The sequence below is a fragment of the Pleurodeles waltl genome, chromosome 9 (genome assembly GCF_031143425.1).
Source record: "Pleurodeles waltl isolate 20211129_DDA chromosome 9, aPleWal1.hap1.20221129, whole genome shotgun sequence".
Taxonomy (NCBI): Eukaryota; Metazoa; Chordata; class Amphibia; order Caudata; family Salamandridae; genus Pleurodeles; species Pleurodeles waltl.
Window position 1 is genome coordinate 470,579,871 of NC_090448.1, and position 1,070,881 is coordinate 471,650,751.

General features: G+C 45.3%; 1 protein-coding gene and 1 pseudogene across 1 annotated transcript; one reads left to right on the forward strand and one right to left on the reverse strand.

Moving 5' to 3' along the window:
• Positions 1-61,677: 61,677 nt before the first annotated feature.
• On the forward strand, positions 61,678-965,429 carry CDC42BPB (CDC42 binding protein kinase beta). Its single transcript, XM_069207298.1, has 37 exons — positions 61,678-62,228; positions 118,980-119,071; positions 168,538-168,621; positions 216,921-217,016; positions 231,534-231,682; positions 237,704-237,797; positions 241,180-241,380; positions 293,617-293,865; positions 322,181-322,260; positions 337,274-337,440; positions 337,528-337,647; positions 418,064-418,197; positions 445,611-445,853; positions 458,652-458,762; positions 490,080-490,324; positions 490,454-490,559; positions 511,786-511,910; positions 513,693-513,798; positions 613,335-613,483; positions 620,816-620,910; positions 620,998-621,077; positions 717,802-717,894; positions 720,244-720,321; positions 720,597-720,702; positions 721,872-722,008; positions 724,147-724,286; positions 816,348-816,429; positions 833,620-833,836; positions 836,478-836,540; positions 837,797-838,387; positions 862,345-862,442; positions 862,538-862,622; positions 895,756-895,876; positions 913,641-913,758; positions 959,749-959,875; positions 959,972-960,039; positions 963,623-965,429. Exons 1-37 carry the CDS (start codon positions 62,051-62,053, stop codon positions 963,752-963,754), a joined length of 5,160 nt encoding a protein of 1,719 aa, XP_069063399.1. The 5' UTR covers positions 61,678-62,050; the 3' UTR covers positions 963,755-965,429.
• Positions 608,644-612,142, reverse strand: LOC138258665 (RNA polymerase II-associated protein 1-like; annotated as a pseudogene).
• Positions 965,430-1,070,881: the final 105,452 nt, after the last annotated feature.

Genomic DNA, 1,070,881 nt, shown 5'->3' on the forward strand with positions numbered 1-1,070,881 from the left:
ACAAAGACACCGCATAGTACGATCACTGCAATCTGCCAGATAAAGCAGACCAGCAGCAGCAGCCATTGCATGTTTGTGTTTCTTAACATGGCGGTTGAGGTGTCTTCGACCCTCTTCTGCCAACAAATAAAGAGACGCAGTTGTAATTGCCCAAAGGAAATCCAGTGCCGTCCTGGCAACAAAAGGGAGCACTAGAGTGAAAAAATTTCAACTTTTTTCATCCAAAAAGTGAAAAAAATCCAAATGTAATCTTTTTTAGTCCCAAAAGGGAGAAAATCGAATTTAAATTTTTTTCTTCAAAAAAGTGACAAAGTCCCATTCTGAGTGGGCACTCAGAAAAAATTTCTACTTTTTTCATCCAAAAAGTGAAAAATTCAAATTCAATACATTTCTTCAAAAAAGTCACAAAGTCCCATTCTGAATGGGGACTTGGAAAACATTTCAACCTTTTTCGTCCAAAAAGTGAAAACATCCAAATTTAATTTTCTTCTTCAAAGAAGTGACAAATTCCCTTTCTGACAAGGGACTGGGAAGCTCTTTTGACTTTTTTCAAAAGTTGAATTTTTTTCTAAGTCCCATCTCATTATGAGATGGGACTTAGAAAAATATTCAACTTTTGTCTAAGTTGACATGTGTGCCGCTTCCCATGTCAGAATGGGACATTTTGACTTATTGGATGGAAAGATAAACTTTTTTGATCCAAATAGTGAAAAAGAGCAAATTCATAGTTTTTGTCAAAAAAGTGACAAAGTCCCATTCTGAGTAGGGATTTGAAAACATTTCAAAAATTTTCATCCAAAAAGTGAAAAAATCAAAATTTCATCTTTTTTAGTCCTAAAAGTGAAAAAATCAAATATAATTTTTTTTTATTAAAAAAAGTGCCAAAGTCCTGTTCTGAGTGGGCACTTAGAAAAAATTTCAACTTTTTTCATCCAAAAAGTGAAAAAATCCAAATGTAATCTTTTTTAGTCTCAAAAATCGATTTTTTCCCTTTTGGGACTAAAAAAGATTAAATTTGGATTTTTTCACTTTTTGGATGAAAAAAACTTCAAAAAAGTGACAAAGTCCCATTCTAAGTGGGCACTTGGAAAAAATTTCAACATTTTTCAACCAAAAAGTGAAAAAATCCAAATGTAATCTTTTTTAGTCCCAAAAGGGAGAAAATCGAATTTCAATTTTTTTCTTCAAAAAAGTGAAAAAAGTCCCATTCTGAGAGGGCACTTGAAAAAATTCAACATTTTTTATCCATAAATCTGCCTCTGTATGAAGTTTATAAGTGCATTTTTGAAAGATCCTACAAGTGCATTTAGACACGACTTAGTTTCTGTTGACACAGACTGCGAGTTAAGGTGTCAAATGCAGAATTTTATGCAAATTAGTTTCCTATTTTTCGTCTGTGGCAGTGTTTTGCATGAAAAGGATGAAATGACCAGAGATTATTTGCACTTTCCCAAATTACTTTCCCGAAATACCTGATGTCTCCTTCACTCTGTCATTGTTGAAAAAGGTATGGCTTTTCCTAGGTCAACTATGCCAGTTTATACAGAGATTTGAACTTAAAGCGTCACTTTGAAAAGTTATTGGTGTCAAACAAATCTTGAACATGAAAGCAAAATCTAAATGCCACACTTTTGCACAGTTGTTTGTTTGTTTAAAACACAGGAAAACAAACCTATAAGGGCTCAAGTCGTCCTTTAGTGCCTTGTTGGATTTACAACTTGAACAACTTATTTTGACACATGAAATCCGTAATGCAGATATACTGGTATGAAGCATAACTATTTTGAGGATTTACCCTAGATGTCATCTTCAGGATGACCCCCGCACCCAAATTCTCAACTTCCCTGCCCACACCTAGGGCCGGATCAGGAAAGAATTTTAGCTGGTGCCACTTCTTGCCCTTGTTGGTAAGTTATGACAGTTCTTGGCGTAAACACCATTTACCACTGAATTATGTAAGCAGGTTTCTGGAGCCTGTAATGTGGGACAAGAATGTATTTGATGGATGGCATTTTGTTGGGATGGTGATGTGTCAGGTGTTTTTTTGCAATTTATGACCCACGTCATAAATATTAATGAGACAGGTCGCATGCAACCCAATCTGAATCCAGTTTTTGGCGACTGACCTATTCTCACATTAGTCTGTTAGCAAAAAAAAATTCTAGTCGCAAAAATACTGGTCTCCAATTGTGACTGTTATTTGCAAACAGAATGTACGTGCATCTGGCTCACGTGGTACGACTTCTAGTCAGAACACCATCAACATCCTTATTGGCTGCTCATGTGGTTGGGATTTTACTCTGACTCTGAGCCTCGCCTCACTGTGTACTTGGAACTGCCTGTCACATGCAGTCCTACAGACATCCTGCCAGGCCTTCCTATCCAAGGGGATGTTAAACTAACAGGACTCTGTGCTCCTAATAGCAGTAACTATGTCATCAAGGGGACTTAACATTTTGAATTCTTTGCGAACACTCCTGCTTCCCTGGGACTGATGCATCATTATTGTGCGTGCTTCCTCTTGCCTGATCCTTCATTAATTTTGTTTCCGCCAAATGACATAACCTTAGCTCTCTCATTTCCTCCATATGCCAGCTCCATTGTATTTCAGCGCTCTGTTCTTGCCTCTCTTAAGTCCGAATACATTGCTCAATACCAACGCTTTTGTTTTGTGTTGTGTGCATTTTGTCTGGTTTAATGACGTTCATAGACATTGTGAAAACAATGATTAACATTTTATCCTAATAACCCCAACAATATTTCAGATACATGCTTACCAAGTTGTTGGGCAGTTCTCAGATTGGAACGTAAAGTTCCTAGGCAGGAAACAGAAAGGGAGGGGAGGCAATCCATGTAGGGTAGATATCAAATTGCAGGACACAAACATGAACCCTTTCCAATTTAGTAAATCATAGCACGAGCAGTCTAAAGAGCGCTGCGTGTGTACCCACCCTTGGAACAGGGTATGAATCACCTGGATCGCCAGCAAGTAAAGTGACACGGCAAATGCAGAACCAATAAAAGGATTCCTGTTAATGCTTGCTGCTTTAGGAAGCATTCAGGAGAGTTATCACTCCACCCTGCACCAACTACCACTGACACCAGCTCCTTCTGTCATGTAACACTCCGAAATCCTTTTCTTCCCATGCTTTCTCATCTAATTTTTCCCCTACCGGACAAACATCAGCACCATAAACACACCAACACTCCACTTAAATTAGTACTGGGATTATCCACTAGCATACACTACACAAAAGCCACAGCCAATTACAAATCCAAGTTTTAATTGTTTTTCTGACGTATACCATAAATCAACGTTCAGTCCATCTGCTATTAATCACAACATAAGAAACCTGCTCATTTAATAATCCATATGCATTATTCAAAACACTTTCAGTAAAAATGACACACTTTGAAATAAATCCATTAGTGTATCCGGATTATAAAGGAGTAATGTGCAGTAAAGCTCATCCTTCAAGGTTTTACAATTAGCAACAGAAAATTTACAGTAGCATACTCTGGGCCTAGATAACTGATTATAACTAGACTATACAGTAGTTATACTTGTACTCCATTCAATTGTATCTCACACTGCAACCCCGGAAACATGTTGTCGTCTTCTATGGTGGGTCATGTGTTGTATCATGATATCAGAAGGACTAATTAAGCAACATTTTCTTTTTAGGTTACTTAAGCAATGCAGCATTAACTGGACGTTGTTGAAAGAGTTCTTTTGTGGGGCCTTGAGCTCTGGAGAAGCAGAGAGAAAGAGAGAGTGGACATGAAGTGGAGAGAGAGCAGGAATCAACAGGGAACAAAGAAAGATGGAGGGAGGGAAGGAGTGGGAAGCAAATGGTGGTGGTGGAGCGATAAGTGAGGGAGTAAAGAGCAATGACAGACAGGCTGCACAGTGATGTGGTGACAGAGCAGGAAGTTAGGGAGTGATGACAGGGACCAGGGAGTAACAGGAAGTGAAGAATGATACAAATAGGACAGGACAGGGAGATACACAGTGTACAGGATACAGACAGGGAGAAAATAGCCCTCATGCACTGCAATACAAGCAGTTGAAAAAAGGCAGAAGGGCACTGAAAAAATGGTAGCATGAGGTAAGAGAAATAATCACCTTTGGGCGGATCTAAGATGTAATTAACAACGTCACAAACCACTGGCTGAAAGAGCAGAATACAGTAAGCCAATAGTTGACATAAGTTGACCCAAGCACCACCTACGCAAACAATAGGACCGTTGACAACAGACGACTAGAGCTGCCTGGAGTAAAACCTAAAAGCATACTAAATAGGGAAAAGGGTGAAAGTCCCATATTCCTTAAGCCTTACATCATGTGCAATGAAGAATGCACTGCTCTTCACTGTGATAATACCTGCAGTACATACAACCACCAACCCATGTGTAGGAAAGTACCATCTTGCCTGGCATGTTACCCCCATATTTCACTGTATATATGTTGTTTTAGTTGTATGTGTCACTGGAACCCTGCCAGCCAGGGCCCCAGTGCTCATAAGTGTGTCCTGTATGTGTTACCTGTGTTATGACTAACTGTCTCACTGAGGCTCTGCTAACCAGAACCTCAGTGGTTATGCTCTCTCATATCGTTCCAAATTGTCACTAACAGGCTAGTGACCAATTTCACCAATTTACATTGGCATACTGGAACACCCTTATAATTCCCTAGTATATGGTACTGAGGTACCCAGGGTATTGGGGTTCCAGGAGATCCCTATGGGCTGCAGCATTTCTTTTGCCACCCATAGGGAGCTCTGACAATTCTTACACAGGCCTGCCACTGCAGCCTGAGTGAAATAACGTCCACGTTATTTCACAGCTATTTACCACTGCACTTAAGTAACTTATAAGTCACCTATATGTCTAACCTTTACCTGGTAAAGGTTGGGTGCTAAGTTACTTAGTGTGTGGGCACCCTGGCACTAGCCAAGGTGCTCCCACATTGTTCAGGGCAAATTCCCCGGACTTTGTGAGTGCGGGGACACCATTACACGCGTGCACTATACATATGTCACGACATATGTATAGCGTCATAATGGTAACTCCGAACATGGCCATGTAACATGTCTAAGATCATGAAATTGTCACCCCAATGCCATTCTGGCATTGGGGAGACAATTCCATGATCCCCCGAGTCTCTAGCACAGACCCGGGTACTGCCAAACTACCTTTCCCCGGGTTTCACTGCAGCTGCTGCCAACCCCTCAGACAGGTTTCTGCCCTCCTGGGGTCCAGCCAGGCTTGGCCCAGGAAGGCAGAACAAAGGACTTCCTCAGAGAGAGGGTGTTACACCCTCTCCCTTTGGAAAAAGGTGTCAGGGCTGGGGAGGAGTAGCCTCTCCCAGCCTCTGGAAATGCTTTGATGGGCACAGATGGTGCCCATCTCTGCATAAGCCAGTCTACACCGGTTCAGGGATCCCCCAGCCCTGCTCTGGCGCGAAACTGGACAAAGGAAAGGGGAGTGACCACACCCCTGACCTGCACCTCCCCTGGGAGGTGCCCAGAGCTCCTCCAGTGTGCTCCAGACCTCTGCCATCTTGGAAACAGAGGTGCTGCTGGCACACTGGACTGCTCTGAGTGGCCAGGACCAGCAGGTGACGTCAGAGACTCCTTCTGATAGGCTCCTCCAGGTGTTGCTAGCCTATCCTCTCTCCTAAGTAGCCAAACCTCCTTTTCTGGCTATTTAGGGTCTCTGCTTTGGGGAATTATTTAGATAACGAATGCAAGAGCTCATCAGAGTTCCTCTGCATCTCTCTCTTCACCTTCTGCCAAGGAATCGACCGCTGACTGCTCTGGAAGCCTGCAAAACTGCAACAAAGTAGCAAAGACGACTACTGCGACCTTGTAACGCTGATCCGTCCGCCTTCTCAAATGTTTTCCTGGTGGTGCATGCTGTGGAGGTAGTCTGCCTCCTCTCTGCACTAGAAGCTCCGAAGAAATCTCCCGTGGGTCGACGGAATCTTCCCCCTGCAACCGCAGGCACCAAAAGACTGCATCACCGGTCCTCTGGGTCTCCTCTCAGCACGACGAGCGAGGTCCCTTGAACTCAGCAACTGTGTCCAAGTGACTCCCACAGTCCAGTGACTCTTCAGTCCAAGTTTGGTGGAGGTAAGTCCTTGCCTCCCCACGCTAGACTGCATTGCTGGGTACCGCGTGATTTGCAGCTGCTGCGGCTCCTGTGCACTCTTCCAGGATTTCCTTTGTGCACAGCCAAGCCTGGGTCCTGACACTCTAACTTGCAGTGCACGACCTACTGAGTTGTCCTCCGGCGTCGAGGGACCTTCCTTTGTGACTTCGGGTGAGCTCCGGTTCACTCCACTTCGTAGTGCCTGTTCCTGCACTTCTGCGGGTTCTGCTTGCTTCTGAGTGGGCTCTTTGTCTTGCTAGACGCCCCCTCTGTCTCCTCACACAAATGGCGACATCCTGGTCCCTCCTGGGCCACAGCAGCATCCAAAAACCCTAACCGCGACCCTTGTAGCTAGCAAGGCTTGTTTGCGGTCTTTCTGCACGGAAACACCTCTGCAAGCTTCTTCACGACGTGGGACATCCATCCTCCAAAGGGGAAGTTCCTAGTCCTCTTTGTTCTTGCAGAATCCACAGCTTCTACCATCCGGTGGCAGCTTCTTTGCACCCACAGCTGGCATTTCCTGGGCATCTGCCCACTCCCGACTTGATCGTGACTTTTGGACTTGGTCCCCTTGTTCCACAGGTACTCTCGTCCGGAAATCCATCGTTGTTGCATTGATGGTGTTGGTCTTCCTTGCAGAATTCCCCTATCACGACTTCTGTGCTCTCTGGGGAACTTAGGTGCACTTTGCACCCACTTTTCAGGGTCTTGGGGTGGGCTATTTTTCTAACCCTCACTGTTTTCTTACAGTCCCAGCGACCCTCTACAAGGTCACATAGGTTTGGGGTCCATTCGTGGTTCGCATTCCACTTCTAGAGTATATGGTTTGTGTTGCCCCTATCACTATGTGCTCTTATTGCAATCTATTGTGACTGTACATTGCTTGCACTGCTTTCTATTGCTATTACTGCATAATTTTGGTATGGTGTACATATATCTTGTGTATATTTGCTATCCTCATACTGAGGGTACTCACTGAGATACTTTTGGCATATTGTCATAAAAATAAAGTACCTTTATTTTTAGTATATCTGTGTATTGTGCTTTCTTGTGATATTGTGCATATGACACTAGTGGTATAGTAGGAGCTTTACACGCCTCCTAGTTCAGCCTAAGCGTCTCTGCTAAGCTACCTTTTCTATCAGCCTAAGCTGGTACCCACTATAAGCCAGGCCAGCCTCCTACATGTAACTCCTTTCTCTGTTCTCAGTGGGAGCTAGGCAGTCTTCATGGTATTATCCAGTGGCCACTGCACATTTCCTGTACAATACATTTTTAAGTCTGCCTTCAGAAAACCTTAGCTGTCTTGTAAAGCTTATGTCATTAACGGCAAACCATACAAGGAAATACGCTCTAGGTCAGTCTCTTCAGTTTTTGGTTCGTTTGGATCATTTGTCTTCAACCTGGGCAGAGGAGTATACCAGTTTCATCATTAGCTACTGGTTATTAGGTGAAATAATCCTCTTCTTAAAGAGTGCTTCGCATTGAGTGAATGAAAAGTGCAGTGGTATCCATGCCTTGCAATGTGATCTGGCTCCTAAACGTGATACTGCACTACTGCTTATGTTGCAACAAATGTGATTTTGCATCCAAAAGTGATTTTAAACCTAAATGTGATTTGTACTCCTACAGATGTTTCCACACTCCTGTTGATGGTGCACTCACAGTGACTTTGTATCTAAATGTGAATGTGTACCTACATGTGATTTTGCTACTGAATGTGATACCCCAATCCTGCTTACTTTGCAACAAGGGTGATTTTGTACCCCAAAGTGTGATTTGTGCTACTTATTGTTTCAGCACTCAAGACGATGCAGCACCGAAGTGTTTTTGCACCACAGAGTACCTTCAAACAAACAGGATGTCATAATGATGCATACCGTTTGTACCTCACATATTGAGACATTTTACTTCAACACTTTCCTCTGTGTACAGGGTGAGTTTGCATCTAAATGGGACACCAAGTATCCCCATACTTTGCCCCAAGGGTATTTTCCATTAAATGTGTCTTCCACCTAATGTAATTTGTGTTATTAAAAGTTCCATACTACTGGTGAGAATACATCAATGCCGATTTTGCAACAAAATGCATTTTTGCTCCAAATGTGATACCATAATCCTTCTAAATTTGCACCACAGTAATTTTGCAATTAGGAGTGAGTTTTACTCCTCTGTGTGACTTTGTGTATATATGTGATTTGTTCTCGTAAACGTTTTCTGCATTTATTCTGGTGTTGCAGCAAGGGTAATTTTGCAACTCAATGTCCTGGCAAGCAACTGATTTTGATGAACACCCTAAGCCCCATGTGACACCTTACATCAACCTTTTTATCTGTCTGTACTGAGTGGTAAAAATGACTTCATATTGTAGCTGTTCTCTACTAAAATAATATCGCAGGCCTGCACACATGTTTTCAGACAGTCTTAACTGTCAAACCTAGAACAAAGAGAGTTCTTATCAGATCAGACTCCAGGTTTTATGTAACAACACTTTGGGAACCCTATTCCAACGGTGATACACTCACCTATATAACTGTGGTTTTTTTAAAGCATTAGTAGCGTAATAAGAAGTGCAGAATATTCCAGCACCGTCATTATTCCTGTCTTCTCCAGGGGATCCACTGATTCCTGGGCTCAAGTTGAAAAAAGTATTTAATCATTATGCTAGCATTTGTGGTACTTCGCTCAGTGCAGAGAGAAAGACCTCTCATTTGATGCACTGTTTGGGATCAGAAGGACAGGAAGTATTTGAACATCTTCCTGAATTTCCAGATCAGGACATTGCAAATTTGAATAAGTATGAAATATGTCTTAAGAAATTAGATTTGCATTATCTTCCAAAACTCAGCACTGTTCTTGAGAGATATCATTTTGGACGTAGAGTGCAGCGTCCAAGAGAAACAGTGGAACAATACATCACTCAATTGCGAAAACTTGCTTCTACATGCAATTTTGGTACGTGCCTTGAGGAAAGGATGAGAGCTCTGCTAATGTTGAGGTGTGCATCAGACAAAGCCTGGTAAAGTATGTGGCAAAAGGATAATCCCTCATTGCAAGATGTCCTGGTTACAGCAAAACAATTTGAACAGTCCAAAGCTTGTGCTGATGTTTTGAGGAAAGATGCAATGTCAAATGACAACGGGAGCGAGAGCAGAAAAGGAAACTTAGTACAAGTAGTACAAAGTAGTAAAATGTCTAATAAGGCGTCCGGGATGGTTAATTCCAGTATAAAACATGTGCAAGGAAAGTGTTTCAGGTGTGGTAATGATGGACATTTTGCTAATAATAAGGGATGTCCCAGGTAGAAGGCCATGTGTAGAGTTTGTGGATGGAAGGGTCACGTCACCAGATGCTGCAGATAGGTGAAGGATCTTAAGAAGGTGCAAGAAGTGGAAATTGATGACAAGATGAAGATGTTGTAGAAGAAAGTCACATATTTCAAGTTAAGGGCTTTTCTAGTAATGGCCCTTTAGAGGTGGTTAAAGTAAATGAATATCCAGTCAAGATGTTATTTGACTCTGTGGCTAACATAATTCTTATTCCAAAAGGTTTTTATGAACAGACCCTACGTGGCATAGTTAATTTATTCAAACCAGACATTAAACTGAGAGGTTATTGGGGCGAACCTATAGATTTATTAGGATATTTCTGGGGCATGATCAAGTTTAAAGACAGGATTATCAGGGAAAAACATGTTTCAATGAAAGGAGATTCTTTCATCAGCTGGCTTCACCAACGTGATCTGAACGTATATTTGGATCCCAATGAGGACCCCCCAGTATGTGTGAGAAACAAACCGGTTATCAATGATCCCAATGAAGACCCCCCCAGTGTGTGTGAGAAACAAACCTGTTTTCAATTCTGTATTGAGTATGAATGTTAACTGGACTAAATTAATTTCCAGACGTTTTCCCAAACAAGCTGGGTTGCTTTTGGAATTACCATCATTCCATAAAGTTTCAATCAGGCGCCCTACCTAAAGTACCTAAAGTCAAGAATGTACCGTTACTACTACGAGAACGTATGAGAATCGAGTTAGACGGACTGATTAATGAAGGGATTATACAAGAGGAGGAGGCTACAGATTGGTTATCTCCGGTTGTGATGGCTCATAAGGCCAACGGGGAGGTCAGACTGTGTGTAGACTTGAGAGAGCGCAACAAGATGGTGACTGTGGATCATTATACACTTCCAAATATTTGTGAGATATTATGCTCTCTAGATGAGGCAAAACATTTCTCTTCTCTAGATCTTGCTTCAGCATACCATCAAGTAACTTTGCATCCACATTCTCAGGCTCTAACCGCATTTGTAACACCATTTGGTAAATTTAAATTTGTGAGAATGCCTTTTGGATTAATTTCAGTGGCATTGGTATTTCAGAGAGTGATGTAGCATGTCCTTAGGGGAGTTCATGGTGTTAAGAATTAAAAGGATGATGTTTTTAATAGTTGGCTCAGATGACAAGGAGCGTGATGATCGGTAAAGTGATGTTTTAACAAGGTTACGTGATGTTGGCTTGACTTTGAAAACTGAGAAGTATATATTTGTTGTGCAGGAGACTAAGGGGGTCATTCCAACCCTGGCGGTCAATGACCGCCGGGTTGGAGGACCGCGGGAGCACCGCCGACAGGCCGGCGGTGCTCCCAAGGGCATTCCGACCGCGGCGGTAAAGCCGCAGTCGGACCGGCAACACTGGCGGTCTCCCGCCAGTGTACCGCCGCCCTTTGGAATCCTCCAAGGCGGCGCAGCTAGCTGCGCCGCCGAGGGGATTCCGACCCCCCCTACCGCCATCCAGTTCCCGGCGGTCCGCCCGCCGGGAACCGGATGGCGGTAGGGGGGGTCGCGGGGCCCCTGGGGGCCCCTGCAGTGCCCATGCCACTGGCATGGGCACTGCAGGGGCCCCCGTAAGAGGGCCCCTACAAGTATTTCACTGTCTGCTTGGCAGACAGTGAAATACGCGACGGGTGCAACAGCACCCGTCGCACCTTCCCACTCCGCCGGCTCGATTACGAGCCGGCATCCTCGTGGGAAGGGAGTTTTTCCCTGGGCTGGCGGGCGGTCTTTTGGCGACCGCCCGCCAGCCCAGGGAAAAACTTAGAATACCCTCCGCGGTCTTTCGACCGCGGAGCGGTATTTCGGAGGGGGGAAGTCTGGCGGGCGGCCTCCGCCACCCGCCAGACTTGGAATGACCCCCTAAGTACTTTAGGTATGACTGAATTTTATAATAAATGTATTCCCAAGTTAGCTGATAAAACATCATGTACGGGAGAAATATCGCAGAAACAGAAAGAATTTGAGTGGAGTGCAAAATGCAATGAAGAGTTTATTCTAGTAAAGCAGTGTTTGAAAACTGCTGCAGACCATGGAAGTTTTGATCCCATGGATGAGTCTTGAATATTGACAGATGCGAGCTCGAAAGTGTTAGGAGCAGTTCTTATGCAGAAGAAAGATGGTGTATAGTGAATCGTTTTGTTTATTTCTCGTGCATTGAGGGGAGCAGAATGTAATTACTCCATGGTAGAGAAAGAGGCACTTGCTGTATTTTGGGCCCTATGGAAACTGTGGAAGTTCCTGTGGGGAAAGAAGGTTGTAGTTAAAGCTGATCACAAACCTCTTAGGGAGGTTTTCTGCAAGAAGGGAATAGATTTAGTCTCCCACAGAATACGTAAATGGGTAGTGGAGCTGCAGGAATTTAACTTTGAGGTGTCATACATACCAGGTGTTGATAACATTTTATCAGATTGTTTATCAAGGATGGGTAATGTAAAAAGTGAAGAACCAGATGAAGGTGATAGTGTTGGAGATGAAGACTTGGAAGAAGAAGTCAAGGTGTCTTTGATTTCGGAAGGAATAGTCTCTGAGGACATTTGGAGAGATAATTTAAGGAGTGATGTGATCTTACAAAAGGTGATATCTATGATTAATACCAGATGGTGGTAGAAACGTAAATGTGACGGTAATCTGAAAGGGTTTTGGCAGATTAAAGATGAATTATCAGTGGTTGATGGATTGCTTATGAGAGGTACTAAATTACTCCCATTAATCAATGTGCTGGAAAAATTATTAAATCACGCTCATGCAAGTCATATGGGTATAGTCAAAACTAAAGAAAGAGTGAGGGAAGGTTACTGGTGGCCTGCAATGGACATGAGTATTGAGAGAATGGTGAGGAACAGTATGGAATGTGCATCCTGTGATAAAGGGTTGAAATGTAGGACACAACCAATGGTGTTAAGAGAACAAGCAAGCAATCCCTGGTCTGATATCGCAATCGATATCATGGGACCTGTGAGGATTCATTCCTATGATCGCTACGTGTTGGTTCGTTTGGATATGTTTTCACGCTGGCCTGAAGTTCAGATTGTTGGATTTGTGGAGTCAAATGTAATTATTGCATTTTTGGAAGATCTGTTTGAGAAGGAAGGGTTTCCAGCATCCCTGCTTTCAGATAATGGAGTGCAGTTCACATCAAGAGTGGTAGAGAAGTTTCTGCAAGAAAGAGGTGTGAAATATAATAAAGCAGCACTTTACCATCCTGAGAGCAATGACACTGTGGAGAGGTTTATTAAAGTCTTTAAAAAAAGTGTGCAACAAGCTCTAACATCAGGAGGTAATTGGGAAGCAGCCATAAAGAAAAAAGTAAGGGAATATCGTTTTACACCACATTCATCTACTGGGATATCGCTGTTTGAATTATTCAGAAGAAGGAGGGCCAACACAGAAGTAATGCCTTTGTGGGTATCTGAAAAGGGAATGATGGTGAACAACCAATATGAGGTGGCAGGGGATTGGAGAGTGAAAGAAAGAGAGAAGATGGTGCAAAGAAGTTGTATGACGTGAGGAAGGCGGTTAAAGATACAGTAGTGCGTGAAGGAGACTGGATGAAAAAAAAATCTCCCAGGAAGGGGGGCCTCTCTAAATACAGTCAACCTTTAAAGGTGATCAAAGCTTTTAAAAATGCGATAAAGCTGAGTGACCATAGGGTTTGGAATTTGAATAGGGTCGCGAAATTTACACCATTGTCTGATGAGGGGTGAATGAACGATGATACACAGAAAGATGGTCTCATGGGGCAGTGTAGGCCTCAACGGAAAAAAATAGACACATTTATTTGCAAGACTATGTAAATAGGTAAAATAGGTTTAAAAAAAACTTATGGATGTTCAAATTTGCAATGAATTCAAGTATTGTTAGCATATAAGGAATAAGAGATGTATCAGTATGTTTTGTTGTGTTATTTTCCTTGTACTGTAATGGGTACCTGGGTAGGAAATGTGAACTGTATATTATGATTGTGGGATGAGGGAGGTGGTGTGGTGTTTAGTATCTAGGTAATGTTATGGTATTCTGGAACGCTGAGTTAGTTCCAGGGTGGAATGTGTATGTTGAAATAGGCGACAGTTGCGGACCGCAAAGGTGGATGGGTTCTTCATCGAGAGTCTTTGAATAAACAAGAATATGCTCTTTAACTAACCTGAATGGCTGAATCGTTTGATTTTACACTGTTCTCTACTAAAACAATATTGCAGGCCTGCACACATGCTTGCAGACAGTTATAACTGCCAAACCTAGAACAAAGAGAGTTCTTATCAGATCAGACTCCAGGTTTTATGTAACAACACTTTGGTAGCCCTGTTTCTCCACCAGCCCTAGCTAAAACTACTCCCAAGAACCACAACTAGAAATCCCTGATGACTACCCAGAAACCTTAATCTGTGATAAATAATATAGATTTAGGTTGGGCTCCGTTAAAGCTGACCAACTCTTGTTTCACTACAGACATACCCTCCTAGACTGACATGTGGGGGAAACCCATATTATCTTGGGGTACCAAACACTGACATGAGAGATAGCCATCACTCTATTCAAATGAGGAATTCATGATCCAATCTTTAGATATATATCCATAGCAATTTCACGTTATATCATACCCAGAATCCCCTTAAGATTATAGCATGGCTAAGAATGTTAATAATGACAGCAATTCTATCATCTCTATTTACTACAGCATCACTACTCCATTCTCATCCACTCCACTATATCGCAATCATCATCCAGACATCCCCCAAAGAATAAAGCCAGGCAGCATAATCCGAGCATATATCAAGGTTGTCTGGACCATGAACAGGAGCAAGGCTACTTTTACACTGACATAATCTGAAATACTGTCAAAGATCAAATACAAAGCCCTTCTGGTAGCTACCAACATTCCTTTATAAAGCCTCCTTCTGTGGACCAATTTCCCTGTCCAGTCCAGTTACACCAAAACAATACCACACAAGCTATCGACAGAAGGACTCAGCCTGCCATGGGTATGTTTCACCTACTCCATCAGAGTGCTTATTATTAGCCAAAGTCACATATCTTATTCACTGGTTCAAATTAACTGTTTGACATCAAACTAAAGCTAGCTCTCCTGCATGATACAAAGTCTTCTCCACCTCTCTTATTAGACCAATCTCTGAACGATTCATTTGAACCCCTGCCCCGACACCCCTACTCCTGAAGAGCACAACACACACACCAACCCCAATGCTTCAAAGAATTCCTCCATGTACATTACCTCTAAGGAACTCCACACACTGAAATACTCTGTGATCACAGATCTCACAACGAATTCTAACCCACTAGCTCTGGAGCAAGAAGCTCTAAAATGAATGAAAGATCAGTCACTCCAAGGAAACACAGAAGAATTGCCTTCTCTCAACACAGTAACCCATCTCCTACACAATACATCAACGCTGCCTTTCTAAACTAGGTCCATGGTGTCACTGGTATCCACGTATATGTCCTCAACTGTGACTGTGATTGTCACTGTGTCCCTACTGTGCACATGGAAACACAGTTCTGTGTATTTCCTGGGAGATTACAACCTTCACTGGGAAAAAGACAAAGGCACCAACACATCTCTCCTCCAAAGGTTTCATAAGATAACAATCTACCACAGCATTTCACCTGCCCTGCCCACAATAAAAGCTCTATTGTAGACTCAGAGCCTGATTTAGGTCTTGGCGGATGGGTTTCTCTGTAACAAATGTGACGGTTATTCAGTCAGCTGTATTACGATTTCCATAGGATATAATGGAAATCATGATACGGCAGATGGGCTATCCGTCACGTTTGTGACAGAGTAGCCCCGCCTGCCAAAATATGAATCAGGCACTTAGTTTTCATAAAGAAAACAGGAGATAGAAATAATAACACTTAGACTTTAAAAAAACATTAGAAATAAGCACTGGCAAATTCAACAGGTCTGCCTTAATGTGCTAAAGCATGTAAAATCAGCAGTTATAAATAGATATAGACTAATTGTTCCAAGTTTTTGTGACCCTGCTATGTCTGTGCCCTATGTTTTATTCCCCAATTTTGCAGTACTGCTGTTTTTTATTCCCTAGGCTTGTGGAGCTGTTGCCATGCAGCACTGTAAGGATACCAAACAGAGTACAGACAAAGGAGATATAGAAAGAGGCATGCACAAAGACATTGCACAAATAGTTTTGTAGCTTTTGTGCATGGGTGTATTGGCATACATTCATACATTAAAGCCAGATGCTTGTTGCCTCTTCTGGGGGAGCACGAGCAGTCTTGACTGAAGTAAGCAATTATAGCAATATAGCTTATTTCCCCCTTACAGGTTGTGGGGTGATCAAGCACATATGGTGAAGTCTCTCCTTATGCCTTGGGAGCCTATGGAGAGGCTTATGGGTGTGGGGCTCCCACTCAGAAAGCTGGTTCTGGCATCGGCAGGCTCACACATCTCCAATGGGCATGATAATGGTCCAACCATAGGGCCCAACATAGCACAGTTTGTCACTCAACTATGAGGGCAAGCATGGATCTTTGTTTACCAGCTATCACAGGAGCATGGGGTGGCTGTCATACAGATGGAAAACCTGTTACAATTTTAAAAAATCAAACTTTTCACCTTAATTTAAGTAGTAATAAAGTCTGTTTTTTTTTTAATGGCACATTGTTTTCCCAACAAAGTTACTTTAAGCACTCCATCAGAGACACAAAGTCCATCACACTGCTCAATATTAAATTTTATTTATTTTTTATACTTATTCGATGCAGCCAAGGGAAGTGGAAATTTCTCAAAAGCAAGAATAAAATAGAAATATAGTGCTATAAATTTTATTGGCACAAAAGTAGAAAAATAATTGGCAATAAAATTAAAAACAAAACTGCCATCAAAACACAAAAAGAGTTGATTCTCCTGTCAAATCTCTGAATAGCATGCCCTGCCAGAGATCATCACAAGATATTATTACAATTGCATGATCCAGAATGAATCATGGTCACTCTCAAGCAATCTGCATTGCTCTGTCTAGAAGATGGACCTTTACTCAAAAGGCATGACCTAGAAATACTTCCTCAAGAGTACAGCAACCAACAAACTCCATCCTCAAGTCACCCCACAAACGATAACCCCGTAGGCCAACCCTGGCCTCATTCAAACAACTTTCAGCAATCACATTTAGGGAACTAATCTAGACCAGCAGTCCACTGCTGTCCCTATTGAATCCTTGTGTATCGCAGGTATTAAATGATAGTTAATGTCACCTTAGAACCTGTAATTTTTCAAAAGGACAAGAAGGCATGCTAAATCAACCCAATTACACAGACACAAAATCTTAAATGCACAAATCCAGCAATGTGGCTAACATTCCACAATGGCCTGTTTTTCTACAAAACTTGGAATTGCGGCATTCACTCACATTTTCAATTTTGTGGAAGCAAGTAACCTTATCTCATACCACCAAACAAGTTTCCAATATGACAAAGGAAAAAAATCTGATTCAACATTCGTCCTGTACAACGTAAAGATCACCATAAACAGAAAAAGAGTTTTCATCCTATTGCTACTAGATCTCTCACCTGCCATACATACTGAACTTGACCTCTCATTGGCCACTCCCCTACACAGGAAGAATGGCCTCAGTATTCATGGCACTATCCTGGACTGGATCTCCTCCTATCTGTCCTACAAATCCTACATTGTAGCTCTCAAATACTATTCTTCTACTGTCTTGCAATAAAGTATATTACTGTACCTCATCAAATCCTTCGGTCTAACCTGCAACTATAATGGTGACATGCAGACAACACATAGATTATTTTGAAGCTCTCATATACATCAGAACAGGACTCATGGTCTACAAACACACCTCACAACTAGGAGCCAAAGATTGCTACTTAACCACCTCAAACTGTTAAAAAAAATAGATTCTTCACCTACGGAAAGAGGGAGATGTTTCACCATACCATGATCTGCCCTCTGGACCTTGGACTATCTCTGACAATACTGATGGAAACAATAAATCTGAGTCTTCATGTATGCCATCCTATCACTAGTGCCTCAAATTAATCAAATAATTAGAAGTGCTGTTTTCCCCCAGGCAAACACTGTGCTGCATTTTCCCTCATTTAGGATTTCCTCGGAGGGTTCAGGCAACTATCTCCCTGATGCTGACGCAGCTGGACTATGCCTAGGGTGCACCTTGGAGGCACACTCTACCTATGAAGAAGAGTAAAGGGAATCCAGAACTGGCTGCTAGACTATTGCTTAAGCTATACAATTATATCACCCCAACCCTTCAGATTTTACTCTTGGTATCCATTGACAAAATGCACCTCTTGCATGGGGGCCATCCATAGCACCAGGCCCACTTTACCCAAATGAAACCTCAGTGATACATACAAACAAATGCGCTCCTGTTCAATCTACCTCCCCTCCTTACTATACACCCTTAAAGATGACATACAATGCTGGTATTTCATTATCTAATCAGATAACCAACCTTTGCAACAAACTGTTGGAATGCATAAGGATCGTTACAGGAGAGTTCCTGGGAAGCTGCAGCAGTTGCAGTTTCTCATGATTGGTTCTGGACTTCTTTTGTGAAGTTCACCATGCAGGTCCTGAATGTTCTTTCTTTTTTCCAGGTGGTGTGGTGAGGCACAGCTACTGCATAAGCCAATGGGTGATTGTGGTGTACCTGGTGTGATAAACCAGGATTTGGGCAGACTTCTGAAAATTACAATGTGAGCCAGGAGCTATTCCTACACTTCCCGGAGTAAGAGAACATCAACTTCTGGGAGGAGAACATCATAGAAAAAGAGGTATGAACAGCAGATATCTGGTGAGAAACATCTAAAAGGGGAGGCCATGCGAAGAAGAACTTTAGGACAGTAGGAGATGTCTTTGAAGGCAAAAGGAGGTGGAGCAGAGGCATGAGAAGAGACAAGGAGTGGAATGGAGGAAAAAAGAGCAGAGGTGAGAGGAGTGGAGTTAAGAGGTGAGGCAAGGATCCCTACTATTACCACATAGTCACAGAGAAAAGGTGAGATGGTAGACAAGGAGTAAAGTGGAGAATCGTGAAGCATAAATGAGATATGAGGACCAGTGCAGAGAGAAAAGCAGAAGCACAAGGAGTGACGGGAGAGGGGTGGAATAGAGGATATGTCAAGATGGAGAATGAAGCAAATATGAGTCAAACAAAAGGAATACAGAGGCAAGAATCTGAGAAGGGACCAAGGAAAAGCATGCCTACTTCCGATGCCAATGGATTGAGATGTCACCAGGAGCCAGGAACTGAGTCTTCATTAGCCACAACCCCAGGTGATGATTGAGGCCTGTAGCAACTACTTGGGATATAGTGAAGGGGATTATAAAGGACAAAACAGGAGCACATTAAACAAACGTAGACATAGTATTAAGAAAAATGGTTCCTAGGACATAGAGACACTTAGAGTACTTATAAGGGAAAAAAATAGGCTATTGGTAAGATAAATCAGAACCTTTCTTTGTCACAGATAAAATGACACCCATGAACATACACTTCAGTTTCGCCCTAGACCAGTGGTGGTGGAAAAAGTACTAAACCCAAATGCTATTTGGTCAGCTACTGATATGTCCCTATCTTATCCTACAAGACTCTGGCCCAATCACTACAAGATCCAACACTGCCACAAACAGAATCAAGACATACTATGCCCAGGAAACAGGGAGAAGACAGTACAACTCCAGTAGTTGCGCAACAGCCTCATACCTGGTGGTACAGAGGAAATACAGTGTGAAATAAACATATGTCCCTACATCCATTGCCCCTTCTATACCTACTGCAGTGGTAAAGATGTGGCTGCTTCCGTAGAGATGGCTCACTTATCCTTAGAGGAGAAGCCTCTTGCATCCAGTACTGCACAGACAATTCTGAGCTCTAACTGGGAGTGGTGTCAAGCTTGCTACCAAATGTTTGTAGCATTAATCCAGGCTCATGCACAACTCCCTTTTATTCCCAAAGAGGCTTCACTGTATGACTACACCTTCGCAATCCCCCAACAAACAGATAAGCCACATACAAACCAACGGTAAATGTATGTAAAATGTGACTGCATCTCTTGCTTCGCTTTGCTTCACTCTGTGCATACGCATAGCTGGAAGATGACAAACACACAACTGGAGTCCTCTCTGGCCCTCATGCATGACACCAAAACTGTTCCTACAGAGGACACATTATGATCCTACCCTATTACAACCAATAAATCCATGCAGCCTCTTACCAGTCCACCTGAAGCCACTTCAGGCCTTGTCAGAGGTTAAAAACAGCATACAATTGCAAATCAATTAGATTACAATATTCTGCTCATTGTATTCAAGGTTTGGTTCTATTCATATTTAACCATCTGTAATGGTGCAAGGTGATGGTAAACTTGGTGTGTAGTTTTTCTGTTTTTGCATTTACTTTTCCACCTCTTTCAACATATTCCTGAGTAGCTTAATCTTGTACCAAAATAAACTTTTTATTTAAAGGAATTACAGAGTAGCTCCTCCAAGAAGTATTATATGTGACTATTCTCTATGAAGTGCCTGGGCTCCAAGGCTATCTTTCTCATCAGCCTAATTGTTATGCACTTCTTTGAACATATGCCTACTCTTCAACTTTTCAATATCATCCACATTGACATCTCATACATGTTTAATACCTAGAAGTGAAACATTTAGAGATACATGGTGGTGAAACTAATAATTAATCTAGCAAGCAAAGCATGTAGTGAGGAGCAAAACAGGTGATTTTCCCAACTGGTAAACTACTGGTTCTTTCAGTGCTATGTGTTACACTAAATGTGCATTGCCGTGGTTGCTTTGGCCACCCTAAAAGCCTTGTCTATCCTCAAAAGAATTAAACTCTAGATAGAAATCCTCAGACAAGAGGAGCGTTATGCAATGCGTCTAGCAACTTCTCAACATTGATGCAGAAATTGAGATATCCAATGCCAAATAGGCATTCACAAACAATATGGAATCCTCAGAATTGAAACCTTCCATCTGCTACCTGCAATCAATATTAGCCCTCAATGCTGAACACTTTCTTGATGTGGTCCAACTTCAACCTGTTCATGTCATCTGGATTAATGTGTAACTTTTCTAACACAAATCTATTGCCTCCAAGGGACTTCAACCAAACCACATTTTTTCACTTTTGATTAAAGATTTTAATTCCTACCACGGAACATGTTTGAAGTTTGGTACATTGTTAGAGGATAATATCTAAATGAGCTATCTCATTCTCCTCATACTATTTCACATACAGTTTGGGAGCCCCAAAACACCACGCTTGGCCGATTGTTCACCAGACAAACAAACGTTTCAACCAATGAATGGGATAAAGTGTAATCAATTTAACAAAAATACTCGCTATCATTGAAGGTCTTGGAAGACACTGAGGGCCAGATGTAGCAAAACTCCAAATTGCGAGTTGCAATTTGCGAGTCCCAGCGACTCGCAAATTGCAACTTGCAATTTGAAATGCAGAAAGGTGTCTCAGACACCTTCTGCGAGTCGCTATGGGGTCGCAAAGACCCACCTCAATAATATTAATGAGGTGGGTCGCAATTTGCGACCCCATAGCGAGTCAGGGCACTCACGGGGATGGTGGCCTGCTGGAGACAGCAGACCACCATGTCCGTGACTGCTTATAAATAAAGCAGTCTTTTTTTTTTCAAAGTGTAGCCCGTTTTCCTTAAAGGAAAACGAGCTGCACTTTGAAAAAAAAAAACGAAACCTTTCGTTTCGGTATTTTTCAGGGCAGGTAGTGGTCCCTAGGACCACTGCCTGCTCTGAAAAATTATTTTTTTTTCCAGACACAAAGGGGAAGGGGTCCCAAGGGGACCCCTTCCCGTTTGCGCCTGGGTTACCATCCACTTCAAGTGGATGGTAACTGCGCTTTCATTTGCGACCGCAATCGCGGTTGCAAATGAAAATGCATAGCATTGCGAGTCGCAAATAGGGAGGGAACACCCCTTCCTATTTGCGAGTCGGAAATGCATTTTGCAAGTCGGATCCGACTCGCAAAATGCATTTCTACATAGCACAGAGGCTTTTGCGACTCGCAAACGGCGATTTTCGCCGTTTGCGACTCGCAAAACCCTTGCTACATCTGGCCCTGAATCACTTCTTAGCCTCCCAGAACAACCCCCGTTCTCCATCTAGAAAATGTTCGGACAAACCCATTACCTCCTCTCACACACTAAGAATTTGAACTGCTCCCTACTGAAGTGTAAACTGCAATCACCTCTTACTGTTTAAATCTAAAAACATGTCAGAAAATAACTTCCATAGATGTGTCCAAATGTTGCAGGGCCAAATTATGTATTTTTTTGGAATTCACAGAGGATAGTAGGGCCCTTTTTACGAGGGACATTAAAAAAGGGCCTCCCTGAGTTCAAGATACCGGTGGTACCAGTCTGTGAGGGTGGGGAATTTCAGGCCCATTTGCACCGAGCTCACTAAGAAATTAGGAATTAGCATGGAAATCGCTAGTCTAGGGTCCAATTCCTCTAGTAACCCCTCATTTGTCTGTATGAAAATAAAGAGATCTGCGGTGTTACTGGAGATCTCACAATTGAGGTGGAACTGTTAAATGTTTTAACTGGCTCTATCTTTATTAAAATGCTAAAATGGCCCAGTCCTTTGGTAGTTATTGCAGTTACAGTTTCTCAGAATGGGCTCTGTAATTCTTTTGTGAGGTTCATGTTACTGCAGCCACAAAGAGGGCCAGAAAGGATCATTTAGATACCCAACCAATGCTACACAGAACACACAACATGGACGTGGATGGTCTATCTAAAACAAAAGCACAAAAATGGTGCTTAGCAAGTGAAGGTCTCTTAGAAGAAAAAGGCAAGAGCAAAAGGGATTATATTTTAAAAATGAAAATCCCTACCTACTCTTAGAGGGCATGCTCCATCTCAGGGTTCCTCCTGGTATCACTAGCACATGTGTCCAAGATGTCAACGACAGTATACCTCTACTGACAAGCCATGTCTGTTTCTGTTCAATGTTGGCGAGTTGAGGCTATTACAACCAACGAGTGCGGCTGCTGACAATAATGGTTTTTGCCAGATTGACTGTGGACCAGTCTTTGTAATAATTTACTTTTGAAAATGTTCTCTTTTTTTTACACACTTTACCTGCAGAGTGAGGTCTGTGATCATAAGATAACAGGCATGGAATTCATGCATAATAACTTCACGGTGTTCCCAAAAAATATTTTCGAACTGCAAGAGTTTAGTGTACATAATGCTTTGCCTATGCAATATGGGAGGTATGGGAAAAAAATAACCGATCAAGAAAAGGATTCAACAAGTATAAGTCCAAAATTAGATGCAGAGTTACTTTAGTTCTCATAGTTCAACAACTCCAAGAAAAAGGTCATACTAAGAATAATTTTAGGTTGAGTATAGATCATTAAACCCAGTGAAAGCTGTTAATTGCAGAATGTTTTATTGAGAAGAGAAGACAGACGTCTCCATAAATTGAAATGGACTAAATTAAATCTCAGAATTATAGCACGAAATATAGGTACACATGCTTCACTAACCAATTCTAACCACCAGGTGAATTCTTTCTAAAATAACGTTCAGGCCACCAGGAAAGAATTTAGTTGTTCACATTAACTAGGACAGTACTCCCTTAGCTTATTTACATCAACAGCACATTTTGCTTTACATATTTTTTGTAAGCAAACATTGGCTGAATTTTTGCTAACGACACAGATTAGGTTCATAACACCCTGATGTTTAAAACATCCTGAGGTTTAAAAAAAACTACACATCTCTCTTGTGACGTGTTTTTTTACAATTAGCATGTAGAACAATATAAATGCTCTGCATTTAATCCACAATTACGATTACAACGCATTGGTTTCAGACATTTTAGGAGGTGTATAATGACTGGACTGTCGTCATTGATGTATTCAATTGATTATTATAGACTTGCTTCCCTAATTCAATATAACACTAACCAGAAGCTAATCATTTTGATAATACAGTCCCAGAATACCAAAATGTTTTCATGATTATGGATAATTTTTGCGCATTATGAGTAAGATGAGTTATATAGGTGTGGGTTGCAGTGCATGACCCTGGACCCCCTTCATTGTCAGAGATTGATTAACCAAGTCTTACACACGACTCTGTGAAACAAGCATCAGATTAAGTAAATCCAAGATCAAGACCAACGGCCGACACTGAAGGGCTGTGCATGAATCTGCTCAATAGTACCATGCGGCAACAGCATATTGCACCTAGGGCGACAATGTTTCAACAGATAGCTGCTGGGGACAACACAGTCCTTGTCAAATAACAAGGCTGGTGCCAAAGAGACGGCATTCTATCCAAAGAGTGAGAGGTACCACCGTTAGCGGGTGTTTCGCTGAACAAGATGATTTAAGATCAGAGATCCTATAACAAAAGGAATCCACACTTATTAGGATCTAAAGGTTATAAGAAACATACACTTACTGAAAAAGGAAAATGAGGGTTGGGTAAGATCACAAGCACATAGTGACTGGAGTACTTGCTCCCTTGCAGTCACCATTTCCTCTGAGTAATGATTATTGGTTTTTATTTTGCACAGAGATTGAGAAACCTCTTTCCTTCAAAGAAGTCTGACCTCCATCTGGTATGAATTCCTCATAACATGGGCAAAAAGTAGATTTAGAGTGATGGTGGGCAAACCAATTAAAGAGCTTTGTTTTGTAATGCACAGGAAATGATAAATAGGATTATTCCTCAGGAAGATTTTAGAAGTTAGGATGCACTAATTGTGTTGTCAAAATGCAAACATTGAAAAGGTTTTTGAAAGTGACCAAAGTACGACTTCATTTTTAAGAACCAATCAGCCATTTTAAACAGCTCACAAGCTCCCCAAAATGGACTAAGATACTTTGATAGAGTGATGGAAAACAGAGTCTGAAAAAGTGAATAATTCATCCCTTATTGATCCTCTCCCGATACAAAGACTGATAAATTGTAGTATGTTGGTATTATGGAACTATTGGTCACAATATTATTAAGATGACTCTAGGTGATGGGCAAAAAGTGTGTTACACTTGTTGAAACATTGACAAAGCATATTTACCAGTTAAGACATCTGAGAGTCCATATTCAGCTATGAAAGGTTTGGGTATGTGGTCGGAAAGATGGCTTTTCACACATATTTCATGTGCGCTCTAAAACTCTTGCTAATGCAGACTGTAACAATCTGTGCATCTGTCAATAGTAGACCTTTGGTAGAAATTGGATTTCTAGTTGGCAGAGGTATACACCCTTGTCCAAGTAGGTACCACAATCCTAGTCATGGTAAGTCATACACAATCGAAATTATCCTGTGCCCACCCTCTGATAGCTTGGCACTGAGCAGTCAGGCTTAACTTAGAGGGCAATGTGTAAAGTATTTGTGCAATAAATCATGCAATAACATAGTGAAAACACCAGAAAAATACACCACACAGGTTTAGAAAAATATCAGATATTTATCTGAGTAAATTAAGGTCAGAACGATCAAGATTTGATAAGCACAGTTGAAATATCACTTTTGCAATGATAAGAATAGTCTTAAGTCTTTAAAAATCAATAGTTGACTCTTGTGTGCACAAAGTACCTGGTAGGCATCTAAATTGCATGCATGCAGACCGCAGAGGAGGAGATGCGTAGAAAAAGGAAGGTGTGCTTCGGATTTCCGGACGCGCACAGACGATTTGTCGATTCTTTCCATGCTGCAAGGGCTTTGCGTCAATTTTGGACACGCAGTATTGGATCCTCACTGCAGTGCAGGGTCTTTTGAAGCCCAGGGATGATGCGTGGAAATCCTGGGCATGCAAGACGGAGTCACAGGTGTTGTGTCGATCCGGTGGGCGATGCGTCGGAGTTTCTATCGCACGGCAGGCGCTGCATCGATTCTTCACACAGGAAGTCGAACTGTGTCGTTCCGGCCTAGAGATGCGTTGATCCGGTGGGCTGTGTGTCAAAGTTCCGGTTGCAATGCTGGCGCTGTGTCGATCTCCACTCGGGGAGCGGGGCTGCGTCGTTCCGGGTCGACGATGCAGTGATTCTTTCACCGCTAGGCAGCTTGTGTGTCGATTCTGGCCGGCTGTGCATTGATTTTCGCCGCACAAGGAGTTCCTTTTGAAGAGAAGAAGTCTTTTTGGCCCTGAGACTTCAGGAACAGGAGGCAAGCTCAATCCAAGCCCTTGGAGAGCACTTCTCAGCAGAGCCAGAGGCCAGCAAGGCAGCAGGGCAACAGCAAGGCAGCAGTCCTTCAAAGCAAAGCAGTCCAGGTGAGCCTTTTGGGCAGCCAGGCAGCTCCTATTGGCAGGTTGCAGGATTTGGTTTATTGTCTGTCCCAGGTAGTGTCTAAGTTGGTAGGGTTAGGGGCACAGTTTATATACCCAAAAATGCCTTTGAAGTGGGGGAAACTTCCAAGAGTGGTTTTGAAGGGCACAAGGTCCCCTTTCAGTACAGGTCTGTCTGCCAGGATCCCAGTAGGGGGTGTGGGAGTCCTTTGTGTGAGGGCAGGCCACTAGCTTTTGAAATGTGTCAGGCCTCTCCACCCTTCCAGCCCAGTAAGACCCATTAAGTATGCAGATGTGTGCACGTGTGACTGAGCATCCTGTGTTTGTGGTTGTCTGGGTCAAATGCTCAAGGGAGCTGTCAACCAGCTCGGCCCAGACATGGATTGTAAGGCACAGATGGATTCTAAGTGCAGAGGAATGTTCACTTTCTAAAAGTGGCATTTCTAAAATAGTAATATAAATTCCAACCTCACCAGTCAGCAGGATTTTGTATTCCCATTCTGGCTATTCTAAATATGACCTATCTACCCCTTTCTGATCATAATCTACCACTCAAACAGTATATGAGGGTAGCCCTAATGTTAGCCTATAAAAGGAGCAGGCGTCACAGCAGTGGAAAACAAATGTAAGGGTTTTCCACTACCAGGACATATAAAACACACAGGTATATGTCCTGCCTTTTACCTACACACCACTCTGCCCTATGGGTTACCTAGGGCCCACCTTAGGGGTGACCTATATGTAGAAAAAGCGGAGTTTAAGGCTTGGCAAGTACTTTTAAATGCCAAGTCGAAGTGGCAGTGAAACTGCACACACAGGCCTTGCAATGGCAGGCCTGAGACATAGTTAAGGGGCTACTTATGTGAGTGGCACAACCAGTGCTGCAGGCCCACTAGTAGCATTCAATCTAAAGGCCCTGGACACATGTAGTGCACTTTACTAGGGACTTACAAGTAGATCAAATATGCCAATTGGGTATAAACCAATGTTACCACGTTTTAAGGGAGAGAGCATATGCACTTTAGCACTGATCAGCAGTGATAAAGTGTGCAGGCCTAAAAACAGCAAAAAACAGTGTCAAAAAAGTGGAGGGCGGCGGGCAAAAAGTTGTGGATGACCACACTAAGGCTGTCAGGTCTAACAACCTTAATGGAGGGTTATATCTTGTAGAGCAAGCAATATTCTACATGTTGGCTCCTAGCCCTCAGTGGAAACTGTGTCTTGGTATTATTTCTGGTCCTATGGCAAATAACTCTCATCCTGCTCCTTGGCCCTAAGCAAGGGAAGGTCTGATTGATGTGTTGTGGGTTTCACTGGAGAATGCAAGTGCCCAGAGCTAACCTGAGTGTGCAACTGCAACTAGAACGCCCCACCTGATTCTTCTAGCAGTTGGGCCTGAAATGTGGCGAGTGTCCTCAGCTGTTGAACTGCAGCGGCCAGAGTAGGGAATTTCTAACAGGTGGAGGAGCAGCTCAGTAGAAGCATGAGAAGGGGTAGACAAGCACCTGGTGCTGACCTGGGTATGTGAGTAAAGAATGAGGGACTAGACTGGCTATCCTGGTGGCGGGTTTTAGAAACTGGAGGGTGACTTGAACAGGCTCAGAACTGCTGATGGGAGATCTCATAACTGTGAGCAGCGGAAGAGCAGCACAGAAAGTCCTGACCTAAGAAACACAAAAACTGTGTCAGAGGACACAAGATTAAACTGCCTAGTGGATGACATTCTTTGCTAATGTATGTCCATAAATTCATGGTAGGCAGAGACATTTCTGCCACATCAGTGACTGACTGGTGAAAATCCTGATGAATGTGTTTTTTATGACTATTGATGGTACTGTGAATAGTATACTTAACTAGGTCTTTCTTCTGATTGGGATATTGGCACTGGACCTTTGACTTGATCAGGGATCATGCATAATTCTCGCTACTCATGACAAAACACAATCTCCCTATGGAGACGGTTGTATACCTGGAGTATTGTGGAGTAACTTTTTGCATGGTGGTGCATGTGATGTCAACATGATGTGATATACATTTGATCTAGAGAGTGCATTATTTTTCTTACCAAAGGATCAAAATGGTAAAATAAATGAATTACATAAGATATCGCAAGCCAAGGAGACATTGCAATATGCAAGGCACAATATAGGACCATTGGAAGAGAAAAATGCATCACTGCAAGGAATCAGACAGGAGCCGGTTTCAGGACCCCCACTCTCTATCTGCCTGTCATCAAAGGTGCATGCATGACAGAGGACAACAAAATAGATTCTATGTCTGTCTAGATTAAGTAGGTCAGACCTGAAAAGTTCTGCAGTATTTTAGAGTAACTGAGTTAGCAGTAGCAATGGTCTCTAAAAGCATCACTGAAATGTGCAACATCATACTGAAGTTGCAAGCCACCAAGTACATTCTAGAGAATGAGGTGAAGGATACGGAAGACAGGGCTTGTTGAAACAATCTGAGGTTTTGTGGTTCCAAGAGAAGGTTAAGCTTGTCTGTGAATCCTGAATCAACAATGTCCTGAAGAGTAAGGCCTCTCTCACTTGTTTTCTGTGGCAAAGGTGCACACAGGCCTGGGCACCTCACCCAGACCAGGGACCTCTCCTAGTGTCATAACTTCTAAAAAAAAGTGAATTTTGAGTGTTAGACCTGGCACCCCTGCTGTGGTTTCCCCTGTCTTTTTGCCTCTGCCTTCTGTATTTTTGACTGTGTGTTGGGCTTTGTTTTTGCTGGTTTTGGTAGTCTTGGCACTTGAACACTGCTGATCAGTGCAAAGTGCCAGTGCTCCCTGTATAAATTGTGATAATGGTTGGTTATCCATAACTGGCATATTTGATTTACTAGTCTTTCCCTAGTATAGTGCACAATGTGTGCCCAGGGCCTGTAAATCAAATGATACTAATGGACATGCAGCACATGAGTAGCCCTATAAACATGTCTCAAATCTGCTATTGCAGTGTCTGTGTGTGCAGTTTTATACTGCCATGTCGGCCTGGCAAGTGCACCCACCTGCCAGGCCTATAACCTTTCCTTTTAGTATATGTAAGGCACCTCCAATTTAGGTCCAAGGTAGCCCAATGGGCAGGGTGATGTACTGGTGGGTTTTAAAGGTCTTGATAGTGAAATACTGCTAAATTCAGTTTTTTCTATTGCAAGGCCTATCTCTCCCATTGGGCTAACATGGGGATTGCCTTGAAATATCTTTTCAGTGTAATTTTCCCTTGGGAGCAGACAGAGATCTGGAGTTTGGGGTCTTTGAACTCACAATTTAAAAAAACATATTTTGGTAAAGTTGTTTTTTAGATTGTAAGTTTGAAAATGCCACTTTTGGGAAGTGGGCATTTTCTTGCTTAACCATTCTGTGCCTCTGCTTAGATGCTGAATCCATGTCTGGGTCAGACTGACATTTGTGCTGCTTGTGAATGCACTCTAGACAGTCAAACAAAGGTAGCCGAGGTGTGTCCTGCATATCCTGATGGGTCTTCCTGGGCTAGAGTGGTGGGAGGAGCTGAAACCTGCACCTGAAGGACTGTGCCTGTCCTTACGCAATGCAGTCTCTAGCCCCCTAGATTGTGTTAGGGACCGAGGCAGGAAAGCCAGGGTCTTGTGCACTGCAAATACTTTCCTTTGATGTTTGCCTACTTCAAAGGCAGAAATGAGTATAAGTATAGGACTGCTGACCCCACAACTTTAGAACACTTCTGGATCAAGAGGATAGTCTGCCATGGAGAAGAGCTGTGAGGAGGAGTACTGTCCCACTGCTCTGTGTGCTTTGCTGGGTTGGCTTGCAGTTGCTGCTTCTGCTTTGGAGAGGACAAAGACTGGAGTTTGCTGTGTATCCTGTTGTGAAGTTTCTCCAAGGGCTCAGACTGAGCTTTCCTCCAGTTGTGAATCCCCAGGGACATCAAAGACTTCATCTACCAGTGCCTCAACTCTTCTGCCTGACTTGCTAAGGGGTGTCAAATCCAGTCCCTAGGCCCTTAAAAGTGGAATCTGGTAACCTGCGGGGGAATATCCCTGCACGTCTGTGTCTGTGTCAGAAAAATCAATGCTGTGCCCATCCCACAGCTGAAAATTCGATACAGCGCCTGCCTCACGGCTGGAGAATCAATGCAGGCCTGTTCTCAATGCAGACTCTTCGCACACCGTATCACATTTTTCCATGCATCGACCCTGGGCGTCAAATCTTCAACATCGCAACAAGGACCTATGGCTGCGTGTCTGGAAATCGATGCAGCGTTCTCCTGCGGGGGAAAGAATCGATGCATCCCTCACCTTGAGGGGTAAGAATCGATGCATGGCCTCACTTGCGAGCAAGGAATCGACGCATTCTTGCTTTTCTGACGCACCACCTCTCTTGCTGCTTTATTTTTGATGCTTACCAGGTACTTTGTACTAAAAGATTCCTATTGATTAAGACTCTTTACTTTTGAATTTAAAGATTGATATATTTTCTTGTGTATGTTGGATTTTTGTCATTTTGGTCCTGTTTGACCTAGATAAATACTGGCTATTTTTCTAAACTGGTGTGGAGTTCTTTTGTGGTGTTTTCACTGTGCTACTGTGTGTGTGTGTACAAATACTTAACACATTGCCTCTGCTTATCCCAAGCTACCAAGGGGGTGGGCAGGTGTTACCTTAGGTGTGTGACTCCTTTACCCTGACCTGAGTGCAGGTCCCTACTTGGACAGAGTGTAAACTGACTGCCAACTAGAGACCCCATTTCTAACATTGAGATTGGGGCTCTATTCTAAGAGAGATTGCCTGGCAAATATATATATATAGTTCTGAACTTACTCAACAAGCACAAAGACATAGGAAACTCTGAATTCATGAAACATAAGCTCCATTGTGGAGAGTTTCACTACATATTATTGTTCCCTGCTAGACTAAAGATTATCTAAGAAGAAAAGTTACATATTTTCACTGCTCCTGAAACTGCATTGAACTGACAGGAGAGTTGGGGGGTAAACCCAGAGGGTCTATGAATTGTACTGGAGCACAAAGTGGTTTTAGCAGTGACAACCGACCTGAGACTCAGAAATCTGAGACAAATACAGATCACTGGAATGCTAATGGCTGCTCTGTCAAAATTGTGGCAGAAGTGGAAACTATGAGCATGACAAATTCCTGGGAAATAATTTTGATTGTAAGAAAGCCATGACCTGAAGGCAAACTATCAACATTTGTTCACTTGAAAGAAGCACATCTGCATCTCCTAAGGGCAATGTCCATGATTTGCCAGGGACAACCTGACTGGCTATAGTGCAGTGCTGCATTGCTCAATTATGGGTGGGTGTGGTACACTCATAAACAGGAATTGACTTCTACTATTGTGTTCTGTTGATATTATGTTGATATTTGTTAGGTTAGCATGAGGGGGGAGATGGAAGGAAATCTGGTCTCTCTTGTGGGATCTTTCATCTTGTGTTTGGGGTGAAGAGTCTTTCCAGTAGTTTGTCATATGTGGCATGGGGTTGGGGGTGTTTCCCTTGCTGATCCCTATCCTCTACTTTGATGATCGTCACCTTTCTGACAGAGCTAGACTCTATTTTTTTGTTGGCTCAATCGTGTATTAATTGGGTAATATGTTGATTGGAATGTTATCCTGGAATGTTAGGAGCCTCAACTTCGATATAAATAGAATGGTATTCCCATTCTTATTCAACATGAGATGTGAACAAACACACCGGGGCCTGATTTACAAAGGTAAACTTGCACTTTTCGACAAGTTTACTCTTTTTCGACATGCACAAACTACGATTTTATAGTAATTTTACACCTGCAGAGGACAGGCCTATCTTTTTAAGTGCAGAGTTCTCTGTCTAGTAAGGCTACTATTGAATTGTAGTTTGTGAATACTGAAAAAGAGTAAACCTACACAGAAATGAAAGTTTACCTTCGGGAATAAGACCCACTTGTATGTGTCTGAAAACTAAATTAGGTAGCTGTTAGAGACATTAGGTTTTCTCATCGTATTAACTTTATTACTGTTGTTTGGTCATCTGGACACCTTATTGTGTCCCCTTATTGGTGCACAAGGTTTTGCCTGAACAAGAAAGTAGGTGAATATTTGTACATGGAATGCTGGATGACAGGGACTTAGGCTGTTGAATGCGTATGCTCTGAATGTAGAAAATATGTTTTTTCAAGAACTGCTGGAGTCTCTTAGTCTATATGTAGATGTCCCCATGATGGGGTTTTAAATGCATAATAGATTCCACTGTCGATCAAAATGTTCCCATTATACCGTATGTTAAAACTGCAATAGCTGCATGTTGTGAGCAATGACCTGGGGATGACTGATGTGCGGAGACAGCAAAACACTGGCTTGAGAGCCTATTCTTTCTCAGGTGTTCCTAATGGCTCCTCTAACAGGCTTAACTATGTCTTTCTAACCTACATGATGTGTTGCTGGAAGAGTAGCACATATTTGTCTCATACTGTCTGACCACTCCCTCTTTCATACTGATTATTCCTGGGGAAGCTAAGGACGAGGGCCCTCATTACAACATTGGCGGTAAAAGCTGCTTACTGCCGTGCAGAAGACCGCCAACACACCGCCGTGGAAATCCGCCACAGCTATTATGACCCACAGCACGGAATCCGCCAAAATACACCCACCCACACAAGCCCGCCACACCAAAGGTCAGTGATAAACTGGCGAAAACAAATCCTCCACCGTCACACCAACAGAAATACGCCCACACTATCACGACACACGAACCCACGCGGCGGTCTTTCAACCGCGGTATTCCATTGGCGGTACACACCGCTGCACTCAAAATACACACACATTTAGAAAACACAGCCACATTGGACAATTCAAAATACACACACCTGATACACATACACACGCCACTCCCACACACCCAGTACAATATAAAACACCCACCCACAAACCCCTACGACCACAATTGCGACAGAAGACCAGAGAGAGACACTACAAACTACTACCAAGCATCCACAGGCACACAATACCATCACCCACAGAACTTCCACGCACCTCACACAACACACCTCTACATATCAGCACACTTATCACCACACACACCACCCCACACATCACCCCATGGCACAGCAAAGACACCCCAGGTTCTCTGAGAAGGAGCTCAGGGTCATGGTGGAGTAAATCGTCCGGGTAGAGCCACAGCTATTCGGAGCACAGGTGTAGCACACCTCCATAGCTAGGAAGATGGAGCTATGGCGAAGAATAGTGGACAGGGTCAACGCAGTGGGACAGCACCCAAGAAATAGGGATGACATCAGGAAGAGGTGGAACGACCTACGGGGGAAGGTGCGTTCCGTGGTCTCCAGACTGGTGGCTGACCCCTACAACTAACAACATGGGAGGAGCAGGTCTTGGCGATTCTGCATCCTGAGGGCCTCGCAGGAGTAGATGGAGGAATGGACTCTGGTAAGTCAAATCTTTACTATTACATCCCCCACCCTACCTGCATGCCATCACATACCCCCACCCTCACCCCCATCACTCCAACTCCTCACAAATGTCCTAATATCACAAACCACACATCCCAATACCAAGCCCTGCATGCAACACCAAAGCATGGACACCCATCACCAAAGCAAGGCCGCTGCACATACCCATACACCCCCCTAAACCATCATCACACAAGGTCCCACACAGGAATGCAAGCACTGGGGTACACGGTCACCCACCCATTGCACACCATGTCACACACAGATGTAATAAACATCCTTTTATACCCCTGCAGGACCCCTACCCAACGTCACCGGACAGGAGGGTCCACACATGTCCACACCACCAACAGAAGAGGCCCACAGTGATGACAGCACCTCTGTCCAATTGGATCTAGATGACCAGCCCGGCCCATCGGGGACCTCTGGACAGTCGGTTCCCCTCACACAGTCACAGGCCACTACAGAGCTTCCTCCCTCTGGGAACACCAGCACAGCACCCACCCAGCGGGCCCATACCTCTGTCCCCAGGACACATCAAGCAGCAGTGTGTCCACCACTACAGGGAACCCAGGCTAACCCACCAACCCAACAACAACAGGGACCTGGGGGCAGTGGTAGTGGGCACACGGTCCAGGGGACAGAGGCCCAGGAACACAGGGGAACTGGGAGGGCTGCTGTGCGACAGGGGGAGGACAGGCCAAGGGAACCCACTCTCCACGAGGCCCTCTCCTCCATCATGGGAGCCTACCACCACTCCCAGGAGACGATGGCAGCGGTACTTGCCAAGTTTCAGGAGACCCAGCGCCTGCAGGAGGAACAGTATTTGGGCTTCAGGGAGGAACTCAGAACCATCAATTCCAACCTGTGCACCATCGTAGGGGTGCTGAAGGAAGTACTCAACACCAGGAGGGACACTGTGGCACAACAAGGGGCCCCTGACACTAGCATGGACGATGAACTGCCCACCACCTCCGCCGGCGCTAGTGGACAGGACGCCCGCCACAGGACCACCACACCAGCACCCACCCCGCAAACGGTCCCTGAGATCCAGGACAAAGACAGAGAACGATGCCAAGACCCCACCAAGAAATTAGACCACCCTGAATGTCATCTTTCTGTCCCACTTTGTCACCCTGTCCATCCTCAAACTGCCCCAGCTCCACTTCCTCTGCCATGGACATTCCTCCACCATCACCCCTCACCATTTTACAACATCCTCTTGAAGCACAAAACAATCTGGAGTCAGTCTGTGATTTCGAAATTGTGTATTAGCAATTACAGTCGCAAAATGCTCTTTCAATTGTAATGTCAACATACCTATGTCACACAGCTCTAGTCCATGAGGAAACAAAGCAGATGTCACACAGTGGGACCCACATCTGTGAAAATGGTAAGGGAAAGTGACAACTCAGTGACCACACACTGTGTGAAAATGACAGACAGTTGAGAGGTAGTAGTGTTAAAGTACATGTAGTAGGCAGGTCTGTACTCTTACATGTGTCTCACTGGAAATATTGCAGGATCACTGAGTTCCTGTTGTCCATGTCCTCTTCTTCTGCTTCCTCGTCTTCACTGTCCACAGGCTCCACAGCTGCAACAACACCGCCATCTGGACCATCCTCCTGCAGAAAAGGCACCTGTCGTCGCAAAGCTAAGTTGTGAAGCATACAGCGGGCCAAGATGATCTGGCACACCTTCTTTGGTGAGTAGAATAGGGATCCACCTGTCATATGGAGGCACCTGAACCTGGCCTTCAGGAGGCCGAAGGTCCGTTCTATAATCCGCCGAGTTCGCCCATGGGCCTCATTGTAGCATTCCTCTGCCCTTGTCCTGGGATTCCTCACTGGGATCAGTAGCCATGACAGGTTGGGGTAACCAGAGTCACCTGCAAATGGCGAGGGACAACTGTTAGACACACACTAACCTGGAGGGATATCCCCAGACCCAGACAACCATTCCCACTGTCTTGCTTCCAGGTGCTCACCTAATAGCTACACACAGTGCCTCTGGAGTTGACCCATCACATAAGGGATGCACTGAGTCAGGGAACTTGGCATTCACATGGGAGATGTACTGGTCTGCCCTACACACCATCTGTACATTAATGGAATGATAACTCTTCCGGTTTCTGTACACCTGTTCACTCCTGCGGGGGGGACCAAAGCCACATGTGTCCCATCAATGGCACCTATGATGTTGGGGATATGTCCCAGGGCATAGAAATCACCTTTCACTGTCGGCAAATCCTCCACCTGAGGGAAAATGATGCAGCTGCGCATGTGTTTCAGCAGGGCAGACAACACTCTGGACTACATGTTGGAAAACATAGGCTGGGACATCCCTGATGCTACGGCCACTGTTGTTTGAAATGACCCACTTGCAAGGAAATGGAGTACTGACAGCACCTGCACTTGAGGGGGATTCCAGTGAGATGGCGGATAGCTGACATCAGGTCTGGCTCCAGATGGGTACACAGTTTATGGATTGTGGCACGGTCAAGCCTGTAGGTGATGATCACATGTCTTTCCTCCATTGTCGACAGGTCCACCAGCGGTCTGTACACCGGAGGATGCTGCCATCTCCTCACATGTCCCAGCGGACGGTGCCTATGAAGGACACCAGCCAGCACAGAGTCAACCAACTCAGAGGTACGTACCCACAGCTTGCACAGAACACGAATCCTAATCCGAAAAGTGGCCTGTATGTGTGTTGAGTCTAGGCCTAGGTATGTGTGACGCAGTAAAAAAATTAAGCCATGTGGGCCCCTGAAATGGCGGCTGCCTGACCTCTAAAAAGGAACAATGGGATGTGAGGTAACTGCGCTGGCATTGCACACCGTCGCGGTAGGCGGTCGAAGACCGCGGCGCAATGGTGCAATGGTTAACATTGGACCCTATGGGTCCCAGGAGCCAATGACGATGTACGCCAGCGGTGATGGTACGCACCGCCGCGGCCGTGACCGCCATTTTCTATCTGTTCGATCACTCGTACCTGATCTTCGACAGGAGAGGACCTACACTGCAAGTGCTGCTGTGACCTCGGTCTGGAAGAGACAATGGCTCGAGTGTCTGGGGATAGGGCCCCTGCCTTCACATCAGAGGAGTTGGAAAAACTCGAGGATGGGGTCCTCCCCCAGTACACGCTACTCTACGGTCCTCCAGACAAACAGGTAAGTACACTGGGAGCATGCTGTATGGGCTATGCCTATGTGTAGGTGGGGTGGATGAAAGATGGGGGGGGAGATTGAGGCGTGCATGAAACGGGTGGGACGGAGGGCAAGGAGAGCTCCACCGTGGGGACAGGAGCTGACACCAGTGACACGGACTCGTCCTCTGATGGGAGCTCCCTTGTGGTGGCGGCAACATCTGTGCCCCCCGCATCCACAGGTACAGCCGCCACCCCCCCACCAGCACTGCCCTCCCAGCAGCCCCTCAGCCTTTGCCCCGTGCCCGCTCACCCAGGAGGGTGGGCATCACCTTCACCCCAGGCACCTCAGGCCCTGCCCCAGTCACCCCTGCTGCCCTCAGTGAGGAGGCCATTGACCTCCTCAGGTCCCTCACTGTTGGGCAGTCTACCATTTTGAATGCCATCCAGGGTGTAGAAAGGCAGTTGCAACAAACAAATGCATTCCTGGAGGGCATTCATTCTGGTCAGGCGGCCCTTCAGCGAGCTTTTTAGACTCTGGCCTCAGCACTGATGGCAGCCAATGTCCCCGTCTCTAGCCTCCCCCCTCCAACTTCCTCCACCCAGACCCAATCCCCTGTACCCCAGCCTATCCCAAGCACACCTTCAGACCAGCATGCACACACGTCAACACACAAGGGAAGCTCAGGCAAACATAAGCACCACACATCCCGCAGTCACTCACGCAAGCATCACACACATGCAGACACACCAACATCCACCGCCTCCACTGTGTCCCCCTCCTCCTCGTCTCCCTCCTCACTCCCAGTCTCGTCTACACTCGAACCTGCATGCACTACATCTACAGCCACTACTTCCATCACCAGCACACACACCACCACACCCCGCTCACGTCGTCACCACCCCCACTACCATTCACACGTCCCCTGTGTCAACTCCCAGTGTGTCTGTGATGCCACCTCCCAAGATACACAAACGCAGGCACACACCCACCTAACAGCCATCCACCTCACGACAGCCTCCAGCGCATGCACCTTCACCCAAAGTCACCAAACGAACAGCTCCTACAACCACAACCTCTTCCTCCACTCCCAAACCCCCTCCAGCTACCCGTCCCAGTGTCTCCCAAAAAACGTTTCCTGTCCAACCTTGACCTCTTTCCCACTCCTCCCCCACCCCGTCCGTCTCCTAGGGCCCGACTCTCCAGGTCCCAACCTAGAACCTCAGCCACAACATCTCCGGGACCAGTGGTGCCTGTAGTCACCGGAATCTGGAGTGCACCGACCACCAGGGCAGCCAGTGTGGCACGGAGTCACAGCACGGACAGTCCCCCACCTGTCAAGCATCAAAAGTTGACCAGTGCCCGGCGGGAGAGGGGGAAGACTCCAGCCACCAATGCCGCTCCCAGTGGTCCCAGTGGGAGTGTGGAGTCAGGAGGCCACCGCCATCATCCCGCTGCCCAGGAGGCCACCACCAACAACTGCCCTGCTGCCCAGGAGGCCACTCTCAGCACCTGCCCTGCTGCCCAAGAGGCCACCGCCATCATCCCCGCTGCCCAGGAGGCCACCGCCATCATCCCCGCTGCCCAGGAGGCCACCGCCAGCACCTGCCCTGCTGCCCAGGAGGTCACCACCACGACCTGCCCTGCTGCCCAAGAGGCCAACGCCATCATCCCCACTGCCCAGGAGGCCACCGCCAGCACAAGCCCCGCTGGGCTAGAGAGGACCGCCAGCACAAGCCCGGCTGGGCTAGAGAGGACCGCCAGCACAAGCCCCGCTGCGCTAGAGAGGACCGCCAGCACAAGCCCGCTGAGCTAGAGAGGACCGCCAGAAGCTGAGTCACTGCAAAGGAGCCCGCCGCCACAAGCACCGCTGAACAGGGCACCGCCGCCTCAAGCACTGCTGAATAGGGCACCGCCGCTACAAGCACTGCTGAACAGGGCACCACCGCTACAAGCACCGCTGAACAGGGCACCGCCGCCACAAGCACCGCTGGCCCATGAGCGCCAAGGGCACTGACGCTACTGAGTCCGTCTCGAGCAGGATGAAGCACTCTGTGCACAGAGCCCCCTCCAGAACCAGTGGAGACTGTCATCCACTACCTCAGTCCTTAGCAGGATGAAGCACTCTGGGCACCATGCCCCCTCCGGAACCAGTGGAGACTGTCATCCACTACCTCTGTCCTTAGCAGGATGAAGCACTGTGGGCACCATGCCCCCTCCAGAACCAGTGGAGACTGTCATCCAGTACCTCTGTCTTTAGCAAGATGAAGCACTCTGGGCACCATGCCCCCTCCAAAACCAGTGGAGACTGTCATCCACTACCTCTGTCCTTAGCAGGATGAAGCACTCTGGGCACAAGGCCCCCTCCGGAACCAGTGGAGACTGTTATCCACTTGAGAGACTGTGCCTTTGCACTCCCCAGGATGGAACAGTGGGCAATCCACCCAATGGAGAGACTTGAGAGACTGTGGCCTTGCACTCCCTAGGATGGAACAGTGGGCAACCCACCCACTGTATAGACTTGAGAGGCTGTGGCTTTGCACTCCCCAGGATGGAACAGTGGGCAACCCACCTACTGGAGAGACTTGAGAGACTGTGGCCTTGCACTCCCCAGGATGGGACAGTGAGCAACCCACCCACTGTATAGACTTGAGAGACTGTGACTTTGCACTCCCCAGGATGGAACAATGGGCAACCCACCCACTGTATAGACTTGAGAGACTGTGGCTTTGCACTCCCCAGGATGGAACAGTGGGCAACCCACCCACTGTATAGACTTGAGAGACTGTGGCTTTGCACTCCCCAGGATAGAACAGTGGGCATGTGGTCCTCTCGTGGATTTAGCGTTGTGCACTCAATCGGCTGAGGTGCCCCCCTTTCCCTCCCCCTGAGGTGCCTGTGTTATTGCTCTCTGATGCCCCTGCAGTGTTCTCTCCGTCATGGTCGGGGATTTTGTGTGAGCCTCGCCCATACCGTGTGGGCCCAGTGTTCCACAGACTTCATTGGAGCACTACCTGGACTACTAAGCTTGGTGTATATTTTGTTTATAGTGTATATATATATATTTTTTTTTGCGTACTGGATTTTAATATATTACAATGATTACACTCATTTCCTTTTGTCTTTGCATTCTTCCGGGGGGGTTTGAGGGTGTAGCTGTAATGTATCATGCTGTATTGGTGTGTGTGTTGTAGTGGGTGAGGGTGGGGGTGTTGCGTGTGTGTGTCCCTGTTTTTTCCCTCCCCTGTGTCGTAGGTGCAGTACTCACTGTTGTCTTCGCCGCCGGTGTTGGTGCTCCTGGTAGAGGAGCAAGAAGATAAGGGCTGGCAGGATCTGCAGCTCTGGTTCCATGGCGTCCAGATTCCTCGTGGGGTGTGTAGAGGTGAGCGTTTTCCCTTCGAAGTCCTGTTTCCGCCGTGTTTTTGTCCGCGGTGAAGTCACCCTGGAAAAGGTGGTGGATTGGTAGGTGGTGATACTGTGGGCGGTACTTTGTCTTCCGCCTGTCTGTTGGTGGTGACCACCGCGCTGTATGTTTGTACCGTTGTGGCGGTCGGAGTGTTAAAGTGGCGGTCTTTGTTGGCGGTTTCCGCCACGGTCGTAATCCAATTTTTTTACCGCCAGCCTGTTGGCGGTCTTACCGCCGCTTTAACACCGTCCACCAGGGTTGCAATGACCACTGAGATTCCTACATAGGCATTAAATGATAAGACCCTTTTAATATCATATCTGGCATGAAACTGGGAGTGAGTGTCCACCCATAGCTTATAGTAGGAAGCAAGGAAGGTAGCAGAGGGGCTCCTGGATGAGTAAAGTTTGTGGAATGTGAGACCAATTAGAAAGGGAGATAAGGACCCTGGCAAATGAATTAAATCAAAATAAACGTAATTTCAACAGGTCCCCTGGAGAGATGGCGAGGCTGATCAATTTGAAATAGGAAATGGATGCAACATATAAGAAGGTTGGAAAGTTTGCTCAAGCCACCAGGTAGGCACATTGGGAAAATGGCAAGGCAAGTAGGATATTACGCTGGCTTTCAAAGAGAGACTCACCCAGACATGCCATATTATACCTCCACAATAAGAATTGTGTAGATGTTGATATCCAAGAAGCATTGATATGGTATTTTGGAATTTCGGGTGTACTTACATCTATTCTATTCACAGATGTGACAGCCAGTTGAAGCTGAGGTTAAGACTTACTTTTTTAATCTTTTCATTATGTTTATATATTTGATATCCAAACTTTTGGTGTAAACTGGTAAACCAAACAAATGTCATGGCACACACTAGCTTTATTTCATCACAATCAGAAAAATTAACTCAGTCTCACATTTGGCAGCCAGATACCCCCATCTTAGACAACACAGTTGTCTCTTCTACAGTTTTCTGTATGCATCCCCATTGTCCTTCATTCCAGTGAGCTATCCTCTTACTTCTCACCACTCCCAATGCCTGTAAGTTCTGGATCCACCTTTCCACCCTTGGTGGAAACCCCCTGCTCCACAGTCTGACAACATCCTGTTTTGCTATCATCAAAGCAGCATTACAGAATAAGAGATCATATTTGGACAACGCCTGTTCTCTACATATCCCTAGGAGTGTCACTTGGGGTGTAACCTCAATTGCAGGCTGTAGCACCCGTGAAAAACACCTTGCCACCCCCTCCAATAAAAATGGCTGCACCTGTGGGCAATCCCTCAATGTGTGTATTACAGGACCCTTTTTGGCACAGTTCCTCAGACATCTGTCATTATCAATCTGTCTAATCTTATACAACCTAGTTCAAGTGAAGTAGGCTCAGTGCAGGATTTTGCGTTGTACAAGAGAGACACCTTCTCTGAAGGCAGCCTCCCTATTGCCTTTGCATGCCAGGGGCCAGCTGTCATCATTCAGGACCCTAAGATCCTTTTGCCATCTTTCCCTTTAGGACAGTCAGTGGGTTTTGCCTATTGGTTATGAGTTTCTTGTAGATTTGAGAAATGGTGTATTTGTGTGGAGAGCCACAAGAATTCTACATTCCAGCTGATACTCATCTTCCATGTGGTCAATAGATGCATCATATTTGGACATAGCATGTTTAAGTTGGGCGTATAAGAACTTTTGTGTGTTAGGGAATTCCTAATGTAGCTGGAAGTCTGCAAAGGATATCAAGCTCTGCGGAAATCATACAACCCCGATTTTGGATATACCCAGCAGATCCCACTTCTGAAATCCTTCAAGTCTTGGCAAATCCCCTGGTATGGCCGAGTACCAGAGGGGCATTTCGAGTGTGAGCCTATCTCACAAGCAAAGGGCCCAATGGCATTCCTCCATGTTTTAATGACTGTCACTGTAGGGATGGCCTATGGCATCCTGCCTGTTAGAAAAGGGGTCTTTGGTTGGCAGTCAGGTTACTCCCTGTCCAAATAAGGACCCTCACTCTAGTCAGGGTAACGGAGAATCACCCTCAGTTAACCCCCGCTCAACCCTTTGGTAGCTTGGCACAAGCAGGCAGGTTTAACTTCAGAGTCTAGGTGTAAATTATTTGTACCAACACACACAGTAACTCAGTGAAAACACTACAAAATGACACAACATGAAAAATAGGTAATATTTATCTAAACGAAACAAGACCAAAACGACAAAAATCCACCATATACAAGTCAAGTTATGAATTAAAAACCAAAAAAAGTCTTAAATCCTTAGAAAACAGTGCTAACACTGTTAGTGTGACAAAGTACCTGGGTTGCGTCAAAATAACACTGCACGGGCGAGTTTGCGCCGGAAAAGGCCAGTGATGGGTTGATTTCTCACTCGCAAGCAAGACTGTGCGTTGTTCCTCCTCTGGTCGGGTTGGCCTGCGTTGTTTTTTCTCTCCGCAAGCGAACGATGTGTCAATCCAGGCAGGCACCTCGGGTCCGGGCAGGCTTTGCGTCATTTTTCCGCGCCCAGCAAGGTTTGCGTCGAAAATCCGGTCACACGGCTTCAGTAAAGCGCACTATGCGGGTTGCAACGTTAACAGCCTCCATCAGCAGGTGTTGTGGGTCGTTTTTCCAGCCGTGTTGCGTCTATCTTCTAGCCACGATGCAGGTGGAGCGTAGATTTCAGCGGCAAAGCCAGCATCGTTTCTCAGCCGCAACTCGGAAGGTGCATCGAAAATTTCCCCACACGGTGGTCTGTGCGTGGATTTTGAGTCTTGGTCTGCCAGCTCCACCTTTCAAGGGCCCAGGAACTGGATAGGGCACCACTTGGCAGGGCAGGAGTCTCAGCAGAGAGTCCAGGTGCTGGCAGGGGAAGTCTTTGATAGTCCTGAGACTTCAACAACAGGAGGCAAGCTCAGGTCAAGCCCTTGGAGATTTCTTCACAAGCAGGAATACACAACAAAGTCCAGTCTTTGTCCCCTTTCACAGGCAGAAGCAGCAATTGCAGGATAGCTCCACAAAGCACAGTCACAGGCAGGGCAGCACTTCTCCTCAGCTCTTCAGCTCTTCTCCTGGGCAGAGGTTCCTCTTGATTTCCAGAAGTGATCTCATTTTCAGGGGTTTTGGTGCCCTTCTTATACCCATTTCTGCCTTTGAAGTAGGTGTACTTCAAAGGAAAGTCTCTCTTGTTTGGGAGATCCTGCCTTGCCCAGGCCTGGCCCCAGACACCCACCAGGGGGTTGGAGACTGCATTGTGTGAGGGCAGGCACATCCCTTTCAGGTGTAAGTGACCACTCCTCCCTTCCATCCTAGCACAGATGGCTCTTCGGGATATGCAGGCTACATCCCAGCTCCCTTTGTGTCACTGTCTAGAGAGAGGTGCAAACAGCCCAACTGTCAAACAAACTCAGACAGGGAATCCACAAACATGCAGTCACACAGAATGGTTTAAGCAGGAAAATGTCTACTTTCTAAAAGTGGCATTTTCAAACACACAATCTCAAAACCAACTTTACTAAAAGATGTATTTTTAAATTGTGAGTTCAGAGACCCCAAACTCCATATGTCTATTTGCTCCCAAAGGGAATCTACACTTTAGCCCCATGTTAACCTATGAGAGGGATAGGCCTTGCAACGGTGAAAAACTAATCTGTCAGTATTTCACTGTCAGGACATATAAAACACCTTAGTATATGTCCTACCTTAAACATACACTGCACCCTGACCATGGGGCTACCTAGGGCCTACCTTAGGGGTGTCTTACATGTAAGAAAAGGGAAGGTTGAGGCCTGGCAAGTGGGTACACCTGCAAAGTCAAATTGGCAGTTTGAAAGTGCACACACAGACACTGCAGTGGCAGGTCACAGCCATGTTTACAGGGCTACTAATATGGGTGGCACAACCAGTGTTGCTGGCCCACTGGTAGCATTTGCTTTACAGGCCCTGGGCACCTCTAGTGCACTGTACTAGGGACTTACCAGTAAATCAAATATGCCAATCATGGAAAGCCAATTACATACACATTTTATATAGGAGTACTTGCACTTTAGCACTGGAGAGCAGTGGTAAAGTGCCCATAGGAACAAAAACAGCAAAAACAGAGTCCAGCACACATCAACAACCTGGGAAACAGAGGCAAAAAGTTAGGGGAGACCACATCAAGGATGCCAAGTCTAACACTGCCCGTACAAGTCTCTTAGCTACCCTCTACTCATCATAGACCCTCTCTGCTCACAGGGATGGTTCCTGTTGGTCAGCAAATGTCCTTTCATTAATTTTATGTAATTAGGGTTCCCAAAAGTAAATGTTAAGATATGGTAAACCAAAACGTCCTTGTACAGCACCTGTGTTAGGGTGTGTAGATCTATTTTAGGGGACCCCTGTTTCAGAGCAGCAATTGTGTAACAATATGTACTTTCTGAAAAAAAACAGTCTGGGGCTTCATTCGGTGTGTTTACCAACACGCATAGGAACTTAGGCAATGTTATAAGTTCAAAGAGGGCATCCCTCCTCCAATGTTCTACGTCGGCTTTATAGTCATACAGTATCTTTCCCACATTAATACTTATAGAAACAGTCAGAGACAGTCAGATCTTTTGTGAACTACATTCCTAAATTGGGGAAACCCCATTCTGCCCCCTGAATCGTGCCTTCCCACCCTATCCAGAGTTCCCACGGTGTAAGGGGGAAAGCCAATGACTTTTGCCAGTATTCTGGTAAGGGACCATTCAGGGACTGACAAGTAAAGGAGCGCATCATCAGCTTCCAATGATATAATATCTTCCCAGTTGGGTTTCCACAAACCAGACCGTCACATTACCCAGCCAGTTAGGAGCTTCATCGCCAGCAAGAACAGTAATGGGGACAATGGGTGCTGCTATCTTGTTTATCCATTCAAAGGGAGTTCTCTACAGAGAACATCATTTACCCTTACCCCTACCCTTGCCGCTGCAGTAGGTAGGTGGTGGACTCACTTCCTAATTCTGGGCCAAATGCCAATTTATGGAGAACTGCCTTTATATGGGGCCATTCAAGGGAGTCAAACGCTTTTTCACTGCCAAGTGTTGTACGCAGCACCGGCTCCGTTAGGGTCCCTAACCATGCTATGACACCCTGAAGGTAACGAAGATTGTGACAGATGGATCTGTGTGGCATAAACTCTCACTGGCCAGATGGATCATTGATCAATCACCTGATTTAGGTGACTGACCAAAACTTTGGCCAGTATTTTCACTTCGATATTCAACAGGCATATTGGCCTCTATGGCGAACAGCCTTCTGGGGATATATCCTGCTTATGCATACGTATAATAATGGCAGTTCTCAAGTCCTGGAGAAATATTCCTTTCTTCTTCACCTCAAGAAACATACATGCAAGTGGGTCTCCCACATGTTGCACCAGGCATTTGAAAAAACTCTGTGGTGAGACCGTGTGCCTTCTCACTATGCATTTGTATAAAAGCCTCTGTTATTTCCTTCACCTCTACTTTCCTGTCCATATGCATGGCATCATATTGGGTCGGTAAAACCATGGAAATACAAAATAAGGTATACATTTGCTACTGTTTACCTGTTGTTGGCTAGGCAAAGGCTAACCATGAATTGGTTGAAAAAGATTACCCATTCCATCAATAAACAGAGGAGGGATATGGATGAATGGTCGGCTGCAGAAGAATTACATATGCTTCAGGTGAGAGTGGATGAAAAAGTAGGAGATTTGAATGTATCTACCTGATATCCTAACACCTTAAGGCATTTATCTGAATATAGAACCTTGGATATGGCCTGAATGTTTTTGACCTGTGAAAATGTTCATCATCCTGTATTCACACAGTATAAATCAATGTTTTATCTTGATTTGTAATTGTTTATGAATACTCTAGCTACTGTCCACGGGTGGTGCCACATCCTACACTGAGCATTATGACACATTGTAAGTATCTTCCTTTGTGCCATCCCTTACTTCTTTTGAAAACAATCAAAATTATTTCAAATAACTATGAAAATTTTGAGTGTAGGCTTTCATGCAGGTTTTTGGTACTTTCACAAGGATGTGTATGTTAGCAAAATCCTAGTTCAGTCTGGGAGCCTTAGCTTGTCCAAAACATACATGTGAATGGTGTTGTGTGTGTGTGTGTTTGCCATGAAAGACACCACGTGGCCCGATACACAGGTTTCACAGATACATAGCATACACAGATGCTTAGCTCTGGATCAGCTCGAGGTCCACTTGGATCTTGAGCCCAAAAAGAGCTGAGATTTCTGAGGAGGCTATCTGGCTTGGTGGCTGCAAGTGCCACCATGTAACATGGGAAACAAGGCTTGAATGCTGGCCTGGGCTCTGCATCCTGTAAATCTGGCAAATCTTCCTGTGTCATTAAGAAAAATGCAAAGTAGTCTGTGTCTGTTAAGAAGTGCCCATATTTCTGTGCAAAGTGTTTGTGCTATGTGCTAAAATTAAAAAGTGGATTCTGTCACCCACGTGCTAATCTCCTCTTCAAAGGAGAAAGGACAAAGCATTAACCATCATAGTCAAAAAGGGATAAACATCTAGTTGCTGAATTTCCCCACGTGAAATTAAATAATCTGGGATCAGTCCTAACTTTCCTGCTTGACAACCTGTGTTATCCGAGGCAAACACTTTGTCACTGAGCATCTTTTTTGTTCATTATCACAAATACAGCATGTAAGGAAATGGCTCCCTGTTGCAGTTAACCCCCACTTTTTGCCTGATACTGATGCTGACTTGACTGAGAAGTGTGCTGGGACCCTGCTAACCAGGCCCCAGCACCAGTGTTCTTTCACCTAAAATGTACCATTGTTTCCACAATTGGCACACCCCTGGCACCCAGATAAGTCCCTTGTAAAAGGTACCAGTGGTACCAAGGGCCCTGTGATCAGGGAAGGTCCCTAAGGGCTGCAGCATATGTTGTTCCACCCTAAGGGACCCCTCACCTAACACATGCACACTGCCATTGCAGATTGTGTGTGTTGGTGGGGAGAGAAAGGCAAAGTCGACATGGCATCCCCCTCAGGATGCCATGCACACAAAATAATGCCTGTGGCTTAGGTAAGTCACCCCTCTAGCAGGCCTTACAGCCCTAAGGCAGTGTGCACTATACCACAGCTGAGGGCATAGCTGCATGAGCAATATGTCCCTACAGTGGCTAAGTCTATTCTTAGACATTGTAAGTACAGTTGTGGCCATATTAAGTATATGGTCTGGGAGTTTGTCAAAAACGAACTCCACAGCTCCATAATGGCTGCACTGAATACTGGGAAGTTTGGTACCACACTTCTCAGAATAATAAACCCACACTGATGCCAGTGTTGGATTTATTAAAAAATGCACACAGAGGGCATCTTAGAGATGCCCCTTGTATTTTACCCAATTGTTCAGTGCAGGACTGACTGGTCTGTGCCAGCCTGCTGCTGAGAGACGAGTTTCTGAACCCATGTGGTGAGGGCATTAGTGCTCTCTGAGGACAGAAACAAAAGCCTGCTCTGGGTGGAGGTGCCTCACACCTCCCCCCTGCAGGAACTGTAACACCTAGCAGTGAGCCTCAAAGGCTCAGGCTTCGTGTTACAATGCCCCAGGGCACTCCAGCTAGTAGAGATGCCTGCCCCCTGGACACCCCCCCCCACACTTTTGGTAGCAAGTCCAGGGGAGATAATGAGAAAAACAAGGAGGAGTCACCCACCAGTCAGTACAGCCCCTAAGGTGTCCTGAGCTGAGGTGAACCCTGCCTTTAGAAATCCTCCATCTTAATTTTGGAGGATTCCCCCAATAGGAATAGGGATGTGCCCCCCCTTCCCTCAGGGAGGAGGCACAAAGAGGGTGTAACCACCCTCAAGGACAGTAGCCATTGGCTACTGCCCTCCCAGACCTAAACACACCCCTAAATTGAGTATTAAGATAGATAGATTCCTGCAACCTAAGACGAAGAAGGACTGCTGACCTGAAGCCCTGCAGAGAATACGGACACACCAACTACTTTGGCCCCAGCCCTACCGGCCTGTCTTCCCACTTCAAGAGAAACTGCAACAGCAACGCGCTCCCCAGGGTCCAGCGACCTCCGAAGCCACAGAGGACTACCCTGCATCTAAAAGGACCAAGAACTCCGGAGGACAGCGGCCCTGTTCCAAAGAAACCAAAAGTTGCAACAAATAAACAACTTTAAAAGGACTACACGTTTCCCGCTGGAAGCGTGAGACTTTCCACTCTGCACCTGACGCCCCCGGCTCGACCTGCGGAGAAACAACGCTACAGGGAGGACTCCTCGGCAACTGCGACCCTGTGAGTAGCCAGAGTTGACCCCCCTGAGTTCCCCCAGCGACGCATGCAGAGGGAATCCAGAGGCTCCCCCTGACCGCGACTGCCTGCTTCCAAGAACCCGACGCCTGGTAAAGACACTGCACCCGCAGCCCCCAGGACCTGAAGGATCTGACCTCCAGTGCAGGAGCGACCCCCAGGTGGCCCTCTCCCTTGCCCAGGTGGTTGCTACCCCGAGGAGCCCCCCCCTTGCCTGCCTGCTTCGCTGAAGAGACCCCTGGGTCTCCTATTGAAATCTATTGCATACCTGAAGCCTGTTTGCACTCTGCACCCGGCCGCCCCGTGCCACTGAGAGTGTACTTTTTGTGCTGACTTGTGCCCCCCCCGGTGCCCTACAAAACCCCCCTGGTCTGCCCTCCGAAGTCGCGTGTACTTACTTGCTGCCAGACTGGAACCAGGGCACCCCCTTCTCCATTGAAGCCTATGCGTTTTGGGCACCACTTTGACCTCTGCACCTGACCAGCCCTGAGCTGCTGGTGTGGTAACTTTGGGGTTGCCCTGAACCCCCAACCGTGGGCTACCTTGGACCCAAATTTGAACCCTGTAGGTGGTTTACTTACCTGCAAAACTAACAAATACTTACCTCCCCCAGGAACTGTTGAAATTTGCAGTGTCTAGTTTTAAAATAGCTTATTTCCATTTTTGCCAAAACTGTACATGCTATTTTGCTGATTCAAAGTTCCTATGATACCTAAGTGAAGTACCTTTCATTTGAAGTATTGATTGTAAATCTTGAACCTGTGGTTCTTAAAATAAACTAAGAAAATATATTTTTCTCTATAAAAACCTATTGGCCTGGAATTGTCTTTGAGTTGTGTTCCTCATTTATTGCCTGTGTGTGTACAACAAATGCTTAACACTACCCTCTGATAAGCCTACTGCTTGACCACACTACCACAAAATAGAGCATTAGAATTATCTCTTTTTGCCACTATCTTACCTCTAAGGGGAACCATTGGACTCTGTGCATGCTATTTCTTACTTTGAAATAGTACATACAGAGCCAACTTCCTACACAGCACCTGCAAATATGTGTGTTCAGAATGTACAATGCACAAAACCCTCTCTTGTGTTTGATTTTTTTTAAAAGATAAATTATTTAAATATACAATGGTATTCCTCGGTGTAAAATAGGAATCCATGGCCACATATAGGATACATGACATGTGACGTGCCTCTTAGTTCACTCATTTTCATCATGATGACAGCAGGAATGTTTCTCAGTTTCTATTAAAAAACTATCTCTTTTAATAAATGCTTCTTGCTGCGGAGACACAGGGGGTCATTCCAACCCTGGCGGTCGGTGTTAAAGCGGCGGCCAACCCGCAAACAGGCAGGCGGCCAAAAAAATGGAATTCCGACCCTGGCGGGAACCGCCAACACAGCCCGCCACTTTACCACTCCGAACGCCACAGCGGTACAGACAAGCAGCGCGGCGGTCACCGCCAACAGACAGGCGGCAGACAATGTACCGCCCACCCTATCACAACTCACCAATCCGCCACCTTTTCCGGGGCGGGAGCCCCGCCGATAAAAACACGGCGGAAACAGACTTCGAACGGGAAAACGCTCACCTCCATACACCCCACGAGGAATCTGGACAGCATGGAACCCGAACTACACATCCTACCAGCTATTGTCTACCTGCTCCTCTACCAGGAGCACGAACGCCGGCGCAGAAGACAACGGTGAGTACTGCACCTACGACACAGGGGAGGGCGGAGGCAAAATATTACGGGGACACACATACGCCACACACCCACCCCCACCCTCACCCACTACAACACACACATCAATGCAGAGCAACAAGTCAGAGTGACACCCCCCAACCCCCCCAGAAGAATGCAAAGACAAAATAAAATGATCATTAAAAATGAAGTATAATATAGCATAATTGAAGTTAAGTGAAATATGAAAATATAAATAAAATATATTACATCATGAACAATATATACATAGGTCAAAAGTCCGGCCCATATTGGCTATCATCCATTGTTCGTGGGCCAATGGGCCTAAACACATGGGCAAAGCCCACACACGAGACCCGATTCCATTGGAGAGAACACTACAGGGGCATCAGATAGTAAAACGACAGGCACCTCAGGGGGAAGGGCAGGGGGGCACCTCAGCCAGTTCAGTCCACAACGCCAGATCCACGAGGGGCCTCCATGCCCACTGTACCATCCTGGGGAGTGCAAAGCCACAGTCCATCAAGTGTATTACAGACTCCACTGGTTCTGGAGGAGGCATGGTGCCCAGAGTGCTTCGTGAAGCCCTGGCCGACACAGATCCGGCCCTGCCAATGGGCCAGCGGTGCTTGAGATGAAGGGCCCAGCGGAGCTGTGCTTGAGATGAAGGGCCCAGCGGAGCGGTGCTTGAGATGAAGGGCCCAGCGGAGCGGTGCTTGACAGGAAGGGCCCAGCAGAGCGGTGCTTGAGATGAAGGGCCCAGCGGAGCGGTGCTTGAGATGAAGGGCCCAGCGGAGCGGTGCTTGAGATGAAGGGCCCAGCGGAGCGGTGCTTGACAGGAAGGGCCCAGCGGAGCGGTGCTTGACAGGAAGGGCCCAGCGGAGCAGTGATGGACAGGAAGGGCCCAGCGGAGCGGTGCTTGAGATGAAGGGCCCAGCGGAGCGGTGCTTGAGATGAAGGGCCCAGCGGAGCGGTGCTTGAGATGAAGGGCCCAGCGGAGCGGTGCTTGACAGGAAGGGCCCAGCGGAGCGGTGCTTGAGATGAAGGGCCCAGCGGAGCGGTGCTTGAGATGAAGGGCCCAGCGGAGCGGTGCTTGAGATGAAGGGCCCAGCAGAGCGCTGCTTGACAGGAAGGGCCCAGCGGAGCGGTGCTTGTCACGGCGGGGCCCTGTTCAGCGTTGCTTGCCACAGCGGGCCCAGTTCGGCGGTGCTTGCCACGGCGGGCCCTGTTCAGCTGTGCTGGTCACGGCGGGGCCCTGTTCAGCGGTGCTTGTCACGGCGGGGCCCAGTTCGGCGGTGCTTGCCACGGCGGGGCCCTGTTCAGCGGTGCTTGTCACGGCGGGGCCCTGTTCAGCGGTGCTTGCCACGGCGGGGCCTAGTTCAGCGGTGCTTGACATGTGTTCCCAGGGAACCAGATCGGGCCAATATTTTCCACTCAGTCGCCATCCGACCTTTCGCTTGCGGGGCCCTCCTGTGCTGGAGTCCTGGGCCCGTGGGTGTCCTCCTTCACACCCGAAATGGGGCTGGTGGGGCCCTCCTGGGCAGCTCGCCTGCTGCCGGAAATGTCCGCCCTGCTGCCCTTGCCCTCCTTCGCCAATTCTCTGGGGCCCTTGCCTCCCTTTGTGGATGTGCCAGGTGACGGTGCCAGGGTATTGCCTTTGGGGGCTGCCGTCTCTGGCCTCTCGCGCCAGCCCTTCCCTTTTTTAGTTTTCTTCCCAGGGGGTGGGCTGGCTGTCCCCTTGCTGCTGGCCGATGTTGCTGCCCTAGAAGCTGGTGGACTCCAGTAGCCCTGGACTATGGTCCTTGTAGGTGCAGGGCTTGTGGTGGCTGAGGTGCTGGTTGGACTCTTACGAGACGGAGGGGGTGGGTCAGGTGATGCAAAGAGGTTCAGTTTGGAGAGGAAAAACTTTTTAGGAGCAGTGGGAAGGGTATGGGAGTGGAGGAAGAGGATGTGGTTGTAGGAGAGTCAAGTGTGCTGTCTTTGGGTGCAGGTGCTTGTGACGGAGGCTGTCGTGAGGTGGATGGCTGTTGGGTGGGTGGCTGCCTGCGTTTGTGTGGTTTGGAAGAGGGGGTGACAGACACACTGGGAGAGGACACAGGGGACGTGTAAATGGCAGTGGGGGTGGTGACTGCACGTGTGCGGAGTGTTCTGGTGGGTGTGCTGGTGATGGACGTACTGGCTGATGGTGGTGTGCATGCAGGTGTGAGTGGAGACGTCACAGGGAGGGAGGAGGGAGACGAGGAGGAGGGGGACACAGAGGAGGCAGTGGCTGTTGGCATGTCTGCATGTGGATGTTGCATGTGTGAATGCTTGTGTGATCTGTGGTGCTTATGTCTGGATGAGCTGCCCTTGGGTGTTGATGTGTGTGCAGGCTGGTCTGTAGGTGTGGCTGGGATAGGCAGAGGAACAGGGGAGTGGGACTGGGATGAGGAAATTGGAGGGGGGAGGCAGGAGACAGGGACAATGGCTGCCGTCAGTGCTGAGGCCAGAGCGTTGAACGATCGCTGATGGGCAGCCTGACCCGAATGAATGCCCTCCAGGTATGCATTGCTCCGGTGCACCTCCCTTTCTACACCCTGGATGGCATTCAAAAGGGTAGACTGCCCAACAATGAGCGTCTGGAGGAGGTCAATGATCTCCTCACTGAGGGCAGCAGGGGTAACTGGGGCAGGGCCTGAGGTGCCTGGGGCGAAGGAGATGCCCGCCTTCCTGGCCGAGCGGGCATGGGGCGAACGCTGAGGGGCTGCTTGGAGGGCAGAGCTGGTGCGCGGGGTGGCGGCTGTACCTGTTGTAGCGGTGGGCACGGATGTTGCCGCCACCACAAGGGAGCTCCCTTCCGAGGACGTGTCTGTGTCGCTGACGTCTCCACGGGTCCCCGTTGTGGAGCTCCCCTCGCCCTCCGTCTCACTGGTGTACTCGGAGTCGGTTGCATGGCCCTCCGGGGCCATGTGAGATGCAGCTCCCTCGTGCTCCGATGCCACTTCTCCTCCGCCTGATTATGCTAATGCACACATGAACAGGAAGACCACAAAAAAGGGGGGGGGGGGAGAAACAATGACATGTTCAGTGCATGCATTGGCGACACCGTTGGCGGAGAGGACAGACACAGAAGCCCCCTGCACTACGCCGCGCACTCGGTGTACACTACTCAATTATTGTGACTTGGCCTACAAGCCTATGGACGACAACTGCACACATAGGTGACCCAGGGCCATGGATAGCTGTACTTAGCACCCTACAGAGGTGGGGGGCGGGGGCACAGGGCTATGCCTTACGGAGGGGACCAGCCTACAGAAGTCGCCCTGACCTAGAGATACCCACAGCCCTCCTCCCCCACCCAGACACCTCCACTGTGCGCTAACATAGCAGAATGTGCTGGTACTCACCCCCTTGTGTCTGCTGTGATGTCCTCACGCGCCCATCCAAATCGGGGTAGGCCACCACCAGGATCCGGGACATCAGGGGGGTCAATTGACGGGAGCCACCCCTCCTACGTTGGGAGGCCATCCCCAGCAGAGACTCCGCGGTCTTCCTGCTCCCGCGGCGGATGTCCTCCCACCTCTTGCGGCAGTGGGTGCCCCATCTGTTGTGGACCCCCAGGGTCCGGACGTCCTTGGCGATAGCACGCCAAATGTCGATCTTCTGATGGGCGCTGACCTATGTGACATGGAAAGGGTGGGAAAAAAAAACCCATCATTTTCTGCATGGTCGATGTGAGTGGCCCCCCCTCCCCAACCTTGCCATATGGCACATGCTCTCATCTGTCGTGCGATGCATGCCTCATTCGCTCCCCTCCCCACCATCTTTCATCCACCCCACTCAACACAGGCATTGCCCACAAAGCATGGTCCCAGTGTACTTACCTGTTGGTCTGGAGGACCGTAGAGTAGCGCATACTGGGGGAGGACCCCATCCACAAGTTTCTCCAATTCCTCAGATGTGAAGGCAGGGGCCCTTTCCCCAGTCGCAGCAGCCATTGTATCTTCCAGACCGAGGTCACAGCAGCACTTGCAGTATAGGTCAAATCAAATCAAATCATTAACATTTATAAAGCGCGCTACTCACCCGTGCGGGTCTCAAGGCGCTAGGGGGGAAAGGGGGGGTTATCGCTGCTCGAACAGCCAAGTCTTTAGGAGTCTCCGGAAAGCGGAGTGGTCCTGGGTGGTCCTGAGGCTGGTGGGGAGGGAGTTCCAGGTCTTGGCCGCCAGGAAGGAGAAAGATCTCCCACCCGCCGTGGAGCGGCGGGTGCGAGGGACGGCAGCAAGTGCGAGGCCAGCGGAGCGGAGGGGGCGGGTGGGGACGTAGAAGCTGAGGCGTCTGTTGAGGTATTCCGGTCCCTTGTTGTGGAGGGCTTTGTGTGCGTGGGTGAGAAGACGGAAGGTGATCCTTTTGCTGACTGGGAGCCAATGCAGGTGTCTCAGGTGTGCGGAGATGTGGCTGTTGCGGGGTACGTCGAGGATGAGGCGGGCCGAGGCGTTTTGGATGCGTTGCAGGCGGTTTTGGAGTTTGGCGGTGGTCCCGGCGTAGAGGGTGTTGCCGTAGTCCAGGCGACTCGTGACAAGGGCGTGGGTCACGGTTTTTCTGGTGTCGGCGGGGATCCAGCGGAAGATCTTGCGGAGCATGCGGAGAGTGAGGAAGCAGGCGGAGGACACGGCGTTGACTTGCTTGGTCATGGTGAGAAGAGGGTCCAAGATGAAGCCGAGGTTGCGGGCGTGGTCTGCGGGGGTCGGTGCGGTGCCGAGGGCCGTGGGCCACCAGGAGTCGTCCCAGGCGGACGGGGTGTTGCCGAGGATGAGGACTTCCGTTTTTTCAGAGTTCAGCTTTAGGCGGCTGAGCCTCATCCAATCTGCGACGTCCTTCATACCCTCTTGTAGGTTGGTCTTGGCGCTGGCGGGGTCCTTGGTGAGGGAGAGTACAAGTTGGGTGTCGTCGGCGTAGGAGGTGATGATGATGTCGTGCTTGCGTACGATGTCGGCGAGGGGGCTCATGTAGACATTGAAGAGTGTCGGGCTGAGCGATGAGCCTTGAGGTACGCCGCAGATGATCTTGGTGGGTTCTGAGCGAAACGGAGGGAGGTAAACTCTTTGGGAGCGGTTAGCGAGGAAGGAGGCGATCCAGTCCAGGGCCTGGCCTTGGATCCCGGTGGAGCGTAGGCGGGTGATTAGGGTGCGGTGACAGACGGTGTCAAAGGCAGCCGAGAGGTCGAGGAGAATGAGGGCGACTGTTTCACCGTTGTCCATCAGGGTTCTGATGTCGTCTGTGACTGAGATGAGGGCGGTTTCCGTGCTGTGGTTGGTTCGGAATCCGGTTTGTGAAGGGTCGAGCAGGTTGTTGTCTTCCAGGAAGGTGGTCAGCTGTTTGTTGACGGTCTTTTCTATTACCTTGGCTGGGAAAGGTAGAAGAGAGATGGGGCGGAAGTTTTTCAGGTCGCTTGGGTCAGCCGTAGGTTTCTTTAGTAGGGCGTTGACTTCAGCGTGCTTCCAGCATTCGGGGAAGGTAGCAGAAGAAAAAGAAGAGTTGATGACGGTCTGGAGGTGCGGGGCGATGATGTCGTCGGCTTTGTTAAAGATGAAGTGCGGGCAGGGGTCCGAAGGGGCGCCGGAGTGGATAGAGTTCATGATGGATTTGGTTTCTTCCGTGTTGATGTGGGTCCAGTTGTTGAGGGTGATGTCCGGGGAAGCGGGTTCAGTGGTGTATGGTTGGGTCTGGTGTCCGAAGCTGTCGTGGAGGTCGCTGATCTTGCGATGGAAGAAAGTGGCGAGGGATTCGCACAAATCCTGTGAGGGCGTGACGGCGTTGGCGCTGGCGCTGGGGTTGGAGAACTCTTTGACGATGCTGAAGAGTTCTCTGCTGTTGTGGCTGTTTTTGTCTAGTCTGTCGGTGAAAAAGTTCCTTTTGGCAGTGCGGATCAGGTGGTGGTGTTCGCGTGTAGCGTTCTTGAGGGCGGTCATGTTGTCAGCGGTGTGGTCCTTGCGCCAGGCCTTCTCAAGGGCACGACAAGTTTTCTTTGATTCTTTGAGGGTGTCAGAGAACCAGAGAGGTTTTTTGGTGTTGGTCTGTCGGTGCGTGCGTTTGAGGGGAGCAAGGTTGTCAGCGCAGTTGGAGATCCAGTTTGTGAGGTTGAGAGCTGCGTCGTTGGGGTCGGTGGTGAGGGTGGGTTGGTTGGCGGCGAGAGCGGAGAAGAGTTGCTCTTCAGGGATCTTGTTCCACTGTCGACGAGGGATGGGTTGAGTGCGGAGGTGGGAGGTCTCGCGTCGGAATGTGAAGTGGACGCAGCTGTGGTCGGTCCAGTGTAGGGCAGAGGTGTGGCTGAAGAAGACGTGTTTGCTGGCGGAGAAGATAGGGTCGAGCGTGTGTCCGGCGATGTGGGTGGCGGTCCTCTACTGTGGATGATCAGGTCTCGAGTGATTAAGCAGATAGAAGATGGCGGTCACGCCCGTGGCGGTGCGTACCGTGGCGGTGCATACTGCGACCGCCGTCGCACATCATCATTGGCTCCTGAGACCCATAGGGTTCAATGTTAACCAATGCTGCTTTGCGCCGCGGTCTTCGACCGCCTACCGCCACGGTGTGCCACGCCAGCGCATTGACCTCACATCCCATTGTCACACTTCACAGGTCAGGCAGCCGCCATTTCAAGGGCCCACATGGCTTAATTTGTACTGCGTCACACAGGCCTAGGCCTTGCATTGCCACTCATACAAGCCCTTCAATGCATAGCGATTCGTGTTCTGTGCAAGCTGTGGTTACGTACCTGTGGGTTGCTTGACTCTGTGCTCCATGTTGTCCTTCCTAGGCACCGTCCGCTGGGACTTGCGAGGAGATGGAGGAATGTTCCCGTGTACAGACCGCTGGAGGACCTGTCGACAATGGAAGAAAGACATGTCATACTGACATACAGACTTGACCGAGCCACTATACACGAACTGTGTGCCCAGCTGGAGCCAGACCTGATGTCCCCCATTCGCCAACCCACAGGGATTCCCCCTCTGGTGCAGGTTCTGTCAGTACTCCATTTTTTGGCAAGTGGATCATTCCAAACAACAGTGGCCATATCATCAGGGATGTCTCAGCCTATGTTTTCTAAGGTTTTGTCCAGAGTGTTGTCTGCCCTGATGAAATACATGCGGAGATACATTGTTTTCCCTGAGGTGGGCGAATTGGCTACAGTGAAGGGTGATTTCTATGCCCTTGGCCATATCCCCAACATCATTGGTGCCATTGATGGGACCCATGTGGCTTTGGTTCCCCCCAGTGAAAGTGAGCAGGTGTACAGGAACAGAAAAAGTTATCATTCGATGAATGTCCAGGTGGTCTGTTTGGCTGACCAGTACATCTCCCATGTAAATGCAAAGTTCCCTGGGTCAGTGCATGACGCGTACATCATGCGAAATAGCAGCATCCCTTACGTGATGGAACAGCTACAGAGACACCGTGTGTGGCTAATTGGTGACTCTGGTTACCCCAACCTGTCGTGGCTACTGATCCCAGTGAGGAATCCCAGGACAAGGGCAGAGGAACGGTACAATGAGGCCCATGGGTGGACTAGGAGGGTGATCGAGCGGACCTTCGGCCTCCTGAAGGCCAGGTTTAGGTGCCTGCATATGACAGGTGGATCCCTAATGTACTCACCAAAGAAGGTGTGCCATATCATCGTGGCCTGCTGTATGCTTGACAACCTGGCTTTGCGACGCCAGGTGCCTTTCCTGCAGGAGGATGGTCCAGATGGTGGTGTTGTAGGAGCTGTGGAGCCTGTGGAGAATGAAGAGGAGGAAGACGACGGGGACGACACAGACAACAGGGACACAGTGATATAACAGTATTTTCAGTAGCACACAGGTACGAATCAACCCCGCCATTTTACATTTACTTAAAGTCTCCTGCCTCTCTACTGTCTGTGTTTCCCCCCAGTTCCTGTTAACTGAGTTGTGACTTTCCCTTCCGTTTTCAGAGCTGTGGGCCCCACTGCGTGACCTCTGCTTTGTTTGCCCATGGACTACAGCTGTGTGACAGTGGTATGTTGTCATCACAATGTAACTGAACATTTTGGCACCGTTATGTCTAATACATTTGTTCAAAATACAAGCAGACTCCAGATTTTTTAAGTGCAATAAGTGATTTTATTAAAGTGCTAAATTTAGGGACATGATTGTAAAACGGTGATGGGTGATGGTGGAGTAATGTCCATGGCAGAGTCCAGTTTTCAGTCTCACAGGTGCATTGTCCATATGCCTGTGGAAGGATGGAGCAGGGGTAGTTTAAGTTTGGACAGGGTGACAATGTGGGACAGTGGGATGACATCAGGGGGTATCATTTGCTGGCGGGGGTCTTGGCATCCTACTCTGTCTTCTTGTGAGATCTCAGGTACCGCTTGCGGGGTGGTTCTTCTTCTGCAGGAGGTGGGGTTCTGGTGGCCTATCGTTGTGTGGGGGCCTCCTGTCCACTAGCGCCGGCGGAGGTGGTAGGCTGTTCCTGGTCCAGGCTAGTGACAGGGGTCCTTTGTGGTGCCACATGGTCCCGCAATGTGGTGACTATCTGGTTAAGGGCCACGACGATGGTCCCCATTGCGGAACTAATGTTTCTCAGTTCCTCTCTGAACCCCATGTACTGTTCCTCCTGCAGTACCTGGATCTCCTGGAACCTGGCCAGTACCGTAGCCATTGTCTCCTGGGAGCGGTGATATGCTCCCATGATGGAGGAGAGGGCCTCTTGGAGAGTCGGTTCCCTGGGCCTGTCCCCCCCCCCCTGTCGCACAGCAGCCCTCCCAGTTCCCCTGTTTCCCTGGGCCTCTGTCCCCTGGACCGTGTGCCCACTACCACTGCCCCCAGGTCCCTGTTGTTGTTGGGGTGGTGGGTCAACCTGGGTGCCCTGTAGTGGTGGCGTGTCCTGGAGACAGAGGCATGGGCACGCTGGGTGGGAGCTGTGCTGGTGTTCCCCTCGGGGTTAGGTCTGCTGTAGCCTGTGGCTGTCTGTGGGGAACCGACTGTCCTGAGGTCCCCGATGGGCCGGGCTGGTCATCTGGGTCCAGGGAGACAGAGCTGCTGTCATCACTGGGGGCCTCTTCTGGGGGTGGGATGGACATCTCTGGACCCTCCTGGGCGGTGTGGTGGCGTTCGGGTCCTGCAGGGGTATAAGAGTATGGTTATTGCTTCTGTGTGTGCCATTTCGTGTAATGGGTGGGTGGCCGTGTACCCCAGTGCTGGCATTCCCTTGTGGGGGCTTTTGTGACGGTGGCTTGTGGGGGAGATGGGTATGTGCAGTGGGCATGCTTTGGTGATGGGTGTCCATGTTTTGGGGAGGCATGCAGGGCTAGGTTTTGGGATGGGTGGGTTGTGATGGTGAGCCATTTGCAAGGAGTTGGTGTGATGGGGGTGGGGGTGAGGGTGGGGGTATGATTTGGCATGCAGGTGGGGTGGGGGGAATGAAGTAGTGGAGATTTGACTTACCAGAGTCCATTCCTCCGCCTACTCCTGCGAGGCCCTCAGGATGCAGGATGTGCAAGACTTCCTCCTCCCATGCTGTGAATTCTGGGGGAGTAGGTGGGGGTCCGCCGCCAGTCCGCTGTACCGCGATGTTGTGCCTTGATACCATGGAACGCACCTTCCCCCGTAGGTCGTTCCACCGCTTCCTGCTGTCGTCCTGATTACGTGGATGCTGTCCCACAGCGTTGACCCTGTCCACTATTCTGCTCCATAGCTCCATCTTCCTGGCAATGGTGGTGTGCTGCACCTGTGCCCCGAAGAGCTGGGGCTCTACATGAACTATTTCCTCCACCATGACCCTGAGTTCGGCGTCAGAGAACCTGGGGTGTCTTTGGGGTGCCATGGGGTGGTGTGGATGAGGTGAGGGGTGGTGTATGTGTTGTAGAGTGTGGTGAGTGTGGTGGTGTATGGTGTTTTGTGCGTGGAAATTGTGTGGGTGATGTTGTGATTTGCCTCTGTGTGATGGTCTACTCTATGCTGTGATGTCTCTCTCTGTCCTTCAGTCGCAATTGTGGTCGTAAGGGTTTGTGGGTGATGTGGGTGTGTGTTTTATATTTAATTGGGTGTGTGGGAGTGGTGTGTGTATGTGTCTCAGGTGTGTGTATTTTGAATTGTCCAATGTGGTAGTGTTTTGTAAAGGTGTGTGTATTTTGACTGCGGCGGTGTGTACCGCCAATGGAATACCGCGGTTGAAAGACCGCTGCGGGGATTTGTGGGTCGGAATGGCATGGGCGTATTTCTGTTGGCGTGACGGTGGAGGTTTGGTCATCGCCAGTTTTGCGCTGGCCGTTGGTGTGGCGGACTTTTGTTGATGTCGGGTTTTTGGCGGTTTGCCAGTTGCGGGTCAGAATGACTGTGGCGGTTTACCGCGGCGGTGTTATGGCGGTCTTCTGACCGGCGGTAAGCGCCTTTTACCGCCGAGGTCAGAATGACCGCCACAATCTGATGTATTAGGATGCAACGCTTTTGTGTCTCATAGAAGTATGTTTTGAATTTTGAAGACACCTTGACATATATCATATTGTTTGCTGCATTATTTACTCTCCAAAAATATTTCAGAGCTCGGCTCGTGCACAGGTTCTAAGAGCCAAAGCCCATCCTTTGCTGGGTTCTGGCTCAACTCTCCCTGTTAATTTGTTGGCTCGCTCACCTATTCTTGGCAGCTATTAATTCCCAGACAGTTTTCCTTCAAGAGTGTCTGTAATGCTGTTTCTTTGGTAGCTTCTCCTAGGTTGCTTTGTCTATTCAGTGAACCCATTCCGGTTCCTAGACCCAAAAATCGTTTTTCTGAGCCCTTTGGCTCCTTCTCTTTCGCTTTGTGGTCGGATCACTGATAGTTATTTCGTACTGCATGCACAGGTACTCCCCTTTATGTGTCTGTTTAATTGTATTATCTTCAAGCTCTCATAATAGATCTACAAAATGTTAAAACTGTGTTATATGCCGTATAGACACAATAGATGTACAGATTCAATAGTTATTTCAAAAGTGTGACCATGGAGGAGTCCTGAAATAAGATAAAACACATTTTTCAATTATTATAGTATTCTTATTAAACATTTTGCAAGCCTTCAAATAGAAGTAGGGGCATGGGTTAGACGCTGTACCCAATAACTGCATAAATGGCACAAACAAGTGTTATAAATGGGCAGGTACTGTCCGGTACTGAGTCCCTGCACTTCTTTATTTTGAAAGAGAGAGTATGCGCACTTCTCAGCACTGCTGCAATGCATTTAATGGGAGAGTACCAACACTTCTCAGGAGCAAAGAGGTACTCTAAAGAGTGAGCACCTGTAGTTCTATAATTCCATTGAAAGTACTGCCACAAACAATATTCCATAGTAATTGTGACGTGCGGCCCGCACTCTAGCTGGCCACGCTAAATAAACAAACAGCACACAGTAATATGTGGTATCAAAACTAACAGGCCGGGGTCGCCAACTCCGTCCTTTATTATTTCGGCACCTCAGGCACAGCCCACATGAGCCCAAGCCACAACACAGTATGGTAGAGCCCAGGTGTCTCTCTTCGGTAATTTCTTTTCAATTTCCCGTAATTGATTGAAAAGGCAATTCTCCCAGCCTGAAAGAAAAAACCTGGAAGTATTACTATCAGTCAACCTCCTCAAATATTCGTGGTGGTTTTTAGGACGTGCTGCTAGACCCATCGTTATAACAGATATAAATCATTCAATGCATGGTTTCCGAAAAAGACATTTCTTATCTGTTTCATTAGAATCAATCCAATATGTACTACGCTCAGGCCAGCTAAATGGGCTGCAGCATCCCTTCTACCACATCTGAGACGCCGGCAATGACACTCGCACCTTCCTTGTGACTCTATGGTTGTTCATTTTCCATAGCTTTTGGCCCCTTTTTCCTGGTGCTGCTCTTTCCCATTTTCTCAACACTCTATGGTTCTGGACAGAGCTTTCCTTTCAGAGCTGCTGGTGGCCGGAGACAGCGCTCCCCACCCCTGTCAATCAACGCGTGACGTCAGTGCGACGCTCTGTCTGCTTCCGGTCTGGGGCCGGTGGCGGGCGGGGCTTTAGCTTCCCGGCCAGTGGTGCTGCTAGTGCAGGGCTTTGGAGTGGTTGTGGGACTGGGAACCTTGAATAGGGCATCCAGGACTAGACACGGGATTAGGAACAAGGTTCAGGAATCGCCGATGGATCCACCGGGGACCTTGACAAGGCATAACTGTGGGAACATCAGAAGAACCTAAGGAAGGCGGACCCCTCCCTACCTTCGCCTAGCCCGGCACCATGGCGGCCCCTGTGCGGCTGCGGAGGCTTGAGCAGCTGCTGCTGGATGGGCCGCGGGGGAGCGAAAACTGCCTGAGCGTGGAGACCCTGCTTGACATCCTGCTATGCTTGTATTGCGAGTGCAGCGGCAGCTCCGCCCTGCGTAGGGACAAGTATGTCAGCGAGTTCCTCGACTGGGGTAAGTAAATATGGGCGAGCGCCTCATACATCATCTGTAATAACCCAGTTCCTCAACCCTTCGTGTACGGAACCGGACAAGTACTCTGGTTGTCTCTACCGTAGTTCGTTTATGTACAACTTCCGGGGTCGTTCTCTCTTCGTTTAACTGTGGATTGCTTCCTAACTAAGTTAGATCTTTAATAAAAACCGAATGAATGCACACAGAGGCTTTGAGGGCCAATACATGTCATGAAGGCAAAAAACCTTATTGGGCTCACCCTTATTGTGGAACAATAGTCAGTCCTCTACTCTTTGAATAAAAGGGGTCGTGGTACCCTTCGTGGATCTAAGGCAGTGTCGGTCCCCTTGATTACTTCCCCCCACCCCCGGTCACCCTAGACTACATAGAACATGAATGATTGTACAGTTTATCACAACGTCCCCCCCACCGCTGAGTTATGGCCTAAGCATCCCACGCCTCTCCTCCCAGTAAATTATGCTTCTATCCAGTTATACGGCAATGGTAGAGACATACTAAACTACTCCAGCCGCCTGTACACTCTGCATAATTGACTTCTCTGCCTGCCCCTACGCTGTTCAAGTCGATTGGCTCCAGTGCAAGTCCATGAATCCATTGCCTCTGTTGCGTGTTCACTGCTTAACAATGCCTGATGTAATTGTCTCCATCTCCTTTCCTGTCCTTTTGTTGTGACCCCACTTACTTCCTACTCACGCCGAATATGGATTTGTTGGTTCTCAATATCAGACCATTGGCATCTCCTGTCTACACCATCTGCTGCAGAAACAAGTTCACTAGCTTATTTTTTCTCATGCAGCTTCTTCTCAAAGAGCACGGCCCACAGTTACTCTTAGTACCTTTATTACTCCCTGCCCCTTTCTAGGTAGTATATGAGACATCGACATTGTTTGCTGTACATCTAGGTGAATACAACGGCAGCACATTCCCCTCTCCTTACCACATCGGCACATCAGTGACCAGGCTGGGTCACCATATGGCCAACTCCACAGGCCATTGGCGTAGAAGTAACACTATTCCAACTTCAAACCGGCACATATGTGCCACTGCAAACTGAACATTCAGGGCTCTCACTCTACATCACACATGTCCCTGCAGCAATCTGTGGTACAGTATCAAATTCCATGCTGGTCAACTCCAATGCTGTTCTTACAGGAATACCAATTTGAAAGAGTTGGTAGGATATAACTCAGAAATATAGACCACGTTGTTTGAGTTATTCTATGGGTCTTCGTGCAAGAAGCGTCAAATGATGACGAATTATTGTATATTCAACAACATTTTGTACCCAACAATAACAGAACACGCCAAATGTTCCAATCTTCAACAACAAATGTAACCACTGCATGGAACAATGTCACCATCATGAGCCATATGGTATGGTTGGCAAATCTTGGCTAAATCAACAGCACTATGATTCTCCACAACAACACAAAGCATAAGAATACTCAGATAAAACTACTAGAAATATAACACAACGTTGTATTGCACTGAGAAAAACAATTGCCTATGGGTGGGATCCTTGAATTGATCTTAGTTTCTAATAATTAGTCTGGGCCACATTCTAGTCCGTTATTTTTTACCCTCTGCCACTCCACACAAGGCCACCAGCAAGCAAATCATACTTCGTTCTGCTCCACTAGGAACAGTCCTCTCGGAACTGTCAGGCAAAGCTTAACTGTGGATCCTAAATAAGTAGGACCAAGACTGAGTCCCATGAGAACAATTTTATCTGGAGGAGCAAGGTGAGAAAATACTACGTGGCTGAAATATGGCCCAGCCAGCGGCTGAGATTAAATCACATTCCACTCATAACCTTTTTATTTTCCTGACCCGCAGAAGACACTACGCTGTAGCTTAGTAAAAGGGCAACAACCTTTGCCCCAGAGAAGTGTACAAATTATTTTGGTAAACACACCTATAAACAAAAAAACAACAGACATCTTCGTAGATCGAACTCCTTTTACTTTCTCATTAATTCACACAAGTCAATGTATGTGTTTATTTTTGGTCTTTCTAAAGTGCAGATCTAACTGCCTGGCGTCATAGTGCTGTACGGTGTGCATGTTCCATTGGGGATAGTAGAGCTAGTAGAATTTGAAATGAAAATACACTCTGAACGCATTTTCTCCAAACCGCACAATAATTCTGAAGAAAGGTCCCCATATCACAAGGTACTTACTATGCCATAACAGTGGTAGTAACGTTTATTATACAAGTGCCGATAACGCACCATTGATAGTGGTAGCATTTTTACGAGATGAACAGTACAGTGTATAGACAATTAACACATAAAGCAGTCACACTGCACAGGCTTATATGTGTGTGTGTGTATATATATATATATAGAGAGAGAGAGAGAGAGAGAGACACGAGCAGTTGCAGAGTATGGAGGAGATGACTATATTCTTATTTGCTAAGCGTAGGCTTTTAGTTTACCTGCTTTTAATTTACCTGCCACGTTTTTTTTCTTCAAGAGACCGGTCATCTTACGTCTATGATAAAATCACAAGCGGCGCTTTTAACTTTGCCCTCTAATATCAGAACTTGCTCGTTATTCTCCCACTCAAACTGAATTGTTAGAGAACATTGGCCTACAAACATTGTAGGCCAAAGGCCTACAAACATTGGCCCACAAACGTGCCTACAAACTCATGAAGAGTCACGCTCCATGCCTGATAACGCGATCATCAAATCATTTCAGACAGTATTACCCGAGCCACCTCTTTCCTAAAGCTGTCGTCCTAGTTGTCCCCTCGACATTAAGTTCCCCCATTTAATGCAGGCCCTGGCCTCGCAGTTTCTTGTAAATCTGTGACGTTTACTGCACTCCGTCTTTGCTGAAAGTCACTGCCGTGCCAGTGTATAATAACAACACGTTTACCTCTGTCACTTTCTGACTGCCACGCCTTGGTTGGGTTCGCAACGTGCGTGCGCAGAATAAATGGTTATTAACGCCTTCACTGCCAGGGCTTCTAGGCGTTCCTGCATATATACATCACAAAGGCAGCGAGGGTTGTGTTTTATCCACCGTTGATGCATAGGTGAAGGGCCTTCATCGTCAACGACGAGGAGCTTCGACGGTGCGTAGGCTGCGCCTACTCCTGTAGTTACTTTAACTTCATGCTTGTAGCAGCACATTGCTTTTTCCACGTCTTCCAATAAAACCAATCTTCATTACTCCAAACACAGTTTAGACCCCTTCCAGGCCCCGCTTTCTGGTTTGTTATGCGCTTAACCCTGTAAACCTAAGAGGAACAGTGGAAAGAAATTACCATTTGACTGCAAGTAGTAGTTAGTTTGGTCTTAAAATACTGCGGCCTAATTTCATCGGTCAAAGTATATTGTGTCATCGAAGAGTCTGTACTCATACATAGTAAAATGTTATAAATTAACAAAGTACTTTTTTATATTTTTGGCTGCTCTTTTCCTTGCTGTATATTTGTCAGATTTTATACGTAAGACCACACCGATAGCCTTTGTAAACTTCCAGCTTGTTTCAGGATTCACTGTTTCCTGTTTTCATACCCCATGGAGTAAAGCAAAGACAGCGTGTTGTTTATTAGATTAGGAGGTACATGACTTTGGAGTGCTGCTCCCTTGTGGCCCTTAAGCATATAAGAGGTCCGTCAGTCGAAGCGAATCGGCCGAAATGTCATAACGGGAGCTAGGCGCATGTTTGAGTTCCCTGCGCTGTCACTTGGGATCAGGAGGGGACTTTGCACATGTTCATGTGTAAAGCGCTTTCCAACTGAGCCAGCTGCCACTAGAAATATATTGAGAGCAGACTGTCTTGCTGTTTTTGAGGAATTGACGCAGATACAAATTGCTTTTTTCAGAGGGTTACCTAACCAACATTCAGTATTTTAATGCATATAAATTGACATAAGCCTCAGTCAGTCCTTTAAGCCTGCAGTGTTTCTCTTTACTCACAGAGTCTGTAAGTTGCCTTGGTCAGCACTTCCGGGTTTAAAAGAATAAATAGTTCAGTTTTACCATGGTGCTTAATTCTGGCTTTCTTACTGTACCTGAGAGTTTTCAGTTATAATAAATTGTAGAACTCAGGCAATAAGGGGGTGGTGAATTGCCGAAGATCAATGTGTTACTCAAGTATGGGAGCTGTGATTAGAACAGGTCTGGCTACTAGATTAGAGGTCGCCAATTTAGCCTCTATCTCGCCTCTCATCCTTCAATGCCTCCCCAGCGCCCCAAGACCCGTATCCAAAGACCATTTCGTCTTGAAAATGTGGTTCATATGCTGTCTAACACCAAGATGCTTGAAAATTACAGAACTGCCAGGGATTGTGATAAGGAAAAACACGTCAACCACACCTCCCTGGATCACATCAGACATCTCGATTGGCTGCCAGAGTGCTTGATGGCACACACGCACAATGCTGTACGTGAACTACACTATATATTGGTTGGTTAGCAGCATTTTCCATTCATATTTAGACGTTATCATACCAGTCAGTGATGGACGGCTTATTTTAATATGTTACGTGTGATTTAAACGGAACATATCATATTGAAATATTTCTTAATTTTGCACCTGAGTCGCCACAATAATTAGATCAAAATCTTTTTTTTCACGCACGACATGCAGTTTGCTTCAATCGCAGGGTGTATTTTGGTTTCATAATCGACTGCTGCTGAACAACCACAGTATCTTGCTGTTGTCTGTGGTGTTTTTTGACGCAACTGTTTTCATGCTCTGTACGGGTTCCCGGCGGTATTTTGAGGTAAAGCTGGTTCCTGCAGCTGCCCGCAAGGTGACTATTCCCTTGTCAGACATTTTCCTCAGAATTTGCTGCTGGCTGTAGATATTTTCCAGGCTGTCTGACTTCGTGGCTGCCCCCGGAAGCGGTCGTTGTTTAGTTCGGGATACTCATTTTTAACCCGCCCCTTGATGTGAGGCAAATGGCAGCTGTGGGCTTCTCGACCTCCGAGACAGATGGGCCTGCTTCCTTTCTGCAGGGATCACCACTTACTGTTGCTCAGGATAATGCACTAAGAGGATTCACTTCCTGGAGCCTTCCGGCATCAATAATACCATTCCAGCGGAATAATTAACTGTTGGGTTATTGTCGCTGATAGGCTAGCACATTTCTCTGTAAACACGACCTTAGTGTCTTATCTTCAGAATTATCATGTCCCGTTAAGAATGTATTACTTGGAGGCCCCAAGTCAGATTTGTGTTTCGGATGCGTGCCACGCTTAATATACATCCCAATACCAAACAGCAGGCTAGGCTCTGAACAGGGTTCAGAACACTAGGGAAGCAGCATTGTGTATTTTTTGTTCCCTGGAGAAGCACGAACTCCTATCGGCACTTCTGTGCGTATACCCCGTACCCACTAAGTTATTGGTCATGCCGTTTGTTGCGATGTTAAGATCTTATGCAAGTGAAATGTAATTCCCTTCGTTTATTTGGTTGTCGATACACTACACACCGACATTGGGAACCGTTGTGGACAATGCTTTCAACGTAATCCCGAGAACAGACGAAAAACGCATCTTCGAAAATTCAGTTGGAAATAAAAGTAGAGTTTGCTGCCGAATAATCAACAAACTTAATGTTGTCTGGAGGTGAAATTGGGCACATGTGGTCTGGAACAGAGGTTCTTATTCATTTACTTATTTTATAGCGATTACTCGAATTGTATACCAAATTTTTGTACATCATCAATTTTAAGATTGATATTTAAGTGCCATATTAATGTCTAGCATGTGGCTTTGTAGTTTATTTATATGGTTTTATGGTCTTCGTCTGGAAATAAACTATCTTTGAATTGGTGGTCACGGCAGATACAGCACAGACAATTGATATATAATGTAGGTTAGTCTGTTAGATTTTCAGAAACTGTGTAACAAATAAATGTCTAAACGATATCCTTTTGCTCTTAATTAAAACCAATTGTTTGGGCAATCCAAAGATTTGACTAAGTGTCGGACTGCAGTTTAACTTGATATGTTTATTTCTGTAAAAGGCGTTACAGCAAAGTCCAACATTCCTGCAAAGCAACTGTAACTAGTACACTAAAGGCATCTTACGTGGCCTCGAAAAACGTGTATCCTTTTCCAGTAGCAAATGACAGGAAACCGAATCCGAAGAAAACGGTAATTTTTGTTACAGAATCCTCCCTTTGCCCTGCTAGTGTGGTCTTAGTCTTGCAGATTTATGACATGTTGGATTACGGTAATACAAATTGAAAAACACGTGACGGAAAACTACAATTTAGAAAGGGTGAACACCAGTGCTTCGAGCCATCTAGAAAAACACAGGCACATACTTGTTCGCACACATTCACTGCATGGAGATCTTTACTACTGATTATGCGAAAAAGGGAAAGAATACTCGTTCTAAAATATTGATTTTATTTCGGCGAATGCTGGATTTTACCAGCCACGAAGTGGTTATTGTGGGTTCTTGTATTGAGGAAATTGCACGTGGGTTCCTCCTTTTTTTTTATTCTGTGGTTAGTCTGTTTGGTTAACGCATTTCCTGAATTTTGCAAGAAGTTCTGAAAGTCATCAACATCTGTCATGCTTCATTCTTATATTTATCACGTCTTCGAAAGCATATGCCACAACACTATTTCTAACCATGCTAGTAGAATACAACTAAGCTACAATGACTGTTATGCTCCATACCACTTGTACATTACCCGAACAAAAGCATGTAATGCTATACTTACAACTATTTTTTTTAAGTCGGAGACGTTTTACCCTCGGTTTACTTTGATAAAACAAGTATTTGCTACTTTCCTTGGATGGCTGCCTCCCACGCAAAGAATTCAACACTTACCTTTACTTAGCAGGATGCGTAACTACTCAGACTGAATTAGCGGGAAAAGCCATGAAAAGTACAAGATGCACAATGCTTAAAATCTGCTTCTGTTGGTGAGAGAAAACTTGAGTTAAAGTGCAGAAAGGCCTATTTTACATCTGAAACATACTCTGAATCGTCACACTGTTTGTCACATTCAGTTTATCTCCGATGTACATTCTATACCGAAAGCAGTTTTGTTGTTAATTTTTTTCTCCCAGCATTTGCTAAGATGATAGGGTTGGCTTTAGTGTACTGAAAAGCTTTTGTGCATGCAGTGCCTGTAAATAGCATTTGTGAATGCCTGTGTTTACTTGGGTTGGCATATTAAAGCCAGACCTGTTGGTTTTGCCAGTGGTTATTTTAAGTCCCCTTTGTGTGATTGCATTATGTATTTAGCTTACAGTAATTCAACACCAATAGTACATTATCTTTGTATCCTTAAGAATCGGTTTTAGTTGTAATGTGCAATAAAAAAAACAGTTTTAGGTGCAGCTGCTTGCCAGGAAGCACACATACAGCTCTATTAAAATTGTAGGGCAGAGTTTTCTTTTTTTTTTTTTTTTTTCTCATTTGACATTTTTATTGCTAGCATATGGATGCTGCATTTTGGCAGAGTTTGTTTTGCTGAATAAGCTTGTAATAGAAAATAAAATTATGAGCATTGCACCAGTTTACCAAGGCCAGACCTCTTGGTTTTGTCCATGCAGTCAAGGCAGCAAGTGGCAAGTGAGATCAAACCAGGCTATTAACAAACACAGGACAAACCTATCTCAGTGGAAAGCAATGCTGCCTGCAACTTACTCAACGTACTACTGAGAGCATTGGCTTCTTGGTGTGTTTTGGTATGGCTGAGTCTAGGAAGGTGCAGTGCATTGTAGGGGGGTCTGTTTTTGACTCTGTTCATTCCCTGGGCCCATTTAGGCACTGGGGCTTGAAATTGATTTTCACATTACTGTGCAAAAAAAGACAACAGATTGTGAAGAATAGACCAAGAGGGGCTGTCTGCATTCACAGCTGGCTTTTAGCTTATGACTTGCCATTTTGGTGTGCGCCATTCTTTATCCAGGCATACAGCTTGCTTCCTACCACTTCCAGTATTTCTAGATAATACAGTTGAGATAAAGGATGGCAAAATGACCTGTCCAGATCTGCACAGTGTTTTCTAGGGGAGGAGGAGTTCAGATTATAATCCATTTTTTTTGTTCTTATTTAATACCGTCATGGGAGTTAGTTTTGGGATATTTTACAGTGTGTGTTGCAAACACATTAAGCAGTTTGTTTTTTTTAAACTCATTTGAGAGAACCTCGGAAATCCGACATTTGTGATCATTAGAGCAGTACGAATTAAAATTGGTCTTATATGAGCTCTGGCGCTTTTGCAAGAGACCTACTTGCACTTGAAGTTGAAGTCTGCTTCTTTGAACTATGAGTTTCATGACCAAAAAGGGCACCGGTTTAAGCAGTTACAAATGTAAATGATGTCAAATGTGTCATCAATGACGTCTTGGCTATATTTTTACTGGAGTTTTCACATCAAAATCAACAACTCATAATCCCATGGAAAGACAGTAGGGTTGCAGCATACATTGTCATGGGGGGAGTGCAACCTTTTTACATCTACTTGTTGTAATAATGGTTTTCCCAGATATGTTTGCCATTTTTGGTATTGAATGATTTGAAGTATAATGCTTTAAGTTTCTTTTTGGAGTTATGGGGCAGGTGAATTTTAGCTAGATCCCTGAAAACGTTATCTCTGCATGATGCTTGACCATATCACCCTAGTCCTTGTTTTTTAACAATGGTTTTCAGCCAATGCTAGATGTGTGTTTTGTTCAAAGAAATTGCACAAAACCCTTCAGAGTGAATCTCTTCACTATCACGGTGAGATGCTGGCGATTGCGTACTACTTAAACCCCAACACTCAAATTCTTAAGGAACTTTAATCTGTGGTTCTATCCTTCTCAGAGCGCACTTCCAGAATATATACCTCCACTCCCACTGGAGTTCCACCTGGGTGCTTTGACCCCTGCATTAAAAAAAAAAATACACCCAAACAACAAATGACCTGTCATCTTTTTGAAGGTGTTCTTCTTTACCTCCCACTCCTTCTGCTCTCTCATAACATTTTGTCCCCTAGCATACATTCCTTCCCAAGATAAGGGATATTGTTTTGAAATGAATTTTAAGAATTACTTTCCTGATGATTGTGCCTGCCTAGAGTCCCTCCTTATTCTTGATTGACATTGTGTGCATGTGTCCTTATTGTAAGCGCTACCGTTTCTGCTTTAGTGCATTTTTCACCCATCAGTGCATTGCTTCGCCCTACCCAGTTATGAATTTCTTCAATGTTAAGCACTCGAATTCTGTCCCTAGCATGGTCCACACTAAACAAGACCGCAATTAACCCCATGTCTGTTATTGAATAGTATATTTGTGTTAGTATCATCCTTTGTTCTTTGTTAGTATTACTCATTTAGAGACTAATTGTGCTGCGGACTGTACAAATTAAAAGCAAAAAAGAAACAAAATCGTACCGGGATGTGTTAATTTATAGTTCTGGCATTAGGTCCTTGCCATCATAAATGCACCTTTTCTGGAGATGATTGAGAGGAGAGATGCTTCATTATTTGCTGCTTCCGAACCCGGCGAGGCAGTAAGTACCCAGAAGGAAATACTCCTGTTACAAAATGAACAGAACACCTTGTAAAAATTAAATGGGAAGATTAGCTGTGGGCGAGGTTGAGTGACTACACACTTGGGGACATTCCGATGTATGTAACCCATGATGATACTGCATAGCCGAAGTTCAAAACGAATAATGTCACACTTGATGGTACGTTCTACATTGGGATTGTGGACATGCTACTGAAAGACGGGTTCCTTCCTCATTATGACATGGTCATCATGCTGCAGCATGCGAAGCAAAAGGATGTAAATGTTAAAATAATTTAATCCCCTCTATTGCCTTACTTGGTGCACAGGCCATACACGAGTTCCAGTGTGGTGGGCACAATGCTGGAAGAAACATAGAAAAGCTATGTTAATCAAGAAGGACAAGTACAAAGACTGGGCGCCAAATCTGATCAAGAGTAAAGGCCCATGTAAAGCAAAGCTTAAAACAGCTGCGGCTGCTTTCCTTGTGAAAACCCGATTTTGGGCAATAGATTATGCCTAGAACTGTACAAAAGGATCATAACATGAGTTGGCAGGCAACTTGCTTGGGGGGGGGAGAAACAGTGGTGTGTTATAAAAGCCTGAAATAATGCATAAGGTATTATTTTACAATGCGGCACACAAGGCCAGATCCTCATACTTGGAAACAAAAATGAAAAAAGTACCCAAATCATCCTGGGACCTTTTCTTGAGTTGCTCCGCTTCTAACACCACGGGAAAGTACAGCTAACTTTTGCCATCCCTCGAGCCTCTTGCAGGATGGCGACACAGGAATCAAGCGGAATTGAAACGAACTGAACTAACTCCAGACGTGATCCTTTGTGCCGCTGTGGAGCACAGCCCCTCACATTTCCCTTATATCCTGCTTGACACTTCTCGAGCGAAGGCAATTGCGTGTGTTTGTTTTTCTTCACCACACTGCTTTCCCAGTACTGAAATGAATGCTTCAGTGAAGGTTCTTTTATGAATCGTACTCCAATAAAGCCTTTTCCCCCTTTTAATCCGAGGGGGGGGGGGAGGTGCACAGAAGGCTTGTTTCGTTAATAATTTGAAGAAATATCACAGGCTTTGCCACCTCGGATTTGACTAGCGGCCTTAGTTCCTGGGACCATATTATTTACTATGGAAGTCCAGTCACTGGCTGCTGCTAAATGGTAATTGACAGTAGTCAACAGTTTGCTTCTATGGCTGTAGCCAGGGCTACTGGAATTATGCGGCAGAAGAGGCACAAATTAAGCAACAGGGTTGAGCAAATTGCGACAAGAAAAAGCAAATTATGCGGCTAAATGCAGCACATTTGGTAGTAGTTACCCAATTATTTCATCATTTTTAGGGTCGAGCCTGCGTTGCATTCGCTCGCGCATGCGTATCGCAGCGAGACGCTTTTGTATTTAGAAAAGGGCTCGGAGCCCTGTCAACTTCACGTCAGTGTTTTTTATTGGTTCGTGGGCTTGCCTAATGAAATCTGCTTGCTTTCATTAGCCAAAGGCAAGCATACGTCATGCCTTTTCCGGTGGTTAGCCCTCCTCGAGCGCAGCGACCATGTACAGAAAACATTGGAGGCTCGCTGTTTTCCATCGGGCTCATGGACTTCTTTTTCTCTAATTTACGAGCGCGATCTCGCTTGGCAGAAGTCAAGCGCTTTACATAGTTAATTTCACTTTTTCGGGGTTGTGTACACAAATGCACTTTTGCCCCATAGGTGAAAAGTCGGGTTAGGAGTTTACAACGCGATCAGCTCTAACATGAGCAAACGCAAGACCCGTTGCATTGTAAATGCTTGTTTAACTTGGTAACACCCAACTAGTGCCATTTAATGCCTAATAAGGACCAAAAAGGTGACAAGTCCAGCTTTTCAACGGCCTTTCGTTGCGCTGTAACAGACGTTGCTACATTTTCAGTAACATTTGAACTTTTTGAGGTAGAAACATTTTTTTGGGCTAAAATCTGCAAATTATGCTGCAGATGACGGATTATGTGGCAAATATGTATTTGTGGGGAAATCGGTGCGGCTGCACAATCGCATACTTCTAGCTCGCGAAGCTCAGACCAAACCCCTGCAGCAAAATGTTTGAGAATCAACAAACAGACTAAATATTATTTTCTGTGTTGATAGTGCCATGGCACACGCACATGTACATCATTCTGGATTATCGCTCCTAGTATGTTTTCCTACTACTCGAGGGAGGAAAGAAAAACGGCACTCTGTGCAGTGTTACCTAGAATTCTTCGTTTTAGCCAATGTTTTTTTAATATATAAGACTCCTGATACACTTATTCCGAACGATTTACACTGGTGTGATCTAGCTTTGAGTGCAGCCACATAAGAGAACACTACAGTTTTGTGAAGGGTTTTGGAAACGTATGAGAATTGGAGATTAGGAAAGTCAAAAAGACCCATGCAGTCCTCTCATGCACCCATTACCAGTTGGACTCATAAATCTAATACCTCTCCTTTACCTTAAAGCCTTTCCTTCTTTTTTCATGCCTCTCTGACCTCCCCCATCCCCGATCGGTAGAGAAACAAAACCGGTTGTCTTCCAGAGGGAGGTGACCTCTGATGAGGTTAGCACGTGTTCCGCGCTGACGTCATCAGACGTCACTGGGGGGTGGGGTGGAGTGGGGGGCGGGGGTTGAAAGGGAGGCGATTTCTCCCTCCATCTCTGCCCAGGGGAGGGGGGGCAGGAGGGAGCACTAGTGATTTTCCCCCAAGGGCCAGTACAAGGACTTAATGGTTACGTCCGTGGCGCCTCAGCGCTGCGCCACCGGACGTAACCATTACGTCCTTGGCACCCAAGTGGTTAAAAGATGGGTTGTTATTACTCTGTGCTAAACCTGTAGGTAGCTATTTTATTACATGGAATCTCACAGACTACTGTATTAGGGAAGGGTTTTAGTGTTGGTGACTTACCCAAACATTTGCAATAAAAGATAAGACCTATGATTATCTTCATTACGCTGTTTTAGGAGAAATAGTATTTTGCTTTGCCCTCTATAATTTTCTATAATCTGCAATTGTATTGCTGCATGCCTGGATTGTCTCCTTGTGAAAAAGCTTACACAGTACAGGTGGCCTGAGTTGGTTATGGGTACAAACCAATTATATAGGCTTAATATGTGTGCAGTAACAATATTTTATCAGACGCCATAGGTCTGGTCTGTTTAATATGAGAAGTTATGACAAAGGCAGTAGGCCTGGCTTATTTAGCGTGAAAACATCTGGTAAAGGCACCAGGCCTCTAACTGTGGATTGCTCTCACATTATGTTACAGGTTGTGGAAAGGTATTTGGTTACATGCAATCACACAGATTACCATAGTAGGCATAGGTTTGGTGTAGCACACCCACTTGCACAGAGCCTGGGAACAGAATGTCTATGTGATGATTACACTATGTGACTGCCTGTAAGCAGGTACTGCTATCCATGACGGTCAAATGAATAGGGTTATGGTTCAGTCCACATCAGTCAATGGGTCTGTTGACTTGTGAATGACAGCAGTTTCTGATCACATGAGAACATTCACCTGAAAATGAGTGTGCTTCAGTGTCATGACTGGGTGGTTAGCTATTTAGCTTTCAATGTTTCCTTTTACAATTACCAATTTAATTTCTTTGCTTTTCCACCTTCTATTTAAATTTTTCTTAAGGGGATATTCAAACCTTCTTGGCAGTACTAACTGGTTGCTTGCTTTTTCCTCATTTCATCTGAAATTAACAAAATTTCACGTGGCCTCTTCCTTTAAACCAGAATACCATTATGGAATGCTGTGGTCCATATTGTATCATTGTTTTACCAGTCCCATATGACCAACACATTTGTATTAAATGGCTAAACAGGTCTATGTACAATACCTTTGCAAGAATGATTCATTGTTGCAAGCATATGCCTACCAAGTGTTTAGACAGCAGCATGATTTATTTTTTATGCATGTATTCATTTACATTTTTATTGCATATGTGGTTGAGTTTGTGTGTGTTATATTGTGCCTGTGTCAAAGGGAGAACAAGTAGGAGTCAGTTGATGGATAAGTCAGTGTGAAAAGGAGGGAAAATGTGCATATATGATTACTTATTGAGTCCTTAAACCCATCAATGACCCAAAATAGACTTTCGTTCGTAGCCCAGGCCTATTGGCATTGCCAATGTCTTTTGACACTTTCGTCCACAACCCATTTCCATGGCAATCATTAGGCCTCATAGTTTGTAACAACATTGTTGGCCCAATATGCTAAAACTGACCCTTATTTCACCTCCCCACAACTGTTAATATTCCTCCTTTATGCGCCTGACTCTTATCCCTTCTATAGCCAGACACAAGTTCTTGCCTGACTCAGTCCTCATCTACCTGGTTCCTCTCATTGATTCCACTTTCTACAATACCTTAACTATTTCAGTCCAGTCAACTTTTATGCCCTCTAACCTCGCCACAAAGTCACTCCCATGATCCCAACCCCTGGGCCCTAAACCATTTCTACAATTGGAGCCATTAAGACAGACTTATACCCACTTGTTAACTGAGGAAGTTCTGGAACCCTAGAAGCAGGCTATGAACTCCCCAAGCCACATAGGTTGTCTGACAGATATGATCCTTGTAGTAAATGCTCTTTACAACTTGTGTCAATTTGCAATTAAACAGTTTGCACTGGAGGGTTCCAATGAACAGTCTGCATAAAAATCAATAACAAAGATCTATATAGTTGGGCAAAAGAAATACACTTTGTTCTGGAAGGTGCCAACTACATAATACAATTGAACTAGCATGATAGAAGAAAATTAAACCCTCCTGCAAAAACAGCTAGTTTTGTATTTGATAATTTTGATGTGTCCACATAGTGTTTTGGGGCATTTCTTTTCGCAGGCACTAGGCCTACCCACACAAGTGAGGTATCATTTTTAACGGGAGACTTGGAGGTATGCTGGGTAAAAGGAAATACGTGGCTTCTCTCAGATTCCAGAACTTTCTATCACCAAAATATTGAGAAAAGGTTTTTTTGTTGTTTTTTTTGTTTGTTTTGTTTTGGCTCCACATTTTGAGGTTTGCAAAAGATTCTGGGTAACAGGACCTGGTGAGAGCCCCACAAGGCACCCCATCTTGGATTCCCCTAGGTGTCTAGTTTAAAAAAAAAAAATGCACAGGTTGGGTAGGTTTCCCTAGGTACGGCTGAGCTAGAGGCCAAAATCTACAGCTAGGCACTTTGCAAAAAAACAGCTTGGTTTTCTTTGGGAAAATGTGATGTGTCCACATTGTGTTTCTGGGACATTTCCTGTCGCAGGCACCAGGCCTAACCACACAAGTGAGGTACCATTTTTACCGGGAGACTTGGGGGAATGCTGGGTAGAAGGAAATGTGTGGCTCCTCTCAGATTCCTGAATTTTCTGTCACAGAAATGTGAGGAAAAGGAGTTTTTTTTATTTTTTTTTGGGGCCACATTTTGAGGTTTGCAAAGGATTCTGGGTAACGGAACCTGATGAGAGCCCCACAAGTCATCCCCTAGGTGTTTAGTTTTTTAAAAAATGCAAAGGTTTGGTAGATTTCCCTAGGTTCCGGCTGAGTAAGAGGCCAAAATTCAAAGTTAGGCATCTTTGCAAAAAACACATCAGACTGCAATGTAAACATGTGATGTGTCCATGTTGCGTTTCCTGTCGCAGGCACTAGGCCTACCCACACAAGTGAGGTACCATTTTTATCGGGAGACTTTGGGGAACACAGAATAAAAGAACAAGTGTTATTGTCCCTTCTTGTTCGCTACATTTTTTCCTTCCAAATGTAAGACAATGTGTAAAAAAAGACGTCTATTTGAGAACTGCACTGTAATTCACATGCTAATATGGGGACCCCGGAATTCCGAAATATGCAAATAACCACTGCTTCTCAACACCTAATCTTGTATCTATTTTGGAAATACAAAGGTTTCCTTGATACCTATTTTTCACTCTTTATATTTCAGCAAATGAATTGCTGAAGGGCAAACAGTTGTATGAAAATACAGATTTTTGATAGTTCAGAATTCCTGGGAACTGTATTTTGATTAATTTGTCTACCATTTGTAGGGTTTTGATTCGTCTGGAAGAGGGGCACAAAAAAATAAAATGTCTGACCTTAACTAATCATTTAGGAAAGCAGTGTGACAATGCAGAACTGCAAATGGGCAAAACAATTCTGCACGACCACGACACAGAAATAACTTAAGAAATCAGAACTAAATGTTAAAAAGGAAGTAGAAAATGGAAATATTTCCTAGGAATTCTTTGTAGTTTTATGGACCTTTTTATAGATACCCTAGGCATTTCTAACTAGGCATTGATTAAGTATGCCAAGGTACTGAATATTTTTAAAATACTAATAGTGACGAAGCATCATTTAAAAACTACTTCCGTCATTTGGCAGACAAACCTGCATTCCTTCTCACCTTGGCCACCAGCAGTTACAGCTGATAAACATAGAAACATCAGAGTAAAAATAATCAGAACTATGTATTAAAACCTTTACAATGTCATGAATCTATATTTTTATTGCTTAATGTCGATGTGTAAGACTACAATTTTGCAATTCGTAGTGCGCTCAAGACGTAACCGTGTTAGAACGTAAAAAGTTAACCTATGGCCTGTTTTAAACTCTACTGATAGCCAGAACACTGTAAAAAAAAAATATATATATGCAGCGGCAACTCTGCTGAACGACCATGATCTCATAGGAGTCAGAATGAGCTCAGTTGAAAGTTCTGTAGAGACAGACCTCCATTTGCACTATTTGTTAAGGTCTGGTGTTAGCCAATACCTTTTGGTTTTAGTAAACGTACTTCTACAATAATAATCTTACTTATAGGGGCTATCAACCAGCATTCTTCAGCCGTTAATCTGTTCTTGTCTTTCAGGTTTTTCTAATGCCCACTCCAGCATTACAGCAAATAGCAGTGGGTCAACCCACTGCAGTCAGAGCTAACGTCTCTGCTCTTTGACAAGCCCCAAATCTGCGCCAACAGTAGTTCCCTTAAATGCTAGTGACTACCGGAGTGGTGTTTGCTTTTTGAGGCCAAAATATATTTTTGCGGTTTTCAGCTTATGTATTTTTTTTTTTTTTTATGTTGACGAGGATGTGGCACCATGGCAAAACGACAGAGCCCAAAGGCTGGCAGTAAATGCGAGGTTGATTGACTTTCCCAGTGCTATTTTCCCATGCTTGCAGAGAAAAATGGAAAAATCTGGCTGTTAAGGTTTAACTCAACAGCCTTCTCTTAAATCCGATTAATTGATTTTATTTAAATGGTATGGAAAATAATTGGATGGCGAAGCTGTTGGATTCAGTATCCTGATGGTAATGGGTGCTTTGCAGCAGCTCATTATTCAAAGTAATGGTTTAGGGAAAGTTATATCTGCTGTATAAAAAAAATACTTATCTGTGCAGGGGATTCCTTAGGTTCTTAGGGTTCACCATTTACCTTACCACCGGTAAGAACTAAATAAGGACTGCTAGTGAATAATTGTACAATGTTGGTTTATTTTAACATTTTCTCCAAGACTTTCCTCTCAGCGCCTGGTGTTGTCTAACCGCATAACATGACTTGTGAGGTGCGTTGTCTTTCTCTTCGATTTTCTTGTCAAGGCTTTAATTGTAGAACTGAACAAACTTTGCTATCACCAGCAAGAAAAAATAATGTAGGTTTAGTACACCACTTGCATCTGAAGACACACTTTCAGTTGGTGCACAGCATTGAACTAATTACATTATGTAGTTCGTGTAGCTTTCTACAAAAACGTTGTTTTCTGATGCTGTTAAACACACAAAGATATGATAGACGGAGTGCTGAAACTTTTCAAAAGCGTTCTATTTGCTGACAACAAGTATTCCTTATGTCACCCACAGGCTATACGTATCTCGATTTAAATGCATCCAGGTAGACAGTGTATACCTCTTACAAACAAGCATGTAAACTCACTGTTGCATGCAAACCTGATTTCAGTGACTGTCTGCATGAAGATAACATGGTGGTGCTAGTGAGCATTTTTTCTTAAAATACAATTGTTTATGATATTAAAGATAATGTAACACATTACCTGCTTCTTATGCCCTCAGAGTGCATGATCAATCATAAACCAGAAGTAACTTCAGCCTATGTAAATTGGGCTCTTACCATATTAGAAGTTCTTTTGTCTGACTGTCAACATAGAGTGCTGGGTAGATCTATTAAAACACACACATATCTAGATCTAATAGCCTTATCATTCAACTTAAAATATTCCACTTCCACTTCAAGGGGCTTCTTCTAAAAAGGGAATTTAACTCAAATCAAAGTCCTTGCGACGACCAGTAGCTTTAAATTGTATTATTTTGAAACAGTTTTTTACTGCACTAATGAACTTAGTTTGCGACTGATAGAAACGTTGCTGTTAATGACAGAGTTCTTGGGCATATTTAGTGGTCTACGTGTCAAGCTTATGCAAGCCACCTGATAGTGGTTCATATCGAACATTCTGCTACAGTGTATTGGCTGGATAAACAGGCACGATGTCATTTTATTCATTCTTTGCTCTTTCTCTTAAATAACGCTATATTTACCTAATTGTCTCATTCATTTTTTCATTAACCCTCACTTAAGACATTATTGTTCATCTGTATGTCTTTGTTCGCTTTTTCAAAAAAAAAATCTAAAAATTCCTTTTTTACTGGGAATGGACTTGTGCAACTGCACTCCTATTGCACGGGTATCTGTCCTTACTATTATTTTGTTCATTAACATAACTCTTAGAATATGGTAGCACTATTATGAGTTTTCTTTCTAAAACCTTCAGTCTTCACCCTTTGGTGTCTTCCGATCCTTAGTTTCGAATTATTTATTAGTTTCATCTCTATCCTCTATTTTTAATTCACTTTATTTCATCTTGTACAGCCTTGATAAAGCCCTGGTGGATCCACCTCATAAGGTGAAACACGTGTTGGCTGAGTACTTTTCATGATCTAGGTTTCACTTACTAGTTGACCGATATGAAGACAATCGCAACTACTTAATAAACTTCAATTTTGATTACACGTCTTGGAGAACCCTTCTATTTCTTAAGGAACATTATTGTACATTGGGCAATTGGATGCCTTACAAAGTATTGGATAACTAAGTGGAAACTCACCATTTACTATTAACAGTGCCCAAAGCTGTCTTCTGAAACATGCAGCTGCTGCAATTAAATGTTCAAGCACAGAATACTGAGGCAGAAGTAAGTGCTAGTGCCCCCCACCGGCAACCACCAGCTCAAATTAAGCACTGGCCTTTTGCGGCTGGGCCGGATTGCTGCCCTCAAAATGACTATTTTCCCTCAAATACTTTTCTTATTCCAGACTCTTCTGCTCGAACCCCCGGCCGGGACAATCAGTAGTTTACAACAAGCCCTGCACCACTACAATTGGGCAGACAAATGCCCACAAATGAATTGCAAGCAAAACTACCTGCCTTCTACAGAAAGGGGTCTGGATATCCCTAATCCTTTAGTTTAGTACCAGGTCGCTCAAGTCCGACACAAGGTGGAGTGGTGTAAGGCAGAGTCAGACACACACTGGCTCTTTAGAGCTGGAGCAGTGGCAGGCACACACTTGTGAACGGTCCCATTCCTGAAGAGATCGCAACGGGCGTGGGTTCTCTACTCCTCCCCTGTCACCAGGTCGGTGTTAAAAGCTTGGGACAGTATGGCAGTCTGTAAAGGCTTGATCTCGTTCTCCTCTCCTTTGATGCCCACAGTAGGTAATACGGACTTCACACCAGGTTTGAATCAAGCCACATTCCAATACTGGTAAACCACCGGATGCTGTTCGGCTGGCCATCTTTTTGGTTTAGACGGTACTCTCTCCTTTGATCAGCTAAAAGAGAACTTTGCGCTCCCAGAGACAGGGTGCCTCCACTACTTCCAGGTGTGACACTGGCTTTCTCACCCTAGCACAAGAGAGGGAGTCCACAGACCCCTTACAACATTTGAGAAATGACTCATCACAAAAATCGCAGACAAAGGCATGACTACAGAACTCTATTGAACCTTACTTTACATCTTTCTACTACCTAAAACCCCAGGGAACTTGAAATTGGTAGACATTTCACCCCCAAGAATGAGGAGAGATACATTATAGAGCTTGCCACACCGCACGCAACTCCCTGAGTATAGAGAAAGTCCTTAAAAGTACCACCTTCTGGTATCCCACGTCTCCCCGCATGCAGAAATGCTACTTGGTGCATATTGCAGAATGTTGGCGCCGATGTGGGTCACCTGGAGCATTACTGCACATACTGTGGTAATGCCCCAAACTCTTGCAATTTTGGGAACAGAACCTTAATGACATTGATACATATCTGGACACACAGTTGCCCAGCTTCCGAGCACACACTATTTCTTGGATTACCTAACGCACTCACCTTCCCATTCAAATCTCCGAGAAGCAGACATATTGGCTTGGCACTAGGGGCAGCCCACCAATCCATCCTCGCACATTGGGGCACCACCACAATCCCTACACATCTGTCCTGGCTTGACTGTGGCACATAGTGGGGATGGAAAAGCTAGCCCTTGTATTGACTTCCCAAGGAGACTCCTGCAGAGACTTATGGAAATCATTTATAACCCTACTGTCCCAGGAGTTCTGAGAACGGACATGCCCTAAATACTTGAGATTGCTATGCCTTACTGATACTGTCCCACCTACACTACCAGGTACGAACTCCGAGGTAGTACCCCCACTAGATAGTTCAAATTCAGTCACATAACAGGCGCTTGTGAGTACCCCTGGGGAGGAATCGGCGAGGGGGGTTCTTTCTTAATTTCTACGTTTTTGGCCCTTGACTAGTGCTGTATTAAGCTTCATGTCAACTGCCTGTTCGAAATGAAACTGATTTGAACCATAAAATTATAACAATCTAAATGAGATGCTAAAATCTAAATATCCTGACTTTGCCCATGTTTTCCTTACATAATCAATTTTGATTTAGGAGATCCGGTTAAATGCCCTTGTTTAAGGACACTGATCTATTTCATGATGCACCCAATATTGTGAACATGTCACAGATGCAAATAGCCACCATTTAACTCAATGCAGAAAAAGGCATTTAAAATGGCAAAAAGTCAAAGGATATTTCCTTGGGATCCAATTGTGAATGCCATTCCACCTTTTGGTTATTTAGCAAGGACTGATTTTTATGTCGTACCTAGCAGCCTATGTAGCCCACTCACTCAGCAGACAGTGTCCATGTTCTAATCCATTACCCCCGTCACCTCTCTCAATTAAGTTATTTACTCTTCCTAAGAATTATAAACAGAGGTCTGTGGTGTACATACACACATTAACACCACCTTAAACAAACACCATGATCATGTGACATCCTGCTGTATGCTACAGGGCTCCCTGTTTTGCACAAGTCCATTTTTGGCCTGGCTTCTCAAGTCCGGTTCCAGCAAAATGCACTGTTACCAATTCTTCAAGCTATAGGTAGAGCAAGCTTTGGCTGCACTGAAATAAGTATTACTCTCTCAATTCATGCTGTTGGCTATTTGTGTATCATTCTGCTTTCCAAAAGTGCTTCTGTTAGAATGCAGGAGGAACTATTTTATATCTGGAAAGCACAATTAACCATCATACTTTTTAATAAAATTTAAATCTGTATCTCCTGAATGTATTTATACAAGAAGGAATCCTTTTCTGCTGTCTCAGTCTCTGATCCTATGTCAGAGCTGTCCTTTATAACCCGAGTGAGGGTGTGAGCAGCAGTCATCCAACGAGATGCCATCTCTGCTACTGGCTAGAAATGTTGCTCTAAAACACTAGCCTTTGTAGACAGTCACAAAATTGCTGGTGTGTGTGTGATACGTGCAACAGTAGAGGTCTCCTTACCTTCGCTTCTTCCCTCAATCAGCACGTTCTTTCAAGACACTCAAAAACACCTTGTCACACACCAATCGTCAGTCTTTGGCACCTCTAGCACCCAGCCCAACAATCATTATTGGTGCTCCCACTCCCATGTCGCCCTCCTCGGATTCCCTACTACTTTCACTAGCAGTGGCAAAGCTGATAAGGCTGACTTTAATGTGATACATTGCATTTGTGAATGCTTAGGATTACTTAAGTTGGCAAATGAATGCAAGACCTATTGCCTTTGCCAGTAGTAGTTAAAAACTGTTTTTTTTAATCACTTGTGCATGGGGATGAAATAAAATGTTTTCTGACGCCCTTTAAACAAATCATATTAACTCTGCACAAGCCTTTGCATCTTCACCCTGCAGTGGATATTTTGTATTTATTAGGTACGCTATGAAAACAGCCACTCGACAATATACGTTAACAATGGTCTTGCCAGCATTTATCTTTAAGCAGAATACCTAATGGCCTTATCACCCAGCAAATCAGCTATTGAATAAGGCACTGACTGCACATATTCAAGAATATTCCTTTTCAAATAATCAACAGGCTATGAAGTCACTTTTTAAATACAAAAGCAGCAAAGAGAAAGTCTGAAACGTTCACAGGAGTCACATTATATGGAGTAGTACACTTCCAGGGGAACAAAACAATTATTTGCAATGCAATGGATCTCGTGTTTGCTCGAGTTAGAGCTGTTCACGTTGTAAACTGGACTTTTCTTGCCACATAAATTGAAAGTGAGAACTGTTGAAATAAGTGAGCCAATTCAAAGCGCTACGACCGCCATGAGTGTGAAGGAAAGACACAAAAAGAAAAAGAAGTTTGCTCACAGTCAAACGTATCAGCAGACATGCAATTATCCATGTAACAGGGTCGATGGCCAAGGCAGTAACAAAACTGCCCCGAGAGGGGACAAACGTAAAGCATTTACCTATTCTGCCAAAACATTTTTGAAAGGGAAGCCCACAAACTAATGATAGTGATGAACATACAGTGGGCATGGTTAAAAGCACACAGATTACAGCACGTCAGAGCGCTTGCGCACTCAACCTACAAATGAACTTCTTCGACACCAAGCATCAAAAGTAAAATCTTAGATTGTTCAGTCCACTGTCCTATTACGCTTGAAATATATGAATGTTACAGCAGGCATTACAATGATGGCATTGAATGAATAATTGGTAAGTGCCAGAAAAAAGGATTTACAGGTGGTAAGGCACACTGCAGGCATGCAACCCTGCCACAGAACAATCCCCTCTGATATTGTTAAAAAGTATTGCACTAGGATCCTGTGTCTGTGTTGAGTGCATGTGTAGTGTTCAAATAGCATGTGTGCAGTAGCAAGTCTGTGTGAGAGTGCTGAAGACAGTGAAATTCCTTATTGGTGCCCATGTTCTGACACAGAACAAAATAGAGGATGAGGACCTTGTCCCCAGACCCTGGAAGTATACTGCCTGCATTTCTGTGGCTGGAAGGTAGACATCCAGACACTGAAGTGAGGAGGATGGTGACCGTTACCTTTACAAATTCCATGTGGTCTTTTGTTTGCAAGGTGCTGCTGATTAATTCGTTGTGAGCACTGTCATCTGATTAGTGGTAAGGATGAGGGGTGGGACTGCCATTTCTTTTTTGCAAGGTAAGGACGTTTCTAGAGAAGGCCTGCAAGTATGTCTACCCTCAATTACAGCTTCAGAAAGTCAGTTGATAGCAATGTGAAAATAATCTCACATCATAGTGCTTGCGCGGTGGATGGTTCAGACTGGAGACAGCCCCGGTGCTACCTGCTGTGAGAAGCATCACTTTACACAGAGTCAGAGTCTGGAGAGCAGCTTGAGAAGGGCACTTGGAAGACCACATCACCACACATTGGTGTTGATGTTTGAGACAGTAAATTCACATCCCACCTAGAAACCATACAGTGAGATTCAAACTACTCCACTTTGCTCCCGTTTCATGTTCTTCAACAGTTTTTCTCCTGGAGGATCTAGAAGGGGTGCCTGCCTGCTGAGAGAGTTAGAAAGTATTTCTGGCCCTGAGAGAGGAGAGATTGTCCAGGACGAGAAGTATAGCATGCCCAAGGGACTAAGGGACATCAAACAAATTTGGCTGCATGAGAGCAAACTAGGAATGACCACCTTATGCAGAGGGTCCCCTCATCTCTCAAAACTAGCTCCCAGTGGAAACCTTTTCAAGCATTCATATGTACATCATCCCAAACAAGGCAGCAGCTGCCTACAACAGATTAGCCCAGTCCAGACTAACCAATCCTATGATCAGATGGAACCATAGCAGCTGAGCCTGTGCCTGGGCTCATGCGTCAGGGCATCAGCACTATGGGGCTCAGCCTGGTGGCAGCATGTGCAGAAGCATATACTGTACCTGACAGTACATAGGAGAGCTTGCCTGTGGAGGTTAGCGAGGCTGGTGGATTCTCTCCAGAAGAGCATGAAAAGACTGGCATTATCCACTAAACCACCCAGGGGTAAGGTTGTAAAGAAACGTGACCAGACTGTGTATTTCACATTTGCTGAAAATCGATACTGCAGCGGAGTCTGATACCTGCTTTTACCCTAGCTATATTATTTTAGTGAAAATTAACACGAGAGGGAATGGCTATAGCCACACAAGGTACAATTGTCACCAGGATCACCGCCCTGTCTGCTAAGCAGAACTGTGTAGCATTTAGTACTGCTGTGTGATTAAAAAGTACTTATCTTCTTAGTACTGGGTCGGACAGTGAAATTACTGTTTTTGTTGGCTGTTTATGTTTTAAGCTTGTACCCCCCACACTACTTCCCTGAGAAGCCTGTGACTGCTCGTCCTCTCTACCCTGACAGTCAATTATGGAAAGGCTTTACGGATACGCAGCCCAGTTTGCAGACCCATTGTAGGACAAGCTCAAGGAAACCTGTGGCAATCAACTTTAACCACCTCAGTTCATACTCTGAAGGCCCTATCAGATCTGTGCCAATCTCCCCCCCACCCCACCCCCCCACACCCCCGCCGCGTCCCCTTCCCCGCTGCCACCGACCCATTGCTGTCGGACACAGGTACAGAAGTCTTGCTTGAGCATGAGAGGCTGCAGGGTGTTAGTGTGCGTATGTAAAAGAAAAAGCATGAAGAGTCTTGTTCTACTGCTGCCTATGTTATGCATGTTCTGTGTTTAAGGGACACTTGCAGGGCTGTTGTATGAAAAATACTTGCCACATTTAGTACTGGCAATGCTTTATCGTAATAACTGATGCTTGCATAACACCCGGTAAAAGTGTTTCATTGATATTACAGATGTGGGGCATGGAGGAGGAAATTAAATCATACAGCTGTTCTTCTTCCCCAAGAGTGTGACTATTGTACATCATGCGGCACTGTATGTTGATTTAAATATAGTGAAAAGATGCTGCTATTGGCAGGTCTACACGTTTTCAAGCATACCTACTTTTTCTGAGAAAGGACGGACTGCATAGAGTAAACATTAGCTTCGGCCACACTAAAGTAAATAATAACATTGAAATGCCACAGGAAAGTTTTTGTGCCCTCCTAGGGTAAAAAGAAGGGCTTATGTCAGCGAGTTGTTAGTACCAACAAATATATATTTTTACTTCAAAGTGAAAAAACATTCATATACTCTATTGATCTATGTTTACTCTGCGATGCACTGCATTACTCTATGAATAAAAGCACATACTGTTTTGAGAAGCAGTTGCTTCAATAGTAAAGTTTATAGTGCCTTAGTACTTTATCGGGCGCTTTTCCCATTCATCCTCATCTGTTTGCTTCACATATTAAAAAACATATAAGAAGTCTAAACAGGTTTTGATGTGCACCATGTAATGCATTGTTTTACTCTACAAAAAAAACTGGATTTAAACCCCGACATACAGACACCTTTAATTATCTGTTGTTTTGTGAAGGAATAAAAAGTTAATTTGAAAATTCCTACACCTTTTAGGTTTCTGAAGCATTCTTCACAATCATTAGCACAGTCAGTGTAAAATTACACTAATGATTACAGATGAGTGAGGAAGAGCAGCTCAGGGGAAGGTGGAGGTATGTTCCCTCTGTTGAGCCGTGATAATGGCACTTGCTAAGATGCAAGTGTTTCATATAGGTCTGTCTGGTTTGCCTTCCTATCCGTCTCAGTGAATCTGTAACTGATGTTGCTGCTAGTCTCCAGACATTTTGTATGTTTAGATACAGATCTATGCACGGGCTTATACAGTTCAGAACTAGCTTGCGAGCATCGGAGATTTTTACAATAATGAGATAATCTGAAACAATTCCAGGTTGGGTAAATTGATGTAAATGGGGCTACCTGGGTTCAAGTGGACTTTGTGTGGCAGTGCGGCCTAGGAGTAGAGAGTGTTACCCAGGGTACTCTTCAACAAGATGGGTCTTCAACTTTTTAATGATGTATATAAGAGATGTGTTGTAGGCCAGGTGTTCTGTGGGATACTATTCATGACTCTAGATTCAGAAAGGTTTTCTTGTGTTTTCATGATGAATTTTTTATGAGCAGAGCAAGGTCATGAATCCTTGACTTGCATTCTCCTCTTCAGTTGATTAGCTCCTCAGCCAACTGAGATGTTGTACTAGTTGTGACTGCCTTGTATTGTACGTAAGTAAAGTTTATTAGTCAATTAAAACCATAAACACTGTAAAAAGACACAGATAAAAGACACAATAATAAGCAATAAATAATGTGAAGAATGATCAGTCCTCCAACCTATATAATGTGCAAAGCTGCACTAAAGTGCAGATGTTTTCACATTTAATATACAAGGGTGGCACCGACCGATGTAATGTACAAATATGAAATACATGCAACAAATGCTAGTACACCATCCTATTTGAGATTAAAAAACATCAGTCCCAATGTCCAAACTAGCAACCCCACCGAATATTAAATGGATTTCAAGAGCTTCTAATTGGGGGCCTTCTGCACCCTCCATCCTATGCTCTTCTGCCGTTGATAAATAGTATTTAAACCAACACAGAAAAGATGGTCAGTGATATACTAACAATAGTAGATGTTCGATGCTGTCAGCAGCATTGCCTGTCCTCTGGCTCTCAGCGGCTGCACGAGCGTGCCTAGGAGCAGTGTGGCAGGGCCGTCTGTGGCAGAGGTGCCCACGCCCAGAGCACACCAGCACAGCTGTCCGGAAGGTGCAGTGCAGGGCCACCCAGGGAGATTGCTGGCATATTTGCGGGCGAGCTTTCGGTGCCAGCCTCTGTGTCCATTCCAGCACTGTTTAGTGCGAGATGTCCGCCATCTTGGCTTCTGCCCTGCAGCATGGTGTCTGCAACTGGTCCTCCACCATCTGCGCTTTCACTCTCCGTCTGTTTTGTTGCCTCGTCTCTGAGTTTGATTAGTGTGTAACAAATCGAGCTCATCTCATGCCCCTGCAAGAGTATTAAGGAGGATCCAAGGACAGTGGGGACGGAGGGCAGAAACACGTGTCCTATCCGTATGTCATCTTGGCCACGCCCCCTTCATTATTATTATTTTAAAGATGGAGGTCTAGAGCTTCTGAGATAAGAATGGCCTCACCTAACCGTTGGGACAACTACTGTGGCTTCTAAAACTTCCCAGTTACTCCTGTTAATTTTACTTTTTAGGTATTGGCATGAAGATGTGGGCACAAGGAGACCCTTTTGTCATTAAATATTTTATACAATTTGTCAAGTAAACTATTGGAACTAACCATTTCCATTTCACTGTCTGTGAGTTTCATAAAGCTTAATGAAATCTGCGATCAGATTCATAGTTGTAAAAGGCACCGTTAAATCTAGTACGTGCTGTCCCCAGAGTTTGGGTGATAGTTAAAATTGTGAACCCTCATAGTCACAAAGCCCTTGATCTTCAAGTTGCTTACCTTTCCTTGACTAGGTTGTTATTTTGAAGCAGTTTGACTTTTAGTCATCCTGTCATGAGCTTTTCCACCTGTGTACCACTTGTCCGTGTTCACCAAGATGCCAGTAATACACTATATAAATCTTCGTCGTTCTATTTCAATACTTGGTGCTAGATCAGTACACGCACAACCATCCACAAATGCTCAAACTCATCAACAGTCATTAATGATTATTTCTCTCGAGATGACCAGAGAGCTGCACTCTGTAAAATGGTATGCCACCTTCTGTTTCTTCTCAGAAATATAAGGCGATATTCTAGGCATGTCAGTTTGTGGATGCCTGCCTACAGTTTTCATACACAGTCTCATAGAGGATAGAGCACGCTTAATGCCATACTGATTCCCAAGCTGTGCATATAGGTACTGAATCTTAAAATGAACACACCTGCTTGGTAATCAGCATGCTGTGTGGGTGTGAATGGGTTAGTTTTCTGAGTGGGACAGTTTAGTTGTAGGCTTTGAGTTGCCTGAAACCAAGGTACTTGAGGCTAGTTGCAACATTGCAAAGCAGCTTTCTTCTGTGACGAGCTGCCAGAGAAGTACTCATTTTGAGTCCAAGGACTCAGCAAGGCGTAATTCACTTGACAGGAGGCTGTTGCCACCTGCACACTACAGCCCCCTCCATCCCTGATTTCAGGAAAGTACCATTTGTAGTGGAGACACAATGACTGTGAAATTGCAGAGGCACATGACATATGCTTTCTGGTTTTTATCACTGTAGCCCTAAACATTCCCAGATAATTCCCTAGCTGTTTAGAGAGGTGGGTGGTTTACTGCAGCCTGACAGTAAGCCAACACACAAACTGGATGTTTTATTGAGGGAATCAGGCCTTGCCCATCCTAGGCAATAATAGTGTGAAGGGGGCGTTCCCTGGTTATGCCCTAGATACAAGCAGATAACCTCACAAGGAAGGTCTTTCACTCCTGCTGTAGTTTAGTTCCGGTAAGATGGTATAAGATAAGTTGAGTTAGATGGATTTCTGGACGTTTGGTAGTGCTGGCCATCTGGGATGAGCCCTTTTTTCTGTTCCCTCGAAGTCATTTGATAAAGCCCTCTTGATACCGGAGGTCACTGCATTTAATAAAGAGAGTTCATATGAGAACCAAGTTATGTGTGCTGATATTGAAGGATCTCAGAGAGGTTTTTGGAGGTTCCTGCCTGGTTCAAAACAAACTTAAATAGTAGTACAGAGAACATTGTATGTTGTATGTTGTATTCAATAGCACATGGAAACATGAATACAGGGAGCCCCCACATGTTTCCACAGATATTCATTTCACATTCTTCAAAACACACCAGGTACAAGGAATTAAGGGCTCCATGTGCAAGATCCAAACTTTCAAAACCACTTGCAAGTCCGCTGTAACTTCAAAACAATAGGCAGACCATATTAAGAAAGCAGCCATCTGTAATGATGCCTGACATCTGGGGACCGTAGAATGTACTTTTATTAATCTAGCTCCTTTTGAAGAGTCGACATTTTACCCTGTGGAAAAAACCTTCTTGGCCTGTCCACACCCAATCGCACCACGCTCATGCATTTTGTAAGAGAGCAAGTTCCTCTCTAGTCTGTCCATTGCGTGTAGAAGTTAGAGTGTAGCTAAAGTTACGTCAGAGTTAAACTTAAAAACACACATTTGGCTAAACAGTAAAATATTTAGTTTCCAGATATACTTTTTTGTACTTTGTAGATTCTGCAAAGGGGTTGCTCTTTCCCATACTTCATAAATGGGATGGAGAGTGACCATGGTGGCACTTGTGCTGCTTCCCCTCAAAAGCGTTTTGTGGTTGAAACAGAGCAGTTTGAAAATGGTGATACTCATTTTTTTTTTTTTTTTAAGCACAGGCGTTAGTTGGGGAAACACCCATGTTCCGTTGCTCTAAAATCCCACTATTGTTTCACTGCGGTATTTACAAATAGTGCTTTTGCTGTTTTGAGCATTGGAATCTGGCAATGTTAGCTCAGTATTTGTATTTTGCCTAGCTAACAACATAATTTATAAAGTAACAAAACGGTAGTTTTTTTAAATATGGAAATCAATATCCACTTTTCTGTTTAAAGTAGTGCTTTCCTTACCTTTTGCGTCAATTCAGGTAAAATTGATTGTAGCGCAAGGCATTCCAAACAATGCTTGCGTTATCATATGTGCGTTGTTTTGACAGTTGGATCCTTGATGAAGAAAGTAGAGTAATTATGGAAAACAAATCAGTCCTCTAAAAACCACTGGCAAAGCCAATGGGTCCTAAAGGTGAAACCTATTGGCTTTGCCAGTGCTTGTTTTCCAGTGTGGTCACTTTACTTATTAGAGCTGATAGTAAGGCACATAATGCTCATGACACCTGTATGCACCTGTGAATGTGTGTGTTTCCATTAGAAGGGGAAGCAACTTAGCAATTCAAGTTTGACTCCTCCTTCTGGGCAGTGTCAAGGCTGATTTGTCTATGGTTTGTCACCTGATGTCATGGCACAAACATGTTAAATATAATGAGTTGCAGTCCATTCCTGGTGATTAAGAAATGTTTGTAGAATTTAAACCCATCACAGTTTGATTGTCATATTACATTGCCTGCTCCAGACTTCAGTCCTCAATGTGCCTTATGTTGGTGTGTGGATCAAAAGGTAGGTTACAGACTTTACAACTCAACAGTGCCGCAAAGAGTGGTAGACAGTTGATGGTATGGGAGCAGCAGTAGGCATGATGCAATGTGAGGAACAAAGTCCCTCCCTTTGTACTAGGTCCAACCAGCCTTCCTCAACAGGCCAAGAAGCAAAACGCTTCTTCCGTTATGTTTGATGTTTGGCAGACCCTACCCCCCCACCAATTAATTAGTTCAAGATCACGTTATGTATTTTCAGCTGTCCCTCATAGTACCAAGACGGCGGAGAACCTGTTCTTAAAAACAAAGAAAAACCAAAAAAACATTCTATAGTTATTTTGTGGGAACCGAGGTACTAGAGAATTAACCAAGCCCTCAGTATGGGCATATTTGTCATAAAAAGCAAATGCAGGCATTTTTTAAGTAACATTTAGAAGCCATATGTGTTAATAAGCCTGTTTAGGCTTATCCGCTATTGTCAACGGACTGGAATACCTTGGATTCTCGTCCTTTCTGTCCTTATGATAGAGAAATGCATTTACTATTTTGTTTCCTATTTTCTTTTCCCGATCCGCAAATTACATTTGGTTCCTGGAATTTTAGTAGCAGTGGTTTGTATGCCTTGCTGTATCTTCTGTCACTCACCTCCATTAATAAGTCTTGGTGTGAAAGTAACGTTTTTGGTATCAGCTTTGAGCCATAGCTATACGAACACAATCTCAGATACAGTTGTAATCTGTGTTTAGACATAGCATTGACCCTTAAAGAATCCCAGCGAGGATTGTAAATCTAATTGAGTAGATCAATGCACTGCTTTGTTTAGTCGGATTTTCTATTACTTACTCAACAAGGTGTTCATTACCAACTTCAGCATTTTTAACAATTGTTGATCGATTTTTTTATTTAATTTAAATAATTTGCTTTAAACTGATTTTTGGATAAACGAGGTAACATGATTCTCTTTGCATTACTATTTCTTAGTCCACAAAATAAACTTTCCATGTTGTAGTTTTGGTTCTCTCTGCATCACAAGTATTATCTCTGCTCCTTCAGCACTTTTGTGCTGCAATCTTTCATATTCTGGCTCTGTGCAGAACTCATCTGTTTCACCTGCCCTCAAAAAGGTGCATTTTGAGCGTTTTCTTTTCTTCTTTTTTATTTTTTCCTTAGGAATAATCAGTCCACTTTTCTATTTTGACATTTTATAGTTTTCCGGAGTGTTGGATAATAGCCTTGACTCAGTCAATTAACATGGTTAGTATTGTTTTTTTTAAAACAAATTTAATGGTAGCTAATCATGCAGAGCACTGTTTTGAAAATGTGTACAGTAATAACTTACACTTAAAATAAAATGCAGTTGAGGGCATTTAAATTCATTTTCCAGAGAGCAAGAGAATTACGAATTTTGAGGTGAATTATACATTAAGCGTCTACTGAAGTGTTTAGCCGGGCACTGTTTGTAAATATGTTTTTAAAATGATAAACTATTATCTGATTTGTGTTTGGCCGTTAGTACCCCAGTGGGAGATATCGCTGCTCAAAGAGTGCTGTTCGCCTCGCTAAAGCAGCAGTCGGCTTTGTTATGATCACTCTTTCTCTTATTATCTCCCCACTGCTTTTAAGTGTAGCTCTTTCGAGTATTGTGCATTGGTGTGTGATGTAACGACGTGAGTCCTGATGTTCTAATGCTTGACATAGGCCCTGGTGTTCTAATGCTATCCATTAATGCAAAGGGTGAATTACTAATGCCAGCTACTTCTAGCAGGCCTGATCCTCGGGGCTGCACCACAGAGGGCTGTAAATCCGATCCTCTGTCAGCATCATCACTGAAATTTAAGTTGCTTAATTTGATGCAAGCTTTTATCAGAAGGCAGAATATTTTTGAATGCTTCTAAACTTAAGGTATTTTACACTCCAGGACAAAGCAGGTTTGTTGTTGGATCTAACGAGTCGCCCATAAAATGAGCTAATATTTCATGTAAATATTGGAGTTATTTATTCTTCTATTAGGTAATTGCTGCACAGGGGCTGTGTTTTTTTTTTTTTTACTCTAAAAGAAAACACACTGATGCTGTTAAATATTGCATGGAAGTGGATTGACCAAAATGCCAGGGATAGCAGAAGTGATATCACACACTTTGACCACAATGATATCACAGAAAGTGACATCATATGACTTTGAATACCAGGAAGTGATGCATAAGATCTTGATCTGGATAACATCATAATAAATGGCTCACTGAAACCTAGTGCATTCCTCAAAGAGAATATCTATTGCTCAGTCGCAGGGAGTTGCTCAAAAAAGGGATTACAAAAACAGTAGTGGTCAGACCCACTGATACTAATTCATATGGAACACATATTGCATACGAACTGTTATTAAATGGATTTATTCTATATCATTGTTAAGATGTTTTGATTTATAATGACTTGTAAGTAGCTATTGCACTTATGGAGTGCAGAGGTGATGGTTCTGTTCTAACACAATTTTCCATGTACTGGTAGTAATGGAACGTGGCAACAAGTAAAGAAAAAATGTATGTTTTTTTCATTTGTTTAATCTTACTGTGTATTCTAAAGAGTGTTCATTGCATTATCAAACTTGTTTTACTGAACTGAAAGTGTAATCTCCCAGTAGGAGCTGCAGAAAGTAAACAGTGCTCTTCGGATGACTATTTACCTTCTGTTCTTGGCACTTACTTTGCCATTTCTGAGACCAGGTGTGGCAAAGTCTGTGCCGTGGGTTGTAGGTTGAAAACCAGGGGTCGCAGCTGCGAGACCAAAATGATGTCCATGACTTGATACTTGATGAAAGCAGGGATGTACCCAGCATTTGAGTACTGTTTTGTCTTCCAGATTAAGGTTTAAAACCTATTTTTTTTTATAGCTGACTCAGAAAATGGTTAATATTAGACTTAAACTTGGGAGTCCTTTGAGACTGCCTGGCAGATCACACATACTAAAGTAAACTGAAACATTGGTTACTTTCTGTTTTCAGCCAGATATACCAACATTTTCCCCAGGTATTCGGCATAGATGATAGTGACGACCTCGTCGGGGGGGAGTATTATCATTTATTAAAGTGATAAAGATGTTCGTGGACCTAATATACCAGTCCTCGTTTCCTTTGTATGGTAAAAGGTCAGGCGCCATGTGGATCTTTATTATAATCCTTCCTTAGTACTTTAACATTGAAAGAGACAAAGAAGTATAATAAAGGCTCCCTTGGGGCCCAATCTTTATTTTTTATTTCAGAAAACTTTATTGATTTTTACAAGAAGGAATACAAAGCAATGCAGAAAAAAAACTAGAAAAATGTAAAAAGACGGGGGTTATCATGAATACATTTAAGGCATAGGAATTGTAACATTACTGACAAACAGTTAGTGAAGGTTGTCTAGGTAGTGAAGAACGTCTATCACCATCTGCAAGTGTTCTGATAAACACAGAGGGCATTGTTTTTTACACAGAATATTGTCTAAAAGGAGGATCAGACGTGCTCCGTGAGCTCGCAGGTATGAGGACCTCGGTGAAACACCAAGGGGCAGAGCACAGGTCTAACATGAGGGGGTTGATTTTGAATACCTGGCCCTTCCACTGAAACTGAAGGAACCTACAGTGGGGTGGAAAGATCGGAACTGAGAAATACGCATCTTTCGAGGTGCATCATCCAGTCTCCTGTGCGTAACGTCTCTCGGGAGGTGAACCCCCTCCATTTTGAAATGGTGATACACCAGACAGCTGTTGACCTCTCTTAGGTTGATAATGGGGAGTGACCCCTATTCTGCTTTTCTACCAGAAAGAGATTGCTCAGGAAACCCGAGGGTGCATGTGAGGGGGAATAATGGCCTGTTTAGCTAATATCTATGAGATCTCCTCGTCAATGAGAGCTGTGTCTGATTGAGAAAAAACTAGAACGAGGGCGATGAGGCTATGAAGAGAGGCCTTAGCACTCTATCTGAAAACCTTGTATGATTTGCTGTACCCATGCGTCTGAGGTTATCCCTTCTAGCGGCCGCTGGGCCTTGTGCACCGCATCAATCAGATTAATCAATTAGCAATTGTGATACTATCAATGGCAATTACCTAACAACAACCAAGTAAAATGGACAACAGTATAAAATGTGCTAAAGAAAAGGTCTCATCTCGAGTAAAGACTCAAGGCCTTCTCTGAAGGTTGCGAAGCAGTGAAGAAAGGGGGGGGGGGGGTGAATATGGACGGAGGACTTATTAGTGTGGATTAAACCGTGATTGGCTGTTATATCAATTTATTTTCAGTTCGGTCTTCCCCAGTGATTATGGGGAAAGTATTTCTAATGTTATGTGATGGTTCTTATGGCTGCTATTAATAAAAATAAAAAAAGTGAAGAAAAAACAGCATAATCCTTGCCTCTGGTCTTAGCATAGAATTCCTCCCTTATTTTAGTGCTGAATGCAACTGCCCTTTGCTGTCTTCAGCCCTGATAGCGTTATTGATATTGTGGGGTCTGTATCTCGTGAGGATTGCCTCTGTTCTCTCATCATATTCAAACTGTTTTACCCTGCTAGCTGCCCAGTTATTGCTAATAATGGCTTCCAACTGCCTGAAAGCCTGCTTTAACCCTGTTAAATTCTTTTATATAGCTTTTTTTTCTTTGCCATTGCTTTCCAAGATAGTAGCCTTTCTATAATGTGACCTGGAATTTGACCCCTCATCTAAGATTACATTAAAATCTCCTGCTAACATATACAGAGAGGGAAACTGTGCCCTCAACAACAAAAGTTCTTGATACCATGTTGTATCATTAGGTCAGTAGAATAAAATAGTGTTCCTTTAAAAAATGAGGGAGGCAGTCACGCCCCTCTCTGCAAGGTCTTCCTAGGACCAAAGAAGTAAAATGCCCTTACCCCCTTCAACCAAAATACCTGTCCACGTATAAGTGTGTTTCGAACAGAGCTTGTTTATTGGAGCTTACCCAGCCTTTTGTCAACCAGTTAATTGTTTTCTTTTCGTTCAGTTGTGTTTTATGAAGAGAAATCATATCTACACCCTTCTGAAACATATACTCCAGTAACCCATCCCTCTTTTCACACCTAATTTTTTTTCATGCGGTAGTAAGCTTCTATCTTCACCAATTCAAGCTTTCCTCTTTATACCTCTTGACTACTGCATTGCTATTATATGATGATTTTTTTTTTTACCCAGTTTCCTTCCCCTGTCTACCACTTCACTACCCGTGTCCCCCGCACCTTCCCTTGGAGAACCGACCATCCATCAAGGTTTTAATGATAGTGACTATGACCCTACTTTCCTTCGGATGACCAACTGATTATAAAATAAAGTGTTAGGTTCTTTGACAAACTAGAGAACAGAGATTCTTATTGCATCTCAATTTCTCAAACCTCTAATCATTGCTTCATTTTGTGCCTCCTTAAGACTCCTGCTCCTCCTCTACCCTTTACATCTCATCGCTTAAGTCAGTTGCTAAATGGTCCTAGGGATTGTGTGCAGGGGTTGCAAATATTTGTGGAGGTAGGAATGAGTTAACTTTTCCTTGAACAATTCCCTTATCTTTTTTCCTCCGTACCTTTACTCATTTTCTTTCTTCCCAATATAGTCTTGTGGCCAACGGCATGTTGGACTTATACCTACTGACTTTGTCAAAGTATCAGCTTCACCTTTGTTTTGTAAACTTACTAATGCCTGAGTTGCTGGACTGACTGAGAATGTCTTTGTTGTTATGCACTCTGAGGTGAGCTATCTGCTCATTTAGCGTCCCCACTCTTTTTTAGATTTCACATTCAGCTCACATGGAAGAGAAGAAGAATCAGTAGGTAGGCCCATCTTCTTTAATTTTAGTCCAAGGGATTTAAGAAACACAGACTTACTGTTTTTCTGATTTTCAACTGCACCTCCTTTTCTTTATACTCCCTTTATCAGTCTATTGTCTGTGTCAGTACTGTGGGGGAAGGAGTGGTCTCTGCTCCTGTTTTTGAGACTTTGAATATTTCAAGACTATCTTCCCAAAGAGTTTATCTTTTTTTTTTTTTTTTTAGCAGGTTACCTATGATTCCGCATATTCCATCCAAGGTTGTACTTTTTCAGGACATTCTAACCTTCAAAATCCGACCCCTGTTTCTTTCTGTGTTGCCAGACTAGTCACGTTTAAGGTCCTGTTGTATGCTCACCAATATCTTAGCTAACTCTTCTTCACTGGAGGACTGTCTCTTTCTTCTTTTCCCCTGACCTCTGGAGTCTGACAGGCACATGCAAAACAACCACCTAACCCACTCACCTGTACCTGTATCCAGGTCTAGCTCACCTCCCCCAGATCTGAAGATGCTGCCACTTCTTTGCCAGCTCTTAGTTCAGATTGCTCGGAGCGTCGACATCCAAAATGCTTAAGTAAATTCTCTGCCAGGTGAATAAAAGGAAACACCCCATCTGCAAGTGCGTTCCCCTGTTTGCCCTGTCATCTATTTTGTGCCTCTTGCGCAGTCCAGCTCTTGGTGGCACACCAAGCCAGATGCGACAGGCAAGCTGTGCAGAACATCAAGCCCCTCCTTGTGGTCAGAGCATTGGTGTGGTATCTCGAAAGCACATTTTCAGCATTTCTTCAAGTAGGGAGGGTGAAAATCAAAAAAGGTGAGGTCTATTTTAATCTCTAGAATATAGATGTAACCTGCCATGTAAATCTGTTTTGAACCACAGCTGTATGTGAATAGTGGATTGCTGGAAGAGAGCTGTTCCCAACCAGTCTACCTTGTAGTCATCATGTTCTTCTTTAAGGAATCACCTATGCATGCTCTTCCGTTTTTTAGGTCGAGCATTGCAGTGTGCAAGCGCTGCTTTTCCAACGTGTTGGTATGTATCTGGGCTTTTAACCATGCCCATCACATGCCCATTACTATCACTCGTTCGTGGACTTGCCTTTCAAAAATCCTTTCTTTTAGTTGGTAACTACTTTACGCTTGCCCCTCGTTAGGGTGGTTTTGTTACCGCCTTGGCCATCGACCCTGTTACATGGATAATTGCACTTTTGCCGATAACTTTGACTGTGAGTGGACTTTTTTCCTTTTGTGTGTCTCCTTCTCACTCAAGATGGTGCTTTGAATTGACTTGCTTAAGTCAACTGTATTACTTTTTATTTTCAGTTTGTGTGGCAAGAAAAGTCCAGTTAGTAATTTTCAACGCTAATACCTCTTAACTCGAGCAAACGAAAGTCCTGTTGCATTGCAAATGTTTGTCATTATATGTTGTGCTAATTTCCTGTCACTTTTCCTGCATCCGTAGCTTGGGAAAATGCAATTAACAGAAATTCTCTAAACTGCCAAGCCCTCCCGATACAAACGTTTTAAAATTTCAAGGATGTTCCTTACCAGTGCCAAAAAAGTTATTGCATGGTTGCTGATAGAAGGGTGCCTATTTCCTTTATTAGGAGTTTGCTCAGGAATATGCATGTGTTTGAGTATGCTTTGTGAAATAGCTTAAGTTAAATGGGAGTTAAGTTTGACAGTGGTATAATACTGGATTTAAGAACGTCAAAAGAAATAAATTGTGGAGTTATAGTAGGACTTCTTTAACCTTACCACATAATTCTGTCATCCCCGCTCTAGTTAACTCCCAACCCAGTCACTGGTTTTTGACATTGAACATGTTTTTACACATGGTGTATCACATAACTTAATGTGATGGCAGGATTGGAACTTACGATAAAACTTTAACCTTCGTGTTTTACCCCTCGTCCTTATTGAATGTCCCACCTCATCATAGCATTCTTATTTGGTACTATATATGTGAAAATGGGCTTGATGTTGCAGGCAGGTTACGCCAGGAGCCAACATTTATTTGGCATAGGATGGCAGGAGAATAACCCCAAACAGGGCTTAGGGGAACAGTGGCCACCTACTGTCCTAGATAGCATGCTGCTTGCCACATAGGCATGGGGTAGCTACCAGCTGAGTGGCCATTATTGTGGGCTAATACCACCCATCCTTACTGTTGGCCAGGTGAGGAGTAAAAATTCAATCCCTGGCATTTGCCATGGTGGGTAGTGTTTGAAATGAAATCTACACCACTGATGCCCCCTAGGACAGTACAGAGTAGATGGCTTTGGGGCAACTCTCCCCCCTGCCCTTTTGCAAGGCTGTGAGTTTAATGGTGGGGCATCTTGTCACGTAGGTTCTCATTATTCTAATGAGACTACTGATTTGGGCTGCAGAATCACTTGCACTATGGGGGACTGAGTCTGGAACCATTACCGGTGACACCTGTCGGCCTATTCCGGGTTTTGTTCTGTCTAACTAGCAGTGCCTCATCTCCACCCAAGAGCTGGGATGGACTGGGCAACCGAGCGCATGACACAGTTGACTCCTCAGGGAAATCGTGGTCACTCAGATCTCATCAGTTTCTCTCAGTTACATTAGTCTCACGTATGCAAGGACAATCGGAGGCAGAATATAGTTCAATAAGGTTTCATTGGAGTAACTGCATCTTAGATAATAAAGCATGTAATGCAATAACTAGGACGATGAAGCATGACAGGATTAAGATTGTGACAAGGAGAGTAAAGCATAAAAATAATGCTACCATATTGTCACTATGATCGTAAAGAATAGCCCTACCTAGGCTATGTTAGAGCACAGCATGTTAAGCTCTAATTCTGCCCTTCAGGTTCCCCTGGGAAGACATCAACCCTCATTCCTGAGCAACAGGCCTGTAGACGACATAAGCAGCTGCAGCTGGCTAGAATCTCCCTCTAATGTACATGGGTCAAATTAGTGTTTTTATAATAAAACTGTTGATGTTCCAAGAAAGGATCCACACGTAAGAGTGTGTATGTTTCTATGAAGATTAGAGACAAAGCGTACCACTTTTGCCGACAACCTATCTTAGTGCAGCCTTGAGAAAAGCACAGAGTGAAAGAAATGTCTTGTTTAAGAACGCAGTGCTGGACTAGGCAAAGAACAGCTAGATAGAGAAAATCAAACAAGACCGCTAATGTGGCTATTGTTAAAATAATAAAACGAAGCTGAATAAAATATGTCTAGGTTAAAGTGAACAGCGGCAGGCCAAGTTTGCTAAAATAACGTGTATGAAGCTGTAACTAAAATGGCTACACAACACCCTCCCCTGGCCGGTTCAAAGGTGGTTCAAAGCCTAATTACTAAAATCCAACCTTAAGGCATGTATATAAGAATGCCAATAATGACAAGTTAAAAGACACTTGAGCATGTGTAAAAAAGGACAATTTAAAATGTTGATTGTGGCGTTAAATAGGCCGAATTTCAAAAGTCAGAGTCATTTTGAAAGTTGCCAATTGAATCCAGGACAATTGAAGACAGGAAATCTTCCACTTTGGCAGGTGGTAAGGTAGGAAGTTAATCGCCTAGGAAAACCAAGGAGCATTTGTGTTCCAAAGCCTGAGCCCCAGACAAGGCAGCAGCATTCTGTGGTGTGCCCAATAATGAGTTTAGAGTTGCATAATCCACAAAGGGCAACTCCTAAGCAGCTTCCTGTAGCAAACGCACCCTCAACGCGCATGTTTGGTAATAAGCCCTCAGCAAGAAAATCAACAGATTAGCATCCATTGAAAGTAAACGCTGTGTAGAAAGACAAACTTTCAGTGCATGTTCAAATGAGCATCTGAGGCACCGAAACACCGGCTGCACACAATACAAAACCGGTCTGAATGACAGAGACCAGTCACACTCCAATTGCTCCAGGAGTGAAGCTCCAAAGTACTGCATCATGCGTTCACGACACAGCTGCGCTGGTGGAAGCGCTTTCAGTCCTCCTGTTGTGGCGAGACAGCCATTGCGCAGAAAAAGTAGCCATAGCAAAATGACACCTATTATAGCCAAAGTTATCGGAAATCCCCCCAAAATACTGGAGAATATTGAGTGGATGGCTAAAGGTATTAAGCCGAATATAGAGGAGAAGGTGTGAACGAAACCAGAACCAACAGCCTTAAAGAAATTTGCGATTCCACTAGTACTGGATACATTGAATATTCATCCCACAAGCTCTCCAAAGTATGTCGGAATTTAATACTTACAAGGGACTGTATCTCTGCTGACCTTGCAACCTGAAGCGAATAGGTCTCGCGTGCAGATGTGAGCGCCGCATGTTTTTGAAACAACAAAGCCTTGAGTCTGCTCAACTTGTGAAAATTCACATTTGAAGTAGCGGTATGGGGCCAAATTTCAGCTATTTGCCTCTGTCCTGTAGGAGGAAAAAGTACGTTACCGCAGCATGTAACAATCTTAGAGACCAAAACAACAAACTATTCAGGCTCGCATCCTACACCAGTTTTCACTTTTGAGGAGGACATAGGTGCCATTCGAGAGCATATGGAACGCAGGTCTAATCAAGGGGACTGGGACTCCCTTCAGATAACAAGCCAAGTTTGCTGTCGAAGCGTTGTATGCCCCGTGCAAGGACAGCTGTTTACAAACCATCGAATGGCTGACAGAAGTCACGCATTCACTACTGCTAAGAAAGACCTCTTTCATGCCACTGAGACATTTGTACGAGTAGGGTAGCTACCACACCTCATGGATGTAACTATCTCCTAACCTCTCATATCTGCCTACTGGAATATGTTTTAACTAGGACGTGACTTTCAGTGTTGAAATAGGCAGATTAATGACCCAGTGTATAAACCACTCAGCAGATGGTATTTCAGCCACAGTAAAAGGCAACTTCTCTATTTTTCCAATATTTAACATGACATAAGTTGCTTCCTTCTTAGCCATTAGATGTTGATGTTGCGTAAAATTAAATGTGGAAAATATGTCCCTTGCGCTAACGTTTTGCCAGGGAATGTGACCTGCCTTCAGTGTTTGTAGTGTCCAACCTAACTGCATTATGCTCATTAGTTGACTCTGTCCATGGGGTAAAGAAGACATATCACTTTGTATTATGTCTATTACAGAAGAAACTATGTATGTTTAAGGTATATATCTGGTCGGACAGGTTATTAATACCATTATCTACAACAGCTAATGCCTTCTGTAAGTCTTCCTGATCTATTTTCCTTAACCGGGCACCAGCTTCTTGATGAGAAAGCTTCCAAATTTCATTGTAAGGTGCATATAAGAAGCGCTTTCTGTGATGTTTTCTGGGGCCTAACATGATATCCTGTAAGTCAGTGTTATTAAACAGGAGACTGAGGTGTTCTCTAACAGCATCTAATGAGGAACTCTTCAACAATTGCTGGCATAGTTTCCCTACACTTCATGTTGTTACTATACCCGGATGTTCAGATGAGACATAGCGAGGGTCAGGCCTACTTGTTCTAAAACCCCTGTGGAGTTTACAAAACGTTTGACACCCATTGGTATCTATTGGCCCCAATAAACACCCACCAGGACGTGAAAGTGAAGCATTAAATGTGCCATTCTGGACCCATTCATCGAGCTGATCTTCAGTTGCATTTATATATTTTGGGCATTTATAAAATTTTGCAGGGGCAGGAATACTAGGCGCATTCAATTCCTTAATCTTTGCTAAGCCTGAACAGCTTGTCTGTTGTACAGTTTCATTTAAAAATATGATTTGAACAGGTATGCGGCATATTCTAAATAAAGCTTCCTTTCCCCTTATTTGCCAATTTTTTTTGTTCCCCACACACTTTTTAAGTCAATTGACATAGCTTTCTATAGCCAACTGGGAAACAAAGGAATCTGAATAAATGATTTTTTTTTCTGTCAATAATATATGTACATTTTCCATCAATGGCAATTTAAAATATTATGACTCAGCGTTTTTAACATTGTGCCCAAACAAATATGCAATTTTTTCAGAATAAGTTTTAGAACTCCCTTGTGGTGGAGTTGGACAATGTTCCCATTGTGTGTAATTAAAAATAGTCTTTGGGGTACTTGCTCTGTGATTGAAATGGTGTCCAGAATAATTATAGCAAAACATGTCTCCATAATTCTCTTTGGATTGATAAACATCCTCACTTTCAAATACAGTAAAATACTGCAGTTCAGTCATCCTAGAATCAACTGTTTTCACATCCCAGTCATCAGAAATAACTCTGGGTATTATAACATTGTTCATAGAAAGTTTAAACACAAATGGTATTTCAATGACCTTTGTCTGGCTGTATATATCAAATGTGACTTTATCCCAAGCAGTCCCATCAGGAAGTGGTATAGCAGAAGTGTTCACGAAAGACAAGTCTCTGCGGACCTTGTGTGAATAAAAATGGTGTTTAGGACCTCATCCACCAGTTCAACTGTTGAACTTTCAGGAAGGTAATGACCATGTATTAATAGAAAGAAAGTAATAAAGCCAATCCAAAAGAGGAAAGCTAATATACTCAAGGCAAACCACACATAGTTCCATGGTAAAATAAAGTAATTTGTTTTAAGCCAGTTTATCAGCTTACATGTTTTTGGCTGTTCCGGTGTAGAAGAGGCAAATGAGTCTGAAAAGGTGTCATTGATGTTGGCAAAGAATCCAGAAGCAGTTTGTGCAAAAACTGGAGCCGTATTTGAAGGAGGAGAACTGGTATGGGTCTCCCGCGGTGGTTCACTGTAAATGATGCCATCTGTCTGTGTAGAAGTTGAATCAAATTGATCAGTAATTTCTGTGCTGTTTGTTGTAACAGATGTTAGTGGAACTTATGCAAGATCATTTTCCACCCTCCCCAAGCTCAGAGAGGTGTCAGCGTTAATGCTCAAAACTTGAAGAGGGAGATCTTGATCAGTAGTGAGAGGGATTCTGGAACTACTGGTTGCTCCTCTTGGTCTGCTGTGCAGGATCGGCCACATGGTGTAACTTGACATTGTCGATAGATACAAATCGATTTTCTTTAGCACCAGGCAGCGGTGATACAATGACAGTTCTGGTACTGTGTATTCCCAGGACTGGGACTGGTGCACGATAAGAAAGACCGAACTCCTTTTTCACGTATTAGATCCCCAACCTTTGGAATCAAGCCAGTAGATGTTATTGGTACATACTTAATTCCAAAGGAGGTAGCACTTGCTGAAGCGTTATCATCACAGAACTGTTGTAATTCCTGCAAGACAGTGACACGTTCATTTATGTTAAAAGGTGTTTCTGCTGCCTCCACATCAGGACCATCAAGATCTGGAACATACATTTGAGTTCCAAACAGGCACTCGCATGAAGTACAACCCCAAAAGGACGTTTTAGGCAGATCAAGTGCTCTCTGGATTCCATACAGGTGATTAAGCCAACTACGACTCGTACCTAATACTCTGGCTGTTAAGGATTGCTTTAAATCACAGTTTTGTCGTTTCACAACACTATTTCCCTCGGGATGAAATGAAGACGAGCAATGGAGTTGGACCCCCTAGCGAAGCCCTGGCGTCCCGGAATGCCTTTGAGGAAAAAGCAGGGCCCTGGTCTGAGTGGAAAGTCGCAACTGCATATGTGCGGATAAAGACTTGCAAATCTTTAATAACAGTCAGAGCGTCAGCTAAGTGTTGTGGCTACACCCATAGAAATCTGGAGCAGGAGTCAACAGCGACTAAAATGTATTTGTATGCACTGTCCGGTGTTAGGGTACCACAATGGTCCAAGTACACACATTGTAAAGGTTTGTTGGAAATTAGGAGGGGTGTCTGCAGTGGGCGTTTGACGGTGGACCCCTTAATTTGTTGGCAGATGTCGCAAGAAAGGACATACTGCTTGGTCTGTTTTTATAGACCTGGCCACCAATAACGTGCTTGCAGTAATGATATTGTAACTGCCACACCAGCATGGGGCGGAGGCAGCCCTCTCATGCGCTGCTTTAATCAACTCTGGTCTTAGGACTTTATTGGGAACTATCTGAACCCCTACGTTGGTATTTTTACTTTGCGTCAAGGAAACCTCCTATTCGGTAGGAATATTTAGCAGGAAATGTTTTTGGTAAAGGCGTGCCTTCAGCCGTGGCTTTCACGGCAGCCCATATGTCATTGTCCGGTTTCGTTCTAGAACGAGTTACTGCAGCAACAGAAGCCGTAGCTACTGCTGATTTGGCGGCTTCATCAGCCAGTGTATTTCCAGCAGGATGTATTCCAATGCGCTGGTGTCCGTGTATGTACAACATGGACGTTTGGTAGCATTTCCTTCAGATCCGCTACTTTCCCCCACAGAAGTCTGTGTTTGATGGTATTACCTTTAGAATCTCTGAACCCATTCTGGCACCAGTAATGCAGATATTTATTGTAGGACTGGACACAATAGTACGAATCACAAACAATCAGTGTTAGCTGTGCAGGATCCGTATGTTCCAGTGCCATTACCAGAGCCTTTAGCCCTGCCAGTTGTGCAGTGCAATCCCCTAGGGTTTGCGTGAATGTATGTTGTGGATAAAACTTATTATCCCCCCCCCCCCCATATAGCTGCTTACGACTGCGGAAGCAGCTGAGTATTGATGCTTTGTGCCTGTTGCAGGTTGTGCTGAGTCATCGGTGTACATGACTCTTTCATATTGATCAGTAGGCAATGTATTTGCCGAAACTGGATATTCTAGTTCATATTGCAAAAATTCTTGAGATTGTATTTTTGTGTCAAAAATGTAGTCGACATCAGTGGCTGTCAAAGATGTTGTCCATTGAATCCAACGTGAATGTAATAATGCCTTAGTGTTTGGAACACTGGCTTTGGTAACGGCCTCAAGGGCTGGAATTGGAGATACGACAATAATGCGTTTCCCCTGGGCCAGTGGTCTTTCTTTAATGACTGCCATCTGAACAACAGTGAGAATGTTCTCAGTGGGAGCAAAGCGTTGTTTTGCTGTAGAGTTCAAATGTGTTGTATGCAATCGGGACTGTCTCACCTTCATTGGAAGTTACATAGGAGAAACAAATGGCACCAGCAATTGCTCTGATGACCAGATGTTTTTATTGTCCCTTGTGTGTAGGTGTTGGGCTGCAAGCATGCCTGTTTGCAAAGCTCTAAGAATGCGTGTGTGTTTGACTGTCCAAAATGTACTGGAAAAGTCAGGACGTATTAAGTCATATAGGGTTTTTATACGTGATGTGTAATCTGGAATGTATGTTCTGCCAAAATGTAGGAAACCCAATAGTGATTGGAGTTTTGTAATGGTATTTGGAGGTTGTAACTGTATGCATTGTTCCAAGAACTGGCGCTAGGCTCTTTCCTTCACTTGATAGCTCGTATCCCAAAAACAGGACGCTAAGGAAGGCTATTTTTGTTTTCTTGAAGTTTAATTTATAGCCGAATTCGGCAAATCCTATAACAATGCTGGCTACCCGTCTTAGATGTTGCAGTAATTGATCATCTGTGAGATAGATATCATCTACATAGGACAATGCTTCAGGGTCAGTGAAGTGCAATATTGAAGTGACATGAGCCACAAACAGTCCTGGACTGTTCTTGTACCCCTGTGGTAAACAACAGAATTTGTTCTAGGAGCCTAGTGCGCTGAAACTTGTTAGGTCTCTACTCTCAGGTGCTATATTTTCGCAGAAAAAAAACATTGGAAATGTCCAGTGTTGTTTTTGTATTTTTTGCGCACTATATTGTTTATAATTGCTGTGAGTTTTGTATAGCATATGTGCGTGTATGACTGTGTAAATGTCTATAGTTTAAGACTGTTCTGTATGAACAGTCCGGTTTAGCTACTGGGAATAAAGGATTATTTATTGGTGAGAGACGGGGTTCGATTACGCCCTGGTACTCCAGTTGTGTGAGGATTTCCCTCATAGGTGCTTTTGCATCATACTTTATTGGATACCGGGGTTGTGGTTGATTTTCAATTGGAATTACATGATAGGGGGAATCTTTATCCCACCCTACGTGGTTGCGATATAAAGTAGGGTGCCAGCACCAATGCCCAATCGATGGTGGAGGATTCCGAGAACTCATCGGGAGCAAGGGGCGAGAAAGAAGGTTTGATGTCATCTTCCCCATATGGGCAAGTACGGACGAATTCAAGTTGCCAATCCCTTTCGGCCAGTAGAATATCACAAATGTTAACAACGTGGTCCCAAAAGATTGCATCGATTGTGCGTTCAGTGTCTCCTTCTAACTGTAATGTTACTTTGTACACCCTCTCAGGCGTGGAGACACGCATGTCTGCAGTTTCTATCTGTAAGAAGTCATCAGTTGCTTTGACCTCCAGATGCTCTTGAAGATTCTGGTGACCTATTGTGACCTCTACTGCGCTGTCTAGCGGCGCTAGTGCCTACTTCTTGTTCTTCAATAGAGCCCTCTTCTTGAGTGGCATGATGAATGGCAACTGCTGCCACTTTCTTCTTATTAAATTGGGGGTTTTGCTGGGTAAGTTCCTCTTCTGTTTTAACAGAAACTTCTGTAGAGCGTTGTGATTCCTGTCTCAGTTTCAAGTACTCAGTTCTTTGCTCTGACTGCCCACCTCTCTCACTTCGTTTTTCCAGTGAGTCTTGAAAGGAACGAGACTGGCGTGTATCAGTATATTGATATCTGTGAGGTGTTTTTATATTATCTCTATTTCTGAGATTGTATCTATTCTGTAGGGTCTCTGTATGCCGAGATTCTCCCTTTTCTTTTTTAGGTGTTTTTTTTTTATTTTTTATCCCAGCGTTTTTTAGAACCCTCAGGAGCTTGCTTGGTAGAATATTTGTTAGATTTACCTTGAAACTGTGGTTTTGTGGGTCTGGCCCCCAGGCTATCTTGACCAGTACTAGAGTAGGTCTCCGCGATAATTTTTGGCAGCTCACGTTCTTCATTCTGTGGAGGGACCTCCTGGAGCCACATGCGCACTGCTAGTGCAACTGCTTCCCCTTTAAGATTACTCAGTATAATGGAAGATACAGTGGCAAAATTGCCCATAAGTTGCATCCCCAAGTCCAGGGCTGGGGCAGCCCTGTGTTCATCTTGAATTTGTTTCAACACTTCTGGTAAATTGGCAGGTGATGGTGTGTACCGTGTGTGGTAGTATAGAGCGTGGCAAATACTGTGCCCCATGTATTGCAGTTATCTACTGTGGGAGCCATCTCAAATGGCAAGCACATATTTAATATTCTATGCTTATTCTGAGGTCCCGTATGGGGAAATACTGCTTCCAGTGCATTTATTTTTTTGAGCTAACCAAAACGGAATCTCTTCTCGTTTGGCGGGTAATTTACCCATGATCGAATGTACAGTTGCAGGATTAATACCTGGCGTTACTGCATGTGGTTGTGCCTGGGTAGCATGTGCTGGGTTTGTATTTAAAGTTTGCATTACAAATTGTACTAACCGTCTGTATGTTGCCATTAGCTCAGTATGTAAGCTGTAAACGACGGACTTCAGCTACCGTCAAGGTTGCTGCAGCAGGGTGAGGTGTATATGGGGCCAATAAAGGCCAGGTACGACCATAATTACTTAGAGAACCTAACCTAACATGTAGAATTATATGGGGTAGGGCGCCATCAAGCCAATTATTATGTTCTTGATAAGATAGAGGTATTTCTAGATTTATGTATGCTCTGTGTTGTGCAGGTATGTTTGCAGGTGTATAGCGATGAAATGTATTTGTGTTCCCAACAGCTGCTGGAGATGTGACCCAAGAATAGAAAATGTCTGTTCTATAGGCTGGATGAGCCTCAACAACAAATGTAACTGGACCCCCCTGGGCCGTTAGGCCATGTGCCAATAAATGTGCAGTAAGGGGTGGTCGCATATTGACTGCAATTGCTACCTGTTGCGGGTTTGCCATGATGAACGGTTAATTTTGTTCAGAGATAAGCACACCAAATGGGGATTATCCTTTTAGGGTTCAAGCTTGAATCACCTACAGCGTTATTTAGGTACTCCCTACTTGGGTGAGGATGAAAATCCTTAATACGACAGACGTCTCCGTATAAAGTACTGAGGTGTCTTTGCATGTAGTGAGACAGAGATACTCAGGAGGACCCGAAAATTAGTGCCTGACCAAACGTTGGCGGCACCATGTCGCGTAGGTTCTCATTATTCTAATGAGACTACTGGATTTGGGTGGCAGAATCACTTGCACTGTGGGGGACTGTGTATGAACCCACTACTGGTGACACTTGTCGGCCTAATCCGGGTTTTGTTCCGATTAACTAGCAGTGCCTCATCTCCACCCAAGAGCAGTGATGATTGGGCAACCGAACGCATGACACAATTGACTCCTCAGGGAAATCATGGTCACTGAGATTGTATCCGTTTCTCTCAGTTACATTAGTCTCACGTATGCAAGGACAATCAGAGGCAGAATATAGTTTAATATGGTTTTATTGGAGTAACTGCACCTTGGATAATAAAGCATATAATGCAATACCTAGGACAATTAAGCATGACAGGATTAAGAGTGTAACAAGCATAAAAATAACCACTTATAATGGCAACCTATCTTACTGCAGCCTTGCCGCCTCACCACCTGGACCCAAGTAGACGACGCCGAAACCCTAACATCCATGAATTCCATCCACTCAGGATCTCCCACGGACCCGTGCCCACATCACGTCTTCAACAAAGCCGACGCCACCATCGCCCCCAAACTCCGCAAGATCATCAACCCTCCCTTTTCCAGCGAAGGTCATCGAGAAGATCGTCAACGCGCAGCTCGCCCACTTCCTAGAAGACAACTCCATCCTAGACCCCTCACAATCTGGATTCAGACGAAACCACAGCACTGAGACCGCACTCCTCGCCGCCACAGATGACATCAGACAACAAATGGACAACGGCGAAACCTCAGCCCTCATACTCCTCGACCTATCAGCCGCTTTCGACACAGTCTGCCACCGCACCCTGCTAACCCATCTCCACGAAGCCGGCATCCAAGACAAAGCCCTCAACTGGATCTCATCCTTCCTCTCCGACAGAACCCAGAGAGTCCGACTCTCACCCTTCCGCTCCAAAGCCACCAACCTCATCTGCGGCGTCCCCCAAGGCTCCTCTCTTAGCCCAACGTTGTTCAACGTCTACATGGCCCCCCTCGCACAACTGGCCCGTCATCACAACCTCAGCATCATCTCCTACGCCGACGACACCCAGCTCGTCCTCTCCCTGACCAAAGATCCGCTCACCGCCAAAACCAACCCCCACGAGGGACTAAAATCCATCGCCGAATGGATGAACAACAGCCGCCTGAAGCTCAACTCCGACAAAATGGAAGTCCTCATCCTCGGACGCACCCCCTCGGCCTGGAACGACTCCTGGTGGCCCACCGCCCTCGGACCCCCACCCACCCCAGCCAGCCACGCACGATACCTCGGCTTCGTCCTCGACTCTGCCCTCACCATGTCCAAACAGATCAACGCCGTCTCCTCTTCTTGTTTCAACACCCTCCGCATGCTCCGCAGGATCTTCAAGTGGATTCCAACAGGAACCAGGAAGACGGTAACTCAAGCCCTCGTCAGTAGCAGACTTGACTACGGCAACGCACTCTACACAGGCATCCCAACGAAAGACATCAAACGACTCCAACGCATACAGAACGCATCCGCCCGCCTGATCCTCGACATACCCCGCCGATGTCACATCTCCCCCCACCTGAAGGACCTCCACTGGCTCCCTGTGGATAAAAGGATCACCTTCAAACTCCTCACCCACGCACAGAAGGCACTACACAACACCGGACCCACCTACCTAAACATCAGACTCAACTTCTACGTCCCCACACGTCAACTCCGCTCCGCCAACCTCACCCTCGCCATCGTCCCCCGAATCCAGCGCAAGACCTCTGGCGGCAGATCCTTCTCCTTCCTCGCCGCCAAGACCTGGAACTCTCTCCCCACCTCACTACGCCAGACCCAGGACCTCTTCACCTTCAGGAGACTCCTCAAGACATGGCTCTTCGAACGCTAGCAGCACCCCCCCCCCCCCCCCCCACACCCAGCGCCTCGAAACCCTGTCGAGTACATAGCGCGCTTTATGAATTCACTGATTGATTGATTGATTGATTGATTGAGAAAAGCACAGAGTGAAAGAAATATCTTGCTTAAGAATGCAGTGCTGGCCTAGGCAGAAAACAGCTAAATAGAGAAAATACAACAAGACGGCAAATGTGGCTACTGTTAAAATAATAAAACGGAGCTGAATAAAATATGTCTAGGTTAGAGTGCACAGCAGCAGGCCTAGTTTGCTGAAATAATGTGTATGAAGCTATAACTAAAATGGCTACTTACTGTTGGCCAGTTGAGGAGTAAATATTCAATCCCTGGCATTTGGCATGGTGGGCAGTGTTTGGAATGAAAGCTACTCCACCGCTGCCCCCAATGACAGTACAGAGTAGATGGCTTTGGGGCAACTTTCCCCCCTGCCCTTTTGCAAGGCTGTGAGTTTAATGGTGGGGTATCTGAAATAGCAGTGAGACAGCTTTGAGCGTCCCCATGCTGTTTTTCCACGACCTCACCCTTGTACACTGCTGTTTTATTGGGTCTCTGATTAAAGGAGTTGTACCTTTTCTGTGCTTACATTTAAGGAACTAGTTAGGTCCTTGTCTTTCAGCACTCCATGTGAGTACGTGTCTTTTCCTTTTTCTACCTTGTATTGATTAATATTTTTGTCCCCTCTTTTGCTGTGCATACTACTGGCCTCATTCTTCCTCTTGCTCTCCCACCCTTACCCGCTCTTCTGTTGCTTTTTGTTTCCTCTACTAGTCCCTCCTTTGCTGTGCCACACATCCCTGCTGTTCTTTACTTTTTGTTTCCCCTCAGCTCCTATCTGTGCTCTCCCATGCTTGTCCCATGATTGTTGGTTCCCCCTACCTCTTCCATTGCGCTCCCACTCCCATTATTCTCCCAAGCCCCTGCTATTCAGTTGCTTTTCGTCTCTCCCACCAGTTACTCTTTTCTTTGGGCACCCCTCCCTTCTACTCCATTGCTTTCCACTCCTCTCCTTCTTTTTGTTGCTTTCACGCCCCTTCCTGCTTTTTATTTTTCTTAATTTTTACTATTTTGTAATGACTTTACTTTTCCATAAATATAGCAGTGGGCCATCTTTGAGCATTAAGTTGAACTGGCTGCTGGCGTTTTTCCATTTTGACTGTGATTAGCAGAGCTATCCTGATAGTCTTATTCACTACCTTTTGTTTTTGACACATCACTGAAGTTGCCAGTTAACCTCTGCGGTTCTCCCCTATGTTGTTTCCATAAGAGCCTTCCCCAGTGTCTTCTCCAGTGATATATAAGTGCTGGAGTTTGTTAGGTTTGCGTTTTCTACACCTCTGGGTACCTTTTAGCACTCCCTTGAGGTTGGGCACTTCTGATCGTGGCCTGCCATGGCACTTCAACTGTTTGTTTCACGGTATAAAACTTCTACCTGACTACCGATTTCAGAGTTTTGAGTGCTTATGTTCAAACTTTCAAAATGTAATTGATAGAAATCAAAAGGCATGAGTTGAGTGTTTAAAAACCGGCAGCGATTTACAAAAGCGTAAGTCATTTAAAGCCCACTCTCCGCTTTTTAAAAACATTAATATCTCAAACACTACTGAACAAATTTACATTAGACCAGAAAAAGGACACTTTCCAGGTAAAGTTTGATGTCTGATGGGGTTTCATATTGGGGGAGAGGGCTGTCTGGCCCTCCTCCCCTGGCCAATTTTGGCCCAGGGTACCCCATCCCCCAGGGGCCAGTCTGAATACATATTGAGGCCTGGCTCTAGGGCAGTGCAACAGTGCCACTGCACCGGGTGCTGACTTCGGGTGGAGGTGCTGTACTTGCAAGTTTATTATGGTTTCAAATGCACCTGCTGACACATTTCTTGCCTCCAGCAGTTTTCAGGCGACAATAAAAATTTAAAGACACCTCCTTGATTGATAATTGATCCATAAGGTAGCGCTAGCACAGAGGGTTAATATGCCCGCTGCAAAGAATGTCTACCATGCAGATCACAAGTTGCATATAATGTGAATAGGTCAGTTGGTTACTGCTTTTGTCAGAGTGATCCTTTTGTTGCCGTCCTTATTTTGAAGCAGTTTACCCAGGGGGGTGGCGTTCCACAGGGTCCGGGTAGTCTGCAGAACTACTATACCTAAAATATTTTGTCCCTGGGAGGTGGCAGTCCTTGATTCATGATTAAGCCCAGGAGGGGGGGCCCCCTGAGCCAGGCGCACCCGGGGGCTTTACTAAAATGAGCATTTCTGCCTTTAATTATTATTTTTTTTAAGTGATTTTGGCCCTGGTCGGGTCGCTATGCCCCCTTTTTTCTTATTTTTTATCTTTTTTTCCGGGGGCTGAGCTGAAGCCAAGTCCCAAGATGGCTGCCTTGTTGAAGTGTTGGCCAGCCAATCAGATCTCTGCGATCCTCCCGATCTTATGCTGAGCCTTTGTGTGTGTGTGTGTATATATATATATATATATATATATATATATATATATATATATATATATTTGAATTTGTTTTAATATCTATAAAACTACTGAATGGATTTACACCATATAACAAAAAAAGGGCGCTTTCTGGACCAAGAGCTCTCTTTCTCCCAAATATGGTGTAATTCCGCCCAACGGTTTGGGCTGCAGACCTAAAATCCTATGAGAATTGACATGGAGAAAGCACATTCGGTCCCCGCTTGACGAATCACCCTGAAACTTTCCCAACAGCAGCTGACGTTGATGTGAGCGTCTTTTTTTTTGAAAATGTTGTGAAGGTTCATCAACTGGTGCTAAAGATATGGGTAAGTTTATAAAAAAAAAAAAAAAAAAAAAAAAAAAAACCTTTTTGTATAGAAACTAGGTCCTAATTATTACTACCTAGTGGCAGCTGCCACTATGTGTGTGTATTTTTGTACTCTGTAATCGATGATAACATTTTTACAAAAATGTGTGTGTATGTATGTATAAATCTCCAATCATCCATCCATCCTTCCTCCTGTTGGTGCCCCAGACAGCTCAAACACTGTCTTGGGAGACGCATGGGGACACATCCCTGGCGACTCTCCCAATACTCAGTGCTCCACTACTTGGAAACCTGGGATCTTTTCCGAGGAGTCATTTCTGAAATGCATGCCCTACTGAACCGTCATCTATTCTCCCTTCCCCTCTTGGTCTCTTTCAAAGACAAGTGGCAGGCACAACTTCAGACAGAATATGAGCTGGAGGACTGGGCAGATCTGATCGAGGCAAGGGATCGTAGGGCTCGGGAGGCCTGCTTGAAATTCTGTCTCTTCAAGACACTACACGATTGGTACTGGACTCCACAGAAACTGCGGTCTGGTGGGTTACTATCTCATGCCTCCTGCTGGCGGTGCCCCCACACCCGTTGCGATTTACCCCACATCTTGCATGATTGCCCTGCCACCCAACCTTTCTGGCGATCTGTGGGGTGTACCATTAGGGAAACACTACCCTTACTGCCTTCTCTCACCCCTTCTCTCTTATTGCTGCATGATACCAGTGATTTGGACGACCTTCCCCGACCATAGCAACGTTTACTACACACAGCACTGGCCACAGCCAAATTGTGTATCCTCAGACACTGGCGCTCAGAAACTGCCCCTTCTCATGGCGAATGGATCACTGCAATGTACCAAGCTGCCTCTCATGAACAAACTATCTATAGCCTCCAGGATAAGGTGGATGTAATCCTTCAGACGAGTGCCCCTTTCCTCTCGGCACCGGATGACTGAGTGCTCCCTTACTAATGACTTGTTCCAGGGTGCGTTGCGGCACACACACACATGTACACACACACATACATGTACACACACACATGTACACACACACATGTACACACACACACACACACACACACACACATCGCCCGCTCCACCCGCTGTGTCCTAGCTACATATAGGCACATATCTGCGTTTGGGCCTAACTCTACCTCCTCACTGACAGGTTTCCCCTAGCCTTCCTCCCCTCCTCTTGCCCCCATTCTCTCATTTCCATGAAATACTCTCCCCCAGCCTTCCCCCTCCCCTCCCTCTTATCTCCCCTTTTATCCCCCCCTCAGTCACCTCCACCTCTCCACTTTTCCCCCCTTTTCTTAATATTCTACTGTGTCTAGACGTGTACTCCTGCTTCTTGCTATCCCCCTCGTTCTTCGCTTCTCCCCCCCTCCTCTCTTTCCATCCTCCCTTGTCATCACTGCATTCCGTGTCATCCTGTGGTACATACCCATGGCACATAATATGGCCACCGCGGCCTCTATCCTTTGCTTAGTATTCCCCCCCCCCCCCCCCCCCCCCCGACTCATCCCGGCTCACCGACATTCTGGTTCTCTCCATTGCATCGCTCCACTCCCCTGCGCGTACTCTGACGACTCTTATTCCTTCTTCTTCGTCTTTCCTCCCCTTTCCCCCTTCTTTCTTTCTCCTGCTCGTTCATCACCCCCCCCCCCCCCCCCCCCCACACTGTCCTGGTTCTTTCTACTAATCAGCTTGCTTGGCATCCTTTAGCAAAGTACTTTAATAGTTAATTTATGTTCATACGTCCATTATTTTTTCTAGATGTGCTCTGAAGAATGCAAACAGTTGTGTCCTGTTTTTGAGCACTCTGGCAGCGTCAGACAAGATTGCATGGCTATCTGGATCTAGTGGCTGGAAATTATGCAATTTATATGCAGGTTTTGCAGCATCCTTCTTTATTAAATAGACTTCGAAGGGTGCATTAAACTAGAAACCACAACAAATTGAGGTCTTAACGCAGTAGAAATGTGTGGCAGAGAAATATTTAACTTTATTAACTAATCAGAAATTAGATTGCTTTGCGTTGAAACTAAGGAATGCCAGGTCTTGCCTAACAAATGCTTGAATCTATTTTTTCTCACTACCAGATTTTATTTATAATAGTGTGACTATTTAGAAGTGACTTGCATTAATAATGATATTTCTTTAGAGACTAACAACATAAAAAACATTAGGATGCCACTTCTTGATTAATCACTTGATGCATGTTAATATTTAAAATTAAACAAAATATTACATTCGATGTCGTGTAAAACCATTATGAGCAACAGGAAAAGTCACAAACGTGTGCCTACAGGTGTGTGTTGTGCAGAGTTCTGACTTTCAGGAATTCACAAGAGTTACAGACACAGAAGCTCAAGCAAACTTTTGTGATATCCATTTTCTCATGAGCGAACTTGCATACATATTTTTGCTCGTGAAATTCTGAATATGGATTGCAAATCCACTTTCCACAAAACTCACTCCCCCCTCCCCTAAAAAAAAGTTTCACTTGCCGTGGTTGAGTAAATATCAATTTTTTTGTGAGTAAGAATTTTGTGAACAGTTGATGAATACCGATAGATATTTTAGTTTCCCCACCTACTTTCAGCCCCTGTATGTAGATTAGCAGAAAGGTGGCCAAGTCTGAGCATTGCTAAAATCCAAGCCCTAATATAATATGAGTCCTTACATAATTAAAAAGACTACTAATAGAGCTCTGATATGAGAAATTTACATATTTTATCCCCTAATGCCTCGCATCAAAACGAATACGTTTTTTAATTTTTTTCAACAGGACTAGTAGACTTCTGGTAAATCTTGGCCCTTCTGTGGGTACATATTTTATTAAAATTCCACACTCCTGGTCAGTTTTTGAGGTCATTGCAGCGATTACTTTGTGGAACCAGCTTCTCTGATTACCATAAAAAAAGAAACATGCAACTTTTAACTATATTGAAAGAGGGAAATCACTGATGTACAACTGAATCAGAAGATGACTGTTCTTTGCCATAGAGGAGTAGTTTGTTTTCGTTTGTTGTCACGAACAGCCGCTAATAAGGCCGCATGTTTTCAACATATTGTCAGTTTGACTTTCCCCGACCTGGTAGCATGAACTCCGGTGTCTGTACTCTCCCTTTGATTGGCTAACTTGTATATTTCCTCTGCTCACTTTTAGGGAACCTTTTTTGCTTTTTGGTTAAGCATGCCATGAGAGTTCTTGTGCGTTTTTGTCATATGCCCACAATTATGTAATTACATATATCTGCAGAAGCAGAATGAAGTGACCACGAGCAGCAATCACAACATACTTTTTGCTTTTCTGAGGCACTGGATAGCATTGCCAAAAGACAATGGCAAAGCCAGTATGTCCCAAAGGCGAGAATTATTCATCTTACCATTCTTTGTTGCTCTTCCTAATGTTCTCTGTCGTATTGTATGAGGAATGTACTCTTTAGGGACATACTGGGTAAAGAAAGTAGCAGATTAAAGGTTAGGGAGATGCATTTAATTTCAATTAAAATTGGACTGAAGAGTGTACTACTAGGCTTTAACCATCACAGGCTTCTCGATGAAAAGAAAGGTGGAGAGCAGTAGGTGGACTGGGCTTACCACCCTGGTGCAGTTTTATGGTAAGTAGGTGGTTCCTACGAGTCTGAAAGTCCACCAGCTGCCACTAAGCTTATTTAATATTCAGTTTAGCTTTCGGAAAGTGAGTTATAGTAGGTCTCAGTTTGTAATATATATAGTTTAGAAAAGGTCAATGTTACTATCTAAGCATGTACTTAGTTGCTTGTCTTAATTGTCTAATCGTAGCAGATGCTTAAATCTCCTCCACTTGTTATTCTGTTAACTTTCCTACATAATTATATCGTTTGCTATTTAATATATTTCCCTATATCATGATCTGAAGTTGGCTTCCAACCCATGAAATATATTTATTTGCTTTTGAAACGTAGAACTGTATATTTTATTATTCTTTTTTTTAAATTGCTAAATGTATCGTTTGCAGCTCAAAATACAGTGAGTTATGGCTTGAAGAAACTACATACATCTCTTTTATAGCAAACACCATGTTAATATCTAAATATAGAACAGCAATTTATATGGAATACTTATTTACTCATAGTAGGTAGTGCCTGAGGCTAAATACATTTGTAGAACTCTTTCTTGTAATCTTGCATAAGATTAGAGTTATTTATTTGCTTGGCACTGTAATTAAGCTAATGGAAGTGTTTTATTACTTTTGCAGCCAAACCATTTACAAAGATGGTGAAGGAAATGCAACTTCATCGAGACGATTTTGAAATAATTAAAGTTATTGGGCGTGGTGCGTTTGGAGAGGTAAGATCCCAGCCATTTTGTAAACGGGCATTGTTCTTTGTTACAAAATATTTTCTAAACTGTGTCTGAAATGCCATCTTGTTTTGCTATTTTGACATTTTTTTAGAGGGGCATCCGTCCTCTAATTTTTTTAAATCATTCAAGAGGGGACATTGCCTGACTTTCAGGCAGAACATTTTTAAGCACTCGAGCCATGTGTCAGATCTGTTGCACAACTGCGAAAGACTCCATGTTACAGAAAGAAACTGCAGCCGTTCACTTCCATAGTGATGAAGATGCATTGTCACAAAATCATGTGTATCAAATGTGCATGTTCTATAATCTAATACGTCTCACATCAGTTTGTATATTGTCACCTTTACTGCATAGATGCTCTATTCTGTCATTCTGCATGTACCAAACCTCAAATCAAAACAAAGCTAATCCGAGCACCGAAGCACACAGGAGAGGTATCGTTGGAAAGGAGAATAATCTCCCCTTTTCAATGGTACCTTTCTCTAGTGGATCCCGGTTTGGGGATGGCCACAGGAGGGCAATCGCCAAGCAGGGATCCACTCCACTAGGCACTAGGGACACTTTATGTTAGAGGGGGAGCAGCCCCTCACAATGGGCTAATGCTTTCTCCCTCCCTCAGGCCTAAAAGTCTTTCTGCCACCCCGGGGGAAGATTAGAGGTTCTAACCACCAATCAGCCCCTAGGTGCACAAAACCCACTAGACACCAGGGATTGTTTTTTAATAGGGCCATAAATGGGTAGGGGAGGCCTACCCAGGCATCGGGCCTAGCCCACATCCTTTTTAAAATGCCCCAGCAGTCTTTCTGCCCCCCAGTTGGAGGCAGATTGGAGATGTCTTCCTCCAGTCTGACACTGGCGGGGGCAGAAAACCCACTAGACCACCAGGGACTATATTTTGAGGGAGGGAGCTACCCTCCGAGCCAAGTGTCTTTCTGCTCCTCTGGGGTCATATTGGAGGCTTGTTACCTTTAATCTGCCCTGTGTGTCTGTGTGTGTGTGTGAGGGAACAGTAGGCCCACTAGATACCAGGGCTGATTATTTGTGGAGAAATGGGTGGCCTGTCTGCCTAGACATTGGAGCTAATCCCACCCCTCAAATGTCCCACAACAGCCTCCTCCCCACCAGCCCCCGCTCCCTCCCCTTTCCAGGGGGGCAAATAAGAGGTCTGTAACACCAGTCTGCATTTGTTTTATTTTAGACCAGCATTCTCTCAATACCTTACTCTGAAAGAAGAAATTCAAAATGCTCACACTTGGCCAGGTTTTGTGTGCCCTTGACCCTGGAGAATAGATGGTGGCATTCGACCTGCAGGATCCCTATTTCCATGTACCCATTCTGCAGGCCCCTCAGCTTTTTCGAAAGGTTCATAGTGAAACAGGACCATTTTCACTTCTCTAATGCCTTTTATATACTACAGAATTCATGAAAGTGATGGGAATGGTGGCAGTGCACTTTCTGAGGTCAAGGATGCAAGTTTAGCCCTACCTCGACAACATTGTCCTTGCCCATGGTGTGCTGTGGAGGATCGATGTGCGCCTGAACCTCTCTGGATACAAGCTCTTTCAGCCTGCAGGTCTCCGGGGGCACCGGGTCAAAGTCTCCCCTTCCACGTCAACAGCGGGGGCAACAGCGGGAAGAACAGTGCCGCCCAGGTGAAGATGCCCCCTCCGACGCAGTCTACACCCGCACCCTCTCCTGCGGCAGTCCTGCAAGTGCCCTCCTGTCGACCTGTCCGCTTCAGCTGGGGGAGCAGTTGCATACAGTGCAGGGCGGGTATATCTGACACCAGAGTGAGTGCATCAAATGCCTCTAGGGCCTATGGGGTAGGTTCCTGGCAATTATGTAGGGCATGGCAAGTTGAACGCAAGTGGTGTGAGCAGGTTCTCTTTAGCCTCGCCAGTAGGATCACTCAGACAGGCTCCAGATATTACCCGGTCTCAGTCTTCTGCTGGCCAAAGTGGAGGATAAATAAGCTCCTATGCCAAGGATGGCAGAGAACTTTGTCCAGCTGCAAGCAGCTGTAATGTTGAGGCCCTTGTAGGGAGTTTGCTCCAGGTTTAGAGAAGCATTGTCTCTAGATTTACACCATCCAGTGCTTGGAGAACCAACGGGGGTTTCAGGTGCCTCGCCCATAGCCATTTTGATGTTGCTGCAGGCTATCCACAGAGGGTTTTGGATGCCCTCCTTACACTCAGCTGGGTGTCACCACTGGTGCTCAATGCTTGCTGGCAGGCGCTGCCGGTCCTGATGGAGCACAGTCAGTCAGGGAGAGAGTGGCTGCCTTGGTGGTTGAGGCTAGCTTGGCTGCCATATTACACCGGCTGGAGTTTTCAATCCCCTGGGAGGTGCGTTACAATGTTTTCCTCCCGGGGTCCCAACTCACAGGGTACACCGCTGGGAGCGGTAATCGAGCAGCATGGTCCGTATCACCATCAGCAGCTCTCCTGGCCAGAGTTGTCTGGTTCCCTGCCTCTGCCAGGCACACTCCTCTCCTCCGCACACCATGTGGCTCCAGGAATGCCAGACCAGGTTAGGTAATCACCTGAGCTCCTCCCCACGCCGGCCAGAGTCTAGTCCGTGTACTTCACCTCCTACAGTGGGTCACGGCGGGCCGCCACTCAACACAGCACGTGGCTTGTTTTTTGGCCTCATGTCAGCCGTAGCCATTTTAGGTATTTGGGGATGGCCGACAGCGGTCTCTCTGCATTCCCACTGTTCCAGTAGCATGTTGTGCAGGGCAGTGTCAGATCGCTGATTTCTTTTTGATTTCAGGCTGGATTTTACAGGGTTTTGTAAGCTGGCTGGCCTGAACCTTAAGGAGTTATGTCCTTTCGGACATGTATCCAGGCTACGGCCCCTCAACTGACACATATTTTTAAAATTAAATATCACGTATTTGTGTCATTAGTGTTCTCATGCCAACACTGGTGTAAGAAAATGGAATATTAATTGAGAGGGTGAATAGCCACCTCAAGGAATAGTCACAATCCTTGTCAGGGTGAACCCTTAAAGTCATTAAATTAACCTGAACTCTCCCCTTGGTAGTTGTCACAGAGCAGACAGGCTTAACGTTGGGTAATGTGTAAAGTACTTATGCAGTACTAGACCTGTAATAAAGTGGAAATGCAAAACAATAAAAATTTCAAATTTAGAAAATAGAACAGAATTTGTTAAACAAAATGATGACACAAATCCAATATGAGGAACTGGAAATGTGGATTTTGAAAAATGTAATAGGAATACTGCCAAGAAGCACAATATCCCAATGATAGTCTGTGGCTCTAGTTGACCAGAACCTATGCGCAATTTGATGCGGTTTGCTATGAGGCATATGTCGAATACACCAGTCATATTCATCCTGGTCAAAGATTTTACCTTAGTCCCAATCTGCCAGAGTAGCACAGTACTAAAGCACCCCTGAACATCAGAGGAGGCTTTCAAAGACTCAAGCAGGGTGTCAGGCAGAGGCCAAACATCAGGGTCGAGTCCAGGTCCAGTTACTGTGGGTCATCTGGGTAGTTGTAGGAAAAGACCTCTTGTTGCTTGTTGTTTCCCTGTAGCTTTAACAGGAGGTCAGCCTTATGATCCTTAGAGTCCATTCACTTCTTTGTCCTGGGTACACAAGAGAGCAGGTCCAAGGTTCCTTTCAGGTCACAGATAGCAGGTCCAGTCCTTTTCTGTTCTTACTCACATACAGACGTATTATACAATGGGTGCCTGAATGTGCCATATTTATGGCTGGCACAGGCTAGTGGGTGAAAATTACTCCTGGGCATGCCCTAATCAATGGGATAAAAATTCATGGGGCCAACCATGCCGACTTTGGGCATTTTCAAGATGACTAAAGTCTTTGGCCACACTAAAGGTGGACTGTTGAGGGCTTCTGGAGTGCTGTGGTAATCCTATTGTCCTCCCACATTTAACGCGAAAATAGTTTGTATCAGCCATAGTACCTCCAATAAACCCCATAGACCGATGTCTGGTAGGACAAAGAAGGCTTTTCCAGCAACTAGACAGTGGATACTGAAGAATTGTTTTGGCATCCGTGTTTCATTCATTTCAAGAGCTCCCTTAGTGTTATGTGGTAGACCCAGCCGATTGTCAAGCTGTATTGAACATCCAAGCAGGATTGGCCACTGTAATGTCAAACAGGATGCTCACAGCCTCAACCTGCAAATCCAAGGCAGTTTCAGAGGAGTCATCTCTGTCCATTCAACTCACCCTATGGTGGCCTTCTGAGGGCCACTTCTAACATTTTTCACAATTCAGATACTAATTACTGAGTAGCAGGAGTGGAACAGCAAATACAAATTTAGTCTCCAGGAACTTCAGGTAGGTAAAATGTAATCTTCTGTAAGTTAGTTTTCTTCAATATTTATTAAAAATATGTTACCATTTAATATTTTTTAACGATTAAAATGTTTTGTTTAGTTATTTTTCTAGCTCATCCCATTCCAGAGATACAGTATTAGGACTTTTAATCTATACTCTGGTTTTGCAGCATGAATCTTTTCTGAATTAACATGCTGTGCATTATTCCACCTTCTAGTAGTTGGGACAGGAATACTCAAAGTATTAGAAGTCCCTTTTCTTTTTCTTCCTTTAGTTTTTTTTTGATTTGCATCAACAATCGTCACCTTTTGGTGCCTGGATCCTACTCTTGTGATGTCATATGCCCTTCCCGGACCCTTCCTATTGGTCACCATCTTCTGCTTCTTTTTTCTGCCATTGGGACAGGAAGCATCACCAAAGGCTGTCTGGCCTGCGAATTAAAGAAGTTGAAAAAGTTGATTTTCGTAGAAAAAGAAGGAAGATAACTGCTGATAAAAAGTACCAGAGAAAGAACGTCGATCATGTACGACCCAATTGTGTGGACAATGACCGGACAAGGGGCTCCCTGTTTGGGTTGGTATGGAGGAAACGCTATTTTAATTTTGCCTGAAGTGTCATTGTAAGTTTGGCCAAAAGGGTAAGCATTAAGAGTGCAGCTTGTGTTTTCTGCTCAATCACAACACCGTCGACTGTGAGACTTGATGAACTTTAATCCTAAAACCTTAAGAGCGAGAGACAAAGAAAGGCAGGTGCACTACACCATGCAGAGGCAAAAGACCTCACTGTCTCTAAAAGACTTAAAACTATCCAGTTACTTAGAAGACAATTTCCTGGAGGGAGCTTTAGGAGAAGGATTGGACGTCAAGCCATCTGTCATCTACGTCAAAAAGGAACACCAAAAACAAAAGGTAACCTTGAATAAAACACAGTGGGGTAAGTCGAAAATACCTTACTCTAAAAGTCAAAAAGGGGCCTAAAAAAAATCATCGACAGAGAGCAAGACCAAATTAAAAGTGCCCCTCAGGTCCCACGCAAGGGATACTGCAGGTGGTTGAACCCCAGAGAAGATGTCGAAAGGCGCTCAGTCGAGGAGAAAACTTGCCCAACAAATGTGGAAATAGGCAAATGCTCCCCGGAATTCTAGCTCAAGGTAAAGAGGCATTCAAAGAACCCGCTCATTGGAGAGCTGTAACCTCCAGAACCAAAAAGAAGTATAGACACTCCTCAAAAGATCCTCTATACATTAAAGGAACAGTTCAATCTGATTCTGTTATTGGAGACACTGTAAGAAAAAAGGCCAATATTCCAACAACTTCTGATCCCCTTCCAGATAAGGAAAGGAAGAAAATGGATTTGGTGGGGAAACAATTCATTCGAGAGAAGGGCATCATATCAATGGAGGATTGCAAACTCCAGTGCGTTATTAAATTGGTACACCTATCAGCAGTGGGACGAAATGGCAGAGCTCATGAGACCTCTACCAGAGCAATACAGAAAAAGAGCTGAGGCACTGGCTGAAGAAGGTAAGAACATTGCTAATGCTTGTCTCAAATCAGCTCTGGATGCAGTAGACACAGCTAGCCGTCAGATGATGACAGGAACAACTTTGCGACGACCTGCTTGGCTAAGGGCGTCTGGATTTAAACTTAAAAGTACAGGCAAAAATCATCAATGCCCCATTTGATGTTGAGCATCTTTTTGGAACTGCTGTAAGCAGCATCTTACAGCAAATAAAGAAATACAAAGAGACCGCAAAGTCCATGGCTGCTTTACAATTTTGAGGGAACCTAAGAAGAGGTACAACCCCTTTCAGAAAACCAATGGACAAAATTAGCTTTTCTAGTACATCCTCGCATCAGGGATTTCAAGGGACAAGCCAGTCACAGACAACACCTTAAACTTGTCAATATCATTCACAAGGGCAATAGTCCTTTCGGGGACGTGCATTGGGAAGAGCACAGCCTCAAAGAGGAGGAACAACTTTCTCCAGTAAGTCACTACCAGACAACGAAATCTCCCACATTCAACACCTGTGGGAGGAAGAATAAAAAACTTACTTCAGGAGTGGAGGTATGTAACTTCAAGCAATTGGATCATAAACATAAGAATATATGTATGTTGTATAGCACTAATAAAAACATCCACCAGCAACAAAAAAGTTCCCCTCAAAAGAAGAGACATCACGACTAATCAAGGAAGTAGACAAGTTGCTGGAGAAAAAAAGCAATAGAAATAGTGCCCAAAAAAGAAATAGATCAGGGGAACTACTCAACATATTTCCTAATACTAAAGCCAGATGGATCATTGTGCCCCGTTCTAGATTTAAGGTTCATAAACAAGTTTATAAAGTCACAAAAATTCAACATGACCACTCAGCAGGAAGTCATCCCACAGATACAAAAAGGAGAGCATATGGAAACTATAGACCTCAAAGATGCTTACCTGCACACCCCTATGAAACACAAACAAGCATTTGCAATGCAGTCGGTCTCACATTTGTGAAGTTAGAGCTCTTGGCGTTGTCTTTTTTGTATGCAGTGGAGTGATGATATTTGAATAGCGCTATTGCCGTTTGTATGACCTTGCGGCACTGGAAAATCATAAAATGGGAGAGTGGGAGGGGAGATGAGTAATATGCTGGCTGAAAAAAAAATCCATGAAAAAGCAAACACTCATCGAGAATGCTAGATTAACTAAAGCATGTGAAATGTAAGCATGAACAACACGGTTACATTAGTGTCGTTGTGTCGAGATGGGGCCACTCACCTGAAAAGCAGGATGTCTGCAGGGGTGATGGTATGCCCCCGATCTCCTGGAACACCTCTCTGCACTTCCTGGTGGACACAGAAACCCCGGCAGGTGTCCCAAAAGGAAAGGGGGAGTGAAAGAGAAAGAGACAAAACACTGCCAAGTCTTGCTGGTCCAGCCAGGCACCCTGTATCTTCGGAGGGCAGGTCGTTGTTGACAGAGTGATAGTAGAGTTAGTGCACTCAACTTCCTTGAAACTGAATCTCTCTTTCAGATATGGACACGGGAGCGGTAGAAGAACACCGGGATGCTCCAGCACTTTTCTTTGATAAAAATAACTGTTGGCCCAATTACTAATACTGCATTACCAAAAACCCAAACTGAGTACCATAGCAATAGGTACTGCAACACTAGGGCTGGTTTCACTGTTGCACACTACAATTAGAACTGTGGTTGCAATTATATGCCCAAGAAAGACAAACCAGGGCATTCATTATATCACATATAACTTTCCTGTATGCATGGGGTTAAACTAAAAGGAACAAAAACAATCCAAGAAATACAAATATCCACTCTGGGTTCAAACAGTTAGGATGGCAGAGTTTGGGGGGGGGGGGGTGTGTGGGGGTGTGTGTGTGTGTGTAAAACCCTTCAAAAAGCAAATTCTTCAAACCTGAAACACAGGCATGAATGACACAATTTAAATCCAAGAGTTATGCTATTATAGAAAGAAAAGTCAAGTAAATGCTCTTTTAAAATTGCACTGTCGCTTTTTTAAGTACTTGAGCTCAAGCAGATATCCTGAAGCACATTTAGGCAAGTAACTACCAAAATAATATAGAATGTTCAGAAATGCATTTATCTCTTCAAGATAAGCACTCTGCCAAAATAGGAGGTCTGAAATACACCAGCTGTTCTAGGAAGGCGCGGCGCTCAAAGAACAAACTCTCTGGAGAATACTAGTCACTTAGCTGCAGTGTTTTCCGGTGTGCTGGAGAAATGCCTGGTGTCAGCTGGTACAGGAACGAAGAAAAGAAGTGCCTCAAAAGTCCTGAATATGAGGATGACAGCAGGGGCTGGACTGCCAAGTCAGATGCTGAGATCAGGAAGCAAAACAAAGCCAAGCAGGAAGGCATGCTTCACTCTGCTATTTATGGCCAATCAGGAAAGCAGTTGAGATGAGTCACCACACCCAATTAGAAGCACATGTCTACACCTGCTCACATTAGCAAACAAGCATTGGTAAAACCAATTGTGTAACACAGCACATTATGTTTTCTTAGAAACATGAAGGTTTAACCAAGAACAGAGATATGATTTAACCCTAATCCCTGGGGATGCTGACAGATAACGCAGGAGGTACCTCGGGGATTCCTAACAGTTAGCTGAGAGCAGGACTGTTCTGCAAAGCAGGCAACGATAACATGTCTCTTCTCCGAAGGGTCACATTGTCCTAGCATCATGACAAGAAACGTGTTTGTCATATTTTAGAAATGTTTTAATTAAAAAGATTGGTAAATATCATTCTTTATCTTAATTTTTGGAGAGCTTGTCACTTGGGAGAGTGAGGTAGTCTTAACTTTTTTGTGCTTTACTGGGAGCTCAAAAGGAACACTATGAACATTCCCGTCTTGACGTGCACCCCAACTTTATCATCTGATAACATGTTCTCCCTCACAAGTTATTTTTTCTTTTTCCCTCCTGCAGCCTTTAACCACTCGGGTCCCTTCTTTCAGCCCCCCCCAAAAATCTCGCATATAAGCACTGCATACAATTTACAGGCCGACCAGTGCCAGAACAAACTGTCATAAATTCACCAACTCAAAGCATCAATACAGTAAGACTTGCCTACCGTCTCATGACGGAGGATCTTCCCAAAAACGATTTGATGTCTCTCCTTTGCTTTCTACTTGAAAGTACTTAACCATTTGACGGTAGCGAGAGCTAATCATAAAGCTCTCTCATATTGAATGATAAACAGTGGGAAGTAGTGAAAAGGGCAGGATCTCTGTACAGCCCTATAAAGCCTGCAATTGGTTCAAAGGGAAAGGTATGGACTTGGAGAAGACTGCCCCCTTTCTCAGTAAGAGGACTGCCCCTGCCGGACCGGAAGTGACCACTAAGTCGTTGCCACACAAGGGAACCGTTCCAGGCTGTGTGTGCTGCTGGTCGCACAGAAGGGGCACTCTGATAGACTGACATCAGGGAAGTCCAACATCTGCAGCAGGTTTTGGTGCAGGGAGTTCAGTCTATTAAATCTCCCCGTATCTTGATTCCCTATATACTCATGTGTGCGACGGTGTGCATGCACACTAAAAATGTTTTCTTAAAAATCTTTTTTGCACGATTCCCTGTTCGTAGGGCCAGAGGCGTGTGAATAACTCCAGCATTGAGGGTGGAATTAGTCTGCGACATTCACACTGTCTGAAAACAAGCACCACTACCCTTCAAAACATGCCTGAAACAAGACCAGCCCATGTAATGTTTTAGATGCGTTATTGAAAGTGTTAATAGCACATTTGCCACGAAACACCAAGAATATATCGTAGTTGCTACAACCCTGGATTTAGGTGAAAAGTTACATTTTTTTCAGCAAAAGAGATTCCCGACACCAAACAGCCGGAAACAATCAACTCCAATACCTCCAATTGAGTTTGTGCTGCATGAAACTTCAAAGCGCGTTGGCCACCATGGAGTGTGAAGCGAAGGGGAGAGACACAAGAAAAAAGTAGTGCACCCACACTAAAGAATATGGCCAATGTTGCAATAATCCATGTAACAGGGTCAATCTGCAAGGCAGTAACAAACAAGTCTCAAAGCGGGACAAACCTAAAGCATTTAAAAACAAAATCAAGGGTTTTTTGAAAGGCAGGTGCAGGAACGAATGAAGGTGATAGGCGTAGTAAAAGCCCACAGATTAGATCACAACATCTTGAACAAAAGCTGTGTTTCGTGCTGCTATGCTTGACCTAAACATATTTGCAATTTGTGGTCAACAAAAAACATTACCAATTCCAAGTGCTAGTTTTTGGAATAAAGTGAGCTCCTAGGGTATTTACAAAATGCTTAGCTGGAGCTGCTCATTTAAGATAAAAGAGATTCATGTATACTCTTACTTAGACGATTAGCTAATAAGAGAAAGTTCTTTAAGCAAATGCAAAAACGATATTCAAATAGTTATGTCAACACTATTCAATCTAGGATTTGGAATAAATACAGAAAAATCTTGAACAAAGCCAGAGCAGCAAAAAAACTTTCTAGGAGCAAGATTGAACACTATAGAGCAGAAAGTTTACCCCTGTGAAAAAAAGATAAACTCAATGCTTCAATAAACTGTCCTTTACCAGAAGGGTCAGTTTCTGACGGTGAGGGCTGTGGGGAAAATCTTGGGGAAGATGGCCTCCTGCATACCGCTCATCCCATATGCAAGGCTTCATTTGAGACCGATTCAAGAATGGCTACAAAACCAAGGGTCACAAGTGACAGAGAGTTGAAAGATCTAGTGGTTGTGAGGCAAAAAAATGCAGGAAGAGATGGTGTGGTGGAACACAACACAACTGTCAGTGGGAAGACCTTTTAAACATCTAACTCCTACAGTGACCAGTACAATAGATGCCTTACATATAGGTTTGGAGCTCATACGGGATCACTCAATGTAAGGAGTGTGTGGACGGAACAGGAAGCAGTTCAACACATCAATGTATTGGAATTAAAAACAGTGTTCCTAGCCTTAAAGGCCTTTCAGGAAGAGCTTTGGAGAAAATCTTATTAATACAGACAATACCACAATGTTTAATATCAACAAACTGGGAGGGGCACTGTCTTTTGTTTTACAAAAACTTGCCCAACAAATTTGGAAATGGCCAATTCAGAGACAAATTTACCTCTCAGCAATCCATCTTCTTGGGAAGAACAATGTCCATGTAGACAAACTAAGCACATTCTCATCAACTACACACGAGTGGGAACTCAATCACTATTTATACAGATATTCAAATGTTGGGGCACTGCAAAAATAGATCAGCTCGTAACAATTGAAAACGCCAAATGCCAAAACTTTGTATCCAGACATCCACATCACCAATCATTAGGGAATGCGTTGTTGATAAGCTGGTCAGGGATATTTGCTTACAGCTTTCCCACGATACCTCTGATACACAGGGTAATCAACAAATGCAAGCAGGATAAAATGACTCTAATTCGTATCGCGCCACAGAGGGCAAGACAGACTTGGTACTCAGAACTAATAGAAATAGCCAAAGGAAACATTCAGGAATTAACAAAAAAAAAAATTTTTACTGCCCATAAACAAGGGCCAAGTTCTTACTCCAGAAGCAGAGACATTAAGTTTAGCAGCATGGCTCCTGACGACTTAGAGAATTTGCCCACCTGCATGTGCCAGAAAAAAACAATGGCGGTGCTCAGAGAAGCCAGCAGGCCAACAACAAGGAAATGTTTTATGGCAAAATGGGAAAGATACACTCATTGATGTAAAAAATTGCATTTTCTTAACCAGAACACAAAAGAGACTGCAATACTAAAGTATCTCACTCATCTTCTGGACTGCAAGCTATCATATGCTTCATTAAAGGTACATCTAGCAGTCATCGTGACCTATACAAGGGGACACTTAGGGAAAAGTCTCTTTACCTCTCCTGTAATTAAATGATTCTTAGAAGGGGCAAAAAGAATAGCACCACCCAGAAGGGTGCCTGCACCAGCATTGAACTTAAATATGGTTTTAACTCAACTGATGGTGAGAGCCTTTGAACATCTTCACAAAGCATCTCTAAAATTACTAACACTACAAACAGCTTTTTGGTAGCAGTGACATCCTTGCTAAGAGTGAGTTACAAGCTCTCACAATTCAATCAATAAAGGATTAATAAAGTGTGGCAATTCACCCGTGAGGGACTCAGGTCGCTGGCACATAAAAAACGAGGGAAAAATAAATGCAAAAGCAGTGAAATGAGGAAAAAGCAAGGAGAAGGCACACAAAAATCATGAAAAAACGAGGAGAAAGCAGTGACAATGCGGGAAAAGCAAGACAAAGGCACTCACAAAAACAGGGGAAAATGCAGGGGGAAGACAGGAGCAAGAGTGATGTAGCAGCATGAGGGAGAGCTGGACCTGCTCGATGGGGTTGCTTCTGCGGCTGCCATTAATTAAGTCCAGGGAGGAGGAAGGTGATGGGCGGGGCTAGGCGGAAGCCGGGAAATGACGGGCGGCATGCGGCAGTGAGGGGGGGGAAGCAAGGAGAGAGAAGTGAAATCAAGGAAAAGACAGGAGAAGGCTCACAAAACAGGGCACAAAGCAAGGAGAAAGCAGTGAAAAGCAAGGATGAGACATACAAAGCGGGGGGAAGCAAGGAGAAAGCAGTGAAATTGAGGGGCAAAAAGCAAGGAGAAGGTGAAAATGAGGGAAAAGCAAGCAGAAGGAACACAAAAAATGGGGTAAAAACAAAGAGCACAGTGAAAACTAGGGAGATGCAAGGAGAGGGCACACAGAAAATAGAGGAAAAAGCAAGGCGAAAGCAGTGGCAATGAGGGAAAAGCAAGGAGAAGACTAGAGCTAGAGCAAGAGCAATATAGCAGCACTTGAAGAGCTGGGCCTGGAACAATTCAAGAACCTTATTTGCAAATTCACAAGGACAGAGTGGTCATGAGAACAGACCCACAATTTCTGCTTAAAATAATATCAAATTTTTACATTAATCAGTCAATTCAAATTGCAAAGTTTTTTCCAAGAACCAAAAAACAACGATGAGAGAGGGTTACACGTTAGATACTAGAAGGACAATTATGTATTCTATAGAAAGAGCAATCAGTAAAACAAAACAATTGTATGATTTTCAAAAAAATGTAAAGGAAATCTGGTCACCAAAGGAACTACTCCAAAATGGATTTCTCACACTATAAAACTGTGTCATGTAAGTGTAGAAGGACCATTAAGCTATTGCCCGAGAGTGCACACAATATGCAAGAAAGGAGCAGCAATAGCTTTTCTAGCAAACATTCCATTACTGGATATTTGTATGGCCACTACATGGTCATCCGTTCATACTTTCACCAAACATTATTACATAGACATTCAAATGAATAAAGAAGCTGAAGTTGAATAAAAAGTACTGAAACATGTATTTACCTTTTGAAGCTCACCTTCATCCCAACCTCGTCAACAGTAAAATACCTTGACAAAATCAATGCCCAGCATGTGAATCGAGAAAAGAGTAACCCTGCAAAACAAAATTGTTTTTTCTGGACTCGCATGTGACCCACCGCCTCCCAAGAAGATGTGCCCAAAAGGAAAAGAAAAAAAAAAGAATCTAAAGATGGCAATCAACTGGAATGCTCAGGAGGAGGATCCAGGCACCAAATGGTGGAGGTTGTTGACACACAAAAAAGGTAGAAAAGAAAAAGGACTATTACTACTTTGGAGAATTCTGGTCTCAATCACTAGATGGCAGAGTAACGCATAGCATGTGAATCCAGAAAATTCTTCAAGCTGAAAACTACATCTGTAGGTAAGAAAATATTTGCTTTTGTGCTTGGGACAGTTGGGCCTACCACAGAGAAAAATAGCTTTTTGGTGCTAGTCAATCTAAAAACATGGTAACTTTCTACACATTCAACTTTTAAATACTATGTACCATGCCTTGTTGTTCTGCTTCACTGCAGACTGGGAGGAGACAAAATAAAAGGAATGCCAAGAATGCAGCACTCTTAGTCTGAGTAATGAATTTATTAAGACGCTTTTCAAGTCTCATACTCAGACCAAGATAATGTGAGCTTTTATTTCAGATGCAGAAACATGTGCAACTCTCAGAAAATTATCACAGCAGTGAAATAATACTGGTCACAGAATTTAACAAGGATTATAATATACAAATATATATATTCAGATTACGTACTCACGCATGCACAACGCAAAGCTAAAAATAAGAATTAAAAATGCATCACCATGGGGCTTGACATCAGCATCATCCCTTTGTTTACCAGCATCAGGCCGTGGAACCCAGGCGACCGGAAATAGAGAACTAGCCGCAATGGGATTAGGTTCTGAGCAACGCGTCCCTCCTCAGATGAGCTCTGTCTCCCAGCCGTCAAGCTCCCAGTACCTTAAATACTTTAAACAAACTGGAGAGTTGTTCAAACACTGACCGTACCAGGTCAGTGTTGAAAAGAACACGCTAGAGACTGGACAAATCTCAGTGTTTTTCCAAGACCGAGCTTTTCCCTGCCTTACCATAAACATTCTCAGCCTGGCACATCTTATCATCCGTGCTCTTCGCTCCCTCATGTTATGTCCCCATCCTTCAGTGAGTAAGAGCAAAAACACATTACACAAGCAGTGCGCAGAAAAATACCTGTGCCACCAATGTGACGATGTGAGAAGCTAAGCTAACCACAAAATGGAGTCAGTGGTCAAGATGGAGCTGGCGGTTAAATAAAAATAGCATTGCACTTGTGGACTACAATGCCTACATAGAAGGCTACCTTATAATATTTATAAGGGAGATTTTGACATGTGAAAAGGTTTTTTGTGCCCCTTTTATTGCAGTTCTAAACTGATTCTGTCAGGCTTCGGGGGAAGGCTTGAAGCCAGGTTTGCACTGTCACTCTAGTGGATAGGACAAGAGGTGCTGCAGTCCACTAGTTACATTTACTTCCAGGCCCTGGGTGCCCTTTGAACTTTATCCTAGGTACATATAGGTAAGTTAAATATAAAACTTAGGAACATGGCAGTTCAATCATGTTTAAACAGGTATCACAGGCACTGCTACTGGTTAGCAGAGTAAAAAACACATAGTTCTAAAACTAGCAAACGTATATGGTCTAGCAACAGGCAAAAAATCAGGGGCGACCACTCAGAAAAAGCAGATCCGCTAAATCGGGTTATTGGCTTGGATGCAAAAGATAGGGAATGGTGGGGTGAGGGCGGTGGTAGAAAAGAGTGAACAATAATTTCACTCGAGCAGCTCTCAGCATTGACCCCTCAGCCCATAAATCTAACTTTGCAACATCTCGGTTCTGTCTGTAGGCTTTGACCCTCGTCCGCACTCTGGAGAGGGGCAGCCTTGAACAAAGTCTGGGGGCATATTAAGATCATCTGAAAAGATGGTAGGTGGTATGAAGTCTCTGCCACATAACTTTGTTCTCTAGCTGATGAAAGCTATTCCTGTGCGGACTCATGGTTTACTCAGAGTGAATTCCTTTTTACCTCACAAACCTTTAACTATGCCAGGTGACAAAGCAATCCCTCTAATTCCAATGAAAGTTACTTTTTTGATGTTCTGCAACTATTGCCAATGTCACAGGGTTGCTAGGGTTTGATAAAGACATATATGTATCCTGGAGATGTTCCTCCTACTTTTTCCTGTGGCTTGAGTGATCAGCTTCTTATATTTTATATCTGCCAGAACTATGCACCAAAGCATTCTTTTTTACAAAACCTTTTGTGGATAAACGGGAGTCTCGCAGAAACTGTGACAGAGTAGTTTTATCACTCTCTAGCACCTTGTTGAACAGAAAGTTCAAAACAACCTTTCATAAGCCTCTGCCATCATCTGCAGAAAACACTCCTAGAAAATTGATTCTTGCAGTCTTGATTCGATTCTCCATTTGTTTTTCTGCGTCTGTATTGCTCTTTCAACTGATGAAACCGGGCTTCAGCATCTTGATATCATCTGTTATCTCCTCTAGTTGGATGTTTTGTTCTCTATATGGTGTGTGACATCCTGTGGGTCCTTTAGAACTGACATTGTTAAGACTTTGATTTTGAGTTCAACCCCAGTGTCTTTGGGGAACCTAGGGTCACCCTCCTAGCTTTAAAGTCATTGTCTTCAGGTTGAAGAAACTATCCTCTTGTTGAACGCTGTCTGTTTTCTTTTGGTGACATGATGATATGGTGTTGGTACTGATGTTTGACCTGTGTGTTAGCAGACGTAGGACATCATCTTCAGCAGGAATGCTGGTTCTCAGTTGACCACTCGCTGCCAAATGCAACTCCCTGTTCCATCAGGAACATTCCCACTGCCCTTTGTGAGGCTGAACATGTCTGAAGGCTAGCAAGCTGCATGCATACTTATGCCACCTGTGTTCCCTGCCATTTTTGTGCCCCCAGGGACATGCCTACCGTGGCATACCTCTGGTTTCAATGGGCAGGACCTTCCAGTGACGTGTGAGATCTCTGCGGAGACTAAAGAAAAATACTGTTGAGCAAACAGGCAATCCCAGAATATATGTTTAAGATCTTAATGTTGAGTCTACATGCATGCCATGATGTACAGCGTAAGTTTTACTCAATCTGACAGGCGTCACTTAAGTTCCATATGTACCAAGGAATATATTTATTATTAAATTCTATCAGCGGCAAGCCTTACATAAATATAAAAAGTACTCCTCAAAAAGACTAAAAGTTCATAAGAGGTCCATCGTGATTTAAAACTTAGTAGCAGCAATCACTCTATTCATTTAAAAAAAAATCACAAGGAATATGTTAAACAGGATGTTGGGTTTGTGGGCGTCGATTTCTCAGTCAACCTTTTTACCACGTATTGCAGCTGAGCTGCCAGGCAATATAATTCCAAATGAATGCCACCCTCTTGGGTCAGAAAGTTAAACTTATTCAGTGCCATCCTATGGCTGCTATCATTCCAGATCAAACCTATAATGAAAGAATGCAGTTTCTTAAAGAAGGGAGGTGGGAGTACAATTAGGATGCTGGCGAAATAATGCAGAGGTTGTGGCACAAGCACCACATTCACTGAAGCTTTCCTGTACTCTCTTCCAAAAGGCCACAGAGTTACGAATTGATCTCCTGAGTTGCCTGTAGGTAAATAATCTATGTGTGTGATATACTGGGATACTTAGGTATTTAAAGGTGTTAGGTACCCCTTGTTAGTGACCTTACTACCCTTCTAAATTCCTCTCACCTACAGTCTACTAGGAAATTAACCTGCATAGTTCGCTCCAGCTGAACAACAGGCCTGAATAATTGCCAAAAGTGTCTACTTCTCTTTATCACTGTAGGAAAGTCTTTCTCTGGTTAACCAATCTTTAAAAGTACATTGTCTGCATACAGGGAGGTGTGAATGCATTTTATCCATGTGGCTGCATTAATCTGTTTTAACAAGCCAGCGGCTGTATGGCCAAGGCAAATAATGTTGGGGACAGAAGGCATCTCTGCCTTGTGCCTCATCATATTGTAAACTAAAGGTAAATAGGCTGTCCCATCCTAACTACCTAGCCAGTTTACTCACCCCATTGTCATTTGCAGGTGCCTCCTGTTAGGAGGGTAAATCTGCATTTCGCTGCTGCAATTATGACCTCAAATATGTTTCTGTGTGGGGTTTCCAATCCCTCTGACCAGTATCAAGAAATTCTATTTCATTTGTTGGGACAACTGTGAAAATCAGTGGGCAGTGTTGCAGGATAACTCGATGTATTTCTATTGCAACTTTCCCCTGTAGGGACTGCTCCTATTGGCAAGTTCCTGGCTACCATTTAAAAAGATAGTACCATAGCCTTTGACTGTTAAATGCTTTACCATTTCCACCTACCGGGTTCTCCTGGAACATTTCTGTGATTATTGCCAAATCTACATATCGGCGACTCCGCACCACTGCACAACAAGTCCTATCCATAAATGCCACTGTTCACCATCGTGTGCAGCAAGAGCTAAGCCAAATCCATGCCAGTAGAAGTTACTTGGGGCAAGAAAAGACCCTTTGTCCACAACCACAACTCAAGAAAAGCTTCACATCACACAAGACCTATAAAAGCAGCACTCACGTTGGATAAGCCCCTTTGCAGACTCCTTGGCTTTAGGGATCGTCATATAGCTTTGAGGGTATGTTAAACTAGTACGAGATATTCTGTTGTGTTCTCAACTGGGAGCTATTTGTCGACAATATGATACATCAGTTCAGTTAAACGCTCTCAAAAAGAAGTAAATGTGTCATTCCATATTGCTGTCACTGTTGAGTTTAAAGGTACTTTATTAGGCCGCAGGATTTGGTCCGCTTCGTGCTTGATTTTTTTATTTTATTCTTTTATTGCTTTTTTTAAATTGATTTATTTTACTTTTTTTTACCTTCATCGAATTTTAACAAGTTTCATATTGATGAACTGTAATTTTTAGATACATGCATCAAGTTTTGATTAATATAATTGTTTAGTTTTATAAGATTTGTTATGAATGTTATATTTTGTACCTTCTAACTTTTATGGTTCAGTGGAGCCGAAATAAAGGATATATGACATCGACCAAAGAGATGGGGGAGAAGGTGTAAAGGCAAATTCAGTTTTTCCAATAGGACCAACCCCCACCTCTAATTCTTCTGCTCCAAAGAGTCAACTGATCCAAAAAAGCTGCGAAGGCTACAAAATAGGTGCTACAGAAAGCCGAACAAATTCTCAGAAATTTGATGCCCCAATTAAGATTTCCCCTTCCTTGCACTTGTCACTTGCAGCACAAGTGAGAAGCACAGACCCCATAAAGGTGGAGCAATAACCAACACCACTACTTAGTCAGTGCCTGACTGCTTTATTGAAGGACGACCTGCTCCACTAGGAAAAGGTAGTCGTTTCCTAGCAGGCTCAATCTTTCAAGCTGGAGCAGTGAGGCTCAAGTGAAGAAGAGTGATTTACCATTAGAAATTATTTTTAGTTTAGTTGGCAACATGGATTTTAGCTGGACACAATGGAAACGCTCCTTATTTCCAGAAACTATTGCCTCTGTTGCAGCACAGTTAATGTGCCATCGTAGAATGTCAGTTATAAATGCAAAGTGGGAAATTTTGTTGCGCACGCTACCAAATTGTGTCTCAGACCCTGTAGTTGAGAAGTTGGGCTATTAACTGTTTATGAGGTCACCAAGATTGGTGGAGGAACTGGTCCATGGTGAGCCGTCCCTACAGAAAAGAACTAGAAATTTAGGACTACTGTATTCAGCAGTCATTGCTCCAAGTACAGTTAGGCACTGGGCCTATCAGCTTTCTCTGGTATTACCCCAATCCTGTTGTTATTTTTTTGTCCCTCTGCATCCTTATCAGAATATTCCACAAAGTAGGCCCTTTCCTGTAGGTCTACCACATGTTTACGACCTTCTCCAATTAACCTTCGCATAGTGTAAGAGAAAGCGAGCCCTCTCCTGTACGTTTACCACTTGTTTTTGAACATCTAAAATGTCAGAATCCATTGCGTTCAATATAGCTCCGACAGCAGCCACTCTTCACTAATTTGCACTAGTCCATTCTGAAGAGGCCAACATCCACTATGACAGAGTCTATCTTAGTATCTATTGTTTTTTGATCGAGATTTCTAACTACAGATTCCTCACCTTGTGAATTTCCCAAGGCGCCAGACTGGATCCATAGAATTTTTCCAACAGTTGCCTCATGCACCATTAGAGGTGGCATTTTGTGGCTCAGCATCTAGTTGGTCCCGCGCGGTTGTGACGTCAGGGCGATTATTTCTGTGCTGCTGATGCAAGCTCCTTTCTCTCAGCACCTTCCGATGCTGATCTGGAGCTGCTCCGAATCCTGTCATTCTGACAATTTCTTCCGGCAAAATCTATCTAGCTCGCAGGGGGCATTTCTCCTCCAAAAACCACAGGGTTTAAACCTTGCACGGACTGCAACTGTGAAATGTCTGTAATGGAGACCCACAATATCTGTCTCTGGTGCAACGGCTCCAGGCACAACTGGCCATTGTGTGAATACTTCCTGAAAGTGAAGAAGAAGCCCATCTCTGACTGCAAAGAAAAAGTAGCCATCACAGAACTTGATAGAAAGTTGAGGAAGGCCCAGACCCAATAGTGGTACAAGGTGCAGACGTGCAGTTGCTCTAGAGGCTGATCTTGCGGCTCTCATCTTCTAAGTCCATGAGTTAAGGTAAATCCAGTTAATCAAACAAGCATAATAATTTCAAGCACTGGTCTCCTTTGTCCTGCCACTGCTTCCGCTCTGAATCAGGTGATGCTTTGGGTACCGTCAAGCCACAGAGTAGTTATCCTCCCTTTCAAAATCTAGTCCTCATTTGGTTCAATGTGCCTCGATTTTCCCAGGCATCAGTGATGCCTCAACACGTACTTGAGTTTAGATAGGCCTTGGGCGAAATTTTTCATAGCCCACCAGATCCCTCGGGAGCTTCTTTAGGCCACAGGGATCTGAGGTGGCTCCTGTCAGGTTATCGCCAATGGATCTGACCTTGCTTTGACGCTGGCTCAGTCGTCAAGCTTGACTCCACTGGCTCCAACCCTAATGACCTCTCTGACCCCATGTTTTGACCCTGGCCTCGATGTCACTGACTGAACCGGAGCCAATAGTTTTATCTGACTCTAAAACTGTTTTTTTCCATCACTCCGAGGCCTCAACTGACATTCCAGTATTCTTAATCTGCCCCAGGAGCCTCCCAAACCCACTATGGCGACAATGGTGATCACCCTTATGACGACAAAAATCTGTTTTTGAATCTGCAGGATGTTAGTGGGGTGGACACTTATCCAGACATTGGTCTTCCCTCCCCAAACAGAAGAATGACCAAAGAGCTGACCACCTCCTCAGCAGCGATTAGGAGAATGGTCGAAGTTTTGAACCTCATCCTACCCACAACAAAGGTGAAAACCCTTTTTGACAGAGATGCTCAACCCAGGCTAAACAAGCCAAGGACCTCTGCTTCCTTTCAATGAGGCTCTTGCTGATTTGCTGGTGGGTACCTGGGCTGAGCAAGGATCTTGCCCTTCACTTAATAGGCAAGGCAGCATAGACCTGCTTTCGGGGATCCAGGTTTTCTCCCTCAGCACTCCACTCCAGGAGCTTAGTGGTACAGGAGATCAAAATGCATGGAGACATTCCCCAAGCATATCTTTTCTTCCACCAGCTTTGCTCACAGGCCCACAAATACTAATAGCCTCCTTGGGAGCTGTTTGCTTGCATTGTGGACAGAGTTGAGGATCTCTCCAGCTGTCCCAGATGACATACAAAAGACCAGGGGGTTTGTCTTGTGTGTCTCACCCAATGCATGTTTTTTAACGTGTTGTTTTTAATGTGTGTATTGTTTGTGCCTTAATTTGTTTGTTTTTAACTGATGTGCAATGTGGTCAGACTACATACTAACTGATAGCTAGATTACTTAAAAAGTTTGTAATTTTCCATCAAAAATCTTGTAATTGTCTACCTGGAAAATTTTATGTAATGTGGCTTTTCTTATATTAAAGTTCCATTCAATCTGACTTTCTTTGTGGTACCAAAATCTGAATCTTTTGGTGGAATGTAAGGTATTGGAATGTATGACAGAGGTGAGTCATTGCTGATAGTTTTTTGAGAACTAATAGTGGTATAATTTTTGTCTTAAGTACAGACTTTAGTTCGTGCAAAAATGTTTTTACCATATTTGCAGCTTCCTGATAAAGGCAGTGAAAACCATACAAAAGATGTTTGCATATTCTGTTACCAAAGCGTGGTCTACCGCCAACAAACTGTGCAGATGACTTGATAATTAGGCCCGCACTGTGACCCTCGCAAGTTCAAAGAATTATTTTTTTCTCGTTGCGTAAGCACTTTTTGTTATAGTCTTAATCATTTTTTTTTTATCTGGCTAGTTCATAACTAATTATCTGTTCAGCAAAATGAATATATTCCTCGGAAATGTAAAGCCTGGATTATCTGTACAGAGTTTGTATCTAGGGAAGTATTCTTAGTTGCGACCTGTGCCAAACCTGGTCCTAGTGTCAACAGTACTGCTCCTCCACCGTGATGGTAGTTCTTAACGCGAAAAGCATGCTTGCTGCCACTGTGCTTGGCCAGCTTTTTGCGTGAGGAGCGTGAACTATTTTGGTCAATGCTTTATCTATTCTGCTTTTGAAGTAAGCTAGCTAAACTAGAACCGGTGATCATTTCGTGGATGTTCGTGGGGGTGAACATCCGTGTGCATGTGCAAGTGAGTGGAATATGTGCATTTCGCTGTTTGTGGAAACTACTATGCGCTTATTTTGTCAAAGTTAAGTTGCCGTGCATTCTGAGGTAGTGCGGAAACTAGGTAATTCATGTAAACTAGGGGGCTGTAGAAAGTTTCCAGTTGTAACCTCATCCTAGTTATCTATGCTGCATTCGAACTTGTGGCTCACTGAATCATACACACTTAGCTCGTGTCTCTTTGTGGTTTCTAACAGTCATTTAAATTTTTAGCATATGCTAGGGTCTGATAGTACTCATGCATATGTTAAGATGCAATGCTAAGTTTGCATGTGTTAAGGTCTGATGCTTTGTCTTTTGCGACTGGTATTCATTGTCTTTGTGAAAACTTTAAATCATGAAATTTAAAGCGGAGTATCAATTTCTTTGTTCTTGTTCAGTTCATATTATAATTATATTCTTTGTGTTTTGGGCCATGAGGTGCCTCATCAGATTTCTATAATTGCATTTTTGTGATTCGGCCGTTGGAAAATAAAGTGAAAGAACAAACAACTTTGTAACAGTTGAGCCTCAGAGTGACACTTTATCGCAGGGCTTGTCAAAGAATCATCGTTTTATGTAGAGGAATCCATTTCAGCACCATCTATTTTTTCGATAATATAGGTCCAGGTGTACTATTTACTGATCGCAAAACACTGATCAAAATTTGAGACCAGTATTTTTGTGACCAGTAATTAATTTTCCAAACCATCCTACTTATATATAAATTTGTTAAGAAGATTCAGACTCTGAGACGGTCACAATCTGACTTTTTTAATTAGCTTTTTTACATGCTTTTTTATTTTGATTTGAGAGTTGGCAGTGGTTCCGGGAGTACTGCTTACTCCTTAACAAACCTTTTATTTTTACATTCATAAATGGGAAAGATTCCCAACCCTTCCCTTTTGTGAATTGGTTTACTCCTCAACTTTCAGGTCAATAAAAGTTCAGTGATTTGCGTCCACTGGAATGACTATTTGTAAGAGACACCTACAACGATCCCCTTTTAAATAGAGAATCATTTTCCATGTCTTAAACCCATTTTAGTACTAAAAAAAAAATGTATCGGTTCCCTAAATTAGTTTAGTACATTGAAAAAAGCTTTTTGGACATCACAAACTCCAGATCAGAGTGAAAGCGACCACAAAACTGCTTTTTAAATCTGTCCCATTTAAAAAAAAAAAAAAAAAAACTACTGATTTTGTGCCATATCACATACGTAGTTTCATATACATCGAGATGTTTTTAAAGTGACCTTTTGTAGGCTTCATTATACGCAACAGTCAATACAAGGAGGTAATGTGGAAAAAATAATGCATGTACCTTAATGTGTGTCATGGCAAAAACATCTACCCAAATAACTGGAGATAATTAACATGGGTGCTAGAGCAAGTACCTACTGTCTTTCAGACTGTCTAGCCCGGGCTATGAATAAGAATCCCATACATGTGTGAGTCAATAACCAAATCTGTCAAACTTCCTAAAATCGGTGGACATTGTCAGTTCATCCTTCACACTGACTCGAGATGCATACGTCTCTTACAATTTACTATTGTTTTGTGAAACCTTTAATGGATACTGATGTATTACCCGTCTCCGAAGAGGGGGCACCCTCCACCTCCTAGAGGTCGTATAGTATTGTCAACCAGGCATGTATGTCCTCGTCAAGCCGCTCGTCTCTCCTAATGTGGCGCCCATTCCACTACATTTTTTAGCCATGCTGTTTGCCTAGGCGGAGTCGGCCTGAGCCATGAAATAGCTATTAGTCTCTTGGCCTGTATCAAGCCTTAGAGGATACATTTCCTGGTTAATTGTTTATGTACCGGTGAAGGTTGTAGCCCCAATACCACCTGGTGTATTTCAAACGGGATGTCCCATCCTGGAGCCCTGTCAAGGCTCCGTATCACATTTTCCCAATACTCAGAGATGGGCAAGACCATACCATAGGCAAGAAGTCTGCAGCGCATGTACTGCACCAGGGACAGCTGTCTGGCCGTCTGTTATCTATTAAATGAAGCATCTGTGTGGTGAGGTATGTCTTATTGACTACGTTATATTGGAGGAGTTTAAAACGGGCATTAGAACTGGCCCTTCGTACACCTTCATGTATATTTTCCCAATCTTTGGGGGCGATAGTGGCTGTCCTAGTATCTCCTCCCATCTAGCTTGCATCGGGAGGACCCCACAGGAGAGATCCTCATGGAGAGCCCAATATAGGTGCGTGATCAGGCATCTGCCCCCTACCATGCCTATCAGGGTGGACAAGACTGCCAACCTTTTAAGTTCCTCTGGCTAGAACGGCCATATTTCCTGGGTTGTACTTTAAATCTTCATGTATTGTAAGTATTACCCCCCCTCCCAGGGAGAAGGTTTCTGTCGCTTCATATCTAGTGATAAAGCGTTGTTCAGGGTAAAGCTCACCTGCCCTTTCACCCCCTGACCCCTGCCAGCACCCCCCACCCCAAAGTATCCACCTTTGTACTGACATAGATTATGTATTCTGGGCAAAAGGTTGTATCACCAGTAGGGGCATGTCGGGGGCATATGGGGCATGGCTGATAACCAACCTGACCTTATCCTCTCAGATCCCTGCCACCATTCGAATGATATGGCGAAAAGTATGGGGAACTCTCCGACCCAGCATCATCAGGAGCAGCAATGACTTATCCCCATGTGTGCCCCGCAGGAGCTTACATTCCCAGTTATCTTTCCTGTCAAACCAGTGAACCGGGTGTTGCAAATATGCTGCCATTTAGTAGAGTTCCAGGTGTGGAAGCTCAAGCCCTCCTCTGTTCCATGGGTGCTGAGGGGTGATTAGTTTCACCCTTTTTTGCCCTTTTCCCCAGAGTATCTCCACCATCAATCTTTCTAGGGTTCGAAAGTGTTTGCAGGGGATCGCAAATAGTGTGTTCTGCAAGGCATACAGACACCTAGGCAGAATTATCATTTTTGTAATATCAATCCTGCCCATTAATGATAGTGGGAGCTCTTTCCAGAATCGCACTGAGTTGCTAACGCCCTCAATCACTCTGCCAATATTTCGCTTGAGGGACATTGTGGCTGTGCATGTTAAATGAATTCCCAGGTATCGGACCTCTTCTAGTTTCCATGGGATACCCTCCTTCGGGCGATTTGCAGCCAGGATTCCCACCAGTCTGCCCAGTGGAAATAATTGAGCCTTAGTCCGGTTAATGTAGAGCCCGGAGACTTTGCCAAAAACCTGCATTATGTTAAGTAGGATAGGAACCAAGTTCTTTGTTCGCCGTAGATACATTAAGGTATCATTGGTGTATAGGGAGGTCACATGGGTGGTAGCACCGAACTTAATGCCCCATAGGTTTAAAGCTTGTTGAATAGTTGTTGCCAGTGGGGTCCATGCCTATAGCGAACAGGAGTGACGGAAGTGGGCAGCCCTGTCACGTGCCTCTATGGAGTCTCAGTGGGTCAGACACTATGCCTTTTGTGCGGATGTGGGCATATGAGTTGGCGTACAGGAGGCTGACCTATTTAACTAATCCCTCTTGGAGTCCAGCCATTCGAAGTGCATTCTTGGGATATTCCCAGTGCAGGTAATCAAAGGCCTGCTTAGTATCTAGTAGGAGAAAAGGCAAAATCATCAGTGAGCAGCTTCGGTGCATGATACGCATGGGGCAGTCTCCTTAGGTTATGCATGGTGCTCCGTCGGGGAATAAAACCCGATTGATCATGTGGGGAAGCAGACGGGCTGCTAGAACACTACTGAGTATGTTCACATCCATTTTTAGTAAAGATATCTGCCTATATACCGAAACAGTCGCCTGGTCCTTTCCCAGTTTCAAAATCATGATGACTAGTGCTTCTCTCCTGGAGGCTGGTAAGCTTCCTTCCTTTATAGCCTCATTAGAGACCTCCAGCAAATGGTCCACTAGCGCATCTGCATACTTATGATAGAATTCTGCGGGCAGCTCATTGCCACCCAGGTTTTTTGCAGATTTTTGTAGTTTGATTGCCAGTACTATTTCTTCTTTACAAAGTGAGGCACTCGGATGTGCCGCAGAATCCTGGTCCAGATGAGGGAGCTAGGCTCCCGAGAAAAACTCAGAGAGAGAGAGAGAGAGACTCCTGGGGTGGAGGCTGTCTTGCAGCATAGACCGTACCTGGTGAGTATGAAAGGCTGTGTTAATTGCTCGTTGTGTGTAGACCAAAGATTCCGATTTTGTATGTAAAGCCAGTATGGTGCTATCTGGAGCTTCCTGATTAAGTAGTCTGGCCAGTTGAGCACCAGTTCTGTCACCCTCAGCATGCAAACGTCTGTATGCTTTATAATTATGTTTTTCTAGGCTGCGCCAGTTGTCTAATAGACTGGTGCGTGCTAGATGCCAGGCTGTCAACACCCAAGGGTCAACAGGCAGCTGGGTTTCAAGTTTAGCTTGTTTAATTTTTCCCGTTTGTATATCCCTCTCCAGTTTGTTGACGAACCTAATATGATGTTGTTATACATACCCCTTGCTCCAGGACCTTCATGGCCTCTCACTCCAGGGCTTTGGTACTCTCCAGGCCCCAGTTTTCTGAATAGTAGTGCATGAGTGGGTCCATATCTTTTGTGCAAACAGTGAATCCTCCAGGGCCTCTGCTCTAAGACGCCAGAGCAGGATCGAGGGTCAACCTGGTCGCCTCCCAAAGCTCAGCAAGACCGGAGAGTAATCAAAGATATGCCTGGGTAGGCATGAAATGCCTTCAGCCGTAGGTGGCGCTTTGGGTGAGACAGAAAAGTAATCTAAGCAGCTAGAAGTGTGCGTCACAGGAGTATAGCAGGAGAACTGATTTCCCATGGTGTTTTTGTTGTTATGCCTTTAACCCCAGGTAAGGTTCAGTGCATGGAAAATCCACTAAATATTTAAACATTAAGTTAAATGGCAAAGACAAATGTCAATTAAATGTAGATTGTCGCTTTCCATAATTCATCAACAAACTCTAAATCCATTTCTCACTTGGAGAACCTGAAAAGCCTTCATATTTATCCCAGCTTGTCTTCCTTTCCTGGATGTTGACAATTTCTGGGATAATTCTTCCTCATTTTTGTTGTCCTGCATGTATTGACTTACGCCGCTTCTGTGCATGCTTCAAGATCGTTTTTATTTGTATTTACCTATTTTGTCTGTGTAAACGTTGTGTGTCTTTAGTTAAAAACAAAAAAAAGACTGGCGTTTTATCAAAGTATGAGACTCTTGATCATAACTTGAAAGTCTTTGGGAATAGAATTTCTCCTTCATGATGTACAGCTGTGTTCCCTTGCCCGGAGTGCCTGACTAGGTGTATCTGGTATCCTGATTTTTAATGTTGGCCGTAGACTCACTCCAATCTAGTGTTTGTGCAGAGGACTAGAGCCGCCCTTCACTTGAGTGATGGCCTCTATCTGTCCTGTGAGCTGTAGGGGCGCACCAAATGGACAGTAGACCACTGCTGGTTCAACTACAGTGTGTCATGGGTTTAATACATGAAGTGGTAGTGGCAGCCTACTGTGTTTTGAATCCATTGTTGGCCCTCTCCGGTAAATTTCAGCTTATATGTACTAACTCTTTTCCTAAAGCTGTCGTCCAAAGTGAATGTTGTGCATGTTTGTCTATGTACCAGCATGGTACATGCATGGTGCGTATAAATTAACCGCATTAATTAGGTCATGTGGAATTCATCTTTGACGCCCTAAGTCTGACTTATTGAAAAAAGATGATGGAGGTAAGATTGTTTTACCAGACAGTGGGGAGTGCATTGATGACTTTCCTGAAGCTAGAGGGAGGAAGCAAGGCTCCTTTTGAAAACTGACTAGCCTTTTGTTGAGCAAGCAGCTGCTAAGTTTTCCTGATTTTCTATCAAAATGGGTGTGGACCCTTATAAAGTTGTACACTGAGGCTGAAGTCTGAAAGCTTGATTAGAGTTTGCCCCACAGCAGTCTTGTTAATTCATTTGTAGCCGACATAAAGCCGTAAAGATTTGTGGTAATCTCCATTTGAGCTCTGGATTCATGATGGATGTTACCATATGGAACACTTGGATGAATAAAAACGCTACAACATACCCGTATTGAATCGGAATTATTTACTGATACAACAAGAAGAAATGGACCTTTATGGTGTGCCTTGGTGCAACATATATTTAACACCTCGTAGACTGAAGAAGTTGAGCTTTTTTTTTTTTTTTAGTTTAGCCAAGTTTAGTCTATCATTTATCATCTCTTATATTTGAAATCTGTGTTGGTTCATGTTGTGTCTTGCCTCTTAAAGTGGAAAGCCACTGATGATTTTTTTCCTTTCAGATTGCATGTTTTTTATATTTGTTAAGAGTTGTTTTTATTAGGTTGTAGCTTACCAGAGAGCACAGCTGTCTGGTTTGCTAAAGACACCTTGGGGACATTCAGAAAGCTAACCTAGAAATACATTCTGCTCATTGCTTGCCATTGGTTTTGTGGTTTGTAACTCACATTTTCTTGCTTTCGAGGTGCTGGCTTTATTTGTTTTAGGCTGTCTAGCTTGAGTTTGTACCTTCCCTTGCCCAAATCTTATTTACAGTATCCCTCAGAGTGCTTCCTTTCTGTAAACAGACCTGTAAATCTTGTTCTTATCTTGTCACATTTGCTCTGCATTCAGAGACCGAGGTCAAATCACAGATGCTGTCTTCCCAGACACTTGCTTACTTTTCTTTCTCTGACTTCAAAGTGAAATGATGTATGTGACAATCCTGCTGGATACTGGAGGTAGGAAAGAGTTTTTTTTCGAGCACACAACAACTAAATGAACTGTGTACGTATTTCAGAATATATCAAAATTAGGAACACATATCACTTTTTGTTATTTCTTAAGTGTTTTGGAAACAAATATTTTAATATGATCAAAACAAATCATTACACTAGGTATGGAATTTCCACACCTTTTCGTCTATTCACTATATAGTTTTATTAGTAAAACTGTGCGTCTGTGCAAATGTAATGGTCCTTTCAATTGAAAATGTGTTGTCTATAATGGCAGTGTGCTACCACACCATAAATACTCCACTCTATGCCATTCCACTCTGCACAAATCCACACCACTGCATTCTAATTTGCACCACTTCACTTTACACCAATTCATGCCACTCCACTGTGCACCACTGCATGCTAAGCCTCTGTACCCTGTACCAGTCTACTCTATGCAAATGCACTCTTTGCCACTCTACTCTGCACCACTGCACTCTTCGATACTGTATTCTACACCACTCCAGTCTAGGCCACACCAATCTACTCTGCACATCTCCACTCTGAGCCAATACACTCTATGCCAATGCACTTCACTCTTTAACACTCAGCACTATGCCCTTGCACTCTATGTCCGTCCACTATACGTCACTCCAATCCGGTCTGCACCACTGAACTTTATGCCACTGCTCTCTACACCACTTTACTCTGTGCCATTACACTCTATGCCACTGTATGCAACTGCATTCTACCCTGCACCACTGCACTCTACACCACTTCTCTCTACTCTGAAACAATCTACTCTGCGCCAATCCACTGTATGCCACTGCACTCTATGCCACTCTAGTCTTAACCACTGCACTCTACGCCACTCTAGACTTACCCACTGCACTCCACACAACTGCACTCCTCTACCCCGCATCACTCTACCCCGCATCACTCTACCCCGCATCACTCTACCCCGCATCACTGCCCACTATGCTACTCTACCCCGCATCACTGCCCACTATGCTACTCTACCCCGCATCACTGCCCACTATGCTACTCTACCCCGCATCACTGCCCACTATGCTACTCTACCCCGCATCACTGCCCACTATGCTACTCTACCCCGCATCACTGCTCACTATGCTACTCTACCCCGCATCACTGCTCACTATGCTACTCTACTCCGCATCACTGCTCACTATGCTACTCTACTCCTCTATCCTCTGCACTCTCCTCCTTTGAACTCTACGCCACTCTTCTCTGCACTACTCCACTATACGTTACTCTGTGCACTATGCTACTCTACACCACTGCACTCTCTGCTACTCAACTCTATGCCACTGCCTTCTGCGTCACTCAGCTGTACGCCACTCCACTCTACTCTGCACTATTGGAACTCTATGCTATGTGCCATGCTGCTCTGCGTCACCCTGTCCTGCGCCACTCTAATCTATGCCACTTCATTCTACACCGCTACATTGTACGCCGCTGAATTCAGTGCCACTGGACTCTACGTCACTACACTCTGCAACAATGCACTCTACATCAGTCCACCCTTCTCTTTGCACTCCAGTTTATGCCACTCTACGTGACTCCACACTGGTGCCACTCCAATACACCACACTCTGCGACTCCACTCTACAGCACTCTACTCCACTGTTCGCCATTCCACTCTGCGACACTCCATTGCACTCTCATCTACACCACTAACTTTTATCCATACTGAACAGCAGCCACAGTGATGTACAACATGGCCTGGACAAGACCTATTGGGTTTGCCAGTGCTTGTCTTTCTTTTAGTTTTGACAACATTGATTACCTCACAAACACATTTTAAAAGAGAGGCACAATTTGCAGTGTTGAGAGTGGCTTGGTGAAATACCTTTTTTTTCTCTCAACACTAGTGAAGTACATTTTCTGTTTGGTTAACTTCATTGTAATTGCAACAGTTGTGGTGTGGCAGTGTGCCTCCTCTCCTTTATATTGTGCTTTGTTGTGGTAGTTCCTTGATATTTTTTACAGGTCTCAAAAAATCATAAACATGTTACTAGACCTGCAGGTCGAGTCACTTGAATAATCTACTCGATGTAAGTGAAATGTACTTGACCTATAATCTGGTCTCAAATTGTGTACTCCTATGGAAATATTTTATTTTGCAGAGTGCACTGTCTCATCTGTGAGTTCAGTATTTCTGCTGTTTTGTTTGATGTAATAGACTAAAGGTTTGCACCATGTATTGTAAGAATCTAGCCCACCTATAGGGTACACATGATCCCTGACTTACCTCTTAGTTCTTCTAATAGCATTGCGTCAGGGAAGGGCAGGAGTGTTTCCCAGTCCATGTTTAAACACTCACTTTTAATAAATACATTACTAAAGCATGATGTGGTAGCACACTGTTATTCACAGACAGTACATTTCTCATTGAAATGGGCAAATAATTTCTCCCAAACTTGCAGCTCTACTGATGTATCTATATGGTGTATAAAAATAATTGCTGAAAATTGGGTTTCAGGAAACATTTTTCATTTGCACCTCACCAAGTAAAGTGTTCTGAGTTGTTTGCATCCCATAAAAATATTTTTTCATCCTACAGAAGTACAACAAATGGGTGTTCACAACTACTGAAATATATTTTGAAATGTTTGTACTGTTGACCTATTAGCTGTTTAAATGTGTTAGGGAAAATCTTACACCCTGAAGCCTCTAATTTTTACAGCAGGTCAGACAGTTCACTTTACTAAATCCTGGAACTCTGCAGTCAGAGAAGTAAACTGCCTTTTGACCTCTTTGTCTGAAAACAGAGCAAATGTGACAAGATAAAAAGATGATTAATAGGCAATTTATTGCCCCTTTGCTTTCTGAGTTATTTCTGTGTCAACTTTTTGGAAGGGGCTAGTATGTTCTAAATTTAGCTTGACATGATAACAATCTGACTCAACATTTTTTTTGGAGCATTTAGAAGCAAAACATTTATTTGGGTTTGTTGGTTGATCACCTTTTTCTTGGTGTTTGACTCACTTTGTGGCATGCATGTTGTATCCTCGCTCCTCGAATTTTGAACATATTTGTTTCCCCTCTTGCAATTTTCTGATCCATATACTATTTGTTTTACTCTGAGTTATGAAAAGATAAGATCTTTACATGATGGCCAATAGAATCTTGCTTAATGCAGTAAATGGTTGTGATCTTTATCTTTGGTTTACAGGTTTGTTTTGAACTTTCTACTTTAAAAAGAGATTTTCACATTAAAAAGTTGATAGGTGAATTGATGAAATTGTGTTCAAACTTGATTGGGATTAGCTTTTTTCGAGGTTTCAACCTGAGTAAATCGCTCTGCGGGCACCTGCAAATTATGAATATTTTATATTTGTATCATACAGTTATTATGAAGGTATCTGTCCAGAGCTGAGCTAAAAAACAAAAGTTCCTCCCTTAAACCTAGCTATGTAGATGTTGGCGTAGCAAGGTACTGCGCAACGATCCATGAAGGCACTGTGGGTGAACCCATTGGAGTAATGTTTAACTGTAGAAAAAAACTTATCTTACCTCATGAAAAGGATGTGGTATAGAGAGAGGAACATGGTGTTTTGTTCAGTTCAATTTTTATTATTTGATTCTTAACCATAAACCGAGGTAGCCAAGCTGATTAAATATAAATCGATTATTCATAAAACCAATCCACAATATAACACACATTTAATAATACATTTAAAAAGATAAAAAAGACTACAGTAGTCCCTTGCATTTGTGGAAGCTTTATTGTATAACAGGGAATCTTTAGCAGCATAGATTTACTTAGAGATGAACGTAGACACTAAGAATTTGTGTTCTGCTGTTTTCACCATAGGACAGCAAAAATGACTTGGATCAAATCATGGGACCCCTTTGCTGCACAGTAGTGGACTTATGCATTGCTCTGACATAATCATGTCCATCTAGCAACAGTAATTTTGAAGGGCAACACCTTGTACTTGAAAGAAATAAGAACCTTTGAATCTTCTGTTTAGTCTGTGCTTTCACATATTTTTAGGGCTTTTCCAAATTGCTGATTCCAATGCAGTTGTCTATAGTGAGATATTCTATTCAATAGGCTTGATTTGCTTCAAACATTCTCTTTGCAATTCTGGACTTCAGTTTGTTTTGCATGTGGGAGACACTGTCAAGCTGAAACTTTATTCCATGTGATTAGTCTGATATCAAAGATCTAACAATCCATTTTATGTGAACTTCAAGCCAGTGGAGGCAGGCTAGCAGCAATTCATTAAGTAGGCCTCTGTGTTTTCCATGGCTTGACAGTATTCCCACAGGATTATTACACCTAGTCTTTTTTATGAACGAATTATTCCAAATTGATTGCCCCCTTGTAGAGCTGGTTTATTCAAATTGCATTTCTGTTTTTTAAATTTTGGCTTCATCTAGTTAACAAATGTGAGGTGAGAGACTATTTCCACTTCTTCGTTTTTGGTTGAAGATACAAAAAAATGCATTTTATCATATGAAGGACAAAGTAATTATATGCCTTTTCTTGTGCTTTTGCACACAATTGAACAATGTGCGGTACGTGAGCTAAATCTGAGAGATTATTATGGCAAGATAAGTATACTGTGTTATTTTCTCCGTCTCTTCATTCCCTACTTTCCAGCTGAAAGTACTTTGTTTTCCACACATTGGCAGAATCATTATTTTACCCATGTGGTAAGCATATCAAGGTTAAATCAAGGATGGTCACATTGTTTGCGTACATTAATGTGTTATGTGATATAACCCCAGTATTAAGTGAATTGTCTAATATCTTTGCAAGTTATAAGAAATCATACACATTTAAGCTAAAAAACAAGTGGAGCCGGAAGACATCACTGCTCTAGTCTCCTTTTAATGCCTATTTTTGTGAGACCTTTTGTAGCCCCCATGAGTACTCTACTCTAGGTATTGGAGTGGAATATAATGAAAAGCCTTATAACCCCCAGTAGACAACTTATCCTAAAGGGTCTGCCTATCCACCTGATCGAAGGTGGTGGTAAAGTCTATTGGAGCTGCACTGATGGGCTGATCCTTAGCTTATACTTATCTGCTAAAACTTGCATTTTCCCAGAACATTGTCAAGGGTGGAACAATTTTTCCTAAAATCAGATTATTCAAGTGGTAAGAGAGTGTGATCCGACACCCATTGATCCAGATAGTCAAGAACATATTTATCAAACCGATTTCCTGTGGAATTCAGCAGTGCAATTTCTTGATAGGTTTTAGCGGGACAACCTTATCACGTTTTAGGCCAGGCGTTAGCCAAGACCTTTTGACTTTAGTGAAATTACATATAGAGTTTTGTCGCATAGGCTCTCATTGTTCTAATAAGACTACTGGATTTTGAGCAGCACGATCAACCACGGTTTGGGAGACTGAGTCTGACCGACTATGGGTGACATCTGCCGCTCCAAATCCGGGTTTTGCTCTGGCTAACTAGCAGTGCCTCGTCTCTCCCAAGAGGTAGAGATGATTGGGCAGCCGAGTACATGACATATCATACTCCTCAGGGAAGTCGTGGTCACTCAGGTCGCATCCGGTTCTCTCATTCACATTTCAGTCTCATATGTAAATGACAATGAAAAGCAGTATGAGTTTTAAAAACTGGTTTAATAAAACAACTGCATTTTAGATAGCAAAGCATGAGCTGTAATAACCAGGACGACACAACTTGACAATATTAAAATGGTGACGATGAGAGTGAAGCATAAGAATAACGCTATCATATTGTCACTGGAATTTATGGACTACTTCCTATCTGAGTGATAATCTGAGCACAGCATGTTAAGCTCTAATTCTGCCTTTCAAGTTTCCCCGGGATGACATCGACCCTCATACCTGAGCAAAGACCTGTAGTCTGCGTTAGCATCTGCAGCAAAGCATTCAGCAATCAGCATACAGTTGTGGTTCCCTGGCTGGAATCTCCCTCTTAACGTGTAATGGGACTAGGAAGTGTTTTTATAATAACACAGCTGATGTTCTAAGAAAATGTCCCTACGTAAGGATGTGTATTTTCTACGAATGTTGGAGACTAAACTTTTACCACGTTCACCGGCAATATACCAAACTGTAGCCTTGACTGAAGCACAAAGTGATCAAGAATGTCTTGTTTGAGAACACAGTGCTGGGCTAAGCAAAACAGTTAGATAGATGAAAATAAAACAAGACCGTAAAACTGGTTATTGGAAAAATAACAATGCAAAGCCGAATAAAATATATCTAGGTCAAAGTGCACAGCGGCCTAGTGTGTTAAACTAACGTACAAGGAGATATAACTAAAATGGCTACACAACACCCTCCCCTTGTTGTTTAAAGTGGTTGAAAGCCAAAACTAAAATTCCATTGCTAAAAAAAAAAAAACTCAACCTAAGAGAGATATATATATATATATATATATATATATATGTATATGTATAAAAAACAAAACAATTTTGACAAGTTAAAAGGGCACACAAGCATACTAGGCAATTTAAAACATGAGCATGTGGCTTCTAACCGAATTCCCATATGATAATGATATTTGTTAGGAAATCCTTTAGGATGGGGCGTACCATCAGCCGTAGCTTTCACGGCAGCCCAAATGTCTGCGTCCGGTTTGGAACTCGAGCGAGTCACTGCAGCTTCAGTGGCTACTGCCACTGCTGACTTTGCGGCTTCATCAGCCAATGTGTTTCCAGCAACATGTATTCCAACGCGCTGGTGTCCAAGTGTATGTACAACATGGACATTCGGTAGCGTCTCTTTCAGGTCAGCTACTTTCCCCCCTTTCCCCCACAGTAGTCTGTGTTTAATGGTGTTGCCTTTGAAATCTTTGAACCCATTCTGGCGCCAATAATGCAGGTATTCATTAAAGGACTGGACACAGTAATATGAATCACAAAGAATCAGCGTAGGCTGTGCCGGATCCATGTGTTCCAGTGCCATCAGCAGAGCTTTTAGCTCAGCCAATTGTGCTGTATAATCCCCTAGGGTCTGTGTATAGGTATGTAGAGGACAAAATTTGCCCCCTTCCATATAGCCACTTACGACTGCGCAAGCTGCAGATTAGTGATGTTTAGTTCCAGTTGCAGGTTGTGCAGAGCCATCGGTGTACATGTCTATGATACTGATCAATAGGCAAGGTATTTGCTGGAACTCGATATTCTACTTCATATTGTCGAAATTCCTGAGTTTGTAGCTTTGGGTCAAAAATGTAGTCTACATCAGTGGCTGTCAGAGACGTAGCCCATTGTATCCAACGTGGATGTAATGCTTTTGCGTTTGGAACGCTAGCTTTTGTAACAGCCTCTAGGGCTGGGATTGGAGAAACGACAATGCGTTTTCCTTGGGAAAGAGGTCTTTCTTTAATGACTGCCATCTGTACAGCAGTGAGAATTTTCTCTTTGGGAGCAAAGCGTTATTCAGCTGCTAAATACAAATGCGATTTGTATGCAATCGGGACTGTCTCACCCTCATTAAATGTCACATAGGTGAAACCGAAGGCCCCAGCCATTACTCTGATGACCAAATGTGTTTTTTGTCCCTTGTATGTAAATGTTGTGCTGCAAACATGTCTGTCTGCAATTCTCTAAGAATATGACTATGTTCAATTGTCCCGAATTTACTTAAAAAATCAGGACATATTAGGTCATATAAAGGTTTCATGCATGTAGCAGAATCTGGAATGTAGGTTCTGCCAAAATTTAAGAAACCCAATAATGACTGGAATTTTTTAATCGTATTCGCTGGTTGTAACTGTGCGCACTTTTCTAAGAATTGTGGCACTAGGCTCTTCCCGTCACTTGACAGCTCATATCCTAGAAACAGGACGCTGAGGAAGGCTATTTTTGTTTTTTTTTAAAGTTAAATTTGTAGCCAAATTCGGCAAACCCTACAACAATGCGGGCTACCCGTCTTAAATGTTGTAGTAGTTCATCATCCGTGAGATATATATCATCTACATAGGACAATGCTTCCGGGTCGATCTCGTGCAAAATAGCAGTGAAACGAGCCTCAAACAGTCCTGGGCTGTTCCTATACCCCGGAGGTAAACGACAAAATTTTTCCTGAGAGCCTAGTGTGCTGAAATTTGTAAAGTCTCTAGACTATTCTGTATGAATGGTCTGGTTTAGCTACGGGGAATAAAGAGTTATTCATTGGTGAGACACAGGGTTCAATCACACCTTGGTATGGTACTCTAATTGCCTGTGTATTTCTCTCACTGGTTCTTTTGCTTCATATTTTATCGGATACTGCGGTTGTGGCTGAGGTTCACTTTTAATTGGAATTACATGGTAGGGGGATTCCTTATCCCATCCTACGTGATTTCTGTATAATGCAGGTGCTTGTGCTAGAGCCCATTCAATGGAATAGGATTCAGCTAGTTCCTCTGGAACAAGGGGCGAGAAGGAAGGCTTAATGACATCTCCTAATGGGCAGGTACGGGCAAAGTCAGGTGGCCAATCTTGTTCCGCCAACAAGACATCCATATACTTTTACAATGCGATCCCAAAAGATTGCGTCTATTGTGCGTTCAATGTCTCCTTCTAACTGTAGCGTTACTTTGTACACCCTATCAGGCTTGGAGACACGCATGTCCGCAGTTTCTACTTGTATAAAGTCATCAGTTGCTTTCACCTCCAGATGCTCTAGAAGATTCTGGCGAACTATTGTGACCTCTGCCGCGCTGTCTAGCAAGGCTAGAGCTCACTTCTTGTTCTTCAAGAGGACCCTCTTCCTGTGTGGCATGTCGGACTGCGACTGCTGGCACTTTTTTCTTTTTAAATTGTTGTTTTTGTTGGGCGGGTCTCTCTTCCTTTTTAACAGAAACCTCCGAAGAGCATTGTGATTCCTGTCTCGGTTTCACGTACTCTGTTCTTCGCTCTGATCGCCCACCTCTCTCATTTCTCTTTTTCGATGAGTCCTGAAAGGAACGAGATTGGCGTGTAACAGTATATTGATATCTATCGGGCGTTTTGATATTATCTCTATTTCTGAGATTATACCTATTCTGTGGGGTCTCCATACGCGGAGATTCTCCCCGTTCTTTCTTAGGCGTTTGTTGCTTTTCATCCCAGCGTTTATTACCCTTAGGTGCTTGTTGGGGGTATCATTATTTGATTTACCCTGAAATTGAGGTTTCTGTGGTCTGGCCCCTAGGCTATCTTGACTGATACTTGAATAGGTCTCTGCTATTATTTTAGGCAGCTCTCGTTCTTGATCTTGTTGTGGAACGTCACGAAACTGCATGCGCACTGCAAGTGCGACTGCTTCCCCTTTAAGGTTACTTAAAATGATTGAGGACACTGTGGCAAAATTGCCCATCAATTGCATCCCCAGATCTAGGGCCGGGGCAGCCCCATATTCATCTTGAATTTGTTTCAGCACTTCCGGTAAGTTGGCAAGTGTCGGTGTACCGTGTGCGGTTGTGTGGAGCGCGGCAAATACCGTGCCCCATGAATTACAGTTTTCTACTGTAGGGACCATCCCGAAGGGCAAGCACATCGTTAATATTCTATGTTTATCCTGAGGTCCCGTATGGGGAAGTACTGCCTCCAGCTTATTAATTTTCTGTGCTAACCAAAATGGAGTTTCCTCTCGTTTGGCGTGTACTTTACCCATAATGGAATGTACAGTCGCAGGATTTATACCTGGCGTTACTGCATGTGGATGAGCTGGAGCAGCACAAGCTGTATTAATGTTTGCATCACAAATTGTACTAATCGTCTATATATTGCTATTAATTCAATATATAAGCGACGAACCTCAGCTGCTGCTAAATTTTCAACCGCAGGATGTGGTGTATAGGTGGCCAATAAAGGCTAGGTAGGACCGTCATTACTTAGTGGACCTAACCTTACTGGTAATATTGTATGGGGTAGGGCGCCATCAAGCCAATTATTATGTTCTTCTTAAGATACCTCTATCTCTAAATATGCGCACGCTCTGTATTGTCCAGGCACATTCGCAGGTGTATATTGATGATATGTATTTGTGTTCCCATCAACTGCTGGAAATGTGACCCAAGAGTAAAAAAAGTTCTGTTCTATAAGCTGCATGGGCGTCCACCACGAATGTGACTGGACCTCCCTGGGCTGTTAGGCCATTTGCTAGTAAGTGTGCTGTGAGAGGTTGTCTCATGTTAACAGCTATTTGTACATGTTGGGGATTCGCCATGATAGTAACACTATGAGTTCAGAGAAGGCACACCAAAATGGGGTTTCCTTTTAAAGTTCAAGCTTGAACAACTTCCAGTTGTAGTAGGATTACCTACACAGCTGTGGTGGAAATCCTCAGCACCACGGACGTCTCCGCATACTCCATTGAGGTGCCATTATATATAATGAGACAGAGATACTCCGGAGGACCCGAAAATTTGAGCCTGACCAAACGTTGGAGGCGCCATGTCGCGTAGGCTCTCATTATTCTAACAAGACTACTGGAGTTTGAGCAGCAAGATCGTCCACTGTGGGTGACAACTGTCACTCCAAATCCGGGTTTTGCTCCGGCTAACTAGCAGTGCCTCGTCTCTCCCAAGAGGTAGAGATGATTGGGCAGCCGAGCGCATGACATATCATACTTCTCAGGGAAGTCGTGGTCACTCAGGTCGCATCCAGTTCTCTCATGCACAATTCAGTCTCATATATAAATGACAATGAAAAGCAGTATGAGTTTTAAAGACTGGTTTAATAAAACGACTGCATTTTAGATAGCAAAGCATGAGCTGTAATAACCAGGACGACACAACTTGACAGTATTAAAATGGTGACGATGAGAGTGAAGCATAAGAATAACGCTATCATATTGTCACTAGAATCTATGGACTATTTCCTATCTGAGTGATAATCTGAGCACAGCATGTTAAGCTCTAATTCTGCCTTTCAGGTTCCCCCGGGATGATATCGACCCTCATACCTGAGCAAAGGCCCTGTAGTCTGCGTTAGCATCTGCAATGAAGCATTCAGCAATCAGCATACAGTTGTGGTTCCCTGGCTGGAATCTCCCTCTTAACGTGTAATGGGACTAGGAAGTGTTTTTATAATAACACAGCTGATGTTCTAAGAAAATGTCGCTACGTAAGGATGTGTATTTTCTACAAATGTTGGAGACTAAACTTTTACCACGTTCACCGGCAATATACCAAACTGTAGCCTTAACTGAAGCACAAAATTATCAAGAATGTCTTGTTTGAGAACACAGTGCTGGGCTAAGCAAAACAGTTAGAGGAAAATAAAACAAGACCGTAAAACTGGTTATTGTAAAAATAACAATGCGAAGCCGAATAAAATATATCTAGGTCAAAGTGCACAGCGGCTTAGTGTGTTAAACTAAAGTGCATGGAGCTATAACTAAAATGGCTACACAGCAGTATACTTATAGGGGCTTTGTGTCAGATTTCTTCAACCCTTGGTTTCTTTTTGTGTCATTCATATTCTTCTTACCCTCACTATAGCATACAGCATGGGTCAGCCCTCTTCAGTCATTGGCTAGCTTCACTGTGAATGGTGACTTTCCTGCCTTTCGCAAGGAGCACTTCTGCACACAACGTAGTTCCCTTGAGTTGGAGGGATTATGGCAATGTGTGCTTTTTTTAAGATCAGAAAATACTTTTTTTCCTTTAGCCATGTTTAGGTCTTGTCTTGTCTAGGCCCCCGTGGGCTTAAAGCCGTCCCATCGCTTTAATTGGCTGCTTTACGTGTCCTTCACAAGGGCTTGCTTCTTTGCGGTCAATGTGAGTCATATGTCCCTCCTTTGTGTGTTGATCCCTCTCTTGGATCATGCCCCTGTTTCTTGTAGGCTTGCCCTTTTGTACATATAGCTTTCTTCAGGCGCACAATTTTTTTTGTTTGGTTTCTGTCCATTCACCAGACAGGCGTTTGTGTGGTACTGCTAACTACTTGTATGCCATATTTAATTTTGTTTCCATTTTGCCATTGTTTTATTTGTTGATAGATCAACATGTATTTAACATTTTTTTGGTAGCCATTGAAAGAGAACTGATGCCAAGACTCGAACCGGGTTCCTCAGTTGCAAAGTTGACAGCACTGAATTTTACACTACATCCTCTCTCCAAAAACTGCCCGTTTTCTTTCTAAATGTTTTCGAAGAAAATTGGCCTGATTGGTTATGTAGTTAAGGATCGACTTATTTAAACTATTTTGGGGAGAATCAATGCAGATACTAGTTTTTAATTTTGTTTCAGCCCATTCACCAGACGGGAGTTTGCTTGATACTGCTAATTATTTGTTTCATTGGTAAAGCCTCGAAATGTACTTAAATTGAGTTTTTTTGTTAGGCACAGGGAGAACCGATACCTTCGTAGCTGCTCACATTCACTAATCAACTGATGTCGTAATGTGGGCTTGAACATGTTTGGGGCGTTTTTCCAAAGGTATTGGTCTCGTCGTTTAGGTGGGTCAAAACAAAGAAACCCTGGCCATAGTTAAGTGTTTATTTCACTAGGAAATGACTTGTGGTTTGTCAGCCTTTGGGTAATCTTGCAAAGCATCGCAGATAGAAAGAAGAGAATGGAATCAAATGTCGTTACTGTCTTATTCCCATGTTGGTAATTGTATCTGGAGATGCTTTACTTGGGGTGACCGATTTATGCCACCTGCTAAAAGCCCAGTGTAAGCACTACTTATAACTCTGTCTTACACAATGATAATCATACCCACAGCAAAACCTCTCTCTGAACCGGCAAAACCTTTCAGTGTAAATACAAAGCCACACCTATTCTCCGAAGCATGCTTTCATACACAATGTTATAAGTGATGCAGTGTGGACGATGTATTTTTGATATATCGTTGTTTTTAACAGATCTCTTTCTGGTAAATTACAATTAAAATGTTTTTGTGCTAACTGGTAGAGAAAAAGAATGTACCACATGAAAGCAGAAGAATCTTAAGAATCAAATAGGAGAGAAGCAAACACTTCAAAATTAATGTTCTCTGTTTTTATTTCAAGATACAAATACCCTTGAATAATCTACATCAGAAAAAATAAATTCCTGTATTTTAAAACTTCAAGTGATGCATGCATGGCGTAAGATCGAGATGTGCAAACTGCAATTAATCTAAGCCTGTGATTAAATGAAATGGCCCCAGTTGCACTTTCATCCAATGCATGTGAAGATATCTTTAGACTGTCCAGTCTCCTGCGATCGACATAACTTTGCTTGTATACAGATGGGCTTGTTCAAACTAAGCCAGTTACCATAACAGAAGACACATAAAAACTGTAAGCACAGCTAAGTTATTTTTTTCAACCCTGTGTGGCACAAGATGTTTTTTTTCTAAATTATTGGGTTATAGGGCAATCATGACTTCCTACCACGAGGCCCAGTGTATAAATGGATGGCCGATAAAGCTGCCAGATCAATCCGGCCTTCCTGCTGCAGCACACAGTCACAACATAGAGGCCAGCCCTGATGATTCATAGTTACTGGACTGTGTACGCTGCTGCCATTTTGAATGATTCCACAGTTTGTCCCTCTCTGTTTCACTCATTCTCTGTCTATATCTTCCTTTACCTCTCTCTCAAGCACATACACAATTTCTTGCTCTTACTCTCTCTTTTGTTCCTCTTTCTTTGTCACCCTTTGTCCTTCCTTTGGGTATCATTCGTTCTAGTCTGTTGCTCTGCTCTCATACTAGCTAAATCTGTCTTTCTCACACACTCTTTCTGCTCCTCTGTGTGGAGTTCATTCAGCACTTTGTGCACAAACTACCTATCCGTCTACGTCTTCCTGTCTATTCTGTGCAGCTCTCAACCCTGTCTAAAGACCAGGCCACATATTTCGACTACTCAAACCCACTCCACACCACACAGTTCCACCCTACACAACCCTACCCCACACAATTCCACCATTAACAATTCCAATCCAACCACCTAATTCCACTCCACACCACATACATACGCTCCACTCCAGAACAAAAGCCATGAGTAAAAGACATTGTCATTTTCAACGCCAATAGCTCTAACTCGTGGAAATGCGAGACCTATTGGTGTTGGCAATGACTGTTTCTTATTGGTGAGGACATAAGAGATCATAGGTTTTACACAAAACATGACAAAATTAAACAAGCATTTACAAGTCTAAAAGGTTGCCATGATCACTAGACCTGTTGACTACTTAAGAACAGATAAAATTCCTGAAAAATTTGTGATTATACTATACTGTACTGAGAAGGCATTTGGCTTGGTGAGGTGGAAGTATTTGTTCAAAGTTCTGCACATTATGGGATTCCCAAACCAGGTCATCAACTCAATTACCCGCTTGCAAAAGGGATCAACTGTGGCACTGGTATTGAATAGAAGAGACCCAGCCCCTATAAATTTTACTAGAGTCACTGGATAGGGCTGCCCTTTTTCGCCTTCGCTATTCGCGATCTTCATTTAACCACTGACCTATGCCTTGGGAAAAAGTGAAGCAATCAATGCTGCAATCCCAGGTGCTCCTAAACTGAAACTTTATGTTGACATTATTGTGCTGTACCTTCAATCCGCCACTAATGTAATTAATTAACTTTTACTTATTTTAATCAGCTGCGGCTCCCCGCCCTCGCCAGCAACAGCAGCTGCAAAACTTTAAAAATAAAACAATAATAAATTAAATTTATTGTCGTTTTGTTTTTAAAGGGTCGGGGCCATGGGGATGACGAGCATGGAGGGGGAGAGTGGTGTGCACTTCCCTCAGTGCACATGTGTGTTTGGCCAGCCTTCTCAGGATGGCCAAACACACATGCACACTGAGCTCTCTCTAACCCGCATTGTGTTGCCTGGTTGGAGAAAGCAGGCACAGGCTCCTGGACTGCCTGGGAGCAGCAATCTAGGGCGCTCCGGCCAATCCTAACACTGCTCAAATGCTGGCAGCAGCATGAGAGCAGCGTTAAAATTGGGCGCAAGGCAGGCTGGGAGCCTGTGTCTGTAGTGTAGCCTGAAGTCCGGTGATGCGGTGGGGACTCGGCAGTCAGTTAAGTTACTTTTTTATTTTTATTTTTTCCTTCATTCAATTTTTTGGTGTATTTTGTTGTTCCCCACCTCCGCCACCACCCCGCCCCTTCACCACTCAGCGAGCTGTGACTGACTTTAACATCATTCACAATGCTTTCTGAGTATAGGGTAAACACTACTAAAACGGGAACCTTACTTTTCAATACCGCCATTAAACTACTAACACAATTCTTACAGGCAGCTGATCGCAAGAGACCAGTAAGATATTTATGGATCAGAGTTTCAGAACAAAATGAAGATTTATATAAAGTGAACCATACCCTTCTCATTTACAAGATTAAGTCCATGTCATATAGATGGGACAAACTCCCAATCTCCATTGTAAGCAGAGTAGCAATGGTTTAAATGCATGTTTTACCTCTTCTGATCTTTTTCTTCACAGCAATTCCATGTCACCTAGATAATGCATTGTTGTCTTAAAATCAACACAGAGATTAGTAGTTTCATCTGAAATAAAAATCCATTGTGGATAAGACAGCAAAATGAAATCTGATATGGGAAAGAGGAGAGTTAGTTCTTGTATACTGAAAAGCATTCTACTTTGTGGATTTTTTAAAATGACAAACTCCAGATTTTATATCATAGCTGGTCCCAAGGTATTAGATAACTACTTTCCATAAGGTATGTTATGCAGGAATATTCCTTATCCGATTCCTTCTATTCTTCATACGAAAATCTTGAATTTGTAAGATACTGCACTATAATTACTATCAAGAAAAAACAGACACACTGTTGGCGGTTTCTGAAAATTCCCACTGTACATGCAACAACCCCACTTACACTTATATCACTATGCCCTCAAAGCCTTCAGGCTAAAAGTTGGAGATGGGGGGAAAAAAATAGACGTTGAGAAATTAAGGGATTGGTCTATCAACGATTAATTCCCCTGAAACTGCCAAAATCAAATTATCACCATCACTGATAAGAAAATAAACTTCCCTTTTGCAGGCCCGTAGTGTACTAAGCAAATACCTAGAAGCTTTGACTGGGATTTTTGGGGATCTGTTCAGTACACCAGTGTTTCAAGAAACTAATCAGCAGATAGAACTGTAATAAACCTTACTCAGGAAAAATGGCTATAAATATCCTTTCTTAATCGCAAAGGGCTGAGGGATCCAACATTAAGCAAATACAGATTTACACCATTGGCTGGTATATAACCCCCTAATAAGACTACGCAGTTGGAACACAAATATTTCTGACCGCTGTCCTCTAGGTCACAAACTTGGAACACGAGCCATGTGATCTGGGGCTGTTTGAAGCTAAGGGAATTCTGAGAAAAGGTTGTCTTATTCATTCTGCACTTCCTTGGAGTGCCTGTATTCCAACATTTAAAATCTGTTTTTTTCAGCAACTCTAGGCATCTGGGGCTAAGAACAAGAGGTTCTAGAGCCTGGGACCAGATGTATGAAGCATTTTTAGGGTTGAGCCTGCGTTGCATGCGCTCGCGCATGCGTATCGCAGCGAGACGCTTTAGTGTTTAGAAAAGGGCTCGGAGCCCTGTCAACATCACGTCAGTGTTTTTTATTGGTTCGTGGGCTTGCCTAATAAAATCTGCTTGCTTTCATTAGTCGAAGGCACGCAGACGTCATGCCTTTTCCAGTGGCTAGCCCTCCTCGAGCGCAGCGACCAAGTACAGAAAACATGCGAGGCTTGCTGTTTTCTATCGGGCTCGTGGACTTTTTTCTCTTATGAGCGCGATCTCGCTTGGCAGAAGTCGAGCGCTTTACATAGTTAATTTCACTTTTTCGGGTTATGTACATAAATGCACTTTTGCCCGATAGGTGAAAAGTCGGATTAGGAGTTTACAAGGCGATCAGCTCTAAAATGAGCAAACGCGAGACCAGTTGCATTGCAAATGCTTGTTATATTTGCAAACGGCCTGATCCGCAGAATGGGTTTGTTTGCAAACCAAACAGGACATTTTTGTATGTACCAAGCCCAAATTGCAATTCGGTAACCTGTTACAGAATCACAAATTGGGTTTGCAGTTCGATATTAGGAAGGGGTGTGTTCAAGGTGTCCCTTCCTAATATCGAATCGCAGTGGTATGTATGAATGTTTTGCGACCGAAATGCGATCACAAAACATTTGCATTTTACCACCAACTTCAAGTTGGTGGGTAACCCATTTGCAAATGGGAAGGGGCCCCCAGGGGACCCCTTCCGTTTTGAGAATGGCTGTAAAAATATTTTTTTAAATGCAGGCAGTGGTCCCATGGGAACTTGTCATTTTGCTTTTTGAAATGCATCCCATTTTCCTTTTTTAGGAAATGGGCTGCATTTTAAAAAATAAAATAAAAAAAAAGACATTGCTTCATTGGGAAGCAATCATAGACATGGTGATCAATTGACCCCAGCAGGCCACCAACCCTGTGATTTTTGCAATTCCCAATGGGCCGCAAACTGAGACCTACACTATATCCATGACCTTGGTCTATTTGCAACCCACTTGGAATTGCAAATTGTGTAAAACCCACATTTGTGCATTAGTGTTTGCGATTACCAAATAGTGAATTGCAAAAAATCCTTATTTGGTAATTACAAACGCTTACCTTTGTATGCCTGGCACCTGGTGGTTTATATCGATATTATTAGCCCACCCTGTGATCATGAATCACTGGAAAGCCCTCAGATTTTCAAATGCGGCTTACCAAGCTTCATAAAGTATACATTAAATAAATTCTGTATGCAAAAGGGGGGAAAGTACAAAGAGGTTTCTTACAACTTGGAGATATTTTATGCACGTCTCATATATGACTAGTTGATTTCAATAAGTCACAATGGGCCAGATGTATCAAAAATGTTTGCGATTGGAAATGGCCCAACAGGCTGTTTGTGATTGCAAAAATGCATTTTGGTATGTATCAAGTCCAATTTGCGATTCGGTAATAGGAAGGGGCGTGTCAAGGGCGTCCCTTCCTAATACTGAATCGCACAGGTATGTATGATTTTGTGACCATGATTGCGGTCACAAAACAATCGCAGTTACCACCAATTTCAAATTTGTGGTAACCCATTTGCAAAAGAGGAAGGGGGTCCCAAAAGGACCCCTTCCCCTTTGTGAATGCATGCATGCAAAAACATTTTTTAAGAGCAGGCAGTGGTCCCACGGACCACTGCCTACTCTTACAAAATGAAAAGAAAACTTTACAATTTTCTTTTTTAAACACATCCTGTTTTCCTTTAAGGAAAACGGGCTGCATTTAAAAGGAAAATAAAACAAAGTTTGCTTTATTTAAAAGCAATCACGGACATGGTGGTCTGCTGAGCCCAGCAGGCCACCGTCCCTGTGATTGTAGCCATTCCCAATGGGTCGCAAATTGTAACCTACCTCATGAATATTAATGAGGTAGGTCCATTTGCGAGCCCTTGCGAATTGCTATATGAAACTTCTTGAGTTTCATACATTCCAATAGCGATTACTTAATTGAGATTTGCAAAAAAACGCAGTTTGGTAATCGCTACTGGAATTAATGATACATCTGGCCCAATATGAATTGAATGCATTTTGAAAGGTTAATCTGTCTAATTTTATATGTTATATTTTTAATTGGAAATCAGAATGTAATTTTCAGGAAACCAAGAAAATAATTTTTTTTAAAAAGAGATCCCTCAGCTCTTCAGTTCCCTTTTCCTATGGCATTATTTTAATCCTCTGGCTATTGTTACTGGTCTTGTGTGCTGTCAAATCAACATTTTGCGCTTTTTGTGATAATTGTGTATATAATAATTAATTTGATGGGCACATAGCATATATATCACTTGTAACAATGTCCACAAAATCAGTCAGCTTTTGATCAGTGTCACTGACACATTGTACTGTAAAAGTAGCATTATTTTCCCCAAGAACACTTATTCAAAGGGAGCCCCGTAATAAACCTGTCTGTGACAGTAAGTCGCTTAATTTCTTTTAAAAATAGCAGTTTGGTACTAAGCGTTTCAAAACCACATAGCACCGTAGGTCTGTACGCAATAACCTTTGAATCCAGATCGGTTTTTAGTATCGGTAAAATATGATTTAAAAATGCATATTTTACACCAGTTTTCCAAATAATCCATGACCAAGAATTGGGGACGATACCCCACTCTCACTTTTTGGTGCCCCATAGACCTATCCAGGAGATCTGCCTAAAAGTCCCACAGCTGGAAAATTCTTTTTACATTTGTATACAAAGCTCCTTTGTCAAGGAGCATTACACCTCTGCTTTTAAACAAAAAGGTTAACTTATTCTGTTATCAAACATAAGAAAGTGATCTTGAGCGTTTGATAAAAACGTTTTTCTGGAACTGATGGCAACCAGCTCGTAAGATATAGCCTGCCTCTGGAATGACATAAAGTGCGATAGAGTGGCGTGGAATGATGCAGAGTGGAATAGAGTGGTGCAGAGTGGAATAGAGTGTTGCAGAGTGCAGTGGCGTAGAGTGGAAAGGCACAGAGTGGAATTGAGTGGCGTACAGTGTCATAGAGTGCAGTGGTGCAAAGTAGATTAGAGTAGATTGATGTAGAGTAGAGGGTTGTGGTACAGAGTAGAGTGCAGTGGAGTAGAGTGGCATAGCATGGAGTGAAGCAGCTGGGAATGGTGCGGCGTAGAGTGCAGTGGTGCAGAGGTGCAGAGTAGAGTGGTGTAGAGAGGTGTTGGCCATAATGCAGAGTGCAGTGGTTTAGAGTAGATTGTTTCAGAGTAGAGGAAAGTGGTGCACAGTAGGGTACAGTGGCATAGAGTGCAGTGGTGCAGAGTAGCGTGGAGTGGTGTAAAGTGCATTGGCAAAGAGTTCAGTGGTGCATAGTAGCTTAGTGTGGGGAATAGTATATTGGCATAAAGTAGTGGCGTTGGACAGGTGGGTGTGTTTAAAAATAACTTTTTGGTTGAACTATGAGTAGCAAAAATTAAATGTTTGTCAGAGAAAGGCTATGGAGAGATGAGGTGCACTGTTGAAGAGTGGGAGTGAGGGAATTCATGGAGAAGGAGGTAATGGGGGGAGGCAAAAAAGATTGCGCCAAAGCATGCTCGGAATGTGACAAGATAGGAACAATATTACAGACATGTAGTGGTGGAAGAATACAGTAAATAAGGTTTGGGCAAGGGAAGGGACGAACTCAAGCTGGATACCCTAAAACAAATTAAGCCAGCAAATAGAAAGCAAGCAAATGTGAGTTACAAACCACAAAGCCAGTGGTAAGCAACAGGCGGAATACATTTCCAGGGAAGCTTTTCAAATGTCCCAAAGATGTTGTTATCAAACGAGACAGAAGCTTCAAACTAAAAAGCATTTCCTAGCCTGGAACAACTTTCAAGATGTGCATGATTCTTGGCGATGTACAATAGGCCGCTGCTGGCCAGCATGTTTCTTTCCATCTCATATCTTTTGGCTTGTCTTTGTGTTATGTTATTTCAAATATTTCTGCAGTGTCCGGGGGCGTTGTTGGTAAACTTGTACGCCCTTGGAAAGTAGTTCTTTGTATTGTTGTTATGCTGCACTTACCGAGTTCTCCCCTTCCTCTTATGTGACTTCTATTCCAGCATTGTAAAACAGACTTTGCATTTCATTTTATCTTGCGAGTCCAGTAGTACGGGAATTGTCAATTGAAAGTGAAAAAGACCCTCAGAATGGTACGTTTGTAACAAGCCACGTTCAAATAATTCTGTTTTTAGCATAACATTTAATTTTGTCCTTTTTAATAAAGACATTTGTTTTCTAGGTTGCTGTCGTTAAAATGAAAAAGACAGAGCGTATTTATGCTATGAAAATCCTCAACAAATGGGAAATGCTGAAAAGGGCAGAGGTGAGTAATTTCATTCCCTACTCTTCATCCTTCTAGTACTGACATCCTTTTTTCACGCATTTAGTATCGTTGTTGTAATTTCTTGTGAAGTTTATTACTGAAGCCACCTTTATTGGCCATTTCAGATTCCGTTCTCCAGTAAGCGCGAAGCACTGCAGCTCACCTTCTTACCAACACAGTTGCATCTCCTTTGAACTTCAATACCTTGACTTCTGAGGGTCAGAGAAATCCAATTTGATAGTGTGTAGCCCCCCCCCCCCCCCACGCCAGCCGTCCTCACTTCCTGAGCTCTAAGTTTACACATTGTCTTCCCAGTTGCTCTCTGTGATCTATTCATATCTATTAAAAAAAATGCACAATTTCATGACCGAGTGTATTGACTTGTATATGTTTAAAATCAGACAATGCCCACACTGCCTGGGAATCTAAAGTGTCAGAGGGGTATGGATTCTGGTTTCGGAATTTTGAGATAACAGATTTTTCTAAGCATTACACTGCTATTCTCTCTGTCATTCTCCAGAAAGTTAATGTGATTGTGGAGTAGATCATTGTAACTAGATGATTTCTTGCTATGCATTGTGAAGGTTCTCATTAAATAACGGGGACTTGTAGGAGTTTTATAGTTTTCTGCCAGCTTAAGGACAGAGATTGAAACTATTAAAGGCATATTTCTTTTTATGCCTTATATACAACAGTTAATTTGTGATTTTTTTAAACCACAAGACAGGAAAGCATGCACAGGCAGTTGGGAGTGAGATGACAGTAAGGCACTGGAGATGAGTGGGCAAAAAGCCAGAGGAGACGGACAGAAGAACAGATTGACGGAAGTTAGAGCAGAGTCCTAGAGGCAATACACACAAAACAAGGGGGGAAGCATATTAAAAAATCAAAGGACAGAGAAGAAGAGGGTGAGGACAGGAAAAGTGCTGTCATGGTGGGAGTGTAAGATGAGGAATGAGTAGGGGTGAGGAGAGAGAGAGAGCAAGGAGACTGAAGAGAAAAGAAAGAAGTACGCAGAAGGAGATCAAGATGGGAAAATAAGAATAGTAGATAGAATGGCTGGGGGAGTAATGGGCATGAATAGAGAAAGCAAAAGTGCACATTTCAACTGAAAGGAGCACAGAACAAGAAGTTGTAAGCTTCAGTAAGGGTTTGCTGCAAATACATTTAAGATTAAACACCTACCTTCAGCAAGCTGTTTTTGAGAGATGGACAAATAAAGAGCGAATGTTCCATGGAGAACTCTTTTTTTGTATAAAATGTCTAATAACTGTCCAAGTTCATTATGACAACTTTGGCCAATCTTTAAGAAACCAATAAATAAAGAAAAATTGTTTGGTTGAGGACCTTATGGAATAAATGAGTGCTGTAGACCATGCATGAGGCTAAGAATTGCTGTTAAATTGAGATTTGAAGGTCAAGTTCCACATTATCCTCATTTTGCTGCCATCTTGCTCAGTAAGCACGTTTTTATGGAGCATACTCTGCAGATGTTTAGGATTATTTGTGACTTTAGATTTGAGTCATTGCCAAAATTATGGTTGTTAGTAAATTTCATAATGGTGGTGGTTATGATTTTGTACTTTCAATATTATCTGCTATACTAGTAAAATGTCTGCAGAGTAAGGCGGAGAATGAAACAATGTAGAGGACAATAATTTAGTTTAATGGTAAGTCAGCCCCGCTGCAACAAACTGAGAAAGGACACATTTGTTAAATCTTTGTAACATTTTCCTATATTAGGTTTTCCTTAATAGATACGTAGGTTTATAGATGTTTTGCAGTGTTGCTGTTGAATGATTTTTATTTACAATGGTGTTCAGACAAAATAGTGTGTAGAATGCCTTGATTTGTACTGTTACTGGTGATATTTTAAAGGTACTTTTAGTTTTGTCATACTTCAAAATGTAATCCTATACAAGATCATATGAAGGAATTTCACCCCAGGCTTATGGTAGTGGGGAAAGAGGAGGAGGAATTAAATATAAGGCTATCATTTACGCAGGTTACATCAATTGCTAAAAGGATGTAGTTTTTGAATAGTCTAGTGTTTAAGAAAGCAAGTCATCCCATTTTCTTTTGGTTTAATTATTATGGAAAGTTAAGTTTGGTGATGAGACTTATTAACATATAACTAAACTCAACATTCAGTAAAGGAATAAGACCGAATATTTTGTGGAGCAAGCGGGTCTTTATCCACTTTAAAGAATATGAAACATAGCTTCTGATACGCTGCCTGTTTAGCTACTTATTCTGGGAAATGAATATGTACAAGCATAGGTAATAGTGTATTCTGAAACGAAATGTGAACTCTTTTTAGAGATGGAGTGGAAGAATCTGGATCTAGGAATTTTTTTATTAATTAGCAAAAATGTTGGCCTGAGACTTCGGGGCAAAAAGGACAGGAAAATATGTTTGTATTCTCTGGATTAAGTTTTTGAAGGAGTTTTCCAGTAAATCATCTCTGAAGGTTTGTGGAAATTAATCTTTAGATCAATGGTGATGGAGACAACAATTTGATCTGTGAGTGTAATTGATCAAATTTTAGTTATGTAGTTTAGCAGGTGTATAAACAATTAGTCAGGGATCAGGAAGTGGTAATTAGTGGGACTGATGGGCCTGTTAGAGCCTGTTTTACATCACTTTGGCCATTTTGGTGCGGCACTGGGAGTACTTGGTGGCGCTCCTCCTATGTGTGTCAGCACCACTTTTAATTTTGCTGATGCATGGACGTGATCTGGCTGACACAGGGGTATGGCTGGGAAATTGTACTGATCAGAACCTCTTTGCACTACACTTTCAACTGCACTGCGCCATATTTTAGTGAGGACTGTGTTGAGGGTCATTTATCTCAGTTTTTTTGCTGCAATCAGGAAGTGGTAGTTGGTGGAACTGGTGGTCCTGTTAGAGCCTGTTTTACATCAGTTTGGTGGCCATTTTGGGTGCAAATACGGGAGGATTAGATAGCACTCCTCCTGTGTGTGTTGGCACCACCTTTAAGCGGCTGATGCGTGGATGTGATCTGGCTGACACAGAGGTACAGCTGAGGAATTGTACGATCGGACGCTCTTTGCCGATTACCTGCTTTTTTAACTGCACTGCACCATATTTTAGTGGGGACTGTATTGGAGGGCATTTATCTTTGTTTTTGCTGTAACCTGGAAGTGGTAGTGGGCGGGACTGGTGGGCCTGTTGGAGCCCATTTTACATCAGTTTGGTGGCCATTTTAGGTGCGACTCTGGGAGGATTAGTGTAGGAAAGTACCATCTTGCCTGGCATGTTACCCCCATATTTCACTGTATATATGTTGTTTTAGTGTATGTGTCACTGGGACCCTGCCAGCCAGGGCCCCAGTGCTCATAAGTGTGCCCTGTATGTGTTCCCCGTGTGATGACTGTCTCACTGAGGCTCTGCTAACCAGAACCTCAGTGGTTATGCTCTCTCTGCTTTCCAAATTGTCACTAACAGGCTAGTGACCAATTTCACCAATTCACATTGGCATACTGGAACACCCTTATAATTCCCTAGTATATGGTACTGAGGTACCCAGGGTGTTGGGGTTCCAGGAGATCCCTATGGGCTGCAGCATTTCTTTTGCCACCCATAGGGAGATCTGACAATTCTTACACAGGCCTGCCAGTGCAGCCTGAGTGAAATAACATCCACGTTATTTCACAGCCATTTACCACTGCACTTAAGTAACTTTTAAGTCACCTATATGTCTGACCTTCACCTGGTGATGGTTGGGTGCAAAGTTACTTAGTGTGAGGGCACCCTGGCACTAGCCAAGGTGCCTCCACATCGTTCAGGGCAAATATCCCAGACTTTGTGAGTGCGGGGACACCATTACACACGTGCACTGTACATAGTTCTCTACCTATGTACAGCGTCACAATGGTAACTCCGAACATGGCCATGTAATATGTCTAGCATCATGGAATTGTCACCCCAATGCCATTGTGGCATTGGGGGGACAATTCCATGATCCCCCGGGTCTCTAGCACAGAACCCGGGTACTGCCAAACTGCCTTTCCCGGGGTTTCACTGCAGCTGCTGCTGCTGCTGCCAACCCCTCAGACCGGTTTCTGCCCTCCTGGGGTCCAGCCAGGCCTGGCCCAGGAAGGCAGAACAAAAGACTTCCTCAGAGAGAGGGTGTTACACCCTCTCCCTTTGGAAATAGGTGTCAGGGCTGGGGAGGAGTAGCCTCCCCAGCCTCTGGAAATGCTTTGATGGGCACAGATGGTGCCCATCTCTGCATAAGCCAGTCTACACCGGTTCAGGGATCCCACAGCCCTGCTCTGGCGCGAAACTGGACAAAGGAAAGGGGAGTGACCACTCCCCTGACCTGCACCTCCCAGGGGAGGTGCCCAGAGCTCCTCCAGCGTGCCCCAGACCTCTGCCATCTTGGATTCAGAGGTGTGCTGGCACACTGGACTGCTCTGAGTGGCCAGTGCCAGCAGGTGACGTCAGAGACTCCTTCTGATAGGCTCTTACCTTTCTTACTAGCCTATCCTCCTTCCTAGGTAGCCAAACCTCCTTTTCTGGCTGTTTAGGGTCTCCGCTTTGGGGAATTCTTCAGATACCGAATGCAAGAGCTCACCAGAGTTCCTCTGCATCTCCCTCTTCACCTTCTACCAAAGGATCGACCGCTGACTGCTCAGGACGCCTGCAAAACCGCAACAAAGTAGCAATGACGACTACTGCAACCTTGTATCGCTTCATCCTGCCGGCTTTCTCGCCTGTTTCCTGGTGGTGCATGCTCTGGGGGGTAGCCTGCCTCCTTCTTGCACCAGGAGCTCTGAAGAAATCTCCCGTGGGTTGACGGAATCTTCCCCCTGCAACCGCAGGCAACAAAAGACTGCATCACCAGTCCTCTGGGTCCCCTCTCAGCACGACGAGCGTGGTCCCTGGAACTCAGCAACTCTGTCCAAGTGACTCCCACAGTCCAGTGACTCTTCAGTCCAAATTTGGTGGAGGTAAGTCCTTGCCTCCCCACGCTAGACTGCATTGCTGGGTACCGCGTGATTTGCAGCTGCTCCGGCTCCTGTGCACTCTTCCAGGATTTCCTTCGTGCACAGCCAAGCCTGGGTCCCCGACACTCTAACCTGCAGTGCACAACCTTCTGAGTTGTCCTCTGGTGTCGTGGGACTCCCTTTTCTGACCTCAGGTGGACTCTGGTTCACTCCTCTTCTAAGTGCCTGTTCCGGTACTTCTGCGGGTGCTGCCTGCTTCTGTGAGGGCTCCCTGACTGTCTCCTCATCCAAGTGGCGACATCCTGGTCCTTCCTGGGCCACAGCAGCATCCAAAAACCCTAACCGCGACCCTTGCAGCTAGCAAGGCTTGTTTGTGGTCTTTCTGCGTGGGAACATCTCTGCAAGCTTCTTCACGACGTGGGACATCCATCCTCCAAAGGGGAAGTTCCTAGTCCTCTTCGTTCTTGCAGAACACAAAGCTTCTTCCATCCGGTGGCAGCTTCCTTGCACCCTCAGCTGGCATTTCCTGGGCTCATGCCCACTCTCGACACTGTCGCGACTCTTGGACTTGGTCCCCTTGTCTTACAGGTACTCAGGTCCGGAAATCCACTGTTGTTGCATTGCTGCTGTTGGTTTTCCTTGCAGAATCCCCCTATCACGACTTCTGTGCTCTCTGGGGGTTGTAGGTGCACTTTACACCTACCTTTCAGGGTCTTTGGGGGGGGGGCTATTTTTCTAACCCTCACTGTTTTCTTACAGTCCCAGCGACCCTCTACAAGCTCACATAGGTTTGGGGTCCATTAGTGGTTCGCATTCCACTTTTGTAGTATATGGTTTGTGTTGCCCCTATACCTATGTGCTCCTATTGCAATCTACTGTAACTTTACATTGCTTGCATTACTTCCTTTTGCTATTTACTGCATAATTTTGGTTTGTGTACATATATCTTGTGTATATTTGGCATCCTCATACTGAGGGTACTCACTGAGATACTTTTGGCATATTGTCATAAAAATAAAGTACCTTTATTTTTAGTATATCTGTGTATTGTGTTTTGTTATGATATTGTGCATATTACACCAATGGTATAGTAGGAGCTTTGCATGTCTCCTAGTTCAGCCTAAGCTGCTCTGCTACAGCTACCTTCTATCAGCCTAAGCTGCTAGAAACACCTCTTCTACACTAATAAGGGATAACTGGACCTGGTACAGAGTGTAAGTACCCCTTGGTACCCACTACAAGCCAGGCCAGCCTCCTACATTGGTTGTGCAGCGGTGGGATAAGTACTTGTAACTACTTACCACTTTGTCATTTTGTACTTTTCAGAAGAGAAAAATAAACAAAACAAGTTCAGTGTATGTACACCTAACCAAAAAGTTTTGCTTTTCTTCTCTTACACTATCTGCTAAGTGCTGAAAAGTACTTCTAAACTTTCAAAAAGTTTGAAAAAGTTTTTTCCCCCCTATTCTTTAAAAAGTCCTGAAACGTTTTCTCTCTTCTCACTGTCCCTAAACCTTCTTCTATCATGTCTGATGTAGGAACTTCTCTTAAAATGGTGAATACAACATATGACAATCTTAACTTTAAGAGCCTAAGGAGTCTCTACATTGATAGAGGTTTAGTGGTAGGAAAGAACCCTTCTACAGAATTTCTATCTAACATGCTCATTGAGAATGATAAGGCCCAGGGTGGGTCTTCATCAGAAAGGTTAGTAGATAGCTCACACTCTGACCCAGGGGAGACCCTTGTGGGAGGTGTACAGGGTTCTCTTCCAAACCTACCCCCTAGCAGACCTCATAGCAATGCTGGTAGTAATAGAAGCTCCCATCATAGTAGGGATGTTTTTGTTCCTGAAGGCCAGGTTGTTAGAGTGCCAGCTGTTAGGGACAGGTCTCCCTCTGTTCATTCCAATATTTCTTCTGTGTCAAAACATTCCCAACCCACCCACCCTGATGACAAAATGTTAGAAAGGGAACTCAACAAGTTGAGAGTGGAAGAGACCAGGCTGAAGCTTAAGCAGCAACAGCTGGCTCTAGACAGGGAATCCCTAGACTTAGAGAAGGAAAGACAGAGGTTGGGATTTGGACCCCATGGCGGCAGCAGCAGTATTCCTGATAGCAATCCTGTGAGAGAGCATGATTCCAGGAATCTGCATAAGATAGTTCCCCCTTACAAGGAGGGGGATGACATTAACAAGTGGTTTGCTGCACTTGAAAGGGCCTGTATGGTACAGGGGGTCCCTCAAAGGCAGTGGGCTGCTATTCTATGGCTATCTTTCAATGGAAAGGGTAGGGATAGGCTCCTTACTGTGAGAGAAAGTGATGCCAATAATTTTGCAGTTTTGAAGGATGCACTCTTGGATGGATTTGGCTTAACCACTGAACAATACAGGATTAAGTAAAGAGAAACCAGAAAAGAGTCCTCACAAGACTGGGTAGACTTTGTTGACTATTCAGTGAAGGCCTTGGAGGGGCGGTTACATGGCAGTAAAGTTTCTGACTATGAAAGCCTGTACAATCTAATTCTGAGAGAGCATATTCTGAATAACTGTGTGTCTGACTTGTTACACCAATATCTAGTGGACTCAGATCTGACCTCTCCCCAAGAATTGGGAAAGAAGGCAGACAAATGGGTCAGAACAAGAGTGAACAGAAACGTTCATACAGGGGGTGACAAGGATGGCAAGAAGAAGGATGGTAAGTTTTCTGACAAGGGTGGGGACAAAAGTAAACATACTGAGTCTTCATCAGGCCACAAAAACACTGGTGGGGGTGGTGGGTCCAAATCCTCTTCTAATCAAGTAAAAAAGCCTTGGTGCTATTTATGTAAAGTAAAAGGCCATTGGACAACTGATGCCAGTTGTCCAAAGAAAAGCACCAAACTTCCCACTACCACAACCCCTACTGCAATCTCTAGTGCCCCTAGTAATAGCAGTGGTGGTGGGAGCAAACCTACTAATAGCCAATCCAAGGGAGTAGCTGGGCTCACTTTTGATAATTTAGTTGGGCTTGGTCTTGTTAGGGAGACCACAGAGGCTGTGCTAGTCTTTGAAGGTGCCATTGATTTGGCCACCTTCGTTGCTTGTCCCCTTAATATGGATAAGTACAAGCAAATTCCCCTAATAAATGGTGTTGAGGTTCAGGCCCACAGGGACACAGGTGCCAGTGTTACCATGGTAATAGAGAAACTGGTACACCCTGAACAACACCTACTTGGTCACCAGTACCAAGTGACAGACGCTCATAACAACACTCTTAGCCACCCCATGGCTGTTGTGAATCTCAACTGGGGTGGGGGGGGTGTTACTGGTCCAAAGAAAGTTGTGGTTGCTTCAGATTTACCTGTAGACTGTCTACTAGGAAACGATTTAGAGACATCAGCTTGGGCAGAAGTGGAGTTGGAGGCTCATGCAGCAATGCTGGCCATTCCTGGGCATATTTTTGCTTTAACAAGGGCTCAGGCCAAAAAGCAAAAAGGACAGGGTGACTTGGATCCTGGAACAATGGACCAAGTGCTCCCTAAAGCTAGGGTTAGTAAGGGTAAATCCCTACCCACTATCCCTCCCTCTACAGATGATTCAACTTCTGAGGAAGAAGAATTTCCACCCTGTGCAGAACCTTCAGGGAGGAGCTGAGTGTGGCACAGCAATCCTGTCCCACATTAGAGGGTCTCAGACAGCAAGCTGTCAAACAGCAAAATGGGGATGTCAGTGACTCACACAGAGTTTACTGGGAGGACAATCTCTTGTACACAGAGGCAAAGGACCCAAAACCTGGAGCAGCCAGGAGATTGGTCATTCCCCTGCAGTTCCTCCTAACTCTAGCACATGACATTCCTTTGGCTGGACATTTGGATCAGATAAAAACATGGGAAAGGCTTGTCCCCCTGTTTCACTGGCCTAGGATGTCAGAGGACACAAAAGATTTTTGTAAGTCTTAGTGACCTGCCAAGCCAGTGGCAAGACTGGTGGCACTCCAAAGGCTCCCCTTATTCCACTGCCTGTGGTTGGGGTTCCCTTTGAAAGGGTAGGGGTTGACATAGTTGGCCCCCTTGACCCTCCTACTGCTTCAGGCAATAGGTTTATCTTGGTGGTAGTGGACCATGCCACAAGATATCCTGAAGCAATTCCTCTAAGGACCACTACAGCACCTGCAGTGGCAAAAGCCCTCCTGGGAATCTTTTCCAGGGTGGGTTTCCCAAAAGAGGTTGTATCAGACAGGGGTAGCAACTTTATGTCTGCATACTTGAAAGCCATGTGGAAGGAATGTGGTGTAACATACAAATTCACCACACCTTATGATCCACAAACAAATGGACTGGTAGAGAGGTTTAATAAAACTCTCAAAGGTATGATAATGGGACTCCCTGAAAAACTCAGGAGGAGATGGGATGTCCTGTTAACTTGCCTCCTTTTTGCTTACAGGGAGGTACCCCAGAAAGGAGTGGGCTTCAGCCCCTTTGAACTCCTATTTGGGCACCCTATAAGAGGTCCCCTAACACTTGTAAAGGAGGGTTGGGAACAACCTTTAAAAGCTCCTAAGCAAGACATAGTGGACTATGTACTTGGCCTAAGATCCAGAATGGCGGAGTACATGAAAAAGGCCAGTAATAACCTTCAGGCCAGCCAAGAGCTCCAAAAGCAATGGCATGACCAGAAGCCTGTTCTGATTCAGTACCAACCGGGACAGAAGGTGTGGGTATTGGAGCCTGTGGCCCCAAGAGCACTCCAAGACAAATGGAGTGTTCCCCATCTCATTGTTGAAAAGAAGGGCGAGGTCACCTACTTGGTTGACCTAGGCACTGCCAGGAGTCCCCTTAGGGTGCTCCATGTCAATCGCCTTAAACCCTACTATGACAGGGCTGATCTCACCCTGCTCATGGCAACAGATGAAGGACAGGAAGAAGAGTGACCCTCTCCCTGATCTCTTCTCTTCCACTGAAGATGATGCTTTAGTGGAAGGTGTAGTTTTAGCAGACTGTCTTACTGCAGAGCAGAAAGACAACTGCATAAATCTCCTAGGTCAGTTTTCTGAAATCTTTTCAACTGTGCCAGGCACCACATCTTGGTGTGAACACACAATTGATACTGGAGACAGCTTGCCTGTCAAAAGTTAAATCTATAGGCAGCCTGACCATGTCAGGGACTTCATAAAGCAAGAAATTCAGAAAATGCTTGACTTAGGAGTGGTTGAACATTCTGAAAGCCCATGGGCCTCTCCTGTGGTGCTTGTACCAAAGCCTCACTCAAAAGATGGAAAAAGGGAAGATGAGGTTTGGTGTAGACTACAGAGGTCTCAACCAGGTAACAAAAACTGATGCTCACCCTATACCCAGGGTAGATGAGCTCATAGATACACTGGCATCTGCCAAGTATCTAAGCACCTTTGATTTGACTGCCGGGTATTGGCAGATCAAATTATCAGAGGATGCTAAAGCAAAAACTGGATTTTTGACTATTGGAGGACACTACCAATTCACAGTAATGCCCTTTGGTTTGAAAAATGCACCTGCCACTTTTCAGAGGTTGGTGAATACAGTCCTGCAAGGGTTGGAGGCTTTTAGTGCAGCATATCTGGACGATATAGCTGTCTTTAGCTCCACATGAGATGATCACCTGGTCCACCTGTGAAAAGTTTTGGAGGCCCTGCAAAAGGCAGGCCTCACTATCAAGGCTTCAAAGTGCCAGATAGGGCAGGGGAAAGTGGTTTATCTGGGACACCTGGTAGGTGGACAACAGATTGCACCACTTCAGGGGGAAATCCAAACAATCATTGATTGGGTTCCCCCTACAACACAGACCCAGGTGAGAGCCTTCCTAGGCCTCACTGGGTATTACAGGAGATTCATTAAAAACTATGGCTCCATTGCAGCCCCACTTAATGATCTCACTTCCAAGAAGATGCCTAAAAAGGTATTGTGGACAGCTAGCTGTCAGAAAGCTTTTGAGGAGCTCAAACAGGCCATGTGCACTGCACCTGTCCTAAAAAGCCCATGTTACTCCAAGAAATTCATTGTTCAAACTGATGCATCTGAATTAGGGGTAGGGGCAGTCTTATCACAACTCAATTCTGAGGGCCAGGATCAACCCGTTGCTTTTATCAGCAGGAGGTTGACCCCTAGAGAAAAGCGTTGGTCTGCCATAGAGAGGGAGGCCTTTGCTGTGGTCTGGGCACTGAAGAAGTTGAGGCCATACCTGTTTGGCACTCACTTCATTGTTCAGACAGACCACAAACCTCTACTTTGGCTAAAACAAATGAAAGGTGAAAACCCTAAATTGTTGAGGTGGTCCATATCTCTACAGGGAATGGACTATACAGTGGAACATAGACCTGGGAGTACCCACTCCAATGCAGATGGACTCTCCAGATATTTCCTCTTAGACAATGAAGACTCATCAGTTCATGGCTAGTCTTATTGTCCTTCGTTTGGGGGGGGGGGGGGTAGGGGGGGTTGTGTAGGAAAGTACCATCTTGCCTGGCATGTTACCCCCATATTTCACTGTATATATGTTGTTTTAGTGTATGTGTCACTGGGACCCTGCCAGCCAGGGCCCCAGTGCTCATAAGTGTGCCCTGTATGTGTTCCCTGTGTGATGACTAACTGTCTCACTGAGGCTCTGCTAACCAGAACCTCGGTGGTTATGCTCTCTCTGCTTTCCAAATTGTCACTAACAGGCTAGTGACCAATTTCACCAATTCACATTGGCATACTGGAACACCCTTATAATTCCCTAGTATATGGTACTGAGGTACCCAGGGTATTGGGGTTCCAGGAGATCCCTATGGGCTGCAGCATTTCTTTTGCCACCCATAGGGAGATCTGACAATTCTTACACAGGCCTGCCAGTGCAGGTTGAGTGAAATAACGTCCACGTTATTTCAAAGCCATTTACCACTGCACTTAAGTAACTTATAAGTCACCTATATGTCTAACCTTCACCTGGTGAAGGTTGGGTGCAAAGTTACTTAGTGTGTGGGCACCCTGGCACTAGCCAAGGTGCCCCCACATCGTTCAGGGCAAATATCCCAGACTTTGTGAGTGCGGGGACACCATTACACGCGTGCACTGTACATAGGTCTCTACCTATGTACAGCGTCACAATGGTAACTCCGAACATGGCCATGTAATATGTCTAGGATCATGGAATTGTCACCCCAATGCCATTCTGGCATTGGGGGGACAATTCCATGATCCCCCGGGTCTCTAGCACAGAACCCGGGTACTGCCAAACTGCCTTTCCCGGGGTTTCACTGCAGCTGCTGCTGCTGCCAACCCCTCAGACAGGTTTCTGCCCTCCTGGGGTCCAGCCAGGCCTGGCCCAGGAAGGCAGAACAAAAGACTTCCTCAGAGAGAGGGTGTTACACCCTCTCCCTTTGGAAATAGGTGTCAGGGCTAGGGAGGAGTAGCCTCCCCCAGCCTCTGGAAATGCTTTGATGCGCACAGATGGTGCCCATCTCTGCATAAGCCAGTCTACACCGGTTCAGGGATCCCCCAGCCCTGCTCTGGCGCGAAACTAGACAAAGGAAAGGGGAGTGACCACTCCCCTGACCTGCACCTCCCAGGGGACGTGCCCAGAGCTCCTCCAGCGTGCCCCAGACCTCTGCCATCTTGGATTCAGAGGTGTGCTGGCACACTGGACTGCTCTGAGTGGCCAGTGCCAGCAGGTGACGTCAGAGACTCCTTCTGATAGGCTCTTACCTTTCTTACTAGCCTATCCTCCTTCCTAGGTAGCCAAACCTCCTTTTCTGGCTATTTAGGGTCTCTGCTTTGGGGAATTCTTCAGATACCGAATGCAAGAGCTCACCAGAGTTCCTCTGCATCTCCCTCTTCACCTTCTACCAAAGGATCGACGCTGACTGCTCAGGACGCCTACAAAACCGCAACAAAGTAGCAATGACGACTACTGCAACCTTGTATCGCTTCATCGTGCCGGCTTTCTCGCCTGTTTCCTGGTGGTGCATGCTCTGGGGGGTAGCCTGCCTCCTTCTTGCACCAGGAGCTCTGAAGAAATCTCCCGTGGGTTGACGGAATCTTCCCCCTGCAACCGCAGGCAACAAAAGACTGCATCACCGGTCCTCTGGGTCCCCTCTCAGCACGACGAGCGTGGTCCCTGGAACTCAGCAACTCTGTCCAAGTGACTCCCACAGTCCAGTGACTGTTCAGTCCAAGTTTGGTGGAGGTAAGTCCTTGCCTCCCCACGCTAGACTGCATTGCTGGGTACCGCGTGATTTGCAGCTGCTCCGGCTCCTGTGCACTCTTCCAGGATTTCCTTTGTGCACAGCCAAGCCTGGGTCCCGACACTCTAACCTGCAGTGCACAACCTTCTGAGTTGTCCTCCGGCGTCGTGGGACTCCCTTTTCTGACTTCGGGTGGACTCCGGTTCACTCCTCTTCTAAGTGCCTGTTCCGGTACTTCTGCGGGTGCTGCCTGCTTCTGTGAGGGCTCCCTGACCTGCTGGGCGCCCCCTCTGTCTCCTCATCCAAGTGGTGACATCCTGGTCCGTCTTGGGCCACAGCAGCATCCAAAAACCCTAACCGCGACCCTTGCAGCTAGCAAGGCTTGTTTGCGGTCTTTCTGCGTGGGAACACCTCTGCAAGCTTCTTCACGACGTGGGACATCCATCCTCCAAAGGGGAAGTTCCTAGTCCTCTTCGTTCTTGCAGAACACAAAGCTTCTTCCATCCGGTGGCAGCTTCCTTGCACCCTCAGCTGGCATGTCCTGGGCTCCTGCCCACTCTCGACACTGTCGCGACTCTTGGACTTGGTCCCCTTGTCTTACAGGTACTCAGGCCCGGAAATCCACTGTTGTTGCATTGCTGGTGTTGGTTTTCCTTGCAGAATCCCCCTATCACGACTTCTGTGCTCTCTGGGGGTTGTAGGTGCACTTTACACCTACCTTTCAGGGTCTTGGGGGGGGGGGGGGGGCATTTTTCTAACCCTCACTGTTTTCTTACAGTCCCAGCGACCCTCTACAAGCTCACATAGGTTTGGGGTCCATTCGTGGTTCACATTCCACTTTTGTAGTATATGGTTTGTGTTGCCCCTATACCTATGTGCTCCTATTGCAATCTACTGTAACTTTACATTGCTTGCATTACTTCCTTTTGCTATTTACTGAATAATTTTGGTTTGTGTACATATATCTTGTGTATATTTGGCATCCTCCTACTGAGGGTACTCACTGAGGTACTTTTGGCATATTGTCATAAAAATAAAGTACCTTTATTTTTAGTATATCTGTGTATTGTGTTTTCTTATGATATTGTGCATATGACACCAGTGGTATAGTAGGAGCTTTGCATGTCTCCTAGTTCAGCCTAAGCTGCTCTGCTACAGCTACCTTCTATCAGCCTAAGCTGCTAGAAACACCTCTTCTACACTAATAAGGGATAACTGGACTTGGTACAGAGTGTAAGTACCCCTTGGTACCCACTACAAGCCAGGCCAGCCTCCTACAATTAGGTAGTGCGCTAGCGTTCCTCTTATGTTTGTCGGCCCGACTTCTAAGCGCGCGTGCCATTGGCAAGCCTGTCTGCGCTCATCCATGCCTGGACGCTGTCAGGGTCCAGGGAGGCTGCTGGTCACGAGCCAGGTAAATCTAGGGTATTTTATTTGAGGCTGGCTCTGCTCAACTCGGACCACATTGATTCAGGGGTAACTTGCAAGTTGGTAGAACCTGATAACGGGAAGAAGGGGGCATGCCCTGGCTGCAGTTGGTCCATGAGGTGGGGGAGGACAGAGATAGGCAGAAGGGGAAGGCGAAATCAGAGAAGAACATTCTCAAATGCGCTGTGGCCAACGCTAGTTCTATGTCGAAGCACTGTTGATTGATGTAACCAAGGTTGACTGCTTGTTCATAACTGAAATCTGGGCTAAAGAGTATTCAAGGCCTGTCCTGGTAACTGCTATCCCTCTGGGTTATGCTATTGCTAGGATGGATAGAGGTTCTTGGAGAGGAGGGAGTTTGGCGATTATTTATAGGGACAGGTTGTCTTGTTCCCTTGGACCACCTCCATCCTTGCCTACTGAAGGATGTGAAATAGGGCACTTTAGGATACGATCCAACAGCTCACAGTTACTGGCAGGACTACTAGAATATCGCCCCCCCAAGGTCCTAGAACACAGTGCTTAATGAAGTGAAATCAGGTGCTTGAACCCCTCATTACAAGCAATAACTGTACAATTCTAGGGGATTTCAATTTTCATCTGGAGAAACAGGATGATACTGATAACGGTGTCCTTTTAGATTTTATGCAAAGTTGTACCCCTTCCCAACAAGTTGTTTTGGCCACACATAAAGCAGGCCATACACTTGATGGTATTTTTTCCTATCCGGAAGATCTGACGGTAGAGGAAAGTAGCCAGCTTAGCTGGTCAGATCATTATGCAGTATTATTTAAAGTATCCAAGAAGCAGGCTGTTAAAGGATCCGAGATAAAACTATTAGCGTGAGGAAATGGAGTAAACTTTATAGCGGGGAGTTAAGAGAGGTCCTGATTAAATCTCAGACTGACCCCTTAATGGAGTTTGAATCCCTAGCAGTGAATTTTAATAAATGGCTTTCTTCTGCTGTTAAAGAACTGGTCCTGGCTCAACCCTTAGTGGCAGGCAAGAGGGCCGTCTCAGCCCTATGGTTTTCAGAAGATCTGAAAAACATACAAAGGAAATGTCAGAGACTAGAACTCATACCCGCATCTCTATCGGGCTTCTTCTTTAGTGGAATCACAATCGCCTCCTTCCAATACTGGGGTAAAATTGCAGATGCCAGCACCTGAGAATAAACTTTCTTCAAAAACGCTCCGATAATACCCATGACCAATTGCAGCACTTTAGGCGGGCAAGGGTCATCAGGAGAGCCAGAGGGGGTCGTGCCAGAAGAGCTTTAATTCTATCTGCTGGAAGAGGAGAGAGCTTTACTAATTAAGCCTCGGCAGGCACTTCCTGGGAGGTAACTTTGAGAGCAGGAATAAGCTTGTTAACCTCCTGTACATATTCAACATGGATCTGCTTGATTTTTTTTCTCGGAAAAACTCTGCTACTTTTTACAAAAATCTTTGGACTTTTAAGTGATGGTGTTGACAATTAAGTCCCAATGCAGAGCAGCGGAAACCATCAGCTCAAATTTAGTACTGCTTTCACTGAGAAGAATATTTCCAATGACATAGGTCTAATCGGTTTATTATGAAAAGTTTACAGTTGCAGGGTAGAATTTTGATGTTAGTGCCGCCTACCAACCCAGGGAGAGAGAATTTGCACTATAATAATTCTTGCTAGAATCTCTTCTTAGCTGTCTGACAAGGTCTTATAGTAAAAGGAAATTGTTAAATACATACATCCATATATATCAATATAAGTACATAGGGAGCCTTTGGATGAGCTCCGTTCTGCCTTTGGTCTGTCAGAGTGTCACTTACTCTCTGCTTCCACCCATGATAATGAGTTACATGGGTAATGGCTCAGTTCATGTCAGTCACTGGCTTTGTTGCCCTGTGAATGACTGCAGCTTATGATCATGTGTGCTCAGCCCCCCTGAACATGAGCACGGTACAGTGTCTGGGATGGTTGGCTTTCCTTTTGTTTTCAATTTTGTCCTTTAGTTTCTCAGCTTTATTTTTTTTATTGTAATTTTTCTTAAGAGGGTAATGCGGCTCTCCAGGCAGTGGTAATGCATCCCTTGCTTGCCACTCATCGCATTTGCAGCGTGCTGCATCCCTCTGAACCAGGCACCCACTATGAAATGCTGTTGTTCAGCGTATCATTGTCTTACCATATCACGGTGTCCCAACATTTTGATTCTAAATGAACCGGATACGCTGGAACTTTAAAAAACATAAGACTATTTAGAGTGCCCTGGACGATGGAAACCTGTTGGTCTGTATAGCAACGTTATTTCGAGGATGTGCCCGCCGCATTTAGACAGCTGCATATTTTCTTTTTTCTACTTGTATTCTTTTAGTTTCTCGTGCATATGTTGTTGAGTTTGTGTTTTTTTTATTGTGGTTGTGTCAGAGGATAAATGCAGCAATGAGTCAGTGAATGGATGAATGTATGCATATGTTCAAGATGAGTGACAGTGTGTTTATGGTGGCTCATTTAGTAATGACTCAGAAGGCACTTTCATTCACAAGCCAGACCTATTGGTGTTGCTAATGCTTGTTATGTTTTAAGAGCAACACAAGAGACAGTAGAGATTGCCTTCATTTCTCATACTCCTGTGCCTGTGTGTGCCGTTTATCTGCACAAAGTTTGAAGTTGTCTAAGTGATGGTGTTTGTAGACCGGGTCATGTTTGAGGTGAGTATAACTGCTTAATGAGCATTGAAGTACATGGCAACTATTGTGGCTGCATGGGAGGAATATATGTTTAAATTCTTGAAGCTCTCTGGAAATGGTATAAGATTTTCTGCCAAGATATTAATTAATAGTAATAATTGTTCTAAAGGCTCATGCCTTGTTTTTCTAGGGGTACTGCATTCATTAATTCAGTCTGTTTCCATTAGCAGTTTACATTTCTTTTAAGGAGACACTCCACATATTTGTCTGGCAGTCATTTGCCTGAAACACAATGTTCTTGTCATTGGGAGTTATCTTGCACAATCCAATATGAATGATCCAAAATCTGACGTTGAGACTTTATAGATGTGGCTTGATTTCAATTCAAAAGTTTTCTTGGTGAGAACCTGTGATATTTGAAATTGATATCTATTCTTCCTGATCTTTTCCCTAAATACATGATGAAGCCCCCCACCTCCCCCTCCCACCCCTGGAAGCTTGGCATGAATGTTTTCCCTTAAAACCCAGACAGCCTAATTGCATGTTGTATCTTAAAAGTGATGTGAGTGGAAAAGCCAGGCTATCTTGGTAGAATGTTTGTAACTTTTTACATGAGTTTCTTCTTATGTCAATTAGTGGACATTTGTTGACCTTTTGCAGTTGGGCAAACTAACCCTTTCATAGTCAGCAGTGCATCCATATATATCATGATATATTTCATAGTAGAGATAAGACCGAGAGGGAATTTTTTCATGCCAAAGCTTAACGAATCGAGTTTAACATGTTTTGGATTCTCACTTTAAAAAAAATAATTATATTTTGCACATTCGCACCGCCTTGCGCTTCCCTGGTCCTTGTCAGTATGATTCTTGATGTACCTCAACACATTTCTTCCTTGTAGTCCTCCTTCCCCTCTCCAATTTATCTATCATGATCCTTTTCTGAAACTGATCCAGCATTTAATTTCAGATCATAATTAATACAGTGGACACGACACCTGTTAAGTAGTAGAGATGTTACTATTCTTTTAATTGCTGCCAATCTGCCTAACTCTGAATCTTATATTCTTTCAATTTGTAATGCTATTTAGATTGGGGTCTTAGTCTGATTACCCCTTGATAATCCACTATACCATCACTAGGCGAGATCATAAACGAAGGTCGAACCAGTGAATGAAGGTAGAATGCTCTCTTGTCTGAATCAGAACCAGTAGATGTGGTGCTAATAGAAGATGTCAGGAAAATGTTTTGCTATTCCTGAGATAAAAACATTGTCCAGTCAGGGAGGAGGCTCATGCGTTGGTCTCTCCTCTGTTGACACTTATCTAAGTGATCATCCTATTGTCTAATTGCTTGACTGAAGAAACTCAGAACAATTTGCCACAGCTTCTGCCTGAGCATCTTGGAAGTTTCACTTGATGTGAAGAAAACCTAAGGAGAAACCTTGACTTACTGCGACATTCTGAACATTGAGCTTGATTTCAACATCAAAGGATAGCTCAGCTTCGAGCCCAAGTACCCAAAGGACCTCCACATTGTCTTTGAGTGTCAATGGTGAATGCTAGAGAGTACAACAGTGATACCGGGAGTCAGCAGTTGATCCTTAGGGAAATTCATGCAAGACTGTGATCCTTTCGGAACAAGAGGAGGAATGAGACCTCCTTGTTTCCTGTGTCAAGAGACCTGTAGGAGATGGAACTCTTCACATTCCGATCTGCTCATGCTGCACTCTGTGGTGACATCTTCTGTGTACCTGATCAGACCAAGAAACGATTATTTGCCCAAAACGTCCTTGGTGGCCCTTTTTTCCATAGCTAGATATTCATCAAAAAGAGTAAGTTGAGCATTGACAATCAAATCAGTTTTAGTGAGAACTGCTCTGGTTACCCTAGAGTCTGGGGGAGATATACGAATAGAATGATGTGCTTCATGCAAGAATCATTTTTAAGCAGGCGGGAGTTGTAGTTTTGAGGTTATGACCTTAAATGTTTACTCAGTGTGTGTAATGCCATGACAAGAGGAGATGTTATACACATAAATCATTGGCATGTTCCCACACGTGATTTAGCTGATGGTTGATGTTTAAACAAACCGTTGGAGTTAATGCTGTGCCACTGCTGATTATTGAAAAGTGATTGTATCTGAATATGTGGCATTGGTTTCAGAGACTGTTAGCCCCATGTGCCTATTATGCACTCTGTTCACATTTCTGAACTTATTGTCCACTTCTATGGGGGTGCTTTGATTTACTCAAACTTTTGAAACCAAAGTGTTGTGTCATGTGGGAAGGGAATAGCATCTTCCCCTTAGAATACTTGTGTCATTTCCCCATCAATTCTTCAGTTCCAATTCTTTGTCAAACAGTTTTTTTGATGAATTTGTCTATGTCTTTTATGGATCAAATCTGTTTATTAGAAATTTTTAACACACAAAACAATACAGCTCTGTAGTAATCCTCCAATCATTTCATTAATGGCATGCCCCAAAGGTCCCATAACGTGCATTTTGAATTATTTAGCAGCATCCTCACTCACCCTGGGGAAGAACTTCCTCCCAGCCTACCGCAGCTCACATTGACCTCTGGGCAGGCAAGGATCTCACCGAGCAACCACATAGAGAATAACATAAAATAACCGTGCTTCCTCGCATGCATGCTTCACCCTTCAATAATCCCCCACCATCACAGCTCCATTCACCATAATGTCCTCGCCCCTCCCATGGCCCCATGGATCAAGTCACTCTTCTAGGCCTCTCGGGTCAGCCCCAAAACTCTGAAATGCTGGGCACGTCAGCTCAGTAAACTCTGTAGATAAAATCTGAACGAAAGGCCTCCACAGCGTAGAAATGTCACCCACTCTCTGTTAGGAAGCCAGAGTAAGCTTCTCCATCGCCAAAATGAACTACAACTTCTGTAGCCAAGATCCATACGTCGGTAGCCTGTCCAAGCCCCAAAGGGCAAGAATCGTCTGCAAGGCAGCATTGAGAGCCAAAGCCATCTGTCGCCCTCTCAACGAACGAAGGGGGAAGGTGAGAGGATTGGGCAAACCCAGCAATACATGCGATGGGAATCTAGGAATATCGTCTAAGACACTCGTCCAATATCTCTGTAGCTTGGGGTAGTGCCAAAGGAGATGTACCAATGTACCCGTGTTACCGCACCCCCTCCAACAAAGGACTGACTTAGCGGGGTCCCATGCATTTATCCTTGCTGGAGTATAGTACCAATAGGAACCTACCTTATATGCCGTCTCTGTCCCTGCAGCACATTAGGCCGTATGGTGCGTTATATAGTATATATTGTCCCACTCCTCCTCTGTGAACTCCCTCCCCAGTTCCTTCTCCCATCTTTGCTGTCCCTTAGATTTTGGCGGGCGCTCCCCACCCTGCAGAAATCGGTAAAGCTCCGATATCACCCACCTATCGTCCTTCTTTGTCATTATCCACCTCTCAGACGGGGAAAGCGGCCTATCTATCAAAGCCCTATTCTCCGGCATGAGGGCCCAATGCCACACTTGGTAGTACAATAGTCTATCCGCTTCGGTTAATCGATACGTTTCCTGCATCTGATCAAAAGGAATCACCCCATTCTCTTGGAAAAGGCTCCCCACCCTCTTGCAGCCCCCATCATACCAACTGCGAAAACTCTCTACCTGAAAGCCGGGCGCAAAGTCAGGGTTCTCACCAATCGGTGACATAAGGAATGGAAACGTTGTCAACTCCTGCCGTCGTGCCACTACGTCCCATACATGGAACATCGCTCCTGTGATCGGGGAGGAGTAGAGCCCGGGCGCCCTGTGCTGACGTCGGAGCCAGGGCTCTTTCTAGATATGAGACCCTGCCACCGCCTGATCCATAAAACACCATTGTTTCTCAGAGAGCGGCCTACTCCACTCCAAAAGAAAGCGCAGCTGAGCAGCCTGGAAATACAGCAGAAGACAGGGAACGGCCAAACCCCCCTCCTCTCTGGGGCGATAAAGTACATTCCTCGGGAGCCGTGCCGGTCATCCATCCCAAATAAATTTCAGAACCGCAGACTGGAGGGTCGCAATCGTTCGAGACGGAGGAGTCAGGGGAAGCGCCTGAAAGACATAGAGTATGCGCGGCAGCACAGTCATTTTCACCGCCGCCACCCTGCCCAACCAAGAGAGTTTGTTTCCCCCAGTTCCCAAGGTCCCACAAAACCTCCCTAGATAGCGTGGCATAATTTAAACTCGCTGTCTTAGCCGCAGAAGTCCCCAGTTCAATACCCAAATAGGGTACCTTCGACGTCGACCAAATGAAGGGATAACGGGCCTTCAAGCTTTCTACATGGTCGGGAGAAGTGGACAGACTAAGAGCCTGCGACTTCCGCATATTCACACGAAACCCAGAAACCCGACCAAACTCCTCAAGGGCCCCCATAAAGGCTGGCAGCAAGATCATGGGCTCCGCAAGGGTAAGGATCACATCATCTGCATATAGACTAATAAGGTGATGATCGCCCCCAAACTTAACGCCAGAGACTAGGAGGTTGTCACGAAGGCGCTGAGCAAAATGCTCCATATACATCTCAAATAGTAGAGGGGAAAGCGGGCACCCTTGACGTGTTCCACAACCAACCGGAAACGGCAAGGACAGAGTTCCATTAACCCGCACCGCAGCCTTGGGTGAGCGATAGATGCATTGAATCCAGGTCCTGAATTCAGGCCCCAACCAATAGCGCTCCAGCACCTGAAAAAGATAGGGCCAATGGACCCTATCAAACGCTTTCTCTGCATCAATAGAAAGAAGAAGCGCCTCCCTGCGCGATCTGCCAGTTTTATCTATTAAATGCAGAAGGCGCTTCGTATTGTCGCCGCATTGCCGGTGGGGTATACAACCCGCCTGATCCGGATCTATAAGGCCCGGCATGTAGGGATTGAGGCGATGAGCCAAAATACCAGTAAACAACTTGGCGTCTATATTCAGAAGCGAGATGGGCCTGTACGAAGAACACTCTTCTGGATCTTTCCTGGGCTTGTGGATGACCGTGATGGTAGCCTCCAGCATACTAGGCGCGAGTACCCCAGACACACGAAAGGAGTTAAAGAGCTGTGCCAAAACCGGTGCCAACTCCGGACAGAAAGTTTTATAAAAAAAAAAAAGTGCTGTGAAGCCATCTAGGCCAGGGGATTTCCCACCCTTTAGACGTGATATCGCAGAAATAACCTCTTCCACCCTTATAGGCTGGTCCAAGGAGGACGCCTCACGCTCCCCAAGCGGAGTAATTGTGCTGTCCGCGAGGAAAGCGGCAGGATCCACATCACACCGAGCGTCCGCATCGTACAGTTCCCTATAGTACTCGGCAAAGACCTCTGCCCTTTGGTCGTCCCTTCGCACTTCCCCTTTAGAGGGGGAGCGTACCATCTTTATCACCGTAGCGGAGCGCTGCACTCTCAGCCGGTGCGCAAGGAGCCTTCCACATCTATTGCTCCCAATATAGTATTTGTGTTTAAGCCGCACTATCGCATATTCTGCCCTATCCCAGTCTAGCCGTTTCAACTGCTGGCGCGCTCTCTCCAGCTCTCTCCATACTGTAGGTGCACCAGTGTATTTATGGGAGCACTCTAAGGCCGCCACTGCTCTTTCTTCCTTCTTTGCTTTCTTATGGTTAGCTGAGAGTGACATTACTTCCCCTCGGACTACTGCTTTGAGAGCCTCCCACAGTGCCTCCAAACTAGTACTCCCATCATCATTAAACCTAAGATAGTCCACTATCACGCGCCTCAAAGCCTCCTCAGCGGCTCTGCTCTGCAATATGGTATCTCTAAAGCGCCAACTCGGACTCCCCACGCGCCCCATATCAAGATTCGCCTCCAGAGTAATGGGTGCATGATCCGTTAGGGCCCGGGGCTCGATTGTGGTCTCAATAATTCGAGAGGTGAACTCCGCAGAGGCCAGAAAAAAAATCAATACATGTATACGACTTAGAGGCCGCAGAATAAAATGAATAGTCCCTAAGTGTAGGGTGTGCCCTCCTACAAACATCCTCCAGACCACATTCAGCCAACCACTGCCTCCTGGCCACAGACAGTGCCCCAGTCTGCCCAAAGCGATGCCCAGACCTATCCAATTAATTGTCCATAACCAGGTTAAAATATCCCCCCACCAAAATAGCCCTGTCAGGGGTAATAAGCATTGGGGAAATGGCCTGCCTCATAAAGGTTTCTTGTTGCACATTAGGAGCATATAATGTAGCAATAGTAAAGAAAAAGCCCCCCACCGCATCCTAAGAGCCAGGAACCTACCCTGTACCTCATGTATCCTAGCTACCACCTCACCAGGGAAGGCCCTTGACAGGAGTATCGCCACCCCAGCACGTTTTGTAGGGGCTGAGGACCAAAACTGCCTGGGTAACCACTTTGAACGCATTCTATATGTATCCTTGGACAGTAAGTGTGTCTCATGCAAAAGGCAGACATGGCTTCCCGATCTCTCAAGACCAGACAAGACCGCCAGTCTCTTAGTTGGCTGTTAAGTCCCCGGACATTCAAGCTTTAACACTTAAAGGACATATGGAGTTAAACCGACTACGCTCTGAGGGCGTGAGCCACTACAAAGGGGCAAGGGCCAAACCAACACTGGGGCGAATCTCACTCGGAGGGAACCAGCATGTTCAACATCCATATGAGTTCCAGAGGAAGCACACCAACACACAACCTTAGCGCACAACAGGTGCGTACAACAAAGAAGTCCTCCGACACACATCTCCAAAGAGGTAAAGTCTCGTTGAGGCAGTAGATCCACCAGAATTTGTCGCATGGGATCCAGCGACTCCACCACCCAAGCCCCTCTCCTATGGTCCCAAGACCTAAAGTAAAACCAACACTACCCCAGACCACTGCAGCAGCACCCAGTCACCCATTGCCTAGGTAATGGTTCCCGTAGCCAAGCTGCTCAATACTGATTGTCTTTCCAACGCCTGCTCCGTCGTGGTGGGCCGCTGTTGTTTTCTCAACGTGCCTCCGGATCTCGCTCGGCCTCCTCCAAGTGCAGGATCCTCCTCGCCTCCAGCACCGTTTTCACCTGATGCCACTGGTCCTCCCACCGAAACATAAGGCGGAAGGGGTGACCCCAGGAATAAGATGCAGAGTGAGCCTGCAAGTTCTCTGTGATTGGTTTAAAGTCTCTCCGCCTTTGCAAAGTCCGCAGCGAGAGGTCCTGAAACAGCTGCAGCGCGTGCCCACGAAACTGGACCTGGGAAAGGTTACGGGTTCTCTGCAAAATGTTTTCTTTAAGTCCATAATTATGGACACGCGCTAAGATATCAGCCGGACGACCCCCGGTCTCCCTGGGACGGCCCACACGGGGAACTCTGTCCAGCACAATCTCTCTTAGGTCGTCAGGGCCCAGAATCGAGCGGAACAACGCTGTAACAAACTATCCAATATCTTCCTTCTCCGCTCCAGTCGGGACTCCCCTAATACGTGTATTATGCCTCAGTGACCGATTCTCCAAGTCCTCCACCGTAATCTGGGGAAGATCCTGCTGCTCACGAAGACGTATTATCTCCTGCTGCATATGTTCAACCTCCTCACCCTGAGCGATCTCACCGTCCTCTACATTCGCCACTCGATCGCCTAGGGACGTGACCTCGGTACGCAGCTCCTTCATCTCTTGGGAAATGTCCTTCTGAAGCTCTTGCAGATCTCTCCTGAGTGAATCAAACAAGGAGGCGAGAAATCCTTTAGTTACCGGGGCCTCGCCATCATCTTCCACCTCTCCATGATCCTCGAAGCCCCTCATCGCCACCGACCCCTCAACTGATCCACTCTTTGCCGGATGGGATCTGGTCAGCATGTCCCTCACCGACTGATCCCTCTTGGATTTAGAGGACGCCATGGCACTTCTGCTCCTGCACCGACTGACTATTGGCCCCCGGTCTCAGGCCTCATCCACCTTGTTGCAGGCCTCGTCGAGCTGCAAGTACGTCGCACTCCCCACTGATCTCCTCTAACTATTCGCCTCAACCAGGACAGCAAAAGCAACATTTTCAGGCCTATACCTGCTGATCGGGTCCATGCGCCCTCGCTGCAGGCCACCTCGCTCAGGACACAGCCCAACCTGGCCACACGTACCATGCCCCGTCTCGGGCAACTCCACTGTGGGCCGATCGCACCGCCGACCGGGAGCCCTACTCCTCTGTGCCGGGCAAGTCCCCCTCACTTGGGAGCACAGAGGCAGGCCGGCGCAGCCTCCCTGCCTCCCCTACCTCAGATCGGGTCACCTCCACCAGTCCTGGGCCCAGGAATGGGCGCTCTGGGCTCCGGAGGCCGACCCCACCAGGTGCATCCCGGGGCCCGGCCCTCAGGCCCAACGGCACCACCGCTCTCCGTCTCCTTCACCTGGACTCCGCCAGGCACCTCCGTTGGCCGCGTCGGGCCACCCACGGCACCCGCATCCGCCGGGCCGCACCACGCGGCTGTCACCACCGCGTTCCTCGCCTGTCAGAGGCGAGCGCGGACCAGGGCTGAAAGGCCCGACGCTGCAGGCTCCCGGCGTCCGTGCTTGGCCTCCGGATCCCCTCCCTGGGATGCCCTCGGTCTCCCGCCTCCCCCGATGAGCAGGTGGGGTGCCCAGAGGACAGCGATCCGGGTCGTGATGCTTCTGATGAGACCTAGGCGGCGGAGCTCGCGAAAACGCATCTGCTCACGCCGCCATCTTGGCTACGCTCCTTCTATGTCTTTTATTTGATCCATTCATCAAAAATCTTACAATATGTTTCAATTCCTGTAATTTGCTAATCATTCTTCGTTGCAAGCATAATTTAATTTTAGGTGTATTTCTCATTATTTTCTTCTATTTCAGAATTTATTTCTGTATTATGTACTACTCAGTTGTAAAATATTACATAAGGGTTGCCTTTCTTTCAACTCCCCTGCCCAGGAAAGAACCAACACCTTTATAAAGCACGCTTTGTGTTTTGTTTCCTCAGTATTTCATCACTTCCTCCATTTCTTTCTTCCCTACTTTTAATATCTGGTCCAGAAAACATTGACCTACATCTTAATTTTAAAGGCACACGTTAATACTGTTCAAATGTTCACATTTATAGTTTACAAATGCAGCTTTTCACAAATAGACTTTTTTACTGTCACAAATCAGAAACAAATGAACAAGTCATTACAATTTTCGTGTGCAACATTTTTTGACTAAATTGTGGTGAAGGTGACTCGCCAGTCACTGCACAACTAATTTGTTTGCCAAAATCTGCATGATGATTTGCTTGAGAAGTATTAAGTTTTCCCAGTCCAACATAGTCTCCTCTGTCTTAGAGCCCAGAAATTGACATTAAGTTGTACAGCTGAAACAGGCAAAAACAGGTCTGCTGTCGGGGATGGGAACGTGCCTGGGAATTGGTCAGGCTGTGGAGCAGCTGCGGGAGCTGGGCTCAGACAGTTGCTCCTAGGGCACTTTCCCGATTCTGCTGCTAAACAAAAGGGTTTTCTACAATTTGTCTTTCCCTCACTTGAGTCCTGCACAGGTCAGAATCTGCATAGAGGTAGAGAGCAGCAGCAGTGTGAATCGTTGATTTATCTGTAAATTCAGAGTTCTGAAATGCACAATTCATGCATTGGTAGAAAAATAACCCCATGCAAATATTTTGATTCTACATTACTACTTCCTCAAAATGTTCATGACCAGATTGTGAAAAAACATTTGTGAATCTGTTTCATAATATTTTGAATTGTGGTGTTTTTATTACTATCCGAAAATGTAATTGTGCACATTTTAAACTGGCATATTGTTTTTTGTTGTCTCATTTCCTGAGTTTAAAAAAAAGTTTTTTTAACCCCCTCGGGTGCCTTGGACGCAACGGTTACGTCCTGGGCAGCACTGCTCCCCGCGGGGGCCTCTTACCCCCCTCCATCCTCCCCCGGGCAGGGATGGAAGGGGAATCGCTTCCCCTTCCACCCCTGACCCCCCCAGCCCCACTGTGGTGTCTGACGTCAGCGTGGAGGGGCCGACAGAGGGATCAAAGGAAAGGAAAGGCCTTTCCTTCTTTCCTTTGGAAAGATGCGATCGGGCAGCAGAAATGCCTACTAGACACCAGTAATTTTTTTTTTTTTTTAGGTTATTGAATAAGAGGAGCCCAATGGGCAAGTCCCATTCCCCGGGGGGGTGGGGGTGGTGTTGTAGAATTTATTTTTAGGCCATTTCTGCCCCACCTGGGGGCAGATAGCCCTATTATAATTAGGCCGGTCTGCCCCCATGGGGGGCAGAAACCGAAACCGAAACCGCTAGTCACCAGAGATAATGTTTTTTTTTTTTTTGGTATTTTTTTTTTTTTATTATATGTGGGGAGCGACCCCTCAGGCAAGGGACACTCCCTGGGGGGCAAATTTACTTTTAGGCCATTTCTGCCACCCTTGGGAGCAGATTCGGCCTGTTGTAATTAGGCCGCTCTGCCCCCAGTCTACTAGATGTCAGGGACTTCAAAAACAAATTGTGGGGTGGTGGCTACCAACCAGTATGGGTCTGGTTAGCCCCCATCCCAACGGAAGGGTTAACAGTCTTGCAGGTCTCCTTCCGCCCACTAAAATAGCTTATCCCACGGCATGCAAGAGGACATTTGATAATTTTGGGTTTTGGTTTTACATTTGGGCCATGAGAGCTTGGCTAACTTGCAAAATCGTCCCACTTGGAATGGTGAGGGTTGGACTTTGGGACGCTGCCATGTAGAAAAATCCACAAGATCTAGACACATCTGAAAACTAAACATCTGGGTGATTTCAGGGTGGTGTGCTTCGCATACACCCTTCACCATTTTCCTACCTTCAATGCCCTGCAAACCTCCAACTTTGCTTGAAATCACACATTTTTCCCACATTTTTGTGATGAAACCTTCTGGAATCTGCAGGAATCCACAAAATTCCTACCACCCAGCATTGTCTTATCTATACTGATAGAAATTCTGCCACACTTAGCCTAAAAATGTTTTTTTTTTTCAAACTGCCCTTTTGGACCTGCTTTGGTTCCCCCCTCAATTTCAACACGTTTTTTGTCTCTTCCCTGTCACATGCGCTTGGCCCACCTACACAAGTGAGGTATCATTTTTACTGGGAGGCTGAGGGAAACGTTGGGTGGTAGGAAATCTGTCCTGGTGCGGTGATCCCACACAGAAATGTGGTTTAAAAATAAATAAATAATTTAAAGCTAAATTTAAGGTTTGCTGAGGATTCTGGGTAAGAAAACATTGGGGGATCCACGCAAGTCCCACCTCCCTGGATTCCCTTGGGTGTCTAGTTTTCAGAAATGTTTGGGTTTGGTAGGTTTCCCTATATGGCTGCTGAGCCCAGGACCAAAAACGCAGTTCCCCACCCCCGCAAAAACAGGTATATTAGTATTTGATCATTTTGATGTGTCCACATAGTGTTTTGGGGCATTTCCTTTCACGGGCACTAGGCCTAACCACACAAGTGAGGTTCCATTTTTATTGGGAGACTTGGGGGACTGCTGGGTGGATGGAAATTTGTGGCTCCTCTCAGATTCAAGAACTTTCTGTCACCAAAATGTGAGGAACAAGTGTTTTATTGGCCACATTTTGTGGTTTGCAAAGGATTCTGGGTAACAGAACCTGGTGAGAGCCTCACAGATCACCCCATCCTTGATTCCTCTAGGTGTCTAGTTTTAAAAAATGCGCAGATTTGGTAGGTTTTCCCTATGTGCCGGCTGAGCTAGAGGCCAAGCTCCACAGCTAGGCACTTTGCAAAAAAACAGGTCTGTTTTCTTTGGGAGAATGTGATGTGTCCACGTTGTGTTTCCTGTCGTGGGCATTAGGCCTAACCACACAAGTGGAGTACCATTTTTATCAGAAGACTTGGGAGAACACAGAATAGATAGCAGAACAAGTGTTATTGCTCCTTGTGTTTCTCTAAATTTTTTCCTTCCAAATATAAGACACTGTGTAAAAAAGATGTTCTATTTGAGAAATGCCCTGAAATTCACAGGCTAGTATAGGGTCCTCAGAATTCTTCTCAACACCTTATCTTATGCCCATTTTGGAAATACAAACGTTTTCTTGATACCTATTTTTCACTCTTTATATTTCACCAAATGAATTGCTGCATACCCGGTGCAGAATGAAAACCCATTGCATGGTGCAGCTCATTTTTTGGCTCTGGGTACCTAGGGTTCTTGATGAACCTACAAGCCATATATATCCCCGCAACCAGAAGAGTCCAGCAGACATAACGGTATATTGCTTTAAAAAATCTGACACCGCAGTAAAAAGTTACAGAGTAAAATTTCAAGAAAAATTGCTGTTTTTTTTACCTCAGTTTCAATATTGTTTTATTTCAGCTGTTATTTTCTGTAGGAAAAGCTTGCGGGATCTACACAAATGCCCCCTAGAATTTTGTCTACTTTTCAGAAATGTTTAGCTCTCCGGGATCCAGCATTGGTTTCACGCCCATTTCTGTCACTAACTGGAAGGAGGCTAAAAGCCCAGATAATAGTAAAAATGGGGTATGTCCCAGGAAAATGCCAAAATTGTTGAAAAATTTGGTTTTCTGATTCAAGTCTGCCTGTTCCTGAAAGCGGTTAATTTTAGCACCGCAAACCCTTGGTTGATACCATTTTCAGGGAAAAAACCACAAGCCTTCTTCTGCAGCCCTTTTTTCCCATTTTTAGTTTGTTAAAAAAATGAAATTTTTGCTGTATTTTGGCTAATTTCTTGGTCTCCTTCAGGAGAACCCACAAACTCTGGGTACCTCGAGAATCCCTAGGATGTTGGGGAAAAAAAGGACGCAAATTTGGCATGGGTAGCCTATGTGGACAAAAAGGTTATGAGGGCCTAAATGCAAATTGCCCCAAATAGCCAAAAAAATGCCTGACGTCTGAGGGAGGAAAAGGCCTGGCAGCGTAGGGGTTAACTAAAAAATGAGCACATGAATCTTAACTTGTCCATGTTGTAGCTTTTCTTTGTTTTCAAAAGGAGGGAGCCATACTTGTTAGTCTGCACCCTTGGGTTCACCTGTATTACTATCATTTGTGCTGTTAGACACTATGCTGATCTAAATGTATTTGGTGTTCCCCTACATTTCCAGGTCAATCTCCTGGTTAATATGCCCCCGTGAGGGAAGTATATTGAAATGTCAACCTTGAAGAATTTCATACCAAATAAACACAGAATACTTTTTTAAGAGATGTTATACAAGGGGAATGAGGAGAGAGATATTTTTTTTTTATGTTTTTGGTTGCAATTATAGATATCTGGCTTGACAAGGACTTCTCTGAAGACCAACTTCATCTGCCACAACACTTCCTTTCCACTTGGTGAATTGGAGAGCGTTTACGAAACCTTAAATTTGGGGATTTTGTGTACTAGACAGCGCATGCACTCTGTTGTGTGACACATTTTCAGGCTTAGCACCAGCCCAGTGCTTACCGTTGGTTGTATAGTCACTCATTTACTTGTTTCTTATTTGTTACCTTCTGTGGGCTTTACTTCTTCTTGTGTTTACCCCTCCCTTGGAGTATGTCTGAAGTGTTTTGTCTTTCCACTCCTTGCATTTTGAGAGCTACTTTTTAGATTGAGCGCGCAAGCGCTCTGGCCTGTTGTAATCTATATGCGGTCTTTTAACCACGCACACCCATCACTATCACTCGTTCATGGGTCTGACTTTCCAAAATCCATTGTTATCATTGGTAAATGCTTTACGTTTGTCCCTCCTTGGGGCGGTTTTGTTGCAGCCTTGGCCATCAACCCTGTTACATGGATAATTGCACGTTTGTCGATACATTTAACTGTGAGCAAACTTCTCTTTCCTTTTGTGTCTCTCCTTCACTCTCATGCTCATGGCGTCTGTGGTGCTGTGAATCGGCTCGCTAATGTCAACTGTTTTATTTCTCATTTTCAATTTATATGGCAGGAAAAGTCCAGTTAGGAAGTTACAACGCTAATAGCTCTAACTCGACCAACCGTGAGACCCACTGCATTGCAAATACTTGTTTCATTTTGTTTGAGCACTCGTGTTTCTGTCCCCCCGTCATGTTGCTTTTATTCATCTGCTTGCTTCTGCCCCATACCCCATTTTGCTTTTGTTCCTCTGCATGCTTCTTTCCCACTTCACTGTGTTGCTCTTGTATGTCCATGGGCTTCTGTGCCTCTGACCTCGGCTCATTACCCACCCTCACCCCTCTTCATTTTGCTGCCCTTCGCCCTCCTGGCCCCCAACCATATTAACAAAACAAAAAAAGTGATACGACGTGACCTCTAAGCTTCACAGTTTTGTAGGTGTGCTTGTTTAACGCATGAAGGAGCCTGCAAAATGAAATGTCCCAGCACCTACATCATCATGCAAATTTTGACATCTTGCTTGCAGACAGCATGCATGCACTGTCGCTTGGGTGGCAATCTACTGTGTATATTTAAAAAAAAAAAAAAAAAGACCCTTTTTAAAAGGGCTTTTGGCCCGCCCACTACTTACCAATCGTTGGCATCAGACTCTTCTTTGCTTCCTTGCTGCCTTTGTAACTCAGCAGCGCATCCCAGGCATCATTTCCATGTCTTTATTTGTCACATAGACCAAGTACAGATTGATTTATCTTAGAACTTCTAGCTACCTATTCCAAACTCAGCACAGAGGCTCCTGTGAACAGAACAGTTGCCGGCCACCATCGGCCTGCCCCGACCGACCCAAAATTCCTGAGACAACACTCTATGCCCGAGAGCCTTGTCTTCCAGGCTTCGTCATCCTCTAGCGCATTCCCTACCGCTCCCCTGGACAAAGAATGAAAAAGTGTAGATAACTTGGGGAAGAAAATGTTTTCTTCTGCCAGTCCAGTGCTGCGGTCAGTGAACACTGCATGCCTTTTGGTCAATACTCCCATACTCTCTGTGATGCGGTTGCGTACGTGCTGCCTCGAGTTCCTGAGGAGGCCCGGACCGTTCTCTCCCAAGCCGTTACAGACGGGAGAGTTACAGCAAAGTTCATTATTCGTTGTAGACTCTATACGACTGACTCACTGGGCAGATCGGTTACATCAACAGTGGCCCTGAGGCGCCACGTCTGGTTAAGGACATCTGGCTTTTCTGGGGATGTCCAGCAATCCTTGATGGACATGTCCTTTGATGGCACCCATCTCTTCGAAGAAAAAGCAGACTCTGCGCTCAAGTTCTTTAATTATGCCCGGGCTACAGCTCGGTCCCTTGGTCTTGTAGCTGCTCCTTGCCCCCCACAGTCCGCTTTTCTCCAATACGGAAGGGGTACCCTACCGCATTCCTTTCCACTCGGCCACTGACCTGCACATGCTGTACAACCTCTACGTGGATGCAGGATCCCACGAGCTGATGGATCAGGGAGCCAGCAGTCCATCCCCGCCCCTCCTCTGTCTCCAAGCCGTCATAGTCCATCGGAACATCCGGGACCAGTTGGCGGCAGGATCTGCCATCACCTCCGCCACTGGTAATCCAGTACCAAGTACAGGTGGGTGTTACAAATTGTCTGAAGTGGCTACTCCCTCTCCTTTGAGACTTCTCCTCTGGCCATGCCACCATTATATGATCCCTTATCAGAGGAGCATTTGGCACTTCTCTGCGAGGAGGTCAAGGCTGTCTTGGCCAAGAGAGCTATAGAGAGGGTCCCTGCGTCAGAAGTAGGTCGGGGTTGTTCTTCCCGCTACATTCTGGTGTCTGAAAAGGACAAGGGCCTTCGCCCTATCCTAGATCTCCAGTCCCTCAATCTCTTCCTCAAGAAGAAGTTCAAAATGCTAACCCTAGCTCAGATCCTTTCTGCTCTGGACCCTCGAGACTGGATGGTAGCGTTGGATTTGCAGGATGCCTATTTCCACATTCCCGTCCTGCCCACATACGTTACTTGCGATTTGTGGTAGGTCACGAGCACTTTCAGTTCACTGTGCTCCCCTTTGGCCTTCCCAGTGCCCCTCGGGTGTTTACAAAAGTGATGGTAGTGGTTGCAGCTCATCTGCGCAGGTTAGGGATTTCAGTCTTCCCCTACCTAGACGACTGGCTGTTGAAGGCAGACATGCCCCAGAAAGATGTCTCCCACCTCCAGACTACGGCAAACCTCCTGGATTCGCCAGGGTTCACTATAAACATGCTGAAGTCGCACCCAACTCCCTCTCAGATGCTCTTTCATCTGAGCTGTTCTGGACACAGTGCAATTTTGGGCTTATCCTCCCGAAAAGCGAGTCCATGATATTCAGGCTATGATTCTGATGTTTCAGCCTCTATCCAGGATTTCGTTGATAATGACTGTGACGCTGCTGGGCCGCATGGCCTCCTGCATCCTGTTGGTCTAACATGCCAGATGGCATATGCAGACTCTGCAGTGGGACCTGAAGTTCCAGTGGGCACAGCATCAGGGGAATCTCTCCAACATGGTCCAGATCTCAAAGGGACCTGCTAAAGACCTGCAGTGGTGGTTGTCGTGTTAAGATTGGGTCAACAGCATGTCTTTCTCCCTTCCCCAACAAGATCTCATAGTAGTGCCAGATGTGTTGCTCCTGGGATGGGGCGGCCACATGGCAGAGGCGGAGATCAGAGTCCTCTAGTCTCCGGCGGAGTTCAGGCTCCACAGCAACCTTTTGGAGCTGTGGGTGATCTGACTTGCATTGAAAGCATTCCTTCCCTCTCTCAAAGGGAAAGTGGTGAGGTGTTCACCGACAACAACACTGCTATCTGGTACTGCAATAAGCAGGGCAGAGTGGGGTTGTGGACCCTTAGTCAAGAGGCTCTTCGCCTCCGGACATGGCTGGAATGCCAGGGCATTCACTAGTGGTTCAATATCTGGCGGGCTCTCTGAACATCAGAGCAGACAAACTCAGCCATCGATGCTCAGTCAATCACGAATGGCGTCTCCAGCTGGAGGTGGCACATGGTCTCTTCCAGCAACGATGAGAGCCTTGGTTAGATCTGCCCACTTCTGCAGAGAACGCTCAATGTCAGCTGATTGGCAGTCGCTCGGCAACGCTTTTCATTACGAGTGGTGCTCAGGCCTCCTGTATGCCTTCCCACCAATACCGCTTCTGCTCAGAGTTCTGAAGATCAGGCACGACCGGGCCCAAGCAATCCTGGTGGCTCCGCACTGGGCAGGAAGAGCGTTATCCCGAGCTATTGAACATTGCCATTGATCCTCGGATCAGACTACCCCGACGGGAAGATCTTCTGTCGCATCAGCTGGGTCTGTTTTCCACCCAAACCTGTCCAGTCTTCGCCTCTTTATGTGGAGATTGAGTGGCAGCAGCTGACAGCTTTCGACCTTCCGCCCAAAGTCTGTGATGTTATCTTGACAGCTAGGAGTCCCTCCACCAAAACGGTATTCGTCTGTCAGAAGAAATTTGTGACATGGTGTATCCACAAGGCTGTTGATCCCCCCTCACTGCACCTCTCTCAGAGGTTCTACTCTTTATTCTCTCTTGCCCAGCAGGGCTCTGCTCTGGGTACCCTCAAGGGCTATTTGTCTGCCATCTCTGCCTTTTTAAGGCTACCAGACCAACGTTCTCAGTTCAAATCTCCCATTGTTGGGTTGTTTCTCACAGGACTCACATATGTTTCCTCCTATCCCGTTCTTAATTCCTCCTGTCCCAGTGGGATTTAAACTTGGCCCTCACATACCTCATGTGTGCTCCTTTCGAGCTGCTCCACAGCTGTCCTCTGCGGCTATTGACCTTCACAGAGCGAGTGAGCACCAGGCTCTCTCTTCGAAGCCACCATTCCTAGCAGTACATCCTGATTTTGACCAGGGCTTCCTTCCGTCCCAAAGTGGTGACACCTTTTGACGTAGGCCAATCACTCACCTTACCTACTTTTTTACGCACCCCTACATCCCTCTCATGAGGAGGAGAGACTCCACTGCCTGGAACCATAAGGAGTGTTGGCGTTCTATCTCAGTCGTACCAAAGATTTCCGGGTGGCCGATCAACTCTTTGTGTGTTGTGTGCGTGTGAAGAAAGGAAGGGCGGTGCAGAAGAGGACCATCTCTCGATTGGTAGTCCTCTGAATCAAAATGTGCTAGGCTTTGGGGAAAAAGCAACCCCCTGAGGGTTTGGCGCTCATTCTACCAGAGCAGCTGCTGCTATCACAGCATTAGCACGCGGAGTTCCAGTCATGGACATCTGCCAGACTGCAACGTAGGCATCTTTGCATACGTTCACCAAGCATTACTCCCTGGACAGTCGGGTCCTCAGAGACGGCTACTTTGGACCTTTGGTCCTGCAAGACTTTTTGGTGTGATCTTAGTTCGCAGCCCACCACCGGCGGATGGTATTGCGCGGGTATCTATTTTGAGGTAAGGAATCTGCAACTAGAGGTGTCTATCAGATGTACAAGTTACTTACCTTCGGTAACGATATATGTAGTAGAGACTTATTCTAGTTGCAGATTCCTTACCAACCCCCCCCCAACCTCCCTGCACTGCAAACTGATTTTTAGGGACAGGAACCCCCTTTAAGGGCTCTGGTTTTGGCGCACCATTGTCAGTGTTCTTCAGGGCTCTGCATCATGGTATGAAAAAGTCGTGAAAAGAAACTGACGTCAGCGTGCTGGGGTGATGCCTATATACGACGGCGACATCATCACGGCTACCACGACGCCAACGACACCTGTGAAGACGACCAGCGCCACCTGCTGGCACACAGGGGTACTGCTCAGAGAAAAGTCTCCAGATTCAGTCTGCCGCGTGGGAGAAATTGTAAGGTAAGGAATCTGTATGAGTATGTCTCTACCAGATGTGTCATTACTGAAGGTAAGTAACTTGTACCTATAGTTCCAATTTATAAGAAAGAAGATAAAAAGCTTCCCTCTAATTACTGCCCTATATCCTTGCTTGAATCTTCTATGAAGCTCGTTTTGGCAAGGTTATTGTAGGAAGATTGGAGACTTTGGCAGAAGATTATTTGTTTTTTTACAAATGTGCAATATGGATTTTGCCCAGGCAGGGGAAAGACTGAACAAGCTCCAAACCTATCTGTGATCCCAAGGAAATATGTTAAAGCAAGGGGAGGTGCCATTCATGTGGCTTCCATGGACCTCTCCTGTGCCTTTTGACCTAGTGGACAGGGGAAAACTTTGGGACGTCATGACTTTGGCAGGTATTTAACTGGCTGTTCTGAAATATTTACACCAAGATAATTACATGAGAGTGCGGTACTCTCAACTGGGTGATTTGAAGCCTCCCATCCCAGTCACACGTGGGGTGAGACAGAGATCTGTTTTGGCTCCTTTTTGATTTCTGTTTTATTCTTTTCGAGGCACGTGCATTTTGGATGTCCCTAAAATTGTCTCACAACCAATTTTATTCCTGCTTAATGCAGATGACATAGTTCTCTTAGCGCTCACAGCTAACGGCATGCAGGCTCTCTTAGAAGGGTTTCACTGTTTATGTAAGGACTGAACCTTATGGTTATTAATGATAAATCCTATATATCCACTTGTGACCTGAAAAACCCCCCTCCAAAATTTCTTTCTGGCACGTATACCTGTAAAAAATGATCAAGCATTTCAGCTAATTGGGTATTTTATTTGACGCAAACCTATCTTGGGGCCGATTACTTTCTTAGCAATCACAAGCAATGGGGGAGGGGTGTGAAACGCTGTTTAGGTTTGCAAAAAAGGCCATAAATCCCCAAAAGAAATGGTCCAGCTATATAAAAGTAAATGCCTATCAGTGGGCACACATGGCACAGAGGTGTGGGGCACATGTCACCCAGATCTCTCCAAGTAATAGAAAATACATTTTTGAGTAGATTGTTGGGCTCCCCAGATCTGCCTCGAGTTGTATTTTTCATTGTGGAGTGGAACTGGGGTTCCTGGAGGGTTGAATGGGCCTATCACCCATTGTGTTAAGGCTGAAGATTTGGTCCTCACCAGAATTGAATTTTACCCGCAAAATATTAGAGGACTGCCTTAAACAAAGCAAATATTTGGCTATCCCTTGGATTTCCTGTGTGAAGAGAGTAGTGCAGGATATAGGTTTGAACCATCTTTTTGAAACCTCCAAAAATATAAGCCTGAATGTTTAGTTCTGTGTTAAGGAATTGTATTTGCCCCATATGGATAGATTGAGAATGATGAAACGGGCTGAGATGTCTTCAATGCAATCCTACATACCAATTTCTATGGCTGCTGGTATGGAGAACTATTGATCTGGGTAAAGGGGTTGGAACAAAGATTCTTACGCAGCTTGGAACTAACACACTTCATTTTTTGGGCACTTTTCCAGTTATCTGGTCATGGTTTCCATCACTACGTTGTTGCCCATGTGACAGGATTTCTGAGGAGTCCTCCATGAACTTTATGCTGTTTTGCACACTATATGCTGCTTTTAGGAAATGTTTTTTATGCCATATTTTAGAGAGAAATGCCCTGTAACTCATTGGAAGAGCTTTATGATTGTTCAGTGTCTGGAATCCCCAGAAATAGGCTTTGCAGTCCTGGATTTCATTACCCAGGCCCTGAGAACAAGGAAGAAATATGCCATATAACTAGGAGTTGGGGGGGATGTTTATTGTTGAATTTAATATAAAAAGTTATATGTTTTTGTTTGCGTTTAGACAATGTGATTTTTATGGTCACCCACGAGACCGAATAAAGTTTGATGATGATGAAGTAGATGAATAACGCAGAACCTCTGTTTATAAATTGCTTTTGCAAAACGCTCCCCAAAATTGACACAATTGCACTAGAATACCAAATACTGTTAGTTATAGGATGACAGGATGTCAGTGACAAGGTAAGATAAAGACCAAAGATTACTATAAACTTGACTGTCACTTTCAAATCCTGTGGGAAGAGAATATATATTCTGGGAAATTACAGACCTATAAGTCTTTTAGACAATTTGCAGACATTTTTTTCTTATCAAGTCTTATGTAGACTCCAAGATTGGCTGGAGGAAAACGATATCTTTTCCCACCTTCAGGCGGGCTTTAGGCAGAAGACTAGTACAGTTGACCAGGTTTTCCGCTTTGTCTCAATTTAATGGAAAACTGTCGACCTGGACACTGGAAGACTTTCCGTTGCCTTTGTGGAAGTCTGCTTTTGATTTGGTCCCACAAGATAAACTATGGGAGATCCTGGGTTGGGCTGGTATCCCGAGCCCTTTGATTAACTTGATCCAGGAATTATATTCTGATTTTTTTTTTTTTATTGCTAGAGTAAGGTGGGGTATGAATGGTGAATTGACGTGGGAAATTCCATTACAGAAGGGGGTGAGACAGGGATGTGTGGTGGCTCCTACACTTTTTCTACTTTTTATAAATGCTTCCATCCACTATCTCTATGACCGTGAAAACGATGCTCCAAAACTGAATGGTGTAAAGATCCCATGTCTCCTGTTTGCGGATGACACTTTCCTCCTTTCCCAAACTGCCTATGGCCTTAATAGACTCCTTGAGAGATTTTTGGGGGTTTGTAGAGATTTTGGCATACAAATTAATGCCACCAAAACTAAATACATGGTGTTTGGTGACCTTAAATGCAGAGTGAAGAAAGGGATATCACTGGATGATAATATTATAGAAAGAGTTCTAGACTTTGACTATCTGGGAATTAAGTTGGAGGACTTGCACAAGTGGGAAGCCAAATTGTTAAAAAGTATTATGTCTTTAAAACAAAAAGCAGGAGGCATCTTGAGATTTGCCTGTAGATCCCCTATCTTCTTTATCACACCAGCAATGGAGATGTATAAAAGCCAAGCTAGAGGAGGAGTACTTTGTTGCCGAGCTGTGGGGTCATGGTAATCTATTAGATTTAGAGAGAGCGGAGAACTTTTTTCTCAAGGCCTTGCTAAAAATCCCTTTGAGCACCCCCACACTTCCTATTCGAATGGATTTGAATTTATACTCCACTCCAGATATAGCCGTCTTGAGACCATTGCAGTACTGGATAAGACTATGGTCAACAGACATTTTAGAACCGTACAGATTATGGTTATGAGCGGTGTTAGCTGCCCCGCATAATAAAAACAATTCTCTGTTGCAGATATGTGAAAACAGCCTTTTATACCCTGGGGTAAGGATCCTTTTGGACTGATCCTTTACACCTTCCAAAGAGCGCTACTCAAACTTTGAAGGACACATATTGGATGAATCGGACAGTCGCACAGCTGGCTTTAGTTCCGCCCTTTAGTATAACTGATAGTTTTTATTAGCTAAATGCCAATCTCGATATGATTTTGGTACCTTATGCACTTCACATTAGGTTTAGAATTGGTTCCCTGCCGCTTTGGGATTTTACTCCGAGATGGAAGCATTCCGAGTGCTGCAGTGACGTCTGCCCGGCCTAGGCAGAGGGTGCGCTGGATTATGTCGCTTTGCAAATCCCTGGGTATTAGAGATCAGCACTTGGCCCTCAGGATTTGTACAATAAATCCTCATGAGACTGTGGCATGTGCTTTGGCAAAATTCTTAGAGGCGATATGGCATATCAGATCTAAACTTTTGACTTCCAAAGTATACATTTTATTAATTAGCCTATATTACTGTTTCCTTTCTTTGTATTTTTCTTTTTTAACCTATGTGTGTGTGTATGCGTGTGTATATATATATATATATATATATATATATATATATATATATATATAATATATATCAAAAAATATTTATATATTTTCATTATGTAGGAAACCTTAACTCTCAGGGAACACGTCTTATGTGTAGAGTGAAACTACAGGCTGTGAGCCTTTCCTACTGGCATATAACTGCAAGCTGTGTGGTGGTTAGCCCAAGCCACTCTTTTTATGAAGGCTTGTATTTGTAAATATCCTTGACTTTCCTCCAGTTTGTGTTATAATTTGTCATTTTTGTACTGAGTGTAAATATTGTAAGCTAATTTATATTCTGTACCTTGTGAAATGTTATTTATAAGCTGTCGATGAATTTCTTTCTCCAGTCTGTTTTCTTATATATATTGGCTTCCTGAGTTTGTGAAGTTGGAATCTGGCAGACTGATCCATAAATGAATTTGATGTAGTCTTTGAGGTTCAGATTGGTGTCAAATAGGAAACCCAAGAATTTGGCAGAAATGGACAGTTGTAAGTTATCTGCTGGAGAGGATTTGTTTCAGTTAGCTTGTTGATGAGGATAAGCAATTTGGTATTCAACACATTGCATTAAGATGCTTCTTTTCCTTCTTTTTGTGAATATTTTTAAGTAAGGATTTTATCTTCGGGATACATTCAAGGGTGTTGGTCTGGTGGTTCAATGGAGGTATGCAGCCACTCCAGAAACCTGTGTTTGACCTAATTTCCAGAATACCCATAGCTTTTCATCGCTCTGAGCTCAATAAAATGGGTAACATTGCGCCAGGAAACAATAAACGTCAGTAATTTCAGCTCCAAGAGATCCACGGCTGAACATGCACTTTAGAAATACAAGGTATGGTACGTTATATTTAGGAACTAGTGTATGAGATATACCTGGGCATTATCTGCATATTGGTGAAACAAGATGCTAAGATGTTTCATAGGTTTATCCATGCGTTCGTCATTGATAGTAAAAAGAATGGGTACTTGAATCAAGCGCTGAGGGTCATGAAATGAAGACCTGCCTTGTAATTATAGAATTGCTTTTTTAGCCTTAATATGCAGTTTGAGCATAGTGCATGATAGTCTGCTAGATGTTAAAATGCAAGCCCATATAAATAATTGCAGGTTTGGAGGGCACCCTAAAAGAAACAGCAGGCTTCGTTGGGTCTTTTTTTTTATTTTATTTTTTTAATATATCTTTTATTACTTTTATAAAGGTGATAACATGAATCAAAACACTTTGTGAAATTCCCCGGTAACTGGAACTCTCCTACCCCCCATTGTGCACTAAGTCCTTCAATATATTTCTTATGATGAAAAGTCTCAAAAGTCTCGAGGTAGGTTAACGCTCCGGCGTTGTTATTAAGTAGTTGTAGTGTCGAGTTCGGAGTCTGAATTCGATAAAGAATTGTCTTCATCTGAGGAGGTGGCATTGGTTGGTTTTAGGTTTTCAAGCAGTAAGTCCCATTGCGTAACACTCTCTCTGGGTCTTTGACCTCGGGATGCTTCTCTCATTAATACTGTGCTCTCTATTTCAGCCCATTTAACCAGTGCACCTAGCCATCTAATTATTAGCGGGCCACCTGGGTCCTTCCAATGTAATGTTATTTCTCTCCTCGCTAATATCAAAGCTAGGTCTATGAATTTGTTTGACATCTTATGTGTCGATGGGCGTGGGAAGTCCCCCAGGATTGCTGCTATCGGGGTAGGTGATAGCGTTCTATCAGTGCAGCCAGCTAGCTTCCCGAATACTTCCGACCAGTATGCGCTAATAAGGGGGCATTTCCAAAACATATGTATTATGTCTGCTGCTGGATCGGAGCAACGTGGGCAATCAGATTTATTTGTATTGTATATTTTGGCTATCCTTTTAGGAGTTAGGTAAGCTCTGTGGAAAATATACAAGTTTATCAATTTAAATCTTGCATTTCTAGAGATAGTGTAGACGTGGGATGTAATTCTGTCCCATTGGCTGTCTTCTAATATCATGTCAAGGTCATTTTGCCATTTTATCTTGAGTTTATTTAGCGGGGTGTAGGTGTCACTTTGCAAGAGTTTGTATAAACCAGAGATTAACCTCCCCTGCTCGCCCATTGAGCATAGGAGTTAGCATCCCTTATGTGCTGGGGGTTCACAGGTTCCCTTGCCCCATATTTTTTGAATGCTTCTTACAATGGCAGTGTGTGTGAGAAACAATCCAGGAGGGAGATCAAATTGTTCTTGCAGCTCCACATAGGGACGAAGTTTCACATTACCATACAGCTCACCTATTTTCGTGATGTTGAACGGGGTCAGTCTGTCAATATGTTTGATGATTTGTTTATTTGGGGAGCAACTCAGAGCCTCCAAAGGGATTTCAGGAGCATAAGGTGTTTTTAAACAGGAGCGTTTGAGGTACTGTTCCCAGCTGTGTCTGATGGATTCCAATTCTATAGGAAGCGGTTCTTTCTGTTTTCTGGGGATCAGTATTATTTGCAGGATTTTGCTTAATGGGCATGATAATGGTATTTGTAAGTCAGCAGCGATTTGGGGTTTACTAATCAGTCTTGCTAACCATTGCTATTGTCCCGCCCAATAATAGATTTCTAAGTTAGGTGCAGCTAGTCCCCCTTCCGAGGTAGGTCTTTGGAGGGTCCGAAGTGCTATTCTATGTCTACTGGGACCCCAAATGAAGCTTGCTATTAATGATTCAGTACTTTTAAATATCGAGTTGGGAATTATTAGGGTTAGCGTGGAGAAGTAGTACAGAAGCCTGGGCAGTACTATCATTTTAATCAGTGCAATTCTTCCAGCGACTGTAAGGGGTAAGGTGCTCCAGAATTGCATGCTAGCTTTAATTCCCCTGATTGCGCTTTGTATGTTCCCTTCTAGTAAATCTTCTACTGAATGATAGATAATGACTCCAAGATATTTGAAGGTGGATGAGGCCCCAGGGTAAGCCCTTAGTGTCGGGGGGTTTTGGGGTGTCTTTGGAGGTTGGGAAAATAGAGGATTTTCTTCAATTAATCCTTAGTCCAGAGGCCGAGCCGAAATTGTCTAGCATTTCTATCACCCCAGGGAGATCCGCCACCAAGTTTTTAAGAAATAGTAGCATGTCATCGGCATATAGCGCGATATGGTGTGTCCAATTGTTAATTGGGATGCCTTCAAAGTGACCTTTGGATCTTGCAGTTTGTGCAAGGGGTTCCACTGCGATTGCGAATAAAAGTGGGGAGAGTGGGCAGCCTTGTCTAGTCCCTCTTCCCACCATGAATGGCTCAGAGAAGGTATTGCCCGTACGTACTCTTGCTGTGGGTCAGTGTATAGCAATTTCGTCCAGCGGACGAAGCCATCTCCCAGTCCAAGTTTTAACATGACTTGCTCTAGATAATCCCATCTCAGGCTGTCGAAGGCTTTTTCGATGTCTATTGAGATTTTAGCAGCTTGTGTTAAGGTGTCAGGTAGGGAATGAAGAAGTGATAATAATCGCCTGATGTTTAGTGCTGTGCTGCGCAGTGGAATAAATCCCGATTGATCCTGGTGAATCAAAGAGGTCATGTGTGGTAGAAGTCTGTTAGCTAGTATTCTACTTAATATTTTATAGTCTAAATTCAGCATTGAGAGCGGACGGTATGAGCGGACATCGGTAGCAGGTTTGTCTGGTTTTAATAAGGGAATCATTATGGCCTCATTAGTGGATTGCAGTAATTTGTTATTTTGCCAGGCTTCTGTATATAGTGTGCAAAGTCTGGGCGCTAAAGTGTCCTGATATAGCTGATAAAACTCTGTTGGGAGGCCGTCTGCTCCTGGTACTTTACCCTTTGCCTTGCTTTGTATTGCAGTTTTGATTTCTACAATCGATATAGGGGCTGCCAGGGTTGTACTATCTGTAGCTTCCAATCTAGGGAGTCTGTGACTCCAGTTCCGCGATTTGGGTACCATTAATTGTTTCAGGAGGTGGGGCGTATAGAGAGGAGTAGTATTCAAAGAAGCAATTATTAATTTCTTTTTGGCTAAGTACTCTGATCCCTGGATCTATCTCTATTTCAAGTATAATAGTTTGGTGTTTGGGGGGTTTAGCTAACCAAGCCAGAAGAGCACTTGCTTTATCTCCTTCTGCATGCTGTCTATTTAGGTATTGTTTATAGTTGAAACGAGAGAGTCTAATGTTCTCCTCTATTATTTTCGTTTTAGTTTCCCTCAAAAGAGAGGACAGTTCAGGGTTAGTGGGGAGCTTGCACTCAATATCTCTTAGGGAGTCTTCTAATTTATTAAGCTCTGTTTCGATAGATCTGCGCACTCCGATACTTTCCCCAATACAATTACCCCTAGTTACTATTTTAAAGGTTTCCCATTCAATTGCTCTAGAGGATGCAGTTCCTGCATTTAGTTTAAAATAATCGTTGATACTATTGAGGAGGTGATGTTTAAAGGCCTTGTCCTCTAATATTTAAGTACTGAGTCTCCAAGAGGGTATTACTGGTTTTTCTTTATGCGAATTAATTGATATTAATAGGGGGTTGTGATCTGATATGGTACGGCTCAGGTATTCAGCTGAAGTTATAACGGGTTGCAGCTCCAGTGAGACTAGTATTGCATCTAATCTTACGTGTAGATCATGAACTGCAGAATAAAAGGAATATTCTCTATTATGTGGGTAAATGTGTCTCCAGCAGTCTCTGATTTGCCAGCCTTGTTGCCATTCTGAAAGGGCCTTGGCTGCTTTTATCGATTGAGTCTGTGAGAGGGGGGGTGTGATCTGTCCATCGTAATATCAGAAATGCAGTTAAAGTCACCTCCTATAATTTTCGGATTCGCCAGAATCGGACTTAGTTCCCCAGACATTTTGTCAAAGAATTTCTTCTGGTCTTGGTTCGGGGCATATAGGCCTCCAATGGTTATTTCTCTCCTGTCTAGCCTGCCCGAAATGACTACATATCTGCCTTCTTTATCTATGTATGTATGTAATGCTTGAAAAGGGATGCCAGGGCGTATCCAAACTAGTACTCCTCTCGCAAATGCGGAGTAGTTAGTGGCAAATATTTGACCTCTCCACCTTTTCCGTAGCGCTGCCACTTCCTGCTCTATCAAATGAGTTTCCTGTAAAATAGCAATATGTGCCCCTCTGCGTTTGATGTAGTTGTGTACCTTATATCGCTTAGCTATATTATTTAACCCCCTAACATTCCAGGTTATTAGCCTGTAATTTGAAGTCATGGATTTGGTTAATTAGTTGTTGGTGAATAATGTAGGTGTGTTTTAGGGGTGTTTTTTCCCTACAACCTACTCGTAAAAGTTTGGGACTAGATATGTCTTTCATTTTAGGTCTCAGTGCACGAAGTACCCTTATAACTAATTGAAAAAACAGAAATCCCAACTCCCACTCCCCAGGACCGGTTACAGAAACTTTTCCCGTCCAAACTGGTAGCATTCTGTTCTATAATCCTATAGGAGGGTGGCGTGGAAGGGGCCGAGAGTACGCACCCCGGGCCCTCCCCGGGGCCAAGCCTCAGATTGGCAGGATCAGAGTAATGCGCTCTTTTATCTAAAAAATCAACGATTATTGTCCCGGTCCGACTGCTGGGTAAGGATCCTAACCGGGTTTATAAGTTTTTCTCAAGTACTCACGGATCAGAGGACCCATTCTAGTTAGCATCAGATGATTTCTTCAGATGTTCCTGGAGTTATTCTAGGTAGGCTTGTGGCAGTGTCTCGAGAGGATACGGAGGAGCCCCCTCCGCTGGAGTCAGGATCTGATAAGTTGCTCGATGTTCGTTGTCTAGGGCTAGGACCCTTGCTGAGGGCCGCTGCCGCTTCTACGGCATCTCGCATTTCCTTTAAGGATTGGTGCTTAGGGGGAGCCGCCTCCGTGAACCGTTTAGATGATCGACTGCGCTTCTTCTTCGGGTTATTGGGTGGGCCGGAGTGCATCATCGATGGGGTCTGGCTCATTGACTCTAGCCATTCCCCCACCAGCAGTGGTGATGAGAAAAAATTTGTTTTGCCTTCGTGTTCTATTCTGAGCTTGGCAGGGAAGAGCATCGCATATTTAATCCCATTTTCTCTTCGAGTGCGTTTATGCCAGTGGAAGGAAGCCCTCTGCATCTGTGTCTCTCTCGTGAAGTACGGGAAGATCATGACCCGTTGGTTGTTGCATAGTATTTCGCCTAGTTGTCTTGACTGGGCGAGGATGTAGTCTCGGTCTTTGTAGTGCAACAGTTTGGCTATGATTGTGCGTGGTCTAGCTCCTGGGGGAGGTGCTTTGTTGGGGATCCTATGAGCTCTTTCTATTGCGAAGTATGCCGTCAAGCCCTCAGGTGCCATACTAGTTCTAATCCACTCCTCCAGAAAGGTCTCAGTGCTGGTTGCTGAGGATTCCATGTCTTCCGGTATTCCAATAAGTCTAAGGTTATTCCTACGTGCACGGTTTTCGGCATCTTCCGCTCTGGTTTCCAATGTCTTAATTCGGGAAGTCAAATGTACCATTTTTTTAGATGCAGTTTGTTGCTTGAGGTCGATATTAGTTAACGATTTTTCACTTGCGTCCACTTATTCTTTCAATTTGCGGTGATCGTCTCTGAGTAATGAAAGTTCAGATGTGAGGTGGTCGATTTTCCCCTTGAGTGCTTCCCGGGATTCTTTGATAGCCAGGAGTATCGTGTCCAACGTTGCTTCTTGAGTGGTAGGGCAGTGTGAGGAGTTCTGGCTGGAGGACTGGGTGGATTAATGTATATTTGTACATTCCGTTTGGGCCTGGTCGTCTCGCTTCTTGGGTTTCCCCATGGTTGGAATTGTACAATGGATAAGGTGGACGGATTGTGCAAGTTTTTCAGTGCAGGGGTTTGGCTTAGTGGTTCCAGCTCTGGTTGTCTGTCTTTTTCCCCATCCAATCACCACTGATCACAAGTTTCTATCCTCAATAGGAGGAGTGTTCGGGTCTTCTCCGCCTTTCACTCTGCGCCCCCCTGCGCGATCTGTTTGGGATGTTCATACGGGGTCTGATTTTGTGGCGCAGGTTGGGGTGTATCGGGCGTTTTATAGCTGTTTACTATTGTGAACTCTCAGTGTAGACCCTTTGCTGTAAATGATTACTCCCTTTGCTTTGACTCGTCGGTTATGTAGTGTGCCTCTGGGGGGTCGGCTCCGACTTTCAGGGAAGGATCTGAGGGCCGCGTCCGGGACACGCTGCTGTGCCTCACCTCTCGTTGATGCGTTTGTTTCTCGACGTAGCTAGCACGAGGTTCTGAATCAGAGCGGTGAGTCAGGTGAGAGGACCCACAAATCGTGGGTTCGCCCCAGTGAGTAGAGTCTCAGGTTCTTTATCGCTCAAGTTCCGCAGCGGGGGTATTTAATTCCAGTTCCTCTGATCCTTCTTCATCTACTGAGTCGGGAGTAGCGGTTCGTGGGTTTGATTGTTGAAATGGGGGGTCCCCGCTTTGCTAGCGGTTGTTAGTGGTCCTTCGCTGGGATAGTTCAGGTTTTCCCCCGCCTCTACTAGCCAGTGATGGGTGATCTCCGCTCAGTGCAGAATGGAGATGCGGCGGTGGTTCGTCGAGTCTTCCCCTGCGTCAGACCAGTCCCGGGGATCAGCTATTTCTTTCCTTTTCCATACCCCCATTCCGACTGAGGCCCTCCGCGCTCTCTCCATTCTCCGGCGGCGCTGCACTGCTCTCTTTCACGCACTCCCTTCTTCACTCACCGGGTCCTCTGTCGCACTTTTTTGGACCTGGCTTCAGGTTCCGGTTGCTGTGTTTGCTCAGGGGTTTCCTCTCGTTCTCTGGCCTTCCATGGGTGCCGCGTAGGACGCGGTCGCCATTTTGTTTTCGCGCAACCTTCTCCGGCCGACCAAGAGTTTCATATAACTGTCCTCTAATAGGATGCAATACTCAAGAAAAAGTAGCACAACTAGGATCAGCCGAACTCCGGAAGGGCCCACGGTGGTCTGCTGTTAAATTATTGGATTCAGCGCGGTAGATATGCTGGTCGGGTCCCGGTTCAGCCCCAGAGCTCCGCACTAAGCTTGCAGCCTCATCGGCTACCGGCCGGCTTCGTTGGATCTTTTATTGCTAATTCACACTGCAGTATGCACCCTGAATAGTAAATTCCTGACAGATTTCCAAACACAGCAGGCCCTTGTGGATGGGGTTGGAATAAGCTCACCAGAAGTTCAAAAGCACTTGCTAATGGTGAAAGGACATTTCAGGATTGCAATTGAATTCTTGGAAGGTACTAAACTTGAGCTCTGTTGAAGGCGGAGTTGGCATACAGAGGATTACTTGGGAGTGTTTTTGTAGGTTATAACCATCACTCCCCCACCTTGATGACTGGCTATATTGAAATCATGGAGTATTAGAAGGGAGCATGTAAGTCACGGGGACTTTAAGAAATTAGGTTTGGTTCCACTGACAAATTGTATAACCTATACTGTTTTTTCGAATGTGAGCCATGTAAATGTATTAATAGGTAAAACATTTAAATGTTTTGCTTGTTAAAATTCTTTATAATGGGAGAATTAAGGAAGATGTTATAATGGATGATTTAAGATTTTTTCTTTCTGATGTTTCAATAGACTGCTTGTTTTCGTGAAGAAAGAAACGTTTTGGTGAATGGAGACTGTCAATGGATTACTACGTTGCACTACGCCTTCCAAGATGAAAATTATTTGGTATGTTTGTTATTATGCTTTTTATATTGATTTGTAATATTTTACAGTGCAGGAGACTTTTCCTGCATCTTCCAAAATATCTATTAACAAAGAGTGTGTGTGAACATCCATGTAAAAATTGGATCCAGAATTATAAATTGGCTAACCTTGGCAGACAGAAAATATCTGCCGTCACTACAAGGTCCCCACTGTGAGCGGGATACCCTTTATTTATTAAAATTTTCAACAAACTATACCTTGTCCTTTTAACTACAAGAGTAGGATATGGAAAGAATAACGTAAAGACTCTCAGCTTGATTAGATGCAAGTCTAGCAACATTAAACATGACAGAAATGTTTTTCTCAAGAGGAAGAAGCAGTCGGGTGGTTTACAACTCCAAAACGTTGAGCACAAGTTTTTCAAAAATAGTTTCAAAGTCCATAGAAGTGAAGGTCCAACAAAAGTGTATGATAATCTGGTACTAAACTCACAAGTATAATCTGCAGATAGTGTGTTAGTATTATTTTGTGTAGCTGTAAGCACCTGACACTGAAATCCTTCGGAAAAGATCTAGCCCTCTTAAAAGACATCTAATTTTGCCAGACCAACACTCCGGTCCTGTGGACAAAATCACAGGCAAATATTGCCTCTTTTCCCCTAAAATCAAACAGTTTTTTGGAAAGACAAAAAGTGAAACTGACTGCAAACGTCTTCGTTGGTCCGTAAGGTCGGACGTTTGGAGAAAATAACAAGATATCGGTGGACTACATGACTGCTCAGCCTCTCTCACGTGAACCACTTTTATCCATAATTTTGGCCTTGAAAAAGTCCTTTGGACGAAACATGTGTTGGCTGTTCGCGCAATATACATGCTTACCAGGAATAAAGGTAATTAATTGGAAAAACAACCTCGATTGAACTTTGGACTCTCATTTCCATTTGGTTATACTGCTAGGACTGCCTTCTGGAGTGCCTTGGTATTTTCCCTCAATAAGTCCTGAACAGGCATATTCACAAAATATTGTGTCTGTTGAGTTGATAGTGGTTGTTTCCATTATTTTTTCACAGTTACCCGTGATTTTAGTAATAAATGATATAAGAAAATTGATTGATGTGACGCCGTGTCTTTGTTTGGACAGATGCAGAACATGGTCAGCTGTGTTTTTTTTATTGCAACCATTATACCTTGAACGGAGTCTCTGAATTCTATCAAATAAATAGCCAAGAAAGTATTTCAAAACATCTGTTTCCCTGCAGTTGTTTGAGAGTGATTGCCTAGATTCTGACTCTACCATGCTTCCCTAAAATGTAATTTACTTTGCAGGTGTGTAGCTTTTTAGTTTACTGGAGGTTGATGGCACAAAGTTTATGGCATCCAGTGCCTGCTGTCTCCTTGGTCCTTGCAGGCTTCCTCTGCGATACTCCAAGGAGTATCCTCTCCCTATGGAGCTTACTGTGAAGCCAAGTTCATTTATGTTACTTATGATACACATACAGTGAATAACGAGGCAAGGACCTGATGTTTCACTGCCCTTGGACGGAAACAATTTTTGCAAGTCAGTCTGTGACTTTGGTAGATTAACATATGAGCAAAGATGTGATGAAAACGCAACTCAAAGGCTCACACACCTACTTTGAAGATGGTCTGCTTATACCTCGTGCTTTGTGCTGCTAGAGAAGAAACTGTTAATAATGACAGGGACAGGAGTTTTACTTGAAACTGGTTGCTTGGAAGGCATAGCATGCTTAATGGAAGGACTGTACTCATTTGCAGCTCCAAAGGTTAGGGCTAATTTTAATTTCTGACGAATACTTCTAACCTCAGGTTCTTCACCTTAGAATACCCCCTAAACAGCAAGGCTGCACCTGGAGAGTTTTCATAGTAGTGCACCTGCATGCCTGTAGGTGATGTTATGCAGCTCTGCTCAGACACTATGCCTCCCCAGAAGTGACTGATTGACATTGCATATAAGCACTACCCCCGCACGCTGATCTTCGTCCTTTCTTTCTGTGCCTTCATGATGCAGCTACTTTCAGGAAAACAAGACATGTTGCTGCTAAGTGGAGCAGCGGTCGGCCTGGGAGGTTGCAGCTACCTAAGAGGCTTTGCTATGATGATTGGACCTGCCATGCTGCAATCTTCCATCAACGTTGGTCCAGATGAGAGGCTGCTGTTGCACCCATCACATCACCCAATCTATGAGACCATTGCGCAAGAACCACGTTGTCTCACCTGTGACCAGAGCAAAAAGGCTCGGACATACACACTGAATAAATAGGGAGCGAGGACTTGAGCCTTTGTGCTCGATCCTGGGGTAAAAAATATTGAACTGATTTGCACACCTAAAGCTTTGGTTGCTAATAGCAACATAATCTGCACCTGTGCCTAATTCATGCCCCTGCCTCAGAATATTGGGAACTCAAGCTATAAGGATCACCCAGATTGCGAGAGAATACTGCAAGGGGCAATTTAGTGCTTATTGAGAAAGCAACCAGAAATCAAAATCCAACAATGTATTTGCTAATGTAGTTGAACTGTGTAGTATATATTTTTACTGTGTGGTTAAAGAAGAGCACTGAGTTGAACATTGTTATTTTGTCTGTTGGTTGACCGTTGATTTCTGAACACATGGCCTCTATGAAAAGCCTGTACTTCTCACCCTCATTGCCCTGAGAGCCAAGTGCGGAAAGAGTTATACTGTGCTCAGTTCGTAGAGCAATAGTGGGGCAGTACCCCAAGACGCCAGAGGCAAACCACTTCAACCATAATTTTGGGGCTCAGTAGAGTTTTTCTGCCTTCTGTAAACCGGGTCTTATAACGCGCCTGATTGTGTTGTAATACCTTGAGATGATGACCCATACAAATTTTAACCCCTACAAACAAATCATGAAACTCCCATAAGAAAATGTGCCTTTTCTGTATGGTCTCCCCCTCTATCTACGTCAATATATAGTCTTCAATCGTGCTTTCTATTCTTTTATAGTCGATCCAGTTTTGATCACCTGGGTTGATTTAACAACCTTCGGGGTGTCCATGCTTTTCTTGGGCCTACTTCGACAAACTGTAGTTGAAGAATTATAGGCTGATGGAACGAACTTCGTTTCGGTTCTGTCCTCGGTGTCACTCCAAGGTTCCCTACACCGATCAACACTTGGTATGTAATTTGTGACTGTCTCCGGAACACAGAGAAGAAACCTGCGACACCTGTAGATCTTTTTGGTTAAAGAAGAGTCTCCGTACCCAAAGTGCGCGTCGACTGGAAATGGTGTCCAAGGCAACAGAAGACACACCCTACACTTTTGGGGACAAGCATGCGCAGGAAGAAGTAGGGCACCGCGCAGGCTTATCCATTAGAGACTCTGATTCGGACCGAGACTCGGATGTTGAGAGCCAATCCATCACACCGGTGCTGTACGTGAGTACTTCGGAACCATTCCACCAAACAAAGACTATTAAAAAGACTTCTGCATTTGTCACTGGTCCTCCAATGCCCTCGGGCCATGGTAGGAGCTAAAAAACACATTCGGAGGGCCTACCGTCTGATTCGGTGCTGAAAATGCATAAGACCAACATGCATTCAGCACTGACCAAAACAGACATCTCTGTCTGTTTTGGCCTCGAGCCCAAAATCGGGCATATCTACTTCGGAGCCTAAAACCTCTTTCGCAACCAAAATTTTCGGTTCAAGTTAAAAATTCTGTGTCAAAACCTTCGGAACTGAAAACTGACATCACTAAACATCCTGCTGTTACAGAGGAGTCATCTTCCATAGAACCAATACTTGAAGTAATGGATGCTAAACTGCGCAAGCTTCAAATACAAAAAGGAACAGGAAGGACTATAGCCTTTTCTCTTGCTCCAATTAAAAGGAGACTCACATTTCAAGGGACGCTTGGCCTCCTCCTAAGAGTCTCCAAGGAAAAGGACAAGGCTCCAGAACGACCTTCGCCTTCACCACCTCATTTTCCTTTATTTCCGTCTACTCCACCACCACCACAGTCATCTCCATATTTCACACAATTCTCTCCAGAAACATCATCAGCATCACTTCATAGGGATAATTTAAGTGATGATAGATAGGATGCAGAACCATGGGATCTGTATAATCCTGATCCACTGATCCCATTTTATCTAATGACATTGACTTATATCCAGCAATGCCATCTCCCTCTGAAGATAACACTGCTTACAATCAAATAATAGCTAGAGCAACTGGGTATCTTAACGTCCAGTTACACACCTGCCCAATTGAAGAGGACTTGTTATTTAATACTTTAACTACTACATACAAACAGCCCCAATGTCTCCCTATGCTTCCAGGCATGCTCAGACATGCTACTGACAAAGCAAGGATCATTACACCTAGGGTCGATTTAAAAATACAAAGCTGCACCCTCTGCTCCAGCTTTTATAAGAACAGTTACCACCTGACTCCATAGTGGTAAGCATGGTGTGGAAACGTGCCTACAGTCAGTCTACAGGGGATGCTCCTCCTCCAGACAAGGAGAGTAAAGAATTAGACACAGCGGGCAAAAGAGTGTCTGCTCAAGCTGCCAATCTCTGGAGAATTGCAAATTCTCAGGCACTCCTGGCGAGGTATGATAGAGCCCACTGGGATGAAAGGGAAGAATTATTGCAATATCTTCCACAGGAACATCAAAAAAGAGGACTGGAAATAGTAGCAGAGGGCCAGGCCATTTCAAACAATGCAATCAGATGTGCTACTGATGCAGCTGACACATCAGCGGGGGGGTCAACAATAGTATAATGATAAGAAGAAATGCATTGTTAAGGTGCTCAGGTTTTAAACCTGAAATACAACAAGCTGTATTAAACATGCCTTTTGATAAATAGCATTTATTTGGGCCAGAGGTAGATGCCACCATAGAAAATCTTTAAAAAAGACTCTGAAACAGCTAAAGCCATGGGCATGTTATATACCACACCTTCTGAGGGCACTTTTTGTAGGCCACAGTTTAGAGGTGGTTTCAAAACATCAACCATAGAGCCATCTCCACTTCACAACAAAAACAAGGAACACATTTTTATAACAGGGGTTCCTTTAGAGGATCATACATAGGCTCAATCAATAGAGGAAGAGGTAAAACATCTGCCTCTAGAGGTTCTTCTTCCACAACAAAACAGTGACTTTTTACAAATCACCACAGCACATACATCTCCTGTGGGAGGAAGACTGGTAAATTTCTATCCGCAGAGGTACAACATCACCACAGATCAGTGGGTTCAATCAATTACCCAACATGGCTATTGTCTAGAACTCATTTCTACTCAACCAAATATCCCACCACGTTTCCACAAACTCTCTCATGACCATCTTACTCTACTAAAGGAGGAGGTACAGTCCCTTCATCTCAAAAAACGCTATAGAACCAGTCTATACATCCCAACAAGGGTTAGGGGTATATTCACTTTCAGGCCTCTCAGTCCATATATACTTTCTGAGCATTTCCACATGGTCACTCTGCAAGATGCTTTTCCTCCATTACAGCAAGGGGATTACATGACAGCTTTGGATCTCAACGATGCTTATTTTCATATTCCCATACATCCAGCACACCGCAAATATCTAAGATTTGTCATTGCAGGAAAACATTACCTATTCAAGGTACTACCATTCGGGGTAAAAACAGCCCCAAGAGTATTCACAAAATTCTTGGCAGTGATAGCAGCATTTCTCAGAAGAAAACACATACACGTTTTCCCATATCTAGACAATTGGCTCATAAAAGCCAATACCATTCAAAACTGCCAGCAAAACACTCAGTACACAGTAAATCTTCTACACGATTTGGGGTTTACAACAAATTACCTCAGATCTCATCTTCAACCCTCACAAATACAGCCATATCTGGGAGAAATTCTGAAACCTCAGTCAGCATTAGCGTATCCAAACCCAATAAGGATTCAAGCTTTTCAAACTCATCTCTCAATTACAAGAGAGTCATACTTACACAGTGAGGCTAGTGATGCAACTGTTGGGAATGATGGCTTCCTACATAGCCACAGTTTCCCATGCAAGACTACACGTGTCAACAGCAACAGTGCCTTTCAACAGTGGTCCCAGTCACAGGGTCATCTTCTGGATCTGGTGTTGTTGGACCGCCAGACTCACCGCTCTCTGCAGTGGTGGAATCCCACTAACCTTTCAAAGAGGACCCTGTGCCTCAGATCACTCTCACGGCAGATGCATCACAGACAGGGTGGGGAGCTCACCTCAACAACCTCACCATACAGGGGAAATGGGATCCCATTTAACAGACTTATCACATCAACTATTTGGAATTGCTAGCATCTTTCTATCACTCAAGGCATTCCTTGCACAAATCTCACACAAGGTAGTGTTAGTCTGTACAGACAATATGACAACAATGTATTATCTGCAAAAACAGGGGGGCACACTCATCTCAATTGTCCCTTCTAGCTCAGACAATTTGGAAGTGGGTGATTCACAATCATATTTAATTACTGGCAGAATATCTCTGAGAAATGGATAATCAGTTAGAGGACCTTTTTAAGCAGGATGCAGCAACAAGTCCATGAATGGGAAATTCACCCACAAGTACTTCACCAATACTTTCAGTTATAGGGAATACCAGAGATAGATCTCTTCGCCACTGCAAAAAACTCAAACTGCCAAAATTTCACATCCAGATACCCTCACCCTCCCTCCAAGGGCAATGCTCTATGGATGAATTGGTCAGGGATATTTGCTTACGCTTTTCTGTCTCTCCCACTCATACCATTTCTAATATGCATATTGAAACAAACATCACTCACCATGATTCTTGTAGCCCCAACATTGGCACGTCAGCCTTGGTACACAACGCTGTTGGATCTGTCTGTGGTTCCACATCACAAACTTCCAAACAAACCAGATCTTTTGACTCAAAAGAAAGGTCAAATCAGACATCCAAACCCCAAAGCACTCAATCTTGCGATATGACTCCTGAAGTCACAGAGTTTGGCTACTTATAACTTCCTTCTGAATGTATAGACATTCTTAAAGAAGCACTCAGACCTACAACTAGACAGTGTTATGCTACTAAATGGAAACTTTTTAAATATTATTGTCAACCTAAAAATATTGATCCACATTGTCTGTTGTTTGCTACATTTGCAAAAGGCAAATCTAGCATACTCTTCTATTAAACTTAATTTAGCAGCCATAGCTGCTTACCTAAAAAAAGACAGCATGTTTCTTTATTTCGAATTCCTGTGATTAAGGCATTTATGGAAGGCATTAAGAGAATTATTCCACGCAGAGTTCTTCCAGCTTCTTTATGAAACCTTACAATTGTACTTACCAGACATGGGTCCACCATTTGAACCCATTCATTCTTGTGCTTTACAATTCCTTTCAGGGAAGGTTGATATATATATATATATTTTTTTATTAGCTATAACCTCTCTAAGAAGAGTTAGTGAAATACAAGCGTTCACTTTAGAGGAACCCTTCTTCCAAATACTCAAAGATAAAATAGTCCTTAGAACAGATCCTAAATTACTACCCAAGGTAGTATCACCATTTCTTATTAATCAATCAGTAGAGTTGCCAGTCGTCTTCCCACTGCCAGACTCAGTCGCTGAAAGAGCTCTCCATAGACTGGATGTTAAAACGACCTCTCATATCTTATATTGACAGGACAAAAATGTTTTAGGAAATCAAAACAACTATTTATTCCTTTTTCAATGCCTCACAAGGGTAATCCAGTTTCAAAGAATTGATTAGCTAGATGGATAGTCAAGTGTATCCAAACTTGTTATCTTAAAGCTAAAGGCAACTACCAGTAGCTCCTAAAGCACACTCTACCAGGACAAAATGTGCCTCTATGGCCTTTTTAGGAAATATTCCAATCACAGATATTTGTAAAGCTGCTACTTAGTCTACAGCACACCCATTTACTAAACACTAGCTTGTCAGCAAGCAAATGTTGGCCAAACACACCTTAGGACATCATTTCAAGCTACTCCAACTCCTACAGGCTAGCCACTGCTTATGTGGGAGGGGACTTCTTTACAGTCTAAGCAAAGCATGCGTATCTACAGCTACACATGCCATTGAACAGAAGATGTACCCAGTAGACATCTGTTTGTGGTATGTAGTGCTGTAGATTCACATGCACCCTCCCTCCTTCCCAGAAGCCTGTGGTCTTGGTAGTTCAATATATTGTAAATGTGTACATACACTGCATGAACATCTTTTATTAACTATCTACAAATACACACTCTTTACTTCAACCACCTGCGGGCAAATAATCTAACAAAGGACTCCATGCCCATGCACAATATCACCTATAGGAGGAGTCCCTTGATTTCGTGGCTCAAACATATTCTTCGAAGAAAATAAACTTGTAACACTCCGAGCCCAACACTAGATGGCAAACTTATGCAAAACATTTGAATCTACAGCACTACATGCCACGATCAAATGTCTACTGGGTACGTAACATTTTCCTTTTTGATAACTTGATCAGAAAATAAACTTTGTAATAATATGCTTTAGGTTGCCTGGCCTAGAACTGGCTTAAAACCAGTTCTGCCCATCAAACCCCCAGAACTGGATTACGCATCCTTGGCCTGGGAGACATATCAACAGTGGGTCAGTGGACAGTGGCTTGCCTCTAGGCTCAGGAAAAACCATTGGGTGATAACTGCTTACTACTTAGCAGGGATAACCTATATGGGAGTTGACGGAACAATTGGCTGAACAAAGGTCTACTTTAGCACTCTCTCTTTTGAATTGGAGATGCCAGGGAGGGCTTCTCCTATTAGGACTCTTCTAGACAGCTGTTTGGCGTGTCTCCCCTGTCTTTTTGCCTTCTGAACTTGTGGTTTTGAAGTCTGTTTTTGCTGGTTTATTGTCTCTGCACACTTTACCACTGCTAATCAGTGCTAAAGTGCAAGTGCTCCCCATATTAATTGTACTGTGGATTGATTTATCCATAATTAGCATATTTGATTTACTAATAGGTCCCTAGCAACGTGCCCTAGAAGTGCCCAGGGCCTGTGAATCAAATGCTACTAGTGGGCCTGCAGCACTGGTTGTGCCACCCACATTAGTAGCCCTGTAAACATGACTCAGACCTGCCATTGCAGTGTCTGTGTGTGCAGTTTTAAACTGTCAATTTGACTTGGCAAGTGTACCCACTTGCCAGGCCTCAACCTTCCCTTTTACTACATGTAAGGAACCCCTACGTTAGGCCCTAGGTAGCCCCCGGAGCAGGATGCAGTGTATGTTTAAGGTAGGACATATACTAGTGTGCTTTATATGTCCTAACAGTGAAATACTGCCAAATTCGGTTTTCACTGTGCAAGGCCTATCTCTCTCATAGGTTAACATGGGGGCTGCCTTTAAATATCCTTAAAGCGCAAATTCCCTTTGAGAGTAGATAAAAATGTGGAGTTTAGGGTCTCTGAACTCACAATTTAAAAATACATCTTTTAGTGAAGTTGGTTTTTAAATTGTCTGTTTGAAAATACCACTTTTAGAAAGTAGGCATTTTCTTGCTTATACCATTGTGTGACTCTGCCTGTTTGTGGATTCCCCGTCTGGGTCAGTTTGACAGTTGGCCTGTTCGCAAGTCTCCTCTAGAAAGTGACACAAAGGGGGCTGGGGTGTAGCCTGCATATCTTGATTAGCCATCTGTGCTGGAGGGGAAGGGAGGAGTGGTCATTCACACCTGAATGGACTGTGCCTGCCCTCACACAATGCAGTCTCCGACCCCCTGGTTTGTGTCTGGGGCCTGGCCTGGACAAGAAGGGATCTTGCAAACACTTGAAACTTTGCTTTGAAGTTTGCCAACTTCACAGGCAGAACAGGGTATTAGAAGAAGGCCCAAAACCCCAGATTTTTAGAGTCTTTCGAGAATCAAGAGGAACCTCTGCCCGTTAGAAGAGCTGAAAAGCTGAAGGAGGAGTACTGTCCCTTTGCTGTGTTGCTTTGCTGGACTTGCCTGCAGTTGCTGCTTCTGCCTGAAAAGAGTGCAAAGGGTGAACTTTGCTGTGTGTCCTACTTGAGAAAATTCTCCAAGGGCTTGGAGTAGAGCTTGCCTCCTGTTGGAAGTCTCAGGGACACCAAAGACTTCAGCTTCTTCGACCTGCAGCACTGGGAACTGGGCTTTTTGTGTTGTTCAAGAGAAGCAACCACCGCGCCGCTGGCCTGCACTGTGACCTGCCGACGCCGCACGGAGTCACTTTGCCCTGCTTCGCACTGTGATCCTGGTCTCACCGACGCAGTCATCGGACGACTTCACCGAGCCGCTGCTCGCACCGCGACCTGTGGGCCCCACACTCTGGCGTCACCTGCTCACACCGCAGCCTGGGCATTCCCGACGACCTCGCTCCTGCTGACCCCGGCGCCGCTGCCTTCACTGTGGCCTGTGGACACCGCTCGTGAGGAGCACGAAGCACCGTCCAGCGCCGCAGCCCCGGTCCACGGACGCCAGCACCATCGGCTCCAGTGTCGTCACCAGGCATCCTTGCCTGCACCGTGGCCTGAGGACACCGCTCGTGAGGGTCAAGAAGCGCCGTCCTGCACTGCTGGCTTGGGCCTACCGACGACAGCTATTCCGCAACGACACCGCCGCTGCCTGCTCCGTGACCTGTGGACACCGCACATTACACCGCACATTGCACCGCCCCACTTCACACTGCAGCCCTGGTCTCACCGACGCCGCTGGACGCAGTCACCGAGCCACTGCCTGCACCGTGACCTGTGGGACCGCACGTCGCATCGTCCTGCTTCGCACCGCAGCCCCGACGCCATCCACGCCAGCGCACCTGATTTCATCAGCCTTGAGTTTGATCCCCGAGGTGCGTGACTTCAAGGGCCCGACGACTCCTGCACCGACTCCGGACCAGACACCGCGACGCCAGTGACGCCGCCCTCCGGAGCTCACCCCGAGGATCACGATACCCTGCAAATCCAAGGTACTGTTTGTGGGTCTTCCCGACACCGTAGCTGGCCCGCAACGCCGCTGCTGGCCTGAACTGTTGGTTTTGTTGATCACGACGCCGTGATAGCCCCAGATGGAGCTATCGACTTCAAGGAACTGTAGTTTTGAGTACATCTTGCATAATTCATATTTTTCTTACTGTATGTTGGATTCTTATTGTATTTGGTCTTGTTTTATATAAATAAATATTGGCTATTTTTCTAAAGCTGGTGTGGTGTCCTTTTGTAGTGTTTTCACTTATTACTGTGTGTTATGTGCAAATGCTTTACACATTGCTTCTGAGATAAGCCTGACTGCTCGTGCCAAGCTACCAAGGGGGTGAACAGGGGTTATCTGAGCGGGTATCTCCCTTATCCTGACTAGAGTGAGGGTCCCTAATTGGACAGAGTGTAGACCAACTGCCACCTAGAGACCCCATTTCTAACAACAGCCCATCCCAATTCACTGTAGAAGGCAAAACCAGTTCTGCCACCTATCACATTTTCAGAGCTAGAATACACATCTTTGGCTGGGAGAGAGGTAAGAGCTTTGACTCAGAGCCTATGAAAGGCCAATGTATGCTGACTGCTGACCACTTAGCAGGGATTAGCTATTTGAGAGTGGGCAGAAACAGCTAAAAGACCAAACACATGTTTAGCACTACCTCTTTTGACTTACCAAGGAATGTGTAGGAAAGTTGCCCTTTCTGCAGCGTCAACCTGGACTTTTTGCCTTTTGCTGGGCCTTATATTTTGGCTGGCTGTAGAACTTTGTTCACTTTAACCAGTGATAAAGTGCCCGTGCTCCCCCTTTCAACATGTTGAAATTGGCGGACCCCTGTTTGGCATACTAATCTTACTTGTAAGTCCAGAGTATTTGGTACAGTAGGTACCCCGGGCCAGCAAGTTAAATGTCATAAAGACATGTCCTTGCTTGTGACTGGTAAATGGGGCACTGGACCCAGACTATTACCCAAGTGACTTGCTGTCAGGACTATACGTTATTTCACATTGAGGATGAGCCATATTACTAACAGGTGCTCTGAAAGTCTGATATTGAAAATTGTGAATCATAACAGTAATTTTTTCTGGGATTATGGACTTTCGAAAATGTAATAAAAAAGTTCCAAGCTCAAAGTATACGTTTTGATAATCAACAGTTTTGGGACAATAGATTTTATCTGACTATATCTCACACTCCATCCTTTCTGAGAATGTATCACAAGTATGCTTGCCTTATCATTATTGGCTTAAATAATTGTCTTTGCCCAACAACTATTGTTTTTGCTTCAATGAAAACAAGTTACTTTGTGCATAGAACTACAGCTCCCAGGATGCCCCAGAATTATCTTGAAGGGCTACTGTATAAAAGTGATATATAAAAGGACTAATACACTGTGAACAAGACATGTTAGTCAAAACTCGTCAATGTTTGGCAAGATGCGGTTAATTGGTCATTAAGTGTTTGGAAATATGAAGCATCCGGGAGTGCAGCAAGTTTATTTGGAAAGGAAGTTGTTTTGGAGAGTGGTCAATCTCCAATGCTTGCACAGGCAGTAAGAGCACACCGCCAACCCCTCCACCCACCATTAATACTCTGCTTCCACCCATGATAATGAGCTGCATGTGTAATGGTTCAGTCCACATTAGTCATTAGCTTGTTGCCCTATGAATAATGGCAGTTTTTGATTACCTGAATACATCTACCTGAAAATGAAAGTGCTCCAGTGTCTGGGATTGTGTTCTATTGTAGTTCTCCTTTCATTCTTTATCTCTCCTCTTCGTATTTTAATATTTCTTAAGAGGGTAGTACAGCTCTCCAGGCAGTGGTAATGTGTCTCTTGCTTTCCACTTATTTAATCTGCAGTGCCCCACATCCAATGTGACCACTTCCTCTAAACCAGGCACCCATTGTGGAATGCTGTTGTCCATAGAGTATCATTGTTTTACCAACCAAGATGGCCATAATTATTTATTATTATCACGTTGATTCTGAATGTGGTGGTCATGCTGGAACTTCAATACAATAATTGACTATGTATGATACTTCTGCAAGAATGATACCCACGTTTGGATAACAACATCTTTACTTTTTTCTACATGTAGTCTTTTTAATTTATCTTGCATATGTATGTTGAGTTTGTGTGTTTTTTTTACTGTGGGTATGTCAGAAGGAGAAAGCAGGAATGAGTCAGTGAATGGATATATGAATACAAAGATGAGTGAAAGAGGTGTGATGTCTTAATGAGTGCCTAAACCCATAAGTGACAAAGCAGCCACTTTAGTTTATGAGCTCCCCTTTTGGCATTGCCAGTGCTTGTCATCAAGAGGTATAACTGCAGTTCCAGTACTCTTTGGAAAATGTTCCACTTGTTGCTATAATTAGGGCTTCCCTATGGAATATTGTTCAGACACATTCTGTGTTGATTATTGCATGCTGATTTGCATGTTGATTTCCTACCATAATACGGTTCGCCTAGTGACTTATGGTTCTCCCCAAAACCCAGTCTTCCCTGTTACTAATGTACTGCTTGATAATCTGTTCCTTAGGTATGTTTCTGATTATGATAGCGATTTGTTGCCAGTGGGCAGTGTCAACAACTGCAGTGTATAGAGCCAGTCTTCTAAAACGAATTTAGTGTTGAACATATACTTTTTTTTAAATATATTAAAGTGGTAGTCGTTTTCGTATCCATGTAAAGGTCTTGTTGGTTATCTCATTTTTATATACCGCACTCCAAAAGGCCTTTTTGCTGTTTGATTTAGTATCGTGGTGATGGTTTAGGCTAGATGAGAGGGTATCCTTACAGCGGTTAATATTACTAGGACTGTCAGCCTCAAGCATGCCTGTGTGTGAATTAAGTTCTGCTGCCTAACTGACCAAATGTATCTGCTGACCCAATATGTTCTGTCCAGCTACTATCGGGCTTTCATTGGCAGTTTATTTGCTCTCATGTTCTATTTTCTACAGGTTCCTTGTAATTCTGATTGCTAAGTTTTGTTGTGGTTCCACAGTATACAGGATCTCTTGAGCTGGTGTTGTGATTTACCATCAGTATTTGTGAATATGCTCGGGTGAGGGCTGTGTTGTGCCCATAGCATTGTTGTTGGATAAGATGTCATTATCATGTTTGTGTGTGTGGTTTTTGTATGTGGCTTTTAGAGGCCTCTCAGCTCCACTTGGCTATTTTGTGCTCTGATTTTTATTCATAAGCATCAGTTCTATTGTAATTCTAGTCTACTTCTTGTGATCTCTTTTGCAGTCATTGGGATTCAGGTGATTGAGTCATACCATATTTTTTTCTGTTTTACTGAAAGGATTTATGTAATATAGTAAATGTTTGCGGCCCATGATTTGTAAAGAACTATTATTCTTTCCATCTTATTTTATCATTTATTTTGATATGCCTGTACGGCTTTTTTTTTCACTACAGCATTCATTTTGCAGTCTTCGTTTATGTGTAAAAGTTTCTCGTGGTTAGTAATTTATATTTTTCTTTCCCAGTGCTCTTGCTTTTGTTTTAAAAAAATAATCTAACTGTATGTGTGTGTTTCATTCCTTTTTGTTCCTTCTCCGAATAGTATTTAGTGATGGACTATTATGTAGGTGGTGATTTGTTGACACTACTGAGCAAGTTTGAAGACCGGCTTCCTGAAGATATGGCACGGTTTTACCTTGCTGAAATGGTGCTCGCTATTCATTCCATTCATCAGCTGCACTACGTCCACAGGTAAAAAAGAGTCTCTTAGTTATCTACTTGTTTAATGTGCATTTACAACAAAAGCTTTATCTATAACATCAGTTATATATGTCTGAACCTTGTGGTCATGTAAAATCTCAATGTGGACTGTTTATTTTAAATGCTAGTTACATAATGTTGCAAAATAGTGGAAACCTTCTTTGGCAGCTGCTGGCGACCTGATTCAGATAGTTTTCTGCTTACCAGAAGAAACTGTGCTCTTCATTTTTTCTCTTTCAGACTAAAGTGAACCACTGACCCCTTCCCCTACGATATTGTGTCCCTTTTTATTCCACTTACGTTGTTTCAGGCTACAAAAAATGCAAGGTACAAAAAAATACGGTACCTGTTTATTGTATCCACCTTCCTGACCACTCGGAGAAAACCATAGTTGAATCAGACAAACCTATTATGTAGCATAAGCAGACCCAATAGTTTCATGACCATGAGATGAGTCAGCCTCAAAAGACCTAGTTGTGAAAGAAGACCAAATATCTAAATGTTTCAAAAGTTGGCACAGTTAAAGTGGGAGAATATTCCAAAGGAGGGCCTGCACCAGTATGACGTGGCCTCTGCTCCATTATCTCCTGCATTGGGGGGGGGCCTCATGGCCGAGGCCTATGTAACGCAGAGAGCAATACAGAGAGTTTGGAAAACCATGGAAGCCAAAATGAGAAGTCTGAAGAATTTTCAGAATGGCTGTTACTGAGTTGTATGCGTTGGCCTCAATTAGTTATCAGGCCACCATTTACTGAAGTGTCAAAGGAAGATGGAGCAGAAACGTGGGGTAACAAATGTATGCTAAAGTGCAGTTTTAAAATCTAGCTCCTCCTAGGACATCTGCACAGTGTGTCCCCATGGGATAAGACATCCTAAAGCTTTAGTGTAAGAGCCTGAACTAATTCGAACACTGAGAGGCCACGAAGTACCTATTGACAGGTCTGCATTCGACATAACCCGATATTCATTCTCACCATCAGACGAGGGATTGTAGTTGCACCATTTCAGAAACGCATCCACACAGGACAATCTTTACTTGGCTGTTTTGAACACCATTTCGCAGTTTTCTTTTCCAGCAATATTGCCTGTACCTAGTTCCACAGAACAATGTAACCCTTGATTGAGGATCACATTTACGTGACCCTTTCAGTGTGTGTTTCTCCATTGGGAAGGGTTCAATTCATTATGATACTCTCATCAATTCAATTTCTGTGAAAGCTAACTGCAACAGTTCAGTTTTTTCTTTGAGTTTTTTGCTGCGTTTGACATTGCAGGGCACCAGGCTAACCTACTACAGTAGAGCCAGTAGTTCATAGTTAAAAAGAAAAATAATGTGAGGCACATTTCTAAATGTTTAGAAGCCACCAGTTTCAGATGAGTGAATTAAATATGGCAAGCGTAATAGCAAAATGGCGTATATATCACAAAACTGCAGCAACAAGTATTCTCTGCTATGTAGCTATACTTATGTTATATTGCAGTCTCCAAAGCTGACTCTCTGACCCACCCCCTTGCTCTCTTCTATCTACCTCCATTTAGCCCTTCCTCAGTCTGATCACCAGTCAGCTGTCACTTCAATCTACTTATTCGACTACATCTTAATTCATGCTAGCCCCCTCGTCAACCACGCTGCCCTCCCTTCGTGCACGCTGATCCCACTTTTGCACACTGCCCACACCTTTGCACACTACCCACACTTTTCCATGGACAACCCCCCCCCCCCCCCCCCCCCCCCCCCCCTCACGCCATTCAGCCCTCTTCACCCATGCATTCCCCCATTTGTGTTCCTTCTATGGGAGAACACGTGCAATCTCTTTTCATACTGCAAAACCAACGCCTGTGACTGTAATAATAGATGAAAAGCCTGACGCTGGAACAGTTAGTTAATTGCCTTTATCGCCATTTGCGTCGGGAACGAGATGTGCTTTTATACACTGCATGTTCCCTCAGTTGCTTCTGTTTCATAGTGCTTTAAACGGCAGCTGTAAGTATTACCTGATTTACCTTTCCTCAGGGTAACGAACCCGAGAGGAAGAAAGGCTCTCTTGGTACTTCTGGATGTCAAAGGTGTATTACGGAGGTCACAGCAGATATCAGGAGAGAGCACTTAACCCACTTCTTCGCCGCTTGCATGATTTTGTAAATCCCACTACCCTTCTTTTTTTTACTAGCGATAATCCGCATCTATTTAACGTTTCCATCACACTTATGTTGACTCTTTATGCCCGCTGCCTCTAATCCTCTCTAATGCCTTCGAATTAGGGTGTTCGACGAAAGCTAACGGATGGAACATTCATTCATAGGGTGTAACTCACTTCCATTTCTTTCAGTGACACTTGACTACTTTTTAACAGCAATTTAAGCTTCCACTTCTTTATTAGTTAGAGATTTGCAGAAAAACGGAAGCGTTCCCAAATTAAAGGGAAAACGGTGCTTTCTTGTCTGTTTTCTTCATGAGCACATTTTTGTGAGAATAACATAGTGTAGTCGAATTGTAATTAATATCCTAACATTTCCCTGGCATACAGTTTTATCAACAAAAACATTAAAGATGAATGTTTAATTACTTAGCGTACGCATTTTTTGCAACCTTTAACAAACGTTTGAACTGGAACGAAGTTGTTGTGCAATGTAAAGTGAAAATCTTTGATGGATTCATATTAAGCAAATACTGTTTTCAGGCTCGTTTAGAAAACAACCTTCCTTCCTTTCGTACAGTGGGAGGAAATTAGTCAGGAAGACGAGGAACACAGTGTGCAGTTTTTTTAAACAGCTTTTCAAAAGTATGTGCCAAAAAGACTTTGGTAAACAGAGCGCTGGTGACGCAGCAGTCCTGTATAACAAGCTCCTTCTTGAAGTCGTGCCTTTCAGCGGCATACCAGGCTTCTCATGCCAGAGGCAGACCTGTTCAACCGGTCATCCCTCAGCTAGGCGCAAGCTCGTTGTGCTTAGCTTGTGATTCCGAAGTTGTCCCACCTATAGCAACCTTTTGTACACAGGGCATATATTTTAGAGTAGCCAGAGTGAGATCTGTTTGAAATGAAATTATGTCCACCATAGACGTTTATCTGCAAGTTGCCAACTTCTGCCCAGGACTGCTTTTTTACGGTTGCATGCACAAGCACTCCGTCCCTGTTAAAATCTCGCTTTCGGCTTTTAACCACGCCCATGACACGCCTGTCCCTTTCATTGGCTTGCCTTTTAAAATCCGCTTGATTTCATTAGTGAAAGGCATGCATACGTCATGCATTTTCCGTTGTTCAGCCCTCCTGGAGTGCACCTAACAACTTCTGAAAACATACGAGGCTTCATGTTTTCAGCCTGGTTTCTACACTACTTTATCTTTTTATTTTCCACTCAGCGCGATCGCGCTGGGTTTTACACAGCTCGACCGTGCTTGTTTTTTTCCCTTTTTTCTTTATGTAGCAAGAAAAGTCCGTTTAGGAGTTTACAACTCTAATAGCTCTAATTCGAGCAAATGCGAGACCCGTTGCATTGCAAATGCTTGTTGTTTTTCTACTTTCAAGCTAGTTCAAATACAGAAACACATTACCACCACAGTTTTCTTTTCTCTTCATCATCTCAGTCCTCCTGTAGAGACGCTCATCTTTTGCCTGCCCTTTAAAGTTGGAACGAATTTCAGGTGGGGCTTTCTGTCTAGTCTCTCACATATTGTGGACAGAATAGGTGCTTTTCACTTAGCTAAGTGAGTTACTTGCTTTTCTATATTTGGTCAGGCTTATCTAGTTGTACTTGCAAATTTGTTTTATTCTTTTTACAGTTGTTAAATCCTCACTTGAGTGTATTATATTGTGATACCACACAGTTTGTTTTAGCGACAATCACCTCACACAGATTTCTAGATTTGGTTGTTGGTGTCAGGCCCCAGCACTTAATTTGAAAACCCCACACTTCTATCTACTTATCATTTGTAAAAGAGTGGAGAACTTGAGGCCTTTCTGAAAGTGGCTGATAAATGGTGACTTGTTTCAGACGAGTGTTTATTACACGCTTTTGTTGCCAAACAGAAAATTGTCTTTCCTGTTTTTCATGAATTTTGCTAGTGAGGTCAGAAATCTTGCTGTCTATGTAATTTGTAGGGCTGCTTAAAGTATAAGGGGAGGCAGAATGTAACCTAAAATTAAACTATAGGTATTTTACCCGGTCACCCATTTGAGCTAGTAGAAAATGCAGTGGGAAACACTAGTGTACTGTACTTTGGTGTCCATTGCTCAGTTTTCATCAGTTTGGTCTGAATTGGACTTCATCTCCATAAGCTGTAATGAATAGAAATTCTATGTTTGCACTCTTAAATGAAGAATCCATAGAACTCTGAGTTTGCCTCTGTGTGTGAGATAGAAGTGGCGTGTACCTGAGCTATGAAAATCTTGTTCATTAGTGGTTCAAATCACATTTTAAGCATAGGAAACTTGGCAGAGTGGAAACTCTTGTTTGAACTTACATGAAATTACAAGAATTTGTCCCTATATCGAATATTGGACTAGAAAGATAGTAATTGATCTCCAAGATTTGAGAAGATTCACAAGCACAACCTGGGCCGTGTTAAGTGTTTACTGAATACAATAATCTGGCTATTGTATGTGAGGTGTAAAGATGAATGTAACCTTCAATGCACTCACTGGATAGGGGGAATACAACTTGCCACATGTGGAACATTGACAGTATTTAAGATCTTTCTTTAACTGTATGTTTTTCTAGAGAATGCTAAAGTTTTACTTTTTCTGTTGAACATTTGTGTGCGGAAGGTTAGATTTCTGAATGGATTAATACATTTCAACCAAGGTCATAAAAATTAGGAGGAAATAATTGTATTATGATAAAATGTCTGGTCCCTGTTCTGCTAACCAAAGCAATTAGTGGAAATATGCCGGCTTGGGTGCCTTACTCTGACAATCTAATTTTAAAAACGTTTACAGTTTATCTATTGCTCCATTTCCTGGTCAAAAAGCAGACCAGCGACCGGATGCCAAAACCTTGTACAATCAGCATGTGGACATAAGGAGAGAATGAATCAGATGGGATTTGGTCCCCCCGAAGAGATTTGAATATGCTCTAAAGAAGCGGTTCTCAGCCCTTTGACTTCTGTGGACACCCATTAAGTCACTACTGAAATCCGAGGACCGCCACTGAGTCATTATTGGAAGCTAGTGACTCCTAGCCAAATCAATTTCTGTGATTTAAACCTCAAAAGAATGCACAAACATACAAATATATGGCAAGCAAATGTTCACATACTGAAATATTTTTTTAACACAGGATCAAAAATATAGAAAAAGATTTCACATTTTCAGTCTGACTTATTTATTTGTATATACTTTATTAATTTCTATGTATTCATTTTAATATTTAATTTTGTAACACAGTAAGGGATGTCTTGAGTAGGTCTTGCAGACTTGCTGTGGTCCTTGGACCACAGGTTAAGAACCTACTGCTCTAAAGTTCAATATATTCGATGACAAACTAGAAAAGAGCACAACTGTTAAGAACAACTTTAATGATGATTTAACATGCATCCCTCCCCAACCATATCAGAAATTTATATAGTGTAATTTACTTGGAGCTCTACTATTTACAAACAAAACTACTTGATGTGAGCTTGCGCCCAGTGTCTCAATCTCTTCTCACAGAGCTTTGAACTAGAATGTTTTACCCATTTATAACCTAACCTTCAGTGGGGCTCACTAGAAACTGCTGTGAGGGGCCTTCACAATGTCACCAACTGCCCACCCGCCTTGACTTGCCTGCTAATTCACTTACTGATTATCGATTGGAAACCTCTTAGCGTTGCTCAGTGTGTGAATGTCTTGAAAGAGAGCATCAGCTCATAAAAGGGAGATGTAAAATAAAAATAATAGTTTTCCTTTGCTGAACGTATATTGTTTTTGATAATGCATGTGTGTTATTCTCTACTCATTACTTATCAATTGCTATGTACTCTTGTCAGTTTTAATATACACAGATTATAAATACATATCATGTTTTTAACTACAGGGACATAAAACCGGATAATGTTCTCCTGGACATGAATGGTCACATTCGCCTGGCTGATTTTGGATCGTGCTTGAAGATGAACGATGATGGCACGGTATGTATCCTCAGTTGTTTCTTAAGTCTTGTAAATGTTTTTCTTCCTAAGTGAGCTACTAAAAACAGTATTGTGGCACCTTGTAGCCAAAACGCACACAGTATTCTGATGTGTACAATCTCTACTTTCCCATGTAAAAAGAGAGGGTGCAGAGTAACACTTAATTTTAATTAACTCTGAATGATCACCATTGCACTGAAGTCTACCTATATAATTTAAAACATGGACAACTAACTTATTAGGTAAAGAAGACCGAGATTTAGAGAAGAATTCTATGTTGATGTTTGTTTTAATGCACAATTTATTCAAATACGTGTAAAAACAGAATACAAGGGCATGCAACCTTCTTGCCACGTCAGCCCTAGTAGTGGACATTCCACTGCCTTTACTGTACTAACTACAAACACACTGCAGTAATAGCAGCTAGTAGAATGGCTGGGGTAGCGTGGTGAAGAAACAGATATAGTGAGGGTTTAGCCTCAGAAGCATGGGCATGGGGCCACTCAGTGTTAAGGGGGAAAAGCAGGGGCACTGGAGTAGCCTCAGTAAAAAAGAGAAAAATGCAGTATGCTCTTCCAGGGGGGAAATGAAAGAGCAGCAACAACACAAAAAAAATATATGGGAGTAACAGGGGAGGTAAGCATCAGGAAAGAAGGAGGAATCTTCATGGGACAAACATCAGCCAATAATGTGTCTGTGTGAGTCATGCAGCAAACTGTCTACAAAACCCATACAAGTGTGCCTGAACCAAGACACAAAGGTAAGTGAAAGCTGTCTATACAGTGTCACGAATGAAAACAATGTAAAATTACCTGGATTTGGTATAGAAGATAGGACAGAAGAAAGGGTTAAGCTACGGGGATGGGGCTTAGGGCAGGCACAAAATTAATTCTCTGCTTCAATCTCCGTGTAGGTGCTTAAACATTTTCCTTCTCAGGATTGTGCTTTAAAAGAGGTCAGTAAATCTTTTCACCCAGCATGAGGGTGTGGAAACGTACAGCATCAAACTTCAGTCCAAATCCATTTAGAATGACAGTATGAACAATGTGGCTACACAAAGATAACCCCAGTCTGCAATAAGGTTATGGGGATTTATTACAACCTCATACTCAGTCATGTAGACAGTTCTCAAAACAAAGTAAAAAATATACAGAAACACCAAGGGTTGACCAAGACAAAGGAAAAGATTCAAACAAACTAACATCGAAATAACTAAGCATTCGACAAAAACAATACAAAAGATCAGAAGGATCACCTGATGTACAGAAACCAAGCATTGTTCAGTTCTTTTAAGCATTAAGGCAATTCAGAAGGCATCTTAGCTTAGTTACCTAGGGCAAGTGAAACCCATTACAGATTAGCAAGTCAAAAGTTAACGTGCCGGGCTAAAGACATGTGGACAAAAAGTTAAAAGAAAAAAAGGACAAAACGTGGAAAAACGCATCTAGGGCAAAAGGTGACTAACCAAAGTTAGCAAAAAGTAGGTAAAAAGGGAAGCGCCAGTATTTCAGAAGCTCGATCAAGTGTCAACTTTGGGTCCAGGGAAAAAATTCTTAGCTCCAGCAAAACATTTCAAAAGGATGGGTAAGGGCAGAGAGGACCGTACCTGCCAGAGTCCAAGGGGTTTAGCAAGCAGAGAAGAGTGGAAAAATCTGCCCAAAGTCCAACTGGGAAACAGTATATAAAAGTTCATAATGCAAGATGATTCGTCCATCCATCACTCCACATGACGCAGAAGGTGTAACTGCCCAATGCATGCCAGTCATGGGCCATAGACCTGCAACATCGATGAAGATTCCTGTTACTGACATGTGAAAAGCAGCCATCTCTGCTCATCCATGGTGGTTGAAACATTTGCACACATAGTCCATTCCACAGTTCCTGAATGTGCTGGGCTCAAGGTTAGTTTCTCAGGCTCACTAGGTGTAAAGCAATAGAATATTTATTACCAAGTTGGCATTCTCATGCGAACAAAGTCTGAAAGAAAATTTCACGTTAGCATGAATGACTCAATATTTTCTGCACAATCAGGAAACAGGGCCCTGCAGGCCTCACTTAGGGCTAAGCACAGTGAATTAAAATGGCACATTGTTATCTCAATTAAAGCACATATAACATTCAGAATTATGAATTTAATATAAATAAACTGTCAGTATTCCTGTTACAGTAGATTTAGAGCGAAATAACTCTGTAAATACATTGCATTAGTATGGTGAGGAACTACAATCTTAAACTTTTGCATGTAACATTTTAAACATTTCTCCCTTTAAATATTTTATCGTTTTAGTGCACACTATTAATTAACATTGTTAAATAGCATACAGAACAGAATTAATTTGTTTTACATAAAGTTTTAGGGCTATATCACATCACTTTTCAGTAGTGTATTCCAAGGGGAATGCACATTAAAATTGTCTTTGTTTCACCCCTTTACAGTTATTACTACTCCTAATACATAATGCAAAGTTTGTCATGTATAAATAACCATTGTGATGTCAGGCAGTATTAAACTTTCTGCTACATCATAGGTCATTAAGCATGGACCACTTATTATCAGATTTTCCTAAATTTTATTTTTTCTGTCCTTGTGTTCCTTTGGATTCATTTGAAACAATGTTAACCCATTGGGATTCTCTTGTGTTTTCAAATCTTTAAGAGCTCGGTCTTCGCCGCAGCCATGATTTGTTATAACCAAAACGTTGACGCAGTGTTCAGATTCAAACCGCTAGGGATAGCGTTCATAATTGCCATAGATGATTAAGGATATTCAGCTTTTCCCTTCTTCCAGACTGACCAAGTCAAAAACATCTTTCCATAATGGCAGATCCTTGCTATTTACTCTAAGGAAAACAGATCCCAGAACTTTCCGGCTCCAGCAACATACATTAGAATCACAGTAGGTTATCCATGTGTATAGGGTGATGTCTACTTGGTAAAGGCATTTTTGTGAAATATCATTCCTTCTCATGTGAGATTTGCAATGGTTTCCGTTCAGTGTGCATAAAAGGTGCATGTTTTAAAATATTTACATGCTCTAACTTTTTAAAATACATGCTGCCTGCTGTTATAGTATAAGGTTGTTTGCATTTTTTTTCATTCAATAACCACTCCACGCCTTTGCTTAAGTATTTTCTCAGGTTACTTTCTTGTGGCAGGATGCATCTTCTTACTGTTAAATTTGGAAGTTAAAACCATTTCAGCGTTAAACTCGTGCATTCAGCAGCAATAAATCCTTGCACCAACTGATAAGTTAGTTTTAGTTGTGGTTTGTTTGCCTTCCCTCCTTTGATACACAGGTGTTTCCTGCATCCCCATATGCCAGATGGCGAGTGCTGTTTGGAATGTGACCTCAAGCCCATTTACGGTTTCTCCTCTTATGCAGGTACAGTCCTCTGTGGCAGTTGGCACACCTGACTATATCTCTCCTGAGATTTTGCAAGCTATGGAGGATGGGATGGGCAAGTATGGCCCAGAATGTGATTGGTGGTCTCTGGGTGTCTGCATGTATGAGATGATGTACGGGGAAACACCATTCTATGCAGAGTCCCTAGTGGAAACCTATGGGAAAATCATGAACCATGAGGTAAGGCATACTTATTTTTCTTGAACCCAAAAGGTATGCAAGTTCAGTAATAAGGAATAACAAGGTTCTCTCTCTAATGTGCAAAAATATGTTCTATGCTTATCTTCGAGCTAACGGAAAGATCAGTTTTTTATGCTTTATATAAAGTTAATGTATTTTTTTGAATTAATTCTTCTGGGTTTGTAAGATCTTCAGGTGCTATTCATATTGGATTTGTTGTGCGCAGACGAAGCAGCATACTATTTCATACGATAGCAAATCAGATGCAAGGTTATTGCCGCAAAACCGTGTTAAGCAGGGCTAACGTGCCTTTAGCCAGTTAGAGAAAATGTGTGTGCAATGGCACTATAATCCTTACCCACTTCTTTTTGTGCAGGAATCCGCTTTCCAGCGTGTGATGTAAACAATGCACCATGCATATTTCCCCCCCACAGCTTCCAGCAAGTCAAACCTGCTTAGATTTATCAGGGAAAGTCGGCAGAAACCCTCCACGAGGAATTCTGTACTTCAAACACAGATTCTGCATGTAATTCCACATTTCCAAGTGAAAACTCGGAATATGAGTTATTTACTACTCCTGGTAAATACTGCACACTAGATTGAATATTCAAGGCGGGATAAATGCCCCACCCATCACCAATGCATTCATGGGCCTATTTGCAGAAAGTTTGGTTGGTTTGTTTATTTACATGTAGAGCGGAATTATACATAATATTATTTTTGTGAAGATGGGGGTTCACATCGAGGTAGTAGTCGCAGTATTAAACTATTTATGCAACTGTGACTGTGCAAACCAACCAAACAGGACACGCAGCATTTATTTTTTAACTTTCTGCTGAACTCCTCGGAATATCTCGTTTTAAAGGTGTATGATTCAAAGATAAAGGCACAAGGAAAACCCGCAAATGTGTATTTAATTGAAAAGCACCCACGTGACAGTGCTGCCATTTTGAAATAAAAGCTTAGATTAAAGAATTAATTTAAAGGAATTGTCACCTTAAATGTCACGTTGACCGAAAACATACAACTATGAAAAATGTTCGGTTATAACAGATGTAGTCACCCTGTTGGGATTTATTCAACGTTTGGTATTTATGGCACCCTAGAATCTTGAACAGAAACAGTGGGCGCAGTGAAATGTCTTTTATTTGAAAACATTATGGAAAGTATACTTTCTTTTTTAGCGAAAGTGGTACGAAAGGCAACCTTATTTTTTTCATTAATTTCTAAAAGGTTCCAGAGTTTAAGATCTCCAGTGGTGTTTATTTAGGTATTGGTGGGCCACTGAATCTTCTTTGCTGGTGTAGTTTCGAGTAGTGATTCTCAGGGGTGTTGCTTCAGTATAATGATGTTTTATCTTCTTATCTTCAATTTGGGAAAAACATATCATGTAATGACTTTACCTTTATGGAAAATGTTCTGAACTTAGAACAGAAGTGGCTATTTATCTTGGTAGGACGTGTTCCTATGATGGTGCTCGTATGGATACAGGGATATTGGTAGACTCTGAAATGGAGTATTTAAAAGTAGGTGATGCATTTACAGAGCATCACGTTCTTTTTGAGGAGCATCGAGGTTAACTGCTAATGCTCATAAATAAATAAGACCTGCAACCAAGGAATGTGCGAGTAAGGCAGTCATTTGAATAGCACAGAAATAGGAGACCCCAGCAAGAATTCTGCCTGTAATGTGCTGTGAGAAATTGGGTTGTTATTTGCGAAGGATATGAGTCCTTCACAAGTAATATGTATAAATCGTCTCATTTGGAACAAACTGCCCTATTGTAGTACTGCTAGACTTTCTCAGGGTAGGGAAGCAGAGCAGTCCAAGGACTACTCAGGGGAGGTGGTGTGGGCTAGCAATTTTAATTCGCTAGCGCACACCACTCTGTAAATTATTGTCCAGACAGTGCTTTTAAAAAAAAAAAAAGGAAAAATACATTTATTACATGCACACTTCTAAATACAACACATTCACATTTCATTATATAACCTAGTGGGTCCTTAACCCCATAATCACAATACCACCCACCTACGACCTTTGTAAAAAGTCAACACATTCGTACATCAGCCATATGTCATGATTTATCATTGAAAGCAATGGAATCAATTACTATAATCAAATGTATTCATCATTCATTCAAGCATAGCAATGTGTATATATATATATATTTATATATATACTGTATGTTCGATGGCATGTGTAGCTGCAGATACACATGCTGTGCACAGTCCGCCATCTGGTGTTGGGCTCGGAGTGTTACAAGTTGTTTTTCTTCGAAGAAGTCTTTTCGAGTCACGAGACCGAGGGACTCCTCCCATTTCGACTCCATTGCGCATGGGCGTCGACTCCATCTTAGATTGTTTTTTTTCCGCCATCGGGTTCGGACGTGTTCCTTTTCGCTCCGTGTTTCGGGTCGGCAAGTTAGTTAGAATCTCGGAAAAAATCGTCGGTATTGTTTGCGTTCGGTATCGGGTTAGTTAGAACAAATCGACACCGAATTTTGAGGAGCTCCGGTGGCCCTTTGGGGTTTTTTCGATCCCCCGTCGGGGCCTGGTCGGCCCGGCCACGTGCGACTTCAAGGCTGATGGAACGGACCCCATTCCGCTTCTGCCCAAAATGCCATAACAAGTATCCGTATACGGATCAGCATCTGGTCTGTAACTTGTGCTTGTCCCCCGAGCACAAGGAGGATACTTGTGAAGCCTGTCGAGCGTTTCGGTCGAGGAAGACGCTGAGAGACCGAAGAGCCAGGAGACTACAAATGGCGTCCACGCCGACAGGTCAAGAACGTTTCGAGGAGGAAGAAGAAGCTTTCTCCGTCCGCGAGTCGGATTCTGAAGAACTCGACGCCGAAGAAACACCACAAACCGTGAGTAAGACGTCAAATCAAGACTCACGAGAAGTCCACAAAAGCCCAGGGGACGCCACCGCCAACAGGCCATGGCTTAACCCGAAAACTAGGTGACCGATCCAAGGCACCGAAAAAGGGCATGCTGGTGTCGAAGTCATCCGACTCCGGTCGAGATACCGCCACACAGCAACCTCGGAGCCGAGACAGCGGCTCCGAGAAACTTCGGCACAGAGACAGCGGCACCGAAGAATTTTGGCACCGAGACACCACGCCGAAAACAAAGAAGGTTTCTTCGGAGCCTAAAAAGACTTCCGAAAAGGTTTCGGTTCCAAAACATCCAGCCTCGGAGCCGAAAACTAGTTCCTATACAGAGGAACAAGGATTAACCTCCCAACTACATAGATTTGGAGAGGAGCTTCAAGCTGTAGAGCCTGACTACACGCAAAGAAGGCTTCATATTCATGAGGACACAGGGAAGATAACCACTCTTCCCCCAATCAAAATAAAAAGGAAACTTGCCTTTCAACAAAAGGACAAGCAACCACAGGCAAAAGTGGCAAGGAAAACAACCCCACCACCGTCTCCACCACCATCAATACATGCATCACCAGCAACAACTCCACCACTGATGCACTCACCAGCTCATACTACAATGAGTCAGGATGATCCCGATGCATGGGACCTTTACGATGCTCCAGTGTCTGACAACAGCCCAGACTCCTATCCTACAAAACCGTCACTACCTGAGGACAGTACATCCTACACACAGGTGGTCGCAAGGGCAGCTGAATTTCACAACGTCACATTACATTCTGAACCAATTTAGGATGACTTTCTGTTTAACACCCTATCCTCCACCCATAGCCAGTACCAAAGCCTTCCCATGCTCCCAGGAATAAGACAAGACATTCAAAACAAATATTTCAGGATCCAGTTAAAGGCAGAGCCATAACTCCAAGGGTGGAGAAAAAGTACAAGCCACCGCCAACAGATCCAATCTATATTACGACACAACTAACACCAGACTCAGTAGTTGTCGGGGCAGCTCGTAAGAGAGCCAACTCTCATACCTCAGGAGACGCACCACCTCCAGACAAAGAGAGCCGCAAATTTGATGCTGCAGGAAAAAGGGTTGCAGCACAAGCAGCAAATCAATGGCGTATTGCCAATTCACAAGCACTTTTGGCAAGATACGACAGAGCTCATTGGGATGAAATGCAACATTTCATCGAACACTTACCCAAGGAGTTCCAAAAAAGAGCGCAACAGGTGGTAGAAGAGGGACAAAGTATCTCAAATAATCAGATACGGTCTTCCATGGATGCAGCAGATACAGCTGCAAGGACAATAAACACTGCAATCACGATACGAAGGCACGCATGGCTGCGCACTTCAGGGTTCAAGCCGGAAATCCAACAAGCTGTGCTCAATATGCCATTTAATGAACAGCAATTGTTTGGGCCGGAGGTAGACACTGCCATTGAGAAACTCAAAAAAGACACCGATACAGCCAAAGCCATGGGCGCACTCTACTCTCCGCAGAGCAGAGGCACATTTCGAAAAACACCTTTTAGGGGAGGGTTTCGAGGTCAACCCACAGAAACCACAACCTCACAAACAAGGCCTACTTACCAGGGTCAATATCAAAGGGGAGGTTTTTTGGGGCAATATAGAGGGGGCCAATTCCCAAGAAATCGAGGAAACTTCCAAGGCCCCAAAACTCCTCAAAATAAACAGTGACTCACAAGTCACACAACCCCATCACATAACACCTGTGGGGGGAAGACTAAGCCAATTTTACAAACTTTGGGAGGAAATAACAACAGACACTTGGGTCTTAGCAATTATCCAGCATGGTTATTGCATAGAATTTCGCCAATTCCCTCCAAACGTCCCACCGAAAACACACAATATGTCAAAACAACATATAGATCTTCTAGGACTAGAAGTTCAAGCATTGCTACAAAAGGACGCAATAGAATTAGTACCAAATCTACAAAAAAACACAGGAGTTTACTCACTGTACTTTCTAATACCCAAAAAGGACAAAACTCTGAGACCAATACTAGATCTCAGAACACTAAACACCTACATCAAATCAGACCACTTTCACATGGTCACGTTACAAGACGTAATCCCACTGCTCAAACAGCAAGATTACATGACAACATTAGACCTAAAAGATGCGTATTTCCATATACCAATACATCCTTCACACAGGAAATACCTAAGGTTCGTATTCCAAGGAATACATTACCAATTCAAAGTGTTGCCATTCGGAATAACAACTGCGCCAAGAGTTTTTACAAAATGCCTGGCAGTAGTAGCTGCACATATCAGAAGGCAGCAAATACATGTGTTCCCGTACTTAGACGACTGGTTAATCAAAACCAACACGCTAAAACAGTGTTCACAGCACACAAAATATGTCATACAGACCCTTCACAGGCTAGGTTTCTCCATCAACTACGCGAAGTCACACCTTTTGCTGTGTCAGACACAGCAATACTTAGGAGCGACAATCAACACAGCAAAAGGGATTGCCACTCCAAGTCCACAAAGGGTTCAAACATTTCACAAGGTAATACAGGCCATGTATCCAACACAAAAGATACAAGTCAAAATGGTAATGAAACTCCTAGGCATGATGTCTTCATGCATAGCCATTGTCCCAAACGCAAGATTGCACATGCGGCCCTTACAACAGTGCCTAGCATCACAATGGTCACAAGCACAGGGTCAACTTCTAGATCTGGTGTTGATAGACCGCCAAACATACATCTCGCTTCTATGGTGGAACAGTACAAATTTAAACCGAGGGCGGCCTTTCCAAGACCCAGTGCCACAATACGTCATAACGACGGATGCTTCCATGACAGGGTGGGGAGCACACCTCAATCAACACAGCATCCTAGGACAATGGGACATACATCAGAGGCAGTTTCACATAAATCACTTAGAACTGTTAGCAGTATTTCTAGCGCTGAAAGCTTTTCAACCCATAATAACCCAAAAATACATTCTTGTCAAAACAGACAACATGACAACAATGTATTATCTAAACAAACAAGGAGGGACACACTCGACACAGTTGTGCCTCCTAACACAAAAAATATGGCATTGGGCGATTCACAACCACATTCGCCTAATAGCACAATTTATTCCAGGGATTCAGAACCAGTTGGCAGACAATCTCTCTCGAGATCACCGACAAACCCACGAATGGGAAATTCACCCCCAAATACTAAACAATTACTTTCAAATTTGGGGAACACCTCAAATAGATCTATTTGCAACAAAGGAAAACTCAAAATGCCAAAACTTCGCATCCAGGTACCCACAAGATCAATCCCAAGGCAATGCTCTACGGATGAACTGGTCAGGGATATTTGCGTACGCTTTTCCCCCCTCTCCCTCTCCTTCCATATCTAGTAAACAGGTTGAGTCAAAACAAACTCAAACTCATACTAATAGCACCAACATGGGCAAGGCAACCTTGGTACACAACACTACTAGACCTTTCAGTAGTACCTCATGTCAAACTACCCAACAGACCCGATCTGTTAACACAACACAAACAACAGATCAGACATCCAAATCCAGCATCGTTGAATCTAGCAATTTGGCTCCGGAAATCCTAGAATTCGGGCACTTAGACCTCACACAGGAATGTATGGAGGTCATAAAACAAGCTAGAAAACCTACCACTAGACACTGCTATGCAAATAAGTGGAAAAGATTTGTTTATTACTGCCATAATAATCAAATTCAACCTTTACACGCATCTGCAAAAGAAATAGTAGGATACTTACTACATTTGCAAAAATCTAACCTAGCTTTCTCTTCTATTAAAATACATCTTACGGCAATTTCTGCTTACCTACAAATTACGCACTCAATTTCATTGTTTAGGATACCAGTCATAAAGGCGTTTATGGAAGGCCTAAAGAGAATTATACCACCAAGAACACCACCAGTTCCTTCATGGAACCTCAACATTGTCCTAACACGACTCATGGGTCCACCTTTTGAGCCCATGCACTCTTGTGAAATGCAATATTTAACGTGGAAAGTTGCATTTTTAATTGCCATCACATCTCTAAGAAGAGTGAGTGAAATTCAAGCATTTACCATTCAAGAACCATTTATTGAAATACACAAAAATAAAGTTGTTCTACGGACCAATCCTAAATTTTTACCAAAAGTAATCTCACCGTTCCACTTAAATCAAACAGTAGAATTACCAGTGTTCTTCCCACAGCCAGATTCTGTAGCCGAAAGAGCACTACATACATTAGACATCAAAAGAGCACTAATGTACTACATTGACAGAACAAAACTAATTCGAAAGACAAAACAACTATTTATCGCCTTTCAAAAACCTCATACAGGAAATCCAATTTCAAAACAAGGCATTGCTAGATGGATAGTTAAGTGCATTCAAACCTGCTATCTTAAAGCTAAAAGAGAACTGCCTATTACACCAAAGGCACACTCAACGAGAAAGAAAGGTGCTACCATGGCCTTTCTAGGAAATATTCCAATGAACGAAATATGTAAGGCAGCAACATGGTCTACGCCTCATACATTTACTAAGCACTACTGTGTAGATGTGCTAACTGCACAACAAGCAACAGTAGGTCAAGCTGTATTAAGAACATTATTTCAAACTACTTCAACTCCTACAGGCTGAACCACCGCTTTTGGGGAGATAACTGCTTACTAGTCTATGCACAGCATGTGTATCTGCAGCTACACATGCCATCGAACGGAAAATGTCACTTACCCAGTGTACATCTGTTCGTGGCATTAGTCGCTGCAGATTCACATGCGCCCACCCGCCTCCCCGGGAGCCTGTAGCCGTTTAGAAGTAGATCTTAAACATTTGTACATTTGTAAATATATTACTTGAAACTTTATTATGTACATACGTATTCACTCCATTGCATGGGCACTATTACTAGCATACATAACTCCTACCTCACCCTCTGCGGGCAAAACAATCTAAGATGGAGTCGACGCCCATGCGCAATGGAGTCGAAATGGGAGGAGTCCCTCGGTCTCGTGACTCGAAAAGACTTCTTCGAAGAAAAACAACTTGTAACACTCCGAGCCCAACACCAGATGGCGGACTGTGCACAGCATGTGAATCTGCAGCGACTAATGCCACGAACAGATGTACACTGGGTAAGTGACATTTTCCATTTTTATATATCTATAATATCATTTTTTCTGGTCAGCAGAGTATTAAAAAAGAAATCCTATTTAAAACAATAAAAAATGTGTGTTTGAGTATCTTTTACAGTCTTGGGGCCACATGTTGCAGTCATTAATTGGACCAGCAACTAGGGGCCCCAGCACTCCCAAACCAGGGAGTGGAAAAGCTCCAGCTCCAAGAATGTTTGAAAATGTGATAGCCTTCATGGATGCTCGTAATTCAGTGACCCCAGACATTAAGTAAAACTATTCCAGGGGGCCGCTGCAATTTCTGCAGCCCCCAACATAACATACAGATTTTGTTGGTGGTGCCCTACCAACCTCGGGACACCACAAGCAGTAGAACATAAGCAAATAAAGCCCTTGTATGGCATTATGGGTTGAATCAGACTAGGAGCAGGGATTAAAAGATGAGCAGCTTCTACTCTTTTTTTCTATAAGTTGTTGTCTTGCGCCATCAACCTTTCCTTTGTTTATCAGTGTCTCGGTCCGTCCCTGGGAACCCAAAGTCACTGTGCTGGTTGGGCATTATTGGGAGCTCACTCCAGCACTGCCCTTCTGGCTCCTCGGAGCTCAATGCTCCTGTCCTTGCTTCGAACAGTGGGTTAGAGAAAGATTGTGTCTACCTCCCACCCGCACTGACTGTGGGTGAGGTGACTTGATACCCGGGGCAACCTTCTTGCCATCAGGTTCCCTGCTCCTATTATTAATTTGTCTGCTTTCTGCCATCTCTGTCTCGTTACATTGGGTCACAAGGACAACTTTGTGCTGGAACCCAGAGAATGGGGTCCCTGGGGCCAAAATTTGGCTTGGAAAAATTGGGGCCACATGCGCCCTTCTCCCTCTAAATTCATAAACTATCATTGCCCTGTACAACACCAGGGGTAATTAAAACATTAATTGGGTTTCTGCTTTTTTTTTCCCAGAAAGGACTGATGTTCAGAAAAAGGTATCCTAGGGCCCTGTTGTGCCGATTGTGACTGTCTTTTGCTTGCTTTGCACCTTTTGGCCAGGACCAGCCCCAGGTGCATTATCAACATATCGACTCGCATCTGAAATGGATGCACTCTGCAGGGAGCTGTATTTCCTGGTTCCCTGCATACAATTTCTCATCTGCCTTGCTTCCGGTGCTCCTCTCCTGTTGGTGAGGGCACCTTGTACAGCCCCTCCACTGCCTGCCAACCATACCCCCCGTTCCTGCACACCTGATGCACCAGAGCCTCCTGGCTGTCATTGGAGACCAGGTCATACCCTAACTGGTCCCGAAGGGGGCATAAGGGGTCGAGCACCACTGCCCCTGGAGAGACCCATCCTAGTTTTGTGTTGGCTTGAGTTAAAGACCTTAGTCCATCTTTTCAGGGCATCAGGCAGCTTTTCCTTCCTACTGCTCATTCTTCTGCTGTTGTCGCTTCCTAGGACCCAGAGCATTCTCAACTGTTTCTCTCTTGTGCAGGGGCTATTAATTGGGGGTAGAATGTTATACATGGCAAGAAACTTCATTTCTAGGATTGCATATCAACCCTCCACTTTTGTCCTTATTTTCCTGCTCAGCATTCTTGGGCAATCCAACATGGCACCATCAAGTTTTCTCTGAAAAGAGCTCTACTGAGGGCCTTAGCTCCACCCCTAGATAACACCACTCCCAGATCCCTTCTCACCAAAATCTCAAAGATGATCTTTTGTGTTGGCTCCAGGTGTCAGGACCTCCTCCCTTGTTCAGTGGGCCTCGACTGTGCCAGCCCAGGTACAGTGTGGCAAGCTGATTATCAGATGCAGATGTTCCTCCCTGCCTCTTCCTTCACAGTAACTGAGTTATTCACTGATAATTGCTTCTTTTGTGTTGGGAAGCCTTTGGTCTGTCTGCTGGAGAGCTGCTTAATTAACTTGACGAAGTGGAAGGGTACAAAGGAATTGAACCTTATAAGTCAAATCCAAGAAATCTGACAATTCCTGTAGTCCCATAAGATGTTGATTTAGTGTGTTGGGAGCTACAAAATCAAACTTGGCTTGTGTGTATTACCCCAATTTGACATGGACTGTGTCGACCTCAGTAGAGCGAAACACCCCTTTAAGTTACAGATTGCTTATATGTATAATAGAGTTTATGCACTACAAATTTTCCAGGAAACTGTATTAACCTATCTATGAATGCCCACTAATATAACAAAGGCTTATAGCAGGTCAGCATCTATCCTTGCAAAAGTCCGTTTGCACCAGACTGCCTGTGAACAGCTACAAGGCTTCACATGACAGAAGTCTCACGTTTGCAACATGCATACGTGCGACACAGCAGCCTTATGTTAAAATGTGCTCTGGTGGTAAACACACCGGTTACCATGAATTACCGTGAGTAAGACTCTGATAGTGAGAGACTCCCCCCAATAAAGGCCTGAAAACTGAACAGTCATTTGCGACTACATCGTAAGACTTTCTCCATGCTCACTCAAGCACCTTGCAGTGCTTTTTCTCCACAACCAACTCCCCATTGAACCAGGGGTGTAGGGCCTACCTCTGGTCTGAACCTGACAAGCAGGTATGAAAGTGTGAAAGGCCGAGGTAAGCCAAACCTTTATTTTGGATTCTGCACAATCCACATTGGACCACATAGGTAAATTCCGATGCCTTCACAGTTTTGAAGTGTGAAAGGGAGTACTTCGAGCCTAACAAAACTCCAAAAAAGGATCGTCAGTATGAGTAAATTTGTACGCCTATGTGGAGTGTGAATGTGATTGGAGTTAATACAAGCTGCTATTGTGTAATAGACAGATTCTTTCCCAGTTGAGTAACTTCCCAACTGTAGTTGTCCTGATCAAGCATTCAAAAAGTTTCCTATTTAATTTGGCCCTTGATCGGACAAAGGGGAGGTGTTGTTGGGTTATGTTGGCAATGTTATTATCTTATTCTACTGGAAAGTGACGAGCAAGTCACTCACTCTTCTTGACGGTACTTGCCCATTTTGCTGCAGTTAGGACTTTGGGATGTGAGATGCCTGTGATCTCTAATGTAAAGTCATAAGCAGTGCATGACTGGTTGCGAGCCAGGGTTAGTTGACCTAAACATAACTTACAAGTTTGTGTTTTTTAGGTTTTTGTAATTGAGACTCAATTTTTTGTGTACATTTTTTTATTTTTTTATTTTTTTATTTTTTTAGATTAAGGTCTTTGAACCAAAGATAGCTTATGATGTCACTTCAACCTTTGTTTTTTTCTTGCAATTTTTATTTATGTACCATCATCATCAGAAAATTTTAATTTGGTTTTAGAAACAAGCATATAAGAGCATAAAAACACAACACATACAGTCTTACACTTAGATACGTGCAGAAAAATACAAGTAGTAGAACTAATAAAAGCAGATAAGACAGATAAAAACCCTGCCTTAACAACATCCCGTTAATCAGTCAGGACTAGAAAGCGTGAACAGCACGTATAAAGCAAGGGACAGCATATAAATCATTATCGTTGGGAACCAGCTCCAACCACATAAGTGCAGCACATACTTGTGTAAATTCAGGGACTTCAACAACAGAGTAATAAACTGTTTTCTGGGCACACTAAAATATTTACAAAGCATTACAAAATTTAAAGTGTCCCGCTGAGACCTATTTTCACAGCTGCATGGCAACATAATACCAGAGTGGTACCAACCACTCTGGGAGGTGCCAGAAGGTGTTGTAACAAGTTAAACCTAAACCTCGCCAACAGAAATCTGTTCCTCCCATTGGATATCTGGGCTAGGTAGGGCCCCCTACCCTGAACTGTTTTCAAAAGCATATATCTCCACACTGTAGGCTTTGTCATTTCTGCATGTTCTCAGGTTAACGTTAAGCACTTTAAAAATAAGTCCTTTACCCTTCTCATTTCTAAGAGGGCCAGTGAGAGAGGATTCAAAAGGCATCCGTATGGCCTAGAGTGGCAAAGACTGCCCTCACATAGGCAATCCAGGGAATTTTGTGTGCTTGGTTAAGTTGCAGACTGTTGGAGAGAATCTGTCTGTTCATCTTAAGGCCCTCATTGGTCAAGATCTTAATCCAGCACCACAGAGGTCTAAGGGCAACTACGTCAGCTAAGTATCTTATTCCAAGCTCCTCGTGGACGGAAAAGGCAGGGGTGCTTTTAGGGACCTGAACTAATCGCCTTAAAAAGTGATTTTCAGCGGCCTGGATTTTTATCAGACTTCACATACCTGCATACCTCACTGCCATACAGAACCTGCGAGATGCACTTGTCCTGTTAAATCTCGAATAGAATACGAGGCAACCAAGAACCCAACCTGCATGCAAAGCTGTCCAATGCCCCCGTGGCCTTAAACTCACATCTCCTCCAGTCAAACAGGGGCTTCTAGTTTTTCTTAACATCAAATAACACCCCTAGATAAGGGAAGGCTGAATCATTAGCCGGGGTGTGATTAGCTACCTTGAATATATTGGAATTATAAACTGAGGGCCAACTACTATGACCTATGATTTTGAAAAATTTACTTCCAGACCCAGACTACCCCTAAAAGGTGACAAACTTGTCCAAGAACAGTTGCAATCCCATGGTGGTACGGACTATAAGAACCTCATTGTCTGCATATAGTAACATCTGGAGCGATCTCCTTCCCACCCTCTGGCCATCTGCCTGGACAGAGAGAAGGGTTTGCTCAAGAACATTAATGTAGAGGGTGAACAAAAAAGGTGCAAGCCTGCACACCTGATGAACACCCCTACTTGTGGTAAAAGGCTGGGTGCGATCTATACCTTGTGAGAACCGCACTGATGCAGAGGAATCAGAATGACGGTCCAATAAGAAAGCCACAATATTCGGATGCATGCATCCATTGCAAGCAACAGACCCCACAACTTAGCGCAATTAACCCTATTGAAGGTGGACGTGAGATCCATGAATGTCAAATGAAGAGATTCCGGACGGGCCACTGTGTACTTATTAATATTCAAGTATAAATTTATAAGAAAGCACTCTCGTTCATAGTAATGTATAGTCACACTACATCATATTAAATAAAAAGTTCCAGTGTGAGTATCCAATGAATTCTTCTTTATTGCTTCTTCACCAACAGCTACAGCCAAGTAAACATGTGTTTCATCTGGGTTGTGTTTCCCCCATTGACTTCCTCAGGGCTTACTACGGCTGTTAATAACATACCATAGTAACTATACTTCAAGTAAAGAAACATGTCTCGAACACAAAGAAACCATAAAGTGCATTAACTGCTTCATGCACCCATATACACTTAATTGCAACTCAATGGAAATCACCATAAAATCTGAACATTCCATATCAGTGTCAAATGAATATCAAAGCATTTCCATCACCTCAGTGCCAAATTGCATTTAGATGTGTCACAAACATACACACACAAGTGAAATTTCTAGTGCTTGCATTTAAAACTTCCAATTCAGTTAATATGAAAAATACCTGTTATGGGACCTATCCAGAATCCCATCTTCCAAACAGTCCTAAAAGGACCACTACACAGAAATACCTGTATGATGGATAATAAATTATAAGTATGTCTACAGCTGAATATCCACACTACCATGCCTTTCCTGATTACTGCCCAGTCAGCTTACCTCTTTAGTAATAGTTCCGCTTAATTTGCGTCTTACAAAACTCAAGTGATATCAACCAAAGTATCTGTAAAAAATTTTTTTTACACGAGACCTCAGTATTTGTAAAGTCAACACCTCATTAGATAAAGCGCTCGTTTTCATATTGGACTCACCTCCGATTTAGAGCGACGCTGTTGCCGTTTAAAACGCGAGTACGCGTAACAGAATCAAAACAGACAGCGTGTCTAAGCACAAGTTAATATAGCCCCTCCCTGTTTCAACTAAAGATCAAAAACGGACTTACTGAAAATCAAAAAAGGACTTACTACCGTCACTAGCGATCCCTTGGGTTTCATTTAGTTCATTTTCTAAGACTGTATACATCGAAATAAAAAGAGGACTGTCCCTCTTGAGATCGGAACACACCCGATCTAAAGCAGACACTAAAAGAGGACTAGGAACTCTATCTATACCTGAATATAATAATTCTATGCAATGAGTAATTCTCCTTATTTGAGAATATCTAGAGGTATAACCCTCTCCTATTTATGGTACAATAGAGACATCCAACATAATATATAAATCTATGTGAAAGTGTATTATATAAAGCTAGTCCTTATTAGTAAGAACCTATCATATATACCTGTATAAATATACATAACTGCATCTTTCTACTATTGTAAGAAAATGTCGTACAACATGGTTTTGAAAAGATTCAAAGTGTCTAAAACCAGACTGTCTATGTTCTACCAAAAATAACATGTCGATTGAATAAGTAAAAGAGACTGTCCATATCCTAAAGTAAACATCAATCCCATTTCCCAAGTTACAATGGTACTTTTAACACCTCACTTGTGTGTGCATAATATGCTACACATGTCCCATTATTATACATTGTATACATTCCTCAGTCTCCTAAGAAATACTCCAATTCATAATCTGAATTGAATCCATATTCAACTGCTTGTAGTCTCAAAATCCACATGGATTCTTTTCTCCTTAGTGCAAGTTCCCTATTACCTCCTGTAGGACTCATTTTGATATGTTCAAAGCCAAGGAATCTAAATTCTTTATGCATATTTTGTGCATTACATTCTTTCATGTGCATAGCAATAGGATAGCTCTCATCCCCTTGTTTAATAGCTCTCCAATGTTCCGCAATTCTTACCTTAAGTGGACGAATAGTACTACCAATATACATCCGTTCACATTTACAAATCAACATATATATCACATGCGTAGTATTACAACTGATATATGTTTGAATTGAGTATCTTTTATTTCCCATTCCTACAAAGTCTTTCTGTGCTTGACATGCCCATCTACACACTCCACAGCTACCACATTTAAAGAAACCACTATTGTGTAAATCCAACAAATTAATGTCCAGTTGTTTGTTAGGGTAACTGGGACATAAAGAATTACTCAAAGATCTCTCTTTACGGTAAGTCGCTATAGGTTTCTTATCTAAACATTTCTTCAATGTATGATCCTGTATCAAAATATGCCAATATTTTCTCATACTTTTTAGTAGGAAGGCTGAATTATCTTTATAATCTAAAATTATTCCTTTTTGGTCATTTTTCAGTTTCTCTTTTTGTTTTGTTTTTCAAAGAATATTCCCGAGAAACACTTAATACTTTCCTCAGGGATTTATTTAAGAATCTCCTCCTTATATCCTCTGGCCAAAAAATCATGTATACACTCTTGAAAATCATTATCACTACTACAGTTTCTTCGTGCACGATCTTACTCTCCATATGGTATTGCTTCTATTTGGCCAGCTCGATGTGCACTTGTAGCGTATATTAGTGAATTACAAGATGTAGGTTTCCTATACAATTTACATTCAATCTTGTTATTAACCACATAATTCCACATCCAATAACTCTATATTTGTAGTACTGTAGTGGTAAGTAAATTTCATATTTACATCATTACTGTTCAAATATTCACAGAACAATTTTACATTTTCCAAAGTTCCTTTCCATATAAAAAAAACAATTGTCTATATATCTCCCCCAATAGAGGATATATGTATGCCATTCTGCTGCTCTAAACTGTGGTGCTTTCACTGTTACTGTGCGTGTGTACAAATACTTTACACATTGCCCCTGAGATAAGCCTTGACTGCTCATGCCAAGCTACCAAGGAGGTGAACAGGGGTTATCTCAACTGGGTGGCTTCCTTATTCTGACTACAGTGAGGGTCCCTACTTGGGCAGGGTGCAAACCACTGCCAACTAGAGACCCTATTTCTAACACCACCCGTCAAGAAGCCGCCAAATGCCTGTTTCTGGCAACCTGCTTAAGGGCAGTCTTCAAACAACGGAGGCTCCTCAATCAATCTCGATCATGCCATTTAGAGTTCAGCAAATGGGCCCTTTTCTCAGGAACCGTCAGTAGTACTCATGCTTTTTAGCAATATCTGCAAGATCCGGAGCACTTGGCTCTAAACAGGTGTCTATCTCCTGCTCACAAGAAAGAAAGAGGATGCATTAAATTGCAGCAGAGCCACCTGAGACCATTTGAGTCTCCTACCTTGATCTACAAAAGAGCCTCCCTTGCACATCATCCTGAGACCTGGCAGCAGTTACTCCATCAGTAACTAGGGACAAGGGTTCTGATCATTAAAAGGGCTATGGATGATATCAAAGTTAGAAATAAACAAGAACGACAGAGCTGATAGAAATATAAAATTTGTGATGGACCTTCAACCCCTCCCTTTGAATATTGGAAAAATTAGTGGATTGGGGGAGCTAACTATCTTAATTAGCGTGAAAACAAGGTTGTGGGAACCTAAAATGAAGTTAAGTTCTGAAACCTCCTTTGTATGAACCATGTGAAGCCCCTCATCCAACATATATTTGGACTTGATTGAGGCCAGCTCTAACGGGCAATCACATAAGTGACAATTCAAATTCCCAGCCAGTATTATTATCTCCCTCCCAGGATCATGCTCCAACAAGGGATCAGTAGCAGAGTGTAAACAGAGAAGGCTAGAGACTCCTACCTGACCCGGCCTTTGCATTATAAAATTAACCAACAACATTGGGGTGAAGCCAGAAAGGGAGCCCACGTAGCATATGCACGTCTCATTCCAGATCCTTAACATACCCACATAATTCCACCACAATAAAAGTAATCAAACCCCCACTAGCCATCCCTACCACCAAGGGCACAGCAGGAGAAAAGTAGGTATGTTATCTTTCTAAGGAGAAGGTATTTTTCTCCTCCCAAGATCCCTGAAGGGAGATCTGATAAGACTTGACAAACTGCTTCCATTTGGGGTCCTTAAACTTGGCAGATAACCCCCAATATTCCATGATAACAGATTCAAGTCACTAGGGCTACCATACTGATTGACCTCTTGGGATGATGCGAACCAGGGGGGTGGCAAGGTGAGACTGAGATACTTAGTTGCACGACTCAAGATCACTAAGGGGGTAAATCTGTTTAAGCCCAGGGATGGGAGCTTCTGCAAGGTTTGGGTATTCAGCCAGGCTGATGGCAAACTACTCTATGAAGACAGTCCCATCCTTCCACATCTGGTTAGCCAAGCAGCGACAGACCTTTTCAGGATTACTTAAAAAATACTCAGCAGGAGCATTCAAATACTAGTTAGTCTGGAACTTGGTCTGAAAGACTTAGGTGAGTTCAGGGAGGCCAGAACCTGTGCGGCAATGGTTGATTTGTTAAAATTTACCACCACACAATCCCCTGTCCAGCTCTTGTTGTCCAGGCCTATCCAACTAACCCTCCAAATCATATTGATCGAGTCAAGAGATCTCCATGCCAGTTTTGGAGTGCAGGTTAAGCCAATGAACCACTTTATTTTTTAACATGTCAAAGGAATTTAGGTAGAGGATTGATCCATGGAGGAACAGTCCCCAAAACCACCACATCAGGTAGCTTCTGGAGGCAGATTAATTACCACTCCTGCTTTGGGAGGAGGGGAACGGGCTCCAACACGTGGGCTGGAGACGTCCCTCAATGCTAAACAACCCTGAGGGGGCCAGAGGGGCACCTGTTAAGCTCTTAGTCGGCTTATGAGCTTGTGCTAGAAAAACTGAGTCATTTGGAGGAACGTTCATACCACTTGATGGAGCTGTCGCGTGGGCTCTCATTATCCTAAATGAGACTACTGGATTTCTAGGCAGCAGGATCGATAACGGTGTGGGGGACGGAGTCTGACCCACGTGTAAGGAACTCTGTCACCCTAAATCCGGTGTTTGCTCCGGCTAACTAGCAGTGCCTCATTTCTCCCACAGGGAAGAAATGATTGGGCAGCCGAGCGCCTGACATCTTTGGAACTTCTCAGGGAAGTCGTGGTCACTCAGATCCAAACCAACTCTCTCATTTACAATATGATCTCATATACAAATGACAAAAACAGTATAAGTTTTATATAATGTTTTAATAAAACGACTGTATTTTAGATAATAAGGCGTGAGCCGCAATAACCAGAACAATACAACACAGTAGGATTGAAATAGTCACCAGGAGAGTAAAACATAAGAATAAAGCTATCATAGTGTCTAACAGTTTCTACTCTCCCTCTGCTTGTTCTATTTAGAGCACAGCACGTTAAGCTTCTAGCTTGCCTTTCTGAATCACTGGGGAGACATCAGCCCTCATACCTGAGCAAAGGCCTGTGATCTTGGTTCAGCATCTGCAACGAGGCAGTCAGCATCTAGTTGTGGTTCCCTGGTCGGAATCTCCCTCTTCCGTGTATTGGGACAAGGAAGTGATTTTATAACTAACATGTCAGCGTGATCACAAAATGTCCCTACGCAGGAATGCCAAGTCTAAACTCCTACCACGTCTATCGTCAATGTACCAGACTGTATCCTTGACTGAAGCACAGAGTGAATGTGTTATGGAGAACTCCAGTGCTGAAGTAGGCTAAACAGTGTGATATGAATAAAAAACAAAACCGTAGAACTGGCTATTTGAAAAATAACAGTACGAAGCCTAATAAAAAGCATTTAGAGCAAAGTGCACAGAGGCTCTAAACTGCAAGCAAATGAATAAAATACATCCAGGGCAAAGTGCACAAAGGCCTAAAGCCTGAAGCTAACGTGCAAAGGATACGTAAAACTAACCACACTACAGAGCTAATACAGAAAGTTTGTTTGTAACATGTAGAGTGTTGTTCTCTGGCTGAGGAGCCGCAACCCTATTCACCTGGTCCAGGATTAAGGGGGCTCGAGATTCAAGCTGAGTTAACCTGGAGAAGATAGTGTCTAGTTCAGCATTTAAGACCGCCTTAAACTTGCACAGCAAATCATCCGTAAAGGGGACAGACTGCCGAAGGCAGCATGACTCCAATTCTTTTTATGGCTCTGCATTAACTGAAATGCTCCTAGGATCTGCCACTCGTATCCTATGCTGACACAGTTGGGCTTAAGAGCGTGGGTTCCTGGCTTTGACCCTCAGGGCCCCCCTCCACCCAAGAAGGTGGAGCTGTACCCTCCGGGGATGCCTCTGATCGCCCTCCAAGCCTTCTGGAGTTGCCTAAGCCACCCAAATGTGCCAACCTGAGAGCCTCAGAGGAGCACGAGGAATGAAGGAGTTGTCGGAGGAAAGCTGTCCCTAGTTAAGGACAGCCTTCTTTCTGCCTACTCGATCTTCTTAGAAACCACCCAAAAAGCTTGAGTCAAAAAACCTTGATATTAGAGACTCGTGGGGCAACCTGCGGTGTCAAAGGATTTGTGACGGACACTTTTCTCCTCCCTATAATCTCAACACTCAAGGGGCACAGCGCTGGGGAGAGGGAGAGACCAATGGTGCTAGAGGAAGAAGCGATACACTAATAATCAATAAATACAAATAAAATGCGAATAGAACAGAGCACACCCCCACCCAAAAGATAACGCCATACAAACAAAGGTTATATGCTAAACTTTGTTAAATCAGGATGAAAGCCCCTGCAAAGAGAACGCATGCAATGCCTTGAAAATGCTGCAACTATTTCACACTTAATATTCATGCAGTGGGGCTGTTGATGTACCGCATGGGGCCCTGACAACGCCTAGTCGTGGCCAAAGTCTGTGGTAGTTACACCAATCTAGTCACAACAAAACTCAGGCGAAAAACGTCTTAGTACATAAAAGTGTACTTTGCTCATCACCCACATTCACGAAATTTACTGGTGGTCTAGGTGGTAGCCAGCAGGAAAACCTCAGGCTGACTGACACAGGATGGGTCTGCCCTAGACCTAGGCTTGGCACGTCCACGGCCACTCGCTTCTCATGCCACGGAGCAGCAGAGTGCGATTTGTAGCACCAAGTCAGAGGCCATGACTCTACAGCTGTGCCTCCTAGCACAGGGGGAGATGGAACACGAATTCCCCTGGTATCTCCTTTGTCTCTGGGAACCCGTGAACCTTCCTAGCATGCAAAATGTCAGCCCCCGGGCAGCAAGAGGGAAGGGTGGGCTTTGTAGCGTGAAATCAGAGGCCACACCCACCCCCTCTAAACATGACACTGTAGCTGTGCCTCCTGGCGCAGGATAGCTTGAACACGAGGTCCCCTGGAATCTTCTTTGTCTCTGGAAGAATGTGAGCCCCCTTGCAGCAAACGTCGCTCCGGGCAGCGGGACAAGAGGGTGTGCTTTGTAGTTTGAAGTCAGAGGTCACACCACCTTCTATGCGCGATTCTTCAGCTGTGCCTCCTCGTGCAGGGGGAGATGAAACACAAATTCCCATAGAATCTCCTTTATCTCTAGGAGTTGTGAGCCCCCTTGAGGCAAATGGCATTTATCATATACCTTATTGCGCTGCTGCTTCCTGCGCCTAACTTCATATTTATGATTAACCCTCACTGCGCATGGCCTTTTGGTGCATCGAGGATTAGATGCTTGGCCTGAGCTTTGGCACAAAGATATTTCACCACTTAGACCTTGCGGGTGGTCACGCGGCACCAGTGGGTCCGGATGATCATGTAAATGGGTTGTCCCCTCCCTTTCCTGTAGTTTCCTCCTCCTCCCATTCCTCCTTTCTTTCTCACCTATTCAGACAAGCACACACTTACTGCCCCACAAGAAGTCTTGGCTCTGTTGCGAAAAAAGGACATGAGGCTAGTCCTAGAAAAGGAAATTGGGGTGTGATTTTACTCCAGTTTCTTCCTGGTGCCTGAGAAGGAATTGGGCTGTGTCCTATTTTAGATGTCCGGGGCTTGTATGCATTTCTCCTCAAGGATAAATTCAGAATGCGATCTCTTGCATAAGTTCCTCTGGCTTTGGAACTAGAAGACTGGATGGTGTCACTTGACTTTGCAGGAACCATACTTTCATATTCCGCTCCTGCAGTTGCACAGGAGGTACCTGCACTTTTTGGTAGATTCTACCCACTACCAGTTTTCCATCCTCCTATTTGGATTGAGTTTGACTCCTCAGCTCATCACCTAGATGATGGCACCGGTTGTGACACGTCTGCACAGGACAGGAATCTCAGAATTCACATACTGCTCCTCAAAGCAGATTTTTCACAGCGGCTGTTGAAACATCTGAATGGATCAGCAGCTCAGCTTTTTGATTTTGGGTTCTCCATTAACCTACCCAGATGTCATCTGAAGTCCTCAGAGCACCTTCTGTTCATAGGTGCAGTGTTTAACATAGCATCTCTCACAGCCTTGCACTTTGTCAGACAATTCTGGATATGATTTAGGGTATGATTTTAGATGTTTCAGGAAGGGGCTCTGATTCCAGCCCTGTCAGTCTTTCCTCTGCTAAGTCTGCAGACTTCTTGTGTCCTCCTGGTAAATTGCGCACACTAACACATGCATGCTCTTCAGTGGTTCCAACATGGAGTGTTCTGACTGACATTGTCGGCAACAGGTCTTAGATGGTGGTCTTGGGGGGAGAACCTCGGTTGTGCAAAAATCTTCTTGTCTCCACCCCCAGTGGCCATGTTGATGACGGATGCCTAACCGTTAGGGTGGTGTGCTCACTTTGAGGACCTGGAAATCAGAAACCATTTTTCACCAAGGAAACAAATCTAGTTTAATGGTGTGTGGCAGCAGATAGATGCACATGCTTTACATACTCCTGCCATTTGGTGTGTCCAGATGTGTGCAAGATGTTTTTCTTTGAAGAAGTCTTTCGAGTCATGAGGGAAGAGTGACTCCGCCTCTTGGTTATAATGGATACGGGCATCAACTCCATTGTCAGATTGTTTTCTTTCCACCGTCTGTGTCGGTCGTGTGTGCCTAAGCTCCGGGTTAAGACCATTTTGGGCTCCTTTCAGTTTGTGCTTCACCCTTACCCTTGTCTGTATTGTTGAACGTGTATCCCATTTGCGCATCGACTTTCTGAAAACTATCACTTGTTGGATCGACGCAGGCCTCGCCCTACAGGGTCTACATTTCCATCACCTCCGAGTTCATCAGAGAATGCCCTACTGATGAAATGGATGCCGTTTTATTTTCTGCCCAAACTCCCACGCCAAATATTCCCAGACCGATGTCCATCAGGTGTGCAACCTGTTTATCTCCGGAACACAGGGAGGAGGATTGCAAAGCCTGCTGCTCATTTCAGTCTAAGAAGTCTCTACGAGTCTGCTGGGCACGTTGAAAATGTAGCGGAGAGTCATTGAAGAAACTCCTTCGGCCGCCACGATTGTGAGAAAGAGGAACAAAAACTCCCCGAGGCCTCTGTGGCAGAGGAAGAGGCGTTATTCATTCAGGACTCCGATTCAAAGCTTGAAATCGACCTCGAGATGCAGGATGTTTTGTCAGGTCAACGTACCGTGAGTACAAAAGCCCTTGTTCCTCAGCACAGAAAAAATTTGGTTTCCACTGCACAAAAGGCTTTTGGGCTTCCACTGCCAGCAGGCCATGTTCAGTACTGAGAAATCAATTCAAACACCCCACTTCCAATACCGAAACATAAGCTCAAACCCTCAAAGCTGACTACTTTGGGGCCGATGCGCCCTTCCATGTCTGGCACCGAAACATAAAGCCTTCAAAATTGTCTCATAGATCTGACCGAGCACTCCAGTGGAACTGATTCTTCATAAACTGCATGAGAAACTCTATGCCTGCCAGAGGCAAATCCACATATAGTCTCAAACGGGGTGCATCCTGACCAAACCGTTGGTCACCATCATTCAAGTGCCATCTTTCCTTCAGTGAAGCCATTGATCTGCCGGTACCATTGAAAGAGGAAGTTGGACAAAGCCACCAGCCCTTTACCACCTCCACCTTCACCACGACCACTGCTTCAAACCCTCCCTCCACCACCTTCACCCTCTCCACCAAATACTTCGGTTCATCCCTTCGATATTACTCCTCATGGGTTCCTACACATTTATTGGTGGGCATGGGACACAAGATGATACATCTTGTACCACACCTCCACCTCCTGATTCTTGGACGGCATATGACATTGGCCCTCAAGGAGACACTGATCCTGATTTATACCCTGGTAGACCTTCTCACTTCTGATTACGCTACCTTGTATCAGCAGCTTATTGGAAGGGCTGCAACATACCATGACATCCAACAACATAAAGAGACTCCAGAACAGGATTTACTTTTTGAGACTCTCTCTACAGCACATAGGGCAAATCAATATCTCCCTAAGCTTAAAGGTATGCCATGACAGTGCTTTTCAAATCTACTCGACCACTCGCTGTGGCGAGTCATATTTTAGCAGGTCGAGCTCTTTTTAGTACCTAATCGTCCCTTCTGGCAAGTTGACAAAGAAGAGTTGTTCTGTTCAGTCAGAAACTGAATTAGTAATTAGGATGCCTTTAAATTTTATTATTGTCACACTTGCTCTGTGTTCAGAGACAGAGGTTAAAAGTCAGTTAGTGTTCATGCAATGTAATTACTTTTCTATGTGACTGCAGAGTTCCAGGATTTTGTAAGGTGAACTGTCTGACCTGTTTGAAATTAAAGGCTTCTATTACTAGGTCACTTCACAAACATTTCAGAAAATTTTTCAGTAGCTGTGAAAGACCATTTTTTTGTACTTCTGTGTGATGATTTTTGTTTTTTTAATATGATGAAAAAAAAAAGTCAGAACACTTAACTTGGGGATGTGCAAATGGTACATTGAAATCCAATTTTCACAGATTATTGTTAATACACTATATAGTTTTATCAGTAAAGCTGCAGGTTAGTGGGAAGGTTTTTGGACATTTCATGGAAATTTACTCTCTGTAAATGACAGTGCACTACCACATCATGCTTTGGTAATATACTTATTAAAACATAAACAGAGAAACACTCCTACCCTGATGGCAAAGCTTTAGTAAACTTAGAGGCAAGTCATAGATCATGTGCACCCTATATTTGGGCTAGAATATTATACATGAAGCAAACGTTTAGTGTATTTTAATCAAACAAAAGAGGATTTTTTTTTACAGCAGGAATGCTGAACACATATTTGAAGGTGCACCCGCGAGAATGAAGAAAAAGGCGACTTTGTAAAATACAATATTTGCCTAGGATCACACATTTTGAGACATGTTTCCGGGTCAAGTACATTACAGGTAGGTCGAATAGATTATTCAACCTACTTGACCTGCTGGTCCAGCAACACTTTTATGATTTTTCGAGGCATGTACGGCATACAGAAGATATTTTCAAAACCCCTGAGTGAGCTAGGATCATCACTCCCAGGTTCGATAAGAAGTACAAGGCCTCTCCATCTGACCCTTTTTACATCGGGGGACAAACTCCTACCGACTTACTAGTAGTTATCATAATCGTAAGAGGGCTAATTCTCAGGCTGCCAGTGGTGCTCTACCTCCAGACATGTAGCAGCGCAGTCTGCCAATTATTGGCGTATTGCTAATTCTGTTTGGTTACTGTCACAATATAACCATGCCCACTTGGACGAATTGGAAAAACTCCTCTAATATATCCCAGAGGAGCACATAAAGATAGGGCAACAGCTTGTCTCAGTGTGCAAGCTGGTTTCCCACACCTTCATCCATTGTATGTTGGATGCAGCAGATACCGCTGCTAGGAGGATAAATACCAGCATATTCCTGTGGCGCCATGCTTGGCTCCGCATATCTGGCTTTAAGCCAGAAGTCCAACAAACCCTATTAAACCTCCCTTTCAACGAGCAACTTCTTTTTGGTCTCCAGGTTGCAATCGCCCTAGAAAAAATGAAAAAGGATATGGAGAGTGCAAAATCTATGGGTAAACCTAAGACACCTACTGAGCGAGCTCCAAAACCACATCCTCAGAAGCCTCTACCTCATATCAAAGTGGCCAGGGTCACCACTCCTGTCTCCGAGGTACTATAGAGGCTCTTATAGTGGCAAAAATGCCAAGAGTAGAGGCAAGGATGCCTTCCCACGCTGTTCTACAACCACAGCAAAACAATGACTTAGTTTGAGACAATCGTCTGGGACGAATACAGGATTTTGCTGCTTATATGGCAGTCAGTAACATCAGACCAGTGGGTGTTGGACAGTATCCAACATGGTTATTGTCTGGAGCTCAATACCACACCTCCAAACATTCCACCATGCACTCAAAGACTTCTTCTGGAACACCTAACACTGCTCAAAGAGGAAGATCAAGCTCTCCTGCTCAAAGGAGCTATCAAACCTTTCCCTCTACAACACCCAGAGTAAGGAGTATACTACTCCGTTTACTTCCCAACCCCAAAAAAGACGGATCCTTATGACCAATCTTAGATCTGCAGCCCTTAAATAATTATGTCCTGTCAGAGCATTTCCATTTGGTCACTCTCGAAGACGTGATCCTACTTTTCCAGCATTGCGACTTTCTCTCAGCACTAGACTTAAAGGAAGCCTACTTTCACATTCATGTACATCCAGATACCTCAGATTTGTGGTAGCAGGCAATCATTATCAATTCAAAGTCCTTACATTCAGGGTGACTACTGCACCTCGGGTATTCATCAGATATCTAGCAGTGGACGCACATTTACGCAGACAAAACATCCATGTTTTACCATAGCTCAACAACTGGCTTATTAAAGCTAGCACTCTTCTCTGTGTCAACACCACATTTAGACTACAATAGACCTGCTCCATCAACTAGGCTTCCCCATCAATTTTCAAAAATCTCATCTTCATTGTTTAAATATTCAACCATATATGGGGCTATTCTAAACACACAGGTGGGATTAGCCTATCCCAGTTCAGCAGGAATACAAATTTTTCAAATGCTACTACCAGAATCTCACAGTCCAAGGTCTCTGGGACACCAAGTATCAGGGTATCAACATAAACTACCTAGAGCCTCAAGCTGTTCGCCTAGCATTGAAAGCGTTCTCACCTCACCTGATCGGCGAGGTTGTCTTAGGCTGGACGGTCAATTTGACAACCATGTACTATTTACAAAAGCTTTTGGGGAGCACACCTTTTGGGAACAAACAATTATGCCCACCTCCTCAGGAGGATGCAGTAACGAGTCTGCGAGTGGGAACTCCACCCGAGTCCTACTCCCCTACTTACAAAAGTGGGGGTTTCCACTAACAGATATGTTCACAACTGCGGACAGTGCAAAATGCCCAAACATCGCCTCCAAGTTCCCACACCCGCTCTACAAGGGCAATGCTCTATGGAGGAACTAGTCAGGGATATTCTTCTTCCATTTCTGGTTGGGGAGCTCAGGCAAACATCCCTTACACTAATACTGGTGGCTCCCACATGGGCCGGACAGGCCTGGTTCACAACACTACTAGAACTGTCTATAGTTCCTCACAAGAGGCTTCCCCTCAACCCAGACCTTCTCACTCAGAGCCATGAAGAAATCAGTCACCCAAATCCTAAGGCGCTAAACTGAGCACTTTGGCTCCTGAGGTCATAGAATTTGGTTATTTAAATTTCCCACCTGAATGTATGACCATTCTCAAAGAACCTCACAAACGTACTACTTGAGCATCTTATGTGGCTAAATGGAAAAGATTTGTTTGTTACTGTCATAATAAGAGTATCAACCCATTTAATGCAACAATACAAGACATTGTTACCTGATACATCTACAGCGCTCTGACCTTGCATTCACATCTATATGCTTACAGCTGCCTGTCTTCAAAATAGACAACACCTGTCTTTATTTAAGATACCAGTCATCAAAACCTTTATGGAAGGTCTTAAAAGAGTAATTCCACTGCTGGTTCCACCAGTACCTGCATGAAATCTTAACGTTATTCTAACAAGACTTATGGGTCCACCATTTTAACCACTACATAATTGCTCCCTCCATTTTCTATCTTGGAAAATCTTATCAATGAGCTCCAGGCACTAACCACAGAAGAACTGTTTTTCAAGCTACACAAGGATAGTAGTTCACACAAATCCAAAATTCCTTCCAGAGGTGGTCTCCCATTTCAACCTTAATCAGTCAGTGGAGTTACCTGTATTCTTTCCTCACCCAGACTCGGTTGCAGAAAGGGCTCTCCATACATTAGATGTTAAGAGGGCGCTTATGTACTACATTGACAGAACTAAGGACTTTCGCAAAACCAAGCAACTTTTTGTTGCATTTTTGCCCCTTCACAAGGGAAAGCCTGGTTCCAAATCAGATATTGCTAAGTGGATAGCCAAATGTATACATACATGTTATCTTAAAGCCAGAACAACCTCACTTACACCTCCTAGAGCACACACTACTTGTTAAATAGGGGCATCCATGGCTTTTCTGGGCAATATCCTTATAGCTGATATATGCAAAGCAGCTACATGGTCTGCATCACACATTGTCACTAAGCATTATTGTGTGGATGTTCTAGCACACCAACAAGCTAATGTAAGTCAGCAGTGCTACAGACACTTTTTCAAGTAACTGCAAAACCCGCAGGTTAGCCACCACTTTTTGGAGGGCGCACTGCTTTACAGTCTATGCAAAGTATGTGTATCTAGAGCCACGTATGCCATCAAATGGAAAATGTTACCCAGTAAGCATATGTTTGTGGCATGTAGTGCTGTAGATTCAATTGCGCCCACTCTCCACCCCTGACATGTGGCTGTTGCAGTTCCTTTACCTTATCAGTTGCAAGGACAGCTCTTTACTTAAACTTACTTTACAGTCCATTCTCACTCGCCTGCAGGACAACACATAACAATGTTGTTGATCCCCATGCCCATTATCACCAAGAGGAATCACTCTACCCTTTAACTCCAAAGACTTCTTAGAAGAAAAACAACTTGCACACTTCTGGACCCGACACTTGGTGGCAGGAGTGTGCAAACCATGTGAATCTACAGCACTGCCTGCCACAAACATATGCTTACTGGGTAAGTAACATTTTCCTTACCTCACCTCCTTGAACTGCATGTGATATGCTTGGCCCTTAAAGCTTTCTTGCGTCCACTAACTGACGGTCTGTCCATATCCTGACAGACAATATGACTACATTGTGGTTTGTTAACAAGAAGAGCACTGGCTCTCGCCCTCCGTGCCACGAAGCGCTGAAAGTGGGCTTATGCTCAGGCTGACAGTTTTTGGCTGCTCGCCAACCATCTAGCAGGCTCCTTGAATATGAGGGAACATGACTGATGTCATCTTGCTGAGTGTGAGTGGCCCTGCATCCAGATGTGGTACAGTTCGGATGACTTCAACTAAGGTAATGGACAGTGGTCATGTCCTGCCTCACAACGTAGTCACTGAACCTGACCGCTTGGTACCTGACGCAGTATTCTGCAATTTCAGTACCTTTACATATTGCAGGGCAATACTGGTACAAGTGAGGGCACTCTTGCTACAGCTATACCCTGCATCACCAGGTGGAAGGGTGTTTGCATATGGTGCCAAAATAAAGGGCTCAATTCCATTTCTTTACAACCACATCTAGTACTGCTATAGCTACTTCAATTAGCCAAATACGGCCTGGCACACTCCTTTGCAGCTGTATCAAGGTTGAAAATATTTGCTATTATAGGCAATCCTTGTTTATTCAGAGTATTGCCAAGCAGTTTATGAAAGACCTGCACAGAGTTTTCCTACTTGTTTGACATCCTCCTGGACTAAGGGAACTGAATACATTGCTCAGTCAGCCAGTGCTGCAGCCCTTTAAACCCATCCACAGGATGAATCTCCAATATCGCTTATGAAAGGCAGCACTTCTGCTGGCTGTGACTCCACAAGGAGAGTGGAGGAGGTCCTCATGAGAAAAGAACTATATCTGCCCTTCATATAAGAGGTCGCTTGGAGCCTGAATCCAGAATTCATCCTCAGTGTCCTTGAACATTCATTTGAATTAACCAGTTATTTTTCAAATCGTCTTCACAAACCCATTGACGGCAGCTGAGAGGTCATTCGTTGGACATGATCATGTGCATAAAATGTTACATGAACAGAGCTAAAGATATGCATTACTCAAACCAACTATTCATTTCCTTTGGTTAACTAAGCAGGTTTGCCTTCTGTACTAGCATGACATTTCCTACTGGCTTGTATTACTTTCTGCCACAATAAAGTAATGCACCTCCAGGAAAGTAGGGTAAAGGTACATTCCACCAGGATCATGGCTACAACTGTACTCTGTGCTGGAGTGCTGCTTCCAGACATCTGTCTAGCAGCCATGTGGAAAAGCAGACACATTCACCCAGCAATATTGCCCTGACTTGAATACAACAGCTGACTTGCCAGTGGGCCTAGCAGTTCTATATAACCTTTTTCATTAAAGGGTGTGCTTCCTTTTTAATATGAAATTAAATATTACTAATTGCAGTTCTGATTGTACCATGTGATCATGAAAGTTTCACTGCTGAGAAAGAAACAAGTTACTTACCTATACATCCAGTTATCCAGCATTGGTATGTTTCATAGATTGATCTGTTATGGTTGCTATTATCCAATACAATGGACTAAATAGTGTTGAGAAAAAGAAAAAGGGCGAAATGGTATGGTGTTCCTACCCTGACCTTCTGGCTTATCTTGGGAGCACCAGAGGGACCCTTAAGCCCTAGTATTAAAATTAAAAAATACAATTTGTTTTGCAAAAATCTAAGTCCAGTGCTTGATTTATGAAACCAAGACTTCCTCTGCATCCCACAGCCATACCTGGTCTCAGGATTCATAGATCCACCATAACGACCAACCCCCACAGTGTGCAGCAGGGGTTGGCTGATAGTTGGGCACTTCAGCAAACTCCCACTATGCATGGCTGAATGCTGTGAGCAGCAGAAGTTGGCTCCCCGTGGAAAGTTGGGTCTAAGAGTTGGAGGGAGGCAGTTGCCCTGTAGGCACGACTACTGTAGTCAGCCCAAGACTGTGCACAGCAGGGACTGACTGCATTTTTAGCATTGGGCTTAGTGCTTCGACAGTGACCAGGCACTGCCGGAAATGATTGTTGTGCAGAGCTGAAGGGAATGTGGCATAGGTGTTGGCTGTATGTGAAGAACTGCCCCTAGAACCAATACTGTTTTACATAGCTGAAGGCTGAGAGTAGCAGGAGTTGGCAACCTGTGGTGTGTTGGTGACAGGGCCTGCCTGGAGGCAGAAACTGCAGTAAAACCCAAATGTGCTTGGCCAGTGGATATGATCTGCAGCTGTTGGCCGCACGAAGAGTGTTAAGTGCAAGGGCTGCAGCCAACCTTGTTGCTGGTGGCTGAAGGCTGTATGCTCTGGATGTTGGGTGCAGGGACTGACCAAAGACCATACCCTGGGACCAACTTCACTTCACGTGGCTATGTGCAGAGGGGTTGGTCGTCCATAGAGGCCACAACCCATGTCATCTTGCAGTGCACAGCTGAAGTACATTTGTTGGCTGACTGCAGAGTGTAGGAAAGTACCATCTTTTTGCCTGCTGTCAGTGTGTTTTGACTGTGTTCACTGGGATCCTGCTAACCAGGACCCCAGTGACTGTGCTCTCTTCCTCTAAATGTGGTTGCTTAAGACTTAGCACACCCCACAGTTGGCATACTGGTGCCCCCATGTGAGTTCCTAGTATATGGTACTTAGGTACCCAAGGCATTGGGGCACCAGGTGTTGCCCATGAGCTGCAGCATGTATTTTGCCACCCATGGGAACCCATGCAAAATGTGTCTGCAGGCCTGCCATTGCAGCCTGCGTGAAAAGGTCCATGCACCCTTTCACTAAAGGTCACTGTAGCAGGCCACTGTAAGGCACCCCTATGGCAGGCCCTGCTTGCCCAGAGGGCAGGATTCAGGTACCTGTGTGTGAGGGCGACCCTGCATGAGCAGAGGTGCCCCTACGAACTCCAGTACCCTTTTTCTGGATTTCTTAAATGTGGGGAAGCAATTTTAACCATGTACTGGACACAGGCCACTGCCAGAGTCCAGCTACATAATGGTAACTTCGAACCTGGGCATGTTTGGTATCAAACATGTCGGAATCATACCCCAACACTGTGGCCAGTATTGGTTTTATGATTTCATGCAGCCTTGCTCCAACCAGTCTTCTGGGGTTTTCTGGAAAGTACATGCTGTTGCCACCCTTCAGATGGGTTTCTACCCTTCAGATGGCTTTCTGCCCTCCTGCTGCTTGACCAGCTCAAGCAGAGGAAGGCAGAAAAAAAGGATTTCCTTTGGGAGAGGCAACACCCTCTCCCTTTGGAAATAGCTGTTGCATGGCTTGGGAGGGGTAGCCTCCGCAAGCCACAGGTATACTTTGAAGGGCACATTTGGCACATTTGCTTAGTGCTTCAACAGTGACCAGGCACTCGCATAAACCAGTTTGCAGCAGTCCAGGGAACCCACTAGTCCCTGTTGTGGTGCGAAACTGGACAGTGAAAAGGGGAGTGACCAGAGCTCCTCCAGGTGGCCACTTGATTCTGCCATCCTATATCCAAGGTGAGCAGAGGCCCCTGGGAGCATTTTCTTAACCAGGTCAGTCAGGTGACATCACAGCCCCCTCCTGATAGGTGGTCACTTTGCTAGGTGAACAGTCTCCCTTCCTGTGCTATTTAGGGTCTCCCTCCCAGGTGTGGGTCTTCAGATTCGACATGCAAAGACTCCTCCGCAGCGTTTGCTTCATCCTCTGCCCACAGGGACTGCAACTCGAGCCTCCAGGAACAAATAATCTGCAACTCCAGCGACTACTCTGCTCTGTAACATTGTTCTCCAGCTCCTTCCAGCACCTGCAACATTTCCCTGGCTATGCATCCTCTGAGGGCTGGGAGTCTTCAGTCTGCAAAAGAAGCAAGAAAGAATCTCCCTTGGAGTGAAGGAGTCACTCCAATGCATCTGCAGGCACCAACTGCAATGACGACCGGCTGCATGGATCTTCTCTCCTTCTGAGCTGCGTGGATCCTGCATCATAGGTGGTGGTATGGAATGGTGCCCTTGGTCCCCTCTACCACCTATCCAACTTGGGAGACGATAAGCCATTGCCTCTCCTTGCAGGACAGTACCCCTGTGCACCACGACTCTTGCAGCTACCAAGGCTTGTTTGTTCCTCCTCCAAGGGATTTTCAGGCTCTGTGTAGCCCCCGGCCACCAGCACTCTTACCTGTAAAGCGCAGTCTCCTGCGTGCCACTCCAGTGACTCCTCTCCAGGTGTTCTGAGTGGGCCTCACTGCGACTCCTGTGCCTGCTGCCCTTAGGTCGCCTTTGGGTGCTGCCTCCTCTTCTTGTGACTCTTCCAGCTGCTGAGGGTCACCTCGGACTCCCCTCCTTGGGTCGAGTCTCCTGGACCTTGCTGGTCCTCTTCAGCCTTGCAAAACCTTCTTCGCCGACTCGTGCATTTGCCAAGGCTTGTTGGTGGTTTCTAGCACCACTGACTGTCTGCATCAAAACCACCTATGTGGGACATCACTTGTGGAACTCCTCTTCTGGTACTGTGCTGCACTGCTGACTTTATTCATCCACCATCGACCTGGTCCTGCATCCACAGAAGGGATAGTGGCTCCAGCAACAGCCGGACACTCCAACCTGAACTGGACTTGGTCCCTCTGTCTGCAAGGATCCACCTTTTGTTTCTCCTAGTCTTGTCTAGGTCTTGCATATTCCTTTTCCAAAGTTCTTCTGTTGGTTTCAGGAAAAACCAGGTGCTTAGTCCTTTTCTCCTGGTCGTTAGGGGGCACCCTGGTACTTACCTTTTGGGGTTTCTAGTTCCTCCAGTTCCCCTCTAATGATTCCCCTTCCTTGGGGGAGTACTGCCTTTCACATTCCACTTACGTAGTATATGGTTTGGTCTCCCCTTAGGGCCTTCACTATTTGCTATTGTTTTTACTGTTTGCTATTGCTTTCTATGCCAATCACTGACTTCTAATGTGTACATAATAGTGTGTTTACTATTGGAGTATTGCCTATTCAGCATTTTGGTATTTGTGTTACTATAATAAAGTGCCTTTATTTTTGTAACACTGTGTGGTTCTTTCATGTGTGAGTGCTGTGTGACTGTAGTAGTATTGCATAAGCTTTGCATGTCTCCTAGATAAGTCTTGGCTGCTCATCCAAAGCTACCTCTAGAGAGCCCCAGCTTCCTAGACACTGTCTACACCTCACTAAAAGGAGATACCTTTACCTCATATAAAGTGATAACACCATAGGTACTCACCACATTTCCTCCAAAGAGGTTTGGACACTTGGAATGACCAGAGGCCCGGCCTTGTGGCCAACCCCTCCTGCACCTGGCCAAAGTCTATGTGCAGTGAAGGTTGGCTTTCCATAGAGGGTTGGGTGCAGCGGCTCCTGGAAGCCAGGCTCTGTGGTTAATCCCACAGCACAAGATTAGGGCTTTACACAGCAGATATTAGTCACCTATGGAGGGTGGGTGCCAAGGGGCTGGAGGCCAGGCCCTCTGGCCAACCTCCACTGTGGACTGTAGGTGGTGGACTTCCACAGAGGGTTGGGAGTAGGACATGGCTGGAGGTAGGGTCCAGTGGCCAGTCCCCACTGCACACATCTGAAGGTAGTGTGGGATGGTCAGCCTTAGACGGTTGGGTGCAGTTGTATATGATCCAAAAAATCACTAAAAAACAATGGTTAAAGTAAAGTTATGTTTAGCATTGTTTATAGCACCCTAACTCGTGTTTTTTTTTTTTAATAAATTGCAATTATGGTTACAGAGGCAAATCTAAAAAAAAAAAAAAGAAATTTGCAAGTTATTAGGAGTGTAATCCATCATTTGCACAGCAGCCATGCAAACCATAACTCGCTCATCAATTGAAATACTTATGACCTCTCAATATTTATACCAATAATTAACACCTAAAAGTGAAATGTAATAAACAAAACCACACAAACTAATTATGGTGCATTCATAGTGGTCTGCCACTGTGGTACGGGTAATGTGAGATGTAATCTTATCTGTAAAAGTTTCAAGGTTTGTAAGCACGCTACATCTTTTAGGATGTGTGGTTGTAAGTATGTTTGTTTTAACCTGTGTGTGATGTATTTCTTGTTGTGCAATTATTGTGTTATGGGATGCAGTGCATAGCAGTGTGTTGGCTGATGTATAAGAGACAGACGTGTAGATTAGTCATTTTCAGTATGCTGTTAGCATACTGATAACACTTACAGGCCTCTTTGTGGAGTTTCATGTAGTATAATCTGCTTAGCTGGTTACTGCGCTGTGTTGTCCAATGTGAGATTTTGTGTATAGTTGTGGTCCTGAGGTGGCTTGGTTGGAGGTGGAGAGATGTGGAGAGATCTGTTGGTAAGGGCATTTTTACTATCATCCCATATCTGAGTGTTTTCTGTGAGATGTAACGAAGCAGTCAGATTGTATAGATATTTGGATCCTGCAATACTGGACTTTCATAATGTCCTCCAAAATTGCCCAGGAATGTGTGATAGCTCTCTTCACTTATTCCATGCTTTTTCATTTTTGCTGTTTGTGTTTTTTGGCTGTAAGGTGATGGACAACTCTCATAAGCAGATGTGTATTATTGGAAACCTATAGGTGTAAGTTGCAGATTGTTGCGGACTGCTGCGCATTATGGTTTTAGTATTACAATAGGCCATAACAGGTATATGTGGAATCTTATAACTATAAAATGCCCCTGGGAATCCTAGGACAGCCCTTTTTGCTTACTTGCATAGTAAAAGCAGTTTGCTGGTTGAGGAGTTTGCAGTTTGTTTGTAAACTGAGGATTGTGCTTGAGGGTGTGCTTCTTTTTGGCTTTGTTGCCTGGATGCAGGTGGTTTAGTTATCTCGGAAATAACTATGATTTCAACTGTCTTATGATGTGCATATGCTCCTCTGTGTGTCTGATGCTGGTTGGTAGTGAGTCCCAGAGCTTGGAAGCATGTACTGAGAAAGCAGTGCCTCATAAGGATTTCTTACTGTAGGGTGGTATAAGTGGTGTGAGAATGGAGCACATTGTTCTTTTTAGTTTGTATTGCTTGAATTTAATTTGTAGGTATAGCGGTCCTTTTCCTTGGCAGGCTCAGTGGACAATGCAGAGTTCCTTGAACATTGCCCTTCTAGCTATAGGTGGCCACTGGGGCGATTGCAGGACTGGGGAGTCATGTGGTCTCCTGAGTGAAGGCGGAAAAGAACCTTCTGGCAGTATTTTAGGTGAGTTGTATTTTGTGTAAAATGAGTGCATGTGTGCCAAGGGTATAGGCTGTTGGCATAGTCAAGCTTGAAAATTACGAGTGTGAAGATGGCTTGCAGTTTGTTGGTATGCAAGCTATGGGAAGATGTGACGTAGTGTTTTCATTGTGTAAAAGGCACTATGTGATGTTAGCATGAGATTTCGAGGATAGGTCTGACTCCAAGGTTACTCCTAGGTTTCTAACTTCTCCTGATGTTGATTAAGGGTTTTAAGTTTCTTAGGCCACTTGGTGTTAGTTTGGTAGCAGTGCCATTGTCCGCATGTCATAATTTTTGTTTTTATAGTATTGAGCTTTAGATGGTTTATCATAATCCATGTGTTTGTGGAGCAATGGTGCTCAAAGTTTGCAATTATAGAGGTCTTTGGGGGGGTATTTATTTTCAAAATGATTTGGTTGTCATCTGCCTAGTTGCAACAAGCGAGGTTGTATGATGTAATCAGATTTGGAAAGGGGGTTAAGTAGATGTTGAATAATAGTGGGATATGCTGGACCCTAATGTTGTTTGTAAGGAAGTGATGTGAAACGGGGTAGGTTGACTATGCTTTGTCTGTGAGATAATAATCAATTAATTATAAAGTATTTTCACAGATTCCGATATTGTTAATCCTTTGCAAAAGCAAGGGAGGTAGACAGTGTCAAATGCAGCCGATAAATAGACGTAATAAGTCAGCTATTCTGTTTTTTTTTTTTCACTTGATATCTGTTTAATGAGGTTTTCACAAACAGTACTCAACACAGTCTCAAAGAAGAAAGGAATATCCCTCTAATCAAGCAATACGGGGAGGTCCCCAGTAGAGTGAAATGTCTAGAAACCGGGAGTTGGGGGAACAAACAAGTCAACCAAACTGAAGTCAGGATGCGTCTCAGATGGTTCCCAGGTGAGAACAGTGTCTTGAATGATCTTTCACTGGACACCTTCGATGGGGAAAGGGGTATGAGTGAAGGCTAGTCAGGCATGTGGTACATACAGGGCATTCATCATGGGAACAGTGGGAGTGCTACCTGGTCAGAGAGCTGTAGCATTTCTAGTTTTGGTGGAGTAAAGTAAGTATACTTAAAACAAATAAAGTAGTCAAGGAGCGGTGGGCAAATGTGTGAATTTAGCATAGGTATGTCCTAATTTGTGCGATGGATGTACCATCGCCATGTCACGCCACAGGCGTGTAAACCATAAAGCTATGAGAGACACCTCTTTCTTCTTCCATGTGAGTGCTATCAGCTGTTTCCAATCAGTGTGCGTCATCACCTCTAGCTCAAGAGTTTGGATGCCTAGGATAACAGTGGTATAGGAAGCAAGGAACAGAAACCCCAAAGTGCCTTTGTGTCCCAGATTTTCCTTCCAGTAGCTGGTGATAAGGAAGCAAGACCACCAGTTGTAGCGTAAATCCTCTGGCTCTGTTTCACAGCACCAGCAGAGGGTGGAAGTGGTTGGGTATATGATGTGTAGGCCTGCGGGTGTATAGTACCATTGAACCATGAGGTTGTAGGCAGTCTTGTGCTGGGGTATACTTTTTTGTATCTTGGGGATACCATGTCAAAGAGTCTCCCACTTTTTTTGTGAAATGCCCTCTGTGGTGCTTGCATGCCAGTGGGTTTGATATGGATGTGTGCAGAAGTGTGTGGAGTGCTGGAGCATGTTTTTAGTTGTAGAAATCGGGCCCCTGGAGCCATTGATAGACTTGAACTAGTTTCTCAAACCGAGTATAGGCCTGAGTGGCTCCCTGGGAATGGGGGGGGTGGTGCAAATCACCCAGTGATGCAGCTGACATTACTGCAGTCGCGCCTATTTGGAGATGTTGATGTGCAATCTGCATTGTTCAAAGGGTTTGATTATACCTCCAATGAAGAGGTTGGAAATGCTAGGAAATGCACTGGGGGGGTTGAAGGCTGGAGGGAAGACCGGATTGTGGGCAATTGGAGTATTAGTGAAGGAGAAAGAAGTGAGACCTTTCTTCTGTGCTACTTTGTCCCATATTTCAGAAACTGTCCTGGTGAGGGTGGCTACATAAGCACTTCTTGGTTGGGCATGCTTTAAAGCCAAGCTAGATCCCACAGGGGGTGACAGGCCACCGCCTGGTTCATATGGAACTGACAGTTTTTTGGACGGTAGACAAGAATCTTGCTTTACAGAGGATAGCCACCCCTAGTGTATTGGTAGAGACGTAGACCCAGAGAGGAAATGGGTATTTTAGAATGGACATGCGCTGAATATCTTCCATAGGAGGTGAGTCTCCTGGAAATGGATGATGTCTGGGTCTTGCTGTAGAATGTAGTGCCAGACCTGTTTACGCTTGTTAGACAAATTGAGGCCACAAAGATTTAGTGAGAGCAGCTTAGTGTGCGGGGTCGTACTCCTTATAAGAGTGTGAGCGCGCAGCTGCTAGGTCAGGCATTGGGCTGGAGGGTCTTGGTAGTGCAGTGCTGTAACCCTGGGAAGGAACCTCCGATAGGCTGCTGGTTTCGTAAGGGTTGAGCCAGCATGAAGAAGGCGGGGGCAGGAGGGAGGGCAAGGCACTTGAGTGGAGTGTGTAACATCAGGGAGGCAATAATGACCTCCCCAGGAGACTCTTTACCAAAGAGAAATGGATATCATATTAAAAAACAAATAACACAGGACCCAACAAAGTCATCCACATCCCTCGCAGTTCAATATAGGATTGCACAGATGCCATTGGACATGTCACCCTTTTGGGATGCAAATCATGGTGGGCAGGCCACTGGAAATATTCGACGCCTCAGCAGTAGAGGGTCAGTCTAAGGAGATGGCAGTTGAAAGTAGATGAACAGGCATCAAGGGTTGGCTACTGGACCCTCGCAGCCTGCTGGAGCTGGGAGCAGGTGCTCCGAAAGCGTCAAAATCGTAATGAAATAGGCTATGGCAGGTTTCTGAGGCATTGCATAGTCTATATACAGTTATTAGCCATTCGGTGACGTAGTCGAGGAGAATCTTTCCCCATGCTTTGTAGGTGAGTGATGTCATGTTTGGTCTCTTGTTGTGTGTTGTCTCTTTGTAGCTGGACCTGACTGTAGGAAGCTGACCTTTGGTGTTAACACATTATTCCAGGTATTTCCTATTAGTGAGATGAAGACAGTGTCTAAGAAGCCAGGGCTCTCTAAAGGTTGCTGTGGATGAGCAGCCAACACTTATTTAGGAGACGTGCAAAGCTTATGCAACACCACTACAGTCACACAGCACTTAACCACATGAAAGAACCACACGGTGTTACAAAAATAAAGGTACATTATTATAGTAACACAAATACTAAAATACTGTATAGTCTATACTCCACTAGGAGGTGAGTAAACACACTATTATGCACACATTAGAAGTCATTGATTAGCATAGAAAGCAATAGCAAATAGTATAAACAATGAGAAATAGTGAAGGCCCCCGGGGGAGACCAAACCATATACTAAGTAAGTGTAATGTGAAAGTCAGTCTCCCTCCCAAGGAAGTGGAATCAATATAGAGGAGCTGGTGGAACTAGGAACCCCAAAAGGTAAGTACCAGGGTGCTCCACCCCTCCCCAGCGACCAGGAGAGAGGAGGTAAGTACCTGTTTTTTACTCAATCCCACAGGAAAACTTTGGAAAGGGAGTGTGCAGGGCCCAGACAAGACTGGAAGAAACCAAAGGTGAATCCTGACAGAAGAGGACCTGCAAAAGAAGGGGACCAAGTCAAGTTCGAGTTGGAGTGTCTTGCTGTGACAGGAGCCACTACCCACCCTTCTGTGGATGCAGGACCAGGTCGACGGTGGATGAAGAAAGTCAGCAGTGCAGCACAGGAGCTGAAGAGGAGTTCCAGAGGTGATGTAAGTGATGTCCAACGTCAGCGGTCGTGATGCAGTCAGTGGTGCTGGAAACCACCAACAAGCTTGGCAAATGCAAGAGTCAGAGAAGAAGGTTTTGCAAGGATAAGAAGGAACAGCAAGACCCAGGGAACTCGACCCAAGGAGGGGAGTCAGAGGTGAACCTCAGCATCTGGGAGAGTCACGAGAAAAGGAGGCAGCCCGATAGGCAGCCCACAGGAGTCACAGGGAGGCCCACTCAGCACACCTGAAAAGGAGTCTCACGTTGCTGGAGCAGCTGGCAGGAGACTGTGCTTTGCAGGTAAGAGTGCTGCAGGCCGGGGCTACGTGGAGCATTAAGATCCCTTGGAGGAGAAACAAATAAGTCTTGGTAGCTGGAAGAGTAGCAGTGCAGAGGGGTGCTGTCCTGCAAGGAGAGGCAAGGGCTTACCGTCTCCCAAGTTGGACAGATGGTAGAGGATCAAGGGGTCCACTCCAGTCCATCACCTGTGATGCAGGATCCACGCAGTTCTGGAGGAGAGAGGATCCACGCAGCCGGTCGTTGTTGCAGTTGGTGCCTGCGGATATAGGGGAGTGACTCCTTCACTCCAAGGGAGATTCTTTATTACTTCTTGTGCAGACTGAAGACTCGTCACCCTCAGAGAATGCACAGCCAGGGAAATGTTGCAGTTGTTGGAAGGAGCGGGAGAAACAATGTTGCAAAGCGGCATCTTTGCTGGAGTTGCAGATTGTTGGTTGCTGGAGGGTCCAGTTGCAGTCCCGGTGGCCAGAAGATGAAGTAAATGGTGCAGATGAGTCCTGCTGTAATCTTGCACATTGAATTTGAGGACCCACCCTAAAGGGAGAACCTAAATAACCCAGGAAGGGGGATTGGTCACCTAGCAGGCTGACCACATATCAGGAGGGGCTGTGATGTCAACTGCCTGACCTGGCCACTCAGATGCCTCCGAGGGTCCTCTGCCCACCTTGGATTTAAGATGGCAGAATCAAGTGGCCACCTGGAGGAGCTCTGGCACCACCCCTGGGGTGTTGATGGACAGGGTAGTAGTCACTCCCCTTTCCATTGTCCAGGTTCGTGCCAGAGCATGAGTCCCTGGACTGATGCAAAGCGGTTTATGCAAGGAGGGCACCAAATTCCCCCTTCAAAGCATACCGGTGACTTGAGGAGGTTACCCCTCCCAAGCTATGTAACACCTGTTTCCAAAGAGAAAGGGTGTGGCCCCACTTTCCCAAAGGAAATCCTTTATTCTGCCTTCCTCTGCTTGAGCTGGTCAAGCAGCAAGAGGGCAGAAACCTGTCTGAGGGCTAGCAGCAGTGCAGGCTCCCGGAAAAAACCCAGAAGACCGGTATGAGCAATGTTGGGGGTCCTGTAAGGAGCCTCCAGAGTGCATGAAATCATACAACCAATCCTGGCAGCAGTGTTGGGGTATGATTCCTACATGTTTGATACCAAACATGCCCAGGTTCGGAGTTACCATTGTGTAGCTGGACACAGGTACTGACTGACCTGTGTCCAGTACATGGGTAAAATGGCTTCTCCACACTTATGCAGTACAGTGAAATGGAGCTGGAGTTCATAGGGGCACCTCTGCTCATGCAGGGGTGCCCTCACACACAGGTGCCTGCCCTCACACACAGGTACCTGCCCTCTGGGCTAGGAGGGCCTGCCATAGGGGTGACTTACAGTGACCTTCTGCTGTGGCCTGTAGTGAAAGGGTGCATGCACCTTTTTATGCAGGCTGCAATAGCAGGCCAGCAGACACATTTTGCATGGGCTCCCATGGGTTGCACAATAAATGCTGCAGCCCAGTGCCTTCGGTACCTAAGTACCATATACTAGGGACTTTTATGGGGCACCAGTTTGCCAATTGTGGGGTGTGCGAAGTCCTAGCAACCAAATTTAGAGGAAGCGAGCAGAGTCACTGGGGTCCTGGTTAGCAGGATCCCAGTGAACACAGTAAAAACACAGACAGCAGGCAAAAAGTGGGGGTATCCATGCAAAAAAGAGTACTTTCCTACCCTGTTGAGTAGTGTGCACTCTGGTCCAGGCTAAAGACAAACCCTCCCTAGCTGCCTCTCTGGTCAGGGATGAGTCTCTGCCAGAGACTTCATCTGGAATATCCAGTAGCCTTTTTACTTTGGGAGGGGAGTGCAGTGAGCGTTGTTTTCTCTTCCAGTGAAACATGAGCATGAAGGGATGGCCCTATTTGTAGCGAATGTCCAACTTCCTCAGTTTGTCTGTAATCTGAAGTAAGGACGTTTGTGCAATGTGACTGGGGAATGTGAAGGAGTTGGATGGTGTGGCCTTCGAAGATCAAGTTAACTTTTCTCCTGGAGGTATGCAGGATAGATTCTTTTTCAACGAAGAAGTGGACCCTCGTCAGGATATGAGGGGCAGCGCCAGATCGCCAAGTTAATGGGTGCACCCGGTGGGTCCTGTCCAGGTTCAGAGGAATTGCATTCATGTTGCCCCGGATGGTGAGCAAGAGCTCAGTGGTGAAGGCCATGATGTTGTTGCCTTCCCCCACCCTAGGTACCTCCCGGATAAAAATGTTTTTCCTGTGGCTTCTGTATTCCAGTTCTTCCTGCTTGGCCTGTAGCTCAACCTGTTGCTCCGCAAGCATTGCCAACCTTCTCCATAGCACCTCCTGATCTTCCACTTGGGAGTCAGCTGTACATTCTACATGCCCCCTTATTTCAGAGATGTCACGTCGTACATCTTGGAGGCAGGTCTTGAACAAGCCTTGAGGATCTTATCTTGGAGCAGACCTTTTTGAGGAAGTGGTCCATATAGTTCTGTGAAATGGTCAATGGCAAGAAACCAGAGGTAGAACACGAGCTGGCAGGAGGCGAGGGGACAACAATCCAGTGGCCACTGCTGATGTTGTGTCCCACCAGAGGATCCTGAAAGCACTATATACCCAGCTCGAGTGGAAGCCAGACATGCAGCCATTAAGGGGGATCAGAATGTTGGATGACGTGTGGCTGTAGATACACATGTTCTGCATACTCCTGCCATCTAGTGTTGGTTCTGGAGTGTTGCAAGTTGTTTTTCTTTAAAGAAGCGTTTCGAGTCACAGGCTCAAGTGACTCCTTCTCGAGTGACTCCTCCTCTCGCATAGACATGGACTCCTTTGTTAAATTGTTTTCTCTGTGCCTTTAGGTTCGGATGTGTGTGTCTTTCTTTCGACTTGGTCTGAAAACTTTTTTTCTGTCTTCTCTTTTTCAACAGTATTTAGATTGCGCATTATTATCTAAGCGTTTGCCCTGAATCGTCAGTCCAAGCACCGACCGTGTGCCCTCCCAGATAGCCTCACCCATCTCTGGTCTACCTCACCTCACTGCACCAGCCATGATGGTGAGCTGATGGAACGAGTGCCATTTTGCTTCTGTCCTCTGTGCCATGCTAAATTTCCCCACACCAAGCAACATCTGGTGTGTAAATTGTGCCTCTCCCCCAATTACCAGGAAGCTACCTGTGATACCTGCAGATTCTTTTGGTCGAAGAAGACTCTTCGATACAGAAGAGCTTGTCTTCTGGAGATGGCGCATAAAACTCTGGACGACACCCTGGATAGCTTTGGGGAGGAACACGCCCAGGAGGAACCTGAACAACAAGAGGAGGCCTTCTTGATCCAGGCCTCTGACTCAGACATGCAGTCGGACATTGAAAGCCATGAGGTAACATCCGCAAAATACTTGAGTACTGTGGCCGCTCTTACCCGCTCCAAGACTTTAAAAAAGCCCCTTGCAGAGGTTGCCTGACCACTACTGCCACCAGACCACAGCTGGACCCAAAAATCCATTTAGGCAGCCCTGCCCTCTGGCTCCTAAAATAGCCAAACCAAAGACATAAGCTTTGGTTTTGACCCCCAGCACCTCGGTCTGAGACATTGCATCCATCTCAGTCCGAATTTCAGCTCCAAGCCTGCCAGCTACCGCCTCCACCTTGGCGCTGACAACATTGCACAACTGAAAACTTTGGTGAGACTTTCTCCCTTGGAGACTATGGGCACTAGTCAGTGCCACCTCCATATAAGGTAGGGTACAGGACGCATTATTGTTTCTCCCCCTGTACTATTCAAAAGGATCCGTCTTTCCAAGAAGCTTTGAACACTGCTCTACCTCCAAAGATGACTTGCAAGGAAAAGGCTACCAGCATACCTCGCAAGCCTTCTTCAACTCCTCCTCCTGATCCACCTTCTCCACCTGCCTCACCTACTGACCCCATCCTGCCCAGTGATCCAGACTTGTATCCCACAAGGCCCGTCACCACCAGAGGATAGTACATCCTACCAGTAGGTAGTGGCAAGCTGCTTTCCTCATGCAAAAGTATACAGGGACCCTAACGAACAGGACTTCCTCTTTGATGCGCCTACATATACCCACAGGGTATCCAATTTCACCCTATGCTCCCTTGCATGCTTCTTCATGCTGAGGAAATTTTCAAAGAGTCTGTCCGCTCTAGGGTTATCACCCCTAGAGAAGACAAGAAGTATAAGCCTGCTCCTTCAGATCCATTATACATTAGGTCACAGGTCCCTCCAGATTCCATAATAGCCACCACTGCACAAAAACGTGGCAATAGCCATGCCACAGGGGGTTCTCCTCCTCCTGAGAAGGAGAGTAAGAAAATAGATGCTGCTGACGAGAGAATGGCTACACTGGCAGCTAACCTTTGGCATATCGCTAATTCACAGGCCTTACTGGCTAGATATCACTGGGCTCACTGGGATGAAATGAAGGAGCTACTCCAGTTTCTCCTAAATGAGCACTGCGAGAGGGCAGCAAATTGTTGCAGAGGGGCAACCAATAACTAATAGTTCTATATGCTGTGCCTTAAACCGCTGCGTATGTAGCTGTACGCAGCATCAGTACTAGTGTCTTAATACGAAGGCATGCGTGGCTTCAATGCTGTTGTTTCAAACTAGAGGTACAGCAAGCTGTTCTTAACATGCCCTTTGGTAAGGAGCATCTTTTTGTCCCTCAAGTGGATTCTATCCTTGAGAAGCTAAAAAAAAAAGACACAGCTAAGGCCATGTGTGCTCTACAGTCCCCCACACAAAGTGGCACTTTTCGTCAACCCCCACCTTAACTTCAGAGATACTTACAAAGCCACATCCTTCGAGGCGTCTACTTCCCAAACCAGACAGCCTCCACCCTCCTATTCTGTGGGTTTCTATAGGGATCCTACAGAGACAACAATGTCAGAGGTAAGAGCACTGCTTCCTGAGGCTCTTCCTCCACTGCAAAGCAGTGATTACCTCAGTTTTCCCCCTCTCTCACTCCACACCTGTCTGGGCACAGCTTCAGGATTTTCTTCCAGAATGGGTCAACATCACCAAGGACCAGGGGGCCCTTTCCGTTATCCAACATAGTTCTTGTCTGGAGGTCATTACCACTCCTCCAAACATTCCCCCTCACACTCAAAGGCTATCCCACAAACACCTCACTCTTCTCGAGCAAGAGGTGCAATCCCATCTTCTTAAAGGGGCCATGGAGCTTGTCCCCTTACAACACCAGGAATCAGGGGTATACTCCCTATCCTTCCTCATTCCCAAAAAAAGACTGCTCTCACAGGCCTATTCTGGACCTCAGACCATTAAACCATTAAACCAGTACCTTCTCTCAAAACACTTTAATATAGTTACTCTTCAAGATATTATTCCACTTCTGCAACATGGCGACTATGATGGCTCTAGGTCTGAAGGACGTCTACTTTCATATTCCCATCCACCCTGCACACCGCAAATAGCTAAGATTTGTGGTTTCAGGCAACCCTTACCAGTTCAAAGTCCTTGCTTTCGGAGTCACGACTGCTCCCAGGGCCTTCACAAAGTGCTTAGCAGGAGTTGCCGCACACAAGACGGAACATGCACATGTTCCCTTACCTAGACGACTGGTTAATCAAAGCCAGCACATTAAAATGCCAATATCTCACTCAGTTGACAGTGGATCTCCTTCACACACTGGGCTTCATAATCAACTTTTCTAAATCCCACCTCCAACCTCTCAGTTACAGCCCCCCTATCTAGGAGCTATTCTCATTGCAGAGTTGGGGCTAGCATATCCCAACTCGGCCCGAGTTCAGAGTTTTCAGCCTCTTCTACCCCAGTTTCAAGAGAATCGTACATAAACAGTCAGCGGTATTATGCGCCTGTTAGGGATGATGCATCCTGCATTGCCATTATTCCCCATGCCAGACTCCATGTGTGTCCCCTACAGCAGGGTATGTCTCATCAGTGGTCTCAGTCACTAGAAGATCTATTGTTAGACCCCCATACTCACTATTCTGCAGTGGTGGGACACTACCATCCTGTTGAAAGGGCGGCCTTTTTCTGGAACCTGTGCTTCAGGTCATTCTGACCACAGATGAATCACTGATTGGTTAGGTCGCTCACCTTTAAGACCTCACAGAACACGGCCCTTGGGCTCTTGGTCACCAATTCCTCAAGATCAATTACCTCAAGCTTCAGGCAGTATTTCTAGCCCTGAGGGCATTTCTTCATCACCTGTCTCAGAAGGTTGTCTTTGTCTGCACGGACAAAATGACTGCCATGAATTATCCACAGAAAAAGGGGGGTCGCGGTTTCCCAGTGGATATATGGAAGTGGGCTCTCCACCACCACATTCACCTGGTGGCAGAATATCTTCCAGGAGCGTGCAACAACTATGCAGACCTGCTCAGCAGGATGCAGCAACAGGGCCATGTATGGGATCTCCACCCACAAGTCCTTCAAACATACTTCACAAAGTGGGAAACTCCTCAGATAGAGACCTTGTTGCCACACCAGAAAACGCAAAATGCCCAAGCTTTGCTTCCAGGTATCCCCTCTATCCAGCGGCAACGCTCTGTGGATGAACTGGTCAAGGATATTTGTTTACGCTTTTCCACCTCTCACTCTCATTCCATTTCTGGTTCAGAGGATCAGGCAAACATCGCTCACCATGGACCTTGTAGCTCCCACTTGGGCGCGTCAGCCATGGTTCATTCACACTTCTGAACCTATCACTAGTCCCTCAAGAGAAGCTTCCCATCAGGCCAGGCATTCTCAATCAAAATCAAGGACAAATCAGACATCCAGAGCCCAGGCCACTCAAACTTGCGATATGGCTCCTGAAGTAATAGAATTTGGTTACTTGGGATTGCCTGCGGAATGCATTGACATTCTCAAGGAAGCCCGCAGACCCACAACCAGAGCATATTATGCTGCAAAATGGAAATGCTTTGTATGCTACTGCCAGCCCAAACATATTAACCCCATTACAACTACAGTTCAAGACAGCGTTTGTTATTTGCTCCATTTACAAAATACAAATTTACCTCACACTTCCATTTGCTTACATCTCACAGTTATAGCTGCAAATCTACAGAACATACAACACATTTCCTTGTTCAGAATCCCAGTCATTAAAGCTTTCATGGAAGGCCTTAAAAGCGTTATTCCACCCAGGGTGCCTCCTGCACCATCCTGGAACCTCAATATTGGGCCCTCCTTTTGAGCCACTTCATTCATGGTCCTCTTCAGTTCCTTTCTTGGAAGGTGGATTTTTTAATTGCCATCACATCAATTAGGCTTGTCAGTGAGCTCCAGGCCCTAACCTTTCTTCCAAATTCATAGAGGCAAGGTGGTCCTTCGCACAAACCTGAAGGTCCTTTCTAAAGTGGTTTCACAACTCCATGTCAACGAATCCATTGAACTGCAAGTCTTTTTTTCTGCAGCCTGACTGTTGTAGAAAGAGTTCTCCACACTCTAGATGTTAAACAAGCACTTACGTTTTACATTGACAAAACCAAAGCCTTCTGATGGATACAACTACCTGTGGATTCCTCACCTTATTCCTCACCTTATGAATTCTCCCAATGCGCCAGAATTCGACGGAAAATCTTCCCAGCTCTCCACGTCGACAAGGACGTCACAATTGCACGGCTCTGCACGCAACTCCATCTGACGTCACCGTGGCAATAAGAGCTCCTCGCTGGCCTGCTGACGTCAGCTCCTTTTTTTCCGTGCCTTCGATGCAAACGGTTTTCTCCTAACTCTAGTTACTGTTTCAAAGGTGTCCTTTTTGTCTCCACCGCTTTTTGTCTCTGGTTACAATGTCTCCTCCTAGAAAGTTGGGGTTTAAACCTTGTCGGGAGTGTGGGGGTTGCATGTCTGTTACGGAGCCTCACGATGGCTGCCTTTGGTGCCTGAGTTTGGAGCATGACAAGGAGGAGTGTGTGTCCCGCCAAAGCATGAAGGCGCTGAAGGAGAGAGAAGCCAAACTCTTTCTGGCTAAGGCAAAGAAAGGGCACAGAAGTCATCGCAGATCGTCTTAACATACCTCTTTGAAGAAGCATAAGAAGCGGCGCCGACACGACTCTCGGCGTCAGTCGGCTAGAGGTAGTTCACGATCCAGGTCTTCATCTGGACGGCATTGTGCGACGTGGGAGGTTAGTCCTACGGTGACTCTACAGCCTCAAAGCCCTCTGGCTTCTCTGGTGCCATCGGTCTTCGAGGTTGTTGCACCCCAAGAGAGTCCTCTCTTTTCACCTGGGGTGCAGGATTCTGATGCCCAGCCGGAGCAAGTGCTGCAGGAACATCAGCGGTATCCTGCCTTCCCTGCTCCGGGAGCAGATCCGTCAGCATTTTTGAATGCCATGATCAATGCTATGGCCCCTACTGGTGCACCGGCTGATCCTACGGGTGCATTGCCATTTTCATTGGGCTCTCCAGCCGCTTATAAGTCTGTGCCGTTCATGTCTTTTTATCCGGCTGAGGGTGCCGGTTGGGTGCCGATAACTTCGCTTCATAGGCCTACGGCGCTGGTGATGTCGCTTCATATACAGTCGACGCCGATGACGGAGCCTCAGGTGTCTACGGCGCCGATGGGATCAGCTCCGGCGCCAGATGGATCCGGATTGGATCGTAGTGTGTCTCCTTCTTCTCCTGGTCCGCGTCTATCAGTCCTGAAGCCGGTGTCTCAGACGTCGGCTAACTCAATGTCGACGCTGAGATAGGAGGCCAGGTTGAGGTCAGGGAGAAGAGCACTGAGGCTCTTAGAAGGACAAGAGTACCAAAGACAGCTGCTAGAAGAAGGAGAGATTGCAGAGCCCTTTGGGGATTATCAGGGCCTAGACTCAGCCAGTGGGCTGGACACTTCCCCGGAGTGGGATCTTTCATCTCCAGGGGAGTTTACAGAGAAAGCGGCCTCATTCCATTCTGTGATCAGGAAGGCGGCACATTTCTTGGACTTTCCGTTGCCGGCTGCTGAGGTTAAAACAAACATTTCGACCGAGGTCCTGCATCCTTCTTCGGTTTCAGCAGAAGCCTTGCTTCCATTTAATGATGCTCTTACGGAGCCTATATTGGAGGTTTGGAGGAAACCTGTGTCATCGCCAGCTGTGAACAGATCTGTTGCAAGGCGGTATAGGGTGGCTCCAGGAGATTTGGGATTTTTATCAAAGCATCCAACTACGGAGAGTTTAGTAGTCCAGGCCTCATGTTCAGCACGTTCTACACCAGGCTCCTTCCCTGTTGTTCCTTTGGACAGAGAGTCTAAGAGAATGGAGCAGTCAGCTAACAAGACTTCTTCATCCTGCAATATGGCCCTGAAAGCGGCAAATGCTACCTGTGTGTTAGGGAGATATGTGCACACCCTGATGGACGTGGCTAAAGCTGTAGTTCTGGACTTACTACAGGATATGCAGGGGCAGTTCAGTGAGCTCCTGTTAGACGCTCAAGCTGCAGCTAAGCAGATTATTCAGTCTGATCTGGATTCTACAGACTCTGGCCAGGGCGATGGGTACCTCAACCGCTACCAGAAGGGAAAGAATGGTTGGGGTCTTCTGCCTTTTCTACAGATGTCCAGACCACTCTATTGGACCTGCCTTTCGACGGAGAAAAGCTGTTTGGAGCCAAAGCTGACTTTGCCTTAGAGTCTGCCCCTCCAGTTCCCCTCTCCCCCAACCCAGGCGATGTCAGGGTAAGCATTCAAGGGCAGTTGTGGACGTAGTCTGGTCCTCGTGCTTGTAGGCTGCTTGGGAGGCCTGGAGTGATCTGGAGCCAAGACTCTGATCCCACCGTGGCCATGTCCCAGCTGCTCTGTTTTTGTCCACTGTGAGTTTTGGATCATCCCAAATGGATATGAAGGCTGACTTTACTTTGTCCTGGTCTGGAACCAGATGGTTGGTGTGACAGGTAGCCATAATTTTAGGTAAAATTATAGAGTTGAGTAAACCCTGCTCTCAATTTTTTTTCCTGAGAGTGGTCCATTTGATGTAGGCCAGAAGTTTGCTTGATCTGATGGGTCGAGATTTTTATTTTTGAGAAGAGGTCTGATGTAGGAGGTTTTGAGCTCTCGTGTGAGCTTGTTCCAGGGACTTGTTGAGTAGGCATCTGACTATCTCTCCTGCACAGGTTGAGTGAAGGATATCTTTAAAGATTCTTTGTGGTTGTGAGACTGATGGTGATCCTGCTGGTCTGGTTGCAATGATCTATCAAGGAAATCTTGTGACAGGGTTTTGAAGGTATGCATTAATGGATAATTATTGGTGTATCTTTCTTGGTTAGGTCATGCATTGTTATGGTGTTGTCCTTAAGGTAATTTTCAGTCTGTGTAGTTATTTTAGATTAATTCATTGGAGATTTTGCCACAGAAGAAAGGAGTCTTGTGATTGTGTTGTTTCTGTGTTTAGTCACCCTGGATTGCAGAATTCAGTCCATATATTTTGTAGGAAGGAATAGCTATTAGTTGGAGTTGGGTGACTTCTTATCAAAGATTCACAACCGTCCATGGTGAGAATTTCAATTATTATTTGTGGTGTTTGTTATGGATGACAGCTAAGCCTCCTTCACATTTGCTGATAAGATTTTTGTTAATGAGGTGAAAATCATAAGGGATACCTCATGGCAAGTGGCTTCAGAATCTTTGCTGAGCCATGTTTTTGTAATGAAGTTGAGGTCCGGTGTATCTGAGAGTAGGTCAAAGATGTTAAAGCGTTTTCTTCCCCATGGGTCTTGCATTGAAGAGTAGGCATTTTTGTTATTGTGTTTCTTTCTTCTTCATGTCCTGGTGTAAATGTCGAGGTGCACGAGGATTGGGTAGTTTGATGTTGCTGGTTTGGGGGATAAATTGCACTTGTGACTGTTGGAGGTGGGAATGAGGTTGTTTAATTAGAGAGATGTAGACTTTGCGATGTGTGTTGGTTTTTTTGTGGCGAGTCATGGTGTTGTAATTTGTGTGTTGTCTGGTGATTTATGTAGAGTGTGATGGTGTTTATGGCTACTAGGATTATGTGCATGGAGTGGCAAATTATGGGCAAGGTTATCAAAATTATGCAGCACATTTTTGGGTAGTTTCGCCTTCATCCATTTTAACTAGAAATGTTTTTTACTGAAATCTGGACATTGTCGCACATGTGGCAATAAAATTATTAGCACTAAGGGCCAGATGTAGCAAACAGTTTGCGAGTCGCAAACGGTGATTTTCGCCGTTTGCGAGTCGCAAACGTGTGTTTGCTATGCAGAAATGCATTTGCGAGTCGGAACCGACTCGCAAAATGCATTTCCGATTCGCAAATAGGAAGGGGTGTTCCCTTCCTATTTGCGAGTCGCAGTGGTATGCAATTCCATTTGCGACCGCGTACGTTGTCGCAAATGGAGTCGCAGTTACCATCCACTTGAAGTGGATGGTAACCCACTCGCAAACTGGAAGGGGTCCCCATGGGACCCCTTCCCCTTTGTGAGTGGACCCACAAATATTTTTTCAGAGCAGGCAGTGGTCCAAGGGACCACTACCTGCCCTGAAAAAATCCGAAACTAAAGGTTTCGTTTTTTTTTTTTCCAAGTGCAGCTCGTTTTCCTTTAAGGAAAATGGACTACACTTGGAAAAAAAACAACTGCTTTATTTAAAAGCAGTCACGGACATGGAGGTCTGCTGTTCCCAGCAGGCCTCCATCCCCGTGAGTGCCCAGAGTCGCTATGGGGGCGCAAATTGCGACCCACCTCATTAATGTTAATGAGGTGGGTCTTTGCGACCCCATAGCGACTCGCAGAAGGTGTCTGAGACACCTTTCTGCATAGCAAATTGCGACTTGCAATTTGCGAGTCGCAGGGACTCGCAAATTGCAAGTCGCAATTTGCTTTGTGCCTACATCTGGCCCTAAATGAGGGAGCCTCAGAACCGTATAAATCCACTAACCTTCACAACTGACCCTTTTTTTTAAATCAGCAGTGTATTCTTTGAAGCTGAACAAATACTAAATATGCTATTCCAGTCAGTGCCAATTCTTAGCTATGTGGGACCATATTACTCAGTGACCAGTTATTTAAATATTTATGTATAGATAAATGCTGTCCTATTGCCAAGTGGTGTTCCAGTCTGTGTTTGTTCTGTTGTTTCCTAAAACCTCCATCAACTTGGGATTTGTTGCACTACATGTTGTAAATTTGTGATGACCAATCTCTGAAAAACTTTCCTAATTCACATTGACATGCATGTATTCATATCTGGAAATTTGTGTGAAGATTTGTCACGTCTAATTTTAAAAATAATACAGCAACAGTTTTTATCTGATAACCAACTAAATAAATCGGGACTTTTTATTTTATTTTTTACCAATGCTGTATTATTTTTCTTTGCAGAGAATTTCTCATATTATTTTTTTTCATGGGTCCATCCTTACTGTGCTTTGATATTGGATCATACTGACACATAAAACGTAACTGCTTTTACATCATTGTCATGACTTTGATGCACATCTTATAATCCCAGAAATTCATCATATGCTGCACTTCACTAGGTTTCTTAGCCCTCTAAAGGGAGTGACTCTAGTGGCTCCCAGTCAAATTACCACCTTTCAACTCCTGCATCACACTAAAACACCTTCAGAGGAGCTTTCCCCCAATATTACAAATACAAAATCCACCACTGCTGCTTCATAATCAATGTATACTCCTCTTCCCTCCTCCGACTTAAACCACCTCACCTCTCTAAATCCCTTATGTACAGGTTGGGATGAAAGCTATGACTCTTGTGGCTCTTTAGACCCGGCGTCCTGGATTACACTCCCATAACACATGCTTCAATGGTCCTGTCTGCAGTTCATCAAAAAACTATTCAATATTCACCTGTTTCTGAATACCTAAACAGAGCCAGGCTGTAGCACATTCTGTGGCTGTTTTTTCAAATCACAGTCCTATTTTATAGTACTGATATACAGTAAGGCTCTTGATGGGGCATAAGTGGTAGTAGGAAAACCAATATTGGACACAGCCTGTGTTTATAGATTTTACTTTGTCTACCTTGTGTAATTAGCACACTGAAATAATCCTTTAAACTTATAATTTATTTTAGGAGCGTTTTCAGTTCCCATCACATGTCCCAGACATATCTGAAGCAGCAAAAGATCTCATCCAGCGACTAATTTGTGCAAGGGAGTGCCGCCTGGGACAAAACGGAATTGATGATTTCAAGGCGCATCCTTTCTTTGATGGGATAAACTGGGAAAATATCCGAAATCTTGAAGCACCTTACATCCCAGATGTCAGCAGTCCGTCAGACACTTCAAACTTTGATGTAGATGATGATGTGCTAAGGAATCCTGTAAGTTGTTTTTGATATCATTAGAAAAATGTTTAAAAATGTTGTTACGAGCAAATGTTAATACTAGAATTTTTGTATCTGTTCAGATTCTTTCCCAGCCTTCCTTTTCTATAAAAAATGTCATATCCTTATCTTCTATCTCTAACAGCGTTTGTTATTCTGTACTAAATTGGACGCATTGGTTTTTGTTTTCAGACATTGTTAAGCCGAGGTGTCCCTTGTGCGTGTATTTTGTCTTCTTTTCAGGTGGAGAAGTGGTTATGTACAAAAGACTTCAAGGGCATTTACTTCCATATGCGGCTCTGTGACAGCTGAATAGAAGCAACCGGCTTCTGTGATGGGAAAGATGCAGTGCATGTTCATGATGCTCCATTTGGCCTGAGCTGATCATCCAGTGTATTTACAAAGGCTATGACAGTAGAAGGAGAGGGTTTCATAACTAGCCCTGTGTACATGTCTGGCTTGTCAGAGTTTTCTCTCTTCAGAAATATCCAGGTGTTTTTGCAGCAAGTGACGTGTTGTTGAGCTAAAGCCTATTCGTAAATGTGGCAAAATTGCAGCCAAACCCTTCCCAGTCTTTGTTGTTCATAGGGGCTTTGCTGGATCCCATTGTGGCAGTTCATTGGTAGGTAAATTATACTACAGGTTGTGATATGCCACTTCATTATCTATTTCACTATCACCTTAGTGGTTTCAGAGGGCTGTTAGTCTCCTGACCACTTGTAACCAGATGGTGCCTTAAACAGTTGAAATGGAAACTCTGGATAAGTGCCTCCTTTCTATTCCAGTACCAGAGGTTTCATAACTCCAGATTTTTCAGTGTAAGTTGGAGGATGTTTTGCACAATGAAAGCTCTGTTAAGGCTAAGCTACTAAGTTGCAGGTCTCTGTTTCAATACATTAAATGCGAAGAATCCATAAATTGGTTTAGCTGTTCTTCTTCAGTCTTATCATTCCAGAGTCTTATGAATCCTTTGGTTTCCTTTCCAGTGAAGTTTCTGTGGCAGTACATCCTTATGGCCTGATACGTTGTGGATGGTGCCCTGAGTTCATGCCATCTGTGGTTCTCTATTTTTCAAAGGACATATGTTTCTGAATGAATTGCTTGAATGTGTGCTTGTTTAAGGCACATTAGAGGCATGACTTTCAGGTGAATTTTAAGGGGTGGTCGATACTCTTTCAACCTTCTGTTTGGGCGCAACATGGTGAAGTTGAATATGCATAACCTTATTAATAATCATTCTTGTTTCTTGAATTAGAGTTCATCTTGATATTTGAAAAGAACTTCACGTATTCTTTTATTTTTGTTTTCACAATTTAGTTATTGCCTCTTTGCAAATTGTTTCTATCTGATAGAGGACACTAGCCTCAGATTCCTTATCTTAGAATTCTCCCCCAGGTGTCAGACTGGATCCAGAAACTTTTCTTCAACAGTACCTCTTCACGTCGGTAGAGGGCGTCGTACGACTCCATAGTGATGTCATCCTTGAATATCACATTGATGGAGTCCATATAGTCCCTCCCCCGATGCGCTGATGTTAGTTAGCTTCTTCTTTTCCACGCAGACCTGGAGAAGCAGTTCCTCTGGCCATTTTTGGCCTTCACATTTTTCACTGTATTTTTCGTACTTCAAACAGTGTATCTGCCTACTGACTTTAAACCCTCTGGGTCATGTGCTAGATAGATGTCAGTCACGGACCCCCACTTAGTCTGCAAGTGGTGCCTCAGCACCCATCACGACCCAGACGACTGCAACACCTGTCAACAATCCTCAGCCTCCTCATTCAGGCACCATTCTGCTTTCACACTCAGATTGGTTGCTTGATTTGGTCAATACGAGTGGTCTTGATTCCTTGCCGGCATCCAGCCTTCTCTCATCCCCTGGTTTGGCTACTGAGGCTAGTTCTGCTTTTGCAGATATGTTGAAACGGGTTTCAGAGGTGTTGCATTTACATCTTCCTTCAGTGCAATTGTCCATGGATCCGTTACTTCACATATTACATCCTGACCAGTCTCCTGTAGAGCTGGTCCTTTCTTATTGTAAATCTCTTTATGATATACTCTTGGAAGTTCAGACCCTGCCAGATTCATGTCCCCTTTTGGAGCGTTTTATCGCCCACAGACACAGGCCGGCCCGGAGGACCAGTCATGCCTTCGCTGGCACCCGACAACTCAGTTTTGTGGCGCAAACTGCTTTGGCTGCACACAGTCTTATGAAGATTCCTTCTGTTCCACCAGAGTGAGAAGCAAGGCAGCTGGATGCTTCTGGTATGAGGATGTGCGCCTCATCTAGTTCTGCCTTGTGTTTCACTAATACCTCTTGTGTACCTGCTCGCTTCTCCCACATTCTGTCAGACTCAGTGGAGCGTATTTTGCCTTCTCTGCCTGACGAGGCTAGAACTGCTCTTACGCCCTTGGTAAGGGATGGTCAGCAGGCTACCAAACTTAGTGTTCACTGTGGTATGGATACCACTGATTCTGTTGGGCGGATTATGGCGAAGAGCTTGCCTATGTTCTTTAATTTCTCAGAACCCGTACAAGATTAGTTTCTTGATATGACCTTTGATGGCAAGTCCCTTTTTAGCGCGCATGCTGTCTCGGCTTTACGCCGCTTCAGAGATGCTCATGATGGGACTTAATTTCAGGTCCTCTTGTAGAGCTTCTTTAAGGAGCATTTACCGTGGCATTGTGCTCACGGTCTCACACCCTCTCACTGAGATATGAGGGTCCTATTGCAGGTGTGTCTGTAAACGTGCACCACCTTTAGCAGTTGTATTAGCATACTGGAGTGTGTTTTTGTTCTCCGTTAACACCCAGTGTGAACTTCTTGCTCCTTGCAGGTTCTTTTGTTTTTACCATGTCTCCTTCATCATGGAGATTTTGCTTAATGGTGCATCTCATGGTGCAGACCACTTCTGTTCAGGGGTTGCAATACTGTCTGAAATTTATAATAATTTTTTCCTTGTTGTTCCACATATGCTGGTTCCTTTTTGTCCTTATTTAAAACCAGGTCTCACCCTCAATCCACCCTATGTCGTGTTTTCTGTTGTATTCCACTTATAAGCAGGTCGCCTACAATCTCCGATTTCTACGTATTCTACCACAAAAAGAGTTTTTTTCTTCCCATTTTCCATGGAATTTCCATTGGTCAGTTGAGTAATACTTTTATTCCAGATCTCTTCTGGTTATCTTTTTTACATACTCGGGGCTACCACCTGTTGCCCATTTAGGCCCCTTTTCACCTTCCTTCTCCCCTTTTTAGGGTGGTTGTGGGAGTAATCCCTTATTCTGTTTTTCTACACAACAACATTTTATTATATTTTCCTTATGTGTATGAAAATGTACAGTGAGGTAGTGGTCATGGCTACAGTCCCTCACAGGAAATGTGTGGGTTGCTCCCTTGTTGCTTCATGGCCAGGCTCACCTATGCTCACACGGTGTAGTTATGGGCTCTCTTCTGAGTATGTTTGACATTTCCCTCCTTAACCTTTGATTTCAACCCTTTTTTTCCTCAGGCATTCATCGCCTATTCAGTGGACATATTTTCTAATCATCAGTCCATTTTGGCAGAGTTATAATTGTATACCACCATTGGTTTATGCAATGGATCTTGCTGTTCGCTCCCTTCCTTCCATGAGGGAGGTGTATGTTGCACCTACAGAACGTTGTTGACACCTATTCTTTCATGACTGGTTTTATGACTGTCTTGGAGGGTTGTTTCTCCTAATGCAGGTATCTCACTGCATGCTTCTACCCCTAGCATTGCTACTTTATTGTTGGCTCAGGGGTTTTTCCATCACACATTCCTTTATGACCTTACAAGTTTCTACGGTCTAGCATCTAGCTTCCAATCTGGTAGTCAATTTTTTTATACTCCTTTTTGCAGTATTCAGTATTACTCTACAGTTGGATCTCTATTTTCTGCGCTGGTTCTTCCTTCGGAATTACCGCTCTTGCTTCTGTTTTTTCTTCAACGGATTTCTTCCATTTGTTGCTTATGCCCTTTTTGTGATTAAACTCTCCTCAGAGGGTGTCTCTCTACATTGTTTCTGTTCTTACTGTACCGCACAATATCTGTCAGTTTCTCTTAGCAGGTGGTTCTTCCACCCTCTACTTCCTTTGATGTACTGGCCTTGTTTTAATCTTTGGTTGATTTTTTTTTGTCTTGAGGATGTTTTATTTTTTCCCCTTTTCATTTTCCTCCTGTGTTGTTGCACCTCTACAACCTTGTTCTTTCTCTTTTCTTAGTTTAGGAGCACAGCTCATTCAGGTTTCGAACTTTTGATGTCATGCATCTACAATTGAGGGTTCCGATCACATCCCTCATGTGGTGTCCAGTTTTTGTTTAAGACATCTGTGTTCTTCAGATCCGATGTATGTCTCTGGACACTTCCTGTTTGGACATGTCCATGTTCCTACAAGTCTACCCCTCTGTATGGGTTCCCAGGCTGGTTTTCCTGGTCCTACTACTTTACCCATTAGTAGTGTGCTTTTGGTACACCTTTAGGGTGTTCTGTCGGCTGGTTCTAAGGGCCTCACTTTTTTGCTTTCTGTCTACGCATTTTTCTCTTTGTGTGTTCCTGGACACGTACATTCCGCTATCAGGTTCATATCCCTTTCAGCATGATGCTGCTGCTTCTTGCAAATTTCCAATAACCATTCTGGTGTAAGCAGCGTTATTTTTAGCTTCTCTTCTTAATTGCACTTTGTGTTTTTTCCCTTGATAGAAGCTTGTGCTGCTCATCCATCCAGCTATTTATTGGGAGAACTTCATGTCCTTACCTGTCGTGGCTCCACCTCCTGTTTCATTTTCATGGCCATTTCTTAAACACCCATGACTTTTCATATCTTCTTGTGATATGTGGGTCATCTACTCTTTGTGAGTAAGCTACAGACTTCTTCTCACCTTTGTCTATCTCATATCTGGTCTACTACTCCTTAGTTGACAGGTTGTTAATTGCGAGACTGGGTAAGATTTGTTTGCAGCTCTCCTCCTGGGTTGATATTGTTTCGGTATCTAATTCCAAGATAAGAAATCTGCAGCTACTTTTCTTTATCAGATGAACAAGTTACTTACCTTCGGTAACGCCTTGTCTGGTAGAGACACAGACTAGCCGCAGATTACTTATGTAATCACCCATCCTTCCCGCTTTGCGATCTGGGTTTTCTGGCTTCTGTCTTGCTTCGGGGTATTAGTTTGTTGTGCTTTTCAGTTTAGTGGTTGTAACATCATAATTATATCCACCTTTTTGGTGTATACACTGTTTAATTGCCAGTTTCTATATGGCTCCTCGTTGTGCGGATTCTAGTCACAGAAGAAACTGACCTCAGCGCATTGGGGGAGGGACTATATGGACTTCGTCAACGTCAAATCTGGCGATGATGTTGCTACGGAGTCTCACAACGCCCTCTACCGACTCGCAGAGATACTGCTGAAGAAAAGTTTCTGGAGCCAGTCTGACTCCTGGGGAAGAATTCTAAAATATGGAATCTGTGGCTTGTCTTTACCAGATACGGCTTTTCTGAAGGTAAGTTACTTGTTCATCAAGACTTGACATTTTTTGCACAATCATTTTTTGTCTGATCCTTAAGAAGTTTTACTATTGTCATGGAAGGAACCCATCAAAGTTGAGATTGTGGTGTGACATCAAGATCTAAGATGACAAATCTATCACAAAACAATACCTAGTATGTTACAGAGCCACATAAAACAGTTTAACCGAACGCTTTTAACAAGCAACTTTTTTTGTCCAATGAGAATACTAACCAAGATAAATAAGTACCTGGGTATCAGACTCTATCCGGAAATGTTTTAACAGTACTCCTGTGCTCTGACAAGAGGTGGTGTGCAGCTCTATGTTAATATTGTTCAGCTTGGGAAGTGGCCTCCCATTACACCAACATAAGTTCCTTTCTTTCTGTCCCACCAGGCTCTGAATCAGAGCTACCCTAGTCTCTGAGCGAAACAATGTTCTCCAAATTTGTCACTAAATGATACCAGTGTGCAAAGAAATAGTCACCCTCTAAAATTACAGGGTTTAAGCGTTGTAGGGACTGTTTCAAGTAAATGTCTGTGAAAGATCCCAATCAAGTCTATTTATTTTTGCTTTGTGGTGACCGTGCCCACATGTACCTGGGACCTTGAGTTGAAGCTTTACATCACTATACACTGAAAGACTCCACGATGTGTCCGGTTGAAAAGGTGTTCCCTGCGGGGTGGCTCTTTGCTGTGGTAGATGTCATTGGATAAGTAAATAAGAAGTGGTAGATATCATTTGGTAAGTCAAATAAGAAGCATAAGAACTCCATGTGTGCCTCTGCTTCTTGCCACCACTCTTGAACTCCTGACAAGGAACAAGGGAGTAATTGTGTCTCTTGCTCCTGATCTCAGTTGCCTTCCAAGCCATGTCAGATGCTTGTCCTGAACTAACCCAAATTTCTGGGGCCATTGATAACACTGCATCTAAAATAGGACTTTTGCTAACCCATGCTGCTGACAAAACATTTTGTGAGATGATCTTGGTTAAAGTCGCACTCCAAATCTTCCTAGCAGCAGCTGTTGGTAACCCATCGGACACAGACATGTCCCTTTGGCACCATAAAAGCTCCCTTTGGTGCTTCTTTGAGCCCCAGTAAACCGTGAGGACCTCCAAGTGTAATCCCACCGGCGGGTTTGCCCTCTGAGCCAGTTGAAACTTCTCGACTCGCTACAAATTCTGCACTGGCTTCAGTGCTTACTTCAGTCCTGGTGCCATGCCCTGCTCTGGATCCCTCTGCATTACCACCGGAGGACAAGGCACAACAATTGTGCACTCTGACTTTGAGTCAAACTCATCTTGACCAAGGTTGCACCCCAAATTCCACGGGCAGCAACCTATTGGCAACCCATCAGACTTTGACACTTCACCTTTGCCTCTGGCAAGGGCTCGGGTTCTCCCCAACCATATTGGGAGTGATTCAGACAACGACCAACATGATGATGGGGATGACCATGTGCCTCACTATGCTGTTGATAACTGGTATGAGGACCTACATCATGCCAGTGGTCTGTACACTTCTCCAGATGCTAGCTTCGTCTCACTCCCTAGACCTGCTACTGAGGGAAAGTGCCTCCTTCGCTGTGGTGATGCAGAGGTCCTTGACCTCAAACTACGCACCATGGAGATGAAAATAAAATGTTCTTAAAGAGGTCATACAACCTAGGCAGCCCATTCTGCCTATTAATGAGGTCTTGACAGATACCCTTCTTCAGGCATAGGCAAAACCCGGTTCCAGGCCTCCAGTAAACAGGCAACTGGCTTGGTGCCAACGCTATGCTCCTAGTGACCCAACATTCTTGACTCCATATCCAACATCAAGTCTGGTGGCTCGGGCATCCACCAGGAACATAAATCCAAACAGTTTGCCCACCACTTCATTGGACTGTGAAGTTCATCAAAACATTTAACTACATTTTCTCATCTGCTAGCCTTGGGCTGCTCTGTCAGTGCCAGCTTCTTGTTTGGCCACTACTGCTCCTCACGTAGGGACTCCATGCCCAGTTGTTGTCTGTTGTTCCAGAAGACTTCCGCTGTTCTCTCATACAGGCCTTCCAAGACTGCGCTATGCTGCAGAATTTGACAATAAATGTGGACTGACTGCTATGTACTGCCTATCCTGAACAAAAGGCACCAGTGTGGCACTCAGATGACATGCCTGGTTGAGGTCTATGGGCTGATTCAGGGGGTATCCAATATTCTTTCATGGACGTGCTGTTGAGGTGGAAAAGTCCTCTGCATGGTTGAAGACGTGTTCCCCTGTCATAAGTGCAAAACTGTACTGTTGCCTGGATCCCTGATGCTGATTTTTTTTCTCTTCATAGGTGGACACAGATCATGCATGGGTGCTGTGGCATAGGCCTCTCATAGATTGTGGTTTGTTGGACTGGGAGGGGTGCCAAAAGCACTAACCTATAGTGGGGAAAGCCTACTGTCTTCACCAGGAGTTGAACAGCACGATCACTGTGGTGGCTGCATACCTTGTAGTGATCAGTAGTAGTGAATAGGACCGTTTTACCCAGTGTCACTGGAGTGAGGCCTAAACTCACCTCTTTAAAGTTCTGCTGTTGTGTGCTTAATTCACCCTAGGCCTACATCAGGAAGATGTGGAGTGCTGCACATCACAGGAGTAGTGAATTTGTGCTGGATGTATGTGTGCCTGGTAAGGTCGCCACAGGAGATGATTGGTACTTTATCCTCTCCAATTTCCTTGCAGTCCAGAGGACTTCATCCCTGTTAGTAACTGTACTATAAATGGTTGTGGTGGATCACCCACCGTTGATTTTGCTGTGTAGGCTCTGGGTGCCTGTTCCACAATAAAACACGCCAAGGCATCTTTATTCGGCCAGTTCCACATTAATTTTGTAGAGGCGTTGCCTTCTGCTCCATAAGAGATGCATACTGCACTCAAGTTATTGCATCTTGACTATCCCTCTGCATCTTAAGCTCTAACCTCAAGTTGACTCACCAGCTGATGTGGTTTCACCAGACCTTCTTCCTGCGATTTGACCATGTCCTCCGTCTCTGATAAATTGCTGTCCACTTCTGTGACTCTGTGTGTGATATTCCGTAAATCCTGTCTAATCTGGGCCAAGTCAACCTTGAGTTCCCCCATTCTCCCTTCCATGGTGACTTTCAGATTGCTGATGGCATGCTAGATGGCCGCCGTTGGGGGCCTTCTTCCTGTCCATGTGTTCCCCCAGCCACACCTTCATCTCCTCCAAGCATACTCTGTTTCAAATATTTGTCTGTCTTTTGTTGTGCATGTGTAGAGAGCATTTTATCCCTTCCATGATAAGGGCCAACCACTCAGACATCTCCCCAGGTATTACTCTGCCTTCCGATGCTGCACACTTAGCTCTAGCCAGCTAACTGTCAAGGATCGTCGTGACCTTCGCACTTAGAGGCAGTTGCAGTCTGAACAGAATGGATGCTGTTAAAATAATGTGTATCTGCTCCAAATGCCGCCACCCTCCCCCATATACATCTATTTGTTTACATCTGGCTACCTTAGCTGCCTATTTACAAAATAGCCAACATATTTCACTATTTAGAATTTCAGTCATTAAAGCATTCATGAAAGACCTCAAAATAATTATTCCGCCACAGACACTCCCATCTCTGTTCTGGAATCTTAATATTGTACTCATAAGACTGATAGGTCCCCATTGTGAACGACTTCACTCTTGACCTCTTCAGTTCTTATCCTGGAAGGTAGTCTTCCTTGTAGCCATTACATCTCTCAGAAAAAGTAGTGAAATACACGCTCTTATCTTGCAGGAGCCGTTCTCCCAAGTACATAAAGATATAGTGGTTCTCAGAATCAATCCAAAATTCCTAGCTGAAGTGGTCTCTACTTTTCACCTTAACCAAACTGAGCTGCCCATCTTCTTTCCCCATCCAGAAACAGTAGCAGAACTAGTTTTGTATGCCCTTGATGTCAAAAGAGTGCTAAAGTACTACATTGACAGGACAAAGGCCTTCCGTAAGACTCAACAGTTATTGGTTTCTTACTGCAAACCCCATATAGGACATGCTATTTTAAAGGCAGGGATTGCAAGATGGGTGGTCAAGTGTATCCAAATATGTTACGCCAAAGCAAACAGAACCCTGCCCGTCCCTCCCAGACCTCATTCCACTCGTAAGAAAGGGGGCTTATATGGCTTTCTTAGGTAGTACACCCTTAGATGATATCTGCAAAGCAGCTACTTGGTCTACCCCTCCTACCTTTTCCAAACACAACTGTGTAGATTTTCTGGCTAGACAACAAGCTAGAGCTGGCCAGGTTGTCTTACGGACACTTTCAATCTTGTGCAACATCTTCAGGATAAGCCACCGATTTTGGGAGGACTATTTTACAGTATGTGCACACTACACAGCTACACATGCCATTAACGGAAAATGTTACTTACCTTGTAAACATCTGTTTGTGGCTTTTAGTACTATAGATTCAGTTGCACTCACCCTCCTCCTCGGTCACCTGAGGTTGTTGCAGAAATTTCCCCTTTTCTACTTTGCATGGTCATGATTTCTTTCTGTTCTTTTCACTCCATTCCTGATCTAGACCTACGTGCCAGAGAAAAAATAATCTAACAATGGAGCCGATGCCCATGCGCAATACCACTAATAGGTGGCAACACTAGCTCTTGTGACTCGAAAAGATTTATTTTAGAAGAAAAGCAAGTTGTACACGTCCAAGGCCAACACTAGATGGCAGAAGAATGCACAGCATGTGAATTTACAGCACTACTTGCCACAAGCAGATACTTTCAATATAAGTAACATTTTTCTTTTTTTATGAAGAGCCCCATGGAATTAGTAACTTCACAAATGTAGTTGGGCATCGCTTTCTCATTTAAGGCTTCTTAAAAGTTCATTTTACACAGCTGGATACATAGCAGAAATAAATGCAGGACACACAGCAAGGTTCTTACACACCTTTGTTGCTGTTGTGCACCCTTAAGAACCAGTGACTGCTAAATCCAACATGGATTTGAGCCTTTTGAGTGGAACTGTTTTTGGTCTCTGGAAAATCATTAAACTCCTCATTCAGTATAAAGGGATGGAATGTGATAAATAGATTCACCTATCACAAGCATTCCTGACTACATGTCAGAAATGGCCAAGTTGATTACAGTTCAAATTGTGCTGTTTACTGTGCTGCTCTTGCTTACACCACATGTCTTTCTCTCCTTCCCTGATGGACTGTACGGTAAAAAAGGATTGTTTTCCGTAGTCCTAATTCAGATGTCTGTTTCTCCTTTCTTGGAAGAAAGACCTATTAGTTCCATGCTCTTTCCAACCAGGAGTGGGGGTTTCGGTCTTTGTTATATCTCTTTAGCCCAGTTGTTCCTTGCTCTTGCTCTTGGTCCCTGCTATGTCCTTATCAATTAGAAGCCCCTACCTGTTTACCCCGTCAAGCTGTATGTGTGCTCTAGATTGTATTCTGGCCCCTCCCCTTGTCACTGTCATATATATATATTTTTTTTTTCCCTTTCACCTTCTGTCCTAGTGTCTGTTGTCGTTTAGAGGCTGTCCACAATAATGAGTGTTGCATGCTCTTGTTTGTGGCTTGCTCATACTACTGGCTTAGGAAAGGCATGCAGGTATAAGAGCAAGTATTCTTCCATGTGAGATGGGATGTCCATCACAGCCTAATTGCCTGAGGATGCTAATGGCCCATCACTGCTGCTTCATTGGAGTCCTCTTAGCTGGCTTCATACCCATTTGAGACAAATGTATTTGCATCCGGTCCCCACAGGCAACCTATAATTCCTCAGTACATTCCTGAAAGATGGCTGTGCACAGGCTGTCAGAAATTCAGCCAAGGAAAGAAACTTGTGTTGAAAAGAAGCAACTCACAAATTGATTGATCTCTGCTGTATGGAAATGGGGGAACGAAAACGCCTGCGGTTCAGTGAAATCATTCAGCATAATAGAAGCATCTTAGTTCGGCACTTTGTTTAAGAGCAATTGGTCACATCATAATATTATGACTTTTAGGAGTGAGGATTTGCTGGACAAAATACAGGCTCAGTATTAAATAGGGTGCTGATATAGGACATTGAGAAAAAACTAAAAAGGTCATTCATGAAGGTGAAAGACAACTTGGCAAACAAATGAAAGAATAGATGGGGTCAAGACGCTTCTGAGATTGGTAAATGTACCAGTCCATTGTAGAGACCTTGCTCCACTTGTCCTCTACATAGACCTGATATGAGGAGTTTTCACAACAAAATATACAGTGCTGGTTTAATCCTTGGATTCTATGACGGACGAAATCATTAAATTGGCAACTTTTCTAAATGCAACAACAAAGAATTCTCAGAACATGCAAACTTAAACAGTGTGTCCTAAGAAGGATGATGAATCAGGCCTGTGAATGGAAGAAGTAGAGTAAGAGGATATTCCACAACTATGCAAGGTATATTGATAAATAAAATGGTCTTCAGGCCAAATTAACTTTTAATACAAAAGGCTGCTTACATCAAGAATGGCCTGCTGCATGCTTAATCTATTGTTTTCTTCATTATGAATTTGGGTGGGTTGCTGTGACTGACTTAAGCAATTAGCAAGCAAATTCATTTTGTAAAATCACACTAAGCATATCTTGGTATTTTTTAGACTAACCCCACCCTTCAAAATAGGGTAGAGGTGCACAAACATCTTTAAAGAAACATTGAAACACTGTGATTTATTGTTTTCCTTTCAAAGCCATGTACATTTAAACCACTTTAGTCACGTTGGAGGACAACATAATTTATCTGCAAAGGAACTCTTCATACAACCTGGTGACAAAGCTGAAGATTGGTGTCACATTAATCACAATGCAATCTCCTCTGTTTTATGTTTTGTTTTCCTTTCAACTTGAGTTATTTTCTGCACAATTAGGCACTACTTTCAAAATCCTCCATAAATTAGGAACACAGCTAAATTCTTACTTAATACCGTAGACCTTAATTACCCTTCCAATTCAAGAGAGTTCTTGGATTATCTCAAACACTGAAAGGGAGCATAGTATTCCTGCAAGAAACCAAAAAAGAATGAATGAGGCCCTCCGAATAATAGGTGTATGGGCGAGAGGCCTAACATGCTTAAAAGCAGTTAGGTAGAAAAATTGAGTTATCACCTAAATACATTAGACATCTAAGCAGAGGTTGATGCAAAAGGATTATGGTTATAATTAGATTGAGCAAAGACGATGTTGACCTCTATACAAATAGCATCTATGCTCTTACAACATACACTTGCTACATTTGGTCCAAACAACAAAAATTACTTGAGTCCTACAAATGCAAATTGATCCAAAGGGGAGACTACAGTGGACTAACAATCTTCAAAAATTGGCCAACCCTGTATGATTGAGCGTGAGGATTAAAATTGCAGCCCTCCTACTTGGAATACCTTGGGATCTAGTTCATTGATGACATTGAAGAATCAGCCAAACAAAATCAAAAGTGCACAATTGCGGACATCAATTATCTCATGCCTGTTCTCCAAAGTATATTTCATGGTTGGGGCGGGAAAGAAACAGTCCAAATTTTAACCTTCATAGTCTATTATGCACTAAGCATACTTATGAATTTTTCAAAAACATAGACCTAAATATCACCTTCGTTTGAAAAAGTAAGAGATCCAGGATATCCCTGACTACACCAAGACTCAAAAAGCACATGGGATGCATAAACCTGCCAAATTTCTTTGTTTACCAAACTGCACTCCCATCACAGGACAAGGTAACACTTGAATATAGGAGCGGCTAGAAAACCAGGTGAATAAAATCAATTGTGATGTGTCTCTGGCACAAAAGAAATATTAAACCGGATGGAAAACCAGTATATTTGAAAGGCTGGGTGAATATTAGATCTATGATTAGCAAAACTCTAAGACCTGTAAAGACACCATGTTCTTTCACAGAAATAAAATCGAAATTCAGCTTAAACAATTTAGACTTGTACACAGTTCTAAGAGTAAGAGGTACTCTATCTAAAATAGGCTGGGCTCATGAGCCAGACCTCACAAAAATCTCTAGCTAAAGTTGCACAAATGGGATACTTAACGTCAAAAATATACACACTTTTATTCCCTAGTTCTGCTAACCAGTCAAAGCTGTTCACTCGAAAAATAGGAATAAGACATACAACAGATAAGCAGCCCAGCACTTTTACATAGTGGACATAAAGCTCGAATTGCCTGTTCACTTTCAAAATCTCTCCTGCCCTTGCCGTAACTAGATTCCTCTAAAATCATAGGGATTTTGGGCACCAGCAAAAGTGCATGAACTAGGTATTTGTAATGCATCAGATCAACATTGTGAATTTGAAGAAGAGAATGCAGATATTTTCCACATGATGTTATTGAATAAATGTATTCAACATCTGTGGGAAGGACTATGCAAGATCTGTGGAAATATTTTTGACAATCAGATTGAAATAGATCCAGTCTCTGCCTGCTTAGGTGTGCGTGGCAATACTACCTACCTAAGATGTTCACCAAAATATACGTTGTGACTTAAGGATCTTTTTTGTTTAATTGAAATTTTATTGTAGTAACCAAAAGATGACACAAAATACAAAAGAACAGACACAGCAGTGAGATTTTGAGAATCAGCAGACATTGTACAGTTGTTCAATGGTACTCATAAAGGGTAGGTGATAAACGTATTGATCATACCCACCTCCCCCTTATGCCTAAGCGGTATGGCTGCGGCACTATGTAACACTGTATAATGAGTCAGCATGGTATTGATAAGTAGGTGGATTTCAGTGTTGGTCGTACATGAAGTACACCAAGGCTCAGGGGACGCAGCTAGGAGGAAGGCTGTAAGAGGGCCCTATATATCTCTGGGTCTGGAGGACAGTGGTAGGAGCTTGGTGTAGACGTCCAGATGCTTATTGCAGTATACCAGAAAGTCCAGCCAGCTCATGTATTTGGGCAACCTCCCACGTACCGAGAAGCATGCTACCTGTCTCTTCGCTGGTAGTAATGTGAGGCTCTCTATCTCCTGTGAGTCACTGGGATGTCCCACACCGACCCTGGCACCTCAGTTCTCGGGTCCCTACGCACCTTGTGACCAATAACTGTAGAGCGTGCTTAGAGCTCCTCATTCCAGTATACGTTCATGACCAGGCCAGGTTTTGAAAGTTTGCATCTGGGAGGCTGCATTAGGTACAAATGGAAGTTTCCTGCAGGTCCAGTCTGTGTAGTGTTGTGGGGGTATAATACGCCTGCTGTAAGCACTCCTAATGTATAATATAAAGTCTGCTTCTAGATGGCACCAAGCCAGTTTGTGCTCAGCCGAAGGACCACAACTTTTCTGCTACTTCTACTCCTGTTTCCTTCTCCTACTGAGTGTGTGTGCTGTGTGTCCCCGAACCAAGGTGTCTTCCACAGAGTAGTGTCAAACATCTGGAAATGAGTTGCTTTGTGGTTGTGGCCACAGGAAGGAAATCCAGTGCCTGGGATGTCACTGGCTCTGCTGGCAAGTCTGGTGTGGGGGCTCCAATTGCTCCTCATATTCTGTAGTATAGAAATGTATTGAGGGAGGTAAGAGGACTGGTGTTCAAAAATTCTCCTGTGTCTTAAATCATCTAACAACATAAAGGTATCCCTAAGTGGAGTCAAAAGGACAGCATGTAAATGGAAATCTGTAACAATAAGCTTGACCCACACAAGGTGTGCCTGGCTATGTTTGTTTTGAGGTGCAGTACACACCTCTGTGAAGCACGCATTTAGGATTAAAAAAACAACAGATCACTACTGAATTCTTTGAATATGTATCTTCAGAAGTCCATACCAACACAAATACCCACCCCATTAGATAGGAAAAATGTTCTTAACGAGTAATCATCTATTCATAATGTTTCATGTAATCAACAACTAACAGTTCATGCCTTGGCTTTTTTCTTCTGTTTTATGAAGAGAGATGTACTTTTTATTTCTAACAAGCTAGTTCCTTGTCTCCAGCTCCCTTTTCTTAGTCTTTGTCTCTTTCACCTTGTCTTTCTCTTCATTGCATGTCTTTGTTTGCTAAGCTTACAATTTAAGATTGGGTAAACATATGCCAAGGAACCTATGAACTCAATAAATGAAGTCTGCCACAAACCACATAATCTATCCCTTGTTAAAAACTCCAATAATTGCTACTACACAAACCAGATATCTGGTACTCGGTATGTAGCCTGCTTAATAATAATTTGAGGTGGCACAATTTACTGCTTACTAACAAGCGGTTATCTGGGGTTTTATTTCCTATTCCTGGACCCCAGAATAGCTCATATAGAGTGTATACTTGAAATCTGATGTAACATGTTGTATTGTATTTCTCTTCTGTGTCTGTATTTTTTGTCTGAGAGAAATTGAATTTTACCAGTCATGTTCCATGTCTTCTACAGCTATTTATCAAAATCCTCCCCAAAACAAAATAAAGTCCACACAATTTGTTAACAAAATGATCAGAGTAAGACACATCAGATTACATTGCAGTTCATGCATGGAGCAGAACTGCTGAATCCCCATGCAATACCATATAATTATATCACCAAAACGTGAAATCTTAATCAGTTGTCATTTAGACTTTAAACTTATGGTCACCATTAAGTCAGAGATTTGTGAAAATCCAAAAGTCATGGAGTAAGCCATGTAGCAGTATTTCATCTCTACTCTAGCCATCTCATCGCCTTGCCCATTCACTGTGAAGTGCTTTGGATAAGAGCTATGACAGTGGAGGTTTTATGTCTGCAGATGGGCTACACTGATCACTTTTCTTTCAGATCAGGCCCAATTCATACAACTCTTTGCTGTTCTGATTGTTGAACTTTTTCTTGGGTGATCAGCACTTTTTCTTCTAACTCCATCATGTAGGCTTGGGTTCTTATTCAGGAAAAACTGGTTACCTAAGGATCTTATATTTTTGACTTATGAAACGAAAGGTATTTGCATTGCTTAAGACTGTTCACTACTTTCCTTTCAAATTGTTTTTTTTTTTTTTTTCCAAAGGCAGCTGAGCACCAGTATTTTAATAGACCATTGATGTCAGTCTTGTAGAACACTCTTTGAGCATACATTAGGACCTGCCACCTGTGATTATGATTCCTCCTTCATTTTTTAAGGCTCTTTTAACATCCAGTTCTCATTAACCAGAATTGTCTGGTGGTTTGTAGACTGGTATCTGATGGAGACTTCTAGTCTCAGATTCCTTACCTTAAAATTATCCCTAGTTGTCAGACTGAATCCGGACATATTTCGTGAGCAGTACCCCAGCGCGAAGGTAAGTGGTGTCCTGTTCTGTATGGCATCATTCGCACCGTAAGTGATGTGCGCATTGCCTCTATAGGCGCCACCCCTGCGCACTGATGTCATTCCTTTTACTTCCGTACCTATCGGCGCAGATCCAGAGAGAGCCACCTCTATTCATTTTTTGACTGACCCTTTTTCAACTTTTTGCCTTTTTTTTATTTTATTTTTTAGATCTTTTATCCTGTTTGGTAGGGATGACCACTAGGAAAGCTGGTTTCAAGCCTTGCTGCGCCTGCTACCAGTAGATGTTGGTGACGAACCAGCATCTTGTTTGTTTCTCGAGCGCGACCATGACTTGAGGACCTGCATTTACTGCTGCACTATTTATCCCAAGGCCTTGAGGGGGCTGTCTCTCAAGATCCTCAACACTTTAGGTGTGACGCTGCGACAGTCTTCATGCTAGTCGAGTGGAAGGTCCTGGGATTTGTGGTGGAGCCATCAATATTCATCATAGTCTTTTGGGTGTTTAGGTAAGTCCCACAAAAAGAAGAAAAGTAAGAAGTCGAAGAGGCCTTGTACTTTACCCCATCTGTCAGTCATCCAGCGATACAAGGTGTTGCTCTACAATTGGACTTGGGGCAAGTCCGTGCCTTTCCAAGTTTCCGAGAGCCAGAGTAACCCCCATCCAACTCCGCAAATTTTATCACACCATGACGCATATTTGAGAAGCCTGTCCCCGCTGGAGTGCCTTCAGGCCCTACAAGTGCAGGAGGGGCCCCTACTAGCTCACCACTGGTGGGTCTGCCCCCGGGCCCAGTCGGCCCCCTGGATCCACAGTTGGATCTGGACTTGTATCACTCGTACCACCTTGACTTTCCCTGATGCCGATCTGGATGTCTGCGCCGCCATCCCCATTCACATCTCCAACTCACACACTGACCCAGTGGTGCGTCACACAACGTCAACTGGAGTCTTGCCCATCAGACAGCAGCCTAAATCCTATTCTTATTGACTACGGCTTGGTGAGGAATGGTAGGGCCACTAGACCCTTAGGGATACCAGTCCCTAGACCCCAACATGGACTGGTATGAGGAACTGGTGTATACCAGTGGACTAGACACATCTCCAGATAATGGAATGATTTCTCCTCCTTTCGTGGCCATGGAGGATGGAACTTCTTTTGCTATGGTGGTGACAAGGGCGGCCAAGGTCATGGACCTTAGGCTGCTGTCAGTGGCAGTCAGGACTAATGTCTTAATAGAGATGCTTCAGCCGAGACTGTCCCCCTCTGAACCATGTCTCCCTTTTAATGAAGCCCTTATGGAGGTCCAGCTTCGGAACTGGCCCAAGCCCAGCACAGAGGCTCCTGAGAACTGGACAGTTGCTTACTGCCATTGCCCTGCCCCAGGGGACCCCAATTTCCTCACACATCGTCCCCCAGAGAGCTTGGTGGTCCAATCCTCCACTTCCCACATAAACCCTGGCGCATTCCCTACCGCTCCACCGGATAGGGAAATCAGAGCGGCTGGACACCTTAGGTAAGAAAATGTTTTTTTTCCTACCATGACACTGCAGTCTGCGAGCTCCACATGCCTTTTGGGCCATTATTCCCATGCACACCTAGAGTCGGTTGTGCTGGTGCTATCCGTAGACCCGGAGGAGACCCAGGCCATATTCTCCCAAGCTGTGGCAGACGGGAGGGATATAGGCAAGTTCATGATCACATGTGGGCTGAATACGACCGACTCACTTGGCAGACCGGTTTCTTCTTTGGTGAACTCACAGCACCATGGCTAAAAAAGAAAGACTGACATTTCGGGGGATGTACAAGCCTCGCTTATGGACATGCCCTTTGATGACCTCCCTCTCTTTGGAGACGAGGTGTATTCGGCGCTGGAGCACTTGAACGATAGCTTAACTACGACCAGGTCCTTGGGCCTTTCAATGGCCCCTGCCAATCTCAGTTTGCCTTTCGCAGCCATGAATGGGGCTTCCAGCCTCTTCCTTACCCACCCAGCCACCACGGCATGCAAGCTCCCCAGCCGCTGCGTGGCTGAGGAAGTGGTACTACCAGACCTTGTGGGTCTTTAGATCGCCTGCCAACCATCATGGGCAACCAGTGGGAGGCAGGATACGCCATCACCTGCACCGCTGGAGTAAGGTAACGTCAGACTAATGGGTTCTACAAATTGTCCAAAAGGGCTACTCCCTGCCCATCATGGCTACTCCACCCATGCCACCCACTGGCGACAGGCTGATGGAGGATCATCTGCACTTATTCCGCCAGGAAATGACGACTTTCTTGGCTATGGGACCTTTAATGAGGTGCTGATGCTGGAAGAATGTTGTGGTTGTTATTCCCTCTACTTTCTGTTACCCAAAGAAGGAAGGAAGCCTTCACCCTATCCTAGACCTGCGCCCTCTCAATTTCTTCCTCAAAAAGGAGAAATTCAAGATCCTTGCGCATGCTCAGGTCCTGTCTGCCCGTTTCCCGGGAGACTGGATGGTGGCGTTAGACTTACAGGACACATTTTTCCACATTCCCGTCCTGCCTGCCAACAGATGTTACCTGTGGTTCACAGTAGCCCTCAAGCACTTTCATTTTGCCGTGATCCTCTGCACCCCTCGAATGCTCACCAAGGTGATGCCGTGGTTGCAGTTCATCTGTGGAATTGAGGAGTACCAGTCTTTCCCTTCTTGACGACTGGCTGTTGAAGGCAGGCTCACCCCACGCAGTCGTTTCTCACCTCCAAACTATGGTGGACATCCTGCATTCGCTGGGGCTCATTATTAACATGCTGAAGTCACAGATGACTCCGGCGCTCCCTTTCATCAGAGCTGCTGTGGACTTAGTACAGTTTTGGGCTTATCCTCCCAAAAGGCGAGTCAGACTCTGAGGCTGCTGGGCCTCGTGGCGTCATTCATCCTGCTTGTGATGCATGCCTGCAGGCATAGGAGGGCTCTTCAGTGGGAATGGAAATTCCAGTGGCTGCAGCATCAGCTGAAGTTCTCTGACATGGTCCAGATCTCAGAGAGTACTTCAAAAGATCTTCAAGGGGGGGGGGTTAATGAACTGCGATTGAGTCAACAGTAGACCTCTCTCCCGTCCCTAACCATATCTGAGAATGGTGACAGATGCGCCACTCCTGGGATGAGGCAGCCTTCTGGGGGAGGTGGAGATCAGAGGTCTGTGGTCTCTAGTGGAATCCGGACTCAACATCAACTTAATGGAGCTCTGGGTGATACGGCTGGCATTGAAAGCCTTTCTACCCTCTATCAAGGGAAGGCTAGTGCAGATGTTAACTGATAACAGCAGCTCCATGTGGTACTTCAGAAAACAGGCCAGGGTGGGGTCCTGGACCCTTTGTCAAGAGGCCCTCTGCTTCTGGACATGAATGGAATGTCTGGGCATATCCCTGGTAGTTCAACTCTTGGTGGGCACTCTGAACGCCATAGGGGACCGAACTCAGCTGAAGATGCCTAGTGGATCTCAAATATAGTGTCTCTATCTGGAAAAGGTGGAAGTTCTTGTTCAGCAGTGTTGAGAATCTTGGTTCGATCTGTTTGCCACCAACGAGAACGCGCAATGTCAGCAGCTCTGCAAGCTGGAGTTTCCAAGGCGGCTCTCGCTCAGGGTTTCTTTTCCTCTCCAGTGGAGCTAAGGCCTACTGCACACCTTTCTGCCCATACCACACCTGCCCAGACTTCTCAAGTAGATCAGGAAAGAAGGGGCCCAAGTCATCCTTTGATCAGGCTGCCCCTTCAGGAGGATCTTCTGTCACAGCAGCAGGTAAGGGTTCTCCACCCGGTCCTGTCTACACTCCGCCTTCATGTGTGGAGATTGAGTTGCAACAGTTAACAGCTTTCGACCTTCCGCCTCAAGTCAGGACTGTTATCTTAGCCACCAAGCATCCCTCGACTAAGATGATATACGCCTTCCCCTCGGGCAAGTTTGTGGCATGGTGTGCAGAATAATCCAGTTGACCCTCTTTCCCCTTTCTCTGGTCCATCTCTTTAATATTTCTCTTGCCCAACAGGGCTTTATGTTGGGCATGTTAAAAGATAGTCTTTCTGCTATCTCAGCATTCCTGTGGCAGTCAGATCTGCCATCCCTCTCTTGTCATCCCAATTCCTTCGTTGTGAGCATATCCTGTAGGCATGCTTCAGAACGGGTACATTATCCCCTCCCTAAGAGGGGAAAAAGATTTCACATCCTACCCTCCCTTTGGGTAGCTTCTCAGGACCACCTATGACTCATGCTTTCAGTAATGTCTGGAGTTTGATATGTGCTCGGATCACCTGTTTAAACAGTCCACCTCCTCTCCCAGGACCCACCTAGATTCACTCTGATTGTATCCTTGCCTTTGGCATTGTACACCTGTCTACTGCCTTTTGGCTATATTCACGCTATACAAAATATTAGCAAAGTAGTTTTATGTAAAAGCCATTGTGCATGAATCTGGAAATAAAACTGTAAAAATAATTCAGCAGTCAAAGAGGGGAGAGTGGGGAAGGGTGGGAGTTGGGTGTAATTAATATTATTCCAGTTCACCAAACACATTGTAAAATGTTCTAACCCAAGAATGATTTAAAGGCTCACAGGGCGAGCATTGTAAGGATATCTTCATATATAATAAAGCATCTTCATTTATACAATTATCTGAAGTTAAAGTACAACACCTATATTCACTGCTACAAGTCTCCAAAATGTAAGTCTTTTGCAGAATGTTTCTTTCCAATTCATAATTTTTTCCTTGATATTTTAAGATTTTAATATTTTCCAATTTGATGGTTCCTGAAAGCGTTCACTTTCCAGTCCAGTATAGAACTTCCTTAACCTTAATCTAAATAAATAAATATTAGCTTTTATATTTTAATCTTTTTAAATGTTTTATTTATTCGCTGCGTTGGTTGATACATATACTGAAAGCTCACAACTCCAGTGAATGACTCAGTGGTCGTTAAAGGTAGTACTTAATTTGCCGCTTGGCCCTTCGTGATAAGTGGAGCTGAAGTCAGAAACTGTTTCATTTTTATGTCAGGCATTAGCCATGGCCTTTTGATATTACTAAGGTTATACTTTTATTTCAACAAAAGTAATATAGGGCCTTTCAGCCAAACATCTTCATCCATTTATCTGTTGCTGTATCATTCATCTGTTCCTTCTGCCCACTGCCGCTTAATGAATGTGGCAATAGGTTAACCTGCTTTAGCTGTAGGCTCCATCCTCTGTGAGAGACTGCATTCTACTTGTATGCAAACAGCAATTTCTAAAAAAAAAATTTAGTGCCTTGAACTATTGTGCCGATGTGGGGTTACTTTTTGGTTTATTCTGAGATTGACCAGCACTGCTCCAGACTCTGCACCAGAAACATTATTTAACAAAGCTCAAAGATTGTTAACTGTGTGTGCATATGTCTGGACATGTGCTAACATTAGGCTAATTGTTTTATGTATTTGTAATAAAGATTTGCAAAAACACTGAGGAAAAACAAGCACAGGTAAAAGTAGTAGAGGGGCAGTCAGTGCAAGATCTTTTGGCTTTGCCTTTGCTTGTTTCTCAGTTTCAAGGGGACCACCTTATGTTCTTAGCTGATCGAACTTCCAGTTTAGCAGTTTTAATGGAGGTTCGTAATTTATCCCAACCCCAAATAAGAAAAGGTGTACATTGAAGAAATATTGCACATTACTTCCTTTCTGCATATTCTTGCCCCACCCCCCACCCACCACGCAATTCTTGAGCTCTTGGACCATCTCTTGATAAATGCCCATTTAAAAATTCTTCAATCACAGTCACTGGAATGGGTTTGAAGGTAATAGCTTTGTGCTGTTAAGCCATTTTGCCTCCACGTCTTATTAACCCTGTGGAAGGAACTATTTGTGCTTTGAAAAGCAGTAGTAAAGTTAGGTAAAATCAATGGTCTGGGATCCATAGTATTACTTGATGCTCCCTGAATGTCATTACATCTCTGTAGCTTTAACTTAGGAGGTGTGAAGAATTAAGGCAAGGGGTCTCTTGATGAACCGCCTGTGGGCTGCATGGGCTTTTCCTACATTAAAGAGACCAAAGAAGCAGGGCTTGATGAACATGTCATTCAATATTGTGTCATTAGACGTTTTTACCATCCCTATATTGATACATTTAAAAACACCAGATATCTTGCCATCTGGTGTGTGCACTTGCTAAATCCAAATTTTTCACTTTTATAATAGTTGCGACCATTTCCACATACCACCAAACAATCAATAGATTTTTTTCAAGCTCAACTAATCTGGTGGGGAGGGGCGGTAGGATTTGGGTGTTCGGGTTCAGGCGAAAGGCCAGGTCTTCAGTGCCATCTTTTTTGTCAGATTTTAGCAGTTGTCCTTCATCCATGTTGCAACGTTCATCATGCACCTGTGGAAGGTCGGGGGGGGGGGGGAGAAGGAGTTTGGTATTGTCTCTGTAGCATATAATATTGAGACCATGGGATTGGATATCATCAATCATGGTGTCATGTAGATGTTGTAGAGGATGGGGCTTGAGGGATGATCGTTTGGAGGGGGTTTTGTACATGAATGATGATAGGCAGACCTTTGGAGTTATTCCAGAGAGGAAGGAGGTAAACCATGAGAGTGTATCTTCTTGTAGTCTGATGTTGTAAGGAAATGCCTCCTTGGCATGGTTACCCCCTGACTTTTTGCCTTTGCTGATGCTATGTTTTGATTTGAAAGTGTGCTGAGGCCTGCTAACCAGGCCCCAGCACCAGTGTTCTTTCCCTAACCTGTACTTTTGTTTTACACAATTGGCACACCCTGGCATCCAGGTAAGTCCCTTGTAACTGGTACCCCTGGTACCAAGGGCCCTGATGCCAGGGAAGGTCTCTAAGGGCTGCAGCATAGCTTATGCCAACCTGGGGACCCCTCACTCAGCACAGACACACTGCTTGCCAGCTTGTTTGTGCTGGTGAGGACAAAACGAGTAAGTCGACATGACACTCCCCTCAGGGTGCCGTGCCAACCTCACACTGCCTATGCAGTATAGATAAGTCACCCCTCTAGCAGGCCTTACAGCCGTAAGGCAGGGTGCACTATACCATAGGTGAGGGCACCAGTGCATGAGCACTGTGCCCCTACAGTGTCTAAGCAAAACCTTAGACATTGTAAGTGCAGGGTAGCCATAAGAGTATATGGTCTGGGAGTCTGTCAAATACGAACTCCACAGCACCATAATGGCTACACTGAAAACTGGGAAGTTTGGTATCAAACTTCTCAGCACAATAAATGCACACTGATGCCAGTGTACATTTTATTGTGAAATACACCCCAGAGGGCACCTTAGAGGTGCCCCCTGAAACCTTAACCAACTACCTGTGTAGGCTGACTGGTTTTAGCAGCCTGCCACACTCGAGACATGTTGCTGGCCACATGGGGAGAGTGCCTTTGTCACTCTGTGGCTAGTAACAAAGCCTGCACTGGGTGGAGATGCTATCACCTCCCCCTTGCAGGAGCTGTAACACCTGGCGGTGAGCCTCAAAGGCTCACCCCCTTTGTTCCAGCGCCACAGGGCATTCCAGCTAGTGGAGTTGCCCGCCCCCTCCGGCCACGGCCCCACTTTTGGCGGCAAGGCCGGAGGAGATAATGAGAAAAACAAGGAGGAGTCACTGGCCAGTCAGGACAGCCCCTAAGGCAACCTGAGCTGAAGTGACTCCGACTTTTAGGAATCCTCCATCTTGCAGATGGAGGATCCCCCCAATAGAGATAGGAATGTGACCCCCTCCCCTTGGGAGGAGGCACAAAGAGGCTAGTAGCCATTGGCTGCTGCCCTCCCTGACCTAAACACACCCCTAAATCTATGTAGATTCCTGCAACTTACAGAAGAAGAGGACTGCTGAGCTGAAAACCCCTGCAGAAGAAGAAAGAAGACACCAACTGCTTTGGCCCCAGTCCTACCGGCCTGTCTCCTGCCTTCAGAAGAAAACTGCTCCAGCGACGCTTTCCCTGGGACCAGCGACCTCTGAATCCTCAGAGGACTGCCTTGCTTCCAAGAGACCAAGAAACTCCCGAGAACAGCGGCCCTGTTCAACAAAGACTGCAACTTTGTATCCAGAGGAGTAGATTTAAAGACCCCTGCAATCCCCGCAAGAAGCGTGAGACTTGCAACACTGCACCCGGCGACCCCGACTCGACTGGTGGAGAACCAACACCTCAGGGAGGACCCTCCGGCGACTCCGAGACTGTAAGTAACCAAAGTTGTCCCCCCTGAGTCCCCACAGCGACGCCTGCAGAGGGAATCCCGAGGCTCCCCCTGACCGCAACTGCCTGACTCTAAAATCCCGACGGCTGGAAAAGACCCTGCACCCGCAGCCCCCAGCACCTGAAGGATCGGAACTTCAGTGCAGGAGTGACCCCCAGGAGGCCCTCTCCCTTGCCCAGGTGGTGGCTACCCCGAGGAGCCCCCCCCTTTGCCTGCCTGCACTGCTGAAGAGACCCCTTGGTCTCTCATTGAAATCCATTGGAAACCCAACGCGTGTTTGCACACTGCACCCGGCCGCCCCAGTGCCGCTGAGGGTGTACTTTTTGTGTGAGCTTGTGTCCCCCCCGGTGCCCTACAAAACCCCCTTGGTCTGCCCTCCAAAGACGCGGGTACTTACCTGCTGGCAGACTGGAACCGGGGCACCCCCTTCTCTCCATTGAAGCCTATGCGTTTTGGGCATCACTTTGAACTCTGCACCTGACCGGCCCTGAGCTGCTGGTGTGGTAACTTTGGGGTTGCTCTGAACCCCAACGGTGGGCTACCTTGGACCCCAATTTGAACCCCGTAGGTGGTTTACTTACCTGCAAGAACTAACATTACTTTACCTCCCCCAGGAACTGTGAAAATTGCACTAAGTGTCCACTTTTAAAACAGCTAAATGTGTTTTATGTAAAAAGTATATATGCTATTGTGATTATTCAAAGTTCCTAAAGTACTTACCTGCAATACCTTTCAAATGAGATATTACATGTAGAATTTGAACCTGTGGTTCTTAAAATAAACTAAGAAAATATATTTTTCTATAACAAAAACCTATTGGCCTGGAATTGTTTCTGAGTGTGTGTTCCTCATTTATTGCCCGTGTGTATGTACAACAAGTGCTTAACACTACTCCTTTGATAAGCCTACTGCTCGACCACACTACCACAAAATAGAGCATTAGTATTATCCCTTTTTGCCACTATCTTACCTCTAAGGGGAATCCTTGGACTCTGTGCATACTATTCCTTACTTTGAAATAGTGCATACAGAGCCAACTTCCTACAGATGTGGTGTAGTGTTGTGATCAATATGTGATAGGATACGGTTTCAGATGCCACTGAGAGGTCGAGGAGGATCAGTACGGCTGTTTCTCCTGGTTGAGGAGTTCTTGGATGTCATCCGTTATGACTATTAGAGCGGTCTCAGTGCTTTGGTTGCTGCGGAATCCAGACTGAGAGGTGTCAAGGGGGTGTTTTTGTTTTCAGATAGTTTCTGAGCTGCTTGTTGATGGCTTTCTCCAGGTCCTTGGCTCGGAAGGGGAGCAGGGAGATTGGGCAGTAGTTTGAGTTTGCTGAGGTCGGCTGATGGCTTCTTGAGTAGTGGTTTGACCTCGGCATGTTTCCAGTCTTCGGGGTAAGTGGCCATGGTTAAATAGGTGTTGAACAGAATGGTAAGCTTGTGGCTAATCCTGTGGGTTCCGAGATTGAAGATGTGATGTGGACAAGGATCCATGGGAGCTCCTGAATGGACTGTGCTCATGATGTTGGTGGTGTCCTGAGGAGTGACCTGATTCCGTGTGGTCAGCAGGTGGTTGGAGCTAGTTGTGGTGAGTAGATGGAGTCTGTCAATGTGGGTGGGAGTTCAAAGTTTCTGTAGATGGTAATGATCTTGTTGTGGAAGAAGTTGGCAAAGTTGGCACATAGTTCTTAAGATGAGGTTGTGCTGTTTTCTGTGGCAGTGGGATTGGAGAACTCACTGTTGGTGTTGAAGTGTTCTTTGCTGTGGTTATAGCTTTAGTTTATCTGATCGGCTAGGGTACTCTACGTCTTCTCTCTCAGCATCCTGTCGTAGTGGCTGAGTGAGGTTTTGAATGTGGTCCTGTCTGAGGGGCTCTTGCTTGTGAGCCATCTTCTCTCCAGTCAGTTGCTGTCACGTTTTGTTGTTCAGTTCTTCTTGATGTTGCCGAAACTGGGGCATGGTCCAGGGGGGTCTGTAGACTGGGTACTCTGATGGTGGGTTTGTCATCAGTTTGGAGCTTGAAGTTGAGGGGTTCCCAGACTGGGATGACGTTTGTTGATGCGATCTGTGTGTGATCTTGTATCCTTTGAGTGTTTCTGTGGCGATCTCGAAGGATGAATGAAGGGGTGAGCCACGTTTCAGTGACAGACGTCCGGTGAGAGGATGGCGATGAGGTCCCATGGCTTGGTGGCGTGCTTGCAGAGCGAACGTGTGTTGAGGAGGATGAAGGTGAGCGGTGTGTGTGTTGAGCCGTGTGTTTGGTAGCAGGGTGTGCTCATGTGTGAGTTGTTGCAGGTGACAATGCAGTGCAGGTTAAAAGTCTTAGCGTAGAAGGTGCTGATGCATGGTAGCAAAGTATACTGGGGGTGTCCAGGGTCAAGGGTGTGGGGTTTGGTTGCAGTATAGCTGTGTAGGGGTGGAGAATCAGGGTTCCTGGTGTTAGGGGTGATCCAGGCACAGACAGGCTTGCTTTTGGTGCGCCCATGCTGCGGCCCCCATAAAGTAGGTTCTGGGAAGTGGGATTTGGTGACAGTGGGCGAGGTGAGCAGAAGGCAGAAAAGCAAGTTGGGAACAGCAGCAGGGAACGCACAGGTGGGAAAGTGCGGGAAAGGCAGTGTAAAACAGATAATGCCTGTAAATCTTTCAGTGAGCCTGCTGAAAGGGAGACGGTTGCTTAGCCCATGAAACCAGGGTGGTGGTAAGGCATGTGTAACCATGATGTGCAGGAGCCCACAGAACCATAGCAGTAACACTAAGCCAGTTGGAACCCTACATTTCTGTGTGTCTCGTTAGCAGTAATAGAAATGTTGTGTAACAGTGTAGATTACCTTAAAAGTCATTCTTTGATATTCAAACCACAGATATTAATTGAGAAAACAATGGTGACCCCTCTCACCCATCTAACCTTGCACTATGGGAGAGAGACATGGTTATTGTTTATTTTAGTCTAATTCTGGCTTGTTGGGGCAAACATTTTCTCAAAAGCCTCTGACATCTCCTCACATAGGATGGAAGTGCAGGGATACATGTAGCAGACACATAATATTACTGAGAGTTTTAAAGTGATGGAAGTTGTCTAGGATCCATGCCTGATGTTGGGTCTTTCTTGGAAAGCACATGGCAGTAAAGAAGCAACTGAAGGTGAAGAAACCAGTGTTAAAGGTAAGTGTTGTTTTCTTTTTCATCTAATGAAGATTTTGTGGTTGGTATTGCTTGCTTGTGGTTGGTATGCTACTGCACCCTTACAAGTGCCCTTGCATGAATCATAAATGAGCCATAATATGGATTTCATTTTCTTTCTGCAGGAAATGGTTCCTCCTGGTTCCCACACAGGCTTTTCTGGGTTACATTTACCATTTGTTGGCTTTACCTACACTACAGACAGGTATGCAGAAAGTCTGTTTTGTACATTACATGACAACAGCATTGGAAAAGCATATAACCAACAAAATCTTTACAGCTCTATTACAGTTTATACATCTCTAATTGAATATTTTGCTGATGTAGCAATCCAGTCTGCTGATGTGTTTAATATAGAAAATATTTTTAAGTGAGACATCTGCTTTTCTATAAATATTCAAGACAGGAATTCAGCTTTGTAACAGTATGGGGTAATGCATACTTCGTGTAAGATAAGTCTGACTATAAAGTGAAAACAACTTCTTCTAAATATGTTTGAAGTATTTGTCCACACAGAGATGAAAAAGGTCATAAATTAATTGAATAGACAATGACTTCTAAAATGTACACACCAATAGGGTGTCAGCAGTATCCCTCCTTTCCCTGTTGTATTAAATAACTCATTACTTAATTTGACCTACTTTTCCCTCATCCAGTGCTTACTGCACTCACTTTCTGTCCACCTATTCAAGCATATTTTCCTTTTCTTCAGCTCCTCTAATTCTTGTTGCAGACCTCCCCTTCAGCACCTTTTTTTAATGACCAGCTTGACAAGGTTTCAACAAGTATCCCAGTTTTCCATCCATCCTACCTAACAACTGTTTTATCCATTTTATTTCTCACCATTTCACCAATTACCCATCTTGCCATTATTCTGTCCTTTGAGTATCTGTGCCAAAATACATGTTCACATTTTCCAACACTGTGTCACCCCTTACTTCACGGCTGAGGCTTTTCGCTGCAGGTATTATGGGAGAATCGCCAGCACATAGAGAAGGCACTATCTACTCTGAAATAGCAGTTCGATAAATCACACTAACTAAAGTTTACTCCAAAGAGAGTATATATTTAACAGTAGATAACCACACAGAGGCTAATGTAGTCTTAGTATGTTTCAAATCAAGAATACAAACTTCTGTCAGTCAAAATTGGTCCTAGACGTTTCACAAACAAGATGCATGTCTGTTCTAGAAATTAAGAAAAATTGGTGACTACAAAGATGTTATATGGATAGAGACTTCTGTTGTGTTGTAATACATCACTGTAAAATTTCGGTTTCAGTTCCGGGTTAAAAAAAGGTGATAAAAAATCTGTCTCTTCACTGCAGAGGGATTTTTATAGTATGTAACAAGATTTGATTCTCTGAGATAAAGAGGGTGAGTTCTGAATTTCTTTTTCATCAAAGACTCACGGGCTGATTTAGATATTGGGGGTAATGGTCGTGCTGTCAACTTCTCAACTGAAAACTCATCCGCCGCCTCAACAGTGTTCCCGCCGTATTTAGATGTTGATGGTCCCATAGGCTAAAGCCCGCATACGAACTGCTGTCTCTGCCAAGAAAGACTGACCGCGTTGGCGGAGCAATAGGGAAAAGTGGCTGACAGTGGAACCTCAGGCACCCTTCCCACATGCAGATTTAGATGTGCCTTACCGCCAAGGAAAAAGTGGTGGTCCGACCACCATGTTTGAGTCAGTGGATTGAGGGGTGGACATCACCTGCCATTGCTGCTGTCACCCACCCACAGATAAAACACCACGACCCCCCCAATGCCAGACTCCAGGGTAGGGATGCCACATTGCCAGGGTACAATGGGCGGGCACTGCCCTGGACGGCTGGGCCACTAGAGACATCTACATGTCAAAGTGATTTTTTTAATCACTGTGACATGCATATGTCGGGGACACGAGTGGGTCAGACGCAGATGGAGACACACTGGTACACAACACATATGGCACATATAAACAACTGTCATTATTGTGGCAGTATTCATTGGCAAAATAATGCTGGTATCACAGTGACTGCACATTCACTCCTGTCCACTGTGTCCATGTGTATACATCGCCAGTGAACCTATACCTGTCATATTATGTTGCGAGTTGTGTGTGTGTATTGGCTGGTTGAGGTGGAGGGAGCGGGTGAAGTGGTTGTGTCTGGTTGTGTATCACTTGCATGTAAGATCAATATTGTTGTGTATGTTGTGTATGTTGTGTTGCCGTGTGTAACATTCAGGGGAATGTGGTATGCTGGGTGTTATCGTGATGTGTGCATTGCTGTGTGAGTTTTTGTGTAGCGGAGTGTGTAGGTTGTATGGTGTGTGGGTGCAGTGTCAATGGTGTATGTATTTCGTGGCATGGATGTATATCAGTGTGTTTTTATCATGTACAGGTTGTGTTGGGTCAGAATGGCAGTGGGTTGTTGTGTGAATGTTTTTTTGTTGTGTAGTGCGGGGTACACCCATGGCTAAGGAAAAGTGTGTGTGTGTCACATACCTCTCTTCTACAGCCCCTGCCATTGTACGAAGTCCATTGAGTCTTGCCGCAGTCTCTCTTCATCAGCGATCCGTCACAAGTCAATCCAGTTGCAGAGATGTAACAGCTAAATACGGTGGGCAGAGGACTGTCGACTTGAAGGTCTTCTCGGGTCTGCGGCCGACGCGGTTTGGCGGTGCGACTGCCAAGATCTAAATCAGGCCCTCTATCTCTATATAGGTTCAAGTCTTACCTCGTAAGCTCCTGACAAGCGAGAAAGCACATCTCATAGTGAATGGCTGAGCAGGTTTTTTTTTTATTTTTTTATATGGAGTAAATGACAGACTACCTCCTTTTGGAATCTTCTACTGAACCTTCACCTTCGAAGTGGATAATGTTAGCTTTAGCCTCTGCCTCTTCACTTTGTTCCCTGTGAGGCTGTTTTTCCATTTCCATCTCTTATAGAGGCGCATAACCTGGAATAATCTTTCATATTTGTCATGGTGTTTTTGGCATCCTTGGAGAAAATGGAAAAAGCTGGGCAGTGCTGAATGTTTTCTGGTTGCTGTATTACTATTTGTGAAATAGGGAGGAAGTACCCATCCATGCACTGACTGATGTAGCATGGCTATCGTGAAATCAGTCATTTGTGTTACTGGAGCCACAGAAAATGAAATAATTGACTGTAGTAATCCTAAAGTAGCTGCAAGAGCAGTTGTAATTTAGTGGAAATGAAGCAGGAGCAGTATTCTGCTGGCTAAGGGAGTGGAAAGTAGAAGAGGGGAGCTACAGCTACAGTCTTGATTTAGAAAAAAATCATAGGAGATGAGCTGTAACTGGATACAGCAAGCAGACAATACTGGAATACAGAGCTAAGACGGAAGGAAACTGATGCACATTCCCAAGAGCACTACTGGGGCTACCACCGGCAGTGGGAAGTGTGTGTCAGAGAAGAGGAAACTGGAGGTCAGCCACAGCCTCCTTCCACCCCCCATAGTGATGCTCCCATGAACATGACTGCAGCAGTACAAAGTATGACACACAGTTTTAATCTTCTAAGCAATATTCAATGTAATATACTACTTCATAGCGTGACCTGGCAGAATGAAATAAAACGGAATACATAATCTCCAGTAATTATCAATACATGCAAGCCTAAATATTCATATTATTGAATCCATATTCCTCTTACCAATCATAATCACAGGGGTGTCAAAGCCATATAGTCAGAGGTCTGTTATCCTTGTATACTAACCACCATTTGGAACTGGATGTCTTCAGGATGCCTCCACCACTGCACCCAAAAGACTGTACTGTCTCCTGCCGAACTCTAGTGCTCCAGTAGTTCGATATCTCATATGACAAACTCTCCAACATTCACCCCAATTAGTTATGTAACTTCTGATTCATTTAAAGAACATTTAAGTTATTCATAATTATCACCATTAATGTTTATTCGTTTTTGTTGCAAGCATGATTATTAATATTTAAGTTATTATTAATTACATTTAGTTATTTTAGCAAGGTGAACACATTTGTAGCTTATGTATATGTTTTCTGTTTCTCTTGTCTTGAGCTACTGAAATACATTAGTCATTATAGTGGTCAGAAATTGTCTTGTCATTTGTTGTGGAGGCAAATGTTAAAATTGTTTTCAAGTGGTTGTTGTGAAAACATCACCGTTTCCATTAGTGTTTTGGTGAGCCACATAGTTTTCTCTTTGCCTGCTTGTGTGTGGTAACGATTTATTGCAATTAAGTTTTTTGGTGTCCCCATGGCTTTTGGGAATATTTTTGATTTCAGGTTCACTCAATTAACACATTTTATTCTGTTCATGTCTTCTGTTCTGGTGACTTCCCCCTTGCTACCAATTATCCAGCCATGCAAGGCTGATGCACACACCTTTAGAGCCAGTGGTATACCACAAATGTATGCATCTTTCAATTGGAAAGCTAATTTAGTAGTAATAACATAGGCCTGGTGTATAAATTCATTTCAAGCCCTTTGTATGTTGGAACCACTCACAGCTGTTTACAAATACAGGGTGGCTCTTAGAACTCACCCCTCCTTAATTTGGAAATTACTCTGAGTCTCAGCTGAACAAAGAAATTATTCTGCTGACTTTCTTTCCACATCACTGTGCCTCATGGACTGGGGATATGCTCCTTATGATGGACAGGAAGTGAACAGTTGGAAATGGCATTTTCTGTAGGGTCACCTCCAAATGTTCTGCCATTTACCCTCCACTTTTTAGCTGCAAAGTAGCGCTGCTAGACCACGCGCCAGGATTTAAGGTACTGTGTTCAGCAGACTTAAGTGGGTCATTGTATCCGTTCCACGCGTTATCGCGGTCAGACTGAACTCTTGACTTTCTCGGTCCTGCGCGACCAGGTAACCACAGTTGGCGCTTTGCACCTTTATGTGCTGTTTTCACCTAAATCTCGAAAATTGCAAATGTGCCTTTAGAAGTGGGGGTGACTTCAAATAAGCTTCTTGAGTTGCACGGGTCCTCCTTTCATCCCAGCCCTGCCTTCAAATTATCTAGGTAATCAGCCCTTTGCGTTGGGACAGGCACATCTGTATTCATTTGTGTCAGCTACCCTTCACTCTTCCTGCCCAGGAAGACCCATCAGAGTGCAGATGGGTGCTCAGACGCACCCAACCTTCCTTTGTTTGTAGCTGTCTAGAGGGAATGCACCAAGTGTAGCTGTCACCTGCCCCAGATGTTTATTGGAGACCGGCTGCAAGTCACACAGAGCAGTAATAGCAGAGAAATGCCCACTTTCTATGAGTGGCATTTTAAAAATAGTAATGTTAAAGCTACCTTCACGAATAAAGAGGATTTATCATTACCATTCCAGTGTTATGAAATATGATGTAGCTACTCATTTCTAATCAGGAATTACAGCTTAAAAGTATTTTTAGGAATTCCCAATCTTGGCATATGAGAGTGTAGGCATCACAGTAGTGAAAAATTACTTTGGGAGTTTTTTTTTTTACTACCAGGACATGTATAACTTAAAGGTAGATGTCCTTCTTTTGGCAAACAGTATTTACCACAAAGTTTTTACATCAGACTACAATTATAACACATTTTTTATCATGTGAGATTTTAGAATGAATATGCCTTTAAGAGGTAGGTGTGTGTGTGTACGTACACACACGTGCAGGCCTTGAAAAATCATAAAAATATTACTAGACCTGCAGGTCGAGTAGCTTGAATAATCTACTCCACCTTACTGTAATGTACTTGCCCCGGAAACGAGTCTCAAATTGTGTGATCCTAGGCAAATATTGTATTTTACAGTCACCTTTTTCTTCATTCTCACATATGAGTACACCTTCAAATATGTGAGCTCAGCGTTTCTGCTGTGTAAAAAAAAAAAAAAAAATCCTCTTTTGTTTGATTAAATACACTAAACGTTTGCTCCATGTATAATAAATCAAGCCCACATATAGGATACACATGATCCATGCGTCACTTTCTTTTTAGTTTATTAATAGATTTGCCATCAGGGCAGGAGTGATTCTCCGTTTATGTTTAAACACTCACTTCTAATAAATATATCACTAAAGCATGATGTGGTAGTGCACCGTCATTTACAGACAGTAAATTTCCAAGAAATGTCCAAAAACCTTCCCACTAACTTCCAGCTTTACTGATAAAACTATATAATGTATTAACAATAATCTGTGAAAATTGGGTTTCAGAAAACATTTTATCATTTGCACATCACCAAGTAAAGTGTTCTGACCTTTTTGCATCCTATTAAAGTATTTTTCATCACACACAACAACAAAAAATGGTCTTTCACAGCTACTGGGGTTATATATATTTAAGTACATATGTATATATTTGTGTGTGTACCCATATATTTAAGTTTTTTGTTTCGGGATGGGTAGGGATATAGGGTGATAGGGTGGTAAAGGTACTTTAGGGTTTGGGGTGGGTAGGGAAATAGAGTGGTAAGGGTGTTTTTAGGATTTGGGTATGGGTATTGGTTGTAAAATTATTTTTTAGGGTTCAGAGGTGGGTAAGGGTTTTGGATGGTGAAGGTATTTTTAGGGTTTAGGGGTGGGTAGGGGTATTAGGTGGTAAGGGCATTTTAAAGGTTTAGTGGTAGGTAAGGGTACTGGGTTTTAAGGGTAATTAAGAAAGTGGCGTTTGGGGGGGTTCTCTCTCCCAAAATATAAATAATATATATTTATATATTCACTTAAAAAAACAAAGGATACAGGGACGTTATAGTTAGAATCTGAATTTACTCACACAAAACCATAGAAATTCAGCAGATATAGTTAGTTATTTCAAGTAACTATAACTCATGGCCTCAGGTAACCATAACTCATGCCTGGCCCTGCAGTTAACCCTCTATAACCGCCCAACCTGACACCTTTGGCTGTGCGCGGCGGGGATTGGCCGCAGTGCCCGGCCTGCAGCCAACCCCCACTAACCACCCAACTCCAGGCTGTGCACGGCCTTTGGCCTTGCGCAGCAGGAGTTGGCTACAGGGCCTGTCTCTTTGGGTGTGAGAATAGGTGTGAGAGGATGTCTTTGGGTGTGAGTGGTAGTTTGTCTGTCTGGGCGTGAGAAGGCCTGTGTGGGTGTGATAATGTCTGATTGCGCTCCAATAGATGAAAGATGCATTCATCTCCAAAAAGGTTTTCAGATCGTTTTTCAATTCAAAATTGTGAAGTACACACACTTTCTTTTTACGTTCGCCAAGCCCGGGAGTTAGGATCATTTGTCCCTCCAGAAGTGGAGCTTTAACTGGGGCATCTGCTACTTTTGTATTTTAAGTGCTTCCTGTTGAGGTTTAATTTCTGTGAAATGAGCATCATGGCCCGAATGGAAGCTCAACTGCTCCTTTATCCAACACGAGTCCATAGTTTGCAACAAATGTCTTCCCAGCTGGAGCACCATCTACTAGTTAGTTAGTAAGTGCTACCTCATTGGGTAAATGTGCAGTGTAGGGGAGGGGGGGTTGTGTGCCCATCCCCTCCCCCGACCGATTTCAGTCCCAGGGATCTCATCTCCCAGGGCCCAATACAATTCTATGGTGGGTCATGCGGCCCCCCTCCCCGGGCCCCTGTGACACCATCCCCTGGGACCCACCTTATAAGTACTACCTCTTTGTGGGGGAGAGGAGCTGCGCTTCTCCCTCCCCCAGCCAATTTAGGTCCTGGAAACCCCATCCCCTGGGGTCCGGCCATCTGCTCAGCCACCTGCAGGGCACCCAGTGTGCATTGGGACCACAGTGGAGCCTTCAGGCCTCCAAAGACCTGGCCAGCTCCTTGCCTCCTGCGGGAGCCGGTTGAAGTACTCAGCTAGGGAGGGTTTGTAGAGCCTTCGGGTCCCTATATATACAAATTTGTATTTTCTTTCATTTCTCAAAAACTGCTGAACTGATTACACCAAATAGCAACAAGCATTTGCAGTGCATTGGGCCTCGCACTTGCTCAAATTAGAACTATTAGCGTTGTAAATTCCTAACTGGACGTATCGGCAAACATTCAGTTATCTATGTAACAGGGTTGATGGCCAAGGCGGTAACAAAACTGTCCCAAGGAGGGACAAACATAAAGCATTTACTAATGATAAAGGATTTTTGAAAGGCAAGCCCATGAACGAGTGATTGTGATGGGCGTGCAGTGGGCCTGGTTAAAAGCCCAATGATAGATTACAACACGTCAGAGCGCTTGCTCGACCTAAAAAAGGTGCTTTCTGTACCAAGAGCTAGCTTTCTGCCAAATGTGGTGTAAATTTGTCCAGTGGTTCATGTCTATGCACAGCATGTGTATCTGCAGCTACACATGCCATTGAACGGAAAATGTCACTTACCCAGTGTACATCTGTTCGTGGCATGAGACGCTGCAGATTCACATGCGCCCTCCCACCTCCCCGGGAATGAAAATAAACTTGTACATTTATAAATTTGTAAATATATCACTTTTAATCACACTATGTACATATATACTTACTCCATTGCATGGGCACTATTACTATATATACAACTCCTACCTCACCCTCTGCGGGGAAAACAATCTAAGATGGAGTCGACGCCCATGCGCAATGGAGCCGAAATGGGAGGAGTCCCTCGATCTCGTGACCCGAAAAGACTTCTTCGAAGAAAAACAACTTGTAACACTCCGAGCCCAACACTAGATGGCGGGATATGCACAGCATGTGAATCTGCAGCATCTCATGCCACGAACAGATGTACACTGGGTAAGTGACATTTTCTATATATATATATATATATATATATATATATATTTATTCCATTTGCATGGACATCTCTTTTCTTTATACTCGATCACTCCTACCTTACCCTCTGCGGGCAAACAATCTAACATGGAGTCGATGCCCAGGTGCAATGGAGCCGAAGAGGAGTCACTCTGTCCCGTGACTCGAAAACACTTCTTTGAAGAAAAACAACTTGTAACACTCCGAGCCCAACACTAGATGGCAGATGTATGCAAAGCATGTGAATCGGCAGCGAACATGCCATGAACAGATGTACACTGGGTAAGTGACATCTTCCATATATATCTTACTAATACTTACCTTAGATAAGCAAACAATGCGTGGTAATGGCATGCAAGGTAAAAGCATATATGAAGTTAAAAAAAAATGTGGTGTAAAAAATGCCTTGTGAAGGCATGCATTGTATTTCCCTGCGTTGTTTAGTCATACAACCCTGCCTTTTATTTACATGGCACTCTGCCCGTCTGGGCTACCTAGGGCCCACTATAGGGGTGACTTTGTAAGAAAAGGGAAGTTTAAGGCATAGCAAGAGGTTTTAAAGTGGCAGTGAAACTGCACACACAGGCTTTGCGATGGCAGGTTTGAGACATGTTTAAGGGCTACTTAAGTGAGTGGCACAATCAGTGCTGCAGGCCGCTAGTAGCTATTTAATTTACATGCTTTGGGAGTATGGTATACCCCCTTTACAAGGGGCTTACAAGTAAGTATGCCAGTTGTGGATTCACCAATGTTACCATGTTTAGGGGAGAAGCACTTGCACTTAACTCTGGTCAGCAGTGGTAAAGTGCTTACAGTCCTAAGGCCAACAAAAAGATTCAGCAAAGAAGTGGAGGGTAAAAGGCAAAAGGTTTGAGGGTGACCCTGCAGAAAGGGTCATTTCCAACAAGATCCCCCTCCAGCCTAACGTCCGGGTAGACTACTCAATACATTGATGGTCTTCCCTGCTCAGGCGATAGAACATGGACAGTAGCCCAGTACTTTAACTATGCATGTGAAACATGAATATGAAAGTAATTTAGAGGTGTACAGTGAAGCTGTAGTTCCGTGAACACCATAAGAAATTGTGCAAGTCCCAATCCCTCTTGAAGTGAAGGGTGTGAACCCTCTTCTGTTCTCTAGGCCATTCATGCGACAAGTCCTTATTGTAGTCGCAGTCATGGCAGAAGCATAAGAATTCTAAGCAGGATTTGTCTCAGTACTGCCATTCTCTGCTAGAGAAGTCACAAGGATGTCATGATGCCTCTTGGTCTGGCTCCCTGAATCCCAGCAAGGATCCAATGTTGCAGCTGATCCTGATGCACCCACAGATTCTCAGTACTTTGGCAGCCTTGCAACAGATTGAGGCTTTTAGAGAGTCCATGTTGTGTATTCTCTGCACTCTTCTAGCTACCTCTGCACGTTCAGGCCCCATGGATTTGCAGAGTCCTTTTGTTGGGTTACTGCTGGCAGATCCGTCTTCGCTGCCATCTGTGCCTTCCGAACCAGTCTCTGTATCCGCTTAGTTTCAATGCCAACTTCCACTCCAGCACCGAAACCTGTGCAGTTCCCTTTCACATAGATGCTAGCGCCAACACTTGGGGTCTGAAGGAGGGCTCTGTGTGTCAATAGTCATGGCTGACTGAGGCAAACTCATCTCTGCGTCAACTGAGGTTGTGTCCTGATTATGCCCCGCTGCATCTGTCCCTGTACAACTTAATTCAAATATAACAGTGTCTTTACCACAAAGCCTCCCTCTTGCGCTCCAACAACTTTTTGATTCTGACTTTTAAGCAAAGTCAGCCAGTTTTTGGAGATTATGATGGCTTAGCCCTCCTCTTCCTCTGGCTTTGATGATGACAACTTTTACATGAATTTTACTTGAGGCCAGTAGATTGAACACTTCTTGCCAAGGCTAGGTTGGTCTACTGCTCAACCTTCCCACCCAACCCTCCCCTGGGGGCCTTTGAGGCAAGGCAGTGCGGACTTTTTCATAGTGGATAGGCCTCTGCATTCAGATCTGCTACACATTGGCCAAGAAGCAACCTCTGACAGGACTTTTTGATCTGAGCCATTTCACAGACTAACCATACTTGGGAGGTACTGCTTTGGTATGTATTATAAAGATGAAGAATCTGCAGTTAGAGATAGCCCTCAGAAGAATAACTTACTTATCTCTGGTAATGCTTTTTCTAGTGGATACTCCCTGCACATTCCTCATTGCCCTCCCACTTCCCGATTATGTGGAATTGTGTTTCTTTATAATCTAAAAAGGTCAGAGTTCAGGAATTTACACGTTGATTTTTGTTGGTTGAAGACTGAGTCGTGAAAGAAACTGAGGTTGGTTCGCAGTTGTGGCACTTAGTTGCATTTCAGATCATCACTTCCGGGGCAGAGTGCAGTGAACATACTGACTCACAGGAGCAATGCTGTTTATAAATCTTCCAAATCTAGTCTGACACCTTGGGATGCTTTAAAGGTGAGGAAACTGTGGTTAGCTAACCGTATCCACCATAAAAGGTCCCCTTGCGCTCCTCCCACCTTCCAGGACCTAATTAATGGTGGCCGATGCGTGATTCTTTTGAGCAGGTGCCAAGGCCCAGCTCTATCGTTTCACTTACCTGAGACTGGTCCTCCGGCCAGCCTAGGCCCTTCCGGACTCTGCCTTCGCACCTTGAGGCCCTGCGTAGCTTCTGCAGCTTCATCTCTCTGTAGTCTCTCCTCTGGGCCCTTGGCTCTCACTCGGACTTCTCAACCTTTCTCTCACTCTTTTTCTCTGCTGCATCCCCTCATGCTAGTTCCTCTTTTTGTGCTCTTTTTTTGTGCTCTCTCAGCTCTCTTTGCCATGTGCACTCATTTCCATTCTCACACTTGACTCTGCCATTTTCCAATCTCGATTCTCATACCCTTGGGCTCTTGCTGCCCTTTTGTGCCAATTGTGCCTTTAGTTACTGACTTTTCTGCAACTTTCCATCCTGCTACTTTGTGCCTTTAGTTTCCGACTCTTCGCCTCTTTCCATCCAGCTACTTTCCATCTCCTCTTTCCATCCAGCTACTTTCCATCTCCTCTTGCCTCCTCAGTCCTTCCTAGCTCTTTTCACCCTTTTTTCCCCCCACTTCCGTCTCCTCCTGCTCCTTACCTGCTCTCCTATGCCGTTTGCCTCTTCCCAAGCCCTGACCACCGTCCCCTGCATCTCTCTCTCCTCCAGGTCCTACTTCTTAATGGCGACTGTTACGCATCTGTGCCTCAGGCTCACTAAAGGCAAACCCATCTGTGCCCGTCCACCCCTAGTCTGCACCTAGTGCTACAAACCTTGCTCTGACTGACCCCGCAGCTACCCCGCTGACATCTTCTGCTCGTATTGACACTACCACAGTTGCTACTACCACGCCTCACCTCACCCGATTGTAGGACCTTTCACCTGCACACACTGCCACTTCACCTGCAGTAACACCCAGATTCACCACCCCTAAACAGGTCTCAACATGCACCACACCCCCACCACTATACCAACTTGCATTCATGCTTCTCAAACACACGCTAACTCTGCAGACAAGCCAATAAGATATGGGACCTCATCAACAACCACAGACTTGACATCCCCTTCCTCACCGAAACCTGTCTCAACCCAGCGTCGTCGCCCGACATTGCCACAGCCATCATGACAGGCTACATGATTGCGTACCAAGACAAACCCCAGAAGCCAGGCGAAGGCCTTACCACCATCCATAAGGATGCCATTAAACTGCACCCCATCCGCAGATATGAACACACCGTTCTTTGCACACGTGGACTTCAGACTATGAACAGACAAAAAAATTAACATCAAAGGAACCCTCACATAAGGACTTCATCTTCCTCTTTGACCTCAACTTTCACCTCAATGATTCTATGGGCCTCATAACCTCAGCCCTGCTTGCAAGCCTTCACGACATTGGTCTCACCCAGCTCGTCCCAGGCCAAACTCGCATTATAGGTACACTCTGAACCTCTTATTCACCTCAAGCAACAAGGTTAAATTCAAGCGCCCAACCCACTCACATGGACGGATCACTACATTGTTCACTTTCTTGTCAACACGCCACAAGCCACCACTCTAAAAAGACCCAGCACACCCAGACAGAGTTGGAGGAAAATAAATTAAGTCAACTGGACAAGCATGCTCGCAACCAACCAACCAGACTCCACCAACGACCTAAACAACAGCATAACAAAATTCAACAGATGGATCTCTGACTGTGCAGTCATCTTAGCAACATCAAGAACACTAAACATAGGAGAACCAACAAGCAAGCTAGGTGGTATACCACATCCTCAGAGATTCTAAATGCCACTGCAAACAGCTAGAAAGGAAATGGCAAACAAGCTGGGACACCACCAACAAACACCTACAAGGTTGCGCTCAGACACCAGCACCACCAACTAAGGGATACGAAGAAAAGGGTCCTGGCACTGAGAGTAGAAACCAGCAACTGCAAAGACCTATTCACAATTGTCAAAGAATTCACCAAACCTGCAACAGCAACCAACATCACCCCTTCGCAAGGACTCTGCAGCGATCGCTCTAACTTCTTCCATAACAAAATATCAAAGATCTACAGCAACTTCAAGCCCCAGCCCAACCCTGAAGACATCATCAACCTGCTGTTCACCACCACAAATGAGGACCTACATCTAACTTGTACCTACTCACCAGAGAAGACACTGCCGCAGCCATGAAGACAATCCACCCAGGAGCTGCTACAGACCCTTGCCCCCACTACCTCTAAAACCTTGGAGGAACAGGGATCAGCCCCATGCTGACATTCATCAACACCATCGAAATCTCATCCTTCCTAGATAGCTAGAAATATGCAGAAGTCATCACCCTCCTTAAGCAACCATCAGCTGGCTCAAGAGAGTTTTGCAACTACCAGCCCATCTCAACGCTGCCATTCCCAGCCAAAGTCCTAGAGAAGGTGATCAACAAGCAACTTTCCTGCCACCAAGAATTTCGCCAACTACTGGACAGCACACAATCTGGCTTCCAGAACAACCACAGCATTGACACAGCCTTCATGCGGCCACAGACAACTTCTGGGCCAACCTCAAACGAAGAGACATCACAGAACTTATCCTACTCCATCGCTCTGCAGCTTTCAACACAGTCTGTCACCACACACTTGTCTCAAGAGTACATCACACGGGAATTCAAGCACAAACATTTAAATGGATAGCCTCATTTCTCACAGGCAGAAACCAGAGAGTAAGGCTCTAACCACACACCTCCGAACCCAGGAAACTCATCTCCAGAGTCCGACAACAATTGCCACTCAGCTCACTCCTCTTCAATATATTCATAACACTGCTCGCAAACATCAACAGAACCCACGGCGATCAACGGCCTTTCTTATGCTGATAACGACACACAGCGCATCCTTTCCTTGAGGGACGACACCAGCATCACCAAAAAAAAACACCTTTTTGAACTGCATGGCATTGCTAACTGGATGAACGAGGATTGCCTGAAGCTTAACATCGACAAGACAGCTGTACTGATCGTCGATAAACAGAGCTTTCCCCGGGATTCCTCCTGGTGGCCCAATGAGCTTAGGATCCACACTTATCCCATAGGATCACATCAGAAAATTAAGACTCATCCTGGACAACAAACTCACCACGGAATTGTAAATCAGCACCATGAACTCCTCATGTTTACTCATCCTGTGAATGTTGCGTAAGCTGTTCAAGTAGCTCTACCAGATGCATTGTCACACAAGCCCTCATTACAAGCAGACAAGACTACGGCAATGCACTCTGTTGGAATTGCAACTTACCTCATACACTCACTCTAGACCAATCGGAATGCTGCCAGACTCCTCCTCGGCCTCTTTTGCAGTCCTGAAATCCCACCTCACAGAGCTCCATTAGCTCTCGGACTAGAAACTCTTGTCAGTTCAAGCTTCTCACCCATGCTTTCAGTGTTCTTTACAATATAGGACTTGCCTACCTTAACCACCACCTACACTTCTAAAAACCCACCAGACAGCTGTGTTCAGCATCAGGTTCACTTACACACACCCTGCACGTCCACAGAAGCAGAACTGGTGGACGTTCATTTTCATAAATCATGGCCAAGACTTTGAAGACCTTCCCCAACTCATCAGGACTTCTTTTTTGCTTCTCGAACTTCACAAGAAGCTGAAGACCTGGCTTTTCAGCTAACCCAGCGGTACATCAAAGACACAGCTGGGTTTAGGCTCGTCCTACATCCTGCTCTGCGCATGGATACCCTCACGAGTGACACTTGTGTGCTTAACAAATTAACATAACATAATGAAGCTAAGTAACTTGTTTATTTAGGCGCTTCATGAGAAAGCATTTCAGCAATCACAGCTTTTTTATTGAGATCTTGACATTTATAAATTACTTTAAACATTGCCCCGGCTGAGTCCCAAGAGAAGAATGTTGCATGCTGTTGAACTTTAGGCACAGTTTAGAGAGATGCTATTTCTTACTTTTCAGCTGCTTTTCTGACCGAGGCTCTTTAAGGACTGTAGTACATTCAGATGCTGGAACCCAAAATGAGGATGTCCAGCGAGGGTTGGAGAATAGTCTGCAGATAGAAGCTTATGAGCGCAGGATTCGAAGACTTGAGCAAGAAAAACTCGAGCTGAACCGAAAACTTCAGGGTAAGATGTAGCATATGCTTCAGCATTTTTCAACATACACCTGTTTTTTATATTTCCAATTGTCATTCTGTTTACATTTATCCTTAGAATCCACACAGACCGTTCAATCTCTTCATGGCACTCCCCGATCAACAGGAACTCTGACACGTGATAAAGAGATCAAAAAGTTAACTGAGGAAATAGAGCGTTTGAAGAACAAAATATCAGGTATGTTCTCCTCTTTTCACAAACCTCTCTATCTCAATTAGACACCTTGGAAAGAAAATCCTTTCATGGATGTTCAAAACATAGTCTTGGGCTCTATTTGCCCCACAGTACAATACTTTGCAAACCTTCTGTACCTAATGTTTATGAAGAATCATTTTGCCTTTTAGAAGAGAAGCTTGCCTAGTAGCTCAATTTAAATGTATTTTCAACTTTGTTCGTAGAACATGGCATCAAAGTCATATAATTGACCAAGCATATCTAAATCAACAACAGTCTTGCACCACACCAACATACATTCCATATTAATTTAGACTTAACTGTCATAAACTTTCTGCAATGTCATTCTGACAATAGTTTATAATAGTTATGCACCGTGTCTGAGATGCATCTATAAAAAGCACTCTTCTCTGGCTGAGTATTGGAAATTTGAAAGAAAAAAAACAAAACATCCTTAGCATAGATCAAACTAATTTTATTTTGAAACTCGCTTTGAAAAAGTACTTGTGAACTACATTTTGACCAATCTAAATGTTAGCCTCAAAAATTCAAAATTCCAATAAAATTCAGCAACAATTAAATGAGATGCTTAAAACTGTTTTCTTGTGTGAAATTCACGTTGCACACAGCTCTCTGCAGGTAGGTAAGAAAGTCTGATTGCCTTCCCAAATCCTGCTTTTCTTTAAAATATATTGTTCCGTTGATATATTTGGCCTTTATTGAGCACAAATCTAAATACAGCAGCAATTATTATGAATGCTGTCTTCACTGAAATTAGGCACTTGCCTTCACATCAAACTCCAAATATCACTTTTATGCTGACTTTTGCTGAACTTCACAATGGTGGAAAGAAATGCATTTAGCACTTTAATTGAGTTGTGCATCTTCAGCACACAGATTTGGCCTGTAATGCCGTCTTGTGTGCAACATGTTCTACTTAACCACACCTGTCAGTTTTTTTCTCTAATCAGAATACCTCATTACATTTTTGACAGTGGACTATATGCTTCACATGTGGGCGGAAATGTGTTGACTAAGCACTAGCCTTGTGTAATGCAGAAAGATTATGAATTTAACTTTTTTTATTTTTTTAAACATTATTGAAGTGCTGGAAATCCTAATAGGGTGTCTAAGTACCACTATTGCGGGTACCCTTCAATACTAACGTTCTGTAGAATTTTCACATATTGCTTAGTGGATAAAGTTGTTCAACCCCCTACTCTTCTTGAATAAATCATTCCACTGTTTAACTGCTAGTTCATCTAGAAGCTGGTGAATGCATAGAAGAGGCATATGTAGTGTTAGCCTCAACGATCTTAGATTGCAGATTAATATTTCTGTTCTTTTCCTGGCTAAAACTTTGGAGGTTAAGGGAAATATCATTGGGTAATTTGTTTGACAATTTTGCCACTTGTATGACCCAGTAATTATCAGTCACCTTTGCCAAGCCTTTTTGTAAACTACAGCATCTGTTGACGACCCCCTACTAAATCAGAAAGGGCACTTGTCATTCTTTTTGCATTTGTTGTGTTGAAAATTGAGAGTTTGGTGCTCAACCAATAAATTATTACAAATCAAAGGTATTACTTTCCTCTGCTAGAACATAAGGAGAAACAATGTAATGTACTAGTTTCCTTAGCCCCTGATATTTGCTGGTGTTGAGTCAGGCTTACTCCTCTGCTCTTGCTCCAACACCCTTCATCCTCTGTCCTGTCCGGATTTCCCTGCTCATTAATCAATCACTCATGAAATTTATAAAGCGCACTACTCACCTCTCAAGGCGCTGGTGGGGTGGCTGAGCTACTGGTCGAATAGCCATGTTTTGAGGAGTTTCCTGAAAGTCAGGAGGTCCTGGGTCTGGCGCAGATGGAGCGGTAGGGAGTTCCAGGTCTTGGCGGCAAGGTGAGAGAAGGATTTTCCTCTGGCGGTGGTGCGGCGAATGCAGGGGACGGGGCGAGGCTGACAGACGGGAGCGTGGAAGGTGAGTCTGTCGTTGAGGTAGGCCAGGTCTGTGTTGTGGAGCGCTTTGTGTGCGTGGGTGAGTAGTTTGAAGGTAATCCTCTTTGATACGGGTAGCCAGTGTAGGTCTCTGTGGTGGGCAGAGATGTGGTCACGGCGTGGGACGTCGAGGATGAGTCGGGCAGAGGCGTTTTGGATGCATTTTCGTTTGTTGTTTGGCCGTGGTGCATGCATAGAGTGCGTTGCTGTTGTCCAGTCAGCTGCTGACCAGGGCGTGGGTGACAGTCTTTCTGGTTTAAATGGGAATCCAATTGAAAATCTTGCGGAGCATGCGAAGGGTATTGTAGCAGGAAGAGGAGACTGTGTTGACCTGCTGAGTCATGCTGAGTCCAAGATGATTCCCAGGTTTCGTACTTGGGTGGTGGGTGTGGGTGCGGCTCCTAGGGAGGTAGGCCACCAGGAATCGTTCCAAGCGGAGGTGTTGCTGCCAAAGATGAGGATCTCTGTTTTGTCTGTGTTTAACTTGAGGCGGCTCGATTCCATCCAGTTGGCGATAGCGTGTAGTCGATTGTGGAGGTAGTTTCTTGCTGTTGTGGGGTCTTTCGTGAGGGAGATAATTAGCTGGGTATCGTCTGCATAGGATACTATGTTGATGTGGTGGGATCTTGCGATGTTGGCGAGAGGAGCCATGTAAACATTGAAGAGTGTTGGGCTGAGGGAGGATCCCTGGGGGGCGCCACAGATGGTTTTGGAGGATTCGGACAGGTAAGGCTGAAGGCGGACTCTCTGGGTTCTGCCGGAGAGGAATGAGGAGATCCATTCGAGGGCCTTACCGCGGATCCCGGCGTTGTGGCGGCGTGTTCGGAGGGTCTGGTTACAAACGGTGTCGAAAGCTGCGGGGAGAGGTCCAGGAGGATGAGCGCTGCGGTTTCGCCTTAGTCGAGCATGGTCCTGATGTCATCTGTAACAGCAATGAGTGCGGTCTCAGTGCTGTGGTTCTTGCGAAACCTGGATTGGGAGGTATCGAGCGCTTTGCTGTCTTCCAGGAAGCGGGATAGTTGGCTGTTCACAATTGTTTCAATGACCTTCGCTGGGAAGGGGGGGAGGGAGATGGGCTGGTAGTTTTTGGGGTCATCTGGGTCCGCATTGGGTTTCTTCAACAGGGCGTTGACATCGGCGTGTTTCCAACTCTCCGGGAAGGTGGCTGTCTCGAAGGAGCTGTTGGTGATGGAGCGGAGATGGGGGGCGATGATGTCGCTGGCTTTGTTGAAGATCTGGTGTGGGCAGGGGTCCGAGGGGGAGCCGGAGTGGATGGAGGCCATGGTGTTGATGGTGTCTTCATTGTTGACGTGGGTCCAGGCGCATAGAGGGTTAACGTTGCTTGGTGCATTGGGTCCGTGGGTGTCTGTGGTTGGCTGGTGGGTCTGAAGCTGTTGTGGATGTCTTCAATCTTCCGACGGAAGTAAGTGGCGAGGGAGTTGCAGAGCTCCTGTGACGGCAGGGGGTCGTAGGAGCAAGGCCTGGGGTTGGAGAGTTCTTTGATGATGTCGAAGAGCTCTCTGCTGTTGTGAGCGTTGGTGTCTATGTGGCTTTTGTAGTAGGTTCTTTTGGTGGTGTGGATCAGCTGGTGATGCGTGCGGATGGCAGTCATGAGGGCGATGTGGTTGGGTTTGGTAGGTACAAGGCGCCAGGTCTTCTCCATTTTTCAGCATTCCCGTTTGGAGGCCTGTAGGTCGGGGTGAACCAGCTGGCCTTGGATCAGCTGGCCTTGGATCTGTGGTGGATGTCCAAGGGTTGTTTGAATGGCGCGAGGGTGCATTGCAGGGCTAAAGAACCAAGTGTTAATTCAGATAACAACCAAGGTTCATATTCCTGCTTTTTGCAAAGAGTGAAAGGACTGGAGACTTGCATATGATTCTAGATTTCTCCCTCTCCTATAGCTCCTATGTAAGAGTTCTCCACTATGTACCTCTGGTTCTGTTATTGTTCTTCCTTTAAATTGAGGTTTTCTTTGAGGGCCATAATCATAATGTATTCTTGTTTCCTGTGCATGTATGACCTGATTGACAAGTTAGCACCTCTCAAAGTGTTAGGAAAAGAATCCAAATCTTCTGCTGCCACATGTTTCTCAAGAGAACATCACAAAGAAAGAACATCTCTAAAAGTTAATTGGATTACTTGGAAACAGTCACTTTCTTTTTCCAACCAAATGTGAGGGCAGGCAGAATACTTAAGAGACATGACTTGAATACAAATGTCACACTGAAACCACATTTGTTATTGTCTCTGTTAAAAATAGGCTTCTATAAGGTGATGTAAAATTGACCAATAATCATACAGCTTTCACAAACAAACACCATGATGTCCAATTTGATGAGAAAGTTTGTCTTCGAATTTTTGTTGCCTCATCTCATGGTAGGGAATTTAAAGACGTTATTAAATGCTGTTCTGACAAAAACTATAGCCAAGGTAGAGCCATCTAATAATTTCACTGATCAGTGTTATGTCTAAGAGCACACCATACCAGCTGGGAGTTAGGAAAATCAGACATTTTTATCCTAGAAGATATCAAGATTATTGTTCAAACCCTTATTTTTTCAAGACTTGATTAGGGAAGCTCCCTCTTAATAGGCCTAACAAAGTTGTGCATTGTATCACCAAGACCATTGTTTTTTTAACATCCTAAGGCTCTTTTTGTCACTGGAATAAAAAAAAAAAAATCACATTACCCCTATATCAAAAACACTCCAGTTACTTACCTTTGAAGCTACATTACTCTGCATGGTCCTTGTATCACAGACAACAGCACTCCCATCTTCACTCTCACCAATAAACTTAAAATTTCACTGAATCGCATCTCTTTGAACATTTGGCACTCAAACAAAGGTGCACTATGTGACCCCATATTTTTCCAGCAGTGCAACCAGAAGTTGCAGCTCTCCCCCTCTAGTTCTACACACCTGCAGAACATCACTTATTTTGCAATGTTCAAGGATCTTAAAGTTCTCTTTTAAAGACATTTGGAAATCGGACCCATCTATCAGCACTTCCAGTTTGGCCCTCTTACAATTCTCTGTCTTGGTTACAACCTTTTTATCTGTTAGTATGACCTGTTTTCTCTCTTATCACATTTTAATGATCCTCTTTATTTCAAATATTACCCTCTTCAGAGCAAACTAACCCTTTTCTGTGATGACTTTTGCTTTCTTTTTTTCCTTTTTCCTCACCTGTCAAAGGTTTTGGCTCCCTGACAATTTTTTTTGTAGTTTCTTTCTCACTTCGACTGTAATTCCTCACAAAATGATGGTTTACTTTGTTACACTGTTCACCTTCCCCGTCCTGTTTTTTCTCCCCATTGATATTTGTAAGTAAAGTTGTTTTCTTGCCCTGATACTGTGTTCATAAATATTGCTGCCTTTTTATTGTACTGTAGATTATAAATTGGTCAAGACCCTTTGGGGTTTGTTCATGCTATATAAAATGACTAAAATTAAATATGTACATACTTACCCTGGAATTCCACTTAAAGGTGCCAGAAAAAAGTTATCCATGGTCTAATCTAAGCTCAAATTTCTGGGATTCTGTCACTGAGCTCCTGTCAACAGAAAACCTCTTTTGCATATGGTTTGTATATGGTTTGCACTTGACAGGTTTTAATCCACATTGGTGCAATTGTGTCTTTCTGCAATCGACACTTATAGAATCTCTTAGCAGTGAACTTCCTTGGCTAAGAATTGATAATCGTATCAAATTTAAAGCCCTATGCTACATGCATAAAATTAATACGGGCCTAGCTCCCAACTACCTTAAAATCCTGGTCCAACAATATCGGCCCTCTCGTTCACTTCGATCCTCTAATCAACTAAAATTCCAGGTGCCCAAATTCAGACGTGCCAAAAAGGGGGGACGCTCTTTTGCTTTCCTAGCTCCCTCTCTCTGGAATTCTCTTCCTTCTTACTTGCGTCATGAAAGGGTGTTCATTAGATTTCGAAAGGAGCTTAAGACATGGCTCTTTAACCAGTAACTGCCTAAGCTGCTAGCCTGAGCCTGCCTTCGTCTTGCATTGTCTTTAGCGCCGGGAAACCTCCGGGTAGCTGTGCGCTATATAAAATCAATAAATAAATAAATAGCAGTGACTACGTTTCACTACAAAACCCAATCCAGTAAACTTTTGATGGACTACCTTAATTGTATACTTCTCTTTAGAGGTCTCTTCTTATTTGTGATGTACATATTTTCTTATATAGTTTGGTCTTTGGGACAGTGGCATCCAGTGGTGTTAAACCGATGTAATTGTAAGACCATGGTTCTCATGGGTAGGAGAATAAGAAAAGCTCAAGTCATTGAAGCTGAACGTAGGATTTTTTCCCCCAAAGTTCTTTATGATTTGCCTACTACTCCTTCAGAAGATTAGATAGTTCTCCAGAGTAGAGACCATCAAAGGCCTCTTTTACAACTTCCATATAGGATTGTGTCTATCAAGACGTTTATAAGACTGACTCCTATGGAAGTGGTAAGAATGCAGCAGTAATGTACATGGTTGATCTTTTATAAAAAAAACAAGGAATTATTATATATTATTTCTGTTTTTGTTTAAATAAATTAAACTTTAAACAGAAACTTACCCAAAAAAGTGTCACTTTCCGCAGGCGACCCAACTTAAGTTGCTTCCAGTGTTGCTCCCTGTAATTTGTGGGTGGTATTCCCTCTACTATGTTTCCTTTCAGAGTGTGACTACCCGGCGGAGACGCCTGCTCTTTATATGCCTTTGGTCTGGATGTTAATTCCTGAGTAGTGGTCAAGCCTATGATTATTTTTTGGTGTACTGCGTTCCCTGTTTCAAGGCGTTAAAGCAGGCTTGGCAGTTATATTAGTTTAAACTAATGTGTTCTGGAGTACTTTACTCACAGTAGTAATTTTTTTCAAGTCCAACAGTCCCTTGCCCACAGCACGCCCACAGTCCAGACTCTCGTCTGTATATATACACCATTGCTTTGGCTGGAAAGGAGTAGTAGTAGTTTCTATTGGGAAGGGCTGAACCTGGAACAAGTTGAGCTGCATATTCCCTTAGGCTTTGCGTTGGCTGTGAATTAAAATAAGTTCCAGGGTTTTGTCTCTCACCTAGTGCATCAAACTACCTAGGTTACATTACACTGGGTAATGAAGACTTGGGCCTACATGTTGAGCCAAAGGCATTGCTATACGATTTGTAGAACTATAAATCTGACTGAAACTTTAGAAGTGGACTTTTTAAATGAAATGCTGCACGGAGACACGGGTAGTAAAATAAATTGAATATCATGTAAGCAGAGCTTCAGATATAATAATCTGGTTTGTTGATCCACTTTTGAGTCTCTTAATGCAACAAAACACTGTGAGCTTTCACCCATACAGAGCAGTGTGTTCATAAAAAAAGAGGTTGAGCTAAACCAACTGTACAGGAATATCCCAGTAGTAACCGAGTGAGGGGCGAGCCATGCTTCTAAACATTTCTGTTAACTGAGAATAGGATACTTATCATGATGACCAGAATGAATCAGTTACAAATAGATGCACCTGAAAAAAGGACTAAAATGTATATGTGATTATGATTGATTAATTGATTTATGTACTTATTTGGAAGATCAGAGGCTATGTTCTGCTTCTGGTGTTGCCATCTAAGAGGAAATTAGTGTCCTGATTAAAGAAAATGCCATGAGGTTGTCAGTGGTTGTGAAACATTCTGCAGTCATATTAAAAGAATATATTTATCTTCCTTGATAAGTGGATGCTATTGACCACATGAGAAATTTGAGACGTTTGAGCATGGACACGTCTTCCACGTGGCTTCCATTAGGTAAAAGGACGCAATATTTATAGAACCTAGATGAATAGTTACCAGCTTGTTGCCATGGATTTAAACAGTGATGACTCCTAAAAGTTGCAAGGGGCATCTGAATCCTGGAATGAGCAGACTGAAAGAAGAATAAGTTTTAAGTAAATGAATAAGTTGTAGTAAATGGCTAAAAAATAATGAAGAATCGCTCTCCTCACAAGGACTTGTTACACTCCTTTTTAAATATATATTTTAGTTTTTTATACAAATTTGAATAATGTTTTTGTGTGCATGTTTTATAAACATGGTCTGAAATGAAACACTCAATATGCCTGCTTCTTCTGTGGGAAGAGTGCTCCTGTCTTTTCACATTCTGCAAGAACTTGTCATGATTTTGAAGTTTGGGAAAGCAAGGACTCCTCCTTCAAGAGTCACTATTGTAAGAACTCCTGTCTAAGCTTATCCACAGATCGGGCATTAGGGAGAAGACTGTTTTTATCTTTGCTATGCAGGACTATTGTACCTTAATAACACTTACTTTCTGCGGTCTGATTGTTTTTTTTTTTCCAACAGCCACTTTCAGTCTTGCTTAAGATTTTGTCAGGCATATCATGGCTCAGCATCGCAAAGCATACATCTCTCTCTTTGGGTGTATCCTTCCATCTTTACTTGAATTTTTGTTTTAAACTGCGCTAGGTACTGCTTTAAAACAGTAGCCCTCTCTGCCTGCTTCTTTGGCTCACTTTCGTGTTCTCTCATTCTAATGTGCTGTTGCTGCAAGCGTTAGCACATTAACCCACACCCTATTCTATATGGCAGTGTTTAATAATTAGTTTGCTAATGGAGAAAGTTGACTTCAGTAATGCACACCTATTTTACAAGGCTACATCTCGTCGAGGAATAACATTTGTAAGATTGTCCTTGGAGAAACGCGGCTAACCTATTCGCCCTTTTTGAATTGTGAATCGGCACTGCAACCAACTTACATGGAAGAGCATCTGTTGGTTTTAAAAATGAACAGTTCTGGCATTGTGAGACCTTTCACTTTAGAATATTAACCAAAAGCCTTTGTTTACGCAGCATTGACATACTCAGCAACATTTTGTATCAAACGGGGAAGATTATTATTCTTTTTTTAATTTTTTTTTAAAGGAATTGAAGTGGAGGAGATTTTAGGTGGTAGACAGTTAAAATAAATCCTTTTTAGCCTTCAGAGAATTGTGAGACTCCCTCCTGAATCTGGTCTGTTGACATGTATGCATTGACTGTTGAACACTGATATTGATGTCATTGCTTTACTGTGGATGATGAAGTAATAGTTGTCTACTAAGGGTGAGAGCACATTTTCTTCTCCAGGTCAGTATTTGAAAACGCTCACACTGAGGTTGATGGGATCTTTGGACCCTGTGAAGAGTGTGTTAAACCCTAACGCATACAATCAATACAACAACACATTTAAATACCATAACTAATTTGGCCACAGAAGCAATACTCCTATCAGTGAAAAGTTTCAAAGCTTCATTACAACCACAAAGCCAAAGTCATGTAAATATTGCATAAAACTAAGTTATAAAGATAAATGAGAACCAGAGGCTGACCAAATCTGCGATACAACTTTAACCTACTCAACATCAATACCAATAAACATTCCAGAAGAATGCTACACACAAGCATTGATATAATTTGTGTACCAGAAACATTTCAGATCACTAGATGGTGACAAATTCAAAGATCAGTACATCAATTTTGTGATGATGGTTCTCACTACTTCTGTCACAAATTTGGGCAAGCATATGTGGGAACAGGCTAACATCTGCAGGCAAAAGTAACAAGCATTTGTAATCCATTCGGTCTTGTATTTGCTTGAGTTAGAGCTATTGCCATTGAAATTCTTAACTGGACTTTTCTTGCCACATACATTTGTCAACCCTACCTCATAAGTCTGTCTTTTCCTGCTATATAATTCCAGTGGCCCTGCATATAACTAAAACACTTCCATTTACCTTCTTTCTCTATTTGCAGCAACAAAAGAAAATGCTGCCATTTGTTCATCCTAATTTAAATCTGCCCGGCTAATTCCAATAAAATACCACACTCACCACCCCACCATCAGAGTTGCTGGCTGGCTAACACAATTCCCCCAAAATAGACACAAGACAGCCACAGAAGAGAAGTGAACTATAAGAGTCACTCAAACATATCAAGAGTGATCAAACAGTGTAATAAGGATGTTGTATTGGCCTGAATCATGGTCATATTTGTAATAATGAGGGCAGATTATTAAACAATTATCAGAAATAAGCTTTTGACATTAGACTGTAACGGTCCAAACAAACCCTAGAGACCACTTAACAAAAATATCATTTGTAAGAAACATGGTCATGTAACCATATGTTCAATGGCATGTGTAGCTGAAGATACACATGCTGTGCATATCTCTTCCGATCTAGTGTTGGGCTCAGAGTGTTAAAAGTTGTTTTATTTCGAAGAAGTCTTTTCGGATTCACAGGATTGAGTGACTCCTCCTCTTAGTTACAGTGCGCATGGGCATCGGCTCCATTGTTAGATTGTTTTCTTTCCGCTGTCGGGTTCAGATGTGTTTCCTCTCGCTCCCGAGATTTTAAAACAGAAAACTTGTTTAATCGTCAGTATAGTTTTTATTGCATTTTCCATCTAGCATTGAACCGGTAGTAGCGTCTGAATCTTCATTTCGCACTTTGGGGCGCGTGCGCCCGACTCTGGCCTGTTCGGGCCTACTGCATGGAAGCCTGATGGATCGAACTGCCCTGCATATAACTAAAACACTTCCATTTACCTTCTTTCTCTATTTGCAGCAACAAAAGAAAATGCTGCCATTTGTTCATCCTAATTTAAATCTGCCCGGCTAATTCCAATAAAATACCACACTCACCACCCCACCATCAGAGTTGCTGGCTGGCTAACACAATTCCCCCAAAATAGACACAAGACAGCCACAGAAGAGAAGTGAACTATAAGAGTCACTCAAACATATCAAGAGTGATCAAACAGTGTAATAAGGATGTTGTATTGGCCTGAATCATGGTCTTATTTGTAATAATGAGGGCAGATTATTAAACAATTATCAGAAATAAGCTTTTGACATTAGACTGTAACGGTCCAAACAAACCCTAGAGACCACTTAACAAAAATATCATTTGTAAGAAACATGGTCATGTAACCATATGTTCAATGGCATGTGTAGCTGAAGATACACATGCTGTGCATATCTCTTCCGATCTAGTGTTGGGCTCAGAGTGTTAAAAGTTGTTTTATTTCGAAGAAGTCTTTTCGGATTCACAGGATTGAGTGACTCCTCCTCTTAGTTACAGTGCGCATGGGCATCGGCTCCATTGTTAGATTGTTTTCTTTCCGCTGTCGGGTTCAGATGTGTTTCCTCTCGCTCCCGAGATTTTAAAACAGAAAACTTGTTTAATCGTCAGTATAGTTTTTATTGCATTTTCCATCTAGCATTGAACCGGTAGTAGCGTCTGAATCTTCATTTCGCACTTTGGGGCGCGTGCGCCCGACTCTGGCCTGTTCGGGCCTACTGCATGGAAGCCTGATGGATCGAACTGCATTTCGATTTTACAGACCATCATCTGGTTCGTAATTTGTGCCCTTCTCCGGACCATCAAGAAGAAGATTGCAAAGCCTGTCGATCATTTAGATTGAAGAAGACTTTGAGAGATCGCAGGGTCTGAAGACTAGAAATGGTGTCAAAAAGCACTGAAACTCTCTAAGTCATGGAGGAAGAGCAGGCGCAGACAGCAGTCTCCATCTGAGACACTGACTCCAAGAAAGAATTGGAAGATGATAGACTCATCACTGCTGGCCAGCACATGAGTACGTCTGGCCCTATGCCCATATATAAAAAACAACAATCAAAAGCCTTGGGTACAACCACTGCCGGAAGGCCATGGTTCGGCCCGAAAAAAGACTGTCGGTGACCAACCTTCGGGATCGGTGCCGAAAAGACCACCCGAAGTCGAGCAAGTCGGTTAAAACTTCCACCTCGGACTCCAGTAAGCGTCTTCACTCTTTGGAGTTGAAGATTTGACGTCCTGCTTCGGAGCCGAAACAGCCAGCTTCTTTTTCGGGACCGAAAAAGATTCAAACGTCGGAACCGAAAAAATCCTCATACACAGAGGAACAAGGACTTTCGAATAAACTTAAGCAAGTCTCTGAGCCGATGCAAGGACATCATAAACCTTCTGAAGAAGATACTGAGATTGAGCCAATATTGGAGGTTATGGATGATAGACAATCAAGAATCCATATACATAAAGAGACTGGCAGAATTTTGACAGCACCTCCTTTAAAGACTAAAAGAAAGCTGGCTAGACTCTGTTCAACCACCAACAAAGGTTCAGAAACTGATGGATAAACCAGCACCTCTCCCTGTCTCTCCTCCTCACTCTCCACAGCTTTATTTGTCACCACCTCAAAATAGTCCACCAACATTGCCTTCTCCAATACACTCACTATACTCGCATGCAGATACAGTGGACCCTTGATCTGTATGATCCTGATCCCATTCCAGACAATGATCCTGATCTATACCGATCCAAGCCTTCTCCACCAGAAGACACTACTGCCTACACTCACGTAGTTTCTAGAGCAGCTGCTTACCATGGGGTGCTTATGCACACTGAACCCCTGGAAGATGATTTTTGTTTTATTCAACACTCTGTCTTCCACTCATTCTAGATACCAGTGTCTCCCAATGTTGCCTGGAATGGTCAAACATGCGGACCAAATTTTAAATGAGCCTGTCAAAGCTGGAGTGATTACCCCTAGAATTGACAAAAAATACAAGCCTACACCTAGAGACCCAGACTACCTCACACATCAGTTCCCTCCGGATTCATTAGTAGGCAGTGCGGCTAGAAAAAGAGCTAACAGCCATTCATCAGGAGACGTTCCTCCTCCTGATAAAGAAAGTAGAAAGTTTGATGCTGCTGGCAAGAGAGTAGCCACACAGGAGGCTAACCAATGGTGAATTACAAATTCCCAAGCACTTCTTGCCAGGTATGATAGAGCCCATTGGGATGAGATGCAAGAGTTCATACAGGCTCTCCCAAAAGAGCATCAAATAAAGGCACAACAGGTTGTAGAAGAGGGACAGGCTATGAGTAATAATCAAATAAGTTCTGCCCTCGATGCTACTGACACAGCCGTAAGGAGTGTCAATACTGCCATTACAATTAGAAGGAATGCATGGCTATGCTCCTCTGGTTTTAAACCAGAAATTCAACAGGCAGTACTTAACATGCTTTTTGATTTAAAAAAAAAAAAAAAAAAAAAACATTTATTTGTGCCTGAAGTGGACACCACTATAGAAAAACTGAGAAAAGACTCAGATATTGCAAAGGCAATGGGAGCACTGTATATCACACCATATAGAGGCTCATTTTGCAAGCCACAGTTTAGAGGAGGATTTAAGCCACAATCCTCTGAAGCTTCTACCTCCCAGGCAAAGCAGGGACAACAAACACAATATCAAAGAGGGGGATTTAGAGGGTCCTTGTTCTGCTTTCCCTCTCATCTCATAACCGAGCTTACAGAACCTCTCTGGAATGCACTTCTGAGTTTAAAGAAGACATTTATTGTTATTAATTCCCTCCCCACAAGATCCTGAGAGACGAAGTTAGTAGATTGGAAGCACACGTTCAAAAGTAGTTGCAGCAATGAAAGCAAAATATATCAAAGTACTTCTCAGTTGCAATGTACACAGCAAAAATCAAAATTCATCACTGTGTGGGCAAGGCGGTAGCGCCTATATTCAGCTTCATCTTTCTGGGGTCTGCAAGTTGATGACTCCTGTCAACTGTGAGAAAGAGATTCTCTACCCAAATGGGAGGCAGGCAACTGACGTCTAGTTCCTGTCTGAAGTCAAGCAGATTCAATCAATCTCTCTGTAGCCCAGAGTCATCCTTAAAAGCAGACTCAGTGTGAGAGCCAAAGAACCTTGGAGAGAGGCCAATTCTCCTGAGCTCACTCGCTCTCAGACTGGATTGCGAGGTAAACACAAAATCTACGTGTTCTTATCAGCTAAGATCTGGTGTGAAGAAAACAGCTTGGTCCATCTTGTGGAAAAACACAGCTTGGAAAAACACAGCTCATCTGAAATGTCTCAACTTCAATGTCTAACCCCACGTCAAAGCCAATAGGCAGCTAAACTGAATACAGAATGTAATGGCTAATGCCATGTCAAAGCCAATAGGCAGGTAAACTGAACAAAACATATAATGTGCTACTGGTGAACATTGAGCAACTAATATGCGCAGTGGTGAAACACAATGTCATTGGTCAAACACAATTAATAGCATCACATTCCACCCTATGACCAAATAATTTTTGTTTCATACCTCTTATTTCAAACAAAAACAAAAAACAAAAACATCAACACAAAAAAAACATTATAAGCAAATCAGATTTGAATAATAAAAGCAATCACTGTAAAGCAATGGAAGTGGATTAACATATTGATCTCATAACCTTTCACATCAGATACATCTACACAGAAAAGTGTCTCTAAAATAGCAATTTGATGTAGCGTGAGTTCTACTCATGTAAAGGTACACGGTCCACCTGAAAGATTTGCTGGAATGTAAGAGTTCCATACAAAAAAACACAGACAGTTAACTGTTCAGGTTGCTTAGTTCCAGTGGAAGAACGTAATCAAACAAATTGAACTTGAACTGAAGGCGCCATTTGCGCAAAATGGATCCATGGGGTTTGTGCTTTACTCAATCAGGTTCAGGTTGGGGGTTCGGACCCTTCCTCGGCCCCACACGCACACACCCGAAGGGAGACCACACAGCGCACACATGGTCAGTGGCGAAACGTGGTAGGATCTGCAAAAGAAAAAAGTATGACTTTTCTTGCAAATAACATTTGTCATCTGAAATGTGCCCTTCCTCTTCCTTTCCCTGTTTTATAATCAGCAGGACATTTTTGGGGCCCTTTGATATGATTTCTGCAGGTTCTGGAGGGTCATTTGGGGCTTCAACCCACACCGCAGCACTGAGGTTTTTATCTGCTGCACCACAGCTTCCCTTTTCTTGCAGTGTCAGAAGGGCTGGGGCAGACTCCTTCTTTACCAAACCTCCATTCACTGCACTTTTGACAAGTTGGGCCATTCTGTCTCCAATTTGTATGAATCAATCAGATTATTTTCTAGTTATCAGCATAATTTTGATTTCTCCTGGGTAATCTGCAGCATATCACTCGCCCTAAAACCTGATCAATTTGCCATATCCGTCCTGGTAACTTTCCTCTCTCCAACTGATCTTTGACAGTTTGTGAGACAGATTGCAGTTGTGCGTGCTGCACAGTTTTTATAAAATCTAGGGGAATGTGCATCCCTCTCATCTCTGCCCACCTGTAAGTGGCTTTTTCTCCCAGATGTCCACATTTCTGGTGCACCCACTTAGCCATCCCCACTAAGTCAGAATCCTGGGTGGACACTTCAGACTCAGAATTTTTCTCTTTAACATCTGCAAGGGAATTGAACCAGTTAGATACAAGCCATGTGGAAAACCAGACTGCCAAACCATTGGCAGTGAACCAAAAATCAGTGTAAAAATGACACTTCTCAAGCAGCTCTTGCTTTAAAGTCTGACACACATTGTACAACACTGTTCCTTCTCCTGTGCTAGAAAACAACTTTTCAGTAACTGGATTGTAATCATTAGTCAAACAAACATGCTTTTTATCCTCAGGGGAGACGAATTCAAATAGTGCACTCAATTTCACTAGTGACTCTTTTACCTGTGGTACTCCCTGCACCCTCTCCACATCCTGAAAAGGGGCTTGTGACACCTGTTCATGTAGGGCTGCAGTGACTCTAGCCCTGTCTTGCATGTACCAGATCCAGTGTATGATACTAGCTTCCTGTGCCTGTCCTGAACTGTGAGATTTAGGTGAATTCATCACCCACTGCATGCTTGATATTTCAGTTTCCATACTCCAAAGTTCCAGGGGCACTCTTGTCTTCCCCCTGTTCCTGATTTACATGTGTAGGAAGTTGGCTCTGTATGCACTATTTCAAAGTAAGGAATAGTATGCACAGAGTCCAAGGGTTCCCCTTAGAGGTAAGATAGTGGCAAAAAGAGATAATACTAATGCTCTATTTTGTGGTAGTGTGGTCGAGCAGTAGGCTTATCAAAGGAGTAGTGTTAAGCATTTGTTGTACACACACAGGCAATAAATGAGGATCACACACTCTGAGACAATTCCAGGCCAATAGGTTTTTGTATAGAAAAATATATTTTCTTAGTTTATTTTAAGAACCACAGGTTCAAATTTGACATGTAATACTTCAAATGAAAGGTATTGCAGGTACGTACTTTAGGAACTTTGAATAATCACAATAGCATATATACTTTTCAAATAAATCACATATAGCTATTATAAAACTAGACACAGTGCAATTTTCAACAGTTCCTGGGGGAGGTAAGTATTTGTTAGTTTTTGTAGGTAAGTAAACCACCTACGGGGTTCACGTTTGGGTCCAAGGTAGCCCACCGTTGGGGGTTCAGAGCAACCCCAAAGTTACCACACCAGCAGCTCAGGGCTGGTCAGGTGCAGAGTTCAAAGTGGTGCCCAAAACGCATAGGCTTCAATGGAGAAGGGGGTGCCCCGGTTCCAGTCTGCCAGCAGGTAAGTACCCGGGTCTTCGGAGGGCAGACCAGGGGGGTTTTGTAGGGCACCGGGGGGACACAAGTTAGCACAGAAAGTACACCCTCAGCAGCACGGGGGCGGCCGGGTGCAGTGTGCAAACACGCGTCTGGTTTGTCGTTGAAATCAATGGGAGACCAAGGGGTCTCTTCAGCGATGCAGGCAAGGGGGGGGCTCCTCGGGGTAGCCACCACCTGGGCAAGGGAGAGGGCCTCCTGGGGGTCACTCCTGCACTGGAGTTCTTTCAGGTCCTGGGGGCTGCGGGTGCAGAGTCTTTTCCAGGCGTCGGGATCTGGGAGTCAGGCAGTCGCGGTCATGGGGAGCCTCGGGATTCCCTCTGCAGGCGTCGCTGTGGGGGCTCAGGGGGAGCACCTCTGGTTACTCACGGTCTCGTAGTCGCTGGGGAGTCCTCCCTGAAGTGTTTGTTCTCCACAAGTTGAGCCGGGGGCGTCGGGTGCAGAGTAGCAAGTCTCACGCTTCCGGCGGGAAACGCAGTTGTCTTGAAGTTGCTTCTTTGGAAACAAAGTTACAGTCTTGGATGAACAGAGCTGCTGTCCTCAGGAGTTTCTTGGTCCTTCTAGAGCAGGGCAGTCCTCTGAGGATTCAGAGGTCGCTGGTCCTGGGGAAAGCGTAGCTGGAGCAGTGTCTTTTAGAAGTGGGGAGACAGGCCAGTAGAGCTGGGGCCAAAGCAGTTGGTGTCCCCGTCTTCTCTGCAGGGTTTTTCAGCTCAGCAGTCCTCTTCTTCTTAGGTTGCAGGAATCTGAGTTCCTAAGGTTCAGGGGAGCCCTTAAATGCAGAATTTAGGGGTGTGTTTAGGTCAGGGAGGGCAGTAGCCAATGGCTACTAGCCCTGAGGGTGGCTACACCCTCTTTGTGCCTCCTCCCAAGGGGAGGGGGTCACATTCCTATCCCTATTGGGGGATCCTCCATCTGCAAGATGGAGGATTCCTAAAAGTCAGAGTCACTTCAGCTCAGGTTGCCTTAGGGGCTGTCCTGACTGGCCAGTGACTCCTCCTTGTTTTTCTCATTATCTCCTCCGGCCTTGCCGCCAAAAGTGGGGCCGTGGCCGGAGGGGGCAGGCAACTCCACTAGCTGGAATGCCCTGTGGTGCTGTAACAAAGGGGGTGAGCCTTTGAGGCTCACCGCCAGGTGTTACAGCTCCTGCAAGGGGGAGGTGATAAGCATCTCCACCCAGTGCAGGCTTTGTTACTAGCCACAGAGTGACAAAGGCACTCTCCCCATGTGGCCAGCAACATGTCTCGAGTGTGGCAGGCTGCTAAAACCAGTCAGCCTGCACAGGTAGTTGGTTAAGGTTTCAGGGGTGTATGTTACAATAAAATGCACATTGGCATCAGTGTGCATTTATTGTGCTGAGAAGTTTGATACCAAGCTTCCCAGTTTTCAGTGTAGCCATTATGGTGCTGTGGAGTTCGTGTTTGACAGACTCCCAGACCATATACTCTTATGGCTACCCTGCACTTACAATGTCTAAGGTTTGGCTTAGACACTGTAGGGGCACAGTGCTCTTGCACTGGTGCCCTCGCCTATGGTATAGTGCACCCTGCCTTAGGGCTGTAAGGCCTGCTAGAGGGGTGACTTATCTATACTGCATAGGCAGTGTGAGGTTGGCATGGCACCCTGAGGGGAGTGCCATGTCGACTTACTCGTTTTGTCCTCACCAGCACACACAAGCTGGCAAGCAGTGTGTCTGTGCTGAGTGAGGGGTCCCTAGGGTGGCATAAGACATGCTGCATCCCTTAGAGACCTTCCCTGGCATCAGGGCCCTTGGTACCAGGGGTACCAGTTACAAGGGACTTACCTGGATGCCAGGGTGTGCCAATTGTGTAAACAAAAGTACAGGTTAGGGAAAGAACACTGGTGCTGGGGCCTGGTTAGCAGGCCTCAGCACACTTTCAAATCAAAACATAGCATCAGCAAAGGCAAAAAGTCAGGGGGTAACCATGCCAAGGAGGCATTTCCTTACACCCCCCCCCCCCCCAATGAAAGAGGATGAGACTAACCTTTCCCAAGAGAGTCTTCATTTTCTAAGTGGAAGAACCTGAAAAGGCCATCTGCATTGGCATGGGCAGTCCCAGGTCTGTGTTCCACTATAAAGTCCATTCCCTGTAGGGAGATGGACCACCTCAACAGTTTTGGATTTTCACCTTTCATTTGCATCAGCCATCTGAGAGGTCTGTGGTCGGTTTGAACTACAAAGTGAGTACCAAAGAGGTATGGTCTCAGCTTCTTCAGGGACCAAACCACAGCAAAGGCCTCCCTCTCAATGGCACTCCAACGCTGCTCCCTGGGGAGTAACCTCTTGCTAATGAAAGCAACAGGCTGGTCAAGGCCATCATCATTTGTTTGGGACAAAACTGCCCCTATCCCATGTTCAGAGGCATCTGTCTGCACAATGAACTGCTTGGAGTACTCTGGAGCTTTTAGAACTGGTGCTGTGCACATTGCTTGTTTCAGGGTGTCAAAGGCCTGTTGGCATTCTGCAGTCCAGTTTACCTTCTTGGGCATTTTCTTGGAGGTAAGTTCTGTGAGGGCGGTCACTATGGATCCATATCCCTTCACAAACCTCCTGTAATACCCAGTGAAGCCAAGGAATGCCCTGACTTGAGTCTGGGTTTTTGGAGCTGCCCAGTCCAGAATAGTCTGGATCTTAGGCTGGAGTGGCTGAACTTGGCCTCCACCTACAAGGTGTCCCAAGTAAACCACAGTTCCCTGCCCTATCTGGCATTTGGATGCCTTGATAGAGAGGCCTGCTGATTACAGAGCCTTCAAAACCTTCTTCAGGTGGACCAGGTGATCCTGCCAGCTGGAGCTAAAGACAGCAATATCGTCAAGATAAGCTGCACTGAAGGACTCCAAACCAGCAAGGACTTGATTCACCAACCTTTGGAAGGTGGCAGGGGCATTCTTTAAACCAAAGGGCATATCAGTAAACTGATAATGCCCATCAGGTGTGGAGAATGCTGTCTTTTCTTTTGCTCCTGGTGCCATTTTGATTTGCCAGTACCCTGCTGTTAAGTCAAAGGTACTTAGGAATTTGGCAGCACCTAATTTGTCAATCAGTTCATCAGCCCTTGGAATGGGATGGGCATCTGTCTTGGTGACAGAATTAAGTCCTCTGTAGTCCACACAAAACCTCATCTCTCTCTTTCCATCTTTGGTGTGAGGTTTGGGGACTAAGACCACTGGGCTAGTCCAGGGGCTGTCAGAGTGCTCAATGACTCCCAATTCCAGCATCTTGTGGACTTCCACCTTGAGGCTTTCCTTAACTTGGTCAGACTGTCTGAAAATTTTGTTTTTGACAGGCATGCTGTCTCCTGTGTCCACATCATGGGTACACAGGTGTGTCTGACCAGGGGTTAGGGAAAAGAGCTCAGCAAACTGTTGCAGGACCTTCCTACAGTCAGATTGCTGTTGGCTAGAGAGGGTGTCTGAATAGATCACTCCATCAACTGAACCATCTTTAGGGTCTGAGGAGAGGAGATCAGGGAGAGGTTCACTCTCAGCTTCCTGGTCCTCATCTGTTACCATCAACAGATTCACATCAGCCCTATCATGGAAGAGCTTAAGGCGGTTCACATGGATTACCCTCTTGGGGCTCCTGCTAGTGCCTAGGTCCACCAGGTAGGTGACCTGACTCTTCTTCTCTAGCACTGGGTAAGGGCCACTCCATTTGTCCTGAAGTGCCCTGGGAGCCACAGGCTCCAAAACCCAGACTTTCTTCCCTGGTTGAAATTCAACCATTGCAGCCTTTTGGTCATACCAAAACTTCTGGAGCTGTTGGCTGGCCTCAAGGTTTTTACTTGCCTTTTCCATGTACTCTGCCATCCTTGAACGTAGGCCAAGTACATAGTCCACTATGTCTTGTTTAGGCTCATGAAGAGGTCTCTCCCAGCCTTCTTTCACAAGAGCTAGTGGTCCCCTTACAGGGTAGCCAAACAGAAGTTCAAAGGTAGAGAATCCTACTCCCTTCTGAGGCACCTCTCTGTAAGCGAAAAGCAGACATGGCAAGAGGACATCCCATCTCCTTTTGAGTTTTTCAGGGAGCCCCATGATCATGCCTTTTAATGTCTTGTTGAATCTCTCAACAAGGCCATTAGTTTGTGGATGGTATGGTGTAGTGAATTTATAAGTCACTCCACACTCATTCCACATATGTTTCAGGTATTCTGACATGAAGTTGGTACCTCTGTCAGACACCACCTCCTTAGGGAAGCCCACTCTGGTAAGGATACCAATGAGGGCCTTGGCTACTGCAGTGGCAGTAGTCGACCTAAGGGGAATAGCTTCAGGGTATCTAGTAGCATGATCCACTACTACTAGTATGTACATATTCCCTGAGGCTGTGGGAGGTTCAAGTGGACCCACTATGTCCACACCCACTATTTCAAAGGGGACCCCCACCACTGGAAGTAGGATGAGGGGGGCCTTTGGTTGTCCACCTGTCTTACCACTGGCTTGACAGGTGGTACATGAGACCCAAAACTCCTTGACTTTCTGGGACATGTTGGGCCAGTAGAAGTGGTTGACTAGTCTCTCCCACGTCTTGGTTTGTCCCAAATGTCCAGCGAGAGGAATATCATGGGCTAAGGTCAGTATGAACTCCCTAAACTCCTGAGGCACTACCACTCTCCTAGTGGCACCAGGTTTGGGATCTCTTGCCTCAGTGTAAAGGAGTCCATCTTCCCAATAGACTCTATGTGTTCCAGTTTTCTTGCCATTGGACTCTTCAGCAGCTTGCTGCCTAAGGCCTTCAAGAGAGGGACAGGTTTCTTGCCCCTTACACAGCTGCTCCCTTGAGGGTCCCCCTGGGCCTAAGAGCTCAACCTGATAAGGTTCTAACTCTAGAGGCTCAGTTCCCTCAGAGGGCAGAACTTCTTCCTGAGAAGAGAGGTTCTCTTTTTGTTGTTGTGTTGCAGCTGGTTTCCCAGTTGTCTTTCCTTTCCTCTTGGTAGGCTGGGCCCTTTTTCCAGGCTCCAGCTCTACTTTTTCACCCTGAGCCTTGCACTGTGCCCTTGTCTTGACACACACCAGGGATACCCCTGCATGGCTGCATGGGGTTTCAGTTCTACCTCAGCCCATGCTGAGGACTCCAGGTCATTTCCAAGCAAACAGTCTACTGGGATATTTGAGGAGACCACCACCTGTTTCAGGCCATTGACCCCTCCCCACTCTAAAGTTACCATAGCCATGGGATGTACTTTAGTCTGATTGTCAGCGTTGGTGACTGGATAAGTTTGTCCATCCAGGTATTGACCAGGGGAAACCAGTTTCTCTGTCACCATGGTGACACTGGCACCTGTATCCCTCAGGCCTTCTACACTTGTCCCATTAATTAAGAGCTGCTGCCTGTATTTTTGCATGTTAGGAGGCCAGGCAGCCAGTGTGGCTAAATCCACCCCACCCTCAGAGACTAATGTAGCTTCAGTGTGACACCTGATTTGCTCTGGGCACACTGTTGATCCCACTTGGAGACTAGCCATTCCAGTGTTAGCTGGAGTGTAGTTGGAAGTGGTGCTTTTCTTGGGACAAGCCTTGTCTCCAGTTTGGTGTCCAGGCTGATTACAGCTACGACACCAGGCCTTTTTGGGATCAAAGTTTTTACCCTTGTACCCAAAATTGTTTTGTGAAGAGGCTCTGGGCCCACCCTCCTGTGCAGGTTTTTGGGGGCCTGAAGAAGACTCTTTACTATTTTTGTTTTTGGATGTCTCAACACTCTTCCCCTGGGGAGGCTTTGTGACCCCTTTCTTTTGGTCACCCCCTGTGGAAGTCTTGGTCACCCTAGTCTTGACGCAATGGTCCGCCTTCTTTCCCAATTCTTGGGGAGAAATTGGTCCTAGGTCTACCAGATGCTGATGCAGTTTATCATTTGAACAATTACTTAACAGGTGTTCTTTCACAAATAAATTGTACAGCCCATCATAATCATTAACACCACTGCCTTGAATCCAACCATCCAGTGTTTTCACTGAGTAGTCCACAAAATCAACCCAGGTCTGGCTCGAGGTTTTTTGAGCCCCCCTGAATCTAATTCTATACTCCTCAGTGGAGAATCCAAAGCCCTCAATCAGAGTTCCCTTCATGAGGTCATACGATTCTGCATCTTTTCCAGAGAGTGTGAGGAGTCTATCCCTACACTTTCCAGTGAACATTTCCCAAAGGAGAGCACTCCAGTGAGATCTGTTAACTTTTCTGGTTGCACAAGCCCTCTGAACCATTTGGTGATGTCATCACCATCTTCATATTTATTCACAATCCCTTTAGGGATTTTTAACATGTCAGGAGAATCTCTGACCCTAGTTATGTTGCTGCCACCATTGATGGGACCTAGGCCCATCTCTTGTCTTTCCCTTTCTATGGCTAGGATCTGTCTTTCCAAAGCCAATCTTTTGGCCATCCTGGCTAACAGGAGGTCCTCTTCACTGAGGCTATCCTCAGTGATTTCAGAGGTGCTGTCCCCTCCTGTGAGGGAAGCAGCATCTCTGACTATCACAGTCAGTTGGAATCAGGGATTGGGTTCTCTAGTTAGGACTGGAAGGGGGGAATTCTACTCCAAGTCACTAACATCATCCTCTGGGGTGTCATCCTCAGAGGGGTTGGCTTTTTCAAACTCTGCCAAAAGCTCCTGGAGCTGTTGTTTGGAGGGTCTTAAGCCAATTGGAATTTTCTTTATTTTGCAGAGAGACCTTAGCTCCCTCATCTTAAGATGGAGGTAAGGTGTGAGGTCGAGTTCTACCACATTCTCTTCTGCACCAGGCATTATGTTTCTAAAAGTTGGAATACTTTTTAAGAATCTAAAACTATTTCTAGAACCTAATTCAAACTTTCACAAAACTTTTGAACTTTAAAAGAAATGCTAACAGGGACTAACACAAGGCCCTAGCAGGACTTTTAAAAATTTAGAAAAATAGCTCAAATTGCAAAAATCAATTTCTAATGACAATTTTTGGAATTTGACGTGTGATCAGGTATTGGCTGAGTAGTCCAGCAAATGCAAAGTCTTGTACCCCACCGCTGATCCACCAATGTAGGAAGTTGGCTCTGTATGCACTATTTCAAAGTAAGGAATAGTATGCACAGAGTCCAAGGGTTCCCCTTAGAGGTAAGATAGTGGCAAAAAGAGATAATACTAATGCTCTATTTTGTGGTAGTGTGGTCGAGCAGTAGGCTTATCAAAGGAGTAGTGTTAAGCATTTGTTGTACACACACAGGCAATAAATGAGGAACACACACTCAGAGACAATTCCAGGCCAATAGGTTTTTGTATTGAAAGATATCTTTTTAGTTTATTTTAAGAACCACAGGTTCAAATTTTACATGTAATACTTCAAATGAAAGGTATTGCAGGTAAGTACTTTAGGAACTTTGAATAATCACAATAGCATATATACTTTTCAAATAAATCACATATAGCTATTATAAAACTAGACACAGTGCAATTTTCAACAGTTCCTGGGGGAGGTAAGTATTTGTTAGTTTTTGTAGGTAAGTAAACCACCTACGGGGTTCAAGTTTGGGTCCAAGGTAGCCCACCATTGGGGGTTCAGAGCAACCCCAAAGTTACCACACCAGCAGCTCAGGGCCGGTCAGGTGCAGAGTTCAAAGTGGTGCCCAAAACGCATAGGCTTCAATGGAGAAGGGGGTGCTCCGGTTCCAGTGTGCCGGCAGGTAAGTACCCGCGTCTTCGGAGGGCAGACCAGGGGGGTTTTATAGGGCACCGGGGGGGACACAAGTTAGCACAGAAAGTACACCCTCACTAGCACAGGGGCAGCCGGGTGCAGTGTGCAAACACGCGTTGGGTTTGTCGTTGAAATCAATGGGAGACCAAGGGGTCTCTTCAGCGATGCAGGCAGGCAAGGGGGGGGCTCCTTGGGGTAGCCACCACCTGGGCAAGGGAGAGGGCCTCCTGGGGGTCACTCCTGCACTGGAGTTCCGATCTTTCAGGTCCTGGGGGCTGCGGGTGCAGAGTCTTTTCCAGGCTTCGGGATCTGGGAGTCAGGCAGTCGCGGTCAGGGGGAGCCTCGGGATTCCCTCTGCAGGCGTCGCTGTGGGGGCTCAGGGGGGGCAACTCTGGCTACTCACGGTCTCTTAGTCGCTGGGGAGTCCTCCCTGAAGTGTTTGTTCTCCACAAGTCGAGCCAGGGGCGTCGGGTGCAGAGTAGCAAGTCTCACTCTTCCGGCGGGAAACGCAGTTGTCTTGAAGTTGCTTCTTTGGAAACAAAGTTGCAGTCTTGGATGAACAGAGCCGCTGTCCTCTGGAGTTTCTTGGTCCTTCTAGAGCAGGGCAGTCCTCTGAGGATTCAGAGGTCGCTGGTCCTGGGGAAAGCGTCGCTGGAGCAGTGTCTTTTAGAAGTGGGGAGACAGGCAGGTAGAGCTGGGGCCAAAGCAGTTGGTGTCTCCGTCTTCTCTGCAGGGTTTTTCAGCTCAGCAGTCCTCTTCTTCTTAGGTTGCAGGAATCTGAGTTCCTAGGTTTAGGGGAGCCCCTAAATACAGAACTTAGGGGTGTGTTTAGGTCAGGGAGGGCAGTAGCCAATGGCTACTAGCCCTGAGGGTGGCTACACCCTCTTTGTGCCTCCTCCCAAGGGGAGGGGGTCACATTCCTATCCCTATTGGGGGGATCCTCCATCTGCAAGATGGAGGATTCCTAAAAGTCAGAGTCACTTCAGCTCAGGTTGCCTTAGGGGCTGTCCTGACTGGCCAGTGACTCCTCCTTGTTTTTCTCATTATCTCCTCCGGCCTTGCCGCCAAAAGTGGGGCCGTGGCCGGAGGGGGTGGGCAACTCCACTAGCTGGAATGCCCTGTGGTGCTGTAACAAAGGGGTGAGCCTTTGAGGCTCACCGCCAGGTGTTACAGCTCCTGCAAGGGGGAGGTGATAAGCATCTCCACCCAGTGCAGGCTTTGTTACTAGCCACAGAGTGACAAAGGCACTCTCCCCATGTGGCCAGCAACATGTCTCGAGTGTGGCAGGCTGCTAAAACCAGTCAGCCTACACGGGTAGTTGGTTAAGGTTTCAGGGGGGGCACCTCTAAGGTGCCCTCTGGGGTGTATGTTACAGTACAATGCACACTGGCATCAGTGTGCATTTATTGTGCTGAGAAGTTTGACACCAAACTTCCCAGTTTTCAGTGTAGCCATTATGGTGCTGTGGAGTTCCTGTTTGACAGACTCCCAGACCATATACTCTTATGGCTACCCTGCACTTACAATGTCTAAGGTTTGGCTTAGACACTGTAGGGGCACAGTGCTCTTGCACTGGTGCCCTCACCTATGGTATAGTGCACCCTGCCTTAGGGCTGTAAGGCCTGCTAGAGGGGTGACTTATCTATACTGCATAGGCAGTGTGAGGTTGGCATGGCATCCTGAGGGGAGTGCCATGTCGACTTACTCGTTTCGTCCTCACCAGCACACACAAGCTGGCAAGCAGTGTGTCTGTGCTGAGTGAGGGGTCCCCAGGGTGGCATAAGACATGCTGCATCCCTTAGAGACATTCCCTGGCATCAGGGCCCTTGGTACCAGGGGTACCAGTTACAAGGGACTTACCTGGATGCCAGGGTGTGCCAATTGTGTAAACAAAAGTACAGGTTAGGGAAAGAACACTGGTGCTGGGGCCTGGTTAGCAGCCCTCAACACACTTTCAAATCAAAACATAGCATCAGCAAAGGCAAAAAGTCAGTGGGTAACCATGCCAAGGAGGCATTTCCTTACAACATGTAAATCAGTATTTCCCTCTTGCACTGCGCAGAAACCTAAAGTCTGAATTATTTCATTTGCCAAATTAAAAGCGTGCAGCTGCTTATATTTTTTCCTAGATACTTTATACCAAAGTGTTAAGATTGCACTCAGTTGAGGGCTATACTGTTTCCAAAAATCAAACAAGATAATGAAACTCGGTGTAGTGCAAACAGTACGAAACTCTAAAATCTTTTGTTTTACTTGTGCCAGTAACTACAAATTTTGCGACTGTACCTCTGCCATGTAATTAATTTTTCTTTGCAGAAGCGGTCTGTAAGTAACATTCTGAGCTCTGTTCTCAGTGTTATCAGTTAAGGAATGCACTTCAACTGCCAAAAACTGAGGGGTATTTTGTTCCATGCCCGGCACACACGGAGGCTCAGACTGGCTCGCAGCTGTCTTAACCCCCTCATTACTGGATTGGGAAAAGCCAGATTCTCCTAAAACAGCAGTTTTATAGATTTCAGCATTATCTTGCATTAATGTGTTCTGGCTAATTTGCTCACGTAAATTCTTATTTTCATGTTCTAACTGCCTACATCTCTCCTGTATTTTTATGTAATCAGATAAAAGTATCCAAACCCTTCTGTCAAGAACAAAAGGAACATCATTTCTTTCAAAAGGCACATTTTCTAAATATGCTTTATCACAGCAAGAAAACATGTTTCTCACAGCACCATCAGGCAGTTTAACTTCACATGCATTTTCAAACATGGTCTGCCGTGGTTCTGTAATTCTCTAAACAACAAAAAACAATTACACTTTTAAATTGTGCACTAAGAAGTCTCGAATTTCCGACTCTGAAAACTGCTGACTAAGCCAAAATGTTCTGCTTTCCCTCTTTTCTCATAACCAAGCTTACTGAACCTCTCTGGAATGCACTTCTGAGTTTAAAGAAGACATTTATTGTTATTAATTCCCCACCCACAAGTTGCTGAGAGACAAAATTAGTAGATTGGAAGCACACGTTCAAAAGTAGTTGCAGCAATGAAAGCAAAATATATCAAAGTACTTCTCAGTTGCAATGTACACAGCAAATATAGGTGATTATATTATAGCATAACTTCAAAGCAAAGCATAAAAGTCCAAATTCATCACCGTATGGGCAAGGCGGTAGGGCCTATATCCAGCTTCATCTTTCTGGGGTCTGCAAGTTGATGACTCCGGTCAACTGCGAGAAAGAGGTTCTCTACCCAAACGGGAGGCAGGCAACTGACGTCTAGTTCCTGTCTGAAGTCAAGCAGATTCAATCTATCTCTCTGTAGCCCAGAGTCATCCTTAAAAGCAAACTCAGTGTGAGAGCCATAGAACCTTGGAGAGAGGCCAATTCTCCTGAGCTCACTCGCTCTCAGACTGGATTGCGAGGTAAACACAAAATCTACGTGCTCATATCAGCTAAGGTCTGGTGTGAAGAAAACAGCTTTGCCCATCTTGTGGAAAAACACAGCTCATCTGCAATGTCTCAACTGCAATGTCTAACCCCACGTCAAAGCCAATAGGCAGCTAAACTGAATATCAAATGTAATGTCTAATGCCATGTCAAAGCCAATAGGCAGCTAAACTGAATACAGAATGTAATGGCTAATGCCATGTCAAAGCTAATAGGCAGCTAAACTGAACACAACATATAATGTGCTACTGGTGAACATTGAGCAACTAATATGCGCAGTGGTGAAACACAAAGCCATTTGTCAAACACAATTAATAGCATCACAGTCCTACAGAGGACAATATTTTAGAAACTGAGGCAAGTTCCAAACCTCAAAGCAAGCCACTACACCATCCAAGCTGTGACTTCCTTCCCACCCCTCCACCCCACACATCTCCTGTGGGGAGAAGACTACAGCAATTCCACTCTTTGGCAAAATATCACCACAGACAATTGGGTACTTTCAATTATCCGCAATGGTTGTTGCCTAGAATTGATCTCTACCCCTCCAAACACTCCACTGCGTTACCACAAATTGTCCCCAGAACACAACGTTCTGTTAAAACAAGAGGTACAATCTATACTATTAAAACAAGCAATAGAATTTGTCCCACATTCTCAACAGGGAACAGGGGAATACTCACTATACTTCCTCATTACCAAAAAAGATGGCACCCGTAGGCCCATCTCGGACCTCAGACCTCTCAATCTATACATCCTGTCAAAACATTTTCACATGGTAACTCTGCAGGATGTCTTTACACTACTACAAAAACAAGATTACATTACTGCGTTAAACCTCAAAGAGGCATATTTCCATATACCCATCCATCCAGCTCACAGAAAATACCTCAGGTTCGTCATAGCAGGAAAACATTACCAGTTAAAAGTTTTGCCATTCGGCATAACAGCAGCTCCAAGGGTTTTCACAAAATGTCTAGCAGTAGTAGCAGCCTACTTAAGAAGACAACACATTCACGCTTTCCATATCTAGACGATTGGCTAATAAAATCAAGCAATTTTACACAATTCCAAAAACACACTCAGAATGTGATAGAAACCCTGCATACACTAGGGTTCACTCTCAATTCCCTAAAATCACACCTTCAACCAGCACAATTACAACCTTACCTAGGTGCTATTTTAAATACTCAAAAAGCCCTAGCATATCCAAATACACAAAGGATACAAGCTTTCCAAAATCTCATTCCACACATACAGCCAAATCAACAATATACTGTAAGGTTTATCATGTAAATTTTAGGGATGATGGCATCTTGCATAGCCGTAGTTCCTCATGCAAGACTAAACATGATGCCCTTACAACAGTGCCTCTCACAACAGTGGTCTCAGGCACATGGTCAACTTCAAAATCTGGTGTTGATGGACCGCCAAACACATATGTCCCTTTAATGGTGGAATCTCAGCATGTAATGAAGGGGCGGTCATTTCAAGACCTCGTGCCTCACACCATAATCACAACAGACGCATCAGTGATAGGTTGGGGAGCTCATCTCAACAATCATACCATTCAAGGGAAATAGGATCCCAAACAGAAACAGCTTCACATAAACACCTAGAATTATTAGCTGTATTTCTTGCACTAAAAATGTTTCAACCTCTTCTCAAACAGAAGACTGTTCTAATAAAAACAGACAACATGATGACCATGTATTATCTCAACAAACAGGGCGGACACATTCATCTCAACTGTCCCTAATAACTCAAACAATATGGAAATGGGCAATTCACAATCACATTCACTTATTAGCAGAATACATTCCAGGGATAGACTATGAGCTGGCAGACAGATCTCCCAAGCAGGAATCACCAACCAACTCACAAATGGGAGATTCACCCACAAGTACTTCAAAAGCACTTTTAAAAGTGGGGAACACCAGAAATAGATCTGTGCGCAACAAGCAAAAACGCAAAATGCCAAAACTTCGCATCCAGACACCCACATCCCCTGTCCAAGGGCAGTGCTCCATGGATCAATTGGTCAGGGGTATTTGATTACGCTTTTCCCCCCTCTCCCACTCCTTCCCTTTCTGGTCAGCAAACTACGTCAAACATCACTCACCATGATACTCATAGCCTCAACCTGGGCACATCAGCATTGGTACACAACACTCTTAGATTTGTCTGTAATACCTCATTCCAAACTCCCAAACAGACCAGAGTTGTTAACACTGAACAAAGGTTAAATCAGGCACCCAAACCCCAATGCCCTCAATCTAACGATTTGGCTACTGAAGTCATAGTATCTGTTTCCTAAAACTTCCATCAGAATGTATGAAAGTAATTAAACAAGCACATAAACCTACTACTAGACAATGTTACGCAAACAAATGGAAAAGATTTGTTTTTTTACTGTCAATCTAAAAACACTGATCCACTTACAGCATCTATACAAGATATTGTATGCTATTTACTTCATTTGCAGAAATCAAATATAGCTTTTTCATCCATCAAAATCCACCTTACTGCGATATTTTCTTATTTGCAAACTATTCAACACACTTCTCTATTTAGAGTTCCTGTCATTAAAGCTTTCATGGAAGGATTAAAACGCATTATTCCACCCACAACACCACCAGTTCCTTTCTTGGAATTTAAATATTGTACATACCAGACTCATGGGCCCACCTTTAGAACCGATCCACTCTTGCCAAATTCAATTTTTACATGTAAGGTTGCCTTCCTTGTAGCTATTACTTCTTTAAGAAGAGTTAGTGAAGTACAAGCGTTCACTCTTGAGGAACCTTTTTTCCAAGTACACAAACATAACGTTGTACTTAAAACAAATCCAAGATTTCTACCAAAAGTAGTATCTCCTTTTCACATCAATCAAACAGTGGAATTGCCAGTCTTCTTTCCACAGCCAGTCTCTTTGGCAGAAAGAGCTCTTCATACTCTAGATCTCAAAAGTGCTCTTATTAAATATATAGACAGAACTAAAGAATTCAGAAAAACAAAACCCCTTTTCGTTGCTTTTCAACAACCACATACAGGCAATCCTATATCAAAGCAAGGGTTAGCAAGATGGATTGTTGGATGCTATATCAAAGCAAAAAGACAACTTTTGATCACTCCTAGAGCACATTCTACAAGAAAGGAAGGTGCATGGATGTCATTTTTAGGAAACATACCAATGGCTGATATATGTAAAGCAGCTACATGGTCAACTCATACATTTACAAAACACTACTCTGTTGATGTTCTTTCACACCAACAAGCTACTGTAAGTCAAGCTGTCTTAAGAACACTATTTCAAACAACTTCAACTCCTACAGGCTATCCACTGCTATGTTTTGGGAGGACTAACTGCTTTGTAGTTTTTGCACAGCATGTGTATCTGCAGCTATACATGCCATCAAATGGAAAATGTTACTTACCCAGTGTACATCTGTTCGTGGCATGTAGTGCTGCAGATTCACATGCACACTCCCTCCTCCCCGGAAGCCTGTAGTCGTTCAAGTTTAACATTTGTACATATGTAGATACATTTACATTTGCATGGGCATCTCTTTGTATTCTTATAATCTAACACTCCTTCCTTCACCTTTTGTGGGAAAACAATCTAACAATGGAGTCGATGCTCATGCGCACTGTAACCGAGAGGAGGAGTCACTCGATCCTGTGAGTCCGAAAAAAAAGACTTCTTCAAAGAAAAACAACTTGTAACACTCAGAGTCCAACACTAGATGTCGGTAGAGATATGCACAGCATGTGAATCCGCAGCACTGCATGCCACGAACAGATGTACACGGCGTAAGTGACATTTTCCTTTTTGCCCCTAGTGGGCATAACGCGGTGTAAAAAAAACAGGAGAAAGTAATGCAGTGTAACCATATACTTAGCCCCTAGAGAGCATTTTTAGGGCTATCTGGCCCACTGCAATGATATTGCGAGAAGGCCTTTAAAACAAAACTTCACCCAGCTGTAAAACAAAAGTTCTAGCCATGAGCAAGCTTAGAAAACACTGAATGGTGGGAGGGGTTATTATTTTGTGGTCCCCACTAACCTCGTGTGGGGGCCCAGAGATGATGTAGACAGAGTGTTTTGAAGGTGGTCCCATTGTCCTAGGACCACCACTGGCTGAGTTATAAGCAAAAATGTTTTGTAAAATTAATGCCCTGCAAATCATTATGGGACAAATTTCCATGCACTAATATTTTAGTATGTTGATATGACTGTACTGCTTAGAACAGCCCCTAGCGGACACCACAATGAAAATAGCATTTGTAAGAAACATGTAACTATATAGTTAGCCCCTAGAAGGCATAACCACACAAAAAGAAAATGGCAATAAATAATGCAGGGTAACCAGATATTTAGCCCCTAGGAGGCGTAGTGCCTTACATATATTCTGAGCTAACAGGCCCACTGCAATTGTATTACAAACAAGGTCCTTAAAACTCTGGCTATTCCCAGCTGTAAAACAAAATTTCCAACCATAAGAGTGCTTCAAAAGACACTGCATGGTGGGAGGAGTTAATATTTTGGGGCCCCCAATGACCAAAACAGGCTGAGTTATGAGCAAAAATGTGTTTGTAAAAGTAATGCAGTGGAAAGCATTATGGGGCGAGTTTCCTGAGTGCAGTGAATATTGTAGTATTGGCTGTCCCTCTGTGTGGGCGAGCTGCTTTCGCTTTGAGGATTTCTGTTTTACGTGAAGTATTTACCAAGTTCAGGTGTTTTTGGAGGAAAGCCACAAGAAATGACTCTAATTAGGTAACTGTGATCAATGTGACCAGCGATTTAATACATCAGATCGAGTGCACTCTATTGTGCCTGTTCACGCTGTGAGGTAGCACCATGGCCGCCATGCAGCACCAAGGGGAGAGACAAAAAACAAGTGCACCCACACTGAAGTATATCGGCAATCGTGCAATAATCCATGTAACAGGGGCAGTCTGCAAGGTGTGACAAAAGCAGCCTCAAGGCGGGACAGACGTAAAGCATTTACCAAAGACATCAAGTGATTTTTGAAAGGCAAGCCCAGGAATGAAATGAAAGTGATGGGAGTGGTTAAAAGCCCACAATACTTAAAAGAAGTCAAAGCGCTCGACCTAAAAAGGAAAAACAGAGAAAAATTATTTAGAAAAATCATCTACCTCAGGTTAGGTCGAGCGAGCTAAGAAAATCAAAAGAAAACAGGTGTCAGAATGCCTAACTAATTAAAATAAAGCAAGTAGACAAATAGCTTTATAATTTAATACCTCTCCCACAACAGTGTTCAGGTCAGGTTTAACTGCAAAACACGTCAGATCCAGCAGAGCTGCATATCGGGTCATGCATGGGACAAGTAAACAATTGTATTCAAAGGGCGAACTTAACAATACAAGAAAGAACTTGACAAGATCTAGACTGAATAGCATGAAAAGCTAAGAAGGACTAAGTAATAAAAACGTCAACTTGGGGACTGAGCAAGCAGACTTACTAAAACTTTTAAACGTCTCTGCCTTACTATAAATGTCCAATGCAATTTGATTGGTTCACTGTGTAGGGCCATATTTCGTAAAAGGACAATAGCCAATTAAATTTAGAACACCCATTAGACAGGTGTAGTGTCACCTCTCCTTCCTTGGGACACCGGCAACAACTAGTAACTCCGTACATTAGTTACATTCCAAAATCTTCCAATGACTCACAACAATTTTCTCTTTTCACTTAAGACCAGATGATTAAACAGTGGGGTCTTTCTTAGTGTCCAATTCTCCAGTGCTCTTCATGTAACAGTTCCAAGGTCGAAAGCTTGCACCTATCACAATAGAACTTTGCTAAACATGTGAAACAGTCTAATAGAAAATTTCAGTTTAAAGGAAAACAAATATGCAGCTTTTCATTACTGCTACTCATGCAAAACCTCTGGCCTAGTTGTGCTAGCACAAGAAATACAGTGCATTAATATGGCCACTGATAAAATACGCAAAACTAAAAACTCATGAATATATCTCATTAATAAAATAATATTTGTAAGGACTTTTCAATTATTAATTGCAATCTCGGTTGATGAATTACATTAAGTATGACTGAGATGTCCATTTATTTTTCTGCACACATGGAACTTTAAACTAATAACTCATATAAATCAACATAAATCATAGTAATTTCCTATCCATAATAATTAATTCTAAAGATTAATTATTCTCAAACATTGATATAAATCAGGCTAGCATTTGATTAAATACAGTTGTAAAATAAAATGTCCTCAGTGACATGTTGCTTTAATGGAAATAACACACAGCACCAGACAGATATATATATATATTTTTTTAACTGCATCACGGAAAATCTGGGGGTCATACCTCCTGTCTTCCAAATAATGTCCTTAAGGAAATGAGTGCATTTAACTAATTGAGTGGGTCATCTTGGCTTTGGTAGTGCATCAGGCTGGTTGCCGAAAGCATTATTTCAGCTTTAGCTTTTAGTTTTAAAAACTGCAGATGGTTCTAGGCATGCACACGATTGTTTATCAAATACTGTATATGTGCAAGGATGCTGATTCACCAAAATGCTAGAGGTAGCAGAAGCAACAACATGCACTCTTAGTCCTCAGTGAATTCCCAGTAAGTAACATCATATGTCATTCGACTCTGAGTGCCAGAAAGTTATGCCATAATACCTTAATCCTGATGACATCATATTTACATCACAGAAGCCTAGAATACACCTCAAAGAAAAAATATATTGCTACATCACAGGAAGTTGGACAAAAAATAGATTTTATAAAACAATATTGCTCAGGCCTACAGTATTAATTTGGATGGACCGTATAATGGATATGAATTATGTTAATGACTTGATTTACTTCTTATAAGTTTAATCACTTGTAAGTTACTATCACACTTGTAGAGCACAAGAAAGTGTTTCTATTTAAGCACAATTCTTCATGTATGCCCACTAACCAAACTGGTGTTTAAGTTTGTTTCATTTTAATATGTATTTTAAAGAAAACACATTGCACTTCTCAATATATTTTATCTAACTGAAAATATCATCTTCTATTGGTAGGTGGAGAAAGTAAACCGTGCTCATGACAACACTCTGTACCTGCTCTTCCTAGCACGGTTTTTGCCATCTCTGAAGTCGGAGTTTGCAAAGAAAGTGCAGTGAGCCACAAGGAGCATGTCAGAGTTCGCAGCTGCAGCCCACTAAATGTTGCTTATGCCTAGGCAGTGTGACAGTTTGTTGCTCCCTCATTACATTGTTGATGGATATTACATTTAAGCCTCCAGAATGCTAGTGGTTTGAACACTTCATCAGAAAGAGAATTGGGCTCTCAATTTGGGCCCTTACTGAGGAAAGCACCTCTTTCACTGTTGTAATATGTGGCAAAGCAAAAGTGTTGAAGTTGCAATTGTTTAATGTAAATTGAGGCTATCTTATTGAAATATTGAATCCTGGTGCTTCAACTGAAAACCATTTGATCCCTTTCAATGAGACCTTGCGAGACAATTGTATGCTGTGTGGTCAAGTTATAGCTCTGTGCCGCTGGTTACATGCTCCTTCCTTGCTCCGTGTAACTCAGGCTTCTTGATTCAGCAGTCAATACCATAAAGTCTTGTGGAGCACGCTTCAGTGAGAAAAGTTAAGCTGAATGCCTCCTATACTGCTCCATTGTTAGAGAATTTAAGCTCATTGATGAGTTTGGAAAAAGGGGTTTTTGTCTCCACCAGTTTGTTACTTTGCGTTCTCTGAATGGAATGTACACTCCAGCCCTTTGGGATGAAGTGAGCATGATCTTAGCCCACTCCCCTACTCTGGCCCTCCATAAGAGTTTCAGAACAGCTTTGTGCACAGTCCATGACAAGATGTTACCATATACATTTTGCATGCCAGGCTGAACACCAAGGATTGTGTATTTTGGGTTGAGACACTGGTGTGATTATTTGTCATCACACCTGAATGTGTGCCACAGGGTTGTCCAGGTCAACTTGGCGTCCCTCTTACATATGATCTTTGATGGTTCTGGCCTGTCTGACCAGGCAGATTAAGTTTTGGAGAGATTATCCTTGGTCTGGCTGTCTCCAGCCTGCCAATTCTATCAACAGTATAGGGATTGCACATTTACTCCTGGGGCCTAGTTTACCACCATAAGGTCTTAGCCTAGGCACCAGGCGTTCAGCCTGTTTGTAGCCCCTGAGGGCGTTGTAGCAGCAGAGGGCTGGAACACTATCACCAAGGTCTGTCCTAATACTCCTCTTCCCTACAACCATCATGGCCAAGTCGATCTGATTTTCCTGGTCAGCTGACTTGCAGTGACCTCAGACCCTTGAGTCCTGCAAGTTCTCAGTAATGGTTATACTCTTGCCTTTCTATCAGCCCTTGCTACAGTTCCTCTGGTTTTAATCTGAAATCGGCGGAATATGCCTCCATCTTTGCCAATGTGGTTGGCATTGCTGAACAGAGGGGCAAAGCAGAGAGACCTTGTAAATGACACTGGTAGTGGGTACCACGCCTGTTACTTTTTGTTGCCAAAAACTGTTGGTGGGCTCACACTGGTTTTGGACCTTCATTTCATTTACACCATTCTTCAGAAGGATGCATCAAAGATGCTAAATTTGGGCCAAGTCTTTTCAGCCTTAGATCCTGAGGATTGGATGGTCTTTTTTGATCTGTAGGGCATGTGCTTATGTGTACCCGTCCTGCAGTCCTACAGGCAGTTCCTCTGCTTTGCTATGCGGAAGTCACACTTTCTGTTCACTGTCCTGCCCTTCAGTCTCACCTCAGCTTCCAGAATATTTACCAAAGAGATTACTGTGGTTGCTGCCCATCTTTGGAGGTTGAGGGTGCACGTCTTACCTCAACTAGACAACTGGTTGTTGAAGTTGGGCTCATCAGTCACTTGAACCACCTGCAGATGACCATCTCACTTCTCTCTTCTCCATCAACAAGCCAAAATACTGCAATCTACTAGTATAGAGAATTCCCTTTGTAGGGGCCATTCTAGGCAAAATTACATTTAAGTATCTGAGCACTAGTTTCTGATGAATACGTCCACCTGTGGATTCCTTATTTCTTGAATATTCCTCCAGACAACAGATTACTCCAGAAAACTTTTCTCCATAGCTCTACCCTGACTATAAGGGTCACTAGCTCCATTTTATGCCAGAAGTGACATCCCTGTGACATGGCTGACCCCTAAAACACCTCTCCCTCAGCCTTATCATGCTCTTGTCAGTTCCCTTTTTGCCACACCTTCAACAGGAGAAAATTGGTTAGTCAGAGGAGCAACATGTCTCCTCCCAAGAGAATCCGGATTAGGGGTGGGCGGAACTCGCAGAGTTATATAAACCTCTGCAAGATTCTGTGGAGTTCTGCCAACGGGTGGAGATATGCAGGTTGTACTGCTTATGCTGCCATTTAATGCCTGTAGCGCGAGCAGCTCTGAAAAATCAGTGCGAACTGCTACATGTGGTGCACATAAGCAAGTGGTCATTCTTATTGATTTTGGCGCTACTAGAGTAGAAAATCTACTTGAGTGACAGCACATCTTCCAGAAAAGCAGTCCTCTGACTATGACTGCCTGTGTTAAAAAATGGCATCCGGGGATACCGAATATCACTCGCATTTCTGAACACTTGCTGGAAAAAATTCTACAATTCCACAATTGACGGAATTTGGCTGGAACTCTGCGTTATAAGCGAAACATGGAGTTGCCAAATTCTGCCAATCCATAGGTGGAACGAAACATTCTGCCAACCACTAGTCAGGATTTCAGTACTGTGATGAATGTGAGGGGCAAATATTGATTACTGACTCCCATGGAATCTGTCTCTGGTGGCTAGGCTCTGACTAAGATTCCAAATCTTGAGTCGTGCCCGAGCCTGGACCCAAAGGCTAAGCTCTTTATAGCCATGGCCAAGGGAAGTAGAGAAAGTGCAGGTCCATGCCCTGCTGTAAGTCTCCGGCATCAGCAGAGTTGAGATCCACCTGCTGAAAGCATAAGAAGAAAAGGAACGGGAGCGCACCCAAGTGTTGTAAGTTGGTCAAGCTGCCACTGGATTCCTCTTAAGAGCCGCAGTTGGTTAAAGTTCTTGTGCCCTAGGAGCTGCTGATATCCCCAACTTGCCTGTTGCGTCATCAATGTGAGATTCTGCTCATATCTGTGATGCTGCTAGCTCCCGCCCTGGCTTGGGAAGACTTCAGAGCAGTTCCAACCTTTAGTGTCATTACATAACTCCAGAAGTGAGGCACCTCACTAGCTGGAGTAGAGACAGTTTTGAGAACACCACACTCTTTACAAAACTTTTTACACTGACTCTGAGCAGGAGAACCTCCAAGAGCCCTTCCACGAATTTCTGGGGCTTGGTTAGGCTAGTGTCATAGATATCTTCACTGTTTTGAAGATCTTAGACCCCTTCCACTTGGAGCATCATCAAACTATTAGAAAGGCAGTAGATATCTTGGAGTTGCCCTTTCCTACATTTTGGGTAAACTAAAGCAATTATTCTGCAGCTGGTCTCCCACACTTAAGAGCCCATGCTACCATTCGGTGAGGTTTTCTGATGTCCCATTTTGGCTACTTAAACCGAGCCATCCTCTCCCCCTTGCGGGTAACAGGTCATTTGCAAGATGGTGTAGTCAATCCTTGGGTTATCCATCATTCCTGTTGGATCACTCCTCACCAGAAAGCATGGTGACTCAAGCCTCCTCTTTAAAACTCATGCCCTTGAATTCACTCAATACCAAAAGTCAGCTTGAGCGCTTTGTACAATTCCTGATCTCCCCAGGAACGTAGAAACCATTTCCAAGACCTGATATGGGATGTCCAAACAGGATCCTGGTATGTGATGCAGTCATGCCTAGCCACTGCAGATTCAGTTGCTAGAAAAATGGGACATCTGTCGCTGTTAGGAGACATGCCTGCCTTGGAACTTCTGCTTTCCCCCTCCTAGATATGCAGTCCATTTTGATATACCTTCCCGTTTAAGATACCAAATTGTGAGAAACATTTCAAAGTGACTTCCACTACAACCCAGTCTCTCAATCTGCACCCCCAGGGGAAGGAATTCCTGGGGTTTTGGAAAATTTCTGGCTGTGGAAGAGGCTTCAACTTCTGCCAACACCAGGTATCCTTTGATCATCAACATTCCCGAACCCCATTTTATGACAGTATATTGGCCGTGGAACAGTTAAGAGGTCATACACCGCTAGTAGTCACTACTTCCTCCTTCCCTGCCACAACAGTGGACTAGCTCTAGTTCTTCCCTATTGGGCCATTTGAAACCAGAGGCAGGCGGGTTATCCCTTTTTCACAGGCTAGAAGGCCATAACTGCCAAGCATGGGTCAAACATATTGTGCAAGAGGGGTATGCCATTCCCTTCCAGCAGTCTCCTCCCAGGATCTCTTCTCCCTGTTCAGACCTTGCTTCAGGAGGGCACTGTGGATTTGGTGCCAGAGCTGGAAATTGGGCAACGGTGCTGCTCACTGTATTTTCTTGTTCCAAAATAAGACTGCCGTCTTCATCCTATCTCAGGCTTCAGAGTTTTGTACATCTTCTTGAGCAAGGAGAAGTTCAGGATGCTGCCACAGGCTCAGATTCCTTTGGTGCTCAAGATTGGAGGCTGGATGCTGTTGCAACGTTTACAGGATCCTTATTTCCATGTACCGATCCTGTAGTCTCACGGAAAAGCCTACGTTTTGTGGTGGGCATGACTCACTATCAGTTAGTGGTTCTTCCCTTTGGCCTGACATCGGCACCACATGGCTTCCTAAAGGTCCAGGCATTGCTGGCAGCTCATCTCAAGAGAACTTGGATTCCAGTTTTGCCTTACCTGGATGACTGGCTGCTATAGGCCAGGAGTCCCGAAATGCCACAGTTGCACCTAAGGCTGACAACATCCTTGCTGCACCACATGGGCTTTTCCATCAGTGTGCCCAAATGTCATGTGGAGCCTTCTCAGTGCCTTCTATTTATTGGCACCGTAATGTATACTGCCTCGGGACAAGCCTTTCCAAGAACTCAGGGGACACAGGACATTCATGTGTTGCTACAGTGTTTCCAGAAAGGCGGTTGGATTCTAGCCCTGTGTGTCCTTTGGCTACTCAGTCTTGCATCCTCCTGATCATGCATTCCTACTGGCATGTGAGGGCTCTCGAGAGGTGCCTTTGCAGGCTATGGTTCCAACACGAGAGTGACATAGTGGAGTCTATTGTGGTCTCCAACAACACTGCCTAGCTTGCCTAGTGGGGCGTGGAGAACCTTTCAAGAGGGTGATGTCCTTTCAACCTCCTCCAACTGTAACCACATTATTGACAGATGCCTCCACTCTACAGTAGGGGACTCACCAGACTGAACTGGAGATCAGATGCCGCTGGTCTGCAGAAGAGGAGGGTGTCCACATTAACCTGCTCGGACTGTGGGGGATTTACTGAGGGTGGTTTTACTAGTGCTCGGACATTCCACCTTCTCTTCCAATCGGTGCAGATCTTAACAGACAATATGATTGTGATGTGGTATGTCAACAAGCTGAACCAAAAGAGGGCGTCAGAGCACACTACACAAGAGCCACGTCCTCAGTCTGCCTTAGCTTGAGGGATGCCAGTAGGTGACATCTGCAGCGCAGCAACTTAGTTATCCCTTGACATCTTTGTCAAGCACTATTGTGTGGATTCAGAGTTAAGGATGGATGGACATTTGGCCAGATCTATATTAAATGTCTTCCTGGTTTAACTGTCAGTCTAGGCCCTCCGTCCCATAGGTGGGTATTGCTTGGGAATCTATTAAAGAGTTGAGGAATCTGCAGGTAGAAGTATCTATCTGAAGAAAAAGTAACTTACATTTGGTAACTATTTCTGGTGTATTCTCTGTCTGCTTGCAGATTTCTCACTAAAAGTTTCCAGGTTTGCTGGATTATCATACGCACAACATAATAAGATTCCAAGTTTCAGTGCATGCACTGAATAATATATCTGATGCCATTCACATCCCATACCAGGCCCGCCACTTCCAGGGTCAAACATCGCGAGCAATCCCTACTGTCGTGGTATAGCTATGGTGATATGGCAAAATGTTTTCTGGACCAGTCGGGTTCCTGGAGGAGTATTCAAGAGGTGAGGAATCAGCCGGTAGAGTATCTGCCAGAAATATTGTGACAGAAAGGTAAGTACTATCTTCTTTGGGCTCGGTTCTATGTTACGGCCGATTGTTCTGAGGCTTCTTGGTCTCCAGGCCTACTATCTGCTCATGAGCTATACCCTTTGGCACATGCAAGCTGTGCAGTGGATCCTTGGCCTTCAGTGTGTTTCTCACTGGGGATGCTTCTAGAACAACCCCTGTCTGTTCGAGGTGGCTTGGTACCACCACTGGTAGATGAAGGTTTCATTCTTACTTCTGGGATGACTTTCTCCAAACCCCAGTCAACTCAGAATGGTTATAGATGCGTTAACTCTGGGCAGAGGGTGGCCCACAGATGAAGCCACTGAAACAGATGGTGTCAGACCTGACACCACAGACTAGATAGTGACTTGTCACCTAAAACAAACATGGTTCAAATAAGAATAGCCCTCATGAAAGCCAAAGACCCTGTTGGAGCCACAAAGAAGAGCTGAAACATGTCAACATATTATTAGGTTATCGGGGTTGTAACAATTCCGTAGGTTCACCCAACTAATTAATACAACTTTAATCATACCAGTAGCACCCAAAATAAAGGGAAACCAGGTTTAATATTTGTAATCTCCGGTTGTAGAACAATATCTGAAGTGGTCCCTGGGATATGGTTCAACCCACCCCCATTTGTTAGGGCTTAGACTGTGACCCAATGATGAAGCATGACACCAACAGGGTGTGCAAGGGTCCACAATACAAATATTGAAAATTATTTTGGGGCAGGATGATAAACCTATAATAAAGCATTATGGGAAGGGCAGTAGGATAGCTTTTTGTTAAGTGAAGTCGCTGGTTTGATCCCAGGAAGGCACGCAGCTTTTATATCAATTGGACTAGGGAGCACCAAGCACGTGGCCTACATTTTTTGAAAGGAAAAGCAGTCCAGAAACAGACTTTATTCAGATGGATCATTCTTTACATAAAGATGTGCTATATCGTGGCCAAAAATGAGCTTCCTGAGGGCCTTGGACTCATTCTTCTAGTTCCAGGAATGCCACTATGCTTTGGCCAGGGGGGTCCTGCTGATGGACATCTGCCAGTCTACGACATGGATGTCTGTCTGCACCTTCACCATGCATTAATTCCATGACTTTTAGGTCTTTAGAAAGGTCCATTTCATCTGCTCAATCCACCAGGATTTCCTGGTTCGAAGCCCACTCCTCAGACCCCCACCTTTTGAGAGGTTCTGGTTTGTTATCTTCAAAAAGTAAAGAATCTGTTGCTAGAAGTATCTATCAGAAGAACAAGTTACTTACATTTGGTGATGTTGTTTCTTGTGTATGCTGTATTTATCTGCAAATCCTTACTTGGTCCTCCCATTCTCATTCTCTGGACTGACTTTCTAGATGCTAGTAAAGTTCCAAGTTATATTTGTGCACACTGTCACTGTTCTCAGTCTACAACTCACTTTGGACGTCCCAGGGCATGGAATGTTTAGTTTTAAATATGTGAGTGGACATAGGTGACACCTACATACGTTTTGGCATCATCACTTCTAGAGGTGATGCGATGCCACCTCAGAACTCAAAGGCTCGATGTAACAGCACCTAGGAGATATGGCTGGAAAAGTCAGCAATCCATTCTGGTGCATGGAAAAATGTAAATGTTGAGGAATCTGCAGTTAAATGAAGTATCTACAGAAAGAGGTTAACAAATGTAAATAACTTGTTCATCTAGCACTAAATGCCCCACCCACATGTTCAGAGTCTGCTTTCATACAAGAATATCTGGAAGAACACACCTGTTACACCTTAGGGCAGGGATTATCCAAGGCTGTTGATAATTGCATGCAAGTCATGAGCTGTGTTTGCATCTGTGAAAGCAATTGCAAGGGTTCAACACAAGCTTACTCTGGTTTAGCCTGATTCACCCCTTACTTGGAGGGTGGATGACATTTGGGACATAGGTCAGCCAATGTGGAGTAAGGACACTGCATTGCATTGCCAAGCAGAAGAGGGGGCCAGAACTTCCAAATGATGGCTCAAATGGGTCACAAAATACATTTCATTTAATCCCAGATCCCCAGTACACATTACCTTAGGTAAGAGGGACAATAATTGTACTGTCATGAAGAAGGAGACCCCACTTTCCACATATGGTAAGAGTGAAAGGCCTCTTATGCATACCAGAGTGACACAGATAATTGATCCTCCAGTGCATAGGAGATTACCTTTGAGAAGGCTTGTGAATTGTGCCCATCCTACTGAAAAAAACAGGAAGCGACTGAGAAGAAGAATGGGCAAGAAGGCACATCACCAAAGCCCAGGGGAAGGGCCAAGCATAGACCTGGCTATGAGTTTCAACCCAGATCATCTGTAGCAGTCTGGATCAAGGCATGGGGCATGATCATCTGCCTGGTCAATATAAGCATTTTGTCTTAGCATTGTAAAGTCTTGAAAACACATGTTATGCTGGTGGTGGACATTCTGAAGGCTCTGGGATTTCTTGTCAATTTGATCAAATCAGACTTGGAACCCAGGAGAACCTTGGAGCTCATACTTTCCTTTACAGATATGTTGTGTGCAACATTGTAACTTATAAATTTAAAAATGGAGTTAATCATGAAGGAGCTGATAGAGGTTCTGAAAGCAGACCTGATGTAATTGATCATATGGCTTAAATAGTGGGCGTGGTTGACATTATCAAGCCCACCAGAGATTAAAGCACATTCAAAAGGACTCAACTCTTCAGAGATGATAGATCTCTCTTATGAAGCCAGGCTTGTGATCCAGTGGCAGTTGAAACACATGAAGGCCTAGAATAGTCATTCTATATTTGAGTGTGCCCCAGGCATAATGTTGGAGTTAAATGCTTGCAGGTTAGACTGAGGTGCCTGCTCCATTAAGGTGTCTAAAGGAGGCAAATAGTTCTTCAGAAGAATTACAGTTATGTGCCAATTATGTGGCACTTTTGGGGACATTTTCATTGTGATACTTAAGAAAACAGGCCAGATGTTGCAACCTGTTGAGAATGGTTCAAATCTCAGTGATAAAATACATCAACCAATTGAGAGGCACAGCAGCCAAGCTTTTCATGCATCTAGTCAATGATTTTGTCATTTATGTCTGTAAAGGGAGGCTGTGGTGACAGCACAGTGACTGCCAGGCTAATGTAATGCAATTTCTGAGTGCAGCTTTTAGTTTCTGAGAGACTCCAGCGACTAAGCGAGTGTTCATCAAGCTGGCATCCAAACGGGCCATTGTGCTGTGAAACTCTTTGCATTGAGGCTGAATGCTTAATTACTGACCCTCATCCAGGATTGCAGTGGAGAGTTCAGACATTGATTCCCTGTATTTATCATAATAGACAATTTAGCAGCACAAGTGAGGAGGTCAGGTGATGCTAAACCTAGTTCTGAGGGGCTAGCTAACCTGTTGATACAAGCTGATGTGCTCTAGCCCATGGCATGCTGAATTCCTGGGATTTGAGCTTCATTCTTCATAGAGCATCATGGTTGAACCAGCAAGCGATTCACCTCTACTAGGAAAAAATAGCATAGTTGGTGTGTGGAGAAGGATATCAATCCACTATTATTAGCCATAAATTTTATACTACATTTTTTGTGAGAGTTTCGAATAAGAGTTCTTCCTGAATTTAGAATGGATCCCAATTGAAGATGTTTCAAGAAAGGAGTTGTTGGGGAGAACTAGCCATGCTCTGTTACTTGAATTCTTGTGGGACGTATGACACACACACATGCTTTGGATTTAAACGGTATAATGTTTACACTAATAGGGGTAATTTGAGGAATAACGAAGTCCAATACATATGGTTTCCTATCTATTTTCGTAATTGCCATAAGTTACATGCAATAGTTTGCCTATGGATTGAGGTGACCATAGAGTGGAGACCCTGCAGGGCTAAACAGCTGTTGTCTTTTCAGAGTCCCGTTGCACCATTTCTGGAAATGCTAAGGTGATTCATGCAGGGAGAAGGTATAGATATTAGTAAATGTGTTGCACATTTGAACAGAGGGGCCATGTTAGACCTGGCATCCTTGGCATGGTTTCCCCTTACTTTTTGCCCTCTGACCTCCTGTTTTCCTGACTTATTTTTGGTGGCTTTTTGGAATCTGTACATTTTACCTCTGCTGATCAGTGCTAAAGTGCAGGTCATTTTTACTCTCAAACATTGTGACATTAACTTCTCCTCAATTGGCATACTTAATTCACCTGTAAGTCCCTATTAAAGTGCACTACATGTGCCCAGGGCCTGTAAATTAAATGCAATTTTTACAGGGCCAGCAGGAGTGTGCACCAACCACTACACTGGCCTTTCAAACATCTCTCAGGCCTGCCACTGCAGAGCCTGTGGGTTCAGTTTAAACTGCCATTTCAACCTGGCAAATGTACCCACTTACCAAGCCCAAAGCTTTCTTTTTTCGGGTCGAGCCTGCAAGAGCATGCTCTAGGGCATGCGTCTCACTTGCAAGACACACTCGATTTACAAAAAGGGTTTTGAGTTAGCCCATGGCTTTCCATTTGTCTGCTTCTGTGTCACTCTTCTCTGCAGTAGCTTTAATTTGCCAGTACAGCTGAAATGTCACTTCTGCGGCTTGTTGTGAAGCAGGGACCAAGCACATATTGATTTGTTTTAATCAGTGCCAGTCCGCTGTTTCTGATGAGATTCAGGTACTATTTACTCCCCCATGTCCATCCTTCCTCCCCTTACCCCTCCCCAGTCATTGTTTATCTCTGCAACAGAAAAAGCCTTGATACAGATGGCTGTAAACTGTTGTCAAAATCTAAGCAAATGTAGAACAAAGCGATGACCGCCATCTCGCTAATAATGGTACAACTCAAGAAAAATAACTAAATATCTGCCAGTAGAAGCTCATATACAACTCAAGAAAAATAACCAAATATCTGCCAGGAGAAGCCCAACTCCAGCCAAACGCCTTTTGTTTTTAAAAGCTGCATGAAAAATATATACCTGGCTTAGCTTCCAATCAAATAGGGTTAACACATTAAAGGGGGGCGTGGTCTGGCCGCCGGAGTGACTGGCCGCCGGAGTGAATGGCCGCCTGATGGACAGGCTCCGCGTGCCAGGCTGGATCGGGGCCACGGCGGGGGGGAGCCATTCTCCGCTTCGAGCCTCCCCCGTAGCTTCACAGACCCGCGGGAGGCATCGGGCCCAGGAGCCGCGAAGACCCGCAACTCAGAACGGCCGTAACTGCCATTTCCGAAACCCGACTGGGGGAGACCTAACGAGGTGCTCCGAGCCGCGCCCTTAAATGTGGAACAGGACCGGGGGTGTGCACGGCAGCAACGGCAGCCGAGAGCGCCTCTCCCCCGGCAAATGAATCCACCAGCGCCCCGCAACTCGCTCTACAAACGGAGCACACTAGTAAGGAGTAGGTGGGGTATGCTCTCTCTCCCCCCACCCCCACATGCAGCATATGATTAGCCCACCCAGCTAAGTACTGCGGCTCGATAGCGGAGCCAAAATGGAGCCCTGTAACACAAGGCCCTTGATCTGGTGCGGAATGGTGGGCCTCCTCAAAGGAACACCGACCCTGGCACCCCAACTCTGAATGTACATTGTGAGGCTTACTAGGAATACCTCTGGCACGTATGCTGGAGAGGGCAGCACAGTTCTATACAGAGTCTTCTTGCCAGAAACTAGCATCTTCTCCAGAAGACCTGACAGGGAGATCCTTGTTAGGGCAATGTGGCTGATTATTTCAGCGGAGAATTACAAAAGGAGGGGCCTTCTGCCTGTCTACAACGGTGCTACGATTGAGGTCACAATTAGCCCCCCCAACCCCTCTCCCCCCAATCCCTCACTACAGCCACCTTTCTTCTACCTCCTATTCCTCCACTTCCGCATCAGTTGGGCAGTCTGAGGTGGACCTAGACCTGGTACGATCTGTAACCAGCAGTCCTGGAGATGGGGTTTATGAACACCCAGATCGTCTAGATGAGAAGGAAGGAATGCCACCCAGTGGACGCGCAGTTAAACGGTCTACTCACCCTGTGTGAAAACCCTCCTCCAGACCTAACCTGCTGGATTGACCCTCTACAATGTCTGCAGTCCCGGTAGCCTGGCTGACTACGCTACGGACTACGAGAAGCAGGAACGGGTCCGACACACACGTTCCTACCAGGTACTTTATTTCTAGGGCCTTCGTAACTTTGGGGAAATGCCAAATGGGAAGCCTTCAGGTAAACACTCCTGCCAGCTGCTGTTTTCCGAGGCCATTGCACAACCAAAAAGCATGGCAGAGCAGACTGCCCCTCCATGTCCCGCGCCCTCGCCAGCTGACCTCCCTACTTTGAAGGTGACAGACCGCATATTGCAAGAGATTGCCGCGGTGGTACGCCGCCTGAAGGCGATGGATTAAAAAATAACAGACCTAACTGTGGCCGCCTCCTCCATTCAGGATGACATCGCTGGCTTCCAGGAGACAGCAAATGACTTGGACCAACGTCTCACTGCTGTGGAGGCCCAGGTGGCAGCGCTGCTCAACCAGGAGGCAGAGTTGCAGTCCCTTTGGGCAAAGATCACTGACTTGGAGGAAAGGAGTCGCAGGAACAACGTACGCTTTTTCGGTATCCCGGAACACAAGGAGGGATCTGATATCAAAACTTTTCTCAAAACCCTCCTGTCCGACCTTACAGGTTTGGAGTTCTCGCCACCATTGGAGTTCCAAAGAGTTCATAGGATTGGCCCTTTACACAAAGCGACCTCCGACAAGCCCCGCCCTATCATCGCATGTTTTTTGCGCCATGAGTAGGCCCGCCAGATAATTTCAGCAGCCAAAACACAAGGCCCGTTCTCCCTAGTGGTTCACGAGATAAGGGTGGCGGCGGATTTCTCCAGACTAACAAATGAAAAGCGGAATGCATTTTTGGCTCACCGCCCGCACCTTCGGAACCTTGATATTAAATATGGCCTTTTTGAACCGGTTCGTATGTGGATTACATATAACGGCAAATCCAGAGACTTTACCGAACCCGAGGACCTCGGCTCCTTCCTGAACAGTCTTGCCCCCCACCCCATGGACACTGCCTCCGCATCTGGAATTTGACTCCCTCCCTACCGGGGATACCTTTCTTGCTCCATCACCGTTGTCTCAACCTCGGCGCCCAACCTCGCAAAAGAGAGGCAGAATATACGAACGATCACCTAAATCTCAGGACAGTCGTGACCATGTACTTCAACAGTGATTTACCACACTCAGGACCAGGGCAGAGACAAGTCCCGTTCTCCCTTGAAACCAACAATCGATGAGCATCCATGACACTGGCCCTCTGAGCGCCTGGAGGACTTCTTGATCTGAACCCAGCACCAGGTTTCTCCCCCCTTCAGGCAGCTAAGTGTCTTCAACTGTTATCATCGATGCCTTCCTCTATGGTGGGAGGGGATTTGGGAGGGATCTGGGCCAATGGAAAGTCTTACTGTCAGTGATGGGTTTGAGGTGATCTTCGCCTGCTTTATTACCAACACTTTGCTGTTTTGGGGTTAGAATTACGGTCGGAAATGTGGAAGCCACAGTGGTGGCAAACGTCCTGTTCAATAACTGTCGCATATTTTCTCTGATACAGTTGCTATAAGAGGCATTTATTTAATGTTATTGTATTATGTATGGCATTGATTATCCTATGCGAATCATATGACTGACCTTTGGTTGTGGGTTATGACCCTACCGACAGAGACCATTGGTTCCCTCTCTCCTGCACTCCCCCACCTGAGTTTTCTATTCCATCTCCCTGTAGAACTGTGGCCACAGGACGTCTCCTCCTCCCCTAGTGACGAGTCTCCCCCATGTCCCATCAGCATTCTTCATATCCCGGCTAAGGGAAAGGCTAGCCCTCCCCCTGTAAATTACTTACTCACACTTGCCTAACTAGAGGGATGTACAGTGTGCTTGTGTAGCAGGATTTTGGCTCTCACATCGTTCTATCCGGGGGCCATCACACCTTCCCTAGATGTCCCCTAGACAGAGTTACACGGCTACTCCCCTGCTCATAGCCCCTGACAATAGCGGTTGTACATTTGCCAACCTTTGAAGCAGACTCCCTTGGTGCTGATAGCCCCGGACTGGGATGGAGGCTGCACAGCCCTCACCCTTTCTGTGTGTGCAGCAGGGCACCACCTCATGATTACCCACTTGGGTGACCGACCAGATTACAACCCCTCACGCCACATCTCTTCATACAACGTCCCGTTATACTCCATATTTCATATTCCCTATCTCCTAATTAATAATTCATATTCATGATCTATTATGTCCCACCTTCATCCTTCATAGTTCTAGATTTTTGCGACCTGCCACTTGCCATTCAACATTGTCTAACGATGAGGCTCCTTAGCGGACCTACCGGATTGTAAGTGAATTATCAGTCCCCCTCCTCTCACCACCCCCCGGCGCGCAGGCCTTACAGGTTCTGACCTGCAGTTTAGTAGGAGTCCCGGTAGCGAGATACACCTCGCTCACTGCTGTCTTCATTCCTCTCCCCTTTTCCTATAATCATTTACTTCTTTTCCTCTTTCTTAGCTCTTTACACCCCTTTTCTCCCTTCTGAGCTTATTAGATTGTTTGCTCTTTTCCGTTCATCTTGGGGCTCTCTATGTCTTTCCTCCCCTGCTCCTCCTGCGTTTCCCTATCTCCCCGTCTTGCTCCTTTGTGTGCTTGACTTTCTTTTCTCTTGAGACCGAGGGCTTTATTCACACCTTCCCCCTTTCTTTATTTGTCTTCCCCAGCTCACGCCTGCTCGGAGCTTTATTACTCCTAGCACCTCTTTTCCTTCCCTCTATCATCGAACACAGAACCCTTTGCTTCCCTTTGACTAAGCTTCCACTACGCCCAATAATGGGGTCGATGACCCAACTCACGGTTATGTCTTGGAACGTACATGGCATGACCCACTATATCAAGCGTCAGAAGGTCCTATCTTATCTCCGCTCATAAAAACCCGAAATTGCCCTACTACAGGAAACACAGCTCTCCCCTTCAGAGTCGGAAAAACTCCTTAGAGATTGGGTGGGCAGTGTGCTTTTTTAGCGGAACACCATCTGTACACAGTAGAACGCAGGGCTCAGGGAGGAGATGCTGAGTGGCGATACTTATTCGTCGTTCCTTACAGTTCCGGCTTCTTAAGACATGGTGCGACCCGGAAGGGCACTACGTTCTCACCAAGCTCACCATAGGCTCTTCTACAATCTGTATCGGTTCCATATGTGCTCCCACGGGCTCCAAACCCTCCATTTTCCTCTCTCTCAATCGTCTATTAACACAGATTGGCGCCTCCCAATGTATACTAGGTGGGGATTGGAACATTGTGCAGGACGCCATCCTGGATCGCTCAAGTGGTCTTGATGCGGGCAATAACGCAGACCGGGCCCTCCTACATGACGTCCTATCGGACCATGGTCTGCTGGATTACTGGCGCCTCTTCCACCCCTCTGACCGAGAATACACTTTTGTTTCCTCGGTCAACGGGACTCAATCTCGGCTAGACTATTTTTTGATTAATCATCGGTTATTGCAGTTGATCCGAATGTCTGAAATTCTTCCGGCCACACTGTCTGATCATTCCCCGGTTTTATTAACCCTAGAGCTAGGGTTGGTCTCACCCGGCCGTAAGCCTTGCTGTCCTTCAAATCCCAGATACCGATCCCCGAAGGGAAAGGAACAACTTAAATCACTCGTGGCCACATACCTTCAGAATAATAAGGGCTCGATTTCCTCGCCCAAGCTTTTCTGGGCGGCGGTGAAGGCAATGATTAGAGGACAGCTCATGAGTGATGCAGCCATTTCCAATGCTCAAAGGAGGGATCAACAGAGCAAACTAGAAGACTGTATTGTCCAGGCCACCCGGGAGTACACCCGAACGCCCACCCCGTCCAGTCGTCGCTGCCTAGAACGAGCCATAATGGAGATCAACTTCCATTATACCTTGCATGCGGACTATGCCTTACAACGGATGAAAGGTCGCCACTATGAACACGGAGAGAAGGCAGGTCGCCTGCTGGCAGCCCAACTGCGTCAAAGGGAGTCAGCACTGGCCATACCAGCAATATGTAATCATGACAACACGTTTATTACGCACCCTCAGGCAGTTGCGGATGAATTCGGCCGTTATTACCAAGCCCTATATACCCGAGAAACGACAGAGGATACTAATCGCTTGGACGCCTTCCCTGGGAGAGCAAACATTCCCTGCCTCTCGGCTGAAGGCAGAGCGCTCCTAGAGGGTGACATCAGCAAGGAGGAGATCCAACAGGCAATAGCCAATTTACCATATCATAAGGCACCTGGGGACGCGAGCTGACACTGTAGATGCTTTATATGAGGCATTCCCGGGGGGGGGCTGACCAGACCAGGTTCCTTATACCATTTCTCCAACAAAGCCTCCATTACAGTCTTACCCAAGCCAGGCAAGGACCCTCTTATGTGTGGAAGCTACCGCCCCATATCGCTCCTCAATGGGGATATAAAGATATTGGCAGGGATATTGGCATCTCGCCTCAAGAAGGTCATTCCCTCCCTAGTTCACCACACACAAGTGGGTTTCGTGCCGGGCTGCTCAGCATGAAAGAGTATGCAGAGGTGATTTCTTGATATCTGGACGGTGCGAGACTTGCCAGAGGAAGCCCTTGCTCTCTCACTGAACGCTGAGAAGGCGTTTGATCGAATAGAGTGGTGGTACCTCTTTGAAATACTAAAACGTTTTGGCCTAGGGACTAGTTCTGTCAACAGAGTGCGCTTACTATATGACTCCCCGACAGCCCAAGTAAACTGTGGAGGGTTCCTCTCGAACACCTTCTCGATCCACAGAGGGACATGACAGAGCTGCCTGCTATCCCCTTTATTGTTCCTATTGGCCGTGGAACCCTTAGCAGCGGCTATTTGCAGCTCCAACCTTATGTCTGGAATTTCGGTCCCAGGCGGAAGTTACTTATATGCGGATGATATTTTACTTACTCTCACCGACCTGCCCAATTCCCTCCTAGCCCTTAAAGAGATCCTAGCGGAATTTGAACATCTTTCGGGCTATCAAATTAATTGGGATAAGAGTGAAGCACTACCATTATCTCCTGTAACAGTCAGCACTTCAGTTCAGGGACTCCCAGTCGAATGGAAACAATCATGTCTTCGTTACCTGGGAATTGACATTAACAAAGGTTTGGATAAAATGGTGACGTACAATTTACACCCATTGCTTAGCAATATCAAATGGAATTTTGAGAAGTGGAACCATTTAGGCCTCCCTATGTGGGGCAGAGTGCAGGCAGTACGAATGGTGACCTTCACCAAGATTTTTATACGTCTTTGGCATGCTCCCCTTGCAAATGTCTATCCTTCGAGAGACAGACCATTGCATCGAGCTTTTGCCTGGGGGTCCATACATCCACAGCTCCTAGATCCGCACTAACAGCCCGGTGTGAGTTTGGAGGTCTGAGTCTTCCCTAAGTCGAACACTACGCCTCCGCATTGCATCTCTCACAGTTGATCTTTTTACTCCCGGGAGTAAGGGATCCGCCACTCTGGGTGGAAGTTGAACGGACACTTACGGACCCTCATCAGGCCTCCGGATGCTCTATGAAGCAGGTCCAGTATATCAGCGAACCACTAATCCTGTGATTTGAGCTATGCGGAAAGCATGGCGGCAAGCACACCGATCCTTAAAAGTGGATCCCCATATACATGAAAGAGCCCCATTATGGGGCAATTAAAGTTTTCAAATTGGGGGGGGAAGACTATTTTTTAAAGGGAGTGGTGCTTGAGAGGTCTCACGCGAGTGGATCAGCTCATATCGGGAGACAAATGGAAGTCGTTCTCAGAGCTCAAGGAAGAATTTGATCTTCCTGAACATTATTCATGGCGTTTCCTCCAGCTCCGACATTGTCTAGTGAGATGTCCAGGGAACCCCCCGGCGACTTATACAATCCCCTGTACTCCAATACATGGAAACCTGGGGACAATTGAAGGGGGCTGTATCTGGACACCAGGCATTGTTAAACCGACATCTCTTCTCACTCCCCCTCCTTAATTCCCTCAAAAATAAGTGGCAGGCACACTTACAGATCGACTACGACCTAGAGGATTGGGCTGATTTTATTGAGGCCAGAGACCGGGGTGCTAGAGAGGCCCGCTTGAAATTTTGTCTTTTTAAAACCTTACATGATTGGTTTTGGACCCCCCCAGAAACTGCGTACTGCAGGATTACTGTCTCACGTCTCTTGCTGGAGATGCCCACACGCTCATTGTGATTTGCCCCATATTTTACATGATTGCCCGGCCATTCAGCCATTTTGGCGGTCGGTGGGGAATACCCTTAGGGAAGCGTTACCCCTGCCGTCTCTCCTCACCCCTTCCCTTTTACCACTGCACGACACTGGAGGGCTCTATGAACTTTACCGACCACAATGCCGTTTATTGCACACCGCACTGGCCACAGCAAAACTATTTATCCTCAGGCATTGGTGTGTGGCAGCCGCCCCTTCCCATGAAGAATGGATCACTGCAATGTACCAGGCAGCCTCCCACAAACGACTTACAGGATAGAGCAGATGTGTTTTTACAAATATGGTCGCCCTTCCTCTCTGGGCCAGTGAGCTGAGTTCTTCCTATAAGAGGTTGGAATAAAACCGCCCGGTAGGAGCTCTGCTTCTCTGATCCATTTGCCAATATTCATCGATTAGCTCCGTCCCTTTCGATCCTGTAACGGCCTCTGTTGAATTCAAGCATGCACTCTATCAAGGCTGTACTGATCCTCTATTCCTATCTCTTTCCCTCCGCTTCCCCTCTCTCTTCTTTTTTTCATTTTCATTTTCTCCTCCTTTTCATGTCCTCGTCGTTTCGCCTTTTTAATGTCCTCTGTTCTACCCCCTTTCCATATTTGTGTAGTTCTTCCCCCCTCGGTCACTACCACTATCACTGCCACTACCATTACTCTTATCATTATTAATTTATTTCTCGTACGCATTTCTACCTTTGTCTATGCTCCTTTTCTTTCTTCTTTCTTATTCTTATTCACATTCTTTCTCCTGTTCTATCCTCCCCTATTTCTCCTCCTAGAACGTTTGTCTTTTCCGAACCTTTATTGCCTTCTTTTTTATTGCATAATCATAATGATACCCTTCTCTCTTTGCTAGTCTGGTTTGTATATTCCTCCTCCTTCAGATAACCTCCCCCCTCGCTTATGACCATTTCATATTAGTTTCTTCTAGCATCCAGGGATGTTTAGTCTCTTTGCCTGCACTACTCTCATTGGGGAGTTTTTACACTTCTCTGTCCCCTTCGTTCACATTCATGTCCTCTTTCAGGTTTCTCTCTCCCCATTCCAAGGGCAGGTTACTTTACTATCCTTTTTTACAATATACTGGGACGTCGTTCTTTATCCTCAGCTCATACCTTTTAGCTGGAGATCTCCCAGAGTTAACTTTTCTCCATCATTCATTATCTTGCTATAACATCCTAATACTGCCCGTCCCTCTCGCTTACCTAGTGAAGGGATGCTTTGGGAAGGTAGGTTTGTCCCTGTCCCTTATTGGGGTTAGGGGCAGAGCAGAGAGAGAATGTCGGAACGTTATTGTGTCCTTATGCTGGAATTACGATACTGTACTAGAGTTACACCATTGAGTTATTGTGTTCTTGCTTTATGGTTTTATTATAGTAGGATAATGTATTAGTGTATTCTTGTACTAATGTACTATGATTATTTTCTCTACGCTATGATGACAATAGCTGTATGCCATGGACGCAGATATTCTCCTAATTTGTTTATTATCCTTACGTGTGTAATTACGTCAGACTTTCGGATGTATACAGTACGCAAGTCTTGAAGGCTTATGGTCTCCTCTTTTGTATATTACTTTGGATTATGAAAACAAAAGTACAACACAAAAAGAAATACGGTTAACACGTTTTGCTTTTAGTATTCGCAGTTCAGCGTTGGTAACTGTAATCCATTCCTGCTTTGTTTTTCAAAGTTATTGCATTTCTGAACAAATCAGGGTAAAGACTCTTACATTTCAGAAATACATTCTCAAAATTCAAGATGAAGGTCATTTAAACACTGGTCAATTTTTAATTCTGCAAAGTAACTTGGCCCGTGGATCTCTGCGAGTACACCTGCCCTTGGGTGCTGACACAAGCAACAAGGGTTTCTGGACAACACAGACACAAATGCATTTCCACAATAGAGCTTAGTATTCAGGGGATAGGGAGCAGGCTTAGAGACTAGTCGAGAACACAGCAGCAGCCTTGAAACCGGTGTATGAGGTGGAAGAAACATGCCCTATTCACGCTAGATTAACAGAGACACAGTTTATCACGGACACACACTTCCCCCTCCCCAAAAAGCCAACATCTTCCCTCTAAAACGTACACAACACATAAAATATCAAACTTACATAAAACATAACAGTATATGAAATATAAAACATATTAAAACAAACATCACTACATAACAAAAAAAAATAAATATATAAAATACAAGATAAAAAATAACATAGCACTTGAAACGCTTACCTACAACAATACAATATAACAAAGCAACCTTGACATTTTCCGCCCCCAATATGCAAGAGAAAGCCGCACCTTCTCATTTGGAGCATCCTTATATGTGCTATGAAAATTCCTTCTGTTCACGTAGGTGCTTAAGACAGCACATAAGCCATGAGCATCCACAGTGACCCCACGAGTTCATTACAGGTTAAAAGAATGAAGCTCATAGGAAAACAGGACATTTTTAAGCAACTCAAGTCACTTGTCCACCACAATCTCACACCCTTTTTGAGTGGTTCTTACAAAGGGTCACTTTCCCTGGCAGTCACTGAAAAAACCTTGAGTAGTGTTCAAACAAGCACAGGAACTAAAGCAACAGTTCCACCCTCCCAGGAAATGGTGCGCCCTGAACAGAATCTAGTGTCGGTAAAATTTCAAACTTTGACATATGCATTCAGGTCTTAATTTGTAACAAAGTAAATGCAGGTGTCCAATATTTTTCTCAGGACATTACTGCCTATTTCCAACATGGATGCCATCCACTTCCACTATGTGTGCTGCCCACTTCCAATATTGGCTGATAACAGAATGGACTCTGGCCTAAGACAGGTATAACACCTGACATAAATTGCAAAAAGTCTTTTTAGGTCTCATCTGCGACAGGGTATGTGCTGCATGCGGTCTTGCTTGCAAGAGCTTATTGTATACAAAGGCTTCTAGCCTGCCCATTGCTTAACATTTGGTGGCTTCATTGTCACTCTTATTTTCTGCCCTCTCATTGGATAGTTCATGCTGGCTGCACTTGCTCTTCTTTCTGATGAAACATAAACCGGTTTATGGTTACTTCAGCTTGACTGCTGTCCTTCCGCTGATCATGCAGTGATTGAGATAGTACTTTTATTTTTTCTTCTTCCCTGTTGTCTTTGTTGAACCTCTTGCCACTTGCAGCTTTTTTTCTGTGGCGCACACACCTAAAGCCCTATTTCACTTTTGAAATGGATGTTTGTTGTGACAACAGCTGTTACCTGTTTTTATTGTGACAGTTGATGTTATCTGCTTCCAAATTTTCACTAAGACATGGACACTGGTGCAGTTGCTTTAAGTGATAGGATTTTTTTTGCCAGATTGTCATTTTTTTCACTCACTGGGGAGATTAACTGACTTGCTGAGACTCACAAGGGTGTTAAGTATTGGCAAAGTCAGTAGGTCTTGCCTTGTTATATTTTGTCTGCGCTTCCTACTGTGGTTGACAAACGTGGTTTAGTTGTCCATTGAGCCAGTCGTTCGACCCTGTGCATACCACTTCTTGTCAGAAATTCCAGGCTCTTATAAGTGGTCTGGGCACACCTATCCAGTGCTACAGAAACAGCATTTTAAGGCATATAGGCCTACAACCATTTTCTCACCACTGAAAAATTATTGTGTTTGTGACTGCGTGTGTATCTAGTGTATGGTGTCCTGGCCACCTTGGGGCCTCATTCCTGGAACTCAAGAGTTATGCCAGGTGATGAACAGCCCTTCAGAATCCTCCTTAGCAGAGCAGCAAGGTCACAGCATAGCTACTGTCGGGCTATCTGCATCCCCTATCTCTGACTATGAATTCATCACGCCCTTGCCTGTCATATGAATCACCAGGTCCATTGTTGCACCTCCGTTGAGTTTGGCCCTGACCCTGTTGTCAGCTGCTGGTTCAGCACCCGCTCTAAGTTCTGGGGGTGTACTGCTGGCCGCACTGTTCTGAGGGAGGAGGGCAAGCCTGTGCGGGATTCTTTCAGAGCTGTGGGTTTTGAAATACCAGATCTTTGTTATCAGCATTTGTATAGATTCCTCTTCTGTGAGCACAACAATGTAGCACTGTGATGATCTTGTGCCCTTTTTAGGTCCGACCTACACAGCGTATGTGCTGCAAGATGTATTATTTACAATTCAGTGGGCTTACAACCTGCCGACAGCATACCATTAGTTGTTTTAATAGTCACTTTATTTTGATTTTTTTTTTAAACTTCCATAGGCTTCCCTTCCTTTCTTGTGTTGGCTCTTCTCTGGAGCATGGACCCAAGTACATATGTTCTTCCTTGCTTTTTGAAATACATTATTTTTCTGTTTTATAAGCATTTGGGTATTATTCCTAGACGTGCCATGTGCTTTCTTACTTTTAACACTGGCATATGGCTTCTTATTTATGCTGCCTTCACCCTATTTACTGTCTCTATTGCCGCTTTAGTTATTTACACCAGCAACTGTACCACTTCACGCCAATCTATGCCACTCCGTGCCACTCTACCCTACACAGTGCCACTCTACTCTGTGCCACTCTACACCACTGTATGCTACTCCATACCTCTCCATTCCACTTTATGCCAGCCTTATCCAGCCACCCTCCGCTAAGCCACTCCGTTCTTCTCTACTCCATTCCACTCTACTTTAGCCACCCTACTCATCACTGCATTTCACTCTACGCCATTCCATTCCACTTTACGCCACTTTGCTTACTCGTCTCTGCACCACCTTACTATATGCCCCCCAACTCTGTCACTCCATTTTACTCTATGCCGCTCTACGCCACTATACCCCACTCCACACTATGCCACTCTACTCTACCCCACTTATTAACTTTTAGCCATGCTGAACAGCAACTTCGCTGCTGTACGACATGGCAAAAAGGCATTGCCAAAGCCAGTAGCGCTCTCATAGCATTTGCCGATGCTTGTTATGACATGTATGTCAAGTTAGCCCCCAAGGGCAGGGTGCATTGTGTATTTAAAAAGTTGGACATGCACTTTTTAGTTAGCTTGTCCAGGAAGTTAAAAACTCTTAAATTCATTTTTCACTATTGCAAAGTCTATTAGTCCCATAGGATAGCATTGGGATTATCTTAAAACATCTTTGAAGTGTAATTTTCAATTGGGAAGAGACAGAGATATTGATTTTGTTGTCTCTGGACTCACGATTTAAAATCACAACTTATGGTAACATCGGATTTTTAATTTTAAGTCTGAAAATGCCACGTTTAGAAAATGGGCATTTTCTGACCTTAATCATTCTGTGCCGTAGCCTGTCTCGGAATACACATCTGCGTTGAGCTGGGTGACAGCTACATTCTTTGAAGTCCCTCTAGACAGCCACAAACACTGGACACTCAGCTGCATCTATATTCATCTGCATACTGATGAGTCTTCCTGGGCAGAGGGAAGGGAACAACTTGACACTTATATTTCAGTAGGTGGTCTCCTGCCTCTACACAAAGCACTGATTACCCCCTGCAGACAGGGATGGGATGAAAGGGACCTTTTTGGTCACTCCAGAAAACTCAGTTGAAATCTCCCCCACATCAAAGGACTTTTTGGGTATAAGTACTGGACCCCAAAACCCTGCAAATCATAATTCTATTGGGACAAGCAGACACTGCCTGGAAGAATGACTACTGTGCTGTCAGGACGGACTGCCACTCTGCAACTGCATTGCTATGTTGACCTGCTACTGCTGCTGCTGTAGGAGGTACTGCCACTCTGCTGCTTGCTCTGTTGTTTTACCCTGCTGCCTGCTACGCCTATCCTGCAATGAGAAAGACTGGACTGTACTCTACTTCCCCACTCTCAAGAGTCTCCAAGGGCTTGCGGGCTCCCTGGTTTCGCCGGAGGTCTCCAAGGCATCAAAAATCTTGTATCACTGCCCTCTGTGACCTGCACCAGCACTCTTAAGTTATCAGCACGTGCCTTCTTTTTCACAGGTATGGCCAAAGGAATCGAGCCTGTTGCTATATTTCAGCTCCTGCACTGTTCTGCCCACAGTGAGTCTGCCATTATCTGCTTGCCTGAGTGCTCCTGCTTTTGAGTGCCAGGAAGTAGCACTGCTTTGTGGGCCAAGCTCTGAGTATCAGCGCCCCAACCTCGCCTGGATGTGTGAGCCGTGCAGCAGCCCCGTCTTCACCGCCACAGAAGACTTCGGCTCCACCACTCCAGGAACAGCGCTGCACTGGGACGACCCAGTGCGGCTCCAGGAGAAGTGACTGCAACACGCCGCAGCAAAAATCAAGGTATTGTTTGCGAGCGAACAATGGGGTCTTTAAAACCATAGTTCCCAACCACCCGGACTGGAGTGTTAACCTGCAGAGTCTGGCCGTGAACTTTCCTGGCGCCCCTATGCATGAACAACCTCCCTGCTCTTAGCCGAGTGCTGCGAATGTTCACCCTGTAACCGGCGGGACCGTAGAGCCCCGCATAGAAGCACTCTGCTGTCTTCAATGTTGTGTTGATCTCTCGTTTAGGTCTTTGCCGAATCCCCAGCGGGATGGTAGCATCCCATATAGAAGTGCAGAGGTGCTTCCAAAGTTGTCGACATTTGTTTAGGATTTCACCAAACCCACGCGGGACTGTGATGAAACCCAAAAGCCTCGAATGCCATCTCACACTCAATCGTAAAGAGCATTACTGTAATTCCCTTAAAGGGAGCACCCACATTTCTTTTGAGCACTGTGATTCTGTTTGAGACTGAGCGAATAGCTTTAAAACTTGTATAATGCCTGATATAGCAATTGTTTTTCTGTCGTTTTGGTCCTGCTTAATCCTGATAAAGAGTATCTGTTTTTCGAAACTGGGTGTTGTATTTTTTTTGTGGTGTCTTTCACTGTGTTACTGTAATTAAGTGTTGTACAAATACTTTGCACATTGCCTTCTAAGTTAAGCCTGCCTGCTCTGTGCCAGGCTACCAGACGGTGAGCAGAGGTTAACTTAGGTTATGTATTTGACTTACCCTGACTAGGACTGTTGTCCCCACTTGGACAGGGTACATACTTCTTCCAACTAGAAACCCATTTCTAATAGACCATATTATTGAAATATATTTAATGCTAGGTAGCACGCTGAAATTCATAAAAAAGTGGATTTTATCTCACATTTTACGTATAAGAAGTTTCAATTTTATCAGTGACATGTACATCGTCTCTGGTGGTAAGCAAGCTCTGAAAACTCATAATCCACACCTTGAATCCTGTCACAGAATGTAAAATTTGCTAGCACTCATGAAGAAAAGTTTAATTTCCAAGAAGATGAGGAAAGGATGATCCCACCTGCTTGATGAACATTTACTTATACTATGATAATTATTTTTGGATCAATTGTTTGGATGTGTTACTTATGCTGTCTCTGAAACATTGACATATTTAATTATTGCTGATTATGTGTTGGATTTGATTGACATCATATTGTCCTGGGTGAAGGATCTGTTTGTTTATTTTTGCACTGGTAGATTGTAAGCAAAATTGAAAACCATGGAGAATGGTAGTGCATATTTATCTGTTCTACCTTATGTTTTTCATCCATTGTTAGAGGAACCTCAGCTGTCTTTGGTTTGGCCTGCCAAATTGTCGGTGGATGTAAGTGCCATGCATACCTTTATTTTAGAAAATGTAATTCTGATTCTCAGGCAACCTTTGTTGTCATTCGAGCAACAGTATCAACTCTGGTGAGAATTGATTGTGTATAATTAGACCCGATAACTGGAGATATGACAGAAGGCCATGTGCTTTTACATGTAGGTCTTTCCATACATGCTTTTAATCATCTGCTAAAGATTATGAAATAGTGTGTAAGCCTGTTGAGCCTGGACACTTCTTCAGTTCTGGTAGTATTATCAGTGTTGTGTGTGCTCAACTAAACCCTTTGAAATTTACGGCTTGGAATTTGGTATACATTCTCCAATCATGTTGGAAATGGTATGTGTAAGGAAATGCCTCCTTGGCATGGTTGCCCCCTGACTTTTTGCCTTTGCTGATGCTATGTTTACAATTGAAAGTGTGCTGAGGCCTGCTAACCAGGCCCCAGCACCAGTGTTCTTTCCCTAACCTGTACTTTTGTATCCACAATTGGCAGACCCTGGCATCCAGATAAGTCCCTTGTAACTGGTACTTCTAGTACCAAGGGCCCTGATGCCAAGGAAGGTCTCTAAGGGCTGCAGCATGTCTTATGCCACCCTGGAGACCTCTCACTCAGCACAGACACACTGCTTGCCAGCTTGTGTGTGCTAGTGAGGACAAAACGAGTAAGTCGACATGGCACTCCCCTCAGGGTGCCATGCCAGCCTCTCACTGCCTATGCAGTATAGGTAAGACACCCCTCTAGCAGGCCTTACAGCCCTAAGGCAGGGTGCACTATACCATAGGTGAGGGTACCAGTGCATGAGCATGGTACCCCTACAGTGTCTAAGCAAAACCTTAGACATTGTAAGTGCAGGGTAGCCATAAGAGTATATGGTCTGGGAGTCTGTCAAACACGAACTCCACAGCACCATAATGGCTACACTGAAAACTGGGAAGTTTGGTATCAAACTTCTCAGCACAATAAATGCACACTGATGCCAGTGTACATTTTATTGTAAAATACACCACAGAGGGCACCTTAGAGGTGCCCCCTGAAACTTAACCGACTATCTGTGTAGGCTGACTAGTTTTAGCAGCCTGCCACAAACCGAGACATGTTGCTGGCCCCATGGGGAGAGTGCCCTTGTCACTCTGAGGCCAGTAACAAAGCCTGCACTGGGTGGAGATGCTAACACCTCCCCCAGGCAGGAATTGTCACACCTGGCGGTGAGCCTCAAAGGCTCACCTCCTTTGTGCCAACCCAGCAGGACACTCCAGCTAGTGGAGTTGCCCGCCCCCTCCGGCCAGGCCCCACTTTTGGCGGCAAGGCCGGAGAAAATAATGAGAAAAACAAGGAGGAGTCACTGGCCAGTCAGGACAGCCCCTAAGGTGTCCTGAGCTGAGGTGACTCTAACTTTTAGAAATCCTCCATCTTGCAGATGGAGGATTCCCCCAATAGGGTTAGGATTGTGACCCCCTCCCCTTGGGAGGAGGCACAAAGAGGGTGTACCCACCCTCAGGGCTAGTAGCCATTGGCTACTAACCCCCCAGACCTAAACACGCCCTTAAATTTAGTATTTAAGGGCTCCCCTGAACCTAAGAATTTAGATTCCTGCAACTACAAGAAGAAGGACTGCCTAGCTGAAAAACCCCTGCAGAGGAAGACCAGAAGACGACAACTGCCTTGGCTCCAGAAACTCACCGGCCTGTCTCCTGCCTTCCAAAGATCCTGCTCCAGCGACGCCTTCCGAAGGGACCAGCGACCTCGACATCCTCTGAGGACTGCCCCTGCTTCGAAAAGACAAGAAACTCCCGAGGACAGCGGACCTGCTCCAAGAAAAGCTGCAACTTTGTTTCCAGCAGCTTTAAAGATCCCTGCAAGCTCCCCGCAAGAAGCGTGAGACTTGCAACACTGCACCCGGCGACCCCGACTCGGCTGGTGGCGATCCAACACCTCAGGAGGGACCCCAGGACTACTCTAAGACTGTGAGTACCAAGACCTGTCCCCCCTGAGCCCCCACAGCGCCGCCTGCAGAGGGAATCCCGAGGCTTCCCCTGACCGCGACTCTTTGAATCTAAAGTCCCGACGCCTGGGAGAGACCCTGCACCCGCAGCCCCCAGGACCTGAAGGACCGGACTTTCACTGGAGAAGTGACCCCCAGGAGTCCCTCTCCCTTGCCCAAGTGGAGGTTTCCCCGAGGAATCCCCCCCTTGCCTGCCTGCAGCGTTGAAGAGATCCCGAGATCTCTCATAGACTAACATTGCGAACCCGACGCTTGTTTCTACACTGCACCCGGCCGCCCCCGCGCCGCTGAGGGTGAAATTTCTGTGTGGACTTGTGTCCCCCCCGGTGTCCTACAAAACCCCCCTGGTCTGCCCTCCGAAGACGCGGGTACTTACCTGCAAGCAGACCGGAACCGGGGCACCCCCTTCTCTCCATTCTAGCCTATGCGTTTTGGGCACCACTTTGAACTCTGCACCTGACCGGCCCTGAGCTGCTGGTGTGGTGACTTTGGGGTTGCTCTGAACCCCCAACGGTGGGCTACCTTGGACCAAGAACTAAGCCCTGTAAGTGTCTTACTTACCTGGTTAACCTAACAAAAACTTACCTCCCCCAGGAACTGTGAAAATTGCACTAAGTGTCCACTTTTAAAACAGCTATTTGTCAATAACTTGAAAAGTATACATGCAATTTTTATGATTTAAAGTTCCTAAAGTACTTACCTGCAATACCTTTCAAATGAGATATTACATGTAGAATTTGAACCTGTGGTTCTTAAAATAAACTAAGAAAAGATATTTTTCTATACAAAACCTATTGGCTGGATTTGTCTCTGAGTGTGTGTACCTCATTTATTGTCTATGTGTATGTACAACAAATGCTTAACACTACTCCTTGGATAAGCCTACTGCTCGACCACACTACCACAAAATAGAGCATTAGTATTATCTATTTTTACCACTATTTTACCTCTAAGGGGAACCCTTGGACTCTGTGCATGCTATTCCTTACTTTGAAATAGCACATACAGAGCCAACTTCCTACATTGGTGGATCAGCGGTGGGGTACAAGACTTTGCATTTGCTGGACTACTCAGCCAATACCTGATCACACGACAAATTCCAAAATTGTCATTAGAAATTGATTTTTGCAATTTGAAAAGTTTTCTAAATTCTTAAAAGACCTGCTAGGGCCTTGTGTTAGATCCTGTTTAGCATTTCTTTTAGAGTTTAAAAGTTTGTAAAAGTTTGAATTAGATTCTAGAACCAGTTGTAGATTCTTAAAAAGTATTCCAACTTTTAGAAGCAAAATGTCTAGCACAGATGTGACTGTGGTGGAACTCGACACCACACCTTACCTCCATCTTAAGATGAGGGAGCTAAGGTCACTCTGTAAAATAAAGAAGATAACAATGGGCCCCAAACCTACCAAAATACAGCTCCAGGAGCTTTTGGCAGAGTTTGAAAAGGCCAACCCCTCTGAGGGTGGCAACTCAGAGGAAGAGGATAGTGACTTGGAGGACAATTCCCCCCTACCAGTCCTATCTAGGGAGAACAGGGTCCCTCAAACCCTGACTCCAAAAATAATAGTCAGAGATGCTGGTTCCCTCACAGGAGAGACCAACACCTCTGAAATCACTGAGGATAGCCCCAGTGAAGAGGACATCCAGTTAGCCAGGATGGCCAAAAGATTGGCTTTGGAAAGACAGATCCTAGCCATAGAGAGGGAAAGACAAGAGATGGGCCTAGGACCCATCAATGGTGGCAGCAACATAAATAGGGTCAGAGATTCTCCTGACATGTTGAAAATCCCTAAAGGGATTGTAACTAAATATGAAGATGGTGATGACATCACCAAATGGTTCACAGCTTTTGAGAGGGCTTGTGTAACCAGAAAAGTGAACAGATCTCACTGGGGTGCTCTCCTTTGGGAAATGTTCACAGGAAAGTGTAGGGATAGACTCCTCACACTCTCTGGACAAGATGCAGAATCTTATGACCTCATGAAGGGTACCCTGATTGAGGGCTTTGGATTCTCCACTGAGGAGTACAGGATTAGGTTCAGGGGGGCTCAAAAATCCTCGAGCCAGACCTGGGTTGACTTTGTTGACTACTCAGTGAAAACACTAGATGGTTGGATTCAAGGCAGTGGTGTAAGTAATTATGATGGGCTGTACAATTTATTTGTGAAAGAACACCTGTTAAGTAATTGTTTCAATGATAAACTGCATCAGCATCTGGTAGACCTAGGACCAATTTCTCCCCAAGAATTGGGAAAGAAGGCGGACCATTGGGTCAAGACTAGGGTGTCCAAGACTTCAACAGGGGGTGACCAAAAGAAAGGGGTCACAAAGACTCCCCAGCAGAAGGGTGATGAGACAACCAAAACTAAAAATAGTAAAGAGTCTTCTACAGGCCCCCAAAAACCTGCACAGGAGGGTGGGCCCAGAGCCTCTTCACAAAACAATGGGTACAAGGGTAAAAACTTTGATCCCAAAAAGGCCTGGTGTCATAGCTGTAAACAGCATGGACACCAAACTGGAGACAAGGCCTGTCCCAAGAAAGGTTCCACTCCAAACTCCCATCCAGGTAACACTGGTATGGCTAGTCTCCAAGTGGGATCAACAGTGTGCCCAGAGCAAATCAGGGTCCACACTGAAGCTACTCTAGTTTCTGAGGGTGGGGTGGATTTAGCCACACTAGCTGTCTGGCCGCCTAACATGCAAAAATACAGACAGCAACTCTTAATTAATGGGACTAGAATAGAGGGCCTGAGGGATACAGGTGCCAGTGTCACCATGGTGACAGAGAAACTGGTTTCCCCTGGCCAATACCTGACTGGAAAAACTTACACAGTCACCAACGCTGACAATCAGAGAAAAGTACATCCCATGGCAATGGTTACTTTAGAATGGGGAGGGGTCAATGGCCTGAAACAGGTGGTGGTCTCCTCAAATATCCCAGTGGACTGTCTGCTTGGAAATGACCTGGAGTCCTCAGCATGGGCTGAGGTAGAACTAAAAACCCATGCAGCAATGCTGGGTATCCCTGAACTGGTGTGTGTGAAAACCAGAGCACAATGCAAGGCACAGGGTGAACAAGTAGAGCTGGAGTCTGGAAGAATGGCCCAGCCTACCAAGAGAAAAGTAAAGTCAGTTGGGAAACCAACTGCAACACAGCAAAAGAAAGGGAACCTCTCTTCTCAGGAAGAAGTTCTGCCCTCTGAGGGAACTGAGCCTTTGGAGCTTGAACCTTATCAGGTTGAGCTCTTGGGCCCAGGGGGACCCTCAAGGGAAGAGCTGTGTAAGGGACAAGAAACCTGTCCCTCTCTTGAAGGCCTTAGGCAGCAAGCTGCTGAAGAGTCCAAAGGCAAGAAAAATGGAACACATAGGGTCTATTGGGAAGATGGGCTCCTGTACACTGAGGCCAGAGACCCCAAACCTGGTGCCACTAGGAGAGTGGTAGTGCCTCAGCTGTTCAGAGAGTTCATCCTAACATTGGCCCATGACATTCCCCTTGCTGGACATTTGGGACAAACCAAGACGTGGGAGAGGTTAGTCAACCACTTCTACTGGCCCAATATGTCCAACATGGTTAAGGAGTTTTGCCTCTCCTGCCCCACCTGTCAAGCCAGTGGTAAGACAGGTGGGCATCCAAAGGCCCCCCTCATTCCACTTCCTGTGGTGGGGGTGCCCTTTGAAAGAGTGGGTGTGGACATAGTTGGTCCACTAGAACCTCCCACAGCCTCAGGAAATATGTACATCCTGGTAGTAGTGGATCATGCTACCAGGTATCCTGAAGCTATTCCCCTTAGGTCAACTACTGCCCCTGCAGTAGCCAAGGCCCTCATTGGTATCTTTACCAGAGTGGGTTTCCCTAAGGAGGTGGTGTCTGACAGAGGTACCAACTTCATGTCAGCATACCTGAAACATATGTGGAATGAGTGTGGAGTGACTTATAAATTCACTACACCCTACCATCCACAAACTAATGGCTTAGTTGAGAGATTCAACAAGACATTAAAAGGCATGATCATGGGGCTCCCAGAAAAACTCAAAAGGAGATGGGATGTCCTCCTGCCATGTCTGCTTTTCGCTTACAGAGAGGTACCACAGAAGGGAGTAGGATTCTCACCCTTTGAACTTCTGTTTGGTCATCCTGTAAGGGGACCACTTGCCCTTGTTAAAGAAGGCTGGGAGAGACCTCTCCATGAGCCTAAACAGGACATAGTGGACTATGTACTTGGCCTTCGCTCTAGAATGGCAGAGTACATGGAAAAGGCAACCAAAAACCTTGAGGCCAGCCAACAACTCCAGAAGTTTTGGTATGACCAAAAGGCTGCACTGGTTGAGTTCCAACCAGGGCAGAAAGTCTGGGTTCTGGAGCCTGTGGCTCCCAGGGCACTCCAGGACAAATGGAGTGGCCCTTACCCAGTGCTAGAGAGGAAGAGTCAGGTCACCTACCTGGTGGACCTGGGCACAAGCAGGAGCCCCAAGAGGGTGATCCATGTGAACCGCCTTAAGCTCTTCCATGACAGGGCTGATGTGAATCTGTTAATGGTAACAGATGAGGATCAGGAGGCAGAGAGTGAACCTCTCCCTGATCTTCTGTCATCAGACCCAAAAGATGGCACAGTAGATGGAGTGATCTACTCAGACACCCTCTCTGGCCAACAGCAGGCTGATTGTAGGAGAGTCCTACAACAGTTTCCTGAGCTTTTCTCCCTAACCCCTGGTCAGACACACCTGTGTACCCATGATGTGGACACAGGAGACAGCATGCCTGTCAAGAACAAAATCTTCAGACAGTCTGACCATGTTAAGGAAAGCATCAAGGTGGAAGTCCACAAGATGCTGGAATTGGGAGTAATTGAGCGCTCTGACAGCCCCTGGGCTAGCCCAGTGGTCTTAGTCCCCAAACCTCACACCACAGATGGAAAGAAAGAGATGAGGTTTTGTGTGGACTACAGAGGGCTCAATTCTGTCACCAAGACAGATGCCCATCCAATTCCAAGAGCTGATGAGCTCATTGATAAATTTGGTGCTGCCAAATTTCTAAGTACCTTTGACTTGACAGCAGGGTACTGGCAAATAAAAATGGCACCTGGAGCAAAAGAAAAGACAGCATTCTCCACACCTGATGGGCATTATCAGTTTACTGTTATGCCCTTTGGTTTAAAGAATGCCCCTGCCACCTTCCAAAGGTTGGTGAATCAAGTCCTTGCTGGCTTGGAGTCCTTTAGCACAGCTTATCTTGATGATATTGCTGTCTTTAGCTCCACCTGGCAGGATCACCTGGTCCACCTGAGGAAGGTTTTGAAGGCTCTGCAATCTGCAGGCCTCTCTATCAAGGCATCCAAATGCCAGATAGGGCAGGGAACTGTGGTTTACTTGGGACACCTTGTAGGTGGAGGCCAAGTTCAGCCACTCCAACCCAAGATCCAGACTATTCTGGACTGGGTAGCTCCAAAAACCCAGACTCAAGTCAGGGCATTCCTTGGCTTGACTGGGTATTACAGGAGGTTTGTGAAGGGATATGGATCCATTGTGACAGCCCTCACTGAACTCACCTCCAAGAAAATGCCCAAGAAAGTAAACTGGACTGTGGAATGCCAACAGGCCTTTGACACCCTGAAACAGGCAATGTGCTCAGCACCAGTTCTCAAAGCTCCAGATTATTCTAAGCAGTTCATTGTGCAGACTGATGCCTCTGAACATGGGATAGGGGCAGTTTTGTCCCAAACAAATGATGATGGCCTTGACCAGCCTGTTGCTTTCATTAGCAGGAGGTTACTCCCCAGGGAGCAGCGTTGGAGTGCCATTGAGAGGGAGGCCTTTGCTGTGGTTTGGTCCCTGAAGAAGCTGAGACCATACCTCTTTGGGACTCACTTCCTAGTTCAAACTGACCACAGACCTCTCAAATGGCTGATGCAAATGAAAGGTGAAAACCCTAAACTGTTGAGGTGGTCCATCTCCCTACAGGGAATGGACTTTATAGTGGAACACAGACCTGGGACTGCCCATGCCAATGCAGATGGCCTTTCCAGGTTCTTCCACTTAGAAAATGAAGACTCTCTTGGGAAAGGTTAGTCTCATCCTCTTTCGTTTGGGGGGGGGTTGTGTAAGGAAATGCCTCCTTGGCATGGTTGCCCCCTGACTTTTTGCCTTTGCTGATGCTATGTTTACAATTGAAAGTGTGCTGAGGCCTGCTAACCAGGCCCCAGCACCAGTGTTCTTTCCCTAACCTGTACTTTTGTATCCACAATTGGCAGACCCTGGCATCCAGATAAGTCCCTTGTAACTGGTACTTCTAGTACCAAGGGCCCTGATGCCAAGGAAGGTCTCTAAGGGCTGCAGCATGTCTTATGCCACCCTGGAGACCTCTCACTCAGCACAGACACACTGCTTGCCAGCTTGTGTGTGCTAGTGAGGACAAAACGAGTAAGTCGACATGGCACTCCCCTCAGGGTGCCATGCCAGCCTCTCACTGCCTATGCAGTATAGGTAAGACACCCCTCTAGCAGGCCTTACAGCCCTAAGGCAGGGTGCACTATACCATAGGTGAGGGTACCAGTGCATGAGCATGGTACCCCTACAGTGTCTAAGCAAAACCTTAGACATTGTAAGTGCAGGGTAGCCATAAGAGTATATGGTCTGGGAGTCTGTCAAACACGAACTCCACAGCACCATAATGGCTACACTGAAAACTGGGAAGTTTGGTATCAAACTTCTCAGCACAATAAATGCACACTGATGCCAGTGTACATTTTATTGTAAAATACACCACAGAGGGCACCTTAGAGGTGCCCCCTGAAACTTAACCGACTATCTGTGTAGGCTGACTAGTTTTAGCAGCCTGCCACAAACCGAGACATGTTGCTGGCCCCATGGGGAGAGTGCCCTTGTCACTCTGAGGCCAGTAACAAAGCCTGCACTGGGTGGAGATGCTAACACCTCCCCCAGGCAGGAATTGTCACACCTGGCGGTGAGCCTCAAAGGCTCACCTCCTTTGTGCCGACCCAGCAGGACACTCCAGCTAGTGGAGTTGCCCGCCCCCTCCGGCCAGGCCCCACTTTTGGCGGCAAGGCCGGAGAAAATAATGAGAAAAACAAGGAGGAGTCACTGGCCAGTCAGGACAGCCCCTAAGGTGTCCTGAGCTGAGGTGACTCTAACTTTTAGAAATCCTCCATCTTGCAGATGGAGGATTCCCCCAATAGGGTTAGGATTGTGACCCCCTCCCCTTGGGAGGAGGCACAAAGAGGGTGTACCCACCCTCAGGGCTAGTAGCCATTGGCTACTAACCCCCCAGACCTAAACACGCCCTTAAATTTAGTATTTAAGGGCTCCCCTGAACCTAAGAATTTAGATTCCTGCAACTACAAGAAGAAGGACTGCCTAGCTGAAAAACCCCTGCAGAGGAAGACCAGAAGACGACAACTGCCTTGGCTCCAGAAACTCACCGGCCTGTCTCCTGCCTTCCAAAGATCCTGCTCCAGCGACGCCTTCCGAAGGGACCAGCGACCTCGACATCCTCTGAGGACTGCCCCTGCTTCGAAAAGACAAGAAACTCCCGAGGACAGCGGACCTGCTCCAAGAAAAGCTGCAACTTTGTTTCCAGCAGCTTTAAAGATCCCTGCAAGCTCCCCGCAAGAAGCGTGAGACTTGCAACACTGCACCCGGCGACCCCGACTCGGCTGGTGGCGATCCAACACCTCAGGAGGGACCCCAGGACTACTCTAAGACTGTGAGTACCAAGACCTGTCCCCCCTGAGCCCCCACAGCGCCGCCTGCAGAGGGAATCCCGAGGCTTCCCCTGACCGCGACTCTTTGAATCTAAAGTCCCGACGCCTGGGAGAGACCCTGCACCCGCAGCCCCCAGGACCTGAAGGACCGGACTTTCACTGGAGAAGTGACCCCCAGGAGTCCCTCTCCCTTGCCCAAGTGGAGGTTTCCCCGAGGAATCCCCCCCTTGCCTGCCTGCAGCGCTGAAGAGATCCCGAGATCTCTCATAGACTAACATTGCGAACCCGACGCTTGTTTCTACACTGCACCCGGCCGCCCCCGCGCCGCTGAGGGTGAAATTTCTGTGTGGACTTGTGTCCCCCCCGGTGTCCTACAAAACCCCCCTGGTCTGCCCTCCGAAGACGCGGGTACTTACCTGCAAGCAGACCGGAACCGGGGCACCCCCTTCTCTCCATTCTAGCCTATGCGTTTTGGGCACCACTTTGAACTCTGCACCTGACCGGCCCTGAGCTGCTGGTGTGGTGACTTTGGGGTTGCTCTGAACCCCCAACGGTGGGCTACCTTGGACCAAGAACTAAGCCCTGTAAGTGTCTTACTTACCTGGTTAACCTAACAAAAACTTACCTCCCCCAGGAACTGTGAAAATTGCACTAAGTGTCCACTTTTAAAACAGCTATTTGTCAATAACTTGAAAAGTATACATGCAATTTTTATGATTTAAAGTTCCTAAAGTACTTACCTGCAATACCTTTCAAATGAGATATTACATGTAGAATTTGAACCTGTGGTTCTTAAAATAAACTAAGAAAAGATATTTTTCTATACAAAACCTATTGGCTGGATTTGTCTCTGAGTGTGTGTACCTCATTTATTGTCTATGTGTATGTACAACAAATGCTTAACACTACTCCTTGGATAAGCCTACTGCTCGACCACACTACCACAAAATAGAGCATTAGTATTATCTATTTTTACCACTATTTTACCTCTAAGGGGAACCCTTGGACTCTGTGCATGCTATTCCTTACTTTGAAATAGCACATACAGAGCCAACTTCCTACAGTATGTATCTCAAAGCATAATTTCTAGGCAAAATTTTGCTATATTATTGCAGCAGAGAAAGGTGTCATAGTTCTTCTAGTTGTCTCCTAAATCATTAGTCCCACTGGGACCGCATATCCCTCTTGATAGTTCTGCATAAACCTTAATTCATTGGAGGATACCTGCTACGTTTTCGGATAATTTGTTATGAGCTAATAATATAGAAGAGCTGTAAAAATGGCTATGCCCTCCACCTTAACCTCATGGTTACATTTATCTTTTTATGTGAACTCTACAGTGATATCTACACATAAACTATCCCTGATCACTGACAAACGATCAGTGATGAGGGGTGCTGCCATCCTGCCCAGGTTCCTTAGACACCATACTGTTCCTCACACTGTTTCCAGCTTCTCAACAAGTCCCTGATAAGCTGCTGATATCAGGTTTCCCTCATCACTACCTGGCACAAGTCTACATCCTAATATGTTTGACTTTAGAATAATCCATTTACCGACTTGGTTTTTAGAGCTTCACATGTGCAAATCAAAGGGTAAACTTTCTTCCTTAATCGGCTCAGATTGGCTGTGCTCAGGTGATTACAGGAAGAATGGAACATACCTAATCACATTAATTGTTCCATTGCTTCTACCATCCAATCTAATCCAGGCTTAAAAACACAAAAATCAATTTCAAGCAACTCCTATTTTGCCCGTCAAGGTAACCCCTATTCATTACTTTGGGTACTCTTAGTATTTGCATGCACAACATTAAAAACTTTAAGTTCGATGGCATCTGTCGCTGTAGATACGCATGTTTTGCATAGCTCGCCATCTGGTGTTGGGCCGGAGTGTTACAAGTTGTTTTTCTTTGAAGAAGTCTTTCGAGTCACGGGACCGAGTGACTCCTCCTTTTGTCTCCATTGCGCATGGGCGTCGACTCCATCTTCGATTGTTTTTTTTCCGCCATCGGGTTCGGACGTGTTCCTGTCGCTCCGAGTTTCGGAACGGAAAGATAGCTAATTTCGGAAGATTTTCGTCGGTATTGTTGCGTTCGGGATCGGCGTAGTTAGATTCAACACCGCGTCTAAGATCGAAGAGCTCCGGTGCCCTTCGGGGTAATTTTTTCGATCCCCCGTCGGGGCCTGGTCGGCCCGACCGCGTGCAGAAGAACGCCGATGGAACGGACCCCGTTCCGTTTCTGTCCCAAATGCCACAATAAATACCCCTATACAGACCAACACTTGGTCTGCAACCTGTGCCTGTCACCTGAGCACAGTGAAGACACCTGCGAGGCCTGTCGTGCGTTCCGGTCCCGAAAAACACTCCGAGACCGTCGAGCCAGAAGACTTCAGATGGCGTCCGCGCCGACAGCCCACCTGGAGTTCGAGGAACAAGAAGAGGAGGGAACCTTTTCGATCCAAGAATCGGACTCCGAAGGATTCGACTATACACAAACCGTGAGTAAGACGTCGAAGACCACTCAGAAGAAGATTTACAAGGCCCAGGGGACGCCACTGCCACCAGGCCCTGGCTCGACCCATAAATTCGGTGACCGACCGTCGGCACCGAAAAAGGCCCAAACAGTGCCGAGATCGTCCGACTCCGGTCGAGACACCGGCACGCAGCCTTCTCGGGACCGAGAAAGTGCTGGAGACAAGCATCGACACTGAGATACCGGTGTAGACACGGCTCAACGCCGAGACAGCGGCACCGAAGAAGATCGACGCCGAGAGGTTTCGGCCCCGAAAAAGAAAAAAGTCACCTCGGAGCCGAAAAAAGATGCAGACAGGGTTTCGGTGCCAAAACAAACTGCAACCGACCCAGTTTCAGGCTCTTATACAGAAGAGCACTCGCTAACCTCCCAAATGCAAAAGCATAGGTTTGAGGAAGAGCTACACTCAACTGATGTAGACCATACGCAAAAGCGTATTTTCATACAGCAGGGGACAGGAAAAATAAGCACCCTTCCCCCTATTAGAAGAAAGAGAAGATTGGAGTTCCAAACTGAACAAACACCACAAACAAAAGTGGTGAAAAAAGTTACCCCACCACCCTCTCCTCCACCTGTGATTAACGTCTCACCAGCACAAACTCCATCACATTCCCCAGCTCACACCACCATGAGCCAGGGTGACCAAGATCAAGACGCATGGGACTTATACGACGCCCCAGTGTCAGATAACAGTCCGGAGGCATACCCTACGAAGCCATCTCCACCAGAGGACAGCACTGCATATTCTCAAGTGGTGGCTAGAGCAGCACAATTTCACAATGTAAGCCTCCACTCAGAACAGGTCGAGGATGACTTTTTATTCAACACTCTCCTCCACCCACAGCTCCTACCAAAGCCTGCCTATGCTCCCTGGTATGCTCCGGCACGCAAAAGAAATCTTTAAGGAGCCGGTCAAAAGTAGGGCAATCACACCAAGAGTGGAAAAAAAGTATAAGGCGCCTCCTACAGACCCGGCTTTCATCACTACACAGCTGCCACCAGACTCTGTCGTTGTAGGAGCAGCTAGGAAAAGGGCCAACTCCCACACATCTGGAGATGCACCACCCCCAGATAAAGAAAGCCGTAAGTTCGATGCAGCTGGTAAGAGAGTCGCAGCACAAGCTGCAAACCAGTGGCGCATCGCTAACTCCCAGGCACTACTTGCGCGCTATGGCAGAGCCCATTGGGATGAGATGCAACATCTCATTGACCATCTGCCCAAGGACCTACAAAATAGGGCAAAACAAGTGGTTGAGGAGGGACAGACCATTTCCAACAACCAAATCCGCTCCTCCGTGGACGCTGCAGATACAGCTGCACGGACAATTAATACATCTGTAACTATCAGAAGGCATGCATGGCTCCGAACGTCTGGATTTAAACCAGAGATTCAGCAAGCAGTTCTCAATATGCCTTTTAACGAAAAAGAACTGTTCGGTCCAGAAGTGGACACAGCGATTGAGAAACTCAAAAAAGAAACGGACACTGCTAAAGCCATGGGCGCACTCTACTCCCCGCAGAGCAGAGGGAATTACAGCACATTCCGTAAAACACCCTTTAGAGGGGGGTTTCGGGGTCAGAGCACACAAGCCAGCACCTCACAGGCAACACCGTCCAGTTACCAGGGACAGTACAGAGGAGGTTTTCGGGGACAATATAGAGGAGGGCAATTCCCTAGGAATAGAGGAAAATTTCAAAGCCCCAAAACACCTACTACTAAGCAGTGACTCACATGTCACTCATCCCCTCCACACAACACCAGTGGGGGGAAGAATAAGTCATTATTACAAAGCATGGGAGGAAATCACTACAGACACTTGGGTTCTAGCAATTATCCAACATGGTTATTGCATAGAATTTCTACAATTCCCTCCAAACATACCACCAAAAGCACAAAATTTTACAAAACATCATTCCAATCTCCTGGAGATAGAAGTGCAGGCACTATTGCAAAAGAATGCAATCGAATTAGTGCCAAACACACAAATAAACACAGGAGTTTACTCACTGTACTTTCTGATACCAAAGAAGGACAAAACGCTGAGACCAATCCTAGACCTCAGAATAGTGAACACATTCATCAAATCAGACCATTTTCACATGGTCACACTACAAGAAGTATTACCATTGCTAAAACTACTCGACTACATGTCCACTTTAGACCTCAAGGACGCGTATTTCCATATACCAATACACCCATCGCACAGGAAATACCTAAGGTTTGTATTCAAAGGAATACATTACCAATTCAAGGTACTGCCTTTTGGATTAACAACCGCACCAAGAGTCTTTACCAAATGTCTAGCGGTAGTCGCTGCACACATCAGAAGGCAGCAAATACATGTGTTCCCATATCTAGACGACTGGCTAATCAAGGCCCATTCGTTAATAGAGTGCTCAAATCACACAAATCAGATCATACAAACCCTCTTCAAACTAGGGTTCACCGTCAACTTCACAAAATCCAACATTCTGCCGTGCAAGGTACAACAATACCTAGGAGCCATAATAGACACAACAAAAGGAGTAGCCACTCCAAGTCCCCAAAGAATTCAAAATTTCAACACCATCATACAACGCATGTATCCAACACAAAAGATACAAGCAAAGATGGTATTACAACTCCTAGGCATGATGTCTTCATGCATAGCCATTGTCCCAAACGCAAGACTGCACATGAGGCCCTTACAACAGTGCCTAGCATCACAGTGGTCTCAAGCACAGGGTCATCTTCTAGATCTGGTGTTAATAGACCGCCAAACTTACCTCTCGCTTCTGTGGTGGAACAACATAAATTTAAACAAAGGGCGGCCTTTCCAAGACCCAGTGCCACAATACGTAATAACAACAGATGCTTCCATGACAGGGTGGGGAGCACACCTCGATCAACACAGCATACAAGGACAATGGAACGTACATCAAACAAAACTGCATATAAATCACCTAGAACTTCTAGCAGTTTTTCAAGCACTAAAAGCTTTCCAACCAATAATAGTTCACAAATACATTCTCGTCAAGACAGACAACATGACAACAATGTATTATCTAAACAAGCAAGGGGGGACGCACTCCACGCAGTTAAGCCTGCTAGCACAAAAAATTTGGCGTTGGGCAATTCACAACCAAATTTGCCTAAAAGCACAATTTATACCAGGGATCCAAAATCGACTCGCAGACAATCTCTCTCGAGATCACCAACAGGTCCACGAATGGGAAATTCACCCCCAAATTCTGAACACCTATTTCAAACTCTGGGGAACACCTCAGATAGACTTGTTTGCGACGAAGGAGAACGCAAAATGCCAAAACTTCGCATCCAGATACCCACACAAACAGTCCCAAGGCAATGCCCTATGGATGAACTGGTCAGGGATATTTGCTTACGCTTTTCCTCCTCTCCCTCTCCTTCCTTACCTGGTAAACAAACTCAGTCAAAACAAACTCAAACTCATATTAATAGCACCAACTTGGGCAAGGCAACCCTGGTACACAACGCTGCTAGTCCTATCAGTAGTACCCTGCATCAAATTGCCCAACAGGCCAGATCTGTTGACACAACACAACCAAAAGATCAGACACCCAGATCCAGCATCGCTGAATCTAGCAATCTGGCTCCTGAAATCCTAGAATTCGGGCACTTACAACTTACCCAAGAATGTATGGAAGTCATAAAGCAAGCCAGAAGGCCATCCACCAGGCACTGCTATGCAAGTAAATGGAAGAGGTTTGTTTGCTACTGCCATATTAATCAAATACAACCATTACACACAACTCCAGAACATGTAGTGGGTTACTTGCTTCACTTACAAAAATCTAACCTGGCTTTCTCTTCCATTAAAATACACCTTGCAGCAATATCTGCATACCTGCAGACTACCTATTCAACTTCCCTATATAAGATACCAGTCATTAAAGCATTCATGGAGGGCCTTAGGAGAATTATACCACCAAGAACACCACCTGTTCCTTCATGGAACCTAAATGTTGTCCTAACTAGACTTATGGGTCCACCTTTTGAACCCATGCACTCCTGCGAAATACAGTTCCTAACCTGGAAGGTTGCATTTCTCATCGCCATTACTTCCCTAAGAAGAGTAAGCGAGATTCAGGCGTTTACAATACATGAACCTTTTATACAACTACACAAGAATAAGGTCGTCCTAAGGACTAATCCTAAATTTTTGCCAAAGGTTATTTCACCGTTCCATCTAAATCAAACAGTGGAACTTCCAGTGTTCTTTCCACAGCCAGATACCGTAGCTGAAAGGGCACTACATACATTAGATGTCAAGAGAGCATTAATGTATTACATTGACAGAACAAAGAACATCAGAAAGACTAAACAACTATTTATTGCATTTCAAAAACCTCATGCAGGAAACCCAATATCAAAACAAGGTATAGCCAGATGGATGGTTAAATGCATCCAAATCTGCTACCTTAAAGCTAAACGACAGCTGCCCATTACACCAAGGGCACACTCAACCAGAAAGAAAGGTGCTACCATGGCCTTCCTAGGAAACATCCCAATGCAAGAAATATGTAAGGCAGCCACATGGTCTACACCTCACACATTCACCAAGCACTACTGTGTAGACGTGTTATCCGCACAACAAGCCACAGTAGGTCAAGCCGTATTAAGAACATTATTTCAAACTACTTCCACTCCTACAGGCTGAGCCACCGCTTTTGGGGAGATAACTGCTTACTAGTCTATGCAAAACATGCGTATCTACAGCGACAGATGCCATCGAACTGAAAATGTCACTTACCCAGTGTACATCTGTTCGTGGCGTCAGTCGCTGTAGATTCGCATGTGCCCACCCGCCTCCCCGGGAGCCTGTAGCAGTTTGGAAGTTACCTTCAACTATTTGTATATGTATCATCTCAACTTTAAATAGGTACATACTTAGTCACTCCATTGCATGGGCACTATTACTACAATTCAACTCCTACCTCACCCTCTGCGGGGAAAAACAATCGAAGATGGAGTCGACGCCCATGCGCAATGGAGACAAAAGGAGGAGTCACTCGGTCCCGTGACTCGAAAGACTTCTTCGAAGAAAAACAACTTGTAACACTCCGGCCCAACACCAGATGGCGAGCTATGCAAAACATGCGAATCTACAGCGACTGATGCCACGAACAGATGTACACTGGGTAAGTGACATTTTCATTCTTGGCCACGCTTCAACCACAAATTCTTCCCAAAATGTGTGCATGCTCAGACCTTCAACCAGCAGCGGCCTATCCGAACGAGTGGAGGGCCACGCCCCCTCGTCTTTTGCCCAACAAGAAGAGTGTTTGGCTGAGCAAAGGTCAACCTGACACTCCTCTTGTTTAGGTCAGGCAGCTATGAGCTAGACATGCTCTAAATGTGCAGATGCTTGCTGCCTGAGCTGAGCTTTGCCGAGCTGAAGATCTTACAGCTCCTTTGGGTGTGACTTCCTCAGCCTGGCAAAGCACCTCGAGGCCCTCCCCTTCTTGACGAGGGTGTGTGTCACTGATTGTCTTAGACCTGAATGCTCACTTTTAAGGCCTGAAGTGTCCCCGGCAGAGTGTCACTGAGTGACACCTCGTCACATGGTGTGGGCCAGCAACTCTCACTGAGCCCCTTCCACTCTGTGACGAGGTAGAGCCTGCTGCCTTCCCTCATTGGCTGACCTACTGTCAAGCCAATAAGAGAAGGCAGGAGGCCCAGCCCTCCTGGGGTCTCTCAGGCAGAGCTTTAGCAGGTAAGTGCTGTTTAAATGTTTGGTGCTTGCATGCACGAATATTTGGGAGTGAGTATTGTGAATGGGAGTGTGTGCGCACGTGTGTGTGAAGGCATGGATGTGAGTGAATGTGTATGTGTGCGTATGTGTCTCATCCGCCCTTCCTGCTAAAATTAGCGGCCACCACTGCTTTCATCCAGTTGGACAAACTATAAAAAGGGCTGCATGACTACTCTTTTGGTAGAATAACACTGCACACATGTCACTGAGAGAACAGTACTTTTTGGAAGTGATTACGGAGATGCCTTGCAAAAACTTTGATGGTGTTTTTTTGGGTGCTTTTTCCACCAAGGCATCTCGATCACCATCGAAACAAATGGAATTGAGGTCCCTCGCAACATTTCCCCTCTGACCCCCCGCCCCCCTGATCCCAAATGTCTCCAGAGGACCTTGTTTAGAAACGTGGATGTTATGTTATTTAATATTATTCTAACTCAACGTGGCTATTAGGTTCAATATTATTTTAATTTAACTGTTAGTTTAAAGGGCACTATTGCTTTGAGTATTCGAGCTTTTGGAGAGTGTTCTCAGAAAGTCAGTTAGGGGATCCATAACTTTTTTCTGGAAAGCATAGCTTTCAAATCTTTCAAAACTTGTGTTTGCACTGATTCATCTTCTCTGACATTGACACCAAATTACTTTCTCTTTGCCTTTGAGGTTATGTTCATAATTATCATAGATCAGTGGTTCCTAATCCTTTGACTTCTGTGGACCCCCACTTAATCATTACCGGTACCCAGGGACCCCCTTTGAATCACCGTTTGGATCGAAGGACCCCTGCTGAGTCATTGCCGGAAGCCTGAAACTCCAGCATATAATGTTCTATGACTTGAAATGCAAAACAGTATACACAATAAATACAGAAACAAGCATTCGTCAAGTAAATATGTAAATGATTAAGTATTTTATTTAATTCACTAATAAATATAATTTTTTATTTAATTGAAGGGTTAGATCGTTTCTAAATTAAATTTAGGGCACCCATTGTTCATACCATATTCTGTTGGATGCACTTGCACTGCTACCACAAATTAATCTAAGGATACCAACTTAATATTTAGCCTGCAGTGTCAAATTCCTGTTCATTTATGGAATGCTTTAAAATTTTCAACTTAAAAATTTACTTCTGCAATTATATAAACTGTATTAATTTGTTGATATTTTATTTTATATGCAGTTGCAGACCCCTTGAGGTGGTTTCACTGACCTGCAGGGGTCCCGGGGCCCCAGGTTTAAGAACCACTGTCCTAGACTACTCTGACACTAGATTTGTTAATTCCTACAGTGAATTCGTAGAAGAATAATGACATCTAAAATGTCCTTTTTCGGGGTTCCAATCATTATTTCGATTTAATATTCTAGCTTGCTTTAAACTTATGGCTGATCCTGTTGTGTTATGGCCGAAGTATTTTTGCATGTAATGTACAACTAGGAAAAAGCAGTGAATGCAGTCTTACGGATAAGCTATATTTTGTTATGGCCAGTGCATTCCTCCATTTTAATCTCGTAGCCAAAATACAGTTTTTCATTTGACTGTGAGTTTCTTAATGTGGTAATATCACTATATTGGTGGTAATCACCCCAGTGCATTATGGAAAACCATAATACACCATCATTTTATGCTTTAATCATGTGCAGTATCAACTAAGAAAAACCATCCCTGACTGTATACTTTGACAAATAAGAGACCCATTGAGTTTGTCAAGATTCCTCATCCAGCTTGTGACTAAACTGAAATGTAGAGAAAATTAACTATGTTTTTGTTTTCTCTTTAGATTCAAATAGGTTAGAACGACAGCTTGAAGACACAGTTTCCCTTAGGCAACAATATGAGGATTCAAGTACTAAACTTAAGGGTCTTGAAAAGCATTGTAAAACTCTGAAACAAGAAAAAGATGATATTCATAAGGTATGTCAAACATGACACTGTGAGCTAATTTTGTGAAGTAATTATTGACTCATCGTTTCATAGTTAAGGTAAAAACTGTATTGTTTGCTGTGTGGTAATACTGACAGTCATGTCTTTTTTTTTTTATATGGCATCTTAGTATATGCCTTACAAATGCAGCCACTTACCTGTAACAAAAAGCCAAAGAGAAGAGAGCATGGTTGACAGTAAAGGTACAGAGCCAGTCAATCACATGTGCTTTGTAATAGTCTTTTCTAGACAGTAGAGGTAATTAACACACACTTGTCTTTGATTATTACGTAAAATGTAATTGAACAGCCTACTACAGTATCTGGCACACACCAAGCTACATACCAATGTGGGAAAAAGCAGTTGACAAAACACGTTAGGTCTATTAAGTTGTTCCATCTTCAAGTTGTTTAAAAAAAAAAAAATTAAAAGCCATTGAAATAAACACTCATAATTATCATTCTTAAGCATACTGTAAATGACAGTGCTTGACTTATGTTCAAAGCTGGAACAGTGTTTAAGTTAGTTACCAGGAAATCAGCCTCTTAAATTGTACTTTCTCACACTTTACCATGGTCAACATAAAAAGCTAATTATAGACTACAGCTATAGCATATTCCTAGATGTGAGGGAATATTTAAGCTCTGCCCCTGTTCAGAATGGTCTTTCTTAGACTCATTTTTTCACAATCCAGTTGCTAACCTATAACTCAACATTACCCAAGAGCAAGTCTAATCCAACACCAGACATAAAACCTTTACCTGAACATTGGTTAGCATGAAGCTCTGACTGTTCTTAGCCGCTGGTATGTTAGATTACAGAGAACACAGCCTCCTGGACAGAAGTTCATGGGAGCTGGGAATATGCTGAGACCCATCTGTGTCTGGCTAGACTAGCTCCCAAAGCGATTCTTTTCAAATGGCTATTGTCTCTCACTACTTCTGCCTCCTTTGCATTCAGTCAGTTGTAGATGATACTAGGATCACTGACAACTCATCCTTTATTATCACTGCCCATGTAAAAATGACTGGTTGGTTGAAATTTGAGATGCTTTTGCATAATGGAAGGACAGGGCTGGTAGGTGGGCACCTCCAATAGTAAGGTGCCTCATATTAAATGCTAAGGCACAGTTATTTGATATACTGTTGAGGCACCAAAAATAAATATTCAGAGAAGAACAACCTACTGGACTCAGCAGTACAAGTTAAAACTAGTCAGTAGCTTTCCCTTTCTCCACACAAAACAACGCTGTGCAAAACATACTGCCTTTTCACAGATGGTATAGCATTTTGTTTTGAAATATAAGAAGTATTTAGCTCTCTTCAACTGTCATTGGTTTGTCACTTAAGCAGGCCATTTCTGATAATCATGATCTCTGAGCTTGCTAATTTAAAGATATGGTTTGTAAGAGGCTGCAAGGACTATTTTTTTTTCTTGTTGTCGACTGATCATATATCTGATAGACACTTCAAGCTGCATATTTCTTACCACAGAAAGTATCCTCAGGTGTCAGACTGAATCCCAAATTTTTTCGTGAGCAGTACCCCTGCATGCCGGTTGGTAGCTTCGTTCGTCTCTGTTTGGCATCGTCCGCACCAGAAGTGACATATGCAGTGCATATAAAGGTGGCACACTAGTACGTTAACGTAACTTATTTTCTTTTAGCTCGAGTCAGCCCAAAACCGTAAAGAGCTACCCCTAGTCATTTTTGACTGACCTTTTTTTTCTTTTTTTTTTTCTACTATTTAACAAAGTTTTTTGAGATCTTTCTGTTCGTGTGGCAGGGCTGTCCACTAGGAAAGCTGGCTTCATGGCTTGCGGTGCCTGTCACAGACAGAAGTCCATGACAGAGCCACATCTTGTTAACCTCTGGTGCCTGGAGCTTGACCATGACGCAAAGACCTGCATCGACTGCTGCGTCATGTACACCAAAGCTTTGACGGAGTGATCCCTCAAGCTCCTTGCCGCTCAACATGCGACACAGCAACACTCAATCCCGGACAAGAGGAAGGGTCTGGGATCCGTCGCAGAGCCATTGATCTTAGTTGCAGTCAAAATCATCTAAATGTTTGGGTAAGTGCTAGAAAAAGAAAAAAAGTAAGAAGTCCAAGAGGCCTTCTACTTTACACCTGTCCATCATCATTCAAGTCCTGGCTCCGAGGTTGAGCCTTCTCCTGGGCCGAACTCCGCAAATATTATGAGGCCATGCACCTCATATTTGGACATCCCACTCTCACTGGCATGGCTTCGGGCCTCACATGTTCCTGAGGGACCCCTACTTGCTTCACGTTGGCGGGTTCACCCCCGGCATCAGTTGGCCCCTTTGGATTCATGGAAGGATTTGAACCGGCGCAGGTCATACCACCTCGGTCCCAGCGTCGACTCTCCAGTCGACACTGTCCCCATTCCCATCCTCGACTCATGCACAGAGCCAGAGGTGCGTCGAAAGCCTTGCCCTCTAGACTGGAGCCTGAGCCCCATTCTTATGGGCTAGGACAGGGCACACGTCCTAAAAAAGGTAGCGGGGGGACTAACCAAGTTATAGCACATGACATCACGCCACGCTTGGCATCACAACCCATGACCTCACAGGAAGCGGCATCAGATCTGAACACCTCAGACATATGTTTAGCAGTTACATAACAACTACATTTGAGTGCATTGTGAGATTTAGCAAGTGAGAATGTGCATTGGGGTTGTGAAGTTAAAAAAAATAAAAAAGTTACGTAACCCCGAAACAAAATCTGGGCCTCATTTTATACATTTATCTTTTGAAAACTCTGCCAAAAAGAAATTGGCATCAAGGAGAAATGTGGAAGTAAATCACTTCGGCATAATTGGTTGCAAAGTCTGCATTTTTAAAATATATTATGGGGCTAAGGCACCTGCTGCAGAGATCTTTGTGTGCCCAGTAAATCTAAGGGAATAATAATAATGGTAAGATAACTCTGGAGGTTGACACATTTGCTGGAGAGATCTGTGCTTTACCTAGTTCCAGTTTTGAATCAAAATCACATTGAGGGTTAATGTGTCTTTGTAACTTGCAGATCACAACTTGTAATCCTTCTGATATGTCACAGAGAGCTACGAAGGACATGTGACTCCTACACCTTGTAACCCTCACTGTATTATGAAACACACCTCCTGTGCATTGATTCACACACATCATGTATTGTTAATGTATAATGTTTACGTATGATGTAAAGTGCTCAGGGATCCTGCATTGGGAAAAATAGTGTTATAAAAGAAAAAAAGCAAAGTAGTGGTATTTAAATAATTTGTGTGACTACTGGCACAGACCAACACATCAGACCTTACATTGTATGCATATCTCTTACAAAATGATGCCGTGCATGTACAGTGATAACAAGCTGTGTGCCATTTGTTTTGCTTCCGTTGCAGTTAGGTGTGAGGCTCCAGACAGCTTCCAGCAGGGCTAATCAAACAAAAGGATGCCTGATGGCCCTTAATTTCGGCCTGTGTCCTAGGGCAGCAGGAATTTTAAATAAGAAGGTCCCCTCCTGTCCTGCACGTTGCTGCTAGAATGAACAAAATTACAGAACATGCAGTCGCTGTTGAAAGTCTGTGCAGGTGGTGCTGTAAGTGTCCCACTACACCGGGACAAATTCACCATATTTTACTGGGGCCCAACTTTGTGGTAGGGTGGACGGTGGCCACCCTGTGAAAATAGTGTGTACCCGCTGACTTGTGCCCTGGGCTCGGACTTGGGGAGGAAAGCGAAGGGCCCACTGGACCCTAAAGAATAACAACCCCTAGACGCTAACATGATGTGAGGAATTTGCAGACGCCAATGGACTGCCCACCTCTCCAGATACTGGCATGGTCTCTCCTCTCACCATGGCTACTGAGGGAGCAGTCCTGGACCTTAGCCTGCTCTCAGTGGTAGTCAAAACTAACGTCTTGACACAGGTACTTCAGCCTGGAGTGACCCCCTTTGAACCTCCTCTCCATTTTAATGAAGCCCTTACGGACGTCATACTTAGGACCTGGTCCAAGCTCGGTATAGGGGCTCCAATGAACAGGACAATTGCCTGCCACCATAGCCCCACCCCAGGTGACCATAATTTCTTCACACATCACCTTACCCCAGAGGCATTCCCTACCACTCTACAGAATAAGGAATTAAAGAGACTGAACACCTTTGACAAGAAAATGTTTTCTAGCATTTACCTTGCACTGTTGTCTGTGAACACTGCATGACTTTTGGGCCGTTACTCCCATGCACTGCGGGATTCATTGCACAGGAGCTGCACTTGGTCCCAGCGATGGACCGTGCTATACTCTCCCAAGCTATGACAGACACAAGAGATGCAGCCAAGTTCATGATCAGATGTGGGCCGGATACGACTGACTCACTAGGTAGAGGGGTTACTTTATTGGTGGCCTTACAGTGCCACACCTGGCTGAGAATGACTTGCTTTTCAGGGGATGTCCAAGCCTCACTCGTGAGCATGCGCTTTGATGGCTCCCCTCACTTCAGAGACAAGGCAGACAGGGATGGAGTGCTTCAAGTATAGCAGGGCTATGGCTAGTCCTTTGGGCGTTTCCATGACCTCCCACCAACCCCAGGGTGCCTTACATTCCTCTCGAGGCTAAGGAAGGGGCTTCCAGCCACGACCTTATCTGCCCAGTAACCACAGTATAAAAGCTGCCCAGACTCTGTGTGGCTGAGGTTGTGGTATCCCCAGACTCCAGGGGTCGGGCGGCCAGAGGTCTCACCACTCTACCTTCCCATCCCTCTGGCAACGGCAGCCTTCAAATCTCTTTAATTTGCCCTCCAACCATCATGTGCAACCTGTGGGAGGCAGGATGCACCATCATCTGCATTACTGGAGGTCAATAACAGACCACTGGGCTCTCCAGACTGTCTGAAGGGGCTACTCCCTCCTCTTCATGATTACCCCTCCACCTATGCCACTCACTTGCGACAGGGTGATAGAGGACCATCTATCCTTAATCTGCTAAGAAGTGGTGGCTTTCTTGACCAAAGGAGCCATAGGGAGGATGCAGACGCCAGAAGTAGGTTGTGGTTGCTATTTCCCTCTACTCTAGAGGGCCCAAAAACAATGGAGACCTTTGTCCTATCCTGTGCGCCCCACCCCCAGTTTCTTCCTCAAAAAGGAGAAATTAAAGTTGCTTAAGCTCGCTAAAGTCGTCCTGTCTGTCCTAGACCCGGGAGACTGGGTGGTGGCGTTGGACTTGCAGGACTCATATTTACACATTCCAACCCTGCCTGCCAAAAGACGTTACCTGCAGTTCACTGTGGGCCACAAGCACTTTCAGTTTGCCATGCTCCTCTTTGGCCTTACCAGCACTCCTCAGGTGTTCACCAAGGTGATGGGGGTGGTTGCAGGTCATCTGCGGTCATCAGGGGTACCAACCTTTCGCTATCCCGATGACTGGCTGTTGAAGGCAGACTCGCCCCAGGCAGTAGCCTTCCACCTTCAGACTACAGTGGACAGTCTGGACCCCCTGCCCTCAATGGGGTTCACTATCAACCTGCTGAAGTCACACCTAGGTCCCTCTCAAATGCTCCCTTTCATCAGAGATGTTCTAGACATGGTTCAGTTTTGGGCTTGTCCTCTTGAACTGCGAGTCCAGGATTTTCAAGTTATGATAACGATGTGTTCGATGGCATCTGTCGCTGTAGATACGCATGTTCTGCAATAGCTCGCCATCTGGTGTTGGGCCGGAGTGTTACAAGTTGTTTTTCTTCGAAGAAGTCTTTCGAGTCACGGGACCGAGTGACTCCTCCTTTTGTCTCCATTGCGCATGGGCGTCGACTCTATCCTCGATTGTTTTTTTTCCGCCATCGGGTTCGGACGTGTTCCTGTCGCTCCGAGTTTCGGAACGGAAAATTAGCTAATTTCGGAAGATTTTCGTCGGTATTGTTGCGTTCGGGATCGGCGTACTTACATTCAACACCGCATCGAAGATCGAAGAGCTCCGGTGCCCTTCGGGGTAGTTTTTTCGATCCTCCGTCGGGGCCTGGTCGGCCCGACCGCGTGCTGAAGAACGCCGATGGAACGGACCCCGTTTCGTTTCTGCCCCAAATGCCACAATAAATACCCCTACACAGACCAACACTTGGTCTGCAACCTGTGCCTGTCACCTGAGCACAGTCAAGACACCTGCGAGGCCTGTCGTGCGTTCCGGTCCCGAAAAACACTCCGAGACCGTCGAGCCAGAAGACTTCAGATGGCGTCCGCACCGACAGCCCAACGGGAGTTCGAGGAACAGGAAGAGGAAGGTACCTTCTCGATCCAAGACTCAGACTCCGAAGGATTCGACGATACACAAACTGTGAGTAAGACGTCGAAAACAACACAGAGAAACATTTACAAGGCCCAGGGGACGCCACTGCCACCAGGCCATGGCTCGACCCATAAATTCGGTGACCGACCGTCGGCACCGAAAAAGGCCCAAACAGTGCCGAGATCGTCCGACTCCGGTCGAGACACCGGCACGCAGCCTTCTCGGGACCGAGAAAGTGCTGGAGACAAGCCTCGACACCGTGATGCCGGTGTGGACACGGCTCGACGCCGAGACAGCGGCAGCGAAACAGATCGACGCCGAGAGGTTTCGGCCCCGAAAAGGAAAAAAGTCACCTCGGAGCCGAAAAAACACGCAGACAAAGTTTCGATGCCGAAACAAACTGCAAGCGACCCAGCTTCAGGCTCTTATACAGAAGAGCACTCGCTAACCTCCCAAATGCAGAAGCATAGGTTTGAGGAAGAGCTACAAGCAACTGATGTGGACCATACGCAAAAGCGTATCTTCATTCAGCAGGGGACAGGAAAAATAAGCACCCTTCCCCCCATTAGGAGAAAGAGGAGGTTGGAGTTCCAGACGGAACAAACACCACAACCAAAAGTGGTGAAAAGAGTTACACCACCACCCTCACCTCCGCCCGTGATTGACGTTTCACCAGCACAAACTCCATCACACTCCCCAGCTCACACCACCATGAGCCAGGGTGACCAAGATCAGGACGCATGGGACCTATACGACGCCCCAGTGTCAGATAACAGTCCGGAGGCATACCCTGCGAAGCCATCTCCACCAGAAGACAGCACCGCGTACTCTCAAGTGGTGGCTAGAGCAGCACAATTTCACCACGTAAGCCTCCACTCAGAACAGGTCGAGGATGATTTCTTATTCAACACACTCTCCTCCACCCACAGCTCATACCAAAGCCTGCCTATGCTCCCTGGTATGCTCCGGCACGCAAAAGACATCTTTAAGGAGCCGGTTAAAAGTAGGGCAATCACACCAAGGGTAGAAAAAAAGTATAAGCCGCCTCCTACGGACCCGGTTTTCATCACTACACAGCTGCCACCAGACTCTGTCGTTGTAGGAGCAGCTAGGAAAAGGGCCAACTCTCACACATCTGGAGATGCACCACCCCCAGATAAAGAAAGCCGCAAGTTTGATGCAGCTGGTAAAAGAGTCGCAGCACAAGCTGCAAACCAGTGGCGCATCGCGAACTCCCAGGCACTACTTGCGCGCTATGACAGAGCCCACTGGGACGAGATGCAACATCTCATTGAACATCTGCCCAAGGACTTACAAAATAGGGCAAAACAAGTGGTTGAGGAGGGACAGGCCATCTCCAACAACCAGATCCGCTCCTCCATGGACGCTGCAGATACAGCTGCACGGACAATTAATACATCTGTAACTATCAGAAGGCATGCATGGCTCCGAACGTCTGGATTTAAACCAGAGATTCAACAAGCAGTTCTCAATATGCCTTTTAATGAAAAAGAACTGTTCGGTCCAGAAGTGGACACAGCGATTGAGAAACTCAAAAAAGATACGGACACTGCCAAAGCCATGGGCGCACTCTACTCCCCGCAGAGCAGAGGGAATTACAGCTCATTCCGTAAAACACCCTTTCGAGGGGGGTTTCGGGGTCAAAGCACACAAGCAAGCACCTCACAAGCCACACCGTCCAGTTACCAAGGACAGTATAGAGGAGGTTTTCGGGGACAATATAGAGGAGGGCAATTCCCTAGAAATAGAGGAAGATTCCAAAGCCCCAAAACCCCTACTACTAAACAGTGACTCACATGTCACTCACCCCCTCCACACAACACCAGTGGGGGGACGAATAGGTCATTATTACAAAGCATGGGAGAAAATCACTACAGACACTTGGGTTCTAGCAATTATCCAACATGGTTATTGCATAGAATTTCTACAATTCCCTCCAAACATACCACCAAAAGCACAAAATTTAACAACACACCATTCCAATCTCCTGGAGATAGAAGTGCAGGCACTATTGCAAAAGAATGCAATCGAATTAGTGCCAAACACACAAATAAACACAGGAGTTTACTCACTGTACTTTCTGATACCAAAGAAGGACAAAACACTGAGACCAATCCTAGACCTCAGAGTAGTGAACACTTTCATCAAATCAGACCACTTCCACATGGTCACACTACAAGAAGTATTGCCATTGCTAAAGCTGCACGACTACATGGCAACTTTAGACCTCAAGGATGCTTATTTCCATATACCAATACACCCATCGCACAGGAAATACCTAAGGTTTGTATTCAAAGGAATACATTACCAATTCAAGGTACTGCCTTTCGGATTAACAACCGCACCAAGAGTTTTTACCAAATGTCTAGCGGTAGTCGCAGCACACATAAGAAGGCAGCAGATACATGTGTTCCCATATCTTGACGACTGGCTAATCAAGGCCCATTCGTTAATAGAGTGCTCAAATCACACAAATCATATCATACAAACCCTCTTCAAACTAGGGTTCACCGTCAATTTCACAAAATCCAAAATTCTGCCACGCAAGGTACAACAATACCTGGGAGCCATAATAGACACATCAAAAGGAGTAGCCACTCCAAGTCCACAAAGAATTCAAAATTTCAACACCATCATACAACGCATGTATCCAACACAAAAGATACAAGCAAAGATGGTATTACAACTCCTAGGCATGATGTCATCATGCATAGCCATTGTCCCAAACGCAAGACTGCACATGAGGCCCTTACAACAATGCCTAGCATCACAGTGGTCTCAAGCACAGGGTCACCTTCTAGATCTGGTGTTAATAGACCGCCAAACTTACCTCTCGCTTCTGTGGTGGAACAACATAAATTTAAACAAGGGGCGGCCTTTCCAAGACCCAGTGCCACAATACGTAATAACAACAGATGCTTCCATGATAGGGTGGGGAGCACACCTCGATCAACACAGCATACAAGGACAATGGAACGTACATCAAACAAAACTGCATATCAATCACCTAGAACTTCTAGCAGTTTTTCAAGCACTAAAAGCTTTCCAACCAATAATAGTTCACAAATACATTCTCGTCAAAACAGACAACATGACAACAATGTATTATCTAAACAAGCAGGGGGGGACGCACTCCACGCAGTTAAGCCTGCTAGCACAAAAAAATTGGCATTGGGCAATTCACAACCAAATTCGCCTAATTGCACAGTTTATACCAGGGATACAAAATCAACTCGCAGACAATCTCTCTCGAGATCACCAAAAGGTCCACGAATGGGAAATTCACCCCCAAATTCTGAACACTTATTTCAAACTCTGGGGAACACCTCAGATAGACTTGTTTGCGACAAGGGAGAACGCAAAATGCCAAAACTTCGCATCCAGATACCCACACAAACAATCCCAAGGCAATGCCCTATGGATGAACTGGTCAGGGATATTTGCTTACGCTTTTCCTCCTCTCCCTCTCCTTCCTTACCTGGTAAACAAACTCAGTCAAAGCAAACTCAAACTCATATTGATAGCACCAACTTGGGCAAGGCAACCCTGGTACACAACGCTGCTAGACCTATCAGTGGTACCCTGCATCAAATTGCCCAACAGGCCAGATCTGTTGACACAGCACAACCAAAAGATCAGACACCCAGATCCAGCATCGCTGAATCTAGCAATCTGGCTCCTGAAATCCTAGAATTCGGGCACTTACAACTTACCCAAGAATGTATGGAAGTCATAAAACAAGCAAGAAGGCCATCCACCAGGCACTGCTATGCAAGTAAATGGAAGAGGTTTGTTTGCTACTGCCATATTAATCAAATACAACCATTACACACAACTCCAGAACATGTAGTGGGTTACTTGCTTCACTTACAAAAATCTAACCTAGCTTTCTCTTCCATTAAGATTCACCTTGCAGCAATATCTGCATACCTGCAAACTACCTATTCAACTTCCCTATATAAAATACCAGTCATTAAAGCATTCATGGAGGGCCTTAGGAGAATTATACCACCAAGAACACTTCCTGTTCCTTCATGGAACCTAAATGTTGTCCTAACTAGACTTATGGGTCCACCTTTTGAACCCATGCACTCCTGCGAAATACAGTTCCTAACCTGGAAGGTGGCATTTCTCATCGCCATTACTTCCCTAAGAAGAGTAAGCGAGATTCAGGCATTTACTATACAGGAACCTTTTATACAACTACACAAAAATAAAGTCGTCCTAAGGACCAATCCTAAATTTTTGCCGAAGGTTATTTCACCGTTCCATCTAAATCAAACAGTGGAACTTCCAGTGTTCTTTCCACAGCCAGATACCGTAGCTGAAAGGGCACTACATACGTTAGATGTCAAAAGAGCATTAATGTATTACATTGACAGAACAAAAAACATCAGAAAGACTAAACAACTCTTTATTGCATTTCAAAAACCTCACGCAGGAAACCCAATTTCAAAACAAGGTATAGCCAGATGGATAGTTAAATGCATCCAAATCTGCTACCTTAAAGCTAAACGACAGCTGCCCATTACACCAAGGGCACACTCAACCAGAAAGAAAGGTGCTACCATGGCCTTTCTAGGAAACATCCCAATGCAAGAAATATGTAAGGCAGCCACATGGTCTACGCCTCACACATTCACCAAGCACTACTGTGTAGACGTGTTATCCGCACAACAAGCCACAGTAGGTCAAGCCGTATTAAGGACATTATTTCAGACTACTTCCACTCCTACAGGCTGATCCACCGCTTTTGGGGAAATAACTGCTTACTAGTCTATGCAGAACATGCGTATCTACAGCGACAGATGCCATCGAACTGAAAATGTCACTTACCCAGTGTACATCTGTTCGTGGCATCAGTCGCAGTAGATTCGCATGTGCCCACCCGCCTCCCCGGGAGCCTGTAGCAGTTTGGAAGTTACCTTCAATTATTTATATATGTATCATCTCAACCTTAAATAGGTGCATACTTAGTCACTCCATTGCATGGGCACTATTACTACAATTCAACTCCTACCTCACCCTCTGCGGGGAAAAACAATCGAGGATAGAGTCGACGCCCATGCGCAATGGAGACAAAAGGAGGAGTCACTCGGTCCCGTGACTCGAAAGACTTCTTCGAAGAAAAACAACTTGTAACACTCCGGCCCAACACCAGATGGCGAGCTATTGCAGAACATGCGAATCTACTGCGACTGATGCCACGAACAGATGTACACTGGGTAAGTGACATTTTCATTCAGCCTCTTTCCTGGGTTTCTGTGAGACTGTCTCGGAGGCTGCTGGGACTCATGGCCTCCTGCATCCTGCTTGTGACGCATGCCCGCTGGCATATGCAGGCTCTGCAGTGGAACCTGAAGTTCCAGTGGTCACAACATCAGGCAAATCTCTCCAGCATGGTTCAGATTTCAGAGGGAGCTGCTAAAGTGTGTTGAACAGACCACGATTGGGTCAGGGGCAGAACCCTTTCCCTTCCGCAACGAGATCGGAGTGTGGTGACAGATGTGTCACTCCTGGGATAGGGTGGCCATCTGGGAAAGGTGGAGATCAGAGACCTTTGGTCTGCGGCGGAATCCAGACTCCACATCAACTTACTGGAGCTCAGAATGAACCATCTGGCATGGAAATCCTTTCTACCTTCCATCAAGGGAAAGCTAGTGCAGGTGTTCACGGCCAAAACCACTGTCATGTGGTACTGTAGCAAACAGGTGGGGCGGGCTCATGCATCTTTACAGCGCATATCGCTGCTGGTTCATCACCTGATGGGCTCTCTGAACGTCAAAGCGGACAAACTTAGCCAAGGATGCCTAGCGGATCATGATTGGCACCTCCATTTGTAGGTGGTGCAAGGTCTCATTTAACAGTGGGGAGAGCCTTAGTTAGATCTGTTCCCACTGCCGAGAATGCCCAACATCAGCAGATCTACGTGCTGGAGTTTTCAAGATGGCTCTCACTCGGAGATGCTTTAAATAAATCTCGAGTGGACCTGAAGCCATCTGTACACCTTTCCACCTATACCACTCCTGCCCAGAGTTCTCAAGAAGATCAGGAACAACTGGGCCCAAGTCATCTTTCTGGCTCCAGACTGGGCTTTGAAAGTTCGGTACCCAGAGCTTTTGAACATGGCTATCAGTCCTCTGATCAGTCTGCCTCTTCCGGAGATCTTCTGTTGTTGCAGCATGGGAGGGTTCTCACCCGAATCTCTCAACACGCTGCCTTCATGTGGGGAGATTGAGTGGCAACAGTTCACAGCTTTCATCCTTCTAGCTGAAGTCTGCAATGATATTTTGGCAGACAGATATCTCCACCCAGACGGTGTGCGCCTCCTACTGGGGCAAATTTGTGGTATGGTATGCAGGAAAGGTAGTTGACCCTCTTCCTCCCCCATTCTCAGACCCTTCTGTTTATTCTTTCTTTCGCCCAGCAGGGTCCTGCGTTGGGCACGTTAACAGGTTATTTTCCTGCCATCTCAGGCTTCCTGTGGTTGCCAGATCAGCCATCCCTCTTCTAATCCCGTTATACATTTTTGAAAGGTCTCCAACATCTCTTTCCACCTTTACGCTTTATCATGCCTCAGTGGGATCTTAAGCTCATACTTGCATTTCTGATGTGCGCTCTATTTGAGCCTCTGTGTAACTGTCCGTCAGGCTCCTTACCATCAAAACGGCCTTCCTACTGGTGATAATTTTTGCCCGAAGGGTCAGTAAGCTCCAGGCCTTGTCATCTAAGCCTCCATACCTACCCATTTTCCCAGCCAAGCTATTTTTTAGGCCTAGAGCCCCTTTTCCTTTCTGCCAAAAGAGGTCACTCCCTTTCACATAGGCCAGTCCATCACCCTGCCTACTTTCTGTGCTCTGCCACATCCTTCTAAGGAAGAGGAGTGATTCCATTGGCTGGACCCAAAAAGAGCATTGTCATTGTACCCTAACTGCACAAAAGACTTTCAGATGGGTGACCAATTCGTCATAGATTATGTTGGAGCCGAGGCTGTGCATAAGTGAACCATCTCCTGATGGATTGTGCTCTGCATTACAATCTGCTATGCACTGGCCAAAAAATAATCCCCTGAAGGTTGGTGTGCTCATTCCACCATAGCCAAAGCTGCGACCACTGTGTTAACACGCGGAGTCCCGGTCCTAGACATCTACCAAGCAGCAATGTGTTTACCAAGCACTACTGACTGGACAGTCAGGTCTGTAGGTATGGGCACTTTGCTCATTAAGTACTGCATTACTTTTTATTGTGACATTGTTTCGCAGTCCACCTCTGGGGAGACAGTGCTTTGGGATCCTTTCTAAGCTAAGGAATCCGTGGCTAGATGGCTCTATCAGGTGAACAAGTTACTTAACTCCGATAACGTCTTATCTGCTAGAGACACTATCTAGCCACAGATCCCCTACCAACCCACCTATCCCCTCCACTCTATAGCCAGTTTTCTAGGGTCAAAGCTGGTCCCCTATCAGGGCAATTGTCTTCCACACAGGAGGTTAGTGTTCTTCGTGACTCCCTGGTCCTGGCGTGGAAAGTCATGAAAAAAAATGACATCAAAGCGCTCGGTTGGCGCCTATATAAACACCACGCATGTCACTTCCAAGGGTGGATGCTGCCATGCAGAGCCGAGTGATGCCACCTACTGGCACGCAGGGGTACTGTTCACAAAGATATCAGGAGCCAGTCTGACACCTAGGGATAATTCTAAGGTAAGGAATCTGCGACTAAATAGTCTGTACCAGGTAAGGCGTTAACAAAGGTAAGTAATTTGTTAGTTAACTCTACTGTTTGTAAAAAGATTAATATAATTTATTTGGCTGAGTTGCTTTGGCTTTTGTGTCTTACTGTGGCTACGCAAAGCGCATCCCATGGGAATTTAAATACTCTTTCTTTAAGTTATTTTTAAATAACATAGCTGAGACAGGGTCCAATGCATTCACTGAGGATCTGACCTTACAAAAAGTGGAAAACGAAATGGCTAGCATTTGTCTAATCATTAAGAAATGGCAACTTTCTGAAATACACCTGTAAATCTCTTCACGTCGAGTGCAGGATAAATATAAAATGATCTCTGCCATAACTATATCCTTCTAAGGATAGGCCCAGAATAATATCAATTGCAAACTAATTTTTGTTGACACTTTCACTGTAGATTAGCAGAAAGCAATCAGAACGGAACCCCCTTCCTCCCACAGCCAAACCACTCACTCCAAGCTGGTCTTCTTCTCCTCTTGAAGCCAGAACAAAGGTGAAATCATCTCTAGCGTTCCACCTATGTCTTTTGAGGGCTAGGGTTGCCTTCGGTTCTGTGTGCGGAAGAGGGCCCTGAAAACCCACCCAAATGTTACTCCCAATATTAGTTTTCCTCATCTAGACGTCTACCTCTCATTTGGCTCAGTTCCAGTTTGCAGAATTTTCAAGGATTAAAACAGAAAATATATAATAACTCCTTAGATATAAATAGCAACAAAACTGCCAACTTCGAATATGGATGTTTTACAATCTGTAGTTCTTACAGCATGTGGGTAGCCAGTTATTCAATGTTGGGTTTTGTCATTCTTCCTCTCCCAAAAATACATTGAAATTGATGTGAGATCCCCTTTTCAGTGTGCATAGTATCTCTTCCCAATGAGGCCCAGCAGGATTATCTATCTTTTGTCTTCCCATGGCAGAGAAAAGCCAAATATTCCATTTGTACTATGTTGTCTTCCACTGCCCAGACCCCCATTCCCCAATGAAGTTTCAACTTGGTACTTCACAAAACACTCGTCATCCCCTCCAACTTCGGTCGAATTTTTCATCATTCGTTTTTGTACTATACATGGTGTACAATGCAAGAGGGAATGCATCTTAAATGTCACCTTCCTGTCTGCAGTCTGTTTTCTTGCAGTGCTATTTAAATGTCTGATTCGTCTGTAGATATTGAGCTATTGAGTATCAGGTGTCAGTCTAAGTCTTTATTTTGCATCAGTATCTCAAACTGGGTTACAGAGCATGTGGCTCTTTCTTAATCATCAGTCACAGGACTCAGTCTTTCACCAGACTGATTCCTCAGTCTTCAGGTTTCTTGAAGTTCAAGATCCATCTTAATCCGCTGAAAACATTTGTAAACATATATCCCACAACGTTCTACTCCCAAACTCCCAGCCCCCTCCCCCACTTTTGCATGCATCCACTTTCTGGATCTGAACTTCACCAATAACCGTGTTTGGCATCCATACTCAGCAGCAGTCTTCCATCAGGGGGAGTTCATAGGTAGGCGCAAAATAAACAAGCATTTGCAATGCAACGGGTCTCGCATTTGCTCATGTTAGAGGTGATCCCGTTGTAAACTCCTAACCCGACTTTTCATCTATCGGCAAAAGTGCTTTTATGTACGTAACCCGAAAAAGTGTAATTAACTGTGTAAAGCGCTCGACTTCTGCCAAGCGAAATCGCGCTAGGAAAATAGAGAAAAAAAGTAGTCCAAGAGCCGGACAGAAAACAGCGAGCCTCACATGTTTTCTGTTCTTGGTCGATGCGCTTGAGGAGGGCTAGCCACCCGAAAAGGCATGACGTATGCATGCCTTCGACTAATGAAAGCAAGCAGATTTTAATAGGCAAGCCCACGAACCAATGAAAACACTGACATGACGTCAACAGGGCTCCGAGTCCTTTTCTAATACCTAAAGCGTCTCGCTGCGATACGCATGCGCGAGCGCATGCAACGCAGGCTCGACCCTAAAAACCCAGGTAAGCGAGTTTGTTCTCTTCCTGCAGCCTAAACAAGATCTTTCTGCTAAACATCTACTTCAGCCAGGATAAAAGGATTGACATGTGGGATACCCCTACTTGACCCTACCTACAAGAAGTCATTAGCCCTTTTTGACCTAGTAGCCAGTCGTCCACCCCGAGCCCGACAATGTACTTAATGCCTCTATTCTCCACCATACATCTTCCCATTCCCTTAAAGCATTACTGGATTACTCTTGAGTCCATTTTTAGGGTCGAGCCTGCGTCACATGCGCTTGCGCATGCATTTCGCTAAGTGAGACGCTTAAGGAATTAAAAAGGGCTCGGAGCCCTGTTCACGTCACGTCAGTGTCTTTCATTGGCTCGTGGGCTTGCCTGTTAGAATCTGCTTTATTTCATTAGTGGAAGGCATGCATACGTCATGCCTTTTCTGGTGGATATTCCTCCTCGAGCGCATCGATCAAGTACAGAAAACATGCGAGGTTCGCTGTTTTCCGTCGGCTCTTGGACTACTTTTTCTCTATTTTCCCAGCGCGATCTCACTTGTTTATCTTTACTTTGCAAATTGATGTGGTTGTGTGATTGGAGCAATGGATGCTGCTATTAGGGCAGATATGATGTTTGGGGGCTGTGTCGGTAAGGCAAGCGCTCACCCAGGGCGCAGCTGTGCACCATTTTTTATGGCCCTGCGCTTTCTAAAGTGCCTACATCGAGCTCAAAAGTTCTTCAAGTTAGCACATGCGCTCAGGCAGCGCGTACATACGGCTGGAACAGAGATGTGACCACTGCTCCCAGTTTTCGAGCTAATACACTGAGGGTAATTCCGAGTTGAGTGTATGCGCGTTAAACAGTGCAGTTGCATAGAAGCAAGCATACAGTTGCGTCGTCTGTGCGCACACACGTTCATTATATTGCCTATCACCAAGCTGATGTAGAAAATTTGCGCAGCTGCTGTGTTGCTCAAATTGTTTTATGTGTGGCGTATACATATTCAGTCACTCGCAATCACAACATACGTACAAAATGTGCCATGCTTTTTGCACGGGGTGGATTGCACTACCCTGGCTGTACTTACGGCAACAGGTAGTTAGTGTCTATGCACCCGTGGAACTCGTGGTACTCGTGGTTTGGCGTTTACATAGCATGCCTGTAAACTTTTCATACTCAATTGCACCGCAAAAAGCAGCAAAAAACTGATAGCTGTAGAAGGACTTCAAATTGTTCGAAAATTCGCGAAAGTCAGCAAAACAGCATCTAAAATCAGCGGAAAAATAAGTTTAAAAAAACATGCTGCGAAAATCTATAAATATACTTAATTTACAGTTAACACAAATTGAAATATGTCTTTTTAATGTCTAAAATAGAAAACAGACTGCTTAAGTCTGCTATCACTTTATTATTATCGCTGTGGTTGATTATTTAGACATGAATGCAAGTCCAATAATTGACTCTTAAACACATTCTAATTAACTCAGCATTTCACTTTTAGTTAAAAATATCCGCTGTTTATTTTTTAAGTCGAGCATAGCAGCGTGCAAAGCTGCTTTTCTGACGTGTTAGTATGTATCTGGGCTTTTAACCACGCCCACCGCTCTCCCATTACTAATACTCGTTCGTGGGCTTGCCTTTCAAAAATCCTTTCTTTTCGTTGGTAAATGCTTTACGTTTGTCCCTAATTAGAGCGGTTTTGTTACCGCCATGGCTATCAACCCTATTACATGGATAATTGCACTTTTGCCACTGCAAGCGAACTTATTTATCCATTTGTCACTCACGGCGGCACTTTGAATCGGCTCGCTTATGTCAGCTGTTTTATATTTTCAGTTTGTGTGGCAAGAAAAGTCCAGTTAGGAATTTACAACACTAATTGCGCCACCTCAAGCAAACGCGAGACCCATTGCTTTGCAAAGGCTTGTTGTTTTAAAGGTTTTATCTTTTCTTTCCAGGACAGCTCCCTGATGCCTTACAGTTATTCCGATTGCAAGATGTTGTTTTGTTAGGTGATATCTATCCCTGTCTGAGAGTGAAATGCTGGAATACATTTCAGCCACTGGTAAATTACTTTCAGCCACACTACAGTGCGTCATGTTTTGCCCACAATGCCCCTCATGGCAGAAACTAGGCAGAGACGGGAGAGACAGGCGATAAACCAATTGGACGTGATCTTGTGCCACTAGAAACGGGTCAGTTTTAACTGTCAGGCTAGTTCCTCTCAAGTATAGAGCACAAATAATCCCAGACCGTGTGTTGCCTTTATGGGCTCCTTCACTGACTTCAAGCTTGAGTCCTGCGGTACCATGAACTTGGGACTTCCAGATCTGGTAATTTTTCTTGGGCTCAGGACGTATTCCGAATCTGTTGTTAACTGTATGATGCAATGTTCTTTTAAGAAAATCGCTATAGAATATCTAATTCAGGTTAAAAAAATAGTTATTCGCCTGTGATGCTGGTTCACTAGCTTGGACAGGTTATGTAGTCCTTTGCAGTCCACTTGTTTGCCACTCCTATTTCGGCTTCTAAAATGAAAGTAACTCTTAAACCTTTGTAGACATCTTGAACTTAATTTAATTGAAGATTACACAAAAAATATGTTGGAGGGTAATTATATAATGTTTGCTCATAAAAGCTAAACATGTGTGGAAAATGTTGTAAGCAGATTTTCCATAGACTCCAAGGAAAGCCAAAGCCCCATCCATGTGAACTACACCCTCTTATCCATCAGTCCTTTCACGTTTGCATCCATAAGTCATTGTTTTGACCCTCCTTTCCTGTCACACTTTGTTCATTCTAATGCCCTCCCTTTCACTCCTCCTTCCTGCTGCCCCCTCTCTTTCTCTCTCGCTCCCTCTCTTTCGCTTCCTCTCTTTCTCTCTCGCTTCCTCTCTCATAATTTCACCTCCTTATGATTTGTTTCACATTCCTCTCCTGTATTATTTCTTTTCCTTATTTTCTGTTTTTAAGCTTTGTTCGGTAGATGTACAGACAGAAGTGGCTCATAAATAACTAATCGGTGTTTACAGTGTCAATGCCACCCCCTCTTAAGCTGCTAAGGCGGCAGGTTCACAGTTCCACTCCATCTTTATCTCCCCACTCCTGGGGACTGTATCTTCTACATCAGCAGTGCCTGTGAAATTCTAGTGGGCAGCGAACTTTTCTTATCCTGGCTCCCAGAAGGACAAGTTTTTTTATAAACTGTTTCCTCTAGGTTTCCTGTCGGATATGACTGTGTATCAAGATCTCCTCTGCCTTTTCCAAGAGGGACCATCCACAGGGAATCCGTGTTCATTCCACCAGAACAAAGGCTGTCTCTTAGGCCCTTTCCCAGGGAATACTAATGCTTCACATTTACTGGGAGGCCACTTGGTTGGTGGTGCAACCTTCACCAGACACTCGTACGGACTCTAGGAGTTTGCTATTTTGCCAGATCAGTGTAGCCGGACTTCCCACATTAACTGTTTCCACCACCCACCACCTGGGAGGCACTGCTTTAGGATTGATTCAGGAGATGAGGAATTTGCATGTAGAAGTATCCATCAGAAGATCTGGTTGCTTACCGCCAGTAATGACCTGCAGATTCTGTATCTCATCATAATGTTTCATTCTCTTCCAAGATTGTCTCTGCCTCCTGAGACATGCAAAACTGACATCTCTGTGACAGCGTAACACCCTATGCACCCCCATGACATACTCAGGACTTAACTTGAAAGCTGATGCAGAGCCATCCTGCCACCCAGCTGCGCAGGAGACCTGTTAGTTTCCTGATCCGGTTTGGTGCCTGACTTGATTCAGGAAGTTATGCATCTGCTAATAGATAGTTTCCATCAGAAAGATCATTACTGCAGACAAGGAACTTGTTCATTTGTGTTTCATGGAAATTAAACAAAAAATCTAAATGCAGCAATGAAAGACCGCATAAGAGTAGGGAGCATTAGATATTTGCTTCATGCTTCCTCGTCCGTTATGCTGAATTTACTTTCTTACTCACTTTTACAGGGAAAAGGCACACACAGGAATCCAGAAAGCTTAATTGACCTGAACTAACTTTACAGATTACTCTGTATTTTAATAAAAAAGATTAGTGTTCCAATGGGCATTTTTAGAACACTTAAGCATCCATAAGAGAGGCAAACAAAAAGTGATTGATATGAATGATCACTGCTTATCCGATATGAATGCCTCTGTTTAACATTTCATAAAATAGCTTTTACCTTGTCTGTGCAATCACAGAAAAGAAACTGCTGGCAAGAAATAGGTCAGCCCGAACTGCTATGCCATGTCAGTAATTTGTGTTGTAGTCTTTAACATACATCACAATAACAAGGACGATGTAAAAACCAGGCCATAATCATTTGCCATACAGCTAGTACATATCTACCATTTATATCACTGTACAGTCATGAAATATTTTTTCATGTACAATCATTCACTGCTGGCAGATAGTGTATGTGTGTGGAAGTGAAATGCCTTAGTTTTGGCTTTTATCCTCGTGATAGCCAGTATGCTCTTGTAATTTATTCTTCTTGCACCGTTAGTCCTGAAAAGGTTTTCTAGAAGCAGTTTCTTTCTAAAAAATATATTCTGTTCTTCTGTTCACATCAGTTGACTCTTCTATCATGGTAATTAGAGTTAAGTGGTCATCTCTTAAACTTTCTTTTTTTTCTTCTTTTTTTCAGAAATCAGATTGTTTACATTTCACTTTCATAATCATTTATGAAAAACATCCTGTCTTAAAAGGCTTTTGCATTATTTTAATTAAATCTGTTTTGTTTTTAATTTTGTACTCCTTATAATGGGGAAACACTTAATTTCCCATTTGCCTGCCCTCGCTTTGTCTAACCCACTCTTTGCTTATCTTCCCATAGCTGTAGCGTTACTTCTTTAGAATCCCATGTTTATTCTCTTCTACTGTCCTACTTTTCTTCTCCCCCCTGCTTTCCGTCCCTCCACATTCAATCTAACATTTGAAACAGTGTTTGTTTTGTGTCAATTTATTCATATTTTTGATTCACCAGTAGGACTAGGTATGAGAATGTCAAAATTACGATTTCCAAGTAAGCTACCTGTCCACGATCACATTTGTCAGTGTAACAAGACCCAGGTTTTTTTTTTTTTTTTTTATTTTTTTTAATAGAATGATTCTTATCAAATGATTCATTTAAAGCAACATACTAGTTTGTTTCATTACTTTTTTGTTTCTTTTGTTAGTCATTGTTTTTCTATTCATTGGATTTGAATAAATGACTTCTAATAGATCTGATTGCTTGGTGAGTAATGGCATAATGCATACAATTATCATGGTCAGCATAGCAATATTTTTGTAAATGCCCATTGATAAAAAGCCTTAATTATGAGGAGTTTATGTACTTCTTAAAGTTGGTTTTGGAAATATATTTGTTTCATAGATGGTTGCAGTTGCGCTCTTATCTAGTGGTTTATTTATTAAACATTTGAAACATACATATAAGGAGGAACCACTGGTGGCTCTTTTTGTAGCAACACAACAAGATGATGGGCAGAGTGCTGAAACTTTTCAAACCCTCCCCCTACCCAGTCACAGGTCTGGGTTAAATCCATCGTTCTTTTGCTCAGCATGCCACCCCAGTTTGGACCCAACCATATGCAAATTAGGCTTGACCCTGTCCCCCATGGGAACAGTCCAGTCTGAAATGCCAGGCTAAGTCCTCCCTACAGCGGAAACAACCATGCTGGGACTAGTTTCGAGGTATCACCCATTATCAACCAGGCTAGCTTAAATCCAGTAGCACAGTGAGCAAGAGACCCACGTATGGGCATACCCTTGCCATTTAGGGCGAACATAGCAGCACCACAAACTTGGCTGCTCTCTGTCACCAGGGGGTTGAACTCAGATTCATTTAGTTACTTTGAGGCTTCACCCTGACAGGAGTTGTCATTATTCCTTCAGGTGGCTAGTAACCCACATCAAATATTTTAATTTCTTATAGTGCCTAGTACTCCTTTCTGTCTCATTTTATTATCAGCTCATAAAGTCTCTGTTTTCATCTGGTGCCTTATAATTTATGTTGTAGATTTTCATTTCCATTTTAAAGTTTTGCCAGAAAGAGAGCTTTTCTAGGTAAGCTTAGCAAAGTAATTGGTTCTAACCTTGTCCTTTAAGACCGAATTAAACTGATTCTCAATTATTTTGCAAATTTTCTCTTAGGCCTACTAATAACAGAAAATATTAATTCTGTGAACCACTCTTTTCCAAGACTACAAAAGTGACACCTTTTCTTGAAGCAGCAATTATAATATCCCAGATGCAACAATTCTCCTGTTTGGTATATCTACCCAAAATCATTATGAATGGGTTGGAAACGGAAAGTAAAATGCAGAGACTATTTAAAAGGTTTTCCTTAATAAACATTCATGGTTGCTTAATAATTTGCCACCCTCGATTGTATCTGCTGCTGGGAATAGCCACAAAGTTTTCAGAGCCTACTCAAAGTATTGTGTAGTTGTTTGGCTGTACACTCCAGTAGCTGAAGGGCAAGACGTAATCCCAGCCTTCCAAGGCCCTTTTGAAAGAAGCACTTCCTTAACTTAAAGGTAATTATTTGCAGCAGTAGTGCTGTAACAATAAAACAGTTAAGAAACAAATTACAGGCTTAAAAGATGAGGCCCCGACATTCCGAAAATTCATCTGTTAATATCCTTTCATTACATTACTCTACAAGCAGGCTTTATGTAACAAAACACAGTATTAGTATTGTAAATGTCATTAGCAGTCAACAAGCTTTAACTGACCTAGTCTAGTGTGCAAATTATTTTCTCAAGGAGGACATGCAGCCCAGATGTAGTGAGATACAGACTTAAATATTATTGGATAATCAGTTCTGCAGCAAAGCACGACTGCATATGGCACCTTGTTACAGAGAAAATTTGAATAAGGAAACTAGCCGCTTATAGTGCTTGGCTTTGGTCGTTGTACAATTGGCATAAAGTACATTATTGTATTAAGACTCCCATACTCACAGTCCCAAACCTTACCGATTGCTGGATGGATAGTAAACTTAGATAGATAAACTCTTCTAAGGGGAATACCAAGTCGTGATTTAAGATATAAAGTGACTTGCCTCTGAACTGAATTAATTGAATCCAAATATCTCTCTAGTCCATGGTATTGCTTTACACGCAGCAGTGGTAGCCAGCAGTCAACTCTGGTGTGTCTGCAGTCTTGGTCATCATCTTGAGCTTATTGGGACCAATATATTTCTTTGGCTTGTGTTGCAGTATCAAATCTGATTGATACAGGGTCATTTCATAAGTCACTGACCTCAGTTCCGTAAAGTTTCTTTCTACATGTGGTGCCCATAGATTGCTGGGAACCTTACCATGCAAGGATACCACAATTAAGGTTCTTAAATAGACCCTCTCTTTCAGTATCTTTTCAAATGTAGCCAGTACTGCACAGGGCATAGTGCAGTAATACTGGAGACGGGTCTGACACATGTTCCCATGAACAAAAAGGGGCAATGGTGTTCGAGGGCAAAGCTTTAATAGTGCTCTTAAGAAGCTGTTGTCTGTTCAGCTCTATATTTTGCAGCAGCAACTGCTTTATTCCTAGTTACCTCTACTATTACACCCAACAATTAGCTACCAGTTTTATTTCTGAGACGTTAGTACCACATTAGATGTTTGTTTGAGAGCAAGTGCAGGCTTATCAATATGGTAATGCCAGTTTAATTTGTGGATGAAACATATACCCATATAGTCATACGTTGGTACACTCTCAAGAGCGAGTCCAGTTACACTGGCAACTTTCTTAGAGGGGATGACAGTTTCAGGGCCATTATTTTCTATTTTGAGATATTGGTTTGAAGATCTTTCTTTACAATATTTTTCGAAGTGATCTGCAACCTATGCATGACATTTTGCATTGGCAAAAGTAGCACTGTGTTGAGGTCCCTCAATTCCAGTTTGTCATTAACCAAATGAAGATTTAGTATGTTTTTATTGCACATTTTTGGGATGTCAGGACTGTTTCACCAACAAACATTTCTAGGCCATTTAGGCAAAGCCAGAATTTAATTGAAACTAAGCCAAATCCCTGATGAACGACTGTAGGAATGGAGAGAGTTACTGCATTCCACAGATGCTCCAGATAGGATAAATGAATTGAAATCCTTATGTAGACCTTCAATTTGATGTAGCAGTGCTTTCTTGATTCTTAAATGCCGGTGACCTTGCCACAATTTAGATCAATTAACTAAACGCAAGTGTATGAAGGATAAATAAATAAAACACCAGTCATATGCAACCCTATAGTCTGGTCATTTGTTTCAGTTGCTTTGTGGAACCTGGCTTGGGCATTAACAGGAATGGAGTTTTTGTCAACTAATGCCTGTAATGTACTTTATAGAAGCACTTGCCCAAACACTTTGCCCACGCTTTCAAGGAGGGATATTGACCTGTAGTTAGTTAGTACAGATCACCAGGATGCTGAAATTGAGTTTGTCAACATCACTGAGTTGAAAACTTTTACCATTGCCTCTGTCCACAGCCGTAGGTCAGCACAAAACCTGTCTCCCGGTAAAAGATCTGGCCCTGGTGCTTTAAGCTTTGAGGATAATATAGCTCTCTCTTTATGAGTTAAGGAAGGTTAAGCATACTTTTGGTTTTCTTTGCTGAGTTTTATCCCTTATGTGTATCTATGCGAGTGTCATTTAGACTGTAATGTTTCCGGCTCAACAACATTTCTATAAATATTCGAGCCCTACGTAAGCACTAATCTGATGATCCTGCTTGTTTCCTCCACCTCTGCTTACTTTTGATTCAATTGTGTGGAATCTTTTTCTGTCTTTTTCTACACATCTCTATTCTGAGTTCATTGCAGATTTCCTTTTGATATACATATTTCTTTTTTTTCTAATTAGCTTCAGACTCCTTTCTTTATAACTTAAAGTATTTGTCTTTGATGATGCAAAGTGACGAGTAATTTGAGCATTGGACAGCATTAGGTTTTTCCCTCTGCAGTCGTAGCTAACCAATTGCTGTCTCTTTCACTTGTAGGTATACTAATTGACTTGACTTTTGTACACACAAGTGACTTTTCTGACCTAAGCCTGCATTAAAAATGAAAATGTCATACAGTTGTTTAACTAATCGGCGACTATAAAATTCCTCTTAGTTAAAACAAAGAATAAGTCCTACCCCATGGGAAGACACATCTCCTCCCCTTATGTGATGCCATTTGGGAGAGGGACACTAACTTGACAATGCTTGTGGAAGGAAAACATATTGCGAATACAATGCAGTTTGAACATTTATAAATACTTTGAAACAGTGCATTTCTCCCAAGCATGTTTTTAAAATTTAATTTTTTCCTCTGCTGTAGCCTGGTCTCTTTCATATATTTCAAAGGCTCAAAGTATGTGACCTTTTCCAGTAATGTCAGTAAGGTAAGAGCTGTTGTTCTTAGTTAACAAGTTTGAGACTATTTGTCCAGCCAAGAAACGTTTTTCTGGCTGAAAAAAGTGCACAATATGTTGGTGATTTTGTGTTAAGGTTCTAGGTTTAGGTCCTCAAGCCTTGAATATCACCTGCCTTATGTAGTTACAGTGCTGAATGGCTGTAGATGCTCCTTGACGTCAATGCTGATGCCCTGTTTTTGTGCCTTTCTTTGCAACAGTCTGTTCTCTCCATTATTGCTGACCCACGATCAGCAATGAGCCCTCAGAACTACTGATTAATTCACCCAATTAGCTATTTTAAATAATATCAGAATTGTCACCTTTTTGTCCCAACAATGAGCTTACCAGTTTCAGAAAATAAACCTATTTTACTGTCAAATACCAGCTTTTCATTTTGGATAAGAAAGGCCAATGACCCCCCCCCCCCCTCTCCTCCCCGCCTACAAAAAAAAAAAAAAAACTTGACATACATAAGAAAACATTTTCACGAGCAAAGCTAAAATACCAGCTTTTCGTCTTCAGTAAATCCAGGTTTGTCACATAGGCAGGTTCTGTCTTTCATGACTATTTCTAATCAAGTATTGGGCATATCCATCAAATGGAAGTACTTTCCATCTCAGTTAAGCCAGGGATAGCCAGAAATTTGTAATGCCCAAAATATGTCCTCACTGGGCCATTTTTCTTTCATGATAGCAGGAATGCTGTCAGGAAAGTTCACAGTTTAAGAATTGGCATGTGTTATGCTAGGGATAACCAGAATGCTGCCAAGGATGCCATTACTCCGTCAGGTATTGGCCACTATTATGACCAGGATGGCCAAGATGTCACTAGGGAGCACTGTTAGCAATATATTACCTGCTAGGCCTGCCATGACTAACAAAACATTTAGTCACACTTCTGACACCCATTATCTAAGGCTGATTTACCTAGAACTAGCCAAATTGTTACTGTATGCCAGGGCCTCCATTGAACCAGCAGTATCAGTCTCTTTCTGTTTGGAAGAGAAAGACAACACACTCTCTCTTTCATAGGTGCGCACACATTTGTCAAGCTAGAGTTACTGACAGTGGGGGATGATTTGTCATCCTTAGCCTACAAAATCTTTAGCAGGACCTTCCTCAGTTATTTCACAGAAATACACTTGGCATGCATGATTTGGCTGTTTTTGCAGGACTCCACCATTGTTAGCTCATTGTGTGGCTGTGCACTGCTCTGCTGCAGCCTCAGCATTGGGGTTGGAGCAGACCACTCTGCCACTTGCTGCTTCCCCCACCTCCTGGACTAGTGTGGCTCCTTCCCTTCTGGGTGCACTGTCTGTGCGGGCAATTTGGACCTCTATTTTGCAAGCCATCAATATGCTACTTGGGCTAGGAAGAATCTGTTTGTCCCAGGTGCAAAAATGCATTTGCTGCAACATAATGCAGGCATAACTTTTAACAGCAGCCGGAACAAGGTATGTTGATTAAGCATACCACAAGATTGCAGTTCACAAATGTACAGATTATTCACTTGGACCTTTTGCCTGCAAACAGTGCAGACAAGCCAGAAAGATGGCAGATCTTTGAGAGAACCCCCAGAATTGTAATTGAGACTTGGCTGCCTAACCAAATTATGTAACTCTAGGCAAATTACCTTCCAACTTATGTCTCAGTTTCACTGTCTGCATTCAAAATCCTGACAATCCTTGCAACACAGAAATCCCCAATATCAAGTAGTATACAGACACAAGGCCCCAAAATGTTAGCCTGAAGAAGTGTTGACGAAGAGATGATTGTGAATATTTTAGTGCACTTGTTTTTAAAACTGAGCAGAGGCATCAAAGTAGATGGCATCATAAGAATGAAATGCAGATAATTTCACTAAGACCAATGCCTTTGTAGCTGCAAATATGTATATCATATGATGTTCAAAGGAAGGAATACATACTAATTTTCACCTCTTTACTTACAGCAATTTAATGAAGCTGTGGATAGGTTAAAATCTCAGACCAAAGAATTAAAGGATGCTCATCAGCAAAGAAAACTTGCAATGCAAGAGTTTTCTGAGCTCAATGAGAGGATGGCAGACCTGCGCTCTCAAAAGCAAAAGCTTTCTCGACAGCTTCGTGACAAAGAGGAAGAGGTGGAAAATGCCATGCAAAAGATCGATGGGATGCGACAGGAAATCCGCAGATCTGAGAAAGCCAGAAAAGAGGTAAGGATATGGGCCAACGTTCTTCTAAAGCTACGTTGAGTATTGCAAGAATGAATTATGAATGTTTTATTGCTCTTAGAATTTGAACTTCCTCAGTGAAATTACCTTCCATATTTGACAGCAATGCAAGGATAGATTTGGTAGCTGCTTAAATTCCAGTTAGCTTACACCATTACCGCTTTTTTTGATCACACTGCCTACTTATTGAGTGAGGCTGTCCATGCTTTGGAGAAGGATAAACTTGTTTGATGCCTTGGAATTGAAAGATTCTTTAGTCTGTCATCCAACTACGGTTAATCTGACTAAACCTCAACAAGTTGGTGTGTATAGGAGTCAAGGCTGCTTAGGTCTTTTATTCTCCAGACAACATGTTGTCCAGAGTACAGAACATGAGACATGGAGTCTGTTTCGCCAGAAACTAATCACCCTTGACAAGGGACAGGTTTGAATGTACACTTATTTTGTATATCCCATCTTTCAGTCAGCTAATTCTGGACACCAGCAGGGACAATATTCAATTGGCTCTTCCTTCCCAGTTCTTAGAGAAACTGAAACTACAGGTTCGATGGCATCTGTCGCTGTAGATACGCATGTTTTGCATAGCTCGCCATCTGGTGTTGGGCCGGAGTGTTACAAGTTGTTTTTCTTCGAAGAAGTCTTTCGAGTCACGGGACCGAGTGACTCCTCCTTTTGTCTCCATTGCGCATGGGCGTCGACTCCATCTTCGATTGTTTTTTTTCCGCCATCGGGTTCGGACGTGTTCCTGTCGCTCCGAGTTTCGGAACGGAAAGATAGCTAATTTCGGAAGATTTTCGTCGGTATTGTTGCGTTCGGGATCGGCGTAGTTAGATTCAACACCGCGTCTAAGATCGAAGAGCTCCGGTGCCCTTCGGGGTAATTTTTCGATCCCCCGTCGGGGCCTGGTCGGCCCGACCGCGTGCAGAAGAACGCCGATGGAACGGCCCCCGTTCCGTTTCTGTCCCAAATGCCACAATAAATACCCCTATACAGACCAACACTTGGTCTGCAACCTGTGCCTGTCACCTGAGCACAGTCAAGACACATGCGAGGCCTGTCGTGCGTTCCGGTCCCGAAAAACACTCCGAGACCGTCGAGCCAGAAGACTTCAGATGGCGTCCGCGCCGACAGCCCACCGGGAGTTCGAGGAACAAGAAGAGGAGGGAACCTTTTCGATCCAAGAATCGGACTCCGAAGGATTCGACGATACACAAACCGTGAGTAAGACGTCGAAGACCACTCAGAAGAAGATTTACAAGGCCCAGGGGACGCCACTGCCACCAGGCCATGGCTCGACCCATAAATTCGGTGACCGACCGTCGGCACCGAAAAAGGCCCAAACAGTGCCGAGATCGTCCGACTCCGGTCGAGACACCGGCACGCAGCCTTCTCGGGACCGAGAAAGTGCTGGAGACAAGCATCGACACCGAGATACCGGTGTAGACACGGCTCGACGCCGAGACAGCGGCACCGAAGAAGATCGACGCCGAGAGGTTTCGGCCCCGAAAAAGTTACCCCACCACCCTCTCCTCCACCTGTGATTAACGTCTCACCAGCACAAACTCCATCACATTCCCCAGCTCACACCACCATGAGCCAGGGTGACCAAGATCAAGACGCATGGGACTTATACGACGCCCCAGTGTCAGATAACAGTCCGGAGGCATACCCTACGAAGCCATCTCCACCAGAGGACAGCACTGCGTATTCTCAAGTGGTGGCTAGAGCAGCACAATTTCACAATGTAAGCCTCCACTCAGAACAGGTCGAGGATGACTTTTTATTCAACACACTCTCCTCCACCCACAGCTCCTACCAAAGCCTGCCTATGCTCCCTGGTATGCTCCGGCACGCAAAAGAAATCTTTAAGGAGCCGGTCAAAAGTAGGGCAGTCACACCAAGAGTGGAAAAAAAGTATAAGGCGCCTCCTACAGACCCGGCTTTCATCACTACACAGCTGCCACCAGACTCTGTCGTTGTAGGAGCAGCTAGGAAAAGGGCCAACTCCCACACATCTGGAGATGCACCACCCCCAGATAAAGAAAGCCGCAAGTTCGATGCAGCTGGTAAGAGAGTCGCAGCACAAGCTGCAAACCAGTGGCGCATCGCTAACTCCCAGGCACTACTTGCGCGCTATGACAGAGCCCATTGGGATGAGATGCAACATCTCATTGACCATCTGCCCAAGGACCTACAAAATAGGGCATAACAAGTGGTTGAGGAGGGACAGACCATTTCCAACAACCAAATCCGCTCCTCCATGGACGCTGCAGATACAGCTGCACGGACAATTAATACATCTGTAACTATCAGAAGGCATGCATGGCTCCGAACGTCTGGATTTAAACCAGAGATTCAGCAAGCAGTTCTCAATATGCCTTTTAACGAAAAAGAACTGTTCGGTCCAGAAGTGGACACAGCGATTGAGAAACTCAAAAAAGACACGGACACTGCTAAAGCCATGGGCGCACTCTACTCCCCGCAGAGCAGAGAGAATTACAGCACATTCCGTAAAACACCCTTTAGAGGGGGGTTTCGGGGTCAGAGCACACAAGCCAGCACCTCACAGGCAACACCGTCCAGTTACCAGGGACAGTACAGAGGAGGTTTTCGGGGACAATATAGAGGAGGGCAATTCACTAGGAATGGAGGAAAATTTCAAAGCCCCAAAACCCCTACTACTAAGCAGTGACTCACATGTCACTCATCCCCTCCACACAACACCAGTGGGGGGAAGAATAAGTCATTATTACAAAGCATGGGAGGAAATCACTACAGACACTTGGGTTCTAGCAATTATCCAACATGGTTATTGCATAGAATTTCTACAATTCCCTCCAAACATACCACCAAAAGCACAAAATTTGACAAAACATCATTCCAATCTCCTGGAGATAGAAGTGCAGGCACTATTGCAAAAGAATGCAATCGAATTAGTGCCAAACACACAAATAAACACAGGAGTTTACTCACTGTACTTTCTGATACCAAAGAAGGACAAAACGCTGAGACCAATCCTAGACCTCAGAATAGTGAACACATTCATCAAATCAGACCATTTTCACATGGTCACACTACAAGAAGTATTACCATTGCTAAAACTACACGACTACATGTCCACTTTAGACCTCAAGGACGCGTATTTCCATATACCAATACACCCATCGCACAGGAAATACCTAAGGTTTGTATTCAAAGGAATACATTACCAATTCAAGGTACTGCCTTTCGGATTAACAACCGCACCAAGAGTCTTTACCAAATGTCTAGCGGTAGTCGCTGCACACATCAGAAGGCAGCAAATACATGTGTTCCCATATCTAGACGACTGGCTAATCAAGGCCCATTCGTTAATAGAGTGATCAAATCACACAAATCAGATCATACAAACCCTCTTCAAACTAGGGTTCACCGTCAACTTCACAAAATCCAACATTCTGCCGTGCAAGGTACAACAATACCTAGGAGCCATAATAGACACAACAAAAGGAGTAGCCACTCCAAGTCCCCAAAGAATTCAAAATTGCAACACCATCATACAACGCATGTATCCAACACAAAAGATACAAGCAAAGATGGTATTACAACTCCTAGGCATGATGTCTTCATGCATAGCCATTGTCCCAAACGCAAGCCTGCACATGAGGCCCTTACAACAGTGCCTAGCATCACAGTGGTCTCAAGCACAGGGTCATCTTCTAGATCTGGTGTTAATAGACCGCCAAACTTACCTCTCGCTTCTGTGGTGGAACAACATAAATTTAAACAAAGGGCGGCCTTTCCAAGACCCAGTGCCACAATACGTAATAACAACAGATGCTTCCATGACAGGGTGGGGAGCACACCTCGATCAACACAGCATACAAGGACAATGGAACGTACATCAAACAAAACTGCATATAAATCACCTAGAACTTCTAGCAGTTTTTCAAGCACTAAAAGCTTTCCAACCAATAATAGTTCACAAATACATTCTCGTCAAGACAGACAACATGACAACAATGTATTATCTAAACAAGCAAGGGGGGACGCACTCCACGCAGTTAAGCCTGCTAGCACAAAAAATTTGGCGTTGGGCAATTCACAACCAAATTCGCTTAATAGCACAATTTATACCAGGGATCCAAAATCGACTCGCAGACAATCTCTCTCGAGATCACCAACAGGTCCACGAATGGGAAATTCACCCCCGAATTCTGAACACCTATTTCAAACTCTGGGGAACACCTCAGATAGACTTGTTTGCGACGAAGGAGAACGCAAAATGCCAAAACTTCGCATCCAGATACCCACACAAACAGTCCCAAGGCAATGCCCTATGGATGAACTGGTCAGGGATATTTGCTTACGCTTTTCCTCCTCTCCCTCTCCTTCCTTACCTGGTAAACAAACTCAGTTGCAGAGTGGGACCCATGAATTAGATTAGGCACCGAGGCGAGAATTATCTGGTCAAGGGGAATTGAGCCCAAGACCTGCCGAAGCAGGACTTGAACCCTGGTCTTGAGCCAGATCTCTGCTTCAGGGTCTGCCGCTCTAACCATTGAGCCACACTTAGTGGAGAAGTGTGGCTCAATGGTTAGAGCGGCAGACCCTGAAGCAGAGATCTGGCTCAAGACCAGGGTTCAAGTCCTGCTTCGGCAGGTCTTGGGCTCAATTCCCCTTGACCAGATAATTCTCGCCTCGGTGCCTAATCTAATTCATGGGTCCCACTCTGCAACTCTGGGCAATAGCTTGCTTAATCTCCACAACGGCCCCAACAGCGCTTGGATGCCTGGCTTCACCCTGGGGGTGCTCAGGAGTGGGCGCCTCACAGGGAAAAGCCAGGAGGGGTTCCATAGCGGTATGAGTACAGCGCCTTGAGACCCTAACGGGTGAGTAGTGCGCTATACAAGTGCTAATTTACAATTTTACAAAACAAACTCAAACTCATATTAATAGCACCAACTTGGGCAAGGCAACCCTGGTACACAACGCTGCTAGACCTATCAGTAGTACCCTGCATCAAATTGCCCAACAGGCCAGATCTGTTGACACAACACAACCAAAAGATCAGACACCCAGATCCAGCATCGCTGAATCTAGCAATCTGGCTCCTGAAATCCTAGAATTCGGGCACTTACAACTTACCCAAGAATGTATGGAAGTCATAAAGCAAGCCAGAAGGCCATCCACCAGGCACTGCTATGCAAGTAAATGGAAGAGGTTTGTTTGCTACTGCCATATTAATCAAATACAACCATTACACACAACTCCAGAACATGTAGTGGGTTACTTGCTTCACTTACAAAAATCTAACCTGGCTTTCTCTTCCATTAAAATACACCTTGCAGCAATATCTGCATACCTGCAGACTACCTATTCAACTTCCCTATATAAGATACCAGTCATTAAAGCATTCATGGAGGGCCTTAGGAGAATTATACCACCAAGAACACCACCTGTTCCTTCATGGAACCTAAATGTTGTCCTAACTAGACTTATGGGTCCACCTTTTGAACCCATGCACTCCTGCGAAATACAGTTCCTAACCTGGAAGGTTGCATTTCTCATCGCCATTACTTCCCTAAGAAGAGTAAGCGAGATTCAGGCGTTTACAATACAAGAACCTTTTATACAACTACACAAGAATAAGGTCGTCCTAAGGACTAATCCTAAATTTTTGCCAAAGGTTATTTCACCGTTCCATCTAAATCAAACAGTGGAACTTCCAGTGTTCTTTCCACAGCCAGATACCGTAGCTGAAAGGGCACTACATACATTAGATGTCAAGAGAGCATTAATGTATTACATTGACAGAACAAAGAACATCAGAAAGACTAAACAACTATTTATTGCATTTCAAAAACCTCATGCAGGAAACCCAATATCAAAACAAGGTATAGCCAGATGGATAGTTAAATGCATCCAAATCTGCTACCTTAAAGCTAAACGACAGCTGCCCATTACACCAAGGGCACACTCAACCAGAAAGAAAGGTGCTACCATGGCCTTCCTAGGAAACATCCCAATGCAAGAAATATGTAAGGCAGCCACATGGTCTACGCCTCACACATTCACCAAGCACTACTGTGTAGACGTGTTATCCGCACAACAAGCCACAGTAGGTCAAGCCGTATTAAGAACATTATTTCAAACTACTTCCACTCCTACAGGCTGAGCCACCGCTTTTGGGGAGATAACTGCTTACTAGTCTATGCAAAACATGCGTATCTACAGCGACAGATGCCATCGAACTGAAAATGTCACTTACCCAGTGTACATCTGTTCCTGGCGTCAGTCGCTGTAGATTCGCATGTGCCCACCCGCCTCCCCGGGAGCCTGTAGCAGTTTGGAAGTTACCTTCAACTATTTGTATATGTATCATCTCAACTTTAAATAGGTACATACTTAGTCACTCCATTGCATGGGCACTATTACTACAATTCAACTCCTACCTCACCCTCTGCGGGGAAAAACAATTGAAGATGGAGTCGACGCCCATGCGCAATGGAGACAAAAGGAGGAGTCACTCGGTCCCGTGACTCGAAAGACTTCTTCGAAGAAAAACAACTTGTAACACTCCGGCCCAACACCAGATGGCGAGCTATGCTTAACATGCGAATCTACAGCGACTGACGCCACGAACAGATGTACACTGGGTAAGTGACATTTTCAGTACTGCACGTTGATCTCAAATTATGTGAGTCTTTGGTTCTATTGTGGTAGCCAGGCCACTCTTCTACTTTCCTAGGGTGTGAGTCTCATAAGAGCTTGGTATTCTTCTTAGTGAGCATGAGAAGCCACCACTAAGAGATCATGCTCTGGAGTAGGTAGTTTGTGATTCTGGAACCACATAGAGACTTTGTGAAGAGATTTCTTCAGCACTTTCTGAGAGTTAGGTAACCAACACTTGAATTAAATTCTTTCTGCCTGGTTCACACAGGTAAACTACCACGTATGTGTTTGTTTCCCATTTTATTGTTGATGTTCACAAACTCTGAGTTTAATTTGACTAAATGTAATTTTATGACTGCGGAGACTGCATATGAATAGATAGGCCTGTCCTATTTTTTTATGTTCTCAGTACCAATTCCAACGTCTCCACAGTCGTAGAATTACTGTTAGTAAAATTTAACTTGGAGTTTGTGAATACCAGAAAAGTTATTATTTTTGAATCTAGCCCTTTTTTGTGCTGAAATATAACTGGGAAGGATGGAAAAACAGTAGCTATGCAGGGGCACCATGGTTTAATCCTCCTTTTTGGGCAGAGAGGAATCTTGAGCCAATAATAACTCTATATTAAAGATTAGACACTTTGAGAGATAGCTACGGAAGGGCAGTACTTGTCTGTCTTGTACCATGGATCTGCGACCGACCCAATGCTGCAGTTGTGCAGAATGCCCAAACTCAAAAGTACACAAATTATTCTCTGCAGTTTATACAGTGGATCTTGAGTCGAGCATCTGTTAATTCCTTGGCTGAGAAACTTCAACTGTTAATTTCCTGGCTGAGAAGCTGCAAAAACTCTAGAAGCAATATTGGTACCACAGCATCTTTTCCTCGTGCAACTATCTCTGTGTACAAAAACAACTTTAATACACACTAGGCATAACAGTATTGCTGCAGTGAAGTCATTTGAAACAATCCTAGTAACGGTTTGGGTACCTTTTTATTACATATGTCTTAATAACAGGGTTATTGTCTTGTTTTGTAGCCTGGCATCAAGTCAGTGATTCATATGCCTTTGGTTATTGCCCAGTTAATACAGGTAGTGCTTATCTTGTAGTAGACCTTGACTGAGTTATGCTGTTGAGGCATAACTGTTTATGGCTGCTTGTAATTTTCCAAGTCATTAATGGAACATTTGATAATTTTGCCCTCAGTCTTAGCAATTCACAGAGTATTATTACATGTAAAGTTTTTCCATTTGCTTACTGTTATGGCGCTCCCTTTCAAGATCACTGAGCAGATCACTTTTATAGATGTTAATATTACTGGCCCCATAGAAACAAGCCGATTGAATTGATTGTTTCTGGAACCTGGAGCACAATTGAGGATTATACAAACACTGGAAAAAACCCCTAGGTGTCCGGCTTGAAGCATATTGGAGAGACCTATAAAAAGAGCAATATTGCATTGTGCAAGGAGATCTAACAAGCGAGTGAAAGCAAAGTGGCATGGTTGAGATAATTAAATACTGCATAATGAGCATAGAGAGCATAGTTGTAAAATGCAGGATGCATTGACTCCATTTTAAACAAGAAACTGCAAGAGGGAGCTGCATAGAATGGGTAAAATAATTGGGTAAAGTGGCTAACGCTAGAAACAGGGCATAGTAAGTAGCAAAACAGAGGAAATTGATCTAGAGTTACAGCTGACTGTTGGCAAATGACAAGAGACAGAGAAAAACAACGTGCAAAAGCTGCACCAAGCATCATAGGAACAAGATGTAGACTATGGCAGAAGCATGTTAGGCATAAGTAAAAACGCTGGCAAGACGGGGTGGGTTACTCAAAGGTCCATCAAGTAATGCATTATCAAGGAGCTGTAATCACAGGTAGCAGCAAGCCTGCAAAATTGCATGTTTGCTTTGCACAAGACTGTCAACAGGAGCGTGTGTAATTCCATTCTCTCAAGGCCCGAAATAGAAAATACAATGTTAAGGAGGAGTACTATTGAATTCATTGTTTCCAGGTGCTTTCATAAATACTTGCCACTGAATTCTGGGATATGTAGTCCACCTAAGCAAATTTAGATTAACCCATTTCTCCAAGATTGAAGGGGTATGTTGGCAGAAGACTTACAGGGAACATGGAGTTTTTCTAGTGGATAGTTTGCAGGCTGTGCTTAGTCTGTGCTCACTGTCTCCCAGAGACAGACCTGATTCATTGCAGATTGCAAAGGCTGCAGGCCAAGGATTGTTAACATGCGGACTATGACCATAGCTGGTATTCCAATAACAAGAGTTAATCAATTTTCTTATCTTGGGGTTACCTTTGACTCGCAGGGTTCCTGGTCAGCATGTGTATTCAGGGCAAGAATCTGTTTTGCTAAAGCATTTGGGTCATTTCTAACCTGGCCTCTTTTATTGTAATAAAGCAATTGCTCCTTTTTAGAAGTTTATAGGAGGAAATGTCTCCCGGTTGTAGCTTATGGTTCAAGCATATGGGGCTACAAAAAGGTGCCTAGTCTCCAAGCGGTGGAAAACAGAATATGCAGAAGGCTTTTAGCCCATGTTTTTATTGCACAAGCAGGTTGTCCTGAAGTACGTGACCATATTGCTACTGTTTAGCTCACTATGAAGCAATCTGCAAGCCCTGCTTAAAAGTATATCATTAAGGACTGTTTCACTTGCAGCATGGGTCTCCAACTTCAGTGGTTAGCGTACGTCAAGCGGATATGTTGGTTATAGGGTAGGCTGAATTGCTTTCTTAGGCCAGAAGGACTGTACAAGGACAACAGTTCCCAGTTAAAACAATTGTTTCTTGAAAGGAGGCAGCGAGAAAGAGAAGCGAGAGAAATAACCAAGATCCAGAATAAGGACTTTATTTTAATCCAAACCAGCCTAGGTCTCAAGCCTTATCTGTAGTTGTGACTAGCACTTAAGGCAGGGTTCTCTTAACTATATTCTGGCTTGGGTATAGATGGCAGTTATGTTTCCACCATGGGAAAATGAATCTTCTTCCCTCCTTGTTTGCCCATGCACTGAAAGTTATACTCTGAGCTTGTTGCAGTGGATAAAGAGGATGGGGCCAGACCTGATAAACGGCCCTCACCTGCATAGGGCCATTAGGAAGAGGGCAGAAACATGTTGATTATAGACTATAGGAATTGCATTTGTAACCCACCCACACAGTTTATTATGTAACATCTACAGTACAGAGATTAAGGAATACAAAGTTTGCCCCATACACCATCCCTTACATGTTGTTAATCTGAAGAGGTCCCAAAAATCTCACCAATATGTGAGTGCTGTGGTTTATTCTGCAGAATATCAGAGAAGGGTCCATTAATGCCACTCTTCATGAATGAGGGCCACCATCTTTCTTTAGTGAATACCCCCAGAAAGGGAGTATTAAGCGTAGCAAAAAAAACTCACTGCGGCTTCACACTTGTCTTAATATAGGAGGCCCAGCTACATCTTGTTTGTGTGACATTGTACTTGTGTGATCGATGTTGCCTTTCAGACTGTATACCTTTTGAATATCTCTAACCTCTCACTACCTCATGTAGTGAGTATCATCTTGAGATCTGATAGAGAGTGCCTTTGCAGTGGTCTGTCGTGGCCGACTTCAGTCTGACAGAACATTTAATGCATAGCTCTCCACCAGGCCCTGAAGGACTTAACCATACTTTCCCACTCTTCCCAGGAGCCCTCAGTGGACTCCCCCTTTTAAGGGCCAATTACATATCAGCTTAAGGGATAGCTTTTCATCCTGCTTCCATGCTCCTAGATACCATTCCGATTTTTATACCCCTCTGCAGTGAGACATCCACTTGGTATGTGTCTGCACTAATTACTGCTCCCACACACCTCATTTATGTAACATCTGACTTTCTTGCCCTTTTGTAGAGGATTTGCAAACTGCTGTAAATCACTTTTCATATAGGTGCTCCACTCTTTCAAAAATGTACGGCATTTATTGCATTATGTTGGTTATACACATTTGAGCTCTGCAAGCTCCTGTGTTCACTGGCTGATAGCTGAATCATTACTGAAAAACATCTAAATATCAAAGCTAAGCTGTACGTCAAGACAAGCACAAACCACCAAACAGTTTGAGGTAGTTTGATAGGTGTTGCAAAGCAAACATGATTGCTTTGTGCATAGCAGTTTAATTATTTACAGAATATATGATGAAAAAGATTTATATCTTTTGTTTAGGGGGATTTTAATTATTCAGTGGCCCCGGTCTATGAGTGGGTGATTGCTGTATGAAATACATTGCTTAACTTTGATCATTTCCAAAATATAAGTGATTTGAAACTATAGTATAATATTTTTTTAGCATAATCCGAACGATGGTTGCATATTTTATCGCTGGCAAACTGATATGCTCTCACTCACCACACCACGATCTAATGTCATCTGTAAAGAGTGCTGTCCTATAAGTACCCATGTCTTTTGATGGTTATCAGAACCCGTGATTCCACCCAAATGACTGATAATTCTGCTCTCACTTAAGTTATTCTGTTTCAACGGGGAGCCAGGTATGTAGCAGCTCAGCCTTTAGCTTTAAAATTTAAATTGTTTATCCTGCCCAACAAAACCCGTAACAGTTGCTTAGCAAAAGCAAGCCTGGAGTATTCCATGCCAGAGGGATTTCTAAAAAGCTGTAGTAGTCAGTAGGACGAGAGAAGTGCTCAGAAGCAGTGGTATAATTGAACCAAAATCCAGATCAGATTGATTTTTGGGCAGAAGGTGAATGGTGTTTTTGCTTGGTATCCCAACTGTCTGAGGTTAGATTAGTATGAGGTATTTCAGTTTCTAGTTCCCACAATGGAGTTTGCAGTCACTGAATAAGGCTGTGAGAAATGATACAAAAATTAGTCAAAGGTGTTTTTTGTACCATTTTGCTCTATAATCACAGACTCATCAAAATGCCCATAATCTTTTTAAACTAGACATGGTTTGTCAGGAGATCCTTCAATTCAAAGTACGGTCATCTGTATGCGCCCATATTTATTTATGTGCAACCCTATCATTGATACTAAGTGTACCCTTGTCTTGTTAGGGGACAACTTGTTTTTTTAATTATACTGGGGCAGCATTTTGGATTTAAAACTGAAGCTAATTCTGATGTTGGTTTGGTGGGCAGGAAACTGAAGCAGTGAAACCCAAAAATGTATGAATAGATTATCCATCTTCGGACACTTACTGTGTTAGGAACACAGCTAGCGCCTTCAGCTAAAGTAATAAAGATATAAACTGTTGACATTTCTTTGATGGCGAGGTATTGAGCAAAGAGCAACAACTAAACATCTGTTCACACTGTATGCTTCTGATTAGTTTATATGGGGGAGAAAATTCAAAGTTATATGTTGTGGGGAGCTTTTTGGAGCAGATCTGTATTTTTATGTATTGCTGTTTAGTGTGTGACTTTTCGAATGCGGAACTCTGTTTTAGTTCCTTTCAGAGTTTGTTTAAATTAGTGGTTCTTAACCAGTGGTTCGGGGACTCCTGCAGGATCGTGAAGCCTAATCAGGCAGTCCACAACTGCTTAGATAATTAAATAACACAGATTAATAAAGTGCATGTAAATAAAGGAATACAATGTAAAATTGAAGGATACAAATTAAGTTAGTATCCTCAGATTGATCTGTGGGAGTAGTGCAAGTGCATCAAACAGGATATAACATGGACAATGGGTGGCCTCAACTGAACTTAGAAAAGCACCAACCTTCCATTTTTTTTATTTTTTATAGTTGTGTAGTAAATAAAATATTCCTACATTCGTGAATTCTGGTGTCTATTTTTGGTGAATTGTTTTGTGGTTCAAATTATACACAAAAAAACCTTAGGCTGGGGTCCCCAGATTCAGTAATTACTAAGTAGGGCTCCCTGGGTTCCAGTAATGACTAAGTGGTGGTCCACAGGTTCCAGTAGTGATTACATTGTGGTCCGCAGATTTCAAAAGGTTAAGAACCACTGGCTTAAATGATATTCCTGATCGAAAGAAATGTATAGCTACCACCAAATATAAACATTACTTAAGACAAAGCAGCCTGAACACTCAGAATAAATATGATGTGTGAGTTTTTAAATAAGTGAACTAACTGATGACATGTTTCTATTCTCAGTTGGAGTCTCAGCTTGAGGAGATTAAAGCAGAGGCTTCAAAAGAACGAAAACTCAGAGAACACAGTGAACATTTCTCCAAGCAACTGGAAAGCGAGCTGGAATCACTCAAGGTTAGAAAGTATTCCTAATGTTTACGATGAAATATCCCGCTTGCAGAGATACTGTATAAAATGAGCGATATATAAATGTCTTTAGAACTGAGATGTTTTGCACCAGTTTCGTTAAAGTGTTTCTATTCCAAAGTTATCAAGAGTCTGACCCCAATGTGTCTCAAACAGGATAAACCTTCTATTTTTATTTTTTTTCTAATTGTTTTTCTGCAGATTGCTACAAAATCAATGCAACAGTGTTATGGCACTGTAAGACATATTAAGCAACCTAAGAAAACAAAATAATAGAAAGAGGCGAGTCCGTGAGCCAGTCCTACTTCATCTGCTAATAAAAAAATAAAAAAAATACCATCCACTCATCAGCCAGCTGCCTCATCCATATAAACAAAAGCCCACCTTTGGCATGAATATTTTCTAGCTCTAGCAGTGGCCTGACAGTGGCCCCTGCAGTGCCGGGTGGCTCTGAGCTCCAGGGGGCCCCCTCAGCATAGTACCCTTGCCGTAGAGCTCCTGAATAAGTTTGGAGAGGGGCCCCTCCATGTACTGTGCAGGGGGGCCCCCTCAATTTTTGTTACGTCACTAAGCTCTAGCCCATAAATATCTATGAACTGCTTATACCAACTGGCGGCCAATGGTGGATTTGGTTTGAGCCAGTACTATGCTACGAGGATCCTAGCACAGTCATGAAAAATGTAATACCTTTCAATTCCAAGGGACCTACACCAGAGGTACCAAGAGTAATCAACTGGGCACAGGGCTAAATCGGACTTCGAATGACCCTGGAGATCTCCTTAAATGCTTTCTTCCAGTTTTGAGATGTCACCCTACGAGAACAGAAAATATGCACTTTATCTGCACCTGACTTACTGCACCGAAAACATTCAAAACTTGTCCGACAAACCCAATTAAATAGTCTGTTTGTTGCCTAGTAAATATATTGGAGCACCTTAAAGTGATGAGTTTTCAGTCTAGATATATTCACAAACTGGTTATTCAAATAGATTAATTCATTTATCATATCAATATCGACTAGTGTAGACAGTTTGTTAGACCATTTAGAGGCTAAAACAGAAAATGATGTGGTTGATCAGTAATTAGTAACTTGTTAGATATACAGATTCTCCCTCTGCAATGAGTGTCAAGCAAAAGTTCAGCACAAGGTATGCTATTCAGCATCACCAGGTCCTTGACTCTATAACAGAAAAATGGTTTTAATCTGCAGATATTTGAAGAAACCTTTTGCAGGTTGGATGACTACATCCAAGAACGATAAGACCTGGGAACCTCTGAACATCTGACCTACTGTTTGCATGCGTGACCTAGATCAGTTTTCCATATGAAGATAGTGAGAAAAGAAGGGAAAATCCGGGTTGAGCCTTAAGCATATATAATGTGTCAGAGGAGCAATTGTTAATTTATCTCTACGATTTTGCCAGACCTGTGACTTAAAGCATGTTCGGTTAGTACAGAACAGATGGTGAAACTGTACCTGCGGGCCAGATTCAAAATATAAAGGTAGTGAATACCATGATTTGTGTAAAATCATCACTTGAGACAAAAGCTCAGAAAAAGCAGACCAGAAGTAAAACTTTGAATTTGGGAGCTTGCATCCACCCTTATCATTTTAATGTTTAAAATCTGAATTGCATACCATGGGTGCTTGTATTGCCAGATAAACTGACCCCATGATGTCTCCACCTGAGGAAAAAAGCTGCTGTTAAGGATAACATTATGGCTCTACATAGATATAAAACCTTATGGAGAGTCGCCATTTTAATTAGATTATAGCACCCAATAAGACCTAGGGATAGCCTATTCCAATACTTGAAAATACGCTTTGATTTTTCTACCAGTGGCTCCTAATTTAGTGATATAGCATCCTTAACCACTGGAGAGAGCCAAACGCCCAAGTACTTAGCAAACTTTACATAACACTTATTACCCTCTGCCCTAGCTTGATATTAAGGAATTTGTGTCTTAGACCTATTAAGCTTATAACCAGACAGGGCCCCAAATGCATGAACATTGTCACGTCCTCTGCATGTGCTGCTATACTGTAAGTTGCAGTACTCAAAAAGTGATGGATAGAATGCTTGAATTAATCTCAGGCACGGGTAATTCTTCGGGCCGCATCCCAATCCATTGCTATTTTGCACACCTTGTTTTTTTTTTCTTTTTTACATTTGCTGCCTTTAGTGTGCCAGGTATGCCCAGACGTGGGTCACAGGCTCACTGTGCTACTGGAATCAAGCTGTGTGGCTGAAGAGCCCTATCTAAGGCGAAAGCCGGTCCTAGGTTGGTTGTGTTCCAGTTCAGGTAGGAGCTGGTCTGGCAGTACCAGCTGGACTGTTCCCATGAGGCGCAGGGTCAAGACTGATTTGCATATGACTGGGTCCAAACTGAGGTGGCATTGTGGGCAAACAAAACAGTGGATTGGGATGCAGCCCCAAGCGATTGCCAGTGGCTAAGTTTAATTCAATCATTCCATCCATCACCTTGTTATTTTTGCATACTGTAACTTGCAGCATTAATCCTTAACTGTGTTCCTTAAATGGTGCAAATATGGTTCAAGATGGAGCGCAAATAATAACAGGGACAGTGGGCACACCTGATGTGTTCCTCTTTTAATAGCCACTCACCCAGACAGAACCAGAGCAAATTACTTGAGACGATAAGTTAGAATATGGAGGTTGTATTCTATCCAACATTCGAGCACCAACCCCCATAGCTGCAAGTGTTGCCCATAAAAAAGTCCAGGATACCCAAACAAATGCAGTTTCAGCGTCTAGCATAATCAACCCTGCTGGAATATCCAGCATGCTAGCCATTTCAAATATTGCAGCCACAAGATTGGTATTTGCTGTAGTATCCTGCTATTGGACAAACCCATGCTGTCACATATGACAAATATCATATCCACCCTAGAATGACACTGATGAGGAATTGAATAATATGTCAATCTGGGTAGTGCAGCATGTGCATAGTGCCAGCTATCAATCAGCACTTTTCTGGGGGCGCTACTCCTATTTGAGCCATCAGTGTAAGGAAATAATGTCATGTTAAAGTCGCCATAAACAATAGGAAACATGGTCACATTAAAGTCACCACAAACAATTATTGGATCCTCCCACGAGGTCCACTCTACAAAAACGTTTTGCAGCGTTTTTTTGGTCCATCCAACACAACACACTGTTAATCTTACCTGGCCCAAGCTAAGTTTCGTAATGACCAGACAACCAAAATTGTCCCTTTGTACTTTTGCACTCATTCAGGCGGTACCTCTTGCTGAAGTGGCAACACTTATAATTGACTTTTCATACCCAGACACCCCCATTATTCAATATCCTAAACCCTCCAATCTACATTTGTTTCAAATGAGTTTCCTGCAAGCAGGCCAGCAATGGACTAATCATTCCCAATTCAAGCCTAATCTTTCGAATCTTCGAAGAAGATAGTAATCTGTTACCATCCTAGCTCCCTGCTCACCTCTTGTACAGATAGTATATTATTTAACTTCCTCATTCCATAGAAAACAATAAAGACACCAACTATTCTGAGCACCACCTAGCAAATATAAAGAAGAAATACTGAAGCATCCCAACCCATCGCCAACCCACAAACCACCTCCGAAACAATCCTCCCTGGCTATGAGGCATGAACTTTCCCCACAGCCTGCCCCAACCTGCAACTTACAGGGTTGCCAACTCACATAAGCAGGAACTGCTCCTCTCCCTCCAATCTCATAGAAAACAGCGTCATTAAGTGAGTTGCTACACGCTTTCCATTGTGCTCATAAAATTAACTTCCCAATAAGTGCTTTTGTCCGTCACCAGAAAAATAAAAGCAAAATGCCCTTCCAAAGGATTCAACTAACATGCACTAGACAACTGAATCACACCCTGTATCACTTTGCGACAAACAACTATGACCCATTACATTTTCAGATAAATGCTCATTCACTGCCCTTTCCTTCACTCATTTCTTTCAAGGCCTATAACTAAGGATTGGGAGCATTGTTCCAAAAGACCCTTGACATGAGATTCTGAGTTTGATAAGAAGGTATGTTGCTTACAGATAATATTGAGCTTAGCCGGCTGCTGCAGAAATACTTACATGCCCAAAGACTGAAAACGTGAAATGAAGCTCCAAAGCTGCCATAGCAGAGATAATTAGTCAGGCAAAATCACACCAAACAAATAACATTATGTGACCAACCACACCTGGTTTCCTGGTCTACTTGGGCAAGCTGCATGATAAAGAAGCTGTCTGGAGATACAATTGCCTATATATATATATGAGAATAGCCCTTGGCTTGGTCCCAGCTTTGTCCCTCTTAGATCTATGACGATGAAAATGAGTTCTGTGAATTTGACACTCAGTTTCCCAGTCGGCCAAATTGGAAAAAGCTTTCTGGATTAGCTGCACTATAAAAACACGATGGTCTTCACTCATTCAGGAAAATTAAGGACCCTCAAATTATTTTGGCACATTCTATCCTCCAGCTCTTTTGTGACAGTTTCCTGTTCATAAAGTTGCTCCACGACCCTCTTAGTTTTAACCTCAAGATTCAAGATTCTTTACTGGGTTTCAGTCACACTAGTGCTGATGGTGTTCAGTTGTTTGAACAGCCTGCATAACGCAGCTTGCGTCTCAAATTCTATGCCATGGGTGCGGCCAAATCCTTTTTTTTTTTTCCTCTGTATGAATGCTCAAAAGATTGTAAATAGAGGCCAACTTAGAGGGAGTCTGTGGAGAATGCTGTCACATCTGACACTCCCCTATTTCCTGGGGAAAGCCGCTCCTTCCTGACAGTGGAGGAGTACTGTATCCTCCACTAGCTCCTTAGCCGACAAATCCCAGTGCAGCTTCCCTTCAAGCTCATTGTCACCACTCTCACACTTTGCCCAGCCCTTGCCCGACTGCTCCCAATTAGATGACTGTCCCTGGGTGTAATTTCAACTGGCCCCAGAGAGCCCTGTTCCCACTTTTGGCCTGCCTTTATCCTTATCTGTTTTAGGATCTGAAAAGTCATCATCTGAATAGTCACAAAGATAAAAAAAAAATGCTTCAAGTTTGTCCTGTCAAGTGGTGTAAGGGTCTGACAGATTAGAATCAGCATTTCCAATTGGGGCAGTCTTATGAGGTTTAGCATTACCCTCCAACTTGCCACATGTTGAATTGCCCATAGTTCACCCACCTTCTTGCACACCAAGCTAGCTCTTCTAGCAGATCTGGTGTTCCCATTATTACCACTACCCCTCAGACCGCTCTGCTGCACCTTACACATAGACTCCTGTGCTAATGCATTAGATTGCAGAGATTTGTTTTGGGCCGGATCAAGAGATTGCAGTGTTAAGTATGGGAGTACCTGATACTGCTCCAGGGCCAGAAACCAGGTCAGGGATTGGGGTGGGGGTGGGTTTAGTATATGCACCCAGTATTTCCCCTCAGAGTATTAGGATTATTACTCATGGGCCGGCCTCTATCTCCAGTTTAAGCGATGATATTTAGCTCCTTAACACTTAACAACGTCTGAAGTATTACCTGCCTCCAAAGAGTCAACTACCATCAAGCCTGTACCATCCATGAGTTCTTTTGTTTTACCTAAACTCTTTGAGGCAAGGAACATCCAATTATAGGTTGCAGCAGAGGGCACCTCCTCTCGTAGGCTGGACGAGCCTGCGACAGCAAAGGGAGACTGTGCCGTTGCAGGAGCTGCTGAGCTGTAGATCGATGCTGTCCTGGGCTGCAGCCGCTGCTGCTGGGGTCCCACCATTCTGGAGTCAGGAGCTGTCTCAAACTCGGCGGGCATTCCAGCGAGCCCCCTTCGATTTGTGAGCTGCCTGAATTGTAGCCATTGCCAGCATCTACCCTACCGACCTCACCCCTTCTAAGCTATCACGCAGAACATTGACCACCAGAGTGCCCACTGAAACAACTGAGTTGATCTAATCAATCGGGCCACCAGCCACCACCGCTGTGCAGGTAGGACTAAGCCCATGTGCATATCGTATGTCTGTAACGGCTAGAGCGGTAAACCAGTCGCAGCCTATCAGGCACTCGAAGCACCATATAGCGTCCTGTCCTAGCCTGTGGACATATTGGATAACCCCAGAGCAGCCCATTGTAAACATTCTAACATCTGTACTGTCCACATGATGTAGCTATGTTTAGATCACAAGTAATATTTTTGCATAACACAGACCCAGCCTAAGCATGCAGTTAATATCTCAGAAATAGAGCTATGCTTTTTATCTCGTAAGAATCACACATTTTCTAATTGATATTTCTTCTTTACGAATTCTTCTGATATATTGAAATGTCCTTATGTACTAAGCTCATTCAAATTTTTTTTGGCTCTTACAAGGATTTCCAAAAGCATTCATACTTCCTTCTGGTATCAAACAAATGAGAGGACACTTCTGGGCACTATGCCTCTTCCTTGAGTTCATTTTTCTTGCCAAAGGTAAGTAGGGTGACATATATCAGTACTGCAGCTCCAGTAATCGTATTCCGGTATAGACAGTAAAATTATCTTTTTCTAGTGGGTGTTAGTCTCTAGATCTTGACTGTTTTTTGTTTCAGAGCTTCTGCTTTTGTTATTTAAAAACGTCCACTGCCATGTGTGATTCCTTGTGCCTACAACAGCGAAGACTTAGCAAGTTGCCAGACTTAAAAAAAAGAAAACAAGATGTTCGTGGCATGTGGTGCTGTAGATTCACCTGCTATGCATACTCTCCCCCCATCAAGTGTTGGGATTGTTCATCCTGTTTTTGTTTGAAGAAGTCTTTAAGGGTCACAAGGTCACTTCACCTATCGTAGGCAATGCGCACGGGCATCTGCTCAGTAGTTACATTGTTTTTCTCTGCCATTGGCTTCAGACATGTTTACGGAAGCTCTGGTTCGATGCCACACGTTCTTGCTGTGCCTTGGGTACTATCTCTCATTGGTCCAAACAATCTTGTTGTTCGTAGGTCTCCGTCACCGGGTGTTGCTTTGACTGCGTCTCGCGGTCAAGAAAATCTTTCCATTGGGGCTCTGCCCCTTTTAACTCCCATCACTGCGGCAGCCAAGAAAGTCCATGTGATGGAGCAGGCTCTTTTTTTGGTTCTGCCCAACTTGCCACGCCAAGTACCAAAGAACGGATCTGCACAAAGTCTGTAATCTGTGCTAGTCCCTGATTACCAAAAAGAGTCCTGTGAAGCGGGTCTTACGTTCTGAAACAAAAAGACGCTTTGTAGCTGAAGGGCATGACACATTGTTTCGGATTCAATGGTGTAGTGCCTGGGGGAGGAGGAAGCCCCATACATTTTCAACAAAGACAGAGGGGAAGCTCCGCAGCAGCCGAGCAAGCCTGGCACTGAAATCATAGAGACATTCTCATTGGAGGTGGATATAGACTCTGAGTCAGTTGTCAAATCTGAAGTCCCCCGCCGGTTCATTGCCCGTTATCAAAGTAGCAAACTGCTGACCAGGACCTGACATCCACAATACCTTTGGCGCCGAAGTCCCTTTCAAAGCCTCCCCCCTCAATGTTAAATTCTGCTTTGGAGGTGGTTCTGAAGCCTCCCTCTCAGCTGCACTCATGAGTCAAAAATTTTAAAGCCACGGCATTCTGTGCGACGACCTTCATTTCCATGCAGGCCACCATCGGAAGGGGTCAACCACCCCATCCTACAACCACTTCAGGAATGCCACCATGCCGGTCATCAGAGGATCCACATACAGCCGGGAACGGGTCCGATTATGGCTCAGCCTGTCCATCTACGCAAGGGCGCCATCCCTGATTGGAGGAGACTCACTTTCGAGGAGGCCGTTAGCCCTCCTTTGGCTCTGACGCCCAAAAAGCCTCAGCGCCACAACAGAGGCACCTTTCCATTAAGGCCTGGTCCTCCTAAGCCACCTTCTTCTCCTCCATTGCCCTCCTATTCCACTTTGCTGCCTATGGATCCTCCGCCACATTCTCCACAAGGATCTCCTCATTCAAGGGATTGGGACAGCCCAGGGTCACCGTACGACACATATGATCCACCATATGATCCCCAGTCTCCAGACCCTTGGGATAACTACCAAGTAGATCTCCCAGCAGACACTGATCCAGATTTTTTCCCAGGCAAACCATCTCCCCCTAACAACACAACCTCATACCATGATGTACAGTACAGGGCAGCAGCCTTTCACAAGCTTGAGATGCATGATAAACCTGAGGAGGATAAGTTCCTTCTTGAAACCCTCTCCTCCACTCAAAGGTCCCTCCAGTATCTACTCATGTTGAATGGCATGCTAAAACATGGTGGGGACATCTTCACAGAGCCCTTGAAAGCCATTACGTAAGAGGTTTACAGCTTCTCTCTGACACAACCATCTAGAGTCAGCTTCCCCCCCCCCCCCCCCCCCCCCCCCCACACACACAAACAAAAATGCCATGGTGGATTCACACTGCCTGAAGAGATCGAACTCACAGGGTACAAGCAATGTGCCCCCTCCAGACCAGGAAAGCAAGAAAATAGATGCAGCTGGCAAGTGTGTTGCATTTCAAACTGCCAATGAGTACCTCATCCCTAATTCCATTGCCTTGCTCTCCTGGTATGATAAAATGGTGTGCGGAGGAGCAGATCGGGCGGCAGTGTTTCCTCAGCGGAATTGAAACCGAGCGACTGACTGGAGCGGTGCAAGGGTAGCCGGTGGTGGGGCAGAGTATGGGTAGCTTGATGGCGAGGGCCAGGTGAAGCACGACCTGCGTGGTTCTCAGGTGAGGTAGTCGGCGTCCGCCGGGGGTGAAAGCCATGACCCCTCAGAGTGCACTGGAATGGGGGTGCGGCCGCTGTTGTGAAAACTGGAGGTGGGGGCCTATTGACGGTACCGGGGTCCCTGAGATTGCACCGGTTGGACGAGGGGCGGATACAATTGCAGCTGAACCTGCCGTGACAGCTCTCAGGAGACGGAGCTGCGGTGCGGGTCCAAAGTGTACAGAGACTGTGATGCCGAGATTGGACGCTGGTGGTGCTGCCTGGGACCATTACTGAACCAACGCACTATTGCCTAAGTGAGGGGGATCTGGTGCCGCAATGGGACAGTAAGACAGGCCATACTGAACAGATACTACTCCCGGCCACTGCTAAACCACAGGCTGTGGAACACGCTATGGTTGCGGATGTACTGCGCTGATGCACTAGACCGTGCGGGATGTCCTTGGCTGCCCCTTATTGAAAGTATTGGGCACCTGCCACGCAGACTGTGACCTGACCCTTTTACGGCTAGCTCCCCATAGAGAGCTCTCACTGCGGGGGCAAACGCTAGGAGTACTGATATGGATTTGGCGGGGTTCCATTACATCTGTTAGAACAGGCTACAGACACTGATGGACGAATATGTGTTCGTCCAAGGTTGACTGAGCAGCCGTCAAGTTCTCCTTGGTAACGTATATGCTCCCAGTGTAGATCAGGCTATCTTTCTGAACAAACTCCGCCGACTACTGGCGCGCTGGGGTGACATTCCCTGGCTGATTGGGGGAGACTTCATTTGCGTGTTGGATACATACCTAGACAGATCCTTCCCTCCATTAGCACGCACCACTGCCATATCTAATGCCCGCTCTCTTGTGACCTGGCTGCACCAATGGCAATTGCTGGGCGTTTGGCGACATAACAATGCAGATGCCAGAGTATACTCCTTCTACTGTGCCTGCATGGCTAACATGTCCGACTCAACAGATTACTCTGCACGCCCTATCTGCTTCAAGCAGTCGTGAAGACTGATTACGTGGGCTGTACTCATTCTAACCACAATCCTCAATACCTTCAATTTGACTGGGACGGGACTGTGCAGTCCCCTGTTCCTATGTGGACAATGCAGCCAACTGAGTTGGAGGACTTGACATTCCGTGAGTCGACTGGTCAGGAGATCATTAACTACTTTGAGTTCAATGCAGACACAGCATTATCCTGTTCGATAGAATGGGACGGGTTTAAGGCTGCGTCGCGGGACCACTGTATAGGGTTCGGTATTGGAGCACGCAGGCAACTAGACCGAAAGGTGTCTGCGATAGAGCGACAGTTGTTGTGGCATGAGTCGGAAGTCGTGCAGAACCCCAGTGTCCTATCTCAATTACTAGCTGTACGAAAAAAACATTCAGAGCTCCTTGACTGATTGCGATGCCTAAATTATGCAGCACACTCTGTAAATGTTCATGCACGGGCGGAAAGAGCCAGCGCTCTGCTTGCCCAGTTAATACGGCAGGAGACTACCCCTAGTTCGGTGGTATCTATTCAGACTCTGTCGGGTGATTTATTCTACACACAGGATTCGATACATGCAGCGTTTCATACTCATTATGAATCTCTATATAGTTCTTTAGGAAAATGGCTCCCTGTTGCAGATACCCCCCATGTTTTGCCTGATATTGATGCTGGCTTGTCTAAGAAGTGTGCAGGGACCCTGCTAACCAGGCCCCAGCACCAGTGTTCTTTCACTAAAAATGTACCATTGTTTCCACAGTTGGCACACCTCTGGCACCCAGATAAGTCCCTTGTGAAAGGCACCAGTGGTACCAAGGGCCCTGTGACCAGGGAAGGTCCCTAAGGGCTGCAGCATGTGTTGTGCCACCCTAAGGGACCCCTCACCTAACACATGCACACTGCCATTGCAGACTGTGTGTGTTGGTGGGGAGAAAAAGGCAAAGTCGACATGGCATCCCCTTCAGGATGCCATGCACACAAAATACTGCCTGTGGCATAGGAAAGTCACCCCTCTAGCAGGCCTTAAAGCCTTAAGGCAGGGTGCACTACACCATAGGTGAGGGCATAGCTGCATGAGCAATATGCCGCTACAGTGTCTGTCTATTCTTAGACATTGTAAGTACAGTGTGGCCATATTAAGTATATGGTCTGGGAGTTTGTCAAAATGAACTCCACAGTTCCATAATGGCTACACTGAAAACTGGGATGTTTGGTATCAAACTTCTCAGAATAATAAACCCACACTGATGCCAGAGCTGTATTTAATAAAAAATGCACACAGAGGGCATCTTAGAGAATGCCCCCTGTACTTTACCCAATCCTTTAGTGCAGGACTGGCTCGTCTGTGCCAGCCTGTCACTGAGACGAGTTTCTGACCCCATGGGGTTAGAGACTTTGTGCTACCTGAGGCCAGATACAAAGCCTTCACTGGGTGGAGGTGCTTCACACCTCCCCCTTCAGGAACTGTAACACCTAGCAGTGAGCCTCAAAGGCTCAGGCTTTGTGTTACAATGCCCCAGGGCACTCCAGTTAGTGGAGATGCCCGACCCCCTCGGACACAGCCCCCACTTTTGGCGGCAAGTCCGGGGAGATAATGAGAAAAACAAGGAGGATTCACCCCCCAGCCAGGTCCACCCCTAAGGTGACCAGAGCTGAAGTGACCCCCTCCTTGGAAAATCCTCCATCTTGTTTTGGAGGATTCCCCCAAATAGGATTAGGTATATTCCCGCCCTCCCCACAGGGAGGAGGCACAAAGAGGGTGTAGCCACATTCCAGACCTAAACACACCCCTAAATTGAGTATTTAGGGGCGACCCTGAACCCAGGAAATCAAATTCCTGCATCCTGAACAAGAAGGACTGCTGACCTGAAAGCCCCACAGAGACGACTGAGACGACAACTGACTTAGCCCCAGCCCTACCGGCCTGTCTCCATACTCAAAGAACCTGCACAGCGACGCATCCAGCGGGACCAGCGACCTCTGAGGACTCAGGGGGCTGACCTGCACCTAAAGGACCAAGAAACTCCTGAGGACAGTGGCTCTGTCCAAAACTACAACAAATAAACCAACTTTAAAGAAGACTCCAGCCTCACTCCGGAAGCGCGAGTCTTCACACTCTGCACCCGACGCCCCCGGCTTGTGTCCAGAAGAAGCATACCGCAGAGAGGACCCCCAGGTGAATCCAACGACGTGGACACCCTGAGTCGACCTCCCTGCACCCCAACAGCAATGCCTGCAGAGAGGATCCAGAGGCTCCCCCTGACCGCAACTCCCCGGTAACGAAGGAACACCTGGAAGAAGCACTGCACCGCAGCCCCCAGGACTGAGAGGAACCTGCCACTGGTGCAGGAGTGACCAGCAGGCGGCCCTCATCCTAGCCCAGTCGGTGGCCGGCCCGAGAAGTCACCCTGCCTGCATTGCCAGAGTGACCCCGGGTCCCTCCATTGACTTCAATACAAAACCCGATGCCTTGTTCACACACTGCACCCGGCCGCCCCTGTGCCGCTGAGGGTGTATTTTGTGTGCCTGTTTGGGACCCCGCAGTGCTCTACAAAACACCCCTGGTCTGCTCCCCGAGGACACAGGTACTTACCTGCTAGCAGACTGGAACCCCTGTTCTCCATAGGCGCCTATGCTATTTGGGCCCAACTTTGACCTCTGCACCTGACCGGCCCGGTGTTGCTGGTCATGGGTCATGGGTGGTGGGTGTTTGGGGTTGACTTGAACCCCCAATGGTGGGCTGCCTATGCCCAGGAGATTGAAATTGTAAGTGCTTTACTTACCTGAGAAACTAACTATTACTTACCCCCCCATGCCCCCAAGAACTGTTGATTATTGCAGTGTCCACCTTTAAAATAGCTTATTGCCATTTTGCCAAAACTGCGCTCATTACTGTTTTAATTCAAAGTTCCATACTTACCTGTGTGAAGTACCTTACAATTTATGTACTTACCTAAATTCTGAATCTTGTGGTTCTAAAATAAATTAAGAAAATATTTTTCTATATAAAATCCTATTGACCTGGAGTTAAGTCTCTGAGTGTGTGTGTTCTCATTTATTGCCTGTGTGTGTACAACAAATGCTTAACACTACCCTCTGATAAGCCTACTCCTCGACCACACTACCACAAAATAGAGCATTAGTATTATCTAATTTTGCCCTTATCAATCTCTAAGGGGAACCCTTGGACTCTATGCACACTCTCTCTCACTTTGAGATAGTATATACAGAGCCAACTTTCTTCAAGTTCTATCTCTCCTCCTCCCCTACAGGATGTTGAGCGGTTCCTCACAGGAGTATCTCTGCCCTGGATTACGATTGAGCAGTGTCTTGAATTAGATGATCCTTTATTACTGTCTGAGATATGGGAGGCCATTAAGTCACTTGCAAATGGCAAGGTGCCTGGCCCGCATGGAATACCTGCTGAATTTTATAAAGCCTACGTCACCCAGCTAGCACCTAGGCCTGCTCGCTCTGTACGAGGAGTCACCAGTGAAGCAGGCCATGAGATGGTGATCAAAGATGTCAAACATCTCCGAGGGGCTCTCCTTCCTGAATCAAAGCCCGGAAGATGTACTGACCACAGGCACGTCCTTAGAGGGATGGGGCATGCATCTCAATGACCTGACATTGGGAGTGAAATGGACCATCCAGGAAGCAACGCTCCACATAAACTTGTTTGAATTAAAAGGCCTCTTCCTAGCGCTCAAATCCTTCCTAACCAAGATCAAGGACTCATCAGTTTCGATCTGAACCAACAACACCACAAACATGCACTACCTCAACAAGCAAGGCAGTTCACGTTCACCAACGCTGTAAGGAAATGCCTCCTTGGCATGGTTGCCCCCTGACTTTTTGCCTTTGCTGATGCTATGTTTACAATTGAAAGTGTGCTGAGGCCTGCTAACCAGGCCCCAGCACCAGTGTTCTTTCCCTAACCTGTACTTTTGTATCCACAATTGGCAGACCCTGGCATCCAGATAAGTCCCTTGTAACTGGTACTTCTAGTACCAAGGGCCCTGATGCCAAGGAAGGTCTCTAAGGGCTGCAGCATGTCTTATGCCACCCTGGAGCCCTCTCACTCAGCACAGACACACTGCTTACCAGCTTGTGTGTGCTAGTGAGGACAAAACGAGTAAGTCGACATGGCACTCCCCTCAGGGTGCCATGCCAGCCTCTCACTGCCTATGCAGTATAGGTAAGACACCCCTCTAGCAGGCCTTACAGCCCTAAGGCAGGGTGCACTATACCATAGGTGAGGGTACCAGTGCATGAGCATGGTACCCCTACAGTGTCTAAACAAAACCCTAGACATTGTAAGTGCAGGGTAGCCATAAGAGTATATGGTCTGGGAGTCTGTCAAACACGAACTCCACAGCACCATAATGGCTACACTGAAAACTGGGAAGTTTGGTATCAAACTTCTCAGCACAATAAATGCACACTGATGCCAGTGTACATTTTATTGTAAAATACACCACAGAGGGCACCTTAGAGGTGCCCCCTGAAACTTAACCGACTATCTGTGTAGGCTGACTAGTTTTAGCAGCCTGCCACAAACCGAGACATGTTGCTGGCCCCATGGGGAGAGTGCCTTTGTCACTCTGAGGCCAGTAACAAAGCCTGCACTGGGTGGAGATGCTAACACCTCCCCCAGGCAGGAATTGTCACACCTGGCGGTGAGCCTCAAAGGCTCACCTCCTTTGTGCCAACCCAGCAGGACACTCCAGCTAGTGGAGTTGCCCGCCCCCTCCGGCCAGGCCCCACTTTTGGCGGCAAGGCCGGAGAAAATAATGAGAAAAACAAGGAGGAGTCACTGGCCAGTCCGGACAGCCCCTAAGGTGTCCTGAGCTGAGGTGACTCTAACTTTTAGAAATCCTCCATCTTGCAGATGGAGGATTCCCCCAATAGGGTTAGGATTGTGACCCCCTCCCCTTGAGAGGAGGCACAAAGAGGGTGTACCCACCCTCAGGGCTAGTAGCCATTGGCTACTAACCCCCCAGACCTAAACACGCCCTTAAATTTAGTATTTAAGGGCTACCCTGAACCCTAGAAAATTAGATTCCTGCAACAAGAAGAAGGACTGCCCAGCTGAAAACCCCTGCAGCGGAAGACCAGAAGACGACAACTGCCTTGGCTCCAGAAACTCACCGGCCTGTCTCCTGCCTTCCAAAGATCCTGCTCCAGCGACGCCTTCCGAAGGGACCAGCGACCTCGACATCCTCTGAGGACTGCCCCTGCTTCGAAAAGACAAGAAACTCCCGAGGACAGCGGACCTGCTCCAAGAAAAGCTGCAACTTTGTTTCCAGCAGCTTTAAAGATCCCTGCAAGCTCCCCGCAAGAAGCGTGAGACTTGCAACACTGCACCCGGCGACCCCGACTCGGCTGGTGGCGATCCAACACCTCAGGAGGGACCCCAGGACTACTCTGATACTGTGAGTACCAAAACCTGTCCCCCCTGAGCCCCCACAGCGCCGCCTGCAGAGGGAATCCCGAGGCTTCCCCTGACCGCGACTCTTTGAACCTAAAGTCCCGACACCTGGGAGAGACCCTGCACCCGCAGCCCCCAGGACCTGAAGGACCGGACTTTCACTGGAGAAGTGACCCCCAGGAGTCCCTCTCCCTTGCCCAAGTGGAGGTTTCCCCGAGGAACCCCCCCCTTGCCTGCCTGCAGCGCTGAAGAGATCCCGAGATCTCTCATAGACTAACATTGCGAACCCGACGCTTGTTTCTACACTGCACCCGGCCGCCCCCGCGCCGCTGAGGGTGAAATTTCTGTGTGGACTCGTGTCCCCCCCGGTGCCCTACAAAACCCCCCTGGTCTGCCCTCCGAAGACGCGGGTACTTACCTGCAAGCAGACCGGAACCGGGGCACCCCCTTCTCTCCATTCTAGCCTATGTGTTTTGGGCACCACTTTGAACTCTACACCTGACCGGCCCTGAGCTGCTGGTGTGGTGACTTTGGGGTTGCTCTGAACCCCCAACGGTGGGCTACCTTGGACCAAGAACTGAGCCCTGTAAGTGTCTTACTTACCTGGTTAATCTAACAAATACTTACCTCCCCTAGGAACTGTGAAAATTGCACTAAGTGTCCACTTTTAAAACAGCTATTTGTGAATAACTTGAAAAGTATACATGCAATTTTGATGATTTGAAGTTCCTAAAGTACTTACCTGCAATACCTTTCGAATGAGATATTACATGTAGAATTTGAACCTGTGGTTCTTAAAATAAACTAAGAAAAGATATTTTTCTATATAAAAACCTATTGGCTGGATTTGTCTCTGAGTGTGTGTACCTCATTTATTGTCTATGTGTATGTACAACAAATGCTTAACACTACTCCTTGGATAAGCCTACTGCTCGACCACACTACCACAAAATAGAGCATTAGTATTATCTATTTTTACCACTATTTTACCTCTAAGGGGAACCCTTGGACTCTGTGCATGCTATTCCTTACTTTGAAATAGCACATACAGAGCCAACTTCCTACATTGGTGGATCAGCGGTGGGGTACAAGACTTTGCATTTGCTGGACTACTCAGCCAATACCTGATCACACGACAAATTCCAAAATTGTCATTAGAAATTGATTTTTGCAATTTGAAAAGTTTTCTAAATTCTTAAAAGTCCTGCTAGGGCCTTGTGTGTTAAGTCCCTGTTTAGCATTGTCTTTTAGAGTTTAAAAGTTTGTTAAAAGTTTGAATTAGATTCTAGAACCAGTTGTAGATTCTTAAAAAGTATTCCAACTTTTAGAAGCAAAATGTCTAGCACAGATGTGACTGTGGTGGAACTCGACACCACACCTTACCTCCATCTTAAGATGAGGGAGCTAAGGTCACTCTGTAAAATAAAGAAGATAACAATGGGCCCCAAACCTACCAAAATACAGCTCCAGGAGCTTTTGGCAGAGTTTGAAAAGGCCAACCCCTCTGAGGGTGGCAACTCAGAGGAAGAGGATAGTGACTTGGAGGACAATTCCCCCCTACCAGTCCTATCTAGGGAGAACAGGGTCCCTCAAACCCTGACTCCAAAAATAATAGTCAGAGATGCTGGTTCCCTCACAGGAGAGACCAACACCTCTGAAATCACTGAGGATAGCCCCAGTGAAGAGGACATCCAGTTAGCCAGGATGGCCAAAAGATTGGCTTTGGAAAGACAGATCCTAGCCATAGAGAGGGAAAGACAAGAGATGGGCCTAGGACCCATCAATGGTGGCAGCAACATAAATAGGGTCAGAGATTCTCCTGACATGTTGAAAATCCCTAAAGGGATTGTAACTAAATATGAAGATGGTGATGACATCACCAAATGGTTCACAGCTTTTGAGAGGGCTTGTGTAACCAGAAAAGTGAACAGATCTCACTGGGGTGCTCTCCTTTGGGAAATGTTCACAGGAAAGTGTAGGGATAGACTCCTCACACTCTCTGGACAAGATGCAGAATCTTATGACCTCATGAAGGGTACCCTGATTGAGGGCTTTGGATTCTCCACTGAGGAGTACAGGATTAGGTTCAGGGGGGCTCAAAAATCCTCGAGCCAGACCTGGGTTGACTTTGTTGACTACTCAGTGAAAACACTAGATGGTTGGATTCAAGGCAGTGGTGTAAGTAATTATGATGGGCTGTACAATTTATTTGTGAAAGAACACCTGTTAAGTAATTGTTTCAATGATAAACTGCATCAGCATCTGGTAGACCTAGGACCAATTTCTCCCCAAGAATTGGGAAAGAAGGCGGACCATTGGGTCAAGACAAGGGTGTCCAAGACTTCAACAGGGGGTGACCAAAAGAAAGGGGTCACAAAGACTCCCCAGGGGAAGGGTGATGAGACAACCAAAACTAAAAATAGTAAAGAGTCTTCTACAGGCCCCCAAAAACCTGCACAGGAGGGTGGGCCCAGAGCCTCTTCACAAAACAATGGGTACAAGGGTAAAAACTTTGATCCCAAAAAGGCCTGGTGTCATAGCTGTAAACAGCATGGACACCAAACTGGAGACAAGGCCTGTCCCAAGAAAGGTTCCACTCCAAACTCCCATCCAGGTAACACTGGTATGGCTAGTCTCCAAGTGGGATCAACAGTGTGCCCAGAGCAAATCAGGGTCCACACTGAAGCTACTCTAGTTTCTGAGGGTGGGGTGGATTTAGCCACACTAGCTGTCTGGCCGCCTAACATGCAAAAATACAGACAGCAACTCTTGATTAATGGGACTAGAATAGAGGGCCTGAGGGATACAGGTGCCAGTGTCACCATGGTGACAGAGAAACTGGTTTCCCCTGGCCAATACCTGACTGGAAAAACTTACACAGTCACCAACGCTGACAATCAGAGAAAAGTACATCCCATGGCAATGGTTACTTTAGAATGGGGAGGGGTCAATGGCCTGAAACAGGTGGTGGTCTCCTCAAATATCCCAGTGGACTGTCTGCTTGGAAATGACCTGGAGTCCTCAGCATGGGCTGAGGTAGAACTAAAAACCCATGCAGCAATGCTGGGTATCCCTGAACTGGTGTGTGTGAAAACCAGAGCACAGTGCAAGGCACAGGGTGAACAAGTAGAGCTGGAGTCTGGAAGAATGGCCCAGCCTACCAAGAGAAAAGGAAAGTCAGTTGGGAAACCAACTGCAACACAGCAAAAGAAAGGGAACCTCTCTTCTCAGGAAGAAGTTCTGCCCTCTGAGGGAACTGAGCCTTTGGAGCTTGAGCCTTATCAGGTTGAGCTCTTGGGCCCAGGGGGACCCTCAAGGGAAGAGCTGTGTAAGGGACAAGAAACCTGTCCCTCTCTTGAAGGCCTTAGGCAGCAAGCTGCTGAAGAGTCCAAAGGCAAGAAAAATGGAACACATAGGGTCTATTGGGAAGATGGGCTCCTGTACACTGAGGCCAGAGACCCCAAACCTGGTGCCACTAGGAGAGTGGTAGTGCCTCAGCTGTTCAGAGAGTTCATCCTAACATTGGCCCATGACATTCCCCTTGCTGGACATTTGGGACAAACCAAGACGTGGGAGAGGTTAGTCAACCACTTCTACTGGCCCAATATGTCCAACATGGTTAAGGAGTTTTGCCTCTCCTGCCCCACCTGTCAAGCCAGTGGTAAGACAGGTGGGCATCCAAAGGCCCCCCTCATTCCACTTCCTGTGGTGGGGGTGCCCTTTGAAAGAGTGGGTGTGGACATAGTTGGTCCACTAGAACCTCCCACAGCCTCAGGAAATATGTACATCCTGGTAGTAGTGGATCATGCTACCAGGTATCCTGAAGCTATTCCCCTTAGGTCGACTACTGCCCCTGCAGTAGCCAAGGCCCTCATTGGTATCTTTACCAGAGTGGGTTTCCCTAAGGAGGTGGTGTCTGACAGAGGTACCAACTTCATGTCAGCATACCTAAAGCACATGTGGAATGAGTGTGGAGTGACTTATAAATTCACTACACCATACCATCCACAAACTAATGGCTTAGTTGAGAGATTCAACAAGACATTAAAAGGCATGATCATGGGGCTCCCAGAAAAACTCAAAAGGAGATGGGATGTCCTCCTGCCATGTCTGCTTTTCGCTTACAGGGAGGTACCACAGAAGGGAGTAGGATTCTCACCCTTTGAACTTCTGTTTGGTCATCCTGTAAGGGGACCACTTGCCCTTGTTAAAGAAGGCTGGGAGAGACCTCTCCATGAGCCTAAACAGGACATAGTGGACTATGTACTTGGCCTTCGCTCTAGAATGGCAGAGTACATGGAAAAGGCAACCAAAAACCTTGAGGCCAGCCAACAACTCCAGAAGTTTTGGTATGACCAAAAGGCTGCACTGGTTGAGTTCCAACCAGGGCAGAAAGTCTGGGTTCTGGAGCCTGTGGCTCCCAGGGCACTCCAGGACAAATGGAGTGGCCCTTACCCAGTGCTAGAGAGGAAGAGTCAGGTCACCTACCTGGTGGACCTGGGCACAAGCAGGAGCCCCAAGAGGGTGATCCATGTGAACCGCCTTAAGCTCTTCCATGACCGGGCTGATGTGAATCTGTTAATGGTAACAGATGAGGATCAGGAGGCAGAGAGTGAACCTCTCCCTGATCTTCTGTCATCAGACCCAAAAGATGGCACAGTAGATGGAGTGATCTACTCAGACACCCTCTCTGGCCAACAGCAGGCTGATTGTAGGAGAGTCCTACAACAGTTTCCTGAGCTTTTCTCCCTAACCCCTGGTCAGACACACCTGTGTACCCATGATGTGGACACAGGAGACAGCATGCCTGTCAAGAACAAAATCTTCAGACAGTCTGACCCTGTTAAGGAAAGCATCAAGGTGGAAGTCCACAAGATGCTGGAATTGGGAGTGATTGAGCGCTCTGACAGCCCCTGGGCTAGCCCAGTGGTCTTAGTCCCCAAACCTCACACCAAAGATGGAAAGAAAGAGATGAGGTTTTGTGTGGACTACAGAGGGCTCAATTCTGTCACCAAGACAGATGCCCACCCAATTCCAAGAGCTGATGAGCTCATTGATAAATTAGGTGCTGCCAAATTTCTAAGTACCTTTGACTTGACAGCAGGGTACTGGCAAATAAAAATGGCACCTGGAGCAAAAGAAAAGACAGCATTCTCCACACCTGATGGGCATTATCAGTTTACTGTTATGCCCTTTGGTTTAAAGAATGCCCCTGCCACCTTCCAAAGGTTGGTGAATCAAGTCCTTGCTGGCTTGGAGTCCTTTAGCACAGCTTATCTTGACGATATTGCTGTCTTTAGCTCCACCTGGCAGGATCACCTGGTCCACCTGAGGAAGGTTTTGAAGGCTCTGCAATCTGCAGGCCTCTCTATCAAGGCATCCAAATGCCAGATAGGGCAGGGAACTGTGGTTTACTTGGGACACCTTGTAGGTGGAGGCCAAGTTCAGCCACTCCAACCCAAGATCCAGACTATTCTGGACTGGGTAGCTCCAAAAACCCAGACTCAAGTCAGGGCATTCCTTGGCTTGACTGGGTACTACAGGAGGTTTGTGAAGGGATATGGATCCATTGTGACAGCCCTCACTGAGCTCACCTCCAAGAAAATGCCCAAGAAAGTGAACTGGACTGTGGACTGCCAACAGGCCTTTGACACCCTGAAACAAGCAATGTGCTCAGCACCAGTTCTAAAAGCTCCAGATTATTCTAAGCAGTTCATTGTGCAGACTGATGCCTCTGAACATGGGATAGGGGCAGTTTTGTCCCAAACAAATGATGATGGCCTTGACCAGCCTGTTGCTTTCATTAGCAGGAGGTTACTCCCCAGGGAGCAGCGTTGGAGTGCCATTGAGAGGGAGGCCTTTGCTGTGGTTTGGTCCCTGAAGAAGCTGAGACCATACCTCTTTGGGACTCACTTCCTAGTTCAAACTGACCACAGACCTCTCAAATGGCTGATGCAAATGAAAGGTGAAAATCCTAAACTGTTGAGGTGGTCCATCTCCCTACAGGGAATGGACTTTATAGTGGAACACAGACCTGGGACTGCCCATGCCAATGCAGATGGCCTTTCCAGGTTCTTCCACTTAGAAAATGAAGACTCTCTTGGGAAAGGTTAGTCTCATCCTCTTTCGTTTGGGGGGGGGTTGTGTAAGGAAATGCCTCCTTGGCATGGTTGCCCCCTGACTTTTTGCCTTTGCTGATGCTATGTTTACAATTGAAAGTGTGCTGAGGCCTGCTAACCAGGCCCCAGCACCAGTGTTCTTTCCCTAACCTGTACTTTTGTATCCACAATTGGCAGACCCTGGCATCCAGATAAGTCCCTTGTAACTGGTACTTCTAGTACCAAGGGCCCTGATGCCAAGGAAGGTCTCTAAGGGCTGCAGCATGTCTTATGCCACCCTGGAGCCCTCTCACTCAGCACAGACACACTGCTTACCAGCTTGTGTGTGCTAGTGAGGACAAAACGAGTAAGTCGACATGGCACTCCCCTCAGGGTGCCATGCCAGCCTCTCACTGCCTATGCAGTATAGGTAAGACACCCCTCTAGCAGGCCTTACAGCCCTAAGGCAGGGTGCACTATACCATAGGTGAGGGTACCAGTGCATGAGCATGGTACCCCTACAGTGTCTAAACAAAACCCTAGACATTGTAAGTGCAGGGTAGCCATAAGAGTATATGGTCTGGGAGTCTGTCAAACACGAACTCCACAGCACCATAATGGCTACACTGAAAACTGGGAAGTTTGGTATCAAACTTCTCAGCACAATAAATGCACACTGATGCCAGTGTACATTTTATTGTAAAATACACCACAGAGGGCACCTTAGAGGTGCCCCCTGAAACTTAACCGACTATCTGTGTAGGCTGACTAGTTTTAGCAGCCTGCCACAAACCGAGACATGTTGCTGGCCCCATGGGGAGAGTGCCTTTGTCACTCTGAGGCCAGTAACAAAGCCTGCACTGGGTGGAGATGCTAACACCTCCCCCAGGCAGGAATTGTCACACCTGGCGGTGAGCCTCAAAGGCTCACCTCCTTTGTGCCAACCCAGCAGGACACTCCAGCTAGTGGAGTTGCCCGCCCCCTCCGGCCAGGCCCCACTTTTGGCGGCAAGGCCGGAGAAAATAATGAGAAAAACAAGGAGGAGTCACTGGCCAGTCAGGACAGCCCCTAAGGTGTCCTGAGCTGAGGTGACTCTAACTTTTAGAAATCCTCCATCTTGCAGATGGAGGATTCCCCCAATAGGGTTAGGATTGTGACCCCCTCCCCTTGAGAGGAGGCACAAAGAGGGTGTACCCACCCTCAGGGCTAGTAGCCATTGGCTACTAACCCCCCAGACCTAAACACGCCCTTAAATTTAGTATTTAAGGGCTACCCTGAACCCTAGAAAATTAGATTCCTGCAACAAGAAGAAGGACTGCCCAGCTGAAAACCCCTGCAGCGGAAGACCAGAAGACGACAACTGCCTTGGCTCCAGAAACTCACCGGCCTGTCTCCTGCCTTCCAAAGATCCTGCTCCAGCGACGCCTTCCGAAGGGACCAGCGACCTCGACATCCTCTGAGGACTGCCCCTGCTTCGAAAAGACAAGAAACTCCCGAGGACAGCGGACCTGCTCCAAGAAAAGCTGCAACTTTGTTTCCAGCAGCTTTAAAGATCCCTGCAAGCTCCCCGCAAGAAGCGTGAGACTTGCAACACTGCACCCGGCGACCCCGACTCGGCTGGTGGCGATCCAACACCTCAGGAGGGACCCCAGGACTACTCTGATACTGTGAGTACCAAAACCTGTCCCCCCTGAGCCCCCACAGCGCCGCCTGCAGAGGGAATCCCGAGGCTTCCCCTGACCGCGACTCTTTGAACCTAAAGTCCCGACACCTGGGAGAGACCCTGCACCCGCAGCCCCCAGGACCTGAAGGACCGGACTTTCACTGGAGAAGTGACCCCCAGGAGTCCCTCTCCCTTGCCCAAGTGGAGGTTTCCCCGAGGAACCCCCCCCTTGCCTGCCTGCAGCGCTGAAGAGATCCCGAGATCTCTCATAGACTAACATTGCGAACCCGACGCTTGTTTCTACACTGCACCCGGCCGCCCCCGCGCCGCTGAGGGTGAAATTTCTGTGTGGACTCGTGTCCCCCCCGGTGCCCTACAAAACCCCCCTGGTCTGCCCTCCGAAGACGCGGGTACTTACCTGCAAGCAGACCGGAACCGGGGCACCCCCTTCTCTCCATTCTAGCCTATGTGTTTTGGGCACCACTTTGAACTCTACACCTGACCGGCCCTGAGCTGCTGGTGTGGTGACTTTGGGGTTGCTCTGAACCCCCAACGGTGGGCTACCTTGGACCAAGAACTGAGCCCTGTAAGTGTCTTACTTACCTGGTTAATCTAACAAATACTTACCTCCCCTAGGAACTGTGAAAATTGCACTAAGTGTCCACTTTTAAAACAGCTATTTGTGAATAACTTGAAAAGTATACATGCAATTTTGATGATTTGAAGTTCCTAAAGTACTTACCTGCAATACCTTTCGAATGAGATATTACATGTAGAATTTGAACCTGTGGTTCTTAAAATAAACTAAGAAAAGATATTTTTCTATATAAAAACCTATTGGCTGGATTTGTCTCTGAGTGTGTGTACCTCATTTATTGTCTATGTGTATGTACAACAAATGCTTAACACTACTCCTTGGATAAGCCTACTGCTCGACCACACTACCACAAAATAGAGCATTAGTATTATCTATTTTTACCACTATTTTACCTCTAAGGGGAACCCTTGGACTCTGTGCATGCTATTCCTTACTTTGAAATAGCACATACAGAGCCAACTTCCTACAAACGCTCTCTCTCCAGGTGCAAGAGATAAGGAATTGGGCACTTCGACATCACATAACTCTCAGGGCGGAACACGTTCCAGATGTGTGCAACACCCTTGCGGACTCATTTTGACGCATCCATTTGAGCCTATACACAAGGCAGAGTTGAAATACATTACCTGTAAGACAGCACTTCTCCTAGTGCTTACTTCAGCAAAGCGGGTCAGTGACAACCAGGCATTCACAATCACTCAGCCATTTCTCAAATTTAGGTCTAACACTGTCATCCTCGGAACCAATCCTAAATTTAAACCAAATTTCCCCCGGATTTTCATCTGAACGAACCAGTAATATTGAAAACATTTTTTTCCCAAATCCTCAAACTCCAGCAGATATTAAGCGATGTCTCAAATTCTACATACAAAAGACTAGCAGCTTATGCAAAGCAAATCAATTGTAGGCTATGGACTACTAAAAAAGGGATATTCTGTTACTAAACAAACTATAGCTCGGTGGAGTGCCGATGCCATACAATTTTGTATTTCAGCTAGCAGGAAAACCATTGACAAACCAGGTCAAAGCCCACTCCACCAGAGCTGTCTCCACCTCCGTAACTCTTCGCAGGTGTGCCTATACAGAAATATGTAGAGCTGCAACTTGGTCTACTAGGCATACCTTCACTCAGCACTACTGCATAGATGCCGCAGACAGGATGGACGCAGCAGTAGGACAAGCAGTTCTATGGAATTTATTTGCATCAGATGAGACAGTTATTCTTTTTCCCCCACCATCCACTATTTTTATATATATATATATATATATATATATATATATATATATATATGTTCGATGGCATGTGTAGCTGCAGATACACATGCTTTGCACATCCCGCCATCTAGTGTTGGGCTCGGAGTGTTAAAAGAGCCAACTCGCAGACATCAGGCGACGCACCACCTCCGGACAAGGAGAGCCGCAAGTTTGATGCAGCTGGGAAAAGGGTTGCGGCACAAGCTGCAAATCAGTGGCGCATCGCCAACTCGCAAGCACTCCTAGCGCGATACGACAGGGCCCATTGGGACGAGATGCAACATCTTATCGAGCACCTCCCCAAAGAATTCCAGAAACGAGCGAAACAAGTGGTTGAAGAGGGGCAAAATATCTCCAACAACCAAATACGTTCTTCTATGGATGCAGCAGATACAGCTGCAAGAACAATAAATACTGCTGTGACAATAAGGAGGCACGCATGGCTGCGCACATCTGGTTTCAAACCTGAGATACAACAGGCAGTGCTCAATATGCCGTTCAATGAACAGCAATTGTTTGGCCCAGAAGTGGACACTGCAATTGAAAAATTGAAGAAGGACACTGACACAGCCAAAGCCATGGGCGCACTCTATTCCCCGCAGGGCAGAGGCACATTTGGCACATTTCGCTAAACAACTTTCAGAGGAGGGTTTCGAGGTCAAGCCACAGAAGCCAGCACCTCACAAACAAGACCACCTACCTACCAGGGACAATATCAAAGGGGTGGCTTTCGAGGCCAATACAGAGGGGGCCAATTCCCAAGAAACCGGGGAAAGTTTCAGGGTCCCAAAACCCCTCAAAATAAACAGTGACTCACAAGTCACACAACCCCTTCACACAACACCAGTGGGGGGGAGACTAAGCCAGTTCCACAAATCATGGGAGGAAATAACAACAGACACTTGGGTCTTAGCAATTATCCAACATGGTTATTGCATAGAATTTCTCCAACTCCCTCCAAACGTCCCACCGAAAACACACAATATGTCAAAACAGCATATAGACCTTCTAGGACTAGAAGTTCAAGCATTACTGCAAAAAGACGCAATAGAATTAGTACCAAAAACACAAAAGAACACAGGAGTTTACTCACTGTACTTTCTAATACCGAAAAAGGACAAAAGTCTGAGACCAATATTAGATCTCAGAACACTAAACACCTACATCAAATCAGACCACTTTCACATGGTCACGTTACAAGACGTAATCCCACTACTGAAACAGCAAGACTACATGACAACGTTAGATCTAAAAGACGCGTATTTCCATATACCGATACATCCTTCACACAGGAAATACCTAAGCTTCGTATTCAAAGGAATACATTACCAATTCAAAGTGTTGCCATTCGGAATAACAACAGCGCCAAGAGTCTTTACAAAATGTCTAGCAGTAGTAGCTGCACATATCAGAAGGCAGCAAATACATGTGTTCCCGTACCTAGACGATTGGTTTATCAAAACCAACTCGCTAACAAAGTGTTTACACCACACAGATTATGTTATACAAACCCTTTACAAACTAGGTTTCTCGATCAACTACGCGCAGTCACACCTTTTGCCGTGTCAAACACAGCAATACTTAGGAGCGACAATCAACACAACAAAAGGGATAGCCACTCCAAGTCCACAAAGGGTTCAACATTTTCACAAGGTGATACAAGCTATGTATCCAACACAAAAGATACACGCAAAGATGGTATTAAAACTCCTAGGCATGATGTCCTCATGCATAGCCATTGTCCCAAACGCAAGATTGCACATGCGGCCCTTACAACAGTGCCTAGCATCACAATGGTCACATGCACAGGGTCACCTTCTAGATCTGGTGTTGATAGACCGCCAAACATACATCTCGCTTCTATGGTGGAACAGTACAAATTTAAACAAAGGGCGGCCTTTCCAAGACCCAGTGCCACAATACGTGATAACAACAGATGCTTCCATGACAGGGTGGGGAGCACACCTCAATCAACACAGCATCCAAGGACAATGGGACGTACATCAAAGAAAGTTTCATATAAATCACCTACAATTGTTAGCAGTATTTCTAGCGTTGAAAGCATTCCAACCAATGATAACCCACAAATACATTCTTGTCAAAACAGACAACATGACGACAATGTATTATTTAAACAAACAGGGGGGAACACACTCGACACAGTTGTGTCTCCTAACACAAAAAATATGGCATTGGGCGATTCACAACCACATTCGCCTAATAGCACAATTTATTCCAGGGATTCAGAACCAGTTGGCAGACAATCTCTCTCGAGATCACCAACAAACCCACGAATGGGAAATTCACCCCCAAATACTAAACAATTACTTTCAAATTTGGGGAACACCTCAAATAGATCTATTTGCAACAAAAGAAAACTCAAAATGCCAAAACTTCGCATCCAGGTACCCACAAGATAAATCCCAAGGCAATGCTCTATGGATGAACTGGTCAGGGATATTTGCGTACGCTTTTCCACCTCTCCCTCTCCTTCCATATCTAGTAAACAGGTTGAGTCAAAACAAACTCAAACTCATACTAATAGCACCAACATGGGCAAGGCAACCTTGGTACACAACACTACTAGACCTTTCAGTAGTACCTCATGTCAAACTACCCAACAGACCAGATCTGTTAACACAACACAGACAACAGATCCGACATCCAAATCCAGCATCGTTGAATCTAGCAATTTGGCTCCTGAAATCCTAGAATTAGGGCACTTAGACCTCACACAGGAATGTATGGAGGTCATAAAACAAGCTAGAAAACCTACCACTAGACACTGCTATGCAAATAAGTGGAAAAGATTTGTTTATTACTGCCATAATAATCAAATTCAACCTTTACACGCATCTGCAAAAGAAATAGTAGGATACTTACTACATTTGCAAAAATCTAACCTAGCTTTCTCTTCCATTAAAATACATCTTACGGCAATTTCTGCTTACCTACAAATTACGCACTCAATTTCATTGTTTAGGATACCAGTCATAAAGGCGTTTATGGAAGGCCTAAAGAGAATTATACCACCAAGAACACCACCAGTTCCTTCATGGAACCTCAACATTGTCCTAACACGACTCATGGGACCACCTTTTGAGCCCATGCACTCTTGTGAAATGCAATACTTAACGTGGAAAGTTGCATTTTTAATTGCCATCACATCTCTAAGAAGAGTGAGTGAGATTCAAGCATTTACCATTCAAGAACCATTTATTCAAATACACAAAAATAGAGTTGTTCTACGGACCAATCCTAAATTTTTACCAAAAGTAATTTCACCGTTCCACCTAAATCAAACGGTAGAATTACCAGTGTTCTTCCCACAACCAGATTCTGTAGCCGAAAGAGCACTACATACATTAGACATCAAAAGAGCACTAATGTACTACATTGACAAAACAAAACTAATTCGAAAGACAAAACAATTATTTGTCGCCTTTCAAAAACCTCATACAGGAAATCCAATTTCAAAACAAGGCATTGCTAGATGGATAGTTAGGTGCATTCAAACCTGCTATCTTAAAGCTAAAAGAGAACTGCCTATTACACCAAAGGCACACTCAACCAGAAAGAAAGGTGCTACCATGGCCTTTCTAGGAAATATTCCAATGAACGAAATATGTAAGGCAGCAACATGGTCTACGCCTCATACATTTACCAAGCACTACTGTGTAGATGTGCTAACTGCACAACAAGCAACAGTAGGTCAAGCTGTATTAAGAACATTATTTCAAACTACTTCAACTCCTACAGGCTGAACCACCACTTTTGGGGAGATAACTGCTTACTAGTCTATGCACAGCATGTGTATCTGCAGCTACACATGCCATCGAACGGAAAATGTCACTTACCCAGTGTACATCTGTTCGCGGCATTAGTCGCTGCAGATTCACATGCGCCCACCCGCCTCCCCGGGAGCCTGTAGCCGTTTAGAAGTAGATCTTAAACATTTGTACATTTGTAAATATATTACTTAAAACTTTATTATGTACATATGCATTCACTCCATTGCATGGGCACTATTACTAGCATACACAACTCCTACCTCACCCTCTGCGGGCAAAACAATCTAAGATGGAGTCGACGCCCATGCGCAGTGGTCTCGAAATGGGAGGAGTCTCTCGGTTTCGTGACTTGAAAAGACTTCTTCGAAGAAAAACAACTTGTAACACTCCGAGCCCAACACCAGATGGCGGACTGTGCACAGCATGTGAATCTGCAGCGACTAATGCCACGAACAGATGTACACTGGGTAAGTGACATTTTCCATATATATCTATATCCGTACACACATATTATTATATTATCTACTAATTATTCTGATTCAAGAATGTGAATCTATGAAAGATACCCCAATATTGGAGAAGAAAGTAAGTTACTTACCTTTAACTGTGGTTCGCCAGTATTGGTATCTTTCATAGATTCACATGCGGCCCACCCTCTTCCCCATAGAGACTCGCCTCATATCTTGTTGTTCTATACATCACTTGTGCTAGAAAATCTGAGAGACTGAAACCTCTGTGGTGAGAGTTCTAAAGGGTGCTCTTGCCTGATTGGCTGGGCTTTGGGTAATTTCTGATAACACTGATACACTATTAAAGTGAATGTCTTTTCCATTAACTTCAATGTCCTATTTTAATTTACTGCTTTCTATGTACCATTGGACTCACATGTGAATCTATGAAAGATACCTATACTGGATAACTACAGTTACAGGTAAGTAACTTATTTTCTTAGGTGTGAAATATTAATAATTGACTGGGGGGCAGCCAGTGAGACACATGCCAGTGATGTAACTGAGTGGGGAAGACAGATCAAGTCAAGTCCAATCAAAGAGACCACAGTTATGGCTGCTCTCTAAAGGGGGGGCCAGTAGTACCACATAGCTTGTGCTAGGAGTGACATGTCAGAAGCTGTCAGGTGGGGGCAGAAACCAAAGGTTGCAGATGGACCTTCATGCGGCTAGAAGTACCCAACCTGGCAGTTCCTGTGCCTGTCTAAGGTGGCAAGACATCCTCCTTGGGCAACTACCCTCAGGCAGTCCTCAGCTACTGGGTGTTTGCACGGACCTTTTTCTTCTTTCCTTATGAAGGACTTTGTTCTCCACCTGGAACCATTGCAGTGCTGTTGAGCGCCAGGATTCAAGTGAAGGCGGTGAATACGCCTTCCACTGATAAATAATAATTTGCTTCGCTAATAGGAAGCGGTTAAGGAGGGTTGTGGCCCGCCATTTTTGGGGGGATTTAAAAATTCCCAAGTGGGTTGCAGAGGCAAGCTGGTACAGGATGTCAAGGATTTTTCCCAGAAAGTAGACATATTGGCACCTCAACAGCTTGTAGTGAATGTTGGCTGCAGGCAGCGCGGACAGAAGGCAAAGGCTCCTGAGAATGTCCTGTTGATTTAGTGGGGAATAGATACGCTATGAAAAATAAAAAACAAATCGTTTTTATCATGACGTTTCTGGAAATGGAATGCGAATTTGCAAGCGCAACAAACCATTTGTTGTGGATCAATCACAAACATTTTGGAATACATTCAATATAGAAATTAGCCTTTGGAGGCAACGTTTTCCTGATTTCAAATAAATATTCAACTAAATCAGTCACCTAAGGTACATTAATCTAAATTGACCAAAATAATGCATTAGGTGAAAACTGTTTACCGCATCGACTGAAATAAGAATACAATAACTGTCCCCGATCCTCTGAGAGTTCCAGATGCAGTACCGGTCCCTTTTGCATAGTGCAAATTGTGCAGCAGTTGGTGTTTTCACTCACTGAACAAGAAATCCCTGAACGATGCTGCTTTTTATAGGTGTTGCTGTACTCAGGTATTTTTTTTTTTTAAGTTTATGTGGCTTTACGAAGCATTCAGTCAAGTAGAAGCATTCCATTTGTTCATTAGATCTTATAACATCTTCTTTCCAGCTTTTAGTCAGCATTACAGTTCCCATTAGGAAGTGTGCATTCCATGTTGAGAAAACAACCAGGAAGGTTAACAGTGACTTTTTTTTTGCTTCCTACTTCTCGCACCATTAAACCATACGACATTCAACCTTAAAATTTCACTTAACGTTGAGGACTTTGTCATAATGTGACCTCGGTGTCAAGACCACACTCCACAATAATGAGCTGCAAGACATTGTGAAGTATTCAGACAATTTTTCTGTAAGCCCACAAAGCCCTTGGTTGAGGAGCTAGTGCTGATCCTAGCATCAAAAGACAACTTTTTTTCTCCCTTTTTAGCAGGCACTAAACTTCTGATGGCTCCTATGTAGCATCCCTTATAATGCATGCGCGCACACACTCTGCACGCTGATCGGCATAATATTTTGGTGTCTACATGCGCACTGGTGAGAGACTGGCAAATTTATTGTAACGATATTAGTATATATTGTGATTACTTAAAAACAGCACTTTGAATTGTAGGCTGCTGTATAACTTTTTAGTTATGTTACTTTAAAGTTATTCTTAATTGAAAATTTCTTAAAGGTAATTAAAAATGATTCTCCAATTTTTGTTTTTTTATAGCTAAAGCAGGGAGGACGCTCTGCAGGAGCCACTTTAGAGCATCAGCAGGAGATTTCCAAGATTAAATCAGAACTGGAGAAAAAGATATTATTTTATGAGGAGGAACTTGTCAGGCGAGAAGCATCACATATTTTAGAAATAAAACAAGTAAAAAAGGGCATACACGATGGGGAAAGCCAACATTTAGCACTCCAGAAAGAAATTATGATGCTCAGAGACAAACTGGAAAAGGCAAAGCGTGAGCGGTGAGTTAATGAGGAAATTATACATTTACTTTTCTTAACCAGTTAAACAGTTAAGCACTTTGTTTGGCAGTGACATTGTTCGCTACAGTGTGCAATGATTTATTCGAGTTACTGTCTTTTTTTCTTCAGACAAAGTGAGATGGAGGAAGCTGTTGGTACAATTAAGGAGAAATATGAACGAGAAAGAACAATGCTGCACGAAGAAAACAAAAAGCTATCTTCAGAAACAGAAAGGGTAACAATTCAATTGTTTAATATTTATAATATTGTAACCCTTACTTTTCTTTAGTCAAGTATTTTCAGTACATTTTGCAGTCCACTTTTGCATTGGTATTACTTTGGACAGCTTTTATAATTTGGTTAACAAGGGTTATTCTCAGATGCAACACATCAGTTTTTCTTTTGTCATGCATGAAACTGTTTTTGGTAACTCAAAAACAACAATAGCATCTCATATCAGTTTGCTCACTTTGTGTTTTTCACTTGCTCTGTGATTGCCAGCGCAGTGACCTGCAAACAATTAAGAGTTAACAATTTCTTACAATATCACTGTTTTCCTTCACCTGCCACCTGGCAGCGACGCTAGGAATTGTTTCCCAAAGTATTTAAATTCAAAGATTTGCATACATGTACTTTACACACATGAGGGCATACGCATGGCTTTTCGTCCCTCTTGACAGGTATGTATTGTCGCCTGTTTCCCCTTTTCTAATGATTATTGTAGCAAGATAATGCCTTTTATATTCAACAATTCTGTACCATATGGCTCTTGCGTTACAATATCCTTGTATTTCTTGTGCCAACCCAGGCATTCTATGCCACAATGCTCTGGAGTTCAAGCCATGTACCAAGCGCTAGTAGCAATTTGCAAGAGGCTGACCTGTATAATTTTAAAACGTATTACCGTTGGAACACCCGTAGGTAGCATGCCTGCACTTTTATTGACCATTGAAAAAAGGTCTCTGAAGAGCCATCTAGAGTGTCTTCAAAGTAGATCTCCCACCCCAGGACACAAACAGAAACATTTTTAATAGGAGTCAGGATGCAAATGCTGTTGCTCAGAAAACTGATGTCCTGAGGCAGTGAGGAAACAAGGCTCCATATTCCAAGGCCCTGCTTCTTCTATTTGACCTAACTGGTCAAATTCATTGCATTTTAGTAACTTGTAGATTAGCGAATGCATCAAGTTGAACACCCTTCATTGACACAATCTTTCTACATCCTGCTCTGACAACTTGTTCATGCCCATTCATTTTATCAGATTTTATTTAAAGAGCTTTGCTGCACTGGAGTTGACCACACTTAATGGTGCTCTGTAAAAACATTTTCTCTGTTAGGTCAAGTCCAACTTTCAGTCAGCATAGATTGGTCCCAGTCAGAAAATACACTGTGGGAAGAACATGAGTTTGTTCTCTCACTTTGAAAAAAAGGCAAAATATTGAGAGTCTTATTGTAAAACGATAACCCGGCTTTGGAGTTCTCTTATTCTGACATGCTAACACCAGTGTTCTCCTGTTAAGTAAAGGGCTTACCCCTTTTGCAAGAATTTGACCGTTAAACCTCTTTATCTAAAGAGATGTGTAGGTTTATGCTTAGTCTGAGCAAAGAAGCTGCAGATGTTCTAACACCTCATTGTTTCTTTTAGTAGAGCATGAACTTGCCAGTAGTCTTCAGACCCAGACAGTGGCCCAAAAAAAAAGTCATTGACCTCTCGTTCCTCAGAAAAACAGGTCTATCCACACCAAATCGATGAGCGCCATTCAAGCAGTACCAGCTAGATCATAGTCTTCTTTCCTGCCCACAAAATCTATGGCAGTTGCCTCATCTTCATGCTCAACATGGCACTCCAAGAAGAGAGATTCCAGTTTAATCCATTCCCACGGGCCTCAAAAAAATACTGAAACACTCAGTACCTGTCAATAGATATTACCATCCTTCTCTGTGGCCTCTCAGTAGGCTCACTCCACTTCAATCGTGGGAAAACTTTCCCTTCATGGTCAACCACTGCATGCTTATTACAATTGACACCTGGGTTAGTGGTGCTGATGGTTTGTGTTTGCGCCTCTCTCAGAAAAGGGTCTAGGGTGTTGCTGTCAGTACTTGCTTGTAGGAAAGGTAGTGGAGCATTCCACCTGACCACCAATCTGTGACCGTGATCATTCCTGTGTTTGCAAATGCTCAATATATTTAATCTGGTTAAGGTCATAGAAGCTATTTGAGGTGACAACTGGCCATGTTCTTTGGGTAGAATGTTTAATTAAGTGTACCCTTCCTGTAGAAGCAAAGGAAATACCTATGTCACATTGGGAAATAATTTCTACCAATGCAACCCAGGCCTTCTCAAACATCCTCACTCAGCAGACCTTTTTCTAGAGTTGTGGAAGATTCACAGCTACCTCTGCTTTCCTCTGTTCTGCTGCACAAAGTGTCAATGACATCAAAAACGGAATTGATATTCTCACCCCAGTGTCTAACCTCTTCTCAGATGTGACAGTTGGTGGAGGATTAACAAGCCATTCAGCTCTTTTACCAAACAAGAACATTTTGATGGAGAAAACCTAACAGGTCTCAACCAGTCTGAGGTTTTAGGTTGTCCAGTTCATTATCTTAGTGAGCTAAATGCAGGATTAAAGGGATGTGCAGAGAGGAGCACATCTTTTATCCCAGAAAAGAGCAAGCGCAGTGTCCTTGTTCCCCAATTGGAGGCACATGTTGAATTACTGGAGTGTCATTAGGTTATTGGGGTGGACGGAAAGATTTGCACTTCATATGTTTGTAGCATTTTGCATGCAAAGCAGACACCCAACAGCCTGATTTTTCCAGTGTGAATCATTTCTGGACTTCCTTGCTGTGCATTATTCTGCCATCTTTTAGTGATCTAGTGGTTGAGGCTGGAATTGTCTTTTTGTTCCCTTGTCTCACTTCTTGTTGTGGATGTCGAGTTGTCAACCATTTGGTCCTATGTCCCTCCACACACATGTCTGATGTACTCCCCGGAAGCCCCTTGGCATGGTTGCTGTCTTAGGATTTTTTGTTTGTGTTATGTTGGACCTGGAGGCAAAGCTGAGAGCTCCGGAGCCAAAAGGGAGAAAGAAAACAACGTTTTGACAGAAGAACTGGAAAAAACACAAGAGAATCAGACGAAAGCAGTATGATGGGACGCCACAGGAGATGAAAAGCAGAGAAAAAAGACCAAAATTGAAAGTTTTCCACATAATGGTTTTAAACGTGTAGGTTGGGGGAATAAATACCTTGTATAGAGCATACCCTCCTTAGATATATTCTGCCCAAAGTGCCAGCCTCGAGGAATGCAACCTTTGCCTACCAAAACACCACAGTTTGGAACGGTGTGACGTGTACTCCATATTTCATCTAAGGACAAAGGAAATTTAGGTGGGCATACCAAGCCATGGCACATTCAGGCATTGTTTAGAGACCTGAGGCTGTTAAAGAAATTGAGCTGGCACAAGGAGAAGGCTCTCACTCTAAATGGGTCATCAAAGTGGAGTGTGAAAAGGCATTGAAGAGGATGTTAAAGTAGAGTGACACAAGAAAGCTCCAGTTACCACTGCAGGGGCACAGTGGGGCCTAGATGAAATTGTCTGACTCAGTCTTCAAAGGCTACCCCAGTACCAAAATCACAGGCATTCAAAGGAAAGTACAAACATAAACAACCCCACGGATCTTGGTAGAAAGACACTGTTGTCTAGAAACCTTGGAATCTGCCTCAGCTATGAAAGGCGCTGGAGCAACAGGGAGCCTCACAAGCATGAGATTTCGGTGTTGGAAAGGAAGACTGGTGCTCGGTGCTAAACAATAAGCCCTCAATGTCAAAAGAAAGAAACAGTGCCTTCAGGCCAATATGGAGGCCTTCATGAAGAGAAAGTAGGAGTTCAGTGATTCTTTTAAAGCTTTTACAATCCTTGTAAAGTCACAGCAGTAGAAAGACAAGGAGGAAGAGCAAACAGAGCTGGAACATCAGAGCGCCAAGAAGAGGACATCTTCAAATATGAAAATAAAATTGTAGAGGGCCAGTTTGAACAGGAACCATTTCGGGAGCTGGAAAGAAAAGAGGAGGGGTGGCAGGATCTGGACGTTTATTTCCCAAAGGTAGTGATAGACACTAATAGCTTGAAACCCTCCCAGCCCCTGACGACATGGCGGTGTGAAATGCTGTAGTCAAAAGGGCAGCGGACACGTATGGGGTGCACTTGGAGGAAGAGCAGGCATAGTCGTGTTTTCTCCTGGAGACACTGCTCCCCTCACATAGGGAGAACCAGTTACTCCTATGCTGTTCAGGTTCTTAGACCAAGGGGCTTCAAAGAGGCATCTCCTGCCAAGACACTGTCCAGAAGTAAAGGCACTTTTTCCAGCACACAGAACACACCAGGGCAACTGACAGGAAAAGTAAGAGGCTGCATGTGGTGGGGCGCAAAATAGAAATGTCAGCAGACACTTGATGGTGCATTGCTAACTCAAGCCTTCTTCTCAGTAAGTATGGATATAAACAGTGGGAGGCGATGGAGGAGCTGATGCCGCACAGAATGAGGGCAAAACTGGTGATTCAGAAAGACAAACCGATCTCTTAATACATGCCTGAAGTCTGCATTAGGCACCGCTGACACTGGCAGCTGTGCTCATCGACGACCCTAAGAAGGCCAGCTTGGCTGAGAGCTTCTGGTATCAAGCAGGAAATGCAAGCAGCGGTGATAAACACACCATTCAAAGAGGAGGAACCTCTTTGGAGATGCAGTGGATAATCCAGGTTTTGAGGGGTCCTTACTTCATTTGCGCACAGGAAGAATCAAGGAATTACAGATACTCCTGCAATCCCATCTCTCCATCCTGTGAAACATGGTACTGTGGAATTCGGGGCAACACAACATTTTTCTTTGAAAGAACATGAATAGGCTCAACATTCAATATTCTTTCCTCATCAGATTTGATTATAGCCCAGACTTCAGCTGTTGCATTGTTTTGCACAACATCGGGTAAACAATTCAAAGCGTCAGATTCTACATTGGTATGATGGACACCCTTTTGCTGTAAAAATGGCTTTTCATCCCTGCATTCAAAGAAAACACGATCCGGTGTACTTTTCATGACATCATTCATCTTTTTCAATAAATCAAAATCCAATAAATAGAATGTACTTTTGTCAGAAACCACTGTCCCCAATTGGACCAGTGGTAATCGTCACAGGTTAATAAATAGGGCTTCTAATGGCAACATTTGAAATCCCCACAGAGGTGTTAGTCATCCCCTAGACAGATAAGTGCAGAACAGTGTTAGCTGATAATGTGGAGTAAGTGGCATTAGTGTCTATGAGGAACTTAACATTATGACCATAAACATCTGCTTGAACATAAGGTCCCGTCTTATAAGCTGACAATGCTGGTGCTGCTTCTCCTATTTCCCCTGTGGGGCACCTCTATGCTTCATATCAGCCCTCACCATACGTGTCTTGGACATCATTTGATGTAGCGTCTGCTGATATCTCTGATCAAAATAATTGCTATTTAATGGCCCTGATGGAGGGGCTGGTGGGGAAGCCGGTGAAGAAATGTGGTAAACGATTCATGGGGGTGGTGAGGAGGGGGGGCTCTTACTATATTGGGAATTGTTGGGGTTATTGGGACATTCATTCTTCCAATGATCATTAGCACCACAAATACGACATCCTTGATCTGATGTGAGAGAAGGGAGGGTGGGCCCTCTACCCTTTCCTTGTCCCCTGAAGCCTCCATCTCTCTGGTCTGCATGCTGTCAGGAATCCCCTGACCCAGCCTTTACTGGTGATATTAAACTGCTGATCCTACCCTTATCTTTCTTCCTTTCACAGCATTCTCTGTCCCTTCATCACCTGCCTTAGTCTCCCTGTAGGGAGGATGCCTTTTATCCAAAAGTGCCTCTATTATTGGATCTGCCTCCTCCCCCTTCTATTGTGGCTCCCAGTGCTGTGCCACAAAACCCTTCTTTCTGCCAAAAAATCATTGCACCAGTATTACTTGCTCTTCTGCACACTCTTGGCCTGTCTAAATTCCTGTAACTCCTGTTTCAATGTATTGTGTATTATCCCCTTCACCTGTTTTGTTTTGCACACCTCAGTTGTCTGGCATAGTCTCCCATTCATTCACATAATCAAACTGTGCCTATTTAATCTTCTGTTTGTCGTTTTTCATCATGCAGTGTCTTAAATACTGTCTTTTCGCTAAGCCAAAGGTTTCCACAAAGGGGAATTGCAAATAATATTGTCCTTGGGATACTCATGCTATTAATTCAGAAATGTACCTGTTGATATAAAAGTCTTTCTCATTATTTCATAGTCTTGAGACAGTTCGGGTGGTGAAAGCTGACTCTAACTGATTACATTTGCTACCTACCTGACCCGTTATTAAACTTAATCTCAACCTCAGGTTCTCCAGAAATCCTAACAAACCCTAGGAACTTCAAATAGCTTACCATGGAGGACCTGACCTGAGGAAGAACCAGCTTCCCCAGGGAAATCAATCCCTTTTGTTCCCTTTATTAGTGTTTCCCTGTCTCCTTTATCCTGTTTACCACCCTTACCCAATGACTGACTTCTCAATAGTTCTTTGTAGTGAAGCATGGGTCACTCACCTTGTGTTAGGTCAAACAGCTCGTCTCCCACAGATGCCAACTCAGGAATATAGTCCTGTTGTTGAGGGGCGCACTTTGGGATATGTACGGTTCCACGCTGGCCCATTCACCGGTGTACTGAGAGCTATCTAGAGTGGCCCCTGTTCATCCCAGTACAGGCCACCAGTTGTTAAACCTGAAATGAATAAGTCTTCAAATAACAGTGGAGACGGTCACTGGGGAATACCCAGTTTCATTTATGCTTCAACTGCTACTCTGAGTATTCACCAGAGAGTCTGCTTCAGCTTACAAATTACTCAGCTTACATATACTCGTAGTCACATAGGGAATAGTAAAAAGCAATGATCTCGGCAAAGCATTATCATAAAACACAAAGGCCCTTGAGAAATGCAGCAATTGCAGGAAGATTTCAGAGTGCTTGCCACTTATCATTAACAATTAGTTTCCTTCTTTTGTCACAAACGCTGGTTACGCTTTAAACAAACCATTATTTACTGACCTTGACAATGCAATGGGGAGTTTGGGTATTTATAACTCATCTTATGAGAGCATCTGTGCAGTGTTACCCTCCTTAGCAGCTTTCATGTCCTGGTGACAATGCACAAGACTAAGTGAGACATAAACTCTTTCCTTTAGTGATGTGTGAACCAGAAGGAAAACATTCTGCAGTCAAAGCCTTTCCTTAGGCACGTAATTCAAGTAACCATGATATGAAACCAGCAGCACTCGGTTAAACTAGATAAACATGGTTATCCCTGGAATAAATTCTTGTAAAGGTTAAAGAAAAGAGAAGAAGGAAATATTAAAGGATGCTTTCACACTCATGTTTATCGCTAATGTGTCCAAAAAGACTTCTGTGTGGTGTACTTCTAGCCTTCCATGAACACATTTCACAAATTATTACTGTGTGGAAATCGAACCTAACAGGGAAGCATAGGTGGGACAAAAAGTACTGAGACCTCTGCTTGAAAATACACACTCATTTCAATCCAGCCTCCCAGGGAGGAGAATGCTGCGCTACAAAATAGAGCATCAAATGTGAATTCCAGAAAACATTCACTCTGCAGAATAAAACGGTTGCTTACCTGTAGGAGTAGTTTTGCAGTTTGAAGAATTTTGTGGATGCATATGCAACCCGCCTGGCTCCACAAAAAAGTGGTGAATTGCAACAAAGGGAGGTAGGAGTATAATACAGAAGAATAGGAGGACATACTTCCTAGTTCTATTCAAAAGGAAAAAATAATCTAAAGATGACAACCATGCTGAGGGACTTCTGAAGTGTACAACCAACATCATGGTACATAGCACCAAATCGTCGTTGACTTGTCGATGCCCACAGCAAAAAAAATAACAGACAAGGGAAGTGACTAAAAAGAGGCAATTCTTGACCCATCCACTAGATGCCGAATAATATGTAGCGTGTGAATACAGAAAATTATTCAAGGTGCAAAACTGCTTCGAGAGGTAAATAACTATATTGCTACACTGGCTGTTGCAAGGGGAGAGAGAACATTTCAGATACTCTTGCCTACTTTTGCTGTTTCATAAAGGAAAGAGTAGACTTACATACAGTCCAGTCCATGTTGCATAGAAACTGCCAAACGTTGAAAATCTTGGAGTAGCAGTTGATGAAAATGGGTGGTGTTGGTGTTAGACTCAACTGAAAAAAATTAAAGCGTCATAGAACTTCCTCTAAATCAACCTCTGGGGTATAGAGCCCTCTCACTTCTGGTTCTTTGACAGGGATCATCAACATCAGGGTCTGTTTGTGATCTGTGGTGCTTGTGTTCAGGAGTACTCTCATGATTGTAGAGCTACAGCAACTGCTGTGTTAATCATTACTTGCAGCTTAGACATGGAGGGAAAGCCAGAGGAATTTGCAGCAGGGTTTCCCCTCACGCTTTTGTAGTAGTGAGAAGGATCAGAGTGCTTGTGAGTGGTGATGAGTTTCTGGCATTCATGACTGCTCTACACCACTCCTTGCACAATAGCTGGGAACTTCCTGATTGAGGGTGCTTCTGACCATTGAGTCTTGCATTCTCTGTGATCCTGTGAGAATACAGACAGAAAATAGGCAGAAGGTGGATAACAGGATCACTAGGGCCTGCAAATTCACTAATCCTCTGTCCCACTGCTCGGCATAGTGACCAGCAAGACATATGCACAGTAAGGAAGGGACTTGGACTGCGATAGTGAGTATGCTGTCTCCTTATCAGGTGTTGTCTAAAGTATAGCTGCCCTAGCAAACAATTAAAGCAAAAATTAAAAAGACCTTGAATGCAAATGTTTAACTTTGCATACCAACCTAGAAGTAAAACCTTACCTTTTGGTAAGGTTTTATCAGGTAGAGACCGGATATACCCGCAGATTCCTCACCTTAGGATTCTTCCCCAGGCACCGGATTGAAACTGGCTATTTCTTCCCAGCAGTACCTGTGCACGTCAGAAGAGGGCATTGCGAGACTCCGTAGCAACATCGTCCACCAGATGCGACGTCAACAGAGTCCATATTATCCCCTGTGTGATGCACTGATGTCCGTTTCTTCTGTGTCTGTTTTACACGTCAAAAACATCTATGGAAACAGTGTGCCAAAAAAGAGACATCTTTATGTCAATTAATTATGAACTCTCAGTGAGGGCATCTTAATGCCAAGAACAGGATCTTATAGAGAAAAAGAAAAAACTGTTTGCAGAGCCTCCTTGGTAAGGAGAGCCCCTGTCCTAGAAATCAGTTTGCAGAGCGGGGAGGATGGGGGTGGGTTCGTAAGGATTCTGCGGCTAGATCCTGTCTCTACCAGATAAGACGTTACTGAAGGTAAGTAACTTGTTCATCTGATACACATCTAGCCACAGATTCCTTAACTTAGAATTGGGTACCAAAGCATACCATCCCCGGACATGGGTCTGTGGATGAATTCCAGACAAAGAAGTCCTGCAGGGCCGAATGGATCTCACTGTCCGGATGGTAATGTTGGATAAACGTGTGCATGGAAGCCCACGTTGCTGCCTGGCAGCTATCCAGTACCGGACCTCCACATTCTAATGCAGTGGTTGTGGATCTCACTCTGGTAGATGAGCAGGTAAGCCCTCAGGGGATTGCTTCTTGGCCAAAGCGTAGCAGATTTTAATGCAGATCACAACTGATTCTCCTAAGTCACTGACTAGAAGGTGCCAATCTAGAAAATAAACTCGATACTGTTTGGAATTTAGGTATGAACATTCCAACACCATAAGAACTCTGGGAAGGACACTAGGCGAATAAAGTCATAAAGACATTGAAAAGCCTGGGAATAGAGTTACCTTGACAGTGGATCAAAAATGTATTGGAAGACAACAGATAATATTAGCATAAAAAGTACCTGTTCCCAAGGTGGGATTGATCCCAAGTTTGGCCAGTGCACGAGGGCCCAGAATCAACAAGCAATGCCACTGAGCTATAGCTCTTTGCCATAGGAAGCCATTATTTTAGCCAAACCTGCTCTGTAAAAGCACAGCTAAAAGGGGTAAACCCAAGAACCCATCTGTAATGAAGAATGCCTTGAACATTGCTTTAATAGAAATATGATGAAGAGCAGCTATTGGTGTGGAAATGACACTTGTCCCAAGAAAACACTGCAAGAGATATATATATATATATTTTAAAGATTTATTTGTATTGGTATGAACAGTTGGTCACCTTATAACAATTAACACCAAGACTTTTGCAGAGGATCGTTCTTGGCCCTTGTATCCATACAATTATCAGTGCATCGTCAGTACAGGATCATCAATCGGGATGTAGTCAGTCCCACCAGTCTACAATGCACAAAACATAAATGAACCCCCAATTCCAGTTAAAGATGGTAGGTTCATTCTACTGCCCACTTAGTCCTCCCCTTCAGCACCATTCCATTACCTGCTTCTATACTCTTCCCATTTAGACCTGATTTTGTTTTACTTCCGGAGGCAGCCACGGCTCAAATAGATCACCTGCTCTGCACACTGACTTGAATCTCTGGAGGTTCGGTCACTTCCCACGTTCTTGCTATATCTCTTTTGGCCACCCCTGCCGCTAGCATTAGCTACAACCTCTGATATCGAGGCCACTGTTCTTTCCCCAGCTATGTGAAGTATTAGCCATTGGGCCTCCAGGGGAGCGGCAAGGCCCATCAACAAGCTCATAATGCGGACCACTCCCTGCCAGAACTCCTGTATGGCCGGGCAGCTCCACAGGATATGAAAAAATGAGCCCACCATGCCATTTCCCCTCTTACACAAGGCAGTCTCGCTGTGGCCAATGCGATGCAGTAGAGACCTGGAGTAATACGATCTGTGCAGAATTCTAAGTTGTATTAGGCGAAACCGAGCACAGATTGACACCTGCCTTGGACTCTGGAGGGTCTCCTGCCAGTTGTCCTCCTCTATTGCTCCTAGGTCGCCCTCCCAAGCCTCCGGCAGAGAAAGCCAAGAGTGATGGAGTTATTCATATGGTTTTTAGAAATTGGGGCGATTGCCTTCTCCGGCATTGGCTCCAGTAGCAGCCGATCCTCCAGCAGAGACGACTCTGGAAGCTGATCGCCTACCTGTACATCCTTCTTTAGCGTGTGTCCCAGTTGAAGGTATTGAAAACCAACAGACGCCCCCATAGTATATTCCCTCCGCAGGCCCTCGAGAAATCGGCGCTCCATTCCTCAAAATCTTCCCTGATGGTCAATACGTATTAGGCCTCACCAGCAGAGTCCTTTCAGACTACGTAGCTCGCTGAGTTGGTCGCTTATCCGGAGAGGGATGACATGTGTTAACCTACCCTCCCATCCTAAGAATTTGATGGCCTCCATCCATGCCCTCACCACTGACTGTGTGTGGCACAGAAGCTGGCCCTCTCTTTTTTGGTATAAAGCACTGAGAGGTGCCCTCCTTCTCCCATGGCAGCGTGGTCCACCCTGTAGGCAGGTTCCTCCTGGTCAGCAAATACCCATTCGTTCACCAGGACCAGCTGAGTTGCCCAGTAGTATGCTTGGATATTGGGCACTGCTAGACCTCACCTTTAGCACCCCTCTCTGTATCTTACCCAGAGCTATGCGGGGGCTACCCCCATCCCACAAAAGAGTACGCAATTCCCTATTAACATGAGCAGAGAAGGTCAGTGGTACTTTAAATGGTGTATTCTGGACCACATATAGTAGTCAAGGTAGGGACATCATTTTAATAAGGGCAGCTCGGCCCATCAGCAAAAGCGGCAGCCTCTGCCAGTGCAACACGTCTTCGCGGAGGCGATCTAGTTGTGGATGTAGGTTCTGCCTGATAAATTACTCCGGATTTCTTTTTGCATATATTCCCAAATAGGGAATCCCTCCACTGCCAGCGGAGCTACGCATCCCTCTGGCATGTTCAATTCACCTCCAGTTAGTGGGTAAACTCTGGATTTCTCCCAGTTTAGTGACATATAGGAGTACATTGTGTGCATACAGGGATGTTCTAGCCTCCCACCATCGCACTTCTGGAATACCCCACACGAGAGGGTCTTGGCGCACCCAGGTAGCCAATGGCTCCAGCGCCAGGGCAAACAACCACAGGGACCGAGGACAGCTCTGTCTTGTGCCCCTGTATAAGGGGCAGGATGTCACCCCGTTGACCCTCGCATGTGCTCATGGGCCGCTGTACAACAGTTAGATGCATGTACAGAAATGAGGGCCAAAGCCCATTTTCCCGTCAAGTTCTAGCCAGCCGCTTCCTCTGCCCCCGGGGCACCTGTTGTATGCAAGATCCCATACAGGCGCCTCAGATTCAGTCTGGTGTTCCTATGCGGCCTGAAACCTGTTTGGTCACCATGGATCAAGAAGCTCATTATCCGCCTAAGTCTATTCACCAGTATTTTAGCTGACACCTTAACCTCAAGGTTTAACAGCGATAAGGGTTGGTATGAGCCACATTCAGTGTGTGGCTTGCCATCCTTATGTAATACTACAATGGTTGCCATTCTTTGTTCCAGTGGCAATGTCCCCTCCACTCTGTCTTCCCGAAACATCGCCAACATTTGCAGCGCTACAATATTCACCATGCACTTGTAGAGCTGTACCCGCAGACCATGAGGGCCCACTGTCTTCCCTGACCGTGTCTCCATGATTGCCCCTTGTACCTCCTCCACAGTTATGTCCTGGTCCAGCGCCTCCCTGTCTTCTGCATGGAGCTCCACCAGCGGAAGTTCTCCAAGGAGTTCGATGCAATCCGCATATGTGTGGGGCCATCTCAGAGGAATATATTTGTTGATAGTAGGTGGCAAAGGCTCCAGCATTGGTGTGCCCAGTGACATGTCGCCCACCTGCCTCATCCCTTAGCTCAGCTACCCAGTTCCTTTCCCGGTCTCTTCTTTCCAACCAGGCCAAAAGCTTATACACCTTGTCTCCTACGTCATACAAATGCCGCTGAGTGGCCAAAGCGTGAGTGCGTGCCTTATTGCCTGCTAGGTCCCTCAGCTCCTGTTGCTTAAATCTCCTCCTCTATCGCCTCACACTGAAGACGCCGCTCCTTTCTTTACCCTCCCATTAACACCTACACTTGCTCTCTAATGACCGTCTTAAAGACCTCCCAGAGTACACCTGCCGAGGTCACACTTCCTACGAAATATCACTTAGTTCCCTCTCGTATCCTTTCGGGGAAATAATTCTCTTTTAAGTACCATGGGTTTATTCTGGGTGGCAGTCCTGTGACTCTGACTGTCCTAAGCAGTGTGGCTATCACCGGGGATTGGTCTGATATGCCCTGCACTAGATGTGTCACCCCCTGAAAGTGCCCAGCCCCTAAGTGATGTGTGAAAAGGTAGTCAATTTGTGAGAAGCTCCTATGGGCCCCAGATAAGAATGTAAATTGTCTCTCGTGTGGTCCATCGAGTCTGCAAAGGACCTCAAACTGCCAGCACCCCAATCCCCCCTTCTCTATCTCTAAAGATCCTGTCCAGAGCCAAGTCCATAATATCATTCATGTCTCCCCAAGGTATAAGGATGCCAGGGGTAAGTCTAGTCGCATGGCCCCAAGCACCGACAGGGTATCTGTTTGTAGCTTCGGAGGCACATATACAGAGCAGAGATTTAAAGGCTGGGCCTTTCCAGGTGCCTGTCTGGCCAAATAAGTCCGCCTTCACCAGACCCGGGGCAAAAGGTGCAGATTTTTTAAGCAAGATACCCACTTTCCTGGAATTTGAGGTGAACCCAGCATGTGCCACCAGACGATAGCCCATTCGATTTAATGCCCTGCATTGGTTGCCCTGTAAATGTGTTTCTTGTATGAGGGCCACGTCCAGTGCATGCCTGCGGAGGAAGTGTAGGGCCCTTGTCTGTTTAATTTTATTGCCCAGGCTGTTGAAGTTCCACGTCATGACTTTCAAGGGCTGGGGCCTAACGGTCGTCATAATGTACCTGTCAATGCAGTGGCGTCTGCGAGTGCCTGACCCCATGTACCATCCATCTCCTCCACCCTTCTCTTTGGGGTCTCCCTACCTTTCTTTGTGTTAAGTGTTGTGAGCAGAACTTAAAAAGCTTATTAGCGGGCCTCAAACAACTGCGCCCTTGAACTCCCAAACAACACCCCTCCCTCCCTGCTACCCTGCAGAGTAGGCCCAAAACTGACAGCCCTCCCCCCCCAACTTGGAGAGTACCAGTCGCCCCAACTGTAACATTAAATGCGGTACGGGTTGGCTTGCTCCTCCCAGACGGGTCACATGCTGTCTCAAATATATTCATCCCTTTCTTAAAATTGTAGTACATAAAGTATCCTACTTAACACTTATAAAGCTAGAGTCGCTCACCGCTGCCCTTCCGGAGGGGAGGGTGCAGTTCCTGCGCACAATTTTGCACAGTACATGGCACTTCAAGCCCACCTCCTGACTCTGGTCCCCCCCGCCCACAATCCCTTTGCACCCTCTTATGTTCCACCCATAGTCAGTGGATGAGTGAGTCCACCACCCTGGAATCAAAGTCCGGATCCTTCCAGTATCACTTCACTTCCTTTGCGCCATTGACAGAATGGTGCAGTTAACTTTAAGGGTGATTGTCCGATCGTTGCGCCTTTGAGCGCCCTCTTGCCTTGCCTTTCCTGTCACGCTGTCCTACTGGGCACCAGCCCTCTATCCATTCCCAGGCCTCTTCCAACGGTGAGAAGAACCAGGGTTTGTCCTCTGCCAGTACACAAAGCTTCTCTGGAAAAAGCATAATATATTTCAGTTCTTTTGCTCTTAGGACTTTCTTTACTTCATAAAAGCTATGTCACTGTTTCTGAACCTGGAGGGCTAAGTCAGGGAAAAAATTTACAATGGCATTGTCCAGATGCTGTTCCCCATGCGTACAGGCAGCTTTTAAGTATAGCGTTGCGATCTCTGTGATTCAAATTTCTTGCTATAATTGTTCTTGGGGGAGCCCCAGGCTTCGGTGGTGGAATATGCACCCTATACCCCCTCTCTGCTGAAAAAAAAAATTTGATAGGCACTTTGGACGGAGGGTGTTGACGATGAGGTCCTCCACAAAGAGATCCACGCTAGGCCCCTCCGCCCCTTCTGGAACCCCGACTACTCTGATATTATTTCTCCCCGCCCTACCTTCGTGGTCTTCCAGTCTGGCAGCAATCACCACATTGTGCCTCGTGAGGTATTGTACTTGTTATTCCAGTTTCTTAGAAGTGGCCTGCAGTGCCTGAATATCAGTCTCCACCATCAACACCTTGTTGGATATTTTTTGGAGGTCCTCTCGTAGAAAGGAGACGGCATCTGTCACAGCATCCAATTTAGGCTCCAGCGTGCTTTCAAGTCTAATATCACCAGCATGATGACGCTCAGCGAAGGCTCCCCTTCGTCTGATGTAGCCAGTTTTGGCACATTGCATGGAGGGTGCTGTTTTTGTATTGCATATTTTATTAGATTACGTTGGGGCCAGGCCTTTTGGTTTCATCTTGACGCACAGAGGAACGTCTTTGCTGTCCCCCTGATCTCTCCCCGCTCATAGCCGGCTCTCCCCCGCAGTCCTTTAAGGCTGTCCGACTCACTGTCTAATGGAGCCCTCTGCTCAGGCTCCACCGGCCACTGCACTCACCCCTACTCGACGTGGAGTCTTATGCAGGCTCATGGAGGCTCAAACCTGTCCCTCTCTTGAAGGCCTTAGGCAGCAAGCTGCTGAAGAGTCCAAAGGCAAGAAAAATGGAACACATAGGGTCTATTGGGAAGATGGACTCCTGTACACTGAGGCAAGAGATCCCAAACCTGGTGCCACTAGGAGAGTGGTAGTGCCTCAGGGGTTCAGAGAGTTTATTCTGACCTTAGCCCATGATATTCCCCTTGCTGGGCATTTGGGACAAACCAAGACGTGGGAGAGGTTAGTCAACCACTTCTACTGGCCCAACATGTCCCAGAAGGTTAAGGAGTTTTGCACCTCCTGTACCACCTGTCAAGCCAGTGGTAAGACAGGTGGGCATCCAAAGGCCCCCCTCATTCCACTTCCAGTGGTGGGGGTCCCCTTTGAAAGAGTGGGTGTGGACATAGTGGGTCCACTTGAACCTCCCACAGCCTCAGGAAATATGTACATCCTAGTAGTAGTGGATCATGCTACTAGGTATCCTGAAGCTATTCCCCTTAGGTCGACTACTGCCCCTGCAGTAGCCAAGGCCCTCATTGGTATCTTTACCAGAGTGGGCTTCCCTAAGGAGGTGGTGTCTGACAGAGGTACCAACTTCATGTCAGCATACCTGAAACACATGTGGAATGAGTGTGGAGTGACTTATAAATTCACTACACCCTATCATCCACAAACTAATGGCCTTGTTGAGAGATTCAACAAGACATTAAAGGGCATGATCATGGGGCTCCCAGAAAAACTCAAAAGGAGATGGGATGTCCTCTTGCCAAGTCTGCTTTTCGCTTACAGAGAGGTGCCTCAGAAGGGAGTAGGGTTCTCACCCTTTGAACTTCTGTTTGGCCACCCTGTAAGGGGACCACTAGCTCTTGTGAAAGAAGGCTGGGAGAGACCTCTTCATGAGCCTAAACAAGACATAGTGGACTATGTACTTGGCCTTCGCTCAAGGATGGCAGAGTACATGGAAAAGGCAAGCAAAAACCTTGAGGCCAGCCAACAGCTCCAGAAGTTTTGGTATGACCAAAAGGCTGCACTGGTTGAATTTCAACCAGGGCAGAAAGTCTGGGTTTTGGAGCCTGTGGCTCCCAGGGCACCTCAGGACAAATGGAGTGGCCCTTACCCAGTGCTAGAGAGGAAGAGTCAGGTCACCTACCTGGTAGACCTGGGCACAAGCAGGAGCCCCAAGAGGGTGATCCATGTGAACCGCCTTAAGCTCTTCCATGACAGGGCTGATGTAAATCTGTTAATGGTAACAGATGAGGATCAGGAAGCTGAGAGTGAACCTCTCCCTGATCTTCTGTCATCAGACCCTAACGATGGCTCAGTAGATGGAGTGATCTATTCAGACACCCTCTCTGGCCAACAGCAAGCTGACTGTAGGAAGGTCCTGCAACAGTTTGCTGATCTCTTTTCCCTAACCCCTGGTCAGACACACATGTGTACCCATGATGTGGACACAGGAGACAGCATGCCTGTCAAAAACAAAATATTCAGACAGTCTGATCAAGTTAAGGAAAGCATCAAGGTGGAAGTCCACAAGATGCTGGAATTGGGAGTAATTGAGTACTCTGACAGCCCCTGGGCTAGCCCAGTGGTCTTAGTCCCCAAACATCACACCAAAGATGGAAAGAGAGAGATGAGGTTTTGTGTGGACTACAGAGAACTTAACTCTGTCACCAAGACAGATGCCCATCCCATTCCTAGAGCTGATGAGCTGATTGATAAATTAGGGGCTGCCAAATTCTTAAGTACCTTTGACTTAACAGCAGGGTACTGGCAAATCAAAATGGCCCCTGGAGCAAAAGAAAAGACAGCATTCTCCACACCTGATGGGCATTATCAGTTCACTGTTATGCCCTTTGGTTTAAAGAATGCCCCTGCCACCTTCCAAAGGTTGGTGAATCAAGTCCTTGCTGGCTTGGAGTCCTTCAGTGCAGCTTATCTTGACGATATTGCTGTCTTTAGCAGGCTGGCAGGATCACCTGGTCCACCTGAAGAAGGTTTTGAAGGCTCTGCAATCTGCAGGCCTCTCTATCAAGGCATCCAAATGCCAGATAGGGCAGGGAATGTGGTTTACTTGGGACACCTTGTAGGTGGAGGCCAAGTTCAGCCACTCCAGCCTAAGATCCAGACTATTCTGGACTGGGCAGCCCCAAAAACCCAGACTCAAGTCAGGGTATTCCTTGGCTTGACTGGGTACTATAGGAGGTTTGTGAAGGGATATGGATCCATTGTGACAGCCCTCTCAGAACTCACCTCCAAGAAAATGCCCAAGAAAGTAAACTGGACTGTAGAATGCCAACAGGCCTTTGACACCCTGAAACAAGCTATGTGCACAGCACCAGTTCTAAAAGCTCCAGATTACTCCAAGCAGTTCATTGTGCAGACAGATGCCTCTGAACATGGGATAGGGGCAGTTTTGTCCCAAACAAATGATGATGGCCTTGACCAGCCTGTTGCTTTCATTAGCAGGAGGTTACTCCCCAGGGAGCAGCGTTGGAGTGCCATTGAGAGGGAGGCCTTTGCTGTGGTTTGGTCCCTGAAGAAGCTGAGACCATACCTCTTTGGTACTCACTTCCTAGTTCAGACTGACCACAGACCTCTCAGATGGCTGATGCAAATGAAAGGTGAAATCCAAAACTGTTGAGGTGGTCCATTTCCCTACAGGAAATGGACTTTATAGTGGAACACAGACCTGGGACTGCCCATGCCAATGCAGATGGCCTTTCCAGGTTCTTCCACTTAGAAAATGAAGGCTCTCTTGGGAAAGGTTAGTCTCATCCTCTTTCGTTTGGGGGGGGGGGGGGTGTGTAAGGAAATGCCTCCTTGGCATAGTTACCCCCTGACTTTTTGCCTTTGCTGATGCTATGTTTTGAATTGAAAGTGTGCTGAGGCCTGCTAACCAGGCCCCAGCACCAGTGTTCTTTCCCTAACCTGTACTTTTGATTCCACAATTGGCACACCCTGGCATCCAGGTAAGTCCCTTGTAACTGGTACCCCTGGTACCAAGGGCCCTGATGCCAGGGAAGGTCTCTAAGGGCTGCAGCATATCTTATGCCACCCTGGGGACCCCTCACTCAGTACAGACACACTGCTTACCAGCTTGTGTGTGCTAGTGAGAACAAAACGAGTACGTCGACATGGCACTCCCCTCAGGGTGCCATGCCAACCTCATACTGCCTATGCAGTATAGATAAGTCACCCCTCTAGTAGGCCTTACAACCCTAAGGCAGGGTGCACTATACCATAGGTGAGGGCACCAGTGCATGAGTACTGTGCCCCTACAGTGTCTAAGCCAAATCTTAGACATTGTAAGTGTAGGGTAGCCATAAGAGTATATGGTCTGGGAGTCTGTCAAACACGGACTCCACAGCACCATAATGGCTACACTGAAAACTGGGAAGTTTGGTATCAAACTTCTCAGCACAATAAATGCACACTGATGCCAGTGTACATTTTATTGTGAAATACACCCCAGAGGGCACCTTAGAGGTGCCCCCTGAAACCTTAACCGACTATCTGTGTAGGCTGACTGGTTCCAGCAGCCTGCCACAACCGAGACATGTTGCTGGCCCCATGGGGAGAGTGCCTTTGTCACTCTGAGGCCAGTAACAAAGCCTGCACTGGGTGGAGATGCTAACACCTCCCCCAGGCAGGAGCTGTAACACCTGGCGGTGAGCCTCAAAGGCTCACCCCTTTGTTCCAGCACCGCAGGACACTCCAGCTAGTGGAGTTGCCCGCCCCCTCCGGCCACGGCCCCCACTTTTGGCGGCAAGGCCGGAGGAAATAATGAGAATAACAAGGAGTCGTCACTGGTCAGTCAGGACAGCCCCTAAGGAGTCCTGAGCTGAAGTGACTCTAACTTTTAGAAATCCTCCATCTTGCAGATGGAGGATTCCCCAATAGGATTAGGGATGTGACCCCCTCCCCTTGGGAGGAGGCACAAAGAGGGTGTACCCACCCTCAGGGCTAGTAGCCATTGGCTACTGACGCCCCAGACCTAAACACGCCCTTAAATTTAGTATTTAAGGGCTCCCCTGAACCTAAAGAGTTAGATTCCTGCAACTTACAAGAAGAAGAGGACTGCTGAGCTGAAAGACCCCCGCAGAGGAAGAAAAGAAGACACCAACTGCTTTAGCCTCAGACCTACCGGCCTGTCTCCTGCCTTCCAAAGAAACCTGCTCCAGCGACGCTTTCCCAAGGACCAGCGACCTCTGAATCCTCAGAGGACTGCCATGCTTCAAGAAAGACAAGAAACTCCCGAGGACAGCGGCACTGCTCCAAAAGAACTGCAACTTTGTTACAGAGGAGCAGATTTAAAGACCCCTGCAAATCCCCGCAAGAAGCGTGAGACTTGCAACACTGCACCCGGCGACCCCGACTCGACTGGTGGAGAACCAACACCTCAGGGAGGACCCTCCGGCGACTCCGAGACCGTGAGTAACCAAAGTTGTCCCCCCTGAGCCCCCACAGCGACGCCTGCAGAGGTAATCCCGAGGCTCCCCCTGACCGCGACTGCCTGAACCTAAAGTCCCGACGGCTGGAAAAGACCCTGCACCCGCAGCCCCCAGCACCTGAAGGAACGGAACTTCTGTGCAGGAGTGACCCCCAGGAGGCCCTCTCCCTTGCCCAGGTGGTGGCTACCCCGAGGAGCCCCCCCCTTGCCTGCCTGCACCGCTGAAGAGACCCCTTGGTCTCCCATTAAAACCTACAGAGAACCTGACGCTTGTTTACACACTTCACCCGGCCGCCCCCGCGCTGCTGAGGGTGTACTTTTTGTGCTGACTTGTGTCCCCCCCGGTGCCCTACAAAACCCCCCCTGGTCTGCCCTCCGAAGACGCGGGTACTTACCTGCTGGCAGACTGGAACCGGGGCACCCCCTTCTCTCCATTGAAGCCTATGTGTTTTGGGCACCTCTTTGACCTCTGCACCTGACCGGCCCTGAGCTGCTGGTGTGGTAACTTTGGGGTTGCTCTGAACCCCCAACGGTGGGCTACCTTGGACCCAAACCTGAGACTTGTAAGTGATTTACTTACCTGCTAAAACTAACAATAACTTACCTCCCCCAGGAACTGTGAAAATTGCACTGTGTCCACTTTTAAAACAGCTATTTGTGTTTTATGTGAAAAGTATATATGCTACTGTAATTATTCAAAGTTCCTAAAGTACTTACCTGCAATACCTTTCAAATGAGATATTACATGTAGAATTTGAACCTGTGGTTCTTAAAATAAACTAAGAAAATATATTTTTCTATAACAAAACCTATTGGCTGGATTTGTCTCTGAGTGTGTGTTCCTCATTTATTGCCTGTGTGTATGTACAACAAATGCTTAACACTACTCCTTTGATAAGCCTACTGCTCGACCACACTACCACAAAATAGAGCATTAGTATTATCTCTTTTTGCCACTATCTTACCTCTAAGGGGAACCCTTGGACTCTGTGCATGCTATTCCTTACTTTGAAATAGCACATACAGAGCCAACTTCCTACAGTAGTTATTGGTTTTGAAAGTTTTCCTGTAGCATCATCCGAAAATACCCTAAAAATCATGAGCATGCAGCAAAACTGTACCATTGTTTAGCTTTGTGTGCTACATAAGTACATTGTAATCACTACTAAAGATAAGCACAATGGAAACTAAGCAATTAACAACAAAAACTGTTACCTTGTACAGTACACTATTGCATTTGCCACTTTCATACATATTTTATTAAACTTAATACTGTTTTTCCCATTTCAGCTTTGTTCTTTTGTTGATAAACTGACAGCACATAACAGGCAACTTGAAGATGAACTACAAGACCTAGCAGCAAAGAAGGAATCTGTAGCTCACTGGGAAGCCCAGATTGCAGAAATTATTCAGTGGTATGGCATGTTCAAATGTTGACTACACTTCTGAAACTTTTAGTAAACAGCATTTTTCTAATTTTTATAAATGTCACCATAGTTCACTCTACTTTGCATATGTTAACACAAGGTACAAAGTAATAGCATAGCAAGTAATCCCAACTGTGCCAGTAAAGAGAGCTGAGACACTTGTGGTTTATCTATGAACCCACAATCATTAAGGGAAGCTTAAATAAGACTCCTACCTTTTTGTTTCACATTCAGAAGCGTTTGTACCAAATTACATCAGATTGTGTAAAAATAGGTTCCATCTGTGCTGCATCACATTATAATTTCCCTACTGCAGTGCCACGCCTCTCCAGCCTTAAATGTTCACCTGAAATGCTCTCATCGTATTGCCTGGCGCTCTTTTAAGCACATTTAGAGAAAAATCTATGCAAGGTGGCAAACCACGGCCTGGGTGGCAAACTGATTCTTCAACAAAGGCTCTTAACTGTTACCCTGGGTGATGCACTGCAAGCTTCAAGGCTTACAAGATAGTTTTCTAAATACTGACCAAGAAGACCACCTTTGTCAGTATCTGAATCGTTTTGTCAGAAACCAAGTGACTGTTTCTTTTGTTAATGCTAGTTTCCTTATGATTTGTTTGTCTTCTAAAGCACCTATCATCACAAGTGTCTAACAGTTGTATCATCATCATAATGAGCTTTATTACATTTTTACATAAAAATCATAAAAGCATACAGTACATAATAAAGATCATACAATTAAAAAAAACAGACCACAATCAATACATATATAAAAATATTGCAAAACCTCAGTGCAAATTTTCAAATTTAAATTCTCACAATCGTAATAAAAATAATATAGTGGACAAAATAATCAGCAAAACATGACGTAAAAAAATTATGCCCAATTTAGTTCCTACAGTATACATATTTTTAGAACTCTTGTGCGAGTAGCTCTTGAAACCTCATCATGCAAATCCATGTAGCCAAAAGCAGATACAATAGCAGAACAAAATTTCAAAATCACCCTATTTCCCCACTGCTTGCCTAAGGAGAACTGCTGCAGAAATATAGTTATAAAACATCAAACAGATAAACTCAGATTGTAAAAGCTGGAGGAAAAAAAGAGGAGGTCTGCATTGCCGAATATTTAAAAACCTTTACAGAGGCAATTAAAAACATTTCCTTAGTATAACGTAGAGCTTACAAAAAAAACATTACATGTAGCAGGGACTGGGCAGAGAACAAGTCACACAAACAAGGAGCTAAGTTTGAATCATGAAAGGCGTGGCTAGGGTAGGCTACCAAGAGGTGCACAATTCTCAATCTAAATATGATTACATAAAAACACTGGGTGTGGGATAAGTTGTTATTTATATGTGCCTGAAATTTATCAGCATATCAGTATCAGTGGATTGTGCATTTGAAGTACTTCCACCATGCAGTATGCTTGCAAATTTCTACATCAGTCAAGTTGTAATTCGTAAAGAGGAGGGGGGTATGGTGCATTTGTCTGCTTGTCTGTCTGTCCACTTGCCTTTCTGTATGTCTTTGGTAGGTAACATGTTTTTCATATCTGATAGCTATGTGCTATTGAATGTGAGTGTATATTCAGCTTCCCTTGTGGTGGACATTAATTTAGAAATGTAATCTGTAGAGCACAAAAGAATGCTTTTAAAGAAATTTTCAGCGTGCAAAGGGTATCCCAGGGAAACCAATGATGAAGTAAATGTATTTTACTGACATACATGCCTCACTAAGTGACGTAGCTGTGGTTGTGGTTGCTTTCCAGGGTAAGTGATGAAAAGGATGCCCGTGGATACCTTCAGGCTTTGGCCTCAAAGATGACAGAAGAACTTGAGTCTTTGAGAAGCAACAGCTTAGGGTCAAGAACTCTGGTAAGTCATCACCCAGCTTTGTCTAATTTGTCTTGCATGGCTGCTTATATGTGTACCTACATTGATACAACTATTTTATTATTATTATTTTTTTGCATGCAATGAGACACGTTTGAAACAACTCCTCCTGGTATTTCTAAGTGTTGAATCAAATTTTAGTGCATCTTCAGTTTCATTTAAAACAGTGCAGATGGTTTCCATAGCCCAAATTAGACACTTTCTTATGGAAGTGATAGAATAGATAATGTTTTATTTAAATCCAGTATATGGCTGATGCATGCGTCTGGTCTTTATGATGTGTGGCCTTTTTTGATTATTGCCTTACCTATGTTTCAAAACGATTTTTTACTTTGTTAAAAAATCATAACGAAAATGGATTTCGGAGTCTTGTATTTGAATAGTCTCTTTAGTTTTTTTTTTGTTTCATTTTTTAAATTAGTTTTTCAGTAACCGTACAAAAACAGGTACAACAAGGCAATAAGTGCAGTACATTTGCTATCAGTTTGCCAAATAATCATAAAAAGAGAAGAGGTGATTATGCACTGTACTTAGTCAATTCTCAGTCCAGGTTTCCCTCCTTTTGGAACATTTTATCAACAGATTCCTATAGAACATTAGTGCACCTTATCTGTCAGCATATATACTTGTTATCTGATGCCATTACTTAAGTAGTGCCTTTGGAATATTAATTTACAATACTATATTTAGTACATCAATTACATCACATATTTCCAATGAGTAATTGCAGCAGGTCTTTCGCCTGGCACCTTGCTTACATTCTCAACCTCGTGGTTGATTCTCTGTACCTTCTGCATCCGTAGTGACATTTGGAAGCATGAACAGATAACTACGCAAGGGGACCCAAATATCTTTGGGTCTAGATCGTAGAGGCAGCATTTCTGCAGAAAACTCTCATTGATTGTTGCAGTAGATTAGGCTAGTCAGCCATTCCTTAAATTTAGGTGCTCACCTCCTACCCCAGCAATAGGCGACACAGCGCAACACCAGCAGAAGGGCCAGCACCACGACGTTCCTAATGCCTGTCTTAATCTCCTCTGTGTAACACAACAAACAAAAAGGGGGTTAAGTGTCAGGTTGTATCTGATCATTTCTCGCAGTGCAGCTTCTATCTCAGCCCAGTACATCCAGATGGGCCTACATGCCCATGCAAGATGTAGAAAATCAGCCCCAACCATATTGCATAGTTTACATTTGTCACCTGTACACAACACATATTGGTACAACCGCACCGGGGTGTAATATACTCTATGGAGGAATTTTTTGTGTATAATACACAGTCATCTGCCAGAGGCAACGCTCCCTGTAGGTGCACAGCATTTGGCCCATATACCGTCTGTAAGGTCAGAGCCTATACCTGTTTGCCAGCGGGTATACGTGTTTGCTCTCCAATGGGAATGGCCTATAGTTGTGTTGCAAGGTGTAAAATGAAGACTAAGATCTGCGGCATCTCTGCTCAAAGTAATGTGTGTAGGGCATCTAATCTTGGGGTTCCTCAGGAAAGTTTGGATTGACTGCCTTCACATTGTGTTGAATTCTGATGTAGATAAATGTCTTGCGGTGATGCCGTTTCCCCCTCAAAGAAATTAACCCTTGATTTGATCATACCCTCTACATATAGGTCTCTCCATAGCATGCAACCTCGTCTTCAGAGGTCAGTACCTTTGTCCAGCTACATAATGGTACTCCGAACCTGGGAATGTTTGGTTTCAAACATGTCAGAATCATACCCTAATACTGTTGCCAGTATTGATTGTATGATTCCATGCACTCTGGGGGCTCCTTAGAGGACCCCCAGCATTGCTCCTACCAGTCTTCTGGGGTTTTGGAGCCAGCCTGTGCTGCTGCCACCCCACAGACCGGTTTCTGCCCTCCTGCTTCTTAGCCTGCTCAAGCAAAGGAAGGCAGAACAAAGGCTTTCCTTTGGGAGAAGGAGGCAACACCCTCTCTCTTTGGAAATAGGTATTAGATGGCTTGGGAGAGATAGCTTCCCCAAGCCACCAGTATGCTAGAAGGGCACATTTGGTGTCCTCCTTGCATAAACAAGTTTGCACCAGTCCAGAGCCCCCCCCCCCCCGGTCCATGCTCTGGCACAAAACTGAACAATGGAAAGGGGAGTGACCACTCCCTTGTCCATCACCTCCCAAGGGGTGGTGCCCAGAGCTGCTCCAGGTGGCCACTTGATTCTGCCATCTTGAGTCCAAGGTGGGCAGAGGGCCCTGAGAGCATCTGAGTGGCCAGGACAGGCAGGTGACGTCACAGCCCCTCCTGATAGGTGGTCACCCTGCTAGCTGACCAAACTCCCTTCCTGGGCTATTTAGACTCTTCGGATTTGATGTGCAAGATTCCAGCAGAACTCATCTGCATCGTTTACTTCAGCTTCTGGCCACCAGGACTACAATTGGACCCTCCAGGAACCAACAATCTGCAACTCCAGCGACGACTCCAATCTGCAACATTGTTTCTCAGGCTCCTTCCAGCAACTGCAACATTTCCCTGACTGTGCTTCCTCTGAGGGTGACGAGTCTTGAACCTGCACAAGAAGAAAGAAGGAATCTCCCTTGAAGTGAAGGAATCGCTCCCTTCCAGCAGCAGGCTCCAGCTGCAACAAAGTCTGGCTGCGTGGATCTTCTTACCTGCAAAACTGTGTGGATCCTGCAACACAGGTGGTGGTCTGGAGTGGTCCCTTTGTCTTCTGAACCAGTTGTCTCCAAATTGCAAGACGGTAAGCTCTTGTCTGTCCTTGCAGGACAGTACCCTTATGTACAGTGACTTTTGCAGCTACCAAGGCTTGTTTGTTCCTCCTACAAGTGATTTTCAGGCTCCCTGTAGCCCCGGCCTCCAGCACGCTTCTCTGCAAAGCACAATCTCCTGGCTGCTGCTCCAGCGACGTTGAACTCCTTTGTGCTGAGTGGGCATCACTGCCACTCCAGTGCCTGCTGCCTGTGAGTTGCTGGTAGGGGCTGCATTCTCATTCCTCATCCTCCAACTCTTCTCACTGCTGAGGGTCACCTGGGACTCCCCTCCTTGGGTTGAGTCCGCCTGGACCTTGCCGGTTCCTGGCAGCTCTGCAACACTTCATTTGCGACTTTTGCCTTTGCCAAGGCTGCTTGCTGGGTTTTCCAACACCACTGACTGCAACTCTTCTTCTGTCATGGGACATCATCTGCATCACTTCTGGAACTCTACCCCTGCTCTAGGGGTGCACTGCTGACTCTTTGTCTTCACCGTCAACCTGCTCCTGCATCTCCAGAAGAGTGGGTAGTGGCTCCTGCCCCAATCGGACACCCAAGTCGAACTGGACGTGGTCCCCTTCTTTTGCAGGTCCTCTTCTGTCAGGATCCACCTTTGGTTTCTTCCAGTCTTGCTTGGTCCTTTTCCATAGTTTACCTGTGGGTTTGGGGAAAAAACAGGTACTTACCTCTTTTCTCCTGGTCACAGGGGGGGCACATTGGTACTTACCTTTTGGGGTTCCTATTTCCTCCAGCTCCCCTCTACAGATTCCACTTCCTTGTGTTGGGGGACTACCTTTTGCTATGCACTTACTTAGTATATGGTTTGGTCTCCCCCTAGAGTCCTTATTATTTTATATTTTTTTACTGTTTCCTATTGCATTTTATGCTAATCCCTGACTTCAGACGTGTTTATAATAGAGTGTTTAATCACCTCCTGGTGGAGTATTTCCTATACAGTATTTTAGTAATTGAGTTACTCTAGAGAGGCATAGCTTTCTAGACACTGTCTACATCGCACTAATTGGGGATACCAGGTCCTGACTATAAGGTGATAACACCATAGGTGCCCACCACACACCAGGCCATCTTCCTACAACAAGAAAATGAGTAGTTGCACAAGTAGCTAATTATTGGTGTTGCCAATTCACAGGCACTCCTAGCACGCTACGATAGGGCCTCCCAACTGGGATGAGATGGAAGACCTTCTCTAGTATCTCCCAGATGAAAAAGGCAAAAGGGGACACAAAATAGTTTCTGAGGGCGAAACTATTTCAAATAATGCTATTAATTGTGCTGCTGATGCAGCTGATACTGCTGCATTTGCTATTAATACTAGCATCATTATCAGAAGGCATGCTTGGCTCAGATGTTCAGGTTTCAAACCTGAAATCCAACAGGCAGTTCTTAATATGCCTTTTGGCAAAGAACATTAGTTTGGGCAGTTGGTGGACACTACTATAGAAAAGCTGAAAAATGCTTCAGAAAGAGCAAAGGCTGTGGGGACCCTACTCAGCACACCTCAAAGGCATAATTGTTGTTGCTTACAATTCAGGGGAGGCTTCAAACCTTCATCTAATGAGCCCTCCACCTCACAGACTAAGCAAGGCAGACATCGAGGTTCCTTTAAAGGTTCATACAGAGGTGCAAACAAGAAGACAGAGGAAAGGCATCCACCTCTTGAGGATCCACCTCTAATACACGCCAGTGACTACTTACTCCTTCCACTGGCTCACACCTGTCCAGCGAGGGGGGGGTAATGCATTTTTATCAACAGTGGTCCAGTATCACCACAGATCAGTGGGTTCTATCAATTATCCAACATAGTTACTGCCTAGAAATCATTTCTACCCCACCTCATATTCCCTGTCATGTTCATACTCTTTCAAGACCACCTTGCTCCTCTAAAAGAAGAGGTACAATCCCTTTTTCTGAAAGGGGCTATAAATTCAGTTTCCATCTCTCAACAAAGTTTAGGAGTATACTCCCTGTGCTTCCTTATACCAAAAAAGGATAGCTCACAAGACCAATTCTAGATCTCAGACCACTCAATCTATTCATTCTCTCAGTGCATTTCCACATTGTCACTTTCCAAGATGTCATTCCCCTTTTACAGCAGGGATACTTCATGACCGCTCTAGACCTCAAAGATGCATACTTTCCCATTCACCCAGCACACCAGAAGTACCTAAGATTTGTCATTGCGAGATGACAACCACTCCCAGGGTTTTCACAAAGTGTCTTGCAGTAGTTGCGGCATACCTCAGAAGACAACACATACATGTCTTTCCCTACTTGGACAATTGGCTCAAAAGTTAGTACCATCCAGCAATGTCTGCATCATACTCAAACTACAGTAGACCTTTTCCACACTCTGGGGTTCACAATCAACCTTCTCAAATCCCACCTCCAACCTCTACAGATACAGCCCTATCTGGGAGCAGTTTTCAATACTCAGCCTGCTTAGGCATATCCAAACCCAGCTTAAATTAATTCTTTTCAGACTTTCCTTTCACAGCTACAACAAAACCACTCTTACACAGTGACGACAGTGATGGAATTATTAGGGATGATGGCTTCATGTATTGCAATTGTTGCCCATGCCGGACCACACATGTGCCTCTTAGAGCAGTGTCTATCTCGTCAGTGGTCTCAGTCAGAGGGTCATCTCCAAGATCTAGTGCTGCAAGGCTCACTGCTTTCTGCAGTGGTGGAATCCCAGCAAACTTTCCAAGGGTCGGCCCTTTCAAGACCCTGTGCCTCAGGTCACTTGGACTACGGACACATCACATACAGGCTGGGGAGCCCACCTCAAAACCTTTCAATACAACGTTTATGGAATCCAGTTAAACAAACTTCTCACATCAATTATGTGGAGTTACAAGCAGTCTTTCTAGCACTCAAAGGTTTTCTACCTCAACTTTCCCACAAAGTGGTTCTAGTCCGTACAGACAACATGACAGCCATGCGTTATCTGCAGAAATAGGGGGTGGGGGTGAGGCGGGGGGGGGGGCAGTGTCTTCTCAGCTATCTCTTCTTGCCCAGAGAATTTGGAAATGGGTAATTCACCTCCACATTCACTTACTGGCAGAGTATCTCCCAGGGATGGACAACTAGTTTTCAGACAGCCTCAACAGGATGTAGCAACAAGTCTGCGAATGGAACTTCACCCCCAATTACTTTACCTGTACTTTTAGAGGTGTGGGACACCAGAAATAGACCTCTTCGTCACTGCAGAAAATTCAAAATGCCAAAACTTTGCGTCCAGATACCCACACCCTCAGTCCAAGGGCAATGCTGTATGGATGAATTGGTCAGGGATATTTGCTTATGCTTTCCCACCTCTCCCACTCATTCCATCTGTAGCTCACAAAATGAGACAACTATCCTACTATGGTCCTTGTAGCTCCCACATGGGCACGTCAACCTTCGTTCACAGCACTGTTGGATCTGTCGGTGGTACTTCACAAGAAACTCCCCAACAGGCCGGACCTTCTCACTCAGAGTCACGGTCAAATCAGACATCCAGATCCCAAGACTCTCAATCTTGCGATATGGCTCCTGAGGTTATAGAATTTGGTTATCTGAATTCTCCCTTAGAATGTATGGAAATTCGTAGGGAGGCACGTAAACCTACAGCTAGACAGTGTTATGCTGCAAAAGTGAAGCCGTTTGTTTGCTATTGTCAACCTAAACACATTGACCCACCCAAAGCCTCAGTTCAGGACATTGTTTGTTTCCTGTTACGTTTACAAAACGCAAATGTCGCATACTCATCTAATAAACTTCATTTGGGAGCTATAGCTGCTTACCTTCAGAACAGACAACATATCTCTTTATTCAGGATTCCAATTATTAAAGCCTTCATGGAAGGTCTCAAAAGAGTAATTCCGCCCAGGGTTCCCCCATTCCCGTCAGGTAACCTAAATATGGTTCTCACTAGACTCATAGGTCCACCTTTTGAGCCCATGCATTCTTGTTCTTTGCAGTTTCTTTCATGGAATGTAGCCTTCTTGGGTAGCTATCACTACTTTAAGATGTGTAAGTAAACTACAGGCTCTAACGTTATCAGAACCATTCTTCCAATTACAAAAGATAAAGTAGTTCTTACGACAAATCCTAAATTCCTTCCAAAAGTGGTTTCACCATTTCATATTAATCAGTCAGTTGAGTTACCCACTTTTTTCCACCCAATGAAACTCGGTTGCAAAGAGAGCTCTTCACACACTGGACGATAAAAGAGCTCTTATGTATTATATTGGCAGAACTAAACAGTTTATGAAATCCAAACAGCTTTTTGTAGCATTCTTCATGCCTCGTAAAGGAAACCCCATTTAAAAAAAACAGTATACCCAGATGGATAGTCAAGTGTATTCAAACTTGTTATCTTAAAGCTGAAAGACAGTTGCCTAGTACTCCTAGCGCGCATTCCACTATAAAAAAGGGTGCATCTATGGCTTTTTTAGGTAACATTCCAATAGCTGACATTTGTAAAGCTGCTACTTGGCCTACACCACATTAATTTATTTACTAAACATTATTGTGTGGATGTTTTAGGACAGCAACAAGTTCATGTTGGTCAGGCTGTGCTTAGGACACTTTTTCAAACAACTCCAACTCCTACAAGCAAGCCGCCGCTTATTTGCAGGAGGCTGCTGTACAGTTTATGCAAAGCATGTGTATCTACAGCCACACATGCCATTGAATGGAAAATGTTACTTACCCAGTAGACATCTGTTCAGGGCATGTAGTCCTATAGATTCACATGCACCCTCCCTCCTCCCCGGAAGCCTGTAGTTATTCTTGTGACATTCTTATATAAATTTTGTATATATGTAAATACGCCACATGGACATCTCTTTCTTTTACTCACTGTTTATACTCCCTACCTCACCCGCCTGCGGGAAAACAATCTAATAAAGGACTCAATGCCCATGCGTGCATTATCGCCAAGAGGAGGAGTCACTCGATCTTGTGACTCAAAGATTATTCCAACAAAAACAATTTGCCACACTCCAGAACCAACAGTAGATTTAATACACAATTATATTACTTTCTATTATCAACTGTCCCATCATACAATGCATTAGTCAAGTAATAATACATATGGACTGTAGTTAGATATATATTCCATACAATAAGGGTACAATTATAAGCAAACATTCTTGTAGTATGCTACAGTGTTGTTGAGCAACAGTCCCAAATTCCGCCAATCCCGCACCCTACCTAGCTTCCGTCTATAAGCCCCCTAGTTAGGACACAGGGGACGGACCTTTTAATAAGTTCTTCAGGAATACCGTTCCTTTTATGGGGGGGACCGATTTAAATATTCATTCTTAAAACACATCAAACCCACCATACATCAGTGAGGGAGAAGCATGTAGGGACCCTGTATGATAACATATGTAGAAGCCACTGTTGTATATTACAGACGCACCCCCAGTACCCCACAGGTTACGCTGTTTGCCCCCACCACAATCCACCTTATGTCTCAAGCTGTGTCCTAAGTCCTTCCACCAGGGAGTCCAACTCCAGAGATATTGGTTTCCTCCTCAGACCTCAAAACTCCTCCCTTCTGAGGGCAGCGCTTTCAGCCTGGCTCCAGCGCAACATCTTCTCCTTCCAAGAGAGGAGAGATGGGGCATGGGGGGATTTCCAGCATCTCGTCAACTGACGTTTTGCCAACAGCAGAGCCAGGTCCATGAAGTGCATACGTACTTTGGAGGCACGTTTCCGAGGGTCGAGACCCAGGAGGAAATAAGCGGGTGACAATTCTACGGATTCCTCCATGATCTCTGCCAGAGTGACTCCTATTGAATTCCAGTACTGTGTCAGGGACAGACATGACCAAAGCATATGGAGAAGATCAGCGTCCGCTGCGTGGCATCGAGGACAGTGCGCCTTTGTAGTGTGATAGATTCTATTGAGTCTATGTGGAGTGAGAGATGCCCCGTGAAAGAGGTAAAACTGGATTAGCTTAAACAGAGTGTTACCAGATACTTGTGTGGCATATTATAATGAAAAGGACCATTGTAGGAAGCTGGCTCTGTATATACTGCCTCAAAGTGAGAGATAGTGTGCACAGAGTCCAGGGGTTCCCCTTACAGGTTGATAGTGGCAATAATAGATAATACTAATGCTCTGTTTGTGGTAGTGTGGTCGAGCAGTTAGGCTTATCAGAGGGTAGTGTTAAGTATTTGTTGTGACACACACCGGCAATAAATGAGAACACACACTCAAAGACTTAATTCCAGGCCAATAGGTTTTATATAGAAAAATATTCTTTTCTTAATTTATTTTAGAACCGCAAGATTCAGAATTCAAGTAAGTACATAAATTGTAAGGTACTTGGCATAGGTAAGCATAGAACTTTGAATCAAAACAGTAATGTACACAGTTTAGGAGAAAATGGCAAGCTATTTTAAAAGTGGACACAGTGCAAAATTCAACAGTTCCTGGGAGAGGTAAGTACAAGTTAGTTTAGCAGGTAAGTAAAGCACATACAAGTTCAGTCTCCGGGGCATAGGCAGCCCACCATTGAGGGTTCACGTCAACCACAAACACCCAGCACCGGCAACACAGGGCCGGTCAGGTGCAGAGGTCCAAATAACAAAGGCACCTATGGAGACTAGGGGTGCTCCGGTTCCATTCTGCTAGCAGGGAAGTACCTGCGCCCTCAGGGAGCAGACCAGGTGGGTTGTCCCAAACAGGCACAGAAAATACAGTGGCACAGGGGCGGCCGGGTGCATTGTGCCCAGTAGGTGTCGGGTTTTGCTTTAGATCAATGGAGGGACCCGGGGGTCACTCTGGCGATGCAGGCAGGGCACAGGGGGACTTCTCAGGCCAGCCACCAACTGGGCAAAGATGAGGGCCGCCTGCTGGTCACTCCTGCACCCGTAGTTAGTTCCTCTCAGGCTTGTGGGCTGCGGGTGCAGTGCTTCTTCCAGGCGTCCGGTTCTTTGTTACTGGGCAGTCGCGCTCAGGGGAAGCCTCTGGATTCTCTCTGCAAGCTTCACCGTGGGGGTGCAGGGAGGTCGTCTCAGGGTGGCAACGTCGTGGGAGTCGCCTGGGGGACCTCGCTGCAGTTGTTGGTTTCTCTGGACACGCGCCTGGGGCGTCGAGTGCAGAGTGTTGGGGACTCATGCCTCAGGAGTGAGGCTGGAGTCCCTTTAAAAGATGGTTTCTTCTTTGTTGTTTGGACAGAGACGCTGTCCACAGGAGTTTCATGGTCGTTTGGGTTGCAGGGCAGTCCTCTGAATCGGCAGAGGTAGCTGGTCCCGCTGGATGCGTTGCTGTTGCAGGTTCTTTGAATCTGGAGACAGGCTGGTAGGGCTGGGGCCAAAGCAGTTGTCGTCTCCGTCTCCTCTGCGTGGTTTTTAGGTCGCAGTCCTCCTTCTTGTCAGGAATCTGAAGTCCTGGGTTCAGGGTCGCCACTAAATACTGAATTTAGGAGTGTGTTAGGGTCACACCGCAGTAGCTAATGGCTACTGTCCTTGAGGAAGGCTACACATCCCTATCCCTATCCCTATTGGACTAAATCCTCCAAAACAAAATGGAGGATTTTCCAAGGGGGGGGGGGGGAGGAGTCACTACAGCTCTGGTTACCTTAGGGGTGGATCTAGCTGAGGGGGTGACATCTCCTTGTTTTTCTCATTATCTCCCCGGACTTGCTGCCAAAAGTGGGGGCTGTGTCGGGGGGGGGCAACTAGCTGGAGTGCCCTGGGGCATTGGAACACGAAGCTGGAGCCTTTGAGGCTCACTGCTAGGTGTTACAGTTTCTGCAGAGGGGAGGTGTGAAGCACCTCCACCCAGTGCAGACTTTGTTTCTGGCCTCAGAGGGCACAAAGGCTCTCACCCCAGGGGGGTCAGAAACTCGTCTCTCAGTGGCCGGCTGGCACAGACCAATCAGTCCTGCACTGAAGGATTGGGTAAAATACAGGGGGGGCATCTCTAAGATGCCCTCTGTGTGCATTTTGTAATAAATCTAACACTGGCATTAGTGTGGGTTTATTATTCTGAGAAGTTTGATTCTAAACTTCCCAGTGTTCAGTGTAGCCATTATGGAACTATGGAGTTCGTTTTGACAAACTCCCAGACCATATATTTGACATGGCCACACTGTACTTAGACACTGTAGGGGCATATTGCTCATGCAGCTATGCCCTCACCTGTGGTATAGTTCACCCTGCCTTAGGGCTTTAAGGCCTGCTAGATGGGTGACTTACCTTTGACACAGGCAGTATTTTGTGTGCATGGCATCCTGAGGGGGATGCCATGTCGACTTTGCCTTTTTCTCCCCACCAACATACGCAATCTGCAATGACAGTGTGCATGTGCTAGGTGTGAGGGGTCCCTTAGGGTGGCACAACACATGCTGCAGCCCTTAGGCACCTTCCCTGGTCACAGAGCCCTTAGTACCACTAGTACCTTTTACAAGGGACTTATCTGTGTGCCAGGGGTGTGCCAGTTGTGGAAGCAATGCTACATTTTTTGTGAAAGAACACTGGTGCTGGGGCCTGGTTAGCAGGGTCCCAGCACACACTCAGTCAAGTCAGCATCAATATCAGGCAAAAAAGTGTGTGTGTGTGGGGGGGGGGGGGGGGGGGGGACGGGAGGGGGGACTATCCGCAACAAGGAAGCTGTGCCTGGATCCTACGATATATCCATCGTACCAGATGTCTACCATGTCCAATTGTGTGGAGAGCCTGGAGTGTTTCATGTGTTACTGGTTCAGTACCCTGTTGTGCCCAATAAATGTGAATATATGATAGAATCTTAGCATGTGATAAAAAAAGAGTCTCTGATAAAACATACAATTGTACAGAATCAGAATGTGAGAGTAACATGCCATCTTCGAACAAATCTCCTAAAGTAAGGGGACACCGTTTCTCCGAAACCCTGAGTATAGCCATTGTTAGAGTGCCAGAGGGAATAGGGAGCCCACTTAATGGTATGTTAGGTGCATGGGAGTTGGTGAAGCCGTGTACCGAGTAGATAGTTTCCAGTAAGCCAGAAAATTCTGCAGAAAATTCAAAATGCCAAAACTTTGCGTACAGATACCCACACCCTCAGTCCAAGGGCAATGCTCTATGGATCAATTGGTCAGGGATATTTGCTTACGCTTTTCCCCCTCTCCCACTCATTCCTTTTCTAGTCAACAAACTGAGTCAAAACAAACTCAAACTAATACTCATAGCACCAACGTGGGCACGCCAACCTTGGTACACCACACTGTTGGACCTCTCTGTAGTACCTCACATTAAACTTCCAAACAGACCAGATCTGTTAACACAGCACAAACAACAGATCAGGCACCCCAATCCAGCAACGCTCAACCTAGCAATCTGGCTCCTGAAGTCTTAGAGATTGGCTATTTAAATCTTCCAAATGAGTGTATAGAAGTCATTAAACAGGCAAGAAAACCTACCACCAGGCATTGCTATGCTAATAAATGGAAAAGGTTTCTTGTCCATTGGCATGTGTAGCTGCAGATACACATGCTGTGCATTATCCTGCCATCTATTGTTGGTCTCAGAGTGTTACAAGTTGTTTTTCTTCGAAGAAGTCTTTTTGAGTCACGAGACCGAGGGACTCCTCCCTTTTGGCTCCATTGCGCATGGGCGTCAACTCCATCTTAGATTGTTTTCTTTCCACCATCGGGTTCGGGCGTGTTCCTAATCACTCCGTATTTCGAATCGGGAAAGTTAGCTATTTTTCGGAAAATTCAATGGTATTGTTTGCGCTCGGTACCAGTCTAGTGTTAGTTCATCGATACAGAGAGAAAAAGCGCTCCGGCGGCCCTTCGGGCTTCCACTCTTCAGCGGGGCCTGGTCGGCCCGACCGCGTTCTTCGTTGAACCTCATGGACCGGACCCCCTTCCGCTTCTGCCCGAATTGCCACGCAAAGTATCCTTATACAGACCAACACAGGGAGGATACTAGCGAGGCCTGTCGGGCATTTCGACCGAAGAAGACCCTACGTGATCGAAGAGCCAGAAGACTCCAGATGGCGTCGACAACGGCCGAACAGATCGACGTCGAGGAAGAGGAGAGATTCTCCATTCAAGATTCGGACTCGGACGACTCAAAGTGAGCAGCCGAAGGTGTAGCAACAAACTGTGAGTAAATCAGCCCCAGCCAAGACTCACTCGAAAATTCTAAAGGCCAAGGGGATGCTACCGCCAACAGGCCATGGCTTAACCCGAAAACACAGTGACCAAACATCGGCACCGAAAAAGGCCTCCCAGCAGCCGAAGACATCCGACTCCGGTCGAGATACCGGCTCCGAACCATCTCGGCACCGAGAATTCGACACCCCCAAAATAAAAAAGGTTTCATCGGAACCGAAAAAGAGCGTACCGAAACCTTTGGTGTCGAAACATGCAGCCTCAGAGCCGAAAGGAGGCTCCTATACAGAAGAGCACAGCCTTTCCAGCCAAATGCAAGGGCACAGATCTGAGCAGGAACTAGGCATGGGAGATCCAGACCACACTCAAAGGAGGCTGCACATACAAAAAGACACTGGGAAAATTCAAACTCTTCCTCCAATAAGAATTAAATGAAAGCTAGCATTCGAGGAGTAGGAAATGCAGCCAAAGGCAAAGGTGGCAAGAGACAAGACACCACCAAGGGTTTCGCCTCAGCCTTCACCATTGCATTTGCCACACCTGTCCCCGGTAGCAACACCCCCAATGCAGTCGCCAACACACACGGGGATGACACAAGACGACCCGGATGCATGGGACTTATATGATGCACCAGTCTCAGACAATAGTCCCGATTGCTACCCGGCAATGCCGTCACCAGCAGAGGACAGCACTGCATATATGCAGGTGGTATCAAGGGCAGCTACTTTCCATAATGTAGCAATGCATGCGGAGCCCATAGAAGACGACTTCTTATTTAACACCTTGGCATCCACTCACAGCTCTTACCAAAGTTTGCCAATGCTCCCAGGCATGCTAAAACACACCAAACAGGTGTTCCAGGACCCAGTGAAAGGCAGAGCCATCACGCCTAGGGTAGAGAAGAAATATAAACCTCCCCCAACAGACCCTGTGTTTATAACAGAGCAACTAACCCCAGGTTCGGTGGTCGTGGGAGCAGCCAGAAAGAGGGCAAACTATTATCGGCAGGAGACGCGCCACCGCCCAACAAGGAAAATCGGAAATTCGATGCAGCAGGCAAATGGGTGGCAGCACAGGCAGCCAATCAATAGGGGATTGCCAATTCTCAGGCTCTACTGGCTCGCTACGACAGGGCACACTGGGACGAGATGCAACATATAATTCAGCACTTGCCCAAGGAACACCAAAAACATGCCCAACAGGTTGTTGAGGAAGGACAAACAATTTGAAACAACCAAATAAGGTCTGCGATGGACTCGGCAGACACAGCAGCATGGACAGTGAACACTGCGGTAACCATTCGTAGGCACGCATGGTTACGGAGCTCAGGCTTTAAACCAGAAATCCAGCAGGCTGTGCTAAATATGCCATTCAACCAAGAACAATTGTTTGTGCCGGAGGTGGATAAGGCAATCGAAAAGCTAAAAAAGGACACTGACACAGCCAAAGCCGTGGGCACGCTCTACTCCCCACAGAACAGAGGCACTTTTAGAAAGCCGCAATTTAGAGGGGGGTTTCGTTCCCAAACCACAGAGCCTTCCACCTCACAAGTCAGACCCACATATCAGGGCCAGTACCAAAGAGGAGGTTTTCGAGGAACATACAGGGGTGGACAATTCCCAAAGGCAAGGGGGAAATTCCAGAGCCCAAAAAACCCTCAAGCCAAACAGTGACTTCAATGTCACAAACCCCCACCACTCAACACCAGTGTGGGGGAGACTTACCTCATACTACCACAACTGGGAAAACATAACTACAGACGCATGGGTCCTAGCCATTATCCAACATGGTTATTGCATAGAATTCCTACAATTGCCACCAGATGTGCCCCCAAGAGCACACAATATGTCCAAACAACACTTAGACCTGTTACAACTAGAAGTCCAAGCATTGTTACAAAAACAAGCAATAGAACTAGTACCCAACCATAAAAAAGGAACAGGTGTTGTAGGAAGTTGGCTCTGTATGTGCTATTTCAAAGTAAGGAATAGCATGCACAGAGTCCAAGGGTTCCCCTTAGAGGTAAAATAGTGGTAAAAATAGATAATACTAATGCTCTATTTTGTGGTAGTGTGGTCGAGCAGTAGGCTTATCCAAGGAGTAGTGTTAAGCATTTGTTGTACATACACATAGACAATAAATGAGGTACACACACTCAGAGACAAATCCAGCCAATAGGTTTTTATATAGAAAAATATCTTTTCTTAGTTTATTTTAAGAACCACAGGTTCAAATTCTACATGTAATATCTCATTCGAAAGGTATTGCAGGTAAGTACTTTAGGAACTTCAAATCATCAAAATTGCATGTATACTTTTCAAGTTATTCACAAATAGCTGTTTTAAAAGTGGACACTTAGTGCAATTTTCACGGTTCCTAGGGGAGGTAAGTATTTGTTAGGTTAACCAGGTAAGTAAGACACTTACAGGGCTTAGTTCTTGGTCCAAGGTAGCCCACCGTTGGGGGTTCAGAGCAACCCCAAAGTCACCACACCAGCAGCTCAGGGCCGGTCAGGTGCAGAGTTCAAAGTGGTGCCCAAAACGCATAGGCTAGAATGGAGAGAAGGGGGTGCCCCGGTTCCGGTCTGCTTGCAGGTAAGTACCCGCGTCTTCGGAGGGCAGACCAGGGGGGTTTTGTAGGGCACCGGGGGGGACACAAGCCCACACAGAAATTTCACCCTCAGCAGCGCGGGGGCGGCCGGGTGCAGTGTAGAAACAAGCGTCGGGTTTGTAATGGAAGTCAATGAGAGATCTCGGGATCTCTTCAGCGCTGCAGGCAGGCAAGGGGGGGGTTCCTCGGGGAAACCTCCACTTGGTCAAGGGAGAGGGACTCCTGGGGGTCACTCCTCCAGTGAAAGTCCGGTCCTTCAGGTCCTGGGGGCTGCGGGTGCAGGGTCTCTCCCAGGTGTCGGGACTTAGGATTCAAAGAGTCGCGGTCGGTGGAAGCCTCGGGATTCCCTCTGCAGGCGGCGCTGTGGAGGCTCAGGGGGTACAGGTTTTTGTACTCACAGTCTTAGAGTAGTCCTGGGGTCCCTCCTGAGGTGTTGGATCGCCACCAGCCGAGTCGGGGTCGCCGGGTGTAGTGTTGCAAGTCTCACGCTTCTTGCGGGGAGCTTGCAGGGTTCTTAAAAGCTGCTGGAAACAAAGTTGCAGCTTTTCTTGGAGCAGGTCCGCTGTCCTCGGGAGTTTCTTGTCTTTTCGAAGCAGGGGCAGTCCTCAGAGGATGTCGAGGTCGCTGGTCCCTTTGGAAGGCGTCGCTGGAGCAGGATCTTTGGAAGGCAGGAGACAGGCCGGTGAGTTTCTGGAGCCAAGGCAGTTGTCGTCTTCTGGTCTTCCTCTGCAGGGGTTTTTCAGCTAGGCAGTCCTTCTTCTTGTAGTTGCAGGAATCTAATTTTCTAGGGTTCAGGGTAGCCCTTAAATACTAAATTTAAGGGCGTGTTTAGGTCTGGGGGGTTAGTAGCCAATGGCTACTAGCCCTGAGGGTGGGTACACCCTCTTTGTGCCTCCTCCCAAGGGGAGGGGGGTCACAATCCTAACCCTATTGGGGGAATCCTCCATCTGCAAGATGGAGGATTTCTAAAAGTCAGAGTCACCTCAGCTCAGGACACCTTAGGGGCTGTCCTGACTGGTCAGTGACTCCTCCTTGTTGCTTTCTTTGTTCCCTCCAGCCTTGCCGCCAAAAGTGGGGGCCGTGGCCGGAGGGGGCGGGCAACTCCACTAAGCTGGAGTGCCCTGCTGGGCTGTGACAAAGGGGTGAGCCTTTGAGGCTCACCGCCAGGTGTTACAGCTCCTGCCTGGGGGAGGTGTTAGCATCTCCACCCAGTGCAGGCTTTGTTACTGGCCTCAGAGTGACAAAGGCACTCTCCCCATGGGGCCAGCAACATGTCTCTAGTGTGGCAGGCTGCTGGAACTAGTCAGCCTACACAGACAGTCGGTTAAGTTTCAGGGGGCACCTCTAAGGTGCCCTCTGTGGTGTATTTTACAATAAAATGTACACTGGCATCAGTGTGCATTTATTGTGCTGAGAAGTTTGATACCAAACTTCCCAGTTTTCAGTGTAGCCATTATGGTGCTGTGGAGTTCGTGTTTGACAGACTCCCAGACCATATACTCTTATGGCTACCCTGCACTTACAATGTCTAAGGTTTTGCTTAGACACTGTAGGGGCACAGTGCTCATGCACTGGTACCCTCACCTATGGTATAGTGCACCCTGCCTTAGGGCTGTAAGGCCTGCTAGAGGGGTGTCTTACCTATACTGCATAGGCAGTGAGAGGCTGGCATGGCACCCTGAGGGGAGTGCCATGTCGACTTACTCATTTTGTTCTCACTAGCACACACAAGCTGGTAAGCAGTGTGTCTGTGCTGAGTGAGGGGTCTCTAGGGTGGCATAAGACATGCTGCAGCCCTTAGAGACCTTCCTTGGCATCAGGGCCCTTGGTACTAGTAGTACCAGTTACAAGGGACTTATCTGAAGGCCAGGGTGTGCCAATTGTGGATACAAAAGTACAGGTTAGGGAAAGAACACTGGTGCTGGGGCCTGGTTAGCAGGCCTCAGCACACTTTCAATTGTAAACATAGCATCAGCAAAGGCAAAAAGTCAGGGGGCAACCATGCCAAGGAGGCATTTCCTTACACAACCCCCCCCCAAACGAAAGAGGATGAGACTAACCTTTCCCAAGAGAGTCTTCATTTTCTAAGTGGAAGAACCTGGAAAGGCCATCTGCATTGGCATGGGCAGTCCCAGGTCTGTGTTCCACTATAAAGTCCATTCCCTGTAGGGAGATGGACCACCTCAACAGTTTAGGATTTTCACCTTTCATTTGCATCAGCCATTTGAGAGGTCTGTGGTCAGTTTGAACTAGGAAGTGAGTCCCAAAGAGGTATGGTCTCAGCTTCTTCAGGGACCAAACCACAGCAAAGGCCTCCCTCTCAATGGCACTCCAACGCTGCTCCCTGGGGAGTAACCTCCTGCTAATGAAAGCAACAGGCTGGTCAAGGCCATCATCATTTGTTTGGGACAAAACTGCCCCTATCCCATGTTCAGAGGCATCAGTCTGCACAATGAACTGCTTAGAATAATCTGGAGCTTTTAGAACTGGTGCTGAGCACATTGCTTGTTTCAGGGTGTCAAAGGCCTGTTGGCATTCCACAGTCCAGTTCACTTTCTTGGGCATTTTCTTGGAGGTGAGTTCAGTGAGGGCTGTCACAATGGATCCATATCCCTTCACAAACCTCCTGTAATACCCAGTCAAGCCAAGGAATGCCCTGACTTGAGTCTGGGTTTTTGGAGCTACCCAGTCCAGAATAGTCTGGATCTTGGGTTTGAGTGGCTGAACTTGGCCTCCACCTACAAGGTGTCCCAAGTAAACCACAGTTCCCTGCCCTATCTGGCATTTGGATGCCTTGATAGAGAGGCCTGCAGATTGCAGAGCCTTCAAAACCTTCTTCAGGTGGACCAGGTGATCCTGCCAGGTGGAGCTGAAGACAGCAATATCATCAAGATAAGCTGTGCTAAAGGACTCCAAGCCAGCAAGGACTTGATTCACCAACCTTTGGAAGGTGGCAGGGGCATTCTTTAAACCAAAGGGCATAACAGTAAACTGATAATGCCCATCAGGTGTGGAGAATGCTGTCTTTTCTTTTGCTCCAGGTGCCATTTTTATTTGCCAGTACCCTGCTGTCAAGTCAAAGGTACTTAGGAATTTGGCAGCACCTAATTTATCAATGAGCTCATCAGCTCTTGGAATTGGATGGGCATCTGTCTTGGTGACAGAGTTGAGCCCTCTGTAGTCCACACAAAACCTCATTTCTTTCTTCCCATCTTTGGTGTGAGGTTTGGGGACTAAGACCACTGGGCTAGCCCAGGGGCTGTCAGAGCGCTCAATTACTCCCAATTCCAGCATCTTGTGGACTTCCACCTTGATGCTTTCCTTAACATGGTCAGACTGTCTAAAGATTTTGTTTTTGACAGGCATGCTGTCTCCTGTGTCCACATCATGGGTACACAGGTGTGTCTGACCAGGGGTTAAGGAGAAGAGTTCAGGAAACTGTTGTAGGACTCTCCTACAATCAGCTTGCTGTTGGCCAGAGAGGGTGTCTGAGTAGATCACTCCATCTACTGTGCCATCTTTTGGGTCTGATGACAGAAGATCAGGGAGAGGTTCACTCTCTGCCTCCTGATCCTCATCTGTTACCATCAACAGATTCACATCAGCCCTGTCATGGAAGAGCTTAAGGCGGTTCACATGGATCACCCTCTTGGGGCTCCTGCTTGTGCCCAGGTCCACCAGGTAGGTGACCTGACTCTTCCTCTCTAGCACTGGGTAAGGGCCACTCCATTTGTCCTGGAGTGCCCTGGGAGCCACAGGCTCCAGAACCCAGACTTTCTGCCCTGGTTGGAACTCAACCAGTGCAGCCTTTTGGTCATACCAAAACTTCTGGAGTTGTTGGCTGGCCTCAAGGTTTTTGGTTGCCTTTTCCATGTACTCTGCCATTCTAGAGCGAAGGCCAAGTACATAGTCCACTATGTCCTGTTTAGGCTCATGGAGAGGTCTCTCCCAGCCTTCTTTAACAAGAGCAAGTGGTCCCCTTACAGGATGACCAAACAGAAGTTCAAAGGGTGAGAATCCTACTCCCTTCTGTGGCACCTCTCTGTAAGCGAAAAGCAGACATGGCAAGAGGACATCCCATCTCCTTTTGAGTTTTTCTGGGAGCCCCATGATCATGCCTTTTAATGTCTTGTTGAATCTCTCAACTAAGCCATTAGTTTGTGGATGGTAGGGTGTAGTGAATTTATTTGTCACTCCACACTCATTCCACATGTGCTTTAGGTATGCTGACATGAAGTTGGTACCTCTGTCAGACACCACCTCCTTAGGGAAACCCACTCTGGTAAAAATACCAATGAGGGCCTTGGCTACTGCAGGGGCAGTAGTCGACCTAAGGGGAATAGCTTCAGGATACCTGGTAGCATGATCCACTACTACCAGGATATACAGATTTCCTGAGGCTGTGGGAGGTTCTAGTGGACCAACTATGTCCACACCCACTCTTTCAAAGGGAACCCCCACCACTGGAAGTGGAATGAGGGGGGCCTTTGGATGCCCACCTGTCTTACCACTGGCTTGACAGGTGGGGCAGGAGAGGCAAAACTCCTTAACCATGTTGGACATATTGGGCCAGTAGAAGTGGTTGACTAACCTCTCCCACGTCTTGGTTTGTCCCAAATGTCCAGCAAGGGGAATGTCATGGGCCAATGTTAGGATGAACTCTCTGAACAGCTGAGGCACTACCACTCTCCTAGTGGCACCAGGTTTGGGGTCTCTGGCCTCAGTGTACAGGAGTCCATCTTCCCAATAGACCCTATGCGTTCCATTTTTCTTGCCTTTGGACTCTTCAGCAGCTTGCTGCCTAAGGCCTTCAAGAGAGGGACAGGTTTCTTGTCCCTTACACAGCTCCTCCCTTGAGGGTCCCCCTGGGCCTAAGAGCTCAACCTGATAAGGTTCAAGCTCCAAAGGCTCAGTTCCCTCAGAGGGCAGAACTTCTTCCTGAGAAGAGAGGTTCCCTTTCTTTTGCTGTGTTGCAGTTGGTTTCCCAACTGACTTTCCTTTCCTCTTGGTAGGCTGGGCCATTCTTCCAGACTCCAGCTCTACTTGTTCACCCCGTGCCTTGCATTGTGCTCTGGTTTTCACACATACCAGTTCAGGGATACCCAGCATTGCTGCATGGGTTTTTAGTTCTACCCCAGCCCATGCTGAGGACTCCAGGTCATTTCCAAGCAGACAGTCCACTGGGATATTTGAGGAGACCACCCCCTGTTTCAGGCCATTGACCCCTCCCCATTCTAAAGTAACCATTGCCATGGGATGTACTTTTCTCTGATTGTCAGCGTTGGTGACTGTGTAAGTTTTTCCAGTCAGGTATTGGCCAGGGGAAACCAGTTTCTCTGTCACCATGGTGACACTGGCACCTGTATCCCTCAGGCCCTCTATTCTAGTCCCATTAATTAAGAGTTGCTGTCTGTATTTTTGCATGTTAGGCGGCCAGACAGCTAGTGTGGCTAAATCCACCCCACCCTCAGAAACTAGAGTAGCTTCAGTGTGGACCCTGATTTGCTCTGGGCACACTGTTGATCCCACTTGGAGACTAGCCATACCAGTGTTACCTGGCTGGGAGTTTGGAGTGGAACCTTTCTTGGGACAGGCCTTGTCTCCAGTTTGGTGTCCATGCTGTTTACAGCTATGACACCAGGCCTTTTTGGGATCAAAGTTTTTACCCTTGTACCCATTGTTTTGTGAAGAGGCTCTGGGCCCACCCTCCTGTGCAGGTTTTTGGGGGCCTGTAGAAGACTCTTTACTATTTTTAGTTTTGGTTGTCTCATCACCCTTCCCCTGGGGAGTCTTTGTGACCCCTTTCTTTTGGTCACCCCCTGTTGAAGTCTTGGACACCCTTGTCTTGACCCAATGGTCCGCCTTCTTTCCCAATTCTTGGGCAGAAATTGGTCCTAGGTCTACCAGATGCTGATGCAGTTTATCATTGAAACAATTACTTAACAGGTGTTCTTTCACAAATAAATTGTACAGCCCATCATAATTACTTACACCACTGCCTTGAATCCAACCATCTAGTGTTTTCACTGAGTAGTCTACAAAGTCAACCCAGGTCTGGCTCGAGGATTTTTGAGCCCCCCTGAATCTAATCCTATACTCCTCAGTGGAGAATCCAAAGCCCTCAATCAGGGTACCCTTCATGAGGTCATAAGATTCTGCATCTTTTCCAGAGAGTGTGAGGAGTCTATCCCTACACTTTCCAGTGAACATTTCCCAAAGGAGAGCACCCCAGTGAGACCTGTTCACTTTTCTGGTTACACAAGCCCTCTCAAAAGCTGTGAACCATTTGGTGATGTCATCACCATCTTCATATTTTGTCACAATCCCTTTGGGGATTTTTAACATGTCAGGAGAATCTCTGACCCTATTTATATTGCTGCCACCATTGATGGGTCCTAGGCCCATCTCTTGTCTTTCCCTTTCTATGGCTAGGAGCTGTCTCTCTAAAGCCAATCTTTTGGCCATCCTGGCTAACAGGAGGTCATCTTCACTGAGAGCATCCTCAGTGATTTCAGAAATGTGGGACCCTCCTGTGAGGGACTCACTATTTCTGACTAATACAGTTGGAGATAGGACTTGAGGGGTCCTGTTCTCCCTATTTAGGACTGGAGGAGGGACATTGGCCTCCAAGTCACTAATTTCTTCCTCTGTGAGGTCATCATCAGAGGGGTTGGCTTTTTCAAACTCTGCCAACAGCTCCTGGAGCTGAATTTTGGTAGGTCTGGAGCCAATGGTTATTTTTTTGATATTACAGAGAGACCTTAGCTCCCTCATCTTAAGATGGAGGTAAGGTGTGGTGTCGAGTTCCACCACATTCATCTCTGTATCAGACATTATTTTGCTAAGAGTTGGAAGACTTTTTAAAGAATCTAAAACTGTTTCTAGAATCTAATTTCAAACTTTTAACAAACTTTTAAACTCTAAAAGACAATGCTAAACAGGGACTTAACACACAAGGCCCTAGCAGGGCTTTTTAAGAATTTAGAAAAATTTCAAATTGCAAAAATGAATTTCTAATGACAATTTTGGAATTTGTCGTGTGATCAGGTATTGGCTGAGTAGTCCAGCAAATGCAAAGTCTTGTACCCCACCGCTGATCCACCAATGTAGGAAGTTGGCTCTGTATGTGCTATTTCAAAGTAAGGAATAGCATGCACAGAGTCCAAGGGTTCCCCTTAGAGGTAAAATAGTGGTAAAAATAGATAATACTAATGCTCTATTTTGTGGTAGTGTGGTCGAGCAGTAGGCTTATCCAAGGAGTAGTGTTAAGCATTTGTTGTACATACACATAGACAATAAATGAGGTACACACACTCAGAGACAAATCCAGCCAATAGGTTTTTATATAGAAAAATATCTTTTCTTAGTTTATTTTAAGAACCACAGGTTCAAATTCTACATGTAATATCTCATTCGAAAGGTATTGCAGGTAAGTACTTTAGGAACTTCAAATCATCAAAATTGCATGTATACTTTTCAAGTTATTCACAAATAGCTGTTTTAAAAGTGGACACTTAGTGCAATTTTCACGGTTCCTAGGGGAGGTAAGTATTTGTTAGGTTAACCAGGTAAGTAAGACACTTACAGGGCTTAGTTCTTGGTCCAAGGTAGCCCACCGTTGGGGGTTCAGAGCAACCCCAAAGTCACCACACCAGCAGCTCAGGGCCGGTCAGGTGCAGAGTTCAAAGTGGTGCCCAAAACGCATAGGCTAGAATGGAGAGAAGGGGGTGCCCCGGTTCCGGTCTGCTTGCAGGTAAGTACCCGCGTCTTCGGAGGGCAGACCAGGGGGGTTTTGTAGGGCACCGGGGGGGACACAAGCCCACACAGAAATTTCACCCTCAGCAGCGCGGGGGCGGCCGGGTGCAGTGTAGAAACAAGCGTCGGGTTTGTAATGGAAGTCAATGAGAGATCTCGGGATCTCTTCAGCGCTGCAGGCAGGCAAGGGGGGGGTTCCTCGGGGAAACCTCCACTTGGTCAAGGGAGAGGGACTCCTGGGGGTCACTCCTCCAGTGAAAGTCCGGTCCTTCAGGTCCTGGGGGCTGCGGGTGCAGGGTCTCTCCCAGGTGTCGGGACTTAGGATTCAAAGAGTCGCGGTCAGGGGAAGCCTCGGGATTCCCTCTGCAGGCGGCGCTGTGGGGGCTCAGGGGGGACAGGTTTTTGTACTCACAGTCTTAGAGTAGTCCTGGGGTCCCTCCTGAGGTGTTGGATCGCCACCAGCCGAGTCGGGGTCGCCGGGTGCAGTGTTGCAAGTCTCACGCTTCTTGCGGGGAGCTTGCAGGGTTCTTAAAAGCTGCTGGAAACAAAGTTGCAGCTTTTCTTGGAGCAGGTCCGCTGTCCTCGGGAGTTTCTTGTCTTTTCGAAGCAGGGGCAGTCCTCAGAGGATGTCGAGGTCGCTGGTCCCTTTGGAAGGCGTCGCTGGAGCAGGATCTTTGGAAGGCAGGAGACAGGCCGGTGAGTTTCTGGAGCCAAGGCAGTTGTCGTCTTCTGGTCTTCCTCTGCAGGGGTTTTTCAGCTAGGCAGTCCTTCTTCTTGTAGTTGCAGGAATCTAATTTTCTAGGGTTCAGGGTAGCCCTTAAATACTAAATTTAAGGGCGTGTTTAGGTCTGGGGGGTTAGTAGCCAATGGCTACTAGCCCTGAGGGTGGGTACACCCTCTTTGTGCCTCCTCCCAAGGGGAGGGGGTCACAATCCTAACCCTATTGGGGGAATCCTCCATCTGCAAGATGGAGGATTTCTAAAAGTCAGTCACCTCAGCTCAGGACACCTTAGGGGCTGTCCTGACTGGTCAGTGACTCCTCCTTGTTGCTTTCTTTGTTCCCTCCAGCCTTGCCGCCAAAAGTGGGGGCCGTGGCCGGAGGGGGCGGGCAACTCCACTAAGCTGGAGTGCCCTGCTGGGCTGTGACAAAGGGGTGAGCCTTTGAGGCTCACCGCCAGGTGTTACAGCTCCTGCCTGGGGGAGGTGTTAGCATCTCCACCCAGTGCAGGCTTTGTTACTGGCCTCAGAGTGACAAAGGCACTCTCCCCATGGGGCCAGCAACATGTCTCTAGTGTGGCAGGCTGCTGGAACTAGTCAGCCTACACAGACAGTCGGTTAAGTTTCAGGGGGCACCTCTAAGGTGCCCTCTGTGGTGTATTTTACAATAAAATGTACACTGGCATCAGTGTGCATTTATTGTGCTGAGAAGTTTGATACCAAACTTCCCAGTTTTCAGTGTAGCCATTATGGTGCTGTGGAGTTCGTGTTTGACAGACTCCCAGACCATATACTCTTATGGCTACCCTGCACTTACAATGTCTAAGGTTTTGCTTAGACACTGTAGGGGCACAGTGCTCATGCACTGGTACCCTCACCTATGGTATAGTGCACCCTGCCTTAGGGCTGTAAGGCCTGCTAGAGGGGTGTCTTACCTATACTGCATAGGCAGTGAGAGGCTGGCATGGCACCCTGAGGGGAGTGCCATGTCGACTTACTCATTTTGTTCTCACTAGCACACACAAGCTGGTAAGCAGTGTGTCTGTGCTGAGTGAGGGGTCTCTAGGGTGGCATAAGACATGCTGCAGCCCTTAGAGACCTTCCTTGGCATCAGGGCCCTTGGTACTAGTAGTACCAGTTACAAGGGACTTATCTGAAGGCCAGGGTGTGCCAATTGTGGATACAAAAGTACAGGTTAGGGAAAGAACACTGGTGCTGGGGCCTGGTTAGCAGGCCTCAGCACACTTTCAATTGTAAACATAGCATCAGCAAAGGCAAAAAGTCAGGGGGCAACCATGCCAAGGAGGCATTTCCTTACAGGTGTCTACTCCCTCTATTTCGTAATTCCAAAGAAGGACAAAACGCTGAGACCCATATTAGATCTCAGAACACTGAATCTTTACATCAAATCAGATCACTTTCACATGGTAACACTTCAAGACGTGATTCCCTTGCTCAAAAAACAGGACTACATGTCAACATTAGATCTCAAGGATGCATATTTCCACATACCCATACATCCTTCCCACAGGAAATACTTAAGGTTTGTAATCCAAGGTGTGCATTACCAATTCAAGGTGTTACCATTCAGGATAACAACAGCCCCAAGGGTATTCACAAAATGCCTTGCAGTAGTAGCCGCTCCGCTCACATCAGGAGACAGCACATGCACGTATTCCCTTACTTGGACGATTGGTTAATAAAAACCAGCACTCAGCAACAGTGTCTTCTTCACACACTATACATGATAGAAACTCTACACAAACTAGGGTTCTCTATAGATTACCAAAAATCACATCTACAACCATCCCAAATACAACAATACCTAGGAGCAACACTCAAAACACAAAAGGCGATTGCACAAAGGGTACAGGCGTTCCGCAATACAATACTAAACGTACAGGCAAACCAACACTACCAAGTGAGGTTTGTAATGAAACTTCTAGGCATGATGTCTTCATGCATAGCCATTGTCCCAAACGCAAGATTACACATGCGGCCCTTACAACGGTGCCTAGCAAAACAATGGACACAAGCACAGGATCAACTCCAAGATCTAGTGTTGATAGACCGCCAAACACACCTCTCGCTTCAATGGTGGAACCCTATAAATTTAAACCAAGGGCGGCCATTCCATGACCCAGTGCCTCAGTACGTGATCACAACAGATGCTTCCATGATGGGGTGGGGAGCACACCTCAACCAGCACAGTATACAGGGACAATGGAACATTCAACAAAAACAACTGCACATAAATCACTTAGAACTGCTGGCAGTGTTTCTAGCATTGAAAGCATTTCAACCCCTGATAGCCCATAAACACATTCTTGTCAAAACAGACAACATGACGACAATGTATTACCTCAACAAACAGGGAGAGACACACTCCTCACAACTGTGTCTCTTAGCACAAAAGATTTGGCATTGCGCAATTCACAATCACATTTGCCTAATAGCACAATACATCCCAGGTATTTAAAACCAGTTAGCCGACAAGCTCAGTCGAGCTCACCAACAAACACACGAATGGGAAATTCATCCCCAGATCCTACAAACTTACTTTCTACGCTGGGGAACACCAGAAATAGACCCATTCGCAACAAAAGAAAACGCAAAATGCCAAGACTTCGCGTCCAGGTATCCACACCCTCTGTCCAAGGGCAATGCGTTATGGATGAGTTGCTCAGGGATATTTGCTTACGCTTTTCCCCCCTCTCCCACTCCTTCCTTATCTGGTAAACAAATTGAGTCCAAACAGACTCAAACTAATACTCATAGCACCAACCTGGGCTCGCCAACCATGGTACACAACACTGCTGGACCTGTCAGTAGTACCTCATATCAAACTAACAATCAGACCAGATCTGTTAACTCAACACAAACAACAGATCAGACACCTGAATCCAGCTTCACTCAATCTAGCAATCTGGCTCCTGAAGAATCCTAGAATTTGGACATTTAGACCTTACACAAGAATGTATGGAGGTCATTAAACAAGCTAGGAAACCTACTACAAGACATTGTTATGCAAACAAATGGAAAAGATTTGTTTATTAATGCCATAATAATCAAATTCAACCACTACATGCTTCCGCAAAAAACATTGTAAGCTACCTTTTGCACATACAAAAATCTAAACTAGCATTCTCTTCTATTAAAATACATCTCACAGCAATATCTGCCTATCTGCAGATTAAACATTCAACATCACTTTTTAGAGTCCCAGTCATCAAAGCATTTATGGAGGGATTAGAAAGAATCATACCCCCGAGAACACCACCAGTTCCCTCGTGGAACCTCAATATTGTATTAACACGGCTCATGGGACCAACTTTTGAACCCATGCACTCTTGTGAAATGCAATACTTAACTTGGAAAGTAGCCTTTCTGATAGCTGTCACATCTCTTAGAAGAGTAAGTGAAATACAAGCATTTACTATTCAAGAGCCCTTTATACAAATACATAAACATAAAGTGGTTCTCCGTACAAATCCAAAATTCTTACCTAAAGTTATATCACCATTCCACCTAAACCAAACAGTGGAACTCCCAGTCTTTTTTCCACAACCAGACTCAGTAGCCGAAAGAGCCTTACATACGTTAGACATTAAAATAGCACTAATGTATTACATTGCTAGAACAAAACTGTTTCACAAAACAATTGTTTGTAGCCTTCCAAAAACCTCATGCAGGAAATCCAATATCCAAACAAGGCATTGCCAGATGGATAGTGAAATGTATTCAAACCTGCTATGTCAAAGCAAAAAGAGATCTACCCATTACACCAAAGGCGCACTCCACTAGGAAAAAAGGCGTGACAATGGCTTTTCTAGGGAATATACCTATTTTCCATGTGTATATATATAGAGATATAGAGATATGAACAGTTTAGAAGTAGGTGAAAAAAGAGCAGATAAACACCATGGAGCCTTCAAAGCAACAGACCAGTTTGGTGCCCACCAGTCTGAATGGGCACTCCGGTGGTGATCACAGTTTCCAGGGAGCCGCTTAAAAAAGTTTCCTACATCACAGATTGTGTGCGGTCTGCGGCGTGACAGATAGGAACAATGTCACGCTTCCTTCAGTTTCAGTGTCAGAATCCCCAGCGACAGACGATTCCGTGCTGGATCTGTGATTAGGATCTCTTAGATTAGTTGCGAGTTGGATGGCTTCCAATTGGCTCTTATGTGCCTGCCTCGGGGATGGCCCCCCACCTCCGTCCCCCACCACGTCCCGTCAACGACGGTTATGCCGGGACCGCCGCCCCGGACCCTGTGATGCCAACTCCCGCCGCTGCCCATTACGTGGTGCTTGAAAGTTCTAATCCAGCCGTTCCCTGGCTGACGCGGGAGAGTCAAAGAAGTGGGAGCGGTTGTCATGTATCACTTTCAGTGTTACAGGAAAGATCAATGTGTATACAAGGCCATGTGTTCTAAGATTTTTTTTTGATCTCCTGGAAGGAGGCCCGTCAGCGTTGCACCAGCAGCGTTTAGTCCAGGTAAAGAGATACTCTGTTGCCCTAGACTGTAAGCGGCGTCCGCTCCTGTGCAGCACGCAGCAAAACATCTCTGTAATTCGGACTTTTAGGGGTTTCGGCTGGGCCCCAGGGATGGGTTTCCTGGAGGGTACGCGGTGTGCGTTTTCAACTGTAAAGAGAGTGGACAAGCCCTCTGGGGACACAGTTCTCATTAAATGGCATGGGTCGGTCTCCCTCAGCACCCTCTGGCATACACAGTATTTGGATATTATTTCTGCGCGCTCTTCCTTCTGCATTTTCAGCTTTGTCTTGGAGTTGTTCCACCTGTTTGCGCAGTTGTAGTAACATAGAGCTATGTTCCACTTACCCTGGAGTCAAAGTATCCAAAGCGTATTCTGTTGATTTGACCCTGTTGGCCAGTTTGTACTGGTCGTCTCTCAGCAGATTAAGGTCTATAGTGATTGCGCTGAGATTCTGTTCCATGATTTCTCTGGAGTCTTATTTCCTGTACGATAAGGTCTAGCTTGTCCCCTGATGCCTCTGCTCTCGTAGGGGAAATGCAATCCTGTGGTGTGGTGGAGGGCGAGTTGTCCAAGGGCGGGAAGCGGCGCTGCACATATTCCTCCATCCTCAGAGCCTTAGTTTTATCTTGTCCGATGGTATCAAGGGATTTTCAATCCAAGGCCTGACATTCGCACCGCCGTGCCTGAGGTAAACTTCCTTTAGGTGTGTGTGGAAATTGTCACCTCAGGTCTGTCTGTAGTGTCCCAGAATGCGCCTCAACAGCCCCGCAGTTCCTCAAAAGCTTCAGATGGACTGGTCACATAGGGCCCAGCCCGAACCCTTCAGGCGGGCCAGCCTCGCAGCCGTAGCCCCCCATGCCAGCCACCAGTCTTGCGCTCTGTGTCATCCCCTAGTGGCAGGACTAGCGCCAACCTCCAGGGCAGGCCGCCTTGCGCACCCACCAGTCGCCGCCTCTGCCTCCGCCCCTGGCCTCCAGTGCCTGACCCGTTCATCGCAGTCTGATGTGTTTCAGCGCCTTGATCCCAGCACTCCCATGTAGTGCTATTAGCAGGGGGTGAATTGCAGGAGCTGCACGTCTACTGGGCCCTCTGCCGCCAAAGGAACAGCTGCAGGCCACACCGGGATGGACCGCACCACACAGCCAGTTCATGCCCATATGGGCCCATCCAACAGTCTGTCCAATGCTAGCCGGCACCCGGCCTCCTCCTCTGCCCATCAGTCGCTCCTCACCTTGAGCGCGGCTGCCAATTTCTAGGCCCATGGAAGGCGGGGAGGTTTGCGCCGCTGTCATCGCACGGTGCAAGCCGGCACAGTCCTAGGCACACCCCGCGCAGCTGTCATCAGGAGCAGCTCCCAGTACAGTTGCAAGCTCCCGGCCCCTTTGCCGCGACCACCGCCCGCACTCTCACCTTCTGCGCGGTCGGGCGGCCTATCCGCATCCGGGAGCAAGAGACACCGGTCGGGGAGTGTAAGGAAATGCCTCCTTGGCATGGTTGCCCCCTGACTTTTTGCCTTTGCTGATGCTATGTTTACAATTGAAAGTGTACTGAGGCCTGCTAACCAGGCCCCAGCACCAGTGTTCTTTCCCTAACCTGTACTTTTGTATCCACAATTGGCAGACCCTGGCATCCAGATAAGTCCCTTGTAACTGGTACTTCTAGTACCAAGGGCCCTGATGCCAAGGAAGGTCTCTAAGGGCTGCAGCATGTCTTATGCCACCCTGGAGACCTCTCACTCAGCACAGACACACTGCTTGCCAGCTTGTGTGTGCTAGTGAGAACAAAACGAGTAAGTCGACATGGCACTCCCCTCAGGGTGCCATGCCAGCCTCTCACTGCCTATGCAGTATAGGTAAGACACCCCTCTAGCAGGCCTTACAGCCCTAAGGCAGGGTGCACTATACCATAGGTGAGGGTACCAGTGCATGAGCATGGTACCCCTACAGTGTCTAAACAAAACCTTAGACATTGTGAGTGCAGGGTAGCCATAAGAGTATATGGTCTGGGAGTCTGTCAAACACGAACTCCACAGCACCATAATGGCTACACTGAAAACTGGGAAGTTTGGTATCAAACTTCTCAGCACAATAAATGCACACTGATGCCAGTGTACATTTTATTGTAAAACACACCACAGAGGGCACCTTAGAGGTGCCCCCTGAAACTTAACCGACTGTCTGTGTAGGCTGACTAGTTCCAGCAGCCTGCCACACTAGAGACATGTTGCTGGCCCCATGGGGAGAGTGCCTTTGTCACTCTGAGGCCAGTAACAAAGCCTGCACTGGGTGGAGATGCTAACACCTCCCCCAGGCAGGAGCTGTAACACCTGGCGGTGAGCCTCAAAGGCTCACCCCTTTGTCACAGCCCAGCAGGGCACTCCAGCTTAGTGGAGTTGCCCGCCCCCTCCGGCCACGGCCCCCACTTTTGGCGGCAAGGCTGGAGGGAACAAAGAAAGCAACAAGGAGGAGTCACTGACCAGTCAGGACAGCCCCTAAGGTGTCCTGAGCTGAGGTGACTCTGACTTTTAGAAATCCTCCATCTTGCAGATGGAGGATTCCCCCAATAGGGTTAGGATTGTGACCCCCTCCCCTTGGGAGGAGGCACAAAGAGGGTGTACCCACCCTCAGGGCTAGTAGCCATTGGCTACTAACCCCCCAGACCTAAACACGCCCTTAAATTTAGTATTTAAGGGCTACCCTGAACCCTAGAAAATTAGATTCCTGCATCTACAAGAAGAAGGACTGCCTAGCTGAAAACCCCTGCAGAGGAAGACCAGAAGACGACTACTGCCTTGGCTCCAGAAACTCACCGGCCTGTCTCCTGCCTTCCAAAGATCCTGCTCCAGCGACGCCTTCCAAAGGGACCAGCGACCTCGACATCCTCTGAGGACTGCCCCTGCTTCGAAAAGACAAGAAACTCCCGAGGACAGCGGACCTGCTCCAAGAAAAGCTGCAACTTTGTTTCCAGCAGCTTTAAAGAACCCTGCAAGCTCCCCGCAAAAGGCGTGAGACTTGCAACACTGCACCCGGCGACCCCGACTCGGCTGGTGGCGATCCAACACCTCAGGAGGGACCCCAGGACTACTCTAAGACTGTGAGTACAAAAACCTGTCCCCCCTGAGCCCCCACAGCGCCGCCTGCAGAGGGAATCCCGAGGCTTCCCCTGACCGCGACTCTTTGAATCCTAAGTCCCGACACCTGGGAGAGACCCTGCACCCGCAGCCCCCAGGACCTGAAGGACCGGACTTTCACTGGAGGAGTGACCCCCAGGAGTCCCTCTCCCTTGACCAAGTGGAGGTTTCCCCGAGGAACCCCCCCCTTGCCTGCCTGCAGCGCTGAAGAGATCCCGAGATCTCTCATAGACTAACATTGCGAACCCGACGCTTGTTTCTACACTGCACCCGGCCGCCCCCGCGCTGCTGAGGGTGAAATTTCTGTGTGGACTTGTGTCCCCCCCGGTGCCCTACAAAACCCCCCTGGTCTGCCCTCCGAAGACGCGGGTACTTACCTGCAAGAAGACCGGAACCGGGGCACCCCCTTCTCTCCATTCTAGCCTATGCGTTTTGGGCACCACTTTGAACTCTGCACCTGACCGGCCCTGAGCTGCTGGTGTGGTGACTTTGGGGTTGCTCTGAACCCCCAACGGTGGGCTACCTTGGACCAAGAACTAAGCCCTGTAAGTGTCTTACTTACCTGGTTAACCTAACAAATACTTACCTCCCCTAGGAACTGTGAAAATTGCACTAAGTGTCCACTTTTAAAACAGCTATTTGTGAATAACTTGAAAAGTATACATGCAATTTTGATGATTTGAAGTTCCTAAAGTACTTACCTGCAATACCTTTCGAATGAGATATTACATGTAGAATTTGAACCTGTGGTTCTTAAAATAAACTAAGAAAAGATATTTTTCTATATAAAAACCTATTGGCTGGATTTGTCTCTGAGTGTGTGTACCTCATTTATTGTCTATGTGTATGTACAACAAATGCTTAACACTACTCCTTGGATAAGCCTACTGCTCGACCACACTACCACAAAATAGAGCATTAGTATTATCTATTTTTACCACTATTTTACCTCTAAGGGGAACCCTTGGACTCTGTGCATGCTATTCCTTACTTTGAAATAGCACATACAGAGCCAACTTCCTACATTGGTGGATCAGCGGTGGGGTACAAGACTTTGCATTTGCTGGACTACTCAGCCAATACCTGATCACACGACAAATTCCAAAATTGTCATTAGAAATTGATTTTTGCAATTTGAAATTTTTCTAAATTCTTAAAAGTCCTGCTAGGGCCTTGTGTGTTAAGTCCCTGTTTAGCATTGTCTTTTAGAGTTTAAAAGTTTGTTAAAAGTTTGAAATTAGATTCTAGAAACAGTTTTAGATTCTTTAAAAAGTCTTCCAACTTTTAGCAAAATAATGTCTGATACAGAGATGAATGTGGTGGAACTCGACACCACACCTTACCTCCATCTTAAGATGAGGGAGCTAAGGTCTCTCTGTAATATCAAAAAAATAACCATTGGCTCCAGACCTACCAAAATTCAGCTCCAGGAGCTGTTGGCAGAGTTTGAAAAAGCCAACCCCTCTGATGATGACCTCACAGAGGAAGAAATTAGTGACTTGGAGGCCAATGTCCCTCCTCCAGTCCTAAATAGGGAGAACAGGACCCCTCAAGTCCTGTCTCCAACTGTGTTAGTCAGAAATGGTGAGTCCCTCACAGGAGGGTCCCACATTTCTGAAATCACTGAGGATGCTCTCAGTGAAGATGACCTCCTGTTAGCCAGGATGGCCAAAAGATTGGCTTTGGAGAGACAGCTCCTAGCCATAGAAAGGGAAAGACAAGAGATGGGCCTAGGACCCATCAATGGTGGCAGCAATATAAATAGGGTCAGAGATTCTCCTGACATGTTAAAAATCCCCAAAGGGATTGTGACAAAATTTGAAGATGGTGATGACATCACCAAGTGGTTCACAGCTTTTGAGAGGGCTTGTGTAACCAGAAAAGTGAACAGATCTCACTGGGGTGCTCTCCTTTGGGAAATGTTCACTGGAAAGTGTAGGGATAGACTCCTCACACTCTCTGGAAAAGATGCAGAATCTTATGACCTCATGAAGGGTACCCTGATTGAGGGCTTTGGATTCTCCACTGAGGAGTACAGAATTAGGTTCAGGGGGGCTCAAAAATCCTCGAGCCAGACCTGGGTTGACTTTGTTGACTACTCAGTGAAAACACTAGATGGTTGGATTCAAGGCAGTGGTGTAAGTAATTATGATGGTCTGTACAATTTATTTGTGAAAGAACACCTGTTAAGTAATTGTTTCAATGATAAACTGCATCAGCATCTGGTAGACCTAGGACCAATTTCTCCCCAAGAATTGGGAAAGAAGGCGGACCATTGGGTCAAGACAAGGGTGTCCAAGACTTCAACAGGGGGTGACCAAAAGAAAGGGGTCACAAAGACTCCCCAGGGGAAGGGTGATGAGACAACCAAAACTAAAAATAGTAAAGAGTCTTCTACAGGCCCCCAAAAACCTGCACAGGAGGGTGGGCCCAGAGCCTCTTCACAAAACAATGGGTACAAGGGTAAAAACTTTGATCCCAAAAAGGCCTGGTGTCATAGCTGTAAACAGCATGGACACCAAACTGGAGACAAGGCCTGTCCCAAGAAAGGTTCCACTCCAAACTCCCAGCCAGGTAACACTGGTATGGCTAGTCTCCAAGTGGGATCAACAGTGTGCCCAGAGCAAATCAGGGTCCACACTGAAGCTACTCTAGTTTCTGAGGGTGGGGTGGATTTAGCCACACTAGCTGTCTGGCCGCCTAACATGCAAAAATACAGACAGCAACTCTTAATTAATGGGACTAGAATAGAGGGCCTGAGGGATACAGGTGCCAGTGTCACCATGGTGACAGAGAAACTGGTTTCCCCTGGCCAATACCTGACTGGAAAAACTTACACAGTCACCAACGCTGACAATCAGAGAAAAGTACATCCCATGGCAATGGTTACTTTAGAATGGGGAGGGGTCAATGGCCTGAAACAGGTGGTGGTCTCCTCAAATATCCCAGTGGACTGTCTGCTTGGAAATGACCTGGAGTCCTCAGCATGGGCTGGGGTAGAACTAAAAACCCATGCAGCAATGCTGGGTATCCCTGAACTGGTGTGTGTGAAAACCAGAGCACAATGCAAGGCACAGGGTGAACAAGTAGAGCTGGAGTCTGGAAGAATGGCCCAGCCTACCAAGAGGAAAGGAAAGTCAGTTGGGAAACCAACTGCAACACAGCAAAAGAAAGGGAACCTCTCTTCTCAGGAAGAAGTTCTGCCCTCTGAGGGAACTGAGCCTTTGGAGCTTGAACCTTATCAGGTTGAGCTCTTAGGCCCAGGGGGACCCTCAAGGGAGGAGCTGTGTAAGGGACAAGAAACCTGTCCCTCTCTTGAAGGCCTTAGGCAGCAAGCTGCTGAAGAGTCCAAAGGCAAGAAAAATGGAACGCATAGGGTCTATTGGGAAGATGGACTCCTGTACACTGAGGCCAGAGACCCCAAACCTGGTGCCACTAGGAGAGTGGTAGTGCCTCAGCTGTTCAGAGAGTTCATCCTAACATTGGCCCATGACATTCCCCTTGCTGGACATTTGGGACAAACCAAGACGTGGGAGAGGTTAGTCAACCACTTCTACTGGCCCAATATGTCCCACAAGGTTAAGGAGTTTTGCCTCTCCTGCCCCACCTGTCAAGCCAGTGGTAAGACAGGTGGGCATCCAAAGGCCCCCCTCATTCCACTTCCAGTGGTGGGGGTTCCCTTTGAAAGAGTGGGTGTGGACATAGTTGGTCCACTAGAACCTCCCACAGCCTCAGGAAATCTGTATATCCTGGTAGTAGTGGATCATGCTACCAGGTATCCTGAAGCTATTCCCCTTAGGTCGACTACTGCCCCTGCAGTAGCCAAGGCCCTCATTGGTATTTTTACCAGAGTGGGTTTCCCTAAGGAGGTGGTGTCTGACAGAGGTACCAACTTCATGTCAGCATACCTAAAGCACATGTGGAATGAGTGTGGAGTGACTTATAAATTCACTACACCCTACCATCCACAAACTAATGGCTTAGTTGAGAGATTCAACAAGACATTAAAAGGCATGATCATGGGGCTCCCAGAAAAACTCAAAAGGAGATGGGATGTCCTCTTGCCATGTCTGCTTTTCGCTTACAGAGAGGTGCCACAGAAGGGAGTAGGATTCTCACCCTTTGAACTTCTGTTTGGTCATCCTGTAAGGGGACCACTTGCTCTTGTTAAAGAAGGCTGGGAGAGACCTCTCCATGAGCCTAAACAGGACATAGTGGACTATGTACTTGGCCTTCGCTCTAGAATGGCAGAGTACATGGAAAAGGCAACCAAAAACCTTGAGGCCAGCCAACAACTCCAGAAGTTTTGGTATGACCAAAAGGCTGCACTGGTTGAGTTCCAACCAGGGCAGAAAGTCTGGGTTCTGGAGCCTGTGGCTCCCAGGGCACTCCAGGACAAATGGAGTGGCCCTTACCCAGTGCTAGAGAGGAAGAGTCAGGTCACCTACCTGGTGGACCTGGGCACAAGCAGGAGCCCCAAGAGGGTGATCCATGTGAACCGCCTTAAGCTCTTCCATGACAGGGCTGATGTGAATCTGTTAATGGTAACAGATGAGGATCAGGAGGCAGAGAGTGAACCTCTCCCTGATCTTCTGTCATCAGACCCAAAAGACGGCACAGTAGATGGAGTGATCTACTCAGACACCCTCTCTGGCCAACAGCAAGCTGATTGTAGGAGAGTCCTACAACAGTTTCCTGAACTCTTCTCCTTAACCCCTGGTCAGACACACCTGTGTACCCATGATGTGGACACAGGAGACAGCATGCCTGTCAAAAACAAAATCTTTAGACAATCTGACCATGTTAAGGAAAGCATCAAGGTGGAAGTCCACAAGATGCTGGAATTGGGAGTGATTGAGCGCTCTGACAGCCCCTGGGCTAGCCCAGTGGTCTTAGTCCCCAAACCTCACACCAAAGATGGGAAGAAAGAAATGAGGTTTTGTGTGGACTACAGAGGGCTCAACTCTGTCACCAAGACAGATGCCCATCCAATTCCAAGAGCTGATGAGCTCATTGATAAATTAGGTGCTGCCAAATTCCTAAGTACCTTTGACTTGACAGCAGGGTACTGGCAAATAAAAATGGCACCTGGAGCAAAAGAAAAGACAGCATTCTCCACACCTGATGGGCATTATCAGTTTACTGTTATGCCCTTTGGTTTAAAGAATGCCCCTGCCACCTTCCAAAGGTTGGTGAATCAAGTCCTTGCTGGCTTGGAGTCCTTTAGCACAGCTTATCTTGATGATATTGCTGTCTTTAGCTCCACCTGGCAGGATCACCTGGTCCACCTGAAGAAGGTTTTGAAGGCTCTGCAATCTTCAGGCCTCTCTATCAAGGCATCCAAATGCCAGATAGGGCAGGGAACTGTGGTTTACTTGGGCCACCTTGTAGGTGGAGGCCAAGTTCAGCCACTCCAACCCAAGATCCAGACTATTCTGGACTGGGTAGCTCCAAAAACCCAGACTCAAGTCAGGGCATTCCTTGGCTTGACTGGGTATTACAGGAGGTTTGTGAAGGGATATGGATCCATTGTGACAGCCCTCACTGAACTCACCTCCAAGAAAATGCCCAAGAAAGTGAACTGGACTGTGGAATGCCAACAGGCCTTTGACACCCTGAAACAAGCAATGTGCTCAGCACCAGTTCTAAAAGCTCCAGCTTATTCTAAGCAGTTCATTGTGCAGACTGATGCCTCTGAACATGGGATAGGGGCAGTTTTGTCCCAAACAAATGATGATGGCCTTGACCAGCCTGTTGCTTTCATTAGCAGGAGGTTACTCCCCAGGGAGCAGCGTTGGAGTGCCATTGAGAGGGAGGCCTTTGCTGTGGTTTGGTCCCTGAAGAAGCTGAGACCATACCTCTTTGGGACTCACTTCCTAGTTCAAACTGACCACAGACCTCTCAAATGGCTGATGCAAATGAAAGGTGAAAATCCTAAACTGTTGAGGTGGTCCATCTCCCTACAGGGAATGGACTTTATAGTGGAACACAGACCTGGGACTGCCCATGCCAATGCAGATGGCCTTTCCAGGTTCTTCCACTTAGAAAATGAAGACTCTCTTGGGAAAGGTTAGTCTCATCCTCTTTCGTTTGGGGGGGGGGTTGTGTAAGGAAATGCCTCCTTGGCATGGTTGCCCCCTGACTTTTTGCCTTTGCTGATGCTATGTTTACAATTGAAAGTGTACTGAGGCCTGCTAACCAGGCCCCAGCACCAGTGTTCTTTCCCTAACCTGTACTTTTGTATCCACAATTGGCAGACCCTGGCATCCAGATAAGTCCCTTGTAACTGGTACTTCTAGTACCAAGGGCCCTGATGCCAAGGAAGGTCTCTAAGGGCTGCAGCATGTCTTATGCCACCCTGGAGACCTCTCACTCAGCACAGACACACTGCTTGCCAGCTTGTGTGTGCTAGTGAGAACAAAACGAGTAAGTCGACATGGCACTCCCCTCAGGGTGCCATGCCAGCCTCTCACTGCCTATGCAGTATAGGTAAGACACCCCTCTAGCAGGCCTTACAGCCCTAAGGCAGGGTGCACTATACCATAGGTGAGGGTACCAGTGCATGAGCATGGTACCCCTACAGTGTCTAAACAAAACCTTAGACATTGTGAGTGCAGGGTAGCCATAAGAGTATATGGTCTGGGAGTCTGTCAAACACGAACTCCACAGCACCATAATGGCTACACTGAAAACTGGGAAGTTTGGTATCAAACTTCTCAGCACAATAAATGCACACTGATGCCAGTGTACATTTTATTGTAAAACACACCACAGAGGGCACCTTAGAGGTGCCCCCTGAAACTTAACCGACTGTCTGTGTAGGCTGACTAGTTCCAGCAGCCTGCCACACTAGAGACATGTTGCTGGCCCCATGGGGAGAGTGCCTTTGTCACTCTGAGGCCAGTAACAAAGCCTGCACTGGGTGGAGATGCTAACACCTCCCCCAGGCAGGAGCTGTAACACCTGGCGGTGAGCCTCAAAGGCTCACCCCTTTGTCACAGCCCAGCAGGGCACTCCAGCTTAGTGGAGTTGCCCGCCCCCTCCGGCCACGGCCCCCACTTTTGGCGGCAAGGCTGGAGGGAACAAAGAAAGCAACAAGGAGGAGTCACTGACCAGTCAGGACAGCCCCTAAGGTGTCCTGAGCTGAGGTGACTCTGACTTTTAGAAATCCTCCATCTTGCAGATGGAGGATTCCCCCAATAGGGTTAGGATTGTGACCCCCTCCCCTTGGGAGGAGGCACAAAGAGGGTGTACCCACCCTCAGGGCTAGTAGCCATTGGCTACTAACCCCCCAGACCTAAACACGCCCTTAAATTTAGTATTTAAGGGCTACCCTGAACCCTAGAAAATTAGATTCCTGCAACTACAAGAAGAAGGACTGCCTAGCTGAAAACCCCTGCAGAGGAAGACCAGAAGACGACTACTGCCTTGGCTCCAGAAACTCACCGGCCTGTCTCCTGCCTTCCAAAGATCCTGCTCCAGCGACGCCTTCCAAAGGGTCCAGCGACCTCGACATCCTCTGAGGACTGCCCCTGCTTCGAAAAGACAAGAAACTCCCGAGGACAGCGGACCTGCTCCAAGAAAAGCTGCAACTTTGTTTCCAGCAGCTTTAAAGAACCCTGCAAGCTCCCCGCAAAAGGTGTGAGACTTGCAACACTGCACCTGGCGACCCCGACTCGGCTGGTGGCGATCCAACACCTCAGGAGGGACCCCAGGACTACTCTAAGACTGTGAGTACAAAAACCTGTCCCCCCTGAGCCCCCACAGCGCCGCCTGCAGAGGGAATCCCGAGGCTTCCCCTGACCGCGACTCTTTGAATCCTAAGTCCCGACACCTGGGAGAGACCCTGCACCCGCAGCCCCCAGGACCTGAAGGACCGGACTTTCACTGGAGGAGTGACCCCCAGGAGTCCCTCTCCCTTGACCAAGTGGAGGTTTCCCCGAGGAACCCCCCCTTGCCTGCCTGCAGCGCTGAAGAGATCCCGAGATCTCTCATAGACTAACATTGCGAACCCGACGCTTGTTTCTACACTGCACCCGGCCGCCCCCGCGCTGCTGAGGGTGAAATTTCTGTGTGGACTTGTGTCCCCCCCGGTGCCCTACAAAACCCCCCTGGTCTGCCCTCCGAAGACGCGGGTACTTACCTGCAAGCAGACCGGAACCGGGGCACCCCCTTCTCTCCATTCTAGCCTATGCGTTTTGGGCACCACTTTGAACTCTGCACCTGACCGGCCCTGAGCTGCTGGTGTGGTGACTTTGGGGTTGCTCTGAACCCCCAACGGTGGGCTACCTTGGACCAAGAACTAAGCCCTGTAAGTGTCTTACTTACCTGGTTAACCTAACAAATACTTACCTCCCCTAGGAACTGTGAAAATTGCACTAAGTGTCCACTTTTAAAACAGCTATTTGTGAATAACTTGAAAAGTATACATGCAATTTTGATGATTTGAAGTTCCTAAAGTACTTACCTGCAATACCTTTCGAATGAGATATTACATGTAGAATTTGAACCTGTGGTTCTTAAAATAAACTAAGAAAAGATATTTTTCTATATAAAAACCTATTGGCTGGATTTGTCTCTGAGTGTGTGTACCTCATTTATTGTCTATGTGTATGTACAACAAATGCTTAACACTACTCCTTGGATAAGCCTACTGCTCGACCACACTACCACAAAATAGAGCATTAGTATTATCTATTTTTACCACTATTTTACCTCTAAGGGGAACCCTTGGACTCTGTGCATGCTATTCCTTACTTTGAAATAGCACATACAGAGCCAACTTCCTACAGGGAGGAAGAAGGTCTTGCGCAGGTCACCACCTCTGTTCTCTGGCGGCCGAATGCAGCCAATCAGAGCAGGACCGGCGGCCCTAGCCCCCAGCGCCCTTAAGCTTTGTCCGGTCTAGCCGGAGCGGTCAGGAATTACAGGGGGTCATTAATGATCCTGCTCTACAATAAACATTTTGGAGAAGTAGTCTACACCAAATAGGGTGGTAAGAAGTCTCTCTCTACAGTCATCCATCTTGCCTGTATTGGTTGTTTCTGGAACTCCTATGATGCGCAAATTGTTGCGCGCGGTTGATCCTCAAGGGCTTCCTTTCCTGCTGCAGTAACTCTCAAAACTTTCTCCATGTTGAGAAATTGCTCGCCGCTGGTATTCACAGTGTCCTCCACAGTAGACAAACGTTGCTACGCTTCTTGGAGACAGCCATCATGTTTTTCAAGCTTATGGGTCATGGAATCTATTCTAGTCCACATTGTGTCCAGTTTTGACTCTGTGGAGGTTAAGATTTGTTTCATGGCTAGCAACAGTGTTTTCATTTCTGCCTCTTTATTTGGTATCTCTGTTGGAACTTCTTCAGCTCCAGAAGAGTCTTTGCAGATCGGTGAGCGTCAAAGTGGAGCTTAGTTTGAAGACCATCTTACTTGTCCATGTTGTTGAAGATATGAGCTTCAATTAGAGCATCAGGGTTCATATACAATACAGGTCAAAGCGTTCTGACAGGCGCAGCTGTCGTTTGTCGAATAAAACAGGTCATTGGTGTGTCCCAGCGCCTTTAGATATGTGTTGGCACAGTGTAGTGGGCTTTTATGTGTCTGTGCCAGGTGACAGCTGATTCTCCTTACCGCACCAAGCGCATCTGAGATATCATTGTAGATTACAGCCCTGCGGGATTTAATTTAGAGTGTAATCTGTGCCTCATTAAATATGCAGTTTCTCACACAGGCATCTTGTGCAGCAGTCCATGCCAGTCTCGCCTCACCCCACAGATCCTCACCTGGGGAGAAGGTGGAGGGGCGCAGGCACGAGCAGACTGTGCCAGTGTAGAGGTAAAAATCTGCCTTATTCAGGGCATATCCTACGGGGATTGGTATTGTCACCCCAAGTGCATAAATCACTCCATGCGATAGCAGTCACAAGGATGGGTGCATATGTTGTGTCAACCCTTATGCGCCATTCAGTGCAGAGCTGTGCTCTATTATCAGGCCTGTCGTGTAAAATTGTGAGCTTGAAGGCCCTATAGTTTCCATTACCACATGTCGCTATGGGTTATTTATATGGTGCAATTGCTTTATGCAGCGGTATCAATACAGGAGCTTTTGGTATTAATTGCGTCACATCAGAGATGCATGTGTGGGCACAATATTTTCTATTATCAAATACTTTTAGCACTGAGCTCTTGCTCTACCCAGTTCTCAGGTGGGGCCTTTTACCACATCAGGGGCCACTCGCTGCAGGTTGCAAATCAACCTTGTCGTGCAGTCTCCGCACCACTCAGACAGCCCTCCACAAGCCACATGTTCACTCGTGGCATAAGAGTCTCTTTGTCAGGTCTCTTCTCACCGCGCATCAACAGACCCAAAGTATGCACCACTTGAGGACCCTTGCACCACTATTTCTGTGTTTGAGTCAGACTGCTCTTCTCCTAGCAATTGCGCGACGTGCCTTGCGCAGCAGCAGCTCTTCAGGACTTGGTTGGAGATGTGCTCTTGTCTGCTAGTCTTTGCCCCATACTAAATTTAGTATTTAGGTGGCACCCCTAAGCCCTAGAACTCAGATTTCAATAACCTAAGAATACCCAGACAAAGAAGAGTGGCACCAGAAGAAGAGGAAAATAAGGAGAAGCCGACCTAAACCCAGTCCCTCTGACCTGCCTGCTGCCCTTGACAGATCCAGCAGAAGAGGCCAGCTCATTCGGCCTTCCATAAAGGCTTAAACTCCTGTGGGCTCCAGATTGACTTGCCCTGCAATAATAAACTCCCAAGAAAAGCCTCTGCAGCTGCTGGATCCCGGAAACCTGATACCAGAAGTGACCACTGCACCTGACGCCCTCGACCTGAGGTGAAGCCAACTGACTTGTCCCAACAAAGGACCGGGACTCTCCTGCGACGCCTGCAGCCTCTGCATGTAGGCCCCCTCTCCCACAGGCTTGTGGAGAGAGAAAATCTGACAGCTACAGCAACTACTGCACCTGTGATCCCTGACCCCAGCTAAGGTGGGCCACCAGTGACGTCCCCCAGCTCCTAAGAGCTTGAGTCCACCCTGGGTCAACCCCTGCCACACTCCCCCATGACACCTGCAGCCTCAACACAAAGGACCCCCTGATGGACAGTGCTCCTGGACTTGAAAACCCTATGCCTAAAGACACCCCTGCATCAGTCCCCCTGGGCATAGGAGAAGAGGACAAAAGTTGCACCCAAGCACCCCAAGTCCACTACCTACCTGTTTGTTGTCCCCGATTGGCTTTACATTCAAGAGTCTGCAGTCTGTATGTCACAAGGTCAAACTCCCATAGGAAACCATTGGTCAGCCAATGCCTTACTGCACCAGGCTGCCCCAGGGCCTCCCAGTGTGACCTGTTGGTGTGGTTCTGATCAGTCCCCAGTACGTACCTTAACTCCCTGATATTGGCTTTGTAAGTCGTTGATAAACCTGTGTTTGCGGAACATTGTTTTTCCTCCATAGGATAACATTGAGATAACTCTGAAAACTGCACTCTCTATTTTTTTCAAACTGCAAAGTATTTATGCTTAAACGCCTGCTTACCTGATTACATTATTCTTCGGTTTGAAACATGCATAAAAAGTTATTTTTTTAAATTGGCCTCAGATTTCTTCATTGAACGTGTTTCTCATTTATTGCCTTTGTTAGTACAACAAATGCTCAAAACTACCCTCTGATGGTCCTAACTGTTCATCCACACTACCACAAATAGAACATTATTCCTATCTATATCTGCCTTCGCAATACCAGTTGGAGATCAACTGCACTCTTTGCACAGTATAGTTCACTTTAGTGCACAATATAGTGAGCCAGCTTCCTACACCCCCCTTTTCTCAGGGGTCAGCTTACACCAGACACTTTAGTGGCACATTCAGCATACAAGTGATGTTCTTCCTCCAGACTGAGAGAGCAAAAAGATTGATGCGGCTAGCAAGAGTGTCACCACTCAGTCTGCCACCTGTTGGCAGATCACCATTTTAGTGGGCCTACTCTCAGAACGACTATGACCACTGGGATGAAATAGAAGATCTAGTTTAACATCTTCCTATAGGACACGAGGTCAAGAGTTGGTGGCGGAGGGAAAAATCATTTGAAACGAAACACCAACATCAGTGTGCACTAGATGCAGCGGACACCACTGCATGTACAGTCAACAATAGTGTCCTCCTCCGCAGACATGCCGTAGCTGCATGTGTCTGGTTTCAAACTAGAGGTCAAACAACATCTCAACTTGTCTTTCAAGGGGGTGAACACCTTTTTGGAATCCCAGTTGATTACATTTTGATAATAGAAAAAAAAAACTAAGAGGCAACAAAAGGCCATGGGTGCTCTGCTGAAACCAGCTACCCCAACTCCTTTTGTCGCACACCATATCATGGAGGGGCAAAATCCACCGCCGAGGCCTCAGGATCCTACTCCAGAAAGCAACAACAGCAACCATCTACCTGGGGTTACTATAAGGGAGGGTATAGAGGCAACAGTAATTGATCCATGGGAAAGGGCTCAGTCCCCAAATTGACTAACTATTAAGCAGTGACTCCCTTACCTTTACCATCTAATACCTACTTGGGGAAGATTACAGGGGTTTCTGCCCTGCTAAGCAGAGATAACCTCGGATCAGTGGATTGTAGATATTATAGTGGAGGGATACTGCCAAGAACTCAGACACCACCAAACACCCTCTCTGCACCTACAAGCTCTCCCCAGAACATCAGCGCTTAATCCAAGAGTGTAGGAAGTTGGCTCTGTATCCACTATTTCAAAGTAAGGAATAGTATGTATAGAGTCCAAGGGTTCCCCTTAGAGGCAAGATAGTGGCAAAAAGAGATAATACTAATGCTCTATTTTGTGGTAGTGTGGTCGAGCAGTAGGCTTATCAAAGGAGTAGTGTTAAGCATTTGTTGTACATACACACAGGCAATAAATGAGGAACACACACTCAGAGACAAATCCAGCCAATAGGTTTTGTTATAGAAAAATATATTTTCTTAGTTTATTTTAAGAACCACAGGTTCAAATTCTACATGTAATATCTCATTTGAAAGGTATTGCAGGTAAGTACTTTAGGAACTTTGAATAATTACAGTAGCATATATACTTTTCCCAAAAAAAACACAAATAGCTGTTTTAAAAGTGGACACAGTGCAATTTTCACAGTTCCTGGGGGAGGTAAGTTATTGTTAGTTTTATCAGGTAAGTAAATCACTTACAAGTCTCAGGTTTGGGTCCAAGGTAGCCCACCGTTGGGGGTTCAGAGCAACCCCAAAGTTACCACACCAGCAGCTCAGGGCCGGTCAGGCGCAGAGGTCAAAGAGGTGCCCAAAACACATAGGCTTCAATGGAGAGAAGGGGGTGCCCCGGTTCCAGTCTGCCAGCAGGTAAGTACCCGCGTCTTCGGAGGGCAGACCAGGGGGGTTTTGTAGGGCACCGGGGGGGACACAAGTTAGCACAGAAAGTACACCCTCAGCAGCGCGGGGCGGCCGGGTGCAGTGTGCAAACATGCGTCGGGTTTTCAATGGTTTTCAATGAGAGACCAAGGGATCTCTTCAGCGGTGCAGGCAGGCAAGGGGGGGCTCCTCGGGGTAGCCACCACCTGGGCAAGGGAGAGGGCCTCCTGGGGGTCACTCCTGCACAGAAGTTCCGTTCCTTCAGGTGCTGGGGGCTGCGGATGCAGGGTCTTTTCCAGCCGTCGGGACTTTAGGTTCAGGCAGTCGCGGTCAGGGGGAGCCTCGGGATTCCCTCTGCAGGCATCGCTGTGGGGGTTCAGGGGGGACAACTTTGGTTACTCACGGTCTCGGAGTCGCCGGAGGGTCCTCCCTGAGGTGTTGGTTCTCCACCAGTCGAGTCGGGGTCGCCGGGTGCAGTGTTGCAAGTCTCACGCTTCTTGCGGGGATTTGCAGGGGTCTTTAAATCTGCTCCTCTGTAACAAAGTTGCAGTTCTTTTGGAGCAGTGCCGCTGTCCTCAGGAGTTTCTAGTCTTTCTTGAAGCAGGGCAGTCCTCTGAGGATTCAGAGGTCGCTGGTCCTTGGGAAAGCGTCGCTGGAGCAGGTTTCTTTGGAAGGCAGGAGACAGGCCGGTAGGTCTGGGGCCAAAGCAGTTGGTGTCTTCTCTTCCTCTGCAGGGGTCTTTCAGCTCAGCAGTCCTCTTCTTCTTGTAAGTTGCAGGAATCTAAATTCTTAGGTTCAGGGAAGCCGTTAAATACTAAATTTAAGGGCGTGTTTAGGTCTGGGGGGTTAGTAGCCAATGTCTACTAGCCCTGAGGGTGGGTACACCCTCTTTGTGCCTCCTCCCAAGGGGAGGGGGTCACATCCCTAATCCTATTGGGGAATCCTCCATCTGCAAGATGGAGGATTTATCAAAGTTGGAGTCACTTCAGCTCAGGACACCTTAGGGGCTGTCCTGACTGGCCAGTGACTCCTCCTTGTTATTCTCATTATTTCCTCCGGCCTTGCCGCCAAAAGTGGGGGCCGTGGCCGGAGGGGGCGGGCAACTCCACTAGCTGGAGTGTCCTGCGGTGCTGGAACAAAGGGGTGAGCCTTTGAGGCTCACCGCCAGGTGTTACAGCTCCTGCCTGGGGGAGGTATTAGCATCTCCACCCAGTGCAGGCTTTGTTACTGGCCTCAGAGTGACAAAGGCACTCTCCCCATGGGGCCAGCAACATGTCTCGGTTGTGGCAGGCTGCTGGAACCAGTCAGCCTACACAGATAGTCGGTTAAGGTTTCAGGGGGCACCTCTAAGGTGCCCTCTGGGGTGTATTTGACAATAAAATGTACACTGGCATCAGTGTGCATTTATTGTGCTGAGAAGTTTGATAAACTTCCCAGTTTTCAGTGTAGCCATTATGGTGCTGTGGAGTCCGTGTTTGACAGACTCCCAGACCATATACTCTTATGGCTACCCTGCACTTACAATGTCTAAGGTTTGGCTTAGACACTGTAGGGGCACAGTACTCATGCACTGGTGCCCTCACCTATGGTATAGTGCACCCTGCCTTAGGGCTGTAAGGCCTACTAGAGGGGTGACTTATCTATAGTGCATAGGCAGTGTGAGGTTGGCATGGCACCCTGAGGGGAGTGCTATGTCGACTTACTCGTTTTGTTCTCATCAGCACACACAAGCTGGCAAGCAGTGTGTCTGTGCTGAGTGAGGGGTCCCCAGGGTGGCATAAGATATGCTGCAGCCCTTAGAGACCTTCCCTGGCATCAGGGCCCTTGGTACCAGGGGTACCAGTTACAAGGGACTTACCTGGATGCCAGGGTGTGCCAATTGTGGAATCAAAAGTACAGGTTAGGGAAAGAACACTGGTGCTGGGGCCTGGTTAGCAGGCCTCAGCACACTTTCAATTCAAAACATAGCATCAGCAAAGGCAAAAAGTCAGGGGGTAACCATGCCAAGGAGGCATTTCCTTACAAAGAGGATATGAACACGTTACTTTGCATAGGGGCTATAGAATCTGTGCCCCCTCAACACAGCAAAAGGAGTGTACTCCGTGTACTTCTTGAGCTCTAAAAAAGACTGGTCCTTAAGGCCCATCCTCAACCTTGGGCAACTGAACAAGTACTTCCTGCGGAGTATTTTCACATTGTGACACTCCCAAGATGTAATTCTACTGCTACAGCAAGGTGACATCATGACCTCTCTCGACCTAAGAGACGCCTACTTCTTCAAACTCATCCACCCTGCACATGGATGGTTCCTCTCACTTGTTGTAAGTGGTCACCATTATCAATTCAATATGCTGCCCTTCAAAGTAACCACAACTCCCAGTGTTTTCAGAGTGTCTTGAAGTGGTAGCTGCTCAGCTCAGGAGGAGCAGTGTTCACGTTATCTCTTATCTGGACGAGTAAGTGATCAATAGCTCCAAACACCAGCAATACCTAGTGCACACTCAAGTCACCATACATATTTGGCACAGCTCAGGCTCCACCATGGTTGCAGACAAATCCCACCTCCAGTCCCTACAGGTACATCCCTTCCTAGGGTCTCATACTGGATTCCAGAGTAGAGAAAACATTCCCTGGCCCAGCAAAGATGCAAGCATTCCAGATGATAATACTTCTTTTTCAGCCGGATCGCCAAGTATAGGTCAGGTTGATCATGCGCCTTTAGACATGAAGGCCTCTTGTATAGCCATAGTTCTACATGACCTGTCTGTTGCAAGAATGCTTAGCGGCACAGTAGTCACACACCGGGCCAGTGGGAGGATGTACTGTTCATTTGAAGCCATACTTATTGCTCTTTGCAATGGTGGAATGCCAGCAGTCTCCTGCAAGGATGGCATTTTGGGGAGCCAGTTCCCCAAGTGAGCATCACCACGGACATATCCCTGACCAGCTGGTGGCTTACAAGACCTGACCCTACAAAGTGTGTGGATATCCAATCAATGGGTTCTCCATATCAAGCATCTGGAATGTCTCCAAAAGCAGACAGCACATTTCACTTTCTAGGGTGCTTGTTATCTAAGCCTTTATGAAAGGGCTCAAAAGAGTTATACCACTCCACTCGCTCCTGTGTGAAACCTTAATTTTGCTCTCAATAGGCTAATGGGCTCCCCTTTTGAACAAATCCATTCTTGTCCTCTGTAATTCCTTTCTTAGAAAGTCGCTTTTCTAGTAGCCATTACTTCCCTTTGCTGGGTTAGTAAAATAAAAGCACTAACTCTGAAAGAACCTTCTTCAAAGTACACCTTGATAGTGTGGTCCTCAAATAAAACCCTAAATTCTTATCCAAGGTGGGTCTCTAGCTTCCACCTCAATCAAACCATTGAGCTCTATATATTGAGCTCTATATATTCTTCCCATGTCCAGAATCGTTAGAAGAACAAGCTATCCAACACACTCGATGTCAAAAGAGAGCTCACGTATTACATTGACAGAACTAAGCTCCTCCCCAAAATACAACGTTTTGTCTCTTTCCAGGCCTCATCAGGGGTATGCTCTCTGAAAAGCAGCTATTACATGCAGGCTAGTCAGGTGTTAACCGACTTGTTATGTGAAAGCCAAACGCCCTTTGCCAGCCCCTCACAAATCCCACTCATTGTGCAAAAAGGCGCTTCTATGGCTATTACGGGTAATATTCCTATACTTGACACTTCCAGAGTAGCTACCTAGTCTACTCCCCACATGTTCACCAAGCATTATTGTGTGGATGTGTTAGCGCTTTAACAAGCCAATGATGGTCTCTCTGTCCTTCACACACTTTTCTAAGTTTCTGCAACTTCCTCAGGCTAGCAACCAATTTTGGCAGAACAGCATTACAGTCTAGGCACAGTATGTGTACCTAAAACTGCACATTATGAACACAGAATGTTACTTACCCTTTAAGGATCTTTTTGGTGGCATGTAGTGCTATAGATTCAGATACGCCCAGCCTCCTCCCCAGATGCCTTTTGGTGTTGCAGACGTTTTATGTATTATCTTTCTTGCTTATGGTCAACTTTCTGTATCTCTGTGCTCCATCTACATCCTCACCTGTGTGCAGAAAAAGTAATGTAACAATGGAGCTGATGCTCATGCGCATTACCAGCAGTAGGTGGAGTCACAGTATCTTGTGACTTGATTAGACTTCTCGAAGAAAAATACCTTGCACATGTCCGATCCCCAACTAGATAGGAGTATGCATAGCATGTGAATCCACAGCACTACATTCCATAAACAGATTCTTACAGGGCAGGTAACCTGTTCCTTTTATTGATTTAAAAGTAATGCATCACATCATGTATTCACAGAAAAGATTCGAATTCCAACATTATACTCAATTATGTTCAAAAGTATAATCTGATAATACTCTCAAAATATAAGAGTAGACAATAGGCACTCTAATGCCACAAAATAAGTATTAAACTTGAAAAGCCATGCTGAGATTGGGAAATGGGTTCTACTGATAGTTCCCACATAAAGTGTCTTGTTTCTTTTATTGTTGACTAAAGCTGATAAAATACTGTTATGAATTAACTCATTTTTAAAATAATATCAACTGAGCGTAACACAGAACAGCTGCACTATCCACAATCTCAAGCATGTCCTTCCTGGTTTGTAGTTTGCATTAGGTGGTAATGGCAAGCCACATTACTCGCCTTTCAAAGTCTATTTCTACATGTATTTACTTATACTTTAACCCTGCATAATTGCTGTTTGCTCCATTTTACCCCTTGTGTGTGAATGGCATCTTTAAGCATTCCTTTTGGTCAGGTCCATAGCCAGGAGTATATTTTTGGGAGCATGGTCCCAGTTTGACAACAAATTTAAAGGAAATGCGAAAGGATTTATGTGCCGGGTTGAAGTGGTACAGTGTTGCTTTGCTACATTTTTATTAATTAAGCTATTATCCCCCCTAAATAATGTTTAAGAATGGTTGGACAAGATATTTACAGCACTTGATTTGAATATTACAATTATTGCAAGAAACTGTTTGCGGGGGTTGCTAGAGAGGGTGTTTCTTCATTTGACCAAAATGTTGCATGTAGGAAGCTGGCCTGGTGTGTGGTGGGAACCTGTGGTACTTACACCTTATACAAGGTCCAGGTATCCCCTCTCAGTGAAGTGTAGGCAGTGTCTAGAAGCCAGGCTATTTAGAGGTAGTTGTGGATGAGCAGCCAAGGCTTATCTAGGAGACATGCAAAGCTCATGGAATACCACTGTAGTCACACTTAGTACTTACACACAAGAATGGAACCACTTGGTTGTACAAAAATAAAGGTACTTTATTTTTTCAGAAAATACTAGAGGAAACCCTCCAATAGGAGGTAAGTAAATTCTCTCTCTCTCTCTCTATCTCTCTCTCTCTCTCTCTCTCTCTCTATATATATATATATATATATATATAGATATATGTGTGTGTAGCTGCAGATACACATGCTATGCATAGGTCCTGCATATAGTGTTGGGCTCAGAGTGTTACAAGTTGTTTTTCTTCGAAGAAGTGTTTTTGAGTCACAAGATCGAGTGACTCCTCCTCTTCTGCTCCATTGCGCATGGGCATCGACTCCATGTTAGATTGTTTTCTTTTCGCCATCGGGTTCGGACATGTTTCTTTTCGCTCCGGTAGTTCGAGTAGGAAAAGTTCTGAAAACTCTCTAATTCGTTGGTATTGTTTCAATCGCGTATCATCGACACTTCGGTACCGGCTGATCCAACTTCTTTACTCGCCCTTCGGGGCACCCGCGCCCAACTCGGGCCTGGTCGGGCCAACCAAAGCCTCGTCGAAGCCTCATGGACCGGACCCCATTTCGCTTCTACCCTCTGTGCCACGCCAAGTTCCCATATACAGACCAACATCTCGTCTGTAACCTTTGTCTATCTCCAGACCATCGAGCGGATACTTGCGAGGCCTGCAGATCCTTCCGCTTGAAGGAGACTCTACGAGACAGAAGAACGCGAAGGTTGGAAATGGCGTCTAGAAGCACCGAACGTCTTGACTTGGAGGAAGAGGAGATTATGCACACCGCAGTCTCCGTTCGAGGGTCCGACTCCGAGCACGAGTCCGGGGAACGCCACTGCCGGAAGGCCATGGCTCCACCCGCAAAAGACTTCCGGTGACCAAGCAGCAACTTCGGCACCGAGAAAGACCACGCCACCGAAGCCTTCGGACTTGAGCCGAAGCACAGGCTGTGAAACAGGCAAACACCGACCCATTGAGTCGGAGCCGAGGCCAACGTCCACTCCAGGCCTTTCGATCCCGAGAAAACCGGCTTCGGAGCCGAAAAGACCCATCTACACAGAGGAGCATGGACTTTCAAAACAACTTAAAGAAAGCCATAGATTTTCAGAGGAACTCACACAAATGAAGGAATTTGATGAAAGGCAGGCCAGAATTCATATTCATAAAGACACTGGCAAGATCCTAACTGCACCTCCTCTAAAAACTAAGAGGAAGTTAGCCTTTCAAGGACAATTGGACACTGATCCGCAACCAGCTAAAGTGCCAAGGCCCAAACAAAAAACTCCGCCTCTGCAATTCTTACCTCATCAGTCTCCTCCTCATTCTCCTCACGTGACTGTCATCCACCTACTACCCCTACACCTGCACAGTCTCCAGTACACACTGCAGATTCACACCAAGACAATGTCGACCCATGGGATCTCTACGATGATCCCATTTCTGATAACAGCCTAGACTGCTATCCTTCAAAACCATCGGCACCAGAAGATAGCACTTCATACACTCAGGTTTTAGCTACGGCAGCATCATACCATAACATAGCCATGCACACTGAGCCTCTTGAGGATGATTTTCTCTTTAATACATTATCCTCCACTCACACTACTTACCAGTCCCGTCCCTCGCTTCCAGGCATGTTGAAAAACGCACATAAAATTTTTCAAGAGCCAGTTAAAGCCAGGGTCATCACTCCTGGAGTGGAAAAAAATATATAAGCCGCCTCCCTGTGATCCGGCATTCATTACCCAACAGCTACCTCCTGATTCCGTAGTTGTCAGTGCAGCAAGGAAGAGTGCTAGCTCCCAGTCGTCTGGTGATGCACCACCACCAGACAAAGAAAGCAGGAAAATCGATGCTGGTAAAAGAGTGGCATCGCAAGCAGCTAATCAATGGAGAATAGCCAATTCCCAGGCACTACTGGCTAGGTATGATCGGGCCCACTGGGACGAGTTGAAAGATATCATCCAGCATCTCCCAAAAGACCAACAAAAGAGAGCACAGCAAATAGTCGAGGAAGGGCAGGCTTTTACTAATAACCAGATTAGGCCAGCTCTAGACTCAGCAGATACAGCAGCTAGGACAATCAATACTGCTGTCACCATTCAGAGACAAGCATGGCTTTGGTCGTCGGGTTGTAAACCAGAAGTCCAGCAGGCTGTCCTTAACATGCCTTTTAATGAGAAACAGCTTTTGGGCCCAGAGGTTGATACAGCCATTAAAAAAAATGAAAAAGGACTCAGACACTGCTAAAGCCTTGAGTGCTTTGTATACTACACAGTACAGAGGTTTATTTCGAAAGCCTCAATACAGGGGTGGTTTTAGAGCCCAAACATCTGAGGCATCCACCTCAGAATCAAAACCAGCCTCAGTACCAACGAGGTGGGTTTAGAGGAACTTACAAAGGCCAATTCCCCAGAGGTAGGGGAAAATATCAGCCAACAAAACAAACCTCACACACAAAACAGTGACTTGCTCCACATCTTCCCTTACCACACTTCTCCTGTTGGAGGAAGACTGCAAACGTTCCACAAAAATTGGTTACCCATTACAACAGACAATTGGTTATTATCCATTATCCACAATGATTACTGCATACAATTCACACAAATTCCTCCAGATATACCTCCAAAACCACACAAACCATCCTCCCAACACATGTCCATGTTGCAAACAGAAGTACAGTCACTATTACTCAAACAAGCCATAGAGCTTGTACCACAACATCAAATAGGAACAGGGGTTTACTCCCTGTACTTCCTTATTCCCAAAAAAGATGGAACCTTGAGACCGATACTAGATCTCAGAACTCTTAATCTTTACATCCTATCAGAAAATTTTCACATGGTAACACTACAGGATATAGTCCCACTGTTACAACAACAAGATTTCTATAGCAACATTAAACCTCAAGGATGCATAATTTCACATACCCATCCATCCAGCGCACAGACAATATCTCAGGTTTGTAATACAAGGAAAACATTACTAGTTCAAAGTGTTACCCTTCGGGATAACAGCTCCCAGAGTATTTACAAATAACGTGGTGGCATCCTACCTAAGAAGGCAACACATCCATGTCTTCCCATATCTTGGCGACTGGCTAATAAAATCCAACAGCCAGACACAGTGTCAAAACCATACAAAGTAATACAAACCCTATACACTCTAGGGTTCTCAATAAACTAACAAAAATCCCACTTACAACCAGCACAAATTCAACAGTATTTAGGAGCCACACTAAATACACAAACAGCACTTGCAAGCCCAAGTGCACAAAGGATCCAATCATTCCACAATGTATTGGCACAAATTCAGTCAAACCAACAGTACACAGTCAAATTTGTCATTAAACTGTTGGGCATGATGGCATCATGCATCGCCATTGTCCCAAATGCAAGACTAAACATGCGGCCCTTACAACAGTCCCTTTCAAAACAGTGGTCACAAGGACGTGGTCAACTTCAAGATCTAGTGTTGATAGACCGCCAAACACACGTATCGCTTCAGTGTTGGAATTCCACAAATTTAAATAAAGGGCGGCCATTTCAAGACCCTGTGCCTCAAACCACACTTACAAGAGATGCATCAATGATTGGATGGGGACACACCACAACATTCAAGGACAATGGGACAACAGACACAAACAACTTCACATAAATTACCTAGAATTTCTAGCCGTATTCCTAGCACTCAAAGCCTTTCAACCTCAACCTCACAAACATATTCTGATCAAGACAGACAACATGACAACAATGTATTACCTAAACAAACAAGGAGGGACCCACTCATCGCAGCTGTTCCTTCTAGCACATAAGATTTGGCATTGGGCAATACACAACATTCACCCTGTAGCACAATACATTCCAGGGATACACAACCAATTAGCAGATGTTCTCAGCCGAGATCATCAACAAACACACGAGTGGGAAATTCATCCCCAAGTACTTCAAACATACTTTCATCACTGGGGAACACCAGATATAGACCTATTTGCCACCTGCGAAAACGCAAAATGGTAAAACTTCGCATCCAGGTTCCCACACCCTCTATTCAAGGGCAATGCTCTGTGGATCAACTGGTCAGGGATATTTGCTTACGCTTTTCCCCCCTCTCTCACTCATTCCATTGCTAGTCAACAAACTGCATCAAAACATACTCAAACTCATACTTACAGCACCAACGTGGGCACGTCAACCATGGTACATGAGATTGTTAGACCTGTCAGTAGTACCACACATCAAACTGCCCAACAGACCAGATCTGTTAACACAAAACAGACAACTGACCAGGCATCCAGATCCAGCAATACTCAATCTAGCGATTTGGCTCCTGAAGTCTTAGAGTTCGGATATCTACATCTTCCAACAGAATGTATGGAAGTAATTAAACAAGCTACAAAACACACTACCAGGCAGTGTTATGCAAACAAATGGAAAAGGTTTGTGTTTTACTGTCAATCCAAACAGATTGCCCCTCCTTCTGCATCACTACAATACATTGTAGGTTACTTGCTTCATCTGCAAAAGGCAAATTTAGCCTTTTCATCCATCAAAATACATCTCACTGCTATTTCAGCGTATTTGCAAAATATACAACACACCTCTCTATTTAGAGTCCCTGTTATCAAAGCCTTCATGGAAGGACTAAAACGCATCATACCACCAAGAACACCCCCAGTGCCTTCATAGAATCTAAATATTGTACTCACACAACTCATGGGTCCACCATTTGAACCTATGCATTTGTGTCAGATTCAATACCTAACATGGAAAGTAGCATTCCTCGTTGCAGTCACTTCATTAAGGAGAGTTAGTGAAATACAAGCTTTCACTATTGAGCAACCCTTCATACAAGTACACAAACATAAAGTAGTACTTAGGACAAACCCAAAATTCCTACCTAAGGTGATTTCACCGTTCCATATCAATCAAACAGAGGAACTTCCAGTCTTCTTCCCACAGCCAGACTCAGTAGCAGAAAGAGCGCTACATACATTAGACATTAAAAGAGATATAACGTATTAAATTGATAGAACTAAATCGTTTAGAAAAACTAAAGTTATTTGTGGCGTTCCAGAAACCACATACTGGGACTCCAATCTCAAAACAAGGACTAGCTAGATGGATAGTAAAATGCATCCAAACGTGTTAACTAAAGCCAAAAGGCAATTATTAGTAACACCAAAAGCACATTCCACCAGAAAAAAGGATTATCAATGGCCTTTTTAGGAAACATACAAATGGCTGAAATCTGTAAAGCAGCCACTTGGTCAACACCCCATACATTTACAAAGCATTACTGTGTAGATGTGTTAGCAACACAACAAGCAACAGTAGGACAGGCTGTACTGAGAACACTATTTCAAACAACTTCAACTCCTACAGGCTGACCACCGCTTATGGGAGGAAAACTACTTTGTAGTCTATGCATAGCCTGTGTATCTGCAGCTACACATGCCATTGAACGGAAAATGTCACTTACCCAATGTACATCTGTTCGTGGCATGTTCCGCTGCTGATTCACATGCGCCCTCCCGTCTCCCCGGGAGCCTGTAGCCCATTGAGTTAAAATAAACATTTGTACATATGTATATATATATTTCTATTCCATTAGCATGGACATCTCTTTTCTTTATACTCGATCACTCCTTCCTTATCCTCTGTGGGAAAACAATCTAAGATGGAATCGATGCCCATGTGCAATGGAGCCGCAGAGGAGGAGTAACTCGATCCCGTGACTCAAAAAAACTTCTTCGAAGAAAAACAACTTGTAACACTCCGAGCCCAACACTAGATGGCAGGACCTATGATGCATAGCATGTGAATCTGCAGCGGAATATTCCATGAACAGATATACACTAGGTAAGTGACATTTTCCATATATGTATATATGTAAGTATGTATATATATATATATATATATATATATGTTCAATGGCATGTGTAGCTGTAGATACACATGCTATGCATAGCTCTTCCATCATCTAGTGTTGGGCTCGGAGTGTTACAAGTTGTTTTTCTTCAAAGAAGTATTTTCGAAGTCACGGGATCGGGTGACTCCTCCTCTCGGTTGCAGTGCGCATGGGCATCGACTCCATTGTTAGATTGTTTTCTTTCTGCTGTCGTAGTTCGGATGTGTTCCCTCTCGCTCTGAGATTTTGAATCTGAAATCCTTCGAAAACCTATTTAATCGTCGGTATTGTTTCAATCATGTTTCCACCTAGCATTGAACCGATAGTACAGTTAGAATCTAGATTCCGCCCTTTTGGGTGCGTTCGCCCGACTCTGGCCTGTTCGGGCCTATCTCGTGGAAACCTGATGGATTGGGCTCCATTTCGATTGTGCCCTCGATGCCACGAGAAGTTCCCATATACAGATCAACATCTGGTTTGTAATTTGTGCCTTTCTCCAGACCACGAGATGAAGATTGTGAAGCCTGTCGATCATTACAATCGAAGAAGACCTTGAGAGATCGCAGAGCACGAAGATTAGAAATGGCGTTGAAAAGCACAGAACATCTCAACGTCATGGAGGAAGAGCAGGCGCAGTCAGCAGTCTTCATCTGAGACCCCGACTTCGAACAAGAATCGGAAGATGATAGACCCATCACTGCTGGCCAGCACGTGAGTACGTCTGCCCCTACGCCCATGCATAAAAAACAACCTAAGGCCTTAGTTACACCATTGCCGGAAGGCCATGGTTCGGACTGGAAAAAGACTGTCGGCTACTGACTTTGGGCTCGGCGCTGAAAAAGGCCACTCCTCCACCCACTTCGGAGTCGAGCAAGTCAGTTAGAACTTCCACCTCAGACTCTAGGAAGCGTCCTCACTCTTCGGAGTCGAAGATTCAATGACCTGCTTTGGAGCCGAAACAGCCAACTTCGTTTTCGGGACCGAAAAAGATTCAGACTTCGGAACTGAAAAAATCCTCATACACAGAGGAACAAGAACTTTCGAGTAACTTAAACAAATCTCGAAGCCAATGCAAGAATCTCACAAAGCTTCTGAAGAAGAGACTGAGATTGAAACAATATTGGAGGTTATGGATGACAATCAAGAATCCATATACATAAAGAAACTGGTTGAATTCTCACTGCACGTCCTTTAAAGACTGAGAAAGCTGGCTTTTCAAGAGGAATTAGACTCTGCTCACCCACCAGCAAAAGTTCAGAAGGAGAAACCAGCACCTCTCCCTACTTCTTTTCCTCACTCTCCACAGTTTTCTTTTTCACCTCCACACAATAGTGCATCACCATTACCTTCGCCAACACACAATGTTTGCATGGAGATACAGTGGATCCTTAGGATCTGTATGACCCAGATCCTATTCCAGACAATGGTCCTGACCTATACCCTTCCTAGCTTTCTCAAGACACTACTGCCTACACTCAGGTAGTTTCTAGGGCAGCTGCTTACCATGGGGTGCTTATGCACGCTGAACCCCTAGAGGATGGCTTTTTGTTCAATACTCTTTCTTGCACTCACTCTAGATACCAGTGTCTCCCCATGTTGCCTGGAATGGTCAAACATGCTGACCACATTTTTAGTGAGCCTGTCAAACCTAGAGTGATTACCCCTAAAATTGACCAAAAATATAAACCTGCCCCTACAGACCCAGACTACATCACACATCAGGTTCCTCCGGACTCAGTAGTAGTCAGTGCGGCTAGAAAAAAAGCTAACAGCTAGTCATCAGGAGACACTCCTCCTCCTTCTGATTAAGAAAGTAGAAAGTTAGATGCTCCTGGCAAGAGAGTAGCCACGCAAGCAGCTAACCAAAGGCCGAATTGCAAATTTGCAAGCACTTCTTGCAAGATATGATAGAGAAGAGGGACGGTCTATATGTAATAATCAGATAAGGTCTGCCCTTGATGCTGCTGATACAGCCGCAAGGAGTGTCATTACTGCCATTACAATTAGAAGGCATGCATGGCTATGCTCCTCTGGTTTTAAACCAGAAATTCAACAGGCAGTACTTAACATGCCTTTTGATAAAAAAAATAAAAAAAACATTTATTTGGCCTGAAGTGGACACCACCATAGAAAAACTGAGAAAAGACTGAGATACTGCAAAGGCAATGGGGGCATTATATACCACACCATATAGAGGCTCCTTTCGCAGGCCACATTTTAGAGGAGGATTTAAGCCACAATCCTCTGAAGCCACTACCTCCCAGGCGAAGCTGGGACAACAAACACAAAGCGGGAGATTTAGAGGGTCGTACAGAGGACAATATTTCAGAAACAGAGGCAAGTTCCAAGCCTCAAAGCAAACCACTACACCATCCAAGCAGTGACTTCTTTCCCACTCCTCAGCAATTCCACTCTCATTGGCAAAATATCACCACAGACAGTTGGGTGTTATCAGTTATCCCCAAAGGCTATTGCCTATAATTAATCTCCACCCCTCCAAACATTCCACCACATTACCACAAATTGTCCCCAGAACACAATGTTCTGCTGCAACAAGAGGTACAATCTCTACTATTAAAACAAGCAATAGAATTGGTCACACGTTCTAAACAGGGAACATGAGTATACTCACTATACTTCCTCATCCCCAAAAAAGACGGCACCCTCAGGCCTATCTTGGACCTCAGACCTCTCAATCTATACATCCTGTCAGAACATTTTCACTTGGTAGCTCTGCAGGATGTCATTCCACTACTACAAAAACAAGATTACATGTCTACTTTAGACCTCAAAGATGCGTATTTCCATATGCCCATCCATCCAGCTCATAGAAAATACCTCAGGTTCGTCATAACAGGAAAACATTACCAGTTCAAAGTTTTGCCATTTGGCATATCATCAGCTCCAAGAGTGTTCACAAAATGTCTAGCAGTAGTAGCAGCCTACCTAAGAAGACAACACATTTACATCTTTCCATATCTAGACGATTGGCTAATAAAATCAAGCAATTTTACACACTTCCAACAGCACACTCAACACTCAATTACCAAAAATCACACCTTCAACCAGCACAGGTACAACCTTACCTAGGTGCTATTCTAAATACTCAAAAAGCCCTAGCATATCCAGAAACACAAAGGATACAAGCTTTCCAAAATCACATCCCACACATACAGCCAAATCAACAATATACTGTAAGATTTATCATGAAAGTTCTAGGGATGATGGCATCTTGCATAGCCATAGTTCCACATGCAAGACTAAACATGAGGCCCTTACAACAGTGGTCTCAGGCAAACGGTCAACTTCAAGATCTAGTGTTGATGGACCACCAAACACATATGTCCCTTCAATGGTGAAATCTCAGCAATTCAGTGAAGGTGCGGTCACTTCAAGACCCTGTGCCTAAGACCATAATGACAACAGACGCATCAATGATAGGTTGGGGAGCTCATCTCAACAATCATACCATTCAAGGGGAATGGGATCCCAAGCAGAAACAGCTTCACATAAACCACCTAGAATTATTAGCTGTATTTCTTGCCCTAAAAGCGTTTCAACCCTTTCTCAAACAGAAGACTGTTCTAATAAAAACAGACAACATGACAACCATGTATTACCTCAAACAACAGGGCGGGACACATTCATCTCAACTGTCCCTACTAGCCCAACCAATATGGAAATGGGCAGTTCACAATTACATTCATCTATTAGCAGAATACATTCCAGGGATAGACAATCAGCTGGCAGATCTCCTATGCAGGAATCACCAACAAACCCACGAATGGGAGATTCACTCCCAAGTACTTCAAAAGTACTTTTAAAAGTGGGGAACACCAAAAATAGATCTATTTGCAACAAGCGAAAACGCAAAACGCAAAATGCCAAAACTTTGCATCCAGACACCCACATCCCCTATCCAAGAGCAATGCTCTATGGATCAATTGGTCAGGAATATTTGCTTACGCTTTTCCCTCTCTCCCACTCCTTCCCTTTCTGGTCAGCAAACTTCGTCAAACATCACTCACCATAATACTCATATCCCCAAATGGGCATATCAGCGTTGGTACACAACACTCCTAGATCTGTCAGTAGTACCTCACTCCAAACTCCCAAACAGACCAGATTTGTTAACACAGAACAAAGATCAAATCAGGCACCCAAACCCCAGTGCTCTTAATCTAGCGATTTGGCTCCTGAAGTCATAGAATTTGGTTACCTAAAACTTCCATCAGAATGTATGGAAGTAATTAAACAAGCACATAAACCTACTACGAGACAATGTTACACAAACACATGGAAAAGATTTGTCTACTACTTTCAGTCTAAAAACACTGATCCACTTACAGTATCTATACAAGATATTGTATGCTATTTACTTCATTTGCAGAAATCAAATTTAGCTTTCTCATCCATCAAAATCCACCTAACTGCAATATCTGCTTACTTACTAACTATTCAACACACTTCTCTATTCAGAGTTCCTGTTATAAAGCCTTCATGGAAGGATTAAAATTCATTATTCCACCCAGAACACCACCTGTTGTTCCTTCTTGGAGTTTGAATATCGTACTTACCAGACTCATAGGCCCACTTTTTGAACCCATGCACGCTTGTCAAATTAAATTTTTGACATGGAAGGGTGCCTTGCTTGTAGCTATTACTTCTTTACAAAGAGTTACTGAAATACAAGTGTTCACTCTTGAAGAACCTTTTTTCCAGGTACACAAACAAAGTTGTACTTAGAACAAATCCAAAGTTTCTACCAAAAGTAGTATTTCCTTTTCACATCAACTAAACAGTGGAATTGCCAGTCTTCTTTCCACAGCCAGTCTGTGGCAGAAAGAGCTGTTCCTTCTCTAGATCTCAAAAGTACTATATAGACAGAACTAAAGAATTTAGAAAAACAAAACAACTTTCCATTGCTTTTCAACAACTACATAAAGGCAATCCTAAATCAAAACAAGGATTAAAAAGATGGATTGTCAGATGCATACAAACATGGTACGTCAAAGCAAAAAGCCAACTCTTGATCACTCCTAGAGCACATTCTACAAGAAAGAAAGGTGTGTCAATGGCATTTTTAGGAAATATACCAATGGCTGATATATATAAAGCAGCCAGATGTTCAATTCCTCATACATTTACAAAACACTACTGTGTTGATGTTTTTTCGCAGCAACAAGCAACTGTAGGTCAAGCGGTCTTAAGAACACTATTTCAAACAACTTCAACTCCTACAGGCTAGCCACTGCTATTTTTGGGAGAACTAACTGCTTTGTAGTCTATGCATAGCATGTGTATCTGCAGCTACACATGCCATTGAACGGAAATGTCACTTACCGAGTGTACATCTGTTCGTGGCATGTAGTGCTGCATGTAGTGCTGCAGATTCACATGCACACTCCCTCCTCCCCGGAAGCCTGTAGTCGTTCAAGTTTAACATTTCTACATATGTAGATACATTTACATTTACATCTTTGTATTCTTATACTCTATCACTCCTTCCTTCACCCTTTGTGGGAAAACAATCTAACAATGGAGTCGATGCCCATGCGCACTGTAGCCAAGAGGAGTCGTCACTCGATGCTATGACTCCGAAAAGACTTCTTCGATGAAAAACAACTTGTAACACTCCAAGCCCAACATTAGATGTCGGAAGAGCTATGCATAGCATGTGAATCTGCAGCACTACAATGCGAACACAGGGCCCCTACCTAGGTAAGTAAATCATGTAGAGTGGAGCTGGGAGTACTAGGAAACCACACAGGTAAGTAATGCTGTACCCCCCAGCGACCAGGAATGCAGGAGTAAAACATTGAATTTCCTCAAAACCACCCCAAGTATAAAAAAAAGAAAATGAAGACACCCAGAACTGCCTGCACGGAACCAGCAGCGGAAAACCGAAAATGGAGACCTGTGGAGAGAGGGGAGCAAGTCTAGAAGTGTCTGTGGAGTCCAGGGGGAGTAGGAGATACTACCAACCCAGAGGTACCTTGTGGAGTTGGTCAATGAAGAAGGAAGACTGGTCAGCACTGCAGCACAGAAGCTGGAGAAGAGTTCCTGATGGATGCAAAAGGTGTCCCATCCTTGAAGCTGGATTAAGATGGGTGTTGGTGAAGAATTTCCACCAACAAGCCTTGGCAAAGGCAAACTCGTGGTTGGAGGAAAAGGGGAGCGGCTGGGCACCAGCAAGGTCCAGGAGGACTCTACCCAGGAGGAGGGAGTCACAGGGGACCCTCTGCATCGCATTAGGCCCACAGAAGCAGAGGCAGCAACCACAAGTGTCCCACAGGACAGGGACATGAGTCACAGAAGCAGCCCACGCAGCACCACAGAAGTTGCTCCCAAGTCGTCGGAGGACCACACAGAGGCCCAGGACTTGCAGGTGGGAGTGCCGGGAGCTGGAGCTAGACATCGCATGAAGTTCCCCTTGGAGATGAAGCAACACACCTTGGCAGCTGCAAAGGACGCGGTGCGCCGAGATACTGTCTTGCGTGGAGTGGAAAGGACTTACCACCACCAAAGTGTGACAGCTGGTAGAGAGGACCAAGGGAGACTCTCCGGACCACCACCCATGATGCAGGACCCACGCCACTCATGATGAGGGGAGATACACGCAGCCGGTCGTCGATGCAGCCGGGTACCTGTAGTTAAAGGGGAGTGATGCCTTTACCCCAAGGGCATTCCTTCTTCTCATGCAGGCTGAAGAGTTGCAGTCTTCTTATGATGCACAGCCGGAGAAATGTTGCAAAGCTGCCAGAAGTTCCGGATAGAATGTTGCTGGAAAGTCTTCCTTGTGAGTCTGCAGCTTGTAGGTTCCAGGAGGGTCCAGTCGCAGTTCCTCAGGCCAGAAGTCGAAGTAGAGGTTGCAGAGGAGTCCTGCTGGAGTCCTGCAAGGCGAATCTGAGGACCCACCCCAGAGGAAGACCCAATATAGCTGAAAGAGGGGTCTTGGTCACCTAACCGAGTAACTACCTATCAGAGGGTGCCTCTGAAGTCACTTTCCTGGCCTAGCCCCTAAGATGCTACCAGAGTTCCTTGATAACCTTGCAATCAAGATGGCAGAACCCAGGGAACCTCTGGAGGATCTCTGGGTACCACCGCTGGGGTGGTGATGACAGGGGAGTAGTCACTCCCCTTTCCATTGTCCAGTTTCGCGCCAGAGCAGTGCCTTGGGGTCCCTGAACCGGTGTGGACTGGTTTATGCATTGAGGGCACCAAATGTGCCCTTCAGAGCAAAACCAGTGGCTAGGGGAGGCGACCCCTCCCAAGCCAGTCACACCTACTTCCAAAGGGAGAGGGTGTTACGTCCTCTCCCAAAGGAAATCCTTTGTTCTGCCTTCCTGGGCTTGATCAGATCAAGGAGCAGGAGGGCAGAAACCGGTCTGAGGGGTGGCAGCAGTTGGGCTGCCCGGGAAAAGCTTGTAAGACTGGTGGTAGCAATGTTGGGGGTCCTCTAGGGAGCCCCCAGAGTGCATGGAATCATACTTCCAATACTTGCAACAGTATTGGTGTATGATTCCGACATGTTTGATACCAAACATGTACAGGTTAGGAGTTACCAATATGTAGCTGGACAATAGGTAAGTGACCTATGTCCAGTACATATATAAAATTGCGTTCCCTCACTCAAAAGTCCAGTTAAATGGAGCTGTAGCTCATGGGGGCACGTCTGCTAGTGCAGGGGTGCCCTCACACACAGGTACCTGCACCCTGCCCTTTGGGCTGAGAGGGCCTACTATAGGGGTGACTTACAGTGACCTAGTGCAGTGACCTGTAGTGAAACTGGCGGTGCATGCACCCGGTTCACGCAGACTGCAATGGCAGGCCTGCAGAACCCTTTGCGTGGGCTGCCTATGGGTGGCAAAATAACTATTACAGCCCATAGGGATCCCCCGGAACCCCAATGCCCTGGGTACCTAGGTAAAATATACTAGGGACTTACTTGGGGGCATCAGTATGGCAATTGTGGGGGGAAAAGTTACCAGCAACCAAATTTAGAGGAGAGAGCAGAGTCACTGGGGTCCTGATTAGCAGGATCCCAGTGAACAGAGTCAAACACACTGACAAACAGGCCAGAAGTGGGGCTGACCAAGCTAGAAAGAGGCTACTGTCCTATGCAACCACCCCCCCACGAAGAGCTATAAGTCTAGCATTGGCCAGTTGAGACTTTATTCTCCAAGTGGTGATAAGTGGAGAGTAGCTGTGCAGTAGAGTGGTTACTCCATTTATCATCCTCTATGTGGTCTCTTCCCTGTGGGGAGGTGAACCATCCTGTTTGGTTACTTCTGCCTGAAGTACATTTAAACTGTGGACCCTGCGATTCCCTATTTATAAGGTGTGGTAAAAGTGAAAGAGCAGGGCAGGATGGCTGTCCCTGGGACTCTGTTAGGACAGGGTTGCTGTCCTAAGGGCTTTAATGCTAGCCATGGGTGCTGTTTTAGCAGGGCTAGAGCAGGACCAGATAAGGGCCCTAAAAGCTCTAAAGGAGGACAGAGTTGCTGTCCTACCTGGGGTAGAGCAGGACAGGGTTGCTGCCCTACAGGCTCTACAGAAGGACAGGCTTGCTGTCCTGGTGTGTCAGGTGTGGTTCAGGGTTGTAGCACCAGTGTTTCTCTGGGATTGCAGAAGGGCTGCTCCAGGTTTTCTAAGACAGGGCAGATTTGCTTTTCTGTCCTATGTTCCTCCCAGAGGAGTACTTTTACTCCTGGGAGCTCAGCTTGTGACAGGTTGTGGCTCCTGTGGTACAGGCTCCACCATGGTGGTGGCATCCTCAGAGGAATGAGATCTTTAGTGGGAGGACAAAAGGAGGAGTCACTCGGTCCCGTGACTCGAAAGACTTCTTCGAAGAAAAACAACTTGTAACACTCCGGCCCAACACCAGATGGCGAGCTATTGCAAAACATGCGAATCTACTGCGACTGATGCCACGAACAGATGTACACTGGGTAAGTGACATTTTCAATCCTGCTTGCCTGTGTTTTTATGAGTGTCCTGGGTCATTATTCCAGGCTCCAGATCTCCTTCCCTACTTTAATCTTTATTCTGCTTGGAGATTAAAGGGAGCAAGTGTTTGGGGTTGTCCAGCATGGCTGTATGGGCAAGGAACTTTACCTCAACCCAATCTGGGGTCTCTAGTTCATTCCCTAAGAGACACTCAACAAGTAGGTTAGGTGAGACTACCACCTGTTTAGGGCCAGTAACTCCACCCTAGCTAAAGTGTACTACAGCTAAGGGGAGGGACTGGGTAGAGTTATTCACATCAGTGTCTTGGTACTTGTGACCAAGTAGGTGTTGTGCAGGTGACACAAACTTTTCAGTAACTGTGGTGACACTGGCACCTGTGTCCCTGTAGGCCTCAGCCTCAACACCATTTATCTGAATGTGCTGCTTGTACTTATCCATGTTAAGGGGACAAGCAGCTAGGGCGGCAAGGCCAGTGCGATCCTGGGAGACAGAAACTGAGGGGTCTCTACACCTACCCCAAATTCCACTACTGACCCAAAAGTTAACCCAGCTACACGTTTGGGCTGACTACTGCCAGTAGTCCCACCACTATTACTACTACTATTAGGGGCACTAGGAGTGGAAGTGGATGTAGTAATGGTGGAAGGCTCAGGGCCTTTAGCAGGACAGGATCTGTCCCCTGGCATATGGCCTTTATTTCTGCGCACACAGCACCAAGGCTTTGTACTGTGTGCAAAGGAGGAAGAGGTTTTAGACCCACCTCAGAGGAGTTTTGTAGGCCTGATGAGTCTTCAGTTTTGTCTTTGTCCCCACCCTTGTCCTGAGACTTACCTGTTCTTATCTCTGTCACCCCCTCCCCCTTTGTATGAGCTTTTCTGGTCACTCTTGTTCTGACCCATTTTTCTGCCTTCTTTCCCAATTCTTGGGGAGAGGTCAGATCTGAGACTACCATGTACTGGTGCATCTAATCAGACACACAGTTGTTGAGAATGTGCTCTCTCAGAATTAGATTATAGAAGCCCTCAAAGTCACTGACTTTCGTACCATGTATGAGCCCTTCAACGCCTTTACAGAGCAGTCCACAAAATCAATCAAATCTTGGAAGGATTCTTTCCTGGTCTCCCTGAACTTAATTCTGTATTGTTCAGTGGTAAGACCAAATCATTCTAACAGAGTAGACTTTAAAACTGTGTAATTATCAGCATCCTCCTCTCTGACAGTAAGAAGCCTACCCCTACCTTTGCCAGAGAAGGAGAGCCAAAGAATAACAGCCCACTCTCTGTGGAGGGACCCTTCTGAACTTTACAGGCCCTATCCAGAGCAGCAAACCATTTCTGGATGTCATCCCCCATCTTGTATGGGGCAACAACCTTACTAAGATTTCTGGAATCAAGAGTCGTCCCTGAAATAGGTTCCCTGAAACCATAGTTACTGCTGCCACAATGGGGTGCTAACCCCAATCCCTGCCCCGCTGTCTACACTGTCAAGGCCTCCCTGTCTAAGGTTAACTGTTGTTGCTGCAGCCTCAGCTTGGCCTCCTCTAGTCATAGTTTCCTAAGTTCCCTATCTGAGGAGTCATCTGGAGTTGAGCAGTTTGTCCCCTCTGATACATAGGTGACATGAGTGTCAGGATGTGGATCTGTCCCTAGGATTGGTAACCCTCTGGACTAGTCCCCTGGGAACAAAGGTGGGCCTACTGACATGGCCACCCTTGGCACTACCTGTAGTGCTCCCAGTTACACTAGGTGGTTTACTAGAGACCCTGTGATCCTCTGAGGGAACCTCCTGACCCTCCTCAGTGTTCTGATCCTCTCTGTCTAACACTGTGGGGTAGACTCCTCTTCCTCCTCCTCCTGGCTCCCAGATTGTTCCTGGTCATCCTGGAGGAGCAGGCCAAGAAGCAATGTCTTATTAGGATTCCTCCCTGTCTTCAGGTTCCTGCTCTTGTACACCTGCCTCAGTTCCTGGAAGGTGAGATCCTCATAGGGAGAATCCATGTTCTGAGTTGTTCTAGGTACTGAAGACATGTTAGAGTGGTCTAGGGTGTGCCTAACCTCCCTAACTTCTAGTCTCTTTCTGGAGAAGTTTGGAGCAGAGTCTATGCCAGACCTCTCTCTTACCCAAACTTTAAGATACTATCCCTGCTACTAGGTATAAGTGTAAACCTAACTAGTAAGTGTTCTTTCTTGCAGAAAGCACCAAGTGAAAGAGTGGTAAGGCAATTGCAAGTGCTTATCCCACCACTGCACCACCAATGTAGGAAGCTGGCCTGGTGTGTGGTGGGTACCTATGGTACTTAAACCTTATACCAGGTCCAGGTATCCCCTCTCAGTGAAGTGTAGGGAGTGTCTAGAAGCCAGGCTCTCTAGAGGTAGCTGTGGATGAGCATCCAAGGCTTATTTAGGAGACATGCCAAGCTCATGCAATACCACTGTAGTCACATTTAGTACTTACACACAAGAAAGAAAACACTTGGTTGTACAAAAATAAAAGATACTTTGTTTGGAACACAGTATCAGAAAATACTAGAGAGGCAACCCTCCAATAGGAGGTAGCAAATACACTATATATATATATATATATATATATATATATCTGTATGTATATGTATATATATATGTGTTCGATGGCATGTGTAGCTGCAGATACACATGCTGTGCACATCCCGCCATCTGGTGTTGGGCTGGGAGTGTTACAAGTTGTTTTTCTTCGAAGAAGTCTTTTCGAGTCACGAGACCGAGGGACTCCTCCCATTTCTACTCCATTGCGCATGGGCGTCGACTCCATCTTAGATTGTTTTTTTTCCGCCATCGGGTTCGGACGTGTTCCTTTTCGCTCCGTGTTTCGGGTCGGAAAGTTAGAATCTCGGAAAAAACGTCGGTATTGTTTGCGTTCGGTATCGGGTTAGTTACAACAGATCGACACCGAATTTAGAAGAGCTCCGGTGGCTCTTCGGGGTTTTTTCGATCCCCCGTCGGGGCCTGGTCAGCCCGGCCATGTGTGAATTCAAGGCTGATGGAACGGACCCCATTCCGCTACTGTCCAAAATGCCATAACAAGTATCCGTATACGGATCAGCATCTGGTCTGTAACTTGTGCTTGTCCCCAGAGCACAAGGAAGATACTTGTGAGGCCTGTCGAGCGTTTCGGTCCAGAAAGACGTTAAGAGACCGAAGAGCCAGAAGACTGCAGATGGCGTCGACGCCGACAGAACAAATGCGTTTCGAGGAGGAAGAGGAAGCTTTCTCTATCCACGAATCGGACTCGGAAGAGCTCGAGGCCGAAGAAACGCCGAAAACCGTGAGTAAGACGTCGAAACATAAGACTCACGAGAAGTCAACAAAAGCCCAGGGGACGCCACCGCCAACAGGCCATGCCTTAACCCAAAAAAGCGGTGACCGAGCCAAGGCACCGAAAAAGGGCACGCTGGTGTCGAAGTCATCCGACTCCGGTTGAGATACCGCCACACAGCAATCTCGGACCCGAGACATCGGCTCAGAGAAATTTCGGCACCGTGACAGCGGCACCGAGACACCACCACGCCGAAAATTACAAAGGTTTCTTCGGAGCCTAAAAAGACGTCCAAAAAAGTTTTGGTTCCGAAACATCCAGCCTCTGAGCCGAAAACAGGTTCCTATACAGAGGAACAAGGATTGGCCTCCCAAATGCAAAAACATAGATTTGGAGAGGAACTTCAAGCTGTAGAGCCAGACTATACTCAAAGGAGGCTCCACATTCATCAAGACACAGGGAAGATAACCACTCTTCCTCCAATTAAAATAAAAAGAAAACTTGCCTTTCAAGAAAAGGACAAGGAGCCACAGGCAAAGGTGGCAAAGAAAACAACTCCACCACCATCAGTGCACACATCACCAGTAGCAACTCCTCCACTGATGCACTCCCCGACTCATACTGCCATGAGTCAAGATGATCCCGATGCATGGAACCTTTACGATGCTCCAGTATCGGGCAACAGCCCAGACTCGTACCCTGCCAGGCCGTCCCCTCCTGAGGACAGTACATCTTACACACAGGTCATCGCAAGGGCAGCTGCTTTCCATAACGTCACCTTGCATTCCGAACCAATTGAGGATAACTTTTTGTTTAACACGCTAACCTCCACTCATAGCCAATACCAAAGACTACCTATGCTCCCAGGAATGCTAAAACATTCAAAACAAATCTTTCAGGATCCTGTTAAAGGCCGAGCCATAACTCCAAGGGTGGAGAAAAAGTACAAGCCACCGCCAACAGATCCTTTTTATATTACAACGCAGTTAACTCCAGACTCATTAGTTGTCGGGGCAGCTCGTAAGAGAGCAAACTCTCATACCTCGGGGGACGCACCACCTCCAGACAAAGAAAGTCGCAAATTTGATGCTGCGGGCAAAAGGGTTGCAGCACAAGCAGCAAACCAATGGCGCATTGCCAATTCACAAGCACTTTTGGCAAGATATGACAGAGCTCACTGGGATGAGATGCAACATTTGATAGAACACTTAACTAAGGAGTTCCAAAAAAGAGCACAAGAAGTGGTGGAAGAAGGACAAAGTATCTCTAATAATCAGATACGGTCTTCAATGGATGCAAGGACAGTAAATACTGCAATAACAATAAGAAGGCACGCATGGCTCCGCACGTCAGGTTTCAAGCCAGAAATTCAACAGGCCGTGCTAAATATGCCATTTAATGAACAGCAGTTGTTTGGGCCGGAAGTCAACACTGCTATTGAGAAACTCAAGAAAGACACTGATACGGCAAAAGCCATGGGCACACTCTACTACCCGCAGAGCAGAGGCACATTTCGCAAAACACCTTTTAGGGGAGGGTTTCGAGGACAACCTACAGAAACCACAACATCACAAACAAGGCCCACTTACCAAAGCCAATATCAGCGGGGAAGTTTTCGGGAGCAATATAGAGGGGGACAATTCCAAAGAAGTAGAGGAAAATTCCAAAGCCCCAAAAGTCCTCAAAATAAGCAGTGACTCACAAGTCACACATCCCCATCACATAACACCCGTGGGGGGAAGATTAAGCCAATTTTACAAACATTGGGAGGAGATAACAACAGATACTTGGGTACTAGCAATTATCCAGCATGGTTATTGCATACAATTTCGCGAATTCCCTCCAACAGTCCCACCGAAAACACACAGTAAGTCGAAACAACATATAAATCTTCTAGGATTAGAAGTTCAAGCATTGCTCCAAAAAGAGGCAATAGAATTAGTACCAAAACAAGAACTAAACACAGGAGTTTACTCTCTGTACTTTCTGATACTCAAAAAAGACAAAACTCTAAGACCTATACTAGATCTCAGAATATTAAATACATACCTCAAATCAGACCACTTTCACATGGTTACATTAGAAGAAGTAATCCCACTGCTCAAACAACAAGACTACATGACAACACTGGATCTAAAGGATGCATCTTTCCATATACCAATACATCCTTCACACAGAAAGTACCTAAGGTTTGTATTCCAAGGGATACATTACCAATTCAAAGTGTTGCCATTCGGAATAACAACTGCGCCAAGAGTTTTTACAAAATGTCTAGCAGTAGTAGCTGCACATATCAGAAGGCAGCAAATACATGTGTTCCCGTACCTAGACGATTGATTAATCAAAACCAACACGCAAATACAGTGTTCACAACACACAAATTACGTCATAGAAACCCTACACAAACTAGGTTTCTCAATCAATTACTCAAAGTCACACCTTCTGCCGTGTCAAACACAGCAATACCTAGGAGCAACAATCAACACAGTAAAAGGAATTGCCACTCCAAGTCCACAAAGAGTCCAAACATTCCACAATGTAATACAAGCCATGTATCCAAACCAAAAGATACAGGTCAAATTAGTAATGAAACTCCTAGGTATGATGTCCTCATGCATAGCCATTGTCCCAAACGCAAGGTTGCACATGCGGCCCTTACAACAGTGCCTAGCATCACAGTGGTCACAGGCACAGGGTCAACTTCTAGATCTGGTGTTGATAGACCGCCAAACATACATCTCGCTTCAATGGTGGAACAGTATAAATTTAAACCAAGGGCGGCCTTTTGAAGACCCAGTGCCACAATACGTAATAACGACAGATGCATCCATGACAGGGTGGGGAGCACACCTCAATCAGCACAGCATCCAAGGACAATGGGACATTCAGCAAAAACAGTTTCATATAAACCACTTAGAACTGTTAGCGGTGTTTCTAGCTCTGAAAGCATTTCAACCCATATTAACCCACAAATACACTCTTGTCAAAACAGACAACATGACAACAATGTATTACCTAAACAAACAGGGAGGAACACACTCAACACAGTTGTGTCTCCTAACACAAAAAATATGGCATTGGGCGATTCACAACCACATTCGCCTAATAGCACAATTTATTCCAGGGATTCAGAATCAGTTAGCAGACAATCTCTCTCGGGATCACCAACAGATCCAGTAATGGGAAATTCACCCCCAAATACTGAACACTTACTTCAGAATGTGGGGAATGCCACAAATAGATCTATTTGCAACAAAAGAAAACTCAAAATGCCAAAACTTCGCATCCAGGTACCCACAACATCAGTCTCAGGGCAATGCACTATGGATGAACTGGTCAGGGATTTTTGCGTACGCTTTTCCCCCTCTCCCACTTCTTCCATATCTAGTAAACAAGTTGAGTCAAAACAAACTCAAACTCATACTAATAGCACCAACATGGGCAAGGCAATCTTGGTACACAACACTACTAGACCTTTCAGTAGTACCTCATATCAAACTGCCAAACAGACCAGATCTGTTAACACAACACAAACAACAGATCAGACATCCAAATCCAGCATCGCTGAATCTAGCAATTTGGCTCCTGAAATCCTAGAATTCCCGCACTTAGACCTCACACAGGAATGTATGGAGGTCATAAAACAGGCTAGAAAACCTACCACTAGACACTGCTATGCAAATAAGTGGAAAAGATTTGTTTATTACTGCCATAATAATCAAATTCAACCTTTACACGCATCTGCAAAAGAGATAGTAGGATACTTACTACATTTGCAGAAATCTAAACTAGCTTTCTCTTCCATTAAAATACATCTTAAGGCACTTTCAGCTTACCTGCAAATTACGCACTCAACTTCATTATTTAGGATACCAGTCATAAAAGCGTTTATGGAAGGCCTAAAGAGAATTATACCACCAAGAACACCACCAGTTCCTTCATGGAACCTCAACATTGTCTTAACACGACTCATGGGTCCACCTTTTTAGCCCATGCACTCTTGTGAAATGCAATACTTAACGTGGAAAGTTGCATTTTTAATTGCCATCACATCTCTAAGAAGAGTGAGTGAAATTCAAGCATTTACCATTCAAGAACCATTTATTCAAATACACAAAAATAAAGTTGTTCTACGGACCAATCCTAAATTTTTACCAAAAGTAATCTCACCGTTCCACTTGAATCAAACAGTAGAATTACCAGTGTTCTTCCCACAGCCAGATTCTGTAGCTGAAAGAGCACTACATACATTAGACATCAAAAGCGCACTAATGTACTACATTGACAGAACAAAACTAATTCGAAAGACAAAACAACTATTTATCGCCTTTCAAAAACCTCATACAGGAAATCCAATTTCAAAACAAGGCATTGCTAGATGGATAGTTAAGTGCATTCAAACCTGCTATCTTAAAGCTAAAAGAGAACTGCCTATTACACCAAAGGCACACTCAACCAGAAAGAAAGGTGCTACCATGGCCTTTCTAGGAAATATTCCAATGAACAAAATATGTAAGGCAGCAACATGGTCTACGCCTCATACATTTACCAAGCACTACTGTGTAGATGTGTTAACTGCACAACAAGCAACAGTAGGTCAAGCTGTACTAAGAACATTATTTCAAACTACTTCAACTCCTACAGGCTGAACCACCGCTTTTGGGGAGATAACTGCTTACTAGTCTATGCAAAGCATGTGTATCTGCAGCTACACATGCCATCGAACGGAAAATGTCACTTACCCAGTGTACATCTGTTCGTGGCATTAGTCACTGCAGATTCACATGCGCCCACCCGCCTCCCCGGGAGCCTGTAGCCGTTTAGAAGTAGATCTTAAACATTTGTACATTTGTAAATATATTACTTTAAACTTCATTATGTACATACGCATTCACTCCATTGCATGGGCACTATTACTAGCATACACAACTCCTACCTCACCCTCTGCGGGGAAAACAATCTAAGATGGAGTCGACGCCCATGCGCAATGGAGTCGAAATGGGAGGAATCCCTCGGTCTCGTGACTCGAAAAGACTTCTTCGAAGAAAAACAACTTGTAACACTCCGAGCCCAACACCAGATGGCGGGATGTGCACAGCATGTGAATCTGCAGCGTCCCATGCCACGAACAGATGTACACTGGATAAGTGACATTTTCCATATATAACAGTAAGAGGCATAAAAAGGTTAGAAAACTGTGTAAAATAGCAATATGCCATAGTAGCCCTAGGGGGAGCCCAAACCATATACTAAGAAAGTGGAATGCGAACACAGGGCCCGCACCTAGGTAAGTAAATAGTTTGGAGGGGAGCGGGGAGTACTAGGAAACCACACAGATAAGTAATGCAGTCCCCCCCAGCGACCAGGAATGCAGGAGTAAAACATTGGGTTTCGCCAAAACCACCCCAAGGATGAAAATAAGAAAATGAAGACACCCAGAACTGCCTGCAAGAAACCAGCAGTGGAAAACCGAAGATGGAGACCCGTGGAGAGAGGGGACCAAGTCCTGAAGTGTCTGTGGAGTCCAGGGGGAGTAGGAGATACTACCCACCCACAGGTACCCTTTGGAGTTGGTCGACGAAGCAGGAAGGCAGGTCAGCACTGTAGCACAGAAGCTGGAGAAGAATTCCTGATGCATGCAAAAGGTGTCCCATGCTGGAAGCTGGATTGCAGATGGGTGTCAGTGATGGATTTCCACCAACAAGCCTTGGCAGAGGCAAACTCGCGGCTGGAGGAAAAGCGGTGCTGCCGGGGGCCAGCAAGGTCCAGGAGGACTCTACCCAGGAGGAGGAGTCACAGGGGACCCTCCGCGTCTTTGAAGGCCCACAGGAGCACAGACGGCTCCCACAGGACAAGGACAGCACTGCAGAAGTTGCTCCCACGTCGCCGGAGGACCTTACATGGGGGCACCAGTATGCCAAGTGTGGGCATAAAAGGTTACCAGCAACCAAATCTAGAGGAGAGAGCACATTCACTGGGATCCTGGTTAGTAGGATCCCAGTGAACAGAGTCAAACACACTGATAAACAGGCCAGAAGTGTGGGGGGGTGGTAACCAAGGTAGAAATAGGCTTCTTTCCTACATTGCGTGAGTTCTGAAAGTCATTTTTCCCCCCGTGAGTGAAATTATGCTTATCCATAACTGGGTAATGTAAAAATGTGAATATAATGAGGTATCCTGGAGGCAACTTAAAGGTCATACAATTACAATCTTAATAATGCAAAATGTATTCATATCAATTAATGTCCTATCCTTATACATGATCCAACAATTGGCATTGGTGTCTTTGATTATGACAGCCAACATGTGTTTTGCAAAAGTGCTGCTTTCTCAAGGCAAACTCGAATTAAAATTTTAAATAATCATTATGCAAATATCTATGCTTTCTCATTTTATATACAGCCCTGTTCATCCAATGTTATCACGTTCCAAAAGTTCCCCAAAACGCATCAGCATCACGTTAGTTTAAGGTGGGAGCGAGTCTTTTCTGATAAATACTTGTGACCACAGATTCCACACGTTGTGAGTACTCCCAGGCGCCAGACTGGATCTGAAGGTTTTTTTCCCTTAGCATTTCTCTCACGTGCTGGTAGGTGGCATAATGTCTCTCCTCATCGTGTCTGTCCTGCTCTGGAAATTACATCTAGACAACCACCATCTCATGTGTAAATGTCAGTTCCTTTCTTTGCAAGCCTTCCGACGAGGATCAGGAGCTTGCTCCCTCGCTTTCAGTGACTTGACTTAAAATTCCCTTATAATGTTTCCATTGTGCAAAGGACATGTCTCCCCGTTAAATAATAATGGGGTTCAAATCCTGTAAAGATTGGCACAAACAGATGTCAGTGACGGTCTGTCTGTAGTGTCACAGCTGCTCACATGACTCGAAGTTCTGTAACAAAGGAGGTCAAATGACCCTGAAGGCCATCTGTGACAGCGAGGCCAAACTCTGTCACAAGCACCATAGGAAGACTTGGAAGGCTTCTCAATCCTGAGGGCATTCCCAAGCGAGACCCTGATCCCACTCAAATCCTCCAGTAAGTCAGGAAAGAAAAAACACAAGAAGTCCAATCCCCTCTGCCCACCACTCATCAGTTCTGATCCAGCCCAAATTTCCTGGTTCTGGACGACACCGCAGCACATGCAAGCCTTCAAAGAGGCTATGTTATACATTTTCTCATAAGTCGATGGTACTGATCCTGGAAGGTGTACTCATTCCTTTCAAACTATGAAACAATTCCACCACAACTTAGATCGAAGTCACACCCAACTCAACCTCTTCCATACTGATTCCATCTGATTCTGATATGCTCATGCTGCCCCATGGATTTGCAGACCTAAAACCACAACAGCAACTATGTTGATGAATAAATGCTTGTACATAACAAAGAAAAACTTTTTCAGGATCTCCAGTGGCCATGACACCTCTCCGAACATTGGACTAATTTCTCCACTTGTATCCTCTGCGGAGGAATCTGCCTCTTTTCTCCATAATAATTAGAAGAGTGGCAGACGCTCTTGATATCCAGATTAGCTCAGTGGAGGTTAAAACAAATGTACTGACTTAGATTCTGTAGCCAGGACAGACCTCTTCAGAACCCCTCCTCCCACTTAGTGAGGCCCTCATAGGCACCCCTTTGGTTCCTGGGTGAAGCCAGCATCTTGACCTCCTGTCAATAGATATATAACCTGATAGCACAGAGCAGCTCCCGGGCACTTACCTCTTGCAGCACCTGTAGGAAGTTGGCTCTGTATATACTATTCCAAAGTAAGAAATAGCATGCACAGAGTCCAAGGGTTCCCCTTAGAGGTAAGATAGTGGCAAAAATAGATAATTCTAATGCTCTATTTTGTGGTAGTGTGGTCGAGCAGTAGGCTTATCAGAGGGTAGTGTTAAGCATTTGTTGTACACACACAGGCAATAAATGAGGAACATACACTCAAAGACAATTCCAGGCCAATAGGTTTTTATATAGAAAAATCTTTTCTTAGTTTATTTTAAGAACCACAGGTTCAAGATTTACAAACAATACTTTAAATGAAAGGTATTTCACTCAGGTATCTTAGGAACTTTGAATCATCACAATAGCATGTACAGTTTTGGCAAAAATGGCAATAAGCTATTTTAAAAACAGACACAGTGCAAAGATCAACAGTTCCTGGGGGAGGTAAGTATTTGTTAGGTTCACAGGTAAGTAAAGCACTTACAAGGTTCAAAGTTGGGTCCAAGGTAGCCCACCGTTGGGGGGTTCAAGGCAACCCCAAAGTTACCACACCAGCAGCTCAGGGCCAGTCAGGTGTAGAGGTCAAAGTGGTGTCCAAAACACATAGGCTTCAATGGAAATAGGGGTGCCCCGGTTCCAGTCTGCCAGCAGGTAAGTACCCACAACTTCGGAGGGCAGACCAGGGTTTTTTTGTAGGGCACCGGGGGGGGGAACACAAGTAGGCACAGAAAGTACACAGTCAGCGGCACAGGCGCGGCCGGGTGCAGAGTGCAAACAGGCGTCAAGTTTGCAATAGGATTCAATGGGGAGACCCGGGGGTCTCTTCAACAATGCAGGCAGGCGCAAGGGGGGTACTCCTTGGGGTAGCCACCACCTGGGTTAGGAAGAGGGCCGCCTGGGGGTCGCTCCTGCACTGGAGTTCGGTTCCTTCAGGTCCTGGGGGCTGCGGGTGCAGTGTGTTTTCCAGGCATCGGGTTCCTTGAAGCAGGCAGTCACAGTCAGGGGGAGCCCCTAGATTCCCTCTGCAGGCGTCGCTGTGGGGGCTCAAAGGGTGGGTCAACTCTGGCTACTCATGGGCTCGCAGTCACCGGGGAGTCCTCCCTGTAGAGTTAGTTTTCCACAGGTCGAGCCGGGGGCGTCAGGTGCAGGGTGGAAAGTCTCACGCTTCCGGCGGGAAATGTGTGGTCTTTAAAAGTTGCTTCTTTGTTGCAAAGTTGCAGTTTTGTGGAACAGGGCCGCTGTCCTCAGGAGTTTCTTGGTCCTTTTAGATGCAGGGTAGTCCTCTGAGGCTTCAGAGGTCGCTGGACCATGGGGGACGCGTTGCTGTTGCAGTTTTTCTCGAAGTGGGGAGACAGGCCGGTAGGGCTGGGGCCAAAGCAGTTGGTGTCTGTCTTCTCTACATGGCTTCAGGTCAGCAGTCCTTCTTCGTCTTCAGTTTGCAGGAATCTCCCTTCCTTGGTTCTGGGGGCCCCTAAATACTCAATTTAGGGGTGTGTTTAGGTCTGGGAGGATAGTAGCCAATGGCTACTAGCCCTGAGGGTGGCTACACCCTCTTTGTGCCTCCTCCCGGTGGGGAGGGGGTCACATCCCTAATCTTATTGGGGGAATCCTCAATCTGCAAGATGGAGGATTTCTAAAAGTCAGAGTCACCTCAGCTCAGGACACCTTAGGGGTTGTCCTGACTGGCCAGTGACTCCTTCTTGTTTTTCTCATAATCTCCTCCAGCCTTGCCGCCAAAAGTGGGGGCAGTGGCCGGAGGGGCGGCATCTCCACTAGCTGGGATGCCCTGTGGCGCTGTAACAAAGGGGATGAGCCTTTGAGGCTCACTGCCAGGTGTTATAGTTCCTGCAGGTTGAGGTGAGAAGCACCTCCACCCAGTACAGGCTTTGTTCCTGGCCACAGAGTGACAAAGGCACTCTCCCCATGTGGCCAGCAACATGTCTGGTGTGTGGCAGGCTGGCAAAAACTAGTCAGCCCACAATGGAAGTCAGGTATGTTTTCAGGGGGCATCTCTAAGATGCCCTCTGGGTGTATTTCACAATACAATGTACACTGGCATCAGTGTGCATTTATTGTGCTGAGAAGTTTGATACCAAACTTCCCAGTTTTCAGTGTAGCCATTATGGTGATGTGGAGTTCGTGTCTGACAGACTCCCAGACCATATACTCTTATGGCTACACTGCACTTACAATGTCTAAGGTTTTGCTTAGACAGTGTAGGGGCACAGTGCTCATGCACCTATGCCCTCACCTGTGGTATAGTGCACCCTGCCTTAGGGCTGTAAGGCCTGCTACAGGGGTGACTTATCTATGCCATAGGCAGTGTGAGGTTGGCATGGCACTCTGAATGGAGTGCCATGTCGACCTGGTCATTTTCTCCCCACCAGCACCCAAAGCTGGCAAGCTGTGTGCATGTGCTGAGTGAGGGGTCCCCAGGGTGGCATAAAACATGCTGCAGTCCTTAGAGACCTTCCCTGGCATCAGGGCCCTTGGTACCAGGGGTACCAGTTACAAGGGATTTACCTGGGTGCCATGGTGTGCCAGTTGTGGAAACAAAGCTACAGTTTAAGGAAAGAACACTGGTGCTGGGGCCTAGTTAGTAGGCCTCAGCACACTTTCAAATCATAACTTGGCATCAGCAAAGGCAAAAAGTCAGGGGGTAACCATGCCAAGGAGGCATTTCCTTACAGCACCCAAAACCAGAGCATTATAGTTCAGGCTTCCACCAGTTGACTTAACCTGAATACGTTTCCAGCCACCACGGAACATATGGAGGCTTTCGGGGAATAGATGTTCTCCTTTGCTAAACTTGCTCTTAGATCTGTCTGATAGATGCTTCCAGCTGCAGATTATTTACCTGTGAATTCTCCCCAGGCGTCAGACAGTATCTGGAAGATTTTTCGTGAGCAGTGCCACTGCACGCCGGTACGCGTTGTCTAACAGCTCCGTGTCCATCATTGGCTTCGGAGCGGCAGCATCAGAAATGGTGTCACATACCTATATAGGTACTACCCAGGTGCACCAACGTCTGTTCTTTTCTTTCTGCACCAGCCAACGCTGATCTGAAAGAAGAGCTACCCCTTCATTTGTTTTTTGACTGGCCATTTTCAACTTTTTGTTGAACTTTTTTGTGGTATTACCTCCTGGTCTCTCAAGATTTTGTCATCGGGCAATGTCAGTGACGGATCCACACCTTATGTGTTTGCAGTGTTTGGAGCGGGACCACAACCTGAAGTCATGCTCCTAGTGCTGGGCCATGCATCCGAAGGCTTTGGGGGGGCGGTCCCTAAAGCTGAAGGCGGCCCCCCAAGTGAATCCACACAGGTTGGGTTCCCGGTCGAGAGAAAGGTCCTGGGGTGGTCGCAGAGTCCAAAGACGTTCCACTCCAAGTCCTTGGGACGATTGGATGCGTTGAGGCACAAGAAGTTGAAGCAGTCTTGGACTCCCCTCGTCCATTGACTAACTCGACAAGAGAGAGTTGTCATTCTAGGACTCGTTTTTGCATGGGCAGACTCCGCACCTCCTGATTTCCCGGGGAACTGGTGCAAACCCTGCCCAAGTAAAAGTATTTTATGAGGCAGTGCGCCTCATTTTTGGGCAGTCTGACCCTGTTGGCTTGCCTTCAGGCCCCACAGGGTCGAAGGGGCCCCATTGGGTTCCACGCCAATGGCATCGGCGGCAATGGGCTCCCAGGGATTCAGTCCTGGATTTGGACCAGTCGTACCACCTCAACCTTCCCTGGTGCAGCTCCCGATGCCGACCCTGCTGGCAGTGATATCCTTATTGTCATCCCCAACTCTGACACAGAGCTGGCTGGGCATTACCCAACTCCGATGCCGGCAGGAGCTTTGCCTCCTAGATATGATCCTGTGCCCTCTTCTGTTGAGGTATGTAGGAAGCTGGCCTGGTGTGTGTGGTGGACATCTGTGGTGTGGTCACCTTATACCAGGTCCAGGTACCCCCTATTAGTGAAGTGTAGGCAGTGTCTAGGAAGCCTGGGCTCTCTAGCGGTAGCTGTGAATGAGTAGCCAAGACTTATCTAGGAGACGTGCAAAGCTTGTGCAATAGCACTATAGTCACACAGCACTATCACACATGAAAGTACCACACAGTGTTACAAAATAAAGGTACTTTTTTACGGTAACACAAATACCAGAATACTATTAGGCAGTTCCCCCAACTGGAGGCAGTTAAACACACTATTATATACAGACTAGCAGTCAGTAAAGAGCATAAAAAGCAATAAGCATTGGCAAAAGCAATAGAAAATAGTGTAGGCCCTGTGGGAGGGCCAAACCTTATACTAAATAAGTGGAATGCGAGATGCAGTCCTCCACCCAAGGATGTGGAATCAGTAGATGGGGAAGTTGGAGGAACTAGGAACCCCAAGAGGTGAGTACCAGAGTGACCCCCAGTGACCAGGAGAGCAGAGGTAAGTACCTGGTTTTCCTCAAACCGAACCGGAGGACTTTGGAAATGGATTGTGCAAGACCCAAACAGAGCATTCTACCAGACTGGAAGAACCTAAATGTGGATTCTGACAATAGAGGACCTGCCAAGGAAGTGGACCAAGTCCAGTTCATGATAGTGTCCGGAGTCACTACCCACCCTTCTGTGGATGGATGACCAGTTCGACAGGGGATGAAGAAGACCAGCTGTGCAGCACCGGAATTGAAGTATGGTTCCTGAAGTGATGCAGTCTGTGTCCCACATCGGCTGTCCGGTGGCAGTGGGTTAGTGGTGCAGAAAGACCACCAACAATCCTTCGCAAATGTGACAGAAGAAAAATAAGTGTTGCAAGGCTGGAGAAGACCAGCAAGGCCCAGGGGACTCTACCCAAGGAGGGGTATCTGGCGTGACCCTCAGGAGTCGGGAGAGTCACATGAAGCGGAGGCAGCCCCCACAGGCAACCCACTGGCAGCAGGCACAGTAGTCGCAGTAATGCCGACTCAGCATTTCTGAAGAGGAGTCCCACAACGCTGGAGCAGTAGGAAGGAGACTGTGCTTTGCAGGAAGAAATACTGGGGCTAGCCGGAGCCTGAAGATCCCTTGGAGCAGGAGCAAACGAGCCTTGGTAGCTGCATTAGTCATAGTCTTGCCATCTTCCTAGTTGGACAGCTGGCAGAGAGGACCAAGGGGACCACTCCAGACCACCACCTGTGATGCAGGATCCATGCAGTTCCGGAGGAGAGCAGATCCACGCAGCTGGTCGTCGTTGCAGTTGGTTCCTGCAGATGCAGGGGAGTGACTCTTTCAGTCCAAGGGAGATTCTGTCTTACTTCTTGTGCAGGCTGAAGTCTCACCGTTCTCAGAGGATGCACAGCCAGGGACATGTTGTAGTTGCTGGAAGGAGCCAGAGAAACAATGTTGCACAGCAGTCTCGTCGCTGATGTTGTGGATTGTTGGTTCCTGCAGGGTCCAGTTTCAGTCCCAGTGGCCAGAAGATGAAGTAAACAATGCAGAGGAGTCCTGCTGGAATCTTGCACGTCAAATCGGAGGACCCACCCATGAGGGAAACCCTAAATAGCCCAGGAAGGGAGATTGGTCACCTAACAGGGTGATCACCTCTCAGGAAGGGCCTGTGACATCACCTGCCTGAACTGGCCTCTCAGATGCTCCCAGGGGCCTCTGCTCACCTTGGATTCAAGATGGCAGAATCAAGTGGCCACCTGGAGGAGCTCTGGGCACCACCCCTAGAGTGGTGATGGACAGGGGAGTAGTCACTCCCCTTTCCTTTGTCCAGTTTTGTGCCATAGCAGGGACAAGGGGGTTCTTGGACTGGTGGAAACCGGTTTATGCAAGGAGGGCACCAAATGTGCCCTTCAAAGCATACCATTGGCTTGAGGAGGCTGCTCCTCCCAAGCCAAGTAACACCTATTTCTGAGGGAGTGTGTGTTACCTCCCTCTACCACAGGAAGTCCTTTGTCTGCCTTCCTTCCTCTGCCTGAGTTGGTCAAGCAGCAGAGAGGCAGAAACCTCTCTGAGGGGTGTCAGCATTGCGGGCTGCCCGGAAACCCCTGGAAGACTGATAGGAGCAATGCTTGTGGTCCTCTGAGGACCCTCCAGAGTGCATAGAAACATACAACTAATCAGGGCAACAGTATTGGGGTATGATTCTGACATGTTTGATACCAAACATGCCCAGGTTTGGAGTTACCATTATGTAGCTGGACACAGGTAATGCTGTGTCCAGTACACGGGTAAAATAGCTTCCCCGCACTTAAAAAAATCCAGTGCAGTGGAGCTGGAGTTTGTAGGGGCATTTCTGTTCATGCAGGGATGCCCTCACAAACAGGTACCTGCACCCTGTCCTCTGGGCTAGGAGGGCCTGCCATAGGTGTGACTTGCAGTGACCTGGTGCAATGACTTGTAGGGAAAGGGTGCATGCACCTTTCCACACAGGCTGCAATGGCAGGGCTGCAGACACATTTTGCATGGGCTCCCATGGGTGGCACAATACATGCTGCAGCCCATTGGAACCCCTGGTGCCCCAGTGCCCTGGGTACCTAAGTACTGTATACAAGGGAATTATATGGGGGCACCAGTATGCCAATTGTGGGATGTGCAAAGTCCTAAGCAACCAAATGTAGAGGGAGAGAGCACGATCAATGGGGTCCTGGTTAGCAGGATCCCAGTGAAAACAGTCAAAGCATTCTGACAGCAGGCAAAAAGTGGGGGTTACCATGCCAAAAAGAGTGACTTTCCAACAGGCTAGCGCTCAGAAAGGCTGGGATGGGTTGCTGGACCCTTTAGAATATCAACCTTATGAGGAAATTGACTGTTGTGAGGATTTGGGTGAAGTCAGTAGACTGGACATATCTCCAAATACTGGTATGCTTTCTCCCCATACCGTAGCTACATAGGAGGGGGCCTCTTATGCAGTAGTGGTGAGGAGGGCGGCTGAGGTCCTGGACCTTCAGCTACCCTCTGTCGCTGTCGAGACTCTTTTCACAGAAGAGCTGCAACTAGAAACTTCCACTTCCGAACCCCTGCTCCCGTTCAATGATGCCCTCACGGACAGCCTTTTGGACATCTGGTCCAAACCCTTCTTGTGAATGGGACGATTGCCCGCTGCCTTCACCCCGCACTTGGGGACCCAACCTTCCTCATGCAGCACCCCAATCCGTAGACCTTAGTGGTCCAAGCTTTGACTTCCTGTGGTGCGTTTCCTACCGCTCCCCATGAAAAGTAATCCAAGAGGCTGCATTCATTTGGGAAGAAATTTTCTTCTGCCAGCCTGACATTGTGGTCCATGAACACTGCATGTCTTTTGGGCCATTATTTCCATACTCTGTGGGACATGGTTGCACAAGTCCTGCCACAGGTCCCGGAGAAAGCCCTGGTTGTGCTCTCTCAGGCTGTTGCCAATGGGAGAGACGCAGCAAAGTTCACAATCCATTGAGGACTGGACACGACCAACTCTCAAGGCAAAGCGGTTTCAATGACAGTGGCCATGAGGTGCTATGTCTGGCTGAGGAAGTCTGGCTTTTCGGGGGCTGTCCAGGCTTCCCTTATGAACATGCCTTTCGATGACACCCATCTCTTGAGCTCTTCAAGGATTCTGAGGCTAAGACCAGGTCCTTGGGCTCGTAGCGAAACCTAGCCTCACCAATCTGCCTTTTGCTCTTTTTGTGGCTACGGAAAGGGCTTCCAACCACGTAAATTCCCGTCCAGCCCCATATGCTGCCCAGCCTCTGCATGGACGAAGGAGTAGTACCCACTGACCTTGTAGGTCAGGTGGCCAGTGTCCTGGTCAGTGTGCTGCAGCTAACCCACCCCCCAAAGCAGCCTCTAAATCCTCCTAGTGTGCCTCTCCACCTCCTTGGACACCCAGTTGGCAGCAGGATTTGCCATCTTCTGCCTCAGTGGCAGTCCATAACCTTGGACAGGTGGGTTTTGCAGATTGCCCATAGGAGCTTTGACTCCCCCCTTCGAGACTACCCCGCCCTCCAAGCCACCATGTCACAACCGGTTGACTGATGATCCTCTGTCCCTTATCCGTGTGGAAGTTGCAGCACTCTTTGCCTAGGGAGCCATAGAGAGGGTTCCGGTGACAAAAGTAGACTGTGGTTGTTATTCCTACTACTTTCTGGTTCTCAAGGAGGACACAGGTCTTTGCCCTATTGTAGACCCATAAGCCCTCAATCTCATCATCAAGAAGGAGAAATTCAGAATGCTCACTTTGACTCTGGTTTTATGTGCCCTGGGCCCAGGAGACTGGATGGTAGCGTTAGACTTGTAGGACGCTTATTACCACATTCTCGTCCTGTCGGCCCACTGACATTACTTGTGGCTCACGAGAGGCCACAAGCACTGTCAGTTCATTGTGCTTCCCTGTGGCCTTACCAGTGCCCCTCAGGTGTTCATCAAGGTGATGGTGGAGATTACAGCTCATCTGCGAAGTCAGGGGTGTCACTCTTCCCCCATCTCCGCCTGTTGAAGGCGGGCTCGCCCCAAGCTGTCGTCTCCCACCTCCAGACTACGGCAAACCTCCCGCATTTGCTGGGGTTCACTTTAAGCGTGCCAAAGTCACACCTGATTCCCTCTCAGATGCTCCCTTTCGTCAGAGGTGTTCTGGACATGGTGCAGATTTGGACTTATCCTCCCAAGCAGACGTCTAGGATATTGAGACTCTGATACCAATGTTTCAGCCTCTATCTTGGATTTTGGTGAGGCTGACTCATGGCCTCCTACATCCTGCTGGTGACACATGCCAAATGGCATATGCAGGCCATGCAGTAGGACCTGAAGTTCCAGTGGGCGCAGCATCAGGGATATGTCTCTGACATGGTCCAGATCTCGGACGGAACTGCAAAAGATCTGCAGTGGTAGTTATTGAACCGCGATTGGGCCAGAGGCAGTTCCCTTTCTCTTCCTTAACTAGATCTGACAGTAGTGATAGATTCATCCCTCCTGTGATGGGGCTGCCCTCTGTGAGATGAGTAATCTAGTCTCCAGCAGAAGTAGGTCTCCACATCAACATGCTGGAACTCTGAGCGATCTGACTGGCATTGAAAGCCTTCCTACCCTCCAAGGTAAGGCTAGTGCAGGTGATCACAGACAACACCAGTGCCATGTGGTACTGCAACAAACAGGGTGAGGGGTGCTCGTGGACCCTTTGTCAAAAGGCTTTACGTCGCTTGACATGACCGGAACTGCAGGGCATATGCCTGGTGGTTTAGCAACTGGCAGTCTCCTTGAACTCCAGAGCAGACTGACTCAGATGAAAATGCCTTGCGTATCATGAGTGGTGTCTCCACACTAATGTGACACAAGGTCTCTTTCAGCAGTGGGGAGAGCCTGGGTTAGATCTGTTCACCTCCACAGAGGACGTGCAATGTCAACAGGTTTCCATGCTGGAGTTTCTGAGGTGTTTCTCTCAGAGATGCCTTTTATCTCCATTGGTATTCATGCCTCATGTATGCATTGCCGTTCATACTACTCCTGTACAGAGTTCTCAAGAAGTTATCCTGAGGTGCTTAGCATGTCCATCGTTTCTCTGATCAGACTGCCCCTTCAGGAGGCTTTTTTGTTGCAGCAGCAGGGGAGGGTTCTTCACATGAAACTGTCTACTCACTGCCTTTTTGCATGGAGATTGAGTGGCGGCAGTTGACAGCTTATGACCTTCCTCCCGAAGTCTGTAACGTCATCTCGGCAGCTAGGCATTCCTCCACCAAAACAATATACGTCTGTCAGTGGAAAGAAATTTAGGTATGGTGCACAGACAAGTCTGTTGATCCCCTTTCTGCCCCTCTTTCTGAGGTTTTAATGTTCATTCTTTCCCTTGCCCAGCAGGGTTCTGCTTTGGGCACTATGAAGGGCTATTTATCTGCTATTTCTGATTTTTTTGTGCTAGCCTGATCAACGCTCTTTACGTCTCCTATTATACATAGGTTCCTCAATGGTCTTAATCATCTCTTCCCTACTTCCCCATTTATTATGCCCCAGTGGGATCTTAGTTTGGTTCTGACCTTTTTGATGTGCTCTTGTTTCGAGCCTCTTCACAACTGTCCTCTCACATTGAAAAGAGCCTTCCTTGTGGCAATTACGTCTGCCCGCAGAGTGAGTGAGCTGCAGGCCTTATCATCTAAGCCGCCCTACCTCTCTATCCTGACAAAGTGGTGCTTCGCACTAGGGACTCTTTACTTCCAAAAGTGGTCACACCCTTTCATGTAAGCTAATCCGTCACCTTGGCTACTTTTAACACACCACCACATCCTTCTAAGGAAGAAGAGACTCCACCGCTCGGACCCAAAAAGAGCATTGGCATTCACCCTTGATTGAACAAGAGAATTTCAGGTGGACGACCAACTCTTTGTGGGGTATGTGATGAGCAGGAAGGTTGGGCGGTGCAGAAGCGAACCATCTCTCGTTGGGTGTTGTGCTCTGCATCAAGATCTGCTATGCACTGACCAAAATGCAACCTGCTGAGGACTTGCAAGTTCATTCCACCAGAGCAAAAGCTGCGACCTCTGCGTCAGCACGCAGAGTTGTGGTCCTGGACATCTGCCAGGCAGCAACCTGGGCATCTCTACACATTTTTACCAAATACTACTGCCAGTGATGTTAATTTCGACCTGGCTGTCAGCTAGCAATTGATGCCACGATTAATTTGATACCTTACATTACCCAGTATGGTATTTCCAGTCAAAAGTTAGCCGGTTGGGATGCCAGCCATTAACTCTGTGTTAACCAATGAGACGACCCACTTTACCCACAGCAAAACGACAATTTGGAAGTGTTTCTGTTAAGACATACCGAAAAACACGTCTTAACAAAATACAGCTCCCTGTCATAGAACTCCTGAGGCCTTCCGTAGTGGAGAGTTATTTATAATGTTAAGGGATAGGGTGGCTTTGCCATTGGTTTGCATGATAAAGTCTATTTCAAAGTAAAAACACTGTCCTTCTAGTCTGCAGTGGAAGGCTGGGAGCTATTTTGTGCCTTGACACACAAATGTTGGCACAAGCTTTGCTGCAACCCTGACTGGACACAGTCTAACATGCCCTGAGTACCATATACTCGGGTCTTTATAAGTAAGTCAGGCTTTGGCAATTGGTTGTAACCAATTCGACATGTAATTTGTATGGGGTTAAAACACTGGCACTGAGGTCTGGTTAACAAGCAGTCGAAAACACAGCAGCATCAGCCCAAAAATGTGAGGGCGAACACGCAAAAAGATAGTAATTTTCTTACAGTAAGTAATATCTTGACCACACTCCCAAATTACATTTATGCCAAATTCCAACTATTTCAAGATTGTCAAGGCGTAACGAAGTATGTGATCATGTCAGGCCTGGACATTAGTGACTGTGTGGGTTTGGAGAATTTACCAGCATGGTGCACAAGTGCCATGCATGGCTAAGGGTCACAGGCCTTTCCAGTAATGTCCAACAGACTCTCATGAACATTCAGTTTGATGGCACCCATCTCTTTGGAGACAAATCAGACTTAGCAATAGATCACTTTTGAAAAAAACCAAAGCAACAACCCTCTCTCTTGGTCTTGCACTGCCCATACAGCACTTTGCCCCACAATATCAGCCCTTTTGAGGCTTTGGAAAAGGAGCGTAGCTGAGACCATAACAAACTCCACACCAACAGATCTTCCAGTCCTTTCAGGATAGAGGTGGGGGGTCTGGCTAACAGCATCTAGTCTCCCATGGGCAACGAACTACCCAGTTGCCTGCAAAACCTCTTTAGTTTGCTGTTATCTGCATACTGTCACATACAGCTGAAGATTTACCTCCATAAGTGACTGTTTTGTTTTCACTAATAAACGAGCTGACAAAAATCTCTGGAATGCACTTCTCAGTTCAAAGAAGACATTTATTATTATTTCACCACGAGGTTCCTAAAAAGGAGTTTAGCATGTTGAAAGCACACGTTTAAAAATAGTCACAGCAATGAAAGGAAAACATACCAAAATGATTCTCAACTGCAATGTACACAGCAAATATATTCAGTTATATTATATTATAATTGCTAAGCAAATAATGAAGTAAAAATTAATCACCGTAGGGCCTGCCAAGCTCTCCATCTTTCTCATGCCAGCAAGATGATGACCCCTTTCGCCTGCGAGAAAGAGATTACTACCCTCACATGACAGATATCAGGCATCTGACGGCAGGAATCCTGATTGGGGCCTCTCTCGCTCTCTCTTGCTCTGGGTCTTTTATACCTTAAAAAAACAGAAGTAGCTTTCTGGAAAAAACCCTCATTTAGCAATTCAAACATGCTGGTTAATTGAGTTCAGAGTTGAAAGACACAGGTTGGAACTGGCCAGTTTCCCAAGGTGTCTCTCCCAAGCCTAAGGTGTTCCCTGCTGTCCTTATCATGCCAACTGACTAACTCCCCCATAATATGTCCTAGCTCTTCGGTGAGAAAGAGCACGAAACCAAGCACAGTTTACAATGTGGAAAAATACGAACACATTGAACATGGCAGTGTCTAACGCTACGATAAAGTCAATAGGCAGCTAAACTGAATACAAAATGTAGTCTGCAACTGGTGAACACTGGACAGCTAATCCAGGTGCAAAGTGGTGCAACAGAGGCAGTGGTCAAAAACACATATTTCACTACAGTGACAAAGCATCACATCGGACAGATGTGTGCTTCAAATTGTCCAATGTGGTTATGCCCATGGCCTTTCTGTCCATCTATCCAGTTTTGTCACCTGCACCACAATGGCATTGGTAGGCAGACTTGTTAATTCTCCAACAAGACTTTAACGCTCTCATGTAAAAGGGAGCCATAAAGAGAGTACCGGCATCAGAGATTGGAACTGGTTGCTACTCCCACTACTTTCTGGTGTCAAAAAAGCATGAAGGACTTCAACCTATTCTAGACCTCGTCCACCTGAACTTTTTCCTCAAAAAGGACAAGTTCAAGATGCTCACTTGGGCCCAAGTTCTGTCTACTGTGGAATGGAGAGTTGGTACAGAAACGGTTCATCTCTAGGTGGATTGTTCTCTGCATCAAAATCTGCTACACACTGGCTTAGAAGCAGTGACCAGCAGCCTTGCTGGCTCCCTCCGACAGAGCCAGTAATGTGAACACTGTGTTGACTTTTGTTGGGCCTGTTGTGGACATTTGCCAGTCTGCAGCTTCAGCGTCTTTCTACATGTTCATGAAGCATTACTGTCTTGACAGCCAGGTATGAGGGCCACTTTGTCCACTTGGTCCTACAGGAGTTTATGGTTTGATCCATTTCATAGACCCTATGTGCTTGTTATCGACTCAGAAGTGATGGAATCTGCAGTCAGAAATATCTATCAGACAAACAAATTACTTGCCTTCATTAACAGTCTTTCTGGTGGATACTCAACTACAGACGTCTCACTGACTCTCCTACCTCTCTGGTCTGTCTACTTTTTAAAAAGGACCCAAAGAGCTCTGCACTCTGGTCAGTGTCAGGGGTGTGGACAACCTAGAAGGTAGCTGGCGTCAGGGAGTGTGGATGACTTTAATCTTCTGCTCCAGGCTTCACTTCACTTCCTGAGTGGAACAACATCAGGGCAGATCTGCACAGCTCCAATTGTGGTGTACTGGGGTACTGCTTGAAGATTTCCAGATCTAGTTAGATGCCTGGGGAATATTCGAAAGGTGAAGTATCTGCAATCAGAGTATCCACCAGAAAGAGCGTTACCAAAGGAAGATAACTTGTTTGTAAGTACACCATCTGTTTGTATTAAGTCTTCAAATGTACTAAGCTTACCAACTTCATACAGGTGTCCTATTGTACCAGTGAACCTTGCCCTTAATTTCAGCGTTGCCCTCTATTCCGGTATCGTGTGACTACAGTGTCTTCATTCACACAAATTTGAGGCATCTTGCCCACCAGTAACAAGCTTTTTCAACCAATCCTCACAATTTGCCCATGTGGATTTAGCAAAGTTGATTGGCTTTAGAACCTTTTCAGTGTACAGAGTTTTGACAGATTTAGTACCAGCCAGCCATTTTGCCATGCTTTGCAACTGTGCTGTTAATAAAATTCAAACTCTGTGGTACCCAGTTCCCCCCCTTAACAATCAGTAGTACCATCTTAGTGATGGCCACTCTTTCCCTACCCACGCCCATTTTAGTTCCAGCATCATTCTGGTTAACTTTCAAAAGAATTGTCTGGAGAGTTTCACTTAGACATTTGTTAAATAATATGATCATTGTGGTACTAAAACCATCTTGGTCAAAGCAGTTCTACTCATGACTGAGCGTGAAAGCACTACAAAACCAACACAGAGCCTCTCACAGATGCCCCTCCTTACCCAGATTACACTACGTAGTCTCTGCCTTCAAACTGTACACTCTGATCCCTAAATATCTGAGGAGATCAGGGGCCCATAAATCTCTACATCATTTGGTAGCCACTGCAAGCCTGCTTTCAAAGAGGGTAAAAAGTATTAAGTCAAGTTCACAAGTGTGCCCTATAATTGCTATGATCACCAACATACACATGGTCAGAACTGGCTCGCTGAAGGTCACCTAGATACAGCAGTAGGTCATCACCAGAAAATAAATAATGTGTTTGGTGCCATTCATTCATCTCCCACCTTGGCTCACTCTCCTACAAAACCACCAGTCAAGCAGATCGTATACCAGGGTGAACAGCTAAAGCAGAAGGGGCCAACTCTACACTTTCTGATATCATTAAAGTGCTCTGACCCTTGGTGTGAGCTCAGGGAGAACAAAATGGTCCCCATCATTCATGTGTGAGTGACAAAAATGTATTTATGTCACAAGATATCAAACTTTTTCTCTAAGTGCAATGATGCCATTGATGATGTATGCAATGTGTCTGAGAGGCTTTCCTCAATATGGTATATAAAAATCGGCATGGTATTTTTATTGGATGCAAAAACTTTTTAATCAGGGTGTGCCACATCTGGGACAACCAACAGAAATCTTGTTGCCAGAATTTTGCTCAGGATTTTGAAGCTGGTATTAGCGTAAACAAAGGTCTGTGAAAAGCTAGTGTATCCCTGTCAGACTTAGGCCGATCAGCAATAAGTATCCTTTTTGGTGGCCTTAGACATGTGGACCTACATTTGATAGTTATTATTATACAGCTTGAGAAGCCTTGGTACAAGCATTTATATGCTTAAAACAACCCATTTATACCTACTGGTTAACTTGTCATTAATTGTCTCATACCTCCCATGATGTAGTTGTATTTATATAGTTTACTACCCCTGACAAGTAATTGAATTGCTTCACAGCCAATAGCGCGCTGCTCAAAAAAAGCCAAGGTCAGCTGTTAATTCAGTGGGTTTTGCGATTAGTCACATGCACTCAAGAAAACATTGCATGCATTTACTCCAGTTACTTTGTGATCCAGGTACTTATGCATGATTGTTAGTGGGGGCTATGTGGTTTCAGGTGAATGATTGAGGAGATTGATAGACTGGTAGAGATTAGGTAATGTTTGGTTACAGGGATAGGGTTTTACATTGAGATTAAAGCAGACCGGCATGAGAATGGGAGGAGACTATGCAAAGATGGAAGGTATGCAAAGTAAGGAATAGTATGCACAGAGTCCAAGGGTTCCCCTTAGAGGTAAGATAGTGGCAAAAAAGAGATAATACTAATGCTCTATTTTGTGGTAGTGTGGTCGAGCAGTAGGCTTATCAAAGGAGTAGTGTTAAGCATTTGTTGTACATACACACAGGCAATAAATGAGGAACACACACCCAGGGACAAATCCAGGCCAATAGGTTTTGTTATAGAAAAATATATTTTCTTAGTTTATTTTAAGAACCACAGGTTCAAATTCTACATGTAATATCTCATTTGAAAGGTATTGCAGGTAAGTACTTTAGGAACTTTGAATAATCACAGTAGCATATATACTTTTTACATAAAACACAATAAGCTGTTTTAAAAGTGGACACAGTGCAATTTTCACAGTTCCTGGGGGAGGCAAAGTATTGTTAGTTCTTGCAGGTAAGTAAACCACCTACGGGGTTCAAATTGGGGTCCAAGGTAGCCCACCGTTGGGGGTTCAGAGTCACCACACCAGCAGCTCAGGGCCGGTCAGGTGCAGAGTTCAAAGTAGTGCCCAAAACGCATAGGCTTCAATGGAGAGAATGGGGTGCCCCGGTTCCAGTCTGCCAGCAGGTAAGTACCCGCGTCTTCGGAGGGCAGACCAGGGGGTTTTTGTAGGGCACCGGGGGGACACAAGTCCACACAGAAAGTACACCCTCAGCAGCGCGGGGGCGACCGGGTGCAGTGTGCAAACAAGCGTCGGGTTTGCAATAGGATTCAATGGGAGACCAAGGGGTCTCTTCAGCGGTGCAGCCAGGCAAGGGGGGGGCTCCTCCGGGTAGCCACCACCTGGGCAAGGGAGAGGGCCTCCTGGGGGTCACTCCTGCACTGAAGTTTCGATCCTTCAGGTGCTGGGGGCTGCGGGTGCAGGGTCTTTTCCAGCCGTCGGGATTTTAGAGTCAGGCAGTCGCGGTCAGGGGGAGCCTCGGGATTCCCTCTGCAGGCGTCGCTGTGGGGGCTCAGGGGGGACAACTTGGGTTACTCACAGTCTCTGAGTCGCCGGAGGGTCCTCCCTGAGGTGTTGTTTCTCCACCAGTCGAGTCGGGGTCGCCGGGTGCAGTGTTGCAAGTCTCACGCTTCTTGCGGGGATTGCAGGGGTCTTTAAATCTGCTCCTCTGTAACAAAGTTGCAGTCTTTTTGGAGCAGGTCCGCTGTCCTCAGGAGTTTCTTGTTCCTCTTGAAGCAGGGCAGTCCTCTGAGGATTCAGAGGTCGCTGGTCCTTGAGAGAGCGTCGCTGGAGCAGGGTTCTTTAGAAGGCAGGAGACAGGCCGGTAGGACTGGGGCCAAAGCAGTTGGTGTCTTCTTTCTTCTTCTGCAGGGGTTTTCAGGTAAGTTGCAGGAATCTAAATTCTTAGGTTCAGGGGAGCCCTTAAATACTAAATTTAAGGGCGTGTTTAGGTCTGGGGGGTTAGTAGCCAATGGCTACTAGCCCTGAGGGTGGGTACACCCTCTTTGTGCCTCCTCCCAAGGGGAGGGGGTCACATTCCTATCCCTATTGGGGGAATCCTCCTTCTACAAGATGGAGGATTTCTAAAAGTCAGAGTCACCTCAGCTCAGGACACCTTAGAGGCTGTCCTGACTGGCCAGTGACTCCTCCTTGTTTTTCTCATTATCTCTCCTGGACTTGCCGCCAAAAGTGGGGGCTGGGTCCAGGGGGCGGGCATCTCCACTAGCTGGAGTGCCCTGGGGCATTGTAACACGAAGCTTGAGCCTTTGAAGCTCACTGCTAGGTGTTACAGTTCCTGCAGGGGGGAGGTGTGAAGCACCTCCACCCAGAGCAGGCTTTGTTTCTGTCCCCAGAGAGCACAAAGGCTCACACCGCATGGGGTCAGAAACTCATCTCTCAGCAGCAGGCTGGCACAGACCAGTCAGTCCTGCACTGAACAATTGGGTAAAATACAGGGGGCATCTCTAAGATGCACTCTGTGTGCATTTTTTAATAAATCCACCACTGGCATCAGTGGGGGTTTATTATTCTGAGAAGTTTGATACTAAACTTCCCAGTATTCAGTGTAGCCATTATGGAGCTGTGGAGTTCGTTTTTGACAGACTCCCAGGCCATATACTCTTATGGCTACCCTGCACTTACAATGTCTAAGGTTTTGCTTAGACACTGTAGGGGCATAGTGCTCATGCACCTATGCCCTCACCTGTGGTATAGTGCACCCTGCCTTAGGGCTGTAAGGCCTGCTAGAGGGGTGACTTACCTATGCCACAGGCAGTGTGAGGTTGGCATGGCACCCTGAGGGGAGTGCCATGTCGACTTAGTCATTTTCTCCCCACCAGCACACACAAGCTGGCAAGCAGAGTGTCTGTGCTGGGTGAGGGGGTCCCTAGGGTGGCATAAGACATGCTGCAGCCCTTAGAGACCTTCCCTGGCATCAGGGCCCTTGGTACCAGGGGTACCAGTTACAAGGGACTTACCTGGGTGCCAGGGTTGTGCCAATTGTGGAGACAATGGTACATTTTAGGTGAAAGAACACTGGTGCTGGGGCCTGGTTAGCAGGGTCCCAGCACACTTCTTAGTCAAGTCAGCATCAGTATCGGGCAAAAAGTGGGGGGTAACTCCAACAGGGAGCCATTTCTTTACACTCATTTAAAGATCTTTCGTAATCTTCAGTTGCTCACAAAACGTAGTTATGTGTCACATTTATACCCTGTCACCTAATCCCATCCAAGTATATATTGTGCGTGTTTGTGTATGTTGCCATTGTAGTATATGCATTGTGTATATAAGTGAAGCAGAGTGATGGAGGCCTTTTGGTTCTTTTTTGAGAGACCCAGGCCTGTTCCTGTGCACAAGATCGGGGTGGTGTTGTTTTCCCAGACAGTGGAAGTGTATCAGCAGAGATGCAGGAGGGTGGAGACCTAGACTGTGAAGTGACTAGAAAGGAGACAAGGCTTCTATAGAAATGTGATTAGGTGTTTTTGGTAAGAGTGCCGTCTGACTAGTCTTCTTGTAGCAATGCCGCTTGGTGGATGGTAGAGGTGAAGGGGGCTTCAGTCTCTGTTGTTCGGGGAGAGAAAGAAGGGTCTTTTAGGTAAAACCCCACTTTTTGTATAAAGGCTGTTTCTGCAGAACAAACTAGAGGCAATTTAAATGGAAGCCACCCCCAAAATAGTTTTCCCACCAGCGCATTTCTGAAAAAATAGCACATTCAACAACTCTGGTATGTTGCCCATGATCTGGGGGCATGTTTTGCTTCCACATCAGTCTCTAAGTGCGAAAAATGAGTAAGGTAGCGAGCACAGAGGGAGGGAAGCTGCTGGTAATCTTCTTTCAGAAGAACTCCTCAACTCAGATTTGGTGAGACTGAGCCCGCAGAACCGGGTAGTGCTGACTTCGCTCCTTGATGGATATGCACAATGTCAGACAAGTCTGCTGCTTCAGGACCACTCGCTTTCCCTTCTGGAAAGAACTCCACGATAAATATGAAACTCAACAGGAGCTCGTGAGCAAGGTGCATACTGCCAGGCAGCAGACGACCTAGCAACATCATGGCAGCACTGTGGTACAGAGAGACATGCTGGGAGTGCTGCGGGCACGCAACTGCTGCTTTCTGTGCTAGCGAGAAAACAAAGTACTGTAGGTGGTACTCATGACGAAGGATCCAGGAAGAGCAGTGGGTTACACTGGGTGATTGAGATGTCCAGCTTTGTCTCAGGTAATTAATCAGCTCTTTGGACTCCAGTACAAAGGTGAACTGGTTAACAGCCCCTTGTGGATGCTGGTGAGACTATTCATAAGGAAAAGAAGAGATCTGAGAAATGGGAAAGGCGACTTGGAGCCAGCCACATTCATTGGAGTTTTCCCACCAATGCAGCTGAAGGACACAATGCTGGCAAGGGATTCTGGGGCTGGAGTACAGGAGAGCTTGTTACAGACAGCTGAGCAAGGCTTGAGGAGTTCCCACATGCCCATGATCGGTGGCTGACGCAGAAGAGGCAGTAGCACTTCCGATGTCAATCTCTCAGCATCTTCAATATATTCTGTGGGATTTAAAAATGGCTGTCGGCTGCAGAACTTGTAGTAGCCTCCTAAAAATATGAAGTATGCCGATTTTAGTGGTCGAATGAGGTCCCAAGAAGCTGGATGGGAGATCTCGTCCAAGGACCTCTTCAAACATGCTTCTAGGAATGGCTTGAGCCCAGCCACGCGAATCCATGTTACTGGAGGAGGAGGAATCTGAGGTCCATCTTCTGTGATACTGCTATCCAGCTGCTGTTGCAGTTCGGCAGTGCATGCTGCTATTTCAGTCACATTGGTCAGCAGTGTAACAACTCCAGCTGCTCTCTGAACAAGCAGTAGAGCTGTGGAATAGCCTTAGCGACAGTCACTGACAAAGCAAGACAGGGTCTGAATAATTTTTACCAGCACCGGGTAGAGATCCCTGTAGAGATCGCAGGCCTGGCCATACCCAGCGGCAACAGCCCACAGCCAGAAGGCCTTGGTTCTCAGCTTTAAAGCTTCCCTGCGTTTCAGTGGGAGGTCCTGGGGATCTTCAGCTACAAACGTGCTTAGTCGTTCCTTCAGCTCAAATTTATTAAGCTATCTTCCACATAGGTTCCGGCCAGAGGATGCCAAAACTCTAAGTAGTTTCATAACACCAGCACAAGGTATGCCATATAAACATGTGATTAGGGTTCCACCTTTGTCAGCTGGACAATTCCACTGTGCTGGTAGGAAGTTCTGACTGAATGACTGTCTCCATAAGTCTTGGGCAATCCATGACTTGAGTGCAGGCTTCAGTTGAGTGCCTAGCCACACGAGTAAGAATATCAAAACTATTTACAACCACAGATTGGGATGGGTGAACAACCTCAAGTATGTAACGCAGACGGTTGAGGATTTTGGTCTTCAGCAATCCCTTTATGACATCATAGCGGGCTATGTCAGGATCTGGCTTCTTTTCTTCCTTTTCTTTTTTCCTTTCTTTCTCGTCTACAGCGTTCTTTAGAGGCTCCTCTTCATCTTCTACATCTTCCTCCTCGTCTTTATTTGGAAGGAATGGAAACACCATCATGCCCTGATACCACGAAAAAGTCGTATCCAGGTATTCCTCATCACCCAGAGAGACTAGCAGGGCCTAGACAGAGCCTGCAATGACATTCTCTGCTGTGCCATCCAATGAGAATCTGAGCAGGATGAGAAACCCTGCATCCAGCAGCAGGCACAGGACACTGCCTTTCAGAGACGAGCCAAAAACTCCATTCTTAGCCTTTTGCACAATGCGGCCCAGTACCTGTAGAGCCAGAGCCCTCAGCTGTATCACTTGGCTCCGGGAACGGTGAAAAAGTTCCTGAAGTGAGTAACCAGCTCTCTCTGCTTCTTCTCCGTGACGATGTTAACCCAAATGTGTAGGCAGATCAACATCAGGAGGGATGATTTCACCCTTGAGACTAAACCGTGCTTGAAGACCCTTTTTGGTTCTTTTTTGTCTCGCTTGGGAAGGTCTTTCATCCACTCCAGTTTTTGTAACTCCACATTATCCATGTGGACCCATTCTTTCTGGGGCTTCACAGGTAGATCTTCTTCTGCAATTTCCATTGTTTTATCCTTGTCCTTCAAATCGTCTTTTTTCATGGAAGAAACTATGCTGTAATCTGCTGCAAGTTCATTGATGATCAGTGAAGGCTCCATGATTTCTTCCTTTATTGGTTTCTCCACATTACCACATGACTGGGTGCATCCATCCTTTGATGAAAAATCTGTGAGGTCTTCCTTATGTAAGTCCATTCTCTTTTTTGAAGTGAGTTTATTTTGTTCCTGTTCACAGGAAGCCATTTTTACTCCAGTCAGTAATGTATCCCCAGAACACACAGCAACTTTATCGTTAGGCAGTTCAGGTAAATCTGCTTTCATTCTTCTTTGCTTCTTTTGAACTTTGAGACTTCAGAAAGGAAATCAAACTGGGATCAAGCTGGGCCAAGAGTCTCTCTTTCTGAAAAGACGGATCTCCTCCTAAGACATGCCACGCAAATGCTCAACATTCTCATGGTGGATCCTTTGTGCCTCTTCCTTACTGCCTTCACCAGGGAGACCCTGTCCAGTGATGATGCGTGGTCCGGCAATAGTCACATGTGGCACACCCATCCACTGTACATGGGGTCGGAACCTCATGAATTTGTCCACATTACCCACTAATAACTGAAGCATGTAATTCTCCTGCAGAGAGATTAATTTTTGTGATAAGTGGAGAATTTGCAATAATGTCTGCTGCTCTTTTAGCAGCTATTTTCTGGGCAAAGATGCTTCTTTTTTCGAACATTGGCCTTTCCTCCATTTTAACCTCTGAGCGGTGAAAGACTCTGGGGAATGCATTGCCACTCGAAAGTGGAGCAGTCACTGCCACTGCACTTGTGTCCCGCTCACTGATTTTTGAAAAGACAGCAGTGATGTGGTGATTATGCTGGTCCAACAGTCTCTGGATCGGCATCAGCAAAATGAACACTCCCGCTTTTGAACTTTGATTTCTTTGGAGGAGCTGGAGCAAGTGTTGGCGGCAGATCTGGGAACTCCTCTAGTTTCACAACATCCCTTTTATCCTGATCACCGCATTCTGTGCTGCCTTTCCTCTTATCAGCTTTCTTCACAACCTCAGCAGCATATGGTGCTCCTGCAGCCAGAAAGTGGTGAATCCCCTCCTCCCCCCACATCCTTGGCCCCTGGGGCCACAACTTTCCTGGGACCAAAATCCAAATAAAGGGGAGAAGAGCCGCGCGGCCCCCCTCACAGGACAATCTGTCCCGGAGATCACAACCTTCCCAGGGCTGGACCTATGCAAAAGAAAGGAGGGGGACTTTGCAGCCCCCTTCCTGGAGCCATTTATGGCCCTGGGAACTGCTGCCCTTAGGGCCGGCTCCCTATCTCCTGAGGTGTCCCCCTTGGGAGATAGCAGTTTGCTTTTGCTTGGCGGGAGCTTTGACAGCTCCCGCCAAGTGAGAGCAAACTGTGAGGCCTCTCCCAGCTGGCGTGTGCAGCAAAATTTCTCCTGCTCGCTGGGAGCTGACTTCATCCGTTTTCCTGTCTGCTGTCAAACCGGCAGGAAAACAGATGAAGGGTTTGCTCCCGCACGCAGGGAGCAGCATTTCCTGCTGCCCCCTGCATGCAGGAGCAATGCCAGCTCCCGCTGGAGGCAGGGAACCTGCAGGGACTGTTGTGGGCATTGAGGCTTTCCCCATGGTCCCCAGCAGAGAATGAAGTTATTGCGCATCACTGAATGAAGACGCCAGAGTAATATTCACATTAGCCAGAAGTACCCTTATTTGGTAGAGATTGAACTTTTGCAGTCCTGTTGTTTTCTCCACTCGAGGATTCATGTTATCAATATGAAGACACTTGAGGAACATTTACATTGCCAAAATTACAGACACACAAGGTCACTGGAGACATTACCTCAGGGTCCTCTATACAGTTGGTGTGTAGAATATGCACTATACATCTTACCCAGCGAGGTAGCACTTCCCAATTAGCCAGTAGAAAGTACTCCAGTTTGGTAGGCATTTTGCACAAAACTGTGGCCTCCCCGAAGCAGGTCATGGTCTATTCTGGCAGTGACGCTCATTTCACAGTTATTAAACCTCAGCAGACAGAGATTCAGTATGAATTTTTAGTTGCATGGTTCTCTGTGCTAGCCTTTATATTAAGTAGCCGGTATTGTATGTTATAATAATTTAGTTGGATGGCTTAGATAAGATCAGGCAGCTCTCATCAATCATATTTCTATTACAGAATTACTTTGACCTTTTATCTGAAAATGAATGTTTTAGCATTATTGAAATAGTATAAAAAATTGGTTGTCACATTACATGTTTTGGCAATTGTTAAGACTGAAAATTTTGTTTACAGGACCCGCTTTGGAAGGTGAGACGAAGTCAGAAGTTGGATATGTCAGCTAGACTGGAGTTACAGTCTGCACTTGAAGCAGAAATACGTGCCAAGCAAACTATCCAGGAAGAGTTGCGAAGGGTTAAAGATGGAAACCTATCATTTGAAAGGTAGGCAAATTATGCAAATGTATTTTTTCCTTTGTCTTAAAGTTCTGTTTCCTTATTTAAGGAGAGTCTGGAATAATTGATCTTAACACAACTGCATTGCCATATTTTGTACGGATGTTTATATGTCACAAATGCTACCCTTGGTAATCACATGTTGCCATTTACGGCTTCCTGAAATGCAGCTTTATAAATATGATTTGTGGAAGCCCAGAGTACACGGACCATTGCCCCTAAGACAGTGCGTCTAAGTTGAATTAAATAAGTCATCCCTTTATTTTAACGGAATTAGCAAATTGACATTTCAGTAATCTGAATTTGGCATTTGTCTCCATGGTCAATTTTCTTTTCTCTGGTTCATTCCCTATAATTTCCAGAGTTGACTGCTATGATTGAATAGAACATTAGATATGCAAAAATCGTGTTTTTGTAACTAAAGTGTAGGAGGCTAATTACTCTAAAAACAATAGTAGAGCCTAGCAGGAGATATTTGAACAGAGCTATTTTTAAAATATTGCCTTCAAGCAAACACCCACATATACATGAGTATGTGTGTGCACAAAGACCTGTGTATACCTACAGAGATCTGTATTTAAATACTCCAAGAGTAACCATGCAATATGGTTCCACATTGCCATTAAAAGATGGAGCAGAGACATTTATTTTCTATTTATATTATTAGATGATTCCTAGAGAGGGTCAAAACACTATACTTGCTGCATGTATCTCCAGAATCTTAGTGGAATTTGAAAGTTGTAATGGCCACTCCTATCCAATCTCCTTTTAAGCCAAGGCACTAAAAACACTCAAACACCTCATACTAGACCAATTTCTTTCATAACTCTACTATCATTAAAAAGTGTGTTACAAGCATTAAAAATTGAATCCAGATTTATGAATGCAGAAAAACAAGATGGTTATAAGAATGCACTTGATGGTTTGTACAGTAGGCAGGGACTTCTTTTCAAATCAGACACTTCAGATACTGTATTTTTTCCAAGTCCATTAAAGGTAGCTGCTCAAGTATCACGTATAATGGATGTCAGGAGGGCATTGATGGATTGCTTTCAACCAACAAAAAACATGAGGAAAACTAAACAAGTTTTCATTACTGAGGGCAGTGGTTTTGTAAAGGGGCCATCCCTAGATAGATTGTACAAATAGTTCATTTATGTTCTACTTGGGCATCTAGAAATTTGTAGGCAAATCCACATATTTTACTAGGATGAAGGGAGAAACATTAGCTTTTATGGTCACTGTCTTTGTAAATGACGATTGTAGTACATGACAGGCCAGTACGGTGGAGACATACAAACACAAAGGCAAGCTATAATGGGTGTGATAGTGTTAAAACACTTCTTTGGCTCTACTCTTCCTTTAAACCCTTATGCACTAGGGAGCAATACTGCTAAATGTGTGCACAGCATGTGATTCTATAATAGGTTCACACTGCAATAAGAAGCCTTTTTCTTACCTGTAAATTTTATTTTCCTGCTTGACACTTGTAAATTCATCACAGGTGAAGGAGAGGAGTTAGTATTATATTCATGGAAGTCAGAAAATAAAAAAAAGGATGTCACATATTGTGCTTCTTCCCATAGTGACTTCGCCTATGCTGATACCCGGGGTACAAGCATTGAAAGTAGTTACACTTCCAGACCCAACCACTGTATGGCTGAATAATTCACAACATGTTAGTCTAGAAGATTTTCAAGCTGCAAACGATAGTTTCAAGTAATAATTATTCTGATGGATAATTACCAATACAGATTCCTCACATTAATATCCCCAGGCACCAGACTGGATGGGGGGAAAACTAAAAAAATCAGTGCTCCTGCATGCTGGTAGGTTGTGTTGTCCGACTTCGTGTTGACTCCCTTCCACTCTGGAATGATAAGCGGAGCCGCATATAAGAGCAACCCATGCACATTGATGGCATTTCCTTTCTTTCCACATCTTCATATGTGGATCCAGAGCTCAGCTCCTTATACACTCTGAAGTGTTTTTTTTCTTTATATGTTCCAGTATATATGAGAATATATCACCCCCTAAACCTATAGAGTTTAAGCCTTGTAGGGGCTACTTCAAAGAGATGTTTGTGACTGATCCCCACAAGGTATGCTTCTGGTGTGCCGCTGGTGCTTGGGTTTGATGCATGACTCCAAGGCTTGCAACATCTACTCTCAGATGAATCCTAAGGTCATCTGAGAATCTCAAGTGGATCTCTGTGGTGAAGCACTGCAAATCTCCAGGCAAGTTCTGCTCCAGGTCGAAGTAGAGATTGCGCACCCACTCCCATTCCTGAAGTCATCCCTGCAGGAGTTAAGATTGAAGTATTTGAGGATGTCCAAGAAGAAGCAGACTCAGCACCTTCTTGCCAGTCTTATTCTCCAGAAAAGGCTCATCGTGCCTTGTAATCTTGCTCTTGTTTCACTGAGGAGCTAATTCCATCCTTTGTTCCAACGCATCTTGATTTCCTGGGTCCATCAGTGAGTTTCCAACTGGTTAAAGCATTCAGTAGTCCATACTGCACATCTTTGCCGCACTTCCTGCACCTTTTGGTGTGCCATCCAGCCCCAAGGAACCTCAGAGGCCATCTTTGGCACTATATGTGCCTTTGAACCTACTTTAGGTTCCACACTGGCATTGGTGCTGACTGGGTGTGCCCTTTGAATGTTTATGTCGATGCCCCCACGTCAGTGTAGGAGCTACATACCAATGTGGTCTCTATGAGCCAACTTTGTCTTGACCCTGACTGAAGCCACCCCAGATCTTGATGTGGCACAGCCAATACTCAATCCATTGGTGCACAGCCGTGTATAGACACTACACCATTTCTTTGCATCAGACTTCGACCAGAGCATTCAATATGTAGATGTTGAGGGAGGGAATGGGGAAAGATGGGGGGGAGGGGGAAAGAGTTTGCCCCACTTTATGAAGAGGGCAATTAAGGTGCATGTGGGTTGAACACATCGCACCAATACTAGATTCGTTTACCCTCTAGACAAACAGCAGAGGAAGGCACATCTTATGCATCTGTTATCAGAAGGGCTGCTCGGGGCCTTGACTTGCCACCTCCCTACTAGGGAGGGAAAAACAAATGTGATTATAGGGGTACTTCAGCTTAGCTTGGCACTGAATGAACATCTTCTTCCCTTCAAGTAGGCCCTAACTAGCACTTTGCTGGGCACTTGGCCTAAACCATGCAGTGGCCACCAGGTAAGCCAACAAGCCGCTCCTTACAGTAAACCAGGCCCAGGTGACCCGGGTTTCTTAACCCAACATCCAGCTCCTGAGAGTTTGTTGGTGCAGGCACCCACCAGCAGAGTGAAACCTAATGCCTACCCAATTGTGTGTCCTAACAGAGTCCCAACATATAGAATCCTTTGGCAAATTAATGGTTTCCTCTGCCAGCATTGCCATGATGTAGGTCATTGCCAGTTGCCTCATTGGACACTACACCTACATGCTAAGGGTCCTTAACGGTGAGATCCTGCTGGCGGTCCAGGAAGATTTGAGAGCTTCTTAGACGCAAACCATTTAAGGTGCCACTCCATCCACTCCTGCCTAGACATGACGGACTGTCTGTGAAAGACTATGGGAATGAATGTGGTGCTCCTGCACCATACATGGATGAAATCCACATAATTCCCTGAGGATGTTCAGGCATCCTTATTGGACACGCTCTTCTTATGCTTGTGTCTATGGTGAAAAGTCATTCCACTCTAGAGCACTTCAAGGAAACCCTGTCCACAGTAATCAACGGGCCTCTCAACCCTTTTGAGGTCAGGGCCTTCGGCCCAACAGAAACTACCAGGTCATCATGGGCAGGGAATTTCCCAATCCCTCATGTCTGGCACCAACCACAACACCTTTTTAGTGAACCCTTAGCGGCACACAGCTATCTGTTAAAAGGCAGGGTTAGTCACTTCCTTCAGGGGTAGAAAAGCATTTCACTTGAGAGGTAGATCCTTCAAGGTGTCCAATGGGACTGGGCCCTGACATTGCTTTTCGACCCACCGCACCTGCCACCGATATCATAGCAGCTTTTGGAAGACCATATGTCAGTGGTGCAGGCTCTTTGGGTAAAGGAGCCAAAGAGATCAGACTGGCCTCTGAAGAAGGAACTGGGTGATATTCCACCTGTTTCCTTGTACCTACGAAGGATGGAGGTCTAAGTTCTATTTTCTTTTGCTCTTTCAGTGCCTTCCTGTGCAAGGACAAACTTAAGATACTCACGCTGGCCATGGTTCTTTCTGCCCTGGATTCATTCACTGGATTGTGATTTTGGACCTGCAGGATACCTATTTTCACATTCCTGTCCTGCAGGCCCACAGGTGCTACCTGCAGGTCAGGGCGGGCGACAAGCACTTACAGTTTGCTCTGCTCCCTTTCTAGCTCACCAGTGCCCTACAAGTGTTCACAAAGATGATGATGGTGGTTGTTGCTGCCCATCTTCAGATGTTGGGAGTACCAGTTTTTCCCTATGCCAATGACTGACTTATGAAGGGGAACTCGCTACAGTCATTCACCGGCCATCTACAGATAGCTGCAAACCTCTTCACATTGTTGGGGTTCTCACGCAACCAGTCAAGTCACACCTGACTCCTTCATTGAGGCTCTTCTCCATCAGAGCCACACTGGATAAGGTGTGTGCTTTTGGGCCTTCTGTCTCGACCAACAAGTCCAGGACATTTAGGCTATGCTCTCAGTGTTTTATCCTATATCCCGATTCTCAATGTGGTTGGTTCTGAGGCTTCTTGGTACTTGCAAGCTCTGCATTGATCTAAAATTTTAGTGGTCCCAGCAGCAGTGGAACCCTTTAGACTTCATCCAGTCTTCGTAGTAGACTGCAAAAGAAATGCAGCAGTGGCTGCTCGATCACAAATGGACCAGCTGTAGAACCCTCTTCCCAATCCATGGAGAGTTCACAGTGGAGCCAAGCACATCACTACTATGTTGGTGATGATAACTGGATAAGCTGGAGATCTGAGGAGTCTGGTCTCTGGGAGAACTCCCGCCTACAAATCAATTTTCTGGAGTTGCGGGGGATTTGTTTGGCGTTGAAGGACATCCTGTCCTCCATCAAAGGGAGACTTGTGTAGATTCTTAAGGATAACACCGTTGTAGTGTGGTTCTGCTGTTAACAGGGTTGGGTGGGATCCTGTGTCTTGTGCCGTGAGCCACTACACGTTTAGAGCTAGCTGAATCATCAGGGCATTTTCATGGTGGTAAATCACATGGCAGGACGTTTAAATGCCAGGGTGAACAAGCTCAACCAAAGATGCTTGGTGAATCTTCAATGGCAGTTCATGTGGAGGTAGCGCAGGGCATTTTTTAGCAATAAGAAGAACCCTAGCTCAGTCTTTTTGCCACTGCTGAGAACTTGCAGTTTACATGATTTTTTTGTGCTGGAGTTCTCAAGAATGCTGTTCCTTAGAGATGCATTCCACAAGGAGTGGAGCACTGGGCTTCTGGACACCTTTCCACTGCTACCTCTTCAGGTTAAGTTCTGAAGAGCATTAGGAACGACCAGGCCCAAGTCATTCTAGTGACTCTGGACAGAGCAAGGAGAGTTTGATACCCTAAAGCTGTCCTCTGACCAGGCTGCTGCTTTGAAAGGACTGCCTGTCGCAGCAGCTGGGCATGGTCTTCCACCCTGCACCTCCCTTTGTTGAGAGGGAGCAGCAACATGTAATCTCCTTTAACCTTCATCCCAAAGTCATTGGTGTCATCCTAACAACCATGTGCAATTTCACGAAATCTGTGCATGCCGGGCACTGTGAAAAATGTGTTGCTTGGTGTGGTACCTGCCAGACGGATCCATTGCAGGCCAAACTGTTGGATATATTGTTTGTTTTGTCTGTGTCCCAGCATGGACTTGCTTTGGGCACTTTTCACTTTTTCACATGTGCTGGAGTAGCCATCCTTGTTTACATCGCCAGTTGTGATGTGTTTCTTTAAAGGTTTGCAGCATGTTTTCTCTTTGGTGTGACACTATTCTCATGTGCACCGTACCACTTTTGAACCAATGCACAGTTGTCCGTTGTGCCTCTTAACCTAAAAAAAACAGTCTTTCCTGTTCAAAAATGTCTGCACAACGGGTGGGTGAGCTGCTTGGTCCAGCCTCCATATAAAACCTATTTTTCGAGGCATACTGGTGTTAAGGATTAAAGCAGTGTTCCTAATGTAGATGGTGATTAAGAGTCTTCTAAACACCTAACTGTAGCAGTACCTAACCCAAAGAGCCAACCATTCTCCTGTTCGGCAAAAAAGTTCAGCAGAGCTCTCAAAAGGCGTGTAATTCTTCTTTCATCAAGCTGCTCTGCATCCAAAGTTGCTGTTCCTCAGAGGATTGGGATTCCATATTTTGCAGACAAATACTACTTAGGAAGAAAAGCAGGATGGAGCACGCAGAAAACAGAGTCCCTATCAGTTTGCATGGTATTAACCAAAGAAGACAACAGTCTGAAAAGGCCACCTGCACATCCTATAACACTTTGTCTTCTCAGAGGAACTCCTGTATGAGCTTCTACACTGGTGGGTATATGATTAAACAGCAGTCGGACTTGGTTTAGCTTCCACTGATACAGCCATCTGTTCCATAAGCTCTGCTACTGGCTGTCATCTTGAATTAGCTACGTTTGGTGGAGTTGCAGACTCTGGGACTGGGATTATTAGACACAGTAGTGATCATTTCAGTCCTCTTTGGTTTTCTCAAAGGCTTGACATAACTAAGGACCCACTGGTGCAACATTACGCTTGAGCACCTAACACCTGGTTATGTATAGCAGACGAAAAGCAGACCTAAACACAGTTGCATGTGATATTTAATGTGGATCATATGTTCTTTATTCTGCTATTTGAATTGCACTTTCAGCAGTCATATCTATGTACCCCTCTAACATTTCTGGAATGTGGCCTGTCCTTGAGCCAAACTGCTAAACGCAAATCAAAGAATCCCTTTCTCAACTTGAGGTGTGCTCTGGATGTTCTCCCAAGTGAAGTTGTTTAAATATAGCAAATATAAATGCTTGTGCCAGCTCCATCTCACCGGGGAATTTTTCATAAATTATATTTTTATTATTAATCCAAAAAACAACATTACATGGCCAATTATCACTTCTATTCTGTCGAAATAGAATAAGGATAATTAAACGACTGAGTGACATTGATTGAAGGGCACAATAGAACCAGTTGTGTTTCTCGATCTACATTTTTTTAAGGCAAAAAGCTTACCACATTTAAGTAGTTTTAAAAGGGGGAATTTTAATGCTAAGTAGTGTTGAATTCCATGATGTTCCTGGTTCTTCACCATATTTATTTTTTAAACAGCAAACTTAGGGAGTCTGAGTTAAGAAATCGGGAGTTACTCGAAGAAATGGAGAGTCTGAAAAAGAAACTTGAAGAAAAGTGCAGAACAGATAGTGGTGAGCCCAAGAAATTAACTTTTTTTAAAATATTGGATGCTCAGTAGTTCGACGTGGAGGCATCTGACACTTTATGTTCCTTTTCAGGTGTGAAACTTCCAGATTTTCAGGACTCCATATTTGAATATTTCAACACTTCTCCACTTCCTCATGACTTGACATTCAGAGTAAGTTTACTATTCATGTGACTTAACACTCCTTAAAAACAAAGCTCAACCAGATCACATGCATTGCATTTTGATAAGATGTCTTAGGTCAGGACTCTGCTTATTTTAAATATATTGTATTTGCTTTCAGATTACTGTTCTATAACCAAATTAATACCTTACTGCCACTGTGAGTTAAAGGTGTTTCATTGTATCTTTTTCTGATACTTGTTGTCATACAATTTCTTTAGAAAATAAAAAAATATTTTCTTTTTAGATCACGGTTTAATACTTTAATAATAAAATAACTGCAAAAAACCTGCTTTTGTGAATTTATGAACAACCAAACTGATATAAAAAATAATGTGATGTCTGAATTGATAAACACAGCATAGTAGGGCTTAACTCAATTTGCCAGACTGCTTCCAAAGGGATATGAGCCAAAAGCTTTTTTTTTCCTGATATTTTGCCCTTTTCACTTTTTTTTTCTTTCAACAATTGCCTCTCACCTAGGTTTGTAAAACCTGTAGTTTGCACTTTTTGTCTCAAAACAAAATCAAGTTTGTTTTTTTCTCTTAGGTTTTGTGAGAATCATGTTAAAGGTAGTTCTCTTTTATTATGTTTATTAAGGGGTTTGGATTTATTTTTATTACAGAAATACACAACTTGTATAGCTAAACATGGTGCAGTTTTCTGGCTATGAATTCTGTTACATTAAGTTCATAATTGAAATTCTTCCATGTGCACTAAGGTCTTCAGATTCTGTTAGTTCTTTCAGCCACGTGGTATTCATACACCATGTATGCCAGCATTTCTCCCCAACACAATTTGAAACATGTAGAAATCTTGAGTATACCTCTTGAGGGCGAGAGCTAATTTGACAGCATTTATTGCTAAAAATAAAGTCTGCTGCAAATGGACAACACCTGTTTCAAAGTTAGTCTAAATATGGTTAGTAATTGTTGGTCCATTAATTGCTTCATGCCCGTGAATATATTACACCACAGTGCTCTCTGGTTCCTGCACATGATCCACAAATATAGTTGGTAAGGAACAGCTGCTTATCATCTAACGCAATCTCATTTTTCACGACCCTACTCCACAATGTTATTACTGTTGCAGTAGAGAACATACATCTGTCCTACTGATGCACCTTATATTTGGCAGCCACCGCAATGGAGTGAATCTCAGTAAGTGAGCCAGTAAATACCACAGGGGAAATATGCAGCTAGCTCATCTTGACTACTTTTGAGTCCATACTAGGAACCATTTCCTGTAGGAAAAGGGAGCATGGAAAACTGGTATTATTGGCTAACTATTAACTCTGATTCTGATCATAACCAGAAGATGAGAAAAGTAGATGTGTATTTGCAGGTTTTGAAATAGTATAAACAATATCAAATTATTTATGGACATTCCTTTGTAACTGTTGGTAGAAATAATTTGTTATGTTTTTAATAGTCTGTTGGCTAACCTCTTCTGATGCGGTATTACTGTTACATAATAAATGCTTTAAAAACCCATGGAAGACTTTATTGCAAATGTTCAGGTCCGTTTGAGGTGGCCCTTTCGTACCCAGTGCTTCTTTATAAACCAATAGTTACAAAGGAGTTGTATTAATCTACATTGTCGTTGGATATGTATTTCAGTACATAGGCCTACAGTACTTGGATTTAAACAAACTGGGGCCTGTAATTATTGGAAAATACAATATTTGTAAGTATTACTGCTGCATGACTTAGTTACACATTTTTGTTTGATTGCTGAATATGGTAAAATATCAGCAGGTTGTCAGATTTGTAGTCTGCTAAATATGTTGCCTAACAGGATAGTTCATGCGTTTCTTGTGTCATGATCAGTGAATAGCTTATGTTGTTAACAGCTTTTCCATCCCAAAAATAGGCAGCTACTATTGAAGCCTAATTATTTATGTTCTGAAGAGTGCCCTTAAAATGTCACTAGCAGTCCTACCAAATTAATGTAACTGCTTCCGTTGCAAGTACTTTAGACTATTGAAAGTTGTAGGAAGTTGGCTCTGTATGCACTATTTCAAAGTAAGGAATAGTATGCACAGAGTACTGAAACCCTCAGAGCCAAAAATCTCATAAGCCCAAGACTCTGGCCAGTCCTCCACTGGCCCCTGTCCAGTCCAGCTGATTCTGCAGAAAATGGGGGCTAGATAACATAATCTCCAGATCCAAGAAGTCACAGGTCAGATCATTGCCACACCTTCCTCACCAGTGCTCCCCAAAAGGAAACTTTCCTTTCAAGAGGCCCTGGACATTCGTGTCCCTTACAAAAAGAGGGCAAAGGAAAAGGCTACTAGCCCACCTCGCAGGCCTTCTCCCCCACCTCCTTCCTCACCCTCAACCCCTTCCCCACCTTCACTCACTTTCATCCTCAGTCTCCACAATCACTGATACAAGGGGTCGACACTCAGGGGTCACCACAGTCCTAAACCAGGGCTCTAGGGGATCCTCCTGACAACACCAACCCATGGGATGCCTACGACCCTGATCCCATCCCATCAAATTACCCTGCTTGTCCCTCACCACCAGAAGACACTACCTCTTATCAGCAGATAATTGCTAGGGCAGCCGCCTTTCACCATGTAGAGCTGCACAAAGACCCCATTGAGCAAGGTTTCTTGTTCGACACCCTCTCCACTAGACATAGGGGTACACATGCTTCCTAGTATGCTTAGGTATGGAGAGGATATTTTTAAGGAACCTGTACGTTCGAGGGTGATCACTCCATGGATGGACAAGAAATAGAAGGTGGCCCCTTCTGACCTTTTTTAAGTCAGGGCGCAGGCAGCACCCAGCTTCATAGTGGCAACAACTGCCCTAAACAGGCTAACAGCTAGGCCACTGGGGGCTCTTCTCTCCCAGAAAAGGAGAACAGGAGGATTAATGCCGTAGGGAGGAGGGTGGCCGAACAGGCTGCAAACCATTGGTGCATAGTCAATTCTCAAGCCCTTTTGGCCTGGTATGATCGGGCCCATTGAGATGAGATGGAGGAGTTATTCTACAGTACCTTCCAGAGGAGCACTGTAAGCAGGTGTAAGGAAATGCCTCCTTGGCATGGTTACCCCTAACTGTTTGCCTTTGCTGATGCTAAGTTATGATTTGAAAGTGTGCTGGGACCCTGCTAACCAGGCCCCAGCACCAGTGTTCTTTCCCTAAAGTTTACCTTTGTCTCCACAATTGGCACAACTCTGGCACTCAGGTAAGTCCCTTGTAACTGGTACCCCTGGTACCAAGGGCCCTGATGCCAGGGAAGGTCTCTAAAGGCTGCAGCATGCCTTATGCCACACAAGGGACCCCTCACTCAGCACATGCCCACTGCTTCACAGCTTGTGTGTGCTGGTGGGGAGAAAATGACTGTCGACATGGCACTCCCCTCAGGGTGCCATGCCAACCTCACACTGCCTGCGGCATAGGTAAGTCACCCCTCTAGCAGGCCTTACAGCCCTAGGGCAGGGTGCACTATACCACAGGTGAGGGCATATGTGCATGAGCACTATGCCCCTACAGTGTCTAAGCAAAACCTTAGACATTGTAAGTGCATGGTAGCCATAAGAGTATATGGTCTAGGAGTTTGTCAAAAACGAACTCCACAGTTGCGTAATGGCTACATTAAAAACTGGAAAGTTTGGTATCAAACGTATCAGCACAATAAAGGCACACTGATGCCAGTATGCAATGTATTGTAACATATACCCAGAGGGCATCTTAGAGATGCCCCCTGAATACTTACCCGACTTCTAGTGTGGGATGACCAATTTCTGCCAGCCTGCTACACACCAGACATGTTGCTGGCCACATGGGGGGAGTGCCTTTGTCATTCTGTGGCCAGGAACAAAGCCTGTACTGGGTGGAGGTGCTTCTCACCTCCCCCTGCAGGAACTGTAACACCTGGTGGTGAGCCTCAAAGGCTCACCCCTTTTGTTACAGCACCCCAAGGCATCCCAGCTAGTGGAGATGCCCACCCCTCCGGCCACTGCCCCCACTTTTTGCGGTAAGGCTGGAGGAGATAATGAGAAAAACAAGGAGGAGTCACCCCCCAGTCAGGACAGCCCCTAAGGTGTCCTGAGCTGAGGTGTCCCCTGCCTTGAGAAATCCTCCATCTTGAGTTTGGAGGATTCCCCCAATAGGACTAGGGATGTGCCCTCCTCCCCACAGGGAGCAGGCACAAAGAGGATGTAGCCACCCTCAAGGACAGTAGAATTGGCTACCGCCCTCCCAGACTTAAACACACCCCTAAATCCAGTATTTAGGGGCTCCCCAGATCCCAGGAAATAAGATTCCTGCAACCTGAAGAAAGAAGAAGGACTGCTGACCTACAAGCCTGCAGAGACGGAGGAAGACAACTGCTTTGGCCCCAGCCCTACCGGCCTGTCTTCAACTTCCAAAACCTGCTCCAGCGACCTCTGAAGCCTCAGAGGACTGCCCTGGACTACAGGACCAACCAACTCACGTGAACAGCGGCCCTGTTCAAAACCAGCTACTTCTTTGCAACAAAGAAGCAACTTCCAAAGACTTCACGTTTCCTGCCGGAAGCGTGAGACTCTACACTCTGCACCCAATGCCTCCGGCTCGACCTGCAGAAAACCTACACCTCAGGGAGGACTCCCCGGTGACTGCGAGCCCGTGAGTAACCAGAGACGACCCCCCTGAGCCCCCACAGTGACGCGTGCAGAGAGAATCCAGAGGCTCCCCCTGACCACGACTACCTGTAACAAGGGACCCGACGCCTGGAACCAACACTGCACCCGCAGCCCCCAGGACCTGAAGGAACTGAACTTTGACGCAGGAGTGACTCCCAGACGACCCTCTGCCTTGCCCAGGTGGTGGCTGTCCCGAGAAGCCCCCGTGCCTGCCTGCACGCTCGAGTGACCCTCGGGTCCCTCCCTTGAAACCTATATGTAGGAAGTTGGCTCTGTATGCACTATTTCAAAGTAAGGAATAGTATGCACAGAGTCCAAGGGTTCCCCTTAGAGGTAAGATAGTGGCAAAAAGAGATAATACTAATGCTCTATTTTGTGGTAGTGTGGTCGAGCAGTAGGCTTATCAGAGGAGTAGTGTTAAGCATTTGTTGTACATACACACAGGCAATAAATGAGGAACACACACTCAGAGACAAATCCAGGCCAATAGGTTTTGTTATAGAAAAATATATTTTCTTAGTTTATTTTAAGAACCACCGGTTCAATTTCTACATGTAATATCTCATTTGAAAGGTATTGCAGGTAAGTACTTTAGGAACTTTGAATCATTACATTAGCATGTATACTTTTTACATAAAACACAATAAGCTGTTTTAAAAGTGGACACGGTGCAATTTTCACAGTTCCTGGGGGAGGTAAGTTTTTGTTAGTTTTGTCAGGTAAGTAAATCACTTACAAGTCTCAGGTTTGGGTCCAAGGTAGCCCACCGTTGGGGGTTCAGAGCAACCCCAAAGTTACCACACCAGCAGCTCAGGGCCGGTCAGGTGCAGAGGTCAAAGAGGTGCCCAAAACGCATAGGCTGCAATGGAGAGAAGGGGGTGCCCCGGTTCCGGTCTGCCAGCAGGTAAGTACCCGAGTCTTCGGAGGGCAGACCAGGGGGGTTTTGTAGGGCACCGGGGGGGACACAAGTCAGCACAAAAAGTACACCCTCAGCAGCGCGGGGGCGGCCGGGTGCAGTGTGCAAACAAGCGTCGGGTTTTCAATGTAAATCAATGAGAGATCAAGGGATCTCTTCAGCGTTGCAGGCAGGCAAGGGGGGGCTCCTCGGGGTAGCCACCACCTGGGCAAGGGATAGGGCCTCCTGGGGGTCACTCCTGCACAGGAGTTCCATTCCTTTCGGTGCTGGGGGCTGCGTGTGCAGAGTCTTTTCCAGCCGTCGGGAAATGGAGTTCAGGCAGTCGCGGTCAGGGGGAGCCTCGGGATTCCCTCTGCAGGCGTCGCTGTGGGGGCTCAGGGGGGACAACTTTGGTTACTCACGGTCTCGGAGTCGCCAGAGGGTCCTCCCTGAGGTGTTGGTTCTCCACCAGTCGAGTCGGGGTCGCCGGGTGCAGTGTTAAAAGTCTCACGCTTCTTGCGGGGAGTTGCAGGGGTCTTTAAGTCTGCTCCTTGAAACAAAGTTACAGTTCTTTTGGAGCAGTGCCGCTGTCCTCGGGAGTTTCTTGTCTTTCTTGAAGTCGGGCAGTCCTCAGAGGATTCAGAGGTCGCTTGTCACTTGGAAAGCGTCGCTGGAGCAGGGTTCTTTGGAAGGCAGGAGACAGGCCGGTAGGACTGGAGCCAAAGCAGTTGGTGTCTTCTGTTCTTCCTCTGCAGGGTTTTTTCAGCTCGGCAGTCTTCTCCTTGTAGTTTCAGGAATCTAAATTCTTAGGTTCAGGGGAGCCCTTAAATACAAAATTTAAGGGCGTGTTTAGGTCTGGGGGGTTAGTAGCCAATGGCTACTAGCCCTGAGGGTGGGTACACGCTCTTTGTGCCTCCTCCCAAGGGGAGGGGGGTCACATCCCTAATCCTATTGGGGAATCCTTCATCTGCAAGATGGAGGATTTCTAAAAGTTAGAGTCACTTCAGCTCAGGACACCTTAGGGGCTGTCCTGACTGGCCAGTGACTCCTCCCTGTTATTCTCATTATTTTCTCCGGCCTTGCCGCCAAAAGTGGGGGCCGTGGCCGGAGGGGGCGGGCAACTCCACTAGCTGGAGTGTCCTGCGGTGCTGGCACAAAGGGGTGAGCCTTTGAGGCTCCCCGCCAGGTGTGACAGCTCCTGCCTGGGGGAGGTGTTAGCATCTCCACCCAGTGCAGGCTTTGTTACTGGCCTCAGAGTGACAAAGGCACTCTCCCCATGGGGCCAGCAACATGTCTCGGTTGTGGCAGGCTGCTGGAACTAGTCAGCCTACACAGATAGTCGGTTAAGGTTTCAGGGGGCACCTCTAAGGTGCCCTCTGGGGTGTATTTTACAATAAAATGTACACTGGCATCAGTGTGCATTTATTGTGCTGAGAAGTTTGATACCAAACTTCCCAGTTTTCAGTGTAGCCATTATGTGGCTGTGGAGTCCGTGTTTGACAGACTCCCAGACCATATACTCTTATAGCTACCCTGCACTTACAATGTCTAAGGTTTGGCTTAGACACTGTAGGGGCACAGTACTCATGTACTGGTGCCCTCACCTATGGTATAGTGCACCCTGCCTTAGGGCTGTAAGGCCTACTAGAGGGGTGACTTATCTATACTGCATAGGCAGTGTGAGGTTGGCATGGCACCCTGAGGGGAGTGCCATGTCGTCTTACTCGTTTTGTTCTCACCAGCACACACAAGCTGGTAAGCAGTGTGTCTGTGCTGAGTGAGGGGTCCCCAGGGTGGCATAAGATATGCTGCAGCCCTTAGAGACCTTCCCTGGCATCAGGGCCCTTGGTACCAGGGGTACCAGTTACAAGGGACTTACCTGGATGCCAGGGTGTGCCAATTGTGGAATCAAAAGTACAGGTTAGGGAAAGAACACTGGTGCTGGGGCCTGGTTAGCAGGCCTCAGCACACTTTCAATTCAAAACATAGCATCAGCAAAGGCAAAAAGTCAGGGGGTAACCATGCCAAGGAGGCATTTCCTTACACTATACAAAACCCAACACCTGCTTTGCACACTGCACCCGGCCGCCCCTGTGCCACTGAGGGTTTGTTTTGTGTGCCTACTTGTGTTCATCCCCCCCCAGGGCTATACAAAACCACCCTGGTCTGCCCCCCAAGGACGCAGGTACTTACCTGCTGGCAGACTGGAACCGGAGCACCCCTGTTCTCCATAGGCGCCTATGTGTTTTGGGCACCTCTTTGACCTCCGCACCTGACCGGCCCTGAGCTGCTTCTGTGGTAACTTTGGGGTTGCCTTGAACCCCCAACGGTGGGCTGACTATGCCCCAGGACTAAGACTTGTAAGTGTTTTACTTACCTCCTAATCTAACCTTTACTTACCTCCCCCAGGAACTGTTATTTTTGCACAATGTTAACTTTGAAAATAGCTTATTGCCATTTTTACAAAGACTGTACATGATATTGTTTTCATTCACAGTTCCTAAAGTATCTAAGTGAAGTACCTTACATTTAAAGTGTTTAATGTAAATCTTGAACCTGTGGTTCTTAAAATAAACTAAGAACAGATATTTTTCAGTATAAAAACCTATTGGCCTGGAGTAAGTCTTTGAGTGTGTGTTCCTCATTTATTGCCTGTGTGTGTACAACAAATGCTTAACACTACCCTCTGATAAGCCTACTGCTCGACCACACTACCACAAAATAGAGCATTTGAATTATCTACTTTTGCCACTATCTTATTTGTAAGGGGAACCCTTGGACTCTCTGTACGCTATTTCTTACTTTGAAATAGTATATACAGAGCCATCTTCCTACAGCAGGGACAACAGATTGTCTCAGAAGCTCAAACCATCACCAATAATTCCATCCAATGCACCCTTGATGCAGCAAGCACTGCAGTCTGGGTAATTGATACCAGCGCCCTTCTAAGAAGGCATGCTTAGCTTCGGTGCTCCGGCTTCAAACCTGAGGTCCAGCAGGCAGCATGCCTTTTGATAAAGAGCACCTGTTTAGGCCACTGGTGGGTTCCACTCTAGAAAAACTAAAGGAGGGCACCGGCACCAAGGCCATAGATACCCTCCAACCTACCACACAGAAGGGCTGTTTTCGTCATCCTGGGTACACGGGGACATAGAAATCCTCCACTACAGAGGCTTCCACGTCATACAGCGAACAACCTCCGTCTTCCTACACTAGAGGCTCCTACGGGGAGGTCTAATAATAAGGGGAGAGTGAAGAGGACCCCCCCCCCCACGTGGATCCTCCTCCACTTCCAAGAAGTGACTACCTACACCTTTACCCCTATCATACAGCACTTAGGGCAAGACTTCAATTTTTCCACACCACATAGGACACCATCACCACGGACCAATGGGTCCTTGCCATTATCCAACATGGCTATTGTCTGGAGCTCATTACTGCACCTCCCAATATTCCCCCTCACACTCACAGGAACATTTCACCCTCTCAACCTCCCAGAACATAAAGGCTCAGGAGTATACCCCCCATATTTCCTGAATCCCAAAAAGGACGGGTCACTCAGACCAATAGTGGCCTCCGACCTCTAAATAAATACATCGTCTCAGAACACTTTGACATGGTCACTCCTCAGGCTGTCATTCCACTTCTTCAGCAAGGCAACATTATGACAGCTCTAGTTCTAAACAATGCCTAGTTTTGCATACCAATTCACCCTACACACCGAAGGTACTTAAGATTAATCATTTAAGAAAAACCATCAGTTCAAAGTCCTTCCTTTCAGAGTCACTACCACTCTGAGTGTTCACAAAATGTTTAGCAGTAGTCACAACACATCTGCAAAGACAGAACGTCCATGTGTTTCCTTACTTGGACAACTGGCTCATCAAAGCCAGTACACTGTACCAGTGTCAACACACTTGCATGAAAGTGGCTCTCCTTTAAACGCTGGGATTTATTATCAACATTCCCAATCCCATTTCCAGCCTATTCAAGTTCAACCTTTCCTAGGGGCAATTTTTAACGTAGAGTTAGGACTATTGTAGCCTAATCCACCACACATCCTAAGCTTTCAGACACTTCTCCCTCAGTTTCAGGAAAACCAATCCTACACAGTAAGGACCATGTAGGAAGTTGGCTCTGTATGCACTATTTCAAAGTAAGGAATAGTATGCACAGAGTCCAAGGGTTCCCCTTAGAGGTAAGATAGTGGCAAAAAGAGATAATACTAATGCTCTATTTTGTGGTAGTGTGGTCGAGCAGTAGGCTTATCAAAGGAGTAGTGTTAAGCATTTGTTGTACATACACTCAGGCAATAAATGAGGAACACACACTCAGAGACAAATCCAGCCAATAGGTTTTGTTATAGAAAAATATCTTTTCTTAGTTTATTTTAAGAACCACAGGTTCAAATTCTACATGTAATATCTCATTTGAAAGGTATTGCAGGTAAGTACTTCAGGAACTTTAAATCATTACATTAGCATGTATACTTTTTACATAAAACACAATAAGCTGTTTTAAAAGTGGACACTTAGTGCAATTTTCACAGTTCCTGGGGAGGTAAAGTATTGTTAGGTTTCACAGGTAAGTAAGTCACTTACAGGTTTCAGTTTTTGGTCCAAGGTAGCCCACCGTTGGGGGTTCAGAGCAACCCCAAAGTTACCACACCAGCAGCTCAGGGCCGGTCAGGTGCAGAGGTCAAAGAGGTGCCCAAAACACACAGGCTTCAATGGAGAGAAGGGGGTGCCCCGGTTCCGGTCTGCCAGCAGGTAAGTACCCGCGTCTTCGGAGGGCAGACCAGGGGGGTTTTGTAGGGCACCGGGGGGGACACAAGTCAGCACAAAAAGTACACCCTCAGCAGCGCGGGGGCGGCTGGGTGCAGTGTGCAAACAAGCGTCGGGTTCTCTGTAGATTTCAATGAGAGATCAAGGGATCTCTTCAGCGGTGCAGGCAGGCAAGGGGGGGGCTCCTCGGGGTAGCCACCACCTGGGCAAGGGAGAGGGCCTCCTGGGGGTCACTCCTGCACAGGAGTTCCGTTCCTTTAGGTGCTGGGGGCTGCGGGTGCAGAGTCTTTTCCAGCCGTCGGGAAATGGAGTTCAGGCAGTCGCGGTCAGGGGGAGCCTCGGGATTCCCTCTGCAGGCGTCGCTGTGGGGGCTCAGGGGGGACAACTTTGGTTACTCACGGTCTCGGAGTCGCCGGAGGGTCCTCCCTGAGGTGTTGGTTCTCCACCAGTCGAGTCGGGGTCGCCGGGTGCAGTGTTGCAAGTCTCACGCTTCTTGCGGGGAGTTGCAGGGGTCTTTAAATCTGCTCTTTGAAACAAAGTTGCAGTTCTTTTGGAGCAGTGCCGCTGTCCTCGGGAGTTTCTTGTCTTTCTTGAAGCTGGGCAGTCCTCAGAGGATTCAGAGGTCGCTGGTCCCTTGGAAAGCGTCGGTGGAGCAGGGTTCTTTGGAAGGCAGGAGACAGGCCAGTAGGACTGGGGCCAAAGCAGTTGGTGTTTTCTGTTCTTCCTCTGCAGGGGTTTTTCAGCTCAGCAGTCTTCTTCTTCTTGTAGTTTCAGGAATCTAAATTCTTAGGTTCAGGGAAGCCCTTAAATACTAAATTTAAGGGCGTGTTTAGGTCTGGGGGGTTAGTAGCCAATGGCTACTAGCCCTGAGGGTGGGTACACCCTCTTTGTGTCTCCTCTCAATTCAATTCATAAAGCTTTATTCGGCACATATAAATGACCATAAAAGCATAAACAAAGAAGAGAAGAAAAGAAAAAAAAGACAACAATACATATTTAAAAAGACATTGCAATTAAAACTTACAGTTATTAATTATAGTTGATGGCTCATTGGGTAATACATATGGTCGTTCATAAATATATAGAATGAATAATAAAATACATTAAAAACTCATACTTTTCCTGGAATTGATGCACTGATTTAAAAAGGTGGCGGTATAAAAACAAATATCTGCCGATTGCAGATTAAAAACTAAAGCCATGGCATGTTTAACTGTACGTGTTCCGTATTTAACAAACAGAGGTTTCAAAAGTACTATACGAAAACATGTATACAGTTTACAGAACAGCAGAAAGTGCACAGTGCTCTGTGTAGATACATTATCGCACCTACATGGCCCAATCGGGTGTTTCTTAATGTTTGGATGGGCTACTAAACAATGTGCCATCCCAAATCTTAGTCTAGTTAGCACAAATTTATGTGCATTCCTAGTCACCATAGTTAGGTAAAACGGAAAACCCTCCATTAGGTTGTATCTATTATAAAAAATTACGGAGGACAATGATCCGGCTATAATTGCTCGTTTCCTTTCTGCATAAGTTAGAAATATACTTTTCATTTCTGATTTGGAGATCGTGGTTGCTGCACTAGGATTATTTAAAATATTTAAATTAAAAATGTCTGAAAAACAGACAACAACATATTTAACCCAGGGAATATCTCGATATTTATCCAAACGTAGGCAATCCTCAACAATAGTTCTGTTAAATAGCTTCTCATCGCCAAGCCAAAAAGACCGCCAAATCATCAATGGTTTAAGTGATATCAAATCAGTTAAATAATTAATGGCTAATTCGCGATGGCTTAATTCAGTTGAGGCAGAGATGGGCAAAAACAGAAGCTTTTTAAAAAAAATATTTTCCTCCAACTGCAAGTTGTAGGTACAGCTATATCCCCATACTCCTGCCCCATACAGAGCAATAGTCACACACCTAGCTTGGTAAATCTTGAGCATATCCCTGGTTCGACGATCCCCAACTTTTGCAGCAAATCTATAAATACCATAAGCATTTTTTGCCATTTTATTCCGGATGTTATTAAATTCATTGTTCCATTTCCTGTCGTTAGAGAAAGTAATACCTAGGTAACAAAATGTATCCACCTGTTGCACCTTTTCGCCGTCTATAAAAAAGGCGTTTAACGTTTTGGCTTTAGCTCCGCAGGTCATGGTATACGTTTTTCCCTTATTAATTACTAGTTTTCTATCTTTAATAAAAGAGGAAAAACTATCCATTAGTCGTTGTAATCCGACAGGTGTTCGAGAAAGTAAAACAGCATCGTCGGCATATAATAACACCGGCACCGGAACACCATTGATCTGAGGAGCATCAGCATTAACCTTTTTTAAAATATCATCAATTCCATTAATAAATAAAATAAATAAAAGAGGTGCCAAAACACAACCCTGTCTAATTCCACGTGTAACACAGATTTTTGGAGTACATTCTCCTCTGGTTCCAAAACGTACGTTGGTTTTCAATTTCTCGTATAACCTAGCGAGGAAAAAGATTATGCCTTCTGGGGCTCCCAAATTTAACAAAGTTGGCCATAAAATGGAATGATCTACCATATCGAATGCGCTGCTCAGGTCAGCAAAACAAAGATACAGGGAACCGGGTTTTGCTTCAGTATACTTCCCGATCAGTAGATCAAGATTGATGCACTGGTCGAGCATACCTCGTCCCTTCCTAAAACCATACTGGCTGTCAGCCAGTATGCTATCCTGCTCAGCCCATTCCTCTAATCTTACTAACATCACTCTACTCATAACCTTGACTGAAGAGTCAAGGAGAGAGATCAGGCGGTAATTCTTAGCATCAGATCTACTTCCCTTTTTATGAATTGGCACAATGATTGATTCACCCCAAGTTACAGGGGCCTCGGCACACACGGCAACGTTAAAAACAGTGGTTAAAAGGGGGCCCCAGACATCTGGCGCAGCTTTATAAACGTCTATAGGTACCCCGTCCGGGCCCTGAGCTTTCCCTCCTCTGCTAGCCGATATACCATATTTGACCTCACTAACGGATATATCCAAAGGCAGAGTAGGCCACTTATTGGGAATAGGATCATTGTCTTTATCAGAATCAAAAATGCTGGAGAAATGTGCAATCCACCCCTCACTAGAAACATTAGAAGTCAACTGTGGTATTTTTTCATCCCTTAAAAAAGGCGAGTTGACCGTGGCCCAAAATAATGTACAATTTGATATTTCAGCAGCTTGGTTGAGGGAATCCCAAGCCTGTTGCTGCAGTTCGCCCTTCCTTTGTTTGAGCGCACATTTATATTCCATTCTTAATTTATTTACCAGTTTTTTGTCCCTGGGCCTCGCTGCTAAAGCCTGCTTGAGGCCAGTTAGTGCGGAGGTGCAAAGGTGATTAAACCATCTCGGTCCGTTCCTACTTTGCCTACTATTGCGACTAATAAACTTGGCATCAATAGCTTTATTAATTTGATTAAAACAATATAAAACCCTCTCAGAGTCAGAACTATTTTCTAAAATAGAAGCAATGTCCAGCAGGCTCTCATTAATTATGGAGCTAGATAAATCATCGGCTCTTTCACCAATCCATCTTAACCTTACACCGTTAGTCCTATGTGGTTCTATATTAGAAATAATAATTCCCACATCCACCGAACTACCGGCCCAAAGGGTAGTGTCCAAAATAATACGGTTGTGGTCACTTAGGGTAGTTACTTCAATTCTTGGTGGATCACAGTAAGAACTAATATTAGAAGATGTGATCACATGGTCAATAACCGAACTGGTGTGCCAATTTTTAAAAGTGGGAATGGGTAAACCTTTAACATCTTTACAGCACTCCACTATTTCCAGGTCATAACAGCCCATGAACTTATGCAGTGCTTCCCCATAACTATTATGTCCAAAATGCGGAACATCCCAGCCGGCACTGTTAGTAACCCCACAAACCCTTTGTGTAGACAAATCGCACAAAGTAGTATTGAAGTCCCCTACCCAGATGAAGTCAAATACAACATACTGTTCCTGACATAGATTTTCGACAGCGCCGGCTAAGTCTGTTACTACTTTGACCCGGGTAGCATCAAAAATGTTATTATAATAGTTAATCAATAAAACATTATGGTCTTTGTCATCCGCAAGCCAGAGGATCTGCACAAGGTCCCCTACAGGTATATACTTTTTAACCACAATGGGACGACGGATCGTTACAAGTATAAGGAGACCGCCTTTCGCTCTACCTATACCACCTCCCAACGCCGGTAAATTGTAAGAAACGAATCCCTCATAGTTAACATCATCTTTACACCATGTTTCTTGAAGACATAAAATATTGTGGGCATTAACAAACGTTAACCATCCTGGATCCCTCTCCTTCGATTTCAGCCCTGCCACATTCCAACAAACAATAGTAATAGTATCCTTACCCCTAACACAATTACTATCAGGCACCATACCATTGTTTCGTCCCCAATTCGCATTCTGGTTTAAATTGCTTATGTCCCCACAATCGGGCTGTGCCCTTATATCCACCGCCAATTCAATTGCTATGTTGTTGGGCATCTCTTGGGCCATGGTATTGTCTATACTAATATCCACACAGGGCATAATAATCACCTGGGGTAAGAACTGCCCTCCCTCATTAAGTCAATCATTTGCATCCAGAGATCTTAGGGGTTGAAACCGGTTTTGCATTGAGATATCAGGGTATAGCCTGTGTGTAGCAGGGCGTAATCTACTTCCTCTACTCCCATAAGGGGCATTATTATGATGGCTGTAAAAGAAAGCAAGCGAGCGGGCACATACATTATTATCAGTAAATGGTAATGAGGCAGCTCTTAATAATACAGTGGCAGCATGTTGAGGGTGTTTAAAATTTATAATGACACAGTCACCACTAAAACTTTTCTTAGAGCTCCCTATCCAATTTACCCTTCTGGTAGTCAAAACTTGATCTGAGAATTCAGTTGGAAATCCACAATGCCTGTGCATCCAGGAAACGGTTTTATTTTTTAAAGACTCGTGAGTTTCCTGATGATTCCCCTTTGCAACAGGGGGAACATTAGCTAAAACTACCACATATGGTGCGCAGTCAGGAGGGAGATTAATGGCGCGCCTTTGCCTTACCTCAGTCCAATCCTCTTTTCTATCAGGTATTAAAACAACCTGGCTATCATTACAGGCTAAGGACTGTGCTGTCGGGTAGTTCTGTACAACACTCCTACTAATATCTAAAGCTGTAACATCACCGGGAGGAGCAGCCTTAGTATCATGATTACTTATTGTTATTGGGACTGACACACTATCTGCTTCCACCAGTGTTTTTTTGAGGAGATCGCCTAATCTATTAACCTCCGCGGTTAGCTGATCAATTTTTACCATAAGAGGTTTGACAATACCCTTAATCTTTAAGTCAATAATGCTTACTAGATTTTTTATTTTTTCTGCATCTAGTTTAACGTCGTCGATATTTGCCGTATTATCCTCATCCTTATCTGGATTCTTGAGGGGGCTAACTAATCTTTTTTTTGCGGGCCGAGCAGCCCCACGCTTAGTCTGGATCTTTCTACATGCTCTAACCACTCTAGGTAGTGGGGTAGGTGGATGTTGCACTATGGGATCAGTAGAAACCTCTGGATCGGCTAAGGTAGAGGTATTCTGCATAATAATTTCCCTATCAGGAACACCAGAATTAGCGCAGACACTGCTACTGTCATCCAGAGCCAATGGAACAGGTGAAAGTTGCACACTGGATAATGGGGGGGGGGGCTGCTAAGCCCTAGGGATTGTCTCCTCTCGCAATTAATTTTACTAACAATCTTCACTAAATAATTATCCAATGTCTGGGGTATAGAGGGGACTTTTTGCTTTGACATGCTTAACAGTCACAAGTTGAGTCACCGTGGAGACGGCAGCACTGCCGCCCTTCCCGGGGGACAGAGCAGCTGAGAGGGAAACGTGGCTCAGCTCCCGCGCATGCGCCGTCTAATCAAATACATATATGTATGTATAGTTTGGCCCAACCACTTTTCGTGAGCAGGCAAGCACAGGGCGGGAAATGAATGGAAAGTTCCAACCCCTGCGCCACGTACCACCTACCAAAAGGTCGAATTTTCGTTTGGAAAATATATGGGGATTAGTGGGAGATTCAAGTAGGAACACAACGGGGCGAGCAAAGGCGGATTTGTATAGGTAGTTGACCACTAACTAGGTAGAGGCCTAGAGCTTTGGGGGAAAGCTACCCCAACACAGTGTAGATAGGCTTGAGTTTGTCCTTCGGGCAGTCAAATGCAGAGTGATTATCTGGGACCACAGTTTAAAATAAGTGTCAGAGGGGTGGCCCTGCCCTGCCTCTTCCTGGCAATGACGGGCAAGGACGGGCCCGCCCGCGCGCGTCCCGCGGAGCGGGAGCGCACCCGCAGTTTTAAAGGGCTCCTGCCCTGATCAAAAGGCAGCTCACAGCTGCTGCCCGTCACCTCCTCCGGCAAGTTTCGGCGTTTCCCGCGGAGCGGGAGCGCACCCGCAGTTTTAAAGGGCTCCTGCCCTGATCAAAAGGCAGCTCACAGCTGCTGCCCGTCACCTCCTCCGGCAAGTTTCGGCGTTTCCCGCGGAGCGGGAGCGCACCCGCAGTTTTAAAGGGCTCCTGCCCTGATCAAAAGGCAGCTCACAGCTGCTGCCCGTCACCTCCTCCGGCTCCGGCAAGTTTCGGCGTTTCCCGCGGAGCGGGAGCGCACCCGCAGTTTTAAAGGGCTCCTGCCCTGATCAAAAGGCAGCTCACAGCTGCTGCCCGTCACCTCCTCCGGCAAGTTTCGGCGTTTCCCGCGGAGCGGGAGCGCACCCGCAGTTTTAAAGGGCTCCTGCCCTGATCAAAAGGCAGCTCACAGCTGCTGCTCGTCACCTCCTCCGGCTCCGGCAAGTTTCGGCGTTTCCCACGGAGCGGGAGCGCACCCGCAGTTTTAAAGGGCTCCTGCCCTGATCAAAAGGCAGCTCACAGCTGCTGCCCGTCACCTCCTCCGGCTCCTCTCAAGGGGAGGGGGTCACATCCCTAATCCTATTGGGGAATCCTCCATCTGCAAGATGGAGGATTTCTAAAAGTTAGAGTCACTTCAGCTCAGGACACCTTAGGGGCTGTCCTGACTGGCCAGTGGCTCCTCCTTGTTATTCTCATTATTTCTCCTGGACTTGCCTCCAAAAGTGGGGGCTGTGTCCAGGGGGCGGGCATCTCCACTAGCTGGAGTGCCTTGGGGCATTGTAACACGAAGCTTGAGCCTTAGAAGCTCACTGCTAGATGTTACAGTTCCTGCAGGGGGAGGTGTGAAGCACCTCCACCCAGAGCAGGCTTTGTTTCTGTCCTCAGAGAGCACAAAGGCTCTCACCGCATGAGGTCAGACACTCATCTCTCAGCAGCAGGCTGGCACAGACCAGTCAGTCCTGCACTGAACAATTGGGTAAAATACAGGGGGTATCTCTAAGATGCCCTCTGTGTGCATTTTTTAATAAATCCAACACTGGCATCAGTGTGGGTTTATTATTCTGAGAAGTTTGATACCAAACTTCCCAGTATTCAGTGTAGCCATTATGGAGCTGTGGAGTTCGTTTTTGACAGACTCCCAGACCATATACTCTTATGGCTACCCTGCACTTACAATGTCTAAGGTTTGTAGGGGCATAGTGCTCATGCACTGGTGCCCTCACCTATGGTATAGTGCACCCTGCCTTAGGGCTGCAAGGCCTACTAGAGGGGTGACTTATCTATACTGCATAGGCAGTGTGAGGTTGGCATGGCACCCTGAGGGGAGTGCCATGTCGACTTACTCGTTTTGTTCTCATCAGCACACACAAGCTGGCAAGCAGTGTGTCTGTGCTGAGTGAGGGGTCCCCAGGGTGGCATAAGATATGCTGCAGCCCTTAGAGACCTTCCCTGGCATCAGGGCCCTTGGTACCAGGGGTACCAGTTACAAGGGACTTACCTGGATGCCAGGGTGTGCCAATTGTGGAATCAAAAGTTCATTTTAGGTGAAAGAACACTGGTGCTGGGGCCTGGTTAGCAGGGTCCCAGCACACTTCTCAGTCAAGTCAGCATCAGTATCAGGCAAAAAGTGGGGGGTATCTGCAACAGGGAGCCATTTCTTTACAGACCATTATACTTTTGTTGGGGGTGATGGCTTCTTGCATCGCCATAGTTCCCCATGCCAGAGTGCACATGTCCTCTGCAGCAGTGTCTGTCTTGCCAGTGGTCTCAGTCACAGGGTCATCTGGAAGATCTAGTGTGGTTAGACCTCCAACTCAACGTTCTCTGCAATGGTGGATCACCAAGAACCTCATAAAGGTGCGGCCATTTCTAGACCCTGTGCCTCACATCACATTGACTACAGACACATATGAGGGGGTTGAGGTGCTCACCTCCAAGACAGACTCGACAATGCAAGGCCTTTGAGAGGTCAAACACCTGTCCCTATATATCAGCTACCTGGAACTTCAGGCAGTGGTTCTTGCCTTGAAAGCTTTCCTTCCTCACCTCTCCCACAAGGTTGTTCTTGTCCAGGCTGACAACATGACAGCCATGTATTGTTTATAAAAACAGGGGGAGGGGCGTTGGTCAAGGTCTTCGCATCTGTCACACCTGTAACCGACTTTGAATTGAACCCTTCACCACCGCATTCACCTAATGGCAGAGTATCTACTGGGAATGTTAAACAAATTTGCAGACCTGCTCAGCCGGTTCGGCAACAAATCCATGAGTGGGAACTCCACACGCAAGTCCTCCACTCATACTTCAAAAAGTGGCATAACTCCTCACATAGATCTCTTCGTCCTAGCAGAAAACGCAAAATGTCAAAACTTCTCCTCCAGGCATCCACACCCGCTATCCAAAGTCAGTGCTCTACGGATGAGATGGTCAGGAATATTTGCCCATGCTTTTCCACCTCTCCCTCCCATTCCATTTATGGTTTGGAGGATCAGGCAAACATCTCTCACCATGATCCTTTAGGCTCCCGCCTGGGCACGCCAGCCTTGATTCACCACACTTCTGGATCTTTCGGTAGTCCCAAACGAGAAGCTCCCAAACAACCTTCTCACCCAGAATCAAGGACAAATCAGGCATCCAGACCCCAAGTCACTCAACCTTGCAAATGGCACCTGAGGTCATAGTGTTTGGTTACGTAAGCTTGCCTGCGGCATGTATGAACATTCTCAAGGAAGCGGGTAGACTAAGCACTAGAGTCTGTTATGCTGCAAAATGGAAATGTTTTGTTTGCTATTGCCAACCTAAACAGAATTATCCTATGAAAGCCAAGGTACAATAAAATGTCTGCTATCTGCTCCACTTGCAGAAAGCATATCTCACCTACACTTCCAAATGCTTACATCCCGCAGCTAGAGCTGCATATCTCCAAAACATACAAGATATTTCTTTATTCAGAATTCCCGTCATAAAGACTTTCATGGAGGGACTCAAACAAGTCGTTCCATCTTACAATTAACATTGTACTCACAAGACTCATGGGTCCACCATTTGAGCCACCTCACTCATGTCCACTTCAATTTCTTTCATGGAAAGTTGCTTTCCTAGTCGTCACCACTTGACTCAGACGTGTTAGTGATCGCAAGGCATTCACCTTACAAGAGCCTTTCTTTCAAATCATTAGGGATCAAGTAGCTCTTACGACTTATCCTAAATTTCTTCCTAAGGTGATTTCTCAGTTTCACCTAAATCAGTCTTTAGAGTTACCAGTTTTCTTCCCTCAACCTGACATAGTTGCACAAAGAACCCTTCACATACTATGTGTCATAAGAACACGCATGTTCTATATAGACAGAACTAAAGAGTTTAGGAAGACGAAACAGCTCTTTGTAGCTTTTTACCTACCTCACAGAACCAACCCAATATCCAAATCAGGCATAGCCAGATGGATAGGCAAATGCATACAAACTTGCCATGCTAAGGCTAAAATATCTTTACCTGTTTCTCCCAGAGCACATTCTTCTAGAAAAAAGGGAGGTACTATGGCCGTCCTTGGAAACATTCTCATAGCTGGCATTTGTAAGGCAGCTACATGGTCTACACTACACACCATTTAAAAACACTACTGTGTGAATTTTTTTGCATGCCAAGAAGCCAGTGTAGGTCAAGCGATGCTATGTACACTTTTCCAGTGCAACTCCCAAGAGCTAGTCACAGCTTTTATGTAGGGACTGTTTTACAGTCTTTGCAGAAAATGTGTATCTACAGTCACACATGCCATTGAACGGATTAGGTTACTTACCCTGTAAGCATTTGTTCGTGGCATGTAGTGCTGTAGATTTACATGCAAACACCCTCCTCACCAGATGTCTGTGGCCTTTACAGTTACATTATACTTTTGTATGTTTGTACATATGTATTTACACTTTGCACTGACATATCTTTTCCTACTAATTCCTTCCACTCCTTTCTCAATCTCCTGCGGGAAAACAATCTAACAAATGAGTTGATGTCGATGCACAGTATCATTGAGAGTTGACTGCTTCACGTCAACATCTTCTGTTCCTGATGTGATGTATGTGGTGCTTATATAAACGCCACCTGAGCAAGCTGACATCAATTCCTTTCTTTCCGTGCCTACAGTCACGGATCCGGAGAGGTACTTCGCTCATTTATAGACTAGTTTATTCTCACCCTTTGCCAGGCTATTCTTGACTTTTTCCAGTGTGCTAGAGATATGTCCCCTCAGAAACCTACAGATTTCAAATCTTACAGCAAATGTCACAGACAGTTGTGTGTGACTGATCCCCACTTCGTCTGTTTGTAGTGCCTGAGGTTTATCCATGGCTCCAAGTCCTGCTCGCACTGTCTCTCGATGCACAGAAGAAGATTCAGAAGAGAGTGCTGATGCTCCTCACGGCACAACACTGAAAATGTTTGCGTCGCTCCTACTCCCGTGGACAGTCTTGATCCCGCGCTTAATCACAGGCTTCTTCCTTGAGCCATTCTCCTGACAGGCCTTCGTTGAAGTCCAAATCATCGTCCGGGAAGTCCAAAAAGAAAAAGAAGTTGAAGCACAGAAAGGGGACCATTCTGTCTAGCCCTCCATCCCTCCTGCTGCCACCCACAGCAAACCACTTTAGCCATCCGGTAGAAGGCAGGATATAGCACTTTTCCACCTTCATGGTGAACCGTGACCTCATAAGGATGATCACACCTTTCCATTCCTTGAGGCCCCCACACATTGCCACTGTCCGAACAATGGCTGTCAGAGGATCTTGTATCCTAGTTACACTTGTAGGTGTATGCTCATTTGGCCAAGAGCCATTTAAAAGGTTTTTAAACCAGCAGTAGGTTGTGGCTGTTAATTCCACTACTTTCTGGTGCTGAGAAAGGAATGAGGCCTCTGCCCTATTCTAAATGTTTGCCCTCTAAATGCCTTTCTGAGAATGGACAGGTTCAAGATGCTCACACTTGTCCAGTTCTTGTCTGGCCTGGACCCTGGAGTCCGGATGATAGAGCTGGACATCCAGGATGCTTATTTTTATGTTCTTTTCTTACTAGCCCATAGGTTTTACTTGTGGTCATGGTGTGCTGCGAACACTTTGCTGTGCTCCTGTTTGGCCTCACCAGCTCCTCAAAAACATAATGGTATTGGTTTCTGCTAGTCTTGGAGAATGGAGATTCCAGTCTTTCCCTACCTCAATGATTCGCTGTTGAAGACAGGTTCGCCCCAAGCAATCATCACCTACCTCCAGATTCCAGCGAACCTTTGTCATTTTTGGTGGTTCACTATCAATGTGGCAAAGTCACATTTCACTCCTTTCCAAACACTCCCTTTCATCAGAGTGAATCTGGACTCTGTCCAGTTTTGCCCCCTCCCCCAAGGCGTAGAGACTTCAGGAGATTCAGGTGGTGATTCTGATGCTTCATCCTCAAGTCTCGATTTCCGCCAGCCTACTGGGTCTGCTGGCCTCCTGCTGGTGAAACACACCAAATGGCATATGCAGGCTCTGCAGTGGGATCTGAAGTCCCAGTGGACGCAACATCGGGGGAATCTCTCCAACCAGGTCCAGAAGTCGGAGGAGACTGCAGCAGATCTGCAGTGGTGGCTAATGAACTGCCAACTGGTCAGTGGCAGACCTCTCTCCCTTCCCTTCTCAGAGTTGACAGTGATGACTGATGCATCACTTCTCCAGTATTGAATCCTTCGTAGAATCACATGCTTGAATCTTCCCTGTCGTGAAGGTGGAAGTCCACATCACTTCTGCTGTTGATCAGAGTTCAAAGGACTGTGCTCTCCTATGGAAACCTGTCTCCACTTCAGCTTGTTGCACTTGAGGGCCATCAACTTGGCATTGTAAGCCTTCCTGCCATCCATCAGGAGAAGGCTGGTTCGGGGGATCATGAACAACACCACTGCCATGTGGTAATGCGAAAAGCAGGGCGAGGTGGGGTTGTGGACTCTGCTAGGAGGCCCTGTGCCTCTGGACATAGCTGCAATGTCAGGACATCTTCCTTGTCGTACAGCACCTCTCGAGATCTCTGAACGCCAGGGCAGGCTGACTCAGCCAAACAAATTACTTACCTTTGCTAATGCCTTTTATGGTAGAGACTCTAACTGCAGATTACTTACCAACCCTCCCTTTCCCGCTCTGTGATCTGCACTTCCTCATATGGAAGGCCCTTTTAGATAAAGCACACTGCTCACAATTATTATGATATGGCTCCGCAACTGTGGCCGTGGAATTTATCACGAAAGAAACTGATGTCAGCACGTTGTGGTGGTGCCTATATAGGCACTGCTCACACCACATCCAGCGCAGATGAAGTTGACACAGAGCCATTGGTGCCATCTGCTGGCACTCAGATGTACTGATCAAGATTTCCCAGATCCAGCCTGGTGAATATTCTAACATAAGGAATCTGCAGTTCAGAGAAGGAGTTACCAAAGGCAAGTAAGTTCTTTATTTGGACCCAGCATCTGCAGTAAGCCACTGAGTGCACATTTCTCCAAATGTACTTTCACACACTTGTTAAATTTCCCCACTGTACTTTGCCTAAATGGCTGCCCCCTTTCTAAGAAAAATAAATTAATAGAAAAAAACACTGCCACTGCAGTGTCATGACGCATACATGGGCGCATATTGTTGTGATGGGGCACTTTTTAGCACTTGTTTTTTCTTAGCTGTTCAGCATCAACTAATAAAAGCAGTTGCAAAGCAAATAGAAGAGACCTATTTACATGGAGAACTGTCATTTCAACTGATACAAATGTTTATGCACCACTGCTGAACTCTGATGTGAAAAAAGGTTGCCCACACAAAGATTTGGGGCTCACCAAAAACTCCCCTGTGCCGCTGGCTGAAGTCATCAAGGTGTCACATTACTTAGGTCAGACATATCAATTGGGTTGATCAAGATGTCCATCTATCAGATCAGGTCGATAATGGGCTCACGGACCTTGAAGTCATCAGAACAGGCACGCACATAGGACATACTGAGTTTCAAAGTGTAAAAACTTAGTGTCTGCAAGGAAGAGCATTTCAACAATCACTTAAGACAGAATAATCCCTACATTAGATTTGTGCCAGCCTCACAAAAGAACAAAACTATTTTGTGTGTCAAATGCAAAAAAAATTCTATATGCTTGCTGTCAACTTTTGCCCTTTACTATCAAGACGTTACAAAACCCTTTACTGTGAAAACCTTCTTTTACCGTCCTCACACAAATCTCATGCACATGTGTTTCCTGTAAACCAAAACTTTGCATAATAATACATTGAGTCCCCTTTCAGGAGCTCTTTACTGAAAAAAATACAGTTGAAGTGGCACAGGTCACTTAATTGATTATTTGCCCTCCAGTTAAATCTAGGCTTTTATTTTCTTGCACCTTTTGGTATGCTCTACACAGCTCTTCTGCAGTGTATTTTGTGGCAAGCTAGCACATTTACCCTGAGATGTCAACAATCATGCTGAGTTAGTTAGGTAATTCCTCAATGGACAAACCATTGACAAAAGAACCTATCTTAGGTTGAAGGTAAATTCAGCACGCTGGCTGTAAATATTGTTTTTTCTTTAGCTATATTTAACTAAGGACACATCCTTAGAACTGTCAGATCTCACTTATAATAGGTTTTAGGGTGCTGGTGACCCACTAGTCCCTGCTATAAAGTTATGCTGCCTTTGATTTTGTTTTTCAAGGAGAGGTAGTCTCGAAGTAGCTATAGCCCTTTTTCCTATATTCTGTTACCTGCACCAAATAACAAATTCTAAAGGTCTCCCTATGAAGTACAGAGTGGGTTCCAATAAATACCCTAGCATTTATAATGCCACAATGGTGTTGCAGTTAACAAACAAGCTCCTCCTGGCCACCCATGACAGCATTCAGCGTATGCAGTCATGGGTGGAAGTAAGGTCCTGATATTTGTATGTATGTTTGTGTGTCTAGTCCCAGGGTTGGTCAAATTCATTCGTGTGTGTGTGTGTGTGTGTGTGTGTGTGTGTGTGTGTGTGTGTGTGTGTGTGTGTGTGTGTGTGTGTGTGTGTGTGTGTGTGTGTGTGTGTGTGTGTGTGTGTGTGTGTGTGTGTGTGTGTGTGTGTGTGTGTGTGTGTGTGTGTGTGTGTGTGTGTGTGTGTGTGTGTGTGTGTGTGTGTGTGTGTGTGTGTGTGTGTGTGTGATATTCAATGGCATGTGTAGCTCCAGATACACATGCTATGCATTGCTTCCACCATCTAGTGTTGGGCTCAGAGTGTTACAAGTTGTTTTTCTTCAAAGAAGTCTTTTTTTTCGAGTCATGGGATCGAGCATCGACTCCTTTTTTAGATTGTTTTCTTTCCACTGTCTGGTTTCAGATGTGTTTCCTCTCGATCCGAGATTTTCGATTGGGAAACTTTAGATAACTTTCTTTAATCATCGGTATTGTTTCAACCACGTTTCCATCTATAGTCGAGCCGATAGTACAGTCGAAAACCAGATAATGGTAGCTGCAGATACACTGTGCATATATCGCCATCTAGTGTTGGGCTTGGGGTGTTACAAGTTGTTTTTCTTCGAAGAAGCTTTTTCGATTCACAAGATCAAGTGACTCCTCACGGTGATAGTGCGCAAGGGCCTCCAGTTCTTTGTTAGATTGTTTTCTTTCCGCCTTCGGGTTCAGACTTGTTCCCTCTCGCTCGGGTAGATCTCGGTTTGTTACTATCTGAACTTCTCTATCTTTTCCTTCAACATCTATATCGTTTTTGAATGTGTTTCTGACTACACTCAATCCGATTGTAACATCTGGATCAATTAAACGCCCTTTTGGGTGCCCTTCTCAGGCCTTCTGCGTCACAGGGTCATGGATCGGACTCCATTTCGATTCTGTCCTCGGTGCCATGCCATGTTCCCCTCCACTGACCAGCATTCAGTGTGCAACCTCTGCCTCTCTCCAGACCACAAAGAAGAGACCTGCTAGGCGGGGCGATCCGTCCCATCCAAAAAGACCTTTATCTGATCGACGAGCAAAACGACTAGAGATGGCATCCAAACAAACACCCAACATCTTTGGTGAGGAACAAGCACAGACTGAGGTCGATCTCCTCATTTTCCATACATGTGTGTGTGTGTGTATATATATATATATATATATATGTGTATGTGTGTGTATATATATATATATATATATGTTCGATGGCATGTGTAGCTGCAGATACACATGCTGTGCACAGTCCGCCATCTGGTGTTGGGCTCGGAGTGTTACAAGTTGTTTTTCTTCGAAGAAGTCTTTTCGAGTCACGAGACCGAGGGACTCCTCCCATTTCGAGTCCATTGCGCATGGGCGTCGACTCCATCTTAGATTGTTTTTTTTCCACCATCGGGTTCGGACGTGTTCCTTTTCGCTCCGTGTTTCGGGACGGAAAGTTAGTTAGAATCTTGGAAAAAAATCATCGGTATTGTTTGCGTTCGGTATCGGGTTAGTTAGCACAAATCGACACCGAATTCTGAAGAGCTCCGGTGGCCCTTCGGGGTTTTTTCGATCCCCCGTCGGGGCCTGGTCGGCCCGGCCACGTGAGACTTCAAGGCTCATGGAACGGACCCCATTCCGCTTCTGCCCAAAATGCCATCACAAGTATCCGTATACGGATCACCATCTGGTCTGTAACCTGTGCTTGTCCCCCGAGCACAAGGAGGATACTTGTGAAGCCTGTCGAGCGTTTCAGTCGAGGAAGACGCTGAGAGACCGAAGAGCCAGGAGACTGCAAATGGCGTCCACGCCGACAGGTCAAGAACGCTTCGAGGAGGAAGAAGAAGCTTTCTCCATCCGCGAGTCGGATTCTGAAGAACTCGACGCCGAAGAAACACACCAAACCGTGAGTAAGACGTCGAAAATCAAGACTCACGAGAGGTCTACAAAAGCCCAGGGGACGCCACCGCCAACAAGCCATGGCTTAACCCGAAAACTAGGTGACCCATCCAAGGCATCGAAAAAGGGCATGCTGGTGTCGAAGTCATCCGACTCCGGTCGAGATACCGCCACACAGCAACCTCGGAGCCGAGACAGCGGCTCCGAGAAACTTCGGCACAGAGACAGCGGCACCGAAGAATTTCGGCACCGAGACACCACGCCGAAAAGGAAGAAGGTTTCTTCTGAGCCTAAAAAGACTTCCGAAAAGGTTTCGGTTCCGAAACAGCCAGCCTCGGAGCCGAAAAGTAGTTCCTATACAGAGGAACAAGGATTAACCTCCCAATTACATAGATTTGGAGAGGAGCTTCAAGCTGTAGAGCCTAACTACACACAAAGGAGGCTTCAAATTCATGAGGACACAGGGAAGATAACCACTCTTCCCACAATCAAAATAAAGAGGAAACTTGCCTTTCAACAAAAGGACAAGCAACCACAGGCAAAGGTGGCAAGGAAAACAACCCCACCACCGTCTCCACCACCATCAATACATGCATCACCAGCAACAACTCCACCACTGATGCATTCACCAGCTCATACCACAATGAGTCAGGATGATCCCGATGCATGGGACTTCTACGATGCTCCAGTGTCTGACAATAGCCCAGACTCTTATCCTACGAAACCGTCACCACCTGAGGACAGTACATCCTATACACAGGTGGTCGCAAGGGCAGCCGAGTTTCACAATGTCTCCTTACACTCGGAACCAATTGAGGATGACTTTCTCTTTAACACCCTATCCTCCACCCATAGCCAGTATCAATGCCTTCCCATGCTCCCAGGAATGCTAATACATTCAAAACAAATTTTTCAGGATCCGGTTAAAGGCAGAGCCATAACTCCGAGGGTGGAGAAAAAATATAAGCCACCGCCCACAGATCCAATACATATTACAACACAACTAACACCAGACTCAGTAGTTGTGGGGGCAGCTCGTAAGAGAGCCAACTCTCATATCTCAGGCGACGCACCACCTCCAGACAAGGAGAGCCGCAAATTTGATGCTGCGGGAAAAAGAGTTGCAGCACAAGCAGCAAATCAGTGGCGTATTGCCAATTCACAAGCACTTTTGGCAAGATACGACAGGGCTCATTGGGATGAAATGCAACACTTCATCGAACACTTACCCAAGGAGTTCCAAAAAAGAGCGCAACAGGTGGTGGAAGAGGGACAAAGTATCTCAAATAATCAGATACGGTCTTCCATGGATGCAGCAGATACAGCTGCAAGGACAATAAACACTGCAGTCACAATACGAAGGCACGCATGGCTGCGCACTTCTGGGTTCAAACCGGAAATCCAGCAGGCTGTGCTCAATATGCCGTTTAATGAACAGCAATTGTTTGGGCCGGAGGTAGACACTGCCATCGAAAAACTCAAAAAGGACACCGATACGGCCAAAAACACCTTTTAGGGGAGGGTTTCGAGGTCAACCCACAGAAACCACAACCTCACAAACAAGGCCTACCTACCAGGGTCAATATCAAAGGGGAGGTTTTCGGGGGCAATTTAGAGGGCGTCAATTCCGAAGAAATAGAGGGAAATTCCAAGGGCCCAAAACCCCTCAAACTAAGCAGTGACTCACAAGTCACACACCCCCATCACATAACACCTGTGGGGGGAAGACTAAGCCAATTTTACAAACTTTGGGAGGAAATAACAACAGACACATGGGTCTTAGCAATTATCCAGCATGGTTATTGCATAGAATTTCGCCAATTCCCTCCAAACGTCCCACCGAAAACACACAATATGTCAAAACAACATATAGATCTTCTAGGACTAGAAGTTCAAGCATTGCTACAAAAGGACGCAATAGAATTAGTTCCAATTCAACAAAAAAACACAGGAGTTTACTCACTGTACTTTCTAATACCCAAAAAGGACAAAACTCTGAGACCAATACTAGATCTCAGAACACTAAATACCTACATCAAATCAGACCACTTTCACATGGTCACGTTACAAGATGTAATCCCACTGCTCAAACAGCAAGACTACATGACAACATTAGATCTAAAAGATGCGTATTTCCATATACCAATACATCCTTCACACAGGAAATACCTAAGGTTCGTATTCCAAGGAATACATTACCAATTCAAAGTGTTGCCATTTGGAATAACAACTGCGCCAAGAGTTTTTACAAAATGCCTGGCAGTAGTAGCTGCACATATCAGACGGCAGCAAATACATGTGTTCCCATACTTAGACGACTGGTTAATCAAAACCAACACGCTAAGACAATGTTCACAGCACACAAACTACGTCATACAGACCCTTCACAGGCTAGGTTTCTCGATCAACTACGCGAAGTCACACCTTTTGCCGTGTCAAACACAGCAATACTTAGGAGCGACAATCAACACAGCAAAAGGGATTGCCACTCCAAGTCCACAAAGGGTTCAAACATTTCACCAAGTAATACAGGCCATGTATCCAACACAAAAGATACAAGTCAAAATGGTAATGAAACTCCTAGGCATGATGTCTTCATGCATAGCCATTGTCCCAAACGCAAGATTGCACATGCGGCCCTTACAACAGTGCCTAGCGTCACAAGCACAGGGTCAACTTCTAGATCTGGTGTTGATAGACCGCCAAATATACATCTCGCTTCTATGGTGGAACAGTACAAATTTAAACAGGGAGCGGACTTTCCAAGGCCCAGTGCCACAATACATCATAACGACAGATGCTTCCATGACAGGGTGGGGAGCACACCTCAATCAACACAGCATCCAAGGACAATGGGACATACATCAGAGACAGTTTCGCATAAATCACTTAGAACTGTTGGCAGTATTTCTAGCGCTGAAAGCATTTCAACCCATAATAACCCAAAAATACATTCTTGTCAAAACAGACAACATGACAACAATGTATTATCTAAACAAACAAGGAGGGACACACTCGACACAGTTGTGCCTCCTAACACAAAAAATATGGCATTGGGCGATTCACAACCACATTCGCCTAATAGCACAATTTATTCCAGGGATTCAGAACCAGTTGGCAGACAATCTCTCTCGAGATCACCAACAAACCCACGAATGGGAAATTCACCCCCAAATACTAAACAATTACTTTCAAATTTGGGGAACACCTCTATTTGCAACAAAAGAAAACTCAAAATGCCAAAACTTCGCATCCAGGTACCCACAAGATCAATCCCAAGGCAATGCTCTATGGATGAACTGGTCAGGGATATTTGCGTACGCTTTTCCCCCTCTCCCTCTCCTTCCATATCTAGTAAACAGGTTGAGTCAAAACAAACTCAAACTCATACTAATAGCACCAACATGGGCAAGGCAACCTTGGTACACAACACTACTAGACCTTTCAGTAGTACCTCATGTCAAACTACCCAACAGACTAGATCTGTTAACACAACACAGACAACAGATCCGACATCCAAATCCAGCATCGTTGAATCTAGCAATTTGGCTCCTGAAATCCTAGAATTCGGGCACTTAGACCTCACACAGGAATGTATGGAGGTCATAAAACAAGCTAGAAAACCTACCACTAGACACTGTTATGCAAATAAGTGGAAAAGATTTGTTTATTACTGCCATAATAATCAAATCCAACCTTTACACGCATCTGCAAAAGAAATAGTAGGATACTTACTACATTTGCAAAAATCTAACCTAGCTTTCTCTTCCATTAAAATACATCTTACAGCAATTTCTGCTTACCTACAAATTACGCACTCAATTTCATTGTTTAGGATACCAGTCATAAAAGCGTTTATGGAAGGCCTAAAGAGAATTATACCACCAAGAACACCACCAGTTCCTTCATGGAACCTCAACATTGTCCTAACACGACTCATGGGTCCACATTTGAGCCCATGCACTCTTGTGAAATGCAATACTTAACGTGGAAAGTTGCATTTTTAATTGCCATCACATCTCTAAGAAGAGTGAGTGAGATTCAGGCATTTACCATTCAAGAACCATTTATTCAAATACACAAAAATAGAGTTGTTCTACGGACCAATCCTAAATATTTACCAAAAGTAATCTCACCGTTCCACCTAAATCAAACGGTAGAATTACCAGTGTTCTTCCCACAACCAGATTCGGTAGCCGAAAGAGCACTACATACATTAGACATCAAAAGAGCACTAATGTACTACATTGACAGAACAAAACTAATTCGAAAGACAAAACAATTATTTGTCGCCTTTCAAAAACCTCATACAGGAAATCCAATTTCAAAACAAGGCATTGCTAGATGGATAGTTAAGTGCATTCAAACCTGCTATCTTAAAGCTAAAAGAGAACTGCCTATTACAACAAAGGCGCACTCAACCAGAAAGAAAGGTGCTACCATGGCCTTTCTAGGAAATATTCCAATGAACGAAATATGTAAGGCAGCAACATGGTCTACGCCTCATACATTTACCAAGCACTACTGTGTAGATGTGCTAACTGCACAACAAGCAACAGTAGGTCAAGCTGTATTAAGAACATTATTTCAAACTACTTCAACTCCTACAGGCTGAACCACCGCTTTTGGGGAGATAACTGCTTACTAGTCTATGCACAGCATGTGTATCTGCAGCTACACATGCCATTGAACGGAAAATGTCACTTACCCAGTGTACATCTGTTCGTGGCATTAGTCGCTGCAGATTCACATGCGCCCACCCGCCTCCCCGGGAGCCTGTAGCCGTTTAGAAGTAGATCTTAAACATTTGTACATTTGTAAATATATTACTTAAAACTTTATTATGTACATACGCATTCACTCCATTGCATGGGCACTATTACTAGCATACACAACTCCTACCTCACCCTCTGCGGGCAAAACAATCTAAGATGGAGTCGACGCCCATGCACAATGGAGTCGAAATGGGAGGAGTCCCTCGCTCTCGTGACTCGAAAAGACTTCTTCGAAGAAAAACAACTTGTAACACTCCGAGCCCAACACCAGATGGCGGACTGTGCACAGCATGTGAATCTGCAGCGACTAATGCCACGAACAGATGTACACTGGGTAAGTGACATTTTCCATATATATATATATATATATATATATATATATATATATATATATATATATATATATATATATATATATATATATATATATATATATATATATATATGTTCGGTGGCATGTGTAGCTGCAGATACACATGCTGTGCATTATCCTGCCATCTAGTGTTGGGCTCGGAGTGTTACAAGTTGTTTTTCTTCGAAGAAGTCTTTTCGAGTCACGGGACCGAGTGACTCCTCCCTTTTGGCTCCATTGCTCATGGGCGTTGACTCCATCTTAAATTGTTTTCTTTCTGCCATCGGGTTCGGACGTGTTCCGCTTCCACTCTTCACCGAGGCCTGGTCGGCCCGACCACACCCGTCGTCCCAGACTAATGGACCGGATCCCCTTCCGTTTCTGTCCTAAGTGTCACGCAAAGTATCCTTATGCAGACCAGCACCGGGTCTGTAATCTGTGTTTGTCACCCGAACACAGAGAGGATACTTGCAACGCTTGCAGAGCGTTTCGATCAAAAAAGACCTTGAGGGATCGACGTGCAAAAAGACTGCAAATGGCATTGAAACCAAAAGAACAGCTCGACGTCGAAGAGGAGGAAAGCATCTCCATCCAAGAGACTGACTCGGATGAATCCGAAGGTGAACGACCCTCGACGGTGCAACGAACCGTGAGTAAACCTGCCCCGTCCAAAACTCAGGGTCACACCAAAACATTTAAGGCCATGGGAACGCCACCGCCAGCAGGCCATGGCTCAACCCACCAAAAGGAAGGTGACCAAACATCGGCACCGAAAAAGGCCAAAGAATTGCCGAAGACTTCCGACTCTGGTTGAGAATCCGGCACCGAATGATTTCGACACCAAGAGTTCGAATCGACCAAACCACGGAAAATATCCTCAGAACCGAAAAAGACTGTTACAACAGAAACCTCGGTACCGAAAAAAGTGGCCTCGGAGCCGAAAAGAAGCTCTTTTACAGAAGAGCAAGGACTTTCCAGCCAACTCAAGGAAAGACATCGATTTGAGCAAGAGTTAGGTATGGAAGAACCTGGCCATACACAACGAGGTTACACATTCAAAAAGAGACTGGCAAAATACAAACTTTACCTCCACTCAAATAAAAAAGGATGCTTGCATTTCAGGAGACAGAAATGCAACCTAAGGCAAAAATGGTTAGAGACAAATCTCCACCACCAATGGTCTCACCACAACCGTCCTCACCGCACTCACCACAATTGTCACCAGTGGGAATACCTCTAATGCAGTCACCCACACATACTGGGATGACACAGGATGACGGTGATGCATGGGACTTATATGATCCACCAGTATCAGATAACAGTCCAGAATGTTATCCAACAAAGCCGTCACCACCAGAAGACAGTACTGCATATACACAGGTACTATGCAGGGCAGCTACGTTCCACAACGTAGCAATGCACACAGAGCCAGTGGAGGATGACTTCCTTTTTAACACTCTGGCATCCACCCACACTTCCTATCAGAGTCTGCCGATGCTCCTGGGCATGCTCAAGCACGCGCAACAGGTCTTCCAGGAGCCTGTAAAGGGAAGAGCTATCACGCCTAGAGTTGAGAAAAGTACAAACCTCCCCCAACAGATCCTGTGTTTATAACACAGCAACTCACACCAGACTCAGTGGTTGTAGGGTCGGCAAGGAAAAGAGCAAACTCTCAATCGTCAGGAGATGCTCCACCACCTGACAAAGAAAGTAGAAAATTTGACACTGCAGGCAAGCAAGTGGCATCACAAGCAGCCAATTAATGGCGAATTGTGAATTCACAAGCCCTACTTGCACGCAACGACAGGGCACACTTGGACGAGATGCAAGACATCATACAGCACTTGCCCAAGGAACACCAAAAACGTGCCCAGCAAGAAGTGGAAGAGGGACAGACCATATCTAATAACCAGATAAGGTCCGCAATAGACTCTGCAGACACGGCAGCACAGCTGTCACCATTCGCAGACATGCATGGCTGAGAAGATCTGGATTCAAGCCAGAGATTCAACAAGCGGTGTTAATTATGCCGTTTAATCAACAACAGTTGTTTGGGCCGGAAGTCGATGCAGCCATTGAAAAAATGAAAAAAGACACGGACACGGCCAAAGCCATGGGCACGCTCTATTCCCCACAAGTCAGAGGCACCTTTAGGAAACCACAATTCAGAGGGGGGTTTCGGCAACAAACATCTGAGCCTTCTACCTCTCAAACCAGACCCACCTACCAATCACAATACCAAAGGGGAGGGTTTCGTGGTTCCTATAGAGGACAGTTCCCAAGAGGAAGGGGCAAATTCCAACCAACCAAACCAAGCCAGACCAAGCAGTGACTTCAATGTCACAACACCCCAACACTTGTCACCAGTGGGGGGGAGGCTAACCACATACTATCAAAACTGGGCACATATTACCACAGACGCATGGGTCCTATCAATTATCCAACATGGTTATTGAATAGAATTCACAACATTCCCTCCAGATGTGCCACCCAAAACGCACAGACTGTCTCAGCAACACTTAGACCTATTACAAATAGAGGTCCAAGCACTGCTACAAAAACAAGCAATAGAGCTCGTACCCAATCACCAAAAAGGAACAGGCGTCTACTCACTATATTTCCTGATTCCAAAAAAGGACAAAACGTTAAGACCTATCTTAGATCTCAGAACACTGAATCTCTTCATCAAATCATTTCCACATGGTAACACTTCAAGACGTAGTTCCCCTACTAAAAAAGGAAGAATACATGACAACATTGGATCTCAGGGATGCGTATTTCCACATACCCATCCATCCATCTCACAGAAAATACCTAAGGTTTGTAATGCAAGGCATACACTATCAATTCAAAGTGCTACCGTTCGGAATAACAACAGCCCCCAGAGTTTTCACGAAATGCCTAGCAGTAGTAGCCGCTCACATAAGGAGACAGCACATGCACGTATTCCCAAATTTGGACGACTGGCTAATAAAAACCAACACTCAACAACAATGTCTTTTGCACATGCAATACGTCATAGAAACTCTACACAAACTAGGGTTCTCTATAAATTACCAAAAATCACATCTGCAACCATCCCAAATACAACAATACTTGGGAGCAACACTCAACACACAAAAAGCAATTGCCTCTCCAAGTCCACAAAGAGTTCAATCGTTCCAAAATGTAAGATCAAGCATACAACCAAACAAACACTACATGGTAAAGTTTATAATGAAACTACTAGGCATGATGTCCTCATGCATAGCCATTGTCCCAAATGCAAGATTACACATGCGGCCCTTACAACAGTGCCTAACAAAACAATGGACACAAGCACAGGGTCAACTTCAAGATCTAGTGTTGATAGACCACCAAACATACTCCTCGCTTCAATGGTGGAACCCTATAAATTTTAACAAAGGGCAGCCATTCCAAGACCCAGTTCCTCAATATATTATCACAACAGATGCTTTCATGGTTGGCTGGGGAGCACACCTCAATCACAGCATACAGGGCCAATGGGACAATCAACAAAAACTACTTCACATAATTCACTTGGAACTGCTAGCGGTATTTCTAGCATTAAAAGCGTTTCAACCACTAGTAGCCCACAAACACATTCTTGGCAAGACAGACAACATGACAACAATGTACTATCTCAACAAACAAGGGGGGACACACTCGTCGCAACTATGCCTCCTATCACAAAAGATTTGGCATTGGGCAATTCACAACCACATTCGCCTGATAGCACAATACATACCAGGCATTCAGAATCAGTTAGCCGACCATCTCAGTAGAGATCACCAGCAAACTCACGAATGGGAAATACACCCCCAGATCCTACAGGATCACTTCCACCACTGGGGAACACCAAACATAGACCTATTCGCAACAAAAGAAAACGCGAAATGCCAAAACTTCGCGTCCAGGTACCCACACCGTCAGTCCAAGGGCAATGCACTATGGATCAGCTGGTCAGGGATATTTGCTTACGCTTTTCCCCCTCTCCCACTCATTCCTTATCTGGTCAACAAACTAAGTCAAAGCAAACTCAAACTAATACTCATAGCACCAACCTGGGCTCGTCAACTGTGGTACACAACACTGTTGGACTTATCAGTAGTACCTCACATCAAACTACCAAACAGACCAGATCTGTTAACACAACACAAACAACAGATTAGACACCCGAATCCAGCATTGCTCAATCTAGCAATCTGGCTCCTGAAGTGTTAGAATTCAGACATTTGAATCTTACACAAGAGTGTATGGAGGTCATTAAACAAGCCAGAAAACCTACAACAAGACATTGTTACGCAAACAAATGGAAGAGATTTGTTCGCTACTGCCACACTAATCAAATTCAACCACTACATGCCTCCACAAAGGACATTGTAAGCTATTTATTACACTTACAAAAGTCTAATCTAGCATTCTCTTCCATTAAGATCAATCTCACTGCAATATCTGCCTATCTGCAGATTACACATACATCATCACTTTTTAGAATCCCAGTCATTAAAGCATTAATGGAGGTAATAAAAAGAATCATACCCCCAAGGACACAACCAGTACCTTCGTGGAACCTTAATATTGTACTAACACGACTCATGGGCCCACCATTCGAACCCATGCATTCTTGTCAAATTCAATATCTGACTTGGAAAGTAGCCTTTCTAATAGCTATCACATCACTTAGAAGAGTGAGTGAAATACAAGCATTTACTATTCAAGAACCCTTTATACAAATATATAAACATAAAGTGGTTCTCCGTACAAATCCAAAATTCTTACCAAAGGTCATATCACCATTCCATCTAAACCAAACTGTGAAACTCCCAGCCTTCTTTCCACAACCAGACTCAGTAGCTGAAAGGGCCTTGCATACATTAGACATAAAAAGAGCCCTAATGTATGATAGAACGAAACAATATCGTAAAACAAAACAATTGTTTGTAGCTTTCCAAAAACCTCATTCAGGTAACCCTATATCCAAACAAGGCATTGCCAGATGGATTGTTAAATGTATCCAAACTTGCTACATTAAAGCAAAAAGAGAATTACCTATTACACCAAGAGCACATTCCACTAGAAAGAGAGGCGCCACAATGGCTTTTCTTGGAAATATACATGTGCCAGAAATTTGTAAGGCAGCCACCTGGTCTACGCCACATACATTTACTAAGCATTACTGTGTAGACGTGTTAACAACACAACAAGCCACAGAAGGACAGGCTGTATTAAGAACATTATTTCAGACAACTTCAACTGCTACAAGCTAAACCACCGCTTTTTGGGGAGATAACTGCTTAGTATTCTATGCACAGCATGTTTATCTGCAGCTTCACATGCCACCGAACGGAAAATGTCACTTAACCAGTGTACATCTGTTTGTGGCATGAGACGCTGCAGATTCACATGTGCCCTCCCACCTCCCCGGTAGCTTGTAGCCGTTTTTAGTTGCATTAGAATTGTAAATATGTAAATAAATATTTTTTTTAATAGACATTAGATACATACATTACTACTCCATTGCATGGGCACCTCTAGTATACTCACAACTCCTACCTCACCCTCTGCGGGGAAAACAATCTAAGATGGAGTCGATGCCCATGCGCAACGGAGCCGAAAGGGAGGAGTCACTCGGTCCCGTGACTCAAAAAGACTTCTTTGAAGAAAAACAACTTGTAACACTCCGAGTCCAACACTAGATGGCAGGATAATGCACAGCATGTGAATCTGCAGCGTCTCATGCCACGAACAGATGTACACTGGGTAAGTGACATTTTCCATATGTTTGATGGCATGTGTAGCTGTGGAACCCTGTAACTTTAAACAAGGGGCGGCCATTTCAAGACCCTGTGCCTCATGCCATTCTCACAACAGATGCTTTGATGATTGGGTGGGGAGCACACCTCAACAATCACAATATACAAGGACAATGGGACCATCAACAAAGACAACTACACATAAATCACTTAGAGCAACTAGCGGTCTCCCTAGCACTAAAAGCCTTTCAACCCCTTTTAGTTCACAAACACATTCTTGTCACGACAGACAATATGACAACAATGTACTACCTAAACAAAAAGGGGGGGACACACTCGTCACAACTATGCCTCCTAGCACAAAACAATTGGCATTGGGCAATTCACAACAACATTTGCCTCATAGCGCAATATATACCAGGCATTCACAATCAGTTAGCCGACAATCTCAGTCGAGATCACCAGCAAACTCACGAGTGGGAAATACATCCCCAGATTCTACAACAATACTTTTACCACTGGGGAACACCAGACATAGATCTGTTCACAACAAAACGCAAAATGCCAAAACTTCGCATCCAGGTACCCACACCCTCAGTCCAAGGGCAATGCTCTATGGATTAGTTGGTCAGGGATATTTGCTTACGCTTTCCACCTCTCCCACTCATCCCTTGCCTAGTCAACAAACTGAGTCAAAACAAACTCAAACTAATACTCATAGCACCAACGTGGGCTCGCCAACCGTGGTACACCACACTGTTGGACCTCTCAGTAGTATCTCACATCAAACTCCCAAACAGACCAGATTTGTTAACATAACACAAACAACAGATCAGACACCCCAATCCAGCATCGCTCAACCTAGCAATCTGGCTCCTGAAGTCTTAGAATTTGGCTATCTAAACCTTTCAAATGAGTGTATGGAAGTCATTAAACAGGCAAGGAAACCAACAACAAGGCATTGTTATGCTAATAAATGGAAAAGGTTTGTTTTCTACTGCCAAGCAAACCAACTCACACCGTTAGATGCCTCCATACAAAACATTGTGAGTTATTTACTACACCTACAAAAAGCAAATCTTGCTTTTTCTTCCATCAACATTCATCTCACTGCAATCTCTGCTTACCTGCAGATTAAACATAGTCACTTTTTCGAATACCAGTTATTAAAGCCTTTATGGAAGGACTAAAAAGAATCATACCTCCAAGAACCCCACCAGTGCCCTCGTGTAATCTTAATATTGTACTTACACGACTCCTGGGCCCACCTTTCGAACCCATGCATTCTTGCCAAATCCAATTCTTAACTTGGAACGTAGCATTTCTAATAGCCATCACTTCACTACGAAAAGTTAGCGAAATACAGGCGTTCACTATCGAAGAACCATTTATAGAAGTACACAAACATAAAGTGGTTCTCCGCACAAATCCAAAATGTCTGCCAAAAATAATTTCACAGTTTCATTTAAACCAAACTGTGGAACTTCCTGTCTTCTTCCCACAGCTAGACTCAGTAGCAGAAAGAGCACTGCATACATTAGACATAAAAAGAGTACCAATGTATTATATAGACAGAACAAAACCATTTCGTATCTGCAGCTACACATGCCATCGAACGGAAAATGTCACTTACCCAGTGTACATCTGTTCGTGGCATGTTCCGCTGCAGATTCGAGCCTGTAGCCGTTTAAGTTGCAATTGTAAATTGTATATATGTAAACAAACATTCCTTTAGCACAAACTATGTGCATACATATCTATTCCATTGCATGGACATATTTAGTATTCTCATTCTACCACTCCTACCTCACCCTATGCGGGAAAACAATCTAAGATGGAGTCGATGCCCATGCACAATGGAGCCGAAGGGGAGGAGTCACTCGGTCCCGTCACTCGAAAAGACTTCTTCGAAGAAAAACAACTTGTAACACTCCGAGCCCAACACTAGATGGCAGGAACAGTGCACAGCATGTGAATCTGCAGCGGAACATGCCACGGACAGATGTACACTGGGTAAGTGACATTTTCCATATATATAGATAGATAGATATACATTTATATTTTCACTGGAAAAAAGAAAGGTTACAGGGACATTATAGTTAGGCTCATATTTTAAACATCCAAAACCTTGGAAATTCGCCAGTTATAGTTAGTTATCTCAATTAACTATGACTTGTGGCCTAAGGTAACTATAACTCGCACCCTCGCCATGCACTGGCAATTACCCACAATTATGGCACTTATGACATTTTGATTACATCATTGATAATATCAGTGTAATATTTGCGGTATTATTTCCGATGAAAAAACTGTGCCTGGCAGGGGCGCGAGTTATAGTTACCTTAGGGCACGAGTTATAGTTACTTCGACAAATGTGTGCCCTGTGGGTTGGTGGTCCCTGGGGTGCAGGAGTAGCCACACCGACCACTATCCCCTCTCCTCCACCACTCTTATTTGCCCTTTTGCCCCAGGGAGGTGGTGGTCTCCAAGGCACATTAAAGCCACCTTCGTTTTTTGGAAACTTTTGTGAAGATGCATCATATGGCGCCAAAGTTATTAGTACAACAAAAAATGCTTTTTCTATAGAAACTAGGTCCTACTGTAACTGTAGTTTGCTTCTGTTTTATCCAATAAACTAAATAGGCCAGCTGCCGTTGTAATGTTTCATAATAAACAGATCAGGCCTGTAGCTGTTATCCCTGGCTTGTCCTTATAAGCAACTAAGGCTTTTGTAAAGCAGATATATTTTTTCACAAGGCAGCAGTCAGGCATGAATTAATACATTTATATCTGTGTACAAAATTATACTTTGCCAAACTATATACAATTTAGGCAGCTCTTATGCAGTCTTAAGAAGGATTATGACAGTGCAGGCCTTCTATTCCCAGGGTTTTTTCAGATGGGTAAACCAAGAGCAAAAGCCTTGTCTAATACGGTGATCTATAATATACCACCTAACAAAATACCTATGTACAGCATCAACATAGGGTAATAACAATGGTTTTTTATAATAAATAAGTCAGACTTACTGCCTTTGTCATACCTTTCCATAATATACAGAGCAGACCATGACACTTTACATTTTCATATTCTCAATTAACTAGTAGGCCATATGGCCTTCCTTTGGCTTGTCACTGTTACCAATTCAGCCCTTCTGTATTGATGATAAGCTTACCCACAATGCAGACATCACCTATCTACTCCTAAAATTCCAAATACTTATAAAACTATAGTTGGAAAAGTGATATGTGGTCGCTCTGAAGAGCGGTAGCAAGTACAATCTCCTACCCCAGGGATTTGTCAGAAGGAGAAACCAGCTCCAAAAGCCTTGCTTCTGTGGTAAGCTGTGAGATACTATGAAACAAAATACATGTGCAGGTTTTAATGCAGTGCAACAGCATTTCACCCCTAAAGGTCTATCTGCTTTAGTATGTGCTTTTCATAATAACGTCAGGCTCACTGCTTTTGTCGTTACTTTTCATTATAAACAAGTCAAGTCGATAGCCTTGGTCACTGGCTTGTCACTTTAACTAACCTTGTTTTGCTCTATTGAGCGTATACTTTCCAACAAGCCCAAAAGCAAAACACAGTCATTCTATTTCAATGGAGCACAAGGCATGTCCCTCCTCAAATGCTGTACTTGAGAAAATCAACATTTTGCTGAAACCAAAGCCCACTCTCTCAGCAGTGTGTCTACAAGTTTTACAAAAAATAGTGTGATTAGTCTAGCTTACTAATAAATGAAATTAGCAAAAAATAATCCAGCTGAAAAAATTGAATAGTGCCATGAATAGCAATGGTAGATGGAACAAGGGCAAAACCAATCTAAAACAGGTACAGAGTGGGTACCAGCGGATATAATGGTGGAAAGGTGGCTGATAGGGAGGACAAGAGGTAAACAGCAGGGGCAAACTGTGTCTAAGCAGACGGTTTAAAAGAATGTGTATCTAGCAATATGGTGTAATTGAGATTGTGTAAGAAGTGGCTCATCACTGAAAGACCATGGCTATCGAGGGAGAATGGCTCGAAGAACACTTTTAAAGATGCTAAAAAAAGAAACTGTTGCACCAATAAAATATTTCACATAACAGGCTATTGAAATCTGTATTTGAATGTGGAGAGTAAAATAACCACCTGTCAAAGTGCTACCAGGATTCAAGATAACAGATTACACTGAGCCATAATTGCCATTGACCTTTTTTCATTGAATGATAGGAATCTGGTAAGGTTTACTATAAACGTTTGTGTGAGAAATATTGAGAGCATAATTTTTTACATTACTATTCATTTTTTTTTAAGTTTCTTTTTTGTGCAGTTTTAATTTTGTACAGTAGAAAATTACAATTAATTTGCACTTTCACTTGATCCTAAATTACCCCAGAAACTATAGCCGTATGTCTCAATAATGTTTGTATTCATGCTGTTTTATTGAGTATTTTACTTTTCTTTTTTCCTTTTTAAATGACCTCCAATTTCTCAATGTTTTTTTCTTTTTCAATGTCACAGTCTGTAGGCAGAGTCCGTTTTACTGGGAATATTTGCAATGTCTCATTTTATAAAGATTTTGTAAAGGAAAAGCAGTTAAAGCCTAATGTACAATAGCTGATACAGTTTTTGTTTATGCATTTTAATGGACAGTACACCAGTTTGTGAATTCAATAAAGAATCATTGCACTTCTGTGGAGGAAGCATGAAGATAACAGCCTTCTGTAGTATTGTGCTTTTACTTTTTGCACACAGTGTGTTTTTAAACGATAGCCTTTCCATTTTTGTATCAGAGATGCTATACCAATCAGATTTAATGTTGTAATATTTTTGATGTGGGCTAAACTGATTATTGAACATGTTCTATATTTTCAATACTCTCTATTTAATTCCCTACTGTATATGTTAGTCACCACAACGGTTTATAAGTCTGTTTCACAAGTTGAGAACTATTTCAGAACTTCTTTAAAAACAATCCCTTGAAAGTACTGTATGCTACATAAATGATGCTTTTCTATTCTTCGTATCTGTTCCTATGAAAGGATTCAGTTTCCTCCTCGTCTACATCCTCTCTGCTAGCCTTTTGGGAAGAAGTAAGTTCTTGACATCAGCTTTGCCTCTCAATCTCTAAGCCTCATTTACTTACAATGCTCCCACTCATAGTGGGGGAACCTTGCTTTCTATTAACACCTCCCTTTTCCCCTTGTATAGTTTACTATAATCACTCCTTATCTAGTTTAGTAAGTGTTTTGTTTAGATCTTTGTTTGTGCAGTACTCCCTCCATCTTACACTAGTAGTTATCTACAGAAATTGATCTAGTGACCTAGTTATTATTACATATATATTTGAGGATTGTGCTCTCATGTGCAAGTATGGCATTGAGCATTAAAGTACCAGCCCTTTTGTAACACGATCCACGCAGTTGATTAACATTTTAAACCACTTACTCACTTCTCATTCAAATACCCGGTGGCGATTCCATTCATCAGTTTTAGTTGTTTATATGATTTCAGGTGTTCTTCTGCTATCAGGTCATGCTGATAACCTTGGTTTCAGGAATCATACCTACCTAATAGCTTCTGCCCTTTTTTAACATGTGGTGCACCACACTGTAGCGCTGGTAGCAGTTAGTCATAGTAGGTTTGTTACTATTACTTCACTAGACCATCATGAATATCTTTTTAGGCTACATGTATTTTCATTCATTGTATTGTATCCCACTGCAGCATTTTTGTAACTCTTTCCTGCCACTTGTCGAGGTCCTACATCACTTTGCAAATAATGTCAATGATTGTGATTTCTAACTTACATGAATGCAAGAAGGTTTTGGTAGTGGTGACATCTATTAGTAGATAGTATTGGTGCTGTGTGTTACGCTTGGAGAGTGGGCTAGAAACTTGATGCATGTGAGCTTGGGTTTTTGTGTGTGGTGGTAAGTAAAGAAGTGTGAGAATATGTTTGGAGGCAAACCTGCCACTCTTAAGCTTTGATTGTAGGTATCTAGGTCTCTGTCTGTGGATTGCTCGATGTACCATCTAGAGGGCTTTGAAGTGTTTTCTCCTGGATATTGGTAACTAGTGTGGTGATTTGAGGTCTGGTGTAGTATGATCCCAAGTGTTTAAATGGAGGACTTGTCTAGCTTCACTGTTATATATTCTTTGTATGCTGGTAATTGATTTTTAGTAAGACCAGTGCAGAGTCCGTTCGCATAAACCAGTCCTGATGTAACAATCTGCTGTTGTGAGAGAGAGCCCGTGATATTGGTAAATGCATGTAGACTACTCATCATGTGCAGAGTGTCGTTTGTTACTTTGTTGACATGGGATTGAGAGAGAGGTCGAAGTTCATTTTAACTCCCAAGATTTTTCACTCCATTGAAATAGTAATGGTTGTCCCATTTCCTGAGGCCAAGAGGATATGAGGTTCTAGTTTTGCCTTCTTACCGGTATGAATCCATTTGGTCTGTCTGACAATAGATTATTTTTGATGAAGGTTGCTATCTGATCGAAAGCAGTCTTTCCTGTAAGTTTACATAAAAAGGACCATTGGCTGTTGATTTGTATTTCGCAGCATCATCGTGTTTGAGTATCTGTTTCTTTAGAATAGGTTGAACATGTAATGATTTCAGCTTATTTTGTAGCTCACAGGTTGATAAGAAATTGATCATCTGTCACCAGTATGACACAGGATAACTCATGTAAGATTTATTTTAATGTTAATAGTGCAAGGATCTACTGGAGAACCAGCCTGCTTGAGGCTTTAATTAGGTTGAGGTTTCTTTTTGTTTTAGTAAGTTGAAAGAGTACCAGATGGGTTGAGGAGCAGAGGTGGCCTGGTTTGACGGGTAAAGTACAAGGAGAAACCATGAAGAAGGAAAGAAAGGTATACAATTAGGTGCTTTCTTGACAAAGAGGTTTACAAGTATATCATAAAGCTCCTGAGAGTGAGTGACATTTTTACGGCAGTCATAGGATTGTGGAATTCAGTGAATATTCTTTAAAGTTGTTTTGTTAGGGCTGTAGCCTCTGTAATGGATGGCATAGTGTCATCTCTTGTCTTTTTTGATGGAGGATCTACTAATTGTATGTCTTCTGTGGGGTCACTTCATATCATTGAGGTTGAATGTTTTCTTCCTCTATCTTTCAAGAAATCAGTTTTTTTCTGTTTATGGAACACTGCTAGTTCTCCCTCCCCAGTCTTCAGAAGTTTGGTAACTGTAAGTAACGGCTCATTGTAGTTTGGGACCTGAATCTTCATAGAGCCAGGTTGCAATGATGATAGTGAGGTCAAAATTAAAATCCGAAAGAAAGTCATTGATATGATTTATGTGTTTGCTCAGGGTTCTCGTTTTAGTCAGACAACATATGTGGTAGGAGTCGTGTTTAGACCTGATTAAGATTAGTGACTTTTTGAAATATGTTCAATGTTGAGCTTCTTGCAAGGGACAACTACTCGCCACATTCCTGGCAAATTTTATGGGGCACTTAGTTGGCAGTACATCAGCAGTGTGTTTGTTAACAATTCCTCAGATTGTTACTGATTGATGTCTGAGGCAAGGGGCTTTGCACAGCACTGTTATATACTGGCAGATCAGATATTTTGGATTTCAGTACCATATTTTGTGGCTTATTTTGTATTTTACCTTGTAGTTTATGTTGCTGCTCGTTTTGCAGTTCTGTTTGGCACCACAGGCTGTAGCTTATTTTGCAGCACGTGTCTAGAGCCGTCTTGTGGCAGGGAAGGAATAGAGCATGATCTGTCTGACCCTAATTGTCCAGTTTCATTAGACCAGTTAGTGACTTTTGGTGAGAAGGGAGAGAAATCCTGTATTATGAGTTCTATGGTGGGAGATGACTGTATGTCGGACTGGCCAGGGTGATGGAACTACAGGGGACAGCAGTGCTTGTCCTCTTTGATTTTGCAAAAACCTTTGAATCTGTTCATTGTCTCTTTATGTTCAAAAAGGTTAGCAGAATTAACTTTTGCCATTGCTTTCTCAGCTGTGAACCTGCACTGTACAAAACCCGTGGACTCACGTGTGAGTGAACAGTGTGCTTTTTACACCATTTCCTCTAGAGAGGTATTGCCTCAGGGTTGCCCACTTTCCCCTCTGCCATTGGCCCTGGTCATATAGTCTCTAGTGGAGTGGATCACAAGATATGCCCAAATCACAGTCTTTCGATTACGAGCGTGATACGAAGACAGAGTTTCCTTTTACACAGACCGCATGTTGCTATATGTTCAGTTGTAGAAGACACCTTCCTCTGCTGTCACAGATGTTGAAGATTTATGGGCCTGTGAGAAAATGGGCACCAATCGACCTACATCCAGGTTGCTACCACCCTTCTGTTTGCCTGAATGTCTCTTAATTATAAATTGCCAGAGCCCAGTTTAAATACTTATAGCGTCCCTAAACAAAAAGAAATCCTGGACCTAAACATTGCAGCCTTGATTTGTACAAAGAGGGGGATGGAGGGGTGGTCCTCACTCCTTTTTTCTATCATGACCTGGTCCACCCTGTTGCTAATCATAACTCTCCTGCGAATTCTCCACACGCTGTAAATTTACCTCTAAATTATTCACACCATTTTTTTTCAGAACTACAATTCATTATTACAAATTTCTTTCTAGGCTGGTAAACTCATTAGAATGTCCTCCTTTAAATGTCCCCAAACTTGGTTTCAGAAAGGACTGAGCACCACAGACACCCATGTAAAATAGGCGAGTAAGTTGACTAATGAGACACCTTTAAGGTATAGGTCTTGGCTGGCATATGTGTTACAACTCCAGGGCTTTAGATCATGGGACCTAATTGGTACCGCTCAGCTTGGTGATGTTTAGTTTGGTTTTTCATGAAATCTTTTGAACTGTTAACTCACAAATTTAAACTGCTTCGTTTACAGTTTTTTCAATATCAAAAATTACTTTACACACTGGACTCACAGAGTTGCCCTGGTGAAGAAGCCACAGTTCGACTCCTGTCGAAATTAACCATGGAGACCTCCTCGAGGGCATTTCCATGATATGCAGGACCCTTATTTTCAGCACTCTCAACCCCTTAGTATCGATTCTGTGTCAATGGGAACAAGATCTAGGTGAGCTGGAAGATGCCACATGGCAAGAGGTGAAAATGGTTGGCAGCTCATTAGCTATCTCATCTAGGGTAAGACTAATCCAACCAAACTAATCTTAGAGTATATTACAACCCGAAATGTCTGTGGAACATGGGCAAGGTGTAACCAATCCAAATTGCCTCAGATGCAGAATAGCTTTCGGAAGATTTTACCAAACAAATTGGAATTGCATCATGCTCTGCATTTACTAGAAGTGTATTCATACAACTTTGGGTAGAGTCAAAGGGAGGGCCACCTGCATAGACCCTAAGACTTCTCTGTAGAGTTTGATTGAGAATTGGGGTGACCCCAGATCTGCCAGCTCCCAAATTGGCTTAAGGTCAGTGATTGCCACGTGCTCCAGATTTCGGTGGTGGGTTATTGATAGGAAGCTCATTGGCAGAAGAGACTGGCATTGGGGGTAAGTAGAAGGAGGCTGCTTCAGCATGGGTGAGTTGGTGGAGAGGGGAGGATGTGAAGGTGTAGAGGAGGTACTTTTTTAACTCAGAGGTTGGTTTGGTAGTCCAGGCCTGCATCTTTATGGGTGACAGTATAGCAAACCATAATTTAATATAATTTGTATAGACCTAAGGAACCCATCCGCGTTCAATTAAACATTTTATATTCAGTTCTTTTTCAATAGGTTTTGCACAGGCAAGGCAAATACCTGACTGCAACCAACCAATCAACAAGGAAAGAGAAAATAAAAAGCAGGTAGTAACAATTCCCAAACTCTCAACCTCCTCTCACAACCCACCCCCAAACCATACCAGGAGTTGGTTGATCATGTTCCTTGGTCAGTGAATCGCAACTTATTTCAGTCATTGCTGCAACCCTAAGTTCATACCGAGGTATCTAGGACATGTAAGTTCTTTCATAGGTGAATTCCATGATAAGTCATAAGCACTGAATAGACCCCCCCACGTGCAGGGAGCTCAGAGTACTTCTTTACAATATATCTTAAGGGGAGATTTTCACCTTTCTTCAGGAAGGCCTGTAAAGACACTTACAAAAGAGACAAATAACACAGCCTATGTACATAGGCTTCCCTGTCCAAAGTCTTCGTCATGAGGTGGAAAAAGGGCCAGTAGATTATAATATGAGATTAATTTGTAACAAAATAAATCTCCCTCCACAAACCCCTTTTTTATGATAGAGATGAAGGAGAATAGAACAGAGTAGCCTCATAGGATGCCATTACATGGCTAAAATAGAGGCTGTGCGTTTAAGAGCTCAGAGACCACCAGTATCCCATCATGCACAGCTGGTGGCAGTTGCCTCAGTTCTTTTTCCAGCTCCTGCCGACAAGACCGTGGAGCATTGAGCTTGGCCAATTTTTATTTTTATTTTTCAAGAAAATTCACCTCTGAATTTTACTGACAACCTATCCACTCAACTTCTTTGGTGTCTCCCTGCCATTTTCTTTCATTTTCTGACAGGAATTTGTGTTTTTTTGGCTCAGGGAGAAAAAAGGCCAAGACAGATCCTCACAGAGTATGTATTCTCTGTCTTTCAGATATTCATGCCCCTTACACTTGCCACATCTGCAGGAACTTTTTAGGACTCACCCTTTGCGACTGGGAGACAATTGGCCTTCAGGGTGCAGAGGAGCGGCAAAAGCAGAAGATCCAATCTTCAGGTGGATCTTCAAAGCGAGGCGAGGGTCAGACCTCTACCAGGGCTTTGTCACAGTCAGGATCAACGTTGAGGCACTCTTGGTCGCTGTTGAGGAATACTCTGGCGTTGAGACGTCAACATCGTTTACCGTCAAAGAGTAGATCGACGTGCGGCAACAAGGACGATCGACGTCGATAACTGTTTTAGCCTCCTCCATGTTTCAGGAAGAGTGCAGAAAAAAACGATGAATCTACAGTTCACCAGACTCCGATTGTCTCTCACCTACTCTCCGTCATGGGACGCACCCACTGATCTTCAGCCAGCCCCATCTCCGCTTCCTCCTCCACAGCGCCAAGGCCCATAACGTCTTCTCCAGTACCACCAGCGCCACTTGCTCCTGCGCCAACACCCAGAACCTGTTCCCGTTCACGTCAGTACTCCAGACAGTCAATATAGTTCAAGGCTCTCATCTGCATCGTCAAGGTGTTCATACCATTGGCACCATTGAGGAAGACCTCAATCCAGACAAACTATTGAGACCTCCTCTACAAGTACTGGGAGATATTCACCAACTCTCTGACTCCCCACCTCCACGCATTTTAACTGTGGATGACATTTCTACTTTTCCCGAAGTTTTGGTCAGGTGTGCTAACAAATTAAACATTCCTATGCCCACTCCTGCACCGATGACATCGGTCATCTTCGAGACCCTGCAACATAGGTCAGCCTCACATCCTTTGCTTCCTGTAGTTCCAGGGCTCTTAGAACCTGCGAGGGACCCCTTTTTAACCCTATCGTTTGTCAAGCCAGCTCCATCAAGGCTTCAGAAAAAGTACCGTCCCCTGGAACAGGATCCGGCCTTCCTCCGTAAGGACCCGCTGCCAAACTAGTGACTGCAAAATAAACAATATGCCACTGCTCCTTGTTGAACTGTTCCACTGGACAAAGAGAGGCGCAAACTAGACTCTGTGGGTTGGAAGGTCTGCAGTACTGCAGCAACCACAATGAAGGCTGCAATCACCACTGCCTTATTAGGCAGATATAACAGAGCTCTCTGGGAATCACTGCAACCGTTCGTTGAGCATCTCCCTACAGACAAAAGAGAGGACTTTAATGAAATTCGCACTGAAGAGCTAATGGTTTCAAGTCATTAGCACAGCAGCGGATTCTTCTCTACTGGCGCCACACAAATACAGCCACAATGTCTCTCTCTGACGGTATTTTGGCTTTGCCTTACCTCTCTCAAGCTAGAATCACAACAGAGAATCCTTAATTTACCACTTTCCGCTACCACTCTTTGGCACTCACACCGATGATGAGATGCCAAGGATGAAGGCAGAAAAGGGGACACTAAAAGCTATCAGTTTAGAGAAAATCTTTCAGTCCAGTCCAATGCCGTTTTTCTTCACAGAGGGTTCAAACCCCACGCTGGTATCAGGGTCACCAACAAATGGTTACAGAGTCCCAACAGTATCAACAATCCTACCAACCTTACAAGAGAAAGCAGGCTAGAAGAATATCAAGTCAGCGGTCTGCCCAGGGAGGCAAGAAATCAACAGGATCAAAACCTTCAATCATTTCTTTTCCCTCTTCCATTACCCACTCAGGTAGGTGGAAGCATCCAACATTATCTGGAAGAATGGCAAAGTATCATGCAAGATGTCTGGGTTCTGAATATTCTTTGCAATGGATATTGTCTCAGGTTCACCTGTCCTCCACTGTCCATTCCTTCGGAACCATCCAGATTCCAACTTCCACAACTACAAGCGGAGGTAGACATCCTCATACAGAAGCAGGTGGTGGAGCCTGTTCTTCCTCACCAATTAGGAACTGAGATCTATTCCAGTTATTTTCTCATTTACAAAAAAAAGAAAACAGGAACAAATTCAGACCCAGTCTCAACCTCAAAGGTGCCAATAGGTGGATTTGGCGAGAAAACTTCTGGATGCTGACATTACACCAAATTTACCCTCAACTACACCAAGAGGATTGGCTCTGCTCCATCGACCTTCATGATGCATACATTTATATGGCAGTAGTGAGAAGGCATTGAAAGTTCTTGAGGTTCGTATTGGAGTCACAACCATTATCGGTACCAAGTGCTTCCATTTGGCCTGAAGCCAGGACGTTCTCCAAATGCATGGCAGTAGCTGCTGCCCATCTCCGAATGCACAAAGTATTCTTCTATCCATATCTAGACGATTGGCTGATCAAGGCATCCATATATTACGAAGCTCAGCTTCACAACTATTGGATTTTTGATCTCCTACAACACCTGGGCCTCCATGTCAACCGTGCAAAGTAAACCTCTTCCCAGCACAACTATTTCATTATCTGGGGGCCTCCATCACCCCCCTCCCAGCAAACGTGTGTTTGGGTGGAGAGACACTTATCAATCTTGGAGAAATTTCAAGCTGTCATGAAAACCTCTCATCCAACTGTGAGAACAGTATCCTCTCTCCTTAGCTCGCCTGTGTCCTGCATATTTCTCACACCGAATGCCTGTCTCCACATGAGACCCCTACAGGAATGTCTCGAGGCCAAGTGGGACCAACTAACAGGCAATTGGGACGACAGGATTCAGCTATCCCATCACGCGAAGCTGTCTTCAAAATGGTGGTGCTGTCCAACCAATCTCCTGCGAGGTACACCATTCCATCAGGAGATCCCTTCACAGACCATAGTCATGGATGCCTCTCCTACTAGGATGGGGAGCCCGCATGGACCACCTCCAAATTCAGGGCAAGTGGTTGCAGAGAGAATCAGCATATCACATCAGTCTCCTAGAGCTGCACGTAGTCCATCCGGCACTGAAAGTATTTCATCCATTGTTCAGCTCCAACATTGTGCTTGTTGAGATGGTCAATACAGCAACCATGTACTACCTTGACAAACAGGGAGGGACAAGGTTCGGGCTCTTGTCCCACGAAGCCCAAACAATCTGGAAACAGCTTCTGACCAGAGACCTCTCGATCACTGCAACTCACCTTCCAGGTGTACAAAACACTCAAGCCGATTCTTTCAGCAGACTCCTCCAAGAAATCCACCATTTGGTCTTAAACAACAACATCATCCAAGCCATCTTTTAACGGTGGGAACTCCGGCCATCGACTTGTTTGCCACTGCAGAAAACAGCAAATGCCAAAACTTCACTTCGAGGTACTTCCAGCCAGTGACACTGGAGAATACCCTATGGATTAACTGGTGCAGCAGATTTCTCTATGCTTTTCCCTCGATTCCCCTAATCCCTGTAGTCTTCAACAAGCTGGCCCCACTCAAGAGCCAAGATGATATTCATAGCTCCAGAGTGGCCATGTCAATGATGGTTCACAGACCTCCTTCACCAATCCGTCCACATCTCAAGCTACCATGCAGACCAGATCTACCGATAGAATTCGGAGACCAGATGGTGCAACCCAAATCTCTCCTCTTTGGGTTTGGCAGCATTGCTCCTGAGCTAGTGCAGTATGGACAATTGAATCTGCTGCAACAATGCATGGATATCCTCAGAGAAGCGAAGGGGCCTGCCACACGCTCCGCATATGCCTTCAAATGGAAGAGATTTTTTGCATATGGTGTTCACTTTTGGGTCCGCTCCACTCCTCCTCGAGTTTCCGGGAGCCGGAGCGACCCCTGAGCATCTAAAAGAATCATATGAGGCCATGTGTCTCATATTTGAGCAGTTCGACCCATCTGGGGCCTCTTTGGGACTTGGGAGTTCAGCTGGAGAACCTTTGTGTTCTGCTCCGGCGGCTTCAGCCTCGGCCTCTGCGGGCCCTTCCGGATCCACTACAGGATTCATGCCGATGCCGGTCGTGCCATCACGACCTTCCACGGCACCGGCTAAGTAATCAACACTCACAACATCTGTCGGGCCCACGATCAAAGTTGACCCAATCCTAATTCCCGATGACCCGGAGTCAGAACGGCGTCAGCTGACAGCGCTTTCAACTTCAATGGGGCCTTCTCAACCCAGGTCGGATTCGGACCCTTTTTCCTATGGGTACGAATGTGAGGAGGGATTGGAGGGGTCGCTGAACCCTTATGAATACCAGCTAGATGATCCTAACATGGACTGGGCACAGGAATTAGGTGAGGCCAGTGGTCTGGATACTTCTCCAGACGCTGGCATGCCTTCTCCTTCTACCGTGGCTATGGTGGAGGGAGCCTCCTATTCATTGGTGGCCAGTAGGACGGCTGAGGTCCTTGGCCTCGAAGTGCCTACGGTAGGGTTCAAGACTAATCTCCTGACGGAGATGCTTTAGCCTAGGGCTTCCACTTCAGAGCCTCTCCTCCCTTTCAATGAAGCCCTCACTGATGTCTTTCTGGGTACTTGGTCCAGACCCAGCACAGGGGTCCTGTGAATAGGACAATCGCTCGCCATCATCAGCCCGCCCTGAGCAACCGTAAGTTCCTGTCCCAACACCCCACACCTGGGAAGCTTGTCATTCAGGCATCCTCATCATCTGGTGCATTCCCATCCGCTCCCCCGAACAGGGAATCAGAAAGGCTGGACCAACTTGGGAAGGAGATGTTTTCTTCCACCAGTCTGGCATTGCGGTCAGTGAACACTTCATGCCTTTTTATGCCGTTACACCCACTCCTTGTGGGATACGGTTGCGCAAGTCTTGCCGCAGATCCTGGAGGAGGCCTGGGATATCGTCTCCCGAGCTATTGCTAATGGGAGAGAAGAGGTGAAGTTCACTACTCGATGTGGGCTGGACATGACCGACTCTCTGGGTAGATCGGTTGCGTCGGCAGTAGCCTTGAGGCGCCATGCCTCATTGAGGACATCTGTATTTTTGGGTGATGTCCAATAGACCCTTATGGACATACCCCTTGATGGCACCTGTTTCTTTGGAGACAAGGTGGACTTGGAGCTTGAGAGGTTCAAGGAGTCCTGGGCTACCTCTCAGTCCCTTGGCCTTTTGACTGCCCCTCGTCCCCAACAGTCCACCTTTCACCCCTTTTGTGGCCACAGAAGGGGCTCCCTGTCACGTCCCTTTTCCAGCTACCGTGCCACCCCCGCTACTCAGCCCCTGCATGGCCGGGGACGTGGGATCACATGGGCTTGTGGGACAGGGAACCAGTTGTCTTTCCGGGCTACCCTTGCCTCTGCTGCAGATACCAAGCTTTCCTATTCCGTCCACCCATCTTAGACCAGTTGGCGGTAGGATTCGCCATCACCTCCACCCCTGGGGTATCATTCACAATGGACAGGTGGGTTTTGCAGATCGTCCAAAGGGGCAACTCCCCCTCCCATTTGAGAAAGCCCCTCCGGCCATCCCTCCATCCTACGGCTGCATACTGGAGGATCATCTGGCACATCTCCAAGAGGTAATCAAGTCTCTCTTGGCCAAAGGAGCCATAGAGAGGGTCCCTGTGCCAGAAGTAGGATGTGGTTGTTATTCACACTACTTTCTAGTGCCCAAAAAGGACAAGGTCTTATGTCTCATCCTAGACCTTCGAGCCCTCATGTCTTCCTCCAGAAGAAGGTCAAAATGCTCATTGTGGCTCAGGTCCCATCTGCTGTGGACCCAGGAGACTGGATAGTAACGTTAGACTTGCAGGACGCTTATTTCCATATCCCCTTCTTGCCCACCCACAGATGCTACTTTCGATTCATGGTAGGTCCACGAGCATGTGCCCCCAGGTGAGTCCCTAGTATATGGAACCTAGGTACCCAAGGCATTGGGGTGACAGGGGATCCCCATGGGCTGCAGCATGTATTATGCCACCCATGGGGAGCCCATACAAACCTTTCTGCAGGCCTGCCATTGCAGCCTGCGTGAAAGGGTGCACGTACCCTTTTCAATACAGGTCACTGTAAGTGACCCTTATGACAGGCCCTCCGAGCCTAGAAGACAGGGTGTAAGTACCTGTGTGTAAAGGCACCTCTGCACTAGCAGAGGTGCGCCTATGAACTCCAGCTCCTTTTTCTTGGACTTCGTGAGTGCGGGATGCCATTTTATGCATGTACTGGACATAGGTCACTACCTATGTCCAGCTACATAATGGTAACTCCGAACCTAGGCATGTTTAATATCAAACATGTCAGAATCATACCCCAATACTGTTGCAAGTATTGGAAGTATGACTCCATGCACTCTGGGGGCTCTTTAGAGGACCCTCAACATTGCTCCTCCTAGTCTTCTGGGGTTTTCCAGGCAGCCCAAGCTGCTGCACACCTCAGACAGGTTTCTACCCTCCTGCTGCCTGAACAGCTCAAGTCCAGGAAGGCAAAACAAAGGATTTCCTTTGGGAGAGGGGGGTAACACCCTCTGCCTTTGGAAATAGGTGTTACATGGCTTGGGAGGGGTAGCCTCCCAAAGCCACTGGTATGCTTTGAAGGACACATTTGGTGCCATCCGTGCATAAAGAAGTCTACACCGGTTCAGGGACCTCCAGTCCCTGCTCTGGCGTGAAACTGGACAGTGGAAAGGGGAGTGACCACTCCCCAGTCCATCACCACCCCATGGGTGGTGCCCAGAGCTCCTCCACAGGGTCCCTGGGTTCTACCATCTTGAATCCAAGATTGGCAGGGAATTCTGGAAGCATCGGAGTGGCCAGGCCAGGAATGTGATGTCAGAGCCCCCTCCTAATAGTTGGTCACTTGGCTAGGTGACCAATCCCCCTTTCAGGGCTATTTAGGGTCTCTCTCGGGTGAGTGCTCATATTCAGCTTGCAGGATTCCAGCAGGACTCCTCTGCAACCTTACTTCGACTTCTAGCCACTGAAACTGCGACGGGACCCTCCAGGAGCAGACAGTCTACATCCATGAAGAAGACTCTTCTTGCAACATTGTTTCCACAGCTCCTTCCAGCTTCTGCAACATTACCCCGGCTGTGCATCCTCAGAGGGCAGCAACTCTTCAGCTTGCTCAAAAGGAAGAAGGAATCTCCCTTGGAGTGAAGAAGTCACTCCCCTGCATCTGCAGGCACCTACAGCGACGACGACCGGCTGCTTGGATCTCCTCTCATCGTGAGCTGCGTGGATCTTGCATCATGGGTGGTGGTCCAGAGTAGTCCTTAGTCCTCTCTGCCAGCTGTCCAGCTTTGGTGGAGGTAAGCCTTCCCACGCAGGACAGTACAACTGTGCCCCTGTTTCTTGCAGCTGCCAAGGCTTGTTTGCATCTTATCCAAAGGAACTTCAGGCTACCTGCAGCTTCAGCCCTCAGCATTCCTTCCTGCGACGCGCAGCCTTCTGCGTGGTTCTCCTGCGGCGTGGGACCCTTCTTCTGTGTGCTGCGTGTTCTGCAATTTCTGTATCTCTGTCCTGTGGGACTCCTGTGGGTGCTGCCTCTGCTCCTGTGGGCTTTCTGTGTCGCTGAGGGTCCCCTCTGACTCCCCCTCCTGGGTTGAGTCCTCCTGGGCCTTTCTAGCCCTTTGCAGCACTACTTCTTGCCAACCGCGATATTTGTCTTTGCCAAGGCTTGTTGGTGGAAATCCTACATTGACACTCGTCTGAAATCTTCCTTCCAGCATGGGACATCTTCTGCATCCCTCAGAAACTCTTCTCCGGCTCCAGGGCTGCAATGCTGACCTTCTCTTTATTACCGTCGACCAATTTCTGCCAGTACAGCTGGGTGGGTAGTAGCTCCTACTCCTCCTGGACTCCACTGTGACTCTTGGACTTGGTCCCCTTTCTCCACAGGTCTTCCTCTTCAGGAATCCACAGCTGGTTTCTTGCAGTCTTGTCTGGGTGACTTCTTTTCATTCCTTTTGGGGGGTTTGGGGAAATTCCAGTGATTTACTCTTGCTTTCCTGGTTGCTGGGGGGTCCTTGTTTCGTACCTCTGTGGTTTTCTAATACGCCCAGCTCCCCTTTACACTTACCTAGGTGAGGGTCCTGTGTTCGTATTCAGTTTTTTTAGTATATGGTTTGGGATCCCCTAGGGTCTCTACTGTCTAACTGCATTTGCTCTGTTTTCTAACTTTTTCTATGCCTATTGCTGTTTACTAGTGTATATAATTAATCTGTTACTTTACCCCTTCTTGTACATTGTGGTATTGTGCGACCAAAAATAAAGTACCTTTATTTTTGTACAACTGACAGTTTTCTTTCATGCATTTAAATGCTGTGTGACTACAGTGGTTTTGCATAAGCTTTGCATGTCTCCTAGATAAGCTTTGGCTGCTCACCCTCAGCTACCTCTAGAGAGCCTGACTTCTAGACACAGCCCACACTTCGCTAAGAGGGGGACACCTGTACCTGGTATAATGTGTAAGTATCTTAGGTACCTACCACACACCAGGCCTGCTTCCTACAGCAGGTTAGGGGTTTTAGTCTTCACCTACCTTGATGACAGGCCCCAGAAAGTCGTCTCCCACCTTCAGACTACGGCAAACCTTCTGCACACATTGGGGTTCACTATAAACATGCCTAAGTCACACATGACTCCTTCTCAGACTCTCCCTTTCATCTGAACTGTTCTGGACACGGTGCAGTTTCGGGCCTATCCTCCCAAAAAGCGAGTTCAAGATATTCAGGCTATGATTCTGATTGTCCAAAGGGGCTACTCCCCCTCCCCTTTGAGAAAGCCCCTCCGGCCATCCCTCCATCCTACGGCCGCATACTGCAGGATCATCTGGCACATCTCCAAGAGGTAATCGAGTCTCTCTTGGCCAAAGGAGCCATAGAGAGGGTCTCCCTGTGCCAGAAGTAGGATGTGGTTGTTATTCACACTACTTTCTAGTGCCCAAAAAGGACATGGTCTTATGTCTCATCCTAGACCTTCGAGCCCTGAATCTCTTCCTCAAGAAGAAGTTCAAAATACTCATTGTGGCTCAGGTCCCATCTGCCGTGGACCCAGGAGACTGGATAGTAACGATAGACTTGCAGGACGCTTATTTCCATATCCTCTTCTTGCCCACCCACAGACGCTAATTTCGATTCATGGTAGGTCCACGAGCATGTGCCACCATGTGAGTCCCTAGTATATGGTACCTAGGTACCCAGGGCATTGGGTTGACAGGGGATCCCCATGGGCTGCAGCATGTATTATGCCACCCATGGGGAGCACATACAAATCTTTCTGCAGGCCTGCCATTGCAGCCTGCATGCTAGGGTGCATGTACCCTTTTCACTACAGGTCACTGTAAGTCACCCTTATGACAGGCCCTCCGAGCCTAGAAGACAGGGTGCAAGTACCTGTGTGTGAAGGCACCGCTGCACTAGCAGAGGTGCGCCTTTGAACTCCACCTCCTTTTTCCTGGACTTCGTGAGTGCGGGATGCCATTTTATGCGTGTACTGGACATAATGGTAACTCCGAACCTAGGCATGTTTAATATCAAACATGTCAGAATCATACCCCAATACTGTTGCAAGTATTGGAAGTATGACTCCATGCACTCTGGGGGCTCTTTAGAGGACCCTCAGCATTGCTCCTCCTAGTCTTCTGGGGTTTTCCAGGCAGCCCAAGCTGCTGCACCCCTCAGACAGGTTTCTACCCTCCTGCTGCCTGAACAGCTCAAGTCCAGGAAGGCAAAACAAAGGATTTCCTTTGGGAGAGGGGGGTAACACCCTCTGCCTTTGGAAATAGGTGTTACATGGCTTGGGAGGGGTAGCCTCCCAAAGCCACTGGTATGCTTTGAAGGACACATTTGGTGCCATCCGTGCATAAAGAAGTCTACACCCGTTCAGGGACCTTGAGTCCCTGCTCTGGCGTGAAACTGGACAGTGGAAAGGGGAGTGACCACTCCCCAGTCCATCACCACCCCAGGGGTGGTGCCCAGAGCTCCTCCAGAGGGTCCCTGGGTTCTACCATCATGAATCCAAGGTTGGCAGGGAATTCTGGAAGCATCGGAGTGGCCAGGCATGTGATGTCAGAGCCCCTCCTGATAGTTGGTCACTTGGCTAGGTGACCAATCCCCCTTTCAAGGCTATTTAGGGTCTCTCTCTTGGGTGAGTCCTCATATTCAGCTTGCAGGATTCCAGTAGGACTCCTCTGCAACCTTACTTCGACTTCTAGCCACTGAAACTGCGTGGACTCATCAGAGAGGGCAAAACAAGTGTCTGCTGTGTCTGATCTGGAACAATTGAATAAATGATTTAATATTAAGTACACCCTGCAAGTTTAATTCAGAAAATTTGGATACCATTGAACAAAATAACAAGTGGGTTCTCACTCTCAAGTAGTTCGGCCATAAATTTGTGGCATGGTGTACCAGGAAGTCTGTTGATTCCCCTCTCTGCTCCCTTCTCTGAAGTTCTTTTGTTCATCCTTTCTTTAGCTCAGCAGGACTCCGCTTTGGGCACCCTTAAAGGTTACTTATCGACTATCTCAACTTTTGTTAGATTGCCAGACCCACTTTCCCTTTTTAAGTCTCCTATTGTTGGTAGATTCCTTAAGCGACTCACCCATTTGTTTTCTCCCACTCTGTTTATCTTGTCCTCACTTACTTAATGTGTGCTCTTTTTGAGTTGTTACACAATTGTCTTTTGTGACTCCTTACTCTCAAAACTGCATTACTTGTTGCCATCACCTCTGCTTGCAGAGTGAGTGAGTTTCAGGCCTTTTCTTCAAATGCCCCATTTTTGTCTGTTCACCATGACAAAGTGGTACTACATACTTGGGCCTCTTTACTTCCTGAGGTTTTTACCCTTTTCATGTAGTCCAATCCATCACTTTGCCTACTTTTACGCACCTCTACATCCTTCTCATGAAGAGGAGATACTCCACCGTCTGGATCCAAAAAGAGCGTTGGCGTTCTACCTAAATTGTACGATCAACTCTTGGACGATGGGTGAACGATCAACTCTTTGAATATGTGGGTGAGAAAAAAGGGAAGGCAGTGCAAAAGCGTACCATCTCACGATGGGTACTACTTTGCATCAAAATGTGGTATTCTTTGGCAAAGAAGCGACCCCCAGAGGGCTTGCACGCTCACTTCACCAGAGCAATTGCTGCTACCACAGCATTAGCACGCAGCTTTCTTGACGTGGATATCTGCCAGGCTGCAACTGGGCATCTCTGCACACGTTCACTGAACATTAGTTCCAGCACAGTCAGGTCCGCACAGACAGCAAATTTGGTTGTTCGGTTCAGAAGACTTTTTAGTATGATCTTAGATCGCAGCCCACCACTGAGAATGGTATTGCTTGGGTATCTATTCTAAGTTAAGGAATCTGAAACTAGAAGTTTGTCTGATGAACAAGTTACTTACCTTCAGTAATGATTTATCTGGTAGAGACATATTCTGGTTACATGTTCCTTACCGACCTACCCATCCTCCTCCACGTTTGAACTGATTTACAGGGACAAGGATTCCTTTTTCAGGGCCTTTGCTCTGGCGCGCCATTTTCAGTGTTCTTCTTGGCTCCGTGCTTTGGCATGGAAAGTCGTGAAAAGAAACTGACGTCACACTAGATGGTTTAATAACTGGCAGTGGAGTGCAGGACTATGATGGGCTTTATAATTTGTTTATGAAAGAACATCTTGTAAGTAGCTGCTTCAGTGACATGTTGCATCAACATCTGGTAGACCTAGGTCCAATTTCTCCCCAAGAATTGGGAAAGAAGGCTGAATATTGAGCCAAGACTAGGGTGACTGAGACTTCCACTGGGGGTGACCAAAAGAAAGGGGTTACAAAGCCTCCCCAGAGGAAGAGTGGTGAGGCACCTAAAGATAAAAGTAAAGAGTCTTCTAAAGCCCCCTAAAAACCAGAGCAGGAAAGTGGGCCTGAGCCTCTTCAGATCCTCACATGGGTATAAGGCAAAAAACTTTAATCCCTAAAATGTCTGGTGTTTAAACTGTAAGCAGAATGGACACTAAACTGGAGTGTTGGTATGTCCCAAAAAGAATGCCCTTAGTACTGCACCACCTAGCACTGCTATAGACAATATCCAGGTGAGGTCAACAATTTGCCCAGAGCAAATCGGTGTTCACATTGAAGCTACTTTATTTTTTGAGGATGGAGTAGATGTTGCCACTCTTGCTGTCTGCCCCCCTAACATGAACAAATACAGGCAGCATCCCTGGATTAATGGAACTAAGGTAGAAGCCCTGAGGGGATACAGGTGCCAGTGTCACAATGGTGACAGAAAAACTGGTTTCCCCAGGACAGTATCTGGCTGGACAAACTTATCCAGTCTCCTGTGGTGACAATGTAACTAAGGTCCATCCCATGGCTATGGTGATCTTAGAATGGGGGAGAGGTTACTGGTCTGAAAGAGGTAGTGTTCTCTTCTTCAATCCCAGTTGAATGTCTGCCAGGTAATGAACTGGAGTCCTCAGCTTGGGCTGAGTTAGAACTCAAAACCCATATAGCCATGCTGGGAATCCCTGAGATGGTGTGTGTAAAGACTAGAACACATAGCCGAGCACAAGGTGAAAAAGAAGTGTTGGAGCCTGGAATAATGGCCCAACCTTCTAAGAGAAAGGGCAAGAAGAATGGGGAACCATCTTCTGTTCAGCAACGAGCACAAAACTCCTCTTATCAGGAACAAGTCTTAACATCCTCTGAGTGAACTGAGCCCATGGAACTTGATACTTATGAGGTAAAGCTCAAGGGCCCAGGGGGACCCTCTAAGGACCATCTGTGTCAGTGACAGAGAACCTGTCCCACTCCTGAAGGGCTGCTGCAGCAAGCAGCTGAACAGGAGAAGGGAGATGTCATGGCTCCCATGGGGTCTATTGTGAGGAGGGACTCCTATACACTGAGACCAGAGACCCAGTGCTGGTGCAGCAAGGAGAGTGGTAGTGCCTCAGCAGTTTATGGAGTTCGTCCTCACTTTAGCCTATGACATACCCCTAGCTGGGCATCAGGGGCAAACTAAAACTTGGAATAGGCTTGTCAGCCATTTCTACTGGCCCAACATGCCTCAATGGGTGAAGGAGTTTTGCAGCTCCTATGTCACCTGCCAAGCCAGTGGTAAGGCAGATGGCAACCCAAAGCCCCCCTAATTCCACTATCAGTGGTTGTGGTTCCCTTTGAAAGGGTTGGTATGGACATAGTGGGTCCACTGGTGCCACCCAGTATATACTGGTAGTGGATCATGCTACCAGGTATCCTGAAGCAATACCCCTTAGGTCTACTACAGCTCCTGCAGTAGCTAAAGCCTCATTTTTATCTTTACCAGGGTAGGGTTTCCCAATGAGGTGGTTTCTGACAGAGGTGCCAACTTCATGTCAGCTCACCTAAAACATATGTGGATGGGTGTGGGGTAACTTACAAGCTCACCACACCATACCATCCATAAACCAATGGATTTGTTGAAAGGTTCAACTAGACATTGAACGGAATGATCATGGGGCTTCCTGGAAAAAATCTAAAGGAGCTGGGATGTCCTCTTGCCATGCTTGCTTTTCCCCTACAGAGAGATGCCTCACAAGAGAGTAGGGTGTTCCTCCTTTGAACTTCCATTTGGCCACCCTGTTAGGGGACCACTTGCACTTGTAAAGGAGGGTTGGACAAGACCTCTCCACGAGCCTAGGCAAGACTTTGTGGACTGTGCACTTGTCCTCCTATCAAGGATGGCAGAGTACATGGAAAAAGCATCCAAAAACCTTGAGGCCAGCCAACACCTTCAGAAGCAGTGGTATGACCAGAAGGCTGCACTGGTGAAGTTTAAACCAGGGCAGAAGGTATGGGTTTTGGAGCCTGTGGCCCCCAGAGCACTTCAGGACGCCTGGTGTGGCCCTTACCGTATCCTAGAAAAGAAAAGTGAGGTCACCTACTTTGTAGACCTGGACACTAGCAGGGCACCCAAAAGGGTGATCATGTGAACCGCCTCAAGCTTTTCTGTGACAGGGCTGATGTAACTATGCGGATGGTTACTAATGAGGATCAGGAAGCAGAGTGTGAACATCTCCCTGGCCTTCTTTCTCACAAACCTAAAAACAGGTCAGTTGATTGTTGTCTACTCAGACACCCTCACTGCCCAACAGCAGGCTGACTGCAAGCAAGTCTTGCAGCAGTATGCAGAGCTCTTCTTCTTAACCCTTGGACAGACACACCTGTGTACCCATGATGTGGACACAAGAGACAGCTTGCCAGTCAAACCCAAGCTCTGTTGGCAGGAGAGCATCAAATTTGAAGTGAACAAGATGCAGGATTTAGGGGTTATTTAACCCTCAGATAGCTCCTGGGCTAACCCAGTGGTATTAGCCTCCCATTCTCATATCAAGGGTGGAAAGAAAAAAAGAAATGAGGTTCTTTGTGGACTTCAGAGGTCTAAATTTTGTCACCAAGACAAATGTTCATCCTATTTCGAGGGCTGATGAGCTGATGGACAAATTAGGTGCAGCAAAGTTTCTCAGTACCTTGCAGGGTACTGCCAAATTCACATGGCACCAGGAGCAAAAGAAAAGACTGCACACCTGATGGGAATTAACAGTTCACCGTTATGCCCTTTGGTTTAAAGAATGCCCCTGACGCCTTCCAAAGGTTGGTGGATCAGGTCCTTACTCACTTGGGGGGTGATTCTGACCCCGGCGGTACAAGACCGCCGGGGCCAGGGTCGGCGGGAGCACCGCCGACAGGCCGGCGGTGCCCCGCAGGGCATTCTGACCGCGGCAGTTCAGCCGCGGCCAGAAAGGGTAAACCGGTGGTCTCCCGCCGGTTTACCGCTGCCCTTAGAATCCCCCATGGCGGCGCAGCTTGCTGCGCCGCCATGGGGGATTCTGACACCCCCTACCGCCATCCTGTTCCTGGCGGTTTGCCCGCCAGGAACAGGATGGCGGTAGGGGGTGCCGTGGGGCCCCTGGTGCACGGCAGGGGCCCCCGTAAGAGGGCCCCACAAAGTATTTCAGTGTCTGCCTAGCAGACACTGAAATACGCAACGGGTGCAACTGCACCCGTCGCACCTTCCCACTCCGCCGGCTCAATTCTGAGCCGGCATCCTAGTGGGAAGGTTGATTTGCCCTGGGCTGGCGGACGGCCTTTTGGCGGCCGCCCGCCAGCCCAGGGCAAATGTCAGAATCACCGCAGCGGTCTTTCGACCGCGGTGCGGTGTTCTGACGGCGGTACCTTGGCGGACGGCCTCCGCCGTCCGCCAAGGTTAGAATTAGGGCCTTGGTGTCCTTCAATGCCGTATATCTATATGATATTTCTGTCTTTAGCTCCTCCTGGCAGGATTACCTGGTTCACCTGGGGAAGGTTTTGCAGGCTCTGCAATCTGCAGGCCTCACTATCAAGACATTTAAATGCCAGATAGGGCAGGGCACTGTTGTATATTTGGGCCACCTTGTAGGTGGAGGCCAAATGCAATCCTTACAGCCCAAGATCCAAACAATTCTGGACTGGGAAGGTTCAAAAACCCAGACTCAAATCAGGGCATTCATTGGCATGACCAGTTACTACAGGTGGTTTGTGAAGGGGTATGGATCTATTTTGACCCCCCACACAGAACTGACCTCTGTGAAGATGCCCAAGAAAGTGAACTGGACTGTTAGTTGTCAAAAGGCCTTTGACACCATGAAGGAGGTAATGTGCTCAGGACCAGTTCTCGAAGCTCCAGACTACTCTAAGCAGTCCATTGTGCAGACAGATGCCTGTGAACATGGGAAAGGAGCAGACTTGTCCCAAACCAACGATGGGGGCCAGGAGCAGCCTGTGGGTTTCATTAGCAGGAGGTTAGGCCCAAGGGAACAGCGTTAGAGTTCCATTGAGAGGGAGGTCTTTGAGGTGGTTTGGTCCCTGAAGAAGTTGAGACCATACTTGTTTGGTATGCACTTCATTGTTCAAAGTGACCACAGACCTCTCGGTGTCTAATACAAATGAAAGGTGAGAACCCTAAACTTTTAAGGTGGTCCATCTCCTCACAGGGAATGGACTTTATAGTGGAACATAGACCTGGGACTGCCCATGCCAATGCACATGGACATTCCAGGTTTTTTCCAGTTGGTCAATGGAGATTCTCTTGGGAAAGTTTAATCTCATACTCATATGTTTGGGAGAGCGTTGTGTAGGAGAGTGCCCCTATTGGCATAGTTAACCCCCCCCCCCGCCACCCCCCCCCCCCTCTCTCCCCCCCAAAAAAAGAAAACTCGCCGACATGGCACTTCCAGGGTGCCATGCCCACAAACCAATGCCTGTGGCATAGGTAAGTAACTGCTCTAGCAGGCCATACAGCCCTAAGGCATGGTGCCCCATTCCACAGGTGAGGGCATACCAGCATGAGCATTGTGCCCCTACAGTGTCTAAGTCCTTTCTTAGACATTGTAAGTGCAGTGTGGCCATATTGAGTACGTGCTGAGAGTTTGTCATTACAAACTCCACAGTTCCATGACGGCTTCACTGAAGACTGGGAAGTTTGCTATCAAACTTCTCAGCACAGTAAACCCACACTGATGCCCAGTGTTGGATGTATTCTAAAATGCCCACAGAAGGCATCTTAGAGATGCCCCCTGTATTTTACCCAACCCTTAAGTGCAGAACTGACCAGTCTGTGCCAGCCTGCCAATAACAGGCAAGTTTCTGACCCCATGGGGGTTGGAGCCTTTGTGCTCTCTGTGGTTGGAAACAAAGCCTGCTCAGGGTGGAGGTGCTTCCCACCTCCCCCGCTGCAGGAGCTGTAACACTTAACGGTGAGCCTTAAAGGCTCAGACCTCCTGTTACAGTGCCCCAGGGCACTCCAGCTAGTGGAGATGCCCTCCCCCGGACCAAGCCCCAATTTTGGCTGCAGGTCCGGTGGGAAAATTAGGGAAAACAAATTACCCCTTCTTGACGAATCCTCCATCTTGTTTTGGAGCATAGGTACCAATAGGGTTAGGAATCGGCCCCCCTCCTCAATGGGTGTGGACACCAGAATGGTGTAGCCACCCTCGGCGACAGTAGCCGTTGGCTACTGACCCCTGTAGCACCCCTAAATCTAGTATTTAGGGGCTCCCCTGAACCTCACTCACCAGATTCCTGGCGACCTCAAGAAGAAGAAAGGAGGACTGCTGTACCGAACCCAGCTTTGAAGAGTTCAGACGACAACTGACTTGGTCCCAGCACCAGCAGCCTGTCTGCAGCTTCAAAGACCCCTGCTCCAAGAAGGTGGCGCATCCTGCAGGATTATCAACCTCTACCAACCCCTAGAGGAGTGCCTGCCCAGCAGAGGACCAGGAACTCCAGTGGACAGTGGCCCTGTTCAAAAGAAACCTCAAAAAAGGACTACGGAACCACCCCGGACCTGCGAGCACTGCCCACTCTGCACCCCATGCCACAACCCAATTTCAGGTGGATCACCGGTCCAGAGAAGGTCCCAAGGCGATTTCGACCTTGAGTACATCCAGGTTGACCCCTCCTGACCATCACAACGACGCCTGCAGCCTGAATCCGGAGGACCCCCCTGACCGCAACAGGCTCCAACAAAGTTTTCCAACGCAAAAGGAGACCACTGCACCCGCAGCCCCCTTGCCTTGGAGAATCTGACTGACAGTCCAGCAGCATCCAGCGGGAGTCTCTCCTTCCTGTCCAGGCCTTGGTTTCCTAGGACCCAGACTCCAGCATCTTTTGGGTCCCCCAGGGTCCCCCCCCCCCCATTAAAAAACATTGGGCGCCCAGCTCTGTGTTTGCACCCTGCACCCAGCCGTGCTCCTGTGCTGCTGAGGGTGTGTGTCTGGTGTGATCCTGTGCCCACCCCCAACCCCCGGTGCTGGGTCAAACCCCACAGGCCTGTGTCCTGGAACTGCAGGAACCAGCCATCTGCTTTCTACGAAACACCCCTAGTCCTCATAGGATTCTATTGTAAACCTGACTCCAACTTTGACCTCTGCACCCAGCCGGCCCTGTGTTGACCTGTGGACATCCTAACTCCAGAAGACTGGAATCATAAGTTGTGTAATTACTTGTTCATTGTGCTAATACTGTCGCCGCCCCTCCCAAAGACTATTGACTCCTAAGAAAAATTGCAATGTGTCAACTTTTGAAACAAAAAAGTGTTAGTTGTAAATTGCTTTACAAAAACCAAACAAAGTACGTTTGATACATATACTTGATACCTATTGACAACTGTACTTACTTGCAGCAAAGTTCTACTGGTTCTAGTAATAAAGTAACAAAATATATTTTTGCTGTATAAAAACAATTGGCGTGGAGTTAGTCAATGAGTGTGTGCCTCATTTCTTGACTGTGTGTGTACAAAAAATTATTTGCACTATCCTAATTGCTCGACAACACTGCCGCAAAAGAGAGCATTCGTTTTATCTACATTAGCCTCTGTAAGACTCTGGGGAACCCCTGGACTCTGTGCACACTATACCTAATTTTGGTACAGTATATTCAGAGCCAGCGTCCTTCATCCCCTACAAGAAAACGGGAGTTACAGTTAAGAAACTGTTCCTTCTTTGAAATCTTGGGGCAGAAAGGAGAGACAAGGGCCCAGTCATGTTTCAAAGTCCTTCCCTTTGTGCTCTATTTTCATGGAGATCTTTTCCATGTCTACTATCTACCATATCTTGTGTAACAACTGATTGTGGTCTGGAATTGTATTCATGCCCTATGCTCCCAGACTCATCTGCTTGTCTGCGCACAGTAAAATTGTGATGAACTCCATCCGGGGAAATTTAAAAAGCTAAAAGTAAGGCTGTAATGTACTACTAAAATTAAGTATGCGGAGAGTTGCAAAATGCTACAGTCAAACATCTCAGCTATGTCATTCAGTACCCCTTCTCAATGATGTACGGTTGCTGATTGGAGTAGCATAAGCTTAATAAACATTTGTATCATGTATTGATTCATGTTTTCTTATCAGCCACCAATAATCTCTGAAGATGCCTGCAGTGTTGTGCATTAGCAGCCAAACCAAGTTGTTTACCTTCAGTAACAGTTTTTCTTGTGGGTACTCTGCTTTACAGCAGATTCCTCACCTTTAGAATATTCATCAGACACCAGACTGGATGGAGAAGGTTCTGTATTGATTCTCCCAGGTGCCATTAGCTGCTGGCACTGAGAGGCAAATAAGCTTGCTGGCATCAGTTTCTTGCTTGACTCTTTCTGCACCCTCAGAGATGAAAAATTAAACAATTATCAGTACCAGTGTGAAGATCTCTAAATTGGGTCTTTTGAATGGTAAGAAGAAACCTCTCCACAGAACAGGGATTGCTCGACAACACTGCCGCAAAAGAGAGCATTCGTTTTATCTACATTAGCCTCTGTAAGACTCTGGGGAACCCCTGGACTCTGTGCACACTATACCTAATTTTGGTACAGTATATTCAGAGCCAGCGTCCTTCATCCCCTACAAGAAAACGGGAGTTACAGTTAAGAAACTGTTCCTTCTTTGAAATCTTGGGGCAGAAAGGAGAGACAAGGGCACAGTCATGTTTCAAAGTCCTTCCCTTTGTGCTCTATTTTCACGGAGATCTTTTCCATGTCTACTATCTACCATATCTTGTGTAACAACTGATTGTGGTCTGGAATTGTATTCATGCCCTATGCTCCCAGACTCATCTGCTTGTCTGCGCACAGTAAAATTGTGATGAACTCCATCCGGGGAAATTTAAAAAGCTAAAAGTAAGGCTGTAATGTACTACTAAAATTAAGTATGCGGAGAGTTGCGAAATTCTACAGTCAAACATCTCAGCTATGTCATTCAGTACCCCTTCTCAATGATGTACGGTTGCTGATTGGAGTAGCATAAGCTTAATAAACATTTGTATCATGTATTGATTCATGTTTTCTTATCAGCCACCAACAATCTCTGAAGATGCCTGCAGTGTTGTGCATTAGCAGCCAAACCAAGTTGTTTACCTTCAGTAACAGTTTTTCTTGTGGGTACTCTGCTTTACAGCAGATTCCTCACCTTTAGAATATTCATCAGACACCAGACTGGATGGAGAAGGTTCTGTATTGATTCTCCCAGGTGCCATTAGCTGCTGGCACTGAGAGGCAAATAAGCTTGCTGGCATCAGTTTCTTGCTTGACTCTTTCTGCACCCTCAGAGATGAAAAATTAAACAATTATCAGTACCAGTGTGAAGATCTCTAAATTGGGTCTTTTGAATGGTAAGAAGTAACCTCTCCACAGAACAGGGAGGTGGGAGGGTGGTAGGAATCTACAGTAACAGTATTCACCAGAAAGTGTTACTAGGTACCTTGTTCGTCTGATGAATGCTTCTAACTACAGATTCCTCACTGTTACAATTGATAATAAAGCAATACCTCCCAAATGTGGAGGATCCGTGAAGTTTGCTCAGAACAGTAAGTCCTGCTGGACTGAACGGGCGAAATGTCCTTCCTGTCAGACCTGGTTGTCATGGCAGTAGTGTTTCTTGAACAAATGCATAGGATTAGCCACTTTGACATGGTCCTCTTCTGTACAGCCTTCCATTTCTTCGCCTGGGATAATCCCTCAAAAAGCTGATCATCCACCCAGTGGTCCTTGGTATGATCAATGTAAATTAATTAACACCTTTTGGGGTCTATGCAATTAATTCTCCATCTCTTTAGAGAGGTGAAGAGAGGCAAACAATGCTTGGAAAGGCCACGGATTGCCAAGTATGAAATGAAGTCATGACTTTTGGCAAGATGGCGCCTGTGTCCTCAGCACCAGCTTTGCATGGAAATAGATGGTGTAGAACAGTTTCATCAATAGTGCCTGAAGTTCACTCACTCAGCAAGCTGAAGTGATGGCAGTGAAAGAAATAGTTCAAAGTCCAACCAAATGTAGTTCCACTATTCCTGGAGTTGTCCAGGATCAGGATTTGGGCTATTACTTTTGCAGTCCAGAAGTTCATTAGCGTGAATCCATATGGTCCATGGTACATAAGTAATTGGGCACTCCTCATGATATACTGGTTGACGCGTGGTCAGAAACATGTCTGTGGTGGCAGGCTGGTCACATCCAGTCAGCCAGCACATTAAGAGACTAGTAGGCTCTAGGGGCACCTCTAAGGTGCACATCATGATAAATGCAAGGCTGGCATCAGCCTGGATTTATTAAGACAAGGTGTTTGATACCAAACACCATTGGTTTCAGTAAAGCCATTATTTAGCAGGACAATTCGTAATGATGAGTGCCCAGTACGTATCTTAAGATGGCTTCCCTGTTCACTTGCAATGTCCAGCAGTTAAGCTAGACATCACAGGAGCATATCTGCTCATGCAAATGTGTCCTCACATCAAATATAGCACACCCTACCTTAGGGCTCCAAGGCCTGCTGTAGGGGTGACTTACATATAATTAGATGCAGTGTATGGGGCACAGCACATAATTGGTGTGCCATGTTGTGTCTTCGCCTGGCTTGCACTAGGAGATGCCGACTGCAAGGGCAGCTATGTGCAACTCTTTAGGAGGGGCTCCCTGATGGTGACACAATACATGCTTTGGCCCTTAGGGACCCTCTCTAGTACCTAGGTCCTAGAGTTACCATTTACTAGAGATTTACAGAGGTATAGGAGTGTGTGCCATTGCACACATTTTACCTGTTTTAGGGAAAGAGCACTAGCACTGGGGACCTGTTTAGCAGGGACCCAGTGCACCTCAGTTGAAAAACCTCAGTACCAGTGAGCACAAAGCGGTGGTGACAGTGTCCAAAAGGGGCACTTTCCAATGCCAATCCTCTACCCCTCCCCTCCCCCCCTCCCAAACGGAAGGGAATGAGGCCAACCTTTCCCAAAGGAGTCTTCATTGTCTAAGTGGAAGAACAGGAAAGGCCTTCTCCATTTGCATAGTCAGTCAGTCAAAATTTCTTTATTCTGCAAGATGCCATAAAAGTACAGATACATTGTGCATAAAAATGTAAATAATTAAAATGCAATGCAGGTAATCTGAGATAAGAAAGCAAGACATACTCACATAGAAAAAATACAAGTCTGATCACGATTACTTGTGTCAATGCTTCCATAATAATACCTAAAAACAGTTGCAAAACTGAAGTAATATATAAAACCATCATAAATAAACAGCAAATGCAATAACTTACGTATAGCAAATATCACAAAGTCAAGTCTAGAAATATATATTGTCCCAACTTGAATTAATTATACGACTGCATCCACCAGTTCGTATCCTTTCCTAATAGCGATAATTGCTCTGTTAAAATTTAAAACAGAAAAACACATTTGTAATGACGACAATTTTTGGACACTAATCAATGCTTTCTTATGAGAAATAGTTTGTAATTCTCGTAAAAGGGGCAATATATAAGCATGTCTAGGAGCAGAATAAAGTGAACACAATAAAAAAAAAAAAAGTGACATGTGCTTTGCTTAGAAAAAGTATCGGAGTGGCAATTCGGGAGCAGTTTTTTCCAGGTACATTTCTTCAGGAAGGCCACTCTTACATGTATCAGATTTAATCTAAATAAAACAAGAAGGGAATATGATGAAGAGCTTGAGAACCAGGTTAAATAAGGTTCCATTAAGATCATAGTTGAAATCTGGACATAGAGGTCGAAAGTTTTCAGGTTCAGGGCCCCCTGTAATCTAAGCTTCAAGCTGTACTCTATATGGCGATTTTTAACCAGTTCCTTTGCATTGATGGGTAGGGACTCTGGATGAGTAAACATATCCTCCAAACCTAAATTCCGGAAGGAGGTTCGCAGGAATGTTAGCCATGGAATTCTATTAGAATTAGACAATTGTATGCAATTAGTCAAACAATCTTGTGCCAAACAAGCCACAGGATTTGACCAGGATTTCAGCCACAGCAGAAGTGGGGCGACACTAATAAGATCATCAGTATGCCTTAATCCCAGCTCCTCATGGCAGATGACATTTGCTACATTTTTGGGTGCCAGAAATAGTCTGTGTAGAAATTTGTTCTCGACACGTTGTAGAGACTCTGCTTTGGGGTGGCCCCACAAACCCGCCCATAAGTGGCTGCTGATACACATTTTGAATGATAAATCATGACAATCTGATGGACTGGTCTATGGCCTAATTTGCGTGCAAAGAGAAAAATCGCTTCCAGGTTCCTCACCATTTGTTGAGTGTTAGTAGCGAGGTGGAAATTCCATAACATATATAGTGTTTCCACCCATAGTAAAACGTTTAGATCTTGTGTTTCGGGGGCCACAGGTCATAACATACGTCTTCGTAAAATTAACTATCTAAAATCCTGCATAAAGGTTAAAAAGAGATCCATCAAACTTTGGAGACCATTAGCTGTACGGGCAATTAAAACCGCGTCATCACCATACAGAAGTACCGGGAGCTGTCTTAATCCCATCCTGGGGAAATCCTTTCCGTTTTTTTTTAAAAAATCCATAAAGTCCATTAATATATAACAGGAATAAAAATGGTGCTAAAATACAGCCTACAGACCTTTCGCTATACAGACCATACTGGATTGAAACCATAAGATCAGTATATAGACGTTTAATTAACTCCAGCAGATTCCGTCAACCCCCAATGATTTCATGATTTGCCAGAGCTTCCCTCTATTCACCAGATCAAAGGCACTTAACAGATCAATAAAAGCCAGATGCATAGATTCTCTCCTGACAGTAACATATTTGCTAAGAATGAGGTGCAGGTTTAGTGCTTGATCAACTGTACCTAAGCCAGGTCTAAAGCTGTATTGGATTGGGGAAAGGATAATTGCCTCCCCCACCTATTCCTCCAGCCGAGTCAAAATCACGCTCCCCATTATCTTAGTAGTAGAATCTATGAGAGAGATTGGCCTATAACCAGTTGGATCTTGTCTGGTGCCCTTTTTAAAAATAGGGACAATTATGGCCGATTTCCATGAGGGGGGAATATTACTTTTCCCTACACTTCTTAATACATTTGTGACTAACGGGCCCCAGAGATCCGGCATAGATTTAAAAAGATCGACAGGGAACCCATCCGGGCTAGGTGCTTTCCCTGGTCTCAATCGATTAATGGCTGAAGTTACCTCATGTAGCTCAAAGGATAAGTCAGTTATATTCAGGTTGGAATCTACGGGACTCAGATTACAGCTATCTTCCCTTTCAGATTGGAAATCACTTCTGGGCTGAAAGACCCTCGTGAAGTACTTCACCCAGACCGCTTCAGGTATCAATCATTCATTCTCTTTGTTATTGTCTTCCATAAAGTAAGGGTGATTAACCACCCTCCAAAATTGTGTAATATTCTTCAGTTCTGCAGCTGCCAAAAGCTCTTCCCATGCTTTAGTTCTGATTTCAGTTTTCCTCTCTGCCAGGACTGCCTTATATTGGCCTCTTGCTGATCTAACTAAATCACGGGAAAAGGGAATAGCGTTAGGAGCTGTTTTTAGTTCTTTGTGGGAAGCTGTACATATGGAGTTGAACCATCGGTGGACCGTTTGGCATTGGAGAGAACTGTCACTCGCCAATGCCTCAGAAATAGCATAGCTTAAATGTTCAAATTCCGATACTAAACAATCATGGATTGGTTGTTGCGACAGGCATAAATGAATGGAATCCAAATTTTGTTCAATCATTTTCTGATTAAAAATCTTTGGATCTACCCTTTCCCATTTCATGCGTAGGCCAGAATTTTTATTGAAGGCAAATTTACCTCTGCGTTCTCTATTAGTTGGAACCAAATTGTTGTTAAAAACTAAATTAATACATAGTGGGTTATGATCGGTAGCACAATGTGGTATTATCTTAAAACCCAGAATTAAGTAAAAATCAGAACTGGTTAGAATAAAATCAATAATGCTCCCTTTAGAGTCCCCCATGAATGTAGGTATTTCTTGAACATATGCAGGAGCCTTCTCCCTTGCGAATACAAGATCATATTTGTAAATAAAAGTATTTAAAACTTCGCCTTGATTTGTATTAATAAAATGAGTGGACCTCTCTCTACCCTCTATGGAGGCACTGCACACGTGTGATGCCTCCTGATTACATAATGGCACATTAAAATCTCCTGCCCATATAATAACTAATTCATTGTCCTGAAACTTTTCAAAAGAGTCAAGGAAATCTATTAACTCCTCAAAACTTCCCTTCAAAAGATCACACAGGATATTATTATAAAAATTAATAATAAGCCCTTGCTCCCCTCAATCAATAAGATAACCATAAAGTATGTTGAAGACAAGATGCCTCCATGTTAGGGAGTTGTAGTGAAGCAAGAACCAGAAGACCCCCACTTGCCCTGCCCGCTAGGGAGGGAATTGCTGGTTGGTATGCAGAATAGTAACCATCCAAATGAAAAGGGTCCTTTGACCAGGTCTCCTGCAAACAAATAACATCATATGTAGATATAAATTCCAGCCGCTCTGGGTTTTTGGCCTTTGACGGAAGCCCTGCAATTTTTCAGATGATTAATGGTAAAGGTTTGAGACATGGGTCAACCGATGTCTCCTCGCCAATAGTAGCATCTGCCAAGGCATATGGGGGAGGTATCTGTCATCAAGCCCTTTCTGTGGTGAAGAAATGTCATGCCCATTACCCACGACTGGCCCCTTCAGAACACTACTTGAAGACCTATGCTTACCCGTATGTCAATCATTCTCATCTAGGGAAGTCAAGATCCGACGGCGGCTAAAAGTAGAGGTATTTGGCCAGGCTTGTTTAATAGCCGACCCTGCATTAAAATCACATTGAACTTCTAAAGGGCGAGCAGATAAAACGGATGGATCATAAAAAAAACTTAATGGATAAATTTGGATCCCTTCTTCTTTCTTGGTACAATAAAACAAGTCAGCCAACAACCATTTAACTAACCAAGTATTAGCAAAATTAATCACAGCACAATCACCCTCATATACTTTCTTTGAGAAGCCAACCATTTCACTCTGCGTGCCATAAGAATCTTGTTATTTAAGTCTTCCTGGTAACTAGATTTGGACCTTAACCAATAAGCACATATTATCATTAGTGTCTGGGTATCTCCCTTATGACAAGGATCTAGGGGAGGCACATTTGCTAAAACCAGAACATATGGCATACAGTCAGGTGGAAGTTGCAATTACTCTTCTTGGTCCTTGATGGAATTGGTATGAAGGGTGCGTGAACATCCTAACTGGGCCCCCTTTCTGTTCTCCAAGGGGGGCTTGGGCTCGGTGAGTTAAAGTCTGTCTAGCTAAGGGTTGGGCCAGGGATGAACTACTTTCAATTAATGTAGGATTTTGCAGAACTTCTCCGATTTCAGGCTCTACTTCCTGCGTGTGAAGGCTACCCGGGTTAGATGAACTGATAGCTGTTTGAGAAATCATCCTATTCATGTTAGTATGGAATTGTTCCAGTTTTTTAGTTATCAAGATGACAAGTTTCTCCTCCAGAGCGACACAGAATGATTTTAGTATAGAATCAATTGTATGAGTGGGGTCATCCCGCAAAGCTTCCTTCTCTCTGTTATCAGGATTATAGTTATCAGATGGCATTTCTGGTGCTAATGATGGACGTGCAGGGAGTTCCATCTGTGTGTAGGTTTTCTTCTTAGCAACCTGGGATTTGTTTTGTATTTTTTAAACTGCCTCCTGCTTTTCTCTTTCTCAGTGGTGGGGAGACCACAGATGAACAATCCTCAATACATTCTTTATGTTCACTTGAAGATTGCATGGGGGGAAGCTCCCAGTCTGAACTGAGAAATATCAGAGTTGAAGGCAGACAGAGGTCCCTGGTCCCCATGATTGGATTTGACAAAAATGGAAGGCTCAGGGGGTGGTCACTGTGTGAGTTTATGGGCAGCCCTAGTTTTCTCTTCAACCTTCACTATTTCAGATTCAATAGCCCCAATAACAGATGATAGGTAACTAGTGATTGTAGGTTGGGTTGAAGGGCCCTGGGCACCCTCACCCTTTTGTATATAAATTTTTCTTTTGCCCATTGTAAATGATAATTCTCACTCACTGGAAATCCTAATGTAAAACTGGGCAATTGGCCCCTTCCTAAGGGAAAAGAGATAGAACAGAGAAGGGCTCCCAAGAGCTGGACAAATAATTAATGTTACTTGTTACAGCCTTAAATATAAGGGCTTGTTCCAACTGAACAGTTTACCTTTCGTCTCCCCGGTAGGCAATTCTCAGGGGGGTGGCCCAGCCCAGCCTCTTCCAGATGCTGATGGGCGAAGGATGTGCCTGCCCTTGGGCCTGGGCACGTCCCGCGGCGCGGGAAAACCAACATCGCTATATAGCGCGAAGGTGCCTGGCCCACCCCCTGGCCTCTTCAGTGTCTTCTGGGGCTTGGAAGCCCCCTGGCAGCAATGAGGTGTCCCCCAGCGCGGGAAAGCCACAGCGCTATATAGCGTGAAGGTGCCTGGCCCCACCCCCTGGCCTCTTCAGTGTCTTCTGGGGCTTGGAGGCCCCCTTGCAGCAATGAAGTGTCCCGCGGCACGGGAAAGCCATCAGCGCTCTATAGTGCGAAGGTGCCTGGCCCCGCCCCCTGGCCTCTTCAGTGTCTTCTGGGGCTTGGAGGCCCCCTGGCAGCAATGAAGTGTCCCGTGGCACGGGAAAGCCATCAGCGCTCTATAGTGCGAAGGTGCCTGGGCCCGCCCCCTGGCCTCTTCGGTGTCTTTGCATAGTCAGTCCGTGGTCTGTGTTCTACTGTAAAGTGCATACCCTAGGACCATCAACAGTTTAGGATGTCCTCCTTTCATTTGCATCAGCCATCTGAGAGGCCTGTGATCAGTTTGAACAGTCAAGTGAGTACCAAACAAGTGTGGTTTAAGTTTCTTCAGGGAACAGGCCTCAGCAGTGACTTCCCTCTCAGTGGCACTCCACCGCTGTTCCCTGGGAAGTAACCTCCTGCTAATAAAAGCAAAAAGTTGGTCCTTACCATCATTGTTGGTTTGGTATAGGACCTCTCCTGTCCCATGTTTGGAGGCATCTGTCTGCACAATGAACTGTTGGGTTTAATCTGGAGCTTTGAGAGTGGGTGCTGGACACAGCCTCCTACAGGATGTCAAGAGGCTTTTGACAACTCACTGTCCAGTTTATTTTCTTTGGTTGCTTCTTGGAGATGACTACTGTGAGGGATGCCACAACAGTGCCACACCCCTTCACAGACCACCTGTAATACCCAGTCAAGCCAAGGAATGCCCTGACTTGGGTCTGCGTTGTTTGAGCCTCCCAGTACAGAATTGTAAGGATCTTGAGTTGTAGACGGTGAATTTGGTGTCTGCCCACAAGGTGGCCCATGTATACAACTGTGCCCTGCCCTATCTGGCACCTGCTTGCCTTGATAGGGAGGCCTGCATGCTGCAGGGCCTCAAGGACCCTTCCAAGGTGGATCAGGTGATCTGCCAAATAGAGTTTTAGACAGCAATATCATCTAGATGTGCAGCACTAAAAGACTCTAACCCAGCCAGGACTTTGTTCACCATTCTTTGGAAGGTGGCATGACCATTCTTTAATCCAAGGGACATCACAGCAAACTGCAAGGGCCCATCTGGGGCCAGGAATGCTGTTTTCTCTTTGGCTTCCGGTGTTAGCCCAATCTGGCAGTAGCCTGATGTTAAATCAAAAATACTGACAAACGTGACTGCACCCACCTGTCAATTAATTTGTCAGCCCTTGAAATGGGGTGATCATCTGTCTTAGTGACAGCATGGAGGCCTCTGTATTCCACATAAAACTCAGCCATGGTTTACCTCCCTTGGAATGAGGTTAGGGACTAAGACCCCTGGGCTAGCCCAGAGGCTCTCAGAGGGATCAATAACCCCAAGTTCCAGTATCTTGCTTACTTCAACTCTGATGCTTTCTCTGACTTGATCATACTGTGTGTAGATTTTCAGGCCGGCGGTCTCCAGTGTCCACATCATGGGTACATCAGTTAGCCTGACTAGGGTCAAAGAAAAGAGCACAGCATACTCCCTCAGGAGTTGCCTGCAGTCAGCTTGCTGTTAAGCAGTGCAAGTGTCTAAAAAGACCACTCCTTCAGCTGGCTCATCTGCAGGGTTGTGGAGGAGAAGGTCATGGAGAAGTTCACTCTTCTTCGAGTGACCATGAGCATGGTTACATCAGCCCTGTCATAATAAGGTTTAAGGTGGTTCACATGTATGACCCTGTGAGGGCTCCTGGGATTGCCAAAGTCCACCAGATAGGTAACCTCCCATTTTCTCTCAAGGATAGGGTAGGGAACACTCTATTAGTACTGGGGAGCACTGGGAGCCACAGGCTCCAAACCCATACCATCTGCCCTTGTAGATAATCCACCAGTGCCGCCTTTTGGTCATACCATTGCTGCTGGAGCTCTTGGCTTGCCATCCTGGAACATAGGCCAAGCACATAGTCTCTGTCTTGTTTGGGTTCATTAAGAGGCATCTTCCAGGCTTCCCTCACCACACTCAGTGGTACCCTAACAGGATGGGCAAAAAACTTTTTAAAGAGACTAAAGCCCATTCCCTATTGAGGCACCTCTCTGTAGGCAAAATGCAGGCATGGCAAAAGGACATCGAATTTCTTTCTGAGTTTTTCAGGAAGCCCCATAATCATACCTTTCATGGTTTTGTAAAAGCTTTCAACTAAACCACTTTTTTGGGGATGGTATGGGGTTGTGCACTTATAACTCACACCACATTCCTTCCACATTGCTTTGACGTAAATAGACATGAAGTTTGAACCTCTGTCTGAAACCACCTCCTTAGGAAATCCCACCCTAGTAAAGATACCGGTGAGAGCTCTGGCAACTGCAGGGGCAGTGGCAGTCCTAAGGGGAATTGCCTCTGGGTACCTGGTGGCATGATCACCAGTACACATCTGTTCAGTGAAGCTGTTTGAGGGCGACAATATAAACTCCTACCCCTTTCAAAGGGTAGGGTACACAACCACAGGTAGTGGAATTGGAGGCGGGGGGGGTCTTTGGTTTGCCACCTATCTTGCCACTGGCCTGACAGGTGAAATAGAAGTTGCAAAACCCCTTCACTTTCTGGGACATACCTGGCCAGTAGAAGTGGTTCACCAACCTACTCCATGTTCTAGTCTGGCCAAGATGCCCAGCTATGGGTATGTCATGTGCCAATGTAAGTAAGAACTCCCTGTTCTGCTCAGGCACTATCGCTCTTCTAGTGGCACCAGGTTTGGGGTCTCTGGTCTGTGTAAAGGAGCCCATCCTCCCAATAGGTCCTGTGGGAGCTACTGACATCTCCCTTTGTAGTGACGCCCTTTTAATGGTGTTTGTGGGCATGTTATTTTAACACTTATACCTGCTGTCTGTGCCCTTTAGCCTAGTAAGGTTTCATTTTATTTCATTTTATTTGTTTTGAAACGGTCACATTTGTGGTGATGTTTTATTTTCCTTTATCTTGCTATCCTTTTGCTTAGAAAGCATTTACATTTCTTAGAATGACATTCTTTCACTCTGTGCTTGTTGCAACACGATATGGTTGCCGGCACAAAGTGGTACTCTGTGTCTATAACATTTCACAGAAAGATACGTATTTTTTCATGGGAACACCTTTCTCAGAACACTAGCTGTTTTATTGTAAAAACACATCTGTCCCCTGCACATTAGAGGGAGGTTTCAGCCAGATAACTACTACTGCATGCTGTCTGAGTTCGCTACAGCTGCTCACTGAGACTACCGGTCCCACGACGTGTATGGGGAGGGTGTCTCAATAGACCACAGGCTCCTTCACTACTCTCATACTCGGGTATGCGGGATGATGTCTTTCCAGAGGGTCCTGAAGGGCGGATTAGGGCTTATCCTGCTGTGCTCTAAAATAGAACATTAGTGGCGTAGGTAGGAATAACTCATCCTCTATAGGGACAGTATGGTATGACTTTGTTTTATTTTGTTTCACTTTTCTTGTCACCACTCTACTTCTAGTATTTTTTATCATCCTAATTATTGCAGTTTGTTATTTTATCTAGGATGCAGTTGATTCAATAAATCTTATTGAACCATTCCCTGCTTCTGTTTCTCTTTGCATGTGTGAGACGAATGTAACTGAAAGGAAAGGATGAGATATGATCCGCCACGATTTCCCTGAGAAGTCACAATGTCATGCGACAGGTTGCCTCAGACCACCCCTGCTCTTGGGCATAGGTGAGATCCTACTAGCTGCCCAGAAACAGATTAGGCCGGCAGTTGTCACATGGTGTTCCCCACAATTCAGGTGATGCTGCTGCCCAAATCCAGCAGCCTCATTGGTAATGTGAGAGCCAACATAACACATTTTCCTGGTCAGCAGCTTGCTGTCTGAGGCTTTCAACAGTGGGACAGGTCCTCTGTCCCTGGCAAAGATCTTCCCTAGAGCGTTCCCCTGGGCCTAGGAGCTCTGCTGTGTATGGCCGGAATTCCTGGGGCTCAGTTCCCTCAAGGGCTGACAGGTCTTCTTCCTGAGGCGAGGGGACCTGAGCTTGTCTCCCTGGAAACTGGTTTCCCAGTTCTCTTGGAGGGTTGGTCATTATTCCAGGCCCCAACACCTCTTTTTCACCCAGGGCTTCGCTCTGTGCCCTGTTTTTTTATGCACACCCCTTCAGATATTCCCAACACGTGGGTTTTCATCGCTAACTCAGCCCATGCTGAGGTCTCTGGATCATTCCCCAATGGACCCTCCACAGGAATTCCAGAGGACCCAACCATCTTCTTCTGGCCAGTAACCCCTCCCCACTCCTTGGTCACAATAGTCATGGGATGGACTTTGACAGTGTTGTCAGCGTTGATAACTAGTAAGTTTGTCCAGTTATGTATTGGTCGGGGAATATCAGTTTTTCAGTCACCATAGTGATACTTGCACCTGTATCCCTCAGTGCTTCTACCTTAACTCCATTGATATGTAGCCTTTGTCTGTACTTCTCAAGGTTACTAGGCCAGACAGCCAGGGTACCTACATCCACCCCACCTTCTGAGAAAAAAGCTGCTTCAGTGTGCACTCTGACCTGATCAGAGTCCACCAAGTGTCTTATCTGAAGACTCACCACCCCAGCAGTAATAGGGGTTGCATTAGAGGGGGCCTTTGTGGGACAGTTCGGTGCCCATTGGCCTTACAATTGAAGCACCAAGTCTTTTTGGGATCCCAGTTCATACCCTGGTGTACCCACCCTTTGACTGGGAAGAGTCTCTGGGACCCACCCTCTTGAGAAGATTTTTTTGGGGGGACTTTTGTAAGACTTTTTGGGTTGTGCCCACTGTCTTTCCCGTGAGAGGGAGGATTAGCAACCCTTGTTTTGACCCAGTGGTCTGCCTTCTTCCCCAGCTCTTAAGAGAGCAGCCTCAAGTACAGTATGTACTGATTACATTTTTCTGAGGTACAGTTACTCAACAGATGCTCTTTCATAATCAAATTATAAAGCTCTTCATATTCATGCACCTTACTTCCTTTCAACCAGCCTCCTAGTGTCTTGACCGAGAAGTCTACTAAATCTACCCAGGACTGACTCGATGTTTTGTGAGTCTCCTTGAACCTAATTCTGTACTCTTCATTAGTCAGTCCAAAGCCTTCAATCAGGGTATCCTTCTCGTGGTCATAGGACTCAGCTTCTACCCAATTCAGTTTCAGGAGTCTATCCCTGCATTTGCCTGAGAAAACCTTCCTAAGTAGAGAGCCCTGTGCTTTTGGTGAATTTTCCTCATGTTACAAGCTCTATCAAATGCTGTGAACCAATTTGTGATGTGATATAACCCTCAACAAATTTTGGGACAACCCCTTTGGGGATTTTGGGATCAAACGTTTCCTCTCTCTCCCTATTCATTTTGTTGCCACCACTCAGGGGTTCTAACCCCATCTCAGCCCTTTATTTCTCAATAGCCAAGATTCTGGCTTCAATGGCTGTCCTTCTGGCTAGTCTTTCAAGAATTACTTCTTCATCATCTAGTTCTTCTCTGTGCCCTGAGTGGCCTGCTATCCTCAGTTGGAGAAAACACTCTGGGCACAACTTTAGAGTAATGATATGAGGGTACCTCATCACCATTTGTGGGGAACTACACACACTCTTGTGATCAATGTCCATCTCACCCTCTGGGGGTGGTGTCAGGATCCTCAGTTATTTGTGTGGCATCAAACTTTGCAAATAGTTGCTGGAGCTGTGCTTTTGTAGGGTTTGAGCCAGTTTTAGTTTGTCTGGCCTTACAGAGGTTCCTTAACTGTTTCATCAAGAGCTGCAGTAAACTGGTCAGGTTGAGTTCCTGAACTCTCTCCTCTGAGCCAAACATGTTCTTAAAGTAGTTGGGACCTTTTTAGAATTCTATAGAGTTACCCAAGCAGTATTTAAAGGACTAACTAACTAGAGAAACTTCTTACATTTTGAATACATTTGGGGAACTTAACACAAGGCCCTACAAGTCAGACTAGAAATCTGGAAAAATCAAAAAGATCGGACAAATATTTTTTGAAGCTAAAGTCAATTGTGATTTTCTTCGTAGAAACACCTATTGACAATGTGGTGTCAGCAAATGCAAAGTCCTCTATCCCACCGCTGTACCACCAATGTAGGAAGCTGGCAGTCTATGTAGAGTACCTAATGTAGGAGTACAGTATGCAGATAGTACAGGCAACCTTTATTGGTTTACAGGGGTACAAATGACAATCCCAAAAGGTCTCTTTTGTGGTAGTGTGGGCGAGCAGTTAGGCTTATCAACGGGTAGTGCTAAGCATTTGTTGAACACACAGAGTCAATAAATGAGACACACTCAAGAATGAACTCTTGGCCGGTGTTCAGAAAAATAGTTACTTTGTGTACGTTATGTTTCAACACCAGAATACGTTAAAAAAGATACATACTGTTGCAATTTTGTATTAACTTAGCATGTAACACTTTTACTCAAATGTGCTTTTACAAGGTAAAGGTTCCAAAGTACTTACACTGCAAAGGGGTCCTTGCAAACATTTCTATGGTGTCCCTTGTAGATAATAGGGTACTAAGGGTGTAAGGTCACAAGCAAGACCAGCAGTTCAGTTTTACTTGCCCTGGGGCGCCTGACTGCAGTGCTGGAGTGCTCGAGTCGGGTGTCCTGCGCACCGCACACTTGCCGACCTAGAAAGAGAGTGCAAGAGGGGACTTGGGGACAAGTCTGGGAGCTCTCAATGAGGAGCTCGATCGGTGGAGGTCCTGGGAGCAAGAGAACACCATTGGATGTTGTGGAGCCGGGAGGTGTGCAACAGGCCTTTGTCATTGGTGTTCCTGTGTTAAGGCGCCCACAGTTCTTTGGGGAAACTGCATGAAGAGGGACAAATCAGTACAGCTAGACGACCCTGGAAAATGCCCTCTGCAGTGCTGAGCCCTCAATGGCTGGTCTTCTAATGGGGCATTGCAATCCAGATTGGATCTCAACAAGCCTTGGTAGTTGCAAGGGGTCCGGTTCTCCAGATATTGGTGCAGCTCGGAAATGGTTGGTCCTGATGTCTTCTCAATTGGAGGTGAGACAGGACTGGCCTCTTGGAGCACAGTATCCTTCTCCTGAACAGCTACTACGTTGGTGGACCCACTGGTCAACAGAACAGTGAACCGAACGTGTCTTCTCCACTCTAAAGGAGATGAGTCCCCACAGCTGTAGGAAGAGTCGTGATGTCACGATTATCTGATAGAGACTTCTAGTGGCAGATTCCTTACCTTTGAATTTCCCCAGGCGTCAGACTGGATCCAAAGATTTTTCTTTGAGCAGTACCACTGCGATCCATCAGGTGGCGTCGGTCAACTCCGCAGGCGACGTTAGCATCGTGCTCGCTGTGATGATGTCGTGGTCGTATATAGGCGCCACCCCGGCTCTTTTCTTTCTGTGCCAGCCTATGGGCAGATCCGGAGAGAGCTACCGCAGTCATTTTTTGACTACGTGGACACTTTTGTCGAAGTTTTTGACGAGTTCGTGGATGCATCGAGGGATGTCCTGCAAGACTGCATTCAAGCCCTGCGACTCCTGTCACCGAACTATGTCGGTGACTGATCCTCACCTCGTGTGTCTTTAGTGCCTGGAGTTCAATCACAACCTGAAGTCGTGCTCAGAGTGGCGGGCCTGAACCCGAAAGCTCATTGCCGCCCGACACTCATCCACGGCGCTTACGGTCTCATTCGAGAGGAAGGTCTTGAGACCTGCTGCGGAGTCACCACCACTCCTCGTCCTCCAACTCATTGGGACATTCGGCCCACAAAAAGAAGTCGAAGAAGGACAAGCGTTCTTCGACTTCACCCCGGCGGTCGGATGATACGACGCGGGAAGAGCATCAACCCTCTAGGCCTCTGTCAACGGAGCATTCATCTGGGTCGGCTCTGCACTTCCCCAACTTCCACGGAACCGGAGCCACCCCTGCCCAACTTAAAGAATTTTGCGAGGCCATGCGCCTCATTTTTGGGTACCTTCGGGCACAGGTGAGTCGGTTGGGGTACCCTCAGTTTCAAAGTTGTCTGCTACGACCACGGCTCCGGAGGGCCCCTCCGGATCCAATCACGAATCCATCCCGAAGTCGGTCGTGCCATGGCGACCTTCCCCGGCGTCGGGTCAGACGTCGAAGCTCGCGACGTTGGTTGGGCCCACAATCTACGTTGATTCCATCCTCATACCCAACGACCCAGAGCCAGAACGACGTCACTCAATGCCGATTCTGTTCTCCATGGGCTCTCCTGGGCCCAGGGCTGATCTAGACCCTTATTCTTGTGGGTATGGATAGGGGGAGAGTAGGATGGGACGCTGGACCCTTTAGAATACCAGCTTGACCCCCAAATGGACTGGGTGCACGATTTGGGTGATGCCAGTGGTCTAGTCACCTCCCCTGACACTGACATGCCCTCTCCTCCTACCGTGGCTATGGAGGAGGGTGCTTCTTATTCCATGGTGGTGAGAAGGGCGGCTGAGGTCCTGGACCTCAAGCTACCACCTGTAGAGGTTAGACCTAATATCCTAACCGACATGCTTCAGTCGGGGTCTTCCTCTTCCGAGCCCCTTCTACCCTTTAATGAAGCACTGACAGACATCCTTTTGGGTACTTGGTCCACACCCAGCGAAGGGGCCTGAGCCGTCAGACCCAAAATTCCTCACCCCACACCTGAGAGCCTTGTCATCCAGGCCTTTTCTTCATCTGGCGCATTCCCTGCCGCACCCCTGGATAGGGAATCAAAAAGTCTGCCTAATTTGGGGAAGAAGTTTTCTTCTTCCAACAGTCTAGTGCTGCGGTCCGTGAACACCGCATGCCTTTTGGGTCCTATTTACATACTCTCTGTGATACGGCTCACAAGTGCTGCCTGCAGTTCCGGAGGAGGCCCGGACTGTCCATTCCCAATCCGTAACAGATGGGAGGGATGTAGCGAAGTTCATGATTCGTTGTGGACTGAATACGACCGACTCTCTGGGCAGAACGGTTGCATCAATGGTGGTATTGAGAGGCCACGCCTGGCTGAGAACATCTGGCTTTTCGGGGGATGTCCAGCAATACTTGATGGACATGCCCTCTGATGGCACACGTCTCTTTGGAGACAAGGCAGTCTCAGCGCTTTATGGATTTCTGAGCCATGGCCCAACTGCGTCCTTTCCCCCCTGGCCACTGACCCGTGCATGCTGTACAGCTCCTGCGCAGCCACGGATGCAAGATCCCATGCCCCTGAGGATCAGCGAGCCAGCGGGTCACCCAGTCCACCCCGCCCCCTCTTCAGCCTCCAAGTCTTCCTAGTCCGCGTGTACATCAGGAGCCAGTGGGTGGCAGGATACGCCATATCCTGCCCCAGTGCAATCCATTACCTCGGACTGGTGGGTCCTCCAAATTGTCTGACAGGGCTACTCTCTCCCCTTCGAGAGATCTCCTCCAGCCATGCCACCTTCATGCAAACTGATATCGGAGGATCCTATGGCGCTTTTTTCGTGAGGAAGTCTGACCCCTTTTGGCCAAAGGAGCTATAGAGAGGGTTCTGTTGCCAGAAGTAGGTTGTGGTTGCTATTCCGGCTACTTTTTGGTTCCGAAAAAGGACAGAGGTCTTCGGCCTATATAATATGTTCGGTCCCTCAATCTCTTCCTCAAAAAGGAGAAGTTCAAAATGTTGACATTGGCTCAGGTCCTATCTGCCCTGGATCCGAGGGACTGGATGGTAGCGTTGGACTTGCAAGACACATACTTCCACATTCCAGTCTTGCCGGCCCACAGAAGTTACCTACGATTCGTGGTAGGTCACAGGCACTTTCAGTTTACCGTGCCTCCCCTTTGGCTTTACCAGTGCCCCTCGGGTGTTCACAAAAGTGATGGTAGTGGTGGCAGCTCATCTGCACAGGTTAGGGGTCCCAGTCTTCCCCTACCTTGACAATTGGCTGTTGAAGGCGAACTCTCCCCAGGCAGTCGTCTCCCCCCCCCGTCAGACTACGGGGAACCTTTTTGCATTCACTGGGGTTCACTATAAACGTACCGAAGTCACACCTGACTCCTCCTCAGAAGCTCCCTTTCATCGGAGCTGTTCTGGATAGAGTGTAGTTTCAGGCATATCCTCCCGAAAAGTGAGTCCAGGATATTTCGGCTATGATACCGATGTTTCAGCCTCTGTCTGGATTTCGGTGAGAATAACTCTGAGGCTGTTGGGCCTCATGGCCTCCTGCATCCTGCTTGTTCAAAATGCCAGCTGGCATATGCTGGCTCTTCAGTGGGGCCTGAAGTTCCAGTGGGCCCAGCATCAGGGGAATCTCTCCAACAAGGTCCAGATCTTGGAAGGAACTGAGAGGGACCTGCAGGGGTTAACGAATCACGATTGGGTCAAGGGCAGATCCCTCTCCTGTCCCCAACCAGATCTTGCGGTCGTGACAGATGCGTCACTCCTGGGATGGGATGAAGTGGCCTCCTGAGAGAGGTGGAGATCAGAGGCATCTGGTCTCCGGCGGAAGCTGGGCTCCATATCAATCATCTGGAGCTCTGAGCGATTCGACTAGCATTGAAAGCATTTCTTCCCTCCCTCAAGGGGAAAGCAGTGCAGGTGTTCACAGTGGTATTGCAACAAACAAGGCGGAGTGGGGTCGTGGACCCTTTGTCAAGAGGCCCTTCGCCTCTGAACTTGGCTGGACCATCAGGGCATCACCCTGGTGGTTCCACACCTGGCAGGCTCCTTGAATGCCAGAGCAGACAAACTCAGCTGATGATGCCTGGTCAATCACATATGGTGTCTCCATCCGGAGGTGGCGCATGGTCTCTTCCTGCAGTGGGGAGAACCTTGGTTAGACTTGTTCGCCTCCGTAGAGTACGCGCATTGTGAGCTGTTTTGTGCGTTGGAGTTTCCAAGGCGGCACTCGCTCGGCAACGCTTTTCATCGTGAGTCGAATTCAGTACTCATGTACGCTTTTCCGCCTATATCACTTCTGCCCAGAGTTCTGCAGATGATCAGGCAAGACCAGGCCCAAGTAATACTGGTGGCTCCGGACTGGGCATGAAGAGACTGCTATCTCAAGCTCTTAAACATGGCCATAGTTCCTCCAATCAGTCTGCCCCTTCAGGAGGATCTTCTGTTGCAGCAGCAGGGGAGGGTCCTCTGCACAGACCTGTCAACTCTGCGGCTTCATGCATGGAGATTGAGTGGCAGCAGTTGGTGTCTTTTGACCTGCCACCCGAAGTCTGTGACGTTATCTTGGCAGCCAGGCGTCCCTCAACCAAAACTGTATACTCCTGTCATTGGAAGAAATTTGTGGCATGGTGCATCGACAAATCCGTTAATCCTCGATCTGCTCCTCTTTCTCAAGTTCTTCTCTGCCCGCAGAGTTAGTGAACTCCAGGCTCTGTCATCTAAGCCTCCTTTTCTTGCCATACATCCTGACAAAGTGGTGCTTTGTACGAGCGCTTCTTTTCTACCTAAGGTAGTGACACCCTGCCATGTCAAACAGTCCATCACCTTGCCTACCTTTTATGCACCCCCACATCTCTCTCTTGAAGAGGAGAAACTCCACCTTCTGGACCCAAAAAGAGCGTTGGCATTCTATCTTGATCGTACCAAAGACTTCCGGGTGGACGATCAACTCTTTGTGGTATATGTGGGCGCAAAGAAGGGGAAGGCGGTGCAGAAGAGGACCATTTCACGAATCGTACTCTTATGCTTCAAAATGTGCTACGCTCTGGCTAAAAAGCAACCTCCCAAAGGTTTGCGAGCTCACTCATCCAGAGATATTGCTGCTACCTCATCATTAGCCCGGGGCGTTTAAGTCCTGGATATCTGTCAGGCAGCCACATGGGCATCTCTGCACACTTTTACCAAACACTACAGCCTAGACAATCCGGTCCAAAGGAACGGCTACTTTGGGCATTAAGTCATGCAGGTCTTTTTGTTGTGATCTTGGTTCACAGCCCACCACCGGGGATAGTATTGCTCGGGTATCTATTCAGAGATAAGGAATCTGCAACTAGAAGTCTATCAGATGTACAAGTTGCTTACCTTGGGTAACAAAATATCTGGTAGAGACATATTGTAGTTGCAGATTCCTTACCGACCGGCCCATCCTCCCCACACCTCAAACTGATTTCTAGGGACAGGAACTTTCCCTGAGGGCCCTAGTTTTGGCACACTATGTTCTTCATTGCTCTGCGCTACTGGCGTGGAAAGTCGTGAAAAGAAACTGACGTCAGCGCACCATGGTGGCACCTATATACGACCGCAATGTCATCACAGCAAGCATGACGCCAACGATGCCTGTGGAGTCGACCGACACCACCTGACGGCGCGCAGAGGTACTGCTCGACTCCTGGGGAAATTCAGAGGTAAGGAATCTGCAACTAGAAAATGTCTCTAGCCAGATATTTCGTTACCAAAGGTAAGTAACTTGTACGTCGAGACAGGAGTGGGTAGGAAGGCAGGGTTTCACACCAAAAGTCTGCCGGTTGTCCACAGTTCTCAATCCTTCCACTCTTCTTTGTCCTCTTCTTCTTTGGGTCAGACAAATCTGTTCTTCTGGTGTTGGGGAACCACCTAAATACTCAATTTAGATATGTTTGTTACCCTTGGGGTGACTACACCCCCTATATGACCACTTCCTGTGGGAAGTTGGCATAACCCTGCCGCAGACTTCCTTGTTCCACTAAAATCAAGATGGAGGAACTCCTCCTCGAGTGTCCACTTTGTGTTGCCCACCCTAGGGGTGTGGCTAGCCCAAAGGTGGTACACACCTACTTTATTTTCCTGCCTGTCCTGGTACCAAGTGGGCCTCAGGGCTGGAGGTTGACAACTCCTAGGTCTAGGGGAAGCCGGGGTTCCATAATAAAGGTGGCAGGGCCTTTGAAGTCCCTGGCCTTGGTAGGCAGATTCACTCGCCATCATGTTGGATTACACCTTCCTCCACCTCTAAGGGTGCACGCCATAATAAATCCAAGGCTGACATCAGCCAGGATTTACTAAGAAGAGGTGTTTGATACCAAACACCATAGGTTTCAGTGAAGCCGTTATGAACCTTGGGAACTTATAATGATGAGTGTCCAGTACATACCTTAAGATGGCTTACCTGTTCACTTACATTGTCCAGCAATCGGAATAGACATCACAGGAGCATATCTGCTCATGCAGATATGTCCTTTCATCAAATATAATGCGCCCTACCTTAGGTCTCCAAGGAGGGATGACATATATATATATATTTAGCAGCAGTGAGTGGAGCATGACACACAGTGGGTGTGCCATGTTGTATCTTTCCTTGGCTTGCAGCCGTACACGCAGAGTGCAAGGGCAGCTGTGTGAAATTTTGAGGGGGATGGGGTGGTTTTGGTGGGGTTGGGGGTCTCTGAGTGTGGTAAAATACATGCTGCAGCCCCTAGGGACCTTTTTCAGTATCCAGGCCCTAGGTACCAGGGGTACCATTTACTAGAGACCTACAGAGGTATAGGAGCGCATGCCAATTTTACACATCTTACCTGTTTTAGGGAAAGAGCACGGGCACTGGGGACCTGTTTAGCAGGGACCCACTGCCCCTCAGTCGAAAAACCTCAGTTGCAGTGAGCAAAAAGTGGGGGTGTCCCTGTCAAAAAGGTGTACTTTCCTACACCGGCTTCAGATTTTTCAAAGAAAAAGAGGCAGACCTCTGTCAGCATTCCTCAATGTGATTTCCTCACCCGGTGAAAAATTGGCCTGTGCATTTAGGATGAAAGCATTTTACATGACCATGTTTTTGTAATAGAATTCACATCTATTTATACAAAATGGAGAAAATACCAATGAGCATTTAATAAAGACACCCATGAAAATGTGTGTTCATCCACTTTAAACAGTTCCTGACGAAGGCCCCTAGACCCAAAGGGTCGAAACATGTTGGCTTAGAAATAGGGTTTCCTGAGAACATTAAAGACCCATAGGAAACAGAAATATTGTTTTGTCTCATACCTTTGGAGCCCCGTAATAAAGAAGATATTCTTAGGGTATACCAGTAGGTATTTTTAATGATTTGATCTGGATCCCTTCTATTGTCCAACTAGTAATTTTATTCTGAACTCCCAAGAATCCTCGGTTGAGCCCGCCCCAGTAGTATCATCTTACTGGGGTGTGGATAGACAGCAGATGATGAAGCACGCCACTTTTTAGTGGGTGAGGTGTCTATTCCAATTCCGGTTGACTTGTAGTACCTTAAATTTATACCAGCTTCCCTGCTTGTCCAAATTGTGGTATTTTAGATAACATTTTATTTCAGAGTCTCCTTTTACTTTATTATCCATATGAGAACACTTTTAAATACTTGAGTACAGGATGTGCGCTGTACAAGCACCTCTTATGACTGATTTAATAGACTATAATGTTGCTCAATCTACAGTTAGAATCTAGGCCATGTTTAGGGTTTACATGACTACTTTAGACTTCACATGAAGGGCCTGGGGGCTATTCACAAACAGCATTTTGTAGTACATTTTGTAGTACCACAGTATCAATACAGGCTACTACTTTTTATGGTACTACTTTAGAACTGCATTTTGTGAATAGAATTTTGTAGTATGTTTGTAGTGCTATTGTAGTAGTACAAAGCATACTGCAAAATACAGTTTGTCAGTAGCCACCGGGGCCTTCAATTAGGTGGACACATGTAAGTTACACTTTTGAGTACATTTTCCTATTTTGTGAATAGCTAGAAAGTAGTAGACTTACTCAGAAGCCTAAATTACAAAAGAGTGTAAGTTACCTTTCTGAATCAGACCTATAAAGTGACTGCTTTACCAAACAAATAGTATATCTGGACCCATAGAAGTTTTCCTTGAAAGGGTGAATAGTACTACCTTTTGGAATTCACAAACATTGGCAGTAGTAGGCTTGCAAGGATGCACCAGTATCACGTTTCAAGGCATGCTGTTGGCAGTCATGAACCCAGAAGCTGATGGGATTAATACTTTTGATAACAGTTTAACTAGGTGTAATCGCTCGGGATTGTATTACACCCTATCACTTTTCACCCACTGTGCCACTTTAGACAGAGGCCCACATAATACACATCAGTACTGACTCTGTTCCTCATGGAAACAGCCCATCCTGAATCGCAGTACTCACAGCCCTCCAGTCTGCAGCCAACTGCTTTTTTTTTGTTGGGCAATTTGAAATTCATACCCCAAGAATGTCACGGACTAAGCTATGCCCCTGAGTATTCCTTTCTGTATTTAAAACGATCTGAACTTCTTCCTCTACCATTTATAAGGACTTTACATCCTGTTGTTAAATTATATATTCCATACAATTTTGTTTATACTGTAAACTTCTCTCACCTAACTGTAACATCTTATCAGTATGCTACACAAAAAACATAGTGTTTTTTGTCTCACTTAAATTACTACACATTGTAGAGCTACTAGAATACACAATAGGGCTAAATTAATCCATATGTTCATATTTTTATAAACCAAAATGTACCATCCACATTTCCCTTGTATACAGACCCTTTGGTTCATATTAATCTAATTCGGTGATATATTTTGATGCTGAACATTTTCGAGCTACAGTCCTGTTGTGACCTGTAGGAATTTGGCTCTGTATATACTATTTCAAAGTAAGAAATAGTGTGCACAGAGTCCAAGGGTTCCCCTTAGAGTTAAGATAGTGGCAAAATTAGATACTTCTAATGCTCTATTTTGTGGTAGTGTGGTCGAGCAGTAGGCTTATCAGAGGGTAGTGTTAAGCATTTGTTGTACACACACAGGCAATAAATGAGGAACACACAAACACACAAAGACTTACTCCAGGCCAATAGGTTTTTATATAGAAAAATATCTTTTCTTAGTTTAAGAACCATTGGTTCAAATAAACACATAAAATGCAAAGTACTTCACACAGGTAGGTTAGGAACTTTGAATAAAAGCAATATCCTATACATTCTTTGTTAAAATGGCAATAAGCTATTTTAAAAGTGGACACAGTGCAAAAATCATCAGTTCCTGGGCGAGGTAAGTAAAGGTTAGATTGTGAGGTAAGTAAGAGGTGAGTAACAAGTCTCAGTTCCTGGGCATAGGCAGCCCACCATTGGGGGTTCAAGGCAACCCCAAAGTTACCACACAAGCAGCTCAGGGCCGGTCAGGTGCAGAGGTCAAAGTGGTGCCCAAAACACATAGGCGTGCCTATGGAGAACAGGGGTGTTCGGGTTCCAATCTGCCAGCAGGTAAGTACCTGCGTCCTCGGGGGGGCAGACCAGTGGGGTTTTGTAGAGCGCTGTGGGGGGGGAGGGGGGGGAGACACAAGTAGGCACACAAAAGACACCCTCAGCGGCACAGGGCCGGCCGTGTGTAGTGTGCAAAGCAGGCGTCGGGTTTCAGATAGAAAACAATGGAGGGACCCTAAGGTCACTCTGGCGGTGCGGCAGGCACAGGGGTGGCTTCTCAGGACAGCCAACACTTGGGCTAGGCAGAGGGTCGCCTGGGGGTCACTCCTGCACTTCGGTTCCTTCAGGTCCTGGGTGCTGCGGGTGCAGTGCTGGTTCCAGGCGTCGGGTCCCTTGTTACAGGCATTTGCGGTCTGGGGTAGCCTATGGATTCTGTCTGCAGGCGTCCCTGAGGGGGATCTGGGGGGGTCGTCTCGGGCTACTCACGGAGTCGCAGTTGCCGGGGAGTCCTCCCTGTGGTGTTTGTTCTCTAGATCTCGAGCCGGGGGGCATTGGGTGCAGAGTGGGAAGTCTCACGCTTCCGGCAGGAAACGTGAAGTCTTTAAAAGTTGATTCTTTATTGCAAAGAAGTTGTTGCTGTTGAGCAGAGCTGCAGCACACAGGAGTTTCTTGGCCCTTTAGTCCAGGGCAGTCCTCTGAGGCTTCAGAGGTCGCTGGTCCCAGTCAGATGGGTCGCTGGTTGCAGGTTTTCGAGGCAGGAGACAGGTCGGTAGGGCTGGGGCCAAAGCAGTTGTTGTCTTCCGTCTTCTCTGCAGACTTGTAGGTCAGCAGTCCTTGTTTCTTCAGGTTGCAAGAATCTGATGTTCTGGGGTGCCCCTAAATACTAAATTTAGGGGTGTGTTTAGGTCAAGAGGGAAGTAGCCAATGGCTACTGTACTGGAGGGTGGCTACACCCTCTTTGTGCCTCCTCCCTGAGGGGAGGGGGGCACATTCCTAATCCTATTGGGGGAATCCTCCAAAACCAAGATGGAGGATTTCTAAAGGCAGGGGTCACCTCAGCTCAGGGCACCTTAGGGGCTGTCCTGACTGGTGGGTGGTGACTCATTGTTTTTCTCATTATCGCCTCTGGACTTGCCACCAAAAGTGGGGACTGTGTCCAGAGGGGCGGGCATCTCCACTAGCTGGGATGCCCTGGGGTGCTGTAACAAAAGGCATGAGCCTTTGAGGCTCACTGCCAGGTGTTACCGTTCATGCAGGGGAAGGTGAAAAGCACTTCCCCCCAGTGCAGGCTTTGTTTCTGTCCTCAGAGAGCACAAAGGCTCTCACTACAGGGGGACAGAATCTCGTCTCAGTGGCAGGCTGTCAGTGACCAGTCAGTCCTGCACTGAAGGATAAGGTAAATTACAGGGGACTTCTTCTAAGATGCCCCCTGTGTGCATTTTGTAATAAATCCAACACTGGCATCAGTGTGGGTTTATTATTCTGAGAAGTTTGATACCAAACTTCCCAGTATTCAATGTAGCCATTATGGAACTGGAGTTCGTTTTTGACAAACTCCCAGACCATATACTTAATGTGGCCACGCTGTACTTTCAGTGTCTAAGAATAGACTTAGACACTGTATGGGCATATTGCTCATGCAGCTATGCCCTCACCTGTGGTATAGTGCACCCTGCCCTAGGGCTGTAAGGCCTGCTAGAGCGATGACTTACCTATGCCATAGGCAGTATTTTGTATGCATGGCATCCTGAGGGGGATGCCATGTCGACTTTGCCTTTTTCTCCCCACCAACACACACAATCTGCAATGGCAGTGTGCATGTGTTAGGTGAGGGGTCCCTAAGGGTGGCACAACACATGCTGCAGTCCTTAGAGACCTTCCCTGGTCACAGGGTCCTTGGTACCACTGGTACCTTTCACAAGGGACTTATCTGTGTGCCAGGGGTGTACCAATTGTGGAAACAATGGTACATTTTTAGTGAAAGAACATTGGTGCTGGGGCCTTGTTAGCAGGGTCCCAGCACACTTCTCAGTCATGTCAGCATCAATATCAGGCAAAAAGTGTGGGATAACTGCAACAGGGAGTCATTTTCCTACTTGTCCTCATTATCTTTAGGAACACAGTATATTTAAGTGTCCACTGCTTGGATGAAGTCTTCTTTCTCTACTGCCCATTTTTGTTTATCTGAAGCATGTTCCACTGTACATAGATAACACTGTTCTTTTGGTAGGGACAGGTTTAAACATAAACTGACGATTAATTTTTACAATTCCCAACATTTTCTTTGCTGTAATAGGGTATTCTAAAACTGATTAAGATTCCTCTTCTTGTTTTGTGGTAAACTACATTTCCTTTTGTGTTTTCAGTTATACTGCTGGTCATTTCCCTTCCTTTTTTCAGAATAGTTCCTTGTTCTGAATCTCTTGAGCATTCTGTTGTTTTCTTTCCTAAAAGCTTCATATGACCTACAGTTACATTTCACTCTGAGTCTTCCCACAGGGGGATGCTTCTCTTAACCCTTTAATTGTGATGTCAGCAAATGGCTGACACCTGCACTGCCTCCACAGTCTATCAACAATTGACTGACACTGGGGAGGCACTGATGGGGTGATTACTCCCAATCTTACAACAGAAAACCCAGTAGACAACAGAAGCTATTTTTGTTTAAAAAAAAATAATACAGAATATGGGGTGGGGGCTGCTCATCATGGAAATGGCCATGCCCCCACCCAAACTAGAATCTACACAGTTTTTCTGTCCCCCTCAGGGGCAGGTTGGGGCTAATTATTCCTGTTTCCTGTTGCGGACTTTAGGCCTACCCACACAATTGAGGTACTATTTATATTGGGAGACTTGGTGGAATAGTGGGTGGAAGGAATTTTTGTGGTTCCCCACGGATTCCAGAATTTTCCATCACAGAATTGTGAAGGAAATTAGTTTTTTAGTCAAAGGTTGAGGTTTGCAAGGGGTTATGGGTTTTTAAAAATGTAGCGAGCCATGCAAGTCACCCCACCCTGGCTATAGTTTCCCCTCTTCCCCCAACCCCCCCCCCGTGTATAGTTTTTAAAAATGTGCAAGTTTTCTAGGTTTTACTAGGTGCTTGCTAAGCTAAGGCCTAAAATCTACAGCTACCCACTTTGCAAAAAAAAAAAGTGTCCGTTTTCAGTGGAAAAATATGATGCATTTTGGCCAGTTTCCTGTCGTGGGCACTAGACCTACCCACACAAGTGAAGTAACATTTCTATCGGCAGATGTGGGAGCATAGAATAGGTGAACATTTATTACTACCAATGGGATTTTGCTGCATGGTGTGCCTTCCAAATGCGAGTAGTGTCTAAATCATATGCTAGTACGGATACCCTCAAGTTAAAAGAAATACAAATAACCACTGCTCCTAAACAATATATTTTCGTGCCCATTTCAGAAATAGATAGGTTTATTTGATACCCATTGTTCACTCTACATGTTTGACCATATCAGTTGGTCTAACCTTTGTACACAATGAAAAAACATGATATAGTGCAGCTCAGTAGTTGACTCGGGGCAGAACCAGCTTTAGCGCTGGTGACGCCTGGTGTGGCAATCTTTCTTGGAACGTCCCCACCCATGATGATCTCCTTGGTTTCCCTCACTACCATCCAGCAAAAGTTTCTGTCATCTCTCCTTAGCCCCTCTCTCACATACATTTAATTTTGTTTAAAGCGCTGGTAAAGTCTGGCTTTACTTATCCACTCGGCTATCCACATAAATATAGATCTGTTCTTTGCAGCAGGCTATTAACCCTCTGCGCTACTTTATGGTGAGTCAAACTGACACCAGACACAACTCTGATCTCTCTCTCTAGAAGGAACATTAATCACAAAAGTTATCTTGACATTTTGATTGTTTCCTGAAAGCTGGGCACACAAGGAACCCTGCAGCATGTGCTTTTAAATCTTACCTTATTGCTAAACGCAGACCCCCCTGCCCTTGTCAGGGACCCCTTTCACATCAGTGCGCAGTGCGGGTGCACTGGTTGCACTGTCATAAAGCTGGTCCTCAGGGTAGCATGGTTCTTGGAGAACCTACAAACCCTATATATCCCCTAAACCAGAAGGGTCTAGCAGACGTAATGGTATATTGCTTTTATTAAATTGGCCATTGTGATAAAAAGTTACTGATAAAAACACTGTCACAATTGGCAGTGTTTTCTTACTCATTTTCAATATTTCTTTATTTCAACAGTTAGTTTCTTTGGGGAAAAACCTCGAAGGATCTACACATCTGGCCCTTTGCTAAATTTGGAATGTTGTCTACTTTTTAGAAATCTATAGCTTTTCTGGATTGCGCAGGGGTTTTACACTAGTTTCTATCACAAACTGAAGGTAGGTTGAGAGCACAAAAAAATAGTAAAAAAGGGCTACCTCTTTGGAAAAATGCTAAAACCGTGGTATAAAATGAGGTGGTTTTTTTCTTTTAATTCAGCTCTGCATGTCCCTTAAAGCTGGAAAGATGATTACTTTAGCACGGCACATAGTTCATTGATGCCACTTTTAGGGGAAGAAACACACTTTTAACCAGACCCCTTTTTACCTAATTTCCCAAAATACTCACAATTTAGCTGTATTCTGCCTCTTTTCTCAGTACTTTCCAGAGGAATTCGCAAACTCTGGGTACTTTTAGATTCCCCAGGATGTTGGAGTTAAAAGGACGAAAGGATGCAGATTTGGTGTGAATACTACCCCACATAACAAAAAAGGGCTCTGCACCGGGTGGGAGGGGGTGAGGGACCAGCGGTAGGAGTTAAAGGATTAAAAGGAATGGGATGGTACATATTTACTTATAACAGTTTCCTGAACAAAATTGTTTGTATCTGCTTGTCTATTATATATAATCTCTGATATAAAAATTCTACCACAGACATACTTGCACCACCGTTGAAGGTTATAGTGACATTATTTTAATTCTGTGTCCTCACAACGTTTTTTTTTTTTTGTTCTTTCGTATGATTTCAGGTTACAAGCAAACCATGTATATAACAAAACTGCATGACTAAGTTCGTATTGAACTCCTCCTGTACACTGCTGCAAGAAACCTTCACCACCACTTGCTGAAAAATATATAAATATAGCGTAGTGTGTTAAGGGATATGTGCATGTTTGTTTGTTACCTTCACATCCATACCCACAGTGCAGTTTCTATGAGGGTCCTTGGTCTCAAGTAGTTCTTTTAGTTGTGTGTTGGTCCAGGAAGCTTTCTTCGAATTAATGTTTGCAAGATTAACTGCTGTTGTCTTTTCTCACCTTCCACAGACCAGTTCCATTAGTGAACAAGAAATGCCAGGTTCCAAACCAGACATCTCTTCATCTTTTTCGGTTTCCATGACTCCAGACCAGCAGTCTGAGGTACAGAAGGCAGCTTCCTATTACATGTAGCCTAATAGTATTTATAAACATCTAATGCAAGTGCGACCGTTGCATATAGTTGACTATATGTCGGTATATGTACGTACAGTGAATATCATTGTTTTGTCATCTAGAACACTAAAAGCTTAAAGAAATGGCGGCGGCGTTACCTTAATTCGTAATATGGTACATAACTTTTGTCCTAAATCCATCTTTCTCTGCATGTGGATTGGAAGATAATTCAGTTTACATGAAGATCATAATTTGGTCTTTCCAGAATACTTTCTGCTGTATGCATATTTTGTGTTGCATGTCTTGAATTGCATGGCTTGTTTTTCTAAAGTGGCGTTTTCTGTCAAGTAAAATGTTGCCTCCTTAGAAATAGTTAGAAGATTTCTGAGATGGAGCTATTTATGGATGGTATTAACAGCATAGGATGGTCTCTTGTTTTTTCAAACAGTGTGCCCGAATACTGCTCCAATTTAGGAAAGAGTTGAATATTTACCTCTTTAAGAAACACTACACCACAAGAATTAACCATCCACACCCCAGGTTTCTCTCCTCTTAATCTTTGACTTCATGTTTGTCTTTGCCCATGAATAGCACACCTCTGCCTTTTGCCTATGTTCTCGCTATTCACATACATACATACAGTGACATAGATAATTGCTTTCTATTTTATTCAAGCACATAAGTGCAAGCTGTCTGTGGATCACAGATTCACTCCCCTTTCTCTGGCACATTGCCATTTTAGATTTAGCAGGACTGGTCGGGAATTATTTCATTTACCAAGTACTGCCTTTTAGTCTCTCAAGAAGAAGGAGGTGCATTTTTTGACATTGCCTTTTTACCTAGATACGTAGATATCTTAGTTGAGAGATCAAAGTCCGTCAAGTTCAACTTTCTTCAGTTATAAAAATGTGAACACTCCTGTAGACAAAACGTATTTAAATCCTTGTTACAAACTTGATGTGTTTTGTTATAAAGAAGGAAGACGGAATCATTCTCACTTTTCACCACATATTGCAACAAAACTAAACCAGCCCAGTGACAATACAGTCATATATTTCTAGCTACATGCATGTAAAAACGTTGTATGACAAGTCATTCAACTAACCTTACAGATAACAACAAACTTCCATCCTCTCTGAATGGTCTTATTTTTTTATTGTGCTATGGCTGAGTAGGTGCCCAGCTAAATCCTAGTCTGATCCATAGTGACAATGTGACAAGACCCACTTTGTCTCCAATGAATTATCTCAAGTGGCAGATATATACTGAGTTATGGTGGTGCTTGTTATGTTGCTGTAGATAGACTATTGAGGAGGACAGGGAAACTACATTGTTGTATAGGGTCATCTATAAAGTATGAGTGGAGATTTCTTCTGTGCACTTTCTAAACCTTTCTTCCATTTCCCTAACTTTAGCTCTCATGATATGATTGGTACACCTTGGGACTCATTAAGAGTTTGGTGGTCCCAACGCAGGACGGCCAAACGCCAAAGGGAGGGCACCACTGCCATGGCATGGCGGTGGTGTCCCAACCCCGCCCTATTACAAGGTTTCCGCCGGCCTGATGTGGCTGACCGGCGAAAACCTTGAAATAGAGCATTCCCGCTGGTCAGTCTGGCGGGAACAGTGCTATTTGATGGCACTCAGCTCGGTTAAAGGAGCTGAGTGCTATTTCTAAACACAGAGGGGGCCGACCAGCACACTGGGAATGCGCACTGTCTGGAAAGCAGAAAGAGTGCACATTCCGACGGTGCTGGGCAGGGCAGGGCATGGGCCCCCTGTGGCTCCCCTCTTCTACCTTTCCGCCAGCCTTTTCATGGTGGGGTCCCAGCCATGAAATGGCTGGTGGAAAGGGGGTTTATAATCACCATGGCGGTTCTGAGTTCAGCACCGCCATGGCTGATTACAAGCCTGACAGCTGTTATGCCGACTGTAACAGTGTTCCCAATGGGGAAGACGGTCCTTTGGAGGTCGGGTCGTCAGAGCCGCAGCGGTCCAACTGCCACCGCGAGTCTGGAAGTCTGAAGACCATCAGACTCGTAATGAGACCCTTTGTCTTTCTTTCTTGTATGGGGTTGTTTAAGAGAAGAGTATGATTTCATAGAATGCATTTATCTGTCAGAATTAAGGCCTATGAAATGCTGTGTGTGGGGATTTATATCTTGTGGATAGCTTGATGGTTCAGTGCATTGCTGATATATTTGCCAATAAAATGTCAGTTTCTAATTTTTAGTGCATATCCAACGTTCACATTTTCAGTAGCTGATAATGTTCAAACACAGAGTGTTTTCTTGTGGGAAATTAGAGTTCTGATCTATTGTTTGTTTTATGATTCAGGATTCCATCAGGAACCAGCCACGGGTATCAACAGCTCCCTCCCCCAATCTTCCTTCTATTTCCCTCTCAGCCCCAAAGGTAACTTTTGTCCCTCTGCTGTTTCTTTGCATACCTTCTAAAGTCTTGGTTTTCAAATAAACATCTGCTTTTTTCATCATCTGTTAAGGCAAATATTTGCTCGATGACCAATGTTGTCAATAAAAAACAGTGAATCTGTGTTATATTGTGTGAGATTAACTTCATTGAAATTTAGCTGAAAAATTAGAATGCATTATTTTGTATCCCATTTTGTGTGGGTGATACGTTTCTGTGCACTCTGCTTTGTGCCTTACTGATTTTTTTTCTTTCTTTAGCCTAAAGCTCACAATCTGAGTATAAAGTCATTTACTAGTCCCACGCAATGTACTCACTGCACTTCGCTCATGGTTGGCTTGGTTCGACAAGGCTATGCCTGTGAAGGTGAGTAACACACCACCATATGTTCTCAGTTTTCTGTCTGTGAAACGTTCTGAGGTTCAGTTGCTTTCAGGGCACTTAGTCATAGAAACTGTGTGAAACTGCAGGCAGTGTAAAAGGTCTACAGACTTTTACTCCCTTTAAAATAAATTGAATTACTCAGTACTGTTTTTCACATTTTATTCAGGCATTATTCTCATGTTGATATTTACATGAGAAGGTGCGTTTCTGAAAGGGATTGGGAATTTCAGTTTTTTACTCAGACTTGTGCTTTCCCCTGTGAACTCGGACAAAGAGATGTTCCTTGATGTTTATAAATGTGTTCTTCATTTGAAAAGTGATTTGGCTGCATGTCTGATGTCTACATGTTTGAAAAATCGATCATTTTACCTCCATTTTGATGTCTTCCACTTAACATCTCCTGGATTCCATATACCATGTAGGCTAGGTTGTTTAACATATAAGGCAATATTTCTGAATACATTTTCAGTAATGTATGTTTTTTCCATTTGTATTATCCTGAGATTCTCATTTGAGTAAAGATATCCTGATTCTTGATACATCCAATGAGAATAGAGATCAAACACAATATGAAGATTTCTTACCACTGCCCAGTATTCAGTAAAACACATCCTCTTTTTCGTGTCTCCTACGCACAACTTTAGTTGTCTATTGACCCTACTTGAATTGAATACATTACATATATTTAGAATGGGCTTTGGGTTTCCCCTCTCATGGTGGGAGTGCTTTGTTGTCTGTCTCACTTCCCTGATTCAGTGGCTTTCCTCAGTGTTCTGTTTGTCATACCCAGAAGCATTGCCCCCATGCTCTGATTGCATGACATCCTCACACAGCTTATAACAAGCCTTGGTTTGCAGTGCCTTGGTGAGACTATTTTCTCTTTCACATCCCCTCCCTACTGCTCTCTTCCCTCTTGATCCCGCATCGTCTTGCACACCAGTTTTTCCTAAATGTTTTTACTCTTTTATTTTGCCCTGGGCTGCACTATAAGCATTCAGTCATTTAGAACCTTTTTTAACCATTTCAAGATGGCCCATCTTCATGTCACAGATGTGTGTTCGGAGGCCGTCTTTGACTGCATCTCAATTTATTTTAGCAAATCGCATTTAATGATGGCTGCTGCAGATTAATTAATGTAATTTGTCTTGTAGTGTGCCCATTCGCATGCCATGCTTTGTGCAAGGACAGTGCTCCTCAAGTGTGCCCTATTCCCCCCGAGCAAGCCAAAAGGCCTCTTGGAGTTGATGTTCAAAGAGGAATCGGAACAGCCTACAAAGGCTTTGTGAAGGTAAGTCTCTGTTAATCTGGGAAAGCATAACTAAATATTGCTGCCTCAAAGGGTATTTTTTCATCAACATTTAATATTAACCTGTTACCATGAGCATGTATTGAAAGGTAAACTTAAGGTAAGTGGCAAACATTTGATCCGTTCATTTCATTCTGTGAAGGGATATTAAAAACCCACCGTTCAGAGTGCATTGTATAATCACTAGCACTATAAGTGCTTTAATAAGGTCACAGAAAACTAAACCAGTTTGATGTTATTTTATTCATATCCATGGTAGCCATTTGCTCCTTGTAATCTGTTGAGATTAGTATACACCCCTTCCCTAAATTTCTGTTCTTAGCAAGCAGTTCTTTCTCATTTACTTTTTCTAACTCGGTCACGAATTTTCTCATTTTCTCTTATTTCTTTTTTTTTTTTTCTTTATTTGTGTTTGTTTTTTGGGGCGGTTTTATATTGTTTTCCTTAGGTGGGTGCGTAATTTCCCTGAGATGGTCAGGGCCCTCAAGCCACTTTACTGGACCCTGTGACAGACAGCAGGCTCATCTGTTGTGTGAGAGAAGAGACTGATGCTTGAGTTTTCTAAGCACTGCTTACAGCATGCACACAAGAATTTTAAAACATCAGATCAAAGTTTTACCTTACTGTCACTTGAGAGGCAGGTCATTCTTAACTATGAGGGGTTTATGAATTACAGCATGTAATCAATTTCTTGGTTAGTTATTCAATTATAAGCAAGTTATAATATCAAAACCCAGATATAATACAATAATTAAATGAATTGTCTGAAGAGATGTTAGTGCATCCCACATATCATATTGCAGGTGAGTGCCATGCAAGAAAATCTGTTGGTGTGACATTATTTATACCTGTTTTCATTCTTCCAGTAGAACAATCTGAAACTTGGAGTGACATAAAGCATGGTAACCAAATAGAATGGGAGTTTCAAAGATCAGTTGTATAATAGCTGAAAACTCTACTACCGGTGAAACAAAATTTATTATGAGGGATTTTCATGAGGCCTAGCAACTATTATGCAAGTATTTTACAGTAACATCAAAATTAATTTTATCTTTAAGGTACTTAGTGCTGAGAATTACCTTTTTAATAGGAAGACTTTTTTTTATATAGTAACTTTGTTGTATTGAAGATTAAGATCGACATTAAAGCTCCAGCCAGCCTAGCTAGATAGACTGTCTTTTTTTTTTATGTTTTAGCCAGATGACGAAACTCTGTGCTTATATAAGGCGATCACACTTGTATTATGAGTCTTTGTATAAAGGTAATGCTCATGTTTACAGATTTACTGTGTTTAATTATTTTTCTAAGACACTTGGAAACTCGTCTAGATAATATTGCCCAATGTATAGAATGTATGTCCAGGCTTCAGTTAAATGCTGAATCAGGTTAATGCTTGTCTGAATGACAGACAGCACAAGGAATAACATAATAGTGCAATTTGATTCACAGTGTCAAAAACAGCTGAGAGTTCTCCTAAGCAACAAATATCCTGTACTTTATGCCACTATTGTTAGTCTTGAAGGCTACAGCAGCAATTTTAGATCCTTACTGGATCAGAGAAAGCCAGGAGTTTTTGTTCAGAAAGGCTTGTGGCTGAAAAGCTACTATTTCAACAACAGTTTTGCCTGAGCAGATAGTTAGCTAATAGGTCAAAAGTTGGACAGAATGGAGCATCTAAATTCTACATTATTGATAATGGTGCCAGCAGTGTGTCCTAGTTTGTATATTTCTGGGATATATATGCCATTCTTTGGAACATTTTCATCAGAGTTGCCACCAGGGGAATGCTGCTGCAAAATCTTTCAGTGGCCAGGCTGGTGCAGGATCAACTGGAAGATCCGTTGAAAAAAGATTGTGAAGATTGGCCGGAATTAACTTGCCCGAGTGCAGTGCTCAAGGCAGAAGAATGTGTCAGTCACTGAAACAGAAGAGAAAGTAGTATGAAAAAGTAAACTTTATCATTGTTGTTAATTTTATTCAAATTAATCTATTATAGTTAGTCCTATGCTTCTCATGTTTATTCGCATACTTTTCTAAAATAAAAGATTGTCTAATGTTCTTGACTGTCTTTGTGGCTCCTCCACATTGTTTGATCATTACAAAGATATTTTGTTCTGCAGATTCCAAAGCCAACAGGGGTAAAGAAAGGCTGGCAGAGGGCATATGCTGTGGTCTGCGATTGTAAACTGTTCCTTTATGAAGTGCCTGAAGGAAAATCCAACCAACCTGGAGTTGTTGCAAGTCAAGTATTGGATCTCAGGTTTGTTGTTACAAGAAGCTTAATTTATGAATAACTTGTGTCACGATTGGTGTATGACATCATACATGATGTGGCCTGTGACATCTTACTTAAAATCACTAATGTCCCATACATATGAAACGACAAGAATATACAAAGTTAAAGTTCTACTGGTTGTTTTGACTATCCTCGCTGCAGTTTTATTGAACAAACATCTCATTTCATTTTTATTCCGTGAAGAAAGGCTGCCCTGCTACTATTGACATGACCATTGTAACAGTATTATGTAGGCAAATACCTGCACTGTTAAAACATCAGTGTAATTATAATTTTCAAATATAAAAATGCTTGGTATTATGATTGTATTGCTTAATGTAGACTGTCACGTCCTTGGTATGTATTAATGTTTTTAACTGCAGATTCTTCTCCTTGTTAATATCCCCAGTCACCAGATTGGATCCAGGCACTCAAAAAGCAGTGTTCTTGCATGCTGGTAGATGTCACAGTGCAACTCCACACTGATTTTGTTATGCCCCAGAGGCGACGAACAAAGCTGCATATAAGCACCACCCTTGTGTATTGACTTCAGTTCCTTTCTTTTTGCTCCTTCAGACGCAGGTCAGGGGCACCACTGTTTTTCTTTGTCTTTTTGACTAGAGAGCTTCTTGACTATTTTTTCCTTCAAACCTACAAGAGTGCAAAGGAACCTGTCACCTCTTAAAACTTCAGGGAATAACCCTTGTATGGACTGTTGCAAACAGATGTCTGTGTTTGGGCTCAGAGCACCACACCAAGGCATGCACCCATACAAAACCAAAAGCCATCCATTAACTCAAGTTGAAACTCTGTGTAGCCAAACAATGAAAGACTCCATGCAGGTCCTGCTCCTAGTTAAAGTTGTGAATGCGGAGTTGCTCCTGCTCTTGATGCTGTTCCCATGACAGGCCTTCTTCACAGCCAAAGTTTCCGGGTATTTCCAGGTACGTAAAAAACAACACAAAAAGTCCAAGTGAGATTCACTCAATCATTAGAGAAGATGCAAGGGCTTTACCCTGCTACTCAGTCTCCCTCCCATTGAGGAGCCAATTCCAGACCTAGTCCCTATCCACTACGTCTTTCCGGGTCCCTTTAAGAAGGCTATGCTTCTCATCGTTGGTATGCTTCCAGCTCCCTCCGCGTTGGCTGCACTGTCCTCTGCACCTTCTCTGCTCCTCAAAACCACTGTGAGTTCCACACTGATATTGATGTTGCCTTCAATTCCAGCCCAAATTCTACGATAGTCCCTTCAATGTTGATGCTGGCACAGACTCTGCAGAGGAATATCTGCAACCTTTGGGGGGACCGACTCCGAGTCAAATTGGTCTCGACTGAGGCCAGACCCGATCTGGCACAGGCAATACTCAGACCTTCAGACTATGACACAATACCATTACTGTGAGCCAAATGGAGATGATAATTTAGGTGATGGAAATCGGTTTCTTATGACAATGGGTATGTTTCCCTGCAGAATGCTGGTGTACATTATACCTCATCCGGTAGTGGGTTGGTAGAACTAATTTGCCCCTGCCCCACTACAACAGCCTTCTCACACCCCCTTCCGCCAAAAACCTGTGCAGCTGAGTAAAGTGCATCTTTGTCATTTTCATCTGAAGAGCAGCAAAAGTTCTTGACCTGCACCTCCCCACTGTGGAGGTAAAAACTAATGACCTCAGTGAGGTCCTTCATCCTGGCCAGGCACTGATCAAACCTCTCCTCCCGTTCAGCATTTGGGCACTTGGGCTAAACCAAGTTCTGGCTCTCCATTCACTGACCAAGTAGCACATTGCCCTTCATTCAACCCCTGAGAGTTTGTAAGTGCAGGAGTCTACCAGTAAAGTGAATTCTAGCACCTTTCTGACTACTCTTCCCAATAGAGTCCAAATATATGGAGATTTTTGAGAAAGTAATGTTTTCCTAGGCCAAAATTGCCATGTGGTAGGTCAGTGCCAGCTGCCTCATAGGACATTACACTCTTGCGCTCTGGGGCATGATTGGTGAGATCTTACGTATGGTCCCAGAAGACTTACATGCTTAATTTGCCCAAACCATTCATGATTGCCAGGACTCCCGTGATTGTTTAGGAAGTGTAGTTAGTACAGATGTGGTGCTTTGGTTCCACATGCAAGGTCCAGGGCTACTCTGGGAACGTTGAGGCATCCCTAATGGACGTGGCTTGTGATGAATCCCACCTGTTCGACAAATAGGCACACTGCGCTGGAGCATTTTAAGGTGAGCTGAGTCATAGTGCCCTCATTTCAGAGATATGCTAGAGCCTTGGGGTATCAACGATGCGAAGCTCTGCCTCCCGCACTATAGGTCCCAAAGCAAACAGACAATACTGAGACCATCGGGGGCAGCATATATCTCAGTCCTCCACCCCTTTGGTGGTAAGCACAAAACCTCTTTAGTTCACCCTTATTGTACTTAAGCACGTGTAGAAGGCAGGAACTGCCACTTCCTCCAGGATTGGCAAAATAGCACATCTGACAAATGGGTACTTCCAGTCGTCCAACAGGGTTATGCCCTACTATTCCTTTTCAGCCAGCCACACCTACCATCAACATCAGGGTGGCATTTAGAGGCTCATCTGTCTGTTTTACATCTGAAACTGTGGGTATTTTTATCCAAGGAAGCCATAGACAAGGGTGATGGCCTCAGAAGTGGGGCCTGGTTCTTATTCCCACTAATTGATTTGCTGAAGAAGGACAGTGGCCTTTGTCCTATTTTGGATCGTTGACCTCTAAACGCCATCCAGCAGAAGGACAAATTCCAGATGCTCACCCTAGCCCAGTTTGTATGCTCTGGATCCAGGTGCTGGATTGTAGCATTGGACCTCCATTCCACTTTATTTTCATGTGCCTGTCCTGCAGGTTCTACCTGCAGTTCACAGTAGGCCAGGAGCATTTTTAGTTTGTTGTGCATCTGAGGTGTTCACAAATGTGTTGGTGGTCATTGCTGCAAATCTTGGGAAGTTGGGTATACCTGTCTTCCCCTACCTTGACAACTGGCTGTTGAAGGAAGGCTCGCCACAGTCAGTTGTAAATCACCTCCAGACGGTGGTGAACTTTTTGATGTCATTGGGATTAGCTATCAATCTATCAAAGTCACACTGACTCCTTTGTAGAGCCTCCTGTTTATTGGCACTTTTCAGGATATGGTCAGGTTTTGTGGCTTTCCCCAGAAAAGATAGCCCAGGGTGTTAGGGCCCTTGATCCCAATGTTCCAGCCTCTGTCCTGGTTCTCAGTGAGGATGGCTCGGAGACTTCTTGACATACTGGCCTACTGCACTCTGCTAGTTGACCATGCCGAACTGCATATGTGGTCTCTGCAGTGGGAGCTGATTTCACAGGGGACCCAGCACCTAGGGAAACTGTCCGACTCCATCAAGGTTTTGCACAAGGCTGCAAAAGAGTGGTGGTTGGTCAACTGCAATTGGATCAGTGGCAGATCCCTCTCCCTACCACATTCAGAGATGGCTGTGGTGACAAATGCATCACTGATGGGTTGGGAAGTTCATCTGGTAGAGGTGGAGATCAGAGGACTGTAGTCTCCAACGGAGACCCTGCCATCCATCCTACACATTAACCTGTTGGAGTTGCTGGCAATTTTGCCACTGAAGGCCTTCCTGTCAGCCATCAAAGAAAAGGCCAGTGCAGGTTCTCGCAGACAGCACCACCACCATGTGGTACTGATACACATGGTGGGATGAGGGTCCTTGGTCCTTTGGAGGCTCTCTGCCTCTAGAACTGTCTGAGTCGTGAACAACCTGGCAGGATGTTTGAATGCCAGGGTGAACAAACTCAGTTGGCAACACCTGCTGGATCACAAATGGCAATTACACCCTGATGTGGTGCGCAGTGTCTCGGGAGTGAAAACTGGGTTGATACATTTGCCCCTGCCGAAAATGCCCATTGTCCGTGTTTTTGCAGTTTAAATTAGGTGCTCTCTCAGAGACTCATTCCTCCCTAGAGAGGAGAAAGGAACTCCTATACACCTTTCCCACATTGGCCTCTTCTACCCCAAGTCCTGAAGAGGATCAGAAACAACAGGGTCCAAGTCATCTTGGTAAATCTGGCTTGGGCAAGGTAACGTTGGTGCCTTGAACTTCTGGGATTGCCCATCTGTCCTCTGATCAGGCTTCCACTTCATGGGAGCCTTCTGTCACAGCAGGAGGTCAGGGTTTTATACCCAGGTCTGCACAATATCCATGTATGGAGATTGAGCGGCAGCAGTTGACTTCCTTTGATCTTCCTCCAAAGTCGTTCATGTGATCTTGACAGCCAGGGGCCATGCCACAAAATCTGTGTATGCTGAACACTGAAATCAGTTTTTAGTTCAGTGCACCACCTAGCAGATGGACCTGTTAAAATGTCAAACTGTCGGATTTGTTTGTGTTTGTTTTATCTTTGGTCCAGCAAGAACTTGCAGTGGGCCCTCTTAGAGGTTATTTGTGGACTCCTTCAAACTTTCAGTTTGCCAGGCCAGCCATCCTTGTCAAATCACCTGTCTGATGAGATTTTTTTAATGTTTGTAATATGTTTAATCCAAAAACCCTTTTAACTGCTAGTGGAGCTTAAACTTGGTTCTTGCTTTCCTAATGTGTACCCATTTTGAGCCAGTGCAAATTTTGTTTATTACACAGTTTGACCTTGAAATCTTTCTTTCTTGTTGCAATATCATAAGCTCATCATGTGAGTGAGCTTCAGGCACTTTTCATCCAGCCGCCTTTTGCCAGCTTTTTTTACAGGCAAACTAGTGTTGAGAACCCAAGCTGCATTCTTGCCAGAGGTAGTGAAACCATTTCAAGTTGGACAAACTATCCCTCCCAATATTCTTTGGTCTGCCCCACCTCTCAAAAGAGCTCCCAATATTCTTTGGTCTGCCTCACCTCTCAAAAGAGGAGGAGAAACTTCATCTTCTAGATCCCAAAAGAGCACTCCATTTCTGTATTGTTATTAGGGACCATCGGTTGAAGGATCAGCTCTTGTGAGATTCTCTGTAGCAAAGAAAGGTAAGGCGGGCAGAAGTGGGACCATCTCAAAATGTATAGTCTTTCTATATTATGATCTGCTATTCATATGACTAAGAAGCATCCTCCAGAAGGTTCCACCCTAACCAGGCTGCTACCATTGGAAAGGCACTCAAATTGCCTGTCAGGCTGCTACCTGGGCACCAGTGCACACATTTATAAAGCACTATTGGCTTGACAGTCAATTCATTCAGGGTCAGTATTTTGCGTCTTTATTTCCTGCAGGACTTTTTGATCAGAGCCATGTCGTAGCACCACCATCTTGGGAAGTACTGCTTTTGGTATCTAGTCGCAAGGTGATAAATCTTCTGTTAGAAGTAATGATAAGAAGGACAAGTTTGTTTCCTTCAGTAGCAATCTTTCTCTATCTAATAATCTATCCAGCCACAGATTCCGCATCACTCAGCCTCCTCCCCATTCTGTCAAATTGTCTCCTTCCATCTTAAAAGGTCCCAATTTAGGAGTCTGCACATAGTCTCTCCAATTTGCTTATTGCCTCCACATCTAGGGGGCGGATAAGTCTATTAAAAGAAACTGATGTCAGTGTGCATGGATGGCCATGTTAGCCAGCTCGGTTCGTGTGTGTCTGTGTGTGTTGCTTTTTCAGTTTCCAGAACCATCCCGGCACCTAGGGATATACTCTCAAGGTGAAGAACCTGTGGTTCAATAATGTAACTACCAGAAAGAACACATAACTTGTTCTGTTTAGTTTGATTTATTAAGAGCAACAAAAGCCCATGGACGTCTAGGCACTGTAGTCATGCTTGCTGCATAGTGCACTGTTAGAAACTTCTAATTGTGTTGTTTCAACCTAGAGGGTGAACAACCAGGTTTTTAGGGTCTTTCTAAAAGGGAATTGCAACTTCAAGGTTGTAAGATGGGCGGGGAGAGTATTCCAGAGCCTTGCATTTGCGACTGAGAAGACTCTGGGGACCATTACCCAGTGTTAGTGTGCTGAGCAGAGATTTCTAGCAGGACATACCATTGGAACATGGCCTTGATGATAGCTGGGCTTGTCGTGTACAAAGCTTTATATACAGTACATAATGCCTTCAACCGGATACGTTTCTCTACCAGATGCCAGTGCAATTCTCGTAAACGCTTAAAAACCGAATGCCGCTTAGGAAAACCTCTAACATACGCACATGTTTCTCCTCGTCCTCTTTGGGTGCTAACGAATTCTGCTGCATTCTCTGCTGAGGCTACGGGAACCTGCCTCTGCTGTATTATACGCATCAAGCTGCTTATAAGTATTTGCAATTTTGTGCTGAAAGAAGTCTGCCAGCTTGTTGCATAGTTCTTGTGAGCCCTCTAGTCCTGGAGAAGTTTTAAAAAGCTTAGGGGAGTTAGTTGTCTCAAATTTGTTGTCATAATAGAGCAGGTTTTTTTCTCTAATGACGAGGTTATACGCCCTGAGGACTGCCTTATATAAAGACCTCTCCTGCTCCTCATAGAGTTTCCTCCAGGCTTGCTCCTGATGGCGTCATGCCTGCCCGAGGACCCCAAGTCATTCATTAAACTAGGGGCTAGTCTGTACTTTCCCCCACAGATACGATTCTAGTAAGGGAGCTACTGAGTCAGCTGCCATGCTGAAAAGCTTTACACCGCACTGTCCGCATCCTCTTGCATAGTGCATGGGTTTGCTATTAACGGCATTTACAAAGAACTCAGCTGAGACCACCTTCCAGATCCTGGCATTGGTCTCCTTAAGAGATGTTTTGTCCCTCCTAGAGGAAGAGGAGAAATTAAAAGAGAAGGACACTGCACAAGATCTGACTGGGTAAGGGGCTATGTCTCTTGTACTTAATAGACAGGCGTCATTAGTATAGATTCCATCAAGAGTATGTGCTGCTGCATGGCTAGGAACCATAATCTGCTTGTGCAATCCCAGGCAGTCTATGGTTCTTTAAATACTCTGGATTCTTGATTGTCAGGGTCCTCCTGGTGGAATTAAAGTCTCGCGTGACCAGATATGGCTCAACATATTTTGTGACTTTGGCTGCAAACAGCGTCCTTGGTCCAGGGGGCCTATAAATTAGCATTCTGTCAAAGGACTTAGTGACTGTGATTTTTTATAGTGAAACACAGCGCCTCGCAGGGGCTTACACACTGTATCCTTTCCAGATGGCATAGGTACTCTAGCTTGTCTGTAATGGCCAGACCTTCTCCTGGTCTGCTTATCCTATCTGATCTTTGGATTTCATATCCTGAAGGGACCGCATCTACCAAGTGTGGGCCAGAGGCTTCATTGGCCCAGGACTCTGTAATAAACACCCAGTCCGGGCGGTGGTCCAGCGTCAAATCTGCAGATTGGGATTTGTGACCTGACATTTATTAGGAATCCGCTTAGATTTACCTCACTCCCAACTGGCTCTTTATTAGTTAAGTCCACTAGAGGAGGGGCTATGGCAATCAGGCAGTGACTGAGTAGAGATATGGGGGGTTGTTGATCTTGAACCCACAATTTGCATACAGTCCGATTCGATGATGAAGTTCATCAGACGTGAAAGCTGCGCAAAGGGGTGGCTTACCCAGTTTTTGTACACTCAGTAATTGTTCTCTGGAGTACTCTACTGTGGGAGGTTAATCCTGGCTTAGCAGAGCCAGGGCACCGGGCGCAGTCTGGATAGCTTTTGCACACCAGCGGCATGCTTGGTCTCTCCTGTGCATTTTATAATCGTCTAAGACTGGAGAATGACTAGAGCGCTGACCCTCAGTCAGGAAGTGGGCAACAGCGTACGGAATGCTTTGTCTGCAACAATCAGTACCAAGAGAGCTGTGGTGGACTGAGGAGTGTGAGGGGAAAGTTCCCCACTAAGGCAGTCTGTAAGTGATGTGCAAATTAAAACTGCAACTGTACTGGCAACACAAATAAAATTACAACAGCAAATTAGGAGTATTTAAAAATTAGAATATCTACCTGCAGTAGAGCTGTTGAGATGTATTCAACAGCAACCAGAGGTTTTATGCAGTATTTAAATAATTTGAGAGCACATCTCAATGTATCAATACCATTTGGACCTGGAAGGCTTTTTTTGCAGCATAACAAAGTATTTTGGGACATAGCATGACTTTTAGGCTCATCTGTTAATATCAGCAAGGACATCTAGTAACAATCAATAGCTCGACCTTTCTTCTCTGCTGGTACCAGAGTTGCCGGGACATCTAGTTATGATGATTGGAGCTGCTGCCTTGCTTGCAGGAACATATAATAATTGCCAGTGGGTGGTGGTGTGCCTTTACTTCTATAACTCAAACAACTCAAACAACTGCTTAAACATATTTTAGTGCTCTGTACTTCAATGTTTTGTCTTAGTTAAGACACAAGTGAGGTTTTTTTTATATATAATATATATATGTTCGGTGGCATGTGTAGCTGCAGATACACATGCTGTGCACATCCCGCCATCTGGTGTTAGTCTCTGAGTGTTACAAGTTGTTATTCTACGAAGAAGTCTTTTCCAGTCACGAGATCGAGGGACTCCTCCCATTTCGGCTCCATTGCGCAGGGGCGTCGACTCCATCTTAGATTGTTTTTTTTCCGCCATCGGGTTCGGACGTGTTCCTTTTCGCTCCGTGTTTCGGGTCGGAAAGTTAGTTAGAATCTCGGAAAAATCGTCGGTATTGTTTGCGTCGGATATCGGGTTAGTTATAACAGATCAACCCCGACTTTTGAAGAGCTCCGGTGGCCCTTCGGGGTTTTTTCGATCCCCCCCGTCGGGGCCTGGTCGGCCCGGCCACGTGTCTTTTCAAGGCTGATGGAACGGACCCCATTCCGCTTCTGCCCAAAATGCCATAACAAGTATCCATATACAGATCAGCATCTGGTCTGTAACTTGTGTCTGTCTCCAGAGCACAAGGAGGATACCTGTGAAGCCTGTCGAGCGTTTCGGTCGAGGAAGACATTAAGAGACCGAAGAGCAAGAAGACTGCAGATGGCGTCGGCGCCGACAGGACAAGGGCGTTTCGAGGAGGAAGAAGAAACCTTCTCCATCCTTGAATCGGACTCGGACGAGCTCGATCCCGAAGAAACGCCGAAAACCGTGAGTAAGACATCGAAACATAAAACTCACGAGAAGACAACAAAAGCCCAGGGGACGCCACTGCCAACACGCCATGGCTTAACCCGAAAGATAGGTGACCGATCATCGGCACCGAAAAAGGGCATGCATGTGGCAAAGTCATCCAACTCCGGTCGAGATACCGCCACACAGCAATCTCGGGCCCGAGACAGTGGCACCGAAATGGTTCGGCACCGAGAAACCACGACGCCGAAAATAAAGAAGGTTGCCTCGGAGCCCAAAAAGGCGACCGAAAAGATTTCGATTCCGAAACATCCAGCATCGGAACCGAAAACAGGTTCCTACACAGAGGAACAGGGATTGTCCTCCCAGATGCAAGGACATAAGTTTGGAGAGGAACTTCAATCTGTTGAGCCAGACTACACTCAAAGAAGGCTCCACATTCAAAAAGACACAGGGAAGATAAGCACTCTTTCCCCCAATTAAGATGAAAAGAAGACTTGCCTTTCAAGAAAAGGACAAGCAGCCACAGGCAAAGGTGGCAAGACGAACAACTCCACCACCATCTCCACCACCATCAATGCACACATCACCGGTAGCCACTCCACCACTGATGCAATCTCCGACTCATACTGCAATGAGTCAAGATGATCCTGATGCATGGGACCTTTATGATGCTCCTGTATCAGATAACAGCCCAGACTGTTACCCTACAAGGCCGTCGCCACCTGAAGACAGTACATCCTACACGCAGGTGGTCTCAAGGGCAGCTGCGTTTCATAACGTCACCTTGCATTCAGAACCAATTGAGGATGACTTTTTATTTAATACACTCTCCTCCACTCATAGCCAATACCAAAGCTTACCTATGCTCCCAGGAATGCTAAAACATTCAAAACTAATATTTCAGGAGCCTGTTAAAGGCAGAGCCATAACTCCAAGGGTGGAAAAAAAGTATAAGCCACCACCAACAGACTCTGTTTATATTACGCAGCAATTAACACCAGATTCTGTGGTTGTTGGGGCAGCTCGCAAGAGAGCAAACTCTCATACCTCGGGAGATGCACCACCTCCAGACAAGGAGAGTCGCAAATTCGATGCTGCGGGTAAAAGAGTTGCAGCACAAGCAGCAAACCAATGGCGTATTGCCAATTCACAAGCACTTTTGGCAAGATACGATAGAGCTCATTGGGACGAAATGCAGCATTTCATAGAACACTTACCCAAAGAGTTCCAGAAAAGGGCACAACAAGTGGTAGAAGAAGGACAAAGTATCTCCAATAATCAGATACGGTCATCAATGGACGCAGCAGATACAGCTGCAAGGACAGTAAATACTGCAATAACAATAAGGAGACACGCTTGGTTGCGTACGTCAGGATTCAAGCCGGAAATACAACAAGCCGTGCTGAATATGCCCTTTAATGAACAGCAGTTGTTTGGGCCGGAAGTCGACACTGCTATTGAAAAACTCAAAAAAGATACTGATACCGCAAAAGCCATGGGCGCACTCTACTCCCCACAAAGCAGAGGCACATTTCGCAAAACACCATTTAGGGGAGGGTTTCGAGGTCAACCTACAGAGGCCACAACCTCACAAGCAAGGCCCACTTATCAAAGCCAATACCAGCGAGGAAGTTTTCGGGGGCAATATAGAGGGGCACAATTCCCAAAAAATAGAGGGAAGTTCCAAAGCCCCAAAACCCCTCAAAACAAACAGTGACTTCCAAGTCACACATCCTCAACACATAACACCTGTGGGGGGGAGACTAAGCCAATTTTACAAACATTGGGAGGAGATAACAACAGACACTTGGGTACTGGCAATTATCCAGCATGGTTATTGCATAGAATTTCTCAAATTCCCTCCAAACGTGCCACCGAAAATACACGATATGTCAAAACAACATATAGATCTTCTAGGACTAGAAGTTCAGGCATTACTACTAAAAGAAGCAATAGAATTAGTACCAGAACACCAGAAAGGAACAGGAGTTTACTCTCTGTACTTTCTCATACCCAAAAAAGACAAGACTCTGAGACCTATATTAGATTTCCGAACATTAAATACCTACATCAAATCAGATCACTTTCACATGGTGACATTACAAGACGTAATCCCACTACTCAAACAACAAGACTACATGACAACACTAGACCCAAAGGATGCATATTTCCATATACCGATACATCCTTCACACAGAAAGTACTTAAGGTTTGTATTCCAAGGAACACATTACCAATTCAAGGTGTTGCCATTCGGAATAACAACTGCGCCAAGAGTTTTTACAAAGTGCCTAGCAGTCATAGCTGCACATATCAGAAGGCAGCAAATACATGTGTTCCCGTACCTAGACGATTGGTTAATCAAAACCAACACTCTAGAAAGGTGTTCACAACACACAAAGTATGTCATAGAAACCCTACACAAACTAGGTTTCTCAATCAACTACACAAAGTCACACCTTCTGCTTTGTCAAACACAGCAATACTTAGGGGCGACAATCAACACAGCAAAAGGGATTGCCACTCCAAGTCCTCAAAGGGTTCAGGCATTTCACAATGTAATACAGGCCATGTATCCAAATAAAAAAATACAAGTCAAAAAGGTGATGAAACTCCTAGGCATGATGTCCTCATGCATAGCCATTGTCCCAAACGCAAGGTTGCACATGCGGCCCTTACAACAGTGCCTAGCATCACAGTGGTCACAGGCACAGGGTCAAATTCTAGATCTGGTGTTGGTAGACCGCCAAACATACACCTCGCTTCAATGGTGGAACAGTATAAATTTAAACCAAGGGCGGCCTTTCCAAGACCCAGTGCCACAATACGTAATAACAGATGCTTCCATGATAGGGTGGGGAGCATACCTCAATCAATACAGCATCCAAGGACAATGGGACACTCACCAAAAACAGTTTCACATAAATCACTTGGAACTATTGGCAGTATTTCTAGCGCTGAAAGCATTTCAACCCATAATAAGCTACAAACACATTCTTGTCAAAACAGACATGACAACGATGTATTACCTAAACAAACAGGGAGGCACACACTCAACACAGTTGTGTCTCCTGGCACAGAAAGTATGGCATTGGGCGATTCACAACCACATTCGCCTAATAGCACAATTTATTCCAGGAATTCAGAACCAGCTAGCGGACAATCTTTCTCGGGATCAACAACAGATCCACGAATGGGAGATTCACCCCCAAATACTGAATACTTACTCCCAGAGTTGGGGAACGCCACAAATAGATCTATTTGCAACAAAGGAAAACGCAAAATGCCAAAACTTCGCATCCAGGTACCCACAAAACAAACTCAAACTCATACTAATAGCACCGACATGGGCAAGGCAACCTTGGTACACAACACTACTAGACCTCTCAGTAGTGCCTCATGTCAAACTACCAAACATACCAGATCTGTTAACGCAACACAAACAACAGATCAGACACCCAAATCCAGCATCGCTGAATCTAGCAATCTGGCTCCTGAAGTCCTAGAGTTCGGACATTTAGACCTTACACAGGAATGTATGGAGGTCATAAAACAAGAAGGAAACCTACCACTAGACATTGCTATGCAAATAAGTGGAAAAGATTTGTCTATTACTGCCACAATAATCAAATTCAACCCTTACACGCATCTGCCAAAGACATCGTAGGATACTTACTACATTTGCAAAAATCAAAGCTAGCTTTTTCTTCCATTAAAATACATCTTACAGCAATTTCAGCTTACCTGCAAATTACGCACTCAACTTCTCTATTTAGAATACCAGTCATAACAGCATTTATGGAAGGTCTAAAGAGAATTATACCACCAAGAACACCACCAGTTCCTTCACGGAACCTCAACATTGTCTTAACACGACTCATAGGTCCACCTTTTGAGCCCATGCACTCTTGTGAAATGCAATACTTAACATGGAAAGTTGCATTTTTAATTGCCATCACATCTTTAAGAAGAGTAAGTGAGATTCAAGCATTTACCATACAAGAACCATTTATTCAGATACACAAGCATAAGGTAGTTCTACAAACAAATCCTAAGTTTTTACCAAAAGTCATATCACCGTTCCACTTAAATCAAACAGTAGAATTACCAGTGTTCTTCCCACAGCCAGACTCTGTAGCTGAAAGAGCACTACATACATTGGACATCAAAAGAGCGTTAATGTACTACATTGACAGAACAAAACTAATTCGCAAAACAAAACAATTATTTATTGCTTTCCAAAAACCTCATACAGGAAATCCAATTTCTAAGCAAGGAATTGCTAGATGGATAGTTAAATGCATTCAAACCTGTTATCTTAAAGCTAAAAGAGAAATGCGCAATGGAGCTGAAATGGGAGGAGTCCCTCGATCTCGTGACTCGAAAAGACTTCTTCGAAGAAAAACAACTTGTAACACTCCGACCCCAACACCAGATGGCGGGATGTGCACAGCATGTGAATCTGCAGCGACTAATGCCACGAACAGATGTACACTGGGTAAGTGACATTTTCCATATATATATATATATATAATATGTTCGATGACATGTGTAGCTGCAGGTACTCATGCTATGCTTAGTCCTGCCATCTAGTGTTGGGCTCGGAGTGTTACAAGTTGTTTTTCTTTGAAGAAGTGTTTTCGAGTCACGGGATCGAGTGACTCCTCCTCTTCGGCTCCATTGCGCATGAGCATCGACTCCATGTTAGATTATCTTTCCGCCATTGGGTGTTTCTTTCTGCTCCGGTAGTTCGAGTCGGAAAAGTTCTAAAAACTCTCTAATTCGTCGGTATTGTTTAGATCGGGTATCATCGACACTTCGGTACCGTCGGATCCAGCTTCTTTACTCGCCCTTTGGGGCACCCGTGCCCAACTCGGGCCTGGTCGGGTCGACCGCGTGGAAGCCTCGTGGACTGGACCCCATTTCACTTCTGTCCTCTGTGCCACGCCAAGTTTACGTATACAGACCAATATCTCGTCTGTAATCTCTCTCTCTCCAGACCATCGAGAGGATACTTGTGAGGCCTGCAGATCCTTCCGTTCGAAGAAGACTCTACGAGACAGAAGAGCACGAAGGTTGGAAATGGCGTTGAAAGGCACCGAACGTCTCGTCGTAGAGGAAGATGAGATCATGACCACTGAAGTCTCCGTCCGAGGGTCTGACTCCGAGCAGGAGTCCGCGGAGGACAGACCGGTCACGGCAGGACAGCATGTGAGTACTATGGCCATGGCTCAACCCGCAAAAAGACCTCTGGTGACCAAGCTACAACTTCGGCACCAAAAAAGGCCACGCCACCGAAGCCTTCGGACTCGAGCTGAAGCACTGGCTCCGAAACAGGCAAACACCGACCCTTCGAGTCCAAGCCTCGAAAATTGCTTTCAGAGCGAGGCCAACATCCACTCCAGGCCTTTCGATCCCGAGAAAACTGGCTTCAGAGCCGAAAAGACCCAGTCATACATAGGAGCATGGACTTTCCAAATAACTTAAAGAAAGCCATACATTTTCCGAGGAACTCACACAGGTGGAGGACTTTGATGAAAGGCAGGCCAGAATTCACATTCGTAAAGACAATGGCAAGATCATAACTGCACCTCCTCTGAAGCCTCAGAGGAAGCTGGCCTTCCAATGACAATTGGACACTGATCAGCCACCGGCTAAAGTGCCAAGACCTAAGCAAAGATCTCCACCTCCACAATTTTCACCTCCTCAGTCTCCTCCTCATTCTCCTCACCTGCTTGTTTCCTCACCTACTAATCCTACACCTGCACAGTCTCCTGTACATTCTGTAGATTCACAACAGGACAATGTCGATCCCTGGGATCTCTATGATCCAGATCCCATTCTGGATAACTGCCCAGACTGCTATCCTTCCAAACCATCACCACTGGAAGATAGCACTGGATACACTCAAGTTCTGGCTAGGGCGGCATCGTACCACAATGTAGCCATGCACACCGAGCTGTTTGAGGATGATTTTCTTTTTAATACATTATCCTCCACACACACTACTTACCAGTCCCTTCCAATGTTTCCAGGCATGTTAAAGCACGCTCATCAAATATTTCAAGAGCCAGTTAAAGCCAGGATCATCACTCCCAGAGTGGAGAAAAAATATAAACCACCTCCCTCTGACCCGGCGTTCATTACTCAACAACTGCCTCCTGATTCTGTAGTTGTAAGTGAAGCTAGGAAAGGGCCAACTCTCAGTCATCTGGTGATGCACCATCACCCGACAAGGCGAGTAGGAAGTTCGATGCTTCTGGCAAAAGAGTAGCATCGCAAGCAGCCAATCAATGGAGGATAGCCAACTCTCAAGCGCTATTGACTAGGTATGATAGGGCCCACTGGTACGAGATGAAAGATATCATCCAGCATCTCCCCAAAGACCAGCAAAAAAGGGCACAGCAAATAGTCGAGGAAGGGCAGGCTATTGCTAACAACCAAATTAGGTCAGCCCTAGATTCAGCAGACACAGCAGCTAGGACAATCAATACTGCTGTTACTATTCAGAGACACGCATGGCTTCGGTCGTCAGGGTTTAAGCCTGAAATTCAGTAGGCTGTCCTTTAAATGCCATTCAGTGAAAAACAGCTTTTTGGCCCTGAAGTTGATACGGCCATTGAAAAGATGAAAAAGGACTCAGACACTGCTAAAGCCATGGGTGCTCTGTATACCACACAATACAGAGGTTAATTTCGAAAACCTCAATACAGGGGTGGTTTTAGAGCTCAAACACCTGAGGCATCCACCTCACAATCCAAATCATCTTACCAGCCTCAATACCAACGAGGTGGGTTTAGAGGAAATTATAAAGGCCAATTCTCCAGAGGTAGGGGAAAATATCAGCCAACAAAAATAGCCTCACAGCCGAAATAGTGACTCTCTCCACCTCTTCCCAAATCACACCTCACCTGTGGGAGGTGGACTACAAACGTTCCACAACAATTGGATACCCATTACAACAGACAACTATGTATTGGCTATTATCTGCAATGGTTATTGCATAGAATTGGCACAGATTCCCCCAGATATACCTCCAAAACCACACAAACTCTCCTCCCAACACATCTCTATGTTGCAAGAAGAAGTACAATCACTATTACTCAAACAAGCCATAGAGCTTGTACCACAAAATCAGATAGGAACAGGGGTTTACTCCCTGTATTTCCTTATTCCCAAAAAAGATGGAACCTTGAGACCAATATTAGATCTCAGAACTCTCAATCTTTACATCCTATCAGAACATTTTCACATGGTAACACTACAGGATGTAGTCCCACTGCTACAACAGCAAGATTTCATGGCAACATTAGACCTCAGGGATGCGTATTTTCACATACCCATCTATCCAGCGCACAGAAAATATCTCTGGTTTGTAATACAGGGAAAACATTACCAGTTCAAAGTGTTACCCTTCGGGATAACAACAGCTCCTAGAGTATTTACAAAATGCCTGGCGGTAGTTGCGGCCTAGCCAAGAAGGCAACCCATTCATGTCTTTCCATATCTGGACGATTAGCTAATAAAATCCAACAGTCATACACAGTGTCAAAACCATACACATTATGTAATACAAACCCTACACTCTCTACGGTTCTCTATAAACTACCAGAAATCCCACCTGCACCATGCGCAAATTCAACAGTATTTAGGAGCCACACTAAATACTCAAACAGCACTTGCAAGACCAAGTCCACAAAGAGTGCAAGCATTCCACAATGTATTAGCACAAATTCAGCCAAACCAACAGTACACAGTCAAATTTGTAATGAAACTGTTGGGCATGATGGCATCATTCATCGCCATTGTCCCGAATTCAAGATTAAACATGCGGCCTTTACAACAGTGCCTTGCAAAACAATGGTCGCAGGCACACTGTCAACTTCAAGAACTAGTGTTGATAGACCGCCAAACATGCATATCGCTTCAGTGGTGGAATTCCACAAATCTAAACAAAGGGTGGCCTTTTCAAGACCCTGTGCCTCAGACCATACTTATAACAGATGCATCAATGATTGGGTGGGGAGCACACCTCAACAATCACAACATTCAAGGACAATGGGACACCAAACACAAACAACTTCAACTAAAAAAATCACCTAGAATTTATAGCCGTATTCCTAGCACTAAGAGCCTTTCAGCCTCTTCTCATTCACAAACACATTCTTATCAAAACAGACAACATGACTACAATGTATTACCTAAACATACAAAGAGGGACCCACTCATCCCAACTGTCCCTTCTAGCACAAACGATGTGGCATTGGGCAATACACAACAACGTTCACCTGGTAGCACAATACATTCCAGGGAAACACAAATACTTGGCATATGTTCTCAGCCGAGATCATCACCAAACACACGAGTGGGAAATTTATCCCCAAGTGCTTCAGACTTACTTTCATCACTGGGGAACGCCAGACATAGACCTATTCGCCACCAGCGAAAACGCTAAATGCCAAAACTTCGCATCCAGGTTACCACACCCTCTTTTCAAGGGCAATGGTCTATGGATCAGCTGGTCAGGGATATTTGCTTACGCTTTTCTCCCTCTCCCACTCATTCCATTTCTAGTCAACAAACTGCGTCAAAACAAACTCATATTTATAGCACCAACATGGGCACGTCAACCCTGGTACACAACACTGTTAGATCTGTCAGTGGTACCACACATCAAACTCCCCAACAGACCAGATCTGTTAACGCAAAACAAGCAACCGATCAGGCATCCAGATTCCACAATACTCAATCTAGCGAGTTGGCTCCTGAAGTCTTAGAGTTTGGATATCGACATCTTCCAACAGCATGTATGGAAGTAATTAAACAAGCAAGAAAACCCACTACCAGGCAGTGTTATGCGAACAAATGGAAAAGGTTTGTGTTTTACTGTCAATCTAAGCAGATTGCCCCCCTTTCAGCGTCAATACAAGACATTGTAGGTTACTTGCTTCATCTGCAAAAAGCTAATTTAGCCTTCTCGTCCATCAAAATACATCTCACTGCTATTTCAGCGTATTTGCAAAATATACAACACCTCTCTATTTAGGGTCCCTGTTATCAAAGCCTTTATGGAAGGACTAAAACGTATCATACCACCAAGAACATCCCCATTGCCTTCGTGGAATCTAAATATTGTACTCACATGACTCATGGGTCCACCATTTGAACCTATGCATTCATGTCAGATTCAATATCTAACATGAAAGTTGCATTCCTAGTTGCAATGACTTCATTAAGAAGAGTTAGTGAAATTCAAGCTTTCACTATTCAAGAACCGTTCATACAAGTACACAAACATAAAGTGGTACTTCGAACAAACCCAATATTTATACCAAAGGTGATATCACTGTTTCCTATCAATCAAACATTGGAACTCCCAGTCTTCTTCCCACAGCCAGACTCTGTAGCAGAAAGAGCGCTGCATACATTGGCATTAAAAGAGCTATAATATATTACACTGATAGAACTAAATCCTTTAGGAAAACCAAACAGTTATTTGTGGCATTCCGGAAACCACATACTGGTAACCCTATCTCAAAGCAAGGACTAGCTAGATGGATAGTGAAATGCATCCACACATGTTACCTAAAAGCTAAAAGACAGCTATTAGTAATACCAAAAGCACATTCCACCAGGAAATAAGGGGCAAGAATGGCTTTTTTAGGAAGTATACCAATTACAGAAATCTGTAAAGTAGCCACTTGGTCAACACCCCGTACATTTACCAAGCATTACTGTGTAGATGTGTTAGCAACACAGCTGGCCACAGTAGGACAGGCTGTACTAAGAACACTATTTCAAACAACTTCAACTCGTACAGGCTGACCACCACTTATTCGAGGTAAAACTGCTTTGTAATCTATGCATAGCATGTGTATCTGCAGCTACACATGCCATCGAACGGGAAATGTCACTTACCCAGTGTACATCTGGTTGTGGCATGTTCCGCTGCAGATTCACATGCACCCTCCCACCTCCCCGGGAGCCTGTAGCCATTTAAGTTAAAACATTCATTTGTACATATGTATATATATCTTTATTCCATTTGCATGGACATCTCTTTTCTTTATACCCTATCACTCCTACCTTACCCTCTGCGGGAAAACAATCTAACATGGAGTTGATGCCCATGTGCATTGGAGCCGAAGAGGAGGTGTCACTCGATCCCGTGACTCGAAAACACTTCTTCAAAGAAAACCTATTTGTAACACTCCGAGCCCAACACTAGATGATAGGACTATGCATAGCATGTGAATCTGCAGCGGAACGTGCCACGAACAGATGTACACTGGGTAAGTGACATTTCCCGTTCGATGGCATGTGTAGCTGCAGATACACATGCTGTGCATATATCGCCATCTAGTGTGGGACTCGGAGTGCTACAAGTTGTTTTACTTTGAAGAAGCTTTTTTCGAGTCACAGGATCGAGTGACTCCTTCTCTTGGTGATAGTGCACATGGGCATCGACTCCTTTGTTAGATTGTTTTCTTTCCGCCGTCTGGTTTGCACGTGTTCCCTCACTCCTGGGTTTTCAGGTCAGTACTTCTCTGAATTTTCCATCCTTTCTCTTACCCTCTGTATAGTTTCGAACATAGTTTCCCACTGCACTCGATCCGATCGTACCGTCGGGATCGGTTAAACGCCCTTTCTTGCACCAATGCCCTTCTCGGGCCTCTTCGGGCCTGCTGCATCATAGGTAATGGATCGGACTCCATTCCAATTCTGTCCTCGTGCCATGCAAAGTTTTCATACACAGACCAGCACTTGGTGTGTAATCTCTGCCTTTCTACAGACCATCAGGAAGAAAGCTGTGAGGCGTGTCGGTCTTTTCGATCGAAGAAAACGTTACGTGATCGAAGAGCAAAAAGATTAGAGATGGCGTAAAAATTCACAGAGCCCACCACCGACATCCTTGGTGAAGAACAGGCACAAACGGCAGTCTGCACTCCAGATTAGGACTCTGAGCGAGATTCGGACGAGGACAGCCAGGCAATATCTGCTGTGCAGTACACCAGTACATCAACTCCCAACCCCAGCCAGTAAAAAACCTTGCAAGGCCTTGCTTCTTAGACATAGTTCTATGCGAAAACAAACAATCGTCTCCCGACCCTCTGGTTTAGTGGCGAAAAAGGCCAAGACAGTCCCCTAACAGGCTACCACACCTGTTTCGGTGTCTTGGTCGAGCCGAAAGATACAGGCTTCCACCTCCGAGTCGACGCCCTATTACATCGGAGCCGAAACAACCTTGCTCCGCTTCGGAGCCGAAACATCGGAGTCCACCTTTGGAGCCGAAAAAGATCTTCCTATACTGAGTAAACACTCGAATGAAGCATGCTGCCAGGAAATTTACAAAGCATTCTTTTAAAGGCGTAAAGCATGCTTTAGAACATCAAGGGGATGATCAAACATTCAACCCATTCTGGAGGTTATGGTCGATAAACAAAGGAGAATGCAAATCCAGAAAGACTGGAAAAATGATTGCTTCTCCGCCTCTGCTTACCAAAAGGAAGTTAGCATTCCAGGAAACTCTGGATATTGCCCCGTCACTGGCGAAAATTTACAAACAGAAGGAAAAGCCCAAAACTTGAGCTTTCTCCACAACATTCACCTCAACTTTCTTTTTCTCCACAACCTCTTACTCCACCACCTTCACCCACACACTCTCATAACACGTTCCGTGGGATATGTAGACTCAGATCCAATCCCACCTAACAATCCTGATGTGTATCCAGTGAGACCATCTCCACCCGAGGATACTACAGCATACAATCAGGTCATCTCAAGGGCAGCCACGTGTCACAGGGTGCAAATGCATGCTGAACCATTAGAGGAGGATTTCCTTTTCAACACGCTGTCCTCAACTCACAAACAGTACCAGTGTTTACCAGTGCTCCCTGGTATGCTTAAGCATGCAGACAATATTTTTAAAGAGCCTTTTAAAGCTGGAGTTTTAACACCCAGAATTGATTTAAAAAATATATATAAGCCTGCACCAGCAGACCCAATTTATATTTTTCAACAGTTACCACCAGACTCCATTGCAGTCAGTGCAGCAAGGAAGCGTGCAAACAGCCAGTCCTATGGGGATACACCCCCTCCTCCCCACAACAGAGAGCCGCAAATTTGATGTGGCAGGTAAAAGTGTAGCAACACAAGCAGCCAATCAATGGCATATTGCTAATTCCCAAGCCCTTTTAGCTAGGTACGACAGGGCACATTGGGATGAGATGCAAGGATTCTTGCAATATCTCCTAAAAGAACATAAAAAAAGAGCGCATCAAATAGTGGTGGAAGGGCAAGCTATCGCAAGCAATTAGATCAGGTCTGCTTTAGATGCAGCTGATACTGCAGCTAGAGGAATAAACACCAGCATTACCATCAGGCGACATGCTTGGTTAAGGTCCTCAGGTTTTACACCTGAGATACAGCAGGCGGTCCTTAATATGCCGTTCAATAAACAGCAGCTTTTAGGACCAGAGGAGGACACAACCATTGATAAATTCAAAAAGGACTCAGAAACAGCAAAGACCATGGGAGCCCTTTATGCTACAATTCGGGACTCCTTTCTTAAACCTCAATTTAGAGGAGGATTTAAATAACAAGCTACAGAGGCTTCCAAGTCAGCAGTATTACACTAGGGGGACTTTCAGGGGTTCTTATAGGGGACAACATTTTAGGTCCAGAGGTAAATTCCCTCCCTCAAAGGGTGCTTCTACCTCCTCAAAACAATGACTTCCCATCCAATCCACAGCAACATACATCTCCTGTGGGAGGAATACCGAAACATTTCCATTCTCACTGGCAACAAATTACAACAGATCAATGGGTACTGCCAGTTATCTGCAATGGCTAATGACTAGAACTCATCTCTACTCCACCAAACATTCCACCCCGTTTTCACAGGCTCAATCTCGAACACACTGCTCTGCTGAAACAAGAGGTACAATCTCTACTGCTAAAAGAGGCAATAGAAATAGTTCCCATCAGTCAACAAGGGACAGGAGTATATTCTCTATACTTCCTCATACCAAAAAAGGATGGTACTCTCAGACCTGTTCTCGATCTCAGGCCTCTGAATCAATATATCCTGTTGGAGCATTTTCACAGGTCACTCTACAAGATGTAATTCCCTTGTTACAAGATTGCATGACTGCATTAGACCTAAAGGAATCTTACTTCCACATTCCTATACACCCACCTCACTGAAAATACCTAAGGTTTATAATAGCAGGCAAGCACTATCAATTCAAAGTATTACCCTTTGGGGTAACACTGCACCAAGAGTATTCACAACATGTCTAGCTGTAGACGCAGCATACCTCATAAGACAGCACATACGTGTCTTCCCTTATCTAGAAGACTGGTTAATAAAAGCCAGCACCATTCTAAACTGTCAACAGCATACACAATACAAACCTTACACAAATTAGGGTTCACAATCAATTACCAAAAATCTCACCTTCAGCCAGCACAAATTCAGCCTTATCTAGGAGCAATTCTGAACACTCAGTCAGCATTAGCCTACACGAATCCACAACAAATACAAGCGTTTCACACTCATTTCCCAACTGCAGGTCAATCAAACTTAGACAGTAAGGGTTGTCATGAGGCTATTAGGAATGATGGCATCATGCATAGAAATAGTGCCAAATGCACGTCTAAACGTGAGACCACTGCAACAGTGTCTCTCGCAACAATGGTCTCAGGCACACGGTCAACTACAGATTCTAGTGTTGTTGGACCTCCAAACTTACAAATCTCTGCAATGGTGGAATAACACCAACTTATTAAAAGGGCAGCCATCTCAGAACCCTGTGCCACAGACCATAATCACAAAAGATGCATCCATGACAGGTGGGGGAGCCCATCTCAACAATCTTACAATACAGGGGGAATGGGACTCAATCCAGCAAATTTACCCCATAAACCACTTGGAATTGCTGGCAGTGTTTTTTAGTCATTAAAGCATCCAACCACAGATTATACACAAAACAATCTTAATAAGAACATAAATCATGACAACAGTGTATTATCTGCAGAAACGGGGGGGCACACTCATCCCAATTGTCCCTAGCAGAATAAACAGCCAGCTAGTGGACCTCTTAAGTAGGACGCAGCAACAAATACACAAATGGGATAGTCACCCACAAATAATTCAATATTACTCCATATGTGGGGAACACCAAACATAGACCTTTTCGCAACAAATGAAAACGGAAATTGCCAAAACTTCGTGTACAGATACCCACACCCTCATTCCAAGGGCAATGCTCTATTGATCAATTGGTCAGGGGTATTTGCCGACACTTTTTCTCCCTCTCCTGTTAATTCCTTTTCTGGTCAACAAAACGCATCACACTCTCCTCACTATGATACTCATAGCTCCCACGTGGGCACGTCAACACTGGTACACCACACTATGGGATCTGTCAGTAGTACCACATCACAAGCTCTCAAACACAGCAGACCTATTGATTCAAAACAAGGATCAGATCAGGAATCCGCATCCCAGTATGCTCAACCTGGCAATTTGGCTCCTGAGGTCGTAGAATGGATATCTACAACTTCGATCAGAATTTATGGACATTCTAAAACAAGCACGTAACCCTACAACTAGGCAGTGCTACGCAAATAAATGGGAACGTTTTGAATATTCCTGCCAACCTAAAAACATTGATCCACTTAACGCATAAGTACCGGATATTGTATGTTATTTGCTCCATTGACAAAAAAGCAAATCTTACAACAACATACCTCTCTGTTTAGAATTCCTGTCATAAAAGCTTTTATGAAATGCCTTAAAATACTTATTCCACCTTCAGGTCCACCAGCTCCTGCCTGGAACCTTAACATTGTGCTCACAAGACTTACGGACCACCATTTGAACCCATGCATTTTTGTGCTCTTCAATTTCTCTCATTGAAAGTTGCTTTCCTGGTAGCAATTACTTCTTTAGGAAGAGTAAGTGAAATTCAAGTATTCAGTTTAGTAGAACCCTTCTTCCAAGTACACAAACACACAATTGTACTTAGGACAAATCCAAAATGTTTACCCAAAGTGGTTTCACCATTTCACATTAATCAGTCAGTGGAATTGGCAGTCTTTAGAAAATCTAAACAACTTCTTGTTGCTTTCCAACAACCTCATAAAAGTAATCCAATCTCCAAGCAAGGGCTAGCTAGATGGATAGTAAAGTATATTCAAACTTGCTATCTTAAAGCTAAAAGGCAACTATCAGTAACTCCTAAAGCACATTCCACTAGAAAGAAAGGTGCTTCAGTGGCATTTTTTAGGAAATATACCAATGGCAATATATGTAAAGCAGCCACATGATCTACACCACACACATTTACTAAACACTACTGTGTAGATGTGTTATATCAACAGTAAGCAAATGTTGGTCAAGCAGTGCTTAGAACACTATTTCAAACTACTTCAAATCCCACAGGCTAACCGCTGCTTACTTGGGAGAAGAAGTGCTTTTCAGTCTATGCACAGCATGTGTATCTGCAGCTACACATGCCATCAAACGGAAAATATCACTTACCAGTATACATCTATTCGTGGCATGTAGTGCTGCAGATTCACATGCGCTCTCCCTCCTCCCCAGAAGCCTGTAGCCGTTGTAGCACTTTATCATGTAAATATGTATATATATATATATGTTCGATGGCATGTGTAGCTGCAGATACACATGCTGTGCACATCCCGCCATCTGGTGTTGGGCTCGGAGTGTTACAAGTTGTTTTTCTTCGAAGAAGTCTTTTCGAGTCACGAGACCGAGGGACTCCTCCCATTTCGACTCCATTGCGCATGGGCGTCGACTCCATCTTACATTGTTTTTTTTCCGCCATCGGGTTCGGACGTGTTCCTTTTCGCTCTGTGTTTCGGGTCGGAAAGTTAGTTAGAATCTCGGAAAAAACGTCGGTATTGTTTGCGTTCGGTATCGGGTTAGTTACAACAGATCGACACCGAATTTAGAAGAGCTCCGGTGGCCCTTCGGGGTTTTTTCAATCCCCCGTCGGGGCCTGGTCGGCCCGGCCACGTGTGAATTCAAGGCTGATGGAACGGACCCCATTCCGCTTCTGTCCAAAATGCCATAACAAGTATCCGTATACGGATCAGCATCTGGTCTGTAACTTGTGCTTGTCCCCAGAGCACAAGGAAGATACTTGTGAGGCCTGTCGAGCGTTTCGGTCCAGAAAGACGTTAAGAGACCGAAGAGCCAGAAGACTGCAGATGGCGTTGACGCCGACAGGACAAGAGCGTTTCGAGGAAGAAGAGGAAGCTTTCTCTATCCAAGAGTCGGACTCGGAAGAGCTCGAGGCTGAAGAAACGCCGAAAACCATGAGTAAGACGTCGAAACATAAGACTCACGAGAAGTCAACAAAAGCCCAGGGGACGCCACCGCCAACAGGCCATGGCTTAACCCAAAAAAGCGGTGACCGAGCCAAGGCACCGAAAAAGGGCACGCTGGTGTCGAAGTTAATCTTACTCCGGTCGAGATACCGCCACACAGCAATCTCGGACCCGAGACATCAGCTCAGAGAAATTTCGGCACCGTGACAGCGGCACCGAACAAATTCGGCAGCGAGACACCACCACGCCGAAAATTACAAAGGTTTCTTCGGAGCCTAAAAAGACGTCCGAAAAGGTTTCGGGTCCGAAACATCCAGCCTCGGAGCCGAAAACAGGTTCCTATACAGAGGAACAAGGATTGGCCTCCCAAATGCAAAAACATAGATTTGGAGAGGAACTTCAAGCTGTAGAGCCAGACTATACTCAAAGGAGGCTCCACATTCATCAAGACACAGGGAAGATAACCACTCTTCCTCCAATTAAAATAAAAATAAAACTTGCCTTTCAAGAAAAGGACAAGGAGCCACAGGCAAAGGTGGCAATGAAAACAACTCCACCACCTTCTCCACCACCATCAGTGCACACATCACCAGTAGCAACTCCTCCACTGATGCACTCCCCGACTCATACTGCCATGAGTCAAGATGATCCTGATGAATGGGACCTTTACGATGCTCCAGTATCGGACAACAGCCCAGACTCGTACCCTGCCAGGCCGTCCCCCCCTGAGGACAGTACATCTTACACACAGGTGATCGCAAGGGCAGCTGCTTTCCATAACGTCACCTTGCATTCCGAACCAATTGAGGATGACTTTTTGTTTAACACGCTAACCTCCACTCATAGCCAATACCAAAGACTACCTATGCTCCCAGGAATGCTAAAACATTCAAAACAAATCTTTCAGGATCCTGTTAAAGGCCGAGCCATAACTCCAAGGGTGGAGAAAAAGTACAAGCCACCGCCAACAGATCCTGTTTACATTACAACGCAGTTAACTCCAGACTCAGTAGTTGTCGGGGCAGCTCGTAAGAGAGCAAACTCTCATACCTCGGGGGACGCACCACCTCCAGACAAAGAGAGTCGCAAATTTGATGCTGCGGGCAAAAGGGTTGCAGCACAAGCAGCAAACCAATGGCGCATTGCCAATTCACAAGCACTTTTGGCAAGATATGACCGAGCTCACTGGGATGAGATGCAACATTTGATAGAACACTTACCCAAGGAGTTCCAAAAAAGAGCACAACAAGTGGTGGAAGAAGGACAAAGTATCTCTAATAATCAGATACGGTCTTCAATGGATGCAGCAGATACGGCTGCAAGGACAGTAAATACTGCAATAACAATAAGAAGGCACGCATGGCTCCGCACGTCAGGTTTCAAGCCGGTAATTCAACAAGCAGTGCTAAATATGCCATTTAATGAACAGCAGTTGTTTGGGCCGGAAGTCGACACTGCTATTGAGAAACTCAAGAAAGACACTGATACGGCAAAAGCCATGGGCGCACTCTACTCCCCGCAGAGCAGAGGCACATTTCGCAAAACACCTTTTAGGGGAGGGTTTCGAGGACAACCTACAGAAACCACAACATCACAAACAAGGCCCACTTACCAAAGCCAATATCAGCGGGGAAGTTTTCGGGGGCAATATAGAGGGGGACAATTCCAAAGAAGTAGAGGAAAATTCCAAAGCCCCAAAAGTCCTCAAAATAAGCAGTGACTCACAAGTCACACATCCCCATCACATAACACCTGTGGGGGGAAGATTAAGCCAATTTTACAAACATTGGGAGGACATAACAACAGATACTTGGGTACTAGCAATTATCCAGCATGGTTATTGCATAGAATTTCGCGAATTCCCTCCAACAGTCCCACCGAAAACACACAGTATGTCGCAACAACATATAAATCTTCTAGGATTAGAAGTTCAAGCATTGGTACTAATCCTATTGCCTCTTTTTGGAGCAAACAAGAACTAAACACAGGAGTTTACTCACTGTACTTTCTGATACCCAAAAAAGACAAAACTCTAAGACCTATACTAGATCTCAGAATATTAAATACATACATCAAATCAGACCACTTTTACATGGTTACATTACAAGAAGTAATCCCACTGCTCAAACAACAAGACTACATGACAACACTGGATCTAAAGGATGCATATTTCCATATACCAATACATCCTTCACACAGAAAGTACCTAAGGTTTGTATTCCAAGGGATACATTACCAATTCAAAGTGTTGCCATTCGGAATAACAACTGCGCCAAGAGTTTTTACAAAATGTCTAGCAGTAGTAGCTGCACATATCAGAAGGCAGCAAATACATGTGTTCCCGTACCTAGACGATTGGTTAATCAAAACCAACACGCAAATACAGTGTTCACAACACACAAATTACGTCATAGAAACCCTACACAAACTAGGTTTCTCAATTAATTACTCAAAGTCACACCTTCTGCTGTGTCAAACACAGCAATACCTAGGAGCAACAATCAACACAGTAAAAGGAATTGCCACTCCAAGTCCACAAAGAGTCCAAACATTCCACAATGTAATACAAGCCATGTATCCAAACCAAAAGATACAGGTCAAATTAGTAATGAAACTCCTAGGCATGATGTCCTCATGCATAGCCATTGTCCCAAACGCAAGGTTGCACATGCGGCCCTTACAACAGTGCCTAGCATCACAGTGGTCACAGGCACAGGGTCAACTTCTAGATCTGGTGTTGATAGACCGCCAAACATACATCTCGCTTCAATGGTGGAACAGTATAAATTTAAACCAAGGGCGGCCTTTTCAAGACCCAGTGCCACAATACGTAATAACGACAGATGCATCCATGACAGGGTGGGGAGCACACATCAATCAGCACAACATCCAAGGACAATGGGACATTCAGCAAAGACAGTTTCATATAAACCACTTAGAACTGTTAGCAGTGTTTCTAGCGCTGAAAGCATTTCAACCCATAATAACCCACAAATACACTCTTGTCAAAACAGACAACATGACAACAATGTATTACCTAAACAAACAGGGAGGAACAGCATGTGTATCTGCAGCTACACATGCCATCGAACGGAAAATGTCACTTACCCAGTGTACATCTGTTCGTGGCATTAGTCGCTGCAGATTCACATGCGCCCACCCGCCTCCCCGGGAGCCTGTAGCCGTTTAGAAGTAGATCTTAAACATTTGTACATTTGTAAATATATTACTTTAAACTTCATTATGTACATACGCATTCACTCCATTGCATGGGCACTATTACTAGCATACACAACTCCCACCTCACCCTCTGCGGGGAAAACAATCTAAGATGGAGTCGACGCCCATGCGCAATGGAGTCGAAATGGGAGGAGTCCCTCGGTCTCGTGACTCGAAAAGACTTCTTCGAAGAAAAACAACTTGTAACACTCCGAGCCCAACACCAGATGGCGGGATGTGCACAGCATGTGAATCTGCAGCGACTAATGCCACGAACAGATGTACACTGGGTAAGTGACATTTTCCATATATTGCATGGACATCTTCATTTTCTATATATAGTTGTACATACACAATTCTTCACTCCTTACTTCGCCCTCCTGCGGGAAAACAATCTAACAGAGGAGTCGATGCCCGTACGAACTATCACCGAGAGGAGGAGTCACTCGATCCCGTGACTCGAAAAAAGCTTCTTCGAAGAAAAACAACTTGTAACACTCCGAGCCCAACATAATATTGCGATATCTGCACAGCATGTGAATCTGCAGCACTACATGCCACAAACAGTTATACACTGGGTAAGTGACATTTTCCATATATAGGTTACCCCCAAACTCTTATTTAACAAATATATGTTCGAGGCATGTGTTGCTATAGATACTCCTGCTATCTAGTAATAGGGCCCTGATGTGTGTAAGTTGTTTTTCTTCGAAAGTCTTTCCAGTCATGAGGTACTGTGACTCCTCCTTTTGCTGGTAATACACATGGTCATCGACTCCATTCGTAAATTGTTTTCCTTCGGCTGTCTAGTTCACACAGGCTGGATTCTCATCTGCCCTCCAGGGCCCAGACGCTCAGCTGTTCAAAATTCAGCTGTCCTTCAAGGTAGCCTTGGACATGCCACCTCCACCCAAGCAGTCCAAGAAAGTGGACAAAGCTACTAGTCCCTTGCCTGTCACTCTCCCACCACCATCTCACCCTGCTCCACAGTGCTCACCTTCCCCACCCACTTCTCCAGGCAGTCCCCTTCCCTATGCACCTCAAGGGATCACCTCACTCAGACATTGAGGGCCGGGAAGGAGGAAATGCCTTCAACACTCCTCCACAGGGCGGTCCCTGGGACTTCTATGATGCTGACTCACCGGAGGACACAGATCTTGACCTGTACCCGGCCTGTCTCTTCCCTCCAGACGGCTCTGTCCTACTATGACCTAATTGGTACGGATTCCTCCTTCCGGGAAGGTGAAACTCCACACTGAGCCTTTGGAAGAGGAATTCCTTTTTGAGACCCAGTCACGCACCCACTGCTCCGCGTAGTACATCCCGATGCTTAGGGGCATTCTGCATCACACCCCTGATATCATTTTGTACCCCGTCTGCCCAAGGGTCATCACACCTTGGGTGTATATGAAATACAAACCTTCCCCTACTGACCCCCTTTGGATTTGTAGCCAACTCCAGCCGACTCCCTCGTTGTCACTACCACCCATAAGAGGGCTAACTCACAGGCTATTGGTGATGCCCCTCCACCGGATAGAGAGCTGACATATGGACACTGCAGGTAAGAGGGTAGCTGTACACTCTGCCAGCTATTGACAGTTTGCCAGTTCCATTGGGCTGCTCTCAAGAGATGACCATGCCCATTGAGATGAAATGGAAGAGCTCTTACAACATCTCCCACAGGAGCACAGTAAAAGGGCCTATGAGAATTGTCTCTGAGTAAAGGCAGATCTCCAACACCAACATCATCAGCCAGGCACATGAGTAGACTCTGTACTTCCAATCCCCAGAAAAGACGGTTCTCTCCAACCGAGTTTGGACCTGAGGCCCCTAAATGAATACATTCTTTCAGGGCATTTCCACATAGCTACTCTTCGGGATGTCATCCCGCTACTACGACAAGGCAACTTCATGCTTGCTCTCAACCTCAAGGAAACTTATTTTCACATATTAATCCACCAAACACATCACTGGTATCTAAAGTATCTCCCTTGGGGGTCCCTACTGCACCCAGGGTATTCACCAAGTGCCGAGCTGTGGTGGCACCTCATCTGTGCAGACTGGCATCCATGTCTTCCCCTATCCCTACAGCTGGCTCATCAAGAGTGCCACCCATCAGAACATCCACAAACACACACAGCTCACGATAAGCCTTCACGAGCTAGGGTTTACCATCACTGCTACAACATCCCACTGCCAGCCCTTCCGGATGCAGTCCTATCTGGGGGTAATCCTCAGATCAGAAGTTGGCATTGCCTAGTCAAACGCTGCTAGTGCACAGCCCTTCCAGACACTAATCAGTCAATTTCAACCAGACCACCAAGTCACAGTCAGGACAGTAATGCGCCTCCTCAACATGATGGCCTTTTGTATTGCCATATTGCCCCATGCCAGGGTACACCGTCTGTTGTAAGAATGCTCAGTGCATCATCTGAGGGTTGTTTGAATGATCTAGTGAAGATCAGCCACACACTTATCACTCTCTTTAGTGGGCCTTTCCTTGAACCAGTTCCGCAGAGAGACCATTACAACGGACACCTCTCATACAGGATGGTGCGCACACTTAGAGGACCTGACTGTTTCGTCCAGTGGGAACCCAGTCACCAGGGTCTCCACGTCAGCTACCTGGACCTTCTAGCTGTTCACCTTGCATAGAAAGCTATCATTCCTCACTTGACTGGCAAGGTATCCTCATCAAGATGGAGAACATGACAGCCATGTATTTTCTTCAGCAGCAAGGCTCCCCAATCTCCCCAGCTCTTATTTAGCCCAGACCGTTTGGTGTTGGAGTCTGCTACCACAAGATCCATCTGCTAGCAGACTACCTTCCAGGAGTGGACAACAACTTTGCCGACCTCCTTAGCAGGATTCGGCAACAATTCCATGAGTGGGAACTCCACCCGCAACTCCTCCTTGAGTACTTCCACTGTTGAGGATTCCCAGGGAGAAACCTCTTTGCACTGGTAGGAAATGCCAAATGCCCAAGCTTTGCCTCCAGAATCACATACCCGTGGGCCTGGGGCAATTCACTATGGATAAGTTGTCATGAGGTATTTGACTACACTTTTCTTCCAAACCCACTACTTCACTTTGTGGTTCAGAGACTTCAGCAGATGTCGCTCACTCTCATGCTGGTGGCTCCCACCTAGGGCTGCTAATCCTGGTTCACCACTCTTTTCAGACTCCCAGTGGTTCCGCACAAGAGACTCTCCAACAGGCTGGACCTTCTCATGCAGAACCATGGAAAAATCAGGCATCCAAACCCCAGGTCTCTCAGTCTTGCAATCTGGCTCCTGAAGTATTGGAATTTGGGTATCTTAATATTTCACTGGAATGCCTTGGGCATTTTCAAAGGAGCCCGCAGGCCTGCTACCCCTGCCTGTTATGTTGCCAAGTGGAAGCGGTTTGTATACTACTGTCACTCAAAACACAACCCTTTAGCAGATAAAGGGCAGGGCATTGTCTGCTGTCTACTTCACTTGCAGACTTGTGGTTTGTCTTTCACTTCAATAGGGGTACACCTAGTTGCTGCAGCCACCTATCTTCAGAACAGACAACACATCTACATCTTCAGAATTCCACTCATTAAAGCTTTTATGGAGGGCCTTAAGAGAGTGATTCCTCTTCGGGTCCCATCAGCCCCAACATAAAAACCTCAACATTCTACTGACAAGGACTCATGGGCCTTCCGTTTGAACCCCTCCACGCAGCCCCTCTCCAGTTTTTTTTCACAAAAAGTGGCATTTCTCATTGACATCACTTGGTGTGTCAGCTAGCTTCAGGCACTAACCTTGGAAGAACCATCCTTCCAGATACAGAGGGGTAGGGTTGTCCTCCGCACCAACAACATATTCCTCACTCAGGTGGTCTCACAGTTCCACCTTAAGAAATCCATTGAACACCCGGTCTTCCCCACAACCTGACTCATTTGTAGAAAGGGGCTGTCCCATACTTTGGATTTTGAGTGAGCCCTCATTAATTACATTGACAGGTCTAAACCATTTAGGAAGACGCAGTATCTCTTTCTCCAAAACCCACAAAGGCCCTACCCAAATCAGGCATTGCAAGACAGATGATAAAGTGCATCCTTACATGGTATGCTAACGCTAAGAGGACCTTACCCATTCCTCCTAGAACCTGCTCCACTCAGGGGAAAAAAAGAGCCTCTGTGGCCTTCCTTGGGAACATTCCAATAGCTGACATCTGCAAAGCAGGTTTCTGGTCCACACCATGTACTTTGAAAAAACTTTACTGTGTGGATGTGCTGGTCTGTCAGGAGGCCACTGCTGGCCAGGTAGAAGTTCGTACACTTTTATAAGTCCACTGAAACTACCACAGGTTAGTCACCACTTCTGGGAGGACTGTTTTACATGCCTCGAAAGGACAATGTTACATAGCCAGTAAGCATCTGTTTGTGGCATGTATGCCCTAGAATCACATGCGCCCACCCTCATCCCCATACGCCTGTAGTCATTGCAGTGATATTTCTATCTCAATTTCCACATTTTTGCATGGACACCTCGCTATGCATCGCTTCGCTTCACACTGCATCCTTTCCGTGTTGCTGGAAAACTGACTAACAATGGAGTCAATGACCATATGTATTACCTGCAAGAGGAGGCGTCACAATACCTCTTGACTTGTAATACTTCTTCAAAGAAAAACAACTTGCACACATCCGGGCCTAATGCTAGATGGCAGGAGTATGCACAGCATGTGAATGTACAGCACTTCATGCCACGAACAGATGCTAATTGGGTAAGTAACATTTTTCTTATGTTATTGATTTTTTTCTTTTTTCTTTTTTTGAGGTGCAGTTACCACCCTGCCAAACAACTCCCCTTTTTCTGTGCTCCTTACCTATCTTTATCTCTACCCACCTCTAAATGTGAAAATCCCCTAACCTTCCTTTAGTGCTACTCTCATCTGAATCCTAAAAATCTATACCACCCTTTAGCTCTAGCTGCCCTAACCTTTTAGAGCCCCTTACCTCAGTTTGCCTTTACCCTTTCCTAAACACACCTAATCTCTCTTTACCTTTACCTCTACCCTTCCCTAAATCTGAAAACCCCCTTACCTCTGCTCAACCACAAACCTTGTAGTCACCTAATCCCTGCACCCTCTACCCCATAATCCCTGACTTTCCCCTTACGGTACCCTTCCAAGAACTGTAAAAATCCATTACTTTACATTACCCTTTCCTAAACCCTATACCCCTCATGACCGTTAACCATCACCAAACTCTACAAACTCCTTCCCTCATTACCTGTCCCCAACCCTGTAAACCCCTCACCCCTTTATCTCTTTCTTTTCTCATATGGTATAATAACCATTTTTTGTTTTGATGATAACTTTGACAAATCTTCACAAAGCTTTCCAAAAAAATGTCTTCCACCTCAGTTCCTTTGTGGAAAGATTTGGAGTGAGCATCAAGCAGGGGCTGAGAAAAAGAGGGGGGCTCAAAACTCATTTTCTACCTTAATTGTTCAATAGGATAATGAGTCACAGCTCTAGCAAAAACTGTTAAACAGAATTACACCAAATTTGGCAGAAAGCAAGAACTTGGTCTAGATTGCATGTTTTTTTTTATTTGGTTTAATTGTGTTCAATAGTTTCAGAGAAATTTAGGTTTGCAAAATATATGTTTGAGGCATGTATGGTGAGGCCTGCCACTCCTTCAGTTCCAAAAAGAGACTACGCAGCCATCGGGCTTGACGCCTCAAGATGTATCAAAGGAGCGTGAATGAAATGCCAGACCTGTACAGGCCAAGAGGATGTCCAGGAAGAACAACAAGCACAGTCGTCTGCTGCGGATCAAGGGACCTTCTCTCCCGAAGATAGCTCCATAATCGAGATGCAAGATCTGCCTCCAGCTCTACAAGCCGCGAGTACTATGCCCCCACCACTTCAACACCGAACCCAGCAGACCAATAAAAAGGGTCAACAGCCCATCCCTGATAGTCCTAAAACCGGACTACCACTGCCTTCGGACCATCATCAGCCATTTTCAGGCATGTCTAACCCCAGCTTGGTGCAGAAAAAACATATCGGAGCCTACCACTCCCGCCTCAGGGCCGAGGTAAGCTTTAGAGCCGAAACCTTCTACAGCGAAGCACCACCTGTTGTCTGCACTGAAACCCCCAACTTTCGAGCCAAGACCTTCTGTGCCCAAAGCATCAGAGCAGACAACTTTAGCGCCAAGCAAAGCAACCCATGGATCGGGGACTGTCGAACCCCTGCTTCAGAGACTACTAGCGGAAATTGACTCTAGACAGAAGCACATCATGATCCATCCTGATATGGGCCCGAGAATTACAAAACCCACCTTCACTGGTGTTCAACCCTCCAAGAGATAGCTCTCTTTTGAAGATGCTTTGCCTGTTCCAACTCCACCCAATCACAGGAATAAAATAGACAAGGCCAGAAGTCCTGCGCAAATCAGCCCACCACCTACACCAGCTGCACCCCATATACCCTCACCACTTGCTTCACTGACTGCCCTTGTACCATATTCCCCTGGTGGAGATGATGGGGACACTGGGTATTCCACCACAACACGACCTATGAGACGCGTATGATATTGATGCACCAGCTGATAAGGACCCTGATCTGTACTCTGCCAAACCCTCTCTACTTACCATGACTTAATTGGTAGGGCTGCCACCTTCTATTAGGTGCAATTACATGCGTAGCCTATAGAGAACGACTTCTTATTTGAAATACTCTCCTCCACATAGCGGTCCCCACAATAATTGTCTATGCTCAAATGCATGTTCTGCCGCACTGGTGACATTTTTGATGACCAAGTATAATCTAGGGGCATAACGCCTTGATGCCTAGAATCAATAATAAGTATAAAGCGTCTCCTAATGACTCCATATGCATTAAAGGTCAACTTACACCAGACTCCTTGGTAGTAGGAACAGAACATAGAAGAGCAAGTTCAGAAACCTCTGGCAAAGCACCCCCACCAGATAAGGAGAATAAAAAGATTAACTCAGCCAAAAGTAGAGTGACCACTCAATCCGACAATCACTGACATATCGCAAACTTTATTGGCCTCCTCTTCAGATATGAAAAAGCTCACTTGGAGAAGCTGGAAGAAATACTTCAGTACTTCCTAGACAAACATAAAAACCAAGCTTATCAATTTGCCTCTGAAGGCAAGTTAATATCTAACACTACACCACTATTCGGTGTGCCCTGGGCGCTGCTGATACTAAACCTAGAGGGATAAATTCTAGTGTATTATTGCGCAAACATGCCTAGCTCCAGGTCTCAGGGTTTAAACCTGAAGTACAATAGAATCTTTTGGCCCCTCCATTTGATAGAGGACATCTCTTTGGTCCTCAGATAGATACCCTCCTAGAGAAAATGAAAAAAGATAATAAAACAGTCAAGGCCATGGGAGCGCTGCAGACTCAGTCTCACCGTGGCTCCTTTCGCTGCTCGTCTTATTGTGGAGGCTCCAAGATCACCTCCCCTAAAACCTCCTCCTCATACCAGTGGCCACAGACTCCACCACTTCACTTAGAGGATACTACGGAGGCTCATATATGTGTGCCAACTCTAGAGGCAAGGGCAGATTACCAAACCATCTGCAACAAAACCCTGACTTACCACTCATCCCACTCGATCACAGCACCTGTTAGGGGTTGTCTTCAAGGGTTCTTTTCTGCCTGGCAGAATACCACCTCCAGTGGGTGTTAGATATTATCCAACATGGTTATTTTTTGCAGCTCACCTCCACAGCTCCCATCGCTTCACCTCACAAACACAAGCTTTCCCCACAGCATCAACAGATGCTCAGGGAAGAAGTACAGGCCCTCCTCAAAAAAGGAGCTATAGAACTTTCTCCGCTCAACTAACAGGGTACAGGGGTCTATTCACTATACTTCTTTATTCCCAAAAAGTAGATTCTCTTAGAACACTTTCACATGGTCACTCTTCAGAATGTCATCCCATTATTACAAGTCGACTTCATGGCCACACTTGACCTCAAGGACTCCTACTTTCATATTACTATTCACCCGGCACAGCGCCGGTATCTGAGGTTTGTAATGAACGGGTCAGTACTTTAAGTTCAAAGTGCTCCTCTTCGTGGTCACTTCCGTACCCAAGGTCTTTACCAAATTCCTCACAATAGTAGCTGCTCACCTGCGCAGACAAGGTATACATGTCTTTCCAGACCTGGATGACTGGCTCATCAAAAGCGCAACTCGTCAATAGTGCTTCCAACACACTCAGGTCACCATCAACCTACTCTATGAACTAGCCTTTACAATCATTGGCTTAAAATTCTACTTCCAACCCCTACAGATCCATCCTCATCTAGGAGCAATTCTCAACTCAGAACAAGGAATAGCTTACCCAAATGCTGCCAGGATACAATCATTCCAGGCACTCATTCCCCAATTTCAACCAGGTCAACAAGTAACAGTGAGGACAGTCACGTGTCTCTCGGCATGATGGCTTCATGTATAACTATAGGCCCGACGCCCAGGACACATTGTTTGGGGTCAAGGACAGCAGGTTTTCATGTTTATTTTGTCCTTGGGACTACTAGGCCCAACCCCTTCTGCACAAACTCTTTGGCCGCCAGTTTACAGGGAAGGAACCTGTCGGCAGTTGAGGTAATATTTGTGACCATATGTTAATGCTGTTTGAACTTGTATTTACGGTTCAATAATGCAAAGCCTTTATTATTACAGAGAGCGCTCTAATAAACTTTGTAAGGTCACACTGCACTACCGACAGTGGTTCCTGTAAAAAGAATGTGTACACGCACGTTTAAATAAATGTTTAGCAATATGAGTACATAACATTCTCCCAGAATGCTCTCTGATTAGATGCACATATTTGCAGAAGCTTGTAAGCTAAATTGATGATTCCTTGCTTTCGAAATACAATTTTTAGAAACAAATAGGGAAAAAAACATTTTGCTAAATTACTGTGAACTTTTATGTACTATTTCTTTGAAGCATCATTTAGTAAAAGGTGTTGATGCATGCTAGCATTTTTAAAAAAAAATATTCATAATGGAAAATCAGTGTAACCATTTTCAACAAGATTATGAAAACATGAAAATAATCTAGTACTGTCAAAACCAACAGTTCCAACATTGGTTGTCAGTCTTTTGGTTTTGTGAATGTGTCTTGTTTTGACGTGGCTTTTGTAACACTTTAGTGTTGTGGCAGCTGCCAGGCCCTCACCATTATAACAAACATTGTCGAAAAGCAACAACAACAAAAAATGATTATTTTAAATGTTGGTCTCAAAAAACACATATTGCCACAGTAGTTCCAGGCACTGTACAAAACTACTTTGTGAGCCAATATGCCCCTTGTGGAAGAGCGGAATGCTATCACTCACATTAAGGCCAGCCGATAGATGGCTAGAGACAGAAATAGAATTTTAATAAAAACAAAACGTCTACGTTTACGCCCGACCTAATTAGGGGCCCAATTCTTAAAGAAAGTCACAAAAGTGCACCCATTGTTTGTCTTTGCATTAGTGGCTTTCATGAATTCACAAGAATTTACAAAAGTAGACCTGGAAATCTTACTCCTAAAAAATATTTGTGAACTGTATTTTAGCATGAGTAGATTTGCTAATACAAAAGTCTATTGTGTGTTTACAAGTTCACTTTCCCTCCAACCAATTTTTTCTCAACCCTGGAAGAATTTCTACTTCTGCCTTTGTTAGGAGTAAGTGTCCAACCTCTGTCAGTATGGGAAAAGATTAGAGAAGAGCTGGTGAAAATCCTCAAAACATGCAGGTTTGTAGGTTTGCACAGACTCAAAGGCATTCCAGCCCATGAACTATCGTTTACTGCTTGCTTCCTCCAGCCCCGGTATGTAGATCTGCAGAAAGGTGGCACAATAAGGAAATTGCTATATTACGGCTTGAAAGTCGTTTTCAAGCCCTACTATAGCAGAAGCCCTGGCATAATCAGAGAGGCTGTTATCAGAGCTCTTGTATAATGAGATTGCTGCCAAACGTTGTCGCTGCACTATATTGCACCAAAGAGACAAGTAGATTTTTTTACAGGACAAGTAGATTTATGAAGCAACCTGTCCCATGGACTAGTAGATATTTTGTTAAATTCCACGCCCCTGGTCTGTCGCAGGAGTGCTTAGTGCACCAGTAGACGCAAGTGAGGGGTCGATGGGAAAATCGTTGGTTGGCCATCACTCTTACCACTCTCAGCAATGGTAGAACACCAACAACCTGTTAAAAGGATGGCCTTACTAGCCCCAGTTCCTAAAAAGATCATAACAACGGATGCCTCCCTTGTGGGATGGGGTGTGCATTCACAAGATCTAACTGTCCAGGGCCACTTGACAATGTCATCGACATCTCCACATAAATCACCTGGAGTTTCCAGCTGTTTATCCAGCGCTGAAACCCTTCCTTCCTCACCTGATTGGCAAGGTAGGACTCTTCAAGATAGACAACATGACAGCCATGTATTATTTCCAAATGTAAGGGGGTACCAAGTCCCCATAGCTTTCCCATTTAGCCCAGAACATTTGTAAGTGGGCTCTACAACGCAACATTCATCGGTTAGCGGAGTACCTACTGGTAGTGGACGACTTTGCAGAGTTCCTCAGCTAGAGGCAACAACAAGTCCAAAAGTGGGAACTCCACCCTCAAGTCCTCTTCCAGTATTTTCGCCATTGGGGACAATTGCAAATAGATCTGTTCGCTACAGCAGAGAATTCCAAATGCCCAAACTGTGCCTCCAGGTTCCACACTCACAGTCCAGGGGTACAGTATAGATGAGTTGGTCAGGAATATTTTGTTACGCTTTTCCACCTCTCCCAGTGCTTCTATTACTGGTTCACAAACTTTGGGAGTCATCTTTCACACTCATCCAAGTGGCTCCCACATGAGCACAACAACCATGGTTCACCATTTTCAACGAGCTGTCAGTAGTTCCCCACAAAGTAGTGGCGGGCAGGCAGAATCTTCTCACACAGAACTATGGAGAAATCATGCACTTGGACCTGCACCCCTCAATCTTGTGATCTGGCTACTGAATTCCTAGAATTTAGTTATCTCAGTGTTCCACAACAGTGTATGGACATTCTTAAAGAGGCACGCAGGCCTGCTACTCGGGCCTGTTACGCTGCTAAATGGAAAAGATTTGTTCACTATTGTCATTCGAAACACATTGATCCCTTAGCTAAAGTACAAGACATTGTTTGCTACTCATTCCATTTGTATACCGCTGGTTTAGCCTTTACATCTGTAAGGATACACCTAGCGGCAGTAGCTGCACACTTACAAAATAGGCAACACAGTTCCCTATTTAGAATTCCAGTCATCATAGCTGTAAGGAAATGCCTCCTTGGCATGGTTACCCCCTAACGTTTTGCCTTTGCTGATGCCAAGTTTTGATTGAAAGTGTGCTGGGACCCTGCTAACCAGGCCCCAGCACCAGTGTTCTTTCTCTAAACTGTACCTTTGTCTCCACAATTGGCACAACCCTGGCACTCAGATAAGTCCCTTGTAACTGGTACCAAGGGTCCTGATGCCGGGGAAGGTCTCTAAGGGCTGCAGCGTGTCCTATGCCACCATGGGGACCCCTCACTCAGCACATGCACACTGCCTCACAGCTTGTGTGTGCTGGTGGGGAGAAGAAGACTAAGTGGACATGGCACTCCCCTCAGAGTGCCATGCCAACCTCACACTGCCTGTGGCATAAGTAAGTCACCCCTTGTAGGAAGTTGGCTCTGTATATACTATTTCAAAGTAAGAAATAGTGTGCAGAGTCCAAGGGTTCCTCTTAGAGGTAAGATAGTGGCAAAAATAGATAATTCTAATGCTCTATTTTGTGGTAGTGTGGTCGAGCAGTAGGCTTATCAGAGGGTATTGTTAAGCATTTGTTGTACACACACAGGCAATAAATGAGGAACACACACTCAAAGACTTATTCTAGGCCAACAGGTTTTTATATAGAAAAATATATTTTCTTAGTTTATTCTAAGAACCACAGGTTCAAGATTTACAAGTAATACTTCAAATGAAAGGTATTTCACTTAGGTACTTTGAATAATCACAATAGCATGTACAGTTTTGGCAAAAATGACAATAAGCTATTTCAAAAGTGGACACAGTGCAAAAATCAACAGTTCCTGGAGGAGGTAAGTAATTGTTAAGTTCACAGGTAAGTAAAACACTTACAGGGTTCAAAGTTGGATCCAAGGTAGCCCACCGTTGGGGGTTCAAGGCAACCCCAAAGTTACCACACTGGCAGCTCAGGGCCGGTCAGGTGCAGAGGTCAAAGAGGTGCCCAAAACACACAAGCTTCAATGGAAACGGGTGCGCCGGTTCCAGTCTGCCAGCAGGTAAGTACCTGCGTCCCTGGAGGGCAGACCGGGGGTTTTGTAGGGCACCGGGGGGGACACGAGCAGGCACAGAAAGTATACCCTCAGTGGCACCGGGGCGGCCGGGTGCAGAGTGCAAACAGGCATCGGGTTTTGTATTGAAAGCAATGGGGAGACTCAGGGGTCTCTTCAATGATGCAGGCAGGCACGGGTGGGCTCCTCAGGGTAACCACCACATGGGCTAGGCAGAGGGTCGCCTGGGGGTCGCTCCTGCACTGGAGTTCGGTTCCTTCAGGTCCTGGGGGCTGCAGGTGCAGTGTTGGTTCCAGGCTTCAAGTCCCTTGTTACAGGCGGCGCGGTCAGGGGGAGCCTCTGGATTTCCTCTGCAGGCGTCGTTGTGGGGGCTCAGAGGGGTCAACTCTGGCTACTCACGGGCTCGCAGTCGCCGGCGAGTCCTCCCTGTAGTGTTGGTTTTCTTCAGGTCGAGCCGGGGGCGTCGGGTGCAGAGTAGAAAGTCTCACGCTTCCGGCGGGAAACGTGAAGTCCTTGAAGTTGTTTCTTTGTTGCAAGAAGTTGCAGGATTTTGAACAGAGCCGCTGTTCACGGGAGCTTCTTGTCCTTTGGGTGCAGGGCAGTCCTCTGAGGCTTCAGAGGTCGCTGGTCCCTGTTGGATGCGTCGCTGTTGCAGTTTTTGTCGAAGTAGGGAGACAGGCCGGTAGGGCTGGGGCTAAATCAGTTGTCGTCTCCGTCTTCACTGCAGGGCTTCAGGTCAGCAGTCCTTCTTCTTCTTTAGGTTGCAGGAATCTAGTTTCCTAGGTTCTGGGGGCCCCTAAATACTGAATTTAGGGGTGTGTTTAGGTCTAGGAGGGCAGTAGCCAATGGCTACTGTCCTTGAGGGTGGCTAAGCCCTCTTTGTGCCTCCTCTCTGTGGGGAGGGGGCACATCCCTAATCCTATTGGGGGAATCCGCCAAACTTTTCTAAAGGTAGGGGTCACCTCAGCTCAGGACACTTTAGGGGCTGTCCTGACTGGTGGGTGGTGACTCCTTGTTTTTCTCTTCATTTCCTCCAGCCTTGTCGCCAAAAGTGGGGGCAGTGGCCGGAGGGGCGGGCATCTCCACAGCGTCCCTGTTCAAAACCAGCTACTTCTTTGCAACAAAGAAGAAACTTCCAAAAACTGCACGTTTCCCGACGGAAGCGTGAGACATCTCACTCTGCACCCGACGCCCCCGGCTCGAGATTCAGAGAACCACCACCTCAGGGAGGACTGCTCGGCGACTTCGAGCCCGTGAGTAACCAGAGACAACCCCCCTGAGCCCTCACAGTGACGCATGCAGAGAGAATCCAGAGGCTCCCCCTGAGCGCGACTGCCTGTAACAACCAACACTGCACCCGCAGCCCCCAGGACCTGAAGGAACCGAACTTCAGCGCAGGAGTGACCCCCAGGCAACCCTCTGCCTATCCCAGGTGGTGGCTGTCCTGAGAAACCCCCCTTGTACCTGCCTGCACCGCTAGAGTGACCCCCAGGTCCCTCCATTGTTTTCTACCTAAAGCCTGACGCCTGCTTGGCACACTGCACCCGGCCGCCCCTGTGCCACTGAGGGTGTGTTTTGTGTGCCTACTTGTGTCCCCCCCGGTGCTCTACAAAACTCCCCTGGTCTGCCCCCCGAGGACGCAGGTACTTACCTGCTGGCAGAATGGAACCGGAGCACCCCTGTTCTCCAAAGGCGCCTATGTGTTTTGGGCACCTCTTTGACCTCTGCACCTGACCGGCCCTGAGCTGCTGGTGTGGTAACATTGGGGTTGCCTTTAACCGCCAACAGTGGGCTGCCTATGCCCCAGAACTGAAACTTGGAAGTATTTTACTTACCTCCTAATCTAACCTTTACTTACCTCCCCCAGGAACTGTTGATTTTTGCACTGTGTCCACTTGGAAAATAGCTTATTGCCATTTTTACAAAGACTGTATATGATATTGGTTTTATTCAAAGTTCCTAAAGTATCTAAGTGAAGTACCTTGCATTTTATGTGTTTATTGCAAATCTTGACCCTGTGGTTCTTAAAATAAGCTATGAAAATATATTTTTCAATATTAAAACCTATTGGCCTGGAGTAGGTCTTTGAGTGTGTGTTCTTCATTTATTGCCTGTGTGTGTACAACAAATGCTTAACACTAGCCTCTGATAAGCCTACTGCTCGACCACACTACCACAAAATATAGCATTAGAATGATTTACTTTTGCCACTATCTTACCTCTACAGGGAACCCTTGGACTCTGTGCACACTATTTCTTACTTTGAAATAGTATATACAGAGCCAACTTCCTACAATAGCCTGCCTCAAAGGTCTTAAGAGTCATTGCTCCTAGGCTTCCACCAGCCCCCATATGTAATCTCAGTATTGTTTGAACAAGGTTAATGGGCCATGTATTTGAGCCCCTCCACTCCTACCCCCTTTAATTTTTATCCTGGAATATAATATTCCTGGTCACTATCTACTTAAGGGTGCCCGTGAGCTTCTTTAATGTAAAAAGAACCCTACTTCAAAATATAGGGATAGGATTATACTTCGCACCATCCCTAAATTTCTTCCAAAGGTGGTTTAACAATTCCACCTTAAGCAGTCTTTCGCACTGCCTGTCTTCTTTCCCCAACCTGACTCGGCTGTAGAAAGGGTTCAGCATACCTTAGACGTAAAACGAGCTCTTATGTATTACATGTTACATTGACAGGACTAAATTATTTAAAACGACACAACTATTTGTTGGTTTCTCAAAACCTCACAAAATAAGGGCCATTTCTAAATCAGGCATTGCACAGTGGATGTGTCCAAATATGTTGTACTAGAGCTAAAAGAACCGTACACATTCCTTCTAGAGCTCACTCCACTCGTAAAAAGGAGCATCCGTTGCCTTCCTGGGATATGTACCTATAGCTGACATATGTAAAGCAGCTACATTGGCTTCACCACATACATTTTCAAAACATAACTGTAGATGTACTGGCCCGTCACCAAGCCTGTGTGGGCCAAGCAGCACATTATTTCAAACAACTAACTACAAACACTTACTGATGAGGACTACTTTGCAGTCTATGCTAAGCATGTGTATCCACAGCCACACATGCTTTGAATAGAGTGTTACCCAGCAAGCATCTGTTAGTGGGATTTAGTGCTGTAGATTCACCTGCACCCACCCTCCTTCTCAGACACCTGTACTTGCTACAGTTACTTTCACTATTCACAGACTCCTTTCACATGGACATCTCCTTATATTGTGCTTTGCTTGACGTTCCATCCTCACTCGCCATACAGGAAACAATCTAACAAGGGATTTGATGACCATGCACATTATCAGCAAGAGGAAGGAGTCACAGTACCTCTTGACTCGAAAGACTTTCTTAAACGAAAAACAGCTTACACACATCAGAGCCCAACTCCAGATGGCAGGATTATGCTAAGCATGTGAATCTATAGCACTTCATGCCACAAATGGCTGCTTACTAAGTAAATAACTTAGTAAGTAAATAACATTTTCCTTCACGTTGCAGAAGATCGGCAGAACCGACAGGTCTGAAGATGAAATCTGATTGGCTGCCACCTCATCAATAAAGATGTGGCGGAAGGCATCCTAGAACTCTGGGACTAAGGCACTAGTCCTGGAAATAAAAAGTTCACAAAAGGTATAAGGGGAAGAGATAGCCTGCTCCCACATGCCTGGTGGACAAAAAAATTTTCTTTATTTATGTCACTGCAAGTTTGCCATGAATTCACTGTAGAATTTTTTAAAACATAAAGAACCCTCCTGGGGTGGTCCAGGGCCCAGGAGGGCGGCACAATCAATTAATGTTTGGGGGCCCACCTTACCGAGCCTCGTTGAGTTGCCCAGGAGCCCCATCCACCAGGGCCCATATGTTGTTAATGAAAGAGAGGCTTGCAGCCCCTATTCCTGAGCTTTGAACGGGCCCCGGGGACTCCATCCACAGGGACTGACATTCACATTGAGAGATGGGGAGCTTGCTGCCCCCTCCCTGAGCCACTGTATGACTCCAGGGACCCAATCACCTGCAGTTAGCTCTCGTTTGGTTTCCAGGAGACCCCAGCCCCTGGAACATCATATTTTCCCTGCCCACAAGATTGCAGGCGGGGAAGTCTGGTGTCAGCACACAAGTTTCTCCCAGCATGTGCTCTTCCAGGCAGTGAAAAACAAGGAATTGCAAAGAAAATTTGCTCCCGTGAGGTGAAAGCAATGCCGACTCCTGCCACACCCAGGATGGGTGCAGACAGGGGAGCAGTTGGGGCTGCGGGGCAGTAGAGCTGATCCCCCTCCACCCACACACACACAGCCCACAACTTAAGTAATGGTGTACCCCATTTAAAAAAAAACATTTTCGATCTCCTGCAGTACCGGCTCCAGTAGTAGCACGGAGTTGGGGACCCAGGACAAGCCCCACAGCCCCACACCCCTATGGCTCCCAGCGCCACAGGTGGGCACCTGGGCACCCCAACTTAAAAGTAAAAAAAAAAAAAAAATCTAAATTGCTGGCTCCTGCTCGACTTATGGGGCTACTTGCAGGGTGCTGCGGGGCCCTGGGGCTCTCTCCATAGCCCCCAGGAAAAATGAATAAACATGAGGGTGTCCTGGGTGGGCACTAGGATACTCAAATAAATAATTGAATCATAAATGTTGCCGGGATAAACAAGCAATGATTGAAATCTCTTAGCAGAACATCTAGAGAGTGCTACGAGTGGGAGCTAAACCCATTGGTAACTCCAAATATGGAATTGTTTGGACAGCTCAAAAAAGAAAATGCCAGGTCTTCGCAAACAGATAGGTACAAAAACTCTCTTGAGAGAACTTGTTTCTCCAGTATTGGATCTTTCATAGATTCACATGCTTGAATCATCCCCGTCGTCGAGGTGGGAGTCTCACAGTAACTTCAAATACATACAGCAGCAAGTGTAACACACTAGGCCCCAATGACCAAAATATGCACTGTTGTAGCCTATCCCTGTTCTTTTATAATACAAAAAAAAAAGAACCAAACTTGAGCTACAGCCAATCAGGCGTCAACACCCTCTAAAACACTCCCAACAGAGGCAGTTTCCCTCAGATTTTCTACTGCACATCGTGTGAAGGGAGTCTCCCTGAGCTCTGTTCAGTTTATTCTTCTGACAGGATTATTTTCTCTCAAAGAACCCAGCTTTGCAGTGGACAGAATGTCCCAACAGACTAAGAAAGGACTTCTCAGACACTGTGGCAGTTGTGGGAAGAAAATACTTCACGTTGATGATCCCCACAAGAAATGCATCTACTGCCTGCATCCAGATCACAAGGTGAGAGAATGTAAGGTCTGTTGCACCTTCAGTCATAAAACTCCCAAAGACCGTGAGGGTAGACTTTTGTTGTGGCTCCAAAAGCAGAAGGCCATTTAGAATCCTCCTTCTGATGAGAGTGAAGCCTCATCTCACACTTCTCACTCCCTAAAAAGGCCCAGAGGGGAGTGAAAACTACCTACAGAGCCTCCAAGAAAGATGGCTAAGAAAACTAAATATCTCTCTTTGGAGAAACATAAGCGCCAGGAGAGTGCTGCCTGGGGATCAGAGACCCACTTAAAACTCTAAAACAATGTTCACTCAGAGCCTACCACACCTGTGGGGAAAAAAGGCACCCCCAAAAAGTGCTTCTCTGTCCCTATCACAGAGGAAAGATCTGGGAAGATTCTCCTCAGATGCTGCCACAAAAGGCCCACTGTTGACGACCGTGTCGACGGCCACTTCGACAACAGTTTCTTCGTTTACCACAGCGGTGTCCCCGATGATTATTACGCCGTCGCCACTTTCATCGATGACTATCATTACCACCAAGATCTACAAGAAAGCATCGTCGACGAAGACGTCGAAGACATAGAGGTCGGATGCCTCGTTGTTGCATCCGTTGACGGTGGCACTCCTGTCGACGAAACACCAGACGAGGGGGAAGAAGGTACCGTCGACGGCACCGTCGACGAGGGAACCATCGACGACACTGTCAGTGAAAAAACCGCCGACGGGGGAAGAACCATCGACAACGAAAACCCCACCGACGAGGACATCGTCGACTGGAGAACTGTCGACGAGGAAGACCGTTTTGTCGGCGCAACCGTCGACAACAACACTATCTTCAGGAGATTTCATGGCTCAGCAAGACTCAGCAAGATTCCTTCCTCTTTCTTTCATTACCATGGGAGAGAAGACCTCTTCAATCCTCCTGATGCATACCTCCCCAAGTAAGGTGTTGCCGTAACCTCCTCAGCATCTCTTGGATGATGATGACGATGACGTCTATTCTCAGGAGGAGGGGATGTTTGGTGCAGCCAGTAGTCCGTCACAACTCCATGTCAAATGCCAGGACCTGGATGACGAGGATGAAGGGCAGGAGCAGCACACCTATTCGTCAACTAGACTCCAACAAGATCCGTCATACCCCACGTTTGAGACGGAGGCTTCCTTTCCCATGCCTAGATCTTTGGTGTCGGACCTCCAGGGTATGTTGAAGGATTACTATCGAAGGTTTCCGCCATCACTACCGACGACTCCATCCAGGCCCCACAACCCACAGATGGCTCTGCAGATCCCACTTCTCAGCACCCGGGAGCGCCACACAGAAGCATTCCATTTGTTCACCCACCGCAGGATGATCATTACTCCACAGATGAGGAGAGAGAAGAAGTTGAGATACCGGAGACAACTCCTAGTGAGTGGGATGAATACCTCATCCCTACACCGTCGCCACCACCAGCAGGACCACTTGATTCACCCTCGGAGGACATAGGGGGCTTCCATAATTTGATGGAGAAGGCGGCCAAAAGATTTGACCTACCCATTATTTCCCAGGAAACTGATCTGTTTCCTATACGACTTTAAAGAGCTGCAAAAGAAGTCAGTTAGGGCTATTCCTATAGTGGATTTTTGTATAGCAGGAGGGGTTGAAGGCGATGAAAAATCCAGCAACCATACCTTCCCAGATGCCGCGTCTGGAAAAGAAGTATAAAGCCCCAGAAAAAACTCCGGCCTGCTTAGTGACCCAACCGAAGCTGGATTCTGTCATATCTCAGGCGGCGCAGCATGACTCAAAGAATCCTTCAGCGCCAATCACATCACCTCCAGACAGAGAGGGATGGCGTTTGACAACATTGGGAAGAAATTCTCCTAGGTGGCTGAGATTACAGTGAAGGCAGCTAACTCGTTGGCCATCCAGGGTAGGTATGACCGCCAAATGTGGGCAGACATGTCTTCTTATATAGACCCTTTGCCTGAGGATGCCAATTTGGAGGCAAAGTAGGTGTTACAGGAGGGTGAATGGATCGCAGCCGAGATCATAGATTGTGCAATTCACATTTCACTGACAGGTTTCTGACAGCTAGCAGGCTCAGCGGTCTTGCGTAGGCAGGGGTGGCTGAAGTCTACTTCCTTCTGCCCGGAGGTTCAGGGTAGAACTCTGGACATGGCTTTTGATGGGGAAAGCCTCTTCTGGAAGCATGTGGATGACATGCTGCAATCCATCAAGGCCGATACAGAGACGATGAAATCCCTTTGTACATTACAGTACAAGAAACAGCCATTTCGAGGTGCTAGGGGTAGAGGAAGTTACTCCTTTCAGGTTGGTTTCCAACAGTATAGACCACAGTACCAGTCATCTCCAGCAGGACCCCAACAACAATACGTACAGCATCAGCAGCACTATCGGTTGCCACCTACCGCTGCTTATAGACACCTCGCAAAGGGAAGATCCGTTGCCTGTGTCAGGGATATGGGCAGAAACCAATGACCGGACAGCCTTATCAGCTACCAGCACTACCCAGAGGTCGAAAATTGGGGGTCGCATCACTCGTCACTTCCTTCGGTGGTCAAGCATAAGATCTGACAAGTGGGTGCTGGATATAGTGGCCAAGGGGCATACTCTGGAGTTCATTCAGAAACCACCAAATATCCCTCCGTCAGGTCCGCCACCTCCACGATTAAAACAACTCCTTGAGGAAGTGTATGTGGTGTTGCGCAAAGGGGCAATAGAACTGGTCCCAACTCTTCACAAGAACCAGGGATTCTATTCACTCTTCTTTCTTGTAAAGAAGCCTTCAGGAGATTGGTGCCCCATTCTAGACTTAAAAGCCTTAAACAAGTTCCTGAAGAAGCGCTGTTCCGAATGTAACTCTACGGGACATCTTACACATCTTGAATTCCGGAGATCACATGACCTCCCTAGACCTCCAGGATGCGTATTTTCACATCCCAATACATCAAAACCATCGCAAATTTCTCAGGTTCATGGTAGCTGGTATGCATCTGCAGTTTCTTGTCCTCCCCTTCGGATTGAAATCGGCCCCCAGAATTTTTACAAAGATGTTAGCTCCAGTAGCAGCGCACCAACGCCAGTTGGGCATGGAGGTTTTTCCCTGTCTCGACGACTGGCTCATCAAGGCATCCTCAAGAGCTCAAGTGGTACACCACACAACCGCCTGCCTCCAGTTGTTCGAGGATCTCGGGCTTACCATCAATTATCGCAAGTCGCACGTTCACCCCTCACAGAAACTGAATTTCTTGGGGGCAACACTGGATACTGTCCGAAACAAGGCATACCCATCTCAAAAGAGAAAACAAAAGCTGTCCAGCTTAGCCCACAAGCTCTCGACAAAAAAGTTATTTTCAGTTCAAACTTACAAGTCATTAATGGGAATGATCTTGTCATGTATTTCCCTTGATCCCAAATTGCCGACTACGTATGCGACCTCTACAGGAGCAAATGGATGCTCAGTGGCTTCAGGTGCAGGGCTCCTTCAAGGACCAAATTCTCATCACACCGGCAATGCGGGCTGCCATGTCTTGGTGGGTGAGACTGGCCAACTTGTCCAGCGGCCTTACATTTCTTCCACAAGTACCTCGCTACATAGTAACAACGGATGCTTCCCCCGAGGGATGGGGGGCCCACCTTCAGGATTTCCGAATAAGTGGGTCCTGGACTCGAAAGGACAAGCAACTCCACATAAACCAGCAAGAGCTCAAAGCAATAGATCTGTCTCTAAAGGCTTTTTTACCAAGAATTCGAGACTCTGATGTTTTGATCAGGACGGACAATACCACAAGCATGTTTTATCTAAACAAACAGGGCGGCACAAGGTCTTTACAGCTCTCATAACAGGCTCAGAACATCTGGAAATGGGCCATAAGAAACAACATTTCTGAGGGCGGAGCACGTGCCAGGACAGACCAACATCCTAGTAGACACTCTGAGCAGGACGGTAATCCTGTATCACGAGTGGGCGCTAGACCAGAAACTTCTCGACCAACTCTTCCGGATGTGGGGCAGACCAAATCTTGATCTATTTGCCACACACGAGAACAGGAAATGTCCCTATTACAGAAGCTGGCTTCCCCAAAAAGGGTCGTTGGGGAATGCGTCTTTGATAAGATGGTCAGGGGTCTATGCCTACGCTTTCCCTCCGATCCCACTTATCCCAAGAGTGATCAGCAAGATGAAGATGGAAGGATGTCGCCTCCTGCTAGTAGCACCCAGGTGGCCCAGGCAGGTGTGGTTCACAAAACTTCTCATGTTCTCGGAACAGCCACATGTGCTACTCAGACGGATGCCAGCCCTTTTGGTCATGACCAGGGCCATGTCAGGCATCCGGATCTGCCATCTCTACACTTGTCAGCCTGGCTCCTGAATTCAATGAATACGCCACCTTAGACATCTCATCAGAATGTAGGGCAATCCTAGCCAAGGCCAGAGCAGACACCACCCATAAGATTTATAAACTGAAATGGGAGCATTTTTGTGTGTGGTGTGCTGCGGAAGGAGTCCATCCTATCTCTTTGTTCCCGGAGCAGGTACTTCCTTATTTGTTACTGGGCTCTCGTATTCCTCCATCCGAGTGCATGTAGCAGCAATTTCAAGATACCATCGATCTCCTAACACTGCCTCATTATATTCTACTAGGATTTTGAAACAATTTCTTAGGGGTCTTTTTCGAGCTTTTCCATCGGTGCGTAAACCCCCACTGTTATGGTCCATTAATGTGGTATTAGGACAACTCATGAAAGCCCCTTTTGAGCTCATCCACAGGGTGGAACTGAAATTCATCTCTTGGAAGATGGCACTGTTGCTGGCTCTTACTTCAGCTAAAAGAGTAAGTGACATACAGGCCTTCACCATGAAAGAGCCTTTTCTTCAATTCACCCTGTAGGAAGTTGGCTCTGTATGCACTATTTCAAAGTAAGAAATAGCATGCACAGAGTCCAAGGGTTCCCCTTAGAGGTAAGATAGTGGCAAAAATAAATAATTCTAATGCTCTAGTTTGTGGTAGTGTGGTCGAGCAGTAGGCTTATCAGAGGGTAGTGTTAAGCATTTGTTGTACACACACAGGCAATAAATGAGGAACACACACTCAGACAATTCCAGGCCAATAGGTTTTTATATAGAAAAATATATTTTCTTAGTTTATTTTAAGAACCACAGGTTCAAGATTGACAAACAATACTTTAAATGAAAGGTATTTCACTCAGGTATCATAGGAACTTTGAATCAACACAATATCATGTACAGTTGTAGCAAAAATGGCAATAAGCTATTTTAAAACTAGACACAGTGCAATTTTCAACAGTTCCTGGGGGAAGTAAGTATTGGTTAGTTTTGCCGGTAAGTAAAACACCTACAGGGTTCAAAGCTGGGTCCAAGGTAGCCCACCGTTGGGGGTTCAGGGCAACCCCAAAGTTACCACACCAGCAGCTCATGGCCGGTCAGGTGCAGAGGTCAAAGTGGTGCCAAAAACGCATAGGCTTCAATGGAGAATGGGGTGCCCGGGTTCCAGTTTGCCAGCAGGTAAGTACCCGTGACTTCGGAGGGCAGACCAGGGGGGTTTTGTAGGGCACCGGGGGGGGGACACAAGTCAGCACAGAAAGTACACCCTCAGCGGCACGGGGGCGGCCGGGTGCAGTGTGCAAACAGGCGTCGGGTTCGCAATAGGTTTCAATGGGAGACCCAGGGGTCTCTTCAGCGAAGCAGGCAAGCGGGGGGGGGGGCTCCTCTGGGTAGCCACCACCTGGGCATGGGAGAGGGCCACCTGGGGGGCGCTTCTGCACTGGAGGTCGGACCCTTCAGGTCCTGGGGGCTGCGGGTGCAGTGTCTTTACCAGGCGTCAGGTTCTTTGAAGCAGGCAGTGGCGGTCAGGGGAGCCTTTGGATTTCCTCTGCAGGCATCGCTGTGGGGGTTCAGGGGGGTCAACTCTGGCTACTCACGGGCTCGCAGTCGCCGGGGAGTCCTCCTTGTAGTGTTGTTTCTCCACAGGTCGACCTGGGGGTGTCGGGTGCAGAGTGGAAAGTCTCATGCTTCCTGCGGGAAACGTGGAGTCCTTTAAAAGTTGTTTCTTTGTTGCAAGTTTCAGTCTTTGTGGAACAGGGCCGCTGTCCTTGGGTGTTCTTGGTCCTTTTAGATGCAGGGTAGTCCTCTGAGGCTTCAGAGGTTGCTGGATCCTGGGGGACGCGTCGCTGATACAGTTTTTCTCGAAGTGGGGATACAGGCCGGTAGGGCTGGGGCCAAAGCAGTTGGTGTCTCCGTCTTCTCTGCAGGGCTTTCAGGTCAGCAGTCCTTCTTCGTCTTCAGGTTGCAGGAATCTATCTTCCTTTGTTCTGGGGGACCCTAAATACTCAATTTAGGGGTGTGTTTAGGTCTGGGGGGTTAATAGCCAACGGCTAGTAGCCCTGAGGGTGGCTACACCCTCTTTTTGCCTCCTCCCTGAGGGGAGGGGGGGGGCACATCCCTAATCCTATTGGGGAAATCCTCCATCTGCAAGATGGAGGATTTCTAAAAGTCACCTTAGCTCAGGACACCTTAGGGGTTGTCTTGACTGGCCAGTGACTCCTCCTTGTTTTTCTCATTATCTCCGCCGGCCTTGCCGCCAAAAGTGGGGCCGTGGCTGGAGGGGGTGGGCATCTCCACTAGCTGGGATGCCCTGTGGCGCTGTAACAAAGGGGGTGAGCCTTTGAGGCTCACCGCCACGTGTTACAGCTCCTGCAGGGGGAAGTGAGAAGCACCTCCACCTAGTACAGGCTTTGTTACTAGCCACAGAGTGACAAAGGCACTCTCCCCATGTGGCCAGCAACATGTCTGGTGTGTGGCAGGCTGGTAAAACTAGTCAGTCCACACTGGAAGTCGGGTATGTTTTCAGTGTATTTCACAATAAAATGTACACTGGCATCAGTGTGCATTTATTGTGCTGAGAAGTTTGATACCAAACTTCCCAGTTTTCAGTGTAGCCATTATGGTGCTGTGGAGTTTGTGTATGACAGACTCCCAGACCATATACTCTTATGGCTACCCTGCACTTACAATGTCTAAGGTTTTGCTTAGACACTGTAGGGGCATAGTGCTCATGCACCTATGCCCTCACCTATGGTATAGTGCACCCTGCCTTAGGGCTGTAAGGCCTGCTAGAGGGGTGACTTATCTATGCCATGGGCAGTGTGAGGTTGGCATGGCGCCCTGAGGGGAGTGCCATGTCGACTTAGTCATTTTCTCCCCACCAGCACACACAAGCTGGCAAGCAGTGTGTATGTGCTGAGTGAGGGGTCCCCAGGGTGGCATAAGACTTGCTGCAGCCCTTAGAGACCTTCCCTGGCATCAGGGCCCTTGGTACGAGGGGTACCAGTTACAAGGGACTTACCTGGATGCCAGGGTGTGCCAACTGTGGAGACAAAGGTACAGTTTTAGGGAAAGAACACTGGTGCTGGGGCCTGGTTAGCAGGCCTCAGAACACTTTCAAATCATAAATTGGCATCAGCAAAGGCAAAAAGTCAGGGGGTAACCATGACAAGAAGGCATTTCCTTACACACCCCTACTGGGGTAATTCTTAGGACGAATCCTAAATATATCCCAAAGGTACCCTCAAGTTTCGATTTGAATGAGCCAGTAATTTTGAAAAACTTTTTTCCTAACCCACAGACGGTAGCAGAAAAAGCGTTGCTCTCGTTGGATATTAAGAGGTGTTTGAAATTTTATCTCCAAAGAATGAAGGACATCCGCCAATCAGACCAGTTATTTGTGGCCTTTGGGGATGTGAGGAAGCGTTCTCCGGTATCTAAACAGACTATTGCCAGGTGGATCGGACTGGCAATACAATTCTGTCATGCCTGAGCCGGAAAGACGCTCCACAACAAGGTTAGATCCCCTTCTACAAGGGCTGTGGCCACTTCAGCGGCACTCTTCGCAGGAGTGACCTTGCAGCACATTTGTAGAGCGGCCACTTGGTCCAGCCAACATACATTCACAAAGCACTACTGTCTCGAAGAGACGAATAACATGGACACAGCGGTTGGACAAGCAGTGCTGAGGCATCTGTTCCATTAAGGTGAGCCTCTCTGATCATCCGACCTTCCACTGAAAAGGGTATGTGAACTACGTTTCCTTAATCTGGTCAATGTTAACTTTTCTAGTTATAATGATTACTGTTATTATTATGATTAGTGTGATATTTATTGCGGTGTTGGGGATTATGATTATTGTTATTATACTTATCTTCCTGGAAAGATTGAGGTATTTCTGTCTAATATTAGCTAGGAGTAGAATTACTCGTATTATTATTATTGTTACATAGCTATTTCCTAGTTTAAGCACTACTACTGCTCACTACTCTGATTCAAGCATATGAATCTATGAAAGATCCAATACTGGAGAAGAAAATTGGTTACTTACCTGTAACTGTAGTTCTCCAGTATTGGTATCTTTCATAGATTCACATGCGACCCACCCTCCTCTCTGCAGAGGCTCATCTTACAGATAACCTTCCTGCTTCACACTTGTACTAGAAATTCTGAGGGAAACAGCCTCTGTTGGGAGTGTTGACGCCTGATTGGCTGCAGCTCAAGTTTGGTTCTTTTTTTTATATAAAAGAACATGGATAGGCTACAACAGTGCCTATTTGGGCCATTGCTGCCTAGTGTGTTACACTTACTGCTGTATGTATTTGAAGTTACCGTGAGACTCCCACCTCGACGACGGGGATGATTCAAGCATGTGAATCTATGAAGGATACCAATACTGGAGAACCACAGTTACAGGTAAGTAACCAATTTTCTTCATTTGACCTGGACAGGAGTATTTGCATACACCCTCCCTCCTTTTCCTCTTATCCTCAGAGTTCTACACAAGATGAAAAGAGATCTTTGTAATTTTAGTAGCTTTAGCTTGGCCTAGGTAAAATTGGTACATAGAGCTATTTATATCAACACTCCTTTCAGGCCTGTACCAGATTGAGTAACAATTACCAAGGACCATTGTGTTCATCCAAAGCTGAAGTCACTCAACTTATCACCCTGGCTCCTCATAACAATGAGTTGTGTTCCTTGAGAAGATATTAACACTGCAGTGAAATTCTTGAAAAATCCACAGTGGAAACAGAAAAATCCTTTAAAGGTAAATGGACTAGGTTTTATTTTTGGTGGTCCATTAAAGATCTACATCGATTTTGCTATTCCAGAGCGGATTCTGTCTTGCTTGCTGCATCTGGCTTGTTCACGTCTCACATAACTCATTTAAGGTCCACTTATATCAATCTTAATATTCCGTAGAATGTGGAACCCAGGTCTCTTTGGTTTAGCAGGTTGATAAAAGAATTTGATAGGGCACTTCAGGGTGTTTCATTCATTAAAGAAACCAGCTGTTGCATGCCAATTGAACATAGTACTATTCAACCTGATAAGAGGGGTCTATTCAGATATATTCATAAAGCTAAACTTAGATGTGTGTCCTGGAAGATGACTCTATTACTGGCTATTACTTCTGCCAGACGTGCAAATGAAATACAGGCTTTTACGATCAAAGAGCCTTGCTTACAATTTAATTAAGATAGAGAGATGGTGAAGATCAAACCTCGAAAGGCCCTACTACCTTGCACTTGAATGAAAGTTGTCATAAAAACTTTCTTCAAGCATCCATCCAATGAGGATGAGAAATCTCTACATACCTTGGATATCAGTAGAAGTTTAAAGTTTTCTATTAAAACAACTCGAACCCTCAAAGTCAGATCAATTCCTTGTACACCACTTCTCCCAGAAAAGGCTATACCTTATCAAGCAATAGCATAGATCGCTGGGCCTGGGTGATCATTTATTGTAGTAACAAACAAGATTGACCATAGGCTGGTAATGTGAAAGCACACTGTGCAAGAGGTGTTGCCACTTTTACAGCTATTTGCCAGGGTCTTGTTACCAGACAGGTAACTGGCAGGGTGGCAGCTTGGTCTAACAGACAAGTTTTTACAGTCAATACTGCCTGGATTCAGCATCAAAAGCTGATGCAGCAGTTCCTCATCATCTTTTCCAACGCAATTTCTATACTTATGTAAATGTAAACAAATGTCTTTGTTTATATAGGTGTATATTTCTGTATTTATAAAAGTTTATGTATTTATGTAGACTTAGTTTTTTGTATATGTTCAGTTGCATCAGTGCCGAAGCTTATTCTGCGTGGTTTGCAGTACTTATTGCCTCATCTTCAGGTTTCACTGCTCGCTGTTCACATTCAAGCCTGTAAATGTATGAAAGAGTCAGTACTGGAGAAATACCAAGTTACTTCCTTTACACTGTGGTTCTCCAATATTGACATCTTTCATAGATTTGCATGCCACCCTCTGTTCTTCCCATTTACGCTTACAACTCCAAATATCTTTTCTTTATCATTTTTACAACACTTATGCTAGAAATCTGAGGCCTGGTAGCCCTGGAGGGGAACAGTGCCCCAACTGCTGCTCTCTAGTTGGTAAGATTTGGTCCTCCTAAAATGATGCCAATTGGTTAACAACTTCACCTGAGTTTGTATTGTTTTCATTGCTTCTCTATACACTGCTTTTAATTATTACCATGGGACTCCCACCATGATGACAGGAAAGATTGAAGCATTTGAATCTATGAAAGATGTCGATACTGGAGAGCCACTGGGTATAGATAAGTAATGTGTGTTATCCGTATCTTTCATATATATATATATATGTTCGATGGCATGTGTAGCTGCAGATACACATGCTGTGCACAGTCCGCCATCTGGTGTTGGGCTCGGAGTGTTACAAGTTGTTTTTCTTCGAAGAAGTCTTTTCGAGTCACGAGACCGAGGGACTCCTCCCATTTTCGACTCCATTGCGCATGGGCGTCGACTCCATCTTAGATTGTTTTTTTTCCGCCATCTGGTTCGGACGTGTTCCTTTTCGCTCCGTGTTTCGGGTCGGAAAGTTAGTTAGAATCTCAGAAAAAATAGTCGGTATTGTTTGCGTTCGGTATCGGGTTAGTTAGAACAAATCGACACCAAATTTTGAAGAGCTCCGGTGGCCCTTCGGGGTTTTTTCGATCCCCGGTCGGGGCCTGGTCGGCCCGGCCACGTGCGACTTCAAGGCTGATGGAACGGACCCCATTCCGCTTCTGCCCAAAATGCCATAACAAGTATCCGTATACGGATCAGCATCTGGTCTGTAACTTGTGCTTGTCCCCCGAGCACAAGGAGGATACTTGTGAAGCCTGTCGAGCGTTTCGGTCGAGGAAGACGCTGAGACACCGAAGAGCCAGGAAGACTACAAATGGTGTCCACGCCGACAGGTCAAGAACGTTTCGAGGAGGAAGAAGAAGCTTTCTCCATCCACGAGTCGGATTCTGAAGAACTCGACGCCGAAGAAACACCCCAAACCGTGAGTAAGACGTCGAAAATCAAGACTCACGAGAAGTCCACAAAAGCCCAGGGGACGCCACCGCCAACAGGCCATGGCTTAACCCGAAAACTAGGTGACCGATCCAAGGCACCGAAAAAGGGCATGCTGGTGTCGAAGTCATCCGACTCCGGTCGAGATACCGCCACACAGCAACCTCGGAGCCGAGACAGCGGCTCCAAGAAACTTCGGCACAGAGACAGCGGCACCGAAGAATTTCGGCACCGAGACACCACGCCGAAAACAAAGAAGGTTTCTTCGGAGCCTAAAAAGACTTCCGAAAAGGTTTCAGTTCCGAAACATCCAGCCTCGGAGCCGAAAACTAGTTCCTATACAGAGGAACAAGGATTAACCTCCCAATTACATAGATTTGGAGAGGAGCTTCAAGCTGTAGAGCCTGACTACACGCAAAGAAGACTTCATATTCATGAGGACACAGGGAAGATAACCACTCTTCCCCCAATCAAAATAAAAAGCAAACTTGCCTTTCAACAAAAGAACAAGCAACCACAGGCAAAAGTGGCAAGGAAAACAACCCCGCCACCGTCTCCACCACCATCAACACATGCATCACCAGCAACAACTCCACCACTGATGCACTCACCAGCTCATACTACAATGAGTCAGGATGATCCCAATGCATGGGACCTTTACGATGCTCCAGTGTCTGACAACAGCCCGGACTCCTACCCCACAAAACCGTCACCACCTGAGGACAGTACATCCTACACACAGGTGGTCGCAAGGGCAGCCGAATTTCACAACGTCACCTTACATGCTGAACCAATTGAGGATGACTTTCTGTTTAACACCCTATCCTCCACCCATAGCCAGTACCAAAGCCTTCCCATGCTCCCAGGAATGCTAAGACATTCAAAACAAATATTTCAGGATCCAGTTAAAGGCAGAGCCATAACTCCAAGGGTGGAGAAAAAGTACAAGCCACCGCCAACAGATCCAATCTACAGGGAGTGCAGAATTATTAGGCAAATGAGTATTTTGACCACATCATCCTCTTTATGCATGTTGTCTTACTCCAAGCTGTATAGGCTCGAAAGCCTACTACCAATTAAGCATATTAGGTGATGTGCATCTCTGTAATGAGAAGGGGTGTGGTCTAATGACATCAACACCCTATATCAGGTGTGCATAATTATTAGGCAACTTCCTTTCCTTTGGCAAAATGGGTTAAAAGAAGGACTTGACAGGCTCAGAAAAGTCAAAAATAGTGAGATATCTTGCAGAGGGATGCAGCACTCTTAAAATTGCAAAGCTTCTGAAGCGTGATCATCGAACAATCAAGCATTTCATTCAAAATAGTCAACAGGGTCGCAAGAAGCGTGTGGAAAAACCAAGGCGCAAAATAACTGCCCATGAACTGAGAAAAGTCAAGCGTGCAGCTGCCACGATGCCACTTGCCACCAGTTTGGCCATATTTCAGAGCTGCAACATCACTGGAGTGCCCAAAAGCACAAGGTGTGCAATACTCAGAGACATGGCCAAGGTAAGAAAGGCTGAAAGACGACCACCACTGAACAAGACACACAAGCTGAAACGTCAAGACTGGGCCAAGAAATATCTCAAGACTGATTTTTCTAAGGTTTTATGGACTGATGAAATGAGAGTGAGTCTTGATGGGCCAGATGGATGGGCCCGTGGCTGGATTGGTAAAGGGCAGAGAGCTCCAGTCCGACTCAGACGCCAGCAAGGTGGAGGTGGAGTACTGGTTTGGGCTGGTATCATCAAAGATGAGCTTGTGGGGCCTTTTCGGGTTGAGGATGGAGTCAAGCTCAACTCCCAGTCCTACTGCCAGTTCATGGAAGACACCTTCTTCAAGCAGTGGTACAGGAAGAAGTCTGCATCCTTCAAGAAAAACATGATTTTCATGCAGGACAATGCTCCATCACACGCGTCCAAGTACTCCACAGCGTGGCTGGCAAGAAAGGGTATAAAAGAAGGAAATCTAATGACATGGCCTCCTTGTTCACCTGATCTGAACCCCATTGAGAACCTGTGGTCCATCATCAAATGTGAGATTTACAAGGAGGGAAAACAGTACACCTCTCTAAACAGTGTCTGGGAGGCTGTGGTTGCTGCTGCACGCAATGTTGATGGTGAACAGATCAAAACACTGACAGAATCCATGGATGGCAGGCTTTTGAGTGTCCTTGCAAAGAAAGGTGGCTATATTGGTCACTGATTTGTTTTTGTTTTGTTTTTGAATGTCAGAAATGTATATTTGTGAATGTTGAGATGTTATATTGGTTTCACTGGTAATAATAAATAATTGAAATGGGTATATATTTTTTTTTGTTAAGTTGCCTAATAATTATGCACAGTGATAGTCACCTGCACACACAGATATCCCCCTAACATAGCTAAAACTAAAAACAAACTAAAAACTACTTCCAAAAATATTCAGCTTTGATATTAATGAGTTTTTTGGGTTCATTGAGAACATGGTTGTTGTTCAATAATAAAATTAATCCTCAAAAATACAACTTGCCTAATAATTCTGCACTCCCTGTATATTACAACACAACTAACACCAGACTCAGTAGTTGTCGGGGCAGCTCGTAAGAGAGCCAAAACTCATACCTCAGGAGACGCACCACCTCCAGACAAAGAGAGCCGCAAATTTGATGCTGCGGGAAAAAGGGTTGCAGCACAAGCAGCAAATCAATGGCGTATTGCCAATTCACAAGCACTTTTGGCAAGATGCAACAGAGCTCATTGGGATGAAATGCAACATTTCATTGAACACTTACCCAAGGAGTTCCAAAAAAGAGCGCAACAGGTGGTAGAAGAGGGACAAAGTATCTCAAATAATCAGATACGGTCTTCCATGGATGCAGCAGATACAGCTGCAAGGACAATAAACACTGCAATCACGATACGAAGGCACGCATGGCTGCGCACTTCAGGGTTCAAGCCGGAAATCCAACAAGCTGTGCTCAATATGCCATTTAATGAACAGCAATTGTTTGGGCCAGAGGTGGACACTGCTATTGAGAAACTCAAAAAAGACACCGATACAGCCAAAGCCATGGGCGCACTCTACTCCCCGCAGAGCAGAGGCACATTTCGAAAAACATCTTTTAGGGGAGGGTTTCGAGGTCAACCCACAGAAAACACAACCTCACAAACAAGGCCTACTTACCAGGGTCAATATCAGAGGGGAGGTTTTCGGGGGCAATATAGAGGGGGCCAATTCCCAAGAAATCGAGGAAAATTCCAAGGCCCCAAAACTCCTCAAAATAAACAGTGACTCACAAGTCACACAACCCCATCACATAACACCTGTGGGGGGAAGACTAAGCCAATTTTACAAACTTGGGGAGGAAATAACAACAGACACCTGGGTCTTAGCAATTATCCAGCATGGTTATTGCATAGAATTTCACCAATTCCCTCCAAACGTCCCACCGAAAACACACAATATGTCAAAACAACATATCGATCTTCTAGGACTAGAAGTTCAAGCATTGCTACAAAAGGACGCAATAGAATTAGTGCCAAAACTACAAAAAAACACAGGAGTTTACTCACTGTACTTTCTAATACCCAAAAAGGACAAAACTCTGAGACCAATACTAGATCTCAGAACACTAAATACCTACATCAAATCAGACCACTTTCACATAGTCACGTTACAAGACGTAATCCCACTGCTCAAACAGCAAGATTACATGACAACATTAGACCTAAAAGATGCGTATTTCCATATACCAATACATCCTTCACACAGGAAATACCTAAGGTTCCTATTCCAAGGAATACATTACCAATTCAAAGTGTTGCCATTCGGAATAACAACTGCGCCAAGAGTTTTTACAAAATGCCTGGCAGTAGTAGCTGCACATATCAGAAGGCAGCAAATACATGTGTTCCCGTACTTAGACGACTGGTTATTCAAAACCAACACGCTAAGACAATGTTCACAGCACACAAACTACGTCATACAGACCCTTCACAGGCTAGGTTTCTCGATCAACTACGCAAAGTCACACCTTTTGCCGTGTCAAACACAGCAATACTTAGGAGTGACAATCAACACAGCAAAAGGGATTGCCACTCCAAGTCTACAAAGGGTTCAAACATTTCACAAAGTAATACAGGCCACGTATCCAACACAAAAGATACAAGTCAAAATGGTACTGAAACTCCTAGGCATGATGTCTTCATGCATAGCCATTGTCCCAAACGCAAGATTGCACATGCGGCCCTTACAACAGTGCCTAGCATCACAATGGTCACAAGCACAGGGTCAACTTCTAGATCTGGTGTTGATAGACCGCCAAACATACATCTCGCTTCTATGGTGGAACAGTACAAATTTAAACCGAGGGCAGCCTTTCCAAGACCCAGTGCCACAATACGTCATAACGACGGATGCGTCCATGACAGGGTGGGGAGCACACCTCAATCAACACAGCATCCAAGGACAATGGGACATACATCAGAGGCAGTTTCACATAAATCACTTAGAACTGTTAGCAGTATTTCTAGCTCTGAAAGCATTTCAACCCATAATAACCTAAAAATACATTCTTGTCAAAACAGACAACAATGTATTATCTAAACAAACAAGGAGGGACACACTCGACACAGTTGTGCCTCCTAACACAAAAAATATGGCATTGGGCGATTCACAACCACATTCGCCTAATAGCACAATTTATTCCAGGGATTCAGAACCAGTTGGCAGACAATCTCTCTCGAGATCACCAACAAACCCACGAATGGGAAATTCACCCCCAAATACTAAACAATTACTTTCAAATTTGGGGAACACCTCAAATAGATCTATTTGCAACAAAAGAAAACTCAAAATGCCAAAACTTCGCATCCAGGTACCCACAAGATCAATCCCAAGGCAATGCTCTATGGATGAAGTGGTCAGGGATATTTGCGTACGCTTTTCCCCCTCTCCCTCTCCTTCCATATCTAGTAAACCGGTTGAGTCAAAACAAACTCAAACTCATACTAATAGCACCAACATGGGCAAGGCAACCTTGGTACACAACACTACTAGACCTTTCAGTAGTACCTCATGTCAAACTACCCAACAGACCAGATCTGTTAACACAACACAAACAACAGATCCGACATTCAAATCCAGCATCGTTGAATCTAGCAATTTGGCTCCTGAAATCCTAGAATTCGGGCACTTAGACCTCACACAGGAATGTATGGAGGTCATAAAACAAGCGAGAAAACCTACCACTAGACACTGCTATGCAAATAAGTGGAAAAGATTTGTTTATTACTGCCATAATAATCAAATTCAACCTTTACACGCATCTGCAAAAGAAATAGTAGGATACTTACTACATTTGCAAAAATCTAACCTAGCTTTCTCTTCCATTAAAATACATCTTACGGCAATTTCTGCTTACCTACAAATTACGCACTCAATTTCATTGTTTAGGATACCAGTCATAAAGGCGTTTATGGAAGGCCTAAAGAGAATTATACCACCAAGAACACCACCAGTTCCTTCATGGAACCTCAACATTGTCCTAACACGACTCATGGGACCACCTTTTGAGCCCATGCACTCTTGTGAAATGCAATACTTAACGTGGAAAGTTGCATTTTTAATTGCCATCACATCTCTAAGAAGAGTGAGTGAGATTCAAGCATTTACCATTCAAGAACCATTTATTCAAATACACAAAAATAAAGTTGTTCTACGGACCAATCCTAAATTTTTACCAAAAGTAATCTCACCGTTCCACCTAAATCAAATGGTAGAATTACCAGTGTTCTTCCCACAGCCAGATTCGGTAGCCGAAAGAGCACTACATACATTAGACATCAAAAGAGCACTAATGTACTACATTGACAGAACAAAACTAATTCGAAAGACAAAACAATTATTTATCGCCTTTCAAAAACCTCATACAGGAAATCCAATTTCAAAACAAGGCATTGCTAGATGGATAGTTAAGTGCATTCAAACCTGCTATCTTAAAGCTAAAAGAGAACTGCCTATTACACCAAAGGCACACTCAACCAGAAAGAAAGGTGCTACCATGGCCTTTCTAGGAAATATTCCAATGAACGAAATATGTAAGGCAGCAACATGGTCTACGCCTCATACATTTACCAAGCACTACTGTGTAGATGTGCTAACTGCACAACAAGCAACAGTAGGTCAAGCTGTATTAAGAACATTATTTCAAACTACTTCAACTCCTACAGGCTGAACCACCGCTTTTGGGGAGATAACTGCTTACTAGTCTATGCACAGCATGTGTATCTGCAGCTACACATGCCATCGAACGGAAAATGTCACTTACCCAGTGTACATCTGTTCGTGGCATTAGTCGCTGCAGATTCACATGTGCCCACCCGCCTCCCCGGGAGCCTGTAGCCGTTTAGAAGTAGATCTTAAACATTTGTACATTTGTAAATATATTACTTAAAACTTTATTACGTACATACGCATTCACTCCATTGCATGGGCACTATTACTAGCATACACAACTCCTACCTCACCCTCTGCGGGCAAAACAATCTAAGATGGAGTCGACGCCCATGCGCAATGGAGTCGAAATGGGAGGAGTCCCTCGGTCTTGTGACTCGAAAAGACTTCTTCGAAGAAAAACAACTTGTAACACTCCGAGCCCAACACCAGATGGCGGACTGTGCACAGCATGTGAATCTGCAGCGACTAATGCCACGAACAGATGTACACTGGGTAAGTGACATTTTCCATATCACAATAACGGCACTTTATTCTTAACTTTCTCAATTAATTAATAAATCCCTTAAGTTAGTGATGTCCTTTTTTTATTTTGTGCACTTCCGGCACTTTGCATGTAAGCCTTCACAATTTCTTTTTCACAAGTGATATCCTGGTCAAATTTGCTAAGTTGTTCCCCATCGTGTTGAGGATTGTAAAACAAATAAATAAAATAAATAAAAAAGCATTTTTTTTTACTCTGAAGGAATTAGCAAAATCGCCAATATATCACAAACTTTATATTTTTGTTTTGATACATTTAAAGATGGTGCTACGCAATAAATTGGCATCAGCAACATGTTTTCCGTGCTGAGATAACCCTCCCCTTCAGTTAACAGAGAAGAAAACTAAATATTTTTTTTCATCAGGTCTTTTCCAGTTTTGGAGAGATGGTCAATATTTCCTGTTTTTGTAACTTTACTTTCTTTGAAATTGTTGGGAGAAAGAGGTGTAAAAAAAAAGGTCTGATAACGTAAAAATGGACGTATCTGTGAATGCAACTTGAAGAAAAAGCAAACATCGAGGTTACTTTGGATAGTGAAAGCAGATATACAAAAGAAATATTGTTACTTCTCTTCTGGGCACATTGGTATGTAATGCATATACTTTGTCCAAAAGCCTGCATTACCCAGAGCTAAAAACTGAGCCATGCCCTACAATGGATTTTGATTGTGTACCAGTCATGCATTTTTTGGCAATGAAAAATCGAATAAATAACCATTTAGTATGAAGGAAAGCTATGAATAAACTTAAGGTACCCAAGAATCTAAGAAAAGAGATAGGGAGCATTAATTGCACTCTAACGTTATTACCCATAATGCCAGGTGGTTCTGAGTTTTTTTTCCCAAAATGTGTACTTCTACACACTGACTCACAAATGAAAACCAAAAATATAGATACATTCAATAGATAATAGCAAATATTGTCCTATATTGCATCCCCACAGTTCTCTCATAAAAAGGGTATGGGAAGTTTGGGTTGTTCGCTTGACCAGGACGGATCAGGCTAAATAATGCAACCATGTGCAGAAAGAAAATGATGCTTAGATACGATGTGGATAAGAATTTTGGAATAAGTAATTTTAGGTGCACGTTCTCACTCAGAGATATCAGTCTTTCATTATTTTGAGACAAAAGTGGTCGATTCCAAATAATGCCATAAGAAGAACAAACTATTTTCCACTCACTTCTTCAAGGGAATATTATTTTGGATAGATGCCCTTCTACATGATTAGATTTTACATGTAAATAGAACTTTACATTTTTCATTTTTATTTTTGGTCAGCTATGTACTATGTTGAAATGCTTATTCTTTAAGTACTGATTGAAGATTTAAGGACATGTATTATAGAATGAGAGTGCTCTTCTAAAATTAATATATTTTTGAGTGATTTATATACCAGAAGGATACCTGGCATTGGAGTTCAGCAGGAAGGAACATATAATATTGGTAAAAATCAGATGTAATTTTATAAATGTTGAGACTTTTGGGGTGGTAGTTGCCTGCTGTATTTGGATCCAGTGAGTACCTAGGAAAATCTACCATCCCCACACAATAGTAAAAACTAGAGACCTCAGAGAGTCCAAGTTGGTATGGCTTGCATGAATCACTAATGTTCTCACATAGAACGCCAAACTTTAGTTTAAAAAAAAATAATCCTTACACACGTCTGTGACTGAAATTTGCAGGGAAAGACAAAAGTCCTGTCACCCAGCGTTCCCACAGTTCTGAATTTAAAAAAAGACCCCCGATCATTCCAGATGGGAAAGACCTAAGAATGTATCCACGAAAAAATTGTTGTAGTGTGTGGACAGGATATAGTTTTAGCAGTTTCACCATTGTCATGTATTGACAAATTATAGCTCCTCATCTGAGTGGCTATTGCCACTGAGTTGTTATATTTAGGTCTTTTCATGCAAAGTTTCTGGGTGAACCATCAAGTGGGGGGGACAAAAAAAGGAAAGTCTCAAAATACAAAATACCCAGCGATTTCCATAGGGATTTCTGAAAGGGCTACAGCAAAACTGGCTGAACGGATTTACACCAAATTTGGCAGAAAGCTATATATCTTGGTCTAGAAAGTGTGCTTTTTGTGTAACTCTGTTGAGTAGTATTTGAGAAATTAAGGTACCAACATATTTAAGTACCTGGATGGTTGGGTGCAAGGGACTATTACAAGAGTCCCAAGAACCTAACTGAAGGGGGGAAACTATTGTGTAACCATATATAAGGGGGGAGGGTAGGGATACTCTGCCCTCTAGCCATTGTTTGTGTGTGGTGTGGAGTGGAGGAGGAGGGGGGGGATCCCATTTGCCAAACTTTCTCCTTCTCCGAGCCTGTAAAGACCTTGGGAACCCTATCCTGCGGCGGAAACATAAATATAAAGGAAGAGGTATGTAGGTAATATTTCTGGGTGCACTGGAGCACCCACCTAAGGCCTTGGGGATGGGGTCCCCAGGACCACTATAGGTTCATGAAGGGGGGCTTGAGCTCCCCCTCCCCTTAAGAAAAAGTCCCAAGGAATGGGGACCACAGGCCCATAGGGCCTCGCGCAGGGGGTTGAAATGCTCCATTAATAAAATAAAAAGTCAGGCCCCAGAGGATGGGGTCGCTGGGGCCATACAGGTTCTGATTTTCATGCCCTGCTCCCCTTAAAACAGGCCCATCTGGATGGGGGTCCCTGGCCGTAAAGGGGCATAGAAGGGGGGCTGTGCAGCCCTTCTGAAAAATAATTTGGCCCCCTGGGCCTGTAAGAGCTCAGGAGTTGGTGCACACCCCATCCCCAATATGTATTGCACTGCAAGGACTTTTTTTTATTAATGTTTTTAGAGCTTGGTGGTGCCCCTGGAATATAGAGACATATATGGCACAACCAACCAAGGTTTTTTTTTATTGTTGTAGGGAGCTGCAAGGTGCATTTATTTAAAAATAAAAAATTAAAAAATAAGTCTCCTGGGTCATTAAATCATGACCAAGGAGAGTCTAACATATTCTAAAGCACTCCTAGCTGGAACTCTGTGCTCTTCAGTTGGAGTGCAAGGCCCCTTGTAGTTGTTTATATGACAGCGGCTTGTGGGCTGGAAAATATTTTAAAAATGACTCCGAGAGATTTTGGTTTTATTTATTTTTTTATGTAAAAAAACATGTCTGAGTCACTTAACATTTTTCAGCCCACAACATGTATTATAAAATATATGTTAAAATAAAGACTGGGCAGGCATGTTGTTTTTTAATGAATCATTTTTTATAGTAATCACTACTATTAAGCATTGTGTTGTATGAATTACTGAAATATACATTTGATTAACAATATTAGTGAAAAAAGATGTACGATGATAGATATGCCTTATACATAGATATGATCACCTCTTGATAAAGCCAGTATACTCATCTTCTATATTTTGGTGTTGCGACTCTAACAGTCAGTAAGTCTGCCTGTGTGCAGCCAGGACCTGCAAGACCAACTGCATACTGCGCATGACAGAAGGCTGTGTATGGTGTGGGGTTGGCTGCTCCTCGTAAGGGGTTAGTCTCAGGACCTGTGGCCAACCCCACACACAGCCTTACATATGGTAGTAAAATATTACTATACATTAAAACAAAAACTTTAGCAATTCACTGAAAAAATAAAGTTTAAAGTGACATTTTAGTTGGTAATTGTAATTATATCTTACTTTACATTTAAAAAAACTTAAAAATTCACCGAAAAAGAAAGATTATGGTAACGTTATAGTTAGGTGAAAATGGTAGTGACAACTTTGGTGGTCATTACAACCCTGACGGATGGTGTTAAAGCTGCGGAAATACCGCAAACAGGCCGGCGGACAAAAAAAGGGAATTATGACCCTGGCGGAAACCGCCAACAAAGACAGCCACTTTAACACACCGCCCTACACGGCGGTACAGGCAAGCAGCGCGGCGGTTACCGCCAACAGACAGGCGGGAGACAATGTACCGCCCACAGTATTACAACCTGCCAATCCGCCACCTTTTCCGGGGCAGATTCACCGTGGATAAAAACACGGCAGAAACAGCTTTTGCTATGGGAAAACGCTCACCTGAACACATCCCACGAGGAAGGAGGCCACCATGGAGCCGGAATTACAAATACTCCCTGCCCTTGTCTTTCTGCTTCTCTACGACCAACAGCTACGTAGGCGCCAAAGACACCGGTGAGTACTGCACCTACGACACGGGGGAGAGGGGAGGCAAAAGTTAGGGGGACACCCACCAAACACCCCCACCCTCGCATATTACAACATACACACCAATGCATTCACAAAAAATCACAGTAACAACCCACAATCCCCCCGGAAGAATGAATAGACAATGCGAAATTCCGTCAAACATTATAATGTGCCAATATACATGTCATACAAAATTATACAGATATATATTTCAAAATCACTCATAATTATACAATACGAGAAGTAGTGCAGATATGTACACAACAATGTCCGTGCACCAACAGTCCAAAAATGCATGGGTGAGGCCCACAAACGATACCTGACAACTATCGGAGAGAACACTGCCGGGGCATCAGATCGAAATACTACAGGCACCTCAGGGGGAAGGGAAGGGGGGGCACCTCAGCCAGATGAATGCGAAGCCAGATCCACGACGGGGCTCCATGCCCATTGATGTATCCTGGGGAGTGCAAAGCCACAGTCTCACAAGTCTCTACAGTGGGTGGGTTGCCCACTGTGCCATCCTGGGGAGTGCAAAGCCACAGTCTCACAAGTCTCTACAGTGGGTGGGTTGCCCACTGTGCCATCCTGGGGAGTGCAAAGCCACAGTCTCACAAGTCTCTACAGTGGGTGGGTTGCCCACTGTGCCATCCTGGGGAGTGCAAAGCCACAGTCTCTCAAGTAGATGCAGTTCTTTACTGGTACTGGGTGGGACTGGTGCCCAGACTGGATGAGTCTCCCCGTGAAAGTTCATGTCCTGACACTGTCCCAGCTGCACATGGGATAAGGATGCCTGATGTGGCAGCCTTTTCATTCCTACAGGGTGCTTGCCCTGTTCAGCGGTCTTCACCATGGCGGTCTTTGCCCTGTTCAGCGGTCTTCACCATGGCTGTCTTTGCCCTGTTCAGCGGTCTTCACCATGGCGGTCTTTGCCCTGTTCAGCGGTGCTTTGCCGTGGCGGTTCAGGACTGTTCAGCGGTCTTCACTATGGCGGTCTTTGCCCTGTTCAGCAGTGCTTTGCCATGGCGGTTCAGGACTGTTCAGCGGTGCTTTGCCATGGCGGTCTTTGCCCTGTTCAGCGGTCTTCACCATGGCGGGCTTTGCCCTGTTCAGCGGTCTTCACCATGGCGGGCTTTGCCCTGTTCAGCGGTCTTCACCATGGCGATCTTTGCCCTGTTCAGCGGTGCTTTGCCATGGCGGTTCAGGACTGTTCAGCGGTCTTCACCATGGCGGCCTTTGCCCTGTTCAGCGGTGCTTTGCCATGGCGGTCTTTGCCCTGTTCAGCAGTGCTTTGCCATGGCGGTTCAGGACTGTTCAGCGGTCTTCACCATGGCGGTCTTTGCCCTGTTCAGCGGTGCTTTGCCATGGCGGTTCTGATACGGACATTGGTGTGTGGCATGATGATCTCTACACTGGGCATTGGTGCGTGGCATGATGATCTCTACACTGGGCATTGGTGTGTGGCATGACGTTCTCTACACTGGGCATTGGTGTGTGGCATGACGTTCTCTACACTGGGCATTGGTGTGTGGCATGACGTTCTCTACACTGGGCATTGGTGTGTGGCATGACGTTCCATCATTGCCCAGTGGGGCTGTGGCAGCCGGGGCCCTCCTGGGCTGTGACTCCGGCGGTGGTCTCCTGACCAGTGACGATACTTGTGCCCTCCTGGGCTGTGACTCTGGCGGTGGTCTCTGGACCAGTGACGATACTTGGGCCCTCCTGGGCTGTGACTCCGGCAGTGGTCTCCGGACCAGTGACGATACTTGGGCCCTCCTGGGCTGTGACTCTGGCGGTGGTCTCTGGACCAGTGACGATACTTGGGCCCTCCTGGGCTGTGACTCCGGCGGTGGTCTCCTCACCAGTGACGACGGTGCTGGCGGTTGTGTCTGGACCGCCGGAAATGATGGCGCACTTCTCCGCCGTGACACTCACAAGAGGCTGGGCAGACTTCCTCTGGACCTTTCCCACCTTTGTTGGAGTCACAGCTGACTCACCAATCCCCTTCGAACCCATGTCAGTTGTTGTCCCACCAGGAGTCTTAACACGGTCCCGTCGTCCACTCTCCAATTTTAGAACCTTTACAGGGGGTGGGCTGCCAGTGCCTTGGCTCCGGGTCCTACTGCCTGCCCTAGTGGCCGGTGCACTCCACAAGCCTTGAACACGCACCACTGGTATTGGAGGCTTTTTGGCTGAGGCGCTATGACGGGACTGATGAATTGGAGGGGGGGTTGGGGGCAAAAAGGTAAATTTTACACAGGGACAGTTTCTGACGAACACTGGGATGGGTAGCTGGAGGGGGTCTGAGAGTGGAGGAAGAGGAGGTGGTTGTCGGAGGTGTCACTTTAGCTGTTTTGGGTGCAGGTGCAGGTACTGGAGGCTGTCGTGAGGTGGATGGATATTGGGTGAGTGATTGCCGGCGTTTGTGTACTTTGGGAGGGGGCGTCACAGACACACTGGGAGAGGACACGGGACGTGTAAATGGCAGTGGAGGTGGTGAGTGCAGGTGAGCGGCATGGGGTGCTGGGTCTCCTTGTGCGACTCATGGTGCCTGTAGATGTGGTGCATGCAGGTGTGTGTGTAGACGAGACTGGGAGGGAGGAGGGAGAAGAGGAGGAGGGGGACACAGTGGAGACAGTGGATGTTGCTGTGTCTGTATGGGTGTGATGCTTGCGTGAGTGCCTGTGGGATGTGTGGTGCCTATGTTTGCTTGAGCTACTTTTGTGTGTTGACTTGTGTGCATGCTGGTCTGTAGGTGTGCTTGGGATGGGCTGGGGTACAGGGCATTGGGTCTGGGTGGAGTAAGTTGGAGGGGGGAGACTAGACACATGGACAATGGCTGCCATCAGTGCTGAGGCCAGAGATTGCAGGGTTCGCTGAAGGACAGCCTGACTAGAATGAATGCCCTCCAGGAATGCATTACCGTGTTGCAACTCTCGTTCTTCACCCTGGATGGCATTCACAATGGTAGACTGCCCAACAGTGAGTGACCTGAGGAGGTCAATGGCCTCCTCACTGAGGGCAGCAGGGGTGACTGGGGCAGGGCCTGAGGTGCCTGGGGCGAAGGTGATGCCCACCCTCCTGGGTGAGCGGGCACGGGGCGAACGCTGAGGGGCTGCTGGGAGGGCGGTGCTGGTAGGGGAGGTGGCGGCTGTACCTGTTGAAGTAGGGGGCACAGATGGTGCCGCCACCACAGGGAGCTCCCATCGGCGGACGAGTCCGTGTCGCTGGTTGGTGATCCGGTGGCCGACGTGAAGCTCCCCTCGCCCTCCGTCCAACTGGTGCATTCAGAGTCCGTGGTGTGGCCCTCCATGGCCATGTGGGATGCAGCTCCCTCGTGCTCCGGTGCCACTGTACCTCCGCCTGTTGATGCTGATGTACAAAAGGACAGGGAGAGCAGGAAAAGGGGGGGAGACAGAAGAAAGAGAGTTTTAGTGCATGGCATTCCGCTACCGTTGTCGGACAAGACAGACGCAGCAGCCCCCTGCATAACGCCGTGCTCCTGCACTCTGCACATGCAATTTCTGGGTTATGGCCTACATGGCAAAGGTGGACATCTGCGCACATGGATGCCACAGGGGCAACTATACCTCGACTTGGCACTCTGCTGAGGTGGGGTTGAGTGCCACATGGCCTACATTACGGAGGGGCCTTCCCTACCTAACTCGCCCTGGCCTAGGGACACCCACAGCCCACCTCCCCCACCCAGACACCTCCACTGCACGCAAAGTCCGAAGAATGAGGTTGTACTCACCCCCCTTGTGTCTGCTGTGATGTCCTCAAGCGCCCATCCAACTCCGGGTAGGCCACCGCCAGGATCCGGAACATCAGGGGGGTCATGGTGCGACGGGCACCCCTCCCACGTTGGGAGGCCATCCCCAGCTGAGCCTCCGCCGTCTTCTTGCTGCAGCGGCGAATGTCCTCCCATCTCTTCCGGCAGTGGGTGCCCCGTCTCTGGTGTGCCCCCGGGGTCCGGACCTCCTTGGCGATGGCACGCCAAATGTCCCTCTTCTGGTGGGCGCTGACCTACATGACATGCACAAGGGAAGAGGAGCAGTCATTACCAACTGCACCGTCAATGTGAGTGGCCCCCTCCCTACTCTGGCCATGTGTCCCATTCATTCCCATGCATTAATGTTCTATGAACTCTGCCCCCTTCCCTCTTCCACCCAGCCCTCTCAACCCAGGCCTAGCCCATACAACGTGCTCCCTGTGTACTAACCTGTTGGTCTGGAGGGCCGTAGAGTAGCGTGTACTGGGGGAGGACCCCATCCACAAGTTTCTCCAACTCCTGTGCAGTGAAGGCAGGGGCCCTTTCCCCAGACGCAGCAGCCATCGTCGCTTCCAGACCGAGGTCACAGCAGCACTAGCAGGGTAGGTCCTCTCCTGTCGAAGGTCAGGTATCTAGTGATTGAACAGATAGAAAATGGCGGTGACGTCCGCGGCAGTGACGTCCGCTGCGGTGCGCATCATCACCGCCGGCGCACCTGTTCATTGGCTCCTGGGACCCATAGGGTCCAATGTTAACCAATGCAGCATTGCTCAGCAGTCTACGAACACCTACCGCGACGGTGTGCAACGCCAGCACAGTTACCCCACAATCCCATTGTCCCAGTTTAGAGGTCAGGCAGCCGCCATTTCAGGGGCCCACATGGCTTCATTTACGACTGCGTCACACATAGCTAGGCCTACACTCGACACACATACAGGAAGGGTTTTGTGTCTGGTGTAGTCTTGTGTGTAACTGTGGGTACATACCTGGAGGAATAGTGACTGATTCTTCACTGTTGTCCTTCATAGGCACCGTCAGCTGGGACATATGAGAAGATGGCGGAATCCTCCGGTGTACCGACCGCTGGTGGACCTGTTGACAATGGGAGAAAGACATGTCATCGTCACCTACCGGTTTGACCGTGCCACTATCCAGGAACTATGTACCCAGTTGGAGCCAGACGTGATGTCACCAATCCGCCATCCGACTGGAATCCCCCCTGACGTGCAGGTGCTGTCAGTGCTCCATTTCCTTGCAAGTGGGTAATTTCAGACTACTGTGGCCATGGCATCGGGGATGTCCCAGCCTATGTTTTCCAACGTCTTGTCCAGAGTGTTGTCTGCCCTTCTGAAACACGTAAGGAGATACATCATTTTCCCTCAGGTGGAGGATTTGCCTACAGTGAAAGGTGACTTTTATGCCCTTGGACATATCCCCAACGTCATAGGTGCCATTGATGGGACCCATGTAGCTCTGGTCCCACCCACAGGAGTGAACAGGTGTACAGGAACAGGAAGAGTTATCATTCTATGAATGTACAGATGGTATGTTTGGCCGACCAGTACATCTCGCAGGTAAATGCTATGTTCCCTGGCTCTGTGCATGACGCCTACATCCTGCGGAATAGCAGCATCCCTGATATGATGGGTCAACTCCAGAGGCACCTTGTATGGCTATTGGGGGACTCTGGTTACCCCAACCTTTCCTGGCTATTGACCCCAGTGAGGAATCCCAGGACCAGGGCAGAGGAACGCTACACTGAGGCCCATGGGCGGACTAGGAGGGTGATCGAACGCACCTTCTGCCTCCTGAAGGCCAGGTTCAGGTGCCTCCATATGACAGTTGGATCCCTATTCTACTCACCGAAGAAGGTGTGCAACATCATCATCATCGCCTGCTCCATGCTCCATAATTTGGCTTTGCGACGCCAGGTGCCTTTTCTGCAGCAGGATGATCCAGATGACGGTGTTGTAGCAGCTGTGGAGCCTGTGGACAGTGATGAGGATGAAGCTGAGGAAGAAGAAAACGACAACAGGGAGTCAGTCATACAGCAATATTTCCAGTGACACACAGGTGAGAACATTTTCTGGTTTAACATTACATTAACTTTCACACGTCTACCTCTATCCTGTTCCTCCATTTCAATCACTATTTGTTAACTGAGTTGTACCCTTCCATTTCAGTTTCACAGGTGTGGTAACCTAGGTGTCAACTGTTTGCATCCTTCATGGGCTTGTTATGTGTGACATAGGTATGTTAGCCTTACAATGGTAGAGCCATTATGACACTGTCATTGATAATACAAAGTACCAAATCATAGACTGACTCCAGATTGTTTTGTGTTTCAAGGGTGTTTATTTAAGTGCTCAAAAAATGAAGGGGGGTTGTAAAATGCTGATGGGGGATGGTGGAGGAATGTCCATGGCAGAGTCCAGTCTATTAGTCTCAAAGGTGCACTGCCCATCTGGGCATAGGAAGTGGAGCTGGGGCAGTTCGAATATGGACAGGGTAACAAAGTGGGACAGTGGGAGGACAATCAGGGTGGTCTTATTTCCTGGCGGGGGTCTTGCCATCTTGCTCTGTCCTGTTCCTGGATCTCAGGGACCGCTTGCGTGGTGGTTGTCCGTCTGCAGGGGATGGGGTGCTGGTGTGGTGGTCCTGTGGCGGGGCGTCCTGTCCACTAGCGCCGGCGGAGGTAGTGGGCAGTTCATCGTTGTGGCTAGTGTCAGGGGCCCCTTGGAGTGCCACGGTGTCCCTCAAGGTCTACTGTATGTCCTTCAGCACCCCTACGATGGTGGCCAGGGCGGAGCCGATGGTCCTGAGCTCCTCCCTGAACCCCAAATACTGCTCCTCCTGCAGGCGCAGGGTCTCCTGCAACTTGTCCAGGACCGTCGCCATCGTCTCCTGGGAGTGGTGGTATGCTCCCATGATGGAGGAGAGGGCCTCGTGGAGAGATGGTTCCCTTGGCCTGTCCTCCCTCTGTCACACAGCAGGCCTCCCAGTTCCCCTATGTTCCTGTGCCTCCGTCCCCTGGACCGTGTGCCCACTACCACTGCCCCCAGGTCCCTGTTGTTGTTGGGGTGGTGGGTTACCCTGGGTGCCCTGTAGTGGTGGACACACCGCTGATTGACCTGTCCTGGGTAGGGAGGTTTGGGCCCATTGGGTGGGTGCTGTGCTGGTGTTACCAGAGGGTGGAAGGTCGGTGGTGGGCTGTGCCTGTGCAAGGGGAACCGACTGTCCTGAGGCCCACGATGGTCCGGGCTGGTCATCAAGATCCAGTAGGGCAGAGCTGCTCTCGTCACTGTGGGCCTCTTCTGTGGGTGGAGTGGAGTTGTCTGGACCCTCCGGTGTGGTGACGGTCCTTCGTGTTCCTGCAGGGGCATAAGTGCATGATTATTGCATGTGTGTGTGTAATGGTGTACAATGGGTGGGTGTGCGTGAACCCCAGTGCAAGCATTCCTGTGTGGGGGCTTGTGTGATGATGGTTGGGGGGGGGGGGTGTTCTGGGTATGTGCAGTGAGCATGCTTTAGTGAGGGGTGACCATGCTTAGTTGTGTCATGCAGGGCTTGGTGTTGGGATGGGTGGTTTGTGTTATGGGTACATTAGTGAGGAGTTGGAGTGATAGGGGAGGGTGTGAGGGTGGGGGTGTGTGATAGCATGCAGGTAGGGTGGGGGGATATGATAGTTAAGATTTGTCCCATCCTCCACTGACTCCTCCGAGGCCCTCAGGATGCAAGATGGTCAAGACTTGCTCCTCCCATGTTGTTAGTTGTGGGGGAGGAGGTGGGGGTCCGCCGCCAGTCCGCTGCACCGCGATGTTGTGCCTGGAGACCGTGGAACGCACCTTCCCCCGTAGGTCGTTCCACCTCTTCCTGATGTCCTCCCTATTTCTTGGGTGCTGTCCCACGGCGTTCACCCTGTCCACTATTCTGCGCCATAACTCCATCTTCCTGGCTATTGATGTGTGCTGTACCTGTGAGCCAAATAGCTGTGGCTCTACCCGGACGATTTCCTCCACCATGACCCTGAGCTCCTCCTCGGAGAAGCGGGGGTGTCTTTGGCGTGCCATGGGGTGGTATGGGTGAGGTCTGGGGTGGTGTATGTGGTGATGAGTGTGGTGAGTGTAGTGGTGTGTGGTGTTTTGTGCGTGGATGTTGTGTGGGTGATGGTGTTGTGTGCCTCTGTGTGATGGGGTTGTCAATTGCTGTGCTGTCTCTCTGGCCTTCTTTCAGAATTTCTGGTCGTAGGGGTTTGTGGGTGATGTGGGTGTGTATTTTATATTGTGTTGGGTGTGTGGGAGTGGTGTTTGTATGTGTATCAGGTGTGTGTATTTGGAATTGTCCAATGTGGCGGTGTTTTGTAGATGTGTGTGTATTTTGAGCGCGGCGGTGTGTACCGCCAATGGAATACCGCGGTTGAAAGACCGCCGCGTGGATTCGTGGGTCGTAATAGCATGGGCGTGTTTCGGTTGGTGTGGAGGTGGAGGATTTGTTTCCGCATGTTTTTCACTGACCTTTGGTGTGGCGCTGTTGTGTGGGTGTCTGAATTTCGGCGGATTCCGAGATGTGTGTCATAATAGCTGTGGCAGTCTGCCGCGGCGGTGTATTGGCGGTCTTCTGCACGGCGGTAAGCGCCTTTTACCTCCAATGTTGTAATGACCCCCTTAATGTTTTAAACTAAAAAAAAGCATTGAAATTGACCAGTTATGGTTATCTCAATTTACTGTAACTTGTTCCTTAAAGTAAGTATAACTCACACCATCACCATGTACTGCTAATTAACTCACATACTACATCACTCATGACAAGTTCTATGCCACCATTGATGACATCAATGCAACATCTGAAATGACATAATTGATGACAACATTGTGCATGGCGGGCATGAGCTATAGTTACTTTAGGGCCAAATGTTGATATAGTGTACCTGCTTCTGGATATTTTCTGTGACAGAATAGACAGAAGATTTAGTGTAACAGATTTCAGTCTGCAAAGTGATGTCCAATGCAAGCTATAAATCCTTCAAGAAACAAACACACATTCCATCATATAGATTTCACATGAATTCACTGTGAAATAAATATACTTTTATTTTATTAATTTATTTAAGGTCTTTGTTTAGAGTGGACCTTTCCACAGGTACAACAAACTGTGTTACATAAACTGTATTAGTAAATAGGAATAACTTGAAGAGGTCTAGAAAGTTAGAAGTAAGAAGAGTGTATCTTTCTGGACGGATTGCATGTTGGTGCTCAGTCTTAGCTTATCTGGAAGATGGTTCCAGGACATCAGTGCTTGGCATGAAAAGTACTACGTAATTTTCTTGGGCATTTTTGGAAATTTCAGTTTTTGGTGCGATTTACTTTGCATGTCTGTTTGACTTGCAGTCCGGTGTAATTTGTATCTGGGTATTTGGAGAGGTTAAGATGTAAGGCTTTTTGTGTGATGCAGGTCATTCTGAAGTGAATTTGAATGCCCCAGAGTGGCCAGTAGATGTCTGGTAGATAAGGTGTATTAAGAAGCTGTGTGAAGTAGTCTTCAGAGATCCTGTTAGTTTTGGAAGGTCGTAAAGTATAACATCATCATTTAAATGGAACAGAACCATTGCATTGAACGACTGTTCTGAAATTTGCAAAGGATATGGATAGTGTCAGTTGAAAGAGGTGGGTTTTGTGATTTTGGAGGTATGATGGCCTTTCAGTTTTTGGCCAGTTATGTCACCCAGCGATCTTCAAAGTATGAAGACAGTGGAGAGATTATGTGGGTACTGCAAACAGTTCTTGAACAGGAAGTAGATTGTCTTTGGAAGTGTGTTACTCTCCTTCTGTGGTCCAATTGTATACATAAAAAATCATTAATTGTTTGCAATATGTCTCTTTAATTTCACATGTACTTATGAGCCAAGACACAAGGCATAATCTACCCTCAGATATAAAAGATGTTACAGCATTTTTCTTCCACTAAACATTCACAGGTTTCCAGAATGAATACAAGTTCACCCTGTTTCTGAGTGTACCTTCTGCTTGCACAGCAGCCTTCAAAGGTGAGGGTCTCAATCGCTTCTCTGCTGTAAGCACTGTCTTTTTCTCAGTGTCTAGGATGGTTGGCCCTCAACAGTGAAAACACACTCTGATTAGCCCCAGAATGTCCTCCTTTTGATGCAACAGACAGGTTCAGCAGTACTGGCCCCAGATTTTTTCCACCATGTTTTAGCAATAAATGTGTAAACAAAGACATTATGATGTAGATTTTAAAGTGAAGGAGTACTACTGGGTGGCTGTAATTACCATTTTGTACTGGAAACGTGACAGTGCAGTAATTTAATATGTAACTGAAAAACCCATGTTTGCGGATTATTGCAGTGCAAATTCACCTACATTGATAAAATGTAGCTGTGGGTAACCAGTACAAAAGTACTCTTTCAAGGTGGGACTTTAGTGAACCACTCGGTTAATGGCCTGACCATATTCTACGTAGAAAAGAATCATCTCATTATTCTGGTGTATAGTGCAACAAATATATAGAATAAACCAGGACAGGGAATCCAGTACTGAAAATGTCCTACATTGATTCCTCTGATAAAAAAAAAAAAAAAAAAAACAAGATCACACACATAAGTTTTTTTTTTTAGGTTGAAAGTAGCCATTTAGTAACTTAATGCAGATCTGGTGAACAAGAAAGGTGACCCTCTCTAATAGCATGGACAGGAAGCAATTCATAAAACTTTGAGCACGTGTGGTGGTTTAGAGGAAGCAGGTGAATAGCAATGATCCAAAAATATGTTCGAATCAAAGTACCTGTACAAGCAGGCAAATGCATATTAAAGTTGTTGCAAGGGTCCCATAAAGTGGCAGGCATACCTTAGGACAAAGACATTTGTAGTTTATTTGTTATTTTGTATCAGAGTTATAACAAAAAATGAAAAGGGTGATAGGGAAAAATAGAGCTAGCCACAACAATCCCTGCTGTAAATGTACATCACTTATAATTCATTAGTTTAGCAACATACAATTTGCTATTTCAGGGGTTGATATGTCGGACATCAGTTCCAATATCCTAGTATCAGATGAAAATTTAAAAAACAGTGGCTCCAGATATTATAGATTAACTTCCATAAACATAGGACAAGCTACAATATTGTGCTATTGCTCTGCTTTCTTTTTAAAGGGCCCACACACATCTGGGTATGCTATGATGTTGCTTGGGTAATAACCCAAGCCCAAAGTTTAACAAAAGATGTTGGCAGCTACCTGTTAGGGACAGTAGCCAATTCATTCTTAATTTCAAATGTCTCTTACTGTAATTAATTCTCTATCTCAAGAGTATTGAGTTGTAATATAATTTACATAAAAAAATCAACAAGTTCATTTTAGATATAACTTTGTTTCAGTTTTTCAGTAACAGATTTGAGGTCAGGGAAACTTACTGCATAAGCAAATAGCCGAAACATATTGACCACTCTAAGATTGGCTTGAAGTTTCACTCCCTGCTTTTTTTTTTTTGTAATCTGTCCCTTCGAGGCACCAGAATAAAATATTGCTTTTGCTTACCAGTAGGTAGTTTTAATTCAGTGCACTTACCTAGCACTCTGCACACCTCATCTATTCCAAAAGCTCACTGAGGTCCTACATCTATCAAAACACCGAAGAGATCCTCCCTAATATTTAGAGGTGTAGCGTGCATCGGGTAGCTTTGATCCTGGTGTGAGGAGGGACCCAATGATGAAGCATGCCACCAACCGAGTGAAGGTTTTCGTCCTTAATAAAACACTTGTCCGCAATACAGAGATTGATATAACATACATACTTCTTTGTGCTTTATGTTGTTCTAGGGATTGGTACCTAGTTGGTCTGTGCTAGAAATAGGGTCTCTAGTTGGCAGTGGTTTGCACTCTGTCCAAGTAGGGACCCCCACTCTAGTCAGGGTAAGGGAGCCACACAACTAAAATAACCCCTACTCACCTCTTTGGTAGCTTGGCATAAGCAGTCAGGCTTATCTCATAGGCAATGTGTAAAGTATTTGTACACACACACAGGCACACACACACACACAGTAACCTAGTGAAAACACTCCACACCAATCTAGAAAAATAACCAATATTTATCTGAGTAAAACAAGGCCAAAACGATAATAATCCAGCATACACAAGTAAAGATATGAATGTTCTAAGATTAAATATTAGTATAGTGCTTAGAAACACAATAGCTTTAACTGGGGCTATCACAGCCTCTTGACAGAGTCAGTCTGACGCCACTTGCAATAGAGTGTGGGCCGGTTACGGAGTCGCATGGACCCTAGGTACAGTACCTTGGAAAACAATGTGGAAACAAAGACGTTGCACGGAGTCGATGAGGTGAGGCGTTGCTTGAGCCGGTGTGGCGTTAGTTCCTTACTGCTACCAGGGAGGTGAAATGTCTGTTCCTTACTGCTAGGCAAGGGAGGTGAAGCATTGGTTCCTTATGGTTGCAGGGGAGGTGATGCAGCGTCAGTGGCGAGGCGTTGGTTCCTTACGACAATGCAGGATCGATGAATCCAGCAGATCAAGATGCTGGGTGTCGACTTTGCGGTGTCACACTCACACCACAGGGCCACAGGTGTTGCAGTGGAGTCCGAGTCAGGTGTCACGGATGTCGGTAACACGGGACTCGCACTGTGGCGGGACTTCAGAGGCACTTTATAAAAGTGCCATTCTCAAACCTACAATGCAAAAAACAACTTCACCAAAATATATATTTTTAAATTGTGAGTTCAGGTACCCCAAATTCCATATCTTTGTTTGCTCCCAATGGGAAATTACACTTAAAAGCTATTTCAAGGCAAGCCCCATGTTACCATATGGCCTTGCAATAGTGAAAAACTAAATTGGTAATATTTCACCATCAGCACATGTAAAGCACACCAATACGTGTCCTACCTTTTGAATACACTGCACCCTGCCCAGGGGGCTGCCTTGGGCCTACCTTTGGGGTGACTAAATTTAGTAAAAGGAAAGGTTTGGGTCTGGTAAAGTGGGTGCCCTTGCCAAGTCGAAATAGAAGTTTAAAACTGCACACACAGACACTACAGTGGCAGGTCTGAGACGTGCTTGCAGGGCTACTCATACGGTTATCACAGTCAGTGCTGCAGGCTCACTAGTAGCATTTGACTTGCATGCCCTTGGCACACAGTGAATCTTACTAGGGACTTTAATAAATCAAATATGCCAATCACGGATAAACCAGTCACCAGTGCAATTTAGACAGAGAACATATGCACTTTAGAACTGGTTAGCAGTGGTAAAGTGCCCAGCATGCTATAGCCAACAAACACAGGTCAGGAAAAATAGGAGGAAGAAGGCAAAAAGTATGGGGATAAACCCTGCAAAAAGGACCAGGTCCAACAGTCTGTTGCTCCTCTCTGGCCCTCTTTGTGTTGAGTTATTTTAGAACTTGTCAACAAATAGAGTACCTCAGAACTAGCACACTTCCCAAACCTACAGCTATACACGATATAGGTGCATTGTTGGCGTCTAGTGAATGTGCATCTAGTTGGGCAGTCTCTAATTGAATCTCTTATTTAATCTTTTAAAGCCCATTTAATTCATGTTTGATATAATTCCATTGTTAACATGCTGTGCGTTTTGAGTATTGGGAAACAGTGAGTGAGAAATGTGCCCACTGGCAAGATTACACTTGTCATTGTTGTTCATTTTCTACATTTTGTACATTAAAACATTCACCCCGAAGAATTGGAGTCAGGATATACTTACCTGCTTATAGGTTAAACATAGTGGGTGGGTATGATGAGTGTTGAGGATCACTGCAGGTAGGTGGCTGGTTTTAGATGAAAATGATACAAGAGCCAATTGTTAGCTTCTGTTTTTCATAAAATATTCAACTCACTCCAGTTCCATGCATTTGACAAGAATGTTATGATGGTGCTTTTTGCAGATCTGTTAAAACTCTGGCGCAAACTCCACTCCATGCGCAGATTGTTCTGAATAATAGTGAGTATTGGCACTGTATACCTTGTCTTTCAAACTCCGGAAGGGAACACCAAATGATGGGCACAATATTTCCCATGCAAAAAAGTTGAGATAGACCTAAAATGTGCAGATTCCAAATGATAAAATGGTGATTGTTAGGACCTGGACTCATCACAGCATGTTTAGGTATCCTGTTTTAGTATTCAAACTAAAATGTCTGATAAAATCCAACCAAAGGGAAACCGTCCCCATCAGTGTGAACAGGTAAACCTCTGCACAACCTCAAACTATACTGCCTTTTAAAGAAAGTAAAGTGGAAGAGAATGAGTCATTTTTATGTTTTTTCCTGTTGAGGCCAGCACAGTAGAACTTTGTTATACAAGGTAGGAGCAAGAAAGAATGGTCTAAGATTATTCTGCTTCAGTTTAGTTGCTTGGTATTGTCACTAAAATATTGTTTCTTCTTGGATTAAAGGTAAAGGGCTTGGAAGCATGTTTTGGATCTGATCTAATTATTATAAACATCCCTCTGGGAATTTGATAGAGACATCTAGGCACGATTCCTCACCATTTGAATATTTGCCCGGCATCACTGATGGTGAAATGGCTGGATCATAAAAATCTTGGCCAAAATATACTATCACATTTACCCATAGAATGGGTAAAACCCTTTTGATAAATCAACCTCCTTTTCTAACAGTATTGATAGAAGGGCAATGCAAGGTGTAAGGAAAGGCCTCCTTGGCATGGTTACCCCCTGACTTTTTGCCTTTGCTGATGCTAAGTTTTGATTTGAAAGTGTGCTGAGGCCTGCTAACCAGGCCCCCGCCCCAGTGTTCTTTCCCTAACCTGTACTTTTGTTTCCACAATTGGCACACCCTGGCATCCAGGTAAGTCCCTTGTAACTGGTACCCCTGGTACCAAGGGCCCTGATGCCAGGGAAGGTCTCTAAGGGCTGCAGCATGTCTTATGCCACCCTGGGGACCCCTCACTCAGCACAGACACACTGCTTGCCAGCTTGTGTGTGCTAGTGGGGATAAAAAGACTAAGTCGACATGGCACTCCCCTCAGGGTGCCATGCCAACCTCACACTGCCTATGAAGTATAGATAAGTCACCCCTCTAGCAGGCCTTACAGCCCTAAGGCAGGGTACACTATACCATAGGTGAGGGCATATGTGCATGAGCACTATGCCCCTACAGTGTCTAAGCAAACCCTTAGACACTGTAAGTGCAGGGTAGCCATAAGAGTATATGGTCTGGGAGTCTGTCATGCACAAACTCCACAGCACCATAATGGCTACACTGAAAACTGTGAAGTTTGGTATCAAACTTCTCAGCACAATAAATGCACACTGATGCCAGTGTACATTTTATTGTAACATACACCCCAGAGGGCACCTTAGAGGTGCCCCCTGAAACCTTAACCGACTATCCGTGTAGGCTGACTAGTTTTAGCAGCCTGCCACACACCAGACATGTTGCTGGCCACATGGGGAGAGTGCCTTTGTCACTCTGTGGCTAGTAACAAAGCCTGTACTGGGTGGAGGTGCTTCACACCTCCCCCTGCAGGAACTGGCTCACCCCCTTTGTTACAGCACCCCGCTAGTGGAGTTGCCCGCCCCCTCCGGCCACGGCCCCACTTTTGGCGGCAAGGCTGGAGGAGATAATGAGAAAAACAAGGAGTCGTCACTGGCCAGTCAGGACAGCCCCTAAGGTGTCCTGAGCTGAGGTGACTCTAACTTTTAGAAATCCTCCATCTTGCAGATGGAGGATTCCCCCAATAGGATAAGGGATGTGCCCCCCTCCCCTCAGGGAGGAGGCACAAAGAGGGTGTAGCCACCCTCAGGGCTAGTAGCCATTGGCTACTAATCCCCCAGACCTAAACACCCCCATAAATTTAGTATTTAGGGGCCCCCTAGAACCTAGGAACTCAGATTCCTGCAACCTAAGAAGAAGGATACTGCTAAGCTGAAAAACCCTGCAGAGAAGACGGAGACACCAACTGCTTTGGCCCCAGCTCTACTGGCCTGTCTCCCCACTTCTAAAGACACTGCTCCAGCGACGCTTTCCACAGGGACCAGCGACCTCTGAAGCCTCAGAGGACTGCCCTGCATCTAGAAGGACCAAGAACTCCTGAGGACAGCGGCTCTGTTCACCAAAGACTGCAACTTTGCAACAAAGAAGCAACTTTGAAACAACACGCTTTTCCCGCCGGAAGCGTGAGAGTTGGCACTCTGCACCCGACGCCCCCGGCTCGACTTGTGGAGAACAATCACTTCAGGGAGGACTTCCCGGCGACTGCAAGACCGTGAGTAGCCAGAGTTGCCCCCACTGAGCCCTCACAGCGACGCGTGCAGAGGGAATCCCGAGGCTCCCCCTGACCGCGACTGCCTGCTTCAAAAACCCGACACCTGGTAAAGGCACTGCATCCGCAGCCCCCAGGACCTGAAGGATCCGACCTCCAGTGCAGGAGCGACCCCCAGGTGGCCCTCTCCCTTGCCCAGGTGGTGGCTACCCCGAGGAGCCCCCCCCCCCCTTTGCCTGCCTGCATCGCTGAAGAGACCCTTTGGTCTCCCATTGCTTTCTATTACAAACCCGACGCTTGTTTGAACACTGCACCCGGCCGCCCCCCTGCCGCTGAGGGTGTACTTTCTGTGTGGACTTGTGTCCCCCCCGGTGCCCTACAAAACCCCCCTGGTCTGCCCTCCGAAGACGCGGGTACTTACCTGCTGGCAGACTGGAACCGGGGCACCCCCTTCTCCATTGAAGCCTAGGCGTTTTGGGCACCACTTTGACCTCTGCACCTGACCGGCCCTGAGCTGCTGGTGTGGTAATTTTGGGGTTGCTCTGAACCCCCAACGGTGGGCTACCTTGGACCCAAACTTGAACCCCGCAGGTGGTTTACTTACCTGCAAAAAACTAACAAACTCTTACTCCCCCCAGGAACTGTTGAAAATTGCACTAAGTGTCTAGTTTTAAAATAGCTATATGTGATTTATGTGAAAACTGTATATGCTATTTTGCAAATTCAAAGTTCCTAAAGTACCTACCTGCAATACCTTTCATTTGAAGTATTACATGTAAATCTTGAACCGGTGGTTCTTAAAATAAACTAAGAAAATATATTTTTCTATACAAAAACCTATTAGCCTGGAATTGTCTCTGAGTGTGTGTTCCTCATTTATTGCCTGTGTATGTACAACAAATGCCTAACACTACTCCTTTGATAAGCCTACTGCTCGACCACACTACCACAAAATAGAGCATTAGAATTATCTCTTTTTGCCACTATCTTACCTCTAAGGGGAACCCTTGGACTCTGTGCATACTATTCCTTACTTTGAAATAGTGCATACAGAGCCAACTTCCTACACAAGGTATAGTGACAGGTACCGGTAAAAATAGTGCTATCACAATGCACATGGAATAGAGGTGAAAACATGGCACAAGACTTTCCACATGCCAAAATAATTCACAGCTGCCACTTATCCTGTTGTTATGTGTTATACATTCTGCTAATCCTGCTCTTTACCTGTTGAAAATTGGATTATTATTTGGTGGTGTTGTGAGACCTTGCTGTGTAAAAAATGTCAATCTCAATTCAGGTCCTGTTTGTTTCTATGGAAACAGTATATTTTTAGATTTACATAAATATCAAAACAACAAAAATCTATTGCAAGAAACTGGAGAAGGTAAATCACTATTTCACTGTTGAGAAAACAATAAATTATTGCAAGTATCCGTATCATGCATCATTGATTTGTTTTTATGCTCCATCTAAGCGCCTGCAATCAGATTACCTTTTTCTGGCCACAATCCATAGGATCCAGCGGTCCAGAACAGGTAGCAGGTCCTTTTCATTCTTAGGACCTTCAGCATGGAACAAACTGCTCTTGGAGTTAGAGAACATTTCAGCCACCTCCCAGTTTTGGGAGAAACTGATAACATGGCTTTTTAATCAGGGTTAATGTTTAGGTCTCTTAGACAGTCTACATTTGATGTGCCCAGCGCCAGGATGCTCCCTGGAGTAACAGAGCAGTATATAAATACCCTTTACATTACATTGCAAGTAGCTTAGCGGTTTTGAGCCAACGAGCTAGAACAGCTACTAAAACACTCTTGGATGAACCCCACAGATTGGAGCCAGTCACGGGGTCCAAATAGGTCCAGGGGTCAGTTAACTGTTCTTTCCTGTATCTTTAGCCTTTATCGTGGTTCCACAAAGAAGTGGTCCTGATGCTAAGGATACAGGATGCTGAAGATGCTGAGGAGATTGTGAAGAGCGATGAGTCTTCCTGTGCCCACACTGGGATCCCCAAGCGTCGGGGTCATCTCTGGCCTCAGGACTCCATCTCCCAGGATACACCAGCTGTAATCTAGTGGTTTCCCATCTAAAGTTGTCTAAGGTGGTCCTTGCAGGTAGGCACATCTGTCTTGTTGGGGGTCTACTCTGCCTTCTGCCATGGGCCAGTGGCACCTTGTGATGGTCAGGTCTCAGTCCCCCAGGCTGCACATTGGCAGGCAGGCGGTCCTGGGCAGCAGCACTCTTGAGGGTGCAAGTTTCATTAGCTTTTGTTGTCCTGATGCTTAGCATGGGGCTAACCACCTAGCCCTTGCGGGCACCTCTTCTTTCCTGGAACGAGTATAGTTCATTTCCTCGAGTGGGTTCAGCAGATGCAGGCCTTCCTTTGGGCAGCCTCTCTTTGCTGGATCCAGGAAGTAACAGGGCAGTCCTTCTGTCTTGTTTCCAGTGTAATAGTGATCTGAGGGCTGTGTACCAGGGGTGCCACTTTTATGCCAGCTTCATGTTTGTGGGAGAGTAGGTTTTGCTATCCAGTGGTGTAACCCGTGCCACTTTACATCACTTCCTTGGCAAGAAACAAAGCCTCAGTACCGCCCTCTGCCAGAATCCAAGATGGCTGAACTCCGCATCCCCTGTATGGAGCTTGGGGCACATCCCTAAGGTGTATGCAGCATAATGAACCATTCCATCTTAAAAACATGTTGTGCAAAGTGCTTTCACCCCTCTGGACGTTTTCCATGAGAACACTTACAAGCTATTAATGTCTGCACTACAGCACCACCACCACCTTCAAGTAGTCAAGTAAAGAGTGCAGAAAAGCAGTGGCAGGCACGCTGAATGCTTTAGGTTAATGTGCCATAGAATGCAGGGCTACAAATTAATTGCTATAATTCAAAATCTGAAAGGCTATGCTGCTGGCAGGGTTGACCTTCCCTGCAGTATCATAATATCTGATAGAGCCATCTAGTTGCAGATACCTCACCTTAGAATTTCCCAAGGCATCAGTCTGGATCCAGTGATTTTTCTCGAGCAGTACATCCAGGTGGCATTGATTAGCTTTGCATCTATCATCGGTGTCATTCACGCCAGAGATGACATCACAGGTCCTATATAGGTGCTGCCCTAGTGAGGGGAGATCAGTTCTTTTCTTTCTGCACCCTACCTCTGAGAGCTTGCTCATCAACACCTCTACCTCCCATGGTGCCTTCCCTTCTGCACCCTTGGATAGGGAACCCAAGAGACTGAACATACTTGAGAAGAAGATGTTTTTTTCCACCAGCCTGGCATTGCGGTCCGTGAGCACTGCATGCCTTTTGGGCTGTTATTCCCACATGCTGTGGGATACGGTTGCACAAGTGCTGCCACAGGTAGTGGAGGAGGCCAGGGTTGTCTTTTCTCAAGCAGTTGCTGATGTGCGAGACAGAGCAAAGTTCGTGATCCGATGTGGACTAGACACGACAGCCTCACTGGGCAGAACGGTTGCATCTACAGTGGCCCGGAGGCGCCACGCCGGGTTGAGTACATCACTGCCCACTCCTGTTGCCTCCAAGCCTTCCTATTGTGGCTCTCCCTCACCAGGGACTAGTCAGAGGCTGGATCTGCCATCACCTGCTCCGCTGGCAGTCCATCACGTCAAACAGGTGGGTTTTGCAGATAGTCTGAAGGGGCTCTCCCTCACCTTCGAGGCTACCCCTCCTTCCATGCCACTGTCCTACAATCAGATGATGGTGGATCATTTGGCACTTCTCCTGGAGGAAGTTATGGGTCTCTTTGCCAAGGGAGCGATAGACAGGGTTCCCTTTGCCAGAAGTAGGTCGTGGTTGCTATTCCCTCTTCCTGGTACCAAAAAAGGACAAGGATCTCCACCCTATCCTAGACCTTAGGTTTCTCACTCTCTTCATGAGGAAGGAGAAGTTCAAAATGCTCACTTTGGCTAAAGTTTCATCTGCCCTGGCTCAGGAGACTGGGTGGTAGGATTGGACTTGCAGGACGCTTATTTCCATATTTCTGTCCTGCCCGCCAACAGACGTTAATTGCAGTGCATCGTAGGCCACTAGCACTTTCAGTTCACCTTGCTCTCCTTTGGCTTTACCAGCTCCTCTCAGGTGTTCACCAAGTTAATGACTGTTGTCTGAGTTCATCTGCTCAGGTCAGGGGTTTCAGTCTTCCCTTACATCGACAACTGGCTGTTGAAGCAAGCTCACCCCAAGCTGCCATCTCCCACCTTCAGACTATGGCAGACCTCCTGCATTTGTTGTTCTCTATAAACGTGTAATATAAAAGTCACACCTGACTCCCTCTCAGATGCTGTCTTTCATCGGAGCTGTACTGGACAAAGTGCAAGTTCAGGCTTGTTCTTCTGAGTGGCGACTGCAGGACATTCATGGTATGATACCGATGTTTCAGCCTTTATCCTTGATTTTGGTGAGAATGACTCTGAGACTGTTAGTCCTCATGGCCTCCTGCATCCTGCTAGTGACATGTGCCAAATGGCATATGCAGGCACTGCAGTGTCACCTCAAGTTCCAGTGGACACAGCATCAGGGGAACCTTTCTGACATGGTCAAGATCTCGGCGGGAACTACACAAGATCTGCAGTGGTGGCTAACGAACCACGATTGGGTTCCTCTCCCTTCCCCAGCCAGGTCTGACAGTAGTGACAGATGTGTGAATCGTGGGATGGGGTGACCATCTGGGAGAGGCAGAGATCAGAGGCATCTGGTCTCCGATGGAGTCCAGACTCCAACCTGTTGGAGCTTCGTGCAATCAGACTAGCACTGAAAGCACTTCTTCCATTTCTCAAGGGGAAAAGTAGTGCAGGTGTTCACGGACAACGCCGCCGTCATGTGGTACTGCAACAAGCAGAGCGGGTGGTGTTGTGGACCGTTTGCCAGGAGGATCTGCACCTCTGGACGTGGCTGGAACAGCTGGGATTTCCCTGGCGGTTCATCACCTGGTAGGCTTTCTGAATGCCAGGTCGGACAAACTGAAGATGCCTAGCAGATCACAAATGGCATCTCCATCAGGAGGTGGTGTAAGATCTCTTTCAGTAGAGTGGAGAGCCTGGGTTTGATCAGTTCCCCAGTGCCGAGAACGCACAATGTCAGCACATTTGCATGCTGGAGTTTCCAAGGCAGCTCTCGCTGGGAGACACTTCATCTCAAGGGTAGTTCAAGCCTTTCTGCCAATACCACTCTTGCCCAGAGTTCTCAAGAAGATGAGGAACGACCAGACCCAATTGATCCTTGTTACTCCTAACTTTGCACAGAGAATTTGGTATCCTGAGCAATTATGCACTGCCATCGGTCCTCCGATCAGGCTACACTTTCAGGAGGATCTTCTATTGCAGCAGCAGGGGAGGGATCGCCACTCAAACCTGTCAAAGCTCTGCCTTCATGCGTGGAGATTGAGAGGTGACAGTTGACAGCTTTTGACCTTCTGCCCGAAGTCTGTAATGTAATCTTGCCAGCCATGCGTCCTTCTACCAAGATGGTATACCCCTGCCTTTGGGGCACGTTTGTGGCATGGTGTGCAGAGAAGCAGGTTGACCCCCGTTCTCTCCCTCTTTCTCAGGTCCTTCTGTTTATTCTCTCTCTTGTCTTTGGGCACCTTTTAAGGCTATGTTTCTGCCATCTCAGCAATTCTGTGGTTTCCTGATCAGCCATCCCTCTCTCTATTGTACATATGTTTCTGAAAGATCTCCAACATTTGTTCCTTCCTTCACCACTTATGCCTCAGTGGGGCACAAATTTAGTTCAGACTTTCCTGATGTATGCTCCTTTTGAGCCACTCCACAAGCTATCCTCTCAGGCTTCTAACTATCAAGACTGCTTTTCTAGTGGCAGTAATATTTGCCGGAAGGGTCAGTGGGCTCCAGGCTTAATCATCTAAGCCCCTGTACCTCAACATCTTCCCTGACAAGGTTGTCCTTTGCACTAGAGGTTCCATGCTACAGAATGTGGTCATTCATTTTCACGTAGGCCAGTCCATCATTTTGCCTACCTTTTATGCTCAACCTCATCCTCTTCAAGAAGTGAAGCGACTCGACAGGGTGGACCCAAAAAGAGCATTGTCATTCTATCTTGGCTGCATACGTGTTTCTGATGGTTAAACAACTTTGTGGGCTATGTCGGAGCCCAGAAAGGGAGGGTGTTACAGAAATGGGATCACCTCCAGATGGATTGTACTCTGTATCAAAATTTGCTACACCTTGGCCAAAAAGCAACACCCTATGGGTTTGCGTGCTCATTCCACCAGCACCAAGGCTGCGACCACTACGTTAGCATGTAGAGCTCCAATCCTGAACATCTACCAGGCAGTAACGTGGGCATCTCTGCACACATTAACCAAGTACTACTGCCTGGACAGTCAAGTCTGTAGAAATAGGCACTTTGCCAGTTCAGCCCCGCAGGATTTTCTAGTGTGAAAGTGTTTTGCAGAACCACCTTCGGGGAGGTATTGCTTGGGTATCTCTTTTAAGGTAAGTAGTCTGAGGCTAGAAGGCTCTAACAGATGAGCAAGTTACTTGCCTTCGATAACGCCTTATTTGGTACAGACTCGAGCCGCAGATTCCTTTGCTGACCCATCCACCTTAATTTTTAGGGACAGATCTGTGCCCCCTTTCATGCCCTAGTTAACCACACCAGTGGTCAGTGTTCTTTGTGACTGTGCTCCTGGCATGGAAAGTAGCAAAAAGAAAGTGACATCAGCACTCTGGGGGCACCTATCTAAACACTGCAGACATCACTTCTGGTGCAGATGACGCCACTCAGAGCCGAACGGTGCCACCTAGCATCGCAGGGATACTGCTCACAGAAATTTTCTGAATACAGTCTAACGCTTGAGGATAAGTCTCAGATAAGTAATCTGCAGCTAGATATTCTCTACAAGATAAGGTGTTACCTGAGGTAAGTAATGTGTTCATAAACAAAAATTTATATTACAGAATGATCTGTCCATTTCAAAGAACTAACCTTTGAAGAGTAGCTTGAAGGGAAACAGTGATGTTCAGGATACACCTTGCATTATGTGCCAGATGGTAAAAACGACAATTTAATATACATTGATGACCGGGCAGCAAAACAACTGGGCTACTTCACCATCAAGAGGCGATTAATCAAGTAAGGCTCTTAATATGATTTTTGTTGTCTTTATTATGATGTAAGCAGAGTTCTGCAGTTTGGTTACATGACTAAATTGTTTCATAATTATATGCATGCTGATAGATTTGTGTAGCTTTGTATGCATAGATATGCCACTCAGAGGTCAGTAACTTTCACTTACCTGGTAGCAGCAGAAATCATTTAAAAATGATAAATGGATCATACATTCAGTGTCCTTATTCTACCTTTTAATCTCAAACTTATTTTTTTGGCAGAGATGAAGATTTTTCTGTGAGCTCTGTACTTGCATCTGATGTAATACACGCTACACGCAAAGACATTCCTTGTATATTTAAGGTAAATGTTATTTTTCTTCTTGCGTTGTAAATGAATGTAGTGTTAAACAAAATGTTTTTTTTGGGATGTATATCTTCAAAGATTTATTTACACAAATATTCCATTGTTCTTAACAAAACAGATGTCACACGAGCAGGCTCAATATTTGTATCAAGATTGGAGAAGTAGCATCTCAGTGTTGACTAGGTAGAATGGTGGGTACATTTCCCCCCTCACCTTACTTCTACACCTAGTTCTCTGGGTAAAGTCATGTAAATCTAGACAACATGTATCTTCTCTTCCATCTCACCCATGTCTTGTTGTTGCTCCATAATGTTGTGGACCTAGTTTTTAGGCCTTTCAATATTAAATTTCGTTTTCTGATAACCTAAAGTTCTATTCCTGCAATGTATTTATCAGGACCTCCACTTCGTTTTGCAAGTGAAAAGTGAACCCTCCAAAATACTTACGAAAACCTGGAAAAATCACTTGAACTAGGCCAACTTATTTCATTGTGATGAATACTTCCAACCTCAGATTCCTCACCTTGGAATACTCCCCAGACCCCAAACTGGATCCAGAAACTTCGTACTACTCCTCATGCAGCTGGCTGTGTACCGACCTGGAAATAACCAAGCAGCATAAAGCGCCACCTGCTGATATCAGTCCCTTTCTTTTTAGCACCTTCTGACGCCGCTCCAGAGCTACGCTCCCAAACTAGTTAGTCTTTCTAAAAATTGAATACAAGTGTGCTAGGAAACAGCTGTCCACTCGTAAAACTACAGATTTCAAACCCATGCTGTGAATGCAGAAAACAAATGTTGGTAACTGAACTGCTTGGGAGGGTGTCTGGGCTTAAACCATAACTCAGAGTTGTACAACAAATGCACCCAAAAACAATCCAAGACGAAGTAATGAAGCTGTACTTTGGGCAATACAAGAAGCAGCAATAGCATAAATCCTGCTCCCACTCAAAGCCTCGGGCATGGACTCAACCTCCCTCCTGAGGCCATTTGCGGAAAAGGTATACATCCCTGTCGAGGTTCTTCGGTAAATGCAAATTGAGATCCAAACACAAACAAGCAATGTGAAACCCACCTCATCCCACCACTACGCATCCTAAGAGAAGGCCTGAGGGCGTCACAGTGTCAGTCATTCTCCCTCTAGGTCTTCGGTCATGGAGCAGGTTCCCGAAATGATTCTTGTTCACCCCACATTTCCAAGCCCTCGGTGTTGCTCGATTGATGCCTTCAAGGCATCCCCTGTTGCAGAGTTTAGGTGCACATCTGGCTTCCTCTGGCATGCTTGTTGGCCTCAGCGAACTGCAGTAGCCTCCAATTGCATTAACACCAGCAATCAGTCCTCGGAACTCAGAACTATCTCCAGGCACCGTACCGACTCTGGTAAAGACAACCCCTCTGCCTCCAAGGCCTTTCATTGTCAGTGCCAGTATCTATGCCATCAGCCCCAGAAGAGGAGCTGTGTGGATTCCAATGTTTGACACTGAAAAGACGTTTGTTCGATCCCAACTAATGTAACCGATAGTCATGCAGCCAAACTCTGAGCCAGTCCCTCTGCAGTCCCTCTGGACGCGTCAGCAGATGCACCATTATCTTTTTGGCTCTGAGTCGGAACAAAGTACACCCCAAGATGAGTGATGGTGATGAAGGGGGTGAAGATAACTTTACATAGACTTACTTGTTACATGGACCTCAATTGAAAGACAGTGCATAATTTACAGTAGTGGTCTGACAAGAAGCTAAGGTAGTGGATTTGCAGCTGCCTTCTGTCGAGACATAAAGGAACATCTTTACAGAAAGAGGCCTTCACTGATACCTCAATGGGCACATGGACAAAATCCTGTTCCTGTTCACTGATAAGTAGGCACGTGGCTAGGCTTCACAGATGGGCTCCTGGCTATTCTGATTGTCTTACTAAGCTCCTGAGAGCCTAATGGTTTGAGCTTCAACTAAACAAGGTGAACCCCAGGACATTCCTTACGACTCCTCTAGATAAGAAGTCTAAGAGAGTTGAAGCATTTGGAAAATGTATGTTCTCTCCTGCTAGCCTGGAGTTGATATTGGTCACTGCTGTTTGCTTATTAGGTCGCTAAACAGATGTCCTCAGGGATATAGCTAGCAAAATCTTGTCAGCGGTCCCAAAAGACACGCGGGCATCTCTGGCTGAGGACAATTCATGACAGACGACATGGGGCCAAATATGTGATTCATGCTGGACTAGATGCTGCCGATTGTGTGGGACGCATGCGTGGCACCAGCGTTGTGCTCTTCTGACGTATGGATGTGTTCCACATGATTTTTCTGGACATTTACAGGCCTTTCTTTTGGATATGGTATTTGACAGCTCGCAACTTTTCAATGAAAAAGCTGATTCTGCCTTGGAGGGCTTTAAAGAAAGAAGAGCCAAGACATGCTCCCTGTGTCTGTTGAACCTACAAAGTAGTTTCCACATCAGTTCAAAAAATTTAGAGGTTACTCCAAGGGGCTGCCGTCCAGGCAATAGTCTCCTAAACTACTGCGGCATTCACTCCACTTATTTCGAGGCTGGGGACATGGGACTAGCAGTCAATGTGCATGTGAGCAGGGGCACCAGTCCCCTTCTCCTTGTGGCAACAGCCACCAATTTCCTTTAGTTTTGTGGCACCCACTCATCCTGTTGGGGGTTGGGAAGCAGGTTCCTCGGTTACTCCTCTGTTGGCAATGTATTGCGTCAGATAGATGAGTCCTACAACTCATTCAGCATGGCTATGCCTCACTCTTTCTTTTTGTCCCACCAAATTTTTCCCCCACATCAGAGCGACTCTCAGGAGGAACACCTATCCATTCTGTAACAAGACATGAAAGTTTTACTCTCCATGGATGGTCTCAAGAGGGCTCTGGAGTCTAAAAGAGGAGAGGGTTATTACTGTTGCTATTTCCTTGTGCTGAAGCACTAGGGTATCCGTCCTGTTTTGTGCCGTTGACCTTCAGAAGGACAAATTCAACATGCTCATGCTAGCACAGAGCCGGTCTGATCCGGATTCGGGGACTGTGTAATTTTCTTTAGAGATGCAGGACACATGTTTTCATATACCTTTCATGCAGTTCCTCATATGTTACCTGCGGATCTAGAAAGGCCACCAGTACTTTGAGTGCCGCTGTCCCCTTCGGCCTCACCAGTGCTCCTCTAGTGTACACAAAAGTGATGAATAGTGGTCGCTGCCCACCTTCTTAATAAAAATAGGTGGGAGGAATACTTTGAATTAATCTCTTTGTACACCATGTCATCTCAGTTTGGACCCATACATATCCAAATCAGTCTTGACCCTGCTCCAATGGGAGCAGTCCAGATCTTTCCTGAACCAGAACACAAACACGCCAGGACTGGATTTGCCCTAGTTAGGGCTCCTCAACCAGGTATAACTGGATTCCCAGGACTGTGCTCGGGGACCCATGTCTGGCCAAACCTGTCTCACTTAAGTGACACACTAAAATATACAAAAATTTTGTCTCAGTCCCTGGTAATTACTCCGGGCCACATCCCAGTCCATCATTATTTTGCACACGCCACCTCAGTTTGGATCCAACCATACGCTTGCATTCATTAGAGCGATAATGGATACACTGCAGTTCAGAACCCTTCCTCCACATCAGTGAGTCTAGGACATTCAGGCTATGGTCCCAAAGTTTGAGTCTTTGTCCCATATCTTGGTGAGAGCAGCCCTGAGACATTTTGACCTCTTAGCTTCCTGAATCCTCCTTGTCGATTACTCTAGGTGACAAATGCTGACTTAATAGTGGAATCTCAATTTCAGTGAGCTCAGCATCGAGGAAATCTATAAGTTGCCTTCCAGATTTCATAGGCAGCAGTTCACAATCTGCATTTTCTGCTCAAACATAGTTGATACAATGGCAGGCCCATCTTCCTTCTCCAGCCAGATCTGACTGTGGTGAAGGATATGTTACTACTGGGTTGGGGAGGTCATCTGGGGGAAGTGGAGATGAGAGGCCTCTAGGCTGACAGAAGCTGGCTCCTTATCGATCTATTGGAGTTGTGGGTCATTTGTCTAGCTCTGCCTGCCATTCATCAATTTAAGGCTGATGCAGGCTCTCAAAAACAACACTATTGGCATGTAGTGTTCCAAGACGCAAAACAGAGTTGGGTCTTGGGTCCTGTGCTGGAAGACTTTGCACCTCTTTAATAGAGGTTAAACAGTCAGAGCATTTTCCTGATTGGCATTCAAGGATACTGCAAGGTGTTTTACATAGAGAATGAGCTAAGCAGGCAGCAGTTGACAGATCACAAATGATGTCTAAATTCCAAGGTGGGGTACGGCCCTTTCCAGCAGTGGAGACAACTGGCAAGATCTTCTTGCTGCCATCCAACGTACAGTGTCAGAGGTTTTGCTCCTTGGAGTTCCTGCAAGAATTCTTGCTAGGAGATGCATTCTGGCTGAAATGGAGCATAGGGCTCCTATATGTCTTCCAACCTCTCCTCCTCCTCTCCTCTCTTCCTTCTTCCCTGAGTTCTGAAAAAGATCAGAAATAACAGGCCCCAGACCATTCTAGTGGCCGAGTGGGTGTGATACCTGGAACTTCTAGCATTTACCTTTCGTTCAGACTACCATTTGAAAAGAATCTCAGTCTCAGCCACAAAGTAGGGTCCTCCTTGTGAACCTGTGCAGCCAGCACCTCCTTGTTTGGGGATTGAGCAGCAGCAGCTGATTACTTTTGATCCACTGCCTTAAGTTGTAGATTTCATCCTGCAGCCAGACCCCCTTTCATGAAGTCTGTTTATGCTTGGTACCTGCACAAATTTGTGGCCTAGTTTGGTATCAGCAAGATATTCTTTATAAGCCAAACCTTTGGATGTTCTTTAGTTCATTTTGTCTTTGGTCCAGAAAGATGTTCCAGTGGGCACTTTGGTCCAGAATGGTCTTGAGTGGGCATTATTGAACGGTTAAAGGTTATTTGTTGGCCCTTTTAGCCTTTTTGCATTTGCCAGACCAACAGTTCTTGTTTAAAACACTTTTTATGGTGAAGTTTGTAAACGATTGATACACGTTTCCTCCCCGGCTGTTTGTTATGTCACAGTGGAACCTTAACTTGGTGTTGAAGATTTTCATATGTACACCCTTTATGTTGATGCATAGGTGCGTTTCCTGACTTTAAACACTGTTTGCCTCCTCGCTATTACTTCAGCTCGTATCGTGAGTGACCTTCAGGTGTTGTCACTGCAGTCATCTTAAACAACTTTTTTCCCCCAGACAAACTGGTGGGTGGGGACTTGTGAAACCTTTTTGTCGATAGTTGTAACTGCTTTCCACACTTGGAAATCCATCAACCCTGTAATGTCTTTTGCTCACCCCGCTAAACAGGAGAGCAAAGCTTCAGTTGAACCCCGAAAGGGCCTTTATGGTTTTATATTTTGTTCTAAATTCCACCATGCGGATGATCAGTTGTTTTAGGGTTCTCCAGGGCAAAAAAAGGGAGAGGTGTACAGATTACCCTTTCTGATAAATACTTCTAACCACAAATTCCTCATTGTTTTAATATTCCCCAGGCATCAGACTGGATCCAAAAACATTTATAACAGTACCCCTGCCTCTGGTGGATTGCATCATGTTCCTCCACACCGAAGTCACTGCTCAGTAAGTAATGCATAGATAAGGCTAAAGGTGCCACTCGTGCGCTCTCCGGTCACTTCCTTTCTTTCTTCGCCACCAGCTCTGGCTATACCAATCAATTATTAATGAGTTTTTTTCTCAGAATTCTTCAATATTCCATTATGCAAGGGAAAATGTGACCACTGAAGTCGAGGGTTTAAACCTTGTGGGGGACTTTCACAAGCAAATGCTTGTAACAGACCCCCATCAGGTTTGTCTCTGGTGCTGGAACAAAACTACAAAGCTTGCAGGCACTGCGCCTTGATGAATCCCAAGACTATACTGAACCATCAGGCAAAGCTCGACGTCACCAAATAGCGAAATACCCACACGCCGTGACTAGTCGAAAAGAAGGTTGTGTTCCTGCTCCCAAAGTCATTCCCAACCCCAGTCATCATCATAAGTCGAAGAACAAGCATAAAAAGTTCAAGCGGGACACAGCCCCTTCCCTCCACTCTCAAACTCTGAAGAAGGCGCAAGGATGTCAAAGTGCCTGTGGGTCTCACTTACGAGACCGTTCCATCCTTGGAGCCAGCTGGTCCCACTACACACTGGCATCCCTGCTGGCTCCGATAGTGGCACCAAGACCCATGCCCGATCCTAGATCATCAACGCCAATGCTGGACAACAAAACAAGACCTATTATGTTTTCATTTAATAAGTCAGCACCACTTTAACTGAGCCGTGATTCCCTTGGGCTGCAGCCTTAGTCCATCAGATTCAATACTTTGCCCCTGTGTCACAGAAGGCTCCAAAGCCCTCATACTTTCTTTGTAATGGTCTCTGGCAACGATCCATATGATGCTGGGGATGAATTTGATCTACCATACATGGATGAAAATTGATTTTAGGATATTCAGGATACTAGTATTGTGGACACCTATCCAGACACTAGACTAGTTATACCTCCACGCCCTGCCATGAAAGAAAGTGCCTCTTTTGCCATAGTCATATGAAGGGTGGCCAGTATTCTTGACCTCCTATTACCTACTATGGAAGTGAAGACTAACAGCCTTACTGAGGTGCTTCAGCCTGTGCAAACAAATACTGAACCCCTGTTTCCATTTAAGGGAGCCCTCAAAGATACCGTTCTCAAGACTTGGGACCTCCTGTAAACAGTCTGACAGCACAGCATCATTGTCAGGCCCCAGATGACTCAGACTTTTTGACTCTGCATCCCACACTTGATAGCCTAGCCTTGCAGGCCCCAATAAGCAAGATCAGCTGTAATGCATTCCATAGTACACTTACTTTCAGAAAAAGAATCAAAGTAGATCAAAATCTTTGGGAGGGGTGTCTTTTTGTCAACTATTTTGACATTATGCTCTATTAATGCCAGCTGCCTCGGAAGGCATTATACTTGCACCCTCTAGGGCTCTGTCACACAGTTCTTATCAGGTGTCCCTGATTACTTGCACCCTGTCCTGTCCAAAGGCCAAACAGAATGGTAATGATGAAACAAAATTTACTAACCACTGTGGCTTGAAAACCACAAAGTGCCTTGGCAGGGCAATGGACACCAGTGTGGCGCACAGGAGATACACCTGGATGAGGTCCACAGGCTTCTCTGATGGCATCCAATCTACATTAATCGACATGGTTTTTGAAGGTGGTCTCTGCCCTTTAATGCTCCATAGAGAGTAGGGCCCCGGTGTGCTCCTTAGGCAAGTTGGCCCCACCATGTTAGCAGCATCAACAGGTTGTCCACTCCAGGGCTATGGTAAGGACTTCCAATATTACCATCACGTTTAGCCTGCCCAGCAAACCCTACTGCCTTTTCGTGGCTATGGCTGCTGTACACAGAAACCACATGGACAGCAGGGGCAGCATGCAGTAAAGTCTCTGCCTCTTCCACAGCCTCCAACTTCTGTAGTTGGTCCTTTAAGGCACACAGCCAATCTAAGACTGGATCCGACTTTTTCTGTCAGGGTCATCAGTTTGACTTAATGAACAGAAGAATCATAGGGGTGGTCAACAGGTGTCTTTTGTTCAATTATGTGAGAGATGTGCATCCCAAGTGGAGTCAATTTCACCTCACATCAGTAGCTGACAACACTTTCAGCTGTTTCTCAATGCTTGGGAGATGAGAGGTTATGGTAGGATATCCCTACTTGCTTTCAATCTTGGTCTTTTCTGTTTGTTGGTTCACCAGACAGCCAGCCTTGCTAAAATGTCTTGTCATATAGAATACTTAATGTAGTGTACACCTTCGCTTAAGGGACATCTTTGGCTAGAAGGAAAGCCTTTAGACCCATGCCAGAAGCTCTGTATGCACCACCCAAATATACAATATCTAATATCTACTCCGTTTTTGAGTGTTGGTTGTACACTGCTCCCTGATTCCCTGACACTGATTTTGCATGTGAATCCTGCTGACTCGAACTATAGGACCAAAATGAGCATGGCACTCACTTTTATTGCCTCACCCACCTGTGGTAATTAATGATATAAACACCTCCCTTCACCCAATAGGAGGGGTCAACTGCCATTTATATAAAGCCTGCATAATCTTTTCATTGCAAGATACTTAATATGTTGTGGGTATAACTAAACATTTAATATAATCTTCCTCCTCCACCATTCTACCTCCACAGTCGTTTTGGTGAAACTTCAGGGGCTGTATTACAATAGAAGCACACTGTGCATGTTTGCACCTCAGCAAACCTTTACCAAGGTGCACCGGACTAAGAGGGACAATGCGCCATATTATGATCAATGCACTTGCACCTGCCATTGGGGCGGCGCATTAGTGAAAGATGTGGCTGATTGAAGGTGCCATCCTGCCTTTCACAGTGCAGGCGAGTGCAGTGACTGACTACACCTTAATGCAGGAGGATAGCTGGGAGGGGGAGTCCAAGGGTTGCCCTCAGGAGGCTCACTGATTGAGGAAATGTGCCTCCCTTATTTGCATGGGGCCATGCCCCTATGTAAATGAGTGGAAACCCCATTAAGATAGCGCAAAGCAGGTACTATCTATATTACTGAAAGAGAGGGGATCTGCCAGAGCTCATGTAGCCCTGTTTGTAATACTACAATACCCGAGGACCCAAATAAACGGTCACACGTTCACGGTGTTCCCCGGGGCATTCTTTGTAATCCATTTCAAATCAATGGTCTGCCTACCCACTCAGATCAATTATGGGATGTTGGGTGAATTGATTACATGATTGAATATTGAACAGTTGAATATTGTAGGAAGCTGGCCTGGTGTGTGGTGAGCACCTATGGTGTTATTACTTTATACCAGGCCCAGTTATCCCCTATTAGTGAAGTGTGGGCAATGACTAGCAAGCCAGAGCTCTCTAGAGGTAGCTGTGGATGGGCTGCCAAATCTTGTCTAGGTGACATGCAAAGCCTAAGCAATACCACTACAGTCAAATAACACACATGAAAGAACCACTCAGTGTTACAAAAATAAAGGTACTTTATTATAGTAACACAAATACTAAAATACTGTATAGGCAATACCACAACTGGAGGTAAGCAAACACATTACATCCACATTAGCAATCAGAAAATAGTATAAAAAGCAAAAGCAAATAGTGAGGGCCCTAGGGGTGGGCCAAACCATATATTAAAAAAGAGGAATGTGAGAGGCAGTCCACCACCGAAGGAAGTGGAATCAGAGTGGAGCTGGAGGAACTAGGAACCTCAAGATGTTATTACCAGAGTGACCCCCAGCGACTAGGAAAGCAGAGGTAATTACCTGGTTTTCCCCAAAACCCACAGGAGGATTTTGGAAGAGGATTGTGCAAGACCCAGACAAGACTGGTTGAACCCAAAGGTGGATCCTGACAGAAGAGGACCTGCAAAGGAAGGAGATCAAGTCCACTTCGAGTTGGTGTGTCCGGTTGTGGTAGGAGCCACTACCCACCCTTCTGTGGAGGCAGGATCAGGTCGACGGTAGACAAAGAAAGTCAGCAGTGAAGCACAGGAACTGAAATGGAGTTCCAGAAATGATGACCCACATCAGCGGTCATGATGCAGTCGGTCAGTGGTGCTGGAAAACCACCAGCAAGCCTTGGCAAGAAGAAGGTTTTTAAAGGCTGAAGAGGACCATCAAGGTCCAGGGGACTCGACCCAAGGAGGGGAGTCCGAGGTAAACCTCAGCAGCTGGGAGAGTCACAAGAAGAGTAGACAACCCCCACAGGCGACCAACGGGCAGGAGGCACAGGAGTCGCAGTGAGGCTCACTCAGCACACCTGAAGAGCAGTCTCACGTCGCTAGAGCAGCAGGCAGGAGACTGTGTTTTGCAGGAAGGAGTGCTGGGGACCGGGGCTACACTGAGGCTGAAGATCCCTTGGAGGGGGAACAAAGAAGCCTTGGTTGCTGCAAGAATTGCAGTGCACAGGGGTACTGCCCTGCTAGGAGAGGCAAGGACCTACTGTCTCCCAAGTTGGACAGCTGGTATAGAAGACCAAGGGGACCACTCCAGACCACCATCTGTGATGCAGGATCCACGCAGCTCCAGAAGAGATAAGATTTGCGTAGCGGGTCATCGTTGCAGTTGGTGCCTGTGGATGCAGGGCAGTGACTCCTTCATTCCAAGGGAGATTCCTTCTTACTTCTTGTGCAGGATGAAAACTCATCGCTCTCAGAGGATGCTCAGCCCCGTAAATATTGCAATTGCTAGAATGATCCGGAGAAACACTGTTGCAGAGCGGAGTTGTTGCTATAGGTGTAGATTATTGGTTCCTGGAGGGTCGAGTTGCAGTCCCAGTTGCCAGAAGATGAAGTAAAGGTTGCAGAGGAGTCCTGCTGGAATCTTGCACATCAAATTTGAGGACCCACCCAAGAGGGAGACCCTTAATAGCCCAGAAAAGGGGATTGGTCACCTGGAAGGGTGACAACCTATCAGGAGGGGGCTGTGATGTCACCTGCCTGACCTGGCCACTCAGATGTTCCCAGAGGCCTCTGCCCACCTTGGATTCAAGATGGCAGAATCAAGTGGCCACCTGGAGGAGCTCTGTGCACCACCCCTGGGGTGGTGATGGACAGGGGAGTGGTCACTCCCCTTTCGACTGTCCAGTTTCGCACCAGAGCAGGGACCGGGGGTCCCTGGCCTGGTGCTAACTGGTTTATGCATGGGGGGGGGGCACCACATGTGCCCTTCAGAGCATACCAGTGGCTTTGGGAGGCCACCCCTCCCAAGCCATGTATAACCTATTTCCAAGGGAGAGGGTGTTACTTCACTGTCCCACATGAAATCCTTTGTTCTGCCTTTCTCTTCCTGAGCTGGTCAAGGAGCAGGACAGGCAGAAACCTGTCTGAGGGGTGACAGCAGCGTGGTCTTCCCAGAAAATCCCAGAAGGCTAGTAGGAGCAATGATGGAGGTCCTCTAAGGATCCCCCAGAGTGCATGGAACCAATACTGGCAACAGTATTGGGGTATGATTCCGACATGTTTGATACCAAACATGCCCCGGTTCTGAGTTACCATTATGTAGCTGGTGTAGGAGGTTGGCTCTGTATATACTATTTCAAAGTAAGAAATAGTGTGCACAGAGTCCAAGGGTTCCCCTTAGAGGTAAGATAGTGGCAAAAGTAGATAATTCTAATGCTCTATTTTGTGGTAGTGTGGTCGAGCAGTAGGCTTATCAGAGGGTGGTGTTAAGCATTTGTTGTATACACACACAGGCAATAAATGAGGAACACACACTCAAAGACTTACTCCAGGCCAATGGGTTTTTATATTGAAAAATATATTTTCTTAGTTTATTTTAAGAACCACAGGTTCAAGATTTACATTAAACACTTTAAATGCAAGGTACTTCGCTTAGATATTTTAGGAACTTTAAATAAAAGCAATATCATATACAGTCTTTGTAAAAATGGCAAGAAGCTATTTTCAAAGTTGACACAGTGCGAAAAAATCAACAGTTCCTGAGGAAGGTAAGTAAAGGTTAGATTAGGAGGTGAGTAAAACACTAGTCTCAGTTCTGGGGCATAGGCAGCCCACCGTTGGGGGTTCAAGGCAACCCCAAAGTTACCACACCAGCAGCTCAGGGCCGGTCAGAAGCAGAGGTCAAAGAGGCGCCCAAAACACATAAGCACCTATGGAGAACAGGGGTGCTCCGGTTCCAGTCTGCCAGCAGGTAAGTACCAGCGTCCTAGGGGGGCAGACCAGGGGGGTTTTGTGGAGCACTGGGGGGGTGGGGGGGGGGACACAAGCAGGCACACAAAACACACCCTCAGCGGCACAGGGACAGCCGGGTGCAGTGTGCAAAGCAGGCATCAGGTTTTAGGTAGGAAACAATGGAGGGACCCGGAGGTCACTCTAGCTGTGCAGGCAGGCACAGGGGGGGCTTCTCGGGACATCCACCACCTGGGCAAGGCAGAGGGTCGCCTGTGGTCACTCATGCGCTGAGGTTCGGTTCCTTCAGGTCCTGGGGGCTGCAGGTGCAGTGTTGGTTCCAGGCTTCGGGTCCATTGTTACAGGCAGTCGCGGTCCGGAGGTAGCCTCTGGATTCTCTCTGCAGGCATCGCTGTGGGGGCTCAGGGGGGGTCATCTCTGGTTACTCACGGGCCCGCAGTCACCGGGGAGTCCTCCCTGAGGTGTTTGTTCTCTGGATCTCGAGCCGGGGGCATCTGGTGCAGTGTGTGAAGTCTCACGCTTCTGGCGGGAAACGTGCAGTCTTTGAAAGTTGCTTCTTTGTTGCAAAGAAGTAGCTGGTTTTGAACAGGGCCGCTGTTCACAGGAGTTTCTTGGTCCTTTAGTCCAGGGCAGTCCTCTGAGGCTTCAGAGGTCGCTGGTCCCTGTCGGATGCGTCAATGGAGCAGGTTTTCGAAGTTGGAGGCAGGCCAGTAGGGCTGGGGCCAAAGCAGTTGTCATCTTCCTCCTTCTCTGCAGGCTTGTAGGTCAACAGTCCTTCTTGTTTCTTTAGGTTGCAGGAGTCTCATTTCCTGGGAGCTGGGGAGCCCCTAAATACTGAATTTAGGGGTGTGTTTAGGTCTGGGAGGGCAGTAGCCAATAGCCACTGTCCTTGAGGGTGGCTACACCCTCTTTGTGCCACCTACCTGTGGGGACGGGGTACATCCCTACGCCTATTGGGGGAATCCTCCAAACTCAAAATGGAGGATTTTAAAGGTAGGGGTTACCTCAGCTCAGGACACCTTAGGGGGGTGACTCCTTGTTTTTCTCATTATCTCCTCCAGCCTTGCCGCCAAAAGTGGGGGAAGTGGCCGGAGGGGCGGGCATCTCCACTAGCTGGGATGCCCTGGGACGCTTTAGCAAACGGGGTAAGCCTTTGAGGCTCACCGCCAGGTGTTAAAGTTCCTGCAGGGGGAGCTGAGAAGCACCTCCACCCAGTACAGGCTTTGTTCCTGGCCACAGAGTGACAAAGACACTCTCCCCATGTGGCCAGCAACATGTCTGGTGTGTGGCACGCTGGCAGAAACTGGTCAGCCTTCACTAGAAGTCAGATTGGTATTCAGGGGGCATCTCTAAGATGCCCTCTGGGTGTATGTTACAATAAATTGCACACTGGCATCCGTGTGCATTTATTGTGCTGAGAAGTTTGATACCAAGCTTCCCAGATTTCAGTGTAGCCATTATGGAACTGTGGAGTTCGTGTTTGACAAACTCCCAGACCATATACTCTTATGGCTACCCAGCACTTGCTAATGTCTACGGATTTGCTTAGACACTGTAGGGGCATAGTTCACATGCACATATGCCCTCACCTGTGGTATAGTGCACCCTGCCTTAGGGCTTTAAAGCCTGCTAGAGGGGTGCCTTACCTATGCCACAGGCAGTGTGAGGTTGGCATGGCACCCTGAGGTGAGTGCCATGTTGACTTAGTCACTTTCTCCCCACCAGCACACACAAGCTGGCAAGCAGTGTGTATGTGCTGAGTGAGGGGTCCCTAGGGTGGCATAAGACATGCTACAGCCCTTAGAGACCTTCCCTGGCATCAGGGCCTTTAGTACCAGGGGTACCAGTTACAAGGGACTTACCTGAGTGCCATGGTTGTGCCAATTGTGGAGACAAAGGTACAGTTTAGGGAAAGAACACTGGTGCTGGGGCCTGGTTAGAAGGGTCCCATCACACTTTCAAATCATAACTTAGCATCAGCAAAGGCAAAAGGTTAGGGGGTAACCATGCCAAGGAGGCATTTCCTTACAGCTGGACACAGGTAAAATGGCTTCCCCTCACTCACGAAGTCCAGTGAAAAGAAGCTGAAGTTCGTAGGGGCACCTCTGCTCACCCAAGGGTGTGCTCTCACACACAGGTACCTGCACCCTGCCCTCTGGGCTAGAGTGCCTACCATAGGGGTGACTTACAGTGACCTGTAGTGAGAAGGTGCATGCACCTTTTCACACAGGCTGCAATGGCAGGCCTCCAGACACATTTTGCATGGGCTCCTGTGGGTGGCAAAATACATACTGCAGCCCATGGGGGATCCCTGGTGCCCAGGTGCCCTGGGTACCTAAGTACCATATACTAGAGGCTTACCAGTATGCTAGTTGTGCGGTGTGCAAAGTCCCAAGCAACCAAATTTAGAGGGATAGAGCACAATCACTGGGCTCCTGTTTAGAGGGATCCCGGTGAAGCCAGTCAAAACAAGGTGACAGGCAAATAGTGGGGGTAACCATGCCAAAAAGAGGGTACTTTTCTACAAATATTGAGCATTAGCTGTTCACCTCTTGTAGGAAGCTGACTCTGTATATACTATATCAAAATGAGACAGTGTGCACAGAGTCCAGGTGTTCCCCAGAGGCTTGACAGAGGCAAAAATCAATAATACTAATGCTCTATTTGTGGTAGTGTGGGCGAGCAGTTAGGCTTATCAGAGGGTAGTGTTAAGCATTTATTGTACACACGCAAGCAATGGAAGAAACACGCACTCAGTGACTCAACTCCAGACCAATACGTTTTTATATAGAAAAATATCTTTCATTAACTTATTTCTAGAACCAACAGATTCAGTTTGCTGTTATAATCAGAACTATCAACAATGTATAGTTTTCTTTAAAATGGCAAAAAGCTATTTTAAAAGTTGACAGTGCAATTTTCAACAGTTCATGTGGGAAGAAAAGATGGTAGAGTTCTACAGGTACTTATGGTTCCTTTTTTCTGGGTTTTAGGTCGTCCGTCGTTGTGGGTTCAAGTTAACCCCAAACACCCACCACCAGCAACACGGGGACAAAGAGGAGCCAAGTTAAAGTGGGCTCCTTTGGAGATAGGGGGTTCTCGGAATCCAGTCAGCCAGTTGGTAGATACCCGCGACTCGGCAGGTAGACCAGGAGAGTTCAAGAGAGCACTGGTGGGGCCCCAAGTAAGCACCAAACACACACCCTCAGCGGCACTAGGGCGGCCGGGTGCAAGGAGCAAACAGGGCGTCGGGTTCTCTATGGGGAAGGGGGCACCGGGGTCACTCTGCCGCTGCAGACGAGATCCACGGGGGCTTCTCGGGCAAGCCAACGGCTGGGCAGGGAAGAGGGCTGCCTGCTGGTCGATGCTGCACTGGAGGTCAGGTTCTCTAAGACCTGGGTACAGTGTGTCCCTTAGGCGTGGGATATCTTCGTCTGGAGGGGTCAACCCAGGGTGGCCTCTTGCTCCCAATTGCCTGGGGACCCTTTCTTGCTGGGTGGACCACCTGGACACGGGGCGTGGGCGTTGGGTGCACAGGTGCCAGGACTCACACATCTGGAGTGAGATTGGAGTCCTTAGCTGTAGGTTTCTTTTAGACAGAGCCGCTGTCCTCAGGAGTTCTTGGTCCTTTTGAGTGCAGGGCAGTCCTCTGGAGTTGAAAAGGTTGATGGGCCCGATGGAGGCGTCGCTAGTCTTTTTGCACGTTCTCTGAAGCAGGAGACAGGCCGGTAGGGCTGGGGCCAAAGCATTTGTCGTCTTCCTTCTTCTCTGCTGGGGTTTTCAGCTTAGCAGTCCTCCTTCTTGTAAGTCACCAGGAATCTGGTGAGCTGGGTTGAGGGAGGCCCCTAAATACTAGATTTAGTGGCGTGTTATGGGTCAAGGGGCAGTAGCCACTGACTCCTTGTGCCCACTCCCTTTGGGGAGGGTGGGCACATTCCTATCCCTATTGGTCCCTGTCCTCTGAACCAAGATGGAGGATTCTGCAGGGAGGAGGTTCCCTCAGCTCTAGACACCTTAGGGGGTGGGGGGGGGGGTGCTTTGTCTGGGGGTGGGTATCTCCACTAGCTGGAGTGCCCTGGGGACCTGTAATCCGAGGCTTGAACCTTTGAGGCTCACCGCCAGGTGTTACAGTTCCTGCAAGGGTGGCGGGAGGTGGGGGGTGAAGCAACGCCACCCAGGGCAGGCTTTGTTTCTGACTACAGAGTGCACAAAGGCACTCACCCCACGTGGTCAGAACCTCATCTAAAAGTGGCAGGCTGGCACAGACCGGTCAGTCCTACACTAGCAGTTGGGCTAACATACAGGGAGCACCTCTAAGATGCCCTCTGCGTGCATTTTTCAATAACTCCCACACTGGTGTGGGTTTATTATGCTGAGAAGTTTGATACCAAACTTCCCAGCATTCAGTGAAGCCATTATGGTTCTCTGGAGTTCTTAATGACAAACTCCCAAACCATATACTCACTATGGCTACACTGCGCTTACAATGTCTTAAGAATGGACTTAGACATTGTAGGGGCATATTGCTCATGCAACTATGCCCTCACCTGTGGTATAGTGGATCCTGCCTTAGGGCTGTAAGACCTGCTAGAAGGGTGACTTAACTATCCCACAGGCAGTGGATTGTGGTCTTTGTACCCTGAGTGGGGTGTCATGTCGACTTTGCCTTTTTCTCCCCACCAGCACACACAAGCTGCAAGGCAGTGTACATGGGCTAAGTGAGGGGTCCCCGAAGGGTGGCTTAATACATGCTGCAGCCCTTAGAGACCTTCCCCGGCCACAGGGCCCTTGGTACCATGGGTACTTTTTACAAGAGACTTAACTGTGTGCCTGGGCTGTGCCAATTGTGGAAACAAAGGTACAGTTTTAGGGAAAGAACACTGGTGCTGAGGCCTGGTTAGCAGGGTCCCAGCACACTTTCAAAGTTGGCGTCAACACTAGACAAAAAGTGGGGGGTAACCATGCCAACAGTGGCACTTTCTCTCAGCTCTGCTCTGGCCTGCATGTCAGATATTAGTAGCACCACAGTGTCTCGAAACGGAGTAACTATGGTGTGAGGCGTCTGTATAAAAAGAAGGTTATACATTCAGCACTCTTCTCCATTTAATAGTATTGACAAGACTGTGAACAAGGAGATAAGGCCAACACCCTCTACATTCTACGCACGTTCTATTGCCTTAACTTTAACAGTCACAAAGGAAAATGTTGCTAATTATTTTGATTTTCACATCCTCCGAAAAAAATCTTTGGCTAACCTCTTCTTAGTTTTTTTTAAATATGTGATTGTCGTGCAACGAAAACAAATTTTCAGTGAGCCTGTCATCTGCTAAAGTTCATTGGGTCAGGAGAAATAGTTTTCAGAAAAACCTGCTTTAACCTAGGAGTTGTTTTTCATCTTGTGTTAGGGTGGTTTAGCTTCTTAATGTTCAATTATGTTTCCTCTTGCTTTTAAGGTCACCGCCTCTTTCTTAGATTTACCTTCCAAGACTTCATCACTACTGATCCTGACAGAAAATGAGAACGAAAAGAGGAAATGGGTTGGGATCTTGGAGGGGCTCCAGTCCATCTTACATAAAAACAAGCTGCGAAATCAGGTGGTACATGTTCCTCAGGAAGCCTATGACAGTACACTGCCTCTTATCAAAGCAAGTTTGACTGGCGCAATTGTAGGTATGTGTGTTTTCATTACAGTGTGTAACCTAAACTGTTGTGCTTCAATCTATTTGGAATGTATAAAATGTGACACAGGCATCTAGCTTAATTATTTTGATGACGTTATAAAGTGTAAGATTGTCTTGCACTTAAATGAATGTTGTGTAAAAATCACTACATGAAATTGTTCTTACAATAGATGAGATGACAAATCATTGGCTGCCGCAACATTAGTTTCTGTGATTTCTCGGACAAACCCCGAACCTGGTATAATTATGAAGGCATTTCTTTGAGCTGTCCGGTCTGAGTGAGAGCATCGAAACGGCTTAATAGGTAGTGTGGTTCAGTTTTCATGTACATGCATAAGAATTAAATTCAAAAACGGAGTTTTGGGACAAATATAGCGACATGTACATTTATTTGTAAGTGGTTAAGGAACTGTGCCGTAGCACCATAGCCTGCTGCAAAGGGCCAGTTGGCTATTAAAGTGACTGAACCTGCAGCTCTGGCCTCAATCAAGAAAGAGGACCTTCAACAACCTGTATGTTCCAAGGTTAAAGGACTGCATGTAGTTATAGCTTTTCACCCACTAAGTGCAGAATATTGTAAATTAAAAGGAAAGATATGGAAACCCAGGCATTGAAATGTTGGAAGAGAAGTGCCATACTAGTTACTATTGTCCCTGATCCACTCATTTCTCTTCAGTAGAGCTCTCAGTATTCCTGTATTCTAATATGAAGGTGTTTCTAACAGAGTATGCCTTCTTCCGTAGAACTCCCTTCATTGCTAAATCCGGAAGAAGCAGTTTATTTTACATACTGCACTATATATATGTTGTGTAAACACCCTCACCCACAAAAACATTACAAAATTGAGACTGAAAAGTCTTTGGAAATGGTGGGTCCCTGCTTTTCCTTATATTATCTGCTCCTGCACAGGAAAATAATAAGGCAGGTGTAGTTTTGCATATCCGCTGTAAACTTATTGATGCTGTATTAGTTACATTCAAGGGAAACCGCATTGTCCATGGATTCATGAGATGAAGTATCGATAGTTAGGCACCTTGAAATAAGGCAACCCCCTTGATATATAATTCTCTTCCATATTAAAACCTGATGCGTTATTGGTTTCATAGAGTAGGACCAAGGTAGTTTTAGGGTTACATCCCAAGTCAGAAGCAAGTAATGGCTGTTTGAATGTTTTTTTCCGCAGGTGCTCCCGATTTACATGCAAGTTTGATTCCTAAGTGAATGTATCCACAATTGTCTCCAATAAATGTATGCAAAATATAGAAAAAAGTGATTGTGCTTCCATATTCGCACATCCAGCGTATATCTACAATTGCAGGGGAAGATTGTATCTTGTTCAATGGGTGCCGTACTGATAATTACACCCAACCACCACAGGTGTAGGTTGTATCGACTGGAGATCTAATCAGAACTGAGAAGTTTATCCTGATTTTACCAGGGCACACTAAACCAGTACACAAAGTCCATATTGTCTTACAGTATATCAATGACAGTTCTGAACACGTCTTGTAATTGGTTAGGATTTATTCTTTGCAAGGCACAATGAATCTAAAAAAAACAGCCGACGCATGTTTCGTCATCTAGTTTTTTTCAAGACTGAAAGAATTGATATGCGAAAGAAAGTACAATCAGACAATAGGACGATAACATGAAATCATCAATGTAGGGATATTGTAATGGAAAGAGGATTTATTGACATGTGGAGCCCATTTAGTGAGTTTAGGAAAGCAGAGGCGCCATTTTAGCAAATGAAAAATGGCATGTAAACATATTGTAGAACCAATGTTGTAACAATATGAAACTCATCAAAACAATGTATTCTGTTACTATAGCAACAACTATAAATTGAAGCCTATGTTGTTCGACATCGATGTAATCAGCATACAAGTGAATGAGCATGTCACAAGCATGGAAGAAGGACTATTGCAGTTGTGGATAGACTAGTAATCTCTTCAAAACTCTGTTTTTATACTGAGAATGTCGGATTTGTGGACTGGTTTGGTGTGCCCTGGTAAAATCATAATGTCTCCAATAAATGTATAGTCACATAATCGCAAAAATACCACAACAATTATTTAAAATCTCACCATACAATACTGTTTCTGTAAAATGATTTACGAGGGTGGGTGAAGGTCAGTCTCTCTCTGCCACTAAAGTTCATGTTGATCATTAAGGGTAGAGCCTGCCGCCTCCTCTACCCAGCCCCCTTCACTCTCCCCCCTCCCAAAAAAAAAAAAAAAACGAAATGTACTTTCCTCACCAGGGGTGAATGTAGACCATAATATAGGCACAGACAACTACTATCTGTTTTTTTAATAATCAGCTCTCGTTTATCTACCACTGTAAACAAAAACAAAAAAAATATTAAATACCTCAAAGCTCAGGTCCTGCAGATAGATGGAACTAATGGTGTAATATGGCTCTCTCCCAAAGTGCAAAGACGTTATCAACAAGTTATAAAATCAAATTTTAGCCTGCATTGGGGTGTCCAAGGGAGATAATGCATTTGCATGCGTTCCTTTCTCGAATGGTGCTCTTGTAACCAAATGCTCCTTTCCTGAATGTTGTTCCCTTAACCTTGTAATATTTGATAAACAAATTAACGCCTTTGTTGTTCCTTTGTTATGTAGATCCTGATCGTATTGTAATTGGCACAGAAGAAGGGCTGTATGTCATAGAGTTGACAAGAGATGGTATGTTACTAGATGTCTCTTAATATAGTGGCTGGTTTATTTCTAAACCTCTAAAAGAAAGGGGGACTGCGTATGTGATGATCTGCACAAACTTTCAGAATTTTCTCAACCTTTCTTTTTCTTATCATTTACTAAAACCCTCCTCTTCCATAAAAACCTAAATTAGCATGTTGCCAATGAATATAGAGTTCATGTAGCTTCTATTGTTGCTATTTGTACCTTGTGCTCATGTTGTTTAGTGCTGCCATGCAGGAGCATTCTCTGGAAACTGAATGGAAATTAAATGAGTCACGGTGGATACTTGTTAGTTACCAATATATTGAGGTGCTTTTCAGTTGATGGTGCTAATATTGTTGATACATTTTTGATCACAGATGATGTAGCTTTTTTCAGGTTTGCTATTATTGCCACTGATAATGGTCTCTTAAGACACTTGATGTCCTTGCATCTTGATTGGGCTCACAAAGGCTTCTTTGAGCGCTGCCATGAAGAGTGATTAGGGAATGTAGGCTGCCCTAAGCATCCTGAATCACAGCAGTGGCTTTCATTCATACCTTTGCTGAGTTTGTGGTGGTTTGGAGCGCTCAAGCTTTTCTTTTGGGGGCACAATTGTAACTCATATAGACTTGTTTACTAGTCATGTGCTTCTAGGAGAACATGCTATGTAAATGAGTACCTCCCTAGCATGAGCTTTTTTGTGAGATCCAATCGGATAGCACTGTTATTGATGTTGTGAACCCCATTTAGTAGCTGTTGTCATGGCAGGAAGTGCCATAACTATAAGCGATTTGCTACCAAAATCAAATTAAATGTAAGAAAATCACTTTAGTTTACCGATAAGGTGACTAGTTTGAATTGTATTATCCCATTTTTCAGTGACACAAAGAACTTAAAAATGTATACAACTGACTCCTTGAAAGATATGAATTAAAACATAATGCCTTTTTAGTCATGTACTTGTTTAACGGCACGATCTGAGTGAATGATTGAGTAATTGAAGGTCCAGCAACTTTTACAAATGTGTCTTTTTAATACTTACTCTCCTCTTCTTCTAATAGTCATCTCTAACTGCCTCTCATGTCCCCTGCTCACCCAGCGAAAGTATTTTAATGTGTTTACCTTGTTTTCCACTCCTCAGTTTCATGGTGATTTTGTGGCTTTTATCAGTTTGGTGAAATGCATTGTCAATCATGCTTGGTAGTAAGTGTTAAATCTGTAATTGTGTGTGCTGACTGAAATTTGTCTTTCTGTTCCAGTAATTGTTCGAGCTGCTGACTGCAAGAAGGTGCACCAGATCGAGCTGGTTTCTAAAGAGAAAATAATAGTCCTCATTTGTGGCCGCAATCATCATGTTCACCTTTACTCTTGGTCTGCCCTGGATGGATCAGAAGGCAGTTTTGACATTAAACTACCAGAAACTAAAGGCTGCCAGTTCATTGCAACTTCAGAAAAGAAAATCTCTCCCACCTATTTGTTTGTGGCAGTAAAAAGGCAGGTTCTTTGTTACGAGCTTCACAGAACTAAACCTTTCCACAAGAAAGTCAATGAAATTCAGGCTCCAGGGAATGTTCAATGGATGGCCATGTTCAAGGACAAGCTCTGTGTTGGATACCAGTCTGGGTTCTCTCTCTTGTTCATCCATGGAGATGCCCAATCAAATCTGGTAAATCAGAGTGACCCCTCACTTGTGTTCCTTTCCCAGCAGCCTTTTGATGCCCTGTGTGCTGTGGAGCTCAGTAATGAGGAGTACCTGCTTTGCTTCAGCCATATGGGAGTGTACGTCGATTCACAAGGTCGAAGGTCACGCACGCAGGAGTTAATGTGGCCAGCAACACCTGTTGCTTGTAGTAAGTATATGTTTTTCAATTATTATATCTGTTTCTGCTATAATTATGAATTGTCAACATGTCTGTATTGGCTGCACATATTGTCATGATTGTGCTTTCAAACACAAAATATCTTCTGATAAGTGGCATTACCATTTGAATTTATAGAGCATCAAACATCACTGGTCCGTTTTTTTAACCCCAGATAGTTAGCTTGTTTTCCGTGCAGGCTTGGGTGTGCTTGAAGAAGATGAATAGGGGATGTTAATTTGTCTGCCCTTGTTGTTTTTTGACATTCTTCGTAAACTGATTAAAAAGATCAGTCACTTTCGATATTTGTACCTACACTTGCTACCTGCATCTTGTCATCTCTGACTTTCCCATTAACCTACAGATGCATGGGACATGAATATAATTGAAAACATTCTTTTCAGTTAAGTGGGACACAGATCAGGAAAAAGTGTCTTAATTCCATCTGATTCACATTGTGTAAAGTTGCATGTTTCCTAGTGACAGTTTTCTTTTGTGCTACATCAATTGAAACTTTCATTGATGATAAATGCACTAATTCAATCAGCCTACACTATTTGAAGCCATGAAATCAGGTGTATTTTTCGATTTCCTTGGTGACCTCTAAATTATTATATTGATACGGACACAGCAAAAATTATTAGAAATGCGTTGCCTCAAACCTTTTTCCCGTTTGGCTGTGCCATCTTTTGATCTGTATTGTTTTAAATCTGCACATTACAACCTCTCAAAACCCACTAGGCTGTACCATACTGACACCCCTTCCAAGGTGATTTAAATAATCTACAAAGATGGGAGAGTCCATTTCTGAAATTGTTTAATATTTCTATAAAGTAGGACTTCATTCTTCTAACTGCTTGGCGAAAAAACAAAAGAGCAGAAATGAGTGTTGCCATTTTTTTGTATTCTACTTTAGTGCTCGGTCTTCTGCTTCTCCACTGTGCCATTATCCTATCGCCCCCTAGTAGAAACCTCGTAGGGAAAGTTGTAGCTGTGTTCTACAAATTGTTTTGCTTATTTATGTTTTTCAATACAAGGTTTGTTCACTAGGGATTGGGTTGCTCTTGCCCTTGTTTTGAGCATTCAAAAGATAGTTAGAATTGTACTGTGTGCTCTTTTTAATTATTTTATTTTTATTTGCTTTTGTAATTCAAATTCTTAACCTTCAGAATATTCCCAAGCGCCAGACTAGATCAGGAGGATTTTCTCAGCAATACTCTGTGTCGGTAGGAGGCACCACCTGGTTCTGTGGTGACTCCGTACAGCCCTGAAACTCCCTGAGTGGAGCCACACATAAGTACCAACCGCTGTATTCTGACATCAGTTCCTTTTTGTTCTCGCCCTTCAATGTAAATCTATAGCTCCACTCCTAACTTTGTCAGTTTTCACGCAACTTTAAAAACTAAGTTTAGACAGTGTGCACAGGGCGATGTGTACCTGAAAATCTACAGGATTAAAGTTTTGCTGTGCCTTCAGGAAGCAGATGTCAGTCGCAGACCAGCAAGACATAGGCCATTGGTTCTTGTGCTCCCATCACACCTCGACGTTGTGTGGTCATTTCACCTTCATTCATCACAAGGCGATCCAGAAGCGAGAGGCAAAACTCTTGCTTTCCAAATGTAAGCGGTCGCAGTCATAAAGTAGATCTCCGTCTTGCTCCAAGTCTCTGGGTCATTTGTTGTCTTTTTTATTAGTCTCACTCAAAGTCTTGTTTCCACTCGAAGGCTTCTGGTAGGTTGAAGACAGGCCATGGGCAAAAGAACGCTAAGCGGAACTCCACCCCACCCTGCCACCCGAGATCGGAGAAGGCACGAGGGTGTCAATCAGGTGGTCATACCCCAAAAACTTCTTCCCATTCCTGCAGTTGGTCTTGGTGCATCTCAAATTCCCTGAGGGGTTGTTGACTTTGCAGCAAATTGCAACTTTCAAGTAGGCCATGTTGCAGTTCTTTCAGATGGGATTCCAGCTCCCTCTGGCACAGCTTTGAACTCTTCATTAACCACTCCAGTTGTTGGGTTTTCACCAGTTTCTTTAGACCCTAACCTTGGCTCCTTTTCCATTCCTTGCAGTGGCTTATCCTGTACATTCATTGATATGTTTAATTTGACTGAAAGAAGAGGGCTGATGTATTAAGTGTTTTTTTTTTTTCCAACACATTTATGTGACTTCCACATTTACTTGGTGGCTCCCTTAACCTTCTAAAACTGTACATTTACTGAGGGTCTCCTGAACAGAAACAAACTCCATCATTGGCTCAGTAGGTTTTTAAAGTATGCAATGGGATATGGTGTGAATTATATTGTCAAGGTTCTGCATGATCAGAGTGTCCAGTGGCTTTCAGCTCTCAAAATATTCTCTCATTCACCAAGCTCATAAAAATTGAAGCCTCCAATAAGAATATAACTTGGAATAATAGACTGTTCTCTGTTCCCCGGCCCAGCTGAAACAAGAGTAACTTTTGGCTCATGATGTTACTCCGTTCCTTGGATGGTAGTCGAGTTCCTGCTTTTCCATTTGACCTAGAGTCCCTCGTTGTTCTATATGGGATAAAGTACCTCCAACTGTCTGGCATTAGTCTACAGCAAATTGCTTAGAGGTACGAGACACTTTGTAACTCCGTGTTGTGTGGCATGTTCAACAAGGCCTTAGTCACTTTGCCAGCACCGTTTTTGCATAATTGTGCTTTTAATTTTGTTTCTCCAGTTCTAAGCAAGAGACCATTCTCCGCCAAAAGTCTGTCTGTCGTCTGTCTCTGTCTGCCTGTCTGTCTGTCTGTCTGTCTCTCTCTCTCTCTTTTTTTTTTTTTTTAACCAACCTTGGATTTTTGGAGCTGAGTCTGTGTGGTGCGAAGACATTTTTGGGATATATATATCTCTGATGGAGATTCCTATCTGCAGATTCCTTACCTTTGAATTTCCCCAGGCACCAGACTGGATCAGAAAGATTTGTATGTGGCGTTGATCGGCTCTGCGCAGCAGTGTCCCCACCGGAAGTGAGGCTTGCCTCACCTATATAGGCACCACCTCAGCGCCCTGGCCTCAGTTATTTTCTTTCTGCTCCATTTAGCACTGAGCTAACACTGTATCGTTTTTTGACAGGCATTTTTCAACGTTTTGTTGACTTCTATTTTGAGGTTTTTCCTCCTGATGTGTGGAGGATGTGTTCAAGGAAGACAGGTTTTAAACTGCGTGGCAACTGTCAACGTGCCATGCCAATTATGGACCCACACCTCGTATGTCTTTGGTGTCTGGAGCGCGACCATGACTCAGTCTTGCTCCAACTGCCAGACCATGGTGCCGAAGACTTTGAGGGAACGGTCCCTAAAGCTGCCAGCGGCCCGGCATGCGACTCCGCATCGCAGGACTCCTCGGAGGTCTTGGTCAAGGGGAAGGTCCCGGGACCGCTCCAGGAGCCCCAACTCCTTTTCAGCCCACTCAAAAACTTCAGACGTTCAGATAAGAGGCGCACAAGATCAGTCTCTTCACAGGAAAGGCAGACTCCGCACTGGAGCCATTTAAGTGAACCATTTAAGTGCTGGCGGCTAGGCGAAGTCCTTGGGCCTCTCACTTCCCTCAGTTCTCTGTGGGTGCTACTCCCTCTACTTGCTTGTCCCCAGAAAGGACAAGGGTTTTCGCCCTATTCTAGATCTCTGAACCCTCAGCTTCTTCCTCAGAAAAGAGAATTTCAAAATGCTCACATTGGCTCAGGTCTTGCTTGCCCTGGATCCCGAAAACTGGGTGGGTGCATTTGACTAGCAGGATGCCTATTTTCACATCCTCGTCCTGCCTGCCCACAGACGTATTTGCGTTTCACAGTAGGCCACAAGCACTTTGATTACTGTGCTCCGCTTCATCCGTACCAGCGCCTGAGGGGGTGTTCACCAAGTTGATGGCGATGTTTGCAGCTCATCTGCGAGGGATCAGGGGTTTCACTCTTCCCCTACCTTAATGACTGGCTGCTGAAAGCGAGCTCGCCCCAGGCTGTCAACCTCCACCTCCAGACTACGGCGGACCTCCTGCGTTCGCCAGGGTTCACTGTAAATGTGCTGAAGTCTCACCTAACCCCCCACTCAAAAGCACCCTTTCATCTGAGCTGTCCTGGACACTTTGCAGTTTTGGGCCTATCCTCCCAAGCAAAGAGTCTGGGATATTCAGGCAATGATTCCAGTGTTTCAGCCTCTATCCTGGGTTTCGGTGAGACTGACTCTGAGGCTGCTGGGCCTCATGGCCTCCTGCTAGTGACACATGCCAGATGGCATATGCGGGTTCTGCAGTGGGTCCTGAAGTTCCAGTGGATGCAGCATCAGGGGAATCTCTCTGACATGGTCCATATGATGGAAGGAACTGCGATGGTCCTGCAGTGAAGGCTAACGAACCGTGATTTGGTCAGAGGCAAATCCCTCTCCCTTCCCAAACCAGATCTCACAGTAATGACAGATGCGTCACTCCTGGGATTGGGCAGCCACCTAGAAGAGGTGGAGATCAGAGGACTCTGGTCTCAAGCGCAATCTGGACGCCACATCTGTCTGGAGGGTGAGTGAGTGGCTTTATCATCCAGGCCTCCCTTCTTGTCTTTTTCCAGACAAACTGGTGCTTTACACTAGGGCCTCTTTCCTGCAGAAAGTGATAACACCATTTCATGTGGGCCGATATGTCACCTTGTACGCTTCTCCACATCCCTCTAAAGAAAAGGAACGACTACACCACTGGGGCCCAAAAAGAGTGTTGTCGTTCTACCTTGATCACACAAAAGGTCGGGTGGTGCAGAAGCTAACCATCTCCCAAGGCGTCTTACCCTGCATCAAAATCTGCTACGCATTGGCCAAGAATCAACCCCCTAAGGGCTTGCGGGCTCATTCCACCAGAGCCAAAGCTATGACCACTGTGTTGGCATGTGGAGTCCCAGTCCTGGACATCTGTCAGGCAGCAGTGTGGGCTTCCTTGCACACGTTTACCAAACATTACTGCCTGGACAATCAGGTCTGCAGGGATGGGCATTTCGCCTATTCTGTCCTGCAGGACTTCCTTGTTTAAATTTGTCTGCAGTTCCTCCACCGGGGATGGTATTGCTTGGATATCAATTCAAAGGTAAGGAATCTGCTGCTAGAAGTCTCTATCAGATGAACGTTTTTTACCTTTGGTAATGCCTTATCTGGTAGAGGCAATATCTGACTGCAAATTCCTTATCTATCCACCCATTCTCCCTGCTCTGCAGCCAGATTTCTAGGTTTAGAAATGGTCCCTTCTAGGGCTCTAGTTTTGACACACCAATGTCAGTGCAATTCATGAATATGCGCTCCTGGTGTGGAAAGCCATGAAAAGTAACTGACGTCAGTGCGCCGAGGTGGCACTTATATCGTGATGCGGACATCACTTCTGGCGCGGTCTACACTGCGCGGACCTGATTGACACCACTGGCAGGGGCACTATTCATGAAAAATCTTCCGGTTCCAGTTCCGGGGGACGTTCAAAGGTATGGAATCTGTGGCTAGATGGAGTCTCTACCAGATAAGGTGTTGCCAAAGGTAAGTTATTTGTTAATCTGTATCCTACTGGCGATAGCTAGTAAGTTATAGTCCAGGCCTAGTTTCCATAGGAAAAACATTTTTTGTTTTGCCTATAACTTGGCGTTGTTTGACAAATCTTAACACATATTTCAAAACTAGTTTGCCGCTCACTTCCGCTGCTGTTTGTAACGTTCTGGGGTGATTCGCTAAGTAGAAGCTGTGAATAGGCGGGAAGGGGTCCCAAAACGTGTTTTCTCCATGAATTTTCTATAGGGATTTTAGGCTTGATTACAGTCCAAACTCCTGGATGAAATTGCACCAATTTTAGCAGAAAGCTAAATCTTTGTCCATAAAGAGGGCTTTTTGTAATTAGGTGTAAATCAGTTCAGTAGTTTTGGAGTTATAAAAGGGAAAACATATAAATATCTAGGGATGCAGATTCTTCTCTGATCCACTCAAGGGGGTTCCGTGGATCCAGGAAAAAAACAAGACCCTGATAGACTGGCCACAGTCTGAGAGGAAAGTTGTGGCCGCCATTTTGTTTCTCACTTCGGCCCAGATTGGGAGGGGAGAGGAACAATCAAAAACTGATATAAGGGGGCAGTATACAGTTATGCTGAACCCATAGGACAGATGGAAGGGTCTCTGAGGATTTGTTTTCATTTATTTATTTTAAAAAAAACCTTTTTTTAGCTGATCAATGGATTTACTGCGGTGCTCAGTGCAACCCGCCGCCAACCCACCATTTTAAATCCGCAAGGGATCTCTAGAACCAAAATCTGAAGGAGAAAAAAAAATACACCCATTCGCACACCAAAACCTAGCATGGGGTTAGGTGCATGCCAGGGGGTTTGCCGCAGGCCCTGCTGTCAACCTCCCTACACACAGCCAAAAGCTGTGGGCAACAGTGGTTGCATTAACGTACGTTAATTATATATATCACTTTAGGATAAAATAAATACAAATTCACTAAAAAAACTAAAATTATAGGGACGTTATAGTTAGGTTGAATTTTTACCAATAAAAAAACCATAGAAATGAAGCAGTTGCAGTTCTGATTGTCTCAAGAAACTATAAATCGTGCCTTTAAGTAACTTCAGGCCATGAGTTATAGTTTCTTAACTGAAGTATAACTCTAAGTATAATTGTAACTGCTGAATTTACATGGTTTTCTATGGGTAAAACATCAACCTAGTTACAACGCCCCTTTAATATAAATATATATATATATAAATATATACCAAAACCAAGCGGCTCAGTTTATGGCGCCGCACTCCAAGTGCTGGTGCTCAAACCAAGGGCAAGCCGATCCCTCAATGAAATATTCAAAAACAACATTTGGTTGAGCACTCCACCAAGAATGATAATTCAATTATTTATTGACTGTGAAACAAAAAGAGAACAACGCGTTTCGACCGTTACGGTCTTTGTCAAGTTCAAACATTTCATGATTCCATTCCCATTCTATTTATAGCCAATTACATTTGTACTCAAGCAATGCAGGCTGGGACTCGTAGTATTAACTAAGCAAAGGAGGAAAGGAAAGGAAAAAACAAAAAGTGCCAAACTACAAAACATTTACTAGCTGAAATCAGCAAAGGAACATATATCTATTTCCTGCGTACTTTTTAACATAAATCTAATTATAATAAAATTTATAAATTGAAAATTAATGAATTAAAAGTTAAAAGTTTAGTACTTCTGCTATCACATGCAATGTTGACTCATAATCCACATCAATTGATCAGTACTCAAAATCTTTTCATCTAAGTCTAAATCTCCCAAAATTATATTAAATTAGGTGTTATTTCATACTAGTCCTAATGTGTTAGAACATCGTACCATATGTAAATGAATGAAGAAATACTCACTAACCACAGTAGCTAATTCATCATCAAAATTTCTCAAAATTCCAATATTACATTGATATATTTTATAAATGTACATGAAGTTCCTCATCATAATTCATTCCATACGGAATTCTCGTTCGCATTTGAATTATGTACCTAGACTCCAGCTGTCGTAACTTTTTAGTACGGTCACCTCCTCTTTCCTGGTCTGGAATGTGATCTATTCCATAACATCTCAAACTTCTCCAATCATTCAATGTATGTGTCTGCATATGTTTTGCTGTTGCTTAAGTCATGTCTTTATTAGTTATTGCTCTCATATGTTCTAATATTCTTTTCTTAAGTTTGCAAATGGTACTCCCAATGTATTTGTGACCACAATGGCATTCAATAATATAAATTACAAATTTGGTATTACAAGTGATTCTGTATTTAATTTTCCTCACCTGCCCATCTGCAAATAGAATATTTTTCATAGATTGACCTATTTTGCACGCTTTACAGCTATTACACTTGAAAAAACCTTTTTGTTCCACTTCCAACCAATTTGAATCTTTATTAAGAGTGAAGTGACTTCTCACCACTAAGTCTCTAATACTGGGTGCCTTTCTAAATGAAAACTGAGGTTTGGAACCCACTAATGGCCCCAAGTCCTGATCCCTTTCAATTATTTTCCAATGTTTCTCAATTATGTTCTTTATACAGCCGCTTTCTTTTGTGTATTTCATAATCATTCTCACTGGTTCCTTCGGATTAGATTCTTTTTTCTTAAATAAAATTTCCTCTCGTTTTGATTTTATTAAGGTCATATTTTTCTTTAATATGTTTTCATTGTATTCTCGATTCTTAAACCTTTCATAAGTTTCTAGACATTTTATGGATAACTCTTTATCATTAGAACAGATTCGCATCATTCTAAGAAATTCTCCCATGGGTATACTCCTCATCAAGGGCTTAGGATGGAAGCTTTGACCGTGTAATACACTATTGCAGGCAGTTTCTTTGCGATATACTGTTGTTTCTATTTTGTTGTTCTCAATATAAATGGTGATATCTAAAAAATTGATCAATGTTGTGCTTGTTTCATATGTAAATTTTAGGCCTACCTGATTATTATTAAGGATAGTGAAGTACTCCATAAATTCAGCTTTAGACCCGTTCCAAATAATAAAAAGGTCATCAATAAAGCGGACCCACAATAGTACTCTGTCAACATATTGATCATTCATTCTAGTCCATGCTATTTTTTTTTCCCACCACCCCATTACTAGGTTCGCATAATTTGGGGAAAGAGAAATGCCCATAGCTGTGCCACAGGCTGCACATCATTCAATACCAGCTGGTAAAATACTCAAAAAACCACTTATTCTCGATAAATTCATCGGCTGCTATATTGAAAAAAGATTAGATTGCAGGTAAATCACACCAGCAAAAGTTGGTACAAAAAGCACAAAAAAAGATCGACAATGTGCCCACCATTCAAAAGACACACACGCTGTCCCAACCAAATGTCAAATATATATACACACACACATTTTTTGTGGTGTCATCATTTTCCTTATACCATCCTGTGACCTATTGTCATTTTAAACAGCACTGCATATATTCGGGCTACAAAGAGGATGTGCTGCAAGATATTGACCAGGGGCCTGTCTCAGCCCAGACATTGTGGTCTGTGTGAGTGGTTTTGTTGGTGTATTGTGATCTCACCAGTCCCATGTAATAGCATAAGGAATTAGTAACATTTTCTTACTGCAGACATGTTTTTTAAATATGAGTGTGGTTGTAATGAGACAATATTGTGGGTAGATTGTAATGAGAGTCAGTTTAGCTTTGTTCTCTTCCCTTAGCTCACTTCTTATTGTGGAATGCTCTAGTGGCAATGTTGTGATTCTGTTGTGCTCCAGGGGTTGGAGTAGGCTTCTTGTATTTGTAGTATTTTGCAGCATGAATCTTTTATGGATGCACTTACTGTGCATTATTCCTTTATATAGTGGTTAGGTCCTGTATGCATCGTTGTCAACCACCATTTGGTAGTATGTCTGTTCCCTGTGACATCAGATGTGCCACTCTGAAGTTGCTGTGCGTGGTTGCTATCTTGAGATTTTGTTTCTGCCATTGGGTCTGAATGCAAAATGGAGTAGCTCCGAAGGACCGCCATAAACTCATCAGATCGTCAAAGGAAAACTCGGGGGAAGACAGGATAAAGACATGGAATAACACCGGAGAGCACAGAACACCACAAGGATCCCGTAACCTGTTTTTTTCCACAGAGAAAAGATCTCGACGCACAAAAAAACATTTGGTTGGAGAATGTAGAGAGGGGGGGCCATGAGGGAAAATGAAGAATACTCCACCATACTTTTTTGCAGAAAGAGCCCACAAGATCTGCAGTATCTGGCTTCCGAGGGAACATAGCGCAAAAGAGTGTGAGGCCTGCATAGAGTTTCAACCAAAACCATGAACATGAGACAAAAACAGACTTGGGCACGTTACACCATGATCAGAGCACAAATGAAACAGCCCTTTCAAAAGGACCTCAGCCTGTTGAGCAACTAAGAGATTGTTGAAGAAGCTCAACTGAGTCAAGGAGGAGAGTCTGATCCCAATGAAGGGGTGATCGACATCTACAGATTGAAGGACACAAGAAAAGCTTTGAAAGAATCCAATCTAAACTTACCAGACGGGACAGTTAGAACATTAATGAAACTAATGAGAACAATGTCATCCTGCATTCCCCACATATCACACTACATATGTGACCGTTCCAGAAATGGTTGCAGAATAAATGGTCACACGCAAAAGGGCGTTGGGAGAATTTAGGTGGTGTCACAGAAAGGAGTCAGAAAGAAATAACATGGCGGACCTCAAATCATGTTCCCATTGGGAAAACTTTTCAAACTAGCATCTCCAACAGTGACCATCACCATAGATGAATCGCACATAGAATGGGCGTCTCACGTGGAAAACCTCAAGGTTATGGGCCTGTGGAGGCCTGATGGAAACAGTCCAACACATAAATCTGATGCAACTCCACACTGTTCCTCGCACTGAATGCCTTTTGTGCTTAGATAATGGGAATAATAGTACCCTTCCAAACTGATAATGCAACCAAAATGTAGACAAATTCAAAAACTCAACCATGACGCTAACTCTAATCGCCTGCTGTGGACTCGACAGACATGCTTCTCGTACCTGGTAGAGATCTCTTAGAAGCCAAAGATAAACCTGTTAGCAGCGCAAGACCTACTCACAATACATGGGGACATGTCTGTCACCCGGAACTAACCTGCCTTAATCTACTGGCCTGTGTCCTGAGTACTTTGAATTTTGACACCTCGGCCTCCCCCAATGAACCATGGAAATCCTCAAAGAGGCTAAGAGACCAATTATGTACAAGTGCTACACTGCAAAGTGGAAAAGATATATCAACGGTTGCTTAAAACGAGGACTCATGAACCTCAAAATGGAAAACACCATGGTCCTGACATATCTGACCCACTTGCCTGATGTAAGCTTAACATGAGCATCACGCTCCACCACTGTAGGGTACACTAAGGGCCTCAACTGGAAAAGTTTCTTTACACTAACAGTCAAAACAAAATTCCTAGAAGGAGCACAAAACGTACTCACAGCCATGTTGAACCTAAGCATAGCTCTCACCCAACAAATGAGAGAACCATTGGAGCTCCTACACAATGCTGAACCAAAGTTTCTAACTTTGAAGATAGTGTTTTTAGTAGCTATCACTGCACTGCATAGGGTCTGCAGGCTACAAGCGCTCAATATTCTGGTACCATACTTTCCAATTCATAAGGTCAGAGCGGTCATGAAGCGAACCCCACAATTCAAATTTGCTACAACAGTGGGAAAATCGCTAAAAGGCAAACCAAAAACATACTTCATCAATGACACTTGGCAGCTACTTAGACCTCCTAACATAATTTCACAAAACTCTACCATGTAGACATACAGTAAACAGAGAAACCCAGGTACATAAAGTGCTAAAATAATGTTAGTACATTTGAACTAATTTCTATTTAGCCTCCCTAAGCAGACAGATACTGCTACAATATAAATGAACAACATCTACATCCAGAAAAGATTCACACTGGAAAACAAAATGGCTTCTTACCTGCAGGAGTCGTTTTGCAGCTTGAAGAATTTTCTGAATTCAAATGTGACCCTCCCAACTCACAAGAAATGAAAAGGAGCTCAAACAGACCATTACCAGAAACCGACAGCAACAAATAAGAACAACAAAGTTTAGATATCTGCAGGTCACAGGAGAAAACAATAATCTAAAGATAGCAGTCACATCCAGGAAATGTAGGTTCTGATGTCACAGGGGATGGACATACCATTGAATGATGATTGACAAGACCCACAGAAAAAAGAGAGAAAGAAAAGGCAACATTCCAGACCCATCTACTAGATGTCGGAATATTGCACAGCATGTGAATTCAGAATTTTTTTTTGTGCTGCATAACTACTACAGCCAAGTAACCATTTTATTATACCTCCATGACAGTGGTTCCCAACCTGTGGTCAGGGGACCTCTAGGGGTCACGGATGCCTCCTCAGGGGGTCCGCGACTACTTGGAAAATTTAATAATATTAACAGATTAGGTCCCCAGCTTTCAGTAATGACTCATTTGGGCGGGGGGGTTAGGGGAGATTGGGGTTCCTGGATTCCAATAATGATTCAGTGGGGGTCCCCGGGATCCAGTAATGTTAAAGTGAAGGTCCACAGAAATCAAAAGGTTGGAAACCACTGTTCTATGGTATTGGGTTGTATTTTTATTTTTGTAGTCATGTTGTGGGTTTATTGTCTTGTTGCTATGTTGTGGCTATGTTATGGTATTGTAGGGTTTGTGTTTTTGAGTTGGTGCGGTAGTTGTAGATCTAATCGTTTAACTACTGTGGGGTATGAGTGCTAGTTTTTGATAGTATGTTATTATGATGTTCCAGTCTTATGGCTGTCATTCGAGTGTTGCTGTGGTATATTAGTGTAGAAATTATTTGATTGTAGAGTTCTTTTCTATTTTAATATCTGATAGAGACTTCTAGTTGCAGATTCCTTACCTTAGAATTTTCCCCCCAGGTGTCAGACTGGATCCAAAAATGTTTCTTCGAGCAATACCCTTGCGCGTCGATAGGTGGCGTTGGTCGCCTCCGTAGGCATCGTGGTCGCCGTGATTACGTCGGGAGTAGTATATAGATGTGACATCAGTTCTTTTCTTTCCGCGACACGTACTGATCCGAAGAAGAGCTACCCTCGGCAATTTTTTGGCCCGAATTCAACTGTTTTGTCTAATTTTTTGTGTGCGAACTATGGTGCGTCGAGGATGTCCCCGAAGACCGGGTTCAAGCCTTGTGAGGACTGCCATCGGACGATGTTGGATCATCATCGCGTTTGTCTGTGGTGCCTCGAGCCCGACCACGACCCGAAGTTGTGCTCCGAGTGTAGGGCCATGCACCCAAAGGCTTTGAGGGAGGGGTCCCTAAAGCTAATGGCGGCCCGGCACTCGACTCCGCATAGGTCCCGGTCTCACTCAAGAGCAAGGTCTTGAGATTGGTCGCAGAGTCACCACCACTCGTCTTCTTCTAAATCCTCGGGTCAAGGTAAGAAGAAGTCGAAGAAGTCCCATCGCTCTCCGACTTTGCCCTGTTGCTCGGCCGACGCGGGAAGAGCATCCACACACTAGGCCTCTGTCCTCGGAGCCTGCGTCTGGGTCGACTCCGCGCTTCCCCGCGTTTCTCAGAGCCGGAGCGACCCCACCCAACTAAAAGAGTTTTACAATGTCATATGCCTCATTTTTGGGCAGGCCGACCCCGATGCGGCACCTTTGGGCCTAAGGGGTTTGGCTAAGGGGCCTTCAGGTTCTGCGCTGGCGGCTTTGGCCCTGCCACCGAGGTCACCTCTGGATCCGCATCGGTTGCACCCTCGAAACCTTCCCCTGTGCCAGGTCGATTATCGACACTCCCGACATCGGTGGTGCCCACCATCGATGTTGACCCAATTCTTATCCCCGACAACTCGGAGTCGGGGCGGCGTCGACAGACGCTGCCTTCGGCTTCGGTGGTGTCTATTCGCCCCAGCTCGGATTCAGACCCTTTTTCCTACAGGTACGAATATGGGGAGGAATTGGAGGGGTCCCTGGACCCTTATGAATACCAGAATGACCCTGCTATGGACTGGGCACAGGATTTGGGCGAAGCCAGTGGTCTGGATACTTCTCCTGATGCTAGCATGCTGTCTCCTCCTACCGTGGCTAAGACAGAGGGAGCAACTTATGGTATGGTGGTCAGTAGGGCAGCTGAAGTCCTCGGCCTTGAGCTGCCTACTGTAGAGGTCAGGTCTAATCTCCTGACGGAGGTGCTTCAGCCTGTGGCTTCTACTTCAGAACCCCTTTTACCATTCAATAAGGCCCTCACGATGTCCTTTTGGGTCACGTGTTCCAAACCCAACCCAGGGGCTCCTGTGAACAGGACTATCGCATGCTGCCATCAGCCTGCTCTGAACGACCCAAAATTCCTTTCTCAACACCCCATCGGGGCTCCATATAGATCTGCTGGGTTCTGGGTGATCAGGCTTGTGTTAAAAGCATTCCTTCCCTCTCTCAAAGGGAAAGTGGTGCAGGTGTTCATGGACAATACTACTGCCATGTGGTACTCCAACAAACAGGGCAGTGTAGGGTCCTGGACCTTTTGTTAGTAAGCACTACACCTCTGGACATGGCTGGAACATCAGGGCATTACCCTGATGGTTCAACATCTGGCGGGCTCCCTCAGCGCCAGAGCAGACTAACTCAGCCGTCGACGCACAGTTGATCACGAATGGCGTCTCCATCCGGAGGTGGCACAAGGTCTCTTTCAGCAGTGGGGAGAGCCTTGGTTAGATCTGTTCGCCTCCACAGAGAACGCGCAATGTCAGCTGTTTTCCGCGTTGGAGTTTCCAAGGCGGCACTTGCTCGGAGATGCTTTTCGTCTCCAGTGGAATTCCGGCCTCCTTTACGTCTTCCCCCCCCCCCCTTATCCCTCTTCTTCCCAGAGTTCTCAAGAAAATCAAGAACGACCGGGCCCAAGTCATCTTGGTGGCTCCGGACTGGGCTCGAAGAGTGTGGTATCCAGAGCTATTGAGCATGTCCATCGATCGTCCAGTCATACTGCCTCTTCGGGCAGATCTTCTGTCGCAACAACAGGGGACGGTTCTGCACCCGAACCTGTCCAACCTCCGCCTTCATGCATGGAGATTGAGCGGCAACAGTTGATGGCTTTCACCCTTCCACCCGAAGTCTGCAATGTTATCTTGGGAGCCAGGCATCCATCGACTAAAACTGTATATGCCTGTAAAAAATATATTATAAATTTGTGGCATTGTGTACCAATAAATCTGTTGATCCCCTTTCTGCCCCTCTGTCAGAGGTTCTTCTGTTCATTCTTTCTTTAGCCCAGCAGGGCTCTGCTTTGGGCACCCTTAAAGGGTATTTATCTGCCATTTCCACCTTTCTTAGACACCCTGATCAGCCCTCACTCTTTAAATCTCCTATTGTGAGTAGGTTCCTAAAAGGGCTCACCCCTTTATTTCCTCCCACTCCATTTATCATGCCTCAGTGGGACCTTAATCTTGGACTTACTTATTTGATGTGTACCCCCTTTGAGCCAATGCGTAATTGTCCCTTGCAGCTCCTCACCTTCAAAACTGTCTTTCTGGTCGCTATCACCTCTGCTTGGAGGGTGAGAGCTTCAGGCCCTTTTCTCAAAACCTCCATACTTGTCTGTACATCTTGACAAGGTAGTGCTACGCACTAGAGCTTCCTTCCTTCCTAAGGTGGTTACACCATTTCATGTAGGCCAGTCCATCACTTTGCCTACCTTCTATGCACCCCCACATCCTTCCCATGAGGAGGAGAGACTCCACCGTCTGGACCCAAAAAGAGCGTTGGCGTTCTACCTCAATCGTACTAAAGATTTCCGGGTGGACGATCAACTCTTCGTTGGCTATGTGGGTGTGAAAAAAGGGAAAGTGGTGTAAAAGCGTACCATCTCTCGATGGGTGCTTCTTTGCATCACAATATGCAACGCTTTGGCTAAGAAGCAACCTCCTGAAGGCTTGCGTGCTCATTCCACCCGAGCAACTGCTGCTTCCACTGCGTTAGCACGCGGAGTTCCTGTCCTGGATATCTGTCAGGCAGCTGCGTGGGCATCCCTGCACACGTTTGGTAAGCATTACTGCCTGGATAGTCATGTCCTTGGAGGCGGCTACTTTAGTCGTTCGGTCCTGCAGGACTTTCTAGCATGAACTTAGTTCGCAGTACACCACTGACGATGGCATTGCTTGGGTATCTGTTCTGAGGTAAGGAATCTGCAACTAGACGTCTCTATCAGATGTACAAGTTGCTTAAATTCGGTAACAAATTTTCTGGGAGAGACATATTCTAGTTGCAGATTCTTTACCGCCCACCCATCCTCCCTGCTTGCGAACTGATTTGTAGGGACAGGGATTCCCCTTTTCAGGTCCTTCTCTCTGGTGCACCAATCTGTGTTCTTAGCAGCTCTGCGCTCTGGTGTGGAAAGTCGTTCAAAGACACTAACGTCACTGCGCGAGGGCGGCATCTATGTACTACTCCCGAAATCATTACGGCGACCACGACGCCTACGATGCCTGTGGAGTCGTCCGACGCCACCTACTGGCACAAGGGTATTGCTTGAAGAAAAATCTCCGGATCCAGTCTGATGCCTGGGGGAAAATTCTAAGGTAAGGAATCTGCAACTAGAATATGTCTCTACAAGATATTTCCTTACCGAAGGTAAGTAACTTGTACTTTAAAAACAGAGATAAACATTTTACAAAAAAAGAAATAGGTATGTAGATTTTTTTTCCATGAAAATCAACATTCTACTTAAATGTACTTGGCTCTTTTTTTTTTTTTTTTTTTTTAACCAGCGGAAACCATGTTGTGGAGTTTGATGAATATTTTAACTCTGGTAATACTTTGCAGCATATTGACTATATTAGGCCTTTTGTTTGAGCTCCACTGATTACTGTGATAACAGCACCAAAGTATTCCTACCATCAAACTGTGATGTGTGACTTGTCATTCAGCAGAGTACAGTGAGGTTCCACTGATTAACGTGCCTATAAGCATTTGTAGGTACCAACAAGGACTTTGCAGTTTGGACAATAGTGATTAGTGATTAGCATCCTGGAGGGCATCAACACAGAAAGGAATAAGACAAAAGCTAGTGGCATAACCCAGAACAATCAGACCACCGCAAGATAGCCAGTGCAGTGCTCCAGCTTTGAAGGAGACACTGGTAACCATTTGGTTGGATGAAGGACAGCTCAGTTGGACCGGGTGCTCATAAAAGAATTCTGATGGTGGTTGCACATACAGTTTTGACTGTAATTGTAGCAGTAGGCGGTTGAACTGGATATGAAGGATTATTGTTGTTTTTCATATCCTCTTTGGCCGGTGGGTTGTACTGGTGAACTATTCCCTGGCATATTAGGTGCTTGTGGGTCAGCAGGATAGCCTTCTGGAGTCGACTGTGGTGGGTAACCACCAGACATCTGGTAGCCACTTGAAGCTGGCTGGTAGGGGCTTGGTGCCGTTGGGTATGGTGCTGAAGGATCCTGCATTGTATGTTGAGAGATAGTTCAGTGATTACGTTCATCAGGGTTTCCACCAACACTAAGATCAAGTTTCTTACATGAATGCCAGCAGTCTTAAAGGTCCATGGGTCTCTTGGCGATGGGTTGAAAAGCAGCAGCAGCGCTTGCAGTCCTAGCGGGTCCCAGTGAGCAAAGAAAGCGCAGTTGCACACTCTTATAGGGTTGTAGTTTAGATAGTGTTGTTTCCAGAAAATGGGTGGAGGAAGGGCCTGAGATCAGTGTGGGTCTCCCGCAGGTCTGTGCTCTCCATAGGCTTATTAATGGTAAAGGAGTGTGCAGGCATAAATAAAAAGCACATAGCATTTTGGCTTCTTACCAGTAGTATGTGTTGCACATTTTATGGTAGGTTTGGCCCAATCTAGCACTGTGTACCTTAAAGCACCCTTTCTGATACAGACTTCTAACTTCAGATTCCCCACCATAGACTATTCCTCCAGCATCAGACTGGATTCAGAAAATCTTAAGCAGTACTTCTGTGTGCCAGTAGGTGGCGTTGATCTGCTTGGCACCATCCTTGTAAGTGATGTCCAAGGTGCCTATGTAGGCACCACCCCGGTGTGCTATCATCAGTTCCTTACTTTTGGCACTCAAATCATGGATCTGTAGGGTTACCTCTGTCAAATTTTTGACCATCTTTTTTTTTTTTTTTTTTTTAATCAACTCTTTTTGAGGATTTGGTCCTAGTGTTCTAAGGCCCCGTCCAATAACAAGCTTTAGGGTTGTAAGCCTTGTGGGAAGTGTCACAGACATATAGATGTCTATGCCTGATCCCCATACGGTATGTCTCTGGTGCCTGGGGTCGGGCCACCCCAAGGCCTCCCCAGAGTGCAAGTCAATGCACCCTCAGGTGATCTGCGAGCGAGCAATTACTCTCCTGGCTATGGGAAAGAAAAAAGCTCTGTTCCCAGTCCTGAGGGAAATCTCGAGGCCGCTACTAAGCTAATTCCCACAAACAGTCAACTTTCCACTCATAAATGTCCTCCTCAAAGTCGGGTATGTCCAAGAAACATAAGGAAATTAAGTTGAACTGTTATTTGTGCTTCACGGTCCCCCTCCCGCACAACGGAGCAGGCAGCAGGCCCTAGTCTGTGTTTACCCAAGTTTGCCGGAGCAACTCCCACCCTATTAAAATAATTTTATAATGCAATGAATGTCATCCTTAGGCCTTCGCCTTCTTTTGGCTCCACTGAGTGAGAGGTGCGTCTGCTGGTGCCACAGACTGGTTTGCACCCTGTAAGGAAATGCCTCCTTGGCATGGTTACCCCCTGACTTTTTGCCTTTGCTGATGCCAAGTTATGATTTGAAAGTGTGCTGAGGCCTGCTAACCAGGCCCCAGCACCAGTGTTCTTTCCCTAAACTGTACCTTTGTCTCCACAATTGGCACAACCCTGGTACCCAGGTAAGTCCCTTGTAACTGGTACCCCTGGTACCAAGGGCCCTGATGCCAGGGAAGGTCTCTAAGGGCTGCAACATGTCTTATGCCACCCTGGGGACCCCTCACTCAGCACATACACACTGCTTGCCAGCTTGTGTGTGCTGGTGGGGAGAAAATGACTAAGTCGACATGGCACTCCCCTCAGAGTGCCATACCAACCTCACACTGCCTATGGCATAGATAAGTCACCCCTCTAGCAGGCCTTCCAGCCCTAAGGCAGGGTGCACTATACCACAGGTGAGGGCACAGGTGCATGAGCACTATGCCCCTACAGTGTCTAAGCAAATCCTTAGACATTGTAAGTGCAGGGTAGCCATAAGAGTATATGGTCTGGGAGTCTGTCAAACACGAACTCCACAGCACCATAATGGCTACACTGAAAACTGTGAAGTTTGGTATCAAATGTCTCAGCACAATAAATGCACACTGATGCCAGTGTGCACTTTATTGTAAAAATACACCCAGAGGGCACCTTAGAGATGCCCCCTGAAAACATACTCGACCCCAGTGTGGGCTGACTAGTTTTTGCCAGCATGCCACGCACCAGACATGTTGCTGGCCACATGGGGAGAGTGCCTTTGTCACTCTGTGGCCAGGAACAAAGCCTGTACTGGGTGGAGGTGCTTCTCACCTCCCCCTGCAGGAACTGTAACACCTGGCGGTGAGCCTCAAAGGCTCACCCCCTTTGTTACAGCGCCACAGGGCATCCCAGCTAGTGGAGATGCCCGCCCCCTCCGGCCACTGCCCCCACTTTTGGCGGCAAGGCTGGAGGAGATAATGAGAAAAACAAGGAGGAGTCACCCCCCAGACAGGACAGCCCCTAAGGTGTCCTGAGCTGAGGTGACTCTTACTTTTAGAAATCCTCCATCTTGCAGATGGAGGATTCCCCCAATAGTATTAGGGATGTGCCCCCCCTCCCCACAAGGAGGAGGCACAAAGAGGGTGTAGCCACCCTCAGGGCCGGTAGCCATTGGCTACTGCCCTCCCAGACCTAAACATACCCCTAAATTGAGTATTTAGGGGTTCCCAGAACCGAGGAAGACAGATTCCTGCAACCTAAAGAGGAAGAAGGACTGCTGACCTGAAGCCCTGCAGTGAAGACGGAGACGACAACTGATTTGGCCCCAGCCCCACTGGCCTGTCTCTCTACTTTGAAGAAAACCGCAACAGCGATGCATCCAACAGGGTCCAGCGACCTCTGAAGCCTCAGAGGACTACCCTGCATCTAAAGGACCAAGAAGCTCCTGAGAACAGCGGCCCTGTTCAAGAAACTGCAACTTTTTGAAACAAAGAAGCAACTTTTAAAGACCACACGTTTCCCGCCGGAAGCGTGAGACTTTCCACTCTGCACCTGACGCCCCCGGCTCGACCTGCGGAAAACTAACTCTACAGGGAGGACTCCCCTTCGACTGCCAGCCCGTGAGTAGCCAGAGTTGACCCCCTTGAGCCCCTCACAGCGACGCCTGCAGAGGAAGTCCAGAGGTTCCCCCTGACCGCGACTGCCTGCTTCAAGGAACCCGACGCCTGTAAACCACACTGCACCCGCAGCCCCCAGGACCTGAAGGAACCGAACTCCAATGCAGGAGCGACCCCCAGGCGACCCTCTGCCCAGCCCAGGTGGTGGCTACCCCGAGGAGCCCCCCTTGTGCCTGCCTGCATCGTTGAAGAGACCCCCGGGTCTCTCCATTGATTCCTATTGAAAACCCGACGCCTGTTTGCACTCTGCACCCAGCCGCCCCTCACTGTGCTCCCTTTCAGCCTCACCAGTGCCCCATGGGTGCTCGCAATGACGATGGTTGCAGCTCACCTTCAGAGGTGAAGCTGAAGGTGTGCTCTCCCCAGGCAGTCATCATGCCTTCCAGGCAGCAGTAAGCCTCCTGCATTTACTGGACTTCACTATCACTATGCTGAAGTCCACCTTACTCTGTCTCAGACAATTCCTTTCATTGAAGCTATCATGAATATGGTGCACCTATGGTCTGGAGAGTTCAGGACATTAAGGCTGTGATCCTAATGTTTCATCCTCTATCTTGGACTTCAGGGAGATAGACTCTGAGACTGCTGGGTGTGATAGCCTTCTGCAGCGGGACCTCAAATCCCATTGTGTGCAGCATCAGAGGAATCTCCCCAACTTGGCTCAGATTTCGACAGAGACTGGATAAGATCTGCAGTGGTGAATGACGGACCGCAATCAGACCAGAGACAGACCCCTCTCCCTTCCCCACCCAGAGCTGACAGTGGTGACCGAGGCCAAACTCCTGGGCTGAGGCGGCCACTTGGGAGAGATGGCGGTCATAGGACTCTGGTCTCTGACAAAGTTGCAGTTCCACCTCAAGCTTCTGGAGTTGAGACCGCAAGGCATTGCAGAAACAGACCATCTGTAGACGGACTGTACTCTGCATCAAAATCTGCTACGCACTAGCTAAGAAGACGCTCCTGAGGGCTTGCTGGCCCATTCCGCCAAGGCCACTACTATTGTGATAGCTCACGGGGTACCTGTCTTGTATATCTGCCACGCTGCTACATGGGTATTCCTCCACAGGTTCACAAAGCACTACTACTTGGACAGTCAGGTCCATAGAGACAGGCATTTTGCCTGTTCAGTTGTCCAGGGTGTTCTGGTTTAAACCACTTTGCAGACCCACCTCCAAACAGCTACTGCTTTGGTGTCTGCGATTAGAAGTCTATTTCAGAAGAACAGGTTGCTTACCTTTGGTAAAGCTGTTTCTGGCAGAAACAACCTCAACGTCTTAACAAACCCTCCCATCCTCCCTTCTCTGCTACATGTGTTCTTCTCCCTAACATCCTGTTAAATTCTAGACACTGTTGACGCAATCATTCTGATGTAGCTTCACATTTTTGGCACAGAAGTAGTAATAAAAGGAACTGGTAGCAGCGGGCTAAGGTGACACCTACATTGGCACCGTATGCATCACTTACATTGTGAAGCCAATCAGTGCCACCTCCTGGCACACAGTGGTACTATTCAAGATTTTCCTGATCCAGTCTGATGTCTGGGGAACAATAATAATATAAGTTGAAGAATCTGTGGTTATATAGTCTCTACCCGAAAAAGCATCACCAAAGGGTAAAAAACGTGTTCTTTTGTGTTTAATGCATAGTATCTCTCATGTTTATTTTTCACTCAGGTAAAAAATAAACATTAACAATAAACTGTCATGGGTTGCGATGCAGGCACTCTTCACGTCGCTTAGGGGTGGGCCGAGGCACAGACTTATAAGGAGCAGCAATGCGTGTCATATGTAGTTTCTGTTTGCAAAGTGCATCCAAAACAGAGGAATATTTCCTGAGAGCATATTGAGCAGTATATGGGATAGAGCACCCCACCATGCATTATAAGACTATTTTCAGTCTCTTAGAGGTTCCATGAATATATAGAGGAACAAGGCCGAAGGCAGGATTCTTTGATGAGGTCATGGATCTCAGAGGTGACATGTAAAGGGCGTTTAACGTGCGGCAAAGGGTATTTTGTTAATATACATGTGCACACCATCAGTCTTTACACACACTGCTTAAATCCTTGGTGCCTTTCTCTTTCATATGAAAGAAACACACTGTTTGTAAACATGAAGATTAAAGTAGAAATCTGTAGTGTGAAACTAAACACACCAAAAACCAGCTAATTTGTTTTAAATCTATATTAGAATGAGTTTAATGCAAGTCTCAGAGTTTAGAAAATGTGGTAACTCAGAATGTGTAGAAACATGGCAGAAATTATTTTTCCAGTAATGACCTATAGCGTGGAAACAAACATGTTGCCATGAATATAAACTTTCTACTGTTTATTTTAGAAGAACAAATAAGGTGTAAAAGCTAGCTCTCATTTTCATTGTTTAAACTGCAGCTATATGTATACTGTGACATGCCTTACACATTGGTTGTCATCAGGCATTATGACGTCACAAGTCAACTGTAATAACATTACAGTTGAGCAACTTCATCATTTCGTTATTACAGGTGACTAGAGATTTCACAACTCGACTATAACAAGTAAATTAGAGATGGTCTTTTATGCAGGGACTGCGGGATCCAATGTATTATGATAGCCTAATTTGGTGAGGGTACAACCATGTTTGTAGTACACCTTACCTTAGTAGTTTTATATTCCAGAGTATTAAACAATTGGGGGATGCAGTACATTTTGCGCATGACCTCTGCAATCTGATAGAACCGCCTTTACTTTTTCATCCCACCATACCAATTTCAGGTGTACCTCTTAAGGAGAGCTGTTCTTTTACACATCTTATTTTTCGTAATGAATGTGGAGATTCACAACAAACACACCTTGATGGTTATCTGAATACAAAGACTAGTAGAAGTCTGATAATTTGCAGCTGTTCGAATCCACTATGCAGCCACTTAGAGACAAGACTGCTTCAACGACAATCACTACTCTTACTTGGAAAAATCGTATATAGTACCATTGGGGTCACTGAGGTTTGACACAAAATATTACATTGATGCAACTTACATCTATGATTTCCAATGGCTTAACGCACGTCTGAGAATACTTGGTGTCATTAGTTATGAGTGATCTTATCCACTCAGTCAGTGAGTGATTTTTTTTTTTGTGCATAAGGTTTTCTTTAGAGGATCACCCCTGAATGATTTTTATTACAATGAGATTGCTCTGTTACCTCACAAAATATTCTTTCACCTGGAAAATATATTGGACATCTTGGGTATTTCTGGAAATGCATCTCTGTTATCGCTAGTTTCCTTGAATACCAGATTATAATTTAGGGGCTGACCCTGCAAGACTACAGAAGTCAACAAAAGAGTTCCTGAAACACAATAATTTACCATTATGGTAGAAGCCTCCCATGTATCTGGTGCACCACCTTCCAGCATGCAGTGTTTATTGCTCCCACTGCTTTGTGAAAATTGTGGAGTCCATATATGGAGGTTGTTGCCATGTAGAGAGTATAATACATGTTGTGTATTAATTGTTTTAGCATAGTCAATATGCTGAGCACCTGTGCAAAATGATAAATGAATCAGTAGCATGTGAGCTTATTGAACCACCTGGAGTTGATCAAATCCTTGGAGAGAGTAACTTCAGTACTACAACAACAGTGATTTACTGAAAGCGAATATTGGAGGCTAGCACTCATCTTCACAGAACAAGGTCAGTGGAAGATGAGTGCTTACCTATTAATTCAATCAGACATGATTTGTTGCTGTTTACTGTTTTCTCACAAATTAATTTCTTATAGAGAAATTTGTCTTTACCTCTATATGCCCCTCAGATATGTCAGACGATAGAAAAAAAGGCTTATTGATACATTAACTTGCTAGGCTTAAAAATATAGACTACATTTAGTTATAAAGTAATCAGTCATTTGTTGACATGCTTAGCTGCCACAATCATTGATGTAATACTGTACTTACTTCTTGTTGCTTGTATTTTAAAGTTGCAACACACATATTGACCTAGTGTGGTTCTGTTCATACCAGGTTGCAGTTCCTCTCATGTAACATTATACACAGAGTATGGCATTGACGTCTTTGATGTTTACAGCATGGAATGGGTTCAAACCATTGGCCTCAGGCGGGTAAGTACCTCTGAAGTTTTCTATAATGTATTGAATGATTCCTTTTCAAATGTGCACAACAGAAAACCTTTTCTTGGTTTCCTTGATCCACCCAGATTAAACCATTGAATGTGGAAGGCACACTGAACCTGCTAAATTCGGAACCACCGCGACTGTTATATTTGAAGAACATGTTCTCAGGTTAGTGTGCAAATATTTTTTTGTATCTAAGGGATAGTAATCTGAGAAAGATATACTGGAAGGAATAACCTTTAAGTTTATTTTATTTGTGAATAAACTCTACCTGATACCTTCAATACATTATTCCTTCAACATTTTCTAGAAAAGGAGTATAGATTACTGTTGTGAGTTATTTTTATTGGCACCAAAACCAAAAAGAAGAAAAGAAAGCTTGGTTTCATTGTGTGTTTAATTGTTCATAATGCTGCTACAATACTGCTAAATGTGTGCACATATATATATGTACATATATATATATATATGTGTTCAGTGGCATGTGTAGCTGCAGATACACATGCTGTGCATTATCCTGCCATCTAGTGTTGGGCTCGGAGTGTTACAAGTTGTTTTTCTTCGAAGAAGTCTTTTCGAGTCACAAGACCGAGGGACTCCTCCCTTTCGGCTCCATTGCGCATGGGCGTCGACTCCATCTTAGATTGGTTTCTTTCCGCCATCGGGTTCGGACGTGTTCCTCTTCGCTCCGTATTTCGAATCGGGAAAGTTAGCTAAATATCAAAAATTCAACGGTATTGTTCACGCTCGGTACCGGTTTAGTGTTAGCGTATCGACACCGACACTAGAAGCGCTCCGGCAGCCCTTCGGGGCTTCCGCTCTTCAGCGGGGCTGGTCGGCCCGACCGCATCCATCATCGAAACTAATGGACCAGACGCCCTTCCGCTTCTGTCCGAAGTGCCACTCGAAGTATCCCTATGCAGACCAAGACGTTTCGATAAAAAAAGACCCTACGTGATCGAAGAGCGAAAATACTTCAAATGGCGTTGACACCAAGAGGACAACTCGACGTCGAAGAGGAGGAAAGAATTTCCATCCAGGGGACGGACTGTGAGAAAGTAGCCTCTTTCTAGCCTTGTTACCCCCACTTTAGGCCTGTTTGTGAGTGTATGTCAGGGTGTTTTCACTGTCTCACTGGGATCCTGCCAGCCAGGGCCCAGTGCTCATAGTGAAAACCCTATGTTTTCAGTGTGTTTGTTATGTGTCACTGGGACCCTGCTAGTCAGGACCCCAGTGCTCATAAGTTTGTGGCCTATATGTATGTGTTCCCTGTGTGGTGCCTAACTGTCTCACTGAGGCTCTGCTAACCATGCTCTCTCATTTCTTTCCAAATTGTCACTAACAGGCTAGTGACCAATTTTACCAATTTACATTGGCTTACTGGAACACCCTTATAATTCCCTAGTATATGGTACTGAGGTACCCAGGGTATTGGGGTTCCAGGAGATCCCTATGGGCTGCAGCATTTCTTTTGCCACCCATAGGGAGCTCTGACAATTCTTACACTGCAGCCTGAGTGAAATAACGTCCACGTTATTTCACAGCCATTTTACACTGCACTTAAGTAACTTATAAGTCACCTATATGTCTAACCTTTACCTGGTAAAGGTTAGGTGCAAAGTTACTTAGTGTGAGGGCACCCTGGCACTAGCCTAGGTGCCCCCACATTGTTCAGAGCCAATTCCCTGAACTTTGTGAGTGCGGGGACACCATTACACGCGTGCACTACATATAGGTCACTACCTATATGTAGCTTCACAATGGTAACTCCGGATATGGCCATGTAACATGTCTATGATCATGGAATTGCCCCCTCTATACCATCCTGGCATAGTTGGCACAATCCCATGATCCCAGTGGTCTGTAGCACAGACCCTGGTACTGCCAAACTGCCCTTCCTGGGGTTTCACTGCAGCTGCTGCTGCTGCCAACCCCTCAGACAGGCATTTGCCCTCCTGGGGTCCAGCCAGGCCTGGCCCAGGATGGCAGAACAAAGGACTTCCTCTGAGAGAGGGTGTTACACCCTCTCCCTTTGGAAAATGGTGTGAAGGCAGGGGAGGAGTAGCCTCCCCCAGCCTCTGGAAATGCTTTGTTGGGCACAGATGTGCCCAATTCTGCATAAGCCAGTCTACACCGGTTCAGGGGACCCCTTAGCCCTGCTCTGGCGCGAAACTGGACAAAGGAAAGGGGAGTGACCACTCCCCTGACCTGCACCTCCCCTGGGAGGTGTCCAGAGCTCCTCCAGTGTGCTCCAGACCTCTGCCATCTTGGAAACAGAGGTGCTGCTGGCACACTGGACTGCTCTGAGTGGCCAGTGCCACCAGGTGACGTCAGAGACTCCTTCTGATAGGCTCCTTCAGGTGTTAGTAGCCTATCCTCTCTCCTAGGTAGCCAAACCCTCTTTTCTGGCTATTTAGGGTCTCTGTCTCTGGGGAAACTTTAGATAACGAATGCATGAGCTCAGCCGAGTTCCTCTGCATCTCTCTCTTCACCTTCTGATAAGGAATCGACTGCTGACCGCGCTGGAAGCCTGCAAACCTGCAACATAGTAGCAAAGACGACTACTGCAACTCTGTAACGCTGATCCTGCCGCCTTCTCGACTGTTTTCCTGCTTGTGCATGCTGTGGGGGTAGTCTGCCTCCTCTCTGCACCAGAAGCTCCGAAGAAATCTCCCGTGGGTTGACGGAATCTTCCCCCTGCAACCGCAGGCACCAAAAAGCTGCATTACCGGTCCCTTGGGTCTCCTCTCAGCACGACGAGCGAGGTCCCTCGAATCCAGCGACTCTGTCCAAGTGACCCCCACAGTCCAGTGACTCTTCAGTCCAAGTTTGGTGGAGGTAAGTCCTTGCCTCACCTCGCTGGGCTGCATTGCTGGGAACCGCGACTTTTGCAGCTACTCCGGCCCCTGTGCACTTCCGGCGGAAATCCTTTGTGCACAGCCAAGCCTGGGTCCACGGCACTCTAACCTGCATTGCACGACGTTCTAAGTTGGTCTCCGGCGACGTGGGACTCCTTTGTGCGACTTCGGGTGAGCACCGTTTCACGCATCCTCGTAGTGCCTGTTTCTGGCACTTCTCCGGGTGCTACCTGCTGCTGAGAGGGCTCCTTGTCTTGCTCGACGTCCCCTCTCTGTCCTGGTCCAATTTGCGACCTCCTGGTCCCTCCAGGGCCACAGCAGCGTCCAAAAACACTAACCACACGATTTGCAGCTAGCAAGGCTTGTTGGCGTTCTTTCGGCGGGAAAACACTTCTGCACGACTCTCCACGGCGAGAGGGATCCGTCCACCAAAGGGGAAGTCTCTAGCCCTTTTCGTTCCTGCAGAAATCGCAGCTTCTTCTGTCCAGTAGAAGCTTCTTTGCACCCGCAGCTGGCATTTCCTGGGCATCTGCCCATCTCCGACTTGCTTGTGACTTTTGGACTTGGTCCCCTTGTTCCACAGGTACCCTAGATTGGAAATCCACAGTTGTTGCATTGTTGGTTTGTGTCTTTCCTGCATTATTCCTCTAACACGACTTCTTTGTCCTTAGGGGAACTTTAGTGCACTTTGCACTCACTTTGCAGGGTCTTGGGGAGGGTTATTTTTCTAACTCTCACTATTTTCTAATAGTCCCAGCGACCCTCTACAAGGTCACATAGGTTTGGGGTCCATTCGTGGTTCGTATTCCACTTTTGGAGTATATGGTTTGTGTTGCCCCTATCCCTATGTTTCCCCATTGCATCCTATTGTAACTATACATTGTTTGCACTGTTTTCTAAGACTATACTGCATATTTTTGCTATTGTGTATATATATCTTGTGTATATTTCCTATCCTCTCACTGAGGGTACACTCTAAGATACTTTGGCATATTGTCATAAAAATAAAGTACCTTTATTTTTAGTATAACTGTGTATTGTGTTTTCTTATGATATTGTGCATATGACACTAAGTGGTACTGTAGTAGCTTCACACGTCTCCTAGTTCAGCCTAAGCTGCTCTGCTAAGCTACCATTATCTATCAGCCTAAGCTGCTAGACACCCTATACACTAATAAGGGATAACTGGGCCTGGTGCAAGGTGCAAGTACCCCTTGGTACTCACTACAAGCCAGTCCAGCCTCCTACACGGACTCTGACGAATCCGAAAGCGAACGACCCACGACGGTGCAGAAAACAGTGAGTAAAACTGCCCCGTCCAAAACTCACACAAAGATCGTAAAGGCCAAGGGGATGCCACTGCCAGCAGGCCATGGCTGAACCCATCGAAAAGAAGGTGACCAAACATTGGCACCGAAAATGGCCAAAGATTTGCCGAAGACATCCGACTCCAGTCGAGATTCAGGCACCGAACGATCTCGGCACCGAGAGTTCGACTCACCCAAGGTGAGAAAAGTAATGTCGGAACCGAAAAAGACTTTCTCGGAAGAATCGGTACTGAAAAAAGCGGCTTCGGAGCCGAAAAGAGGCTCTTACACAGAAGAGCAAGGACTTTCCAGCCAAATGCAAAAACACAGATTTGAGCAGGAAATAAGTATGGGGGAACCAGACCATACGCAAAGGAGGTTGCATATCCAGAAAGAGACTGGAAAAATACTAACTCTTCCTCCAATCAAAACCAAAAGAAAGCTGGCATTTCAAGAGTCAGAAATGCAGCCAAAGGCGAAAGTGGCCAGAGATAAAACCCCACCACCGAGGTTTTCGCCACAACTTTCCCCACTACACTCACCACAGCTGCCCCCAGTAACAACACCTCCAATGCAGTCACCTACGCATACAGAGATGACACAGGATAATCCGGATGCATGGGACTTATATGATGCTCCGGTATCAGACAACAGCCCAGATTGTTACCCAACAAGGCCGTCACCCCCAGAGGACAGTACTGCATATACGCAGTTACTATCAAGGGCAGCTACGTTCCACAATGTAGCAATGCATTCAGAGCCAATAGAGGATGATTTCCTGTTCAGCACCTTGGCATCCACCCACACATCCTACCAGGGTCTTCCAATGCTCCCGGGCATGCTCAAGCATGCAAAACAGGTATTCCAGGAGCCAGTGAAAGGAAGGGCTATCACGCCTAGGGTGGACAAAAAATTCAAGCCTCCCCCAACGGACCCTGTGTTTATAACACAGCAACTTACACCAGACTCGGTGGTTGTAGGAGCAGCAAGAAAGAGAGCAAACTCTCAATCATCAGGAGACGCTCCACCGCCTGACAAAGAGAGTAGGAAGTTTGATGCAGCGGGCAAACGAGTGGCAGCACAGGCAGCCAATCAATGGCGGATTGCAAACTCGCAAGCCCTACTGGCTCGCTACGACAGGGCACACTGGGACGAGATGCAACATATTATACAACACTTGCCCAAAAAACACCAGAAACGTGCCCAAGAGGTTGTGGAAGAAGGACAAGCAATATCCAACAACCAAATAAGGTCCGCATTAGACTCGGCAGACACAGCAGCACGAACAGTCAACACTGTGGTAACCATTCGCAGGCATGCATGGTTACGAAGCTCAGGATTCAAGCCAGAAATCCAACAAGCTGTGTTAAACATGCCTTTTAACCAAAAACAATTGTTTGGGCCGGAGGTGGACACAGCAATTGAAAAATTAAAGGAGGACACGGCCAAAGCCATGGGCGCGCTCTACTCCCCACAAAGCAGAGGCACATTTAGAAAGTCACAATTTAGAGGGGGGTTTCGTATGCAAACACCAGAGCCTTCCACCTCGCAAACCAGACCCACCTATCAGGGACAATACCAGAGAGGAGGGTTTCAAGGCTCATATAGAGGTGAACAATTCCCAAGAGCAAGGGGAAAATTCCAAACACCTAAGACAAGTCAAACCAAACAGTGACTTCAATGTCACAAATCCCCAACACTTAACACCAGTTGGGGGGAGACTTACTGCATACTACCAATACTGGACACACATAACTACGGGCGCATGGGTCCTAGCCATTATCCAACATGGTTATTGCATAGAATTCATAACTTTCCCGCCTGATGTGCCCCTAAGGGCACACAATATGTCCAAACAACACTCAGACCTGTTACAACTAGAAGTCCAAGCATTTTTACAAAAACAAGCAATAGAGTTAGTACCCAACCATCAGAAAGGAACAGGTGTCTACTCACTATATTTCATAATTCCAAAGAAAGACAAAACGTTAAGACCCATATTAGACCTCAGAACGCTGAATCTCTTCATCAAGTCGGATCACTTTCACGTGGTAACACTTCAAGACGTGGTTCCCTTACTAAAAAAAGAGGACTACATGTCAACGTTAGATCTCAAGGATGCATACTTTCACATACCCATACATCCTTCTCACAGAAAATACTTAAGGTTTGTAATACACGGCGTGCACTATCAATTCAAAGTGTTACCGTTCGGGATAACAACAGTCCCAAGGGTATTCACAAAATTTCATGCAGTAGTAGCCGCTCACATAAGGAGACAGCACATGCACGTATTTCCATACTTAGACGACTGGTTAATAAAAGCCAGCACTCAACAACCGTGTCTTCTTCACACGCAATACGTTAAAGAAACTCTACAAAAACTAGGATTTTCTATAAATTACCAAAAATCACATCTGCAGCCATCCCAAATACAACAATACTTGGGAGCAACACACAAAAAGCGATTGCCACTCCAAGTCCACAAAGGGTACAAGCGTTCCAAAATATAACATTAAACATACAGCCAAACCAACACTACCAAGTAAGGTTTGTAATGAAACTTCTAGGCATGATGTCTTCATGCATAGCCATTGTCCCAAACGCAAGATTATACATGCGGCCCTTAAAACGGTGCCTAGCAAAACAATGGACACAAGCACAGGGTCAACTCCAAGATCTAGTGTTGGTAGACCGCCAGACACACTTCTCGCTTCAATGGTGGAACCCTATAAATTTAAACCAAGGGCGGCCATTCCAGGACCCAGTGCCTCAAGACGTGAGCACAACAGATGCTTCCATGATGGGGTGGGGAGCACACCTCAACCAGCACAGCATACGGGGACAATGGGACAATCAACAAAAACAACTGCACATAAATCATTTAGCACTGTTGGCAGTGTTTCTAGCATTAAAAGTATTTCAACCACTGATAGCCCACAAACACATTCTTGTCAAAACCGACAACATGACACAAATGTATTACCTCAGCAAACAAGGAGGGACACACTTGTCGCAACTGTGTCTCTTAGCACAGAAAATTTGGCATTGGGCAATTCACAATCACATTCGCCTAATAGCCCAATACATCCCAGGCATTCAGAACCAGTTGGCCGACAATCTCAGTCGAGATCACCAACAAACACACGAATGGGAAATTCATCCCCAGATCCTACAAGGTTACTTTCTACGCTGGGGAACACCAAAAATAGACCTATTCGCAACAAAAGAAAACGCAAAATGCCAAAACTTCGCGTCCAGGTACCCACACCCTCAGTCCAAGGGCAATGCGTTATGGATCAGTTGGTCAGGGATATTTGCTTACGCTTTTCCCCCTCTCCCACTCATTCCTTATCTGGTAAACAAACTAAGTCAAAACAAACTCAAACTAATACTTATAGCACCAACCTGGGCTCGCCAACCGTGGTACAGAACACTGCTAGATTTATCAGTAGTACCTCACATCAAATTACCAAACAGGCCAGATCTGTTAACGCAACACAAACAACAGATCAGACACCCGAATCCAGCATCGCTAAATCTAGCAATCTGGCTCCTGAAATCTTAGAATTTGGACATTTAGACCTTACACAAGAATGTATGGAGGGCATTAAACCAGCTAGAAAACCCACTACAAGACATTGTTATGCAAACAAATGGAAAAGATTTGTTTACTACTACTACTGCCACACTAATCAAATTCAACCAGTACATATGTAAATAAACATTCCTTTACCTCAACTTTGTACATACATCTCTATCCCATTGCATGGACATCTTTGCTATTCTCACTCTATCACTCCTACCTTACCCTCTGCGGGAAAACAATCTAAGATGGAGTCGATGCCCATGCGCAATGGAGCCGAAAGGGGGAGGAGTCACTCGCTCCCGTGACTCAGACTTATTCAAAGAAAAACAACTTGTAACAATCCGAGCCCAACACTAGATGGCAGGAACAGTGCACAGCATGTAAATCTGCAGCAGGAACATGCCACGAACAGATGTACACTGGGTAAGTGACATTTTCCATATATATCTGTTACTTACTGGCAGTTGCCTAGTTTCCATCGCAGAGGCGTTTTTTGACTTGCCTATCTTAGTCCATTTTTCCCCAAAAAATTGACGCTCACTTCAGCTGCTGTCTGGAAAGTTTCGGAAGGATCCATCAAGCAGGGGCTCAGAAAAAGGAGCGGGGAGGGTCCCAAAACACATTTTCCCCATGTAAATTTACATAGGGGTTTTAAACACAACTAAAGCCCGAAGCGCTGGACGCATTTACCCCAAATTTGGCTGAATGCTGGCTCTTGGTCCAAAAAGCACCCTTTTTGTGATTTGATGTGAAGATCATCCGCAGATTCTGAGGAAAAGCAAGGCCCTGATTGGCTGGCTGCAACCTTACAGAAAAGTTGCAGCCGCCATTTTGTTTCTCCCATTGACTGGGGGGTGGGGAAAAACAGTGTAAAAACATATAAGGGGTCAGGATATAGGTGTCCTGACCCCATAGGACACATGGGTGGGGGGGGGGGGGTCCCTTGGGGATCCCTCATGGGCAAAACATTGCCCTTTTTTCATGCGATGAGTGAATCCTCAAATCCTCTGTGGATCCTCCTTGAATCCAGGGGGAAAGCAAGGCCCATATTAGTGTATAAGCTTTATTGTTTAGTTAATTAAAACAATTGCAATATATAAGATCATCGAAAAACAACTATCTTTGATAAAATTATTTGTAAGCGCCCATGCGTTAAAAGCAAAGAATGTTATCAGCAATCGAGCAAAACATTGTAAAAAAAAAAAATGCTGTCATCTAAAAGACTTAAGTTGCCAAGCAAACGAGGAATTTTTAAGACAATAGTCTAAATGCTTGTGCAAAATGCATACAGTTAAAGTTGTGTCAGTAATTCAGCCCTTTTTCAGGAAGAACTATGCAGTTAGAATGTCGTTGGTGGTCAGTCAATGCTTTGCATCAAGGCGGGATTTAATAAATAGCTGGGCAGACCTTCTAATTCGTCAGCTTATGGCCCTCCATACTATCCACTACCATGGTCAAGAAGAGGAACCTCCTTAGCACGGTGACATATTTTGTGCATCTGGCCAGGTCCCAAGCCGCTGAATGTGAGAAGTAGATGTTGAATGCTTCCGGGCATGAGCGCAACCCCCCAGGCCAAGGCTACTTTTTAAATTAATTATCTCCTCTGAGGTTCTAAAGAGGGGCAGCAACAAAGAAGATGTAGCCATTATTTGTTTTTTTTGGTAGGAACAGAGCCTACAGGCTCTTTTGACTCTGTGAAGGGCCCAAGAAGAGTTAAAGTCTTTGGCAGAGCTAACATGCACATGTAGAGAATCTGCAGACTGGTTTCCGCGTTTATCAACTCCAATAAATATGACTGTGGAGCCCCAACCAGATAGAAGCCATTTGAAGCCAGAACTGCAGGTGAGTTTTTCTCTCGAGAGTTCCTTTAGCTGTCTGTTGTCAGTTTTTTCCAGATGTTATATGGATTGCTTCCTGCCAGCTTGATAGTCTCCTATCTTGAAAATCTTCAGTGCATTATTTACTTGTGCATACCAAAGGTTGCCTGGAGTTTCAGAGATACATTTTAAATGGCATTTTAGTGATTGTGTATCTGCCATCCTGACCCTGACGTAGTACTTCAGTATAGATGCTTGGCAGTCTAGGTTCTGAGATACTAATCCCAGCTCTAGTTTTAGCCTGGAGTGTTGGCTGTAGCTTGGACATGTACCATTTTCTTTGTCACCCTACAGTGTGCTTGTTCCAGTGCTGTATCTAGGGATCCATGATATGCCAAGTGGCCATATTGCACGGCAGGAAGGAAAGTTACCTTTGTTACCCTCAGTAGTGGGGCTGCCAATGCGCTTCTTAGTTGTTCAATTGAGCCATATGTGATTTCAGCAGACTTCTTTTTAATTGTGCTTAACTTTAACCCTGCTGTATTGTTTTCACTGAAACACACAAGTAAGTTGTACTTCCTGGCTGTGCCAATACACAGGCTTCCAAGTCACCAGGAAATGTTCTTTTTGTTTTTACACTTTCCAAATATAAGGACTTTGGTTCACTTGAAGTTAGTTGGTGATGTTAGATGCGTTCAGTGAGTTTTGTGCTCGCTGTAAGCTGATTCTTGTGCAGTCGGTAATCACAATGTCATCGGCATATTGGATTTTTTTTTACGCTTGGTGGAACATATCTTTGGCTAGACTAGACCACTGACCTCCACCTTTTTCCTAAATCAGCTGTGTAAAGGTTAGAAAGTAGAGGGGCCAGGACACACCTCTGCTTTAGGCCCTAATTGGTTTCAATTCTCTGAGTCTTCGTACTGGGACCTGTAGTCACACAGACCCATGTATCTGAATACAGTGGGATGATCGCACTTGGAAGCTGTGCGGGGATTTCCCATGCAGACAACTTTCTCCATATAATTTCTCTGTTAGCCCTATCAAATGCCGCACTATAGACCACAAAACAGCAGAATAACCAAAGGCGATTGTGTTTGGCAGCTTGCTGTCTCAGAAACGATAATGCCTACAGTGTTATCCACTGTGGATCCCCCAGGTCTGAAGCCAGATGGGAAGAATGGTAAGCTCTGTTGCTCCTGGTCCCATGCATGCCTCCAATTGGTCCAGCAGTACACAGGCATATATTTTTGCCTCTACATCCAAGGGGGCTATTAAACGGTAGTTTGAGGGGACACGCGATCCCCCTTTTTGTATATTGGACAAAGTATAGACCCCTTCCAGGAGTCCGGAACTGTAGCCAAATGGAACACACTATTAAAGAGTGAAGGCAGCCTCCTTGCCCAATCTGATGAGGCACTTTTAAACAGGGAAGCTGGCAGACCATTAGTTCCAGGGGCCCCTTCCTTCCTTATACACTTGATGATGTTTTCAGTCTACATGGATGTAAGGAAATGCCTCCTTGGCATGGATACCCCCTGACTTTTTGCCTTTTGCTGATGCCAAGTTATGATTGAAAGTGTGCTTGGGACCCTGCTAACCAGGCCCCAGCACCAGTGTTCTTTCCCTAAACTGTACCTTTGCTTCCACAATTGGCACAGCCTTGGCACTCAGATAAGTCCCTTGTAAATGGTACCCCTGGTATCAAGGGCCATGATGCCAGGGAAGGTATCTAAGAGCTGCAGCATGTCTTATGCCACCCTGGGGACCCATCACTCAGCACATGCACACTGCCTCACAGCTTGTGTGTGCTGGTGGGTGAGAAAATGACTAAGTAGACATGGCACTCCCCTCAGAGTGCCATGCCAACCTCACACTGCCTGTGGCATAGGTAAGTCACCTCTCTAGCAGGCCTTACAGCCCTAAGGCAGGGTGCACTATACCACAGGTGAGGGCATATGTGCATGAGCACTATGCCCCTACAGTGTATAAGCAAAACCTTAGACATTATAAGTGCAGGGTAGCCATAAAGAGCATATGGTCTGGGAGTTTGTCAAACACGAACTCTACAATTCCATAATGGCTACACTGAAATCTGGGAAGTTTGGTATCAAATAAATGCACACTGAGGCCAGTGTGGATTTTATTGTAAAAAGCACCCAGAGCGCATCTTATAGATGCCCCCTGAATACCAGTCCGACTCCTAGTGGTAGGCTGAACAGTTTCTGCCAGCCTGCCACAACCAGACGAGTTGCTGGCCACATGGGGAGGGTGCCTTTGTCACTCTGTGGCCAGGAACAAATCCTGTACTGGGTGGAGGTTCTTCTCACCTCCCCCTGCAGGAACTGTAACACCTGGCGGTGAGCCTCAAAGGCACACCCCTTTTGTTACAGCTCCACAGGGCATCCAAGCTAGTAGAGATGCCCGCCCCTCCGGAGTCACCCACCAGCCATGACAGCCCCTAAGGTGTCCTGAGCTGAGGTGACCCCTGCCTTTAGAAATCCTCCATCTTGAGATTGGAGGAGATTGGAGCATTCCCCCAATAGGATTAGGGATGTGCCCCCCTCCCCTCAGGAAGGAGGCACAAAGAGGGTGTAGCCACCCTCCAGGACAGTAGCCATTTGCTACTGCCCCCCAGACCTAAACACACCCCTAAATTTAGTATTTAGGGGCACCCCAGAACCCAGGAAATCCGATCCTGCAACCTGAACCAAGAAGGACTGCTGACCTGAAAGCCCTGCAGAGACGAGAAGACTATAATTGCTTTGGTCCCAGCCCTACCGGCCTGTCTCCTGACTCGAAGAAAACTACAACAGCGATGCGTCCGACAGGGACCAGCGACCTCTGAAGCCTCAGAGGACTGCCCTGAACCAAAGGACCAAGAAACTCCTGTGAGCAGCGGCTCTGCTCAACAACAGCCACAACTTTGCAACTTTCTTGCAACTTCTAAAGACTTCACCCTTCCTGCCGGAAATGCGAGACTTCACCCTCTGCACCCGTCACCCTCGGCTCGAGCTCCAGGGAATCAACAAAGATGACTCCCAGGCGACTGCGACCCCGTGAGTAGCCCGAGACGACCCCCCTGGACCCCCACACTGACACATGTAGAGAGAATTCAGAGGCTTCCCCTGACCGCGACTGCCTGTAACAAGGAACCCGATGCCTTGATCAAGCACTGCACCTGCAGCCCCCAGGACCAGAAGGAACCGAACCTCAGTGCAAGAGTGACCACCAGTCACTGCACCTGGCCACACCTGTGCCGCTGAGGGTGTGTTTTTTGTGCCTACTTGTGTCGTGTCCCCCCCCCCCCCCCCCCCCCCCTGTGCTCTACAAAACACCCCTGGTCTGCCCTCCGAGGACGCAGGTACTTACCAGCTGGCAGACTGGAACCGGAGCACCCTTGTTCTTCATAGGCGCCTATGTGTTTTGGGCATCTCTTTGACCTCTGCACCTGACCGGCCCAGAACTGCTGGTGTGGTAACTTTGGGATTGCCTTGAACCCCCAACGGTGGGCTGCCTGTGCCCAGGAACTTAGACTTGCAAGTGCTTTACTTACCTGACAAACTAACCATTAGGAACTGTTGATTTTTGCACTGTGTCCACTTTTAAAATAGCTTATTGCCATTTTTACTAAAACTGTGTATGCTATTGCTCTAATTCAAAATTCCTAACTTACCTGTGTGGAGTACCTTGCATTTTATGTATTTACTTAAAATCTTGAACTTGTGGTTCTAAAAATAAATTAAGAAAATATATTTTTCCATATAAAAACTATTGGCCTGGAGTTAAGTCTTTGACTGTGTGTCCCTCATTTATTGCCTGTGTGTGTACAACAAACGCTTAACACTACCCTCTGATAAGCCTACTGCTCGACCACACTACTACAAAATAGAGCATTAGAATTATCTAATTTTTGCCACTATCTTACCTCTAAGGGGAACCCTTGGACTCTGTGCACACTATCTCTTACTTTGAGATAGTATATACAGAGCCAACTTCCTACAATGGGGGTGATATGTTCGGTACCTGTATGTATTGATTCGTCAGATACAACTGTCTGCTCTGTTCTGTGTCCCTCCTTCTTCCTCCAGTAGGCACTTCAGTGGGGGGAGGAGGGGGGATTGAAGGACATCTTGTGCAACTTGACGGTCATGTCTAGAGATGACAGCTTGGCTGTATTTAGGTTTGTAATGTGGGTGGTCCAGGCAGCCTCTGATACCCCATTCTCCCATAATTCTTTAGGGCTCTTCCATCTTGTTCACGTGCTTCTAGAAACACACATGATTTGGATCCTTTTAATAATTGAAATAGGATTTCTCATTCTTTTTGATCCTTTGCCACCCTGCACTTCCAGGTTATTTTCTTGAGAATTCCTATTTTGTTCTTTTTTTTTTATTTGGGCCGCAGTATCAATTGTTGGTTTTTGTTTATAAGCGTGCTGTGCCCTGCGAAGTGTCTGTCTTGCTCCAATCATAGATTTGTGAAGCTGTGGGGCTGTTCTTCTCGCCGCCCCAGGTTTGATTGAGCAAGGATAGAGAGCTTTCCCTTTTAGGAGAGATAGGAGGTCAGCCACAGTCTTCTCCCACCATTTAAATATTGAGGTCTGCTGCCTTGAGTTTGTTACGAAGGACCCATTGTTTAGCCAAATTGCTATGCAGGCTGAATGTTCTGGTCTCCATTTTACTCTTCTGACTGAGTGTACCTGTTCAAGCACCCACTAAATTGCTCTTTACGGGGTTGCGCCTGAAGATCTGCGATGCAATTCAACGGGTTCTGATCACTCTCCAGCCTCCCTGTGACTTCAAAATGAACTGGCCGCCTGGCCAGATGCTCTGACAGAAACACATAGTTGATAGTTGAGACACCTTTGATGGTAGAGAAGAATACGTGATCCTTCTGTTTTACCAAAATCTCCTGTTGTGCAGATACTAGTTTATAAGATGCCAAGAAGTCCAGAACGGATTTCCACTCTCTGTTTTGGAAGGCGGCATCCGCTGGGCTGCCTAGGCTGCTGGTGTTGAAATCTCCCAGCATTACCCTTTCACAATTAGGGTGCTCGAGCATAAGAGATTCCAGACTATCCAGCAAGCCCTGATTTTATAACTGGCTTTAAATTCTTTGGAGCGTTTATGTAGCAGTTAACCAATATCAAATCTACTTTTCTGCAATCAATTTTCAGGCCTCTAATGGTGACTGCTTTGGCCACGCAACTGTTGATTGAAAGATTTGAGGCCACCAAGTTGGCTGAATGCTTAATAAAGATAGATAGACCACTGTACGGTCTGCCAAAGATGCTTGGGCGTGTTGCTGGCACGAAAATCTTGTAATAACCTGGCAACAGAGAAAGCGCAAGCTTCCATGTTTCCTGGAAACAGGATACCATTTGTGTCTAAATAGGCCAGTGCTTCCCCTCACTTTCTGATACTCCTGAGACCGGCCACGCTCCACAAAATTATTGATAGTGATTTTGTTGATTGCATGGCATGGGGGTCAGAGCCTCCCACGAGGCTAGGACCTATACTTCTAATCATCTGATACATCACACTCATGCTCCCTCCACTAGCTGTGTGGCTTTTTGTGTAGCTTGGCGCACCTCTTTATGGTTGTGCGTGCAGGCAATGGTTAGGGCCTGCAAGCCCTCTGGCCTTGAGGCCCAGCCGAGGTTGCCCCCACTTGATCCCTTTAACATGCTTCTGGGGGTTTCCCCGGAACTTGTGATTAGTAGAACATAGGGGTATTTTACTGGGGGAGGTATATGTAGGTCAATCCCCCACTCCACAGAGGTCGCTCTTTCAACCCATACTGCATCTCTCTGCTGCTCTTTTCCAGCTTAGTTTTGCAACCTCCCCACGTGAGTTTAGTAAGGGCAGCTTGAACCTAACCCTGTCCATGTCTTCTGAGGTAATATGCCTGAGTGCTGGAACATGACTAAAAAGCCATAATAGGTTTCCTCTATTAAAGGTGTCCATAAAGGCCTTTAGGTATGTAAAGTGGGATGAAACATAGTTTTGAGTGGTCCTACCCGACTGCTTCACTTGGTGCGTGCCTGGTGGGCGACAGGGCCTGCCGGGCCCCAGCTGACTGGTGGGGAACCTCTGCTAGGTGGTCTATCGGGGGTATCTGTCCTGGAAGGGCCGCTGTACTCTAGGCTCATTGCTGGACCTTTAGGCACCTCCCTGCTGCTCCTGTCAGAGTGTAGCCCTTGGGCCTCAGTGGGCTGTAGTGTTCAACCAGTGCATGAGCCATAGTGCTCAGTGGGTGGTACTACTCAAGCGCTACCTGGACATGAGAGCTCAGTTGTGCACCCACCAACCGCTAATTGGAGAGGCTACTGCCGCTGTTGCCAACTTCACTCCTGAGAGGTTTAAGTCAGATTGTATTCCTTGATCCAGAAGAACTCTCCGAGGTCCCAGACACCCCACTGTGGTTTTTGCTTCCCTGGTAACTGTGGCAGGTAGTGCTGCCTACCTATCAGATTGAGCTGCCACTGTCCCCCTAGGGGATGCTCACAATGATGCCGCTTTGACTTTTCCTGAGACTGGGATTTTTGAATTTGTGGAGGCAGAAAGATAGGAAATAGCTTGACTGGGTTGACGCCTTCCTGCACTTCTGGAGTATTAGTCACTTTATGCTTTATAGCAGTTCTGCTTATTTGTCTCTGCTTCTTGGATTGCTTTTTTTAGGCTCTTCTTCACTCTTCATGATAGACAAGTTGTTGAGGCTTGAGGGGTCTTGACAGACAGATTGCCCGGTTCTACCATTGCTCCATCTTTTTCTGGTCGTGCTTCCGAGGTTGATTGTGGCTTCTCTCCATTAGAGCACCCCTCTTTACTCTCCCTGTTGTGGCAGGCGAGCCACTGTTGCTTCATTTGAATGGGGGAGGCCATTGCCTATCCCCCGTTGCTTGCGGCAAGGCCTTCTCTGTGAGAATGATACCCAAAACGATTGGGCTTTGCGCCTCGGAGGAAAGATGGAGCGGGCTAACTGCTGTAAGGATTAAATCTGTGATAACTGTACTGTGGCCCACCATAGGGGGAAGGGAGCTGTCGCTGACAAAGTCTCATCCCTCTTTATTGTTGCCTTGACTGCTCCAACTAGTGCACCCAACATCTCAGGAAAGGAACTTACCTTTTCAATAGTTATGGAGCACGGTCATTGATTGACTTTCTCAGTTGCTTTAAGGTGACCCTTCAAGAGGTTTAACTTCGGCCCAAGTTCGACTAAGTGTGTAGCCAGAGACTGCAAGAGGTCAAGTTGTAGCTCCATTTTGTTTCACTACTAGAAAAGAGCCCTTGCAATTGTGTCCTGCGAGGCTCTGATTGCAGCTAGCTCTTGGGAGTTAAGTGCGGCCGACTACATGGGTGCTGAAACAGCTCCCTTTCCTTCTGTGACCCTCCCTGTTGACGGGGTTTGGTTGAGTGTTTCGTCAATCTGTGCTTCTATATTATTAGGAAAGCATTCCAACAACACCCCCCAGTTCCTGGTCTGTGAAACTCCCTTCTTGTGTTGATAGGAGAAGCTTTTGCATCTAGTGCGGTGCTATTTAGTGTCTGTGTGTGTTTCCTTTCCGGCGACAAACGCACTTGCTCTGGGGTCAACTCCAATTCGCAAATTACTTGGGTAGCAGTCGTCACCGGATCTGTTTTATATTCGGGCCCCAATGAGGGCGAACAAACAGTGAGTGAGACAGGATACAGGCTGGTTTTGTCTTGAGTTATGCTGTTATCACTAGTAGTATGCATAGGAGTTGTCAAGCATGGTTGCATTATTATCTTGCTGGTTCTTGATGGCTTTTGCTCAATAAGGCTGGACCACGAAAAGCATCTTTTCACTCTAGGGTCCCCTGAAGTTGCCACTTCTGTTGCAGAGTGCACAGTGTCATTAAGCGAGCTCGATGCTAGGCATCCTGATCGACTTTGAGCCCCCACGTCTTCAGGCCCTTCTTGAGCACTCTCTGTTACTAGTTCTGTGGTTTTAAAAAGGAATCGGCTTATGGAGTTTATTGTTTGGGGGGGTTCCCTAAGAGAATGAAAAGCCACCACTCTGACTTGTCTCCTTGTGGCCATTGACCACACTGGCATTCAGGAACAGTGGAGAAGCATACCTCTTCAGATATAGTTTGCAGGGTCAAACTGTCTCCCAACCTTTCCAGCACGTGGAATATTTTGGTTTTGCCATCTCTCTGCTGGGAAGCCCTTCAATTCTATGTCCCTAGTCCTGTTAATTATCTGCACCGCCATGCCTCTTTCATGTTTTACTCAGGTTTCATATCTGTGCGCCTGCTTTTCTATTTTGTCCACTCATCTGCGCTGCCTCTCCTCCCAGTTAATCCCCCACAGTAGCGGGGTAATGGAGGGGCATGAGGTTGGGAGCTTTTTAGGCAGCACCCAGTGTCAGGTCTTTTGCTTGGCAGTCTTGTTTAGATGACTTATCTTATTGCTTCTGCTACTGGTGGTAAGGATTACTGAGGTGTGCTGAGGGCAGCTGACTGCTGAAGTCCACTGAGGACCTGTGGTGGTGGGATAAATTAGTAGGGGAGAAACACAAGATTGCTGGCATTCACACTGGGCACAGCCCCCTTTTGCCAGATTCCCACTGTCTGTAACTGCGGTAACTGCTGATTGGCTGACATTTTACCCATACAAATGAATAGAAATCCAGCAGTTATAGTTATAGTTATACTCATCTGAAAAAACTATAACTCATGCCGTAAAATAACTTTAAGCAACAAGTTCTAGCTTCTTAATATAAGTAGAACTATAAGTAGAACTATAACTGCTGAATTTCTATGGTCTTGTACGGGTAAACCGTGAACCTTCCTATAACGTCCCTGTAACCTTTGTTTATATATATATATATATATATATATATATATATATATATATATATATATATATACATATATATATATATATATATATATATATATATTGTGTGTATCATAGTGCCGGTCGCCAATAGGTAGTTATAGTTAGGACCTAGTTACTATAGAAAAAGCGTTTTTTGTTTTGCTAATATCTTTGTCACTGTTTGATAAATCTTCCCAACATTTTCCCCAAAAATACCACACTCACCTCAGCATTTGTCTGGGAAGTCGCAGGGTGATCCATCAAGGAAGGGCCAAGAAATAAAGGGGTCCCAAAATGCATTTTCCCTATGCATTTTTCCATCTGGATTTTGAACAGGATTAGCACCTAAAATACTGGATGAAATGACACCAAGTTTGGCAGAAAGGTAGCTCTTGGTCCAGAAAGTGCCCTTGTTTGTTATTTGGTGTTAATCCGTTCAGTAGTTTTTGAGAAATTAAAGAAAAAAATAATTTGTATATAGAGGGATGCGAAGGTTGCCTCCACTTCAACAAAGGAAATGTTGACAGCCATCTTGGGGCTCCACTTCAGACCGCGCTGAGATCGTCCCTGGAGGAGGGTGGGGTGGTCATCCCCTACACACCACCCACCCATCCCCCCACCCGACCCAAAAAAATATATATATTAACGCTGGACCCTGGGAAGATGGGGTCCCGAGGACGAAATGAGCCAGGGGAGGGGGGCCAACTCCCGTTGCACATAACCAAAGGCTGTATAGATCTCCCGCTGCGCATGACCAAAGGCCCTGCACAGTGTGAGGTTGGATGGTTAGGGGGCCATGCGCGGCAGTGGTTGGATTAACGTATAGTAATGAAACATTAAAAAAACATAGAAATTCACACATAAAAACAAAGGTTACAGGAACGATATAGCGAGGAAATAGAATTAAAAAAAATATATAGAAATGCCCTTAAAAAAACAAAGTTTACAGGGAGGGTCTGGTTGGGCTCACTTTTTAAACCTACCAAACCATAGAAATTCACCTGTTAAAGTTATCTCAAGTAACTATAACTCGTGCCATAAGGTAACTATAACCCGCACCCTCGCCATTCACTGCTAATTACCCCCACAAATTATGGCTTTCATGACCTCTTTGATAAAATTGATAATGTCAATATAATATTTACAGTAAATATTTTGACGAAAAAACTGTGCAGGGTGGGAGTTCTACCTTAGGGCACGAGTTATAGTTACTTGAGATAATCTAACTATAGCAGGTGAATTTCTGTACGTTTAAAATGTGAGCCTAACTATAATGTCCCTGTAACCTTTTTTAAGTGAAGATATATATATATGTTTGATGGCATGTGTAGCTGCAGATACACATGTTGTGCATTAGTCCATCATCTAGTGTTGGGCTCGGAGTGTTACAAGTTGTTTTTCTTCGAAGAAGTGTTTTTCGAGTCATGGGATTGAGTGACTCCTCCTCATCGACTCCATTGTTAGATTGTTTTCCCGCAGAGGGTAAAGGAAGGAGTGATAGAGTATATAGATATAAAGTAAGAGATGTCCATTGTAGGAAGTTGTCTCTGTATGCACTATTTCAAAGTAAGGAATAGTATGCACAGAGTCCAAGGGTTCCCCTTAGAGGTAAGATAGTGGCAAAAAGAGATAATACTAATGCTCTATTTTGTGGTAGTGTGGTCGAGCAGTAGGCTTATCAAAGGAGTAGTGTTAAGCATTTGTTGTACATACACACAGGCAATAAATGAGGAACACACACTCAGAGACAAATCCAGCCAATAGGTTTTGTTATAGAAAAATATATTTTCTTAGTTTATTTTAAGAACCACAGGTTCAAATTCTACATGTAATATCTCATTTGAAAGGTATTGCAGGTAAGAACTTTAGGAACTTTGAATAATTACAGTAGCATATATACTTTTCACATAAAACACAAATAGCTGTTTTAAAAGTGGACACAGTGCAATTTTCACAGTTCCTGGGGGAGGTAAGTTATTGTTAGTTTTATCAGGTAAGTAAATCACTTACAAGTCTCAGGTTTGGGTCCAAGGTAGCCCACCGTTGGGGGTTCAGAGCAACCCCAAAGTTACCACACCAGCAGCTCAGGGCCGGTCAGGTGCAGAGGTCAAAGAGGTGCCCAAAACACATAGGCTTCAATGGAGAGAAGGGGGTGCCCCGGTTACGGTCTGCCAGCAGGTAAGTACCCGCGTCTTCGGAGGGCAGACCAGGGGGGTTTTGTAGGGCACCGGGGGGGGACACAAGTCAGCACAAAAAGTACACCCTCAGCAGCGCGGGGGCGGCCGGGTGCAGTGTGCAAACACGCGTCGGGTTTTCAATGATGTTCAATGAGAGATCAAGGGATCTCTTCAGCGGTGCAGGCAGGAAAGGGGGGGGCTCCTCGGGGTAGCCACCACCTGGGCAAGGGAGAGGGCCTCCTGGGGGTCACTCCTGCACAGAAGTTCCGTTCCTTCAGGTGCTGGGGGCTGCGGGTGCAGGGTCTTTTCCAGCCGTCTGGACTTTAGGTTCAGGCAGTCGCGGTCAGGGGGAGCCTCGGGATTCCCTCTGCAGGCGTCGCTGTGGGGGCTCAGGGGGGACAACTTTGGTTACTCACGGTCTCGGAGTCGCCGGAGGGTCCTCCCTGAGGTGTTGGTTCTCCACCAGTCGAGTCGGGGTCGCCGGGTGCAGTGTTGCAAGTCTCACGCTTCTTGCGGGGAGTTGCAGGGGTCTTTAAATCTGCTCCTTTGAAACAAAGTTGCAGTCTTTTGGAGCAGGGCCGCTGTCCTCGGGAGTTCCTTGTTTTTCTTGAAGCAGGGCAGTCCTCTGAGGATTCAGAGGTCGCTGGTCCTTTGGAAAGCGTCGCTGGAGCAGGTTTCTTTGGAAGGCAGGAGACAGGCCGGTAGGACTGGGGCCAAAGCAGTTGGTGTCTTCTGTTCTTCCTCTGCAGGGGTTTTTCAGCTCAGCAGTCTTCTTCTTCTTGTAGGTTTCAGGAATCTAAATTCTTAGGTTCAGGGAAGCCCTTAAATACTCAATTTAAGGGCGTGTTTAGGTCTGGGGGGTTAGTAGCCAATGGCTACTAGCCCTGAGGGTGGGTACACCCTCTTTGTGCCTCCTCCCAAGGGGAGGGGGTCACATCCCTAATCCTATTGGGGAATCCTCCATCTGCAAGATGGAGGATTTCTAAAAGTTAGAGTCACTTCAGCTCAGGACACCTTAGGGGCTGTCCTGACCGGCCAGTGACTCCTCCTTGTTATTCTCATTATTTCCTCCGGCCTTGCCGCCAAAAGTGGGGGCCGTGGCCGGAGGGGGCGGGCAACTCCACTAGCTGGAGTGTCCGGTGGTGCTGGGACAAAGGGGTGAGCCTTTGAGGCTCACCGCCAGGTGTTAAAGCTCCTGCCTGGGGGAGGTGTTAGCATCTCCACCCAGTGCAGGCTTTGTTACTGGCCTCAGAGTGACAAAGGCACTCTCCCCATGGGGCCAGCAACATGTCTCGGTTGTGGCAGGCTGCTGGAACCAGTCAGCCTACACAGATAGTCGGTTAAGGTTTCAGGGGGCACCTCTAAGGTGCCCTCTGGGGTGTATTTCACAATAAAATGTACACTGGCATCAGTGTGCATTTATTGTGCTGAGAAGTTTGATACCAAACTTCCCAGTTTTCAGTGTAGCCATTATGGTGCTGTGGAGTCCGTGTTTGACAGACTCCCAGACCATATACTCTTATGGCTACCCTGCACTTACAATGTCTAAGGTTTGGCTTAGACACTGTAGGGGCACAGTGCTCATGCACTGGTGCCCTCACCTATGGTATAGTGCACCCTGCCTTAGGGCTGTAAGGCCTACTAGAGGGGTGACTTATCTATACTGCATAGGCAGTGTGAGGTTGGCATGGCACCCTGAGGGGAGTGCCATGTCGACTTACTCGTTTTGTTCTCACCAGCACACACAAGCTGGCAAGCAGTGTGTCTGTGCTGAGTGAGGGGTCCCCAGGGTGGCATAAGATATGCTGCAGCCCTTAGAGACCTTCCCTGGCATCAGGGCCCTTGGTACCAGGGGTACCAGTTACAAGGGACTTACCTGGATGCCAGGGTGTGCCAATTGTGGAATCAAAAGTACAAGTTAGGGAAAGAACACTGGTGCTGGGGCCTGGTTAGCAGGCCTCAGCACACTTTCAATTCAAAACATAGCATCAGCAAAGGTAAAAAGTCAGGGGGTAACCATGCCAAGGAGGCATTTCCTTACCCCCCCCCCCAAACGAAAGAGGATGAGACTAACCTTTCCCAAGAGAGTCTTCATTTTCTAAGTGGAAGAACCTGGAAAGGCCATCTGCATTGGCATGGGCAGTTCCAGGTCTGTGTTCCACTATAAAGTCCATTCCCTGTAGGGAGATGGACCACCTCAACAGTTTTGGATTTTCACCTTTCATTTGCATCAGCCATCTGAGAGGTCTGTGGTCAGTCTGAACTAGGAAGTGAGTACCAAAGAGGTATGGTCTCAGCTTCTTCAGGGACCAAACCACAGCAAAGGCCTCCCTCTCAGTGGCACTCCAACTCTGCTCCCTGGGGAGTAACCTCCTGCTAATGAAAGCAACAGGCTGGTCAAGGCCATCATCATTTGTTTGGGACAAAACTGCCCCTATCCCATGTTCAGAGGCATCTGTCTGCACAATGAACTGCTTGGAGTAATCTGGAGCTTTTAGAACTGGTGCTGTACACATAGCTTGTTTCAGGGTGTCAAAGGCCTGTTGGCATTCTACAGTCCAGTTTACTTTCTTGGGCATTTTCTTGGAGGTGAGTTCTGTGAGGGCTGTCACAATGGATCCATATCCCTTCACAAACCTCCTATACTACCCAGTCAAGCCAAGGAATGCCCTGACTTGAGTCTGGGTTTTTGGAGCTGCCCAGTCCAGAATAGTCTGGATCTTGGGCTGGAGTGGCTGAACTTGGCCTCCACCTACAAGGTGTCCCAAGTAAACCACAGTTCCCTGCCCTATCTGGCATTTGGATGCCTTGATAGAGAGGCCTGCAGATTGCAGAGCCTTCAAAACCTTCTTCAGGTGGACCAGGTGATCCTGCCAGTTGGAGCTAAAGACAGCAATATCGTCAAGATAAGCTGCACTGAAGGACTCCAAGCCAGCAAGGACTTGATTCACCATCCTTTGGAAGGTGGCAGGGGCATTCTTTAAACCAAAGGGCATAACAGTGAACTGATAATGCCCATCAGGTGTGGAGAATGCTGTCTTTTCTTTTGCTCCAGGGGCCATTTTGATTTGCCAGTACCCTGCTGTTAAGTCAAAGGTACTTAGGAATTTGGCAGCCCCTAATTTATCAAGCAGCTCATCAGCTCTAGGAATGGGATGGGCATCTGTCTTGGTGACAGAGTTAAGTCCTCTGTAGTCCACACAAAACCTCATCTCTCTCTTTCCATCTTTGGTGTGAGGTTTGGGGACTAAGACCACTGGGCTAGCCCAGGGGCTGTCAGAGTACTCAATTACTCCCAATTCCAGCATCTTGTGGACTTCCACCTTGATGCTTTCCTTAACTTGATCAGACTGTCTGAATATTTTGTTTTTGACAGGCATGCTGTCTCCTGTGTCCACATCATGGGTACACAGGTGTGTCTGACCAGGGGTTAGGGATAAGAGCTCAGCAAACTGTTGCAGGACCTTCCTACAGTCAGCTTGCTGTTGGCCAGAGAGGGTGTCTGAATAGATCACTCCATCTACTGAGCCATCATTAGGGTCTGATGACAGAAGATCAGGGAGAGGCTCACTCTCAGCTTCCTGATCCTCATCTGTTACCATTAACAGATTTACATCAGCCCTGTCATGGAAGAGCTTAAGGCGGTTCACATGGATCACCCTCTTGGGGCTCCTGCTTGTGCCCAGGTCTACCAGATAGGTGACCTGACTCTTCCTCTCTAGCACTGGGTAAGGGCCACTCCATTTGTCCTGAAGTGCCCTGGGAGCCACAGACTCCAAAACCCAGACTTTCTGCCCTGGTTGAAATTCAACCAGTGCAGCCTTTTGGTCATACCAACACTTCTGGAGCTGTTGGCTGGCCTCAAGGTTTTTGCTTGCCTTTTCCATGTACTCTGCCATCCTTGAGCGAAGGCCAAGTACATAGTCCACTATGTCTTGTTTAGGCTCATGAAGAGGTCTCTCCCAGCCTTCTTTCACAAGAGCTAGTGGTCCCCTTACAGGGTGGTCAAACAGAAGTTCAAAGGGTGAGAACCCTACTCCCTTCTGAGGCACCTCTCTGTAAGCGAAAAGCAGACATGGCAAGAGGACATCCCATCTCCTTTTGAGTTTTTCTGGGAGCCCCATGATCATGCCCTTTAATGTCTTGTTGAATCTCTCAACAAGGCCATTAGTTTGTGGATGATAGGGTGTAGTGAATTTATAAGTCACTCCACACTCATTCCACATGTGTTTTAGGTATGCTGACATGAAGTTGGTACCTCTGTCAGACACCACCTCCTTAGGGAAGCCCACTCTAGTAAAGATACCAATGAGGGCCTTGGCTACTGCAGGGGCAGTAGTCGACCTAAGGGGAATAGCTTCAGGTTACCTAGTAGCATGATCCACTACTACTAGGATGTACATATTTCCTGAGGCTGTGGGAGGTTCCAGTGGACCCACTATGTCCACACCCACTCTTTCAAAGGGGACCCCCACCACTGGAAGTGGAATGAGGGGGGCCTTTGGATGTCCACCTGTCTTACCACTGGCTTGACAGGTGGTACAGGAGGTGCAAAACTCCTTAACCTTCTGGGACATGTTGGGCCAGTAGAAGTGGTTGACTAACCTCTCCCACGTCTTGGTTTGTCCCAAATGCCCAGCAAGGGGAATATCATGGGCTAAGGTCAGAATAAACTCTCTGAACCCCTGAGGCACTACCACTCTCCTAGTGGCACCAGGTTTGGGATCTCTTGCCTCAGTGTACAGGAGTCCATCTTCCCAATAGACCCTATGTGTTCCATTTTTCTTGCCTTTGGACTCTTCAGCAGCTTGCTGCCTAAGGCCTTCAAGAGAGGGACAGGTTTCTTGTCCCTTACACAAGTTTTCCCTTGAGGGTCCCCCTGGGCCCAAGAGCTCAACCTGATAAGGTTCCAGCTCCATAGGCTCAGTTCCCTCAGAGGGCAGAACTTCTTCCTGAGAAGAGAGGCTCTCTTTTTCTTGTTGTGTTGCAGCTGGTTTCCCAGCTGACTTTCCTTTTCTCTTGGTAGGCTGGGCCTTTCTTCCAGACTCCAGCTCTACTTTTTTACCCTGTGCCTTGCACTGTGCCCTTGTTTTGACACACACCACTTCAGGGATACCCAGCATGGCTGCATGGGTTTTCAGTTCTACCTCAGCCCATGCTGAGGACTCCAGGTCATTTCCAAGCAAACAGTCTACTGGGATATTTGAGGAGACCACCACCTGTTTCAGGCCATTGACCCCTCCCCACTCTAAAGTTACCATTGCCATGGGATGTACTTTAGTTTGATTGTCAGCATTGGTGACTGGATAGGTTTGTCCAGTCAGGTATTGGCCAGGGGAAACCAGTTTCTCTGTCACCATAGTGACACTGGCACCTGTATCCCTCAGGCCCTCTACACTTGTCCCATTAATTAAGAGCTGCTGCCTGTATTTTTGCATGTTAGGGGGCCAGGCAGCCAGTGTGGCTAAATCCACCCCACCCTCAGAGACTAATGTAGCTTCAGTGTGACACCTGATTTGCTCTGGGCACACTGTTGATCCCAGTTGGAGACTGGCCATTCCAGTTTTAGCTGGAGTGGAGTTAGAAGTGGTATCTTTCTTGGGACAGGCCTTGTCTCCAGTTTGGTGTCCAGACTGACTACAGCTACGACACCAGGCCTTTTTGGGATCAAAGATTTTACCCTTGTACTCAGGATTGTTTTGTGAAGAGACTCTGGGCCCACCCTCCTGTGCAGGTTTTTGGGGGCCTGTAGAAGACTCTTTACTATTTTTGTTTTTGGCTGTCTCACCACCTTTCCCCTGGGGAGGTTTTGTGACCCCTTTCTTTTGGTCACCCCCTGTGGAAGTTTTGGACACCCTAGTCTTGACCCAATGGTCCGCCTTCTTTCCCAATTCTTGGGGAGAAATTGGTCCTAGGTCTACCAGATGCTGATGCAGTTTATCATTGAAACAATTACTTAATAGGTGTTCTTTCACAAATAAATTGTACAGCCCATCATAATTACTTACACCACTGCCTTGAATCCAACCATCTAGTGTTTTTACTGAGTAGTCTACAAAGTCAACCCAGGTCTGGCTCGAGGATTTTTGAGCCCCCCTGAATCTAATCCTATACTCCTCAGTGGAGAATCCAAAGCCCTCAATCAGGGTACCCTTCATGAGGTCATAAGATTCTGCATCTTTTCCAGAGAGTGTGAGGAGTCTATCCCTACACTTTCCTGTGAACATTTCCCAAAGGAGAGCACCCCAGTGAGATTTGTTCACTTTTCTGGTTACACAAGCCCTCTCAAAAGCTGTGAACCATTTGGTGATGTCATCACCATCTTCATATTTAGTTACAATCCCTTTAGGGATTTTCAACATGTCAGGAGAATCTCTGACCCTATTTATGTTGCTGCCACCATTGATGGGTCCTAGGCCCATCTCTTGTCTTTCCCTTTCTATGGCTAGGATCTGTCTTTCCAAAGCCAATCTTTTGGCCATCCTGGCTAACTGGATGTCCTCTTCACTGGAGTTATCCTCAGTGATTTCAGAGAAGTTGGTCCCTCCTGTGAGGGAGCCAGCATCTCTGACTATTATGCTTGGAGTCAGGGCTTGAGAGGCCCTGTCTTCCCTAGATAGGACTGGTAGGGGGGAATCACCCTCCAAGTCACTATCATCATCCTCTGTGTTGCCATCCTCAGAGGGGTTGGCCTTTTCAAACTCTGCCAACAGCTCCTGGAGCTGTAGTTTGGAAGGTCTGGGGCCCATTACTATTTTCTTTATTTTACAGAGTGACCTTAGCTCCCTCATCTTAAGATGGAGGTAAGGTGTGGTGTCGAGTTCCACCACATTCATCTCTGCACTAGACATTATGCTTCTAAAAGTTGGAATACTTTTTAAGAATCTAAAAACTAGTTCTAGAATCTAATTCAAACTTTTACCAAACTTTTAAACTCTAAAAGAAATGCTAAACGGGATCTAACACAAGGCCCTAGCAGGTCTTTTAAGAATTTAGAAAAATTTCAAATTGCAAAAACAATTTCTAATGACAATTTTTGGAATTTGTCGTGTGATCAGGTATTGGCTGAGTAGTCCAGCAAATGCAAAGTCTTGTACCCCACCGCTGATCCACCAATGTAGGAAGTTGGCTCTGTATGCACTATTTCAAAGTAAGGAATAGTATGCACAGAGTCCAAGGGTTCCCCTTAGAGGTAAGATAGTGGCAAAAAGAGATAATACTAATGCTCTATTTTGTGGTAGTGTGGTCGAGCAGTAGGCTTATCAAAGGAGTAGTGTTAAGCATTTGTTGTACATACACACAGGCAATAAATGAGGAACACACACTCAGAGACAAATCCAGCCAATAGGTTTTGTTATAGAAAAATATATTTTCTTAGTTTATTTTAAGAACCACAGGTTCAAATTCTACATGTAATATCTCATTTGAAAGGTATTGCAGGTAAGTACTTTAGGAACTTTGAATAATTACAGTAGCATATATACTTTTCACATAAAACACAAATAGCTGTTTTAAAAGTGGACACAGTGCAATTTTCACAGTTCCTGGGGGAGGTAAGTTATTGTTAGTTTTATCAGGTAAGTAAATCACTTACAAGTCTCAGGTTTGGGTCCAAGGTAGCCCACCGTTGGGGGTTCAGAGCAACCCCAAAGTTACCACACCAGCAGCTCAGGGCCGGTCAGGTGCAGAGGTCAAAGAGGTGCCCAAAACACACAGGCTTCAATGGAGAGAAGGGGGTGCCCCGGTTACGGTCTGCCAGCAGGTAAGTACCCGCGTCTTCGGAGGGCAGACCAGGGGGGTTTTGTAGGGCACCGGGGGGGACACAAGTCAGCACAAAAAGTACACCCTCAGCAGCGCGGGAGCGGCCGGGTGCAGTGTGCCAACACGCGTCGGGTTTTCAATGATGTTCAATGAGAGATCAAGGGATCTCTTCAGCGGTGCAGGCAGGAAAGGGGGGGCTCCTCGGGTAGCCACCACCTGGGCAAGGGAGAGGGCCTCCTGGGGGTCACTCCTGTACAGAAGTTCCGTTCCTTCAGGTGCTGGGGGCTGCGGGTGCAGGGTCTTTTCCAGCCGTCGGGACTTTAGGTTCAGGCAGTCGCGGTCAGGGGGAGCCTCGGGATTCCCTCTGCAGGCGTCGCTGTGGGGGCTCAGGGGGGACAACTTTGGTTACTCACGGTCTCGGAGTCGCCGGAGGATCCTCCCTGAGGTGTTGGTTCTCCACCAGTCGAGTCGGGGTCGCCGGGTGCAGTGTTGCAAGTCTCACGCTTCTTGCGGGGAGTTGCAGGGGTCTTTAAATCTGCTCCTTTGAAACAAAGTTGCAGTCTTTTGGAGCAGGGCCGCTGTCCTCGGGAGTTCCTTGTTTTTCTTGAAGCAGGGCAGTCCTCTGAGGATTCAGAGGTCGCTGGTCCTTTGGAAAGCGTCGCTGGAGCAGGTTTCTTTGGAAGGCAGGAGACAGGCCGGTAGGACTGGGGCCAAAGCAGTTGGTGTCTTCTGTTCTTCCTCTGCAGGGGTTTTTCAGCTCAGCAGTCGTCTTCTTCTTGTAGGTTTCAGGAATCTAAATTCTTAGGTTCAGGGAAGCCCTTAAATACTCAATTTAAGGGCGTGTTTAGGTCTGGGGGGTTAGTAGCCAATGGCTACTAGCCCTGAGGGTGGGTACACCCTCTTTGTGCCTCCTCCCAAGGGGAGGGGGTCACATCCCTAATCCTATTGGGGAATCCTCCATCTGCAAGATGGAGGATTTCTAAAAGTTAGAGTCACTTCAGCTCAGGACACCTTAGGGGCTGTCCTGACCGGCCAGTGACTCCTCCTTGTAATTCTCATTATTTCCTCCGGCCTTGCCGCCAAAAGTGGGGGCCGTGGCCGGAGGGGGCGGGCAACTCCACTAGCTGGAGTGTCCTGTGGTGCTGGGACAAAGGGGTGAGCCTTTGAGGCTCACCGCCAGGTGTTACAGCTCCTGCCTGGGGGAGGTGTTAGCATCTCCACCCAGTGCAGGCTTTGTTACTGGCCTCAGAGTGACAAAGGCACTCTCCCCATGGGGCCAGCAACATGTCTCGGTTGTGGCAGGCTGCTGGAACCAGTCAGCCTACACAGATAGTCGGTTAAGGTTTCAGGGGGCACCTCTAAGGTGCCCTCTGGGGTGTATTTCACAATAAAATGTACACTGGCATCAGTGTGCATTTATTGTGCTGAGAAGTTTGATACCAAACTTCCCAGTTTTCAGTGTAGCCATTATGGTGCTGTGGAGTCCGTGTTTGACAGACTCCCAGACCATATACTCTTATGGCTACCCTGCACTTACAATGTCTAAGGTTTGGCTTAGACACTGTAGGGGCACAGTGCTCATGCACTGGTGCCCTCACCTATGGTATAGTGCACCCTGCCTTAGGGCTGTAAGGCCTACTAGAGGGGTGACTTATCTATACTGCATAGGCAGTGTGAGGTTGGCATGGCACCCTGAGGGGAGTGCCATGTCGACTTACTCGTTTTGTTATCACCAGCACACACAAGCTGGCAAGCAGTGTGTCTGTGCTGAGTGAGGGGTCCCCAGGGTGGCATAAGATATGCTGCAGCCCTTAGAGACCTTCCCTGGCATCAGGGCCCTTGGTACCAGGGGTACCAGTTACAAGGGACTTACCTGGATGCCAGGGTGTGCCAATTGTGGAATCAAAAGTACAGGTTAGGGAAAGAACGCTGGGGCCTGGTTAGCAGGCCTCAGCACACTTTCAATTCAAAACATAGCATCAGCAAAGGCAAAAAGTCAGGGGGTAACCATGCCAAGGAGGCATTTCCTTACATCCATGCAAATGTAAATGTATATACATATGTACAAATGTTTGTAACTTAAACTACCACAGGCTTCCGGGGAGAAGGGACGGTGCATGTGAATCTGCAGCAGAACATGCCACGAACAGATGTACACTGGGTAAGTCACGTTTTCCGTTCAATGGCATGTGCAGCTGCAGATACACATGCTGTGCATAGACTACAAAGCAGTTTGTCCTCCCATAAATTAGCCGTGGTCAGCCTGTAGGAGTTGAAGTTGCTTGAAATAATGTTCTTAGAACAGCTTGCCTACTGTGGCTTGTTGTTGTGATAATACGTCTCCACAGTAGTGTTTAGTGAATGTATGTGGTGTTGACCATGTAGCTGCTTTACATATTTCAGCTTTTGGTATAGTACCCAAAAAAGCCATTGTTGTACCTTTTTTTTCGTGTAGAATGTGCTTTGGGAGTAACTAACAGCTGTCTTTTTGCTTTGATATAGCATGTTTGTATGTGCTTTTTGGAAAGCTACAAATAGTTGTTTAGTCTTTCTAAATGGTTTAGTTCTGTCTATATAGTACATTAAAGCTCTTTTGATGTGTAATGTATTTTTTTTGTTTTAAATGCTTTTTGGCCCCAGCATGGTCCCTGGGGGACACCACCACCAGGCCTAGAGGTGGTCAGGTTATTACCACCCTGCTCTCTTCTCTTTTTTTTTTTTACTTTTGTTTTGTGACTCGGCCGACTCAAATCTCCAAAATGGCTGCCAACGCTTCCTTGTTTAAGTGTTGGCAGCCAATCAGATCTCAGCATGAGATTTGTCAGATCTGTAGAGGAGCTGTGCCCCTAAACATCTTAAATTATTTTTTCTTAAATAACTTCAAAACTACTGAACAGATTTATACCAAACAACAAAAAAATATCTTTCTGAACCCAGATCTACCTTTCTGCCAAATTTGGTATAATTCCGTTCAGCAGTTCGGGCTGTAGTGGTGTTCAAACTCCCTATAGAAATTGCATGGGGAAATGCTAAATACTGGTACAATTATACAGTTTAGACTACAGTCTGGCTGAACCTGATTGTCTAGGTAATGTGGTGTTCAGATGTCCTCTTCGTTGGATTTTGCTAGTCATTTCATTAGAGTGAGTAAATCCATATCTTTGTTATTCATCAGAGCAGGTTAACCTACTTTTAATGGTGATTCACCACATATGAAATGTTCTTCAACCATTTTTTTGGCCTCCCACTGTGCTGTAGAATTCGTTTTTAGGTCGAGCGTGCAAGCGCTTAGACCTGTTGTAAGTCTTGTGGGATTTTAGCCACGCCCACCTCATGCCCTTCACTTTCACTAGTTCCTGGGCTTCCCTTTCTTAAATTCTTTGTAATCATTGGTAAATGCAAAGCATCTTGGGGAGGTTTAGTTACCGCCTTGGAGACTGACCCTGTTACATGGATAATTGACAGATTGCCGATATGTTTGACTGAACAAAGTTATTTTTCCTTTTGTGTGTCTCCTTCACACTCATCCTCATGGCAGTCATGGCGCTTTGATTCGGCTCACTTATGTTGAGTAATGTTTTACTTTTCATTTTCAGTTTATATGGCAAGAAAAGTCCAGTTAGAAATTTACAACTCCAATAGCTCTAACTCGAGCAAATGCGAGACACATTTCTCGAGTTTGTTCTGGGTTATTATAGTGTAACTTTAAAAATGTAACTGCACCTAAGTCAGGTACCTTAAAGTGGGGCTCATGCCAGGTAATGTTGTGGGCTTGTGTGGTTTGTCTTTAGTTTTATAAAGATTTCTGTGTTTTGTTTGTTTTTCGATATAGGCAGGGGCGTAGCTTGGTCAGTAAGATTTGGGAGTGTGAGCTTCAGATTTCCAAGCAATCAGGCTACCATATCTTGTCAATATACATTATTCAAGAAGCAGGCCATGAGGAGGGCTTAAGGGGCAGTGGTAAGGGAGAGCAGTGTGGATTGTTAGTGGTACCTAAAACAAAATATTTTGTAAAATAACTAAAACAATTTATGAGCTTAAAAACACAGAAAGAGTGCGTGTGCTCGCATTTGTGTGTGCATCTAAAATTCCTAGGTGAAATTCGACAGACACCTCATGATACCCGATTGAAATCATCTGTTCCCAACTATTTACTGTGGAATGCATTTATTTCTGGGGCTTTACACCCCCTGAAGTTGCTCCTGGATATGGGAGGACAGATAAATTCTATATTAAAATTAACCTCAGAAGTGTGCAAGACAGTGATTGCAAAAGAGGAGAAGCTGTGTTTATTTGGTTATCCTGGGTGTGCTAATGTCCATCAGCGTGCTACTTGTTCGGCCCAGTCAGCTATACTGATGGTCTACACTCCAAACCCTTTACGTGCTAACCCGCAATATCTTGAGCACAGCTACTTTAGCCACCTCTGGAACCACAGAAGCTTCTAGGTACAGATGTGGTCATGCAAGTGGTACCAGTTGGACTCAGGTATCTCTTCAAATTTCCTTGCCTCTTGCACTGTGCTAACGAATGTGACTTAGGTGAAAAGCTGGAAGAGCAGCAGCCTAAGCATATATAGAGTGTTAAAGCTTGCCACCAAATATTCGGTCACTATTTGCAGTAGGGGTAAGCAACAGCTGGGAAAGGATTTGTGGGGGAATATCACTATGCAGTGCCATATTAAGGATGTCTTGATAGGTTTATCTATAGCTAATGAAAGACTTTGGATGCTTAAACAGTGTCTGTCATGCAGAGAATTCCGTTGTGTAAGTAATAGTTCTCTAACTACATTGTCTTTTCGATATACAACAGTTTGTTTATGCAGTGTGTTTTATCAATTAGAATATCTGTGTCAAATTCCAAAACATCATGAAAATTCATAGGTAAAAACCACCTTTGTTCAGTAACTGATAATATTGATAATATTGAATATTTAATTATAGAAGGTGCTGTTCTTACTGTGCCCGAGACGTCTGATAACAGCAAAAAGCAAATGCTTCGAACCAGAAGTAAAAGGAGATTCATCTTTAAGGTGCCTGAGGAAGAGAGATTACAACAGAGACGGTAAATATTTTTAAAGTATATAATAGTGTTTTAACTCCATTCTACCTGTGCTATAATGTATCGCTTAAACTTCAGCACAGCTTCTCACAAAAGTAACATGACCGTCTATTACACAGTACTACGATATGTATTTGCTAATACGAATTACCTAGCAAAATATTTGATTGGCCTTCCAGTGGAATTTCCACCACTCCATTGTTTGTCTTTTGTTGCCTTGTATTTATTCTGGGATTGTAATGTTTGAGAATTTAAAACATTGACTACTCACTACAGTACAATTTTCAAAGTCCTTTAGAAGGAAAAATCTGCCTTTAAAAGTTTTGTTAACTCTCTGCTGAAGTAATTTAACTTGACATCCTGGTAAATGTCAAGCTTAAACAATATTTTCATAAATGCATTTGTGTATCGTAAAGCACTCTTCCCTTGCCCCTTGCCCCCTGCCTCCCAAACCCACCAGACAGAAAGTGTACTTCATTCAGTCGAAGGATCCTGAGCCTAGAAAGAATATAATATAGTCCTCAGTGAATGGACTTAATCAACCTGGAATATATTTTGTATGTAGAACTTAAAAAACTCATATGATGACAGGTAAAGCTAATCTATCACACTATTAGAAGGTCGTCTTCAATAATTATTAATGATGAAATATCTTTATAAGGCTTAACCAGTAAGCATACACTTGTTTCTTCAAAAAAAGGTTATAGTCAAAATAAGATGTGAATGCTGTTTTGCAAAATACTTAATCAGTATAAAAACACAGATGACAGAAAACATCAGTTACAAGACACAAAGAGTTTAATAGAAGCATACTAACTGCATAAAATCAACAAAGTAATGACACTTGAGGAAACTAGGTTATAAATAGATGGGCCAAAAACTCAAATTAAAGGCTGTTTTATATCTAGAGATTAAACATATTATGCATTGAAAAGATAGCCCAAATCAGTACACTGCCATAATAATTCTTTATCTTCTACCTCACCCCTAGTCTTGTTCTTGTTCCCCACTCACACCTAGCAGCTTACCATAAATATCTTATTTAGCTGTTTCAATACTAAACTTTGCACTCCATCACCAGGTATGGATGCTCCCATCATATGTGGCACACATGCATGCCTTCAGCAGTTCACTTTCATGTAGAAAAGGCACCAATCGCTGCATGTTTTCTGGCTGGTGGCTGAGGTGTTGGTGTGAATGGTTATTAAAGGTAAAGGACCAACCTAATAAGAACAATATCCCTTTTTCATAATTTGGGTAGATTCCACAACATCGAGAAAGGGAGGAGGAAGAAAGGCAGCGTCAGACAGAGTAAAAATGAGGTTTCATTGCCTTGATGGCCCAGAGACCATAATGGGTCCCAGGCAATACCACAACAACGGTCAGAAAGTGCAGTGGAACTTGATATGCTCTGTCCTGCTGCCACTGATGTTTTGTAATCCGGCCTTCTACTATAATCATCGTAGTCACCCACTTTGCCACCAGAGACAGTTTTTCCAATGAATCCTCCATTCCTCAGGCGTGAGAATGAACCAGGTTATCCTGGGTCATGACTTACTGATCAGCTGGTCAGACACACCCTTATGAATCTTCCATATTTAAATAATTACAGCAGTTGTGGAAATTCCGAAAAAATATTGTTTTGCTCCTATTCAGATTGCTGCAACATTGGTTAAAAATTACTGACTTGAGCCCACTCTCCCCCTCCAAGCACTCCTCTTAGAGGAATAAATCCTGATCCTTCCACAAAATCTCCTACTTGCTTCTCAGCTGAAAGAACAAGGCTTTTACCTTCTCCTTGCTGAATTTTAAAGCCTGTTTTTGTGAATTAGCTTACTCCCATATGTATCTTTCAGAAACTAAAATGAAATCTGTTTCTTTGTATTTCTGTCTCATGAAAGATTGCTCTAGAAAGCTAATTGCTCAGGTACTGATATCTAATTTTTAACCGTAGGTGCTATAAATATATTTCTTTCTTTCATTGGTTTTATCGTATTCTTTACCTCATACATTGCAGTCCTGGCATTAAGCTTAATTCTTTGCATTGCGGCCCCAGCCACAGATAAATTCCGACATTTCAGTGCTACCACCATGCAAGTGCGGCATCTGTTATCACTTGTCATAGTTGATCAAGCATACTGCTAATTTTTAATCATTTGCAATCCTCAGCTTCTCTCGCAAATCATCCACTTTAAAAAATGTTAAAAGCAAATATTAGGGTATTGTCACCCTGCTTTGTGCATGTGGTGTTTTGATGCTCTACATGGCTTAAGGTCTTATACAGCATACACAAAAAGTAGCCCTAAAGCCATTAGGGCAAATAAGGTGAAACCTTTTATGCCACTTCCCTAACAGAAGAAACACCTATGTTCAAGTCTCCCTCTTGTGTTCAGCCACTTCCACTTAGCAACTATTACCCTATAAAGGATAAGCCCCTTACATTTTCATTCTGAAAAAGGAAAAGGAAATCTAAGAAATGCAAATTGGAGTATTCCTCTTTGCAATATGGAGCTTAAGACTTCCAGTTTATATTATGGGTTAGCTAGGTATGCTCTTGCTTTTGTCAAAGTGGCAAATCTGCTGACAAACATTGCTTTACTAGATGCAAGGCCCTTTAGCGCGGTTTTTAAAAGATTAAATGTACTCTTTCAGAATGATCTTGTGTACAAACCTGATCACTGATTGTGGTACTTATAGGCATAGTTTTACCCGTCATAGCTGAATGAGATTGACTAGTTAGAGGGCCAGACATGAAAGTAAAATGACCCTAGCAAAAATGTTCAAACTAGCCCCATACTGCAGATACCCTTGACTGTAATGAAGGCATGGATGCATTAATAGTTGTGTTATGGCAGCCCTTGGAGCTCTGAAATCAAATCCTAGCCAACAGACCGCAGGGAAAATGTCAGAGTTGGAAAATGGTCTCTCTCATAATGCTCATTTACAAAAGTAAAAATAAGGGAAAGATATTTTAAACTGCAACTTTTTTTTTATTCAGAGTGGGGAAAGCTGAGCCCCAGGAACCATTACATCTCAGTTCATTATTTCTGCTATGTTAATGCAGGCTTGTGTTTTTACACAATATATTTTTCTTCATGAAGTTTTCTTTTTTCAGACAATGCCAATTCTTTTTCTTTTCAAGTCTTCCAACATGGATCTGGTGCTCCAACCCCAATTTCGTAAGTCTTCTGACACCTTCTAAGGACAAATACCTGTGTGCTTTAGAACAAAGTCCCCACCCAGGACAACAGGTTTCAAATCATGCTGTAGCGGCAGAAAACAGATGTATGTCATGAACTCATCTGAGTTGTGTCTCTGGTGTTCCAGCCACAACTTGAAGCTTTGCAACAGATGTGCTCTCATGCACCCAAAAGTGATTTGGGACCAGTAAGTGTAACTGTGTGATTGTGAACACTTGAATACCTGAAGAAGTTGTGTCTCTGTTGCGTAACTCCTGTTCAACTCTTGGTTGTGGACTTGGCCACATTCCTGAGGCCGTTCCCACAGAAGTTCAGCATCGTGCTCAGTGTCCTCTGGTAAGTCAAACTCAAAGTGCTAGCACAAACATTAAATAGTTAAGCAAGACTCAACCCCATCCAGTCATTCTAAATCTAAAGAGAAGGTGTAATAGCATCATGATGTGAATCGTTCATCTTTGAGGTATCCACTTGTGGAGCTGATTCCTCATGTGATCTAGATGCACATCTAGGTTCCAGGGGGCCTCGGCAACACTACCACAGATTAATGCCTTTTAAGGAGGTCAAGATGTAGATTTTTTATGTACTTCTGGTTCCCTCTGGCATACCCTTGACACCCCTCACCACCCCCCACACCCCCTGGCTAAGCAGCAGCACTTGGAAGTCTGGGAGCCCATTCTACAAGGGCTGAGGCTTCTACCACTGATTTAGCTCATGGTGTGCCTGTCCTTGACATCTGCTGGGCTGTGACATAAGTGTCTGTTAACTCTGTCACAAATCACTAGTGGCTTGACAGCTAGGTCTGGCAAGAGGAACACTTTGGTCTGAGTCCAGTCCTCTGGCCCTCGACATGGGGAGTTACTGTTTATGTATCTATCATAAGGTGAGGAATTTGTGGTTAGAAGCATCCACCAGAAGAACAAGTTACTTACCTTTGGTAACGCTCTTTCTGATGGATACTGTTACCATAAACTTCTGTTATAATCAGGGTGCTACCACCCGTCTTATGAGGAGCCGCATGCTATCTGGAAGGATATTTGTAAATCTCGTCCTAACTTACTTAGAGAGGGTAATGCAGAGGTTTTCAAACAGGGGGCAAGCACTCTTGGGAGGGTGCCCGGCTCTGGGCAAAATAAGTTTTCATTATGCCTGTAGGGAGAAAAGACAAACGTCATGCTTAAAACAGTTAAAGAAAACAGAGTAGCAGAGGTTCATTCTATAATGGGCCTTTTGTAATGTCTTTTTTCACCTGTGTCCTGGCTGGAAGTAGATGTTAAATTGTATGTGAGGGAGATGAAGGCTCCAAATAGCCCTCAAAGTATCTCCCCACATGTCTGGTATGGATCAAACTGTGGGGGATTCTTTTACCTTTAGGGAGCCATGGCTTCCGCTAGCATGTTGTAAATCATGTATTTGAATTTTTAAAAGTGATAAATGATCATATCTGAAATGTTTGAATTGCAAATGTATTCAGAGCTGCCAGTTTTATACAATAATCATGAGAAAATATGTTTGCCGTTCTGGGGCCCAGGTGCTTTTTGGTTTTTTTTACGTACGATAAAGGGGGACCGCCTTATCTGGTAGAGAGACTATCGAGCTACAGATTCCTCACCGACCCACCAACCTCCCCTCTCAGCGAACAGATTTCTAGGGACAGGGCTGTTCTCTTTCAGGGTCCTAGTTTTCCACACCAGTGGTCAGTGTTCTTCGTGGCTCCATGCTCATGGAGTGAAAATCACAAAAAGAAACTGACGTCAGTGCGCTGGGGTAGTGCCTATATAGGTAGGCACTGCACATGTCACTTCCGGGCACGGACATCACCACGTGGAGCTGAATGACGCCACCTACCAAACATACAGGACTAAAGTTCACAAAAAATGTCTGGATCCAATCTGTCCCCTCGTGATGATTCTAAGGTAAGGAGTCCCTGTCAGATAGGGCAGTGGTTCCCAACCTTTTGATTTCTGTGGACCCCCAATTTAACATTAATGGAACCCAGGGACCCTCACTGAATCATCATGGGAATCCGGGGACCCCCGCCTGAGTCATTACTGGAAGCCGGGGACCTAATTTGTCAATATTTGTTAATACTTTTTAATTTTCTAGGCTCTCGCGGACCCCCTGAGATGTCTTCGCGGACCCCCAGGGGTCCCCGGACCACAGGTTGGGAACCACTGAGATAGGGCATTAATAAAGGTAAGTAACTTTTTCAGTAGTGTGATAACCTTGACACTGCCGACCATCGAGCATATAGTCTGTGCTTCCTCCACACCCATTTGCCAGTACACCCGCATCTTAATCCTCATTTCCCTCTAGAGTAAACAGGCATTGGCAAAGCCAAGAGGTCTCAGCAATGCAAGAGTGTAAGCAATTGCCTCTTTTTATATGGTCACCCTCGCGTTTTTCAACTGATAATGCTGGTTTTTCAACTCTGAGTGCACAGAGGCCTGATGATCAGACCTCAGTGCCAGTGCCCTTGCCCTAGAAGTGTATGTTGTATTAGCTGTAACAATTGGAAATGGCTAGCTTACCTGTAAGTCCTTTATATGTGGTATTCTGTTACCCAGGGCATGTAAGTCAGAGGGGTACCCCAGGGCTTGCAGCATGTTGTTCCACCCTGGAGGTCCCCCAGGTAAAACAAAGTCCCCCAGTCTGCCACCGCAGACTTGCAGAGCAGTTGTGAACTGCTAGCCCGACTTTGCCAATAAAAGCACTGCAAAGCGACTACTTCCTCTCTACATCTGTGTAAGTCACTCCACTGGCAGATTTACCAAGTCTTAAGCTGAGTGTAACACATCACACAGATAGGACATGTAGTTTACATGTCCTGACAGTAAATATGTGAAACACTGTTTTTACTGTAGAATTAGCGAGTACAAGACTGCACGCTAACCCCTCGGCTGTGCTAATTTCTGAACGGTATGACCAAAGTGGGCACTCCAAGGTATCAAACAACGTGTTACAATAAGCCCAACTTGTATCTCAAGTCGAAATTAATGCAATTTGTTATAGTGTGCAACTTGTACAAAGCTGGCGCTTTGTTGCTTTTAGAAATGTTTCACGAGACGGGCTTCTGTCCTCCTTGAGATTTGCCTATGACTCTCAGGGAGGAGTACAATGAGGGATTGCAAGCCAGGGAGGTGTTACATCCCTCCTGCAGGACGTCACTTAGGTTTTAGCCCCAAAATGCAGGCTTCAAAGAGGATGTCACCTTTGAAGAGCAAATGTGTCACACTAGGGAGGAGGGCTGCCCCATTGTTTAGGCAGACAGGCTGGCACGGAGAGCAGAGAGGGGAAACTAGTTGCCAAAATGTCTTCACCAGGGGCCTGTTGCCCTGAGGTAGCCACACCCCAGGTGGGGGCTAAGGAGGTGAACTCCCAGATAAAGGTCTCACTATCTTGGGAGTGGGCAGAATGGTGCATTCTTGGATAGCCAGATGCTACCCTCCACATGAAGTGCTCACCAGGTGGGAGGAAACGTGTTAGCCGATAGGCTACCAAATACTTAATGCCTTGAGGGCCATTTTTCAAGCGTAAGAGGGGGCATCCTTGACACCTAGACCTCAGACGTCAGCCTACTTTGAAGAAAGACTGCCCTGCTGCACCAAAGAACCAGTGAAGAGAGGCTGCATCCTCAAAGACTTCAGCAGCTGCACCTGGTGGCTACCGAAAAGAGGTATTGGGCCTGCTGCGTCATGCTGAATGGGCAGCTGTCGCCAGAGCTCAGTCAAGCCTAGAGAACTCCAAGGACCTGTTCACTGCACAATGACACAACCCCTGAAGCAGCTTGTTAAGTCAAGTTGGTTGCCCAAAGTCTTTAAGCCTTTACCACTGCTGCTGTGCAGCATGAATGACCATGACTCAACACTCAGAGTTGCACGCAATTTCACTGTGCCCAGGAGTGCAGTTGGAGAGTTGCTGGGACACTCAGAAGGTGAATTATGGACCCAGGAAATACAGTGACACCGGGCGACTGGTTTTCCAGTGGTGACTGGACTTTGACCAGACTGGAGAAGATCTCATGGGACATCCACATTGCAGCGAGGACTCCCTCACATTCTTCGTAGACTGAGGAAACCCTGGAGGATGACTCCCGTCGACCACATCGCATCCACAGCATCCTAAGAGCATCTTAGGCATCATTCATCCCTTGCATCAGGACTCTTCCATAGGAATACATTGCAGCCCGAATAAAGTGCCTTGATCCGCTGGAGGACTGCTTATTCTGTGGAGATAACTGTTTTCATGGACCTTGGTGATCCTCCCCCCCCTCCCCCCCCTTGACCTGCTTCTGGCCGGAAATGGTTACCCCAAGATCTTCTAACCGACAGCATTGATACTTATCCAGGCTTTCCTTGAAAAAGTTAGTCTAGTTAATTGAACTTGCCAAGGCTTGTTCGTGGCTGAGTGAAAATGCTTTGATTTGTTGCTGTTTGTAAGATACTTATCTCCAGAAACCTCCAGGATCTTTTTTGTTCTAGTGTCTAAAATCATATGAAAATAGACTTTTTTTTCCTATCATTTTTGTTGGATTTCTTGAGTGTTGTTTCTATTTCTTCTTCAGTTGTTTTGGTGCGGTTTAAATGCTTTACACTTGTTCGTCTGGTAAACCTTGTTTCTCAGTGCCGCAACTTCCCAGGATGGGGCTGAGGATTTGACAGGGGAAACTTAAAGGGCCTAAAGGGTTTGGTATTACCCATTGAGGTTGCACAATCACACCATATAATACACCCCAGTTCCTCCCTTAGTGCTGCTATTGGCAATGTCAATGTCTTTTGGCTATGTTGTATAGCATATTGGCTAAAAGTCATGGAAAAAAGCTCTGTGACTTGGCCAGCACTGGCCATGTCATAGCGCTTTTTTGTATGGCAGGAGGAACAGGTCAAGCAACACAACCTGGGTGGAGTATAGGGTGGGTGGGGAGAAAGTAAATAGAAGAGCATTTAGTATTGGCTAAAACGTTCCCCCGCACTTTGCATACATTTTGCCAGCCTTGTAGTTAGCTGTGTCATACTACACCAACTGTACTACTTGGCCTCTGGAGTTGGGCTACAATATTGGAAGTGTGTGTTGTGTAGCCTATGTTTTGTGGAAGGCTTAGGTGATAGCCTACCTCAACTCCTTTACAACAGATTACGCGTCTAGATACCAGGTTGAATAACTTGTGACAGAATAGGGGCCCATTCTGTCTTTGAACAAGGGCCTTGCATAATTCAGTGGGCCAACTTTTGAAGTACACATGTTGAAATCAGCAAGAAATCAGAGCTCAGAAATGAGGATGGAGGGGCAGGGGTCTGGGATGGGGGCAGGTGCAAGATAAAAAAGCGACATGGACAGGGATGTGGCAGGGAGCCTGCAAGCACAAGTACTCATATGGCGGGCTTGAAGACAAATATAAAAAATAGCTCGAAAAATGGGAGAAGTGGAAGGCCACGATTACTTGTTCCTGGCTCCAGACGGGGGCCAAACACAAGTGGACATGACATATGCAAACCATGACAAATGGATACTAAGAAACCTTGAGCAACGCTGACGCTTACCAGTGGTAAGCTAATGGTAAGCTATGGGGGGCTGTAAGCCCACTGATTGGAACAACAGTCTCAAAGAGACAGAACATGCACTGTCTAGCCAGGACCTAAAAATTGTGGGGAAGAGACTTAAAGCTTATCAATAAGGTAATGGAAACTTTTCGGTATACTGTTTTCATAGAGTCCCACTTGAGTACCAAGGCCAGTTCTTTCCCATTCCCGTAGGCCACACTAGTACCCGTGGAGATGCAGTATGATGAGTCATGATTGGGAGGGGAGGTCCTGAGCATAGGGGTGTCTGAAGAGTGTTCTCTGGTGCCCCCCTGGACCAAGCATATTTGACGGTGGCGACCAGCATATTATCTGCAGGATCCTACGGCCTACGCAATAGATATGCGTGGCGGCGGTCGTTCAAAACTGAGGGCTCATTGTGGGGCCTTCATGCGTGCTAGTCTTTAGTTAAATAGTATCCCTTTTCCCTAGCTCACGACTGAGCGGTGTTTTAAATCTGCAGGCTTATTGAAAGGGCTAGCACGCGCGCAAGACTGCAGCACGCAAGCTGCATAACAACAAAGATTCCTGCAAGACATAGGATGCCACAGATCTGACCTTTGCTCAGGGAGGTCACACTTTAAATTTTGAAGAGCATAAGGGACATCAGGGAACTCCGTCCCAGGCATTGTTGTCTCCAACTCGTCCTGATGAGGGCCAGAAAGGATGGGGCTGAAACGCGTCCGCAATATGACTGTGTGAGGTTGCAATAAACATTAAGGAACTAAGGACTCTACTACACATTATCTCAAAACAAAAGTAAAACGTCCACAGAGTGAGAGATGTGTCATTTTAAGTGCAACCATCACTGATTTGTGGATTTGTGTTTGAAAGAGATGTATAACCACACTGTGAACAAACGTTTTGGAGAGCTATAATACCATTATTCACGGAGACCAATAAGATTGCAACTCAAGAATTGATACACTATCTGCTGTATATATATTGTAACTGTTTGTTTGAAAGAGAATGTTTGTTTTCAATGTTTTCTCGTCTTTTTGCGAAAATTTATATGAATAAATTCAGAAATTAAGTTTCACTACTAACTGGCGTATTGATAACCCTGTTTAGAATGAATTACTTTGTTATTTTTTCCTACTAGTGTGCCACATGTTTACTTTTGGCTTACGCAATAGATATAAAGCAGTTGTTGTAGCCGTATGGCGCGGATACTGACTCCCACAGAGGGCCTCAACATGCCTCCCTCCATCGTACTGCTCAGCTCATTTGTGCAGCCAAATAGTATAGTTTGTGGTCAGGAACCAGATATGGGTCCACATTCCAAGGAAAACTGAGTTTAGTCCATGAGATTGTCCATCTTTGTGTGCCCCAGAGAAAGATCAGTAGGAGGCTGTCGAATTCCTGAAAGACGATATGAGGTACTTAGGGAGAGTGGTAAAGTAGCCCAGTAATCGCAGTAACACCACCATTTTGGCTAGGGTGTCACAGCCCATAACTGATAGAGGCAGGGTGTGACAGAAGGCAATTGCGTGACTCGTGGAGGGCAGAGTTTCTCATATATTACTATCAGTTAACTGTTTTTCTGACTGAAACATTTGTATTCCTAGGTAGCGAAATGTACACAGCTTCCAGTGCATCTCCACATCTATTTCTGGGGGTCTAATCTCTGACCCTGGTTCATGAACGAAGTAAGCATGGGATTTAACCCAGTTCACCAGTAGGCCAGATACATTGTTGAATTGGGTGAGTGTCTCTACAGCGCCCTCTACATCAGACCGCTCTCCAAGGAGGTAAAGTAATTATCGGGTACAGTGATACATATAGTGTAGTGTTATCAATATACAGCCCTTGGAATGAGTGGCCCTGACAGAGCACGGGTGCAAGGGGTTAAACTGTCATTGCAAGGAGTACTTGGGACAGTGGAAACCCCTGCCCTGGAGCCTTTTTCAATGATGCAGGCGCTTGAACTTTGTGCATTTAATATAGTTTAGAGAAGTTTTGGTCCATGTGAGGAATTCCCTGGTGAACTACATGCTATTCAGAACATTGTACAAGAATCAAAAGCTTTTTCCATGTCCACTTCCAGCACAAGTGCCTTGGGGCAAGTCAATAGGGAGGAGTGCAAGATGTGTATAAGTTGCCTAATTTTGGGGGCTGTGCTATGTGTTGTGACGAACCCGGATTGATCCAGATGTACTAGATCCTGTAGCTGGGTTAATAATCTAGTGACTAGTATTGTGTTGAAGATTGCACAATCCACGTTTAAGATTGAGAGTGGTCTGTAAGAGGAAGTCAGATCTTCCTCTTTACCGCGCTTCAGGAGTGGGACTAGGTGAGCCTCTCACACAGAGGGAGGAAGAGCACCCAAATTCTTCTCAGTGTTCTTGATTTTGATTGGTTTGGGAGCAAAGACATCAACACCGAATATAATTCAGTTGGCAAGTCATCAGTCCCTGGTACTTTACCCAACGCCAAACGCTTGATGACCTGCTGTACCTGAATGTCTCCACCAAAAATGGTGGCAATTTCCTGTCCCCTCTCCGCGAGTCTAGGCATTTAGAACATAGGAACGCAGAGCTCGGGGATCAGGACAAGGTGGGGCTTTGTAAAGTTGGGCATAGTACTCCCACTTGTGGTATTAATGTCTGCCTGAGTTTACACCCTAAGTCCCGCAGAGTTAGCAACCAACAATATCTGTGTGTGGGATCTTGAAGGGTTATCAAGGCAAGCGAACAGACATCTGGTCTTGCCTTTCTCCCTGTGTGCTTTGGTTATGATCTGTTATGATCTGGCGATAGTCATGCTGCCTCATTCTCCCCAGTAACTTGAGCATCTTCTTCCTTGCATGGAGTATCTGTCGACGTGAAGCAGAATCCTGAGGACCCTCCACTGTCTAGCACGTCAAGTAGTTTTTCCTTCTGAGTAATCTCCCGAAGCAATTACGTGCGGATCCCTGCTGCCACTGCCTTGCACTGTCCCCGGACCACCACCTTAAATGCCTTCCACTCAGGGTGGAGGAAGCAGTACCCTCATTCTCCAAGAAATTATCACAAATAGCATTTGGTAGGGAATCTCAGTTCCTTCAGAGTATCCATATTTGATTTCCAAAATGGAATTGGTGGTCTGGCGGGGTCCCAACACAGGGTCAATAAGAATGGATTGTGATCTGACTGTGTTCTTGACAAGGTACTGTGAATGGAGAACTCTGCATCTTAATGAGCCATTACAAAGTAACAAGTCCAGTCGTACTGAGTAATAAGGGTATTCCCTGAGCTTCGGGTTATGTGGTCTCCAAGAATCCACCAATCCCCACTTCCACCCCCAAAAACCTTCAGCTACAGCATGTGTCGGAGAGGTAGGCAGTAGCGGGTGGGATCTATCTATGGTAGTGTCAGCTAAACGGGTAAAGTACCTTCCAACCCCACCCTCCAACCCCACCCCCCAACCCCACCCCCAAAGGGTAGTGCAAGAGTGCGCAGAAATGTGAAGACTGTGACTTAAGGACATTTTGTTTTATCTATGTTTGGAGCACATAGATTTAGTCGAGCAGTATTCTTGCTAACTGTCTGGCTCAAGCCTGGGCAGAACAGCAGCATACCTGATTCATCACATGTGCAAGTGCTGGGACAAAATGAAGAGGAAATACAACCTGAAAAGGAAAGCAAGTGGATGGGCATAGAGCTCACAATCAGATGAGTTTGTCAGCTGTTTATAGTGTGACTTTAGGTCATAGCATGCTGACATCTGATCCAGTGGCACTTCCAACAACGGAGTTAGTCTCATCCTCTAAGGTAGCAGTTCACCCAAGTCACCTTCCAGAGTGTGCAAGTGTTGCAGTCATCCCCACAGTTCCATCTATGCCATTCCAAGTCTACATCTGTGTAGGGCATGACCCCTCACTTCTTATCTGGTAGAAGCTTCTGCGCCTGAGGGACCCCACAGAGGGAGACTCCAGGTGCGCGCAGCCCCCAGAAGCATATGTATCCAACCTCTGCCATACAGCCTCCAGTGTGGTGAAAAAAGTTATTTCCCTCAAGCTAAATCCTTAACTTAGCTTGGAATAGTAAGGCATATTTTATACCCAACTCGTTTGTTAGCAGTCTGGTAAGAACTCCTTTGTCGCTGCACCACAAAGGTGAAGTCGAGGAAGATGGATACATGTGCATTGTCCATTGCGAAGGGTCTACCACTCTGCATCTGTTGAAGTACAAAGTTGCGATTTCTATAATGCAGTAGGCGTGCAACCACAGGTCATGGATGCGCCCATGAGGTGGGGGTGTTTAGACGGTACTCTGCTCCCTCTCAAGCGTAATATTTAGACAGATTCTTAGGAGCGACCTCTTCTTGCAACCAGTCTTCTCCTCCAGAAAGGTGATTCGGGCAATCCCTCTTTGCGTTTGGGTATGCCTACCACTCTTTTATTGTTTTGCCTAGCTCTGCCCTCCTGATCTTCAATGTGCAACTCCAGTATTTTGACCTTTCATGCTAGAGTCCCCAGCTCAGCCATATGAGATTTGAATGAGGGGCCCAGCACCATAAGGTCAGCCTCAACTAGGCAGAGACAGTCAGGCATTTTACTGTGGTTGTTGCACAGGGAGTCAATTTTACTTTTGAGGGCATCTCGGGTAGAACAAATGGCAGCAAGTGTGGTGTCAACTTGCCTTCAGATGGGAGAGGAGGTGTGCCTCTACGAGGGATGCATTGAGAGCAGCATCCTCCCTGTCACATTGAGACCTCCCCATGGTGAGATAAAGGAGGAGTTGAAGTAGGCATGAAGCCTACAGGTGGTTTTGAGATAGCAAGAGCAGAGTAGAGGGCCCAATACTAGATGGGCAAGCCTGGCAGGCGTATTGTGATCAGTCTTCCCCCTGTTAACTACTAAATCATAAGTGGGCCACTCTCACTCCTACAGTGCTCTGTCCACAGGGCATTGCTGGGCTGAGCTACTCAAGGAAGGCCAGCACTGTCCTGAGGAGGGGGGTTGGGGGCCAGCAGTCTCCCACTGAGCAGTCGTTTGCTGCAGGTTCTGGGCACTGCAGGTCACTCAATGCTTGCCCTGTAAACTCCTCTTCAAAGGGTGTGTCAAAGGGGAAGGAAAGTCAAGCCTCCACAGGTAACAAAGAGCAGTGGCAGTCGAGGGAGTCACCGGCTAGTCGCAAGTCTGATGTGGCAAGAGCACCTGTCCCAGTGTGCTAAAGGCAGTCGTCCAGTACAGCTGTCTGCTGTCATAAAATGGGGCAGCCCTTCCTGGGGCGATCACTGACCCCTCCTGTGAGCCATCTCCCCGACCCAGCCAGCCCTCCAGCTCCCATCTGAGGCAGCACTCAGCAGCACAGACATTAGTACCTACTGTGGTCAGGGCAGATCCCAAAATAGCGCCATGGGATGCTGGGAGGATGGCTCTGATGCCTCAAGGGCAGAATAGTTGTATTGGCAACAAGATATCTTTTGTTGCCTGGTACCAGGGAGAGTGCTCGCTCAGAACGGTCCATTCAACATGGCGGCTAACCAACACCAAACAACACCCCCCCCCCCCCCCCCCCCCCCCCCCCCACAAAAAAAAAACTCCCCCAGCATTCTTTAGATAGTTGCTATCGGATTTTCATTCATGATCTGTTTTTGTCTTTCAGCTTATAGATCTTACCATTTGTATTTGATATTCTGCTTTTTAGACTCCCTTATGGATGTGACTATTGCATGGTGTGAACTGGCAACAGTGAAATGGTAGCATATTGTTTAATACCAGTTGCAGGTAGTATGATAAGTGTAGATAGGAGTGATTAGGTGCTATATTGCTGTGGCCAAGATGAATATAGTCTACCTGGGTTCGAGTCACTATTTTAGATTCAATGTATTTTTCATCCACATAGCTGACATCTTGGAAACTTTGTAGCCCGACTACCCCTCTTCAGGGTTCTGCTGGGCTGTTCCTTTGGAAGCAGAGCACCGGGTGAGCACTTTGTAGCTCCCCACCCTACCTTCCCCATTATTTATTGGGGCTTACAAAGAGCCACTCATGTAAAGCTGCTGGAGAGCATTTTACTGCTCTTATTGCCGACATTGGACCCTTCAGGACCCGTGGAGCACTTTGATGAACCATCTTTAATTTTTAGTGCTGGGCAACTCCAGTGAAAGCAGAGTGCCAGTCAAGTGTGCACGTGCAGACTGGGATCTGAGCACTGCCTCACAAAGCCACTTCAGTTCGGTCCATATTTTGCTGGTGGACATAGATCGGTCGGGCTCTTTTACTTTAGGAATGCAGATACGTTTTTCGGCACAAATAATCTCATTTTCACAGATGTATGCCTGAATAAACATACTTGCACCCCAAGTTGTCTTTACTGTAGATCTGTCACCTCTGTCACTCTTACACACACTCTCTACATCCTTCTCATGTCGCGGTCATCTCTCTGCTTTCACCATTTTGTTATCCTTCTCTCACAAACACATGCACTTGCCTATAGTTCATCGCCCATCCCTGTAGTGTCTCCTCTTTCAAACCCTGTATTTTGCTGTTTTATTTTGCACACCACCACTTATACTGCTCCTTGCAGCTAGTAAAATGAGCATTGGGAATGCCAATATGTCAGTCTTCAAAGGAATGCTGTATGGTAATGTGAAACACTACAAGTAAATAGAGTGTGGAAGCAAAGAACTGTAGAATAATATTAGTGTAGGTTAAAAGGTCAGTTGAGTGTTACACTATCAAGTCAGATCTAAGAATCAGTGTGTTAATGACTGCCCTCCTTCCACCTGAGCTGCTGCCAGAGAAAAAGAAAATCAATTATCTAGTTAGATAAGACACTTTAACAGCATTGCGGTGTGAGGTGTGTGTTCCAAAATGGCCAGCACTCTGCGCAGCTGGATAAGTAAACAAAATGATCACAGCCGTGTGGCAGACAAGCACTTTTTTTGTGGCAGCACACATCTTCGTCAAGCATGTTCTCTTGGCTCCCAACATGTAGGTGGTGCGAAAACCCCTCACCTGTTGCTTCTCACATAAGTTTCTAGCACCAATTGCGAAGTCCAGCAATACCATAATGAAGTGCGCCTATGGTGTGTTCGCTGTGCTGGTAGGTCCTTAGAGGCAAGCAGAAGTCATGCATTAGGTCTCCTCCTTTTAGATATCTTGTTGCCAAGACAACCATCCTGCCCTAATGACTTTGCCATTGCTGGCTTCCTTTTGTTGTAAAATAACAACAAAGAAATGTGCAAAAAACAGTTTCTCTGTATTTTTCTCTTTTACAAGTATTATTGTTTTAAAGGTTGAAGGAGCACAGTCGTGTGTTTATTAAAAAGAACAAACAAAAAAACTTAAAATTGAACCCTTGAAATGTACACAACTTCTAGCCTTGAGAATTATTGTAACATCTAGGTAACATTTGCTTAACTAGCAGATATTGAAATGATCACTCTATTATAAGGGTGTTATCAACTTGCTCTAACTAGTTGAGTCATTCATGCAAATATGTTTGAATTCTAATGGATTTCAAAGTGCTGCAGATTTTGAGGCTACTCTGGACATATTGGGCATAGTGTTGTGGGCTCTCAGTCAAAGAGTGTTTTTATTGGTGTTTCTCTCTGCCAAAAAGGAGGGCTGAGACCTAGACCTATGAAATGTGAGAGGTTGACCAGATGGAGGCAAACCTCATCTGTTTTTAGCAGAAAGAACTCTGCACATGTTAAAAGAAAGCCCTAAGATAGATGTTGTTGGACACTAGCTAGTAAAGCATAGAGAGGTGTTTGTTAACACTTTACGGTTAGGGAATCCAATCAAATGGGTTTGCCAGTCCATCTAGTTGGACAAAGGTCATGCCCGATGATCCACTAGACCTGTAGGAAGCAAGCAGTGTAGCTACTTAAATAAGTCTCATAAACCCACAACCAATTGAAGGGTCTGTCAGAAAAAAGTAGGAAGCAGCTAACCAATTTTTAGTACCACAACAGTCCACAACTCTAGAAAGACAAGCAGCAGTTATGGTCCAGATGAACTGTAGTTTGAATTTAGGGTCTGTCAATATAGCAAGCCGGAACTCGAAAACATTGCAGCTCTTACTAAAAAGCAGTTTAGATAGCATGCCAGCAGTCAGGACACATTCTTTACAGGTATTTTGTCAACTCAGCAACAAGGTGTCCGTAGACTGCCAGATGTAAGACATTCCTGGCTAAATATCCTCTTCGTGAAGCCTTGAACCTGAATTGAATTCTGCATCCAATCATCCATGCGTGCTGTCATGATTTGTCTGTTCTGACATGAGCTTGAGTGATTTTTCTTTTCCGGAAACAACACGGAAGGCCAATACTGGTGTGGCTGCTGCTCATGGCAAAGGCAGCTGCTGAGGGATGCCTTGTGAGATACCTATGTCTCTGTTGCACTCAGTCATACCCAGGATTTTTAAAGCAGGGTTCTGAAGTGAAATTCCTATTTTTTAGAAACCATCCTTTAAGTAAGAATGTCCTGTCCCTGACAACCCCTGAAAATGTTCATATTGATGGAATATGGTTTAAGGAATATGTGGGCTTCTGCATCACGGTGCTAGCCCACATGTTAAACTCACAGAATCTGGCTTAGATTCCAAATATACCCTTTGGGAGACGCACACATTAGAGGCTCGCCCATCACACTGAAAAGCTATCCTTCAAGTTAAACAGATTTTGCAAAAGATAGTCTTGTACAATAGAGTTATGTTTCGGGTTTTATGAATTTTGTGTATGTAGGTCTCACTCAATAGAGGCATCCATAAAGTGACAGGGTGTAGAGTTTTCCTTTAGATAGAGCGTGCCTTAATTGGGTATCCTGTTGTACTGGAAACCCTCTGTTACTGGACCGAAAGAATGATCAAGGAAGCAGTTTGTATTTCTTTCCTGGTTGCTTTCCGGAAAAGGCAGTTTACTTCATCTTGAGTGAGAAAATGATATACTCTATAATCTGAGATTGATGCAAATATTTTATGAATGTAAGTGATCAAGTACGGCTGTATTTGATTTAGTGTCAGATATGTTTATCACAATATGTTCCTTTCATTTCAGAGAGATGCTTAGAGACCCAGAGAAACGATCAAAAATGATATCCAACCCAATAAATTTCAACCATGTTGCTCACATGGGTCCTGGGGATGGAATGCAAGTTCTCATGGATCTACCACTGGTAAAATATGTTTAAAATATGTATTTTGTGATGATTCATATTGATACTTACAAAAATCCTCACTGCAATGTAAACAACATTGATATTATGATATTTTAGGAAATGTGTTTCAGTGGAACACCACTACCCTGAGCAAGCTGAATGTTGCCTTTTTGATTTATTGTAAATTAGTGTAAAGGTTTAAGAAGATATATGCAATTAAAATCTGAAATCACAGCAGTAAATTGGTGATTTTCTAAGTAATGTTTCTTCTTCCTTTTCTTGTCTGTTTTGTTAAAATAACAGAATGAATTTTCTCCCCCCTCATCCTCTCCATACTCTGCCCTGATCTCACCTCCAACAAACTTTGAACACGTCTATCACATGAGCTCTATTTCTGCTGAAATCTTTCTACAGAATGACAATTCCTCAGTGCAAGAATACCCTCTTTCTTCCTCTTCCTGTCCCCCCTCCACAACTTTAGCAAGGGTAGGCGTAGCTATAAACATTTGATTTGGAATGGTGTGCTGTGGCATTTTGTCAGTACTAAAGCAAAACGGATTGAAAATACTAAAGTTTAAACAGTCACTATTTTGGGTGCGTTTGGTTATAGAATATTTGAGATTGCCGAGCTGCTGATGCTGTGCATTAATCTAAATACTTTGCATCTATTGTTCAAATTAATCTGAAGTGTTCTTGCAAATTCTAATGTTCTTTCAGAACCTCACACACTTTTGTTTCTATAACCACTTTTACAGCTTACTGAGAGAAAGCTCAATTTGAAAATCGAAGCTGTTTATAACATAGAATGAACTTTGAGATGTGTGATTAGTTCCAAGGCTAGGTCTAACTGTTTTCTCCATTGATTCATTCCTACATTCACACTTTTCTTGCACCAAACATATTTATACTTGTCCCAGCCACATCTTAATAAAAGCTTTTTTTTATTTTGAAAAAAGGACCCGAAAACTCTGTAAATGCTGTTCCCCAATAGAAATGGTATCATAACGGAGGATTTGTAACTTGTGATTAGAAAATTGCAGTTCCCTTATTGTTCTGGCGAACTTTGTCATTGTTGCAATGGTTAACAAGAAGAAACTCATTGCACGTTTGAGACCAAGGTGTAAGAAGGTAATGGTTAGTAGACAACTTGCCAAAAGAGCTGGGTTTGAGTTATTTGAGGAGGTGAAGGATATTCTGACATTAGTACAAATTCAGGAGCAGCTAGATGCAAAGTATGGTGCATGTCCTATTAGTAACTGTGTTTTTTACCGTTTTCCTGTATGTCTTTGGGGGAAAGGGGAGAAATCAAGAGGAGGATTGTATAAGATTTCAGATACTTGTGCTTCTTTTCTTTCTGATGTAGCAGTTTAGGCGTTTGGGACTGTTGAGTAAATTACCTCTGGGTGAGGCAGAGCGCATTGAACTATGCCCTCCGTTTCATGATATCTAGGACAGGGCCTTGGTTGATGTGTTTGAATCACATAAAATCATGGAGAACCACCTGTAGGTGGTTGGTTATTTTTTTTAAAGAAAGAATGTTACTCCAGAAATGAAGTGTCATACTTTGTGATAAACAGTACATATAATGGAATCTAAAAGCATGGATGGTCGCCTTTATATTTTAGATTTTTCACAAATTGTGATTTTTGCCTTCTGTACAACACACTGGGACAAAGAATAGATCTTGTTCAAAAGTGGTAGAACTGGATCTCTGCAGAAGTGAAAGTGTATGTGGAAAAGTCTGACATGACTGCAAAACATCATGTTTGATATGTGTAGCTCTAGATACACATGCTTTGTATACTTCTGTCATCTAGTGTTTGGTCCAGAAGGTTGCAACTTGTTTTTATTCTAAAGTCTTTTGAGTCACGGATAAAGTGACGCCTCCTCTTGTTTACAGTGCGCATAATCCTCAAATCCATCTTGTTTTCTTCTGCTATCGTGTTCGGCCGTGTACTCTGAGCTCCGGCCCAAAATCGCCTTAGGCAACTTTGGTTCGGGAAATGTCCCCAAACCTGTTGGTATTGTTTCAATTGCTTTATCCGTTTTACCAATGCATTCTAGGATCAGAAAATAAAGAAAAAAGTAATTTTTTCGATCGAGGCGCTTGGGACGGCCATTTTCTCCATTTAACACAATTGAGAATGAAGAACTGATGGAACAGACGCCATTCTGTTTCTGTTCGAAGTGTCACTCCACATTGCCTTAGATTGATCACTATCAGGTCCGTATCCTCTGCCTATCACCAGAACACCAAGAGGAAGACTGAGGGCTGCCAGTCATTCAGGTCAAACACTGAAGAGCTCATCGCTGTGAAATGCAGAGACAGGATTTGGAGGAAACGTCTGATATTTTCGGCATGCAGGACATCATGTCAGATACGGAACAGGAGCAGGAGATTCAAGAGACATTAGCTGCTGAAGCAGAGACGTATTTGGTCCAAGACTCGGATTCAAGGGCCAAAATGACTCTACTAATAATTGGTTTGTATGCCCCACACTCAGGCTCAGCACTGAAACATACATTTAAAACCAAAGCTTCCATTACAAGCCGTGTCGGTGACTCCGGCACCAAAACTTTCTACATTACACTCTGTGTCCACCGCTTTGGAAACGAAAAGACTGCCCACATCTGCACCAACATTTTCAACATCAAAAGTTCAAATCCATTCAGTACCGAAAAAAACTCGATGCAAAATCTACTTTGGACTCGAAAAAAAGTTCCGGAGCTGATTCTTCAGAAATTTAAGCAACAGCTCCAAGGGAAGCAGTCCTAACTGTATATACAGTCTCATATTAGAAGGGTATTGGTAAAAACTACTCCTCCTAAAAGACAGCTCACCTTTGAGGAGGCTACAGACACAAATTAACCTCCACCAAAACAAAAAAGAGTGGACAAGGAGTCGCAGGAGATTCATCCACCTTTACCTGCATCCCCTCCACCACCACAAACCCCATCTCCACAACACTCTATAGAAGACCCATTAGAAATATCGCCACAAGGGTCTCCTCACTCAGATCAAGATATCCATGAGAATAGTGATGATACATCACATATCCAGGAGGACATAGATCAGTGGTCACAGTATGATGTGGACACATATATCAATCCTGATGTAGAAATCTACCCAGTTAGGCCTTCACCACCTGAAGACACTATATCTTTTCAAATGTTAGTAGGTAGGGCTGCTACACATCATCAGGTACCCCTCCACAAAGATCCAATTGAAGATGACTTTCTTTTTGAGACACTAACAGCTTCTCACAAATCTACACAATATCTCCATATACTGAAATTAATGCTCAGACATGCGGATGGTATTTTCCAGTATCGGCTTACATTCTTACTCCAAGAGTGGCGACAAAATACAAAGCTTCTCCGTCAGATCCCACATACATCGAGTCAAATACCAACTGACTCTTTGGTGGCCTATAATGCCAGGAAAAGAGCAAATTCCCAAACCTCTTAGGATACACCACCTCCTGCCAAAGAAAGTAAACATATTGATTCATCTACAATGGTAACTCTGAATATGTCCATGTAACATGTCTAAGATCATGGAATTGTCCCCCGATTCTAAATCTGGTATTGGGAAGCCAATTCCATGCATCCTGGGAGTTCCCCCATGGACCCCCAGTACTGCCAAAACAGCTCTCTGAGGCTTGCACTGCAGCTACAGCTGCTGCCACTTCACAGACCGGGTTCTGTCCTCCTGGGGTCTGGGCAGCCCAGTCCCAGGAAGGCAGAACAAAGCATTTCCTCTGAGAGCAGGGTGTTATACCCTCTCCCTTTGAAAATAGGTGTTACAGGCTGGGGGCGTAGCCTCCCCCTGCCTCTGGAAATGCTTTGAAGGGCACAGATGGTGCCCTTCTTGCATAAACCAGTCTACACCGGTTCAGGGACCCCTTCTCCCTTGCTCTGGTGCAAAACTGGACACAGGAAAGGGGAGTGACCACTTCCCTGTCCATCACCACCCCAGGGGTGGTCCCCAGAGCTCCTCCAGTGTCCCAGACTTCAGCCATCTTGCTTTGCAAGGTGTGGGGGCACTCTGGAGTGGCCAGTGCCAGCAGGTGACGTCAGAGACCCCTCCTACCTGATAATGTAGCCAATCCCCCTCGCAGGGCTATTTAGGGTCTCTCCTGTGGGTTCTCTTCAGATTCTGCTTGCAAGTTTCCTTCAGGAATCCTCTGATCAACTGCACCCTGCTCCAAGAAACGCTGTAACTGGAACAAAGTGTCTACAAGAGACACTTTTCTTCAACAACCTCAGCTCCAAGACTGCAACTGCAACAGTTTCCACGGTGTGCACACTCTGGGGACTCCCGGTCTTCATCCTGCACCAGAAGGACCAAAGAAATCTCCAGTGGAGTGACAGAGTCACTCCCCTGCTCCAAGCAGGCATCTTCAAAGACAACAACCGGTACCCTGATACTCCTCTCACTATGACAAGCGTGCTTCTAAGGACACAGAGGGTGGACATCATCGACATAGACTGTCCTGAGGTCCTGCAGACTCAATTTGGAGGAGGTAAGACCTTGCCTTCCCCGAGAATGACGGTACTACTGTGTCTTCTTCGCCTCCTGAGGCCTCTGTGCACTCTGCAAAATTCCTTCATGCACAGCCTGGCCCAGGTCCCCAGCACTCCATCCTGTGACGCTCAACTGGCTGAGTTGTTCTCCGGTGGCGTGGGACCTTCTTTTGTTGTGCTGCATCAACCGCGTTTTGCACCTCCTTTGAACCCGGATCCTGCAACTCCTGGGGGTGCTGGCTGGCATCCTGAGGGCTCCCTCTTCCTCCTCACACAGAGTTGAGGCCCCCAGGTCCCTCCTGGGTCCATCCAGCGCCATTTTGATGCAAAACGCACTTTTTTAGTAGCCAAGGCTTGTTGGCGACTTCCGACACGAAATCTCGTCTGCAACGATCTTCAAGCCGTGGGACATCTTTTACATTATGCAGGAACCCGCTGGCTTCTTCCTAGGGGGCATTCCTGCAGTCTTCGACTAACCGGGGACTCTTCCTTTGCACCCTCTTCTGGGTTGGCAGGGGCTCCTGTCCTTCCTGGAACTTCTTTTGACTTCTGAACTTAGTCCCCTTCCTTTGCAGGACTTCAGGTCCAATAATCCAGCAGTTGTTCTTTGCAGACTCGGTTGGCTGCTGCAAAATCCCAAAAACGAGGTGTAGTGTGTCCTAAGGAAACTTGCAGTACTTTACTCCTGCTTTTCTTGGCTCTGGAGTGGGGTAATATACTTACCTTTACTGTATTCTTACTTTCCCAGAGATTCTGCACACACTACACTTGTCTAGGGGGGAATTCGTGATTCACATTTCACTTAGTATATGGTTTGTGTTGCACCTAGACCTATTTTCTCCCATTGCATTCTATAGGCTTTCCTACTGTTTGCATTGTTCTATGACTATTTACTTGTATAATTCTGGTGTCTAGCGTATATATTGTGTATAATACTTGCCTCCAGAAGGAGTAAGATATTTTTGGTACTTTGTCACCCAAATAAATACCTTTATTTTTGGTAACACTGAGTATTGTCTTTACTTGTGTATAAGTGGTGTGTAACTATAAGTGGTATTGCATGAGCTTCGCATGTCTCCTAGTTCAGCCTAAGCTGCTTTGTTATAGCTACCTCTATCAGCCTAAGCTGCTAGAACACTACTACATTCACTAACAAGGGATAACTGGACATGGATGGTGTAAGTACCCAAGGTACCCACTACAAACCAGGCCAGCCTCCTACAGTTTGTTGATACCTGCATAGAGGGTGGTCTGTGTTATTGTAGTCTAGTCTGTGGATGATGAAGGCTTAGGTGATGGCTTTCCTGGTGGTGTTGTTGGGGAACCCCTTGAATATATTTTCCGCATTCTCACAGTGCGGAAGCAGGCTGTGGTAACTGCATTAATTTTTGAGGAAATGTTCAGCTTGCTGTTGATGATGACCCTAACATTTCGTGCTTGTATGCTGGGCAGTGTCCCATGGCAAGGCGTCCTTTCGGAAGATCACCACTTCTGTCTTGGTTGGTTGAGTTTGAGGCAGTTGGACTTCATCCTGGTGGCCACTTGTGTCATGCCTGATGTAAAAGTGTTCCTGGTGTTAGGTGTTTTGTCCAAGAGGCATAAAATCATTTGTGGCTTAAGTGTAGGTGAGTATGTCAATGATGTGTGCATGGATGACGTCTGCCAGCGGCTTCATGTAGATGTTAAAGAGGGATGGGCTGAAAAACACTGCGGGTCTCTGTACATTAGCTTCCAAGCTTCTGAGAAATAAGCAGACATTTTAACTGTTCTTCTGGTAAGAAAGGTGCATATCCATTGAAGGGATGGTCCTTGGATGCCTGCTTTGTGTAGTTATCTGATCATAATGGGATGGGGGACTATGCTGAAGCCTGTGAAGAGGTTGAGTAGGATGGGAGCTGTGGTTTTTCCTCCGTCGAGCATCATCCACATGTTGTATGTTGCTGCTATGAGGGCTGTCTCTGTCTGTCTGTGGTTAGGTCTGAATCCCGATTGCATGGTATCAAGGAGCTGGTGGTTGGCGTGGTAGACGGCAAGGTGTTGGTTGTTTGCTCTCTGTAGAACCTTGGCTGGGAATGGAAGAAGGGAAATCAGTCAGTAGTTCCAAAGTTTGGTTGGGTCTGCAGAAATCTTCTTGAGGAGGAAGTTGACAGCAGGGTGCTTCCATGCTGTCTGAAAAGTGGCTGTGTTGATGGAGGGTAAGAGGATGGGGGTAAGAGTTTGGCTGTGAGGGTTGAACTTTTGTGGAAGGCATGGTGGGGGCAGTGGGCAGACAGGGCCCCCAAGTCAATGAGCTTCTTGATTGCTGCAGTTTCCTGTTGTTGTGATAGAGATCCATGTTGTCATTATGTTTTTATCTGAAAGAGTCTTCTAGCTGTAGATTCCTATTTTTTAATTCTCCCCAGACATCAGACTGGATCCGGAAGATTTTCGTGAGCATTACTCTTGCGCGCCATTAGGTGGCATTGATTGGCTCTGCATCTATCGTCATCATCCGTGCCAGATAAGATGTCATAGTTCTTATACAGGTGCCACCCCTGTGAGCTGACATCAGTCCTTTTCTTTCCGTGCCAGCAGGTGCCGATCCTAAGAGAGCTACACCTCAGTCAATTGTTGACTGGCTTTTTTTGACACTTTGTCAACATTTTTCAAGTGTTTTGCTCCTGGTGAGTCGAGAATGTCCTCCAGAAAGACCAGCTTCAAGCCCTGTGGATCCTGTCATCGGGTGATGTCCATGACACATCCGCACAGCGTGTGTCTTGTGTGCCTTGGAGTGCAATCACGATCCGAAGACGTGCTCTTAGTGTCAGCCATGCATCTGGAGGCTTTGAGGGAGCTGTCCCTGAAGCTAATGGCAGCCCGACGCTCGACTCCGTGCAAGTCGAGATATCGTCGAGAGGAAGGTCCCAGGATCAGTCACGGAGTCCTCCATCATCGCCCCCCCCATTCCAAGTCCTCAGGGCGATGGTAAGTCGAGCATAAAAATAATACCAAGAACTCGAAGCATTCTTTGACTTCTCATCTGTCGGCCGACAAAAGAGGGAGCATTGACGCTTCAGGCCTTGTTCTGCAGAATTACGCCTGGGCCAGCTCTGCGCCTCCCGCAAGATTCTGGGAGCTGTAGCGAGCCCTGCCTAACTCTGATAATTTTATGAGGTCATGCGCCTCATTTCTAGGCAGCCTGATACTGCTGGAGCGCCTTTGGGTCCCCACGGAATCAAAAGGGGCCTCCTTGGGTGCTGCAGCTTCAGCCTCCGTGCCGAGGGGCACCCAGGGATCCAGTTCTGGATCTGGACTGGCTTTGGTCGTACCACCCAACCTTCCCCGATGCAGACTCTCCTGGCCTGGTCCGCGCCGATTGGCAGCGCCATCCTCATTGTAATCTCCAATATGAAGCTGGATGGGCATCGTACGACGCCGACTCAGACAGGATCTTTGCCTCCTATGGTGGTGAGAAGAGCAACTGAGTTCCCGGAACTTCAGCTGCCTTTGGGTGCCATCAAGACTAATCTCTTGGCAGAGTTGCTACAGCCAAGAGCTTCCACCTCAGAACCCCAGCCCCCATTTTTTGAGGCCCTCATGGATGTCCTTTTGCCCAAACTCAAAACAGGGACTCCTGTGAACAGGGCGTTTGCCCACTGCCATGGCCCCACACCAGGTAACCCAAGCTTCTTGATGCAACACCTTACCCCTGAGAGCTTGGTGGAGGCACTATATCAGGAAACACCAAGTTGAGGGTCACCCTGAGCAGTAAAGCAAAGCTCAGGAGGATGGATGATCACCAGACCTATCACTAAAACAGTTACCAAGAGGATCTTGTAGATTAAAGAATCCTCCAGATTCCCTGAAAAGAGGGAAAGTGCTGATGAATACTGACGACAAACTAAGATCCTAAGTGACAGAGCGGGTTCAACTCACACCACACACAGCAAGATGACTATCCTGACCTTGTGCTTTTTCTCTCTAACTCGCCCTGCACAATCCTTACCTCAGTCATAACACGCAACCCAGACAAAATTCACAAACCAGTCAGTCTCAACTGTATCCCACTCACCACCACTACCCACAATCATAATGAGCCTATTCCTGTATTTGACATTCCTTAAGGCACAAATATTTTTCATTCAAACGATTCACATACTCAACACTACTTCCAGTAGCCTTAAGTCCATCCTAATGACAGTGACCTAACATACCTCACCACTTCAAATCCCCAAGTTCTTGTTCTAGAGATCTACACTATCCAGCGCACCAGATGACTGAACTGCTGAAGAGTGGGGCTAGAAGTTAACCCTGAAAATCAGAGCCTTGTATGGCCAGGGTACAAGAGGTAAAAGGTGACATCACCTCTAGCTCTCAGGGCGTGTTCCCTTCTTCTCCCCTGGATAGGGAATCCAAAAGGTTGGACTCACTTGGGAAGATGTTTTCTTATGCCAGCCTTCCATTGCGGTTTGTGAACACTTCATGCCTCTTGTGCCATGATTCCCATACGCTGTGGGTAACGGTTGTGCAAGTGCTGCTACAGGTCCAAGAGGAATCTTGGGCTGTACTCTCTCAGGTGATGGAAGATGCACAGCAAAGTTAATCTGTTACGGACTGGATGGAACTGACACCCAAGGCAGAGAGGTTTCATCGACAATGGCCCTGAGGATATGCTTGACTGAGGATGTTAGGCTTGTAAGGGGATCCCGAAGCTTCCTTGATGGACATGCCCTTTGATGGCACCTGTCTCTTTTGGAGACAAGGCAGACTTGGCAGCTCTGCAGTGGGACCTGACGTTCTAGTGGGCGCAGCATCAGGGAAATCTCTCAGACAAGGTCCAGATCTTGGTTGGAACTGCAAAGGATCTGCAGTGGTGGTTAACAGAGCACAGTTGTGTCAGAGGCAGATCCCTCTCCCTTTCCCAACCAGATCCGACAGTAGTAACATATGCATCACTTCTGGGATGGGGCGGCCATCTGGGAGAGGTGAAGATCAGAGACATCTGGTTTCTGGAGGAAATCAGTCTCCACATCAACATGTTGGAGCTCTGTGCGATCTGGCCAGCATTTAAAGCCTTTCTTCTCTCTATCAATGGAAAGATGGTGCAACTGTTCAAGGACAACCCCACTGCCATGTGGTACCGCAACAAGCAGGGCAGGGTGGGGGTCATTGACCCTTTGTCAGGATGCTCTGACCCCTTTTCGCCCCTCTCTCTGAGGTCCTGTTGTTTATCCTTTCCCTGGCCCAGCAGGGCTCTGCTATGGGCACTCGTAAAAGCTTTTTGACTGCTATTTCTGCTTTCTTGAGGTTTCCTGGTCAATCCTTCTTAGGTTCCTCAAAGGTCCTATACATCTCTTTCTTCCATCCCCATTCATTATGCCCCAGTCGGATCTGAATTTGGTTTTGATATTTCTGATGTATCCTCCTTTCGAGCCTCTCCACGATTGTCCTCTGTCTTCTCACTTTGAAAACAGCCTTCCTTGTGGCTATTATGTCTGCCCACAGGCAGAGTGAGCTGCAGACATTGTCATCTAAGCCACCCTACCTTTCCATCTGTCCTGACAAAGTGGTGCTTCGCACTAGGGCCTCCCTTCTGCCATAAGTGGTTACGCCCTTTCATGTAGGCCAGTCCGTCACCTTGCCTGCTTTTTACACACCCCTACATCCACCTGGGCCCAAAAAGAGCATTAGTGTTCCACCTTGATTGTACAAAAGAGTTCTGGGTGGGTGACCAATGTTTCGGACGTTATGTGAATGCGAAGAAAGGTCAGGCAGTGCAGAAGCAGACCGTCTCCAGATGGGTTGTACTCTGCATTATGATCTGCTATGCAATAGCTAAAAAGCAACTTCCTGAGGGTTTGCATGCTCATTCTACCTGAGCCAAAGCTGCGACCACTGCGTTAGCACCTAGAGTTCCAGCCCTTGGCATGTCAGGTGGTAATGTGGGCATCTCTGCACATGTTTACCAAACACTACTGCCTGGACAGTCAGGTCCGTAGGGATGGGTACTTTGCTCATTCAGTCCTGCAGGACTATCTAGTGTGAGCTTGATTTGCAGACCCACCTCTAGGGATTGTATTTCTTGGGTATCTATTCAAAGGTAAGGAATCTGCAGCTAAAAGTATCTATAAGTTGAACAAGTTACTTACCTTTGATAACGCCTTATCTGGTAGAGACCATATCTAGTTGCAGATTCCTTACTAACCCATTAATCCTCCCTGCTTTGCAAACTGATTTCTAGGGCAGGGGCTCCCGTTTCCAGGCCCTTGTTTTGACGCATTAGTAGTCTGTTTCTTTATGGCTCTACGCTTCTGGCATGGTAAGTCTTGAAACAAAACACACGTCAGCATGCAAGGGCACGTCATATCTGGCACAGACGACAATAGACACTGAGCCAATTGATGCCTTTTAACGGCGTGCAGGGGTCCTGCTTATGAAAATTTTCCACATCCAGTCTGACGCCTGGGGAGAATTGAAAGGTAAGGAATCTGCAGCTAGATTTTGTCTCTACCAGATAAGGTGTTACCAAAGGTAACTTGTTTGTTAGAAACTGGAGACTTCTGGCTAGGTTGAAAGGGTACAGTTGTGGGTTGAAGTTGGTGTAGATGGAAATGATTTTGTTACGGAAGACAGAAGAAGTCTTGACAAGTCATTGCACGGCTCTAGAGTTAGTGTCTTGTTGCTGGTGGCTGCTGGATGTGGTGAAGTCCTTGATGATAGAGAAAATTTATTTGCCATCATCTGGCCTTCATTTGCCTTCTCGATGCTTGGATTCTTTTATGAGGGCCAAGGGTGTCAGCACAGACAGTGATCCAGTTGTTGATGTTGCTTGATAGGTTGTCATGTGTTTTTGTGGAGGGCGGAAGCATAGTCCACCTTCAATACTTTGTTCCAGTTTTGTCATTTTAAGCCTGTCACTGAGGTTCTTCTGTAGTAGGAAATGTTAATTGAGAAGCTGACAATGGCATGATCTGTCCAGATCATGGGAGCGTGTGTGTTAACTGTGATGTGAGGTAGAGGCGAGGTCTAGGATGTGCGAAGCAACGTGGGTGAGGGTCAACCTGTGTTGGGTGAGTTGGAGCTTTTAGAGGCCTTGGATGAGCATGGCTGATTTGGGAGCCCAGCGTTTTCCCTCTGCCCTAATACAGCCCAGTGATCAAGGATACCTAAAAGACCTAGGTAAGGAGCCCCAGACTTTTCTGGGAAATCTTTGTTTAAAAGTGTTTTTTACTGCTACCAGTGCCTATTAACTGTAGACTCTGTGTTTTTCAGGCAGCTTGGCCTTTTAAAGAGGTTTTTTTTTTTTTTTAGCTGGGACTGTGTGAAATTTCCCATCTAGTTTGTGGCACAAGACTGCGTAAAAGCCCACCAACCCCCCTCCTTTTCTAAGTAAAAAGGCTACATACATCTTGCAGAGTGTGTTTAGGAGACTGCTTAATCTGTTTCTGTGCTTTAAATTGTGTTTAGAAACTGTCTGCATCCCCTGTTTTTTGCCTTTAAAAAAAGCCACATTTCAGAGTGCACGACAATCAGTATTTCAGTGTTTTTTACAATCTCTCCCTTACCTGGAAAGTAGACTCTGCTAGCTTGGAAGTGTGGATTCAGCCTGTCTGTATCCAAGGAGATTCTGAATAGAGCAGCAGCTGCCTCCTCCCTTCCCACAGGGACTGGGCTTCAGTTAAATTGGTCCTTATATAAGTTTCTATTGGTTGTTGCATATAGTGTTGTGATGGGTTGTTGGGGACTGGTCTTTCTATTGGCTTAGAGATTAGAGTTGGACTTGTGATTGGTAGTAGGGCTGAGATTCTGATTGGTTCCTGATTCTAGGGTTGGGGGTTGTGATTGATTGTCAGGATTAGGGGTATGATAGGTGATTAGGGCTGGGTGTCCCATTGGTTGTTTGTAATAGGGTTACAAATCAGATTGGTTAGGGTTAGGACCAGGTTTCTATTGGCCAGTAGGGCTACATAAGGCCACGACTCAGGGTGTCTCATCCCGGGCGTCGATGTGAAGGGCGGAGAGGACAAGGGCAGTTGCCTGTTTGGGCCTGTTTGGCACTGGTAGGGACTGGGGCCAGAAATTCTGCCCAATTTTCCATTTACCAAAAAGGACTTTACACCCCACACATTCATCAACATGCAAACACATTATCTGCAAAGACATCCAACACCTGCATCAAAAACTGACAGCAGACAGATTGCAATGTCCCATCATCCAACAGGATACCCCCTTTACAACACCTATACACATACCCACCACAACTACAACAGTAAAACACCTTCATTCTCACAGCAAACACTACTCTGTCCACTCCCACTAACACAACTTGCCATCACCCATACAACACAAAATCACACTATACATTACTTTCAGCCACCAGATACACGCTCCCTGTTCATACAAACCAACAGCACTATTCTCTATTTGCTCCACACAGACCACTTTTCATCATGACAGTTCCTAAACCCAGCTTTCCAGCACTCCATCTACAAATGCCCTTCCCCTCTCTTCACCAGTTACGCTCGACATACTATCCTCACACTCCACTCCACCACACATATTACCTCTTCCAGTCATCACAACTAATTCAAACTCCCCTGCCACACATCCATCCCCTCTTACACATCTCATACATTAATCTCCAAAACACATCAACACTCCCTGTAATAATCTAATTCCACTCACCAGCACTAACTCACATACAGATCCCTCACCAAAAACAACTACATCAATATACCCTCTCACTATTCCACAAAAACAATAAAGACCACACACATCAGCATATCCAATCAACACAAACTTTCATTATACTTATCGTCACATCCACTCCCACCCTCATGACTACACAAAGAATACAAATCCCTACATTCTCACTCTTCACAAACATCGACCACAAGCACCCCAACCCAGCAACTTTAATTCACCCACCTCTCCTCCATTTCACAATTTAGAGCCTTACATCATGATCCACATGCTCCTCTACCACCCCTAACCTGTACTCTATCCACACTAAACAGGCGCAAACAAAATAAACAATATGCCACTCTTAACAACTTTGCATCCCCTTGTATATTACATTATAAGCCTACCCTACAAAAAACAGTACACTCTTCATGTCTCTCTCAGCCGCCAAGTCCACCACCCACACACACAGACCCAGCAAAATGCCTCCTAAACCTGCTGGAAGAGGAACACTATATTGGAAAACAAGACTGTTGTGACTCTCACACAGTTATCACAACTAACAAGACACCTGCTACAAACTCAAAATATACTGCTTACCCTTCTCCTAAGCAAAACAGCACCGCACTAACACACTTTTTCTAAACTGCCAGCTCATAAATTTTCGGTCACTCTAAAAAAACAAGCACAATATCTACGACCTGCTCACAGACACACAACCTGACTTTCTATTCATAACAAAATCATGGTTGGGAGTTGACATGGACACAGTGTTCCATGAAGCCCTTCCCCCGGACTATCAAACCATCACACAAAACCGTATAGGCAAGAGAGGAGGTGGACTAGCTATTATATTCAAACAGGCAATAAATCTTAGTAAAACAGGCAACATTTCCATACAAGATTGTGAAGCCCTCCTCACCAGATGCCACCCTACTCCAACTTCCTCCTGCAACTTTCTCCTCCTTTACAGACCTTCACCTAACAACTCCACATTCCCAGACGCTTTTCTAGATACAGTCTCAAACATTATTACATTATACTCAAACCTATGCATTCTTGAGGACCCAAACATTTGGTTTGACAAACCCAATATGCCTCATCCAAAAGCTATCACCACTGGCCTAGTCGCATTGAACCTACATCAGATTGTACACAATCCCACACACATCGCTGGACACATCCTAGATGTCATTTTTGCTAAGCCTGAACTAGTTACCGTTCGTAGCATCACGCCTATCACATCGCCAGACCACCATTTGATAACTTTCCGACATAAAACTCCACAAATCAGCACACCCTACAACTACTTACATACATGCACCTATCGACCTTGGAGCAAACTCAATTTTGATGACTTAGAAACACAACTAAGTCAACACAGATCTAGATACAATTAATTAAGTTCCAAAACTTTGTGTGGCTTTTGATATCCTAATACCACTCAGAAAAACTAAACATGACAAAAGAAAACCAACACCTTGGAGAAACAGAACTTAAAAAGATTAAGCAACAGATCAGAAAGTTGCAGCGGACCTGGCTCAAAACAAACAGTCAAGACAAACTGCACTTACACAAACTTAACAGAATATACAAATCATCAATTGAAAACGCTAAAAAAAAAAAAAAGGTACCACTCAGACAGAATTCAAAATGCTAAATCTTCAACCAAATGAATTTCGATAACCTACATGCATGGAAGGAAGTCATCCCGCTACTTAAGATTTCACAAACAAACTGGCAACTCATTACACAACCAAGGCAGACACATTGGACTCCTATTTAAAACAGAAGAAAACCATCAGCACCAACCCCTTTCCTAAAATACCCTCCAAGAATAAACCAACCCAGCCTCTACAGTCCTTCAAACAAATATCACAAGGTGAATTTATGGATTTGGTCAAAGCAAGCAGCCCTTCTGACCCTTGCCCACCACACATCTTCAAGAACATTCTTTTATCTACTTCGGCTGCCACACCTGTAAGAAGAATCATCAACAACTCTTTAACTACAGGAACTTTTCCTGTAGACCTGAAAAAGGCATACATACGACTGTTATTAAAGAAAACAAACCTAGACCCCAACAACTACAGACCAATCACAAATGGACCTTTCCTGGGCAAACTGATAGAAAGAGCAGCATTCACCCAGATGTCACAATTCATTGAAGACAATTCTATACTTTCAGACTTCCAAAGTGGATTCCGCCCAGGAAGAGGCACTGAATCGGCACTCATAGCAATCTAGGATGATCTTAAAAACACAGTCAACTGCAATGGAGTTGCTGCACTACTTCTCTTGGACCTCTCAGCTGCCTTTGATACGGTTGACCATAACACCCTAATTCAAAGACTACACGAAACCGGCATAGAAGGGACTGCTCTTGACTGGATTACATCCTACCTTCAAAAAAGAACTAATATCATCTATTCTCCCCCCTTCTCGTCCAAACCCTACCTCACAAAAGCAGGGGTCCCCCATGGATCAATCATCTCACCTTTGCTTTTCAACATCTACATGATATTACCAGAACTGATCAATGATTTTCATCTTACATGCTACAACTATGCAGATGACACACGAATACTACTTAAATTAGAATGCCCCAAAACATTGAAAACTCACTAATCTTCAGTTGCCTCAGAGCAGTTAATCAGTGGATGACTTGGAGCCGTCTCAAACGAAATGCCTCCAAAACAGAAATACTCATATGGGGTGACTGGAAATATTATGACTCACTGTGCGCCTGGCCTTGCGATCTCAGACCACCTCCTTAATTATCCAAGGAAGTTAAAAACCTTGGAATCACCATGGACTCCAAGTTAACAATGAATGCCCAAGTGGACAAATTAGCACGAACAAGCTTCATCACCTGGAAGACTCTACAACACATCTTCCCCCACCTTGGATTTCCACACAAGGTGCAAGCTACTATCTCGCTTGTACTATCCAAACTGGATTATGCCAATGACCTCCACCATTGATTATCTCTATTTATTATGAAAAAACTACAACGTATTAAGAACTCCGCAGCCAGGCTACTATTACATATAAAGCCACAAGCCCACATCTCCCCTGCCTTGAGAGCACTACACTGGTTACCCGTTGCCAGAAGATGCACCTTCAAGCTGCTTTGTATCACCCACAAAGCTATACATTGAACAGGACCGCTTTTTATCAGAAACTGAATAACCAAATACATTCAACAAAGAAACCTCCGCTCAAGATTGGCACCCTGCCTTAGAACACCACCATACAAGAAAGACTATAGGTGGTACATTCTTCTCCGTTCAAGCAGCCAACCTATGGAATTCCTTACCCCCAACTATAAGAGCCACAGATAACTATCTTGTCTTAAGAAAACTACTCAAGATTTGGCTCTTTCCTTCATAACTACCATATTCAAACAGCTATGGACTGCATATGCCTATGTTGATAAATATTTTTTTATCTGATTATGTGTATATTATTATTATCATAGTTATATATAGTTCTTTAGAAAATCTGTATCTCTGTCATAACAATAAACTACACACATACTCTTTAAACCTATTTAACTAATGTATATTTACTCGTGGTTTAAATATGTATGTACATATGTGTGTGTATTCATGTGTGTATGTGTGTGTATATATCTATATATATATACATATATATATATGTGTGTCTGTTATTATATGCTTAACATGTTCATAGGTCATTGCATAACTCCTAGATAAGTTGTAATAATAGATACTTATGAATCCCTGCTCTCATTTAATATCACACTTTGTCTACCCATCACCATATGTCATGTCTCTGTAAATCTATCCCCCATTCCCACTCTGACTCATCCCAAATCCATTCTACTACATTCATTTTCTAAATCACCCTGCCTAAGCTCTTCCCTCCTCTTCCACATCTAACTCACCCAAACCTCACTTTACTACCATGATCTCCCAAACAAGCCTACTAAAGTCTCCCTCATTTATCTCACATTGCTACTAAGATCTCCCTAACCATTTCCACAGACTCTTCCCTCCTCCATCCCCCCTTTACTCACCCCAAGCCTAAATCCTATTACCATAAACTCCCAATTAACACTTCTGGATTCTTCCCTCCTCCACACCTCCATTACTCCAGTCAATCCAACTAACAAACTCACATATCCACGGCTCAAATTAACTCATAATAATACTAAAAATGTACTCATATTTCCCTAAACTAATCCACCACTAATTCCTTTTGGGTTACAGAGTAGCGTGCTACTCGCCAGAAAGCGATTTGACGCCGCGTCAGTGGTAGTAAGCGCTATGTAAATACTATTATAATACAATACAATACAGTCTTCCAAGTGGATTTTGAGGTCTCATAGGAGGATGTAGGCGCTGGAGTTGATGGCTAGTGGGGCAACGATGTGCAGAATGATGCTGGTGAAGGTTGTTCTAGGTGCAGAGAGAGGATGAGTAGTTGAGAGTTCTGCTTAGGGTGAAGTTTGCTGTGACCTGTAGTTTGAAGTTTAAATGTTCTATGTGGCCCGTTCTGGCTTCTGAGTTGGTGCTGCAACTAGTGTTGTCCTTAAATATGATGGAGATTCCTCCCTTGAGTTTGTGGTGGTGGTCCTGTCTGACGATAATACGGCCGTTGGAGATTGTTGATGTGATGTCTGGTGTTGATGATACTGTATCCATGTTTCATAGAGGAAAAAGAGGTCCGGGAGGAGTCCGCCAGTAGATTCCGTATCTACGTGGCATATTTGCAAAGGGATCGGCCATTTAAGAGCACCCATGATATTGAGGGGTGAGGTGCGAGTTCTTGTTTGTGTGCAGGTCAGGTGTTGGGAGTAGTCAGTGTGGTTGCGGCGAGTGTGAGAATCGTTGGTGTGGTGGTGCAGGTGAAGAGCCCTTCATTGTTTTGTGGTCTGGTGTGCGAGGGAAAAGACAAGGGCACACCCGGTTTAAGAAAGCTCACAAAAATGCTCAAAAAACGAGGGCAAGGCTAAAATCAAGAGCACCCTAATAAGCAAAAGGCTGAAAATGACACTCGTTAAAATGCAGTGGAAAGGCACTTGGCATGAGATGAGACAAACTGGTGAAAAAGCAGTTGGGAAGAGATGCGGAAAAGACGAAACAGGCATAGAAAAAGTGATGTGAAACAAAGATGGGCAAAATGCAGTGAAAACTTGGCAAGAGATGCGAGAGAGATTAAACAGGCAGAGGGAAAAGTGGATTAAAGGCAAAGACGGGTGAAATGCAGTGAAAAGTTACTTGGCGAGAGAGATAAGAAAAAGACCAGGAACAGGTGGATGCAGTTGAGAGAGGAGGGAGAAGCGAGGCGGGTGCCTCGAGGCGCTGGAGCCCGGTTCAAAAGGGTCTTCACCGGTTCGAGGACTGTTCACAGCAGTGCTTGTAAATGGAAAAATTAAAGTGCAGGTACTCTGTGCCAGAGTACCAGCTTGTTTCTGAGAAGTGCCGGTACTCTCCAATTGAAAGTATTACGTTTCTCTTGAGATGTGCCGGTACTCTTCCTCTCAAAATAAAAAAGTGCCGGTACTCAGTACCAGAGAGTACCGGCCCATTTAAAGCATTGGTTCACAGTTAAGTCCTAGGTGGGCAAGAGCCAACTGTGAGTGAATATGAAGGCGCAATGTTTTTGTCTAGTTGGTAGGCTTTCAACACCAATAAAAGGTAGCATCCACGATAAATGAAGTTGTCCCGCCCTTCTTGTATAAAGTGTGGTTACAGAAACATTGGCACTTTCCATGATCATGCCAGGATGTAATGCTAGTTGAAAACAAACTAAAATGTTTATCTTTGTTGAGGATATAATGTTTCTTCGAATTAACTTTAACCCTCAATTCCTTTTATTCTGATAAATCAGAAATGTATAGTGATGTCCATAATACTCTTTTTGTCATTCGTCATGCGAGTATTCCAACTAAAGACAGCGAAGATTCTAAGTGTATTTTCATAGAAGAAGCTTGCGAAAATATAATGTAGGGCTTTTCTAAAGTGTTAGTAGAACAATCTAACAGGATGTTTTTTTAGAATTTCTAATCTTTGTAAAATGCTGCTGACTTTTCCTAGTAATGGAACGAACCTCCTGCTCACTGGTACTTACTGCAAAGAATTACTGCAATTTAGCGCCCTCTCGCCGCCTCCCTGTCCTGCAGCTCTTTGATTTTCCTACAGGACGCCGCGTTGGTGGAAGCTTTTTGTTTTTTTTAACGCACACCCGCTATATAAGAGAGGGTCATAGGCCTGTACTGACCGTGCCTGTTGTTTGTCCGCCCTCCTGATTCCCCTCACCCCCTACCCACTTTCTGGGGTTCCTATAAGAGCGTTTTTCTTTTTTTTTCTTTTTTTTTTCTTCTTTTTTTAAGGGAATAAGATGGGAATGGGTGGGTGGGGCTTTCCTCTTCTTCTTTGACTTCCTATAGGTGTTCGCACATATTCTTTCTTTGGGGGAATGTGCGTATCTGCACTGTGCAAGGAAAGTTATGAATACAAGGTATATCTGGCTTCGCTATTTTCATAAGTGTTTGTTTAACCCCTTCGCTGCCAGGCCTTTTCCCCGTCAGGTGCCAGGCCTTTTTTTGGCTATTTGGGGCAGTTCGCAGTAAGGCCCTCCTAACTTTTTGTCCACATAAGCTAACCACGCCAAATTTGCGTCCTTTTTTTCCAACATCCCAGGGATTCTAGAGGTACCCAGAGTTTGTGGGTTCCCCTGGAGGTGGCCAAGAAATTAGCCTAAATACAGCAAAAATTTCATTTAACAAAAAAATGGGATAAAAGGGCTGCAGAAGAAGGCTTGTGTTTTTTTCTCTGAAAATAGCATCAACAAAGGGATTGCGGTGCTAAAATCACCATCTTCCCAGCTTTTAGGAACAGGCAGACTTGAATCAGAAAACCACATTTTTCAACACAATTTTGGCATTTTACTGGGACATACCCTATTTTTACTATTTTTTGTGCTTTTTAGCCTCCTTCCAGTTAGTGACAGAAATGGGTGGGAAACCAATGCTAGATCCCGGACAGCTAAACATTTCTGAAAAGTAGAGAACATTCTGAATTCAGCAAGGGGTCATTTGTGAGGATCCTACAAGGTTTTCCTACAGAAAATCAAAGATGAAATAAAAAAATATTGAAATTGAGGTGAAAAAAACAGCCATTTCTCCCCATGTTTTACTCTGTAACTTTTTCCTCCGATTTTCAAAAGCAGTATACCGTTACGTCTGCTGGGACTCTTCTGGTTGCGGGTATATATAGGGCTTGTAGGTTTATCAAGAACTCTAGGTACCTAGAGCCAATAAAGAAGCTGCACCTTGCAATGGGTTTTCATTTTATACCGGGTATACAGCAATTCATTTGGTGAAATATATAGAGTGAAAAATCGGTATCAAGGAATCCTTTGTATTTCCAAAATGCGCACAAGATAAGGTGTTGAGAAGCAGTGATTATTTGCACATCTCTGAATTCCGGGGTCCCCATACTAGCATGTGAAGTACAGGGCATTTGTCAAATCGATGTCTTTTTTCACACACGGTCTTACATTTGGAAAGAAAAAATGTAGAGAAAGACATGGGGCAATAATTCTTGTTCTGCTATTCTGTGTTTCCCCAAGTCTCCCGATAAAAATGGTACTTCACTTGTGTGGGTAGGCCTAGTGCCCGCGACAGGAAATGCCCCAAAACACAACATGGGCCCATCAGATTTTCCCAAAGAAAACAGACCTGTTTTTTGCTAAGTGCCTAGCTGTGGATATTAACCTCTAGCTCAGCTGGCACCTAGGGAACCCTACCAAACCTGTGCATTTTTTTTAAACTAGACACCTAGGGGAATCCAAGAAGGGGTGACTTGTGGGGCTCTCACCAGGTTCTGTTACCCAGAATCCTTTGCAAACCTCAAAATTTGGCCAAAAAAAACTGTTTTTCCACACATTTCGGTGATAGAAAGTTCTGAAATCTTAGAGGAGCCACAAATTTCTTCCACCCAGCATTCCCCCAAGTCTCCCGATAAAAATGGTACCTCACTTGTGTGGGTAGGCCTAGTGTCCGCAACAGGAAATGCCCCAAAACACAACGTGGACACATCAAATTTTCCCAAAGAAAACTCACCTGTTTTTTTTGCAAAGTGCCTAGCTGTGGATTTTGCCTCTAGCTCAGCTGGCATCTAGGAAAACCTAGCAAACTCGGACATTTCTGAAAACTAGACACCTAGGGAAGCCAGAATGGGGTAACTTGTGGTGCTCTCACCAGGTTCTGTTACCCAGAATCCTTAGCAAACCCTAAAATTTGGCCAAAATAAACCCTTTTTCCTCTCATTTCGGTGCTGCAGCAATATGGAATCTGAGGGGAGCCACAAACTTCCGTCTACCCAGCGTTCTCCCGGGTCTCCCGATCAAAATGGTATGTCACTTGTGTGGGTAGGCCTAGCGCCCGTGAAAGGAAAGGTCCCAAAGCACTATGTTGGGGGAGCACCTACGTTTTTGGTCCTGGGCCCAGCAGCCATTTAGGGAAACCTACCAAATCCAAACATTCCTGAAAACTAGACACCCAAGGGAGTCCAGCGAGGTGAGACTTGCATCGATCCCCCAGTGTTTTCTTACCCAGAATCGTCAGCAAACCTTAAATATATCTTTAAAAAAATCAAATTTTTCCCACATTTCTGTGTGAGATCACAGCACCGGTTCAGATTTCCTACCACCCAACATTCCCCTCAGTCTCTCTGTAAAAATGATACCTCACTTGTGTAGCTGGACCAAGCGCCTGTGACGGGGAAGAGCCAAAAACATGTAAAAAAATTAGGTGGAACCAAAGGGGGGGTCCAAAAGGGCAGTTTGGGAAAACAAAAACAATTTTAGGCTGACAAGTGGGGCAGAATGTTTATCGGTATAGATGCGATAATGCTGGGTGGTAGGAATTTTGTGGATTCCTGCAGATTCCGGAAGGTTCCATCACAAAAATGTAGGAAAAATGTGTGATTTCAAGCAAAGTTGGAGGTTTGCAGTGCTTTGTGGGTAAGAAAATATTGTGGGGTGCATGTGAACCACACCACCCTGGACTCACCTTGATGTTTAGTTTTCAGATGTGTCTAGGTCTCGTAGATTTTTCTACATGGCAGCGTCCCAAAGTGCAGCCCTCAACATTCCAAGTGGGACGATTTTGAGAATTAGACAAGCTCTCATTGCCCAAATTTAAAACCAAAACCCCAAATAATCAAATGTCCTCTTGCTTGCCATGGGATAAGATGTTTTAGTGTGTGGGAGGAGAGCTGAAAGACGGTTACCCCCTTCAGTTGGGGTGGGGGCATAATCATGCCCTTACTGGTTGATACCCACCACCCCACTTTTTTTTTTAATTCCCTGGCATCTTGTAGGCTTTCTGACCCCCCCCATCCCCCCCCCCCCCCCCCCCCCCCGGGGAGTGGATCGGGGGTAATTGCCACATCTGCCCACTGGTGGGCAGAACAACTTTGTCCACATTTACTTGTGGTGGGGGTATGGCCCTTCCCCCACCCTCTTTTTTGGTACGACCCTTGCCTAAGGGGTTGCTCCTCTTCTTTTTTTTTTTGTTTTTTTTTTTACATTGTTGCAAAAAAACCTGGTGTGTAGTGGTTTCTGTCCCCCTGGTGTCTAGTGGCTTCTAGCAATTTCCCCCTTCCTCCCCTCCCCCTCCCCCCCAGGGCAGATCGGCCTAATTAATTTAGGCAGAATTGCCCCCAGCAGGTCTAATTAGGCCTAATTAAAAAATTGCTCCCTAGGGAGTGACCCTTGCCAAAGGGATCGCTCCCCTTATAACGTTTCAACAAATAAAAAAACTCCCTGGTGTCTAATGGGCATTCCTGTAGCACGATCGCAGAATTGCTTAGAGAGACATGGAAAGGAAAACCTTTTCCTTTCCTTGCCTCCCTGACTTCCCCTACCCCCGTACCGAGGAGAAGCAAATCTGTTTCTCCTCTGATCGCATGGGAGGCGACCTCTGATGCCTCTAGGGGAGTGGGGGGGATCGGGTGGAAGGGGAAGTGATTTCCCCTTCCAGCCTTGCTCATGGGAGGGGGTGGTAGGAGGCCCTTGGGCGGAGCGCTAGCGCTTTCCCCGAGGGCCGGGTGCAGGACGCAGTGCTGCCCAGAACGTAACCCTTATGTCCCAGGCACCCAAAGGGTTAAGTAAGTGAAATCCCGAGCGTTCTTACGCACTACCGTGTCCCTCTATGTTGCCAACTGATGGTCTTTTGTAACAATAATGTACCATTAGCAAAATGTGATAGATTCAAATGAAAAATGTTGCCGTCTCTTTTTATCTCTGAATGGCTCTTAACCATGTCCAATTCAAAGATGTCTGAGAATGTGACACCCTTTCCATAGAAATGATGATTAGTGCATGTCATTGTTAATTTAAATAACTTTCTGAAAGAGTTGGAAATACATACACAATTTGGATCCCCCCCCCCCCCCAAAAAAAAAGAAATACTAAATTATTCAAACTTCAATAAAATTGTGCAAAGCTAACATACGACTGTGTCCTAGGCCCAGGATGCCTCACAACTTCCCAGAGTGTTTTTTTGAAGGCAGTCCAAAGGGCTGGAGCATGGCATACGCAACAGTAATACAAAATCCAACCAGAATGGAGGCAGAAGAACTTAATTTCAGAAGAGTAATTACTTTGCTTTTCTATTCCAGAGTTCTATATATAAATTTGTCTATCATATCTCAGCAGTTAAACATATTAAACAGAACATCCTGCAGTCCCAAAAAAAGTGTGCACTTGGCAGCTGCTCTAGCTGGAAATTGGTTAAATAATAAGAAAAAGATGGGTTATGCTTGCTCTTGATGGTTACTAATAATGGGGTTTTCCAGTGGTGGCAGGAAATGATTTCTGGGTTCCACTTAGTCGCTGATCTGCCCTAGAATATTACTTTTTATTAACCATATTAAAATGAGTTAAATGTCTCTATGCTACAGATCAGCAATGTAAGATAGGGAGCCTGATTGAAGTTTCAAGCTTGCTATGTCACATTTAAATCGAGAGAAAGGACATCACATTTTAAAAGCTGTTGAAAAAATACTTTGTGATCTATGACAGACAAAATTAGCTTTCTGTACTGTTTCATATACCATGGTTTATTCTTCACAATAGTATGGGGGTAAGACAAAAAAGAAAGAGGAAGTAGCATTATAGCATGAAAATTGATTGGTGGCCTTTGTTTTGAACCTTACACTGTCTCTTTAACAAACTGTATCTGATAATTCTAGCTGCAGATCCCTTACCTTTGAATTTTCGAGGTGTCAGACTGGATCAGGAAGATTTTTGCATGAGCAGTACCCCTGCGCGCCGTCTTGTGGCTTTGATCTGATAGATTTCTACTTGCAGATTCCTTACCTTAGAATTTTCCCCCAGGCGCCAGACTGGATCCAGAGATTTTTCTTCAAGCCATACCCTTGCGTGTTGGTAGGTGGCGTCTGTCGACTCCGTAGGCGTCGTGGTCGCCATGATGAAGTCGGGAGTAGTACATAGACTCTGCCCTCGCGCAGTGACATCAGTTCTTTTCTTTCAAGCGCCACGCGCTGATCCGAGAGAGAGCTACCCTCAGATATTTTGTGGGCGAATTTGAACGTTTTGTCAAACGTTTTTGGTGTAACACTTCGTGCGTCGACAATGTCCCCGAAGACCAGGTTCAAGCCGTGCGAGGACTGCCACTGCATGATGTCGGTGACAGACCCTCATCGTGTTTGCCTGTGGTGCCTCGAGCGCGACCATGACCCGAAGTCGTTCTCCGAGTGTCGGGCAATGCATCTGAAGGCTTTGAGGGAGCGGTCCCTAAAGCAGATGGCGGCCCGGCACTCGACTCTGCGTAGATCCCAATCTCGCTCGAGAGGAAGGTCTCGATCGGTCGCGGAGCCATCACCACTCGTCTTCTTTGAAGTCTTCGGGTCAAGGTAAGAAGAAGAAGTCGAAGAAGTCCCATCGTTCTCCGACTTCACCCCGTCGCTCGGCCGACGTGGGACAACCGCCCACGCAGTAGGCCTCCATCCTCGGAGCCTACGTCTGGGTCGACTCCGTGTTTCCCGGAGCCGGAGCGACCCCCGCCCAACTCAGAGTTCTACGAGGCCATCGCCTCATCTTTGGGTGTGCCAACCCCGATACAGTGCCTTTGGGCCCAAGGGGCTTGGCTGAGGGGCCTTCGGGTTCCAGGCCGGCGGCTTCGGCCCCGGCCACCGAGGTCGCCTCTGGATCCGTGCGCGGATCAGCACAGACGCCGGTCGCACAATCGAGACCTTCCCTGGCGCCGGGTCATTTATCGACGTCGGTAGTGCCCCACTATCGACGTCGACCCGATTCTCATTCCCGACGACTCTGAGTCGACGCCGCCATCGGCTTCGGTGGGCCCTATTCTCCAGAGGTCTGATTCTGACCCATTTTCCTATGGGTACGAATACGGGAAGGAATTGGAGGGGTCCCTGAACCCTTATGAATACCAGGAAGACCCTACTATGGACTGGGCACAGGTCTTGGACGAAGGCAGTGGTCTGGATACTTCTCCCGACGCTGGCATGCTAGCTCCTCCTACCGTGGCTACGGCGGAGGGAGCTACCTATAGTATGGTAGTTAGTAGGGCAGCAGAGGTCCTTGGCCTTGAGCTTACCTACTGTCAAAGTCAGGTCTAATCTCCTGACGGAGGTGCTTCAGCTTGGGGCTTCTACGTCTGAGCCCCTTCTCCCATTTAATGAGGCCCTCACTGATGTCCTTTTGGGTACATGGTCCAAACCCAGCACAGGGGCTCCTTTGAACAGGACTACCGCTCGCCGCCATGGGCCTGCGCCGATTTACCCAAAGTTCCTGTCCCAACACCCTATGCCTGAGAGTCTTGTCATCCAGGCGTCTCTTCTTCTGGCGCGTTCCCATCCGCACCCCCGGATAGGGAATCCAAAAGGCTGGAACAATTTGGTAAGAAGTTATTTTCTTCCTCCAGCCTTGCGCTGCGGTCAGTGAACACCGCATGCCTTTTGGGCCGTTATTCCCTCTCATTGTGGGATACGGTTGCGCAAGTCCTGCCGCAGATACCGGAGGAGGCCCGTGCTATCATCTCCCATGCAGTCAAGGATGGGAGAGACGCGGCAAAGTCCACGATCCGTTGTGGGCTGGATACGACTGTCTCTCTGGGCAGATCGGTTTCAACGACATTGACCTTACGGCGCCATGCCTGGTTACGTACTTCTGGCTTCTCTGGGAATGTCCAACAGTCACTCATGGACATGCCCTTTGATGGCACCCGTCTCTTCGGAGACAAAGCGGACTCGGCCTTGGAGAGGTTCAAGGATTCCCGGGCTCCGGCTCGGTCCCTTGGCCTTTCTTCTGCCACATGCCCCCCACAGTCTGCTTTTCGTGCTTTTTGTGGCCACGGATGGGGCGCCCTGTCGCGTCCCCAATCCAGCCACAGGGCCATGCACGCTGGACAGCCTATGCATGGCCGGGGGCGTGGAATCCCACGTGGCCGTGGGGCAGGGAACCAGAGGTCTGTCCAGTCCACCTCTGCCCCCACAGCAGCCTCCAAACCTTCCTAGTCCACCACATCAATCCCGCCCAGTTGGTGGCAGAATCCACCATCACCTGCCCCACTGGGAACATATAACCACGGATGGGTGGGTTTTGCAAATAATTTGGAAGGGCTACTCCCTCCCTTTCGAATCTGCACCACCACACATGCCACCATCCTTCCATCACCTTTCGGAGGATAATTTGGTGCTTCTCCGCCAGGAAGTCGCAGCTCTCTTGGCCACGAGAGCTATAGAAGGGGCCCTGTGCCAGAAGTAGGTCGTGGTTGTTATTCTCACTACTTTCTGATACCAAAGAAGGACCAAGGCCTGTGCCCTATCCTAGGTCATCGGGACCTGAACTACTTTCTCAGGAAGGAGAAGTTCAAAATGCTCACCCTGGCTCAGGTTCTGTCTGCCTTGGGCCCAGGAGACTGGATGGTAGTGTTCGACCTGCATGACGCTTATTTCCACATCCCCATCCTGCCTGCGACAGACGTTACCTACGATTCGTGGTAGGTCACAAGCACTTTCAATTTACCGTGCTCTCTTGCGGCCTTACCAGTGCCCCTGGGATGTTCACAAAAGTGATGGCGGTGGTTGCAGCTCATCTGCGCAGGTTAGGGGTCTCAGTCTTCCCCTACCTAGACGACTTGCTGTTGAAGGCGCTGTTGCCCCTGACAGTCATCTCCCACCTCCAGACTACGGAGGACCATTTGCATCAGCTGGGGTTCACTATCAACGTGCCAAAGTCACACCTGACTCCCTCTCAGACGCTCCCTTTCATCGGAGCTGTTCTGGACACAGTGCTGTTTCGGGCTTATCCTCCCCAAAAGCGAGTCCAAGACATTCAGGCTGTGATTCCGATCTTTCAGCCTTGGTCTTGGTTTTCGGTGAGACAGACTCTGAGGCTGCTGGGCCTCTTGGCCTCCTGCATCCTGCTAGTAACACATGCCAGGTGGCATATGCGGGCTCTGCAGTGTGACTTGAAGTTCCAGTGGGCGCAGCATCAGGAGAATCTCTCCGACATGGTCCAAATCTCAGAGGGGCCTGCGAAAGACCTGCATTGGTGGCTTTTGAATCACAATTGGGTCACTGGCAGATCCCTCTCCCTTCCCCAACCAGATCTCTCTATAGTGACAGATGCGTCGCTTCTGGGTTGGGGAGGCCACATGGGAGAGGCGGAGATCAGAAGCCTCCGGCGGTCTCCGGCAGAGTCGTGACTCCACATAAATTTGCTGGAGCTCCGATCAGACTTGCTTTGAAAGAAATCCCCCCCTCTCTCAAAGGGAAAGTAGTGCATGTGTTCACGGACAACACTACCGCCATGTGGTTCTCCAACAAACAAGGCGGGGTAGGGTCCTGAACCCTTTATCAGGAGGCACTACGCCTCTGGACATGGCTAGAACATCAGAGCATTACCCTGATGGTTCAACATCTGGCGGGCTCTCTCAACACCAGAGCAGAAGGAACTCAGCCACCGACGCACTGTCGATCACGAATGGCGTCTCCACCCGGAGGAGGCGCAAGGTCTCTTTCTCAAGGGGGGAGAGCCTCCGCAGAGAACGCGCAATGTCAGCTATTTTGCGCATTGGAGTTTCCAAGGCGGCACTCACTCGGAGACTCTTTTCGCCATCGAATGGAACTCCGGCCTCCTTTACGCCTCCCGCCTATCCCTCTTCTGCCCAGAGTTCTCAAGAAAATCAAGTCTGACTGGGCCCAAGTTATCTTGGTGGCTCCGGACTGGGCTCGAAGAGTGTGGTATCGAGCTATTGAGCATGTCCATCGATCCTCCACTCAGACTGCCTCTTCTGTCGCAGCAGCAGGGGACGGTCCTCCACCCGAACCTGTCCAACCTCCGCCTTCATGCGTGGAGATTGAGCGGCAACAGTTGACAGCATTTGCCCTTCCACCCAAAGTCTGCAATGTTATCTTGGCAGCCAGGCGTCCATCAACTAAAACTGTATACGCCTGTCGTTGGAATAAATTTGTGGCATGGTGCACCAACAAATATGTTGACGCCCTTTCTGCCCCTCTTTCAGACGTTCTTCTATTCATTCTTTCTTTAGCCCAGCAGGGCTCTTCATTGGGCACCCTTAAGGAGTATCTGTCTGCATTTCCGCCTTTCTTAGGCTTCCTAATCAGCCCTCACTCTTTAAATCTCCTCTTGTGAGTAGGTACTTGAAGGGGCTCACCCACTTATTTCCTCCCACTCCCTTCATCATGCCTCAGTGGGATCTTAATCTTGTACGTACTTACTTGATGTGTACCCCCTTTGAGACAAAGCATAATTTTCCCTTACAGCTCCTCACATTCAAAACTGTCTTTCTCATTGCCATCACCTCAGCTCGCAGGGTGAGTGAGCTTCAGGCCCTTTCTTCAAAGCCTCCATACTTTTCTGTGCACCCTGACAAAGTGGTGTTACGCACTAGGGCTTCCCACCTTCCTAAGGTGGTTACACCATTTCATGTAGGCCAGTCCATCACTTTGCCTACCTTTTGTGCACCCCCACATCCTTACCATGAGGAGGAGAGACTCCACCGTCTGGACCCAAAAAGAGCATTGGCGTTCTATCTCACTCTTACTAAAGACTTCCGGGTGGACGATCAACTCTATGTTGGCTATGTGGGTGCGAAGAAAGGGAAGGCGGTGCAGAAGCGTACCATCTCTCAATGGGTGCTTCTTTGCATCAAAATGTGCTACGCTTTGGCAAAAAAGCAACCTCCTGACGGCTTGTGGGCTCATTCTACCAGGGCCACTGCTGCATCCACTGCGTTAGCACGCGGAGTTCCTGTCCTGGATATCTGTCAGGCAGCTACATGGGCGTCCCTGCACATGTTTGCTAAGCATTACTGCCTGGATAGTTAGGTCCGTCGGGATGGCTACTTTGGTCGTTCGGTCCTGCAGGACTTTCTAGTATGATCTTAGTTCGCAGCCCACCACCGAGGATGGCATTGCTTGGGTATCTATTCTAAGGTAAGGAATCTGCAACTAGAGGTCTCTATCAGATGCACAAGTTACTTACCTTCGGTAATGAAATATCTGGTAGAGACATATTCTAGTTGCAGATTCCTTACCGCCCACCCATCCTCCCTGCTTGCTAACTGATTTCTCGGGACAGGGATTCCCCCCTTTCAGGACCTTAGCTCTGGTGCACCAAACTCAGTGTTCTTGGCGGCTCTGCGCTCTGGCGTGGAAAGTCATTAAAAGAAACTGACGTCACTCCGCAAGGGCGGCGTCCATGTACTACTCCCGACGTCATCACGGTGCCTACGACGCCTGCAGAGTCGACCAACGCCACCTACCGACGCTCAAGGGTATTGCTCAAAGAAAAATCTCCGGATCCAGTCTGATGCCTTGGTGAAAATTCTAAGGTAAGGAATCTGCATCTAGAATATGTCTCTACCAGATATTTTGTTACCGTAAGTAGGTAAGTAACTTGTACTTCTGTTCCGCGCTACAGTGCCGTTGGCACAGGATGTTATGTTGCGGTCACCCATATAGGTGCCGCCCTGGCACACAGATGTCAGTTATTTTCCTTCCGTGCCAGTTAGTGCTGATCCGGAGAAAGAGATTTACTCCTGTCTCGTTTTGACAGATTTTTTCCACATTTTGTCAACTGTTTTTTAAAATTTGTTGAGGATGTAATTTAGAAAGGTAGGGTTTAAGCTGCGTGGTGCCTGTCACTACGCCATGTCTGTTATGGACCTGTACCCTGTTTGTTTATGGTGTCTCGAGTGCAACCGTGTGAAGTCGTGCTCGGACTGCCAGATCATGGCGGTGAAAGCTTTGAGGGAGGGGGTCCCTAAATCTGCTTGCAGCCCGGCAGTCAACGCCAGTTAGTGCAGCTCCTAGGAGGGCTTGGTCCCGGTAGAGAAGAAGGTTGCAGGACTGGTCCAATAGCCCAAATCCTCTTCCTCTAGCTGGAAGTTTTCGGGACATTCAGGGAAGAGGTACAAAAGCCGTAAGAAGTAGAAGCAGTCTGTGACTTCTCCTCATCTTTCGGCCTAGGCAACAAGTTGGGCACATCGACGTTCCACGTTCAGTTCCATGGAGCCATTGCCATGTCCTATTCTGCGCCTCCCCCCTTTTCCAGGAGCCAGCGCGAACCCCAATAAGTTAAAGGAGTTCTAAGAGGCCATGCGCTTTGTGTTTGAGCGGGCCCCTCACCCCGGCTCCGATGGGGTCTCGTTGATTTGATCATGGATCTGGACAGGTGCTAACACGACCTTCTCTGGTACCAACGCCGATGCTCCTGGCACCAGTTCCATTCTAATGCCCAACGACTTGGAGTCAGAAAAGCGTCGATCGACTTCGGCGCAGACAGGTCCCATTAGTCCTAGGTCATTGCCTGAGCATTTTCTAGAGCAGCCAGAGGAGGAATGGGAGTGGTCACTGGACCCTTTCAAATACCACATTAGACACCCCTATATCTATGGACTGGTATGAGGAATTAGGAGATGACAGTGGACTGGACACATTTCCAGATACTGGTTTGCTTTCTCTCCCCAATGTGGCTACGGTGGCCAGAGCATCATTTGCAATGGTGGTTAAGAGGGTAGCGGAGGTCCTTGACCTCAAAATACCTTCTGTGGCATTCCAGACTAACCTCTTGACAGAAGTGCTACAGCCTGAAGTTTCCTCATCAGGACCCCTGTTCCCCTTCAATGAGGCACTGACTGATGCCCTGCTGGGAACGTGGTCCAACCCCAGCACAGGGACTCCTGTGAACAGAGCAGTTGCCCGCCACCGTCGCCCCACCCCAGGTGATACTAGTTTCTTCATCCAACTCCTGAGAGCTTGGTAGTTCAAGCCTCGACATCCCATGACGCGTTCCCTGCTGCACCGCCAGGACAGGGAATTTAAAAGGCTGGACACCTTTTGGAAAGAAAATGTTTTCTTTCAACAGTCTAGCATTACGTTCGGTGAATACTGCATGCCTTTAGGAATGCTACTCCCACACGTTGTGGGACATGGTTGTGCAGGTACTGACACAGGTCCCGGAGGAGGCCTAGGCCATTCTCTCCCAAGCAGTAAAAGACAGGGGAGATGCAGCAAAATGTATCATCAGGTGTAGATTGGACACGACTGACTCCCTGACCAGAGCGGTTTCATTGACAGTGGCTCGTAGACCCCACGCCTGGTTAAGAACGTCTGGCTTTTCATGGAATGTCCAGGCCAATCTCATGAACATGCCCTTAAGTGATACACGTCTTTTCAGAGAGAAGGTAGACTTGAAGCTGAAGCGCTTTCAAAACTCTTACACTATGGCCAAGTTCCTGGGCCTCTCATTGACCTGCATCCCCAGTCTGCTTTTTGCTCCTTTTATGGCTACGGAAGAGATGTGCCACCGCACTAGGCCTATGCCAGCCACTGTCCTGCACAAGCTCCCCAAGCTTTGCGTGGACGAGGTTGCGGTGCATTCTGACCCCGTGAGTCAGGTAGCCAGAGGTCATCCACCTCATGGTGTCCTGCATCCTTTTGGTGACTCATGCCAGATGGCATATGCAGGCTCTGCAGTGGGAGCTGAAGGTCCAGTGGGCGCAGCATCAGGGGAATGTCTCCGACATGGTCCAGATCTTGGAGGGAACTGCAAAAGACCTGCAGTGGTGGCTGACAAACCGCAGGTGAGTCAGAGGCAGACTCCTCTCCCTTCCCGAACCATATTACACAGAAGTGACAGGCATGTCACTCTTGGGATGGGGCGGCCACCAGGGAGAGGTGGAGATCAGATGACTCTGATCTCTGTCAGAATCCGGACCCCACATCAACTTGCTGGAGCTCTAGGCGATCCGGCTAGCATTGAAAGCATTTCTTCCCTCTCTCAAGGGGGAAATAGTACAGGTGTTCCCGGACAACACCACTGCCATGTGGTAGTGCAATAAGCAGGGTGTTGTGAACCTTTCTTTTCTGGACGTGGCTGGAACAGCAGGGTATAATCCTGGTGGCTCAACACCAGCCAGGTTCTCTGTATATTCTATATAATTGGTAGAATGCACACCTATTGAAACCTTAAACTAAATCATCCATCATTTTCTTTGGTGCTCACAGGCTAATTTTGTTATGCAACCCTGGTACGTGTGTTGCCCAGCACCAAAATTATGGCATTATGCTGATGCATGACGGTGCACCAGACCCGAGTTGCACAATCATTTAGGCATGACGACAACACATAATCCATTGCAAACAATTTTTTCCTGTTTTAAACCACTCATCCATGATTTCTCATTATCCAGCGTATAACTTTTCATGCAAAGACAGTGTCATTCACAGTATGTAAGTTTCAGCAAAAATGCCAATCCAGGCCTTTTTCGTGTGAAGTGCCAATCCAGGCTTTAATTTTACAATAATGGGCAATTTTTCTTACATAGCACTTGGCCACGGTATCAAGCCCAATGCATTTCAGGCAGCAAGCCCTTCGTCAGGGATAACTGCAATACAAGAAGCCATATCAGATGCAAAATTAACAACTCCAAACATCACTTGTACTTTGCGGAACTGACGCGCACAATTTTAAAGTGATGTATCGAAAACATACACCTTGCGAAGTGCCACAACCAGGGTTTCCCAAATGTGTGCCAAACACTCAAGATGAAAACAGGATGAATTGCTATAATTTTACCCCTCTGCCGCATCTAAATCATACGCCAAAATGCCTGCTACTTCACCACTAGTGTTAGAAACCAAAACCTCTTTATAGCCTGTGCGTATTAGATAAGAAACGCTGATACAAGACACGACAATTACTATTACCTTCTTCAAATGAGACAGACATAAACAACCCTTCCTTCAAGTGCATGTTATAGTGAAAAACACAGGTGTGCCAAGCCCTTTTGAACTATCCCTGCAAACTAAACTGCCCCACGTGACCCAGAAATCATGCAACAGAAATAGATAAAATACTTCCACTGTGCTCTTTCACCACCGAAGTATGCTAAATAAACTGAAACGCATGCTCGAAAATGTAACGTCCATTAAATTGCAATCAATTGAGCTAACACAAACCAAGTACTATAAAAACAAAACAATCAAATAGCATAAACATGACATGTGATGTACATTTTAACCACATGTCTTTGAAATTATTAAATGCAACCAATATCCTCCAATGTTTTACAAGTTGTTAAGCTGAACTGATCCTAATAAGCATAATAAGCCACTGCCAAGAGATGGCACAAAAATGAGCCTCCAGTGTTACTGATGCCATGTGCGTTGCTGTCGACACTGTCTTTGCTTGCAATATTTTCGGTTGCTTCCTCAGGGAGTGCAAACTAACCGGAAAGGTCAGGAAAGTGGCATTCTCTGAATATGAGTGCAGACAAACTTGGCTGTCCATGCCTAACAGATCACAAGTGGCATCTCCATTCGAAGGTGGAGCAAGGAGTCTTTCAGCAGTGGGGAGAGCCTTGGTTATATCCGTTCGCCTCCGGAGGGAACACACAGTCTCAGCAGTTTTGCACGTTGGAGTTTCTAAGGCGGCTATAGCTCAGAGACACTTCATCTCAAGTGGAGTTTAGGCCTCCTGTACGCTTTTCCCCCCATAACACTTCCGCCCACAGTTCTCAGGAAGATCAAGAACGACTGGGCTCAAGTCATTCCTATGGCGTCGGACAGGGCATGGAGAGTCTTGTATCCTGAGCTTCTGAGAATAGACACTGATCCTCTGATCAGGTTGCCCCTTCGGGAGGATCTTCTGTCTCAGCAACCCTCCCAAACCTGTCAACTCTCCGCCTTCTTGCATGGAGATTGAGCAGCAACTCCTCAAGTATTGGTTTCACCAGATTGACAAAACCAACCTGATCATGGCTTTTCTTAAAGAAAAATGATTTTTATGAAGACTTTTTTTTTTTTTGCTTATTGTTTTAAAAGGTTGGAGGGATCCCCCTACCCCACTTAATCCATCTTTTGCTGTGCATGTTTTTCTTCCCCCTTATCTCCACCCCAGTCCTTTCACTCTCCCTCTTACTTTAACTCATTTTGTGTTGCTCCTTCTCCTCTTTAAATCCTCTTTTTAATTGTGTCCTTCTATCAACCTCTCCCAATCTTTTGCACCAAATACTTTCCATTCTTACCCGTGTTTCCCATTCACCTTCTTTTTTTGTGACATCTGTTTTTAAATGTTTAACTCCTAGGTCGTAGTGAAAATAGAAGGACTACAGCTGCCTGTGTTTTTTAAACTTACTTTAATTCTACCATTATAATTTTTCATCAAAAACATTGGATTATTGTGAAAAACGTAATTTTGACATTATGTCAAATGAATTTTTGCCAGTCTAATTTAGTCAGGCTAAGTATTTTTTAATTTAGCAAATTTATTGTAGTGACCTAACTGTCTCCTTCCATTCTGACTTTCACTCTGCACTCCACAATTTGTGGTTGACCAGCAAGATGGCACAAACCCACAGTTGGGACTATTCACTTGCTCTTTTTAGCTGAGTGTTCTGCTTTACCCTGATTTACTCCAATTGATGTTCACAGTATTCTTCTGTAACACCCTATCTTATGCAGTGTAAGACCAGCTGATATACTAAATGCTGTTTCGGGCAATTTTAGTATTCGTGTAGTGTTATGAGTTCTATCTTTTTTCTGCGGGTCGGTAATGACATCTGAATTAAGTGCAATATTGGGAATGACGGAGGGATACTAGTAGGAGAAGTGAATTAATGAAAACATATTAATAATGTTTCTTTTGCCCTGTTGTTAAGTATAATATATGATTAAATGACATCCACCTAGCAGCATACTTGTAGTAGTGTAGCATGGTGTTGCACAGTAAGTAATCCTGATTCGTTGTTCTTGTGGTTTTTACAGCATTGACTACCTACCAAGCAGACATATTCTTACCATCAGCTATGTGCCACTCTAAATATGCCATTCGAATACCAATTAAGACATAAAAAGAGCACACTAACATAACAAGCCCAGATTTTCCAGCAGTGAATCAATCCTGGATTTGTGTGCTTAAATCATTCACCATTGTCATATTTGTGGATTCCATAGATTGAATGCTTGCATGACGGTTTTGTATCAAATGATAGGTAGCACAGCAAAGATTTTCTGAAGGCTTTTGAGGCAGAAAAAACGGCTTGAAGTATGTTTGCTTTGCTGTTGAAGGGAACTTAAGTTCAAGCTCAAATTACAGACCGTCGTAGCATGGGTATGGATGAGTCCATTGGAAGTTTTGCACAGTTAGGTTGTAGAAGTCCCTTTTCACATTCATATCCTTTCAGCTGACTGAATCAATACTGCTTGGCCGTATACTGAAGGGTACAACAGGATCTAAAAATACAATTGAAACTGATGGATGGCAACAGCAATGACATTTAAAGGTGCACTGACATTGTGACTAACTCTGCATTTGTCAGGCAATGACTTGGATCTTTGGGTATGTTAAAGACCCTTTCCCCTCAACTCATCCTAAACACTGATTCCTGATGGACTGTTTCAGAATGCATTGACAAGAACTTTCTATCCATAGTCCAATGATTTTCTGAAATCAATATTTTCACATCAGTGTCCTGTAGCTAGGAAGTAGGTGTCTGAAGCTGGAAGCATTTGACTTTCCATCCAGGGTTGCCACAGTTATAATGAAAATAGAAAGTATAGTGTCAACATTCTTTATGAGGGAGTATCACTTCTGTGGGTAATGAGCAGTCAACAACAGGATTCCCATCTCGGGGTAATAACTTCCAGGCAATTTGAAAGAAGGGTGGATTTCCTCAGATGGGCCATAGACTTCTGCCACAAGAGCAGGCTATGCCTTTGCGAGTGGCAGCTTGCATCAGAGGAATGAGGGAAACCTCTGGTGGTGTTCTTTCCAACCAGTGACAACTAGAAATGGCATGGTGTTGACAAAGGGGAACATGGGGAAGAAGCTTCTCTTGGATCAGTTGGTTTGAGATCTTTGCCTACACTTTCCACCATTTCCATTCAACTAAAAGAACTCACCAAAATAAACATGGTATTGTACATTTTACTTGCCATATCGACCAGCACGGACAAGGTAGTTCTGCTACATAGATTCACATCCGCTTTCATTGAAGCTTCTGATGACGTCAAAAGCCCATCCAGTTTTAAGAAGTAGGGAAGAGGGCTATTTCTTCAATACAATCCCAGCTCACTTCATTTGGCTATACGGCTCATATGCATGTGGAATTTGGACACCATTTCATCGCTCCAGATAACAGAAGAATTCTAGCAATTGCCAGCACCATTTCACTATCAAGACTTAAACGTTCAAATGGAGAACATTTTGATAGTGATGCAATAGTAAAGGATAAAGGTTGAAACTAGTGTATTTGCACCTACATCAACTGTTGGCTTATCTTCTGTTGTTTGCCAACTCAGGTCTTAAATACAGATCATTGGGGCTCATCTTTTTGTCATATTTGAATGAACCTAGAGTGTCCAATTCCTCTTTTTGATTAAAGTTTTTATGACAAGCCTTCTCCCAGCTTCGCAGTACTTAGGGAGCCACTGTTTCTATGCACTGGAAGCTACTGGTTCTGTTAGAACCCTAATTCTACTTTGACTAAACTGATGGATCCTCAATTTTAGCTGATCAACTTTGCTTACTTATATGCTTCTGGATAGGTAATGACAAATAATGCCTGTACCTTAAAGAAACCTTTGTCTCTGTTTACTCAACAACTCGTCTGGATAGGACCACCACAAACAGATACCTAACATGTTAAGGGGCTTTGATATTAACAAACCCATAATGTCTTTTCCCTCAAATTCAACATCTGCAGCCAAAAAGACTCAGTTAAGTGTTGCCTGAGCAAAACTAGTAGCGTCTAAATACGTTATTGCTTGCTTTCAGTATAATAAGGTTCAACCAAATAATGAATCGTAATTTGGATTTCAGCCTGTTTACACGTTTATCATGATAAAAACTCAGCCACCTGTACCAAAGAGCAGATCAGTGAATGCATATTGCATAAACATGTCAGCAATAGTTGCGCTTTATGCAAGAGTTCAACTTAAAAGCATTTACAGGACAGTGACATGCAATAGCTGTTATCTTTACCAGACATTCCCAAAATTCATACAGTAACTGAAGATGAAGTAGGCTAGTTTGTACCCAAGAATCTTCCAATATGCTGAACCTTTCCTTTCTATTTTGATTACACTGCTTTCTAGTCTTACAAATCCAGAGGCTTGAATTAGCTTTTCTGCCAAGACATGGAAATCTTACTCCTTTCCATATCAATTTCACTTGGCTTTCCATAATTCCCTCAAAACATGACTATTGCACTCATCCATTTTATTAAATCTTTTATTCGTATTATTAACTTTCATATTATTTTGCCTGTACCTATATTGATAGTGCTGGGATATCTTTTGAGATCACTGTTGTGTTTTAGAAATGGACTTAATGCATTCAAATCTGGAAATGACATGGTTACTTTCCTGTACCTACAGTTCTCCAGTATTTGTATCTTTCATAGATTTAATAATTGTGCTTTTAAAACTGAGATATGTTGAAGAGGTGTCTTCAGCACCTTGAGTGAGTGTTCCGGCTGGGCAAGGCATTCTCTGGCATGGATTTAGCTGTATGCTTGTGGCTCTGGAAGGTGGTTGAGAAGGCAGCAGTAGCCCAAGTGAGAAAATAGCAGCCAGCGTGTGGTAGCGCGCGCCTGATTCATTGCTGGACTTGTTGCTGCAAGGCATGTGGGGAGAGAGACCCAGCGGCATTGCCCGAGGAGTTGGAGTAACAGCGGGAACACAGTTACCCAAGGTAGGTGCATATATTGATCAAGGCAGGGCAGGCCTGGAAGTACCAAGGGGGGTTTGGGTGTAGTGGTGCGACACCAGCATTACTGGACACCGGGGGCGCCCGTCATACCACTAGACATTGTAGGGGCTATCACTCCTGGTAAATCATAGAACATGGACTGCGACAAGAGCCAGAAAATGATGCAGCCCAACAAACTAGAAAAGTATGCAGTCATTTGCACCGTGGGTAGGGATGTCACTGAATCATTGTCAGAGCTTGATCCAAAAAAACTGCAGGGGGCAAGACCTTTCTCGGAGAGCTGCTACAGGTGGTCAGTGGACGTAAACGTAGGTGTGCAGACTTTAAGAAAATGTAAGCCGTGATCAGTGTAGTGGACGCATCCTAGAAAATCACTTACAATCTCTCAGAGTCCTAAAAACTCAAGTCTGCCACCTCGAAGATGCTACCCAACTATTGCATGCCTAGCCAGAAGGTATGAAAGGGAGGACTAGACTTAACAATATCAGTCTGTTGGGCTTTCCCAAAATGATCAAGGGAATATCTGCGTAGATCACTTTATTGAGGACTTTATCAAAACTATGGTAAAACCAGAAGATCTATCCAGCTACTATGTATTTGGGAGGGCATATCTGGTTCTGGGGATTACCACCATTAACCTGGAGCCAGGCCAAGCAAGACCTCATCGGCAGAATCCTCAATTGAGTGATTGCAACTCAGTCCTGAGGACGGCACACCAAAGTGGCCAGATGAAAACTGAAAATCACACCATTATCATATTTCCAGATTGAATTCAAGAAGTTCATGGCAGTAGACGATCAAATGCAACATTACGCAAATGGAACGTACTGTGTGTGATGCTTTTCCCAACAAAGATGATCATCTTATCGGAGTGCAGAGTGATTTTTCACATCACCAGAGGACATCTGAGATTATCTAGAGCTATGGGGCACAATAGAAACAAGAAGCAGAGTGGGTCCTGCACGCTGGGACATCGTTGAAAAGGTGACAATATCAGTTTGTTGGGCCTTCCCAAAATGATCAGGGGGATATCTGCGTAGAACACTTTATTGAGGACTTTATCAAAACTATGGTAAAACCAGAAGATCTATCCAGCTACTCCGTATTTAGGAGGGCATATCGGGTCCTGGGGGATACCACCAATAACTTGGAGCCAGGCCAAGCAAGACCTCATCGCCAGAATCCTAGAGTGATTGCAACTCGGTCCTGAGGGCGACGCACCAAAATAGCCAGATGAAATCTGAAAGTCACACCATTATCATATTTCCAGATTAAATTCAAGAAGTTTATGGCAGTAGACGATCAAAAGCAACATTACACAAATGAAACGTACAGTGTATGATGCTTTTCCCAAAAAGGTGAGCATCCTATTGGAGGGCAGAGTGATTTTTCTCATCACCAAAGGACATCTGAGAATATCTTGAGCTATGGGGCACAATAGAAAACAAGAAGCAGGGGGGGTCCTGCATGCTGGGACGTCGATCAAAAGGCAATGTCACTAGGGACGAAAGTGCAGGCAACTAGAAGAGGCGACACAAAAACAATGCCCACCTGCTTGGGTCTAATGGTCCGTGATCAAACTATTATGAACCCTAGATGGATCGGAGAGAAAGTGTCAGAAAAAGCAAGCCACAACTCATCAAGAGACATTGCTCCCTTTTTCTCCTTAGGGAGAAGATTAGAGACCATGAACAGTGCCTCAAGCATTGGGCAGTGAGTAGTTCCAAACCTGCAGCATGAGGCAATAGAGAGGAGGGGTAAAATTGACGTATGGGTGTGTAATTTGGCATCTCACGGTACACTTGGTTACGAGGGCAAAAAGGGAGCATTTGAAGGATCACTTGGGAAGCCCAGGCACCAAACTTAGTGTTGATAACAAGGTCTCATAAGCTGGGCCCTAACGTATAACATGGAATGTCAATAGTTTGGTGAATGAGGTAAAGAGAGGGGTTGTACCAAAATTTTTATCCAGGCAGGATCCCAACCTCATAGTATTGGAAGAGACCCATCTGTGGGTAATAAACATGGATTCCTACGTGGAGGGAGATACAAGGCTCTGGTTAATTCTGCGTTTCCATTTGGCTTGGAAGTTGCTTACTGTAAGAGGCACACAGGCATCGATGGACCATAGGGGCTGTTATGCAGCAGTATATGGTGGATGGAATGTGGTGAAAATCAAGCTGTTCTCTCCCCGTGTCCCCTTCCCCCAGTGGCAAAATGGATAATGCAGACCACAGATACACTTCTAATCATTGAGGTGACCAAAAACTTACAATGCAGCAGATTTAGAAAGTCACTGCGACTAGTCAGCAAGAGCTGGAAGACAAGAGGCTGTACAACACATTCCAAAACACAATAATGCTCATGTGTATAATGGAATGCACTGATTCTCCAGACTTGACTACCTTTTAGTACCGCTGATAAGGGTACATATAGAGACACACTTTCTACCAGGCGGTATATCTGGCCACTCTCTCCCCCTCTCCCATTAGCACTACACTCTAAGCTATGTCTGCCCTACAACAGTTCAAGTGCAGACTTCATCCATGGGTGCTGAGAAACTGGCTTACAAAGAAACATTTGGCCTGTTCCAAATAATTCTACTTCAGGTACGTGCAGTCAGGCGTGACCATTTGGGAAGCATATAAATTAGTCATCGGGGCAACTCAGAGCCACTATTGCTGAAAGGCGTAAGGAAAAATCTACAGCACTGCTGGACTTAAAGCAGCATCTGGTCAATGGAAGGCAGAATACACACAAAATACGGAGGCTGAGCTATCCCATCAAATTGTATTAGTCAGAGAAGAATATAGTCAGCTGGTGGAGGGTGAAGCTGAGGGCACTCTGATACAACACAAAATATAAGGTAGGTAACAAAGCAGGCAAACGTCTGACTGGAAGGCACACTTGCGGGAGAGCCGGAGATGGGTTTGAAGAATGAAAACAGATCGGGACATTGTAGTGAAATCTGCAAACAAGATTGCACAACCCTTTCCAATACTCCTAGAGAAATGATACCGATTGAGACTCTGGTGCTTCGCTGAGGAGGTGCGAAAATTTGCAGGAGTTATCCCAACCTATTCCAACCCCCACCATATCTAATGACCATATTGTACTACTGGACCGGAAACTAGAAGTGAAGAAGGTTGCTGAAGCTATTAGACAACTTAGCAGCGGAATACCCCTGGCCTAATTGGATAAAAAGGGTAAAACTCAAGAAGGGAGTGCCTCATACACAACTAGGACTAATAACTTTTACAAAGTGATTGATAAATTAAAAGCTATGGATCAGTCAGGTTTTATGCCGTACAAATCCAGCTGTCACAACCTCAGCTGTCTTCATGGCGCTCTGGCACAGTTGGATAACATACAAGAACTGGTGGTATTTGTTGCTTGTTGACGCCGAAAGGGTGTTGAAGTCACTTGAATAGCCATACGTAATAGTGTTACGGAAAAGGGGCTTTGGCCCAGAATTCATGTCTTGGGTTTAACTATTAAATACTAGCCTTGCAGCAAAAATACAAGTGAATAGTGCACCCTCATGGGAGTTCCAGCAGGGCAGTGGGACAAGACAGCATTCAATGCCCACTGTTGTCCGCCTTACTGTTCATGCTTGCAGTGGAGCAGTTGGCCAACTGGGTGAGTTGCAACTCTCTAATCCGTTGCCTCAGGTGGGGCCAGAGTGGGAGGATATTATCTTCCTGTGTGCAGACTGTCTGCTCATCCACCTGTTAGACTGAGTGCTGCATTCCCCAAACACTTGAAATGCTAGACACATTTTGGGAACATGCAGGCGTGCATATAAAATGGCACGAACCTGTGGAGTTCCTACTCACAGAATGTGTCTCTATTGCTATGGGTGCAGGAAGGGTTCACATACCTGGGGATATACATTACAAAACATCCTATTCCTTTTATGAGTCACCATCTAAGGAGAATATGAAACAAACATTTGAGAAAACTTCTGATTTCGGTATTGGACAGGGCTGCACTATATAAAATGATTGCACTAACTAAACTTTTATATATGTTCCAGAATTCTCCCCATGGGGTCACTGTTAGCGTTTCCCTAAAAGTATAGTGTGACAAGGCCCTTTTTTGGGATGGGGTAGGGCCCTCTAGGATAGCATTGATCACGTTGACAAGAAGCCCTTATTAGGAGTAAACTATATCACTGGGTGGCCCAACCTATTTAATGTGAATTACTGGGCTTTTTGCCTTGCTACGGCAACCTCTGCAGGCACTTAGGAGAGCTTTGACATCCAGGGGTTACCTGGAAGCCCTATATGGTGGTGGCTTCTTGAGCCTGGAAACCTACTCCAACTTCGTCAGCTATCAAGATTTGGAAGAAAGCTGCTCAGTTACGGAATGGCAGTGTAGGCTTACTTTGGAGACACCCCTGTGAGACTTTGCTATTCTCTCAGACCTGAACAAGTTAGGATGGTTTCAGAAATGGGATCTCTAAGGTTGGGGACCTGGGGTCCACAGGGGCTGCTATCATGAGAGGAAGTATAACAGCAGTTTGAGCTGGCGAACACCCAGTTTTTTAGATACTTGCAGATCAAACATTCATTGTCCAATTACAGTAAATATCTTTAGAAGGTTGCAGATCAGCCACCTTTGGAATATAGAGTAGTGGCTTCACGTGCCATTTCACGTGTTTCATCATATTATTTAATGGTTGGGACTTGCTGGTGCTGGATGATCTTAAACACAAATACGAATAGGAGCTTGGAATCCTAAAGGAAGAACACTGGGAAGAGGCATGTACATATCCAAGAGAGGTAGCAGTCAAAGCCGGTTTTCCCTTGATGCATCTCAAGATTTTAGATTGTGCCAGAACCAGACCAGATTGTTTAAAGTGAGGAGTTTTGGCAGCAGCAGGTGCCAGCGAGGACCCACTCAAGGCACATTGGGTCAGACACTGTAGTCATGCCCACAGATACAGCAGTTTTGGACCAAAGTGAGTCAACAAGTCTCATGGGTTATAAGCAAAATAATTAATCTGACTCGTCAGGTTGCAATTATCAGAATTTGGAGGAGACAGCTTTATCCTGATATACATTAATGTTGTATAATATTGTGTTGATGGTTGCAAAGAGACATTGTTAAGCTCTGGAGAGCGGTACATCTACACTGCTGACACTATGGATTCAGAACATGGATCGGTGTATGCAAGCAGAAGAATCAATATAACAAGCATGAGGGTGCTCTCAGAGATTTGTCAAAAGTTTTGACCTAAGGCAGGAGTCTTGTGAAATTGAACATCCTGGAATAATGGGAAGGTGTTTGTATGCTTGACCATGTCTATGGACAGTGATGCATAATTTGACTCTAGTGAGGTAGGTGTGTTGTAGTAAGATACTTAAGTAGATGTTGATTGTGATCATTAGTGCCCACTCCTGCAACAAGAAACTCCTGATGTACTTAACACTATGAATCCAGAGAATTACAGTGAGTGTTGGTCTGTTCGTTTTCTCGTCATCATTGAAAACTCAATACAGCATGGTTAAAACAAAAAATCTGAGATATGTTAGTCTCCAATGAGGAATGAAGTCCAGAGCACGTTCACCTCATTAGATGAGCTTTGGGTTTTTACAATTCAGGTAATATGCAGCTAGACAGGCAGTGCTGCATTGCAGTGCTCAAGACAATTAGTAATGTTACCAGGGACTCCCAACCTGACAACGCTCAATGATTCATGCAAGTGAAGCTATGTAAGTTATTGATGCTACAAGACTCTAGTTAAAGGTATGTAACATCATCTTCCCTAGTGTAAGGTCTCGGAAAGAACCAACTGCAGATCTCAAGCACAAGAATCTCTCATAGACTAATATGCAACTCTCCACTATCCCCATACAGCGTATGCAGTTATGCTTTGAAATCTAATCTATGGTGGCCTGAATTACAATGCTGAATCACAGTGCTGGCATGTTACTGCTGCCTACTACTATTTCTAACTTTAACAGAAACTCTGACTAGCTGCAGGATGTCATCCCAGCATGTACGTGTATGAAAGATTCTAATGTTGCAAGAGTGTAGTTACAGGTTTGTACATTTCCTTTCCTATCATGGGATCCTCGAAGCCATCCTACTCAACACACATGTCCTGTGCATCTCTTTAATTCCTTTTACCTACACATATTGGCACTCTATAGAAACCATTACCTAAAACGTATTTAATTTCTACAAAAATAAAGTGGCACTCCACACATGTGCTACTGATATGCCTCAAGAGGTGCTAATTATTTTTATTTAGGAGGTTTATTAAGTATTTTTGCAATTGTCTTACAGTTAATGCTAAAGGAGAAATTGCTGGGCTTGATGCAAAATATTTCATAAACATCACTTTGCCACTTAGCAAGATACTGCTCAGTTGTTTCAAATATGCTGAACACTCCGAATTGTAAAGCTTCTGTAATTATTGCTCGTTGGTTTTTTCATAACTTGTATTGGTCTATGTTTCACATTAATTGATCTTATCAGGATGCCGCAAAGGTTGTCTTGCTTGTATGTTTGCCTGTTTCTCCTGCATTCTAGGAAAGTCCTATCACACTCTAAACACTGCTTTCGTGTTACTAGTTCTAAAACTCTTACCAGTTTGAACACACTGTTTAGCTGTGTAGCAGCAACTCATTGCTCAATAAATTGTTTTCTTGTGCTGCCTCATCTCCTATTGAGATTTTTGTCCTTCTGTTCCAAAGGTGGGATTCCCTAGTGAGAACCTCATGGGAAAAGACGAAGATCATGCTACCAGCCTAATAATGTTAGTCTCCATGAATTTCATTCATGGATGCACACATGCATTTCCATTTGCTAGGTTCATGTCTCACATGTCCAGTTGTTCTTCTCATTATAATTTTATGACCTTAAACTGAGATGTGGCTGATCCTAGAGGCATGGCTTAACAGCATGTGCTTGTCAGGCAGTGATCTGTGAATAACATGATGATTCTTCAACTAAGAAATAACATTTTCAAGGTTTAAATCCAATGAGAAGTATAATTGATGGCAAGCACTTATGTTGCTACTTGGACAGTGTGCTCACAAAGAGTGATGTGTGCCTGCTCAGCATCACCACAATAAGTGGACTTTGTTTCATCATCTTCAGCTGTAATAAGCTACATCGACATTAATTTTGTTAAACTCATGCTTGATATGCAAATGTTGTCATCTGATTTTATCAGTGTTTTGTCTAAAAGTGAATAAACCAAAAGATGTAATCTTACATAACATTGGAAGCTGAGGTGTGTGCATACACTTTTAATTAGAAAACAAATAAATGACAAAGCTGTCTAAAGGTAAATCCAGTTTTCAGTAAACATTTCTAAATAATCATTAACACCCATATCAGCTTTGTTTCCATGTTCGATTTTGAAGGCTTCCTTATGATCAGATAAGATAAATCTTTACAGGTTCCCAAAAATAGATATAAGTTGTTTGAAGATGAATGAATGACAATTGCCTCTATGGAAATCTTGCTTCCCTAAAAGTATTTTGTTTGTGATTATGACCTGGAAGTAATAAGTATGGTTTGATTTTGCTGTTTCAGAGTGTCTTACCTTCCCAAGATGAGAACTCCAGAGAAAAAGCTCGCCCTCCGTCTATCAACATCTCAAGGCAGCAGCAGCAACTACAACAACAGAGAAGCAAAACATACATATCGTGGCCCTCCTCAGGTTAGAAAACTGCATCAAAACAATGTTGAGCTTTGGTGATTGTAGTCTGCCATCTTCATAATTTTTGCTACAGTGAAATATGATCTTCTGCCGTAGGTGGAGACTTGGGAGTAGCTATGCCATTGCGAAGTATGTCTGATCATGACCAGGAATTTGAGAAAGAGGTAATGTTGGATTTAAGTAGTTGTTAAACAACTGGACTAATTTGCAACTACAGACATTGGTGTAATTTAAGTTGCAATGTTAGTGAGCCTCTCCTCTCTTTCAGATTTTGCAGTCTGATCTAGGTTCCAGATTTGTCACTGTTGCTATGTTGTTGAGTCATTGTCTTTTTTTGGTGAGGATTACGTTTTCACTATTGGCCCAATGTTTTTCATTTCTTGCAACCACAACTTTTACGTGTTCAGATGTTTCCCTACAATACTTTAATTTTTTCATTTGACTTACTTTCAACTTTTGTACAAAAGAGAGATGCAGAACAAGTTGTGTACGTTTCCAAATTGCCTCTTCACATAGCTAAATCTGACCCAAAGCCTCAGGTGCAAATGTAACATATTTGCTCCTGTAGACCACTCTTTGGGTTGAAACAAGTTCCTGGCTTTATAGGGATTTTCAAAAAAATCCAGAAGTATTTCAGGAAATCTGACAGTTAAAGGTTACCTGGGTAACTAGACAGAGAATTTATGCATGCAGGGTTTACACCTGCTATTACATTATACACAAGATAATGAGGTGCAAATGCAAATTATTAGTAGATATATTTCTCCTCTCTCTCTAAAGGGGGAAATATGTTTCCCTATGTAGAAACCTTTTCCCTGTACTGTCATTAAATGTAAATACATGGGGGTGTTTGCTCCCCTTCTCACTCTGCAAAGGTTCTTAATTATGCCTCTCACATGAGGACGTTTCAGTACATTTCTAAGATGGGATACTACCTGCAAGATATATGTGAATACCATAAAATTTACAGTTATGTACTACTTCTCCAGGTTGCTTTACCCAACTGCTCCTACTCTAGCCCCCAGCATAATCTCACCAATAACCTTATGAAATTGCAGCAATTCTGCCACAGTAGCTGATTTACCATATCTGTAAGCTGGAACATTTAATTCCACCAGTCTAATTATGTGAATCAGGATGTAGAATGTAAATTCACTTAGTGCTTTTTTGTGGGTGCAAGTACCACATAGATTAGCAAACACATTGGTTAATTGCATCTTTCATGTTTTTGTTATGAATATGCTGTAGACTTAAAACTCTGTCATTCCCCCCTCCACCCACTAAATGGTTTGCTGGTTATTCTATATGATTACAGACACAACCACTGCACCTTTGTCAGAAACATTCTGTCCTCTAGCGTGTCTCCTTATAATATCCATATATTCTCACAAAACAAAGCTATGTGGATATTAAATACAGATCCTGATCAACTTTGCTCTTTGCAGATTTGTACAGCCTGAAGTGGGTTCAAGAAATAGCAACCTGCTTACAGGGATAAAGGGGGTGAGCCTTTTTATCTTCCCACAACTATCAAAACATGGACTGACCTTCCAAGGCATTTGTCAGATGACAACTTCAACTGAGTCTGTTGTCTACCAGAAAAGCCAGGTCTGCCTCTTGGAAACAGAATTAAACCAATGAGGAAGAATCGGAAAAGTAGTATTTCCACTGGACTAGATAAACGTTTATGCCAAGGTCTGCTTATGATGAATACATTTTCAGAAGCTTTTGAAAACAAAATTGAGGATTGTACACTATAGTGGGTTAGACATGATTCTCTGCCAGAGAAAATCTGCCACCTCCATGATCTTTCCCCTAGTCACATTTGCAGGATAGGCTTCAGAAAGGCCTTCTACTCTAAATAAGACTCTCAGATTAAATAACCGTTATAGCTAATATTGTCTCAAGATACAAATGCCATTGCTGCTTGTGGAATGGAGCCATGATTCAGATAAACTGGTGTAGCTGGTCTTTGGTTCAGCAAGGATAGTAAACATGTTAAGGCTAGAAATAAACATCTAAGTGAATTATGTTGGTTCTTGCTGTGACATATTTCACTTAAGATAGAAATAATTGGAAGCAAAACAGAATATAGCCTGCCTTAGTGGGCTACTAAAAAGCCCTATGATTTGCCCAGTCTGAAGGCTGGGTCCAGTAACGAGGGATCAGTACTTTAGTGGTCCTTGTAGTCTGCTGCAACATGAAGACACTTTCAAAAATTCCTCCTGCTCTAAGACATCTTACCCTTCCTTGCAAGGCAGCAAGAGAGTCATAACTGTGTATGCATCATGTCCCTTCTTCCTGCAGCTGGGACTGCCACCGCTTGGCGTACGGGGATACTGTGGAAAAAGGAGGGGAGAAGACTTGCTGTTTTCCCTTAATCACGTCAGCTTCACCCTGCTTCTCAAACCATGCACAATCCTAGACGTCTAGAGGAGAGACAGGGGGGAGTGACAGGCTGAGCATGTGGATTAAGGCAACGCTATGTTGAGGCCAGGGATCCTGAACTACTGTTTGTAGCCTACTCCCATTGTTTATCATGGAGTTCTTAATGTTCCAGTAGTCTAAAAAGAAACAAAGTCCAGGTCTCACACTAATTAAAGATCTGAATTGTCTCCCACAACTCTACAAGGAGTCACCTTGAAATGCTATGCATTGAGAAAAAGAGAGGAGGGAGGTACCATAGCTCACTAATCCTTCTCTAGTACAAGCTTCAGTATACACAACAATTAGTGAGCACAAGACAATAATAATAGATGAGGTGTAGTCTGACTTGGACAATGGAAATCCCAAGTATTAAAAAACAGCCTTCACCCACAGTTTGTGGCATGCTTCACCACTGGGCTTTTTCCCCGCACCCCAAACACTGCTTAGTGCTTTGGGGGCTTAAACATTAAGTGGGAACAAAGGCTATTGTACATAGGGGTCAGACAAGTTGATAGATGAATTAGATTAAAACTGCCCAGGGCTCAAACCCCACTGTCAGCTTATTCAGGGCTACCCTGACTGGGTTAAAAGAAGGAGGACAATTGTGATGGTAATGGGATGTTATCTCCCTACCATTATCAATATTGAAAATGTCAACATGTTTCGGCCAAACCCTAGTGCCTAAGTGGATCTGAGGTCGTCATCAGGAGATATAGAGCCATATATTCTTGTCATTTCCCTGAAGTCAATCTGTCAGCTATGTGAACAAACAACAAAACACAATATTAATAAAAAAATATATATTTTTAGCCGCTTAATGATGTGCTACTGGGATTTTCCAGTGCAGTACAGGTTCACTCATATCCCTGGGTTGGGAAGGGAGCAACTCTCTGTAGTCATACAGTCGTCAAGGGAAGAACACCACCAGAAGTGGCAGAGAGGTTTATCATTACTGGGGATCTCTTTCATCAAAGTAAGACTATGCCTCATCTATGTTTTTTGTGCTCACTAATTGCTGTGGGTATTATGGTACTGATACAAAAGCACACATTAGCCATGTTGTACCATTGATTCCATTTCCATTACCTATTAGAGATCAGAAGAAAGTGAAGCGGGGTGACCTGCATACTAACAATTGCCTTGCGGATCCATTATGATGTCCACATTTATGTGAGCACATGAACTGGTGTGCTGAAACATATTTAGCCTAGAAATGGTGGTATGAGTAGAATGTTAAACCAGGTCAGCCGATTGTGAAGATCTAGACATGTATATGTTTTTCTTTTGTAAGTCTTACATTGTATTTCTTTTCTCAAACAGCCTGATTCCGATTCCACAAAACACTCCACTCCCTCCAACAGCTCCAACCCAAGTGGCCCTCCCAGCCCAAATTCTCCTCATAGGAATCAACTGACACTGGATGGATTGGACCAGTCAACCTGCGATGCGTAGCACCACCACTCCACTTGTGCCAATGATCGTGATGATGAGTGTTTTACAAGTGCAAGACAGTTTTATTTTGGATTATCGTGCCAAGATACTGATCTCTGGTATTGGACATTGAATATGTTGAACTCTGATTTCACTTACTAAATATTAAAATGATGAGGTCATGCTCATCACAAACCTATAAAGCTTTCTTATGTAAAGCTGTTCTTTGTTCCCAGTTGTGATTCTAGGACCAATCTTTAATGTTCCAGGGTGACATGGTTTGTTATGTTTTTCAAATCTACAGACATCAGAAGATTCCTTAGTCTTTCATTTATGGTGCTAATGAAGCTAAAAGAAAAGCTGTCTATTATTTATATTAATACGACATAGCACCTGTGAAACATTTTTCATAGCCTAACGATGTAATGTCGTTTTAGCTAGAAGTTCTTTTGGGCTGAATTTGGATTTCTGGCTGGGATATACAAGCTGATCCAAATAGATTTGGAGATAAAACATTGTTTTAATTTTTCCTGTGGCTATATCCTACATCTTTAGAAGAATGATGGGAAGCTCTGAAATGCTGCCCCATCTACATCATTGTGAAATGATTCTGAAAGAGTTTCTAGTTGGAGGCCTTTTCTCATTTAGCCGTTAATTATTCAGCACATACTTGTGTCTTATAACAATGCTTAGTCGTGTGAGTGAATGTGTATAAATCTTCATGAATCATTCTGCCCTTACGCTGCTAAAGAATATTTTAAAATCCTTAATGATCATGACCATCAGTTTGGGTTGATAGAAGGTCTGTAAATATGCCATTTGAAAGAGATTGTCATAGCCTTTTCTCTTTTGCTGCATAATAGCATCTCTTGTTTGTCAGTGTTAAGACACGCTACATGTTTAGGTAGCAGTTAGACATGTAGAGCTTAGACAAACATTGTAAGTCTGTCTAATTTAAGGGTCTTCTACCACACTACAGCATTTTTCTGATTAGTAACCAAAGCGGAATATGAAGAACATACAAGCAAGGGTGCTGCTTTTTTCCGTCATTGTATCTACACTGCATGAAGACCCCATGATTAAGTGCATAGTGATCATGTAGAATACAAAAATGCACAACATACTTGTATATTTTCCGTCACGCAGGGACATGACTCTGTGTATATTTAATCCCATGCTTCCATGTATTATAAGTTTAATAATCCAAGATCTGTGCCCATATTTCATTAAAGGTTTGTAATTATTTACGTGGCTGGCATATCCAGTTTTTCATTGTCACACTAGTGTGCCTTCTGTGCCAATTTTCTGACAATTTGGTGTCATTTATTTAAAATTTGGTTTAGTGGGCTATTAATGCGATACCAATAGTTAATGTTCTTTTCTGAAACACTGTATAGGACTTGCACTTATTTTTAATTTTTAAAAGAGTTCTAGTCAGCATTTAATCTTGTTCCATTAAGTGTTTGACAGTATGTGCTCTTTTTCTGAGATTATCGATGAAGGGGCTCACTTGGAGCTGGACACTACTGCATTTGTTTTTTTTTTTTTCTTCAGATTTTTACTTTTTTAATGTAAGTCAGTCTTTGTAATTATTGAATTGTGCGAACATTTTGAGCAATTGACCTGTTTATTAAAGCAGAAGAGGGATGTTTTAAATTTGGTGTCTTTCTTGACATATTAAAACATTTGAAATGAATGTTTTGCTTCTCTTCTCAAATTGTTCTTATTTTGAAAAAGCTACTCTAATGTTCCGTAAATTACAAGACTGTTGAGTCCTTTGTACAGAATGCTTTTCTTCGCTTTTCATTAAATTACACCTCATACTTTTGTATGCCATTGCAGTAACATATCTTATGACTGCTCATCTACACATATTTGTAATGTAGCTTCACTGTTTAAATTGCATAAATGATTGTACTTAATTATATTCAGTGTTCTGCTACATGGATCACAATTGATTCTGTTCAGTGTGTTGCCTCTCTGTGAACTCATGGGCGAAAATGAGTGGCCTTGATGGCCAATAACTTCTTAGAATTAAATTTGTTAAATCAATTAAAAGAAAAGATAAAATCAGAGAAAATGGAAGTTGTAAAAAACTGGTCTCTGAGAGATATTTTTAACCACTGATTCCTCAATGTGTAAATACTCCCCTCTCACCGGAATGGTACTGGGGATTTTTATCTGCAATTCCCTTGCGTGGCAGTAGTTTCCATTGTGCGGCTGCACATTCAGCCTGTCCCGCCCCAGAAGTGATATTGGGGCTACAACAGAACCACCACTTCTGCTGTGCATCAATGTCAGTTCCTTTCTTTTCGCACCGTCCAATGCAGTTCCAAACTCATGGTTTCAATTTCTGTCACTTGATAAACTTATTCCAAAATGTTGCCAGCATGCAAGCGGTATGTCTCCTCCTAAAATGACAGGTTTCAAACCATCGGGATTGCTAGAAACGGATGTCAGTGATGGGCCCAAAAGAGGTGTCTCTGCTCCTCACATGATTTGAAGTAATGTCACAAATGCATTCAAAAGATTCAGAAGCCTATTCAGGACTAAAAGGCCAGGCTTCTTGAGCACCATTGAAAGCCCCATCCCAATCAAAGTGGAGGACCTTGATGCGTTCTCTGCCTCAAGGTTGTTCCCAAGAGAGATCATCATCCCACTCCAAATCATCATTTACATCAAGAAGGGAAAAACACAAAAAATCCAAACATTGCTCCCCTTCTTCCAGCCACTCTCGTCAGGAGATGTCACATAGGCGTTCGAGTACCTCCAGATCTTTGTCGCCTATCACAGAACCAACACCCTCACTATTCGTCAATCCAGCCCGAGTTTGTGTACATTGATGATGGTGCAGCAGATTCCATCCTTCACAAAGCCTATATTGCGGACTTTTGTACCATTCTTGAGCCCGCTGGTACGCCATTGGGCCCCCCATGGATCTGAGCAGGCCACTTTTCAGGTCACTGCCTGCTGATCTGTCCCTGATGCCAATTGTACCTCCTAACCCCCGGCTCCAGGATCTACTCCAACTCCAGGGCCGACTCTGGCAGTGACAACGCCAGAGAGAAAGCCCTTAGTCCATTCAGACTGAATCAAATCTACTGTGACCTTCATTGAAATCGCACCCACCTTGACCTCTTCCACAACCTCATTCTGACTCTGCACACTTCTGCTGGGACAGAGAATTTCAGACTCGGAGCCATGTGAAGATGGCAGTGACAAAATGCAAGTGTACAATGATGAGAATCCCTATCTGGACCTCCAGGAGGCAGTGCCCTAGATACTTTTACTGATACTGGCATGGTCTCCACCTGGCCCCTCTACAGAGGAATCCGCAACATTCCCTCTGGTAATCAGAAGGGCGGCAGAGATTCTTGACCTCCAGCTTTCCTCAGTGAAGGTTTAAACAACTTACTGAGGTTCTACAGCCTGGGCCGATCTCTTCGTAACCACTCCTTCCTTTTAATGAGTACCGTACAGACACCCTCATTAGCACCTAGGACAAATAGACATTCCAGGCCAGCCCGAGGGGGTCTGCCTTTCCTCCTGCATCATCCAACACCAGAGAGCTTTGTGGTTCAGGCTTCCACCAGTCAGCTAAACCTAAATGTATTTCGGATCACCCCGCCAGACACAGTTGAAACATATGGAAGCATTCAGGAAACTGATGTTTCTTCTGCCAGATCTTTCTCTTGCATCTGTAAATTGGAGTTGCCTCCTAGGGTGTTACTCGCACGCGTTGTGGTCATGATGAGCAGTATCTTGCCCAAAGTCCCAGACGGCGTTCATGCTAACCTCTAACAAATAATTCAAGATGGGCAAAACAATATGTGATCAAGTTGGACCTCAACACTTCTGATTGTCTGGGGTAGGGACGTTAATACCAGCATGGTGCTTCGGTTCCACACGTGCATAAGATGCACATGCGTCTTCAACAGTAACTCGTGGACGTGTCTTTTCATGACCCCCATCTGTTTGGAGACAAAGCAGACTCCGCATTAGAGACTTCTAAGAAAGCAAAGCAGCAGTATGCTCTTGTGGCTTTGCACCACCCGTATTGGAATTTCCTCAACAGTAACACCCATCTTGAGGCTTCAGAAGAGCGTAACAGAAGTGACCATGACAGATTTAGGGCCTCATTACGACCCTGGCAGCCGGCGGTAAGCTGGCGGTAACACTGCGAACAGGCTGGCGGTGTTCCGCCAGCTATTATGACCGTGGCGCAATAGCCACGGCCATACCGCCGGCCCCTCCACTATACCGACAGGCTTCCGCCTGGCAGTCATAATCCCCAACCGTCAGCCTGTCCACGGCGGTAAACACTGCAATGGAAAGGCTGGCGGTAAGGGGGACTTGGGGTACCCCTGCACTGCCTATGCACCTGGCATGGGCAGTGCAGAGGCCCCCAGGCACAGCCCCATTGCACATTTCACTGTCCGAATTTCAGGCAGTGAAATGCGCAACGGGTGCTACTGCACCCGCTGCACATCAGCATTGCCGCCGGCTCTATTACGAGCCAGCTGCAATGTTGATGTGACTTTTCCGCTAGCCCAGCGGAACAGTCCAAATAGGGAGCCAGGTATAGCACCAGCACTGGCGGTTTACTGGCGCCCGCAGCTTCTGCGGTCTTTAGCCAAGACCGCCGAAGTTGTAATGAGGGCCTTAGTCTACGCAACTACAGACCTGCCAGTCCTTTCGAGGTAGGGGTCTGCAATCTGGCCAGCAATATCTCGACCCCCAGGGTCAACAAGCTTACCCAGTCTCCTACCCCCCTAGCCTGTGCCACACTATCCCACTGTTGGAGACCAGAAAAGCTATTACCTCCAGGGTGCCAAAGTATCACAAGACAGATGGTTGCTTCAAATTGTCCGATGCAGATATTCCCTTCCTATCCACTCCTCCAGAGATGCCATCCACACCACAACATCTTCCGGATGACCACTTTCCCTGTTCTCCGACATGAAGTTGACACACTAATGGAAAAGAGAGCAATGGAAAGGGTGTCAACATCAAAAGTTTATACTGGTTGCTAATCTGTTACTTTCTGATTTCAGAAAAGGTGGAAGACTATCTATTCTAGACCTATTTCTTCAGAACTTCTTCCTCAAGAATAACAAGTTCAAGATGCTCATTTTGGACCACATTCTGTCTGCCCTGGATCCAGGCTACTGGTTGGTGGTATTGGATGTGCAGTATGTCTATTTCCTCATCCCTGTCCTGCAATCCCACACATGCTACCTGCTGTATCAGTCCATAAGCACTTCCACTTCACCATGCTCCCCTTTGACCTCACCATTTCCCCTCTAGTGTTCACAAAAGTGATTGTGGTGCTTGCTACTCATCTGGAGCAGTTGTGAATACCAGTGTTCCCATGCCTCAGTGACTGGTTGCTAAAGGTGAGAGCTCGCCTCAAAACAGTTGTGAACCACCTCCACATGATGGCCTCACCTGTTGACATCCTTGGGATTTACCATCAATGTGCCAAAGTCACACCCAATGTCTTCACAAGGTAGCTGTCTTTTGTTGGAGCCATCCTAGACATGATGGTGTTTCAAGCCTTCCCTCCGCCTCAGTGAGTCCAACATATTCGAGCAATGGTTTCTGATACTCTAAACCTTGACCTGGGTCTTAGGGAGAATGGTTCTGAGGCTTCTTGGCATCCTGCATTCTAATACTGGACCATTCTGGGTGGAACATGCTGGCTGTGCAATTGGTTCTGAAGTCTGTGGGCTCAGACTAAAAAAAAAAACTCATTCCATTCAGGGGCTTGAGGAGACTGCAAAAGACATGCAGTGGTGGTTGCTGGACTGCAGTTGACTCTGCAGCATACCACTGTCCCTAACCCACCCCCAGTTATCGTTTGTGCCTGATGCATTGTTGCTGGGTTGGAGGGGTCATCTGGGAGAGTTGGAGAACAGAGGACTTTAGTATCTGCCAGAAACCCGTCTTCACATCAAACCTTTTGGAGCTGTTGGCAATTCGCATGCACTAAAAGCTTTCTTCTCATCTGTCATGAGGTAACAAGTGCAAGTTCTTATGGCCAACACTACCACCATGTGGTACAGCAACAAGCAGGGTGGGGTTGAGTTTGTGGGTCCTGTGTCAAGAGTCTCTTATGCCTCTGGAACTGGCAGTCATCAGGGCATGTCCCGGGTCATATAATGCCTGGCAGGATCTTTAAATGCCAGTGCCAATGAACTCAGCCTAGCAGATCACAAATGCCCTACACTCAAAGGTGGCACAGCGCATCTTCCAGCAAATGAGAACAACCTTCTCCCAATCTTTTCGCTACTGCTGAGAACATGCAGTGTCTAAACCTTTGCATTTGTGGGTATACCACAGGGATCATCCTTGAGCCTGCTGCTTTTTAAGCTATATCTTGCCCCACTGCCTGTCCTGATCAAAACTTGGGACATGAAGTTGGTCTCATGTGTGGATAACACACAAATTCTGTTTTCTTTTTAGGCATGCTTGGAGATGGCACTACATAATTGTAATGTAGTATCTGCTTAGACACCATTAAAAAACAGAAGTTATTTTCTTCAGCTAATGCGGTCCTCATCCCACCCCCCCACACCCCCCATCAAACTTCTTATGGCCTGAAGAATTACACCCTTCCCTAACTCCTACCACCTCTGCTAGGAATCTGGGTGTTATGTTTGACTATGCCCTCATCTTTTTGGCTCAAATAAGACCAATTTCATTGGTCTGCTTCCTGAAACTTTGAACCTTAAGGAAGCTCCTGCACGTGGTCTAGCAAACATCACACAGACCAGCAGCGCCCTCAATCCTCCCAATCCCCTTCACCTGCGGCAGCTACCTCTAAGCTGCTTTAGTTTGCCCTTAGCAGTGCGCACACATTCTGTTTGGGTGGGGGTAGAATTTAATTATTCCTCGTATGATGACGATCCATCGCATCCGACCAATGGATCATACAGATAGATCAGCATGGTTATGCTCTACCTTTTCTCCCTAGTCAATCACGTACCCCTTACCCCCCCCCCAATACAATCGACTTTTGAAGGAGAACCCCTCGTTTGTGCTGCAGGAAGCATGAGCACACTTGTTACATGTGGTTCAAAGTCAACCAGGAGCATTTTCACTTCACTGTGCTCTCCTATCGTCTCTCCTGTGCCCCTGTGGTGTTCATGCCCACCCCTTCTAAGGTTGAGAATCCCACTCTTCCCCTACTGCAACGACTGGCTGTTGAAGATGACTACAAACCTCTTGACATTGTTGGAGTCCACTATCAGCAAGATGAGGTAGCACCCGACTTCTTCTCAGAGATTACTATTCAGCAGAGCTATCCAGGATATAGTGCAGCTCAAGGTCTTCCCCCAGTGAAGCAACCCCGGGGTGCTCGGGTAATCAAGTGTTTCAGCTTCAATCCTGGATCTTAGTGATAGCAGCATCTCTGAGGCATCTTGGCCTCTTTGGCACCTGCATTTTTATGATAAACTTTGCCTGATGGCACTTGCAGGCTCTGCAATGGAATTTGTAGTCACAATGTGCCCAGCACCACAGAAATCTGAATGATTCTCTACAGGTTTTGAAAGGGACGGGCCATGATCTGCATTGGTGCCTGCTCTAGCAGTTGATCCAGCGGCAGCCCCTCTCCCTTCCCCAACCAGAGCTGACAGTGGTGATAGATGTGTCACTAGTGGTTTGGTCTCCAGCAGTAGCCAGCACCATTTCAATCTGTTGAAACTGCGAGCCATTCTTTTGGCGTTGCAGGCTTTCCTTCTGTCAATCAAGAGGGGGCAGTTGCAGGGCATTACGGACAACACTACTGCCATGTTGTACTGCAACAGGGAGGGTGGAGTGCGGTCCTGGGTCCTGTGCCAGGATGCTCTGTGCCTTTGGAGCAGGTTGGATTATCAGGGCATTTTCTGATCACAAACCACCTGTTAGGATCCTTGAATGCTAGAGAGGTCAAGCTCAGTCAGAGGTGTCTGGTAGATCATGAAGTTTTTCTAAATCCCCAGGTCACACATGGCATGTTCCAGCTACAGGCAGAACCATTGAACAAGAACACACAATAAGAAAAAACTTAGAACGTTGGAGTTTCTGCAAAAAGGCATGCATCTGACTCAAGAGCACAGCCGATGTTACAGCTTCAGTCCTGGATCTTGGTGATAGCTTCTTTAAGGTGCCTTGGTCTTTTAACGTAATGCATCATCATTGTCAACTATGCCAGGTGGCGTATACGGGGTCTGCAGTGGAAGCTCAAATTCTTAAGGGTTCTGCATAAAGACAGTCTGTCAGATGCCATTCAGATTTCAGAAGAGACTGCACACAGTGTGCACTGGTTGCTGATCGACCACAGTTGGACCAGCAGCAGACCCCTCTCACTTCCTCACCCAGAGCCGACAGTGGTGAAGGATGCGTCACTGCTGGGTTTGGGGTGGTCTCGTGGGACAGGTAGAGATCAGAAGACTCAGGTCTCCAGCAAAAACCCAGCCCCATATCTCTTGGAGTTACGGGCTATTCATTTGTAGATGAAGGCTTTCCTGCCATCTATCAAAGGGAGGTTGAGACACCACCACAGACCATGTGGTTCTGCAACAACTTAGGCAGAGCATGGTCCTGCAGCCTTTGCCATGAGGCCCTGTAGTTGTGAAGTTAGCTGGAGCTTCATCAAGGTTTTTTCCTGGTCATGAACCATGGTGTGGAATTGCTCAATGCATTCCATCTGGAATGGAACACAGGACTGCTGTACGCCTTCACTCCCCTGTCTCTCCTGCCCAGAGTTATGATAAAGATTAGGAACAACAGGGCCCACGTCATCCTAGTGGCTCCAGATTGGGCCAGGAGAGTGTGATACTCAAAGCCTGTTGGCATGACCATCTGTCCTCTAATCAGGCTGCCTTTGCAGGAGGTTCTTCTGTCACAGCAGCAGTGCAGGGTCCTTCACCCTAACCTATGCAATCTACTCCTCTGTGTTTGGATATTGAGCGGGACATTTATAACCTGCCATTTGACCTGAAGTGGTGGATGTCATCCTTGCCACCAGGCTTCCTTTTTACAAGACCCATTTATGCCAGGTGCTGCAGCAGATTTGTGGCCTGGTGTGGACTCTGCAGTACAGACCCTTTACAAAGAAGACTGTTGTAGGTTTTACTCTTTGTTTGGTCTTTGGTCCAGCAAGGCCTAGCAGTGGATACTGTTAAGGAATATTAGTCGGCCCATTTGCATTTACCATACCAAATGTCCTTGTTTAAATCTCCTGTTTTGTGGTTTAATAAAGGTTTGACACGTTCCCTCCCAAACAGTGTGTGATGCCACAGCAGGATCTTAACTTGGCCTTGATGTGTCTCATATGTGTGCCCTTCAAACTGAGGCACAGTTGCTCTTGTATCTTCTAACTCTATTGACTGTCTTCCTCACTGCATTGCATGAGTGAACTTGAGACACTGTCACTATAGCCATCCTACCATACCATTTTCCCTAACAAACTGGTGCTGAGGACTCGGACGGCCTTCTAGCTGAAAGTCTTGATTCTTGTGCACATTGGGCAATCCATCACTCTCCCAGTGTTCCTTGACCCCCGCACCACCCCCCCCCCACCACCCCCCTGGCCCCATTTCACTTAGTTGGACCTCAGAAGAGGTTTGAGCTTTTGCATCACTCATTTCTGATTGAGACTTCGTTCAGTGTTACCAAGCATGATGCCCTGTAATATGATAAAATATCAGGTAAGGCTATGCATCTGTCGAGGTCAGATTTGAAAAGGTCAGTCAGTGTGATCCTAGGGGGGTCATTGGTTCCAAAGTATTCCTGGGAATAGATATCCAAAGAAGATTGCGCAAAAAGGGGTATGGAAAGTTCTGGAGTTGGTAGAGTAAGCATGGCAGTGCCTCCATCTTAAAGATAGCCAACCTCGCCAGAAAGGAAAAAGGGAGTGAGGTCTGAAACTCAGTCTTCTATTAGCCTGTACAGCTGTGGTTGCAGTGTCTGATCCTATGCCCTTTGTTGGCCTTCCGTCACATACACTCCCAGGTACAGAAACCCCCTCTCTGAGGATTCACAGGTTGCTTTCCCAGGACATATGGGGCAAAAGGCACTAATCACAGAATATTATGCAGTATTTACCTGAAGTCTGGGAACACTTCTGAATACTCGCAGAATTTGGAGAACTTGTGGAGCAGACTACTGTGGTTCGTCCCAAAAAAATAAGGAGGTCATCAGCATGTAGGAGGATTCTGTCCTCCACCTCTAGAGCCCACTCAAATCTCCTGACTTGGCCATCTATCCTCAGCCATTCCGTGAGGAGTTCAATAACTATTGCGAAAAAGTAAGAGCGTTAATGGGATCCCTGACATTTTCCCATCTCCACTGGGAAGGGTTTGGACACTGGATTCCCCACTCAGACCTCACAGCCAGGGCAGTGTACAACAGATTCACATAGCTGATATATCGGACTCAAAAATCATCTTGACTATAAAGGTGAATAGATACTCTTACCCCTCCGAGTCATAATCCTTATGGAAATCAACCATAAATAAGGCCTTATTACTGAGCAATGTTTCTTATAGAGCAGAGCAACTGCATTTTGTACTCGTTTAATATTGTGGCGTGTTAGGTAATAAGTCCCGATTGGGCAGGGTGAACCAATTAGCCCAACACTTACAGCAAGCAGTTTGCTATGGCTTTAGCCCAAATCTTCACCTCATTGCTGAGAAGGGAAATAGGCTGGTTTGAATCACATTGATTCAAGGGTTGGTCAAGCCTGAGAATGACCACAGTGTCGGCCACCCTCTTTCCCAGTGGGAGTAATCCCACCTCAAGTGCCTTGTGGAAGACAGCCTACAATGGCATCCCCAGGCATGACGTTGAGGCATTGCTTAACCTTGCCAGAAATCTTTTTGGTTCAGGGGTCATGCCCAATTGAAGTTGGACGAGAACCTTACCCAGTTCCTCCACAATATCACTGTTCTCAAGAAAGACTCATCAGTTCCCAGTTTGTGGTTGGGAAGAATGACCATAAAGGAGGTCAGTTCGGCCAGCTTAGGCGGTTGGATTGGGCACTTGTGTTGCATAGCAGGTTTTAAATCTTGGCTTGGTATCCTCACAGTGTCTTCTTCTACTGAGATTCTTCCCTCTCTTTCTCTTACCCTATCTGCAGTTTTCCACATGTTTTGGTGGAGCAGGGACAGATCAAGAATGAGTTCACCAATTTTTATCCTCTAGTGAATATCAAGTTTTGGCTTGCAGGACTGACGAGGTAAGTTCAGCGACTCGGTCCATAAACACCAGTTAGGACCCGGAGGCATGCCCCTTGGGAGCCATGGCCATCTTACTGAATCTGTGAACCTTTCCATGTGAGGACTGGACTGGTTGCTTGTCTTTCCCCAAGGTATTTGCCAAGCCAGGAGTGTGGAGTCTCAAAGGGAAATGTAAAGAAGGCAGTATTAGCGACCCCTGGCGTAGGAAGAACAAATCTGGATTCCCCTTCTGGAAAGGGAGGACCACCGAGTCAGTAGACACTGGTTCTACCAAGTGCCCAGCCCACACGGCTCCAGGAAGTCCAAAGCAGGCATTCCCACTCCACCCAGACTCGTCATTTCAAATCAGTATCTGCTGCAGCATCAGTGCAAGGTGTTAAGCATTGTGTATTCGGCCTCCTTTTTAGCCATTATTAGCTGTTTCAGTGTCAAATTAAAGGGTAAAAACAACGCTGTACAGTTGACGTGCTTCCAGGGCACACAATTTCTCTTCAGTACTTGCAATATCCACCCCAACTGCATAATAGACCTCAACTGTCTCTGTCCATGTTGTATCAAAGACGTCATTTTGTATGATGTCAATCGCAGAACACACAATGGTATTTAATGTGTAAATGCAAGTGGATAATGTAGTAATTCCATTATCAACCACAGCCAATGCTTTCTCTAAATTATCCTGATCTATTTGCCTCAAACGTGCAGCCGCTTCCATTTTGAAAGTTTCCATATTTTATTGTAAAATGCATCAGGAATCTTTTCAATCTCGGTGACCTAGGACCTAACAAAAAATATTGCAAGTAAATGTCCTCAGAGAGGAGAGAGAGGTGCTCTTTCATGGCTGATAATGTGGAGTGTTGCAACCATTGCTGACATAACTTTCCCACGCTGTAAGTTGTAACCACCCCTTTGTGTTGAGAGATGTAACAATGGTCCGACCTACTTGCCTTAAATCCCTGCAAAGAGTTTTAAAAAAACAAGTATTACAACCATTTGTGTCGACTGGCCAAAACAACCACCAGTTGGAACCTGAAAGTGTGGAATTAAATGTACCTATTTCAACCATCCCATTGAGCTCTTCCCTGGTATAATTTATTAACTGTTGCCAATTATCAAATCTGGCAATTGAGGGTATACTGGGAACATTCATTTCTTTAATTTTCGCAAGACCTAGACAAGTAGTCTGCTGTATCGTGTCGTTCAGAAACAATCATCTGTAATGGAATCAGACACACTTTAAGTAAAGCATCCATGCTTTGTACCTGCCAGTTGTTTGTTCCCCAAACAGATTTTAAATCAATTGTATCTTTCCAATAGTCATTGCCTTTGACATATAGTTAGGAAAAAAATGAATTTGAATACGTAAATTTGGTATTGTTTAGCATGTTTTTCCTTCCTTTATTATAGGTATCAGTGTGAAATAATAAGACATAGAATCTGTTGTCATGCCAAGAAAAATATGTAATTTTGCCTGACTGTTTTAGAACTACCCTCTGATGGACTGGGCAATGTTCCCATTATGTATAATTTAAATCTGTGTGTAGAATGCTAGCTCTATGCAAAAAATAATGTCCGATATGATGGTAGCAGAACGTTTCCCCATAATTGGCACTGTTCATATAGAGATCTTCACTTTCAAATACAATATAATAATAAAGCTCAGATAGCAATGAGTTAACTGTTTGCACACCCCAGTCATCTGACAACCTAGATGCAATTACAATATCAATTGAAATATTAAAGACATAAGGCATTTGAATTGTTTCTGTAGAACCAGATATATCATAAGCTACTTTATCCCATACAATTGCGTCAGGAACTAGAAAAACAGAAATGTTCACAAGGGACAAGTCTGCTCGTACTTTGTGAGAAGATGAGTGTGGCTTTAACCCTTCAGCTACCAGTTCCGCTGTTAAGCATTCAAGAAGATAATGCCCATTTAAAAGCAAAAAGAAAGCAGTCATAAATCCAGTCCATAAAAGTACTGAAAGCAGAGCAAGAATAATCCACAAATAGGACCATGGGTGAACCAGATGCGTGTGTTTTCACCAATGAAGATTTTTTTGTATGCCTTGACGTGGATTGGCAGATGTCAACAAAGTATCCAGAAGCAGTCTGCGTGAAAACCGGAGCATCAGCAGGTGTAAGGGCACTGGTATATACCTCCAAAGGCGGTTCATCATAAACAACTCTGTTGCTTTCATGAGTAGTAGAAGTAGAAAATTGTAGACTTACATCTGTTGTTGTAGTTGCAGCTGTAATAGGAGTCAACAGAAGTTCATTCTCCACCCTCCCCAGCCTAGGGGAGCCAACGTTGATGCTGTCCAAAGCTTGAAGAGCTATTTATTGTATGGTAGTGGGAGGAGTTAGGGATCTTTCAAGGAAGCCTCTTGGCCTACTATTCAGTTTCGGCCAAATGATGCAAGTTAACTTGATCAATGGAGACAAAATGATGTCTTTGCAGCCAGCAAGCTTTGCTAGTACCACAGTTCTGGTACCTTTGAATTCAAGGACTGGCACTGGTACACAATATGAAGGACCTAATTCCTTCTTCACTGGTATTTTTCTCGAACCAAGTCCCCAACTTTTGGAATCAAGCAGTAGATTTTAGCTTCACTCCATCAGCTGCTGCTTCTGTCGTAGAGCTTGCATTACAAAATGATTGTAGCTCCTGTAAGACAGTTAGACGTTCTTTTATGTCAATAGGTGTTTCTTCCCCCACTGTTCCAGGACCATCTAGATCTGGGCCATACATCTGGATATCAAACAGGACTTTATAAGGTGTCTGGTCACCTAAGGATCTTCTAGGAAGATTATTTAATGCTCTGTGGAGCCCATATATGTGATGGATTCAACTGTGACCTGAACCAAATACTCTAGCTGTTAAGGGATGCTTTAAGTCACAATTCTTCCTCTCCACAATGGAAATTCCCTCAAGATAGTATCGTGAGGAATAATGCACAGCCACACCCAGAGTTCCCATGTTGTCCCTGTAAGCCTTTGAGGTAAAGCAGGGCCCTGGTCTGAGTGGAATGCAGCTACTGCATATATCCAGATGAAGACTTGCAAGTCTTCAATAACAGTGCGAGAGTCAACCGATTGCAATGGCCACACCCAAAGGAATTTGGAGCATGAATCTGCTGCAAGTAGAATATATTTGAAAACACCATGAGTGTTAAGGGGGCCGCACTGGTCTAGGTATATACATTGAAATGGTTTGTTGGAAACTAGGAGGGGTGTCTGCAGTGGATGCTTAATGGTGGAATCTTTAATTTGCTGACAGATTTTACAGCTAAGGGCATACTTCTTGGTCTGTACAGACCAAGCCACCAATAAAGTTTTTGTAATAAAGAGGTTGTCGCCGCCACACAAACATGGGCAGATGCAATGCCCTTGTGTGCTGCTTTTATTCATTCTAGCCTGCACTCTTGGATTGGGGTATCTCGATCTTCCACTCCTGTATTGTATATGTAACATTTTGGGCAGCTAAGTGTTAAGAATATTTTGCTGGTTATGCTTTGGCTGCTGCAGTGTAATTGGCCAAAGCATTACCAGCTGCCATAATGTCTGCATCTACCCTTACATGAGTAATCACAGCTACTGTGGCAGTCTTGGCTGTACTTTTTGCAGCTTCATCAGCTAGTGAATTCCCTACAACATGTATACCAACATGTTTGTGGCTCTGTGTATTAACGACATGAGCCAGTGGCAGGCTAGCTATTACGTCTGCCACCTTCCCCCAGAGCATTTTCTTTAAAGTCTCTGAATCGACTTATGCGCCAATAATACCAATTTTCTTTACAACACTGAACACAGTAATATGAAACACAGTAATAAAGTGGGGAGTTCAGGAAGCGTGTGTTCCAATGCCAGAATTAATTATATTAGTTCAGAAAGCTGTGCAGTCCCCAAGAGTCTGTGTGCACGTTTATTGAGGGTGGGACTCACCATCCCTCATTACTCCATATACGGCTATGTAGGCTGCAGAGTATTGGTGTTTAGTAACGATAGCAGGCTGAGCAGACCCACCAGTAAATATTATTTATTATTACTGTTCAGGAGGCAAAATATTGGTGGGCATGGGATACTCCTGTTTGTATTGTAAAAATTCTTGAGTTTGTAATGTAGGGTCAAAGACATAACCTACATCAGTGGCAGTCAAGGAAGTGGCCCATTGTATCCATCATGGATGTTGTGATTTGGCATTTGGTTCACTGGCCTTAGTAACAGCCTCTAAGGCTGGGACAGTAGTAACAACAATTATGCGTGTCCCTCGAGAACGGTGTTTCCTTTATGACCACCATCTGTGCTGCCATCAGTATTTTTTCAGTGGATGCACGACACATTTCTGCTGGAGAATATAAATGTGATTTATATGCTATTGGCACTGTCACCTTCATTAAATATGACATAGTTTAATCCAGTTGCACCAGGAATTATCTGGGTGACTACATCTTGTGTGTGTGTGTGTGTGTAGATGTTGTGCTGCAAGCATGCCAGTCTGTAGTGATGTGTATTTGTGTGTGTTCTGTAGTCCAGTGTTTACTGGGAAAATTTGTATGAATTAAATTGTACAATGGTTTTATGCATAGTCTTGAGTGTAAGTTCTGTCCTGGACTGTTCTTATACCCAGGAGGGAGTCAACAAAAGCAACGCTGTGCGTTGAATGCAGAAAAAGCACTTAAATTTCTGCTTTCAGGCTCTAGATTTTGACAGAGAAAGCTGTTGGAAATATCCAGGGTTGTTTTGTATTTTTTGCGACTATGTTATTCATTAGAGCTGTTCTGTGTGAATTTTGTATTGCAAATGTGCATGTGTGACTAAATATTTATAATCTAGGACAGTTGTAGAGGAATGATCCGGCTTCTCTACAGGGAATAAGGAGGTATTCATTGGAGATACTCAGGGTTCAATTACTCTCTGGTACTCAATTTGTGAGAGAAGTTTGCTCACTGGAGCTTTTACTTCATGTTTAATTGGGTATTGTGGTTGTACTTGTGGGCTGGACCTTATAGGTATTACACAATAAAGTGATTCTTTATTCCAGCCTACATGGTTGTGGTACAACAGCGGACCTTGTGCAAGAGCAGAGTCTGTGTTATATGCTTCTCTTATTTGATCAGGAACTAGGACTGAAAAAAACAGTAAAATTACCTCTTCCCTATGTGGGATAGTTCTAACAAACTCTGGTGGCCAATCCTTTTCAGTCAAGAGTATGTCTTAGCTTTGTGTAAAATTTTCCCAGAAGATTACTTTAATTGTGCATATCTGATAGAGACTTCTAGTTGCAGATTCCTTACCTTAGAAGTTCCTCCATGCATCAGACTGGACCTGGAGATTTTTCTTCGAGCAATACCCTTGATGGGTAGGTGCTTAGTAGGTGACGTCGGTCGACTCCGCGGGTGTCATTGTCACCATGATGACGTCAGGAGTAGTACATAGATGCCGCCTCAGCGCAGTGACGTCAGTTCTTTTCTTTCCGTGCTACGCACTGATCCGGAGAGAGCTACCCTGGTCTCTTCTTGACTGATTTCGACCGTTTTGTCGAGTTTTGAAGTGAGTTTTTGGTGCGCCGAGGATGTCCCCGAAGACCGGGTTCAAGCCATGCGAGGACTGTCACCTCATGATGTCGGTGATTGATCTGCATCAGGTTTGTCTGTGGTGTCTGGAGCGCGACCACGACCTGAAGTTGTTCTCCGAGTGCAGGGCCATGCACCCGAAGGCCTTGAGGGAGCGTTCTCTCAAGCTCATGGCGGTCCGGCGCTCGACTTCGCGTAGGTCCGTGTCTGACTCGAAAGGAAGGTCTTGAGACCATTCACAGAGCTACCACCACTCGTCTTTCTCAAAATCTTCAAGTACAGGTATGAAAAACAAGCCATCAAAGCGTTCTCATCGCACTTTGACTTCTCCCCTTTGCCTGGCTGACGCGACACAGGAGAGTGTCGACACTCAAGGCCTCCATCCTCAGAGCCTGCTTCTGGGTCCACTCTGTGCCTCCTCAAGTTTCCGGGAGACGGAGTGACACCCGCCCAGCTTAAGGAATTCTATGAGCCCATGCGCCTCATCTTTGGGTGAACTGACCCCGATACGACGCCTTCGGGCCCAAGGTGTTTGGTTGAGGGGCCTTCGGGTTCCGCGCCGGCAGCTTTGGGTCCGGCCACCAAGGTCCCCTGGGGATCCGCACCTGCGCTGATCGCACCACAGAGACTTTCCCTGGTGCTGGGTCGATTGTCAACGCGCCTGACATCTGTAGTGCCCACTATCGACCCAATCCTTATCCCCTTATACGCCGCTTTTGTCTTCGACTGGGCCTACTCACCCGAGGTCGGATTTGGACCATTTTTCCTAAGGGTACTCATTCGGGGAAGGATTAAAGGGATTCTTGGACCCTTATGATTACCAGGATGACCCATCTTTGGACTTGGCACAGGAACTGGGCAACGACAGTGGACTGGACACTTCTCCAGACGCTGGCATGCTGCCTCCTCCTACCGTGGCTATGGCGGAGGGAGCGACTTGTGCTATGTGGTCAGTAGGGCAGCCGAGGTTCTTGACCTTGAGATCCTACTGTAGAGGTCAGATCCAACCTTCCGATGGAGGTGCTTCAGCCAGGGGCTTCCACATCTAAGCCCCTTTTACCTTTCAATGAAGCCCTCACCGATGTCCTTTTGGGTACTTGGGCCAAACCCAACACAGGGGCTCCTGTGAATAGGACTATTGCATGCCGCCATAGGCCTGCTCCGAACGACCCTAAATTCCTGTCCCAACACCCCTTGCCTGAGAGTCTTGTCATCCAGGCTTCCTCTTGCTCAGGCGCATTCCCTTCCACACCCCTGGATAAGGAATGAAAAAGGCTGCAGCAATTTGGGAAGAAGTTGTTTTCTTTCTCCAGTCTCGCGCTGCGGTCCGTGAACACTGCATGCCTTTTGGGCTGCTACACCCACTCTCTGTGGGATACCGTTGCGCAAGTCCTGCCCCAGATACAGGAGGAAGCCTGTGCTATCGTCTTCCAAGCCGTGAAAGCTGCGGTGAAGTTCATAATCCGATGTGGGCTGGACATGACCGACTCTCTGGGCGTATCGGTTGCTACGGCAGTGCCCTTGAGACCCTACGCCTGGTTGCATACTTCTGGTTTTTCAGGGGATGTCCGACAGTCTCTCAAGGACATGCCCTTTGATGGTTCCCGTCTCTTTGGAGACAAAGCGGACTCGGCCTTGGAGAGATTCAAGGATTCCTGGGCTACGGCTCAGTCCCTTGGTCTTTCTGCTGCCCCTTGCCTCCAGCAGTCCACTTTTTGCCCTTTTCGTGGCCATGGAAGGGGCTCCCTGTGGCGTTCCCCGCCCAGCCACCCTGCCACCCATGCTGTTCAGCCGCTGCGTGTCCAGGGACACCGAATCCCATGTGGATGTGGGACAGGGAACCAGAGGTCTGCCCAGTCCACTTCTGCCCCCGCTGCAGCCTCCAAACCCTCCTAGTCCATCCCCTCACTCCCATCCAGTTGGCGGCAGGGTTCGCCATCACCTGCCCCACTGGGAATCCATCACTACGAACAGGTGGGTTTTGCAGATCGTTTGAAAGGGCTACTCCCTCCCTTTCGAATCTGCCCCACCGGCCATGCCTCCATCACTCAGCCAACTCCCGGAGGATCATTTGTCACTTCTCCCCCAGAAAGTTGCATCTCTCTTGGCCAAGGGAGCTATAGATAAGATCCCTGTGCCAGAAGTAGGTCGTGGTTGTTATTCCCCCTACTTTCTGGTGCCGAAAAAGGACAAGGGCTTACGTCCTATCCTAGACCTTCGGGACCTCAACCACTTCCTCAAGAAGGAGAAATTCAGAATGCTCACCCTGGCTCAGGTTCTGTCTGCCTTAGACCCAGGAGACTGGATGGTAGCGTTAGACTTGCAGGACGCTTATTTCCACATGCCCATTCTGCCTGCCCACAGACGTCACCTACGATTCGTGATAGGTCACGAGCACTATCAGTTTACTGTGCTCCCCTTCGGCCTTACCAGCGCCCCTCAGGTGTTCACAAAAGTGATGCTGGTGGTTGCAGCTCATCTGCGCAGGTTAGGGGTCTCAGTCTTCCCCTACCTCAACGACTGGCTGTTGAAGGCAGCCTCGCCCTAGAAAGTCAACTCCCACCTTCAGAATACAGCGAGCCTCCTGCACACGCTGGGATTCACTATAAACATGCCGAAGTCGCACCTGACTCCCTCTCAGATGCTCCCTTTCATCAGAGCTGCTCTGGACACAGTGCAGTTTCGGGCTTATCCTCCCAAAAAACGAGTCCAAGATATTCAGGCTATGATTCCCATCTTTTAGCCTCTGTCTTGGGTTTCTGTGAGACTGACTCTGAGACTGCTGGGCCTCATGGCATCCCGCATCCTGCTAGTGACACTTGCCAGATGGCATCTGCGGACTCTGCAGTGGAACTTGAAGTTCCTGTGGGCGCAGCATCAGGGGAATCTCTTAGACATGGCCCAGATCTCGGACGGGACTGTGAAAGACCTGCAGTGGTGGCTTTCAAATCCACATTGGGTCCATGGCAGATCCCTCTCTCTTCCCCAGACAGATCTATCTATAGTGACAGATGTGTCGCTTCTGGGTTGGGGTGGCCACATGGGAGAGGCGGAGATCAGAGGCCTCTGGTCTGCAGCGGAGTCTGGGCTCCAAATCAATCTTCTGGAGCTCTGGGCGATCAGGCTTGCATTGAAAGCATTTCTTCCTTCTCTCAAAGGGAAGGTAGTGCAGGTGTTCACGGACAATACTATCTCCATGTGGTACTGCAACAAACAGGGCAGAGTAGGTTCCTGGACCCTTTGGCAGGAAGGACATGGCTGGAACATCAGGGCATTACCCTGGTGGTTCACCATCTGGCGGGTTCTCTCAACGCCAGAGAGGACAAACTCAGCCGTCGATGCACAGCTGAACATGAATGGCGTGTTTCAGCAGTGATCAGAGCCTTGGTTAGATCTGTTCGCCTCCGCAGAGAATGCTCAATGTTAGCTGTTTTGCGCGTTGGAGTTTCCAAGGGGGCACTCGCTCGGAGATGCTTTTCGCCTCGAGTGGAACTCCGGACTCTTTTCCGCCTATACCACTTTTGCCCAGAGTTCTCAAGAAGATCAGGAACGACCGGGCCCAAGTCATCTTGGTGGCTTCGGAGTGGGCACGGAGAGTATGGTATCTAGAGCTGTTGAGTATGGCCATCGATTCTCCACTCAGACTGCCTGTTCGGGAGGATTTTCTGTTGCAGCAGCAGAGAACAGTTCTCCATCTGAACCTGTCCAGTCTCTGCCTTCTTGCTTGGAGATTGACTTGTGGCAGTTGACAGCTTTTGACCTTCCATCCGAAGTCTATAACATTGTCTTGGCAGCCAGGCGTCCCTCCACCAAAACGGTAAACACCTGTCATTGGAACAGATTTGTGGCATGATGTACCGACCAGTCTGCTGAGGTTCTTTTGTTTGTTCTTTCTCTAGCCCAGCAGGGCTCTGCTCTGGGCACCCTCAAGGGTTATTTGTGTGCCATCTCAACTTTCCTCACATTGCCTGACCCAACCCTCCTTGTTTAAATCCCTAGTTGTTGGTAGATTTCTTAAGGGTCTTAACCATGTTTCCTCCTTCTCCGTTCATAATGCCCCAATGGGATTTGAACGCAGTCCTTACCTTCTTGATGTGTGTTCCTTTAAAGCCACTTCATAGCTGTTCAATTTGGCTTCTTACTTTAAAGTAATCCTTCGAGTTGCCATCACCTCTGCTCACTGAGTGAGTGAGGTGCAGGTCCTTTCCTGGAAGCCACCTTTCATTCTCATCTATCCTGACAAGGTGGTGCTTCGTACCGGGGCTTCCTTTTTTTCCTAAAGTTGTCATGCCCTTTCATCGAGGCCAATCCATCACCTGGCCTACTTTTTACACCCCCCCCCCCCACATCCTTCTAAGAAGGAGGAGAGACTCCACCCTCTGGACCCAAGAGGAGCGTTGGCATTCTACTTCAGTTGTACTAAAGCTTTCCGGATGGATGACCAGCTTTTTGTAGGTTATGTGGGTGCAGAGACAGGCCAGACAGTTCAGAAGAGAACCATCTCTAGATAGGTTGTTCTCTGGAGGGTTGCTTGCTCACTCCACTAGAGCAACAGCTGCAACCACTGCGTTAGCATGCAGAGTTTCAGTCCTGGACATCTGCCAGGCAGCAACATGGGCATCTTTGTACACATTCAGTTTGCACTACTGCCTGGACAGTCAGGTCCAAAGGGATGGGTACTTTGCCCGTACGGTCCTGCAGGACTTCCTAGTATGATTTTGGTTCGCAGACCCACCTCTGGGGATGTTATTACTTAGGTATCTATTCTGAGATTAAAAAAATCTGATACTATAAGTCTCTTATCAAATAAATAAGTTACTTACCTTCTGCAACAAATTATCTGTTAAAGACATATTCTAGTTGCAGATTCCTTACCGAACCACCCATCCTCCCCGCTCTGCAAACAGATTGCTAGGAACAGGGACTTCCCTTTCAGGGCCCTAGTTCTGGCGTATCAGTCAGTGTTCTTCATGGCTCCGTGCTTCAGGCGTGGAAAGTCGTGAAAAGAAACTGACATCTGCATGCCGAGGTGCCACCTATGTACGACCCACAACGTCATATCCGGCTACCATGGCGCTGACCAACGCCACCTAACACCGCTCAGGGGTACTGCTCGATCAAAAATCTCCAGATCCAGACTGACACCTGGTATGGAGCCTGCAACTACAATGTCTCTACCAGGTAATTTGTTACCAAAGGTAAGTAACTTGTTCATTCGCTGATGTGAGTGTATTAAATGTTAGTGTTAGCATCAACTGCTGGAAAAGTGACCCTGGAGTAAAAAACTTCAGTTCTGTACGCTGTGTGTGCCTCAACCATGAACGTAACATCACCAAACCCATTTGCTAGCCCATTTTGAAGTCAATGTTGTTTAAGTGCTTGTCTCCAATTAACAGGAATATTAATTGAATTAGCCTTTTTATATAAAATTCAGAGAAGGAAAGTACTACAGTGTGTTTATCCTTTTAAAGGTTCAAGCTTGAACACCCTGCAAACAAATATAGGTACTTCCTATATAGCTGAGCAGAATAATGTCCCTAACACCACGGACACCTCTGTTTTATGGTACATAGGGTGCCTTTGGCACACAAGAGAAAACGACTCAAGAAAAAGACCCGCTAAAGGAGTACCTGACCGAACGTTGGTAGCGCCATGTGGTGCGGTTCCTATTATGAAACAAGACTGCGCATTTGGAGCAGCAGAATTTAAGAATGTAGGGAACTGAGTCCTTCCACACCAAACTGTCAGCCCAACTCCTGGCTAGCTCCCAATGTTTCATTGGAACCCCTAACCTTACAGGGAAATGTGATTTTTGGCAGCCTGAAGCATGACTGTTTGGCACCCCAGGGAAGCGGTGGAAACAGATCTCTCCTTTTCATCATATTACTCATGCATACCAATGTGAAAACTCAAAAATACTTGATGAGTTTTCAATGCATTTATTAAAACTAACATAGTCTTATATAGAGTCAGCTGAATAATTAGGCAGACAAAACAAAGCAACATAAACAGCGTTATGGTTGGGGTGAAAACAATAAACATTCTCACCATTGTTAGCTGTTTCTGGTAACTCGAGATATTCCTACTCAGCCGTAATACCCTTCTGCCTGCCCAATCCAAGGGATTAGCCTTATCCTCATACCTGAAACTTGTGTCAGGAGTCTGCTGTGTGCTGAATGGCAATCCTCGTCAGAAGGTTAGTGGATCAGTTCCAGTAAAGCTGCATTGTTGAGCACAGCCGTCCCAAGATGGTCACAGCTGGAATGCCCCTCTGACCCTTACAGTCAGTACATTGTTTATATATTAAAACTGCACTGTTAGAAGATGCACCTCTGGCGTGATGCCTTGCCTTGATATTAGAAACTGTTGCTGAAACTGGTAACACGGCACTCAGAATGTATCATTCCGTATGTAGCCTTGAATGAAATGCTCTGATTGTGTCAAGAAAGATAAATAGAGTCAAACATTATGTACCCTGCGTTCTCAGAATAATATTGTGTAAGCTTGTACATAAACAATAATACTTCTAAAAACGCGATGTAGCTAAAATGTACAGTGTGTAAAATGTGCAATGCAAAAAGCTAAAAAAACAAAACTAAAAAAACGGGTAACCAACTCAGTCCAAGACGGACATCACTATACTACCTGGGGATTATATCTGATGACAGCGGGATAGTTGAAGGAGTCCAACACAATGTGGACACCATCTTCAATGGCTAAACCATACCTCCTCAGATGAACTTGTTTGGCCTCCCTCCTGAAGTCATTGGTGATAGTTTGGCAGCCTGATGTCCCTCTACCAAGTCAGTATATGCCTTGGGGACAAATTTGTGACCTGGTGCCTTACCAAACAAGCTAACCCAAATCACATCAACTTTTGTGATGTTTTGCTGTTTGTGTTCTCTCTCGCCCAGCAAGACCTTGCTTTGAGCATTTCTAAAGGATGCCTGTTGGCTCCTAGCCCCCCTTTTTTTTTTTTTTTTTTTTTTTACATTTGCCAGACCAGAGTTTGTTGTTTAAATCACTGGTTGTGATGTGTTTTCTCAAGAGTTTACAGCACCTGTTATCCCCTGCTGTATGCCATAGTGAGCATTAAACTCAGTTTTAAATTTTTCTCATGTGCTGTTCCTTTGACTCTATGCACAACAGTCCCCTCAGGTTGCTTGCCCCACAACAGTCTTTTTGGTGACCATATCTTCGGCACTGAGGATGAGTGATCCCCAGGCCCCCTTTTTAACCTTCCTTGTATCAATTTTGTTAGAAATTGGTTTTCTGGTTTGTAAGGAAATGCCTCCTTGGCAAGGTTACCCCCTAACTTTTTGCCTTTGCTGATGCTAAGTTTTGATGGAGAGTGTGCTGGGACCCTGCTAACCAGGCCCCAGCACCAGTGTTCTTTCCCTAAACTGTACCTTTGCTTACACAATTGGCACAGCCCTGGCACTCGGATAAGTCCCTTGTTACTGGTACCCCTGGTACCAAGGGCCCTGATGCCAGGGAAGGTCTCTAAGGTCTGCAGCATGTCTAATGCCACCCTGGGGACCCCTCACTCAGCACATGCACATTGCCTCACAGCTTGTGTGTGCTGGTGGGGAGAAAATGACTAAGTCGACATGGCACTTCCCTCAGAGTGCCATGCCAACCTCACACTGCCTGAGGCATAGGTAAGTCACCCCTCTAGCAGGCCTTACAGCCCTAAGGAAGGGTGCAGTATACCACAAGTGAGGGCATATGTGCATGAGCACTATGCCCCTACAGTGTCTAAGCAAAACCTTAGACATTGTAAGTGCAGGGTAGCCGTAAGAGTATATAGTCTGGGAGTTTGTCAAACACGAACTCCACAGTTCCATAATGGCTACACTGAAAACTGGGAAGTTTGGTATCAAACTTCTCAGCATAATAAACGCACACTGATGCCAGTGTGCAATTTATTGTAAAATACACCCGGAGGGCATCTTAGAGATGCCCCCTGAATACTTACCCGACTTCTAGTGTTAGACTGACCAGTTTCTGCCAGCCTGCCACACACCAGACATGTTGCTGGCCACATGGGGAGAGTGCCTTTGTCACTCTGTGGCCAGAAACAAAGCCTGCACTGGGTGAAGGTGCTACACACCTCCCCCTGCAGGAACTGTAGCACCTGGCGATAAGCCTCAAAGGCTCACCCCGTTTGTTACAGCGCCCCAGGGCATCCCAGCTAGTGGAGATGCCCGCCCCTCCGGCCACTGCCCCCACTTTTGGTGGCAAGGCTGGAGGAGATAATAAGAAAAACAAGGAGGAGTCACCCACCAGTCAGGACAGCCCCTAAGGTGTCCTGAGCTGAGGTGACCCCTACCTTTAGAAATCCTCCATCTTCGTTTTGGAGGATTCCCCCAATAGGATTAGGGATGTGCCCCCCTCCCTACAGGGAGGAGGCACAAAGAGGGTGTAGCCACCCTCAAGGACAGTAGCCATTGGCTACTGCCCTCCCAGACCTAAATACATCCCTAAATTCTGTATTTAGGGGCACCCCAGATCCCAGGAAATCAGATTCCTGCAACCTGAAGAAACAAGTAGGACTGCTGACCTACAAGCCTGCAGCGAAGACGGAAGACAACTGCTTTGGCCCCAGGCCTATCGGCCTGTCTCCAACATCAAAAACCTGCAACCAGCTACGCATCCGACAGGGAGGACCTCTGAAGCCTCAGAGGACTACCCTGGACTAAAGGACCAAGAAACTCCAGTGAGCAGCGGCCCCGCTCAAAACCAGCTACTTCTTTGCAACAAAGAAGCAACTTTCAAAGACTGTACGTTTCCCACCGGAAGCATGAGACTTCACACTCTGCACCCGACGCCCCCGGCTGGAGATCCAGAGAACAAACACCACAGGGAGGACTCTCCGGCGACTGCGAGCCCGTGAGTAGCCAGACACTACCCCCCCTGAACTCCCACAGGGACGCCTGCATAAAGAATCCAGAGGCTCACCGTGACTGCCTTTAACAAGGGGCCCGACGCCTGCAACCAGCACTGCACCCGCAGCCCCCAGCACCTGAAGGAACCAAACCTCAGCGCAGGAGTGACCCCCAGGCTACTCTCTGCCTAACCCCAGGTGGTGGCTGTCCCGAGAAGCCCCCCCCGTGCCTGCCTGCACCGCTAGAGTGACCCCCGGGTCCATCCATTGAAACCAATACAAAACCCGACGCTTGCTTTGCACACTGCACCCGGCCGTCCCTGTGCCGCTGAGGGTGAGTTTTGTGTGCCTACTTGTGTCCCCCCCCCCAGTGCTCTACAAAACCCCCCTGGTCTGCCCCCGAGGACGCAGGTACTTACCTGCTGGCAGACTGGAACCAGGGCACCCCTCTTCTCCATTGGCGCCTATGTGTTTTGGGCACCTCTTTGACCTCTGCACCTGACCGGCCCTGAGCTGCTGGTGTGGTAACTTTGGGGTTGCCTTGAACCCCCAAAGGTGGGTTACCTATGCCCCAGGACTGAGACTTGTAAGTGTTTTTCTTCCCTCACAATCTAACCTTTACTTACCTCCCCCAGGAACTGTTGATTTTTGCAGTGTGTCCACTTTGAAAATAGCTTATTGCCATTTTTACAAAGACTGTATATGATATTGCTTTTATTCAAAGTTCCTAAGTTACCTACATGAAGTACCTTGCATTTTATGTGTTTACTTAAAATCTTGAACCTTTGGTTCTTAAAATAAACTAATAAAATATATTTTTCAATATAAAAACCTATTAGCCTGGAGTAAGTCTTTGAGTGTGGGTTCCTTATTTGTTGCCTGTGTGTGTACAACAAATGCTTAACACTGCCCTCTGATAAGCCTACTGCTCGACCACACTACCACAAAATAGAGCATTAGAATTATCTAATTTTGCCACTATCCTACTTCTGAGGGGAACCCTTGGACTGTGTGCACACTGTTTCTTACTTTGAAATAGTATATACAGAGCCAACTTCCTACATGGTTGGCAGAGGTATGCACCCTGTCCAAGCAGGAACCACACTCCTAGTCAGGATAAGTCATATACACAATAAAAGTTAACCTGTGCTCACCCTCTGGTAGCCTGGCACAGAGCAGTCAGCCTCAACTTAAGAGACAATGTGTAAAATATTTGTGCAACACTTGAAAGAGTAGCACAGTGAAAGCACCACAGAAAGGCTCCACACTAAGTTAGAAAAATAGATCTTAATTTAATAATAAAAACAAGACCATAATTACAAAAATTCAATAAGTACAAGTCGGAATATTGATTTTTAAGGAACATTTGTAATTGTAGTGCTTAAAGCCCAACCATGGCTATCTGGTCATGCTAGATCGGGGTAAATCCAAAGTTCAAGCTGACCGCGATGGAGTGCGGGTGGGCTACTGGGTCCAACCTTGTCCTGCTGAAAGAGTACCTTGTATGGAGGATTGCATCAATGTCGAAGACCTGATTCGAGGGCCAGAGAAGGCTTTGTGTTGATTCCGATCCATGCAGTCAGGGATGTCATCGTCAAGCCATGCATTTGTCGATGCCATGTCCACGAGGTGCAGCGTCAAACCCTTTTCTAATGAAGGCAATGTGTTGTCATTGAGCTGCGCAGCCGGCGATGCAAAGGGGATGCGTTGGGGCTGATATTGATGTGTCGATCCTGAGCAGCCCAATCAGTGGTGCGATGTACGTCCTAAGTGACAGCTGCGATGCATCGGCGCCAAGGCGAGATGAAGCGCTTCCGTCCAGCACAGTAAGAGCAATGCGTGGATTCTGCTGGATCAGCACAGGGAAACCCACGTCAAAGGTCCCTGGACTGGATTAGCCCCACTTAGCAGGGCAGGACTCACAGATGGCAGAGTCCAGCAGCTATAGCAGAGGTGAATAAAGTATTTGATGTCCCTGAGACTTCAGAACATGAGGCAAGCCAGCAAGTCCTTTGAGTCACTTTGGTTCTGGAGATGTAGAGATGAAGATCCTGTCCTTCTCACTCCCAGGCAAGGAGGGCAGCAGGGAAGGCACATCAAAGTAGGAGTCTAGCAAAGTCTAGCAGAGTTTCAGGAGAGTGACTGTCCCTTTAGCTGCACAGCAGTCCTTCCTGGCAGAATGTCCTCAGGTCTAAAAGTGTACTGATCTGGAAGGGTCAGAAGTCCTGTTCTTACACCTAGTGGTGCATTTGAAGTGGGGAGACTTCAAATACAGGCCTTTGAAGGGCACAAAGTTCCTGCCCTGGCTTCAGACACACAACATGGGGTTGTGGACCAAGCAAGAGGGTTAATGTGCCAGGTCAACATGGCAGTTTGAAACTGCACACACAGGCTCTGCAATGGCAGTCCTGGGTCATGTTTAAAGGGCTAATTAAGTTTGTGGCACAATCAGTTCTGCAGGCCCACTAGTAGCATTTAATTTACAGGCGCTTGCAAGCGCACATGTTGTGCACTTTACTAGGGACTTAAAAGTAAATTTAATATGCCACTCATGGATAAGCCATTGGTAACATGTTTTAGGGAAATAGCAAATGCACTTTAACACTGATTACAAGTGGCAAAGTGCCCAGATTCCTAAAGCCAACAAAAATGAACTCAGTAAAATGGGAAGGCAGAATGCAAAAAGTTTGGGGATGACCTTGCAGAAAGGCCCAAGTCCAACAAATTTCTACCCAGGCAAGCCAGTTCTTATGCTGTGTGCCTCCTTTTTGCCAAAGGTGGCAACTCCTTTTCATCTCTGCCAAACCATCACCCTTTAGATATTGTTGACTTGCATCGCCCCTCTAAGGGGGGAGGCTAGGTTACATCGGCTGGATCCAAAAAGGGCTCTCAACTTTTACATTGATCATACTAGAGAACAAAGAGTGGACAATCAGCGTTTTAGTGGTTTCATTATGGCAAAGAAATGCAAATCAGTGCAGAAGCAAACCATTTTTTAGATTGTGCTTTGCATGAAGATCTGCTATGCCCATCCCAGGTCATTCTACGAAAACAAAGGCTGCTACCACTGTGTTGGCTTGTGGAGTGCCTGTCCAGAACATTTGCCAAGTGGCTATGTGTGAGTCTTTTCACACATTCACAAAGCACTGCTCTTTGGATAGCCAGGTCTGTCTAAACGGGTACTTTGCATGCTCGGTCCTGCAGGACTTTTTGGTTTGGGCAGTTCACCAACCCACCCCCAGGTGGGTATTGGTCTGGTATTTATTCAAAAGCTAAGGACTCTGCAGTTAGAAGTCTCTATCAGAAGAACAAGAGACTTACCTTCAGTAACACTCTGCTAGCAATTCTAACTGCAGATGCCTCACTGACCTCCACATCCTCCCCGTTCTGTGACTGGGACTCCTTTCCACCTAAAAAGGTTCCAAGTTAGACATATGCACACTGGTCACAACCAATCTAATTTTTGCTGTGAGTCTGTTGGTGTGGACGAGCCAGAAAGCAACTAATTTCAGCATATACGGGCGGCGGCTTTATTGGTCTGCACACGTCACTGGCACGGAACAACTTTGATGCATGGATGCTGGCATACACGGGTACTGCTTAAGATTTTCTGGGACCCGCCTGTCCCTGGGGTAATATTTGGTGCACAGTCAGCTTTTTTGTGGGGTTCTCTAAGGAAAAGAAGGATAAGGCTGTGCAGAAAAGGACTCCTTCAAGGTAGCTAGCCCTTTGCATTAAGATATGTTATGATGTGGCCAGAAATCAGCCTCCGACGTGACTGAAAGCCCATTCTACCAACTCTAAAGCTGCAACCACTGCGATGACAGAGCGCTTATCCTTGACATTGGCCAAGCTGTGTTTTGGCTGTCGATGTACACGTTCACAAAGCACTGTGGCCTTGACAGCAAGATCCGATTGGAAGGGTGCTTCAACTGTTCGATCCTACTGGACTTTTTTTATCTGAGTCCACTCAATAGACCTTCCACCTTTGGGAAGTACTATCCTAGTATCTGTTCTAAAGATGAGGAATTCAACATTAGAAATATCTATCAGATGAACAAGTTACCTTTGTTACTGCTGTTCCTGGTGGATACTCTAAATTAACCGCTGGTTCTTTACTGTCCTCTTGCTTCCCATTTCTTTGGAGTGGCCTCTTTTTACCATCTAAAAAGGTCCCAGTTTAGAACTTTGCACTGGATAAAAGTTGCCCTCAAAAGAACATAAACCCTTGGCCCATTATTTAAAATAATCGAGTGACCAGGATTAAGATATAGTGAAAACATGATTCTTATAGCTGGGTGATTCAGAAGCCTCCTATATTCCCTCAAAACACTCCTGGTACACCCTTGCTTAAAAGGTAACCTGTCCTCACATAACAAAGATGGAGGTGTTCAAAGCATTTCTTAACTGTGAAGCAATGACATAGGCCTGTAGTCAACACAATCAAAACCATGAGCAATATCCACTCTGGATCACTGTCAGACCCATGCCTGCAACACATCTTTAACAAAGCCAGTGCCACCATCGCACCCCACCTCCGCAATGTCATCAACAACTCCTTTGAGACCACGACCTACCCCGAGAGCTGGAAGCATGCTGAGATCAATCCCCTACTCAAGAAACCCATGGCGGACCCGAGAGACCTCAAGAATTTCCGTCCAATCTCCCTGCTCCCGTTCCCGGCCATGATCATCGAGAAGATCGTCAACAGACAACTGACCCACTACCTCGAAGAAAACAACATCCTGGACCCATCCCAGTCAGGGTTCCGCAGCAACCACAGTACCGAAACTGCCCTCAACGCCACCACCAATGACATCAGGGTCCTGCTTGACAACAACGAAACCGCGGCCCTCATCCTCCTGGACCTCTCTGCCGCCTTCTACGCCGTCTGCTACCGCACCCTATGCATACGCTTCCACAACGCAGGGATCCGTAACAAAGCTCTCAAGTGGACCACCTCCTTCCTCTCCGGCAGAACCCAGAACGTCCGCCTCCCCCCTTTCTGATCCGAAGCCTCCAAGATCATCTGCGCTGTTCCCCAAGGATCGTCCCTCAGCCCTACACTATTCAACGTCTACATGGCCTCGCTCGCCCACGTCGCCCGGCTACATAACCTCAACATCATCTCCTACGCTGACGTCACCCAACTGATCCTCTCCCTCACCAAGAACCCCATCACCGCCAAATCCAACCTCCATGAAGGAATGAAGGCCGTCGCCGAATGGATGAGGAACAGCAAACTGAAGTTGAACTCCGATAAGGTGGAGGTCCTTATCCTTGGCGCCAACCCCTCAGCCTGGGACAGCTCCTGGTGGCCGACTGCTCTGGGAGCAGCCCCGACACCCTCCGACCACGCACGCAACCTGGGTGTCATCCTCGACTCAACACTCTCCATGACCAAGCAAGTCAGCGCCATCTCCTCATCCTGCTTCAACACCCTCTGCATGCTCCGCAAGATCTACAGGTGGATCCCCACAGATACAAGAAGGACAGTCACCCAGGCCCTTGTCAGCAGCAAACTTGACTACGCAGGAGCCCAGGCCATACTCCTCAAACGACTGCAACACATACAAAACGCCTCCGCATGCCTGATCCTCGACGCACCCTGCCACATCACTCCCCACTTGAGAGACCTACACTGGCTCCTTGTCAACAAAAGGATAACCTTCAAGCCCTCCACCCACGCACACAAAGGCGCTCCACAACACCGGTCCAGCCTACCTCAACAGACGACTCACCTTCTACACCCCATCTCGCCAACTCCGCTCAGCCGACCACGCTCTCGCCACCATCCCTCTCATCCAAAGAGCGACCACCAGAGGCAGATGCTTCTCCCACCTCGCCCCCAAGACCTGGAACACCCTTCCATTGCTCCTACGACAGACCGAAGACCTGCTGACTTTCAGGAAACTCCTCGAAACCTGGTTATTCGAGCAGTAGCAGCACCCCCCCTCTCCTCAGTGCCTTGAGACCCTCATGGGTGGGTAGTGCGCTCTACAAACTGTATTGATTGATTAGTCCTCAATGTGTAGCTTGTGAGCATCATTACGTACAGCATCATAAAGCATTGATTGCCTAGTGATACATAACCGCTGTTTTTTGTCAGTGCTACACAAGAAAAGCATTTCTTTTCTTTAACATAAGAGCCTATTCTGATTTGTTTACCTCACTCCAGCTACTCTTCCAACACTTGTTTTTGGAGGGCTTGCCTGGAAGAAGCACAAGGGCTTCACTATCACAGTATCTGAGGCATCAAAACCTGATGTCCTTTAATGGCAGATTGCCATCTCTAAAAGGGAACAACTGATAGAGCTGCATATTCCTTACCTTAGAACTGTCCCCAGGCATCAGACTAGATTGAGAAATGTTTCATGAGCAGTACTCCTGCACACCAGTAGGAGGCGTTGTTCTGCTCCACGTGGCACCGTCCGTGCCACAACTGACACGCATGGTGCCTGTATATGCGCCATCCCAGTGCTGCCATCAGTTTTCTTTCACCGTCAGTCAGCGCTGATCTGGAGAAGAGCTACATCAGAGTCCATTTTTGACTCCCCTTTTTTAACTTTTTCTCAAAGTCTTTTTGAGGTTTTTCTCCTGGTGTGGCAGGGTTGTCATCTCGGAAGGCAGGCTTTAAGTCCTGTAGCAACTGTCACCGCTTGATGTCGGTGACGGACCCACATCTTGTATGTCTTTGGTGCCTCAAGCGCGATTATACTCCTAAGACCTGCTCCGATTGCCGTGCCATGAACCGGAAGGCCTTGATGGAGCAATTCTTCAAACTCCTGGTGGCTTGACGTGCTACCCCAAGACAATCAAGATCCTGGTCAAAAGGAATTTCCCGGGAGCGGTTGCAAAGTCCAAGATCCTCGTCACACTCAAAGTCATCGGAACATTTGGATAAGTCCCGCCATGAGAAGAAGTTGAATAGATCTTCAACTCATCCACCAGCTGACAAGAAGAGGGAGCATCGGCATTTGAGGCCTGGCTCCGCAGTTGAACCAGTGCCTGGGCCGTCTCTGCACCTCCTTATGTTTCTGGGAGCTAGAGTAACCCCATCCTAATTAAAAGAACTTTATGTGGCCATTTACCTCATATCTGGACAGCCTATTCCCTCTGGCATGCCTTCGGGTTCCACAGATTTGGGATGGGCCTCTACTGGATCCACACCATGGGTTCTGGCGCCAGTCGGGTCCCTTGGATCCACAGACGGATCCAGCCTGGTTCTGGTCATGCCACCTCAGTCTTTCCCAGGGCCGATCCCGATGCATACAACGCCATCCCCATTCTGATCACGGACTCCAGGTTGGAGCTGGAGGGCCATTGCCCAGTACTGACTCCAGCAACGACTGGAGTGATGCCTACTGGAGTGATGCCTTGCAGGCTGGTGCCTGAACACTATACTTATGAGCTAGAACTTGGGGAGGGTTTGGGGGGTATTTGGCCCCTGAAGAATACCACCTTTAGGATACAAACATGGAATGGTGTGAGGACTTGGCAGATGCCACTGGCCTGGACACCTCTTCAGATACTGCCATGCTTTCTGCTCCTACCAAAGCTACAAAGGAGAAAGTGTCATTTGCAATGGTGGTAAGGAGGATGGCAATGGTCCAGGTCCTTGCCGTCTGTGGCAGTCAGGACAAACGTCTTGACAGAAGTGCTTCAACTGGGAGTGTCCCTCTCAGAACACTTCTCCTGTTTATTGAGGTTTTTACTTATGTCCTGCTTAGGACCTGCTGCATGCCCCACACAGGGATTCCTGTGAACAGGACAATTGCCCTACAGCCTCACCCTAGGGGACCCAACTTCCCCACACAGCACCCTACCCCAGGAAGCTTGGTGTTCCAAGCCTCCACTTCCCAGTAAATCCTGGTGCATTCCCAACCGCACCACCAGATTGGGAATCCAAGAGGCTGGACACCGTGGGGAAATTTTTGTTTTCTTTCACCAGCTTGACACTGCAGTCTCTGACACTGTGCCTTTTGGGCAGTTATTTCCACTCTCTGTGGGATATGGTTGTGCATGTGCTGCCAACAGTTTCAGAGGAGGCTCGGGACGTACTCTCCTGGGCTGTTGCATATGGAAGAGACACAGATATGTTCACAATAAAATGTAGACTGGACACTACAGACTCACTGGGCAGATCGGTTTCGTCAGCTGTGGCCTTTGGCGCCACACCGGGTTAAGGAGAACTAGCTTTTCTGGGGATGTACAAGCATCACTTATGGAAATGCCCTTTGATGACAGCCGTCTCTTCAGAGTCAAGGCAGATTCAGCATTGGAGCGCTTTAAGGACGGCAGGGCTATGGCCAGGTATTTCGTCTTTTCCATGGCCCATTGTGTCACCCCCCCAATCCGCTTTTTGCTCCTTTCGTGGCCACGGAAGGGACTTCAAGCCAGATCTATACCCTCCAATCCACTGCAGCATACAAGCTTGGACACAGGCCCCACAGACCGCAGGGGTCGGGCCAGTCCACCACTCCCACAGAAGCTGCGTTCTCCTAAACTTTATAGTCTGCTTTCTTACCATCATGGGTATAGAAAAGTAGCATCTTTCTGACATGGTTACCCCCACATTTTCCCTGGTCTCAGTGTGTGTTGACTGTAGTGCACTGGGATCCTGCTATTCAGGACCCCAGTGTCTGTGCTTTCTCCTCTAAATTTGGTTGCTGCTAAACTTTTTCACCCCACAATTGGCATATTGGTGCACCCATATAAGTCCTAAGTATATGGTACGTAGGCACCCAGGGCATTGGTACACAAGGGGACTCCCATGGGCAGCAGCATGTATTTACCACACATGGGAGATCATGCAAACTGTCTCTGCAGGCCTGCCATTGCAGCCTGCGTGAAATGGTGTGTCCACCTTTCACTGAAGATATAAGGCTTGCCTGGTCACTGCACTTAGGCACTGTAAGTCACCCCTCTGGTAGGTCCTTTAGCCGAAGGGCAGGGTCCATGTACCTAAGTGTGAGGGTACCTCTGCCTGAGCAGGTACCCCTACAAACCCCAGACTCCATTCCGTGGCTTTGTAAATGCAGGGAAGCCATCTTAAGGTATGTAGTGGACACGGGTCACCACGAGTAAGACAAATACATAATGGCTTCTCCAAACCTAGCCATGTTTGATATCAAACATGTTGGAATCATGCAACTACAGAGATTCCAGTACTAGTTGCATGGTCCCATGTACTCTGGGGGTTCCTTAGAGGATACCCCAGTTCTGCCTGTGCAGCCTTATGGGGTCTGGCTACCAGGCCACGCTGCTGCTGACCCCAGACACTGTTCTACCCACCTGCTGATGAGCTTAACTCAGGCAGAGGGAGAAGGAACAAAGGATTTCCTGCAGTGGAGTGGTGTGACTACCACTGCCTTTGAAATAGGTGTGTATGGGCTGGGGTGGGGTGGCCTCTGAGCACCACCAGGCTGCTTTAAAGGGCACATTTGGTGCCCTCCTTGCATAATCCAGTTTGCATCAGTTCAGGTACCCCCGGTTCCCACTCTGTAGTGAAACCACACAAAAAACAGGGGAGTGGCCGCCCCCTGTCCAGCTCCTCTCTTAGGTAGGTGCTCAGAGCCTGCCAGGTTGCCAGTTAATTCTGCCATCTTGAAACAAGGTAAGCATCTGACTGGTTGGTCCAGGTAAGTGACATCCCTGACTCTCCCTGATAGGTGGGTCCCACAGAGAGTCACCAACCACCTTTTAGGGTTACTTAAGGGCACTCCCAAGGGTGGGACCTCCGATTTATTGAGCAAGACTCCACACCAGGAGCTCTCTTCAAGACTCTTCTGCTCCTGGCCTCCGGGACTGCTGCTGGTCTGATTTGGAACTGAACCAAGACTGTATCCAGTTGGGAGGGCTCCCACTGCAACATTGTTTCTCCATATCCTGCAAGAGTTCTGCACAATCTGTGGCTGTGCATCCTCCAGGGTCACAAGGACTCTGTTTGCATCTAAGAAGCAAGAAGGAATCTCCCTTGGGATGAAAGAGTCACTCCCCTGCACCTGCAGGCACCTCAAGACAGCGACAACCGGCTGGCGGATACTGCTGTCAAACGGACATTGAAAGGCTCTGCAACACAGGTGGTGGTTCTGTGGTCCTCTTCGGGTCACTCTTGTCTTCTGATCCACTTGGAAACTGTGGGCCCCTGTGCAGCCACTGGAAAAGAACCCCTGTGCACTGCGACTGTTGCTCTTAGCAAGGCTTGTTTGCTGCAACTCCATGTCCGCTTCCACTCTGCAGCTCCTGTGACATTGGGACTCCAGTTTTTATGTTGCTGAGGCCTCCCTGCCACTCCCTGTGCCTGCTGCCAGTGGGTCACTCGTGGGGGCTGCATCGACTCCAGCTGTCTTTTTTTTTTCCTGCTGAAGGACTGTGCTGAGTCTCTTTCATATGTTGAGTCACTAGGACCTTGCTGGTCCTCAAAAACCTACATCTAACCTTGCAACTACTATTGGTATTTGCCAAGGCATGTTGGTGGCCCTGCTGGTTACTGACCCTCCTGCACTCCGACAACTGATGTGGGACAGCACATGGACAACTCCAAGGATCGCCGGCATCCTCCTGGACTCCGCAGCTTGACTTCTCCTTCACCGTCCTGCAGGAACTTCACCTCCAAGAGGATGGCATTGCCTACCTGCACCACCTGGACACCTATGAGTGGTCTCAACACCGTCCCCTTCTTTTTCAGGTTCCTCTTGTCTAGAATCCACCTTTGGGTTCCACCGACCTGGTCTGTGGGTCGCAACAGCAGCCGGACAACTGAGGCTTCCATTGACTACAACAAGGGTTTCCGGCATTACTTTACCCCTAAGCACCTGGGCTCCCTGGTGTAGGTACTCCAGTCTTTTGGGTATCCTCAGGTAGGGGCACTCTCCAACCTTCCTTGTGCCAACTGGTTTCCTTGGGTTCCACTTGGAAAGATCCTGAACCCATAAAAATCCAACCGCGACGGTCCTGTGTTAGCCTATGGTTCACCCAGCTCAGTAAGAACTATGCGCCTGGGCACCTGTGGGATTACAGTTACCTCTGGTATTTTATTACTCCCCCAGCTCTGGGATCCTAACACATTTACCCTGGTTGGGCACCTCCACTTTATACCACTTTCTTAGTATATGGTTTGGTCCTCCCCATAGAGCCCCATGTATTGTATTTCTGTGCTATTTCTGATTGTTTCTAAGTGTATATTTTGTGTGTATATATCTCAAAATAGAGATATACCAACGTTAGTGGTGTCTTTAGTGTTGTGGTAAAGAAAGCTTTATTTTTGCAACACCTGGTGTTGTTCTTTCTTGTGTACAGTTCTGACTGACTATTGTGGTATTGCAAGTGCTTTGAACTCCTTCTAGATACGCTTTAACTGCTCACCACAGCTACCCCTAGAGACTTCTTGCTATCTGGACACCTATACGCAATCACTAAGGGTTGCCTAAACTCTGTATAGGGTGCCACACCATAAGTGCCCAAAAAGGACAGAGGCTCCCATCCTATCCTATCCTATCCTAATCCTGCTCGCTCTTAGTTTTTTCCTCAAGAAGGAGAAATTCAAAATGTTCGTGCTTGCTAAGCTCCTGTCTGATCTGAATACAGAAGACTGGATGGTAGCGTTGGACTTGCAGGGTGCATACTTTCACATCCTCGTCTTGCCTGCCCACAAGCTTTACCTGCAGTTTACGGGAGGCTACAATCACTTTCAGTTCACTGTGCTCCCCTTTGGCTTTTCCAGCACCTCTCAGATGTTTACCAAGGAGATGGTGGTAGTTGCAGCTCATCTGCAGAGATCAGCAGTGCCAGTCTTCCCGTATCTCGATGACTAGTTGTTGAAGGCGTTTTCGCCCCAGGCTCTTGTCCCCCACCTCCAGACTACGCCAGACCTCCTTCACTCGCTGGGGTTCACTATCAACCTGCTGAGGTCACACCTGACGCCCTCTCAGATGCTCCCTTTTGTCAAAGCTATTCTAGACACTGCAGTTTCTGGCTTATCCTCTTGAACTGTGAGTCCAGGATGTTTAGGCTATGATACCAATGTTTCAGCCTCTATTCTGGATTACGGTGCAACTGAGTGAGGCTGCTGGGACTAATGGCCTCTTGCATCCTGCAGGTGATACATGCCCTCTGGCATATGTGGGCTCTGCAGTGGGACCTGAAGTTCTAGTGGACAGGGGAATCTCTCCGACATGGTCCACGTCTTGGAGGGAACTGCAAAGGGCCTGCATCAGTGACTAACGAATTTCGATTGGTGCAGCGGCAGAACCTTCTCCCTTGCCCAATCAGATCTGATAGTGGTGACGGATCCATCTCTTCAGCGATAGGCCAGCCATCTGGGAGAGGTGGAGATCAGAGGACTCTGGCTTCCGGCGGAGTGCAGACTCCACATCAACCTGTTGGATCTTAGGTTGACCCGGCTGGCATTTAAAGACTTTCTACCCTCCATCAAGGGAAGGCTAATGCAGGTGTTCACGGGCAACACCACCATCATTTGGTACTGCAACAAAGAGAGTGGGGTGGATATTCTGTCGCAGCAGCATGGGAGGGTCCTCCACCCGAACCTGTCAACTCTTCACCACCTTAAGTGCAGACTGAGTAGCGACAGTTGATAGCTTTCGATCTTCCTCCCCAAGTCTGCAAAATTATCTTGCCAGCCAGGCATCCCACTACCAACAGCGTATGCACCTGCCACTGGGGAAAATTAGTGTCATGGTGTATAGAAAGAAAGATTGATCCCATTTGTGGCTCCTTTTCTCAGGTTCTTCTTTACATTCTTTCACTTGCCCGGGAGGACTCTGCTTATGGCACTCTAATGGGCTATCTTTCTGCCGTTTCAGCTGTGGTTGCCTGACCAGCCATCCCTCTTCAAATCCCCTATTGTACATAGATTTAGAAAGGTTTGCAGCATTTGTTCCTGCTGTCTCCTTTCATTATGCCTTAGTGGGACTTCAATTTTGTCCTTACTTTCCTTGTGTGTGTTCCTTTAGAGCCTTTGCACAATTGTCCTCTCATGCTCCTTGCCATCAAGACGGTCTTTCTCATGGCTATAACATCAGCCTGTAGGGTCAGTGAACTTAAGTACTTGTCATCCAAGCCTCCACACTTCAGCATCTATCTAGATAAAGTGGTGCTTCATATGAGGGCTTCCTTTCTACCAAAAGTGGTCACTCCCTTTCACGTAGGCCAATCTATTTCCATGCCTACTTTTTATGCTTCTCCACATCCATCCGAGGAAGAGGAGGGAATTCATCTAGACCCAAAAAGAGTGTTGCTGATCTACCTTGACCACCCACAAGAGTACCAGGTGGATGACCAACTCTTCTTGGGGTATGTTGGAGCAAAGAAAAGATGAGCCATGCAGAAGCAGACCATCTCCCGAACGATTGTGGGCTCTGTCAAAATCTGCTATACATTTGCGAAGAGACAACCCCCTGAGGGTTTGCATGCTCATTCCACCAGAGCTAAAGCTTCAACCACTGCATTAGTACACAGTTCCGGTCATATGCATCTCCCAAGCTGCATCATGGGCTTCCTTGCACGTTTGCAAAACACTACTGCTTGGACAGTCAGGTCCTTTGAGACTGGCACTTTGCCTGTACGGTCTTGCAGGACTCCCTCGTATGGAATTGGTCCTCAGACCCACCTCCGGGGAGGTATTGCTTGGGTAACTATTCTAAGGTAAGGAATCTGCAGCTAGACGTCTCTATCAGTTGAACCAAGTTACTTACCTTCATTAACGTCTTATCTGGTCGAGGCTCTGTCTAGCCACAGTTTACTTACTGATCCACCCATTCTCCTCTCTCTGCCAATGGATTTCTAGGGACATGGTTTTTACCCTTTCATGGCCCTAGTTTACCACACCAATGGCCAGTCTTCTTCGTGCCTCTGCTCTCCTGGTGTGGAAAATCAGGGAAAGAACTGATGCCAGCACACTAGGGTGGTGCCTATGTAGGCACCATACATGTCTCTTCTGGCCCGGATCACATGGACGACCACGCGGAACGCAACACCACCACATACCATTGCACAGGGCTACTGCTCACCAAAAAAAATTCTGGATACAGTCTTAAGCTTGGGGATAATTCTAAGGTAAGGAATTTGCGGCCAAATAGAGTCCCTACCAGATAAGGCATTACCGAAGGTAAGTAACTTCTTCTTTATACTGTTTGTTGAAGTTCACACTGGAGTTAATTGCAGGAGGCATTTGGTGGCTTGTGTTGAGCATAACATCTTAGGAGAGGATGAGATGGAGAAATAGAGAATTTTTCTGTTCCTCCTGCATTTCGTCTCTTAGCACTGATCCTTCCAAGCCCTTTGTCTTGCCAGAGCTAATACCTTCTGCTTTGTTAACAGACCGGTCAGTGCAATGCAGACGGCGATAAACACCACAGAAAGCCAGTGCCTGATTTGCCAGAGCCAGGCAAAGGTTTTTTGCTGTGCCAGAATGAGCATTAGAAAGTTTATGAAGTTTGTATACTTGCAGATTTATGGAAAACAACAAAATGAGCTGGATGGGGCATTATAGAAAACTGTAAAAGTGTGATCAGTAGGGCATTATGCAGTTAGCGAAGTGTGTGTACTGATAGCACTGTCAAAGACTGCAAAGGGATCTGACAATAGATTTATGGAGAAATTAAAGTTGACAGGGGGTCCATTAAAAAGAAATAACTGCTTGCTGGACATTGCCCGCAACAGTAAATTGTACTAGCTGGAGAATCATTTAAAATACATGGTGTGCTAATTGTGGTATGATGCAAGTTAACTGAAACAGTGGGAAACCCCAGGCATAAATATGGTTTTCCCTTGTTTGTTTTTGTTTTGCACCCTTGGAATTATGACGTGAGCTGGGGCCTGAGGCCTCTTAAACAGAACTGTGAAACATGTGGCCTTCTGTAATGGCGTGCCTTGTTTCTCCCTCTTAGTGCAAGACTGACCTGACTGGATATCGAGATCTCACGCAGACACTAGGGAGTAATTTCATATTAATATCTAGACCATTTGAAGGTACCGGTGGAATTGCGGACCACCCTGCTTGTTGTATCTTAACTAGTTATGGATTTGTGGAGTAGGATATTATTCCCTATATCTCAGAGAGCATGTCATGCAGCTGAGAAAGCAGCACGTATCCCTGACAGTTCTGCTTATGACTCATAAGGCTAAAAGCATCTTACTCCTTAATTTGGAACTCCGAAATAGTGCATTGTGTCTGTGGATTTTCCTGCAGAGCCATAATGTAATTAGAAGGGTCTGACTAGCAGAGCTATTGTAAAAACGTGCTAAGCAAGTTGTGTGTTAAATAAATAATGCTTTATGGAAATGTAACTGCGATACAATTGAAAATGACAGTATGTCGTAAGACCCCAGTGTAAATTGGCCTTAACCCCTACCAATTATTCACAAAGTTGCTTGACTATTGTGATATAAAAGAAGCTATTTGTCATAGTACCTCCCAAAATATTCCTAGTTAGAACACCCTGCCGCATACATAAAGAGTTCTTTAAATCCTGCTATAGCCACATTTGGACTGTTTTTGTTTATATGTACTAAACAAAAGTCCATGGGGAAAAACTGCCACCCCCCACCCAAAAAAAAGTTGTGATTTTTCATCCAACTATGCTTTTACCACTGTTCCTGCCATAATGTGCTTTAAATATATCACCAACCACCAAGGCCCTCATGAGATGCCCAGAGAAGGGGTTAAGATTTATCAAACCTATCGTAACACATCAAGTTCAATAAATAGCACCTCTTACTAGTTTTTGAGGAATAACATAATATTTTCGTGGTTAGTGAATCAAAATATGGATGTTCCTTTAATTATCTGCATTTTTAGTCTGTTGGGTTTGACCTTCCGAAATGTACCAGGGTTTGCAAACTTTATTGCACCAAGTAATTACTCCAAGCAGAAATAAGGAATTAATTAGAAAGCGAAAATAATATAAAAAACTTCTCTTGAAAGCCAAATGCTGGATGCAGAAGGAGCACTGGCGTATGCTGTTCATGATATACAAGTCTAAAGACTGCAGGAAATGTTGGAATCATATAAATGCATTGAAGCCAAAATTAATTCAAAAGCAGGAAACCTCATATTACCCTGTGTTTGGTAAAAATATGTAGTCTTGCTGTGTAATAGAAACATCTTAGAATTTGAAAATGAATTGGATTTACGCCCTTTACCTTTGGAATTCAGAGAATGGTGCCAGGAAGTGTCAGTGACAGAGATCTCAGAAGAAACTGAGTCTATGGTTTTTGTACAGAGAAACCTGTATCATATATAATCAGGAAAGAAAGATCTGAAGGAGGTGCTGGAACTAACAATGCCCTTTCCTAAGATGCTCAAATCTGAACACTCCTATTGGACCTCATGGTTAACTCCACTCTTCAGTGGTTGCTTTAATTCTTGGTCTATTCAGTCTTCTCGGAAGGGCTCCATCCTCTGCCCTCTACACAAGAAGGGCTCAATGGCTGACCCTGTAAACAATCAAATGATAACCCTTATTATTGGAAAAGCGAATTTGTATACATCCTATTAATAAAATACCTAAAAGAATGGTCAGACACAGAAACTTGATTCCCTGGTAGCAAGAGTCATGGCCAGTAATGGCATGATTGATAGGATCATGGCTTCATCAATTTTGTCAAACCATTATGAAAAAACGAAATTCGAGAAATAATATGCCTGCATCATCAATTTTGAAACCTCATTGGAGTGCACCAATAGAAACAGGGTTTGTGTTAAGATTAACTTTTGGTGTGGTTAGTTTTACGTATCCTTTGCGCATTAGCTTCAGGCTTTAGGCCTTTGTGCACTTTTGCCCTGGATGTATTTTATTCATTTGCTTGCAGCTTAGAGCCACTGTGCACTTTGCTCTAAATGCTTTTTATTAGGCTTCGTACTGTTATTTTTCAAATAGCCAGTTCTACGGTCTTGTTTATTATTCATATCACATTGTTTAGCCTACTTCAGCACTGGAGTTCTCCATAACACATTCCTGTTCACTCTGTGCTTCAGTCAAGGATACAGTCTGGTACATTGCCGATAGACGTGGTAGGAGTTTAGTCTTTGGCATTCCTGCATAGGGACATTTTGTAATCACGCTGACATGTTAGTTATAAAATCACTTCCTTGTCCCAATACACGCAAGAGGGAGATTCCGACCAGGGAACCACAACTAGACGCTGACTGCTTCGTTGCAGATGCTGAACCAAGATCAGAGGCCTTTGCTCAGGTATGAGGGCTGATGTCTCCCCAGGGATTCAGAAAGGCAAGTTAGAAGCTTAACATGCTGTGCTCGAAATAGACTAAGCAGAGGGAGAGTAGAAACTATTAGACACCATGATAGCTTTGTTCTTATGTTTTACTCTCCTGGTGACTATTTCAATCCTACTGTGTTGTATGGTTCTGGTTATTGCGGCTCACGCCTTATTATCTAAAATGCAGTCGTTTTATTAAAACATTATATAAAACTTATACTGCCTTTGTCATTTGTATATGAGATCATACTGTAAATGAGAGAGTTGGTTTGGATCTGAGTGACCACGACTTCCCTGAGAAGTTCCAAAGATGTCATGCGCTCGGCTGCCCAATCATCTCTTCCCCTTGGGAGAAATGAGGCACTGCTAGTTAGCCGGAGCAAAAACCGGATTTAGGGTGACAGAGTTCCTTACACGTGGGTCCGACTCAGTCCCCCACACCGTGATCGATCCTGCTGCCTAGAAATCCAGTAGTCTCATTTAGGATAATGAGAGCCCACATGACATGGCGCCGCCAACGATTGGTCTGGCCCTAATATTTAGGTCCGGCTGACTCTCTCGGTCTCATATGTATTTTGACTCCTTGGTTCCGTAAGCGGAGACGTCCGTGGGGCTGAGGGTTTCCGCCACCACGAGATAGGTACATCCTATTACTTAGTGGTTGGTTGTTCAAGCTTGAACTTTAAAAGGAAAACCCGACATTGGTGTGCCTTCTCTGACCTAGTGCTGTTTTTTTACAAATGGCGAATCCTAATGTAGTGAATATAGCAATCAATATGCGACAACCGCTCACAGGACATCTGGTGGCACATGGCCTGACGGTCCAGGGGGGTCCGGTCACTTTTGTGGTGGACGCCCATGCAGCCTATAGAACAGAACTTTTTTATTCTTGGGTCGTATTTCCAGCAGTTGATGGGGGTACAAACACTTTTCACAAATACACTGTTGCGAATGTCCCTGGACAGTACAGGGCATATGCATACTTAGAGATACCTTTATCTTATCAAGAACACCATAATTGGCTTGATGGCGCCCTCCCACACACAGTAGCACAGGTAAGGTTAGGTCCACTGAGTAATGATGGTCCGACCTGGCCTTTATTGGCTACTTACACACCATATCCTGCGGTTGCTAACTTGGCAGTGGCTGACGTTCGTCGTTTATATATAGACTTGGCAACTACATACAGAAGACTGGTTCAGTTTGTAATGCAGGCATTAAATACTAATGCAGCGCGTGCTTCTCCGGTGCACCCACACTCAGTTATGGGTAAGGTACCGGCTAAACGTGAGGAAACTCCATTTTGGCTGGCGCAAAAAATTAATACGCTGGAAGCAGTATTTCCCCATACGGGACCTCAGGATAAACATAGAATATTGACGATGTGTTTGCCGTATGGGATGGTTCCTCTGGTGGACCTTTGTAATACCTGGGGCACGGTGTTTGCCGCGCTCTACACTACGGCATACGGTACACCGACATTAGCTAATTTACCGGAAGTGCTTAAACAAATTCAAGATGAATATGGGGCTGCCCCTGCCTTAGATTTGGGCATGCAGTTAATGGGCAATTTTGCCGCAGTTTCTTCTATTATTTTGAGTAATCTCAAGGGAGAGGCAGTAGCACTAGCAGTGCGAATGCGTCTTCGGGACGTTCTGCAGATTAATCAGGAGCGGGAACTTCCGAGAATAATAGCTGAGACATATTCCAGTATTGGTCGCGATAGCCTAGGGGCTAGATCGCAAAAACCCCAATTACAGGGTAAAAATAATAAAGATAATGCTAAACAACAGCAACCTGAGGGTATTAAAAAGCGCTGGGAAAAGAAACAGCAAACACCTAAGAAAGATGGGGGACAGTCTCTGCAACAGGAGACCCCGCAGAATAGGTATAATCTCAGGAATAGGGATAATTTGAAGACGCCTGATAGATATCAATATACTGATACACGCCAATCTCGTTCCTTTCAGGACTCCTCGGACAAGAGAAGTGAGAGAGGTGGGCGGTCAGAGCGGAGAACGGAGTACGTGAAACCAAGACAGGATTCACAACGCTCAACGGAGGTTACTATTAAACAAGAAGAGAAACCGCTGCAACAAAAACAGCAATTTAAAAAGAAGAAAGTGGCAGCAGTCTCAGTTAGACATGCCGCTCAAGAAGAGAGTTCTCTTGACGAACAAGACATGGGCGTTGGCACTGTTAGGCAGCGCGGCAGAGGTCACAATAGTTCGCCGGAGTCTTCTAGAGCATCTGGAGGTGAAAGCAACTGATGACTTCATACAAGTCGAAACGGCGGATATGCGAGTCTCTGATCCTGATAGAGTATATCAAGTGACTCTGCAATTAGAAGGGGACATTGACAGCATTGTACACGCCATCTTTTGGGACCATGTGGTAAAATCATATGATGTTCTGCTGGCCTAACAAGATTGGCCGCCTGACTTTGTTCGCGACTGTCCAGTGGGGGAAGAGGTTATTGCACCTTCCTTCTCACCACTTGTTCCGAGAGAACTAGCGTAGTCCTATAGTAAATTATGGGCTCTTGCACAGGCCCCCGCTCTATATAGAAATAATGTGGGGTGGGATAGACAATCACCTTATCATGTAATCCCAATAAAGGGCGAACCTCAGCCGCAGCCGCAGTATCCTATCAAATTTGAAGCAAGGGCATCGGTTAGGAATATTCTTACACAATTTGAGTACCAGGGTGTAATTGAGCCCTGTGTCTCGCCGATGAATAATCCCTTATTTCCGGTTGCTAAACCGGACCATTCGTATAGGATAGTGGTGGATTACAGACATTTAAATGGTCATACACGCACATATGCAATACAGAATTCACATAGCGCAGCGCTTATGAATAATATAGTGCGTAAAAAATACAAAACAACGTTAGATATCTCGAATGGATTTTTCTGCCAAAATATAGCGACCGAAAGTCGGGACTATACCAGTTTCAGTGCGTTTGGCTCTCAGAAAAAAGTTTTGTCGTTTGCCTCAGGGGTATAAGAATAGCCCAGGACTGTTTTTGGCTCGTGTAACTTAAATTCTGCATGAGTTGGACCCTGAAGCGTTATCATATGTTGATGACATATATCTGACAGACGATGAGATTCTGCAACATCTAAGGCGTGTATCGCGCATTGTTGTGGGGTTTGCTGAAATTGGCTACAAGTTTAATTTCAAGAAATCAAAGATTGCCTTCCTCGGCGTCATTTTCCTGGGATATGAGTTGTTGAGTGAGGGCAAGAGCTTAGCGCCACATTTTTTGGAGAAATGTGCTTTATTGCAGCTTCCTAATACGGTTCGGAAGCTCCAGTCATTGTTGGGGTTTCTGAATTTTGGCAGAACTTACATTCCTGATTATGCTACGCGTATAAAACCCTTATACGAGTTGATTTGCCTGAATTTTTTGAGTAGATTTTGGACGATTGAGCATACACATATACTACGAGATTTGCAAACTGATCTCTTAGCAGTTAAACATTTACACACACGGGACAATAAAACGTATTTAGTCATCAGGGTGATACCTGGGGCTGTTGGGTTTACATATGTCACCTTTAATGAGGGTGAGACAGTCCCGATTGCATACAAGTCCCACTTGTATTCTGCTGCAGAACAACGATTTGCGCAAACTGAGAAAATACTCACTGCCTTACAGATGGCTGTGATTAAAGAAAGACCTCTTGCCCAGGGCCAACGCATTATTGTCGTTTCCCCGATTCCAGCCTTAGAGGCTGTTACAAAAGTGAGTGTCCCTAATTCGAAAGCTTTACACCCGCGATGGATACAATGGGCTACGTCTTTGACAGCCACTGATGTAGATTAAATATTTGACCCTAAACTGCAGACTCAAGAATTTCTTCAATATGAAATGGAGTACCCAGTTCCTGCTGGCACATTGCCTATTGACCAATATCAGGTGGTCATGTATACCGATGGCTCTGCGCAACCAGCGGTTGGGACTAAACAACACTATTCTGCTGCATGTGCGGTGGTGAGCGGCACTATGGAGGGGGAAGTGTTCTGCCCCCGACATACTTATACTAAAACCTTGGGAGATTGCACGGCACAGCTGGCTGAGCTCAAAGCTCTATTGTTAGCGTTGGAGCACGTGGATCCGGCGATTTTAACCTTGCTGGTCTGTGACTCCTACTACTGTGTTCAGTCTTTCAATGAATATCTACACTATTGGAAGTTGAATGGGTTCAGAGATTCTAAGGGCAACACCATTAAACACAATTTGTTGTGGGGTAAGGTTGCGGATCTGAAAGAGATGCTTCCTAAGGTCCATGTTGTGCATACACTTGGACACCAGCGCATTGGGATACACGTTGCTGGGAATACTTTGGCTGATGAAGCCGCGAAGTCGGCAGTGGCTGTTGCCACTGTGGCCGCAGTGACTCGTTCGAGGTCCAAACCAGACACAGAGATTTCGGCTGCCATAAAAGCTACAGCTGATGTGGCACGCCATTTCCTAAAGGATTTCCTTCTAAGTATCGTTACTGCTTCAGTAGTGCGTTCAATGCTGTTGTTAATATTCCAGGCATTGGTGTACGTGATTTACCAAATAAAATTGAGAGACCTCGATTAATTTCTGCAGCACATGAGGGGGCGGCATCTGCACATGCTGGTGTGGCTGCCACTATTTTGCTTTTACAGGCTCGTTACTGGTGGCCTGGTCTCTATAAAGAGACAAAGCAATATGTCCTTTGTTGTGATGTTTGTCAACAAATTAAAGGTTCATCGGCTAGACGCCCGCAGCAGACGCCCCTTCTAATTTCAAACAAACCTTTACAGTGTGTGTACTTGGATCATTGTGGTCCGCTGACACCAGATAGTGCATACAAATATATATTGGTAGCTGTAGATTCGTGCTCCAGATTTCTGTGGGTCTGGCCACAGCGCTCGGCTGATGCTCGGACTGTTATTAAAGATTTGCGCATCTTTGTCGATACATTTGCAGTTGCGGCTTTTCATTCGGACCAGGGCCCTGCTTTTGCCTCTAAGGCATTCAGGGACACCATGGCTTCGTTGGGGGTCCAACTCCAGTTCTCGTCTCCATTTCATCCCGAGGGAAATTCTGTTGTGGAGCGTTTAAATCGTGATTTAAAGCAATCCTTAACGGCCAGAGTTATAGGTACGGGTCGTAGTTGGCTAGCCCACCTGTATGGAGTACAGAGAGCACTTAATAACTTGCCTAGAAGGTCACTGGAGGGTCGTACTTCATATGAGTGCCTGTTTGGAACACGAATGTATGTTCCTGATCTAGATGGTCCTGGTGTGGAGGTGGCAGATACGTCCTTTGACATAAATGATCGTGTCACTGTTTTGCAGGATTTACAGCAATTCCGTGAAGATAACTCTTCTGCAAGTGCTGCCTCCTCAGGAATTAAGGATGAGCCAGTAACTCCTACTGGTTGGATACCCAGGATTGGGGATCTAGTGCGTGAAAAGGTCGCAGTAAAGAAAGAATTTGGTCCTTCTTATCGAGCACCTGTCCCTGTGTTACGGGTTAGCGGCACGAGAACTGTGATTTTACCGCCGCTGCAAGGGGCCAAAGCAAATCGCTTTGTTTCCATTGATAATGTCAAGTTACAACATGTGGCCGATTCTGCACAGCAGACCAAGAGGGACACCCAGTAGTTCCGGAATCCCTCTCACTACTGGGGCAGAAGTCCCACTGATGGTGGTTTACACCGACGCTGTTTCCTCTCCGAGCTTGGGGAGGGTGGAAGATGATCTTGCGATTGTTCCACAGACAACGATTAATTTGGAATCTTTTGATCAAGTTGCTGTACGTTCTACTGATGTTTCTGAACATGTGGTTTATAGTGTGCCAAGGCGAGAGCCTCCATCTGCTTCTTTGTTCACAGTCGCACCTTTTGCAAGAACTGCCTCTGGCTGCTTCAACGACACTGATGATGTAGTGTCTGGCTCCTCGTCCTCAATGTCTTCAGTCCGAGGTCCACGTAAGCTGCTGTGTCGGCTTAAACGCACATATTTTGTTTTTCCTTGGAACTACTTGTGGCTTTTTATGGTTGTTATGACTCTTTTTTTGTGGTTGGGATTTGTGGTTACTTTTTTTCTAGTAATACATGGTCATTTTCTTCCTGAACGATCTGACATTGAGCACGTGGAGACTGTGTTAAAACTACATTTTTCGTCTCATATGGTTCGAAGAGACTTGTCCAATGTAAACATTTCTGCAATACCGATTCCAGATGGGATTGTGTGGGATAAAGTAATGTTTGATATATATGGTCCCACTGAATTGATTCAAATACCGTATGTCCTTAAGTTATCAATGGATGATATTGTTATACCAGGCATTGTTTCTGATGATTGGGATGTGAAGACAGTAGATTCTATGCTGACAGACTTGCAATATTATACTGTCTATGACGATGCTTACCTATTTAGAGATAATCATGGTGATATGTTTTGCTACAACTATTATGGACACCACTTTATTCATAAAGCAAGTAGACCTAAGTCCATATTTGATTATGTGCAATGGGAACATTGCCCAACTCCTCCACAGGGGAGTTCAAAAACGTATTATGATAAATTTGCATACTTTTCTGGGAATAATCAACAAAATGCTAAGTCTTACTATTTTAAAGTTACTCCGTATGCTAATAAGCAAATGTTATTGACCGATACTAAATTACTATATTCAAATTTGTTTGTGTCTAAACTTTCGGTTGAGGGGTATGAATATTGGTTTAAGACTGTTGATTTGAAAAGTGTCTGGGGAACGAAAAATTGGCAAATGTGGGACAGGAACACATTATTTAGAGCATGTATTATCCCTGTGCAGATGATTTTCCTCAATGACACGGTACAACAGACTAGCTGTTTGGGCTTGGCAACGTTTAGAGAGTTAAATTTGCCTAGTATACCTGTCCCTTCCAAATTGAACAATTGGCAGCGATATGTTAATGCTACGTTTAGTGAGTTTACACACTGGGTCCAGAATGGTATGCTTAACACTTCATTGGTACATCCGGGCGGGTGGTTATTATGGCCTGTAGACACTAATAAGTGTCATCAATGTTTTGTCACCTCTTCAGGGGGGTTCAGGACTAGTAGGGCAGACCCTCGTTACATTTCACCAGAACATGCTGATATCATAACTACATACAGCGTGGGAAAGCTTTGTCAGCAATGGTTGAAGTCGTCCACGCTGGATGCAGTTAAATCACATCTCACGTTACTGTCTAATGATACTGACTTACAAGATTTTTTGTCAGGACCTAAGGTACCACGGAAGAAACGATTTTTATACGAAGTGTATAATGAGATTTGGAAGCTTTCACAGCAGGAGGCAGCGGCCCGGTTGAGGCAAATTGATCAGGAAAACCTGATGCAGGCTTTGTCTGTTGTAGATAATACCCTTTCTGACCGTGTTTACACAATCGACAGCATCGTTTCCTCTGCTATAGACATTATTAAATCAGATATGTCTTCTTTATATCATGGGCAGAGTCAGACGCGGTCCATCATGCAGCTGGGTTGGACTCTTCAGACCTTGAAGGCAGGTCGCGTTCCGTGGCAGCACATTCGTGCCAGAGAGATCTTTGTCTCCTTTAATTTAACTCGTCAACAACAGCTGATGGCTAAAAAGGAAGCGACGTATGTCATGTTGAATATTGAAAAATTTGAAAAACTGCCTTTCACGGTTGCTGAGATTCCGTCAGCTGAGTGGTTGATTCATGGGGTAATTAATCTGCCTATCTCCACTCTGCAATTTACTTCTTGTTTGAAGCACATTCCGGTGGGTAGATATGAACGGTTGGGAGACAGTTACATACACGAGGTGTGGGAGCTTCCCTTTCTATACAGATGTATTAATGGTTTGAGGGAGGTTTTTCTTAGCGGTAGTGAATGCGAAACTTCTGTCAGCCATTCCATGGTTTGTAAACAGCTGTCCTTGCACGGAGCGTGTAACGCTTCGATTGCTAACTTAGCTTGTTATCTGAAGGGAGTTCCAGTCCCGGTTATTAACATGGCATGATTGATAGGATCATGGCTTCATCAATTTTGTCAAACCATTATGAAAAAACGAAATTCGAGAAATAATATGCCTGCATCATCAATTTTGAAACCTCATTGGAGTGCACCAATAGAAACAGGGTTTGTGTTAAGATTAACACATGGGGCATCGACTCAACTACTAAGAAATATCAAGGACCTTTATGCCAACACTAGCATACAAGTAAACTAGGCGATAACAAGCCATTAACTAAGAAAATGCTTAACCATGCTGTGTCCTTGCCACTAATCTATTTAACTTATAGATTTCAGGTATTGGCTCTTTTCTATCAAATTCTAGGAGCTCGTCAATTGATATTAGGAGGTATTCCAATGCCCATGCTCTTGCACATGAAAAATACTGTCATGTTATATAGAAGTAGCATTGGTCTCCAGTATACTCTAAATCGTCTTCAAATCTATTACAGTGATAGCAGCCTGAGCATAAACCATGAAAAATCAAATGTTCTAATAGTGATAATACATCAAAAACATATTGGAATCAAAACGGAAATCAAATCAAGAGAACCAAGTTCTACAAGTACCTTGAAATTTGGCTCCAAGATAACGGTTGCCTAATTTACCACTACTAAAAATCAAAAGCCAAGTCAGTAATCCTTGCTATGATTAGGCAGTCCAATATTTTGACTGTCCCATCATTTAGACCTCCGTTGGAGGTCATTAAAATGAAATGTATGCCTGCTTCAAATTTTGACTGGGAAATATTTTAAACTCCTCAAATATTGTGGCTTGATGTAGCTCATTGTACCTTATTCAGGTGTATTTTCTCTCTCCCACTTTCTTCTTCATCTCGAGCATAGTTATGCTTAGGGTTCTGTTTGCTTAGACAGCAATTCTTTCAAGGATCTTGCATAATCAATTTTTGGCAAAAATGCCAGAACATGCTCATTAAAATAATTTATTTGGCTTCATCTTAAAAGTGTAGATTAAACAACTAAAAATGACTATTGAGCCAAGGTCCATATAGCTCTAAATAATTTAAATATGCATGAAGCTGTTTTACAGTTCCTACAAATTTAGCAGGACGGTGTATCAGGTCAAACAAACTTCACAATATAGCGACTGAGGCCCTGATTATGAGTTTGGCCATCTGAGGACAGCCAAACTCTCAGTGGCGGTCTGACCGCCGCACTCCTGGCGGTCCGACCACCAGATTACGATCCTGGTGGTCGGACCGCCGGGAGACCACCGCCAGGATCATGGATCCTGACTGGTTGGTGGTGGTCTGAGTTGTGGTCAGCCACAGTGGTGCTGAGTTTAGCACACCCGTGCTGATCACTACCCCCTTTTCCGCCAGCCATTTCATGGCCATGGAATGGCTGGAAAGGCTGGCAGAAAGGCAGTACTTATTATTGTAATAAGCATTGTTAAAATGGTGAAAAATACAAACAGTTGAACCATGTTAATTGTTCCTAATATTACTCTTGTCACTAGTACCTATAATCTAGAGAAAGCATAGCAGGAGTACCCTTCTGTCAGATCTGTTGGAATGAGCTATCCCTATACCTTGGCATTGCGTGTCAGGAAGTCAGCCTTAGTGCATTAAGAAGTGCACTGGTCTAAATGTGCAGCTTGCACATTTCTCTTGCATTGCTATTTTCCTTCTCAAGACGAAGGTCTGGCCAGCAGAGCTGCATCTCAATCACAGCAGTTGCATGATAACTTCAGGACGAATTGCCTCTCGTCGATTTCTGCATGGACACTGTTGAAATCTAAAACATTATCCTTATCATACTGTGCTAGAGGTGCAGAACAGCATCTTTAGTTAGTTTGAATAGAAAGAGTCTTCTCATAAGAGCACAAAAATATAACAAGGGCATTGCATACTAAATGTGTGACCCTGGAACTGATTGTGCAGACTACAGGGTGACAATGCCTACCAGTAATAAATGTGTGTCACAATCTTGGGTTAAGAGAAAAACATGTGCAAACCACCATTTAGAAGAAGAATGGTCAGATGAGATGACAATATAAAAATAAGCAATGATAATGAATGTATGTGTGTATATATATATATATATATATATATATATATATATATATCTTTGCGTTTCACAGAACCACTTTAACAGCATAAACAGAGGCATAAAGCCATAAAAAATGACAAATGAAAAGATCACACAAATTACAAAAAAAAAAATGAGCCTCACATTCATAGAAGATTCTGATATTTTGCAGTAGTTTATAATCTGCCAATTGTATGTTCACATTACATTATCTTTAACACCGCCAAAAAACTAATAAGTTATATCAAGATCACTTAGTATAAGTTTGCTATTATTTGCTGTCACCACAATACTGTATTGTTTGTTCAGATGCTCCAAACCAGAAGACACCCAATAAGTATCTACTGGAACCAGACCATCATGATCCAACCATGTGATGGAAACTGGCCCTCTGTAGTAAATGACTTCAACTAGATTGGGGATCCAAATCCAAGACAGCACCAAAGAACCAAGGAGCACAGACAGTTCAGCACCAGACAAGACAAATCGCAGAAGTGTTCCATGTTTTGCAGCTTTCGTCAAGTACACCTGTAGGGAAATGCCTCCTTTGGCATGGTTACCCCCTAACGTTTTGCCTTTTGTTGATGCTAGTTATGATTGAAAGTGTGCTGGGATCCTGCTAACCAGGCCCCAGCACCAGTGTTCTTTCCCTAAACTATACCTTTATTCCCACAATTGGCACAGCCCTGGCACACAGATAAGTCCCTTGTAACTGATACCAAGGGCCCTGTGGCCAGGGAAGGTTTCTAAGGGCTGCATCATGTATTATGCCACCCTGGGGACCCCTCACACAGCACATGCACACTGCCTCACAGCCTGTGTGTGCTGGTGGGGAGAAAAAGACTAAGTCGACATGGCTGTCCCCTCAGTGCCATGCCCACATCCCACTGCCTGTGGCATAGGTAAGTCACCCCTCTAGAGGGCCTTACAGCCCTAAGGCAAGGTGCACTATACCACAGGTGAGGGCATAGTTGCATGAGTGCTATGCCCCTACAGTGTCTAAGCCAAACCTTAGACATTGTAAGTGCAGGGTAGCCATAAAGAGTATATGGTCAGGAAGTTTGTCAAACACGAACTCCACAGTTCCATAATGGCTACGCTGAAATCTGGGAAGTTTGGTATCAAACTTCTCAGCACAATAAATCCACACTGATACCAGTGTGGGATATATTGAAAAATACACACAGAGGGCATCTTAGAGATTCCCCCTGAATACCAGTCCGACTCCTAGTGTTAGGCTGACCAGTTTCTGCCAGCCTGCCATAACCAGATGAGTTTTTGGCCATATGGGGTGAGTGCCTTTGTCACTCTGTGGCCAGGAACAAAGCCTGCACGGGGTGGAGGTACTTCTCACCTCCCCCTGCAGGGTCTTTAACACCTGGCAGTGAGCCTCAAAGACTGATGCCTGTTGTTACAGCACCCCAGGGCATCCCATCTAGTGGAGATTCCCGCCCCTCTGGACCCAGCCCCCACTTTTGGCGGCAAGTCCGGAGGAGATAGTGAGAAAAACAAGGAGGAGTCACTTACCAGTCAGGACAGCCCCTAAGGTGCCCTGAGCTGAGGTGACCCCTGCCTTTAGAAATCCTCCATCTTGGTTTTGGAGGATTCCCCCAATAGGAATAAGGATGTACCCCCGTCCCCTCAGAGAGGAGGCACAAAGAGGGTGTAGCCACCCTCAAGGACAGTAGCCATTGGCTACTGCCCCCAGACCTAAACACACCCCTAAATTTAGTATTTTGGGGTGACCCTGAACCCAGGAAATGAGATTCCTGCAACCTGTAACAAGAAGAAGGACTGCTGACCTGAAAGCCCTGCAGAGACGACGGAGACAACAACTGACTTGGCCCCAGCCCTACCGGCGTATCTCCAGACTCAAAGAACCTGCAAAGCGACGCATTCAGCGGGGCCAGCGACCTCTGAGTACTCAGAAGACTGACTTGCACCTAAAAGACCAAGAACCTCCCGAAGATACCGGCTCGGTCCAGAAACAGCTACAAAATTGCAACAAAGAAGCAACTTTAAAGAGACTCTTACTTCCCTCCAGAAGCGTGAGTCTTCAAACTCTGCACCCGATGTCCCCGTCTCGAGTCAAGGACAACAAACACCTCAGAGAGGACTCCCAGGCGACTCCAACTACGTGGACTCCCTGAGTCGACCTCCCTGCACCCCCACGACGACACCTGCATAGAGAATCCATAGGCTCCCCCTGACCGCGACTACCTGGTAACAAAGGAACCCGACGCCTGGACCAAGCACTGCACCACAGCCCCCAGGACAGAGAGGAACCACCCATCAGTGCAGGAGTGACCAGCAGGTGGCCCTCATCCTAGCCCAGTCGGTGGCTGGCCCGAGAAGCCCCCCCTGTGCCCTGCCTGCATCACCAGAGTGACCCCGGGTCCCTCCATTGATTTCTATAGCAAACCCGACACCTACTTTGCACACTGCACCTGGCCGTCCCTGTGCTGCTGAGGGTGTGTTTTGTGTGCTTGTGTGTCCCAGTGCTCTACAAAAAAACCCTGGTCTGCTCCCCGAGGACGCAGGTACTTACCTGCTAGCAGACTGGAATCGGAGCACCCCTGTTCTCCATAGGGATCTATGTATTTTGGGCCCTCCTTTGACCTCTGCACCTGAACGGCCGTGTTGCTGGTGCTGTGGATTTGGGGTTTCCTTAAACCCCCAACGGTGGGCTGCCTATGCCCAGGAGACTGGCTGTGTAAATGCTTTACTTACCTGAAAAACTAACCAATACTTAACCTCCCCCAGGAACTGTTGATTTTTGCAGTGTCCACTTTTAAAATCGCTTATTGCCATTTTAACCAAAACTGTGTGTACTACTGTTTTAAATCAATGTTCTATACTTACCTGTGTGAAGTACCTTGCATTTGATGTACTTACCTAAAATTTGAATCTTGTGGTTCTAAAAATAAAGAAAATATATTTTTCTATATAAAAACCTATTAGCCTGGAGTTAAGTCTTTGATTGTGTGTTCCTCATTTATTGCCTGTGTGTGTACAAGTGCTTAACACTACCATCTGATAAGCCTACTGCTCGACCACACTACCACAAAATAGAGCATTAGTATTATCTAATTTTGCCACTATCAACCTCTAAGGGGAACCCTTGGTCTCTGTGCACACTATCTCTCACTTTGAGATAGTATATACAGAGCCAACTTCCTACAACACCGTTACCCTAAAGTGAGTGCTGCTTCTATTTTTTCAGGTGTCCTTTTTTAGGATCTGTCAACATTGTGAATTGTTTTGTTTTCTTTATCACAGGCCCATCCGAAAATCTATTTTGTGATTTACAATGCCACGCAAAGTTTGATTTGTGTGGCTTAGTTCAGCTTTGTGAATTAAAAAGTGATGCAGCGCCTTGCGTTACCTTGCATCAAGGTATCCTTACATGGAAGGAGCCTGGGAGGTCCGTTGCATCCACCCATATATTTTGATGCAAACCTATATTTATTAAAGTTAGGAAACATGAGTTTCCCTCAAAATGGAGCGCCTACCTGAGGCAGGCATGCCTAGGAAAACAATCTTTATTTCTCCTAGCTACTTCCTCTTTCCATTCTGCAGCACACATACATAAAATATTAAGCCTCTAAGATGAGTTCTTGTGCAGGAAGGTATCCCTTTGTGCACAAAAACTATCCTGACCACAAAGGAGGTTCCTCTGTGTCATAACACAAGTGTGCCTGCATTGGCTCTAGATAGCCACAAGTACACCAGCACTGAGAGGGAGCAGAACTGTGCCATGTCTAAATATCGCACAGTTCTACTCTCTCCATTTCACACAACGTAGCACAATAATTTCCCTTATCTTAGTAAAAATGACTCTTGTACTGTGAAGTGGAGCGAGAAAAGCATTGACCCTCACATGGTGATACGTAATGTTTGACCTGTGTTTGTTGCTTTGATGGGAATTAGCTTTTGGCAAATAAGGTCACCCCACACACGTGCTTTTGACTGAAGACTATTTCTCGAAGGCCAGTCCTCGGGGGCTTTTGAACAAATCTCGTTGTGAAGGGCCCCTACGTAAGACACCTCAAAAGAGTCAAGATGTTCTTTCATGCCTTTACCGAGGCCCCGGTATATATTAGAAGCCACTTTTATACCGGAATGAGTCCTAAAGTACCCCACCAATTTTGGTGCTGCTCATGGAAAAGTAGGTTTCCAAACTAAAGTGATATTTCGCAACCACTTATGTATTTGCCTTGTAAAATATCCTTCATGGCAGCACAGGTCAAATAACCTTTACACTTACGCCAGTTCGAACACCCCTTGTTTCTACCTTGTGCAGAGATCTTGGGCCGAGGTCTATAGTAGTGACACTTGATTGCCTTTCCAAGGGATCCGTTTGTAGAACAATTGGGAACTAGTGATTTAAGCAAAATATCCCAGAGTGGTGGATAGTCGTTGACCAGTAAAACTGAACTGAGGGGGTTACATCGGCGCTGTGCGAGGAAAAGCAAACTGCCTTAAGAAGCGTTAATAAAAACCCTCAAGCAAATATGAATTATAGATTAGAGACCATGAACGGGCCCTGGAGATTTGCAAAATGGTATAGATACTCTGATCCAAGAAGTTGGCCTTGTGTCCAACTGGTCCAAGGTTCGAGGTTTCTGCACTTGATTGTTTCTGTGTATACCAACTGGAATAAATATTAGCATGCTTTCTATTCTGAAGTCTGTCTTTTTAAGTCATTTTTCTGTGCTCAAACTACGTCGTCAGGCTAGAGGAATTCAAAAGCAACAGTACTTTTTCTTTGTATTACTAGTTGTAGTTCTGCTGTTCTATGTACATTGTTTTAAGTATATTTGTTTTAAGTACATCTGCCTGGGAGGAAGTACTGGTAATGTTCTCTTAAATTGGTGTGCAGTTTGTTTTTATTTAAACACATTTATTGAAATATGTCCTCACTTTTAGGTGGCAGCATTATTTTTTATTTGTGTGGCAAATGCTTACAATAAAAAAATTAACCACCACACCTACTTGCCTGGGCTAGACCTATTGGCTTTGTCATTGCTTTTTCAAAGGTGTTGGTGTGTGAAATGACTGATTGGACTGGCACATTCACTCTAAAGAATGTTATGAGAGTTCACCTGAAAAGTAATGATCCGCCGTTTATTAGATCTAGGCTTAGTTGTTTATTGTAAACCCTGTGTGTACAATATCCATACTTAAAGTGGGTTTTGGGTCAGCCCATTGCTTATCTTTGGTTGGCACTCTTGTCAATCGTATTTCCTTGCATCTTTTAAATGGTGTTGCTTCATTTTCTTCTATCTGTGCCCTACAGCATAGCTTTTATACTATCCTTTGTTATGGATCGCTTGAATACCTTTACTGCTGGCATCGAAAAGCTACTTTTTCTTTGTCTATTATCCCTCCATTAGAGTGCTTGTGTTTTCTTGCTCTGCATTGAGCTGCTTCCATCCAGCACCTCCTTGCTGACTGTTGCTCTCTAACAATCTGTGGCAGTGAGTCCCTACCCCACTATTACTGTGTTGATTCCTCACCCATTCCATCTCTCTTTTTTTTTATTTCTTGTGTTTTTTTTTTTTTTTTAAAGAAGTTGCAATATTTAAGTTCTGCTCCTTTCTTTTTAATGTGCTTTCACATACTTTTTATATTTTTACTTACTGCTCGAAGTAGGACATTCACCATCCTGAAACAGTAAATTAAAAGCAAAAAAAAAAGTGTAGGAAGCTGGCTCTGTATATACTATATCAAAATGAGATATAGTGTGCACAGAGTCCACGGGTTCCCCAGAGGCAGTAATATATAATACTAATGCTCTATTTGTGGTAGTGTGGTCGAGCAGTTAGGCTTATCAGAGGGTAGTGTTAAGCATTTGTTGTACACTCACATGCAATAGAAGAAACACACACTCGGTGACAACTCCAGACCAATAGGTTTTTATATAGAAAAATATATTTTGTTAATTTATTTCTAGAACCACAAGATTCAGTTTACAGGTAAGTACATAAAATGTAAGGTACTTTGCGTAGGTAAGTTCAGGACTTTGAATCAAATCGACAATACATACAGTTTTCCTAAAAATGGCAAAAAGCTACCAGAAAGTTAAACTGATCTCACTGGGGAGCTCTGTCAAAAGCTGTGAACCATTTGGTGATGTCATCACCATCTTCATATTTTGAGACAATCCCTTTGGGGATTTTTAGGATGTCAGTATTCTCTCTAACCCTATTTATGTTGCTGCACCATTAATGGGTGCTAAGCCCATTTCTGTTCTATCCCTTTCTATAGCTAGGAGTTGTTGCTCCAAAGCTAACCTTTTATCCTTCTTTGCTAAAAGGATGTCCTCTTCATTGAGGCTGCCCTCAATGTTCCCAGAGGAACTGGACTCCCCTGTGGAGGATCCAGATCCAGTGAGTACTATCTGTGGAGACAGGGATCTTGGAACCCTGGTCTCCCTAGTTAGGTTAGGAGGGGGGAGTTCATCCTCCTGATCCCCAACTTCTTCCCCATCTGAGGAGAGGTCTTCCTCCTCAGCAGGGGTGTCCCTGATGTACTCTGCCAATAGCTCCTGGAGCTTGACCTTGGTAGGTTTGGCACCAGTTCTAATCTTTTTCAGCTTACAGGGGGTTCTTAACTCTGCTATCCCTAGATGGAGGTAAGGAATGAGGTTGAGTTACATCACTATTTCCTCTGAGCTGCTCATTATGCTACTAAAGTTGGGATTACTTTTTAGAAACTAAAACTTACTTCTAGTAACTAAATCCTAACTTTTACAAAACGTTTAAACTTTAAAGAAATGCTAACATGGACTTAAAGAAGGCCCTAGCAGGACTTTTAAAATCTTGGAAAAATAGTCAAAATTCAAAAATCCGTTTTCTAATGACAATTTTGGAATTTAGTTGTGTGATCAGGTATTGGCCGAGTAGTCCAGTAAATGCAAAATCGACCCCACTGCTGATCCACCAATGTAGGAAGCTGGCTCTGTATATACTATATCAAAATGAGATGTAGTGTGCACAGTCCAGGGGTTACCCAGAGCTTGACAGAAGCAATAATAGATAATACTAATGCTCTATTTGTGGTAGTGTGGTCGAGCAGTTAGGCTTATCAGAGGGTAGTGTTAAGCATTTGTTGTACACACACAAGCAATAAAAGGAACACACACTCAATGACTTAACTCCAGACCAATGGGTTTTTGTATAGAAAAATATATTTTGTTAATTTATTTCTAGAACCACAAGATTCAGTTTGCAGATAAGTACATAAAATGTAAGGTACTTTGCATAGGTAAGTTCAGGACTTTGATTCAAATCGACAATACATACAATTTTCTTAAAAATGGCAAAAAGCTATTTTAAAAGTGGACACTGCAATTTTCAACAGTTCCTGGGGGAGGTAAGTAAAGTACCATTTCTGAGGTAAGTAACAAATTTACAGGTTTAATCTCCGGGGCATAGGTAGCCCACCGTTGGGGGTTCAAGAGAAACCCCAAGCACCCAGCACCAGCAACACAGGGCCGGTTAGGTGCAGAGGTCAACCAAGAGCCAAAATAACATGGGCCCCTATGGAGACGGTTACTCCGGTTCCGGTCCGCTTACAGGTAAGTACCCGTGTTGTCAGAGGGCACACCGGGGGGGGGGTTTAGAGGAGCACTTGTCCATAGGAGTTTCTTGGTCCTCTGTGATGCAGGCAGTCCCTTGGTCCTCTGTGATGCAGGTCAGGGGTCGCTGGACCTGCAGAATGTGTCGCTTTTCTTTTGCAGCTTTTTGAAGCAGGAGACGGGCCGGTAGGGCAGGGGCCGAGTCAGTTGTTGTCTCTTTCTCTTCTTTGCAGGTTTTCAGCTCAGCAGTCCTTCTTCTTTCTTGAGGTCGTCAGGAATCTGGTGAGCTGGGTTCAGGGAGGCCCTTAAATTCTAGATTTGGGGACGTATTAGGGTCAGGGTGCAGTAGCCTGTGGCTACAGTCCCTGAGGGTGGCTTCACCCTCCTTGTGCCCACTCCCTTTGGGGAGGGGGGCACATTCTTATTCCTATTGGTCCCTGTCCTCCAAACCAAGATGGAGGATTCTGCAGGGATGGGGTCACCTCAGCTCTGGACACCTTACGAGTGGTCCTGTCTGGAGTGGTCACTCCTCCTTGTTTTCCTAATTTTCTCACCGGACTTGCTGCCAAAAGTGGGGCTGTGTCCGGGGGACGGACATCTCCACTAGCTGGAGGCACTGTAATCCGAGGCTTGAGCCTTTGAGGCTCACCACCAGGTGTTACAGTTCCTGCAGGGGGAGGTGTGAAGCACCGCCTCTCAGGACAGGCTTTGTTTCTGACCACAGAGTGCACAAAGGCACTCACCCCATGTGGCCAGAAACTAGTCTGGGAGTGGCAGGCTGGCAGAGACCGGTCACCCTAGCACTAGCAGTTGGGCTGGCATGCAGGGGGCATCCCTAAGATGCCCTCTGTGTGCATTTTTCAATAAATCCCACACTGGCATCAGTGTGGGTTTATTGTGCTGAGAAGTTTGATACCAAACTTCCCAGTATTCAGTGAAGCCATTATGGTGCTGTGGAGTTCGTAAAGACAAACTCCCAGACCATATACTTAATATGGCTACAATGTACTTACAATGTCTAAGAATGGACTTAGACACTGTAGGGGCATATTGCTCATGAAGCTATGCCCTCTCCTGTGGTATAGTACACCCTGCCTTAGGGTTGTAAGCCCTTCTAGAGGGGTGACTTGCCTATGCCACAGGCAGTGTTTTGTGTGCAGGGTGCCCTGATGGGGATGTCATGTCGACTTTGCCTTTTTCTCCCCACCAACACACACAATCTGCAATGGCAGTGTCCATGTGTTAGGTGAAGGGTCCCTTAGGGTGGCACAACACATGCTGCAGCCCTTAGAGACCTTCCTTGGTCACAGTGCCCTTGGTACCACTGGTAGCTTTTACAAGGGACTTTTCTGTGTGCCAGAGGTGTGCCAATTGTGGAAACAATGGTACATTTTGTAGGGAAAGAACACTGGTGCTGTGGCCTGGTTAGCAGGATCCCAGCATACTCTGTCAAGTCAGCATCAATATCAGGCAAAAAGTGGGAGAGTCACTGCAACAAGTGCCAGTTTCCTACAAGGGACCTCTGATGATTCTAAAAGACAGCAGTGATATTACTGACCAGGGAGACAAGGCTGAACTTGTTAAATCTCATCAATGAGAAAGGCACATCCACAGTCTTTATAATTTGGCCTGTTACAGTTTAATACAATTTAGAACAAACAGTGAGGACCTCAGTGTGATTGCAGTAAACAGGTTAGAAGAGGCAATCCAAACTATGAACCCTTCCAAGGGATGTCAGCCCTGGTGCATGGGCTGCCATTGCACTAAATGGTTTGCAGACTGGTAGACCCTATATTGAGCAGGTTGTTCAAAGTAACATGGAACTATGGCCTCTTCCTTAGTGCCTGGAAAAGCATTATTGTGGTCCTCATCTTTAAGAGGGGTACACAAGACTCTTGAAAGTTATCATCTACTAGCAATGTGTTGCACCACTAGTCGATGTTCACCAGAATCATTTTGAGGAAGCTTTAAGACTGACCTAAATAAAAACATCTGCTCTACCAGTTTTCTGAGCTTCATTAAAAAATGCACACACTCTCCGGTGCATTAGTTCTTCTGAGCTTGTAAGTCACTTCACTAACACAAAAGTCTACCCCTCTTTTGTTCATTTGTTGATCTTAAATATTGTTTCGATATCATACATAGATCTAAACTCTTTCAGAAGATGAACGTACCTATGAAGATCTTAAGCATGATCTCGCTATTTTACAACAGCACCTAGGTTTCTGTCTACGCTGCAAAGACAGCAGTGGGGATACAACAGGGTTGTTTGCTTGCTCCTCTGATGTTCAGCTTATTCATCTCTGACCTTTGTTACATCCTTTTGAAAGTGAATAGTTTACCTACTCAAAGTGGTAGGCATATAACTTCCTTCGCTGTTCTATGAAAACATGTTCTCATTTATACATACTTCCATTGGACTTCAGCAGTTTCCCAATGTAGTCGGCTCTTGTTGTAATGATAAATGTTTTGAGCTACATTTAAACCAAAATAAAGTTGTGTTTGGCTTCAACATCAAGAAAATACAATGGGAACTGGAAAATCTGTGCCACAGACTGTAAAGTTATATAATTACTTGGGCCTCCAATTAAATAATGAATTGAATTAGTGATTCTTCAGACAGACCAGGGGAGCAGTGGTCAAAACAATCTTGCGTAGTCTTATGAAATGCAACTACAAGTTAGGTGAAAGATCACTGGAACCTCTTTTGATAACATAGTGCTAAGATTATCACTTGCCTATCATGGCCGTCCGGTCTGAGCACAAGCTCAGCAACTTTGGCTTTCCAGCCTAGAAGGGGCAATGCTTACCAAAGCTATGGGATCCAGGAGTGCATCTGGCTCTTGGCTCAAGTCAGAAGTACTTTTGAAGTGATAAGCTGTATGCCTTTGTTTCCCTGGCATCTAGCTGTTAGGCTCCAGTTGACTCCGGACCAATATGATAGTTGAACAACAGAAGGGCTGATGCCCCTTTAATTCAGGCCTTTGGTTTAAAGCTATCTGGAAGTAAAAAAAAAAAAAAAAAAAAGGAATGCCCCCTCACTGCCTGTAGGTTGCTGCTCTGAACGAAATGGAGGCATCATATAAATGCTGCTGAAATATGTCCCAGTGTCCGAAAATGATAGTAGGACAAATTCGGCATGTTTCCTTGGGGATCAGGCCCAGCAGTAGCTGATGGAACCCGGTTCCAGCAGGTTCCCCCTATTTTCCACCACTGATGAATAGTATAATAAGGCGACAAACTTTAGCATGAAGAGCCCAACACCTGTGGTGGGATAGGATTCGAAGACTTCAGGTCCTCCATTCTGAATGATAAGTAGAACCAAGGAAAAACTTGGTTGAACTGTTGCAGGCTGGAAGTCTGATCATGTGTAAATGCTTTTATCTCCCTAGGTACTACCTTGAGTTGAACAAGCTGGCAGCAACAAGTGAAGGTGGATTAGGGTCAGGCATTTAATTGTAGTTTTTCTTGTTAATAGATCTCTAAACCTAAATGTCGTAGCACAGCAACAATGATAGAGGTGCACATTTCTAATGGCAGTTCTGTTTTCATTTTAATGCTTGGTGTTTAGGGTCTGTGTGGAAGGTACAGATATTTAACGCTGGTCACATTAATTGGGATTATGTTTTACCAAGGCTGAGCGTCTGGCAGCTGTGTGGAGGTTATTTTTGTTTGATACTGTCTAAATTTCACTGTGCTTTACAATGGAGCATAAGTGACATAGACTGGGAGAGGGCAGCTGAGATTGTTGAGAATCAATATAGGGAAGAGGCTTTAGTAGGAATGCTAAGGATCATTTGGTGGCCTGTAGATTGGAGGTTTCAAACACTGTGCGACATGTGGAAGATGGGGGAACCATATTGAATAATACCAGTGGACCTCATCAGCACCACCACGAATAGACTGATAATAGATTTACATTAGTTATAGAAGTTCATTAAAACATTAGCAAAAATAACCCCTTTGAGGTTCAAAGGTCTCTTCTGTGATGTATTGAGACTATAACTTAATCCTAGTGCAGGCGCTGTGGATGACATTCCAGTGGCAGACGAGTGTGGCCTGCTCCCTTACATTACATTGTAATGCACTTATTACATCTGCAGGAAGCAATGGCACACGGGTCCATTGGACAGCAGCGATTTAGAGCCACTCACCTTAGAGCTGGGGTTGCTCACCCTTGACTCTGGGTATGAGTTGTGCAACCTCTGCCACTGTGCACTAAAATATGATCTCATCTATTTAATCAAGTAAAACAAAATGATCTGTTTTCTTGGTTGCTTAGAGGTCACTGCCCCCCCTTCCTGGTTAAACCTTAAGTTGATGGTTTACAATTGTAATTTTGTTTAACTAAATGAACAAAGCATGTCTTACGATGTGCACTTTGAATGGGATGTGGATCAGAAACAGCTTCTTTTACGATCTCCAAAATCCTTACCTTGGGATTAGCCGCGATTCTGCGGTCATTTTGGATGCATCTTTTAGCGTTTTTCCCCTCCATCTCATTCCTTCACATTGGGTAGGTAACGTTTCAAGATGCTCCAGTTTCGAACCGTGTATGTTATGTTATCAACCATTTCTGGTGGCTGACCTGCATACCCTTGCCTTATAGACATTTGGATTTCATGACAAGAAGAAACGTCCGTGATCGCTTGCTAGCAGGTTTATTACCGAATATCTTTCATGCCAGTGAGATACCGCATATATTTTTAATTGAATGCTCTTTTTGTATCCTAGGTACAAACCAAGAGTCCTCTTTGCCTTGTCAATACATTTTTTCCCTAGAGTGATCTGGTGAAGCCCTACTTCAAATTTGGAGGTTTGTTTTCTAAGTACATTCCTGAACTCTCTGTATTTTAAGTGCAGGAGGGCGCACCACTTATTTCTGTTCTGTTCATTGGTCTCCCTTCTAAGGTTTAGCACAATTAATATTAAATCATTATATTTTTAATAGTTTTTCGTAATTAAAATTTTCTTAGTCATGTCTAAATACTTGGGGTCCGGAGTTATTTTATTCTTTTTGTGCATTGTAGATCCTAGGTGAACACAACACTCACTTTTATGTCAATAAGTTTGTCTTCTAAGGTTTTGAACTACCGATACCAAAGACAAAAATAATTTGAAAATATCTTACAGGTTTTCCCTATTTAACTATTTCGAGTAATTTTACAGTACTTATTTTTCGAATTTCCGTATTTAAGATTGATTCTCATACATGCATGTTGCTTGCATGATTCCCTAAATTCAGTTGTAGTTGTCGCTCATAGTAAGCCCCAAAGCCTGCCAACACAGCATCAGTATTGTTATCATTTTCACCATGCCTATTTTGTGTAGGGAGCTCTAATTTATAAATATTTACATTTATATTTATAGAGCATACTGGGGAGTTATTCAAGTTTGTGCTGGTTAACTCTTCTTCCCAGTGCATGTTCTCTCATTCACACATCCCGGTGTTGATGGGTGAGCATGTGGTGTCTGGTTTCTTCCAGTAGAATGAAATGTGGGTGTCTTTAGACTCATCTGGTAAGTGCCTACCAATGCCTTGCCCCCTTTTATATCATCGCAATAATGACCTTTGTGAGCAATTTCACCACAGCTCTTCTTTGTAATGATGTATTTCTTCATTTATGTTTTTCAGCCTAGTTGGCATTTGTTTCGAACAGGACAGATTGAGGAAAACGCCGTTTCATGTGATTTTTTTTTTATGCATGCATGTTACTCCATTTATTTTTGCTTTTACGTCCTCCAATTTAGAGTGCATTTAATAACTTGTCCTGCGGAAGATCCAGTCCTAAACTATTGCAGTTGGAGGTTGAAACCTTGACATACATGTTATTATTGAAAGGTTGCTCAGAATTGTATACAATAGGATTATTGTAAAAGAGTTACCTTATATGTTGTGACTGTTCACTTTCGCACAACTCAAGTGCACTGCACCATCTCAAGCACCTTAGTTATTCATTATACATGGTTTGCTAATGCTTACTAAACTGACATAAATTGTGTTATCATGGGACTCTGCCTTATTTTACATTTTGTTTTACTTTGATGCCATCGGGGAATGTATTGTTTGACCTTCTAAACACATGTTTGAAAATATAAAAGGAATGGTTCAGTATCAACTACTGTTGCATTATATTTATTTATTAACCTAGGTTTCTCTATAGGCAGGGTTGCCCATGTGAGATTCCTCTTGTATTAGAAACACGGGCGCAAGCGCAGGCACATGAAACCTGTGGGGGAGATGCGCTGCCTTCTCCACAGTCGAGGTGGCACACAGTCGCGTCACCCTCTGTGGGACCCTTTGGGCCGGGATAAGAGGGATCCAAGGGTCCCCCAGGCACCCCCCGCAAGCAGGTGCAGGTGCAATCAGAAGGGAGATCAGCAGGTCTTTGGCTGCACCCAATGACGACACATAGGAGGAATGCACCTGTGTAGCCTCTATGCTGTCTTGGGTCCATTGACATCAATTGGGGATAAAAGCCGCTACCCCTTGGCCTGGCTTTGCTCGTCACAGGACTGCCCTTGCCACCCCTGGCCTCAGAGCTCATTGAGGCAGCAGCGTGAACACGGCTCTCGCCGCCCTGTGTGTCCTCTGCGGATTTCCGTGCTTGCCTTATACTCAGACCACTCGGCAGCAGAGAGGAAGCCGTTGATGTGGAGGAGGGCGGGGAAAGTGATCACTGCTGTGATGCCACTGGGAGTCAAAGACATCATGTCACTTCCGCTCCTCCTTTGCTTCTGCTAAATTCACACCCACCTGTGGGTGCCACCCTTTTTAAGGGTGATGGTTATTCGGTGCTCCAAAATGCTTAACTCTCTAAACTGACACCAAGTACGAGAAAATATCACAAGCAAGAGGGTGTGCTCTGCATATGGTTCACCAGTGTGCCGTGGGGTGAAATTCCTCTCACTCTAGGATTCACACCAAATGGCTGGAAACGTTATAATCTGCGGAGTGCGCGCTATAATTACCCACTCACTTGCTGCCAAGGCAACGAGGAACTAATCATTTCTAAAACTGGACCGAGCAAGGACCGGAGCAGAGAAAAGCTGAACATAACTGTGACTAAGCAGTTATAAAAACCCTGAGTGTAAAAATAGCAGAAACATCCTGCTTCATATCCAAAGCCTTCCCCAAAGACAAGTAGGTACATCAGTCTAATGTGAGAATTCAGTCCCCGTGCTTCCACCCATGTATTCGATGCAGTTCCAGATTTTCAATGGTTTGTGAACCTGTGATTGCATTAAATCGATACACCTGCAGAATTTTTTTTAACTCCTCTTTATTTCCTCTTTCTATACATGATGCATTCTGCATCCACACACAGGAAACTGGATTGTATTTGTGCCAGAAGGTATCCCTTCCTGCACAAAACCGATCCCGCCCATAACGCAGACACTCTTGCACTATGGTACAAGAGTGGTAGCGTTGGCGCTAGCCAGGACACAGTGCTCCAGCAAAAAGATAGAGGACAAATGCTCCAGTTTTTGTGTAGATATGGAGCATTTTTGCTCTTTCACGCCACACAGCAAGCTACCTAGCTATGCTGCGTTGCCTGAAATAATAGTAAAGGTGGCCCTAAGCCCATTCCTATTTACAAACTTCACTACTAAAGCTAAAACAGCTGAAAAGGACCCAAGACAGTAGGAAATGTACTCCAGTAAAGACTTGGAGTAAGTCCAGTACCATACATGGCCAACCACTTGTACTGCAACTCCCTCCCATTGAAAATAATGGAGGCAGGGATACAAAATAAATCCCTATAGGAATATTAAAATAAATTAATGTATTTCAAGTTTTTAAAAATCTATAGAAGTTTAATCAAGGGTCAAAAATAAATATGTATATAACTAAGAAAAACAATTATTTTATTGCAAAAGGTATTACCGTTTTTTAATTTAAAATGCATGTAACTGTAACCTCTGTAACAAAATAGATTTGATTGCAGACATACCTTTTAATAATTTTCATTACATAATTTAAAAATATAAATATTTTACTTTGGTTATTTATTTTAAATCAGTCTCTAAAAAATAATTTTAATTTAAAATAATATATTTAAATTAATTAAATATTTAATTTAGATTAAGTTAATAATGCCATTGCATTTTTTGTGGTTGGACATTTAAAATAAATATATTAAATATATTATTAATTTACATTCATATTTAAAAAACAATTTTAGTAATGTATATTAAAGTTTAATAAAAGTTTTAAACTTTTCCCTAGGGCGATCTCTGCTACTAAGACAAGTAAAAATTAGACTCAGAAATTAGGCTCGACCTGCTGATTTCTAGGAACGGAGAAATGTAAACCTACAATTTACCGGAAATTTACTCCTAAATGGTGAATACCATATATGCCAACAAACATTGTTGAGGCGGGAGTCACATGATTTGTAAAGCTAAAAATGTCTTTATTCTAGTTGTCTCCTGCCTAAATTTGCCTTTGTTTCAATGTTAGTCAGTGTGGAAAATAAATTCCCCTAATTTATTTTTCACTAACTCCCTCTTTCGTGATTCAAAACAAATTGGCATGTATGGATTAACCAATTGTAGGAAATTTACAAAAAAGTATAAGAATAAACCTATACATGTAGATTTGCTTGCGTGTAAGTTCACATTTATGAATAACCCTCAATAGTTGTTAAATGAACCAAAAGAGGAAAAAATTAATGGAAAAGTAAAATTAACATACAGAATCATTTCACAAAGATGTAATGAAAAAGATTAATATCTGCTCCCATAAAGCGCCTGAAAGATGTAGATATATGATGAGAATCAGTTATTGCTGGGGGAGTGAAAAGACATGCTAAGGGTTGTGCAGGGTTAATTATCCTCCAAAACATCCTCTCAAAGTTGGTCGAATTTGAGGAAGGGATATACAAATATGTTATGACATAAATCCCACACCCTTAGTCTACATTATGAGCAGGAATGCTCCTTATGACTTAACTTTCCCAAACGGCTGTGCAAGATTTAAGGGAAAATATTTGATCTCAGATTCCTGAGAAATCGAAGTCATTTATGGTCCATTAAGTTGGAGAGATGTGGTAGCTTTTGATTGAAGATCTAATGTTAGATCTAATCATTGCATAATGATTTTTATCATCAATAAAACTATACTTCACCAGTGCAGTCTTGACAACTTTCTTAGCTTGATTTATATTTGAGAGACATATTATGGCATGTTTTAAGTGCCTGTATGTGGTATAAATACCTACTGTATTAGAATGGATGTCTGCACAGATTCATTCACTTTGGGTCTTGAGCCATGCATGGTCCCGTCGAACTAATGCAACACACAGCTGTACTGTAAGATTGAAGATATCTAAGTAAAAGCATGGTACAGAAAACTAGAAACTGAAATGCATCATCACACCCCATGAAGACCACAAAATAACTATTCTCTTCAGCTTTTCTGATTGCATTGCTGATCTTCAAATGTTTGATATTTGTCTTACACGCCATACTTTTTCAACATTTTGATTTTTTAAGTGTCTGTTCTCCTTGCCACGGTGCTCATACTTCCTCCGCCCTCAACTCCTCTCTCCAAAAGCTTTCCCACACTTCATGCCATAGACTCAAGTGTCGCTAGTGGATGTGATTGCATCCTGTTTGAGCTAAATGTTTACTGCCTGTGACTCCATGTGCAACAACTTCAAATCATTATCCCATTCCACGTATTATGTGTGCAGTTATTAGCTGGGCTCGTTATGTTTTTTCAGGATTTTTGATCACTGGTGCTTTTCACCCTGTGAATAATGTAGGAAATAAATCAATTTCCAGTTGCACGTTGCAACTGAATTGGGTGATTGCAAATATCATGGGAGGCTCCCATGCTACCGAAATCCAATGAATATCTGTGCATTAAGGACAGTTTTTTGGGGGAAGGGGCCTTCACCACATTCTTCAGGTGGTCCCAGTCATCTTGCGTTAGGTCCCTGGAAAGATGCATAACACCCCTGCACTCCTAGCAGCGGAAGATCCCTTCAGCCACTCAGCGACCGCTGTAAAGAGGTGGTCACTGAAGTCCTCCTTTACCAGAAAGCACAGGGATTTTGTAGGAAATTATAACTTAAGCAGTGCTTTAAATGGAAATTTATAAGCGTTGGTACTCTTTGTCAGAGTACCTGTTTACAACTGAGAAATGCAGGTACTCTTCTCCTTTCATATTTAAGTACTGCAGGTACTCAGTGCCACTCAGCACCTGCCCATTTAAAACACTGAGCTTGAGTATTCAACTCCCATCAGACCCATGCTTGTGCCGAAGGTGAGCGTGGTCCTGACAATGGTCACCATAAAACCCAAAGGCAACCCGCAGCATAGTGAACTGACATGCCCCAGGTCACAGTATTTATACTCACAAGTAGGGTGACCACCCATCCGTCATTTTCACAGACTGCCCGTAATTTAGCCCTACTATCTGTGGTCTCTGATGAAAGGCATTTGTCCCTTATTTAGCCTTTCAGCTAAAGGACAAATGTAACTAGGACAATTCAGTTTCTCCAGCTGGATTGAAAGGCAGGGAGTCTCATTTGCTCTAATCCCGAGGGAGGGGCAGTCAGATAAGAAACAGGCCTTCTTGTCTGGGTGTCTCCTTCTCAAAACAAATGCAAATGTGCACAACTGCTAAATCTGCAACTGTAAAGGGGCTTGGAAACCTGTATTGGCTTTAATCTAACAAGTCACTAGAAGCTGTCACTTGAAGTTTTCTGGTGGCAAAGATATTTTCTTTTAGAGAGGTACTGTAAGGGGGTTCCAAGCTGAGCTGTGAAGTGTGTGGTTTTAATGGACAGTTAAAAACATGTTTGCACGAGGTATAATCTGTATATTTTTTACATCTGTTTTTAGAAGGGCTTTTTTTTATTTCACCTAAATGTATTTGCACATTTTGTGTCAGCCTATATTATACTGTGTGTAATGCATGCTTAAAATAAGGGCTTACACATTCACAGTGCTTTCAGTCACCTCAGCACCTCATAGAACTAACAAACAATGGCAAAGCCAACAAGTCTCACCTACACAAGAGTTATTGGCATTGCCAGTGTGGTTTAGCCAGGTTATACACCAGAGTGGCTGCTATTCAGCATGGCTTAAAGTTAGTGGCATGGAGTGTTGCAGAATGGAATGGCGAAGAGTGGAGTCCAGTGTTGTAGAGTGGAGTGGCAGAGAGCGTTGTGTTTAGGAGTGGCATAATCTGGAGTCAGGTAGACTTACATATAGTCGGTGGTATGCAGTAGAGTTCACTGGTGTAGAGTGCATTGGCGTAGAGTGTTGCAGAATATAGTGGTGTAGAGTGAGGTGGCATTTAATGCAGCTGCATAGAATTCAGTGACGTACAATGTAGTGTCATAGAATGCAGATGCATAGATTAGATTGGTGCATAGTAGAGTGCAGTGGTGCAGAGTAGAGTGACAGAGTGCAGTGGCGCAGAGTAGAGTGGCATACAATAGTGTGGCAAAGTGTGCAGTAGTGTAGAGTGGTGTATAGTGCAGTGGCATAGAGTTCAGAGTAGACTTGAGTGGCATAGAGGGCAGTGGTGTAGAGTGGTGCAGAGTAGCATGGAGTGGTGCAGTGCAGAGAAGAGTATAGTGCTGTAGAGTGCAGTGGCATAGAGTAGGGTGATGCAGAGTAAAGTGGCATGGAGTGCAGAGGCATAGAGTGCAGAGAAGACTCAAGTGGCATAGAGTGCAATGGCATAGAGTAGTGTAGAGTAGTGCAGTACAGAGTATAGTTTAGTGCTGTAGAGTGCAGTGGTATTGATTGGAGTTATGCAGAGTAGAGTGGCATACAGTGCAGTGGTGCAGAATGCAGTAGTACAGAGTAGAGTGGTGTATAGTACAATAGTGGAGAGTGCAGTGTTGCAGACTAGAGTGTCATAGAGTGCAGTGGAGTAGAGTGGCTTAGGGAGCAGTGGCATAGAGTACAGTGGTGCAGATTAGAGTGCAGTGGCATATAGTGCAGTTGTTTAGATTGCATTTGCATAGAGTATATTGAAGTAGAGTGCAGTGGCGTAGAGTAAATTGTTTCAGAGTAGAGCACAGTGACATAGAGTGGAGAGGTGCAGGGTAGAGTACAGTGGCGTAGATTGTTTCACAGTAGAGTGAAGTGACATAGGGGGTTATTACAACTTTGGAGGAGGTGTTAATCCGTCCCAAAATTGACGGTAAAGTGACGGATATACCACCAGCTGTATTACGAGTCCATTATATCCTATGGAACTCGTAATACGGCTGGTGGTATATCCGTCACTTTTGGGATGGATTAACACCTCCTCCAAAGTTGTAATAACCCCCATAGAGTGGAGAAGTGCAGGGTAGAGTGCAGTTGCGTAGCGTGGCATAGAGTAAAGTGGTGTAGAGTGCCATGGCATAGAGTGTAGTGGTGCAAAGTAGATGAGGGTGATGTACATTGATTGGTGTAGAGTTCAGGGGCATAGAGTTGAGTGTTACAGAATAAAGTGCATTAGCGTAGAGTGTATTGGCATAGCGTCCAGTGTTGCAGAGTGGCATAGAGTAGATTTGTGTGGAGTAGATTTGTGTGCCCTTGACTGGAGTAGTGAAGCATGCAGAGGCGCAGTGGTGTAGAGAGGTGTAAAGTGCATTGAAAGAATAGAGTGGTACAGAGTAGAGTAGAGGGGCTTAGTGTGAAGTGGCATAGAGTAGAGTGGTTCAGAATGGAGTAGAGTGCAGTGTTGCAGAGTGCATTGGCATGGAGTGGTGTAAAGTGGAGTGGTGCATAGTATGGTGGACTGGTGCAGAGTACAGTGGAGTGGAGTATGCATGGTATGGTAGCACCCTGCCATTGCAGACAACACGGTTTTGATTGAAATGACCAAGGCAAGGGAAGAACTCAAGCTGGATAGCCTAAAACAAATAAAGCCAGCAAATTGAAAGCAACAAAATGTGAGTTACAAACTACAAAGCCAATAGCTAACAACAGGCAGAATACATTCCCAGGGAAGCTTTATGAATGTACTTAAAGTGGGAGCGGCAGGATACTTTATGGGGAAAGTCTAGTATTTTAGCCTAGTCTGTATCTTGCAGAGGTTTGGCCACATCAATTTCCAAAGTAGTATGACAAGAAGCCCTGGAGTGGTCTCCATGTTACAGGAAAGGTCTGTACACCCATCATATCAGTTTGCTGCCAGTCCATTTGGTGTGGAGCTTTTAGCACACTTCATGTAGGTTTAGTGCTAGGTGGTATATAAAATAGGACATTTAATGATTGTTTAAGGTGTTTATAAGTAAGGAGATGACCTGTTTAAAGACGGTAGTCTGCCATAAGGGTTTGCAAATCCAGTAGCTCGCCGTCCAGACACAAATCCCCCAATTTTAGGACACCTGCATCATGCCACTGATGGAGTTGCTCTGAGCACAGCCGCCCTGTGCCAGTGGGAAGGCCTAGCAAAGGTAGTGAAAGAGCACAGGATTTCTTCATGTCAGTAAGTTTACAGGTTCTAGCAAGGCAAGAGAAAGCTGTGCAGGATAACCCCAGATGGTGTTCCATAGAATGGTCAGTGGGAAACAACGAGTAGTGCAGTAAGCCCTCCTTAATGTCTTTACGGATAAACCCCATCTCATGCAGGGGGCAGTCAGACAGCCAGTGAGCCACTCATTGGACCTGTGCAGCTAATTAATAGCACTATAAGCCCTGAAGGCCTAACCCACCCGCAGACACTGGTAGCTTTAGAGTGGAAAGTGCTACCTGACGGCACCCCAGTGAACAAATCTGATGTGTGGCGTGTCTGAAGAAGGAATGAAGGATGAGCAGGGGAAGGTTGGCAAAAAATACAATAATTGGGGTAGCACACTATCTTCACTAATGCCACATGGCCCACTACAGAAAGCAGAAGAGAAGACCACAAAGCAAACCGGGCTCGGAGGGACCGTGACTCTCTGTCGAGATTTCCATCCTGCAAATCAGTGGGGAAATGGTAGATATTAATTCCTAGGTATCGAAAGGTAACTGGTTCCCAGTTCAATCTGAGGGCTAATTGTATATAAAGTACCATATGTTAAAGAAATACTAATTTCATTTTAAGATCTTTCTCATGTTCTTACATTTTGTTTGTGCAATTTACATCCCAAATATTTTGGAGATTCTATGTGTACTTTGACACTTTGGGATAAACCTTATCACTGGTTTGGCTTTTGCTCAATTGCAAAACCATTTTAAAACATGGACAGAGTGGGCAATTGCCTTGCACAACCTTGTAAGTGGTCTCGCCCCTGCTCACCTTTCATAGGCATAAACAGCTGACCATTGCACCAGAAGAGTTTGACGGGGTAAGTTGGTGCTGCTTGTTCAACTACTTAACAGTGCCTTTTCTGTTTTTCTCCTGTCTGCAGAGACAACTCCCCCCAGGAATGCAATACCTACTGATACTCTTGGTGGACCATCTTGTCTGATTTTAGGAATTGTCCCACCTTGTTCTTCTTATTTATGCAGTTCTTAGCAACAACCCTTTGAATCTGTTGCGGTGGATCTCCCATCTGATGTCGATTTCATCCTCCTCTTTTATTATCTTTGATTCTTAGGGCCAGATGTATGAAAAAGGCCTTTTGCGATTCGGAAATAGCGATTTTTAAGAAATTGCTATTTCTGATTCGCAAAATGCAATGTATCATATTTGTGATTCGGTAATAGCGATTTCTTAAAAATCACAAATGCTATTACCGAATGGCAAATTGCGATACCGGCCCCCATTCGCATCTACGGGCCTGTCTGTCCATATTTGTGAGTATTTTGCATGTCCCAAATTTCAAATTCCTAACTGGAATTCACAATTTTGGGAAATGCAAAGTCCCGGGTGCTGGGGGCCTAAGGCCCCCTCTGCCGCACCCCAAAACATTTTTTAACAACATGTAAGGTGCACACATGCCAAAAGGGCATGTGTGCTTTACATGTAAATTTAAAAAATGCATTTTAAATGCATTTTTAAAATTTGCACATGGTTACCGCCAAGTTCAACTTGGTGGTAATAGCGATTCCTTAATGCCCAATTCGCATTAAGGAATTACTTCATACATGTGCTTTAGAAATCGCAAATAAGGATTCATTATTTGCAATTTCTTATTTAGAGAGTCGCAATTTGCGACTCTCTAAACAGGGTCGCAATTTTAAGGAATCGCTATTTTAGCGATTCCTTAAAATTGCATTCAGAATGCCTTTGATACATTCTGAAAAGGCTTTTTGCATTCGCAAACGGGCATTCGCACCGTTTGCGAATGCAAAAAGCTTAGATATATCTGGCCCTTAGTCTGAACTCCCAGCTATGAGAGAAATGTAGAGTCCCCAATGTACTGTACACTGTAGTGCTGTGAGACTACAGACAAGCTGTGGGTACCTCACATCCTGGCCTTAGGTGTGAGACTGTCGCCAACACTTCTGCTCTGCCTCATAACACTTGTTTTTAGGTTGAAAGTCCATTGGAGGGTGAGGTGAGCCAGATGTTTTTGTTCAACTTGTTTAAACTGGCATAAGGTTACTTACCTCATGTTTCCCAAACTGTTTGCCACTTGTTTTAAAATGTTTAGAAACATAATCAAAATGTTGCTGTTGCTTTCTCTCCAAGAAAGATTGAGTAGAGATGATGGCCTTAACACGGTGCTGAAGGGCATTAATTTACTATTGAACAAGGACGTAATGTGACACCTGAATGTAGCATACCAGAAGACCACAGTGAATAAACAGTGCTAAGTAAAAAAAAGAGTAAATACATACACTGATAATGTAATGCGGTATGGCCTTTCGGATGTGTCTGTAAAACTCTTGTTTACTCTTGAACTTTTGTCCTGAATTTTGACACTTTGTCCTGATTTTTTTCCAGTCCTTTCCAGAATTTGCCTCAATGCCAGGTGGCCACCCTACTCACAAGACTCACAGACTAAGGGGCATATTTATACTCCGTTTGCGCCGGAATTGCGTCGTTTTTTTTGACGCAATTCCGACGCAAAACAAACTCTATATTTATACTTTGGCGTTAGACGCGTCTAGCACCAAAGTCCATGGAGTTTGCGTCATTTTTTAGCGTGGACACCTACTTTGCGTTAATGATATGCAAGGTAGGCGTTCCCGTCTAAAAAATTGACTCCGAGGCATGTGCGCCGTATTTACACTCCCGGGCAAAATTCACACCCGGGAGTGGGCGGGTCCAAAAAAATGACGTACGGCGCTTTTGCGCCGTTTTTTAGCGCCTGGAAAAGGCAGGCGTTAAGGGACCTGTGGGCTCTGAAGGAGCCCAGAGGTGCCCTCCCATGCCCCCAGGGACACCCCCTGTCACCCTTGCCCACCCCAGGAGGACACCCAAGGCTGGAGGGACCCATCCCAGGGACATTAAGGTAAGTTCAGGTAAGTCATTTTTTTTTTTTTTTTGGGTGGCATAGGGGGGCCTGATTTGTGCCCCCCTACATGCCACTATGCCCAATGACCATGCCCAGGGGACAGAAGTCCACTGGGCATGGCCATTGGGCAAGGGGGCATGACTCCTGTCTTTGCTAAGACAGGAGTCATTTCTATGGGGGTTGGTAGTCGAAAAAAATGGCGCAAATCGGGTTGAGGCGAAATATTTGCCTCAACCTGACTTGCCCCATTTTTTGGCACCCAAGCTCCATATCCCCCTACGCCGGCGCTGCCTGGTGTACATCGTTTTTTTCCACGCACACCAGGCAGCGCCGGCGGCTAACGCCGGCTAACGTCATTGATTAAATACGGCGCACGCATGGCGCTTAAGAATGGCGTTAGCCGGCGCTAATTTTTTTGACGCAAAACTACGTTAGCGCAGTTTTGCGTCAAAAAGTATAAATATGGCCCTAAATGTCACCCTTAGGTTAAAGGTCTTACTCCTGTGCAGCCAAATGCCCTGTGGAAGCTGACCAATCAGGGGTTTGTAGGCAGGGCGTGGAGTGGGGGAAGGGCAAAAAAAGTGTGTGGGCTGTCAGTGCCTGTTATCTGACGCACTATGCTTGCTGTGTTAACTTCAGCTCTCAGGATTCTATTTTTTTGCATTTCTAGAAGCACACGCAAAAGCAACCACATAAATATTAGGCCTGTCACACATTTCCTTTCAAATCCAGGAAGAGGTAAAGAAAAGATAGTTTTGAGTTCTGCTGTTCTTAAAGTGGTCAGAGATGGGTGTTAGGTTAGGAAAGACTGAGTTAACATCCCACTGAGTGTGCACTATTGAGGGTAAGTGGAAGGTCCTTGATAGGATCGTCACAGAAATGCTTGGGAGAGGACATGAAGGGATAAAACTGCCACCATTCACAACTCTCATGCCTGTGACTTACTAACTATTTTTGTGGAGAACAGCAGGGGAGCCAAGAGTTTTTGGGGTGCGACAGGTAGCAGTAACAGCAGCAGAGATGGCACAATGACACAGGCAGAAAATTAGCACATCTACTGGTGGAGAATTCAACCGCTTCTACCCCCTTGAGCCAAGCTTATCTGTGCAGTGTATCTTAAAGGTCAAAAGAAACACAGCAATGATTGTGGTCAGATACAAGAGTTGATGGTCAGCAAAGAGTGAAGTTTACTGATATGCATACTGGAAAACAGGAGGTTGAGACCACCAAGGGGCAGATTTACTATCATTTTGCACTGGGCTTGCATCACAAAAGTGTTGTACACTGACATAAAATGTTTATTCTGGATTTATTTTCAGCACAGATTTTGTGCTGGGAAGTTCCCTGTAAGTAAAGCTAAGCAGCTCTTTGTGATGCTTTGTATTATTTTTTGTCAAGGGGGCATTCCATGGGTGGTACTTGGGTGTTCCCATCCAACCACCCATTGATTTTGATTTAACGCCCTAACTAGAAGGCAGGACTTTCCCCCCCAAAATTTTTGGGCGTCATTACAACATTGGCGGTAAAAGCCGCTTACCGCCGTGCAGAAGACCGCCAATACACCGCCGCGGCCGTGGAATTCCGCCACAGCTATTATGACCCACATCTCGGAATCTGCTGAAATTCAGACACCCACACAAGTCCGCCACACCAAAGGTCAGTGATAAACTGGCGAAAACAAAACCTCCACCGTCATGCCAACAGAAACACGCCCATGCTATTACGACCCACGAATCCACGCGGCGGTCTTTCAACCGCGGTATTCCATTGGCGGTACACACCGTCGCGCTCAAAATACACACACATCTCCAAAACACCGTCACATTGGACAATTCAAAATACACACACCTGATACACATACAAACACCACTCCCACACACCCATTACAATATAAAACACACACCCACATCACACACAAACCCCTACGACCAAAAATTATAGACAAAGGCGAGAGAGAGAGCACGGCATAGACAACCCCACCACACAGAGGCACACAACACCATCACCCACACAACATCCACGCACAAAACACCACACACCGCTACACATCACCACACTCATCACCACATACACAACCCCACACATCACCTACACCACCCCATGGCACAGCAAAGACACCCCAGGTTTTCGGAGGAGGAGCTCAGGGTCATGGTGGAGGAAATCGTACGGGTAGAGCCACAGCTATTTGGATCCCAGGTGCAGCACACCTCCATTGCAAGGAAGATGGAGCTATGGCGAAGAATAGTCGACAGGGTCAACGCAGTGGGACAGCACTCAAGAAACTGGGAGGACATCAGGAAGAGATGGAACGACCTACGGGGGAAGGTGATTTCCGTGGTCTCCAGGCACAACATCGCGGTTCAGCGGACTGGCGGCAGACCCCCACCTCCTCCCCCACAACTAACAACATGGGAGGAGCAGGGGTCTTGACCATTATGCATCCAGAGGGCCTCGGAGGAGTCGGTGGAGGAATGGACCCTGGTAAGTCAAATCGTAACTATCATATCCCCCACCCTACCTGCATGCTATCACACACCCCCACCCTCACCCCCTCCCCTATAACTCCAACTCCTCACTAATGTACTAATAACACAAACCACCCATCCCAACACCAAGCCCTGCATGACACAACAAAGCATGGACACCCATCACTAAAGCATGGCCACTGCACATACCCATAACATCCCCTAACCATCATCACACAAGCCCCCACACAGGAATGCTAGCACTGGGCTACACGGTCACCCACCCATTGCACACCATGACACACACAGATGCAATAATCATGCTTTTACACCCCTGCAGGACCACTACCTAACGTCACCAGACAGGAGGGTCCAGACATCTCTACCCCACCCACAGAAGAGGCCCACAGTGATGACAGCAGCTCTGGCCAACTGGATCCAGATGACCAGCCCGGACCATCATGGGCCTCGGGACCGTCGGTTCCCCTCGCACAGGCACAGCCCAACACTGACCTTCCACCCTCTGGAAACACCAGTACAGCACCCACCCAGCGGGCCCATTCCTCTGTCCCCAGGACACGTCAATCAGCGGTGTGTCCACCACTACAGGGAACTCAGGATAACCCACCACCCCAACAACAACAGGGACCTGGGGGCAGTGGTAGTGGGCACACGGTCCAGGGGACGGAGGCCCAGGAACACAGGGTAACTGGGAGGGCTGCTGTGCGACAGGGGGCGGACAGGCCAAGGGAACCCACTCTCCACCATGCCCTCTCCTCCATCATGGGAGCATGCCACCACTCCCAGGAGACGATGGCTACGGTCCTGGCCAAGTTTCAGGAGACCCAGTGCCTGCAGGAGGAACAGTATTTGGGGTTCAGGGAGGAACTCAGAACCATCAGCTCCGCCCTGGGCACCATTGTTTGGGTGCTGAAGGACATACAGAACACCATGAGGGACACCGTGGCACTCCAAGGGGCCCCTGACACTAGCCTGGACGATGAACTGCCCACCACCTCCGCCGGCGCTAGTGGACAGGACGTCCCGCCACAGGACCACCACAACAGCACCCCACCCCCTGCAGATGGAGAACCACCCTGCAAGCAGTCCCTGAGATCCAGGAACAGGACACAGCACGATGGCAAGACCCCCGCCAAGAAATGAGACCACCCTGATTGTCATCCCACTGTCCCACTTTGTAACCCTGTCCATATTGGAACTGCCCCAGCTCCACTTCCTATGCCCATATGGGAAATGCACCTCTGAGACTAATAGACTGGACTCTGCCATGGACATTCCTCCACCATCACCATTTGACCACCCCCTCCAATAATTAGCACTTCAATAAACACCCTTGAAGTACAAAAATATCTGGAGTCAGTCTGTAATTTTGAAAATGTGTATTAGCAATGACAATGACAAAATCCGTTCGAAAATGTAATGTCAACATACCTATGTCACACATCACAAGTCCATGAAGGATGCAAGCAGATGACACACGTTGGTAACCACACCTGTGAAACCGTAATGGAAAAGTACAACTCAGTTACCAAATACTGCTTGAAATTGACAGACAGGATAAAGGTAGAAGTGTGAAAGTAAATGTAGTAGTCAAGAAAGTGTTCTCACCTGTGTGTCACTGGAAATATTGCTGTATGACTGAGTCCCTGTTGTCAATGTCTTCTTCCTCTGCTTCCTCCTCATCACTGTCCACAGGCTCCACAGCTGCCACAACACCGTCATCTGGACCATCCTCCTTCAGAAAAGGCACCTGGCGTTGCAAAGCAAGATTGTGAAGCATAGAGCAGGCGATGATGATCTGGCACACCTTCCTTGGTGAGTAGAATAGGGAACCACCTGTCATATGGAGGCACCTGAACCTGGCCTTCAGGAGGCCGAAGGTGCGTTTGATCACCCTCTTAGTCCACCCATGGGCCTCATTGTAGTGTTCCTCTGCACTGGTCCTGGGATTCCTCACTGGGGTCAATAGCCATGACAGGTTGGGGTAACCAGAGTCCCCTAATAGCCACACCTGGTGCCTCTGGAGTTGACCCATCACATACGGGATGCTGCTATTCCGCAGGATGTAGGCGTCATGCACTGAGCCAGGGAACATAGCATTTACCTGCGAGATGTACTGGTCTGCCAAACATACCATCTGTACATTCATGGAATGATAACTCTTCCGGTTCCTGTACACCTGTTCACTCCTGTGGGGGGGGACCAGAGCTACATGGGTCCCATCAATGGCACCTATGATGTTAGGGATATGTCCAAGGGCATAGAAGTCACCTTTAACAGTAGCCAAATCCTCCACCTGAGGGAAAACGATGTAGCTCCTCATGTGTTTCAGCAGGGCAGACAACACTCTGGACAACACGTTGGAAAACATAGGCTGGGACATCCCTGATGCCATGGCCACTGTTGTTTGAAATGACCCACTTGCTAGGAAATGGAGCACTGATAGCACCTGCACTTGAGGGGGGATTCCTGTGGGATGGCGTATTGGTGACATAAGGTCTGGCTCCAACTGGGTACACAGTTCCTGGATTGTGGCACGTTCAAACCTGTAGGTGATGATTAAATATCACTCCTCCGTTGTCAACAGGTCCACCAGCGGTCGGTACACCGGAGGATTCCGCCATCTCCTCACATGTCCCAGCTGACGGTGCCTAGGAAGGACAACAGCGACCACAGAGTCAAGCAACTCAGAGGTATGTACCCACAGCTACACAGAACACGAAACAAATTCCAAAAAGTTGTCTGTATGTGTGTTGAGTCCAGGCCTAGGTATTTGTGACGCAGTTGAAAATGAAGCCATGTGGGCCCCTGAAATGGCGGCTGCCTGACCTCTAAAGTGGGACAATGGGATGTGAGGTAACTGCGCTGGCGTTGTACACGTCGCGGTAGGCGGTCGAAGACCGCTGTGCAATGCTGCATTGGTTAACATTGGACCCTATGGGTCCCTGGAGCCAATGACGAAGTGCGCCGGCGGTGATGATACGCACCGCCGCGGACGTCACCGCCATTTTCTATCTGTTGATTCACTCAATACCTGATCTTCGACAGGAGATGACCTATACTGCAAGTGCTGCTGTGACCTCGGTCTGAAAGAGACAATGGCACGTGCGTCTGGGGAAAGGGCCCCTGCCTTTACTGCACAGGAGTTGGAGAAGCTCGTGGACGGGGTTCTCCCCCAGTACATGCTACTCTACGGGGCTCCAGACCAACAGGTGAGCACATAGGGTGCAAGTTGTATGGGCTATGTCTGGGTGGAGAGGGCTGGATGTAAGAAGGAAGGGGGCAGAGTTCTGCGAGAATGAAGGACTGTGAATGCATGTGCCACATGGCAAGGGTAGCGATGTGGGCCACTCACTTAGACGGTGCAGTTGGTAATGACTTCTCTTCTTCTCCTGTACATGTCATGTAGGTCAGCGCCCACCAGAAAAAGGATATTTGGCGTGCCATCGCCAAGGACGTCCGGACCCTGGGGGTCCACCAGAGACGGAGCACCCACTGCCATAAAAGATGGGAGGACATTCGCTGCTGGAGCAAGAAGACGGCGGAGGCTCAGCTGGGGATGGCCTCCCAATGTGGGAGGGGTGCCCGTTGCACCATGACCCCCCTGATGTTCCGGATCCTGGCGGTGGCCTACCCTGAGTTGGATGGGCGCTTGAGGGCATCACAGCAGACACAAGGGGGTGAGTACACTCTCATTCTGCTGACTTTGCGCGCAGTGGAGGGGTCTGGGTGGGGGAGGAGGGCTGTGGGTTTCCCTAGGCCAGGGCGAGTTCCGTAGGCTAGGCCCCTCCGTAATGCAGGCCATGTGCCACTCCACCCCACCTCTGTAGAGTGCCAAGTACAGGTATACATGCCCCTGTGTCATCTATGTGTGCAGATGTCCACCATAGCCATGTAGGCCATATCCCAGGAACTGCATCTGTAGAGCCCAACAGCGCGGCGTAGTGCAGGGGGCTGCTGTGTCTGTATTGTCCGCCAACGGTAGCGGTAAGCCATGCACTCAACCTGTCTTTCTTCTGTCGCCCCCCCCCCCCTTTTTGTGCTCTCCCTGTTCTTTTGTGCATCAGCATCATCAGGCGGAGGTACAGTGGCACCGGAGTACGAGGGGGCTGCATCCCACATGGCCTTTGAGGGCCACACCACGGACTCAGAATACACCAGTGGGACGGAGGGCGAGGGGAGCTTCACAGCGGTCACCGGATCAGCAACCAGCGACACAGACTCGACCTCCGATGGGAGCTCCCTTGTGGTGGCGGCAACATCTGTGCCCCCCACTTCTACAGGTACAGCCGCCACCCCCCCTACCAGCACCACCCTCCCAGCAGCCCCTCAGCCTTCGCCCCGTGCCCGCTCACCCAGGAGGGTGGGCATCACCTTCGCCCCAGGCACCTCAGCCCCTGCCCCTGTCACCTCTGCTGCCCTCAGTGAGGAGGCCATTGACCTCCTCAGGTCACTCACTGTTGGGCAGTCTACCATTGTGAATGCCATCCAGGGTGTAGAAAGGGAGTTGCAACACACTAATGCATTCCTGGAGGGCATTCATTCTGGTCAGGCTGCCCATCATCGAACCCTGCAATCTCTGGCCTCAACACTGATGGCAGCCATTGTCCCTGTGTCTAGCCTCCCCCCTCCAACTTCCTCCACCCAGACCCAATCCCTGTACCTCTGCCTATCCCAAGCACACCATCAGACCAGCCTGCACACACCTCAACACACAAGGGCAGCTCAGGCAAACATAGGCACCACACATCCCACAGACACTCACACAAGCATCACCCACAGACAGTCACCGCAACATCCACTGCCTCCACTGTGTCCCCCTCCTCGTCGTCTCCCTCTTCCCTCCCAGTGTCGTCTACACTCTCACCTGCATGCACTACCACTACAGCCACTAGGACTCGCACCAGCACACCCACCACCACACCCCGCTCACCTGCACTCACCACCCCCACTACCATTTACACGTCCCCTGTGTCCTCTCCCAGTGTGTCTGTGATGCCCCCTCCCAAAGTACACAAATGCGGGCACACACACACCCAACATCCATCCACCTCACGACAGCCTCCAGAAAATGCACCTGCACCCAAATCATCAAAAGTTACACCTCCTACAACCACCTCCTCTTCCTCCACTCCCAGACCCCCTCCAGCTACCCGTCCCAGTGTTCGTCAGAAACTTTTCCTGAGCAACGTTGACCTCTTTCCCACCACCCCCCCCCCCCTCCAATTCATAGGTCCCGTACTAGCACCTCAGCCAAAAAATCTCCGGTACCAGTGGTGCCTGTTAGAGGTATGTGGAGTGCACCAGGCACCAGGGCAGCCAGTGTGACACAGAGCCAAAGCACAGCCAGGCCCCCCCCCCCTGTGAAGCACCAGAAGTTGGACAGTGCCCGATGGGAGAGGGGGGAAGACTCCTGCCGGCAAAGCCGCTCTCAAGGGTCCCGGGGGGAGTGTCGAGTCAGCTGTGACTCCTCCCAAGGTGGGGAAGGGGCAGAAGAAAGTGCCAAAGTCTGGGAAGAGCAGCAAGGCGGAGAAGGCTGCCATCATCCCAGCTGCCCTGGATGCCACCGCCAGCCCGATCGTCACTGGTCAGGAGACTACCGCCAGAGTCAGTGCCCAGGAGGGCAGTCCAATCATCACTGGTCAGGAGACCATCGCCAGAGTCAGTGCCCAGGAGGGCAGTCCAATTGTCACTGGTCAGGAGACCACTGCCAGAGTCAGTGCCCAGGAGGGCAGTCCAATCGTCACTGGTCAGGAGACCACCGCCAGAGTCAATGCCCAGGAGGGCAGTCCCATTGTCACTGGTCAGGAGACCACTGCCAGAGTCAGTGCCCGGGAGGGCCCCGGCAGCCACAGCCCCGCTGGGCAATGAGGGACCGCCATGGCCAACACCGCTGCACAGGTCAGAGACAGCAAAGTCAAGCACCGCTGAACAGGGCAAGCACCGTTGAACAGGGCAAAGACCGCCATGGCAAGCACCGCTGAACAGGTCAGAAACTGCAAAGTCAAGCACCGCTGAACAGGGCAAAGACTGCCATGGCAAGCACCGCTGAACAGGGCAAGCACAGCTGAACAGGGCAAAGACCGCCATGGCAAGCACCGCTGAACAGGTCAGAAACTGCAAAGTCAAGCACCGCTGAACAGGGCAAAGACCGCCATGGCAAGCACCGCTGAACAGGGCAAGCAACGCTGAACAGGGCAAAGACCGCCATGGCAAGCACCGCTGAACAGGGCAAATACCGCCGTGGCAAGCACCGCTGAACAGGTCAGAAACTGCAAAGTCAAGCACCGCTGAACAGGGCAAAGACCGCCATGGCAAGCACCGCTGAACAGGGCAAGCACCGCAAAATCAAGCACCGGTAGCCCATGTGCGGCAGGGGCAGTGACGGAACTGGGACCGTCACGGGGAGAGTGATGCACTCTGGGTACCAGTCCCCCTCCAGAACCAGTGGAGAACAGCATCCACTACCTCCGTCCTTAACAGGATGAAGCACTCTGGGCACCAGTTCCCCTCCAGAACCAGCAGTGGAGAACAGCATCCACTACCTCAGTCCTTAACAGGATGAAGCACTCTGGGCACTAGTCCCCTCCAGAACCAGTGGAGACTGTTTGTGCTTTGCACTCCCCAGGATGGTACAGTGGGCAAACCACCCACTGAAAAGACTTGTGAGACTGTGGCTTTGCACTCCCCAGGATGGTACAGTGGGCAAACCACCCACTGAAAAGACTTGTGAGACTGTGGCTTTGCACTCCCCAGGATATATCAATGGGCATGGAGCCCCGTCGTGGATCTGGCGTGGTGCTGTCATCCGGCTGAGGTGCCCCCCCTTCCCTTCCCCCTGAGGTGCCTGTTGTATTTCGATCTGATGCCCCAGCAGTGTTCTCTCCGTTTCTGGTCAGGTATCTGATGTGGGCCTCCCCCATGCATTTTGGGGCCAGTGGTCCACGGACATTGAATGGGGCATACCTGCACTACTAATCATGATGTATAATTTTTTGAATGTGTATATATATCTGTATATATTAGCTTACTGTATTTTGATACATTACAATGGTTGAACTCATTTCCTTTTGTCTTTGCATTCTTCCGGGGGGATTGGGGGTTGTTACTGTGATGTTTGGAAATGCATTGGTGTGTGTGTTGTAGTGTGCGAGAGTCGGGTGGGGGTGTTGCGTGTGTGTGTCCGACTTTTGCCTCCCCCTCCCCTATGTCGTAGGTGCAGTACTCACCGTTGTCTTCGGCGCTGGCGTTGCTGATGAGCGTAGAGGAGCAGGAAGACTATCGCAGGGAGTATTTGGAGTTCCGGCTCCATGGTGCCCTCCTTCCTCGTGGAGTGTGTTAAGGTGAGCGTTTTCCCATTGAAATGGCTGTTTCCGCCATGTTTTTATCCACGGTGAATCCGCCCCGGAAAAGGTGGCGGATTGGCCTGTTGTAATACTGTGGGTGGTACTTTGTCTCCCGCCTGTCTGTTGGCAGTGACCGCCGCGCTGCTTTTCTGTACCGCCGTGGCGGTAGGAGTGTTAAAGTGGCTGTCTTTGTTGGCGGTTTCCGCCACGGTCATAATTCCCTTTTTTTTTTCGCCGGCCTGTTTGCGGTCTTACCGCCGCTTTAACACCGTCCGCCAGGGTTGTAATGACCTCTTTGAGACAGACGTTAAAAAGGGGAAATGTTTTTATTTCTCCACTATACAGCACACATATTGGTTACCATACTGTTTATGATCCTAGAATCAGACTTTGTGAGTGTTGTTCACAGATACGAAGGTACATTGTTCACTTTTATTTTGATCATTTGTTCTGCATTACTGCGAGGCTTAATGAGATCTCCTATAGGAAGTCGACATTGGGTACTTGATTACTGATGTTTAAACGATTGTCTGAAAGTATATTTGAAATGTATATGATAATAGGGGACAATGATTTATGTGAGATCCAATGATACCTTTGTTTTGTTGAGACATCAAAAAGGCTGTGTGCTTAATGGAGATTAAACATGATATGATGATGTGTATTAAGTGCTCATCACATGGTTGTTTTAAGAAATAAATTGTGTTGTAAATGGTTTTAACATCAGGGTTAATGGTGTATGTATATATATTTTTTTGTTGTAGCCCTGCTGATGTTCGCATAGAATAAAACTTGTTGGCTGCAGGCTACAAATATGATGTGTGATCAATGATTGCGTACAAACTGTGTGTTTTGGAAATTCTTCAAGCAATAAAATACATTTTAAAATGTAAGGACTGATAAATGAGTTATTGTGCCTTATAGATAACCAATATGGACACTAACTTTATGAGAGTTGGATCTATGTTCAGTTCATTGAGTGGAAGAAAGGTTCTACAAGGGGTGGCTTGCTGACCTCCCAGATCCAGTTGCACACGACATTTGAAAGTAATTTTTGAGTAGTGACTGTAATCGGAGTGACTACGTTGGAGACTTGGTCAGTTTCTACCACGAGATTGTAAATTTCTGTTGTCATAGACCCCCCTCAGTACTATCTAGGAGCAGGTAAAGGCTTGCATTACCCCAAAATTCCTCTTAGGGGGGAAACTGGCCCATCTTGGCTGAGATGTCAAACTTTGTGGATGCACTGGCACCCATTGGAAGTCAACTATTTAACTAAAGCACATTCCATCTCATTTGAAGAGCTGCAGCAACGCAGACCTGCGTGGACTTCTTCTGTGAATCTTCCTGAACGTGGAGCTGTCTGCTGACGGTTTCATAAGGCTAGGATTTAGGCTGAAGCACTGCTGAGGCTCTGCTGTCTTACCCTGCTGCTACGTGGAAGTTTCCCAGTCCAAGGAGTCCAGATACATAAACGCAGAGTGCTGCCAAAGAACCACCCATCTTCAAATTCACGTGAGCTGGGGGATGACTTTGCCTGGTTAGCCACTTCCACCCTTTACCAACATTTGCATTTGCCTTCATCATCATGGTGGACTTTGCCCTTGGCCCTTAACCTTTAGTCATTGGCCTCCACATGGCACAGTGGGTAAGTATCCTGGCCGACATTGACATCTGGCACCTGACTGCATCCAATAAGAACCCAAAGAGGTACTGTGTGGTCCAGTTGTGTGTTTCTCTGTATGGGGGTTCACACTGTAGGGACAGACAATTTTCTTTCACCTGGTGAGTGTAACAAACATCTGTACAATCAATAGAGCGGGGGAAGCCTTTTTTATGAGTGAGCACGGAGATGTATGATGTGTATATTTCTGATAGAGTATGCGAAAACGATACTAGAGTGGAATGGATGGGCTGACTCTTTATCTTGCAAATATCGCATCCTTGTGTAATAACTCTGTTTGATTTTTGGCAAATCACTTTATCTTTTTGCCCTACAGTTGCTAAATCTGGAAATTATGAGGTGCTTAGGAACAGGCTGGTATGGAATGTCATGAATAAAAGTAAATATTCACATTAATGGTTGCCATTCTTTGCTAGAGAGGAAAAGGAGTGTATGTTAATAGCAGGTCAAACCTGGCCCCTTTAACGTTCATGGCCCGGTATGAGGCACACTGAAGGGCTGTGGGGGAACCTAACAGCTCTTTCAGCATGCCCTTTGTAGGTCTGAAAGGGACAGGGGCAGTGCGTCTCAGTTGGACTCGTATTACTTTAATGGGCAGTGTCAGAACTTCTCTCCTGCTCAGCTTTAGTTTTCTATTTTTCCCTAATCATTTGTTTTTATTGGGGATTTTGACAGAAGAGGGGCGCAGAGTACAAAGCAAATGACCTAGTAAGCCAGTAAGTGAAAATTACAGTTGCTCAAAATGTATCAGTAATAATAGGCTCCTAAATACCTATTGTCCTCGATGCTGTAAAACTGCCGAACTGTCCTCCAGGCTTCTTTCTCATACCAAACAATGTAGACCAGTGTTTAATTTGTAAATAAAAACGTGCCTGTGTCCAAAACCCTCCTCTTAAACTTGGGGCTGTGGCAATTAAATGTGCGAGCGCAGAATACTGAGGCTGTGTAACCCTGAAGCCATCTGGGGCCTCTTTAATCCATTTACAGCCACTCCCTGCTCCTTCAACTCACTTTTGCATTTTTCTGCTTTCTTCCTTTTTGACGCTTTTTCGCTTTTCTCTTCCTCTGTCGTTCCCATATGTGTCTTTTGCTCGCAGTAAATGCTTGAGGCAGAAAAATAAGTGCCGGTTCTCAAAAATAAGTACTGGTGCTATGCACCGGAAACAACAAGCACAAATTAAGCACTGATTTAGACTCCTCTTTCCTGGTTAGGAACTGTCTCATCCCTCCACCCTCAGAAGACACAGATAATGCATTCAGTTAAATTTATTGCAATTTGTGCACCAAATGTTTACTAAATGCATTGATTAGCATTTTGAGACTACCTATCAACTAATAGGTCGAATCGCAAAATACTGAATCATAGCGGGTTGCAATTTGACCAACCTTGTGAATATTCGTGAGGTAGATTGCAAATTGTGACCCATTACTATTCGCTGCCAACACAAGGATAGTCACCTGCTGGGGTCAGCAGACCACTTTAACTGTAATTGCTTTTAAATAAAGCAATCTTTTTTCTTTTAATGCAGCCTAAATAGGAAAGTGGGATACATTTAAAAAACAAAATGAAAACTTTTACAAACATTCCCATGGACCACTGCCAGCTCCTAAAAACGCTTTGTCCACATTCACAAAGGGTAAGTAGTTCCCAGAAGCCCTTGCCCGTTTGCAAATGGGTCACCACCACCTTTGAAGTGGTGATAAAATATTAAATTATATAAAATACATACCATAAGGATCAGTATTTGGCAGGGACGCCCTCAATACGCCCCTTCCAAGTACCGGTTCCTAACGTGTTTCCGTTAGCCACAGGCATAGTCTTATTCACTTTAATTTAATGAATCCTGTCTATTGTACCTCGCAAAGGCTAAATCGGACAAGCCAGTCCCTTTCCTCGAAATGTGTCCCGTGCACCACTAACCCTTCTGATTTTACGCATTTGGCCAGGGCTAGCTCCCCTGGTCGAAGACTGGTAACATGATTAGCGAAATCGTACATTTGTTACCATGTGCATCACTCCGCACGCTACAGGGCTATGTTCTTGATATCCCTTGTCCGCGCAGGAAATAGGTGGCCCTGTTGCTGCTGATCATCCGGTGCCGCGTGGCCGGGGTGTGATTTGAAAGTCCTCTCCTTAAACATAGAGACGGGTTAAAAGGCGTAAGGATGCATACGTTTCTGCCTGTTTATTTAAAAAGTAACAAGTCCCGAAGGTTAGGCCTAGAGATATATGGGGGACCCCATCGGTTGAGGAGCTACTTTCTGTCCCACCCTTAGATGTGTACCCTCCCTCTGAGTAATGGTCAGTGTTTTTTTGCGATGTCTGAATACTACTGGCTCCACAACAGTAATTAATCATTGCCATATATGCTCGTCTATTGTGTGATGATGATGTAAAGGCTTTCTCAGTTTTCGTTCATTGTTGCCCGGTTTTCCAACCAATTTCATAGGCTTCACTATATGGTTGTCACATTAATATTTGCCTTTTTTTTTGTATTTTTGGTTTTGTTTGAACTTGCAATAACATGGAAACAAGAAATAAAAAGATTAAAATAAACTAAATACTGATTATGGTTTCTTATTTAACGTTATGGAAAACATTTGCCGAGGCGTTAAATGGGCTTGGTACATTTCAAAAAGGGTTTTAGCCTATGCAAACCCTCTGATTTATTGAATTAGAGAGATTACGAATGCAACAAGCATTTGCAATGCAATCGGTCTCGCGTTTGCTCGAGGTAGAGCTATTAGCGTTGTAAATTCCTAACTGGACTTTTCTTGCCACACAAGCTGAAAATAAAAAAGTAAAACTGTTGACATAAGCAAGTCAACTTAATGTGCCGCCGTGGTCGTGAAGAGAGGGACAAAAGGAAAAAAAAGAAGTTCGCTCACAGTCCGTTATTAGCAAAAATGCAATTATCCATGTAACAGCGTCGATGACCAAGTTACCAACGAAAACAAAGGATTTTTGAAATGCAAGCCCATGAACGAGTGATGGGTGTGCGGTGGGCGTGGTTAAAAGCCCAGATACATACCAACACGTGGGAAATTCAGCGCTTGTGCGCTGCTATGTTCAACCTAAAAACCCTTTCTATACGAGGCCAAAAGACCCTCTCCCTGGTCGGATACCAAAGGCCCAGTTCGCTCTGGAACATGTAGTCAGATGCTGGTTTAAAAGTCCAGTTAAATCTTAATCCTTCAACTGCGACATTTCGTGTATCTTCAGCTATATGAAGTTCCAAAGTTTCAAATGCCAATTGTTTAGACTGCTTTGATGTGTTATGCACCAGTTTTACCTTTTTTGCACTAAATACGTGCTTCCTTAGTATAGTCAGTCTGGGTACTGGTTTCATTTTAATCGCAGTGTACCAGTGCTTTTCAGCAGCGACTGTAACATCACTGCTCAGCAGGGCTTGTTCTTAGACTTCTAATGAAAATGACATGCACATGCCATTAGGTGTGCTATTTTTAAAAGTACTATTTACTGCACACATTGTATTAGCTTTGGTTTTATTAACATTTTTACTATAGCATTTGCTGAAAATATTTTGTTTTAATGCTGCTCTGCGCTGTATAGTTTATTCGTATAAACGATGACACGATTATGGCTTAAGTTTAAGCCGAATAAATTAATTTTGAGTTTGAATAGGCCTTTTCAGAAGAGCTACTATGCATTTAGGGGCATATTTATGAGCCTCTAGCACCACCAGAGCACCACTTTACATGACTCTCCGGTGGCGCAATGCCCTGTGCTGTATTTAACGCCACTGTATAATACGTCCCCTTCACACCAGAACTTTGCATGGAAGGGACGTGCCACAGCAACACTCACTGCATTTTGACGCTGTCCCGGATTTTAGTGTTTTCGTAAACCTGAGGCAGCACCAAAATCTAATGCTACCCCTTTAGCAAGGCACAATGAGGAGGAATACTTCTATTCCTCCTCGTTTTTTGCTTTTTCTTTGTGTGCTGCATTCTGCTGCATGCTTAGAAAGAGCAAAATGCCAGAAATGATGGTGCAAGAATGCCTGCGTTGGCGCTCCACAGCTCATTTTAGCGAGAGTGCAGGAGGAACGCAGGGGTGTCCCGTATTCTAATAAATACGGCACATACCTGCGTTTCTAAAGTCATGCGGCGCTGCCAAATTTGGGCCACTTTTCAGTAAATATGGCCCTTAATGACACAAAATTAGGGTTTGTCGAAAGTCACACACAGTGAATCGGTATAGTCTGAATTTCCCTCTTACATTACATCTGATATACACCAGTGTTCACACCAAAGAAGTGTACTCCAATGCTCATATCTAGTAAAGGTGTTCTTACTCTAGCATCATTTTAGGTCTTGCCCGAGACATCACATGCACCATCACGTATAAGATGTTTTGTTAGCTTACCGGGGGCTTGGAGCTCACTGATTGCTTACTACTGGTTGGCTTCATCGTCACTTCCTTGCTTCACATTGGTCAGCACGTGCCAACTTAGCTTCCTTTTCATGTATTTATCCCTTCCATCGAGCAGGGCACACACATACTTGTGACCTTCCAGTCCTTGTGCTTCTGGAGTTACAATTTTCTTTTGGTTGAAGCACGCCATAAAAGTGCATGTGTTTGAAGGCCTTCTCCCTCGTGCTTCTATCCCCTCCCTCTTCTGTGTCGCTGTCTCTTACCTGTGTTCTTTTACCTCCCTCCATGTTGTTGCTTGCACCCGCACCATCCTACATTGTGTTCTGTGTTGCTGCTAGCCTCTCATCCCACTTCTTGTTGTTGACTGCCACAGCTGAGCTGCTCTGTCCTGTTACTTACCTTCGCCAATCTTTCCGTTCGGCTCGGTGTTGTTAGCACTGCTGGACAACATGGATAAAAGGTATTGGCAAAGCCCATACTTCTCGTAGGCAAGATCTAGTGGCTTTGTCAATGCTTGTTGTACTTCTCCCATGCCTCATACATATGGAACTGACACTGTACAAGCCCGCCTGGCCTTTAACGTGCCATGTCCAATTAGAACAATCTTCAGCTATCTACGATGTGATCTATCCATTATTCGGTGGGGCTGGGGCACAATCAGTCAAAAGTCAGGTACACCTTTACACGAATGACACTGCTTCAGCATGACAGCTTTTTCATACTCACTGGTTCTTCAAATGTAGCTTAGTGGATGAGGGGCAAATTTATCTTTATTTGATGCCGTGCAGCGCAGCAAGACAACTTGCTTCACCAAATGGAGAGGACAGGAATACGTAATATGGCGAATTCCTGCTCCCTCTCTGCGCTGGTGCACTGTATGCTGCCTAGCATCAATGCAGGCACCTGTGTGCCATGGTGCAAGAGTGCCTTCATTGCATGCAATATTGTTTATGTGCAGGAAGGGACTCCTTCCTGCTAAAAAACAATCCTTAGAGGTGTTTTCCTCTTTCTAAATGTGCTGCAAGATATGAAGCACACTCAGAAAGAGGAAAAACAAAGAGAAATGAAGATATTTCTCCTCGTTGCACCTATATCAGGAAGGTATACAATTTAGGCACATTCCCAGGTTTACTGGTCTTGGTAAATCTGGGAATGTGCCAAAATTCATAGGTGGATGTCTGGCTACACTCATGCTCCACCCATGTACTGCCGTCACGGCATAGAGTAAAGCAAGGCAGCGACTTGCATTGCCTTGCCTTACTTCAGAGTTACCAAGCCAGGGAAGGTGGCTTTATGTGGCTTGACAGATCTGACTTAAGGTTTGTGTTGCCCTTATGCCACCTTGTGTGACACAAGGGCAACACAATCCTTCAATAAGTCTGGGCCTTACTGTGCAAACTGCAGAAATCCTTAATCAGTTTACAGAACCTATGTTCTGTCTTGGTGAGGCAGTTTAATGGGTTAATGTGGCAGCTGCAGAGATCTGCATGCATCCAGAAGGTTCGGGCCATGTCACAGCCGACTCGTCTGTCTTCCACTTTTCCGAGGGGCTAGCTATACATTAATTGGGATAACAAAAGCACATCTTATTTAAAGGGACAGTACCAAGAGGGCTAAGCAAAGCAGCTATGTGCTACGTGGGTAAAAAGCAGCACCTTTTATCTGGTGATATATTTTTAAATGGAGAGTACTGACATCCCAGAAGGACTACTATGTTTGTATTCAGTTAATGCCATTTTTGTCTCGGCGGAGTTTATCCTTGTTATGAAATGGCGAAATGCATGTCAGCAGGGCTGCTATACTTTCTTGGAAAATCACAAAACATCTCAGCAGAGCTGTATTTTAAAGGGGGGGGGGGGGGGTAGGGGAGATGGATGTTTTATTTGTAACGGCCACATTAAAACGGCCATCATTCTAATTAAAATACCTTGTCCTGCGTGACGGGGCATGTCACTACATTGAATTGCACTGGATAAATACTTTTGGATAAACTTGAGGTCAATGTTTGGGTGTATTCCTAAGCAAAGTACTTCTTCTGGATACAGAGAAAACGTATAGTGGAACCTATCTCTGCGAGGAGCACCACTTCATCTGGATCAGTCCCTGTCCTAAGCACCTCTCCTGGATGTCAAGCAGTGACCTAGTTAAATCTGTCTGTGCTAGTGATGCTGCACTGAACACCTTTCCTGGATAAAGAGGAGCTGTATAGTAAGATTTGTCTATGCACACCACTGTTACACTGAACACTTCTTTTAGATATACTGATGCCACATTTGTGGTTTGTTGGGGTTGCACTCAGAGGTGGGACATACATGGTAACTGCATCAGATCAGTGCTTATTTTGTGCCGATATTTTTCAGTACTCTACACCAGCACTTTGGGACAGGTTTACTAACATTTCGCACAATTCAGTGCAGTAACTTGCTGTGGTGTGTGAAAGGGAGAGGGCAAAAATGTGCCCTATCTACTAAGATATGGCACACTTCTGCTCTCTAAAAATGCTGGTGTACTTCAGGCAGCCTAGTACCAATACAGGCTCCCTTGCACTGTGGTGCAAGAGTGCCTGTGTTACAGGCAGGATTGTTTTAGTGCAGGAAGGCATACCTTCCTGCACAAAAACAATGCTTATAGGCATATTCCTCTTTCTATGTGTACTTCAGAATGCAGCACAAATATAGAGAGGAAGTAACAAAGAAAAATGACGATATATCCCTTCTCTGTGCGAGCCACAGGAAGGTGCACCATTTTGGCACAAACCCAGCTTTACTGCCTTCAGTAAATCTGAGTCTGCTTCAAAATCCATAGGTGAATACATGGAAACAGTCATGCTCCACCACTGAAATGCCTCTGCGATGCCAATTAATGCAAGGCAGTACTATGCACTGCATTGTGTTACTTTGGCCCATATTTATACTTTTTGACGCAAAACTGTGCTGGCGCAGTTTTGCGTCAAAAATATTACCGCCGGCCTACGCCATTTCGGTGCGCCGTGCGGGCATCAAATTTATACTTTGACGCACGGCGGCGCAAACCACAGGTGTAAGTCTTTTTTTTTTTACACACACCGCAGCGTCACGTCGTAAAGGAAAACGATGTTAATGTGGCGGAAATGACTGTGGGTCGATTTACGACACCGCAAACCAGATATGCGGCGGTTTTTGACGCAATAGCATCAAAATTCCCCGCAAACACAGCCATTTCAGCAGAGGAGAGCCAAAATGGATCCCAGATGCCTGTACAGGCCCCGGAAGATGGCAACAGACCAGGAACCAGCCAGGAGGATCAACACAAGACCCAGGACAGTTTTAAGAAGAAAAGAAAGTGTTGCTTCAGTGCAGAGAAGCAGGAAATTCTGGTTAAAGAGGTGACGGAACACGAGCACCAACTGTTTGTCACCTCAAAGTTGCCAATCAGTAGGAGAGAGGCTATATGGCAACAAATTGTTGAAAAGATTAACAGTGTGGCAGAAGTACGCAGAACAGTCATTGAGTGCAAGAAACGCTGGCATGACTGCAAGCTCAGGACCAAGGAAAAGATGCCCATGAACAGGAAGGCAGCATTGCAGACTGGAGGTGGGAGTCCAGCACACCAGGAGCCCCTGGACCACATGAAGGAGATGGTCGCAGCCGTCATCCCTGAGGAGATCGTCACAGGGATTCAAGGACAGGACAGCGCAGACTACCAGGGGGGACAACGCACATGCAGGGTAAGTCGCATGGGGAATTAAAATGCACTAATGTCAACTACAAGGGGGGGGATACTGACTACAAAATGCATGGAAGTCATCATATACATGGAGTGGCATGGGTAAAGGGGTATGGCACGGGGGCATGGCCTGTACAGAGAGAAGCTGGGGGACACCATAACACAACACCAACAACAGTTCCATGGGGGTGTGCAGCCATGCCAACGATGTAGCAAAGGTAAAGCCACGCCAGGAGGGAAGGGCACAACGTCAAACTGACATCCTGTCACACGTCAGTCACTATACCCCCTACATTAACTAGGGCCCAATTAACAACCTCTAGCCATACCGACAACTGGAATGTAACAGTGACAATAGTTGCCACTACCACCTCCGCTGTGTGTGCAGCTCAAGTAGCCAATGGCAGTAACGTCCCCATGGATCATACACACCTAAATTAGTGGGTTGAGGAAGACAACTTTAACAATCTCCTGAAACAAGACTAATAACAAATATATATTTTGTATTTTATAATTTTTATAATTTTTTTTTTTTTTACAGAACACACAAGAACCCCAACATTGCCCAACACACTCAAAAAGAAACAGTAGAAATAATCAGGACCCCCCACCCCCACCCACTAACACCAACTAAACTAACAGCCTATACTAACCTAACATTAAGCCCCCTAAATCCACAAAGTATAAGAATAAGGAGAGAGGGGAGGGAATAGTGTCCATCAAAATGTCTATAGGTTGGCCCTCCGGAGGGTCCGCTTAATGGACCGCACCCGCCGGTTAATATGGCGAACATCCTGCCGCAGGCGACTCATTTTCCTGAGGACACGGTCCATTTTACGCTGCATGTCCACAAAAGCAGCAGCTGGGGTGGTCTGTGTGCCAGCTGAGGAAGTGTGGGGCCGTGTAGGGTCAATGTCTGTGGGCTGCCCTGCAGGTGGTCCTGTGCTAGGGCCTGGAGCACTTGCAGATGTTGTTGCCACAACGGTCACAGCTGTTGGTGGTGCCACCTGGGTGGTAGTGGTGGTGGTGCTGGTGGTGGCTATGGTGGGCAAAGAAGGGCCACCCTGTGGGAATGCCCTCCAGGCTCCGGAGGCCCGTTCATTTCGGTATCTGCGGGCCATTCTTCGGTACCCCGACTCTACCTGCAGTATATGCTGGTACCGCATTGCCCGCCTTTGGAATTCCCTCACCTGGATGGGTGTCATATTAGCAGCTGTGAAGACAATTAAAAAAAATTACATTAGGAACTGCATTGTGTGAAATGGCACAAGAAGTAAATCAGACAATACATCTACTGTACTTGTAACAGCTCATATCATCATACAGATCATTGAATGTCCCTGAGGAAGTACATGGTAGGCCAGCCTACAAAGGTCGTATCACACATAGCACATCCAAACCCTACAAGATTGGTAACAACTGGCATGTTTTGGCATCAGAGTTCTGCCAGTTGTCAGCTAACAATCATGCAGCACATTCTCCACCAATGCCAGGGCTACAAATGTCATTGTACAGGATGGAAATCTAGGGCCACATGATCTGCAAGTTGTAAATGGACTTGCTAGTATAGTACTCATGTGCTAAACATGAGTGTGTATACTAGGTTCAGACAAAAGATTCACTGATTTACATGTCTGTGTACCAAACTTGTATCATCAGTCCTAGGTACACTATTCACAAACCCATGCCTGTGTTTGAGGGTGGGGGGGTGGAGAAACAGCTAACAATTTCAAACAACATGGACACCCAGGAAGCTTATGAAAGCAGGACATGTGTTTGGCTCAACACACACACCACAAGTAAGGTGTATCTACAAATAGGAGACAGCAAGCCCTTGACTAATCCCAGCGCCACACATGTCTGGTAATACAGACCTTTGTCCACATCATATACTTCCAGTAAGCCATGACATACAACTAACACAGAGATGAAAGAACACCCCTGGCCATGATTTGCATACACACCTAGGCCATTGCACTCCAGTGCCACATACTCGTAGCACTACATGTGGAGCTACATGCTGCTAGGAAGTTCAACCTACAGTTTAATTAGTACATTAGTGTATAGGGAAGCAGAAGTCTGTTGGTAAGCATTTTGCAGCCCTATTCTGGGAGAATGTGGGTCTGACAGGCTGACGAAATCACAGATTAGGTCCAGTGCAACTCTTGCTGATACAAGTGTTATCCGCATGACTCATCCCCATTAACATTGCGGGCCTCCAGGACTGACCTAGAATCCCTAAATAAGACAATAGGATAAGCATTGGCCATCTCTACAAAAGGTGAGAAAATGAAATCCCACTAATGGAACAAGACAAATGATGGGCCAACGCATTACACCTTGCTATTTTCTCAACATACAGGAGTCCATCACACATCACCAGCAAACACAACACATAACAGACACATCAACACTTACTGGAGTTGTCGGGGTCCTCAAATGAAGCCACCTCGCCCACAGTGTAGGGTGCGGGTCCACCTGTAAGGCATGGAAGGGAGAAATGTGCTCAAATTCTGTGCACTGTCCAACAATTCCAAAGACAAATACTATGGGGGTCATTCCAAGCGGGAACCGCCAGAAGACCGTACCGCAGTCAAAAGACCGCAGCGGTCATTCTGGGTTTCCCACTGGGCTGGCGGGCGACCGCCAAAAGGCCGCCCGCCAGCCCAGTGGGAAACACCCTTCTACAAGGAAGCCGGCTCTGAATGGAGCCGGTGGAGTGGAAGGTGTGCGACGGGTGCAGTAGCACCCGTCGCGAATTTCAGTGTCTGCTAAGCAGACACTGAAATTCAAAGTGGGACCCTCTTACGGGGGCCCCTGCAGTGCCCATGCCATTGGCATGGGCACTGCAGGGGCCCCCAGGGGCCCCACGACACCCCTCACCGCCATCCTGTTCCTGGCGGTCGAAACCGCCAGGAACAGGATGGCGGTGAGGGGGTCGGAATCCCCCATGGCGGCGCAGCAAGCTGTGCCGCCATGGGGGATTCCTCAGGGCAGCAGAAAACCGGCGGGACACCGCCGGTTTTCCGTTTCTGACCGCGGCCATACCGCCGCGGTCAGAATGCCCTTAGGAGCACCGCCAGCCTGTTGGCGGTGCTCCCGCCGACCCCGGCCCTGGCGGTCAAGGACCGCCGGGGTCGGAATCACCCCCTATGTGTAAGATTACATAAGTAAGTAAAGCCACTCAGATATGATACTGCATCCGATATAGCACGGCTAACATGTACATACCATGGGTCTCCTGTGAAATTTACACACATATCTGCACACATGCAGTGGCCCTAACTATCATGTGTTGGCAAACATGCTCCTTCATTAGTGAGCAGACATAATAAAGAAGTGTATTGGTCTCATCATGTGTATCCAAGAGAGACATCCAAAGCCACTTTCCTTAAGGAGTGCATTACCATTCAACCGGCTATTGTGGCCATGACAAATTTATGACACCCAGGTACAATGTATAGAGGGGCAGGGACAATTGTAAGCCCTCATGTTGTTACAGTTTCTTCAATTGATGTGGCCCTGCTATGATGAGTTGCACCAACCATAGAGATATGAACCCATGTGCATACCTTTGGCCAGCCATTCCTAAACGAAAGGTGGAACAACAAACACCAAATACCAGTCTAAGATGTTAGCTGACGGCACCTTGCACTTTTTCCCTATGTCTCCAAATCCAGATCTGACATGTATCCGAAATGACGAAGGACCACAATAATCCCTAACATATATAGAACTTCCGTGATCGCTTGCCTTACACACTCACCAGACACACGAGACATATGTTTGGGCCACATTGCTATCATCAATTGACATGAAGCCTGCACTCATTTTCAGTATCATGTAGTGTTTCGAAAGTCAGTGTAGCTGTTGCGTCAACAAATGTTGGTAATGATTTTGAAAATCTATACCTCACAGGCAAATGTGACCTATATATACATAATTGGCTCCTGATTTGTGTTGCTGTTTCACACAAAGGCGGCACCAACTTAAATTAAGCAAAAGTATTCAGTAAGTTTGCAGAGCACTTGCTTCCTGACAGCTAGCAATTGTGGTCCTTAACATAGTCCATCAATGACCCTGTATGTTTCCAAAGCATTCCACACACTCAACAACATTGCCGGCAGATATTGTACAAATCATCTGATGTCACTACAGAGCATTTAATCGTGCACGTGTACATGATTTTTACTCACCAACAGGGCCACCAAACACAATTCCCAGGTGGTCCAGCAGATCTTGCTCCCTGGAGATGAGGTCAGCCCAGCAGTGCTTCAGCTGGTGATCATTCCTCTGGCTCCGATATACGCGCTGCAAGTGATGCAGGACCTTTCCCCACCGGAGCCTCCGTGCCTCGGTGTGATACCCCAGTATCACCCGCCCACCTGCCTCAATCATAAGGGGGAGGAAATGGCACACCAGCCATATGAACCCCCCAAGCTCCTCCTCACCCATCTTGCCAAGACGTGGCCTACCCAATATCTTAGCACAAAAAAGGGAAATAGGGGATAAAGGAGAACAAAGGAGAATAGGGGGAAAGTAGAATTAGAAAAACGTAAACTAAACAACTAAAAGAGCCCAACTATCCCCAAACTATCACTACCCACTATAGACTCCCCAAAACAACAAAGACAACACAATACTAGACAATAGTACACAATAAACACTCAGACAGGATACAACCACGATATTTTATTCACAAACTGACAAGTAATGGACCACACAGGAGACAAAAGCAGAATTTCACTAGACAAAACTCTGAACACAGCCACACAGTCTAGAAGAATCACAGACTGCAAAGTGAAAGTACACTCACTGTACAGAATCTGTAAACAGGATGTCCTATTACATCACTTCCTGCATAAAATGGGCGCCGTTTTTATCGTTATGCGTAAAAAAAAAATGACGCATACAGTCTGGGCGTCATTTTTTTCGACGCACAGAAGTAAAAATTAGGCCGCATCCATATATTTTGAAATAGTCTAACACTTAACCAATTTTCAGGGCATTATGTGCTGTTTTTCAGGCATGTGTCATTTTTTGACGTATATGCGACAAAATTTCATGGCATTAACTGGGTTTGGGTCATTTTACCATTTTAATGTAATGTTACATTTGTGACACAACTGAGATAGGCTGATTGCACCCACTTTGGTCTTGACAGTGTATGGGCACATGTGAGACATCATACTGCAGCGGACCATGATGCGCTACTTCCTTAACATGATTTTCACTCTTGGCTGACACACTAGATGGCCATATGTGTGGCCTACATATATGTATTGCACAAATTGGGCATGTTTGGTGTCAGGAGAGGTAGCAAGGTGATGCACATAAGTACAATACCTCAATGCCTATGGCTCAATGTGTGTGCATTGGCTACTAATGTAGTTGTTGACCCAGTGTGTGTGCATCACAAGATGCATTATTGAAAATATGCTTGTATGAATGTGAAGTCAATGTGTCCTAACCTTAGATGCAAGTCAGTGTGGAAATGAGAGAGGACATGTGTTAGTCATACATTTAGCAACATCTGTTGTGTGCACTTCCAGGAGTTTGGGTAACGTAGACACCACAAATGACAAAGCATGCACCGGATAGATGGCAGTCGCTTGTTCATGTTAATGGTCCAAAAGTTGCCCATCACATGTCCAGGAAATTTGGAAACTGCTTCCTAGGCACTTGTTGGTGAAACCACTGTGAGTCAGGCACATGTACAGACTAAGTGGGTACCATGTTATTGACACGGAAAGCCAAAGGTGACCCACAACCGTAATTTCCCCCCACAGTTGTGGTCATATGACTGAGCCACAACTCTCCTGTGGCAGTGGTGGACCATCAGACGAGGCAGCACGTGGCCACATATTTCCAGTGATCAATTGCACAGAGGTGTCTGGTTCATGTGTGTGGTCCAATGTTGATCCTGTATATTTGTAGGGGTCTATGTTGTAACAGTTACGTCCAGGTCTCATCATGAGTCAGTGGCGGCTATTCCTGTATCTACTGAGTATCCTTCGGAGATCAATGGAAGTAAAACCAATGCGGACATGAGAACCTACATGAGGATGGTCCCACCCTGTCACTGCAGACATGTTATGAGACTGTCAACAGGGCAACCTTGGTGTGCTGAGTGAGATCATATCTCAGGAGTCATGTTCCGGCAGGTGTCATTACAACATTTGTACACAGGTTGGCCTGTAAAGTTCCCACTGCATCTGGGAACATCATAGCCTCTGTGTTGAATAATCTTGCAGCTGTTCAGCACACTCAGGCCATCAATATGTTGTGAGCAATCTGATTCAGCGTGTAAACTGTCAGGGTCCTAACATGTGTGGAAATTTGATGCACATTATCAGAGGTTGCTGGTTCTGCTGGAGGCACCATACCAAATCCCTGCATACGGCCCTGGTACACTGTCACACTTTGTCGTTCATGCATACATGAGACCCAGACAAGGGATAGGCCATGATTTTGGTATTCCAAGACAATTTTACAATTATGGTACAATTAAAAAGCAGATGATGCTATACAATGTATTTGGGTATGCATTGAGGAAGCACCTGACAAAATACCCCCAGAGGAATGTGAGGTTTGAGAAAGCAAGTGTGGTACATATGTAGCCCCAAGGAACCTTTAGGGTAACACACAGACAGATGCCAGTAAGGCTGACAGGATGCAGGGTCAATCCGGATCCAGAAATTTCACAAGGTACATACTCAGTGGTCTGACTGACACTGGTCGGAGGGAGAACAAGACAGTTGACACAGGAAACAGTGTTTGTCCTATGTTTTGGAATGTGACACATAAACCCAAGGGCTGTTTTACACAGCTTATTTTCTAGCTATGCATAACAATGTATTTGACAAAATGGCAACTTCTGTGCTGTTCCAAGCATCTGCAAGGGCAGTGCATGTACAAATGGGTGGTCTGCATGGAGGTGCTCACAGGTGTGTGCTGCATCAGTTCATCACAAGTCCTGCAGGTGAGATTTGAGTTCAAATGGCCAACAGTACCTTTCACATGGGAAGCTATCTACAGGTGATAACAGGGCTTAGAAACTACAAACCAGTGTATTAATTGACCTGACGTCCATGCAGTCAGATGTACTGACAATGGCATACCATAGGGAAGGGTGAAGCACACTGGATTACTATTGTTAGTCTGTGTGTGGAGAGGAGGGAATATCTGCGTACAAATATTACCATTCCAGGGACATCTTCAGACATGTGGGGTGAGACCAGGAGCATGGGTGTGTCAGGAGTTAGGAAATGGGCGGACATGTACATGGAATGTCATGTGCGCAATGCTTGTCATAGGTGTGGCACTTGTGCTGTCTATGTTCTGCTTATATGGAACTCTAGTCACAGATAGTCCTTGCAAAGATAGGTGCTGTACGACTTACTACTGCCAAGGGTCTGGTCATACATTCCTGTTACCAATGCAATTGCACATCCACTGCCTCATGTATGAGGCATTTTTTTCCCTTATAGACTGATGGTGTCTTAGTTGTGTGCCATATGCTGCGATGAACCATATTGCCAACATTTATGTGTGAAATAGGTGTGGTCCTCTGCTATTGCCCTTCAAAGGTGAAATGTACAGGATGTATGTCATTTACAGTGTGTGTGTATGTGACTGTTGTGTAATACGCATCACAATTGCTTTAGAAATTTCTGTGTCCTGATCGGTATATCAGCAATGCTCCATGAGGCTACAGTGTTATTCTGATAGTTAGAGATAAAGGTGAGCAAAAATGATTACCCAGACTATGATATGGTGATTATTATCGGTGTTTATTTACATATGTTGCTACAGTGGTGATGGTGAGTTGTTTTAAAAGAAATTGTTCACAATATGTTGGCGCCTACGCAATTCAGCAGCTGTGTTTTGTTGTTCCCCCTCATGTTGCAGGCCAGCATCCTCCTCTTCCTCCTCTTCAGGCATTTGTGGCTCTGCTTCTAATAGGGGAATGTTCCTTCGTATACAAATGTTGTGCAGAATGGCACATGTTAAAATTATCTCACAGACCATTTCTGGCAAATATAGGAGGCTGCCACCAGTGATGTTGAGGCACCTGAATCTCGACTTGAGGATGCCAAAGGTCCTCTCCACTATGGTGTGTGTCCTCCTATGTGCTTCATTGTAGGCATGCTCTGCTGCATTGCTTGGATTGCCAAATAGTGTCATAATCCATGGCTGGATCCCATACCCCTGATCAGCTGAAAGAGAAAATGATTGGGATCATGTTGATGTAGCTTGCCTCATTAATATAACCTTGCATGGTAGTAGTTGTCTTGTGTTGTCTGTGACTCTTTTGTGTTGTTGTGTTGATTGCTAGGCTTCTAGGATGTACCATCTGCATTGTGTTGTTTCCGTGGCTGAACGAGTGTTTGCCTGCTGACCGGTTGTCAGCAGTATGTTTTGGGATTTGCAGTACAGTGTGCACTCCCTAGCATTGTGACTTGTGATACAGGTGTCCCTGTGTCTTCACTGGGGGTGAGATGATAGTTCCATACACAGATTCAAATTGACAGTGGTGGTAAAACGTTAGCACCTATGTATCCTAGACATTCCATACCTTTAGACATATGCAATGGATTAATTTAAACATCAGTGAGACGCTTACATTTTGCAAGGTGAGCCAAACCTCTCCATACGTTGTTATCATTGACGTATTGACATCAGACTGTACACTAATTTCAGATGTGTGACCGGTTCACTGCAGACCTATCAAACATGGCTAGCGGTGTCAGGACCTCAGTGTGTTCCTGTCCACATGTTGCTGTCGTGGTGTATGTGTTGTGTGTCCTAGAGGGTTGTTGTGCAGTGTATATAAGTAGGTTTCTGTACTTACCAACAGGTAGTCCATTGCCATATCGTCCATCCTGGAAGTGTTGATTGATGGTAGAGTGACGGAAGATGAATGAGTCATGGACACTCCTAGGATACTTTGCCACAATGTTGGTGATCAATCCTTGGTGATTGACAATGGCCTGCACATTGATGGAATGTGTGTGCTTCCTGTTGCGGTAGAGGTGTTCAGTTGCAGCAGGTGGCACAAAGCGTACATGTATGCAGTCAGTGGCACAAAAGACATGTTCGAATCCTTTAATGAGGTAAAACCCCTGTTTTGTCTCCTGCTGCTTCTGCTGTGTGTTTGGGAAGCATATGTGGCGGGATGTAAGTCCAATGATGGCTTCCAGTACTCTGGGCAAGAAGGCAGAGAATGATGGCTGTGATATTCCAGCAACCAGGGCGCCAGTGCTTTGAAAGGAGCCACTTACCAACATGTGAAGTACAGCTAGCAGCTTGGTTTCTTTTGGGATGGTGCGGGGTGTCAGCAAGGTGGGTGCCAACTGTGGCTCTATGTTGCGCAGCAGCTGCTGAATGGCCTGCCAGTTCAGCCTGTACCTCTGGATGATGTCATGTTCCCTGAGGCCATGAAGGGTTGTTCTGGTGCGGAATATCCTCTCCTGCCTTCTGTGCTGCCTTTGGAGTCCCTGCTGGTGTTGCTGTTGCTGGGCTCTGCGTCTGCATGCACGCTGGATGAGAAGCACCTCCATGTCTCCCTTTTGCCGCTCTGCTGTTGTTTCTGTGTGTTCTGATTAAATACAGGTGTGTTAGCCCCATTTTAACACCTGCCCTGACCCGTGCGGGATTTTTGCCCGGAAGCATAAATACGACACACGGCCGTTTACGTCTTTTTTTGGACGGGAACGCCTACCTTGCAAATGATTAACGCAAGGCGGTTTCCCGCATCCAGAAAATGACGCACATGGTGGAATTCTGTTGTCCACCGGCTCGGGTCTCAAAGTTTAAATATGGGGCAAGGTTTGCACCGATTGTGCTTCAAAATTTTTGACGCACATTCGGCACAGACGGTGTATAAATATGCCCCTTTGTTTTTTGTTTTTACGAAGCCATGCCATGCAAAGAGGGCTTTGCATGGCTTTGCAAATCCAGAAATAACTTTTGAGTCAGAGCTGTATTAAAAAAATGATGTAACCCATACACAAAATGTTAGTAAATCTGTGCCTTAATTATTAACACTGGCAATTATTTATGACAGTCCAACACATGATAGTGCTCTCTATTTTGGAGATGCGCAGCTCAACAATTCAACATAGCTTAAAAAACGATAGTACCACTGTGTCCAGGCCATTTTCACAGGTGTAAGTGACGTGTATTCGCCAAAAATGTCACATATTTATAAATGTAATGGTTAGTTGGTAGTGTTTGTATTTGCATTTAGCAGTGCTCGTATGGTCAGTGAATGGTGCAGTCTGCAATGGCTTCCTCAGAAATAGCTTCACACTGACACTTTTTTCAATAAGCACTACACCAGATAAATAAATGACTCCTCATGTTCCCAGAATTTTGAAATATATACATTTTAGTAATCTATGAACTCAATGCTTATCAATAGAGTACATTTCCATAACATATCCAAAAGGCATACCAGTGGCCAGGATAGTTTGGGATAAGAACTCCAGTTTAATGTTTTGTACAAGCTAGTGGTTCCATTAAATTATTGAGATATTTGTTTTTGTTACATGCCATTTTCATACAGACCTAAAACCAAAAGTGATAGAATTACAGCT

What these genes read in the sequence shown, in the direction of transcription:
- CDC42BPB (XM_069207298.1), top strand. Translation starts at nt 62,051, where the DNA reads ATGGCGGCCCCTGTGCGGCTGCGGAGGCTTGAGCAGCTGCTGCTGGAT. An exon ending in GGCGTGGTGCGTTTGGAGAG is followed by an intron (nt 119,072 to 168,537) that starts GTAAGATCCCAG and finishes TTTGTTTTCTAG; the next exon opens with GTTGCTGTCGTTAAAATGAA. An exon ending in ATGATGTGCTAAGGAATCCT is followed by an intron (nt 293,866 to 322,180) that starts GTAAGTTGTTTT and finishes TTCTTTCTGCAG; the next exon opens with GAAATGGTTCCTCCTGGTTC.